The sequence below is a fragment of the Epinephelus fuscoguttatus genome, linkage group LG13 (genome assembly GCF_011397635.1).
Source record: "Epinephelus fuscoguttatus linkage group LG13, E.fuscoguttatus.final_Chr_v1".
In the NCBI taxonomy this organism is placed as follows: Eukaryota; Metazoa; Chordata; class Actinopteri; order Perciformes; family Serranidae; genus Epinephelus; species Epinephelus fuscoguttatus.
This window is the reverse complement of record NC_064764.1, coordinates 17,105,089-18,258,521: the sequence shown is the minus strand read 5'-3', so window position 1 is coordinate 18,258,521 and position 1,153,433 is coordinate 17,105,089. Positions and strand designations below refer to the sequence as shown.

General features: G+C 40.7%; 9 protein-coding genes and 1 pseudogene across 26 annotated transcripts; 4 read left to right on the top strand and 6 right to left on the bottom strand.

The window, feature by feature from the left end:
• Positions 1–141,905: 141,905 nt before the first annotated feature.
• On the top strand, positions 141,906–190,171 carry ikzf2 (IKAROS family zinc finger 2). 4 transcript variants are annotated; one of them, XM_049595056.1, is made up of 9 exons: positions 141,906–142,189; positions 160,958–161,041; positions 162,424–162,470; positions 171,154–171,255; positions 176,478–176,669; positions 178,461–178,628; positions 183,464–183,601; positions 184,175–184,306; positions 185,271–190,171. In XM_049595056.1, exons 3-9 carry the CDS (start codon positions 162,443–162,445, stop codon positions 186,077–186,079), a joined length of 1,569 nt encoding a protein of 522 aa, XP_049451013.1. In that variant the 5' UTR covers positions 141,906–142,189; positions 160,958–161,041; positions 162,424–162,442; the 3' UTR covers positions 186,080–190,171. The 4 variants fall into 4 exon arrangements, with proteins under 4 accessions (XP_049451013.1, XP_049451011.1, XP_049451014.1 ...); XM_049595054.1 differs by lacking the exon at positions 141,906–142,189 and adding an exon at positions 159,471–159,733; XM_049595057.1 differs by lacking the exon at positions 141,906–142,189 and adding an exon at positions 160,111–160,128.
• Positions 190,172–207,877: 17,706 nt separating this feature from the next.
• On the top strand, positions 207,878–687,305 carry LOC125900168 (receptor tyrosine-protein kinase erbB-4-like). 2 transcript variants are annotated; one of them, XM_049595048.1, is made up of 28 exons: positions 207,878–208,245; positions 428,207–428,358; positions 475,638–475,824; positions 503,113–503,244; positions 508,485–508,550; positions 523,067–523,185; positions 525,710–525,851; positions 528,964–529,077; positions 529,489–529,615; positions 532,623–532,696; positions 538,709–538,799; positions 544,031–544,230; positions 554,183–554,315; positions 561,257–561,350; positions 572,273–572,427; positions 578,562–578,606; positions 586,940–587,072; positions 591,938–592,060; positions 593,781–593,879; positions 603,870–604,052; positions 654,820–654,975; positions 657,021–657,096; positions 660,609–660,755; positions 665,458–665,555; positions 665,902–666,072; positions 672,466–672,715; positions 673,840–673,968; positions 674,800–687,305. In XM_049595048.1, the coding sequence occupies exons 1-28, from the start codon at positions 208,167–208,169 to the stop codon at positions 675,477–675,479; spliced, it is 4,155 nt and encodes a 1,384-aa protein (XP_049451005.1). In that variant the 5' UTR covers positions 207,878–208,166; the 3' UTR covers positions 675,480–687,305. The 2 variants fall into 2 exon arrangements, with proteins under 2 accessions (XP_049451005.1, XP_049451004.1); XM_049595047.1 differs by having other exon boundaries at positions 603,867–604,052.
• Positions 687,306–797,428: 110,123 nt separating this feature from the next.
• On the bottom strand, positions 797,429–889,074 carry cps1 (carbamoyl-phosphate synthase 1, mitochondrial). The gene is made up of 38 exons (XM_049593804.1): positions 888,630–889,074; positions 887,517–887,626; positions 887,170–887,314; positions 883,898–883,987; positions 883,747–883,803; positions 883,563–883,655; positions 883,311–883,400; positions 880,840–880,968; positions 880,151–880,257; positions 878,406–878,547; positions 878,127–878,204; positions 875,292–875,390; positions 874,441–874,536; positions 873,027–873,216; positions 872,689–872,846; positions 872,415–872,543; positions 870,201–870,345; positions 867,915–868,125; positions 866,221–866,419; positions 865,943–866,119; positions 862,107–862,225; positions 848,137–848,278; positions 846,922–846,987; positions 845,488–845,551; positions 845,216–845,397; positions 841,586–841,780; positions 834,760–834,827; positions 829,930–830,005; positions 827,391–827,468; positions 823,761–823,868; positions 823,437–823,526; positions 822,987–823,157; positions 811,686–811,760; positions 809,332–809,430; positions 801,906–801,965; positions 801,626–801,738; positions 799,969–800,098; positions 797,429–798,870 (listed from the first exon to the last, which is right to left on the bottom strand). The coding sequence occupies exons 1-38, from the start codon at positions 888,753–888,755 to the stop codon at positions 798,760–798,762; spliced, it is 4,518 nt and encodes a 1,505-aa protein (XP_049449761.1). The 5' UTR covers positions 888,756–889,074; the 3' UTR covers positions 797,429–798,759.
• Positions 889,075–906,880: 17,806 nt separating this feature from the next.
• On the top strand, positions 906,881–912,084 carry myl1 (myosin, light chain 1, alkali; skeletal, fast). Its single transcript, XM_049593842.1, has 6 exons — positions 906,881–907,114; positions 907,989–908,016; positions 909,438–909,581; positions 910,769–910,942; positions 911,048–911,125; positions 911,529–912,084. The coding sequence occupies exons 1-6, from the start codon at positions 906,986–906,988 to the stop codon at positions 911,555–911,557; spliced, it is 582 nt and encodes a 193-aa protein (XP_049449799.1). The 5' UTR covers positions 906,881–906,985; the 3' UTR covers positions 911,558–912,084.
• Positions 912,085–914,113: 2,029 nt separating this feature from the next.
• On the bottom strand, positions 914,114–1,048,793 carry map2 (microtubule-associated protein 2). 10 transcript variants are annotated; one of them, XM_049593794.1, is made up of 21 exons: positions 1,048,708–1,048,793; positions 1,048,365–1,048,452; positions 1,009,732–1,009,784; positions 989,074–989,210; positions 973,642–973,916; positions 959,266–959,355; positions 956,308–956,382; positions 952,118–952,333; positions 949,788–950,078; positions 945,649–948,666; positions 943,911–944,153; positions 943,319–943,456; positions 942,167–942,228; positions 940,674–940,805; positions 940,385–940,526; positions 939,071–939,127; positions 937,767–938,074; positions 925,384–925,476; positions 919,868–919,949; positions 916,828–916,940; positions 914,114–914,949 (listed from the first exon to the last, which is right to left on the bottom strand). In XM_049593794.1, exons 5-21 carry the CDS (start codon positions 973,850–973,852, stop codon positions 914,728–914,730), a joined length of 5,493 nt encoding a protein of 1,830 aa, XP_049449751.1. In that variant the 5' UTR covers positions 973,853–973,916; positions 989,074–989,210; positions 1,009,732–1,009,784; positions 1,048,365–1,048,452; positions 1,048,708–1,048,793; the 3' UTR covers positions 914,114–914,727. The 10 variants fall into 10 exon arrangements, with proteins under 10 accessions (XP_049449751.1, XP_049449753.1, XP_049449754.1 ...); XM_049593796.1 differs by having other exon boundaries at positions 916,879–916,940; XM_049593797.1 differs by lacking the exon at positions 925,384–925,476.
• Positions 970,364–971,379, top strand: LOC125899470 (nicotinamide riboside kinase 2-like; annotated as a pseudogene).
• A 4,785-nt stretch (positions 1,048,794–1,053,578) lies between the features above and the next one.
• On the bottom strand, positions 1,053,579–1,072,731 carry kansl1l (KAT8 regulatory NSL complex subunit 1-like). 2 transcript variants are annotated; one of them, XM_049593808.1, is made up of 16 exons: positions 1,072,494–1,072,731; positions 1,070,620–1,071,731; positions 1,066,048–1,066,195; positions 1,065,329–1,065,481; positions 1,064,783–1,064,886; positions 1,063,631–1,063,805; positions 1,060,952–1,061,126; positions 1,060,513–1,060,641; positions 1,058,329–1,058,475; positions 1,058,057–1,058,154; positions 1,057,620–1,057,732; positions 1,057,238–1,057,310; positions 1,057,030–1,057,142; positions 1,056,547–1,056,667; positions 1,054,691–1,054,936; positions 1,053,579–1,054,043 (listed from the first exon to the last, which is right to left on the bottom strand). In XM_049593808.1, exons 2-15 carry the CDS (start codon positions 1,071,687–1,071,689, stop codon positions 1,054,715–1,054,717), a joined length of 2,841 nt encoding a protein of 946 aa, XP_049449765.1. In that variant the 5' UTR covers positions 1,071,690–1,071,731; positions 1,072,494–1,072,731; the 3' UTR covers positions 1,053,579–1,054,043; positions 1,054,691–1,054,714. The 2 variants fall into 2 exon arrangements, with proteins under 2 accessions (XP_049449765.1, XP_049449766.1); XM_049593809.1 differs by having other exon boundaries at positions 1,066,048–1,066,192.
• A 14,674-nt stretch (positions 1,072,732–1,087,405) lies between these two features.
• heg1 (heart development protein with EGF-like domains 1) lies at positions 1,087,406–1,103,728 on the bottom strand. Its single transcript, XM_049593807.1, has 14 exons — positions 1,103,271–1,103,728; positions 1,095,544–1,096,939; positions 1,093,878–1,094,377; positions 1,093,498–1,093,611; positions 1,093,178–1,093,300; positions 1,092,964–1,093,067; positions 1,092,806–1,092,861; positions 1,092,474–1,092,634; positions 1,091,225–1,091,359; positions 1,090,924–1,090,966; positions 1,090,793–1,090,830; positions 1,090,583–1,090,670; positions 1,090,174–1,090,351; positions 1,087,406–1,088,847 (listed from the first exon to the last, which is right to left on the bottom strand). The coding sequence occupies exons 1-14, from the start codon at positions 1,103,539–1,103,541 to the stop codon at positions 1,088,704–1,088,706; spliced, it is 3,351 nt and encodes a 1,116-aa protein (XP_049449764.1). The 5' UTR covers positions 1,103,542–1,103,728; the 3' UTR covers positions 1,087,406–1,088,703.
• Positions 1,103,729–1,106,357: 2,629 nt separating this feature from the next.
• On the bottom strand, positions 1,106,358–1,138,452 carry slc12a8 (solute carrier family 12 member 8). Its single transcript, XM_049593818.1, has 14 exons — positions 1,138,284–1,138,452; positions 1,137,372–1,137,497; positions 1,135,154–1,135,300; positions 1,127,630–1,127,821; positions 1,127,304–1,127,535; positions 1,118,667–1,118,780; positions 1,118,156–1,118,243; positions 1,116,592–1,116,679; positions 1,112,860–1,113,006; positions 1,109,403–1,110,069; positions 1,109,202–1,109,299; positions 1,108,988–1,109,105; positions 1,107,026–1,107,086; positions 1,106,358–1,106,854 (listed from the first exon to the last, which is right to left on the bottom strand). Exons 2-14 carry the CDS (start codon positions 1,137,489–1,137,491, stop codon positions 1,106,686–1,106,688), a joined length of 2,241 nt encoding a protein of 746 aa, XP_049449775.1. The 5' UTR covers positions 1,137,492–1,137,497; positions 1,138,284–1,138,452; the 3' UTR covers positions 1,106,358–1,106,685.
• Positions 1,138,453–1,139,980: 1,528 nt separating this feature from the next.
• On the bottom strand, positions 1,139,981–1,151,531 carry znf148 (zinc finger protein 148). 4 transcript variants are annotated; one of them, XM_049593812.1, is made up of 7 exons: positions 1,151,399–1,151,531; positions 1,149,010–1,149,383; positions 1,147,789–1,147,914; positions 1,147,558–1,147,681; positions 1,147,291–1,147,374; positions 1,146,881–1,146,999; positions 1,139,981–1,145,389 (listed from the first exon to the last, which is right to left on the bottom strand). In XM_049593812.1, the coding sequence occupies exons 2-7, from the start codon at positions 1,149,358–1,149,360 to the stop codon at positions 1,143,752–1,143,754; spliced, it is 2,442 nt and encodes an 813-aa protein (XP_049449769.1). In that variant the 5' UTR covers positions 1,149,361–1,149,383; positions 1,151,399–1,151,531; the 3' UTR covers positions 1,139,981–1,143,751. The 4 variants fall into 4 exon arrangements, with proteins under 4 accessions (XP_049449769.1, XP_049449774.1, XP_049449770.1 ...); XM_049593817.1 differs by having other exon boundaries at positions 1,149,070–1,149,383; XM_049593813.1 differs by lacking the exon at positions 1,151,399–1,151,531 and adding an exon at positions 1,150,461–1,151,291.
• Positions 1,151,532–1,153,433: the final 1,902 nt, after the last annotated feature.

The following is a 1,153,433-nucleotide window of genomic DNA, read 5'->3' as shown; positions in this document are numbered from 1 at the left end:
GAGCACTGTGCTGTAGCATGTTGCATCTATCTTTGCAAGTGCCAATCTAGGACCCAGTTTTCACTCTTTTATAGCACTTCCTGTCATGTACTGCTAAAGGACAGATGTGGCAAAGCTTCTGCTCCTGATATAGCACTGTAACAAGCATCACCTCTGCAATGCAAGGTTAATGCTACCTGTCAGTGTCACACAGACAGGCCTCCTGATTATGATTGATCAGCTTCTTATCATGCCCCATTGAAAGACAACAGACATTCAGGAAAGGCTGCTACTCTGCAACTACAACAGTCCTTGGAGGGAGATCACAAGATGCACCGGCTGCTTAGAAAGCAACTTCAAAAAAAAGAAAAAGAAAAAAAAAAAAGAAACTTGTCAAGCAATTGTCATTTGCATCTCAACTGATGCAAACTGGGAGTTAGAGTAATGAGAAGGCACAGTGTTACTGCATTTTGATTGGCGCTTTGACCTGGCAGGTTTGTTAATCGTCGCAAATTCTTTGCGATTACAATCAGTCATTCGTGCCTCCTGCCGTGGAGATGGCAGATTTATGGAAATTAGGGCATCATAATCCTGATCAGGTTGTGTCGGCTTATTGTGCGAACAGAGCTCCACGACCCCGCAGTAATTGCCTCTTGCAATCTTCTAAATCTTGCTTGACATACCAGCAAATCCACGGGTCCCTGTTGTGTTTTAGTGACCTTGGCTTGGTGTCAAAGCTTTGGAGCGGGCTTGCTCTAAACGTGAAGGGAATAGGGCGTTTGATTTAAGATTCCATATGCATTTCACTGCACTTTCTGAAAACACACTACATGCAGAACTAGGCAGTGCGGCACTGGAGCAAAGCCAAAATAATTATGATCAAGATGGACGTTTCAGGTGGAGGGACGTGACCTCGGAAACCTGTCAAACTCTCAGACTGGGACATGAATGGAATGAGAGGGAGGCGCTAAAATCGGAGTCCTCAAAAGCAGACTAATTACCCTAAAACACTGATAACGCTCAAATCCTCCATTTACTGGAGGCTGTGCATAATGGTTTATTAACTCTACATAATTGACCATAATTAGAAAAGGGTCTCAGATCTTTTGTGTTAGAAACCACAGCATTTTGCCATAATGTTGACTTTTAATGTCAAATAGTCGACACGGATTTGCTTTTTGCTGTCACTATGAATGTTACTAGTGTGAATACAACAATGCTTTGTCAGAATATAAAGCGTAACAATTTTCTACAAAGTATGAAATCAAGAAAGAAATAATAACAAGACTTTTAAATTGTGTTAAAAGTCATGTTATCTTCTACTTAATCCTCTCACTGATACCTGATTAGTTTACTGCAAAACATGACTTAAAGTACCTGCACATCCACACAGGTTTGGGCCAACATGCAACATGTATCAGATGTACCAAAGTTCATGCGAAAGTATGATAAATCGGTAAGTTGTCCTAATGTAACAATGCTAACACCCTCACAAGCTTCTGATGGCGCTGTCGACCAGATTTCGCAAAGTAAAATGTACTTGCATGCTGCAGGCAGGACAGAAAATGGCGTGAGCAGGGTTGTAAGCAATAAGTCAGGCGGTCATTAACGTCTCTTATTATTGTTGCACACATGCAGCCAAGCAGCAATCCCGCTGCTCGGCTGCTTGTAATATTTCACTGAGCAGTTATAAACAAGGCTATGAATGATCAATATTTCCTGCATGGAAAGTCAATGCCACCCCCTCTTTCAAGTTGGCTGGACAATGGAGAGCCTTACAATTTTGAGTGGCAAAGTTCAGACAGAATGTGCAAGGAAGGCGAGATCAATTTGAGCCTGGAAGCGAATATGTCTTTTTAATGGCGCATGGTATTAAACTATAGGTAATGTCAAGTTAAGTCAAGCCATTGAGTCTAATATCACAATTCACAAATCTGCCTTAAAGGGCTTTCTGTGCTGCATACTAAACCTTTTCTCCCTGGATGGACGGGCAGACGTGCAATAGAAGTTGTATGTACAGAATAACAAACTTATTAAAGGGCCAGTGTGTAATATTTGGCATGGTTTATTGTCAATCTGAATCTGAATCTGAATATTCTACCCATTAATATGTTTATACAAGTGTATAATCGCTATAAAATAAAATTGGTTTGGTTTTCGTAGCCTTATAATTATGCTTATATATATATATATATATATATATAGCAAGGGCCTTGCTTTAGAGAGGTCGCCATCTTGCACCTCCATGTATGTACGGCAGACCGAGCGGACAATCCAGCCAGCCAGAGAACGTGTTTCGCGTGTATAAATAAACCAACGAAGACAGTGGAAGGAAGGAAGAAGGAGGAGGGAACAGCAGAGAGTGTTAGTAGTTCGTCGATAGAGAGTAGTGAAAAGTTTTTTTAGTTAGAAAGTTTGCAAATGGACCACACTTACCACGCAACAGGAGAGAATGAACCCGAACCGTCATCTGGAAAAGAAGACGCAACTTCACTCCTTGTGATGCACTCTCTGCGGCGCTTTTCTTCCTGATGATATATCTCCCCAACAATGGTAGCACTGAATCCCATTCTGTGCATTCAGCCTCTCTTCTCGCCCACTCAGCATCAAACACATGGAGTTCCTCATCTGTATGCTCTGGCTCAAACAGGTATGGCTCTGGGTCTGTGTCCGCTACAAGAAACTCTTCAAAATCGCGTTCAGAGTTGTCCATTGCAGCTACTATAGTCCGGAGATATCTCTAGGCTAAATAAACAGCTGAGCTCTGTTTACCGGCTACGCTGTCAGTCAGTGTGCGGGCTGGAGATTGAGCAGAGAGGGGAGGGGGGGTCCCCACTCGGTGTGGTAAACGAGTATGTGTGTATGAAGTGTGTCTGCTACGCCAGAAGAGTCAGAGTTTGGGACGGAGTCTTTAACACCCTGGAGTGTTACTGGAGTTTCTGGAGTGCTCAAATAAACTGGCCCTTTTCCCGAACGCTACTCTGGTCTCCTGCTCATGAGGGATTCATTACAATATCGTAACATGGTTTAGATTTCTAAATAAATATTCACCTCGTCACTAGATAGACCTACTCCTGAAAAACTCGTGCGCAAGGCTTTTTGTCCCTACGAGGCCACCGTCATTTACCCGATGGGAGGGGTGAGCGAGTGAGCCCTGCCATCTAGAATTTGACCACTGATGTCACTGTTTTCAACCCATTTTACACACTGGCCCTTTAAAAATAACTACTAAAATAATGTAAAAAAAGAAAATGTAACTCTGAAGTCTCACTGATGCAACTGCAAGATAATCTTGACAAACAGAAACTCTCTTGCTTTAAGTTACATCGTCTCTGTACAGTAACCTTGTTTTCTGCTTTCCAAGGATGCATGTATGACCTGATATTTACTTGATAAAGTGTGACAGTTAAACAGTCATCTCATGATAAAATGAAAATTGGAGAAAGACTGTATTTGAGGAGTGACAACATCTCGACTTGGCGCACTCTTTTTTTCATTTTTAATCAGTATATTATTTGCACTGTCATATTTCATTTCCTTATTTTTCTCTGCATTTTCAATACTTCAACCAAGACGCCCACTGTCCAGACCTTCCTCAAAGTAGACCTGATTTGCACATTAATAGAGAGTCTGAGCTGTGTGTGTGTGTGTGTGTGTGTGTGTGTGTGTGTGTGTGTGTGTGAGAGAGAGTCTGTATGAAATGACATAGACTATGAGTGCACAGCAAAGCTACAGCACCGTCCACATCCGGGTGAACCCAAAGTAGTGGCCCAGTAAAAGCAATGGTTTTGCCAAACTTTCTGAATAAAAAAGTACATAATGATGATGATGATGATATTATATGAAAGCCCTATTAAACTAAATGACACCTTTAGGCTACAAAAAAGAGTGCATTAACATGCAAATGAACATCACACCACAGAGACATAATGTCCAAACCAACTATATATTCCTTTTCTTTGCAGCCTGCGCACACAACTGATTATAAATGATACATCAGCCTTCCTCAGTGAAGCATTACCAGAATTAATCACAGAAGAGACAAAACTCAGACAATTACACAAAAATGACCAACAAGAAATTAGAGGAGCTACGGACATCATCACAGGTGCAGCAAGCATTATTAAGCCACATATATTATTATTTTTTTAAATAACAGATTTATTTTTTTATTTAGACTTAACACACATTCAGCAAGGAAAAATCAGATGAGAAAGACATAGCATTGAAAAAGTACAGGAGAGCCACATATATTAAATAAGATGACACTTCGTATAGAGTTAACAGAAAAAACATAACCAAGGTAGCTGACCGCAACATGTATAACTAATAAAAAGTTCACAGTGGCTGCAGTCACAAACAAACCTGTCATAGCAAAAATAGAGCTGGGCAGTTTTTGCACAATGTTAAGTGCACTCACACACACAGATGCATACAATGCTATGTTGCATAGCAACACTGATGTTATTCTCTGGAGAGTCATAGGTCGCGTTCGTCAATCTAATCTGACACTCAGCACTAAAATGACAGAGCTTTTGTTCGAAGAAACAGATTGTTCTATTTCTATACGAATTAACAAACGGTTAAGTTCATCATACATTCACTCCGCTCTGCTCTGAGCTCTGCTGCTTTATCTCCCCTCACAAAGTGCACTCTGCCACTCTGATGCTGCGTTCACACTACAAGCAACACCACAACAGACTACAGTTTATTTTCAATGGAAGTCACTGACATGAAGCTACAAACTTCTGCCTTCTGACTTTTTTGCTACAAATGAGCTGAGCTGGCCTCAACTGTTTTAGTGCTCCAATGACACGGTGAGGTGTCAACCAATCATGTGATTTGTTTTTAGCTATGGTAGTGTTATTTAGCTCAGTTAGCTGATGCTATGCCAGCTTTCTGTGTATTGTGGTGCATGCAGAGATACAATGAGGCAGCGAAATGTGTTGTGTGTTGTTGTCACTTGTAGTGTAAACACAGCGTGAGAGTGCAGCGCTCTGGGTAACCGAACGTTACATTCAAACAGCACTCAGAAATTACAAAGTGCCAGTTTGTGCCAGAGTGCACGCAGGCACCCATAATACTCTCTCTATATACTATACTCTACATTCTATTACAGAAAATCCCTCATTACAAGCTACGCAAATGATATGAAATGGTATTCACTTCCGGTCTCCCAAGTGAGGTGGTTGTCTCTCCCCCACATACCCCAACCTCATTTGGAACTGTAGTAAAGGTAATGTGGATGGATGAAATATGTTTAAAACAATACCTACAAGTTTAATGTTTGTATCTTATTTTGCCACTTGTTTTTATCTGCTAGCTTAATTTCTGATTTCACGTCAGTTGTTGCTAGATCTTGCGAGAGTATGTTGCAAAAACAGTGACATGGGACAAAGGGATCACAATCGATATTCTTGTTCACTTTTCCCATTGGAATGAATGGACTAAGGGCCGCTGCTAGTCTTCTAAAGGGGCTGGGCAGAGGCCAAACCCACATGACACATATACAGGACTCTACTGTCTACTTCTCTACTGTTTCTGATTGTGCTCACCTCTCTGAAGTTTATTGTACGAGTCTTGAGCACAGCAGTTGGCTTAAGGTTTAGTTAGTTCACTTCTCTGCTTGGTCATTCCCAATGCAAAACTCTACTCCACTACTTCACTCTGTCCATGACATTTTGAACTGGAAGCGACTCTGTTGTCACAGTTATGGACAGGGATTGTCAAAAACAGCACAAAATCCCCACACACCTCACTTAAGGTAAAACTTCCTCAGTGAACACAGGAATCAGTGTCCACCAAGCATATTTTAGCTGTTAGCTAGACCCAGAATGCACCTGTTGTCATGGGTGTGTTTGTATTGGGCCACTTAGCTGCAAGCCAGGTGGTACTTTAAAACATGTTTTGAAGTACATGGAACCTTTTCTTTTAACGTTACCAGTGCTGAGGTAGGGGCAAACGGGGTTGACTGGTACACTGCTATTTTCTGGACCTTTGAAGGTCACAAAATCAAAACTGTAACATCAAAATGTTTGTTTACTTCTGCTGCGCTCATCTACTAGACTCACTTTTTTTGGCGAGGGTGACCTTTCACTTTTACAGCATAGCAAGTGAAAAAGTGATCTTTGAACTAAACCTATGGATAAACTATAATAAAACGTTGCTATATGGACATATTGAAAATGTGCCAAAACTACTTAATGAACAAGAGATTCAGCTACATTTAAAATTTTAAAGTCGATAATGAGTGATTGTAACTGGCTAACTTAATTTCATCACAAAGTTGGGTCTAATGTGAGTAGGGTTGGTTGTCACATTGATTGTGGGTGGTGCCAACCAATTATAAAATTAACAGTTGTAACTATAAATGTATTTTGAAAGATTAAAATTATTTCAAAAGATTAAAAACAATGTTTATATTGTTATTTTTTTGTAAAAAAAAAAAAAAAAAAAAATCCAATTGGTGACAGTAAAAGTAATCAGACATTCCCTCTGATTAATTGCTTAAAATGTTGCTCTGAAAATTGGCAGATATTCTGTAAAATATTGATGTTTTCTGGTTCTTGTTTGAATTTTATTTATTCTCCTATAATGTGTGCCAACCAATTGCTTAATGGGGCTTGTTTGCACAAATGCACAACATGACTTTAATCACAAATCACCTAATTTTAGAGAACATTTGTGTACATGAACACATATCTATTTATAATTGAGACGTTAACCTTTCACTTGCAGCTGGTTAGAATAATTTAATGTAAATTATGCCAGAGAAAGCAGAGAGTGAAAAGTGTGCCAACCAACCCTGGTCTCCCCTTCAATAATGCTAACCTTAACTCATAATTAGGAAATTCTTTACCATATTGTCTTGAGTATTGTTCACAAACCCCTAGGCTTGGCCCATTTTCAACTGCTCCTCCTCTGCTGCAGCTGCTGATTTGGCTCCTTTTTTCTGTTCCATTACTCACACAGTTTATCATGACTTTTTCATTTTACTTTTGTTCTCTATAAAGGTATTTTAAGCAGGATTGTCGATTACTGTTTTAAAACAAGCTTGCCAGTGAAAGTGAAAGTAAAAGCTAACCTTAGATTCACTCTCATTTGGCACTTTGCCTCACTATATTTGCCATTTTTTGGTGCCATGTTTCTTGGATGCCTGCATGGTATATTATTAATAGATGCAACTTGAAATGTGCAATGCTTGTTGAAGAAAGACTATAACTCGAGGTTCAGTCTATAACATTTTGTGGGTATTTATTGAAGACACAACATATAAATTCAAATGCCGCAACAATGAGACAGCCCCACAGATCAGTCCACTGTACATTCTTATTTGCCTGGAAATCCAGACCCAAATCTTGAAAGATTTAGGGTCTGGCTATGAGTAATGCAAATGGCCCAACTCAATGGGTGGCACCAAGCATGCATTTAAAAATATCACTGCACGCAATTGGATAACACTACGGCCAATCAGAACAATACACGGGGTGACGTATCCAGAGCGCTACCAGCAGAGCTAACTGGTAGATTAGACTCTTGCCATATCCGGTCGACAAAACAGCAAACATGTCCTTCTTGCAAAGGACAGAGTCGAGCGCTGTCTTCTGTTCCTCTTTTAGAGAAAAAGCCAAGTCTAACTCGTTCATTATAGCGGCCAAAGCCGTTTCAAACAACTGGTTTTCATCCGTAGCCATCTTGCAATGTTTACTGACTGATTCCAGACTTCGTCGTCGCAGCGCTGTTGTCATCTGTTTAGCTCGCCTCTGGCCCACCTATACCAGATACACCGATGTGATTGGTGCAGCTCGGCTCCAACGGCATGGGTAATGAGCATCATTACTGATTGCCAGAGTGACTTGCTGAGCAAATTCAAATTGTGCTCTCGTGAGATTTCCAGGGTACATTCTTATACTCCTCCTCAGATAAATATCATACCTAACTTTCCATGTGTTTGTGTATGTCTTTGGGTGTGTTTTCCTGCTGTTTCCAGAACTTGCGCTTATCTTCATCTTAATACTTCACATTTTACCACATCTTGTCCCTGGCAATTACATCTGATTCCCATCACAGTGTTTCACCATCACAATGTTTGCCAGGTCACCTTGTTCTAAGACTTCTCCCCAGTGTGAGACAATTCAGGGTTGCTCAGTTTTAGTAAACATGTTTTTCTTCTAACATGACCTTAAGGGTGAAGTATTTCTAGGCCTTTTCCCCACCACATGCTTGAGAAAAAAAAAAAAATAGACGCAAATCAGGTCCATGTATTGATGATAATGATTTTGATAGCATCCGGTTTTAGTTGCTACTTTAGTGGCTACTTGTAAAGTTCTGATATATGTAGGCACTGTGTGTGTGTGTGTGTGTGTGTGTGTGTGTGTGTGTGTGTGTTTGTATGTGTTGCAAGCACATGCAGTATATCTGTGCAAATAGAGCAGTATTGGCTGCTATCGGCACCAACTTGCCATCCTGCCACAAGCAGCCAAAAGAGCTGATGAAAAATTAACTCAACATGCCTTTGCCCTCACAGATGTGTGGTGGTGTTGTGATAGGCTGACAGTACCAAAGCATCTCATGTGTATCTTTATTACATGTGGGGGGGAAGGACAGTCACTCATCTGTGACTCAATTACAAGAAGACAACAAAGGAGCAGTAGGATCAGTTTTGTCTGGAATCCACATGGCAATCATATTTGCTGCTTGTAAATTCAATTAGAAGACAGGAATGGGAGCAGGTAAAAGGCAGGCACAAGAGGGCTCTTTGCTCGTCAAGACTAATTGTGTCTCCGAGTGTCACAAAGGCTTGAATAGAGAGAGTGCTGCTGTAATTAGAAGACCTGTGTGCTTGTTCATCAGCCCAGAACCTTTCTGCACCATCGGCTCGTCTGACTCAGCCCGTGACAGCAGAAGAAACAGCAGTACATTGATTGCAGAATCAATGCTATGGCAGTGAAATACAGTCATTTCAGGCTGCATGATGGTCGGTAAAATATACTGTACAGAAAATCATAGTGGGTGGCTGATTGGGTGGACACGGCAACAATTCTTAACTCACAATCAAAGCTTTGAAAGCGAGAACGGTATAAGTAGATGGATGTTATATATGTTATCATAGTCAAGTCAAGTCAATTTTATTTATCCAGCACATTTTATATAACAAGCATAAACTCAATGTGCTTAAGATACATCACACATGACAAACAAAATATCATATAAGGTAATAAAGTATTACGGATATAAAAGAAAAGTAGGCAATGATAAAAAATATACACACACACACACACACATATATATATATATATATATATATATATATATAAATAAGAGGGTACTATTACTATCATTATTCGTAAAAAGGGGAGATAAAAGCAAAATTAAAAGTCATTCCTAGAACAAATAAAAATACACTTAAAAACCTAACTAAGCTTGCAAAAAAAAGTTTGCTTTTAAGAGAGAATACTGTTGTTGTAGCAATATAATAAATGTTTAATAAATGCTCTATAGAATTAAACCACCTATATGCTCCTTAAATGCCAGTTGCCACCTGCCATTAACCAGAAGAAGAAGACTGCAAACATGAGAAGTATTAGCAGGACTAGCAGTAGAAGAACAAAAAGAAGACAAGACCAGCCATTAAATCACCTGGTATTGTGGTAATGTTTAAACATTCAACATGCTCATTAAGTTATTTTTAGTATGATTGTTTTGCTTACAGATAACATCGTCGCAATACCTCCTGATTGGATTCACTGCACAACATTAGCTACAGTAGCTCTAGGGTAGTCTTTTGTCTATTTGTTTTGTTTATTATGTTAATCTGTTCTGCACGCATGACATCTATTGCTTGTCAGTCCGTCAGTTTTTTGGGGGAAGTATTCCCCTATCTACTGTGAGGATCCAAGGCCAGAGGGATGTTGTATGCTGTAAAGACCTCTGAGGCAAATTATGATTTGTAATATTGGGCTTTATAAATAAAATTGAATTGTAAATTGAAATTAATTTGCATTATCTTGTTTATATTTTCAGCTAAAACACTTGCACAAAGAGTTTAACATGCTCCTGACCAGAGTTAATATTTTGTTGTCTATTTATTGCTTTATTTATTGACATTGTTTGGACAACAGTTAATCTGAATCCACCTCAGATTTGTCAAATATTCTGCTGTTTGACAAATGCTTATCATGTTTTGACTGTAAAAAGTTAAATAAATAGTAGTAGTAGTTAAAACACAATTGACCTATGGCTAACCCACGCCCCCCTCCTCTCACTCGGACAAAATATCAACATTCAGTGATCGGCGCTATGGCAGGTGTCACAGTACACGGCATTTCGCAGGAGGGAATTGATGATTTTTGGAGACGTAACGATCAGATTTTGGTGCATCAAAGTGCCACTGAAATTAAGGTTTTTGGCTCAGAATATGAGAAAAGGATAGCGGCCTTTTTACCATCTTTACCAAGAGTGTCTCTCCATTAGTTTGGTGATACAGTATTTACATTGAATCATTCAGCATAATGTTTGCCAACCTTTGTTATCTCTGTGATTACAGATAAGTTAATGAAGCTAAGCTCCAGAAGTTGACGTTAGCTTAACTAGAAACCTTTGGACAACAGCTAACAATGATGTACAATCACCAAAGTACCAAAACTAAAACAAAATAGGCTAATGAACTCCCAGCAAACAAGGTGACATGATGAGCAACGCAGCTAGGAGCTAACGTTAGGCTAACTTTAGCTAACGTTAGCTAGAGATGTTAGAGATAACTTTATATTTCTTTCCAGCAAAGTGACAATATGTTGCCTCAAACACAATGTTGACTTACCTTAAAACAGATGTAAACATCATTGTTAATCTTATTCACGTTGAGTTGATGTTGTGGTCTAACGTTCCCACTCAACTTTATCCAGAGATGTGGTTTAAAGTGTAAAAAACACACCTCTTGGCCAGCCTCTCAGGATACCTTGTGTTGGAATTGCATGTACTCCATGCACACTATTTGACCATTTTTAGACTTCAAATCTCAGAAAAATTTCATAAAACCGAACGAAACTGACTTTCTATAATGCATTTCAATGAACGTTCAGGCAGAGAATGCCTGAGAATATGGGAATGGCTATACGCACTGCGATTGGCTCATCGTGTTTGAGGGCAGGGCTTAGCCATAGGTCAATTAACCATCTATTTTCTCCCACCTTCACTCAGGAGCAAAAATCAGTCGTTTAACTTGAAAGAAGTAACAATTTCACTTTTTTTATCGTGATAATTATGGCTCATTTGTTATGAAAATTTTAACCATGATAACTTATGTAGCCATATTGTCCAGTCCTAGTTTTGGAAGTTTTGAGCATACAACTGGATTAATGAGACTGCACAGGAGACTGCAATGGATGTTTTGATATAGTTTTACCATTGTAAAACGTGGACCCCTATTACTTCAGTTCAGAAGAATTTTCTCCACTTTTGGATTCTTCATTCACCATGTAGGCATGCTAAAAAAAACAGTTTTCTTCACAATTTCAACATAACAGTTGATGAGTAATTGATATACAAATGATCATTTTATGCGTGAAGTGTTCCTTTAATATGAGGGGGAGAGCACACTTTATCTCATCTTAGCATGAAGTGAAACAAACCATCACTTGTGTTTTTATCTGGGGGCTTTCGACATGACTTGCTGTGCCTCAATCCATTGACTCACTTTATTTTTAGAAGTGCTATTTATGCTGCAGTTTCTGCTTCATTGGTTTGTACACAGTGGGTGACGAGCCCAAAATGAACTCTCCACAAGTATGCGTACTGTAGAATTTGTGTAAACCCACTGGACCATAGAGTGCCCTAACTGAGTGCAGGGCTGAAATGGACTTAGCCATCTGAAAACTTTTTTGGCGTGAGGCTTCTCTGTTGGTCATACTGACATTTTCACCTGTCATAGAGTCCATTTGTTTACTGTCAGAAAACCTATCTCAGTGTCAGTGACCCAATGTCAAAGAGTGTTGCTGAACTTCTCTCTTTGCCATCTGTCTACACTAAAGCATGCTGATAGCAGAGGAAATAAATAGACCATAAATATATGCAGAAGTGTGTATAACTTCAACAGTGTTGGGCAACACAAATACCCACAGCATAAAGGCATACAGCCTCCAAGATTTCCCAGCGCCATCTGTATTTACTCATGCATACACTATAGCGCAATTTCACAATGTACAGGTAAGATCTGCTGTAAACCAGTACCAGCCATATCATCCAGTGATTCTCTTCTCTGATAGTGTATTCAATTAGAAACACAACCGTGTACTGACTGGAGAGGTCAGTGCGTCACTGTGCCGGCAATTCCCCTGGCAGCTCAAATGTCCAACGAGGTGGCAGTAATCGCATTAGAATCACTGAAGACTGGTGAGGCAAGCATGAGAGTAGTCAGATATGGGCAAAATATGTCAAAATGTTAAATACAACATCAGTGACATAATACTACAACAGCGTGTGTTTGATTTCATACAATCAAATAATGAATTAACACATTTTGATTCATATAAAAAGATGAGAAGAGAACTGAAAATGAGTGGAGTACAGTGGATGCTGATGCAATAGCATGTTTCTGCTGTTTTGACCTTGTTTTCCAGGTTTTGATTCCTATTCTATTCCAGAGCCTGCATATCCAATGGCATTAGTGTATCTGGCTAAAGGCAAAGTCATAGGCTTAGTGGCACAGAGTCTATACACAGTGTAAAGACTAGTCTGTTCCTTTTTGTTACCAGGCCCTCCCAAGCTTATTAGTTCACTGGCCCCAACTTGTGCTTTGCTGTGTGGCTTTCAGCCCCAGTATACTTGCATCAGAACACCAAGGTGTTGGCAGGTTACCTGGAGGAAATAAAACAAAGCAAACATGTTCATGCATAACAAGATCAAAGTCATATATTCTGCAATCTACAATACACACTAAACCCAGCTGAGAACATGTTAAAGTTCATGCTTCAATATCCTATATGCATGAATAAAGTATGAGTTATGATACAAGAGTGGGAATTGTATTTGATGTGTTTTTCCAGTTCAGTTACCTCACTCAAAATTCTTAGAATTACATCTATATATTGATGTGATATGAACCTGGGGTGCCTTTGTAAGTTATTGAAAAGTCCGTTCTCAGTTTTGGTTTACAAGGTTATTAGTTTACATGTCACACTTATGTTACTTGCATACTGAACAACAAATGGCTTCCAAACTAGTTGTGATGTCAGAAATCATGCTTTTGTTATGCCTCCATGCCGAGGATAGCTGTGACCGGAGGCATTATGTTGTCTGGCTGTCCGTCCGTACGTGCGTCTGTAATTCCGTCTGCCCCATTGTGTACGCAATCTCTTAAGAATGCTATAAGGGAATGTCTCAGAATTTGGCACAAATGTCCACTTGGATTCATCTGTAAACTGATGAGTGAGGAGAGAAGGCGTGGAGTGGGTTTTACACACATCACACCAATTAAATGAGCCCCTCTCCTCGCCCTTAAATGCGCCACACAAAGGCGTAATGAGAATTTACTCAATTCGCCATGGCAGAAGAGAGCAGCAGCGTCAGACAGCCAAACTTCTCCCAGGAGGAAACTGATGTTTTGTTCCGGGAGGTCCAAGCTTGCAGTGTCCGAGTATACGGAACTGCGAGCAGACCTCCACGGGCTGATGATGCAAAGGTAGCCTGGGAGGAGGTCACCACAATTGTAAATCAATGTTGCGTTTCTCTCGTGCGCACACGCTCTCTTTTTCTCTCTCGCAGTCTCACTCTGTTTTTTTTCTTTTGACTTTTCTAAGATGACAGATGCTGAATATATACTCCCTATCTGATGCTGTGGCTGTTTGTGGTTGGCTGAGAGGGATGTGAACTCATTAGTTTGCAGCTGTGTTAATCAAATCAGGTTGGGTTTCCATTACGTGTGCCAAACGTGCCAAACGGTGCCAATCCCCTTTGATCTGACATCAGATGTGACGGGACAGTCGATATAGAGATACATTTATGTGCTGATTGCAGATAGTTGAATAGTGGTTTTTTTGGGTATTTATTGCATCGTTAATGTGCCTGACATTCTGGAAACATGCCTGTGAGGTTTTGGTGACGTGTGCGCACGGTCAGCCAAACTTCGGCTTACACCGGCTGCGCTCCGCCTGCGCTGACAGTAGACGTGGTTTCAGTTGGCGAGCTTTTAGCGCACCTTCGGCGAAGCCTTTTGGCACGAAACTGTCACTGCGCCAAGCTGGATCTGTCGACACCTCCCCCTGCTGCGCTGCCACACCCATCTCAGCGCACCTCGGTCTGCCAAACTACCAAACTGAGCGTGCCTTGGGTTGCGCTGCTCCAAACTAGCTCTGTGTGGGGTTCGCCACCCTGCGCTGCGCCGGGAAACTAGAGATAGAAACTAGAAAACTAGAAACTAGATCTATAGAATACCAACGGGGAACTTCCTCAAATGTGACAAAAACATCCACTTGAATTCAAGGATAAACAGATGAGATTTTTGTGGTCAAAGGTCAAGGTCACTGTGACCTCGCAAAACATGCCTTTGGCCATAACTCAAGAATGAATTCACTAATAATGAAAAAATATATATAAATCACAAATGTCTAACAGAATAAGTAATGATAAATGATAAAGTAACAACATTTTATATCCAAAAGGTCAAAAGTCAGCTTCACTGTGACATCATAATGTTCTGCAAAAACAGTTTCTTTGCATAATTCAGGAACAGAACGGGATACATTTGGTTTAGACCCTGTATTGTTGACACTTTGGTGTGCACCGTTATGGTATATATTTGTATGTATGGTTATGCACAGACATGGATGTAAACTGCAAGTGCAACTTGACTGGTTTGTGGAGGCAATCAAGCACAAGGCAGTAATCCTTTTTTTAATAGTGTTTTATTCAGCCATTATACATAATACAAAAGGTATTAACAATACAAACATTACAGACAAAATCAACAGTCTGTGTATTAGGTACTGACTGAAAAGGTTCAGGCAGAAGCAAAAGCTATTACCTGGCCTACATTTTTATAAATTCAAGCTACCTTCCAAGAATTAAAAAATAATTAAAAAAAAAAAAAAAAATATATATATATATATATATATATATATATATACACATATATATATATATATACAGTATAGGCCAAAAGTTTGGACACACCTTCTCTGAAGAAATCCCCAACAGTGTCACCAGCAAAACACCCCCACACCATCACACCTCCTCCTCCATGCTTCACAGTGGGAACCAGGCATGTGGAATCCATCCGTTCACCTTTTCTGCGTCTCACAAAGACACGGCGGTTGGAACCAAAGATCTCAAATTTGGACTCATCAGACCAAAGCACAGATTTCCACTGGTCTAATGTCCATTCCTTGTGTTTCTTGGCCCAAACAAATCTCTTCTGCTTGTTGCCTCTCCTTAGCAGTGGTTTCCTAGCAGCTATTTGACCATGAAGGCCTGATTCGCAGTCTCCTCTTAACAGTTGTTCTAGAGATGGGTCTGCTGCTAGAACTCTGTGTGGCATTCATCTGGTCTCTGATCTGAGCTGCTGTTAACTTGCGATTTCTGAGGCTGGTGACTCGGATGAACTTATCCTCAGAAGCAGAGGTGACTCTTGGTCTTCCTTTCCTGGGTCGGTCCTCATGTGTGCCAGTTTCGTTGTAACGCTTGATGGTTTTGCGACTCCACTTGGGGACACATTTAAAGTTTTTGCAATTTTCCGGACTGACTGACCTTCATTTCTTAAAGTAATGATGGCCACTCGTTTTTCTTTAGTTAGCTGATTGGTTCTTGCCATAATATGAATTTTAACAGTTGTCCAATAGGGCTGTCGGCTGTGTATTAACCTAACTTCTGCACAACACAACTGATGGTCCCAACCCCATTGATAAAGCAAGAAATTCCACTAATTAACCCTGATAAGGCACACCTGTGAAGTGGAAACCATTTCAGGTGACTACCTCTTGAAGCTCATGGAGAGAATGCCAAGAGTGTGCAAAGCAGTAATCAGAGCAAAGGGTGGCTATTTTGAAGAAACTAGAATATAAAACATGTTTTCAGTTATTTCACCTTTTTTTGTTAAGTACATAACTCCACATGTGTTCATTCATAGTTTTGATGCCTTCAGTGAGAATCTACAATGTAAATAGTCATGAAAATAAAGAAAACGCATTGAATGAGAAGGTGTGTCCAAACTTTTGGCCTGTACTATATATATATATATATATATATATAATAACCACATTACCTTCAAAAACAGCACATTTTTGAATATTGGCATTGATCCACAATTTAACCTCAACAATAGAAATACATATTATTTTAATATTTCTTTATTCTATTCATTTTCAGCTTTTTGGAAAATAAACATACAAATACCACCCAAATTGTTTACTGTCAAACGATCAACCTTAGCATGAACCCACTGCTCTGATCCAGTGGTTGATTAGCTGTTGCCAAGCGTCACAGTTCTTACAGATCTTCAAATAAAGACAGCACTACATACTGAACACGTAAACTGTGAATGTATTTTAACATACATGTAGTACAAATTAGTTAAAGACATCTTCTTTTCTCTCTTGCAAATAAGCAAATCTTGGCTATTTCCAAGCAGAACAGCAAAGCTGAGGATGACTTTGATATCTGATATAATCACAGATGACACATGGCCTGCGTGGAAACGAGCAAGCCTCTGCTTTCAGTACTTTGCCATAAATCCTGCTTTATGTCACTTAAACTAGTGTTCTTAGATAACTTAATTATCTCTTGACAAATTAGTTTAAAAAAGAGACAAGCATTATGAATGACTTGAAAAAAGTGCTTTTTACAGTCATATACAGTGACGTAGAGCTCCTCACATAATCTACATTTAGCTGAAGAAACAACAAGGCACATTTCCCAAAATGTTGGCGTGTTCTGTTCCTCTGTGAAATCAAATAGAAGCCTTGTTCTTATTAGTGGCAATACCTTGTCCGTCTGTATTGAAATATTGCTAGCCCTCCTGCCACATGCCTCCTGTTGTTAAACCTTACCTTGGTTCTGATAGAAAACAGTTGTGGATAAATCTTACACTTTAGAAAGAATCTGTGATCCATATCACCGACAGAAGTTGCATTACATTACCTGAATGAAAACACAGCAGGGTAACAAAACAACATCTAAATGTCAAATGTCTGTACACATTTCAGCACCAACACATCCGTCAAAATGTCCAGAGAGATGTCAAAATACAATACAAAATACAATTTACAATGCAACTAAGGCAGAGTTAGTATAACTTTGGGTCAGTGGCTGGGTCCTACCAATAGTGTTATCCATATGACTGAAAGCCTCAATCTCTGTAGGCTCATTTATACTCCCTTTAGATATGAAAATAGATACATCCATTTTAAATGTTGTTAATGACACTACCTTCATACTTCCATGTGTTCTTTATGATGGCATTGATAAAGTCAATGGATGGCACTGGAGGGAGGAATCAAAAGTTTCACACAACAAACAAGGTGATGGTGGAGAAGATCATACTAATGTCCCTTTTCATGGAGGCAGCATTATATACAGCAGTGGTCTATAGTGTGATTTATTCTTCCATGTCGAATCAACGCCGTACTTATGGCGTAGGTTCTGCATTGACATAGAGCTTACGCCGCCCCCTACACTGTAGCCTCACATGCACATCCCCAGCATTTTAAGTCTTGTGTGTGATTTATCCTTCCGCCATATGAGCAGAGGAAATCTCCGCTCATCGCTAGGCTAATTTATACAATGTTAAATTCCACAGGCTTGTGCTAATTACGTTAGCATGTTATATTTGTTTGGAAAACGTATTTAATGTAAGGCAGTTGTTTTGTCATTGAAACTTGTGAGTTGTAATGGAGCTGAATTTTTTAACGCTACCATTGTTAAATGTTGTTGTCACATATAAGGCAGGTTTACACTTTTGCGTTTACACTTATGACACCATTACATCGCAACATGTGAAAAGAGATTTCTTTGCATTATATCACTGATTTGTTCTGTTATTTAAATGTCTCTCTCTGGTTTGCTTCTCACCCTGCCATTCACTCCTTGCATGCATGCTCACTCACTGTCTCTAGGTGTCATTGTCTAGGTCTGTCATTTGACTACGTTTACATGCACACCATATTCCGATTAAGGTAAATATTCTGGTTAAGGTAATATTCCAAATAAGGTGTTTATATGCACTGCAGCAACTGGAATATTCCATTTACATGTTAATTGACATATTCCCATGTTTTGGCGTATTCCAGAAAACACCCTGGGCTACAGGCCTACCAGGAACGCTCTTATTTAATTCCAACACTCAACCTGCGGGGGGCAGCGATACACCTACAGGCGTTAGAAGACGAAGAAGAAGAAGAAGAAGAAGTTTACAATGAACAGAAGCTGTAATGTTTGTTTCCCACATACCCCTGTGTTGTCCAACTTGAGCTTTTGCACCACAACTTAACTACAACACTCCTGCTGATCCATTTTGTCCTCAACAATGGAAGACGAGAGTGAGAAGAAAATGCGAACGAGTGTATGGACCTTTCCTTGCAGTTTATGCCGTTCACGCCAGCCAGAGCCCCCCGGAGTCTGTGGATGAAGGTACGAAGCCAGTTCTGCTGTTCTCCCTGCTTGCCATAACCATAACAACACCGACAACCCAGGATTTTTTGCGAATCGAGCATGCGCAGACATTACTGAATATTCTGGTACGGGGAATTTTCCGATTAAGGTGTATAGATGTCACAATATTCTGGTTAAAACAGGCATATGCCAGGTGTCTTATTAGGAATATTCTCCAACCGGAATATGACTTTAATCGGGTTATGCACGTGTTTACATGACTCGTGCACAACCGGAATATTGAGGATATTTCGAATAACACAGGAATATGGTGTGCATGTAAATGTTGTCAGTGAATCATCAGCTGTTTTTCAGCTGATTCAGAATCAACCAATAGCAAAGCAACACACCTTCTCTGTCAGCCTATCATCTCACTGCTCCTAATTTCAAATATGGTTATTTATCTGCTGTAGTTCTTTCACGCTGCTGTCGTGCGTGCCCTCCACCTCCATCACCACCTAGTCTTTACAGATTCATCAGCCTCATAAGCCTCAGCAGTCAGCAGCCTCAGTCATCAGCCACCACCACCACCAGTGCCTGGACTCCATGGGGGGGGTTATCCTGCTGGGGCTCAGATGTCCCTCGATCACAAAGTATCTCCCTCTGATGTCCAAGCGCCAACACTGTTAAATCTTAATCAGCACAAATCAACTGTTAATCTGTACACCCATATTCTGTATTAAATAGTATCTTTACTTCATTCTTCTGTCTCTCCTGATTGAAATAGCAGTGGAAATAAGTGGTAAAATATAACTAGTATTTGCCCTGCTGTCTTTAGATAACTGCAGGGATTTAAACTAATGGGGAAAGACTTTCATACAGTGTAAAAGCAGTTGTGGAAGATTAAATATCCATTTATCTTTCTAAGTACAGACTATTCTACAGGCATTCTTAAAAATTTCATATTATCACTGATATAAAGTAAATGTCTTTGCCAAATGGGTAATTATTTAACATTAATCTGTAGTGGCTTTGGGCTGGTGAAATCACCAAGTTATCAGTTTAGTGGCTTTGCGCTGAAAACTGTCCGGTCTTTGGACGTCTAATCTAATTCCAATGCCAAAAATATAATTTTCACCAATATGCCATCACCTTCATCAGGGATCAAAAATACTAAACAATATTTTCACAGGATTTTGTTGGTGTGTGACCAAAGGGTTCATTAACAGCTTTGTGAAGATAATGATCCATGTTGATGCCATATCAGCCCATGACCAAGCCTTCAGAATACCATCACAGAGGCTCCATTAGCTGTGCTCCATATACCTGAGTGTGCGACAGACTTGTGTTTTCATATCAGTGGCAATACCAGTATATTGCATTTCCTTTCCTTCACCCGCTGCTGTGGTTATATTGTTTTGAGATATCAGGGAAGAGAGTTTTGCAGTTTCTTTTCTCTTTTTTTCAAATGCAAGGACACAATATGCACAATGAAACCGATAATTCAGGGGCTGTTGAAAAATGTTGAACATAAGATTGATGTTCTCTCCTAATTTTCATACAGTCCCTAAATATGGTCCAACAGTGCACCAGTACTGCAAAATTCATGAGGCAATGATTAAAGTATCTCTACTTTCTCCTCAGTTGATGATAAATTTATTATATCGACCCTGACCTGCAAAGAAAGTTTTAAGTTCTGGCGGGGAATAATAGTGAAGAGTATGGACCAAAAATATTAAGCTTAAAGTTCAATTAGAGAGTACGATGTTGATAGATGGATGTCAAGCCAAAGTGAATTGAATTTTCCTCTACCTCTCAAATCAGAAGAGACTGGCTTGTGTGATGAATGATGACATTTATTTGATTTGGGAGATATTACAGTAGGTACTGTCAAGAAATATAAATGGATATAGTTTCACCATCATATTTTACCAGAAGACCAATACTCTTTTGTGGATGTGCAGCGAGGATGGCAAAGGTGGGAGGGAAAGCCAGGTGGAAGAAAATGGTTGTAGAGAAAAAGGATATATATATATTTTGTCAGTTGGATATTGCTAAAACAAAAACAGTTGACGTGTCAGATTCACATATATGTATTTGTAAAATGCAGTTACCTAAATAATTTCTTCTTTTTCAAAGGTTTGGCCCTTTGTATGTGGGCCACAAATATGGTGTGACATTTAAATCTTCAAAATGTCAAAAGTGTGGATCATACACCGCAAATAAAAGCTTAATCTGCATTAAGGTGTTTCACCAGCAGGAACAGACACACACACCCACACACACACACACACTGATTACCAGACATTATTGAAAAATCAGTTTAGCCAAATGATATTCAAGTACATACTTCTCAGTACACTGAAGGTCTCAGACAGACCTTTGGCCTCCTCATAAAGAATATTCTATTAGTTCATTGTTATTTTAATGTCTGAGACTTGCTGGTGTAGCTTTATAATTTTGAGGGCTAGACTACACAGTGTTGTTTTTTTGCTAAAGTATGCACCAGTGCTAAGGTTAAGTTTGAAATAAAAAATAAAATGAAAAATGAAATATTTTATACTATGTAGGATTTGCATCTTACTGTTTGTAGACACAACATTCAAACTTGGTGCCTCCTCCTACGTTCAACAAAACTGAGAGAGCAGCAATGGTCAAGAGGTAGAGAGTGAATATATCAAGGGAGCAATGATAACAAGACCAAAGCAGCGAGTCAGAGCAACATTATTTTCTGATTGTTTCACAGCCGTTACATTCTAAACATTACTTATAAAAATAATGGACATAGCTACCACAATGTCACCCGATGGCCACTCTGAAGTGGCCGTTCAAAGAAATGCAGTTATTGGCACTTCGGTGTTGGCTTCATTTTTCAGCCACAGTGATTACCACTCGATTCTGAAGCACAAATAAACACACCTTCACCTTCGCCCAATCCTGAAGAAAGGGGCTGCATTGCCAGATTTGTGTAAAGCCCAGTTCCAACCAAAGATTCGCGATGAGATGAGTTGAAACATGCGAGTACTTGCAGTGTGCCATTCTGCAACATTCTAAAAACCTGCTGCTTCACACCAATGCAACTAGATGAGACGGTGTATCATGTCAATGCAACAACTCTGTACTCTGTATCTCACTATCACTGTCCTCGTTCATATTTTAAGAAGCTACAAATTATATTCAGCCACAAAATAAGCCTGAAAAGCTGAAGATCAGAAGGGTGACTTCTGATTTTCAGCTTTTCAGGCTTATTAAAATATGAATGAGGATAGTGATAGTGAGATACTGGCAACAAATGCCAAGTAAGTAAGTAAGCAAGCCGTGCCAATTAGTTAGTTAGCGAGAATGTGTATGAGTGAGGGGGACATAAGCACATACAGTGAGCAGCAGCAGCAACCTACCGTCCGACACCGGCACAACTTGAGGACGGAAACAGAGGGCTTGGCAGGGACAGAGCACCAAGCAGCAAGCAAACACACTGTCTGCGGTCATTTTGACTCGACCTGTGGACATTACTACAAGCCAGTTGGCTGTAGAAACAGGTGACAAGCTTTACAATTTAAAACCAGCCGCAGGCATTTTGACGAGCATAGCTGGAGGTGACACTATCAGTCAGCTTGAGCTGAGTTCAGACAGACAGCTCACACCATTGCAACTTTTCTCTGCAATATTCTAAAGCGGTTTGTCTAGTTGCAAATCTTTGGTCTGGACTGGGCTTGAATTCAGCGAAAGTGCATGCTTCATCCTGCACGCTTGGCTCCTCTGTTCTGTGTGTGTTTGTTGGCTCAATCAAACAGACCTGCAGCTTGCACCCACATAGCCAAGGAGAGATGGAGACAGTGTAGCCTGGTTGCTAGGTTTTTATAGAGTCCTTGCGCTGCTGTTGGCTGGGTGCTACTGACACCCAGAAACATCCCAGTTGAACCAAAATAAGAAGACAACACAGTCAAAGAGAAGCTTCTCTGAAGATACAGACACCGCAACACACTGCTAGAAGGTCACAAGTGATGATTTAGAAGGATCACTTTTGTGTGAGTCTATATATTGTTATTTTAGGAAAATCCTGCATGGTACGCCTTTACGCTTCCTACATAGTTTTTGCTATCGAAAATCCATGCCCATCTTACTTGCATTTGCATATTTTTCTTCTATGGAACCCATTTCATGAAAAAAATATCAGGAGTTATTACTATTTTTTTCCCTCTTTTTTTCTTGTCCTCGTCCACTACTTTTCTGCCATACACAATATCGTTATATCTGACCAATATAAAGCCTGGCATTGACACCACATTCAAGGTGATGTAAGCAGCCAGCTCTCTGTGCTTAGATCCAAGAGTTTTTAGAGTAGGTGATTTCTAAACTTGCAGCAGAACATATGGAAGACTTTGGGCTGTTAATAACAAGAATTTGTCTCTGTCTGCTTGATGACATGCTCTTAATATCGTATGAATGTATTTATGAGTTTATGCACATTTTTAAGGCATTGGGCCATGGAATTTATGGGGCGTAATTGCAATCCATATGCATTCTTCATAAATTGCAGAACAAGGTCACAGAGACGTTGGTGATTCAAAATAGAAGTTGTATTTCAGAGTTTGGCACAATAGGATTAAGTGTATTTTAATACAACAGCACTGGATTTTGAAGGCAAGTGTGCAACATCTCATTCTCTGGCTGTGTATGCCAGAGGTAGCTGTCTATAATTGTCTACAGGAATTCTCAAGACCTTCATTTCACCTAAAGCTCATCCTACACAGGTTTAAAACAATACCTGCTGTGGACAGCTGATTTATTATAAAAGGCGTGGGCAGTCCTTTTTTCAGCACCAAAGAAGCCAAATGGAAGTGCTGCAGAGAATGGCCATGAAATAAGAAAAAAGAAATCTTTTGATGGGTCCTCTCCAGACTGTCCTATCATCATGGCTGCATTCTCGCTTGCCCATTTTTTGACTCTGATCTCATCAGGATTCCAGTGTGCTGGGATAAATTTGAATTTGACTATCAGGGCTGCAATGGTCTCAAATGATCTGCTTTTCATTTCTCCTCTCTGATGGTTATGAAAAACCGGCCTGCCTGTTCTGCTACAAAGAAATTCAGATGTTTCATAGTGAGTCAGACTCAAAAGCTCCCAAATCCTCTTGAATAAAAGCATGACGCAGCTCATTGGGATTACTGCTTGTAACTGACAGATTTTTACACATCATTGCCATGCTAATGATGCATTTTTACATTACTACGGGTACAGTGTGTCAGCATGAGTGTATGCATTTGCATTGTCACATGTAGTTATTCATGCAGGCGCTGGGTCATGGCCAGGGGCGGAAATCCCGGGGGGGACAGGGGGGACATGACTCCCCCTTCAGTAAAGCTGTACCCCCCTAGAATCATTTGAGACACAATTAATAATTTTTGAACAATGCAGTAGTATTTATTGAAAGCACAATGTAAGCAGTGCTCATTATAATCGCGCAATAATGTGCTATTTAAATCTTAAAAGATTTAGTCCCCCTCTCCCATTCCTAGTAGTGGTATATCCCACACTCTTTCCAACAGGCAGGGCTGCTTGGCAGCAGCAGCAGCAGCAGCGTGTGACTGGAACCGCTGTCCACATCGCGCATCGCAGGGTAAGATGTTCACTCACACAGACACAGTTCAACTTACACAAGTTACAACACATCCCATTTACTGTTACAACAAGCCCCAGGCCCCGGCTGATAATATAAACTGTCTGCAACATTTCTCCTGCATTGTTCAAAAGCCTACTCAATTACCAGTGCTGCTAAGCTAAAAGCTAATGATTAACTTCAGAGTTTAGTGATAGTCAGAGAGAACAGGAGAGAAAGAAGAGGGAGAGGACAGGACAAAGGCAGTCACTGGTGGAGCAGCTCGTAGCTATGGGTACCTGTCTGTAGGCTCTCCATCTGTCAGTGAGACAAACATGAGAGATGTGCAGTCTAACCGCGGTCATTACGCGCAGCTATTACGCACGGTTGTGGCGGCTCGTAGCTATGGGTACCTGTCTGTAGGCTCTCCACCTGTCAGTGAGACAAACATGAAAGACGTGCGGAGTCTAATGGATGAGGAGTGGTCATTATGCGCAACTATTACGCACGGTTGTGAGGTGCGCAGCGGCAGATCTGACAGCACACTGTTTATAAACCAGTTTACCAGTTTAATTGCAGGAAATGTTTAGTTGTTAAGCCATTTCTCATAAGTATAGATATTCACTCTGCCTGTTGGAGAGATAGAGAGAAGATTTAAGCGTCAAATTGCAGTAAAAGATGCTGTATAAAAGACAGGCTACAACTTTTTTTCTTTGTCCCCCCCTGGAATTATTCTCTAAAATTTTACTGTAAATTTTACTGGGATTTTCGCCCCTGGTCATGGCATTTGTCACCTTGGCACTTTAATACATGGATGAATCAGAGATTGCATCCAGGGGCTCACACACATGTACTGCAGGTTTTCCTTGGAAACTGAAAGAAATCATATTTTATCAAAGTGCACTTTGTAAAGTCAAATCCCACAAACTTGTCTCATATAATTGTCTCAAACAGTTAATGTTTGTTTCAACAATGACCATATTTTTTTTTTCCCAAATTATTTATATTAGCTATTGTAGTGAGATTCTTTCAAGAAGACCAAAAACACGCAGTTTATTTGCCATTGTGTAAGAGTGTGTTAGAAAGTGTGGTTAAACAATCATCACCTAAACCCATCAGTCAGAAAACTGCAAGATTTTATTTTGCCGTTGGGCAAGCTATTTACGGCATAATAAGAATTAGCTACAGTTATTATAATCTTCTGCTGGCAATGTGTCATGTCAGCTGCTGAAAGGGGCTGGAAATAAAAAGCCTGACAGTTGAATGTTATGTATGTTGCTCTTTGAGAGAAAGGTCACGCAGAAATTAGATTTGATAAGAGGTGTGTCAGCGTTGGAGGTACGCAAATCCACTTATTTTTCTGATAAAAAATTGAAATGTCCTACTCTGGTAACTTGCAACCATAATCACTGCACACATTATATTTTTGGGTTATTTTTAATTATTTAATTTGCTTGTTATTTATTAATGGGTAGATTATTTATTTATTTAGTAACAGATTCAGCATTATTGAGTTGATGGTAAATTATTATTTAATTGTCATTCATAGTGCTATGTATATTGTTTCATGTGCAGTGTTTGAGTGGAGTTATTGTGTTCCCTTTGTTATTAGCAAATAGTTCCTACCTGCCCTCGTTTTATGGGGACAGGTATGAGTGATACACAACAAACAGTGAGTGCCTCCTGCTTTACAGTGAAGAGAAGTTGCTGTACCCCTAAGTTGGGATGTGTTAGTACTGTCTTTCTGCATTGGTAAGAAATTTAACAAAGAGGAGGAAACAATAGCCTGCTCACTACCCACAGCCTGGAAGAACTTGGAAACCCAACAATCAAGGGTAGAGGGTTACACTATCATTTATCAGAGACTCAGAACACATAGACTTACCTGCTAGCATGTTATGTTATTTTACTTATTTTATTATACTGTCTGACCCAAAACAAATGACCCAGAACACACCTAGTAGATGACAACTGCCTTGCTGAGGAAGCTGAAGGTGAAGGTGATGGACTGGCCAAGTATGTATCCAGCCCTAAACTCACCTGTGCACCTGTGGAGCATCCTCAAGCTGAAGGTGGAGGAGCACAAAGTGTCTTCACATCCATCTGCTCCATGATGTCATCATGGACGAGCGGGAGAGGATTCCTGAAGCAACCTGTGAGCTCTGGTGAATTCCATGCCCAAAAAGGTTAAGGTAGTGCTAGATAATAATGGTTGGCACACAAAATATTGACACTTTAGGCACAATTTGGACATGTTCACTGTGGGGTGTACTCACTTATGTTGCCAGCTGTTTGGATGTTGATAGCTGGGTTTTGAGTAATTTTCAGAGGAAGGTAAATCTATACTACTATACAAGCTGTACACTGACTACTTTAAGTTATATCAAAGTGTCATTTCTATAGTGTTGTCCCATGACAAGATATAATGAAATATTTGCAACAATGGGAGGGGTGTACTCACTTATGTGAGATACTGTAGAGACAGACAACCATTCACACTCACATTCACACCGAAGGACAATTTAGAGTCACCAATTAACCTGCATGTCTTTGGACTGTGGGAGGAAGCTGGAGTACCTGGAGAAAACCCACACTGACATGGGGAGAATATGCAAACTCTGCATAGAAGGGCTCGCTGTGAGGCGACGTTGCTAACCACCACACCACCATGCCGCCCGTTTCTAAACGTATATATATATATATATATATGTATGTATGTATAAAACAAGATTTGATTTGGCAGACATATGTCACTTTTCGTGAGGTTGTTTCATTTTCTCTCTTTCTGTTTTTCTATCGTTTTTTATAAACTACTGCTATCAGAATAGTTAAAAATATGCAACACATAGCCACATAAAAATCCTTCATTTTGAATTTGCAAACACACAGTAAACCACCTCTGAGCGATCCAAATTTTAAGCAGTTGACCAGCGAGCATACTAAGAGGTTCTCATTTGAAATAACTGGCTGTAGAGTTCAATCACAGCAGTTTACTGTAGAATTTGACAGTATTGCTTTGTTAATGTGACAGGCAGGGAGAGACAATCAGAGAGAGCGAGAGAGAAAGAGCACAACACTGAGAAAATAGGGAGTACTGTAGCTGATTGACAGCATGAAAACTTGTTTATCGTCGGCCTGCAGATGTGACTGCTGTGGCACCGCAGGGCAGCCATTCTCTTATGCTGGTCAGGTAGCACGCTCCATTTCCTAACCTGTCAGCACGGACAAGCTAAACACAGGGCTTTTTGACATCGGCATTTTACATCGTTCATTCTCACTGACAACTCCAATCGAAAGGAAGCTTGACGTGGTGTCATTCCCAGTGCCCAACCCCCCCCACGGCAACCTATGTGCTGTGCTTACAGTGTGAGACAGAGATCAGTGCTGTCTATGACAGTTTTGTTTCTCCCAGGTATGGAGAGAAAAATGTCACGTTTGGCATCCATGCTTTGAGCAAAAGCTGTCCTTGCTTCTGATTGTATTTTGATGAGGGAAAAGATCACCCGTTGAATTCATATTTTTTGATTTCTTAGCATGAAGGTCATATTCTCTGATGATTTTGCTTCCAAGAATGAGAAAGAGAGAGCTTAGGCTCTTAGCTTAGGCTTAAAGGAATAGTTTGACATTTTGGGAAACAGTCTTAGTTGCTTTTCTTGTTGAATGTTGGATAAGAAGACTGATGTATGCTATCTATGAAGCTGGAGCTGGATGAAAATGGGAAAAGCTGAAATGTGGACTGTGCTCACAGCCCAGAGCATCAAAATACACTACTTAGGCAGTGACCCAGCATCATTATAGTAACACACTGGGTCACTGCCCAAGTGGTGCTGAGGACATCCTTTAGCATCTGAATGAGATGCACAGGGTTTTCAACAAACTACAATGTAAACCCATTCTATCATTATCAGATGTTCATAGTGACTGATGTAATGTGGAAGTCCGCTTAGGACAGGTGGGAAACAGGTTTGTGCCGAAAATTAAAAGCCAACGTTTTGTTGACCCAACTGCTGCCTCCTTTATAGTCAGGTGAGTCAACTCATATGATTTACCACAACTCCCTCTTCGTCAAGATTTGCCAACCCCCTATGTCAAGATTCAATGGAAAATACTGTCCCTGGCATTATTTTAATAATACTGGGGGCTTCTGCCTAAGTGTCACAATATGATGAGTAGGGATGAGATCATTTTGATGCTCACAAGGTTAAAGCATACCTTGGGCCTCTAAAATATGATCTGTGTGAGGGTGACGCTGGACCCAAATGCAGGAGACAGCAGACCACAGGAGTTCAAAAATGTTATTCTTTATTCCACAGAAACTGCAACTGAATATCACACAACCAAATCAAGGATTCAACAAAGACTGAAATGAAAACTGTGACTTAAATACAAACTATTCTGACAAGGGGATGAAGTGCAGGTGTAGAAAAAGGGCTCAGGTGAGGGGGAGTACAGGGGTAAATGAGGACAAGGCATTAATTGGCGGAGTAAGAACAGGCGAGTGAAACTACTCAGGGCGGGGCTGGCAGAGACCAAGGTGGGAAAACACACAAAGACAGGAAATAAAAGCAGACATGACATACAAGAAGTGAATCTGCAAAATAAAACAGGAAACAGCTTGAATGGACATGAAACAAGGAAGGATACAAACAGAAAACCCATCAAACAAAATCCTAGAGATAAGACTACAAACAAAAAACCCTGGATCATGACAAACTCCTGTCCCAGCACCACATGACTAATAGAAGGGGACTAAAAGGAGATCTTGGCCCAAACCTAAATTCCGCAAGTGTTGTGGGTGAGGTGAATAAAGGATAATAATGATAAAGTTTTAAAGCACCTTTAATGGGACCCAAGGACACTTAACATATAGGAAGACAGAACAAACAACACACAAACAAAAAATAGTTGAAGCAGAATAACAGGCAACAGATTCCATAAGCTGTGTTGAACAGGTAGGTTTTAAGTGGGCTAGTTTTTTGTTGAAGGTTCTGTAGATGCAGAATTTCAGATTTCTGCCAGGAAAGAGTACCAACAGGTGGCGGCTGCCACACTGAAAGCTCTGTCCCCAGAAGTATGCAGGCTGCTGTGATAAGGTGTAAGCACCCCAAGTCCGAGGACCAGAGATTCTTGGATGGGGTGTAGGGGGTGGAGGATGCCTGAAGTACTAGCGGCGAGGGCATGGAGTTATTTGTAGCTGAGGAGGAGGATTTTGTAGGATCCAGAGCTAGTGAAGGTAGATAAAGGTTGCACTTACTGAAGCCCATACAAGGCTTTGCTGGGTACCCCTGAAAGGGCTCCATTGCACTTATCCAATCGACAGATGAGATGGCATCGATGAGTGTCTGTGAGTAATGGCAGGAGTCTGGAGATATTTTTCTGGTGGTTTGTGATGGATTTTAAGTGTGACTGGTGGTTTCCAGAATGACACACAGGTTGCAGGTCAATCTGGCATGAGCAGATGGATCAGCCGTCCATGTCAAGCAGAAGATCTCCAACCTTTGAGAGCAGTGCCTTGGAAGCAACAACCAAGAGCTCTGTTTTGTTGCTGTTTAAATTGGTTGGATGACATCAGGGTTTTTATGTTATGCAGGAAGCTGATAAGGGACTGAGAGGAAGCTGAGTAAGTTGTTGTGTGCTGATGTAAAGCTGGATGTCAGCAGCATAGCAGTGGAAGCTTAGTTCATGCTGGCGGATAATCTGGCCAAGGGGGAACATGAAGATGGTAAAAAGGAGGGGTCAGAGCACAGAGACCTGGGGGACGCCTTGTTTGACAGGGATTGGGGTGGAATTGGAGTCTGTTATGGTGACAAACTCTTTCCTGTTGCAGAGATATGAATGGAGCCAAGAGAGAGCTGTATCGATGATGCCCAGGTATTCACATAAGTGGTTAAGAGGGATGGTATAGGAAAATGTGTCAAAGGCTGGAGAGGTCAAGCACAATCACAATAGGGATGTGGCTGGAGTCAACAGCAACAAGGAGGTCATGATGGTGATTTTGAGTGCTGTCTCTGCGCTGTGCTGTGCTCTGAAGCCATAGTGAAGGGGTTCACAGAGCTCATGACTGGATATGACGAACTTGGGTGGCAACTGCTCTTTTGGGGCTGTAGATAAATATCTCATCTTGTCAGTGAGTTACTGGCAACTTGATATGGGCTGGGCACCTATAGGTCATCAAAAAGGTCATCTTACTGACAAACAATGCACACATTTTATTGTGTTGTGACCTGAGTGTTTGCGTATCAGCCAGTGTAAAATCAAGCAGGCTAGATTGTATAATACTGAAATCAGCAAAAGATACTTTTACTTTTCAAGTCTTAATAAAAATCCCATTTGACAGGCCGTCTTTTTAAAAATATTTTTCATCATTACTGCTTTATATGATAATTATAGCTTGCGGTAAGGGCACCTAATGGAGAGGCCATGTTACAAGACTCAGACATCTAAGTAGTCTAAGTGTTATCATGGTCGTTGTCAAGTTTATTTTAAGTCATGGCATGATTTTTCCATTATGTCCATACATTCCACTGTTAGTTATGTACTTTTTGCAATATTGTGGAGGGTTTGACACTGCTTGTGTATCAGAGTTTGTGCCTGTTTGTATGCAGTCATTATGTGTGCATACATAAACAGCATCGTAGCAGAAACAAACAAAGCTACAACTGGAAAATAAAGCTCTTTTATATTCTCTTGAAAGATAACATCTCAGTTGCAAGTATTATGACTAAACCCAGAGGAGTGAGTCTAAGTCCTCAACCTCACACACACCACACACACACACACACACACACACACACACACACACACACACACTGTCACTGGGTGAGTCAGCTTGACTTAGAGGTTCTCAGGGAGAGAGGTTTTTAGTAACAGGGCTTTATCACCTCCGTTCTGTTCTTCACAACAAAGCACTCAGGCAATTTGAGTTCTAATGCAGCTTTGGAAAACAATTACTTGGGGCCAACTTCTATCAGCCCAGTATGAAATTTTAAGAGGATGGCATCCAAAGGGCTGTGGCTGGTTTGGAGCCAAAACAGGCTACATTGTCAGGTCTAGATTTTTAAGCAGTTGTATGGCGGTTCATCTGTTTCTCTAAAAGGTTTGGGAAATCAAAGCAACATATCACACCAAACGAAATACCATGTTTGTATATGCATAGCAATCATGTTAAGAGTAGTCGTTAAGCTGAAATGAAGTGGTTCCAAAGGCAAGTCATACAGGTCATCTAAAGAAATAAGGTATAAAATAGGAATCTGTGTAATTCAAATACATAAAAAGAATAAGATTTGTTGAGCAATCCAACAAACCACATAATGTTCAATTAGTAAACTTTGCAATAACATTTGGATTATGTTCAACTTAAAAGAAACAATACATATACAGTATATGCCTGACAGAACGTATGTTTTTAATGTATTTTTTCTTAGCATACAAAGATAAAGAAGCTTATACTCTGCTGCTGACAAAATACTGACAAGTAGGGACCCCAAACAGATAATTTATATATGCAAACACACTCACACATAAAGAGTATGCCTAGTTTCCATTTGATTAACCATTACCACCCATAGCTATCAACAAGTACAGCAAACTGTGAGACACAAATATTTTGAAGCCTTGTTTGTGCCTGTTTTAATTTAAGAAAAAAAGGCTATGTGGCTGTCTAGATTTCACCCTGCCTGCATTGCATGTCATCAACTAAAGAAAAAACATCCAGGACTTGAGTTTGCCCATGACCAGTTCACTTATCAGCTCACCACAAATGAAAAAGTGTCTGCTCAATAAGTTAACTTCCAAGGATGTAAGAGTAGAGCTGAAGTAGAAGCCATGAGGAGCAAAGAGGCCTCTGCTGTGGGCAGTGGGACGGGGCAGCTGGGATGATTTCAATGAACACCCAGAATGGGATCCATCTGGGGTGTCCTGGGAGGCCAGAGTGGCTGAAGGAAGCAAATGGCCCTCAGGCCCCTGGCGATTAGCTGGAGCATTTCCCGGGAAGAAAGGAAGAGAAGAGATGAGAGAAAGTCACAGGGAGAGAGAGAGAGAGGGGGAGAAATCAGCTGGCTCAGACTCGGGCATTAGTTGGACCGCTTTGAAAACCAAACCTGGGGGAAGATTCATCTGTTTAAAGTTTCTTTAAGCTTCACTGCCTCTTTGTTTTATTGGTATTTTGCTGTTGTTCCTTTTTCCACTTGAGAGAGCAACAAGAAGACAATGAAGGGCGGGGCTTTGAATAGTATTCGCAAGATGTACTTGACCTTTTTAACATGATTCCATACATGTTGATACAAGTTACACATTACGTTAACATGCAAAGCAGCACAGCAATGCACCAGTGGACCTACAGCACAGAAAGAACTGCGTGCCTTATTAATGGAATGACATAAATCATAGACATAAATCCATGTATTTATTATCACATTTGCAAATTGTGATAAATTAACAGTGATCAGTATTTATAGAATCATCATTAACTTGTCAACATCCTGATACATAAAGACACCAATATTACAGTAAACCCCTCAAATATTAAATTTATTTTTCTGCTATATAAAGGGTCTTTGCGAGATTGGGGATCAGCACCCTTTAAAAACACCATCCCCAAATTACTTTTACAGCCTTCAGGGCCTCCTGGACAAAACAAGCATATCTCATTAACCACAAACAAAATGTACAGTGAAGATGACAGGAGGGTCCATTATTAGAGATAACACATATTGCATAGAGGTAATACCTGCATAATATGGAATATGGCACGGTATGGTGGCTAATTCCCAGATAATGTGTTGAGGGAGATGATTTTCCCATGGCGCTGAAGGCAGTGCATCAAATGTATCAGCAGTTGACAGGAGAAGACTTGGGCTTGTGTCACCGCTGCATCTGTGCAGAATAGTTTTGTCTGATTAAAAGAGATTCATCTAATAATCCAGGGAACGGCATTGCCGACGGAGGGTTGAAGAGCTGCTGATGCAATGAGGCCTGTTCTCTCGCTCCCTCTCCCTCCAGCTCCCCTTCTATATTGGAAAGGCAATGGATCATTAGACATGGTGTGGGAAACCAGTGCTAGGTTGTTGAATTGGATTTCATTACATTTTTTTAAGCCTTAATTAGATTGGGGTCTACGAGACTAATGCCATTTTGAATAACAAAAATAATGACAGGAAATTAGTTAGTGTTAAAGATAGGGGAAATGTATAAACTATCAATTTTAAGCCACAAAAAATGGGCTTTTTTATGCTACTAAAATAAGCTTTGATGCAACGTAGTGGCTGACAAATGCCACAAAAACCTGACTTCTTGTGGTATTGTAATTATGTCATTAAAATCATATCAAAACTGTCAAAGCATTCAATCACAGAGGTTTTAAAGGTCAGCTCCACAGGGGGAGGTAGTAAATGTGTGATTTGCCTTAATTGCAACTCGGTGATATTTCATCTGTTTCAATCTCATTTTAAGACAACTGCTGGAGGAAAATCTATTTTATAATGCGTAGCGTGGTGCCTTGCTTTGACAACATATACTGCATGTTGAAGATGTTTTATGCGCAGTGGCAGAGGGAAGTAAGCGCAGGGAGCAGGCAGTCTACATTTCAGATGCTGAAATTGTTTCATGGACAATGAAGCAGCTTTTTTATGGCTAGGAGACGGAGATGAAACGACTGATGCCGGTTGGCTTGGAGTCAGCTCTGAGGGCAGGGGTCCATGTGGAATAAACTGCCCTCCCAGGAACCCACATGCTGTAAGAGATGGTATACAACCGACTGTTAGAAGAGGCTGTAGATATAACCCGGGGAACAGCAGATTAGAAGTCACTCCAGGATGAATTTTCACATGAATTTTCTCTTGAGTATGGCAGTGAGGATAAAAAGCTTCCTTGGACCGAAAGAGCTGAACAGTGACTGAGTGCATATTAAACCAGATAAGCTCACAGGTCTTGCTCTGCAATATTCTAAGAGATACTAAGCCAGAGCTTTTATGGCCATACAGTTATACACACATATGTAACAGATAGCATAAATCTTAGCCAGAGATTCCAGTGAGCACACATACAGAAGGTTGTCCTTACATAAGACATTAGTATGTCCAGGACATTTACAAAGTGAAAAATGTATGTGCAGTAATCAAATCAATCCAACAGAGACTCAGGCATTGTATTGATAGCTCCTTGGTCTCACAGAGTGTTAACACTGATGCAACAAATTGTGCTCCGAGGTCAGCTTATCTTCTCGATTTTTGGTTCCGCTTGGCATAACAGAATGTGTCAAAACATGATACTGGGATATCGGGGAGCAACACTTGTTCGGTCAGACGGAAATACAAATTCAAACAGCACCAAAAAAACAGCAGTCCCTCACACTGATTTGATATGAACCATGCAGGGGTTATCCTGTTACTGCAGGATTTGTATCAGGGTATGTGTTTCTTTTCCATTCCCTTGAACAACCAATCTCTCATTCTGTAAAATGAAAAAGAGTGAGAAAGGATGAAAGGGATTTTTTTTTTGGTTTTACAGTGGTGAAAAGTCAGTGGTTCAGTCTTTTACCAGAGAGAACAGTTACAGGGTTATTCCTTTCCCCTTTCATGTACAGACGGAAAGGTAATGAAAGGTACTTATAACAGTCCCTCAAGGATTCTGTGGGCTTTCTGGGGGGGGTTGTTGTGGCCTAAAATGCCTGATTTCACATTAGCTGTTGCAAGAGCATGTGTAACAGATCTGGATGCAACAGCCTCTGTCATGGTGAGTTTTCTTATCTGTTGTCCACGCCTTTCCAACACGTTCTCACTCCATCGTCGTCACATATTGACGTTTGGTCATGGACCTTCCACATCCAGATATGATGTGAAAGGTACACTGGGTGTGCTGGTTGTTGATGTTCTGGGACGTACTATGTCATTACAGCAATGTGAACTGACATTTTTTTCCCTCCAACAGCTAATGCACATGGTTTGGTTTAGGCAACAAAATATGTGGCTAGGGTTAGAAAAAAAGAACAGGGTTTGGCTTTATAATGTTACGGGATGAGAACACTCTTCCAGGTGAAAGTCAGTCTTTGTTGGAATCATCCACCATCCCTCACACCTGCCCTACTCGTACTTTTACCACCTTATCTTTCGTTCTTGTCCTGCGGCGTTTCCTCCTGATGCCACCGAGCACCGCTAAACTTGGCTAAACGTGGCTGCCTATCGTGCCAACGTTACAGGATGGCTTTTTCATCAGAGTCTGATGCCTCAAGACACTGCCCAAGCGCCGGATTTCAACAACTTAGGAGCAGTAGAAAAGGATTACAGGAGCAAGCCAACACGCACTGGTGTTTTTAATGACCTTTGCCCATTAAATAAAGGCTTTTTAATTTTTCCAAACTGACCTGAGTGCCTGGACTTTGATTTTTTATAACTTAGGAGCAGTGTTAGTAACGTCGTTAGTTTTGGCAGTAACTAATACTCTAACGTGTTAGTTTTTAAATTCAGTAACTCAGTTACCGTCACTTCATTATTTTTGGCCAGGTTTTAAAACAGCGCGCAGCATGCAGTAGCTATTCCTTCACAAACTGAAGTTCCCTTTCACTAAAACATTTTAGCCCTAAACAATAAAAGATAGTCAAGTAAGATAGAGGTATATGAACAATTCTTACCAGAGCATCTTAATGAAGCACGTCTCTCACCATTGTCGACCTGCTGACCTCACCACAGTGCTGTAACGTTACATTAAGCGGTAGCGCTTCTGTAGATTTTTAGTCCCAGTAACGTTATATCCAGTGACGTGATATCCATTGTTATCCAGAGGAAGCTTTTGTTGTGGACAGATAATGTCTGCGGTGGGTGACAGACTCGACATCATCATGTAGCTCTTCAAATATTCTCTTTAGCTCATTTTCCATATTTGTGTCCAAGTACTGTAGTTGTAAAACGTTTAGCTGCCTGACAGCGAGTGACTCCACTGTAGAAGACGGTTGCATGTTTCCTATACCGTTCGATTGTTTTGGCAAATTGTAGTCTAACAGTCCCTTGGTTAAACTCCATCCGCTGTCGCTTAGGCGATGTTGCTACGAGCCAGTACAGTTAGGAAATGTTTTGAGCTGCAGGGCTGAGTTTCCCAAAACATGATGCTTCTTAGCAACGTTATCTTCTTTGTGGATTAGAAAAACTACACTGCAAAAAAGAAAAGCACCCTCTAGTGTCCCCACTCAGTCATCTACATCCAGAAAGTACTCAGAGTAAAGATGACTCTAGTGCGCGTGCGTCAAGGTCATAGTGTGACGGCGAGCCAAGACGAGAGTCCTAAGTCGAGTTTTTTGGGGGGGCGGAAGTAACTAAAAAGTTACTTTTCTCAATAACGCATTACTTTTTGGTTTAAGTAACTGAGTTACTTTTTAATGAAGTAACTAGTAACCGTAACTAGTTACTATTTTTCAGTAACTAGCACAGCACTGCTTAGGAGTGAGACTGGACTTGCCTTTCTGCCATTCTCAGGGTGTGTTTTGAGCTGGAACAGTGTCTGTCAATCGATGTTACTACAAAACTCCTGCTTAACATCAGGGAATTGCCTTGCACAGTCTTAAGCAGTAATTTTTGTTGGTAAATGTGAGACATTTGTGTTGCACATGTCTGCATCTTCACAACCAGAAACAAGGAAGTGAGTTTGGTGTCATTATGCAGGGTACTGCTGTGATTGGTCAAGTTGAAGTGATTGGACAAAATTTGTGCAGAATTCAGGGGGATTTGTTGAATTTATGTTAATTGTAACGATTGTGACATGGCAACATCCTGGAGGGGCTGTGTGTGATGACTGTACAGCCTCTAAAATAACAAATCAACACTTTTATGATGCAGTGTAAAGAAATCCTGAATAATACAAGCTTGTGAGGCTAATGTCTTGGATTTCAATTGATTGTACAATTTACCTCACAAAATGATAACATATTGGAGTACAGAAATAAAGTATAGGTTAAAACATATATGTGCACTGAAAAAACCCACCCAGACTTATTAAATGTAGTTGATACCAGAATGCCGACCATCTGGAGTACCAATAATTGTCCTGGTGAGCTGGTCGACCTGAAGGTCATTTACGCCAAGTTCTGTGACATAAAAACACAATAAAAAGGTCCCATGCTGTTTGGCAGATTGGATTGGACTGTTGACTCACAACTGTGAGGCACCAAATCATAAGTTCATCATATCCCATGAGTCTCAGTTTTCACTCCACAAACTTTATTTTGAGAAATTCAACCTTTCATAGCTGAAAGAAAGAGTCTAGCTAGAGGTGAAAAGAGAATCAGCTGATGTAACAAATTGACGTGATGTTACTTACAAGGGCCTGAAAACAGAGTTCACACAAACTGGGTTTTTTCAATCAATCTTCAAAGTCAGTTTATCACAGCGATACACTTCAAAACAAATCAATAAGGTTGTCCCATTTGAGGCTCCCCTAAATTAGAAATGCCACCAGCTACAACCCTCTTCTGTCCAAATTTGAGATCTAACAGACCTTTGTCACAGTGGCCATTTTGACTTGTCCATCAGGTGTCCTATAAAGCTGTGTCAGTCAGCAAGCATGCACCATACCAGGAGCCTTAAAAGAGTTCACCTAAATGGAATGCAGCCCCTGTGAATGTTACCAATTACAGTACATCTATGCTTGTCCTGCCATGACCTGTTCAAATATATGCTGTGTAAAAGGTCTATTCCATGAGGTGCCGTCTACCCCACGCAGCTCACGACTATGAACTAATCTACAAATAAAGTGAGGCCTTGGTGCTAGACAGTTAAGGAAGATATCTGGACATCAATTGTACCACACTTTGGTGATATCTTTCTTACTCCTTAATGAACTGACTTATACATTCACCTGCTCATTAGATCGCTGCCAACGTCGCTGCTAAATCACTGCCCGGCATTAATTTTACATTGCTCAGTCTTTAATGCTATTATGTCTCTTGACATTTCTGCATGGGGAAGTTATGGAGGTATCCTGGGTGAGGAAATGGATCTCATCCCCATGGAAACGGATGTGTAAATTACATGGAACTACAGCTGTTTGCTGGTGAATCTGGCATAACTGTCAAAGCCCCAGTCTTGAAGAAATAACTGTCAGGCTAAGGAAAGAAATCATACCTATAAAAGCAAACCTAGAAACCATTGCATGACAACGATATTGTAGACCAAACCTCAGGGGCTTCAGTAATGAGGAAGTACCCTTAATCTTCAATGAAACATTCTTCAATTTAAACATTCAAATTAATAAATATTTGCATTATTTGGTTGTATTTGACACCTAGAAACATCCCTGGTGGCCATAAAAGCATGTAAGCCAAGCACAAATTTCTATGCCCAAATGCTTTTTTTTTTTAATTAAATCCTTCAACAAGGTTCCCAGTTTGACAACACTAGATTCTAAATTTAAAGATACAGTTGTAAACTTTGATGAAAATAACTTTGTAACTGTCACTGTATTTGAAGAGAAGTAACTGAGACAGATAGTCTGCGCAAGAAATTATGTCCCTCCTTCTTTTCTTAATAATTCTAATGCCATTCAAATCTACCTTGGTGCACCGACAACAACCGGTCAGAGCAGAAGAGTCTCTAAGGCCTCATTTACACCGCAAGCAATGTGTTCGTGTAGCGCTCGCGAAGCGGTCAACAAGCAGCGGCCGCTGCTGTCCCGTCAAAATACAAACCACACCCGAACAGTTGGTGGGAGTAGTGCACCGTGTTTGCAAATCTCCAATAAACCCCAAAGAAGAAGTGAGTTAGGACCCAGAGCCCAGGGTTGACAGGTTGGGTCCATGTCATTGGTTCGACAGCCCATTGGTTCGACATCCCATTAGTCCGACTGTCTGCGGTGCTGAACGGCTCGTGACGGGCGTATGGTGCGCTGCGACCGGCTTGAGGCGGAGCAGGCTCACAGCTTATGTGTTTGTCACTTTCTTTTTCATTTTAACCCACACCATGATCTTTTCCTGACCCTAACCAAATGGTTTTTGTGCCTAAACCTAACCAGACCTTAACCACAGGGCATCATGATGATTTCGGAACGGACTTCAGAACAATGAGTTTAATATGGTCGGAACAATGGGATGTCGAACCAATGGGCAGTTCCCGACAGGTCTGTGTGCCAGTGATTATTTCAGTGCTTGGAGAATTAATATTTAGCACTGCAAATGGGTAAGTACATGAAACATGTGCCTGTCAGGTCTCGCTTGGTCAAAGGGGAGATGTCTACGGTGGCTGAGAGAAGTCACAAAACACGCAAACTTGTATTTTTTGTTAAATACCGTGACCTTTCGCTCGCGACTCATGCCAAAAGCATCTCTTCTATTTACGAGCTTGCTCGCAAAAGCAGCGCAACTCGAGTAGTGCGTAGAATGGATGCGGTGTGAATGCTGTAACCTGTTAACATGCTTGCTGAAATGAAAACGCGGGTAAACAGCGACAGTTTGCGAGCGCTATGCGAACACATTGCTTATGGTGTAAATGAGGCCTAATGCAGCTGTTAGTCATGTCACCCACTTTTTGTGTGTGGTCAAACTGCCCAACTAGACATCACTTATCCAATATGAATGAAGATTCTGTTAGTGCATTGCCTATTTCTCACCTTGAATGTGTTCAGACACAAATTTTAGTACACTGTTGGCTGTAAAATTCTGGGGAAAAAAAGAAGAAAAAAAAAGTTTGTGACCTTGCCACCATGTTGGTAACAGTGACTTTCTCATTTTATAGCTAAACAGTGTACTAAAATATGTTTCTGCAAACATCTGAGGGAAGATATAGGCAATGCAGAATCTTGATCAGTGCTGCCTAGTTGGACAGTTTGTCCACAATTCACAAACCTTACCTGACAAGATTGACGGCTACGTTACAGACTCCTCAGTATGATTGGTTGTTTTCATTCAGGTGCAGTAAGTGTAACACGGCAACTGAGAAGGCGGAGGACTAAGATTTTTTTCACAGATGATCTGTCTCAGTTAGTGCTGTGTGAATATCATACAAGTTTCACCAAATACGAAAAAAGTTACTTTTTTATAAAAGTTAGCTTTAATTCATTATGTTGTCCATCTGTTTAGCAACACATTAATTTTCGAGATGTGATAGAGACCTTTACACTTTTTTTGTCTTCTTTTTTGTGTGTGTTGCTCTGACATAAAAAAGGGAGCCATGAATCAACCTTGAATACAAAACAAAGTGTTTTCCATCATTTGAAGGACGACGCTGAAATTGCTGTGATTTATTTTCACTTTTCCAGTTGAGTGTGAAAATTGATACCCACATACACATGGCCTTTTTAATTGTGTGGGCGAGTGCAATGATAAGCAAGCAGGAGGGCTCTTTCCTTTGATAAACTAAGGACTTTATTTATTGCACCCCAGAGAAGAGAGAAGTATTAATTTCACACTCTGCCTCACAACTCCCCCATAGGAGCAGATTATATATTTGTTATATTAAGGAGGCGTCTCTGAGTCAGAACCGAATACAATTACACCTTGGCCTGGTAATAAATGAATGTGTGTCCATACAAAAGGTCACTCCCTCAGTCAGTCAGTCATTCTGATAAATGCGACTCTATTTTCAGGACAAAACGCAATGATTCAACCTTAACCCAAAACTGTATCTGTGTTAAGCTCTAGCATGGAGTAATGTTTGGCTTAACACAACATAAAAGCACATTAAAGCCTCATTGCTGGACACAGGCTACAACAAGCATGTCCATTTTGCTTTGCGTCCCTTTTACTTCACGCCCCGCATGACAGGCTTCGTTGATTCTAATGTGGTCCGTTAAGCTTGTTTGTTTTCTGAGATCGTGATTGCAGTCATCAGTCATTCCGTACCGTGATATTTTTTTTTTTCTAAGCACTGTGGACTCTATTTTAATTATCAATACAGCAGGGGGGCTTTTTTCCATGGCAATCTTTGGTTTTCTTCCTCAGTTGCAATAGGGAAAAAGGAGGGTGGAGGTGAGTGCACGGACCACAATTCTATGTATCTCTGTCCTCATGTCTTCAATTTCTTTCTCAAGGACTAACTTCAACATTACCCTAACATCTGACTGAACATTGTTAGTTGCACTGCTTCATTATGAACAACAACACATACAGTATGCCATGCTATTCAGACGATGACACAATATGTAGAGTAGAAACTTGTTATCTAGAGTGCCTTGCATTTCTCAGGTGTTCTATGAAATGGCAGGTTGTTCTTATTAGTAGGCTGCCATGTTATGTTAGCTGTACCGATGTATCCTCATACAACGATTCGTCTGACATCCAACATATTAGTGGCCAGAGAATGATGTTATATTCTTAAAGGGATAGTGCACCCAAAAATGAAAATTCAGCCATTATCTACTCACCCATATGCCGATGGAGGCTCAGGTGAAGTTGAGAGTTCAAATGAGGTTTTTCCAAACAACTTTTTATGTCGGGGCTTCAGGACACCTGGATCACTATGGACGAGCAGTATGGAGATATTTTGTGGTTTCAGTTATGTGTTTTTGGATGTCTGAATCTGGGGCACCGTCAGCCTCCATTAGGTGGAGTTGTGTTACTACCCCTCTCCCCTGGGATCTCCACAAGGGTTGTGAGGACTCTAAAACTTCACCTAAGCCTCCCTCGGCATATGGGTGAGTAGATAATGGCTGAATTTTCATTTTTGGGTGCACTATCCCTTTAACATGAAGTTACATAGAAATTAGATCGGGTGTCTTTAGGTTAAAGTTACTGTGATTAGGTTTAGGAAATGAAACATGCTGAGGACATACCTTAAAATGACTGAGAGTTCACCCAGTGTTCACATGGTTCTGAACACCAGTCTTCTTGGGAATGTCCTGTGGGGAAAGTCCTGTGTTCTGTGACCCATCCACCACCCCAACCTGCCCACTCACCACTCTAGTGCATTGGTCAGATGATGGCAGCCTTCCAAAATATGTGGGTTAAGCACAAATTACTGGCTCATCATTACGTGGAATACTGTGGTGCATTACTTTTCATAGGAAAATGGACAATCAGTGCATGAGAGCAGCCTAGTTTTAAACCAGACTGAATCCTTTTTTCTCAAGCATTATTCTGATTATAAATTAAATTTATGAACAATACTCAAATACTGAAAAGTAAAAATGTGATTGTAGTATGAAGTAGTCTTCTTGGCTGTACAGAATGAGAAACTGCAATACAGTTAGGGAGTTGTTCACTGATCTGAAAAGTGAAGCCAATGCGAGGTGCCTTAACCTGCATTTTTCTAATGGCCAGCAGGGGGTGACTCCACCTGTTGCAAAAAGCTTTTCAATTGCATAGAAGTTTCACTTAATTACCTGAGAACGGCATTTTGCTAATGAGTTCATGGTCTCAATTGCTAGTTCCAGGTCTTATTCAATATAGCATGATGCTACTTTTGTAAACCTTGGTCCCATGTAGAGTAAAATAGACAATGAAACAGGGTATGCTTTGGGGTGTGGCTACCTTGTGGTTGACAAGCTGCTACCACAGTGGTGTTCATTGTTCTCCTCCACAGCTCCACTCTCTCATCCAAATATGTCCGCTTCTGGCTCAAAAACAATCCAAGATGGCGACAGCCAAAATGCTAGACTTGAGTCTCTGAAATAGTAGTCCACAAACCAATAGGAGATGCCATAGTGGCTATGTCCACACCTTTTGACTATAGTCTACCGGCACAGCAGTGCTTTGAACTAAATGCTAACATCAGCATGCTCACAGTGTCAATGCTAACATGCTGATGTTTAACAGATAGACAATATTCACATTACACTTCACCTTAAACCCCAAGAAGAAATCTGTGCGCTCAGAAAATTTTGGCATATTGGCCACACTCTGTATTGCATTGCATTGGATCAGGTGAATAACACTGACCCCCAAAGACTGCTTCCCATACACAACCATTAAAATGATAATTATTTTTTTCCTTAGCTTCAAAAACATCCCAAAATGAATCTTTCTATGATCCGCATTTCATCCATTTGGTCCAGTTGTTATTAGAAAAAGACTCCAATTCCTAAACTATTACAGTATTACAGTCTGTGGCTTTACTGGATTACACAAAGTGTTTGTTTTGTTTTGGGTTTTTTTTTATGATTTCTACTACTTGCTCAGGTGCCTCAGCCTAGCCGAGTATATCAGCACTCAGACCTCACAGGCCAAAGAGGTATGTTCAGTTAACCTGATTCACACTGTAAAACATTTTGTTCTACTGCAGAGAAGACAGGAGGAGGGAGCCAGAGAGACAGCAGGGATGAGTGCTGTGGATGGACGAAGCTGCTCACCTCTGCGTCCTGAGTTGACAGATGGCAGTCTTTTTGTGTCCCTTAATGTACCTAACAAGAGTTAGGCTGTAACATTAAATCGTGGTTTGCTCATGAGAACTTAAACCATGGTAAGTATGTTAACTGTTGGCCTGGATCGCCTTCCTCAACTGCACATTAAACACATTATGAGATGGGAGTCATTTTAAAGTCATTTTTACTTAATGAAATATAAAAAATATATATATATTTAAGTCAAATATATGCATTCACATTATGCATTGAACTCCATATGTTTATTAAATGTAATAACGATTACACACTGTATCTACAAATACAAGTTAAACAGGATTAAGACATTAAAACCTGTTGTACGATTTATGATACAGCATTTTAAACTGGCTGTTGAAATAAGGGTTGTTTACTTCCTAACATTCTAATGTTTCACACCAGATTTTGGTCTCCAATTAAATCACTCACACTTCAGTACAACTCCAGCAAACGTGGCTGCCCTAAAAAGAAATTGTGAACACCACCTCTGCTGAGAGACCATCAATTCACAGTGTAAGCACATTCATAGTCAGGTCATCACATCTATAATTGCGACGCAGTTTATGAGTTTTTAAACATGTTTTAAATCAATAACACTAAATGGAAATAACCCAAGATTTAAAACATTGTAAATGCACTTCACTGATTACTGAGGCGCTCCGAAATTTAAATCAGATCTATATGTCAGTTAGAGGGCTTTGAACATATACTACAGCCTGTCAGCGTGACATGGAGAATGTAAGTGGTTAGAGTGGACATGGAGGGAGTCTGGCAGTTACTTGATTCCAGTTAACTGCAGAAATGCAACCAGCTGTAGGTCTCAGTGCGGGTCAGTGATGTCTGGACTGACTTGGACATCTACACAATTAAGTATTCCACAGCATATGACAAAATATGATAAATTACACTGTTTTAATTTGTTCCACACTTCATTGAAGCTTTGCTGAAGAAAAAGGCTGTCTGACATATTGCTTATGGTTGGTAACTTTCATCTTGCAGAGAAATACAGTGGTTTTAAATGCTTAAATGATTGATCAAACAACAGTGTAAAAAACAAGCCACAAGGCTGTTTTATGATCTATCACAATAATAATCATTATAATCAAGGAAAACCTTTGTTTTAGTAACATACTGGTTTATTTTTTTTATGCAAACATGATTGTACAATTGCCTTGTGTTAGGCCTTCTCATGCTGCTGCTCTGTGGGGCAGAAAGCAGGTGAGTGTTTGCCACAGTATTAGCCAGCCGCTCCATCAGGCCAGAAGATGCGATCCATGTTAAGGAACAGTAGGAGTCTGTTTGAGTCGTTCTACCGAGCGGACCTGCTCAGCTGTGATGCCTGAATTGCAGATGAAACTGGAGACTTGCGCGTTGCCATGGTGAGAGCAGGTGAAGTTGGAGGTGGTAACTGGTTGAGTTATTGGAGATGAGAGGTTGAGCTCTGATAGCTACAGATAGGATGGATCACTGTCAAACAGACTGGTGCCTGGAGGTAGCTTGATGTAAAAAAAAGTAAAGTATGTCAGTGGAGTGGTGCCGCTGGATCTACAGTCCAGTTGTCAGACATTGCCATCAATGTAGCCATGTCACCAGGAGGCTAAAAATCGAATGTGTGGTTGAAATGTCTGTGTTTCAGCTCCCATCTCTGCAAGCCAGAGTGAGACAGATGTTTTGGACTGAACTGATTTATACTGTAGAGGTGTTGCTTTTAATGTGTCCCCTTGTAGCCATAAGACACTGAGAATACGTAGATGGAGATTAAGTGATACTGTTAAGTAATAATTCATGTATCATTTTAAATTAAGTAGAAGTGAAGGCCAGTTGATGTGCTTTGAATCCCTGCACAGTAGCCAGCTGGGTGCTGAAATACAGTAATCCACTTTGCTGTGGGCAGCTGGTGCTCAGAGACGTCAGCAATCCTGACCATCACTTCATCAGCCTGACTGAACTACATGTTTGATGTTGGTCATTTTAGCTTTAATGACCAGTGAAAATGACATCAGACTTATGGGTAATCCAGAGCTAGTGACCACAAAGGTGGAACTAATTATAATAATGGAGTGTGTGTGTTGTCTGTGTATCAGTGTATTTAGTTTGCAATACTTCAGATCAGTAAAGTTTACGTTTAAGCAGACAAGACAAAATAATTTAGGCAGGTGTCAGTAGCCAACAATGCTATTTGCACTTGTGAAACAGCAAATGTGGTTATTTACACCTGGGTGTATTTGGCATCATGGCACAGGCAAGCATCCAGGTGTCAGTAGCCAACAATGTTATTTACACCCATGTGTAAATAGCCAATGCAGCTATTTACACCCAGGTGTATGACCTTTTTTGACCTTGAAACATCAAAATATGACGTTAACATGAATGGGTCTATTCAACTCCTCTGCTAAAGTTTATTTACACAGGCTGCATTCAGCAGCTTTATACATCCTAAAAAACAAATAAAATAAGTCAACTAAAGCCCCGTTTCCACCAAACACCTTCAGTATGGTACCTTTGGAAACAAAAGTCACCTGTAGACAAAGTACCTAGGCCCTAGGTCTTCTCAGCGTTTCCACAGCAAACAGTACTCTTTCATGTGGGCAGGGTTGTTGTCACTCACTGCTCTATCCAGCACCCACTGGATTTCTTCCTTCATCAGTCTGCACCTTGTTTTTCATCCATAGAATGTGGTTGTACACCAACATTTTCTTAACAAACAAAACAGGCTGCAGTGAGAGTCTCTCTTAATGGGATATTTAAAAATAGCAAGTTTGTGCATTTTTTTCTCCAAGTGAAGATTGGGATATACCAGTTCACATAATCCGGTCGAAATTAATATATATTTTTAAATGCTTGAAGATTTACTCATTACTAAATGTGTATGTCATCCGAGAGAGACAATAAAAACGTAATGGTAAAAGTAATGGTCAAAGTTGTCACATTGAAATTTAAGGTGTGCTGATGGATTCACATGGTCAACTCATGCATTCAGTAACAGTACAAGTAAACGTTCCACCTTAAAAGTTACCGGCAATTGGCCAGGTGAATTGAATTTTTTTTTCTAAGTCTATAGCTGCTGCAAGGGGGAGAAAAAAAACTTTCATTTTATAGTTAGAGTTTACTAAATAATGTAAAACTCTCCACAGTATGAACAGTGGTTACACAAGCCTCAAAACCAGCCACAACTCAGCCCTGAGCAGAGTGACCGTCTGCTTTGGACCAGTCAACAAACTGCAGTGTTCACAGCTCCACCTTACAGTACCAACAGAGAGGTGACCAGAAATGTGGAAACGGAAAAAGCGTACCAACCTCAACTGTACCATATCGTACTGCTTGGTGGAAATGAGGCTTAAGTCTAAAAATGATAAGCTAACACTGACACACACCTCAGTCGCTTGTGTGAAAGTCCTGTGCTTAACCCACTCACCCACCACATCTTCCTACTGCCACGGAGTGTGCCACTCTACGTCACAGGACTTTCTGGTGATTTGTCAGTTTTTTTTCTCATAAATTAACAACTTTGATCTCAGAGAATATCCAAGACTGACTAGTACTAGCCCTAACCATGACCTCTCTGTTCTAATCCTAACCATTCCACCTCAGTGTGTCTACTTGATGAGCACTAGACAGTCATGACACACACTGGGATCCATAACAATGCATTTTAGGGATGGGTGAAACTAGCCAAACATCTGCAGTGCGACTGCATACTGCATTACCTAGTGTTTCTATATGCATCTAGAAAGAAAAACATTCACCTTAAAAATGTCTTGTTTACATTGTAAAATTTATTAATAATAATAGTAATCTTGATATTCTTTATAGATTTTGTGTAATATTTTTTTTTGCCACAACAGCAAAAACAGATGCATTATACAGTATTATTCAGCAGGACTGCATGAAAAATGGAGTTTTACTCACGGTTGGTAACCCATAGTCTTAACACCTGACTTTATCTGGATTGCATTATCCATTCAGGGTTTAAAGAAGAGGGTTCTCCATCAGCAAAATAAAGAGTTTCACTTTATAGCCTTCTGCTTCAGTTTTTCTGTTAGAGGCGAGCATTATGCATTTGACAAGTATAAAAGGGTTAGGCTTAGTGATTTTACAGTGGTCTTGACATATAAGGTGTTACTAAAACCTATCAGTGCAAGGCATCTCTTTGCTGCTCTTTATTTTATTCATACAGTACCTTCTCTATCTTTTGATTATATAATTATCTTTTTTACAACTGTGTGTTTATAGTATTGTTTTGCTGTACATCAAAATGTGACACTGGGGTATTAATAGTTGATTGCACTGGTTGACTATCATGAAACAAGAAACCAATGAAGTGTCCGTTTCGGGTGGTTATTTCAATTTTCACACTTTTGGCTTAACATTCAAGTGTAGTCAAAAAAGATTTGTTTACCCTGCCTCCTACGCCAGCCATTTCATGTAGTACATCGCAGGAAAGAGTGATAGTTTTGATATTTGTGTTGCTTCATAAAGGTCATTGAGTCAGATTGAAATATTTAATAGTCCTTATCATGAACAGTGAATCGAATCATATTCAACTTTGCAGAGCCACAGAATGAAAAATTATCCCTAGATCTGGGGAAAAGGTCAGGCTGATGTGTTTCTCGGTTGCATGCAAGGATGTAACCAGCAGTGACAAGAAACGGGCGTTTATGGAGAAAAAAGACAGCATCAGTCACTTTTCGTTTTCAGGCTTGACGACACTTATCATACTGATCGTGCTACTGCAGTAAATGTGGGTGGTACATTTGTGACTTTTAGCTCATCATAAATGCCATAAAAACTCTTTAAATCAGCCTTGAAAGCATGTCGGATAAGATGCTCAGTCATCCAGGTCATGGTAATTATAAGTGCTATATGGTAGGCAGCTGGACTTGCTTACGTTTCTTGAAGATGTTTCGCCTCTCATCCAAGAGACTTCAGTTCTAACAGACTGATGCAGAATCGCAAGCTTTAAACGCTGTGTGGGTGTGAACCCTTGCAGAGTCATTGAGGTCACATGAGAGCTCTGAGTTTCAGAGTTGTTAAGGTCCCATGTGAGTTGTTGACTGTTGTTAGAGTTAGATGGGTCCAGGTGAGGGGGATCCTCATCTGGGGAGGGATCCCAAGACTGCATTGTAGGTGGGTGACATGTAGTGTTGTCCGCCACCTACTCTGTTTGAAGATGGTCATTTCAGTTTGACGTAGATAGCTTCTTTCATGCCACTTTCAAACCATCTGTCTTCTCTAGCCAACAGTTTTAACTAATATCCTTAAGGTATCTCACCAAGGATTTTGTAACATGACGCAAATACCACACAACCACAAACAGTCCCATACTGCTTCTGTACCACTGCACAAATGTCCACCATAGGAGCTTAATATTATACTTGTTTAACGTCTCTTCGACATCTTGTCTCGCCCTTGACATGCCACTACACATGTATCAATAATGTTGCTGCAGCCATGGACTCCCATTTCCAACACACATCAGAAAGATCTAGCACCAGCAATGTCAGGATAATGTAACCACTCTGTCAGTGAAGAAAAGGGGTCAGAAATCAAGAAGTCCTATTGGAATCAATCTCCAGCCTGTTGTGCAGCCCTGCCAGCCCCGAAGCTGCAGTTGCTGTGACGCACAACTTCCATCAGTCTTCGCTGGAATGGAAAAAGGGCCACATGTTGTTAAAGAAATGGACTAAGACGGGGCTGTCAGGCGTCCTGAGGAGGGAGTCACTCTTCTTATTACCCAGGTAGGGGGGCTCGGCCCATCTGGCAGGAGACCTGACTTTAGCCACCACAGCTTTTCCACGTCCTCTCTGTGCTTTCTATCACAGTGACTGCTCTCTCTGTCTCACACTCTCCGCCCCCTCTCTCTTCCACCTCTGTCTTTTTCCATCTCTCCCATGGCAATTGATCTCCTTCTCTTGTCTCTTTTCCCTGCAGCTGCCACTGCCCTACTATGAGGGTATGTTTAATTAGAACGGGTGATGAATGGTCTCCTGTCCTGACTCAGAAAAGAAGCATACGGTCGAAAGAGCGAGAGCGAGAGGGAGAGAAAGAAAGAGGGAAAGAGAGAGAGAGAGAGGAAGATGGCAGAACATTCAGCAGAGAGGAAATGATTTGGATAAAGTGGAATGTTATTATGTTCAGGCAGCGGCCTGCTTGAACTCTTTGAAAATCTTTAAATAACAGAAGTGGATGTCTGATGTTTGGTACACTGTTAATATGATAGTTTTCAGTGCTGAAAATCGAATCAGAAACAGAATGAAAACTAAAGTGCATGCATTAGGCTGCTTTTCAAGTTTTGCTTTCAGGTATAGGCTACTAGCAATAATAAATACTATAGTGGTAGTAATGCGTATAAAGCCATCATATATATTTGCAAGTAGATGGACTGTTAAATGGAAAAGGCATAGGGAGTCTGGATGATTATAGATGCATTGATGCTTATCCATCCACTCATCCAAAAGGTTTTATTTCTTTTAACCGGAGGCGGGGTCCCTGTGGGTCATTCACATCCCAAAGACAGATAGGTTGAAAAAGGAGTGGAAGAAGCCATCACATCAATCTGGAGCAACCAGTCCTCAACAGAGAGGGGACAGGTATCTCAATTCATCTAACATTAATTACTGTCACATGACATGCAATGTGTCCTGTGTTGACATGCCTTTACTTTATTGCTACAAAGCCCTGTTTCCACCAGGCAGTATGGTTCAGTTCAGTTCAGTTCAGTACACAGTTTCTTTAGGTTTTCACTGTGAAAAGTTATGGATGTTACCAATGGAACTATTCCATGCCATCCCCATTTTTGGTCACCCCTCTGCTGGGGTACCTAGCACACAGATCTGGTACTAAAAGGTGGAGCTGTGAACACTGCAATTCGTCGATTGGTCAATAGAGGATGGTCACTCTGCTCAGAGCTGAGTTGTGGCTGGTTTTGAGGCTTATGTAACCACTGTTCATACTGTGGAGAGTTTAGTAAACTCAGCGGATGTTCAAGCGTTTATATATATTAATTTCGACTGGATAATGTGAACAGCGTATATTCTTATCCTTACTCTAAGAAAAAAAAGTGCCACGGAGCATCCTTCCAGTGGGCTACGGCAACACTAAACCCCCGAGCTTGCCTTTAAGGACTAAATGCTCAGGCCTGCTATTTTTTAAATATCCCATGGAGAGAAACTCTCACTGCAGCCTGTTTTATTTTGTTCTGATAATGTCGGTGTGCAGCCTCATTCTGTGGACAATAAATGAGGTGCAGACTTCCCTCTGTGTCACCGGGGGAGGACCAGGAAATACAGTGAGTGCCAGATGGAGCAGTGAGTGCCAACAACCCGGCCCATGTTTAAGAATTCTGTGTGCGGTGGAATTGCTAAGGTCTGGGTACCATGCATGAAGGGTTACTGTTGGTTCCAAAGGTACCATCCCAAAAGTGTTTGGTCTAAACGGGGCTAAACAATACATGTTGACTGGTATTTCTATGGTGGCATAGTGCTGCACCTAACTGGTTAGTGCTGTCAATATACAGAGTAGAGTTTGCATGTTAATTTTCCCAGTCTGCATCTGTTATCTCTACATGCTCTGGTTTTTTTCCACAGTGCTTTTTAGCTAAGTTCTAAACTCTTAAGTTTGTGATAGACAGGTGACCTTTGGACCTCTCCTCTTGCCCAATGCATAATGCTGTGGCCCTCTGTGACCCTGAAATGGATAGTCCAACCTCTCTGAATATCTCTAACTCACTCAAAGTGCTTCATTTGTCTTGCCACTGTTTGATAGTTTCGGAATTACATATTGACCGGCAAGCCTATTTTCCACTGTAGTTGTTGTGTGCAGTATCATAGCTGCATCGTCTTGGAAAGGGCCACTTGATAACCCCTCTCTAAACTTTTAGAACCCTTGGCAGCAAATCTCAAGGGAGGCAGGGCAGAGGGAAGAGAAGTAAAACTGAGCAGTCTATCACACTGATGTGACTGGACCTGAATATGAAATTCTGTCATGCCTTCACTTCTGACAGTGGTTAACATGTTCAGAAAATTGTAATTTTTTAGCAGTAAGCTGTTTTGAAGAATGCATGAAAATACTGTCTGAATTACCGAGGTAGCATACGCTCTGAATATAAAATACTTGGCTGATCTGCCTGCCCTTCTCCCACACTGTGCTGGTTAGTGTACGGAAACATCTTACTTACTTTTCACTTTTGATTTTCCACATGTACAACACAAATGCAGACATCATGGCAGTCAATTCGACATAGAAGTACAAAGACTTATAATTTTTAAAACAGATGGCAGACCACTTGTGATCCTCCAAACTGGTGCTCATGAACCTAAAAGCCATACAAACAAATCCAGTTCAGCACCTTTGGCTCCAAGATTGTATCTTCACATGCAAAACTTCATCCTTGTCACCCTTTGTCCTACATTTAGATTATAAGCAAGATTAATCATTGACTGGCTTTACTTGAAACCAGCTTGCCAGAATAAATGTTGGCTTTGTACGTTTCTGCAAATTACAGATATGTCAAATTACATTTCATATGTAGTGGATATGTTTACACTTTACATTTTTTTTGGTTTCAGTTTTCAATTTCAAACTGCACTAAAATTGAAATGCAACACTTGTGTTTTCGCACCTCTCCTTTTCCAAGATGATCTGTCCACCTGAAAGGTGTTTTGCCTTTCAAGATGGTGATTTAACAGCATCGCTACTACACAGGTGTGCCTTTGGATGGTCACCATAAAAGGTCACTCTAAAATTTGCAGTTTGACCACACAACACAATGCAACAGATGTTGCAGGTTTTGAGGGAGCATATCATTGGCCTGCTGACTGTGGAAAAGTCCACCACAGATGTGGCCTGTGAACAACCATAGAATGTCTCTAATGTTGTTTCCCTGAATTTGGCAGTACATCCAGCCGGCTTTACAGCTGCAGAAGTTGGTTATGCTGATGAACTGCTGTCAGGTCAAGACTCTGGTGAGGACAACGAGCATGGAGATGAGATGAGTTTCCCTGAGATGCTTTCTAATTGTAGAAATTCTACGGTCAAACCATCAGTTGCATCAGCTGTCTGGGTGACTGGTCTCAAATGATCTTGCAAGTAAAGACAGGGGATGTGGAGGTCCTGAGCTGGTGTGGTTACACATGGTCTGCATTTGTGAAGCCAGTTGGCTGTCATGCCAAAATAACGGAAACAGCATCGGGGACGTCTTCATGAGCAACAGCTCCGGTGGACATTCCTGGAGCCATCACTCTATTGGCACGCTCCCTCAAAACTTGGAACATCAGTGGCATTGTGTTGTGTGATCACACTGAACATTTTAAGTGCCATTTTTTTTAAAGTTCTTACTAACATGGATTTTAACAAATTTGAGACTGAAATTTGAGTATAATATATCTATTAAGTGCACAAGAATAGTAGATATTTAACTTAAACCTGTGGAAAATGGGAGCAAAAACAAAAGTGCAATGTTGATTTTTGTTCAGTGTGCTGCGTCAGTGCTGTTGTAATGTGTGTGCACAAAACCCACTTGGTCAGGGTCAGAAACACATCATGTTTTGGCCTAGAATATGTGTTGTGTTGCTATAAACAGCTAGAAATGTCCTGTTGTGTCCCTAAAAACACCTACTTTTGTTGTTTGTCTCGCACAGTGGTTTGTTCTTATCTGCTGCTTGGCAGCTATTTCGCCTAAGTGTCACGCCATCCACCATCCCCTCTTCCATCTAGTGAGAAACTCAGCTCATATACATATAATCTGAACTACAGCACTTGTGAAATATTGATATGATAGGTATGACATGTAGAAATGTAACATATGGTTTGCAGAAACGTACAATGCTTCTGGGCTGCATTAAGCTGTCCATGTTTGTCAGTGGTTGTCTCTTTACATTAATGAAGTAGCAAACATGTGCTGCCTAGGAATATTTGTCTCAGTTCATATTTTAATACTGAATTTATATGCAAACACACCACATCTAAATTACATTTTACTTTTCTTCCCTTAGAGCTACCGAGTACATCCAAACTCCTCTACTCCGCTGAGCAGGGTTAGGGTGAGATTACTGCAGCTGGGAGCCTTGCTCAAGGTTGAGTGAATGGCACTGGTAGCAGTAAGCATTACTCGAGCACTCTCTCTGGCCACACTTTCTCAGCCAACCGAAGGCAACCTTTGAACAAGCTTCTGTGCCTAATCCCTAGGCTAACACACTCTGCTTGCTCACATTTGAACCAGGGTCATCCAGTTGGGAAATCGCCTCCTGCGCCATCACCGGTTGATTTCTCCAGGAACATATAAATACATTCATAACACAAGCACACAATTTCACTTTATTACTTTGTAGAACATTTTCATAATATTTATGTCATTCATAATTGTAAGTTAATGAGCCTTCATTATAAACACATTCAGTGGCAGTGTTTGAGAGTTTGCTCTGTAGCTTGTAATTCCATCCTGTCCTTTTGAGAAACTGATGATTTATGGATGCTATTTGTTAAAAAAGTGAACAGATGCGGCTTGTCTCCGAGGGGCACAAGAGCTTTGAATTTGTTATATGGTATCAAATGGATTTGAGCACACATAAGCTAAACAGTTGAATTTGAAGTTTCTAACTCTAAGAAAGCCGTGTATATTCTCCTCATAAATAGCAACAAGTCTGCTCACACTGTAGATCCACTGAAATACGCGGTCTCTCCCCGCCAGCGTTTGACAGCTGGCAGTGTGAAACAGGAGGCCAAGTTCAACAGCAACACAAACAAACAATCATTTTAAGCAGCTTTGCAAAGTGTTTTGAAATTGCATCAATATTTAGGTTTGAATTTGCGTGTCGCTTCTGCAGCTGTCAACTGTCAGCTTTGATTCTGGTGATATACATCTCAACACTGCTGTTATTTGAGTGGAACAGAGGTTTGAATGTAGGCTTGCATCACTCTGTTACTGTATAGACATACTCCATTAGAGCCAATCAATCGCTCACCTAGGTATAGACACCAGAATATAGACCATGCTTTAAACTCTTCTCTGTGATTGCCAAGGCATCAATAACGATCACCACTTGTTACATCTTCTTGCCGATGTCCAGGAGAGGTGCATGACATGTGCAGGGCCGAATGATTTCTTCCCTTCCAGTGTGAGATGCCAACTTTATACGGTGAACTGGTGTCATCGCTACTGACACTGAAAACAAAATTCACATCATATATCATGTCAGGACAAATCTTGCATATTCAGTAAATCTTACTCAGTGAAATAAATAAATAAATAAATAAATGGAAATTATTTTAATTTGTTACTTCTGCCTAGCTACTGCTGCACACACAACCTCAGTGACAATAGAAAGCTCCAGCCACGTTTCGATCCAATGAATAATGATGGCATTTGTAAGCTTCAGATGATAGGAAAGTGCGGTGTCTGTCATATCTGTAACAGCCGGTGATGTATAGTGCTGGTTTATCCCTCTTCATCCAAGCAAGGCCTCTCATCCTTCATTCAATGCTCCTCTCAGCTCGCACAGTACATGGCCACACTAATTCCGCTCCACCCAACATGCACACAGATGTGCACAAGCCTCCCTCCTGGGGTGATTGAAATTAATGGTCAAGCCTGGGAGCATGAGAGAGAACAGGTCTGAAAGATTTAGTCTCTCTCTAGCTGCCATAATTTTCCGCCTCTCTCTGCATCCTCTGGTGCTATCGTGATGAAGGCATGATGAGAGGAAGCCTCTTTTTCATCTCTCTGCCATCAGCAGAGTGTTGCCTCCAGCTTTTTTTCAGCTGCCATAAAGCCTGCCTGTAGGTTTCTCTACTGGACGTGACTGCTGACTGCTGATTTATTCAGAAACGAAGCTGCTGCGCCATTGAATTGTATCGACTTCAAGTGTATAACACCATGCGTGATATGGCATTTATTGGAAAATCTGAGCCGTGATCGTAGATAAGCTATGCATTTTTTGACATGGCAGTCCACTCGTTATTCATCATGATATACACAGCATCTCATCTTGGATAAAAACGGCTGCGTCATGTTAAATACTAATGTATTTTAAGTCTTTATATTCACAAGGTATATCAACACCTTCAATTTCAGTTTTCACCTTCACACCCTCAGACATGCATTTTCATTCTGGGAGATGTAAATATGGAAATACGGATATGGATACAGCACAATTTTTACTCATAGCTGGTTGAAAAAAAAACTGTTGACAAGGTTCCTTCTATAACAAAAAAAAGAGTTTGAGGTGGAATCATGAAAGTACCTATAGACATTTTGGCACACAAACATACGATGTGGGACTGTTCAGATTTCTGGTGCATCTGACAGCAGCATTGGCGGGTCAACCCAACCTCCTTTGTTGTCCTCCTCATTGACAGGGAGGTTACTTGGGATGCATTGCTGGAGTCTGACAGCTGTCTGCTCCCTGGCACCTCTCGGCATGCTGCTCTCCCAGAGGCACCCGGAGGTGCCGAGGATGTGCACTGCACATCTGTCTATCAGGGAAAATGGAGCGGATGGAACATGCACCAGGCTGGCAGCATGAACAGGGAGTTGAAGTGACGGACGTACATACAGGTGTCTGACAGCGGAGGCGTGTGAGGCTTCACTGGATGTTGTAATGTGACAACTTCACAGCCTTGATTGGGGGGATTTCCATGTTTTGAAGGTGCAGTCGGCAAGATTTATAGCTTGACAGAATTCATTGCAATGATGTGAGTCAAAGTGTAAAAGGACTTGATTATTTGCGCAAGTGATGCAAGCCAGCTCTTTGAATAAGTGTTCTTGAGGTAAATAAGAGGTGTCGAATAGAGATTCATTCATTTATTTTCAGGAACCACTTATCCTGTTGGGGGTTGCTTAATCTCTATATACAGACTCTACATTCAGTGAACGTAGAGTCTGTAGGCAAACTGCGGAGATCTTGCCTCCGGGAAGAAGAGCGGAAGAGCCCTGGTTTCTGGTTGTAGGCTGTTTGTAGTCCGCGTGATATTGACCAATCATGTTTGAGCTGGCTGCAGTTGTTGCCATGTGGAACATAATTGGCGTCACTGCAAACTTTGAATCCATCGCAATGGTTCAGCATATTTACTTATATATAAACGGAAGTCGGAAGCGGAAATTCGCCTCCTCCGCCCAAATCAAACCGGAATGCCAAAAAATCGGGGGTCTGCCCCCAGAGGTTGTATCGCCATCTACCGGAAGTCATACACCGAATACTGCCGATGGGTTCCGAGAATGGGGGTTGCTTATCTGCTGAAACCTATCCCAGCCTACATTGGGCAAGAGGCAGGGTACATCCTGGGCAGGCTGTCAGACTATCACAGGGCTGACATATACAGACAGTCACCAATTAACCTAATGTACATGTCTTTGGACTGCAGGAGGAAGTCAAAATACCCTGAGAAAACCCACGCTGACATGAGGAGAACATGCAAACTCCCCAATCCTGGATTAGATCCAGGAACCCTTAGTTAGAACCAGGAACCCTCTTGCTGTGAGGCGACAGTGCTTATAAAAAGCATTGCTGCACCACCGTGCTGCCCCACAGCAGAGTAAAGAGCAAGATTTTAAATGAAGCTGTGTAAAATATTGTGATCAATGAATTCCTAGGGTCCCATTCATGCTCCTAACCATAATATGTATCTTTGCTGTTGTTCAAACTCCTGGGTTAAATGTTTATTTTACTGCATGAGCCCGTTAGCACCATCCTTCACATGTATACTGCATCTGTGATGGACTTTTTAATTCATGTAGCATGAAATGTATAAAGTGGCTGATTAATTTCAAGGTTTGACATTAAAAGCTTCTCATGCTGAATTGTTAAACCTTATTTGATACTAGAGGACCAACCACACCATGAATGATAACTATAACTAACTGTAAATGTATTATCTGAAAAAAATCATTCTAACCCAATGACGGATCCGCGCTGTAACTATGACAACAAGGACAATGGTGAAGGATACAGTTGGGATCACCTTAGGAGTGAATGATAGAAACACTGACAGCCAATCACAATACATCTGAGCATGCAGCACAAGTTCACCGCCACCGTTTACAGATTGTTAGCATTCATTGATGAGGACGCATTGTCATCAGTATAGTTAATGATCTTAGCACAAATGGCCCTAAGCTCTAAATTGCCATCATTTTCCAAACACAGTTTTGTTACATATTGTATGCTGTATTGATGAGCATGACAATGATGTCAATACTAAAACAGCCAGTAGGCCATTTCCTGCTGACGCACCGAATCGTTGAAGCATTCAAGAGGTGTGGGAGAACATCCCCAAGTGGAGTACAGCCTGTCAAAGCTGTAACAACTTGTCTCACCTGTCAGCATTTGTTGGTGTGTTGGAGTGTATTGAGAGAAGCACACTGTTGCTGTTGAAAGACCGGCTTGCCGAAACCCCCTTTAGATCATTTATATGCCGGGGAGGGCTTGTTGTTTGTGCATTCTATCCTTAGGTGTTGTTTTGAGCGTTGAGCATGCTGATGTGGGATACAACTGAGCCATTTGTTCCCCAACTCAGCTTTTCGTCCAGTGTGTGAGCTAGCAGCTACAGCTTAAGGTGGTTCGCCAGATTTCAAGTTTTATCCATACTTGTGAGCCCAAATATAAAAGACATATTCATTCCGTTTTACTGAACTTGAAATGCACCAAATTGCCAGTCAGCGCTACAAGGCCACACTGAGAGCTAACCTTGCTCTGAGCAGGCTCAGTTTATATACATCTTATTTCTATTAGGGCCTGTGAAAGTCGGGCAGTGTGTTTTAAAGGGGGATTTGTGGGGCTTTCAGCAACTCATCACCCTGAGAAGCCCAATAATCCATGTTGTTTATCCAAAGAGGACTTTTGGCACAACCTCCCACAGGGTTGCACAGCTAATGCAAGAGCTGGAGCATTATTCTGTAGGCTGATATGTTTCATTCTTTTATTTTTTCCCCCTAGTGGTGTAAATAACCCAATTATGCTAATAGGTGTACCTTTGGAAGCATACATTGTTGGCTCAACATGAGGGGGAGAGAGCATCTACTTCTGAGGCTGCCACATACATTATCTCTAAAAAGTGAAAGCCCACTTTTGTTTACTCACACTCTGCGTAGATGCCCATAACAAACTATTAAGTAGGCACCACATCCATACCAATTCATCTAAAAGCTTTCCCAGATTGTATAGAGACAGGAACCATAATTTAAATCTGTATTAATTTAATTTGAACACAATGTGCATATCATTGTTTTCCTTTTAGTGAGGATAGCAATGTGATGAAGAGTGTCAGTATATTATGATTACTCTGGATTTACAGGCAGGAAGTAGTCAGTGAAGTGATGATTTCTCCTTGTACGCTGGCAGCAATAGGTATACAATCAGCACAACAACAAGTACATCTTTAAATGCACATTTGGTAAAATGTCACTCATCATACTCACAACATCACTCATGTTCTAACTGCACTCAATCATATGGCTAATTAGCACTTTCTAAATCGCGCCCCTCTCCTCTCTGTGCTCAAGCAACAGTTGAACAAGCTTAGAACATGGCAGACCCGTGGTTGTATAAAGAGACCTGGATATAGCAGTGAAGGCGGGACCACCTTTATTCCTATGAAAGCTGCTCAGTGGAGCATGAAGCCAAAAAAGCTCCAATTCTGCAGTATGAAATCACCCAGATGATCGGCACTGCTTCCACATCATAGGGTCCATAGAGAGTCTTCCACCAGCCGAGCCAGCTACATCCGGTTTAGCGCTCCAGTAACTTGAATGGGAATAAAATTATTTACGGCTTGTTTCTACTTATGTATGTGTACAGAGGCAAGGCAACCGGAAGTCCATTAATCTCTGTGATATCCGATGTGCCTGTAAAACCGTAATATTTCCGCGTGGAATATGCCTCAAATATGTTAAAAAAATTGAACTTTTGCGGTGGTTATATGGTTATACATTATATACAGTCAGCTGTCATTATGACTCATTCAGCTGTTTTTCACAAAAATATAGCCTCAATTCACCTTGTTCTGCCTCGTTCCAAAAGTTTAACATTATGAATATTATAATGGAAATGATATAATATTATGGTGTACACGACCTGACATAAACTTATTTTCCTGACGTGACTTCAGTTGAATGATCTGGCATGATTCTGGCCAAATTTGGTAACTTGAGGAGAAGCAATTTTTCTCAGAGATGATGACCTGAATAACAGGAGAACAGTAGCTTAAGTGACAGAAAACTCCTTGTAATGTGTTTTGGAGAGCTGTAGATGTGTTGAGTGATACTGCTCATTTGTCAGACACTAAATTGTCATGATTTAGTAATTCTTTGGCTTTCTCGCGAGTAAACCCTCAAATGTCCAATCCTGTGTTTTAAGTCTCTGTATTCTACAACAATATATCCCTCTATATACTTAAGTTGTTGCAGTCAGCTTCTTGAAGCTTTATTGCCTTAACGTTAAGTGCAACCAACATCACCATGTTTCCTTTCGTCAAACTTGTCTCATTTAGCAACAGCAAAGGGGGCAGGAATTAGGGTTAGTCAACTGTATAAAAGTAAGGACCTCAGTGTAGAACACATTAACAATGTAGGAACCATGGGGTGGCCGTTCTGATACGTTCTGTCTCTACATTACCATGAACAGAAAGTAGTACAAGAAATATTTCAAAAATAGTTTGGTGATAAAAACATGGCTATGAGTAGCATATTAATGATGTACTAGTCCATATCCATTGGTAGCTTTGTCACCTTCTACCTATGCCAATCCTCAATGCCTGTGTGCAGTTTCACATAGATTGACCACGTCAGTGAGTAGAAAAATGTGGGACAGACAGAATGACTGACTGACAGAATGACACACTGACAGTTTCTGTGATTATGTACAGCATACCATACCATGACTTAGTCATACCAAAAATTAGAAAAAAACCAACAACATTCGGCCACAGGGGGAGCCACAGCGATCGGTCTCATTTTAGCCATTTTTAAGCATTTTTCTGTTGTTATAGCGCCACCCAGTTGCCAATTAGAGTTAAATTTCTCCAGTCACCTTGAGGCGTCCTGTTCTACAAATCTACCAAGTTTAGTAAAAATCGATATGGCGGTTAGGCCTAGATAAGAAATTAGCTCTCTAGCGCCCCCATTTTGTTTGATGGGGTCAATAATGGAGGGGTCCCCTCAGATTATGTGTGGTCATATGCCTACAAAGTTGCGTGGTGATCGGTGAAACCCTTGAGATGTTATACGCCTTTATGTGATGAGCCACGCCCTCTGCAATATTCATTGCCTTATAGAAGCTCAGTTTTAGTAAGTTTTCCAACTTTTGCCAAGAGGGAACTTTAGATATTGGTCCCTAGATTATGTTCACCAAGTTTCATGCAGATCGGTCAAACTTCCTAGGAAGAGATCGATTTTAAGTGTTTTTCAAAAAATTTAAAATGGTGGCCCCGTATGCCCATTCAAAGTTTGCAATTTCAATCGGGTGCTATAGCGCCCCCCTTTGGCCATTTGATGTAATATTGCTTTTCGTCATTATAAGAAAAGATTACCTGATTAATCATATGGTTCTCCTCTACATCATGGTTGCTTTGAATATTAAAATGTATCTGTATTAATACTGATTCTAGATTTGGTTATTCTTTGGTTGAAAACAAAATTTTGTGGTATCTCAATAGGAACACAGAAAATTATATTTATAGTTCAATGGTGTTCATTATGTCTTTAGTTTATGATAATGATATGAGGAAGGCGGAAGTTTCCGCCGAAACATGTCAAGGTATGTAACATCCTAACATGTCTGAGATAAAAGAACCTTAAGTCATTAAATTATATTTATGTCTATAAGTCTCTTGCCCAGTGCATCCCCCCACACACGTGGCCTCTGATAATATTTTGGATATTAGCACATTTGAATTTTTTGGCTCCTACAATCCTTGCTTGAAGGATGAAAAAAAGGAGGCTCGCAATGACATTCATCTATGAATATTCAAGTCAGAAAAAGTGCTCCTGTAGACAACAATCCATACACACAAAACACATTTTACTGCCTTTCCTGCCTTTTAGATTTTGAGTAAGAAACCCTCCTTTGTTCTTCATTAGGCTGTTTTATCAGCCAGTTCCTTCATGCTTGCTCGAAGCTACTCAGTGGACATTACTTTTGAGTGCAATCACTGCAATATTTAGAGTTTTGTTGAGGCCCTGGAGTGCTTACGCTCTGCCAAGAAAATAAGCCAGGGGACACAGTGGCATTATATGTGCGAAGGTCAGCTTGTTAACCAAAGTAATTGGATTTTGCAACCCTCTCTGGGTGATGTGAGCCTTTAGCCTGCTGTTGCCGCACAGTCTTTCGCTCACTCCAATTTTGGTATTGATTTGTCTTTCATTTGGATTCAGAGTAAAGACAATGGCAGGCATCAGTCAAACTCACTCTGTGTCATCAAGTGCTCGGACATCTTGATTAATCAGCATTTATTGTAGATTTATATGAGGAATCAATTAACATCTTTGGTATGAAATCCTGGATCAGCTGTGGTGACTGTGTCGATATACAACCTTTAATCACTGTGTAAATCCTCAGTTGATTTCACACTACTTATTAGATATTATAACATGAGTAATCTGCAGAAGCATTTATGAATATATATTTTTACTTGGTTCAAAAGGCTCAACAGTCAGACTTTTCCACATTTTTAAAGTTGGCTGAAAGGTAGACTTAATCTGTTGCAGGCAGAAAGAAAAGTGATGGAATGGCTGGAAAGAAAATATCAATAATTCACAATGCTGAAATGTGAAAAGTTAGAGCCATGGCCTGCAACAGAAAGAAAAGAGGGAGAGGAAGTCGATGTTGCTCTCGGCTGTTTTGAGCAACTATGGATAACTATTCATCAAACAACTACAATAAGCTACAGTGTGAGAAGCATAATAAAGACTTACAGAGAAAGAAAGAAATAACACTTTGAACTTTGGGTTAAGTGTCTCCTCCTGGTTCACTAACTAAATAGAACATGTGTAAACAATTACATTTAGTCTGTTTTTTAGCTTGTGTAATTCTATCAATTTAATTTTTCAAGGCTGCATAATTCTCTAAATGTGTTAATCTAATACTTCATTACATTCATTTGGCAGATGCTCTTGATCAAAGAGACTTTTTACCCAAACAAACACATTGAGAGCAATTTGGGGTTCTGTGTCTTCGCCCAAGGCCACTCAAGGAGCTGGGAATAAAACAACACCGCAATTAATAGCTAACCTGCTCTGCCAACTGAGCTGCAGCCTCTGGGAGCTGGACTCCCTTACCACAGCACCCCAGGGTAGAAAAAGAAAAAAAAGCAATTGGCCCTTTTTGAGTCCTCCTGCACACATTCCCCAAACTGTTAACAATATGCAAAATGTCAACCTTATAAAATATTAAAGGTGTTCAAAAACCATTTGAACATTGGCCCCTTCAACAAGACAGGGCCTTGGTGTTACTTAAAATGCAGGAACAACCTCAGGGTCCTCTCACTTCAAATGTTATTATGTTTTAATGTTGCGCATTACCACACAAATGTGCAATTAATCAAATTACCACAAAATATTTGCCACACAGACAACCTCAGAGCCTTTGGGGTCCCCGAGAGTCTGGGACCACGGGGTAACTGCCCGCTTTGTCCTGTTGGTAATCAGGCCCCGCAGCCACTCCATCAACTAAATGTTCAAACGTTTTACTGTAATATGCTTATGCAGCTCAATCTCCTTCCAAGTACAGATAGTGTAAGGCAATAATATGGCTTATAGAATGACTGAGATCAAGTTTTGAAAGGATCTCTCAGATTAATGTCTGTGCATGTCCTCTAAATTTAGGCGCATTTCCACAGTGTCCCCAAAGCAAAAAGAAGCGCCTTTTGCCTCGCAGTTCAGGAGTTCAGGAGCTTTAAATAATAGAGTGTTCCTGAGCTTTGTGATAATAAGTCTCCTCATGCATCTTGTACTGCGCTACTGCCTGCAGTGAACAGTAACATTATACACAGAGCATACTGCAGTTACATTCCCATGTAACCGGTAGTACAAGAAGGAAACTATTGACCCCGCTGTTAGCATGAGAGAGAGACTGAGCCGTGGAAGTCACGCTTTCAGAACTGCCTATAAATAGCGTGGATGTTGACAGCTGATATTGTTTTTATTCTTTTGACTGAAACATCTCTGTGTTTCTGTCATTTCATATTGACTGAAGTTTCATGCGATAACATTAATAAAATTAAAATAATCAAAGCCCGACTCTCACCCCACTCCCAGGCTCTAAACCTCCAAGCCCCAAGGCTCTCCTCCTTTACAAATCCCAGTTAAACCCCAGGCTTCGTCGTCTGAACTAGACATAAAAAAGAAGGAGCATGTGTCTGAGGCAAGCAAAGAAACCCAAAGTAGGAGAGATTAAATAAATAAATAAATAATTCGCGCAAGCACCAGGGCAAAAAACTGGTGTAGAAGCCTTTGCAGATGTTTTAATGCTCTTTTGAACAAGTATTGTGCCAACTAGCAGCAAAATCATACGTTTGCAGTTCACATAAATTACCCTTAAATTACATATGTGTGTTTTATGCTAACATTATTGTTACAGTAGATGATCATGCATAAGCTTTATCTGACAAAAGTAACATTAAGTGAGATCACTCATCAAGTTGCTGTTATGACAGACGTTTGACAGACGAGTAAATCAAGTAGTACTAGCATTGTGAGCATCAGATTTTTCTTTCAACAATGTAGTGTGTGGCTGAAGTGTTGCTGCTGAAGAATGAAAATGGTATAGCTTTCAGTTCTAAGTACAAACCAAATACAGTTTGTGCCTGAAAGAAAGTCAGAGTAGACACAAATAGATCTGCAAACCAAGTAGCTCTTATTAGATGGACTTAAATTTCCTGTCAGGAGCTCCTTGGTGTGGGTCCATGTCATTGGTCCGACAGCCCACTGGTCTGACATCCCATTAGTCCGACGGTCTGCGGTGCTGAACGGCGGGCGTATTTCTACCTTGATGGTGCGCCGCGACCGGGTCTGGGTCAGCTGGGAAAGGCTAACCAAGGCCCAAACCAAGTGGTTTTTGTGCCTAAACCTAACCAGACCTTAACCACAGGGCATCACGATGATTTCAGAACAATGGGACTTCGGAACAATGGGTTTAATATGGTTGGAATAATGGGACTTCGGAACAATGGGTTTAATATGGTTGGAATAATGGGACTTCGGAACAATGGGTTTAATATGGTCGGACCAATGGGCTGTCGGACCAATGGGCTGTCGGACCAATGGGCAGTTCCCCTTGGTGTGCGGATCCAATGCGTTCTCATCCCAACTCCTCAAATATTGCTGTGTTGTCTGTTGATGTTTTGGGATGCCATGTCAATTTAAAGGGGAACTAATGTTTTTTTCAATGTGGGCCTTATTTTCCGATCTACTTTTGTCTAAATGAGTGATAGGATGTTCAGTATTTGACATTTCTCCAGTACGAAGCTAGGGCTGACCTGCCTGCAGCCCGTGAGCGCATGCTATATTAAATAATAGGGCACTCAGACAGCGTCAAACAACGTCAAAATACGTCGACTAAAAGTGCATTTTTTTCACACAGATAGGCTCGGATTGTTAGTATAATTATCGGACAACATAACGGAAAGGAGAAATGAACGTCTGTGTTTACCTTTAGCTGGAGTCGGACATGTTCCTCTGCCTGTTGCAATTTTAGTATACGTGCTACCGAAGTAACACTGCTCCCTCTCTCTCCTCGTCCGCTCTTCAGTTTCAATGAGTTCTGCATCCGTGTACTCCGTGTTCAAATAAAGGGAACTGCCCATTGGTTCGACAGCCCATTGGTTCGACATCCCATTGTTCTGACCATATTAAACTCACTGTTCCGAAGTCCGTTCCGAAATCATCATGATGCCCTGTGGTTAAGGTCTGGTTAGGTTTAGGCACAAAAACCACTTGGTTAGGGTCAGGAAAAGATCATGGTGTGGGTTAAAATGAAAAAGAAAGTGACAAACACATAAGCTGTGAGCCTGCTCTGCCTCAAGCCGGTCGCGGCGCACCATACGCCCGCCGCGAGTCGTTCAGCACCGTGGACAGTCGGACTAATGGGATGTCGAACCAATGGGCTGTCGAACCAATGATGTGGACCCCAAATAAATACAGGCGGTTATCAAATTCAAATGGCTCATCCAGATCCAGTTGGTCAAAATCAGGTAAAAATTCTGACATGTTCGTTGTGGCAAGTCAAAACACTCACTCAGAGAGTGAAAGTCTGGCTCTGAAATCTCGTCTCGCGAGATTCTTCTTCTTTGGTGTTTTACTATACAGTCTATGGTGTTTTATGGCAGTTGGTCTCGCGAGACTTGAGTTGTCGCAGGAAGTTACCGCTGGAGCAAGCTTACAAATGCGACTGTTTGGAGTAGTCATGGCTGAATTTTTACCAGATTTTGACCAGCTGGATCTGGATGAGCCATTTGAATTTGATGACTTCCCATATTTATTTGAACACAGAGTACGTGGACGTACACGGATACAGAGCTCATTGAAGAGGGACGAGGAGAGAGAGGGAGCAGGGAGAGGAAGCGTTTTGACTTGCCACAACAAATATGTCCGATTTGGCACCTCATATTTATGTTTATTTCCTTATGCAACAAAAGCACGTGATTAGCTTTGGAAAAAAACGTTGTGGTTTGGTTAAACATTCACACAGGAAGTGAACAGCAGGCTCCCAGGTGAAAGTGCGGGATTTGCTGGACCCATCCACCTCCCCTCCCACCTGCCCTATAGGACTCCCCCAGCTCCTTCTATATGTTTCAGCGTATCATGCCACCATGAAAGGTGGCTTTTTGCGTCCTTGTCTGTCTCCGAAATCAGTGACAAAGTGGCAGTATTTCTCGACTTGGGAATGAGAACAGGCTGGCAGATCTACTTGATTCTACTCTGCCAGGTAATTCTTCGATCCAGCACCCGCTCCATTAGACAGTTGGACTGGTTTTTTTCTTCACCTGACCTCACAGACCTCTATGTAAAGGCCAGTGCAATCTGAAACATACCCAGTCCAAAACAATACTGGCATTATTTGTGCAAGCTTTTCAATTTATTAAGTGCGGCAAATATTTCTAGGTCAAATGGTCAAATCAGGCCAATGCTAGCTAATGTAAGGAAATGATCACCATTATAATCCAATTCAGAAACAACTGTGTCAAAACCACATAAAATAAAAACTTACAAAAAATTGTGGCCTTAAAAATGTCATGGCTACACTTATCAACATGTCACACAACAACACATCAGGATTAGGAAACACTCATGGTCACGGTTGAGAAAAAACAACGCTGAATCACTTTTGGAAATGGTGTCTGTGTCTGATATTTTATTGAACCATCCATCCATTCAAACTTCCTCTTCTGCAGTCTTTGTTGCTCTAAACCAACATGATGTCACCTGACTTCCACCTTTGCTCCTGCCATAATGACGAGGGTCACTACCTCTGTCACTTGAACGTTAACATATATCGTTTTGGGGTGCTACCCCAAAAAGCCAGTGCTATTGTTGCAGTGTTGTTGAACCGCACCACAATATGTCAGAAAGTAACACAAAGGGAGTTAAAAATGGCAACAGTCATTTTTGGTCTTTGAGTATGTGAGATTCTGATGGGCCTTTTAGCTACTAAGACCATAATCAAGGTAGTCATAGTAAGCTGTTGTGCTTTTATATCAGTGTATTTACAGACCACCTTCTGTACCTTTTCTCCACATGCACAATCCCAGAGGCGCAGGTGAGGAAAAAAAACAAACTTAAAATAGCCTTTTTGTCAGCTGCACAAAGCTCCGCTGTGCATCACCTCTGTCACAGAAATACTGCCCCATGTGTCAAAAACAGAAAACAAGATGGATAACAGTTTAATGTTAATTCCTTTTCATTCTAAAACTGTCATTTTGTACTCATGCGTAAGGGTCACATCTCCTCTTATTTCCACTTCCCTCACAGTAAGCTAACTCTACGCTGCATGGATGAATGTACAAACGGACAGGTAGATAGATCTGAGGGTTTATGATTTATGATTATCAAATGAATGGCAACCCCAGCAAAAACCCAGAGAACCCCCTCCTGCATTGCAGAGCCTTAAGAGGGCCAAACAGCTGCGGACCAGAGTTCTGACTAGAGGAGATAAGGAGGCACATTGCCAAAAGCACTTAGGCTGGTATAAAATGCTGTGGACAGTACACAGTGTTCTACAGGTCTCAGTGAAAAAAAGGTGTTTTTGGCAAGTTCCCACTCTTTGCTGCAGAGGAATTTGTACAACTTCTTCTTGTAATGGCTTTTAGATAACAGCATTAAAGCAGATGGTAGCAAGTTTTAGTGGAATGCACCCCCTCCTCCACACACATATGCACATAAATATATTATTGAATAGCTTACCGTTATTCAAGTGTCATACACCAAAGGCTGACCAGCTAACATGGGCTACAAGACACTGCCTACATTACATACTGAGGCAGGAGGAATAATAAATTATCATACAGGCCTCTAATACATCGATGATCAGCCTTTCACAAAAATCTAAACTACATCAAACTTCTTTTAGTATATACACAGAAAAACATCCCATTTCCGCAGGCAAAGGTAGTATGCCTGATCCCAGCTAACACTACAGAATATAATAATTTATTTATACCCCCCATAGGTAATTGTTTGAACAAGCCCGGTATGAAATGTGATTAATAGCCGTAGTCTATTGGCAGGCATGTTAACTGACCTATTCCAAATCACAGCAAATTGATTTTTTGGAAACTTTATTTATTTATCTATTTTAATTTTATTTATTTAGTTATTTATTTGCCTAACTTTCCTTGGCTCTCATCCCATATCACTGTATACTACAAGTTCTGAACCTATATCATGCACACCAAGCATAGCTCTGTTTTGCACCTCACCACATTGTGTTCATCTACAACTTCACATGGGCTATGTGCATGTAAATGTACGGTATGTTGCAGATTAAACAAGGAAACAGCCTGTTGCCTATATCATGACAAACTCGCCTCTGGAGTGAGGAGTATAGGCTGAGAAAGAAGAGTATAATTTTGAGAAAGGACATACTGTATGGTCCAAATTGTTGAATTCATTGTGTTACACTCTTAATAATCTTTGCACTGTTTAGCAAATATATGTCACCAAAGCCCAGTTCAGACCAAAGATTTGCGACAAGATGAGTTGAAACATGCAACTCCTTGCAATGCGCCATTCTGCATTGTTCAAAAAACCTGCCAGTTCACACCAATGCAACCAGATGAGATGGTGTATCATCTCAATGCAACAACTCTGTACTTCTGTTCTGATTTGCAGCTTTTCAGGCCTATTTTGCAGCTGAATATAATTTGTAGTTTCTTAAAACATGAATGAGGATAGTAATAGTGAGATACTGGCTACAGTTGCATTTGTAGTAATGAAACAGCAAAAAACAAACAAAACGAGCATCAGATGGACTGTATTCATAATAAATACACCACAATAGTATAAGTAAGCAGCGCAAATGAATCAGTCAATGTGAATGTGTGTGTGTGTTTGAGGGGGCATAAGCAACCCACCAATTGACATTGACACGCTATGAGGATGGAAACAGAGGGCTCAGTGGGGACAGAGCACCTGCCGCAGCAAGCGAACACGCCGTCTATGGTCATTTCGACTTAACCAGCAGACTTCACTACAAGCCGATTGGATGTAGGTGACCAGTCTTACGTTCTAAATCTAGCCACTGGCGATTTGACCAGTGCAGTTGCAGGTGACACCATCAGCTGGCTTGAGTCGAGCTCAAACAGACAGTTCACACCACTGCAACTTTTCTCTGCAACGTTCTAAAACGGTTTTGTCTCATTGCGAATCATTGGTCTGAACCAGTGGTCTGAGCTTTAAGGACCCCCTTGAAAAGGAGATGCTACATCTCAAGGTGGCTATCCTTTAATAAATTTCAAACTGGGCTTTAGAGTTCATTTCATTACCTAGTCTTAAACAGACATTGCTTATAATCATGATCTCTGTTTCGGAAGTACATTCCCCACAATGCCTAGGGGATGCAAACAGGAAATAGCCTATAATGGTGCTATGGATTTGGTGAGTTACATTATGGACCACAACTTAAGCCCTATTTCTTTTCTATTTTGTTTATATTTTGACAAATTGGCACCTTTAAAAGTATGCCAAATTAGCTCTTAACAGATATCCTTTGCAGTGTATCCAATAATTTACAGACAACTATCACTGACTTAAAATCGTCACAATTCTCAGGCAAGGTCTGGAGTTTCAAGGAGCATCTTTTATACAAATTCTAAGCAGATTGATGGAGATGATGTTGATGGAAGCGGTGAGTTACCCCAAATATGTGAATCATGTTAATGTGTTTAGATCTGACAGAGGTAGTGTGCTAAGTGTTCTAAAGCAGCCTAACTTTCTTGCCTTCATGAGCTGTGTGGAGCCACAGTTGCAGTTCTAACTACTGACCTTGTTGGTGAGCTAGCTAAATGAGCAAAAACCACAATAAAAACATGCACATGCCCCCTTCACCTGTTTCCTCACAATGTCAAAACCTCTGCTATAAAACAACATTACCTAACTGTTTCCAATTATTGTTTGACTTTTCTTTTGAGTAAGTGCTTTAGTGACAGATATATGTGTAGCCTTACAATCACTGGGTCTCATTCATGAAACGTGAGCAGAAGGAATTTGTGTGTAAACTGTTCGCAGACGGAAATTTACGTGCATGTCCGCATTCATCAATATTTTAGTAGCTCCGATCTTTTCGTAGCTACTGACAAAATCTACTCCTGCTCCTGACCACTCGTAGTGCTTGTGTAAATTTAGTAAAGCACATAAATATTGCTTTTCACTATTGGAAATTACAATTTTAATTCGTACAGCGCTCTGTTATGTACACAATACACAGATGCCTTTGAAACACGTAATATAAACATGACAAAATATTAAAAATATAACACATTTAGTTAAATTAGTTGGCAGTTAGCAGGTTTAAGATCCAATTAGGTTCATGATTGTAGATTATCTATGTAAATCGACTCAATAGATTACACGTTCTTTCTACATGCGGTACCTAAATGGAACTGATTAGCACGTTCTGACTACAGCACTTTATATTTAATTCAGCAACAGCACTTTATATTTACTCTATCCAGTAACCCTATAAAATTCCTGACATCATGATTGTGATATATTGCTTGTGTTTGTACTGTTGTTGTTGGTTGTTTGTGTCAGAGTTGTTGTGTGTTCATACATCATGGAACCGAGTGTTTACATTTCACTACATGGATTCTTTGTATGTGACAAATAAAGCCTGAACTGAACTGAATTGAACTACATGTTGAATGATGATAATAAAAATATCCGTAAGGACAGCCGGATCACAGCCTCTTCGGCCCCGGTGCCTGGGTTCAGCAGGGGCAGCAGGAGCAGCAGGTGGTGGAGCTACGAAGGAGCATGTGCCAGCTGAAAGAATTAATTGAGACAATGTGGCTTTTTGATCATTTGAAATCTGATTTGAAAAATGTTTAATTTACGTTGTATAAAACAGAGGTTTAGGCTATTAAGATTCAAATAATTTGAAGACGATGCATACAAAACTGCTGTAGGCTATATGTTATCCATATCATTTGTTAAAATAAATGTTAAATAGCTCTACATTCCGACAGCCATCACTGATTTAGAGTTTATCCATTACCCACAAAACATCTCTGGTTTCCCGTTCCCACTTAATTCAAAACCCCACAAATGAATCCTCTGTTTGTTTGGTGACCACTACGCTATCGATGATTTTCAGAATATATTATGATACAACACCTTACCGTCTGGGTTTGATGTTGACTCCAGCGGAGGCATGTCACTGTCTCCGTCAGGAATAACTTCTGACAGAGAGGTCTCCCCAGTTATGCCAGCAATGCGCTCGTCAGCAGATAGTTGTGACTGTGAGCCTCCTCCTCCTGTGGCTGCTGTATTTTTGTGTGTGCGCTTATGCGTTTCTTTGCCTCCAGTTCCATATCAAACCATTTACGCTTCACCTCTGACATGGTTCTTTGTACTACGGAGACAACATTAACAGCATCTGTTACCTCCCTCCAGGCCTTCTCTTTGCCTGTCCCTGTCACACCACTGCTAACTGAAGAAAATAAAATGTTTTTTCTTAAGTCCACTTCACCCAAAATTATTTCGATCTCTGCTTCGGAAAAATTATTTTTTCTTTCTCTCTCTTTCTTTCTTTGCGCCATGACTGACAGGTCGACTGGATGCACCTACACCTCTTTATATGGTGGTCATTGGCTATTCATAAGCGGGGATTTATGCTAATTCATGATTACCAGGAGCGTGCTGTCACTTTACGATGGATTGGCATTCGTGGTCATACACACGTGTTTATGATCAAATCTGAGTTTCCTGCGGCGTTCCTGAATCCAGAGTAGGTTTTTAGTAGCGTAGGCTTTTATGTGCAAATCTACACACAGATTTACTCACTTTTCATGAATGAGACCCATTGTGTCTTTTCATTGGGTTTACAAAGCACATTAGCCTATAGAAATGTGAATTAAGATTACATTTAAATTCTACCAGAACCTGTAAAACAAAACAGACAGTGTATTTTTCTGAAAGTGTAACGCTAGGGCCACACCGCCCGCGGAAGCGCCGCGAATAGCCTCGAAGGGCCGAGAAGAGAAGGCAGTTTCCTTTTGGCGCCCATGTTAACTGACTGTGTCGTCCACACTGGCCGCGCCGCGCCGGGAAGCTCCGCGGCAGGCTCACGATTTGCAGCGATCAGTTCGGCGTCTGGTCTATTTTCTGCGCGAGCCGCGAGCGAATCTGACAAGCCAGGCAGTGAAAAACAAGAGCTGGGAGCAGAATCACTTGTCGACGGCGTGGAGAAATGTGCGTCTGATGTGAACGGAGGTGCTCCGGCGCGCGGGGGAATTTCGGTGCGCTGCGCTTCCGCGGGCAGTGTGGCCCTGGCGTAAGGATTTCAAAGGGCTATTCAAAGAAGACATTAAAATTGTTATTGCAATATGCTCTAATATAGTTACTTAAAGCTCAGGCTGATGTCATGGGAGGGATTACGACAAACTGCTGACTGAATCAAATGCGCTGTCCAGTTGTATTGTACAGTATATAGCGATCACTAATCATGTCTTATAGTAGGTTTTCCTCTATGGAAGGTAGGTCGTGTTGCATCTGTATGTCTTGAACGCGTGGGAGATTTCCTTACAACAAGTTAACTCTCTTCAGCTGGAGAGTTGCCCCACGGAGCTTAAAATAACACACTTGTCAGACTGTATAAAAATGTGACACGTTCACAACACACAATCCACACACTGTATTTTGTTTGGTTTAGTGTTATTTTGATCCGACTCCCCTAAGCGCCTTGCTGTTTAAACGCCATCTGCATGCCGCCGCTTAATTACTGTCTGCATTCCTGTAGAGATTGTCTGCTTTAAATGCAGAGTCACGACATGCATATCACACTAAAGCTGGGTTTTATGAAAGATGGAGGAGGAGAGTATTAGTAGCCTGTGTGGCATTTCATCTGTCACATATTGTTGGTGTCACACTGTGACGTTTACAAGAATGGATGCTGAGTTAAATGCTGAACAAATCTCTTTGCAGGCAAGAGTGTTGGAGCTCATAATCCCCCCTCCCCCAATAATCACGATCTCCGAGTAAGGAAAAACAACAGGTGTGGCCATGTTGCATTCAGAGAGGTGTGAGGAATGTGTTTGAGTTGTTAGTGTTAAGTGTTAAATAGCTCCAAATTAAGCTTTTCCAATCTATGAGCATTATCTCTCACTCACAGAGGGGATGAATGTGTCCATACTCACAGTTGATTGTGCAGAGAGAGGATTAGTTTGTTGTTAAAAATGTACTTAACAAGATGTTTGTTAAAATACATTGTTTAACAGCTTAAATGAAAAGCAGGGCTGCAATAGGAAAACTAAATAATGCGCTGTGGATTCACCTCATTTTCCCAAACAGGCACCCTGTTCAGTTTTCATTTTAAACCGTCATGGTTTTGTTTACATATGTACAGACAATAAACCCGTGGCATTTGCACAGCCTTTCTAAATGTTTGAAACCTGCATGTTTATATCAGGATTTGATCTTCTTTCCCTGGTTTATAGGTGTAGTGCCAGCTTTTAGAGACCATTACTGCCACCAGCTGTTGATATGCATCACTTCCCTCTCAGTCAGCAGATACTCAGTGTCTCATCACCCCTGCGCCATCTGAAATGACCGATGTTACACCTCTTCCTTCTCCCCTTACTTTGATAAGCATCGGTAAACACGAGTGTTTAATCACCACACTCTCAGTTCTTAAAGATGCAATATATGACAGAAAATTAAAATAGCAGTAAAAACTATTTGATATGTAAAGATATATTGGAGTAATAGCATCCTGAGTAGAGAATGAAGCCACTCCCTCTGTGCTTTAATCTGAGCTTCTCGTTGTTTGTTTTTTGTGGCTGCACGTGCATGTTATTGCATGTGAGTCCCTCCCATTCTGTCCCAGTGGCTAGGTAATTGCCACTACAGAAGCAAAATGCCCATCCTCAGGTCCCTGCCCAGGTTAACACTGTTACCACTGTCAGCACTGTTGCCATTGTTAGCACAGTTAGCACAGCTAGCATGTGTTGGCTGCAGCCATTTCAACCAACCAATCAATCAATCAATCAATCAATCAATCAATCAATCAATCAGACTTTATTTATATAGCACTTTTAATGCAGAATGCAACACAAACTCCTTCACACAATAAAAATAATAAAACAACACACACACACAAAAATACATAAAACAAAGACTGTAATAGTAAAGTACTAAAATTATAACAGCACTCATAAAAAAAACAGGGACTGAGGAAAAGCTATCATAAGTGAGGAAACACCAGAGGAAGGATAAAAACTCAAAACAAAAACCAATTTTAAAACAGTCAATAAATAAGTAAATTAAAAAGTTGAAATAAATAAATAACAAAATAAAAGAATATGCCAGCTAGAAAAACAGATTAATACAAATAAATAGATAAATACACAATAATAATAAAAAATACAAAATAAAAAGAAATAATAATAAAAAAAAGCTGGCACAGACTCTGAACACTGAATACACCTTTAAAGTGGGAAGCAAACAGTTAATACTAAACTTTTCCTCCAACACAGTGCACCCTCATCACACCGTGTTGGCCATTTAAATAGGCATAAGAGTCCAGTGCACCCTGGACAGACTAGTGTAAACAGTGCAGCATGGTGCTGATTTTACTGTAAACTCTTTTTCACATTATTGCTGAGATGATATTTTTTCCAAAAATGTAAAGTCCTGCCTCGTACAGTATGAGTAAACTGAAGTCTCTCGGCATCTGATCACTAAGCCTTCAAAGTCAAGGACAAGCTGGACTTCTTGGATTTCACTTCATTTTCTCACCAGTGTAGCAACACGCCCACACCATTGCGGCCCCTTGCCCGTTTTTGACAGCAGTGCTATTTTCAGTCTGAATGCAGCCCAGAACAGATATAAACATATACACATTAATGAGATTAATTGCCTCTTTTAGGAAATGGACTGAATTGAGGGAGGCTTTTCATCAGGTTTCGTCTTAAAGGTAAAAGGAGGATATGCCGAGATCTGACTTGCTCCTCTTAAGTCAAACGTAAAGTAGGACAGGCATTCATAAATTATGGAGTAAACAGCTTTGAAAGAGGACTCAAATGTGATTTAAATGTTGCTGTGAAATCTTAAGTAGTTTATATCTGTACTGTCCCAGGAACGCTCTCCACGCAACACTTTAGATGCCATTCAAGATGCACTTTCTCTCTGAGCTCAGCCATAATTCACTACTGACTTATCAAGGAAGAGAGACATGGAATCAGATCCATCTGTGTCATGCTGAATCCCATAGGACTGCATGTATTGTAGTATTTGAATACTCACTCACAGGGGGTGAAAGGTTGTCATGCCTATTGTTGACTGTGTAATGACCACATAGTATGTTTATTGTTACAATTTTGCCAAACAAACTTGAAATGGAGATGTATGTTCACCTGTGCTACTTCACTAAGCAGGGCTACAACAAGAATGAGCTGATGTGCTGTACATCCTAGTTGTCGGTGAAGATTCTCAGTCATCCAGGTCATGGTAATTGTAAGTGCTATATCGTAGGCAACTGGACTTGCTTGCGCTGTTCACTCACATCTACAGAAGAGACACTCCTTTGGGGACAGCAATGTGCAGATCTTGGCCAGGGAGGAAAGATGGTTTGAAAGAGGAGTCAAAGAAGCCATCTATGTCAAGCTGGAACGACGATCATTAAACAGAGCTTAGGACACCACTTATCCCCCACCTACAATGCAGTCTTGGGATCCCTCCCCAGACGACTTCATACCCATTCACCCCTGGTCCCACATGTTGGCCAGGTGGATCAATGACTCTCATTGTGACCTTCACGACTCTGAAACTAAGAGCTCACGTGACCCCTCCGACTCTGCAAGGGTTCCCACCCAGACAGGGTTTATAGCCTGCAACTTCGTACCAGTCATTTAAAACTGAAGAAGCTTCTTGGATGAGAGGCGAAACGTCTTCAAGAATCGCAAGCAAGTCCAGTTGCCTACGATATTAGCACTTACGTGTACATCCTAGTGTTTTGTTACATAGTGATTTACAACTATTGGTCTTTTCCATTTTCTTTGTAAATATCAAAATGTGTGGAAGACAATGTTGCCCACACTGAACAATTTAAGAAGGGGTCTTATTTTAAGAGAAGGTAGTTGATTGAATTAGAGAATTTCACAACAGGCTGAAAAGCATCTTGGGGCTAATTGGCATAAATAATGAGGCTGAAGGCACCCACAGAACTCATGGGGATGGGGTTGCACCCAGACAAGTAATTGTCACTTCTGTAATGAACCTGAGAGGCACTAACTTCTGCATATATTAACACTTTAGAAGAGTACAGAGAAAGAACAGAGGAAAAAGACCTGGATCCTGAAGCCTAGGAGTAGATATGCCCAATTTCAACCCTGTCTCCGAGAAATTATATTAATATATTGCAAATTTGTTTTGCCAATTATGCTTTGTGGGAAACATCAAAGTGTACATGAAAACATTAGCACTTATGTTCCATGGCTTCCAGCTAAAAGTTGGTTTCCAGAAACCCAGAGGTCACCTTTAACTTCCAGTTGAACTTTGAGGATAAATAAAAGCACACACAAACAGGCAAATAATGACTTAAAAACAGTAATATTTTATTAGGTTTTGTCAGAAAATTACAAAAGAAACTGGGGTTTGGGGTCCTCCCCAAAGAAATTTTGAGTGCCCTACACACCTGGATAATTCCTGGATTTTGGTGATTTTTTTTTTTTTTTTTTGCATCCATTTGTGCCTTTTCTACATCATAGTGGAAATGTCTTTTATTTCACTGAAATAAAAATTCTCATTCACTATCATGTTTTTCATAAGGAGGACAAATGTTTTAAATATTGAGGGAGATGTGTCCCCTGCATCCAGCACAGTCTACACCTATGGCTGCTGGTGGCATTAGACGAACAGTCTGGAGATTACTGAAGACATTAGCATTCGTCATCTTGGCACCATGAATATATGTTCTAAATTATTAAGGCAGTTCATCCAGTAGCTGCCAAACAAAAACTGTGAATCTCAGTCTGACACAAGAGGAAAAGTCAGGAGATTAACAATGTCAATAGGGTTCACCCTCTGGGGACCATGAACATCTGAAACATATTTCAAGCCGATGCTACTAGCATAGCTCAAAATCATAAATGGTGTTCAAGCTTTACAATTTGCAGCATGCTAGTATAAAGGAAACAGCAAACATCTCAGAATGCCCCTCCTTACATGTTTGCACAATGCAGAAGCGTGTTTCAGCCCCCAGTCTTTTGGAGCTCATTTTTATAGTGTCAGTAACTGTAACTGTAAAGGGTGGAACAGCTCATTGTTACCCTGATGAATCAGAACCAGTCAACAAAATAAAATCATTGATAACAGTAAGGACTAATTCTTATTTTGTGTGTAACTATTCAGGGACTGGATCAAATGACCCGCAACATTACAAATTTGGTACATTCATTCATTCATTCTTTGTAACTGCTTATGCTGTTAGGAGTCGCGGGGGGCTGGAGCTTATCCCAGCTGTCACTGGGCGATAGGCAGGATACACCTTGGACAGGTCGCCAGACTATCACAGGGCTAAAGTGCCCTCTTGGGAACCAAAATGCATGCTAAAGTGCCCTCCTGGGAGCCAAAATGCGCGCTCAAGTGCCCTCCTGGTTGGCAAAACACACGAAACTGCCTTCTTGGGTGGAAAAAACACACTAAACTGCCCTCTTGGCTGGTAAAAACGCGTGCTTAAGTGCCCTCCTGGGAGCCAAAACGCACGCTAAAGTGCCCTCTTTGGAGCCAAAACACACGCTAAAGTGCCCTCCTTGGAACCAAAACGCACACTAAAGTGCCCTCTTGGGAGCCAAAATGCGTGCTAAAATGCCCTCCTGGTTGGCAAAACAACTGCCTTCTTGGGTGGAAAAAACACACTAAACTGCCCTCTTGGCTGGTTAAAACATGAGAAACTGCCCTCTTGGCTGGTAAAAACGCGTGCTTAAGTGCCCTCCTGGTTGCGAAAACACAACTGCTCTCTTGGGTGGAAAAACACACTAAACTGCTGCCGTTGGATGGAGAATAATGATTCCAATGAAGGCATTTCACACAACCAGTTTGGATTATCTGGTGCTAATATGTAGTTAAAATGCACTAGAATACAGGAAATGGTATCTGCTTAATTGAAAATTTTCTGGGGGAGGACCCCCAGACCTCTCCAGGGATTTATTTCTTTCATACATCCATGTCTCTGTGTGTTCTTCACAGTCCAACGTTGAATCTACACAGTTCTCGTGAATGCTGATCCTAGCTACAAACTAACTTGAGTAGTCTGTCTAGTTAGTCTGTTTTAAGGCTATATAATGTGCCATTTGTATAACATGTCTAAAATGCCCTCGAAAACACGCAGAACTTAGTGCCCTCTTCAGTGGTGAGAATGCGCTGTATGTGCCCTTTTTTTTCTTTTCACCCCTGCCCTTCAAAAAGTCTGTGCGCGCCACTGATAGAGACAGAAAACCATTCACACTCACATTCACACCTACTGTACGGCCAATTTAGAGTCACCAATTAACCTGCATGTCTTTGGACTATGGGAGGAAGCCAGAGTACCCGGAGCAAACCCACGCTGACATGGGAGAACATGCAAACTCTGCACAGAAGGGCTCATGGGGATGGGGGCTCCCCCACCCTGGGTTCAAACTAGGAACCCTCTTGCTCTGAGGCAACAGTGCTAACCACTATACCACTGTGCCACCCCCAAAACACATCAGTTTTCTCATGACCCTATATGAGAAAAAGTAAAAGCATACCAGGGTGGAAAATCAAGATTAAAGTTTGTTCCAAAATTCTAATTCTAAACTAGCAGGTTTAATACAGTCATTCTGCTGTTATTGTCATATCATGAAAAGTTTCTCAACATATAGCTGCGAAAACATTCCAGTTTGCAAAATGATCGGATTTTCAAACAAGCGAGGGAGACTCAACTTATTCACTCTTGAACTGCATCCAAGCAAGAAGCCATTTTTGAAATGGAAATCTTTTCCCTCATCCGTTATGTTCCATAATTTCCCTTTCTCTATAGGGCTCCATCTGTGGCTGTGAAAAGGCCCCCAGTCTGTTCAATTGGAGCTATTGTGCTCATGTTTCCTGGTCACATCTGCCAAGCAAGCCTTGTCAGCTGCCACTCGGACCTGTCCAATTAATTTCCAATTTGAGGGCAGAGGGATAGATGGAAGGAAACACAGATGGATTGACAGTCTGGATGGATTTGCAAATGAAACATGTTATAGGAATTATACTTGCATGGGAATGATCAGTGCAGCGGTATTTAAAGACAGCGACTATATTTCACCAGTGAGATGGTAATTTAAGAGGCAAGTATTGGGAAGAGGGGAGGACTTCATTTCAAGAATAATCTCTCCAACTCAGTGGCATATTATCACTCTCCCCTACAGCATGTCAAATATAGATATGCAATGAGTTGCGCTCAACAGTCTGAGAGGACTGACTACTGACTGTAAGATAGGTAAATTTTGTTCATTCTTACCATAAATCTGGAGATGAGGCTTGGGTACATGCAGGGAGGTGGTCCTTGCATGCACCCAAGCCTCATCCCCAGATTTATGGAGGCCAAAGCACTCAGTCTCTGAGACTCACATTTGCTTTCACAGAGTATTCGTCATCAATCACAATGCAACACCAAGGACGTCCTGTTTTCTCTGACATCTGCTATTTGACAAACTAAAATTGACTGACACAGAAGAGAGGTTTATTGCTCTATACTTCTTTGTGTTGTCTTTGGTCTATATACTTAGGAATATTCGTACAAGACATTGTGTCAGGGTAAATTTAGTTTGTTATCGTACATTAGTGAGAGAATCCATCTAAGCCTTGTATTCATAATTCTCTTCTGCATTAGAATGCCAGACATTTTTTTCTATGAAAAGCCAGAAAGACACATCCAAGGATGAATTTCAGTCGTTAGGAGAGACTGCGCTTATTTGTTTTGATGCTATTCCAACACCGGCACTCCTGCTATTATGTAAGTGAATTAAACTAATGTATCTGTCTTCTCCCTGCTGGTGGGCATTATTTAGTAGCCTGATCTGCATCCATATCTCTTTCTGTTTACCTCCCTCACTGCTCTGTGCTGTCTGTTTTTCTCATCTCCCTTTCCACTAGTCATTACATTGCATTAGATTCTCCTCATAAGACTCAGCATGTACATGTCTCAGCAGTGTACGTGTACATAATCATTTACATTTATCTAAATTGTGACATTTTTGCTGTATTATGCATGTCCTGAGGTGGTACCTTTAAGCACTGGTTTCCAACCTGGGTGTCCCAGCTCCCACCAAGGGGCCCTCAAAGCTCTTCTTTATTTCAAGGGGTGATAGAAAACTTGTTTTTCTAAGGAAACACTACGTTTGACACTAAATTTGTCAAAAAAGGCCCAGTAAGTTCTATTAAGTCTGTATAATTGTTGAAAATATAAAACGATACACAATACAGAGAGATAACCATACAAAACGTCCCCTAAACCACCAAGAAAACTCATCTCTGATACAATATTCACAGGATTAATGCACTCAAAATGAATAAAAATCACTAGTTTTACAGAAACGTCCTGCAGTTATTCCTTTCACTATCTTCTTCTTACTATATAATGACAAAAACTCTGTCTGTGTGTGGGTGTGTGTGTGTCTGTTCCACGTTTTTTTCTCCTCACTGACTTGGTCAATCCATGTGAAATTTGGCACAGTGGTAGAGGGTCATGGGAGGATGCAAATGAAGCAATATTACATCAATTGGCCAAAGGGGGGCGCTATAGCAATGGACTGAAATTGTAAACTTTGAATGGGCATATCTCATGCCCCGTATGTCGTAGAGACGTGAAACTTTGCACAGAGATGCCTCTCCTCATGAGGAACAAGTTTGCCTCAAGAACCCATAACTTCCGGTTATATAGATTTTCCACCATTTTGAATTTTTTGAAAAACACTTAAAACTGATCTCTTCCTAGGAAGTTTGACCGATCTACATGAAACTCGGTGAACATAATCTAGGGACCAACATCTAAAGTTCCCTCTTGGCAAAAGTTGGAAAACTTACTAAAACTGAGCTTCTATAAGGAAATGAATATTGCGGAGGGCGTGGCTCATCACATAAAGATGTATAACATCTCAAGGGTTTCACCCATCACCACACAACTTTGTAGGCACAGGACCACACATCATCTGAGGGGACCCTCCATTATTGACCCCGTCAAACAAAATGGGGGCGCTAGAGAGCTAATTTCTTATCTAGGCCTAACCGCCATATCGATTTTTACTAAACGTGGTAGATATGTAGAACAGGGCGCCTCAAGGTGACTGGAGAAATTTAACTCTAATTGGCAACTGGATGAGAGTAACTCCGGAATCTGTCCTCAGCCAGAGCGTGTCTCAAAACCGATGTAGAGGGGAAGCTCCAGACTTAAAAGTAGATTCATCATGTGTGATATCACGGACACACTGGAAAATACGTTAGTAAATGGTAGAAAGCAGCATGGAGGCCTGTGAAAACATTATGGTTGTTCCTTCTTCTTTATATCTCTTACTTATTCAGTCTCTCTTTCAAAGTCAGTGCCGACTAAATTTGAATTGATGTTTGAGGGCTACTTGGGTGGAGATGGACTGTATTTTGTGGCAATCCATCAATGCATCTCGCTGGTAACAGGGCCAAAATTAACCCGTCAGTATACTCACTGATAGAAAAGGGGTCCCTTCAGGAGAATGGTTGGAAACTACTCTCCTAAAGTACGGTGGCACATCCAGTTATTAGGGTGTACATTCTATGACTGATAATCAGCCTTCAGAGCTGCAATTGAGAGACATGAACACAAAAAGCTATATAATAAAGTAACAAAAGGATACACAGCTGGTATAGGCTGGTTGAAGCAGGGCAGTTTGGCTTGTGTTCTATCAGCAAGGGACACATTGGACTATGTTGTCTGCCTTTTGTTTTCTATCCATAAAAGGTCTGGATGGATGTGTTCAACTTTTTTTTCATGGTGGGCTCCCACAGCTCATAAAGGGAATACAGTGTTATTTGTGCAGCAACACTGATGCTTGTGATGGGTCAGGACAGCTGACTGGTGACATTTAAACAAAGGAAGGCAGATGAATTGAAAGATTGTTTATGCAAATCAATATGAATATGTGATTCATCAAACATTACCGTAAGTCATTTATGAATGACTGCACAGAGCGCTGCCGAGGTATTTTGTTGTTGCTGTTGTTTGGATTGACTCATGAGGAAAAGGAAGGAAAAAAACTTTTCTAATTCTTATTTACTTTGGGCTTTTAGATGAATGATTTAGTGCCTTGGCAGAGGAGACATCGTATATGCAGTCTTTTCTAAGAACTGGAAGTGAGTTTATGTGTTGAAACCTTGTGTGTGTTTCAGTGTGTGTGTGTGTGTGTGTGTGTGCTTGTAGTGAAAACTGCTTGGCTCTATCATGGTTCCATTTGGCAGGACTTAAAAAGACTTTGGGACATCCAGGGGTTCATCAATAACCATTGGCCTCATGAAAAGTTAATTCATTCAGGGCTTGAGAACAGACACTATTTTCCCTGTTGGAATCATGTTGATGTAAGACATCCTTTAAAATCATCCACTCACTCTCGCTCTGTCACTGCTAAAAAATAGAGGAGGTGTTGTAGTGCTGTGGTTTCAGTGTGCATGTGTGTCTAAGAAAGAGAAAGAGATGGAGACAAAGAGAAAAAATCCAAACACTGCTGTCTTGACATACAAACAGTACCAACACCTACTCATCAAGTTAATCATAAGGCATCTTAAAGCAACTTAATACTAATGCTTACACACCTACACACTCATTCTACCACCTACTGCCACATTAAATGCCATTTTCAAATTAAAGTTTCTTGAATACTTGAACAGTGAGCCTACTTTTCCAAATATTTACTAGCTTCTTTTCAAAATCCGCATGAAGTACTCCTCATATTGTTGCAAATGAGATGCATCGCACAGCACTGTTATTACTTCCAAAACAGTGGTGATGAACACCAGGAGCAAATGCCAGGAGTTAAGTTTTCATTAGCACAGAGAACAGTGAGGGCAAAACAACATTACTGATCTGATTTAACTAAGTATTTTCTGCTTTAACTGGGCCAAAAAACACAAAACTCAGAATCTGTAATCACATTATCGTGTCATTCACCTCCAGGCCTATTAACAGTGTTATCTCCATGTCACCTCCTCAACTGATTTTAGCAGTTTAGATGAAAGATAGTAAACTGTCCTATTATTACCGACTTGACCTTACCACTGACACTTGCCTCTAGAGGTGATATGATATTGATTCTTTGGACAACAATAGGGCGGCACGGTGGTGTAGTGGTTAGCACTGTCGCCTCACAGCAAGAGGGTTCCTGGTTTGATTCCGGGGAGCCCTTCTGTGCGGGGTTTGCATGTTCTCCCCGTGTCAGCCTGGGTTTTCTCTGGGTACTCCGGCTTCCTCCCACAGTCCAAAGACATGCAGATTGGGGACTAGGTTAGGGTTAGGGTTACCCAGCCTCTCGCCCAACCCCCCCCCCCCCCCCCCGCGACCCTCAAGAGGATAAGCAGTTACAAAATGGATGGACAACAATACGATATTTGGCGGCATTACAAAGTCTGCCACGATACAATCTTGATTCGATGTCATTCAGGGGCCTGCAATCGATATGATCGACATGATATTATCTGCCCATTTGATACAAGCAGTTACAGAAGACGCTGCCACCCCTTTCTTTTTTGCCCCTGGCCATAAGACAGACCTTCCTGGGAAAAATCTTTTCATTTAAACCAAGATCATGATATTTTTCTAAAACTTCAGGGCTGTCTGGCTTAAAGCCCTGAAGGCAAATTTCACAGCCATAAAACACACACACACACACACATATACATATATATATATATATATATATATAAGTTTAAGACAGTTTAAGACAGTTTTGCTAGCTACTCATTATGGGCTGGTGGATTTTTACATTGCATGAACTAGCCTAGCAGCTAGTGGACTCTCTCTACTCATAGCTTATTAAATTACATGTATTATTCGCATTTTTTCTTAGTCATTGTTGGCTTAAGTCACTGCATCTCCTGACACAACAGCATGGTTGAATTTCAACCTGGATGCACATTTTCTCATCCTGATATGACAGCAGCTAATGCTGCTGCAGAAGTGCCGTCCAGGCAGGTACGTCCTGTTTTATCTGATAACAGCATTCTTTAGATAGTGCATGTATTTGTCTGTTTACACATATTTTCTCCAAAATTGAAAATATGTCCACACTGCTGATTTATTCCCCAGTAAATAGTGTTATCCTCGTTGCTCTTCTCTTGGCTGCTTGCCATTATATACCGGCTGCTGTTTGACAGTGACTCAGAATTTCAAAATAAAGGCACAACCTAAAGATAATGACATGGGTCGATGCATCGGATATTGGATTGTTGAGCACTGAATTGATGGTTTGATCCAGATTTCTTGCCTCGTTCATTTAACTCACAGTGGTCGCGGCACACAGCTGTTGCAGAATGAATATAGAGAATGTGAAGGTATGTCACGCCATGTGGGATGTCGGCATGAGCTTGTGAGGTATACACTCTGTTACCTCTATAACCAAAGTGTATGCACTCAGTCAAAAATCGAGATGGCTCACAGTGTCCAGGTTTGTGAGTGGAGGAGGTACACCTAGGTCTGTAATCCAGCCCTGGGCTTCCAAGTTATATGGGTCTATGCTGTTTATCAGGATTAGTTTGTCCAAATACCATTGTAAAACAACACAATTCTCGCAAGATGACACCCCTAGAAAACTGATTGTAGAAAACAAGTGTCGTACACTCTGGCTCCATATGAATTTCGTTTATTTTGATGACGTTTCAGCTTTTGGGCCTTCTTCAAGATCAACAAGCATATTGAGAGGCCGTTTACACTTTGCCGGCCATTTCGCCGTCTCCGTTTTCAAAAAATTCTTCGTTTACACTTACCCGTGTATATATACACAAGAGCATGCCAAATCTGTAGGTGACATTGTAACGAGAAGCTCAAGCCTTCCATGTATCCATTGTCACTATAGCAACATAAGTCGCACTTCTGACACAGGCGCAAGTTCCTCTCTGGCCAGAGTTTTTAGAAAGACTCGTTTTCAGAGGAGAAATCTCCGTTTGCGTGTAAAAAAAGGGCACAAACGAAGGAAGATGTCTCCGTTTATCAAAATCACTGTGTACATGTAAACAGCCTCCGAGACACAGGTACACTGATTTGTTATATTGAACACACCTTTGTTACACACCTGATGACGATTGGGCGATCATGCTGCACCATTAGCTTGATTATCTAACCACTGTCAGCTGCGTGACTGTGATTTGCTCAACCTAATGGTGCAGCATGATCGCCTAATCATCATCAGGTGTGTAACAAAGGTGTGCCCCATATAACAGATCAGTGTACCTGCGTCTCAGGATGTTTGCTCATCTTGAAGAAGGCCCAAAGGCTGAAATGTCATCAAAATAAAAGAAATCACAGCCAGAGTGTACGATACTTGTTTTCTACAATGAAGTCTATTGCCAGTGATCAGCACCTCATTATAATTTTTGGTGTGCGTTACTTTTGTATTTCAAATCCCCGAAAATGAACATAGCATGACGTTAATTTCACATTCTCTGTAAAGGAAACACTGTAATAGCTATTTGGTATTAAAAAAAGATTTTTGTTGGCATGGCAGAGGCTTCCGTCAGCCTATTGGCCCACCAGGCATGTACAATTACTAAAGAAACACTGAAAATTGTATAAAGAGACCCTCCTTAAGCAAGGTACTCCAAGCTGGGGAGTTCTTGACAGTTCTTGAGACCCTGTTGCTTTTTTGCTAACATGGATCTAAAAAAAAATGAGATGAGAAAAAGATGAGAGACCCCTGCAAGAGAACTTTAGGCTGTGATCCCCCTCACAAGGGGTATGGACTTCAGAGATGTAATTTGGGGCTAGACCTGCAGTTAAATCAATTCTAAAATTTACCAGTAGCCAGTGCAGGGAGACTAAGATAGGGGTGATAAACAGAAGGGAATTTACTGAGCTTTGAGCCAAAACAAACATATTTTATACAATAATTGGGCAACAATCTGTTGCTTTAATATAACCTGTATAACTGGCACACATTGCTGAGTGATATTTATATTTATCTAAGCTTATTTGAAATGACTGTCTGCTATCTGTAGGGTAAGACTGTGTGAGTTTCAAAATCTGCAGGCCTGGATGCATGGATTTTTCTATAAGTGTCAGAAAATGCCCTACGGCAACTCATGTAAAATGCACAAAGGGCACATCATTTTCGAGGTGTGACAGCAATGAATAAAACATCAATAAATATGATGATTAGGAGGCAAGACTGCTTTGTTGCCTCTCTGGTCAAGGAAGTTCAGGATTATGGAAAAAACAGGACCTGGGTGGACCAGAGAAAGTTTGATTAAGGTTATTTGATCTCATTCACCATTATTGTGCGTCTCTGGAAAGCTTACATTTTCCAGCATGTGGTAGACAGAAAGCTGGTCAGTCATTAATTTGCCCAAAAGATCCAAGCAGCATACAGATTGAGCTGTCAGAGAAATCACTTTGCACTGCACACAGGGGAGCAAAATATCTTTATGTTGCATGCGTAGACTTGAATACTTCAAATAAATAATCTTGAGCTTTCATAAAATACAATAAATCATATGTTTATCAGTATTACAGGAGACAACGAAATGATTTGTTATTCCAGTTTTATCAGATTGGAGTGACACATGAATTGAAGCATGACAATAAGGTTTGGTTTTACTGTTCTGTCTATCACATCACATGGCTTCCCTGTGTATTTAACACCTTAACTTGCATTTCTGCTATCACTGCACTTTGTTGGTGTTGAACCAACATGGTCTCAACCCAGAAACTTCTGTGTGTGACACACAGCCGTGTTCTCGGTGAAACTCGTAAAAGGTATTATGGTATGGTTAAAGGTATTAACCTGTCACAGTTACGTTCCGGGGGACAAAACTATCATATTTTGGGTTAAAGTAAGTATATTACCTGACATAAGTATGTCATGTGAGTGACATCAGTATGTGATGGACAGACAAGTACATTAAAACTGAACTACTGTAGTAGATTCTGGGCTGACAATATGCACTGTGCCACAGGAAGTTAGCATAAAAATGAATTAACCAACAGATTGATGAATGTAATACAGCTGTATTTATATATTTTTTGTAAGTAAAAAAAATGATGCCATATTTAGCTAGCTCACACTGGAAGAATGCTAGCTGTGTAACATACACAGTATACACAATATATTTCACAAAAATGGCGACACACCTGACAAGCCATCTTCCTCATGTGTTTGTCACCATGCATTGTTGGTCCAAAACCTCAATCATGTGGATTGCAAAAAACTGGAACATGTTGAATGAGGCCAAAAAGCTTTTATTTAATGCATATGACAAACTCAAACGGGAGGAGCTGATGGCGAGAGTGCAGAGAGTGGAGGCAGCTGGGGGCAAACAGCAGTATAGGGAATCATGGAGAATCAGAAATCAGATGACTGGGCACAAAGAATCGAAAGAGAGACAGGTTGCAGGCAACGGCCTGGAAGATAGAGTGACATCAACATCATCAAGATCAAGATCTCTCGAAACCTGACAACTAGAAAGATGTACAGCCACATGATACTAAACTGGATACGATGCTTCATCGACCCTCACTTGAGGGAGAAGTAAAATGGCTTCAGAGAGGGGAGAGCCGCAGTAACCCAGGTCTTGGCCTTGAGAACAATCATCAAGGAAGTGAAAAAGAACAATCTGACAGCAGTCCTGTGTTTGTTTACTTCAAAAAGGCATTTGATTTGATACACAGAGGTGTAATGATGAGGATACTCAAGGACTACGATGTCCCTCCCAACCTACACCTGGCCATAGGGACCACATACATAGGTACAAGAGCAAAGGTTATGAGTGAACAAGAGCAGGAACTCAATCTCACTATAACAACAAGGAGGTCCAGATGAATCCCTGCAGTACTAGTCCTAACAGATCTGAACTATGCAGATGACATCAGCCTGTTATCTAAGAGTGGAGCAAGAACAGGAGCTTTTGACCAGAGTGGAGACAGAGTGTGCCAAGGTTAGTCTCCAAGAAAACTGAGGTAATTACCTACAACATACTCCCGGATCATCCACCTCTAAGGACATCAGGAGGTACCACTCTGAAAAAAGTCAGTGAATTTAACTACCTTTGCTCATGGCAGAGCAGGACATTAAAGGGAAGAAGGCTCTAGCGTGAAAGGCTCTGAACAGCATGGCCAGTGTGTAGAAGTCCAACCTTTCCCAACATACCAAGCATATCTTCTTCTACAGATGTGACTACTGGACCCTGAAGCCCACTCTGCAGAAGTCCCTGGATGAATACCAAACCAGAATGCTATGTGCAATACTGAACATCAACCAGGGCATGCACATCACCAGGAACCCATATGGAGAGCTGCCTGGGGTGAGGAAGAAAATAGCCTCTAGGAGAATAAGACTGTCTGCCAGAACAGAACGGTCACTGCCAGAAGCATCGGAAGCTCCCAGCCAGCAAACTGGTACTGTGGTAGGCAACACATGGGCCTCATTCACAGGGATGTCCCACATCAATATACTGTATGTTGATGTCTTAAAGAAAGATGCAGGAGTGGAAAGCACTGGTGAGCTAGCTACATGCACGGAGGATCGAGATGACAGAAGATGCTGATGGAGGACTCGTCTGAGGATGAGAGAATAATGATGATGACAATTGTTGGTCCTGTTTTTGTCTCTGTTCTAATCCATATTCATATTCCACAAGATTGGACTGCAGAAACACTCATAATTAATTTTTCGGCTGTGTCTGAGGTGGCATTTCTATCCAGCTGTAAAGAGACACTAGGGGCATACTCCACCGTACAGAAATATGGACACAAAACAAAACTGTGTGGAAATGAAACATATCAGCATTGTGTCCTAGGTGAAAGTCTGTTTTTGTTTGACCTACCCACCCTACACAGACTTTCTCACTATTTTCTACAACATTGGTTGCTCTAAGCATCAACTATTGCCGCAAATTGGTTTACATTGGAGTTAGCTGAAAACCCAGTGGGTCTCATAAAGACACCAAAGGGTGCCTTCAGCGTCGGTATAACATGCCAAGGAGCATGACAAATGGTAACTATTGGGCAACCTGGGAATAGGTACGGGTTGGTTCAACCCCTTTTCTCCACACCACCTGTACCGGTGTGGCCTATCAGAGTTTGGGCTGATCTCCAGAGGCCTTTTGTTAATGTCACTTGTAAGTGTGGATCTAGAGAGCCTAGCCACTGCCAAATCTGCATCCGCTGCCTCCTTTACATGTTAAATTAATGCATGACTCTTTCCACTTCTGTGTCAGGTGCCTTTCCCAAGTGAACTACCACTGCAAGGTCAGTGGAAGACAGCAACGGTTGAATGATCACTACAGTATGCCTCGCACACAGCATTATATACAAGCCTGTTCTCCACTATGTCAGAGCATGATGGTATAGCATAGCTGTCAACAAATTTTGGGTGACTCAATTTTTCTTTATATGCTTTCCCTGAAGCAATCACTCACTACTATATTGCTATGCTTGTCCATGGTGGATTTGCCTGATTGCTGGGTTGAAAGCTGCACATTCCATATTCTTTCTCATATAAGAAAGTGACACTCCAATCCTCTGATCTTGGCAGTTTAAATTCAGACCATGATGCCTTCCCTCAGACCACAAGGGAAATTAATAAATGATTAAAGTCTAGTGGAGTCAAGGGAAAGAATGGTAAAGAGGGATAATGGTGTATTGCTGAATGATGCTATCTCACTGCACTCGGGGTTATGTCTCTATCTACTCGTGTGTGCATAGAGGAGGCAATGCCTGGAAGCTGTTTTGTTGACAGGTGTCCTAAGTGATAAAAGGACACTTTGTGAGGAATGTGATTACATTCTAAAGCTCCCCTAGGTCTAGGTTTAAACCTTGAAATTGTAGGAAAAAATAAATGGGACCCTGTATGACAAAGCAAGCTGAACTGGTCAGACTGTCTTTGGGTTACCTGGCTTCACTCTAAAGAAAAACTAAACTTTGATGATACCTAGATGAGAGGGTGGTTATCAAGTGGCTCAGGCAGACCTGGGTTTAGTAATTCAAGCTAGGAGTCTGTTTACATAACAGAGGAAGGATTTCATAATTACTGGTCAGCTACATGCAACATCAGTAAATTAATCACAGCAACTGTTAATTTATGTGGGTGAAATTAAGTTATTATGGTGAGAGTAATGTTCAGTAAGGTATAAGATACCGTATGCAAACACACAAAAATGAGAAAATTAAATATAAATACCATAATGACCAACCCATCCTCAATCACAACTCATCAGTCAGTAGCCCTTGGTGCCAGATACCAAACCACTGAGGCACCGTTCAGTGGTGGTATAAGACACACCGGGGGCAGCATTTTTTAATGCTCTCAGCAACTGCCGTAGTACATAAAGTGAGAAATTCTGCATGGGGTGGGTGGGAGATGAGGTGGATGGGTCAAACCAACACATTCTCACACCGACCTTGTCACATATTGACATTTTGGTCATGGACTTTCCACGTCCGCATACGACGTGTAAGGTTCCCTGGGTGTGTTTATTGTTGACGTTCTGGGATGCTGTGTCAAGTTCTGCCTGTTACATGCATTGTGTTCTTTCAAAATACACTTCCGTTTTCACAGGGAATTTAACATTTACATACAGTCTTTTTCAAAATAAACACACTGCGTCGGTACAACACAGAAATTTTTTTTTTTGCTTCAACAACAAACACATATGATTGGGTTTAGTTTAAAAAAACATGTGGTTAAGTTTAGGCAACAAAAGCACATGACTGGGTACAGGAAAAACAAACAGGGTTTGGCTTTAGAATCTTACAGGGCATAAACACTGCTCTCTCAGGTGAAAGTCGCCCCCCTCAGACTTTTGCCACTTTAACTTTTGTCCTTGCCCACCACGTTTCCCCCTGATGCTGCCAGGCGCTGTTAATCTATAACCGCAACCGGCCACATATCATGCTGACGTTAAAGAAGCCTTTTTTGGTTGGTTTCTGATGCCGTAAATCACTGCCCAAGCGCCGGATTTCGGCAATTTCAGAGTGAGATGGGGCTCGTCAAACACACAAAGAACTTTCACCCAGGAGATAGTTTGTGTCCCATATAAAACCAAAAGTCAATCAAGTTATTACAATACCAATGTAGCATGCTAGTATGTGACATATATCACGACCTTACATTATTATTAACAAACATGCTCATTTCAAGTCTAACTGTGAATTTTTTTTCTAAAACTAACCAGTTTCTTTTGTTGCCAAGACTGTACATTTCCTGTGAAATCTTTGAAGTTAGCACTGAAAAATGTAACAAGCCTAAACTGACATGCCATCCCTGAGTTGCATTGTTAAACAAGCCATTGTGGTTTAGTGTATATCTCTTCTCGTTTCTGACCTACCATTTGTCTCCTGGCCACCAGTTGTTCTTAGTGTGTTCCTGCCTTTACCAGTTCTGCCTCTGTTACCCTGTCAGTCATTAGGCATACACGGTATCCACAGCCCTCCTGCCTGATTGTCTAATGCGCCCTATAACCTTGTTGGTCCAGACTTTGATCCTTGCTCTTCTGCTTGCCTGTTCGATGACCACCTGTCTGCCTTTGGACATTTGCCTGTCTCTGTCCCCCTTGGGCTTGTATGCATATTCTCATTGTCTACCTGCTGTTGTTGTTAGCCTGCTATTGACCAAGTACACTTGTGAATATGGTCTAATTTTAACCCTTTTCAACCATCCAACATTTCTGACACCATTACAATGGTTTTGTGTTGCAAATCTCAGGGCATGTGAGTCCAAAGTCTTGGAGGTCAGATAAAGGAATCCCCATGAGGTTTTGTTTTCAGTCTAGCTTCTGAAGGGCCAAAAATGTCCATCAGTGAGGTACCCACACTGCACACTATCACATCGGGATAGCTAGATAAAACTAAGCCACACCAGTGATGATTGTCTTTTAGTATGAAATGTCAAAATCCACTCCAGATCTTACTGTATCTGTAGATGATGATGAGTTGGCGATTACATGGAACTGTTTTGTTTGAAAGACTGAATGATGTAATAGTCTTTTGATTTGTTCAAGTTTTCAGTGATGAGTGTTTTTACAGATTTTTCTTTTTTGCTTTTCATCAAGTTTTAAGGCTTTCAAAGAGTGTGGTAGCACTGAGAATTACTTTCTCTGCTCTCTCCTAATTCAGTGTTTGGAGATCCTTTTATCACGCAGAAAGGTCTTGAACATGCTTTCACAGGCAAACATAGATCAATAATGCTATTTATTAGTCAGGCCAATCCATTAGCCACTGTTGCACTAAGAAAAGGCTTGTGGAGCATCAGGATATTGTTCAAATCCTCAAAAGCTGGTGGCTAAAAGCCAGAGTTTACATTATAATCAACCCTCCAACATTAGAAACGAGTTTGCATTCATATTTAACAAACCTTTATAGTATGAATAACTTATGCTACATCAGGTGTTTCTCCTAATTTAAATTTGTAGCCCCTGTTAAACAATATTAAAGAGAAAAAAAAAAGAAAGTTGGTATAATGATTTGTTGCTGGAAAGTTGTTCTTGAAGCTCAGCTGAAAATGATGACCTGGGCTTGGCGACTGAGGGAAAATGCAATGTGACACCACGGATGAGCTGCGCCTCACTTCAAAACAGCAGCGATTCCTCTGGGAGGGCCGGGTTTTGATGCAAAGGCCGGCACACTTCACAGCTAGAAAAGCCTTTTATCAGTCACTCGGGCTGCCTTTGAGAATGGGGGCATTTTGTGTAGGCTCTTAAAGGCCTGATACACACTGGAAGTTAGCATGAAGTACTGTGCACTAGAAGAGAATGCTCACTATAGTGCAGACACACTAAGGCCATTCACTGGAAGCACCATCTCTCAGAGTATTTCATTTTGACCTACTTCAAAACCTTTGCACTAGGACCTGGTTGTCTGTCTAAATAAACTTTGAGTGTGTGCTAGTGAACAATCCTTTTTGAAGAAACGAGTATTGATTGATAACAACAACAGCATGATGACTGGCAATACAGATTCATTATTGGGTATCATCACAGGCGATCCAAACTAACATGGCATGACATTCTGAATTACTGTGGGATCACTTTCTCACCTGCAAACACTGCATTCATTAAAACACTCTGCCAAGCCAGAGGCACCTCTGCAGTGATGCAGTGGTGGGTGAAAGTGTTTTTCTTTGTGCCAACTAGGTGCCCAAATCTCTGTCCTTTTGTGCAAAACAAACCAGTTGGCTTAAACTTTATGCAATAAGAATGAAAAACACTCTGTATTTGTTAGAAAAACTAGAATGACTGCCTCATGGTTGTATCCATCTGAAAACCAGTCAAGTTGCAGTTTATATCCATGTCTGTCCAGACTCATATGAAACCATTACAGCTGGCAATGCTTCAAAAATGGATGTTGCTGCAAAGACGCTAGAATTCATCTTTCCCCTGGCAGCACAGGAGAGCTATACAATCAGCACAGTTTCAAGGTGGACACCCAAGATTAGTGTCACCAATTTGGTATCTGACAAAATGTCTCTCCCTCTGTTCCTAATATATGATGCTGAGTAATGGCCAGAGAAGTGTTTTTGTAGAAGACTATGATGTCACAGTGAAGTTGACCTTGACCTTTTGAATACAAAATGTGATTACTTCATAATTTTATCCTATCAGACATTTGTGTGAAATTTTGTCATAATGAGCGTAGGAGTTGTTATGGCCGAAAACATTTTTTTAAGGTCATAGTGGTGTTGACCTTTGACCTTGACCAATTTCCAATCAGTTCAGGATTTGAAGAAATTTCCTTATGGCCTTCTTGAGCTATCACGTTCACAAGAATGAGACGCATGTGAGGTTACAGTGACCTTGACCTTTGACCTTTGACCATCAAAATCAAATAAGTTCATAATTAAGTCCAAGTTGGCATTTGTGGCAAAGCTGGAGAAATTCTTTAAGAACATTCTTAGGGGTGGCAGTGGCTCAGAGGTAGAACGGGTCTTCCACCAATTGGAAGATTGGCGGTTTGATCCCCGGCTCCTTCAGTCTACAAGATTCTGAACCCCAAATTGCTCTTGATGTCTGTTCCAGCTGTGTGTGAGAGCATGTGAATGGTTACTGAGTACTAGGGGCACCATGTATGGTAGCCTCAGCCACCAGTGTGTGAATGGGTGAACGTGACATATAGTGTAAAGGCACTTCGCGTGGTCAGAAGACAAGAGGAGTGCCATACAAGTGCAGTCTATTTACCATACTGAGACATCACAATCATGAGAATAAGGATGGACAGACTGATGGATGGACGACCTGAAAACATAAAGCCTCTAGGCACAGCTGTCATTGGCATGGAGGCATAAAAAACATCTTGAACATCTGGATTATAAAATTAGCATTATGCTAATGGTTGACAGCAGGAACCAGTGACACTGCTACGGACATGCAAATGTGGCCAATCCCAGCATGTCTAGCTGAATGCAAGCTTTTTTATCATCTGACCTGACATGCATAGATAGAGATAAATAAGTTAAAAACATTTAATATATTTATTGAAACCATATAGAGAATCATCTTTTAAAGGATTTTGACATTGTACATTTTTGTTTGTAGAAAGCTGCTTCACTTCCAGTGAAACCCGGTGCATTCTAATGTGCTGCTTTTGTCTCTTTTTGCAGCTGCATCACAAGTATTTACTTTTCTTGTTTATTGAAGTAACATCTGGGAATTTAACCCAAGATTATAAAAAGTAAGAAAAAGCTGGTCTTGAGTTATTTTGCAATAGCTTAATTTCTAGCTTGAGTATGGGGCCAACACTATTAAAAACTGTGAGCTCTGATTTTTTAAATATCTGTAATTAAATGTAGCCAGTGTACCCATGTACAGTGAAGTGGTAGAAATACTTAATTCATAAATTTAACATTTAAGCTTTAAGGCTATAAATGAAACATAATGCAGAAAATAGTTATGGCTCACCCAGACACTGACCTTGTTGAATTTGAATTGGAGAGGATTTTGGCTCTCAGTGACCCAGTGATCTCTTATTCATACAGGGATGATTCAACCAGAGCTAAGCCTGTCCCTCTTAAGGCCTTTATAGCTGATGATGAACTTTGGATAACTTCTTCGTCTGAAAATGTCTCAATGTCATTATGAAAAGTGAAGAATTCTGGCATTGATGCGACCCTACGGATTATTACTGGATGTTAAACTGTGTGGGTTGATGCAGCTTGTATAAGTATGCTGGTTTGTGCTTCTTTCAGAATATGTGCGTGTGTATGTGCATGTAGACCTACAGTATGTGTTATCTGTTAAAGTTGTTGAAATTAAGGGGTATTCTTGTGCCAGCCTTCTTGTTTCCTGGGTCACCCGGTCATCTGTCTCTCCACTTGCATCTGTGTTGATATAACACCCAGTGCAGCACTGAAAACTTGTGTTAATTTACAGAAGGATAGCAAATTACAGAAAAAGAAACGGCATAAAGTTTCTTAGTGAAGTGTCATGAGCCTTCAGAACAGCCTCAATGCTCCTCGGCAAAGATTCCCGCTTCACTTGTGCAGTTTGGAGAACATGCATCTCATGAAATCTCCCCCGCAACTTGGCATCTTTCAAACAGTGATTGGGATGCCTCTAAAAGAGGGGCAATTTGATAGACGGACAGATTGCCTCCTTGGCCAGAATTCATAAAATATTCATCAACTCTTTAATGTGAATTTTAAATTCCAAAATGAAGAGATAAGTAATTCCAGCAAACTGCAGGGGGAGCACAGATCTTTGGCTTGTTAGAGAGGCACAAATGCTGCTTACGTCGCAAGCAGTGTAGGCCCAACATAGTTTTCAAAGGTGAGATATGATGGCACTCTAAAGAGACCAGTAAAAAAGTTATAGTGTGATAAAACATTCCTTGGCACTGTAAAACTAAAGAAAATATGATTACCCTTGAAACCTGGATGTGCTGTAGATCTCCCTGTCCTCTGCATTGCTCCGCTTCCTCGAGTCTTCCTCTGGGATTTAATAGTAGGATAAATCAAATAAATGAATAAGAAAGCATGAGTTTGAAATCTGACATATCTAGCTTTTTAGACAAATTTCACTGTTCTAATTTCACTGGCATTTTTTTTGTAGCTGGCCGCCACACAGAAACTGATTACAAATGCACCCTAGTCCTGCGTGTGCGTCCTATTTGTCAGAGCTATGTGACAAAGTGTTTCACAGGTGATTCATAACCTGCTGTAGTGTAATTTCCCTCGAAGCAGAGGATAATACATGAGACTGAACAGCTTTGAATGATATCAGTTAAGTTATCTTAACTGGATCAAAACAGTAACTAAAAACTGGACATGATTTATTTTATAACAAGTAAAAGCTACTTTGTGATTGCAGAAGTTAAATTATGCACATCCAGCTACTGTAGGTGTATGGGTGAGAGGTTAGTATCTGTTCAGGTCAAGCTTAGCGTTTGCCTGGGCAGCTGTAAAATATTTCTCTGTTCCACACCCTACGGTGCAGTTTACACAATCAACAGTAGTGTCTGAGACAAATATCCAATTTTACCAGTTTATTTGGTGGCTATATAAACATATCAGCCTTGGGGCCAACTTCAGGAAGTCAGTAGGTCCCAGGTGGTATAAATACATCAGGTTAGGTGTATAACTTTCTAATGCTCTGCATAAATAATAATAATAAATAAACTTAAAATGAGTGGTAATGTAAAATGGAAAGTTTCTTATGCAACTTTTGTCATCCTAGCCTGACCTGCACTTAAAGAAGTATTTCACTGCTGGAAAGGTGTTTTTTCCTTTTCATAAACTGGGCTGTCTGTGCAGTAGACATCCCATGCAGATACGTTTGAAATTGGTGTTATGTGACTAGAAAAAGTTGAAAAAAAGGGCTGTGGCACTCACTTTTGCAGAAAAGGTAGAAAACCTACAAATACCAGAATGCACTGTGACAAACAGGGCCAATAAATGGTGCGTTCATTTTGTACTCGGAGCTCGTAAAATTCCCAGTTCCCAGTCTGAAGTTTAAATTCAAACACACACTGAGATGGGATTTCCAACTCGGAAACTCGAAGCAATTGCATCAACCCCAACTTACGAATTCAAGATGGCTGCCGGTCACATACATAGTGAGTAAACACTCTGCTAAAGTACTATTTATAGCAGTTTTATCTTATTTGTTTTATATTAGGTCCGCCTCATCTGCGACGTTCATCAGTTGGAGTGCATGATGGTTTTGAAGCTGTCTATACTCCGAAAGTGCAAGGGCAGCAAAGGCTTTCTTGTGGACGTCCATGTTTTTTGCCGACTTATCCACCGTCGTCAGCTAGAATGCAAAAACTATTGTCAACTCGGAGGTGACATCATTCCCACTTCGGACTTCCGACCTCCAAGTACAAAACGAACGCACCAAAACACTCCTGCTGGTTGGTGTCGTAATGTGACTTTGGCCATTTTGACACAGGAAGCAGTATACCGGCTGGCTGGTAATTAACAATCTTGAATTACAGTTAAACAGTAAGCTAAAATAAATCTTGGAAAACATTTTAGGCGAGAAATAGGCAGCACAGTAAAAGAGAATTGGTTTGTATTTGATCAGCGGTGCTCAGTTTTACAGATTGATCTCAGTGGATTCAGCTACCATTTTTCACAATACAGGAAACAATATGGCACCCACTTTCTGTTCACAAATTCTCCTATTAGAGCCAAACAGTGCACTAAAACATGTTTCTGAAGACAGTTTTGGCAAGAAATACACAATACAGTCACAAAAGCTGTTTTATATTTGATTAGCACTGCCTAGTTTTACTGTTTCATCTAAGTTTAGTCAAAGTGAGAGAGGGGGAAGAGTGTGTCTCTTTCTTAATCTGCTTCTTTACTCTTTGTGTACATTGTAGTGGATACACAAAAATGTAGCATCAGCCCGGCGAAGACGGATTTAAGCTGGGACATAAACAGGAAGATCTGAGCGCTGGTAAGATGGAGGAACATTTATCAAAGCTCATTTACACGTACTACCACAATTCTTATGATACAAAGCTGGTTGAAAATTGGCGAAGTATCCCTTTAAGAGTATTGGCTAAATTTTCAATTGTTTTTTATTTAGCACCACAAAAAAAATAACAACTGGGAAAACACATCCTTGTATTTACCAGTACTGTCATAGCACAGGTAATCCTGGTAAAATGATTTGTGTTTAGATCTAGGGGATCTAATTACCCACAAAGCTGTACCAGCTTCTAACAGAGCACAACATGCGCTGAATGCCCTCAACTGCTGACCAACCCTGTTCTCTGCAGTCACTCCACAGGAGCAGGGTCAATCACAAGCTGTATGCTTGGGGCCTGCCCACTTGGATCCTCTTCTGTAGTCTAGTCACACAGCAATGACTGCAGCTATAGCAATTAAGCAACACTGATGAACCTACGCATGCTTTCTGATGGCACTATAATTCAAAGACCACAAAACTCAATGGAAGTATACCAGGGGATATGCAGCTATGTTTAACTGAAAAAGGTGCTCTGTAAATGAACCTAGGAAACATTAGATTCCAAGGGGAGCACCCCCCATTGTATACAGAACACAGCACAGCATACACATGCTTGCTAAATATGAGACATTAAGCACGTAAAGTAAACTAGAACAGGAGGAGGTTGCAGTAGTGAAGGGAAAAATCAGCACAGCCACCAAATGCTGTGTTAAGCACTTGGTGAGCACATTGAGTCGGAGTCCCAAACTGTTCAACTGTGTCTACACTGTTATCTTTATTTTCTTTACCTTAATTATGACTCAGACATCTGTGTAAATATGCATTTATGTTTGGCTTCAACAGCAGCAATTTACTGTAGTGTACAAGCACACATTTTCGACACACACAATGCTGCTTAGAAGCTTGCTTACACGAGGTACCAATGTAAAACAACAGAAATATGCCACTCTTATATAAATATTCACAAAACTGCAATGGTGGACCTTTAGGTTGCAAGGATGAGTTCAAGAGTAAACTGATGTGTGAGTCTTGTTTACCTATATTAAATTAACATATTAACAACTACGTTTTCATTAATTTACAGTCACCTGAAAAAGGAAATGATGTGTGCTTGTTACCTTGTGAATGAGCTGCTATATCGACATATGGAGCCAGTACTCTCCCATGAAGTCTGCAATGTGGTTCTACAGTAGCCCAGAATGGACAAATCAAATATTGGCTCCAGATAGGGTCATACATGTTTTTGTCTTTTCATGTCAGCCACAACAGTTGTGGAGAAGTTGTGACATGTATAGCTGCAGCCACATTTTATTTGAGGCCCACACCAAACGCACCGACAGACCACACCCACTACGAGTACAAGCTAACTAACCTTAACGGCCGGTCCTTTAACACTTCATAGCCAGTTAAACACTGACTTAGCATTTAGCGAAGGGGCCTGATTGTGCAGGTATGGTAGGTGAGTCATGTAGCTGCTCCAGCTGCAGCAATATAACAAGTTCTCGTCCCAGTTCATCACATATTATTGACATCTTGCCACTTTGTCCATGGCCTCTCATGTTTACATATTACATGCTAGGTATCCTACTGTGTCTGCTGATGACATTTCAGGACGCCACTACCAATGCTAGGATGTCAACCAAGGCATATGGTTGGGTTTAGGATACAAAACCACATATAGTTAGGTTTTGAAAAAAAATATCACGGTTTGGCTCTACATTCATACAGGAAGCGAACGCCAGGCTCCTGGGTGAAAGTCCGATGTTTGTTGGACCCATCCACCACCACTCCCACCCACCCTATAGGGCCTTTTCAGCTCCTGAAATTAGGTCATTACTGGCAGTGTTTCAACCTGATGCTGTCCAGCGGCATATCTTATCGCCACGACAGATGCTGTCTGGTCACATTATGAACTGACGCTGACCATCCGTGAATCATACTGCCAGGACAGATGCCACCCACTAACTGGCAGCATATTATAACACAGCGGGAGATTACGTCCAGCTACTTGGGCCACCTGGCCATGTATCATACCGCTGTGAAAGGTGGCTTTTTGTGTCAGGTGTTAGATGCCGAAATCACTGACAAAGCAGCGGTATTCGACGACTTTGGAATTTTAATGTGCTGACTATATTTACTTGGAAGTTTCAGTGCTGTAACCCCACTGCTAGATGCCACTAATTGCTACACACTAGACATTTGAGTGTTGTCTTCACAGTCATCTACAAGATCCCTTGCCCAAACTAAATAACAGTGGTCCTTCATAACACCAGTTATTCTTTGGTTGAGATAAAAGTTAAAAGTTTGTGGGGTGTTGGTGGCTTAATGGAGAGAGCAGGTGTCCCATATACAAGGCTGTTGCTGCAGCGGCCTGGGTTCGACTCTAGCCTGTGGCCATTTGCTGCATGTCACTCCCTCCCTTTGTACCAGATTAACACCGTTCATTTATAACAACAGTGAAAGAAAAACTGGAAGACTAGATTTCTTGATAGTGTACGGTTAACTATTTGCACACTGACCCACCCCAAACTCTTCCACATTGGCACAAATGCAGCTGCTCTTCCTATAAAACATTCAGACACAGTCACTTGATTTCTCCTGGGTGTCTGTGGGGAGTTCTGGAGAAATGACTTTGCTTTATGGCCTGACATCTCTAATCGACAGCTCGGTGGATGGATCAGCCCAGTCTGAATGTTCTGAAAATTCCTCAGATATAGAAGCCATTCAGTGCTGCTAATGAAGGCGTTGATCATTGTCAGCTTAATGACACTCCATAAGTGGGCTGTATACCCACCCGAATTGACAATGTTTTTGTGGGGCTCTCTGAGATATTATTTAAAAGTGGAAAACCACTTACATGCATACTGTCATTTTAACTGCACGTTAACCGCTATATATCACGGCACTAAAAATGCCTGTGAAGACTTTGCAGTTGATTCAGGTTCACTAAGTAGAAACAACAAGTTGTGAATGTGACAGTAATGACCAAGCATATTAATCCTGCCCTCATTAGGAAGATCAATTGATTCAAACCTCACTGGGCCAAGATGAAAAGTCCACCAACTGCATCAGTTTTGCAAGATTTAGTCTACTCCATTTTCAAAGGCCAAAATACCTCTGAGTCTGGCTTCAGATCATTAAATTAGTACATCACTGTTTTAGGTTATTCATAAATCTGCACCACAGGTGTTCAAAATGCCCCGGTGCTTTGCCATGAGTGTGTGCCATGTGTTTGCGTAATTTAAAAGATGAAAATTAACTTCTAACTGCTAGTGGTGTTAAATGTATCAATGTATCTACACTTATTGATTCTGAATATAGGTAGCGGTTTCAATACCCATTGTCCACAGCATCGATACAGCTGTACAAGCTACACTTTCTCACTCATTTTATCCTTGACATTTACTAAAGGCATTCTTCTGTTCTCTGCTACCAACCCAGAAAAGAAAAGTTGCCAGTGTTGTTTTATTTCCTTATAATGTTAATCTTTTAATGAAAATTTAATGTGTTCAAAGTCATTTTTTTTTCCTGTGCTATCGAATAGTAAAATGATATGATGATGTTTTTCAAGGTATTGCACGGAGTAAAGAAACTGCAGTATCCTGAGCTACCCCTTTTTCATTTGCACAATATGAAGGTCATTTCAGTCAACACTGTTGGTATTGAAAATACTGTATCAAAAGGAATGCAGGCTTGATATATATTGTTTTCCATTTGGAGTGCTTTCCACATTCCTCCCACGTTTGCCTTGTTTTACTTCTGCTGAACTGAAAGTGTAAAATGTGTCAGATACAAATACAAATGTGATGTTAGCCTAGCACTAAAAAAGAGTGTTGATATCCTAACTGAGACCGAGGCCATGTTTACGAATGATGTCTGGGGTCGGGTCAGGTTTGGCCTACTGAACATGGTGCTTCATGCTTCGCTTCCCAGTCAACATTTGCTTCCTTGCTATGTTGCCTTTTGGTTTGTTATCAAAGTGAAACAAGAAAATGGATGCAGTAGTTTAAAGGGTCTCTTGCCTCTTTCAGCGGTAGCACCGGAGCTTAGAGTGTCAGCCTATCCCAGTTGACACTGGGCGAGAGGCAGGGTACACCCTAGACAGGTCACCAGACTATCACAGGGCTAACAGACAGCCATTCACACTCACATTCTAGAGTCACAAATTAACCTAACCTGCATGTCTTTGGATTGTGGGAGGAAGCCGGAGTACCCGGAGAAAACCCACGCTGCCACAGGGATAACATACAAACTCCACACAGAGGGGCTCCCCCACCCTGGAGTTCGATCCCCCCACCCTAGGTTCGAGCCAGGAACCCTCTTGCTGTGACGCGACAATGCTAGCATCATCAGTTAAAAGTTGAAATTTGTCCAACACTTTATTTTATGACCAAGTGCCCGAACAACTAATGACATTCCCATCAACCTCAGCTGTACTTTTTCCCTATGTTATCTTGTGTATGTTAGCATGCTAACAGATGTTGACCCTTGTAAACATCCAGCTTGTTAACTTTGATACTGTGAGTATGTTAGCATTCTGAGTCGCATAGAGAAATATTGTCATATATCCCAGTGAAATTTGAGGAAGGTATGAAGATACATACCACAAACACCACCCAAGCCTTATTAACACATACTTTACACATATAGTAGCCACTGAATCTGCTTAAACAAATTGCCATCATCATCAGAGTATTCTAATGTACCAGTGTCACAGTTTTTAAATGAAAACAAGATATTTTTGGTTCAGAGAGTGCCATTTTGGAGCATGACATCGTTTCTGGGCGATCAATATAACATAATTTGATCTGGGTGTGAGATATTGTAAAGCCACAACTAGCCTGTAGGTACTTGTTATACAACTGTGCAAGACAGTTAGTGAGTGAATAGCAGTGTGAAGGCAGGGTGGAAGGAGTGAATGTGTAGATGGATGACAGAGTATTAGGAAGGTTATGAATCAATGAATGTGTTGCTCTGAATGATTGAGACAGAACAACTGATGGCGTCAGGGTGGGAGTGAGTGACTCAGAGTGCAAGGGAGACATTTAATGAGTGAGGGGGTGATTGAGAAGTGAATAAGTGAGGGAGGGAGACTGGGTAAAATTTGCGTCAGAGACAGAAGTTGAAATTTTTTTCTGGCTCAGTCATCTACTGACTTCAGTGGATCTCCGAATGACTCAGGCCACATGTAGATCCCTATCTCTCTATGAAAACAACAACATTACGCATTCACATTCCTGCCTCACAGCTCCAGGATGAACAGAGCTTCATTCAGTCTAATTTACAGTCTGCTCTGGCATGTGTCTAGCTTGAGGGAGTCAGACTAATTCTGTCTGAAAATTATTCTGAGGAAACTGAAAGTATTACTGCTCCCAAATAGGGTATAGCAGGGATTTGTGGGTACCAGCAGTGTCCAGCTGTCCAGGCATGGCTGCCAATATCATTTTAATGCAAATGGATCCAACCACATAAATGACTGGGACAATAAAAGCTTATGTGTATAGGTGACAGAATACTGAAAGATGGCAAAGCATCACCAGGAGAGAAGGGCCTTTACTATTCTTGGCCAAGGGGGGAATTTATACAGAGCCATTAAATAGTATTTTGGGGTTGGAGGGGAAAAAAGCAAGGTTTTTGTATTGATTTAAAGCGGGAGAATGGTAGAGAATGTTAAGGGACATTTCTTTGTCTGTGATGTGCTATATCTCTTTAACACTTTCCCTCCACCTCTGTTTTGCTCTCAGTTCTCTTGCCCTTAATGCGCTCTCATTTCACATTTGCTGCTGCTGCTGCTGCTGCTGATACAAAATGTTCCAGCTGGAACACATAACACATTATCTCTGGCATGACAAACATTTAATTGGATCCATGATATATGTAGCTAGCATGTCATTAAAAATACACTTAGAGAAATTATATTCTATTAAGGGTAGTTTTCTGAAACTTCTCAAGTGAGGTGAATGTGCTAGAAAAACCAATGGGCCTTGACCTTATGTCTTATCTTATTACACACAATTATGAAATGATAGTGTACAGCCTTATTGCAGACATAGCATGAATTTGCCATGAGCAGCAGAATTTTAAATAGTATAAACCTTTCATGTATCGATTCAACACAGTAACATGACATCTAGGCATTGTCAAGTGTTGTACAACATGACAGTTAAAGTTTACATTGACAGCAAAAAAATTATTCAACTCACACATATTACAAACTCCTGCTGTGGCTAGCTCAACTCTTTGCCACCCGGCTCTATTATGAGACTTCAAATATTAACCCCACCCTCCTCCACAGTCTCCTTGGAGACCAAAAAGGAAGGCAGTGTCAGCTGAACATTCATCATGATCAAAGTGAAACCTATGTATCCTTACAATACCCTTTCTCTGACACCACAGCTTCAAGACTCCCTCTGTTCATCTGCACCCAATCCCACACTTTGTCCTGTCTTACAGAGCGCAACCTCAGAGGAGAGGCACACAAGGCAAGGATGGATGTCAAATGCAATTAACCCAAAGAGCATCCAACACTTTAGTTTCTCCTTTTATCTTTCTTCACAGGGAGATTTCAACAAGGCCTCCTCATACTAGCTGTCAGCCTCCTGTACCCTTCTTCGTCCTCAGTTTAGGAGAGATTTGATCACTTCTTGGTTTGGTTAAGGCAGAGACGTAGCCACTGAATAGTAATGTGTCATGTGGTCCGGTGCAGGCTTTGTAAAATAATAATAATAAGATGGTGTTCTAAAAGATGGCACATGGCTGCAACAATTACTTGGAACATTCAGAAATCATTGGTCCATTGGTACCATTGGTACTGTGTAAAATGAAAACAACAATACAAAAAAAGGTCCGCACACCAGAAACTGCCCCCTTTGGAAATTTTCGTATCACCACAAGTGACGTTTTGGGCACCAGCCCTTCATCAGACATGAACAAGATAAGTTGGTAACGTTGGTAAAACCACCAGACCACTCAAAATAAGACTTTCGGAGCACAGACCTAACATTCGACGTAATGTTTCATCTGTCGGATACTGTGGCATTGAACTGGTCACGCAACATTGTCATAGAGGTAGTATAAATTCTCGGTTATTGAGAAGGGAAGCTATTTGGATTTACACTTTGGATACTTTGGCTCAGAGGGGGCTAAGTCAAGATTTTGTGTGGACATTGGTCCCCAGTTCTATATTACATCATGTATTTTTCATTGCTGTGGGAGATTTGTTGATTACATCGCTGTGGTATTGCTCATTGAGTATCACTACTTTTTGTAGTATTAGAGGTGCCTCTATTTAAGAAAAAACAATTAAATAATATTTAAATTATAAAAATCCTAGTCCATACCCATTGGTAGCTTTGTCACCTTCTACCTATGCCAATCCTCAATGCCTATGTGCAGTTTCACAGATTGACCATGTCAGTGAGTAGAAAAACGTGGGACAGACAGAATGACTGACTGACAGAATGACAAACTGACAGTTTCTGTGATTATGTACAGCATACCATACCATGACTTAGTCATACCAAAAATTAGAAAAAAAAAAACAAAACACATTTGGCCACAGGGGGAGCCACAGCGATCTGTCTCATTTTAGCCATTTTAAGCATTTTTCTGTTGTTATAGCGCCACCCAGTTGCCAATTAGACTTAAATTTCTCCAGTCACCTTGAGGCGTCCTGTTCTACATATCTACCAAGTTTAGTAAAAATCGATATGGCGGTTAGGCCTAGATAAGAAATTAGCTCTCTAGCGCCCCCATTTTGTTTGATGGGGTCAATAATGGAGGGGTCCCCTCAGATTATGTGTGGTCATATGCCTACAGAGTTGCGTGGTGATTGGTGAAACCCTTGAGATGTTATACACCTTTATGTGATGAGCCACGCCCTCCGCAATATTCATTGCCTTATAGAAGCTCAGTTTTAGCAAGTTTTCCAACTTTTGCCAAGAGGGAACTTTAGATATTGGTCCCTAGATTATGTTCACCCAGTTTCATGTAGATCGGTCAAACTTCCTAGGAAGAGATCAATTTTAAGTGTTTTTCAAAAAATTCAAAATGGTGGAAAATCTATACAACCGGAAGTTATGGGTTCTGAGGCAAACTTGTTCCTCATGAGGAGAGGCATCTCTGTGCAAAGTTTCATGTCTCTACGACATACGGGGCATGAGATATGCCCATTCAAAGTTTGCAATTTCAGTCGGTTGCTATAGCACCCCCCTTTGGCCAATTAGTGTAATATTGCTTCATTCACATCTTCCCAGGACCCTCTACCACTGTGCCAAATTTCACATGGATTTACCAAGTCAGTGAGGAGGAAAACGTGGAACAGACACACAGACAGAGTTTTCGTCATTATATAGTAATATTATAAAAACATCTACAATTTCACCTTGAATTTGCCATGTCATGATGTTTCTACCTGATGTTTCAGTCATGATATATTCCAGGTGATACTTTAGGCACTGCTGGCCTTTTCGTAAATGTACTTTTTGCAAATATATTTTTTGTAATGTATTTTTTTCATGTAAATGTATTGTATTCTTGTAGTGTAATTTTGTACTGGTTTTGCAGTGTGTTGTACTCAGTTTCTGTATAGCTACATGTGTTATTACATAATCTGTTGGGTGACCACCATAGGTTGTGTATATATAGAAGTGTGTCACCTTATCTTATTTATGTCTGATGAAGGGCTAGTGCCCGAAATGTGACATGATATGATGTGTGATATGATTAAAATTTCCAAAGGGAGCTGTTTCTTGTGTGCAGACCTATTTTTGACAACAACAACAACAACAAAAGAAAAAAATCAAGGCACACATTTGCCCAATTTACCTTTCCCATCTGTAGGACCCATGACAAACATAGCTGTGCCTTTATTAACTGCATTAGTAATTAGTGGGAGGTAGGGTAGGACAGGACAGGGGAGGCAAAGGGCTTCAGAATAAAGAAAGCAGCTGGGGAAACTAAATGAAATTTGGCTGCATCTGCTGAGTTAGGACAGGGCTAATGAGGAGCATCTGGCTGGCTGGTTGGCTAACAAAGGTGGATAGTTTCTAATTACAGGGATTTTTTGGAGTACATTTCAAAATGCATAACTCTAATTTCACTAATTTCTGATTTAACTTGCCAGACTGTGTAAGAGCCTACATTTCTGTTATAACACATTCTAAATTTAACTTCTGCTTGGTTGCTCAAATGTTTCTTGGGGTGGTATGTTGGAGGTTGATTCTTTGTGAAACATGACATTAAGTTAGCAACCAGGCATCAATGCCAGCCCAGGAAAGCAGGCCAAGTGGCAAGCCATGTGGCTGAAATAATCAGAGCTCAGCAACTGCAAAAAAAAAAAAAAGGTTAGTAGGCACAGAGGTGTCAAAAACTCAAGTTATTGGCTGCTGTGTAGCTTGATGACTGTATGGGAAGTTGGCTGCTTGGCTGGCTGGAAATAAGTTGGATGGCTGGTTTCTTGGGTGGATAATCAATTGTTTGGATCACCAGCTAGCCATCTTATTTAGAAGGTTATTTCTTGCTGACTACATGCTTATTTGGGCGGTTTGCTGGCTGCAAGGGTCTGCCAAATGGTCTGTTGGCTAGCTACCAGGATGATGGGGCTGGATGTTTAGTTGGCTGACTATCCAGGAAGATGGATTATGTGTTTAAATTACTGACTGAATAACTGTATGGATGACTGGCTGAAGGAGTGGCTATTCTAGAGACTGTTTTGCTCTCTGGGAAATTGGATGACTTCACTCATTGTGAGATTGTTGTTTGTTTTATCAATTACTTTGTTGACTAATTTTCAGGGTTTCCATCTGGTACTTGTTTTTTTCTTCTTCCCTTTAACCAGAAAAATGTGTTGAAATCCAACATATCTAAACAGCTCTGGCATCATGATCAAGCTCAAAATAATTTTGTTTGGATTATTTTCTATTGGAATGTCTTAATGTCTAAATCTGTTGAAACTTTCAAACATGACCTTAAGACACATCTTTTTGTCATTGCTTTCTGCCAAACGTAATTTTAACTGATAGTTGATTTGTCTTGCCTTAGTCGGTAGTTTTAACTGAAATTTCCTTATCTTTTAGTATCTTTTTCTTTTTTTGTCTGTAAACATAGATAACATTTGACCTGAATTTCTTCAATATTTCCAGAACATTGAACATCTTCCAGGACATATGGACCAACACTGCTCACCCTGCTAATTATTACTGCGCAGTTGTGCATAGAAAAATCAGTGGACCATGTTGGAAGCCCAGAGGAACAATACAGAAAAAAGAAGTAAAGGGCCTTTGGTGTGAAATCACATCAAAATGTGATTAATGTAGATTTTTTAAATAATGTAATTACTCTCTTCCCAGTCAGCTGAGGCTCTGTCCTGTGCTCTGTGACTTGCTTGAGACTTCTGAGGCACTTACATCCCTCAGAGATATCATGTATGTTCAATCATTAGACAGGGATTTCCCTGTCGACACAGTTCACACACAAGTGATACATTATACTTGCAAGCCAGCTTTGCTGCTGCTGAATCATGCATAGAACCCCAATAGCTGTCTAAAATATATAGACATACTGTATATATGTATATGTATATATATATATATATATATATATATATATACACACATATATATATATGTTTTGTTTTGTTTATATATATATATATATATATATATATATATATATATACATACATCTATATGTGTATATATTTTAGGGCTGTTAAAGTTAACACGTCAATAATGAGTTAACACAAATTCCTTCTTTTTTTTTAAGTGCAATTAATGCATGTGCCTTCTGTACTTATGACCCTTAATGGCCCAACCCGTAGTTTGGGAAATCAGGAAGCAGTGCAGCAGCAACGTGGATGGCAAGCAGAAACACACCTCTGTGAGCAGAAACGGATAAAGAAAGGCATCTTTTGATGGCAAGTTCAGCTTCAAAACCCTGCTTGATGGTTTTTTCGACAAAACCAAAGTTATTTGCATTTACTGTCAATGTGAATTGAGTTACCACCGCAATACGTTGAGCTGCTCAAAAGACAGGATATGTTTTGTTAATCTTTACAAGTATAAAGTTGGACCCTACATTGTGTTAGTATTACTTAGTAATGTAACATTTAGGTCAATGGGTCCATCTGTTGTTGCTTGTTGGGCTTGAGTTTACCATGGTATGCATTCAGCATATTTTTTGAGCATGTGGTACCTTTGAGGTTTCTCTAGAGAATATTCTAGACAGTATATGTTATTGTTTTGAACTGTTGCAATAACTGACACACCTGATATATTTATATATATAGTACAGGCCAAAAGTTTGGACACACCTTCTCATTCAATGCGTTTTCTTTATTTTCATGACTATTTACATTGGAGATTCTCACTGAAGGCATCAAAACTATGAATGAACACATGTGGAGTTATGTACTTAACAAAAAAAGGTGAAATAACTGAAAACATGTTTTATATTGTAGTTTCTTCAAAATAGCCACCCTTTGCTCTGATTACTGCTTTGCACACTCTTGGCATTCTCTCCATGAGCTTCAAGAGGTAGTCACCTGAAATGGTTTCCACTTCACAGGTGTGCCTTATCAGGGTTAATTAGTGGAATTTCTTGCTTTATCAATGGGGTTGGGACCATCAGTTGTGTTGTGCAGAAGTCAGGTTAATACACAGCCGACAGCCCTATTGGACAACTGTTAAAATTCATATTATGGCAAGAACCAATCAGCTAACTAAAGAAAAACGAGTGGCCATCATTACTTTAAGAAATGAAGGTCAGTCAGTCCGGAAAATTGCAAAAACTTTAAATGTGTCCCCAAGTGGAGTCGCAAAAACCATCAAGCGCTACAACGAAACTGGCACACATGAGGACCGACCAGGAAAGGAAGACCAAGAGTCACCTCTGCTTCTGAGGATAAGTTCATCCGAGTCACCAGCCTCAGAAATTGCAAGTTAACAGCAGCTCAGATCAGAGACCAGATGAATGCCACACAGAGTTCTAGCAGCAGACCCATCTCTAGAACAACTGTTAAGAGGAGACTGCGCGAATCAGGCCTTCATGGTCAAATAGCTGCTATGAAACCACTGCTAAGGAGAGGCAACAAGCAGAAGAGATTTGTTTGGGCCAAGAAACACAAGGAATGGACATTAGACCAGTGGAAATCTGTGCTTTGGTCTGATGAGTCCAAATTTGAGATCTTTGGTTCCAACCACCGTGTCTTTGTGAGACGCAGAAAAGGTGAACGGATGGATTCCACATGCCTGGTTCCCACTGTGAAGCATGGAGGAGGAGGTGTGATGGTGTGGGGGTGTTTTGCTGGTGACACTGTTGGGGATTTATTCAAAGTTGAAGGCACACTGAACCAGCATGGCTACCACAGCATCCTGCAGCGACATGCCATCCCATCCGGTTTGCGTTTAGTTGGACGATCATTTATTTTTCAACAGGACAATGACCCCAAACACACCTCCAGGCTGTGTAAGGGCTATTTGACCAAGAAGGAGAGTGATGGAGTGCTGCGGCAGATGACCTGGCCTCCACAGTCACTGGACCTGAACCCAATCGAGATGGTTTGGGGTGAGCTGGACCGCAGAGTGAAGGCAAAGGGGCCAACAAGTGCTAAACACCTCTGGGAACTCCTTCAAGACTGTTGGAAAACCATTTCAGGTGACTACCTCTTGAAGCTCATGGAGAGAATGCCAAGAGTGTGCAAAGCAGTAATCAGAGCAAAGGGTGGCTATTTTGAAGAAACTAGAATATAAAACATGTTTTCAGTTATTTCACCTTTTTTTGTTAAGTACATAACTCCACATGTGTTCATTCATAGTTTTGATGCCTTCAGTGAGAATCTACAATGTAAATAGTCATGAAAATAAAGAAAACGCATTGAATGAGAAGGTGTGTCCAAACTTTTGGCCTGTACTGTATACATATACAGGTATATTGATACGACAAAAAATAAGTACAAAGGAGAATGTTGGAAAAACAGATTAAATCTGAAAATTACCTCTTGATACATACATAAACACCTTTTTGTGTTTTATAGAATGTAATCACAATGAAAGCCCACTTAAAAGGATAGCCCAGGCACATTTGCGTGAGAGTATTCAAAACTTTAAAAGCTCCCATTTAAAAATGACTCATAAGTGTAATATAATGCATAGCCAAACATCTTCTTTTTGTTTTTTGTTTAAGCTGGAAATTCAATAGTTTGCCGTTATCATATTTTTCTCTAAATAACAAACAAAAAGGGTAGAGAAGCAATATAATATTTAAATGCTGAAGGGTCTCTCATGGCCTTGACTCAGGTATGCAAGGGTATTTTACTGCTTTACTGGTTCTATTGCCATAAACCCATGAATAGTTATCAGTGAGGAGGATTGTCTGTCCCCATTTGGGTAAATGTCAGAGATCTGCCGTTATTTCAAATGCGCTCAGCCTTTGATAGAGAACACCAGCAGCGTCCTTCCATAGCACTTACCTTGCTTTGATTGTCATAGCCTCTTGCATGGAGCTAAGTAAATGCAATGCCATTTACTAACTCAATGATCGTTCATGCTTTGTGCATAGGATCTTTTTGCTGGGACAAAATGCCACTGCTGACATAAAACAGACTAGGTGCTTTTTTTCATCAAGGGTAGTGAGCCTTATTTATTAATATAAATCATTTATATAGTTTTTTTTCACATAACACAAACAGTCTGGTTGTTAAATGTAGCTTTATAAATCCTGAACAATTTAAGTATTTGTATTGAACCATTTGGTATGAGGCTTTTGGTATGCATTACTAAAGGAACAATTCTATGAACTAATCCTATTGCATCAGGAAAATAAAATGTACAGCTTAAACTGTGTGAAATATAATTAGGGTTGGGTACCAAAACTCGGTACTTTTTGTACTTAGTACCGATTCACGTTGGTACTACCGTGTACCGATTCACTTAAAATGAAACAGTGCCAAATTTCGGTACCTGAGGTGGAGGCGGAGCGAGAGCGCATGACTCGCACCTCACACTCAGCAACAATGGCGACAAAAACAATGTGCAGACAAAAGTTAACGTGCAGCACTGTTCCTAAATGTACCCAACCCTAAATATAATGTTCTCAGTGCCACTGTTGTCAACAAGGCAGCCCCTATGACATAACAGGCAACATACTGTTTGCCCCTCCCACCCCCAAACCAAAACATTGTACTCTATTGAGACATGCTGCCAGGCACAATAGGCTAAGCTAGCTCATTGTGATATGGTTAGTAATGCCTGTAACACCATAACCAGACCAGAAATAGAAGATCCTCCAGTAACCTACACATCTGGCGCTTCAAACCACTTGTGTCGGTTGGTGGAATTAGACGAAAATGATGAGCAACACAAGGTACAAGCTAACATTATCTCTGCAGCTAGGTAGCCAATCCCAACTGATTCAAACAGGGACAAAGAAATCCCCACAGCTATTAGTAACATAACAGTCATAGCTGCAGATATGAGACTAGACGCCTGGGAGTTTCCTGCGCAGTATCTTAGCTGATCCTAGGACTGCACTCTTCTGGATATAGACCTCAGATGTTGTACCTGGAATTTTCTGGAGCCACTCTCCCAGTTTAGGGACCACAGCCCCTAATGCTCCTAGTACAACTGGGATCACTTTGGACCTCAATTTACTCATCTGTACCAGTTGTTCCATCAGCCCCTCCTTCAATCTTTTTACCCTGCTACTTCCTGATGTTGCTGGTGGCTTAGATTGCCACATCTACCACAACTGCACTCTTCTACTCCTTGTCAACCACCACAATGTCTGGTTGGTTTCCTAGCAGCTGCTTCTCAGTCTGGAACGTGAAGTCCCATAGGATCTTCGCCCTGTTGTTCTCAGCCAATTTCAGTGGTGTGTCCCATCGGGACTTGAGGACTTCTAGTGCATACTCCACAGTATATTCTGTTCACTCTGTACACCATCCCAGCCACTTGGTTGTGCCTCTTGGTGTTCCCTGTCCCATCTTACATCATACATCCTGCTGCTACGTTCTGGACTGTATCAATAGCCTCTGCACATACTGCACCAGGGATCCTGTCTACTATGGTAGCCCCTTGCCTCTATGGATCTGGTGGTCAGGGCCTGTTCTTGTGTGCTGCCATGATCAAGGCCTCTCTTTTCTGTGTGTCCACACACACACACACACACACACACACACACACACACACATACACACACACACACACACACACACACACACACACACACACACACATATGTACACTGCAACTGACAACGACCTGCCCCTTGCCCATTCTCATGAAGTTTGACAAAGTAGTTCCCAATCTAAATCATCTGCCTTGCTTTTAGTGTAAATTGTGAAAATGATTAAACCTGCTAGAACACTTTCAAGGACTGTGTGGTAGTAATGTTAGGACGACTTTATCTCCCTCTGTGAGAATTAATTTTAAATGTCAAATGTTCATGTAGCCGATAACATGCACCGTTGTTATCATTAACCTGTATGTTTATATTATCAGACAGTGACTTGACTGACACCTCAGCAAAGCAGATGTAAATGCAAACACAATCTGGCAATAAACATTTGTTTTTATGTTTCCTGCCCACCATAGCTTTATAGTCCCCTAGTGACACTGCGAAGCTTGTGGTGAAACCAGGGGCCTTGATCAATTATTAGTGGTTAACAGAGATCTGTGTTGATTCCAATAGCTGCCTGTGGAGTTTATGCTTCAGTAAGCACAAAACAAAAATATGTTAAATCAACTTAAATGGACAATGAAAATCCATTTGAGAGGGAGTGGATTTAGAGATTTCTAGAAATGAAAACGGGTCTATAGCTTGAGATGGACAAGTGATTGAAAACACTCCAAAAACCTTTTTAAAAGTTGTGATGGTGTGGATTGTCTTTTGGCACTTCTTTTTTACCAGCACGTCATCCTAACACAGAAATGTAATATGGGACGGATTCAGCATCGGGGGGTGAATGACACATTTTTTCTCACTTGGCCTTGCCGTAGCTGTAACAGCCCTGATTCGCCCACCGCTGAGATTCCTCAGTATTACTGCAAAGCCTTATGTTCGACTTGACTCACTCGGTGGTGATTCATATCAGTATGAATCCTGTGAAGATGGTTCTTTACTAATGTGCAGCATTTGCTATTTAAATCAAATGTAATAGACCCAGAAAACATGTCTGGATGAATTTCTACAGTGCAACAAGAAGGCAGAAAAACTGTGTTTACAACATAATTCATCACAGCCTTATGTGATGTTATGCATTATGCACAACACCAGATAAACAAGATGAGTGTGACAAACCTCCAGTCTGAATGGATTTTAACACTTGTTACTGTTGTTTTCACAATGTCGTTCAATCAACAACCTTCTGTCAGTCTCAACAAAAACTCAATATTATGAGCTCAACAACAGCAATATTGGTTACAGAACTACTGTGTTGAATTGCATGACATAAAATACATTATTGTATCCACCCCCTGGAGCTGGAAGGATCTGAGTGACAACAATAACAGATGCTGACTTTGTCCTAGATGATAAGCTCCCTACACTGATGTGAGATCTTACTGTCATGATGTTATACAAAGCTTTACAGGGTTTAGACGCAGCATTCTTCTCACTGCATAGCACCACTGCACTCCATTCGCACACCCCAGGAGCAAAAGCCAAGTTTCTGTGTCTTCCTCTACCGCACAGCGATTCTCAATTCATCTGTGCCCTCCAAGTGGAAATTGGCAGACTGTGGGTTTGGTGAGGGCGGTGAAGTCCTTTTTCCTTGCTGGCATATATTGAAAGAAGAAGTGCATGGCCTTCAGAGATTTACCCAGCTGCCTCATAAAAAAAAGCTACTTTTGATGCTATTACATAGAGGCAATAACTTCACACAACAAAAAGATTAAATATCTTCTTTCTGCAGGCATTCGAAGAACTTGGCATTCAATCCATCCAAAGACATAGGCGGCAGATTCTGGAATAATATGTGTTACACATGTAACACTAGCAGGGCTAAAAGTTGTAAGAAGCTGGCATGTTGGGAGCTGGGATTTTCTTCTTTCCTACCATCAGAAGCCATTTACTTATAGTCTATATTAACTTCTTGCAGAATCATTTGTACATAGTGATGTACAAAGGAAGTGCTTCCCGTAATCACACTCACCAATTAATTACTTATTAGTTAAGAATGCCAATTGCCTCATAGCAGGGTGGATATCTGTGGTAGCCTAACCATTGCATGGCAAAAAAAACGGAAATTCTAGGCCATATCACAACCATGGCATTTTATTAATTTTAAGTAGATGATAAGTCAGAAAATAAAAACTCTAATTGACTGAAGTGAGCTGAGTCATTGCTGTTAATTATTGATGGTGTGTGGTGGTAGTGATTCTGTTTTTAATGCAGAACACTCTGTCAAATTAGCTGCTAAGTCTAATCACTATTTCCAGTGAAGTGGTCTAGTAAAATGCTTCCATGTAGGCTCATCTTATGTATCCTCACTTCAAGGTCGTCTAGGAAGCATCCTCACCACTGAGTGGAATAAAGAGAACTGGAACCTGCTACATAATGGCGGACCACATATATTTTCAGGACACACAAGGACAAAGAAGAAAAACACCTCACATACAAACATGGCCCATGGAAAAGTAAATATCAAAAATGTATGTAAGAGCATGACATTTCCTTTAAGCTTTAGGCAAATTGTGGTAAAGGTTAACAATATACAAGTGGTGACATGCATGTGATCACGCTGAACACACACAATACACCCACAGAATATTCAAACACATGCCTTGACCTTTCTTGAGTCCCATCCTGGACTTGTCTCCAGCCTTAATGAGGCCACTGGTAAGCCAGCATCCAGGAGTCGCCTGTTTTGACTTGAAGAAAGTGTAATCTCAATTTTCTCACCACGAGTATGGAACTTGTACATCTACACCCAAACCACATGCCTGCTGCTTGTTAAAACACAATGTGTTGTCAGCTACAGGATTATTGCATATTGTGGAGTTACTCGAATGCTAATTAGTAATTAGTAGCAAGTGACTGATTGCAGGTGACCCGATGCTGCTGTCTAATGCTGAAATTGTGCTGTGACACACTGGTGAAAAGAAAACACCCCCCTCATTCACCCTCCAGCCATTGCACCTGATAATATTCTCCATTACTGCATGTAGAAAATTATCAGTTCAAAACTAATCAGGACTCATTAGTGATAGCCATGTGTCTGGACCAGGCTGTGTTCAGCTCATTTCACCCCTTGGTGGCAAAGGCAGCATCAGTTTTAGTTTAACTACAGTCTCTTGGGAAGCCTCAGCTAGTCCCCAATGACCTTTTCCTGCTTTATCAAGTTTTTGCTGCATGCTGAGTTATGATCATATGCAGCTGGACAGCTGCCCCTCAGCAGGGGATATTTGGATTCACCCATAGGAGCAGGGACCCACAGTAACCATCTCTGCCCTCAGTCAAACCATGTCATTGCACTGAAGTAATTGGCTCAAGATGTATGATCACGCAAGTGCCTAGAGAGGAAATGCCAGTTTAAAAACCTTAAACTTGCAGTGCACAAGTCGTGCCTGGAAGTTAGAATTGTTAGAAGCTTTTCTATGTACTGAGTCCAGACATCTAAATGAATTAAACTTTCAAGATTTTCAGACATTATGCACCTTTTAGGCCTACAAGAGGCAGGCCATGCACACAGGTTATATTTAAAGGAGCTATATGTAAGAAATCTAAAGCAAATAGTCATAAAATCCTCCTAATATGTCACAGAGACTAAGGAATAATGTTCATATAACATACTGATCTCACCAGAATATTCATTCATTCATTCATTCATTCATTCATCTTCTAACCGCTTCATCCTCTTTAGGGTCGCGGGGGGGCTGGAGCCTATCCCAGCTGACATCGGGTGAGAGGCAGGGTACACCCTGGACAGGTCACCAGACTATCGCAGGGCTGACACATAAAGACAAACAACCATTCACGCTCACATTCACACCTATGGACAATTTAGAGTTATCAATTAACCTAGTCCCCAATCTGCATGTCTTTGGACTGTGGGAGGAAGCCGGAGTGCCCGGAGAGAACCCACGCTGACACGGGGAGAACATACAAACTCCGGCCAGAATATTCGCATTTAAAAAAATATTTTACGGTCCGCAAATCATGTTTATGTTTTGAATTTGTGTTTTGGCCTGTTGGCCACCCACCGCCATCTACCACTCACACTCTCAGTAGAGTCTCAGCATCAGTTACAGTTACGACTGAGCTACAGCAGCATGGCAAGCAGCGTTAGCAGTGTCCCAGTACATAGCATTAGCAGCCGACTCCTCCTCAGCTGTATCCCGGCAGCAGCGTTAGCAGTGTCCCGGTACATAGCATTAGCAGCCGGCTCCTCCTCAGCTGTATCCCGGCAGCAGCGTTAGTAGCAGAGAAGCCGGACTTGCTCGAACGGTCCGCTGGAAAACCGAAGATCAAGGACGCGGTGACACGGCCGTGCCACGGCAGCCGTCCGTGACACGACTCACGGCCGTATTTTGAATTTCAGTGCAGTAACCGTTTTGGCCACATTCTTACATACAGCGCCTTTAAGAGAAGTAAAGCTATTTATACCTCATCATTAATCCAATTTGTTGTCATGTATCTAATAATGCAGCATTTTACTGTACTTACTGGGCTGACCTGGAGGGCTAGCTGCACTGCAGAATAAACATATACAGAGGGATCACAAATTGGGGGGAAGAAACATTCTCAACCAAATTGAACACCTACTGTAGAGAGGATTTTGCACCTACATGTTAGACCACGCTTTCCACCACAATCTTCAAAACAAATCCCGCCAGCAGAGTTCCAGATATTCAAAGAATTTATTCCAAGGCACATTGACGCTGTTCTGCAAGCTTGTGGGGGCCCAACACTTGCTGAGACACCTCATGTTTCCTCTCCTCTTCCTCTTTCTGCTCTTTTCTTTCCTCATCTCTTATGCCCATGCTGTCTTTGGTTACTAGGTGCTTTAATTCATGGGTTGTGGATGCAAGACAGCATGCAAAACACAGTAAAAACCTATGCTGTTGGTATGGTGTGTTGCTGTATGTACACTATACATGTTCCCAGTTTCTTCTTCCTTCTTCTATTTGTAAACACATTAGTGGAATTCATGCATGAGACTTGCACGACAAATCCTGTTTTCAAATAGGAAAGATGAATTGTATTTAATGTGTATCGTGAAGAATTATAGTTGGGTTAATACTTCCTGCTATTCTGTATGTGCAGCAGATTAACTTTAAGAATACGAAAAGGAAACTGACACTCTCATCTTTGGTGAACTTATCTTCTGTGACAAGGCCATCCAATGTTTTGCCCCTGGGGCAAATTTGTAACCTACTATTCTCTTTTAGCTCTCCAGATGGCTTGAGTGTCATTATGTTTTCTGTCATTTTAATCCTTGAGGACTGTGACTCTAACAAGCTGGTTTACAGCAAAGAATATCAAATATTGGTGATCATAAAGGTCTTGGTAATGTAAGACTTAAAGGAAATCCAAATGTGGTGGAAATTTAAAGGCACTAATGCCTCATTTCCACACAGTGTTGTTTGTGTCCATATTTCCATATAATATACAGAGTTTGCCTCCAGTTTCCAATAGAGGAAATGCATGTTTTTAAAATGCCATCACAGAAACGACAGAAATCCAATCTTGTGAAATATGCCCATGGAACAGTACAAACACAAAAACCCCTTTAACACTCATCAAGGTGGGAATTTTATGCCATTATGCTATGTTACCGTCCTGTATAAAAGGCACAATCGCAGAATGCAGGGGCAGAGTTCTCTGTCCATTAAACCTGCATAGGAAGTAGTAACAGGGCTGAAATGTTGTCTGTATAAATAGGTCAGCTGGAAGGACAGGATAATGGGCAGCACTAGTGTGACTTTTTAACTATGTCTTATGTGTGCAACCCATCTCGGGATTTAAAAAGTAGCTGTTGGCAGTTAGCAGCTAACTCACAGAGGAAGACCAGCAGCTGAAAATGCCAGCAAACTGAGAAAGCAATGAGGTCTGGCAGGTCCTTACCCTCCGAGCAGAGATCGGCTGCCATGTAACAGTGATGGTACATGATTGGAACACATTATGCCATTATTACTGTTTATAAAGCATTGCTGATGCGTTGTATGTCACTATAGAGGCCACTGCTGTTATCAGGCCTCTTTCGATCCCACAATGCTGGCATGCTGTTTTTTTGTTTGTTTTTTTAAAGATATTTTTGGGGGCATTTTGCCTTTAATGGACAGGACAGGTAAGTGTGACAGGGGGAGAGAGAGAGGGGCCATGACATGCAGAAATGGGCCACAGGCTGGATTTGAACCTGGGCCGCTGTTGCCACAGCGGCCCAGGTTCAAATCCAGCCTGCTTGGCAAGCATAGTAGGAACTGGTAAAGTAAAGCATTATCACCCCAATGGCATAGGTGTAATAATCTCCACCCCGTGTTCCATTGGGTGGTAAGGAGTCAGAAGGACATATTGCACGTCGCCACATTGTCTGAAAAACTCAGGAGAGTCTTCAATAAACACTGCATCCCTGTTTTTTTCCAACCAAGCCATAAAGTATGACTTGTCCACCCTAAAGACCATAAACCCAAAAGCAACCAGGGTAATATAATACACATAGTCCAGTGAAACTAGAAGAGCACAGTTATACACTTGGGTGATGAAACAACCACTAAACAAGCACACGGACCAACAAAGAAGAGGCTTTTCCAAAAGTCCAAAATAGAAATATCAAGCACTGTTTAACATAAAACTGTAGGACTTCCAAATGATATTCTATAAATGCGGAATTTTCCCAAAATAATCAATACATGTTTGTATTCACTGTGTCCAAGCTTGCCCTTTAAATCTGTAAATGCTATTGCATCAAAATATCAACCACAACATGTCTATCTAACATTAGGTGAAGACAATTCTAATGAACTCCGGCACCAGTGAGTTGTCCAGCCCCTATTTTGTCCTCAGGCTAGAATCACTAAAAGCAAACCGGGAAGGTCTCTTCATCTATATGAGGTCCTGGAGAGTGCTGGTTCATCATTTTGGGTAAGCTAATGTGGCTGGTGGAAAATGTCAATTCATCCACCTCCAGATGTCTCCTTTGACCCTCTCCTACAGACTGCAGCAAAAACCAAATCCAACAATACAGGGGAACTGCAGTAAAGTAGCATACATTATTTGTCAAATTACAGGACCAACAATGCATACACCACAGACTAATATTTCACTGAATAAAATCGGATGCTACCCATTTGCAGTGAGAGCTGATTATGAGGATGTAATACAAACACATTTTTTGAAAAGTGGATCTCTGCGTTTTTAAATGCAGTGATTGGTCTTCAGCTAGATTTGAGACTACCCGTACTTCATGCAAAAGCAATAAACAGCCTGGGGGCAGGAATTCAGTTGCATGCACTGGCCCACTTCATGAGCCCCCCCACCCCCACAACCCTGAGAAACTCAGTTCAAGCTTTTGATTTTATATTTGCCTCAGTGATAAAATCTGACAACTCGTGCTTTGAGGATTCTCATGCGCTTCCTTATTCATGTTATAAATTAAGTCCGTATTACATCAGACAGTCAGGACCACTGGCTTTTTCAGTGGCATAAGACTGCTGCTGTTGTTGTAATTTGCATTATTGGATTTCTAAAGTTCTCGCAGGGGTGAAAAAACTGCAGCTGTTCTCAACTCTTGAACCTGTAGGGGCCAAGGTGAGCTATACAGCAGGTCATTCAAAAATATGCTCAAAGTTTTTCTGGAGTCACAGGAGCTGATACACCAGAGTGCTATCTCCTAGGGCTGCTCATTCTCCATTGTTTCAAAAGTGCAGGATGGTAAAGAGGGAGGAAGGTTTCAGCACTTTTCATCTGCATTTCCGATGATCAGTCCAACGTTTATGTTTAACACAGCACAATGCGTCAATAACCTAACATCAGGCATTTAGCATGAGTCATAGTTTCCTAAAGCAGCATAAATTAATTGAGAGAGCTGGGCTCCAGGTTGCTGGCAATGTCTCTTAAGTATAGATATCATAACGTCCAGCTATACTAGGAAAGACGTACAGGGGTTTAAAAATAACTGGAACAGTGCATATGTTTTGCCACAAGGCTTAAGGGATGGCAATAGGCGTTTTTGAACCCCCCTTTGGTGTGTCCGCACTGCAAGAACAAGTATCATAGTTCTCAGAACACCATTTTGAGGGACTTTTTTAGCTCCTATTTCAGAGTAGGTACTCTAAAGGCACAAGGGGAATCATGAGTGTTGTAAGTGTACAGTCATTGGACCAGACACTGAAAGTAGCTAGCACAGGGAACCACCATTTTGAAAAACCCATTAGCTGTGTAAACAGATAACACACAACACATACAACAGCTTGCAATAAAAAAAATAGAAGAATCAACAGACAAATGGACTGTGAAATCAAGGCTTTACTGAGCATAAATCTGAGGTGGAAATACCATGCAATGCTGACTAGTCAAAGCGAAAGAGACATTGCCATACCAACTGCCGGTCTACTGACAGTGCGTCACCTCAGCATTCCTACTGACTTTATGAATCCAGTCATCAAAAAAAAAAAAAAAAAATTCCCCACAGAAAAATAATTAACACTTTGTCATGTTTAATACAACATATACCCCCAATTGCCACAGACTGGGCTCTATTATTAAAAAAACACATTGGCACATATTATCCAACAGTATCCAGGGATTTGAAAGAACCACCCCCCATAGTTGACTGAAGAGGACTTAATCTTGCTTGGTACATGCTAATGCAAAATCTGAGAGAAAAAGTACACAGTCTTTGTTAAAACCTCTTCCAATTGACCTATGGCTAAGCCACGCCCCCCTCCACTCACTCGCACAAACTATCAACTAGGGATGGGTCATGATTTTTGAATTTGGAATAGTCGTTTTATTTTTGAAAAATCGATTTTTTTAATGCGACTATTTCTATTCGCCATCTTATTTCCACCCTTTATTTGACATGCAATTCAGCTCCTAACTGCACGAGGGCAGTATAGGATTGCTACAACGGTGTGAGATGGGCTACCAGCTAGTTTGATGCTCTTCTACAAACAGGAGAAACATGCAGAAACTACTACTACTCCACAAGGAATGTCCGCAGTCATTCGGGCTTTCATAGTCGAGCGCACTTCCGCGTTGTCGTTGAGCTCCTCAGCCAAAGTGCAAACTAACTTAATGTTACCTTTAGCTCCATTTATTTTATGCTAAGATAATATTAGCAAGGTTAACACTATTAAAATGACATCGTAATTAAACTATTTGCTTTTGGATTTGTTTTGGAAAATGAGACTACTTCATGAGTCAATACTGTAGACCAGGCCTATTATTCAATTACAAATTCAATTGGGAAGGATTTTAAAACCAGAAAATGTCAGTGGGCCAGACATTTTCAGCAGCAGGCAACCTATTGAAAACTTTTTTTTTTTTTTTTTTTTTTTAGCTATTGGTAATGACAGATTTCTAAACAGGTACAAATTATTGTAGTAAAAGTAGCAATGTTTTTGTGTCACATTTGAAATTACAAAAAAGAAAGAAAAAAAAAAGAAGTCATATCTTACCGACAACATCTCATAATTCAGAAACAGATTAAAAATCTCACACACACACACACACACACACACACTCACACACGCACATACCTAACTTCCTGATGTTTGCCTTTAAGGTCAAGTGTCTAGGAAAATACACAGGATATAGTTTTATACAGTCCATGGCAGCACCCACTCACTCACTGTCAGTGTTGGGCAAAACGTGTTATTAGTAACGCCTTACAGTAATTCAGTAACTCGCTTACTGTTAACAAACGGTGCGTTTGGTTATTTTTGGCCAGGTTTTAAAACGGTGCGCAGCATGCAGTTGCTATTCCTTCACAAACTGAAGTTCCCTTTCACTAAAACATTTTAGCCCTAAACAATAAAAGATAGTCAAGTCAGATAGAGGTATATGAACAATTCTTACCAGAGCATCTTAAAGGCCCGAACATACTCAGGCGGAACGTACGCGGAATGGACTCCGCGAGGAATGTCCGCAGTCATCTGGGCTTCCATTGTCGAGCGCACTTCCGCGTTGTAGTTTCCTGTAAAAATGTCTGTGAAAAATCCCCGCAATGTGAAAAATACATGCCAAGCAGTCACTGGTGTGCGGAGCTTTGCGCGCACAGGGCTTGCGGACGTCCGCTTTGAGTCCGCACGGACCTCCGTGGAGTCCGTTCCGCATACGTTCTGCCTGAGTATGTTCGGGCATTTAATGATGAATGGATCTCTGTGTGCGTGGCTCCAGGGGTGGGGGCGATTATTCGAAAAATTGTTGAATAATTGCCACGATTTTCGAATAGTGTTTTTGCTTGTGCTGCCCATCCCTGCTATCAACAATCACTGACCGGCGTTATGGCAGGTGTCACAGTACACGGCATTTCGCAGGAGGCAATTGATGATTTTTGGGAACATAACAATCAGATGTCATTGAGAAGTAACCAAAAGGACCTAAACTATGCATTGGAGGGATATATTCATCATTTTATTGTTGAGAAGGTCGATGAAAAGCTTAAATTACAAGCCAAAATTTACAGGTCACAGTGTACGCTTGTGAACCGCATCTTGTTGCCGTCGCCATCAATGACAACAAGTTAAAGTGCCACTGAAGTTAAGGTTTTTGGCTCACAATATGAGAAAAGGATAACGGCCTTTTTACCATCTTTACCAAGAGTGTATCTCCGTTAGTTTGGTGCTACAGTATTTACACTGAATCGTTCAGCATAACGTTTGCCAACCTTTGTTATCGCTGCGATTACAGATAAGTTAATGAAGCTAAGCTCCAGAAGTTAACGTTAGCTTTATAGAGCCCTTTGGACAACAGCTAACAATGATGTACGATCACCAAAGTACAAAACTAGATCAAAATAGGTTAATGAACTCCCAGCAAACAAGGTGACATGATGAACAACGCAGCTAGGAGCTAACGTTAGGCTAACTTTAGCTAACGTTAGCTAGATATGTTAGAGATAACTTTATATTTCTTTCCAGTAAAGTGACAATATCTTGCCTCAAACACAATGTTGTCTTACCTTAGAACAGATGTAAACATCATTGTTAATCTTATTCACGTTGAGTTGATGTTGTGGTCTAACGTTACCGCACAACTTTATCCAAAGGAGACACTTTTCTCAGTTGAGATGTGGTTTAGGAAAGGGTAAAAAAATACAAAAATACACGCCTAGCCTCACAGGATACCTTGTGTCAGAGCCTGTTTGACCATTTTTAAACTTCAAATCTGAGAAAAAAGCTCATAAAACCAAACAAAACTGACTTTCTGTAGGCTAATGCATTTCAATGAACGTCCAGGCAGAGAATGTCCGAGTGTATGGGAATGGCTATACGCACTGTGATTGGCTCATTGCATTTGAAGGCACAGCTTAGCCATAGGTCAGTTGGGTGTTAGGAATGCAGGAGGATGTGCTTAATGTAACAGTATGGTTAAAGGGAACTATTTTACTCATACACATACTGGGGAAAAAGTATGTCATCACATGTTCCACCACGCATGTAATTTATATGATCAAATCTCCTCGTGGGTCGTGCTATGTTGGTAAAACATCACATGCACTGAAACAAAGAATAAGTGAACACAAGAGCTCCATAAGGAGAAGTGATAGAGATTACCCATTAGCAGTACATTTCACTGACTTAAAACACAATCTCTCATCATTTAGGTTCCAGGGCATTGAAAAAGTAACTCTGCCAGAGAGAGGTGGCATTGAAGAAATACTTGGCAGAAGGGAAGTGTATTGGATATTTAATCTGCAAACACTATCTCCAAAAGGATTAAATGATGAGATACCATGGCATGACATGCTATAATGGATTTGGGATCTCAATAAGACAAGTTTATGATACATGGCATGAGCTAGAATTTTCTAGGATTTTCTTATGTTGTTCTTGTTCCCTTGTACTTTCGTCTGTGGGATATTTGACAGATGGTGCACAGGCTGTTGTCAGTTATTGAGAAACACACCCACAGCTGATTGATTCCCTCACAGCTGTGCATACCTGTGCACACCTGTGAAATGGGTGGGGGCAGTTTCTATTTAAGCTCAGTGTTGGAAATAATGGTGCTGAACACTCTCGACGAAGGTCCAGGAGGACCAAAATCTTAGTGTTAGCTAATAAAGTGTGCAGGATTTATATTTAGGTCTGGCAGTCTAAATTGTTATGACTTTGGTTTCAACAGAGGCCTTCAGCAGATCACATTTGTCATGCATCCATTCAAATATTTGCATCTATGCAAGATGGATTGGCAGAAAATTTGGCACAGACATTCATAGTTCCCAGACAATGATCCTCGTTTTGTCTGAGATGCATTTTAAGGGATTGGTCCTTCCAATAAAGTTGATTCATAACCTAAATAAACAATGTCAAAATGCGAGTGTACTGAATGTAGAATAAGCCCTGGCTTGCAACGCCATGCAAAGACAAACAACAAATGCAAATTAAATCTTTAAAGTGCCGTGTTTGTGCTTGCTTCAGCTGCAGGTTATTCTTTGGAACTGATATTCCATTTACTTGTTCTACATACAGTTCCCACACATGCGTCAAACATCCGTCATTCTGTTATAATTGCTTCCCAAGGATCAGCGTCAAAGCCATAGGCGAGAATGTATTCAGAGCTCCGAGTTGAGATGCAAGACAGTTGTACAGTCATATCAATGTCATATAGTGGTGGGCGAATAGTTTCAGCATTCTGGTCAGGAATCTTCACGCTATTTATTGCCCCTCTTACTTGTGACAAACTTGGCAGCACAGACACAAACAGGAAGAGGCCCATATCTCTTTTTTCCAGCCGTGGTCAGAATTGCTCAGTGGGCACAGACATCGTCATTGTTACTCTGTGCAATGTGCTCTGCTTGATGCTTTTCCTTTCCCCCCCTAGGCCGCTTACTGTTGTGTTTTGTTTCATTTCCGAACTTATGGTCTTGCTGTGAGATTTTGTGTGTGTGTGTGTGTGTGTGTGTGTGTGTGTGTGTGTGTGTGTGTTTTTTACTTTAAGGTTAGTGTTGTTTTCAGTTAAAGATTCTTTTTGAGATGTTCCTGTCACTTTGTCCAGCACTACCAGTGCATTACTTGAAGGAGCACTCCACTGTTTTTGCACATGCGGATCGGAACAAGACTTTGCCTGTGAAAGCAGATGTATAATGTCTTTTGTGGTTCTAGAGGGAGTTTCCCAACGTCATCATGTCATCAAGTTAATTAAATCTTAGAGACTACACATTTAACAGAAAGTCTGCATTACAAACTGTTTGATAAATATAGTTGTGATTGTCTAACAAAGAACACTACTGATTACATTATAGGAAGTGTAGAGCTTGCCCACCCACCCATCAATTTTGACCTTTTTTTTTTTTTTTTTTTGGTTTGTTTTTGTTATCCATGTCTCGCAGTACTAAACTGCTGAAGTACCTTTAACACCATTGACATTGTTACACAATTCTTGCAGGGGCAACCCGCAATTTCACAAAGTAAAAAGTGACCTTCGTGTAACTGAATAAAATACTTTGCAAGAATGAGGATTGGAGGTAGAGTTAAATGTCACTGGCATGACATTAGTCCTCCACAGATCTGTCCTTATCTGACAGAGACCAAAGTTACGTCTGTTATATTTCATTGTTTCTTTCCTCGCCATCTTCATTCTCAGCAATGATTCTTCTTTAATATGTTATTGGCAGAAACTTGCAGCTGTAAGAGTAAATCTCTTTTTTTATTTTTTTATTTTTTTATTCCCCTGAACACAATGTAATGGATTCTGACTGACAGGCTGCTGACAGCAAGATGTCAAAGTCATTCTGTGAGGTGATATTATCAAACTATATTTTGGACATGCAAAAGAAAATTATACAGGAAGTGTCTCACCCAGGATGTGGTGGCAATGTTGTTTACAAAAGGCAACCTCACATCTCTGTAAAACTTGGAACCTCTCAGTGCTCGCTTTGAATGAGTAATCATTTTCTCCTTTTTTTTTTTTCTGTGACATTCTCTGCAAACCCTCCACACATACACACGTCTGGGTATTTCTCGCAGCTGGTGTGAGGTCACTGACTCCAAGATGCTGGACCAACTTTGCCCCCTACTGACACATTTAAAAGATGCTCCTGTCCTGCACTTACTTTGCATTTTATCATTTTATCAGCCACAATCCTGCCTTAAAAAAATCAATTATGCTTCTTCATTTCAAATTCTGTAGCTAAAATGATTATAATCACAGTCAATACATTTAGTGTCCTCAATGGTCATTCAGTGGGCCACCAGTCTGAATGACTTTGAGCTGGAAGTACAAGCAAGGGCAGAATCCTAGAGTGCACCCTGGACATTTATCAGTGCAGACGGCCATGAAGACAAGAAGCTTATAACTTACACTGAGCCTCAAAGACAAGTGTCAGTCAAGAACATAATTTAAGGACTGTTTTCACTTATAAGGTAAAATACATAAGGACATTGTGTAGCAGTTTATCGGTCTTGACCTTCTGCAGTTCATACATATTACACATAACCTGCGAGTTTTCCTGCTCCGCTGTGACCTTTGTGTTTTACCGTGACGGCGTTTTAATGACAGTGTCCTGCTGCTCTTGGTTTGGTGTTCACGAATTTAGCTGTGATAACACAATTGTAGCATCAGATCCGAGGAAAAGCATGACAACAGCGATACATCATGTACTAACAACCAGAACGGAGTCGATGACCCTGGCGCAACCTGGTCTTAACAATGATATATCTTTTCAACTGGCTCTGACAAGAGTCATGATGGAGGAGTAAAGAGCCTATGTGGGGCCCTCAGGGACAGGCTGCACCTGGGAGAACAAGGGAGGAGGGCTGACGGAAGCAACATACCCTTCACTGTGCTGGAAGAAGAATGGTTTGGGTTAGACTTATGTAATGGCTTGCTGATTGGGTCAGTATTTCAGTTTTATTGTAATGGAGCCCTCAGTGTCACCCTCCACATAAAGTATGAATACTACTACAAGTATCTCAGAGACTTATCTATGTGTAAGAATAAAAGCCTGAGCAAAATACTAAGTACTTAATGTAGTAATCAACTTTAATTGAAATAAATCTGTAATTAACTTGTGAATTATTTGAATAATGACTTTCCGTGCAGTTTAGAGGTGAACAACCTGAACATGCAATTGGTCAAAATAGTATATCCACCTTGAGAGCTTTCTTTTCAAGATTTTTTGAAGTGATTTATGCACGTTGCACTGGAGCCTATCCCAGCTGACATTGGACCAGAGGCAGAGTACACCCTGGACAGGTTGCCAGACTATCGCAGGGCTAACACATAGGCCTCTAGCGCACCTGCACTTCGCCAACTGGGTGTGGCCAGGCGGATTTTGCAAGTTTGGCACACCGTACGTGCTGGTGCAGCTACTCCTCTGTCCCACCTCCGTCCCTCCTACCTGCACGAGCCCGAAAGAGGGAGGAGAGAAGGCGTGGAGTGGGTTTTACACAGCTGATTTACATCACACCAATCAAATGAGCCCCTCTCCTTGCCCTTAAATGCGCCGCGCGAAGGCGTAATGAGAGTTTACTCAATTTGCCATGGCAGAAGAGAGCAGCAGCTTCAGACAGGTCCATGTCATTGGTTCGACAGCCCATTGGTTCGACATCCCATTAGTCCGACTGTCCGCGGTGCTGAACTCATAAGCCGTGAGCCTGCTCTGCCTCAAGCCGGTCGCGGCGCACCATACGCCCGCCACAACCGGCTTGAGGCAGAGCAGGCTCACGGCTTATGAGTTTGTCACTTTCTTTTTCATTTTATCCCACACCATGATCTTTTCCTGACCCTAACCAAGTGGTTTTTGTGCCTAAACCTAACCAGACCTTAACCACAGGGCATCATGATGATTTCGGAACAGACTTCGGAACAATGGGTTTAATATGGTCGGAACAATGGGATGTCGAACCAATGGGCAGTTCCCCGTCAGGCGGCCAAACTTCTCCCAGGAGGAAACTGATGTTTTGGTCCGGGAGGTCCAAGCTCGCAGTGTCCGAATATACGGAACTGCGAGCAGACCTCCACGGGCTGATGATGCAAAGGTAGCCTGGGAGGAGGTCACCACAATTATAAATCAATGTTGCGTTTCTCTCGTGTGCGCGCGCACTCTCTCTTTCTCTCTCGCAGTCTCACTCAGTTTCTTTTCTTTTGACTTTTCGAAGATGACAGATGCTGAATATATACTCCCTATCTGATGCTGTGGCTGTTTGTGGTTGGCTGAGAGGGATGTGAACTCATTAGTTTGCAGCTGTGTTAATCAAATCAGGTTGGGTTTCCATTATGCGTGCCAAACGTGCTAAACGTGCCAAACGGTGCCAATCCCCTTTGATCTGACATCACATGTGACGGGACAGTCGATATAGAGATACATTTATGTGCTGACTGCAGATAGTTACACAGTCACCGATTAACCTGCATGTCTTTGGACTGTGGGAGCAGCTGAAGTACCCGGAGAAAATCCATGCTGACACGGGGAGAACATGCAAACTCCGCACAGAAGGGTCCCTCCTGGGATCGAACCAGGAACCCTCTTGCTGTAAGGTGACAGTGCTAACCAGTATAGAGCCTGATAGTGAAAATAAATAAAACCGGATTACCATTGGATTTAAGTGATGTAGTTCAGTGGTTCCCAACTGGTCCAGCCACGGGGTTCAGATTTCTCCTTAGTCATCAATTAAAGATCCACACAATTGAATATATTTAGCGTCATACTTGCATTTAGCCATGTGGTCGCGCTAGTTTACTGTCTCTGTTAAGTAGCTGTCCATTAATCACTCACTCTACAGCAGGAAACGGCACTTTAAAAACACCAAACTTGCATAACTTGGGTGTTACCTATATAAAACTCATCAGTGCCTGTGTCTGACTTTGATTGTTGATTTTAAAGAAGGCCTGAGGGCATCTTAATAAAAGAGAAATGCATATGGAGCTAGAGTGTGCAACTGTTAAGGGCAATAGCAAGTGAACCCAAATGCAGACATGAGCGGGAGTCAGGAACCAGTTAATTGTATTTATTGTAGAGACAGGGAAACATTGGTTGGAGGTAGGGAAGCAGGTTGGGGAGCGGATTCAGGGGAGTTGAGGGAGAGCGTGGTCGGGGACAAAAAGGTATAATGATGGCTGAGCGGTCTGGGTAATTCCAATGGGGATGAGGAGGCAGGGCCGGAGTCGGGAGCGGTGAGACTGAAGACACACAAGAGCAAAAATTAGTCACGGGAAAAACTTTCAAAAAACAGCACAAATTCAAGGCTTGAGCGTAACACTAACTATGTAGAGATTACGATCTGGCAGCGTGGAGATGGCAGAGCTGAGTATAAGAAGAGGTCTTGATTATTGCAATGGTGCACCTGGTGACTCCGCCCTGACTCCGGCATACCAGCAGACACAGAGAGAGAGAGAGAGAGAAGGGAGGGGGAGGAAGACGGCTACTGTGACGTCGTTCCAGGGGCCGATTTAACAGCAACACTCTTTTACTACTTTGAAGTCCAGTGATGAGCACCTCAGTACAATACTCGGTGTGTGTCACTTTTTTATATATCATAGCTCATCAGATATTGTATATATATAAAGATAACTTTGCATATGGGCAAAGTTAGGCAATAAAAAAATCCTCTGTGTAATGCCCGGAAAGTGATCTATGCCTCACTGAGAAAGCAATATCACCAGATAAAACTGAGTTGTTAAATTTTTTTTTGCCAGCATGTAAAGAGAAGTAAGCTTTGTGAAAGTCACTCTTTTCTTCCTAGTGATACTCTGTACTTCAGTGGATCTGTTATATGTGGTCTGTCTCAGTGACACATTGTGGAGGCGGGCTTACCTGTACACTTCTGCTTGAGGGCAAAGTGTTAAAAACAAGGGACTCCACCATGCTCAACAAAAATGTGAGTAACTATATATACGCTTTCTGTTTAAACAAAGAGAAGCATGCCAACACACATGCCTCCAGCTACCACCTGACAACAGCACTCGTGTTTCTTTTCACAGGTCTACGTCAAGAACCCTGATAATGAAGAAAATCAGAAGGAGATGAGGAAGGACGCTTCAAATACAAATCCGCCTTGCCATATTTCACGTTGCATTTTTAACGAAGGCAGTTATGATGGGGTTATTTTTCTTAACCCCTGTTGCCATGCCAATCATAGTATGAAGAGACACTTAGCAAACAGCTATACAGTCTTGCAACACATGGGTCTTTGAAATTAGGTTTTTCCACTTGAACCATTCAAACTGCACAGAATCACTACTGGAACAAAAGGACCCTTGAAGGACCTTTATTTTTACCTCAGGATTATAGACCTGCTGAAATAACACAGGTCTGAAAGAGGAAAAAACTTGATAAAAACCAGAATTACAAAAAGTACTTATGTAGCTTATCATTTTAAGCCCTTCATAACCCAGTGTTCAGGCCAGAAATATCTGAAGGTGATGTAAAATTTGCCAGCTGTCAGTGCTGAGGTGGTGGTAATAATAGGAATTTTCAAGAAATTCCATCCAGCGAATGATAATAGTAGTACTGTGGGAGATAATAGTGATTTTCTTCCCAACATGCTGATATAATAGTACTTATAAAAACTGATATTTTTTTTGCCTTGAGGGGTCAGTGCCACTGGTGGTTTTCCTAATTGACCCTTCCACTCTGCCTGGCTGTGCCATCAATAACATCTTCCCATCGCTCCCTCCATCCTCCTCATCTACTCATCTGCCCCCTTTAGCTGTCAGGCAGAGATAAGAGTTGCCTCTCAACTCCCCTCTCCTCAAGATTGACAGGCTGACACGCCATCTCTGAGGTCAGCCAGGCTAATTGGTTTGTGCACATCTTAGATGGACCATTAGGCTTCACAACTACTAAACTAAAAACATTCCACTCGCTCTCTTTCTCTCTCTGACGGTGGCTGTTAGAGTCAATGATTTTGGTTCAGTGAGAAGTAATAACGGCCAGTGCTGTCTGTGGCTCACATATGTCGCATGTGGCTGTTTAGTCTTTTGGACCTTTTCATTATTATTTTCTGGCCTAACAGAGGCTATAGTGTTGTGGATTGGGAGTTGGGGGTGAGTGGCTCTGAATTAAAGGTTCAGTGTGTAGTATTTAAGGGGCATATTGGCTGAAATGAAAAACAACATTAATAACTATGTTTTCATTAGTTTATAATCACCTGAAACTAAGAATTATGGTGTTTTCATTACCTTACAATGAGCTGTTTATATGTATATAAGGAGCAGGTTCTCTTTCAAAACACGTTTTCTAGATAGTGTCATTTGTGTTTCCACATGGGCTATCAAAGTTCTCTTACACACTTGTCACACAGGAGAAGTTTGAATTGGTTGCAATGTGTAACCCCACCACTAGATGCCACTAAAGCCTGCACACTAGACCTTTATAGTAAAGCTGGATTTATACTTGATGCAAGGGGTGAGCCCTCCTGTATTGCTATGGTGATGGTATTGGTTCATAGTACAGTGTAAGATTTAACTTGTTCTGGCAACACCAGAACTGTATCAGGTTTTAATTATATTTCTCACTGTAAGTGTTTATTTCTTTTCTTTGTGATATAGAGTGATGGGGCCTATGTATGCACTTCACTACTGCCTTGCTGCACTTACCTTCCCCGACTCACTGTGTTAGATGCTGAGATTGCAGCAAGCAGAAAGTCTAATATAAGTGCTTTGCAAGATGTTCAATTTAAAAAAGGAGAAGATTGTTAAGGCTTTCTTATGTAATTTATTGGTGTCTTTACTGCCTACAATGTCTTTCTGAATTATTATCTTGGAGAAGAAAACAACAAATCCTCCAACCTATACCACCATATACTGTAGGTTGTATGTTTCTACCCTCTAATATGGCCCACGAGCGTCTCCCAAATAGAGCCCCCACTGGTGGACAACAAAATAGATGGTATATGACCGTTAATGGTCGCAGTTTTAAACATGTGGTTACTGCAACACATTCTCAGAGACCTCATCAAATATTGACATGGTCATGGACCTTCCACATCTAGATGTGACATTAAAGGTACCCTGGGTGCATTAGTTGTTGATGTACTGGGGCGCCATGTCAAGTTCTTGTATTGTCTTCTTTCAAAATACACTTCCATTTTCACGGGAAATTTAACATTTACATACAGTCTCTTTCAAAATAAACACACTATGTCAGTGCAACAATGTGACTTGAGGTTTTTGTTTTCCTCCAACAACTAACGCACATGGTTGGGTTTAGGAAAAAAGAACAGGGTTTGGCTTTATAATCTTATGTTGTTGCACCCATCCACCTTACTCGGACCTTCGCTGCCTTTCATTCTTGTTCCGCCCCATTTCCCCCTGACGCCACCGAGTGCCATTTAACTATAACGGTGACCAGCTGGGATGTGACATATCTCACATGATATACGTCACATACTTCACATTATATAGGTCATGTTACATACATAACATACTGCGATATACTGAATTACATTTGTTGTTTCACAAATTCACATGAACACCAGACTCCTAGATGAAAGTCCTGTGTTTGTTTAACCGATTCCACCTCCCCTCCCTCCTGCCTGCAACAGACTTAGTCACCCACTATACTGCGTTGCCTGACTTCCTCCTTTGTAAAGTAAGTCTGTTCAGTCTATGTGTTTGTTTTTTAATAAGCTGTCTGATCATCTGACTCCTCGTGTTCCTTGGTCTGTTGGACATTGTTGTAATGATGATGTTCAATCTACATTAGATCTCAGCAAAAACATTGGCGAGTGCAATGTCATCAATATCGACAGAAACAACAGCCAAAACTACAAAGAGAAGAAACAAGCTGTATTAATCCCAGAATTTTTCTTGTAAGTAAGTTTTGGGCTGAAAAAGGAGTCAAGTGAGACACTAGCATACAAAATAAAAAGACTACTGCTCAGGCATTCCCTGCGGCAAACGCAGCTGAGCTAGTGATGGTTATTATCTTTGACAGGCTGCCACTGACCAATGGTGCCCTATCATCGGCTGTTTGGGTCATGCCTGGTGGCCATGAAGAAACACCTCTCTCTGTGTGGCGTATAGGCTGAAGAGTGAACGAGACTTGAAGCCAATCTGTTTCCTTACACAACAGATAAATGGAGCAGGACAGATACAGTTGCTGCCTTCGCGTTCAACTTGTACAACAAGTGAGTGCTAATTGATTAAACCGACAAGTCAACAATGTATCCTGTGTCTAACAGTTAGACGTGTCAAATCCTGAGGCTCGTGTCAATGCTGTGACATCACCAATTTATTAAGTTAATAGTTTTACAGCAGTATGCCACTGATATATGCAGGTGTGCCTGTGTATATCCAGCTCCCTCTCAGTTCCACATCAAAGACTAATAATACCGCACTCCACCACCACAACCTCGCTTCCCCCCCTGGTCATCCACCTCAGCCCGTCAGGGAGCTGCAGCCTGTAATTGGGTGTGGAGCCTGAGAGGCCATGTAGTGGACGGCTCAGCGGAGACTGCAAGAGTCAATTACCAGAGCTGACAGTGCCGTGGAGAGAAAGGTACACCAGACACACTGTAGTGATCTGTCTGAGCGGGATAAAGGAGACAGGGGGGTGTGTGCTAATGTGAGACCAACATGCTACATTTCTCACCTCACTGTAACAGTGACAGCTGTGGCATATTTCTTACTTATGCTCAGGGGTTAGACACAAGGCACAAAAAAGGAAAAGTCAGTAATATGCAACCATTTCTGTCAGTGGATTCAATTAGTCCATGCTGTTGACTAACACACCGGTGTAAAATTGTTCATTCTGGAGCTGCAAAGGTTTTTCCCTTATTACCTGACAGTTTTTCGATGTTTCGCAGGAAGACAACAGGTAAATATTTCATAGAGTTGAGAGCCACGTCTCGGTGCCGGTGCTCCCTCGGCTTCAGAATGGATTAATGTGTCAATGATTTAACAGTGGCAACATTTTAATCAAAGACAATCCCAGGAACCCTTGGCTCATTTTGCTCCCATCACATCTGACAGAGTGTGATTCATGAGGTCTTCATTCTCCATGTGCTCAGACAGGAATGTGAATGTGAGGCTTGGCTTTCGCTGGTCACTCTGACATTTTCTTCTCCCTCTTGAATCTGCTTCCATTCTGGGACTGTGTTGTAGTCTATCTGCACGCATTCATCAAGGTATCGTTATCTCATTGTCACTTTTTGTTACTCACGTTCTCAAGCATGCTGCTGGATCACACACAGTATGTGTGTACAGTATGTGCATCATACATCAATTTACTGTGAAGACAGTATAGTAATAAGCCTCTATCAAATAATGCAGAGCTTTCAATTTCACGATACGATATGATCACAATATGATATTATTGCAATATTGTGATATGCTGAGTACTGGGACATAATATACTGCGATTTTTTTTATTTACCCAACTGCAAATTATTTCCCCAAAGGAAAACTTTGTCAACATCAATTTGACCTCATAAAATAAAGTTTTCAGTCTGTTCATTGACTTTAATCATTTTTACTGCAGCAAAATATGATGCAAAGCAGACAGACTGACCAACATCGTCATAAAACCCGTTAAAAATTATGCATACACCTGACAAACTGAACTGCTGGCAGATTTAACACCCTTTGCAAGGCCAGATTAAGCGCATGAGTGAAACACTTCACATGCAGGTACCCTGCTAACTTAATGGCAACACCCATGTCAGAGGTGTTGTCTGTTTCAACCACAATCCCCCATTCTTGTGCTGCATTTTGCAGGAGGTCTGCAAAATGCAGCATGTGACTTTCGTGTACTGCTCTAGTTTGGAGAACGTGAGACAGCAGTTGTCACCCCTCTGTGAGATAATGTGCTGTTATAGTCACATGTGCATCCACTGACCTTGAAGTCCAGGCATCACAAGTTAATGCCACCCTTCCTTCTGTACTCAAAGACTCCTCAACTTTATGCTTTACTTCTCTGTAGAGCTTGGGTACGACTGTGTCGATGAAAAAGGTTGGGACGGAGTCACATACCGATGGAGTGTTTTTAGCATGTAACAAAAGCCTTTGTTTTCAACAATGCACATGAAGTAGGTGATGGACTGTGTTATTTTCTTTGCTGTCTCAGAGTTGGATGGTAGTTTTGTCAAGCTAAGTGTGTCCAGTATCGGCGGAGCAGGTTTAGTGCTAGCTTGGTCATCAGTGGCTAACACTATCGCTGGATGGTGGCGCATTAGGTGAGCCCTCATGTTTCCATCTCTGTTAACAAATCCAAAATTGGTCCAGACATCTGACCTAAATGCTGACGGTGCATTTCTGATTTCTTTCTCTGGTGCCTCCATCTTTGTCTTGATGAACTTCCTGCCAAATGCTGCTCACTGAGACCTCACCAGGAAAAAATAAACAAATAAAAAAACCTCAGCACCATCTAGTGGACCAAAAAAGCAATTGATTGTATTGTTCTGGCACCAAAAGTTGCAAAAATGAGTTATGTATACAGTAAAAGATCAATACTTGCTGTCCTTATATATCGGCACTCTAAATATTGCTGCTGTATTCATTTTTTCCACCACCCCTAATTTTTTAGTCAACATTCAACAATTTATCTTGATCAAAAACATGCAAATGATGCTAGTGTTACATAGTTCTATTATTTCATCTTGAAAAAGTGCTTAAATTGTGCACTGTAATCATGCATTCATTCTGTATGTGCTTTGTATTGGTGCAGCAATTGTATCCTATTCTGTTTTGTATTTTGGGCTGGTCTTATGAGAGGCAAATCACTCATTGTCATAGTTCATAAATGGCATATTATACTAAGAATACAGCTTGTTTTCCTTCCCCTCCATAACATGCAGCCACAATGCACAACAGCAGCACTTGACATGCAGTGCAGTTCGCATCAAACAGTAAAAATTAAAACTTCTTTCAGGTAGATTAATTGTCAGGTAAACGCCTGTCCATTAGCAACTCATTCTCAAGACAGTCACTCCAGTTTCTGAGGACAACTAGGTGAAAGGAACAGCTGTCTGTTTTCACGGATCACTGACAGGAATGCGGTTACCACCTGCATAAAGATCTGCAATGTAACCGATTTAGCCTGTTAACCCATAAGAACCCAGACCAATTTCTCCTTAAAGGAAAATTATGGGGGGCATAAAACAGACTAAATAGACCACATAGAACATATTTCTGACATTTTTTTCAAAATACCACCCCTCACTGTCAGAGATCTGTAATGTTACATATATGTCACATTGGGCGTTAAGAACTTGGATAATTTATCCATCAAAGGTAATTATGGGGGATATAAAATAGACTAAATAGACCATATAGAACACATTTCTGACATTTTTCTCAAAATAACACTCATTAGTATCAAAGATCTGTCAATGGGTGTTAATAGTAAATTCATTCCTCTTTTGAAAATTAATCAGCCTTAGTCTTTTTTGGTTTGATAACAAAGCTTTGTCTTTTTATTTGCGTTTCCACAATATCATAACTTTACCTCTTGGGTTTAATAACAAAATCTTTAACAACAAAATTTTGATTTATTTCACAATACAAAAATTTGCAAATTGAATTCAAAAAAAGACTGCCTCATCATATTGGAGGTCTTCTCAACAAGCCATTGTAGCTGTAAAAAAACTGAGCTACAGTCTTTTTCTGGTCATGTTTTTCTGTTTGGTAACAACGATTCTAACTTTACCTCTTAGGTTTAACAACAACATTTTCTTTTCATATTTGTTTTACAACACACAAATGAATACATTTGCAAAAATTTGCAAATTGAATAAAAATAAAAACTACTACTGGGTAGTTGTATTTTGCTGTCCAGGAGTTCATCTTTGGTTGAGGTACTTCATCTAAATCACCTGATTGACTGCAGTCTGAATCACTAGACTCACTTGACTTGTCATTCTCCATGTCTTTGTTGCTGGGAGTGTAATCAGGGTCTTCAAGGTCGTCATCTGAGCTACTTTCACATCCCTCAAAGTCACTGTCGTCTCCCTGGATGACTGTCAGTGCATCCTGAACACTGTATCGCTTCTTATCCATAATGCAGATAAAATTAAATTACAATTTTCAATTATTCTTTTCAATTTTTATTATTTATTTATTTTCATTACATTTTCAAATGATATAGGGTAGAACAAAGTGATATAGGGTCTGTTTGTATTCACTGATGGGTAAAAATGGTTTCCTTATATATTTTGTTAATAATTGGATTCATATGATGTGATTTTTTGTTTACATTTGTTTTAATATGCTTTGAATTGAACAATATAAAATGTATTAACTAAATATCATTGAAAAAGTTAAGTTAACTGAGCAGATCATAAAAAAAATTTCTTATTGTGACATATATGTCACAATAGGTTTTCCATGACAATTTTAAGGTTAAAGGTCCGATGTGACATATATGTCACAACGATATTTACCTGACTTGTTTTATATCAATCTGTTCATGAAATGTGTTCACAACAGGTTAAATGTAATAAAGGACTTGTTATGTAAGCATTACAATTCTTAAATGGTTTGAATCTTACCTTTGGCAACCAAAAACAAGCTTTTTAAATTTAGCTAGCTCTGCCCCTAGTGGTAACCTGGCACACAGACATCTTGGAAATGTTGTTGTGGGAAGACCAAATCACATGACTTGTCACATGATCCACCAGGATGTTAAGTATGTGTCACTCTGGGACTTCATGAGTTAAAGTCAAGGAGAAAGCTGTTCATGGAATTTTCCAGAACATTTAAAGGATGTGTGGCACCTGTGTCACAGTGGGTTCTTATGGGTTAAGAGTGCAATAAATGTTTTAATGCTGGCTGTGGAAGTCATGTCTGGCATGTTGGCTCTTGCTGAAGCTGTGGCTACTTTCACATTAACGTACATTTTAACTATAACATCAAGCTGTGTGGCAAATTATCCAGTGTTGCAAGGTGACTTGGCCTGTTATGGGTGTTATTGTTCACAAATAGCAGTGCATTTGTCTGGGTGCTCTTTCACTTGACTGTTTGAGAACATGAGATTATTTTTGTACCATTAGCTAAGGTCCAATGAGCTGTGAGTCCTGGCATTATGCAATGGATCTTTTAGTTTTAATGATACATATAAGGATGGGGTTTTGTATTTGCACACTGTAGCAGGCAATCAGGGTCCAAAAAGGGTGTATACTAATTTTTCACAGTGAGATGCAGCAGTTTTAGTTTAGGCTTGGCTGGCTTAGTTTAATAAAATCTGATAGAGTTTGACATTTCTTCTAATATTATCACGGCTGAACAAAGTGAAATGTACTTTCGAGCCAAGCTGCAGTGCTAGAGGAAATGCACGTCTTGGCATTCACGAGTCTGTGGGTTTTGTTGATGTGTAACAATGTATGGTTAGAAGAGGTGGGTAGGAAACAACGCTGAGGTCTTCACACCCAATGACTAAGTGATCAGACCCTCTCGACACCTACCCTAACCATAATGGAGGTTTCATGCCTAACCTACATTTCACTATACACAGCATTGATACTATACATGTCATGATTGTTAGCAGAGCTATTTTTACTCCTGAGCTTAAGTGTCTATTTGTACAAAACAGGAAAAGTGGGATCAGATTAGCACGCTGCAGTCCAGGAATTTTCTCACCAGGATTAAGATTAGTGGGATGTAATGAAAAGATTACCTGAGCACCTGGATTTTTTGAAACCATTAATGAGATTATCCGCGTACAAATCAGTATTTCTTTGCTAATCTGTCAGAGCCCAGCAACCAGGTGCACCACAGTGCTGAAAATAGCCATCTTAAAGCTGCACACAACAAAATATCTCATCCTTATGTTGATGTCCTTTGGTAAAAAGCCCTCTAAACAGGCTAAGGTAAATTGAGGCATCACACGGTATGATTTTAAAGTACAGTTCAAACTGGGCTTAAAGGAGCTGTATACAATATTAGGAGCAGTAATATAGCAGTAAACCAACTATGAACTGTTTAAAGATAAAGTTGGTTAATGGCGTCTTGAGATAATAAAGTCAAGCTCCCTCTGCGTGTTTTAATCCAGGCTTCTGTGTTTGCATGTTGGTGCGTATGAGTCCCTGTGTGTGTATTCCACTGGCTAGCTAATCGCCCAACACATTCTCACTCTGACCTCATCACATATTGATGTTTGGTCATGGACCTTCCACGTCCAGATACAACGTGCAAGGTACCCTGGGTGCATTGGATGTTGATGTTCTGGGACGCCATGTCAAGTTATGTCTGTTACATGCATTGTGTTCTTTCAAAATGCACTTCTGTTTTCACAGGTAATTTACCATTTACATACTGTCTCTTTGAAAATAAATGCACTACGTCAGTACAACAAAGTGAGTTTTTTCCTTCTCCAACAGCTAGCACACATGGTTAAGTTCAGGAAAAAAGAACAGGGTTTCGCTTAATAATCTTAAGGGACGCGGGCACCACTCTCCTGGGTGAAGGTCAGTAGTTGTTGGACCCATCCAGCACCCCTACCGCTTGCCCTACTCGGACCACCTTAACTTACAGTCTTGTCTGGCCACGTTTCCCCCTGATGGCACCGAGCACAGTTAAACTAAAATGGCGACCGGACATGTATCATGCCGATGTTAAAGGACAGCTTTTTTCGTCTGTGTCTTTTGCCGCAAGTCACTGCCCATGCGTCAGATTTTGATGACTTCGGAGTGAGACCAGGTTGAATCACCGCCACTCTGCACTGTGTTCATACAGCAGTTACCACTGATATTGGGACATGCTTTGGATCCCGCCGGTCAAAAGTGTTAGCTGCTAGCCACTAGCCACCAGTTTAGACACCTCCATGCTGAGAGTCGTGTGTAGACAACCTCTGAATTATAGATATGCTCTGTATATCATATTAGGCTCCTTAAAAAAGCAAAGAGACGATAAAATAATACAAAATGACTATTTTTCTTGCTTTTAATAAAGAAATAAACAGTTGTTTAAAACTCTGTGGCTCGTATAGGGTTTTTTTTTTACTTTGATTTCACTTTAAATTCCCACACATAGTGCTGTTTTCTTTGCACACAGTTTCCACTTCAGTTTCTCATTAAAATTACAGCTGAGGATGATATACATTTTGAACGTTATGAATTCACTTGTTTGTCACTCTGGAAACTTCTTCCCTCCATGCGCACACACACACACACACACACACACACACACACACACAAACACACAAACACACCATGGTGCCTGTAGACCACAAAATGTCTTTCATGTCAGGTGCTGTTTTCATATGATTTTAAGATAAAATTGCCATGCTGCAAACCCCATTGTGGGTTTGCAGGGGGAGTTGAGAAAACGTGAGAAGGTTTCGCTTGTCATCGCAGTATATCTCCTGGTTGTGTGCGAGGGAAAATAGTTATTTACTGTATGGGAAATAGTGGTCCACAGATTGTAAACACCCCCTCTTGATAAAATTTCCAGCATGGTTTCTGTGGTTATTGAATGCGTAAGCGTAAGCGTGATTTCTCTAAACACAGACGTGTAGACATATTATCAACTTTTCTGACATCAAGCCAGCCCCTCTTACTTACGCCTACACAGAGCAAAGTTGTGATTGTGTAGAATCAAGACATCAGCATCTGCATCTCATAGAGGGGCCAGAAAGATCAATTATATTTCAGTTAATTTCCCACCAGTCTGACAAAAGAATGAGTAGGATAAAAGTAATACTTCTTGATTTACAGTCAGTTTAACTATTATTAGGTCCACTTGCTTCAAGAACATTGGCATTTTAGAATAGAGCAGATGAACTCACAAGTGTTATCTTTAAAAATGGACATTTAAAGTTATCAGCGCAACATTAATGTCAGTCACATTTTACACACAGTTTCGACAGCCTTCATCTTCTGCAGCCATATTCAGATGGGAAACCATTTCTATTTATAGAGGTAAGTTATTTTGCATTATCAATTTTTGTCCTCACTGACTTCTGTAGTCAGTCTGAATATCTTTTAAAGTCAATCAGCATTTATAATTGCATGGTAGCTGATTGCCCAAGTAAATGCATTCAGATATGTTGTTGAACTTGAATACCCTGATGAAACATTTTTCAGTTGGCGATGTGACTTTGGTGATCCCCTGTTGCACCACTGTTTGGTCAAAAATTTGAATTTGTTACATAATTTGTTAATGATGAAACACTTGCTAAACTTTGCCATCATTCCCTTAGAAGCACTTTCTGCATTTTTAGCATGGTAGTGCACTAAACTAAAATGTTGCACATGCTAAACATAATGCTAAACACAATGCCTCATAACATCAGCATTGTCAACACTGTCACTGTGAGCTAATGCTAGCACTTAGCTTGAAGCACCTGTGCATCTGTACCTAAGTACTAGGGCACATGGGTCAATGATCTGCAGCCTGGGTGGTTTGAGTACACTTGTCAGAAAATATTGCAAGTTTCAGGTGGCCACATTATGAAGTGACAAAGCGATGCTCTGAGTAAGTTATTATTAACTTACAGATGCATTGTGCAATGACGCAACTTCTCCCTTCTCTACCACTCTTTCCACTTCTCTGTCTATCTCACACAGCAAGTGGCTTTATCATCAGCACTGCTGTGCTCAGAATTTCCGTTGTTTGGCTTTTGACCAGGAAAATCTGTCAAAGTGTGACATATTTAAATCTCCCAGGTTATGACCTGAGATATGTGTCCTGTAAAAATATTTCCCTCTGCAAATATGTAGGCCTACTACCATGTCCTAACAGCAAGCAAGTGCCTAGTCTCGTGTGACCAGCCGCCCTTACTTCGGAATGGGAGTCTGGGGACATTCGTCCTTTGTTTTGTAATAGAAATGTTCGGGGATATCCAGACCACGTGACGGCGTTGCCATAGGTATGGCACGTGTGTTACACGCTTACAGTGGGCCAGGCTTGCAATCAAACTTATACCGTATCCCGTCTGTAAACAGGCCAAAACATCTCTCTTCTCCTGCGTAAGGAATTTTAGACAGAGTCGCTGTACATCCTTCATTTCTCCAATCTTGTGGACGTTGCAGCTCTGCAATATAGCTGAATCAAATGAAATCATATCCATTTTAATCTCTTCTTGCGATGCACGAAACAGTTCCTTTTCTGTTGTACTATGGACAACAATTCGGGGAACAGCAATTCTGGTATAGGCGGGTGTAAAGCAAAGCTAATTAGCCGTTGGTCGAGGAAGTACGGAAGTACGCGGATTTGGATCCAATCACATCACTGCTGCTGGGAGCCAGCGCTAGTTCTATTACAACTTTCCTATGGGAATGTCCACAGACGACAGAGTCAGCCAGCGCGCTGACGTCATCGGCGTCTGTGTAAGAGACTAGCAAGTGCCACTCTGTCCACATGAAACCCATTAAATAGGCTGTACACTACGAAAACATCATGTAAACAAATGACTGTACTTATCAGCTGTGCGCTCATGTAAACAAACCATGTAGGTTATCAGCTGTGCCCTCGAGATCATAGTAAAGATGTAACCTCTTTAAAGATGGATGAGTACTTGCTGTCCTCCACTTTTGTACTTTTTTAAAACAGAAGACACATTTTTGTGATATTTACTGGAGATATCATACACATACCAACAGAAGACACATTTTTGTGATATTTACTGGAGATATCATACACATACCAACAGCAAGTAGGTTGTTATTAGTGATGGTCATGATCAGAAACTTTTGCAGGTTTGCAGGTCATGTTTGGGTCATTGATTAATGCATTAGTTTACAGGTCTAACGGGCCAGGTTGGTGTGGGCCTTTAAAAAACCCTGACCCACGCATGACTGCAGACTCATATATTTAAACCTTTGAGAAGATGTTGAGAAATTATTAATCAGTAAATGAATAAAGTTTGAAACCTGTCCAGGTCCTATTTTGTTATTCTGGCTTATAAACAAAGTTTAGCTCAAAGTAATCTTTAATTTGTAGTTTGTTGGTGAAGCAAGTGCAAGTTTATCAATTAGGAATCCAGTGCTGTTGGACACATTTCTTGTTCCAAGGTGTAAATCCCTGCAAATAATTTTAATTCGTAAATATCAAAATATGGTTAAAATGGACGAAAAATAAGCACTTTTTTGTTTTTCACTCACTGATCTTTTTTTTACTGATGTAAACATGCACATGCTCTGTCAACAACATTCCATAATACTTTTACATAACAGTAGTATGTTATCCCCTTGGTAATTCCCTCATTAAAAGAATTTGTTGATCCCATTTAGCCCCACTCCAAGCCCACGGAGCACTCTGAGGTCGTTTTGCCACATATGAGGTGTGACCAATCAGATTCACAATGCTAGTGTAATGACATCGCTCATCCCATGCCCTTGAGCGACTGCAGCTGACTTGTGAGTGCTAAATGAGATTTTTCTCAAACCTTTTGAAATACATTTTCCCTTCACTGTGACCCAAATCTGATAACATTGTTGAAGCAAAATTATGTCAAACCCTCGATGGAACAAAGTGGAAATGTCTTTTCATTGACACGTCAGATTGCAGTCTGTTGTTTATCTGTCTATAATGGAATAAAGGTCCGTTGTGCAATTCAAAGACAATCTTTCAATGCACTTCTTTTCATGGAACAAAACCTTAGCTTCATACAGTTACAAGATGTAGCACTTAATTGGTCACAAGCTCAAGTCTTCTCCTATCACTGTGACAGGGAGTGCAGCACTCTGTCTTAAACTACTGCAGAACTCTGGCAGTGGAAGGTAATAGTGGAGTGCCATGCTGCTGGAGGGCCATTACAGCTCATGCTCTCTGAGGTGGAAAAGCAGTGATCAACAGAAATGAAATGGTCATACTGTCATCGGAGAGCGCAGATCAATCCAGGACAAAGTAAAGTACATTGCTGGAGCTGCCTGACAGAGAGGTGATGGGATACTTTTCCATGGCTGGACTCCAAGTCCCCACCAACAAACAAAAAAAGACTGCTTGAAAGTTGTCATGTCAAGGAAAGGGGGAGGGGGCACACACATCTTCATGTTTTTAAAAACTGGAGAGCTTCTTGACCTTGGCCACGATGAAGTGTCTGGCAGCTGCCTCTGCATGGTAATTTCGTCTGTTTGCCATCTAAGCCTCTCGCTGGATCTGCTGAGCCCTTGCGGGGCACTGAAGTCATGATTATAAATCCCGGGTAAACAGTGAGCATCAAAACGCCATAACAAATCCAGAGAATTATTGGGGTGGTACTACGAGGCCATGTGTGATTGGAGTCTGATGTAGTACAGAATCAGGTGATATGTCATGCCTTCAAAACCCTTTCTCTAATCTGTAAAGCATTTTTTCCCCCCACAAGGTCAAGGATGACTGACTGACTATCTGTGCATGTGTGTGTGTGTTTGTGTGTGTGTGTGTGTGCAGGGAGGACCTCTCCCACAAAGCAGACGCCCACACACAAAACACAAGCTCACACATCTTGGTGCACACATGCACAACAACAAACAGCATAAATGAAGGGGGCAAGAGTGGAGCGGGTATGCTCTGCAGGCAGATGTGCTCTCTGAATGTTTTCAAAGTCTCTGTATTGCCTCGGTTGCTGTTCTGCAATTTCACAGCTCAGGGTGTACAGACACGGTGAGAATAAATTAAACAGTCTATTGACCTTACTTTGTCTGCATCCAACTTTAAAATGAATCGCACTCAATGAAAAATGATTCGGAGAGCACCAAATAAACATCGAAGAAGGACTGGATTTTTATTGAAGAAGTAGCAGGAGATGGACAGGTGTGGTACAAATTGAACAACAAGTAATACTGTGAGGAAGTGTCTGAGCCTTAACGTTACAAATTGTGACAAAGGGTTAAAAAAAATGTGCTTAGAGTTTGGATTACGTTTTTAATATGTCATATTTTTGCGTAAGGTTGCATGAAATAACACAGGTTAGACATAAATGCAGAGAAAAACAATGCACCGACTAATTTCCTATTAGCTTTAGCTTGGAGCATCCACACCACCTCTCATACATTCTCAGTAAGAGCCTGTTAGTAGAATGGCTTATGTGTTATTCCACATACACAGATGAACACTATGATAAATAATCATCCTACTTGTCTGCTTGTCAGACATATAAAGGCATGTTTAGATAACCAAACAAGCTCGTATATACTTCATTCATATCGATCACTCTGAATATTGGGGTTGCTTCTATTGGCTTCATGGACGCAGGGGAAAATGAATGTATTCACAGAGAGGCTAGAAAAACTGACCCGCTATCGAATTCCAGTTGAATCAGATGCAATATAAACATAAATCACAATCAGCCTCTGTATACAGTGTGTCATGTGTTGCTACAATAACAGATGTAGCCGAGTTGTTATTGTACTGCAGCGGTCTGTTGAGCACTCTACTGTATATCGACCTCTTGTTTTCAGTTAATAGATTCAGTAAAAACCCTGGCGGGGCTTTGAGAGGTGTTGGTGTTATATGGGGTTGAGTGGCTGTCAGTGACTGGGAACAGTTAGTCAGTCACCCATGCAGGTGTTGCTGCTGGGACTGAGCCCTCACGGAGGACCCAGTGATTGTCTGTGGGCAACAACAACAGCAGTCTTTTTGCCCGGCATGTCCTGATCCTTCTGTCCAAGCATTTATCATTATGGAGTGTATATAGGCTACAACAAACATGGACTGCAGGCATGCAAACTTATCAAGGGTGAAACAAGTGACAAAGATGTGAAGCCCCTAGAGGGGTCTGGGACATGCCTCTTTCTTGGGAAGAATTTTTTAATTTAAATATTGCCTTTAAAGAGTGGATTTACAGTCAAATTTAGCATGCGGATATCGGGAAGAACTCACCCTAGAGTTAATATTATCTTACCGCTATAAAAGTAATGTATTCAATTGGCCGCCCACGAGTCACATCCAGCAAGAAGCAAGCTACAAGTGGCCTGGCTAGGGATTGGTGCCAAGACCAGGAAGTAAGCACCCTGGGGCAAAATGAATCAAGACCATAGTATTAATAAACTCTGACATGATCAGCTCTTTCATCATTACTTGTTAAAATTTTGGTTTCATGTATCATCATGCTGCAGATTCACTCCTGCATTTTGCATGGTGACCTCCTCCACACACAGTCTCTCATTCACCGCCGTTATAGTTTACAGTTGACTTAGGACTCGTCTTGGCTCTCCATCATGCCATGACCTTGACGCACGCACACTAGTGTCATCTGTACTCAAGTACGTCCTGACTGTAGGTGACTGAGTGGGGACGCTAGAGGGCGCTAGGTGCTTTTCTTTTTGCAGTGTAGTTTTCTTCCACAAAGAAGACAATGTTTATTGGAGAACAACTATTGGGAAACTCAGCCCTGCAGCCCAAAACATTTCCTAACTTTCCTATGTTGAGTCTGTCACCCACCGCAGACATTGACTGTCCACAACAAAAGCTTCCTCGGGATAACAGTGGATATCATGTCACTGGATATAAGGTTACTGGGACTAAAAAGCTACCGCTTAATGTACAGCACTGTAGTGAGGCCAGCAGGTCGACAGTGACTTAAGAGATGGTGAGAGACGTGTTTCATTAAAGGCCCGAATATACTTGGGCGGAACGTACGCGGAACGGACTCCGCGGACGTCCGCGCGGACTCAAAGCGGACATCCGCAAGCCCTGTGTGCGGAAAGCAGTGACTGCTTGGCATGTATTTTTCACATCACAGGGATTTTTCACGGACGTTTTTACAGGAAACTACAACGCGGAAGTGCGCTCGATTATGGAAGCCCGAATGACTGCAGACATTCCTCGCGGAGTCCGTTCCGTGTACGTTCCGCCCAAGTATGTTCGGGCCTTTAAGATGCTCTGGTAAGAATTGTTCATATACCTCTATCTGACTTGACTATCTTTTATTGTTTAGGGCTAAAATGTTTTAGTGAAAGGGAACTTCAGTTTGTGAAGGAATACAGCATGCTGCGCGCTGTTTTAAAACCTGGCCAAAAATAATGGAGTAACGCACCGTTTGGTAACAGTAAGCGAGTTACTGAATTACTGTAACGCGTTACTAATAACATGTTATTAAGTTTTCAATAGGTTGCCTGCTGCTGAAAATGTCTGGCCCACTGACATTTTCTGGTTTTAAAATCCTTCCCAATTGAATTTGTAATTGAATAATAGGCCTGGTCTACAGTATTGACTCATGAAGTAGTCTCATTTTCCAAAACAAATCCAAAAGCAAATAGTTTAATTACGATGTCATTTTAATAGTGTTAGCCTTGCTCATATTATCTTAGCATAAAATAAATGGGGCTAAAGGTAACATTAAGTTAGTTGGCACTTTGGCTGAGGAGCTCAACTTATGCTATAATCACCTGCAAAATGGTAATGTTAACGCTAAACCAGTAGTCCCAGAATGCTAACATCAGTAATGTAACATCCAAATTGTGATTGCTAGTGTTTGCTAAATCAAAACAATTCAACCCCTTAAGGCCCATTAACAGTCAGAAACTTGACATGTCATTAAATCATAATGCTGCTGTAAGAGATTTTTACCTTAAGGGACGTGGGCTCAGTGGCATTGCACATCACAGGCACAAGCCAGAAGCTGCTTTTTTCTTTTTGACAATTTAGGAGGCGTGGTCCTCATTTCATTCCCTGTGACTGTGTCCTGGCAGACAGGATTGTGACACTCAACAAAGAGATAGGTATCAAAAGAGTCGATGGTAAGGATAGAAAACACCATGTTGCTAGGATCCTGCTGTCTGCTCAGACTAAAGAGTAATTTTTCAGCTATGGGAAAAAAAAAACTCTCTTGCTTGTGTGTATTTGAAAATAGGAGGAGTGCTCCAAGGCAACATTACATGACAATTTATAAGACATTAAAGGTGAAACAGTATCACTAAGATATGGCATAGGGAAACATCAACACATGAACATGTCTTACTACACAATCCTTATCTATGCTACTGGGGTGACTCAAGGGATGGCAACATTGGTCAGTCGATTTAATAAAGATATTCATGATGGCCAGGGAATGCATTCTAAAGACTGTTGTAAAGGTTGAGTGAAATGTCTCAGCCAATGTTGGATGGTTTTCCAAGTACATGTTCAAGTTCCTCTGAGGAGAAATTGTAACTACCCTAATGGTGTGTTCACAGCAGACGCTATGCAAATAATGTGGAGATGTGGAATTCACATTATTGTATCTACATGCAAGTTGAAATTTTCCAACTTCAGCAAGAAATTTGTGTGACGCAGTGTCACAAAAGTTGAGTCGATGTAGTTCAGATTCTTGTGACATAAATGAAATAGAGGACAAACATTGCGGCTGTCTGTGTGCACCCGTAGCTCTACCACTCAACATACTGTACAGACACATCAAACAAGGCAAGGGGGTAGAAATTAGTAAGCAAAAAACCACCTGGTATGTTTTGAAGATATGTTTTTCTGACTTGTGGAAGCTTTTTTATTGAGTTGCTTTGCAAAATGCTCTGAGTAATTTAATTGGTGTTTTATTGTGGAAAGTAAATGGAAGGAGTGAATTGGTAATGCGCTGCTGAACAGCATGAAAAAATAATAAAGAGCGTTGCCTTCTTGGTTTACATTGGCTCCGAGCACAGAGCCTTTTACCATGTTCACATGACTTCATTCGAACTATTAGTTGTACTTAACTGCAAACCAAGTAAGTCATTAGCTGCCTTCCTCAGTTAGTTAGCACAACTGTTAGCACAGATCTGATGGGTGAGTGTTTGGCAGTTGCAAAATACTCCAGAAATCATACCATGAAAATTTGCATTGCAGATCTAGCCCCATCATTAGATCTAAATTTCTGGTCCATGGAAATGCAATTTCAAAACTTAGCTCTACTTTACGTTTAGTGGCAGGTAGCTAATGCTAGCACGATAACATACCAAACTGAGATGGTGAACATGGAAAACTTTATACCTGCTATACATCAGCATACTAGCGTCTGCCTACATTCAGCATCACAGAGCCGTAGCAAGTCTGTAACAAATTCTATAAGGAGATTTCAAGTTTACCACTTGTAAGGTAACTGATACAGAGATAAGACCCGAGGCTGCGTTGCATAGCATTGTTGAACAAATCCTCATACTTAAAAATTAAAAATCAGGTCATTTTTTCAGTGTCTCACAATTTCATTCATGTATGAAACGACAAAAAGCCAGACAAGGAGCAATTAGAGCTGGTTATTTACAAAATCGAGTGCCCCAAGGATGATGCGTAAGCATTGCACTGGTTCACTTAAAAAGCCAACAAAATTTTTCCATTGGATTTTGGATGGTTGCTGAAAATAATCTCTGTGGCATACAAGTTTATGATGCATACACGTTTTATTCAGCAATATAATCTTCACAAATACACACTACTTTCATGATTATTGAAGCCTAAATGCAATCGCCAGAATTAAAAAGCTAATGTGAGGCTTTAAACAAACCACACAACAGGGCATGATTTAACGTCACCGCCATAACAAGACTGTAAAGTCGCTTTTGGAGTGATGACGATTTGTAGTCTCAATTAGCTTGTTAGCAATTGCCTTTTTTTAAGACACACAGAAGCTTCAAAGTTCATGAGTGGGGTATTTACTATGTATTTTATGTCATAGAACAGAATGTGAAGGTCTTGCAAGCTTTTGTCAACCACAAGACATTATTTCAGGCATCTAATTAAAAATCCATTCAAAAAAATCCATTGACTTTTAGATGAGGGAACCATGAGTGGTAATATTCTAACTCATTTTTGGGTTTTAGGACTCATTCCTGGGGCTCTCTGTAGCCACCTACTGTAAATCCATCATCAAATAATACTACTAATAAAAATCCTATGTGCATGTTAGCTACAACATTGGCTGCTTACCTGTCAAATTATTATGCCGACTCTGCATCCGTACTATTTACATTTTTAATGCGTCCAAAGCTCTCCCCTCCTTTGAAATGCTGCACCAATATTCATGCAAAACTACATGCACACAGAGCACAGCGGGTAGTTCAGGAGGCCCGGGTGATTAGAGCAATCACAACAAAAACAGAGCTGGCTTTCCCTGTTTAGATATTCTCAGCAGTCATTGAGTAAACAGAGAGCTGGCCAGCCTTGATCGGCAACAATATCACTGGTTGCATCTGTAAATATCAGCAATAATATATTGTGTGTGGGCAGCCTAAATAACCACCCACAGTCACACACATGCACACACACATACAAGCACAAACACTCCCCCCTCTCACGATTAGCACGATTACCACCACCACATACACCCACACACTTACACCCACCCCTCACACACACACACACACCGTCCCTTTAAGATTGTATCAATGTTGATTCCTTTTTAATGATCTAATCTGTAGCACATGCACGCTGCAAACATGCTGGGTGCTTTCCCATCCTAAAAGATCATCTGTTTAAGATATGATACTTTGAAGGTCATATTTATGTTTCTTAAACCAGCTTCAGACTTGTGGCACATTATATTCTCCTCCATGGCGTTCCACAGGACATATAATGTCAATGTTAACTATGTTGTTGAAATCATGCTCCGCCGGTACTGCAGGCCAGTAAAGTAAAGACACCCTTTAAAAAATGATTTCAGCGCAATCAGCCGGGGAGGGTTAAAGTGCTTGGGCTACTGTTTGAATGCTTTATATCACAGGTGGTTTTTGTGAGTTGTTATTACAGCAGTCAGGATAAGATCTTTATAAGTCCTGCACAGTTAAACGGCCTTTTGTGTAAAGCATTTGATAGACCACCAGTGCCCTCTGTCAGCCTCAACCAGGATATCACATATTTACTGTTTCTCTTCTGTGGGGGTGATTTGGCTGCTTTGTGTTTGAGCAGAGTTGTTCAAACTCACTTTACAGGAGTTATATTATATTTTAAATTTACAACAGTATTGCTGAGTTTCACCATAAAAGTGACCCTAACCACTAAGCGTAGCCTTTTTTGTTTGGTCTGGTTTGGTTTTATGCAGTGAAACATTTTTAACTTCACAAGTCCTGGTTTAAATTCATTGAAATAATAATATATAAATAGTACTGCATTTTATTTATTAATGCAGTAAAATTACCAACAGGTTGCCTAGTATAACAATTAATGTTTGATATTTCAAAGTGAAATACGAATAAAGCATTCAGCAACCCTATCTCAATTTGCACACTGTGTTTAATATCTGAAACGACATTTTCTATAAACAATGGAAACCATTTTCTCTGTACACCATTCTTCTATTAACCTTTGGTTGGCGTCATCGAAACCATTCTACTGAATTCCTTTAATCTCTTAATATGTGTATTTTAATGATGCCACTTTTTCAATGCAACATTTGGACAAAATCTAACAGTTTTCTAAATGTCATGCCATTTTGCATGCTTGTGGGAAAAAAAGCAGGATTATGCCGATTTAAATACGTTACCACAGGGTCATGCAAAAACCAAACCTGTGGGTGTAAAGGCAATGGGTTCATTTTAAGACGAAAGGCATCCTGAGGCAGCCATTAGGGTTTTTGTTCATGTGTGTGAAACTGAAAATTGATTGTGGGAAAGGAACCAGGCGCCCTGCTTTAGACATGCTGATATCTTTACCTAATCTAGACCACACCAGACATTTTCCAGTCTAGGTCTGTCTGTGTTAGCCTCATTTTAGGCTATACGGCACGATTATATTACCGAAACTTGCTTCTGAACTTGTACATAAAAAAAGTTGACATGAGGTCAACTCCATGCAGCAAAAACAAAAGAGTTTAGTATTGATTTCAGGTTGTGTTGTTGCAATGGAAGTTAGAGGATTTCATTGCATTTCATTAAGGTGTTCCTGTGTGTTCTGGCTCGCTGGTACCGCACATTCACACCAGAGCCATCATTAATGTTGTTAGCCACACTGGTTGTTTTTCTGGTGTTGAAGTCAAGTTTGTATTTCACTTTTCTTATGTCCTTTTTAACGTGATATTAGGGAGAAAGGTGTTTTCGTCTTGATGGCACTGAAGGACTTTTCATCGTCTGTCAAAATGTCATCCAATTCCCTCTCACAGAACATTACCAGCAACATATCACTTCTCTATTACTATATATAAATGTTCAGATGACGTTTCAGGGAAATGCAACTTAACTAGCAGAGCTTTGACGATTGTTATTAGAGGAGACAACTAAAGCTGAAAAGTGCACCTTTTTCACTACACAGTGTTGGAAAATGTAGATTTTTAAGTCAGGCTAGTTAAAGTTCCTTAAAAATTAAAGAGTTTATCATGAAGTGTTTCGGGTGGATGTTAACTTAGTGTTTTGAACTCATTTTGAACTCATGCTACAGTTGAAGAAAATTTGCAAAAAAGTAACAGCTGTTTTTAATGTTAGTATCAGTGGTGTGCGTGGGTGGTGGATGGGTATGAGACAGAGAGAGAGAGAGAGAGAGAGAGAGAGAGAGAGATGGCGATGGAGGGTAAAGCATAATTAGAGAGCTTTTAACACTCGCTTTGCCTTAAATTAAACAAAAATCAACTCTGAACTGTTTTAGCAGTGTCACATTTGCTTCATGAGTTTCACAAGTCTCATTTTGTCTTTGGGTTAAACAAGGTCACCCTTGAAGACGTTGGTATCTCTCCTCAGATGACTATCATGGCGTTTTATATTTACATAATGTGTTCATAGTTGCGTAACAATGGATTTTTGAAGGAGAAACCGCAGTCCACTTTATGCTGTGGTGTCACCAAAGAGGTTTGCCTGCACACAGACACCAGGGGGAATCATTCAGCCATTTAAAGGCGGATGATCAGTGTTGTGTGATTGAGGTTACACAGAGTTGAGATTTAAAAGAGGAAAAAAAAAAAAAAAGATGTCTCCCATGAAGACATCTTAGAAGTTGCAGGGGCTTCTTACAGTACAGCACACACCATCCACCACAATTGCAAAGGAATATTAGACTATATCAGTAAATTATTTACCGTAAAGAAGATGGCATAAATTTATATACAGTTTTAAGAATGCACTAAAGAATTATATGAAATGCATGTTAAACATTACAATATATCAGCAGCATTTTTCTCCAGCTTTGCAAAATTAAACTGTATATTCCTCTTTTAGAATAGTCAACAAATACTGTCCCTCTTTCACCACAGGAGGGAGCTGCAGTAAAAGAGAGGTGAGCTGCGGCATTGTTGAAGAAGTACAGCTCTATTTGACTTCATGCAATATTTAAAAACAACAACAACAACAAAATAGCAGTGATGGAAACAATAATGGAAGGTTTCTTACCATTCAGGAGACTAAAAATCCTGTAAAATTGAATTATTACTGAATTATTAGTCTTAAAGTCACAGTGACTGCTACTGCTACCAATGACACTACACTCCTACACTGCCTCCAGTTGTAGCTCTACTTATACTGCTGCCTTATTTCTACAGTTTTACTGTTACAGAGCCACTGCTGATGACTGAGACTGCCATTACAGCCATGATTATAACAGTACTTCCATTACTGAACCAACTGTAACATTGACTTCTGCCACAATAGGTCAAATACTTACTCTGCCAGTGGAGAAATTTAAGGATAACTGATCCGAAATTAGCTGTATCTACGCCCAGTGTCACTAAACTATCCAAGGAATAGGTTCATTCATACTGTAAAGCTTATGATATTTTTTCATACTTGTTGCAGCAGAGTTTCAGAAGAGGATTGAGAGTTTTTTTAAGTATATGTGTTGTATATTAACAGGAAAACAAGGAAGACAAAAGACTTTCATGTTATATAGATACAAAGAAAACATACTGTATATTCTTTACACTGGCACGATTTGATCACCAAGGTCACTGTAGCAACAAGAAAACCGCAAGATAAGTAGCTGCAATGAGAAACCAGTATAAGAGGAACAACTTCATAGATTAAAAAAGCTGATATTTTGTGTTCAGCTCTCTTCGTGGTAAGATGGATCCTGAGGTAAGATATGTGGGTTAGCCTGAAGAAGTCTTCTGTTTATCAGTTTCTATTTCTATTATTTCATTTATTTTTTGTTTTGTATGATGAATATGATCTTTCTCAATTGTTTGCCCTACTTACAGTCATTTTCAACGCTCTGGGAGACGTCATTTAGACTGAATCATAGACACACTCATACATTGTTTCACAATTATATGCATTTGAAACCGCAAGGAGGACAGTTCGCAAAATCAGGATTTGAAGGACTTTGTTTTGCTGTGGGCTTTGTCTGTTCATGGGCAGCGGAGACCACCACAGCAGAGCATTTAAACACACATGGTAGTTTAATGTTAGAAAAAAAAAAGATTCAAAGTTCATTTGGTTTCTTCTTACAGAGAAAGTCTTTGTATAGTTGTTTTTGGGCCATTTTGCATCACTGCAATGGACTCTCAACCTTTTAAGCTCGAGACACTTAACAAAATAGTAGTGTGTGAATGAGGCTCTCTTGTCATGTTTCATGTGTCTTCTAGTTTCACCAGAGATTTACTCCTCTGCACTTCACAGATGGTTTCATTTGAATAACAGTTTGAGGCTCAATGGGGTTAAGATATCTGGTGTTTCACACAAAAAGCAAAGATCACATTGAAGTCTGGAGAAAAAAATGCAAACCTGTTACGAAGAGCTTCAGTGTAAGCCCTTAATCATCTCATCACTCTGATGTGACCCATTCGAGGGGCCCCACCCAACTGGAATAAACTAACCAACAGTATATAAAGTTGTTAAAAGCAGCTACAACAGTGAAATACTGCGTACACATTGATGTATCGATGTGCAGTAACCAATCCAGCAATGCAATGTATGATAACACTAAGGGACCATTTTACAGAACAAGTATTTCTTTACTAAAACTTTCCTTTCCTTTACTTGAGTATTACTTTGAATGACGATACCAGTGTACTTTTTCGTCACTGTATTGGTACTCTGCCTGAAGTAAAACATCTGAGTACTTCTAACACCATTGTGCCGCCATTGTCGTCGCTTCACACCTTTAAAATTAAACGTGGTGGTTGTTCTGAGAATGTAGTTGTAGTAATTGCTGATTTGTGCGGTGTGTATCTGGCCGGGCTGATTCAGATCTTGAGTGGTTGTTTCCAGACTTAATTCTCATAGTGAAAACAGAGCGTGAGAGATACAGTCTGGCTGAGTGATGCTTAAACTTTGTCACTTTGAAACCAGCTAAAGTGATTTTCTTTTATCACTCTACTATTTCCATCCATTACAGCTACATGTACTGCATTCTCTACTGCTACTCTTACTATTACCTCTTTTAACGTCAAAGTGGTCTAATTGACCCTAGAGAGGTTGTAGGACTATGTAGAATAACATACATGACATCAAATATTTCCCTATTTGGTGTATTTACAATGTATTCATAGTATAATGATAATCCATGCAAATTTATATACTTTGTAACCTTTATCAAATGTGCAACCATTTTGATTCAGTTAAGCAAAAGTGGGTGTGATGCATTTGCTTATTTTGCAAATCAATATTTCGTTCGTCTTTCAAACCATTTAATTCAGCTGAAGTTGTTCTTCAAGCCTTCTCTCTGCCCTGGCTCTACTAGTGGAAGGAACTCCCCACCAAAATCAGGACAGTAGTACCACTATGTATTTACTTATGTGGGTGTGTACTGCTTTGATGTGTGTGTGTACCACCTGGGCTGTCCTTAGGGTGTCTGAGGTTTCTGATCGCAGTGGGTTTGCCAAACAAATCTGAAACACCTGGGTCCAGGCCTTCGTCTGACATACAGTATAAGGTAGGCGTGAAACTCTGACTACCCTACCCCATAAGTACCCTGTGGTCAGAAACACATATCAACTTAATCCCTTAAATGATTAGCCAACACTTAAGTTGGCATGATTTGCATGACTCTTTTTAGGGTCTTGTAGGGTCCTGTTGAATGCAATCCATTTTTTTGTCAGACCTGTTTCAGAAACGAGGTACACGAGAAAATACAGATTGGGTCTGACTGAAAAAAACTGCTGTTACAGTTACTTTTATTCGGATACTGTTGTTATCCTTCTGCTAATTTTAGCCTTCAATCCAGCCTTTCAGCATTTTATGACCACCTCAATGGCCAAGGTAACTTCTATTTCTACTATATTATATTCTATACTGCTGCTGATGAGCATCATATTCATTATTGCGCTCATCCCAATTACAGACTCAGGCTCCAACTGATAGGCTACATTAGCAGGGCTGATATCTGCTGATTTTAGCTTTTGCTGCCATGATATAGATTGTCCCCCAGAGGTTTACTTCTTAGTGTGCTGCTCAGTACATTTCCTCGTCACAATTTGTAGAAAGAAGAAGAGAAAGAAGAAGAAATAAAGGATCTGTCCCAATATATATTCATATTAAAAAGCGAACAATTCGTCCAACCCATACAACCACGTGGCCGTATGTTCCTACCCTCTGAACACGACCCATAGGAACGTTTCCTAAATTAGCACAGAACGACATGTACATGGCCAATAATGGTTACAGTCTTAAACACGTGGTTAACGTTGTGAAACGGTCACAGCTGCACCAAAACTGTGTGGTTTGGTTTAGAAAACAAGACTGTGGTTTCACTTTTTTAAAAAAAAGTAGGCTATGTTTGTTACTAAGGTAACATAATGTTATGTATCTCACGTGGCATACGCAGTGTTCGGCTCATTACTCTAAAAATGTAATTACTCATTATTTTTTGGAAAGTAATAATGTTACTTGACTTATTACTCCCTACCAACAGTAATTTGTTACAGTACTCATTATATTACTTTTCCGTTACACCCCATAAAATTGGTAATTGCGTATCTCTCCAAACTTAAGACATGTGCCTCTATTTAGTGTAGCAAAGGCCAGATAACTTCTTTTTTACCTGGGGGTTTTCTGTTGCTTGTGACCGGTATTTTCCCAAGGCGTTGCCCGAAAGACGCTCACGGAGCAGCATGTCATCCACCACATATCCGGCCACAAGCTTCATCCCTTGTTTGAAGCCTGCAGCTGTCCACGATTAAAATCCAGTTTTGGCTGTTTAGTGAAGTTGTTTAGGGCCACAGCCAACCTCCGCAGGGGGGGCTCACCTTTGATGTGGTATATTTCCTGGAGCTTCACGTCAGTCTATAGTAGCCAAGGTGTTTAAGACCGGGGGTTTGAGTTTTTTCCAGTGGGAAGAGTTTTAGTCCAATGACCTGTAGCAACACGGTGCTTGTCATCTTTCCTCCCGACAAAATCAAAGTAATGGGAATATTTTCAGCCGCTAAGGTTAGTGTTTCCAACTAGCTTGCATCTTTGTGATGTGCCTGCGCAGCGCGACGATTACTAAAATGAGTTCACTGATGTGATGTTGTATTTCAAGTCAGTCGTGATGTGATTACATAAGTTATGATGTAAATAATTGTTTGGTTTTGTATTATTACAGAAATTTTATTAGTAATAAGGTACACCACTTGTTACTGGAAAAAAGTAATATACTGCCCAATACTGGACATATGTGACATATGTCATATGACTTTTGTCACGTATGTCACATGATAACATCATATGACGTACTACAACAAACACTGTTAAAATAACTCACTGATTCTTGGTTTCACACGGGACATGAACAGCCATCATCTGGACGAAAGTCCTATGTTTGTTTGACCTGTTCACCTGAATACAGTATCGGTCTGGCTCTTATTATAATAATAGTCATAACAGTTATTTTTGATGAGACTAGACGTCTCACACAACAAACTTGTAATAATAATAATAATAACAATAATAATAATAATAATAATTGTAAAAAAATAAATGTAAATCATAAAAAACACAAATTACAAAAATAACAAAATCAGTTTTATACATACATATACATACATATATATATATATATATATATATATATATATATATATGTATATTATAAAAATAAATTGTGGGCTAGGCCTATGTTTTAGAGAAATGAAACAATGAGACAGCATGAGTTGGGGTTATTTGTGCATTGTCCCTGTTCATTTAAAAAAAGATATTAGAAGCTAGCATGTGTAATAAAGATTAATTACTTAAAATTTTTCTCACAAATACGCCAAATTTCTGCAACATAACTGCAGGAGCCAAACGTTATAAATAGCTGCAGCATACAGAATATGCAGAAGCAGGCATATGGTCACTTTTCTATGTCCTCGGGTGCACTGTAATCTCTAGAAATACTTTGAGAGTATGACAGTTATACTTTTGTCGCCACAGGGATATAACCTGGCTGCAGCCTCAGAAATAAGAGGCCCATTGAAACCCAATCGATTGCCGAGCAGAGAGGCAGACTGGGTCCACACTCTGTGATCGGTTTCTCTGTGTCAGACCAACTTCCCAGAATAGCAACTCGGGTTGTCTGCCGCTCAGCTCTGCTCTGGAGATGGAGGAGGAAGTCAGTGGTGGATTGAACAACTGTTGCTTTTGCTGCTGCTGCTGCCGCCGCATGTCGGGCTAGAATGAAGTCTATTCCAAACCGAGACATTCAGTCGGGATCAGTGTGCAAGTTCATGGGATTATATAAACTCCTACGTGTTTAAGGTAAATAAAAAAAGGGGAGCGAGAGGAAACATAAGCGCATGAATCGGTTTCCTGCATTAAGTAAGCATTCTGTTGCCGCTTTAATGTGAGCCATTCAGTATTATTCGACTGTCAGGAGGCTACAGAGCTTCAGAGCTGCTGCTGGAGGCGCATGTCTGCGGCAAAGGCAGACGAGGAGCGTCTGTCTGATGAATGGAAAGCCAGACGGGCTCTGCTGTAGACTGCGGTGATCGGATAACCTGTTGAATTGCAGCTGTCAGTCAGCTCCAAAAGCCATGCAGGCGACACAGCAGGCTGAGAAATCACTTAACACGAGAAACACAGCGCGTTGACACAATGACAACAAACTGGCTTCACGTTTTTTTAGCAGCTGATGGTTATTTCCAGAGATGCAGGTAAATGCGCCCTGTCTGTGCATCTGCACGATACAGTGCTCCCACCTGTTTGCTGCTGACATAAATGTTCATTCGGCTACCTAAAGTCATACTAGGAAGTAGTGGCAAATATAGATTAGAATAGGGCTGGGTCATAATTTTAATTTCTATAATGTCTGTCATATTATTGGTTGCAATGTCCCTTGATGCAGCAGCTTATTCTCATTATTCCCATTCCCCGCAGCAGCACTTAAAACGCGTGAGGCTCTGCCGGTCCGACCTTGAGTCACATCTCCACAGTGGCTTATTTCAACACTGCCTACCCACGGATTTCCAGTCTCTTGGTTGTTGAAAATAGCTTGGCTGCTCCCTGCCGCTATGGCTAATTCCTTAGGAACCGGTGGATCCAGTTTGATCCATCCCTCTCTTTCTTTCCCTTCACCAACTTGTTGAGTCTTCCCCCCTATCGGTTGTTCCTACTGTAAAAAAAAGAAAAGAAAAAAGAAGCAGGCACTGCGCTGCGTAAGAGCTCAGCTTGTAGTTGTGCCGACTTCTGAAGAAATGTCGCAAGTTTGAGTCAAGTTGAGTGCAGGGCTCGATGGGACGGTGACGCTTTTAAAGTGGAAAACTCGACGGGACGCGCGCAGAAGAAGCTTTGACGCAGCAACAGTCACCTGTAGGACACCACAGATGCGCTCCTCCTAAACTTTTCTCTGCTTCTCAGTTGTTTTTCACCTTCATTTCATTTTATTGAAACATGCTGACCTGAGAGGAAAAGCTTTTACTTTCACACCGTTGTGAGAGATCAGTCATAATTTTGACTTTTTTTGGTTTGCTTGTTTCATTAAAGGGAGGTGGAGACAACTTAGCACCCCCCTCCCCCCGTCCTTGACTGAAATCACCAACTTATTTTGCACAAGGGAGACGTGTGAAGGTAATCTACCTTTTCTTCTATACACACTACATGCTTCTTTCTTGTTTTACTTTCACGTTTCATTTCTATAGCTCTTAACCTATCACGATAAAACGATCATAATCTAAAACACATGGCTCTCCAACTTTCTGTGACTGTAGAGGGGCCAGAGTTTCCTCCATGTAGCTACAGAGTGAAGCTAAAACATTTAGGAATTACCATCATCTTTTTTATACAGTATACTGCTAGAAAAAGTTGAACCCAGTGAAGCTGAGAGAGGATGTGGGGCAGTCTGTATTGGGCCTGTAGACCTGAAAAAAAGTTTCTGCAGTGACACCTTTGAACTGTTTCAATTTATTGTAATGAAAAGGTTAAGCTGTATGTTTTTCAAGGAAGCAATACAAATATGTGTTCTGACTCTGTATAATAGATATTAATAAACTCTCTGATGCAACGCTACTCCTATGTGCTGACTTAAAGAAGTCTTCCATGAAACGATAACTTCTGCGTCGAGGTACAAAGGTGGTCCCAAACTTTAATGTTGCAATTTTAAATTAGAATCAATTTGCAAGTAACCTACAGCTCATTTACAACTTCCTCAAAGAAACCAGTAGACACAAGCAGACACAATGTACTATCAACACTATTATCTGCACAGTTGAATGCCTCTTGTTTGTTTTTTAAGATAATGCTATGGATTGTGCCGATTGTTTGGTCAGTCTAATACCCGTTTTGCACAAAAAGTTGAATTCTAACTAGATTTTAGTGATTTCATTTTCCTCCTTTTTTAAAATTTTGTAGTGACACTACTGCTCTGTCACTGTAGGGTATGGTATATTTATATATTTCCGTTTGCCTGTTTTCAATCGAAAAAAATACAGCTTACATATTCAACTGCACCGTTACTGACTCGACAAAAGTTTGTCTCATACATGATATACAAACCACACGTGTGTAAACTGCAGAAAATGGAGAGACCATGCAAGCTTCAGTTTAACTTCTACACGAATGTTTTTATAGAGAACATGAAACTAAAATGTGGCTGTTGGGTAGCTTGCTAAATATATGTACTTCTCTAATAAGAAAACAGCACAGACCAGAGTCTGTTGTAATGCACCTCTGTACACTGGACTCCATGCATCTAAAGCTGCTTATAAACCCTTAAATGTGGGTATTAGTAGGATTTTAAACTCAACGTTTGCAGGTTCATGGTGTTTGTATGGCTACTTGACCAAGGTTAACTCTGCAGGTGCACATCACTGTTGCAGTATAGACACCCAGCTCAGGCTGCACAGCTTTTGAAACACACAGTCAGCTAAACAAATAAAGAACCAAGGCAAGAAACGTATGCATTATGCAAGAAACCTTTGTATGAAAATAATGTTTTTTTTATTTCTCTGCAGGACTCCCACAGCACTTGAAATGGAGGCCCCCGATGGCTACTGTGCTAGTAAGTCCTCATGTTGCTCACACACTCTATTCAATGTACACTGACACTCACTGACCTACACTTTAAACCCAAGGCCAGTAGTATGCAGTACATCGGATCGTGTGTGTGTGTGTGTGTCTTTCCTTGAGCCGATGATGGTGATAATGCTGACAAAGACTGCGTCTGTGTGTGATTATGTTATTGTGACTTTGGCGTTTTTAACTTACTTTGACTTTCATGTGTTTTCCAACTTTCTGATACAATGCTGATACCCAAAAAAACAAACAAACAAAAAACAATATTTTGGCAATCACAACACCATAAACATTTCAAGGGATTTTCCCCTAGTGCAGCCTTTTTCCTGTTCACCCCTTATAGGTAGAGAAAACGAACTTCACCAACATCCTGTTGAATGCAGCAGATACTGGATACGCACTTTGTGGTGCTCCATTGCCCTTTGCTGGTTTCCTTTGGGCAGGTCTCTTGAATATATCTCTATTTCTTCCCTGCCCCCTCTTGTATTTTGCTCTGGTATGCAGATCTGAAAACAAGTAGCATGTTGTTTATGACATCAGCGGGGATTTTAAGTCTCCATCGGGGGTTTGTGCTTATAGGAACACTTGGCAGGCGAGGTAGGGGAGGTGGTGGTGGTGGGAGCAATGGAGGCTCTTCTTTTCCCTGTCCGTCTGTGGGTCGCTTCTGAAATGATATGTTTGGAACAACCCTGTTCCGTTAGCATGGAACTGCGGAAAACACACATCTATGTGGAATCCAACAGTTTGTGTCCTCATTACCCCCGTGCATTTATACTATATGCTCAGCACATTAGCACATATAATTAAAGCCAATCATCATCATCAACCCCAAGTACACTAAACATATGCAAACATATTCCTCTACTCACCAACATGGAACACACAAATTAACTTATCATATCGTACTGTATACACCCATTAGTACGTGTGTCAAACAGAATATAGTGAATGTCGAGGAGGATGTAGAGGATTTTAAAGGTGGCAGGAGTGCATATAAAGTCAATACAAAGATATACACACAGTCTAATTCCCTTCGGAGACACAAATTGAGGCAAAGTTTCGCCGGCACAAGCTAATACACTTTGTGCTTGACTGTGTGATTTATCATAGGGTCGAGACTGACAGTACCCTGAGTTCAATAGCTTCAACATGCAGTGACTGCAGACAGATTACAGATGTCATTTTAGTTCATCACAGTAAGGTTGAAACGTCTTTCTTATTCATATTATTGCTTACAAAGTCACAGCTCCGTGACTAAAGACTTGCAAAAGCGTACATCTGTTCATTAGCTGATACCTTTTTATCTTTGCTGTAATATCACTAATTGTGATTTTTTTTTTTATCACTGAAACTAAGGTTTCGGTACTGCCTGATACTGATAATGTGCGCTTTATATTCCATCACTCACTCATATCCAGCCTGACTTATCATGTTCCTTTCCAGCACCACAGGGTAAACCCAGTGATGTCCATCATGCTCGTCACATCATTTATGAGGTCAAATGTGTAGATGCCAGTGGCCTATATTTGTGTCCTAGCTATGTGTGTATGTTAGTTTTATTTTTAATGTGTAATAATAATACTATAATAATTTTGACCATAATAGCCAAAAACAGAAGAAGGGTCGACAATAGCAGAATGTGCTGAGTTTCTGGTAGGCTTTGAGAATAGGCAGAGGCTTAGCTGCCACACATACAGCCACATCAGCCACACCACACACAGACACACGTATACACACACACACACACACACACACACACACACACACGATACATACATTGTTGGTTTACAGCCTGTACGGTTGTTTCATGACTGTTTGCGGCAAATAAACAAGAACTGCAAGGAAGAAAGAAAGAAAGAAAGAAAGAAAATTCAGCAGAAAACCGTGCACAAGTAAAGCATGAATTAGAATTCATGTGGCAGATTACTACTATTTTCATTCACATATAGGTAGTATTATTGTCTATTTGTAAAAACAGTGTAAGTGACTGAGAATAGTATGAGACACAGCCTGACAGTATGTGATTGTACGTGATTAACAATATTTGTAGTCGATGGCTCACATAGAACACATAAAGAAGAGGAGAAGATAAAATTATCTGAAATAACAGCGCAACCTTGTTACAGCACCGACAAAACACGGTGTCCTTTAAGGCCCACTGACTGGATCTGAATGCTTCTCGCAGCCTAAATGTTGACAGTGCTGCCATTGAGCAGGTACAAGTTTTGTTTTCGAGAACGCCGCTCAGTTATTTGGAATCGAAAATTCAAGCTCCCTTCCTGTTTAATCAACCAAGCTTTCCTTTATATATAAACGCTCCACTCACACTATTATTTGTAACCACATGCGCTGTCATTGACACGGTCGCTTTCTCTCTCGCAGGTTATCATTCTCACATACACAGTTGTACCTTTTCACACGCACGGCACACCGCTTTCCATTATCACACACACCATCATAATTTATCACAGATTCAAAAGATCTTTCTGCTCTCTCACATGCACTTTATTCTCTTTCATGTTCATTGTCATTCTACCTCACATGCTCATTTCCTCATAGATACATGGTGTTTCTAACTTAGAGAAATAAGATCGATTGTGGTTTCTACATGCAGGTCATTAGATGAATACAGGTTCCTAGATGCCTCGTGGTTAGTTCTCCCAGGGGTTCTAAAATTTTAAATTAGATTTTTCTTACTGATGTGACCATAATTAGGTGCAGTTTTGCCAAAACCAGTTGCAGTGTAAAAGCTGTGTAAAATCTGCATGTGAATTTTACGTATGGCAACTATCCACAACGGTGCCAGTGTGGATTGACCTATGGCTAAGCCACGCCCCCCTCCACTCACTCAGACAAAAGATCATCATTCAGTGACCGGCGCTATGGCAGGTGTCACAGTACACGGCATTTTGGAGGAGGCAATTGATGATTTTTGGGAACATAACAATCAGATGTCATTGAGAAGTCACCAAAAGGGCCTAAACTACACATTGGAGGGATATAATCATCATTTTATTGTTGAGAAGGTCAATGAAAAGCTTAAATTACAAGCCAAAATTTACAGGTCACAGTGTACGCTTGTGAACCGCATCTTGTGCCGTCACCATCAAAGTCAAGTTAAAGTGCCACTGAAGTTAAGGTTTTTGGCTCAGAATTTGAGAAAAGGATAACGGCCTTTTTACCATCTTTACCAAGAGTGTCTCTCCGTTAGTTTGGTGCTACAGTATTTACACTGAGTCATTCAGCATAACGTTTGCCAACCTTTGTTATCTCTGCCATTACAGATAAGTTAATGAAGCTAAGATCCAGAAGTCAACATTAGCTTAACTAGAGCCCTTTGGACAACAGCTAACAATGATGTATGATCACCGAAGTACAAAACTAGAACAAAATAGGCTAATGAACTCCCAGCAAACAAGGTGACATGATGAACAACGCAGCTAGTAGCTAACGTTAGGCTAACTTTAGCTAACGTTAGCTAGAGATGTTAAAGATAACTTTATATTTCATTCCAGCAAAGTGACAATATGTTGCCTCAAACACGATGTTGACTTACCTTTAAACAGATGTAGACATCATTGTTAATCTTATTCACATTCAGTTGTGTTTCTGTATATTGTATATGGCTGATATCTAGTAACTTACCAACTTATCCACTTGGCTGCTCCAAACGTCAGACCTCCAATCTGTCAGTGAAGAAATGTGAGTTCCATGTTCTTCTTGGGGAATTACACTCCCACCACCATCATTATATCAATGTTGCATAGAATACTGCAAAATGCAACCAAGGAAAAGGAAATGTTTGATTGAGGTCCGTCAAAGTAGCACCCAGTGCCCCTAGTAGCATCACTCTGCATAATAATTAGCCATGTGCTATGTTTGTCATGTTCTGTGAACAGCTTATCACGTTAGCATGTGCGTATCAGCTACATTAGCATTTCCATTCTATCAGCTGAAGCAGGAACCAAACTGATAGAACCTTCCCAATTTTGGCAGCAAGCTAGCGGTGACATGGAGGTATGACATCACTGGGAGGAATTGGAACAAAGGATTCACTTGGTCAAACATTTCCATAGACAGAAATTAGCAGAAATCGGGGTTTGTTTGAATATTTTATTCCCTGTGTAAATATTCCACAGGTGTATGCAAGCATTTGAAAGAATCCACAAAATCCATTTTTGTTAATTTCCGTGCAGATTTTTAAGAAAGAAATCTGTGTTTGGTATGAACAACTTGAAGAACACTGATTTAGAATGTAGGGGACAAAAAAAGGACACCAGACTTGACAATGGTACACTATACTGCATAGTAATGAAAAACAAAAGGACGAATTCTAATGAATGGTGACAAAGACCAAACAATCCATCGAACATTTAACACAGCTCGTAATATAATTGAAGATGTACCTAACATTGTGCAGTCATTCTCAAAAATATAAAGTCTTAACACTCAGTTGTGTATGAAGTTGTCCACTTCGCTAATATTAACAATATATGATTGACAATACCAACAAAATACTTTAGACAGCTTAACAATGTACTTGTTTAAGATAATGCTAGTTTAAGAAACTTACATAACAAGGCATGCTTCACTCCCTTGAACCTTGAAGGTCTCATTTCAAAGCTTTTAAGCTGATTACCTTAAACAGTATTTGATATTATTCTGGGGTTAATGGGATATTCCAACTTCTCTTTATCATGTTCTGGTTGTCCGTCGTTCGTGCGCTCTGTCAGTCTTTATAATAAACAGAGAAAAGACACAACCCTCTCCAGTTTGATCTCTAGTTTTGTTGCTCTAGTTAAGTGGCATTAAATGTCATTAGTATGGACAGGTGCAAACATTTCCTGTGTTATGCACAGAGCAGAGTAGTAACTGACAGAAAAAGTGAGGCAAATTAAAAATAATGAGGTGCATGAGTTGTTCTCAGACCAGACAAACTGCTGTTGTCTTGAACGGTATCGCATTTTAACATAGAATAATTTGAGTCCATTAAAGTTTCAGTTCGTCAGTGAAACAAAACACATTTACCCGAGGTCCTGCACAATAATCTGAGGGGAAACACGAGGTTCAGAACCATCTTAGATGCTGCAAAACTTTTCTCCATTGCCTTAAATTTGCCTCATTTACAGTCCTCATTTTGTAATTGATTGTACTCAAATGGAGAGTGGTGTTTCCTTTCTTCAGAACATTAAACATCAAGTTGACCACATTTCAGAGGCAGATGTTGCATATTTTTGTCAAGCAGTTTTTGATACCCTTCCCGCCCAGCGAAAACCATGTATCTCCTAATTTGGGTATTTTGGGTTTGAATGTTTCCGATAACCCTAAAGGGTGAGGTGTTTTTTTTTGAGCAGCAATACTTAAAAGTAGCACAACCTTTAACAGCCACAGCACTAAAATGCAACATAATCCAAAAACATACACTGACTGGGATCATTTTATTGACAATTTTACTGCACAATGAGTACTTTTAGTTTGATACTTTAAGTACATTTTGCTAATAACACGTAATACTTTTACTTAAGCAAGGTTTTGAGTGCTTTCACTGGAGTATTTTCTCAGTGTGATATTAATACAGCTGCCAAGAGAGCACATAAAACAAAAGTTTCAATTTTAGTTTGAGTAGCTCCTGCAGTTAACATTGAGTAGTTTCATCTTTAAAAATGTGCTGATGACAGCTGTTATTTCAGCCAGTGAAGCCAACGGCTACAGTTACTTAAACAGCACTGTTAACAATGTAAGTAGTATTTAAACAATAATGTGAGTGAGTGTATAATTGTGGAAACAAGGGGGTGTAGCTGATTGTGCAATGTATGAGTGAGATTATGATGATGCTGTGCGTGCGTGCGTTTGTAAGCGAGAGGATAAGTATGATTTATGGCCTAAATGCAAATCAGATTATTGCAATTTGTGTCTGTTTAAAATCATCAGAGGGCAGAACCATTGGCTAGCTAACCAGAAAGTTTTTGTTGCACTGCCAGCTTTGCTTTACATGCATTGTAACAATAATCAGCAGCACTCCATGGATGTTATTATATTAATGCAGATGACACTGTTATTCAGACTCTTTATTGTTGTCACTTCTTTGTACCCACTTTGCAGACTATTTAAGATCAGTTATCTGCAGATGTGGACTATATTAGGTTTCCCTGCTCTCTGGGTCACCCCCACATACCGCAAATGGAACGCACTAGTGCACTCTATGGCTTGGCATTTAACAGCAAGTGCTTCTGTAATACTTTTGAATCAAGTGTGTGTGTGTGTGAGACTGTAGAAATGTATTCACAAATTAAATTAATCACAAGCACTTTCAATACATTATCTAACAGTTTTAAAAGCATGTGAATGAATGCTGTCATGTGTCTGTGTATTTTTTTGTTTGCTGGGTCAGTTGTGTGTTTGAATGTACGTGTCTGTGTTATGAATCTTTGTCTTAAGGAAGATTCAGGGTTTGACAGGAAAAACCAGATCCCATACAGTGTGTATCCAGCAAGTCAGAATGGAGAGGCTTGTCACTCCGGAAAAGAAACGTATTCAGCTCCTCATGCAGCTAGACGCACTGTGGGTGCTATTGAACCATTTTCTGTGAATTTAATTCATTCTCACTATTACAAGCAGGCAGATGGAGCTTGACCTCGGTTTAATTTAGATTTGTTTTCATGGCACAGTTCTTGAACCTAGATACCTTTTATACGAGCCTGCGCTCTCTTTTGAATAACTTGTAAGACCAGAAATTGCACTGACCCTTGTTAGATTCCTGAGAGGATGACTGCACTTTAGAAGCTGTGCATTCATTTAGTGTCACAGATGAAGTCAGCAATTATTACACCTACAAGTTTCAGGTGTACACATTTGTTCCTTTCCATTTACCAGCGTATTAATTTATCCCAATTTAGTGTATTACTCAAAATACCTCTCCCCCGGCAAGTCTTGACTGTTTGATATCCTGATCTTACTGTTCATACAGAATTGACTCAGCAAACGCGGGTCACCAACGCAATCCAAGCAAGTAAGTGTGTGGTTTAGAATATCATTAACCGACTTTTAGTTCGTAACATATAGACATTTTTTCCAAACATTAAAGGACTATTTGAAGAGGCATGGAAATGCACTTTCTTCACTAGATGTAGAGGAGTATCTGATCATCATAAGCAAGAGACAGATTAATATATCAATAAAAACATCAAAGTATTCCTTTGATTGCCAGTGTTTGCCAAGAGACCTTGACACTTGGCTTTTGATGACAAAAAGCCTATTTGACGTCATCACTTATTCATTTAAAAAGACCATATTGATAGGATTATTCATAAATGATCCATTTGATAGCTTTTGAATACATTTCTAATTTTACCTTGATACTTTAACTGTTTTTAACACTGTTAAAATTTTTAATGGACTACTCCTATATTCCGTAGCAATTTAGTCCAGACAGCCAAGAGCCATTACTTCAGGCTTAAGACAACCTAGCCACATTGCTGCTAGGCAGCTGTCAGCATCTGCTACAGTAATGGAAAATCCTTCATGACAAATCTGGGCCACTCCTGTCTCCAGGACAGCATTGCCAAGGGAGAGCCAGCGTCGGTCACCTGAGATTTCCTCCAACCCCAACCTGTGCAACCTGAGCCCAGGCCCAGGGATTGTGTCATGGACAGCGTCTCCCAGTATGCCCCACTCAGTGGGGCCGCCACTACAATAGAACAATACCATAGAGGAGGTTGTCAAACTAAGAGGAGCTGTCACAGCAATTGGAGATCTGACAGAGATTTCTTTTTTCATGTACAGTATGAAGGACCTTTGCAGACATGTTAAGCGCTGACAAATTGTAACAAGGCCTTCGTTGTAGCGGTTTCAGATGTAGCACATAGCACGTTCCTTTGATTTTAACTGAAACTTCACTCGGCTACAGCTATCGCTACATCAGTTGTAAACGCATGAGGCAGTCTGGTGTCATTATAATGGATACTCACAGTTGATAGTATGCTTGAGGAAAAACTTTAATTGTGCTGCTTGTGAATGATGGCTCACTTTGGTTCCTAAGGGATCTGACACCTGGGTCAGCAGGGGTGTTTGCCTGTTGCCACTGTATTGTTCTAGTGACCCTGACAGGGCCGGGGTGTAAGGGGATAAGGGATTGCTTTGCTCTCCCTGAAACCACACAGGACACAGGACACAGGGCTATCCATAGCCCGGGTTCTGTACAGACTGCTGAGAGGATGCAATCTGATCCACATTTGCTGGACATTAGGATTCCATAGGCACATAAAGACAGTTTAGTTAGTTGCCTGGTGCATTCTGTACTGTGACCTCCATAGTGACCGCTCAGGTTAGGGCTTTGAAGGCGATCTGACAGGAGGATGAAATGAATCATGTTTAACCTGAGAAGAAAATGTTTTACACAGGGCTTTGTATGTGGACTGTTTGTTTAGCAAGGAATTTTCTTTTTGTCTCTATGAAAATCAATAGACTGGATTTTTTTTTTTTTTTAATGCATGGAGTGAGTCCCCATCTTTGTTTTTAAAACCTTAATCATTACATAGTTGGATACATACCATCAAAAACAACAAAGCTGTGTTTTTTTATTTCACATGGCAGCATTGTCTTGTATTTGTTGTACAACTACAGTATTGTACAGCACAATGAAGATTGCTGTGTTTCTGCTTGTCTCCCAGGTAACGGCCAATGCTCTCCCGGTAAGGAGAACTCGAGAATGTTGGCGGATACGTCAACACCTAATGGACAGACAGTTCCTCAGGGTCCTAATTCCCCCAGTGGTGAGTGCTCCATCAGTAGATCCACATATCTGCAGTCTGCCAAGAGCAACCTCAGTATGCACACACACACACACACACACACACACACAGATTCTCCATTAAACAAACACACACTGTTCTCACTACATCAGTTAATTCTGATCAGCGTATTTTGCTCTGTTTTAGTGAAACGCAGTAGTTTCGTAATAAAAGCCTTCTGGGGAAGAAAGGATTGCTGTATTTCCCCTGAACTGCTGGAAGGCCTTTGATGTGACACAGATAGAGGATGTGCTAAGTTTGGATTAGTTGCATCAGAAAATTAACGTGGCAAATGTGAGCTGATCAGAAAATAGGTGCTCCTAATGGTTAGGCAATTAATTGATTAAGAAAATGAATCACTTACTGTTTTTATCATCAAATAAGTAATTTTTCAACAAAAATGTCAAACACTTGCTGGTTCTAGCTTCCTAAATGTGAGAATTTGCTGCTTTTCTTTGTCATTTCTGATAGTAAATGATGAGTGATGTTGTAAATATATGATAGTCTTTGGGTTTGGCCTTGCATGTTAGCTATCTGCCATTGGTGTGTGTGTGTGTGATTTGAGTTGAGAACTGTAAAGCACATCACATAAAACCACTAAAAAAATGCCAAGTCCAAACAGTATAGTCAAAAGAGAAACTAGAAACCAAGTTCTGTCCCAATGAATTTGTGGATTTACCCCAAAGACTGTAATGAAACAAGGATGAACACTTGTTACAGTGAGTCGTTTCCACAGTTAAGACTTTTGTACAGAAATGCCATATTGCAACTTGCTGCACCATATCCCACTTGCTGTGCTATATTGCACTCACCCAGAAGTGTTGCTTGGTTCCTTTCACAGTATTGACCTGGAACCTTAGATTAGCTCTAGCGATGTCACTGTGAAGCAGCAAAGTAAGAAAAGGGGAAACTATGTGAGACGAGGCAGCTGGGGGAGAAAAAAGGGAAGCTTGTTTCCCACAAGTTTAGAGATACAGGGAGGCGAGCTGGGTCTGGTTTTCACAGGAGATACTCTTCACCGATAAGAGCTGTTGTCATTCTGAAAGTTGCCTAACATGATTTGCTCTTTGAGGTTTTGTTACAAAAGAGGGGCTGCATCATATCATCTGTTGAAAATAAGCATGAAGCGCTGCCTAATTTTAGTACCGCACTCTTAATCTTGTAACCTGAAACGCAAGTTGTGCACTGTCTGGTAATAAAGTGTAGAAGAGTAGAATTACATCCTTTGGGCTAGGTGACAGTTTGGTTGGTGAGAGTGACATAATGTCTTCTTCATAACTATGTGTTGCTCTCAGTCAATTGTGATCTTCCCCCCTGAGTTTCTATGGATTATTGGAAACTCAGATATTTCCCAGACCCTACTGCGTAGTGTCTGGTGGAGGGGTTAAAATATGCCAAAATTGCGCCTCTACGATTTTCATTGCTGCTTTTGTTGTCGCAACAGTATCAAGTGTATCCTCATCTGACCACTCTATGCATTCCACTCTGCCACACTGGAGAGACAGATGTAAAGATGCAAGGAGCTGAATAGCAAGGACGTTCAGGTCTGCTCCGTGTTGCCAGGATACAGCTGTCGAAGGCAAGGCTCGATCGCAATGTGGGTATTGGGATAACTGTTTCTTTTGTGCAAACTGTGACATTGGAAACATACAGTATCAGTTTAAAGAGTGCGGTTGCTTTGTGGGCATTTCTCCCTATAGTCTATAAAAGGGGGAAATGTTGCCTGAATATCTTACTCGCCTCTGAGAGTTAAGTGGATGCAGTTCCAAAGCCTGAGGGGACAATTGATGGATGCAGTCAGATGGGAGGCTTTAGTAAAACAACCACATATGCTCACACTGTGATTGTTACCTCGGTAAATCCCAAAACAGGATCATCAGGATCAGTAAGTTTTGCTTGGATGATGTCCAAACGTTTTTGGTTTTTTTTGCACCCTGTGTAAAGCCCATTTCACATATAGTTTAACCCATATACATGATCAAGGGTTTATTTTTGGCGTAAGGCTCATTCCCTAGTGTGATTCTTGGAAATTTTTTGTCACAGCTGTAGTGGGAACAAAGTCAAGTCTTTAATAGGTGATCAATTACAGTCAGGTTTTACAACATGGTCCGGAATCTTGTCTCAGGGGGGTTTTATAAAAAAACATAATTCAGACAACAAAAGCAGCTTAATCCTTGTGTGAAGCGTGCAAATGGTTTTGATATTGTTTTGTGTGTGACAGATGTTCAAAGACTGAACAAGCCAGGCACAAGAAACTGTAAATGACATATTGAATTCTGCTGGATAACAGCATCTATATGTACATATACTGGTACATATAGCAAAGGTGTGGACTCAAGTCAGACTCGAGTTACATGTCAAAGACTCAAATAGGGTCATATGGAGAAAATCAAACATCGATATAGCAACAGTATTGTAGGATTGACTGTTGGTGCTTACACAAAATATTGACACAATGAGATTTTTGATAAATAATCATAGTAATGTAAATATAATGACTAAGTGGGTAAAGGTAAATAATAGAACAGCTAGAGCAGTCTGGTAAGTTCAGAAAATTACATCATGTTACTGTAATGCAGCATTTTAACAAGGAAAAGACAACACTTACAGTTTTACAATCTCTAAACTCTAAGATGATATCTAGTCTCATGATATCCATATAATATTGATGTACTGCCCAGCCCTAGACTCAAGTCAGACTTTGGTCACAAATTTGATGTCTTCAGACTTGACAAAATAAAAAAAAGACTTGCAACTCAACTTGGACTTCATGGCTTCATTTGAACTTGAGCTTTTTGACTTGAAATACCTGATAACGCCCTCCAAGCCCAAAGATTAAAAAGTATGTTATTTAAAAAGTGTGCTGCCAATCAATTCATTTCCCATCATTTTCTGACTCAGCTCTTTTTACTTAATTTAAGCATAAAACATGAAGCAACATACAATATCACTTTAAAGGAAGATTAGTCTTACAGAAAATGTCTAAACAATTGCAAATATAAATTTATAGACATGTATCCAATACTGTATTGTACTGATGCTCTGCTGCTGCTTGTTGTTTTGCATGGCTTCTGTCTTGAGAATTTCTGTCCGCTGCAGTAAATGCTGTTTTTATGTCTTTATGCTGTTTTTGTCCTTTGAATTTTATCATTTCATTGGTTTCACAACCTCTTGCCAAAGGACTGCAGTTGAAAATTAGCCAGCTTACTAAAACTGACACATTTACAGAAATGTTGATTAATATGCATTGTCCTTATAAATAAAATAAATGAAAGGAAATAAATGAGATGAATAAAATAGAAGAAGACTGGACAGAAACATACACATTCATTTTGGTGGTACAAGTGCTATGTGCTATGAAAGTGCAGTGTCAGCACTGTTTTTTATTACTAAGTTGAGTTGCACTTGTTTTAACAAACTAGTTTTTAACAAATATTTTTAAAAAGCATTCCTGATTTTCTGAAATGTATTATTTTATTATGACTTGAATAGGTATAGGAATTGGGACTTGTCAGTTTGACTCAGGGCTTGACTCAGAAATTGACTTGGGACTTGTCGGTGAAGATTCTCAGTCATCCAGGTCATGGTAATCGTAAGTGCTAATATCGTAGGCAACTGGACTTGCTTGTGTTTCTTGAAAACGTTTCGCCTCTCATCCAAGAAGCTTCTTCAGTTCTAAATGGCTGGTACGAAGTTGTAGGCTATAAATCCTGTGTGGGTGGGAACTCTTGCAGAGTCGGAGGGGTCATGTGAGCTCTTAGTTTCAGAGTAGTTAAGGTCACAATGTGAGTTGTTGACCCACCTGGCCACCATGTGAGTCGTTAGGGTCAGGTGGGACCAGGGGTAAATGGCTATGAAGTTGTCTGGGGAGGAATCCCAAGACTGCACTGTAGGTGGGGGATAAGTAGTGTCGTAAGCCACCCCCTCTGTTTAACGATGGTCGTCCCAGCTTGACGTAGATGGCTTCTTTTACTCCTCTTTCAAACCATCTTTTCTCCCTGGACTTGGGACTTGAGTGCAAAGACTTTAGACTTACTTGTGACTTGCAAAACAATAAGTCTGTCCCACCTCTGATACACAGAAAAGCATTTATTGTGTGAATGGCTTAAAATTGGGCAAATTCCAGGACAAAAGAACTCTTTCCTTTCCTTCAGCAGACTGTTTGTGGCACTGTTAGAGTCCTTTGTTTGACAAGCATTGTCTCGTCTATCCTAAAGTGTCAGCTCCTTGGTTTGTACAGAATAAAAGAATCAATTACCTTACCTTACCTTACGCAGCAGTGTTTCGGCTTTGTTGTCAGAAACAGACTTGAGAAGTCAGTTGAATATTTGGATACTGATTTTCCAGTTGACTGAAGTGTACACGGTATGTTCAGTCCATGTGATGATTGGGACAGGACTGTAGATGAACGAAACTAACCATTGCCGTTTCTGATTTCTAATGCTTCCTCCTGGAGAGTTATTTTTGTGTACAAGTATCACTAATTGCTGGTGACTGATAAGTAGAGACTGCAGGTGGTGAATAGTTTCCCGCCACAGCCGCCCACACACCCACACACAATTATACAATCGTTTGCCCTTGTCATCCAGCCAGTCTCCCATTGCTAGTCAGGTGTTCTAAGCTACAGGGCCTCTGACACTCCCTTTTCTCCCCAGGGACAGCCAGGAACCAGACCAGCCTGTTTCTCCTTCTCTCTCTTTCTTTCTGTCTTGTCAGTGCATCAGTCCATCCTAATGCTTTCTACAAGTTGAGTTGCTAAGTTACTGGGATGCCCCCTCCACATGCCCCTTGAATATATTATTTTGCACAGCTATCCCTCTTAAGTCATCTATTGTCCATTGCAGATGAACTGATTTTACCTCCAGCCAATCCAGTCCACTCTGAGACCCGCACAGTTCATCCCAGGCCTTTGAAGTTTAACTCAATTCCATAAAGGCTACTCACCCTAACCTCAACTTTAACTACGAGCTACACCCTTGGGTTGTAGTTCACCTTCAGTCCATCCACAGCAAGCAAACACAGATCATTTTAATTAATCTGTTTATGCTTGACCTATGCCACACAGTCGTTGTATGGTTCATGGTTGCTGTCGAGTATTTTGTTGTGGTAGGGGTGTTTTCTTCGCATTCCGATAAAACTTGCATTATCTAAATTTGACACTGTGAGCTGAGCATTTAAGGATTGCGGTTGTTTTTGTTTTACAGAACTGACAATTAAGCAAGAGGAAGAAACAGCGGAGGAGGCTGACAACAGAAGCCCAGCACTTGAAGAAATAGGCCAAACAGGGGAGGAAGGAGCAGCATTGGAGGAATCAATGACTGGCAGCCCAACCAGTGCACAGGATGGTTTATCTGAGCCAAATGTGACAGCTGACGCAGGAAGTCGACAACCAAACGGTACCGATCAGTTTTCCAAAATGCCATTAAAAGTGTGTACTGCTTTAAAGAAACTGCCTGGTAAATCTCTGGCCACTGACAATCCACACGGGATTCTTCTTCTTCAAATGATTACAGTCAGGGCGGTGTGTGCGTTTCCCCATATTTAGAGTGAGTCAGAAATCATTTGCTGTCCTCACAGTGGGTGTGGAGTGCTTTTTTTTCTTGTTTTGTTTTTTGTTAAAGGACAATAGCCTAGACTTGGAATTATTATCAGGGAAAAAATATCCTTGGAATCCCCCGCAACCTGTTCCAACTGACGCCATGACTGCTCTGGCTGTCACTGCATTAGGATCAGATTTCTCTTTTCCAACTGGCTGCAGATCAAAAGATAATAAGAAGAGGCCATAAGAAGAGCCGACAGTAGCTGTGAGTCCTTGTAAAATCAGATGTATGTACTGAACTGTAACATTCCACATGATATAAATCATACTATACACTGCGAGAGAGATGGGCACAAACACAATCCCATTCATTACTCTGGGAAACGTTGCATTTACTGTGGAAAATGTGCACAAGTAAATGCAGGATTGGCACTTTTGGTGTGAGAATTGTTCTTCAAGGGATAGTTCGGATCTTTTTAAGCAGGGTTGTATGAGGTACCTAGCCATAGTCAGAGTATTACCTACAGTAGATGGTGAAGTTTGGAGAAGCAGGCAGGAGTACCACCACTGAAGCTACGCAATGCACTGCTGTGGATGGGGGTAGCAGCAAAATGTATTTTGAAATCAACAGTTTAAGTGTATGCTATATTGAGAAAGTGTTACACTTTACCATGCTGCAGATCATTTCAAAGGAAAAGCCTATAACAGCTTCAGTTCCCATCTATGTTGTTGTCAATCCACCAGACTCCATTGACAAAAACAGTAATTTTAGCTTGCTTAACACAGGAGCTGCTGGTCTACCACCCCCCTGATCACATAGTTTGTTTGTGTACTTGTGTGACTTGAGTGCATCCAAACTAACCCTTCTGAACACCAAAGACACAACAACATAAACAAACTTACTGACTGAGGCAGCAGTAGACCAGCAGCTCGTGTTTTCTGCAAAGTTAAATTGACATTTTTCTCAGTGGAGTCTGGCTTTAAAGAGAGCAACATAACGGCTTCAGTTCCCCATTGATAAGGGTTGTCTGACGGCAAGGTAAAATGGTGAAAATATTCTTAATAGAGGATATATGCAAACTATCAACAATTAATGATTTTTTTTTTTTTATTGTGGTTAAAATATGTTTGGCAGTACATTACTGAGCTTCCATGTTGGCACTCTGGCCTGCTTCTCCAAACTGGGGGGCATGCTGACATTCACTGCAGGTAATGCACTGACTATGGATAAATACCTTATACAAGCCTACCTCACAAAATTGCTGTAGACAGAAAATACATTTCCATACCGTTACAGAATGAGAAAAGGGCTTATTGTTGTGATACGAGTTTGAACTGAATAGTTGTTTTGTGTCTTGATTGTCATTAGTAATCATCCACCAGAAGCAGTTCTCGGAGTCAAATGTCATGTGAGGACAATTAGGCAGACATGATGTTTCCTTTCTAAACTATGAAGCAGCTATTAGAGCTTAGTGGTTCCTGCATATAGAGAGATAAAATCAGCTGTCAGTTACAAAAAACAGCTAAGCTAAATGTGTTCAGTTTGATACAAAAAAAAAAAAGAAATAGGTTGACGGGTTGTTAATACTTTCTAAAAACATCTTCCACAATGAGTGTGGTATTGACTTCCTGTGCCTGTTTCTATCAGGTGACAGGCCGTTCCAGTGCAACCAGTGTGGCGTCTCGTTCACCCAGAAGGGAAACCTGCTGCGACACATCAAGCTGCACACAGGCGAAAAACCCTTCAAATGCCCCTTCTGCAGCTACGCCTGCCGGCGGCGCGATGCCCTCAGCGGGCATTTGCGCACTCATGCTGGTAAGACTCCTCCTCACCCTCTCCTCTTCCCTTTTTACTCATCTACTTCTGTTACCCAGAAGAGACTTCATTTCTTTCATCAGAAGTGCTTAAGAGGTCTTAAAAAAAGCAACCCATAATTCTTTTAATGCTGGGATTGACTATAATTATTTTAACATGTAAAATATTTTTTTTGCCGAATGTTATGCTTGTGTTACATGTCTGCAAAATGCAATGCGTAGGTATTTAATCACCCCAGTCTGCCTCTGACTTAATGTAAGAACCTTGAAAAATACTTTGTTCCTTTGAAAATCAATGATCTCAGGACTATAGTGTATCATCTGAAAGCCAAACCATGTTCATACAGACATAAAGGAAGAATGTGAGAGGTCCCTGCCTGGTTCAGTGTAATACTGGTCTTTGTGATAAGTGTAATTTTTCCATTATTCAGAAACTGCAAGCTTTTTAAGCACCTCTTAAATGTTCTTCACAGATATTTTTTCTTCTAAAGCTTTGTGTGACTGTGAGTGTCTTAGTGTGAGAACTACTGTAGCCACAGTAGCCATACGTGCCGGTTGGTGACTCTGTCTTGTATTGTTGCTGGATAGATGCGATGGTGTTTTTTTTTTTTTTTATTTTTTTTTTTTATGCGCATGTTATAGACAGCGCTTTGAGTGCTTTGTGGTTAGGTACCAAGGACACGCTGTTCCTGAGTTGCTTGACTCGCTAAGGAGGAAACTATCTTTCTGTTGAGAAACACATGGGGAGTGCTGGCTGTCTCTCTCAACTGTAACCCACTTTCCTATCAGAGAGGATGTGCTCTCCCCTCTTTTGCACCTTTGAAATCAAGGTCAGACAATACCGTCATTTCAGCCTGTGATGCCCCCACGGGGGTTACTCATACACAGTTCTCTTTTTAGATAGAGGTTAACGTGTGTTTGGGTGTGCATCCATGTGATTGCATACAATGTCTGTGTGTTTGCATGTCTCTAATCTCTGTCCCAGTTGTTGCTCAGATGCTTCTTTCATGCCTTTCTTAATATCTATCGCTCTACATCTGTCTTCCACCCACAACCATGACCACTCTCCTACTTTCACTTCCTTTATTGTTTAGCCCAATTTGTTTGTCATATCCTCCAAACTTTTTTTTTTCCCTTGTAAAGTCACGAGTAGTAAGCTACACCTGCATTCCTCTGGTCATTCAGTGGGGAATGTGATGGATTTGACGTTGCCAAGTTGTGCTGTAATAATGAGGTTCTTTTACGTACATGGATTCTCTGGGTGCTGCAAACCTGGCAGCTCTGGACTGGTGCCCTGCCAGGAAGAACAGGTGTAGCAAAAAAGAGGGAACTAAAGCACTGAAAGAGAGGTCAGGTGAGGGAAAAATGTAAGGCAAGAGTGAAAGTGAGAGCAGATGACAAAAGTGTGTTGGATTTTGCTGCTATATTTAAGGCCTGGGTAAATGTTGGAAAATGACATTTCTCATTGAGGCACAGTTGATTGGTGGAAGCATCATGCAGTAAACACTTGACAACTTGGCAAGGGATTTCTCAGTTTGTGAGACAGAAGAATACAATTCGGGCAAGTTCCCGTTTATTAGCCAAATGCAATCAGTCAAGTGAGTCTGAGTGCACAGTGTGGACTATTTGCATGAATAAGAATAGCGTCTGAAAGGTGGATTCTTCAGGTCCATCCAACATCTGCTCAAGGTCGTGTGTGGGTGGTTATATAAATATGAAAAAGTAATGAAGTCTATGGTGCCACTAAGAACATGGGAGTGATACTTGATTGAACACAGCCTACTCTACTTTTAGCAGAGTTTTAGTTTGACAGCTGGAAAGCAGCAAAGAAAATTATTTCCATGATGACGTTTCATTTAGAAGTAACTTTTTCACAACTCGAAATGAATATTACTGCAGTGACCTTGCATGTACGCCTACCTCTTTTTTAATAATATTGAAACCTTTTTGTCATTAGCCATCATGTTTTTGTATCTGTTCGTGCTCAGGAGAAAGAAAAAAATACAATGAAATCTCCATATAGTTTCGAGATTTGCCGATATAATGTCATTCACAGACCACAAGAGAACTGAATGACAAATACAGCAGAAAAGCTATTATCATGCCACATGATCCACTTAAAAGAAAAGTGCTTGCTGATGCAAGATTGGCCATGACTGGCCGTGTCATTCTGTAACAAGTGGGTTTTGTTTCCCTCACACAAATCATCAAGAGTACTTCAGGGAAGAAAATGTAACATTTACGGGTTAAGAAATATTCAGTTCTGAGTAATGTGTTTCCTCACAGAACTTATTAAGTGCTAAAAAAGAAAAAAAAAGAAAGAAACTCAACATCCCTTTCTGTGGGAGAAAGAGTACTTATGTTCACGTGTGAACTGTCACCCACCTCTAAATGTGTGTGTGTGTGTGTGTGTGTGTGTGTGTGTGTGTGTGTGTGTGTGTGTGTGCATGTGTGTATGTGTGTTACAGCCCTTGAGCCTCAGACTGAAACATGTTTGGTTTCTCTGTTCTCACAGTGACAAGAGCACTGGATCATCCGCACATCTTCTAGTAATAGCACTGAGATAGTCACCATTATCTCAGTGAATGTCTTACTACATCGCATTGCTAATGATGGTGTCTGGGTCACAGTGGTATGCTTATGTAGCCTCCAGTTCACTCAGTCCCTTTATGAGTCATTACATTAGTTTTGAGAATACTCCACCACAGGAAACAAACCTGTATCCACAGCAGTGTCTGCCTGAGTAGGATTCCACTCTAATACACTATTTTGCAATGAAAGTGTTACTTATTTTTTTTTTTTTTAATTCATTTACCTCAATATGGAAGCAGCTTGTGTAGTCCATTGTCAGTGTGTCTTCATACAACAGTTTGTAGGATAGCTTACAAAAATGCACATACAATGGTTTGTATGATATCTAACGGATAAGCTCCTCATGAATGTTGTTATATACTTAATGTAAAGTTACAAAGTTTACAGTAGGTTTAGCCAGGTGAAGTTATGTAGCTTAGGTTTAAGTTCCGCAGGTTAGGTTTAGGAAAGGAATAAATGATGACGACTTACCTTAAAATGACTCAAAGTTCCCTTGGTTTCACGCGCTCGGTTCAGTATTGTTTGACCCATCCACCACCCCAACCATATAACCTTGTTTTGACTTTCGGTCTTCATACTACCTCCTTCTTTACTCCCATTAGTGCATTGGTCAGGTGATTGCAGCTTTCACAATAACAGTGGATATACAGAAGTTACTGGCTCATGATTATGTGGGATATATACAAATTGCGGTGCCTTACTTTTTGGTGGTATAAGTACAGCTCATGAAGTTCCATCATCAGTGTGTTTTCATACAACAGTTTGTATGATATCTTACAAAAATGCACATACAATGGTTTTTATTATATCTACGGAATTAGTGCTTACACTTAATGTAAAGTTACATAGGTTAGGTTTAGCCAGGTAAAGTAATGTAGCTTAGGGTTAGGAAAAGAAACATGATGACGACTTGCCTTAAAATGACTCAATGTTCCCTTGGTTTCACACGTTCAGTCTTGTGTTGTTTGTCCCATCCACCACCCCAACCTATAACCGTGCTTTGACTTTCGGTCTTCATACTACCTCTTTCTTTACTCCCATTATTGCATTGGTCAGGTGATTGCAGCTTTCATGATAACATTGGATATACAGAAATTACATCAAAATTGTGGTGCCTTACATTTTGGTGGTATAAGTACAGCTCATGAAGTTCCATCATCAGTGTGTTTTCATACAACAGTTTGCATGATATCTTACAAAAATGCACGTGCAATGGTTCATAAGATATCCAACGAATTAGCACCTCATGAATGATATTATATTCTACTGTAAAGTTACATAGGTTAGGTTTAGCCAGGTAAAGTAAAGTAGCTTAGGTTTAGGAAAAGAAACATGATGATGACTTGCCTTAAAATGACTCAATGTTCCCTTGGTTTCACACGCTCAGTCTTGTGGTGCTTGTCCCATCCACCACCCCAACTTAGCACCTTGCACTGACTTTCAGTCTTTACACTACCTCCTTCTTTACTGCCATTATTGCTTCAATCACATGATTGCAGCCTTCATGATTACATTCGATATACACAAATTACTGGCACATGATTATGTGGGTAATATACAAGCTGCGGTGCATTACTTTTTGTGGGTATAACTACGAACAATGTATATGAACAGCAGAATATTGGCCGATATCTAGGCCTTCCTGTCAGCTCATAACTACATGCCTTTGTTATTATTTATATGTGCATTTATTATTTAGTTTATCCATTCATTAAGCAATATAGCAAGTTCAATGGATGGAAGGGTAGATGGGCCGATGGCTTGGCCAAGATAGATAGGATATGTCTTCATCTTTCCACTTGTCTAGGTAGGAAGGAATTGAATAAAATAGAAATGGCACAATGAATCACACTCCACCTCCATAGCAGTTTAACATTGGAGTTATTTTCCTACCACCATCATGGGATGCATGATCAGCTCCACTATTCACTCAGCAGTGGGAGTTAGCTGTATGTTTCAGAGACCAAAGTGTTTTGAAATGCAGACTTCATGGTGCAACTATCTTTGTCACCCACAGCCCTGTCTTTCTGTCTGGCTTGTGTGGAATCCTCACACTAGTAGTGGAATATCCATGATCTCAGAGGCTCGCTTTTGGTTTGTTTGTACTACTAACACAGTATTTACTACTACGCACTGCCTCAACACCGCGGCAGGTTGCGTTATCTCATCGGACGCTACCCACTCTCTCTGTCTCTCGCAGTGAATGAAATTAATATGCTCTCCCTCAAATGTCTTCACTTTTAGTTGGCAAACCACACAAGTGTAACTACTGTGGGCGGAGCTACAAACAGCGCACTTCTCTGGAGGAACACAAAGAGCGCTGCCATAGTTACCTGCAGGGCATCGGCTTAGATCCGAACACCAACACTGGCCCTTACGCAGGTAAGGAATTTTGCTAAAACTGAAACCATGAAAATGGAGAGTGCTGGATGTGTAAGGGAAAAAAAAAAAGAAAAGGCAAACCTTGCAGGACAAAATCAGTAATAATTTGTAATCTGTGAAGCTTATTTATGAACTACTGATTTTTTTTAAAGCAATCCAACTGGACCTGTATGGAAATAATTACTTTAAAAAAGAGTGATGTGAAAAAATAGGCTCAATTACTACAATAATACTGGTTTTCTGGCTATGTATTTATTATTTACTCACATTATTTTTTAATGTATCTGTTCATAGTTTGTACAACAACCAGAATTATTGATACATATTGATTCTGAATATTTGAAATAGTTTGAGTACTCATTTTAAAAACCATTGATACACCTGTACCAGCTGCACTTTATTGCTCTTTCTTATTATTAATGTTTACAACAGTCATTCTGCTGCTCTCTGCTACTAAGAAAAGAAAATTTTAATTTTCAAGGTACTGTATTGAAGTTAGAGATTCCAGTATCGTGACAACACCCAAATATTTTCTCACCCTTTCTTACTCTTTTCCCTGCTTAACCTTTCAAGGTGAGGTCCCTAAAGAGCCGAGGCCCATGGCAGAACCCAACACCATGGCTTCCTTTGATCGGCCGCCCGTTATTGAAAGGTTACAGAGCAACGTGGGCAAGAGGAAGAGCACCACGCCTCAGAAATTTGTGGGTGGGTATTTCAAATATAGCCAGGCAGTCAACGGTTTTCTCACCTTTAGTCACTGAGGAGTGTCCATGAGGACCAGCCTGATGCACAGAAATATTTGATCTTATTAAATTTCAGCAACTCCCATTTGCTCTCTGAGTCTAATGTGAAGGTAGTGGTTGGAAATGATGTGTTGTGCTCTGCGTTGATGAACTACCATGCAACCACGTGAAAGAAATGTAACACGTCCTAGCAGTCACTGAGAAATTGGGATTTAACAGTCGCTCTGTATGAGTCTGAGAATGCATTAGTTAAAATCTAATCATGTAATCTGCTACTGATTTTACTTTTATCCTAATAGAAGTAAATATATTAAACCTAAGTGTTTTTGCACATACTTTATGTGAGTTAGTTTTCCTGTCCTTTGTCATTGCTGCATCACACAATATTATATAACATCACATTATAGCCCTGCCCTACTTTTACGAGCCAGATTTTTTTTTCTGAATTTGGTTATATTTGCCGCACTATTAGAAGATTGAGCAAGCTAGAGCAAGCAGTTGAGTGAGAAGCAAGGAAATGTTTTTCACTCTGTGGTTAGGTACACCTGTAAGTTTGCCATTGTTCTTATCGAGAGAAAACAGCTTACCGCATCCCTGTTCTGGAGGGGTTAAACAGTGCAGTAGTAGATGGATGGGGCTTTCCACACCATTAGACTCGTACACACAGAATATCAAGTACAAAAATATGAAAAACAAGGCCTGAAATATCAGCAAGATATAAGTTTGACTTGGCTAGAGATTAAGCAATGCTCTTGTTCATGCACATTATTTTTCTCTCTTGATTAAAGCGAACAGAAAAAGTGTGCCCTTCACTTCAGCTAATGCATTTATATTTCGGATGTTTTGTGTCTTACATTTTAAAATTGGCATGACCTTGTTAAATCAGTTAATTCCACACAGTCATAGTGCCACTCTGTTTCATGCAGGTGAAAAGATGGTACGCTACAATTACCCTGAAGTAGGCTATGAGATGGGCCTTAAGTATGAGAAGCAGGCTGAACTGATGTCAGCCCACATGATGGACCAGGCCATCAGCAATGCCATCACATACCTGGGATCGGACACTCTTCGGCCCATGCTCCACCATCCAGGTCCCCCTCTCTCTATGGGCGAAGTGGTGCCCATGGTCAGCCCCCTCTTCCACCATGTCTTGCCATTGGGCCAACGAACAGAGCGTCCAGGAAACTGTGAGGCACTGCCGCCACAGCCACCTCAGCCCCATGACTTCCCCAGCCATCCCACCACAAACGGCCCTAGCGCGTTATCCAGGCAGAGCAAGCTGCGCCAGCCAGGGCAAGAGGAATCTCCCAACAACAGTGGAATTGACTCTGCTGACTCAGCTCGCAGCAGCCCTCACGAGAGGCACGGCTACCACGGGAGCAACCCCACTCCCAGCCTCAGGTCTCGAGCCAGTCCAGCGGTGGTCTATTCAGGTGAACGGGTGACAGAAGCATCGCATCGTGGGGCAGGAATGGGGTCTGGGATGATGCGAGTGGCCACAGAGAGGCCTGTGAGCCAGGAAGGGGTGCGGGTGTTTGGACAAGAGGGCCAGGAGTTGCGGGCCTTCCAGTGCGAGCACTGCCGGGTGCTCTTCCTGGACCATGTCATGTACACCATCCACATGGGTTGCCACGGATACAGAGATCCGCTGGAGTGCAACATCTGTGGTCACCGCAGCAAAGACCGCTATGAGTTCTCCTCTCACATAGTCCGTGGTGAACACACCTTCCAGTAAGAGGATGGCTTAGGGATTACAGGAAGGACAAAGAAGGAAAAGGAGCAATAGCCTAATATCCGTCCTTACCCCCAGGCCTCTGAGACTGCACAGTTGAATGACACTGTAGACAAGTGTAGCACAATCATAGCATAGACTTCTTTTTAAGCTACTTATTGTGAATCTGAACAGTTGAACAATCATATGAAGGTATGGGCCAAAGACACATTTTCTACATATTTAATTGAGATAACTATAGAAGAAGGAAGGTACGTTTTTTTTTCTCTCAAGATGTTCATGAATTGTATAACAGAGCAGCTGTCACATGACTTTGACTAGTTTTTCATTTTAGTCTTCTTTGTATATGTCTTCTGTTGTGCTTGTCCTGTAGCCATGCTTTTGTTAAAGAAAAAATGTTTTCACTCTCACGAAGTAATGAATGCATACAGATAGAATGTCATAATCAACACTGGTGATGGAGGTAAAGACTTCAGGTAGTCTCTAATTCAATTAAACATAATAATAATAATAATAATAATGATATTGATTTGTCCACTTCCTGTTGCATATCATACAGGATCCATGCAGTTTTCTTTTTTCTGTCTTTTTTTTATGACTTTGCCATGGCCCGTAATGCTCATTGTCTTTCCTATGAACAACGTTGGAATACACACAATGGTACGGCTAACTGGTGCTGTGTGTTCTAGCTGCAAGCAACTTAGTGTCCACTTGGTCTTGATTGCCAGTAGTGTGGTTGTCTCTGATTGTATCTATCTGCAGCTGTAGAAATTTGGCCAGTTGTGCCATCATCTAAGATACCCAGATTCCAGTAATTGAAATTTCTAATTGAAATTAGATATTACTTAAGAATTCACAACTGGCCCCAAACAACGAATACCGTAAAATATAAGTAGTAGAATTTGGAGGCTTTGGATGCAATATATGAGGGAAAGTGTTAATACAAGTGGCCCATTAATGTGTAAATAAACACAAATAATCAAAAATGCATTTTCCTATTCACAAACAAAATTCTATCATATGCAAACAACTGTTACAAAGCCTACATATACATTTAGCTAATGCTAACACTCCTACAAGGCCACATAGCTAGCTGATAGCAGAAAACTACCTCTTATCAACCACTTTGTGAGATTCAGCTGATGTGATAGCCTTCATTAATAAACCTCGACTGACATTATATTGCAGGATAGAGCTAGTTTTCATTGTCTTTGCTTAACTTGAGTAATGAGACTGCTATGCTAGCAGCCAATGTTAGCATTGCTCGCTTGCTAACTGAGGATATATTTCCTGTTACAAACAGCTGCATAGCATTTACTTACACCAAACATGTTTTGCTGATTATCAGTGGCTGGAGCACTTGCGTACCACCACTAAAACAGAAAAAAAGAAGACCACCAACTTCCTGTAGCTGGCTTGTATCAGAAATTGTAACTTCAAAACAAGTCCTGCCAAAAAAAAAAATCAGCTGACTTTTTTTTTTTTAAAGACATTAGTTTATACTTTATCATTTAAAAGACTCATATTCTGAATTTTAGAACATCCACATGGAGATTTGAAGGATTTTTTTTTTTTTTTAAGATTTAAGTTTTATTTTAAAATTTATTAGTCTAATGAAGTGATGAAATATATTCTGAAAAAATTCCATACACATTTGAAAATCTTTTTGTTTCTATTATATAAAACTGTATTTGTTGCTAGAATCAGGAATTATTTTTCTCCATAGCTGTTATGTTTGCACTTACAAGGTAGAACACAATGAAAGGAAAACAAGAGAGTACACAACATATAGCCTAATGATAATTGTCAGCTCCATGACTCTAAAAGGTTTGGCCATGGCCATGTTTTTCCTCATCTTCTTATTTTCTCAGCTGCCAAGCTAATGCATTCTGCACACAAAACAACTGGCCATTTCTTTGTTTCCCTGGTTGCTCCTATAGAAAATTATTCTTATCCTGGTGACACACGGGTCCTGTTGCTTGCAGTTTGTGCACATTAAACTAGCATCCTAGTTTGCTTGAACCTGGCAGACTTAGACATGACACCGTGAAATGGCAGAGGGTGGTCTTGATGACATAAAATGATGCTTTATGGCTATGGATACTGAAAGGGATAAAGGAGGCTAAAGATGCTGCATGGGTTGCTCTCCTCTGATGTACCTCAGTTTTTCTTTCATTCTATTTGTATGTCATTACAAATACAGGGAAACAACACAAACTGCACAAACAGCTGTTTTTCAGGTGCTTTGTCCTTTGCACCTTATAATTTTGCCTAGTGCAGCTTTATTTGCGGGTTAATGCCTAAAAGTGACTGCATCATGGGAATTAAGGGAATCGAGTGAATTCTTGATGTGTGTGGTGGGCATTTGTCATGTTGTTGCCATAATGTCACAACATATGGGTATGACCTCATGCATGAATGAGACGGTGTGAGCGTGGTTAGCACATAGTTTTACTCTGAAGGCACTTCCCAAAAACTGTAGCATTCCACTGTAAACCTGTTTGGACATTTAAAAGCTCATGTATGCAAAGTGTAAATAGCAAGTAAGAGATCAGCCGCTTTCCACCTCCAAATCTTCTGTCCATCATCTACAATGTGTTGAAAGGTAACAGATTTCGATTACTGAGGCTAGCTGCTGCTCTTTCATAGTTACTGTCCCTCCCTGTGAAAGGACACAGATGAGACTGTGCTTTGTACAGTTGGCCCTGCACTTTATGTCCATACCCTGAATCTAGACGGCATTGTTTTTTGTTGGTGTTTTTTGTAGGTAAAGTGGAAAACAATCATCGGCAGAACACGGGTTCTCTGAAAGAACAATCTCGGAAACGCACATTTTTTGTTTTCACTGGAACAGTACTCACAAGAAGTTTGGCATTAGCAGTTTCACTTCAGTCAGCATCATAAACAGTTGATTATTCTCAAAGGTTAAACTCAGTGATTTATCCTTCTATGTTCAATGTCTACTTGTGATCAAAAGGCAGCTTCTTCTCTGTTTACATGTCGCTTCTCTTATGCGCAACTGGTGCCCAGCTAGCATAAAAAACCTATTGTCTGTAAAGTACTGGCACTGGAAATTGTTTACACCTTGCAGTTGTGATATTGACTCTATACATTCCTCTATTATATCATTCCTGTATATATTTATTATCTGAAGCCTTATCTGTTAGAAAAGGGGTCCTCCTAAAACAACATATCCTTTTAATAATCCTATGATCAAATGTAAATTACTGTTACACAAATTTATCTTCCTTGATCCCCTTCAGAAGGAACACAAATAAACAGGCCAGAACTAAATTAATATAAACTGGGTATAATATATGAGTTATTTTCTCAGTTTTCAATTGTTCTCCAGGTTATATTTGACTTTGGGGCACAGAAGTATTTTCTTTCCTGATATAAAGAACAGCCTTACAAATTCTTTAAATGAAGCAGCCATATGAACACAAAAAAGTAGGAAAGAAATGTCGTCTGTCTCCTTGTGAGTGAGGAGTTTACTTGAAAATCAGAATCATTGCTATTGATTTAGATTGCGGGGGTGTTTTTTGTAAATCTTGAAAACGCGTGTGCTAAATGTCTATTTTTCTGCTGAGATGTTAATGCAAATAGTTTTGTGACCTTTTTGTGTGTGTGTGTTTTTTTTAAGTTTAAGAAAAAAATGTTTACAAAAATGTAAAAGGCAGGGTTCAGGTGAATTGTATTTTTTAAGAAATAATATATGAAAGGTGTATATTTTGGCACTGAATATTGAAAACTATCCAGAAACGCGTGCCGATCGATCATCTCTGATACTGATAACAACTTTCTGACGTGAGGGCTCTCAGGTATTTGCATAGGTTGTGTATTTTTATGTCCTAAAAATATGTGATTTATTTATCAAAAAAAAAAAAAAAAAAAAAAAAAGATGCTCAGTAATTGAAATTGTTTGGTAATTTCTCTTGACTTAAATCAGTCCAGCGCTGAGTGTGGTGAAGGAAGTTAGATGATTGATCAGCCCTGTTTTCAACATCAATGACATAACATGAAGACACACTGCTGTGAAGAATACAATGTATATTTTTAAGGCATGGGTTTCTCTCTATTAAAGACATGATTTTACTGCCTTGCCTGATTTGTGAATTTTGAAACAGGAAGTCAGACGTATTGTTCTTTATTTTATTTTATTTTATTTTATTTCATTTCAAAACATGCAAACTGTATCCTTACATGCTATTAAAAGATTTTATTGTGAGAAAAAAACACAGTAGTTGAATCTTGTGAAAGACTTGCAAGGTGGTACAAGCTGTTTTCAGGAATTCCATTTAAATCTTAATAGGCCAATTTCCTGGTCATTAATCATGAAGAGAAAAAGATAATTGGAGAGAGACAATTAAGCCTTGATTGTGAAGCATGGGGTTACACCGAGAGGAGGACAGCTGATAGAGCCAGCTGGTGTTTATTTAAGGTCAGATAGAAATCATTCATGTGATCTGTTGAAATGAAGGTGAGAAAAGCCATATAAAACAGTCTAAAGGCAGCAAAGCAATTTTACTTCTGAGACACTTTGATTTATTATTAAAATTATTCAATTATTTCTCTGCCCCAGTCTATTACAGAGCGAAATAGGTGGGCTGATTGCTTCACCCTGGAGAAATCTTCAAAGATAACTTTCAGCAAACATCAAACTGTGTGTCATTTATTACCTTAAAATAAAAATAAATCAATAAATAACACAAAATGTTAACAATTGGTAGCTTCAGTTCTAGTACAGCGACAAATCTAAGGGATCTGGTGGCAAAATACACTCTTCTGTCCATAAATAGTTCATCTCTAAATAAGAAATAATTTCCAGACCATACTGTACAGCCATAGTGCCGTGCTGTAGTTTGCAATGTAACGACTAGTGTTTGTTCCTCTCCAGTCTTTGTCGATGAGCAGGTGGGCGCTAGAGCCAGTAGAAGCTTCTAAATGTCAGAGCAGTCTCCTTCACCCCCTTACTTCTTTAATCTGTGTATTGCACACACACTCATACACACACGCACACACTCACACAGCAAACACACACAAAATCAAAGCTGCCTGAAGGCGGTAGCAAAACTGAGAAGTGTAAAGCCTGAACAGACCCCAAACTGTATCTTTTCATCTTCAGATCTTTCTATTTACCTGCCTGTCAGTTGATTGTTTGTTCCCATTCAGATCATATCTCTGTTTGACTCATACTTTCAACACAGGGGTGATACACCTGCCCTCACTCTGTGGTGCTCTTCTGACAGGAAGCCTTTTCCTTAGACACCGCACGTATGAAGCGGAAAAAATGAGAGCTGAATAAAGAAAGAAATCTGATTATTGCATTCTTTTTGAATTATTATTAGTATGGTAGTTTTTTAAAGATTTTTTTTCACTTTTGCCTTTATTGTACGAGACACGTTAAGTGCGAAAGGGGAAGAGAGAGAGGATGACATGCAGTCAACGGCCATGAGCTGCTTTACATGAGACGTACGTGTACATGAGATGCCAGACTCATGTACACGTACGTCTCATGTACGTGGTTAGCATTGTCACCTCACAACAAGAGGGTTCCTGGTTCAAACCTGGGGTTGGGGGATCGAACCCTGAGTTGTGTGGAGTTTCCATGTTCCCCCTGTGTCAGCGTGGGTTTTCTCCGGGTACTCCGGCTTCCTCCCACACTCCAAAGACATGCAGGTTAATTGGTGACTCTAAATTGTCCGTAGGTGTGAATGTGAGTGTGAATGGTTGTCTGTCTCTATGTGTCAGCCAGAGCTTAGATCAGGCCCAGAAAATCCAGCCTGACCCCACCGGAGCCTGTGCATGTTCTGTTCGAGCCCGGTCCGTCCCGTCCCTTTAACTGTAATTACTAGACCACGCCTGGTTTAAACCCGACATTTTTTTTTAAGGATACAAACGTGGACATTGAAGGCTGACTCTTGTCTTTCTTTCCATGGCTATCTTTTGTCATGTGCCTCTTAAGTGTCGAGGTCCCCGTCTTTTTGTTGTCATATACCAGCATCGTGCCGCACTTGGTACACTCGACGAAGCCCAGGTCGGGTCCAGGTCGGGTACGGGCTCGGGCAGAGAATCTCAGCTCTAGTGTCAGCCCTGTGATAGTCTGGCGACCTGTCCAGGGTGTACCCAGCCTCTCGCCAAATGTCAGCTTGGATTAGGCTCCAGCACACCCGTGACCCCTAACAAGATAAGCAGTTCTGGAAAATGAATGAATTAATTAATAACTGCCAGTTCTTGTATTTGGGTGAACTGCAGTTGTGTGTGTGGTTTGTCCAGAAGCTGTTGCTCGACTGCTGTTGGTAGCTACATGGACTTGCACGTGAATAGCACCTTATTAGACTTCCAATCACTCAAAGCACTTTAACACTCCAGGGCCACGTTCACCCATTTAACACACCAGTGGCCAAGGCTACCGTACAAGGTGCCACCTGCCACATGTGTCATGTGCACTAGAGAAGCTGGGGCTCAAACTGCCAATCTTCCAATAAATAGATGATCCGCTTTATCTTTGAGCCACAGCTGCCCATAGTATCAATGTCAAACACTACATTGTCTCTGTATTTAATGATTTTCAAAGGTATTAAAAATCTAAAATGTAATATGAGCGTTAAAGTCAATCATTTATGCTTGACTTTAACGCTCATAGCATATTCATGTAGCATGTTATATAGCTGTTCTTGCTTATGATAAATAATTTAAAAGGAAATGAGTTTTAAGTTTCACTTTTTTTTTCTGGGATGGTGACCCAAAGACCTCCGGCCCAATGTTGACTCCGTGGCTATAGCCTTGATTATTGATGTTCTTAAATCTAATGATTTAGTCTTCAGTTAAAGAAAATGAAAGCTTGTTGAAAGAAAAAAAAACATCTCAAATTGTTAATAATATTTATCGCTCTTTGGGGGACAGACAGCCATTAGAGTAATGCATTTTCTTCCTCTTGCTGAGGGCTAAATCACCACTTCATTATAAAATCCCTTATGTCAACTGCAGCATGTGGTTCAGGTGAGGATGTTACATACTGTAATTAAATACCCAGCATGCTACAGAATGGCAGAGGACAGTCTCTGCTAATGATTCTCAGGAAATTATTGTTGTATGAAATAATAAAGCACTTTGCACTTAACATAATCAAGCTCTTTGAAATAAGTTAGCGGCTGGCTGTCAGCCAGGTTATTAGTAATTCACCAGTTAAGTGTTGGGGTGGAAGGTGAGCTATTATTTTATACAATAATAATTTCCTGATTATTTTAAAGGGACTAGGGTCTTGGGTCTGAGATCTTGAAAATTAAGTGTTTACTCATTGTGATGATGACGGCACATGAACCATGCAACAGTGAAGACTGTGGCCATAATGGGATGCACAAGGTCAGTATGAAAGGGTGAGTAGTTTGAAGAAGTCTTGGCGTTCTCGTCATTCTCCACTTCCCACTTGACATAAGAGTTCTAAAAATTCTAGCAGTGTTTTTGGATGCTGGGTGCACTAATTATAATAGCAAATAAACGTACTCACATATCTAACATTTTGTCAATAGGACAGAACCGTTTAACATTTTCTGCTTCCTTTAATGTGCTAGGAAAGGTAGTAACAGCACTGTTTCTACCTGAAGCGCGCATGTACGGAGCCTGGGTTTGGTTGAAAGTGGCGGTGCTGTTTGGGCTGAGAAAGCCATGTGTAAGTAAGGTAAAGGAGGTTGTTGGGTTGGTGCAGGGAGGGGAGCAGTGAGAGCTGGCATTAGGGGAGTGTCTCTGGGATGCCAGAGATCACTGTCTAGCCTCCTGGAGGTGTCGTGGGACCAACTAGACGAAACACTGGTGAAAGGAGGTTCCCACCCGATGACCCCAAAAACATGCTAGTTATCACTGCTCATTGGTTTGTATAGTTAAGCCTTGCCATATTAGCTTATCATAGGGTTTGGGAGGTTATTCACTGAGTGCTGATCCTTTCTCTAGAGCACAAACTTCTTGTGTTTATTTGAATTGAATATACGGGAATCACTGTGTGTTTCTTGGTGTTTTTATTAGAATAACAGCTGAGGAAAGGCAAACCAGGCAAATCTTTATTGGCACATTTAACAATAATAACACATCCCATAAAGGCACTTTACAGTACAACAATTAATGATCCACACTCAATGTATTCTGCTCTTATTAGTACTGTAATTGTTATTTAGTAGTAAATTACTGTAGATAGGCTAGGATTTATTTATGTAAATCTTTAATAGTGTTTCGTTTATTCATATATTCAAGTACACTTTAAACTGTCAAGAGTTAATACACTGTTGAATTTCAAGTTCAAATTTGCATTTAAAAAGAGATTTTTTTAAATGTTGTTGACTGTTGTTTTCAGGCATAGGGCACATGAGGGGGGTAGTTTGATGGGGCTCTTTGCACGGGGCCCCCCAGAGTCTAGGATCGCCACTGGTGTTAAGTGTTAATGTGCAAATAACCTCCTCAGCCGACAAATTCAGCGGGGTTGCTGCTCTTATTTTTTCTCTCCGCAGGACAGTGGGCTGAGGCAGCTTTGAGGCTCTGGTTGCGAGACTTCCTCTGTTGGGTTCCACTGCCCATGCCACTTCTACTGCAGCTCCTGTGAGACACTATGAGCCATCTGGAGGTGTCAAAAGCACTGGAAACTACTGCATCGACACCTATGTGCACAGACACACTTTACACACTCAGAATAACACCAGAACACACCTCATAGTGGCACCGGCGTTTTAGACACATTCAGCCAGTACACATCATGTTGAGAGTAAACCATGCAGATAAAAATATCATGTGAGAAAATGAGCCTGTATAGAAGTGTAATGTTTGTAGTTTCTATATGAGCACAAAAGGCATTAATCTCTGATGCATATGTCAGGAATGATGTATGGTCTTTAAGTTTAAAAAGTAACCCCATGGACTATTACTGTAATCTTTAAGCATGTTCGAATCAATGTTGCTTTTGTCTGAGCTACAAGTGGCGCGGCCTGTCCTCTTGGTTTCAGGTTACAGCGCAGGGAGCAGTTCCAGATCTTTTTCAGCTGAGTGTGAATCCACTGCGAGGTTGTGCAATCGCCCGGTGACAAGTCCTATTCCTGTTTTTCCTGCCAGGTAGTGGTGGATGTTTGGACTGGCCCTCAAAACTTCACACAGCAACAACCCACACACACATACACACACCCATTTCATTTCTGCTACACACCCATACTTTAGTTAGTGAAGCTGGTTGAAGCAGTGCAGAAATGGGTATCGCATGCTGTAGCCTTTGTTAAGTGTTTGTGCTGCTTGTGTTTGATGTAATGTGAGAAACTGGGAAATTATTAATGCAATGCAGCGACTGATTGGTGTAATGTCAGTGTTGAAACATTGGAGGTGAGATAGTGGAAGGAGTGGTACTGTGCTGAGCTTGAGAATCTGTGGAGGATACTGAAAACTGGCATGGGTGGTTTTCTTACTACTAGGTCTGTCTACCCACTTGACTGATGTAAGATGTTCAGTGGTAGGGCTGGTGTAGTGTAAGCAATGGGATAAAAGGGCCTCAGAATCATTTTACTTTATGCAAATAAATAGATGAGCTCCTTTAAAATTGCAAAGCAAATTTTATCTGTTTGCAGTTAGCTGGAAATGAAGGTTAGATTTTTGAGGCCAAGCCTCTGACACTGTGCACAGACACCGTAATGTTGGTGAGGAAGACATTGAGGTGCCATTGCAAAGGCCTCTGGGTAATGGTGGGCTGATTTGCGGTCAGGGCGCTCAAAGAGCGAGGTCGCAATATTCATGTGGGGAGGAAGTAGGACTGTGGGGGAACTTCCACTTTCCTTCCTGCTTACCCGCGTTATGCAGCCATGTCTATGTCATGTTGGGGAGGAACTGTGGGGTGAACAACAAGCACAAAGAGACAGACAAGTGGAGACAGGCATTTAAACCTTCAACTATAATGTGCCTCTGCATCTGACCCTAGAAAAGACAGTGGGGAAGTTAGAAGAAGAGCAGAGCAGTTAAAGAGAAAGCAAAGGCAGCAGGGCAAGTTGGGAAAGTAACAGAGAAAGGACACAGACATGCGATGCTTCTTGGTAAGTCAGGCTGAGGGAGTGGGAAAGAGACAGAGAAACAATAATAGAGAAACTGAGAGAGACAGATAGCGAGTGAGAGAGAGAGAGAGAGGGAGAGGGATGAATGCATCTGAGACAGGAAGATAGAGAACGTGACAGAAAGAGAGAAAGTTGGGGTTTTGTAGAGCAGTGCACACCTGCTGATCAGCTTGAACTGTGAAAAATACACTGGGAAGCGAGACACAGTTTTGGGGTCTGTCATGAAGCAAACAGCCACAGGTTTATTGTAGGAACTTGGCATTGGGATGTGGGGATACAGACACTAGTGGTTTGACATAAATGGATACACAGCTGCAATGAGCCGAACTGAAAACAGGAAATAAATGTGAACACAAAAACCTGTTGTTTTTTTTCTTCACACAGACAAATAAAGAGAAGGAAGTTTCATAAATTCCGTGCTATATTCAGGCTAATCTAAATGGCAGGCGCAGACTGAGAAGCATATATGATCGCTGTCAGGTCCAAAAATAGCTTTGCTTGGACTGTAAATATATATTTTTTACCATCATGTTCAGTGTGCTGCTATTCCTCTGCAGAGTATATTATCAGTTTTTCGGGGGTGGGACCTAAAAGGGGTCGACAGAAGGAGTCATGTTCAAAATGATCACAAGTGATTTAAAGGGCAACCACACATACTGTAAACCAAAGTGCAAAAGTAAATGTCAGCCCTTTATGTTATTCCATTTGCATCACATTCACTGCTGAATGTGGGCTGGGGAAGACACAGCATGTTGGCCCCTCCCTGTATTTTTCTGCACTTTATCATCAGTCAACATCACTGCAAACTGCATTCACTCCACCACCATAACACCTCAGTCGTCTTCATAGTACATTACCTTCTGTGATGATGGAACAATAACACTCAAACTGAAATGTGTTTCTGAATTATGGCACCTTTCTTTGTTCTACTTTGTAGTCGGTGTGTATTTTGCCGTCTGCGAGTTGTTATCAACACAGTGGGTCACACTGCACAGTCGTTTCTGTACAATGATGCTGACGAATTGTCACTGAGTCTGAAAGGTTTGGCATTACTGTACTTCTCAGAAGAGGCTGGGACAATACTATTACTCAAACTGAAGTGTTGTCACTGCTGGTAATCCTGCAATTATGATGTAAATGATTTCTCAAATGAAAGACAGGCGTTGTCTGCTGAAAGATAAAAAAAAAAAAATGATGTGGTGTTTTTCTTTCTGTTTATACAACCGTTAATTCATCAAAAGTACAAATTAACAAATTAACACAGTGTCAAGGTAACTTTGACTTCAAAGAGGAGAGTTGTAGGAGTCTGCAAAATCAAATAACTCAACAGTAATTAAGAGAAGTCCTTGCTGCGGATTAATTGCTATTTATTTAGTGGAGAAACTGCTGGCGAGACTCTGCCAATCATTATTTCACACATTCAGCTTGTTCAGCTCTCAACTCAAGGAAAACGGAGAAAGAAAGTCAAGAATAAAGCAGCTGGTGCAAGTGCTTTTGGCACGATTCTCACATTTGGCTTTTCAAATGTCAGCACGTTTCTTGTGGTTGCAAGCTCTTGGGTCAAGAGACTCAAAAGACTCAGATGGAAAGACTGACACACTTCTAAGCGGTGCTGAGGCCGATACCTGGCTGGGCCTCGCTCACAAAGATTGTCCATGATGTCTGAGTGACTGTAACACCCCCAGGACACCCACTGAAAATATGATTGTGCAGAGGTGTCTTCCAGTTTACAAAACTCTCTTAATTTTCTTACTGTGGCATTATTAATTGCATAGTCTTTTTAATTCTGTGGGTTAATTTGGGAACATATATCTACATCTTTTTCACTGTCAGTGCATTAATCACATCCACCATTACACTGTCATCCTTCAGTGAGGTGAACCGATGTCAGCGCACCTTCAACACTAATGCATGACTCTCGTTATCACCATTTTTGTGAGTAGAATAAGTTAGAGGTGACATGACCACAGTATACTGTTCTCTGAACTCATGTTAAAACTTCTCTTTATATTTCTCTTTAATTATAGTAATCACTGAGACAGAATATCTAACAGGCATGATTTCAAGTCACTGACATGCTCTACTTGAAAACCAGGGACTTTATGGTCACAGTGATGTGATCATGAAGAATTTCCTCAGTCCTGAAATGCAAAGCAGCATGGCTATATAAAAATATGCCAGTAAATTCTCCAGAAAACCAATTTGTGATTGTCATATGTTGCTGTCTTGCAGGTCAAATGGGTTTGAAAATCAGGCCAGTGCTTATTTCTCACTTCATTTGTTTTCATTTACAAATTTTGACGCCTGTTTACGTAAATTCAAACTCAGCACAAAATTGTGCTGCGCTGAGCTGTTATCAGAATATATATTTGGTGCTCAAAAATATTGAGGAAAAATAGTCAGGATCCGAAACCAGACACAATAGCCTAAATGCGAATGTGGCTCACATCCAGGTAGTTTGACCGAGCTCTTCAGTTGTAAGGGAGGAGAGCCTGGACTGTTACATTTCATGCTGAATGATTTTTTACGGGAACATAAGATATTGTCAAGCCTGTTTATTTATGGGACTATTTCACATGAGCAGCCATGTATTCATCCACCGTACAGTGAGTTCAAGCTGGGTACATTATCTCCTGACAGCTTTACTTTGTGTGGAAACAGGAAAAGGAAGTCCTATTAGTTCAAGCTGTGAGTTCTGTATCAAGTCTAGTGTACTTTTTTATAGAATGCAACAATGCTTTAAAATATCACTGAAAAAACAAACAAACAAACAAACAAAAGAACTTGCATTTGTCTTTTTTTTCATACAAATCTAATTTTTTAAGATATTTGAAATATTGGTGTCTCTTTTCTAAAGACAGAAAAAATCTGTTTTTTTCTACTGTTAATAGGAAGAACTTTACTGCTGTAAAACTGAATGAAAATCTCACTTTTTATTTTATATTTCATTTTATATTTTATTTTAAAACATCACTTAGAAAAAAAAACAACTTGCAAAGGCACTGCATGCTTTGCTACAAGTCTCACTTTTAAGATTTTTTTCTTTAGATATATGTGGCCTACACAAGTGGTACATTATCTCACTTACACTCCATTTGTCTTTTTCTTTGTCTGTCCACCCACCGATACAAGAAAAACAATGTCACACACACACACGCATACACACTTAATCAAATATTCTAACAACTTTTTCCTCTCTTTGCAGCAACTGTGGAGATCCTCTCCTAGTCAACTTCAGACCCTCTCTCATACTGCCATCCAGTGGTGACTTGTTGCAATCAAATATGAGCAGCCAGACTACGGTCACATGCCATCTATGTATTTCTATCATTCTACATCTAAAGGACATTGAGTTGATCGACAAACAACAGAAGAAGGCAGTGGTGATAGGTGTAGCAATGCCGAATGACAGCAGCATCAGGAAGAAGGAACATTAGAAGCTTGTAAAATACCGAGGGCTGAAAGAGGAACTAGAAAAGATGTGGGGAGTAAAGGCAACAGTGGTGGCAGTGGTGATCGGAGCACTTGAGGATGTGACCCCAAGATTGGTAGAGTGGCTCCAGCAGATTTTAGGTACAACATTTGGGACAGAGAAGGGCGCAGTCCTAGGAACATGTAAGATACTGCACAGAACACTCAGACTCCTAGACCATGCTTTAGAACATCTGGTAGAGGTCCTGAGCTTGAGGAAGACACACCATGACTATAGATGGATGGATGGATGGATGGATAGATAGATAGATAGATAGATAGATAGATAGATAGATAGATAGATAGATGACAAGTTTGATTTAACTTGTCTGAATTGGCTGATTCGATTCCATTCTCTTGCATTATGTAATATCTCTGTCTGTCTGTCTCCAGAGTCCACAGCAGCCATAGCGACACCCCTCCCACCTCCCAGACAGCAATAATGCCACTTTCACTTTAATCCTCTAGATGGCAGCAGTGTAATGAAAAACCCTCTCCTCTGTCCCCTGATTACTTCCCATTCCCATCAACTTAATGGTGCAGCAGCAAAGCCCATCGGAGGCAGCCATTAATAACTTGAGAAAAGTCCTCTCTGTGCCTCATCCTCATGTCTCACTTGACATGGTTGGCCTCATTTGAACTTTTGACTCGCCTGTAATTTGCAATGTAAGCTATCCAATTTACAACACCTTCACAACAGTGCATGCTAACGACTATTCATCACTGCAGTGCAGGCTTCAGAGAGACACAGAGAGAGTGTTACTGAGTGCACGATGCTGCAGATGATATGGTAACACTGTCGAAAGACCAGCTTACAAAGGGACATAATTGTCAGAGCAAGAATTCATATGTGCATATAACGCCTTTCAGCAAAGCCACAGCACTTTCATTGTGGTGATAACTTTCAGCTTGAAACCTCCCCAAACCAAAAGCAGCACAAACAGAAAAAACACGGTCCGTACAGTCACACACCGCTGCGTAAAGAGCACCGACTGCATCTGAGCCACGGAGACATTAGTGCTGCAGGCATTGATATGACTGATAATAATGTTTAAAGCCTGGTGTCACTTCAGTGAATCACCAAACATATGAACTCTTGCCCTGCAGTTCCTTTACTCACAAAAAAAAAGAGACATGATGCATCACCCTCACCCGAAAACTGATCTGGTGGTTTTGGGGTTTTGAGCAATTCCATCACAACCCACAGCAGAATTAGCCCGCTCCACTCAGTGGACAGCGAGCATTCGTCAGCAAACTCTGCAGTGAGATGCAACTCGATGGCAGTCAACGTCTCCCCTAATGGGAAACAATTACACACTCAGTGGCTTCTTCAGTGACTTCTGATGAGACTCATTCACTGAGGAAATGGCCACGTAATCATGTGTGTGTAATGCGCTAACGCTGCTTATTGCTCACTGAGTCAGGCTCGCGCAGAGCCAGTCGCCAGAGCCAGTTTCAGTTGACTCTTTAGCCACCATATGAGTTTGATGAGAGGCAAAATAAGAAGGGAAATAGCTCTAAGTGTACCACACGCATACACAGGAGAAATCCCTCTATTGTCGTGGAATTGTCACTTTAAATGTGTTCACAAAAACAAGTCTCCCACAAAGCCAAATGATTCCTGTTGCTTCCGCCTTCTCAGGAGAGAGACTATGTGAATACATTGTGCTGGGAAAAAGGCACTTTTTATGATTCATACCCAGCTGGACGACTGCACTGATGTAAACTCTCAAACATAGCTACCCAAATTACTCTCTCAAGGAGGCATTTGGGTTGTTGTTTTTAGTTTTAGTGATAGATTCTGTCACAAAAAACGGTCCACAGCTGCCTTCAATCTCAGAGTTGCACTGATGAAAGTTGCTGCGCTTAAGTTTGAGTCAGTCCTTCAGTAATCCGTCAGTAATTGTGTTGATTGAAGGAAGATTTTGAGGCGTTTATATTTTAGTATTTTATTGCTGTCAGACCAAAGTGTAATCTCACAATTTAGATTCTCTTTTCATGTATTTTTACAGTATATTGAACAGATTTTTTTTAACACTGGAATGCAAGCTGCTGGAAAAACACTATTTCTTATAAGAATCTACCCATGGAGAAAATCTGCATAAAATAATAGTAACAGTAGAGTGATCGTGATGAGCCAAGCAAAATGTCTTTCAGTGGCTCTCTTAAAAAACAACACTTACATTGACACATATGATGGAATATCAGTGCATGAGGATTTCATGGCTGAACCTACGCAACAAGTCTAATGCCATGTAATCCCGAGGGCAATTAATCGCATCATTGTGGCTGCTGATAACAAAGTTATCTATCGTTAGCAGCAACAATTATTTTCGAGATAATTAAATTTACTGTGTGCAAAAACACACCCCGACTTCATGCTACCATCTCCACTCATCTGCAGTTTGGATTCTTCTATGATGAACTAATCGTCTGATGTGAATCGTAAAGCTTCCGGCTTCCTGATCCACCCATGAGGATTCAGACTGGTTTGTTGTACAAATATTCTCATTTAGGCTCCGTTATGCAACATTTCCTGGTTTGCATGATGATTACTGATCTCACACATATCACGTTAGTTATGCATACAGAGCTGATGCAAATAGTGAGCAACAGTGCCACTTTTCTTCTGAGTCAAGCCAAAGGCAAACTCCAAAGTGGTGGTCTCGCCTATTTGTTGGTGAGTTATTCAGGAGCTGGTAAAATCATCTGGTTTTAATGAGCCATCCATTATCTAACTTTTTTAGTTTTGATAATAATGTTGATCATCAAGGAGAAACATGTAAAATAAGCCAGGTTCAGGATATACTATGCAGCATTTTCTAAAAAAAAAACCAACAACAAAAAAACAATGTGCACTCTAAAAAAGTGGAGATAACACATAAAATAACGATTTTTGTTTGTTTGTTTCATTAATGTGTTTTAGTCAGGTGACAACTCCTTTTAAGACAGTGGTCAAAATCAAAAACATTTTTGACTTTTTTGAGTAGGATGGAAGTAAAATATAAAAAAGAAAATATAAAAAAGCGTGTCCACTAAATATCATCACAACTTTTGAATAAATATTATTATTTTTAAATAAATAAATAAATAAATAATAATCTTTATAAAATAAAATAAATTAAGATAAATAAATAAAATAAAATATATTTTTAAAATGTATTAATAATTCCATAAAGATGCACAGAGCATCAACAAACAAACATAAAACCAAACAGGATGAAAGGACAACCACACCAACCCAGGAACAAGCAGAGAAAGCCAGACTAGCAAAGGAAATCCAATAGACAAAAAAGAAAAAAGAAATATATAAATAAATAAATGAAAAAAAAAGACAAAATAATTAACTTGTGTGACATAAGTGGGGAAGTACAGCACGTTTCCTTACAATTATTAAGTAGATTCAACTTAAGTTTTTCAAGGTAAACAAAAAAACAAAAACATGTTGAATGTACTAACCTAATTGAGTTTGCCTGATTATAAAAGAGTCATAGGATTTCCTCTATAAAGCTGAAGCTGGCACTACTTAAAACAATGCATGCAAATTGTTACCTTATTGGATTCTTTCTTAGAGTGTACAGATTTAGACAGAAGTGAACCCTCTCAATCAACAGTTACGACCCACTAGAAGTGTGTGGCAGTGTATATTTCTGCAAAGACTCAGCCGCATGCCTGGATTTTCTTATTTTCTGTGTATGGGATGTTTATGGGCGTGCACCCCACAGTGCTCAGATGAGGACGGGGCTTTATAAGAAGGTAGAAACCAACAGACACAGGACCAAAAAGAAAATATAGTAACTTTTTTCTGGGCAGTATGTTAACACACAGTAACCAACAATCCTGCATAGTATACCTTCAAGTAAAGCCAGTGCATCAGTTCAGTTACATCTGCAAAGAGAATTTTTTTTTTTGATAATTACAAATGGGACTTAGTATATCAGACTTTTTACACAGTGAGGGGATGCTAAATCAATATCATTATGCCTGCATGCATTAAATACGAATATATTCGACATTCGTCACACACATTATGAGATGTTATAATCTGTTAGCTCTTTGGTGACCTTCCCAAGAGTACTTCCACGTTATCTATTACACACACCATTTTGTTTTGACGATAATAAATGTCTTTTGCAGCCCTGGCATCTCAGACATATATATAAACAGTATCCATATTCATGAAAGAAGTGTGTAAGCCCTCAAGAGGCATAAAAGACGTGGTGCTATCTGCCATCAGAGGGTCTTTTGTATAGATGCCTATGACTTAAGTGTTGCCTTTGTCTTGTTTAAAAAGATGCTGTTTTTAATGAGTGCTGGCTTCCATGTGTTTGCTGTAAGATTAATTTTATCTTTTGGAAATCCAACTCTTAACCTGCTATTTGAAGGACACTGTATCACATGCACGAGCAGACAGAGGCATATGTGTACTTTCCCCCATGTAACATATCTGTAATCTTTTCTGCTGCAGCTGTATGAAATGTCTACTCGAGTGTGAGTCTCATCCACCATACCAGCAAAATAATACCTCCAAAATATTAAGAAACACTTAACAAAAAGTCTTAGTTGGCAATGACTAACTAGCAAATCGCCGGCACGGGACACGTATTTCAATCTTCAACTTCCTTCATCTCTGCAACATGTGGCTGGGACAGTTTATCATACTGAAGGTTTATCTAAGTGTGGGGGAGAAGTGCTATGCTGCAGGGAGAGATTGCCTTTACTTGCACGGCACCAACAGAGCAAAACAATGTGCCGCATGATAAAAAATTGCTTCATAACTCTCACATTGTGTGTCTGGCATCATTATGAGGCACAATAGCCTCTGGAGGGCCCCGGCTTTTATTGGCGTGCCTCTTGCAGCAGCAAAGTCTCATCCATTAAACAAATCAGGGGGTTATGTATTAGATTAGCTGTACAGCAGGCACCGGGGAACGCCTAGAAGAACACATGAAACCTCGTCTCATTCCCTCTCATAATCCCCTGGAATAAATTACCTAATTGACAGCATTAGGGTGATACTGTCAGAAGGTGCCTCTTAAAGCGTAATGTATAATGAAAATACACAACGTTGCTAAATTGCATTTTTGGTATTAAAAATGATAAACGGCAGCCATTTGGGGCATATTTAGAGTGAGGCCTCCCCTCGTAGCATGCTGCCAGATCTCATTTTTCCATATTTCTTAATAAATTTGTGGTGTCAGTGATATTAAAAGCTCATTTCTGCTGAGGAATATTTAATAAAGCTTCTGTGTGATAGGAAGCCAATGTCACACAGAGAGTCAGGAAACTAGTTGGTGGCAGCTTGGCTCGCCCACCCCCCACTGTGTCACTCCACTGGTTCTATGACCTAGGAGGTGAGAAATGGACTGCCCCCCACTGGTGAAGGGTCAGCACTGCAGCGGAGGTTCAAGAAGTGCCCCTCACAGTTCAGTGCACTATTCATTTTGCAACCAAGCTGAAAACAACAGAGCCTTTTTGACTTTCTTCAAAGTGAAAACTGTCTGCATCCCATTTTCTTAAAGTGTTGGGTACACTTGGCTCAGGGAAGTTCAGCTCACTGCTCCAGGATCAGAAAAAGCACCGGGCCATGCAGTGGGTGTGTGTGGGGGTGAGCGGTGCACTTCCCTATTAGATGCAAGCCTTGCTGATTTCTAGGGAGGAGTGACCTGCTTATAGCTAAAAGAAGGATGTTTATGGACTTGAGTAGATTATTGCTGAGGCATATACTTTGATGTAATGAAAAATCAGAGGGAAGGTAAACTGCCTCCTCCAGTCATAATAAAGCTAATAACCACTTTCAGAAGAGCTTAATAAATATCACACTTTTTGTCCCTTGAAAGACCCCTTAATGATCAAACTTGCTTGTAGCTGATGGTACTTGTTATGGTGCTTACATGTTAAATCTAATATCATAAGAATCAGCTGTGTTTCAGCCCAAATTGGGGACTTAATTGTTAAAATTTGAAGGTAAAATTAAATCATTTTATCATTTCACCCAAGTAAATACAGTTTAAAGGTCCAGTGTGTAAGATTTAGTGGCACCTATTGTTGAGGATTGCAGATTGCCGCCATCTGAAAAACATATCCCTGTTACAATTCCTTGTCCAGGGTTTTTTTTATACTGAGAGCCAAATTCTCCACAGAGGGTCTCTTCCTCTCCAAAACAAACAAACCAGTTGATTTAAACCAGTAAAAACACTGAATAAAGCAGTTTTACGTTACAAATCAGGGTTTCTCGTGCCAGACAGGCCTCTAGCCCAGTGCCTCCTAATGCATGCTCACCTATTTTCTCAGATAATTTAGGCAGACTTTTACCAGGAGCTAACTTATCCATAGAAGTCTCTAACTCTCCAAAACAAACAGACCGGGAGTCTCGTTTATAAAACAGTACGTAGGATCCGTACTAAAAAAGTACGAACAATCAAAAGCCAAAACTAGCGTGTGCCAAAAAATATTCAACAGCTTCCACAATCAGGCTTCCACCTCACAATCTGGATCGCCAATTTCCAGTCTCCAAAATGTTCGTAAAGCATGGGGCAAAGATTTTCCCATCAAGTGTCTTTTTATACATCAAAACTTTTCCATGGGAAGTGGCGTACGCTTCTTTCAGGCCTTGTTTTGTGTGTACGCAATGTTTACAAATGAGACCCCAGGTGATTTAAATGGGTGAAAATACTGAATAAAGCAGTTTCATGTTAAAAATCTGTGTTTTACGATGTTGCTTGTCACTGGGGGGCTGCTAACTACAGTGGCCGACGTGAAAATGTGAAAACGCTAAAGACCCCTCTAGCACCAGTGTTTGGTTTAGCTCTTCTGGGCTACTGTCAAAACATGGTGTTCTGGTGGTGCACACCCTATTTAGACATAAACAGCTCATTCTAAGGTAACGAAAACGCAATAATTTTTATTTTTAGATGATTTTACACTAAAGAAAATGTGCTTATTATATCTGTATTGCATTTCTGCCAGTGTGTCCCCCTAAATCCTACAAACTGGACCTTTAACTTTGAATATGTTAAAGTCATGAATCTAATAGGTAGATGCAAAAATATTACACAATGCATGTTATTGCTTTGCCGTACTGATAAATCAAGCATAAGTTGAATATTAAAAAGTTTTTACCCCCCTTTTCAGACTTTTGGTCGAACTTTTGTGTGTGTGTGTGTGTGTGTGTGTGTGTGTGTGTGTGTGCGTGTGTGTGGAGAGAACTTAATTTGGGGGTGAGAGGGTGGAGGTGATGGTGGTGATGGCAGTCAGAATGCACGATTTCTGTCCAGATGTGTGGACATATTGTCACCCCAGGAGGCCTTCACCCTTCTCCTAAAGTGCGAAAGTAGGCAGCAGCTGGTTCAGAAAGTAATAACCTTTTGTCACATTGTTTCCCATGCTCCCATTATCTTAGTTATTTTTCTGTCACCGCAAAGTCACTGCTCTCAAACTATTACAAATAGCTCAGTGAGCACAATAATAACACTATCTAAACGTTCTATTTGACTTTTATATTTGTGTCATTTACACTGAGCCACCCCTGGGGAAATGATTACCCTGGATATGGAGAGATATTGCCTTCAACAGTAATGCACGCTGATAACTGAGGAAAAATGGAAATCTTTACTTAAGATGCACCACGAAAAAAAAAAAGAATTCTCTTGGGTGATAATTTTGCTGTCAGAAAGCTGTCTCTTCACTGCCTGATCATGTTGTCTTATAAAATGAAGCAAGATAGGGGAGATACATATTTATAGTCACCGGATCAACAGCAAAATGACAGTTTAATCCACTATAAACTTGATAATCATGAAATGATATATATTCTTGTCCTTGGCATCAATCGTAGAAGACTCCCAAAGTACAGTGCAGACAGTAGAGCTCAGTATCAAATCAATAACACCTCCAATATGAAACCATATCTTATCGAATCCGGGTGAAATCCTCAAAAGCGCACGGGACAACACACCTATAATGATATTCAGCTCTGTTTCACCCATTACACCTATAAATCCTTCTGGCAGCATTCATCTCTGCTGTGTTCAGTGTGACAGGTGCAACGGAGCCGACGCACAAATTCATGGGGTTTTTGGCATCTTGTGTGAACCAATGGCAGCGCGCATGAAGTTGTGACTGGCGGGGTTTACGGTGATTGCCGGGAACCTGTGCCAATCACAGAGCCGGTAGGAGGAGTTCAGGGGCTCGGAGGTGTGTCTGAAGAATACGAGTCTACAGCTGCATACTGTATCCAAGTCGGGGAGTAATGGCATGAGTACTGCTTTATACTGTTTGGACAAGCTTTACAGTGCGCGCGTTGGAAACTAACACTCGACCCTCTCTGTTTTCACGTCAGTCACTAAGTAGGCCCGCGGGCAGTGAGAGGCGAGGCGGAAGGCTGTCGGACAAACTGTAAACTTAGTCCAAAGCGACTAAAGTCCCCAAACTCACAGGCTGAAGAGGCTTCAAACGCAAACGCTTCATCCTTTCTGGCTGTTTCAAGGAAGGATACGCTGCTGGACATGTGAATTTAAAGGAGATACTTGCCAAGCACAACAATGAAACCAACGACTGTCCTGTGCTGCTTCGGCTTTCTCCTGACTTTCCTCTTGGTCGGGTCGAGCTCTTCACAATCAGGTGAGTGGACGCCATCCGTGTGCTCCCCCGGTGCGCAGTTCTGTGTGTCCGTGGAGCTGCTCGGTGCGCACTGAGTGCAGTGGCACAACTATTCACGGAGGATACTTTTCCATCACTGCTGTTCTTTTTTCTGCATGTAACAAGGGCACTGGGGCTTGTCAGATACATCCCGCACCCCCTGCTGTCATTTTCACTGTCAGACAGCAGCCTCATTTTAAACAAACGTCTAAGTCACAGCCTTAATATTCACCTGGACAGCGTCTGACGTGCAGACACTGTGGTGCTGAAACACAGGTGCTGCTTTGAGCAGATGGCAGGGTTGTAGCAGGACATGTCTGTTGTGATAAACTGAATGAATCCGTGCCAGTGACTTGCTCTGTCTTCTTCGTGCACAGAGCGGCACTGTTGAATTTAGAGGGAAAGGAGAGCATTTATTGTCCACCGCACGTGTCCCTTAGACACAGTGTGGACAAACACAGCGGAGTGACAGCCTCGCTTTACAACAGGCTACTGTGCTCTTGTCTTCCCTCCCGTGGATAGCAGGCTGTCTAATGCTCCACAAAAGTTCCATTTTTGCCTCTGCTCTGTCATTTATTTGAAATATCGGTTTGTAGGACAGCGGGCTGTGTTCAACACTTCTACGCTTCGCATGCGTTGTTGTTTCCAATGACATCAGTGTGATCAACTACTTAGAGTTCTGCAGGGACTGGCTTGAAAATAGTCGTTGTGTTTTGGTACTGATCTGTGTAACTCTCTCACCTGTGCAGAGGGGTGATAACAGTGGTGAACATTCATCCATATGCATTCTGTAATCGGGATCAAAGCAAAGCGGATTACCGTGAAATTACATTATTCCTCATTTTATAGTGAGTCCCCTCAGGGATCCTGTGGACCACAGTTTGACAGTCAGCGTTGCAGCGCGCAGAACTCTCACACTGGCAGTGGCAGTACCGTTTGTACAGTGAAGCGGCGCTCTTTACGCACAGGGAAGTATAGGTGCGCTCACTGTGTGTGTGTGTGTGTGTGTGTGTGTGTGTGTGTGTGTGTGTGTGTGTGAGAGAGAGAGAGAGAGAGAGAGAGAGCGAGCGAGAGAGAGAGTGAGAGAGAGATTGGAGAGCTTGTAAACAACAAATATTCGCCCAATAGACAAAAACAAAAATCACCACCTCCCTCGTCATCATGCATACACCTCCAGACAGGACGACGATTGAAATGAGAGCAGAGTAAAGACATGTCCATGTATGTCCCCGACTGTGTCCATTTTTCCTCTGCTTTTAGTGATGGTCTTTGCACCCAGTGCAAGTCCCCTGTGTGTGGCATTATTTTGACCACCGCTGTAAAGTGGATGTTGTGCCTTGACTGCTTTGGAAATCGGATCAAAGCGTAAATTACGCACACACGTATGAAAATCTTATCGATGAAAGTCCCTGCATATATCTTTTTTTTTTTTTTTTGCATATAGTTGTGAGATAATTCCAATTGTATCCACCGTGTGTCACATTATTTTTCTGTGGTCATTTTTTATTCCTATTAAGAGGAGAGGTTTCTCTCATTGCGCTTTGTTGGTCTTTCTGTTAAAACATTTTAAGGGAAGTGAAACTGATTTCAAACAATCTCAGTACTATAAACTCATTTTCCCCAATGTATCCTGTCAGATTTGATGTTAAAACCAATAACTGCGCACAGCTTTACGCACAGGCCCACCACTGTAACCTACTGTCAGTAAGATCCACATCCAGAAGAGCCTTAAAGGGAAAAAGAGGGTGATTAAATTAAATGGTTGGATGCGGTTTAGAGGAAGAGAGAGCAGAGAGGGATGCGTATCCTGTTGTCAAAGGAACATTTGGGAAACACTGGTACATATCTCGAGATGTCCCCGTTTTTTAAATTATTATTTCATTCATTTTTATTTTTATATATTTTTTTAATTAGACACTATTGGTTTTGGATTTTTGGATAATTTGTGCAGTTCAATTTTTATTTTTATTTTTATTTAATTTTATTCTTTATTTGTAAGTAAATACGTTTCAATACCACTGTCTCATTCATCGAGAGGGATGTTTTACAGCGCGTGTCCAAACAAGCAGCACAGCAGGAAATAAGACAAAACAAACAGAAAATAAAACTCCTATCCCCTTCAGGACTAACTGTGTTTCAAAACCTTGCCTGATGCATTTCGCAGAAACAGGGGAATCCGGCATGAGGATGACAGTGGCAATTGCCTTTCACGCAGACAGGCTTCCGTCCCCTGATGGAGCTCCGAAATCTTGTAAAATGTATTTGGGAGTAAAAGGAACCCAAAAGAGAGTCAGAGACAAACGCAGGGAGAGCGGATTATACAAATGTTGGCGTAAACACGGATCAAGTTCTGTCTGTGAGGAGGAAAGGCAGAGAAAGGCAAAGTGATGAAATGTGTGTGCGCTCCTGTGTGTACGTGTGTGCACCTGCGCGCGCGAACGAGTTGTCTGCGTGTGTTGGATTGGCTTTTGTGTGCATGCTGTAGACACGGGGGGTTTGTGTGAGGTATGATGTGGCCCACAACGTAAAAGCAGGCGCACTTGCACCATTCTCATAAGGTTCTTTGATGCAAGCTTGTGTCTCCCATAATGAGTCATTAAAACGTAATACTCGCTATCCTTAATTTCCCATCTCCAGAATCTGTCATCTTTCCAGCAACTGTGAAAATCAGAACCTTTGAAAAGCTTACACACTCTGCAACTTTCCCAGTTTGCACAGAGACCCACATTATCCTTAAATCAAACACAAAAAACACCTTAACCAGAGTGAATAGGTTTCACAGGACAACAGGACACATATCTGCAAGATGCAAGTGTGCCACAGAGTCCCTGCACTGTACACCACTCTTCATTTGACTGCAGCTATACACTGGAGCTAAAGGATAGAGGTGGTGAATGCTTACAGCTGCAGAGTCTGAAACCTTATGGCCACATTCCAAAATTCTATTTGTGTTTATGAATATTCATATATTTTTGGGCACAGGAGTACAGGCAAGTCATCTGTTCCGAATGCCGCTGTGTGTGTATGTGGTGGAGTGGGTTTTCAATTAGCATGTAGATAAACCACATCCTCAAATGACCTTGTTTTAAAGCTCTCAGCAGTTTCTTCTTTCCTTATTCAGTAGAAACTGAGAGTTTAGTTGGATTGTGGAGGATTTCACCCAAGAGGTGGATTGAATACCTTCTGAGATTACAGTCCAGTACCAGAATACATGTTGGCATTGTACATTTCTGCAAACATACAAATGTCACATGTCCATGTGTGCTACATTTCTACACATTGCATTTCTAGGAAAACATGATTTGGCATAAAATAATGTAAATGCTGCAAATAAAGCTAGACACATCCCAAACTGCAAAAAACAAACAAAAAAACCCACTAGCTTTTGTGACGAGCAGCACCACAGGAAATATCCCAAACAGTGGTTAAACAACACCTGATTTTGTGGCTACAAACACTGCTACGCACTTCTCGAACCGTCGTCAAAAAACACTGGCTTTTGTTGCTACAAACACTGCTGGACATGTTCCAAACTGTGGTTAAAAACACCAGCTTTTGTCGCTACAAAAATAGTTGGACATGTCCAGAACTGTTGTTAAAAAGCACCTGTTTTTGTAGCTACGAACACAGCTGGACATGTCCCAAATTGTTGCTAAAAAACACTTGCATTTGTTGCCACAAACACTGCTGGAAATGTCCCAAACTGTTGTTAGAAAGCAATGGTTTTTGACGCTACAAACAACACTGGAAATGTTCCAAGCAGTCGTTAAAAACACTTGCTTTTGTCGCTACAAAAACAGTTGGACATGTGCAGAACTGTTGTTAAAAGCACCTGTTTTTGTAGCTACAAACAATGCTGGAAATGTACCAAACTGTTGTTAGAAATACCTGCTTTTGTCGCTACAACCACTGCTGGACATGTCCCAAATTGTTGCTAAAAAACACCTGCATTTGTTGCTACTAACACTGCCAGAAATGTCCCGAACTTTTGTTAAAAAGCACCTGTTTTTGTCGCTACAAACACCACTGGACACCACTTTGTTGGTTTTGACAGTGGTCTGCTGCTTGGCAGCCATCTCGCTTGAGTTTCTCACACCATCCCCTCCTCCTGATAAGAAACTCAGTTCATATACATGCAATCTGAACAACATTGTATGGAGACATACACATGTTACATATCTGTGGTCTGCAAACATATTTTCCAACATTTTGTTCTGGCTACTGGGCTGAAAAATTAAATGGTGATTGAACGATAGTTTGGCGGCTACACCCTCTACTGCATCCTTGATTTTATAGTGGCACCCACTGTTTACTGGGCTGAAATTGACAGTGCAGTTCCTGTGTGTAGCTGATATGTGAGTATATCATAATGTTTACAAGGGGTCGAGTGATGCACAGATAGAGACTTGGGAGTCATGAGGACTTCTTTTTTCCTTTTCTGTTTGGCTTGTTTTTGCACTCTCACCAGACTGACACTTCTTGTACACTACTCTTCGACATGTTTTTCTTTTCTTCCAGTCTGTAGCATAGGGAAAGAATGGTGTCACATTTAGCGGCCCACACGGCTCCGCTCCGTCACAAAGCCCTCTCACAGTCATATCTTTGCCTGCTGTCGCCTGATAAAGGAGCTTTGACCCTCCACCGCCACCAGGCTTTTTATTAGAAGAATGGCAGTCTTTGATTAGGTGGTGATCCACTTCCATTTGTTGGAAAAAGGAATGTGAACCTCTGTGCTTTCATCTCCTCTGTCTCTGTCTGGGTGAGAGATGAGGAGCAACTTAAGGCCATCGATCCACTACATGGAAAAAAAATCTGTTAAACTAATGTGATCTAACACCAAATCCTCCTGTCTCGGTTTTACAAATAGTCCAGGCGTGTTCTCAGACGATTTCCGCATTTTTGCCTCCCCCTTTCTGGCGAGTTGTTGTTGATCTGTCCTTTCAGTGACAGTAATAAAAACCAAAAGACATACTTATAGTGTCTGTACCTTTCCATGTGTTACTGACAACCAAAGGGGAAAAAATAGCCAAAAGACATTTACTGCAGCAAAGAAATTCTACCCATTTTTATTGTGTTTTCCTCTCCTGGGGATTTCACCCTGCAGCCAGATGAAGGATAAAAAAAAACTTGTGTTTGTGTAACATAGACTGTAGTTTCATTGTGAGAGTAGTGGAAACCATCAAATTTCCTATAAATCTCTCCACTTCTCAACAAACAAACTGCTTTTGAACCGCTGGCATCAATAATACATGTGCAGCACCCACAATGCAGCCCGAGAATCCCTAATGAAAAATCACTCTAATATTCCAGCGGGGACTCACACTGTATGTGCAGTGGCCTACTCAATAGTGAGTCTATGACCTCATTGTCCATAATGGTGTTTTTTTTTTTTCTTTTTTTGTTTTTAATCTGCTGCGATATTACTGTAATGTTCTTTAATTACCACCACAGGGACTTATGTTTTATATATTTTCATCGTATTCTTTTAAAATACATTAGATTACAACACATTTCTTTGTTTAAGATGACAGAGAGAATTGTGTTATTATTTCGTTCTGCAGACACAAGTGCAGACATTGTTTTCCAGTTTTGACTTGTTGATGGGCTCATAACCGGTCAGACCGTCTGCAGCCAGCAGAAATGATTGGATCATATCCTATTTGACCTTTACAAGAGCTGCACCCTCATTTATCACCTGCAGTCATAAATGCACCATACATGTGCATGTGTTTTGCCATGCATCACTGTCGCCTCAGCTGTTAACAGTCCTTTCTGTCCAGGATGTCATAATTGGATCGGTGCATCACACATGTCTGTGCATGCTTACTTTTGCCAGCTGTTAATCACGTGTGTATTTAAAATGCAAATTCCATGTTTAAAGCACAGTTTACAAGCAATTAGATTACTGCAGATTTGATAAGGTTTGATGAAAACGGAATGCTTTATGTTGTTTTTCACCCCCTAAGTGTTCCTCTGCTTTTAAGGGTTCTCTTTTTGCTTTCTGTAAATTGAGCGAGCTTTGAGTTTTGTGTGTGTGAGAGAGAGAATGAAAGGGAAGGGAGCAAGAGAGAGACACGCAAATAGAAATACTGATAGCCTCTGTGCAGCACAGGCCCTGAGTGCTGAATACACAGCAGCCAAAGTCCTTCATTAACAAGGTAGCGCAACAAACACTCATACACACAAACACAAAGTGAGGCCCTGCTTGATTTCTTTGACAATATACCACAGCTAGTTTAGACAGATTGGGGACTTAAGTTTCAGTAGCGGGGAGATCAATCTGCTGCGTTTTAATTAGGTTGGCAAATGTGCATTTAGGGCCACCAAGAAGAGCTTGCAGTATGAAAAACAATGCAATTCTCGGGGCTTCTGCTACCGTTCAGTCTTTCTGAGTGTGTTGAAATGGGATCAACACAAACAGCAGTCCAAGAAAAGAGGCTAAATGATGCAGTGTCATGCACAGTGTGGACAACTGTCAGTCAAAAGCCCCTCCTTGGACTTTATTCTCTCTGTATCACCATTGCTGCAAGGTTCAAGTCTATCGGGGTAAATACGTTATTTGTAGAAATAAAAAAGTCTGGTATTCATAGAAATGGTAGATATAGCTGTTGACTCAGCCTGCAAGCAAGTGAAACATTGACCAAAACCTTCCCCTAATCTCAGTTTTACCCAACTGTACCCACAAAGAAATGTAAACAAAGCTGAGCAAAGCAATCAGGGCCGTAGCTTTGGAGTCAAACATTGGGGGGACCAAACCTACCGAAGGGTCTGCCCCCCTGCCTCCCAAAGAAAATCTTAATTTGAAAGCCTATTTCCTATTATACCATGTTATTGTATCATGTTATCATAAGCAAGTGCCGTAAAACTTCACTTAAAAGCCTCGTCCCAGTTAAACACCCAGTTCCTTTTACTAGCCTGGTGTGGTTACACATTTTGACAAATAAAGGACTGCCTCAATTAGAGGCCTGGTCTAGTTGCCAAACTGTTCATTTTCTTTATAGTTCTTTGGATGTACAGTATAAACAGGTAAGGCTGGGCGGTATGACAAAATTTTCATATCATGTTTTCTTAAAAAATCTTATCTGTTTCACGGTATTTGATGGTATTTTGCTCGGTTTGACCCACTTGACATGCTGCGGTGTTGTGCTATGGCCTATTCAAGTGCTGGAATTTGTTATTTACGTGATAACGCCTGAACGCAACACAGGCTCCGCTTCATTAGTGCTGTGCTCAGTTCTAATTGTCTCGAACTCTTGGGTCAGCTTCAGTCAGGAAAATGCGGCCTGAGCTGTGCTCTAGAGTGCTCATCTGTGTGTGTGTGTGTGTGTGTGCGCGCACACGTGTGTGTGCGTGTGCGCGCATCGGGGCGAAACGCCGCCGTGCGCGATACAGAGGGCAGAGAATTGTAAACGGCGGTGCGCCGCTGCTAGTTGCATACAGGGGAAACACTGCTCTTTTTGTTATGAGTTCTTCTGGGTCATCGTGTGCAGTTGCTTCATTTTCACGAGTCTCTCCAGCAGCCATTCTCGCCTCTAGACTTTTCTCTATGCTCTCACTCTCGCCGGCTCTACCACGCCTGTGGTGTGCAGCGGTGAAATTGGTCCCCGCTGAAACACTTTCCCGCCGCGCATGTTCCGGAAGTTGTTTGGGCTATTCACCGGTATTGTGGTATATGAAAAGTTCATATCATAACGAAAATAAATACCAGTTTTTGGTATGAACCGCTATACCTCACAGCCCTATAAACAGGGGTTGTTGGCTACCTCAAATTATGTGTCGATTTCTCTATTATTCATATTCCTTTAGTCCATAAGGGTTTTTTCATGAATATGAATCCAAGTTGTGAATATTGCTTTAACATAATAAATTCTTGATGGACTGTCTGTCAGAGCTAGATTAAATGAATGATTCATAATTGATATATTATCTAGGGCCTAATTTTTATGTAAGTAATATTCATACTGGTTTGAATAAACAGCTTGATTGTATTTCCTGATCTTTGCTGAGCAACAGTTTTGTGAAAAAGGAAATAAAGGCCTGTCCCAAATATAGCCTGCTGAGTTCAGTGATTTAAGCAAATAGTAGCCTGGGCTATTAATTGAAGTTTTAGGATATCTAGAATAAGAAAATGCAGTAAATAAAATTTACAAGGCTTCTACAAGCAGTGCAACATAAATTATTAACATTTAACTCAAACTTCATGTGGGCTATGTGAGATTAACGTTAGCTGAATATGCCTGTGAGCACAACTTTTGGTTGCTAGATGAATGTGTGGCCGTTAACTGCTGGTAACTTAGCTATGATAGCTAACGTAGTGATTGATTAGCACTTAAGAATCGGCCTGTTTTCACTAAAAAAAAGCAAAATATTTGGTCATTTTTACCATATTTTAATACATATTATAATTACTACCTGAACGACAGTACAGTTAAATTAAATGATCATAAGAAGAATATTTTTTGCAAGATATCAAACAATTGTTGCGTTAATATTCTAAACACACAACGGTTTCTTAGTCAGGTGGTACATTGTTTACCTACAGGATTAACATAAAGTTGCTGGTCAGTGTGGTCCGGTGCCAGCGTGCATCACACACTCCAAGACTCCCGCACACTTACACACACACCCACACACTCATACAGCCTTCACCCTGGGCCATCACTCTGAAGTATGAGGCAAATGTGCAAGATCCAGGCCCTTGAATGCTCTCACTCCTGTATTCACCAGACAATGTAGATGTCGGGGAGACTGAACGCATCATGTATGTCTGTCAGTTTGCAAGACTTTTGATCCCCTTTGTTGTTGCTGCTGCTCCTCTCACAATAAGCCCGTCTGTCCTCCGCATCCTCCTGGAGGGCTGCAGAAGGCTGTCAGCCACCGACCCCCTCTGACAACCACGTTTTGAGGGTTTCAAAATGTGGTGACAAAGGGTCCACGAAACATGCGCATATACTTTATGTGTGTTAGTGCGTGTGTTGGTGTGTGTGTGTGTGTGTGTGTGCGGTGACTGTGTCTGTCAGTGTTTGTTTGTACGGCTGCATGGTTGGAGGGATAGAGGGTGACTGACAGACTAACCGAGCTCCAGAGACTCTCTCTTTCTGCTCCAGTGTCTGCTTGTTCCTCTTCCTCCGCCCACCCTCTGCCTTCATCTGTGGCTTTGTAAGCCTCCACATAATGTGGGAGCATTAAAATGACAATGGAAATTATGGCTAATCTTTGTTAAGACACACTCATTACCGCCACGTTTCAGAATGAGAGTCCAATGATAAGAGTTGGTCTGCCATGTTTTCTCTCTCTCTGAAGCGACAGCCTGACATATTGGAGTGATGTGTTTTATTCTCACTTTTTTTGTGTAATTTTTCTATTCCCGCTCAAAGTTAATAATGGTGGCGAACATATGAAAGGATGATAATAGGCTGACAACTTGGGCATGAAAGACTAGCTCCACCTTCAAACGAGCTTTTCATGCAGTTCGGCATGTGGGTGTGTGTTAAAGGGCTGATTTCTCTCGACTCTCTCCCTCTCTGTCTCTTTCCTCTTTTAGTAATCCCCTTATAAAATATTCATAGCTAATCTGCATTTACAATGTAATTACAGACGGGCTTTGAGTGATATCGGATATGGCCGGCGGAACACACGCTTCACGCAAAAGCTTGATTTGGTGATTTGTGTGCCTGAATAAATACGAAACAGGCTGGAGGTGTGTTATGTGGGTTAAGGTTCAAAGTAATTGTTTAATAAGTTCAAACAAGGCAAACGTTTTTTCAGCTCAGTCAGAAATTGTGGCATGAGTTTGACGCCAAGAAGCCAGAATGTGATGTTGCATTTTATATATCTTAAGGGCATCATAAGGGGACATACTGTAAATTGCTTACTGTCCATGTTGTTGCTGTGCACACACTTATTACGATAGCTCCAGTGCATCACAAAACGATCCCCTCTGTCTTCCTGTTTTGCCCCCATTGCTCAAACCCCCGTTCCCATCTTTTGGGCACTGCTGGCCTCCGTTTAGTGCTAATGGAGCGGTGTGCCCTGTATGCTATTCTTGCAGGTCGATTTTTCACTTGTGTTAGACGAGGGGCGTCCTTTTAAATGAAGCACTTGGCGTTTGTGACCTGTAATAAATGAGTTTGCAGTCAGTCATGGCAGCTGTAAGGAGACATCTGGGAGCAAGAGAGAGCGGGAGAGAAAGAGAGGGGGAGATATTCAGACTTTACAGGGAAACAGTATATCTATGCAAGGATGAAAAATGGCTGCACCAAACATGCTATCACTTAAAAGAAACAATCCCATTGTGAAATGTTAGCAGTTTGCTACGCGGATGTGATGCGGAATGAAAAAAATGAAAGGTTATCTGATGGATAATCTCACTTTAATGCCGTCTGGATAAATATTAATTGACTCTGATATCACCATTGAATGTGCTCGCTGAAAAAAAAAAATTAAAATTGAGTACAAGCGCAGTGTAGCACATAATAACTCTCTGTCTGAATATTAGGCAAATTGTTATTTTTCATCAGGGATGTGGATGAGGTGAATGGGATGCTGCAGTGTAGAAAGAAAGGCTGAGACAAAGGAAATGAGGAAGTAGAAAGCATGTAAAAAGGTGAATAAAATTATAGTTTTGATTCCCTATTTGTAACCAGGGATATGTCTTTTTGAGCCTTTGATTCCCAACACGTGTCAGACGTTACATTTATTCTAATAATTGAGTATTTATGAAGGCAGTGATCTTATTTGTGATTTAAAATCTCTTTACTGACATGCTTCCCTCTACAGCATGACCATTTGAGTTGCTGTGTAAACACTAAAATGTCAGTTCATTTTGCAAAACTGCTCTGGGAGTTTTTTTCCTTTATTGGAATATTGATTTTGTTCCAAAACAGAGAGCAGGAGCTGGAAAGTACGGGCATCTCAGAGCTTGGTAGAATAATCATTGAGTTGTTAGTATTGATCAGTAGCTTTTTCAAAGCCCACATTATGATTATTTATGCCCCTTCAACATCAGTCAAAGGTTCTTTCATCTATGGCTACAGAATGAATCCTTTTGTATATTTATTCAGGTTATGACAGATCTGATATTCTTTATATTTAAAAGACTTAAAAGTAACTTTAACTACATTTCACCTTTTATGTGAATAGATTTTTTTATACATTTCCCCTCAACGTTAAAGGAAGTGTTCGGCACTCTTCCCCGCCTCTATTAGTGTGGCTGTCGCCGGTGTGAAGCAGCAGTCACCTTGCAGCAGAGCAGAAATAGCGCAGCTCTCTTTCCCTGGATGTGAAGGTACATAAAGCACAGGATGAGAGGAGCAGGAAAGGCAATTGACCTTGGCTGCTTTTGGGGGCTGGCTATATAGCCGTCCGGATGGATGCTACGCTTCTGCAGCTTGGCAGAGAAGGAGGGGAAGAAAGGGGACAATGCTGAGTATGACAGTTATTGTTCACAGTGTAGAGAAGCGGATTTCTTTTGAATTTATGCATAATTGTTAAATGTGAAGCATTGTGCAAAAATTACTATCCTGGAAAATCTTCTCTTTGGCAACATCTCTGTTAAAGTTAATGTCTTTAATATTGGTGTCAATCTTCAGAATTTAGAGAACTGTAATAGACATACATTTTGTGTGTGTATGTGGTGTGTTTGAGGGGATGTGTGTGATGGCATGGGTGGGCGGGATGGGAGTGTATATCAAATGTGAGAGAAGCTGACTAAGTGCAACCCAGGTCCAAAGTCAACCCTGCCATTTCGCCCTGCTGTGCTAGACTGTTTACCTGAGACAGGGGTGCTTTATCTCAGCCAGTCACTACTGCACATGTAAACACACAGGGGGGAACACTGCATATCACGCTGTTTTCAGCCCCCCTGCCTTTGTTCCAAAACCTCTTCCCCACAGAGAGACATTATCCCCCGATGGCAAGGTGAATGGGGTGCTGATGTGAGATTATTTGTAGCAGCCAGGGTAAGACAAAAAAAAAGAGAAGGGATGCTGGAGCGAAAGAGAGAAATTCTCCTAATTTTAGCCAGAGAAGGGCAGGCAGGCAGCAGGGTACACGGGAGGAGAGGTGTCTTTCGGCGGGGATGGGACATGGGTGAGTGTCTCGGGAGTCTTGGTTAAAGTGGTCGCTATCACAGGAGCTGGACGGACAATTAATCAGCAGCGGCCCAGAGGGGGAGCTGGGGCTCTGACAGAGACACTTCATTCTGCACAGGACACACACACACACCTGCTGACAGGCTCACGCATAGCTTCTTCTCACCTCTTGCTCTTGCTCTCCTGGCTTCTCTTGTGTCCTCCTTTCTTCTCTCACCCCCCACCCCACCCCCCATTCTCCTCTTTCTCTTTCCTTGTCTCATGTCCACTTTACCCAACTTCTCTGCTCTCTCGTCGCCTTCTTTTTCTCTTTCCTCTCCATTTCTCACCTCCGTTCTCCTTGTGCTCACCTCCTCTCCTCAGACATGTGTTTAGGTCTGTGAACGTCTTGATTAGAATAAGTTGAGAGTCCCTTTGGTGACCTGACAGCTGACTCCAAACTCTGTAAGAGTTGAAGTTTCTTGCGGCTGTAGTGGGAGACGGACGGGGAGGTTGGGGAGAGAGGAAAAATAAGGTGAGAGAGAGGGTGGACCGGTGGCTATACTTCACCCTATCCGCCCCTCCCTTCTTCCCCGCGCTCATCCCTCCATTTCTGCCTTTCCACCCCCTCTCTCTCCCCCGTGGCTGGCGCTGAGTGATTGATGGATTCAGGTTTGACATGGCCCGGTTCACCCGAGGGCGCTCGCAAGGACACTGGTGAGATTTAGCCAGATGCTGGGGAGAGGCAGACAGGGAAAGTGAAAGACAAAGAAAGGAAGGAGGGTGTACTCGACACTGTTGACCATCATGCCTTGCCAGGGTTGCCGGGGTGAGTAAGCTTTTACTCAAACGGTGCACCTGTTCTCAGTTTTCCATTGCATCACCCTGTGGCTTTTCTATCATGGCCAGGATGTAATAAAATAATATGATTGTAACTGAATGCGCACTAAAGGTAATGAGTTTCAATAATGAAGCTTATTGCTGAGTGCAAAATGTAGAGGCATTTTTATCCCGATGGAATTACAGCACATTAACACTGCTTACTGTTTGTAGCTAAACAGCAGTGCATTTTGCATTCATGATCGGGATTTAAAATGGTTTTAAAGCATTTAGGATTGTAGAATTTTCTCAGCACATATAGTGTAAGTCCCAAAGGGGATTAAAGGCATTTGAAATGCGAATTTATAGATGACAATATAGTATCATACCGTCGCCTGTACACTCTGTATACACAGCACATACAAAAGCAGGGTTTTATTCAAAACACGAAACTGCAGGAGATTAATGACATTATAATGAAAGTCTATAAATCTGTTGATGTGCCTCATCTTCAACCTCTACCTCTCTTCTTTTAAATACATGAGCTGTAGCTATTGTTGTGATTATTCATACAGACATAAACTATGTCTGGTCACAAATGCACCTACAGTAAGTCCAGTGTGGATATATGTATGCCTCCGAGTTGAACTGAGCAGAGGCTGTGTGCTGCCTTCCCCTCCAAGGGGGTCCTGGTCCTCCCCAGTAAGCAAACACCCACTTGACATAGAGCCAAGCAAAGGGGAACAAGGCCGGCAGTGTCTCCCTGCTCCAAGTGCTTTGTCCTAGAGAAGGCTCCCGCCGTGGCTCCCGGCTCCTAACCCCACGTGACACGCCTGGAGATGAGGCAAGCACTTGTCTCATAGACATTGTCTGCAGGGGATGGGCCCGCTCCAGGATTCAACAAGTCAGACCTGCGCAAAATAGATCTGAATACAGGAAGTACATATCCGATTTTTTTTCAAAGTCAATGCAGCATCTTTTTTTTTTAATTATTATCATAAATTATAAAGAAAAAGCAGATTTTGGGGGAGCACAGATGGTAAAGGGGAAAACTTCTCACCCACCACTGCACAGAAACCCTTGGGGGGTCTTTGGCAATTATACCAAAATCATATCATAACCAAATTAATTAATGCAAGTTTAAAGGAGCAGCCTGGTGGGTAAAATTACGGAGGCATGAATAATATTGTGGAGCTATCTTTATTTGTAATGTTTAACAGTCATTTTATTGCGTTATTGTGCAGGTGTATTCTTCTCTGTGTTTCTGCAGAAGGCAATCATTAGGTGGCTTTACAGCTTTGCTAGTTGCCTTATTCTGATTTAAGAATTCATATATTGTTCAGTGCCTTTTAAATGATTCCCATGCTGCTAATTGTATACGCATGAAAATAACATGCCTCCACCAGAGATTGCATTAGACACTCTCGTTTTATATCATTTTGATGGATAGGGTCATAAAGTTTCTGTCATAATCTGTTATTACCTCTCATTTTAATTTAAATTTTTTAATGATAATAAGACATACTTATTAGCATTTAATTTTCATGCACTAATTTTCCTTTTTAATAATTGATATACAGAGCAAGCTTATAGATTATACATAAGCAGGGGTGTAGTGCTATTTGCTGAAGTACTTGAGTGTAGCTATGACGCATGAATGCATGCCAAGTGGCAAACGCTGGGGCTGAAAAATTGAGCCAACATGGAAGTGCCAAAAACTGCAGTTCTTTGAACGGCCACTTGAGGCTGGCTCCAGAAGCAAGTCAGTCCCCACAGACCCCCAGCAGAAATGAATATGTTTACAGCCTTCATGACAACTGTGCTTGGGGGTAAATTTCCATATAATTCATCCATTTACATTTGATTAGGGCTCAAAGTAACACATAATTAAGGGCAGGCACCTTTGAGTGACAGGCTGTCTACCGATCGTGTCTGAGGCTTCTCAGTCAGATCCACCCCTCGCTCCTTCACAACTCCAGCCTCTCGCCCAAATGTGGTCACTTCTTGCTCCAGAAATAGCGGCAATCAAAATCCTGAACTCGGCCATTATTTTTACAGTCTATGGTGTACGCTAATGGTTACTTTGTGGCTTGTTTCAAAGGTTACGTAACCACTGTTCCAACAGGTGGCAAGGTTACATACGTCAGTCAACTATAACTACAAAATGAACAGATGTTTTTCTGCCTTTTTATCTTTACTAGTTAACAGTTAACTAGCTATAAATTGAGAAAAACGTTATTTAATTGTCCAGCTGTTCAAAGGCTACCTGCAACTTTTGAGGTGGAATGTCTTCTTGCATGTTTCTCAGTGTGTGAGTTCACAACACATTCTCACTCCAACTTCGTCACATATTGACATTTGGTCATAGACTTTCCACGTCCAGATACAACTTGCAAGGTACCCTGGGTGCATTGGTTGTTGACATTCTTGGACACCATGTCAAGTTTTGCCTGTTACATGCATTGTTTCTTCTCAAAATACACTTCCGTTTTCACAGGAAATGAAACACTGACGTACTGTCTCTTTCAAAATAAACACACTATGTTGGTACAACACCAAAAATTGACTTTTTTTTTTCTTTTTCAACAAACCCATGTAGTTGGGTTTAGGAAAAAAGAGCAAGGTTTGGCTTTATAATTTTACGGGATGCGAACACTGCTCTCCTGGGTGAGGGTCAGTATTTGTTGTTGTTCCCCTCTGATGCCGCCAGGCACTGTTTAACTATAATGGCAACCGGCTGTGTATCATGTGGACATTAAAGGACACCTTTTTTTTGTTGGTGTCTGAAGCCAGAAGTCACTGCCCAAGCGCAGGATTTCAAACAACTTTGGAGTGAGACTGGGTTGGAGTTCAGTTAACACGCCTCAAATATCAATCCAAGAACTGTGAACATTCCATTTGTTTTTATTGGCTTTCTTGCATATATGCTTTATGATTGGATCTTAAAGCTCTTAAAAAATATACAGGAACTTTATCCTTGGACACTCAGGTGCTTGCTGTGACATTTTGGAATGGTATGTTGCAAAATAGGCTACCAATGTCATGGCTAAAGCCAGCTAGATAGTGAGGTCATACACGACTCGACAAAAGCTAAGTAATATGCATATGCCATCAACCGGTCAGGGGTGTGATTGGTAGATAGACTTCAGCGTTCTAATCTGTCAAAATGACAGATGGCCTTCAGGTTTTTCAATCATTAACCGGACTTCTGGCTTTTACTGGCATTCGTTTTTGTTTGGTTTGGTTGTAAAACTCTCCAGTAGGACAAAATAAAAAGTGAAATGTCTTCTTCCACATGACAGATAAACTGCCGGTAAACAACAAAACTCAATATAAAGTAAGGCATCAGTACTGCAGTGCTTGTCAGATGGTCCAACCGTGTCTGCAACTTCCTCAGCCCACTTTCTCAATGTCAGACTTTGTAGGGCTGCATCAAACTATTCCTTTTTTTTTAACTTTCTAAAAGAGACAATCTAGCAAGCACGCCCACTTGACGCAGCATGTGTGCAGAAGTGTGAAAGCATCAAAGCAGAGTTTAGTATGAAAAACAAACTGTGATCAGATCACATTTCATAAATGCTACCTATTAACCAGGCAAATCGTACATGTTAGATTGCTGTACTGAGACATATAAAAGTGCAGTGTGATGGGTTACACTGACATTTTAAATAAGTTATCACAGAAAAAAAGTTTGAGGTAACTCAAAGTTTGCGTTCTAACTTTACTGCTACACAGTTCCTGACAGTGCCTGAATCACAAAGTGGGTATTTTCAGCTTTACACACTCTGGAGACCATTAATAACACGTCAGTTTTTCGAGTGAGAAGTAAAAAAAAAAAAAAAAAAAAAATCCCGCTTTGTGTGGACAGAAGGCCAAAATGGAGCGAAGAAGATGCCTTTTCAAATTCAGCTGGCTCAGTGTGGATGTACTCTCAGTTTCTTAAGGCATGATGCAGCAAAGCACAAAACTCCTTGAGGGATGTAATCCCGCCTCTGCACCATACCTGCCTGCCTCAAGTCTTCCCAGTAAATAGGCAGCTTCATCCTCTCAGTGTTGGCAATATCTTCCAATCTCTCTGTCTGCATGGCGATGAGTATATTGTGTATGTGTCACCCAGCTGTCTCATAGCTGTGTGTGGCTATCTGAGCAGTAAACACAACAACAACAGGTATCTTCTGCTCTCCCTCTCACCGCCGCCTACCACACTTCGGGCTTTTTGCTCTCTGTCTGGCTTGGCAGCAATGTGAAGTCAATAGGATGAATAAAACATACCTGAATCAGAGCCCTCTACCCTGGGAAATGTCAAGCTGTCAGTACAGCTTAATGGGAAAACATAGGGCCAGTCCCAGGGGTCGGACAGTTTATCGCATAGCACCTATAACAATGCAGCTATGCCAGTTGGTTTCTTTGTATAGCACAAATACACATGGCAACCACTGTTGAATAATCAAGATGAATATAAGAGTACTATATTTTTTATTCCTAATTATATGTGCTGCAGAATTTTACTCCACCATGCTGTAATGATCCAACATGTTTCAGAGAGACACTATTTGGTCTTGTAGCTCAGTAGGCAAAAACAGTATTTTCTCGCTTAGTTAGAGATTCAGTTTCCACTGTGTGAAAACTTGCGTGAGCCCATGACACTGCAAAGCGCTGTGGGTAAAAGCATCCTCTAAATTGCTCACGGTATGTGCATTTCATTCAACTGCTCTGTCGCAGAAAAAAAAAACCTACCATTTAACATGCATTACTACACATATTACACAACACTCATCTCAGCTTTTGGTGGCGGTGGCTAACCCCTACAGCTAATTATCTTTAAATTAGGGCTGAGGTCTAGGTTTAATTAGGCCTAGCCATGAGCAGGTTTGAAGCTCAACACTAACTTCAGCAACTTCAGCTGCCAAACCTCATCAGCCTAATGGAGACTCAAACACTAAGGGCCCTCGGGGGCCCGACAGGCTAGCCTGACTTTCTGCCTCATGCCAACCAAGACACACACAGACACACATGCACACACACCACTGATAATCAAGACATGATGAAGTTGGAGTGAGGCAGGTTGTGCATAAATGTGTGTGTGGCAGAGAAGTTTTTAATCACATCATTTAAAATACTTTTTTTTTTTTTTTTTTAAAGTATAATGCTTCTAGCTTTGTTTGTTGTTGCTCGCACTCAACAAACAGTCCAACAAGTCCAACCTGTTTCAACAGCTCGTAAACTCTATGCAGCTTCCGCCCTTTAAAAATTGATTTGGAATTCTCAAAACGCCTCAACGGCCCGTGGTTGTCCTTATTCAGCAAATTTGTTATTGGTCTGCTGGTTCTTTGTAGCCATCTGCTGTAAGGTAGGCTGTCTGCCCTCTGAAAAAATCCTCTTGGATGGAAACAGGAGGCTGTAGCCAACCAGAGCACAGATCTCACTCTTCCATGCCAGTGCCTGTTTCTTACCTTTATTCCCCTGCCATCTCCTTCTGCTGTGGAAATCTCAACTCTGCTGTTAACACTGAGAAAGCGACGTATCGAGCAGGGGAAAAATGTGTTTGTAGGTTGCCTTTAATATTTTCAAGGTACTGACCACAGCGGTTTCCACTGTTTGGAGTCATATGCACATGAACTTTGGAAACACACAGCACGTATGGTGTGTATGTTCCTGCACACACACATATATAACCCACTGACTACACATGTATGGTACACACATTACATAAAGGGTTATGTGTGATTTGGCCCCAGACATCAGGTCGGTTGCCAGGAGGGGAAGGTCCATAGGATGTATTGTCATTTCTCCTCCTCTTCCCACCCACCATCTGCCCAGCATTCCCCCAGCTGACTTACTATAATTGGAACAAGCATTATCATTAGGCCCATCTGAACGTGCCATCAGTGGTAGAGAAAGGGAGATATTGATGAGAGGTTCAAAGGTCAGACATTGAAGGGAGTAAGAGGTGTGTAAAATGGGAAGGGGGTAGGCTATAGGTGACACAAACAGAGACAAAACATTAGACAGTTTTCTAAAACTACATCATACAGATGGGAAATAAGTGACTGAGGAATAAAAAATACAAAAGAAGCATGGTGACAAGGATGATATTGAAAGTGACAAAACATAGATTGGATGTGGTTTTATTCAAGGCATCTACTGAATACAGGGGGATGAGAGAAGAGCTCAAGACGGAGCTCCAGGAGCTAGCATTTCCTTCAGTCAATCATCTCTCTGTAGTTATGAGCTGTCAGTCAGACGCATAAACACTCTACAAGTATGTTCAGATAATGTGATAAAAGTTCACCATCTACACCTAAAAAGCCAAAACAATAGTGCACAAATTTGTGCCGCCGGGTATAGGGTGGTTACAGGGTGAGTGTGAGGAGTGCGCCAGAAAGTCATGATTCTTATAATCACATAACAACTAAAACCCTCAGGTCACATTTGATATGATTTTTGGATATACTTCTGTTCAGCTGTTGTCAGTTGGAGTGCATGAAAGGCAAAAAAAGATTTTTCTTTTCTTTGTTTGTTTGTTGTTTTTTTTTTGACAAATGTCTGCTTCCTTTTTGGCAAAAATCCAGGATGTGGAAAGGTTAAGTAAGAACTAGCGTCTTCAGAAGCTGTTCCTGTAATTCTCTTCAAAACCATCAAACGTAGCGGTGTTTTTGGGGTGAACTTGACAAAATCCAGATGCTTAGAGAAGAAAGGAGAGGATTGAATTTGGAATTTGTTTTACCACAAAAATGTTTTGGTCAGTCAGTAGCCAAATCACAATGTAAAGGACTATTTTAATCCAGGAATTCTGGTTGATTCCTTTGACAAAGGCTGTTTGCAATTCAAGCCCTGGCAGAGAGCATCTTGCTACAATGGTTCTCTCGTCCATCTGCTTACCTGTCCTTTATACTTGAGACACAGACAGGCAGCAAATGGATAAATAAAGACCGAGTAAAAATTGGCAGTGGGTGTGTTTGTTCTGTGGGGCATGTTGGCCGCCTCTCCGCGCTGACAGCCAGTCTGTCTCAGAGGATTGAGTGACGGAGAGGGGCAGCGAAGCTGGCAGAACGTTAATGGGTGTGATGCTAATGAGCTCCGAGCCAATAAACAAGCTCTCCCTTCCCCTCCCCTCACCTCTGATCTCCTCTCTTGTTTGTTTAACACCCTCACAGGTAAGATGAGGTGAATTCAGCCATGGTGCCAGAAACTATGAAAAGAGGCTTGAATAGCAATGGACGGAGCTTGTTTGAATTTAGTCTCATCCATTTACTGTTGTTTTGAGCTGAAGCATTACTCTTCACTATATTTTTTAATTCCGCCCATTACAAACAGTACAGATGTGCACTTTTTATTGTTGTAGTTTAAATTTTATGCCCTCAGATTTGATTGAAAAATGGACAAAAAACCCCACAGAGTTTTACACAAATCTACTGTTCAACAAGATTTTCAGTAAAATTGCCTCCACATGAGTAGGACATTTTTGGAACACTTCACACCTGGGGAAATAACACAAAATGGACTCAAAAATAACCATCTTACCCTTGCCCCTTTATGCTTATGGATGCTTTTCAGTGCTTTTTACCCTCTTTCTCTTTAACAACCTGTGATGTCTCACGCTTTTGTCCCCTCTCTCCCACCCTGGAGAAATGTCACTTGGGCCGGCATCGTCCGTCAAACTGGCATCTCTGACAGAGCACTCGGCTAAAAGGCCATGCTCCGATTGGCATGGGATCCCCTGGCTGTGCTGTGTCAGGCTGCTGCCTTCTTTTTCCTCTCCTCTCCACGTTATTAGCATTCTCAAATCTAAAAAGATATCGACTCTCCCCGACATTCCCGACTGCATTTTTTTTTTTCCTGTCTTCCTCTTTCATTGGAGCCTGAGCGTTGCCTTGACATCACAGGGGAGTTTATGTGTAGATCTTTTATTTCCCCAGTTGGGTGCGTGTGTGTTTGAGAGGCATTGGCAATAAATTAGGTCAGTCTATTTCCTTTACCTTTTGAATTTGGATATCATAAAATATAGCTGCTGCACAGTAAGCACAATCTGCTTTGTGTATTTTGATGCAGTTTGATGCCTGCTGTTTCAGAAAAAAAAATCCCTCCATATTGTAACTAACAATCGATGCGCTGATGAAGTGCGGCCAGATTTCTCTCTGTGGGCTGACAACACTATTAATTGCTCATCTTGCTTTATCTGGTGCCTTTAGCTAATCACAATTCAGTTTGATAGGAATGAGAAGTGACCACGGGCTGTTTACAGTTGAGGGAGGCCTTAAGCCTCTTGAGTTCCTTTTCTTTTTTTTCCTCTCCTGTGATTAATATTGATTACTCGCAGAAACCAATAAAGCTGAGTCCCTTTGTGACTCTGGATGCAGGTCGGGGCCACTTGCATTCTTTAGGATTCTCTTTTAATTAAGTGTAAACCACTTCATTTGGCCCACTGCTAAATGTAGTTTAAATGTCACTGTGGTTTCCTCAATTAAGTCTTTATTTGAATTAACTTTGTCAGACAAATGCAGTGGCGTATTGTGTTTCTAAAAGAACACGCCGCAGTTTCGGTCCTGCTCACATGTCAAAGGATAAGCTCACAAAAATATCTTGAAGATGGCTTTGGACGATATCCAGCTGCCCTCCTTTGGAGTGTATCGACTCTCATCAGTGAGATAGAGATGTGTCAGTTGTTTTTGGGGCAGCCTGCTGCAATGACATGCCCACTGATTGTGCTCTGTCTCTCTCCCTCATACATATGGAGCAGGGACGACGCTGCCGGCCACAACTGGCACAGGCCACAGAGGGCAGCCGCACATGTGTGTACATTTGATCTACTGTACATGTGCGCATGCGTAGATGTGCTTTTTGTGTTAGTGTGTGTGTGTGCTTTAACGGATGTGCGTGCATGTGGTCAGTGGGGTTGGGGAAAAGCATCCTGAGGGTAGCTGGATCCCTGTCGCTGTGCGGGGGCAGCCCAAGTGCTTTAAAAGGAACCGTGAAAGCAACTTGACCAGACAAAGAGTAGAGCTATTTGTGGTTGTGCCAGATATTCCTGCACAGCACACCTCCCAGGCCTCTTTAATTAAAATAATTTTTAAAATGTGTGTGAAACCCAGTAGGGATGCTATCTGATTCTTTAAGGATACAAAGAAATCCACGCTTATTAGCGGGTTGCCAAAAATATTAAAGGGAACATTTAAAAAACAGTTAATATTCCTTGGATTCTCAAAGGATTACACCGATCGAGTGTCCTTAGAACTTTTTTAACTAACGCTAAATGCCTTTATCTGATTTCTCATGGCGTAATTGTGCTCATTTTGGATGGTTTGCAGAGCTTATTGCGTAATTGTGCAATGCGTGAGGCGGCAGAGCCAACAAAATTGGTGGGCAAAGAAGAAGCTTTGCCGGATGTGTCCTTCTGATTATGTCAGTGAATGTTTGCTCGTGTCTCTGAGCGGAACTCGCTCATACAGTACATTAATCTGTTTGTGCATGTACAGATGTGTTTGCGCAGAGCGATGCAAACTGAGGCATATGTGGTAATCTGTACTGAAGGCTTTCTGCTTTTACATCTGTTTGGACCATGATACAGTATTTGTTTGCAGATGTATCACAAGGTGTGTGTGTGTGTGTGTGTGTTTGGGCGTTTGCTGATAATGTAGCTAATTTTAGGATGCCAGGTGATTGCGTTCTCTTCGCATACCCTGCAACCAAACTCACCCAACATAACCCGGGTCTAGTTCATAGAGGGACAGATGGGAAGGAAAAAAGGATGACAGTTTCCTTCTCTTTATGCCATTTTATTTTGTTTCCCTTGTGCGCACACACACACACACACACACACACATGCAGAGGCACACTTGAAGGTGGAAGCAAAACGTTTAACTTTGAAAGTTGGGCTCCTAATTAGCAGAATTAGTGGTAGATCAAAGAGGACAATTAGGGGGGGTGTTTGTGGTAGCGAGGGCTCATTAGCATCACAACACATGGACATGGCCATGAAAAAGAGAGCGGCAGAAGGAGTCTCATTACGGAGCACCGCTGTGCTTACGCGGGGCCACATGCAGGCAGATTGGCCGTCAGGAGAGAGAGAGAGAACAACCAGCTGTAACACACACACGCTGACAAAGATATGAGGGCACACACACACACATGAAAGTAGGCATAGATGCACCAACACCTATGGTTATTGGGTAGAGATACAAGAAATCATCCCCTCATGCACACACACACACACACACACACACACACACACACACACAAACACACACACATTCAGATATACAGCTCACAATGTTTGCTGGCACAAAGGAAAACAAAAGCTAGTCCCTGCCTGCTCTCATCCAATTTCAGCTTAATTAAGAGGGGAATTAACTTTGATCTGCCGCAGTGTAGTAGGAGCTTGGTAGCCCAGCCTGTAGAAAAGCCCGAGCCCATAAGTATTCTTCAACCTCACCCTCAAAGTCAGACCCAGATTGTTTCCCATTCATTCCACACTGTTTGAAGTCAATACAGATAAGAGCAGGAAAGATTCTATTAGGACTACCTGAGCCTTCCTCGTTAGCTAGATCTAACAAACTCCTGGCAGCGAGCCACTGTGTGCTCTCCACACTAATGGCATAAGCAGAACAAAAGATCAAAAGGTTTTGGGGTGGCCCTGTATTTTTAGCGGTCCCAGTCACTGGTTCTTAGTCCTTGGTCCGGTGACAGGGGTTAATGATGCACTGAAGCACATGCTTTAAGAGAGGGAACAATAGATTAGCTTCCTTGCTTTGGTTTTTGGTTATGTTTTAAACATACAAATTACTGCATACAATGATGCAAGGATTTGCTCTGCAGGCTGCACAGTTGGGCCTAACACCATATTTAATTAGCAATTTACAGAGAGCATTAGACATCGCTAGTCTGGCCCTTTAAACACAAATTCCTCATGAAGTAAAAAAACACTTGACCATTGAATGCTCTCCCTGTACACTCATATAAATGTTTAACAAGATCACCATAAAGACTTCCACCTGTTTCCAATGCACATATTTCTTTCTTCAAACTTTTATTATTCAGAAAAAGACGTATTAAACCTGATCACTCCACTTGCATTAAGCTGTTTTCACCTTTTATTTATTTGTCTAATTATTTATTCATATTATGCACTCACTGAACCCTGTACGTAACTCTTTAATCTTTTATTTTCTTTCCAAACGTTGCAGGAAAAGTTGTGCAATACGTCTGGAACTACTGATTGATTTGTACTGGTGTGAACAGCCTGGTGGATTTTGTTTGGTCTTTAAGTAAATTCAAAAACTAGGAAATGTGTGATGTGCATATTAAAGAGCAGTTGAGCAACAGGCCCAGACAGAACGTGCTTAAAACGGTATTTATACAAAATTGCATGCGTGGAAGTAAGAAGAGTTTTGATTTAAAACATGGGCGTAGTTAACCTTTCCAAACAACCGAATTGAGCACATGACGAGCACTCATGGACAAGGTGTCACACTTTCTGACCTGCTGCTCCCTCTATGAAATCACCATTAGCTGCTTTAAGACAGCAGACAACAGGGACCACCACCTTTTCCTTCCAGCACTCAGTGTAAACCAGCAGAGAGCAGTAGTAACAGTGTCTCCTCTCCTTCTCTCTCGCTGCGTCTCTTTCCTGTTGAGGTGTTGAAAAGCTTTCTCTTCCTGCCATCATCTCCCTCCGTTTCCCTCCATCCCAGGGGAACGCTGGATCCGTCTATCAGCACAGCCCTCCAGGCCACAGAGGGGTGGGACAGCGAGATTGAAGGGTGCGGGGTGTGTGTGCTCTGACTGACAGTGCTGATAATCACTGTAATAGGTGCAGGGTGAGGAAAGTGGGAGGTAAGCAGCTGTTTCCGTAATGCCACCACCAGCACCCTCCACTCAGGTGGTGCTCACAGTAAGAGAGGGACAGGAAGGACTGAGGGAGGGAAAACCATAGGAAGAAGAGAGGAAGGATAACAGGGGGGATGCTTACTGAGGGATGGCAAGATGTGTAGTCAGAAAAGGCAAATCTCATTCATCTTCCTCTAGTCTGACTGTCACATATCTGCTCTGATGGAACGTACTGTTACTAAACTCCAGTCTGGTGACAAAGCTAGGAGAGCTACTTAAGCATTCCACATTAATTCATTCATGCATTCATTCACCTGGCAGTCTGAGGAGGATGGAAACCTCTCCGCAAGTTTTGTTCATTTTGAGAAGTTTTACTTGTTATCATAGCGAGGTTGAGCTCATTCGGCTTGATATAGGTGTTGTCTGTCAAGGTGTGGGACTTGCCATAGCTTTGCCTTTACAAGCCAGTTTTGTTTTGGGAAGTAAGTGCCAAAAACCTGTATGAAATCCACATTTAAAAGACAAACCCACAGCAATAAACAAGATTTAATCTACTTCTGGGAATAGATGCCTTTAAGAAAACATTAGGATTCACATATATGGCAGTATTTTGTCCTGCTTGTTTTGTCCCTAAATTGTGCATATGGTCTGCTGGATGGTGTTTCACAGTTCATAAACAACAGGCCATTTACTCTTATGGGAGTCTTTCTTTATACGAATTGATTAATGCAATGTGTCTTAAACTGTAAAAGTGGATGGACAGACCAAATGGCAACCTATGGGCTTCAAAACGAGGACAGAGCAAAGTGTCAAAAACTGCAATTCCTCTAATGGCCACTTGAGGCAGGCTCAGTCCATATAAGCCTCATTTCCACTAAGCAGTCAGATTCAGTTTAGTTCAATTTGGGTGTAGAATGTTTTTCTTTTTGCATTTCCATTGTGAAAATACATGAATGGTACCAAAAGAACCGTTCCATTCATCCCCATTTCAACCGCATTTTGCAAACTGTATACTGTCTATTTCCTTACTTTTAAAAAAATGTAGCAGAATATCATTCTGGTGCGCTTCAGTAACGCTACACTCCTACTCTTGCTCGAGAAGGACCTGGAGACTCTCACTCCAGCCTGTTCTTTTGTTCTGAAAATGTTGCCGCGTAACCCAGTTCTGTGGATGATAAACAAGGTGCATACCTTCCTCTGCATCACCGGTAAAGAGAAAGTACTATGAGAGCTGGACAGAGCAGTGAGGACACTGTCTGAGGTGGAAATGTTAAACAGATTCTAGGGTTTAGGTACATGTCCACATGGGTCATGTGTGATTCTAAAGGTGCTGTAGCAAAAGTTTTTGGTGGAAACACAGGTATAAACCCTATGTTAAAACCCTGAATTTTACAGCAGAGATAAATATGTTTACAGCCTGGTTGAAAAAATGCTTTTGGCCTCTATACTGTAGCTAATTTCAACAATAATGACAACTTTAGGAAGGGTGAATTTTTATATTCACTGGTTTAAATTTTATTTCAGTCAGGACAACTTGAGTCAAAGAAAACTTTTTTTTCCATTTGCTGTATTATATTTGGTGGTGTGGCTCTGTTCTGGGGCCTCCCTACCTTTCCTAGGCCTAAGCAGAAAGCCTCTTCCACACACCTGCGTAAAAAGCCTTCGGTGGAGAAAGCACACCTCTCTGCCCTTCCATGTACCTACATGGAAAGCATAAGGCAGAGAAAGCACACCTCTCTGCCCTTCCATGTGCCTATATGGAAAGCCTGAGGCAGAGAGAGCAGCAGCAAAGACCCCCCAGTAACAGAACAGAGCCAGAAATGACAGAAATGACACTGATGAGTCAGATACAGCATGAAAAGGAGGAGCTGGGGTGATGGCGGGTTGCAAAGCGGCTTGCAGAGAAAGCAGCAACAGTAGGCAGGCCAGAGCAGTTTAAATAGGGCGTCCTGAATGACATTTGTCAATCAGCTGCTCCATCATTGAGCTGTTTGAGATCAGCTGGTGTAGCTGGGATGTGAGCTGAGCTGGACATTGTGTCCTGCCTGAACTAACGCTATGCTCAATTAAGGCTAAAAGTAATGCATGATTAAGGGCGTGGTTGGTTTGAGTGACAAGCTGTCTGCGGGGCATCACCAGCCATCAAATATGTTAACTTCTGGCTCCGAAAAAAACAAGATGACAACAGCTGAAAAGCCAAACTCACTGAGGACAGGCTGTGGCATGGGGTGTACTTATGTTCTTGAAAAATGTAATTGCAGTTGGTGGCTTGTAAATGACACTCAGGACATTTCACAATATATTAACTCTGCATCATTATAACTTATTTCTGTTATTTTTCTGCTACAATTCACTGATAACAGATTTTTGATTTATGACTTATTTAGGTTCATAGTTAAAGCTATGTTCTTCACACTGTCTGGGGCCCTTGTAGAAATAAATCAGGTCAGTTTTGATATGATCAGACTGATCTGGCCTTCAGTGGTCAGGTCAGTGGTTCGAACCAAATCTTAGAGATCAGGGATTCTTCTGTTACTGCTGTGATGTCAAAACATGTTGTAAACTTTTGAGATTATCCTCCACTCTGGTGTATCCTAAGGTTTGTGCTTGTCAAGATCTGTTACTTATTCACATAGAGATTTCCATAAAACTTCCCTGAAAGTGTTGAAGGTTGAAGCTCGAAGAAAGTTTTTATGGCAGTCGAAAGTTATACTCCTGAAATGCTTCCCTTCATTTCTTCGGATTGCATCTGATTCAGTTGCATGCAGGTCCTCTTGCTCTATACAAAGTTACATTAAAGAATCTGTACATACATCCAGTACTTCAGTGAATATCAGCCAGCGTAATACAGTAATTTCTAGAAAGTACGCTGTGGAAAACGAGGGTGAATAGAATTGTTCCATAGTTTAGACGCCGCACTGTCTGATGAGTGTCTGACACTTTTGGGACAGAAAGAAAGTTGTTAATGACATTTCTTAAATAAAAAACCCTCTCCCTTTCATGGGCTTAGTGTCTCTATTTTTCTCTTTATTCTACCTTTATCATTATTATTTTTCTGTCATTCTTTTCTTCTGTCTCCCTCTGTTTTCATGGTTTCTCATTTTCTCTTTAATATCTGCTCATTACACTGAATAAATAGTATTTCTTTGCAGCACACGTTGAATATGGCAGTTATCTTTAAAAACACAGCTGTGAAGGTACAGATAGCCTGCACAGAGCAACTAGAATTTGTGCTGGGCCTTTGAACTACAAGAACAGCTAATCATATTTTGTCCGCTCCGCTGCCAGGGCCTGATCAGTGTTTATACAATACAAAAGTGCTGTTAAGTCCCTTAGTGTTTTTCTGACTATTTGGATGTCTCTGTTTTCTCCAGCAAATTGAGGGACATTAAATTGACTGACTTCCAATTTAATTCTGTGTTTACTGAACATTTTTTTTCAGTCAGGCTCCGATTTACTGTCATTCTGGATGTTTTCTAGAATCCTATTGGAAAATGACATACATTGAATCACATGTTTGTGTGGTTGTTTTGTAGTGACCCATGCTCCAGCTCCAGCCCATGTCCAAAATAATGAAAATGTTACCTGTTACTGCACTACACTGCTTCCTCTGTTGTCACTGTGCCCATGGCATTGGATATAAATCATGGGCTACAGAACTGACTAATAAAGTAGTTCTCAACCAGGAGACCCCCACAGGTCCTCGAGGGAGTTCCAGGGGGTCCCTAGAAAAAACAATTTAATTCACTATAGAAGTGAACCAATTGTAACGGCCAAAATACAGTGGACACAGTCATGGCATGACACGTCTGTCGCCGCATGCTTGCAGCAGAAGCCACTGAAGCCACACTTGCCTGTGCGAGGCATCGATCTGCACAAAGTTAATTTTACTCGGCTGGCCTATTTATTTTTCACTAGCAGCTGTGTGGCCCTCCAACAGGTACAAACTTCATAAAACTGTATGAAAATTAAGAAAAGTGTTTAAAAAATACTAAAATGAAAACCTCATTGTACCAGAGGCAATGCGAAGCAGCAGGGCAACCTTGTGCATGTTTTTAATTTTAACATTAAAATATATTAATCAAATCAATGCATCCTGTTGTTAAAACTATCCTGATCATTATTTAAATACCAGATAATATAACCTTTGCTTCCATGCCCTACATAACCAGGTGCATTATCCATTGGCAAAACTCAATACACACACAGTGAAGCTGGCAGCAACCACACGCTACAGCAACACATTCTCTCAGCCTGGTCACGTATCAACGTTTGGTCCTAGACTTTTCACATCCAGACATGATGTGAAAGGTACCCTGGGTGCGTTGGTTGTTGAAGTTCAGGGAAGCAGTGTCAAGTTATGCCTGTTACATGCATTGTCTTCTTTCAAAATAAATGCACCACGTCAGTACAACAACACGAATTGACATTTGTTTTTTTTCCTCCAACAACTAACGCACATGGATGGGCAGGGTTTGGCTTTAGAATCTTATGGGATGCGAAAACCGCTTTCCCGGGTGAAACTCTGTGTTTGTTGGACCCATTCGTTGCCACCCCTCCCACCAGCCCACTTGGACTTTCATTGCCTTACCTGTCATTTGTGTCCCACCACATTTCCCCCCATGCCGACATTAAATGATGGCTTTTTTGTCAGTAACTGACGCTGCTGGTCACTGCCTAAGTGCCGGATTTTGACGACTTCCTAGTGAGACCAGGTTGGTTACAAAGACAGAGCTTGTGTAGCAGGTAAAAATCCCTGCTCTGCTCCGCCCACAGGACCTGTTACATCCATGCCCCATGTATTTCAGCTGTAAGGGTGCTGTAAATTATGCAAACATATGCATCTTTACCTCCTCTCTCCTCCCGTGACCTGGATATTGTTCCCCTTCCACCATAATGGATAATCTTCCAATCCCTTTACTGCACCTCGAGGAGACAAGGAGTGAGGAAAGAGGAAGCTTTCGGAGGAGTTCAGAGTAAGGAAACACAGGTGTATCCCACTTGTCTCTTCCTCAAACCTCTCTTACATCCTCACTGGGAGCAGCGAAGACATGAGTGAGGGAAGCAAAGAGACATGTTAGCATAATGAAAAGCAGCCTTCTAAGACTGAGTATTCTGATCAGAGGTTTCACTTCTTCAGTTCTCTCCTCAGCTGAAGTTGACAGCTATGCAATTTTGGTCTGAAGTATATGCACCAACCAAATTCTTTTCACATGAAAGTACCTGAAGTGAAATCTTACCAAATGGGGTCCATGACCTAATGTGTATCTTGACATAAAAAAGGTTGAGAACCACTGAACTTATACATAGCTACTGTGTTATGATAATGAAGACAGAATCTGGAAGATGAGTGGGGAGAAATCAAAAGTGAGGACAAACTGAGGGGAATTTAAATGTGAGAGAGGAAATCACAGATGCTGCTTGCTGCCACTAGCTGTCAGGTGTTCGAGTTGTTTGCCTGAACACTAGCAGTTTTAACAATCATTCCTATTTGACCAACCAGTTACACTTGTGAAACAGGCTGAAAAGCACTTCCTGTCATAATTCCACTTTCACATATTTTTGGTCAGGACCAAATTCGGTTAGATTTCAGCTTGTGACTTTTGTTACAGTGAATTTCCCTCTTACCTTATCTGTCCCTCTTTACTATACTCTACTAAAACAAAGCAAAATGCCATGAAAGAGATATTTGATAATTACATGTTTGGTCCTCCACAGGTGAAGACAAACTCTGTAACTCTTGAGTTTGTATTCTTTTACAGTTTTAGCATTTATCCATTAAAGTTTGAAAAAAGAAAAGCAGAAGCTGCATTCAAAATTCCTCAAATAATTTTACAACAAGACAGTTGGGTCAGCAAGTTTAACAGTTAAAGGGTCTTATCTTACTTTCCGGAACAGTATAAAGAGTCTCACTAAAGTCAAAGTCAAAGGGAAACCAAGTGAGAGCAACAGTTTTTTGAAACTGGTCCAGTATCAAGTGAGAGCATTACAGCCAGCAGCTGCAAAGTGGTCTGCAATGTAGTCCTTCAGGGCAACATTGCACTGTCAGTGTACATCCATTAAAAGTACTTATTTTGCCACTGAGTGGCTCAGATTGTTATTATAAGTGCCTGACAAAGAAATAAAATGTTTTTCATTGGCTTTTCCTTGATCTGGCCTGTTTGTTTTTCTCTTCTGCAACAACTCAACTCACAAGACTTCAGAATGAGACTTTTCTTTGAGCAAGACAATGCCCTTGGGTTATGCCCTCTATACACTGTGTGATTTTAGCAATCTTATAAGACCATTGCATGACACACTGTGAGACGTGGATGTAATAAACTTTGGTACAATGTCAGGTTTGATGTGTGCAGATTGTACGATGGCCGTTTACTACTGAATCGCAGGTTACAACGTACGTCAATATGCAGCGTCATCAGCGTGCAGCGCATCAGCATACGTCAACCATCTGCGCCACCATAGGTAGTTTGCTCACCTGGAAGTTGCAGTTCCTCCGCAATTTCCTTCCATGCAGCGTCTTTTTTCTCGCAGTCATGATAGCAGCTGGAGGAAACATCAAATAAACAAGGCTTCTGCTGCTGCCACAGCTCCACCAAACTATCCTCTTTCTGGAAGTTCCACAGACGCTTTTTTGTTTGTTTTACATCCATGGCAAGCGATCATTTGTTTGGGTTTAGCGCCGGTGTCACGGTGACCATTGTGTCATTTCGTGCTGCCTTTCTATTGGTTGATTAGTAGACGTAGGTTGTAGCAGCTGTCACACTGTCAGATAGTCATCCTAAATTTCTGACGCCATCAGAATTTTATCTCAGGTTATCTTTGGTCGCAAGAGGTTGACAATGGCCGTCCTTGAACCTGTCTCACAGTGCAACCTAAGACCACCGTTTTAGAGCCACGACCAAAGATATTGCCACGTTTCTCCACAATGGCTATCTTTCATCTGGGACAGCCCAAAATCGCACAGTGTATACCGGCCAATAGACACAATAACTAGAAGACTGGAAGCAAAAGGTAAAGAAAAGCATTATATTTCTCAGAAGGCTCCTTTCCATAATTTAGTGTTTCCCCCAGGATTAGAATGCATTTTTGGTGGTAGCTGATGACAGTGTGGGGATGGAGATCTGGAGGCACTAACTTCCCTCCTTTTTTTTCTTGCCTGTGTCCCTTCGCTAAATTTTTTTGCGGGTTTGTGAATGCTGCGCAAGCGGAACGCTTCAAATGTTTTCCTTCAGTAGCTGTTTGTGGAGATTGTGGATAATTGATCAGTCAGTCTGATCAGAGCTGATCAGATCAGATTGATGAATGAGAGGAGCAGCTGTTTGTAAGTGAAAGCAAACTTTTAGGCCCAGCACAATAGGCCGTCAAGTTTCACTTTCACTGTGCCTGCTGTTCTGCTGCTTTGTCCGTGCCCAGAGTACGCTCTGTGGTCCAAGAGTGTGAGGTTTGAATATCCTTATGGTATATATTCCAGCTCCAAAATAGATAATCAAAACATGACGCAGATGTTTTAATTGTAGTGGGCAGACACAAATAAATTAATGTGTGGTAAAATCTCTAATAGTGATCTGAGTCTGTCAGTGGCAAAGCAAGCACTTTTAGAGGATGATCATTGACAAAGCAATACAGCCCTGAATCAGCCCATTGCAGCCTGTTTTGCGGCTGCCAGCAAATTGTTGTTCCCATTAGTCACTTAGGCACAAAACATTGGAAAATAGGGTCCAAGTTCAAAAATACCCAAGTTTCCCTCTAATAATTTGATTACCTAAGCATTATTAGAAAGTGTAGGATTCTGTATTTGTGGAACTTGACTCATAGGGACCAAAATTAAGGCTGTCTCAGCCTCTGCCGCTTAAGTTTTAAGCTTGCATGCAGTGTTCAGGGCTTTGCTATATGTTACGAAGCCCATATGCTGATGACTTAATTCAAATTTTAATAGACCAGACTGTCACATCAGTAATCCACAAGGACCGTCAGCCTTGAATATGACAGTTGAAGCTGCAGTATCTGGATAAATGTATTGACTATGATGACTTGAAAAGATGTGTAAATTAAATTTGGAATAGAGAGACTGAGAGAACGCAAGAGAGAGAATATTTATTTGTGCGACGACATGTCCAAAATAGCTTCTGGTTCCTTTGCACTGTCCTATGAAAATCAAAGCCTTCTGGATCCCTCGGTTCCTCTCCTTGCCTGCCCTGTTTTATTAATATTTCCTCACAGTATTGCCCACTTTCATTCTTACTTCAAACTTGTTATCCCTGTCTTTTTGAATTTAATTTGCATCCATTTAGAAATAGATGAGATGCCAGCTCTCACTATCTCTTTTTTGTTTCTAAGTGATGGGCAACTCTCAGCCCCCGTTTCTCTTCTTTATCCAGTAGTGATTAGTCTAGCCAAATAGCTGGAATTAGCAATGTAAAAATCTGCTTATCCACTGCCAGCTGGAGCAGATGCTCAAATTAAGCATCGGTGCCAGATTTTCGACTGCCATGACGCTAAGCTGGAAGGCCGATGCTGAGGAGGGAAAGAGGAGAAAACAAGAAAACAGGTTGAAAAGCAGGAGAGGGAAAATGTGCTTGCGAGAGAGACAGAAACAAAGAGAAAGACAGAATAAGAGAGAGAGGGGGTAGGGAAGAGAGAGCATGGGAATAAGAAATGGCAAATTCTTTAGTTTCAGCCAATTAGGCTGAGAAGCCACTGGTAATTAACTCTCGAGGGACCCACTGAACAGTCATGCACCTCGTTTACATAATGAGGATGAGAGGAGAGGCTCTTTTTCTCATCTCTCTCTTTCTCCCGGCTTCTCTCTCGTTCTCTGTCTTTGGCCTGTTGGACCAGAGCAGCACTTCCTTCAATTCCTTATAACCAATGTCAAACAGCTCCCACTGACCTGGTCTACCATGACATGTATACAGTGGGATTTGACTCGTGAAAATATCAGGAAATGGGCTTAAAATTGTTTGTTAAATGGACAGTAACCCTGAAGATTGATTATCCTCTCACACTTATGTATAGACATTGGACTTGTTTTCTACTCCTCTTAGATTCCCAAAATCACTTCATAAAAAGCAGAGAGTTTGATCATGTAAATTTATGATAATCCCTTTGACTTTCTCCTTCTGGCCTTTGCCCCACTCCAATACCTTTCATTTCCTCCTTCCCAGATATGGAAAGTGATGGACTCGGACTTAAATCCAGAAGCACTTTACTTCACTGAAAAGATTCAGAAAATGAAGGCAAACTGCCAAGTGTTAAAGGGCACACTTCTAGTTTTCCATAGCTACAGGTTAAAGGGGCATTTCCCCCTGTAATACACTGAATACACTGAATTCTTCCACCCACAAATTCCTTTATCTACCCTTCAGGCCATCACTGCTCAAAAGTGTGTTTTCTACTTGGCTAAGATTAAAGGATTTTTACTAGGTCTCTAACTTCATTACATATTTAGTCTGCAATTCTCTGTTATGAAATGCTAGAACTTCAAACTCAGTGCACAAACTCATCACCAAACTCATCAACCTGAAAACCTGGTTTTCACAGAAGTAAGTTAAGTCTTGAGTGTACAGAGAGCTGCAATTAAGACAGCCAGGATTTAGTGTACTCTGGTGACATAAGGGTGGAGAAGTACTTACAGCACATTCATGCTCAATAAGTGTCATTCCAGAGTACAAACACGCATATGCACACACACACAGGGCAGGGGCAGAAATAATTGTAACTACAAAGTCAACCCTGAGCTGCAAGAGGCGGAAAGTTTGTAACGGTTTCTCAAGAGTTCTGGTCTTCATGAACTCTTTTACTCTTTAAAAACAATTTACTTCTTTTTGATTTTTCTTTTCTTTCTTTTTTTTCCCGCACGAGGTTGAATGTAGCTCAGGGGTAGTGTGACTGTAACGTAACAGGAAGAAATTCATATCTTCAGGTTGTGTGTTTTCCCCTTTGCTGCCTTATTTTTTCCTCTTCCTTTGATGGCGGAGCCGGGATAAAAGCGTTAAGTTCACTTCCTCTTTTATTAAAGGAGGCTTAATTTAATTAGCTTGCACTGCGTGAGCCTGCTATCAGGCCCTTCTGTTCCCATACCCAAGGTTTCTGATGCTCTGAGGAAGAGAAGGGAAGAAAAAAAGGAAACTGTCGGGTGGTCTCCAAGGAGGAAGTGTCCTTTTAATCAGACTTCTGCTAAGATCCCATTACCATCTCCTAAGAGAGAGAGAGGGCAACACATAGACAGATGGACAGACATACAGGAAAAGAAGATGGGAAATATATTCAAGAATATGCAACATTCAGGACACCTAGATCAGAAGGAAGCTTGGATACTGCAGGGTAGACAAAAAGGGCCTCAACTGTGCAGAAATAATAATACTGTAGTGAGTGCACTGTACTACCCACAACTCTGCTGACTTTATGGAACTTTTCTTTGGATGTTGATTGACTCTTTCTTGTCAATACAGACAGATCAATGAGTATTTTTTTTATTAGTGTTTGATCTCTGTTTATGGCAGTACTATAAATAATTAAGTATAATAATTAATCCAAGAGTTGAATATTAATGAATATAGTGTTTCTGCATTTACATGCTGTTGATCTTTAAGAATATATCATTTTATATATTAAAGTGATAGGAACTAAAGGGATGTACTGTTTTAATTGTATGTGGTAGTGTTGCTCTGTTAAGAAGTAGACTGACGAAAGTATTGACTTCAGCCATTATTAGGTGTATGTTCATATGCTTATCACATGTTAATGCAGGGCTATTGGAAAATACTACTGATGAAAAGAGCAAAGCCTCTATCTGGACTCTGAACCACATCTGGATCTTTGGCAGGTCAACATGTGAAAAAACTGTCACTTCAACCCTTCACCTTATGATTATAAGGGAATTCTCTATTTTCCCTTGAGACCTTTTCTTGTTTGAATTTGGAATCAATAGCTAGCCTCACTAAGGAGACTCAAGACTAGCCATCACTATTAACATTCGGCAAATTTTAGGAAAAGGCGCCAGGCTGTAGATGTATGAGGCACATAGTTGGCGAGATGTTTAAGCATTTTTTTATTCAGTGTATGGGCTACACATTTATACAACTGGAAAATGTAAGAAGGGCTAGGACTACAAAAATGATAAATAAAAATTAAAATGTAAAAAAAACAAAAAAAAAAACAACTGTTATTCATTTCCATATCTTTTTTTTTTTTGTCGAAGCCACAGGAAACCACTGGAGAAGGCCCAAAGAACCACATGCAGCTCCTGAGCTTAGGTTACCTACCTCCGTGGTAAACCATCAAGTTCTCCCTCAGTGTAATAAACATCTCAAATGATCAGCAATTCCAAAAATGTTCTATGAAAACTAAATAAAGAAGGATATTGATTCCAAAGAGTGGGAGCGCAGAGACAAGAAGACATCAGAAATATCTCAACTCTATCAAAAATATCCAAGGTGTTTGTAAATTAAATGAAAGGCAAAAATATATAATGTATATGGCAAAAACAATAAAGCACACTGACATAGGTCACCCGGTAGAGGGTGCGTCCCATATAGGCTGAGTTGTCTGTAGCGGCCTGGGTTCAATTTTGATTTGTGGCCCTTTGCTGAGTGTCAACTCCCCTCTTTCGCCCACCTTTCCTGTCCGTCTTAGCTGTCCTATCAAAAACAGTAAAAACTGAGCAACATTTAATCTTAAAAAGAAGAGCACACTGATATAAACTTTTGTTATCGTCAAGTTATCCTTAAGACTTACAATCACCAACTTACCCACTGACACAAAGAGTTCTGAACCACACATATGTAATGAAGCAAGCTAATTTCATTTTGTGAACTCAGATGTTTTTTTTATGGCACAGCTTCTTAACAATATTTGTCTATAGCTTTGGTTGAAGTGCATGTTTGTGGAGTTATTGGAATGGCATTAGTCATTTCATCAACCCAACCAGAGTAACAGCAAAACTAAGATACTGTTTGTGTATGTGCTAATACTCGTGTTTAGCTGGAGACATTCTAAAGTCACAGGGTTAGGTGGTACTCTGACTTTCTCTATATTTGCCACCTTTGCGCAGAATTAATAAGTCTGACTAATGTGTGTATGAAAAAAAGGTATATATTTATTAAACGAATATTAATACTAGTCAGGATCAAGGGTCCACACTGTGGTAAGGGGAGTGGGCAGCCTGATTCTGTCAGCACATGGACAGCTATTAGAATGCACGGCCTTATGATTGTCACTCTTAGCCCTTAAACTGGGCCAAAGTCACGAGTATCATCAGGACTACACAGAGATGCTTGGCCCTCCTCTGATACTATTGCTACGGTGTTGCAGCAGGAGACACATTCAGGTCAGCCTATTGAAGGCGTAAAACTTGAATAACAAGATGAATATTGAAGTGTTGTGAAAATGTAGATGATAAAGGGATCTGCCACATGGATTATTATTATTTTGTTCTACTTTCTAAATCCAATCAGGGAATTTATGGTTGTTTAATTTAATAAAAACATGTTGGAAATCATCAAAAATCTGGGGGACAACTGATACCATCTGCAATTCACGTGTACTGCACTTTAGAGATTTCTCATATTTACTATCAGCAAGTCATTCCTTTTTCATTTTTCTCTGTGTTTTTTTGCAACTGGGATTTTGTGAGCCTTACGTTTTTAAAGTGGAGCACATGTAATTGTTGCAATAGAAAACAAACCATTGTTTGGACTGTTAGGTTAGGGTTATGAAATCCTTGTGAAAATCAGTTTAAACCTCCCTGCAACAATGACTGTCTTGTGTCACTTCAGTCATGTGAAAAAGCATGAATGTTTGTTGAAATACTGGTTGTAGTTCCACTGAACACATAGGCATGTTCCAAGTGTCAGAGGAGACCAATGCAGTATGTCTTAGAAAGAACAACCATGTGCATGTTAGGACCTGCAGTAACTTTATAGTGCTAATAACATTTTATTTAGATCATCACAGTTGTAAAGTTTGAATGAGGATCATGTTTGAATGCTGTCATTTTCACTGTCAGTCATTTTTACAAGAAAATGCTCATGGCTTCAAGGTTAGCAAACAGGTTTGTGTTCCATGAGTTGCATCATGCTTGAAGGGAGCTGTTTATGACTTTAGGTGTCAGTGGTGGCAAAGTTGTTAATTTTCAAGCTGCTGAATACTGTACCAGCAAAAGTTTTAACGTGGTTTAATGTCAAATATGTGCAGTAATGACACAAATTGTCATATTTGTTGGATTATGTAGTGCTTGCTTTTTGAGAAGAAAAGAATGCTAAAATTGGGAGTCTCTATGTTTCCTGTTTTTACCGTCTTTACATCCCACTGTATTCTGCTGCAATGCCATACTCTGTCTGATGTCTTTTTTCCCTGTTTCTTAATTACATCTTGAAAAGAAAATTATAGAGAAATAACATTCATGTACACCTTCTCATCGCCTATGCCACTGCTGGAGACCATTCTGCTCACTTTTCATTTTCTCTAAGAGTTATTGATTGTTAATGAGTATGAATGTCTCCTCCAAGCGATGTCATTAAAGGACAGTGAATCCTAGTTGTGTTAATTAAAATTTAATGGAATGAGGATTAAAAAAGAATAACAAAAAAGAAAAAAAAACTTTGGCCCAAAGCCTCACTGTATGATAGTATTAGGAAAATATTGTTTCCAAGTTAATTAGACATTTTATATACTTAGCCAGAAGAACAGACTGTGTTAAAAATGTGTTATATCCAGATATCTATTAAAGTTAAGACTGCTCAGAAAGTCATTACTGGGGAATAATTTTAAAGCAAGGAACCATGCAGTGTGCAGTTTCATTACAAATTAGTAGCCCCATTTACAAGTGCCATAGTGCTACTGTTTGATGTTATTAGAGGAATGAAATAGAGAGGTGTGCACTTCACCTAAAGCCACTGCTACCATAAATGGATTTATCTCACAGAGCTTCACACTTCACTGGGGAATAAGACAAGGATGCCCCCTCTGTCTCTCTCTATTTGCCATTTTCATTGAACATCTCGCTACAGAAATAAGAGGAAACAATAGAATTTAAGGATTTCAGACCACAAATGTACACATCATAAAATAAGCCTGTATGCAGATGACATCTTGCTGCACAGTAGAAGATGAATTTAAATATTGGGTGAATCCCAGTCTCACTAATATGATGCATTTTAACAATCAAAATAAAATTCTTCCTAAAATCAGTTACTTTTAATGGTACCACCAGACACGTCTTTTCAGTCCTTGGATTCCTTATTTACCTACTTTTATTAGAAAAATAGAAAACCAAAATCAAACCCTCCTCACTAACTGAAGCAAAACTCAAGGCAGATTAGAAGCAATAAACATCCTTCATTATTGTTGGCATACCAGTTACATTACCTAAATTAAATGGATTCATCAGACTGACAATATCCCCTGGATGGAATTGAAGCAAACCTGTTGTAATGACATTTCACTTACAAATTTACCATTTCTCTGCCCTTCTCAACCAATAGGCAACATAACTGTCTCAAAAAACCGCCAGTAAAAAGCCAACTCCCACAGTCTGGTGGAAAGTCAATAACAACATCATGTCAGCACTCCCACCTTGTAAAATCACTCCTATTTGGCACAACCCTCACTTCCAGCTATCTCTTCTATATTTGGCTGCAGAATCCCACCATCATCACAGCTTTGTTTACTTGTTGACATTTCACAAATCAACATTCCAACCAAGTACAGGAAGGGTTTACTCATTTATTAAATATCGCCAAGAAGACAATTCTTCCCAACTGGAAAACTTGGAATTCCCAAAACACAAAAAACTGGGGGAAAACAAATCATTTTAAAACCTCTACAACCTCTCCTAATCTTGGCAATTATCTTCCTGTGTCACCACAACTCTTTTTCCCTTCTCTTCTTCTTCTTTTCCTCCTGCTGGTTCCTATTTTTCTTGTTTGATCTTGCAGTTTCTAATTTTACGTTATAACAATAACAGTAATAATAGTGATAATAATAATAATGTAACAAATTATTGTAAATACTGTTATTGTTAAATGGGCACAAGTGTGGTGGACCTCTATCTGGTCTCTGGTTAAAAAAATAAAATGAAATAAAAATAACATAAATATAAATAAATAAATGAACAAAAAGCAAACAAACAGGAACAAAACTATGTATAAATAAAGAAGAAGAAGAAGATGAGTGAGTTGGACTTTGCCGACCCTCCCCACCTGTTTCCCATATGAAGATGTTTGTTATGTTTTGCGGCATATGTTTATTATTATTGAAACATTAATACTATTTCCCCTTCTTTCTCTCCCCCACACATTCCATATTCCTCATTTCATGCACTGAACTGTCCAGTCTCACATGCAATAACACCCACACACATCCCTGTCTCTCATACGTACATGCTCATACATACCGCAGCCCTCCCTTCAACAATATTCTAATTAAGCTGATGTAGCCTAGCCTAGAAAAACTGAGAGGTAAGAACCACTAAAAGTCATTTGTGTACTGCAGGTTCCTCATCCTCTCAATTTGCTCCAATAAATCTGGCCCATCTGTGTCACCCTGCTAACCCTTCGCTGATACATGGTAACACTTACAGTAACAAATCTCCAGTGTTATTGGATGGGTTGCAAGATTTTTATTTAATCCAGTGAAATGAGCATAGAATACCTGCACCTGTGGGACACCATGACATCAGCCAGGAATTTGTTCTTGGGATTCATTTTTTTGATTTTCTATCTCTGTCAACTCTGTGATCCTACATGGTCTCCTTCCCAAGGATCAGCATTAGGAGGTCAACATCTTATACTAAAGGTTATGGCCATTGAACATGTTTATGCAGACAATAAAGACATCTCTTTCAGTTCTTTCAAGTGGCTGTAATCAAGACCTTTATATTAACAAAGGGTCACTTGACTACTTGTATGCCAACAGAGAATGGTCGGCCAACTCAGTTTCTCCTTAGCTTTACAAAGTCTTACAGTGTCTTTCTCATAGCATTGTTTCCAACCATAGCTGGCAACTGTACCCTGCATGCCCAGCAGACCAATAAAGTAAGCTACTTACTGGTCAACTTAGTGAGACATTTTATAGTTAAAGAAGCAGGTATATTTCTAAGAAGTTGGGGGAGACAAAAACAGAGCAAAAATAAGAGAATATTGGATTTATATCTCTTATGTGGCCAAATACATGACTCCAAGTGAATCCTAATGTGGCGTCATATCTTCTGAAAGAGAATATAGACAAGTGCTTACTAATGCATAAATTCAAAAGATAATGAATGATATGTCAATGTTGTGCTCCTAGCTTGTTTCCTCCAACTGGCCAAAATACCATTATTGCAGTTTTAAGTAACCTGGTTTGTGGTTAATGTATGTAAACTTGACTGGATTCTAATATTGTGAGCTCGTCCCTGATTATGTGCAACCAAACTCACCACAGTACTGAAGTTATTGTATGGCAGCCTCTCAAGGCCCAGACACATCAAACCAACGTCAAAGAACTAGTGGCGACAAAGAATTAGAAAGCCTTTATTGTGTTAGCGTGTGTTCGCAGTGTCTTCAAGTGCAGGAAGAGGGCAGCAGATAATTTTTTTGTCTGAAAGGCCGAGTGTTGCATCGGCTCATGTTGCCTGTGTCTCGGCCAAAAACTACACAAAAACTACAGCCAACTTCCAACTGGCATCTAAGTTCTGCTTCTGCGTAAGAGGAAATAACACTCCATACCAGCAGGTAGCAGTAGTCTGTTTTTTGTCATTCAAAAAGGGAAACCGAGAGACTGACATTACAAATTCAGGATGCTAGTCAGCCAGCTAGCACATTAGCAACACAACCTATTGTTAAAAGAACAAATGATTATCACGGTGTGCTAGCGAACAGTAAAACAATTCTGAAACATTGCTGCAATTGGGCAAAAAACACTCACCCATGGCCTGATATTGACCAATGGTCGAGCTTCAGTTTAGTGTGTCAGGGCCCTTTTTGCATTCTCTGTTGGTTTGTGATGTCTGCAAGCATTCAGACTTGTCACAAGACTTGTCAGACTTGTGACTTATCAACTGATGGAGCAGCTGATAGATTACACAATTCCTCTCTATGCAACTATTGGCGAATCTCATTCAGGGCGCCGTATTTAAACTGCTCTGGGCTGCCTACTGTTGCTGCTTCCCCTGCAAGCGTCTTTACCTCTACCCCAACTCCTCCTTTCATGTTGTCTGTCTTATCAATGTCATCTCTGTTTGTCACTGATCCTGTCCCCGGGGGGCTTTCCATGTAGGCACATGGAAGGGCAGGGAGATTTGCCTCTCTGCCTCAGGCTTTCCTCATTGGCACATTGAAGGGCAGAGAGGTGTGCTCTCTCTGCCTTATGGCTTTACACGCAGGCACATTGAGGGGTGGAGAGGTGTGCGCTCTCCACCCATGCTTTCCACGTAAGCGCGTGGAAGAGGCTTTCTGCATAGGCCCAAGGAAAGGTAGAGGGGCCCAGAACAGAGCCATACTGCCAAATATAATACTGTAAATGAAAATGAAGTTTTTCTCGACTAAAGTGTTCCTGACTGAACTATTTTTATCATCACTGGTAGGTTGTTTTTATATATTCTGCTCTTTGCTCAGTCAGGGTAGCCTGCAATTTGTTTTTACCACTTTATCACTGGTGTTCTGAAATATCTATTGACAGAACATCACAGGTTGATAATTGATTTGTACAAATAGAAGTACAAAGTCTCTATGTAACCTGCTTAAACTAGACAAAACAATAAACATACTTGGTGGACATTGCCCCATTGCCCCGCTAACATGCTCCAGTCTGGTTCTGGTCTTCTTGAATTGGCCTGAAACTTTACAGCACAGTTCACGGTTTGCATGAAGCAAGGAGTAAAGCACATGCACTGTTAAAATAGTTATCTACCAGCCATGTCACGAACACTGTACGCTCCTTGAACATCTTTCTTTAAAGGGCAAGAGATTTTGTTTTATACCACTGTCTGTCTTCTCCAAGTGACTTGACTTTTTCAGCCAAAGAGTGCATCTATCCGCTCCCCTCTAAATCTCTCTCTCCCTGCACTTTTAGACACTGTGGAGGCCCGAGGGCATTCTGTCAGATAGGCGCTACTCGAGCATTTTGTCTCTCTGATGTCTGATGTCTTGTGAATGCAGAGCTCCACAGCAGGTGCTGTGTTTTTCAAGATGAGATGACGAGGTTGATAGATTCAGTTTCTTTTTTCTTTTTCGCCAGCGGACAGCTCAAAGCCCTTGCGCTGTTTTGTCTTGAAATCTTTAAAGTTAAAGGAATTTGACCTTTGTGCTGGTTTTGAGGCTGCGGAAAGTTGCCATGTGAAGTCACGGAGCAGTGAATGATGCTTGTTGAGCAAGTTATCACAGCAGATAGGAACAGGTTACTTCTCTTTAAACAAGATAGTATAATGTCTTGAAAAGCTTGTAACAGGAATGCTCCTGAGGCTTAAGGCCATGGTTGGACGAAATGTGCAGCCACTAAACTCGGACTGTTTTTGATAGCATTACGCATAGCAAGAATACATGAGGCATTTTTCTTGCCAGTATAAAGGAACTCACTTCGAACAAATTTTGCACCTCATCCAACAGCAGCCTCTATCACCATCGTCTGACGTCAATATATCTGATCTGTCTTATGAAAACTATTACAAGATTCTCTACTGTCCCTCTTTGACTTTATTTTGTGTAAGAATTGAGCATTCATGAACTGCTCCTTTTCAAATGGTGTGTTAACACAATTGACATCTGTCATTTTCTTTGACCAAACATTGATAAACAGTCATCTAATGAAGATGTGATGCAAAGTAGAGATTCATTAATGGTCTTTCCCAGTGTATTATATCACTCTAATAGCTACGTGATTGAAGCCAGTTCAGTTTGCTGTGGGCGTGAGAAAAAAACAGATGCAGCAATGCCGCAGACCTGCCCACCAGTACAGTATGTGTGTGTACATCTACATGTACATATAACATGCACTTGTTTACCCTGTATGTGCCCATGTCTCTTATGAACAGCTGTGTATCCGTGTGTATTCTTAGTTTATCTCTTTCCGAAAAGTGTATGTTCAGATGACAGCTATTTCTGAGGAAGGTCATTGCTCCAGTGTACAATTGCTGGGTCAGAGTGAGCTGGAGTTGCCTGTGCCTGATCAATAACTTGATTGCAGTGCAATTCAGGCCTTACCTCAAAGGAAAGTTAATACAACAAAGCGGCTACGGTGGACAAACTCCTTTTTGTGGATAAACCACCACACAGTGCAGTTAATGGTTTTAGATGTCGAACTTTCAACATAATAACACATTTTGAGACAAGCCGATATCATTTAATTATCAAGAGAGACCATTGTCATGATGACAGAGCAAGAGCTGTTTTTATGCCTTGGCAATAGACAGCAGCCGTGGTTGGAGGCATTATGTTTTTGGGTTTTCCATCCCATCCTTGTGAACATGATGTCTCACAAGTCCCTCAAGGGAATGTTTTTCAAATTTGGCACAAATGTCCACTTGGACTGAACAACAAACTGATAAGTTTTTGGCGATCATAGGTCAGAGGTCAAGGTCACTGTGACCTTGTCTGTTTCATTCTTGTGTTTGCAATATCTCAAGATTGCCTTCAGGGAATACCAAATTTGGCTCAAAGATTGACTTGGATGCAAGGATGAACTGATTAGATTTTGGTGGTCAAGAGTCAAAGGTCAAGGTCACTGTGACTTTGCATCCATCTCATTCTTGTGAACGCAATATCTGTAGAACAGCTTTCTGCAAGTTTGGCACAAACATTCACTTGGACTTGAGAATGATCTGATTTAATTTTGGTGGCCATAGGTCAAAGGTCAAGGTCACTGTGACCTTGTCTGTCTCAGTCTTGTGAACACGATGTCAAAAAAACACCTTAAAGGAATATCTTCAAATTTGGCACAAAGGTTGACTTGGACTCAGCAATGAACTGCTTGGATTTCAGTGTGACCTTGCATCTGTCTCATTCTTGTGAAGGCAATATGTCATAAACAGCTTGAGGGGATTTTTTTTTAAATTTGGCAGAAACATTCACTTGGACTCAGCAATGAACTGATTAGATTTTGGTGGTCATAGGTCAAAGGTCAAGTCTATGTTGCATCACTTGTCCTATTATTGTGAACGTGATATCTCAAGAACACAGTGAGGGAATTTCAAATTTGGCACAAACATTTACTTGGACTCAGTAATTAACTGATTAGAGTTTGATGTTCAAAGGTCAAGGTCGCTGTGACTAGGGATGGGCAACACAAGCAAAAACACTATTCGAAAATCGTGGCAAGTATTCGACAATTTTTCGAATAATCCCCCCCCCCCCCAAGCCACGCACACAGAGATCCATTCATCTTTAAAGGCCCGAACATACTCGGTGACTGCTCGGCATGTATTTTTCACATCGCGGGGATTTTTCACGGACATTTTTACAGGAAACTACAACACGGAAGTGCGCTCAACTATGAAAGCCCGAATGACTACGGACATTCCTCACGGAGTAGTCTCTGCATGTTTCTCCTGTTTGTAGAAGAGCATCTCACACCGCTGTGGCAATCCTAGACTGCCCTCGTGTGGTTAGGAGCTGAATTGCATGTCAAATAAAGGGGGGGGGAATAAGACGGCGAATAGTAATAGTCGCATTAAAAAATCGATTTTTCAAAAATAAAACGACTATTCGAAAATCGAAAATCATGACCCATCTCTAACTGTGACCTTATGTGCCTCATTCTCATGAACGCGATATCTCAAGGACACCTCAAGGGAATTGCTTTAAATTTGAGACAAACATTCATTTGTACTGAAGAATAAACTGCTTAGGTCTGTGTGGCTTCACAAAATATGTTTTTGGTCATAACTTAAGAATTCATATGCTAATTATTTTTGAAGATGGGGTGCCTGCTCTACCAGGTGAGCTAATGGACATCCCTCATATGCTCATTACGACAAAACTTCACCCAAATGTCTAATAGGATAAAATAATGAAGTGATGACATTTCATATCCAAAAAGTCAAAGGTCAACTTCACTTTGACATCATAATGTTCTGCATAAAACACTTTTCTGGCCATTATTCAGTGTCATATCTCAGGAGCAGAAGGGGAAATATTTGGTCAGATACTTAATTGGTGACACTAATCTTGGGTGTCCACCTTGAAACTGTGCTGATTGTATAGATCCTCTGTGCTGTCAGAGGGACAATGGGTGTGAAGTATCCATGTGTTCACAGACATGAATGTAAACTGTAACAGAGACTTGTGCACAAAGGCATACAACCACAGGGCAGTAATTCTAGTTTAAATTGTGTGAAAGAGTTTCCAGTGATGTCAGATGTTTCAGAGGGGGGGAAGCCTATTTGTGCTGTCAACATGTTGATATTCTTCAGTAAATAGAAAGAAAAGAAAATACATTATTATCCCCTCCAGGGTTGTGCCCAAAGGGGATTATTTGTTTGGTCGTGTGTGTGTTTGTACGTGTGTGCGAGTGTGTGTATCTGTCTGTCCACAACTAATCTTGCAAACTACTGGACCAATCTGCCTCATGTTTTGTGTGCACCTTTATGGCTATGCTCAAAGACCTCTTGTGATTTTTGTCTTTGCTAAAAACAACAACAGTCATGTAGCAGGTCACATTTTGGTCTTTGTCATTGCTAAAAAACTGACATCCATAGAAAAATTTGGTGTCATTGAACCGTAATTGAACCCTAATGAATCACAGCAGCTGCGGGTAATTCTATAACCAATACCTTATGATCTACTAAAGTAAGGCCAAGATACAAGATTTGTGTTCACCATCATCTTGGCTGTAAGGAAGCAAGGAGTGATAATTCAACTGGGCGCAGCTCTCCATGGTCCGGCTGCCACCGTGGCTTTGTTACCTCCACCTCAAGCCAACATACCACACCGAAAGTGTGGAGCGTTTTATCGATTTGGAAATTTTTCTTTAATATTTTTGCTTCTACCATGGGTCAGTAAGCAGGCTATGAAGTCAAATGTTTTTTTTGTGTTTCTTCTGTTTTAATTGTGTTATCTTTGTTATTTCCTACTTTGTTGTGTTATAGCCTACAGACAAAGTTAATACCGTTAAAAGTCCAGTTAAAAATAACAGGGATCAAAGATTTTGGCTGTTTTTTAGTTATTAAGAATACATTCATCCTCATAAGTCCATTGTAGGCTATCTATATTTCACATGCAGAGCCTGTTGGCGGGAAAAATCAATGTGCTCTGTGCAACATGCTGCCACTCCATCAAAAATAGACAAGGCATGTTTTTAATTTGCTTCTGGGTCGCTTCTGAAATGCACTGCGGAGCGTCAACTGAAATTACAAGAACTGTCTAGCAAAGAGCTCAAGCGGCCAACAGGCGGAAATCTGCACTTTACTGGGTGCACTTTTCCAGTTAACTCTGATTTTAATGGGAAACTTCTGACCCCACCAACTCCTCCACCGACTTTTCATGTATTTCAAAATGGCAGTGAAAGTGCTGAAAAATACTGGTTTAGTGGTTCTTGGATAATGCATCAGTAAGCACTGAGGTTGTCTCTTGCTTTTTTTTGGTAGTTTGAGGAAAAAGTATGGTGAGGGATTCAGGTTGTTGAACCAAGTTTGAATTTGGGCAGATACTGTATAGAGACAGTATAGTTACTTCTAGTTAATACAGCTAGCTGACATTGTCTTGTTGTGAACTATTTCCTATTTTAACAGCTTGTACTTTTTCTATTTCTACAGCAATACCGTTTTTTTTAAATCTTCAAGTTCTCCAATATAAAAAGATTCAAAAGCACAGAACAGTTTTTGCAGCACTGGTTGAATATGGTTAAAATCTTCTGTAATTTTCTGTACCTGCTTATCCTTGCATTGGGTGAGAGGCAGCCTACACCCTGGACAGGTCGCCAGACTCTCACGGGGCTGACATATAGAGACAGATAACCATTTACGCTCACGCTCTATGGGCAATTTTAAGTCACCAATTAGTGCTAACACAGGAGAACGTGTAAACTCCACACAGAAGGACCCCGGCTAGCCAGTGGATTCAAACCAAGAAACTTTGTGCTGTGAGGTGACAGTGCTAAATGCACCACCATGTCACCCGAACTAGCTGCTGGAAAAGATGACTTTCCAGAGTCATTAAAAAACCTTTGCATACTACATGATACAACACTATACAAAGTAAGACATTTTATTATTCAGTATGACTTTATTAATCCCTTTAGGCTAATACAATCTCAGGATGCAGTTCAAGTATAGGATAGGTATACATGAGGGAATTAAATGAAGTTATATATAACACTATCAACAGATTTAGTTGGTAAATCAATGTTATGTTCCACAGTGCCTGTTAAACAGGTGAATGGTCCCAGCCTGCTGGTTATGGCTGCTGAGCAACATTTCAGAAAGAGAATTTCAAACTGTGAGTGAACCTGGTGGGGACTGTTTCCTGTGATGCTGATGCTTTGTGGACAACCTATTGCTAACAAAATGAAGCCAGACTTTTCAGAAGCACACCTGTGATCTCAGATCAGGCCAGGTTCAACATAAATGTTCCTGAAATCTATCCTCCAAAAACTAGACAGATGATGTCGGCTGAGTGTTTGGTGGCATAATACGAGTAATTCAAGACACTTACAGACACGTTTTTCTCTCTTTATATTTACTTCTGCTTTCCCATTCTTTTTTGCAGTGTCAGACCACTGTGGTATGAGTTATTGATTATTTCAGCTACCACTTGCTCTCCACTGCTTTCTCCTTGACTGTATTTTTTTCTCTTTCTATCTCTTTCTTACCAGGCAGGTCAGGGTTGTATGAACACCAGTGGTGTAGCTTACTTAGTGTTTACTTAAGAAACGGATTACCACACTTCAATAGCTGCAACACGAAGGTTGTAAAAAAAAATTGCGGGAGGAAAGTTGACATGCTCTCTGTCTGCAGATTTGAAAGGAAAGGCTACTGTGTTTTCTGTGACTGTTGCCTGAGTCACTGACTAACTCTGCCCTCAAGATGTGTGTGTTTTTATTGTCACGTTAACCGATGTGGATAGTTTTTATGCATTGCTCAGGACAAAAGTAATGTTATTTTGTTGTTGCTTATATAATTAAAGATTGCATTGTTTTGTACCTTCAACAGGATTGAGTATGCTAAATCAGTTTTGCCTTACGTCAATGCAGGGAGAACAAAAGGCCTACCAGTGTTTATAAACAATGTGTCTTTGTTGTCTTATTTATGGATAAAATCAAAGTTGTCATAAATGTCAGTAGCATTACATATTTGAGTAAGATACAAATATAATGTTGTACTGATGATGAATTTTGACACAAGGAAGATAGTCAGTTTGCAAGGCTGTGTGGGTTGAAACACTGAGTAAGGCTGAAACCAAAATATGGAGAGTGGAAACATAATAAAAACTGGTATGTGTTGCATCTACCTCTGCAACACATTCTCAGTAAGACCTTGTCACATATTGCTGCTTGCTGCTTGCTGCCTGCTACATCTACATATGATGTGCAAGGTAGCCTGGGTGCATCTGTTGTTGACGTTCTGAGATGCCATGTCAACTTTAGCCTGTTACAAGCATTGTGTCTTTTCAAAATACACTTCTGTTTTCACAGGAAATGTACAGTTTGCATGTATTCTCTTTCAAAATAAATGTATTAGTACAATGTGGTACAACAATGCAAATTGACTTTTTTTTCCTTCAACATTAAAACACGCGCGATTATGTTTAGCCAGCAAACGCACGTGGTTAGGTTTAGGCAACAAACACACGTGGTTAGATTTAGGCACCAACGGATGTGGTTAGGTTTAGCCAACCAACGTACATGGTTAGGTTTACGCAACAAACACACATGGATAGGTTTAGGCAGCAAATGCATGTGATAAGGTTTAGGCAACAAAGGCAAATGGTTAAGTTTAGGCAACAAACGCACATGGTTAGGTTTAACCAACAAATGCATGTGGTTAGGTTTAGCCAACAAAGGCACTTAGTTCGGTTAAGGCAACAAATGTACATGGTTAGGATGAGCCAACAAACACATATGGTTAGGTTTAGCAAACAAACACACATGATTAGATTTAGGCAACAAATGCACATTGTTAGGTTTAGCCAACAAATGCACGTAGTTAGGTTTAGCCAACAAACGCACATTGTTAGGTTTAGGCAACAAGCGCATGTGGTTAGGTTTAGGCAACAAACGCACATGGTTAAGTTTTGAAAGAAATGACAGGGTTTGTCTTGGTTGTCGGTGGTTGTTGGACCCATCCATCACCCCTCCCACAGTCCTACTCAAACTTTTTGCCCCCTCAGCTTACATTGTTGTCTCTCCGTGTTCCCCCGATGCTGTTTGGCACCCCTACACACTGATAATCCCTGGGCACGAATCATGCCGACATGAAAGCACAGCTTTTTTTTTGTCTCTGTGTGACGCAAAAGTTACTTCCCAAGCAGCGGTATTGAACAACTTCGGAATGAAACTAGGCTGCACTTTGAGATCTATCAAGGCATTGCAAAAGCAGCCAGTGTACCCAGTTTGAATGATTTATTTTGGCAACATGGAATGGAGACAAATGAGTTTTTATGTGTGTGCATGTGTGTATTTGTCAGGTGGGCTGCAAAGACCCTAGTGTGTGTGCCGTATTGGCAAAGGATCAAGTCACCTGTACCACTGAGAATTGGATTTCACCTCATTACCTGCAAGCAGCAGAACATGAGCACAATAAATGCAAAAAACAAAAAAAAAACAGATTTTCCTGATCATTGAATCAGCTATTCCACTTGCCTAACCTAAGCTGATAAACTGTGGGGATGTTTAACAAATGTGCTAATTTGGAGACATTTTCAAGCCACTTACCTCAGCAGTTTGAGTGACATACCTTATAATTAAAGAGCTTGGAAATGATTCTGAGTCTGGATATTCCACCTTTATTTTGACTGAATTCTGCCCAGACAGTATGAGAAGTTAAATTAACTTTTCCATTTTTGATTACAGCTTGGCAAATAATAATACAAGCACAAAGTACACGTGTGTACACAAGTGAATACACGCAGATGCACACACATGCACAAATACACAAGTACATACTCTGTTTCTCATAGCCTTGTTTATTGTGCCTGTCCGTAACTTGCACTTGCTGGAACCAGCAGCAGCTGCCAGCTGACATAAAGCTGCAGTAAGAAGTCTCTTCATTGTGCCTTTATGACCACTGTAAAGATATGCTCAGCTTTGCCTCATCCTATCTTACTCAACCGCCCGCGGCAGTGTAGAACAAGCTGGCTTTGCCTGTGACTGACAAAGTCCAAACGGTTGGCATCCAAAAGTTTTCTGCCAGCTGCAGTGTTCAAAAACAACACACATAAGAACAGAATAAAGGCAGAAAATACTCAAACCATAAAGCAGAAAAACAGAGTAGTGAAGATATAATATTTAGGAAATAAAGCCACCTGGACAGCTGATAAAAACCTTGAACCCATCCAGTGCAGTATCATAAAAAATAAATAAAAAGTCCACCCGCATTCTACATGGGACAAGCTGTTACAGGGACAACAGGCTTGTGGAAGTGACTCATAAGGACACACAGAGAATGAACCATCATTTAATCTGTCTGCGAATGATACCAGAGGCCAACCTCCCCATCATGCAGAATGATAGCCTTTACAGATTGCTATGCCAACACGTCTGGCAGTTTCATACCTAACAGCCAGTCACACAAAATAATAGGCTGCGTTGGCCAACAGTTATGATGCCATTTCCTCAATTGCAGGCACACTCGACTGAGTGTCTTGAGTTGTTTGTCACCTAGCTTGGGATGCAGCAGCCCTCCTTGAGCACCCTGTGAGCCCCTCCTGGATAAAACTCATTATCCCAGTCTGCAGCTCTTCAGGAAACTCATTATCCCATCCATCACCAGTGGACTCTCAGACAACAGGATGAATATGCCCTCTCATCGTTTAATTAGATAGCTTTGCCTAGAGTTTGGGGGAGAGCACAACAGCAGCCCACGCCGTTATATCAGCTGTAATTATCTATCTAATATGACATCTTTAGTTTGACATCTGATACTTCTGTTGGTTATCATCAACTCCCTGTTTGGGGTATGCACACTCATACCTTCCGGCAGTAACATTGCCAGTCCAAGTCCATCTGGTACGTAGAGAGCTAGATGGTTTTAGCTCAGTCATTGTCCTTCTTGCCCCTGTCTCAGTCTATTAATCTTTGTAGGGGCTGGACACTGAATGGATGGAAATGAGGCCTTAATGGAAGTCAAGAAGTGTTATGGAGGGCCTTGTACATATAATCATCCAGTGGACAACTTTTCTAGGCAGTAAAACTTAGATGTCTCAGCTCATGGAAAAAAAAAATCTGACCATGCTTTACATCTTGCTGTGTTTAAGACCAGTAAACACATGAGACTAGACAGGGAGGCCCAACCTGACCCTCACTAGAGTATTGCTAAAGCTTAACACTGGCTATGTGTGATGCCGGGTTGCATTACGACCCATAATGAACTGTGACCACAAGTCGTTGAGTAGATGGATGGTTTCTGGTTTTTCAGCCCCCCTTCACCTCCCACCACTTCACTTTCTCCTTCCTCTATTCTATATTCCCGCCTTCACCCCCCATTCATCGTTCCTCTGCCAAACGGATGTCTAATGACAATGGAGGGCCCTTGGACGAGTTGGAGAATAGATTATTGACTGGGACCAGAGATTTACACTGGAGCCACGGGGCCAGGCGGCCCCAGCAGAGATAAATGGGACATGTAATTGAGTTTGGTCACTCGGTTGTGTTGGAGAGGCTAAGGCCGGTGTTGTACCCATAGTTGTGCCGAGTGGATGGTGGTACTTGTGGGGGCTTGAGAACCGTGGAGGTTTATGAGCCATACAAAGTGGCAGTAGAGGGTCAGACAGAGGGCAGTTGGACACTTGAGTTGTATAGACGTCAGGACAATGTGGCGAAAGATGGAAAGGGGAGGAGAAGATAGGGCTTATAGATCTTAACAGATCATCTTAAGAACAGAGGATTCATTCAGGACAGTGACAGGACTGGAATTCTGAAATGTGATGAAATGCCAGACAGTGACTTTAAATGTATGAGAGGAATTTTCATAGGCTTTCAAAAAACACTGAACAGTACACATTTTGGTTCCTTTTGACTCCTTGCAATAGCGAGGAAAGTCAGGCTATTCCCACAAAAAATGAATTATTATTTTTTACAACTAAATATTGTCAATAAAAAATGATGATGAAATGCAGAAAGTAATGCATTCACTTCTGATTTGACAAGATTGCTATCTCAGAATTATGAGAAAAGTTTTACTGGGGGGAAAAAAATCTGCTCTTGTTTTTTACATTAATGAGATGATAATCTTGTCAATTCATTTTCTTCTCTCTTTTTTTTGGCATGTGAATACATTACGCTTTCATACAGATGAACTCACTTTTTTACAGTAGATTCCCCCCAATACTACTGAAAGAGGTGGCTGAAGGAATTTCTCATTGCTTGTCCCTCATGAAGAGGTTCTTAATGCTTGTTACTGTAGTAAGTAACAGTGAGGCTGCAGCCGTGGTGTCAGCACTGTAGGAAAAAAAAAATCAAGCTCATTTCTTGCTACACTACATTATTCATCATAAGCAAGTACAACTATGCAGTATAGTATTTGACTATGCAACAAATAAAGCTACTGTCTGCATAAATTACACATGCAGTGCAACATAAATGATTGACACTACTCAGACTTAACGTGGGCCTGACAAATATAACGTAATAAAGACATTCGCTAGCTGAATATGCCCATGCACTGCTTCTTTTTTAAGCATATTTAAAAACTGGGGGGGAATGTGTCTCCCTCAAGATATATTATAATTACTGTCTTGAGTAACAGAAATTATTAATAAGAGGTCTATAAACTAAAATAGGAATAGAATAAAAGCAGAAGATATACAAGAGCATCTAGAGACCAAATTACATGTTAAAGTGACAGTAGTGTGATTAATAGCAGCGGGATCAGCAAGTCTATGTACACAATGTACACCGGGCTAATATATGATATGATTAAGTAATGGTACTTAGTGTTTGTCTGTATTAATATAACAGAGTATATTGCAAGAGTCGATGTACTATATTAACATAATATAGTATGGTATATTGTGATAAAGTAAAGGATATGGGACATGGTATTAGGTTAATAAATAGCGTATAGTAATATACAGTATGATACAACAGTATAGCATCATTCAAAAACAAAAAAACAAACAGTTAATGCTGAAAAAAAAATCCAATCAAGAATGTTGCATGGATTTAGTTTGATAAATCCTTTGATTATTCCCTGCCTATCATCTGTGGAAGTGTGTGTGTCTGCAGCACTCATTTATTTATTTATTTTTTTATCAGCAATACCTCTGCTAAGCACAACTAAATCAGTTGGACAGAGACAGCCTCTCTTATTTTCTGTGTCATCCTCTGCAACACTGCCAGATCAGTGAAGATACACTTTGCTTTTACTTTGGTGTGGGGTTCAGTCAGGACTTAGACCGATGGAGAGATGCACTGTTACCACAGTAACCGGTGCCCTGGCTGCAATATGTATGTGTGTGCACTGGTGTGTATGTGTAGGTGTGTGTGTGTGTGTGTGTGTGTGTGTGTGTGTGTGTGTGTGTGTGTGTGAGTGGCGGTAGGGGTAGAGACTGTCTGGGTAGAGACTTGGTAGGGTAAAGTGTGAAGCATGATGCCTGTCGCATAACAATCAGCTTAGTCACCTCTTTCCCCACCAGTCCTACCACTTAAGCACATGCATACACTTAATACGCAGGCACACACACACTTAGGGAACACAACGCTTTGACCTCTGCCGATACGCCTATAGACTTCTTTGTATTAAGTGTTTTTAAGCTTCATTGCAGGTGAATTATATTTTCAAATCTGACACAGTCAATGAAACATTTTAGTTTAATGTATGCAATTAAAAGCCGCTATATAATTTCATGTCTACATCAGCAGTGGGGGAATTCTACTCAACCGTCAAATTTCGTTTTTACCTCTGATTGGCTGACAATTTGTAGAGTATCAGAAGCTTACTATGTGAAATCAGATGTGATGTAATGTGTCTCCTTTGGCACTAGTGGCTGTGTCACCTGGCATATGTGTGTGCCAGCATGTGTGTCCTACGGATATGAGTGAAGGGATTATCTGCTGGCCTACTGAGACCATATGAGCACACCCATCTTCTACAAACTACTCTCAAATTTGCTGCAACACCGTCAAAGTAAGGGTATAAAGATACCCGTTGTTGTGTTGTTTTACAGACACTCGTTCGTCTTTGCTGTGTAATTGTCCTGCACAACAGCATACAGAGCTGTAATTATGGATAAAGCTTATTGATATCCAGTAAAATTCACATTAATGATGTGTGCTGTTTTCACAAATTGTTACATTAAGCATAATTATTGATAGTAAGCTGGCGCCAAACAAAACCCATTTGCTCAGGCTCTAATACCAGCCAAAAGGATGAATATTGCAACCCTTTTCTTTGGCGTCTTAGCTTTCCCACAGGACTGTTTTCATACACTAGGCTGGATGGAGGCCAGGCTTAGACGTGTGAATACAAGTCACAAGTGTTATTACTCACCTAGATCCTCAATGGCCACTCTGTCTGTTTGGACAGTTGGCCTGCAGACTGCTGAAGCCTCTATTGAGGCTTGACAGAAACATCCCTGAAATCCCCCAGTGGCTATGCTGGGAGACAAACACTGCAGACAGCTTTTTAGTGTGGTTACCTGTACCACTAAGGCCAAAAAACCAAAAAAGATAAAAATCTGAACAATTGAGGGGAATACACAATAGACAGCAGCACACACTCACACTCAGTCAGAAGACAGAGGATGTCACCACTTAGCCTCAATCACAGTTCAAGGCAAATTGTAATAAGTATATTGTATTAACCCATACAGCTTGAGGATGAAGGGCACCAGTGCAAATAAGCATGGTTGAATTTCCAAACTTGTATATAAAAGGTCCAAGTAGTCAAGCATGATTTGTCTGTCATGTACTGACAGAGAGCCACAGCCTTCACAATAGAGCTTTAGTGCCAACACGTCAAATATGGAAGCTCGTTCAGTGGCCTGACGCTTTTAACTTTGAAGTTCTAGGTTCCGTCAGTTTTTGATGGTCAGGGTGGGCATGTCAATTTCCACTCATTACATGCATAGTAGTCTCACTCATCAGACCTTTCTCAAGAAAAGAAAGGTCTGGCTGGGCCGACTCTGACTTTAAGATTGGAGAAAAAAATCCCCCGGCTGCTTGTATTTCTTTCAACCAATCACAATCGTTCTGGGGCGGTGCCATAGCAATGGTGCACTTGCAAAAATATTGCCGGGGAGAAACAGGTTTTGGTGTAACACGCCCACAAAAATATCACCTACAGGACGCGAACCATGGCAGAAAAATGGCTACATCCCCGCAAGATCAAACACCGCAAAATTTAGTAAAGGACGTGTTGAAAATGGTTGAAAACAGCTACACAACCGGAGGTGGTAGGGCGGGACTTCAGCGGGTGGCTTGTTCCGCCCAATGAGAGGCTGATCTATGCAGCGAACTTCCGCCCACTCAGACTACATGCATAGTGTCTTTTCAAAATAAACATCCGTATTCACAGGAAGAATAGGTTTCATCAACAAAACTGCTTTGGGTTTAGTAAAATAATTATTGTTTGGGTTAAAATTATTATGCTTGTTATGAAACTTTAAGGTAAAAACTGCATCAGGTGACGTATGTGACAGATATGACGTACGTTATGGGGCATGTACAGTGGTGGAAAAAAGTTTTCGGACACCCTTAAAATTTTACACAATCTCAAATATTATCATGAAATATTTGTGGAAAAATCTTTTTTGTGTTTCAAAAGGTGTGGCTGCATTAGACAGATACAAACAAATACAAATTATATTTTTTTGTTTATTGTTTACAAGAAAAACTAACAAAACTAAATTCTCGACAGTTTCAATATGTCAGTTCTCAACATTGTCGGTATCAAAGTCAACAAATAACAGAGAATGTGTTCAAAACTGAACAAAAAATAAATAAACCATCACATCATCAAATTAATATTTAGTAGTCCTGCCATTGGCACATAGTAGAGCTCTAATCCTGGCTGGCATGTTCCCCATGAGCCTTTCACACTGTTGAGGTGTAATCTTGTCCCATTCTTCTTGAATTACTGCTTTTAATTCTTCTAAATGCTTTGGTTTATGCTTTGAAACAGACCTTTTGATAATCCACAGATTTTCAATGGGGCTCATGTCCGGGGATTGAGCTGGTCACTCTAAGACCTGGATACTGTGCTCCTGCAGCCAAGTTCTACTGGCCTTGGATGTGTGGCAAGGGGCATTATCTTGTTGAAACATCCAGTTTTTACTCTGACGGAACAGTGCACGCGCAGAAGGGAGCATGTGGGTTTCGAGAATGGTATAATACTTGGTAGAGTTCAATGTGCCATCACAGACAGTGAGATGACCAACACCAGCAGCACTCATGCATCCCCAAACCATGATACTGCCTCCACCATGCTTGACAGTAGGTACTGTACATGCTGGAGATAATGCTTCACCTGGCCTTCTGCGTACCCTCACATTAGTAGGAGGAAGATAAAGCTGGAAACTGGACTCATCTGACCACAAAATCTTCTTCCAATTCCTGGCTGTCCAGTTCTTGTGTGCCTGGGCCCAACGACGCCGGGCTAACCTCTGTCTCTCATTGATCAGGGGCTTCTTGATAGCCTTGTAGGACCTTAAGCCATGATCTAAAAGTCGGCCACGTACAGTGCGGGTGGAACACTGGACACCAGTTTGGTTTGACCACTGCTGCTGAAGCTCCTGTGATGTCATTCGGCAGTTTTGCCTGCACATGCGGATCAGGATGCAGTCATTTCTTGCTGAAGAAACCCTTGGACGCCCAGATCTTGGTTTGTCTTCCAAGCTGTTGGTTCGTCTGTATTTCTGCAGAGTGTATCCAACTGCTGAAGGACTGCATCTGCACTTCCTGGCTATCTGGCGGCAGCTGTACCCTTCCTGGCTGAGAATCTTTATCTTCAGGCGTGTTTCCTGCGTTAGGTTCCTTGTTTTAGCCATTTTTGTGTCTGAAGAACTTTCAAATGTGCTGGCTTTATGTAGACACGAAGCTTGGCAACAAAAATTGTGTCTTTTAATAAAAAGAACGACCTTCATCACTGGTACCAAAATGACCCAATACTCAAAATTTCTTACGTATTTTTATGGAACCAATCAATTTTAAGTTTTTAATGGCTTTTTTAGGATTTATTTAGTATTTTGGCTGTGACTGTACTAAAAGAAATTGCACTTGAAAACCTAAGAGTGATTCTTAATGCAATATTTCACAAATGCATGGGGTGTCCGAAAACTTTTTTCCACCACTGTATATCGACGTTTATTTTATAACATGGTTTAAAACAGAAACAGGACACAACACCGGTCTCCTCTGTGAAAGTCCTGTGTTTGTTTGACCTATTCACCACTCCTCCCTCTTGCCCTACTTGAAGTTTTTCACTTTTTATACCATGTCATTGCCAAAGATGGGTTGACACCAGAGTTAGCTGAAAGCAAAGTGCATCTCATACAGACACTAAAGGGTATCTTGAGTGTTGGAATCAGACGCAAATGACTACACACCCTGGGAATGAGAACAGGCTATTTGCGGACATAAAGTAAATTACATTGTGTGCTCTATACTCGAGTGGATTTTTACCTCATTGTATATTGAAAATTATTTGCAAATCATACAGATGTACAAACTTTACCTTGCAACTACCTGACCAAAATTGCTGGGAGAACGGCCTACCCGTGCATCTAAATGTAAAAAATAAGTTTTACTAACTTTGAAAAAAAGATGTGAATTTTGTGTTGCCAACAACACAATCATGTTTTTTTAGCTTTTAAACAGCTGTTAGCTTTTCCACAGCTGTTAAATGTAAAAACTGCCGTCTTTCTTAGCAAGCACAATTAGTAAGTCTATACTTGCTAAGTTAAACTGTTGTCACCCAGCTGTGGAATCACTCTGCGTACTGTAAGAAAATAGTTTAATGTAATACTTTTATTATACCTTTTTTGTAAAAAAAAAAAAATAATAATAACAAACAAAAAATAAAAACAACAACTATAAAATCTGTAATTTTATTGTTTAAGTATCTTTTTGATGAACTGTGTGAAAGACTGGAGAAAACCAACAAAAAAAGGTAGCAAATAATCAGACCAAGCAGCTGTTGTCTTAAATGAATGAGCTTCTCCTTATTTAGTTTAAACCTTCACTGATTCAACATTTGTAAATACATCAGTGACATATTATCACCATATAAAACTGATATGGGGAATTTATGAGCAAGCGTTTGTCTATTTACACATCCAGCAAACATTGGGCTCTTTGACCTCTGTTTTGGTCTCCACCATCTTCTTAGAAAAATATCCGGCACCTTAGCTGCTTGCTTCATCTGTCGTTTGCTGCTGGGCATGTTGTGTACAGTGTGTTTATCAGAACTTCTTTTTCAGTTAAATGTTTTAGTATTCTCTCCACCCCTGGTGTCAAACAATATTGCAAATTTATTTTTTTTTCAGCAGTTTGTTTGTTTACTACTGGGCCTCTCATCACAAGCTGCTGGTTGTGCATTAGTAAGAGGGATCACTGTACGTATTTCAACAAAGGCTCTGTTAAGTCTGCTGTGTGTGTGTGTGTGTGTGTGTGTTTGCACATCCCTCGATGCAGTGTGTATATAAAACAGAAATTGTTTTTTGTCTGCATGAATGTGGCCTCACAGTCAGCAACAGTGTATCCTTTTGTGCTGCATCCTTTTCTTGTACATGTATTGATTATGTGGGTGTGTATGTCCTTTTCATCTGGGGGTTTCTAGTCAGATGTCAATGATGGCCTTTTTTCCTTTGCTCCCCACCTTGCTCGGCAGTTGTACTCCAATAGATACTCTCAGATACTTTTTTTTACTCTTCATCTACTATGGGACTATTTAAGGCAGGTCAGTCTTGTGAACACCTGACCTGTTTGGTGCTTTAAAAAACAGTCTGTTTTAGGCTTGGAGAGAAGGCCAATAAGCTGTCAGCTGAACAGAGTGAATACTGTATTGTTACAACCTATTCGTTTTGATGTAATGTAATTGGTCTGTACATAAAGCAAGTCCAGGGAAAGTCGTGATGGGACATATTTTAAATTAAACACAGCACTAAAAATTGACAGTGTCCTGGCCTTTCCAGTGCTGCACACTGCCACTGTCAAGTGTGCTGGCAGATGGAAAGTGAGTGTATAGGATATTGAATGAGGTGTTAAAATAAATGTGTCTGCTGTAAACCTTGGGGAGGCCACAAGTAGCAATAGATTTTCTAAAAATAAAGTGTGTGCATTTTCAAAAACCTTTCCCCTTATTTGTTTCTAATTTCCTTATTATCCCTATTGCTGTGGTTGACAACTTAATGGGAATATTAGGTCATTTCAACTGGACTCTATTTTCCCATGTTTTTGTGTCTCTGACTAATGGACAATTTTCGAAATTGGTCCAGTATTGAGCCAGAGCGCTGCAACCAGTAGCCGTAACACAGGCTGCAGTTTAACCACTTGGGGCATGTTTGCACCATCAATGTACGCCACTAAGGCCCTGTCTGCACATATCCAGATATTTTTGTAAATGGATATTTTCGTCTACATTTGGGCCTCCTGTCGACACAGAGATTGAGTTTTTGGTAAGGTAAAGATTTGTCAAAACTCTGTTTACAGTTTATCTATATGGACTTATTGTATGGAAAACAGAGTGTTTGGGAAACAAAGACGTAACCTTTTCAAAATGTGCATGCCTATTGCTGCTTTGGGAAATAAGCAAACACTGGAAACAACAACAGTCGCAGACTACCAGTTTGCTAATGTTTTGTTAGCACTGCTTGATCTAATGACTACTTTACTTTCACCACTTTACGGATGAATGGATCTGTTGGCTGCACCCAATGTTTTTAGTCCACCTCAGTGTCTGAGGTTTGAAGTCCAAAAGAAACAACGGTTTTGGATCAGGACTAGGGCTGCAACGATCAGTCGACTAATCGATGACTAATCGACTATTAAAATAATCAGTGACTATTTTAGTTGTCAACTAATCGGTTTGAGTCATTTTTCATAGAAAAGTACTATAAAAGTACCCTAAAATACTCTTACTGCAGCTTCTTACATTCAAATATTGGCAGCTTTACACACTCTCCCATGACAGTGAACTAAAACCCTTTGCCGTGAGTACGGAACAAGACACTAGATGACATAATTTTGGGGTTTGGGAGAGACAGACCGACATTTTAACACATTTTTGATTAAATGATTAGTCGACTAATCAAAGAAATAATCGACAGGTTAGTCGACAATGAAATTAATCGTTAGTTGTAGCCCTAATCAGGACTGGTTGAACCAGCAAATGGTGGGACAATTCCAGAGTGGGACTGTTGTCAATGAGGAGTGGAAAGAAAAATCTTAACATGTCCAGAGCATCATTCCTATGTTTAATTGATCTTTTTGATTGGTAAATTGAATGGGAATCAGCAGTGATTACATCTCCAAAAGATGGTTTTAGCGTTCTAGTGTAAACAGAGATATTTTATAAAATGAAGGTTATGTTGACAGAATTTTTTTTCAAATGGAAGGGAAAAATGTCCATTTCTAAAAATATCTGGATACAGGGCCTAAAAGTGCTTGATTTTATGACAACATGATGGAAAGGATCCCAACTGAGGTCAGCCTTAAGAGTAAGATCCTTTTTGTTTAACCAGAAACTGCCCTGGAATTGCTGTTGCCAAACCACCAGACTCTGCTAAAATACATAGTAATTTTCTCAATTAGGAACACTCTTCATTTAAAGCAGACAAAAACTGTCTTGGTTCATCTTTCTACTGTTACCAAAACCGCCAATTCTGGTTTGGTTTAAATAAACCCTTCATTCACCCAGTCGGATTTAAAAATAAGCTGGCAGAAACAGGTGACCTTTTAACAGCTTCTTAAACCATCGACCGACTAAGGGAAGATGGCTCTAGAGGTCAGGAGCCACTACAAAAGCACGGTCCCCTTTGATTTGAAGCCTATATTTTGTGACAGCTAGAAGGCCTTGGTCAGGAGACACAATAATTAAAAATAGAAAGTTACCCCAGCCCCTGTAGTGCTTAATAGGTTATCAAAAGAATTTTTAAATCAACTGTGCATATCAGCTACAAAACTACTATTTTACTACAAGATAGTTGCAATGCAAACAGCAATAGTTGCTCCTCTGAGGGAGTCTTTGTGTTATTTATGAGTTGTGATTCAGTGTTTGGAGTGGCTCTCAGGGTACATAAAAGTTTACTACACTGCCTGCGCATTGGGTCCAATAAGACACCAATGACTGATTCATTCATTTATCAAATTCTCGCACTTCTCATGCAGGAGCCCTCCATTCCCCTCTGCAGCCAATTTGCAGTGTCCTTTGAACTTGTTATTTCTCATTCCTCTCTACAGAGCTGATACTGGATATTAGCAGGAAAAGGAGAGGAGATGTGGTAATGGAGTTGCTCCTTGGAATTAACCTGCATTCTACATGCATAGAAAAATGCATCAGCTTTGAAAAAACTGTAAGAAGTTGCTGAGATTGCAAGCGGTAACCCCTTTTTACAGAGGGCGTTTGTTTAATAATATTGACCAGTTTCAGACTCGGCTGACTTTTAATGAACTGCGAACCAGCACTATTGAAATTCAAGTCAATACTGGGAAATATGTAATTAAACACGATGAGGTTTTTATTTGTGAATTGAGTTGCACTGTGCATAGAGATTTAAGAGGGGAATGAGAGGGCCAATAAGCGCAGACAGAGACACGGCCTAGCGAAATGGATAGCCTTGCAGGGGTTTTCTTGCATTGACTCAGTGCTATGGATGAATACTGCCGCAGAAAAGACTGGTATTCCTAAGGCATTTGTAAAGTTAAAGCTGTTCCTCTTCTTCTTCTTCTTCTTTTAATATATTTTATTTTTGGGTTTTATTGACACAGAGTAGCATGTATAGCCAACAGAGGTACTTAGTATGGTTTCAGTGCTTGCCAAATCATGTCAGCCGGCTGGTTTCTGTGTAGTCTATAAACTTTCATCTCACATTTTCAGTCTCAACTGGCATCGACCAAACTCTGTGATCATGAGATATTTCATAGTTCCCCTTCTGTTGAAGGCATGTGATCAAGAGCCCTCTCAATCCCTTAAAAACATCATAAAGAAAATATTTCCACCAGTCTTTTTGGTCTCATAATTCATGACTCTTGCATCATCCTCTAAAGCAGTGGTCATCACCCGCAGGTGAATAAGTTCCAATAGAGTGAAAAAAATATATCTTTATCTTCTTTTTATCTGATGGTAAACTTCCCATATCCTTTCATTCTATTTCTCTGAAGATTGCTTTCATAAAGTGTAAATATTAATCAGTGTGGACCGTGCAATATTTAAAAGAAATACAGTGGCACAGTGATTCCCCTTAAGATGCTCTCTGATGTAAATCAAAAAGACCAAAACCCTGTAGCAATTCACATCCCAGGATGCAGAACAAAATTACCTCATCCATTTTTTTCTCCAGCATCTTTACTTTGCACAAAGAGCGGAATCTAGGAGGAGTAGCAAATACGCTCTCCCGTTTCACTTCCATAGCACAGTCTGTTTTATCCTCTTATCTAGCAGACGGGACCTCATTTGGCAGAGTTAGAAGAGCTTTCTCCTCAGATCTCTAGTCAGAGCACTTCACCAGGTGGTTTTGTACTCATCTGCCTCACCAAGGTGGCTAAATTGGTCTCAGATATAACTGCACTTGTCAGTGTCTTGTTTAACTTTCTAGTAGCTAGCTTGTGCCTTGTTGCATGTTCAATTAAATAAGCTGCCTTTGTTTCTTATCCTGAGTTGTGATCTGATCCTACAGCATGCCCTCAGGGTACATGTACAACACATGCATGGAGCCACTGACATGAAACCAAGTCACGCGTTGTGTGGTGGGAGAGTAATGACCCAGTCAACGGTGGATAAAAAATGCACTATATAGGCACATAATGGCTGCTTTGATTTATTAAAATCATGATAGCGCAGTTGTATTTCTTACAATGTCTCTAGGGCACCACACAAGAGCAAGCTAAGATACAGACCAACTGCTTTCAGTTCTCCTTGGATTTGGATACTTAGAATAAGAGGCAACACAGCTGGTAAAATTATGCCAATGCAAAACATGTTGCCAGGGCCAAGAAGAGCCTAACTGATGTCTTACTTGGTTTGTCCAAGCAGTAAGTCCATTAAATTTTCACCGTTCATGATCACAATCTGGCCTCAGATCCATGAGGCATTGCAGACGGCTGAAGTGTAAGTGGCCACACAGAGTAATGCTGCAATAAAGACATACTATATGGTACTTCTGGAGAAAGAGAAACACTTAGAATCCACTCATCACTCCCTTAGAGCCTGTTTACGCCTGCTACTAACGTGTCTTGGGTGATCTGATCACAAGTGGACAGCTCTAAGTTTGTGTGGTCATTAGAATGCGTCTCCACGTGTGTTTTGAATTACTACTTGCAACCGTATCTCACTTCCCTAATTTATATGCAAATAAACACATAGCCTACATCATTTCATTTACCATCATAGACTACTGCTGCAGGGGTGAGACCTGCACCAGGTAGTTAAAGTCCGCCTGCGCAGACACAGTGATAGGGCTTACTGTTAGCATCATATGGCTAAAGTAACCTAATTGTTATCAATGTGTTTAACAACAGAGGTGAGCCATTTTGGTGTTGGTGTGAGTTTGTTGGGATCATTTAACAGCTGTTGCTGTGTTAGCTTGTGCTAACCATGCAGATGAACTGATAGTTCACCGGCCCGGGAGAAGGGCGGCTCCAATGACAGGCCTTCGGCGCTGCACCTTACCTGTGTCATGGCAGCAACAGAAAGTTTGCCTTTCTGGTAGGAAGGGCACATGGGAGAAGTTTGTGCTCAGGGCCTTCTGGCAGAAGTGTTTTAATTTTAACCCAAACCATGATCTTTTTGCTAAGCCTAACCAAGAAAGGGCTTTCTGGCAGAATTATTAGTCAGAATTGTGTCAGTTGAATCGGCAAATTTTCAATCATTTGTTCCCTTTTTGTCTGTGGAGTTTAAGAGTTTGAACCAGTTGTAAACAAGTAACCCCCCCCCCAAGCTAATGCATGCTAACTACAGAAATGACAGATCAGAAATGTGCAACAACTTTTTCTTTTTTTGGCCAAAAGTAGATAGCAAACAAAAAACAGAGACTATGCAGAAGGCTGATGATTTATCTCTGAGACTGACCAGGCAAAGCCTCTCTTCCTCTGGGCAGCTGCCTCTGTGTCTCTCAGACTCAGCCTTGGTCTGGGTCTGCAGCAGCCTGCAGCAGAGAGCAGTGTGAACGCAAGGAGTGCTCACTCTGCAGCTACATCTGGGGATCATTGCACACTGACTGACCCCCAAAAAAAGACTGCTTGACTTGCAGAATCTTAGTCGACTGAAGGATCTCTCTCTCTTGACTTTCAGGAGGCAGCCCTGGTGCATGCACACCTGAACTTACAGCTGTCCACTTGTGATCTGATCATATTAGACACATGATAATATTAGGTGTATGCAGGATCTTAGATCTCATTATTCCACTATGTGTCAGAACTTCTGCAGGCATTGAAAGAAAACCCTGCTTCAGAGACACCATGATTGTTTTGACAACCCATAACCATTACCATGGCAACAATATCATAGAGGTCACAGCCATTAAAAACAGTCGTGCTTACCTTGTGACCATGTTAATTTGATGTAGGTGGGCACTGTTATGAGGGCAATTAAAGATTCATCAATTTAATAGTCGCTACACCTTTAACAGCAGAGAGAAATCTCTGGAACTGTATTTTACCCTCATATGGAAAATGTCTAAAAGTATTTCTAATGGGCAAGACAAAGTATAACTACATCACATCCAAAAAATGATCCAACCAAACCGCCCCCTGTCAAACAATAACTCCTGCCAATATGGACCCATGCCCCACCTTCTCCCCAGAAGGTATAGACGCAGCCCAGTGAGATCACTGCTCCCTGCGAAAGCTCGGAAGATGTTCTAATGATTTTAACAGATCCCAGCTGAGCAGAGTGAAGTTGGTGTATAATTCTGGACTGAGTCTGGCACGAGTCCCTCTGTCTGCCTTTGTGTCCAGCTCCCTCGGGAAACAGGGGAGTGCATTTTCAGCCCAAATACTCCAACTCCAAAGAGGCTAAAGCTGACATGGATCTCGGTGTCTGTTACAATGGCAAGCTGCTCTGCTGTGATGCCAACTGAGAGCCGATGGCATCTCTCAGGCACATCCACTTGTATAAACGCTCTATCACCACATCCATCTGGGAGTCACACTGTCATTACTTGATGCTGTTCCAGGGTGTTTTGCTTTACCGACAGCAAGAGGGAATCAATAGTACTTCATGCTTACTTTATTGTTTACTTGGTAAACTGTACAGGGCGCATGTGCTTTGTGCATCAGTTACAGTATGTGTAAGATGATGTTTTCGAGTAGAGAATCAAGGTCAAGAGGGCTGGACTTCCCTGTGGGTATTTCTAAATTTAGATAGCACCTTTGAGCCTCAGTGGTTTCCATGTTGTTTATACCCGTATTAGCTCAGTCACAATCTGTCGGCATTCACAGGTGGCTGTGTGTGTGTGTGTGTGTGTGTGTGTGTGTGTGTGTGTGTGTGTGTGTGTGTGTTTGAATTCTTGTATTTATAAAGCTGAGAGGAATTTATCTTCATAAGGAGAGAAAGATGTGGCACATCCTTCATTGTCAGCATTGTGGAGTCCAGCAGGACATTTTGGCAGAGCCTCGCTCCACTCAAAGGGGTTTATAGTTTGATCAGGGTAATATTAGAATTAGCATAAAGGGCTCAGCATAGTCCCCGTGCCAAACAGCACACCATCCACCATCTCCATTGCAGCTCTGTGTGTGCTGTCTGCAGCAATTACCGTGTACATACTCAGGCAAGTCGCATTCTCGTCGAGTTTCTTTGCGACACTTTAGTGAACACTGTGGACAAATCTAAAGCAAGCTCAGGGGAAGGCCAATCTTGAAGTCGACAAAAAGCAGGCAAAAGTTACACTTGATGTTTCTTTGATAAAACTTTCACAATGGCTGCATGTTGCCATTGTGCATCGCTTTTGTTGTTGCTTCCCTCCACTTTCCTCCTCGTTCTTGTTCCTAAAAATACACTGGCTTCCTGGTTTCCCTGTGTGTTTTTAAAAGAGCTGGAAAGGACTGGCCTGGGGAATACCACACACCAATGAACCAATCATCAAGAGGGAGCCACACGCAGACAGTAATGTTTCAGACTTTGAGAGGCTTTTACCAGGTCTGTATGCCAAATGCAGTTACATAATTGTGAAGGTTTGCGGGTACACACACGTTTGCAAAATTCAGTGAAGAGCTATGTAGAGGGCCTTGTGGATTAAGTTAAGGTAAGGCTTTGCATTATACTACGACAAGGTTTTAGGGAAGCAATTGTCTTTGAAGGTCCCCACCAGTATAGAAATTCAAATGTGTATGCCATATATATGTGCGTAAGTGTGTGTGGGAATCCTATAGGGAAAAAAATAACAACCAGGATCACTTTTTGATGCTGATATGAATCCAGATACTATCTTTCTCCATCAAATTGAAAGCTTTCTTCCCCCCTCTTCCTCTCTCCCTCTCTCTGAGCACTCGATGGATGTGGTTTGTAATCTGTCTCGGGGGAAACCGCAGGAGTTTGCTCAAACCCCATCTGTTTAGCTAGCGAGTAAACCTGATGAATGAGATTCTCTGGTGTCTCATGCTTACTGAGCTAAGCAGAGGATAGAACAGAAGGAGAGTTGTAGGGTGAGTTAGAGTGCATGTGTGTGTGAGTGAGAGTGCCTTCATGAGTCTATGTGTTTGTGTCATTACTGCAAAGGTATTCACACACTTTCTTATACCACGTCAAACTTGACGTCTATTAAAGGTGTACACATAATCACTCACTGCAAACAATGGTTCGCACTAGTTTTCATGAAGTAAGTGTTTGTCTCTATCAGATTTGGTTAGGCTTTTCTGTCAGTTGTTCTTCAGATTATTGATTGATTACTTTCAAATGTTAGAAACTTGAAATAATGACCAACTAGGCTTGTTTATTCTGTGGTGTTAAGAATATGCCAGAATGTAGCAAATTCTCAAAACTAGTCAATTCTACCAAGCGAAATGATCTGTCCTTAATTGCAGAATCTTCAGGCAAATCAATATTCAACAAAATGGATGATTTTTTTTTTCCAGATCACATACTTATTTGCCTCTGATCTACCCTTCCCTCATAGCGATGGCTTTGATAGAAAAAAATCAGTCAAGCATCATGTGCATGGATGAATTACTAAATGGGCCTGCACGGCACAGGTCCAGGGCCCAAAGGGTCAGCCCCTTCCCCTGCCCTTCACTTGCAAAATGTAATTCAAATGAACACACTCACCAGGAAGACAGTCTAAAATGTGAAACAAAACAACTACAAAGAGACACAAAAAGGCCACAAACACAAACAAAACAACTACAAAGATGCACAAAAAGACCACAAAGACACACAAAATAACTACAAAGAGACACACAAGGGCCACAAAAACAAACAAAACTACAAAGAGACACAAAAAGACCACAAAAACAAACAAAACGACTACAAAGAGATACAAAAAGACCACAAAAACAAACAAAACAACTGCAAAGAGATACGCAAAGGCCACAAAAACAAACAAAACAACCACAAGGACACACAAAAAGACCACAAAAACAAACAAAACAACTACAAAGAGATACAAAAAGACCACAAAAACTAACAAAACAACTACAAAGAGATATGCGAAGGCCACAAAAACAAACAAAACAACCACAAGGACACACAAAAAGACCACAAAGACACACAAAACAACTACAAAGAGATACAAAAAGACCACAAAAACTAACAAAACAACAACAAAGAGATATGCGAAGGCCACATAAACAAACAAAACAACCACAAGGACACACAGAAAGACCACAAAGACACACAAAACAACTACAAAGAGATACAAAAAGACCACAGAAACAAACAAAACAACTACAAAGAGGCACAAAAGAACCAAAAAATATACATTACTTCAAGGATACATCAAACAACAACAAAGAGATGCAAAGCAACAGCAATAACAGAGGGAAAAACCACTACAAAGTCTGTGTCTTGCTCTTATGTAGGAGAGGTGGTGGTGCCTTCTGCAGCTCTGTGCCCAGGGGCCCCTTTTTTCATAACCTGCCCATGGCCGTGGGACCTCAAAATGGGAGCTACTGTAATTCTCTTGAGAAAAATTACCTTCAACATTTCATTGATTTTGCTATCTCATAGTCGGTACTGTCCACTTAAGCCCTCATTTTATATAGCAATGTTAGCAAAGGGGAGCCTTATATCTCCCAAATGCCAACATTTCCCAAACCAATAAAACAAACTTGTCTGTAGCTAAAAAACAGTTCACATTTGACTTTGAAAACGTCTCAGAAGCCCATGATTCCAATAATTTTTCCTCAGCCCATCCCATGCATTCACACCATCGGTGCAGTGTTTATGAGATGAGTCTAAACTGACTGAAATTTGGCAGTTTAGAAAGTGCAAGTTTCTCTAATTGCATCCATGTCTTGCCCTGCTCTGAAATATCGAACCGCTAAATTATTCATCACTTCTTTGGTATCACCCTTGGACATTATGATGTTTTGAATAATCAACACAGTCTACATTTGGTTTTTAAAATATCTGGGAGGAAATTAGGGGTTTGTGATGGTAGCTATAACAAAATCAAGGAGTGCATTGTAAACAGCATTAAATCAAATGGACAGTAAAAGTGAAAAACTTTTTTTTCCCATCGACCTCTCGGGTCTTTCAAACAGTGTGGTTGAGAACTGATAACGACTGTGTTTTTAAGACAGTTTGCTCATTCATATTCATCTTGAAATATCGCCATGTTACTATGGAAACAACCAAAAATTAACTCATACACTCATACACAGTCTTTAACCAACCAGCAACAATCAGAGAGCTTCTGTTCTGTACTGCTTCACTTACTCAAGCAAGACACTGTAGTAAACACAATTATCTGGTGCTGTAAAACAGTTTTATTGCAACAAAACTCATCGTCATACCTTTCGCATCAATTGTGCCTCTACATTATGCATAAATTGCAGCAATACTGTGCCACAAATGTCTGAGAAGGGCCTAGAAGTCATTCATATCAGTGTGTTGGACTTAGTGTTGGAAAACTGGAGCAGGTGATGCTGCAGATGGCTGAGTAAGGGGTAGGGTTGGTGGGGGTTTAGAGGTGGGTTTGCGAAACCGGTAACAGACTGGTTTCCTCCAAGGCCCACCAGGCTATAGCCACAATGCCAACGCTGCCTGTGACCCATATCCCCAGAGACAAGCATGGGAAGACGAAAGCCGTCGTGGGCTCTGTGTTGTGAGTTCCCAGTTGGCGAGGGAGCTTTGTGTACAGTATGTGAGTGTGTGTGAGGGAGTGTGTCAAGGCAATGATATTAATAGCACAATATTCTGTGATAAGCCATTGGACTCACATACAGTATGTGCGCTCACACACACAATAGTGTCCTCTGCACACAGGCTACCCACTGGCCCTCACATGCCCATTGATAGAGCCACACACACCAGCAGTCCCCCTCTGTGACTTTTTGTTTTCATTTTTCACCCATGTTTTCTCCTCAACCTTCACAGTTATCAAAGCCTATATTGCTTCTGCTCCATTGTCTAGGTCAAAGTGATTTGTCACGATTTGTGTGGACACAGGAATTCTTCTCCTCTGTGGATGTGCTGTCTAGACAGTGCGCTCTGCCGCGGGAGTGTTCATACAGCTGGGGCTGCCTTTATTTTTGCAGGCACTCTTTCCATTTATGAAAGCGGAAGATACTGTACACCCTGGAGGGAGCTTGGTGAGCTGTGCAGTCTGCACACTGTGGAGAGTAAGCACTGTATACTCTAATGCAGCAGAAATCAACGAGTGCCTCATCATGTATGTGTACAGTTAACGACACGGCTGTGTCATTTAGCTTCTCTCTGCATTATAAAACGGAATACGCACAAAATAAAAGTTAAACATAGTTAAACCTAAACACACACACACACACACACACACACACACACACACACTCGAAAGTCATTACAGTCTATTTACCGTTTTGTTTTTTGTGATTACAGAAAAAAATCCAATATTCCCAACTACAGCGTGTGTTGTATATTTTAGTTTCCCTAATGAACTTGTGCCTGATGTACCCTTTTGGTAACAACACCACTAATGCTTAATTAATGTAATGTCTCCATTATGCCATCATTAATAACACATCACCCATCATTCTCAAATAAGGAGCTATTCATCACTTTAGTTGAAAGGCTGGAAAACATGTAAAAGTCATGAAAAGCTAATGCTTTTTTAATGATTATTACAGCAGTGTTGACTATTGAATATCAACAAACAGCAGCTCTGTGCTGTTATAGGTCAGTTCTTAGTTTGTCTATGAATGCAGACACAAATGTCTTTAATTTCTCCTGTAGTTTGGTTATTGCATTCATGAATGTATTACAGCATCCAGGCGTTAACGGGCTATTGTTATTTCTTATTATGTCAAATAGTGCATGTAATATTACATCATAAGTGAGTGCTGTTTCCTTGTATGGATGTTTGAAAGTCCTAAGAGAGGAGAGCTTGCCTTCCTCCACAGCATCAGGCCAGGCAACCCCTATGATTTAATTATGCTTATAGTGAGTAAGATTGTCCATCCCAGAGGGACTGGATCCCTGCTTAACACAACTATGTTTCTCTGTCTAACTCTTTCTGGTTATTGATTGGCTCTGTGAAACTCCGCTGAATCCAAGCCACCCCGGGTCTTATCGGATCTGATCTAATGCCTCTCTCTCTTTATTCATCTCTCACATCTACTCTCTGCTGGGGCTCAGTGATGTGTGATTGTATGTATGCACACAGGAGAGTTTGATACCCAGCTGCAAAGGAATCAATAACCGTCTCTGCATGACAGCACAGAATAATAGAGGTTAAATGAATTAACACAGCACTTTGTTTCTGCTGTTCACACCTCTGTGGGAATGTTTTCATATAGTAGGGATGAACTGATTGTGAATTTCTGGGCCGATGCTGATATTAAAACAACAATTTGGCCTTTGGCCGATACAAAGGATTTTGTTGTTGTTGTTGTTGTAGTTGTTGTTGTTGTTATTTATCCTCCATTTCATGCCAGAGAAATATAGAAATCTGCACTATAAGAATAAAATAAAATAAAAATTAAAAATAATGAAAAATAGGGGCGGCACGGTGGTGTGGTGGTTAGCACTCTCGCCTCACAGCAAGAGGGTTGCCGGTTCGATCCCGGGCGTGGGAGCCCTTCTGTGCGGAGTTTGCATGTTCTCCCCGTGTCAGCGTGGGTTCTCTCCGGGCACTCCGGCTTCCTCCCACAGTCCAAAGACATGCAGATTGGGGACTAGGTTAATTGGTAACTCTAAATTGTCCATAGGTGTGAATGTGAGCGTGAATGGTTGTTTGTCTCTATGTGTCAGCCCTGCGATAGCCTGGCGACCTGTCCAGGGTGTACCCTGCCTCTCGCCCGATGTAGCTGGGATAGGCTCCAGCCCCCCCGCGACCCTCAAGAGGATGAAGCGGTTAGAAGATGAATGAATGAATGAATAATGAAAAATAACTGTATTAAAATCATTCAGCCCTTCATTACACTATCTTTGAATGAGCACATATTCAATCATGGACATTTATGAAACAACTTTTACTTCTTTTGCATGAAAAAACTAAAAAGCTTTAAAAGCCCTTTTACCACATATAATATCACAAGTCCCTCTTTAATACCAATTTTATATTGCTGTGAAGACATCAACAAATTTCTCCTTTTAACAACTGTATTTATTCAAGTTTCTTGCAAAAAAACCCTCCATTTTACAAGATTACGTTTGAACACATAATGAGAATGTTATGTTTTATCTTATGCCCAGTATTTATTTTTACTGAATAGCACTTGAAAGCATCATAATGGAACTGTGCGTAACCTCTGTCAGCAAGTTCCAGCTACAGGCTTTGGTCTCCTCCTGCCGATTTTAACGCAGATTTGTTGTTCACAATGTAGCATTATAAGGAAACAGTAGGGTGCGTCCCATGATGTATCAATAGTGAGTTTATTGCATCCTTTCATCCCAAAGATGTCCCTTGGAATATCACTATTTGTCCCAATATACTCTCTTTGTCCCTGGGATGGGGGGACACTGTTAGTTTTACGCCCTGTGTTTTAGCCGATCAGTAAACATCTTATGTGCCAAAAGGCTGGTGGCAATATCAGCCGATGCTGATGTTTGGCCGAGAAAACGGTGCATCCCTTGTAGATAAATCAGTCGCTGGTATCTGTGCTATTGTGTTTGTTCAACAGTTCCAGTGCTGAGCCACAGCTTTAATTTTTCTTAATGCTTGCATCGTCTAAGCCAATGGTTTTCAATACCTTTCAGTGTCAAGGACCCCTAGAGATTTTGGTTGTTAGATACAGTTAAGACCATCCAGAATCTACTACTCTAATATCAACTACTCAACAGCTGAAGATTTGAAAGATTGTAAAAAGTTTATAGTTTTCGCTGTCATAGAGAATGGAGGCTGTAAAGAAACAAAATGTATACTGCTGTCCTTCCCCTGTCCTGTTGTCACCTTCTACGTGGGTTGAGTGTTTCCTAATCAAAAACTGATTGTGAAACACTATGAAACAAACTAAAATAAAACCCATAAGAAAATACTGATTCTAAACCCTAAACTGGAATGAATGTAATTGATCTGAAGAGTTGTAAAGCCAGTACTTGATTTTATAGATATCCTTATTCAACTTTTTGTCCACTGCAATGCCAATATCCATTTGTCTGTGTTCCAGTTTCCCTGAATAAGCAGCAATCCCCGGGAGTCCCTTACATACAACGTGATGTTTTATGACGACTGTTGAACCATAAAGAAGATCTAGTCTGCTGCAGGAGCTCTAGAGAGTGTTGACTACTCATTTTTATTTGCACTTGTGCTTTCTGAGCAGATGCTTGCTGACATGATCTACAATAACAATACTAAGAGAGTTAGACAAATGGAAACTGATTGGATTTTCTATCTGTCTCATGGGGATTTAAGCAGCCGTTCAGAAACTGTTGGGAAAAAAATAGGCTAATTTACAAAGTACACCATAGTTACAGTTGTCAACTGAACACGCACTGACAGTCACACCAGCTTGTGTTTCCTTTTTTTTGTTCACCGGGATTTTTAACCTTTGCTGTTCTCCCTGGAGTCGCGACTTAACTGCAGCCGCTTCGTGATTGATGCATCTTTAGGGTTTCACTTCTAAATGCCACACCTTTCCCCAGACACAATGGATAGCTAACCTTTCTGCTGGAGTTACTCTTTATAATGATTGTGGATTATTGACACCCATTAGGGAGACCTGCTAATGAGTAACTGTGTCTCTTCTTATTGGCGAGGAGGTGGTGTGGGTGGTGTTAAAAGGATGATCTAAACCCCCAGCAGTCCTCTCTTCACTGGCTCTTATGTTATACCCTTCATGGCTGATGGCTCTGTCTTCTCAAGTTAGTGGCAGCTCAGTGATAAAGGACAAATTCAATAGAAATGTACACCTTGATTAATATCTCTGCCACTTTGTACTGTTCGCTTTACTACAACTTGGTTGTAAGCTGAGTTGGACTGCTTGATAGAGATGGAGGATATGTCTAAACTCCTGTAGTGCTTATACCACAATTTCATAAACACAAACCAGCCTATGAAACCAAAACTTTCATAAAAGTCATGCATTTAAATTTTTGTACTTCTGCTGTTGGTGAAGTCTTTGTGTAACAGATGTGACCTCCCAAATCAGAAGTTTGTCACAACCGCACACCAGCAGCCTGGATTTTAAAATGAAATATGACACTGCACAAACAGACATGTATACACACTCACAAACATCTGCAGATACATTCAACCCAGTCGCTAGGATAAATATCGGTGTTGTATGTTTCTACATATTGTCGTTTGGTCATGGACTTTCCACGTCCAGATACAATGTGCAAGGTACCCTGGGTGCTTTTGTTGTTGATGTTCTGGACGCCATGTAAAGTTTGGCCTTACATGCATTGTCTTCTTTGAAAATACACTTCTGTTTAACAGGAAATTTAACGTTTACATACAGTTTCCTTAAAAATATACGCACTACGTCAGTACAACACCACAAATTGACTTTATTTTTTCCTTCAACAACTAACACACGTGATTGGGTTTAGGTAAAAGAGAAAAGGGTTTGGCTTCATAATCTTACAGGACACAAACGCTGCTCTCCTGAGTGAAAGTCAGTGTTTGTTTGACCCATCTACCATCCCTCCCACTTGTCCTACTCGGACTTTCGCTGCCTTAACTTTTGTTCTTGTCCTGTTGTGTGTCCCCCTGATGCTGCCAGGTGCCGTTACACTATAACAGCGACTGGTGGCGTATCATGCCAACATTAAAGGATGGCTTTTTTTGTCTGTGTCTGACCCTGCAAGTCATACACATGTAACCTGAATTATTTACAACTGTTGATATGATAGGCATGAAACATACCAATGTAGCATATTTGTGGTTTGCAGAAACTTACAATGCCAACATTTCATTCTGGTGACTGGGCTGATATAATACAAACATATAGATACACACATTCACACATACATGTACAACTAATACAGATTTTTGACTGTGGTGAATTGTGATACAATATCTACATGCATCTTTTTGTTGCATGTGCGTACAGTATGTGTGTGATCAGACCTCATGATCCTTGTATTTGTGCATGTGTGTGAGTGTGGAAAGAAGGTCACTGCATCCACAGCAATATCTTGGGGTTTTTAGCAAACCTCAGTGGGAGAGTTTAGTGTAATCCTTTGTAATGATAAAGTCCTGTGGGGACTGAGGGGCCACAGTTGGTGTAGTGGTGACAAACCCTACCTCACCTCACCCCTAGCCCTGCAGCCCGTGCGTTCCCCCAAGAGTACAGCCTGCTCATTTCCTGCTTGCCGGCTGTCTGGAATGTACAGCTGGGGAATTCACTTCCACCTGTTCTACGCTGTGTGAGGTTGATTGACCTTGCCAAAAAATACCCATGTGCTTGGCACCGGCCTGCAGAGTTCTTACATACTGTAAACATCCCGAGCCAAAAACAAACACTCAGCAGAGCAGGGCCGAGTGAAGCTCACCGTGACTAGAGTAAAATAAAACTTTCAACACAGATTTAGAAGGTCCTTGTGTTTATTTAGTTTGACAACTGAGGATATTTATCTCTATCAGGAAAAATGGTAAAGTTGCTTCCCTGAGCAACTTTTGTTGTACTGTCCTTGACTAAAGCAACAAACCCCTGACAGCTCTAGTAGAGCTACAAAGTGGCCACCAGTTCAAACATGGCTGTTTCGGACAGCTCCATCAGGCCACAAGTAGAGGTTTATTGAACAGCTACAAGATGAGAATGTGTAACTGTATAAATGTGTAGAACAGCTCGCCTTTGTATAGTCTCATGAGGTCAGACGTGTACACAGACAATATGTCAACAAATTTTGGAGTGTTTGACTTGGCAAAAGTGAGAAAGGAAAGACTGAAATGTGTAAACTAATCCCACACCTGACGGCGGAGCAGAGTGATTTAAGGCACGGTGAAACACTGTTAAAATACTCCTGCCAACAACAACCAACCACCATGTGTGTAACAAGGCAGTGAAACATCCACGCACACACACAAACCTGAAACAGAAATTTTTTTAAATCATATTCATGCAGGATTTATGTGTAAAAATAACAATCTTACAATGATTGGCCACAGCTGCTTTCATATCAATTTTAAAGCATTGAAATCACCTTAATGATGAATGAGGTAACTTTGCTAGCAGAATAATTGTTGCTCTGAGTGTGCCAAAACATGTTCTTTTATTTTGAAATATCTTTTAATTGTAGTGTTGTGTTGTTCGCAAACAAATTGTTCAAAAGAACGAATCTGTTGAGTGAACGTACTGAACTGAATCACTTCCAGAACTGATTTGTTCATTTCTCAGTTCAGTTGAGCTCAGCAGCGAGCGTGCAGGCCAGGAGTGGAACTGCTGATTCGGTCCGTGCGAACAATGAATCACTCATGAGTCGCAAGGCAGCCAGGGTGCAGGGAAGGACCGCCTACGGCGTGACGAATCACTTGGTGAACGAATCACTCGGTGAACAACGTAACCCCAATCCCTGAGTGATTCAAATCATTTCTTCTCAGCGATACACTTTCATAGGGACCGTTTTCTCCAAGCTAACGGCTAATGTAAACTGGGTCCAGTATTTACTTCTGTGACTAAAGGGCGAAAGAATGGGTCATAATCTGTACTGATGTTTACTTTTCCCATTGGAATTAATAGACTTGCTAGTCTCCGAAAGGGGTGGGCATTTTATCAATCAATCAATCAATCAATCAATCACTTTATTTGTCCCCAGTGGGGCAATTAGTTTCGCAGCAGCGGAACCCTTGTGACATAGATATAGAAAATGAATCTAAAGTGGGCCATCTCGATTTATCAGTGATCTCTGGCTGTTGTTCATGGTGATACAAGTCTTGTGGGCATGTTTCCCAATTATGAGAGGGTTGGGATTCATTAATGCATGCATGCTGATATAAATTAAAATTGATACATTTGAACTTTTAACTCCTTTATCGGTTTTAACAACTTTACTGTGTGCTGATATTGTGTACTACCACATACACCAACATCTTTTGAGCGTGACTCAGTATTCAGTTTGGAAAAATCAAGATCATCTCCAATGCAGCAGACAGATGAAGGCTGCCAAAGGCATGAGTGCCAAAGGAATCAATGTCTTTGCTCAAGGAATCAAATATGTTTTGAGGAAAGTTAATGATATCATCAGTTTGCCATGGTGTGGTCATATTGAAGAAACTGGCCAAGTCAATTTCTCCCCAAGACATGACAGCTGCTGCATTGATTAGTCAGTATGACAACTGTGACTTTCTCCCCATTGGAAGTAAGTAGACTTATTGAGTGAAAAAAGAATGAGTCAAATGTATTGAAATGAGTTTAAGAAGTGTAGATGCAAAATAGTTTTTAATGTAACATAGCAGGCACCAAATAGTAACACAGTAGAGAACATAATGCATTCATCAGGTGGTCTAATTTAGAGAAACGCCTTGTATTTGAAATCAATCCACAGGAGTGGAATACTTCACTTCTTGTTGACACTGTGTCAGTTAACATTAAAAGCTTCATGCAGGCTGTTTTTATTGCATGTTAAGATATTGTTGTAGATTATAATACATTACACTTCCAGATTTGACCTACTTTTTCATACAGTAGCTTTGGACTTCAGAGATATTAAGTGGAAGTGAATACACCATCAGACGTTAGCAGTTCACCAATACTAGCAGTGGCCAGATTGGGCTACTGGAAATCTTGGGTTGGCACACCAAAACCAAACTGAATTTCAGGAAATCTATTATACTGTTGAAGTATATATGCTAAATGAAAACTATGCCAGTACGGAGAGGAAATAAGTTGCATACTGATATACTTTAGTTTCCTACACATTACACATTCTCACTCTGACCTCGTTGGGCGTGATTGATCATGGACTTTCCATGTCCACATACGATGTGGAAGGTACCCTGGGTGCGTTGGTTGTTGACGTTCTGGAACACTGTGCCAAGTTGTCTTCTTTAAAGATGCACTTCCATTTTTACAGGAAATTGAACATTTACATACAGTCTCTTTCAAAATAAATGTGCTACGTCGGTACAACACTGCAAATTGGCGTCTTTTTTCCACACATGGTTAGGGTTAGGAAAAAAGAACAGGGTTTGGCTTTAGAATCTTAGGAGATGCAAACACTGCTCTCTTGGGTGAAAGTCAGTGTTATTGGACCCATCCACCACCCCATGTGCCCCCACCACTTGGACTTTTGCCACCTTAACTTTTGTCCTTGTCCCATCACGTTTCCCCCTGACGCTGCTGGGCACTGATAAACTATAATGGCAACTAGCCACGTATCATGCTGACATTAAAGGTCACCTGCCACTGACGCCGCAAGTCACTGCCTAAGCGACGGATTTTGGTGACTTTGGCGTGAGACCAGGCTAATTTTAAAGTTAATGTTACCTGATCTGCATAGACTACTACTGCTGCAGTGCCATGTATCTGTATACACATGTGAGGCGATTCATTGTTCTTCAGATAGGCTGACTGTCCGTTTTCTTAAATAGACAAATAAACAACTTTAATTTGAAGTACACTGATTGTAAGGGGAAAAAATACTGGGCACGAGCCCTCTCAAGGTTAGGGGAAACTCCTGGGTACCCATTGAACCCATTTTCATTCACACATCTTGAGGGGAGAGTTCAAGGGACCCCTTTGAAATGACCATGCCAGTTGCTCCCTCACCAAAATGTAGCTTTATTTTGGTGTGTTATGTGGCCCCCTTTATTGTAAAAACACAAGGTCAAAGTTGACATTTCTGTGTTCTGGAAGATGTTGCTGCTGCTGCTGCTGCTGATGATTATAATAATGATGATGATGATGATGATGATGATGGTGTATGGACATGGTCCCATGTGTTGTTTTTGCCCCGGTCAAACTAGTAAACAAAGGTTATTGAAGAAGCTCTCAATGCTGATAGATAGGCTGACAGAGCTGGGCTTGTATTAATACCACATCTTCAGATCAAGTGCCTTGGGGCCCAAAAACCAATCTATGTGTGACTTGATGTGGCTTCTCTGGAAACCTCAAAGCAAGATAAAGACAACAAATCGCTCACTTCACTTTGGCAACTTTAAAACCTCACTCCTCAAAGGCATCTGTGGCACACTTAGAAAACAACTCCTGAGAGATTTCCAAAATACCTTTTGTCAGGTCTTTGTTTTTTGCCTTGTGAAGGCCTTATTGTTATTCATGTCATCTCTTTGGAGCTGTCACATTTTGCCATATCAGCTGTTTGGAGAGACACTGTTTCTGATGCCGGTGAATTTGGAAGAGGTTTTCTTTTTCTCTTGATGTTTCTTGAATGTTTGTTTTTAAGGAACTCCCGACTGTAGAGAATTTCTGGGCCTACTGAAGCCTCCTGGTTCGCTAATGAAGATGCAAACCTCAGTGCTAATTCAAAGCTAAAGATGCCCTTGAATAATGAATGAATTAGCATGAGTGACCTGATTTTGGCTCTGTATGTGAGCATACTGTACCTCTCTGTTTCGTTGATATGCAGTGTAGATATTTGACCTGAGGTCTATTGTCATTACTGCTTAGACATATTTTTATTTCGCATTTAACACAAATTATACGGTTTCTCACTTGTCTTCTTTGGCTTTGAAGTAAAAAGCGTTCCCCTCTCCCCTTTGACTTGACTTATTGGTATATTGATATTCATTTGTACTTGTATGTCTTGATCAAAGCGTTTTTTGTGCCTATATTCTTTCCACTGGGATGCATTTATTTTTAGACACAAAGCATCACACTAATTTGATCAAAGCAGCAATAAAAGTGGGATTGCTAGATATTCAAAGCTTCTAATGCGAGATATGACCTCTGGTTTGTCCTCTTCCCAGGATGATAATGTGAATTTCAAGGCTCATGTCTTCGCTTCAGTTTTTTCTCATTGGTTTTTATGCTAAGATCAGAAAATGGATAAAAAAGAGAGTCTCAAGAGGTCAAAAGGCAGAAGTCAAAAGCGTGTTGAGACACCCAGCACAACCAGTGCTCTGTTTTTCATGAATATGAGTGCAAGCAGAAATAAAAGAACAATGCAGTAGTAATACATGGCTCATTCAAGTTATTTTTCCATTGAAAAAACTGAGAATTGCTAATCAGCTTTGAATAAAACACTGATAACTAATAATAAATAATAAATAAGAATAAATTCATGTTTTTCAAATCAAGTTATATTGCTTTGAAATTGAGTTTAAAAGCCAAACAACAATGTCTATATTGGTCAAATGCCAACATTGTAAATAAAATCTCACCTTATATGTCATCTACATGTGCCAACTACAACATGGTTAAGATTAGAGAAAGACTGTGGTAGTGCAAATAGGTTATGATTAGGTTAGGGTAGGGTAGGCAACTAAAACATTTAGTTGAGGTTAGAGCATACATTCATCCCCTGCTTAGTCCAGCAGAAATATTGTGATTCCTATGACAAAGCCCATGTTAAAATGTCCTTAAGTTTAGAAGTCTACCTTACTGCTTTTAGGCAAGGGGACACCCAAGTTGCAGTCCAATCAAAGACAACACTGTCAAGCTCGGATGAGTCATTGTTAATGGATGTACTGTTGGGGTGCAGGGGTTGCAGCCCTGCTCAACTGGGAAATGTAGCCAGTATTGCTCAGTTAGTTCTCCAGTGGCAGTGATCAACACAGTATTTACTTTAGGCATTTTTTGCCTTTATTTGGCAAAAAAAAAGTGTAGAAATGGGGGTGGAGAGAGGTATGGCATGTGACGAAGGTCCCAAGGCTGGACTCAAACCCACAAAGTTCTGGTTATACCAACAATAACCACTCTACCATGCTTCCAAGGTGCTCCATCAATGCAGTGTTCTTACACAAAAGAAATGATATGATTGTGTGGCTAACCAGGCTTACATGGCATCAAGATTTTATACCACTGTGTGACTGTAAAATGTAATGACATGGTATGTGTCTTTGGCAGACCTTCCCAGGCTTGATTTTACAGAGCTGCTGGTGCTTAATGTTTCCTGTGTAACTGTACAGTGATGCCATTGTACAGAAATACTATCATGCCTTGCCTACTTTTGTATTATATACTTTTTATCTATCTATCTATCTATCTATCTATCTATCTGTCTATCTGTCTGTCTTTCTGTCTCTCTGTCTGTCTATCTATCTATCTATCTATCTATCTATCCATCCATCCATGGTAATTTCTGTCCTCACTCTCTTCTTTTCGCCCTTTAAATCCTACTAGTTCTCTAATCTCTCTTTTAGCCTCTGTTTCTATACCTCCATTCTAATTTTATTTTTCACCCTCTCCCCCAGTGATTTTTTCTTTTCCATCTCTTCATCCATTCATACTGCTGATTTAAAATCTATGGAAATGTAATGCTTTTACCAAAGAAAAAAATAAATATTCATCCTGTTTTTAATAAGATTACTATATTGGAATCCAGAGAAAAGTTTTCATGGAAGAAAATTCTGCCGTTGTTTTTCTGAATTAACAAGATAATTATCTCGTAAATTTTCATTTTTTTTTCTAAATTAACACGTCTATTATCTCAGAATTCTGAAAAGTTTCCATGAAAAAAAACTGCTCTTGTTTTTTTCTGAATTAATGAGATCATTACCTTGTAAATTCTTGTTTTTTCTGAATTAACGAGATTATTATCCCGTTTTTTGTCAAGTGAATGCATTACGCTTCAGAAGAATTCCTCCTCCATTTATTACTTTTTTTATTCCTTCTTGCTTTAAACTCTTTGACCTCCTCCTCTCTCACTTTTTATTTTTCCCTTGTTTCTATGTCCTCCCCACATTTCCCTTTCTCCTCTTCCTACAAATACATCCATACTCCCTTTCCCCTTCCCTCCATTCAGCGCTCCCTCTCATTTGATCCACCTCTTCTCCCTCTCTTTACCTGCCCGTCTCACCCTCCCAGACTCTCTGAAAAAAAGGTGATAACACCTAACGTTGCTCAACGCTGCTCAGTCAGTCAGGGTTATCTTGTTCTTCCCCCCTTATCGCTGTAATATGACACCACCTCTTATTCCTACACAACAACCTCCACATCAACACAAATGGCTGCTTTCCTACACCGTGCATCCCATAAGACTGGAATAATTGTTTACGATCCAGTGCTCAGTGAAATTTGCTTTCAGAGGGTGAGAGCCGTTTATTGAGGCGCAGCTTGCAACATTGATATTTCTCTCAACCAGCAGTGTCATGGGTGAATTCATTAGTGTCATTTTTTCTTATGTACGCTCAACCTCGGCTGTTGGTTTAGAAGCCCTGCCAGAGATTGAGAGATGAATTGATTAATCTTAAAAGTAACTTTCTGGGTCTAATGCAGCTCTGCCTGGTACATCGAGTACTTTCTGAGGGATTTTATCTTTGAGTTTGTACAGCCACCTAAAAGCCCAAATATTCAATCTTGAGAAGCCATTAGGATAAGAAGCAAACATGTTCCTTTTTGTGTGTGTGTGTAAGAGCTATTTTTTTTTACATAATATCTTGGAAGCCCCAGATGAGGTATTAGAGTAGTTTTAGCAAGACATGGGTCTGTAAAACTTCACTCATCTTTGCAGCCTCAATCACCAAATAGGCTTGAAGTAAAGTGTCCATTTTATGTTTAATAGCACAGTGCAGACTATGTTAAGTATAAATGTGATGACAGGTATGTAAATGGGCGAGATTTTCTTGATTAGACATTTAAAAAATTTAGCATAGCGTTAGTTCATGCAGGACACGATGTCAAGCTCAGCTCACATCCCAGCTACATCAGCTGATCTCAAGCAGTCCAATCAACTGATGGAGCTGCTGACTGATGGAAGGGAGTCAGCTGATAGATCACATGATTCCTTTCTATGCAACCAATTGGCAAATCTCACTCAGGGCACCCTATTTAAACTGCTCTGGCCTGCCTACTGTTGCTGCTTCCTCTGCAAGCTGCTTTACAACCCGCCTCCACCCCAGCTCCTCCTTTTCATGCTGTGTCTGACTTATCAGTATCATTTATGTTTGTCATTTATGGTGGGTCTGTTCTCTTCCAAGGGGGTCTTTGCTGCTGCTCTGCTCTGCCTTAGGCTTTCCATGTAGGCGCATGGAAGGGCAGGGAGGTTTGGTATCGCTGCCTCAGGCTTTCCTCGATTGCACGTGGAAGGGCAGAGAGGTGTGCTCCCTCCTCTTTAGGCTTTGCACGTAGGTGCATGGAAGAGGCTTTCTGCGTAGGCCCGAGGAAAGGCAGAGGGCCCCCAGAACAGAGCCACACTGCCCAATATAATACTGCAAATGGAAATCAAGTTTCCTTTCACTAAAGTGTTCCTGACTGAAATAATATTTTTGTGGAAAAATGTTTCCTGTTCTTCATCTCATCTGTCTGCAAAGGTCCTCTGAGGTCCTTATTCCATTGTCTTCATTTCCCTACCCCATTACTAAAACACCTCTCAATATAATGCTGTCCGATACAATGCAGTAGAGAGTTGGGTGACTGATTAAAGGTACAAATAATATTAAGTCTCTCAGTAAGGTGTTGAGCCACCACAAGCCCCTAGAACCACTCAGCACAGGTCCTTTTTCCATTTTCTAAGTCCATTCTTCCAAAAGATATTTTCTCATTTGTTTAGGCTGAGATCTGGTGATGGTGAAGGCCACAGCACATGATTTTCATCAAACTATTCAGTGATCTCTCTTGTCCTATGAAGGCAGGTTTTGTCATCCTGGAAGAGGCCCCTCCGATCAGGATAGAAATGTAGGGTTAAAGGTCATCACTCCGAATAACTCTGTATTGATTTGCAGTGACCCTTCCCTCTATAGGGACAAGTGGAATCAGCTTTGTCGGAAAAATGCCTCCAAACAGGATAACAAAGCTACTGAATCCCCCCACACTGTAAGGGTCAAGCCTTCAGGCCTGTAGCATTTATCTAGATATAAATGCATAAGAACCTTCAGCCATTATTCCTTAATTATTAAAACACCAGCCAGTTCACCAGTCAAGTTGAGGTTGCTTGGATCTTTTCCTCTTGCTATTCTGTTCCAAAATCAAGGACAACTGGTCCTCATTGACCAAAATGACATGTAATACATCCGTAAGGAAGCAGCTTATAATTTGTTTGTAGTTTAATCCAAATTTTTCTTGTACATTATGTATCTAAAAATGCTAAGATTCACAAAATCTGTATTTATCGCAGGGCAATTGAATTACATGACATTATACAGGTGTAGCTGATGCTGCCAACCCAGTCCTTGGGCTCTAGTTTCCCGGCGCAGCCCAGGGTGGCGAACCCCGCGCAGAGCTAGTTTCGAGCAGCGCAACCCGAGGTGCGCTCAGTTTGGTAGTTTGGCAGACCGAGATGCGCTGAGATGGGTGTGGCGGCGCAGCAGGGGGAGGTGTCGACAGATGCAGCTTGGCGCAGTGACAGTTTCGTGCCAAAAGGCTTCGCCGAAGGTGCGCTAAAAGCTCGCCAGCTGAAACCAGGTCTACTGTCAGCGCAGCTGGTGTAAGCCGAAGTTTGGCTGACCGGCGGACAGTGCGCACACGTCACCAAAACCTCACAGGCAGGTTTCCAGAATGTCAGGCACATTAACGACGCAATAAATAGCCACAAAACGACTATTCAATGCAACTATCTGCAATCAGCACATAAATGTATCTCTATATCGACTGTCCCGTCACATCTGATGTCAGATCAAAGGGGATTGGCACCGTTTGGCACGTTTGGCACGCGTAATGGAAACCCAACCTGATTTGATTAACAAAACTAATAAGTTCACATCCCTCTCAGCCAACCACAAACAGCCACAGCATCAGATAGGGAGTATATATTCAGCATCTGTCATCTTAGAAAAGCAAAAAGAAAAGAAACCGACTGAGACTGCAAGAGAGAAAGAGAGAGCGTGTGCGCGCGAGAGAAACACAACATTGATTTACAATTGTGGTGACCTCCTCCCAGGCTACCTTTGCATCATCAGCCCGTGGAGGTCTGCTCGCAGTTTCGGACACTGCGAGCATGAACCTCCCGGACCAAAACATCAGTTTCCTCCTGGGAGAAGTTTGGCTGTCTGACGCTGCTGCTCTCTTCTGCCATGGCGAATTGAGTAAACTCTCATTACACCTTCGCACGGCGCATTTAAGGGCGAGGAGAGGGGCTCATTTGATTGGTGTGATGTCTGTAAAACCCACTCCACGCCTTCTCTCCTCCCTCTTTCCAACTTGCGCAGGTAGGAGGGACGGAGGTGGGAAAGAGGAGTAGCTGCGCCAGGCGCACGGTGTGCCAAACTTACAAAATCCACCTGGCCACAACCAGTTGGCGATGCGCAGGTGCGCTGCGCCCCTGCCTTTTCCGGTCTGCGAAACTAGAGCCCATTGTCTTAAAAATCAAGGCTATCAATGCGACACAATTGTATTCTATAGCCTGAGGTATTTTCTTCCATGAATACTACCAGAATACGACTGGAAATCAGGCCCTGCAGCTGAGGAACAACCTCACAAACTACTTATTATTCCCTTTTTCAACATGCTGCATGTTTTATTGAGACTGTAACAAAAGTCTTGATTATAATTGTGGACGTGACTGCTCACCTACATGTATGTGTCACTGACTTGTGTGTGTGTGTGTGTGTGTGTATGTATGTGTGTGTTTTCATGTGTGAGCCAGTGTGTGCATGGTCATATATTCACATCCAGCACTCTGGATGATTTATTTGCCTGTTTGAGGTCTGTCAGTAGGGCGGGCAGTCACAAGGCATTTGGTTATGGTCTCCTAAATCTCAGGGGAGCATATTGACTGCCTATAGTGGGCTAATTATTGATGCTAACTGCCTGTAATGCTGCCAATGCTTAAAGGATTACTGGCGCTACACAGATAGACCTCTCAACCTCTGCTACCCCGTCATTGTAGGCTCATGCATGGGCGGATAGTGAGACAATGGGCCCACTGGGCACAGATATGCAAGGGGCCCCACCACATTACCTACATAGACACAACAGCAGGAGACGTAGTGGTAGTGTTGCAACTCTTTGTTGACATTATGCATCTTTTTGTGGGTTTTTGTGGTCATTCTGACCCCTGAAGGCCAGGGGCCCGAATGACATTTTGGACCCCTGGGCCTGTGTCTAGTAGGCATGCTCAGTAATCCATCCAGGCGCTTAGTAGTAGCATTCAGTACATGTACACACATATGGGCAGACATTCAAAGAGATGAGACAAATAGAGACATTGGTGTAGTTCTCCGTCTTTTGAAAGTCAATAAGAATGATATCACAGTTGTCTAATCCTTGTTTGTAGATGTAAGAAAAAAAGCCTCAGCTGCAATTCAGCAGTAAGATCACATTAACACCAGTTAGAAAGTCAGAATTTTATCATTTAATAATGTTGAGGTTACTCCCTTTGGAGCAGAAAGTTAAAAGGTCAAAAGTTTTAATTTTAGGATTTTTAGTTTATCATAGAGATGGTGAGATACTCAACAATACTCATATCCTGGATCATTCTTCAATGTCAAGGGTGTTTTTGCAATGAAATGTTTTCACAGGATTTTGAGTTATTGAATAAATAACAATTGACCATGCAGAGTTTGCTCACAATGCAAAGGTATACAGTTCTACATATATGGAAATAAACATGACCAATGCAAAAAAAACAACAAAAAAACAAAACAGCACTCCTATATTCTCTATTGCAGGGTGCTCAAGCTTTTTTGAAATTGGGGGCAAATTAGTAAATACCAGGGGGCCAGCTGCTTGGTTATGAGGGGAAAAAATCATTCACATACAAATGAGACAAATGCAACTGTTTAATTTTTCAATGAAAAAGTATTCAACTTTCCGCCACTCCTGAAAGCGGCAGCCCTCGTTGTCAACTCTACGCTTGACACGTGGCCGTGTCTGCTACCTACATAGCAGGAAATGTCTGCTGCTATGGTAACCATTTGTTTGCTTGTTTACCATCTGTTTATAAAAACACATTGGTTCCGCCTGCGTAGTTCCTACTTGGTGCATGTCTACAAATGGTATGGTAGTCCTGCCATCCTGAGGTGAATGGAATAAATGCAAAGTTAACTTCCTTGATTAACCAATGTTGTGTGGTGGGTTACATGTAGCATATTTTATAAGACAAGCTGTGGGACGTTTCAATCAGTCCCCTGGCTGGATTTGGATGTACCTGCTCTAATTTTTGGAAACACTTGCACTAACAGAGCTGCCGGTGTGAGACAGAGACTGCTGATCATCTTGATCATGTTGGTATATGTTATGCTTTTTGATTTTTGAATGGAGAGAGAAGGGCATACACAGAGCCCTGTCTCCATATCTGCTATGGGCAGTTCTATTCAAGTCCCTCTTCAACTTTCCTGTCCACACACACGCACACACACACACACACTGCTCATTTCACACTCAGATACCCTGGGTGTTGTTAATAGAGGTCACATTGAGATGGGCCTCCAGTGGGGCTTTTACCCACTCCTGTTACCCACAGTTCCCCTTTATGATTATGAGACCTCCCAACACACACACACACACACACACACACACACACACACACACACACACGTTTCTAGACAGCCAGCTACATGTATGAGTGTGTCGAGTTTGCACTTTTTTTTTTGTATTGGACTGCATGTTCTTTGTGTGTGTCTTTCACTGGGTCAATATGTTAAACACTATGTGTCTATGTGTAAGTGTGTGGGCCTTCAGAAGCATCGATGTGCTCGTGCAAACACACCTTTTGCAAACAAGTTTAGCTTATCTTGATAACCCCGTGCCCAGTGTTCTACTGTACATTTCCTTTCTTTTCTCACTTTTATCTGTGTCTCTGTCTCTCCCTCCCACTCACTCTCTCTGTCTACCATCAGTGATATACCAGACTGATCTGTTGGCCCAGCAACGCGTCCGACCACCCCTCCATTTGACACCATTGACAAATAGATTGCCGGCCAGTGAGTCGGGCCTGTGACCCTGTCATTCCTTTGCTAGACTGATTGGATTCCATTTGTCCCCGCAGAGGAAAGGCAGCGATTACAAACAGATAAACAGAGTGGGACTGCATGGCGGTTGGCCAGCACTGACTGCCTGAATCCCCTGTGACAGGAGAGGAGATTGAGAGTGTGTGAAAGTGGTAGGCTCAAAAACAGGGAGTTTCAAGGCCAGCTTGTTTACTGCGGCGGTGCGACAGGGATGATGGAGGTAGCAGCGAGCATGATGTGACTGTGAGTTTTTAGAGTTTAGAGTTTTTTGAAATTCCCGGTTGACTTCAGCAGTTCACATATCTGATACTTGAGCCAACAAAAGCAATTAAGGAAATAATCTTGCTGTACTTTAAAGCAAACTGTGAAGTGGCAATCTGTGAGGCAGGTTTAGCAAATGTGGTTTTCAGTGAGAAACTCAATTAAAAAGCTTCTGTTGAGATTCAGCACATCACAACAATGGTCACTTGGGTCACAGCAGAAACACAGTTGAAACAACATTTTAGCCACATTTCGGTGTGGGTTTTTTTTTTTTTTTGAATACTGAAAGTTTGCAAGGTCATTTCTGTTGCTTTGATTAAAAGCCAGTGCAATGTCTCAACACAGGCGTAATCCCTTTGCAGTGTGAATAATAATTTTGCTGGATCTGTTATAACTTTGCTGTGACTCTGCCAAAAGCTGTCATTGTACAGGTGTCTTTTTCTGTCACAGCCTCATCGTGGCACGACCTAAACACAGCTGCAACACCTTGTTTTTTTTGCTATTATCATCTTGTCATTGCGAATGCTAACCAACAGCAGTGTGCTTGAGAACTTTATTGATTTTATTCAAAGAAAAACAAATAAAGAGGAGATTAAAGCTGTTCTCTCTTCTATTTAATTGTATTTTCCTTTCAAGATGGATTTGCAAATACTGTGATGCTGTTGCAGTCACTGAGTCTTCTAAAATAATCACCCAAACACTGGTCTGTTTTGTTACTCTCTGCACCACAATACTGTAGTGATTCAGTATACAGTTAGTTGAAGTCAACAGGCTACATAGATCCTCTTATAAGGGGGCAAATTTCAATGACAGCATTGATCTCAAGCACGACCTGCGATCACCAGAGATGTCTTCATCTCTTCATCGCAAAGCAGATGCGTAACATTTCTTCTTCTTCGTCTCCTTCTTCTTCTCATAAATTAGAAACCTTTAAGGCCCAGACACGCCAGACATCATAGAACTATTGAACTAGTGGCGATGAAGGCACATTGTGGAGTCGCCTCATATTATCTGTGACTCAGTCAAACTCTCGCAATTGAACACACGGCAAAGACTACAGCCAACAGACAACTATGAACTTAGGCTCTGCGCCTTTGTGAGAGGAAATAACTCTGCATACCAGCAGATGGCAGTAGTCTGTATTCATCTTTAACAAAGGGAAACCAGAAGAGTGATGGGACGGATTCAAAATGCTAGCTAACAAGCTCAATGGCTAAAAACAATAATGTTACCTAACATAACAAGTTTGTTTCAGTCTCACACCCTCTTGGCTTCAGTTGTTCGTTGACTTTTCTCTCTTCTGTCTTAACTGCAAATCAGAGTGATTTCTTTCACTGATGGGCTCTGTTGGCTCCAGAGCCGATTCAACATGCTGAATCAACTGAAAAGCAGCCGCCAAGGACCAACTAGAACCAATGGCGCAGGACACAATGCAAAAACTCGGGTGACAGACACTCACTGACGACCCTACACTGACCAACAGCCGACTGTCAGCTTGGTGTATCAGGGCCTCAGGTGTTACGTTATGCAGGTGTCGAATTTACAATAACCCTGCATGTTAAACCTTGACAAACATGGCTCACAGCATGATCCGCATAACGTGTTTTCTTGTTACATAAGCAAATATGACAAACAGGTTGGGCAAGTTATTGAAGGCTGGTTCTTTTTTGGTTTTTCTTGTTTTAACCGTGGTTTGTGCTGGAATTATTTTGCACCTCAGCTGTGTGCTCTCATGTCTCTAAGATGGGTTAATGATAAAGAGGAATATCTCTTGTGCTGGTGTGGTGAGGACAGGCCCTGTTAACTTGGCTCTCTGGCGAGTCCCAATGACAAGAGGCTTCACGGGCCATAAACCCAGAGGGATGAGGGAGAGTCGAAAATGGCCGACCGTCTCAATTTTCTGCCAGACTGCCTCTCGCCTTCCTTTCTTTTTTTTTTTTCTGCCTTTGTGTGTATGTGTGTGTATATTGTGTGTGTGTGTGTGTGTGTGTGTGTGTGTGTGTATCTCTTATTCAGATTATCTTATCCTCCTCTGTAATTTAGATTTTCTGTTCAGTCCATGTTGTCAGTTTCCCTCTCACTTTTATTCTCTACACACATACAAACACACACGCACGCACGCACACACGCACGCACGCACGCACGCACACACGCACACGCAGACAGGAGTCTTGTGGCCGTGTATGTTACATGTCCTTGGAGCAAATCGCTTTCAACTGCAGCAGGTTGACATTGTTCAGCACCAAATGTGAACAAATTAAATGAGGCAATTAAAGAGTGAATAAGCCAGCGTTGATAATTGCGACCTGATATGCCAGCAGCAATCATAATGAAGCTGCCATTCTGCTCGGCTGGCTTTGTAATGCTCCACAAGCAACCACAACCACACAACCGTGTGTGTGTGTGTGTGTGTGTGTGTGTGAGTATGGTAACACGCATCACTTAGCTCGAACTCTGACTCCATTCTCTACAAACACTTATCCTAACCTTCAGGGTGGAGTTTCAATATGTGCCTGCCAGGATTGGTGTCGTGTGTGTGTGTGTGTGCGTGTGTGTGTGTGTGTGTGTGTGTGTGTGTAAACATGTATCTCAGCATGTGTTAGACTCTGCTATTGTTTTCTGTGAGGAGGCCAAGGGTTAAGTCTGACCATTTTTTCTGAGATTTACCTATTAATTTCTAATTTTATTTTTATTTTTTCTTGTAGACACAATATTATAAGGTTTTGTATACTATACCAAGTATTTGCTGAGCACGCTTACACATTTCTAGTGCTTCCCTGCCTGATCCTCATTAATTTTAAAGGCCTTAGTTTGTGGGAGATGACAAGTGCAGCCAAAGTCTGAAGGTTAAAGAATGAACAGTGTTTGTATGGAAGATGTCTGGTGATCATTTTACCCCTTAAGTGATGGGATACCTGAATGAATAATGCAGATTAACAAAGGTAAGAATGGAGGAAGTCCATCCAGGAGAAAGGGAGTAGTTATGGTACTGTTGTTGCAACAAACCTTAAAGAATAGGTTCACAGTTTTTGAGTCTGTCTTAGAGCAATAGACAGATGCCCATATGAAAACCAAAACTCTTTTTTGCTTGATGAAATCTTTTGCTTGCTTTAGATGTCAGTGATGGGGGGAAAAAACAACACTCCTGCAAAAGTGAAATTCAAAGTTTATCTGTAGCCAATGTGAGACATATGTTGCCTGAGTTAATAAAATGAAATGGACATCTTCCAAGGTTACAATGCTTTTAGTGCTAAATTCCATCTTTGTGATCACCCAGACAGTGTTTCCTCATTCAGCTGCAGCAAAGGGATATAAACAAAAAGAGGGAATTTCTTACTAAAAAGACAATACTGAAAGAACCCACCTGGACAGCTTTCCACAGAACAAGGATTATTGATTTTGTCTCTATTACTTACACTGAAAGAACATTTTAAATGGCCAATATGAAGAGGAGGAATGATTACAGCAAGCAGAACACATTTCAAAGTACATATGGGAACCTGACTAATTGTTCTTAGACTGTAAAATTATCCTTGACAACATCCATTGTTCAATGTATCCTTTGTGAAGCAGGCATGCTTAGCATTTTATTATCTCAGAAATCTGAGAATCATTTTCAGAAAAACAAGAGCAGAGATATTTTTTTCACAGTTCTGTGATAATAATCTCATTATTTCAGAAAATCTATGGAAGCCCTTAGTTGGCTAGATATTGTTGGCATCTTACGTCAGTCCTACATAGGAGGTAACATTACGTGGGCAGGAGATAATATCTTGTACAAAGGAGATAATAGCCCGCATATTTTTTTTCTTTTTACTTTGCCTCTCAGGGCTTCCGTAAAAAAACAGAGCAGATTGTTTTCTCAGAATTTTTCAGAAAAAATAAAGATCTTATTTTTTTAGGATAATAGGGATTTTTTTTTCACTCAAGCGAATGCATTAGGCTTCCAGAGATTTGATTCCAAATCATAGTTAATTTCAAATTAATGGTAATTAAACAATATTTTATTTTGTTTCAAGGAACCTTTTGTCATCAAGTACACTAAGTGGATGTTGTGAGACTTCTACAGCAAATGTCAATATGGAGCTGAAAACAAACATAACGGCTCACCTGAAATAGCTCCAGGAATAAACAACAAGTCCTGCTACATCAGCCATTTTGACTTCGGGTTTTCAATATATTCATTTGCAAGCCATAACGCTTAATTAGTAGAAATTAGTAGAGTTGATAGTGAGAATGAAACAGCAGAACCCTTTCACATATCCTTTGCATATTGTTTCTGGCTGGGATTCAATTCCGCAGTCTGACTTCACATAATTAGAGTGTGTAATTTTGTATTTACAGTTTGAACTGGAGGGCAGTAATTTAGCCATTTCTCAGCTGAGTTAATGTCTTGAATTTGATAACACAGAAGGTATAAGGGCCAGTAGCCAAAGTATATTAATGGCTGCCCAATTACAATTTGACTCGTTTTCGATTGAGGTACATAAAGACAGTTTAATGTCAGCCAGAGCCCGTTCCACAAATTAGAGCACACTTCTGTGAACATCCGCTCATGTTGATTGAAACAGAGTGGTGGCACCAACGTAATGTAAAAGACTCAGATGAATGGGGCTGCACTGAGTGTGGAATTTAAGAGGTGGCTGAATCGTTGACCGGTCAACAAAGTCCAACTCAAATTTATTCAAATGTCGGCACCAGACAGGTTGCAAAATCAATCACTGATATCATAAAATGTCCCCCAAAGTGCCATGTATCAGGGCTAATCACCAAGTTAGCATGTTTGTGAATGGTTTAAGAAGATAGCATTACTTTGCAGACCACTTAACATGGTGGAAATTGACAGAACCACTACGGTATCCTGTGAGAAACACTGACGGGGACAAACCAGCAACAAAAAGAAGCCCAAGAATTTGCTGTCAAGTGGCCCCAGTTTTATGCACCAAATTCAAACTCTTCATTAGGCTTATTTTTACGTCTCCACAAAGTTGTGGATGGTACCAATGTAACTGTTCTGGACGTCCCCATTTTCGGTACCACTTTTGTTGGGGTACCTAGCACACAGATCTGGTACTAAAAGGTGGAGCTGTGAACACTGCAATTCACTGATTAGTCAGTAGTGGACTGTCACTCAGGCCTGAGCTGTGGCTGGTTTTGAGGCTCATGTACAGTAACCGCTGTTATACCATGGAGAGATTTATTAGTAGACTGTAACTCTGAAATAATGATGTTTTGCTGCCTCTTGCAGCAGCTGTAGTTGGAGAAAAATAACTTAATTCACTGGACCGACTACCGGCGACTAGGGTGGAACGTAATTTGTAATGTTACTCATTGCATGAGGTGAAGATGTGAATCAATTAACACACCTTAAATATTCCATATGACAACTCTGACCATCACTTTAGTTTTTATATGACATACACTTCTATTGAGCGGATCTTCAAGTGTTCATATATATTAATTTCGACCGGGATATGTGAACTGCATATATTTTAATCCTCACTCGGAGCGTTGGGCTACAGCAACACGAAACCCCCGAGCTTGCCTTAGAAGGACTAAATTTAAGGGAGACTGTTTGCTGTCGAAACGCAAGGGTCTAGGTGACCATGTCTGAAGGGTTACTTTTGGTTCCAAAGGTACCATACCAAAAGTGTTAGGTGGGGCAGGGCGATAGTGACACTCATGGTGAATGCATTCAGACAGCCCAGATCAGGCTGACGGGGGCAGTTAGCGACAGACTCAAGCGGGAGAACAAATATGCGACTAAGTCCATTTTTTAAAAAAAAAAAATATTGTGTGAACAAATGGTTAATAATGCTGGCATTTGGGGAAAAAAAAGACTTGCTCTCACAAGACCAGCCCACCAGGAAATCCCCAAACTTCCAGAATGCCAGTTTGCCTGACACTGACCTACAGCAGACAGAGTAACGCTCAAAATCTATCAGCCCCATCAAATTCTGCTCATACATTCGTGCACATGTGAGTTTACAGACACATTTCTGTATCATTTTCAGTTAGGTTCAATGTCTGTCAGCCTGAGATGTTTCTATGAAATCACAACTGTCTTGGTAAAACACATCCAAAAAAATGGTGTCTTAAAGTGTATTTCTGGATGTCCATCACTCATGAGTGTGTCACTCAGGTCTCTCCGTGTGTGTGAGTGCATCTCATTGTTAAGTCCAGTGGTGAAGCCGGCCTCATTAAGACGGATGAGGAGCGCCCAATGTCATGGCTGGGTTAGCAGCCCATTGGCAAGCCAAGAAGAGAGCCGCCCTGCCTCCGAGCTCTCGCCTCTGCAACGCACCACGTAATTACCTGGTTAAACGTCAAATGAACAGGGTAATTTATTCACCTGGGTTATTTATGGAGGGGGGGTATAGAAATGTTTCTCACCTGCCCTTTAAGAAAGGTGACAAACTGTTTTAGGTTTGCCTTGTTAATAAGAACAGCCAGGAGACCGAAGGAACCACTGTATTTTGGTCTGATTTTAGCAGAGCCATCTCACCTTAGCCTGACATGGCAGCTGTCAGTTATTCAGCTCATGCTTAGTATTAACAGCATCTCTTCTGAGATACCAAAACTGACTACTGTGTCAAAAAAATCCAATATTTTGGAGAGATTCACATCATTGTTATAACCGAAATTTGAAAAACTGGAAAATAAATGTATCATTATAATGAGTAAAGCATTTTTAGGGTTTTAAACATCTCTGATATTTATTAAATGTAATTGTTTCTTTGGGTTAGTTATATCATTCAAATTAGTCACACACTGATAGAGTTTTCTCAATATACTGTTACAAAAATACATTTGGAATTGGTCAAGAGAGTCAGTAAAAATGGCTGCATATATATATATATATATATATATATATATATATATATACGTCTGTGTGTTTAACCTTTCAGGTCCCATTGTACGAAGAGTGACCCCATCCATAATAGAAGTACCCCAGCATACGTGTTGCATATGTAAAACAGGCATTTGAATTTCAATTTTGAATGCAGAATTTAAATATTCTTTTATCATTTCCAGATAGGGGCTTATAAGACCTGCATAAAATATGGCATAATACAGCCTCAGATAAATAAATCTTGCAATTCATCTTCTCAAACCTCAGCAGCATCAGTGTGTTAATGTATCAATGCACTGGGCAGCCTCTAAACTGTGTTTGAAGAATCCTGACATGAAAAGTTGGAGCGTTTACAATCTCTAACAATATCTCCTAACCTGGATATGCACCTGACTTACGTTTGGGGTTAAGAGAAAAGCAAAAGCAAGTACAGGGCTTTGGACAATCGCTTCTCTCTTACTTAAATCCTTTTGTAATGCCTCAGCTTGGCTAATAAGCTTCCCACAGTGCACGGAGGATTGACTGAAACAGAAACTCACAGCTTCAATGATTCAAGGAGACTTTCTTTTACAAAGTGGGCCAACAATGTGCAGTGAATTCCTTATGAGCGGGGAGGAGGTGGGGTCTTCCTGTGGGGAGAGGAAGTGAGAGTGGAATACTGATACTAGCACCCAGAATCTCCTCATTAGGAAACACCATATGGTATTGCCACACAGATGCCTGTAAGCCAGTGGGCTGGAGCCCACAACTGGGTGCACATTTTGTTAACTCTGGGACCACAATGGTGAGGTTTCTCCATAAATGATGCACTCTCTTTCTTTTTTTTTTTCAAAAAGTTTCGGCTTTTCTGCTTTGCTGGTCACTTTAATTCCAGATGGTTGGCTGGGGAGAGCGAGGTGGAAGGAGAGGGAGGCCTCTCAGCCGAATGAATTACCACGACGTTCCACATCCTTGATCAAGTCCTTGTCTTGTCTTGTTCGTTTGGAATGAGGATTTTTTAAATATATCATCATGGTTCAAGAGTCCCGTGCCATTTCAATCACGACTCAGGCTCACAATCAGGATCACTGCTCAATTTCGTTAGACTTTGTGTTTTTTTAAATTCCGTTCACCCACTTTTTCGGAACGAGGGCACTGTCTGTCATATATGAATCGCAGTTTTAATTTACAATTCAACCATGTGATGTGAAACTGAAATAATACCATCCTTGATTTGATTAGACAGCCAGATGGGAGGTTAACGACAGTGTGTCCCAGCTGCAACATTACCTTTTGATTGCAGGTTACTAAAATAATCACAGACATGGTCATGTGGAGGGCGAGGAGTAGTACGGAGTGTGTGTGGCATCAAAAATTAACACAAATGGGCAGCCCTCTCTAACCTGACATCTCTCAATATGAAAAACACCACTGTTTGTTTGGTCAGTAATTTACCGGGGAAAGTTCACTGTACTGTATTTATGTGTATTTTTTTCTGGGTTTCTGACGATGTCGTGTGTAATTGTGAGTAAGATTTTGTGATTCTGCTTCTGTCTGATCCACAGAGGGAACGTGGCCCAGTATTGCTGAGAGGTTGAAAGGGAATTCTTAACACAATTCATGCCCTTCAGCTGTTTTTCCTGTCGGACAGAGATGGGAGAAAAATAATAATATGGCTGGCATTATGTCTACACATCTCTTCTTTTCATGGTTCGACCCAGTGGCTGTCAACTGTGCAACAACTCAGCCCTCTTCTTATAGATAATGAGACTATGGAATAAAAAATGTGCACAGAGAGAGAGAGAGGGGAAAAAAAGCCAATCTCTTTCAGCATGATCGCAGAAGACGTGACATCCATCTTAGCTGACCGGTGTTGCAGGAGGCTGCATCACTCAGACATGATGGCTTTTGGTGGAGTCTTTGTGTTTCGTTTTGTAACTGTGAAAGTAACATTCACAGTTGCGGAGATCAAAAGCTTATCAAATGGCTGCCAAGAGGACTGGCAGCCCAATTGCTCTTTTCTGCACAGCTTCAGAAAATGATCTTCCATTTTCTCTTTGAGCATTTGTGATATGGAAGAAGTTGTATAATATGCAGGTAAAATACTGCAAATAATTTACCTGACTATACCTGGCAGTGGCGATCCTACACCCTGGGGGCCCCTTTGAGGCTCTGATGGTTGTGCTGATGGTTACACCTAACTTTGTATGTGGCAGTTGCATGTTGCTAGCTGACTGCCCTAATGCTATCCAGTCGTAATATGGTAGCCAGAAGGGCCCCAGTTCAGGCTCATTTATACTTAACATTAGATATGTATATGAACACAGACAGAGCCCTTTGTCTCTTGTAGCTGTACATGGGAAGTCTGTGATCAAACGTCAATATGTGATGAAGGCAGAGTGAGAATGTGTTGTGGGGACAGCGCAGCATAATCCAAGTGAGACACAATTGTAGGTAACGACAAAGACATTTTAAAAAAATGGTGGAACAGAACAAATATAGTGAAAAGAATTCTCAGTCTACATGTCATGATGTATTTAATGGCCTCACAGACCTCGGTTAAAAGGTACATTATTACTCCTCCACTGCCACCATGTTTGTGGTTGTCAGAAACTTTTGACTCTGCCCGCCCGGGCCTTCTAGTGAATCTTCCTATCTTACTATATAATGACGAAAACTCTGTGTGTCCATGGGTGTGTCTGTTCCACGTTTTTCTCCTCACTGACTTGGTCAATCCATGTGAAATTTGGCACAGTGGTAGAGGGTCATGGGAGGATGTGAATGCAGCAATATTACATCAATTGGCCAAAGGGGGGCGCTATAGCAACCGACTGAAATTGCAAACTTTGAATGGGCATATCTCATGCCCCGTATGTCATAGAGACATGAAACTTTGCACAGAGATGCCTCTCCTCATGAGGAACAAATTTGCCTCAAGAACCCATAACTTGTGGTTATATACATTTTCCGCCATTTTGAATATTTTGAAAACCACTTAAATTCGATCTCTTCCTAGGAAGTTTGACCAATCTACATGAAACTGGGTGAACATAATCTAGGGACCAATATCTAAAGTTCCCTCTCGGCAAAAGTTGGAAAACTTACTAAAACTGAGCTTCTATAAGGCAATGACTTTATATCTGCCCTTCAAAGTGCTACCTCATCTACTACAGTTTTAGCCCACTAACTATCCCACTATTGGCAATGGTACTACTGGACTTTCAGTAAAGCAATCGTGCTATCAAATCCACAAAAACTCTGTCTGAATACATTGCTCTTCTTAATGGGTTCAGTTGACTATTTAATCTGCAATTTCCTATGACCTGTATCCCAGACAGACGCCATGTGAAACTGTATGTGGGCAACTGTGCACTCAATGGGTATGGACTAGTGTATCTATATCAATATAAAGGGCCCATGGAAGTATGAAGGCAATGACAGTTACCACGTTTGAAATAAACCTCAATCTATTTCCGTACATGAAGGGAGCATAAATGAGCCTATAGGGGGTTTTGAGGCAGTGGTAGTGCACTGTAGAGTGCCTGTATAGGTAGTTAAAGGGGTATATAGTTGTCATTGCAAAGTGTAACAGTATGAGTGGCCGTGGGGGGCCCCTTTTCCCATTTTTGGGGGGGGTGCACCAAACGCTTGCTTGGTTTGCCTCCCCTGATGGTACCCCTGGTATCTGGATTTGTGGATCTAAAGGTTTTTAAAGATGGCAACCATAATAAATGATTACAGTTAGTATATGCTGATTGTTGTGATGGGTCATCGGAATGGGACATTCCCTGAATTCACATTAAATTTTGCAGCACACTAATTAAATAGAAACTTTCCCTTTGTGTCCCTCACAAAACGGTAGCATAGTTACATATTACCATAAATATGCTGTGTACTTCCTCAAGACAAAAAGATAAAGGAGTGTATTTTACTGCAGAGAGGTTTTCATCAGTATTTCACGTCTTTGTTGGTTGATGCCAACAGAGCGAAAAACCATGACTGCCCGTTGGACTCCTCAGGTGCCAGACATTCCAACTGACTCAGGTGGGCAGTGAGTGGGAAGCCAATTGAAGTCTCTCACTGGCTTTCTCTCTTTGTCTCTCTTGCAGTGGAAATGTAATGATACTTTGGGAAATAAAGTTTGTGTAAAGTGTGGGAAGGCAGGTAACTGCCATGTCTAGATTCTTATCTGTAAAACTTGTTTACCACGCTCAACACTCATGTGGTAAACAACTGTGGGTTCTGTTCAGTACGGTCCTCAGTGACTTCTGTCTGCTTAGTTTCTTTTTCATGTCATAATCACAGTTTGATGTGTTTGCATCAGTATGTGTGCCATGGGTATTTAAAGGTCCGGTGTGTAGGATTTAGAGGGATATATTGGCAGAAATGGGGTATAATATAGTAAGTATTTTCTTGAGTGTGTAATCACTTGAAAATAAGAATTGTGGTGTTTTCATTACCTTAGAATGAGCCGTTTATATCTATACAGGGAGCAACTCCTTGTCCATTGAGTCCAATATGTTGTACTGCCATGTTTCTACAGTAGCCTAAACATTTGCATTTTTACATTGGCAACCACATTTAGCAGCCCCTCAGCAATGAGCAGCCTCGGACAAAGACTGATTTGTTTAATGTTAATCGTGAGTGAGAGTTGGAATTTTCAGCTGGTTGTAATCTGCAGTTCAGCTGGGGGCCACAGCATCCCATGAATCCTACCTACTGCTCCTTTAAATGAAGTTACCATTGAGTAGAGTATTGTTTTGTATTGAAGTATACATTTGCTGAAATAAATTGCTGAATCTGGCTTATGATAGATTTCAATGATTAAGCACGGTGGCCTGTCTGACATATTTGGTATGATGCTAACCTAACAAAGTATCTCACTGTGCCACAATTTGGCTGTAACTATATATAACGTCCGTTGTTGCCATAGCTCATACCATTACAAACAAGGGAAACGGTTGCACTACTCTTGCAACAGTAGTCTGCAACTGTAACACAGTCAGCGCACTATGTTGGCAACTTGTCCGTGTTGATTGTATGTATGTATGTATGTATGTGAATATTGCAGCTGTTTGCACTATACTGCCCAAGACGAATTTCCCTTGCGGGACAATAAAGCTTATCTTATCTTATCTTTACTTAACTTAACTTAACTTACAAAGCTGCAGCAATGAAGTAAGCGGTATGTTAAAAATGAGCAGGTTTCTACTCAATGGAAAGCCATGTCTAAGGTGTCCTTTTATAATGCTGCCACAGTCTGAGCAGCCTTGCCTGAGGACAAGCCCGATCTTGAAGCCATTACCCCTCGGCGTGATGTGTGGACACTCGTGAGCATTGGGCTTGCTCCATCTTGCAGGCAATTTTTTTTATGACACTCATTGATTCATCAACACCCCTCACCCTCACAATGGGGGAAAAAGACCTGAACTGAGAATTGATTCTCATCATTATTGGTCCCAATCCCCCCCTGCTGCCCTGACAGTCACAGACCTGTAGAAAGGTCAGAGAAATTACCTGTCCTGTCTCTCTGTCAGAAGGATTTGGCTGCTTGTGACGGTATTGATTTGCGAATTTGATGATTATTCTCTTCGATATTTGAGCCTACTTTTTGCTCAGTGCGGATATTTCTTTCTTTTTTTTTGGCAGGAGCACCCATTGGGGCCCATTTGCATTCCTGTTTGGCTAGGGCACCCGCTGTGCAGTTGATGCTTTGAACATGCTCCCAGATGTGCTTATTCCTGCGTAGTGGTTCATTTGAGAAACTTGGTTAATTAGTGTGTCTGAGTGGGACTCTGTTGTGTTTTACCCCTTCGAGTCTACACACGTATCTCCAAATGTGTAAATGCATGATTGTAGATAGTATTCCAGTGTAAATGGGTGTGTTTGCCTGCATAATTGTGTTCCAAAGAGCTCTCAGCCATCTCCAGATTTCTGACTGAATTTGTGACAGAATGTTTTTCCAGTACCATGAAGCATCAAAGGACAACGATTCATTTTTTAGCAGTCAGCCTTCTTAGTCTTTGCTCTGTCTCATGTGCTTTCTCAATAATGTATCATATTATGTGTCTATACGGTCATTATTTATGTTCTTTCTTCTTTTATGTTAATTGATAAACTTATTTACTCATGCTAAGCTGTTTTTTTTTTCCTTAAAGCCCTGCCAAAAGCTAGAATACAGTACAGGATGATGCGTGTAAAGTGGTGATTTATAAGATCCTTTTAATCAGTGCTGATTTAATTTTTTTTTACGATGGTTTTTCTGTAGGTGGCACTTTTCAAAATCTTTTCAGCCTCGGTGGCAACTGCTGCTCATATAAACTCAGTTTTCTTGTTTTCCCTCTAACTGCTGGAAGCTTATAGATATGTGGCAGGAAAACAGATGGTAGTTCACATGGAAATGTTGCAAATACTCACTGTAAAATTATTATACAGCTGAATTTGACTTGGGGTCTCATTCCAGAGAGAGAATTGCTCTCTCCAAGCAGGCTGAGCAACATTCTGGCCTGAAGCAAATTCTTTTTAAAGACATGTTGTGGAAATTTACTGCAGTGTCATGTGTAAAGGCATTTGTGGGGGAAATGTTTGTCTTTTGTCTCTGTTCTGTCACTGTGTAATTAAAAAACACTTACTAGTCTTACCTGCCCTGAACATGCTCCTGGCACGTTATGCATATTTGCTGTACCTTTGAGAGGCCAGCACCATGTGGCAACAACCTAAACACATCTTTTACCATTTCCTGCTAAGTTTTGGCGAAGAAAAAGATGGCGTGAACGTTTGTGCACAGATGCAGGGTATACTTGCATCCCCAGGAGTTGTCTCAGATCAATAGGTGGCGGACAGGGCAGTCATCGATCAGCTCAGTGCATGGAGGCTAATTTATGCCACTGCTCCGGCGATCCCTCCGCACCGAGGCACCGGGGCGTGAAATTCAAATTATTATTACAGCCAGGCAATTCCATTATCTGGGGGAAGGATATGTTGCTCTGGCACATATTGGCTGTCTTCCTTGTGTAAAGGGAAAGAGAATGAGAGAAGGGATGGGGGCCAAGGCTAGCCCTCTGCGGCCATGGCAGTGGGGGGGAATTATTACCCCACTATATCATGGTGGCCTCAGTTTCCCTTCTTACAGTATCTCACCACAGCCCCCTCAGCCACAATCAACAGAATTAGAGCAGCTGCGCGGCCATTTTGTGGCTGGTAATGGTGCTATAATTTGATAGGAAATTCACATGCACTGCTATTTTTTCAAGCATATATTTAAAACATTTGTTGTTTTTAGCTAAATATGTAGGTGGCAAATCATAGATGCTATGAATGCAGGCTAAGGGTGGCTGCCTTCACGTAATCATACTATACAAATAATGTGGACAAAGGCTAAATTATGCCCCTTAATGTCTTCATAAAATACAACCAATTGGCATTTTAAATCCAGGCATTTCTACACAATACAATACAATACATGAATGTCATCATCATGGCTTAGGAAGGCCTTAGGCACATTGGCCCTTGAAGCGTCCCACCACAATTAGTCTGCCAGTGATGGATAGAGTGACGAATGTCTTTCTATACTTGATATTGATGTTTTGGGAAGGATAGACAAATTGTAGTCTATGTTAAATAGGCAGGAGGGTGGTGCCGAGTGTGCCTCTTGGGGACTCTATGCTTTGCCAAGGCTCTCCACATCCCCAGGCTTCAAAATACTGGTTCTGACATGCCCAGAGGCAGGGCCACTGCCAGACAAGGTGTCTGAACATTTTAAACTGCATTTGGATTTGGCTTGGTTGACTGGAAATGATCTGTCTACTCATAGAGGCAAAACCTTTGCCTCCTTGTGCTTGCACAATAACCTTGAGAATACAGCACTATTACACATGCCATGGACAGCACAGTGATACACAAAGGTACTCTACACTGCATGGTGAATCATAATGCAACCACCTTGGTCACTTTTTTTCAGGTTTTGGGGACTCTTTCTCAGAGAAGCAGTGTTGTGGCAGACTTGTTTTTTTCTAGAGAAGACACTTAAGGTCTATATTTGAGAAACAAATTATTATTGATTAAATTGTTGATATTTTGATTTACACACCCTCAAGGCAGCTGGCTCAGATCCTCCAGGTGCCACAATTGTTGCTGAAATGCTGGTGTATCTGCATGGAACAGTCTCAGTCTAAGTGTGGCCCTTTTGTTGGCTTCTACTTTCTAGATATTTTGGGTATGTTATCAGATCCAGAGCCGAATTTTGAACCCTTTTTGGGCGGCTGGTTTTGTTGTATGATGGCTTTTGTCAGGACCGAATATGCCCCCTTGATCAGAAGTTCTCCATCTTTTATTAGCCAAGGACCCCTTACAAGATAAAGAACATATCAAGTATCTTGTCATGTTTGTCCCTTGGACTAATTTGACGTTGCCCTAAAACTATGCAACTGATTCAGTTCAATTACCTGTGAGTTACAATGTGCCTCAACAAAATATCACAGGCAAATTAAGAGAAAAGGGCTAAGTGGAAGTGCATTTCAGAAGACACACACACGCACACACAAACATATCAAGAGACATGAAAAGTGTTCCACTCTTAGTGCATACAAAGGCTGAATAAAGCATGGATTCTGATTTTTATGAATAATACACAATTTATTTGATGAGAACTTCATCTATAAACCATTTTAGCCTTTGAAACAAAATATTATTAATTGAACGATGAAGCCTTTTGTTCAAAAAGTAGTAAAAAGATTTTATATCATTATAATTCAAATTTGTATATCTGAAAACTTTTCACGGATCACCCAGCAGCGTGCCACAGACCCCCAGGGGGGTCCCTGGACCCCACTCTGAGAACCACCGCCCTAGACAGGCAATGCTACTCTTGTCCTGTGAATGCAGACACAACATCTCCTTGTGATTCTGCTGATCTCCGGTTTGCTGATGCGGCAGATGCAGGATTAGGGTATGATGACCATTTTACAGCCTTTACTGTATCGGAGTTGGTGATGGGTTCATCCTGATCAGCCAGACCAGGACAGTATAATGCAAATTTTAGTACCGTGCTCTGCAGGAAGAGTGGACAAACCTACTGAGCCCATTAGAGAGCTCCGCCTCTGCTCATCCAACTAGGGTTAATATGTGTAACCCTCGTTCTTTTAAGTGGCACCTGGGGAGATCTAACTGGCTGTGAGAGCAGTATATTGTAGCTTTTACCACCAATGCTAGACCTTTAACATCAGCCTGATAATATTGCTTTTGTCAGTGAGGGGCAGTCTCATAAAGTGTTATGCCACTTTGAGTAACTAATGAAAAATAAGTAAGTGTCAATTATCATCGGTTATTTTGGATATATCATCCCCGATCAGATGAGTATTTCAAAAGTTTTCTTTAGCCTGCATTTGGGTCCTAACTCCTCTTTTGAACACTATTGAACTGTAATGACTTTGGCTGTAAATGTTTCTGCTGCTTTGAATTCACCCTGTACAAGCACAAATAAAACGCAAGGCCTTATTCCTCTGTAATCTCCTTATCATTCAGGAGAGGGCAACCTTGAATTCTGGGGCATGTTGTGATACTTTTGCAATGAGTGGTGAGTCATATTTACCTCTTTGTAGTCATAAGCCAAAAAGCAATCACTGACCACACAGTTGTGTACGATGTTGTCCTGCTGATAAGGGCATCGGATCAGAAAAGACTCATATGGGTCATTTTGGAAGGCAATGACAAAGGACATCCATTGGCAGAGGGAGTTTAACTGAGGGGAGGCAGGAGGTAAAAAAGTAGAACAGATAAGAAAACTGTCGAGGTGGAGGGACTTTAGAGAGACTCATTAAAATTAAGTACAACGAGTACTGGACAGCGGGTTGCTCAATGTTCAAATGAAAGGGCTTGTTTCTTGGCCCAGAGTCACAATTAATTAGCACTGCAAGGGGCATCAACACTGCTCTGCATCTCTAGTGTTTGTGTAAAAAAAGGAAAAGAAAAGAAATAGATGAAAAAGAAAAAAGCAAATGAGAGAGAAGTAGACTCATAAACAGAAGTCTGAAATTGCTCCGAGATGCATATCATTGATGGTGGGGCTGAGGGTCATGGCCACATTGTTTCCTGACATTCTTGCGTAATCATCTCTCTTTTGTCAAGTTTCGGCAATCATAAATCGCATATAAATGTGTTCTCAGAGGCAGCTTTCTAACGTGACAGCATGCTTCAAAGAGCGTGCTTTTGTCTTCACCTCAAATTATTTTCAAGGCCAGAAATATTGGAGGATGTGCCACAAGGTAGCATCCTCTGACAGCGACATGGGGCTCAAGCAAAACGGTTGCCAAGTACGTACTCAAGAAAGGTTTTGCTTGTGGTTATCATTCAAGACAAAAATCAAGCGTTTCAACTCAACTGACATTTGAAAGTACGTTCAAAAAATTTTTGTGTCTTTTTGTGAATATGGTACATGTGCACGCTTCCAACTTACAGTTGAAAGCCTCTGGAAATATTCAGCTACATCTGGAGGAGTCACTTGTTGGTACGGTGGTTATCCTTCTCCTCACCTCCCTTTCCTCACCACCCCCCATATTGACTTAATCAGAATCCATCGCCTTTGGCTCTGAAGTCTACTGGAGCATTTGGTGAATCCATTCAAAACTCAACGAGATACTGTATGAATAAAAATGCTTATTTGTAGATGCTTGCACATGTACCGGCTGACATAAATTATGCACATGTTCATCACTTATGCAGAAAGGCACAGTGGGAGGAAAACCTTTTTCTTCTCAGGGTGGAAAAGCCTCTCAAACAGCATTTAGATCACAGGACACCTAGAGTAAGAATACAATCCAAATCAATTAAAAGGAGAGAAAAAGTTCACCCCAAATAAGCATTTTGTCATGATTTTGGTGCCAATCAAAATTCCATACCGAAGGGTCGCTAACCACTTGTTAGCCTGTGTGGCCTCAGCCTTTTACCGAACTTCTGAAGCCGAACAAAGCCACAACTTTATTTCTGATCTTTTAATTATTTAGGAAATGATTTTAAATTGTTACAAAGAGAGAGAAAGCAGGCCCTCCAACAGCGTGTAGGCCAGACAGCAGGCTCTCATAAAGGCAAACCCATCTCCAAACCCATCTTTAAAACCAAAAGTAAACTATAAAAGATATTTAATTGAATGAATACTTTTTCATTTTATTTGGTATTTTGTCATAAACATATTTGCGCTGATGATTGTTGGGTAATATACGTTGATGTTGCCCAGTGTCAAGTCATAGCTGCAAAATAGATGCATAGATGCAAAATCTTGCCCTTGGGCAGATCATAATGATGTGCACTGCGGCCCGTCCTAAAACCATACACTGGTGACCACTGTACTGTCTGGGAAAGATAGCACAGAGTCTAACATTACTTTAAATAATGATTTACAAATACAGAATTACATTTGAATGAATAAATGTACATTTACGTCAGGTTTTACAGTCTTCTTTCATTCAGCCATTGTCAGGGAGAAACTTCTACCTCATTATTGGTACAGTGTTGTAGTAAGGACCAAAACCGAGACCAAGTCATGACCAAGATCAGATTGTATAGAGACCAAGACGAGACCGAGACTTTAAGGGTATAAGATGGAGTCAAGACCAAGACCAGATCACTGCGAGTTCCACACTGCATGACACACTTATGATAAAATATGGAACATGCAAACTGTAGGCACTCCTCAAATTCATTTGAAAGATCTGCATTCCCCTTAAAACACCCACAGAAAACAAATAAGGATTCCAGTGATTCACCTCTTTTGTGATTATATTGTACATATGCATGTATGTATAAGAGCACTATGGGAAATGTCTTGAATAAATAAACAAAAGGCATTGCACAAGTGGATTCTATGTGTGGGAATTTTCCGAAAGCCAAGCAAAAATGTGGTCGAGACGAGACCGAGAACTTGGTCTTGAGAGGGGTCCTAAGACCAAGACCAATCTTGAGTACTACAACACTGCATTGGTGGAAGATATTGGCCATTTGTTCTCATCATACATATTGTGGTTAGCACATAGTGGCTGCACTGTTAGATGGAGTGATACATTGGGTTCTAACAGAATAGTACATGCAGTATTAAGTAGGAATCAGCTATTAAAACATCTAATATGAGCAGAGCTTGACTCATCTTTGCTTGCCAGTGATGTTTCACCTTTTTAACGCTCCAACGATGTTTTAAAATGACATTTCAATATGCATATGTTTTGTCTGGTTTGGGTAATGGTTGCGGCATTTCTGCAAGACGAGAGAACAAGCATTTTAAGGGGTCAGCCATTTATACACATTGTTTTTGTGTGACATTTACCCATGGTTTCCTAAATGGGTTTGACCTCTTTCTCACTCCCATGTGTTTACTCTCCATGTCAGCCAGCCACAGAAATAGGTGTTAAGGTGGCAGCTGGCAGGACAGGCCTTTTTTTCCCTCTTACCTGGTGATTGATTCCCCCCGTCTCATTGCCCCGAATGGGTTAAACATCACCAGGACCTCTGTTACAGAGAGATTGCATTTAGCTGCTGCTGCCAAACTGAATAGGCAACCAGTCTGTCTGGTGGAGAAAGAATAAGAGAGCGTAGAAAGGGAGGCTGAAAGGATGTAAGAAAGAAAAAAAAACTGGTAAAGAGGCTTTTGGCTATTACCTGCCAGTTGTAACCTTCTGTCCTCCTGCTAAGTCTTTCCTTGCCTGTGATGGAAATAAATCCTGGCTAATAAATTGACCAGATTGCTTCGCCTGTTTTCCTTGTGACACATTTTTTGCATCAATTTACTGAAACAGGCAATAAATCTGCCAAGCCTTGCAGATGCCCATTATCTGTTATGTTTTCACATGTTTTAGTCCAAAGGAAAAAAATAAAATGAATGTGTTATCACATCAATATTATTACCCAGGTGGAATTTATATAAATGATTTACAATGAATATCCACACTTGATCACTGTATCTGTATTAGCAAGCTGCTCCGTAAAATTACATGCAAGTGCAGCAAATGAAATGCAGACCTGTCATCTAATGTTGTTTTTTTTTCTCTGTCTTGCAGGTAATGTCCTTTATTCATCCCCATGGGTGCAGCTTCTGTGGTGACCACAGATGTGATGAGTAACACAGCTTTATTTCATGGGCCACAGTTTAATATGCACACAGAACAGGCGAGACACAGACTACATTTATATGCACAACATATTACAGCTTTTGCCCTTTTTTTCCTGGAAAAGACAAAATTCCTACTAAGACACTGAGATGGCTAATAAAAATGAATATTCCACTAATATTCCAGTTTACATGCAGCCATGCATACTCCAGTTAATGTGCCCTAGCATGTCATTTATCAAGTCAGTATATGGAAAAGTGGAACGGCTGTCACTGGAGCCATTTTTTTCCCTCTGTTTGCAAACACAGCCTCTGTCTTTCACTCCTTCAACCACGGTCTTGAAAAGATTGTCATGACCAAATTTGTGCATATCCAAAAACCTGAAAAGACTTTAAAAGAAGGTATGTTTCTCCTTCCAATAACAAATGTGGGCTTTTTTTTTATCTACCCCAGCGTTTCAAACTGTTGGCTCAATAATTTGTGTACAATGTATCCATGACAACATACAGAGCAGGCTGTAAACGCAAGAGGCTCTGTGTCGCAAACTGCTGGAAAAACCCAATTTAAGATGCACAATGCGAATGCTCCTAAAATCTGAATAACATCTGAATATCCCACATGTCCGTATCGGAAAATGCTATATTTGGAATAACCCCTAAATCTGAATATCCAAACAGAATATGCTGGTTAAATGACCAAAGTTGGACTACTGTCATATTTGGAATAATATGTATATATACCCACAATGAATCCCAGACACCAAGCTTTAACAATGCATATAAGCATAAGTGAACAACTCACAAGAGGCCCATGAAGAACATGGATATGCATGCATATAGAGCACTTGAAGTCACATGAATGCATAAACAGTCTTGATGTATAAGGTCTGTATTAAGCTACATATGGGAAATATTCGAGACTTAACAATTTACATTAATTTGCAAGCATTTAGCATTAATATGTAATATAGTTAATATACTCACACAACACAAAACACTCCATAGAGTCTGGCATTGACCTCTATTGTTATGTTTATTTTTTCATATGCGCACCATTTTTCATGCACTTTACCATGCTTTGCATTGTATAATCTGACTTAATGTGTTATAAAGGGATAAGCTTTGATAGAACCTTGCATGCAAACATATGCACATACACATATAGATATATATACTCAAACAACTTAACAATATGCACACACATCTTTATTTACACAATGGTTTTGTTTGCCTTGGTGAAGGCAAACATGGGCAATCTGTGTGTAAAGTGATTGTCTTCATATGGGTGGTTGGGCCAGTGTTTGGGTTGGTCGACTGCCTTCACTTAGGTAAATAATGTAATCTGTATGTCTCTGTTTCTCACTTTGCAGTGCTCACACTAGTACAGTAATTAACCAATAGACACACACATATCAACACACAACACGTGTAACTGTCGGAGGCAGTCGTGGGAGTGCCGTAATCATATTTTGAAAGTTAACTGCCAAAGTTGTGCAATATTTTTTTTTTCTCTGCACTGTAATGCGGTGTAACTGGTTGAACATACAGTGTGGTTGACTTGACTTGTGCAAGCTTGACCTGCAGATTTCTAGGTCATGTGTGCCTTTGCTCTTATTTTCTTCTCTTAACGTTGTCTTTGTAATTGCTCACCTGCCCACATGGGCTCAGATACAGATAGGGCAGGCCTGCTTTCCCTTAATCCATGCTAACATGCAAGAAAAAACAGGTCATTCAATAGGGGCACAGCACAGAGTTGTTATCCAGTTTCTATCTATATTACTGTGTGTAGGTGCTGCTGAGAATACAAGTAGGTGTATGTACAGAGACTGACTGTAGGTAGATGCAGACAGGCAGGGTGATTAGGTTGAGCTGATCTGAGGTCGAGCAGTGCTGGAGGTTCCCGCTAATGAGGAATGGATGAAAGAAAAGACAAGACAGCGGAAAAAAAAGTTGAAACGATGTTATATTCAAAGTTGGCACATAGAACTAAGAAGAGCATTTTTGTTAGCCAGCCTAAATTGTTAGCTGATAACAATTTCCTGAGCCAACTGAAACTCTCTGCAGCTAAAACATATTGTATGATAGAAAAGCAATTGCCACCTCCTGTGTCTGGAGCTAGAAACTGCAGAAATTAGCATAGCTTAGCATAAAGACTGGAAGCAGGGGGAAACAGCTAGCCTGGCGCTGTAGAAAAGTTACTTTTACTTTTAGCAAAATCTCTAAAACAAGTTGTTTGTTTGTTAAATCCATACATAAACATTAATGTTAATTTAAGTTAAGTGTAGAAACTTTTTCTTTGCTAACGATGGCGCAGTGACTTCTTAGAATCTCTTGTTACCTGGCAGCCTGCCTTCAAATAGGGTCACATTTGCTATGGTTACGAGTCTCCCTTTTGTAGCCTAATATTTGCAACCGTGCAAGTATTTGCCAATGTTTTCAGAAATGGCGAAGACCATGGAAGTTCAATTTCAGTTTACAATAAGACAATATGTTGTAAATTTAGTCGTATAGAGTTTTTCCTCATCATTATACAGTATGTCTGATCAAAATGTTGGTATTCCCGATGGCCTTGTTCAGGCAAGAGAGCTGGTCAACACTGAAAAGCTAGTTGATCATACATCATATTCTCCAATCAGTTTCAAAAACAGTGCCTATGTTTCGACAAGGTATAATTTAGGTGATGTAACAGCACTTAAAACTGGACATTAAAATCCATACTGGATCAAATTTGGAAGTAGCATGGTGAGTAGTTGATATCTCTTGATGACTACCGATACAATGCTTGTAAATAGATATATTGTTGACACAGCACCATGTATTTGGAATGAAGACAGTAGTGTGACTTAACAAATCCTGAGTGTAATTATCAAGTAGTTGTCACTGGGCAGTCTTGAAACAAGTTCTTAGAGCTAAAAACAGTATTAAAATACACAAAGTGGCCTCAAAAAGTGCCTCTGACAGTAATGTAGCTTGATGTACAGGTGAAACAACTTATTTTAAGATTGCCAATCTGCTCTTGCATTGTATATTATGCTCAAGGCAAGATCAACGAGATTTTATGGCAAGATAGAAAATTCTAAGTCTTTAGATCATCTTTTTTTCTCTGTCATTATGCCGTTGCCATTGCTGTTGCTTAGCAGTGCTCTCTTGACTTAACCACTTGGATGCCAAGCATATCTTGGACATGGTTTGCCACATTCAAGTTCCATTTGAAGGTAGCATGAGACAAAAATCCATGAAGTACAGCTTAATTACTCGTAAATAGGTGTTGGTAGGCACAAAGACTTGAGAGTGGTGTTGATCATCTCATCTAACTGCGTGAAAGACCGCAAATATGTGTTTATATCCCTAACTTTTGTACAGTTGCTTACACAAAAAAGCAGTAAAAGTGAGAATAATGTATCATGTAAAAGACAAAATATGTCCGATTTAACTTCAAGCTTGGAGTTCATACTGTAGCACTGAGGAAAAAAGAGAATTGGATTAACAGTTGTGAATGCTGTAGAAGAGTTTACATGTTTTTGCATATAATACACAATATTCTGCATTTAAATGTTGGTGGAAGTGTTTGCATTATTCACGAAATTTGCTCATGATGGGAGGTTAAAACAAGTAAATCCTTAATGGCGTCCTAAACTATAGCCGTCTGCTTGGAATATTAGTTGATGGAAGTCGGAGTCCATTTTTATAGTCTTAAAACAACAACAACAAAACAATTCTTACCTGCACCCTGCACCACTCAGCCACCCTGCACTGACGAACTTACAACAAAGTATGATTGAAAACCTGATGTTGATATTTTCTTCCAATGTCTTAACCGGCTCAGAAGACCGTCCATGCATTAACCACTGTACACTGTCTGTATCTTAACACTGAAAGCCTGGTGATTTGTTCCAGAGAGGTCTTGACACAAAATGTGCTGTCTGGAGTTATCACCTGCTCCCCTGTCAGTCATTTTCACCATCATCACAAGCTGAGAAAATATGACAGCAGATGTCTCCACAGGTGCTTACAGTAAAGAGAGGTGTACATTACACAGCTGACAGATTAACCCTGTCCGTCAAAGTATAGGTGTTGTACACAGCGCGGGTGAAAATAGTGACAGAGAAGTTGTGAGAGTGGATTTCATAATACTGTTTATATATATTTGCAATATTGTGTCATTTGCCTACACTTCAGTCAAAATCTGTTGGGTGAAAACTTCTCTGTACTTAAACATATTGATTTTTATTACACACGCCCACACAGCGTACACACACAGTCATTGAGTCACGTGTTTCTCTGTCCACTAAGAATTCCATGTTAAATTTTGAGTACTGCATTTAATTCAATAATTTCTATTCACACTGCTTGATGTACTCATATTAAAGTGGCATTTATTTTTTTATTAAAACAACACATTTACACTTTAACTGCATAAAACATCAAATAATGTTTTTTGTTTTTCATTTTTATGTTTAAGCTGCTAATTTACAAAAGGTTTCATTCTGCTTTTATTTAATTTTGTTTTTTGTTTTTTTAGATATTTATACAGGAGGAAAATCAGATTTATGTAAATCTTGTGCAACAAAAACATAAAAATATTTAATAAAGAACAAATCTAGTCCTCATCTAAACAACTGCAGTGTGAGGTTATTGTCAGACACACAACGCCATATCCTGATCTTATGCCAATGCCATGTGCTCATTTGTGTGCGTGTGTTTCAGCGTGTGTCAAAGTGGTAATTCAAGTTACTGTAGCTCATAAAGATGTCAACACACACCCTGCCATTACATTGTTGACAGTTGGCATGGTTACCTGGCACTTAGCCAGACGTTGCATGTGTGTGTGTGTGTGTGTGTGTGTGTGCTGAAAAGTAAACAGTGAGTGTGCAAAGCCCCACAGCTGCAGCAAAAGCAGTGAGGCAGAAAGGGGTCTGAACAGTGTTTTACATCCTGTGAGAAAAAGTAAGTATAAGGAAAGAATGAGGGAGAGAAGAGAGAGATACATAAAGCAAACTCAATCATGGCGAGTCAATTTGCTCTGATTTGATCTTCAGTCTCATCTGGAATTTAAAGCATACTGTACTTGGAGGTGATATTTAAAATCACCGCATAGATATGACTGCTATATAGCACAGTGGGAGCAGTGTGACAGCCTCATGCATTTGTACATATGGGTGTGTGTGTGGAATAAATTGGCTCCTCATTATGCTGAGCTCAGGAGAAATTTTTATGATGAGCTAAATGTTGGCATAAAAACAGCAATACAGAGAAAACTGGGAGGACCACAGACAAACCAGTTTGGGTTACGACAGCGAACCGTGATTAGTGTGTTTGTGTGTGCGGAGAAGCTCACATTCACACTCACAGCATTTCCACACTCTGTTTCCCGCACGGGTGTATTTCATCACACATCAGACATTAATCAGATACGTCATACGATCAAACTTGGTGACTGAGTGCAGAATCAGGAGCAATTTTTCAAACACACATGACGGGGAGACACATCTGTCAAATGTATTAAAAATATCTTTCTCTCTCTGTCCTGTTCCTGCTGTGACTTCACCCACAATATCACTCTTTACCTTGCACCCATCACCTCCATCCTCCTGCTCACCCACACACATACATCTATTCATTTTCAGTCTTTCCCTTTTTTAAAATTCTGCCACAACATCAAAGGTTTGGCCTTCCCATTGGCGAGGAAAGCAGCGTTTGCGGAGGTGTGTGTGCTTGTGTCAGAGGGAGGTCACTAAGACCTTGGGTTGACCGAGCTTCCTATTTGACCGACCTGTCACTCATTAGTGCTGACCCATGGTTGGCTGGTGTGGAGGAGGTAAAGGGGAGGTCATGACCTGAGTGGTAGCCAGTTGTATGTCTGCCTGGACTGGATAACCATGTAAGAGGACAAGAGCAGGTGACAGAGCCAAATGCCACACAGCATCAAATTAAAATACTCTCATACACACACAAAAATACACGCACTGTGGACATATTTATATTATGTGTACTTGACTTTATTAAGCATGCGTTTATATGCGCATGTCCAACAATGCATTTAACACACATGTACACACACACACACAAGTAGTTACAGCATAGTTGTATCATTATCACAGCACCATACAGAATAAACAAGCTCCTCTTACACAATGCACTTGAGGACTGGAGAAACCAACATGTGAGCATTGATTGTTTTTGTTGTTGTTTTCAGCTTGTCTACACCCCTCATAGGCGGTCGCACTTCCTGTCACACTCTCATGACTCCAGCTGGGAAATTGTTGTTGGAAAATACTGTTTATTTTATTATTATTACTTTTTTTATCATTTCATTTGAGGTGAAAGCAATGATTTGATGGTAAAGTTGAATCTGTGCGGAAAAATGTTTCAAGTTTGTTTCAGTTTGCGTCTCGTATAATTTCATGTAGTCTAAAGACCTGCAGTATGGTTTACCACAGTGCGGCAGGGTTTATTTTGGCCTAATCTTTTGTGCTTTGTTTAATCTGACTCAGTTTGGTGTGGATTAGTGCAGTTTAGTGTGGACGAGTGTAGCTCAGATTTTGTATGTATGTCTCATTGTGTGCGATCCAGTCTGCTGTTGTTTGGTTTGGCCTGGTCTGTTTTGTTTTCAGTCTGGTGTCTGTTCTCGTGCAGTTTGGCAGTATGGTGTGGCTTTTTAGTCTTTCATGGATTGCTTTGGCAATTTTTGATTTCTGTTTTTTTGTGTCTTAGTTATTTTATTAAACAGTGACAATACACACAGTCCAAAGACATGCAGGTTAGGTTAACTGGTGACTCTAAATTGCCAGTAGGTGTGAATGTGAGCATGTATGGTTGTCTGTCTCCATGTGTCAGCCCTGCGATAGTCTGGCAGCCTATCCAGGGTGTACCCCACCTCTCGGCCAGTGTCAGCTGGGATAGGCTCAATGAATTATTGAATAAATTGATGCAAATGTGTTTTTCTCTACTTTGCTTAAACATGGTTTTTGTCTAGTCTACAGGTTTGGTTTTACTTTAGACATAGGTGGTATGTATTTTTTCATACCTTCATACATTCCTGAATTTTACCAGGGTATATGCTATGACAGTGATTGTGTGTAGCGCTGCTTAATCCCTCCCAAGTTTGCTACGTTCCACAAGCTCTCATAGCTTTTTCAGTCGAATAATTAAACAATAAACTCACCAAGTGTCAAGAAAGTCAATATTCCTTAATAAGGAAATTATTAAGCAAAGAAATACAATAGCATACCTTCTGAATTCAAGTTTCTCTCTTTTACAGAAGTAAGATTAGCTTAACTACCTTGATAACCCATCATAAAACATACTTAATTTAGACTCAGCGGAGACTTATCAAAACCGTCTTGGTTCATCTTGTTAATTGCTTAGGTAGTTTGTCTAACCAGCTATTTACAGTCCTGTAACATTATCCCCACCACTGGTAGACCATGTTTGGGAGCTCTGCTGTCTGTTCCACCAGCAGAGACTGACCTCTGGTGGCACATGATGTGCATTACATACAATACATCGTCAATACTGCCATATGAGATTAATAGAAAAGATGAGCATTTGTACTTTTGATGGTAAAAATCACACCGTCTGGATTTCTAAATACTCTGGTATACAGTTATACCATGATAGGACCTAAGTCTACTCTACTTGATGCCTTTGTTAGATCTTTATCGAAACATTTTTTTTCCGTTTTGGCACATGTAAAGTTACAATGTGATCTCATCCCTATTCATCATATACATACATTTATACAGAAGTCTTCTGCATTGTGTCTTGAGGCATAAGGGGTCAGTGAGTCTTGATGCAGAAGCTGTTGCAGTCCTACGAGTCTCATGTGACCAAGAAGGGGTTAAAAAGATTGTTGTTAGTTCGTTGTTAGTCAAATTATTCAACTCACATCACTGACAACTCATATGACCAACGACTGATGATAAAATAACTCAGCACTGACTTCTAGTTTCACACGAGACACAACCACTGGTCTCTTTGGTTAAAGTCCTGTGCTTGTTAAGCCCCTCCTTCTCCCCTCCCACCCACCCTAATTGCTCTTTCTTACTCTTTTTACTATTTCTATAGCTCTGTACATCTAATAATGATATGGATATGTTTACATTCAAGCTCATGGGTAGCCCATTGTGTCTCATACAGACAACACAAGGGACATTCCCCAAGCGGCGTATTTTGACGCCCCGGGAGTGAGACCAGGCTGTAACATTAACTCTGTTTGTAAGGCAGTTACAGTGGATTTTGAAAGTTTACTCCTCAACTGTTGCTTAAGGATCAGTGTAGCAAAGTGCAAGCATAGCAGGAGGAATATTTCTAATCTGCCCATATGCTGTTGGTCTCTATCCTGTAACCATATTTCTCTGATCTCTCTAATCCACCAGCTTGCTCTATGCATGAGGTGGGCTATTGCCGTCTGAGCTACACATATATTTCCCCTGCTCTTTACTTCATGTCAGAAGAAAAGTGGAGGAAATTTGCATGATATAAGTTCTGTCGTGTGTTTGCATGAATCTCTTTACATCAGAGATCTGTATCACAAACCAGATTCCATGTAGTCAGGCTGTCTTTTGGCTACCTGGATTAAATGAGCATCAGCAGTCCTGGATAACTGGTCTCTGAGAGATGGTTACCAGCTGTGTCTGTTGACCCTGAGGTAACCCATCCAGCTATGACCATGTTCACATGCAGAGTTTGTAATTACAGTCACATGCAACAACACCAGATCAAGAGCAGCATGTTTAATATGTGATTAGACAAACATGTCTATCCCTGTGGAAAGCAGGAAATTAGGTTTAACGCTTGAGCAGAAAATGAACATAACCACACAACTGGAATACAGTAAGGTGCAAATAAAATAAGACAAAATATGACAATTAGTAATTGGCTATAAATAGGTGTGGGAATTTTGATTTATATAGTCAAAAACAAATATTTATTAAGGTATGCGCTTATGTCTGAACATAAAAAGTCAGTTGAAAAGACAATGTGAGCAATACATAATTCCAAAGTTAAAATTAAATTTCTCCCACTGAAGCTGGAGCTATAACAGTGAATATAACAGGCTGAAGAAAAGAGACTGTGATTAACATATTTAAAAACTCCTCCTGACAGTGTATAATTTACTGGCAGCTAATTGCAGTGTGCAGATATTTTTGTGATAAAGAGGCTAAAGTGGGCAGAAATTATTTACAACCACCATCATCTCAGTAGGTCCATAAAAAGAAATGTATATACACAATCACCTTTAGTTCCCTTGAGTTGCAATAATGGACTAAGAATACCACTATTACTGTTACAAGAGTTGTAGTAATTTTCATGTCAATGGCATAGACTGTATAATAAAAAGGAGTTAGCTACTATGATGTCAACCTATGGTTTGTGGACTCCCATTTTAAAGCCTTGAGTGCAGTATTTCCGCCATCATCATCTTGTTTTTTGGAGCTAGAAGCAAGCCCCCTGTCAGGAGGTCAAAGAGTACAGATGACCTGAGCCCAAGGCCAAGGGGCTCTATGGCTGACCCTTAAATGGGATTGAGTACAACAATTTACTTACTACAACAAGCTATCTGATACTCCCACCTCTGCAGGTATTGTGAAATTGTGCGGTCCATCTGACATGGGTGAGGTGTGCAATGCGCAGAACTCACAAGTGCAGCCAATGTAAACATGTGAGGCGGACTGCAGCCTGATTAGCTAAGCCAGGATGCCTCACCAAAATCAGGAGCTCCTAAAGGAAAAGTCAGGGTACAGAGGAACCAAGAACATGAAAAGAGAAGAGAGGCAATGACCTGTCTGTCTGACAAAAAAATTGTGAAGAAGCATCAGCCATGATCAGTAAAGCTGAAGGTAAAGATTGAGGAGTATTTTTTTAGCAAATAAAACCTGCTTTATTGGGCTACGTTTTAAAGCAACAGTGAAGATATGGGTATCATCTTAAACAAGAGCACCTAAGGCATCCATTGGTACCAACCATGTAAAGCTATCTTGTCGGACAGAGGGCCAAATTATTCTCCAAATTTCAACTGAATTTTAGCAAGTAAAAATGGATTATTGCCATTTTTCAAAACAGTATATTTAAATAGTTCTGCATACCTAAACAGTCTTGGAAATGCATAAATTGGGTTTGACTGGGAAACTGCGCATTGAGCCATATACTCTTCACACTGTTTCAGTTCTGCACACAATTTGACCAATATTTGATTTAAGTAGCCCTCAAGATAGAATGAATAAAAAAGAAAAAAGTATTTGTACTCCTAATTTAATTTTATGATTTATTACCTTGCAGTAATTTCCTCATTTGATTTTATTTTTCTCTAATCATCACTGGCCCAGGGCACACCCTGCTTTTCAAAATAAAAAAACAAAGTCTGAACAGTATACAAGTACAATTGGATGGAAACTACATGTGGAAATATGATTCATTTGATTATATTAACAGGACATATATAAACACATAGGGTTCCCCAAAATACACACTCCACCCGTTGGCTGTGGATGAGGGACCCACTTTTGAAAATGTTGTCTCCCTGCCTGTATTTCTGGTGGCCTGGCCAGAAGTGACCATATATAGACGAGAATGTGGGGCTGTGAAGGAGAGAGGGGTGGATCTAACTAAGAAGAGGACACTATCCAAGCCTTAGTAAAATGTAAACGGGTAAGGAATATAAAAATTCACACCCCCTAAAGTTGTCATGAATGTTGAAATTAGCAATAGAGACCATAAGTATTTTTGCACCAGGCTGTAAACATGTTTATTTGTGCTGTACATTTAGGCAATTTAACATGGGGGTCAATGGGGACTGACTTCTGGAAATAGCCTCAAGTGGCCATTTGAAGAACTGCAGTTTTTGACACATTGGCTTCATTTTTCAGCCCTGTAAGGTTGCCGCTTGGTCATTCATTATTGACAACTAAGTTGTCAGCTACCTTCCTGCGGATGAATAACAGAGTAGACCACTGTGCTGTGATTCTCCTGATCTGTGCACATCACTCTGTGCTCACTTGTCACTTTAATGTATACACAGTATACATCAAGGTCGTGTAAAAAATGATGATTCTGTTTCACAGAAAGTTGATTGATTTGTTGACACTTCTGGATTTGATCCTCTGAACTGAGGCTATTCGAGAGCAGGTCAGCCAGACATTGTAGGATTCCATGGTGATAAACCAAATTTGAAACTGTGCCAGCTATGTGATACCATTCGCCTGAGTTAAACCCAAAGCTTTCTGGGAAACCTACTTATCTCGGCTTGTGATACAGGCCAGTGTTCTGGGAGAGTGTGTGTGGGTGCATGTTTATACTTGTGACTACATAGACATATCCACAAGTGCCTGACAGGTTTATTTTTGTGCTTGTATGTTTGTTTAGTTGTGATTAGGTGCATGAGTGTGCTTTGTCCTGTGGTGTCGATGCTAAATTGCAGTGCAATAATAAGATGGCAGCATGCCACAGGCCCCAATCTCCCAGTGTGAAAATAGGCATATGCAACACCTACCTATAACAAATCAGCTGGTGGAAAATGGAGAATTGTTTTAATACCTTTAAAGTGCAACTGAAGCAATTGAAGCAACTGAAGCATGCAGTTACATCTATGGGGACTGACTTCTGGAAATAGCCTCAAGTGGCCATTTGAAGAACTGCAGTTTTTGACACATTGGCTTCATTTTTCAGCCCTGTAAGTGAGAATTGTTTTAATACCTTTAAAGTGCAACTGAAGCATGCAGTTACACTGATTATAATTTAAATACATTGTTAGTTACGCTAAGCCCCCAGGATATTTTGATTATTGTTTTTGTAATAATGTTTTTCCTCAATATTTTTTAGCCATAGCTTTAATCTTTTAAAGTGGCTCAAATTTCTCCAGTGGCTAAGTATTGGAGAGCTGTGCAAACCTTGACCAAATCTAGTGTTTTAATTTGCTGGTGAGGTTATTGCATCTCAACTAACTCCATCACTGTAAATATACCCTCGTGATGAGTGGACGCAAGGCTCATTAGGGCTGGCTTTTTCAAAAACACAGATACAACAAGGCACATTGCTAGCTGCAGCTGACTGATTGTGAGTGGCTCTTAGTGACTTTGCAGTTCTCTGGAGTGCTTCTCAAAGACAAATTACTTGCAACTAAAAACTTGTTCAGACTGACACACTCACTGTTCTTCAGAGTTTCTCCTAACTTTTCCAGGTAGTTCTTCTTGGTTAGTTTTGTGAATATACCCCCTGGTTCTACATATGGGCTCTCCTCCACCCACAGGAGCTGCTGAATCACTGGAGTGAAATATAAACTGCCTCCTAATCAGAGGTGGGCTGTATCCTAAGAAAGTCTGGTTTAGCAAATTAGATAATCCCAGGTGTTATGCCTCTCTCATCCCTTTGATGACTCTCTGTATTAAACATCACAGACCAGCCAGGTGGGTAAACAAGACATCAGCCTACAGGATTTCTGGATTTTAAAGTTCAGTTATTTAAAGAATCTGTTACCTTTTACTGCTGTCTGGGGCTTCCAATGTGAAAAATTGCTACAACTTTTAAACTGGTTAAAGCTGGGGAAGGCAGAAATTTAGAAACTGAGCTCTTCCCTCTGTGTCCTGAACCCCTCCTATCAGATGACCATAGGCATATGCACATGCTTCATACAGTAGGCCTACCAGTGTTTCCCATACATCAATTTATCTGATGTCATTCCGATACAGAGTCTAACAGTGTGATGGCAGCAACAGAAAGTTTGCTGATGTGGCGTGAAGTCGGGGCTGTCTGGTCCCCCTGAGCTGGGGTTTGCCGATATTCACACGTGTTTTATTATGCCTTCATATTGGCGATAGCCATGGCTGGCAGCATTATGTTTTCAGGCTGACTGTCTATCCATCTGTCCCATTCTCATGTACATGATATGTCAAGAATGCCATGAGGGAATTTCTCAGATATGGCACAAACATCTAGTTGGACTCAATAATGAACTGATTAGATTTTGGTGGTCACATATCAAAGGTCAAGGTCACTGGGAGCTTGTCTGTCTCATTCTTGTGAATGTGATATCTCAAGAACACCAGGAGGAAATGTCTTCAGATTTGGCACAAACATCCACTATGGACTGATAAGATTATGGTGTTCAAAGGTCAAGGTCACTGTGACCTTATATCTGTCTAATTCTTGTGGATGGGATATGTAAAGAACCAGTTTAGTGAATTTCCTCAAATTTACCTCAACTTGGACTCAATAATGGACTGATTAGAATTTGGTGATTTAAGGTCAAGGTCACTGTGACCTCCAAAAATTGTTTTTGGCCATAACTCAAAAATGCATATGCTAATTATAACCACATTTAACATCAGTGTCTAATAGGATAAATGATAAAGTGATGACATTTTATATCCAAAAACTCTAAGGTCAACTTTACTGTTACATCATAATTTTCTGCAGGAACATTTTTTCTGGCCATTATTCAATGACACTGTGATGACTGGATAGATCTTTTGTGCTGTCGGGTTGAAGATGTGTGAGAAGCATCCCTGTTTTAGGGTATGTAGATTCTTTGCAGCAATATCCATAGCCTATCTAAGCATCGTCAACTGCCATGGCTACATATGATTCTGGACTGACATGGATGTAAATTGAACTGCAGCTTGATGGTAAGCGGAGGCACACAGCCGTGAGGCAGTAATTGTAGTTGGGTTTATTGTCAGACTGTATTTTAGACTCTTTTTGATAAGTCTATCTTCCTTTTTTTGGGTAGCTTTGCACTGGAATCGCAGCTCTCTCTGCAGGATACTAAGCCATTTAATCAGGCTTTCACTGAAAGAACGTGCAAGCCCACCTGCATTTGTAAAGGTGCAGAAGCTCAGTGTTCTGTCAGTCCACTTGACTCACAATATGCTTAAAGTTTATTGTGGGATTTTGCCTTAGAACTTACAACAATCCATGGCAGGAGGAAATAAAGGCATTAGCCAGTGGTGCTGGCAAAACAGTGTAAGAACAAATCTTATGTACTGACTCTTTTTCAAGTTCAGTTCGTACCGGGTCTACACTGGTACATTCTGCCTCCAGGAAATAGCCATATGCTTTCATTCTGAGTTTGACAGCTCCTGCCCTCTGCCGCTTACTCAGCTTTTATGTGCTACCAATCTAACTGCCAACAATCAAAATGGAAGCATTACAACCTTAAACTGTGTTACAAGCTCACTCGAGTGCTGTGTGGCAAAGTTTGGCTCGCTTTTACAGTGCAGGTGATGATTGACTGATGATTTTTTTTTCGCTCTGGGCTTGTTGTAGCTGTATGCACTCGCTGCTGGAACTTTTCAGAACAAACCCGTATGCCCGGCTCGACCAGACTCCTCAGCTGCAGCTGATATGAATTTTCTTTATTTACTGTAAAATGAGAGACATAGCATTGCCACAGCAAAGTAGCTAAACAAGTCAGATGCACATTAATTCTATCAGTTGCCAGCTTTATATAGCTTACTGTTTAATATTTTGGAAGGGTAATAAACTTTGAAATACTTTACTTCCATTCAATACCTGCACATCCTGAAACACCTTGTACTCATAAACCTAAAAAACTGGAAAGTCTGATGTATTAAGTGATCTGAAAACCAAGGACATTCCCTGGCACCATTAGCTACTGGGGATGCCTTTCTGTATTATCCAGTGTTAGCCAATATCATCTTTATTGCTGCAGTCATCTGTAGCAGCCCAGTTTACTTAAATCATCATCTAGTATATTCTGATACCAGTGGGCAGAGAGAAACAGGGAGAGCTTCTATATGCCTTTTCTGCATGGGTGCATCACAGAAACTCTGTCAGCCACTGAAGTTAAGAACTGCATTTTGCAGACCCAAACCACTGCTCCATATACTGTGCATACATTATGGATTGTTTCACTTTATGTAACATGCAGTCACTGTCAAAGCTGACCTTAGTCTGCAGCTCTTTTTGGAAGAGGTTACATGCTGTAGCAATGTCTGAAGAATCACCTGGTTGCAGTGACTTCCTGATCGTCACAGTGAGGTTACCACTGTGATGACAGAGGCTGCACGTACTGTAAGTGATGTATGGATGTATGTATGGATGGATGGATGGATGCATATAATTCATGCACATACTGTAAGTCCCCTTAAACTGCAATTTTTTTTTTTTCATTGACACTCCTGGCTGTGCTGAGTAAATTCATGGCGCGGCAGTTTGTGTTTCCATAGTCAGTTTAGATGCGCCATGTCATGCCAAGCTGCGCCGGAGATGTACCTTCTCCAGAGTAAGTCCAAAAGCTGAGCTGCCAACGGTTGGCCGTCGGTCAAAGTCGGACCGCAGATGAGCGGCTGTCGGCCTAGTTTTTGCGGTGTGTCCTGCACCGTCGGCACTTCGGCGTCAGCGGCTTTTCAGCCGATTGAGCATGTTGAATCGGCGGTGGAGCTTGTTGGTGAGACAGATCACTCTGATTGCTGTTCAGGTTTTATTTTCTCACCCCTGTAGCGAGTGAATCTGCCTGTAGTGAACCCGGGGACAACCGGTGCTTCCTCCTCAGGCTCCACATCACTCCGCTGCCCGACAGACCCGCTGCTTCTTCCCACTTTAACTTGAATAACAAACTGGGGCTAGCTGTGCAGCATTACTGGAGGGAAGCACAGCCAGTCAGCCTCCACTAGCTTCCTAGCTAGCCCTGGCTCTCCATTTGGATCCAACTGGAGCACTGAGCCCCGGTTTGTTATTCAGGCTAAAGTGGGAAGAAGCAGCGGGTTCGTCACGCAACTGAGTGAAATGGAGCCTGCGGAAGAAACACCGGGACCGTCTGGATGTAATAGTCCGTGGAGCTGCTGCGGTGCTCGGCTGCACAGAAAGGAAACCCCTTGGCTGACAGGATGTACCACTCTCTCAAGGCCAATTTCCACCAGATGCGTGTTGGTTGTGTCTCCGCTCCGGCACGGCAGCGGAGCCGATAGGATTCCATTCTAGTCAATGTGTGTGTTTCCACCGGCTGCGGCTGCGGCTGTGCTGCGTTCCGGCTCCGTCTCAACTCCGGAGCCCTCCGCAACAGATACACAGGACTTCTATTTTTGCCGGACGCCGAGCACAACGCAGCAATTCAGCACAGAGCAGATCGTGCGGGGCAGGAAGTCGTGCACAGAAACACAATAAAACATCCTGTTAATCCGGTTTTCAAAATAAAATACACAGTGTTCACGGCGGATCATATTTCCCTGCACTACACCTTAAAAACTACACAATGGGCAGAAGCAGGCCTGAAGTCAACAGGTCAGAGGTTTTCAGACGTCATTTCACCCCGTTGACACCATGGACGAGGAGATATTAATCATGGCAGTGCGCCGAGATGTCTTCCGGCGGAGCTGCACCGCTCCGCACAGCAAACACAGCCGGTGGGTATTGACGGACGGCGGAGCACGCAGCGGATAACCAGCGCTGCCGTTCCGCAACGGACACGCATCCAGTGGAAATCCGGCGTCACTCCACTCTCTCTCACGCAGGCGCAGAATGTACGTGCTACTTGGCCGTGTCATGTAGTCTTTGAAGTGTGTTCAACTGACACAGGTTGACGTGAGGCGACGTGAGGTGACGTGAGGCGACGTAGACGACGAAACAGTTGGCTTTCGTCGCCGCTAGTTCTTTGATGTCGGTTTGGTGTGTCAGCACCTTAAGACACACCTTCAAGAAGGTAGCCCTGTTGTAATGGAAATGCAAATCCCTGCTGTGCTGGGCTGACGCCTCAAGCCAAGCCAAGATAAGCCGGCCCATGCCTGTTGAAAAGGGGTAATTGACTAAATGTCCACATATAATAACTAATTGTGCCATTCTCACTGAGTCTTCTTTCAAGAAAGATAATTTTTCCCTTCTAAAAACTGAACATCTTCACCACCTTCCCTACCTTTATCCTTAGCAGCTGCCAAGAGAATTTTTTTTCTCTTGTCATATTAACTGATTTATGGAGGGTTGAAGTTCAGACAGTCCTCAGACATAAACATATCAGAGTCTGCCATTTGAGTCTGATAGCACCTGATGTTGCCCACAGGGCTGTCAGTAGTATTCTCCTGAAATGGCTTATTCACATAGATAATGATTCTGTCATTACTTCAGAAACATTTTCAGAGGTAAGGCAACAATATGGAAAACTTAATTCACCTGTAGAGGTAAAAGAGTCTTTGTATTTTAGGGACTGATAAACCTTAGTAAGAGGTTGAATGAGGCAAAATTCAAGCAACCAAGTTTTTAAATTTTGTCTTTTTTGTCAGTTATGTAAACCGTCTGATGAAACCTTTCATTTACAGAGCCCTAAAAAGGCCTCTTTGGAATCAATAACAGCAACCTGGTTTTCAGATTAAGTACCATGCTTTTTTAAATCTATGCCATGGGTTTTGAAGAAGCCTTGAGGTTGTAAAACTTCTTTCAGACCATAAAAAAAGAATGTGAGCTTTTAAGATATGAATTTAAAAAAAGACGGTAACAAAGTAGTAAAAGGCAAGTTTATCAAGCACCATCATTGAGATACTAAAATATGTTTAAGAAAAAATGCACCAACAGCAATCACTTGTTTCAGTAGCACAAAAAGCTAAAAGGAGAATCCAGTAAATAGTGCATAAACTAGAGATAAACTTGTGCATGTGAGAGTGACTGGGAAATAAAGCAAGAAAACAGCTGGATGGTGAGAGCTCATTATTTAATAGCCGAGTGCAGAAAATCCATTTTACGTGTGGGCTTTAGCATGGGGATAAATTAGCATACGAGTAAACAGAACACCTAACTTGCGCATATTCTAAGCCTCCCTGGGGACTCATCTCCTCAGGTTCTGCATTTAATTTTTTACCTTGTTGTGTAGTAATGAATTACTGTGGATACAGATGTGTGTACACACAAATCCTCCACACTGACATGCATACCAACGACTGCTTTGAATGCTTTTTCAATGCACACATTTCCGCACACATGCACTTGGAAATTGAAAAGAATGGAATGGTTAGATTTAAAAATAATGAGTGGAACTGATGCTGAATCTTAAATTGTTTGGACGTGTATCAGCTTTCATAGACCATAATGGTGGATAAGTCCTTTGCACATACAGAGCAATACATTCCTGCAGTACGCACACATAACACACACACACTCAGACTCACACACACACATTTCAGCTTACATTGCACAATCAATAAAATTCACTGGCCCAAACAGAAGCAGCCTCTTTTGTTTCAGCTCTACTTGCCTTTCCAAGGACAGACACATTTAGATACATTACACAAGATGACAGACAGACCAGCCCATCAAGGCCTCACTCATATGTCCCCTTTAATGAACTAAAACAATGTGCTGTCTTGCCTGACGGAAGACAGCATGAGGTTTGAAGGAAGCTTAGCAAGTGCAGGCTGAGCTGACCCAAGCAGAGGCACAGGTGAGGCTTAGGAGGAAAGCAGTCTCCAGTAAGAAAACATGTCTTAATCAGGTTTATAAAAGCCCCATTCCCCTCTTAACATCAGCTTGCTACCTGTCATCCACCAATATCATCTCTGATGACTTGCCTCAACTTTTTTTGTCTCCCTCCTTCTCTCAAGCAGTTGTCATCGCCTCGTCTCTGCTGTCTGGCTGCAGCTTAGAACCTCTTTGCTGCCTTTCAGTCCTTTAGTAATGTCCCATTGTGCCTGGCATCAAATGTTCTTTATAAGGTGACGCTTGTGCAGTGCTGCCTTTTTTTTTTCCTCCCGGTGATCAGCACCATATTAGACACGGTACTATTTTGTCCTTGGTCTGGGCCTGTGTGTCTGTGCACTCCTTGTTCAGCAGCTCATTTAATCTGTATTCATGTCTGATCTTGATACAGGTACATTCCAAATGTAATCATTTGCCGATGGCCTTTCAGGCTTTCAATGTGTATTTGAGAGTGAATCTTTTCCCGGCGGCCAATTCATCACGAAGAGTGAAAGTGCCGCATAGATGTGGTGGCGCAGTTCTCCACCCGTCATCTAGGGCAATATGGAAAGAGAGCACTGTGACATAAAAGGAGATTGTCACTGTTAATTTGAATTGAGCAGGTCCAACCTTGGATATCTACGAAGATGTACATATGCTGAAAGGTGAGGGAAGGTATTCAGCTATGGCAACATCATAATAATCAGATTTTTTCATGAAAGCAGAGTACTTCAATAGAGCCTTTTGGTTGGCTGTGATGATGACCTCCATTAAGCTATAATCGGTGGGAGGGGTGAATGAGGGTGACAGGTAGCCTGGGGACGTGGATATGAGGTAGGTCCACAGGGAAAGAAGTGCATACAGTGTAAGATAATGTATGAAAACTGACTAATCACACCGTTGTGTTGCTGTGACACAGGGCTAGAGCAAATGGAACAGCTTGCTAAATGACCTATCGATTGTAATGTATAGATTTTCAGCTGGAAATTTTGATTTGCTGACAATCAATGATCTCAAAAAACATTTCTATCATCATTTGCGATGAGATGGCATCAATACGGTCATTAGTTATTCAGTTAAGCATTGGTGATCTACCTGAGGTTGGTAGCTACAAGAATGCTCCATTGATAACATGCACACATAATAGTAATTGGAGAAAATATGATTTAATAGAGGGCGGCATGGTGGTGTGGTGGTTAGCACTCTCGCCTCACAGCAAGAGGGTTGCTGATTCGATCCTGGGCGTGGGAGCCCTTCTGTGTGGAGTTTGCATGTTCTCCCCGTGTCAGCGTGGGTTCTCTCCGGGCACCCCGGATTCCTCCCACAGTCCAAAGACATGCAGGTTAATTGGTGACTCTAAATTGTCCGTAGGTGTGAATGTGAGTGTGAATGGTTGTCTGTCTCTGTGTGTCAGCCCTGCGATAGTCTGGCGACCTGTCCAGGGTGTACCCTGCCTCTCGCCCGATGTAGCTGGGATAGGCTCCAGCCCCCTCGCGACCCTCAAGAAGATGAAGCGGTTAGAAGATGAATGAATGATTTAATAGATTTTGAAATATATACTGGTGATTGTAAGTGTAACCTTTGAACGATAAAATGACACATTAGCTCTCTTGCAGATCAAACACTGAATGTGTTAGGTATAAAAAAGGCTCAAGTCTTAGGCCCCTTTTACACTGCCAGATTTTCCACGAATGTTTGGCCGTTTTGCTGGCAAGCTGCGAGCGTTTAGACATAGAGCCGGATTGGCAAGATACCTTGGATATCTTCGTAGATATCCAAGGTTGGACCTGCTCAATTCAAATTAACAGTGACAATCTCCTTTTATGTCACAGTGCTCTCTTTCCATATTGCCCTAGATGACGGGTGGAGAACTGCGCCGCCACATCTATGCGGCACTTTCACTCTTCGTGATGAATTGGCCGCCGGGAAAAGATTCACTCTCAAATACACATTGAAAGCCTGAAAGGCCATCGGCCTTGTAGGGTAGTCATATTGGCAGAAACTTTTTGGTTTAAAAAGAGCGAGGCGCCCTTCCACCACTAGAGGGGCTGTTGCAGACTTGTGGGAGGAGCTGTTGATGACACCGCACGTGCGACCCACTGGCGGTGGATAAACAGGAAACAGCTGATAGCAGGAATTAGCGAGCAGACACTGTAAAGATAACCAACTGGGGAGACAAAGAATTGCACACCCTCCTTGCCCTCGCAAACGAAGAGGACATTAACAGTCAGATGACGGGGACGGTGAAGAACGGGCTGACTTACGAGAGAATTGCTGAAAGACTGACTAGCTGTGGCTTCCCTCCCAAGTCACTGTTTACGTCACACGCTGAGCTACAGGTTTTGTTACTTGCTCACGCCCCCCATTGTCCTGAAAAAGGCGCATTCTGTATGAACAAAAGGAGGCAGGCTGCATTTTGCCGCACTCCCCTATTTTGCTTTTGTACTGCCAATGCTGAAAGAAGACTGACTGGGCTTTCCTGCAAATTTGCACAATTCCTGTTTAAAAAGGGCTTTAGAGTTTTTGCTGATACAGCCCTACTTGGTCTGGTTTGACTAGTAGCGCATAGCAGCTAATATTAGCAATCTTAGATATTGCTATGTAGCCAGCTGTCATCACTGAATCAGTCCTCTGACTCTCTGACTGACTCTCTGACTCCCTTACACTACATTTGGGCATTTGCTGTTATCCTGTATTTGCAATTTTTACATTACTCACCCGTTTTAAATGTTATCAAGGCTTAAAATTACACGTAATTAAGGGCATGCGACTGTGAGCGACAGGCTGCCTGCCAAAAGTGTCCTCGGCTTCTCAGTCAGATCCACTCCTCGTTCCTCCACAATGCCAGCCTCTCACCCAAATATGGCCACTTCAGGCTCCAAAAAAACAAGATGGCGATGGCCGCAATGCCAGACTTAAGGTTTCAAAACAGGAGTCCACAAACTGGTGGGTGACTTCACGGTAGCTACATCCATTATTTCTACAGTCTATGGTGTGGACACCCAGCGGAAATGAAATGAACTGAGTAACAATATGGGACTGTGAAAGTGCTGCTAGTTGTTGTAATTGTTAGTGTGATCACTGTGCTAATGGAAAGTTGTGACAAACTCAAATCATTATTGCTGTACTGATGCTTTTTTTCCAGTTGCCAAATATCTTAGTGTTGTGATCATTTTCATTTTTGGCATTGTAGGCTAGTGTTATTGTGTTGGGTATGAGATGTAAGTACATCTCTGATGAGATCAACAACAAACATTATTTCTGCATGGATCTAATCTGTAGCATTTTAGTTACTCACTGTCATTCAGTGTTTGGAGAATGTTTCTTCTACTTTTCTACCTTTGTTCTGCTATTTTTTCTCCTCTGCTTAAGAAACTCTTACGTTTCTTAAAAGTCCTCCTTCCTGCTTGTAACAGTTTTTCATCGTAGGAGCTCTTTCAAGGACTAAGATGCCTTGTGAGTAACTTTTATCTTAACCAGAGTCTAGTCTTAACTTTAAGGGGAAATTCTTTGTGAATGCAGCCCCTGCTTCTTATGTCTCGCCATCTTTTTGATTTTGACTTATGACTCAAAGTTATTATTATCTTACTATATGATGATGAAAACTCTTGTCTGTGTGTGGGTGTGTGTGTGTGTCTGTTCCACGTTTTTCTCCTCACTGACCTGGTCAATCCATGTGAAATTTGGCACAGTGGTAGAGGGTCATGGGAGGATGCGAATGAAGCAATATTACATCAATTGGCCGAAGGGGGGCGCTATAGCAACCGATTGAAATAGCAAACTTTGAATGTGCATATCTCATGCCCCGTATGTCGTACAGACATGAAACTTTGCACAGAGAAGAAGAACCCATAACTTCTGGTTATATAGATTTTCCACCATTTTGAATTTTTTGAAAAACACTTAAAATCGATCTCTTCCTAGGAAGTTTGACCGATCTACATGAAACTCTGTGAACATAATCTAGGGACCAATATCTAAAGTTCCCTCTTGGCAAAAGTTAGAAAACTTACTAAAACTGAGCTTCTATAAGGCAATGAATATTGCAGAGGGCGTGGCTCATCACATAAAGGTGTATAACATCTCAAGGGTTTCACCGATCACCACGCAACTCTGTAGGCATATGACCACACATAATCTGAGGGGACCCCTCCATTATTGACCCCATCAAACAAAATGGGGGCGCTAGAGAGCTAATTTCTTATCTAGGCCTAACCGCCATACTGATTTTTACTAAACTTGGTAGATATGTAGAACAGGACGCCTCAAGGTGACTGGAGAAATTTAACTCTAATTGGCAACTGGGTGGCGCTATAACAACAGAAAAATGCTTAAATATGGCTAAAATGCAACTGATCGCTGTGGTTCCCCCTGTGGCCAAATGTTTTTTGTTTTTTCCCCTAATTTTTGGTATGACTAAGTCATGGTATGGTATGCTGTACATAATCACGGAAACTGTCAGTGTGTCATTCTGTCAGTCAGTCATTCTGTCTGTCCCACGTTTTTCTACTCACTGACGTCGTCAATCTATGTGAAACTGCACACAGGCATTGAGGATTGGCATAGGTAGAAGGTGACAAAGCTACTAATGGGTATGGACTAGTTTTAGTTATTACTTTGTCTTTTTAAGATAGTACAGACAGTCAGAAAAAGGGGGTTGGGGTGGTGGGGGCACGTCTGTCTCTTTATTATATTCTGCTTCTTTTTGATGCTTCCTTATGATATTACTTTAGTTTTTATACTGTTTGCTTATTATATTGCTCATTGTTTTTGTACAGTTTACTTAGTTTACATACCTATGTATTGCTTTGTATTTTTTTCTACTGATGCTTCCTGTTTGCACTATCCTTTTGCTGTGGAAGGAATAATATTATATCTTATGCAGCAAAGGGCCACAGGTCAAAATCAAACTGGCCTGCTGCTAAGGACTCAACCTATAATGGGTACACAATTTACCAAGTGAGCTACCATGGTTCCTCAGACATGAAATACATTTTCATCACAACAAACGTCAGAACTTTTGCTAACAGGCAAACATTCACCTCATTAGATACTTAAAGACAAAAACAACAACAACAACAACAAAACCTTAAAAATAAGCATTTGAGGTGTCTCCATGTTCCTCTGTCAGACTCACACTGTCTCATCAAGTGGGGCACATGGGTTTGTATTGTGTACAGGGTAAACCAATTGCATCATTAATCTCATTATGACATGTAATTGTAGTCATTGTATGTAGTCAGATGCATATGGGAAATATAGTGCTTGTGGCAACTGTGCTGAATTAGTGAAAAGACATTAAAGGACATTTAAAGGACAATAAAAACAACAAACGGCAGAATAACAGAGTGGTGTGTCAGATTGCACAACCACTGTTCATGATTCTGATTGCCTGAGGGTAAAAGCTGTCTTTTCAGAGGTGTGATGTGTGTTTCAGTGCTGTGCTTTTATTACTGCATTTATTATTTCTGGTGTTTTGGGTTATGGGTAGAATATTGAAGAGGTGTGGGACAAATATTGAAGCCTACATGCATTTCAAAATGCTTAGACCAAACAGTAATCGTGATTTTCAATGTTGTTAGGCCTTATTGTATTAAAAATGGTTAACACATGTAGTCTGTTGATTTAATTCAAATGTAGTTTTTCTTTTTTTTTTTTTTTAATGAAAATTAACTTTGCACAATTTCAGCGCAGAACTCTCAACCAGAAAGCAAATTAGAAAAAAAGTTTTCTCTCATTTTTCATTGTTAGAGAAGTGGGTTGGGTTATGTTTGAACAGCAAATTGGGCCTGTGATGATCCTGTCATTTCTCCTCTGTTGCATGTCCAAAGCCTTCAGTCTCACCCAACCACGTTAATTCAGTGCTAACCCTAAACCCTTTTTTGTTGCCGTAATTACATGTGAAGTGTCTCACATCCAATCCTACAAAACGTTTCCATCATCTCGAAGACGTGCGATCAGAGAGGCGTGCGCTGCCGAGCCGCCAGTGTTGGCTGACATGTTTGCCTTTGTTCATTCCTTCATCTGAAGGAAGCCTCATCTTGTCTGGCTTCCCTCCACCCTTCTAATTTGAAGGCGGCCTGACTGATACTCTTCATTGGCTGTTGAAATATGACAGTGCCCACACACACACATGCACACACACATGCACACACACACACACACACACACGAGATGCGGCTGGCTGATTGTTTGATTTAGCAGCAACCCTCAAAATGTATAATAAATTGCCAACCTCTGTTTTGTGTGCATTGTTGTGAGCCAGTAGACTTGCATTTTTTTGCATGTGTTTGTGTGTCAGAAAAAAACATGTGTGAATAAACTGATGTGGGTGTATGGCACATGCATGTACAGTATGGGCCACTGCATGTGTGAGTGTGCGCAAGGACGGCGTGATTGATAGTACAGAGGCTGGGGGTTGTTATGTGGTGCGTTTGAGTTGACATGAAAAGTCGCCTGCAGCCATCAAAGATGATGCATGTTGGTGTTACACGGAGGGGAGATAACCCCCAATAGGGAGGTGGACAAGAGCCGTGACACTAATTTATCCATTTGACTGACTTCCTGTGTTACAAAAGCTTGGGGGTGCGGTGGTATTGTCTGCCACAAATTACCATACACTGCTTTTTCTGCAGGGGAATGAGGATGCAGAGATTTTAGAGAGTGAGAACTTTGATAAGGCATTGACAAAAAGCTACATCAAAGAGGTAAACAATATGGAGCATATTAAGACTACAAAGTGGTGTATTGTGCTGAAGGGATGTAAACAAGGACGAGAATATTCTTTTGAGAAAAAAAATACGTGTTGTGTAAAGGAGAGACCAAAAAAAAAAGAAATCAAACAAAAGATATATATTACCAGGGAAGTGCTGCCTGATTTATTGCCTGGAAACTCTGGTGTTTTGTTGAAAAGATGAAGCTGCAGGTCCTGGGTTATTTCAGTAGCTTCAGACAGCTAAGTGCTGGAAGTGAGTTGCTTTTTGATGTGTGAGATTAAAGGGATTTAGCACTTGAATACCTTCTCGTCTGGACGCTCCTGAGGGTTGTCTGAAAGAGGACGGGAAGCTAAAAGCTCCTCTCTCTCTCCTCTCTCTTCATCTCTGTCATTCAGATGAACCCAGCGCCTCAATTAAAACAATTTCTCCCACATTATCATCCTTGAATTTAAATGGAGGTGGCTTCCAAAATGAGTCAGGCTTGTTGCATGCGCACGCCTTGATGTGTGTTTGAGGGAGTGATTATCACATCAGTATCTTTGCATTTTATTTTCTACATATACAGGAGGTGTGATGTTACCAAATCACTGGCAGTGAGTAGATCATTTTGATTCAGCTTCTCTAAATTGCATTTTTATGTGTTCCATTTTTGGTAGCTGACTTGCGCCATGTTTTTTTTTCCCCTTGTGAACCTGAAATCTGGTCTCTTGTTTGCTTCGCATTTGTAATTTATCCTAGCTATTTGGGATTAGTAGGACCTGATAAGTATAAAAAACTAAACATAAGCAACGATAATAAAGTCCCTTAATACTTAACACATTTGTGTCGGGGTCGGCTGCAGACTGACTTGGTAGAGATGGCTGCCTTCTTGCTTTTACGTGGACTGTGGTCTTACTGCCACTAGATGGCACAAAAAAAGTGTTCACTAACAAGGACAACAGGCCTATGTTAAGCAGACTGAAGTATAACGCCGGATTTCCACTGGATGCGTGTCCGTTGTGGAACGGCAGCACTGGTTATCCGCTGCATGCTCCGCCGTCCGTCAATACCCACCGGCTGTGTTTGCTGTGCGGAGCGGTGCAGCTCCGCCGGAAGACATCTCGGCGCACTGCCATGATTAATATCTCCTCGTCCATGGTGTCAACGGGGTGAAATGACGTCTGAAAACCTCTGACCTGTTGACTTCAGGCCTGCCTCTGCCCATTATGTAGTTTTCAAGGTGTATTGCAGGGAAATATGATCCGCTGTGAACACTGTGTATTTTATTTTGAAAATTGACCGGATGTTTTATTTTGTTTCTGTGGACAACTTCCTGCCCCGCACGATCTTCTCTGTGCTGAATTGCTGCGTTGTGCTCTGGTGTCCGGCAAAAATAGAAGTCCTGCGGAGGGCTCTGGAGTGCCAGAGCTGTGACGGAGCCGGAACACAGCACAGCTGCAGCCGGTGGAAACCCACACATTGACTAGAATTGAATCCTGTCGGCTCCGCTGCCGTGCCGGAGTGGAGACGTAACCGACACGCATCTGGTGGAAATAGGCCGTAAGGTCCAGTAAACCAAAGATGTAACGTCCTCCTATGAGGAAACAGAAGATCCTTTTAAATAGGAATTGTGCAAATTTGCAGGAAAGCCCAATCAGTCTTTTTTCAGCATTGGCAGTATAAAAACAAAACTGGGGAATTGGGAAAAACAAAATGCTGCCTACCTACTTTTGTTTATACAGAATGCGCCTTTTTCGGGGCAATGGGGGGCGTGAGCAAGTAACACAACATTTAGCTCCGCGTGTGACGTAAACAGTGACGTGGGAGGGAAGCCGCGGCTAGTCAGTCCTTAGGCGATTCTCTCATAAGTTGGCCTGTTCCTCACCATCCCTGTCATCTGACGGTTAATGGCCTCTTCGTTTGCGAGGACAAGGAGGGTGCACAATTCTTTGTCTCCCCAGTTGCTCATCTTTACCGTAGTGTCTGTCAGGTTTGCGTTTCCGTCTTGCTACTAGCTGCTCATTCCTGCTATCAGCTGTTCCCTGTTTATCCACCGCCAGTGGGTCACACGTGCGGCGTCATCAACAACTCCTCCCACAAGTCATCAACAGCCCCTCCCGTGGCAGAAGGGCGCCTCGTTCCAAAAAGGTTTCGCCAATGTGTCTACCCTACGAGGCGGAAAATTGCGCCAATCCGGCTCTGTGTGTCTACACGCTCGCAGCTTGCCGGCAAAACGTCCCAACATTCACTGAAAATCTAGCAGTGTAAAAGGGGCTAGAGTCTCAGAGGATATGTACACTTTTACATTGCTTTCAGCCGCTGGTGGATCTTCTTAAAGATGCCATACAATAAATATTTGTAAAAAAGAATTTCCCCGATAAGTGCTTGTAAATGCTACACTTCATTACCTCATAGAAAATGTAAAAAAAATATTGGTGTTTATGCTTATTAAACCTGATACATGCTGAGAGTTTGGGCTTTCTCATAGCAGAGATCGTTATATGCGCCAGTGTGGCTGAAGGTTAAAAGGCCACCAAAGGCCAGGCCGAGAGATGGGTGCCGTGCTTAATCTGTGAACAGAGGAATTAAGTTGAACACATTGGTATTCTTGTGAACCCCTTATGAAATTCATTAAAAACGAGTCCATAATCTCTCTGTCATCCTTATCTCTCTTCTGATCACAAAAAGCAAACAAAGCTTAGCAAACTTCAGATCAATTCATAATTCATGTCCAAACCAGCTTTTCTCTTTCACTGTGTAACATGATGTTGTGCAGAGTCCTCACCAGTGCGATTCCGCTTTGTTGAATACGACACTGAAGTTTCATCGTTTAGGTCAAACGAGTGATGTAAAGACAGCAATACTTTGAAGATTTGACCGGAGGTAAAGGGATTGATTGTGCCCTGTGTTCTGTGCCCTTCTTGTTCATCTTCTGATTGATTTATTACTGATTGATGAAAGCTCTCTCATCTCCTTTCTTATGAGGATGGATCATATTGAGCGGTATACGGTCAGTTCTCATGGCCTATTTATGTATGTCTATGAGTGGGCCACAAATGCATCTTTGAGGTTATGAATGTATTTATGTGTATTTGATGAGTGTTTGCTCAGAAGTTTGTATGTATTCATGTATGTGGTTACACACTTGGTTCCTTTGTTATATTCAATGACTACGCTTTAAATGTAGTGTTCATGTATTTCCCAGGTTACCCGGTGCAGGCTGTGGTTGTAGGATGAGCGATGCTCGGCTCAGGTCCAATTGAGACGATGCCAGATGGTCTAATCTCTATATGTGGGTGTGAGAGAGAGTGTGTGTTTGCAATTACAGAGTGGGTAAGGAGCTGCCGAGGCTCACTGTGTGCGGTAGTGTGTGTTCTCTTACTTCTATCTTTGTCAGAGCCAGTTTGAGATGTAGACCTTGAGAGCGAGGATATTTTTGGAAAGAGAGGACATTTTGGCACCACAGTACACACTTATTGAAACAGGTCTGTGAGTAGTAAAACTTACTTAAAGCTTGGTTTTAGGGTTTAGGTTAGAATTAAGTTTCGGTGTGTGTTTGCATGTGTGTTACATTTTCACTTATTCCAACAAGTCCCTTCATCGTTCCTCCTATGCCAAAGAGAGGGAAAGATTAAGCATTCAGGTACGCAGACAGAGAGGCCACTCACTTGCACCTAGACAAGCACATAATAACTTCTATTATTTTTAAAGCGGCCATTTACTCACCAATGAGATCTTTGATTTCCCTCTGCTGCTGCCCTTGTGGCAACATCAATACTCTCTGATTTGGTCGCTCCGCTAACCCTCGTTCAGCATCTTTTAAGTGCTGCGGTTTTATTTCCTTTTCTTGTTGCCTGAAGGCTCTGTCATTCACACGTTTCTTGAAAGAGTCATTCTTTCTTTACCTTTCTGCAAAAAAAATCTGTTGTATTGGCCCCAGCACCAATCATTATTGTGCTGTAAAGGAAGATCTCTGTGCATTTGAAATCACTCAAAAGAATTGCGCTTGATTCTTGAGCTTTCTGGAAATTCTGTCGCCCTAGAGACAGACAACCATTCACGCTCATGTTTATACCTACGGACTATTAAGAGTCACCAATTAGCCTAACCTGCAGGTCTCTAGATGGTGGGAGGAAGCCGGAGTACCTAGAGAAATCCATGCTGAGGAATGAATTATTTAATTAACCACATGATACATGATCTTATCATTTCTCATTATATTTTACTGTAACCAAAATGACACTGGGGGCAGCCTTTTACGTGGGTACGTGGTTAGGTTAAAGATCGTGGTTGACGTTATTCCAATCTGTTCTTGTCCAAAATGGTCAAATCTTGCCACTTTGTCAGTGGACCTTTGTGTCAAAACACATGTCAGTTTTGGATGTTCACGGACGACATCTCAAATGACACACTTTCACATGAAATGTACAGTTTCTGCTACTTATGTACATTCAGTATTTTTCCAAATAAACTTACAATATAGGTAAAACACTTTCTTTTTAGGTTTATCTCCTTAGATTTAGACAGCAAAAGCATTTGCTAAGGTTTAGAAAAAAACATCATGGATTTGCTTACTAAAACAATGACACGTCACGTGACATTCCTTGTGACATATGTCAATAGTGTAACATGCTACACTTTCTAGCACACTATGTTATTATTCAGTTACTCTATTACCTTTTTGTTTCACACAAGAAACAAACAGTGTGCTTCTGAGTGGACATCAGGTGAAAGTCCTGTGTTTGTTTGACCCATCTTCCTGTCTGCAGACTTTCTCGTTCTTTATACTACAGTAGTGCATATCATACCACTGCAAAGACACTCGCTGTACATCAGTGTCTGACGCTGATATCCACTGACAAAGCGGCAGTATTTGACTAGTTCAGCTGGCAGCATCAGAAATAGTGCCACCCGGTGCATATCACACCGCTGTGAAAGGTGCTTCTATGCGTCAGTATCTGATGCAAAGATCACTGACAATGAAGGGGTATTTGATGAGTTGGGAGTGAGAATGGGCTGGTTATTCATGTGAGGTGACTCACAGAAGGGGTCAGCGCTTAGGTTAAGGCAACAAAACCACCTGAATATGGTTAGGAAAAAATTGTAGATGTTGCCAAAGAAACACCCGGATCTTGAGTGCCACAAACCCAGCCGCTGGTATCAAACACCGCTCTCCTGGGTCAAAGTCCAGTGTTTGTTGGACCCATCTATCTCCCCTACTGCCCATCCTGAGCAGACTTTAACACTCTTTAAATTACGTGCAGTGTCTAACAGTAACATGCATGGGTTTCTATTGGAGTTTGTCTCGCATATTTCGATGCTCTGGGTGTGCGACCAGGTTGTAATTTATCTACCTGGCAAGACGCAAAATGATGATACTAAACATATCAGCAGAATGTTCACAAACAATGTATTTAATTTGTTTTCCAGCAAAATAGGCAGTCTTGCAAAACCCTATCCTCTCATAGTGACAACAGTATTATTTATTTTTTTAACATTTGATCAAAAACAAAGTCTGTCCCTGACCTGACTCAAAGTGGTTTTATTGCCTAATCCTAACCACAGACAGGAGTCTGGATGCAAACTCGAACATAATCCAGGCAGTGATTACGTCACCACAATGTAATCATGAAAACAAATTTGCACATTTGAAATGTCCAGGAGACAAGGATGGAAATTCTACATGTCAGTAGATGTGTCACATGTCACTCTGTTGAGATCTGCAATATGTTATTAAACCAATGAGACACTCAGTCTTTGTACAAATGAAATATAGTGCAAAAATACCAAAGCAATTGCCAGTTAGTGCCAGAGGTGGGGACACAACACCTAATTAAACATAAGATCATTGCAAGACTCCACCAGGTTAGTAATCAAAAACCACTTAATTCCCTTAATTTTAACTTTTACTCTAAACCTTAACTTAAAGTTTCTTAAGTTGAAAATGCATAGTGCGCCCAGAAGCTCACTTGGTAGAGGAGCCACCCCATGCACTAAGGCTGTGTTTTTACCACAGCAGCCTGGATTTGATTCCAACCTGTGGCCCTAAGAATAAAGGCAAAACGCCAAAAGAAAATCCTAAAAACAACAACAAAAGCACACCTCTTGTCTGTTCAGTAGCTTGAACATTAGTCAGGACTGTACAGCATACTGTATATTTGTGTGTGTGTGTGTGTGTGTTTGTGCTCCCATCCTGATCAAGCTGTTTTTCTACTTTAGCAAGACCAGGCATGTACCTACCAAGTATATGTGTGCCAACTGAGATTTTGTGGTTTTATGTAAACGGTTTTGCCCCAAGCTGACAGGGTGGTGTGTGTGTGTGTGTGTGTGTGTGTGTGTGTTATAAATGATACTTGGAACCTGGCCCACTACTATATTCTGTTCTCAGGCCCTCTGTCGATGACCTTGTTGAACTACAAGTTTATCTTTTTCTATCGGGCCTATATGTATCTGTGTGTGTGCACGAATCACTGTGTATTTATGTGTCAGTGCCTGCCTTCATGTGTGTGTTCAAGTTAGGAAGTGAAACAAAAGGGAAAAACAATGTGTGCTCACATTTATCCCTTCTTCTTTTTCCTGATTTACACTGTAACATATCCCAATTTTTAATAAGGAGCAGCTCGGCTTGAACAGATTTTCATCTGGATTTTATGTCCTCATCCAGCCTAAATGTTTCATGTTTCCTGCTGCAAGGAAACACTGTGCAGCACAGTTTCATGTAAACAAGCTCCTCAACAAGGACACCTCAGTAAATAATCTCACTGATAAAAATTGACATGAAGCGTTATTAGCATTTTTGTAGACTTTCTAAAGACACAGGTGCAACTTGTAAGGTAATTATTAACCTACATACAGCTTCTCTGTCTCCTTGTGTAACAATGTCATGGGTAAATATAAAACTCAGCACAAATTTCTACTGGCATATCATTTTTGCTGGTACTGCCTAAGAGCAGGTATGACCTCTTTTAATTTAACACTATGCTCTGATCCCTGACCTGTACCTCCACTTAGCAGAGGCTTTGACTTCTGAAGGCTAATATAGTCATATGTCATTAGAGGGGAAAAAGAGAGTTTGCAAGTTATTAAGCATCAAAATGGAAAGTCTTTGATGATGTACTGCACCCTCAATGTCTTTTTAGGCTGGAGAAATATTTTTATACGATACATATTTTAATCTACTGGTTTGCTTTATAAATACTGAATGAACATAAAGACTTTCCATTTATGTAGATACAGTACGAATGATGTACATTAGTTTGGTGCCATGCCATTGTTCCTACTGTCCAAACTTCCGAAGCCCAATCAATCCGAAAACGTCCCACTGGACCAAAAGCCCATTTTCCCAACAGCCTGCTATCCCAAAAACAAATGCCCATTGCTCTAAAGTCCTGTTTTGCAGAAACTACACACTTCCTGCATGAAGTTCGGTTCCCAAGTGGCATTCCAGCAAATGATCATAGGTGTTTCCCATCGGTGTTTGAGCCACCAATACTGGATGTTTATACTGACCCTTCGCTGCACCTCCTAGTGGCGCTTGAGCCATCATTCCTGATTGTTTTTACCAACCCTTTGCTGCGTTTCCCAGTGGCGTTTCACCCGCTGATCACGGGTGTTTTTACTAACCCTTTGTGGTGTTTCCCAGCAGCAACTGAGCTGCTTAAATCTAGCTGTTTTTACCAACCCTTTGCTGCGTTTCAAATTAACGTTTGAGACGCCAATCGTGGAAGTTTTCCCTCACCCTTTGCAGTGTTTTCCAGAAGCTATTGAGCCACCGAACCCAACTGTTTTTACCAACCCTTCACTGCTTTTCCCAGTAGCGTTTGAGCCAGTGATCCTGGGTGATTTTATCAACCATTTGCACATTGCCAAGCTGCAATTGAGCCAACAAACCTGGGTGTTTTTCACCCACCAGCCCGTGCTTTTCTTGAATCTGTACAAATTATTGTACAAAGGTAATGTATCTGACTTTAGAGCTATGAGTGTTTGTTCCCATACTGCAGAAATTAGCTTTTGGTCCAATGAGGCATTTTTTGGACGAACGGGGCTTCAGAATTTTGGGTCATCAGAACATAGACAGGGGCGGCACGGTGGTGTGGTGGTTAGCACTCTCGCCTCACAGCAAGAGGGTTGCCGGTTCGATCCCGGGCGTGGGAGCCCTTCTGTGCGGAGTTTGCATGTTCTCCCCGTGTCAGCGTGGGTTCTCTCCAGGCACTCCGGCTTCCTCCCACAGTCCAAAGACATGCAGATTGGGGACTAGGTTAATTGATAACTCTAAATTGTCCATAGGTGTGAATGTGAGCGTGAATGGTTGTTTGTCTCTATGTGTCAGCCCTGCGATAGTCTGGCGACCTGTCCAGGGTGTACCCTGCCTCTCGCCCGATGTCAGCTGGGATAGGCTCCAGCCCCCCCGCGACCCTCAAGAGGATGAAGCGGTTAGAAGATGAATGAATGAATGAATGAAGAACATAGACAGCCCCCTATTAAACTCATATTTATTTCAAGTTCCTGGTTCTTTGAGTGTGTGTACCTGTTGCAAATGGGAAGGGCTGAATACAGTTTCATCTGTTGTTTAAAACTATACATTTAAACAGGATGTAAAGCCCTATGAGTAACGCCCTGCTAAATTGTGCTAAACAAGCTCAGTACTAGACTAATAGCATGTTATCAAGATCAATAAATCATTTGGCGCTTTGCTTTCTAATTTCCCATGTTAGTAGCCCAAAATAGCTGCACAAAGTAATGGATCAAATAATGACACTTAAAAACCCCAGATGCCATATAATTTAATGTCAACCCCCACCCTGCTTGGACCTGAGGTGGGGGTGGAAGTGTTGAGAAGGTTCAGCCATCCTTGGTGATGTCAGTTTTCTCTCTCTTCCTTATTCTCAGTTTAGCGCTTAGCTCTGAATGTTTTATTTGTTACTTGCTGTGCATAGACATCTTGCCGCTGCCCACAGATAACATAGTTTAGGGAAATACCCTGACTTCATTATTTATTCGTGCAAGTTTAAATATTAAAACTTTACTAGATGCAGCTTTTACACCCTTTACAAATGCATTAGGTGTAGCTTAGATTATATTATCCATTGCTACAGACAGGAAAAACTTGCCTGAATTTATCTCCAATGTCCCTTTACTCACATTAAATAAAAAAAGAAAAAGAAAAAAATTCAAACAAGATGATAATGTTTACCTCATAAAATGTAATACCTAACAAGCTCCAATATTTTTGAACCTTTTGAAACTACCGTTCATTCAGAATGGAATGTTATTAATTTGCAGAGTGTATAGCACCTATTCACTGCTCTCCAGACCAAAAGGTACCTGGGTTATATCAGCAGGGATGGAGGAAGTGTGTATTTGGTGTTGTGTGTGTGTGTACAGCACATAAATAGTGTTGGCAAGCCAATTAATTTGTTTATGAGTGTGCTCGGCGGGCTATGTGACCTCAGTGCCAGAGAGAGTTAGAGTGCATTTAGCAAGCTGATGGCCTCCAAATTAGAACTGGTTTGCATCTATAAAAAAGAGAGAGAGAAAGGGAGCGGAGGAGAGCAGTTAGATGGTTAGATATGATTGTGCCCTGCTATGTCTGCTTTTCATGACAACAGCCACTGCAGGATCAAATTACCAGTGCAACAAGCTAATTTATGCACTAATCTTATATAAAAGATGGATCGGAAGAATGTATGTTGTGAAAGGGACTGTTTGTAGTCATTATGCTGTTTTATCATGCCAGCTTAGCAGCTAGGCTACAGCTATTTCTTTGGATACTGAAATTATGTAAGTTTGCCAGAAACATAATTGCAAGTGAATTTTGCTCTTTGACTGCTAGATTTTTAAATAGGCAACTGTTTGTTTACATGTTCACAGAACAGCTGAAAGAGATGACGATATGTAACCTTTAAAGATAGCACACCCTTGTGAATGCTTGTTTTTCAAGTTGAGACTTGTTAGCTTGTAGGTACCTTGTGGGGACAGGGTTAGATAATGGGTAAAGCTGAGGGAAATCTTGGCAAGAGAACTGACATGGTCATTTTCAAAGGGGTCCCTCTCTCATATTGACATAGAGTAGTTTTCACATAGCCCATATACTACAACAGCATAGTAGAACTACTGAAATTAAGTTATGACTTTTTGTTTAAATGTGCCACCCCAAGATTTTCAGTGGCCCCATCTGGCCACCTCTTTGAAAATTTTCTTGGGGCACCACTGGATATTTGCCTGCTGAATATGCGCAGTAGTGTTTCTCCCGCCCCGCCTACGAGTCATATGCTTTACATTGTGATGACATCAAGGAGTTTCAAAACACTTTTCTCAGCTGGAGGAAAGTTTTACAAATATAAAACCTGCGTGGATCATGGATAGAAAATAGACATAACGACCTTGTTTGCTTTTCAAGGTGTCCTGTAAACAGTTTTACAGACATCTCTTTCTTTGGGGAAAATGCTTTTTTGGAAGGCAGGAGATTCTTTTCACTGCAATACTGCGAGTGGCCACTGGGAAAAACTGCAAGATAGGTTGAGCTTCTTTCCTGGGAGCAAATATGTGTTTCCCAGGATGGAAAAGGTATGACCTGCACTACTTAAATTTGCTCTGCCTCCAATTGGCCTACCCTGACAATCTTACCCTAATCCAAACCAGTCTCACTACTCCAGCCTAAACCAATCCCACCGATGAAGGCAACAAAAATGAGCCAATCAGAGGGAGAGTAGGGCGGGTCATGCCTTTACTGTCCGAGGAAATGCAAATTTGCTTCCTGGGGGCCTGGGTGATAGCCGAACCAGTCTCATTACTCCAGCCTAAACCAAACCAATCCCACCAACGTAGGCAATGAGAATTAGCCAATCAGAGGGAGAGTAGGGCGGATCATGCCTTTACTATCCGAGGAAATGCAAATTTGCTTCCTGGGGGCCCAGGTGATAGCGTTTATAAGCATTACTGGCATTTACCTCAGCACTTAAAGTTGAGTTATTTCATGGCTGTCATTGTAATGTCCTTTACTGTAGTTTGATTCTCATTTCTGTTTGCAATTTGTGCTCTCATTGCAGTTTTACAGTTGCAAAGCTTCATTAAATTATGTTGTTCCTTCTGTGTGTTTAAGCCTTCACACTGTTAGCTCACTGTTTAGCTTTGGGAAGAGTACAATGGTAAATGCGTGAGCACTGAGAAACAGAGAGAACACACATTTGGTTTAAGGTAAGACAGCTCACTTTGTTAGCCTGTGTTAATGTTTATTGCTGGTTTAATGAGCGGTGCAACAGTTTGCCGGCTCTTTGATCAATGCTTTGCTAATTGGTAAGTGATTGAGGGCTGTCTGAACACACTACGCAGTGTATTACTTGGAAGGTTTCAGTAAATGTGATTCAGGTTTGATAGAGGGGGTGGACTGATCGAATTGGATGGAGAATACAGTATTTTGTTCTGATTTACAGGGAAAGTCAGCAACAGATGTATAGTGAATGACTCACACTGATGTCTGTAGATGACTCATTGTTATTTTTTTGAAGTTTCCCTGCAGTTGATTTGAATTTACCTGATTAAATCTTTCACAAATGCATACAGTTGCTCATGAGTGAAACCTTGCCCATATTTACAGCCTTTTTAAACTACCGCATGTGATTTTGCACTAGTATCTTTTTTAATGGTGTTTGTTTATTGGCATTAATTTTATACAGGCAACAGCTATTGAATGTGAGGGAGGGTTTTAGTTTGTGGCTTATGTGTTTTTAATCTGTGGTTGTATTACATCTTATGATACCTCTGTGAGACAAGCACTACAGAGATGAAGTGTTACACAGCAAATATAGAGGACTTGGGATCAATTAGAGCAGCATGGTGGTGCAGTGATTAGTACCCACGCCTCACAGCGAGAAGGTTCAGTCGCCTGGGGTTTGCATGTTCTCCCCATGTCAGCGTGGGTTTACTCCAGGTGCTCAGGTATCCTCCCACGGGCAGAAAAACATGCAGGTTAGGTTAATTGGTGACTCTAGATTGCCCATAGAGCATGAATGGTTGTCTGCCTCCATGTGTTAGACCCGTAATTGACTGGTGACCTGTCCAGGGTGTACCCTGCCTCTCGCCCAATCACAGCTGGGATAGGCTCTAGTGCCCCTGCAGCTTTTCGAAAAAAGGGCTTAGTGGGTATAGCTAATGGATGGATACATTCAATTAGGATGATTATCAGGTACACATCAGAGGTGCTGTGTGAATAAGTGGCCCTTTTCACGGGTATGATATACCATTTTTTCTTCTTCTCTCCATATACTCAGCCTTTCAGGAAAGACAAGGAATGAGAAATCTAAATCCACATATGCAGCAAATGTCTAATAAGGCCAATTTGAGACAATTTATGCAAAATAAGGATTGATTTCCACTCTTGTCCAACTTTATACAAACAGTGATGAGAATAAAACTCAAACCCCTTGTCTCAGGCCCCAGCATGACCCAGTGTTTGCTGCTAATCTTGTGAATGATGTAAGCTTGTTTGTACAATAACAACGTCCAGACTTAACAAGGGCAAAAGGATACAAACAAACATGGAAAATGGAAAGGTTCTTGTATAGACATAACTAACAATTTATGAATACAAAGTAGATGAAGAGTATGATCAGCCTAAGGCTCTGTATCCGCCAAAGTGTTTTTTACCCAGCAAAAACGCCAGGCGCTCCTCAGGACATGCCCAGCTGGGAACGCTTGAGAGTGCTTTGGAGGTGCAGCCTTTTTTCAGCTGTAAAGCTTTGGTTGCATCTGGTTGCTGTGATGAGTATCCATGGAAGTAGAAATGTCGGCACAAGGTAGAGTACTTGTACTGGATGAAAGGAAGGCTGAAGCACATAGAGGAAAGACCCCCTGGTCTATGTGGGTTCACGAGAGGAAACATATTTTAAAATATAACCAATATTAACATATTTCTCCTCCATTTTTGTTGTTGTTCAACACTTCTACATGAAAGATGTGACAGTTGGTCTTTGAGGTATTTGTCCCTCCTCCACTGTGAGTGCATGGCTGGGTAAAAAGTGACAGTGACAAGTGAAGCGTTTTATCCAAAGTCAAACATTTTTCAGCTCTCCATGATTGGAAATAAACACCAAACAGGCGGTGCTCAGTGCAGAATAAACGCTCAGCAGCACCTCATCATGCTGCTGCCATTTGTAGCATAGCGTAAATACTGTATGCAGCACTACCATTGCAAGGAATTAAAAAAATATGCTTTCCTCAGAAAAAATGCTTTGATGGACACGGCCCTTAGTCCACAATATGTCTGAGAGCATCATGTGCTGGGCATGGTGAATGTATGGCTTTCTGAGTGTAATCTTAGGGTCAAAGAAACCCTGGAAAAAAATGTGTATAGCAAGTTGTCAGCTTAATGTGAAAGATGCTGCTTTTGTTCGTGTAGTGTGTGACACGATAGTGAACCAGGAAAATTTGGAAGAAGTCATTCTGAAAGAGAGCAAATCTTTAATAATTAAAAGTTAATTATGAAGCTGTTAGTCCCAGTTGTAACTGGCTGAGTAGATATGAAACCCATAAAATCTTCATACACTCATGCACATGTAATTGCAGTTAATGTAAATATTAATATTAATGTCCCGCTCATAACATTATGTGTCGCAGCACCAGGAGCTGGAGTGGTGTATTAACAACAGTAGTTAAAAATGTAACCGGACAAGAAAAAGCAGCACAACTGGTGAGTAAATCTGCTGCAGCAGAATATCAAAAAACTCAAGCACAGTGACGCATGAGAAAGCAACAACTTTTTTGAATGGCATGAGGGCCACTGTCAGCTTTGGGACGGCATATAATTGACAGTGTTTCAATGGGGGTGTGATGGATTGCCTGATTAGGGACCCTGGCAGTAGTACGCCTCACAGATGGCAAATTGAACAGTAGACAGATGCCCCTAACCCCCCTTCCACCCTCTTACCCACTGCACAACCCCCTCCCCCCCACCCCCTTAACCTCTCTGTGTCCTAGGCTGTGTTGCCCTCTTCCTTGCTTTCTACTCTTTCTGCCCTGTCTTTCTACATTGGCTCTATTCAGCATGCATTCGAGTCATGTTGTCTCAAGGTTTGACCATCTTGTGTTGTTCAAAGCCACTCAATACAATTTCATAAATCAATGCAGTCTTGAAAGTTAATTGAATTTTTTAAACGAAAATCCTTTTTACAATGTACTTAATGGTGGGAGAGAAACTGTTACTTTTCCGTTTGCAGTCAAAGTTTTGGTTTGTGTTTCAGTCTCATACTTCAGCCAAGTATAATTGACCTATGGCTAAGTCCCGCCCTCAAACACGATGAGCCAATCACAGTGCGTATAGCCATTCCCATACACTGGAACATTCTCTGCCTGGACGTCCATTGAAATGCATTACAGAAAGTCAGTTTTCTTTGGTTTTATGAGCTTTTTCAGAGATTTGAAGTTAAAAAATGGTCAAACGGTGTGCATGGGGTACATGCAACTCCGACACAAGGTATCCTGAGAGGCTGGATGACGAGGTGTATTTTTTACACTTTAAACCACATCTCAACCGAGAAAAGTGTCTCCTTTGGATAAAGTTGTGTGGTAACATTAGACCACAACATCAACTCAACGTGAATAAGATTAACAATGATGTCTACATCTGTTTAAAGGTAAGTCAACATTGTGTTTGAGGCAACATATTGTCACTTTGCTGGGAAGAAATATAAAGTTATCTTTAACATTTCTAGCTAACGTTAGCTAAAGTTAGCCTAACGTTAGCTCCTAGCTGCGTTGTTCAACATGTCACCTTGTTTGCTGGGAGTTCATTAGCCTGTTTTGTTCTAGTTTTGTGCTTTGGTGATCGTACATCATTGTTAGCTGTTGTCCAAAGGGCTCTAGTTAAGCTAACGTTAACTTCTGGAGCTTAGCTTCATTAACTTATCTGTAATCACAGAGATAACAAAGGTTGGCAAACGTTATGCTGAATGATTCAGTGTAAATACTGCAGCACCAAACTAACGGAGAGACACTCTTGGTAAAGATGATAAAAAGGCCGTTATCCTTTTCTCATATTCTGAGCCAAAAACCTTAACTTCAGTGGCACTTTAAATTGGGGGGGGGGGGGGCCTTAGCCATAGGTCAATTGTACTATTTCTATTGTGAATAGAATTTCTATTTGTGTTCCTCACCACACAGCTCACGTTTAACAGCTATTTGCCTGCTAAAAGGGCTGCAGCTGAAGATTATCTTTATCATCAGTTAATCTGTTCATAATAAAGTCAGTTACTTGATTGGTGAATAAAGTGTGAAAAGTTAGTGATAAATGGAAACTGAATTAACTGGGACATTTTCAGATGACTTTTTAAATCCAACCAATAGATACAATGATATAAAACATAGAAAATATGTGGCCGAGACTGGAACCAAAAGTCTGGTATTTTTGCTTGATTTTCATATTTTAGAATTTCAGCTGATGAATTCTCAATCATCCAACCAATTGTTTCACATTAAAGATTGTTTGGATTTTTTTTTTTTTTTTAACTTGAAATTGTTTGTATATCCTCCTTAGACCTGTTGTCCTCATTTGTGGGCACTTGTTTGTTCCATATCGTGGTAGTTAGAGCACATTACTTCATGTGAAAACAAGATGGCAGCCATCTGTGCCAAGTCAGTCTACAGCTGACCCCGACACAAAAGTGGACAAGGTCCAAAAGCTGATCACTTTTTATGGTTGAAACTTGTTTAGTTTTAGCAAGAGTAACAAGGTAGGACACTGTTAATTAGGAAGTAGTCTTCCTTTGAAGACACTGGGGCCTTATCATTGTCTCATTTGAGGACATTAGGACTTAATTATCTTTGATGATGTTTATTATTTTATACTTATCTGGTCCTACTGATCCCAAATAGCTAGGAGAAATTAAAAATGCATACCAAATAAAAGTTTGGGTCTCAGGAGGGTATGTATTTCATGTAAATAACTCTGAACAGTTTAAAGTATAGTTCAAGGGTGTTCATTATGTCTTTAGTTTATGATCATGACTTTAGTTGTTCTTTTATCTCAGACATGTTAGGATGTTACATACCTTGACATGTTAAGGCGGAAACTTCCGCCTACCTCAGAAGTGTCACTTGGTGGTGGTTGTGATGCGTCTTTATCAGCTGATCTGTCAATCAGCCAATGTAAGGGAGGCGTGACCGTCCTATCAAAAACTGACAGGATGGTCACACCACCTGCTGTCATCTGCCGCCTCTCTCTAGGACGCTGCTTCAGGTGTGGGAGAGCAAGGCCAGAGTCATACATACCGAGGACAACAAATACTGGCGCTAGATCAGGGAGGCTATTGAAATAAGGAAGCTCTACTAGATGTTATTGAACCAAATGGATCACATTTAAAGTCATTTCATGGGAGTTGTGACGTTCAAAAAATGTATCCACTGAGATAAAGACATCTCTTACGCCATGTAAGTCAAAGGGAAAGGCCTTTTTGGGCCACAGGGCATCGTGTGATGGTGTAATTACACTGTTTGGCCACTACACTGTTTGACTTCAAAGCCTGGCACACTTCCTGGGGGCCCAGGCTAACCACCTTCACTCTAATTAGCAGGTGGCAAGTATGACACAGGAACCTGGCTTTGATCTTGAGGAGTTACAGCAGTTGCACTGTTATATGCATAGTGATTTGCTGCGGTAGGTACCAGGCTTATGGGAACTGGTGCAATATTAGCACCAGGTCTCAGTACAGTAGCCAACCCCATATCTAATGTATCTGTCTGTTTTGTGTTTCTGAAGAACCGCACTTAGCAGCCTTCTCATCTGCCAGCATTTAGTCTCAGGAAAATGTTTCTCGTTTGATTTGATGACTAAGATGGAGTGAAGGGATTTTCAATTGTACATGTTAACAGAATGGAAGCGTGGGTACAGGTACACTCACTACAAGATGTCCAACAGTGGTGTGTGTATGTGTAATGTGTGTGTAACATGTCTGTGTGTGTGAGTGCTTGCGTGGTTGTTCAGCACAGAGGGAGCTTGTAACCACGGCCAGTGCATCATTAATACTGTCTCCCGCAGATGTACCATCATTCTTGACAAATCACCGGGGCCTGCCATCGGGAACATTACAATCCCCGCTACACATCCGAAGTACACATGTACCATGAATGAGAACACAAGTTTTCTCTCTTCGCAACGATGGAGGCTTGCAGGGTGAAAGGCTCTGGGGTCTCAGTGAGGGCTAAGTACTCGCAGGAAGAAAGTAGACCTGCTTTCTAATGCACAGCTAATCAAGCTTTGATGCGTTCCCCCGCCTTGTAGGTCCACGCATCCCCCCCCCCTCCCCGCCATCTCTAGCCTCACAATGCCCTGCCTGCTCGTCCAATTACCCTCAACCATGTCTTTGTTTTATCTCGCTTGAATGAACGTGTGTTTTCAAATTCTTTTTTTTTTCAATAAAGGCCTGCACTCTAGCCAGCGAGTGACCTCCTCTGTTAGTAGGAGAGGATGTGGGCAACAGTAATAACGTTATTGCACAAATGGTTTTTACCTGTGTGTGTAACTTTCGCCGCCTCGCTGCTGAAGTGTCCCGTCGCTCCAGTGGTTCGGAAAGCGTCTGTTATATTCAGTCCACAGAGCAATCACGGGATGCAGATGGAGCCGGAGCTTGTCATGTCTGAGGCTTCCTGCAAGTGCCCTTTGCAAATGCCACAGACAATGATGGGTAGGAGAGAACCGCGGCTCCATCTCCATCTCCATCTGCATGCCTGACCAACCCAGGCACTAGTGTGTCAAGCGTTAAACTTACGGTGAAATGTGCTTTGTAATCCAATGATATCTTGTCAGCTCAAATCTGCTGCTTGGGACGTGAAGTGCAGGGTTTTTTTTTGCCAGAATACCAGGCGAACAGCTGAAGGAAATGTTGGGGTAGGTACTACGACTCAAAGGGTCGATAAGAGGGGGGTAAAAGAACAAACGAGGGACACTGCCATGTTCACATAAATACACTCAGACATAAAACAGAAAATGTCAGGCAATTGAACATAGGTAGGGAAAAAAGTGCACACTTTTATCTGCTTCAGCAGTCTTGCAAATCAATTCAGAGTGCTTTGCACTTACACACACACACACACACACACACACCCATAGAGTACCTACACAAACCACACAGCAACACACACAAACGCAGTCACACACGTACATACTGACAATTTTCCTACTCAGTTGATGTGTATGTCCCTTAAGTGTGTGTTCATACACACTTTAATTCTCACTGTGCATGAACGGAGCACAGGTGGGGGGGAAACAGGTGGGTCTGAAATGGTTTCAGACAAACACATGCACACACATACATGATTATATGGTCTAGAAGGTGCTTTGCTCCATCTGCCGTCATAGGTTTGTGAGTGGGCAGTGAGTGTGTGTCTCATCTTCCTCCTCTCTGTTACTAATCTTCCCACTCATTCACACCCACACACACTCTCCCTCTTTCTCTCTTTCAAGACTCTACCTCGACTATACCTCTTCCTCTACTTCATTCCCTCCTTCCTACCTTCCTTATGTTTTAAGGATGCTCTCTGTCCCTCCACGCTTTCTCTCCTGTCCATATTTGCTTTGCCAGGATCGATCAGTAGGTTAATCCTAATACTGGTTGAGAGCTGTTGGCACTCTGTGGTCTGGGTGCACACACACAAGAGCAGTGATGCAGATTGTTGATAGCGCCAAAAGCCTGCCTGTAAGTGGGCCGTTTGGGATCCTAGTCAGCTTGAAGCTGCTTATGTTCGGTGTGTGTGTGTGTGTGTGTGTGTGTGTGATTCTCTCCACTCCTGTAGTCTCATCCTCTCTTGTCGGGTTTTGGATTTAGGTTTCTTCCTGTCATGACTTTATTTTGGTAACTCTCTCTCTCTCTCTCTCTCTCCCTGTCTCCCTCTTTCTCACACACACACACACACACACACACACACACACACACACTCGTCTACAGATGCTTATTCATTCTTTCCTCTCTTTCTCTCTGTCAGAGTACCCAAGGCCTGTGTAAAATGAATTCTCCTCCTGCCCTGCCATGGGTGACCTTGTCCTTCATGTACTTCTAAATGGCTTTAATGAGAAAATGTTCGTAGACAAGCATGCCGTTCAAATATTTATAAGTGAGCAACACTCAGTCTGTAGTTTCTTGTTCATGAACTTTGCCCAAAACTGTCTGAATTATAACATGTTGCTTAATCAATCAAACAACTAAGGATGAAGTACCCCAAATTTATGTAATTTCAGTTTACTTTCTTTGCCAAAGGATGAATTATTTGAAGATGGTCTACAGACCATATAACAGTGTTTGTTTACAATAACTTCTAGGATGAAAACACCCGCGTCACCTCATAAAACAAAATGGCACTGTACAAACTCCCTCAGTTTGCTAGTCTTTAGCCACTTGAAAAAAGCCCACCTACAAAGATCAATATCAGTGTAAGTGTATGCTATATTTAGAATATTTTCACCTCTTTACCTCGTCTTTAGACAGTCCTTGCCAATTGGGAACTGAAGCTGTTATCTCAAAACCCCCAGGCTCCACTGACAGAGACAGTCATTTTACTTCATAAAACATGGGAGTTGCTGGTACACCTCTGCCTCGATTGATTAGATTGTATCATGAAGTGTTGAAAATATTCCAAATGTAGAGTACATGTAAACTGATATTGTTTTTTGAGGTGGCTTATATGTTTTGCTACAGCCCCTGCTCGCAGGAGGGCATTGCTTAGCTTCCATGCCGGTAGATTTGGCTTATTGAAGATGCTAGCAAAGCAACATGGTGCATAAAAGAAGCACTGCGGAAAAGTCAGATAGGTCAGATCACTGTATACAACTGCATATCGTTAAACGCTACAGTTACAGCTGAACATGAAAAGAGAAATAAACAAGTTTGGCAATTTCACAAGTCTGTGATTGAGGTGAATTAGCAGTTTTCACTTGGAAGTGATTGTTGTTATTGTGACGTCATGATGACTGGGACTATGATCTCACATGCCCTTATGAGACTGTCTCTGTCCAAACTTGAGAAATTAGACAGCCCTTTACTCATTTTCACTCAAGGTAACTGCAAGAAACTTTCTTTTCTGTTTGTTTGTTTACCAACATTTTGTGAATTATTGCTTGTAGAAAGTACAGCTGACAAATTTTAGTTGAAGCAAGAGTGGTGCTTTGGGATAATTGTGCCACTGACAAAAACTACTGCATCTGGTATTTTTGAAAATGAGAGTGATTGGCCTGAGCAGTTTTTTTGTCGGCCAAATGATCACTGGAGATGTCTATTTATTGTTGGGTTAGGAAAGAGAGACAGTCTGTGTTGCAATAGGAACCTTGCAGTAAGTTCATGCATCCCACCACCTACTAGGTTTGCCACATTTTCATACTGTACTGTGAGTGTGTGCAGCCACAGGTGGAAGACCAGCCAATAACCATTGGTTATTTTTGCTTTTCGCCTGGCGAAATCTTCATACAGTTTCTCTGTCTTTCTCTGCTCTTTTTCTTCCTTACTTTCATCTGGTGGCTCCATGGAATTGATTTCTACCCGCCTGTCTGCTGCCTTTGTGAGCAACGCACAGGCTGGGGAGAGGGAAAAAGAGAGAGATGGAAGGCCCTCTTTTTCCTTCAAGGAGGGTTTCACACTCCTCCCTCGAAGGAGGCTTTTCGTGCTCACCCCTTTCGGTTTTTGGATGAGAACAGAGAGAATATGTGGGCACAAATGCATCAGGTTCGGTCTGGCTGGGTTAGCTGGAGGATGCTGAGGAGACGGGTAGCCTTCAACCCACAGAATCAATTCACCAGCAGAAAACTTCACCGCACTAAATGGTAACACACCTTGAGAGGCTTGGCCCCTGACACAGGAGAAAAATAGCTGCGTGATAGAACTGTCGTGGGAGATATAAACATATTTTTGTCAGCCAGCCCAAAGTTGGATCTATCATCTTGTGTAGGCAAACTGTACCTTTGGGGGCACCGCTGTTTTTCCGCTGTGCTTTTGTCTTCTAAAGACAAAATTGTTTTGCTGTTTCAAATGTTGTGTTTTTCCTGGCTTGAACTAGTGTTGGCATCATCCTTACTGTCCAAATGTTTATGATGCTCTCCTATCTTTTTCATCTGAAGTGAGGTCCTTGAGTGTCTCCTATATATCCCGCATGCCTGTTATCCAACATCTTACTCAGATTTGCCTTTTCTGTTGAATCACCAGACATTTCTTGGTGAAGTTAAAACTTCTTTCCTTTCTGAACTTGACAGTTCAAACAATTATTCTGGAAAGATTTCAACAAAAAAGTTTAAGTAATGATTTAAGAAGTAGACAAACAAGTAAATGGGGCCACATGAATTTTCAAACCTTTTGGATATTTTAAGAATCTGCTCAAACCAACAACAAATATCAGGGGAAAAGCAAGTGGAAAACTGGGCAAAACTGTTGAGGCTAATATGTTTTCAATCACACAGTTAATGAAGAGAAGGAGAGCTATCAGGTAACAGTTTGAGTGGGAAAGTATGTGTGTGTGTGTGTGCGTGTGTGTGTGTATACTTGTACATGCTACACAGTGAGGACCAGAAAATGTATTTTAGCAACAGAGTGAGGACATTTTTGCAAATTGAGGACATTTTGGCCAGTCCTCACTTTTTCAAAGGCCTGTTTGAGAGTTCAGACTTGGTTAAAGGGTTCAGGTGAGAATGAGGTTTAGATTAGGGTTAGGGTGTTAGGGTTAAGGTTAGTCAAGGTTAGGGTAAGGGGCTAGGAAATACTTTATGTCAATGAGGGTCCTCACAAAGATAGAAGTACAATAATGCCCTGCCCAAATTTACTTTAATTATATTGACAACCTGGTCTCACTCCTGACTCTGCCAATGCTGACGCTTGGTCAGTGGCCATAGTGTCAGATACTTATGGATCAAGGCACCCTTTAGCGGCAGTATAAGACACACTGGGTGGCAGTTTTTTGTTGTTGCTCTTAGCAACTGCCATAGTATGAAGAGCAAGAAAGTCTGCGTTGGGTGTGAGAAGGGAGGCAGATGGGTCAAACAAACTCCAAACTCCCTGGTTGCTCCTTGGTTTTAAAATAAATACGGTTATCATTGCTTGTATTTAGGATGGACATGATTATTAATGGCCTCCATGAGCCCCCTGAAAGGACTTGGCTCTTTGGCTATTTTATTTTTTCCCCACCATTTTAGTAACTTACTTTAGTAATTTTTAGTAACTCTTGCACTTACCGTACTCTAATAGGCACTGGTTTTTGCTTCTGCTCCTTGGAAACACTTCTATCTTGTATATTTGTATATTTGCCAGATATTTAATACTCTATTTTTCTAAAACTGGGCGCAGTGAGTGACCCTGACCTGGAGAACCCACTGGTTGTCTGGTTGTTACTGGTTGTTAATTGCAAAGTTGTGGTTACTGTATTTAAGTGTTACTGTAATTTGAAGCATTTCTGGCACAAGGATTTCCTTTGGGATAAATTAAGTTCTATTGAACTGAATTGAATTAAAGGAATACTTTATCCACAAGGTGACAATTTGAATATCAATTAGTCACGATGTCTTACCTTGAATTTGCCAAGAAAAATTTTCTTGCATGCCTCCATGGAAAATGACAACCATATTGATTAACTGAAAGATTGGGAACCTCCTTCAGACACCAAAACTATGTCAAACTATTTACCAACTCTCACGCAGCCCATACAGGACTCATTTATCCAGTCATATGCACAGTATTTTCCAAACATGCATTTTCACTAAAATGTGTGTACATATATATATATATATATATATATATATATATATATATATATATATATATATGTGTGTGTGTGTGTGTACATATATATATTTAAGGTCATATATATATATATACATATATATATGTGTATACATGTATATATGTATATATATATATATATATGTACTTGGATTATGCTTAGATTATACTTTGCAGTTGTGTGAAAGTTTACAAACCGATGTTTGATATAGTTTTGCCATTAAAAGCTGTCCCCAATCAATTAGTAAATCAATGTTTGCCATTTTTCATGGAGGCATGCCAGAAAAACTATATTTTCCTCAAAAATTTAAGGCAACACAGCCTAACTAATTAATATACAAATAGTCATTCTTTGGATGAAGTATTTCTTTATCACACAAATCCCTTGTGCACAATGCTGAAGTCTGTGCATGAGGAAATAGTGTTCCTAGTTTGCTGTGGAATAATATTATCTCTCCACTACCTCCCACCAAAGCAGACCTTTACTTTTTTTTTTTTTTTTTGTTAATGCAAGGCTGTTTTTAGTCTGAATGCCCACTTACAGTACTCTCAACAGGGGAGCACTGAATCCCCTGCAACCATGTTTTCCATGATAATGACATAGTAGCAGCAGCCTCTGAAAGACCTTAATGCCTGTTTTCAGTCTATATCCTACCATCCATTTGACCATGTCTTTCATCAGCACTGGGGCCATTATACGAGCATAACGTCTTTCTGAAAGCAGATAATCCATAGTTCTCTGTGGTCCTCCCTATCAACCCAAAGTGATCTACCCTTGCGAGTGAATTGCATTTGCACAGCCTTTTGCCATGGCAAGAAATGCATGCTGTGCCCCATACTGTCCAATGTCCCATCTGTTGCAATAGCAGCAATTCTTCTAAGTCAAGTAAATTCACAATACTCGTAGCACTGTGGTAAAATAAATGTGCACATGCTGATGTATGTAGAATGTTTTGGCTGGGGACTTTGGAGCTATTGGAAAGTATCTCCTGAAAAAAAAGCTAAAACATCAAGCAGAACATATTCTGCAGGCAAAAATCCCAACAGACTTACACTCAGAAAATGACAAATATTTGTTCAGAATACTAAAAACCCCTGCTCTGAAATAACACCAAAAAGGTTGTTGAAACAAGTGCCAAGTGAATATGTAGAAAGCCACATCAAATTAAGGTCAAACCATGTAGATATTTTCATTTTAATTACATAGTTACTATATCCAGTGTTCTCAAAATAAAATATTTACAGCGAATACAATATGAAAGGCTTGTTTTCAGGATGGAGACATATATTTGTATCTTATTAACAATATCAACAATTTATATGAATGTACATGAACGTAGAAATGTGGAATACACGATGACTGCATGCAGATTAATGAATGCAAATCTATACTCTTACATGTTTCAACCTTGCAATTTTATTTTAAAGGCTAAACCCAAACTGGTAAATTGTGTGTTATTATTACTGTTGTTTTGTGAGCTAATGCTGTATTATTTTACAATATATGTGTGACTTTAAGGGAATTAATTTAGTCAAGGTTGTGAGTGTGTGTTTGTGTGTTTACTCCTCCTAGCTATTTTCCCCTCATGTGTGCCTTAAATTCTTGTGGGAGTGAAACCACTATTAAATGTCAGCCAGAAAACGCTGACAAAGCAATCGCACCTTCCCTGTAAGAGTCTCACCTTGTAAGACATTTTAAATGATAAGACTTTAAACTGACGCTTATTGATGCATCTGCACTTTCTCTTTTTTTCCACGGCACACAAATATACAGGGTTGCTTTAAATCCATCATAGCTGATATACATTGTGCCTTATTTGCAGTTTCTTTTAATGTCACTTCAGCTGTATTGCACGTTATAACTTTGTGAGTGACAGAAAAGAAAGGACAGGGGAGGAAATGAGGTGGAGGGTGAGAGGAATAATAACCATGTAGCTGGGGCCGTCATGAGCCCTTTTTGCCCTCTACTGTACGACATTTAGTGCAATCATGCTCTAGTGTTGCTAATGCAGGTTGTGCTCATAAAGAAAAAAAACCTCTCTCTTGCTGTGTTAAACTGTTGTTGATGCAACTGCAAGGTGTTATGGAACATAACCAGCTTCATAGGCAGTGGTGCCCCTAGAAGTGTTTCATAGGGGCAGTCAGGGGTCACTGAAAGTCTTGGGGTGGCACATCAAAGCTAAAGGTCATAAATTGAGCATAGAGTAAGTTAAGGCAGGACACGGTGTCAGGCTCAGCTCACATCCCAGCGACTGATCTCAAACAGCCCAATCAACTAATGAAGCAGCTGACTGATGGAGGGAGTGAGCTGATAGATCACATGATTCCTTTCTGTGCAACCACTTGGCGAATGTTATTTAGGGCACCCTTTTTAAACTGCTCTGGCCTGCTCACTGTTGCTGCCTCCTCTGCAAGCTGCTTTGCAACCTGCCTCCACCCCAGCTCCTCCTTTTCATGCTGCCTGACTTATCAGTGGCATTTCTATTTGTCATTGATGCTGGCTTTGTTCTGTTCCCAGGGGGTCTTTGCTGCTGCTCTCCCTGCCTTAAACCTTCTGTGTAGGCACATGGAAGGGCAGGGAGGTTTGCTCTCCTTGCCTCAGGCTTTCCTCATTTGCACGTGGAAGGGCAGACAGGTGTGCTCTTTCTGCCTTGTGCTTTCCACACAGGGGCGTAGAAGAGGTTTTCTGTGTAGGCCTGAGGAAAGGCAGAGAGATGGAACCAAATCTCAGGAATTTGCTTATGCTGTTGTTGGCTAGTTAGGTTTGTTGCACCCCCCTTGGAGGTGCAGTTGCCCATAAATGTAACCAGTCTGTGGGCTATAAAACTGGTATTTGGAGTTACATTTACAAAATTAAACCAAAAAATATGCCCAGTTTCAGTATGCACTGCTTTGTGTGCTACAGGAGTTCAAATTCTAAATTAGTTTCACTTATCAATGCCATTAGTTTGACTTTGGTCTGAACTTTCTGCACCCTGCAGCGCTGGTGGAGAGAGCCTGTGATTCTTTCTCAAAGTCATTGTGGTGAATTTGGGAGGTGGAGGGGTTAGGGAGGCAGAGGCAGGCCAATGATGGAGATAGCTGTGATTGCCTAGATCTGTCGCCTTCTGCTTTGGTTCACCGCCAGCGTTGTGGTTTGACTTCCAGTCGACTTCAGCTCCAGATGTTCCCAGCTATATGCCTGGTGTGTTTGTGTGTGTGTATGTGTGTGACTGTATTTTTGGCCAGGGATGTGTGGATGTGTGCCCATATGCATATTTGTAGGGGGATGCTGAATGTGTGTGTGTGTGTGTTTTCATCTAGCTGTTGTCTCATTTTCACCTCATATTAATGTTGTCTGAGAGCTCAAACACAGTGGAGATCTGTCAGATAGCACAAAGGCGTTTGATAGCACAAAATGTTTCAAAACATTAATGACAAATGGGAGATCAGTCCCTTCTAATAAAAAAAGAAAAGACTCACTTTTTTGCATTGGTATTCAAGAATCATGTGGGGAGAAATTCCTCTTAGAGGACACTGAGATACCATCAGTAGAAGCTTCAATAAACCTTAATACTGCAGCCAAAGCTCTTTTTTCAACCAATATCAAAATCTTTTTCTGTCACTATCACCATTGCGTTCTGCAACTACACATATAACAGCCGAATGCCACTAGTTCATAGCTGTTCTCTAGGGATTATGAAAGAGTGTTGTGGAAATCTCGAAGTTAAACAGAAATAGATAGGGAAGTAGGGAAAGATGGCACAGTAAAAAGTTCAATAACAAAACAAACCAACTCCATAGGACATGAAAGATCACAAGCTCTTACTCTTCTACTGGCTTAGCGATACCTGTTATAATACTGATTATAGCTCATGATTTAGTTCATAAGTTTAAAAAGGTTGTTTTTCTCAACAGTGCCAGTTAAGCTTTTCCTCTCATGGAAGACCAGCTAGTGTCAGCCTCCCAAATGTAACAGCAAACACTCTCCAGTAAATGCATGGTAGTGTCTGTTGTGGATATAACCACGCCATTTGTTGAGGGTAATATTGCACATTCTGCAGTAACTCTGTTTCTTTCCATTTTGTGTCAGTGAAAACGGCAGCTTCGAAATGAGTTTGTACCCAACTTTGTTCTCTTACCAATTAGCAAACTGATTTAGGCTAAATGACCTAAATTACTGCCGTTTTAATGCCAAGTGGGCCTATTATTGGTAAAATGCAGTGGAATGATGAGTTGTCTGGCAATTGTGGACTAATTTCCTGCAAAAGACTTAATTACCATTAGCTTTCTGTAGAGAACTGGGCTTCTCATTCAAGAATGCACTAATTTATTTCTCTCTTTCTCCCTCTTTCTGTTTCTTTTTCGGTAACTCCCCATTGGACCTCCAAAGGTAAGAGGATTTGAGTTTTTTCTTTTATTCTGGTTTACAAAGCAGCCTCATACAGAGCCAGCCTGTGTCACACTACCTAAACCTGCACTCACAGCAAAATCACAGCTTGAATTAAAGGTCCAGTGTGTGAGATTTAGGAGGATTTAGTGGCATCTAGTGGTAAGGATGCAACTGCAGCTGAAACTTTTCCTGGTTAAGATTCCTTCAGTGTTACTTGTTAAGGAGGTTTTTACCAGGGGCCAAATTATATAGGTTTCTTTACAGGTCTTTTTCCCTTCATAACAAACGGCCCAGGTGATTAAAGCTGGTAAACAAAAAAAAAAAACAAAAAAAAAAACAACTGAATAAAGCAGTGTCACATTACAGATCATCGTTTCTCTGACCCTGTCCAGCACGTCACAGACAGCCCACTTGCGCGGCACCTGCAAATATGTACTCACCTATTATCTCTGATAACTGATTGTGTTCTCACGTTATTTTTGATCCAGACATTCAGTAGGTCTGTACCATGAACCGATATTCCACAGAGGTCAAACCTACTCCAAATCAGACAGACCCAATGACTGAACCAGATGGTGTTTGGAATGTCAAAGATGGGCTGCTAACCTAGCACCTGCTAATGTGCTCACCTTTTTTCTCTGATAACTTCAGATCTAGACATTCAGGAAGTTTGTACAGGGAGCTGAATTATCAACAGAGGTCTCTACCTCTCCCCCCCCCCCAAAAAAAGGGATATGAATTTGAACTGGGCGGCATGGTGGTGTGGTGGTTAGCACTGTCGCCTTACTCCGGCTTCCTCCCACAGTTGAAAGACATGCAGGTTAATTGGTGACTCTAAATTGTCCGTAGGTGTGAATGTGAGTGTGAATGGTTGTCTGTCTCTATGTGTCAGCCCTGCGATAGTCTGGCGACCTGTCCAGGGTGTACTCTGCCTCTCGCCCAATGTCAGCTGGGTAGGCTCCAGCCCCTCCCACGACCCTCAAGAGGACAAGAGGTTAGAAAATGGATGGATGGATGAATTTAAACTGGTAAAAACACATATAAAAGCAGTTTCACTTTTTTAAAAAATTGGGTTTTTACAGTGCTGCTTGTCATGGAGGGCCACAAATGGCCCTATCTAGAGTCAGTGTTTGGTTTGTCTGTTCTGGGCTACTGTAGAAATAAGGCAGTGCAACATGGAATCTCCAAAGATGAAGACCCACTCCCTGTGTAAATATAAACAGCTCATTTTAAGGTAATAAAAACACTACAATTCTTATTTTCAGAGGATTATACACTGAGGAATGCTTAGTCATTATATTAAATTCAATTTCTGCCAATATATCCTGCTAAATCCTACACACTGGACCTTGTAGTGCATTTGTAAATGCTAACATTCAGGCTATTTTACACATTGCATTGAACACGTACTGTCATGTAAAGTATCAAAAATAGGGCAATGATATAATCAACGAAACAGCCAAATAATGCAATATACTGATATCAGTCACCTTAAGGTTAAGTACAATGCATACCATATTACTGTGGATCTTTACTTGAGAGTTTTTTCCCCCTTTTCAATCTCTTGCATGGAAGAAAATATCAAAGAAAGCAAACATCAAAGCCGCACATGTTCAAATGAAAACTATATTACTGAGGATTCAAGCTGAGCAAAAGCTGACTGCTACACCTGGTTTTTGGTTACTGTTGAGTCTACTCTTGATGGTGAAAAAATGTTTCTGTTGATGGTATCATCATTTAGTTTTTGCAACTCCTTTTTGTGACATGTTACAAAATGCTGTTGTGCATGTTGCGTTGTGTATGCCTAAAGCTATACTGTGCAGGATTGTTGGTTACCGTTTGCAAACATGCTTGCAAGCAAAAGTGAAAGTTAAAGGGATAGTGCACCCAAAAATGAAAATTCAGCTATTATCTACTTACCCATATGCCGATGGAGGCTCAGGTGAAGTTTTAGAGTCCTCACATTACTTGCGGAGATCAGAGGGGAGAGTGGGTAGCAGTACAACTCCACCTAATGGAGGCTTACAGTGCCCCAGATTCAGACGTCCAAAAACAAACAATTGAAACCACAAAATATCTCCATACTGCTTGTCTGTAGTGATCCAAGTGTCCTGTAGCCCCGTCTAAAACTTCACCTGAGCCTCCATTGGCATATGGGTGAGTAGATAATGGCTGAATTTTCATTTTTGGGTGCACAATCCCTTTAAAGCCAACCTTGGATTCTTGGCATTTCCCCTCACTATATTTGCTTGTGGTCACCTAGTCGCTAGGTCCTGACCTCACCTGAGCACTGTGGGGGTGCACACACATAAACGTCCCAAAAACAGAAAATTACATGAAAACAATACAGGCAAAGGGCCGCCACACACTGATAGTGGGTCATAGGTGATGATTCAGAGGGATTACTTCTGTATGAGTCTGTTCAGTTTTTAGGAAAACCCTGCACAATATACGTTAAAAAGTGTTGTTGGTTTTAGCGACCAATTACGGATTGAGCAATCTGGACATAAGGTTCAAATAAGGGGACGCTTTGTATACAATGCAATCCAGCATTGATTTTGCAGAGGCACAGTATTCTCAGTTGATTTCAAGTAAATCAAGATTCATTTTCACTTATACAATCATACACAGTACATCGTGTTTGTGCCAAAATCTGAATTCATATTACAACTGGTTGCTTTATCATCTCACCACAAATCCCAGGTACTGGATGACTGTTTTACTGTTATGATAATGGTCTCTTTTGCTTAGCATTTACAGTCAAAACACAAATGATGAAATCTTAAACTTCTGGAAGAGATGGTAGAAATGGCTGTCCATTAATATCACCATGTAGTACTGAAGCTAAGCCAGCAAGCCAGTGCAGGCAGTCAACTCCAATCCTTCGCTACAGTCACATGACTGACTTCTCTCGCTGCAGCATATATCCAACACATCTCATTCATCATGGCAGTCTACTTAAGTCATCAGTGTTCAATTCATTCTTTCCACATGCCTAATGCCACACGGCTCACATGAAAGCGATGCAACACTTTCAATTGCTGCTGCTCTTTTGCATTTCAAAAGCCCCACCTCCAGCCCAGCATCCACCAGTAGGCTCTGACACAACGTTCCCCTAGAGGGGAAATTATTATGGTTGCTCCCCCTGCTGTGCTGAGCTTGGTGTTTCATGTTGAGAGCGGAGAGGTCAAAGCTTATGCCAAACAACAACGCTGTAGCCTACATGTTTTACATTCATATAATCATACATGCTATGTGGGTCGGCTGAATGAGGTGTAATTGAATGGCAGGTGTTGTGTGTGCATGTGTGTGTGCAGGTGTGTGAATGTGTGAGGGTTTTATTCTGTTCCCAGTTTAAAAGTGATAAATAAGTGTTGTTTATTTACCTATGTCATGTCAGTTACTTTTAAATGTATGCACAGTTCACGCAGTTGTTTTCAGACTAGACCACTCCTGTCTTTGTCCCAAAAACCCAGAGAGGAGGTGAGAATTTGGTGCTCTTCTGCTGCTGTCTGAGGTACAGTACCATTTATGGTTCAGTTGAGTTGCACAGCTGGAGCTTAGGCTTTCTACCCAAAGCTTTCTGTCAGCAAATGGCCTGCCATTACAGTACTGTCTTAATGTACAGTGAGCAGAGGGCCACTTAGAGGGGTGTGAGGGCAGACAAACTCACTCCATGGCAGTCCTCATGGATGAGATGTTCCTCCTTCAAAGAAGTGGAAGAAAAACGTACTTCCTCTAATGTTTGTGGACTGCATTTTATATGTAAGACTCATCAAGGTTTTGACAGCTGCTTCTCCAGACTCTACCTTATCTTAGGTTTCACCCTATTTTAGTTCATCCTGACAGACAGTTTATCATGCAAATGGTCAAATGCAAATGCAACAGGAAACCATGATCAAGTCAGTGAACAGTTGTTGAGATAGCATGCCAGGATATATTAACAGTGAATAGATTAACTTGTATTTTGAAATGTAAGCTTGCTGTCTAAAATCCTGTGGTGTAAAAGATTTTATTTTGGCAGGTACTATATTTTGTTTGTATGTTCATCTTGTGCAGGCTGCTTACAGCGCTGGCATCTTTTACATGCCAGTTCCGAGGCTGAGCCTCTCCTTGTTACTTGTTATGTTGAGTGTGTGTTTGTGAGTAATCATTTCTATGGATGCCAGGTGAATACATATAAAACATGTTTTGATTGCCTGAGCTCACAACAACATATGGATTAACTGGCATTGATGATGAGGTGCCGAAAAGTGGCTCTCCATCAGATGATGTGTGTTAAAAATATTACCTAAAATATGCACTTGCCAAGCTGATATTATCAGCTGATTTTAGCTTAACTCACACACACACAGGTATGTTCATATGCTGTATGTTGACCAATAAGTAAGAAGAACTTGCAGTATAGAAGTTTAGTTTATTAAAAATGTTTATGTTTAAACTCTATTGGCTGATATAACATTTTTATTCTATTTAATACTGGCCTCAAAAACCCAACACCGGATTGGCTCTACTTACAGTGAAACCCTATTCACGTGTGTGTGTGTTAGCGTCAGTGTGTGTGGGTGTGTGAGATCCAGGTAAATAGACAGACAGATAGAGATAATGGGAGAGAGGCAGACCCCAGAGGGAACAGTTGGGTTTGAATAGGCGGAAGTATTTGTCTTAAACAATCTTCCCTTTACAGGTTTACTCAAGCCACGCTTGCAGTAATGTGTTTTTGACTCCCATTGACTCCGAATTGCATTTCATTCGGCGCTCTGCAATACACTTTCCTCTCTCTTTCTCCCTCTCTCTTTTTATTGCATCTCATCAGCTGCGGGGAAACAGCCCAGCTGCCGCTGTGATGCCACTCACAGCCAATGCACCCTGACAGGTTCCAATTAAGTTGGAAAATGTAACGTATGAATATTAAAAAGTACTCTGACACAAACATCATCCCCTTCTTTTGTTGCATTATGCAGCTTGTAGTCGGGGGTCTCCGCTGGTCCACCATTTCCATAAAGTTTATTTCTCCACTACCTCCCACTCTTCTGACGCTATCTCTCTGGCGCTCCATCTCTCCCCTAAGGCTGTTTGTTAACAGTTGTAAATATGCCCGCCATGCACACATAAACTCTCATTTAAGACCCAAGATGTGGTATTGTCAATCAATGCATCTCCATTTGGCTTCCCGCGCTCATTGCAATAAACATTCGCGGGTAGAGGAGAGAAGTAAATAGAGACTCGACACAGGAGAATGTATAAATAAATGCAAACCTGTACGATATCTCATTTCTATGTGCACTGAATTATATCAGTGTTAGATGAATAGCTAGAAGTTGTTATTTTGTCAGACAGCAAAATCTGAATAGCAGTGCCTATAGTCTCACAATTGTTTTTGTGTGTGTGTGTGTGTGTCCACGCATGCGTTTGTGTATGTGTGTCTGAGACTGAACTGGCAACCCCGAATACTGCCAGCTCTGTGGTAGTTACATCAATGCACAGCTCAGTAGTGCAGCTTCTGACAGACTTCCGTTGCCCCTGTGCTGAATGAGAGCATTCCTCTAAGCTGCCAGTTCCCGCTAGTATGTGTGTGTATATGTGTGTGTCCCACTGTGAGAGCCATGAGGTAGAGCCAAGGCCCTGTCGCTGGGCTATAGACCATGTGTGACCTCATCTCAACCTGGCAACCCACTTTGCCTCAGATGGCGATAAGAGGGATTGCCAATCTTACTGTCTGTCTGCCCACTGGATGTACATTTATCTCCTTAAACTTAGTCTGCTGCACCTTAAACTCCTTTTTAAGCATGATTATGATGGGAAGTTGTGGACAGCAAATGAAGATATAGGGAGGAGGGAAGATATGAGGAGAAACTGCATCTAATGAGGGTCAGGAAGACACCAAGAATTTTAAAAGTTTAAGAGTCCCTGGTTTGTAAGGAAAACTGGAAAAACTAATATGTTCCCAAAAAGAAAACACAAAGATCCTGCAAACGACGGGGTCATCTAACTCTAGTCTAGAGCATCCTGTATTTCTGCACATTTTTTTTTTTTAAGATATTTTTTGGGCATTTTTAAGCCTTTAATTGATAGGACAGACAAGTGTGAAAGGGGGAGAGAGAGGGAGTGACATGCAGCAAAGGGCCACAGGCTGGATTCGAACCCGGGCCGCTGCGGCAACAGCCTTGTACATGGGGCACCTGCTCTACCACCAAGCCACCGACGCCCATATTTCTGCACATTTAAAGGAATACTTCACCTCCCTGGATAATATCAGTTACACACTGTGTTACGTCAAATTTGTGAAGAAAACTTGGGATTTTCTCACTTGCCTGCGGTGAACGAAGAATCCAAAAACCCAGAAAATTTGTCATAAATTGAAGTCATAGGGGTCTGTGTTTAACAACAGCAAAATTGCATCACAACACCTGTTTTACAACTCTCACACAACTTCTGCAGTATACTCCAAGTTTCATTTATCCAGTTGTATGCTCAGTGCTTCCCAAACAGACAGCTATTTCCAACAGGAAGTGAACTAAAAGTGAAATTTACAGCTATAGACGCTCTCATCAAAGCCAGACTCTATTGACAAGACAAGTAATTTCACCTCGCTGAACACAGGAGCTGCTGGTCATGTCTGTAGTTTGTTGGTGTTACTGGGTGCAGTTACATGATGGCTTCTCATTCGGAATGACATAAATCTGAATGAAATCATTCGGAATTAAAGTCTTCCCAGGTAGTTTACATGGGAAATATTCATTCTGAATGAGGGTTTACACGGGACATCAGTTTAATCGCCTATTAATCGCCTTTATTCGGGTCCGCGCAAAGTTTGGGGCAGGGAAGGTTTCTGATTGGATAGGGGCGGGGCGGATGTTACGTGTTTACATTTACCGGAAGAAAATGCTGTAGTCCTCGTTCCGGATAACAAGATGCATGGCAACGCCGTTCTTAGTGCTTTTTTCGGGCTTGTTTTGCTTATATTCCTGAAGCAGCAGTACGACAACAACCTTGTTCTGCTAATGCTTCATCTGTTGAGGAGGAGAAGGGAGGTAGAAGACCGTGCTGTGCGGATGGAAACCGGTGAGTGCAACAAGTCCGACTGCTCTATCTCAGCCCGTTGCTATGCACGCTATACACATCAGCGTGCCAGAAGGGCAAGGAAACGAGTATGCGCAAAAAGACCGGAATGAACTTAAAGAGGAATGAGGAATGAATGACAAGTGCAAGAAATTCTTTCACTCAGAATTAGAAACAGAATATTCCAGCCCCTTACATTGGATTGGATTTTCAATCGCATTTGCCATTTTCATTCGGAATTAGGTGTTTACAAGATCACTTTTAATAGGAATGAACTTTCATTCTCAATGAAAAGGGAATTAAACTGTCCATGTAAACCCTATCATTGTTTGGCAAATCTGAGCTATCCCTTTAAAACACCAAAGTCACACAATAACTGATGGAGGCTGTGGTAGACCGGCAGCTAGCCTGGGCTGAGTAATTGATATATGAGTGGTCATTTGAGGGGTGAAGTATTCATTTACAGTGAATGTTCATTGACAACTTGGCAAAGCTGCACTTGGAAATCTTCACGGGTGTGAAGTGGGTGCAGAGAGTGCTGGTACTTGTTAATCTGCTGCTCTGTTGGCCAGCCTAACAAACAGTGCATCAACTCTGTGTTCAGGCTTCATGTTTACATTTTTCTGCACCTTTTACTGTATTTTTTAAAGCAGTAATGTAGTCAACAGAGATGCATCATAGGTCTTTAGAGAGCCTGTGACAGCAGTGCATCTATTTCTCCCCCAGATCATTTTTAACTGTAGTGAGTGGAAGTTGGATCAGGATGTTCTCTAAGAAGGTGTCAATCACACAGACGCTGGCATTTATTTTTTGCCTCATCATCACTGTTAGACGCCTGGCGATGATGATGTTGTCTTTTGCTTCTGTTTTTGACACCTCACGCCTGCACAGAACTTCCTGGCCTGTCTCTGCCCAAATGAATGCACTTATGTAACTATGCATTCAGATTTTGATGCTGGTCCAGTTAGGCCGTGTTACCATCACATCAACCAGTAGTTTGTTTGCCCAACATGGGCTTCATATGTAGTGTATTTTTAGCTTTCTACATCACTTATTCAGGAATTCTCTTTTCACTAAAAGAAAAAAGACCTTTTTACACTGCCAGATTTTCCGCAAATACTGGGCCGTTTAGCCGGCAAGCTGCGAGCGTTTAGACACACAGAGCCAGATTGGCGAGTTGATCTGAGGTGCCCAATTTTCCGCCTTGTAGGGTAGTCATATTGGTGGAACCCTTTTAGTTTAAACAGACCGAGGCGGCCTTCCGCAACGGAAGGGGCTGTTGAAGATTTGTGGGAGGAGCTGTTGATGACACCGCACGTGCGACCCACTGGCGGTGGATAAACAAGAAACAGCTGATAGCAGGAATTAGCGAGCAGCTAGTAGCAAGAGGGAAACACAAACCTGACAGACACTGTAAAGATGAGCAACTGGGGAGACAAAGAATTGCGCGCCCTCCTTGTCCTTGCAAGCGAAGAGGCCATTAACCGCCAGATGACGGGAATGGTGAAGAACGGGCCGACTTACGAAAAAAATTGCCGAAGGACTGACTAGCTGCGGCTTCCCTCCCACGTCACTGTTGACGTAACACGCTGAGCTACATGTTTTGTTACTTGCTCACGCCCCCCCATTGCCCCGAAAAAGGTGCATTCTGTATAAACAAAAGTAGGTAGGCAGCATTTTGCTGCACTCCCCGATTTTGTTTTTATACTGCCAATGCTGAAAGAAGACTGATTGGGCTTTCCTGCAAATTTGCACAATTCCTGTTTAAAAAGGGCTAAAGTAACACCATAGCTATGGGAATCAACTGTTACTCATAGAGAAACACACAATCCACACAAACAATGCAAATTTAAGTTTACTTGAATCACCCCCTGTCCACTAGTTATACATAGAGTGTGTATGTGGTGAATTTCCCATCAATTATACATAAACACACACACATATGCCTAAATCTTTCTTCCTCTTCCTCCTCTTCCGTCCCGATCCTGTACACATGCAGTTTACCTGCTAATTAGAAGCTTTTCAGACCAGGAAATTGTGGTTGTTTTAACTGTTGTGTTGTAAGATAAAAACTCATCTAATACAAAGCCACTGCAGCCCTGCATGTTAATGAGGATGCTTGTGTTGAACAGTATTACTTGAAAATGTAAATGTACATAGAGAGATTTGATAAATCTGGAGCTCATATGGTGACAGGAAGTGTTCCTCACCAGCTGAGCTGAACCACTTTAAAGCTATAATAAACAACTTCGTATTCAGGCATAAAGTTTATTGTTAGCCCTGCACTCCTCCCCCTCAGCTGCTGAAGTTCTGCCCAACATTTGTCAGCCATCTTGATGAGCTCTTTACTGTTAAAAGTCATTCACTCTATCCAGCCTGAGGATGAGTTAACCAGCATCTGGGCGACTGTGGCGCAGGAGGTAGAGCAAAGGTTCCATCCCTGGTGCCTCCAGTCTGTATGTTGAAGTATCTTTGGGCAGGATATTGAACTCCAGCTTCGGATGGCTGTAACACTGGTGTCTGAATGTGTATGAATGTTCACTTTAACTGAGTATCAGGTGTATGGTAGCCTTGGCCACCAGTGTATGAATATGTGTGTGGATGGGTGAATGTGACATGTAGTGTTATGGTGCTTTGAATGGTTGCAAGACTAAAAAAGGCACTATACAAATGCAAGTGCATTTACTATCTGTAGCGACTCCACAGGTGATAAAGAAGTCAGCCTGCAGACAAACACACTTTGCCCAACCTACATTTATCACTCTGTTGTACTGCCTTTGTGGACAGTTAGTTATTTGCTACATAAGCCAATCTTTCTTTTGCACCTATTGTCCCATGTGTGTGTTCCAACACACACATTAAAGCCTCAAAATTAAGAGCTGAGTCAGCGTCTGTTTCACACAGTGCCCACAAAAACCTGCAATACATATACAGTAGTAGTGCAGTGATGGTTGATTCACACACATGCACACTCACTTATTTTTTGTTTCTCTCCTAAACCTGCACAAACAAAGAAACATACATGCACTCATATACACAAACGATTTGTTTACACACACACACTCCCTGACTCACTATTCAACAGCAACTAAATGTGGTGAGTTGTTATTCATTGCCTGCCCTGCCAGTGGGACTGGACTCTTTCTTAGGGCAAAATATTGTTGTTTTTGCCTGGGGCTAAACATGCAAATACTGGAGTTGGGAATCAATACACAATACAATGTGTGAAACTGTTTTGCAAATAGTAAACAAATTCAGTAAATAATGCTGCAAAAGCTTTTGCAGTTTATATAATTATCCATTGTGGATTGAATGTGTTACCATCCAATTAGTTCTACTCCTACGACTAATAATAAACATAGTTCATTAAGATGATTAAAACATGGCAACATGTGTTTTGGAACTTCAGCTACTCACAGCAATACATGACACCAGTATGGATTTAGACTTGTGACCCGGAGAATGCAATTCCCCTGCAGTGTTTTTAGACTTATTTGGCTCAAGCAGGAACAGATGATGACATGTTTGCTGTTTCTCAGCGTTGGGCTCAGCAGAATGAGGAAACTTACTTTTTTTCGTCAAGTTTATATCTGATTTATTGGTTACATTGCAGGAGGGAACGTGACAAAGACGAGGCCAATTTCAAAGGACACCACAGCAAAGCAGTGCATGCAAAATATCTGGTGGAATTACATCAAATAGCTCTGACTTTTTTAGCCTGAGTCATTTTTTTTTTCTCACAGTGATAGCGGATGAAGTAAAGATACACTGACTGGTGGCTCCGACAGGGTCAAGGCTGACACCCTGGTCTCTAGTAGGAGAGCCAGCCACAGTGCCTGAAGCCAGAGCCTTGGCTCAGTACATCCTGCACATCTCTACATGCATGGATGTGATGGCTGGTCTGACTGGACCAGTGAAAGCTGTGAGATAGAAGAAGTCTTGCAGAGGGCGAATCGAAAAATAGCAGTTTATCATCTTCAAAAGCATTCCACATAGATATGGAGGAGAGGAGAGGAGAGCAGAGGGAGGAGAGCAGAGGGAAGAGAATTATATGTTGGCAACATATCCTCCCCTCCTGGCTAAAAGAACAGTAGATTGAAGTGTGAATATGTGTGTAAGCGCGTGTTCGGGGTGTGTGTGCACTGTCCGTCAGAGAGAAATCGAGCAACCAAAGATGGATGTGTTTTTCAAGTAACTTAAATGCACTACTCTAAAATGAAATCACCACCAGTTCTGTGATACTTGTACAAATACCTCTTTTACGGCTACCTTAGAACAGTCCTTAAATCTCCTTGTCTGTGTTCTCCCTGTTGACACCCAGCAATATAAAGGCACATTCGACCGCAGCATTTCCCAAAGCAAGTGTTGAGTAAAGACCATTGAATGCCAGAACAATGGGGACAGTTTTGTCACCCCAAGGCCCAGAAATCGACTAGGGAAATGTTTCGCTGTGGTACCAAAACCAAGCGGGGGAAGGATGAATGTGACTCATAAATGGAGCATTGTTTGTTCCTCTATCTCCATTACCATAGGCAGTTCATTATGTGTTGGTGGCATCCTGCTGGTTTCAGCATTGCCTTGCCCTGATAGATTTATAATTCCTTAGCAACATTCAGCGGACAAATTACAGGTTTGGGGTGCACGCTGTCGACATTTCTCTCGGTTACTCAGTTTTTCTCTTTTTCTATCGCTCTTTGATTCTCACTCAGTCTCAGTTTCTTGCTCTTTATTGCTCTTTGTCTTTGTGCCTGCTGGTCAATATTTCTCTCTGTGTATCTCAATGTTTCCATTGCTGTTTCTCTTTCTCACTCCCTCTCTAAACCCTATCAAAGGAGGGCCAGCAGACTCCATCACCAGAATGAGAAAGCAGTATCTCGACACACAGGGGTTGTTATTTTGGCCAGCAGTGCTTCAATAGTAATATGTGGTCTGCTCTCTAATGTTAGCCTCGACCAAAGGTGGCCCTCAACAGCCCATTAATCTTTGGAACACACACAAGCATGTACTGTATACACACTGACATCAACCTGTGTGTTTCCTCGAATACACACCTGACTGCTCAAAAAACATACAGTGCACGCTCTCCCTCCGCTTTTCCTGCATCACTTGCTACAGCCAGTTGACCTTAGCATTGGGAAAACAGGTTTAGTAATGGGATCAGTGGCCACTGGCAGGCCCTTTCACCCACAATCTCATCATTCCTGCTTACAGTAAGTGGATGAGAGATGGACTGAGGAGTAGAGCAGTGGTCGATGGGGAAATGCACTCATTTAAGGCTCCTGGTGGGCTGGGGAAGTGCTGGCGTGTTACTCCAGGCGGTCAATGAATCAGTGGCAAAAAGCAGCTTTAAAAAATAAACAGAAAGCCACATGACAGAGGACAAGCAGTCTCATGTGTATGAATACTACTATCAATTTAAACATCCAAAGGGCATGAATATTGTATTTCTTAAATGATAGTCTGTATATAGATGTCAATATATTTCAGGTGCTTCATACCTGAACAAGTCTCTCCCAAATCCAAACACTAGTCTACTAAAATTCAACTTCATGATGTCATTAACTATAACGTCTCGAGCTGCTCCATAGACAATGAATTGGGAAAGATGTTATTAATGACACTGGAGCACCCAGGGAAATGTCCTGAGTATATGGGTACATTAGTTTGGGTACGTTTTGTTTCAGAACTGAGCTCATTTGGGTATAAAAAAAAGAAAAAAGTATTGTGGGTCCACAAAATCAGGTTCCCATTCATTGTTTATGGAGCAGCTCCAGACTTTACACTTGATGACATCTGCTTGTCTCTCTTGCTCTCTGTTTTGACACATCTGACAAATAAGTGGAAGCACTGGATGCATACATGCAGGATCTGATCATTTATGATAATCCACTCAAGTATATCATGTATAATATATCCTTTATATAATTCATAATAGATTATCAGTGTTTTTGTGTCAGATTCGCTCATGGCTTGCAAAACAAAAAAAAAAATAGGCCAAACACCGGAAACTGTTGCTGTGGACTGCAAGCTGACTATGGAGTTCAGGGCAGCAGCCCACTGGTTAACATGGGCGCTGAAAGGAAGTTGGCATCACTTTGCACCGCCTCTGCAACCATTACAAGACGTGCCTTACTTCTTTGGTTTCTAGCTTTGAGAAAGAGTAGGTCTTGTTCGAAAATATTGATTGAACTTTTCTAAGCCATGAAAATAACATGGGAATTCTTCATTTAGGTGGTGTCCCTCTTGAACAGGTCAATCACTGTTGATACATTGTAGGCAGAGTGGGAGTAGACATCTTTAGTCCTGTGTATGAAGACTTTTTTTTTTTTTTTTTTAAAGAGGAAAGTTTCCCAACCCCACAAATTAAGAGGAAACAGATTCAGCCCATATTTCCAAAGGAAACTCTGCAGCCATGTAAGAACACTTTTCTGCCCACAGGAAGTGTCAAATATAAACTCAACAGATCAAAAGACAAATCATTCCCTTTGCCAGCAATGTCATTTTTAAGAGAACAAACTTACCGACATTAATTGAGCAAACTGTTAGTCCAGGCAGGACACAATGTCAAGCTCAGCTCACATCCCAGCTACTTCAGCTGATCTCAAACAGCCCAATAAACTGATGGAGCAGCTGGTCAATGGAAGGGAGTCAGCTGATAGATCACATGATTCCTTTCTATGCAACCAATTGCAAATCCCATTCAGGGAACCATCTTTAAACTGTTCTGGCCTGCCGACTGTTGCTGCTTCCTCTGCAAGCTGCTTTGCAACACGCCTCCACCCCAGCTCCTCCTTTTCATGCTGTGTCTGACTTATCAAAGTCATTTCTGCTTGTCATTGATGCTTGCTCTATTCCGTTCCAGGGGGGTCTTTGCTGCTGCTCTGCACATGGAAGGGCAGGGAGGTGTGCTCTCTCTGCCTCAGGCTTTTCTCATTTGCGCATGGAAGGGCAGAGAGGTGTGCTCTCTCTGCCTTATGGCTTTCCATGTAAGCGCATGGAAAGGCGGAGAGGTGTGCTCTCTACACCTTAGGGTTTCCACGTAGACGCGTGGAAGGGCAGGGAGGTGTGCTCTCTCTGCCTCAGGCTTTCCTCATTTGCACATGGAAGGGCAGAGAGGTGTGCTCTCTTTGCCTTAAGGCTTTCCAGCATAGAAGGGCGGAGATGTGTGCTCTCTCCACCTTAAGGCATTCCACACAGGAGCATGGAAGAGGCTTTCTGCGTAGGCCCGAGGAAAGGCAAAGAAACCCCAGAACAGAGCCACATCGCCAAATATAATACTGTAAATGGAAATGAAGTTTTCTTTGACTAATGTGTTTGTGATTGAACTCGTGTTGTGTTCAGTTTGTAACATTATACATGCAGTAGTTATCTGGTGTTGTCTTATCTGAGTATACAGCAACAGGCCATTTTTCAACATACTTTTTAAATTCTGGCTTTTTTTTGTGCTGCAAAATAAGAAATGTGTGTATGGGATAATGGAGGTAGACCCTGCTTCAACATCTATCCATCACATGACGTAAAGCAACGCAGGATCACTAAAGCCGGGAGGATTATTCTTCAAAGACTAGACACAGCATGAACATTTCCACTGTCACTCAAGAGTTTTTAGTCATGACAGTCAAAGAGGAGCACATATTAAACAGGCAACTAAAAACAGAAGTATATAGTCGCGCCACCACAGTCAGTCGTCATTCCCTTATTATCATTGTAATGATTGTAATTCCCTTAAAACGGTTGAGGAGTTAAAAGGGAAATGGTGTGAGGACCGAGAAGTTTAGGTGGGTGGATGAGGACATAGTCTTTGAGAGCTCAGGGGCTTTATACACACTCATCTCAAGAAACACAGTACCTCAGTGTTTGAACACTGCAAGCAGACCAGCGCTCATTTTCATGTTGGCTTTAGAATGTGCTTAAAAATACATCAGTCAGAGAGATGAAGGAGAAGGCCTTCAGAGGCACTAGAAAAGAAGAACCAAACGGGGATTCATTGACAGATTTGCCCTTTACTCCCAGCTGTTACACAAGCCCTCTAAAGAGCCCAGTCATAATGGAAGCATAGCATGAAATTTTATTTATATATTTTTTAACACCAACGCTATGCAGGCCTCTCTGCACTCCTCAAACGGCCTGCTTCCTACCCCATGTTAGTTTCCATTGTATTAAAGTAGGCTTGTTTTAGAAAAAAAAAATCCCCGTGGTGGGTTGAAATCCTGTTTGCGAAGTGAGCTGTGGTACATGGGATCAAGCGTTGCTGCCAGACAAAGAAAACTGAAAGCAGGGCAGGAACAGTGAGGTTACAGACAAATCTAATTAGATGGAGAGAGGGGCAGCAATAGAAGAGAGAGAAAGAGAGAGAATCAGAGTGAGAGAAACATGAGAGACAATGCTGGAGGGGGAGCTGACTCATTCATCACCACATTCTCCATTTTATCTTTTTTAACTCCTTGGGACCTTTTTTTTCTGTTTTCTGTAAACACGTTCCAAGTTTGTTGAGTGAGTATAGTAAAAAATAAATTAGAGAAAGTTATTCTTTTAAAAGGCAGAAGGTATCTTAACAGGCGGTGTTCCCACCCTCCAAGCCTCTTTCTACATGCAGAGTCGCTTCTTCTGGCTCCAGAAGGTTACTTTTGGTAGTTAAAAGAACCAAAGCAGGCTTTCAAGTGATTATGAGATAAATCTCTCCCAAAGACGACAGCAAAGCTTTGATTTGAAACTAAAGTACAAGGACAAAAGCTCTTTTATCTACCTTTTTATTTGATTAAATAAACTTGGTGAGGCCGTCTGGTGTGCTGCTGTAACAATGCAACCCAGGTCAGTTCGACCACATAACTTTAAGTTCACTATGACTTGTTGTTAGAGAAGCAACCCGCAAAAAGTCGGCTTTAATCCCTGCAACAACCCATCAAAAGTTAAATGTGCTTTCAGAGATCCACTTTTGTAGACTGTGTTTTGAGTATCTAACAGCTCCTGAAGGCTTGGATGGTGGCTCAGGACACAGACTACAGCTGCCGTCCTTCAAGATGGAAAACATTTCTCAGCCACCTTTCAAGCCTGCAGGGTGTGAGTGTCTGATAATCAAAACATATTTGGGTGGAGTATTCCTTCAAGGCTGCAGATGTAACTTTTATTGTGAACAGACTCAGCAGGCAGGGACAGTCAGCATGCCAACCCAGAGAGTAGATACAAGTAATCCAACGAGGCAGTCACTCCCTGCTCTCTGGAAGTCTGTTCGGTTTAGTTGGCCTCACTCGTGCCCACAAGTGCCCTTTGCCTTACTATGGCATGAGTCAGATGAGCAGTGGTGCAAAATTAGCCCGAGGTCGCCAGTCAGTTTCTCAAATCCATTGCAGGCAGGAAAATGTCATGGTGAGGTGCATTTGAGCACAGACAGAAAAGGGAAGGAAGAAGTTCACTGTGATTCTTTCTCATCTTCAGTTACACTGACAGTGCTAACAAGACCTCTCGAGACTCTGTGCCACTAAATCTCAATGGTTTTATAAAACTTAAAAAAAAAAAAAAAAAAAAAAAAAAAAAAAGGCAACACATCATGTTTTAGACTACAAGTGGGTGAGAGTCAGGTCTCTTTTATTGCCCACACTGGCCCATCCTGGGTGTCAGCGTATGACTACTTCTGTTGAGAAGACAACTGTAGTGCGCTGGTTGCTGCAGGGCATTCTGGTTGTTGCAGTTTCCCCATCCTGAGTTTCAGCTTGCAGAGTGGGTCCTCTGCAGAGTGTGTAATGGAGCCTAAAACAGAACACAAACAAATGTGAGCCAGGAACACATCAGTTACTGACCCCCAGCGGGGCTGTGCTTCCTCAGCGCCGTGCTCATCGAGTTTAGAATTTGTTATCCAAAAAAAGGGAACAATTGATTGAAGCAGTATGGATTTTTTTTTTTTTGTGGTTTTGTGAATCCAGGAAGTGACACTCCCCTCTCCTCTCCTCTTTACAGTTTGTCATGACACTGAAATACATCCCATAGCCCTCTGGGTTTGAGAGTGGCTCACTCCACTCTGTCGACAAACAAGATATTTCTTTCACTTTTCAAAACTTTTTATGCAAGTGACAACTATTATGATTTTGTGCCCTTGTCAGACATAGGAAAATAACAAAAACACATTTTTTTTTTCAATTTTTTTTTTTGATTAATCTTTTTTTTATTTTTGTCACACTTAATTGACAGACAAAGGAACATACAAAAATTAAATGATGGATCAGTCATTATTTTTAATGACATTTGAGCATTTAAAAAGTGGCCTTTTATGCATGGTTTTTACTACGTTTTCTTCAGACGTTCTCATGTACTGTTTCTATGCTTTACTACAAAAAGTAATGCACCGAATTTTGTACATATCCAATGTAATCATAAGCCAGTAATTTGCTCATAACCAACATATTTGGGAAGGCTGTGTGCTGACAAGAGTAGAGAAGGAAACTGTATCATATGGGGAACTGCCCATTGGTCCGACAGCCCATTGGTCCGACCATATTAAACCCATTGTTCTGAAGTTCTGTTGTTCCGAAATCATCGTGATGCCCTGTGGTTAAGGTCTGGTTAGGTTTAGGCACAAAAACCACTTGGTTAGGGTCAGGAAAAGATCATGGTGTGGGTTAAAATGAAAAAGAAAGTGACAAACACATGAGCCGTGAGCCTGCTCTGCCTCAGGCCTTTCCCAGCTGACCCAGAGCCGGTCACGGCGCACCATCAAGGTAGAAATATGCCCGCCGGGAGCCTTTCAGCACCACAGACTGTCGGACTAATGGGATGTCAGACCAATGACATGGACCCATCATATGGTAGTGGATTGGTCACAAAACACAGGACTTTCCCCGGGAGATGGGTGTTTGGAACTGTGTAAACTTTGAGTGAACTTTGAATTATTTAAAGGTCTTCACCATATTTCTTTTCCCTAAAAACCTAACTATGGTATTTTAACATGTCGAACATAGTTGTACATGAAGTATGTAACGTCCACAAGACCAATGGACTCAACTGGTTGAGGGAATCTACACAATGTAAAAAATGATACACCGCTTGAGACTACAGGAAGCTCAGTTCGAAGAGAAATGGATGAGATGGACAAAATTTATGGATGAACAGCGACAAAACAAAAGACTTGATTGAACAAAAGACAGTGGAATATGGACAGATTGTTTTGGAAGTGACTCCCATACGTTTATATTTGTTTGTGTGTTTACTTGTATTCATTTAGTTGTTACAACTTTGTAAAGGAAAAATTTTAAATAAAAACCAAAGTGATAAAAAAAAAAAAAAAAGTATGTAACGTCATTTGTGGAGTGCTAAATTGTAAAATATCATTTGAATTGTTGTGTGTGAGCATTTTCGTAGGATACCCTACAAACTGTTGACTTCCTTTGTCCCTGAGGCAGATTTTGGACGTTCCCGAAGCTTAATTTTGAATTGAATATCGATCTAATATAAACTTCAAATACAAATGCAATTTTTAATGAAATGTATCACATGTTTTTTCATATAAAGAATACCTGTCCATTGGGGTTCCTGTCCTTCCCAACACACTGTACAAAATGTCAGTTCAAGTAATCTGAAGTAGCTCAGTGGGTAGCACAGGCAACCCGTGTTCAAAAGCAGTGTCCTTGCCACAGTGGCTGTGGGTTCTGTTTCAGTCTGCCACCCTTTGCTGCAAATCATCCCCTCTTCCTCCCCCCTTCACACTTCAAGCTGTTGAGTTTGTATACTTGCTGACCTCATCAATAGTCATTTGACAGGGGAGTGCATGGCTGGAGGACAGTTAGCTCCATTGAGGGAACTGGGAAAAAAATAAAAAATAAATCAAGGTAAAATTATGTTGATCAAGAATATGTTTATTGGCTGAATGTACAAATGAAAGGAAAACAACATTTTATATTGTGTACTTTGTGTGCATTTAATGACCCAAGTCAACAGATCATGAGTAATTAATTATTATTGTTATTATATTCTTTATTCGACCAATGCCATTTTCACTCAACTATCACTATTTCCACCACTTCGTTAGTTGTGATGGAAATGGTATAAGGTAATGAAAATGACAACACCAGTGTATCAATGCATTTCTCTAAATATGTGTTGGATTTTGTAAACGTTTTTAGACCACAGTTGATCATGATTGAAGAATAACCTGTGCCATTTGGTATTTGTAATAGAACAGTTAGGCACAATTTTGCGAAGTAGTTATGGATTATTTAAAGAACAAACATAAGGAATGAATCATAAGTGGAAGGTTGAGATGAATTATCTTCCATCCTGCATTTTCCCTACTGCTTATTCAATCTCTATAGCGTTAACATTAACCACACATGTTTCTTTGATACTTCAGATAGCTCTTTTGAAGGTGGCTGTAAAAAAAAACCTCTGTAAGTAAAGTGGTTTAACAGCAATAGGAATGATTGTACTTTGTGGGTAGCTAAAGCTTCACATTAAATGGTCACTGATGGTGTCCTGCTTGCAGAGCAGCTTTATCAGGTGTATTTGTTTGTTTGTTTGTTTGTTTGTGTGTGTGTGTGTGTGTGTGTGTGTGTGTGTGTGTGTTTTCTTTTTTCATTTAGTATCATCATCAATTAGAATGTGATTGTCAGAGGCAGCTGCCATCGTACTGGCTTTAATGTTGGCTCAAAGCGAGCTCGTGAAGGCAGGGAAGCCTTTTTGTTTGTGGCGCAAAACAGAAGGAAATGCCAGGCATCACCTAGTAAACAAGGTTTTGATGTGAACGTTAGCTTGCAAAATATTGCTCCTGAGCCGTCTCTGCGGAGTCTGTGGCAATCTGTAAATAAGGAGACCAAAGGGGAGAAATGTCTAATCGTCCTTGAAAAGGATGTGCCACAGTTTTTTAATATCTTCTGCCCCGATGCCCAGAGGTATTGCAGCAGGCTGGGAGGGGTGGGGAGGTGTGTGTGTGTGTGTGTGTGTGTGTGTGTGTGTGTGTGTGTGTGTGTGTGGGGTGGGTGCTGTCGGTGCCGGGTGATGGGGCATTACTCTCGCGCCATTGACTTCATTACAGTCCCTCTCACATATCCATCCCTCACCCTCTCTAAATGCCCTTGCCAGCCTCTAATTCACTTAATTCCTTGATTATCAATTCTGACGGCATTCGGGCAGAAAGGTCAATACTTTTTGTGGCGTGTACCTGAACTTTACAACACTGACTCAGAATCGAAGGAACTGCCGTCATCAAAGCAGTGCCAAAAGGATGGAAACATGATGTATTGCAATCATACACTACCAGTTGGTTTCATTAAATTTTCATTGTTCACACACTTGCAGGCGTATTGTAAGAGAACACACAAAAAAGGTATGCATCAGCACACACAAGGACAGGGTGGAAAAGAACATGAACACACCACGAACATAGTCGAACACTCGCTGCAAACACCAATTCCTCTCTCTCTTCTCTCTCTGCCCGTCTCTTTGATGAGATCGAGGTTGCCATGCCGTGACTGTAAGCGGCAGACGCACGAACAAGTGTTTCCCCCCGAGGAGATGCGATCTAAATGGGAAAGCAACATGACAGCTTTGCTCTGAACGGCCACATAATCAAACACCACACCCACAGTTACACACCACCACGTCTGTTCAGGAGGCTTTTCGCTCTCCGCTTCATGCATGTAAAATATACAGTACAATCTCCCGCCTCTGAAAATCCCGCATCTGTGGGTGTAGGGTGTCCTTTTGTCCTCGGAATGATGATTTTAGTTCCCCCTTTTTCAAAGTTTTGCTTTTACTTTTATTTTCTGTTTAGTTTCCTGCACTATTTTCCAGGTGTTAATTTTTTCTGTGAGTTTTGAATCTCAGAATTTACATTCAGTGTCTGCTGAGTTTTGAAAGAAAAAGTATGGATTAAGCATACTAGGCATTTAGAGGTTTGGATAAAGCGTGCCCCAGTGTCATTTTAAGGCTAGCATTTCACATAATCTTGTACACATCCCTGAGTCTTGTACTCTGCTGACTGCTCCGATGCTCTGTCCACAGCAGCTTTATTGAAGCACAATGTCACAGTCTGCTGGGCTTTTTTCCCCCCACTCCCGCCAGGTCTGGTATTGCTGTGGTGTGGGCATCTGTCTCTGCTACATGTCTGAGCACATCTTTACATGGGAAGTTAAGGTGTATGTGAGATTTTCCAGACTTTCCCTTGTCAATTTTAAAGTTGAATGTGTGTGTAATGCATACGTAGTGATCTCTCACACTCACTTGCAGTTCACAAAAATGTCAGAAATAAATTAAAACATCAACCATTAAACTGTGAACTGTACAATTAAAGGTCCAGTGTAAGATTTAGCGGCCTCTATTGGCAGAAATGTAAAGTTTTCTATAGTGTATAATCACCTGTTTACATAACTTTAGAAATAACCATGTACATTTTAGATAGGGAATGGGTCTTTGTTTATAGAGTATGTCATGTTGCACCGCCATGATTCTACAGTTGCTCAAAATGGACAAATCAGACACTGGCTTCCATAAGGTAATTTGCATTTCAACGTTTCACGTCAGCCACCGTAGTTAGCAGCCCCACTTCAAAGAAGAAAAGGCAGGCACACATCAGCAGGTGCTTGGTCAGTAGTCTGTCTGCAACGAGCCGAACAACATCAGAGAAACACTCAACTGTAAAGTTACACTGCTTTATTCAGTATTTTGGGGGGTTTTATTCACCTGGTCCATTTGTTTTGGAGAGGAGGAGACCTCTTGACATAATTTAGCTCCCAGTAAAAACCTCCTGAATAATGAACAATGAATTTGGCAGTTTGGCTCTGTGCCGGGGCCTCTCTGCCTTTCCATGGGCCTATGCAGAAATCCTCTTCCACGCGCCTACGTGGAAACCCTAAGGTGTAGAGAGCACACACTCTGCCCTTCCATGCGCTTACATGGAAAGCCATAAGGCAGAGAGAGCACATATCTCTGCCCTTCCATGTGCAAACGAGAAAAGCCTGAGGCAGAGAGAGCACACCTCCCTGCCCTTCCATGTGCAGAGCAGCAGCAAAGACTCCCCTGGAGGAGCTGGGGTGGAGGCGGGTTGCAAAGCAACCTTGCAGAGGAAGCAGCAACAGTCGGCAGGCCAGAGTAGCTATAACAGGGCGCCCTGAATGAGATTTGCCAATTGCTTGCATAGAAAGGAATCATGTGATCAGTCAGCTGCTCCATCAGTTGATTGGGCTGTTTGAGATCAGCTGATGTAGCTGGGATGTGAGCTGAGCTTGACATTGTGTCCTGCCTGAACTAACACTATGCTCAGTATGTCAGAGGTTGCTGAGCATTTATTTTCTAAGTGTAAATGCACACACTTCCCCCTTATTTGCAAATAATAATGTAAGGGCTTGGGTTCACTATCCGGACACTTGTGTGCTTTTGTGTGTAACACCACCTTTTATGTCAAGAATGTGCCCCTGTTGCAGTCAGTGATCTTGGTTGTTTTTCCTTGGGTTTCAATAAAAACTCCTTCTTCATTTCACTCCTTCACTGAAAGATTATCTACGTCTATATTTCATTGAGCACATCCATTACTTTACAGATAATTAGAACATGCAGTTATAGCCAATTAAAATGTTTACTAAAGTGGGTTAAATGGTCACAAAGGCACAATCTGGGCCAGTTTGGCATACCACAGCACTTAGATAAAACGGATTTCTTAGCCGTGTCTTGCTGCATCATCTGTGTGAGAAATGTGATCTATCATAAATCTGCAAGCTGCTGTCTGGAACGCAAAGGATTTAACTCGCTCTGTGTTCAGAAAAGCTGTCACTTCGGAGTGAGCGCATACAGTACTTAAGCATCTCGTTTAGTTTTGTGCACATCATATTTGTGTGGCCGTTGAATGGGTGAGTGGGTGAGGCAGACATAAAACAGAAATGTGCATACATGTGTGTGTGAGAGAGAAAGAGAGAGCAGGAGCAGGAAGGAGCAGGTCAGAGACTGTGACAGGTGGATGGTGTGTTTTTTTATGAGACAGGAGAGTACGAGTGTGTGTGTTTGTTTGTGTATGCGTGAATATGTGTACATTGACTGATATTTTAGGAGTAAGGGCTGACAGTCATAGCTGACAGTCAGAGTTGATAATCCCACGCCACCACACACACACACACACACACACACACACACACACACACACACACACAAACACACAGAATACCGTGCAGGAGTATTAGAGTGGGATCTGTTACACTACATGCAAAGCACTACCCAGCCTCTGACAGCTTGGCTGGGCTGACTTGGCTGATTCATTTGAGCAGTTTGGCTTCACTCCCCCCCCCCCCTTGTTTCTTCTCTCCCCCTTTTCTTCATCAATCTCATTTAATCAAGTCATTTCAACCTGAGGAGGATTCTGCCCACCTGGTCCCTGTTTTCCATGAAGCAATAACCAAGTCCGAACAATACATGAAATGAGCCGTAGTTTAACAGTTTATATCAAGTATTATGGAAGAATGACAAAACTTTGTTGTATGTGCCACTTTCTGTCACTTAAAAAAGGGCAGGGGCCTTAATGTAGACAGTGCAGGCAGGGCTGTTGTATTGGGGCCCATTGGGTGAGGGGGCCCATGGAGACAGTGACAGCCCTATGCGGTGCGAAAATTCGCAATATGTGACAAAATGTTAAGACGCATTTCCACCTTTGCCTCTCCCCACTGGAGTTACCTATCTGGCCTTCACCACTCTCTCCCTGTCTTTCATTTGACACGGCAGCTGCATGAAGGGGTAGAGCTGTCCTCCCTTCCAGTCTCCACATTTTGTGTGCGGTCCACATCCTCCTCTTCTTCATCGTCCACTTGAATATAACTATCTGACCTGTTGAAAGTGGGTTATCTGAGTCACCCCATTCCTCTGTCTTGTCGCAGCTGTGTTCCGCTGCCACATTTTCTTCACTTATTCTTGGTCAAATGTCTCTAAAGGCTTCTGGCGGATGCGAAAAATGCAGAAGATTGAACCTGTTCCGATAGTTTTTTATGACGGACAAAAGTTTCAGACTCAAATATGATTGATTCAACATGGGGTCATATTTATTTTTAGACATGCAACAATTTTGGACATAAAAAACTGACTCAGTGTGGAAAGGCCTAAACTACCATACCTTACGGCCCGTCATAATAGCGTGCACTGGGGCCTGTTGTAACTACCTTACGCCTCCGGCAAGTGCAACCTTTTTTCTGCTAAATGGAGCAAGACTAAGAGTCTGCAACCATGCTTGCAGCTCTGTGAGGCTGTATCCAAGTACAGTGATGTGTGTTGAGCTAAATGCTATCCTCAGCATGCTAACAATAACAATGTTAACGTACTGATGTTTAGTACGTAATATTTAGCATTGCTATGGTGTTTAATTTGTCTCAAAACCCATGCACATGAACCAGGCACATGCACATGATCCTTCCTTCACATCCTCAGAAAGGAGTATTTCCGCTCAGCAAGCACACAGGATAATATACACAAGTGAAAAAGTATCCTTGTGGTGGGGCCTCTTGCTCTGCATGCACAAATGTGGCACCACAATCACAGGGCTGCGATGAGAGCTCCCTCACCTCTCCCAATCGGTTTGCAAATGCTCAACAGTCTCTTGCGTGCCAAGCTGGACTTTGAGACTTGTCGATGTCTGCACTCCTTGATTGGTCACTTTGAATGTGGACTGTGACCTTTGATTGGCTGTTTGGTTTGATTAAGCAGTTGCGAGGACGAAGGGAGGGTTGAGCATGCAGAGCAGAGACGCTCCCACGCGAGAATTCTTTTCCTTTCACGCATACTGTTCTGTGTGTTGATCACGTGCATGCCCCTGATTTGTATGTCCATGAGTGTTAAGACTAATTAAAGCCATACATTTCTATCATCTTACATTATTGTGTTTGCATGCTACGATTTGCAAATGCACAAAGTACAACTGAGGCCAATGGGAATGACTTTACTTTGGTCAATAAACAACTTTAAATTTGAACCTGATGATGGCAAAGAGGAAAAGTCAGGGGATCAGCAAAGTCATTGGGATGAATTCCCCCTGGACCCTTAATGTCTGTACCAAATTTTGTGGCAATCTATCCAGTGGATGGTGAGATATTTCAGTCTGGACCGAAGTGTCATCACTGTTCATATTTTTGTCATCATTCTAGACTAATGGGGATGCTCTTACCTGCAGTGATAACAAAACCACAAAGTTAGAGACAAATTGATCAGTGGAGAAATGCAGTTATGGATAGTTGAACAAACTGTTCCAAAGCTACATGCAGCACTTTGACTTTGAACACAGGACACATTATGTGCCATTCTGATGCACATATATGCACTCACTGTATGTATACATGAATTGAAAGTTTGTGTACTGGCATCAGACTAAATGCAAACATCCTCCTCTTCCTGCCCAGGTGCTATGTGCCAGGCACTTCATTAGCCTAGCTCTGCAGATGGACGCCGATGGAAACAGGCTTTTTGAGCTTCATTCTTTGTGACTTGTTGTTCATTAAAATCAAATTATGTGTCAGGAAGCATAACTTGTACGTGCTGTAGTGCAGTTATTGCTCAACAAGCTTTTTGTCTTGCATCAGTGCATGTCTCTGTTTGTCTTACACAGTCTGCCAGGCCAATTCTGCTCATTCTGCTCATTCTGTGCACCTGACGGCTACATTTGTGACAAAGTTTTCACAAAGACACCCTCTGAAAGAACAACTGTTTCTTTCACTGGTGTTTAGTTTGTATGGTTGACATCAACAGACTACTGCTGGCATTAATTGTGATGACAATATTGTTGTTACTTGAAACAAGATTAGTTAGGTTCTTAATGGACATTATCTAGATCAAAGCTTATATCCAGTTTATGTGAATAATGTCTTCTCACACAGAGCAAATTAAAGCTAGTAGAAACCTTTGACTTTCTCCCATTTACCTATTACTTTGATTTGAAGGACAGCAAGATCTCAGCCACTTTGATTGACAAGCAATCTGAGTCAAGTGTAAAAACAACACCCAGTTGTCCCTGGATCACACCTGTAAGTCCTCTCATCAGCCAGGACTGGAGAGAGATCCCATAGTTTTGGCTGGACTCTATGGGAGGAATGTAGAGATGACTAAGAAATACTGCTACAGGAATCAGTGGTTTTAAGAGTCTAATTAGTCCCTTTAAGGTCTTTACTACACTCACCTAAGACTTATATCCTGACCACCTGTGGACCAGTCTGACTTCCTGTTTGGCTTTTTGTTAGTGTTTGTCTGCCCACTTGTCTTCTCTTCATTCTACAGTCACAAGTCCCATGGCTTGGACTCAAGCCAAATTTGAGTCCCACGTTTGATGACTTTAGACAAAATCAAAAAAGACTTGCAACTCAACTTGGACTTTAAAAGAAAACAGTTACTTGTAACTTCACTTGGACTTGAGCATTTTGACCTGAAAGTACTTGACACCCTCTCCCAGGCCCAAAGATGAAAAAGTATGTTATTTTAAAATGTGCCATAAATCAATCCCTTTCCCTTCATTTCCTGAATAAAGTAACTCGTTTTATTCCCAGCAAGTCGACACTTAATTCCCCAGAAGCACTTTGTTTGAATCCATACAGCAGCAGTCAAGTTGCAGTAAAGAACCATAAAGAACTAACATAATGTAATTTGAGTGCTGTTGAAAAAAACTGGGGCTCATTGATGATATTGTTTACCCACAAAAACTACACATCAGTCAACAAAAAACACATTGCAGTATGCTAAATGTGCAAGTCGAAAATCATAGACAGAGAAATAACAACTTCGAAAAAACTTGTTTTATTAAATAACTACAGATCTTAAAAAGTGTTCATTCATTCATTATGTTCCATAACCGCTTATCCTGTTAGGGGTTGTGGGGGGGCTGGAGCCTATCCCAGCTGATATTGGGCAAGAGGCGGGGTACACCCTGGACAGGTCACCAGACTATCACAGGGCTGACCCATAGAGACAAACAACTATTCATGCTCACATTTACAATGGCCTAACCTGCATGTCTTTGGAGGAAGCCGGAGTACCTGGAGAAAACCCAAAGCTGACATGGGGAGAACATGCAAACTCTACACAGACTGGCTCCCCCACCCCAGGATTTGAACCCCACACCCTTGGTTTGAACTAGGAACCCTCTTGCTGTGAGGTGACAGTGCTAACCACTGCACCTCTGTTCCACCCACCAATCCTTTCCCTTTACATCTATTGCGACGCGAGCTACGTCATACATCATGGAGCGAAGGAGAGAATCTGCTGTGTGGAGGTATTTCACACTAGTTCAACTGCTGTTGCACAATTGTTTATTTTTGTTAAAACTAAATAGTTCATCACTGAATTAATCTGTTTCATCTTGTTTGATTTTATCTTAGGAAAGAACTGTGTAGTCATCAATGCCTGATGCCTCTGGTCTTTTCTGTTCTACATGTAAAGGTATATAGCTTTTTAGGTCAACCACGGTATCGGAATGGTATCAGGTATCGGCTGATACTCAAAGCCACTGCATCGGGATCGGTATCGAAACTGAAAAAGCTGGATCGGTGCATCTCTACCACCCATCTTACAAATCAGCGCCCCAGTAATTGATGCCTTACGGTTAGGATAGGTTTAGGACAAGAATGAAGGTTGGGTGTTGTCACATTACAAACCTAGCTTAATGTGGAGATGTGACGTTAGATACTAACTAACTACATAACTCACGCACAAACTTGTGGGTTCATATGGGACCTGAGCAGCGGCCTCATGGGTGAAAATTGTGTTTGTGTAATCCATTCACCCACTCCCACCTCCCGCCTATGCAGACTTTGTCTGTCTATATACTACATCACCTGACTTCCTCCTTTGCCAAAAAAAAGTGCTCATGATTTTTGTAAATTTAATATATTATTACTTGGTTGTTAAAATGGCATCACAGTTGGTGAAAAGCCCAAGATAGCTTTTTTAGGACTTCAAAGTGAAAGCTTAGGACTTGGGACTTGACTAAGCACTTGAGTGCAAAGACCTCGAGTCACTTTGAGCAAAAAAAAAAACAAAGTAAAGACAACTGGACTGTGCCTTTAGAAAAGCTGAACCAATAACCATGTAAGTGTGTTGGAAGTCAAACAAGAAAGAGACTAAAGGCATGACAACTCAACAGAGAATAGGAAAAAAATACCAATTAACATGTTGAAATATCTCAGGGTAAATGGAGGAATTTGCTTTGCTTTCTGTACTAACAGCCAGACTGCAGTTAATTATCCAATCCATTTACAGCAAGGGGGTCATTGGTCATAAACCTTTGCAGGTAACCTGTGTGTATGTGTGGGTGTGTGTGTGTGTGTGCATTTCAGAAGAGGATGCACTGGGCTGGCATACAGTCAAGCGACAAGTCATTGCCTCAGCCAAAACACCTGCTGCTTTACACACTTACACAAACACACACTCGCACATTTTTGAGAATCAATGACTTTGGTATTTTAACATCAGCTGTTATGTCTGCAGCCACAGTAAAAAACAAAAACAAAAAAGCAAACAAAAAAAAAAACAGCACATAAATGTAATTGCCTTTGATTCCAGCTACATCTCTGCCATTATTGAATTAGCCAACACTGGCTAGTTAGAATCAATACCAATGTTATCACAGGGCCCCAGGTGAGCAAGATATAAAGAGAAAATCAGGTGTGACAACATCTCCTCCATCATCAATAAAGTTGCCTCCTCTCCTTTTCTTGCCATCGACCACATATTGACTGCTGATGAGGGAGAGAATTGATCTCCTCTTTCACTCACTCTCACTCTCACTTGGAGGTGATTTAACGTGGGCAGTGAGCAAAAGACAATCAGAGGAAATGGGTGATAGACAGAGGATGGAAAACAAATGGGTGCAGGGGAATTAAGTGATCCAAAGGGAAGTAAAATGGTTTCTAATTGGAGGCATGATGGGGCTCTGAGGTAATCACAGAGAAGGGAAATGACTGCACTTCCGATAAAACTTGTAGTGTCTTCCAAAACCAGTCTGGGATGAGCGCAAGGGGAGTCTGAAACTGGAAATGAACTTATTCAGTAATATCCATCATAGACCCGTCAATGGACAGAACGGCAAAAAGTAGCACAGTGACACAGATTGGTTCTCCAACAAGGCCAGAGCAGCCATCCTTATTCACGACCACTACACTCAGCTGTGGCTCATTTATAGCACCCGTGTTGTAAACCAACATTGGCAGTGATATTGCACTGATCATCATCAAAATCTAAAATGACTGATTTAGTTTACAACGCTTATACAGGAACAGACTTTACAGAGTGCTTCAGAATAAATGATAAAATGGACATAGCATAAATCCAAGCAATGAAATGATGTTCCTAATGTAAATAAAACAAAATTAAAATAAAATTGAGCTCATGAAAGTGTGCATCTGGCCCCAGGCTGTTTTCAGGCTGCCCTCAGTAATGAAGTCCATGCTACCTTCATGGAGCTAGTGGAAAAATCCAAATTGCATATTGAGCACTAATCATATATACAGTATGGATTTTTCTATGTGAAGGCCATGTTTTTTTCAAGTGAAATATATCATTCCACATCTACAAGCCCATTGTTCCACGACGTGTATTACAATAATGGCCTTTTGAGTGACTGGTGGAATAGATGCCATGAATACGTTCTACATACTTAAACAACCTACTACCATTGTATTTGATTTGTTTTGTAATTCAAGATGATTTTGGCCCAGTTGCCATCAAACACTTCCGGTACAGTACCTTTGGAACCAAAAGTAACCCTTCAGACATGGTACCTAGACCCTTGCATTTCCATGGCAAACAGTACTCTTAACTGTGGGCAGAGTGTTTGTCACTCACTGCTCCGTCCAGCACTCACTGCATTTCCTTATTACAGAAGGAAGTCTGCACCTCATTTATCGTCCACAGAACGGGGTCGCACGCCAAAATTTTCAGAACATAATAAAACAAGCTGCAATGACAATGAGAGTCTCTCTTGATAGGATATTTAAAAATAGCGGGTTTGTGCATTTAGTCCTTCCAAGGCAAGCTTGGGGGTGTAATGTTTGTAGTTTTTTTGTTTTGTTTTTTCTCGGAGAGAAGATTAGAATTTATGCTGTTCACATCAACGGGTTGAAATTAACATATATATAAAAACTTGAAAATCTACTCATTACTAAAAGTGTATGTCATATAAAAACTAATGGAATGGTCAAAATTGTCAGAGTGAAATTTAAGGTGTGGTAATTGATTCACATCGTCAGCATATGCATTGAGTAACATTACAAGTTAATGTTCCACCTTAAAAGTCGCCGGCAGTCGGCCCAGTGAATTAAGTGATTTTTTCTTAGACTACAGCTGCTGCAAGAGGCAGCAAAATATCCTTTCATTTTATTGTTACGGTCTACAAATAAAACTCTCTATGGTACAAACATTGGTTACATATGCCTTAAAACCAGCCACAATTCAGCCCTGAACAGAGTGACTCTCTGCTATTGACCAATCAACAGACTGCAGTGTTCACAGCTCCACCTTTTAGTACCAGATCGGTGTGGTAGGTACCCCAACAGAGGGGTGACCAAAAATGGGGACAGTATGGAACGATTCCATTGGTACCATCCACAACTTTTCACAGTGGAAAAGGAAAACAAAGTGTACCGAACTGAACTGTACCATACCGTACTGCTGGGTGTAAACTGGGCTTTTGAAAACAAGTCCAGTTTGCTTTGATACATGATATATTTATTTTATAGACCTACAGTAGAGACTTCAAGACTTTCCCTTCTTGTTTCTCACTGTTAATGCAATTATTATGAGCTGAAGTAAGGTTGAGCTTATTAAACTAAAAGTGGATTTGCTGTCATTTCTAAAATACGGTGATGAAGGTCTGTGTGGCACAAGCTGTTCCAGCAACTGGCACCACTGGTGATATCTCCTCCCTGCACACACCAGTCATATAGTTGGAGCGTATCGACAACTGAGAGGCAAAACAATCTGTGAAACCCATGGCCGTGTGTGATGAACGACTCAAAGCATTTCAAAATCAATCAGGATTTTAAACGTGTTCTAGTGTGCCACCAGCTTTATTGAGAGTCCATTTCAGCTGGATGACATTTTTATTTTCTCTGCTTTCCTTGCACCTTGATATTCATGTCATGTCCTCAGAAAAGCCCTAACAGGGAATCATTGGGTCTTGTCAGCCAGCAGGAAAGTTAGACCATCAAAGATAATTGCATGCTAATGTTCAATAAGCCTTGTAAGTCGCTGCAGATAAGTGTGGCTGCCAAACAGCCTTGCCAGGGGAAAGCACATCTAATCCCTTGGCTGTGGCCGGGGAAAATTAATACTAAGCTCCTTTGGCCAGCCACTTCCAGTGTGGTGGTAGAAACAATTACACAACGGCCCACCAGAGCACAATTAATGAATAACTGAGGAGCTGCCCAGATGTACACATTATAACAAAGATGCATCTACCCGCTAGCTGTACAAACAATTAAAAATCGTATGGAAGAAGTAGAAGTGGGCTGTTTGTTCAAGTTCACTGGACGATGGAGTTTATGCAGAGGGACCCAGTTCATCATTCTCAGCCCTCCACTCTGCTGTATCCTCTGTTTACATGGTGGCCTGTTTCTATATGATAGCTAATTAAAATATGCCACAAAACAGACCAAGCATAAAAAAACCATCATATGTTTAAAAACTAGCTAAATAGGCTCAATGCTCTGGGATTCTTTAATTATTAAACTGACACTCGTATACATAATTTATTTACTAGGTTTTGGACATTAAAAGTTCCAAGCATTCAATCTGTATTTTTTTTTCAGTGTAGTTTATTCACAGCCAGACACATCAGTCAACACTTGTTTTTGAAAGAAAGCTGGAAATAAGGTGGGCTTGAAGAAAGCTCGCAATTGTAGATTTCAGTAGAGACAAAGGCGACACGTCCCCCTCGGTATTTCAAACATGTGCATTTGTCCTCCCCAAATAAAAACACAAAAGTAGCAGAGAGCTTTCCTTTTGACAAAAGACATTTACAACACAAACTGATGCAAAAAAGCACAAATTGGTGTGTAAAAGACTGCAGGAAATTAAGTGTTTGATTATCAGAATTTTCTTCCTCCCTTGTTTCTATTTGTCCCCTCCAATGTTGAAACTAAGCTCACGCCCTTGGGTGATCTTATCAGCTTTGAAGGCGGACCAGTCACTCTTTCACAAAAAAAAGGTTTGTCACAAAGTTCCACCAAGAAAACAGCACATTCAGTGATATCAACAGGATATTATAAAGCAGAAGTTAATAATAGTAGGAAATTGAACAAGTAAACACGAAGACAAGCAGGCAGGAACTCCGTCTGTTGTCCTAGCAGGAAATAAATCAGGGAATAAAAAAGACAGCGTCTTAAGAAACATGTTGTTTTGACATTTCAGAACTGCATAGAGCTTGTTTTAACCAAATTGCTACTTTAGAGATAATGGCAAATACAAAATGACACATTTAAATACATGTAAGAAACCATCAAATAACAGCACATATTGTTGTGCAGGGATATTTATTCAAACTCACTTCCTTCCATTGGACTTCTCGTCTTATTCACGTTTTACTTGTTGTGTGAACATGTGACTTTATTATTTATGTTATGTTCCAGTGAACTGTGACTGAGAGTGATGGAAGTTAGTGATTTCTTACTTGTGTGAGGTGAGCCCATGGGCGGATTTTGAGAAAATGGGCTCCTGGGCGTAGACATGCAGAAGACCAAACCACTTGTCCTACATAGGAGCAAGACACACAAACTTTTTAACTTTACGCCTGTTTTTGTTCCTGTTGTTGTTTTGTATCTCTTTGGAGTCATGTTGTATCTCTTTGTGGTAATTGTGTGGATGTTTTTTTTTGTTGTTGTTGTTGTCGTTTTGTGTCTCTGTGAGGTATTTGCAAGTCTCTTTATGTGTTTCATGTCTAATTGAGGTAATTTTGTGTCTTATATTTTGTGTCTCTTTGTGGTTGTTTGTGTCTCTCTGTGGTTGTTTTGTCTCTCATTGAGTTATTTTTGTGTATTTTTGTGGTGTTTCTTTGAGGTAATTTTTTGTCTCTGTGAGGTAATATTGTGTCTTCAATGTATTTTTGTGTCTCTTTGTGGTTGTTTGTGTCTCATTGAGTTATTTTTGTGCATTTCTGTGGTTTTTTGTGTCTCTTCGAAGTAATTTGTGTGTCTCTTTGAGGTAATTTGTGTTGTCAATGTAATTTTGTGTCTCTTTGTGGTTGGTTTGTGTCTCTTTGAGATTATTTTGTTTCTCTGAGTTATATTTGTGTATTTTTGTGGTTTCCTTGTGTCTCTTTAAGGTGATTTTGTGTCTCTGTAGTTGTCTTGTGTCCCTTTGAGTTACTTTTTAGTGTTTTTGTGGTTGTTTTGTATCTATTTGGGGTGATTTTGTGTCTTTTTGTGGTTATTTTGTGTCTCTGAGGTAATTTTGTATCTCTCTCTGTATTTGTTTTGTGTCTCTTTGAATTATGTTTGTGTATGTTTGTATTTTTTGTTTTGTTTGTTTTTTCTTTAAGGTTGTTTTGTATCTCTTTGTGGTTGTTTTGTGTCTCTTTGAGTTCTTTTGTGTATTTTTGTGGGGTTTTCGCGTTTCCTTGAGGTAATTTGTGTGTCTGTTTGAGGGAATTTTGTTTATTTAATGTAATTTTTTTGTCTCTTTGTGGTTGTTTGTGTCTCATTGAGTTATTATTTGTGTATTTTTGTGGTTATTTTGTGTTTCTTTGAGATGATTTTGTGTCTCCAAGGTAATGTTGTGTCTGAGTTATTTTTGTGGTTTTCTTGTGTCTCTTTAAGGTAATTTTGTGTCTCTTTGTAGTTAGACTCACAAGTCAGTCTTTAGACGCTTTGCTTAACTAAAGACTGATGACTTTCTCCCTGATTTTGTGTTTAGATTGGCGGATACAATTTCAGAGTTTAAAAAAAACTCCCATGTTGCAGAACGAATAGTAATTCCGCAGGGCGGTCCTTTGGTGGCTCGTAAACATAGTCGGACTAGAAACACCTGCAGCGGTACAAAATGGATCAAGTCGCTGTAAGTCCTTCATTTCCACAGTCTCGTGGACTGAGCACACGTTTGATAAAACGGAGTTAAATCTCTCGGCATCCATTTTCAAGCTCTCTGTGTGTTTGTTTCCTTGCGGACGAGAAAGGGGGGAGCGCACATTTCCAGGAGGGCGTGTCCCAGGAAAATGCTAACCTATGTCATCTATGTAATATTCAATTGGGGTACTGAGACGAGAGAGAGTATGTGTCTATCTATCTCAGAGTTTGTGGAGATAATATGACTTTCTAACTTTCTCCCGCAGTGTATGTCATCGTTTCCTCTGCTTGCAAACACAAACACATACAATATACCTCAACATGCATGCATGTTAACACACATGCAGTGACAGCACACTCCATTTTGCCTGACCACTGCAGCTCTCTGCCGCTTAGGTAATTTAGTGCTGAGGCTGATATTGTATTACAAGATGTATTTGCTCTCTCCTCTAATAAGAACATAGATTACAAGCAACACTGAATTTACTATCTGCATTCAAGCTGATTGCTAGGCCTGCCTGTGTGTTAGCTTATATCTTTTTAAGCGTCAGCGCCTGGCTATTTACATTCATCCGCTAAGCCTTAAAACAAATTATAATCGATCTGGGGCGTGATGAAAAGGGTGGTCCCGCTGCAAATTAAAAAGGAATGCAAGGTGACAAGGACAGCAGAATCACAATCAGCTCCTCGTGGAGTGTGCGGTGCAATAAAAAACCGCAATAACATGTATGTCTAAGATGCACTGGCGGTCGAAGACACATATCACAAACTTTTAAGTTAAAATACGCCCCCCCCCCCCCCCCTCTCTGCCTATAGGTTTACTGTCACTGTGTGAGCTGTAAATGGTGGGAAGAGTGCAGAAAACAACATTTGAATGCAGTCTTAAATATAACCCTCAGTGCTGCAGAAAAGTATTAGATTTGATTAATAAAGCATTTTTAGTTAATCTAACTAAAGTGTATAGGTATGCAATCAATAAATAAATCTGCACCTACAGCTTGAGATTGTGTCCTTGAGGGGCAAGTGTAGGATCCTGTCTGTCACTTTTTAAACTTTGTAACTCAAGCAGAAAGTCAGGTTTTATTCCCATGCTTTTATTATTATCACAACTGTTGGTTATAGCAGCACAACTGCAACCACACTTGTAATTTGTTGAAAATACATAAATTCAGTTATGAAGATAATTCAGTAAAATGTGTGTAATTGCCATGGATTTTCTTGGTCTGCATGAAGGGGTGCAACTGCACATAAACTGTTGATCAATACTTTAATTTTGGTCCTCTCCCTCAGCATTATATGACTGAGTATTTTCACTAACTGTAATTTTAATTAGAGTGGTTGGAAGATCACTTGCGGGGGCTACACTCTGCTGTATTTCTTATTGTTTAATCTCACTGCTCATATATATGAAGACTTATTATTCTTTGTCTAGTTTTTGATCTAAACAAAAACATGCATATTGAAATATGGTTCCGCCCGACGAGGCCTACTCTTTAAATTCTGTGCTCAGGGTTATTGGGCCTTTAACAAGTTGGATTTCTGTGTTCTCATAGGCTTTGCCCTCAAGCGATGCCTCCAGGTAGCTGGGTTTACTGAAATGCATCTCACAGAGAAGTTCAAACCAATAGTGCAGAGCCCTGGCTGAGAAATGTGAAGTAGTTTGGCATGCTACACTGGTCAAGGCATATTCCAAATCCAAATCCCCCAAAAAAAAAATCAATTAGAAAACCATTGTACACCCCTTTGTAAATCTCATTATAGACTGTTGTGACAACAGAGGTACCTTGGGTAGGACCAATGAGGAACAGTAATGCACCCAGACAATAAAATGCCTCCAGCAGTGTCTTCTTGTCATCTTGATGCCTGCACATAAACACTGAGCCTGTCTGCTCGTCAGTGTGTTCCAGCGCTTTAATGGAATAAATTATCTTACCGTGCTGACAGCTTCAGACATGTCTGTTGTATGTAACATGCAGTCTCCTGAATGACAAATCATGTCACTACCTGTCAGGCTGAGAAAAGAGAGATACCCCGAAATGCTTGCTTGTTGAATGAAATCTGTTCTAGATGCAAAATGAGTATAATGAATTTGTGTTGCACAGAGGAGCCAGATTTTCTTTAATTTTCCTTCTTCATAAGGGGAACTCTTTGTTCATCCTCTAATTGCAGCAGGGCTCCCTCTGATTTCTTTTTTGACATTGACTGACATATGACAAATGTGTCAGATGTCAATCAAATAGAAAGAAATATAAAGCTGGAGGAGGAGAAATCTAAGAAGGGCAAAAAAAAATAAATAAATAAAACTGAAATCACACCCTCCCTTTGTAGCTCTCCATTCTCTGCCACAACCCCCTCCCATCAGATGACCTCTGGAACATACACATGCTTCATAGAGTAACTGTGTAATGGCAGCAACAGAAAGTTTATTGATCCAGTGAAAAGTGTGGGCTCTCCAGTCCTGGGGCTGAAGTTTGTGCTGGCTGGATTTGGGTTGCTGTGGCTGCTGGCGGGGGGTCAGTCTCCATAGCTGCTGCCAGCTTTTGTTTAGTTATTGTCAGACTCTCTTTTAAACTCTGTCTTTTGAGTCTGTCTTCTTTTTTGAGGTTGCTTCATTGCCAATGCTTTAATGCTAACGTTTTCCACAGGATTCTCTGCTATTGAACGTAGCTTACACATGCATGTCCATCTGCATTAGTAGAGCAGCCAATAGGAATGCCCTCTCTCTGAAATGGCCTGTGATTGGCCAAAGATTCCCATCATGGACCAGATTTTCTAAAGCCTGAAAACTGAGCCCAGAACAGATGCAGAAGTCTGGTGTTCTCTCAGACCACTTGAATTACAATATGCTCAAAATTTATTGTGGGATCTTAATCCAGTGACACTAAAGCAAAACTACCTACCCCAGCTTTATAGAAGGTTCAGATCATTTCAGCAGCAGGGCAAAACTCATGATGAGACACATTAATCACAGCATTGTTGGAGTTTTAACATCCACAATATAATAACATACAAATGTAACCTATCCATGGTTTGCAGAAACCTATAATGCCAACATTTATTCTGGCGACTAGGTTGCTTTTTTCTTTTGTTTGGTGGAGAAAAATAATCATTTAAACATGCAAGAGGATGTGACATCTCCTTACAAGACGACTGTCTGTTGGTGCTGACTGTGGAACCAATGTTTAAGTACCACATTGATCAGAAGCACACAAGTGATGTTACAGTCTGTCTGCCTTATTCAGTGACCACTATGATATGTGTGGGGTTCTTGGCAAAGCTTATTTTCCATCACATTTGTGGGTGTAAACCATTGATTTGCTGTTTCATGGTGTTCTGTGCATTTGTAGAGAAGCTGTTTGGTTTTGCCGGCATGCTTTTCTCACTGCATCTTACAGGATAAACAATTTCAACCATTGTTTATGGGCAGCACTACTGAAAAGCAAACATCACAGGCAGAAGGAATCAAACACACTCTGTCTTCAAACATGATCTGTTTTGAGGCTGTTTTTATTCATTGTTCACACTTATACCTACAAAGTAATTTGCAATATAATTTGTATATAACCCATGTTAGGGTCTGTGATATGTGACCTACTCAGTGCAGGCTGTCCTCCCTCATATGACATCGCCAAAGGAGGAAGTCAGCTGACGTAGTATAATTTAACACCTAAGCCTCAAAATGTCCGCCTGGACTTTTTTGCTTATTTTAACTATAAAAGGGCCTGAAAATGTCCTGTGAGGAAGTGATTTTGCCTGTTTTTCCAGAACATTTTGAACTTTAAATATCTGACAGTTATTTACAATTTATTGCATGTAATAACAGTGTAATAACAGTTTTAAATGAAGAAAAACCAAAAAACGGAATTTGGTTTTAGAGATTTAGTGAGGAAAAAACACTGCAATTGTCCATGAACAGATTTTACATAATAAATTTGATATTATAACGGTATAAAACATATTTACAATAAAGTTTTTTTGAGTATTTGTCTCTCAATGTGCAAAAACAGACCAAAATGAAAACTACATATAGGTGTTCTTTTTAGAACAGTAACATATTTACAAAGAAATTTATTGAGTCTGTCTCTCAATGTGCAAAAACAGACCAAAATGAAAACTATAGGTGTTCTTTGTTTCAGTCCAGAGGAACTTCCTCCCTTTTTCCAGGTTTGCTGCTGCATTCTTGTTGGTGTTTTGACACAGGAGTTTGAGAATGGCAGCATCCAAACAGTGTGCAAAAATTTCACCTGGGGGTGGGTTTCCCATATTGAGGGGGGGCTGGACCCCAGGGGCACGTTTGGGGGCAACGGCTCTACAGCCCTGAGTGGGTCTTCTGCCTCTCCCTCTCCCAGGTCTCTTACTTGAGGATGGCTGCTCCTCACCACAAGACAAACTGAAAGTAGTGGAGAAAAATATTCAGCTTGTTCACACACTATATAGTAAAAACAAGGCATGGTACATTGTTCAAAGATATACATATACATACAGTCACCACTTGGTAGCCAACACTACACTAAAAAAGTCACCAAACATAAAATGAATGTGCCATATTTTGTCATGCGCACATTTACGCATGAAGTAAAAAATACACATACATTGTACAAACTTACTGACTTATAACACTGCTCTAAAGGTGACCACACAATACAAACAACGATTTACACACACAATAACTTATACAAAGTAAAAACTAGATACTACCAAGCCTCATTCTGGATGAATGAAGCTCTCTCCGGCTACAGAGAGCTTCATTCAACACGGAAATTCAACACGGAAATTGAACAGGTCTAACGTTACCTTTCTTCGCCAGAAATTGCTCCTTCAGCTGCTCCATCTTTCTCCAATCCATCCCTGAACCTCAGTGGTGGTTTTATCACCCGGGAGGACCGTCTTCCAGACATTTCTTTCTTTCTCTCTTGACAAAATCGCTGCTCTGCTCCGTTTCTCCGCTCTGTTGTTGTTCCGCGTATACACCGCGTCTGTGTGGGTGGAGCTGAGAACAAAGGGGCGGATTTGCAGTCTTCCTGCAACAGCGTGAATGAAGTTACCGTAATAACCCCATGTTGGCTGTGAAGTGCAACTTCTCAGCTTTCAGAAACCATTTTAATTTTTCCGATAGGACAAACCGTTGCGGAATTACGGTAATGCAAAGTGTGCTTGCATAAATGTGTCGTCGACAACACACTAGGCGGAGAAGAGATAAAGAGCGACAAAGTCTGTGTAGGCAGGAGGTCAGAGTGGATGATTGGATCAAACAAACACAGGGCCTTGACCCAGGAGGGCGCTGTTTGTGTCCCATATGAACCATAAAGTCAAGTCTGAGTTTCTTTTTTTAACTTATATATCTAATGGCACATCCTTAAACGTGACAACACCCAACCATCATTCTTGTCCTAAACCTATCCTAACGATAAGAGGCACTAATTCCTGGGCGCTAATCTGTAAGGTGGGCAGCAGGGTGGTGCAGTGGTTAGCATTGTCACCTCACAGCAAGAGGGTTCCCTGTTGAGGGTTCAATCCCCACACCCTGGGTTCAAACCCTTAACCTTGGGTGGGGGAGTCCTTCTGTGCAGAGTTTCCATGTTTTCCCCTTGTCAGCTCTGGGTTTTCTCCAGGTGCTCCGGCTTCTGCCCACAGTCCAAAGTCATGCAGGATAAATGGTGACTTGAAATTGTCCATAGGTGTGAATGTGAGCATGAATGGTTGTCTCTGTGTGTCAGCCCTGCAATAATCCAGTGACCTGTCCAGAGTGTAGCCTGCCTCTTGCCCAATGTCAGCTGGGATAGGCTCCAGCACACCCCCAACCCCTAACAGGATAAGTGGTTACGGAATGAATGAATGAATGAATAATTTGTAAGATATCATAAGACCTGTTGAATGGCGATATGTTTCATAAACTTTGGGTTAACTGCTAGGGTTACTTTTCCTAGACAGAACTGTCTAAAATATTCACATAATCCGATAGTCATCAAGAAATGTACCACTCAGATCATTCCTAAGCTTAAAGCTAGGGCTGCATGATTATAGCCAATATGATAATCACATTTTTGTTCATCAGAAAATCACAAAGTATAGGTTAACCAAAAATAAATATGCCATTACAGAATGCAGCCAGTGTTTACTGGACCTATATCTTTGGACAAATGGAATGTGATTGCATTGGTTATTTCAGTCTGTCTTTGGAAGCTGGATAGATACTTTTTTTTTGTTCACTGTGACGCACTGCTATGGATGTTTGAGTTCATGCTGGACAAGGACAAGGAGGACAAGGAGGTTAGGTAATGTGAGCAGTGTTATTCTTGGTGGCCATGCATTCATCACACATACTTTGCTGTTTTTTCAGGTAGTTGAACAAATCAGTTGTGTGCTGCTTTGTGGCACAGACATGTCTCATGCACTCTTTGTATTGGCTATAATTTGTTCTCTCCTAAATCCAAAATACGTATGAACAATGGATGATGGTGGATGATGAACAGATGTGTGCAGAGTATGTGACTAGCAGCTTGACAGCTCTTTGGCTGGCTACTCAGGTTTAGTTTAGTTTAGGAAGTGCTTAATTTGATGTGCAACTTTTTTTTTATGAGCAAATAACATTTCAAACGTCAGGATCGGACTCAATGGTGTTCATTCTATTATAGAAAGGCAATTTGATGGTAATTAATATTGGATTAACTGTGCAGCCCTACCTGTCGCTAAAACAACTCTTACTGTAACTATTGTTTTGACAAAGCCTAGTTTTGGTTAAATCCTGTCACAGCTGAATGGGTTTTGGACAGTCTTTCAATTTGCAGTCATTTAAATTTGTACGATATCATTTCATTTTACATTCTGTCTTGATGCCACACAGCCTGATGAGCTCTCTCCCGCCTGGCGAGCTTTCTGCTTCCTAACATTTTCTTGCAAAGAAATTGACTGGGATAAACCATTAATAGCAAACCCACTGCACAAACAACTCACCCACAGAAACACATATGCGGAAATACACACGTGCATCCATTCCTACCTTCCACCTGTGGAAAGCACCGGGTCTGCAAGCCTGCTGAGAAATCATTTCCCGGGCAAGCGAGCGAGGCAATTCCGTTGCAGCGAGGAGGAAAAAAGGCTTTTTTAATGGGGAAAAATGGGAGGCAGGGGAAGAGTTAGCAGTAGCAGCCAGGATAATTGATGGCAACTGTTTGGGTACAAGATTAAGATTCATGGGTAGGACCACACATGGGGGCTGGAAACCGGTATGCGCTGGAGGCATGAAGGATACGAGGCAACACTTTGACTGGCCTGCTGGCTTAATTGATAGAGTGTCGTCCCAGATGCAGTGTAAAAAAGAAAAACTATCAGAAAGGATTTCACTCACTCCTAGAATGGGGGCCAGAATGGATTCCAACAATAGGGCCTGAATTGAGAATGACAGAGTAAGAGGGAGAGAGGGATAAGAAGGGGGGAAGTGGTGGAAGCCCAGAGGCAAGAGAAGCAGGTTTGCACATGGAAGGTCAGTGGTTCCTATCCCCAGACTTACTGGAAAAAGGATTGTGAGGAAAGTATGGGAGTTACACTCCTCAACAACTACCCTTGAGGAGCCTTTTAGCAGTGTGCTTAACACACAACTGCCCCTGTGGAGCTGCTCAGTTGCCGACAGTAAAAGTTATAGCTCCTGCTGTGAATGTGAGTGTGTATGAATGTGAAGTAAGGTGTTGTAGAGAGAGTGCACGAAGCTAAGACTTTTCCCGGATACAGTAACTTGTGTTTATAAAACACATTTCCTTTTTACACAATGGAAATCTTTCAGTTCCTCCTTCAGTCAGTTTTTGATGCTTTATGAAGACAGATAGCACTCAAAGGGGACAGCAATAGAATACCTAATTCTTTGTATTATGAGGTGCCTTCTGGAGGCAATTTGCAGGTTCACCTTGGGTAAATATCTGACCCACTGAACTGATTGTTATTAATACTACAGTGGGCATGTTGAGAATAAGAATGAAGTTGTGCGCTAAATCGGAAATGAAAAAAGATCAAAATTGAGTGGAGATGGTCAAATAGGGGTGAAAACTGAAATGAGATGGGAAGAGACAGCGATGAAGTCAGATGTTAAAGGTTGTGCATGTAATATTTTAGCAACAACGAATCTGTACAGTATCCTTGTAAATTCTGTGATGAAATGACACTGTGTGAGAGAGCGCTGGCCTTTGGGTTGAACGCTGTGTTTTACATTATGTGGCGCCCATTATATCTGGACACGTCTGGGAGAGGGGTTCTCTTGTGCACAATGTAACAATGAAGGATGCTGCTTTAACAATGAAGGAATAGAAACAGAAATAACTAATAAAGTCGGACACTTTGTATGACAAACCCATCCCTTTCTGCAGTGCTGGACCTTACACATTTGGCGCCCTAGGCAAGCAACCCCCCTCACGCCCTACCCCCCCATCACTACCACCACCCACCCCTAACCCCAAAAATTTATTATTATTAGGACTGTCAAGCAATTAAAAAAAGAGAAATTAATTACATGCTCTGCAATTTTTGCCGTTAAAGTAATTAAAAACTTTAAATTCAAATGAATTTTACCAGATGTGTCGTAGTAAAGCCAGTCAATTTTGGACACAATTGTCCCCCCTGTCCTCCACCACCACAACTGGGCGGGGGGTGGCTGTGGCTCAGAGTCAGAGTGGGTTGTCCACCAATCAAAAGATCAGCAGGTCAATCCCCGCCTCCTCCAGTCTGCATGTTGAAGTATCCTTGAGCAAGGTACTGAACCCCAAATTGTGTGAGTTAAAAGGTGGTGGTGGTGGTGGCAGGTGGCACCCTGCATGGTAGCCTTGGCCACCAGTGTATGAATGTGTGTGTGAATGTGACTCATAGATGTAAAAAGCACTTTGAGTGGTTGGATGACTAGAAAGGCACTATACAAAGGCAGGTCCATTTAAGTGGTTGGTCACAGTGGTCGAGTGCGGCTTGACGAGGCTGGCCGCTAGCACTAACATCAGAGGCTGTGCCATTTTGGACCTCTGGGTTTGCTGCTAAATGCTTTGCGTTAAGGTACTCCGATGGTACAAATATACATTACTACTGAAATTGCAGAGAATGGTGCTCCTGTCAACAGTTCCAGGGCATTTTTTAAATGTAAATGTTCCATTCACAGGGCCAAGCAGTGTCGTCTTGTTTGCCTCCATTATGTGACAAAGCCACTGTGGCCTTCAGTGACGCACCGGGTCTGTAATTAATAAGTGAAATTAACATGTTATTTTGAAAGCCCTAATTATTATTATATTTATTGCCTTTATTACAAACAAGAGCAAACAAGAGCTAATGACATTTAAGTAAGCAACTTGGCTAACAAACACTACTGAAACTTAAACAACAGAATGTAGTATATGGAAATTTGTCCTTTTTCATTTCATTTTTTCACATCAAGTCTGCCTTTTATCTCTTATTGCAATGCTCTCTACATACACTCTACTCCGCCTTACCAATCAACGCTCTAGCATGTGATGATCACTCACTGATGAAGACATTAAGGTGAAATGCAATGCCAGTAATGGAGCTGGTTCCCGTGGTACAGACTGACCTTTAGCATTAGAGCTTTGAAAGAAAGATCTTTTGAAGAAAGCTTCTGAGCAGTTTTTCAAAAGACTGTAAGAGGTCCCTTATCAGCCTTATCATCACAGAATGGGGAAGAAAGGTGATTTAAGTGACTTTGAATGTAGCATGGTTGTTGAACATGGTTTAAACACCACAGCCTACCTGAGTATTGTTGCTGACCGTGTCCATCCCTTTATGACCACAGTGTACCATCTTCTGATGGCTACTTCCAGCAGGATAACGCACCATGTCACAAAGCTCAAATCATCTCAAACTGGTTTCTTGAACATGACAATGAGTTCACTGTACTCCAATGGCCTCCACAGTCACCAGATCTCAATCCAATAGAGCACCTTTGGGATGTGGTGGAATGGGAGATTCACATCATGGATGTGCAGCTGACAAATTTGTCAATGTGGACCAAAATCTCTAAGGAATGTTTAAATCTATGCCACGAAGAATTAAGGCAGTTCTAAAGGCAAAAGGCAGTCCTACCTGGAACTAGCAAGGCGTACCTAATAAACTGGCCAGTGAGTGTAGATCGTTAAGTGTTTTAACACAGGGCCGATGCTTTTGTTTTTATGGTTAGCGTGAGTGCGTTCGTGTGTGCTGTCTGAATGAGTGTGTTTAGTTAAAAGTAATTTTCTTTCCTTTATCGCTCATAGCCTTCTGTAGATGTAAAACACAAAGAGGCATTGTGTGATTTTGCTGTCCCAGGATTTATGTGGATGCCTGTGTGCATTGAAGTCATAATAAACCAAATTTGATCTCTAAATAACAGCATTGTGTGTGTGTGTGTGTGTGTTTTATGATCACCCCCTGAGGTCCTGTCAAGTTCGTCAGCGTCTTGCTGGAAACAGAATAGCTCAAAGCCACCGCACAGATGCACACACACAAGCATTCTCTCTCTTTCACACTCATCCAACACTGTTCCACACATACACATACGCACACATACACAACCAATTTAGAATGTGAGCTGTTCATTTGACCCCATTGCTCAGCCTATCTACTGTCTCTCTTTAGCAGACTATTGGGATATGAACCACCTCGGGGGTTTACTGTTCCTACTATTAGCATATAAAGAGCATAAATTTAATTCCACCTTGTGTTAGCAGGGAGCTTCTGAGACTGCAAGAGCAAAGGCAAAGTCTCCCTGGGAAAACTTATAAACTGTCTGTGATTGGAGAGGCTCTGCCTGAAGCTCGAGAAAAGTCGGGTGGTTTAGCTCTGCCACGAAATACAGTAATCATGCATAACCTCGAATGCACATGTGCAGATACGTGCACAGACACACACACGCATGAATTCGCTGTTTATATACTGTGCGTGCTCACACAACAGTTCAGCCCAAGTCGAAAACAGGTTCGGCAACATGGAACCTCTTAACTGCAAATCAATCTTCTGTTGAAAGAAGCTTTTCAGGCTGTGTGACTTTCCTGATCCCGTGTTGTCTTCACACTGAGCTCCCAAAGTCCTAACAAACCAAACAAAAAGCCAGACCTTGAAAAACTGACTGTATTTAGTTTTACTTTAATACTAGTATTGATTAAAGGAGCTCTGTGTGAAATGTAGAGTTGTTTGCACACAGTTCTCAACTTGGAGGTGGCTGAGCTGGCGGCTAGCGGCTTACAGTGCTAACTCCATAAACAGCAGTAAACAGCAGCAACAGTGCTGACAAAGCTAACAGTGTTAACCAGGGGGGGAACCAGAGAGTGGCGCCATGATTCTGCAGTGACACTGTTCTGATATCGGTGGTAGCTGCTGTATGAGCGCAGTGCAAAGCAGCAACAATCAGCTAGCCAGTGCCATACACATACGCACTGACCGACTCACTTGCTACAAACCACGGAGGAGCTCAAATTATAACATACACTAGGCAGCATGACTTGATTCTCTGCTTAGGACGCCACTCCTCCACTGTATCTTTACATAGCAAATAATGGTTTGCTGCTTTATCATATTCTGAATGCCACATACTTAACCTTTTATTGAAGTATAAATAAGTACGCTGGCAAAATCACAATAGGCCTATAGCGGACTTCGTTAATGGTCTGAAACTAAAAATAAAAACCTCCTACAAACTTAACTATTAAGGGAAGTGAAGTCCAGCAAGGTTTAGTAAAGATGATCCAAAGCATAATGTACTAGTAACCCCGTTCTACCATTATCTTATTGTGTTCACACTGTGAGCAACACCACTAAAGTCAGCTGTGAGGTTCTCACTGTAGCTGGCTGAGCTGTGAGAGCTCTCTTGCTCGGGCAGTCAAGTGAGAGAAGCTGGCATCTCGAACAGGGACCCTTCCTGGCACGATATTTAATCAAAAATACTTTTGCAGTAAAAGTTCAGGGGGAGAGAATACTGGTGCCTGACAAGAGGGTCAACAATTCCTCTCTGCTCAACAAGCTCAGTTTGTCATACAGCTGCTCTGTGAGAGGCATGATCTGGCCCATCATAGAGGAGGTTAAACAGATTCTATCATCATCCACCTCACTCGCACTAAAATCAAGCTCTGAAACTGCATAGTGTTTGTGGGCGTACCCTAAAGTGCTGTCCGGAGCAGCTCTGGAGGGTCCTACTTTGGCTGCTTAAGTCTTTGCTGGAGCAGCAGCAGCAGTGATCCCTCCTGAAGAAAGTCTCCATCCACTTTCTTGGTAATGAAGGCTCTGGAGAAAAGGATGAAGGTGCTTTTGGTGCTATTTAGTTTTCGAACGCATCATAAATTATGTGCGTCTTATTGTCATTTAACCTGGTTCATTTTGCCCTCCACTGGTTAAAGCATAATTGGTATAATGGTGGGGTATCAGCAGCTGGTGGTCACGCGCTCATGCTCAGGGACAATTGTGCTAAGTTAATTATTAGGTACAAAAAAATGTTACCGCATACAGTATAGATACAAAGTTGTGATTCTCTGTCCTTCCTCTAGTCATCAACACATCCTCTCTCCTCTTCCACTCTATGCACAGCCACTATTATTATTATTTTTTTCAATATGCCACAGTGGGAGAAATCTAAAGGTGACCCGACTTCTGTCAGACACACTCCACAATATCATGTCATTGACCCTGTTCTTTTCATTCTGTATTAACACGCTTGTGCTCCCGGTCACATTTTGTAGACATTGCGCAGCCTCTCAGTCGTCCCTGCTATGAGTACATCAATGAACATGTTTTCATATTTCAGTGATCCACTGTTATGTATTCTGCCGTATCATTAGCCTGCAGTTTGAATACAGAGAGCGTTTGATAAATTAAAACCTGTGCCACAAAATATAACTGTTTAAACCCTTAGTGCAACTATTTCATCAGGTTTTCGTCATTGCAGAACAGAAAGTGTCTTCCAGCTAATCCCAGGTGCACCCTCATTTTAGTACCAGTAAACTGAACAAAACAGCTGCAAACGAAGCATCACGAACAATACATGTCACGTACTGACATTCAATCTGACCTGTGTCACAGCGTGCACTTAGTCTGTACTTTAGTCATTGCCTAGTGCTTGTGTCCTCTGAAGTGCCCCAACCCCCTCCAGCCCATCCCAAAATCAAGTTGTATCATATCACTGCATATCAGCAAGATACTTTGTTTCCTATGGATGCAACAGCACAGAAAAGCAGTAATCACTGATAACCATAGCTTTCATTGTTCAATTGCCAATGCTTGCTCTCCTAAACATTCTCCTCAAAGCTTTTCAGTTCTCTATAATCTTACACGAATAAACAGCACAAAATCAATACCTAGAATATAAGTCCAGCAATTCTTGCTGCAAAGTGGTTGCAATGGCAACTCACAAAACAGTCCTAACAATAGAAGGACATCAGACTGTTTAGCTGTTTAAAACTTTGTAGACACGATTATCCAAGTTTCTAACATGTAAATTCCTTCCACATGTTAGAAATAGAGAAACATTTCATTGCACAGAATTGAAAAAATGACACAAAACAAACAAAATGAAACTTTATATAACTAATGAGGAGCTGAGCTGGCGGGCATGAGCAGTCTCAGGTGGATTTTCAAGAAGAGGGTGTGATCATCCAAAAATGAAACAGTTTACAAAATATACGCACGTGGCCTATGCCGTTGTGAGCATTTATACTTGTGCGATGGTGTGTCTGTGTCGCTCTGCAGTTACACCTCCAAAACACTAGTTGGTAGTGGAGGTTTGTATGAAGTGCTGTAAAGTTTAGTTGATTCAAAACACACATTACATATGGCTTAATAGCGACAATTTCAAACACAAGTACACAAAAGGGCTTCACTATAACTCGCAGCATTCACAGGCAAAGCTTTTGTCTTTTGCCGGACACATTTTCCCCACAAATACAACATGCTAACGTTATATGGCATTTTACATTGTATAAATTAGCATAGTGGCTAGCAGACTTTTCCTCTGCTCATATGAAGCCAGGGACAACAGCAACATTTAATAAAGGTAATGGTACAAAATTCAGCTCCATCACACCTCACAAGGTTCACTGACACAACAACTGTCTTATACTAAACATGTTTTCCAAACAAATCTAACATGCTAATGTTATTAGCACAAGCCTATGGCATTCTACCTTGTATATTAGAGTGGCAATGAGCGGAGATTTCCTCTGCTCATATGAAGTCAGGGTTAATCCCAAAGTATATATCTTTGAGGGATAAACTTAAAATACTATTTTGTGGGGGCTTTATTGTCTTCACAATTTATTGTTTCTAATCTGTGAAATGAAAGTAAATTAAAGCTTTGTTTCCACTGAGGGAAATGGTTTCAGCTTACAAAAATAGACAAAAGAGGTCTGCGTTGCCATCATGCATTACATTTCTGGGGAGGTGCACGTCAGGCTACAGCGTAGGTTCTACGTCGATGCAGAGCCTAGAGTAGGTACGGTGTCGACACGGCGCAGAAGCATAAATTCCACCTTAGGCTTTAAACAGCCTAAGACACTAACAGACCAAACCGATCCAACAGACTGAACACTAAGAACTGAACACTTGCTGTATTTAAGAACTCAGGGTGTGCATCTTTTGCTTCGGTCTTACAAGAAGGCCCTACAGCAGCACCCTCAGCACTGGTAGCTGAAAGACATTACAAATTAGAATGACTAAAAACAAAGTTATCTAAAAACAAACAAACAAAGTGTGACTGTTTGAAAGTTAACTAAATGCGAGCCGTACAAATAGAAACTAAGGTACTGCCAACAATACTGAAAACACTATCAGTATGTTGAAACAAAAACTATGTGTTGTCATTATCTGTTTTCCGATGCAGGTGAATATGCATGAGGTCCAAAGGTCAAAGTCAGTGGAGGAGAAAATGTACTATTAAGTGTACACTGTAGGAAACTTAAGTTTGTGCCAGAGGGCTATTTATGTTTAAATCATGTGTGTGACAGCGTATGCAGCAAATATTTGATTTTAACTCAGCCCCCTTTAATTCTTTTACATTTTGATAAACTTACATACCTATCCACAGTCAAAGACCTTTAACATAAGGTCACAATGCATTGACCCCAGTCAGTCAGGTCAATACACATGTATGTTATGAGTGAAAGGCAAACCTGAGGGTCATACGTGCACATTTGGATCGATGCTCTCGCACACATTTATACCGGTCAGTGTAGGGTCTAAAAGGTTTTTCACTAGACCTACTGTCAGCAGGGCATTCAGTCAAGGAGAAGCAGCGAGAGCGATATGGGGTAATGAGGTGTGTGTCAGTGTCAGCCAATCACTCCCCAGTGACTTGGATGGATTTTCTTTGTCTGGAGACAAGTTTAAATCCTTACAGAGATACAGGGAGCAAGGTGGTGAAAGTATAAACGCATGTGCAGTCTTCATACTTTTAGGCGTTGGACTGACCAACTTCCCCACAAAAAAAAGTTCCCTCTGACTCAATGGATCAATGAGTGTTAGAAAATAAGTTTAAATAAATGTAAGATTCCTAAAATCTCCATCTTCAGTTTGTCCACAACAAACTATGAGACAATTCCTTCAACTAGCATATCCAAGTATACTATGTTATATGACTTTTAATTTACTCCTTTCATAGCAACAGCAACCATAAACAACACACACACACACACACACACACACACACAAAGATGACAGTAGCGTATTATTAGTAGCCTGATTACTGTTTTCATGCTTCCATTCAAACTCTCCACTCCCTCCATCTGTTTTCCTCCCTGCAACACCAGGCTTTCTCATTTACTGCTACAGTATCACCGAGCACGCTGTCACACCAAACATATGAGCGCGCACAAGAGTTTAAATAGCTATATATATATTGATAAAAAAATACTTGTACATTTAAAGATGTGTATATGAAATGCACTGTGATTCAATAGAGGGATGTAATGGAAGGTAAATATTGTATTTATTTGTATAGCACCATATCATACAGAGGCAAAAGTGTGCATGTAAACAGTGACATCACTACATACATGCATATAAAAACATATACATACACTCACACAAACAAGGATACCACAAAAATATGGCATCTCCATTGATTATAATTGCTCAATTCTCTCATTTCCCAGTGTGTACATCCTCAGCTCCTTTCCTCACCTCCTCTCCTCACAACACGAGACATCTGTGCGTTGTAGCCGTCATTTTAAAGCGATGTCCATTACATATGATCTGTTGCACAGCTGCACCATCAAACGGTGAATGAAAAATGGTTTGATGCCACATTTGGTCATCTTAAAGAACTATTGCAGCTTATGAGTATAAAAGGAACACTTACAATTGTGTGCTGCTCCTGGAAAAAAAAACAACCAGAACAACATAAGGGAAAAAATTATGCCAAGATCTAATGGTAGATCACTGAAGGGGGCAGTGGAGTGGAGTGTGTGTGGAGAGCATTAGAGCAAGAGAAAATGAGATATATACTAAATACAAAAAAAAAGGTAAGAAGTTGAAATCTGCTAATTCGCACATACCATATTCTTTTATTGTTTGTTTTCTATTGTTATTGTTTTTAAGCTAAGTTCTCTATTTGTATTGGATTCTTATTAGTTTTTGTATAAATATAAAAGAGATAACTGATCTTTCACTAAGCCCTGCCCCTTTGTGATTGTCCGATAAGCTGTTGAAGTAAGCATGGTGCCCACACTGTAACTATCTGCACTTCCTGAAGAAATATTATCATATTTTTAACCAGACAGAGGGGTGTACAGTCTGTGTTTGAGGGATATATCCAGGATGTCAAACTGACTCAGCAGCAACAACAGGTTAAAAAGACAAAGATAGTTAGAAGCTAAAGCCGAACTGTAGGCTACAGATCACAGTGTAAAAGTGAACCACCACATCACCGCTGATCGCCGCACAAGACAATGAATACAAAAGGACACTTCCCCGATATTGAACTAGCTGTGTGGCATCGCAGTGTGTGCAGATGAATGGTGTTTGGCTTCGCTGCTGTGCCACTGCTAGCCAGGGGAGGTCAAACAACGGTCATCTGCACGCACTGCGATGACACACAGCTGGTTGAATATCAGCAAAGTTTCCCTGCTTCCCTTTACTGGTTCCTGTACAGCAGGATCGGTCTTTTTTTCACTGTTATAATCATTAAAAAGCAAAAGCAGCACGTGTATACATTCAGTAGGCTATATCTTCAGTAGCTAGCTAGCTAACCCTACACTTTTCAGGGTTTGATTTTGGTTTTGGAACAGGAAAGAGACATATTTTTTTTTCCAACCTCTCCAGGTAATGAGTATCGTTAATACACGACGTGCCCCAGGCACAACATTTAGCTCCAAATCCACAAAACCATCCCCGAAAATGAAGGAAGTCTGAAACGATTGCGAAACAATTGAGTCAATGGAGCACAGCTGTGTTGTTGTTCGACCTTGGTCTGGGGGGGCCCAATGCTACGTTATGATTGTCCAGTCTGGGACTTAACAAAGGATCAGTTGTAATTTTTTAGGGGGGATGTGGGCAGCTTGCCTAGAATGCCAGATATTCTAGATGCGGCACTGCAGAAAGGATACCCGTGTGCATTCTCACTCATAGCTCCTCCGGCAAGCCTGTTCTCTCCTTGCCCCTCTCTCCTTAAGATGCATCTTAGGAATTGAGACATCCTTCAAGATGGCGTGTTGACATCTAGGTCGCAGGCAGAAGGATGGAGGAGGTGAGGAGGAACAGAATAGACAAATGAGAAAGGCCTAAGGTTTTTAGATTGGTTTTAAAGAACACAATGTCAGAGCACGTTCAAGATCAGCAGGAAATTGTTCCTTCTTTTGGTGCATAAATTCTGAATGGCATCTCACCAGATTTTGAAAAGTGCTCTAGGCACATGGAGATTTCCACCTTGTGACCAGACAGATCTCTCTGAGTTATAACTGACACCATGTCGGAGACGTACCGTGGAGCCAGAGCAGCACGTGCTCTGTCGACCAAAGGAGGATTTTGAATTGTATTTTGAAAGCAACATTTAACTAATGAAGGTTTCAGAGGACAGGAGTTATAAGGACTGATCTTTGAAATGAATGTTTATACACTTCCCACATGGTGTTTATGCATATATTTACATTAGTTAGTAGTATTTCATGTTTTTATTTGAAAAATCTGGTATTGTTTCTTCCTTGTGTTGTTAGGTCTTTTTTAAAAAAAAAAAATTCTATTAGAGTAGACTCCTGCTCACAAGAGCCTGCTGCAGGAAAAGGAGTTAATGAAGATGGTGAGACTAAATAATACAGTTCATATACTGATCATACCCATAAACCACTTAGTAGTCAAGTTTGAAATATATCAGATACATACAGTTCTGACAGCAAAAGGGTGCACATTTAGGCAGTTGCAGACATTCCTGTGCAGAATACTCCCACAAGGTGTTAGGGCTGTGTGCACCAGCGAGGGGATGAATGCTAATTTATGGTCGACCATATGGAGACAGCGACAGCATTGTTGGTAGGTGACCAGAGCTCGGAGGGCAGTGAGAGGTTAGCGTTGCTGGACCGAGGCGTCATCACGAACACTCATCTTGTTATTGTTTCTGATGCTTATTAAAGCCGCTTAGCAGATGGACAATAATCTGTGCCATGATTACCATCAGAAGCAGTGGCTTGTAACTCATACTTAGCCAGAAAAGCTCATCTGGGGGACATTAGGGGACAAAGGACAGCTCTGACCTCAGATGTGGCACTTTTTGTTTTCAGTGACAGAAAATGTAGTATTTTTTTGTCCTGTGCAAGGCAGCGTTTAAGTGTTACTTCCACAAGGTCCCCCTGTTTATTCAAGGCACGTTACCCAAGCTCAGCTATTGACAGTGTTTACTTATGGAAGTGACATTTGCAACTTTATTTAATTCAGTCAGTTACTGGCTATTGGGATGACCTTTTGCCGGCTTCCCTGGCAGGAGCCTATAAACCTCAGAGACTCGCAAGCTTTATAGGCATTCAATAATCGCACGAGGCACTATTGATGAAGTTGTTGTGTGCATTACCTATGAAATGAATTGGGCAAGGAGCAGAAACCACAGCAGACGGGGGGGGAAAATGGATGAAAATGCAGCTATTGGACATTTCATTCTCTTCTCAAACATTTAAACATTTTTTATGTAAGGATCTCGCAATGTTTGCATTCCCTCCATAGCTCACACTGTGATTGTGTCAGAGACAGTGATGGATGCTTTCTGGTCTTGTCTGTTGGAGACGCATGGTGGCTGCATTGAAGCCATCTAAAACCAGCTACCAACCCATCTGTCCCTCAGAAAGTTTGTGACTGATTTGTGAGAGAAAGATAGATGGATGGAGAAGAGAGAGAAACCTTTTTTCATTGTGACAGGAAATGGAAAGTTATGGCTTCTCCACTAACATATAGGTTCTTCAAACTTACTAGTGCACCACCTCTATATATCTATATCTATTTGGCTGTCCATCTATATTCACTTTTGATATTGGTGTCTACAAACATGTGGTTCCTCATAAATATGCATTTTTTTCCCTAAACCAATATATTTCTCATCATTTAAAAAGTAATGAGAGAATAAACAAGGCTACTTACAAGCTTGCTGTCTATGTCAAAGCACAGCAGAAAAAAAATAGACCATATAAATTGAGCCAGATATGCATTTCCACCCATCAGCTCATAATCTTCTCATTAATTACATATATTGGAAAATCCTGAATTATTATGATTCATTGCCTTAATCCATCACTTCTGAGATGAAATTCCCCGCAAACAAATTAAATCAATTTACTCACACAGGGCAAATAGACTATATATATGGAACAGAGACATTGAATCTCATTGGCATTCTCTGCTTTAAGTGAGCTGCGGAGTGAAATCCATCAAACAGATAAGATGGATTCTCTTTTTTAGAACAGCCGTAAGTTTTAAACAATATGAAGATTCATCTGTTCCCGCAGTCTATTCCTGCATCATAGGCAGTATGTTAAACAGTCACCGACTCCGTGTCTTATAGCATGTCTTCCTGGGTAGGCATGCCACACCAATATAAAGAGCAGGGACTGTGTTTTATGCCTCTACTGTGATATACAGGTGCAGATGTAACATATTGAGCAAGGAGCATGGATTCGATCATGCACTAAGGGGGGGGATATACATCCTGAGGTCTGTTATTTACGGCCTGCCCACGTTTTTGCGCGCACATGCAGACGTATCACCATTATGGTCACCGAGCTTTGCAGTTAAACCTGCGACAGTTCACACTTCTTCCCATATATACGCTCCACACAGCACAGATGGTTTTGTTGTGGTTAACTTGGCAATCAGCGCCATCTCAAGCTAATGCAGAGCTATAGGATTTCATAGTGTTTCATTAGAAATCACACATCATATAGACAGCACATAGCTCCAGACGGGTTTCAAAAGTCAGCAGGCTTACTGAAGGCATGCTTGAGGAAGCAAATGGATATAAAAAAAAAAGGTAAATTTCACTAGACATCACATGCCACAATGCCCCTTTCCTCTGATCTCGGCGCCCTGCCCCAAGGGTGCAATAACAGTTTATTACACCTATCCTCACTTTATGACCCCCCTCTACCCTCCACCCTGCTCCCCTCAAGCCCACGCTAACTGTTATTGAAAACACCCCAGTCTGCCATATATCATTCCTGAGCAGCACGTTATGCTATGTGCAACCTAGCTAATCACCACCAGCTCGTAGGGGTGTTATTGTCTAGGTCACATCGGAATAGTTTCACGTATCTAATATCTGCTTAGATGTGGAAGTGTTTAAACACAATCCCATTTGTCTTTACGGCCTGTGTTGCCTTGAGGTGAATCCTCTTTTCCCCATATGTATTGGTGGTGTAATGACGGAGAGTAAATAGGAAACAGAACTGAAAGATTCTTGCCACACAGTGTTTTTGTGGAGAAAACGGGTAAATGAGTTTGGTTTAGTTTATTGCTAGCCAAGAGGGTAGAGCACAAAGACTCAGGTTGAATCAAGGGGGATGTGTGGTATGAAGAGGAAAGCAGCAGGACAGTATAGTGTATAGTAGGATGTGTAAGGGATCTTGGATTAAAATGCAAAGCATCAGTGAAGATCTTTCAGGGTGGAGGTGTTCAGAGAGAGAGGTAACAGCTCATGGGTGACAGTGTGACAAGACTCAGGAAAGGACCTGTCACCCCTCCGTCACACTGATGGCTCCTCTGTCATCAAGAGGGTGCAGGTGGGAGAAACCACACCGCCATGGCAATGCAAATGAAACTAAATTATAATGCAGCAAAAGAATGAATGTCGGTGTCCATATGAAGGTATATTTGCAGGGTTTTCCAAAAAACAATGTATAGACAAAAGTAATCCCTCTAAATCATCACTTATGACTCGCTAGTTTGTGGCTGTGTATTTTTTGCTGCAAAGACCCTGCCCCTTCCTTAATTTCTTATTTTCTTCTCATTTGGCTGTGTTTCGGATGTTCCTAGGCAGGGTAGGTATGTGCACAGGTAATTGCTAAAGTCCCCACAAAAGCCCATTCGCCTTCTTTAGCTGAGCTGACCCTAATAATTTCTTCTTTTTTCTTCTTCTTTTTTTTGTTGTTTGCAGCCCACAATTGTTTGAGTTTGACCAAATTTAGACAAAAAAAAAAGAAAACACATGAAAGATTTTGACACGGGGGGGCTGGAGCCTATCCCAGCTGACATTGGGCGAGAGGCAGGGTACACCCTGGACAGGTCGCCAGACTATCACAGGGCTGACACATAGAGACAGATAACCATTCACACTCACATTCACACCTACGGACAATTTAGAGTCACCAATTAACCTGCATGTCTTTGGACTCTGCAGTCTCTGCAGAGAAAATCCACAGTGACATGGGGAGAACAAGAACACTCTGCACAGAAGGGCTCCCTCCTGGGATTGAACCAGGAAAACTCTTGCTGTGAGGTGACAATGCTAACCACCACACCACCGTGCTGCCCTTTGCATCATGTAGCGCAATATTGCCTTTACATTATACATCATTACATTATATTATGCTGTCACATGAACCGATCTTAGCTAACTAGTTGGCTGGCTAACATATAGCCAGCAAGCTACATGTAAGAGAGACACAAAAAGCTGAGAGAGGCAGCCAATGGGAGCGCAGCTTTGCAGAGGTGGATTCAGATTATCAGCAGGTGGATAGAAATGTTAAGCAGCCATTTCCTGCTCAATTAATTAAATAGAAAGTATTTTCTCAGAAGTATTTTTACAAGTTGGAACAGGCAAATAACTAACTGAATTAAAACAAATATTTCAATCAATCATTCAGTTTCGTCCTTCATCCTTAAAGTGCCATTCTGTCTAACCCCAAAAGCTCCAGTTCAGAGAGCTTTGGAGAGCCTGGATGGGATGGTACGTAATGTAAGGCCAGCACAGTGTTTGCATAATTTGGTTGCTTTTTGGAAGATTTTTTTTTTCAGGTGTGGACAGCTGACAGAGCATTATTCATAAAAAAAGCCCCTTATTTGCTTGGGGCAAATCGCTTAATGGAGACAGATGGCATTCATTCAAATAAAAATGATTCAGATTAACCCGCTTTACTTTGGAAAAGGGTTAGGGCTGGGGTTAAAATTGTGAATACTGAAAGTAGGGAGCTTATTAAAAGGTAGTGACCAGGTGCCAAACCGTAAGCAGCATGCATCCAAGAAGACACTTGAAAATCCAGGACACAGCAAGATAGAACGGCAAACATAGCCTGCAAGAGGGAATCTGAGGTTGGCTGTCACTTGCACTTCTGCTGGAGATACTGTTTGCAAACAGTAACCCACAATTCTTTATAGTATACCTTTAATTTGGCAGCAATCCCACAGCTTTTTACAGAATATACTAAGATTAAAACAGTGAGGGCATATAATGCTTGAAATCTTCACCAAAATCTTCAGAAGCAAACGTTGCAGGGGGTTGTTGGTTGATTGTTGTTTTGGTTTGTACCAGTTGGGTATAACGCGTTATACCTTTGATTACTTTGATTACTTTTTGCAGTAACGAGTAACCTAACGCGTTACTTTGTTGTTTGAGTAATTAAATACTTGAGTACATTTTCTACAAGCCATCAGTTACTTCCGTTACTTTTAGAACGTTGGTCCTAAACAGCAATGACTGTCTTTTGGTTCTAATAACGGAGATAATGTTAAACCTATCAGTCCAAAAGAAGCCATGAAGCTTGTGGCTCACTACGTGGTAGAAGAAATGCTGCCATTGTCCACGGAAAATCAGGAAGTGTTGAGTTTGAAATGACAGTGCGATATGTTAACTCTACAAAGACAACGGAGCGGATAAAAAGTAAATATATAAACACACAGAGGGGGGGGCGTCGGTGGCTTAGTGGATGGAGCATGTACAAGGCTGTTGCCGCAGCGGCCCGGGTTCGAGTCCAGCCTGTGGCCCTTTGCTGCATGTCATCCCCTCTCTCTCTCCCCCTTTCACACTTAACTGTCCTGTCCATTAAAGGCTAAAAATGCCCAAAAAAAATCTTAAAAAAACACACACAGAGGGATTAATAAATAACGGACCGTCTATAATGTAGTTTGATTCAAATGAAGCTGGGAGCCTCTGCAGTTGTGGTGAATAAAAGCCCCGCCGCTATTTGTTAATGTTATTACTTTATGTCCCACCATGAGGATATACCATTGTTTGCTAGCTTGATGCTAATGACAGTAAAAGTGCCTCTGTTGTTTCACACCATCATTTCCCCCTTTTACTCTGTGTGGTAACATCCCTAGAGGAAATATTAAAAGTGCTGGGGTGTTGTTGTCATACAGTTGTCTACAGCAGCAGATCGTTCTGTGTTTCTACTGGTCAAAGTGACGGCTGTGATGGGAGAACTGGATCTCAGTGAAGGGCAAATGGTCCATAACTTTAATTTTGGAGACAAAAAAATGTAGGCATAGCACCCTGTGGTCCATTGCCCAATAGGAAATGTAGAATACTCAAAAGTACTTTAAAAGTGCTTGAGTTACTTTTCTCAGGGAGTAACATTGGAAGTATTTTAAAAGTACTTGAGTTATTTTACTCAGGGAGTAACGCAGTAAAGTAACTGGTTACTTTTTTAAAAAGTAATGCAGTAAAGTACTTTGATTACTTTTAAAGTAACCCTTACCCAGCACTGGTTTGTACACAAAGCTGTCTGATTCCACACAGACATTGGGATTTATGTGCTTTTTTTCCTCAGTCGGTGTCCATGTATTCATGTGTGAGTGTGTGTGTGTGTGTGTGTGTGTGTGTGTGTGTGTTTTCATTCCACACAGATATTGGGATTTATGTGCTTTTTTTTTTTCGGTGTCCATGTATTCATGTGTGAGTGTGTGTGTGTGTGTGTGTGTGTGTGTGTGTGTTTTCATGCTAGAGTGGGCAGTAACAGCTGATTGGGCAGATGGCTTGTGTCGTCATGGGGAGGAGGGCGGCAAGGTGTGTGATGGGTGGGAGCAGGCCTGTTTAATTACTTGTCATGTGAGCAGCCCAGCTAGGCGCTAAAGAGCTTTCATGTGCCCCGAGGGGTGATGTGAGTTGTGGTTGGGGTGCAGAGAGGTCCGGCGACTCCTTAGTCTTACATGACCAGGCCAGCTGAGCAGGTGCTGCAGCTCACTGTCTGTGGGCTCATGTTTACACTACACTGTATCAGAATGATTTTTTTTGTACCACAAATCTGGCATGCTGCACAAACCAGCTTTTTGTATATGAAATGCATGTTCCCATACTGTAGTTGCTTTTCTTTTAATCTATGGAAGAAAGCAAACTTTGGAATGCACATGCTATTTTTGTTGGCAGTCTTGTAAGAGTACATTCAAAATCACATCGAGGTGAGCAGGGCTGTGGTGTTCATTATCAAGCTTCAAGCTGTTGGAAACCAAAGTGGGACTCACTCAGTGTCTGTGTGATTGCTTTCCATATCAATCCCTGCTTTAGCTAATATGACTTTATTAACGTTGTCTTATTCCTCTGTCCCTGTCTCTTATTTTCCCCAGTATGTGCTGGTACAGAGAACAAGCTGAGCACCCTGTCGGACCTGGAACAGCAGTACCGCACTCTGAGGAAATACTACGAGAACTGTGAAGTCGTAATGGGCAATCTCGAGATCACAAGCATCGACCGCAGTCGCGACCTGACCTTCCTCAGAGTAAGGACTAGACAAAATGATACAGTAAACTGGTTGTGAAATGTAATTCAATTCTTAACTTGAAACTTACCAGAGATAGGTCAATATGCTTGATTCATGTAAAAAACTTCAGTGACATGTTGTCAGACAATCAACATGTAACTTCACCCAGATGTCACTGACAGTCTCAGCTTGCGTGAAAAGCAAGAAATGCAAAATCATTTCAAGTAGACAGAAGTTTGAAAGGTGCTAGCCCTGTTACATTTCAGAGTGTAAGATATATATCATATATATATCAGTATATATATTACAGTACTTTCTACAATACGTCTAGATTTCAGTGCATAAGAATAACTCTCCAAACATCCACCTCTTCCATTATTTGTACAAGCAGTTTCTAACTCTGAGTTAAAAACTTCAGAATGTGAACTTTTTCAGTACTCCTTTCTCATTTGACCTTGTCACCGAGAGAATGCCCCTGTGCAGATCCCTTCCAACCAATCAGCACTCAGATTAGTGTCTACATATCCAATGATAAGCGGCGAGGAATGTTGCTCTAATCGGGGGTAATCAGACTTCCTCTCCTCTCAGAGTGTCTAACTGATTGTGCGCTTGCGCCATTGTGATCTGAGGCATAGAATAATCAAAATCCAAATAACTTGATCTGGCTAATCTCCTTTTTGATTAAGTGATTCATAGACAGGGAAGGAGAAGTGCTGTTGCGCTGAACATGAATCCCTATCTTTCCGAACACGTTCGGAAAATGTTAAGATATTTAGGAGATTTTTTTTTTTTCTCTTTTTAAATCCTCTTATTTTGCGACTGATTATGTGAAACAAGTAATTCACACTGTGAAGGAGAGGGTCAGGTGTGACATGGAGTAACGTTATTTCAGCAGTATCCATAGGCAGCAGTGAGATGTGGTAAATGAAAGAGTGGAGGCTAAGGTGAATGTTGTTCTCTGATGCTAATGAGGTACATGTTGTTTGGACGAGGGAGCTGAGGTGCAGTGCTGGACCTAGCATGTTTGGTGCCCTAGGCAAACTTGCCCCACCCCCCACCACAAATATCATATGATACATTACAATACAACATGGTGAAATTACGTACAAAAGAACGTCACACACAAAAGAAATTACACAAACAGCACATACCCACAAAAAGCACACCAAACAGTCGTGCCTAGGAACACATCACAAAGGGGGTCAGATGAGGGGCAGGGAGGGGGCAATATTGGCACCTCCGCCTGTGGGTTGCTGCATATGTCGCCTACAGGCAGATCTGAGGCGGACTTGCTTACTCTTATTCTGTTTTGATGGACACATGCATACATATACAAATGCAGTAGTGGGAGATGACAGGCCGCAGTCCTTCAGGGGCCAGAGCAGTAATAGCGTGGTAATGAGAGGTCAGAGGGAGGCAGGAGAAGTTACGGTTACTGAAAAAAAGAAGAAAAAACTGCATGTTTTTTTGGTAAAGTCAGCTGCTGCTGCTGACCTTTGTTGGCCTCCCACTTTTCAAGAACATCACCCTCGACCATTCTGGCAGCACTCTGCACTGCTAACACCATCCAACTCCAATTGATTCCAGTTTATCTGGGGGTCTGGGGAGCTCCCCTGGTGTTACGCTAAAGTGCTGACTGCATTCATGTGTTGGTATTGCTGTGCGAATGAACTGGGCTCCAGAGGCTTTACAGAGAAGGCAATCCCCCCAACGAGGCAAGCTGTGCTTTTTTTTCCCCCCTTTATTTTAATATTTTTCTCCTTACAGTGATGATTTGAAGTTAATGTGGCGAAATGGTTTGTTTACATCAGGTAAAATTAATGTTGTAGCTTATTTTCTCTCGGGTATTTAGTTTGTATGGGCAACAAAAATCAAGACTGATCAAAGCAGCAAATCAAAGACAGTCATTAAGTGTTCGGCATTGTGCAGAGCAATACTGACAACACCCCCTGCGATGCAAAACAAAACCAAGATGATATTAAGAAAGAGACAGCAATAGATGGCAAAGTGCTACCATTAGACCCCTGCAGAGGTAATCGGCCCCACTGACTGGGATGAAAAAATATCGTGAGGGGGGAAAGGGATGCAGTTCACAACCAAGTGTGATTGCTGTTTAACTACACAGAACCAATTTGTATTTCAAAACAACATTCACACCCCCACCTTTTAGCAACATGCCATCTACACAAGCCACTATTACATACAGCCCAGTCTTCGCAGGTTGAGGTTAAAGGTGCTTTTGACTACAATCCCCTTTTTACCTGCCCACTACTACATTACACCACCACTCATTTACAAAACAACTCCCTGTGGCACCAACTTGCCAGGTTCCTCCACCTTTCCACGCTTGGCAATTAACATGGGTTAATTGAAGATGCTAATTAGGAATGCAGGGTGCCAAACAGCAGGGGAGCAAGAGGGCAGGGTGCAGTGTGTATTTTTAGAGAATATTATTATTATTATGATAAAACACATTAATAACATGGTTCCCCAGGGAGGGAAGAACTTCACCTTGAGGTAGAGAAGAAGGGAAGGAGTGAAGAAGTAGAAAAAAAACCTATTGTGCAGCAGCTTACCATACCACCTGTCTCTGGGAGGTGATTGAAACTGATGCCTGTGCATTGGCTCTTTCTTTTCAAGATAGCCAAGAGATTGATGGCTGCCTCCCAAAGCCCCTCAAACAGCTTTAGCAGTAAATAGAGTCCATCTTCCAAACTGCCTCCACGACAGATGAATCAACGCTCGCACTGTGATTAATAACTGCATTTCAGCACTGAGGCTTTCTCCCCACTCCCCCCCCCCATTATGCACATTCAAACCAACAGCACGACAGTGAGCTTTAACCACACGCACTGCTTACATCGTCAGCGTTTAAATCACTCCCAAATCCATATTCTCATTCCTTTTGAATCTGTCCCTCATATCGTGAGCAGAGCGTATATTTGCATACTGAGTACATGCACATTAAGAGATTGAAATGACAAGTTGCGGCCAGCACAACATGTGACGTTTTCTGTTTTGTGAATGGCACGCAGAGGAAGGCAAACACACACTTTGGCGTCTCCTCTTTTCCCTCATGTCACTTCCACGCGTGTGCTCATAAACTGATCTGTGATTATGAAATATTAATTTTTCCCTCTCCTCCCCTCTTCCCAATCCCAGTAGGAACCCACAGTCACACAGTCGGATTGTTTGTCTTGCCATCGCAACCATTAGTAAACATGTCATTTTCCTCCCAATATTAATGCAGTGATCAGATTGTTTATCAGCCCAGCGCCGATTCGCTGACTCCCCTCCTCGTGCTGCTAATAAATTATGGAATTATCATTTACAAATGGAAACATTTTGATTTCCAACAGGCCTTGTGTTATTAGTGTCTGGCAAGAGTAGAGAAAATGTAAATGAAGCTAGCAGGACAACAAACATTGTATATTCACGTGAATACCTCCATTACAACCTCCTTCTTTTCTTTCCATTAATCACATTCATCCACTTGCTTTCTTCTTCTTCCTTTTTTTAATCTTCCTCTACAAGGTGATGAGCTAGAATAAACTATTACTAGTCCGTACCCATTGAGTGCACAGTTGCCCACGTACAGTTTCACATGGTGTGTGTTTGGGATACAGGTCATAGGAGATTGCAGAATAAATAGTCAACTGAACCCATTAAGAAGAGCAATGTATTCAGACAGAGTTTTTGTGGATTTGATAGTACGATTGCTTTATTGAAAGTACCACTGCCAATAGTGGGATAGTTAGTGGGCTAAAACTGTACATTAGTAGTTGAGGTAGAGTGTTTATATGTTGCGTTGACTGAGGTGCGGCTAGCCCTTGTTGCAGTGGTGGGGGTTGGAATCCAGCCTTCGTTCTTTGCTGCAAGTCTTCCTTGCTCTCTCTCATCCATCCTGTCATGCTTCACTGTCCTGTCAAATATAGCCAAAAAAAGCCCCCAACTTTACATTAGTAGTTGAGGTAGCACGCTGAAAGGCAGATAGTTAAAGTCATTGCCTTATCGAAGCTCAGTTTTAGTAAGTTTTCCAACTTTTGCCAAGAGGGAACTTTAGATATTGGTCCCTAGATTATGTTCACCGAGTTTCATGCAGATCGGTCAAACTTCCTAGGAAGAGATCGATTTTAAGTGTTTTTCAAAAAATTCAAAATGGCGGAAAATCTGTATAACTGGAAGTTATGGGTTCTGAGGCAAATTTGTTCCTCATGAGGAGAGGCATCTCTGTGCAAAGTTTCACGTCTCTACGACATACGGGGCATGATATATGCCCATTCAAAGTTTGCGATTTCAATCAGTTGCTATAGCACCCCCCTTTGGCCAATTGATGTAATATTGCTTCATTAGCATCCTCCCATTACCCTCTACCACTGTGCCAAATTTCACATGGATTGACCAAGTCAGTGAGGAGAAACATGTGGAACAGACACACCCACACACAGATAGAGTTTTCGTCATTATATAGTAAGATAGATATAATATAATATAATATATATAATGTGGTCCAAAACAGCACAACCACAAACAAACGCAGTTGGCTTCGTGATCATGTTCATCTTTCTTTCCTGCATATGGCTGTCTCATGCCATAACACCTATGTGCTAAAGGAAGCTTCTAGGCAATGACGATGATGGTCTGTTAATGTGGCCTTCACACTTGTGTGAAGTGTTCACTTGACCCAACGCTTGTTTGTCACAGTGATGCATACCAGATGGAAAACACTGTGAGTGCATTAGTAAGCAGGCATAATGCAAACTAAAGGGTTACTTGAGATTAAAGATGTCTGCTTACTTCAGTTAGTGTTTTTTTTTTTAACAAGGTTATCAACATAATAAAAAATACATTCATTTCATTTTATTCATTATTTTTCTATGGGATGGGAGAGAGTAGCTCGGATAGAGGGAGGCAGCAGAAGTGACCTCTCTCTATGTTCTTTCAGTCCAACGTGCCTTGACCCTGCTTTGATTTGAAGGGGCCAGTTGGTTAATAGGGATTCGGGGGTAAGCAATTCAAGATGTAACATAATGCAGGCAATAAAAGTATTTTTGAAATGCTGCATGTAGGGCCAAGGGAAAGCTAGAGTGCAGTAGGTCCGACCCAAGCTGTTCTATGCTGCAATGGGAAGATTAATAACTTCCGGGATCATGATCACATGTTTTGTTTGCTAGTAGCGCGAGCGAGCACCATCACAGACGTACAGTATTATGTAACAAGGTGTACCGCAAGTTCATCAGTGTTTGCAAGTTGAAGGTTATGTAAAGGAGGATATTTGATAAAAAGAAAGCCTCCATCCTACAGGTACTGGGTTGAAGAAAAAATTATTTTGCATAGCCCCAAACTGCAAAAATAAACAGCAACAGAGCCTAACTGCTCTATTATGATGACTTTATAGCTCACTTGGTAAAGCATAGCCTTGCCAGAGGAGGTGGACTGACCATCTGGGTCTGTGGACAACAACCATCTGAAAACCCTTCTGTGGAATGACCAGTTGCCACATGTATTGGCATTGCATGTGTGTGCCTATATGTATGTGTGTGTGTGTGTGTGTGTGTGTGTGTGGGGCAGGGCCCTAAAATGCATGACCAAATCATCAGTCCCATCTTTCTACCCTCACCAGATTTATTTTGATGTACTCCTACCTTTCAAACTGTAAGCTGCACTCACAATGACAGACTGATTGCTGGTTCATAAATTGTGATTGAGTCAACCTAACAAATTAACATTATGCAGCCTTCGGGGGCCTGTCAGAAATATATCAGAGTTACAATTTATGCGTGCGGGGATTGTAAAAGAAGAATACAAGTTATGATTGTGACAAAAGCTGAGTGTAAAGGGTTGGACGCCGTAAAGGCAACACCTGTAAAATACAAATACGATATTACACCATAAATCAGCAACAGATAGTACCTTTCTTATTATTTGACATTTTTGTTGACACTGTTAAGGGGTTTGTTCATTCAGGTCAACAGTAATATATAAAGTCTAGTTTTAAATGTTGAGTTATAATATTGTACATGATTATTTTAAAAACTAGTCCATACCCATTGAGTGCACAGTTGCCAACGTGCAGTTTCACACGGTGTGTGTTTGGGATACAGGTCATAGGAAATTGCAGATTAAATCGTCAACTGTACCCATTAAGAAGAGCAATGTAAGTAAGTAAGTAAATTTTATTTATATAGCACTTCTCACAGAGAGGACTCACAAAGTGCTTCACAAGATAAAATACAAAAATACAATAACAGAAACAATGCAAAATACACAAAAACAATTAAAAAGTGAAGTGCAGCGAAATACAGAGATGATACAATGGACAATTAATGGAACGCATACTTAAACAGATGTGTTTTTAACTGCTTTTTAAAAATGTCCACGGAACAGGCCGCTCTCAGCTCATGAGGTGCATTCCACCATTTTGGTGCAACAGCCTTAAAGGCTCTGTCACCTTTCGTCTTTAATCTTGTGTGAGGGACAGTAGGTAGGTGGCCTTCAGCGGACCGCAGTGACCTGACAGGACAATGAAAGGACACCAGATCCGTCAAGTATGCAGGTGCTTGACCATGGAGGGCTCTGTAAGTGATGGTTAGATGCCAGGATGCCAGGACTGGAGTGATGTGAGTGAACTTATGAGATCTGGACAGAAGCCTGGCGGCAGCGTTCTGGACCAGCTGGAGGCGGTCTAATGAAGTTTTATTGAGACAGGTGAAAAGAGAATTACAGTAATCTAGACGTGAGGAAATAAAAACATGGATGATCATTTCTAGCTCGGAATAAGTTAACATGGAGTTTGGAAATGTTTTTGAGGTGGAAAAAGCAGGAGCGAGTGACAGTTTTGATGTGGTCATCGAAGAGCATGGCCTGATCAAATGTGACCCCAAGGTTTCTCAACTTGAGGCGCACATTTGCACCGAGGGACCCTAAGCAGCTGGCCACTTTAGATGCTGAGGCGTCAGGTCCAGTAATTAAAATCTCAGTTTTAGCTGCATTCAACTGAAGGGAGTTAGAAGACATCCAGTCCTTAATTACATTCATACAATCGTACTTTGAGTCAATTCCATCGGTCCTATCAGGGTTAAAAGAAAAATATAACTGGAGGTCATCTGCATACATATGGTATGAGATACCTTCAAAATTGCTGATGACATCTCTGAGAGGGAGCATGTATAGCGTAAAGACGATAGGCCCAAGCACTACACGTGTATGTATTCAGACAGAGTTTTTGAAAAACATGGGAAAGACAGAATGACACACTGACAGTTTCCATGATTGTACAGCATACCATACCATGACTTAGCCATACCAAAAAAAAAATAAATAAAATAAAAATAAATAAATAAAAAAACATAGGGGGAACCACAGCGATCAGTCGCATTTCAGCCATATTTAAGCATTTTTCTGTTCTTATAGCGCCACCCAGTTGCCAATTAGAGTTACATTTCTCCAGTCACCTTGAGGCGTCCTGTTCTACATATCTACCAAGTTTAGTAAAAATCGATATGGCGGTTAGGCCTAGATAAGAAATTAGCTCTCTAGCGCCCCCATTTTGTTTGAGCGGGTCAATAATGGAGGGGTCCCCTCAGATGATGTGTGGCCATGTGCCTACAAAGTTGCGTGGTGATCGGTGAAACCCTTGAGATGTTATACACCTTTATGTGATGAGCCACGCCCTCCACAATATTCATTGCCTTATAGAAGCTCAGTTTTAGTAAGTTTTCCAACTTTTGCCAAGAGGGAACTTTAGATATTGGTCCCTAGATTATGTTCACCGAGTTTCATGCAGATCGGTCAAACTTCCTAGGAAGAGATCGATTTTAAGTGTTTTTCAAAATTTCAAAATGGTGGAAAATCTATATAACCGGAAGTTATGGGTTCTTGAGGCAAATTTGTTCTTCATGAGGAGAGGCATCTCTGTGCAAAGTTTCATGTCTCTCCGACATATGGGGCATGAGATATGCCCATTCAAAGTTTGCTATTTCAGTCGGTTGCTTTAGTGCCCCCCTTTGGCCAGTTGATGTAATATTGCTTCATTCTCATCCTCTGACCAAGTCAGTGAGGAGAAAAATGTGGAACAGACACACAAACACACCCACACACAGAGTTTTCGTCATTATATAGTAAGATATATAAAGTTTTATTGCTGTGCATGTATGAAAAAAAGGGAAATTCATGCTGCTGCCATCTATTCTATTACCTCCTGATAGGTCATTCATATGCAGCTTACTGTAGGGCAAACGTTACAAATGAAATTGCTTTCGCAAGCTATTTCCCACAGCATTTGAAAGCAGCATCTACTCCTGCACTCCATCCCCGTCTTCTGACATCTTTCTTCATACTTCTTCTTGACTGGCATATTTGTCCCTCAGGCACCATTGGTGCCCTCCCCAGCTTCCTAATTGTTGGTGCACTGTTAGATGAGTGCAGATTACGTTGGCCCCCTGCTCCTCAGCAAACTCCTTCAATATTAATGAAGACTGATGAAGTGCTAGGGAGCCCCTGTCTTTCAGCCTCGGCCTAGATTGGATTGACAATTGCAATTAGCGTCCCCTCAAGTTCATTTCCATCACTTTAATTTGACACGAAGAAGGACAGTGCGGGGTGGGAAGTGAGACCGTTGAGGGAAAGAATTCCTGAGGAGAAAGGTTAGAGAAGGAAAATGGGGTGAAAGAGTTTGACCAGGAACTAGTTTGAAAGCTACAGACAGCAGAGAGGAGGAGCTTGCTTCAGCCGACAAAAGGAAATTTAAGAGTCCCAACAAATCTTTTCCTCACCAATATCGGAAGCGATTTTCTGCGGCTTACTTTTTACATTTCCTCCACCTTTCTTTTTGTTATGTGCGGAGAATGCCAGAGGGAAGTCTGTGCTAGAGTCAAATCCACCGTAAGGCCTGTAAATCAGGTTGTGATCCCCACTCTGGGGTTTCTACAACCACCAGTGAAGCCCAGTATATGTTTTCAGTGTTTACCTAATATCAGTATTTCAGTTTCTTCTCCCAACTGCAACAGTCACCAAATGGATTGCTTGTCAGTGCGTGTGTGAGAAAGAAAAAGAGTGTGTGAGATACGGGGACAGCGGCACCTGAAAATTAATGATTCTCCATCCTTTTGCAGGGAAAATAAGCAACGGATGATAGTCAGAGGTTGATGATGTGTCATGTTTGTGTGTATTTCTATACAGGTTTTTATGCGTGTGCATGTGTATACTGTATGTGTGTATTGTGTTGTTGTAACTGATAGGAAATGCTGCATCAAAACTTTCTCTTTGCTGTAGTGACATTCATTTTAAACCTACCCTTCCTCAAATTGACTGAAGCAATTGGTTGCATCCCTGTCTGTAAGAACGCGTTTGGAGGTGTGTATGTGTGTGTGTGTAATTGTAGGCCGGGTTAAAACCTGTCTCCTTGTTTGACTGACAGATACATTTTCTTGCTCCCCTTCCCACTGTTGGTCAGCCCATATCATTTTCTTCCCCTGTCTTTTGGAAATGATCTGGACTGATAGGGCAAAGGAATGAGGAAAAAAAAAAGAAATGCCTGCTCTCCCTCAAATGAGCCAATACATGCTTACCATTTGTATTGACCTGTAGCCTGTGGTGGGCAATATGAGAAAAACCAGTGAAATAGACGCATATCTGTCCCCAGCAGCTGTGCTCATCTGTTTTGTGAAGATACTTCCTGTAAAAAAGGAAATCTGTACGGGACCAAAGAGGGCAGATATCAGCTGCTACACTTCCATCAGTGTGTTGAAACTTTGAAGCTTATTGCACATTTTACTACTAACTACTGAAGCACGATGAAGCGCTTGAGAAGTTCTCTCAGTCTGCAAGATCATTTTTCCATAGTTATGAGGTGGTCATTCTTGTGATGTTAAGTTATAATCAACACACTCATGATGAAGTGTCTAACAAACATTTTTGTTCGCTTAATTAAATGTGCTTCAGTATGCAATAACCCAATGACAAATGTCACAGCAAATGAAAGTGCAGCATACTTTAAATTAATTATTTTCTCCTTTAACATGGCTCATCCATTTTATTTAATTTGTGGGACTTTCTATCATAAATGTCCCTGAACATTCATTACCCAGTGTTTGCAATATCATGCGGCTGCATGGCAACCTAAATATATGTTTAAAAGAATCTCTGGCCGCTTTAAGTACCTTTGGTATTAGATTTAGATTCCTGTTAACTGCCAATAGGTTTTTACGTGCAAGGAATTTCCTTTGGGTTATTGATGCATAACATAAACATATCAAGAGAAAATTAATTAACAATAAAAACAAGTATTGCAAATATCAAGAGACATAAATATAGAATAGAAGAAAATTACAATTAAACTATGAAAAATGCTATAAAAATATGTCAAATATGTAATAAAAATGAAAAAGCTGTGCAGTTGTTGGATGTCTAAGGGATATGCAGATTGGTTGATTGATTGACTGATTTCTTATTTTTGTATCATGCACACTGGCATGTGCCTGGCCCTCATGGGATTACAAGACACCATTACAATGACGTTGCAGTAACAATCAAAAGTACGTGTTATTTAACTACTCAAGTCCAGAAACAGAATACTCTGCCTTCTATCCCAGGCCTTGCAAAGACATTCAGCTACAAAAAAAGGTCCCCTTGCTGAAACAAAACTCAGATTTTTCATGATCATCCAACCAAAAGAAATCAACATAGATAGAGGCCATTTTATTGAAAAGTAAATTTCTTATGTCTTCGTATACAGGACAGTAAAACAAGAAGACAAACCAAACAAATTCTGTCCTCCTCTGGGGTGGCGATAAACCTTCCAGTCTCTCAGGCTAATGGTAATGTTACTAAGAGCAACTGTGTTCATAGAGATCTTTGTCTTTTGTTTAGATAGTACTTAAGGTAAGGTTCCACACTGTGGCTAGTCTTTATGAGACAATAAGTTTGTGGTTCATGTTAATACCATATATAAAGACACCATTTTTCTTGAAACATTTCACTCCTAATCTCCTGAGTATCACAGGTAACCTGTTCCGGAATAATGATTTCATCTCATTAGCCCAGGGATGACAATGGGAGGTGTCCCAATGAAAGATATTTTCAGTGGGTCTCCGATATAACGTCTTCACAGTCTATCCCAAAGCTGAAGCATTTCACTTTTTACTTGATGTTTCCCAAACCAAATCTCTGCTAATGGACAAAACTGAAGTAAATGTATGGACACCCAGGAAGGATCAAGTCCCAATGTCCTCAAACGAAACTACTTCCTAATGTCCTCAAACAAGATGATAATAAAGTCCCAGTGTCCTCAAATGAGACTACGTCCCAATGTCCTCAAACAAGATGATAATAAAGTCCCAGTGTCCTCAAATGAGACTACGTCCCAGTGTCCTCAAACAAGACAATAAATGTCCTCAAATGAGACTATGTCCCAATGTCCTCAAACAAGATGATATTAAAGTCCCAATGTCCAGTGTCTTCAACCGAGTACTTTCTAATTAACAGTCTTAGCTTGTTGCTGTTGCTAAAATTGGTCTAATTTGTTGTCTTATCAAACGTTATTATTCATAAATTTCAACCATAAAATGTGATCAGGTTTTGGACCTTGTCCACTTTTGTGTTAGGATCAGCTGCAGACTGACTTGGCAGAGATGGCTGTCATTTTGTTTTTACATTGATTAGTGGATTATGCTTGTACCACCACTGGAAGGCACAAAAAAAAGTGTCCACAAATGAGGACAACAGGTCTAAGCTAAGCAGAATCAAGGTGCAGTTAACCCCAAATATGATGTCCTCATGAGGAAACAGGGTCTCAGGCGGTTATAGATTTGTGTATGTATCCTAGTATGACATCCTAGAAAATATAAATAAGAATGTTTGCAGTGTATGTCGATAATATGCCAAGAGATGTGCATTAATGTAATTAAGCATCATTGCAAGATTGCTGCTCTTGGAGGAAATCAGCAGTTGAACCACTTGGATAGACTGACACCGTAATGCCAAGATTGAGTCAGAAATGTAATATCCATGCCTGACATCTGCTTTTTATGAAGTCTTATCTCTTTTATGAAGTCTTCAAATCTTAGTCCTCTAAAGTGAAATACTGTAAAACACATCTTAGTTCATAAATACCTCAGACAGTTGACAGCAGATCCTGAGCATTCAAAGTTAAACTAATTGTTTGACTTTAACATATTGCCTACATCAGTGTTTGTGGATTGCTGGATCATGGGTAAGATCAGCTAATAATATATATAAAGAGAGAGGCATTTCATGTCTTGGAGTGCCTCTGTAAATCTAGTGATATTTTCTTATGTATTTTTCTGCTCCTTCAAAGTTTTTTTTTACCCACCCACTATTTCTGTCTACATGTGTATTATATCTATAATGTTTTTATTGGAGATGTTGTCTCTGTTGTACATGTTTTCTCATCTTTTAAGAAGGAACTGTTCTATATTAAATTGTCAGGAGAGGATATAATACTTTTGTCTCTGAGTAACACCAGAATCCTCCTACTGAAAAGCATGTGTGTCAGATTTCAGCAAAGTGGTGGGATTTCTGAGTCTGAAACAACAATCAAATTTTCATAGCTCAATGGATGCAACTGCACTGGGGCAAGTTTTTAAGAATTCCCACTGTCTTGGAGTAGACGGTACAGTAGATGCATGAGACTTTCTCACCACACTGGCACACGCACACACACACACACACACACACACACACACACACACACACACACACACACACACACAAACCAGAGGTGATAGTACTTATCGTAACAGAGCAGTGCCAGACTGAATGGCGAGGCAGTGGAGAGGAGAGGCAGAACCGGGGCGTGACAATAGCCCACCCTGCCTCTCTGATGCCTTTCAAACTTCATATCTGCCTCCCTCTGCAGCTTGCCATAAAAAAAAAAGTGAATGATATAGACCAACTTCTCTGGAGGATCGAAATCAATTTCCACCCACTGCGACTTAGATGAGGGAGTCCTTTCCGTGAATGGCTGGTGTTAAGGCTTAGATGGCCAGAGCACAATAGTTCCACTGGAACAAGCTCCTCATTAACAACACTCAATTGATAACAGCACTTGTTGAAAACGGCCACCAGCACGTCTAATCCTCTGCCTTTATTTTAGGCCTTGACACATAACACACACGCTGTGCGCATTCAACCTGTGCTGATGAGTCTGTGCATAACAATAATGGACCCTGTGGGTTTGGCTTGCCTTATCTGAGTCGTGAGACTCTCTCACCTGTGTCTGGTTGTTCTTTTATCATTCTTTTTGTCTTTTTTTCTTTAATTCTTTAAATCATCTCCTGGCTACACAGGGAAAAGCAGCTTTTGGTATCTTGCACTGAAACAGTACAAGCTGCTGGGTGGAGGTTAGAGATCAGGTCACTTATCCACATTTTTCATCAGTATTTTGGGATTGAAACTCGCTGCATGCTGCTAAACCCACAGAATGTGAGTATATGCGCAAGGTCAACCATGCTGCATCAAGATCACTCCTACTTCATCATGGTTAGATCTTTCTCACTGTCCCCGTCTGCCTTCACTTCTAACTCTATCTTGCCTTGTCTGACAAAATACTTGAGTGATATTCAACTCTCAAATCTCTCTCTTTATTAAGTATGTAATACTTCCCATGTGGTTTTAAAAGGTAGTTTCCATCCAAAGGAACTTTTCAAACCACCCCTGCAGCACATGCAGGCTCAGTATGGTCTAGTCATATTTTTACCATAGTGTAAAGCAAAATACTATAATACCTTTTTTTCCATTGTAACTCCTGGCTGCACCAAGTAAAGTCATGCTGTGCCGATGTGTGTTTCAATTGTCAGTTTAGATGCGGCGTGCCACGCCAAGCTGTTCCTTTTCTGGTCTGCAGGAGATGAGAGAAAAAGGTGTCTTTAAAAGTCTTAATGTGTTCAGCTCTCAGTACTTTTGTAGCTTCTAACTGAATCACTGGGGTTTGGAGTTTAGTTTCTCTCCTGTCTTGTTTTTACTTTTCATATCTGCTTTATTTTACTGTTTCATGTTCGCTATCGACCGTGACAGAAGTTGTGTGAAGTTGCTGCTCGAAAATTCAACATGTCCATATTTTGCTGCTTCACAATAAAACTTTTTACGTAACAAAATAACGGGGGACTTATATTGTGAAAAATCTTTAGGAAAGGAAACGTGTTATTACTGAATTAACGCAACTTTGTTAGCAGCTTCTCTTCAATAAAGACAAGTCTCATAAAACCACAGGAAGGAAGAGTAAAAGCAGAGACAGCCACAGTGAGATGTTAGACGAAGAGCTGCAGACAACAGGCTCTTACTGCACCTCTGCGAACAGCTCACCTCCAACAGGTAAATTTCTTTTACCTGCCCTGCCGTGGAAAAAGACATGCAACAAAAATAACAGGGAACTTTAGTGTGGATCAGCCCACTGCTTTTAAACATCATCACTCAAGACAAGCCATCAGGGGTATATGTCTCATTACTATGACCATGTAAAGCTTGCGAGCAGCCCTGCTGTTCTTCCATTGGTCAGGAGAACTGCTCTGTCCAAGCTCATTCATTGGCCAACCCAATGCTGCATTTAAGTACAAAACAAAGTCTGCAAAAGGAGGCATCAGAACAGCTGATTTCCTTGCTGCAATGGAAAGACAATTCAGCTGGATTATCAGCATCCAAATGAGGCACTAATGACCACAAAATGCTACATTTGTTCTGAGGACTCCCACGTATCACGAATCCTTTAGCTATTACATTGATTTCCAATGACATTTGTTCTGTCGTTGTGGGTGGTCTGTGTCATTAGCAGTTGCCCGATTTCATTGAATTGATATGGTGACAAAAGGAAAAAAAGAGAGACAGGGTGTCAAATTTCGTGAAGTAGCAATTTGATCCAACCTCATCGCCAGACAAGAACATAAATTCTCAATTTTTGCAATATCTGCATTGGGTTTGTGATTATTTTAAAATGAGGCATGATAAGGCAACTTAAACACTTGGTTAAGCTAAGTAAAGCTTACGGTTATTAGTTAATAAAAATGTAAATATTAATTGCAGGTCTATAATGGTGGGTGTACTCTCCAATCTCCATCCTGCATTGCATTCAAATCCAGGCTGAAAAGTGCTCAGCATCTTAACCACCCAGGCTAAATTTCCTGTCATGATTTTATTTGTCGACAAGAGCAACACACATTCTTCACGTTACCTGATAATCTTATCGTATTTACCCACAATCCCTCTGTCTTTCCTGATTTCTTTCTTTTTCTGTATCTAACAATGTGTTGGTTTTTTTGTGTTTTCCATCTTTTCTTCCTCTCTACCTCCAACCCCAGCTCTCCTTGCACTAACTAGTCAGTGTTTGAATAAAAACTCATTAGGATTACATAGCCATTTAGCTAAGTGACACAGGGTGTAATTGTACCATCCATCAACTGCTGTGTAATAACACACTCGGAGGAGCTAAATGTTGATTAGCCCGCAGCCAATTTCACCAGTGAGTTTTGGGAATAAATAGCCAGAAGAGATCGGCTGGGGTGATGGGTTGTGGTTGGTCCCTGGGGGGGTGTTGCGGTCAGGGGCGTTGACCCATGCAAGCCAAATTAACTTGGACGGGATGAAAGCAAAGTGTCAAAGACAAGCAAAGTATCACTTTCTGTCCCTGGCCTTTTTGTCTCGCTCTGTCTGACACACTTGTCACACTGAACATCTTGCACCATGCACAGTGATCCGGACAACACAAGATGACTTTTTGATGCAAGCCAGTGATGTCTGGTATTTTTATTTTTATTTTAGTCTCTGTAAAGTTTTTATCTTTTAAGAAAAAATCTATTTACTACAACCACTTCAGTTGGAGATAGCCATTAAACTTAAAGTGTGGACTGGAACATGTTTTGCCTTTTCAGAAGAACTGATGAAAGAAACCCTTAATGAGTTAGGAAAGGAGAGGGGGCAGGACTTTGGCCTTCTACAGTTCAAAATGTGTTTCCCTCTTTTCTCAGTGTGCTTGAAATGATCCTCTCATCGGGGGTTTATCTACATTTCAGTAAAATGCGTGGATTCATTATGGCCTCTGATTAAAATATTGACTGTCAAGAACATTGGCAATACTAAATTGACCTGACTAAATTTCTTCATACACAAAAACATACCAAAACCATAAACCGTATCTGAATTTCAGGAATTAGATTATACCATTGAAGTACCTAGGCTACTTACAACTATGTCAATACTGGTACAGTAAACATTTTGAGTTTCACCGCAATCCTATTCTGATGTGTTATGTACCAATGCATGTTAGGCTATTCATTGTTCTTCCAATAGTCTGGTTGTCTTTTTCTCTAGAAAGATGAATATGCAGCTTTAATTAGAAGGAATATATTGACTGTAATGAACATTTACTGGGAACAAGCCTTCTCAAGTTTAGGGAATCCTAATGGGTGCCCATTAGACCCATTTTCATTGAGATATATGAGAGATAAGTGAAAATGGCCATGCCAGTTGTTCCTTCATCAAAATGTAGCCTAAGGGCCGTTTCAGAGTCGACGCAAAGGCACACAGACGCGAACGCATTGGGATGCATCAAGACGCATTGGCCGACATTATGCGGGCTTGTGTCTCAAAATGTGTTGTCCATTTTTTTTTATAGGCAACGCAGCAATGCATGTAATACCATGCGTTGCCAGCGGGGGTGATAATGCAAGCAACGTACTTGAAATTAACTACTTTTTGTTATTCACAGAAGAATCAGGTATGAAATATGGCAGGCGGGGAGGAAAAACTTTGCGAACTTGTAAAGACACACCCCAGTTCTGGTGCTCTAATAAAATAGCAGTACTAGCTAGCTACAGCAGTACTAGCTAGCCGGAATGTACCAGTGACTCTGCTACCCCCTATTGCGCAAGCGATGTATTGCATTTCAAGTGTCGCCTGTGTCGCTTGAGTTCCATGTGTTGACTTTGAAAGAAAGTGCGTTGCTTGCGTCGCTCGTTCACACTGCATGCGTCGACTATGAAACGGCCATAACTCTGGCTCATTATTTACCCCTCTTTCCGACAAGCTAAGCCTATCTGATTGGTGCCAATGGTTGCCTCAGGTTGTCTAGTTTCCAAAAATATATACATACTGGCTTAAAAGCGCACCACCACCACTCAAAGAAAGTAATGTCAGTTTCACCAGGGGGGCAACAATGGCTTCAGTAGGGCTATGCCCCTCCTTTTGGAGGCATCACTGCGTCTTTGACTCATCACATCCGGTTCTAAGGTTTTTAATCATACTTCATGGCAAAGGACCTGAGATGATAAGAGAAAGAAAGTTGGCGAGTTACTTTCAGGACAGTGCATGGCTCATTGGTGTTTATAAGACTCTTAATTTCACCCTAGTGTCACAGACCACTATCTTACTTCATCATCTTCCTACACCACCTCTGTTGCGACGATCATAGATCACTATCCAACTATGTTGCAGCACTGATTACTCATAAAAACCCAGTGCACTATAGTATTTATTTTCTTTCCCTCAGTTGTTCCCTTTTCACTCTTTTTTTTAATCTCACCCAGCCCTCCAGCATATTGTCCTTCCACTATCATTTATTCAACTCTTTTTGCTATAGTTAACTGCAGGCCTGAGTATGCTGGCTGTATTAAAGTATTAAATTAATATAGACATGCAATGCACTGTTAATCCCCAAGCTTTTCCCACAACCCAATCTTTGCGTACCTTTATGCTCACCATCTCAGAATCCAATCATCATCAACTTGTTATTACAAACATAAAGTCTGAATGCGTGTCATTAAGTAAATCTGCAACCAATCAATCAATACATTGTTCTGCTCCCCTAATGTATTATCTAACTGAACCTACTCTAAGCTAATACACATGCAAAGCTTATACTGACATACATTTCAAGGCTTATATACTCACTGTATTTACTTAACTTATATTAACTTCTATGCATCAGGAGATTTATTTCTTAATTTAGGCTATACACTGAAGCACCAGCTTAAGGTTTACTTGACAATACAAGACACCAGTTTTAAAGTTTCATGTATGAGCCGGACATTCTTACAATGCTCACTTGTATCCTCAGCCTTTTATTCTCAGTTTAATTTGTCGAAGTCAGTTAGTAATTTTCCCTCTTGAGTACTCTTGCATGCTTCACAGTTTTATAGACCTCCTCAATAAGTTCTCTCTGTCTCTGCATGTTCTACACAGTGTTAGTGAGTAATCCTTGCTTAGCTTGTTAAATAATATAATGGTTTTTGTTTCAGCCTCCCTCACATGGTGGGCATTTTTATCAATCACTGTGGGCATGACTTGTAGGGGCTGCCCAGGGGGCAAATAAGTGCTACATTATTGTGAATCAAATACAGACAAGGCCTGCCATAGCTAAGCCTAGTGTCTCTAAGACCCATGCAACAGGCGACTCCATTGTTCCTACTATCTGTCTTCCAAAAGTACTGCAGTGTTGTCTGAGGAGGAACCACAAAAGAAGCCAAAAGGCTTCCTATTGAAGCCCAAGATACAAATGTAACAGAGGTGGTGGGGGAGGAAAAGTTTTTTTTGTTCTATTCAGAATGATTCTGATTCTTTCCCCAAATAGATGAGAGAATAACTTAATTGCTCATTGAGTTGATAATACTGTTTTCATGCAGATAATATCCCATCATCTGACAGTGACATAGGCCTGGTGTAGATAAAGGGCCGGCAAAGGATATGGGAAGGAAAAGAGAGAGTGTGTGGTAAGAGAGAAACATAAAGAAACAGAACAAGAGATAGAGAATTAGAAAGAGAGTCTCTTTTAGTATAATTGCAGCTTTTACCATGAAATGAATGCATTGTGGGGAGCTAACGGTGCCAGCTCCACCCATGTGAGCCATCATGTCTTTATCACTAATGTACCACTGACGACTACTGTAATTACGTAGGCTTTTGTCTAGCTCTGTGCACAACTATCTGGGAAGGGAAAATTGCTCTGACTTTTACAGCTCTTTCATTGACATCTACAGCATATGGACAAGTTCCAAAAAGAGGCAAAGGAGAGGTGTTAATGAAAAGAGAGAGAGAGAGGAAGACACAGAGACAGAAATAGAGGGGAAGTTGAATGGAGAGAAAATGTGTTGGGAGAATGGTTAGGACGATTCATCAGGTCGCAGGGATTCTCGATATAGTCATTTGATATGGATATAATGCAGTCTGACTGCCAATTTGACCATTCGCCAAGCACCTTTCTTTAGGAGTAATTGTCCAATCACAGACACAGCAAGCCTCTCAAACTTTGCATTGGAAAGAGTTGAAGACTTGTTTCCAGATATACAAGAGCAAAGTTTCAAGGAGTGGATGGAACTGTGTCTTAAGCCTAGTTCACATTACATGATTTTCACCCTGATTTTGCATCGCAGAGACTATTGTAATCTTTTGAGTGTTCATCATCTGGTGATGCGTGTTTCTGTCACTGGGAGTCTCGCCAACTGCGTTGCGACCTCCCTGACAGAGCCCCAGATAATGCGGTGACGTCACCAAACTTGGAGACAACACATCATAAAGGCATGGATATTCTTCTCAGTGTTGAATCAGATCTGCTGCCAGGGCCTGGGTCCAAACACTGCGCGCACCCCAAGATCCTGTGGATGCCACCATTGTTGTTGCTGCTTGCCGGCTTGTCAGTGTTGCCAGATCTTGGGAGAGAAACAAGCAACCAGGGCTATGGAAACAAGCCCAAAAGAAACAACAGATATAGAGAGAGAAAGGCGACATTTAGAGAGCAAGCCCAAATAAGCAACTCCACTTTAGAAACAAGCCCAAAAAAACGCAATGCGACTACCAATATTTGTCAGTGACTTAACAAAAAAACAAGCTCAAAGTCGCAACTAATAAGCGGACCTGGCAAGTGGCAACCCTGCGGCTTGTCCTCCTCACATTTCTTCCGTCCTCCTGTGTGCTGACTGGGGACATATCCAGCCTCTCATTGGCTGATGCTCTTTGTTAGTCATGTCACACTTCTCCAGTTTTCTAGAATGCCAAATATCCAGTCCCAGTCACAGACGGGGGGTTGACTTGCTCGTAGGCTTGTTCACACATGAGGACTCATCGTGGCAGACTATCTGCCGACTCACCTCTGACCCAAGGTGGCTCTCAAGATCCTCTGCGACGTCAAAATTGCGGTGAAAATCATGTAATGTTTTAACTAGGTTTTTAGTGCTCTGATATAGGCCTCCTGTTAGCATGCTAGGATAACTGGCTTACTACCTACAGCGAGTAGGTAGCTATAGCTGCTGCTAGAATAGCTACATGACCCGCCCACCAGCATGACTCATCAACGAAACCTACAGAATAGGCCCCCTTCACTCCTGAAGCATAAGCCCTGGAGAAAATGCTAAGTTAGCATTCAGCTAAGTATGAAATGTTGGTCAAAAAAGAGGCAGTTGAGGTCAGGGTTAGGGAAGGGTTCCATCTTCTACTTATAAGATGGTATTGCTACGCTTGGCCTCATATTTATTAGGGTTATTGGAGGATCTTCTATTTCTGGTCTGGCAGTGCATTACGGCTGTTATTAACCATTATTGCAATGACCTAGTTCAGCATTGTTGCCTCCCAGCGTGTCTCACCAGAGTAGAATGTGTTGGCTTGTGGGTGGGGAGGGCAGCATGTTGCCTGTTAGTCATGTGGGCTGGCTTTTTGAGCACTGTGGCACTGAGGACATTAAATTGAATACAATAAAAGCTGAATATTTTATTTTCGGAATGTCATAGAGTAGTTCAATGTATCGTTGGGTCTGTAATGCATACCGAACTGAATTTCTAGTACCTAACAGTTCAATACAAAAACGGCTGTTGTGACACCCCTAATATTTATTTACTACAATGTAGAGTTGTAGCAGGGTAATTTGGGAGGTTTGTCTTGTACTGGTGGTGAGCCTGGTTTGTAGGGGCATGTCACACAGGCGTCAAATGGAATGTAGCTGCAGCTATACATGTCTTACATACAGCAGCAACCTAGCATTACCTCCAAAGTGAACAAAAAAGTTCTGTGGAGTTGCAGATGGTGTTTGAAAAAGCCTTGTTCAGGACACCTCCACTGCACTGCAGCCAGTGTATACTGGAGCCAGATGCTACTATTTTAAAGTTTAGTGTAGCGTTAGTGGTTAAACCAGTTAGACAGACTATTGTTCACCTCCAATATCTGATAAGGCCCTCTAGTTGGCAAGCTATGGCCCTTCGTGACAGTGAACCCCAACGAGCTGCGGGTGCAGTCAAACCTTTCCTTGGGGCGAGAAACAAAACTCAGTGAGCTAGCATAGGTTCATGTGATGTGAAGACCTCACACTGCATGAGCACAAAGGATTTCCAGCTTCTAGCTGTGAACTAGTTAACGTCTTCATCATGGAGCACTGTAGGTGCTCATACAGGAGATGTCCATTAAAACAATTCAAATATTCATCATGTCTTACTTGGGTAGCAGCTCCCAACTTGCTCCCACATGTCCCATCTGCTCAAAAATAAACTCCTGGACACCCGTATACTCTCGCAAAGACACACATGCATACACACACGGCTGTGTAGCATGTTACTGCAGCTTCTGTCTCTGTGGGGCAGGAAAACATTGCATAAAAAGCACAGAATTACTTTTTTCTACATTTGAAGCGGCTAACTTGACTTTTTATAACATTTCTTTCGGTCTTGTAAATTGGAAGGAAAATGGGTAAAAGTTGTACAAATACTGAAGCTAGGAGTGTCTTAAATAAGATTTTTTTCAGAGGTTTTACAGGGTCATTTTCTGAATGTGATGCCTCTTTTACAGCAGACATGTCGTAGCAGGAACAGCACAGGTATAATCAATAACATCAACGAGGACTGCCTTATATTAGGGTGTGTCAGTTCCAGGATCAAGAGCAAAGCCATTGTTAGCGGTATCCATATCACCTGTGCTTTCCCTGCTATAACAAGCCAACAACCTTCTGTGAAAAACACCTATTACCTTCCTGTATAGTATATACGCCTTGAAAAAGGTTTGTAAAGGTGTGGGAGTGTTGGCATTGATGACCAGAGTTTCAAGAGAGTTTGAACATAGCAATTAAGGTTATGTAATGTAACACATGAGTGACAGCCCTGGTCCCTACATATTCTAGGAGTTTTATTCCCACAAATGCAACATGTACCTTTTCTTTTATTGCTGAACGTGATGTGCGAGTAACACTCAGAGAGTCACATCATTTCAAAGTGTTCTGCTCTAATTCCACCATAACACTTCAACATCTTAATTAAACATGATTGTTATCTGGGTTTGTTTAATTCTTAGAAATGCTGATGGGTCTGGCTGCCAAGTAAAACTCCACATGCTGGATACAGCCACTCCGCTGCTGCTGCTGCTGCTATGTATGTGGGTGGGTGTGTGTGTGTGTATGTGTGTGTGAGACAGAGAGAGAGAGGACAGCCAAGTGGGTCAGAAAACTGATTCCTTGGTTCCCCATGGAGAGAGCAAGACCTTTATCTTCAATTTCAGAGATTTCCTCTGTGGTCAGAATAAGAGGCCACATCACCTATTTCTCTTCCACTCTTATACTTGTTTTATTGGGCCATCACTTAACTCAGACAAGACAAGGTATAAGGAGGGCATTTTTAAGCAAGTTTTAGGTAGAAACATTGTCCTAGCCTGGAACACTATTTGCACATTTACATCCTCTGCCTTTAGATGTTATCTAAACCGTTTTTCTGTTGTCTGGACTTGGCTGTTTGCCATGGTGTTTCTGTACTTGTATAAAGAGGCTAAAGAAAGTACACATTACTGGTCGTTGAACTTCAGTAGCAGATACTTCTCAGGGTCCTGCCCATGGGTATCTGCAAGAAAGGTCATTTACAGATGCCATTTTGTTTTAATTTTATTTCTGGGTTCAGTTCTGGATGAATGAAGAACATGCGTGTTGGATCATGGGTGTTGGATGATAAGTATATTAAAATAAAATGGGAATAGTAATAACTTCATTTAACGCTCTGACTGTTGACTTCACGTTTCTGCTCCACCTGGAATATAGAGCAGCTTCAATCAGACACATTACTGACAGACATGTTAACTGTGGAGATATGCTGCTCAATATTATACGAATAAGCCAAAATATTAAATTAGATAGTATTTCCTGTATTACCTTTGTTTTAAAAAACATGTTATCTTAGTTTCACATGTATGAAATGTCCCAAAATGGTCCCCTCAAAGGTTCTGCCTAACCTAATTACTAACAGTGCATGGTTATGCAGGTGTGGTCTTTTTTGTTGCTGAAATCAGATACATGCAGAACTGATACTCCTTGGTTTGCAGTGCCAACATTGTGTTCAGATAACCAAACAGCGACCTCTCCTTCCAGACGATGCTTTTTTTTGATCTCATATTGATGTATAGTCAGTGTAGATATTCTTTTCACACACAGTATAACATTGTAAGATAAGCACCCTGTTAAACATCAGTGATTGCGTTCGTGAGTGATTTACCTCATAGCTCTGTGAATTGCTCATCATCTAAAAGAATGATTTCACTTAGTATAATGACTCGGTATGCAATGTATGTGCATAGAGGTAGAATGGCAGCACTCCAGCTCAAAGCCCTCTGTAATTGCCTCAGGTTTTGTGTTTGTAGCTCCAGCAAGAAAACTTGCTTCCTTCATAATTTTTTCGCTGCCCTTCCTCTGCATAATTCAGTGCTAAATACAATTCACACTATATGACACAAACTGAGGTGAAGATGTGTTCTCTTTGAAAGTTCAAATTCAAAATAAAATTCATGAAAGCCTTTGCAGTAATCATGAGTTGCATGACTTTCTGGTGGCAAAAAAAAGAAGAAAGAAGAAAAACCTGAACCTCCAAATAAAAATAACTTTTGCAGTTCTCACAATTGATCTCTACCAACAGACTACTCTGACAATATTCTTTTGTTGCTGTAAGACAGCAATTTTGAAGGCAAACACTGCAAGATTGGTAAAGAGCAGAGATTTTAGACCGCTAAGAGGACACCGTCTTAGATTTTTTTTTTTTTTTTGAATATATGTTTATTATTTTTCAAAGGACAGAGAGACAGAAGGAAAAGAAGAGCATAGAAAAGAAAGATGACATACAGAACATAGCATATCTAAAATTATAATATCAGTCCATGGTCATAGTTAGACAATAAGGCAAATGACTAAAGAAAAACATTTATGAACAAATAGAAGAATAAAGTGAAGTATATGCAAACTCATATACATCTGCGCACAGTGAAGCATTAAGTGTGCCCCTTAAGGTATCTCAGTACAGGGTCCCATGTCTTGTTGAATACCTCTCCTCTATCTTCGTTATAAAGCCTCAGTCTCTCGAGATGTAGTGTGTTGGACATTTCTCCCAGCCACAAGTCATATGTCGGTACACAGTCCATTTTCCACAAACATAAAATCAGTTTTTTTGCAATCACCATCCCGAATTGAATAGCCTTCTTCTCATATTTGTTGGTAGAAGGTGGAACACTTGTAGCTCCCAGAACCGCTACAAGCGGGCTAGGTGCCAGGCTTGTTCCAAAAGCCTCAGAAAAACAGTGAAAAATGCTTTTCCAGTAAGAGTGAAGTTTACTGCATGACCAGAAGGAATGTGAAAGATTACCTAACATGGATTTACATCGATTACACATGGGTGAAACAGTAGGGTAAAATCTGTGTAGCTTCTCCTGTGAATAGTGAATAGAGTCTGTGTAGTATTTTAAATTGTATTAGGTTGTGTCTCACGTTGACTGAACATTTATGAACATTACGAAGACATTCCCCCCAATTCCCTTCAATATATAAATCGCTCACACTAACCGTCTTAGATTTTAACACAAACTTTTCGTCCTATCAAATCCTGCCACAATTCCTATGCAGTTTTAGCCTGCAGTGCAAAACAAAGGAGCTACATAAATTCCTAGACTGAAACCTAACCTTAACACGGCCACTGCTTCTTCTTCTCCTGTCCTCCTAAATTTATTGAGTCACGAGGCCCATCAACCTTTATTAGCTAATAATGCTGCTAGGACCATTAAGCGTGGCCGAGGCTCCCCCACAGCAACACTTAACAGTCTCGCTGGGGCACTAGTGGAGGACTGAAGTAACAGGACTGCTGTGTGACAACCCCCCCTTGCACCACAGTGTCTGGCTAGACTTCTAATTTGATAGTGCTAAGACCAGTATAGCACTCCCAGAGGGTGATTGGCATGTCACTTAAATCCAGCCAAAAAGGCAAAAATGACTCCTGGTAAAACATCATCATTTGCTGGAATAATTGAGTCATTATGTGGGATGTCTGGCGTTCTTGTTTTGCCCTTTTTTGGGATTTTAAATGTGAATATTTCAGTTATAAAATGACCATTTGTATATCAATAGCTCACCTTATGTTAACTTGAATTCATGACGAAAGTGTTTTGCTCGCATGCCTCCACAAAGGATGAAGAATCCAAAAATGGAGAATAGTCTTGATGGACTGAAGTCATAACGGGCCGTGTTTAACATCAGCAAAACTATATCAGATAATCTGTTCAGAAACAACTTGTGTAGTATAATCCAGTTATCATTTATCCAGTCATACACTCAGTACTTTCCAAGCTTATGAATTTCCACTAAAACCCTACTATTTAAAACACTTATGCATTAACATACAAGCAAGCTGGCCTGAGATGCACAAGCAGAGTGTAAGTCAAGCAGCAGTATTGCACTATTTCCATGTTGTAAACTTGTAAGAAGAAAGATTCTGACCCACTGAACTGTGCAGTGTTACACAGAGGTATGATTGAAACTTGCAACGAGCACTGTCATTCTCAGGAGTCATTCCTAGGCCCCTGCTGGAATGCCCTAAAGGTTTCCCAAAGATGGCCGGACCTCAGTTTGAGAATGACTGTTTTCTGTGTTTCCGTGTTAAAATGCCCTGTCCAAATAGAAAGTAAATGTCCACAGAGAAGAGACTGTAGATGATTTAAGGCTCCTGCAGGCGCTCTTCAGATTGCCGCACTGAAATATGCAGTGAAGGGCACAATGGAGTCTGGTTACTCCCAAGGCCGTGGGTGTTGTTTTTGTTGTGTTGTGCTAGGTCCAAACTCTTAGAGAATGGTTAGGGGATGGCCGCCGTAGATCAAAGCAGAAATATAATCAACTGTTAGGGAGAGAGAGCCCTCTATTTTATCTCTTCTCCTTGCTCAAGGCTGAAAACAGACTGTTGTTGAACTAAAAGTTGATAAAGAGGAGGAAAAAAAGGAGCGTACAGTGTGTGCTTTCCACTTTGTTTTGTAAGTAAAAATGGAACACATGGCCTGTTTTGATGAGTCACATGGATGGCACTCGGTTCCTTCAAACATGAGATTTATTTTTCACTGTGCGCGGCAAACACGAGGAGGCCAAACTGAGCCACTTAATCGTTTTGTATCAAGCTGTCACACAGGAGGAAGAAAATCCATTCCCTATGTAGTTGATCAGGTGGAAGAAGTCTCATTGTTGCTGTCACAGCTCACACACACACACACACACACACACACACACACACACACACACACACACTCTCACACACAAATTGGTGGGCGGGTTATATTGTTGTTGATATTTCCAAAGGGGGAATCCATTCTGAACCAATCACACTTAAGTGTCTCTGCAATTAAGGTATTTGTGCCTCAGCAGTGAAGAGAAATTTACCCATGAGGCCTGGTGCCTTCACCTCTCATATTTTATATAATCTGCGAACACCACTCAAAGCCAGAGAGCATGATGATGGCAGCATCACTTCTCCAGCCAGTAATGGTTATCTAAGTTCCTATTCATATCTCATAATCATGAAGGGTTAGATTCTGATATACTGCACTGTGTCGTGCACCTTTGTTAATTGTTATTCCTATAATCTTTCACATTTGTATTATATTTGTATTACATTTACAGGTTATAGACGTAGATGTACACATACAACACAACATAATGCATGCAGTATGATTAACAATTATAAAAACAGACAAGCAGACGCATTCAGAGTCTGATAAAAGTGTAATTGTTTTGTTAATCCAAGGCTGAGGTTAATTACTTGCTTTAAAATGTGACATAATTTGTTGTAACATTTAAGTATTCAGTTCTGATATTGCAGAGGAAACAGGGGAATGTTAGTATTTAGGGTACTTTTGGACCTAGAGTTGTCTTGCTTTGGTCTGAATCAGGGGCTAATATTGTTACAAAGTTGCATAATTGGCGAGAGTTGGTTGGTGTTCTCACAGCAGCATTTACAAGTGGACCAGATCAAATACCTTGCGCGAGAAAGCTGCACTTGATTGGTTAGAATTTCCATGCGGGAGGAATCCAGCAAAATGAATGCAACACTTTCTAATATCACAATGGAGGGACAACTACACCGGTTGATTTTAGCGCTGGTCATCCTATACTATATTGCTTGCTCTGTTCATTTAAGGCAAACCATATAATTTGAAAAAAAGTCATGGCTCCAACTAGAAAAAAAATGTTTTGATACACTGGATGTGCCAAATGTGCATATTAAGGCAGTACAGGAGGAGGTAATATGCTCACACTTGGGTAGTCTCTATATACAGACTCTGCATTCAGTGAATGTAGAGTCTGTAGGCAAACCCCGGAGATCTTGCCTCCGGAAGAAGAGCGGAAGAGCCCTGGTTTCCAGTTTTAGGCTGTTCGTAGTCCGCGTGGTATTGACCAATCACGTTTGAGCCGGCTGCAGTTGTTGCCAGGTTAAACAGTCTGTGCGGTGAACTAACGAGGCGGAACATAATTGGTGTCACTGCAAACTCTGAATCCATCGCAATGGTTCAGCATATTTACTTATATATAAACAGAAGTCGGAAACGGAAATTCACCTTCTCTGCCAAAATAAAACTGGAATGCCAAAAAATCGGGGGTCTGCCCCCAGAGGCTGTATCGCCGTCTGCTGGAAGTCAGACGCCAAATACAGCCGATGGGTTCTGAGAATGACACTTGTGTAGCCCAAACAATGCGTAATGCGACTGCAGTTGGTTCGGATCGAGGCCGGCACACGTTCTCACCACAAATGAACCGCACCAGAGTTCGGTTGTAACCTGACTGAGACCACCTCTTCAAGAAGGTCTCGGTCCAGTTGTTTTGATGTGTAACAGAGTGTGTTTGCTGTGTTCACACCTGCCCAAATGAACCACACTTAGGGGGCAAACAAACTTTAGCTCGATTGAATCCAACCAAATAGGGCAAGTGATGAAAGCACCCTTAGACCCAGGTGATCTGATCGCAAGTGTGAGTGTACCCAATGCGTCCTCAGTGTGCCTTGACATCTGATCCCTCGGACCACATTCTGAGGTGGACTGTGCCAAATATAACCACATTCATTCACCAGTGTGTGCTTTAATATGTCCTGGACTACACTGAACAACCACCTACTTAGCTGACATCTTGCTTATCTGACCTCGAAAAGATAAGCAAACTTTCTGTTGCTGCTGTTAGACGCAGAGCAGAAGGACTGACTCTGGATTTCCACTTCTCCTGGTTAACAGTCACAGCACAAAGTATAACAGCAGAAGTTGTTAAATGGTCCAAGCAAAGTCACACTGACACTGAAATGGCTCGACTCAGTTTTCAAGCCAATAAGCCGTGCGATGCTAACTGTTAGCCCTTTTCCTGTGTGAGTGTGACTCTCACCCACTGTCTCCGGCACAAAGCTCACATTCCCACAGCAGTAGGCTGTAGCTGTAGTAAAGTGGTGATGAAGTGTGTGTACAGCGCGATTAACCTCCCACTGGTAAAAATCAATGCATTTGGTCTTTGCAAGTGAAAATGATGTATGTGTTTATATGCATATCAGCGGGGAAGAGAGATCCATTACAAGTGATCACTTGTGACGGATGTGGAGATGCATTCTAATGCCAGGTGTGAACAGACAGACTAAGAGCTGTCCACTTGTGATCAGATGCTTAATAGCTAACTGTACAAAAGAGATGAGAGGGATAAAAACCCAAATTTGGGGGATATTTGATGACTCTCAATTATGTATAGAGAGGTTATTTTTCTCTTTGACAACCTCACTTTGTGCCATCAATGACGTGCTGTTTAAAATGTCTCGTGTTTTTATTAAATTGTGTTTAGATACGTTTGTCTCCTGTGCAAAACAGCTGCTGTGCAAGTATGACAAATATAGTTTCATATTAGTAGAGTGATATGTTTGTTTAATGTGCACACAATTTATCTCTCTCACCTACTTAGTGTTAACATGGACAGCTGTGAAAAGTTGGGATTCACACATGAAAAGTGGAATCTGGACACTTATCACCTATGCAGTGTAAAGTTTTATCACAGACTTGTTAACTATCATTACAGTGCAGAATTCTTTTTTACTGCTAGAAAACTTTACAACACCAAAGGGATTTGGTTCCCAGGCCTGATTAAGGAGCTAACTGTGGGCTACATGGATCCAGAACTACCTCCCACCACAACACCCTCCTCCCACACGTCAGCTCATAGTAGGGGAGCGTGGGGAAGTGATTACTCTCGGATTAAGACTTGCCTCGTCGCCGATGTGCGCGGCATAATTGAATAATGGCTGCCTCACCCGAACAGTCCCAATGCAGACGGGCCTCCCAGCCTTGTCAGATCGGCACAATATTAACCATGACACAGGCGTAACCAGGCCGGTAATTAATGCACTGAATCAATTACAAATTAGTCCATTTGGAGAATTCCCCACAGGAGTCCACTCATTACCAGTGCTCTGATGGAGTCGCGAGTTCTCCTCATGGGAAGGGGTGTCACTCTACTGTTCTCCTTTTCTATCTGTCTTTATCTCTTTTCTCAAGGTAGGATGCGGAAGACAAATGGAGGATGAAATTGATGCTGCCTGCTACTTGGCATTACATTGCAAATTAAATTGTCAGCTACACAACATTGGATTCTTGTTATTGTCCAACTAGGAGAGAGTGTGAAACTAATTGAAGTTAATCAAGGTATCTTTAAAAGGTAGCTAATGAGTCCTATTAAGTGGCACGGCTGCTACAACCATGCCAGGTAGACTGTGAACTAAATACTGAAGGTAACTTTTAAATGTAGCATTAAAAGCAGTTTGCCAGATGAAATATATATCTTGGACATTACTGACTTTTATTTTTGTATTTGTCACCCAAGCTAACCATCATACATCATACAAAAAATACATCTGTATGTTTCCTCAACTCGGTCTCTCTCCCAACTTGTCAAATACCAATGCTTGGTCAGTGGCTCTCAGCATCAGATAATGACACACCGAGGCACCCTTTAATGGCAGTATGAGACGCATTGGACAGTGGCATTTTTTGATGCTTGGACATTACTGAATTTTATTCTTGTATTTGTCACTCAGTATGCAATACAATAAACATCATACATCATGCAAAAATATACTTGAATGTCTCCTTAACTCAGTCTCTCTCCTAAGTTGTCAAATACCGATGCTTGGTCATTTGCCCTTGCGTCAGGTACTGACGCACAGAGGCACCCTTTAGTGGTGACATGAGGGGAACGGGGAGTAGCATTTTTTGATGTTGCAAGGTACTGCTATAGTATAAACAGTAAGAAAGTCCACGGAGGGCAGGCGGAAGTGGAGGTGGTAGTCAAACAAACTCTGGACTTTCACCTGGGAGACTGCCGTATGTGTCCCAGGTGAGACTAAAAGTCAGTCAAATCATTTTGATAACAATGTAGTGTGCTGGTATGTGTCTCATACTATGCAAGTTACATGTCATATGACGTGAGACATAGAAACCCAAAGAGATAAACTTTATACATGTTTTTATTTCACCTACATTTTAAGTTTATTTTCAAAAGAGACTGGCTGCATTTAAGGAGCATAAATTGTACATTTTCTTTGAGAACAAGAGTTTATTTTGAAAAGACACAATGTGACATGCCATCCCTGAGCATCAAAAACTGATGCTGGAGGGGTACTTACAGCCTCATAGTTTGACATGCAGGGCAGCGTGGGTATTGACGGGTTGGGAGTGAGAATCTGTTGTTTTTTTCCCCCAATGATAGGTACTTAAAATATTCTTGCTAATTGCTTTGGCTATAGCAGTAGAGATGATCATTGGGTGCTGCACTGTTTCTGTCCGCTGCACCTAAATAGTTATGGATCAACTGCAGTGGACAAATTACAGGAATTAAGAAAGTATAGCTCAACTAAAGTAGTATTAAAGGAGAGTGGTAATGTGAAGAACGTGGCCCTCTTTATTTTCTCCGTATTAATGGCTCTCATCGCATAAGGTGAACACCACACTATTCATTTTCATGCCAAAGGTGAAAGTCATTCTTAATGACGGAGGGCTTTCTAGCTCAATTCAGGAACTGTCGAGGAGGTGAAATGGAAAAGAGCTGCCGTTATGAGAGACAGTGAGAGAAAGTATGGATGAGTTTGCGTGTGTGTGTGTGTGTGTGTGTGTGTGTGTGTGTGTGTGTGTGTGGTTTACATTTGCCTGCCCATAAGCCCTTGAAAGGCAAGGAGCATTCAGGGTAAACAGAATACATTTTTTAAAAGAAAGACTTGATTTATTCCCAGAACTGCACATAAAGGACAGTATGGTATGTTTAGTTATAAATAATAGTTTTGACTGTGTACATTTTAAACCTAAATCATTTCACTGCATGTTTTTAAACCTTATTTCCAAATATATTTAATGCATTTCACAAGGATAGCAAAGTCACCCTGGAATTTCAAGGAAGGAATCTCACTAAGAGCAGTAAAGGCAGGGCCAGACTAATGTGACACTTTACAGAGCAACTCTCATGCATCAGTGTCAATGATTGATGGGTCATAGCTAAGGAAAAGCAAAATTGAGGTTTTCCCTGAAATGAGAGTCAATCCTGCGAACACTGGCCGTAGATGGGAGTCATATTTTGATTTATACAATAAAACTAAGATCAATCCAGTCCAGACAGTGTGGCTTGTGCTGTGGTTGGGGTTCCATTTACAGCCTGGCGATTAAATCAGTTTGAGAAAATGACTAAAGGGGACAATGTCCTGAGTCAAAATGCTGCTGTGCTCATTCGGTACACTGTGCTCCCACTTGCATTTAATTTAGAAGGTAATTTTTGCTTTTGACTCTGTCTGACATTTGATTGATGCCTGCTGAGATGAATTATCCTAAATTACCCACACCCTAACCATTTCTGAAAGCTTTATCATTTGTCAAAAGTGCATTGACTTTATTTTATTGTCAGATGCATTCTTGAATCTTTTTATTTGTTTGTTTGTTTGTTTATACGTTTGAGTAAGTAAGTAATAGTTTAAGTAAGCCCTAAAGCTGTTGTTTTGATTTCAACATAATGGAAACTACAGTTCAGTCAGGAACATTTTAGTCAATGAAAACTTAATTCATTTGCAGTATTGTATTTGGCGGTATGGCTCTGTTCTGGGGCCTCTCTGCCTTTCCTCAAACCCACACAGAAAGTCTCTTCCACTCACCTACGTGGAAAGCCAAAGGTGGGGAAAGCACACCTCTCTGCCCTTCCACGTGCAAAAATGAGGAAAGCCTGAGGCAGAGCGAGCACATCTCCCTGCCCTTCCATGCGCCTAAATGGAAAGCCTAAGGCAGCATCAAAGACCCCCAGGAACAGAACAGAGCAAGCATCAATGTCAAACAGAAATGACATTGATAAGTCAAACACAACATGAAAATGAGGAGCTGGGGTGGAGGCAGGTTGCAAAGCGGCTTGCAGAGGAGGCAGCAACAGTAGGCAGGCCAGAGCAGTTTAAATAGGCAAGGCAAGGCAAGTTTATTTGTAGAGCACAATTCGTACACAAAGTAATTCAAAGTGCTTTACAGAACAAAAAAATGCATTAAAATCACAATACAAAATAAAAACATAAATAATCATTATAAAATGAACTTTAAAAGAGAAAAGTGCAGATAAGATCCTTTCAGTCATATGCACAGTGAAATAGAGCTGTTTTGAGCCTAGATTTGAACATTGTCAGAGTAGAGGCCTGTCTCACATCTTCAGAAAGACTGTTCCAGATTTTAGCTGCATAAAACTGGAATCCTGATTCCCCATGTTTAGTCCTGACTCTGGGCACCAGCAGGAGGCCGGTCCCTGAGGTCCTCAGAGTCCGAGATGGTTCATATGGCACTAACATGTCAGAGATGTACTTTGGTGCTAGGCCGTGGAGAGACTTGTACACAAGCACAAGTCTCTAGGGCACCCTGAATGAGATTCGGCAATTGATTGCAAAGAAAGGATTCATGCGATCTATCAGTTGACTCCCTTTCATCAATCAGCTGCCCTATCAGTTGACTGGGCTGCTTGAGATCAGTTGATGTAGTCGGGATGTGAGCTGAGCTTGACATCGTGTCCTGCCTGAACTAACGCTTTGCTCATTTCGATTTAACATATGTGATACCGCTTTATAGCAACTAGGGTTGGGAACAATTAACCGATACAACCGGATATCCGGTTTGACAAGCGAGAGATATGGCTACGTCGGTAGCAGCCTCCTCAATCGATATGAATCAGCCATGAATCCTTAGATGAATCGGGTCCATGTCATTGGTTCGACAGCCCATTGGTTCGACATCCCATTAGTCCGACTGTCCGCGATGCTGAATGGCTCGCGACGGGCGTATGGTGCGCTGCGACCGGCTTGAGGCGGAGCAGGCTCACAGCTTATGTGTTTGCCACTTTGTTTTTCATTTTAACCCACACCATGATCTTTTCCTGACCCTAACCAAGTGGTTTTTGTGCCTAAACCTAACCAGACCTTAACCACAGGGCATCATGATGATTTCGGAACGGACTTCGGAACAATGAGTTTAATATGGTCGGAACAATGGGATGTCGGACCAATGGGCTGTTGAACCAATGGGCAGTTCCCGATGAATCGATTGTAGAGTCATGGATTCGGGTATCGCGAGACTAGCAATCGGTTGATTGACTTTAACAGTTTGCATCTCGAAAACAACGCAAGAGCCGGCGGCATGCTCCATAGCAGGCATTACTGACAACGATAATAGATGTAAACATCACCGCCAGCTTGACCGGTGGAGCTGAGGAACAGAAGCTAATGCTGGTTGGATAAACCAGGGAGCAGCCAAGCCGCAGCAGAAACTAAAGGTGAATCCTGCCGGTTGTGGGTTGAATGCGGGGTCACAGACACAGACAGAAATATGTAGGTCCAGGTCCAGGTCCAAGAAGTCTTCGTCGGTGTCATGACTGCCCAGAAATACCAGGCGAGCCCTGGCAGCACACAGGTATGTGACGTGTCAGAGGAGAAACAAGCAGTTCACATTTCCACAAACCTCACTGCACTTTAGGGACTGTTCTTGTCAGGGGAGGAGGGTGGTTGGTTGATTTTTATTTTATTTATTTTATTTTGATCCCCCCTTATGTTAATCACTTATTGATGCTGTTTTTGAAGTATGAATAAGTCAATAAGTAATTTATTCCATTGAAATATCATTGATTGATTGATTGAAATGACAGAGTGTAGCAAACACAGAGAAATAGTCTGACATGCTGTCAGTGATAAGCTGCTAGTCATCACAGTCCATGATATCAACTAATAACAGGAGATGTCAGATTCTGCCCCTACATTGCATGTTATTATTTTATTCTGCTTTATGTTTATATTGTACAGCGTTATGATAAACTTTATTCCAGACTCAAGTCCATATAAAATACATACAAAAACACAGACAATACCATAAAAACAACACAACAAGTAGGTTTAAAACACTTAAATTTTACTTAAAGTTCACTTCACTTAAAGTTTAAAACTTCTTCTCATTTTTATATTGATCCCATCCAACAAAATGATGTTCATTCAGCAAGACTTTTTTTGGGCCATGTCTAAAAATAGATACATTTGACATGTGATTTTGTTGTTGTTTGACTTTTTATTTTATTTTTGCCAGTGCCATACAGCAACAATGCTTGGGGATGTGGTCTTTTACAAATTTGAAAATACTGCAAGAATGACACGTTTATAGAATTGGCTTCTTTATTTTATAATGTATGATTAATGTCTGCATCAACAAATGTTAACCATAGAATCGTATCGTTCCTACACTGTATCGAATCGTTTCGAATTGTTCTGTATTAAAAATCGTATTGTTTTTGAATTATATCGTAACCCGTGTATCTAGATACGTATGGAATCGTTTATCACAGAGAGATTCCCAACCCTAATAGCAACACTATATTAATCATTAGATAAAAGTAAAGCTGATTGTCAATTCTGTCAAATAATCAACACGAGTAAAAAACAAGCAGAGTAACTTGATCAAACAACTAAAGAAACCAAGACAACACAGAGTTCAACAAGTTTACTAATGCTGGAGGAGCAGCAACAGCCAACTTCGCAGCAGATGGCGGTGAGTGAACATGTTCAAAGACAATCCTAATAACAGAACTCTTAACCTGCACATTGTTCTTTATAAGCATTTGTTGACAGTTCCCTCTCAGCATGCTGATCAGTATGAGACTCCCTGGCATTGCTATATATTAGAGACAAAACCCAGAGGCCTGTGACTTACCTCACCACTGATATTAAGGATAGTGGTGTCTGCCTGGTGTCTCCCATCAGCTTAAGTGCAGAAAGGACTGATAAGGATTCCACTAAAAGCAAAGTGGAGTCAGAGTTGCGGAAATCTGAAAAGTTCTCTCCGCATGGCAGGCTGAGACACTGCCAAAAATATGATAAAGGCACTGGATAATGCTGTACCCTTTAGTCTGCCCTGTGTCGCTCACACTCTTCAGTTGGTTGTTAACGAGGGTCGTTTGGCTCAGAGGAGTGTCGCTCATTCAGAGGCAGTTGGGGCGCAAGCTGGTTATTACAGCTTTTTAAACATAACACTGTCCCTTCTGGCTCCACTTCAGGAGTCGACCTGAAAGGTAAGATCTTGTTCCTTTGCCTCAGATGTGGTTCCTGCTGTCACTGTGCTGAGGGGACTCTTGACCGAAGAAACTGATGACAGCAAAAAATGATGGGAACTTAAGTGGAAGCTCTGAAACTGCACTTTACTGACATGGAGAAAAAAAACACACTTATCCACATCTGTACTTAATTAAGTATTTTACTGTGTCACTTTTAGGGCCCGTGTTCACATGGCATTTTTTCTCAGCCCCAGCATCTTTTCTTAATTGTCCCCAGTGAGGAGACAGCACATGTGGCCACCTAGAGAAAAGGTGCCACATTCAATGCCTTTTTTTAGAGAACATCAGCTTTTTTGCATTGCCGCTCCAAGCGCTCTTAGTTGAAAATCTTTAAACTTCTCACCAAGGCAGTGGTGTTGTCACTGCCACGTCACAGGAGGGGTAAGATGATAACTGATTAAGTATTTACGTCAGTACTTGCTACCTGTACGTTCCAGTACTGTTTTTCCATAAACATACTGGCTTGGCTTGTCTTGGTTTGACTTGGCACGTCAGTCAAGTCCAACAGGTATTTTCAACAGGGATATCTGCGTGAAGGTGTGTCTGTAAGTGATGACAGCTAGTCTTGAGTGATGACAGTAAAAAGCAGTGGGCAGATCCATGGCTAAAGATCCCTGCAATTTTACTGCTAGCGTTTTTCCATCACACAGCAGGGCAGGTAAAACAAGTTTATCTGTTAGAGGTGAGCTGTTTGCAGAGGTGCAGTAAGAGTCTGTTGTCTGCAGCTCTTTGTCTATCATCTCACTGTGGCTGTTTCTGCTTTCACACTTCCTTCAAGCGGTAGATTTGTATTATTGAAGAAAAGCTGATTACAAAATTCCACTAATTCCGTGATAAACAAATTTCATTTCCTCAGCAATGAAAAATTCTTCAGAATAAACGTCCCCCTTTATTTTTGTTATGTAAAAGCTTTTATTCTGAAGCAGCAAAATGTTGAGTTTTCAGCAGTAACTTGAAGGGATAGTGCACCCAAAAATGAAAATTCAGCCATTACCTATTCACCCATATGCCGAGGGAGGCTCAGGTTTTTAGAGTCCTCACATCACTTGCGGAGATCCAAGGGGAGAGGGGGTAGCAACACAACTTCACCTTATGGAGGCTTATGGCGCCCCAGATTCAAACGTCCAAAAACACATAATTGAAACCACAAAATATCTCCATACTGACGTTTTTCCAAACAACTTTTTATGTCGGGGCTTCTTGGATCACTACGGACGAGCAGTATAGAGATATTTTGTAGTTTCAATTACATGTTTTTGGACGTTTGAATCTGGGGCACCGTAAGCCTCCATTAGGTGGAGTTGTTTTGCTACTCCCTCTCCCCTGGGATCTCTGCAAGTAATGTGAGGACTCTAAAACTTCACCTGAGCCTCTCTCGGCATATGGGTGAGTAGATAATGGCTGAATTTTCATTTTTGGGTGCACTATCCCTTTAACATGACTCCTTTACAGCTGAAAGCAAACATTAAACAGTAAAACAAAGCAGATATCGGAAGAAAAAACAGGAAGTAAGAGAGACGCAAAACTCCAAACCACATATATTCAGTTCGAAGGTACAAACTTACTGAGAGCTGAACACACATAGACTTTTAAAAATATCTTTCTCACCAGTCTTCTGCACAGTCAGACGTCAGTTGAATCTCGCAACACATGCTTGTTACAGGGGGAGAAGGGGGTCATCAGTTATTGGTTTCAGTCAACAAGACGTTATGGCCACTTGCTTAGAGATGGTTGGGTGCGCTTTTGGCCCTACTTCGAAGATGGTCCACCTCAGGTGCGGCTTGGCATGTTAAAACTGAAAAAGGAAACACAAATCCCCACGGCATGGTTTGACTCAGTGTGGCCAAAAGTGCTAATAGAAAAACCTCTACATGAGTACTCATACCTTTTTGCTATTTGAAGAACACATATTTTCTCTTGCTCAATTAGTGTACATCTGAAGATGTTCTACCACATTAATAATTGGCATATTCATTTGGTTTATACTGTTGTAACGCTGTTAACAATCACACAAAGAGGGAGAGTCATTCAGTGTGCTTAACAGAAAGATGGAAAATTAAGTGAAAACAATAGACAGAACAAGGAAGCGGGAGAGAGTCAAGATACATGTGTTTTCCTAATGACTGTGTTAGTAAATCAATAGATGTGCCATGCTTCATTGTCTGGCCTGTGACAAGGAAAGAGGACAGACACTGAGGGCATCAGGCAGGATACACTGGGGGAAAACCCTGCTTTTTCAACCTCTGACCACTGAATAGCCACCCAGCATTTGCTCACCACCACCCATTCTGCATATCTGTAAAATCACACTTCTTAACCTTAGATGTACGTAGGGGATTTAGAGGCTTCACAGAAGATGTCACCTCCTTCCTTCTTTGACTGCAGTTCTGTGACTACAGGCATGCTAAGTCCTATAGACCTCAGTGTAGTTTATGGAGCCACAGGTGGCAAAGCTGAGGAGAAAGTAGCCCTTTCTGCAACGTTTCAGTGTAGCCACATGTTTAGTAATGGAGCGGATCTCATTCAAATGGAACCCAAGAACTACATTTGTTTGTGCAGCAGACATCTGTTCCTGTGGCAAGGATTCAGCCCCAAGGCCTAAGGCCTAAGAACGTTTTGTTTTTTGTAGTAAAATACAGTAACACATAGCAGTGTTACAGAATCAACAACAACCTGGTCTAACCCTGAAGTTATCGAATATTGGCGCTTGGTCGGTGACTTCCAGTGTCAGACACAGACAACAAAACCATCCTTTCATGTTGACATGATACGCGGCTGGTCACTGTTATTGTTAAACTGCTCCTGGCGGCATCAGAGGGAAATGTGGGGGACAACAATGAATGATTTTGTTGCCTAAATGTAACTACATGCATGTGTTAGCAAAACTTAACCACATGTGTTTGCTGTCAAAGGAAAAAACATCAATTTGCGGTGTTGTACCGACGTGGTGCATTTATTTTGAAAGAGACTGTGTGTAAACTGTAAATTTCCTGTGAGAACGGAAGTGTATTTTAAAAACAGACAATGTATGTAACAGGCAGAAGTTGATACGGCGTTCCAGAACATCAACAACAAAAGCATTCAGGGTATCATGCACATCAGATGTCTGCGTGGAAAGTCCATGATCGAACGTTGATATGTGACGAAGACGGAGTGAGAATGTGTTGAAGTCAAAATGAATAAACCCTACAATAAAGGTGAACTTACTTTTCAGAAATTCATTCATTTATTTCATTCATTTTCCATAACCGCTTATCCTGTTGAGGGTCGCGGGGGGCTGGAGCCTATCCCAGCTGACTTTGGGCAAAAGGCGGGGTACACCCTGGACAGGTCGTCAGACTATCGCAGGTGTAGAAAGTTTCTTTTTTCCAGACAAGTGATGTAGTTTACCTTGACATGTTTTGACTGTCACTTAAGTCTTCTTCAGAAGCATCATCTGACGTGCGTCATGACGTGTCTTTATCAGCTGGTAGTATCTCGGAGGCATGACCAGTCTGGCAAATCGGATTGCCAGGCCGGTCACGCCCCCCGCCGCCCGGTGTTATTTGGAGGAGAGCCACAGGTGTGCGACAGCAATCATCGGATTGGAAAGCAACAAGTTCAAATGTTGGATTAAGGAGGCCATAGAGATCAGGAGGCGGGCCAGGGACACCATCAACCGGGATGAAGGGGCTTTCATGCTGTCGCACACCTGGGACTCCTCCAAAGAACACCGGGCGGCGGGGGGCGTGGCCAGCCTGGCAATCCGATTTGCCAGGCTGGGTTTGAACCAGAAGCCTTCTTGCTGTGAGGTGACTATGCCAACCATTGTACCACCATGTCGCCTCCTCAGAAATTGCTGTTAATGAATAGAGTATACATACTCCTGTTTGAGCACCTTGTATAGGGGGGTAATGTGATTGTCCTGGTCTTATGTGAACCACTTCACATTCGGATACTTGATATTCATATATTAGGTGTTTCTCTTTTTTTTCCACCTCTGTCCACTCACATGATTTTCTCCCTTTTCAGCCATCATGGTGTTTTCTGTCAATGATGCATGCACAGGGCTTTCTTGTCATCGTGCTTGACAAGTAGACTGTCATACTGTCGCAACCAATGACACTCAAGCATCAACTGAACACTACATAATGCCTTGGCGTACAATGACATACACTTTCTGAACAGGGACTTCTCAAAGTCACCTTTTCTTGCCAATTTCATTAGTAAGCGACTGCCAGCCCAAATTTCAAACAAAAGCAAAAAAATCCACTTTAATTAATTATAGGTCAGATAATTCCTGTTCTCTTGCCTTCTTCTCTGTTTAGTCATTACATATTTCTGTGCATGTTACTTGTTGCTGTATGCACGTTTTAATCAAATGGAATTGCCTTTGTTGCCTTACTGTAGAGGGGATTTTAATTGTATTTGCCTCACTGAAATCCTTAGGGAAATCCTTGAGCTCAACAGCGTTCCTAGAAAGCAGCTGGCATTGACCCCCAGTAGAGGCAGGGGAAGGACATGGAATGCCAACAGAGCGGTTTCAAATCTTTCATGTCGCTTGTTCTTTTTTGCTTTTGTTACACAGTCCAAAAAAAAAAAAAAAAAAAAAAAAAATCTGTCTAATCTCACATGAGGATTCCTTTGTGCAGCCACACAAATGCACACGCACAGATTTGTTTCATGAGAGCATAAGAGGTGCAATGTAAGAAACAGAAGGGATAGTTTCTCTTCATCTTCAAAGATGAGTCATCATAATAATCTTGTCCAAGCAATAAAACACTTGAGTGATGCACGTACATACAGCCTTGCACGCGCACACACACTCACACACACACATCAAAGGCAGCATCAACTGCAGGTGTTTGAAGTGGCTCACATTGGGTTAGAGCTACTCCAGAGGGATTGCGGTGTTACCAGGGAGCTGGCTGTTTGCAGGGCTGGAGGTGGGCGACTTAAAGCAAAGCATGGCAACACTGCTGCTGTAAGTTTGAGCATGAAGAAAAGACACAAATTCCAACAGGGACACTGCTCCTACTGTGAAACATTGCACTCACGCAGCGCCAATACGATGATATAATAAAGCCGCATTATAACTGACTTTGTCAGTGATGTGCATGAGTTATTCACAATGGAGGGTTAACGCTCATTTATGTGGATTAATGTCAGAAATTAATGTCAAAACAGTAATGAAGCCGTCACTTTTCAAAATGGGACAATTACCAGCAATATTTCCAGCAGGTTATGGCTTACATCAAGGATGAGCTCCTGGGAAAACTCAGGAGGATTTTCTCGCTTACACTTGTAGACACCCCATCCGGATTCTGTGTCTGTTTACAGATGTGGATGTGAGCTCAGGCAGAGGGTTTAGAGAAGCGATATGGAAATAGAGGATGAGGGCTTAGTGATGCAAGGCAAACCTTAAGCCCTCCCAGTGCACTCCTGTGTATCAGACTTCAATGACCGCAGCCCTGTGGAGCACATCGGTACGCCTCAATATGTATGGAAATGAGAGGGAATCATGCTAACGTGTGTTCAGTCTCTTCAAACATGCTAATGGTGTCATTACACTTTCAGCCCTGCATCACCTCTTCCAACATTTCACCCCTCTTCAGACCCCTTCGCTGTCTCTCTGTCTCTTTTCCTGACCTGGAACAGGTGTGGTTTTAATTATGCATTGAACGTAGACCCAGTCCGATCCACTTGACTGAGCTCCTCCTCCTGCAGCGTGCGTCCCACCCTCTCCGTCTCCTTTTTCCTTCTCTATCCTCTCTGCCTCCCTCCTTCGCTAACTCTGCCCCGCACCCCCCCCTTCTTTTAGAAGTTGGGGATTGAAGGACTCCATTCCAAAACCGTGCACGTCTCGGTGACTCAAGTGAGGGGTTTGTTCCGCTGCCACACTTCCGTTCACAAATGCTCCGGCTTGGGAAGGAGGGAGGAGGGAGAAATCCCTGTTAATCTAGTGAATCTGGCTCTCTCTGTCTCTTTTGTTCACTGTTACTGGGACTCTGGTGCATTGATCTCTTGGGAGGCATGTAGGGTGTGTGTGTGTGTGTGTGTGTGTGGGTTGGATGAGTTGGGGTGGGTTGGGGGGGGGGGGGGGGGGTAGCGACACAGTTCAGTCTACATGCATTAAATAAATCTAACATCCCACTCTTTATGCAGTCTCAGTAAAACAAAGAGCACTTATTCATTGAAGGGATTGTGGATGAACATCAATTTGCACCTTCCTGTTTCCTGTTTGAATCTGGTAAAGAAGTGTGTTTAATTCACCACAAGAGATATACTGACATAAAACACTGAACTGGAATTGAAAAAAATGTCTTGGATGTCTTAGATTACAGCAAGATGAGGCTGGTTCTCTGTCAAATGTACTCATGGATGGATTACTAACATGGCCAACCATGCAAATGAACTACAAAGAGACACAAAATGACTACAAAGAGATGCAAAGGAATTTCAAAAAGACACAAAACAACCAAAACGAGATTAAAAAAAACAAGCAAAAAGACACAAATATACCCCTAAGAGACAAACAATGACCTCAAGGAAACACAAAACAATTACAAAGAAACACAAAACAGGGCGCACGAATCACCACTAAAAGATACTGACAGCTACAAAGACACACAAAACAACAAAAACCATGCTAAAAGATGCTGACAGCTACAAAGCGGCACAAAACAACAACATAAAGAGGCAAAACCAGCCCAAATCCTGTGTGTCTCACTCCTATGTAGAAGAGATGGCGGGATGTTTTGCATGTCTGTGCCCAAGGGTTAATGTCTCATAATCCGTCCTCCCATGTGCTCGATACACCTGTATCAAGATAGAACTATTTTTACAGGGAGAAATCCAGGACAACAAAGTGTCATGTTGTTATCTTTAGCAGGTAATTTGCTGCTCTAATTGCACTTAAGCTAAATAAAGGAGGTCATTCAAATGACTCAGGAATAAATTTAGTGCAATCACGCACACACTAAAAATGAAATATGCTATTACATTGGCACCTGTGCCAAACTCAGCACTGCCACTCCATCACATTATGTGGGCTCTTGTGTATTAACACATTTTTGAATATTACTTTTTAGCCGTATTCCTTCAGGGACTTCTCTACAGGTGCCTGTTTCCCAGAAGCGGGCATACGGTGCACTTGGTCTGCACCCGTGGTGTTGCAGTGGGGGTGCTTGTTTTGTTGATCTGTGTTTAATGAAAGTGACCACGCAGAGCAGATTTGGCCATTAGCTCAGCAAGGGACTGTAATCACTACAAGTTGTTTCCCTTTTTTTTCACACAGTTCATTATTGAACAAACAATCTGTGGGGAGAAAAGCGTGTGTACCTGCCATCTTCTTTCTCCCTCGTTTTATTTCCCTCTGCAAGGCTGCACTTTGGAAAGTATTGATTTGGTGGCTTGAAAATAACAAACCGGCAACTGTGCGAGTGGGGTAATAAACAGGCTCTGGGAAAAAAAAGAAAAGCGAAAAAAAAAGCACACATGAAGTGTGTGCCCTGAAATAATAATCGGCTATTGTATATGTATGCTCAGATTCAGTCTGCCTGAGTTTATTGCGCTTGCTGCTGTGTACCACCCTCCACCTTTTGGTGGGAGGAAAAAGCACCTGGATCGTAGGTGGGGAGGGTATGGCACAGTGCCCAGGGCAATGTCACTGGACTACATAGACTTGGAGCGATTTGGTTGTGTAGCAGGGTTGAAAAGACCTTCAAACCCCCAGCAGGGTGAGTGTGAGTCATCCAACAGACCTCAGCTCTTGGCGAGTGAAATAAAGTGTGAAGTATGGCCCTGATTGTCTAACTCCATGTTCACACTGATGCTACAACAGAGAACTCAGACACACATCACAGACGCTTGATATATTCTACAATTGTGCATGCACACATATACATAGACACATGGACATGCATCAGCGTCGGTGCCCCAGAGTTTACCGTTATCCTCAGTGATTCTACAGCTGTTAAAATATTTTGTATCTGCACAATGTAGCTCTCCAGATCTTCTTTTCCAACTCGTTTCTAAACCGATAAACACACGCACACACACAAGCTGAATATAAATTCCCTATCACTCATTCACATAAATACACACAGACTCACCAGACTCTAGCCCGTCTGTTTCTATTAATGGTAATCAGCAGGGTAATGATGACGGAGCTGTGACTGTGGCTTACTTACTGGTGGCTGATGGCCATGCTCTCTGACAGCTGTCAGCCGCCATGACTACGCTGCCAGGGCCCTCCTTAGGACTTATTTCAGCTCAGCACATCAGCTGCAACAGCACTTCACACACAGACTTGTTGATTATCAGCATCAGCGGGGCCGGCGTGGAAAGACTCCTCTGACCGCCTGTCTGCTAATGACAGCCACCATGATGGTGGATGGGAGAAAGAGGACACAGCCTGTCACTTTGATTCACGCAACAGCAGCTCCAACTGGGTGGCTCCGCGCCAAAGTCTCGACAGTCGTTATATCCCCTCCTAAATGACATTTAAAGTGTGAAGCAATGGCTGTCCTTGTGGCTCAGTCACCCCAGGCCGGACCCCGGACATGGGCGCTGAACCCTGTGCCAAGTTTTGCATTGAGGTCACAAACCCCCAGAGCAAGTTCTCCTCACTCAGATGCTCTAACTCAACTCGCTGGCATGATTGAATTTGTGGAAAGTGACCTTGAAGAACAATGTTGTCAGTGATCTGATTTATGCCTGATTTTCCTTTTTTTCCGCCGTCTGTTTTGTTTTGTTTGTTAGTTGTTTTTTTCCTTCTCTGCCACATTCTCTCTACGCCTCCCTTGGCATGCAAACTATATCTATTACCTACATTCTTTTAAAGCTTAAGGCGATACAATGAATTACCTTTAATGTAAAATAAACCATTCAGAAGCGCTGAGGGGTCGGAGAAGAAATATTGTGAATTTTTTGTGGATCCAAAAAACTAAATGTTTTTTTTTAACAACCTTGAAATATTGTTGCTGAATTTGTATATCACACTAATTGCGCAACATCCTGTAAATATTTGCTATAATTGCTTGTACAAGGATACAAGACGGTATTAAGTTACTCAAATTAAAATTCTAAGGGAGAAAAGCAATTAAATTGCACAGTACAGCAAAATAAAATCCAACATTGGTCTTTGGAGAGACTTTCAGATGTAGAAGTGTTCAGTTTTTGGCTAAGTAAAGAAAGATTTTGAGGGACATATGCATAGTAATTGTAACTTGCAGTAGTTGGGTGACATTTTAAGTACATTCAAATCTTTATGTAGTTGATTACAAACTACATATTCATTGCATTCTCCTGACATTTCTTGCATACAGTCTGGCACATTGCCTCTGCTTCTTGGCCACGGCTGTCATTTAATGAGAGTCCCCTGCTATTTGATTAAAATCCCCTCTGGTTTGCAACCAAGATGTCTGTGATCAAATACTATATGGCTATTAATAGAAGTTTAGCATTTTCCTGATTCCACCCCAGCATTTACTACATATCCTCTCCTTTAAACATCCTCAGGCTGCCTAGGTGAAGACTGGCCTGTCCTAGTCCCTAAATCAAACACACCTACACTTTAATGAGGAAGAATATAGAGAGTTCTGAACTGGGTTAAAGCACTTTGTAATTAGTAATAAAAAAAAATCTGGTGCTCTTTGAGGATGGGGCAAATAGTCACATAAATATAAAACACACAATGACTGGCCAACTCACTCAGTGTAAAGTCCATGGTACAGGCAGCCAGTCCAAAAATGCATCCGAGGCACTCTGACTGTCGTTCTATCCTTGATTATTTCATGGATAAACCAATGTGTTTCAACTGGAGGGCGTGAAATGCATTGGAAAGAGGTATGCAATTTAAGAGCTCATGTAGGGGTCATGTGACACAGGTCACATGATACACTGGTGTAGCCCTACTAGACAAAACACGCATTGTGGAGGCTTTGTGGCATTTAAAATCAAGTTTTCTACTATGTACTGATGCTTATTCTTGATGTGAACACACCCCTACATTTTAATTTTTTATGTACCTGCAAGATTTGGATGTGTATTTTTTCACAGAATGCAAGTTAACAAAAAGGACTTATGCATTTATTGTCAAGTACGTACCTATCTAATGTTAACGCTTTGGGAGTATGTTTAAGATTGTCACTAATCTTTTTTCAAATTTTATTTCTCAATTCTTCTATTTCTATGTATAACGTTGATTGTTAACATTGATGTTTGGTATTGACGTCTCCCTACTGTACACGGGTAACTCACAGCCACTCCTACTTAAGATGGCTTCTCTTTGTTACAAAACTGTTTGCCTGATGATGGTCTAGTCATAGTTATTTTTGCAAGTTAGACAGAGTGCAGGAGTCTTTTCTACAGTGTAGTTTCCCCAACACTGCTTTACTAGTTCTTCAATCAATATGGGAGAAAATATGAGAGACAGTGTAAAACTATGGGCTGTATCTAACTGTTGGATCTTGTTGTTGTTGTTGCAGGGGTTGGTATGGTAGACAGGAACCCTGGTGAAGTAACACATATACTGTAAAATGAAACATAGCTTAAAGTGACATATTTTTCTGTAAAAACAAGGTCTAAAAGTCCTCTTACAACAGAATATTGACAAGCAAAAAAGAAACTGCAATGGGACAACACTTTACTAAAAATTGTGCACTTCTGGCTGGTGTTGCAGTTTTAAAGGAGCAGAACTGCGTGGAGAACAGGAACAACAGCTTGAAAACACTAGATAGTACATGGGTCACATTTTAAGGCTTAAGCTTTCCACATAGGGTATAATAGTTGATTTCTGCGAGGCACGGGCATAATTACCCAGCTGAGAGGAGCTAATGTGCAGTGCATTTATAGTTTTATTCACTCCAGCTTACAGATGTCAGACCGTAACTTTGAAATTGCATCATTTTTAACGGCCTATTATCAGCAAAACACATTTTCTTAGAACAGCTTGAAATATGTAGAATCAGAGACTTAGTAGAGTATTCCCTTTGAAATAGATTCCTACAAGCGTTCACCAGGATCAGTCTAGATGTAAAAAATTGTGGTTAACGTAGGCAGAATCTAAAGCTCTTGATCAACATGTTGTACAATGTGATTGGAAACCAGATATAGCAACATGCCCTTGTATGATGGTGCATTGTTGGCTAAAAAACAATCTTGGCTAAACCCTGAGTTCTTCAGGCTCATGCACTGAAAAAAACATGAAGATGGCATCCTCAAGGCCTGCTAGCGGGCACTACAGTTTTACAAACTATCTTATAGCCTTGTACTAGCTTACTTGCTGAAACCATAATTTCAGATCTACAGAGAGAAACTGATCTTTTTTTTCTTTTACATAAGAAATGTCTTAAGTGTTTCTATTTATGCAGCAATATTATGCACAGCTTAAACACCACACTTACACCTACCTCTGTGACTCTGTCCACAGTCCATCCGAGAAGTGACAGGCTACGTGTTGGTGGCCCTGAACCAGTTTGACTACCTGCCTTTGGAGAACTTGAGGATCATCCGAGGGACCAAGCTGTACGAGGATCGCTACTCCCTCGCAATCTTCCTCAACTACAGACGTGATGGGAACTTCGGCCTGCGCCAACTGGGTCTGAAAAACCTCACAGGTGAGTGGTTGAATTATGTTCCGGTTACTCACGTTTCTCTGTGCTGTGTCTAGTTGTGGGTATTTTGGTAATTATGAGTACCTTTTGAGCAAAGAAATAGCCTGTTAGTGAATCATGATGCAACTTCATCATGAATCCAGATCAAACATTTAACATCATACTCCCTCGCCTCCCAGAGTGTGAGCGCATGTTTATCCTTTCATTCACCACCTGCTGGGAGCTCCTAACAGGTTAGGACAGCTGATGATGAGATGCTTTTACTACTCAGCCTGAAATTTAGACCAAATGAGTATCATTCAGGAACTTAAAGGAATACTTCACTCACAAAATGATCATTTGTATATCAGTTACTCTCCCTGTGTTACATTAGAATATTGAAGACCGACAAACTCACACAACTCGTATAATTCAATTGAATGCACAGTACTTCCCAAACACATGCGTTTGTGCCAAAACCTTACTATTTAATACAGTTTTGCAGAGGAGTAGTGTGCGTTTGAACTCTGCTCATGCTTTCCATCGAGCAGAATTCAAACGCACTCACTTGCCTGGGCATGCTACTCATCCGTGTGTGAGAATGTTTGTACTGACGTGTTTTAAACTGTAATGTTTTAGAGAAATGCATGTGTTTGGGAAGCACTGAGCATAGGACTGGATAAATGAGACTTGGATTATACTGCACGAATTGTGTGAGAGTTTGTGAGCAGATATTTTTAAGTTTTCCTCATGAATTCAATGTAACACCAGGTGAGTAATTGATTTACAAATGATCATTTTGCGGTCAAAGTAGTCGTTTGAGTTAGTAAGAGCTGATAACTGTCAGATGATTATTACGGGCCCAGGTTTTGCTTATGCAGTGAGGCACACTGCCCAGCATGACTAAAGCAATCTGCTCCAAAACTTATGTATGTAATGTTGATTTTTATAATTGTTGACTCGGAGGCCGTCTCAGCAAATGGAGGCAATCCACACATCAATGCGAGCTTAATGAACTGCGAACAGAGAGCGATGGTCAAATTGAAACAGAATGATATTTCGAAAGCTATTTTTAGACTTTTTTTTTCTTGGCTTTAAATGCTTCACAGACTCTCTCCTGAAAATTCATTATTCACTTCACTCACTTCATTACCTTGTTTCAAATTGCTATCCTTAGAGTTAATGATTTCAAAAAGGTCTTACAGCTGAATTCAACAGTGATTAGATCCCCTTGTTTAGTCGCAAGTGTTACTCAATAGTTGCTTGGTGAAAGGTTGTCTACCTGCTGCTTTTGAAACTATGCAGACTAGCAAAAAGGTACTGGTGTTGTTTCACACTGATCTTTTAAGCTCGTAAAAATATCCCCAGTACCAATGAGAAAATGAGGGAGGTGCTTTCAAAAAATATTTGCAAAACACAATAATGGTGAAACACTGGTTGGAGGGTACTTTGTGCATTTGCATTAATACATTGGCCAGTGTGCTGGTAGTTGTTTACTGGCTTCTGTCACCTTGATGCAAAATGGAAACATAGCACACGGTCTCCCTTTTCTTCTTCCAACTGGTGCCTTTATCACAATTAACCCTTTCACACTAGGGATATGATGCTGAGTCGCAGTGTTGTGAAAAGACGTTATCTCCTCTGTTATTTCCAGCCATCGCTCCTGCTCACACACAAAGTGTTTCTCGTCTGATTTACAACCCACTCTGCAATCGACCCAAGCCTGTTTCCTCTGAAGTTGGAGAAGACAGTGAATGTGATTGCTGATAAATAGCGTATTCTAAGTAGGAAAACACTGTGTGGGTGGCTCTGTCTCTTTGTGAACAATGGATCCTTGTGCTGCTGGCTTTCCTTCAGGCGCCCTGACCCTGAGGTCATTAAGAAATGAAGCTTCTGACTTGCAAAAGAGATGTAGAGCTTTTTTTTTTTCTAATACGGGGCTAAGTGGGACGTGCTGGGGCCAGCCCATAATGTGTGCAACACAAGACCAGAGGTGTTACTCACTCATTTTGAAGTTAAATCCAACCTCGCAAATCTTCAGTGACTGAAAAAAAGACAGTGAATCAATTTGTGTTTTGGTTGAATAACCTTAAGTCCGTGTGTTATCACTAAGCCCTGGTCAGTTGTGTTTAGTCCCAAGGTGCAAACACTGCCATGTTTTTTCCTTTCCTTGCCCTTCAGTGCAATCATTGCATGAATTATTTTGCTTATTATCTTTTACACATAGGGAAGAATGATAAATGAGATTTGAATGATTTATTAGGCAGCTTCACAAAGTGCCATGCATGTCCTTGTTGATGAGGAATGTCAGTAAAATGTGCTTTGAAATTACTTTTGCTGCTTATTTCTCAACGGGGATGAGCTCCCAGTGCAATCAGACTGGACTGGTTGCACACAGTGCACTGAAGCTTGTTTCCAGCCAGTGATGTTTTGGGAGCATAGTACACAAATGTATGAATAAATATTACATATAAGCATGATTACAAATATGTCCAGGACATTGACACTGATGCAACATGAGAAAGACACTGTCATCAGAATTCAAAAGCAGTGGGAAATTACAATTCATTCTGAGACTAAGATTTATTTAGATTTGTGAGGAAGCATAGCACCGAGCTTGTGTCTCTGCCGCTTCCAAACCCTCTTTCTAAATAATTCAATTGTCTCTCATTGTTCTCTTCAACTGTTCCTTCCTGGTGATCCCCCAGAGTCGAAGGAAGCGACACAGCCATCCACGAGTGTGTGTGCAGCACCAGTATGTGCTTGTGCGTTATGTTCCATCTTGTATTTTTCTCGCATGTTGCGCCATACTTAGGGAATTGCGATTGTCCAGCACCACAAGCAGCTTTTTTTGCCAAGCCGGTCCTCTTCATTGTGGTGCCAAGTTGAAGCCAGTGCTGAGGGAGCCCGGGCTGGACTCTGTGAGAAGCTGCTGTTTGATGTGCCATCCGTGGCCTCGAGCCATGAAGTGGAGGGGAAGTTATGCACAACAGTCATGGCCTGAATCTGCTCTACTTCATAACTCTGACTGTTTGTATTTCACCCTACTATTTTTCATTCTTGCTAACAGATACGATAGAAAAGAATCTGCTCACTTTCTTGTTAAAAAAAAGTGTTAAATGGAGCAATTTGTCTTGTTTCGGAAGATTGTCTTATGTTAGGAGGCTTCACTGTTATTACAGCATGGCAAACAGAACTCTCCAGTACTCCCCTCAGTTTCTAGTGATGAAGACTTGACCCAGGATGCAAATCAGGTCCAAATTACATGCAGTCTAATTGTGTCCAGATAGACTGTTGTGCTATTTCTCAGGGTTTATTTCCAGTCATAGGTTATGTGTTGCTTCATTGCAGGAAAAAAATATTGACTTTTGAGGCAATGTAAAGTGTAAACTGGGAAGCTACAAATCTTTTGGCCTGTGGCTGCTCATTAATTGGAGGTTACCAGTGTTGGTATTCTCTTTTTGAGTCTGTTAAGCCTTTTTCTCCAAACAGTTTCAATAGGGTTTCAAAAGTAACCCTACAGACATGGTACCTAGATCCTAGGTCCACTTAAGGCCCGTTTCCACTGAAGAAGTTCCTGGTACTATTTGGGGGGCAGGAACTTTACAGGAACGTCCTCTCACTCTGCCCTCTCAACCGCCGTGTCTCCACTGAGAGGGCGGAGTAGGAGGAAGGTTCCTGTAAAGTTACCGGGCTCTGGATGTGATGTAATCGTTGCGCGCCCTGCTGAGTTTTAAAAATGCCGGCTATTTTCTCACTTTCTGTTGACGTCACATCCTGCCTTGAGTATATCCAGTCAGCACCAAGTAACCCCCAAGCCCCAGCCAGGAGTTTTTCGGGGCTGTTCTGAGTACATACTCCGAGGCAGGGACTTGTTTAGCCCCCTGTAAAAGTTCCGGAACTCTGTCCTTCGGGGGTGGTTCCTACGATGCAGACACGCACCAACGGCCCTGGCCCCGCAAAATCACCCCGAAGTTCCGGCAGTGGAAACGGGCCTTTAGTGTTTCCACCGTGACTAGCACTCTTAAATGTGGGTGGCATTGTTGTCACTCGCTGCTCCATCCAGCACTCACTGTATTGCACACAGATACCAAAAATGGTACCAAAAATGGGAGGTACAGAACGGTTTCGTCGGTACCATCCACAACTTTTCATAATGGAAATGGAAAACAGTGTACCGATCTGAACTGTACCGTACTGCTCGGTGGAATCAGGGCTTCAGACTCGACCTGGTTTTGGATAGGACCTAATCATCCTTGAATCTATTTCACACTAGACCAGTGTAATCTCAATAAACAGATATCTGCAATGCAAAGTCAGTAGGCAGCATTACAAGATTTTGGTATCCGAAGCATTCTGGTTTCCGTCTGTAGTACTGACCAATCAAGTTTGAGTGGCAGGTTAACAGTCCACGTGGACAGCAAAAGATGAAGAACACATGGCCCGAAATGCAATCTCGGAACCAATGGCCGTCGTCTGATGACAATTCATCTTTTTATTAGCTTTTTTTATTTATTCATCTTATTCATATGCAGAAATCTGTTTACAGAGATAAGCCAAAAAAGTCAACAGACAGAAGATGAAGAGGTCTTGGCCTGGATATCTACTGGCTACTCTGGGTTCCCCCTCACCATATTGGCCGTTGCCCCCAGAGACTTATTGACGTCAAACTGATAGCCGGTTTTTGAGACAGGGATAGATGGGGCTGTTTGGGATCAGGTCCAAAATTTTGGACCTGTAACAACCTCAAATACCAACTTATTGTATCACAGTATAACAAGAATCTTGTCTTGGAGGGTCCATCACATCACTGCTTTTTGCACAGATGGTCCTGACAGCTAAACAAGCTCTTGCTGTGGGGGAGAGAAACAAGTCACATGTGTCCCAGTTTGTTCTGTTGCAGTTGTCATCATTCTACAGTGTAGTGCTGAGGAAGGATATAAGCCTAAACCATCAGGGTAGATCCACTCCTGTACATCAAGCAGTACATCAAAACTCCTTCCTTCCTTCAAGTGCTTTAGTGAGTCCGAGGCTAGCTGTCTCATTCATTACAAGGCCTTTGATGTTGCTGTCATATTGGTCCACCCGTTCCTCTGCCGGCAGCTCCCAGGCGGAGTGTAAAATGATCGATCCATAAGGAACATATATAAGAGGATAAAACTTATTAACTACATAAGAGGCTAATCGAGGGAAAGCACAGTAAAAGACCCCTTCAGTGCTGAAACCCACCCGCATTTCTGCTCTGGTCGAAATTGCCTTAGGATGAAATCAATTTGTCGCTAGTATATTGTAGCATTGCACTTATTGATTTTTCTGGTGCACTCTCTGCGAGCTGTGAATGGACTCTCTGGATTTGAGGGGACTGGAGGATGGAGTGGAGGAGGTCTCTCGCTGAGCAGGGATAGGACTCCCTCCGATGCACCTTTCAATCAAGCTTAGCTAAGTTATCCTCATGAATATGAAATATAAGGCACAGTCGAGCCGGGAAAAGTTGAGGGATAGTGTGTGTGCAGGGAGTTTATGGGAGTGAATAAGAAATGTAAAAAACTCTCTGCATATATGTGGAAAGTTTAGTAGCATTGTTTGTTTGATATTACTTTGTGGGGACAAAAATATGTTTAGAAAGTGACATTGTGAGGACTCACCTCTCTTCCAAAGACAAAAAGCTGGTCCCTGGGCCCATTTTTGGTGGCTTTTTTGTGATTGCTGCAAAGAGAAGCTTCAAATAAGTACTTCTTTCTACCTTTTCTCCCCATAGCCGAGCAAGAAAAAGGTTAAACAGAGCCGCCTCCTGACATTTTCAAAGTTCCTAATCTGTATTTTGATGCACGCTGACCCGCAGTGTCTTCCTTCCTGCTTAGGCAAACATTTTCAGCACTTCCGTCTGGATTCACATGAACCCCGGGCAGCTTCTGTGCTTTCACATGGTAATTACAGCCTGCTTCCCTGGCAAAATAATAACAGCCTCAATAAGGAGCACAACACAGATGAGCTTTCTGATTTAACGCATTTTACTGCCCCCCCCCTCCCTTTCCCTCTTTTCATCCAGTATCTTTTTTTTTCTCAGATTTGTTTTGTGTTGTTGATTCATTTTTCTAACCACCCTACGCCTGCACTGCGTCTGTCCAAAATGAAGCATCCAATCTGAGGCCCCATCTGCTGAATGATCCTCTCTCGTCGCATGCATGTACACAAGCCTGTGTTTTACGCCAAGGCGTTATCCACTCCTTCATGGCCCATCTGCTCTCTCTTTATCTACCCCGTTTTCTGTCTTTCTTCCATCTCTTTATCCCTCTGTCCTCGGCTCCGTATCTGTCGTCATATTTTAGTTGGCTGTCTTGATTTGTTACATTGATGCCTTTCACACAAACGCATGCAACGCAATGTTTGTACCATTTTGTGCTGTTTGCAACACCTGTTTGAGCGCAGTCCTACGGCGCTCTCCAAAGCCTACTGCAATTGTTTGATGGGGGAATCTCTGTGAATGCACGCTATCATCTGCTGAACGTATCCTGTTCAACATGAGGCAGAGAAAGGATGAGATGGGATGGGGCAAGGTGAAAGGGACGATTTGAGTCAGTGTGTTTCCCCCAGACATGGGACTGCTGAGAGGGGGACATAAAATTGCCGCCTTCTTCTGATCCCTGAGACTTCCATTGACCGTCTAACTACTAGGAGAAGAAAGAGCAATTCTGCCACAGGAGGCAGGCAAGATTGGTTCAGCGCACGTCACCAGAATTTAGTCGAGTCTCTTGCCTGGCAGCCCACAGACCTCAGGTCTCCTTCAATTGTGTGTCTAATTGATTACTTCCCATGCAATTACTCCCGTGTCACACTCAATATTTCACCGCTCCAGGAAGGGGGCAAGAGGGACTTTCTTTTTGAAGGACGACATTCATATTGTCACATTTGTGAGCCCCTAATGTGGATCGTGAGGAGGCACATGTTAAATTGGAGTCCGGAACGGACCATCAGTGGCGGTTGGTGCTAATTGATTGCTCTGTAATACCACTGTGTGACAGAGATAGTGAGACTATTAGCGGCAACAGTTGGGATTTTTATGCCTGGGGAGCAACGGGGCTGAATTTCTTAAAAAAGTTTCTTTAAGCAGTTTTGTTTATCTGTGTGCTGCACAAAGCTAACATGGCAGAATATTTTTACAGTTTACACACTTTAAGTTAAACTTTATGTATTCCTATACCTTTAGCTACATTCGCCCACGATGGCCCTGATTTTCTCAGGTTGCAAATCAAGAACCATATTTTCCATAATGTATCACTTTAATAATCATCCACCCAGTTTTTCATATGTTACTTCCTTTTTATATGTAAAGTGTAACCTAGACAATTCACTGAATTATATTGCTCTTGGGCCATCTGTATATGTCGCTTACAGCATTGCCTTAAGGTTGCTGTGTTGCTTTTTTATGCCTTTGTTATTTATTATTATCTTTAATAGTGCAATGTTTGAGATTTTATAAGCAGAAAATAAGTGGGCTTTATGAAATATTAATGGGCAACACCAGCACAACCTGAAAGGAGAAATAATAATACGAAACAGATCTTTGCCAATTAAAAGTGTGTGTGTGTGTGTGTGTGTGTGTTTGTCTCTGTATGTTGCATATAATAAATTACTGGGCTAAGGTTTTTGGTCAAAATTCCCTTGTGGCAAACCATGCTCCTTTTTCCCATATACATACTACAAGACTTATTTACTAAGTTTAAACAGCCATTAAAGCAGCCATTATTATAACACCCTATGTCTACTGCATTTTCCTCTTAAACTCTGTCAGATAATCCCCTGGCCTTTCTCTAACCCTGAAGCAGAGAACAGGAGCCTATAAGAACATCTTGGATAAAAGGTAAAAGGCCTTTAGAAAGAGAGATCAGTGACCATAGTTGTTTGCTACATACTTTATACGATGCAAGGATATGAAACAAACATAATCCTTGTGAGCTTCATACTTGTATTTCAAGTTTCCATTAGAACATGTTTTTGTGCTTTCAAGTTCAAAAAACCTTTATTTTCCTCATACCGTCTGTGCTGGAACACGTGGATTCACCCTCTCTCTGAAACGCAGTTTTAGCATCTGTATCTTTAAGCCTCCTTAAGAAAAAAAGTCCAGTCTGCTCTGATTGGCCAGCCTTTACGGGTCTTCACATCTCTATGTCTCTGCACCTTCACTGCAGTCAGGAAATGACTGTAAACAGAGAGAAAAGTGTCACTATCTACTGTAAAATATCACAGATCTAAGCTTCTAAACACAACCAGACATGTTCCAGCAGGACAGGCACAACCAAGTTCCTACAAATGTTTCACAATAAAAGCCTATTTAGAAAATGGAGGGATTCTCTCAGCCGAGGTCATAAGGGGCTTTTAATTTGAAAGAAATCCAGGAAGTGTTGAGTTTGAAATGACGGCACGATGTGTTAACTTTATAAAGACAACCGAGCGGATAAAAAGTAAATATATAAACACACAGAGGGATTAATAAATAACGGAGCGTCTATAATGTAGTTTTTTTCAAATGAAGCTGGGAGCCTCTGCACTTGTGGTGAGTAAAAGCCCCGCCGCTATTTGTTAATGTTATTACTTTATGTCCGCCTCCATTATGAAAAAATAACATTGTTTGCTAGCTTGATGCTAATGACAGTAACGTTAACTCAGCGGGTTGACAGTCTCTGCTGTTTCACACCATCATTTCCCCCTTTTACTCTGTGTGGTAACATCCCTAGAGGAAATATTAAAAATACTGGGGTGTTGTTGTCATACAGTTGTCTATGGCAGCAGATTGTTCTGTGTTTCTACTGGTCAAAGTGACGGCTGTGATGGGAGAATTGGATCTCAGTGAAGGGCAAGTGGTCCATAACTTTAATTTTGGAGACAAAAAAATGTAGGCTTAGCGCCCTGTGGTCCATTGCCCAACAGGAAATGTAGAATACTCAAAAGTACTTTAAAAGTGCTTGAGTTACTTTTCTCAGGGAGTAACGTTGGAAGTACTTTAAAAGTACTTGAGTTACTTTACTCAACGAGTAACGCAGTAAAGTAACTGGTTACTTTAAAAAAAAGTAACGCAATAAACTACTTTGATTACTTTTAAAGTAACCCATACCCAAAATTGGTAGCAGTGTAGGCTATGTAGTGTAAACTCTTGCAGTAGCGTGTGATGGACTGGGGGCTCATCCTACTCTCCAATGTGCTATGTGTGAGCTCAGTCCTGCATGTTCTTTAATGAAGCAATAGGAGAAGATATTCGGTCTCAGTTAATGTAGTTTATTAAGCAGTAAAGGAATAAAATTACAGAGCTCTGGGTCTCAACTTCAAGTCCCTGACGAACAACAAAGGTGTGTCAGTTCACGAAGTCTGACCTCCTGTCCTTTCCCTGACCCAGTATATTTGAGCGTAACAGAGTGTCATTGTGCACGCAAGGCGTTGTCCTCTTCTCATTGGCAGTTCCACTTCCTCCTTCACCACACCACGCCCCTGCCTCGTGTTAATCTGACTCCTTCCCGCTGACAGTGGGGGCGTGGTTCCTGTTTTGAAAGACAAGAGAACAACACAACTCCCTACACGTGCTGTACCTTACTATCTGTACATCACTTTCTATTATTTTTACCATATATGAAACTAATTATCTAAGCATTGCGGTATGTGCTCCTCAGATTTCATGTCTCTTCCTCTCCTGTACTTCTCCGCTTCTGCAAAGCAAACACATTCAGATCAGCTGAAATCATCTTAGTATTCTCATTGTTCACACATCTAAAACTTATATAGTGAAACACAACTGATAGTAAAATGCATAAAATCATTCTATTCCCAACACGTGCCTGAAGCAAATCTGTCACATCATCTTGTAGCCATAATAGAAAGTAAACTCATTGGGATTACTTTTACATTGGTGCTGCAACTGCTTTTTGATCACCAACTCTGATCTTCCAAATTGTTAAATATTGTACATTTTAAATGCGTGTGAGAAAAACATCTTAGAGTGTTTGAAAAGATATGGTTAGTGGTGTTTTACCTCCGCAAAGGAAGTCATGTTTTGGGTTGGTTTGTTTATTTATATGTCAGCAGGTTTATATAAAAATCTTTTCATTAAACTTGGTTGATGGGTGCAGCATGGGCCAAGGCAAACGCATTAAAGTTGGAACAGATCCGAATCACAGGGCGGACACAGAAATGATTTGTTACTTTTGTCAACATTGCGAGATAGGACATACAGCCTTGGAAGAGGTCTGTGCTCTACGATTGCCCTTTTAGTTCTAGAAGTTGTTCAGAAATAAATAACGAGCAATGCTTTCTTCTATTCTGGGGACCATTTATGACTTTGTGTTTTTATGCATGCAAGCATGCTAGTGTGTGAATACACGAGTACAGTGCTCATACTGTATGTGCTCTGTGTGCCTGTCTCCACTAAATAATTCACATTGCCTAAGCCCATGATTGCATTAGGGACCAACTCAGAAGGACTCTAACTATCCTCACTGATTAGAAATATTGTCCAGCCCAAGCCTCCACCTCTGCTTCACCTTTTGTCAGCTAGAGAAATATCCAGTCTTGCCTAAACATGACTACATATCCTTTATTACCAATTTGCCTTCCAAACTGAACCTCTACGGCCCGCTGGAAGGGAGAGTCGACTTTCACCTCATTAAAAGTTAAAGTAGGCGTGGAAGGAATTTTAATGCCAATTAATAATCAAAACACAGTCCTCTTCTCTTTTTCTCCAACATTTCCATCCCCTCGGGCTATGGCTTAGATCAGGCTAAGATCTGCCATGATGTAGATGTAAAAACTGGCTCAAACACCAATAGGACGCTGTTCACTTTTTTGAAATCTTGTCTGAATTCTACCCTGTTGTTCAAGCAGACAACAAGGGACAGGATGAGTGCGAATATGTCTGATTGAGTATGTGTGCTGGGGATTAATTTGCTTTATAGGTTATGTAAATTGCCATGTGTTTCTCAGCGACTTGAACTGTGCGATGATTTAAAGCAGACACTGTTTCTATAAAGTTTGCAATAAGAATGTAGTCACTATTTGCTGTGTTCATATGCAGTCCTTAAAGTTAGGGGAAAAGGCAGTGTGTAGTCAGCAGACTGACTCTCTTCAGCAGGTGTCATTTCTAAACTTTGGCTGTTTGAACAGAGGTGCTCGATGTCTCCACCTCAGCTACCTCAGCTAGCAGTCCTCTCCACTGCACTGCCAATCATTCAGAAGCTGGACTCACTCATTTGTTCACTTAAATAGTGTTCATTGTCTGGGTTTTTCTTGAGAGGAGAAACTAAAATGTCGGATAATGTGCTGATTTTTCTTAAGTATCTAGAGGAGGATTTAAATGGTTGACCACTGATATTATCCATGAAACATTCCTTTTGATAAGCTGACTCAAATTAACATTAATGTTATTACAAAGCACTTGATGATGTTATGTTAGCTATAAATTGCGTGCTGGCCTGAATGTTTTAACAGTTTGCCCCAGGTGTTTTGCTGCTGCTGCTTGTCTAATTCTCAGTGGCATAAAGATGAATTTCATAAATCTGTTTCTTCCAAAAAAAATGGTGATGTCTGAAAACATCAGAGACAGTACATCACTGAATGCTGATGCTTCTTATTAGCAGCAGGGTAACAGACCAAGCACCTTGGGGTGCTTTCAGAGAGTTGTCTTGCTTTGGTCTGAATCAGGGACTAATTTTGTTACAAAGTTGTATAATTGTCTAGAGTTGGTTCGAATTCTCACGGCAGCATTTATAAATGGACCAGATAAAATGCTTGCATAAGAAAGCTGCTCATGATTGGTCAGAATTTCCATGCTTTCTAATGTCACAATGGAGGGACAACTATGCAGGTTCATTTCAGCGCTGGTCATTGTGTACTGTATTGCTTGCATTGTTCATTTTAGGCAAACCACAGTTTGGAAACGAGAAAAAAAAAAAAAAAAAAAAGTTTTGCATTGGATCCCCCGAGTGCACATATTAAAGCAGTACAGGAGGAAGCGCACATTAAAGGGGAACTAATGTGTTTTTCAACCTGGGCCCTATTTTCCGATCTACTTTTGTCTAAATGAGTGATAGGATGTTCAGTATTTGACATTTCTCCAGTACGAAGCTAGAACTGACCTGCCTGCAGCTTGTGAACGCGTGCTATATCAAATAATAGGGCACTCAGACAGCGTCAAACAACTTCAAAATACGTCCTCTAAAAGTGCATTTTTTTCCACACAGATAAGCTCGGATTGTTAGTATAATTATCCGACAACATAACGGAAAGGAGAAATGAATGTCTGTGTTTACCTTTAGCTGGAGTCGGACATATTTGTTGTGGCAAGTCAAAACGCTTCCTCTGTCTGCTCCCTCTCTCTCCTCATCCCTCTTCAATGAGCTCTGCATCCGTGTACGTCTGCGTACTCCGTGTTCAAATAAATACGGGCGGTCATCAAATTCAAATGGCTCATCCAGATCCAGCTGGTCAAAATCTGGTAAAAATTCAGCCACGACTACTCCAAACAGTCGCATTTGTAAATTCGCTCCAGTGGTAACTTCCTGCAACAACTCAAGTCTCACGAGACCAACTGCCATAAATCTTTTTGTGAAACCTGTACTTCAAAACAAGTCTGCACAGCATGAGAACTTATTCCTATATTGATAGTGAGAATACTGCTTCATCTCACTACGCATCATTCATACGGCAACCTAAGGTGGACAAATGCTCACAAATAAACAACAAATACAAATGAAAGATGTCACCCTTTTATAATTTTTTGAGTTAGACTTTGCTTTTTTGTCCACTCTGTGCTGTAGCTGTGTCTGTCTATTCATTATTTGGTTTTTGAAAAGTCTGCCATCGATGTGATTGCAGATTCAAAACAAACACTCGCTCTGTGATTGTCATGTTCAGTTTCTGTCATTGACTGGCTGTCATCGCGGCTTTACCATGTCAGTGCATGGCTGTGCAGCCTTGACATGCATTTCTTACTTTGATTCTGAAGGCCAGACTGTGTTTCAGACAGGTCTTTGATGTCAGAGGCGCTCAGTGCTCATCTCAGAGGAGGAGCAAAATGAGTGGGAAAGCAAATAAAATAGGAGCTGACTGGCAGCTCGGTGGGTCTCAAAAGCCACTGAGGAAAATGTCACTTTCTATCAACTTAGTTATGAGGCCTAAATGGACACCTCCAGACTCCAGGTGATAAAAGGTTTCCACTGTTGAAGACATGAGGTGTTTAAAATTAATATAATCAAGTTCTGAAATCAGTGTCTTCTTAAGTGGTTGGTGTATTTGTCAGCTTTGTTCTTGTAGTTTTTTGTTGGCCTTGGTTATCATTCTTGCCATCCATTTTGACATGAAGAATGTGTTGCTTTACAAAAACTATTGACTTTAGGTTTAGGATAGTGTTTCATCTGTGGATCTTTTAGCATATCTTCTACACTGGCAAGAAAAAGAATACATTTTTGGATAAAAGGCCTGAGATATCCAGCTATAACCACCAATTGTGCTTTCCACAGGTTTAAAAGAAGACGTGCTCCCAAAACCAATTTAATAACCTTGCCTCAGTGCCGACACACACATAAACACACAGATTACCCTCCAACATTACGACTCCTCCCCTTTCTCCCCTGGCAGCTTAATAATTAATATGCTTATTTTTTGCCTCTTAGGCCGAAAGCCTTGGGTAAGTGGAGCAGCTATTGATGGGGGCAGCGGTGGGTAATGGGACATGAAAAGGACTTTTCTGTTCATCTCAGGTCCCCATGGAGATAGGGTGGGTGTTACTATATGCAACACCAGGCATGACTTCCCCATTTTTTTTTTTTTTTTAAGCGTTCCCTGACTTCTCTGCCACCTCTCTGTGGTACATTTATTTGTTGTGGTGCTAAAAAGATCTGGCTTCCATCAATAGTATTTTCTCTGAAGCTCTGTGTCAGTTTCCACCACATCTACCAGGTGTTGCCTCTTTGATAATGTCATATTCAGTTTTTATTATAGTCTGTTATTGCAACAACCAGGCTGGGAGGCCCATTTTATTGCCCATACACAGACATCGCTTTGGTCATGGAAGGGGTCTGAAAGCATTTGCTCCACAGTTGTGCTCTGAGACAATGTAATGTTGGCTGACATCACACACTGGGTGGGCAGTCTTACCTTGAGGACAGTGAAGCAGATAAAAACAGCAGGAAATTCAAGTGTTTTTGGACAGGATGTTTGAAATATTTGCCAGCTTTATCCTTTGATATTATAGAGACTCAAAAGGCAACGTTAGTTTATGCAAGAGGGTACAAATCAATGGCCGTCAATGACGGGAAACTCCATGATGGTGTAGACCTGCTCACACCAGGAGCTGCTTCGTCATTTAAGCAGTTTGCATCTTGAATGATAGTAGACCATTTGCAAACAATCCATTTGTTCATAGGTAGTCACTAGAACTGTCCCCTGAAAGTCCAGGCAGATCGAGCAGTCTTTGTTATTCAATTATTTGTTTATCAGGCAGCTGCAGACACAGAGGGTCAGAAGACAGCCTTTGCCCGATCAGGCTACAAGATAACCTTTTTTTCTCCCTTCTGCTCGGAGGTGGTGAAGATACAGTTTTCAGCTACTTAATGCAATAGCGTCTTTGGCTTTTGTTTGATATCTAGTGTTTGCAAAAAATTTAGTAGCACATTTATGCGCACTTAGCTTGGTTACTGTATCAAGGGAAATGTCACTGTCTCCCTGAACGCCCCACTGAAACGTGTTCAACCCTCAAATTCTACGTAGATAAACAGGAACAAATAGTCAGATATTTGTATTGAAAAGCCTCATCTGATTCAGTCAATATAATTCTGTCGGGTTCAGCTCTAGTATTTCAATTTTTAGTGTTGACACAGAGTGTGACATTTTATCCAGTGCAATATGTGGGAAATGTACCATTAGGTCTCAACTAGGCAACATACAATGCATTGGACAGTTTGGTACCTACTTTTGTGTCACAAGTTTGGACTTTCGGCCAAGTGCTGAAAGTGGCAATTCCCTGTGACAGCTTAAACTGTGTCATAAAAAAAAAACTCCCAGGCCCCCCTTTTTTTCTTTTTATTTTTAAGCTATAGCTGTATTGCACTATATTTAATATTACTTACAAAGCATTCAGTCTAACCTTTCGCCTAACGTGCATGCAACCTGAGGTGGGTAGGCAGGTGAGGCACCATTATACTGTCCATATCCCTGTTTGTCCCTCATGCATGCGTTCCAAGGGTTAGGTTATGCTAAAAAAAATAAGGCCTGAAAGAATGAACCGCTGTCCCTGAGGGAGCCGATGCAATAATCATTCAGTATATGGATATCCGCACTTGTTTTCTGAGTCTCTCCTGGAAGGCATTTGTAGTCGCAAAAAGTTCTGGTAATAGTTGTGTATAATGACAAAATGGGAGCTTGAGAGAGAAGTTGTCCAACAATCTACCAAGCAGTTGTGATATCTAAGCATGGTGTTGCCTTAACCCTTCCCTGGGAAGGCAGCGAAAGGTTTGACATACTGTACATGGCCTGTGGTGATGGTAGCTGCTCCAGCTGGTAAGCCTCCTCTGGCTTTGCCCAGTGCCCTTCTTTCAAAGCAGGCAGTTCAGGTTTTAGGTTTCAGTGTTTAAAAAGGTGGAAAGTTCCCAAACTGTTCCACAGTCTAAAACAACCAATCAAACACATTAATTTTGCGTAACTCTCTCAGGGTGGCACCAGTTAACAACCATGTTATGACTCTCCATGTGTCTCTCCTGGCGTCTCCCTTGTGTTGAATTAGCTGCTAATAACAATTCAGATTCCCCCACTTCCCCTTGGGTAGAGCTTAGATTCTCTGCCCAAGCCCGAACCCGAACCGGACCCGGACCCGGGGGCCGTAATTTCCTGCCACTATCCTCGGACTTGGACGGGTCAGGCTCCTCATAACAGACCTAGGCTATGGAACCAACTACTTATCACACCTGGCCCCCCCTTGACGGCGCCACTGGCCGCGCACATGTGAGTTATCAACGGTGATGCGTGGCAGCTTCGTCGAGTATACCAAGTGCAGCATGATGATGGTATATGACAGCAAAAAGATGGGGACCTTGACACTTAAGAGGCACATGATGAAGGCTTGCCATGGAAAGAAAGACGAGAGTCAGCCTTCAATGTTCACGTAGGTATCCTTAAAAAAAATGTTGGGTTTAAACCAGGCTTGGGCTCATAATTACAGTTAAAGGGACAGGACAGACCGGACTCGGACAGAACATGCACAGGCTCGGGTGGGGTTGGGCTGAATTTTTTTGGGACTGATCTAAGTTCTACCCTTGGGTAAAATAAGCACTCACCCTCTGAACTCTAAAACATTTATCTGGCTCAAAGACTTATAACTATACAATACCCCCTTTTCACCGAAATTAGCACATGTACACAGGTTTTTTAAACACGGGTAAACCCGCTAAAAATAGGCTATAGACTCCTTTCCCATTGCGGTAAGACCAGAGCTTCATGCACGGCTCTGCAGCAGTGTGTCATGTTCCACGTCACAGACGGGCCAAGTTTAGTGAACAGTAGATATGACCATAGAGACCAGTGAAAATGTTATGGTGTATACTTCTTTTTATATCTATATCAAACTTATTCAGTCTCTCTCTGAAACTCAAGGCAGTTGGATCGATGTTCGAGTGCTGCTTGAGTGGAGACACATGGTATTTTGTGCTGGCACGTCATTGCATCTCACCGGTAGAGGAGGTAAAATTAGCACATTCACCCGGGTGATGTGTCCCCATCGATTCTGATCGGAGCTGAAGGCGATAAAATACAAGTGACTACTGCTGAGTCATTTGATCTGCAAGTGAATGCCGATCAAAACCATTGCATTAAATGGCCAGATGTTAGTGGGTGTTAGTGGGGGGTTATCTGCAGCAGGAAATGGGCTTTATTATAATAAGAAATTTAGATGTTGTGCAGCTTTGGCAGAGTGCACTAAATGCTTTGTAGTTCCACTTTAAATCTACTTTACTGTCTTCTGGGTGGACTTTCCCACCTTGGCCGATTCACACCACACACAAGTGCTCTGTGAACACAGTGAGGGCAGTGGCCTGTAGTGTGTTACTGAATGTCTCTCAGTAGGCCTGGAAAAACAAGGCCTCAATGACGTGTTGTTGCCTTAGCAAATAATGCACTGAGTGAAGCCAACTTCCTCTTTGGTAAAACCGATATACTTGGTATGCTTGTGGTAAGATATGCTCTCTTTCCTCCCAGTCTTTCCATCTTTCCCTCTACTTCTCTCTGCCTCTCTCAGACCCCGTTTTTGTTTTGCCCATTCCAGAGCGTGGCTCATTTTAATTCAGCTGGCAGACTGATCACACATCAGCCTTGATAAGCTAAGTGGCCCTCAGCAGCATCAATTGAAGGTCCTTTTACTCTTTTTTAATCACTCACTTGTTTGTCCCCCATGTTAATCTTTCCTGTCTTACTTTTTTTGTCTCTTTCCTCATTTGTTTTCATGGTTTTGTTTTTCTCTCGTGCTTGTAGATTTGTCTTATCTCAAGGTATTGTGATATGATTTTCTCCTCCTCCTCCTCTGCCTTACCCATAAAGCTCAGATTACCAGGGTTTTATCACAGTTTAAGTTGAAAATAAGCAAGGATGCCCCCCCTCCATAACCATTCTGTCATGATTTTATTTTTTTCCCTCTTCTCATCTTTAAGCAGATGCTTTTCCTTGCTCAGTTATAATTCCATAATCCCCAAATCTCAGCCATTTTTCATAAAGACTCATAGGAAACAATTGCGTGAGGGATGGGCCAAATTTAATCAGCAGCCTGTGAATGCAATTATCTTGGTGGAGGAGAGGCGTATGTTTGGGGGATGGGGGCCATGGCCGACGCCCTCGTGCCATCTACTATACCTCAGCAAGGATCTCGGCAACATATCTCCTTCAGAGTGACACAGAGGATAAAGAGGACATGTTGTGTCTAAAATTAGATCAGTGTATCGATTTTAAAGATTGAATATTAGCAAAATTTGTCTATCAGTTGTTTAATGCAATCCATTTTTATCAAGCTCAGTTGTTATTTGTACTGAAATTTCCTTATTTTGAGTTTGACATGAGCCATGGCTAGAGTACAAAGAGTGCTTAGTTGTTGTATCAAGAGAAACAGTGGGTGAGTTGTGATGTAAATTATCAGATAATACCAAAGGTTCTTATTTTGCAACTTATTCAGCATGATCAGTACCTATTTCACATCTTAATATTTTGCTGTATCCTATGTCCAGTGTCCAATTCTTTTTAAACCTAACATCATTTTATACCCATGCCCAACTACTGCTGTGCATTCAGGCAGTTATTTCTTCTTATGTCCCCTCACAGACAGCCATTTCTCACACGTCCTCTCTCTCCATTTGTTGCTACAGTTTTATCCACAGCCCTACACCCCTCAAGACGATTTATGTCTTCTTCTCCACTGTAGTTTTTTTCCCCCCTTAGTCTCAATGTCACTTATTTTCAGCTGCCTTTAAGAGAGGTTTTGCAACTTGTTTTCCATCCAAACACTTAACTGCCAGGCAGGGAAAAATAGAGCTTTAAGTTTCAATGAAATAACAGGCCTTGGTGAGACTAACAGTTTCAAATTGAATGTTTTTTTCTTGCATTGAGATGCAAGAGGTTGTTCATTGCCCCAAAATATGCGCAGCAGTAACGTGGCGCTGCACACGTGATGATGCCCGCTGCAGCGGTCACTCAGACGTGAATGTCAGTCACCGTGGTAAAATTAAAAGTGCATTTAATGTGTGAGACCTGTGTGTCTCCACATATGGCAGAAACCTTGCAGATGTATACTGTACATACTGAACATAAACACTCATCTATAGCTGTGTTTTTCTCTGTGTTCAATCTTTAATATCTTCCTTCTTCTTCCATTCCAGTTTTATTTCAATTTCCCAACATGGTGTCATCCAGCTGTTTTGGTCTGACGATGCTTTTCTCTCCATAAACCTTTGCCAGTTTGTCTCTTTCTTCTACCAATCCATCAATATGAGACACATACACACACACAGCCCACGCTGCTGCTCTTGACCGCAGTGTGTTCAGAGACAGTCAAATCCCAGCGCTGCCATCTCTCTGGTGAACCTCTTGCGAAGCGCTTTTATGTAGTCGAATTAATGCAGTTGTTCTTTTCAGGTCAATAGTTAAACACATAAAAGTGCAATTACATTTGAATGGGTACCACCATTTCGCTTAGGGACTGCGTTAACAGTGTTAAAACTGCATGCCGTTCATGTGGGAGGTGCTCTATTTGTTGACCTTAAAGGAGATATGAAGTTTGTGATGCATGCTGCCAGACATTTCACACTATAGAACTTGTATTAAGGAATTCGTTGGTTAACAGGAGACTGAATTGGTCTTACTGTTCTATTCATGTGTATTTAGAGGTAGACCAGGTAATAAAGCATTACAATTGTCGAGTCTGTCTAGATATAAAAGTGTGCGTTAGTTTGTGTGTGTTGCTCTGAAAGAGAAAGGGCCCAATTTGGTGAGATAGCCCATATAAGCCTTAAAGTTTAGTTCTGAGTCAAAGATGATACCAAGGTTTCATTAACTTAATATTGCAGGTTATCACATACGTATGGCCTTCCCATGAGTCTGAAATACAGTGATCTGTGACGGTCTCATACGCATGTGTGGCCAGCAATGGCCATCAGTCTATGGTAAGAGACTCCTTACTATCCTTAAGTGAAGACTTTATGTTTTCCCATGTGGTGTCACACAGTTGCACTGTCTGTTTTGAGATTGTGGCGCAACCTCAATTCTGCAACCCTTCCCCCAAAACAATACCAAAGTGCGGTATATCCTTGCATATAAATCTTGCTATTTTGGCGGTGATGGCATTTTTATGTGCTTCTGGCAAAGGGCCTGCTGAAGTTTAGTGTGTTGAATAGTAGGCAGTCACTCGGGTGGCAAGCTATGTTAGCAGGTAAGTCCACAGATTTGTCATTGTTGAGTAAGAGTGTTGCTCTGTACAAAGTAAAACAGCCTTGACTTTGTTTGTTACTTTTCCATCTATGGTATACAACCCAAAATACTTCCATATGGTGCTTTTCAGATGTTTTGGTGTTGTGATTGTCGGCCTAGGGCAGCCAGTGTCCTCCATTCCGTAGCAAACAATGCGATAATTTGTTCAGCTTAGTTTACTGATGGGTCAGTATTGCGCGCAAGAGGTCAAGCTGATAATGACATTTTGGGGCACCCTCTGCTGGCTCACAAGGCAAAGTACTTCAAATGGCCTGCTGCACTCATAGACAGTAAATTAAGAGTCTGTTCCACTTATAGACTATAAAGTTTTAATTTGAACAGGTCATTACAGTTTGAAAATAAACTAAGTTTGTACGAACAGTTGAATTTTGAACAAGAAGTGACAGCCCTATTGCCTAATGGCTATGTGAATGTGTTAGATGATTTATATTTGTTGAACCTGATAACCCATAAGTAACATTTTATTTTTATCCTAGTTCTACTGTACAAACTTTTTGTGGAATCCAGAAACTAATATCTAAAATACACCTTAAAAGACTATCAATTTGGCACTTGCCTTTAGGACTCAGCCATATAAAGCTGTATGTCAACAGCATAGCTTTGGACAGGGGTGACATGTCTCATTATAACACCAACAAGGGGTAACATATATAGACTGACAAAGCACTTCCCTGATTTTAAACCTTAAATTTAGTTTGCTTTTCACACAGAGTACTACTGAACCTGTGAAAGCAGTTGTATAATGTCATTAGGCACTCAGGAGGAAGCTTCCCAAAGAGCTTGACCAATAATAATGACTACAAGTCAGTATATACCGTCCTTCGATGCTTCATTTTCAAACATTCTTTTTAAAAAGTCTTTCTATTGTGACTCTGTCAGCTTTGTCAAAGTGCAGTGCAAAATTTCTGGAGTGGTGGCCGAAGGACTGACCCTTGTGGAACCCCATAAGTTATTTGTTTTGAGAAAGAACTCTCTGTAATAAAGAAAACTGAAAAGAAAAAAAAATGTGTTATGAGACTATTTGAAACACTTTGGTGAATATGTGTTTTGCATCTGTATGTCTGCCGATCTGAGAAATTTTTTTGCCAATCTTTGTCAAACAAGAAAACTAAATGTGTGCAAACACACAGTTTACTCTTTTTTACAGACAGACATTCTGATGTTCTTTCTATTCTTCTTCCATGCCATTGCACACACAGACTCATGCACTCTGGCAAACACTTTTTCTTGTCTTTCACCTGCATGCAAGTACACACAGATAAACACATACACTTTACTGGGATCTGCAAGCATTTCCTTGGCAACAGTGGGGACTGGAGGGCATGGATGGAACTGTGTAGCGGCAGCAGATGATGGATGGGAGGGGAGATCACCTATTTGTAGAGCAAAGGCAGAGATTTGCTGTCCTGACATCTCCTGTCGGCAACCGAGCAACTCGGAGCATGGTGATTGACGCAGCGCTGTGTGGCAACATGAGCAGCGTCTGGAAACACAGAAAATGTCTTCTTCTAGAGCTTATTGTTGGTTGTTTATCAGTGCTGTTTTAAGTCTGTGTTTTTTGCTCAGCAGGAGTGCTGAAGATGCATGAAGAGGCTGTGGCCTCTGGAGTGGTTCGATTTCATCAAGTAGTTCCACACACTAATTGATGCATTGAATATTCAACCTTTACAACCATATTTTAGACACTCACAATTTCTTTCTGTCTTACTTTTCTTTTCTTTTTTCTTCTCAGTAGTCATCATCGATCACGACTGATGAACAGATTCACTGATGGATGATGGATTAGAAAAATAGATTTCTCCCATTATCTGACATCCATCACTCTAATTCATCTATTCTCAAACCATTCAAACAGCATGTTCAGTCTTTACTTTGCCCAATCTTTCACTCACTCATTTTTCTAATGTATTCCTTTATTGTCAAACAGGAAGTGGTCCAGTGCAGTCAGCAGCTTCTTTTTTTTCTTTGTGCATTCTGTGTCTGTGAGAGTACATTAAGACACTCTGTACTGTTTTATCTAGCTTCCCTATAGGACTACCTACTGATTATTGTATATCCATCTTCTGTTGCTGTATCTGTAGTTGGGAAGGGTGTTGTTATGGACCAGCAGCCTAGCTACTGAGTGCCTCCCAGTACATAGGTTTTTATTGTCTGCCACTGTAACAGTCTGATAAAGTGTGTATCTCAAGCAACTCATAACAACAGTTGCAGAGGGCCAGCAGAGTACAGTAGTGCTGACATTTCCCACCCACATTTTCCCAAATCTTGTAGGAATTCAAATCAGTGACCCACTGGTTACAAGCCGGCTGATAAAGCCAGCTGGTAATTTAATGGATGCTCAAGGCACGTATAGTAATGAGGGCCTCATTACTGCCAACCCTAAGCAAGGCATGTGAGTGTGCGAATATGTTTTTAGCATGCTTCTTTCTGTGTGTGCGCGGACTGTACGTGTGCACTCATCTCTTATTTTGGCATTTCTGCCAGTCTGTGTGTTGAGTGCATCCTAGCAACAGCTCCAGCATTCCACTGCAGCTGGGGTGTACAGCAGGATCTGTGCCCCAGCATTTAGCCTCTTTGACCCAGAATGCATCCTCATCTTCCCGCAGAGTTTCTCCCCTCTGTTCCACTGAGCTGATAGCAGCGCTGAGCCGAAACCAAGTTGAAGCTCTCGGAGTCAATGAGACAGTACAGTGGAGACATAGGGTAAAATCCCCAGTCCCACTGCTAGAGGAGTGAAGAAACTCTTCTGTCTCTCTGATTGAATACCTGTCTATCTGCTGTAATTGCCTGACTGTTTGAGTGTCTTTCTTAATCTACTTGCTGCCTTTCTGTCTTTCTAACTACTGCCTAGCTGGCTGTGTTTCCTCTTACTTATCAAGCCAGCTTGTTTTCCTTCACATTTATGTGTATCCACCTCCCAGAGAGGGACTGAAGTTAAGATATCGAGTGAGTGTGTTTTTTGTATGTATTGATGGTAGCAGTCTAGCACATGGACCTTCTTCAGTCTAAAGAATAGACTATTGGCGATGTTCGATAATACAGTCCAACACTTGAGCGAGTCAATCATTTATTATTGTGCTTCTGTTGTCCTACATATTTCTTCATTAAACAATCCACACAACACTTATTAATTCACTCTCACAAACTCATTATTATGGCTTTTTTTCTGATCATTGGTTTGCTATTTGCCTCCCAGTCTTAATCAAACTCATCCCCACACTGCAATAAAGAAAAAAAAAATCTCAACAAGCACTTACCATCAAAATAATTGCCTGCATACATTTGTTCTGCCTCCCTGAATTTCATATTGTTTTCCTCCAACGGTCATGCGGCCTGATATTGAAGATTGCTGTGCCTTTTGAAGCCATACACTCATTCAGAGATGCTTGGAGTTGCTCTCGGGACGAAGCGGGAGGGGAGGGGGTAGTTTGGAAACACGGGCTGTAGCTATGTGAACAAACTAATTAAGACATTTTCTCTACCCACTAATCAACAACAGGATTTAACCATTGATCTCCCCCTGGCCACCAACAGTACACCTAGCAAATGTGCAAGCCAAGCATTTACTTGTAATGAAAGCAAGACGTGCGTGAGTTTTGCATGATGTTGTAGACATTATGTAATATCCGTTTGTTAATTATTCATATCTTGGGGACAGAGGCCATGGGAAATACTGTAACTGTCCTGGGCAAAGCGCCAGCAAGGAGCCAATTAAGCCATTATCCAGCATTCTGAACTTAGCTCATGTCACACTGTTGATAAGTGTGTTGTGTGTGTGCGCTTCATGTCCAAATGCACCATGTGTGCAAGAAGTATTAAAAGATGGTGGAGCCCTCTGCATTGTGGTTGAGGGTCACTTGTTGTGACAGTGTTGAACAGAGAGTTTTTTATTCTTCAGTGTGTTTATACAATGTGTTTGAGAGTGTGAATGCAGCTCACGTCCAGCTGGAATTAGTGGAAACGCCTTGTCTCACTTGTTTACCACACACAATAATTCTGGCAATTGTTTTTTGGCAAACTTGTTACTTAAATTCAACTCTCCTGTTTACATTTCCAAATTAGGGACATGGAAAAAGTGTAGTTGTATCCGTGTGGCATGCTGATGAGTATGGCTCAAGTTTACAGATGTGAGCACATTCCCTTGACTGATGAATGATGGACAGCATATATAAGGTCCACTGTCACAAAAAAAAAAAAAAAGAAATCAAAGATGGAATACAGCAGCTCAGGTGACAGAAGAAAATGTTGGCATTGTTTGTTTCTGCAAAACACAAATATGTTACATGTTTACATTACATAGGTATCATATCAGTGTTTCTAAATTTATGTATGTATATATGTATATGAGCTTACTTTGTCATCAGGAGAAATAGGGAATGTATGATGGCATGGCACCTAGGCATTGGCAAGACAGTTGCCAAGCTGCAGACCTCTGCAGACCAGGGATCTTATTTATAAAACAATGTGTAGGATCCATACTAAAAATGTACGGACAAAGGCCAAAAATGGCGTGCGCCAAATATATCCGACAATCTCTACAGTCAGGATTCAGCCTCATCATCTGTGTCTCCAAAATGTTGGTAAGCATGGGTCAAAGTTTCTCCCATCAAGTCTGTTATAATAGATCACAACTTTTGCATACTCCTCTTTCAGGCCTCGTTTTGTGTGTACGTAGTGTTTATAAATGAGACCCCACATGTTTTTTTTTTCTTTGTGAGACATTGGTGGCATTTCCAGCCATAACTGTACCACCCAAACTCAGGTGTTTTTCACCATTTCCATCAGCTATTGTGCCACCAAAACCAGGTTAACAATGGTAATTTGATTGTGCCACCAAAAGCGTTTTTTAGTCGGACATTGGAAGCATATCCGACAGCATTGTGCTACCAAAACCAAATGTTTTTTTTAACAAGTTATTGATGGCATTTCCAGACATGATTGTGCCACTAAAAGCATGTAATTTTTAGTCAGACACTGGCTGCATATCCAGCGGCAATGTGCTGCCAAAGCAGCATTTACAGCAGGGATTATGTCACCAAAACTGAATGCTTTTTAGTGAGACATTGATGCCAATTCCAGTCGTGTTTGTGCCACCAAACACAATTTTTGGCAAATCATTGGCAGTGTTTCCAGCCATGATTGTGCCACTAAAAGCAGAGAGATCTGCTTCATTTCCAGTGATGACTGTGACAGCAGAACCGGGTGTTTCTTAGTGAGACATTAGCTGCATTTCCAGTTGTGGTTGTGCCACCAAAAGTGGGTGTTTTAAGCCAAAACATTATCTTTTCCTCACCATAACCATGTGTTTTTAGAACCTAAACATAACCAAACATTAACAGCATTGTTGCACACAAACAAACATAAAGTTTCAACATTTTCCTTACATAATATAAATCTTACATGCATCTTACATTACATGCATATCCGTCATTCTAATGTGCCTCCTCTTCTATTTCAAGTCACTATACTTTAAACTACACTATTTGAGTGTGTAAGCTCCACAGTGTTCAGATTTCAGGCCTTGGAGTTGATTTTTAAGCTACTGTTAAGAAAGCTTTATAGACTCAGAAAATAATACAAGTATGACAATAACTTGGTCAAAAAGAGATTGAGATGGAAGCTGCATTTTTACTAATTGTAGAGTCAAAATACCAGTGTTAAAAGATCTGCCTTTGCATGTCTCCATCTGACATTTTACTCAGGATGCCAAGTGTGGGAGCTAACCTTAGAGACAGACAGCTGGCTTTGAATGTATGTGCTTTATTTACATATAAATTACTTTGACATTTATGCATTTATTCAGCAGTATACAAAGGTTATATACATTCCACAGGACTTTTAAAGCCCATTAGAACCTCTGTGAACTGGGGCTAAATATGTCTTGGATATGTTTACACCTGAATTTGACATATTTTGGCTCCAATTACAATCCCACCAGCCAGTAGGAAGGCAAACGCTCAGGAGGAAGTGCTTGTATCTTGCCTAACCAGGGTTGAGATGTCCTGCTGGTGTTTTTGTCATAATAACTGCTTTGCTTTGTGTGTTGGTTTGTCCATTGCCCTACTTTGCCAGCAGCATCTTATTGTGCAAACAATTTGAATTTGAGACGCGGCCTCCTCCTAGCCGAGCGATATCCCTCCTGTGGTGAGAGGCAGGATTAATTTCTCTCCCTAACTCCCACCGCACATGGAGGAAGATAGAGAGGGAGAGCCGAGGTTGGAGGGGGATGGGGGCTTGTGTAGGTAATACCACCACCACCTATTATCCAAGGAGTATCATTTAATCGGGCCTTTGTGGGACGATATTGTATTTGGCTGTTTCAGTGTGGTGCTGGCGGGGCGCCTCATGTATGATTATGTGTCTCATCGGTTTCAGCCCTGTGTCAGTAATCTGTTTGTAGCGAGATAGAGAACACACAAGCTCTGTAAATAATGCAAATCTGCTACTGGGCTTCACTTTGTCTTTCTCTCCTGCCATCCTTCTCTCTGTGGCTTTCTTTCTCCCATCTTTATCTGTCTCTCTTTCTTTCTCTTTCCCATTCTTTCTCACATAAAAGTCAGGATTAGGCATTCTCTAAACTCCTGCACAACAATAATCGGAACCACCCTCCGTATCCAATCATTCAACAGAATGTGTGTGTGTGTGTGTGTGTGTGTGTGTGTGTCTGTGTGTGTGTGTGTCTGTGTGTCTGTGTGTGACGAAATGAACCAATCCTCTGACAATCATTGGTTTGACAAGGCGATGCATACTCTCATGGCAAGATGTATGACTTTTTTGCCCACCACCTTAATGAAATATAAAATTACAAACTTTCTCGGGCTACTGTCCCTTACCGGGGCTTAAATCACGAATGGATTTCGTGTTGTGATGCTAGTGAGGTATAATTGATCCTGTCTGCTCACGGCGTGGGAATAGAACAATGGGAAAAACAACAAAATGGGAAAAGATCAGAGGTTGTAATAACCGCAATATGACACGGCTTTGTCTGGGCTGCCTCACAACAACAACAACCATCATCAGATGTGTGTGTCGCCCGAACCCCAACCCCACACTTGCCCTCAGATGGAAAAAAAAGAATAAAGTGCCGACCCAGTAGAGTGATTAGGGATTTTGATTTGAACATGCAGAGTCTGGCCATGTCAGTTGCTAATTATAAAATGATAGGGGGAAAAGGCTTGCAATTAAAAATCACATCAGGAGCCTGGTAGCAGGATTGCTGGATTAGGTGCATCCTCCAGGCAGAAACAGTTAGGCACCCAGGAAGCCCTTTGTGTATCTGAATTGACTTCATGCTCCCTTTCTTCTTCACAGAGATCCTCAGTGGAGGCGTGTATGTTGACCAGAACAAGTTCCTGTGCCATGCAGACACAATCCATTGGCAGGACATTGTCAAAAACCCTCGGCTCCATGATGTGGTGGTGCCCACAAACAGCAGTGTCACATGTAAGTAACTTTACGAACACAAATGTAGAAGACAAGAAGACTGGATTTGACTTCAACCTTTCTTTAAAGGAAGTTTTTACTGAGAGCGTTGCTGCACAGTTAAATCAAAGTCCAATCTGTTGAACACTGCTGAGTAGCGGCACTGAAGCAGTTGAGGCTTAAAAGAGTTCTCACCAATTTAGTAGCATAAATTCTAGTGCAGCATTAGCATCATTGGTTTTATGATAAACAGTTTCAGAAAAGTATCACAGATGCAGCACGACAAGAGATATCACATTTGTTCTACACCTTCTTCTTCTTCTTCTTCTTCTTCGTCTTCTTCTTCCTCCATTACCAGTATTGGGGGTCACGCTTTACAAAGTAGCACATCACAGTAATACATTACTTTTAAGCAGTAATGAAGTAACATAACACATCACCAGTAGGATTTTGGGCAATATTATCACATTTACGATGTCACATAACGTGTTGCCACCTGAAATAAACTGTTTATTTTTTTCATTTTTCATTTATCCACACTGATCCACACCACTCAACTTCCGCAAGTGCAACAACAGAAAAAAAAACTGCTCCAAAGGTTGCTGTGTGTTGTCATATCATTGATTATACGCTATCTTGTAGAAGGGTGGGCAAGTAGCTGGCCTCTGGTTTGTTTTTTCCCTGTCCAATGATGTCACATCTAGGTGATTTTAGTATATGTTGGATGATTCCATTCACATTCCCTACAACCGCAGAGCAATTCTGGCACACAGTCCCGTTCTTACCCATAACTTTCTCTCCGGTGCTGCTGCAGCTGACTGGCAGGCCCGGAACTGGCAGAAGGGTCTTCCAGTTCTGGTGTATACTTGAGCCTGTCATAGTGACTGACCTGCAAGCCGTTCCATTAGTTGTGCTAATTATCGGACTTTGATCCTCTGCCTGACCCTCCCTGTGTCCAAGGCCATCATTTATTTTAAACGGTCTAGGCTATTAATTGGTTCCATATCATCACGCTATTATTAATATAAGCAGGGGATTTTAGTACAAAGTGGTAACTGCTGTATGTGAAAGCATGAATGGGTCAGACCTGCAGCGCTGGATTTGAAAAGAACTGTAATAAACTGGAGCTTCTGTGCTTTCAAGGTAACTGGTAATATGCAATATATTACATTATGAGAGTAACTTGCCCAACACTGTCCAATACCCACAATGGAAGTTGACCACCAACACATTGAAAACGACCAATGCATTATGCTTTTAGCAGCTTATGTAGCTATGAGACGCTAGCAGATATGAGGAGCAGGCTGCAAATGTCATATTAACTCACTCTTTCTAATTCCACACCGCCAACTTTTTTCATTATCAGTTTTGTTGTCTTGAGTCACTACAATTTATCAGATTTTCCGCAGCTCCCCCTGAAGCTTACTTATACTCTTACTTACTTCAACATTTAGCTTAAAACACATTTTTTCACACTTTCAGTTGCACTCCCCAAGACCTGTAAACTGCCCTTGATTTGTGAAATCGGCCCAGTTCCACTTTAATTGCCTCGCTCAATAGCACTTGGTGGTAATGAAAGAGCAGGCGAGTGCTGCTCTTTTACTTTACCCAGATTTACCCTGTAACCTTCAAGTCCTCACATCAGTCGTACCAAATGAGTCTTTTTGGCTACAAAAGTTTAAACCTTTTCAAAATTTCCTTTATTGTTACTGCACGTATAAACCACAAAGATTCTTGTGTTTTGTACTGTTGCTATATTTTGATGCACAGCTCTCCCAAGGTTTTGGAATTTAAAATCACTTTTACATTCCTCACTGCAAGTTCAGACTGTAATTATTTTTTCACCACAAACGGCGGCAATGGTTGGCACCTCTAAGGGTGTTTTCGTAGTAGGTACCATTGAGTCCCAGTGGGCATTTGTATGTGGGGCCCATGTGGATAGTTAATGGGCTGAAAAATGGGCCTTATATGGGACTGCCCACAGGTGTCATATTGGCCCCCTTGACATTTGCCCACATGGATGGGTTTACCCTGGGCCCCAGATAAGATGCCCATTTCAGACCAATATCCACTTTGTACTCAGGTAGCCCCAGCACGTGGGCAAACTCACCCATATGGGCAATTGGTATGGGGCCAATATGGAACACATGGACAGTCCAATATAGGGCCCATTTTTTAACCTATTTACTACCCAGATACAACTGTTGTCTGGGGTTGTACTATAGGTGAGTATGATGGCCCCCTTCTCTTCTCACCTGCCACGTAACTTGCAGGTTAGAAATGTTCCGTAAACGAATACACTTGCGTCATTATCTACGTGATATTTTTGCTGCGCTACAGTGTAATAAAGGCTCTGCAGACGGACACTGCTGCCCCGGGGACCATTAACAGCAGGGATTGGTGGAGCAGGGAGGCAAAATTCTGCCCCTGGCTTGAGGAGGAGCCACTGCTGTCAGATACTGAGCACTCCACTCCTGCCGGAACTTTGTCTGCAGGCTAAAGGCAGCAGCAAAGCTGTATCTGGGTCCGTCCGGGCTGTGCTGCCATCTGATATAGCGGCATCAGTATTAATTTGAGACTGACTTTATAGCCAGTTTAGAACTCCTTGTAGTCCTGTTACACAGCAGTCCACTTCTGTGTTATGGTACAGTTGGTGTTTCAAGTGGTCTAGAGCCTTTTTCTTGGGGAGTTGTGGCGGTAAATGAGGATAGGATCTCGATTTAAAGCATTGTCAACTCTACCTGAAGGTTCCTGGAACTGGACATGTACAGCACTCTGAGCAGACTCAAAGTTAAGTTTGGAAAAGCAGTGAGTTGCGACAAGAAAAGTGGTCCAAAGAAGTCCCCACATCTCAACCTGCTCCATTCACAATAAGTGACCGAGTGTAAGCAGCAAAACATTGTCATCACAAAACCACCCCTTGACCCCATTCTGTCACTCTGCTGTCTTAACAGTCCACACTGACTGCTCATTCACATCACATTAATGCCCTGCTGTAGCCAGCTGGAAGACATGTTAATAGATGTTTAGAATTATGAAGGGATTTATTTATTAAAATAAACACGTTCAATCTGTCTGGGGTGAAGGGGGTTGGGGGTTGAGGTGGTTGTCAGTGACGTTAAGATGCATTAAGTCACCTCTTCCGACCCTTTACTGTTCATTTACTGACTTAACCTCTTAACACACGCTGCTTTTGTTATTAATTTAGTGCTCAAGCTGTTTGACATTTAAATCTCTTGTTGTTGTTGTTTTTTTCTTCTTAAGCTCTCTAGTCTCGTTCATCAACAAATACAAAATTACATAATAAAATACATTATGGTTATGGAAGAAGACAGTGTCTGCATATGTCCTTGGATTTCCTCACACAGTGCTCGCTGAAGGCTCCAGATGCAGATTAACAGCTCCGAGCATTGATATTCTGCTCAATCACCCTCCTCCCTGCAGCCCCGTTAGCCCTGGATCGACCCTTACTCCTGTGCAAGTCTTCCACTCCGCCAAAAGATCAAGGGTCTCCCAACCTGTAATCCACAATTGAGAACATAATCTCCATTTCATTCTTTGGGGAGACACAAGATTTACACTGTTATTACTTGTGACTTATTTGTGCCACGGTTGTTGTGTTTATTGGTTCTCTTTTCAAAACCAGGACGGTAATTTTAAAATCCATGCCCCGTTGATCCAGTCAAAAACCCGGCCATCTGTCTTTCGCCCCACACCAGCCCTGGCATGGCAGCATTCTCGACATTTTAACCTTCGAGGGCTGTTTTAAGAAAGCTGTAAAAGATTATGGTGCAGGAAGAGGGGTGGGACAGGTTTATTCTAGGTCAGTGAGAATTTATAAGTTTAGATAGTGAAGACCTTGGACACTAAATGAAAACTCTTTGTCTTGACTTCACAGGGCTGAGAGGAGAACAGAGATATAACTAAGTGCAGCAGAGGTGCTGCACACTTGGCACTGTCAGACAACCACTTATGGCTGGCAGACATTTGTATTATTTCCTTGTTTGGGTGCTGCTTTTCATACAGTCAAGGCTGTCGACCTCTCTTTCTCAAGCATTGTCAAAGTGCTGGTTTGAGAGGACCAGGCTGGAGAAACAGAGAGAAGCAGAGGGGCAGACTGGAGAAAGACAAAGAGAGACAGGGATAGACGTTAAGTGAAAAAGAGCCACAGAAGAGTGATGAATCAGCGAGGGGTGGATTGAGGATGAAAGAGATGAAATGTTTGGTGGAGAGGGGCACGGACGAGGAAGAAGAGGAGGGCAGAAGATGGAGAGGCTTGTGTTGGGGAATAGAGTCAGTATCGATGCTAATAGCTCTCATCTGGAGAGGCTGATGGACAGAGGACAGCACTTCTGCACTTATCCAGGCTCACTTCCCCCGCAGTCAATTACTAGACAGTCAATTAAGTCCTCCAAAAAACCCAGAAAGGCACCGGCTGAAGCACTGAGGGTATGATGCGGCTTTCTGCTCAGGCTTTCTGCTGCTTTACTGCTTTTTATCTCAACATGATGTGTTCTAGTTTCATGCTGGGCTGATTGAGAGTGGAGCAACATAAATAATTTTCTTGTTTTTCGCAAGACAACCTGTGCCAAGGTTATTTAAGTTTTTCCTATGACTGGAACAGCACATACCAGTCAGGGGAGAGGATGTGCTGTTACTAAAAGACAGAAGGTTTCATCATCTTTCTTGCATAATTATAGGAATACCTGGAAGAACAAATGGTTAAATTCCAGTCCAAGTGAATGTTGAAAAATGACATTGAGTTAGTAATTACAACAGTTATTTAAATCAAATCAATTAATTAACCTATCTTCATCATATAATTAACCACATACCACACCTAAGAAGTAATCAAGTACATTTCTTGCAGATTGTGAGTGCTTGATAATTATTATAACTGGAACCTGGCATAATTAATGCAAAGTTCTTGAAATGCACTTATAAAGATGACTGATATCTTAAGAACAACACTTCAAGTCAATTTAATCCCCCTACACAGAAAACATCACACAAGCGCACACACACAAACACACATTAGGTGCATTTAAAGGTGAGCTAAAGAGACACCTACCTCCTCACTCACTTTTTGGATCAATTTGGGCTTCAGTGAAGTGCTTGATGGCACACAGACTCAGCTAACTGCCTCTAACCCATTTTAGGGTTCAGCTAATATGGATTTTTGAAGGCTGGTACTGATCACATTTTGTGATTAAGCAACCATTTGAAATGCCAATCATCTTTTCCCTTGGACTTGTGTGCAGGTCAGAAGTGCCATCGTTCCTGTAATGGTCGTTGCTGGGGACCCAAAGAGGACCAGTGTCAGAGCTGTAAGTACATTACTGTTACTATTACTAACATGTGGCCTTTTAGGAACTGTTTGTTACTTCAGAGGAGAGGGGCTGGCAGGGGTGTGACTTTTTTTTTTTTTTTTTCTACAAACATTTTTGTGTGAGCCTCTCTGACTGACCGGGGGAAAATGCATGATCATTTCTCCACCATAAATGGCTATATTTTTTTTTTTTTATATTCATGCCAAATGTAGGCATTGGAGCCAGTGCAACGAGCATGGAGCATGGACAACACTGGAGGGAGTAAAAGTTATCACCAAAACACAGTTTATTTTATTTTATTTTATTTTATTTATACTTTATTGCAAAGATTGACGACAATTGTTTTTTTCATGTGCATCACAAATTTTTTTAAATATAAATTATAAAAATGAAGTGACACATACTCAACATAACCACAAAAATATTGAATATAAATAAATACAAATAAATACAAGGTTTTAAATACATGAAAATACTAAAAAAAAAAAAAAAACGGGGGTTGGGGGTCTTCACATGAGCTGTGTGTGTGTGTGTGTGTGTACTTATGAGGAATATGTGTGCACCTATACATATACATATACAGTACATACACATTACACACACAAATCACAGCCTGCACACAACTGGCATTCGCAACACGTGCATGTTGATGACTGTTATCTTAAGTAAACCATGACATACACAACAGTGGTAGCTGTGGCCAGAATCATATGGCTTGGCACACATTAGTAGATTTAAAAAGCATTTGGATGTTCAGAAGTTACTTTCAAACAAAATCCTGGAGTTGAAAAAAGCCTTGGTTTACTGCACTAAATTAGCTCTGGGGTCGGTCTGTCCCCACTTAACTCCAGATTTTCATTAAAAGACCAGTGTGTAGGGAGATGGTAGAAATGGAATATAATGTTCATAAGTATGATCTCAAAAGTGTATCATCACTTGAAACTACGAATTATTTTGTTTTTGTTTGGTAAAAATTCTGCAAGGACGCTCTTAAATTCTGGTGCCTCCCCCTACCCATTTTGCACCCCTCCCCCTCTCATAAATAACAAACAGTCCCTTAGTGGTTTCCTGTGAATGGCATCTAGTGCCACAGTTCGTATGGTTGTATGCATATATGCACATAGATGGTGTATAAACATTGTTCACTTTAAAGATATATGATGCAGGGTTTTCTTAAGTACTTAAATAATGTATAGACTCATACAGAAGTAATCCCTCTCAATCATCACTTATGACTCACTAGATGTGTGTGGCGCTGTATTTATCTGCAGAGGCTCTACCTGCTGCTTGGATTGTCTTATTTCCCTCTTATTTTCTGTTTCCAGAATGTTTATGGTGTGTACCCAGTGTAGTTATTTCTGTTTAAAAATTCCTATTGAACTATGGTTGACATCTATCCACTGTCTTATGTTACTCAGACACACACACACACACACACACACACACACACAAAAAAACTGACCTAAAATCAGGGACACAATTATGCTTTTATTGTGAAAGACTGGGCTAGTTTCTATACAAGGGTATGAAATAATGTGTGTCTAACTAATGTGCTCGTGACATTTACAAGTGTCAAAGCTTCAAATCAGGCAGTTTAGGCAACTTACTGTAGGTCACGAATGGCATTTAACATGCATGTGAATGTAGCCATTAAAGTCCAAAGTGCCAGATCTTATTTGGTTAACTTAACTGATTAAAAAAAAAATCATCCATGTGTGAATCCTGGATTTACTTTTTTTTTTGTAATTAAAGGTAGGATCTGGAGGATTTTCAAACAAAACAAAATACAGACATATACAAATGAAATCCTGCTTAATCATCTCCTATGGGCTTCTACTCATGTGTGGTGGTGACTCTGTTTGCAGAGCTCCTGCCCTTTAACTGTATTTTGATGTTTTTGTGAGCTTGAATCGCTTCTGGGCGGAGATTTCCCCAGCCAATGAGAGAGCGCAGGTGCCGTGCCCGAGCGTGCCCGAGCGTGTCCGAGCGTGCACCAGCGCAAACCTTGCCTGAACCTCTTCTGTGAAGCTTTCTTCCGTACCTCCGGGCTCCGTACACCCGGGAGAGTTGAGCCTGATAGGAGGGGCCGAATTTGAATGTGTGTTTACAAACAGCAACTGGAAAATCCTCCAGACCCTACCTTTAATATGCCGATCCTGATAAATCACATAAAAGCATCTGTCAAATTTAAACTGGTACTAAATAGCATTTTGTATCTAATTTTACTCTTCTTTGATCTGTTCTGACAAACTCAAACTAGAAATATAGCTCATTTACTGACTACAAAATTAATTTCATAATATCTGAAGCTGCAGTATGCCACTCTGAGATAAGATCAAATAATGGACGTGGTCTTCCCTTCAAATAATTTCTTTTCAAATAGCTAATCAAAACTATGCTAAAATAAGTTGAACCCCAATTAAACCGAAAAAATCGAGATCAACTAAAATCATGTCCAAACACAAGAGAGAAAAAAAAAACTATATTACAATATTACATTTATCTCTTCAGCTTAGTATTTAACATAGAGGTCATCTGTATATTCGGTTTTCATTAATTTGAAAAGAACTAAACGGGATTCATATATGCACAATATTATAATCCAGCACATACTTTATTCCACTGGCCTCCAGTTTAAAGGCATGGGATAAAGATACCTTGCTGATCCCGTGTCATTTTTACCCCAAATGAAGCATAGCGTTGGTACAGGCAGAGCAGTGAGGTTGTGCTTGTGTTGGCTGATTGGCATCAGCTGTTTGCAATATGCTTCACCATGTTTGGCTCAATCACAACTGTTTGGCCTGTATCATCCAATCATATTCACGCAGGCACACAGTGCAGACGTTATAACCTTACACTCATCCCTGCTACTCTGATGCCAACTCATCTGTTGCATTAGTAACAATTTGTTTGATGGTTTTATCAGCTGTACTTTCCATATTAAAGGTCTTCTGTTTCTCTGGCTAAATGACTGAGGAAAATGTGCTATTCTTAGCATTTGTCTTTAAACAACTTCTAATTGCAGGGTGACATTTGTAATATAATATTATTGGCTGGTATTTAGAGAAGAGGAATGCTTGAAACTCTTTTTTTAATTTGTCAATTACATCATGAAAAATTAATTTACATCTGAAAAAAAAAATCAATAGTTGATAACATTTTGAGCAATACAAGCATTTTTTAGCATGTTTAAGTGTGACTTGAGTGGGATTTATACTCTATGCAGAGCCTACGCCGTAGCCTACACACGTGGCCTACACTGTTGTGAGCATTTTGTGTGGTTTTGTCTGTGTCACTCCTCAGTTACACCTCCAAAACACTAATCTCCGCGGGGTTTCTGTGAAGGGCTGTGAATTTGAGTTGATTCAAAACACAAACAAAACACACATTAAACATGGCTTTATAGCAACAATTTCAAACACAAGTACACAAATCAGCTTCACTATAACTCGCAGCATTCACAGACAAAGCATTTGTTCTTTGCTGGACACATTTTCCCCACAAATACAACACGCTAAAGTTAATAGCACAAGCTTATGACATTTTACATTGTATAAATTAGCCTAGCAGCTAGCAGACTTTTCCTCTACTCATATGAAGCAACATTTAACAAAGGTAACATTACAATGTTTGTTTCCATTACGACTCACAAGGTTCACCGACAAAACAACTGTCTTATACTGAACACGTTTTCCAAACAAATAACATACTAATGTTATTAGCACAAGCCTGTGGCATTTTACATTAGCCGAGGGGAGATTTCCTCTGATCGTATGAAGCTAGGATAAACCACACACACAAGACTTAAGATACTATTTGGTGGAGGCTTTATTGTCTCCACAATTTTCTGAAAGTAAATAAAGGCTTTGTTTCCCCTGAGGGAAATGGTTTCAGAGGTCTGGGTGGCCGCGACGTGTAGTTACATTTCTGGGAAGATGCACATCAGGCTATGGTGTAGGCTCTACATCAACACAGAGCCTACGCTGTAGGTACGGTGTTATTTCCTGCGTTAAATTAATATATTTAGTCTCAGTTTACCCTAATTAAATTCATAGTGAGAGACAGTTGAGGGGTTTTAGGCAGGTTTCATCTTTGTCATTGGGCCAGCTATGTTCAGGTATTCTCGAGCCTATAATGACTGAGGAAATACCACCACCTCCAGCTGACACACACACACACACACACACACACACACACACATGCACACACACATGCACACACATCAACACTCAGCAGCATCCCCAGACCCCAAACACATCTTCCACAAACCCTCCTGCTGGGACCTCCCACTCTTCATACTAACTAATGGCAGCTGAGAAAGAGTGTGAGAACGATGCACTGAGTCCATCAGTAGGGAGGAGGAGGCTCTGTGTTATTCCCTCTCCTTCAGTCATCTTTCTTAGGCTCTCAATTCTCTGTCAGTGTCTCTCTCTCAGGCTCTGCCCATGTTGCTGTCTTTCTCCCGCTCTCTATCTCTGTCTCACATACACACACACACACAAAGCACAGTGCACAACACATACATGTACACAAACACACACACTGAGACACACTCACATTGCAAAAGCCAAATCAATGAGTTATAAAAGCTGCAGGCCACAGAGCACCAGTTGGCTCAAACCAAGGACTAAAAGGGAGAGAAAATAATAATTCTGCTTTTGTGGCCCCGGGTCTGAAAAGGTCCTTCAAATTAAACCAAAGACGGGTCGCTTATCACTGGCTTCCAAACACATGACCGTTACATACAGTAAATGGTGACTTTCTGGTCTGACACTGCTATGTTTAAGGATTAGGTTGAGGCAAAAATTATACTTGGTTAAGAGGGTCTTCATAGCCATGGTTATATATGAGGTTGAGGAAGGATCATGGTCAGGATTAAAAGAAACCAATGCTGAATGTCAGTAGGAGGTGGGATCTCCGGTGTCAAAAGACACATGTTTCATTGACCTTTCCATCTACCCAGATGTTTTCCACAAGAAGTTTTGCAGCACTAGCGCATCACATAACTCGTGCCCTTGCTTTTGAGAGACAAAGGTCAGACTAGATACTGTCACAAGAGGTCCTTATCAGGCAAAAGTACACACACATAGGTCATATTTTGACATTTCAACAAATGACTGGTGCTGTTGTTTTTATTGTGAGGGAAGACTCCACAGCCAAGGAATTAATGTATGGCCAATGGCTTAACTCTCAACCAGTCTTCAATGGGACCTATTGTGCTCATTTTCAGGTTGACACTTTGGGTTTCTACAAGAACATGTTTACATGATTTAATGGTCAAAAACTTTATTTTTCATAACTTTATTAACTTTTAGGACTTTTTCATTAATCAACAATGTTTAAATGAGCACAAATTCAACATACAAACCTTTAATGTAACCTCACCTCACCTAGGACTGTGTGGTATACCGGTTTGTACTGAAAACTGGTATTTATTTTCGTTATGATATTAACTTTTCATATACCACAATACCGGTGAATAGCCCGAACAATGTCCGGAACGTGTGTGGCGGAAAAGTGTTTCAGTGGGGACCTATTTCATCGCTGCTCACCACAGGCATGTTAGAGCCGGCTAGAGTGAGAGCATAGAGAAAAGTCTAGAGGCAAGAATGGCTGCCGGAGAGACTCCTGAAAATGAAGCAACTGCACACGATGACCCAGAAGAGCTCATAACAAAAAGAGCAGTGTTTCCCCTATATGCAGCTAGCTGTGGCGCACCGCTGTTTACAGTTCTTCTCCGCTCTCTGTATCGTGCACGGTGGAGTTTCGCCCTCTGACATGTGCGCACACACACACACAGGTGAGCACACTAGAGCACGGCTCGGGCTGCAATTTCCATTACCGAAGCCAACGCGTGTCTGAGACAATTAAAACCGAGCACGGCACTAATGGAGCAGAGCCTGTGTTGCATTTAGGTGTTGTCACGTAAATAACAAATTCCAGCACTTGAACAAGCCAAAATACAACACAGCAGCATGTCAAGTGGGTCAAACCCAAACAAAAAACCGTCAAATACCGTGAAACAGATATGATTTAAAAAAAAAAAAAAAAAAAAAAGGTGATATGAAAATTTTGTCATACCGCCCAGCGCTAACCTCACCTTTACATTAGAAACACATTTTAAAAAATAAAAATAACAAACTGCTTTAAAGCCTTTTATTGTAGGTAATACATCATAAATAATATATCTAATATCTTTCTTATATTGGTGTGGAAACATCAACGATTTTCTCCTCCAAACTATGATATTTATTCAAGTTTCTTGTCAAAGACTACATTTTATAAGATTACATTGACAGCATGAGAACATTATAATTTACCTTCAGCCAGTAGTCAATTTTTACAGACTAGATCCTGAATGCATCACAATGTAACTCAATGCAACCTCCATGAGCTGTTAGTCAACGTTAATTAGCTCTCCTCCTGCTGATTTTAACACAGATTAGGTGTTCCCAATCTAGCATTATGATTAAAACAATAGTGTGTTCACTGATGCGACAATAGTGGATTTACCGTGTCCTTTCATCCCAACGGCATCCTGAGACAGGTCTGTCTTTACTCCAAACATATTTGCTATTGTCCCCAGGACAACAGGACACCGGCTGCTATTTGCCATCTCGACACACAACAGTGAGATCACATTTGACAGTCATTGTATTCTTCTTGCACCTGCTCATTACTTAAGTTTGTGGCCATTACTCTGGAGCCCTGCTTTTAAGCCTGCGCAGGAAAACATCGGCCACTGCCATCGTAAAATATCATCATATCTGCCAGCAAGCCGAATATCAGCAGATACCACTGCATCCCTATTCCTTATACTGTTGAGATATATAAACTACATAGATAAACTTCAGTAAATGCATTTTACTCACTAATACTGCCATCACTACTACATTTACAAGTTTCTAAAAACACTGATCTTAGCATTCATGTTAGTATCACTCAGAACAGTATTAAAGATAATCCTTACTGTCACTCAGTCTTGGACATCGAGTACACGGAGCACTGGAGGATCCATGACATGCTGCCTTTGATAAGTAAACCTGACCAGCAGCACAACCTGACAAAAACTCTTTGAGAAAGGAAGACTAAAAAAGTGTGAAGTCATCATCCTTCTGTCTGCAATTTATCAATCTGCTGTCACAGATATGAACACTCTGTCTCCACAGATGTCCATCCATCCATTTTTTTTGAATCATCCCTCCATCTGTGTTTAACACAGCACCTCACCATCCCCCAAAACACATGGAGATAAGCTTGATCTTTAATATGACAATGTGCGGCTCTTCTGTAGTGGAACACAACACAGACGACACAAAAAGCACCATAACACACTGAAACTTTACAATTCTAACTAGAAATACAACCTGCGCATTCATTCAGACAGAAGAACACTTGCACACGTTTTCTTTATCTCTCTATTAAATACCTCTGTGTTTCTCTCCTCCCTCTTCCAGTTTGATTGCGCTACCCTCGCCATCAATTCCCTCCCCTCTTTCCATCACTCTCTGTGCAGACCACTTCATCTATGCCTTCCAACACTGGCATGTCTCATCTTATTTGTTCTGTGGTCGCGATCTCATTAAGATAATGATGAATGAACTGTTTGACCAGGACCTGTTAACAACACGTCACAGACCAGCCCCCGATAAACCCCGGCCCTGTCTGTCTCCCTCCTTTATCTCACCATCTTTATCCATACGTGGATGTCATGATTCATCTCTCTGCTTCCTTTTTTTTTTTTTAAAACTGCACAACCTTTAATTGTATTGTGCTGAAATACATGGAGGGAAAAAGTGTAAAAATGTCAAATGAAAGATGACATCAGATGCTTTGCATGACATTTCCATGAATAATTGTTCAACTGTCTCAAGAGCAACAATAAACAGCAGCTTTTGGTGTCAGCACCCCCAGAGGAAAGTGAATACGCTCCAAATGTAAATTACAACTCAACACACATCCTTAGTATTGAGAATCACAGGTATATAACAGTAGAGGAGATTGCCCCTATAAGTAGATGAAGAGATTGTTTTTTTCCCCTAGAAGAAGATGAAGAACAAATCTAAAGTGCAGTCTGAGGGCTGGTGTGGATTATATAAGCACAGCCTAGCATAGCTGAAGAGGTCTGCAGGGATCAGGATCAATGCTTTCGCCTTCAGATTGAGTTATTTTAGTTTTTTCTATAAGAATATATACATGAATCAAAGTGTCAGTACAGTACATGCATGTTTATCTTTATTTATCTATTTATTATTTACAGTAAATTTATGCTATTTATCTTAAAGAAAATCTGAAACTTTTTTGACACTTATTTGACACATTATACTTGGGACCTTTTCAAAATGTAAAGATATGAATGTGCCTGATCTTTGTCACAGCAGTCTAACACAGGTGGACCTAATGGCACTGATTATGGCAATCTGTTTGCCATTGCCAGAGCTGATTGTTCATTGGCTTAGCCATCGTCAAAGGTATTAGTTGCACATGTGCACTTTTGGATAAGCCAAGTCAAACTATTCACTGTGAGAAAGATCTGTTGTGAGGTAAAAAGCACCTAGTTGTTAGTATTTCTATCCACAGGCGTCATTGCATAGCTTTTTGTTGTTGTTGTTGTTGTTGTTGTTGTTGTTGTATTCGTTTATTTGTTTGTTTCTAAGGGTGCTTTCAGACCTAGAGTTGTCTTGCTATTTTTTTTTTTAGAGTTGTCACCTATGAGGTTGGAACACGTTCACACTACAAATGAACCACGCCAGAGTTTGTTTTGTAACCGGACTGAGACCACCCCTTTAAGAAGGTCTCGGCGCGGTTGTTTTGGTGCGCACCTAAGTGTGATTGCTGCGTTCACACCTGCCCAAACGAATGGCACTTAGCAGGCAAACGAACTTGAGTTCAATTGGGTGCTTTCACCCACACCGAACCTGTAGTTCGGTTCATCGTCTGGTCTGCACCAGAGGGAAAAATGATACAGTGTTGAGTTCAGTTTTGGTTTGGTTCCTGTTCACACTGACTTTTTGCAAACAAACCAAGAGGAGTAAACATGAAGTCCCACCAACTGACAGGTAACTTGTCACTTGACGTGGCGTCAGTATAATAAACACACAAAATCACTGTATTCTACTCAGTTTCATCAAAGATAACAGTAACTTTATTTTCTAGTGTGGCACAGCTATAATAAGCTTAAAACTGACAACTGATCTTAATATATACTTTTGTTGAGGGTGAAAAGGCCGCAGCTATCATAGCGATTACCTTGGGATATTATTTACTCTAACAAAGCAGATCAGCGTAACTTAAATTCTGCAGAATGCAGAGAGAAACTAAACTGCCTACCTTAGTTGACTGGCTTACTTTGAAGGGAAACTCTAAGGAGCACTGGATCTTCTAAAACACAGCAAAGAAACACACACTGAGATAACAATATTACAAATTGAAATTGCATCTCTTATATTATTTGGACAGCAAAAAGAGGGATATGAAGTCTTTAAATGAAAATACATATTTCCAGCCACTGATGTATGAGCTCTGGACTGGCCCTACAGATGAACCAGCACTTACACTGTCACATTTTTTAAGTTATATGTTATCTGGATTGCAACTTGCATATTAAAGGTTGTTTGCAGCGCACTCTGTGGCTGTTTTGGGGGCCCGATCAGTTCATACAGTATTCAGGGCCTTCATTATATACAGGATGATGTTGGAATGTACAGTGTGCGTGCTCCTGGTGTTAATGCATGAGATGGGCAGTTTCTGTAAAACACCCAAATCAGACATTTAAAGAGATGCTGTGATGCACTATGATACTGCCAAAACCCTAAGACCCTAATTATTAGGTTATTTACTTGTCTGCATAGTTTTGTTTCGTCAGTTCTAAACAAGTGTACAGTGTAAGTGGCGTTGTACCTGATGATTTCTTTTTTTAATTTAGATAAAAGGAAATATCACAAAAGAAAAGATGCAATTGCGCAGACGCAAATATTAGAACATGTAAAACAAACAAAATAAAAAAAAAAACTCATCAAAACCATCATGCAACATAATCTTCTGTCCATCTGTTTGTTTCTAATGTTCCAAACTTACTGTATAGTTTGGCAAAATAAGTTAAAATATGGGTTTGTTCAGTCATATTTTGGCACACTGAAATGTACAAAATATAAGGATTATGCTGCAAGAATGGTGCAAGAAGTTTGTACATGCAATTTGATGCATCTTCACACACCATTAATCTTTCACCATTTTAAGTGATAGGAAATCAAGCTGACTGCAAGTAGGAAACGACCAGCTTAGCATACTCACTGTAACCAATGCATTTGATCTATATTGTATCGAGATTATTTTATACATTGCACTAAAATCAGGTTATAATAATGTAAATGAAAAATGAAATGAGGGTTTTGACAATCATATATCTCCGTCCTGTGGTTACGCTAAGTGCTCTATCTCTTAGTGAAATTTTGCGTAGATTATAAGGTAAATTTTGCTCAGTATAGAAAGTGTTTCAACTGCAACAAAAAAAATGCCATCTTTATTTATGAATTTCTTTTGGAAACCAGATGTGAAAAAGCACATTTTAACTCACGTAAATGGGAACTGAGAGGCAGTGGTTCCTGTGACTGATGTTGCTGTCCACAGCCTGTTCAAATGGAAGCTTCCAGGCATATTTTATGAGATGGATTCCTTTTGTATTTGTTGTCGCCAGCCTCTTTTTTTTTTTTTTTTTTCTAAAGTGTAAGTTTAAAGCCAAATTGATCAACAGTGTTGCGTCTCTCTCCTGGCAAGGTCATTTGTTTGACAAAGTGTCTTTTGAGTAAAGTAGGCCATTTCATTTTAGCCCAGGCGTTGTTAATGGAATGCTACTGATGGTACGTAAGGCGTAGGTGAAGTGCGTGTGTGCGTTTGCATGTGTGTTTGGCAGTTTGTGTGTGGCTTGTATCCATCACTGTGATAGTATCTCGTCCCTGCAGTGCCCAAAGGGAAACAGCACACATCAACAAATGAAGTGCATGCACACAGAAACACAAACACATGCACATTCACACTCTACCATTGGGATTGTAATGTCGTACACTCACATTGTTACAGAAATGAGTACTATGACAACTTACTGCTTCAGTCCCTGTAACAGTATCTGTGACTAATTTACTTTTACCTTTATCAGCAAATCTGAATGAAACTGAATGATCCAGTGACTACATTTGATTTTGTTTATTTTTTTGTTTATTTATTTTGCTTATTTGATTTTATACACTCCTGGGTGCAAAGATATCAGATGTCAGAGCTTGTTGTTTTTCTCAGGAAAAGATAATCCAAAAAAAACAGATCCAGGTTTTTCAATATGGATGGGATTTTGGGGGCGTGATGAAAGTATAAACTAAGAAGAAGTTGTGCAACAAATTACAGATCCTTAAAAAACAAGCTGTACGCTGACAGGATAGAACCACACAAGCCAGTGTGCTTTTCTTGTTACACTGAGTATGGTGTGTTGTTTTCCAAATAATCCTATGAAACGTACATCTCGTGTATGCTTCTTCACACCTCAGTAGCACTGGCCAACTCAGAGGGGGGGTTGGGGCAAAGGCGCACTTTGAACTTTAAGGTTTGGGTTTCTGTAGTGTGCACAACAGAGGCTTAGTTTACATGGAAATGAATAATCAGGATACCAGCAGGTGAATTTTCATATAACGACTAATATGCCCAATGAGTGGTGGAATATTGCGAGAATTTCCCCCAAAAATACAAAAAACAAATCTGCTATTAGCAATTCTCGTTGTAAATGTTGTGTGCACATAAGGGATTCATGGATTCAGACCATGAGTGCACAAAGAAGACTGCTCATAAGTTCGGAACGCTGCTGTCAGCGTGTTGCTCAGAACACTAAACTCTTGGAGTGGCAGAGCATACTCTGGGCACTAAGAGGACGTCTAATGCCAGGTTAACACTACACCACATTTTTGTCTGTTCCAACAGTCACTATGTCAGATTAGGCAATTGTGGGGTTATAAAATCGTGATGTGACTTAGCCGACAGACAACAGGTTGGTCCATGACCAATCATTCCAGATCGTCTTTCATGACGTGTGTGATGTCCTCGGGTTATTCTTGTCCTATTTTTTTTTTTTATCATTACTGTTATTTCAGTCACTGTGTCTGTTCACGTGCCAGCTGAAATGTTGTTGTAGTGACAAAAAAAGCGCCACCAGATGGAAGGAGCTACATTTGAAGTACTGCATGAAAACTATAAATGTCACTGATTCCTTTTTTCACAATAAAGCCTGTTTAGAAAAGGGATTCTCTCAACTGAAATTATAATGGGCTTTTAATTTTAAATGGGTACAGGAAGTGTTGTGTTTGAAATAACAGCGCAATGCATTAACTTTAACAAGGCAAACTGTAGCGGATTGAAAATAAAAATATAAAAATACAGAGGGAGTACTAAGTAATGGCCCATTTCTAGTGTAGTCTGTTTCAAATGAAACTGATACCCTCTGCAGCTGTGGTAAGTCAAAGCCCCGCCACTAGTTTTTTAATTTTATTCCTTTATATCGGTCTCCATTATGAAGAAATAACATTCTTTGCTAGCCTGATGCTAATGGCTGTTCTCACCAGATTGATAAAGTGCCTCTGTTTGACGCCATCATTTTTCCTTTTTTACTCAGTGTGGTAACATCCCTAGAGGAAATATCAAAAAGCGTGTGGTGTTGATGTCATACAGTTGTCTATGGCAGCAGATCACTCTGTGTTTCTATTGGTCAAAGTGACTGCTGTGATGGGAGAGGTCGTGAAAGACAAAAAGAAAATCAAACATGCTAGACTTTGTGTTGGAGGCGTCCCAGACATGGTGTCGGTTGTCCTCTATTATGACACACTACATGAGTTGAAACAACAGATTATTGTACACGAGTTCACGTGTAGTGTGTACCTGGCTTAAGAAGATGAAGCAGCAGAGCCCTATCCATTTTAATGTAACCATTTGTAAATTTGTAACTGGTAAAGTAGAACGCTTGATTTCTTTGGACAACAGTGCTCTTATTTTAGTCTAGAGTGTCAGATTGGATAGATGAATGCACCCACATCTGTCAGCTAAAAGAAGCAGGGGCAGTCCATCAAGACACAAGGATTTAATTTACTTTTATGAGTACATAAAAGGACCACAAAAAGTTATCATCTTGGTTTCTATTTCCATCAGTAACAAAACACAACAATATTCTTACCATGTATTTATTAACAGTGTTATTAGAAAACAAATAATAATAATATTTAAAACACAACATGTGTGTTTAACTGTTGCCACTTGGGGGTTTGGTGAGCTGCCTGAACTAACACACCCTGAAAAAACATGCCCTTGTGGTTCCCCCTATGGTGGATAAAACAAGTGTCCTCTGCAGTGGCCCAGTGTGCAAAAAAAGTGATTAGGGGCCCTCAAGGGTGTCCTTCCAGTGGAGAAAATCCATTGCAGTCTCATATAGGTTGCATGCTAGAAAACTTTTCTGTGTGCTGGTGCCCCATGGCATGCAGCTGGTGCCCTTGTTTTTTTGTTTGTTTGTTTTCAGCCTGACAGCCTGAGTGTGCCACTGTGCAGGAGCAACTGTATTTAACTTTTCCTGTGTTAAACTGCTTTACCCATTCCCAATAGCTTTTGATTTAGTGAGATTTTCTATCACAGAGATCCCTCTGCTGACACTAAAGCTGTGTCCTTTACAAGCTGTCTTTATCTGCGAAATGACAGTCCCATGTACATTTACATATGGCTGTCAAGAAGCGAGGCGCACAGGCATACGGCAGCCCATATGACTACGACAGGCGTGCGAGGAAAAAGTGGACAGACGTTCACCATGAAGGGACGACAGTACAGTGAGTCAGATAGGAATCACTACGTCTCTGTCAAATCCAGCCAGAGACCTTCAGAGGAGCTTGCAAGCAGATGAACACATGATTGAAGATAGCTAGTAAGTGGTGGCAGAGATGCTTTGGCTTCAGTTGAACGCGCCACACACAATTGTAAAGCACACACAAACACACACGTTCATACATTTACCAGGTGACTGCAGATGCCAGACAATCAGACTGACCATCCACCAGTGTATCCAGGAACTAGTTGTGAAAGAATATGGTTGTGCATGGAAGTTTTAGATGGAAGTTTTTCTCTCAGAATTTCATTTCAATTCAAATCTGTTGAATAGCTTTATGTACATGACACTTATTATACAGTATATATATTGCAAGAGCAGAAGGTGACAAATTTAATCACAATTCTTAAGTCCAATACGAACAAAAAAACTTTTATGCCATTCCTCATTCAGTATCCTGCCTATTTTTCTCAAGGTGTAATCGTGACACATTTGAAGGGACTCTGCCTAATGCTGCATTAATGCTGTACACCAATTTTAAGTTGTCACTAGCCTTGTGAATTATATACTACATATATAATGCATATATATATATATATATATAGTTTACTCGTTATATGACATATGTATTTTCTTTCTCTCTGTCTTTTCTGCATCTGTCACTCCACAGTAACTAAGACAGTGTGTGCCGAGCAGTGTGATGGACGTTGCTTTGGTCCCTATGTTAGTGACTGCTGCCATCGTGAGTGTGCAGGTGGCTGCTATGGGCCAAAGGACACAGACTGCTTTGTAAGTGAACACACACACACACACACTTTACAAACAAAGTACATGTTCAAACCAGTTGTCGACATGGTAATAACATACAATTCCACCAAAAACACATTTCCTGATCATACTGTTCTTTACATCTCCTGTTATTCACAAACCTGACACATTTTACTCATGACTTTTATCTTCCATTGAATCAAGGTACTCCTGAAAAAGGATTTCTGCCTTTCCCTTTTTTTCTTTTTCTTTTTTTTATTAAAATGCCACTTGTATGGCAAATACTGTTAAATGACATTTAATTCCCATTTCTTCCTGACATGAGTGTCATTGTTAAATACAGACTTCACCAGCCTCCCCTCCATTCTGGCTCTTTGGCGTGTGCTTTATCAGTTTTATTTCCACCCCCCCTGCATGTTAAACTTGTTTCTGTGCTTAGAATTCAGAGTCCATCACTGAAGGAGCTCCTCTGCTTGACTTTGGAAGGGCAACTCCTTGCTCTTTTTTTCTTTTCTTAATTCTTCATACTTCATCTTTGCAAAAATGGATAAATCAGGAAGTCATTTTGAATTACTCTTTAAATGAGAGAGCAAAGTCTGGATTGTCTCCTATCAAATAAATTGATTGTATTAAGACAAAAGATCTTATCTCCAGAGCATTAACATAGATTTGTTTTTTATTACCACAATTGATTAATTGGGCTTATCTTACAGCTTGGACTAAGCATACACTGTCTAATAAATGCTTTCAGTAATTTGAACACTCTTTCCCTGCCTGTTTTTCCTCTATCACTGTTCCCCCCGACTGACACTTAATCTTTTAGTAAACATCAAAAATGAATAAATCAAGGACTCATTTTGAACTGCATTCCACCTGAAAGAGCAAAAGCCCCAACTGACTGACTGAAAGTCAGAAATTTCGGCATATGGTAGGTAAGAGGGAAAAAACAAATATCAGTTATTATATCTTTATCATAAAAGGTTCTAACTTGCTTATTCCCAATATAGCAATGTAATACAGCAATATAAAATGTCTATCTAGGAGAGTGCAGTGTTTACTGTAGTAGATAATGGACATACATTGACCATTAGAACAAGGAATGCAGGTGAAGATTTTCATATTCAGTTTCATTCATTTAAAGGGATACTTTGCTGATTTTCAACCAGCTCTGTGTCACTGCAGTGTGGGCAGAGTGTGCAGATGAACGTTGCAAACGCACATGCAAACGCACACGCTCCATGAGCTGGCGGCAAAGGGAAGCCATCACCATTCATCTGCACACACGGCTTACATTGTAGTGACACAGAGCCGGTTGAAAATCTGCAATATATCCCTTAAACATTTTAAGCTCATACTAAAGACTCTGTTTTCAAGTTTCACACCACAGACCAAATCACAATGCTTTTTCAGAATAACTTGTGGGTAGAACACCCCCCGCTTCAGGTACATAAAAAGAAAGACTACTGAGCATACGCTGCCTCACTTGATTAGTTTTTAGCCACCTAAAAAAAGGTAAATTACAAGAAAACAGCCTTGTCCAGTGGGGAATGGTTATTTCAAATGCAAAGGACTCCATCTCCAAAAATGTGTCATTTAAGAACACGAGAGTTCCTGGTCTACTACTGCCCTCATCAATTATTGCGTATTAGATTTATTGAGGACATTTATATAGGAGATCAATGGTTAAAATAAGTTTGCTGCTGCCCCCGTCCACAGCAGTACACTGCTTAGCTTCATACATAAAATAAAAATAGCAGAAAATCAGGTAGGTAGGGCCACCATGTTCACCTATATGTCTGTAAACTTTACAGTTATAGCTTAAAATGAGCATAGAAATAAACAAGTTGACAATGTCACATGTCTCAACAATTTAAAACAATCGCCAGTTGTCTCTTCAGAAGTGGTAGTACAGCGTCAAGGTGATTCAGTCTATAAAGTAGCTCTCTGTGACCTTGGTGGTCCATCCATCGTTGCTGAGAGCAGTGAAGGAGCATTATAGCATTAAAACTATAATGGACAGATTGAGATGATGTCATTGTAGATGGTTTGCATTTTTTATTGTGTGTGTTTCTAATACTTTTTGTCCACATTTTTTCCGCATTGACCACAGATTTTTGTAAGCCAAATTTAAGCCTATGTATCTGCTAGAAAAGGCAAATCTGACTTTGACCCGATGGTAATTTCACTGGGTGCATGCAATTATTCTCCATCCGCACCATTAAATAATGTCACCTCTGGGCACTCTGGAGGGAAACCTCAGTTCAAAGCTGGTGTAGTGAGATTAATGTTTGCATCGTCTCATGGTGTTAAAGCACAAGTACTCGTGTTTTGTGCTATGTAGGTTTGTAAAAGGCACATGTGCACCTATGTCTCCAAAATCCCACAAACCAGCTATTTGCACACTGCAGTATCACAGGAATAAGTGAGAGAACATTTTGTCATATAGGTGATATGACCCTTCAATTAAAGTCAAGAGTCTAAATACTTGTTACACCACTGGGTGTACTCTGTGTGTGTGTGTGTGTGTGTGTGTGTGTGTTTGCAGGCCTGCACCAACTTCAATGACAGTGGGGCATGTGTGACCCAGTGCCCCCAGCCCTTCGTCTACAACCCCACCACCTTCCAACTGGAACACAACCCCAGGGCGAAGTACACCTATGGAGCCTTCTGCGTCAAGAAGTGCCCGCGTGAGTCTTATCACCTGGACACACACATGCACAAATAATTTTGGTGAAGGATCGTTAACAGAGAGATGAGGGAAAAGCACAAGCAAGCTACTAAATGTTCCACTATGGGATGTAGGCTGAAGACAAATGCTTCATGCTGATTACCAGATTTCTTTTTTCAAAGTAAAAAAATGGGGATGATAATCTCTTTATTCACAGATATTCAGTAAAGCTTGCTGTTCATGCTGAGGCTATTTCTCCCCTTGGCAAATATATAGTGTTACATTTAGGGAATAAAATAAATAACATATTCAGAAAATACATTGAATCTCATCGATTGCTGCTGTCTCTGGGGATTAGAGAAAAGTTGATTAGTTGATACATGAAGCACGCCATAGAAAACAACTAAAATGCTTAAATGCCTGTGTATTACCACACATCTGTCAAAATAAGCCATTATATCCCTATTTGCATAATGCCAGCATAATACCTAGCTCTTAGCAAAGATCTCAACTTTGCAAACACACACACACACACATTCACACTCCTGTGCATTTTCATAGTCTGATTTTTATGGACTGTACACACACACATGCATGCAGAAAATATCTTATTAGCATTTGAACACCACCTCTTCATGCTGTTTGCCTTCCTGCACAAATAGAAGTTTTGCCATGAATAAGAACAACGATGAGATACGAGGGATGCTTAAGTTGTTCTTACATCTTTAGCTTGTAATATCCCTGTCATAGTTGCTGGAAGATCATTTCACAGAGAAAATGCTGTTAGTGTCAATACAGCTTATTTTATGTTGTCCAAAGTTACTTGTGCATGTGAGTCAGGACATTGTCGCCAGTCTTCACTTCTACAAAGGGCTGTTTAAGGGTTAAAACTTGGTTTTAAGGTAAGGGTTAGAATTAGGCTAAGGGATGGGGTTGGGCATTTAGGTGTGGGGCAGGTTAGAGTAAGGAATGCATCATGACAGGGAGAAGTACAGTGTGTGTGTCTTTGTGTGTGTTTCTCTGGGCCCAAATGCCAAGGTCTTGAGATCCATAGGCAGAGAGGACAGGATAGGAGACAAAAGGGATTTCTTACTGTGGAGAATGTAAAATTAATAGATACATCAGAGCAGGGCCTCCTTTGATTTTAATATGCAAGCGTTTGTCTCTGTTTACACATTAGCCACTAAGACAACACAGGACAAACAATAAACACTTACCTCACATCCCACTTTTATGAAGACAGAGAAAACCACATATCTACAAATTGGTGACAAATTTCAGGAAAAGCTTCATAAAGTGTGGATCCAAAACACAGTTAGCAACACGTCTCTTCCTAAACTGGTTGCGGACACACACTCCTATGGGTGTTTTGGTTGAGATCTCTTGGCTTTTTTTTTTGTTGTTGTTGTTTTCCATTTATAGCCTGGCAAGTGGCCGCACAGGAATTCAATAGAGTAATCATGATCATGATGACTACAAGGTGATGCGTTTCCGGTTGGCCCAGTGTCTTTGGCATAACGTGGTATTTTAGGCATGAACATTTTTTATTCTCATCTGTGCTAATCGGGAATTTTGGTGATTAACCTTGATTGGATGATAAAATCAGTGTGGCAAGCATAAGCACAGGGGCCTAAATATAGACAGTGCAGGCGGTGCGGTTGCAAAGGGGCCCATGGGATGGGGGTGTCAATAGAGAGAGCAGGCCCCCCAACAGCATGCTGGCCAGAGAACAGGCTCTTGAAACTCTTGCAGACTGCCACCTCAGAAATACACCCATTTTCAAAGAACACATGTTCATGTTGAACTAAAAAGTGGGGCCAAACTTTACAGAAACTATAAAACAACAAATAAACTATAAAAATATTTAATTGAATGAATACTTTATTATATTATTTTATGTTTTTGTCACATACATATTTGCACTGATGATTGCTGGGTAATATGTGTGTTGCTGTTGTCCATTGTCAAATCGTAGCTAGACCCAAAATCTTACACCAGGGCCCGTCATAATAACGTGCACTGGGGCCCTTCCTAACTACCATACGCCACTGTATAAGCGTCAACAGGAACTGCAGTTCCATTTTGGTGTCAAGGATGACTGGAGTTTGTGCTTCTCACCTGCATGCGTATACCTCTTTAAATATGGCACAAGGCATGGTCGTCCCTGAAGAGACTGTCTGAATCTTGGTCCTGGTTCACACGTGGTTGTGGTGTGAATGACCCAACAGACTCTAAAGGGATTAAGGAGGAGGCTGCCTCTTTTACGAATACAAGGACCTGGTTGCAGAACACTGACTATCTGAAGCAAAGCTTTTCTTGAGGTCATCGTAACATCTGTTTGGTGCCTTTGCTCAGTACCTTTGAATTGTCTCTTGCATTGGGCTATGAATCTTCTCAGAATACCAAGACCAGCGAGTTGGTCTGCATCACCATGATATCTCCTCTTACTGCCTTACAACACTGTTAATCTTGGTATTAATCCTTTGTTCTATGACTACTACCCTGCTAACCACCAACCACTCACCAAGTGCACAGCTAATTGTGGACTCCCCACGCTGCTTCTCAACATCAGTGAAAAGGTCAACCAGCAGGGAGGGGAGTGGGACTTGTGCTTCAGGCAGCGTTACTTAGACATGTGGTATAATGTGACCATTTAAATGTTTAGAGTGATGAAAGTAAGTCTCTTACTGCTGCTTAGAACAGTGATGTTTCTATGTATATTTCAGGCTTGTTTAAAGGGGAGCACAAAATGAAGTGTCTCTTTTGTTTTGTGGTAGTAGTAGTGCGCTGGTCTGTGGTTGGTAATATGATTAGTATGTGAGTTCATTTTCCTTCAGTATGGGTTGTTCTCCCAACTAAATAGGGACTTTTAGAAATGAAACAGAGTCCAATAAAAAGCCAATTTCATTAAATATTTAAGTTGGCATGCTTAAAACTTCAAACATGGTTTAACCCTTTAATGCAATCCATGTGCAGTCAGGAGAGCTTCAGTCAGACAAAGAGAATGAAAGTGACTTTCAGCACTTTTTTTATGTGATTGCCTTCACCAAGTGCCACTTATTGTACTGTATGTTCCAGCGTGACAAACAGCAGCCATCTGTATTTGACATTTATGGTGAATTGTTTTTCAGATAACTTTGTGGTGGACCATAGCTCCTGTGTGAGAGCGTGCCCCAGCAACAAGATGGAGGTGGAGGAGAACCGCATTAAGATGTGCATTCCTTGTACTGACATCTGCCCAAAAGGTACATCATAAACAGATATTTAAAAATATGTAAACTAATCAGTAATTGATTATGTTTCCACTTATGTGGCCATTTATGAAGTTGTTAAAGCAAATCATTTTTGGTTATCTATCACTGTTAATATTGGGCTTGCCAAGAGGATGCTATGTATAGCATTTGGACATTAATAAATCATTACCACAGTAACTCAGAGACATATAATCACAAAAAACAATCAAATTCTAATTTGAGGGGTTAATTGGGATTACAATTAGATTTATTTTTGAGAAATACTAACACTGCCTAGCAGCTGCATCATCCATTGCCCCCCTTTATACACTATTAAAATGCCACATATTCAATCCCTTCAAATCTCAATCATCTAGACATGTTGGTGTTATAAAGGCATTTATATCTCACTGTGCATTGCAGCATGTGATGGCATCGGTACAGCCAGCCTACAGTCGGCTCAGACAGTGGACTCCAGCAACATCGACAAGTTTGTCAACTGCACCAAAATCAACGGCAACCTGGTGTTCCTCATCACTGGGATCAAAGGGTGAGAGTTGAGAATATTGAATGTATCAGAGTGATAGAAGAGGGATCTCTTAATGGAACTGTGATCACGTTTGTATGTTTTATGTTCTGTGAAAACAGTATAGCTTTTAATTAATGTTAAAGTGAAATATGTTTTATATGTTAAATTGTATATGATAAAAGTAGATTTTCAGTGATTTAACACAGGCAATCTTGAAATTCAGAATATTTTTTCAGCTTTTAAAAAAGCGAAAGCATTTCTTTTTCAAGCATTTTTTTTTTAAATCTCTCAGCTCAATTCACACCTTGGCAAATGCATTCAGCATGGATACCTTTGGGTATACAAAATACATTGCAAACACTAATGGTTAGATTTTTTTTCACACATTCCACTTTTAATGTAAAGTGCTAGAGTTAAGAAAGCCTGGATAAGAAAAATGTAGGAATGGTGTTAATTGCCTGACTGAATACAAGTCATGGCAAGTGGGAAATGAGTATGCTGAAAGTGCCTTGAGAGTTAGAAGAGCAGTAGTAAATGTATTAATCATAAATAACTATACGGAGCGTAAAGGAATTCAAAATTTGGAATTGAGCTATCATAGCTCAATTCCAGACCTGCCAACCTGCATGCATTTTGCATACCAGGCACGCATTTTGACATCAAAGTACAGTGGTACAATTTGATGCTCTAAAAGTACGCACATCACTCAGTCGTTTCAGTGTCTGTCTATGTCTATGCTAGCCTTGTGTCACCAGGCTCTTCACGTATGGTGAAGAGCCTGGTTTCCATTCACTCTGAATTTTGTCTGGATTCTGGTTCCGGTCTAGAGAGTGGATCCGGAATTCACCAAATTCACCAAAGTAAAAGTGTTCACCAAAGTAAAACTTTAAATTCTGGCCCACCATCGATTTACAATAAAAGAAAAATGTTAACTTAATGGCTTGGGGCTTTTCTTGAAAATTATATTCTTTAATTTTCACTGCATTTCTATTAGCTTGGTGCTTTTATTTTGACGGAAAGGCACATCCATTGTTCCGGATCCTGTCTCTCTCGCCCTGGTTCCGGTTCCTTACCAAAACGGCCACTAAACGCAAAGACATATATACATAGACGCCGCATCGAGTGGGTTTGCCTGCTGCTGCGATACGTAAACGTCGCCGCCATATTGGATGTGGCAAGGCTGCGCTGTAAACTAATACAAGTGAATGGACTTAATTTCATAAAGCGCCTTTCTACAAAGAAATTTACGTTAATGCCTATTGTTTATTCATTCACACACACACTAATATACTTGGGAAACAGGCACCAGAAATAATTTATTTGATCTTCTCAGATGGCTAAGATAAGAACTTTATTGATCCCACACAGGAGTAATTCACCTTTCATCAGCTATAGAGAACAAGATAGTGCCGAAAAACAATACACAGTGTACATATATATATATATATATATATATATATATAAAGTGCACTACCGCCCTCAGCCTCAAGCTAGATAAACCTTCTTCGCCCACACCTCTGGGTAGTCCTCAGTGATGACTTTATAGCCAGCTCAAACAACGCTGAAAAGGTAAAATGACATGAGAAATGCAAAAATTGAGAGCTTTGAAAGCTTCTGTCTGTAAGCAGTTAGCTTCTGTCTGTTAGCAGTTAGCTCCTATTAGCGCCGCCGTCGCCAAGTCCTTTTTTTTAACACCCTCTAGTGTGTGTGTGTGTGTGTGTGTGTGTGCGTGCGCAATGGGGCCAAACTCCGCCGTGTGCGATACAGAGAGCAGAGAAAATAAAATTAGATAAAATTAACTTGACCTTCAAGGGGGTGGGGTGTGGGGGTAGGGGAAACACTGAAGTAAATAGCATCGAATTCACCTGTCCTTGATACATTGCTGGTGAGAATTGTACCAAGGTAAGCAAATTGCAGACAGATTTACATTCAACTGTGTTATGAAACCATGTGCCCTGCCTGAATAACTATAACACACTTATGATAAAAAGACTTTTTGTTTGATGAGTCTGCTGAATTTCTATAAGAAAAAACAAGGCAATAAGAAGAGAGCAGTTCTAATAGGTGTCTTACTACACAAGAACATGATGAGGAATGCTAATGTAATGCACTTGTCTATGATCTATTATCTATTTCTGTATGAAATTGCATGAAAAAAGGATTTCTGTATTTTTTAAGCAGATGATCAATACTACCATCAGACTGATTAAATTGACCTTGATCTGTGCCGTAAAACAAATATTGGGCATCTATGGACGTATGTGGGGCTTAAGCCTATATGAGTATGTAAATGTATGCTCATGTCTTCTGTTTGCAACATGTGCATATTGGCTTTTATGAAAAAAAAAAAAAAAGTGCCGCCGTGTCCACATATGTTCATGACCACGCACGAGTGCCCGGTGTAATGTTGAAGAAGTTGTTAAATATGTGAGGCTACTTTGTTCCTATACATTCTGACCTCTGCAAATCTTTACTGTGGTCCTGTGCGGCTACCGTACATGTGTGACAAATGAACAGGAAGTGAAGCTTGTTCTGTTTGAGAAAATAAACGAGGACAGCTGAGCAAGACAAAGATGAAAACAATGCAGAATAAAGATAGCCACGACAATAAATACAGAACTGAAGAAAATTACAATAAAAATATGAAAGAATGTTTTAAAATATGTGTATATCTCTGAATTCAAAGAGCTGTAATTTGTACAGAAATATGCAAAATTACCCACCAAATGTGCAAATGTTCACAGTACAAACTAGACAAAGCAAAATATACGCATTATATGTAGGTAGATGTAAGGTATGTATGCATGCAAGTGATCATTCACAAGTATTTCTGCAAAAGCACAGATAAAATGTCTGACTGATTTGATCTGATATTCTAAATTGTCATGTTCTGTGTTTGGGTGAGTGCAGCTCATTTTTCATTGCTGTGATTAAGAAGCACCTGGCTTATCAGTGCAGGGTAAAATGCCATTGTTATGATCTTTCTATTTTCATTTGTGCTGTTCTGATCTCCCATTATCATTCACAGGGATGTCTATCACAACATTGAAGCTTTGGACCCAGAAAAACTCAATGTATTCCGCACCGTACGGGAAATCACAGGTGAGTAATGTCACTTGCACAGCATGAATCTCTGCACACGCATATGAATTAATAAACAAATAAAAAAAATGAATAAAATGTTCTATATCATAATCCGTTCCCTTCCCCTTTTTATTGCCATATATGATGTGCGCATATGTGATGTCTATGTGTGTATCAGTGTGTGTATTTGCTCAAGACTACCCCCCCCCCCCCCCCCTCCCGAGACTGTCCACACCAAGGACAGACATAGCAGCATAAGATGAATATCAGATGAGTCTTTCAATCTCCTCTGTCTCTCTGCTGCTTCTCCCTCGGGGAGTCCCTAGCCTTGAGTCCCACAGTCCCAGCTCTCCCTTCACGCACCATGAAGAAAAGATCCAGAACATGCGGTGCGCATCGTTAATCCTCCAGCTCCCCTATGCCACCGCCACTTCTGAGCGGCATGTATACTGTCATCCTTTCAGCCCCGACATTTGACAATGCCATCTGAAAGAAACCTTGTATCTCCGATGTGACACTCCCTCATGAAATGAGAAAATATTGCTGTTGAAATATTGTCTGTGACATTTTTGACTTATGAAGGGGGTTAACAAAAGCAGCAGCTTTATGAACCAGTGTCCCTCTTTTCCCATAGAAATACACATTCACTTTTTGTCTGGTGTAGAACTCTTACATTTGTTGCATTTTGGTAGTAAAAAGCACCCCTGGAATACATATGATACTTTTTTTTTTACAAGTTATGGCAAGCAAATAATATATTTGATGATAATTATAATTTAAATGTAATGTATGGAATAATAATTGAGCAAAATTAAGTGCCAGGATAAATGTAGTGGTAGTAGCTTGTGCTGTGTTTTCCAACCTGCTCACTTAAATTGCTTCATGCTTCTGTGGTGTCCCTCTGCACGATCTAAACGGGATTCAGAACAAACCACTCTGCTACAAAAAGCACTTGGTTTGTTGTTTTTCAAGAGCAAACAGAGTAGTTCAGGTTTGGCAGTGAGCCAATGACTGTAAAACTTCTGTTTCAAAAATGATCAGATTTTATTGACATCTTTAGTGTCGTCCTTTGGTGGAGAATAGTAACTGACCACAGAAGTCAATTAAAGCTAATACATAGGCCTTTTTAAAGGTCAGACCCCCAAATCACATCCACTTGGTTTGGCTTTGCTTGTCTTTCTAACAAATTGTGATCCATTGGTCTACAATGCATTGATCCTTTTACCACAAGCACAAGTTAAAGACGAAAAACAGAAACAAAGAGAAGAGACAAGTGCAGAAGAAAAATCTACTCAGATGTAACAATCAGTCAACAATATGACAAAACAAACTCAGAAATCTATAACACCTTGTAAGGGGTAAGACGCCACTGAATGTAAACTTGATTCACTATAAGAATGGCTGAGTGCGCAAAAAGTGCAGACAGAAGAGACTACCATTCGTCAGCATTCTCACTCATTATCTGCATAATTACCTGCTGTCTTAGTTAATCAAACATTCGTTTCAGATTGCGAGTTAAAAATATTTTTTATTCTGCCTTTCAAAAAGGCAAACGAATCTGGCCCTGGGTGCATTTTTAAAGCAGGTATAACTTTTAAAAATCTGTATTCCTATGAAAATAAAAATGCTAAGTGCAATCATTTATATTTACTTTTAATTTACAAGATCAAAAATTTGACTTCCACTAGATGTTTTTTTCCTCTTGTGTTTAGTGATGGCAGTTTGAGAGCAGGTGATGTGGACAAACCATTGGCCAAACGCCATGTAGTCAGAGATGTGTGTCAGCTCAACGTGTCATTTCTCGGAGCTGTCAAGAGAACGTGACTTCTGACAGAGACAGCCAACCTGCCTCTGTGACCCAGAGGTCACGACGAGCATTGCTCTGGCTTTCAAATGAGCTGTGTAGGAGGACAGCGCTCATCCTACACACCAGCACCCCCATCTCTCACTTCAGTTCTGTTCTTTTTTCTATCTTTCTTTCTTTCTGTCTTTGAGCGCTTCCCTTTTGTAGCATCTTCAAAGACATATCACCACTTCAGGTTTCACCCAAAGAGTGGGCGAACTCACGCAATTTAGCATAAGTGGGTTTCTCAGTATTGTGGCTCAGAATGCAATCACCACAATTTAAGAACCCTTAACCTTTGCTTGTGAGCTCATGGCCTTCTTCTCTAAGTGGCTCCATGCTGTAATTTGCCTTGTGCATTGGTGTGCCACTGATGTGGCTCTCAGCAGAACATGAACCGCTGCTTGGTGATCTTTTCACTTTGCTATTTTTGCACAAGACCATTCATTGACAGAGGTGAGAAGAAAGCAAAGATACTGAGAGTAAGACAAGGCTAAATGTGTTTTTTTTTCCCCTATCACACCTATTAACTGTACTAACACAAATCCCCCTTGGATGACCATGTACCAGTGTTAGTATCTTCCATACATTAGGCTACTATGTGACACTGAGCATTAATCTTTACATCAGTTGTGCTCTTTTGTGGAAACAAGATGAAGGCTTTAAATGTATTTATTTTTTCAAGCAGTTTTTTCTTGTCAACAAATCCCATGAAAAGACTAAAACTATCACTTGTTAATCTTTCCATACTCCCAACCCAATCTGCTTCAGCCTCAAGCTCCTTCATTCCTACTCAAGATGTAGTGTAAATCCTTTTAAACAGATCACAAATATGGTGTTTGGTTTTTAAAAGAGGCTCAGTATTTCCCAAAACAGCTGGGCACTACAGCTTTTATCAAATGTTACTCAAAGAGCATTAAAGAGCAGACGTGAGGACTATTTTCAGTTGGGGAGCATTTGGTTCACCACTAAGTATTAAATGCATCTGGACAGTGTGTGTGGGATAACTAAAATGCGACTACATTGCCAGTGTTCATTGTAAAGGCAGAATATGACACCCAGGGCGATGATGTGGCTCACTGATGCGTTTTTTTAGTAGTTTTTGGACAACAGTGGAGGTCTATTACACTGATAAATAAGGTAAATATCAGGCAATGCAGACAATGCTCGTTAGTAGAATTGTTGGTTTTGGTCTTTTCATTGGATTTATTTTTAATAAAAACAAGTATGGACTATCATTAGACTTTCTCTTTAAGTCCAAAACAATATCTTTACAACTGAGCACAAAGAAGGATCCAAGATGCTTCTTTATCACCATCATCCATCTTAGCCCCTCAACCCATTCAAAAATGTAACTTATATAATTAAGTCTTGATAGGTTAAGACGAAGTCCAACACATTCTCACTCCGACCTCGTCACATATCGATGTTTGGTCATGGACTTTCCACGTCCCCATACGACGTAAAAGGTACTTTGGGTACCTTGGTTGTTGACGTTCTGGTACACCGTGTCAAGGTCGCATGCGTTGTCTTCTTTCAAAATACACTAATGTTTTCACAAGATTTTTACTGTGTCTCTCCAAAATAAATGCACTACGTCAGTGCAACACCATAAATTGATATTGTTTTCCCCCAACAACTAATGCATGTGGTTGGGTTTAGGCAACAAAAGCACGTGGTTGGGTTTAGGAAAAAGAACAAAACAGGTTTTGGCTTTATAATCTTGCGGGACGCAAACACCGTTCTCCTGGATGAAGATCGGTGTTTGTTGGACCCATCCACCACTCCTCCCATTCACTGTATTCAGACTTTCGCTGCCTCAACTTTCATTCTTGTCCCACTGCGCTCCCCCTGACGCTGCCGACTGCCAATAAACTATAACGGCGACTGGCTGTGTATCATACCGGCGTTAAAGGACGCCTCAGGTCACTGCCCAAGTGCTGAATTTTGATGACTTTGGAGTGAGACCGAAATTCATTAAGATTAAATGTGAAAATCAAAAAACCTTATGACATATTCAGAAAACAGGCTGCAGACACACTACAGCCCGTTTTACACTGCCAAAAGGCGTATTCTGTAAAAAACAAAAGTTGGCAGGCGGCATTTTGCCACCCTCCCTGATTTTGTTTTTATACTGCCAATGCTGAAAAAAGACTGATTGGGCTTTACTGCAAATTTGCACAATTCCTGTTTAAAAAGGGCTTACATTTCACTTCCCTCTGTGTGCTGTCAGTGCTCACCACATTGAAGCACTACAGAAAATTACTCTCAACATTCCCTCTTTTCTTTTTCTTTATTTAAAACATATGCAGCTGTAGATATAACAGACATCCACAACATTCACTTTCACGCCTTGAGGCATCTCACAAAGGCTCATACTGTAGTGTTAAACTGTGTGTTGATGACCATCAGTCATACATGTTCTGTACCTGGTCGGTCAAGGAACTCAGACTGGCAGTTTTTGCTCATAGTCTCCTTTTGGGTTATCTTTTACTGAGCAGAGAAAAAATAAGTTATAAAAGTTTTATGGAAATGGAAATGTAACTCTTAACTCTAAATATTTACACTTGTAAGTCTTCCAAATGCACATGGTGTCCGCAGAGAATCTATACCTACCTTGCACATGCATAGCATATGTGTGCTGTTAGCCCAGTATTAAATTAGCACAGGCAGGTATGCAGCAGGCGGTAGCTTGTTACATTCATTAGGAAACACCCACATCCCCAAAAGAGCACTACGATGGAGCTGTGAGGGGCCTCAGCACTGCAGGTTTTGTCATTAAGACGATTAGTGGCGACACAGTGCTAACGATTCTGATGCTGACGCCGTCCTCTGGGCTAAGAGGATCTTGGCATCCTGAACAATACACCATGAGGTCAGTGGTAGTGGTGCAATAAACAACATGGACAAATAACAAAACTGATGTTAGCTTTTACAAACATTTTCATGCAATCAGTTTTTTTGTTTGTTTTGCATCGTTTTCCATTTTGGAATATTTTAACAATGTTGATTTTTTTATTCTTTTCCCCCCACCTGTTTGGAAATAACTAATGTGCTCTTGCATGAGAAGAACAGTGTGAGGCTGTGTATCAAATTCAACTCATGTCCATTTGCATGAGCCCTGGTGTGTAGTTCCTCCCAATTACCTGTTTTTTCCCCCTCATTTCTTCATCAAACACTCTTAATAAGCATTTGCTCAGACTCTGCTGCTGCTCAGCTGGGATAGGCATAACAAACAAAATGATGTCTGCGGATTGATAAAGGTGCTGCTGAAGGTTATTGCTCTCTTGTCAACAAGGCATGAGCGGCCTTCTTCCCTGCAACTCCTCTTACCTCCCTCCACCATCCCTCCCTTTCTGGATAAACAAAGTTATGCATCCCATGGGGAGAAACACACACTTTAATATAATGGAGTCGAAAACTGTTCATTGATTGGAGAATGCATCACGCTGCCCATCACACCCACATGGTTTTTCTCACCGTCCACCACCACCTCCTCCTTTGTCAAGAAGCCAATACAGCAGCAGTTTGTGAGTTTTTCTTTGTCATTATAGTTACCTGGACTTCCCTTACCTCCCCCATCTTCCTCCTCACCTCTACCCCTTTTCCTTCTGTGCCTTCTTCCATGGTCTCATAGCGTCATCCAACCATTTTGTTTGTCCTCTGGTGTTGGCTTGGGGATTGTACCCCCCTACCGTTTCTCTACTAAATATTTCAGATATCTGAATCCATTATTGAAAATCCTAAATGAGCCACGGCCATCCTCTCAGCTATTCATTTAATCTTCTAAATGATTCAACAGCAGCGAGGCAGATAAAGGGAATGCAAAAAAATAATTGATATATCAAACTTTACACTCGTCATAGCTGGCACCGAACTCCTCTGTGGAGTTGCTGTGCCTATAACGTTTTTCTGGCTTAGAAGTGCTTGGCTGCTTTCAGATGAGACTCAGGTGGTGTGGTTACTGTGGTCCTGGAATGTTGCTAATTCCAGTGAGATGCCAACTCTCCCTACTCATTTTATTCTTGTCACTGTGTGAAATGGAGGATTTGATAGACAGCTGATATTAGTCTGTCAGTACTGGTGACTCATTACAGTATAACCCATGTGCCTGTGTGTGTGTGTGTGTGTGTGTGTGTGTGTGTGTGTGTGTGTGTGTGTGTGTGTGTGTGTGTGTGTCCATTTAGGCTTTCTGAACATCCAGTCCTGGCCTGACAACATGACAGATCTGAGTGTGTTCTCCAACCTGGTAACTATTGGGGGAAGAGCGCTGTACAGGTACACACCTGAGAATACAATAGCTTTGCTGTTATTAGATTTTTTTACACTGTGATTGGAATTTATATTATAGCTGTGTCACTACCTGTAAAAGAGCTCAGTGCAATGGAAGGAAAGGCAAGCTGATGATAAATATTATGGGTTTAGTTTTATTTTGTAGTGGGAAAAAAGCAAAACATCAGTTTTCTCTGAAACAAGAGCTCTTTGGGAATTAAAAAGAGATAATTCAGTGGTGTTTGGATTTGTCAAATGTATTTAACTTTTCCTAAATTGATGACAATGTAATTAGAATTGTTCTTTCAAATGTTATCCCCTAGTAAAACAGGTATGCTTTTTAAAATTGGAATCTCTTTTTTTGAGAGAGACCTATGTACAAAAACAACATACACAGTGCAAATATAGACAGATGCACAATATACATATTTACTCTTAAGAAAAGCAATTACAAGAGTGAGTGGAAGTAAATAGGTACAACCTTTTAAAATGTGCAAATTGATTAAGAGAATCTAACTTTTTGGAGGGCATTTGATTTGTATGCAGCGTAGTATTTGAAACCATGTTTTCCAAGTTCAGTGTCAAGACATTGGAAGTACTATGTTTTAATTCTGAAATGTGCCTTTTAAACAAATACTGTTTACCTTCTGCACCAGTCTGTATTGTGTATATCCTTCCAATTCAGTTGCAGGAATAAATGTTGGCATTCTGAGTTTTTGCAAATGTAACATTTGTATGTTAAAGTGGATGTGTTGAAACTTTCTGTAAGTTTCAACAGTGCTGTGGTTAGAGTTAGGTATTAAAACCAGGTTGATTATGGTTAGGAAAAGACAGTGGTTTGGCTTAAAGTACCCCATTTTGGTGGCACAATCACAGCTGGAAATGCAGTGATGTCTTGCTAAAAACAACATTTCTTGGTCTAAAAAACAATGGTCAAATTTCTTGGACCATGTTCATCCACTAATTTTAATTAATTAATTTTGAATGTGACTGATCAGTGCCTCTGGCTCATAGCTAAAATAATGCTTTTTTTTTGTCCATGGTAGCAAATTGGCTAGCCAGTGACAAGTAAGAGCTGTTGATATTATGGCTTGTCTATCTTGAGTAGCCTACTTGTACTTCTAATCAAAGATACATGTAGTCTCATGTACAGCAGAATCATAGATACAGGCACGAAGGGATGAGCGCCAACTAAAGAACCAAATTTTGGTCATGATTAGGATTTCTTAAGACAAGATAGGAGGTCTGAGATAGGATAAGACACAACTATGAGTTTAGGAATTGCTTCTGTAATAGGTAGATAGGATTTTTCCTATCTTTTGAAATCAGGCTAATTAATTGGGATATTTTTCTGTAATGACGCCCCATTTTTTAAAAAAAAATTTGATCGTACAGTACCAACATGCTACTATAGGGCAGGGGTGTAACGATGCATCGATCCACATCGATACATTGATTAACGATCCGATTACGTCGATGCAAAATGAAAACATCGATCCATATCGTCATCTTAAAGATACACATTTATGTTGAAATTCACATAGCACGTCTGTGTCGCCATTCTGGGTAAGCGCGCCTCCGCTCAAACAACAAACAGAGCTCAGAAATAAAATGGTCAAATTATATTCTAGTTGTTTTTGTGAGCTGATGTAAATGATTGTGTGATTGTGGGCATATGATATTGCGTCATATCGATCGCAGGCTCCTAAATCGAATCAAATCAAAATCGTATTGTGACAGACTTTGTGATATCGGCAAACATCGTATCGTCATCCAAACAAATCGATATAATATCGTATCGTGATGAAGCTGGTGATTTACACCCCCACTATAGGGCATAGTGCAGAGGGTGTGACATGTATGGAGATAGATTTGTTTCATAATTATGTGTGTGAACAGATCAACAATCTGTGTGTAAATACGTAATCTGTAAATATAAAACACCTTCCACAAATACAAAAAAAGATTTGTAAACTCACAAAAATATTTTGCAATTATAAAATGGATCTGCAAACAAATTCCACAAATAAAAGAAATATCAGTGAATACATTAAATTCATTTGCAAATAAATTAAAAGCATTTGTGAATATCTTCCTAACATTTACAACTTTGGAACAGGCATTTGTGAACTCAGTTTTTATTTGTGAATCGAAAAAACATTTGTGGATCTCAGTTCTACGCGTGTGGATTTGCTTTTTATACGCACAGAGTTTTGAAACAAACTTTCTGTCGGTCCGAACGAAAATGCATGTGTATCACTCAGCCATCTTTGGATAGCATGTGATCACCCAGCTGATGACGTCATGTCCGCATGTCAAAGTAAGAGCACGCAGTCTTTCTATGAGCTGTTAGTTAGTTACATCATTTCAGTGAGGTTACGTTAACTGTTGTAAGATATGACAAGTGGCAACACCCTGGTTAAGGTCTTTGATAGAACAGCTGTTGGTGTTGGCAGCTCTTTTGTTAAGAAATGTCATGTTGTAGTTTTATTGTTCATTGTTGATATGTAGATTGTGCTAAACTAACGTTAGCTGCTGAAACGGCATCTGTTGGACCGGCAGAAAGTTTGTTTCAACAATAAAAACTGTGTTCACAAATGCCTGTTCCAAAGTTGTAAATGTTAGGAAGATATTCACAAATGCTTTTCATATATTTGCAAATGAATTTAATGTATTCATATTTTTTGTATTTGTGGAATTTGTTTGTGTATTTACAGATCCGTTTTATACTTGCAAAATATTTTTGTGAGTTTACAAATCTTTTTTTGTATTTGTGGAAGGTGTTTTATATTTACAGATTACACATTTACACACAGATTGTCAATCTGTTCACACACACAATTATGAAACAAATCTATCTTCATGGACATGCTGTGAAAATTCCATTGTTAAACACTGTACTCAAAACAAGAAAGAAGATTGAGGAGAGTGGTGTCCTCCCAAGTTCCTTAAATAAGAGTGTCTAGCAGCAATATGTAGGCAGCTTGGTTTATTTAAATCATTTGAATGCAAATTAAAAGCAAATGTGCTTTGGTTATGTTTCTGCGGTCAGTAGGTAAGTCAGTCAATAAGAAACATAGCCCGAAAACCCTTTTTGTGATGCTTTTGTTTTGACATTTAAGAAGCCAACTTAGTTGTTTTAACCCAGCTGATAGAACATAATTATTTATCATTTCACTTTCAGTGATTTTCCCAAAGGTGCTCTAAAATTTGTTGTGACATTTGGATAGAAACATAGTGAGTGTCTGCGCGGCTGATGGCGTAGTGCGGACTGTGGGATGTGGTGCTTCTTTGTGTGTGTGTGCGTGTGTATGAATGTGCGCATGAAGACATGTGTGCGTGCACTTGTGTGTCATCCACCTGCAAATGGAAACAGCAGGCTGCAGTACAAATTACAGCCTGCCACCCACCCTTATCCCATGCTTGATCCTGCATACTCTCTGTCTATCTGATGGCTCTGACACCCCACTGGCCTCCTGTCATTTTTAAATGGTGCAAGCGGGGCGCATGAGGAAGGGTGGGGGCATCGAAGAATAAAAGAAAGAAAGAGAGGCTTGAAGGTGGAATGATAAAAAAAAAAAAAAATCTGTTGAAGACACGTTGCTGTGGCAGTGTAGCAAAATGTGTCAACAAAGACAAGAATATAAAATCTGAATTAAGCACACGCTGTGTATTGACTGAAGTCTAACAACACTAGAGTATAAAACCTTCTATATAGAACATTTTTAATAATAGACACACTTTGTGACACTGTGGTATAATAATTACACACAAACAAGACCATGCTGGAGATAACTTGTAGTCTTTATCTTACAAGTGAAATGTTGCTCCTTGTTTACACACTAAAATGAAAGTGTCTTTTCTCTGTAGATTTACTTTTACATACTAAAAATGTGTTGTCCACTTAACAGTTGTGCCCTTTTGAATGTTCTGTGTGAATTTAGTGCGACTAAATATTTCCATCCAAATCTCACTCAGTGACTCACAGTGTAGAGTGCAACACAAAGGTAGATTATTTAGATCAGCTGTAGATCATACTAAGGTAGACGTTATGTGCAAACATGTACTTTAAATTATCCTTCTGAGACCCCAGCTTCTGTTTGGTATGCATTTTAAATGTCTCTGAGCAATCTGGGAAAGTAGAACCTGTTAAGATTAAAAGACTTGGCAATGTTTTTGAAAAGTTACACCTTATTACAGCCCCAATGTCCTCAAACAAGGCGATAATTTAGTCCTACTGTCTTCAAATGAGTACTTCCAAGCTTGTTACTGTTGCCTCAATTGGTCAGATTTGTTGCCATATTAAATTGTAGACATTATTTTGTCTTAAGTTTAAGTTTCAACCATAAGATTTGATCAGGTTTTGTACCTTGTCCACTTTTGTGTCGGGATTTGCTCTAGACTGAGCATAAAAGTGTCCACAAACGAGGACAACAGGTCTAAGCTAAGCAGAATGAAGCATAAGGAGCAGGAAACCCATAATGCGATGTGCTCATGTGATGACACAGGGTCTCAGGAGGTTAAACCTAATTATTTTGATCTGACTTTATATGAAAAGTGTGAAAATATATGACAGATTTCAGCTGAATTCAGGAGTGAATTGCCGTATACACTTTAAGAAGAGGGAAAACAATGCCATTCTGTCTATATGTGTTTTGTTTTTTAACTGGGCATATGCTTTCTATTTATGTATCATTTACAATTCAAAGGAGTATATTCTGGAACTTAATTACACCACCTGACCAAGCTGCTGTCAAATGCAAGTTGTACTTTTTAAGTGGAAAGTACCGAACAACATAAACAAAAAAGCTCCATGTGCCATATGTCTGTTGCTAAAGTACTGTGTTGCACTAATCCTGTCCCTTATGAATTGCGGTACATTCTTCTGCAGCTACTCTTGTTTTAAATTTAGTTGAAAAGTTGACTGCTTATCAGGACTTGTCAAGTTTGAGTGTCAGATGCATGTGTAAGGATCTGATACTAGTTGTCAGTATTGATGTTTTTATTTTGTAATCATGAACACAATGTCGGCTCAACCTTTACAACATGGTTTAAGTTTTAGGTCTGTTTGAGAATAGTTTATTTCACTGAGCATGACATTTTCCTTAAAATGAAAGTCTGCATATGAACATTATCTTCTTTTCTTTCCATTTTTTCCCCTGTCCCTCTTCTTGTCACTTCCACTCTCCCTATCTGACCCTCTCCTCATCTCACCTCCACCCATTCTTCCCTCTCAGCGGGATCTCCCTGCTGGTGTTGAAGCAGCAGGGCATCTCATCACTGCAACTCCAGTCCCTGAAAGAGATCAGCGCTGGGAATGTCCACATCGCAGAGAACAGCCAGCTTTGCTACTACAACACCGTCAACTGGACAAGATTGTTCCGTGCTGCAAACCAGAAGGTTCTGGTCCGCAACAACCAAAGCCCACAGAAGTGCAGTAAGTTCATACTGAAACCATCACAAACATCAAAAAGTACCTGTACCAAAGCAAAAGTGGAGGTCAATCAAAATAGTTTGCTGTGCTTCGCCATGGCACAGGAGACTATGGCTGCCTCAACTAAGAATATTCCTAGTCAGCCAATAGTCATCATTTAGGGCCATCAGTCGATTAGTCACCCACATGTTTACGATATTAATTCAAATATTAAATGATATATTTTGGGCGGGGCAACACAATGGTTTGAGTTGAAGGTGTGAGAAAGAATAGTATCAGTAACATTGTTAACACTGTGCTACATTACAGAGAAATACAAAACCGTACTAATGAACCTTCATTAATATAGGCCTATATTTTATCTACAAGTGCACGTCACACACTGAGCGAGCCGCCTGTTAATGACTCTGTCGGCAAAGCAGTAATGATTGTGCTAAGTGGCTAATGGGCATGTAGCTACTTCCATGTTTCAGATGATGCGTCGTGTTTGTAGTCGACCAATGAAGATGAGTTTACATATCACCTTGGGTTCGACCTTCACCTTCTCAAAATGATCCCACACTTTGGATTTCCTGCCCGACATGTTATTAACTAGCCTGTGGAATAACTGCAGGTACCAGCCCTGGAAATTAGGGGCCGTCCACATGCCGAGTCTTTGACTGCCTAGAGAACGCAAGGTCGGGCACTGGGTGCCACTGTTGTGCCTTTTTTGTGCCAGCTTTCAAAGCAAGATGGCAGCTTGAATCTGAGGTTGCTAAGCAACCTCAACAAGCATCATGTAGCCTATTTACCTGAAATCCTGAGTACAGAGCTAATCTTCTTCCAGGTGCTGTTTGTAATTGTGTAGGTTTATCGTCCATGCGACAGATGTAAAGCTCTGGGTAGCCCTGCACTAACATGATCAACTTTTCCACATTGTTCAGACTGAATATTCACAGAAGAAGGGAACGATATCTGTCGGCTGTGATTGGTTTGTAATGTGACTCCTGTCTGACTACTGAGCATGGCTACTTCCTGTGTCTGTCCTAGTGTTGTCACGATACCAAAATCTTTGTTTCGGTACCAATACCAATATGAATTTCGATACTTTTTGATAGTCTTCGGTACTTTTCCTAAGGAAAAGTCCTTTTGGATACAAACCTTTAGAACAATAAATAGTAGGGGTGTAACGGTACCAAAAAAGTCATGGTTCAGTAAGTACCTCAGTACAGATGTGACAGTTTGGTAACTCAAATGTTCCACCAAGTTTGTGTTGTCTCATGTTGTCTCCCTTTGTGATTCAGACCTTCTCTTACCTTTTTTCACGTGCGCCAGCTGCGAATGTTGATACAGGTGTTGTCATACACACCACTTGCGCAATCTGTGCTCTAATAGGAACAAGAAAGGCATTTGTGTGCATAAATGAGTAAAATAAAATAACTAAATTAATGAACTGAATCGATTTCAACGTACCGGTATTTTCCAAATGCAGTATAGTACCGTTTGGAATACTCTAGTACCGCGGTACTATTTTAGTACCGCTATACCGTGCAACACTAGTCTGTCCTTTCAAATTAAATTCCCACATGGTCCAGTCATATAGGTTTTGATTTATTTTGACAATGCACATCTCCTAAGAGAGTTTCTGGTTTGTTTGTTCTTTGTTTTTCTGCAACTAAGTGACCAATGAAATCTTGCTAACTAATGACCTTTCTGGCCGACTAAGGTTTGGTCGACTATTAGGGTGCAGCCCTAGACATGTAGCGTTTAATGCAAAATCACCAGTTTTATTCCACACTGTTTAACAGAGAAAGAAGGAGGCATATACGCAACATGCAAAGCATCTGGTGTTACCAAAAACATAAAATGGCAGTTCTCATAGTTTATTTCAACCCAGAGTGAAGCCTTAATTTAATCATGCAAACTGTTTATCATGTCCCATGTGCACAAAGCTGTAACTGTAAAATACATGTAGATAACAAAAACAGGATCATTTCCAATCGCAATACATTTATGAAAAAACGTACCTGTTGTTGAGCTCCAAAGAAATCCCAAAAAGAACAGATTTCAAAGAATGGAGTAACTGTGCCATGTCTTAAAATTAATCTTGTCTACCAGCCTGGTTTGTTTTGCATCCAGTTCTGGCTGAAATGTGTGCTGAGGCTCTCAAAAATTGTTTGCCACTATCCTACTTCTGTCTCTTGGAATCTTAAACCCAGTGACCAAACATGAAAAATACATTAATACAATGAAAGACAGAAACAAAAATGGGAGCATTTAACAGACATTGCTCACTGTTTTAAACTGTGATGTATTCTTTGTGTTCTCATCCTGCCTTCAACATCAGTTGTGCAGCTCCAGGCACCACGAGAGTTTTCTTTTTTTGTCTCTTGCTCGACAAACGTGTTCACATTTATAAATAGGTTACAGATTGGAAGATTGTGGAGAATTATGTTTGAGATTTAATGGTTTGACAGAATTTGGGATTGCCAATCTGACACAAATTTAACTTCAGACAACATTCTGGAGTAATGCTCAAAACCAATTCAGTTATTTGGAGGGAAAGGAATATCTGCCATAGCTGCTGAAGCTCTTTGATATACTGTTTTCTGGCTTAGGAATTCAGCTACTTTCATAACTTCACCAAAGGCAGCATCAACACTGAACATAGAATAGCAGAAACACGGTTGTCATTACTATTATTCTCTGTCCATCGTCTGAGTGGAAGCTATTATCTCACTAATTTCTAAAGACAACTAAAAACAATAATCCCATAATTAGACTAATTAACCAACAGAACCATTCAGAGAAGAATAAATTAAATTAGGCAAACATCTGAAGTGATGAGACAAAAATTGTGTCTCTAAAAATGGAAGAGCTTTTATTATATCACTGCCACAAGTGTTAAGACATTATTCATTTATGTATAATGTTCATTAATGAGCCAGTATTTGCATTATTGAGTTGGCCCCTTTTCGCTGTTCATGTGCTCCTTTCCCCTGGGCAGTTCCTTAGTGTTGGGCACACACACACACACACACACACGCACACACACATACACTCTCTCTCTCTCTTCAGTGACTTTGAAGACTTGGGTGAGACTCAAGAGTCACACACTGCTCTCCTTGACATGGCTCTGCATGTGTGCATCACAGTGTGTATGTGTGGGTTTGTGTGTACGTGTGTGTCTACACTTGACTGAGCCTAGCAGGGACTGGAAAAGGGCAGGTCTCACACCCTTACAGGGCAGCGAAGACAGGGGAGAAAGGTTCTGCATGTGCCCATTTATTCACTGTGAGTAGTTGTAATGATGTAGTAACGTCATTAGGTTATTAAAGAAACCTAAAACCACGGCATCCAGTTTTTACATCACATTTTCACAATTCTGCAAGTAGAAGTACTTACTGCGATAGAGCTGGCTGGCATAATTAAGAATATAATCATGTTTTTTGTCAAATCATACATGAAGGACTACTTCACCCCAAATGATCATTTGTATATCAGTTACCCACTCCATGTTACGTTAAATCCGTGAAGAAAACCTTGATTTTCTTGCATGCCTCCAGTGAGCCAAGAATCCAGACATGAAAAAAAAATCTTGATTCTTGATTCCAGAGAGAAGCAGACAGAGCAGTCTGCAGTCTGTGTTTGAGGGATATATCCAGGATGTCAAACTGACTCAGCAGCAACAACAGGTTAAAAAGCCAAAGATCGTTAGAAGCTAAAGCCGAACTATAGGCTACAGATCACAGTGTAAAAGTGAACCACCACATCACCGCTGATCAACACAGAAGACAATGAATATAAAGGGAAACTCTGCTGATATTGAACCAGCTGTGTGGCATCGCAGTGTGTGCAGATGAATGGTGTTTGGCTTTGCAGGGATCTCGGAGTAAGTCAAACAGTGTTCATCTGCACACTGTGATGACACACAGCTGGTTGAATATCAGCGAAGTTTCCCTGCTTCCCTTCACTGGTTCCTGTACAGCAGGGTCGGTCTTTGTTTCACTGTTATAATCATTAACAAGCAAAAGCAGCATGTGTATACATTCAGTAGGCTATATCTTCAGTAGCTAGTTAGCTAACCCTACACTTTTCAGGGTCTTGTTTTGGTTTTGGAACAGGGAAGAAATGTATATCTTTTTCCAACCTCTCCAAGTAATGAGTATCATTAATACACGACGTGCCCCAGGCACAACATTTAGCTCCAAATCCACAAAACCAGCCTGAAAATGAAGGAAATCTGAAATGATTGCATTAGAGTCAATGGAGCACAGCTGTGTTGTTCTGAGCCGGCCCCATGCAACGTTATGTTTGGCCAGACTGCATCCGGGGGCGGGACTTAGCTAAGGGTTGTCTGTTTGGGATATACTTAGCATACAACTGGATATGTGAGACTCGGATAATTCTTCATGAGTTGTGTGAGAGTTTGTAAACAGATGTTTTGATATAGCTTTACCGTTGTTAAACGTGGCTGCCTATGACTTCAATTCATCAAGAATTTTCTCAGTTTTTGGATTGTTCCTTCTTTGTGGTGAGTAATTGTTATACAAAGAGACATTTGTGGGGTGAAGTATTCCTTTAAGAAAAACTCTTCACTTGGTCTTTTTCATAACCTCATTCATCGAGGTAGCAAAAGATTAAGTCAAATTATCCATTGGATTGATGTTGTAGTGTGTGGAGACATTTCAGCACTTTCCCAAGAAGTTCTATCAGTTGAAAGTTATTTATATTTGTTGTCAAACAAATTTAATTTCTGCTCACAGATTAAGACCAAAAAAAGAAAAAAAGTTTAGCTGTACATTATAAACTAGAGTTGAGTGCTTTTGCGGTTTGCCGTGGATCTGATTGCAAATGATGGTCTGTCTTGACAGAACTGTGTGCGCTCCTCAAGTCTGCCTGTTTTTTTTTTTTGCCTGCTTTGGATGATGATTACTCAGTTTTTAAAAATCTCTTCACTGTGCATTAAGCTGCTCAGTTTCTCGAGCTATAATTTGACAGTCAGAACTCAATTGAAGTCTGGTCGTGAGCAGTATTATTGACTAACTCTTTTAAGTTTTAACTGAAAACATGCTTCAGAGAATTGTTGTCAAGCTTAAAGCATTATCAGTGGTAACAATAGCGCATAAGTGATCCTATCAAGTCAATATCTGGTTTTACTTAACAGTGGTTTGCAAACAAGACAGTCAGACATGCCTAAATTAAGCTGCCTGTAGAAAAGAAGGATCTGCTCACTTTGGTCCAAAGCTAGTATTAAATGTTAAGACAAGCTTTCAGCTACTAAAACTTAATCAGGGCAAATATTTGACAAAAGAAAATCCCAGAGCTTACGCTAGGGTCCCGAAACGTACTGCTGAGTGATGGCTCATTAGCAATAAAATGTCTTGTTTTATAATGACGTCTTTAGAGTGCAGGCTTTGGGGTAATACATGAGAGAGAAAGGTATTTTGTTTTCTTCACATACTTCTTCAAAAGGTCAAATCTTGGGAGAGAAAGTACACTGTTATTAGCCCCATCAATGCACTCAGAATAAACCCAGAAAGGGCTGTTTTATTACCATAGCTTTCTAAGTGATGTTTAAAGGCTGCAAAAACATGGTAAAGCTGCTCTCAGGACTGATCTCAAATGACGTATCCCAAATTACTTAGGACAAATTAAGATTAATTAGGACAAATTACACCTTTATCATTCATTGCATTCTAGCCTTATCAGTCATAATGACTGAAAACACCTATGTTATAAGTTACTCTTGAGGAGATCATTTATGATTCCTACAGCAAAACAACTTCACGTAAACAAGACAGAGTTACAATCAGTGATCACGTTATAAAATATGCTCTAGAAATAAAACATCAAAGTCATCATTAATGTAATTAGTGACACCTGTGCTTTTTCTACCATGGCAAGTCAAAATGTCTGCTTTGAAAAAGGCCTGTTAGAAACAAGCAGGTGCTCTCTATAACCGGCACACTAGTGGGCATAACCTGGAGCAAAATTGTAGTAAAAGATCTGAAAGAAATATTCCAGCTGATGCAAGCAAATTGAGTCCACTTTCACGATAAAAGGTGTGATCACAAGAGCACAATTTTTGGCCAATCAGTGTTAGCCAAGGTGGCCATAGAGATTTTATCATTTGCACCCCTGGATTCAAAGATTCTAATGATGACTCCATACCACCAGTTTTTAAGGATTTCTATGATTTTATTTAACCATGTTACGAATCCTGTTCTCCTTTTTCTTTTGTCGCCTTGTGAAGATTACTCAAACATGTACAAGTGTTACATTTTGTAATTTCCTTGTGATATAGCCTCTAAACAAATTACCCCTAACTCCTAACGTTACAGTAATGGTGAATGTTGTGGGATAAAGAGACTCAAAACACTGGATATTTGAGGGTTTATTTGTGAGAAATCCAAAGAATTGGTACATCATGACAATTTATAGTGTCATTAAAAGGTTTGTCCTGTCACTTAAGCCACTGTTACTTGTCATTCCAGTCACCAGTTCTGGGAACAATTGCTTCTTCTTACCTACCCAAATTTGGTTAGAGTCATGTCAGGTCATCAACACTACAAAAATGTATGCCAGGTCATTTACACTATAAGTAAAAAAATGTGTTGTCCTGTGTTTCACAGTGACAAGGATAATTTCCCCAGCAGCCAGCCTATACTCTTTAGCCTTTTCAATGGCTGCTCTGCTTTGCTTTCAGTGCAGCGTTTGATATAGAAGAAAAGGATGCAGGAAACTTGAGGCAACAGTTGAGTTAGTCCTTTCAATGCTAACCATCATCATCATAGTGCCCTGACAGGTGTTTGTTTGTTCGCCCATGATTTTCATCGTGTTTTGTATTCTTTTCTTCTTTTGATTTCACTGATTTCTCCCAGCTGTTCTCTCTCTCTCTCCCTCTCACTCTCTGTCTCTTGTTATCTCCCCCTGTCATGATTATCATCATAGCATGTTATTCTGTCTCCCATGGGACTCAAAAAGGCACCTCAGCTCAGAACAGCTCGAACCCTATGGGCTTTTGTTTTCCAGCCATGTCAAAAACATCTGAAGTTGGTATCTTTTTGATCTTGCAAGTGCTGTATGGTTAAAAAGCCATCCAACCTCTCCTCTTCCCTTGTTTATTTCCTTTTTTTTCTTCGTGCATCCATCATTCCTCCCTCTCCTCATCTTTCCCTCTGCCTGGTCAGTTTACCTACGGCACTGGAAGCCCAACAGAGGTGGTTTTGTCTCTTGTGGAAAGCAACGCTTTCATCCTCTGCCCTCAAAAGAAACACTTGATTTCTGTTTTCCCCGTGTATCTGCATCCCTCTGTCTGAATTTTTAAGCATTCTGAACATGGCAGTGGCTGACACTGAGGCATAGCCCCTGGCTTACATGTGGCCACAACCTCGAAAACAGCAGGGGTCTTTTTCTAACCATGTTCATAGCTATGGAGAAGAGAAGAGAAGAGAAGAGAAGAGAAGAGAAGAGAAGAGAAGAGAAGACTGTTTTAAATTCCACCGACAAGGGGGGAAATCATGTTAGACGCAGATGGGATGATAAAAGTTCCGAGTGTATCTGCAGTGCTGTCACCACGTTACTTCAGCACTCTCATTTTGTCACTGTAATGCTCTCAGATGTAGCAACCTTTGTAGAAACGAGTGCTGAAGGGGAGCAAAAGAGAGAGAGATAAGAGATCCAGAGCAAGAAGAGAATGGAAAAGAGTGGATGTAATGGCCTAGGGTCTACAATATGAGAAACAGTGAGGCAGAAACAGAACAGCATATAGATTGTTCACTATGTATGAGCACTTTTAATGCTTGTCTCTTTGTAAATCAAAGGTGGCTTTGATAATGACTTTACATGACTATCCAAACAGCCCAAAAATTACTTGTTTGCACTGTCTATGTGCAGCTATGGATTTGTGTGCTGAAAGCGGTTTTTGGATTTAAGCCAACAGAAAATCTTTAGTGGGTAATATTCAGCATCTATATATGTGAGCCTTTTAACAAGAGCTGAAAGGCTGTGTTTTGACCATAGATACAGAATGAGTGTAGAATGGATATACCCATTCAAAGCACCAAAGCAGGATGGTTGGAGCAGCGGCCATTTTCATGTCAACGGTTGCCTTTGCAAAGAACTGCAATCATTTCAGCAGGCTTACTTTCATATAAATGGACTTGCGACAAGATGCAAACTCACTAAGATGAGGTTTTTACCAGCTGGTGTACCTCTACAGGTTGCTGCAGCCTTTGAGCGAATATCTTAATAAATACATTTACTCACTTAACAAAGGTATTAATAGAGTAAATGTAGTTGTAATTGGTTATAGTACGCTATAGCTGTTCATCTCAGTTTTAACCCGTGTCCACTGGACACTTTATGAGCCCTTAAAGCTAATCTACAACAGTTTGTAATGTTTAAAGGGTTAAATTAACTAAAAAAAAGTCCAGCAAGAGAATCACAGTCTTTGGTCATGCTTGTCTATGTTATCCATGTCTCTAATGCCTGATGTTGTTGAGATTCCACACACACCAGGACACCACACAACAGGACACACAGATGTGGATAATTTTGGATGGGAGTGTGATGAGCATCAACAAGAGCCAGACAAAAGGAAAACGCGAGCGTAACACATACTTTCCCCATTGTACATCTGCAGACAGCTGTGGTAACACGGATGCACACACAGTTCCATTCATAGTACAACTGAGGGTATGCATCAGCTCCCAGTAGTACACAAGAGGGCCGGGAGATGAGCTTACCGTCCTCCTAATGCCAACATTGGGTGAAACAAAGAAGATGCTGCTGGGTATGGAGTGAATGTGTGACCATAGTGTGGTGTTTTGGACTGAACTGGAGTGTGTACAGTCTGTGCAGTCACAAAAGGTGGGATGCACATGGACTGCATTGGAGTACATGCAGATGCACATGGGCGAATGATCAGATTTACATTACGCACAGACATGCCAACACACGGATGCAGAACCTATGAATTTGCCTTTAGTGTGTATGGCTGGCCAAAACAGAGTTCTCAAACTAGTGAGTGTGACACGCTTTACAGCCCCACTGACATGCTAACAACTAATAACAACAATCACAATTTACTCTTGTACTTAAATTACCACAGCAAACAATATCTGTTCTACCCTGAATCTATTTCTTTGGTTTCAACCCTTAAAATATCTCCAGACAGTAAAGTTCCAGTGTCTAAGTTATATCAACAAGTCTGCATGGCATCTGCAGGTGCTTTCTTGGTCCCACTAGTGCTTCGTCACCATTGGCTCAGCATTTTTATAATGAAGCAGGACAGCTCTCTCCTTTGCCTGCTCCACAGTGACTCATATCATACAGTACTGTACACACACTACGCATAAATAGAGACCATTTCTATAAACACAGAACATACAGTAAGCTATATGCACTCACACTGGATAGCCATCACAGTCCCTTTTTTGTTTCAAAATGTGCAACTGTTGCCGTGATTGATCCCAGGATGGGAGCATGTTGTGGGTGGAACTAGGTCTTCTTTCTGTTCATCCATGAGGGTAATTATTGTGTGACTGTTCAATTCATACTGTTTGACAATTTCTTGTTCGCTGATTAGAAATAGCATAATCCTTCAGCACGTCTTTGAGCCCTACACCTGTTCCTTTGTCTTGCTGCAATTACTCCTGCCATTGTTTGGAAGAGTCGTCCCCACAAAAACACACCTTTTATGGACCACCTCAAATTAGCAGCTGCTCTCTGGAGGCAGAGAAATTTAATGCACAAAATGAACCCTTGCAAATTGCAAATGCTTTAGGATATCTAGCCATGTGCCTTTTCATAAATAACGTGACTATTTTGGAACATTCTGCATCCAGTTCATTTGTGGCAATTTGCTCTCTGCATCTGCACCAAGTCATCAAAGCACAACTGTGTTCTACATGGATCTAATTCTTTTTTGTTATATTGTCTTTCTTTTTGTGTGTATGTGTTTGTTGAGCAGCCAAGGATCGCATGGTGTGTGACTCGCTGTGTTCGGATGCAGGGTGTTGGGGTCCTGGCCCAGACCAGTGCCTGTCCTGCAGATACTTCAGCCGTGGACGTACCTGCGTGGATATTTGCAACCTTTATGAGGGGTGAGTTATGCTCGTGCATGCACACATACACTCCTGACTGGTAGATTGCTTAGTGTGTTGTCCTCAAAATGTTCTCAGGTCCTAATTATGTTTTAGGTTTGCCCACATTGTAAAGAAATTTTACACCTCCTCATCTAACCACGTCTACACGTCTTCATCTTTTTTCTACTTGATGCTCAAAAAATAAAAACAAACTACTAAATCACTTCAACCCAGTCACCAGAATTAATGTTGGCATTGTTAAAACTTTACACTTAAATAGTGTGGTTAACATGTTGTTATGTTACGGCACAAAACCACTTGGTTATAGTTGGGAAAAAGATCATGTTTTGGGTTGAAGTACCTGGGTTTGATGGCACAATCACGGCTGGATATGCCATCAAAACAACTGTTTTGTTTGTTGATTGTTGTGCTGTCTCTAGGTTGTGATTTAATTTTAAATTCTGCAATTTTTCAAACTGACTTACTCAACCAAAAGTTTTTCAAAAACAAAAGTTAAAATACTGAGCAATTTCTATACTATGGCTAACCTAGTAAGCAAAGTAGCAAAGCAGAAAAATAAAACAAAAACTGGAGAAAACGATTGCCTTCTCTTTTCAAGAAGAACAAAATGGGTGAGGACGCCACGTATGACACATTTCAAAACTAAACTGCCTACCACCCTGTTTATTCCCACAAGCTGTATCTCAATTCAGGGGCTGCAGTCTTTGAAGGATGTGGTGGACATCAACTGCAAAGGCCACGTCCTTCAAAGACTGCATCAGCCAAACCGAACAGTCTTTGAGGCGGGATAGTTTGGTCTGCAAAGGATTTCCTGGGTGCATCACCAGTTGTTCTCGCCCCGACCCATTGGCTGTTACCTAGCAGCAGCTGCACTTGACGAAAGAAGGAGTAAGCTAGTAAGTTTGTTAGCCCTAAATCATGAACCAAGAGATTGATATTTTATATATGTTTTTTAAATGTCATACTTGAGGACATGATTCACCGCCGTAGACACTGCCATTTGTTATATTTCAGGCTGATGTAGGACGGTTGTCAGGTAAATGTATTAGATTAAGATTGTTTAAGCTGTGTGCTTTTAGCTAATAGTAATGTTTACAACAGTTAAGCAGTAGCCAGTTAACAACTGTTAGTTCACTTAACTTAATATATACTAGTCCATACCCATTGGTAGCTTTGTTACCTTCTACCTATGCCAATCCTCAATGCCTGTGTGCAGTTTCACATAGATTGACCACGTCAGTGAGTAGAAAAACGTGGGACAGACAGAATGACTGACTGACAGAATGACACACTGACAGTTTCCATGATTATGTATAGCATACCATACCATGACTTAGTCATACCAAAAATTAAAAAAAATATATATATTTGGCCACAGGGGGAGCCACAGCGATCGGTCACATTTTAGCCATTTTTAAGCATTTTTCTGTTGTTATAACGCCACCCAGTTGCCAAACATGTACTGTTAGTCAAGAAGAGGTTTAGCATTCCGCTTTCTTGTCTTTTATGAAAATCAAACATCGTATGCCAATCACTTAATTATGAAATTTAAAATAATTTTGAACTTCATATAGTGGCTTTTCAAAACCTGATAAAGTGTTTTGCAGTGTATACTTTAAATGTAAATTCTAAACTGTAATTCTGCACTGTCAATTCAATTTTCAGAGACAATGAGATTAAGGCAGTAGAAGTCATTTACACATGTCCACTAAAAAAAAATAGATTTTAAAACTTTTACATCAGATTAAATTGATTTTCATCCTAATTATTATATTGCAATGCATCAATCATTGCTGGTGTTAATCAGTGTCCTCTGGTAGTGACGACAGAATACACAGTACTTATACTAACCCAAAGGGAACAATGGAATGATCTTCTGATAGAGCTGCAGTTTAAGCCCCTCTAAGTCTTTAATAAATACAGTGGCATGCAAAAGTTTGGGCACCCCTGGTCAAAATTTTGTTTGCTGTGAATAGTTAAGTAAGTAGAAGATGGACTGATATCCAGAAGGCATGAAGTCAATGAAACATGCTCTTAAGCAAGATCAGTGTATTATTTTTGTTATGTACAATTTTAGAGTGGACAAAAAAGGGGAGGCACACCATGCAAAAGCTTGGGCACCTCAAGACAGCTCTCAGACAACTTTTAACAGAGTCTCAGACCTTAATTAGCTTGTTAGAGCTCTGGCTTGTTCCCAATCATTGTTAGGTAAGATGATGATGCAAATTCCAAAGTTTTATAAATATTCTGACTCCTTACATTACAAACATTACAAACAAGGGTAACAGCTACCTGAAAATGCTGATTTTTACTTTTAAATACTAAAGATAAAAATAAACATTACTTTAATACTTCCACAAATATAATATTTTTGAAAGCTGTATGAGTACAAATAATCAAAAAAACATATATCAAAAATAATGAGCACTATATACAGTAGTTTGTGCCAGTTGCTCTACAGTACAGGGGTCCTGATGGAGAATGCTTGGTCCTTATTAGACATAGGACTCTGATGCCTGCAGTTCTCAGAATTTGGTTTGTAAATTCACTTATGTAACTGTGCTTCTCAAGTAATCCCGATCATCATGCTTTCATATAATTTGCAGGTACAGGGAAGATCAAACTGATTGTTACATCAAGAATTTGACAGAAGCCCTGTAGGAATGAAGCAGCAGTAATAAAATATGTTCCTCTTCAAATGAAGGGCAAATATAGAAACATTATCAACTCATCCTATTCAGCTTTGAATAGGAGTGGTAGAATTTTCAAATAATCCTCAATAGTTGGAAGAGCTGCTGCACAACCTGCTCATCAAAACTTAAATTTCAGTTCAAGAACACCCCAAGGCTCTTTGGTACAGCTTTCAAGTTCTGCAGTGATTTTTCTGTTTACTATGGATAATATTTAAGAGCCTAGGGGTGAAAAGAACAATTAAAGACGTAGTGGTAACTCTCGGTTTAAAAGGCACCCCTGCAGAGATTCAAAACAATAGGGGGCCCTTGACTTTAAAAGGAAGTATAGCTTGATGCTATCCTATCCTCACAATAGACGGTGACAAGACCCGCTCCCCTGGTGAGTTTTATTAATAACATTTCAGATTTTTTTTTACTTTGCAGAACTGCTGAAAAGATGCTTTTAAGTTCAGAGTCCTTATCTGATCAAAAAATGTTTGCTGGCCACATTGGAGAGGAATGAGGAGGACCAGAGGGTGCTGTTAGGGCAGGGGGGCTAGGCGTGTCACTGCGTGTCACAGTCACTGCTTGCGCACGGGGCCACGCCCTGCCTACCTGTCCACCTGCACGTCAGCACCACCCACACCGTCAGCGTTACCAGCACATCATCTACAGAATATAGAGCTTCACTGAATGCAACCTCAACCCTTTACCTTCTGAGCATTGCCACAGTGTTTGTCTCATGAGTCACACTTTAGATGTCATATTTCATCATTGTTTGTTTCTTTATTTGGTGTCTGCTCAGCATTTATCCGTTTAATCAAATCTTCAAGTTGCCCACTTGTTAAAAGTGTTTGTTACACCACCTTTATTCCTAAGTGGTTTGGTTCAGCAGTAGATGTGCAACAAATCTACCTTAACAAGAATAGCATGTGAGTACGCAGCTGCGCCCAATCAGGATGTTATCAGTCCATAAATGGCCGTTTGCATATCCAGTGTTGTGAAATGGTTGTTTCTTTAGACCTCACCTTCACTTTTGTTTGGTTTAGGTGCAAAAGCTTTGTGGTTGGGTTGAGGAAAAGTTCAAGCAAACATCACTGCTTAAAATGAGTCAACATCAACTTTTGGTTTCACATGGACATGAACCCCACTGTCCTGGGTGAAAGTCCTGTGTTTGTTTGACCCAAACAACACCGTGTCTCCTACTTACTGCAGACTTTATTGCTCTTTATACTACGTCACCGTACTTTCTTCTTTGCTTTAGTCATACTTTTAAGTTGCCACCTAACAGTAAATCTTTCTCTTTCTAGCCCATATCTATGACACTTATAACCACTGATAACAGCCATTTAAAGGCCTGATAACAGCTGAACCGGCTGGCAGAACTTACTTATACCAGGCGTGCATGACAAAACTTGGAGGACAGAGGTACTGAGGATGCCCCTTAATTCATTTGGTCACATCTATGTTTAAAATGTAACTAAAGTTTCACTTTGTGTGGATTTAGCCTCACATAGCTCTTTTATACATCATGTTCAGACAGCATCAAAACGACAAGGGGTTTTAATTCTCTACCTCTCCAATGATTTGTTAATGATTGTTGAAAGTGTTTACAAAATGAAAACAATTTGTACGTTATTGTTCAAAATGCCGGTTTATGTGTTTGAGCAAACAGATTTTGCAGCATGGTTATTTCAAAAGCCATTTGAAATGAACATTTATTTTGCATAAAATCCATATAAAGGCATATTATTGCCAATGCATTGCTGTATCCTTGTCCCTTAACAGAGAGAAAATATAGAAAAGCAGAACACAGCAGAACATCATGGCCTATAAGTCTTAAGCGTCAGTGATATCTTTAAGCTACACTGCAGCCTTTATTATTTCAACCGGCACACACCCAGACAAAAGCTTACCTCCCCTGCCTCCTGGAAGGTTTTATGAAGGCCAGATGAAGCATAATTAATACTAATTTGATTTAGATCCCACTGGGCCTACAACACTTTTTTTTCTATTGCTGAGTTGGAACATTCTGTTTTCCCTCACTGACCAAAAGAGAAGTACCTAAAAGTCATTCTCCTTGTCCTGTGGTGACAAAGGCAAAGCGCCAACTCAGCCGCGCTATGGTCAAATTTAATGACTTTTCGAGGCCACTCTGGTGTTCTACTATTGTAAAGGGATTTCAGAAATTGAATAACAAGGCACTTAATTTAATTGATTTTTGAAAATGTTGCACCCCTCTCAGGTACTGCACCTTTCAACTGCGGCGACCCCCAGCGTGATGGTATCACTATTACAGTTAGCTAATTAGCTGCTATGCTTGTGGGTGTAACAGGCGTGTGTGTGTGTGTGTGTGTGTGTGTGTGTGTGTGTGTGTAAGACTGCCTATTGATGTTGTGACTACATCCACTGACCTTTAGTTCCAAAGTAAGCAATGTAAGAAATAGGGATGCACCGAATATTCGGTAACCGAATATATTCGGCCAGATGTTGCAAAAAAACACACATTTGGTATTCGGTGGAATAAGTGAAAAGCAAGGCCTAATAATAGCAGCGTGTTTTGATAACGCAATCAAACAGCGTGCGGTGACAGACGGAGTAAAATATCGGCAGTGTGGCGATATTTTACTTTGTCTGTCACTGCACTTGCATTTGCGACTTAAAAATAGTTTTGTGCGGGCAAAATAAATCATTCAGCAATTTTGGTAACGTGACAACACTAATCTCACTGAACTAAAAAACGGCATTCGGTACTCGGTATTTGGCCAAGCGTTTGATATTATTCAGCTTTGGCCACAAATTTTCATTTCGGTGCATCCTTTGTAAGAAATGATGCCCATACATACGACTGAAACAGACAAATCTATTCACTACTAACAATCCTTCGATCTCTTTCAAACCCTCCATCTGTCTTCTTTGCTCTGGAAATTGCATTATGAACTTTATTCAAACATTATTGATCAAAATGGATCATTTAAAAAAAAAATACATATTGTCATTGGGATTAAGATTCAGCAAGAATCCAACAGATCACTGCCATTGACTTATACATAATGTGCATGTCCTTTCAGCTATTTTAAGTTGTTTGTTTTTTATGTCAGTGCTGCATTACACTGTGTTTCTTGTCACCTGACACATAAAAATAAATAATAGAAGTTTCCAACAGGAAGTAATGCCACAAATGTATGTTGCTCAAACAATTTCAATTTTTTTTTATGGGGACAATAATTGATATTAAAGTGGAAATAGACTTTTTTCCTTTCCTTTAACTTCCCTTATGAAGCAAATGGTGAGCTTTGCTTTCACTATGCAGTTCAGTTTACCACACGCTATTATGGATCCCACTGCTTCTCTTGGCAAGTCCTGCACAACTGAGCTGTAATTGACTAGCACTAGTCCTAACCGTTACCTCATTGCCCTAAACCTAAGTGCCTCTGACCTCGACGTGTCACCGTGATGAGTACCAGCCAATCGCAGCACAATAGGGCAGAGGTTGTCAAGAAAATCAGCGGGATTCATAATACCTGTGGTAGACAGAATTGCAGCTCAAAGTGCGTGACCATTGTGCAACCAGAGCAGGGAGACAATAGCTCTGTGCTTTTCCCCAGAAGCAATCACTAGCTTTCCCCATTTACCAAAGAATATCATTGTAAGTTATTTGAGGTTACCATCCCCAGTGGTGGAAATGATGGACAATGAAACAACTGAAGTAAATGTGAAAACTCTACTGAGCTAAAGAAAAAGAACTCCGTTTCTAGGCTCTGAGAAAAATGGAAAGCAATCTAGTTGTCTTTGCAACAGCAGCACTGACAATAATACCACTTGAAATAACTTGGGGGTGAAAAGTTGGAAAAGCTATCTGTTTGCACTTAAAGTGTTTGATGTCTGAAATTTTGTGTTTTGATAAAACTATATAAACATGAAAAAAAAATTGGGAAAAAGTGTTGTCAAGATAAGTAATCTTAATGACTTATTTTAATAGTATAGAGGTGTATTTATCAATTGATCAAATAGAAAGGAGGTGATTGAAGTTTCACTGCAAAGCTTTTATCTGCCTTCATATCTACAAGTTAACCAAAGACATATTATTTAAAGGGCTATGACAGATGAATGTAGGTAAACGTGTCTGCTTATATATTTTCTAATTCTCAAATAATGTTTTGCCCCCTTCTTGTTTCTCACCTCTTTATCACTCTCTGTTCCTCATCCATCCCTATCCCTCCCTCCATCCCTTTCCTCCTCCTCCTCCTCCTCCTCCTCTCTCAGGGATATCCGAGAATATGCAAACGGGTCAGTGTGTGTGGAGTGTGATGCCCAGTGTGAGCGAGCTGACGATGACTCTTTGACCTGCAACGGTGCGGTAAGCCTGCTCCTATAGACCGCAATAGTGAGACAGACACTGAAGCACTCACTTATCTCACATATATCAGCCTAATGTAGATGGGAAGCAGGCTGCTGTTTGTGAGCAGTTTGTTTATGTTTGCTTTTATCTATTCATTAAAGAGGAATAGCGTTCAAGATAAACAAAAATGGTTGCGTTATTCTATCATCAAAAGATGAAGTGCAGTCTCATCAATCTTAAAGGGACAGTAATACATATTTTTCCTCTTACCTGTAGTGCTATTTATCAGTTGAGATTATTTTGATGTGAGTTGTCAAGTGTTGGAGATATCGGCCGTAGAGATGTCTGCCTTCTCTTGAATATACTCAAACGAGATGACACTCCAAAAAATTACATTTGAAAGACTCAACAGCAATGTCTCTTTCCAGAAATCATGACCCACTTACTCAAGATAATTCAAAGATGTTGTTGTGAGCAGTTTCATTTTGGAACTATTTTCTCTCTACCAAAGTAGACCCGCCCACCGTATCACTGCACAGAAGGAAACGTGCATCTACTCATAGATAAGCAGCTTGTGCTCGCAATAGCCTGAAATATGAACATTAATGGCATCCTTCATGGCTGAGCTGTAATGTTAACAAGTTCAGTAAAAGGCTCGAAATACTCTTTCCTTCAGTGGGGTGGATTGCGGAAGACCAGTGCGATGATGGGGTTCGCAGGTGGAGTTTGGTAGCAAGAAAATAGTACCTACATGAAACTGCTCACAACAATTCCTATGGATTGTCTTGAGTAACCGGGTCATGATTTCTGATAGGACACATTGCAACTGAGAGTTTGAAAGACTGTCTTATTCCATTATATTTAAGAGAGGGCAAATATCTCTAGGCAAGAGGGAAAATATGCATTTTTGATTTTAGGGTAAACTGTCCCCTTTAAAGCTATAAGCCATAGAGCAGGCATGTCCAAAGTCTGGCCCGGGGACCAATTGTGGCCCACAGACCAATTTCAATCGGCCCTCGGCTTGACTTTCAAAATATACCATATGTGGTCCTTTACACAGTAATGGTTAATCGAGCAAGATCACTTGGCATTTTTACCCTCTACCTCATAAGACTATCATTCACTACATTGTAGACAGGCATCAAGTAGTAAGAGTTCATTAAAAGATAAAAATGGTTGCATTTATCTCACTTTTCTTAAAAAAAAGAAAAAAAAAAGAAAAAACTTTTAATGCAAGACTCAGTTGGCCCCTAGGTGTTTTCACGCTGTTTTATCTGGCCCCCATTCAAAAAAGTTTGGACACCCCTGCCAGAGCCAGTGCTAATCTGGGATATAAAACTGCCTTCTTAAATTCATACAAGGTAACTAGTAAAAAAAAATTATATTTTATGAAGGATTGATATGGTTCATGATATCATGTATTTTTCCTATTGTCAACAAATTCCATTAAAAGACAAAAACCTGCAATGAATTGAACTTAAAGCAAAATCAGCTGTAGGCTGAAATTGTTGTTTTCAGTGTTGAGCGCCCCAAAGAAAAGTATTCAAGGCCAGACCATTGCTTCACTCACCACAAACCAAATGACTTGGAGCTGCAGACATTCCCCGTGGTCATCTCAGACTATGATTAATTATTGTATTAGCAGTCAAAGTGTGCCTTTCAGCCGTGCTATTGATTATGTCTCATGTTCCGAGTCAAAGGTAAAAGTGATTGTTTTAGCAAAGATCAGCATTATTAGGGCTTGTATTTGGTACGTGGCAGCTCGTGGGTTTACATGCCTCTATATTTTTTCATGTTAACCATCAAAAATGTATTCAGGGACATTCTTTTTTTAAAATTCTTTTTATCTTAAGAAAAAGTAGTTGGTGTTTTATTTTTTCCCCCAAAAGTAATTCTTTACTCTTAACAAACTTTTGCATTGCACCAGCTCCAGCACTGACTCTCCCTGAAAAATTGTTTGGTAGCAGCTGTACATTAGAAAAATGCCAGAGTGAAAAAAAGAGAAAATCCCTGACCTTCATTTCTGTCTGCCTCTCCTGCACACTACACCCACAGCCACATGAGGCCCCTGACCCTGCGCTTTCTCTTAAAATCTTATCTCGCTGTTTGATAGAGAGGGATGATTTGCGACAGATGCAAGCCAGAGGGGCAGTGTGCTGTCTTTTGTGTCCCATCACACTCTGTCACATAGTTTGTCCAATATAGTTTAGAGGTAGATTTTTTTCAGAGCTACTGGAGTGTTGGTGTGTGAGTATACAAACACGGGAAGCAAAGGCCAAGTGGTTGATGGCTTGAGTAGAGCGTGTTTGTTGTTGTTGGTTTGATTATCCTGGCTGGTCGCTTGAAACCTCATAACCCTGCACTTGGCGTCTTCGACAAGTGATGGGAAGGTGGGTGTTATGAAAAGAAACCATACAGATACTTGTAGCTTGCTTCCAGCAGTTTGAGAAAAAAACATAATGAAAAACTTACAGCAGTCGAAATGATTTTTTTAAATTATTTTTTTGCTGTGTAGCTATTAAAGTATTAATAAGAGCAAATGCAAAATAGGTAAAGGTTATATTCACATTGGTGTTTCAGATTTTCATTAGTTGAAAAGTATTTTATAAAAGGTTAGATACTATATAACTTTATACACGACCTTCAGCAGCTATTTCAGTATGTCCTTTTTTGCACTTTGTAATTTCCATTTACAAGTACTGTACAGTCTCATGCAGTCTCTCACCCTGTGAGTGTGTCTGTGCATGTGTGTGTGTGTGTGAGTGACTTCAGTCAAGCTGTGTATAATGGAAATGTCCCAGGGTAACCTGTTGCACCACAAATGGATTACAGCAATCATGTTATGGCCACAGAGCCCGTAGCAATTACATTACAGCTTACACACAGTGATTTGATAGGCCTAATGCCCTCTGCGGAGAGAGATTGGAGATACAAATATAGCTATGAATAAAGGCTGTGTTACGGACAGAATAGGTGATAATGGGAGATCCACTGTAGAGAAGTTGCTGTTGTTGATCAGCGTTACCGTTCGTCATTCTATCTCAAACGAGCACATCTATTACTGTGTCTTTACTGAAAGATTAGAGTGTGATTACATTTCACAGCAGGAACCAAAGACTTCAGCTAAACTCATCTCAAAATCCCATTGAATAACTTCTTCAAAAGATGAGATTCCTGTGTAAGACATAACTGCAAAATGTTAACTTTGAGTTAGAGGCATTGCAGACTGTGACCAAGTGGCTAACTCTGGGGCTGAAAACAAAGCCAACACCAATGTCAGAAACTGCAGCTCTTTGAATGGCCACTTGAGGCTGGCTCCAAGAACGAGTCAATCTCAATAGACCCCCACTAGTCTGGTCAATCTGTGGTTTGAGCCAAAAAGTGCAATAGTAATCACTCAAGGTTTTATGTGATCCATCAGGACATTGAAAGAACATATTAAAGGTATACCATTATATACGAAGTGCAGCAAGCTAAATTTAGACGACGCATTAAAAGGTCCAGGGGGGTCATGGTGGTGTGGTGGTTAGCACTGTCTGTCACAGCAAGAGGGTTCCTGGTTCGAACCCGGGTGCGGGAGCCCTTCTGTATTTGCATGTTCTCCCCGTGTCAGCGTGGATTTTCTCTGGGTACTCCCACAGTCCAAAGACATGCAGGTTAATTGGTGACTCTGTCCGTAGGTGTGAATGTGAGCGTGAATGGTTGTCTGTCTCTACTGTATGTGTCAGTCTGGCGACCTGTCCAGGGTGTACCCTGCCTCTCGCCCAATGTCAGCTGGGATAGGCTCCAGCCCCCCTGCAACCCTCAAGAGGATAAGCACTTAGAAAATGGATGGATGGATGGATCAAAAGGTCCAACTTTACAGCAGAAATACAACTGTTACAAAAACAGTTTTGGTCTCACACCTGTAAGGGTGTTGAATTTTTTATAACTCACCCTTTTTAATGTTAATTAGGCTTAAAGTTATGCATAACAAAGGCGTACGCAATTTGGGTAGGCTACAGTGTAGGCTTCACTTTTTTTTTTTCTTTTTTATAAATCCCACTTAAGGGGTCATATTTTTAGTTTTCCCTGTAAGTATTTTGTTTTAACAGTTTAAGGTCTGTTTTTTTGCTAGTCAAAATTAGCTTTAGCATAGGTATTATCAGTGTTAACCATAGCTGTGAATGCACTGTGCTAACCGAGTTAGCAGCTAGCTATCTTCACCCTCTCGTCCTAATGCTGTCACTTTTGGCTCTAAAAAAGGCAGTGGACAAAATGCAGAACTCAAGGCTTTAAAGTGGGAGTCCACAAAGTAATGGGGGCAGTGGCTACATCCATTATTTTATAGTCCATGACTGTGGCGTCTTTTTAAATGACTGCATGTTCACCAGTAGATATCTTCTTGTCTTAAATCTCTTATTTAGGTGAAGGACAGGGCATATTCTCTCCTGCCTTCCCTCTCCTTTGTTCCCCATTTCTTTCGTCTCAAATATGTTTCTTTTAACACTGCAAAAATTTGCAAAGCTGTTCCATTATGAATTGTATAAAAATCCACTTGTTTTATATAGAATGTTGATTCTGCTGTCTGTAAAGTCCTCCTGTGTTCTTCAAACTTTGCAAGCACATTGTAGCTGGCACACACTCTTGCATGCAGTCACAAGTTCTGAGGCACAGACTCTTCACTTTGATAGTGAAACATATGATTTCTAAAAAGATGATACATTTGAATCTGCTGGAGGTGCTTTATACCTTTTATGACCACTGAACTGAATTGGCCGCTGTCATATTCACAGGAGCTGCCACATATATCTCTTTCTTATTTGTCCCACTCTTTCCCTTAGACCTCCTCTCTCCTCTCCTCTTTTTATCTCTCCACCTCATCATTAATGCTTAAAATTATTTTGTGGTCGGCCTGTCGTGTGGGAGTATATTTAAGACTCCAGCAGATATACAGCAGAGCATGATGACTTGGTCTGTGCTTTATATCATGGTAAATTATCTTGTAAATCCTTCCTGATGTACCTGATCATGCCTAGGAAAGCCTTTTTTGTGGCTGCCTGTTAAAAGTCTTGACTGTACGCTCTGACACCATAAAGAATAATTGCCAATGCATTAAAGGGAAGAAAGAGGGATAGAGGAGGTAGAAATACTCATTTACACATGCATATCCAGCAATACCACACAAAAAACGATGGTGTTAGAGCTCAAGCAGACCAATTTGAATTTACAGCAGGGCACTTTGGTCGCGACACTGTGCATCCCTGTCACTTTTTAGTGTGTACCAATGCCCTGCTGGACTAAACACTGTTAGTTTGCTCTGTCACATAATTTAGCTCGCTGATGTGATGGGACCATTGGATACACACACACACACACACACACACACACACACACACACTCACATATACACACCAATAGCCACGGGTGGGAAGACACTCATAAAAGCGAAGTGCCAGGCTCAACGCTAAAGCCAGTGAGAGCAGCGAGACTTTCAATTTGCATAATTATACCGGGGTGAATGCATGTTCACACACATACACACAAGCTACAAAGAACGCACGCAGAGGCATTAGTGTATGTGCACTCATACACACACACACATGCATGCGTGCATGTAAGCCCATGCACAGACACTACTTCTGGTTATGTATGAACAAGCACTCGTACACACTTCTCTACTTGCCAAAGGATAATTATCTGTCTTTCTTATCATCTTTTCACCTTGGTCGCCCCTTGTTTAGCGAGAACAGTGTGTGTGCGTGCATGTGTGTCTGTGTGTGTGTGTGTGTGTGTGTGTGTGTGTGTGTGTGTGTCTTACAGGTATTTGTCAAATATACAGTATGTACGACTAAAATGCAAGGTGGTGTTGTGTGTGTGTGTGTGTGTGTGTGTGTGTGTGTGTGTGTCAGTGATGGATAGAAAATAACTACTGCTACTCAAGTGCTAAAATATACCTCCCCCGCACTGCATTTATTTGATAGCTTTAGTTATTAGTTTCATATTATGATTTAATATTATTTATCTTATTTATAATAATACTAACAATGAACTTAATTTACTTTTCAAAAACAACTTTATAAAGTTCTTCAAATACATAAAATCAGAATATACACATAATAAGTTCCATGCAGCCACAAAATGGAAACAAAGATAAAAGACAATGAATAGAAATCTTAAGAACAAATAAATGAACCAAAGCATGAAATAAAAAGAAAATCTGTCATCAAAAGCCATTTTATCAATACAAGTGCTTAAGAGTTTAAAAGAGGACACTAAAGTAGTTTCTCGGTGGAAGGTTATTCCACAGTTGTGGAGCCCTGAAGGCAAACGCCCCATGACCCTCTGTCTCAGGCCTCGCCCTGGGGACTGAGAGGACCAGCTGGTCTGCAGATCTGAGAGTAAGAGCAGGGGTGTAAGGAGTGAGAAGGTTGATGATGTAAGAGGGGGCAAGGCCGCTAGGTGATTTAAAAACAAACATAAAAAATTTAAAACCAATTCTGAAAACCAAGGGTAACTACTGCAATAAGATGAGAATACAAATATGCTCATATCTCCCAGTTTGTATAGGAACCCTTGCCGGGGTATTTTTGGACAAGTTACAGGCAGTTTATTGATGTCATTGGCAGTCACCAAATAATAAGGTAGAGTAATCGAGATGGCATGAGACAAAAGCATGGATGAGATTTTTTTGTATCACTGATGAAAGAAATGATCTAATTTTGGTGACTTCTCCTGATTTGACCAGGGCTGATTTGGTGATATTGCCGAAATGTTTAGAGAAGTCCATGTCCAAACAAGCGGCAACTTCCAGGGCTGATAAATGAAGCCAACTTGGAAATGTCAAAAACTACAGTTTTTGGACGGCCACCTGAGACTGGCACCAAAAAATGAGTCAGTTCCCATAAAATGGTTTTGGTCTCTATAGCAAATGTCCCTGTTCATGACAACTGTGAGAGGATGTTTTTTTTTTGTTTTTTTTTTTTTCATAACTCACCCTTTCATTCAAGGCACGCTAAGCACCGTTGGACATCACTTCTGTTTACGTTCAACAATGTTATCAAACACAACTGAGCTAGCTCACCCCTCCCCCCCTCGTCCTCCGTAACTCTGTCATGAACAAGCGATAGCTGCTAGTTACCCTGGATTTACACACCTGTTCAAGGGATAGCAGAAAAACTCCACCTAATGGAGGCTTATGGCGCCCCAGATTCAAACGTCCAAAAACACATAATTGAAACCACAAAATACATACCCGACATAAAAAGTTGTTTGGAAAAACATCATTTGAACTCTGTTTTTAGCCTCATTGTAACCTGTAGCTCTAACTGCCTTTCTGGGCACCGCATTCACGTGTGCATGCTTGCGCGAGACCATGAGACTTGGGCACCATGTTCATGTGTGTGTGCTTGCTTTCGCTGGTCTCGCACTGGCTGGTTGGTGCAGCCTGGACCAAAATGTTTTTGTTGCCATTTGCGGAGCCTGGGCTGCCTACAGAGACCGGACTTTTTCACAGTATATTCAGAGGATGTAGCTAGCGGATCGTGAGGAGATGTTTGCTGTACGTGACAAAAACTTTTCAAGCTTAGGAAGACTTAGAGAGCCTTCAAGGCTTAAAGTTTTGCATAGTAAAGGGTGTGGCCACTTTGAGTGACAGGTAGGTGCCATCCATTGACAAATTGCTACCACAGTGACAACTTTGGTCAGATAACGTAACTATGGCGTAACACTAGATTCACAAAGTAAAGACGTAGCTGTTGCTATTTTAGTTTGTATTCATTTCATGAAAGTTAAGTTTTGGTCACCTAAAAGAAAGTTTTGTTTGGTTGTATTAAAAGAGCGACTAAGGAATTAGATATTCAGTTTTTGCACTGAGTGGCATACATTTGGTTTTTCATGTTTGTAAGCCTGTTTTGTGCTAGCAGAAGTTAGCAATAGCAACATCACAGTTAACCATAGTAAAAAATGCACCATGCTGACCAAGTCAGCAGCTAGCGCTTGTCCCAATATGGTCACTTCTTGCTCCAAAAATTACTGGCGACTGTCAAAATGCAAAACTCAAGATTTCAAAACAGGAGTCCACGCACCAGTGGGTGATGTAGACATGGCTATGTACAGTATTTTATACAGATTATGGGTCTGAATCAAAGATAACTCACAGATTTCTGTATTCATGGGTTCACTGCAAAGTGTTGAAATTCAAACAAAGATTAGAGAAAAGTCCAAAAAATAAATACAGTTTTGGTTGGGCTTTACTGGATAAAACTAGCAAAGGGCTGGTAAAGTAGTTAAAATTTGCTCCACCTTGGCCAGCTACAACAAATTGCTGCTTACACATTGATGCATTAGTGTGAACTACCTAATAATGTCATATCAGTCACAGGACATTTAATTTTACTTTTGATGCTTCAGTACATTTTGCTGCTCATACTTGTGTACTTAAATTCAATTTTAAATGCGGGACTTTTGCTTGTGATTAAGTATTTTTACATTGTTTTACTGGTACTTTACTTAAGTAAAGTATTTGTGTACTTCCTCCACAACCAGTTTGTGTATATGTGTGTATTGTTTGTCAATGAGATGTTCTTTGGGCCTGTTGATGATACGAGGCCTGTCTGGGAGAGCTCTTCGCCTCTCTTCCTCTCCTCCCCTACCTCCTCCCTCGCCTATATTAGCTCCATAAATCCTGTTCTAGGCGGATTGTTATGGTCATTGTGTGTGCTGTGAGCGATGGTTATTATCTGCCTGCTCCGCTCACACTGCTTTATGCGTCTCGTCTGCTCTCCCCCTCCCGTCCCTCTTTCTCTCTCTCTAATTCACACTATATCTGGCTCACTCTCACTGCCTTTCCCCTTCGCTGCGTTATTCTGCATCCATGTCCACTCTCTTCCCCTCACTTCCCCTTATTACTCTACAGTACTTCTTTTTTTCACTTTTCACCTGCTGTCTTTTGCTCTGTTATCTCTCTTTTGCTCTCAAGCTTTTACTGTTACACAAGCACAACAGTTTAATCTGTAAAGCTGCAAGCTGCACTTGGCAAGTTATTGATGGAGAAATACACCCATCAATCAGTCTACATTACAAACTGAGGCTAAATCAGATATTTCACCCCCCTAAATTTGTGACACCACAGATTTGTCCTTCATGCCCGACTTCTTAATGTCAGATATAGTTACAGTATATCCTCTCAACACACTGTTTGGAATCACAACTTGAGAGTGAAAACTGTCGCCTAAACATCTGTGAGAGAAAGCTGTCCAGAGACAGCTGGACATGCCAGTGAGAATTGATCGTGTTACAAAAAAGACATCTTTTCTGTCTCTTTTCTGTCATGGAAAAGTTTGGAGGAAATTCTAAGCGTTATCATGACCACCACTTGCCACTAACTGCAAAGTTACCAAGTAAAAACTTCGGCCTTTTCCAATCCAGACCCTACCTTTATTATTAGCGCTGAAATTGTGCTGGAGTGTAATGCTCAGACCTATACAGAACATGCTGCTAGTCAGCATCGTCATAATAACAATAGTTAAGTAATTATAGTTGTCAGTAAAAGGTCATCTCCATCTGTGTTTTTTTCTAGGTTATTTAAAAGGAAGTGCCCACTCAGCAGTTAGCATAAAGCAGTCATGTAGGTTAGAGTGCTGGTAATGATAATAATAACTGAAAGGGTAGTTCGGATTTTTCGAAGTGGGGTTGTATGAGGTGCTTATCCACAGACCACTACAGTGTAGTACCTGACAGTAGATGGCAGTCAGCGCACCCAATTTTGGAGAAGCAGACAGGAGAACCAGCACTGAATCTAAGCAATCTGCATGTAAAACGTGCATTAGCCACCTTAAAAATGGTCAGCCTAAAAAAAATCTATATCAGACTATGTATGCTATATTTAGAATATTTTCACTGTCCACCAGACAGCCTTTTAGATGAGGAACTGAGGCTGTTACATTGTTCTCTTCAAACCCACCTTTGCCAAAAAAAAAAGCCAGTAATTTTAACAGGGAGTTGCTGGTCTACAGCGGTTTGGATCAGCTAGATAGTCTGTGTTATTGTGTGACTTACATCCCTGGATCCAAACCAGGGACGTAAATATAGTACGGTTGCACTGGGGGCCATTGGCTGGAGGGGCCGGGAGAGAGCAGGCCCTTGCAAGTGACACAGATTGCCTCCTTGAATATGTACCTGTGTTCAAAGAGGAATGATAAAAAAGATATTCCTAATTTAAAAATGGTGCCATTTGCTATATATGTCCTCAAAAAGGCTTTTTCTACATAATCTATAAAATCTGTGAATAAACTATAAAGGCCATTCAATTATGATTATCATTAATTGATTAATTATCAATGAATAATTTTTGTGAGATATGCTATGTTAATTGCTAGGTAATATGTATCTTGATGTTGTCCTATGTCAAGTTGTTATTTGTGTAAAGACAGTACATCCAGGATAGCATGCACTGGGGCCCGTTGCAATGTCCTTACGTCACTGATCCAGACTAATGTAATGTAACTAAGTAATTTCTGAGCTTCCATGCTAGTTAGAGGTTCGAGGAATAGAGCTAAATTGGAAGATTGACAACACACAATTCTCAAAAAACTCTTGGCTCAGCCACAAAAAGGCTAGGTAGTTCATATGTGGCAACATCATCATGCAGAAACCTACAAAGGTCACTTGGAGAAACATATTTTGAAGGGTTTGGGAAGATAGCATTTTGATGCACAGAATTCAAATATTTAGATTTATACACAAGGAACACTACTGGGAAACTATGCAATGATATAAAAACCTAAAAATAAATAAATAATGGAGCTGCCCTTTAAATGCCTCACTAAACTGCAACTAGCACCTCACTGATGGTTACGCGTACGCCTACTATGTACATTTTATTCAATACTATTGTATGATTTCAAAATGAAAATGTGCATCTGAAAAGCATAATGTTTTCTTCTTCTCACTCCTCACAGGGCCCAGAGCATTGTGTGAAATGCCTCCATTTTAAAGACGGTCCTAATTGTGTGGAGAAGTGTCCCGATGGCCTGCAAGGTGCCAACAGCTTCATCTTCAAGTACGCAGAAGCCAACAACGAATGCCATCCCTGCCATGCCAACTGCACCCAGGGGTGAGTACAGTCAGGACAAGGACTGGTTTGATGGTCATTACTTCACAAAAGTAAGATATTTATGTCATTCTTCATGAATCAGAAGTTAGTTCCTTCAGCTTATAAAAGATGAATGAAACCAAACAGTAACAGTCATCTTGGAGACACCTTGTAGCAGGAACTACCGCAGTATTTTCCTAGGTGTGTATGGGTCTGTCCATGGATACATTTTGTCACAATGATAGCACTGAAACAATGCAAGATGCAGTAGTTGAGATGAAAATAAAAGCCAAGTTTGAAGATTGGTGTGGTCCTAGCAAGGGTAGGAAGCAGGGAAGGGGTCTTTGGGCAGCTCCTGAATTCATTTGAAGTTGGGGATCAGTGTCGCAGCTAGTGAGATGCTATCCCAAGAAGCTCTCTAGATTTAATCTTGGAGCTGTATCTAAATGCAAATCCTTAAGTAATCTACCGGCAAGAAACTCCTCACTGTGATAGGTTGTCCAAAAAGAAAAAAAGAAAAGAATACAGAAAAACTTTCATTAAGTAGGGTCATTACGTAACACCTAACCCCAACCATAATCCTACTTTAAACCTTTGTCCTGATTTAATTTCCTGACCTAAACCCCAAGGGTCTGGTCACTCCAGCTTTTAAATCAACAAAATTTCAAACTGTGTTTGTGTAGCAGTTTTCGAGTCATAGTAACAACTCAAAGCACTTTACAACATAAGCCAGCTGAGGGGGCCAGGGATCCCACCACTGACCTTGTTGTAAGTGCAGGATTGCTCTACCATCTAAACCACAGCTGCACAATTTATTAAAAAAAAGACTTGTTGCAATAGCATTGCTGCAATTAGTGGTATGAGTGGTAAGACATCTTGACACTACTGACATAAGAAATGGAAAGCTGGAGAGTCTAAAAGCACAATGTTAATTGTATTGCACCAAACAATAAAACCCTGCTCTGCTGGAGTCCAAGCTGCTCCACAAAAGAGGCATGGTTCGCAGTCAGTTCAGTCAGGAACACTTTAGTCAAAGAAAATTTATTTCCATTTGCAGTATTACATTTGGTGGTATGGCTCTGTTCTAGAGCCTCTCTGTCTTTCCTCGGGCCTACACAGAAAGCCTTTTCCACATGCTTACGTGGAAAGCCTTAAGGCAGAGAGAGCACACCTCTCTGCCCTTCCATGTGCAAATGAGGAAAACCTGAGACAGAGAGAGCACACCTCCCTGCCCTTCCATGTGCCTACATGGAAAGCCTAAGGCAGGGAGAGAAGCAGTAAAGACCCCCTGGGAACAGAACAGAGCAACATCAATGACAAACAGAAATGATACTGATAAGTCAGACACATCATGAAAAGGAGGAGCTGGGGTGGGGGTGGGTTGCAAAGTGACTTGCAGAGGAAGCAGCAACAGTAGGCAGGCCAGAGCAGTTTAAATGGGGCATCCTGAATGAGATTTGCCAATTTGTTGCATAGTAAGCAATCACATGATCTATCAGCTGACTCCCCTCCATCAATCAGCTGCTCCATCAGTTGATTGAGCTGTTTGAGATCAGCTAATTTAGTTGGGATGTGTGTCCTGCCTGAACTAACGCCATGCTCAATTTGTGAGACAGAAGTTGATGGTAAAATGTATTGCACTACTACTAATCAGCTGCAGTAGTCACTACATCACCAGCACCACCATTTCACAAGGATGCTCAAATACACTTCCCTGTGCCACTTTCTGGAGTGCTAACAGAATATTCTTTTATATGCATAGTGGCTGGTAAGTGCATAGTCAGAAATATCCAACATCTTCCAAGATATGACAGATCAATAGAGAGGCAAAGCAGAAAATGAGAGTAAAAAAGAGGGAGAATGAAAGTGAGAGGAGTCTGTGAAGTACCTTGCCACTCTCCATTGCTCACTAGCCACTGATCGCTCAATGTAATATCCAACAAGGGTTGGTAAGACATCATTTTGTATTTAACTCCACAGGGAGTTTATGCCACTTCCTCATGTGTTATTTCTCCTCTCCTGAGTGACAGCCTCCAGCGCGCTCGAGCATAGCAATGCACTCGTAAATGGAAAACACCAGGCTGACACTTTGTCACAGGTATAGCTTCATAAGCATATCCACCACTCAAAACAACAAGCTGGGGGAGGGAGAGGAAAGGGAGGGAGACAGACAAAGAGGAAAAGAGACAAAGACAGGGATGAAACCACTATCCCTTTCTTCTCAACATTCAAATGAGCCTCCAGGTTTTGGAGCCACTATTAAGACTGTCAGACGTCACTAGTGCACAGTACACATGGGAGATTTGAAGCATCAGCACAGGAGGACTGGGGGTAATTTCCAGCAGAGATCATTGCTTTCCATCAGAAGACAGTGTAGCTTGGTATTCTGTTATCTGTGCAGACAGACTGGAACTGAACCTCTAGGATAGAGTTCATACATGCTCATATATGCTTACACACACACAGACGTATGTTTTGACAGAATCAGAAATATGACCCGTACACCAAAGTCTGTATTTGAATCGAGGTACTGACAAATCGATAAACTGACCAATGGAAAGTAGTTCTATTCAGTTCAAATTGTCGAGTGAACATCTCTAGGGCCCCGACACATCAAGCCAACGGTCAGTCATTGGTCTGTCTAGTGAGCGTCTGCCACCCTAGTGATTGCAATGTGTCCTGCACCACTGGCACTAGTCAGCTGTTTTTTTGCCGATTCAGCATGTTCAGTCAGAGTTGGGCCGGTGAACCCAGCGGAACCCTTCTGCGAGTGAGTGAATCTCTTTGATTGCAATAGCAGTTAAGCTCAGTGCATGAGAAGAGAAGTGAGGAAAGCAAACAAACGACTGTTCAAGAGGGTGTGAGATCAAAACACACTTGCTCTATTAGGTACGTTTTTTTTTTTTCTTCATTTGAGCTCCTAAGCAGGAACGATTCGTACTTGTTCATGTTACTGTTCGCTAGCGCTTGGTAAATATCATTTGTTCTTTCAACATTAGTTTGTGTTGTTAATGTGCGAACTGGCTAATGCGCCTCTTGAATCCTTCCTTTAGTTCTTCAGGTTTGTCTTTTATATTGACGGATACAAACTTAGCTGATATGAAGAGATATTCCCTCTCACACAGGCACAAAACACATGTGCTAACTGACAATTGGCTGTAGTCTTTACGGTGTGTTCAAGTGCAACTTTTCGGCTGAGGCAGAGGCGACCTAAGGTGTGTTTGGGCCAGGGTTAACATAACCTGGTGTATGCTGGCTTTTGCCCAGTATCACATGTAGTTGTTCAGCAGAAAAAAAAAAAACAGTGGCCAAAATGTCCAATATGAAATATGCTGAATACATCAATAAAGTAATTAATCGCATAAGAAGTAGCCTAATATTGTGTGACCTATAAGTTATGTTGCCGAGACAACTTAAATATAAACTTTTAGTTTGCAGAACAAATTTTCACACAATAATTGCTAACAGATCTATTTATCCACCAAAACCATTCAGACTGTCTCCCTGCCTTCCTCATATCAACGGCAGTCACAGTCTTCCTCAGCGTGCTTGGTGTAGTTAGGTGACGGCATCACAGATTATTTTTTTCCAGGGACACCTCCAATACACAGCAGGTATCCTGGTAGATCAGACCAAGAGGTATGCTTCGCTACCCCATGGTGAGCCAAATGGTGGATAGCAGGTGTAGTGGTTCACACTGGACGCAGAAGCGCTGTGAAGCATGCAGATTTTCCGAGAAGCGCTGCCCGCTTTCTTTCGTCACCTTTGTTGAGCAATGGGGCTGTTCAGACTGGACTGGTTGCAACTCAAAGCTCCACGGATGGCTCACCATCTGCAGCGAGTTTCCATGTCTGATCTATTTATTCTGCGAGCAAATCTGGCAGGAAAACACACTGATAATCTATTATGAACAGTATAAGGGCTACATTAGATATAATAAATGATAAAATATGCACCCCATGCTGTCTTATATTTGTCAGTTGTGGCTTAACAGTGAGCAAGAAAGACAAGCCAACACACACAGACACACACACTCACTCACACACAAGCAGACAGAGCTCTACATGTGATTAGAACAGATGAGAGGAGCAGAGTGGCTTCCTGACCGGTGTGGAGAAATGTGCTTCTGGTGTGAACAGCCAGGCGACTGCTGACTAGCAGCTGCATGACAACTGACATATTGCAGGGCTCTTTCACTGTAGGCTATTATACTGCTATTTCGAACATATGTCTGGTTTTATATGGATGGAATTCTGGAATATTAAAGGCTGTATTTGCCATAAAATAGTCTAGTGTAAACCCTGGTCTGGGCCTTTACTTAACCTCCTAAAACCCTACGTCCTCATTTGAGGACATCACATTTTGGATTTACTTGACTTTATTCTTCATTATACTTGACTTAGACCCGTTGTCCTCATTTGGGGACACTTTTTGTACCATCTAGTGGTAGTAAATGCACAGTACACTAATCCATGTAAAAACAAGATGGCGGCCATCTCTGCCAAGTCAGTCTGCAGCTGATCCCAACACAAAAGTGTACAAGGTCCAAAACCTGATCAGATTTTATGATTGAAACTAGTTTATTTATCATTAGTAATGTTTACAGCTTTATACTGCAACAAATTTGACCAGTTTTAGCAACAGCAACATTAGTAATTAGTTAATTAATTAGTAAGTACTCTTTTGAGGACATTGGGATTTTATTATCATTGACAATGTTTAGTTTTTTATACATTTTGGGTCCTACTGATCCCAAATAGCTAGGATAAATTAGAAATGCATATCAAAAAAAAGTTCGGGTCTCAGGAGGTTAAAGCACCTCACAGTAGGGCATTTGGGGCAGCAGTAGCTCAGTCTGGGGCAGCAGTAGCTCAGTCCATAGGGACTTGGGTTGGGAACCGGAGGGTCAAGTCCCCGGCCGGACCAAAATATGGAGCGTGGACTGGTGGCTGGAGAGGTGCCAGTTCACCTCCTGAGCACTGCTGAGGTGCCCCTGAGCAAGGCACTGAACCCCCCAACCGCTCAGAGGGCCTGTCATGGGCAGCCCACTCTGACATCTCTCCACTTTGTGCATGTATAGATCCAGTTTGTGCATGTGTGTGTTCAGACCTGTGTGTAATTGACAAACAGAGTGAAAAATTGAATTTCCCCTCAGGTATTAATAAAGTATATAAAATTTAAAAAAAGATTAAATTAAAATTAACAGAAAAGTCAATTTGTCGACGTGTTGATGTCAGTGGCACAAGTCGACACTGCCTGGGAGGAGTCGACAAGTCGTGTGTTTTTTCCCTCTCTCTCTCTCTGTGTGTGCTTGTGTACGGAATGCAATCGCTGCCTCTGATTGGCTTACACTGATACTTTATCCTTGACTAAGTGAACATACTCGGGCGTACTATAAGAGATGGAGATACTTCACTTTCCTCCGCCGTGTCAATGTGATGACGTCATCAAATGACTTGTCGACTTGACTTCGACTTTATTGACAGATAAGTCGACCTGAAAAAAAGTTGTTAATGCCCTACCTCACAGCAAACATACTTGTGCTTTCACAAACAATTTCCTTTTTTGTCTATTCCACTGGCAGCTTAAGAACCTAAAACACAAGACAACACCCAGCACTGCCGACAAATCAATACGCATAGCTACTGAAAAAAAAAAAAAAGGTAAAGGGGTAAACATTACAAATTATGTATTTTTATGAACTCCAAGATGGCTCATTTATAGTATTTTTCTGTAAAATGTGCAATTTGCCATCCAGTACATAATAAATTATAATTAATAATTGAATGCAGATCTTATTGTGTATTATTATATATCTCTAATGTGTGAACGCTGCCAAAGATGTGTGCTGTAATACAGCCGGCCTGCATCAAAAATGTAATTTTACTCAGCATGAGTGACCTCTCAGAGTCTTGCTGAAGTTTATACTTCCCATTACGTGAGCTGCATCATCAAACAAGTGAAGTAATAAAAGGCCACCGAGAGCACATATTCTCAGCAAAGATGTAATATAGATATGGGTTTAGTTTGTGTTTGATTAACCATTAGTTACTGTGTTGCTTTGCTCAACTCAATACAGGGTCTCATCATTCTCAGATATGTAATACACTATGAATGTTGTGTCCCTAACTTTTGTCTTGTATTTGTTTGCCTAGGTGCATTGGACCAAGACTGCAAGACTGTATTGGTTGGATGGACAGGTACAAAATTCTTTTCTGCGTATTGCCTTTCATACGAACACACCTGCGTAGTGGCACACACAATGCGGGCACACACACACACACACACACACACACACACACACAAACACAAAAGAATCACAGTAAGCAAAGTCTCTGATTAATGGTTAGCTCTAAGGCCCAAAATCCCTGTGAGTGTCCTTAATGCCTCTCTGTGCATGCTTGTGTGTGTGTGTGTGTGTGTGTGTGTGTGTGTGTGTGTGTGTGTGTGTGTGTGTGTGTCTGCCTGTGCGCGTGTGTGCAAGCAATTTGCCTGGTTCTTGATAAATTGATAGCGTTTTAGCTTTTGTTCTGAGGCTATACGGGGGGTTGGGGGAACAAAATGCCGCTAACTGTTTACAACAAATGGATTCAAGATTTCATAAGAGAAACAGTTTGGCATCAAGTGGTGCTGAGAATTGTTGTGTGGTGTTTTGGGGAAGATTTAACTGAGAAAAAAAAGGCTACAGAACTTACTGGTGGGTCTGCAGATCTGCAGCACAACACAGCTGCCAAAAGAGAACAGAGCAATGCAGGACAGGACAGTGCAATGCTTAAAAGCAATGACTGACTTTTAACTTAGACTGGAAAAACAAAGACATTTAGACTATCTAGCTGGAAGCTTCAGATGAAAGAGCCATACAGTTAGATACAAAGACAGACAAACTGATAACCATTAAGAAAGTATTCACTAATCAATATTCCATCTTGAACCTTTTATCGAGGCCAATAGCTGCTGCAGGAGAAACGTACAATTTCAGAGAAAACATTCACGCCTTCTGGGCCCAGTATTTCAAAACTTGTAATCTGGATCAGAATAATCCGGATAATGAAATCCTCCTTTTCTCAGTCAGGGATCAAGGTGATCCTGCTGACTTTATCTGGGCATTTCAAAACATTGGCAGGGTGGATCACTTTGATCCCAATCTGACTGGATACGGATTTCCAAATCTCACGACTCCACCCCCAGATCTGAAACGTTTCCCCTTTGGGGGCGTGGCTTTCAGATTATGACCCGCTGTGCTCTGTCTCCACGGCGGAACACTTCAGGAAAGGAGCAGTTGGTAGCACAGCTTTCGCATCAAAATGTAAGTATACCGTTGTCTAATGTGTAGCGTTTTTAAGACCATACGAAGGCCACTCACCATCTCATGTGAGCCAGCTATTTGAATTGTCACCTACTTAAAATGTGGGCATGCTAACGGTAGCTAACACGGCTCCATTGACTTGCATGTTAAGTTGCTAGCAGGCTAGTGAGGTAGCTGACTTTGTTGATGTATTTTGCGGTCTATGGTTTAATTTAAAAGATAATTAATCTGAAGTACATCATACATCAACTCTTTAAACACCAACCTGTTCAGAGTTTAACGTTATGTTATTGCCAACACAGCAGGCTTTTTTATTTTTATTTTTTTTTACATGTGTGCAGAGCAAACTGCTTCAGTATAGGAAAAATACACAGTACTAGTATGAATTTTGCGGTTCATTCAGAAGTGTCAGAGGATTGAGTTTGGGTATGCTGCAGTAATGCTGATGATATGCTTTTCTGTAACGTTACTTAAACAATATCTCTGACTATTGTGGATTCCTGACAATGATAAAGATATGCTCATATACACTCTACTTCTACTTTCAGAATACACTCACACCCATGGATAGTGATGTGACTCGCTGTGCCGAGGCTTCAAAGCGTGTGTCGAGTAATCCAGGAACTGTTTCCGCGATGCGCTATCGAGGCTTGTGTCGTCATTGGTGACGTCCGAAGCCTCGCTGGCCGGCTGTACCACGTGACTGGTTTGGGAAGTGGTTCAGATCTATATACACAAACCACTAAGTGTAATAGTTTTTTTTGTCCAGTAGATGGCTTAGTAGAGCAAATGAAGCATCAAGAAGCTTTGCCCTTGAGTGAACCAATTTGATGAAAAGCTTCAATGCTTCATGAAGCTTCATCTGCCCATCGCTACCCATGGACCACTCAGCAATGCCACTGCTAATGAAGACAACTTTATGCTGGAAATCCCTGGAAATGTGTCCCCTTTTGTAGAAGGCTCCCACTAAACATATAGCACTATAGCATCTGATTTGATGAAGTAAAATAAGCACAAACACTTCCTGAAATACATTGCTGCATGTTATAAAATAACAGTCAAGCACTTCCCAGGCATTTTTAAAGGTGCATTTTCAAGCTTATCTAAATTAAGTAAAATTTATCTTCATTAAATCAGAAGCATGAAAATATACATTGAAAGTGCTTAAATGTGATTTAAATTGAGACATACAGCAATGTTTTTTCAGGACATAGTTGAGCTATTACTTTCCCCCCCTCAAACATGTGATGTAACATTGGAAAAATGCAGGTGCACACATATCATTTGTTTCTAATTGCTTTTTTAGTACATTGTTTGAATTGCCATGTGCTTATTATGTTAATCCCTGTGTTGTTTCTTGCACTCTCTGTAAAGAAAAGAATGCGCTATACAAATAAATTTGCTTTGCACTGCATTTCCTTGCCTTTGTCTGACCACAAACATATGTTGGATGTTTTGGTACAAACAGGTTACAATGTTATGTGAAACTAGACGTTGAGAAATAGGTCTGTATTTGTTACTCTTGTTTACAGCAGTTTCAGGAAGTATGGCCAAACAATATGTTTCTATGCTTGAAATTACTTAAAACTAAAACACTAATTTAGATGAAGTGTAATGATCATCTTGAGTATCAATATCTAGAAGAAGTGGGGCTGAGGCTTTGTCAAATTCACCTCTGAGGTGGGATCCAAATAATCCTGAAATTTGGTATCAAATTGATCCAGATCTCTGCCTTAACTTCTGAAATACCCAAATGCAGCCTTTATCTGGATTAAAGGGAAATACTGGACCATGGAGATCTGCTCAAAATCTAGGTTTTTCCACCTGAATCAGTCCCTGGGACACTGCCAACAGGGTGATGGGGGACTGCAGCAGATGGGGAATGTAGCTATCAGCTGACCTGGTGCACAGATCAGCCCTTATCAGATCTCCGATAGCTGTGGTTAGGATACAGCAGTAGATGCCCGGCCAACCTCAGGCTCAGCTGCCTGCTCTGAGGCGTCACACATCTTGTAAATCTGTTATGGGTTGGAGGTATTGGCTTTTGAGCACGACTGAAAGTGGCTTATCAGAAATACATGATTACACTAAGCCTTCAAAGGGCATCGTTCCACCTGGCATTAGCATACATCTTGTGTAGGGATTGTGTGCATATCTGATTAAGATGGATTAATCGCTTCCTGTCACTTACTCCTGTAATAATATTTTGTCTGATAAAACAGACAAGTAATACCTCATCTAACATGTTCCCATTTGGCAGTATCTTTCCAATTTAATTCATAATGATCAGAGCTGCCTTATTGTCTGGTATCTCTGTGTTCCCTGATTGGCTCCTTGTGCATGCCTATTTAGAGTGATGGTTGTAATGGTGGAGAAACATTGCATTTGATGTGGTCCAATGCATGGCTGACCATGTGCAAATGTGGCTTGCTGGACAACCTTGAGAACTGTATGTCTTGAGTACATTATAGATGATCACTCAGGTGAGTAGTTAGTCCAGTTAGTTAGAAAGACCATTTATATGAAGTGTGCAGATTTCATTAGATATCTATAGTAGGTCTTGATGCTAAAATGACATTTGGTTGAGCGTCAAATCTTTAGTGATCTTTCTTTTCGTTAATAGTCAAGTTTTAATGGAAGACCACAAAATACAGAAACATGCAGAGACAGGTGAAAATAGTTCTGTCCAAAGCAGCACCTCTTAAGCCCACTGTTTACTACTTTATAGCTTGTTCAATCTGCGCAAAACCTTTACAACATACCTACGTTACATGCTGGACTGTTTCTCGACCAAGTGCAGTGATTTCCTATTTCTTGTTTTCACCATGAATTTTTGTTTTAACATCTCCATGTATATATAGATGGAACAAAGAAGATAACGTGGTCATTTGTAAGCTTTAGAGGGGCTGTTAAACTGTTATTCTAAGCTAATTCTCTCCTGGTTGTTCATTCATATTAAAGGTCTAGTTTGTAGGATTTAGTGTGGCCAACAATAGAGTGCAGATAGCCCTATCCAGAGCCAGTGTTTGATTAGTTCATATGTAGATATGGACCCTTTTAGGGCAGACATCACAATGATGCCAGTTTGTTAGCTGGAGGCAAAACACAACTCACCACCACAGGGCTGTTGGCTATGCAGGAGTTTTAAAATGTTGTCTTGTTGTGTTATTGGAAGCCAGAATAGAAGAAGTCATGGTTCAAAACTGAAATTTTATCATATACCAGCAGCCACTGCCTGTCAACAAAAAAAGACAACTATGGTTAAATGCCTTATGACGAGGACTGGACGGACGCGATCTTAAAAAAAATGCTCGCATGTGCAGCCCACACTTTATATCAGGTAAGGGGAATTTATTAACTGTTGAATAATGTTGTTGTGTATCAAGGGTTATCATGTCTAATCAGAAATTGGGCAGGTATTAAGAGGAATATTGGATTTCTCTAATAGTGCATTAGCTAATGTTAGCTTTAATAGCAAAACAAATTGGAGAAAACTGTTGAAGTGTCATCCTCCTTTGTAAAATTGGAAAAGTAATCAACGACAGAGCCGGCCATTCCACCGTCAGCAATCCTGTAGTACGTGTGTCTGAGAGCATACGGGTCAGCCAGTCTGGTCCCGTTGGTCAGTGTTTACTTTTTCAAGTAACACTCGCGGTCCCGGAGAGTGAGTGATCTGACATGGTGCATTCATAAATTCTGACACTCTTAAAATAAGAAGAACTAAAATAAGAGCCCTGTTTGTCAGTGTTGTATTTCTACATTAATTAAGAAACAGTTAAGTTTCACTCCACTCAGTGCTCTGCTGCTCTGTTTCCCCAGACAAAGTGCACTCTGGTGCTCCAAAAGTGCGGTGCTCTGAATAACTAAATGGTAAATTTAGACAACGCTCTAAGTCTACGAATGGTCCATTTTGTGCCATAGTACACTCCAGCAGTCAAAATGAGTATTTCTGAATGCACCACTTACATCATCTTCCTCCATTGTCTTAAACCAGCCAACAGAACTTGCTAGCTAGCACTAACTAATATAACGTCTGTGGAAAATTGTTTTGCCTCCAGCTAAACCCTGCCCACCAAACACATCATTCTGTTTACTTACAGTAAAAGGGTCTATAAACAGCTCATTCTAAGGTTACAAAAACACAAAGATTCTTAGTTTCAAGTGATTGTAAGCTAATGAAAACATAGTTATGAATACTATAGTTCATGTCTGCCCAGTACGTCCCCCTAAATCCTACACACTGGACCTTTAATGGACAGATATGAGAGTGGTATTAATCTTCTCATCTAATCCTCCACAAGACAGCCAAGAGGTGTATTTCATATTATTCCTTCAAAGAACTATTGCCATGGTATTTAATCAGGTGGACATCTTTACAGATGAAAAATAAAGTTGTCAGTGCTCTTTTGTGGGTAATCTATGTAATGGCTATGCAGTGTCTAAATTACCTCAAACAAAAGTGAGGATTTTTTTTTTTTTTTTTTTTTACAGCTTTTACCTGAAGTTATCAATACTCATACAGTATCTATGCTAAGCAAATATTATCAGGTATGTCAGCCTGGCACATTTATTAGCTAGGCTCTACTTCTCAACAGCTCGTTACCATCACACATTATAAGTCCTCAAAATGGTCCTCAAAATTCTCCCTGTGCCAGCCAAAGAGAAAGATGTGGGGGAGATAGAGTTCTTCACTTCTCATGAAGCCGGCTGACTGTGATAAGATTTTATGGGGTGTATCCTTGCATTTTGTGATATACAGTCCTAAGTAGCTGCCTTTTCCCATGATTTAGGAGAGTTTTAGTATGCCTTGACCAAATTAAGTTCTTTCATTATAGCAAAAAAGGCGGGGATCGGCTGGTATACCAAAGGCAACTCTGAACGCTCATTTCTGCAGCAGCTTTGTAGACAGTTTGGGGAGCATATCAGGAAAATTATTGAGAGGCTTGATTTCAAATGACAGCGTCAGTGTGGTGCTGAGAATTCACTTTGATGGTTATTTCCATGTTTTTGATCTCAGCCTCGATTTTAATGAGAGGGCATGGAGGGATATTTGTTACCAGATCAAGCTGGTAGGAAAACAGACAAAAACTGAAGGTGAAGAAGTTTTTTAAGGATCATCTCCAAAAAACAGCACATACTTTAGAAACATCTTTTTATGCCTCTGTGCCACCGATAGTTGTGGCCAGAGGCATTATGTTTTCGGGTTGTCTATTCATCCATCTATCCATCCGTATATATGTACACTATATGGACACGAGTATTTGGACGCCTGACCATTACACCAACAGGGATTGTAATGACACTGTATTCAAATACATATATTTTAATATAGAGTTGCTTCCCCTTTTGCAGCTATAACAGCTTCCACTCTTCTTGGGAGGCTTTCCACAAGATTTGAGTGTTTCAGTGGGAATTTTTGCCCGTTCCTTCTGTAGAGCATTTATGAGGTCAGGCACTGATGTTTGACGAGAAGGCCTAGCTGGCAATCTCCACTCCAGTTCATCCCAAAGGTGCTGGATGGGGTTGAGGTCAGGGCTCTGTGCAGGCCAGTCAAGTTCTTCCACACCAGACTCATCAAACCATGTCTATATAGTCCTTGCTTTGTGCACTGGGGCAAAGCCATGTTGAAATAGAAAAGGGCATTCCCCAAACTGTTGCCACAAAGTTGGAAGCATAGCATTGTCCAAAATGTCGTGATATGCTGAAGCATTAAGATTGTCCTTCTGTGGGGGTAAGGGGCCAAGCCCACAACCTTACCTTAGCCCTATACCATTATCCCTCCTCCACCAAACTTCACAGTTCTCCCAGCATCTGTCTAACCAAGACTCGCCATCTGACTGCCAAACAGAGAGGCGGGATTCGTCACCCCATAGCATACATTTCCACTGCTCCACAGTTCATTGTCAGTGTGCTTTATACCACTCCATCCAACACTTGGTATTGGCTTTGATTTGCAGCTGCTTGGCCAAAGAAACCCATTCCATGAAGCTCCTGTCACAGTTTTTGTGCTTACATTGATGCCAGTGGAAGTTCAGAACTCTTCAGCTATGGACTCAGCAGAGTGTTGGCAACTTTTATGCACTATACGCCTTGGCAGTCGTTGACCCTGCTCTGTGATTTTACATGGTCGTCCGTTTCTTGGCTGAGTTGCTGTTGTTTTTAAACGCTTCCACTTTCTAACACATCAGTTACAGTTGATCGTGGAATATCCAGCAAGAATGAAATTTCACAAACCGTCTTATTGCAAAGGTGGCATCCTATCACAGTACCACGCTTGAAGTCACTGAGCTCTTCAGAACGACTCATTTTGTATCACAAATGTTGGCTAGGTGCTTGATTTTATACACCTGTGGCAACGGGTCTGATTGAATCACCTGAGTTCAATAATGAACAGGTATAACCAAATACTTGTGTCCATAGAGTATACCTCCATACAAACTTATGTCCATGTGTACGTACATCCATCCCATTCTCATTATTTGATATCTCAAGAACACCTTGAGCGAATTTTTTCAAATGTGGCACAGACATTCACTTTGACTCAACAATGAATCTAATGGAATTTGGTGATCCAAGGTCAAAGGTCAAGGTCACTGTGACTTCACAAAACGTTCTGGCCATACCTCAGGAATTCATTCGTCAGGTGTGTGAAATTTCAAAGAAATCTCTAATAGGATAAATTGATGAAGTGATGACATTTTGACACTGTGACATCATAATGTCCTGCAACAACACGTTTCTGGCCATTACTCAACACCATATTTTTGGAACAGAAGGTGACCCTCACCTTGAGTGCCCACCTTAAAACTGTGCTGACTGTAAAGATCTTCTGTGCTGCTAGGGGGAAAGATTTGTGTGAAGTATCAATGTTTCCGCAGACATGGATGTAAACTGTATGTGCATTGTCTGGTACACAGAGGCATACAAATATGAGCCAGGTATTCTAGTTTGTGTGTTTGTTTATTTACTTATTCTGTGTGTGTGTGTGTGTGTGTGTGTGCATATGGCACCATAAACACGATGCCAACTTCTATCTTTTTCTCCTCATCCTCTCTACTCCTACTCGACACATCCAATCCCACCCCCCCCACCCGTCCGGCCTCCCCTGTCATCATCTCTCTCTTTCCAAAAATAATAATATATGCTTTCTCCTCACCTGCATCCTCCTCTTTTTCATCATCTGCTAATTTCCCTCCTTCTCCTCCCCCTCCACTTTTTTATCTTCAGAACCCCTCTGATCGCAGCAGGAGTGATTGGTGGCCTCTTCATGGTGGTGATCATGGTGCTGAGCGTAGCGGTGTCTGTGCGCCGGAAGAACATTAAGAAGAAGAGAGCCCTCCGTCGCTTCCTGGAGACAGAGGTAAGCAGGGCAGGAGATAAGAAACTGCTGCCACTGAAAGATATTGTTTTCAAGACTGTGCATGATTGGAAATCAGAGGAAATTGGTGGCAGTTGTATGGCATATATCAGTTTAAACCTTTATTATTGCATCAAACTGGACAAATAACTTTGCCATTGCTTGGGGTTTACAGACTCAAAAACATTAAAAATATAGTTGAGAAATAGGAGGTCGAAAAAAAACAGTGAAAGGGGCACAAAATAATAGATTTTTTTTTCTAGGAAGAGTGGCAGATTGACAGATTTTGCATACAACTGGCAGTCTTTATAATGAATATGCCATTAGCTTTTGAAGAAAACAAGATCAAAACAGGAAATGCCTGAGTACATTTGTTTGACTATATGTGTGTGTGCCTGAAAGTCTAGGTTTATAGTGTAGCAGCGTGAGTGTCGGTGCATTCCTAGCACATACACTGGGCACATACTATATAAAATAACAGAAAGTCAGACTGAAAGCGAGAGAAAAGAGAATGAGGCTTCACGTCTCCAGATGGTGACTGCAGAGGTGGAGAAAGTGTCAGAAACTCAGTGGCTCAGGTGTTGACTTTGCCATTGAGGACACTTCTGTTATGAAGAGGTAAGGGACCATACCATTAGAAGAGTTGAAAGCACTCCTCCTTTGTTTTAGAACAAGAAGAGCACATAATGTAATGCACTTGTGCATCCATAGTGAAAATAAGGTCTGCTTCCACTGCTTTCTGTCTCTTCAGAGCATACAAGTGTCAGTGAAGTGTGTGTGTGCCGATAGCTTCTATAATGACAAAATAGCACGGATGCGGCTTGTTATCACACTTACACTTCTCTCACATATGGCAGGCACTTACACTGTCACTGTTTCCTGATTACTTATATGTCTCTTTAATTTCGCATTATGTAGTTAATGAAGAATACTTACGAAAAGCATGAGGAAGAAGCTTGCTGGCATTCTTAATGTGAAAGCAGAATGTGCTGCAAACAATGTCAAATGTTATCTGCTGAAACTGCTGCATTGTTATTCAAAAAGAAGAATGCGATACGTATAAGAAACTACCTTTTACAGAGTGATCCGAGGAGCTATGCAAATAATTAACAGCCTTCAATTACTATAGTTGTAGCTCACTTGTAAACCCACATTATAATGCTGTAGCTTATATAAAGGATATCACTATACAACTGCTTTAACCACCTAAACCAGTGTAATTTGTCACAGTACATTAAGATTCATTTTTGCATCTATTCAATTAATGCACTTTTTTCTCATCATTCTGTTGTCAGGAAAAATTTAACACTGGCTGAATCCAAATGTCCAGACTTCACCACACTTGCAGACTTTGCTTAGGGCTGTCCAAATCCACAATTCGTCCAGTCCACAAGACCTCGAGAGAGTCTGCTTGGGGTGCAGACTTAAGCAGACCTCCCTGATTTAATAACCCACAATTCATTGCAATACAGATGTGACGCTGTGGGTTTTTCAACTGCCAAAAAAAAAAAAGATCCATGTATAAAAAAGTTATTGACAGTTAGGTCTATTAAAATGGGAAGTGCTACAAGAGCATAAAGAGCAGGACAACCAGACTTCTTTCCATGGGCTGTCAGGACACTCAATACCCACATGAACTGAGCTCTGAACTGTCGATACGGTGCAATACTTAGCTAATATAACAAGTGCAATATCGCACTTCCTTTATTATTTATTCCAGACAATCTAAAATATTTTTTTATACTCTCTGAATGATGGGTGTGTGCGCTCTCCTTGTTTTTTATATGTTTTATGTTATTCTGCATTTACTCTAATGCACCTAACACACTATCAAAAAAGACTATACATGGGAGTTATATCTTGCTATCTACAGGAACAAATGAGCAGGCACTATTCATCACCTTCAATCAGTCAGTCAATTTTATTTATAAAGCCCAATATCACAAATCACAATTTGTCTCAGAGGCCTTTGCTGCACACGGCAGCCCTCTGTCCTTTGGACCCTCACAGCGGATAAGGAAAAACTCCCCAGAAAAAACCCTTTAACGGGGAAAAAAATGGTAGAAACCTCAGGGAGAGCAACTGAAGAGGGATCCCTCTTCCAGGACGGACAGACGTGCAATAGATGTCGTACAGAACAGATCAGCATGATAAATTAAATATCTGATAGCATACATAAGTGACAATAATTTATATGTTTATATTAACAGTAGAAGTATGACTAATGATCACAGCAGCAGCAGGAGGCATCTGGCAGGACCACAGCAGCAGCACAACCACACACGTCACACTATGCAGGCACCGCTGTGATAGAAGTTAACCTGCCAGACAGTGGAGCACAAAGGCTCTGGAGAAGAGGCCGAGTTACTGACATGCAGTACGGCTGAGTTAGTGACATGCAGTAACAGGACATTAGTGTTAGAAAAGGAGAGAGAGAGAGAGAGAGAGAGAGAGAGAGAGAAGGCGAGAAGGTGCCCAGTGTTATAGGAGATCCCCTGGCAGACTAGGCCTAAGTCAGCCTAACTAGGGGCTGGTCCAAGGCAAGCCTGAGCCAGCCCTAACTAAACATACATACATATTCATCTTATTCAACTTATATGACATATATAAATATGACAGCATCGATAGCTGAATGTTTCCACGGCAACAAGTAAAACAGTCGAGCACTGTCTATTAGCCGCTTGCAGTCCCTGCCCTTACAGACTTTACATGATGATGGTAAATACGTCACACTTTGTACAACTGAAGTCCGTGAGGGCTCAGTCTGCAAGTCCAGAGGGTGGACATTTGGATTCAGCCATTAGCTGAGCAAGTATGTTGTTTCCAGCACTGCCTCTTAGAGTGAGAAGCTGGACAGCTCCAGTGTGCTGCACTGTGGCAGCTTCTCATGCCTCAACATCTTCAGCAGCACTAAAGCTGGACAGCTCCCTGCACAGTGGAAAGGAATAGAGTAGTATTTATGTGTGTGTGTGTGTGTGTGGGTGTGTGTGTGTGTGGACAGATCATTTTAAAGACATCTGTATTGTCCTGCGTGAGCACGTGTGTGTGTGTGTGTGTGTGTGTTTGTTTTTTTATGAGTGTGTGTGGCCGCCGCCCTTGTTGTTCCCACCCTGCAGAAGCTGATTTGTTATTCCATTTAAATGAAGAATGGCTATTGTTTTTAATCAAATGGTAACCATGAGCCAGAGGGACAGAAGCGGCCGACCACAGCCAGGCTGATTTACACTCCCGCTCTGTTCTCCCCTCTCTGCCCTCCCTCCCTCCCTCCCTCCCTCTCTAATCTCCCTCTCTTTTCCTAATTCTCCTTATATTGCTCCCTCTCTCATGCTTTTGCATCCTCGGACTAATTCAGCTGCCCGCTTCTCCATCGCTGTCTTGTTGTTGTTGTTGTTTCTGCCACGGTTCCTCTCCCGCCCCGCGCCTTTCCCCCTCCTCCCTCCCTCCCCTCATATAATCTTTCTCCCTCTCTTGCTGTTAAATCTGTTCGTTCCTCCACTTGAGGAGTAATGAGACAACAAAAGTGTCAACTCCTTTTCGGGCTCCGCAATTATCCACCTCCCCCCACTTCTTTCCCTCGCTCTTCGTCCACCTATCTCCATCTCCCTCTTCTTTTCACGTATTAAATCTCTTACTTGTGATATTGAAATGGTAATGGCACTCCAGGGTTTGGATTTGTCTTGCTGGAAAAATGCCATAGTAACCCTCCTGTCACCTGAAGTACAGGGCAGTTACTTATTAAGATTAGGTGTTTTGCAGAAAATGCATGATAAGATTAACAGGTTTCAGAGCAATTACAACTTCAATAAATTACAGTAAACACTGCATTCCAATTGCACTATTTTAGGATTCTTATTTCAAGAAAAACTTCAGTGCCGAGTAACTCCATGGTAATTGTTGTTATGGTAAAAGAGTTTCACAGCATGACTTCGTGGAAATTAGGTCACAGTTTTTAGAAACAGCCTTTTTTTGCCGTTGAGTCAAGGAATAGTCTTGTAAGTAGTGAAAATTAGCAGGAGCTCATGTAAATGGACTTTTTCTACTTAACTCAGGTATGTTAGGAGGCACAATCTTGTGGAAAAGGGGTTGGTAAATTTACCTGGACATGTGTATGGTTGGGCATGGAAGTGTTTTGTGTTCCCATGCTTATCCTGAAGCTAAAAACCCAACCTAATGTTGGCATTGTAAGTTTCTCCAGCATCTCCAGCATGTAGCATCATTACATTATGTAGCGGATTTGTGTACTTTATGTTTCTTTACAATGCTGTGGTTAATGTGTGGTTGTGTTCAGGCACAAGACCCTTTGATAATGGATGGAAAAGATCATGTTTAGCCCAAAGCGCCCAGGTTTGGTGGCCCGATTGTTACTGGAAATGCTGCCAGTGTTTCACTAAAGTACAACCAGTTTTGTTGATTGCTGGCTTCAAACAGTGGCCTTCTGCTTGGCAGCCATCTCCTCTCAGTTGCACGCCATCCATCATCCCCTCCACCCACTGGAGTCAAAGTCATTTCATAGACATGTAATCAGAACTCGGTCACTTTAGAAATTATATGATATATGTGAAACATACAAATATAACATGTCAGTGGTTTGCAGAAATGTACAATTTCAATATTTTCTTCTGGCGACTGGGTTGGAATGACATATAACTGCTTGGCAATATGAGTGACAGCAGATATGTTAACAATTTCTTGGTATTTTCCCATGATGAATTCTGTTTTGTTGGTTGAAAGGATTATGCTGACTTTGTACACAGCAGAGGTGCCGTGTGAAAAATGAATTCATCTCATTGTAGGGAGCTTGTGTTACAGCGCTTCTGATACAATACCCACTGATTGAATGACTTTTATGTTTCTGGATTTGTTTTCAGCTGGTGGAACCTTTAACACCCAGTGGAACAGCACCCAACCAAGCCCAGCTCCGCATCCTGAAAGAGACAGAACTCAAAAGGGTCAAGATCCTCGGCTCCGGGGCCTTCGGAACTGTTTACAAGGTAAAACATGCACAAAAATAACATGTATATCAGTTGGTACATGGACAAATAAATGAATATCCTCCTGAAGTTGAGATCATGATATGAGAACTTGATTTAAAAAAAAAAAAAAGGAAGACAAGAGAGACGAATTGCAGGATCATTAATGACAGGAAATGAGATGGAAGGCTGGAGGCAGGGGATGAAAAGAATAAGTAATAGCAGACACCGAGACCCCAGGGGTTACAGTGAAATAAGAGGTAGCTGAGGTCACCACCAGTGTGATGATGGGTTGGGGGAAAAGTAGAGAAAGACACAGCTGAAATTAGAAAGAGAACAGACTTCCACTGATGATTTCAGCGAGAGTCTGGTCATTTTGTAGATCCATCCATTCACATTATAGCACATTTCTGGGTCAGAGGTGTGTAATCAGGAGCACAGATGTCCTTTTTTCAAAGTAACATCTTGCACATTTCCCTCGGGAATCTCCAGCCACCTCTAGGCAGGAGGTATCTAAATTTCCTCCACTGGATCCTCTCAGGGTTGAGGAACAGTTGGTTGGTGTTGAAATCCTCCCAGGCAGTCAGCAGGATAGCAGAGCTTCAGCAGCTTGATTGCATGATCTTATTATTTGAGGCACAGCTCGGAGGTCGTGGCTAATGTTGAGGGTTAGCGTTCAGATTGACTTGTAAATACATGTTTTGCTTTGCAGCTCACTTCTCTTTTCACCAAAATGCTTCAATATTACTCATCAACTTCAATTCATTCTGCTAAATCGTAACCATCTACACAAGCACAGGGAGAGAGACTGTGTTTAAAAAGGAGGCATCACATTGATGTATGAGCAGAGGTGTTGGGCCTGCAGTCACTGGAGAGATGTAGTCACATCAGGATTGAACAAAGGTGGGGCACATTTGGAAAAAGTTGAGAGGCACTTGATTTCTCTGCTCTTTTAAATGCTTTGACCACTTTGGCAGCTGCTAAATCACTTTAATCCCACGTGAAATTAGATACTTCAAAATGATTAAATAGTTTTTTTTTTTTACCATGTCTTTTTGAAGGACAAATTCACTGTTAATCATGCAGCATGCAGAACTTCACATACGCTCTCAGTGAGATTATGGAAGATGGTTATTAGGAAAGCTGACAAAGACGAATTTGAGGTGAAAATTCCTCAATTTAATAATTAAGATGGTCAAATTTTCAAAGGGAAACCAGCATTTTTTTTTTTTCAACCTGGACCATATTTTTTCTTGTTTTTGTAATTGAGTGACTATGGAGACAACAGTTTTTGAAAGTGGTCCAGCATCAAGCGAGAGCGCTGCAGCCAGCAGCTGAGAAATGAACTGTTGTGTAACCCTGAGGGGCAATAGTGAATCGTAAATGTACATCCACTTGAAGAGTTTCTTTCTGCCTCTGACAGGCTTAGGTTGTTATGTGTCTGACAGCATTATGGAAATGATCCTACAGAGAAATGAAACATTTTTCTTTATGTTTTACCTGATCTGGTCTGTCTGTTATTGTCTTCCTGCAACATCTTCATTTGGGAGACCAGACTTCTCAAGCAAGACACAATTTCTGAGAGTGTTGTTCCCGTTGGCTACTTAGACACAAAACATGGTAAAATAGGGTCCAGGTTGAAAATACTAAAGTTTAACATCTCTCTCTTTATAAGATGTTGGTGAGCTGGAATGTTGTGACTTTGCACTCATCAGTTGTTTGTGTGTGTGTGTCTCTTTAGGGTATTTGGGTTCCAGAGGGTGAAACAGTGAAGATTCCTGTAGCCATTAAAATCCTAAATGAGGCCACAGGACCCAAAGCTAACGTGGAGTTTATGGACGTGAGTATCATCGAATCCTGAAAATTTAAGTTTTTAATTGTTCTCTCTTGATAGTTTTATGTGACAGCCCATTTCCACCAGTGTGATAAAAAAAGGTCCTAGAAGTAATTAGAATGAAATATATATATATATGTATATATATATATATATATATATATATATATATATATATTATGACATAGTACCTTAAAATGATAACAAACAAAAAAAACAAAACAAAACAAAACTGTTTTACAAATAATGGCAACTTTCTTAAAATGACTTGTAGTATTTCAAAATAATGAGGAGCTTTCTCAAAATATAATGAAAAACAATGAAGTCATTATTGTGAGAATGTTTCTCATTATCATATGTCCAGTTGCCCACAATATAGCACTTATGATTACCATGACCTGGATGACTGAGAATCTTCAGTGACATGTTTTTCATTATTCTGAGATACTAACTCATAAATTTGATACCAAGTTGTTATTTTAAAAAAGTTTCTATTATTGTGAGAGATTCTATTTATTCTTTTTTTTTTTTGAGAAAATATCTCATTATTTTCAGAATACTTCTCATTATTTTGAGATAACTCATTATTTTGAGTAAGTTTCTGATTATTTTTGAGAACTTGAGTCAGTATTTGAAGAAAAAAAGTCTCATTATTTTGAGAAACTAAGTCATCATTTCAAAATATGATATCAATAACTTTTCTCCTTTTTTGAGATAATGCATTCTTTTTGACATAATAAGTAATTTTGAGATACTACCACATTATTCTGAGAAAGGTTCTGATTATTTTGAGAATTGAATCAGTATTTGGAGAAAGAGTATCATTATTTTTAGATACTTAGTCAATATTTTGAGAGAAAGTTCCATTATTTTGAACTACTAATTCATTATTTTGAGAAAGTATCTAAGTACTTTGAAATGCTAAGTCAGCATTTCAAAATATGAAGTCAATATTTTGAGAAAGTTTCTGATTATTTTGAGAAATTGAGTTAGTATTTTGAGGAAAAAAAAATATTATTTTAAGAAATTAATTACAGATCTTCTCTTTAATCACACTGGCAGATAATGGTCTCACATAATTTTCCATCAGTTTGGAACCTGACAATACTTAATCACAGTTTAAACTAAATGGGCTACTTTCTTTCTCAAGGTACATTAGCTTTTATCAAAGTATGTCAAGCCATGTTTAGTAAGGTCAGTACAGCGGATACAGCATATACCAATCATGACACTGTTGCTGTGGTAATACTCAGTGTTGGAACTTGACCATCTTAAAAGCATTCACCAGAAGATTGAAACCTTGTCACTCATTTTAAAAGAAAGCAGAACTTATACATCAGCTCTGTTGGTGAGATGAAGCTATTAAGAATTAAGCTCAGACCCCGTAGACACCAGAATAGAAACCATCAGGGGCCCTTAGCACCCCTACGTACACGCACATACACACACACACACCATGCCATAGGCTCCCAGCACAGTGCACAAGGCCCCATTTATAAAACATTCACAGCTCGGCTCATTTCAAAAGGAAAAGTGGGAAAAAAAATCAAAATTATCACCCTATGATGATGCAATGCAGATGAAATAACCTCCATCAACACACGTACACATGCAGAAGCAGACACACACACACACACACACACACACACATCGAAAGCGACCCAATTGCACTCATGTTTTGCACTTAGTTTGACAGTCTAAGAGGGAGAGTTTTGGAGTGTTAGCTTTTCTATTTTTATCAGGACATCTTTGATGAATATCCTACGTGTGTTTAATTTAATGCTCTGTGTGCTCTGAGGGCTTGTCTGACAATCAAAGAACCAGATATCAGCAATAACAGAACATATAGGGAGACAAAAGAGGGTGCTGTGGGGCTTAACTTTACATAGAGTGATAGAGACGTAAAACTGTTAATGACGCATATGCATATACTAGCAAAAAATCCATTAAATATTGTATATATCATCTGATATGCACATGTCCCTGTAAGTGTGTGTGTGTGTGTGTGTGTGTGTGTGTGTACTATGACACAAAGCCAGCATCTCACCTCGGCCCCCCCAATCAACACTGAAGGGGGATTTTATCTCATGCAGCAGACCCTACGCTGTAGCCTACACACACATGGCCTACGCCATTGTGAGCAAATATACTTGTGCGGTGGTGTGTCTGTGTCACTCTGCAGTTACACCTCCAAAAAACTAGTCGGCGGTGGAGGTTTCTGTGAAGTGCTGTAAAGTTTGGTTGATTCAAAACACACCCAAAACACAAATTAAACATGGCGTAATAGCGACAATTTCAAACACAAGTACACAAATGAGCTTCACTATAACTCGCAGCATTCACGGACAATGCATTTGCATAAATTAGCCTAGTGGCTAGCGGACTTTTCCTCTAAAAAAAATGACATCAGGGACAACAGCAACATTTAACAAAAGTAATGTTACAAAATTGGGCTCTATTACAACTGACAACATTCACTGACAAAACAACTGTCTCATACTAAACACGTTTTCCAAACAAACATAACATGCTAATGTTATTAGCACAAGCCTATGGCATTTTACATTGTATAAATTAGCCTAGCAACAAGCGGCGATTTCCTCTTCTCATATGAAGCCAGGATAAATCCCGAAGTGTAAATCCCCGTAGGATGAGTCATACACAAGACTGAAAAGCTATTTTTGTGAAGGCTTTATTGTCTTCACAATTTAAAGTTTCTTATCTGTGAAATTAAAATAAATAAAAGCTTCGTTTCCACTGAGAGAAATGGTTTCAGCTTACAAAAATAGACAGGAGGTCTGCGTTGCTGCAACGTGTAGTTACATTTCTGAGAAGGTGCAGGGTGTAGGGTGTAGGGTGTAGGGTGCGCCGTAGGCTCTTTGTAGAGTAGGTATGGAGTAGATTCAAGGCAAGTGTGAATTCTGCCTTACTCAGACAGGCTGTGTAACAGAATGCACATGCAAAGCCATTCACATGTTACAGTTGTGAGGAAAAGAGGAGAATTCACTAACTATTCATGGCATGGGATTTTTTTTTCTGAATTACAGAGCAGTGATCATGTTTACAAACCAGATTGCATTACTGATGAGAAATTCTAATGTTACTGACTCTTAAACAAGATGTATGTAAATGACTATTTCACTAACAGCAGGGGAGACAGAGAATGTGATTTGGTGAGCAAGAAAGCAGAGAGATGAACTACAGTAACAGTAACAAAAATTCAACCAGTAGAGACTTGTTCTGTGAGAAAAGAATATTTATTTACATGTGAACATAAGTATGAGAAGGGTGAAAAGTCTTTGGCGATTAGACCCCATCGTGATGTCATCTATTCCAGGAGGGTGGTAAATACATGGTAGATGAGGGATCACCCCCTGTGGAGTCTAGACGCTGGTGGTGGTAATGGTGGTGATGAAATGTGATGAGGAGGGAGCTGAGGATCTGGATGGGAAGAGGAGTGGGCTTTTGATGGCTCTGGATAAGGTGACTGGAGGGGAATGGAGTGGAGGACAGCTGACAGCAGCAGAGAGGAGAACAGATGAAAAAGCAGCAACCTGAATGGCCGAAGGAGATCATTGCAAAGTTTGATTGGCTAACCTGACAGGGGACACCCATAGTCAGCTGATTGGTGGAAGTGGTGGGAGTCGGATTGACGGAGAATTGTGAATGGATATAGCATAAAAAAGTCTTCCTGAGTAAACTTATGCTGGGCTTCGTAAGCGGCAGAGTCAGACACAAATGTGTTGATCTTTGGTCTGCTCATTTTGTGATCGTCCAACTCGGTCGCCAGAATAAATGCCGGCATTGTACATTTCTGTAATGCACAGATATGTTACATTTGTACATTTCATTATGTTAAATTTGTAGATCTCATATTGATAATGTTAAAATTTAAGTTCGGTCTCACCTTGGTGTCATGTGTTCTATCATTCCCTCTTCCACAACCCGGAAACTCAGCTCATATTCATGAAATCTGAACTGCTTCATTTAAGAAGTGTTGATGATATCGGTATAGAATATCTGTGGTTTGCAGAAATGTACAATGCCAGCATTTTATTCTGGCGCCTGGGCTGGTTTCTCCCAGTATTTTCTAGTGATACCTTACTTCACATTCGCCCTGCTCTACAGTCGTCTTCTATTGACTGCTAAACAGCTGGGGGCTTAGCCTCTGCTCTGGGGAACATTAGTGGTAGTTACAGAGGAAAAGGAAAGTGCCATTCATTTACTTTACCCATCCATATTTTCCCAGCCAGACTGGGAATTCTGACTGGTGACCTTCAAGCTGCAGGCCACACTCACTTGCCCCTGACTGTTTGAAGAATGTCAGCGAAGATTGATTGTCCTTTAGTCTGTGTTTGTGTGTGTGTGTGTGTGTGTGTGTGTGTGTGTGTGTGTGGGTGGGTGTGTGTGGTTTCCACTCCTTACCTGTGGAGCACTTAGAGGAAAGAAGCATCTCGTTTTAAACAGCAATCGCATGGTCCAAAGTGTTTGGCACAGCAACAAAATGCCAAAACCACCTCCTTGCTCCCAGGGCTTAACAAGAGGACAGGGTGCCAATACCCAGCAAGACTGCATGCATGTACATGTTTGCATGTGTGTAAGGTTGTGTGTTAGTGTGTGTATGTACCCATAATAGTGGCTATATGCTACAGTGTGTTTTTCTTTTGAAAGCCAAAATCCTGCTCAAGGCTTGTTTTCACTAAAGCAGCAGAAACCCTGGTGATCTGTCCAGATAAATTGCATTCGGCAATGCTGTGTCCCCTGTGTATAAAGACAATTATCTTCTGTTCTTTTCATTAATGTTTTTCTCAGTAATTATTCTATATGAGTATCAAGCATACTGAAACACTTGGGTGCAATAAATGTGCCCAATATATTTATAAACCATGATAATAAACCTTGTTTATGAAGCACTTCTGTTCCACAGTGCTTTGCAGAATAAAGGCACATCAATATCACATCAGTGTCCTGCCGTTCCATTTAAAAAAGAAAGAATTATCCTTGAAATTGTCACATTTTGTTTTTTCCCACTTACACAAAATTTTAAAAGTACTTCAGAAATAACCTCAAACAAAAGGATTTCAGGTGAGCTAGACCTTTTTTTTTTAATTGAATTGAATACATCTGTCCTCTAAGGTTTGTTGAAGCCAATGGGGTGACATCTTTTTGCAGTACAGCAATTTTCAGGTGTTTTAATAAAGTTCGGAAGAGATGTAAATACTCTATTTTCATTCAACATCTATAAATAATCTCTTAAATACATTTCTGTTTGATTTGTGTTCATTTGGTTGTAATTTTGATCAAAAACGCAAAACGAGAAATTAAAAATTTTGATTTTAATGCCATAGAGTATATATCCACATTCCCATATACTCAGGCCTCATTTACACCGCAAGCGATGCATTTGCGTAGCGCTCACGAACGGTCGCTGTTTACTTGTGTTTTCATTTTGACAAGCATGTTAACAGGTTAGAGCATTTACACCGCATCCGTTCTACGTGCTGCTTGAGTCGCGCTGCTTTCGCAAGCAAGATCGAAAATAGAAGAGACGCCAATTTTTTGCGCAAGTCGCGAGCAAATGGTTGGGGTTTTAAACAAAAAACACGAGTTTGCGAGTGTTGTGACCTCTCTCGGCCACAGTACACATCTCCCCCTTGACCAAGCGAGACCTGACAGGCACATGTTTCATGTACTTACCCATTTCTAGTGCTAAATATTAATTCTCCAAGCACTGGAATAATCACTGGCGCGAACCTGTCCACCCTGGGCTCTGGGTCCAAACTCACTTCTTCTTCTCTGGGGTTTATTGGAGATTTGCAAACACAGTGCACTACTGCCACCAACTGTTTGGGTGTGGTTTGTATTTTGACGGGACAGCAGCGGCTGCTGCATGACAGTTCGGTTTTGGTGTGAATAGCGTGTGCTGCCACTACGCTTGTGGACAGCTACGCGAACGCATCGCTTGCGGTATAAATGAGGCCTCACACACAAACAGCAATGACATATCCCTACTTGAATAATGACATCATTCCATTATTGAATTATGTCCATAATTTTATAGTTTCATTGCAAGTAGTATACTGATAAGGATTTAGGTAAATCTGATTATATTGAATAAAGTTTGATTCAGTCTTAAGTATGAAAAGCATTAAGTTTTGCATTCAACAAGACAATAAAATTTGCATTATTACTTACAACCACGCTATAATTATATTATATGTTATATATTGGTGGAGACATTCTCCCCATTCATCAAATATGTTCTAATTCTAATCTAATCTAATTTCTAAATAAGAAAATATGTGCCATGCTACGACAAGTGGCCACACCACAGTCAAACATAGTCATCAACAAATGTAATCATAATCATAAATTTATTTAACAGATTGTGATCATTATTATGACTCGTATTTTATTCATTCAAATCTATTAAAAAGTGGAAAACTAGAATGTAATATGAGTGTTTTGTAAGCTGTACCACTGTCAATTGTGATATAGTGTGTGCACATTTCCTAGTGGCCCTCAATCATATGCTAAGGGGCCACACAAGGGAAAATCCTGCATAGTATACCTTTAAATATGTGATTACAGCCCTGATTAGAGACTTTACCATTGATTTGGATAAGCAAAAGTTACATGCTGTTATTTTTCATGTATGAAACTCTTAAAATGTACCATAGGATGCTGCGGTATTTAATTGTTTCATTCATGGACCTGAGCTCACAGATTTGAATCTGCGTGATCTAACGTGATTCCCTTACTTGAATTTAAAGATGTCCATGCAAGTGTTATGACACAGTGATGGGGGAACCCTGGAATCATCCAGATTTATTGAAAGGGATCCTATCCAAGCAGTCAAACAACAAACAGACAGAACGGCCCAGTCACACTGATTTACCATCATCCTCACTGTACTACCAGCACAAGAGTAGGGATCTGATTATGCAAGCGTTGTGACACATGAGCCATATACTGTAAATCCCAAACTGTGTGTGGTTGTATCTCTCTGTCAGTGTTCAGGGAACCTCGACACACACAACCACCTCCCCCCTATGTTGTGTATTCTTGCTGCACAGCTATCCATCTCATGATGAATCGCTGTATTAACCCATAACCCCTGTAGTCACAGTGCTTTCTGTGTGGGTGTATGTGTTCAGGGATGTTGGGTAGAGAATAGATGGAGATCTATATTTGTCTTTGGTATTGTTTCTGAATAATTTGAATAATGAGTTGCGTATATTTCTATGAAGCTACAATCACATGCAATATTTCAAACTAAAATATAATATTTGCTCTTGTTCTAAAAATGCGGCACATAAAGGTGTTGACACTAGAGGCAAGTTCAAAGCTCTATAAATTATGTACCAGAGCACCTTCTTCATTTTCTATACAGTAGCATATTCTCTAATAGCAACACTTCAGACCAAACCACTGGAAAGACACAGCTCTTACTGTATGTTGTCTCAAAGGACAGAGACACATGATTTACAGCAATCTCACCTTGGTGTAGTTGCTACATTTTTCGTCTACTACAAAGCATGCTGACAGTCTTGTGAAGCAGTGAGTCACTTTGATGTCGAGGTTATGAATAAAAATCTACTGTTTCTGTAGAACCTTGCTGCTTGCTTCAAGAGAAACTTCAGCATTAAACAGAATAAGGGATCACATGGTCTTTGACAGTTCAGTCTACACCTGTAAACACGATAAACTCTCTGCCAGTGTGTTGAGTCTTTCAACTTTTGCTTTAGCATTCTGACACTAACTGAACACCTGCTGGTTCAGGGACAATACAATAAATTCATTATGATTAAGGACTTATATACACATAGATATGCAAACACAAACAAATCCAAGTTAGTGGCAAAGTTATTGACAAAGTCATCCAGAAAGAAGCCTGAGGGCCTTATCGTTTTACCCAGTGCAAAGCAGTGCACAGTACAATTGTAATTGCCAGTTTCCTGCTGATGCAGTCATCATTTTCACGGCTAGTGCCCGTATTGCATAACTAGCAGATGTACTTGGACCTATCTGTGCACCAATGGGTGTGTAGATCTGAAAATGAGGTGTGATCAGGTGCATTGTTGGTGTATTGCTATTCTGCAGCAGCAGAAAGTGATTGCACCTTTTCCTGACATTTAAAGGGTGCATTATTTAGATAGAATAGCCTTTATTGTCATTATGCATTCCTGTACAACGAGATAGGAGAGCTACTCCTTTAAAGTGCCAACATGTACAAACAAGACACAATACAAATGCAGTAAATAATACCCATCACTTCACACACCAGATCATTCACACAGACATCATTCACATAGACAGTTTAAAAAGCAAGTTTAAGATATGGACAGTTTTAAAATATATTGCACATGTGTCTTACTCAGTCGTTCAGTAGGAGGGAGTGCAGTGAGTGAGAGTAAGATGCATCTACGTACGTGGGTTTAAAGCACACATATACTTCTTACAAACACAGGGAAACATGGATGGGTTGGGAGTGGGTGAAAAAATACATCACACATTGAAATTTTTAAAATGTGAATGTAGCAGAGAGCAGAGCAGAGCTGCAGAGTTCCACATTCAACTCCCCATTAAGGTGAGACACTACAGGTGAATAGGGGTAACATTTTAAAATAATAGATATCATCATGAAACTTCCTCAGTTAATTACTTACAAAAGTATTACAAGTTTTTAAAATTGTTAAATGTTTAATTACATTATCTCATTAAATATGCACTAAATTGCAAATATTTTAGGAAGATAAATCTGAACATCTGATAAAGCCAGGTGCAATTTTTTTTTTTTCATTTTGTTTACATATAAGATGAAAAATAAAAAATTACAGAGGGATTTAAGGATATCTGCTTTTATTACCTGGAAAGTCAGAATATACTGACCATAGCCTTAAAAAAATCGATTTTCGCCATAATAAAATGTCACATATATCAGATTAGGAATGATTTATTAACAAATCGCTCTGTAAATATCTTCAGAATATAGCTAGGCGTATAACTGGAAAGTTTGGTGTACATAGGTGCTACAGAGGCTAAGATGTTCGACTTGGAGTATGACGAAAAACTCATTTTGAGAAAACATTCAAAGGCATTCAAAGATTTACATAATAACATAACATAATACAAGTAGACAAAGTGTAATAAAATAAAGGTCCAAATGTATAATTTGAATGTTTTCTTTATAGCAGTTTGAAAGAATACATATTCAAGGAGTAAACTAGCCCAAAATCTCAAAATTGACCACTGCATGAAAAATCGATGTTTTTGCCTGCCATGTCAGACACTATGCACATTTACACACCAGGAGTAGTCTAACTTTATTGATTATTTCAGAATCTAAAAGTTTAGTCCTGTTTCCTCTGTCAAGTTTAAAACAAAAGTTTTTAGTTTTGTGGCTGAAATGTCCCACGATATATTTGCTGCAGAGGCATTACTGCTCTTACTGCATTACTCTCAGCAGAAAACCGCTCACTTCTCCAGTTTACCAAAATCACCATTTAAATAGCAGTGCGCAAGGTGCAGGCGCACTTGGTTTTTAAAGGGAATGGGAGATGACACTCTGATTGGATGAATTCATGTTACACCCAAAACACACATATGAATGATTAAGTGACAAAATACAACTTTTTTTTTTCTTTCTTTTTTTTTTGCCTCTTTGCGCCCACATTTTGCACTTAACTCGCAAAAGTGGAGTTGGACATGTCTGAAATTCACTTGTGCTATGCACTTTAGATCCTGCACTTAATGTTAATTAAAAAAGCTATCGGTGCCAAGGTTTGGAACAGAGTTTCATGGTGACACAAAACTATCTAAGATCACAATAATACCATGACAGTTAAGCCTTTTCTGTTTGTGCTTTCCTAAAATGGCTGTCTGTTGCTTAAAGTGAAAACACTGTAGAATCTGTTGACACACTACTTCAGATGTCAACAACCACTCCAGCCTTTTCCTCCACATGCCTCAGTGTCTATCTGTCTCATTCAGGAGGCCCTCATCATGGCTAGCATGGAGCACCCCCACCTGGTCCGCCTGCTGGGCGTCTGCCTGAGTCCTACCATCCAGCTGGTCACACAACTGATGCCTCATGGGTGCCTGCTCGACTATGTCCATGAGCACAAGGACAACATCGGATCCCAGCTGTTGCTCAATTGGTGTGTCCAAATTGCTAAGGTAAGGATAGAAAAGGTCGCTTTATTAGCTGTTCTGCTCCCTGGACGGTTGATCGGTTCGGGGATTGGCCTGGTTGCTTGGTTGAGTATTTGGCAGGCTGGTGAACTGGCAGATTAGCAAAGGGTTGTTTTTAGTATCGATAGATAACTTTTGTTACCTCAACAGTTTGTTCATCAGTGGATCTTCTTCACAGATTGATTCTTTTTGCGGCCTCGACTGTTGCACCAAATATCTGAATCAGTCATTTATGATAAATTGGAGAGTTGGTGTTATTAAACCCATCATGGATCTCTACTAAGGACTGTGGATCTTCTGCCTTATATTTCAGGATCACACTGCAACAGTTTTCTGATAAAAAATTTCACAAATCATTTTGACTGTTGTTCAATGACCTTTTGTATTGATCCACCGACTGTAAATGTTATGTTCTTGCAACACATATTTTTTTCTGTTTTACCTATCTATGTCTCTTTCCTTAGGCATAAAAACATCTTTTCTCTTTTTCACTACTTGCATTTTGTTGCTGTAAGCATCCGATTATGCTTAGAATTTCTCTCTCTTTCCCACTTTTGTGTTGTGTTGCTGCAGGCTGCCATGCATCTTTGCCCCTTTTGAAACCTTACTGTATAAGCATTTGCTTTGGATTACATGTTCACACAAAACTACCAAAGCACCCTTACGCCCTCTTATAACATGTCTTGGCTAATAGAGGCCAAGTGAATTACTTTATTGCTCCCGGAGTATAAAGTAGATGTCTACGGATATTTGGTAAAGTGTCCATGAGTGTGTGCTGGTGTGTGTGGAGGATTCAGCTGCAGACAGCGGCGCCCCTAGCCAGCCTCTCTGGAGAACTGAAGTAAATAATTCAAAGCCTTGCTTGACTTTGGTGGGGGAAGTGTTGAGTGCAGGGAGCTTAGTGTTACAGGATCATGGTTGTAGGAGTGCATTATAATGTGTTGTAATCTATTTGTCAATATTAATAGGTGACAGAAACACAGAGTAATGTTCTCCCTTTCTCCGACTCTGTCTGACTCACAAATCACCACAGAGTTGAATCAACATCTGCTGCAGTACAGCAACTAGGGACAGGAATCACAGAGTAACTCACAATACAGTACTGTCACTATACATTACAAATGATAAGGATGGTATCACAATACAGCAATATTGCAATACTTGATACAAGACAATTATCTATGATACATCATGATGTCTGTGTAACAGAAGAACAAATACCCCTAAAAAGGCAAAAATGAGAAATTAAATTTCTTTCTTTCTACACTTTTTCAAATATGCATCCGTTACTTTCCATTACTTTTTCAAAATCCATTTGAACCTCTTAATATAGGCTTAAATTAGATCCACTGCACAGCACTTTTTAAAGAGAGAACATCCTCCTGAGACTCTGTGTCCTCATATGAGGACATCACATTTTGGGTTTCTTGCACCATATACTTCATTCTACCTGACTAAGACCTGTTGTCCTCATTTGTGGACACTTTCCGTGCCATCTAGTAGTAATAAGAGCACAATACACTAATCTGTGGAAAAACAAAATGGCAGCCATCTCTGCTAAGTCAGTGTGCAGCCAATTCTGACACAAAAGAGGACTAGGTCCAAAACCTGATCAAATCTTATGGTTGAAACTGTTTGTATTTTGATATGGTAACAAATTTGACCAATTTTGGCAACAGTATAAAAGCTAAGACACTGTTAATTATTAAAGTACTCATTTGAAGTCTTTGGGACTGTTGTCTCATTTGAGGATACTGGGACTTTATTGTCATTGACGATGTTTAGTTTTTTTTATACTTGTTGGGTCCTAATGATTCTAAATAACTAGAAGAAATCAGAAATGCATACCAAACAAAAGTTTGGGTCTCATGAGGATATGTCACTATTAAAGCTGGTTCGCCTTTTACTCTTGTTATTTTCTTCCTCCAAAACAGTGATAAAGAACACCAGGAGCAAATGGCAGGAGTTAAGATTTCATTAACACAGAGAACAACACAGGGCAAAACAACATCACTGATGTGTTTTAACCGAATACTCTCTGGACCAGCTCAGTTAAAACCAAAAAACACAGAATCCAGCAGTACTTTAAGATGTTGTCGCCACAAGTTAGTGACCTTTCATTAACTATACCCTCATTCATTTGATAATTGACACCATGAGGAGGTACTGTTGTGAATCTGGTTAGTCAGGAATCTGTTCAGAGCACCTGCATGTTTGAATATAAATATCAATATCTGACATCGGTGTAGTGTACAAGAGGAAATAAAATGATGTATGTCTGTATCAATATTTTGTCACATTCTGAACACCTGAGAATTATGGGCAAACACATTTTTAATCATGTATATATTAATTATCCAAAGGTATTTATTGCAGGGTTATTTCATTAGATTGACGAAAAGTTTTATTTGTAACGTGATATAAATATATCTCCATACATGCTGCATGTAAAAGATGGCTGATGAAACTGTCACACACACAGAGCAAAGCAACTGGTTCAAAAGCCAAAAGAAGCAGAGTGCACACGATTTAGCAGTCACTTCAGTCCCAGATTTAATATCTTAGACAAATATTTCTATTGCCATTTTTGGCTAAATCAGAGGCAGGCAGTACTCCAGCGAGCTTCCATGGGAAAATATTAAACCATCAATTAAACTTTGGTACACAGTTATGATCACACCACATAAAGTGCTTTTTTTTTAATATACCAAAGGCGATCAGAGCATGCATTAATTCTCGCCGCGCTGACAAACTTCCCATGCTGTGTAACACAAATATTTTTCATGGTATGGAATTAATCACACAAATTACTTTGTGGAAAAAGGATGTGGATCGGCTATATACACATGAATAAATACATGCCCGCTGTGAACAGTTGTCAACATGGAGAGATGTATAATTCATAAAGGGTAGATATGATGATGTATTATTTACCACTGTTATTCTGTGTCTCAAGCGTGTATTGTTTAGTGTTTTCAATAATTGGCTTCGGCTCCTGGGGACTCAAATAGCCGTCAGGGGCCACGGTTAATAAGGTGCCTACACATGGGTTTGTGCTCACACAAACACAAAGTGTCCTACACAATGCATTTATCTAAATAATACCAACAAGGTGAATTCAGACCACCATCAACATTCCAGTGTGTGGTGCTCATAACAACTTGAGTCAAACATCTTTCCTACAGATTATCTCTATCATAGACGTATACATCCACTCACACAGGGTCTTATGGGGCTCTCAAGGCACTTGCAAGTGACAGGGCTCCACTTTCTGGGGCGACGTCCCTGTGGCCCTCCCTCTCTGTCATGGCCGCCATCACAGCCATAGATTATTAATGGGGTGATCTGCCATGAGAGTCATACTAATGAGCAGATTCATTAGAGCGACTACACACGCAGGGCTTGGATGCCACTGAATGTTTTTCCTTTTTTTGTTTTTGTTCCCTGGGTCTGATTTTTCTTTTCCTGTTTTATCTTACTATATTCCCCCACTATAACCTACTATATCACTTTCTCCTCATTATGTCTGCTTGCTTTTTAAATCTCCTCCTCATTCTCCCACTCCGTGGTCTTCTTGTTAATGTATATGAAGTATAGTGTTGCTACAATGTAAGATGTTTGACTTTGGAAGCATAACTACAATACTTAAAATGATATATCATAATATGATTCCACTGCAATAAAAAGAAGTGTTCAGCTGATCTGGACAACGTCCTCAAGAAGCCTGACACTAATTTCTCAACTACTTTAAAGGAAGTAAAATCCACTTGTAGACATACTGTAGTTTTCTGTTTTCAGGGGTAGAGATGTAAATTAATACAATCTATGCCCATACCCCTCTTATACAACAAAAAGACATAAAGAGGGAAACTATGTAATAAAATTAGCTTATACCACTGTGGTAACAATATGTATTTCCTCTTTCATGTATTACTGCACTGAGCTCTCAACAAGCCATTCATATGCAGCTGGCACGTTTTTGGCAATATCTTAAATTTGAAATGCATTAACATCTCGTTTATTGCTGCTACAATGGATTCCCTCATTCGTTAGCCATAATGCTATTTATCCTGAGGCACTGCTTTCTACATGGTGAAGCTTATAGGGTAATTCAGATTTTCCACGTCTGCAAGGGTCTGCTTTTGTCCATGTGATGAAGATGTCCAGATTGTCCATGTCTGCAAAGGGTTTCCATGTCCACACAGTTTAATACATTCAGCGGCATACTTGTGCTTGGCCATGTCCTTAAGCTAGTTTGGTGTCTCTGTCAAGTAGCTGTGGGTTAATCATTCACTCAACACCAGGACTGAATGAATGATTAACCCACCATTTGGGAACCACTGCCAAAATTTGGCAGATCTTTGCTCTCAAAGACCACAAAAAAATGTGATGGCACAGCAGTCTCCTTCAGTACATTATTCTATGCTTTCCTTTGATTTTCACATTGGCAAGTCATTTGTCTTATGATTAAATCAGAACTGTTGAAACAAGTTGTAGGAAGCCACTGCAAGTAACTGGTTGCTGGCAGACACTCTGTGCTGCAATAAAATGGTTAATCAGCAGGGCCGTGCACTGTAGAGCCGATGTGCTGCTGGTTCTGCCGGCCTGAATAGAATATAATGTCTATGGCCTTACTGTTGTGTACAGCCTTTATAGACTGAGCTGAGTAGTGATGCGCAGGTTGACCCGTAACCCGCGGGACCCACAAATGGACCTGCGGGTCAGGCAGCAGTGATCGTCTGTTAAATCAGTCTGTAAATATTTTGACATTATTAACTATTACTGTCATGGCATCTGAAGGTACTGATGCGTTGAGCAGGTGACAGTCCATGGTCGTTTTCAAAACACACTTGTGTCACGCACTCCAAAAGAAACTTGTTGAAACTTTAAACAATAATTTATTGTGCAAAACGGGGGAAACAAACATTGACAAAAACGGTTTCATAATTCATATTAAATTCAAAAGATAATGAAAAAACAGCTACAAGTTAGAGAGAATAGTGATAAAGTGGTAAAACTTGGCATTGATCCACAGCCTCAGACAGATGCGCTCATGCATGCCGTATGCACAAGCTCAGTAGGCTATACTATATTTTCACATTTTTAACAATGCAATTTAAAAGTTTTGATTTTTATTGATAACCTACATTTACCAACAACAAAAAGACTACATTTAGCACCAAAAAAATATGTTTAAAAAAAAACAACAAAAAAAAAACGAATATCGAATACCAAATTTTCATAACGAATACCTACCCATAGAAACGAATATTCAAATATCTGAATATTTGGGTACAGCCCTATGCCATTCATATACCTGTTAAATATTAAGTGTGGACTGGAAGCATTCAGACTTTGAATAACAATTTGATGTCCCACTACTTGTGAGACTTGTTTCAGGATGACGCATCATAACCACATCAACACAACACCACTGTTAAAACAACCTCAGGTACACAGTAGGAATACCTCATCGAATCCCGTTTTACAGTGAAAATTGTTTGTCGAATTCACCAGCAAGTCTTTCCTACTCCCCACTTCTAACATTACTGCTTTGGATTGCCTCCAAGTCAGGTGTTGTGTGTGTATGTGTGTGTGTGTGTGTGTGTGTGTGGGCCCCACAGTGTGTATCACAGGGTCATTTCTCTGTGCAAACCAGAGTAGGCAAACATGCCTCTCTCCAACTCATTACATACATCCCCAGGGTTCCAATGAAAACTCAGTTCACTCCAATTCCCATTGTGCTCTGTCTACTCTCCCCTTCCTGTCTCTCTGTTTTTATTTATTTCAGTGTGTGATTCTCCTATTTTTGTTTGTCTCTGCCTCTCTCTGAACATTTATGTAAGAAGGATACACTCTAGGCTCCCATAGGTGCTCATTTTAGTCCTCTATCTTTTGTTGGTACAAATATTGTGCTATCACTGTTCTCATGTCAGTAATAAGGCAGGGCTGACTCACCGTATTTGGACCACAGTGATAAGCCGCCCACTGGCCGACAATTGCATTTTTCCAGCCTCCACCAGTGCTTCCTGTTAAAGCTGAAAAAAGGTTGACAAAGATTGTTATTGTGCTGTAAGGCAGACCGATTTTGTCCATTTGTTCATTCTTGTTTAGATATATTTAAAGTCCCCCTGTACCCCAAAATTTTATGTTTATTTCCCCTATATTGTCTGACCTTGACTGTACTGACTTGCAGAGTTTGTCACCAGAGAGGTGTTTTCACATTACCCTACTGTAGGAGGTGATGGTCTGTGCCCTCCCCTAAAATCTGAGATTCAAATGTCCCCCGGGCAAGTAAGATTAGGTGCATCCTTAATATGAAAGCCAACCCCTGTTTACCATGGAGAACACCTAGCAACGGGGGAACAAATTTCAACCCCAGCGAGGAAACCTGAAACCTCAAGTGCAGAGCAGACTTGTGAGTACGGAGAGCCAAGTTAGGATTAGCATCGTGAAAATTTTGACAGTAAACGTGGTAGAGTGTGCACTTTTTGGATGTAAACCTGACCCTGGAGCTTCCCTCCACTATCTACCAAAAACCCCGTCGTAGTAGATATTATTGTATGTTTCACAAACAGTAACGCAGTTTCAGCCACTGCCAGTTAGCCCACAAGCTAACAGTGAAGGTAAACAGATTCACACTCACTATTCTGATGCAACCCGGATGCAAACGGAAATTCGCCTCCTCTGCCCAAATCAAACTGGAATGGCAAAAAATCGGGGGTCTGCCCCCAGAGGCTGTATCACCGTCTGCTGGAAGTCAGACGCCGAATACAGCCGATGGGTTCCGAGAATGCACTCTTAAGTCTTCAAAATCCAGCGCTTGGGCGGTGATTTATGGTGTCAGACACTGATGAAAGAAGCTGTCCTTTAACAATGGCATGATACGCCGTCGGTCGCCATTATTGTTCAACGGCACTTGGCGGCATCATGGGGAAACGTGGCGGAACAAGAGCGAAAGTTAAGGTATCGAAAGTCCAAGTAGGGCGGGTTGGAGGGGTGCTGGATGGATCCAACAAACACCAACTTTCCCCTAATATTGTAAAGCCACTCCGTTCTTTTTTCCTAAGCCTAACTACACACTTTTGTTGCCCACACCAAACCACATGCTTTAGTTGTTGGAGGAAAAAAGACATCAATTTGCGTTGCTGTACTGACATAGTGTATTTATTTTGAAAGAGACTGTATGTAAATGGTAAATTTCTGTGGAAACACAGTGTATTTTGTAAGAAGACGATGCATATAACAAGCATAACTCAACACAGCACCCCAGAACATCAACAACCAACGCACCCAGGGTACCTTTCACGTCATATGTGAACATGGAAGGTCCATGACCAAACGTCCATATGTGATATGAGGTTGGAGTGAGAATGTGTTGTCTGATGCTTCTGCCAGTTGCCGATTTTGGTGCACAACAAACTGAGTCGCAGTCTCACTGATGCTCAAACATGTATGGCAGAATCTCTCCAATGTTTCATCTAACATTAGCACTAGGATGTGCACTGCTCTGTAACTGGTCGACCTAGCATGAGCAGTGCTGGAGAAAGCAAGTAGAAAGTAGAAGTACAAAGAAAGTAGAGCTGCTCCTGGCTCCTTTTCTGAGTTTTTTTTTTTTTTTTTTTTTAGCTATTAGGTGAGAACCCCACGTAAAACAAAATACTAGTATTAGTATACTGTAAAACTTGAGGGGACTTTAAGGAATACATTTACGATTTTGCTATCTAAACAGGACATTGTTTTGTTTTTTTTTGTTTTGGTTTTTTTTTGCTGATCCATCCAGAGTAACATTTCCACAAGGACACAATTTTTCAAGGTCACCAGGTAGTTCAGGGGAACCAAGGTCTGTCCTTGTATCAATGTGATTACTTTGATAAATTCAAATTAATGCTTGGTTGTTTTTTGTTTTGTTTTTGCAATAGGAATGGAGATTTTTGACAGATTTCCCCTGGTGCAAGAACAAAGACTGCTAGTTTCATTCAAAAAATGTACAATGACAATTTTTTATCACGACTGAGAGCATTATTTTGTTTACTCATGGCTATGTGTTAAGATGAATATGTTATGCAGGAAAGTAAAACCATCATATTGTTCCTATGACTACCACCCCATGTCTGCTGAACTCCTCAATATTGCTCTCACTTCTGTCTGTTTTGATATGGACCTCCCATGTTGGTGTGACTACCCACCAACTTGTACTCACCAAACTCGCCTTCCTCTCTCTTCTTACACACTTGTAGAAAACACTTAAATTGCATTCAGATGTTTGATTCCAGCCAGCTCTGGCGGGTAGCATGCCTGCTCCAAGACCGCATGTTAACACACTGAGTGAGAAGCAGATCACAGGCGTCAAGCCTTTGATGCTACCAACCCTGAGAAATGTCAACAAGTGTCTGCCTATCTCCCTTCCCCTCGCTCTATCTCCCGCTCTGGCTGTGTCACTCTCTTTCATTTTCAAACTAATTAATTCTGAAGCTTTTTTCTGGTGGTCTTTCATGACTGCATAAATAAGTGTATGATTCAATGTTAGTGGCTAGAATACCTCCCTTCCCCTGGGTAAATATCAGCCTGAAAGGCCTGTTTGATTTGGGGGAGCAGCTTTACGCATGTTTTCATCAGTTGCAATTCTCATCAAAGTGGAGGACTGGTTAGGTAGAATTCATGTTTTTTTTTGCTTGTTTGTTTTGCTTTGTTTTTTATGTAAGTGGTATTGAAGCACAGTGTTCTGTATCATTCATTGCTTGTTGTTGAGGTTGTAGGGAAATCCACAAAAAAAAGAAATGGTAATGAAAACAGAGACCTGGATTAAAATGCCTTTACATGTTGGCCTTTTGATGTACTGTCGGGCCAAATAAAAAGACAATCCCATCCATTCTGTCATCTGATATCAGGCAGTTTGTTTGATTAATCACAAGTAACAATTATATTTCTTAGCTTGAAGCATCCTGTATGTATTCAGAAGACCCAATGCAGTGGAGAACATAATTTTTTTTGTTTTGTCCTTTTGCAGACATATTCAATATAGTCTTTCAAGGATAGCAGACAGTCTATCGTTACACCCAAGTACTGGTATAAAAGTACCTGCTTGATGTTTAATTATGGATAACACTGGGAACTTCATGAGAGTTAGATGTTGAGCCAAATACAATTTCTTCTCTTTCCTTGGTGTTAATATCAAGAGCTTTACTATCACTCCACTCAGCCACTTTGTATATGCAGTGTTGCTGCAGCCCAGGGTTGCCCAAGTTACTTAACAGAGATATAGAGCCATATTATCAAAATACTTTGGAATGTATTGATTTGGTGTATCTGTACCTGTTAAAATAATTCTGCAATAATTTAGAACTGGAGGAAGGACATCGGAGTCAGCTCAAAATTCAAGCGAGGGTTTAATCTTGTACAAGAGGAGCATTCACAGAGCAACACGCAGGTCGGTTACAAAGTGAAGACTCAATGTCTGAGGAGAAAAGCTTGGTATTTATCTGTCTCTGTGGGTGTGTTATCACTCTGCCCTTCTGCACTTAAAGGAATCATTCACAAGAAGGAAGTGATAACCTTGAGTATATATTCAATGCCTTGAGTGATTATTCAATACCTTACATGTGTCATGAAACAACACAAAGGGTCACAGGTCACAGGTCACATTACACAATTACATTGAACATTCCTGCGTGTGACTTCAGTTCACATCTCTCTTCATGAAGTACAAAATTTCCATCACAGTACCCCTTTGGGCCCCAACATTTATCTTGATTACAGATGGAAAGGTTTTGTTCACATTTACAACCAGGAGTCTGTTGATATAATTTTTTCAGGATTCAGGTTGTGTTGGATATTGGAGCAGAATTTTTTTTCTAGAGATTTTGTTATCATTGAGGTAGAGGCTATCTGGCTAAAATCCATATCTTATTTCGGTCATGGAATTTTGATACTGGTTTTATGTGCTAGGTTTTCCATAACAGAGGGACAGTGTGTGTGTCTAATGAGACCTGAAAAGTTGGTTGCCACACTGGAGCCAGCATACTTGCCAAGTTCTTCAAAAGAAGCACTCATCCCACCCAGCAGCTTTCTTGGTAATTGTACAGTGAAATGTTTTCCTGACATCATCAGCAGTGATGACAATTCTGTCTAATGTAGCAGATATAATAGTTTCAAGTATTTTAGCATACTCAAAAGAATGATCAAGTGATTTCAATCTGGTAAAGAAGGTGTTCAGGTCATTGGCAAAACAAAATTTATGGTCCATTATTTGAATCTTCTTTGTGGGTAGAACCACCTGTACACAAAAAAGAAAGTTGTTGTTTGTTACTTAAGTTATTTCATCAAGTGAACACTCTGGAAAGATTCCCCAACTTGTCCAATCAAAACAGATGATCACTTGTTCCCTGCTTTTATTTGTCCATGTCCTTATCACCTTATTTTATGGTCTGCTTCTCTTGAGTTTGGCCTTGTACAGTGGGAGCATATGCACAATGTTATGATCAGAATTTAGTATGGATGGCATGCACTTGGACAGACATGCACCATTTATATTTACAAAAAACTTGTCCAGGATAATGCCCTTTCTGGTCTGATCCTTAACATACTGTTCAATCCCAGAGTAACAGAGTCTCGAAGTGGCACTGGTTGAGGTCCCCAAGCACTACTGCAGGTGCATTTGGGTAGCTAAGTTGTAGCACATTCAACCCTTACCCAAATACCAACTTCCGTGGTTTTCTCCGAGTCAGCATACTTGTCCACTCGCACAAGGAAGAATCCAGGGACTTCTAAGAGATTAGTACAATAGATTGTAACAGGCATCCATGAAGCATAACAAAAGCCTCACAAAACTTTTACAGTACCTTGTGTATGTCTTTAGCATGTTGACTCTGTTGTTTAATTAGCTCAGGTTTGTAAGAACAATAGATGAAAGCAGTGGCCGATTGCACCATCAACCAACAAAAGCCTGGTCCAAAGTTGAAATGGTGGAGTATTTTTTTTATTATATGTGCCTACACAAGTGGGTAGGTGCAAGGCTGTCAGGTGCACCTGGCTCTTAACCCAGGTTGTTTGCCATTTAACAAGCAAAGATGTTTGGGCACACTCTAAATGCAAAAGTGGTTTGGCTTGCCCTAAAGGTGATGTAGAAGATGTAGAATGAGGCAGACATGCAGACTGGTGCAGCATCAGCAGTAATGTGGACACTGTGTTGGACTTGATTAACCAGTAGATCTAATTTCCAACTCTCGGCTTTGGTCATATGCTTCATGCAATGACCCCAGATAAAAAGATTCTGGATACAGTAAGAGTTCACAGGAGAAACGACAGACATCCAGAACAAGCTTGGGGTAGAAGTGCTGCTCCTACATGTCAAAAGGAGTTAGTCAAGGCCGAGTACATATCTAATCTGACCTGGGAGTGACTCTGAATTCCCAGGAAAGAGGTAGAGTTGGCTAGTGAGAAGGGATAGGGACATCTGGGCTACCTTGCTCAGTCTGCTGTCACCATGACCCAGACCTACATAAGAGGTGGAAAATGAACAGATGGACAGATGAATTTGGTCTTACTGGTATTACGTATGGTAGTAGTTGTTTTGTTTTTTGTTTTTTTTTGCCTCAGAGTGGTCAATTTTATCAAGAAAGGCATTCTGTCTCTGTAGTGGAACTTGGTCACCTGGAATGGCCTCCGAATGCAAAAGTACAAACCTCGAGGCAGCAGACAGATAAATAGTCACAGCAAGGACAGAAGGATATACAAAGACTGTTAGTCCTGCGCTGACTCACGGTTGCCATGTTGTCAATCAAAAGTGCACACAAACAAGCCAAGAGGAATACATTCTGTCTCTCCATCTTATTCTCTGTTTTTTCTCACTCACACATGTATAGCAGTGATGCAGTTTTAACAGCGTCTGGCTAAGCAGAGATGGATGTGGCCAGGTAGGGCAGTATGGCAAATGGATGACTGCAGGTAGCCCACACAATGGATGAGACTGGCAGCTCGAGGAGACAGGTCTACGCTAATGAGTGACTGCCCCACACACACACACACATTCTTACACAGGTAAATGAGGGCTTCAAGATATCCAACTGGCAAACACAAACATTAACAAAGTAAACATCTCATAATTTGATTGGATGGTGCACACACATATAGTACAGATACCTATCCTGATGCCCTCAAGAAAACAAACAAACAAACACACCCACGCAGACACTGTTTGACGTACAAAGCGTGTAGTCAGTTTTTTTCTTATTTTCCTTTTACTTCACTTTTCCTCTCACCATTTCTGTCGGTGTCAAACTACAAGTGTTCTCGCTACTTCTTTACCTTTTTTCAAACACACACAGACGCTCAAACACAGTGCCAGAGATGTGTATCTTTATCCGCCGCTCTATGTCAAGCCTTTGCCCTGTATTTCCTCCTGTCACTACTCATTACAGAACAGGTTCACCCTCTGATTTTATATTTATTTCCCAGAGGAAATAGATATACCAACACTCACATTCCTGCAAACAGAGATCTGTTTTGCTCTGTGTGTGTGTGTGTGTGTGTGTGTGTGTGTGTGTGCGCGCGCGCGCGTGTGCATGTGCGTGTGCGTGTGTTTGTGTGTGTGTCAGGCCTGTCTGGTCTTTTGGTATCACTTATGTAGCCTAGAGGCTGTAGAAGTGTGCTCTCTCTCTCAAAAAGTCAATTGAAATTACATTTGGAAAAGCATGGGCTCCAGCCAAGAGACTGCCAAACCATAGAAGAAGGGACTGTTCACTATAAAAACAATTAACTACTTTGCACTGTTGTAATAGTTATTGATTATTCTGAGTATCATTGCAATGGTGAGGTCAAGAACAAGGCTGCATTTAAGCATGGCATCAAGCCACATGTTTCAAATACTGGCAAGCTTTTGGGTATGTTTCTTCTTTCTTTTTTTCCTGCAATGAGAAGCTATGGTAAATCAAGTATTGTTAAAGCAAAAATATAATTTTTTTAACATATATCAGCCAACATTAGTTTGCTCTAACGTTGCCTGGATCAATACTAATCCAACCAATATAGGCTGCTCAATTTCTGGTAATGTGTTCAGCTACTGTTTTGAGTTTTTAAAAAAAAACATATTATAGTTTTGTGGCTATCCAAAACACTTTATCAACAATATCAAAAATGCTCGCATGTGCAGCCACACTTCATATCAGGTTAGGGAAAAAGTATTTTCTGTTGTAGAATAATGTTATGTGTTTTAAGGGTCATCATGTCCACATAATCAGAAACTGGGGAGGTATTAAGAGGAATATTGGATTTCTCTATAATGCCAATTTTTTAGCGCTTTAGCCAATGTTAGCTTTGATAGCAAAACAAACTGGAGGAAACTGTTCAAATGTCGTCCTCCTTTGTGAGATTAACATAGTAATCAATCACAGAGCCGGCCATCCCACCTTCAGCAATCCTGTCAGATGATCCATCCACTAAGTGAGAGCGTACGGGTCAGCCAGTCTGGTCTTGTTGGTCAGTGTTTACTGTTTCAAGTAACACTCAAGGTCCTGGAGAGTGAGTGACATTACATGATGCTTTCGGAAACTCAACTCAACTTGGCGGTCTGCTGCTCCTTCTCTCCAGACAGAGTGCAGTGCTCTCAATAACTGAACAGTGCATTCCAGTAGCATTTACAAACAGTCCAGTATGTGCCAGAGTGCGCTCGGGCACTTGGAATGAGTATTTCTGAATGCACCACTCGCGTCATCTTCCTCCATTGTCTAAAACAGACCAACATAACTAGTTAGCTAGTACTAGCTAATGTCTGTGGAAAATTGTCTTGCCTTCAGCTATGCCCTGCCCACCTAAAAACATGAAGATACGGCCCAAGCAGCATCCCATTCATAAAAGACGGGAATTTGTTTAAGTTTCACTTATCCAATGTGTACCGGTCAACCAGCAAAATGAGGGTTAATCAACCACCTGAACCAAACTGTATGCATTAGTTGTACAATTGTCAGGACTGAGGACACATACATGGACTGAGACTCAGAGTGCAGCCTTGTGTGTTTGTATCTGTGTGTATGTTTGTGAGAAAGACAGAGGGACAGAGAGAGGAGAGGAGAAGTTGGAAGTTGAACTCCAGCACACAATATCTCTGTAAGTTATCAATATCTTACTTAGGAAGCTTACCCAAACCCACCACATCACTATCAACAATAAGCTGACAGGTGGATTTATAACGTCTATGTACCCATGGGTCAGACTCACTGATTTGGGGATGGTACATCATTCCTAACTTCATTATTTCCGTCTCAATTGTTTTGGGGGTTGCTTTGATATGGGAAGAAAAAAGACCAGATATTCAAAATACTGTAGTTTTCCCTACAGTTGTGTGGTTGAAGACGGGTTCAGTAAATGCAGCTTGGTCATTATCACTCTATTGAATTGATTACTATTTAAGTTTTGTTAATTAAAAAGATTCTTCAGTGGATGACCCCAGTCTACTGCATCTTTGCTTGCTTAGGGTTGTCTTAACAGATTTACAACAATCTGGAGTTTTTGGAATAACCATGTGATAAAGCTTACTGATAAGACATCATCATGACTGAAAGTGCTCTGTGGTTTGGCAAGGCCTCTAATGAGTCTTTATTTATATGTGATAGAACTGTAGTTCTTTGTGATGGGCGGTGTTAATATCATTAGATGATAGTAGTTTACGTTGAAAAAGTTTGAATCCCATGGCTAAAAATGTGGGTGCTAATAGAATGTCATGTATTTATGTCTGCTGTCAGACTGTATGCATTTAAATATGTTGTAAATATGCACCTGTATAGCTTACAGTGTGTGTGTGTGTGTGTGTGTATGTGTGTGTGTGTGTGTGTGTGTGTGTGTGTGTTCAAGCTGCTGGTGTTAATGCTAGTGGATAGCTTGTCATCTCGTAGACATGCAGGCGGAAGGCCAATGCTGCGACAGCTTGGACCCACTTCACTTTCAATTAGTCGCCTGCCACTGTAGATGCCTCCTCACCAGCCTCTCTGGAACTGACTCAAACCCTGCGTGTGTGTTTGTGTCTGACAATGAGCAAGTGAGTGTGTGTGAAGTGGATGTTAATGGGAATTTTGTATGTAAATAAAATGTTTGCGTATGTGTGTGTAGGTGTGTGTGCGTGCATGTTTATGTGAGTGTGTGTGTGTGTGTGTGTGTGTGTGTGTGTGTGTGTGTGTGTGTGTGTGTGTGTGTGTTTGGGTGGGTGGGTGTGTGCATTCCTGGTTAGACTGATGACTGCACGTGTGGGTTTGAGTGTGTGTGATGATATCTGGTTGACATGTCCACCCCTCTGCTAGAGACAGGTGCCAGGCTCTATGACATCTCACCTTTCTGGGTTGCCAGTCACCTGCCAGACCTTTGAAATAAGGACATTGGGGTAAGACCGGTCCATTATAAGGGACGTTTAATCTTTACACATAAAATGATTTGAAATGTTTATTAGTTTATTTAGTATAGTAGTATATGTACTGTATGAATAACATTTATACCCTATATTCCTTGGATGACCCTTCGTGTCATACGACATCCATGATCCTTCGTAGTGGACAAAAATGTCGTCATTTAGCCGTTTGTTTTAAGCAATTATTCCCAAAATATTTGTGACCTATATGGGGCTTGGTCTTGGCTCAACATGGAAATCACTTTTGATATGGGTTTCAAGTTATTTTGTAAACATACGTTATTTATCGCTATCATATTGTTAATTGTCAAACTGGCCTGGAAGGGTCAAAATCACGAAAGGGGGGTAGAGGACACAGAAATGCTTTTGCAATAGATGTCTTTGGTGGTAATCACAAGGTTAGGTGTGTCAATGACCCCCAATAAGTCTGGTTTGGATGACATAATCATACATCCACCCCCCCAACCCCCCTCTCACCTCCCTCCCACTGACTCCCATATTAAAAAAATACCAAAAACCACATATTTTGATCCAGTTGTTAATGTTAAAAAAGACGAAAAGCACATAATTTCTCTATTGTCAGTGGTTTCTCTGTTGTGAAAGAGGTGTGCCATAGAAATAAAGGGAAAATGAGAGTCCACAGGCTGGTAGTTCACCTCCTCCTTCTCCTCCCCCTCTGAGGCACTGTGTGTCTCAGGTGGAAGTTTGTCTGAATCCAGGGCCTCCAAAATCATGTCTGTGGCTTCAATGAAGGTCAGTCTCTTCTTTTTTCTCTGCAGGTGCAGTGAGTGAAGGAGTTACAATTTTTGACCTCTTTCACACCAAAGGAACCCCTTACAACAGAGACATATTGTTTTTTTTTTGCTGCAATGGCAGTGGGATCAAAATGTGCGGTTTTTGGTGCTTTTTATAATGGGAGTCAATGGGAGGGAGGTGAGAGGGGGGCTGGGTGTGGGAGTAGGATCGTGCCATCCAAATCCCCTTTGGTGGGGATCATTGGCCCATGTAGCCCTGTAATAAGCACCAACATGATCCACCGCAAAATTATTTTTGTGTCCCAAACCCCCCCTTCTGTGTTTTTCCCACCCCAACAAACAGCATTTAGACGTGTTCAGACTGGCCTGAAAGGGTTAAACTCTTGACACCCATGGCAAAAGTGATTTTTAAGTTTAGCTAAGATCTAGAACGTAAAAATAGTAAAGAAAAGTTTTGAAATAGTACTTCAAAAAAGCATATTTTGGGCGAAGAATTAGAGGTGGACATTTTTGTCCACCTCTAAAAACGAAGTATCATTGATGTTGTTAAAATTGATAACAAGCCCCAAAAATGGACTTCCATGCTGAAAATTGGGACCTCCAGAGCTTACCCAAAAATACACCGCCTTGCCAAAAATTATCTTCCTATGACCTTTCGTTTGACCGTGAGGAGTTTGGGAAGTTGGGGAGGTGGACAAAAATGTCCAGGGCTCATCCAAGGGATATAGCCTTTGTCAAAGCACATTTCAAATCTATACCATCAACTGTTAAAATAATGGACATAGCTACCATGACGTCACCCACTGGTTTGGGGACTCCCATTCTGAAGCCTAAAGTTCGGCATTTTGGCTGTCACCATTTTGATTCTTTGAAACCAGAGGTGACCATATTTGGACGAGAGTCTGGATCTGACTGTGAAGCGGAGGATACAATCAGCAGACAGCCTGCCACTCATAGCAACCCACCTTTAATCATGCGTAACTTTTAGCCCTAATAAAAATGTAAACACAAGTTATATAAAAATTCTCCCCAAACTGGTTTTTGTACCAGACTGTAAACATGTTTATTTCTGCTGTAAAGTTGGGCATTTTAACATGGTAGTCTATGGGGATTGACTGGCTACTGGAGCCAGCCTCAAGTGGCCGCTCAAAGAACTGCAGTTTTTGGCACTTCTGGGTTAGTTTCATTTTTCAGCTTCATAGATTGCCAAATGATGTATGCCATCTAACAGATAACATCACATTGCACCTTAAAATCCTACCTACTGTGAGAGCAGTGGTTCCCAACTGGTGGGTCGCAGTCCAAAAGTGGGTTGGGGGTCCATTCTGAATGGTCCACAAGTGACTAGCGAACATGTCAAGTTTGTAATAAAACACACTTTATATGAAATACAGAGAATTTCCAGCACAGAGCTTGTATTTTTTTTAAGTGCCATTTCCTGCTGACAAATGACTGACCAGTGGATAGCTACTTGACAGATGGTGCTTCTCAAAGTTGAGGAAGGATCTTTAAACAGCCGAATTTCAAAGAGACTACATCATTGAATCCTGCAAAAGAACTGCTCCAGTGTCAAGGATCCTTTGAATTCTACTGAGGACCAAGTCTTTTCAAATTTTCAAGGATGCATCTGTGTATCCTCTGTGGGCATAAAGTACCCACAATTCTTTGTGTGCATTTTGCTGAAATTAAAGTCAAGGCCTCTTCAATGATGCACACCTGGGCGCTTGCTAGCCTGTATCCATGTGTGTTTACCAAATGCTAGGAGGGAGTCTTGCCTAGCCTCTGTAGGACCCGATTTGGAAGGAGCTGTCCTACCAAGGAGGCATCCTTGACTTTGAGAAGCACTGAGACAGCAAACCAGCTCAATCACATGACCAAATGCAAGTGTGATGCTGAATATATTAACCTATGTGGAGAAATCTGGACCCTGTGACTGGACCATTTGGGAACCACTGACTTGGAGGACACATTAAGTTTCCTGTCAAACAATAAGTGATGTTAAGTCTCCTTGTTGTCCATTTAGCCATAAGCCCCATTTCTACCAAACACCTTTGTACCTTTAGATGCCATCTAGTGGATGTATCTATGCCAACATAAAAGATGCATGGATGTTTGTGGGTGGTAACAGTTAAAATGTTTGAAATAAACATATCTATTTTCACATGTAAAGGGAGTATCAATAAGCCCTCAGAGGACACTGGCAAATTTGACAGTAATCAATCAATCAATTTTATTTATAAAGCCCAATATCACAAATCACAATTTGCCTCACAGGGCTTGACAGCATACGACATCCCTCTGTCCTTAGGACCCTCACAGCAGTAATATTGCCCATTAAGAAGTTCGGAACATTCATCTTGAATTAATCATTTAGGTAATAATACTGTAACATATATGCCATAGTGACAAAGTCAAGAACATGATTGTTACAAAGAAAAAGCACGCAATAGACATGTAGTCCCCAAAAATATCTAAGTTACTTATACTTTAATATTATTGGTCAACTCATTATATAGGTATAAAGCATTCCTTATTTTAATTATGCCAATCAATTGACTATTCAAACCTATGTCCCCTTAATGTCTAAAACCACAGATATCCCAGTGTGTTTTTCAATTAGCTTTTCTACCATGTTTCTTCAAAAATGTGTGCATTAATGAGGCGATAATGCTTTTTAACTCTCCAGTGCTTTGAAATATGGATTCCATATTCATAGTCATAATTTCATGTGAAGACAAAAACATTGTAATAAAAAGATATGGTAATTACTTCAATAATTAGCCTGACCTTTGTCAGTTTGTTTACTATGTCACGGTTATATAGCAGAACATTAAGCATTTTAGCGCCTCTTGTTTTTGTAATTGAAACACTCTTGATCGTGTGACCATGACTTGACATACTTTGTAAATGCTACAACCAATTTTTTAACCAGACATGTATGAGCAAGTGCTAGATAAAGCCCTAAGTGTGTTAAGCACACTTCCCAAACCATCACCTGCCTAACAGGAAAATCTTTTGCTGTTAGGCAGAAGACTTTCCTGTTAGGCAGGTGATGGTTTGGGAAGTGTGCTTAACAGGAAAATCTTTTGCTGTTTTAATAATGCACTTACCAAGATGAGAGAGGGTAACTGTGAGGAAAAAAAAGCAATCAAAGTCAAGTACAACCAACATGCCATTAAACCTTTTAATGATCTCAACCTCTCCATATTTCGGTTCACTGCAATTAGCAATAAAATTCTTAACGGGTGTGGACTTGTGATGTAGCTGCTTTAGCGCAGGTCAGGCTATACGGTCATGCATACGGACCTGCACCATCTGTTATTTTCAGTGGTGTCTGACTCATACAAAGGGCATTGTAATGTACTGGGCCTCTACTTCTTGCTATCTTTCCCCTTTCTTTACTTCCTATGAACAACAATGCCATCAAGATGCATAAGCAAACAAATTCAAGTTTATGAGTCAAATATAAGATACAAATTCTACTGTCCACGTGGCTGTTCTGAAAACGTAGTTCTTGAAAACTGTCTGTCGAACTGATTTGATGTGAATATGCCATGTCATTCTCTGATGCACAGCCGTGGCAACTTTTTTAAATGTGGCACCTGTGGTTCAGAGGCAGCGCAGGTCATCCACTAGTCAGAAAATCAGCGGTCCGATCCCCAGTTCATCCAGTCTGCATGTCAAAGTATCCTTGGGCAAGATGCTGAACCCCAAATTGCTCGCGATGGCTGTTCCACTGTTTTGTGAGTGTGTTTAAAATCTGAGTAGCAGGTGGTGCCTTGTATGGTAGCCTCGGCCACGAGTGTGTGAATATGTGTGTGAATGTGATTCGTAGTGTAAAAAAGTGGTGATCAGATGATTAGAAAGGTGCGATACAAGTGCAGGTCCAGGTCCGTTTATGCCTACAGTCCGTAGCTGCACTAATACTGAACAGACTTTAGAGTTTGTAAAGGTTACATTATGTTAACATTGCTGAATTCTCTGGTACTTTCTTAAATCCTCTTTCTTTAATCCTGAAGTGGTTGTTTTCAAACTTAAAAGGACAGTTTAAATAAAAAAAAAAACCAACATATTTTTCTTCTTACCTGTAGTGCTATTTATTGGTCTGGATTGTTTGTTGTGAGTTGCCAAGTGTTGGAGATTTTGTCTGTTCAGATGTCTGCCTTCTCTTCGCCTTCTCTTTAGTATAATGGAGCTAGATGGCACTCAGCTTGTGGTGCTTAAAGCACCAAAAAAAAATGTAGGAACTACTTTATTTCTACCAAACTACAACCACCAACCCTATCACCATGCAGAGGGAAGCATGCATCTGCTGCTGGCTCACCTAGCACCACTGAGTTAACTAACACTAAAGCTCAGCGGAGGACGCCATTAACGTTTACATCTTGTGCTATCAAAAGCACGAGCCTCTTGTCCATGAGTAGATGCACACTTCCTTCTCTGTGGTGATTCTGTTTGCAGGTGTATATTGACAGAAGGAAAGTAGTTGGGACATGAAACTGCTCACAACAAGGTCTGTGGATTATCTTCGCTAACCAGAACATGATCTCTAGAAAGCGACATTGCTGTTTAGTTTGTTTGCTTGTTTGTTTGTTTTGGCACTAAGGCACCACAAGCCGAGTGCCATCTAGTTCCATTATATTTGACAGAAGGCAGACATCTCAATGGCTGATTAACAGCACTACAAGTCAGAGAAAAAATATGTATTTTTGATTTATCTTTTTATCTTTTACTTACCCACAATGTTGAGCAATGTGCTGTTCTTCGCAAGAGATACCATATTGTACTGTAATGCATCACTGCTGTTCATTTTTAAGGCATATACAGTTGTTTAATTTACATTAAAATGGCTAAAAAATACTTACAGGATCATGATAAGAGCATAGTCCATGTGCTGATTTTGTCTCTCATGCAAATGTGTCTGGGACAGTTTTGAATAGTGTAGTCTTATGAAACAAAATATTCATTTTCCCTGTCCTTACCCAGTTCTACACCCCTGTGCTTGTGGACCTTGTGCAGATTCATATCCAAAATTATCTGAAAAGCCAAAACTGTATATTTTGAAAGCTCACAGCTCTTTTCAAAGTCTCCCTAGATGCCCTGTGGAATTGTCACGGCTCAAGGTTGTTTTGGAGTGTCATCAGTATCATCTGAGAAATGAAGCAAATGGAACAAAACCATAGAAAACCTGTCCTGCTCATTTGTCCTGATCAGGGCGCAGAGTTTGGCATTGTCGAGGCTGTTATCATGGCCGAGACAGGATCCTCCCGTTACAATATGGCCTTTGTTAAAACTCGTCGACGGGATGCAGGCACGTCTCACCCTCCCTTTGGCATTCTGGGGCTGGCTGTAAAGACCTCACACACTCACACTCTTGCTCCCACACACACACACATACACAGCGACACATCCCAGAGCTCAGAAGAGGAAGCCATACAATGTTGATAGCAGCTTCCAGTCCTCAGGCTCTCCGAGGCTTACCACACAATCATCGGCAGCCACACACACACACACACACACACACACACACACACACACACAATGAAAAGTAGTCGTGTGCACGCAGATAGGAGAGTCCACACTTGCAGGGAAGGTTCATGACCATAAATTACAGACATGCACATTACACGCACCTCCTGGACTGACAAGAGAAACTGTATGTATTATTTACTGGAGCTACAGGAGACAAAGCAAACTCTGAATGAGTAAACACTGTCTGGGAGGAGAGACAGAGGTGCGGGGGAAGAAAATACAGTGAAGAACATGAGGAGTGGACAAAGCAGTTCTATTTCTAATCATTCAGCCTTTTTTTCACAATGCAAGCCAAGCCATTATTTTGAATTTTTGTTTTAATATTATAATTATTATTTATGTTACTATATATATATATATAGAGAGAGAGAGAGAGAGAGAGAGAGATAATTTTTTTTTTTAATTAAATTTTACTTTATTTTTCAAAAGATCTAATCAGTAAACCAGCACCAGGAGAAAAACACATTGAATGAAACAAATAATAAATTTTATATCCTCTTACTTTTACTACCTAGAAGCATTTCTGTTTGAAAAAACAACATTTTTTTCACTTCCATCATGTGTGGCAGCTGTGGCTCAGGTGGTAGAATGGTTTGTCCACTAATCGTTCAAAACGTTCAATCTCAGCCCTCCACATGTCACAGTGTCCCTGGGCAAGACACTGAAGCCCAGACTGTTTTCAGTGGTCAGGCAAGCACCTTTTGTGGCATCTTACTGACCAGTGAGTGGGAGTGAACGGGTGAAAGAGAGGAAAACTAGAGAGGTCTTTGAATAAAAGCGCCATAGAAATGCAATGTATCATTTTCTGCAATTTTGTTCACTTGGAACACACTTGGACTTGGACTCAGTGATGAACTTTTGGATGAATTTTTGGTGATCATACCTCAAAGGTCAAGGTCACTGTGACCTTGTTTGTCTCATTGCCAGGAACACAATATCTCAAAAATGCCTTGAAGGTATTTCTTTTCTTTTTTTTTAAGCTATTTTTTCAGGCATTTTTAAGCCTTTAATTGATAGGACAGATGAGTGTGAAGGGGGGAGAGAGAGAGGGAGTGACATGCAGCAAAGGGCCACAGGCTGGAGTCGAACCCGGGCTGCTGCGGCAACAGCCTTGTACATGGGGTGCCTGCTCTACCACTAAGCCACCAACGGCCCTCCTTGAAGGTATTTCTTCAGATATGTTACAAACATTCACCTGAGCCCAACAACAAATTGATCAGATTTTGGTGGTCTGGTGTCAATGGTCAAGGTCACTGTGACCTTGCATCCATCTTATTCTCGTCAACATGATATCTCAAGAACAGCTTTAGGGAATTTCTTCAAATTTGCTGCAAATGTCCACTTAGACCCAGCAATGAATTGATTCATTTTTGATGGTCAAAGGTCAAGGTCACTGTGACCTTGTCTGTTTTATTCTTTTGAATGTAATCTATCAAGAACACCTTGAGGAAATTTCTTCAAATTTGGCACAAACTTCTACTTGGATTCCATAATGAAGTGATTCGATATTGGTGGTCAAAGCCAAAAGTCAAGGTCACTCAGACCTTGTCTGCCTCATTCTTGTGAATATGATGACTCCTTTGGCACAAACGCTTCTTGGACTCAAGAGGGATATGATGATGAAGTGACATTTTATGTCCAAAAAGTGAAAGGTCAACTTCACTGTGACGTAATATTCACCATAAAGCATTTTTCTGGCCATTACTCAATGTCATATCTCAGGAGCAGATAGGGAAACATTTGGTCAGATACTGAATTGGTGACACTAATCTTGAGTGTGTGCTGATTGTATAGATCATTTGTGCTGTCGGGGGGAAGATGTGTGTGAGGCATCCATGTTTTCACAGACATGGATGTAACCAGTAAGAGAAACTTGACTGGTGTGTGGAGGTCTACAACCGCAGGGCAGTAATTCTAGTTTGTTAATTTTGTTTCATGAGTTGTCATGTTTATATTGGATATTGTACAGTGTTCATAATGCAAAGTGCCACATATTTTAGTGGAGTACATTTTACAATAAAGGCTACTAGCAAAGCAAAGACAAATAGAATAGCCAAGATGGAATAAAGTGATTAATAGAAGTAAAAATTCAATACATTTTGTTTGACATATATATATATATTAGGGATGTAATGATGCCAGAAACTCACGATACGATATTATCACGATAAAGAGTCCACGATACGATATATATCATGATATCTATACAAGGGGAAAAAAGAGAAAATTTATTGTTTAAAATAGCTATTTAAGTCAAAAAATAGTGCATGTTATTTAGCATATAGCATTAGCATATCATAAACAAATCAACACACAGTTGAACATGTGCTTTCATTTTCCCCCTATTACTGCTAGGTAGGCAGACATTAAAGTGCCATAACAAAGTCATGTCAATTAAAACTATAGTGACAGAATATGAAAATGGGAACATTCAGTATTTTTTAACCTACTCTGAACAAAAGTAGTGTAGTATTATTACTAGAAAGTCATCTGAATGACATCAAATTATGAGGATAGAGTAGTCTTAATATTCATCAAATATACAGAACAATCAGACCCTACAACAACAAAATTAACAAATTAGAAATAATGTAAACTCATTAACACACAATCCCTCACTCACAGATACACAGAGAGACAGAGAGAGAGACAGAGAGAGAGAGAGAGAGACAGAGAGAGAGAGGTGGGTAGAGATGTGTGTAAAAGAAAACCAAAATAAATAAAGCCCAGCCATTTCCCTGGAAGACATAGAAAAACTCAAAAACACACATTCACTCAGTTTGTTCACGCCAGGTTGACAATATTGACATCAAGGAGACCCTAACACTTTCTCAGAACAGGAGATGAGGAGAGGAAAGCTCTACTCCTGCGCTTTCATGTGATATGCGTGGCATTTCTGTGCGACCCTGCATTCGCGAGTAATCCATCCAAAAGTAATGTGTGTGCAAAGCTGTATGAAAGCTTTGTTATACATTATTTTAGTGTAACTTTATAATTTTTTTTTCACTGTGAAAACATTGGACTACTGACAAGTGCTCGGTCTTGTCGGAAAGCCACGATTCCGCTGTGTCACGTGATATGTGTAGCTTCTCGTTATGATGAACGGTCGCGGAGAAAATCTACAGAGAAGAACAATCAATCTCCTTACTTTTATTCACTGTTTATTTGCTGTTTATTCATAATAATAATAATATACATGTATATATATATATATATATATATATATATATATATATATATATATATATATTTATACACATGTACATTATTATTATTATATTTTATTTCCTTAATCCTTTTTTCAGCCTAATGTCTACTTTATCACTGTAATGGTTAAACAAAAAGTGCAAAAATACAAATAAATGTATGTCTATGTATTTGACTAATTTTAAAGTTTTATGACATTTTGTTCCTTCAATTCACCTTGAATCCACCCTTCTGCAGGGATCCAGATTATCCAGATTGTTTTGGAGCAAAGGTATTTGGAAAGTTTAAGTAACACATACTAAAGGTTCAATCCAGATCAGATTCAGCAACTGATTTTTAAGGTTTGATCCAATCCGATAGCTAAAATCAGATCAGATTACCTCTGAATAGCTGGGCGATGGAGTCAAGATGCTATTAGAATCCAAGTTGGAAGGTACAGTGATTAACGACACTATTTGTGTATATTTGTAAATTACATCAAACACACTTGGATACACACTCTCTGCATCGCCCCATTCCCTGGAACTCCCGCTCAATCGCCATCCTCGCAACAGATCAATCATAGATCACAGCTAATGTCTCCGGTTACGGCACCCTGTGATTGCCCTGTTATTATCCCACTCATTATGACTATCATCATTATTATCATTTCTCTATTACAGTTCATTACTCCAGACCCGAAAGAGGATGGTATAATGGTCCAAGTGGCAGTTATTCCATTTATCGATTGGCAGAAAGTTGCAAGCCTTGTTGCATGCTGTTTTCTCATCTGAAAGAAGCTGGCTGAGTGCTGACAAGGCTCACAGGTCACATAAACAGTTACCCCAGGTCTGACAAATCAGACTGTAAACTGGCAAACTCACAGTACATATATCATAAAGTCCTGTACATCTTTGCTGTCTAGCAAACTTATGATAAATGAAAAAGAAAATAAATGATGGCCTCCATTTTGAGATTATCATTGGTCAAACAGCTACCAATCTATTACAGATAAAATAAAAGAAAGACAAGGCTTGCTTTTGTGCTCATGAGTTTAACAAAAAGCCTGCAGAAGAATATTTTTTAGGACGAGGAAGATTGCCTCAGCCTTGTTTTATAAAGCATTCTTTTATCCTTTATTCCAATGAGCACATTTTCTTTTCATACAAACATACAGGCAGATTGTTATAAAGATATGTGCCAGCACTTATTCTGGTACCCCAGCTAAACAACAATCTGCTACCAAATCTGTTATTTTTCAGAAAATCAATAATTTATGCTTTTTTTCTATTCAAAACTTGGTTCAGTTTGATACCACTCACAATGCTGTACAGTGTACACAGGAGGATTCTCTTCAGCCAGATTTCTGTCAGCCTGAAAAGACAGTAACCTGTTTTACTCTATGCTTTAGCATGTTTTGCCAGTTCATTGCTTGTAGTAAACATTTACACAAGAGCTACCAGGCAGTATGTTTTTTATAAAAAATAAAGAAGCACACACACCCATCCTGTGGGCAACATTGCAGATCAAATCAAGCACAGTTGATGTTTACTTGAGAGGTGTCTCAGCAGTGTGTTTCAACACACCCACCCCTATGCAAACAACCTGAGGCAGTCTCCACACACTTCCTCACTGGAAAGCACAAACAGACTGGGCTGCCTACACTCAGACACAAGCAGACGGATGGCTTACTAGATAGGGAGACTGTCCCATCACTGGAAGGTGAAGAAATCAGAATAAACCTGTACTCAAAATAGCTGCTGTCTCTCACAGTCATCAACCTTAGTCAGCGACTGACTCATAACCCCGTTTTGTCGTATGCCAGACGCACAAGCTGTACCAATGTGATTAAGGACAGAAAGAATGTCGCATCACGCCGCTGTTGGCAGTACACCATTTCTTTCCAGAAATGTCAAGATTTCATGAATCAAGACAAATACACTCAGGGTTTGATTGACAAGCGTGCATTTGAGGAAATAATGCAATAAGCTTTGAAATAGTTTCATAAGCCAAAGGGTCATATTTTTTAACCAGCTCATAGAGGAACATATTTACATTCAGTTCTACTAAATATATGCAGACAGTACAATAAATAATCGTGTGTTTGTAAGTATGATGTAATTTCTATAAACAGATATTGGCATTTGTGTGCAGAATCTGGAGGCAGCAGGGAAATATTTTGGTATGTGAAGCATTCTGGTTTCTGTTTGTAGTCTGTTTGTAGTCTGAGCAGTATTTACCAATCATGTTTGAGTGGGCTTTAGGGTTGTGCCGATGGGCAATCCGATCGCGAGGTGTGAGGGGGAGACAGCGCGTGTGTGGAGCATGCTGACGAGATCGAGGCTGAACGAGGCTGAGAGGAGACAGAGGGGGGCTGCTTAGTGAGAGAGCAGAGGGTGGGGGGAGGGGAGTACGGGGATCAACGCCTCCGCCCGCTCGACACAAGCATACTCGGGCGTACTATAAGTGGAGTGGACTCCGCGAGGAATGTCTGCAGTCATTCGGGCATTCATAGTCAAGCGCACTTCCGCGTTGTAGTTTCCTGTAAAAAATCCCTGCGATGTGAAAAATACATGCTGAGCAGTCACTGGTGCGCGGAGCGGAGTCCGTGCGATCGTAAAATCTGAGCTTTGCGCGCACAGGGCTTGCGGACCACCTCCACGGAATCCGTTCCGCGTATGTTCCACCCGAATATGTTCGGGCCTTAACACGCATGTCGCGGAGCGGTGAACAAACCAAACAACACAATGTCAGGAGAAATTGAAAAGATATGCCGTCTATGTAAAGTCAACTTGCTAATTAAGGAGCCATTACATGTTCAAGAGTTTTATAAAGCTGCTCAAACGCCAAAGAGAGGCTATAAGTGAACATTTCAGCGGCGACGCGTAATGACCCCCCCACCCAGGGCAATGACATCGTTCATCGGCGATTTCACTAGATGGTGATAGGACGATAGAATATGGACAAGATCGCCCAACTCTAGTGGGCTTCGGTTGTATGCAGGTAAATGGCCAGTGTGTAGAGCAAAAGAGGCAAGCACATTGGCTAAAATAAAATCTTGAAATCAACTGACTATTGTCTCCTAATAGTTTAGCTTTTTATCGGCTTGTTTTCTTATTCATCTACATTCATATTCAGATGTTCATAGACGTTAGCCGAAATGTCGTCTGGACCAAAAACACCTAATCTCATTGTGTCTCAAATTGCCGTTCAAACTGTAAACAATGACTGGCGCACAGAAGAGGAAGTGTTTGCCCTGATATCTGCTGGCTACACTACAACCCCCAAAATATTGGCCATTGCCCCAAGAGGCTGTGTCATTGTCAGAGGATTGCTGATGGGTTCCCAAGTTGAGTTTGATGTAACAACCCTCACCGTGACACCTCATTTTAATCCAGATGTCAGTATAAACATTAAAAAGCTTGTTTTCATTATTCAAGATGTTATTAGGAATCAACATTACTCACAGGACCCAATTATAAAGTCACAAGTGTGATGTGCTGCCTTGGACAATGAGTCCACTTATTAATTTTTCGCGTCCTCACCTATGGTCTAGAATTAACAGTGTTTTCCTCTGCAGTGGCTCCACTGCTCTACTGACAAGCTAACAGGTGATTTCAGATGTGTCACTATGGTGATTCTACTGTAAGGCAGCTGCAAAAGGCAACAGACAGCCTCACCTTTATCCTAAATGTCTTCCATCTGGGGTGTTGAATCTGAATTCCACAGATTGTTTGTCAGAGAGTTTGGTGAGAAGTATGGCTTATGAGTTCTCTCCATGTTATGTTAAAGGGACAGCTCATCCCAAAATCAAAATTACATAATTTTCCTCTTACCTCTAGTGCTATTTATCAGTCAAGATTATTTTGTTTTGAGTCACTGAGTGTTGGAGGTATCGGCTGTAGAGATTCTTTTGAATTTAATGGAACTAGATGTCTCTTAGCCTGTGGTGCTCAAAGCACCAAAAAATGCATTAAACTCAAGAGCAGCGTCTCTCTCCAGAGATTCTGACTTAGTTACTCAAGATCAACACATTCTCACTCTGACATTTGGTCATGGACTTTCCACATCCACCTACAACGTGAAAGGTACCCTGGGTGTTTGGTTGTTGACATTCTGGGATGCCATGTCAAGTTCTGCCTGTTACATGCATTGTCTCCTTTCAAGATACATTTCTGTTTTCACAGGAAATTTGACGTTTACTTACAGTCTCTGTCAAAACAAGAGCGCTACATCAGTGACATCAGTACAACACAGAAAATTTCTTCAACAACAAACACACATGATTGGGTTTAGGCAACAAAGGCATGTGGTTAGGGTTAGAAAAAAAGGACAGGGTTTGGCTTTAGAATCTTACGGGACCTGAACACCACTGTCTCGAGTGAAAGTTGATGTTTGTTGGACCCATCCACCACCGCCACTCCAGCCCGCCCTACTCGGATATTCGCCACCTTAACTTTCATCCTTGTCCTGCTGCTTTGCCCCCTGATGCCGCCAGGTGCTGTTAAACTATAACAGCAACCAGCCGCGTATCATGCCGATGTTAAGGGATGGCTTTTTTCATCGGTGTCTGACGCCCAAATGCTAGATTTCGACGACTTTGGAGTGAGACCATGCTCTCAAGATAATCCACAGACCATGTTGTGAACAGTTTCATGTAGGAACTTTGTTTTTCTACAAATTTACACCCAACAACTGTATCACCACACAGCATTTCATTACATTCAAGAGAAGGCAGACATTTATGCGGCAATATCTTCAACACTCTGCAACTCACACCAAAACAATCCAGATTGATAAATAGCAACACGGATAACAGGAAAAACATGCATTATTGATTTTGAGGCGAACTATCTTTAGCAAAGAGTGGCGACCATGGTAGCTGCAGAGACAACACGCAGAGTCAGCATGGGTTGCTTCACCTACACATTTCAGATTGCAGCACTCAACTAAGCTTGATGATCTTTGAGACATCCAGCTGGTGTCGATGAAAACCACTGAACTGTGAGTCAGTCTCTATGGCAGACACAGATGCAGAAGTCTAGTTAGGAGCCATATTTATGACCTTAGTATTAGCAGTTAAGCACTCAACTTCAGTTAAAAATATTTCTTCAATTTAGTAAATCACAAAAGAAATTAAAATAGTCGGGACAGTGGGAGTGTTTCACCTTATAAAAGATGTAGCTGGCATTAAGTTTCAGATTATGTGATTATAAGATAATAAATAAAGATTATGACGATGGCACACAGTCCACAGGGCTGTGAAGGAAAAGAAAGAAGAGAAGAGTGAGAAATCTCTAAACGCATTTCCTGTTGGACAAAACCACAGCTGGGTGCATACAAAACGGCTCGTCTCCTTGAAAGGTCGGATACGATTGTATTTTTCTGCTCACTCCTTTCCTGTTTACCAATTTGAATACCTTCTAGGTTATCATTGCCTCTAAGTGGTCTGTTGACATTGCCACACTATACTGTGTGCGCGTGTGTGTGTGTGTGTTTGCATATGACTATTACTTTCATCCCTTTTTCTGTCATTTATTTGACATCAGTGACGCAGAATGTGCGTTTGTGTAAATTTGTGTGTGAGCTTTATACTACCTACTTTATTCTGCATAAGTCGTGAATCATAATTTATACAAACTTTCAGATGCTGATCAATTCATAATTATTTTTCATTGGCCATTACCTTGATATTATTTCATTTACAGTTGTGGGAGTTGCTTTTGTGCAGCACTTTCAAAAAATTGTATAAATCAATCAGTTATGTACGTATCCACACAAATACACACACACACATACACACCAGCAAATGACCAAATTGTGTTACATCAATCAAATAAATGCATGGCTTATTACATGCAAATAAGATACACTTTGCTCACTTATTTTAATTATTTTCCTGCTCTATGCACACAAATAGTTACACATGCCCATCAGTGTGCAAACATTGTAAAACAGCGTGTCAACAAATTAATTAACAAACCCATTTTCAAGAGAGAATTTAACACCTCGCAAAAACAAGAGAGAAATCAGTTTCATACGTTTTATTTCTTATTTGATGCCTGTAATTATAACATGCTCACATCAGGGGGAAAAAAAGTTATTTGCAAACTGCTGAATTTAATTGTTTACATACTGCCAAGGTTTTCTATCACAGCAGGTGAAAAGAACGGCAACATGTTCACGCAAAGAATACTGTTTAGGGGCTTTAGGGGATGTCAGTCAATACAGATGAATCAAATCAATACAAAATCACAGCCACACTTTTATCTACATGTAATTATTACTACATTATTTAGGATGTTATTTTATATCTACTTCAGCAGCTATTTGGTTGAATCCCTGCTTTAATTAGCAAGCTTAGCTCCCTCTGTTGTGATGGACTGTTTGTGCAAATTACAGGCTGCTGTAATTGAAGAGGACACAAATGAAGTGGGTCCCTGCCAGAAACCAGATCATGTGGCTGCAGCTCTTTGGCTGCCGATGGAGGCTGACCAGTCATATATTCCATCATGGCACTTAAAGTATGACATTTTCTGCTGCGTGTACTCATTGGCAAAGAGAGCAAGAGAGACGGAGTCAGGCGAAAAAAAAGAAAGAGCAAGACAGAGAGGGATAGCAGCAAATTACACCATGCCAAGTACATTAACAAATCCATCTGGTGTCTCATTCTTCATCCGCTGCTACTCACCCCATTGGCCCCTGTTGCCCCCATCACTGGGCTTGAATGGGCCCTACCAGGACAAGGTCATGTTGTTGGCGTGTGTTATGAATCTGCCACCTGAACCCAAAGGTGCCTGTGGGGGCCTGGCGCACCAGCATGCTGGCAGGGTGGCAGTAGTGACTGTGTAGTGGTAAAGTGACAGGAAGCAAGGCTGCAACGTGCAATCTGGGTCACACATACACACAAAGTAACACCTTTCTGTGTTCCTGGCTTTAGTTTTCTCTCCTCTTTTCCAGTCTCTCTTGTTTTTTTATGTCTCTATATTACAGTACTATCAGCCATCCATCACTTAGCGACACTAATTTGATGCATTTTGTATTGTCAATACACATTTGACCTGTGTTTGCATGTGTGTTTGTGTGTTTCCCCGCAGGAATTGGCAGTCACTGCCGTCTCATAGCCAGGTTCTATGTGGGTCAGTGACGACCAAATGTGCAACAGTGTGGCCCATAACTTATATCTATGAGACAGAGAGTGGCAAGCACTCAGACAGATGGCATGACACGAGTACAAATGGCCATTCTGTGGAAATGTTGCAGTATTGAAACACTTGTAAGAGCAAGAGACGGGAATACAGCGAAAGAGAGAGGCAGGAAAAATAAAGGATTTTATATCATTTATTGAGTTAACGCTCCAAACCTTTTTTGCTCAGCTGAGTCCAAGCTGTGTTTTATCGCGATAATAGAAAGCAAAATCAAGCGTTATCTAAAATTGAAATCACATCTGTGGAAAATTCAGGCCAAGCTTTACCTTTGAGCAGATGCTTTGTAACTTCTATCTCTCAATTTATCACATTGACCAAATGTTAGTGTTTTGTCAACCTGGGAACTGAGTTTGGAAGTTTTATTTATAGCACCTAAGTTTCACTTTAGCTAACTGATGCCTATATGTTATGTGTTGAGATCTGTTTGGATTGCCATGAAAAACAAGCCCCCATTATATTATTGAGACTGAGAGGAATTTATTTAGGCACAAATGGGTGCTGGATGGCACACTGTTCCTCCATCTGTTGCCCTGCATGAACTTTGAATCAGCTGCTGCAGATCCTGCATCTTATTGTGATATGAAACTAAAAATTGACCCTTGAGGACTTTTTGGATGCAGGGACTTCACTTAGAATTTAATGAACTGATGCCCCTGCAGAGACAGAGGCAGTAAAATGAGGAGTAAGTTGCTGAAACATGCCCTTTCCAAACCATTGTTTAGCCTTTCATTTTGACCTATCAGTATGAGATGATTCAATTAACAGGGAGAAAGATGGATGTGTTTCTGCAGAGTGTTTGTATTTCTTTGCCCTCATCATATGTACACCTGCTCTTTTTTGCCATGTGTGCTTTCATTGTTTGGTCTTAAATGTGTTACTCTGCACGTCCTACACTTCTCCTGACCTCACCTAAACCCCTACAGCCCCGCTGGACCACTGATGTTGATGACATACTGTCATCCCTCTGCCAACCTTTATGCTTCCAGCTCACCTCATACATCATACATACTGTACACGCAGACTCACTTCCAAAGTGTTAAGCTACCCCTAGGTCAAGGAAAAAGTAAAGAAGTATGAATGTGCAGACTTTAAGGTATCTTTGGTGAATCCAGCTTTTTACTCGACAATGCTGTGGCTCACTTTTTCAATGAAACTCAAAAAATTTGCTCAATAAAAGTTGTTCACCACAATATGAAAATTATAATAATGCATTCATCTTAAGGCCATTTTTGCATCATCTGAAAAAAATCCTTGCAGATACCCTGTACACTGATTTCGATCCATTTCATTGTTCTTTTCGCTGTGAAAATTTGCAAAACGTGACAAAATTAAAACACATTTCCTCCTTTGCCTCTCTCCACTGGAGTTACATATCTGGCTGTCACCACTCCCTCCCTGTCTTTCATTTGGCACCGCAGCTGCATAACGGGACAGAACTGTCCTCCTTCTCTGTCTCCACATTCTGTGTTCGGTCCACATCCTCCTCCTCTTCATCATCATCCACCTGAATATTACTATCTGACCTGTTGAAAGTGAAGAATCTGAGTTATGACATGATTCTGTGCACCCCGTTCCTCTGGCTGTGTCCCACCGCCACATTTTCTTCATTGATTCTTAGTCAAACGTCTTTAAAGGCTTCTTATGGATGTAAAATACACAAAAAATTGAGCCTTTTCCGAACATTTTAATTGACAGATGAAAGTTTCAGACTCAGCATCAGGGGGCGCTAGCCAATAATTTGGAAGATATGGTGAAGCCAGTGGAAATCCAGGCAAGGGCTTTCACGTCTGTGTGCCACTCATCTTTTTAAACACATGTCAGCATTTTGTATTAATACCATTCATATTAGCAGCGATGCAAATTTGTAATAGCTGCAACAGGTTCGCCATTGTCTTGACGTAGTGATATGTTGATGTTCCACACAACGTGAGAACGAAGCTTTTTGCTTGCGGTTTTTGTGTTGTGATGAGCCTCAAGTTTCTGTGCTCTAGGAAGTTGAAAACACTTCAACTCAGAGCAGAAAAACAAAACAAAACACATCATTTTTCTTTTCATCTTCTTTCCCATTGTCCAATTGGATGATTTTAGAGGTGGGCTTTCTGTGGTAGTCATGACAACAAGTTTACCATTGGTAAACAATGGAGGAGAAACTGGTGGTAGCGGTTGCTGGATACCCAGAGCTATAGGACCTGACGATAGACAGCAGGTTGTCAAACTGCCCCCGAGTCATCCTAGAATTTGCCTGGAAATGGCCATCATCGAGGAGAAGCTCCTGGACCAACTGGTGGTACTCCCCATGATCTCTTCTTTTAGAGTCTCATGTATTCACGCAGATCTCTGTTTCTCTGTGTTTGCTGACAGCCTCTCGCCCTCAACCAGAGTTACAGCAAGTACCCTCTGCCTGCCCATTTTAGGAACTAGATACCAATTACTGTCAGATAACTAAAATAAATCACTTTCTGTGTGATCGGGGCCTGAATCTGTATATCCATGAAGCAGTTTACCAGCATTGTTTTCTACTATCCCTCTCTGAGCGAAGCGAAGTAATGTGAACATCACACCAGCTTCCTTTTAAGCCAAACATATGTACAGTATCCACCTTGCTGTGTTTAATGTATTCATACTGGACAAACTTCAGTCTTTAAATTTCCACTCATTACCCTCTGTGCACAAGTGACTGTAACTGGCATCCATATGGATTGTAATTTGGGCCATTACTATGAATTCCTGAGATGTTAGGTGTTCCTTTGTGTTGAGGCAATAGCTGTGATTTAGTCCAACATGAAAGATGTACAATAAATTCTCACCTAAAACAGCTTTAAATTAATCTACTTTATTTGCAGTTGTTGTCCCATTGTTCTTTATTTCTCTCTCTGCCTGAGCATTCCTCCGTGTCCCTCCTTCTGTGGGTGGTGAGGTCAAAGGATTCCCTTCATACATTCATTCATAAGAGCCAGCTGGATGAAGGGCTTCAGAAATATTAGCTTAACTCTTCGCTTTCCTTCGAGCAAAAGGACTCTGGATGTCTTCCTCCCGTTTATTGCCTCAGGTTTTGTTTTTGTTCATTTCTCTTCATTAAAACACTCGCTTATGTGAACATTAATTCTATTTATTCAAAACAAAATTAGAATTCTTAATGTGTACAATGGAGGAGAAATGTTTTCTTTTCAAAGCTCAAAATGCACCAGTCCATAAAAGATGTGCCTAAACTGCCTAATAGGCTTGAGCTGATGTGTATTTTACTAGCAGAATAATTGTAAGAGGTTTGGATGAAATACATTTCAGAACCCAAAAGAGAGGTTATAGGAATTCTTTGTGGTTTGCTGGTGGGATTTGTTCCTTTCTCCCTCAATGCTTCAAATCTTATTTTTAATTGCCCATCATATTTCTTACAGTTTACTACACAAGGAATATTACTAGTAATATTACGCAACCTGACAAGGAGTCTCTGTGTCTTCCATTCCCTGGTATAAAAAACACATTAACAATTTTTTATTCAAAAAACTAAATTTCCGCCAGATTCTGCACCAGCTAATCACATTCATGAGCTGAACTTAGACTAAATTCTGACTTGATTATTCAACTGGAAGCACCAGATATGAATTATATGACAGTGGGATTGTTAACTTAACAACAACAAAAAAAAATCAACAGCCATGGCCAAGTGAGGTCATTCCCTGTTCAGCTGCTACAGTGACAGTTACAGCAAAGAGGTTGAATCCCATTTAGAGTGATGGCTGCTTGACAGCTCTTCAGTAAAAACACAACCACTGTGCCCTTCTCCCTCAGAATCATATCCTCATCTCCCACATTCAATTCTGAGCACTGTCATGAAGTAAAACAACCTTTTCAAGCACCTTGTGTCATTTGATATCTTTTTACAAATCATCTCCCTGTCGTCCACAATCAGTCAAGGGTCGCAGCAGCATCCAGTCCCTCTGTCTGCAATCTCCAAACATTACCCTATCTGTAATATTGGTATTTGAAAGTGAAGTGAATTTACTTAATAAATAATTAAATACCAGTGAAGGGGCATGAATAGTGATCGGGTATAGATAGTTTTAATCTTGTTTCAAGCCTATGTGCTATCAGATATCAACCTTGAGCAGGATCTGTTGGTGAACCTGATGCCTGACCTGACTGCAGAGATGCCCAAAATAAGAGCAACAGATCTTCACACACACCCTGTTTTTCCCACACTGCTCTTTCAACTATAAGTCAAGGAACTGGATAGACACATAAAACAAACAGTAGTTATTCACACATCTTAGTTACTACTCATCTAACTGGGAGGGGGTGGGGTCTGTCAGTCATGTAAGCTGTCAATCACAGGTGCATTCTGTATGTTGGAGGCCTCATGTTGATCGTGGTGTGGGGAGTAGGGCAGACATGGGCCAGCTCTGCTGAGTCTGGGGTAAAAAGTCAGTGAACAGAGTCAAATGATTTCTACCATTGCTGCTCATTATGTTTTCTTAGCGCTTGATAATGCACACTGTAAGCTTTATTTTGAAATACTCACTTTTTAACTGTAACTTTATAGAAAAAAAGGCAGTTGAGTGGCAACAGCTTTGTCTCGCTTCAGGGGCTGCAGCTTTCGAAGGCTGCATTTCAAGACCGATTGCGTCACATCAGCGCGACCAAGGCTGTCCCATTTCGAAGGCTCCTTCAAATGCGGCTGAGAAATGCACTTCTTTCCAAGAATCTGTAGTATTCTGCAAAGGATGAATCCTTCGTGGTCCAGCCTATCCCAAGATGCACTGCGAGCCGATGACAATTGGGTTGTCTTTATTATGGCATCTGACACAACACTGGCAGAAGTGGCAGCAGATTACATTTAAATGTAAATACTGGGTTTCAACTCTAATAGCTAAAAACACAAATGTTTTTAAACACAAGAGGCCGTCAAACCTAAAAGTTTTGTTCAAATAACAGACTAACTTATGTGATGTTAATTATGCTAACCGATGTTGCTTGTTAGCTTCTCTTGTCAAGCGCAGCTGGTTGCTAGATGAAAGGAGCGCCCACGGGTTGGGCGAGAACAACTGGTGGTGCAACCAGGAAATCCTCCACAAACCAGACAGTCCAAATTCGGAAACTGTTCAGTTTGGCTGATGTGGTCTTCAAAAGACGTAGCAGACATAGACCGCCGTGTCCTTCAAAGGCTGCAGCCCCTGAATTGAGACACAGCTATTCTTTTTACCTGGGTGCTTAAAAAAGTTTATTTTGGTTACTGGCTCAGTTTATAAGTGCAGCATGGTTCCCATACTGCAAGAACAACTATGACCCCTTTACGCCTTGCATTAAAAAGTGCTTTGGATGACAGTCGTGATAGTGTTTGACCACGTGAAAGTACAGATATAACTACAACCAAGACGTGACGAGGTTGGGTGATGATCTTATTGTCCACAGCATCTCTGGAGGTGGTCAGGGACTCATTGCATGAACACTGAACTCAAGTGTAAATGCAATTGTGTTTTCAATCAACATATAACAACTATGTGTTCAGAAATATGTAGTCGCATGTGACTATTCCAAACCAGCAAGGTAGCAGCAGCTCTACTTCACCTGACGCTGAAGTGGCGGGGTGAAAGATGATGTTTCTAGCATCTAATGCTAACAGTTCTGTGGCATCTTCCTCGTCTGTAGTGTTTTCTTCCTGTCACTCACTGTCTTTACAATCTAAAGGGGGGTTTCTGATTAAGTTTCATATAACCTGAGAATTCCCTGTAATAATCCCAGTAGACTTTACAACATTTTTTTGGCCCTGATGTGCTTAGATGCTGAAATAATGTTTTTATAAAGCCATAAGCCTCTTATTTTCAATGACACACTTCAGACAATTATTTTTGTGTCCCTGATTGAAGAAAAAAAACATGAATACAACACTGAGGTTACAGAGTCATTATTAGTTGGAAAGGTTATTCCCAAGAGAGCTCAGTAATTCAAACTAGACAGAACATTAGTAGGAAAAGTATTAAGATTTTTTGTGTATAAATTCTAAAACATTTCCATTGAATTTGAGCTGTTTTTAATCAATTAAACTTGTTTGTTATTTACGTACTTTAAAGCTCATACAATTATATGAAATTTCAATAGACCTCATTTGGAGGGTTATGAAACTAATTTTAACTACCTTTCATGTAACATAATTACCTAAGTATTGGCTGTTGTTCACTGTTTACTCTCAGGATAAGTACTCCCAGGTAGCCTCATAATTCAAATGGTCAGTTTGAAATATGTTGTTAGTGGTGGTTAATTGAAGGTTATTCAGAAGGAAATGTATTGCTCAGATTACAGTTGATTAGGTCCCTCACTTTGGTGCAAAACAGTGGTTCTGATTTAGATTATTTTACACAGGAAAGTTTGGTATATGGCATTGTGTGGCATATTGTGGGCATTGGACAAATTTGCAATCTCTGAATTATTGCACGGATCGGACAGTTTTGTATTAATTATTGCATCACACAGTTGCGTGTGTGTTTGTTGTCTCCACTGATACATCCAACTTGTCACCCCTAACACTTCACACTTAGCACCCAATATCCCTGTTGGAGTTAAAGGAATACCCACAACGACCATTTCTCTATCAGTGACTCACTTCATGTTGCATTGAATTTGTGAAGATAACTATCTTGGATGCCTCCAATGAAGTATGAATCCAAAAAACGACTACGCTTTTTGATAAATTGAATAAAGGGGTCTGGATTTAACAACAGCAAAACTATGTCAAAACATTAGTTTACAAACTCTCACACATCTTGTGCATTATTATCCAAGTCTCATTTATCCTGTCTGCATTTTTGCTTAAATATTACTATTTAAAACACTACTGCATAAACAGTCTCATGCAGGGAGGAGTAGTGTGCCTGCACTGTTGATGCAGAAGTGTTTTGAATAGTGGGGTTTAAGCAAAAATGTATGTTTGGAAACTACTGAGCAAACGACTGGGTAAATTAAACTTGAATTGTGCTGCATGAGTTGTGCTGAGTTTGTAAAGATGTGTTTTGATATACTTTTGCTTTTGTTAAAGGGATACTTTACTGATTTTCAACCGGGTCTGTGTCACCACAATGTGTCCAGTGTATGCAGATGAACAGTGTGTGGCCTCCCCCTGTGCTTTATTCCTTTATTTCACTTTATTCATTTTCTGTGCTTATACAAACTCATCTGATATAATTTATTATTCCAGCAAACATGTTCTATCAGTGCACGGGTCAGTAAATTGATACGGTAGGTTACTGGGTGAGAAAAGCCCATGATTTGAAATCAACTGGCATTTGAATTGCTTCGCTAACCCCTTTTATTAGTGGTGAACCAGAGATCAGAGGTATCAGCAACGGAGAGGGAAGAGAGAGACTTCATTTTACAGGAAGATCTGGGCCAGCTTGCTGGCTCAGAGGCATCCACGAATGCTTTACGCACAATTGAGGATTGTCTGGGTGCTAATGTGCATCTGTCTGCGTGTGTGTGTGTGTGTGTGTGTGTGTGTGTGTGTGTGTGTGTGTGTGATAATTCTACACATAACACTTGCTGGCAAAGAAGCCAAATGTTCTGTTCTCAGTATTTAACAGCCCATCATATTTGCATACAGATTTTCTAGGTATGCAAAGAGCTCAGAACACAGCGCTGTGTGATAAACACAGAAACTCAAGAAAAATAGTTCCCTTTCAGCAGGTCAAAATGAATTACAGCAAATATTTTATTTCTCAATATTGTGACTTTATTTTTTTTTGTGTGTCTGAGACCAAAAATCATTTGGCTCGAGACACAAGTTAGAGAGTGGCATAATGCCTCCATCCCAACACACAGTGTGATCCAAAAAGTAGCCCTGAATTGTTTAGAGTGGCTGAAAAACATTTTTGATACAGGATCCATATTCGATTCGGATCTTTTGTCATCTGAATATTAATAAAAAGTGGTGATTGCATACTGCATCCCCTCTATTACACTCATGAGAGTGTTTGTGTTTGTACACTCATATAAAATGGACAAACCCTCCTCTTCGCTGTAGGTACGGCAGTGAATTCTGCATTAAGCATTCATCAGAGAGAATAAATGTATATAGACAAGGGTTCCTCTCGCACACTGCTAACACAGTCTGAGCACAGACAAATTGTTCATATTCAAGCTGCCCCCTAATGTCATTTTCTAAATTCATTCTGACATGGGAGCTCAAAATGAAATGAAAGCCTACCGCTTTCATCAGTATTGTGTTATTACCCCCCCCCCCCCTCTCGATTTCTCCTCCACACTGGTCTGATTCGTTTCACCTCATTCCTTAAACAGTGATTCACCTTCTTCCATGCCCACTGCAGTCTTTTTATATCCAAACCATACATTAAACATGCACTACGTCAAGCAGATGCTGCACTGGTGTCACGAACCTCCAATAAAACTGCACCGTTATTCACAATTTGATAACACAAAATAGACAGTCACCAAACATCCTGTGCCCTCCGGAAATCCTGGCGTCCCTGTTGAAATGAGCCAAAGAGGCTGTACTATAAAAGAGATGAACACCACAGATGAGTCATGCAGTGTTCAGTGTTCAGAATAAAATGACTCTCATTCACACTAATTACGTTTTTTACAGAGTCTGCTATCCTGCACTTGAAAGACGTACAGTATCCCGCAACAACTGACGTCCTTTCAGTAAAAAGCAAATCAGAGTAAATTTCACTGTGATTTGAAGTAGCTTTTGGCAGTTTACTGTAGCCTGCTCTGATAGTTTTGCTAATTGCATGGAGACCAGCCAGTGGATGTGGCAGGGAAAGGGCACTAGGAGGTGCTTGAGCTATATTGCGCAAGCTTCACCCAAGAACCATGGGTTTTTGCTGTTGTTTGTTTTTCTGCTTTAAAAACTGTTTTGTTTTGTTGTTGTTTTTTTTAAAAGTTTTTGTAAAGTTTTCTTTAATTGCTAAATGTACAGTTAACAGAGGATAGGTACCAGAATGTTTTCATATTAACCATGGATTACAAACAATAAATATAAAAATATAAATATTCTATATGTTCTCTGACATTTATCCTAACGATATGAGGTGGTCTGACGCTACGGCTGTATCTAGGCTAACGGCTAACATGCTAACTATTATTTCTATGTCACTAGTGACTTGAAACAAATTTAGGACGATAGGAGACGGGTTGAAATAAACCGAAATTTCCCTTTAAGGAAATTTCTTTAAATTTGGCAGAAGCATTCACTTGGATTCAGTGATGAACTGATTAGATTTAAATGGTCAAAGGTCAAGGTCACTGTGACCTTACATCCATCTCATTCTCATGAATGCGATATATCCAGAACAACTTGTGGTAATTAAAAAAAACAAACTCATCAGAGTTTGGTGGTCAAAGGTCACTGTGATTTCACAAAACGTGTTTTTGACTCAAGAATTATTAGCCTACGCTAATTATGACAAAACATCAGACATTTTACATCACATTTTTATATCCAAAAGGTCAAAGGTCAACTTTGCAAGTACACTTTTCTGACCATTACTCAACATTATATGTCAGGAACAGAATGGGAGACATTTAGTTAGATACTGAATTGGTGACACTAATCTTGGGTGCCATCCTTGAGATTGTGCTGAGCATATAGATGTTCTGTGCTGCCGGGGGGAAGATGTGTGAAGCATCCATGTTTTCACGGACATGATGTAAACTTGACTGGTGCATGACATACGGACATACAACCCTGGGGTGGTAATTCTACTTTCTAGGTTGATTGGATTTGATAATAGTACATAATAAAAGTTCAAAGTTAAGGTAATAAATTGTACCACACGGTGTGTGGTAATTGGACTGCATCTATGTAGTGCTTTTCTATTCTAAGCAACCACTCAAAGTGCTTTTACAACACAAGCGCCACTCACCCCATCCACACACACATTTATAAGCTAATGGCTGAGGTTAGCATTTAAGGTGCCACCTACTCATCAGATAAACATTTACACACTTGGAGCTCAGTATCTTGCCCAAGACACTTTAACACGCAGACTGCAAGGGCCAGGGATTGAACCCACAACCCTCTGTCTAGTAGACAACCATTGTACCTCCTGAGCTACAGCCCCTACATATGTGGTGGCACGCTCTGAGATCCAGGAATGAATTCCTCTTGTGTCACAATGGGCACAAATCCACAGTAACGGACGTCATCCCGACCCTAACACAGGAGGTGGATCACCTAACACGCGCACTTACTAAAGAAAGAGAACACACAAGAGGTTTATAGAGCCTCTGTAGGATGTTCAATCTCATTAGAAGTGTTTCCTCATGAATACCATTGAATAAGGATGAATCACTTGATTATAGATTCCTGTGTGTGTGCCGCCTGTGTGTGTTGACAACTTCCTCTGTGTGTGTGCGACTGTGTGTGTATCTGTCTTGCCAGAATAAACAACAGTGGGAAGTGCCAGTCGGTGAAAAATGGACGCCACCTCTCTTCGCTCTTCTGCTATTGATTTAATCTCCATTCTTTTGCCACCAGCCCCCCAAAAAACAATGCGTCTTCACAAAACACGTCTGAGGACAATCCCATTCACGCGGGTTTAGTCTGCATGAGTCTTTGAAATAAGTATAAATAACCGTGACGGGAGGTCAGAATTTTTTCAGGGAGAGCTGTAATCTCCGGACTGATGAGAGGGTGGTTAAGCATCCTGCACACAGACCGGTAGCACTGCTTGTGCCATGTTCACCTAGCCCTTCTTCTCTTATAAATAGGATTACCTTCACCACTATTTAGACTGAAGAATAACTCTGCTCGTATTCTATACATTTAACATACATACAATGAGTCAAGCAGAAATCAATCATGTCTATATCCACTGCAAGGGCAATAGCAATGATAAATAGCAAAGGTGACAGAGTTGTTGAAGCCTGCATTTCAAAGGTACAAATATGGTGTGCACGCTGGTCTTTACCAGTGTTTTGCGACTGAAAATTTTGAAAAACCTTGCACTTTTGTGTTTTATGACGAACTGGTAACAGCCTGAATTTCTACAATTCAAAGCACTGACATTTCTCCCTCTAGAACTGAGGTTTTTCCATAGTGTGCTTTCCTATGTAAAATATTTGTGTGCAGGGTTTGGGGCATGGGGCCTGATCCCCATTGATTGGAAAGCAGCCCATGTCTGGAAGTGTGATCATAACAGAGTGTGTCTGAAGCCCATGGATTTCCTCTGGTGGCAGGCTAACCTGAAATACAGCTTCGACAACTGGCATCTCCCTGGCTGTAGCATCCAGGTTTACTGCAATTACAAACCTCTGGCAGTGAGTTGTTCTCATCACGTCCACATGGGAGGGCAGTAAATGAGAGCAACCGAGTAGAAAAAGAAAAAAAAAAAAAAAGTTTGTTCCTCACGCACGTCTGCAGCCACTTCCCACTCTGCACACTTCCATCACCTCCCCCTCTCAATCTCATTGTGCTGGCAAATTAAAATTCACGGGTTGCCAAGCCATCCATTCTCCCTCCTCTGCTTAATTGTCTCGAAAATTGAGGAGATTACCGGGCACGATTTATGTACAAATAAGAATCTGTCAGAATCCTGGCAGTGTATACTATGACATGCACACAAACATAGATTTTGATGATTTGGGAGCTCCAGGCAATGGCCATCATGGGATACCTCAGATAACCAACCTTTATCCTTCTCAATTCTACCCTTTCTGTATATCACGCTGAGCAACGCATGCTTGCAAGAGTTGGACATAGCACTGGAGAGAGAGGGAAAAACTCCCACAGAGAAGAATGAAAATCACACATCATCACATCACATGTTTTGATACTGATAAACAATCTTCATCTAATGACTGCCCCTTTTCTTAGCATTTATTCTGCCTTCACGTTAAACATGAGGTGAGACTGCAGCACACCCGAGAACATACTGTCAGTGCCAACAACACTGGCATCAGCTGTTTTCTGAGGAAGTACTATCTCCTCCAAAAAGTCTTTACATCTCAGCCAGTGATGGGATCAGACCTCTTTGGATTGGACACATAAGTAGAAAAAAATTGCACAAGTCATACTGTACATTTATAACCAAATGTTTTGGCAATCCACACCCACTCATTGTTGTGTTAAAGTTGGAAGATGTATTTTTTTTATTAGTCACTTAAATGAAGCTGCCAGGAGTTCATAAATCTAGTATCAGTATAACATATTCCCAAGTTGGCAACAATAGTTAGCAGCTGAGCTAACATTTGGCTCACGAGAGCTTATCAAGCTCGGGGCCAGTGATAATATTCCTACATGCAAACATGAACAGCAGTTAATGATCATCAGTCTGTATGCTATCAGTGAGAGATGGCTGTGCACTTCACCATGATCTCATGTTGGCACTATTAGTTCGGAGCATCATGGGGTCTACCAACATCATTGCACTGCATGCAACAGTTAATGTTGAATTGCGCAACAGGTGTCCAGAAAACAAGAAATCCTCATCTTCAGTCAAGCTTCTTTATCTTTGAAACTGCCAAATTCAGACTAATTAATGAAGTCAGATGCAATGGCAGTTCAGTCTAGACCTTTCAGAAACCTTGAACATGTCCTGACTGAAGTGTCCGCCATTGGGGAAGTCAAGTCCAGTCCACAAGACTCACCACGTAATAGCTACGATCACACCACAAGCCTTAGTGCTCAATTTAGATTCATTGTTTGGATCGGATTTTTTTTCTCGGCTCTTACATTATCTTTTTAGATGTGGAAATAAACATGGAGGTCACTGAAGTCAGCATTTACAACTTCATTTAAAAGTCAATGCACAATGAAAGCCAGCACATTTGTGGGCAGATGACAACAAGGACAAGGATGAGGAGAAAGCCAAACCTTAAATCATATTGTTGTTAGGGTTAGGAATCTCTCTGTGATAGACGATTCGATACGTATCTAGATACATGGGTTACGATACGATTCAAAACAATATATTTTTAATACAGAACAATTCGATACGATTCAATACAGTGTAGGAACGATACGATTCTATGGTTAACATTTGTTGATGTAGACATTAATCATACATTATAAAATAAAGAAGCCAATTCTATAAAAGTGACATTCTTGCAGTATTTTCAAATTTGTAAAAGACCACATCCCCAAGCATTGTTGCTGTATGGCACTGGCAAAAATAAAATAAAAAGTCAAACAACAACAAAATCACATGTCAAATGTATCTATTTTTAGACATGGCCCAAAAAAAAGTCTTGCTGAATGAACATCATTTTGTTGGATGGGATCAATATAAAAATGAGAAGAAGTTTTAAACTTTAAGTGAAGTGAACTTTAAGTAAAATTTTGTGTTTTAAACCTACTTGTTGTGTTGTTTTTATGGTATTGTCTGTGTTTTTGTATGTATCTTATATGGACTTGAGTCTGGAATAAAGTTTATCATAACGCTGTACAATATAAACATAAAGCAGAATAAAATAATAACATGCAATGTGGGGGCAGAATCTGACATCTCCTGTTATTAGTTGATATCATGGACTGTGATGACTAGCAGCTTATCACTGACAGCATGTCAGACTATTTCTCTGTGTTTGCTACACTCTGTCATTTCAATCAATCAATCAATGATATTTCAATGGAATAAATTACTTATTGACTTATTCATACTTCAAAAACAGCATCAATAAGTGATTAACATAAGGGGGGGATCAAAATAAAATAAATAAATAAAATAAAAATCAACCAGCCACCCTCCTCCCCTGACAAGTAAAGAACAGTCCCTAAAGTGCAGTGAGGTTTGTGGAAATGTGAACTGCTTGTTTCTCCTCTGACACGTCACATACCTGTGTGCTGCCAGGGCTCGCCTGGTATTTCTGGGCAGTCATGACACCAACGAAGACTTCTTGGACCTGGAGCCGGGCTTGTCGGTCACCGGTAAGCCGTTATCATGAGCCGCTGTATTTGACAGGAATACGTATTTCTGTCTGTGTCTGTGACCCCGCGTTCAACCCACAACCAGCAGGATTCACCTTTAGTTTCTGCTGTGGCTTGGCTGCTCCCTGGTTTATCCAACCAGCATTAGCTTCTGTTCCTCAGCTCCACCGGTCAAGCTGGCGCTGATGTTTACATCCATTATCATTGTCAGTAATGCCTGCTACGAGCATGCCGCCGGCTCTCGCGTTGTTTTCAAGATGCAAACTGTTAAAGCGAGTCAACCGATTGCTAATCTCATGATACCCGAATCCATGACTCTACAATTGATTCATCAAAGGATTAATGACTGATTCGTATCGATTGAGGAGGCAGCTACCGACGTAGCCATATCTCTCGCTTGTCAAACCGGATATCCGGTCGTATCGGTTAATCGTTACCAACCCTAATCGTTGTTCTTTTGGTGGAGCAATGGTAGTGGTGCCAAACCTTTTTTCCTTCAGGGACCCCTTTTCTAAAAAAATCCTCCATGCTCTTGGGACTGTGCTGTGAGACATAACAAACCTTCTTGCGACCACATACATGGATGTACCATCGTGGAGGACCTGGACTACCTGTGCAACCCGATTGGGCTGCAGGTACCGCCTCATGGTACCAGTAGTGACAAGGACACTAGCAGAACACAAACCTAGAGAAGAATAAGTCAGGAAGAATAAGGAGAGAACAATTTTCTGTGGCCACCACCTGTAAAACCATTTCCCCTTTTGAGGGGTTGTCTTGCTTTTGCATCTCCATTTCTTCTCACTTTCATTTGCACCAAAGCAGGTGAAACTGATTCACAATCACTTGTGTTTCCTAAATGGACAGATTGATATTTCTGAAGTTTAACTGACTTGGGGGCGGCAGTAGCTCAGTCCATAGGGACTTGGGTTGGGAACTGGAGGGTTGCCTGTTTGAGTCCCCATCCAGACCAAAATATGGAGCGTGGACTGGTGGCTGGAGAGGGGCCAGTTCACCTCCTGGGCGCTGCCGAGGTGCCCTTGAGCAAGGCACCGAACCCCCCAACCACTCGGGACGCCTCACCAAGGGCAGCCCCCTCACTCTGACATCTCTCCACTTTGTGCATGTATAGGTCCTGTTTGTGCATGTGTGTGTCTTTCAGACCTGTGTGTAATTGACAAGCAAGAGTGAAAACATTGAATTTCCCCTCAGGGGGATTAATAAAGTAAATAAACTTAAACTTAGACTTGGTGTTATACTTTCACAAATAAGTGTTCATTTTTCTGGCAGTGTATATTATATTCATTGCATAACACTAACAGTACAGAGCAACTGATAAATTGTACAGTTGAACCAGATAATTATTTTAATAACTGCAGGATGGTTGTGTAAAACAGTGATTTGGATGAATTGCATCACAGATTAATTTTCCTGATATTGTTAGGATCTTTAACACAATTGCCTGTCTGTATATGTTTTTTTTATTTTATTTTTTATTTCAACAATTATACATACTTAATAGGCCTCTTTTTTTCTCTTTGACAATTCAGTGTTTTCTTCTCCCTGGTGGCTGGTGATATTTTAACTGCGTACTTGTCCAATGCAGGACGCAAGTGTTTGGCAGAGTGAAGACTGTGAATATAGCTAGTGTTTAAGTCTTTGTTGTGCCTTTGTCCTATGAGATGTCTTTTAAGTTTGTTTCTTTAATAATATACAAATATAAAAATAACTTTATTGAGTTTTCCTCACAGAAATGAATGAAAGGCTGAGATTTTTTATGTTTTCTTAAAATCCTTCAAATCAAGAAGACCTTGTAACCCCCTGTGAAGCTTTGGCGGCCCCTAGTGGAGGTCAGACCCCCAGCTTGGGAACCATTGCTCTTGAGTGACGTAAAAGTTTTATGGATTCCGATGTGACTGTTTAAACAAAGGTTGCATTGCAAACAAATCATATCTGTATCTGATTTAGGAACACATATGACAGTGGACAAAATTCAGAACTGAGAATCGAAGCTGTTCACACTGTAATGAAAATAAAAACAGTTATGAGCCACTTTTGGCTGCAGTTAAAATGTTGGCAATGTGAATGTGGACAATATCTTATAGATGTATGTGTGTGTGTGTGTGTGTGTGTGTGTGTGTGTGTGTGATAGTCACTTTATTTCATTTAGGTCATGAAATGTCTACTTAAAGGCGCTGTATGTAAGAATGTGGCGAAAAGGGTTACTGCAATCAAATTCAAAATACTGCCGGGATACAGCTGAGGAGGAGCCGGCTGCTAATGTTATGTACCGGGACACTGCTAACGCTGCTGCCAGGATACAGCTGAGGAGGAGCTGGCTGCTAATGCTATGTACTGGGACACTGCTAACGCTGCTTGCCATGCTGCTGTAGCTCAGTCCTAACTGTAACTGATGCTGAGACTCTACTGACTGTGTGACTGGTAGACGGCGGTGGGTGGCGCAACAGGCCAAAACACAAATTCAAAACATAAACATGATTTGCGGACTGTAAAGTTTTTTTAAATGCGAATATTCTGGCTGTACTATTGTTGTCGGTGAGATCAGCATGTTATATGAACATTATTCATTAGTCTCTGTGACATATTAGGAGGACTTTACGACTATTTGCTTTATATTTCTTACATATAGCTCCTTTAAGTATGTGCTTTCCTTATCTTTGTCCTTTTTTAATTCTCGACTCAACATGGATGATCTTTTCTCTGTTTTTCTGTTTTTGTCAGCTTCTTTCCATTCCCACCATCTCACACACACACACATACACACACACACACATATATATGCAGGTGTACCTCAATGTAAGTTGCATGTCTGCAGGTATGTGTGAGCATGTGTGTAAATGTGCAGGTGCGTGCTGGAGCCACATGCTCTCTCCTGGGAAGGAGCCAAATGAGGCAGTGTGATTATAGCCTTACCAATGTAATCTCACCTCTTAGACTGTCGCCACTCAACCCCACCTATCCCCACACCCCTCCTCCCCTTTCCTCCTCCATCCACTCCTCCCTTCATTCCGGCCCATTCCAGCTAAATCCAATTTGTTATGGTTTCAAATAAGGCCTTGTTTTTCTGTGCTCTCGCCACTTCACACAAAGTGGCTTCTGTTATTGCTCGTCCAATTTGAAATAGTTTTTTTCTCCCTCATCTTTCTTTTCCTTCAGGTCCCATCTTTTTTTCCCTCCAGGACCACTCTTACTGTGAGGCACAATAGGCAGTATAGACTCTCGACATGTAGCACAAGATGCAGTAACTGAAAAGCTTTGACACAACTAAATAGAGCTGTTCTTTTGCAGTTTAAGGACATTATCAGCATTTCATGTCAGAATGAACATTTCCTTCTCCTTTTGTGGTGATGCAAATGTTTGAAGGCTAACACAGATGTGTTTATATTGACCCTGCAAGTAGAATATACTTTTCTTTTTTCTTTTTTATGCTTCCGCACAGGCAGTAGCCTTGGACGGAGGCATTATGTTTTTGTTCACCCATCAGTCCATCCGTCCATCCGTTCCATTCTTGTGAACACGATATCTCAAAAATGCTGCGAGGGAATTTATTCCAATTTCGTCCACTTGGATTCAGTGATGAACTGTTTAGTGTTTGGAAGTCAAAAGTCAAAGGTCAAGGTTACTTTTACCTCGTCTGTCTCATTCTCATTAGCGTGATATCTCAACAACGTCTCAGAATAATTTTTGTTCATTTTTGAACAAGTTTTGCACAAACATCTACTTAGACTTAACGATGAACTGATTAGAATTTGGTGGTCAAAGGTCAAGATCACCCTGACCTTGCAACTGTCTCATTTTGTGAATGCAGTATCTCAAGAAGGTCATGAGGGAATTTCCTCAAATTTGGCACAAATGTCCACTTGGACTCAAGTATGAACTGATTAGAATTTGGGGGTAGAAGGTCAAAGGTCACTGTGACCTAACAAGCATGGTTTTGGCCATAACTCAGGAATTCTTATACTAATTTTGACAAAATTTCACACGAATGATGACATTTTACATCTAAACGGTCAAATGTCAATTTCATTGTGACATCATAATATTCTGCAAAAACACTTTCTGGCCATTACTCAGCATCATATCTCAGGAACAGAAGGGGAGACATTTGTTCAGAAGCTGAATTGGTGACACTAATTTTGAGTGTCCATCTTGAAACTGTGCTGATTGTCTTCGTGGACTAAGATCCCCTAGAAGTGACTTTTGTAGTTTTATCACATGGTAACTTCATCAGAACATCCAATAATGTCAGAGAAAATTGCCTTTGCCTTTGTTGGAGGCAGATAATCATTATTAATTAAAGTACAGGCAGGAAGACAGAGCAGGGAGGCGGTCTCCCAATTGTTCAGTGAATGTATTGAATGAAATGTTTTACTCCAACATGCGTCGCTCCTATGGGTCCTGTTTTTAATTGAAAACCTGCCTCTGGGTTGATGCTTATGGTTGCTGCTTTTATTGCATCGTCAAGCATTTGGCAATAAAAAGGACTTTTCCACAGTCTAGTTGTTGATTGATGGCAATTATAACCATAAAAATAACAATGTGGCAGTAATGATGATGACACAAATAATTACAGAAATTCTAATGGGGTCTTGATGGTGGTAGTGATGATGATGATGAAGACAGATGGTGATGTTGAACAGGAGTCAGGCTTGCATGTGTGTGTTTTTGCAGGTTACAGCATACCAGTGCACACTCATGCCTGCAAATAGGTGCATTGTATATAAATGAACCCAGCAGAAAATAATTGCTGTGTGTGTTTCTGTGTATTTTTGCATTGCAGGGGATGATGTATCTGGAGGAGCGTAGGCTGGTGCACAGGGATCTGGCAGCCAGAAATGTCCTGGTCAAGTCTCCCAACCACATCAAGATCACCGACTTTGGTCTCGCTCGTCTGCTGGATGTTAATGAGAAGGAATATAATGCTGATGGAGGAAAGGTAAATCCTGTCATTACTTTGTGATTACTGTCATTTACACTATCAGACAAATAACACTACTTGTACGTTCACATTTAACATCTCTCAGCCCCACACTGTGCTTTGCAGAGTAGAATGGGCCCCTAGAAAAATTATAAATGTTTTGAGTGGCAAAATAATGAAATGTTTGACATTTTGGGAAACACGCTTTTGCTTTCTTGCAGAGATTTAGATGAGTGGATTAATAACATTGTCATATCTGTATGGAAATGTTAAGCTACAGCTAGCATCCACTTAGCTATATCTAACTATGTCTTGGCCGGGCACAGTGACTTCTTGCTGTGTGGTCGGGCAGACAATAGAACGAATTTTAAAAGCACTGCAATTGCATGCAAAGTTAATGGAAAGAAAAGCAAGTAAACCCAAGAAGCATCCACTCAAGTTGCTGCTTTCGTTGAATGTTTCATTTGCGCATTATGAATCTGTTTCATGGACAAATGGAAAAGAAAGGAGATGAGGGAAATAACAAGTGAAGTAAAGCAGAGGCCAAGCTGAGCAAAAATACAGAGACACTCCCACAGAAAAGATGGCTACATCTTTTTTTTTTTTTGCGCATTTTGAAGTAGCACATTAGAAGAGCTTTATGGAAATGGCAAAAATCAATACAACTTCCTCAACTGCACAAATATGTTTTTTATGCTTGCTTGAGGTGGTTTTTGCCTTTATCAAAAGAGAATTAATGCTTTTGCTCACATGGTGCTCGCATAAGTTCTGGCGTACCAAACATTTAACTCACATGACTCACATTTTGGTGTCTTCCTGTGCAATAGAAACATTGTATTAATTCTGCAATCCATTGTGAATCAGAGGTAAAATGTCTTAATATGAATCTCATTATTCTGTCTTTAATTTTTGATTGAATTAAGTCGTTTCAGTTCAGTTTCAGTTTAGAGTGTAAAATCACCATGGTAGAAACATGGTCTCAATGCACTTTACAGAATCAATGACAATAGTAGGAATATCCGTGTATCTTGCGGCAATAGTATTATTTGTAGCAGTACTGCTAGTATTATCAAACCAGTAGTGTTAGTGGTTGTTCTACTGTACTGTACTAACATGTGCTATAGTACCATTTGAGCCTGCAGTGAGTGACCTTGTTATCTGCTTTTATTATCAGCTGTTTGATGTGTTTGGTTTTTGGAGGCTCATTGAGATACAGTATTATTGAATTACTATTTTGGACCATAACATTGACACATTGTAAAAGACAACAATGGATAATAACATTAATTAGGTTTTTATATCCTGAGGGAGGAACTTAGCCCATCACAAAGGACAGTTTTAGTGGAGTCTGTGAGATACTATTCTGCTCTGTTGGACCGTTTTATTTACTTTTGGGGAATGGAGATCTCAAAACTCTGTGAACCCAGTAAACAAATATGTCCTTGGAGCTCTCTGTATATGGGCTGCTGGCCTCTTTTAATCTTTGTTCATCCTTTTTCCTCTTTAGTATTTTGTTTTCAAACCATTTCTTCTCAGAAAAGCCTATTTCATTCCCTCTCACCCTCCTTTTCTTGTGTGTCATGGTTTGCGTCAACACTGAGCGTTCTGGTATTATCCCCTCCACTGAGAGAGAGACAGACACGCTCTAACCTTCGACATCCCCCTCCCCTCAACCTCCATCACTGTAATCAATAGAATTGGCCCTCAAATCTAATCACGGTGTTAAGCCGCATCCCAGACTGCCCTGCCATTTGCCCCACCTTATTCCAATACAGCTGGAGTTTGTGTGCATGTGTGTGTTTGCCTTCTCTTTCATCAAACCTTGTTTTCCTTCATTCTGTCGCCGCTCTTCTCTCTAACACACACAGTCACTCCTGCCAAAACAGTTGATTGTATGCCAACACCTCTCCAACAGATGATCCAAGTTTAGTTTGAACCCCAAAACAAATGCCATCAACTTCCTTGTCAATTTCATTTAAGGAATTATAGGACAAAGAGATAAACTATTTTAATGGTGATTGTTGTGTGTATTAAATACTGACATGTTGTGCTTTACTTGGCAGATGCCCATCAAGTGGATGGCTCTGGAGTGTATCCATTACAGGAAGTTTACTCATCAGAGTGACGTTTGGAGCTATGGTAAGCTTTCTTTTCAGGGATCTTGTGCAAAGTGGACAAAACCAACAATAGGGCCACAATATTTTCAGATATCAGACAGACCAAATATATTTCTTCATGGATTGTCATTTTAAAATTGCATGAAATGACATGTATGAAGCCTCTGTCCATTGCAACTCACAATACATGTATGTCTGCAGTGCATACCTTCTAAACAAATGAATAACAATTTGTTCAGTGCGGAAGGGACAGAACTCCTCATTGTTAGTGCTGCAGGTAGCACGAAGGCTGTAGCCAATTATCTTAGGCCTCTGTTGTGTTGGGACTCCCCAAAAAACTTGATATTTCACCGTGAGAGCACAGTTTTGCAGGAATCATGCCCCTTCAGTGAGCTCCGGAACTGTCTGAGCTCATGCTGAGTGCACGTTCATACTTTGTATGATAACCTGCATGCACTACTGTAAGAAGGCAGAAACAAAATCCAGAATTATTTTGGTCCGATGAAAATAAGAAGTTGGACTGAGTGAAAAAGTATGGGTGACTTTTATTTCTAAAGCTTGGAAAGTTAGGGAAACTAAACTGAATAATACACAAAAAGTGAATGTACTTTTTTCGTTTATGTTGTTTCCCGATTATTTTTATATTTGGCCCCACACTTACGTACATAAAAGTAGTCTGTCTTGTAAGCCTTATTGGGTATCTGTTGATGCAAGACACTATCTGACTATCTGAGTAGATTTTTGTTGTTGGACATATTTTAGTCCATCAAGGACTTTAGGTCCATTAGTTGTTTGTATTTTCCAGTATAACGTTATGATAGTCAGTTTGAGAATTTATCAGCAGTCAAGTAAAAGTCATTTGAAAATCTGCATGGAAGTCTAACATAAGTTCAGTTGGTTGCAATCGTGCCAGTAGAACAAAGAGCAAAGATATGAGCAAATCATCTTGAATCAATGACAAAAAAAATAAAAAATCACCCAGTTTAATCTTTTGTTTAGGCAAAGATTACGTTAATATCTGTCTTTTTAAGTTACAGTCTTGCTAGCTTATTCCAAAAGGGCCTAGACAAGCCACTGTGAGCTAATGAGAATGTGCATAAGGCACAAAACACTCTGAGACGCAGGATGTACCATAGAGCTAAAAACACACTGGCGCCTCCACAACTGCGGCGCGTCATGTGACAGATGTCAAGTGCCACTCCTAGCACACACTGGACACGTGTCACTGCAGACGTGACAGACCAACAAACGACCATCAAAATGCTAGTACTACTTATTACTGAAAGGTCTGTACGTCTTTCACCTCTGCATTAGCTTAAATTTCTCACCTGAGGAGCCAGTCTCCAGAGCTCTGACTCGCCAGACAATACCTTTTTTGCCATTGTCTTTTTAATGTCACAATCATGAGTCGTTTAGCTTTGGATATTTCTCGACCTCAATGACCACTCTTTCGTCACCCAGTCTTTGTCACACACGAGACAGCGGCAGCTACAGAGTTCACTTCATGCATCCATTGTGGTTAGAGGAGTCGAGCTGTTACGGGAGCTTTTATGTACAAGCAGAGAGCAAGAGAAAATTAATTCATTTCCAGGGGTGGTGAGGCTGGAAATAGGACAGTGGCGTTAAGTGCCGCGGGGTGGTGCGTCCAGGAGTGCCGGCGCGTGTCTTGCCACAACCAGTGTGAGGTTGTACATGGAAAATAATAGGGGCGTATTTTTTGACACACGATGTAGGTATGAAGGAACCCCCTCTGGATGAAGTAACAAGGTTCTAGGAAGTCCCATTACTGTGTAAGAAACTTGGGTGTCATGTTTGATTCTGCTGTAAAATCAGTCCAATTCTGTGTGGTTCATTAACAGTAATAAAACCCTTTCTCTATTTGGATATGTAAATACTATTTTACTTGCATCTTACATTGCATTTCTTCAGAACTGCATTTCAGTCCCCCTTCATTATTAAAACAAGTACACAGTTGCTTTAATTTTGTCTGTTATGGTTATTTACCAATTAGTTTTCATTTGAACAATTTAACAGTATTTTAATGCTCTGTAAAGCACTGTGTTCAATGGGATGTAATAAGTGGCATGTGTACAAACACTGTAGACTACAAAGGCACGTTTTCAGCCTGCGGCAGAAGATGGGCAATGATTCTGCTGTCCTGACTTCAGTGTGGAGTTCATTCCTCCACTGCGGGGTCAGAGCAGAGGATCACCTTCACTGAGATTAGCAACCACTGGGTCCACTGAGTGACAGGGTCGGCAATCGTCCAGACAGAGAGGCGCACTGGTTGCAACGGACACCACAAAAACAAACACAAGTCAGAATAGTAAGGTGTAGATGGAAATAAGGAAAATACATTTTGAAAAGAATATATCAGGAATGCTGTAGATTGTGGATGCAAGTAAATCATGTGAAGGCATATGTGTAAACAATAAACTCAAGAAAGACTGCTTGCTATACAGGCAGATAATTTATAGATCTAAGGCAGATGTAGAGGGTCAAGAGTGCTGATGAAGAAGAGGAGAGTACTGCTTCAACACATGGCAAACACACTCACTGCACTATCCAAATCGAATGATCTGCTCCTTTAAATCCTCAAATATTAAAATCAATCTGTGCAGCCATTAGCACATCAGCAAGATTTACATCTAGTTACCGACCTCCTCCATTACCCTTCAGTCTTATGGGACTTTTATTGCTATATTTCAAATAACAGTTTCCTGTTAAAGTCTACCAGTGACTCTTAAATTCCTTTAAAAAAAATCCCCCAAAAATAAAAAGCAAGACGGGTCATATCAAAGAGAATAATGTGTGTTTGATTAAAAGTATCCTTATGATTTAGTGCGTCCATATCCCCCGTGGTCTTCTATGACCGGGGGCTATTAAACTTCCATCTTATAGCGTGCATTTACTATGCTTACCACTTATTAGCTCATTAACACTAACACGATTAAGGCTGAAGAGTTCTAAAAGTTCAGATTGACTGGTGACTTTCAAGACACTGATTAGTTCCTCTCTTCCACTCATCCCCTGTCCTCTGTTGACGTGTGTTCTCTCATCTTGTCCTCTCTTCTTTACTCTTTGTTTTGTTGCCTCCTCATTTTGTCTCTCCTGCCTCTTCATCCTATCCCCTCTGATCTCCTCTGCTCTCTCACATCTTGACTTCTTCACTTTCTTCTTCTTTTGCTTCCCCTCTTCACTTTTCCTCGTCTTTACTTTTTCTGGTCTGTCTCCTATTTTCAATTATTTCACTTCCTCCTCTTCCCATCTCTTTGCTTGTGTCTACTCTTGCTGTATAACCCTGTCTTCTCGACTCTTTAATCTTCCCTACTCTTTACCCCACTGCACTCACTCATTTCTTCACATCTCGACTCTACTTATCTTTTCTACACATGTTCTTTTCTGTGTGAACATATTTTTTCTTTCGGCTCTATGTTGCTGCTCTCTCCTCTTTTGTTGTCTTATATTTACATCGCATCCTTTCTTTTTTCTTTTCTGTCTCTCTTCTTCCTTGCCTCTTCTTTTTCTTTTTAGGGGTAACCATCTGGGAGGTGATGACCTTTGGAGGGAAGCCGTACGATGGCATTTCCACCAGAGATATCCCAGACCTGCTTGAGAAAGGAGAGCGTCTTCCTCAGCCGCCCATCTGCACCATTGACGTCTACATGGTTATGGTCAAATGTAAGTGGAGGGGTGGGCTAAATACCAGAAACTCCTCACAATATTTTATATTCAAATACAACACAATCACAAACCACAGCCTCAGAAAGTAAGTCAACATTTTTTTTTCCTGTTTTACAGTATAAGCTACAAAAATATATTTGCTGCAGAGCTCCTGTAGAGGATTAGAGTATATTGCACATGAGTTCCTGTTTCTGTTTCCATCCACAGTATTTCAAACAACTAGAAAATCCAATGGATTTTTAAGGGTGAATAGGGGGCCAACCGGTTTTCAGTTGAAGCAGACAAAAATAATTACACTTTTATTGAGTGATTTTTAAAATGCCACAACAGCTGTTTTGTACAAGAGGGTCTCGGCGGTGTCAAAGATGAAGTTTTTAAAGCTGAAATATTGCTATTCTAGAATTCAACCCAGCTGTTATTTTTTTCAGTTCATCTTTTCAATTGAGAGTTTGAAACACCTCTCCGATGGCAATAACAGGGACAAATCCTTAAAGGAGCTATATAAGACATACAGAACATTATTATAGCAGCAAATAACTATTTGCTTTGTGAAGATATAGTAGAATAATGGAGCCCTGAGCAGAGAATGAAGTCATGCTACCTTTGTGTGTTGTAATTCAGGCTACTCTGTTCTTTGTTGTGGTGACCCAGTCCAGTCATTTTACATTTCTGCAACCACAATTACATTTTCACATTTCAAATGTGTCATAATCGTTTCTAAATTGAGGGGGGGAGGCGATGGTGGATGCATGACACCTAAGCAAGACGCCTGCCAGGCTGCAGAACATTGCAGACTACTGTTCGACACCAACAAGCAACAAAACGAGTTGTATTTGCCGAGTCATTGGTGGGTTTACATCTGCTTTTAGGCTCTAATTATGGGTGCTTTTATGGGTGCTTTGCAGTGATGGGAATAACGGCGTTATAAATAACGGCGTTACTAACGGCGCTACTTTTTTCAGTAACGAGTAATCAGAAAAGTTACTGTCTCCCCCATTATAACGCCGTTATGGTTACTCACAATAAAATGCGCCGTTACTCGGCTTTACTTGAGTTCACTGTGGAGTTCTAAAGTGTTTCGTCTTTGGTGAGGGCAGGTGAGGGGGAAGCATAAGTGATGATGATTGGCTTAGAGAGAGGAAAATTTCATCATAAACCAATCAGAGGCAGAGTAGGGTGGGTATTCACAAGCAGGTTTGTCAGGTCTGCGGCTTTGGGCTTGTGTTTTTGTAAAGTTGCTCACAAATATTGGTAGTCACGGGTTGCGGTTTTTTGGGCTTGTTTCTAAAGTGGAGTTGCTTATTTGGGTTTGCTCTCTAAACATTGCCTTTCTCTACATATATATTCGTCTAATAAGTTATTCTAACGCATGATAGTATCTCGGACTGCAGGATGTTTCCACAGCTGCACTCCCTCCACCCCTCTCCCTCTCCCTCTCCGCATACACACAGCTGACAGTCAGTCAGTGAGACTTTTCACATTTAAATTGCGCGATTAATGGAGGTTCTTACACACACACACACACACACACATACGCACAACAATGCAGTGTAGTGTAGTGTAGATAAGTGTACAATGTTTTATAATAATGATTTATTCTATTAAGTGTCAGTTTCATAAACGTATTCAATGTTGTTTCATTACATACAGTTCCATTGGGGGGGGGGGTCCAAGCAATTTGACATATTTGAGCATTTTATAAAAAAAAGTAACACTATAGTTACTTTTCCAGGTAATTAATTACTTTTACAGTGCAGTAACTCAGTTACTTTTTGGGGTAAGTAACTAGTAACTATAACTAATTACTTTTTTAAAGTAACGTTCCCAACACTGGTGCTTTGTAGCATCCCCTCTGTGGGGATAGTAGCATGAAAAGCCTTACGTTTTACCAATACATTTCTGCTTTTCCTGCCAGGATTTTGCTTCTCAAAGAGGGTATTTTAAGCCAAAACATGGTCTTTTCCTATCTATGACCAAGTACATTTTGTGCCTTAAAGCAACTCTTACCTTTCTTGCATTTCACACAGCACTTAGAAAAAATTTGAACATCCACAACTCCCGCCTCCCTCCAAGTCCCATCCCCCTCTTCCTGCAACTCCACCTCCCTCCAAAGGCCTACTCCCCCCTCCTCAATTACGCCCTCATTACGTCTATGATAGACGTAGGCGTTGGCAAGGTAACGTTAGATACACGGAAGAGGAGAGCAAGTGTAACGGTACAACCAAGACAGTCAAACGCAACCCCAGAGTTTTAAAACTCAACCAGCGTCAGTGATGACTGATAAGTTTTAGAATAAGGTTACAGTGCTAGATAGTAGCGTTAACGTTACTAGTAAGTGGAAACGCACAAGGAAGATGATGTTAATGTTTCAGAGGCTACGCTACAGTAGGCTAATGTTAGCCATTAGCAACTGGGTGCTGTGTTGACATAAATAACGTTATAGCCTATGTTACATTAGAGGCAAACTAAAAATATCTGTCCAGCAGAAACTCTGTGACCATCTCGTCCCTTTTTAGCTCAGCATGAAGCTGCATCAGTCTTCGCCATCGCTCAAAAGCAGAGCTGATGTTGACCATTCAGTCCGAATGCAATGATTGGTTGGAGTTTTCTTAGAACCATATGAGAATGGTATAATTATGAATTTTTATCTCTGGTGGAATTCGATTACATTTTAGTGTGCCATCAGCTTATTAATAGCATTTTAACCTAAACAAAGAAAAGCGTAAAATTTCCAGAAAGGTAAGTGTCGCTTTAACATAACCACACAGTGTTGTGAAAATGAAAAGTTTTAATGCCGACATTCTTCTGGCAATTGGGTTGGATAGTCAATCCCGCGGTGCATGCCTGTTAGTGTATGTGAGTTCCTGTGTGTGTATCAGGCTGGCTGGGTAAACACTGTTGCTCTGCACTGCGCCCACACGGCAGTTAGCATGGATAATGCTACCTCGACCCACTGTGGCGTCACAGAAGCGTAGTGCCCACCCTCCAGTTTCCCCAAGGTAGCAATGTCAGCTCTGTCAGCACTGTTGCCATTGTTAGAGCTGTATATGAGTTAGCACTGTTAGTTATACTGCAGGCTCAGCCACCTCTATGTCAAGGACCGTGTGCAGACAGCCTAACTCAGACTCTAAGTTATAGCTATGCTCTGAAAGTTGTATACAGCTTCACGCAGCGTGTACAGTTTTATAGTAGAAGATGAATTACAGTAGGCACTCATTTTTTCTACCTGGCTTTGATCCCCACCACCACCACTCTGGCCTCATTGGTCGGTCACTGCTGTCACGGCGTCAGGCACCTGGGTGCAGGTGGTGTTGTAACCTCTGGCCATTACTGCCAGCACATAGGCTTGGTGCCAACGCCACCCCAGTCTTGTCCTCTAGTCTCCAAGCTGCAGCCTCTGGCCCTCACTGTCACCTTGGCTCCTACTGACACCCTGAACCTGCGCCAACCTGGCAGCAGATACACACAGCAGGGGCAGGTCACTGTCACCTGACTGTTATCGGCCTTTCTTTTTGCACCACTTTACATGTAGAACTCATACAAATACACAGACGCACACTGCACCACACACATGTGGAGGAAATGCACTTCTTGATATTCAGGAGCTTTACTGGCATAAAACTAGGTGCTGAGATAAAAGACTATCATTTCTACATATCTTTATCTTGTATCTGTATGTGTTTACTCGTGTGTAAAGCCACCTCTCTCTGTCTTTCGATCTCTATCTCTTATTTCCCCGGATACCTAGACGGGCTCTACTCAGGGCCAGATCACATGATTGCTTTGGCATCATACCCATGTGTTCACAGAGAAATTGGCAGAAGAGCACATTACTCCATATGGCCATTCTAGTGATGAAACAGTGCTTATCTTTAGATTGGAAAAAGTGATTACAGTGAAAAAAGAGAACTTCATTAAAAATTCTGTAATTGTTCATTATGGAACAAATAAGAAAGTTTTATATAATTGAAAACAGTTTGAATGGAAAATCTTTTGAGACCTTTAGAAGTGGGGAAATATATTTTCTGTGTTTGCTTCAAGTTTGATGACAGTGCGCTTATATGTTACTATAGGTCAGGTCATTCTTTACTGTTGTGATCCCAGGTGATATAGACACATGTACTGCTACTATTTATCACATATTATTTTTCACAGGAGGAATACTAATCTAACTAAGAAGGTAGAGTTCTTACATCTGAGATGATTTTATGCTGGATGACAGTCATCCATACTGCCACCACATGTGCATGTACTTAACATAAAAAATGTATGTAATTTAGGGCTCAAAGGATTCCTATCAAAGTAAAATTATTATGAATAAACAGCACAGAAAGGAACATGGCATACATTTTTGACGCGGTCTGTGTAGGCACCCGCAGAACCCTTGACAGCAAAGTGTGAAGAATACAGAAATGCTCTGCTTGATCGCCACTGACATGTACAATACATGCTGCACCTTTCCTCCCACTTAGATGCAGTTGAGTTCAGAGGGAGTCAGGAAATAAAGTGATCTTGATAGGTGTAGATGAGGCTTTTGCTTACTACAGAGAATAACATGCTGGGGGAAAACTTGCACAGTAATAGGGTCAAATTTCAAGTCAAGGGCCTTTGGCAAGCAACCATGGGTTTAAACATCAGTATCTTTATATGTATTTAGAAATTCATATTGGTCAGACGCTAACACAAACACATTTTTCAGGCTGGATGATAGATGCAGACAGTCGGCCCAAGTTCAAAGAGCTGGCAGCAGAGTTCACTCGGATGGCGCGTGATCCCCAGAGATACCTTGTCATCCAGGTAGGTAAATCTTTGTGATGTACCGATAAGATCTGGATTACGTGACATTACAGGATTTAGGTCATTAATAGATGACATCAACATCAGTTACAAATTCAAATGTTCTCTTTCCTTATTCCATTGATAGAAAACACACTGACCACTCAATACGTTGCTTGCGTGTTGTAGCTTAAAATTATTGTGCTAGGCTTTAATTAGTCAACAAATACAGTGAAATTAAACCTACATCATTAGCACACGTCAAATAATTATTTCTTTATTTTTATATTATTTCTTCAATAATACTGACAAATACAAATTACTGAACACACACATGTGCTTTGTATCCACATATGACTTTAATCAGGGTGACGACCGCATGAAGCTGCCCAGCCCCAACGACAGCAAGTTCTTCCAGAGCCTCCTGGATGAGGAGGAGCTGGAGGACCTGATGGATGCTGAAGAGTACCTGGTGCCCCACTCCTTCAACATTCCACCACTGGCATATACTCCTCGCACGCACATGGACTCCAACAAGGTATTTACTTTTAAGAATCTCCAAACACTTTAAAGGATAGGTTCACTGTTTTCTAAGGATGCTTTCACACCTTGTCCTGCTTCAACTGAACTCAAGTTTGTTTGCCCCAAAGTGTGGTTCCTTTGGGCATGTGTGAACACGGCAATTACACTTGGGTATGCAGCAAAACAACCGGACAAAGACCTTCTTGAAGAGGTCTGGTTACAAACAAACTGCAGTGTGGTTCATTTGTGGTGAGAATGTGATCCGACATCTATCCGATCCAACTGCAGTTGCATTACGCATTGTTTGGGTTAAACAAGCATGAGCATGTTACAGTCCTGGAAGATTATTAATGTGCACCTCCTCCTGTACTGCCTTAATATGCACATTCAACCATCCAATGCATCAAAACATGGTTTACCCAAAATGAACAATGCAAGCAATATAGTACGCGATGACCAGTGCTAAAATCAACCTGTGTAGTTGTCCCTCCATTGTGACATTAGAAAGTATTGCATTTATCTTGCAAGTGTACTGTTCTTCAACGCTTTGTTTACTTCCTGGATTTTTTTACCACATGGAAATTCCGACCAATCAAGTGCAGCTTTCTCGTGCTAGCATTTTATCTGGTCCGCTTGTAAATGCTGCTGTGAGAACACAAACCAACTCTGGGCAATTACGCAGCTTTGAAACAAAATTAGTCCCTGATTCGGAGGAAAGCAAGACAACTCTAGTTGTGTGTCTCAAATCGTATACTTCTATGTAGTATACTGTGTGTACTATGTACTCATTGGTGTAGTGCGCAAATTTTGACAAGGTAGTGTTGTCTCAAAACAAACATGGCTGTTGTGCACTCACCGGAAATGACTGCCACAAATTAGCTAGTGAGCAAACTAGCATTAGCATTTGCGTTATTGTTCGCGGTACCAAATCATTACAGACTGCTAAATTAGCCCAATAAACACACTGCTGGCTAATACCCAACAACAGTATAGTGATGCTTAGTGCAAAAAACACATGTATTTGTACAATGCAGCGATGTTCATGGTCGCGCAGTCCTCAGCTGCTATTTCCAGTTTGAAAAGTGGTCCCTCCCCTTCCACTACGTAGCCAAGATGGTGACCATTGAGGGCAAGAAGTGTCCATAGTTTTTGACCGTTTTGAGAGCGCTATCCGGGTACTCATGGTGCACTGCATTTTTCCATACTTCTCAGTGTGAACGCACTTATGCACTCAAAATAGTAAGTGTCAAAATAGTAAGTGTAAGTACAGAAGTACACGATTTGAGACACAGCTTAGGTCTGAAAGCACCCTAAGTTCATTGTAAAACAGCAGGCAGGTGTCCATATGTAACAGGTTTTGCTTGCTGTGATCAGCCAGTATGATCGGGAGGATCATACTGGCCAGTAGAAAATCCCTTCCAAAGGCGAACAGCCATATCTTTGACTTACTTCTTACACTTGAACTAGATATTCATGGTCTGGTGGTGATAGGTTTTAATGTGTCAATTCACAGATACTGCATTGTTTGCATTGTTAAAGTTTGTAAAAGTTCATCTCTGTTTCTTGCTTCAAGGACTTCTTTGGCTTAGTTTTGCAACATAGGTGATATGTTAAATTGCTTTAATGATTTGTGTTCCCGAACCTCAGAAGATCCTGTCTAAATAAAAGCATTCACTGAAAAGACCCAGCCATAAAGAGCTGTAAAATACTACTGTAAGTAACTCTTTATTCTCTTTTAACAAACTAGACAAGCCTAGTTTTTCAGGACCTTGAATCAGCTTTTTTATGCCAACATGGTGCCTACCCTCTATAGTGCGATAGCATTGCTTCTAACACATGGGCTGAGTGAAATTTTGACCAACAAGAGTGAGCTATGCCTTAGTGCTGGGATACATGCTGCGCTCAGATCCATTGTTTTCAATGCTAACACCAGTGGGCACACAAGTGTTTGCAGGCGCTTGTTTTTCAGGGTGCGACTGTTGCACCCGGAGATAGTTCAACTTTTGGAATGTAGCCGCATGCCATCTGACTAGGAACGACCACTTACAGCAAGTTAATAACTTCTTTTTCTTCGTGAATATCAGTCTGTGGTAAATTTGGAGAAGAAGTTGATCATGTTAGTGCAGGGTTACAAGAGCTTTTACTACCGTTCCAAGTCCATGGGCAACATTTTAGGCCTTATACACAATACAAAACAATGCCTAGAAGAATATCAGGTCAGAACTCAGGGTCATTGATATGTAGGCTATGTTACGGTGCTGGTGATTGCCACTTAGAGACCTTAGATGCAATCTACATCCACGCCCTTGAAAGTTGGCACAGAGTAGGCACAAGAGTAGCACCCTGTGCCTAACCTTGCGTTTTTCAGGTGGTCAGAGATGCGGCATGTGTCCTGGCCCTAATACATAAATAGGCCCGTTTCCACCGCAGGAACTTCGGGGTAAATTTACAGGGCCGGGGCCGGGGCCGTTGGTGCGTGTCTCCATCGCAGGAACCACCCCCGAAGGACAGAGTTCCGGAACTTTTACAGGGGCTAAACAAGTCCCTGCCTCGGAGTAGGTACTCAGAACGGCCCCGAAAAACTCCTGGCTGGGGCTTGGGGGTTACTTCGTGCTGATTGGATATACTCAAGGCGGAAAGTGACGTCAACAGAAAGCAACAAAATAGCCGGCATTTTTAAAACTCAGCAGATGAGGGTTAGCTTGTTCATATAGCTTCCACCGCCATGTAAACAAACTCAATAACCGGTCCGTGAAAAACATATTTTTTCTGGCGGATATCTTAGTTACAACATGATTGAGCTAGCAAAGCAGTTTTGTGTTGCTATGTGTGGTATTTATTCAGGTTTGGGAAATCACGATGTCTAGAAAGCATCAGCTGACAGGGACAGCTAACAGCAGCAGCAAAGCTAACATCAGGACGTCATCTCTTAAAAGCCTCCCGTTGTCGGAAACGACATGAAACTACTCCAGTTAGCTCAATCATGTTGTAACTAAGACATCCGCTAGAATTTTTTTTTTTTCCACAGGCCACTTTGTGAGTTTAGTGAGTTATTATAGACACTGCTATCGGCTAACAGCTAACAGAGTCCCTACGCCACTACGTGACCCCAGTCAAAATGGTCACGCAACGATTACGTCGCATACAGAGCCCAGTAACTTTACAGGAACCTTCCTCCTACTCCGCTCTCTCAGTGGAGACATGGCGGTTGAGTGGGCTGAGCAAAAGGACGTTCCTGTAGTAGTTCCTGTCCCCCAAATAGTACCAGGAACTTCTTCAGTGGAAATGGGCCTAATGCCATCACAGGGTTTCCCACACTTTCATTTCTTTGTGGCACCCTAGAACAATATCAGCATCTGGCGCTACATAAGGGTTTTCTACTTTTGGAGCAGGACTTATATTTATATCATTTTGTTGTACACTGGAACACACTCTCCAAGTGCAGAGTGCACTCTGGGCACAAGCAGAGCAGCAGAACGCGTTGTGACAGTAAAACTTAAAGGTTCATTGCACTGGTTCTAAAAGTTTGCTTTCACTAGCCTCTGTCGCAACTGTTCCTCTTGTCCATGGATCTGCTCCGATCAGCTTTGATCGGATCGCCTGATCTGTTATCAACTTCTATTACTCAAACTCCAAGTAGCGCTGCTGAAAGTTTGCTGATATATTTCTTAACTTATCTCATCATAATGAAATGTATAATCAAACCATTCTGCCTGTAATAACACAAACAGACATATTTCTCTTATTTTGCACAAAGGCTGCTCAGAAGTTTCAATCCTTACAGAAAGTGAAGTCCTTGCATTATCTAATATTTGACTTGGTTCTTGGCATGTTTTTCCTTTTAGAATAAATTAGAATTAAGTTTCCTGTCTTTTCATTTCTTATGGAATTTTCCTTTCCCCCATTTCTTTTTGAGTGTAGCAGCAGGGTGACTGGCATTAAACCATGATGGAAGAGGAGAAGCTATAAAGTCAAAGTAGTCATTCAGATCATTTAGATGGTGTCTAAAGTGATGGTGGAATGAATTTTCTCAGCGTGTGCTGCAGGATTTTCCTGTTTAAGCACAAAAGATTGAGATCTTAAAACAGAACTCACACAGCTTTCTCGGCTCCACTCTCATCTCCCTCCTTTCTTCCTCTGTTTTCCTTGGTCTTTCTCCATTGTGACACTATGGTAATTGCCTTCTTCAAAATTGGGGTTTACAGCCAGATTCTCTCAGTTCTTCAACTGTTCAACTGTTCAAATGTTCACCGTCTATCTTTGGACTTAAATCTATCACAAAACCAGTCACACAGCCAGGCAACTCAGCCATTTTGTATTCCAATATCCCCCTGTGTTTGTGTCAGGATAAAAACGCCTGCCGAATGCCAATGAGAGACATGACTCCTTTTCCAGCTCTGCTTGGTGCATCTCAGGCGATGACACATTATTTATTTGCATATTTGTAAAGTTATCCGCCACTGTTTTTGGGCTTTCTTATTGGGGCTGATAATGAATTAATGTGATTAATTTTCCAAAGTTACATTCATCCACATAAATTATGTCGATGATTGTAATGAGCTCAATTATTGTAGCCAACAAAATGCAGTATTTGCAAATAAATATAATCTGTACTAGCATGGCTCAAAGAGCGTTTCCTTTATTCACTCTCTCTCACAGACACACATATTGTTTTCACCATACTTAACAGTCATTATTAATATGCATCCTCATGTTTAGTTTAGAATTTCAAAGAATTGGAGGTTTATTCATGACCAAAACACATACCCATCACCACAAGCTCCCTCTGTTTTTCACAGAGAATCATTTGAATGGGACAATTTACTTGACTCACCTAAATATTCAGGTGTGATGCTTTACCTTCCCCCAATTCACTCTGTTTCCACAATGGAATAATTTAGTCCATGATGGGCTCCATGGCCACGACGTTGAAAAAATAATGTGACTGCGACCTTGACGGTTCACTTTAATAACCTCAAACATTATTTCAAGAAATTGTACTTTTGTGTTGAGGCTAGCGACGGTATTTCCTGTTAGAAATCTGAGACAAGAGAGGAGGGTGTAGGAGGAGGTGTAAATGAGGACTGATAGAGGGTGATTTAGAAGATGTAGTTACAGGGGAATGAAAACACAGCATGAGTTCTGGAGCTCCGATTTAATACCTCCAGGCTTTAAGTACAGACCACTACATGAGAAAGGAAGAATCCAAGGGTGATGGATAGACAATGATGCAGTTAACCACAGAAAATCAAACGCAACAAAGTCCCTTCAAATGTATTCATATTTTTAGGTCTTTATTGCTTTATTTTCATACTATTGCATCAAGTAGCATAACACTATGGGTTTGACCAGGATGTGCTATTAGTCAGATTTTGCTTTGAAGCTGTAATGTTCTGATACTCTGTGCTGATATTTTATCAAATGTTATAATTTTAGTGCCAAAAACACTCCATAAACTAAAAATAATCCGCATTTCTCTTAATACAGGCCTGAGGCACCACTTTCTTGTGGTGTACTGAATGCCAAGAGTCACAAATAATTAAGGGACTTGATAAATAAACGAGTACAAATGCTAAGATTTGAACCCCCACCTTAATTTACAGACCAGAAAACTCTTGTGTTTAAGGAAAAATAAGTGCAACATGGAAAAAAACAGATTTTCTTTCTCATTAGTATCATTACAGACTGCTCAGAGACCATGCAAAGTGAAGTAAGCGAGGGAATGTGAAGCAGAAAACAAACTTCTTGCCGGATTCCTGGGAAAAAAGATAAATCAGAATAAAGCACCCAGTGAGGTTTTAAAAAAGACCCTTTTTTGTTATGAGTGTGTAGACACAAATGCACACAGCAGGGCAGGGCTGATATGGCTACTTTAAGACTTTGCTGCATGGAGCCTTTTAATTAAAATCCTTTTAATTAAATTGTCCTTGGCAGTCATGCTGCCATATCATTGTTTGGCACTGCTGTTTGTCTCCCCTGCCTGTCACATTTAAATATTACAGATGAACAATGGTACAAAGAACTTGCCCATTTTTTTGGACTTCATGCACAAATACGTTTCATAACTCACACTGTTTTTGTATGCTACTCACTAAGTGCGTAGTTTATTGTTGTATATTGTGTGTTTTTCTTTTATATATTTCATACTTCACTAATAAATCAAATCTCCTGCTTCCAGAAGTAGCTCAAAGACCAAAGACTGGAAAACACACGATTTATTCCCACACTTGAAAAATAAGATGAGCTTCAATATCGTATAGAAGAGCAATAAAAGTTTTGCCATAACTCCCCCTATTGTATTTGTCTCAGGGTTTGCTTTGTCTTGGTGAAATTATATTCTTATAACTGTGTCTGACATTGATGCTCCTCTGTCCTCACTTAACCCTCATCCTCCTCATCCTCTGCGCAGAACCAGTATGGCTACCAGGACCCCAGTTTTAGCATGGAGGACATGCTGGCCACTCTTCCCAAAGTGGTGTCTGTTCCACCTGTGTCTGGAGGCTGCCTCCCACCACAGGACCTGTCCTCAGGGAGCCAGATTGCTGGTGGATTTGGCCGTGGCAACCAGGATGACCCTCGGTGCAATGGAACCCTGAGGAAGCAGGCCTCCCCAAGGTCAAGTACCCTCGGGCCTGGCTCGGCTCTCGCTGCAGGACAAGGTAGAGCAAAGTTTTTCCAAAAGCTGAAGAAACTGAGGGGAATAGCAATCACTTCACTGAGCATGTGTGTGTGTGTGTGTGTGTGTGTGTGTGTGTGTAAGAGAGAGAGAGAGAGCAGGTGAGCCGAAGACATTGTGAGATTGATGGATATTGCAGTAACAGGGTCTGTAAAACTAAGACATCAGTTAAATTAGCTGTTAAAAATGTCTTTCCATACATTTAATGGACAGTTTAGAGTATAAATGTGCATTTTAGACATTTGGCAAAAGTGTGTATGTTGAGATTTCTTCTTATAGTCTTACAGGGTTGATCGATATACGGCCAAAATCTTCTATCACAGTAACATTATATTTAACAATACACTAATGATTCCAATTAAGAAATGGCTTTAAAAAAAACTATACATACTTCATCTTCAAACTTCTTTACCTGAACATAACTGCTGTTTCCTCATTGGTATTGTACTTTGGCAATGGATGACTCATCGGTAGAGGATTTGGGAGGTGAGCACAAAAGGCTAAGTTCGTATCTAGCAGCTGTCTGGCAAAACTGAGCCACATATTACACCTCTCTCTCAGGCAACTGGAGAGAAGCAGCAGCAATGGGTGCTTCTACTTTTATTGAGCTCCAGTGCAAGATTTGTGGGGCCCATCTTTGCCACCTTTGTAGATTTGTTTGGATGGGAAAAGAATAAACCAAGCTTTGAGTGAGCTGTATAAGAAAAAATGTGTATCTCCTACTCTGCATTATTTGGAAAATAGTGATACGCTATGAGTGTGTTATACTCTATTCAAGCACTGATAATGATCTATCTATTGTCAATAGAAAAAAGTGAAAATAAAATGCATCTCAGGTGACTAAAAACCCCAAATCCCCATAAAGATACAGAGCGCTTGACATGAATAGCCCAGAGAGTTTAGTTACAGGACAAAAAAGATAACACAAGAGTGGACCACATTGAAAATGCACAATGCTTCTTTACTGACGAAGAATGACTTACAATAAAACAGTGACATCCTAAATACCACACATCTGTATGCAGGGTCATCTTTTTATGGAGACATGGTTTGTAAAGTGCCATTTTCTAAATTTCTTTCCCACTTCCTGTCTTTTTGCTTTCCAAGGTGGAGGGGAGGACAGTAGTGGACAGCGTTACAGTGCTGACCCCACTGGTCTCTTAGCGGAACGAGGCGCAAAAGGAGACAAGGACCAGGATGGCTACATGACTGCCATGAGAGACAAGAACAGCTCAGGTAATTTCACAGTTTTGAGAACTATTGACTCTGTCCATCAAGGTAGCAGATGTTTGGCTTGAGGGTAATAGCACTGAGTTAAATATCTTGCCCAAAAAAGGCATGGCAACACTGGTTCTGTTTAGCAGGGTTCCGCATTATGGATTACATCATTTCTGGGTGCTCGGCAATAACATTATAGCCCCAAAAGCCAAAAGCCAGGACTGCAGTAAGCAATGGGAGGATATATTCATGATAATATCATGTATTTTCAGAAAATACAAAAAGTTAATTTGGGGCAGCCTGCAGCATTATAGACATAAACAAAAGAACATTAGCTTTGCTCTTTCCCAGCTAATGATAATTCATGTCATTGTAAAAAATGTGTCAGCAACCAACCTATCTGTCCTTTTTCAAAACTCTTCAGTGTTACCACAGAAGTAATCTGACATGAGGCTAACTCCTTTTGATGATGGAGCTATACATTAGCTAGCCAGTTAGCTAGCATTTGCTGACATTAGCACTCTTAAGATGTGACTATATAAATTGTAAATATAAGTATGATGATGCCACATCTAACTATCTTCAAATGTGTTTTTTTTTTTCAACATAGACAAACCTAGCACATAGCAGGACAGGGTAAAGATGAAAGGTTCTGCTGAAGCTTGATCAACTGTTATTGGAGTAAATAGCAAAAAAAAGGGAGGGACTGCAGAAGGGCTAATTGCACTCTGATATATGATATGCTAACCCAAAGGCCACTGATCCAGACTTCTTAGTGGCTACAATAGCTGCAGCTTCAATGAGATGAAAAGATCTTAGCTAATCTTACTATTTCCTTTTTATTTCCAGACTATCTCAATCCAGTAGAGGAAAACCCATTCGCTGCACGTCGTAGGAATGGTGACGCCCACGCAGTGATTGATGGAGCAAGTTGCCACACCCTGCACATGGCTGGAGCTGCTGCTGCGCCCAAGGGCCAGTCCACCCACGGGGACGATGAGTATATCAACGAGCCACTGTACCTGAATACCTTCCTCAACCCTGGGGATAAGAACGGATTGGCCGGCGCAGTCTCCATCTCTGGCATCTCTGGCCCGGGGTCTTCTGCTGCCCAATCAGTATCGCAGACAGTCAACCCATCAACATCGAGCCACACGGTCTCATCCTCTGGATATGTGGTACCCCCTGGCCACCTCCCCCACCCATCTTATCCATCACACACCCTGCATCCGGGGCATTCAGGACACGCTCTGCACTCAGGCATCACCAGCAGCACCATCATGTTTGATAAGAAAGGCAAGAAGGCCACTTTTGACAATCCTGAATACTGGCAGCACAGTCTACCCCCGAAGTCCTCACTGCACAACCCTGAGTACCTGCAGGACTGCAGCACACGCTTCTTCTACCGGCAGAATGGACGCATTCGCCCTGCTGTCGCTGAAAACCAGGAGTACTTGTCCGAGGCTGCTATGAAAGCTGGCAATGTGTTGCCACCCCCTCCATACAGACAGAGGAACACTGTAGTGTAGTGACCCACCTGTAGCACAATGGAGGGATGAATAGAGGGATAGCGGTGGAGATAGATGGACGTTGAACTGTCCTCTTGTTTCCATGCAGTACTTCTCAACCTGGGTTCTCCTTGCACCCTTCCTGAACACGTCTCTCTGTTATGTCTGATTGCAAGTCTTTTAGTCTAAGGTTCTGTCTTTTCTCGACAGGACTACAATAACAGTCACTGACAGCCTCACTTGACATTCAAACCATCTTTTTTGCTCCACCCTCGGCCATGAAAGGAAGTAGACACATCTCTTCAAGGTTGGTTCTATTCTGGAGCACACTGTCCTGCCATCTTAATTATCACAGAGGCACAAAAACAACACATTGAAAGAAATGAGATGTTTAATCAGAGAAAAAGGAGAAATAAACTGAGGTTAGTCCAAAGAGAGGATTATCGCCATGACCTTACATGTTTTTCTTTACACACGCATTAATTACCATGTCTTTTTAGCACATTTTCCACTCAGATAGATGCACACATCGCAGTATGCACACAGTGCTATTGCTGTTGTGCGATCTATCAAATGACACATGCACATGGAGTTGTGTCGTGACTCACCAGCAAACCTGCAGTCATGCCGAAGAGCCCAGATGTGGCTTGCATGCCTGTCCACACGCTTCTTTGACTTTTACATGTTGGTGCACCAGTAATGGAATTCAAACATTTATCACACGCAGCTCATATCATACCTAAAACATGTTAACATGCCTGCAGCCGTGACACACCAATAATATCTATACATTAATTCACAAGTAAATTCATGCACACTGACAGATAAGCTTGCCACCACTTGAAATATATTCTGGAGGAGAAGCTCAATTGACCTTGTGCTGGAAGACAGAGTGTTCCGATAATGGCAGTCAGTGTTGCAGTGCAGACAAAGGGTCACCGGGAAAGTAAATGTCACCGCAGTTTTATGGAAAGCTGTGATATCACCCAGCACCTGGTGGAAAGCATTCGACAGATTATCGGCATGGCTAGGGTGGGATTTAAAAGGTTGATCGCTCAGAAGACGACCCTTAACTCCCCACGTCCCTCTTGTTCCACCTTCATCCACAACAATCCAGTCCGGAGAGCCAGGAAATCATTCATTCCAATACTACCTTCATAGGATCATGGTAAGCAGCGATGTGACTGACATAACAATGGTAACTGCAGTTCAAGGAGTAATGTTTCAATGGAACTGGTGCTTGAGAATGGACAGATGTTTTAACAGGTAAAGACGCGTGATGATGGCGCATATAAATTGAACATGTGGGGAAAATATACGATTTGAATTTGGATCAGAGCATAATTTTTGTTTTTTGTTGAGGTATTTTTTTTGTCTTTTTAAGCATCAGGGATTTATTTACTTTGTCACTTTGTCTTACACCTACGTAAACAGCACAGACACCGAGCCACGAAAGAGCACTGTGGTTTTGGCAAAGAGGCTAACCCTGCAGAGCTGTAAATAAGCCAATTATGTGTCATTACCAGACAGATACAATCCTGGAAAAGGGCTCTGTGGACCGAGCTGTGTCTGGAAGTGCATCAAAAGACGGGGATAAAAGTTTTTTTTGTTGTTGTTTTTTTCTTTTGCAGCTCTCTGTGTTCATACTATTGTATGTCATTAAAACAGAAAATTTAGTTTGACCAGGTAGTCACGACTACAGGGCCTCACTGTCTCTTAAGGTGGAACAGTAGGAGAGACTGTCAGAACTGTCTAAGGAGGCCTCCTCCACATTTTTACCATGGAGCACTATGAGAAAACAGGACACTTTCTTTTCTATCGGTATTTGACATTACTGGTGAGACATTATAGGTTATCACTGAATCCACTGATGGCTAGCTTTCTGTACTCATACAATACTGCCAGATGCCACAGTAAACTCTGATGGAGACCACGAGCATCTGTCGTCAAATGACTTTGAAGCCTAATTTAGGCTGGGGTTGATAATTTAATAGCACTTAATGCTCTGACACAGCCAAATGACTTTGCTGTTATACTCGCTCTAAGCGGCAATTTTTTTTTTTTTTTTATCATATTGCAACTGTAATTTACAGTGAGATACTGAGGACTCATGTTATCTGTTTCATCATGCATTTTACTAACAAGGAAGCATCCCCACTCTAATATAATAGTTATAGGTGGGGTTGGGCAATATAAAACGGTGTACAACGTCAGGGGATAAAAATTTGTGTCCATAATCATTTATATCATTACCTCTTACTTTATAATTTGATAACATGACTTTTGCATCAACGTGATGAAACACTTTGATACTTGACAGGTATTTAATTGACTGGATTAAAGGGGTACTCCAGCTAATTAGCATTGCACCCACATGCAGTTGGACTCACAAGAGACAAATAAGAAAAAGGAATGGTCACAACTGAACGTGCAAAGGCCAAGATATCCTGAGTCTGACAGGCAAATTCACAAAAGGACTGCGTGGCTTTTGCGGCCGTTAAATCTGCACAAATAAGACAAAAAACAGTGTAGTTCTCAGAGCACCCACAAAGAGTGAAATGCACCCCTAACTGCACTGCCAAGCAAATTGCATCTTGCTGCTCCTGTGCTATTTGCATGTGAATAAATTAGTCAGTATGCATATGTTTGGCACAAATTGGTACCTTTCTATGCAAATGAGCCTCATTGCAAAAACAGTCCAGTTTACAGAGATCAATGCTAATAGCCACACATCGTTACAGTAAAATAATTAGCATGTTGAGAGATGCTGGGGTGACTGAAGCGCACTGACAGATTGGGGCATTAAATCCCAAATAAGGTTTCTCTCTGTCATGTTTAAATTTCATGTCTGAAGTTTTGAGGAATGCATCTGCATTTCATCAGTCAGGACCTATAGCTGGTGATTTTCTTTTACTCTTTGCTCTACCTTTGACACATGGATGATTGCAATCAATTGCAAAAGGGCAAATTTCACCCAGCTGCAAATTTTTATGGGCATGTTTGCACTGTAATTATCATTAGCACAACATCTTCTGTGAATTAGTTTGGGGTCTTCAGGGTTTTCTAGACCAATGACCCCTTAGCGAAAAGAGTAGGGACCCCCTTTAACATATAAATTGAGTCGCACTTGAGATAATTCTCTGAATATTTTCGGGTCCTCTTGATTGCGTTAGCCTGTAGCTGCTAATTCAGCGGCAGCTGTAGCATGGCTAGGTGCATTAGTCTCACCCTCTACGCTTTTGCCGGTGGTTTCTGAAGTAAAGTTACAATACGATCCAATGTGGCTCACAAGACTGTCCGTACACTTGGACTCAGGGTTTAGTATTGACTAAACTCAAGGTCCTACAATTCCCATAATGCAACTAAATCAAACACAGTGCATCACAGTTCATATGACTTTCTACCTCCTAAACCCCATACCACTCGTTTGTAACGCAGGCTTTCTGTTAAAAAGTTTCAAGCCCAAGCAGACCCTGATGGCACCATGGGTGACATCACCAGGTTTATTTTCTTAGACTTTGGACAGCTTCAGAGCTACGGTAAACATCAAAGAGCTGTTTATATTCACAGGCTGAGTAGTAAAACTCACGATGGGTCAACTGAACTTCATGTGTAAAATTAGTGGAGTGCCCCTTTAACCAAAAACAAATTTACATCTACAAACAGTGTCTCGATTGAATTTGCAGTAAATGTGCAGTATCATGATATATAGTGATACTTGTAATAATAATGGTAATCTATACATAACCTGATTTGATATTTTATCTATATTGCTCACCCTGAGCGATAATATCATGAATTCGGAGACCGACTAATGCCTGTGCATGTCTCACCACTGACATACCAATACACAACCACTGTTACACAACCTTGTGCCTCTACATTGAAAATACCAGGCAGAGGGAAGGTTCAGACAAGCAGTGTTGATGATTTACTCTCCAAAACACAGATGCCGCCCTGGCACAGTGTTTTCTCCCCCTCTCAGGTTTTATGGGGAACAATAATCATCCAGTTGAGCTCCAGCTGAGGCACAAGGTGCCACATCATAAAGGGACGTCAAACCTGTTGAAATAAAAGTATAATGGAAGACAGATTAGTGCCATGAAAACACAGTAGACGCACTGCTGAAAATGTGCAACTCAACAGAAATGTGAATTTTACAGGATTTTTAAGTCGGCACTGTGTTTGCTATCATTGACATTGCTCTGTTGCTAATCTAATTTAGCTGTGTTAGATCTCTTGTCACGTTTTCTGAAATCTTCATTGTCCTGCTGATTTCTGCAGAGTCTAAGCTTACAGTTATGTACACTTTCTTTGTGTAAAAGTGTGGAAGTGTCCTCTCTATGTTTTTAGAGTTCAAAGTCAGTTACGTAAGTCTATTTTTACCGTCACCCATAAGGCATTAGTTGTAGTGCTTGTAGACTACTGTATGGCCGTGTGTTTAAGTGCAATGACAGCAGTGGAGAGTCGCCCAAAGGCTTCGTAATGGATCTCTATGGAAAAATAAAGCCAATCTTCTGGAGGAGAAAACCTGCTGGCACTCTCAGCCAGCGAGCATCGCAAGGGGCTTTTAGCTTTTTGAATGCTAATTCATCCACTTTCCCTTGTTGTTCTGTGGGGAAATCATGTTACCCAACATCTCGCCCAGTGCACCAGCTGAGAAACCCTGAACGACAGGCAATAGGTTGTAATCCTGCAGCGGGGTTAAAACCAAGGTATTAGCATTCCAGAAATGTTACCCGACCACTGCATCAATGTTACAAAAGCTAGCAGGGGAGAAGGTGCAAGTGCACTGTAACTGGCAGAGGAGACCAGAGTAGATTGCCATTCTTTCTTTCTCCTCAGAGGTGACTGTAGAATTGTATGTAGCAAACACTGTTCTGCAGCCGGAGCAGCAAAAACCGAAAAGCAGCTATGTGCGGAGTGAATACAAACAAAGACTAAAACAATCTGGAAGGGAACAGTGATTGTGGTCAAATGTTAACATGAGTCATAGTTTCATGTGAAAAGTTATTATGTTCTGTGTCAAGGTGAGCCTCATAGGTACAGTAGTTATTTAAAGGAGTCACACAATAACTCCCTCTCAATACTGACTGCTCTACCAGTAAACCGGCCTTATAGTAACAAGTATATTTATTTTGTGCATCTACTTGGGGTTTAATGTGTTTTAAACACATTATCATGAGTATTGTAAATTGTGTTTTTTACTCTTGATTTTGTTCTTCAGGGTGTCATTGTGGCATTTTTTTAAAATATATGCAGTTTGCATCTTATGTCCATCATGTTCTCAACTCAACATTGAAGCAAATACTAGCTATGTCCCAACTCAGGGGCTGTATGTTTGCCCTTAAGAGGAGGTGAAGTCCAGGCTGAACCTGCATATTGTTGCCAAAAAGGAGTAGATTAAAGCAGCTGTGCGAAACTTTTTACCATTAATAAAACTGTCTCTAGTTCGTATCACCCCCCCTTGAAGATCCGCACATTTATTTGAACCCAACAGCGACAAAAAAAAGCCTTTCTCTATATGGCTATTTAGCATAGCCTCACTCGGGTCAGACACACAGCAGAAGTCAGCAAACCACAATACGGCACCCGAGGCGGAAATGATTCTGCTCGCCCGCAGCAGCCCGCAGCGATTAAACCACAGAAGAAGAAGCCGTGTTTACAGTGTTCTTCGAGTAAGCAGTACGCAGTGGGCATTGCTGAACACATAACACCTAACAGTTTTACCAGAGACGTATCTATGAGGACTTGGTTGTACTTTTGATGTCATGGCGGATAACGAAGGAGCATCATCTAAAATTGTCTGTGACTGTGACCATGAACACAAATATACAGCAGGCAGTTGTCCTCAGTTTATAAGAAATTCAGAACTACACCAGAACATTTATGAACAGGTCTTACTTTACTACCAATTTGTGTGTAACGTTAGCATGTTAGCATGTTTCCACTAATTACTTGGACTGACCTAATGTTAGTAGCGTTAGCTTTGCAAGCGAAGGCCGCAGGTAACAGCTTTGCTGTGTTAGAATTATGTTATGTCTTCACTGTGTATCTTCACATAAACGAATACTCCGACGATTTGGGACTTATGCCCTTTCTCTATCATTTTCATATTGAGACAACATGATCGATATCTTTTTTGTGTCTGTACGTCCAGTGGCTGGGTCTCAGCGTTTAGCATGGCGCTTATAGGGGGTCAGTACGTCCTGCGCTGTGATCCGCGGAGGGATACACCAGTGAGCAGGCACAGACGTATCTTGTAAACAAAACTCAGCTGTTTATTTAGCCTAGCAATATCTCCGGATTTTAGTAGCTGCAATGGACGACTTTGAACGCGATTTTGAAGAGTTTCTTGTAGCGGACACAGACCCAGAGCCATACCTGTTTGAGTCGGAGTACACAGATGAGGAATTCCCATGTGTTGGATGCTGAGCAGGCGAGAAGAGAGGCTGAATCCTCCGCTCCCTCGGTGCTACCATCGTTGGGGAGATATATCATCAGGAGGAAAACCGCCGCAGAGAGTGCATCACAAGGAGTGAATCACTAATCCTGGCGTGATTGAAACTTTTTTTCATGTTCCTAAGATGAACTGGAAAAAACACCCCAGGCCTGCAGGAGCTGATGGACAGCTTTCAGTTGGGTGAGTAATATCGTCCGTGTCGTTTCTTTGTTTGCTTTTACCGAGTGACCTAGCGTACCTGTCCCAGAGCCAGCTGCAGCTGTTGCTCACCGGTGTATCCCTCCGCGCAAGATGTACTGACTCTCTACAAGTGCCATGCTAACCGCTGTCTCAATATGAAAAAGACAGAGAAAGGGCAAATCGTCGGAGTATTCTTTTCACATAATAATGCGGACTCAGCAGATTACTTGTTAACTGTTTATTCCTCCTTACACCGAACGTACACGGCTGCTTCTCATTGTTTCCAGTAGCACAACAACGGTTACTACATTACCCAGAATAACTTGAGGCTCACACTACTACAGTAGCCTTAGTAGCTCAAAATACACAACAGCTTAGATTAGATCAGAACAGAAACACAACAGGAGAATTTACTGAGTAATTTTGCTGTTTCCACTAATTACTTGGACTGACCTGACGTTAGTTAATCCTCTCGCTCTCCAAAACAAATGCATGCGGTAATTGCCGGCTGCAGTCGGAATTTTACGACACCAGGCTGTGGGTGTCATACCGCTTCAATCAAAGGGGTGCTATAATCAACGAAAACGAAAAGTTCCGCACAGCTGCTTTAACAAAGACCAAAACTAATGTTGTGTTCAGGTGCTCCTCATCAACTTATGTAGCTTTCCCAAGTTTCTCACCAAGCAGTTGCCCTTAGAGGTCAGAGGTACGGTGGCTAACAAGGGCAAACGCACTATAATGGGCCAAAACATAAACATGCTGCGGCTGAAGAAACAATGCCAATTCATAAACACATACAAAAATTCAAAACAATACAACAACAGAAATGTGAAAGCAAATTAAACAAACGTGAAGCAGGAAAGACAGTAACAGCAAACATGCTGCAAATGCAGAAAGAATACAAAGTCAGAAGCGCACAAAGCCCGAACACAGATACAACAGAAAAACACTTTCAGGCCTCTAGGTGGAGCTCTAAGTGGGACAGCTTGATTTTTTGTTTTGATTTTGACAACAATGTGTTTGTTTTTCAAAGCAGGAAGATAAGTAGAGTAAGGAGAAGACATAACAAGATTCATATTCGTTTTTACATTTACGAAAGAGCTCTCCCTAGTGGCCTTGGAAATTTCAGTTGCGTTGACTGGATATGCAAACACATTCTCACTCTGACCTCGTCACATATAGACGTTTGGTCATGGACCTTGCACGTCCAGATACTATATGAAAGGTACCCTGGGTTCGCTGGTTGTTGATTTTCAAGGACGCCGTGTCAAGTTCTGCCTTTTAAATGCATTGTCTTCTTATAAAATACACTTCCATTTTCACTGGAAATTTACAGTTTACATACAGTCTTTTTCAAAATAAACGCAAATTGACTTTTTTTTTCCCCTCCAACAGCTAATGCACATGATTGGGTTTTGGCAACAAAAGCATGTGGTTAGATTTAGGGAAAAAACAAACAGGGTTTAGATTTTGAATCTTACAGGACACGAACACCGCTCTCCCGGGTGAAAGTGAAGGTGTGTTGGATCCAAACCACTCGCACCGACCCTACTCAGAGTTTCGCCGCCCTAACTTTTGTCCAAGCCCTGCTGCGTTTCTCTGACACTACCAAGCGGCATTAAACTATAACGGCAACCAGCCACGTATCATGCCGACGTTAAGGGACGGCTTTTTTTGTCAATGTCTGACGCCCAAGCACCAGATTTTGACAATCTTGGAGGGAGACCAGGTTGGATATGCAGCAGTTTTTGTGTTTTTTACTCTGCATAGTTTCTGTATTTGAAGTGTCTTTGCTACTGATGTATTTATTTTTGGATTTTTGCAGCACATTTCCAGTGTCATATTGTTTTGGGGTTTGTCTTTGCATGTGTTTTTGAATTTGCATTGTTTCTGAAGCATTCTTGGAACCCATCGGCTGTATTCGGCGTCTGACTTCCAGCAGATGGCGATACAGCCTCTGGGGGCAGACCTCCAATTTTTTGGCATTCCGGTTTGATTTGGGCAGAGGAGGCGAATTTCCGTTTCTGACTTCCGTTTATATATAAGAAAATATGCTGAACCATTGCAATGGATTCAGAGTTTGCAGTGACGCCAGTTATGTTCCGCCTCGTTAGTTCACCACATGGACCGTTTAACCTGGCAACAGCTGCAGCCGGCTCAAACGTGATTGGTCAATATCACGCGGACTACAAACAGCCTACAACCGGAAACCAGGGCTTTTCCACTCTTCTTCCAGAGGCAAGATCTCCAGGGTTTGCCTACAGACTTTACGTTCACTGAATGTAGAGTCTGTATATAGAGACTGTTTCTGAAGCTACAGCACATTTCACATAATGAAAATGTTTTGGGCCACTTTAGTGTGTTTGCCCTTGTCAGCCACCATACCTTTGACATCTAAATACCAACGGTTATCTGGGACAGGTTTCAAGATACCAGACTTAACAGTATGATTTTGGTATTTTACCTCAACACAAGAGTGGCAAGTTAGGCCAGGTTAGGGGTGCAACTATTCTTGTATCTTCCACTTCTAATTTTGTGTGATTAACATCCAGGCTGTAAACAAGGACAAACAGAGGAGTTCATACATAGCTTCCATTATTATAGATGCAAGCTTGCTTGCACTGGCTTTTTTCATTGGTTTAGTTGATGTGATATGATTAATATCTGGTAAATATGTATTTTACAAGCTTTACAAGTTGGCGAGGATTGCCTGATCACTCACTTACTCACAGTTAAAAACTGGCTGGTGCACAATTGTTTGTGGTATAGTGAGGGCTGCAAATGATAACCCATTCGTGTCCACCAAAACACAGACAGGCTTCATTTTTTTAGTCACATTTTGTGGGACCTTTGAAATGGGACAGCCCTTGTTGGACCTTGTTCGGCCCAGAAATGTGGACTAAGGAGGGTCCAGCCCCCCAACTGGGACACAGCAACTGTATTTATAGAGTTTGCTCTATTTCACTTTTGTATGTTTTGATTATTCATATCATGAGGACATTTTCTCACAGCATTAGTAATATCAATCCACCTGTGGTCTAAGTGGTCTTACTGTATTGGACAAACACACATTACATTTCAGAGAACTTAACTTTTAATTACTAATGCATCATCCGAAAAATTAATAAACATTTTTTAAAGGGAAACCATAAAGCAGCTGACAAACACATGTTCTACCATTGTAATAGAATCAAACTGTGTATGGCTGTCATACAATGATTTTACACTGATTCATATTCGTATATTCTACCATGCCATGAAAAGTGAGGTAGATGACAGTGGTTGAGTAAGCACAGTTTACAATGTATTGAACTGAGGGTAAAAAAAATGGAATTAATTATTGTCTTTTAACCAAATGACAAAGACATTCAGATAATGGGTCACTCGACAGTTTTACCATTGTTAAAAAAAATAATTAAAAAAAGAATAAAAAGAGGATAGTATTTTTATAGGTAGGTAAAAGGTGGCCAGGTGCATCTGTAAATAGGACAATGATGCTTCTTTTTCCAGCTGAAGACATTTTTGGTTTGTTTGATTTTATTTCTCCTTGCATCATTGCATTTCTAGTGGTATGCTGTACCTTTTTTTCTTTGGGGAATATCTTTTCTGTATGTATATAAATATATATACAGTATATATATATATTCTGTAAATGTAATTTGAAGAGTGAACTCTGATTTTAAAAACGCTTGCAGGGTCTCTTGTCACCCCCGCCCCATCATTTCCCCTGTGATTGTGTGATTGTGTTCTCAGCACAACTTGGTGGACTTTGTGTTTCGACCTCTGCTCTTGCTCACTTTGTAGGAGTGAATTTTTTCTTTCTTTTGTTTTTTTACTGGGTGTATTATACCTCCACTACCCTCCATCCTTCTCTCAGTATTATCCACCTCTTGAGATTTTTTTTAAGATTTTGTACACTCTTAAAATGCTGTTGCAATACTAATGAATATTCAATATTTCATCCCCTTTTCTCGCCGTCTTTTCCTAACCAATGTTATTAATCCGCCATTGTCACTTTACACCCTGTGTTTTAAGGACCTATACTATATTTCCTTGAATAGTTTGATTTCCATTTGCACTGAGCTCAGTCATTGTTTACTTTAAATGATAATTAGCTCTTCATCCATTTGGGGCAATACTGATTGAATGGTGTAGCAATATCATGTTACAGCCCCCAGAGTGATTTAATGGTGTTTGAGAGACATGATGGAGGACAGTTTGCATGGGCTGGACTGATCGTTTAAATTACTGATATTTGCTTGTGAGGTTAACATTTTTGGCTTCATTAGGACTTGAAATGTCCGTTTTTTTCCAGAAGTCACAGTTTAACAGGAAGTTAATATTTCCATTTCACGGGATCTAAACAGGACTTTCAGAGAGTTTGGCCCATTTGTCACCGTAACTAATATCTGATGTTCTGACTGGCACCAAAATCATTAACTATTTTCTTTGTGGCTCATGATCAAGCAGTGCATCACAATCCTGATGTCAAGTGTTGCTGATGCTCGAAATCTGAAGCTGAATGGTTTGTTTAATTTACAGTCTAAACCTATCAGGGAGAACAGGACTGTAGGAAAATGTCATGGATGCACAATTTGACAGTTTGAATATACTGTCCTTCGTAATTGATACTTTAATTATAGAAGACTCATTGACAATGTGTCTTGTTTATGTAGGAACTAAAGGTTTTGTGCTGTTTTCTGTAACGATGTAGACTTTACTGAAGAACAATACAGCAATTATGTTTTCAAAAAGGTGCAGTTAGAACCAGTTTCAACTCTGGATTACTTACATTTGCCTGCTGAACACTTACCATCAGAAAGTGTATGGGCATTTCCACAGATGATTTTGGTTGCAATCTTGTCATTTACAACATCCAGCATTTACATATACATTTGGTGAAGTGGTCTGTTTGGCAAGCTTCTCAAAAGTCCATGTGTTTGTTTAAAAGTACATCAGACTTTGAAAGAAAGAATATTCTATCCTAAAAACGATCATAAATTTCATTGCTTTGTATCAACTCATCTGAATGATTGAGAACTAAGTTTTATAGACCATCTCTTGTCACATATTACCAGTTTTAAACGTTTCTCTTCACTGGTTAATTGACACATTTCCCAAGCTAGGACATTTAAATACGTATTCCCTCTGTTTTGTTACATGAATCTGTCAAAACTATATTTTTAATTCAATATGAATAAAGATCAGTCAATATTTAAAGTTGGATTGTGCTCATTTTCAAGTGTTGTGTTATTATATATTGGTAAAACTACATCAGCTAGATCATTTGGACCCTATTTGACTCTTTGCAAAGCCCAGTTCCTTCATGATTGTCCGTCAAGCTGTCAGAGCTGGCATGGGGCCCACTGTCACTAAGTGCACTCCCTGAAAATGTTATCTAATTTTTGGAAGAATGAAAAAGCAATTTCAGAGAGAAGCAGACAGAAGGGTCTACAATATGTGTTTGGATGTATTCTTGATGTCATACTGACCTGGCAGCAGAAACAGGTAAGAAAAAAAAATGGTTTAAGCCTGCATATTTAAGTGTGAACCACCACATCACCTGGCAATTGACAAAGAAGAAAATTAAGGAGCAACCAGTGGCTGTGGAAGCAACACTGTTCCTGTAAAAGAGGGTGGGTCTTTTTTCACATACAGCAAAAACTCCACGTGTATAAATTAAACTAAAAGGGTCCTGCGAATATGACTACCCTACGAGGTGGAAAATTGGGCACCTCGGATCAACTCACCAATCCGGCTCTGTGTCTAAACGCTCGCAGCTTGCCGGCAAAACGGCCCAACATTTGCAGAATTAGCACTTCTATGCTACACTTGCTACTGAAGGTATACTTAAACAGACCGAGGCGGCCTTCCGCAACAGGAGGGGCTGTTGAAGACTTGTGGGAGGAGCTGTTGATGACGCCGCACGTGCGACCCACTGGCGGTGGATAAACAGGAAACAGCTGATAGCAGGAATTAGCAAGTAGCTAGTAGCAAGAGGGAAACACAAACCTGACAGACACAGTAAAGATGAGGAACTGGGGAGACAAGGAATTGCACGCTCTCCTTGCCCTCGCAAACAAAGAAGTCATTAACCATCAGATGATGGGAATGGTGAAGAACGGGCCGACTTATGAAAGAATCGCCGAAGGACTGACCAGCTGTGGCTTCCCTCCCATGTCACTGTTTACGTCACACACTGAGCTACATGTTTTGTTACTCGCTCACGCCCACCATTGCCCCAAAAAAGGCGCATTCTGTATAAACAAAAGTAGGTAGGTGGCATTTTGCTGCACTCCCCGTATTTATACTACCAATGCTGAAAGAAGACTGATTGGGCTTTCCTGCAAATTTGCACAATTCCTTTCTAAAAAGGGCTATAGTAACATGTGATGTTTAACATATATGCCCTCCAACCTCTCTGGATAATGAGTATCACTATTACACGCGCCCCGGGCAAAGTGTTTAAACATTAGTATCCCAAAAACCAGTCTGAAAGTGAAGAAAATTTGACACAGTTGCATGAGAGTCTATGGAGCACAGGCGTTGGACCTGCGTTGAAGCTGGCCAATGCTACACTATGACTGGCCATTTTACATCCGACGGTGGAGTATAGTAAAGGGGCAGTTTGCACTCCACTGGGCACACCCAGCACCGCCACTACACACACTTGCATCACTAAATGTGCGTAGGACATCAGGTGCTGGAGGGGACACCAAAATATTTAATGATCATCAATCATAATCATGATGATGAACTATTTGAATTTAAGATTAAGTAATTTTGCTTGGGGCACCGCAAAGCAATTACATTTAGGGGACCCAAACTGGGCACACCCCAATATCCCAATGGGACTCCAGTGGAATTTAAAACCCTTGTTGATTTGGCTCTTAATTAACACTAGATCCCACAGGATCTTATTGGGGTGTGCCCCCTGTGCATATACCCTGATATGACCAGTGTGGAAATCCAATGGGGATCCTTCCATTAGCAGTTATAACTTTTCAGTGTCATCCCAATTATAAGAATGTACTCATCATTTTTAACAAAATGTCCACTCAAATTTGTTTGTAGTTTAGCAGTACTAGTAGAAGTGAGAAATTTAGAGTGCCCATAAATCATTCAATGTTTCTTTCAGAGTGGTTGGCTTCAGAGTGGCCATCTGTCTTTATCCCTCTCTAGATGTGATCCAGTAATACTTCCAATTCAGCCCTCATAGTTTTGAGGGCCCTTTACACCTCCATACTTCAAATGTCAGCCAGTTCTTGAGTAGTTCAGCCAGACACGTGGGAGTGTTGTGTAGCCTGTAGTCACAGTATGACATCTTCATTCTGCCCAGATGAGGCCCGGCTGCAGACATCTCTCACCGTTCAGCAGATTATGCCTTTAGGTTAGAAAGAGCAAAGGAGGCAGACAGTACAGTAGCTCCACTCCTATCACCATTCTTCAGCCAATCCTTTTCACATTAAAAGCTACTCTCTCTCTCACACACACAAACTTGTACACTTGCAGGAAAATCACACAGGAGCACCAATAATAAAGTGTCATTACTTCTGACACTTGCTCGTGCATGATAGATGCGTCTCTTTTCCAGCTGATGACATTTTATGGCATTATCATAGGAAATCCAATAATGAGATCGGCATCTCAGAGCCTTTGCCCCGTGCAAAGTCAAATCACTTGCCTTAAGATGGTAATAGAGTGTGATCGAAACAATCTGTCACTGCCTCTCCTCTCACTCTCACACGCCAACCCCCCTTGACAAAGTGTATAGATTTTTACCTGATATGAGGGATGATCGGCACAGCTGAATGTAAATGAGCTTAAATGTCTTTAGGTGAATCGATTGACTGACGCTTCTCTGCAAATAAAAGTGAAGGCTGCATTTGACAGTGCATCAATCTTTACCACAACACCTCGACAGCACAGCAAAACCCTATGACTGTCTACATGTTTCCATGTGCAGCTATTTTAATATGTGCTGATATAAACACTTCCAAAAACACTGGTTTGAGAATTGGCTGTGAGGCAGCGCTGCAGTTCTGCTTGCTCCAGTAAGAAGTATTTTTTCCCACAGAACGCCATTTGGTGTGATGTACACACTGTTTTCTGCTGTCTAATCCCAGGTTACTGAACCAATTGTCACAGCAACTAAGCTGTACAACCTTCAACACAGACAATACGTGCTGTGGATGTTTCTCCAGAGCGGACGGTTGTGCAGCAGTTTCAGACAATCACATCCTATCACCTGATGCAATCATACTGCAATGTTATGATTCAAAATGACAGAAGAGTGTAATGCCAAAGCTCTAAAAGTTGTTTTGTCTTGCTCCCACTGTTTTGGCATCGCTATCTCTTTTTCTCAGAGAGCCAGTGGTGAGGGCGGCTGCCTCTAAATCCCAGCATGTTGGCAGCCTCTGATTGAATGGACTGTACAAAGCCCACTAAGCAGTGTTGCGATCCCCCTTGAGAGCTTTCATTATGGAACAGCATATTGGATTCTCTTCACAGGCTGTCTGCCTCTGGAGACTACTATCTCCTCAGGAATGCATATACACAAACACGCACGCAAAGCATCATACTAGGAAACATGTAGACAACCCCGTAATAAATCGTGCCTTATTCTCAGTGAATCTGGTTTCTTACAGTGCAGACACAATAAGTGCAGCCTGATAGCGTTACTGCCAGTATTTCAGATGGCCTCTACAGTAAGTGATCAGACCATGGATCAGCCAAGAAGCATGGGTGCAGAACAGGTGCTCAATTATTTGTATGCTGACACACACACACACACACACACACACACACACACATACACACAAAATAACAGTTATATTGTACTGGACATGGGCACTGTCCCCTCAAGTCAGTGGTGTCCTCATAAGGAAGTGTGAATACCCGTGAAATGTCCTCATATACAGGTTGCACCAGCGCACGCTCACACACACACACACACACACACACACACCTGTAGATTTACAGATCACGGCCACAACGGCATTCAGAGCACTACATGATCTGAATGCAGTCTCTACAATCCTGAATTAGGTCCGTGTGGAATGGTTACCTGAGGGTGAATTTTGGTGAACTTTGACAGCAAATTTGCTCAGCCAACCAATAGCAGTTCATCTCAACTATGGGTAAAGTAAGATACAGCACAGCAGGTTAGTCTTGCCACCAGTTTTCCTAGTGGCAAATGGCAGTTCCGCTTCTAAGAAAACCCCAGTGACACCAAAGGCATTTTCTCTGTAGGTGGCCATTATATAGCAGAACCCTAATTTTAATGACTGACTGACTGACTGACTGACTGTTGACTTGAAACCCTGAACTGTAAACATATATTAGTATTCAGGTGCCTCAAGTTATGTGTATGATTGTCCAAGTTTGAAAACTATGGGCCAGGGAGAGAAACACAAGCGATAAAAGCTGATGCATCTCAATGTAAATGTTACAAGTCTCAGGTGAGAGACTGTATACGGATAAAAAAAAAACCCTGAATAAACAGGAGAAAACATGAGACAGTCGGCGTTGTTTCTGTGCAGTTCAGCCTCGCTCAGCATAATGTTTTATTTACAAATATGACAGATTAATCTCAGCATAACTCTTTCTGTATGTTTTCCAGTTTGTACTGTTATTCCACCCAAAGATCCACAATATCAAAAACATAAAAGTAATGTAATCATACAATTTCAATGAACATTTATATCTCTTATCTCTTTCCAGATAATACACACCTTTCTTTAACCATCCAAGAGTACAACAATCCTCAGTTAAATCAGCATACTGCTGCCTCAACAAACTAACATTCAGTCCCTTCACTGAGCTACGAAAGAAAACACTCAAATACAGTTTTTCTCTAACCTCTGTCAGTGTGAAATCAAATAAAAAAAAATACTGCTAATGTATCAGTTAGCAAAAATGCATGCGCTGCTGGCTGGCAAAGTTAGCTTCTCTTAACAACACTTTGATTATGTCATACACATGAAAATAGTAACATAACACCCTTAACAGTCAAACAGATAATATTCACATAACTGTATGTATTGTACTGGAGCCAAAACTAGACCAAACTTACATTGGTATCGACAGAGAAAGTTAACAGCTGGCGCCATCTTGAGAAAAAAAACTACATTTCTCTACTTACAGAAAAAGCACATAAATACACATTGCACTCCTCGTAAAACCAGTCCAACCTGCACATCAAGCGTTCAGCAACATGCACATGCTATCACACAAGTTGTTGACACCTCACAAACCTGAATAAACAGGAGAAAACATGAGACAGTCGGCGTTGTTTCTGTGCAGTTCAGCCTCGCTCAGCAGAATGAACGAGGAAACAGAAGTCCACTCAGAAGAGAGTCCAACAACGAAGTAACTGCCCCCTGCTGGCAGCACTGATACTTGCAGTGTATATTGTAAGGAAGCCTTGTAGGTTCCACAAGCAACAATATTTGACCATTATGGTGCATATAAAGTACTCTTCTCACATAAATGACATAAATAAACAACCCAAAATTACATTGTGACCATACATTTTGTGTGCGTCACATAAAACTAAAAGTAAAACTGTTTTCTTTTTTTGTTGATGTTGTTGTTGTTTTCGTGTGTGTGTGTGTGTGTGTGTGTGTGTGTTGTTTTTTTTCCTCGATTTGGTTTGGGCTGTTAAAAAAGTTGGGTCAGTAACATTAGACATTTCAGAAATTGCTGCCAGCTTATTGAGCCCCAGCTTCTCTTTAAGACTGTTGTTTTTCCACATATGAGAACTGTTCAGTGACAAATCACAGAAATGAGTATTGCTTAAGAAACATTAATACAAGTAAAAGAACAGAGAGAGGCTGGATGCAAAGCTCATTTACTGAATTTCCCTTATTTCTCTTACATTTGTTTTTATTATAAACTTTCTCTGCTGCCATCTTGACAGAACCTGTAGCTAAGCTAGAAAGATTTCTTAAAACTAGCCTTTCTCCACTGTGACCCCTTGAGATTCTCCCCTAATGCCTTTTATATATGCTTTTTCATGATAAAAATAAAATAAAATAAAATAATAATGCAGTTGGCGCATTTGTTTTGTTGTTAGCCGTTAGCAATGCAGCTTTGGTTAAACGTGACGGCTCTGGCACTTTATCCTCTCAAATTGCTAGAAAAAACGCACGTCGTTCAAGGTGGAGTGGCTGTCGGAGTATATTCAAACTGGGAACGATGAGCGGACGCCACCTGTGAAGCTCGGCGACATTTTTTCTTTTTCAGCTGATAGTGGAGTTGCAAGACGTGCAGTGATATGAAGCGGAAGTTCAAGGCGAGTTTTCAGAGGGTAAAGTGTGGAGTGAGTGGAAACTAGACTACCTTAAGCGACACGTCGGAGCAAAAGGACATTTACATGCTGTGGATATTGTAAAGAGACGCAAGCAGGGGCTCGGGATTGGATCACTACTGCCAGAGAGCACGGAGGAACGGCAAAAGAGAAACGAACTGTCACGTAAGAATTACAACATACATTTATGCAAACACACACACATACAGAATATGTATGCACATAACGTTACACTGTACACACCTACATACTTACAACATATACACATTTTGATATTTTTCTACACTGTAAAAACTTTTCATCCAGTACAGCACTGTCTGTAGCAGTAGTGCTGCTACAATTTTAGTTTATGTTTACATGCACTATTTGCACTGCCTGGCCACTAATATGTTGGCTAGGAAAATGTTTTCACTAAGTACAGTGGCACTGACTGTAGTAGTACAACTACAATTTAAGTTTACATTTAGTATTGTGCTCTAGTATATTTTATTTGTTGCAGCTTAGAGGCCTAGAGTACTTGACAATTACTAGAACTATTGTATATTCTTACAATTTATAATCTACTCTATTATCAAGCATACTTCTGTGCCAAGAAAGACTTGATATTATTGTTACTTATATTCCAAAGAATGGTTTGCTCTTTGTGTAGGCATTACTTTCTCTTAAATGTTTGTGTAATGTCTCCATGTGATTTTTATGGAGCACATTTTTCACATAATTGTTCACATTATGGCAATAAATGCAAAATCTATTTTGCCAAAACAATATTTTGTTGTTGCAGTAGTTTATGTTGTTAAAATAATTTTATTATTAATCATAATTAACTTGTAACGATATTTGGGGTAGGAGAGGTGATGCCATGGCGCCGCCATGTGGACGCAGTGTGTAAGCGTCAGATGTCGCCCACAGTCGCTCAAGTAGTCACTCAGGGAAGTCAAATGCCTGCTCAAGAGTTTTAAAAATTAGAGGGAACATTGGTCATGACAAAGACCAGAGTGTATCGAGACCAAATCAAAACCAAGACCAGACCAGTGTGAGGAAACACTTACAATAAAATGTGGAACACACAATCCATCAGCATTAGGGCGGGCGTGGTTCAGGAGGTAGAGCAGGTCGTCCACTAATAGGAAGATCGGCGGTTAGATCCCCAGCTCCTCCAGTGTGCACGTTGAAGTATCCTTGGGCAAGATACTGAACCTTGAATTGCTCCCGATGGCTGTCCAATCGTGTGTGAGCGGGTAAAAAAGTGCAGTCCATTTACCATTTTACTACTCCTCAAATTGATCTAAAGGATCCACATCCCTATAACAACACCCACAGAAAAAGAATGAAGATCAGTGTACCATGAGGAATTTATTTATTTATTTAAGATATTTTGGGGGGCATTTTTTAGCCTTTATTTGATAGGATAGACAAGTGTGAAGGGGGGAGAGAGAGAGGGAGTGACATGCAGCAAAGGGTCACAGGCTGGAGTCGAACCCGGGCCGCTGCGGCAGCAGCCTTGTACATGTGGCGCCTGCTCTACCACTAAGCCACCAATGCCCCGAGAAATTTATTGTTAATCAAAAGCCATTGCAGGGGTGTTTTTTTGTGGGAAATTTCCTTTGTTTTCTATGAGCAAACAAACACAAACACCAAGGAGCTTAAATCAACCATCTTTGTTCAACTCAGGCAATTAAGTGATGTTCCCGCAACCATTGTCTTAACCAGTCTTAAAATAAAACTTAAGTTTTTTTGTAGGGATGGGCAACACAAGCAAAAACACTATTTGACAATCGTGGCAAGTATTCGACAATTTTTCGAATAATCCCCTCCTTTTAAAAAAGTGGTCTTCAGACCAGGGTCAATCTTGAGTACTAAAACCCTAGTAAATGCTGTCTGTGTGTTCTTGTGTGTGCTTTGTTTCCAGTTGATGGAAGCCAGTATGGAGCCACTGTATCAGTCTGAAGCTGTCTAGCTTCTACTATAATCACTGCCAATAACATCCGATTCTGCATTATGCATTTCAGTTATATAATCCATAATATGTTAACCATATTGAAAACAATGGCTGGCTGAGAGTTTTACACGGATGACAGAAAGGATACACAAATGTATGTTTAGGATTAAATTTCCATTAGCATCTTGGAATATGTTCGGGATAAGTTGGCACCATAGACTGTATGATAAAGATGGTTGGCACTAGTTATGCTACATATTGTATTGTTCTTAAACTGAACAGGCTGGAATCTAGCGCATCATGAGTTGCCATATTAGGGTCATACTGTATAACATACACTTCCTCCCTGAAATGTCCCTGAGAGACAAGGTAATAAACCAGTCAGTGTTGCACAATTAAAATCAAGACAACAAATGTTTAAGTAGTTTCATAACATAAATCAAACTACCCCAAATCCATTTAAGTTTAATGATTTATTGGGCACATTAGAATTTAATCAGCAGTTATGAAAGATTTGTACAAGCTATTTCGTTCTGGCTACATTCAAATATTGTCATTTCAAGCTTGGGAAGATCTAAAACTGTCCAGCCTGGTGGTTGACAACACGCACATTAAGATTAATAAGGCAATCTCATTGGTCATTTGCATACTGTGAAATACAGTACAGCTCATCTGATTAGTGTTGAATATGAGCTGCTCAGCATTTAGTGTTTATCACTCGCTTTGTTAAGCAAGGCAATATTCACACAGCGAGGCTCCTATTGAAACTACATTGGCATTTTAAATGAGAAAGTCGTCATTATAACTTCTTTATATTTCCCTTCACTTACAATAACTAAAGATACAATGTGATGACTGAATATATCTTCCTGGAAGAGGTTGCCTTTTTGTATGTCTGGCACTGCCAGTTGATAACTCATCTCCATGCCAACTTTGAAATTCTTCCCTCAAATCAATGTTTTAGAAAGAAAATACAGGCCTATATTTAGCAGCGTAGATGTTATTTGCTGGAAGTGCCCTCTTGGTATTTCTACGAACTTTCTTCTGCTGCTTCTTTACTTGTATTTCCTAAAAAGTTTAAAGTCTTAGAAACCATAAAACCCACGGAAGAGGGATAGGGGTGAGCTCTCACTTACCACTCAGGCAATTAAATTAGACAAGACACAGGCTGCTAATGGAACAACCACTTTAACATTTTGGTCAGTAGTTTAGCCCCAGTGCAAAGCCACACCTTCCATGAGTATAGCCAGGTCACTAATTATTGCCAGAGAATGTTTTCGCTTTGATGTATTTTATGCATTTTTGCAAAATTTGTCACTGAGCCTTTAGTTTTTCAAATAAACTGTCCAAAATGTATCTCATAAATTACTCTGGCATCGGAGTTATTAAAAACAAAAAAGTTTCCATTAGACATTCAAAATGATGTGGCCTAGTGGAGACAGTGGGTTTTGTTTCCATGTTTCCAATGGCTTTTTGGCTGATAGGTGAATATATTGTAAAGAATCATGTTACGACTGCTGTCGTAATTTCTTTTTGTTTGTGTTTTGCTGCATGTGTTCTCTGTGCGTATTCTGTTTTCTGTATGCAAATAGGTGTGTGCCATAGCCCGGTGGTGATTGGTGGATTGGATCTGTCCTCGTTTGTGATTGGCTGCAGCTGAGGGCGTTCGGTTTTTAAAGGACCAAGATGGCAGCTGCTTCGAGCTAGCAGGCAGACCCCACCTTCCTCCTCTCCCAACCGGCCACAGCAATTTCTGTATTCTAGTAAATCATAACAATCAGAAAAAGAGGTGGGTATACCATGTATACCTGCATATATCCTCCAATACACATCCCTGTGTTGACCTTTGGTTAACACTGTTGGTCAATAATTTTAACATCTTTTATTTTCACAATGCATTGTTTGCTGTCATCAAATTAGCTGTGTAAATTAGCCTATATCCACCAAAAAGGATAAGTATAGATTACAGATTATCCCTGGATTTCCTCAACTAAAAGTCATTATTGTTATCTTTTTTTCTTCCTTTTTTAATCCATGTTTTAAGGATTATATTTAAATAAGCTTTTATTTTAATATTATATTTGTTTAGGGTTGTCATATTGCTTTGCTTCCCTATTGTTGTCCCCTGTGGCTGATGATTACTCCATAATATAAATACATTGTTTCCTTAGCTTGTACAGTGGTGGAAAAAAGTTTTCGGACACCCTTAAAATTTTACACAATCTCAAATATTATCATCAAATATTTGTGGAAAAATCTTTTTTGTGTTTCAAAAGGTGTGGCTGCATTAGACAGATACAAACAAATACAAATTATATTTTTTTGTTTATTGTTTACAAGAAAAACTAACAAAACTAAATTCTTGACAGTTTCAATATGTCAGTTCTCAACATTGTCTGTATCAAAGTCAACAAATAACAGAGAATGTGGGATGTTGGTAGTGTAGTGGATAGTGCCAGTGGCCCATGTATAGAGGCGATGCCTCGCTGCAGTGGTTGCAGGTTCGACTCCGGCTTGCAACCCTTTGCTGCATGTCAACCCCCACTCTCTCTCTCTCACCCTATTTCACTCTGTCCTATTCATTAAAGGCAAAAAAGCCCCAAAAAATAATCTAAAAAAAAAAAAAACAGAGAATGTGTTCAAAACTGAACAAAAAATAAATAAACCATCACATCATCAAATTAATATTTAGTAGTCCTGCAATTGGCACGTAGTAGAGCTCTAATCCTGGCTGGCATGTTCCCCACGAGCCTTTCACACAGTTGAGGTGTAATCTTGTCCCATTCTTCTTGAATTACAGCTTTTAATTCTTCTAAATTCTTTGGTTTATGCTTTGAAACAGACCTTTTGATAATCCACCACAGATTTTCAATGGGGCTCATGTCCGGGGATTGAGCTGGCCACTCTAAGACCTGGATACTGTGCTCCTGCAGCCAAGTTCTACTGGCCTTGGATGTGTGGCAAGGGGCATTATCTTGTTGAAACATCCAGTTTTTACCTCGACGGAACAGTGCACGCGCAGAAGGGAGCATGTGGGTTTCGAGAATGGTACAATACTTGGTAGAGTTCAATGTGCCATCACAGACAGTGAGATGACCAACACCAGCAGCACTCATGCATCCCCAAACCATGATACTGCCTCCACCATGCTTGACAGTAGGTACTGTACATGCTGGAGATAATGCTTCGCCTGGCCTTCTGCGTACCCTCACATTAGTAGGAGGAAGATAAAGCTGGAAACTGGACTCATCTGACCACAAAATCTTCTTCCAATTCCTGGCTGTCCAGTTCTTGTGTGCCTGGGCCCATGACGCCGGGCTAACCTTTGTCTCTCATTGATCAGGGGCTTCTTGATAGCCTTGTAGGACCTTAAGCCATGATCTAAAAGTCGGCCACGTACAGTGCGGGTGGAACACTGGACACCAGTTTGGTTTGACCATTGCTGCTGAAACTCCTGTGATGTCATTCGACGGTTTTGCCTGCACATGCGGATCAGGATGCGGTCATTTCTTGCTGAAGAAACCCTTGGATGCCCAGATCTTGGTTTGTCTTCCAAGCTGTTGGTTTGTCTGTATTTCTGCAGAGTGTATCCAACTGCTGAAGGACTGTATCTGCACTTCCTGGCTATCTGGCAGCAGCTGTACCCTTCCTGGCTGAGAATCTTTATCTTCATGCGTGTTTCCTGCGTTAGGTTCCTTGTTTTAGCCATTTTTGTGTCTGAAGAACTTTCAAATGTGCTGGCTTTATGTAGACACGAAGCTTGGCAACAAAAATTGTGTCTTTTAATAAAAAGAACGACCTTCATCACTGGTACCAAAATGACCCAAAACTCAAAATTTCTTATGTATTTTTATGGAACCAATCAATTTTAAGTTTTTAATGGCTTTTTTTAGGATTTATTTAGTATTTTGGCTGTGACTGTACTAAAAGAAATTGCACTTGAAGAGCTAAGAGTGATTCTTAATGCAATATTTCACAAATGCATGGGGTGTCCGAAAACTTTTTTCCACCACTGTATACAGTGGCCTCCATTATACATATTTTCCACATATTTTCCGCACATTTTCCGCATCACTTAATGTTAAGATATATTTGTCTATTTGGGTTGAGTTTGCAACTTTCCAAGCCTTGTATTTATTAGATCCTTTACATTACTGTCAAAAACACAGCCAAGTGTACAGATATGGACAAAAACATCCATATTGTGATGGTAAGAGTTGCTAATTAAGTTGTGTGTAACAGCATCCTCTCACTCACGTTAAAGATTAATCAAGGACACAGCAAGCAAACTAGCATTTCCATGTGTCTGCAAAGTTAATTGCAAGTAAGATTTTAAAATTACTTCCACTCATAGAATATACTATTAACATGTGAGCAGAGTGATAAATGAGACTAATTGTGGGCAACGCTGCATTTTAATTAAGCAGCAGTCTTAAGCGAGCAGGCGTCATTGTTAAAGTCAACTCTCCATTGCAATTATGCTGCTCTATTCATGTGTAACATAATGGCTTGATGACAGTTCTTTGTTGGCTTACAGTGGAAGCATAATTTTGTCCTTTCAGACATAAAAAGGGCACATCTCAATTTTTACTCTTAAGTAACACTCATTCAGTAATAAGGTAAAGGCTACATCTTTATTACTTTATTCTCCCAGTGGATTGCTATAGGACTAACACTGTATGGTGCTGGTCAACCTTTTTTTAGAGAGACTGACCTCCTGAAGGATGTTGATCGTGAGACAGTGCTGAATAATTGACTTTGTTGTCTTGAGATCCCTCAGGAGAATAAAGTTAATTTTAAAAAAAAAGAGTAAATATCTGTTTTTTTCTTTAGTTCACCAAGACATTTTTAAATGAATTTTCACAATTATGTTGAAGATATAATCTACTCTGATCTTGCCTTTTTGTTCCATATAATTCCTTTTGTTAATTAAACTTGGTCTCCAGTGCCTTAGAGTTACCTCCGGGGGTTGGTCTGAGAAAGAAAGCCAAAAGTTCTCTAGTTCTTCAGTGTTTTTAGTTGAACTAATTTGCTATGATTTCTGGGTAAATCAAGGTTCTTCAAACTCCAGACAGAGCTGCTGTAGCCCAAGTGTACCATTACTTTTACAAAAACTTACTTGAGTTTTTGATGTGTAAGTGCACTGGTGTAGCGTGGTTTGATATTGCAATATGCAGGGGCCTGATAATTTGGGATTTGTATGTTAAGATATGCACAGTTACACAGGCAAATGATATTTTTTTTATCCAACTGAGAGAAAATAATGGACCAACAATATTGTAGCAATCCTCAGTTGAGGGTTTGATGAAGGGCTGCCACATTAGTCGACCAAAAAGGTTATTAGTCGGCAAGACTTCATCGGTGGCTCAGAAATAAAACGTGAAACTCTGTTAGGAGCTGCAACTCCTCAAAATAAATCAAAACCTATATGACTGGACCATGTGGGAATTTAATTTGAAAGGACAGACACAGGAAGAGGCCACACTCAGCATTCAGACAGGAGTCATGTTACAAAATCAATCAACGCTGGCAGATAACACTCCTTTCTTCCATGAATATTCAGTCTGTGATAAACACAATAGCACCTGGAAGAAGTTCAGCTCTGCACTCAGGATTTCAGGTAAATAGACTATAAGATGCTTGTTATGGTTGCTTAGCAACCTTAGATGCAACCTGCCACCACGCTCTTAAAAGCTGGCACAAAAAAGGCACAAGAGTAGCACCTAGTGCCCATTTTCCAGGTGATTTAAGACGTTACATGAGTACAGCCTCTAATTTCCAGGGCTGGTACCTGCGGTTATTCCACAGGCTAGTTAATAACATGTCGGGCAGGAAATCCAAAGTGTGGGATCATTTTGAGAAGGTGAAGGTCGAACCCAAGGTGATATGTAAACTCATCTTCATTGGTCGACTTCAAACGTGACGTATCATCTGAAACATGTAAGTAGCTACATGCCCATTAGCCACTTAGCACAATCATTACTGCTTTGCCGACAGCGTCATTAACAGGCGGCTCACTCAGTGTGTGACTTGCAGATAAAATATAGGCCTATATTAATGAAGGTTCATTAGTACGGATTTGTATTTCTCTGTAATGTAGCACAGTGTTAACAATGTTACTGATGCTGTTCTTTCTCACACCTTCAACTGAAACCATTGTGTTGGCCCACCCAAAATATATAATTTATTAATTACGTTAATGTTGTAAACATGCAGGTGACTAGTCGACTAATGGACCTAAATGACTATTGGTCGACTAGGAAAATTAGTACCGGTAGTTTGATGTAAATGTAACATTTGCAGCGCTACGCTTGTGAAAGTTTTACTGTTCAAATTCACTCTCAAGTTGTATTTTGTGACCTTTCCACTAGCATTAGTTCAAACTGTTTTAAATTTGTTTTTCTGTTTACAGTCACACTGTACACACAAACGGAGAGACAAGTTGATTTTTGAGACCATGTGAAACTTTCTAAACTTTGGTTTATTCTGCCATCTTGGTGGCATGAAGTTGACTGTGAAAGCAACAGGTAACAGGAGATTATTTGGCCTTGGTGAAGATCTCTACTCTATTGACTGTTTTGCCTTTCCTCTGTCTATTTAGTGTGAGAGACAAATAAAGAGCCCAGAGACCTCTACCCCTCAGAGGTATGAGAGCAGACTGTCGTTTGTGGAAGGAACATAGTTAATGGGCAGAAACAGAAAGTGTGTTTTCCTTCTCTTTTTCTATGTTGGCCTCCAAATGTTTTTTTTTTATCTCACTTCATCCCATCCTTACATTCACGCAGTCATATAAAGACAAGAAAACAAGACATAACAGAAGAATACACACGATCGAAGCAAGGCTGATTACATCCATTATGCATCCACTGTGTGTGAGTGTGTTCATCGGAGACTTAATCTCCTTTTAAATGACAATATGACAATCAGTGCATGGCCACTGGCAGAAAGTAGAGCTCCCACAATGAGTGTAGCGTCAGTGTGTTCGCTATGATTGGGAGCACACAGTTAGAGAGTGCAGTTGGAAAGTGGACAGTCTGCACTGATTGGTCATATAGGCTTTCTGCGTGTTTCATCACCACGCCAGAAGAAGAGCTGATGATTGCTCCCACACATTTCCCTAACAAACAATTGGTTTTTTTGGCTGCTAGAGGAAGAAACACATTATGTCTCGATATCATGCAGAGAGTGTCATTACCCTTGTCACCATGTTCCCTCATGATGCAATTTGATTTTTTTTTGGCACAAAAGGGTGATTGTATTTTCCTTTATAGTTCACAAAGCTAAGCAGCTGCTAAAATCAAGCAGATGGCAGAGCCTCCTCCTGACCTCGTCTTTGCAGCATTTTTGCTTCATGTTAGACCAGTAGCGTTAAAAAAGCTTTGAGATCTTCCCACAAGACATCCCACTCTCATTTAGCTCTTCAAATACTCAAACCGCAAGAGCCACTGGACGCTGAAGATGCATATTAGATGGTAGTAGAGGATGGCCAGTGGATTAAAGCCTGGCAGGAAAACTGCGGTAAATGCCAGGTCACCTAAACAGGTTAGGCCAGGATCTTTGGCTACTCTCTGCCAATCACCTCTCCATCCGCTGACCAGCTTTCACTAAGATGTAAGCCACAGGGTTTGGAGAAGGGTTTATGAGAGCGATAGTGAAACTGGAATAAACTCAGAGAAAAATCAAGACTGTAAACTCTCTGTAATAAGGTTTGATGTACTTTAGCAAAATGAATATAGAAGCATAGGTTTTCATTCCAACCAGGCACAGCAAGAGTTCATTTAACTAGCATTTTCAGTGCAGGAGATCATAAACACAAGAAAAAAAAATCAGTTATTGTTTATCATCAGAAAAAGTCCCATGAGTCAAAATTTCAATGCATTAAGGGAAAAAGCTTTGTGATAAGGCCTCTTGTCACTTTAGATGTACCACAGTGTAGAAAGTTGACAGAACTTTCTGTTGTGCTTAATAGATTTGTTCAAGGTTTTTCCTTGGCAGAAAAAAACAATGCATTGGTTGTTTGGTCAATTGCTCAATTTTTACTATTTCATGACTGTCCTTTCTCAAAAGAAAATAAGAAAGAAAGAAATTTTACTATTGCAGAAGTCCTTACGGAAGAGGTTAGGATGGACTGCACAGCACAGACTGATGACTGATTTCAGAACTCTTCATTTGTCATCATGTTTTTCATCTTTCACCTTTCAAAATTTCAAATACCCAGTGGTGGAAATGGCCAGACTTTACTGGTGGAACCCTTGGAAATATGGGTGGATGGACTCTGGACAGCGGACGTGGACCCCACCTGCATCCCCACATTTGGAAAATTAAGATAATCATTAAAGATATAAACAAATGATGCTTTCTTGTATTGCACAATAATGTAGGATATTCTTTTTCAAATTAACTCTCCACTGCTTTACTCTGCATTCAGTCTCCTCAGTTGATTTTACACATTACCATGAAAGCTACACTAAGAAAAGATTACCAAGATCTATTGATTATGTCTCCCTTATTTTATTAACTATTATTATATTGTAAAGGGTCACTAAATGGACGAGTCGAAACAACTTCTCTCAGGTGGCTACACCAGCGCGTGCCATTTATTCACACCAGCATTCATGAATACAGTGAACACGCGCCCAAAAGGTACTAAGCTAAAACACTCCCCCAGGGCACATGGAAACAACAGACATTCCTACTTGATTAAGGGGAATCATATTGATGACACTGATGGCTCCGCTTCATACATCTCCTCAGTTCTCTCCTCTCTTTAAAAGACAAATGACAATGGGAAATAATAGTTAGGCTACCAAATAAACTCTTCATATATACTGCAATTCTCATCATGAAATAAATGTAATTTACCTCTCAAAAACAGAGGGCTGACACTGCATCCTTTCTACTGCTCTACTCATTCATTCGCCTCAGTTCTCTTCACTGCTCTGCTCCCCACTGCATTGTTCTCTCTTCACTGTAAAAGACAAATGACACACAAACACAAAAAATAGTTACTATTAATAAACTAGGCTACCAAATGTATTTGTAGGCTTCGTATGTACTGTAATTCTGATATTCGTGTGAATATGTGTAATTTACCTTTCATTCCATCTCTAGTCAGTAACTGTAATTTACTAGTAACTTACCTCCCAACTGTGAAATTCTTCCTGTAATTATCTGCAGCATTCTCTATTCACCAAAGACCATGCATACAGACATGAGTGAACAAGCTAGCTAATGAAAATAACATTAGGTAAAGTTAGCTAGTCTAAAGCTCTCAGTCCTCTATCAGCAGATAAGTTAGTTTATCTCATGTAAAGCCTTCACATAGAGTTACTGGCTAAATATCTCTGACTAAATTAAACCAGCAAGGCTTGCTACTCTACGTCTGTAACAGCTAGCTAACACCTTGGCTGGTATATTGGCTGCCATATCAGGCTGTTACCATGGCTAGTAGCTGGTAAGCTAACATGGGGTCATCCCTATGTTTCCCGGGTTCTATGTTCCCCAGGTTCTGTGTTCCCCGCTTACCACCCAAAAAGGATCTATGTTTCTCAGGTTCTGTGTTCCCCACTCAACCAAAAAGGGTTCTATGTTTCCTGCTTGGTTGAGCTGGGAACATAGAACCCAGGAAACATAGAACCATTTTTGTGTAAGCAGGGAACATAGAACCTTTTTTGCAGGGTTAAGTGGGGAACACACAGTGGTGGAAAAAAGTTTTCGGACACCCCATGCATTTGTGAAATATTGCATTAAGAATCACTCTTAGCTCTTCAAGTGCAATTTCTTTTAGTACAGTCACAGCCAAAATACTAAATAAATCCTAAAAAAGCCATTAAAAACTTAAAATTGATTGGTTCCATAAAAATACATAAGAAATTTTGAGTATTGGGTCATTTTGGTACCAGTGATGAAGGTCGTTCTTTTTATTAAAAGACACAATTTTTGTTGCCAAGCTTCGTGTCTACATAAAGCCAGCACATTTGAAAGTTCTTCAGACACAAAAATGGCTAAAACCTAGGAACCTAATGCAGGAAACACACCTGAAGATAAAGATTCTCAGCCAGGAAGGGTACAGCTGCCGCCAGATAGCCAGGAAGTGCAGATGCAGTCCTTCAGCAGTTGGATACACTCTGCAGAAATACAGACGAACCAACAGCTTGGAAGACAAACCAAGATCTGGGCGTCCAAGGGTTTCTTCAGCAAGAAATGACCGCATCCTGATCCGCATGTGCAGGCAAAACCGCCGAATGACATCACCCCTCAACAGTGTGAAAGGCTCGTGGGGAACATGCCAGCCAGGATTAGACCTCTACTACGTGCCAGTGGCAGGACTACTAAATATTAATTTGATGATGTGATGGTTTATTTATTTTTTGTTCAGTTTTGAACACATTCTCTGTTATTTGTTGACTTTGATACCGACAATGTTGAGAACTGACATATTGAAACTGTCAAGGATTTAGTTTTGTTAGTTTTTCTTGTAAACAATAAACAAAAAAATATAATTTGTATTTGTTTGTATCTGTCTAATGCAGCCACACCTTTTGAAACACAAAAAAGATTTTTCCACAAATATTTGATGATAATATTTGAGATTGTGTAAAATTTTAAGGGTGTCCGAAAACTTTTTTCCACCACTGTAGAACCCGGGAAACATAGATACGCTCCCGCTAACATTAACATTACTAACAAGCTAGCAAGTGTGTTAGCTAGCTAGCTTTAACACACAGTACACAATGCCGTGGGCCATATGCTACAATAAACACAAAATCATCAAACTATCAAGATTAAGCACCACCAGTGTTTGAGGAAATTCAAGTGGACTGAACTCCCACCATCAACAGCTTCATAACTTACCTGCTGTTAGCTACCATTGCTGTTCGTCTGTCAGTCTGTCCAGTTCTCCTCAGACGACGCACTGTGGAAAAAAATGCAGCTGTCTTGCACTGGCAGGGATGAATTCCCATCGGCTGTTGGGGCTGCAGATGGATTCAGTAAATTCGGCAAAAGGAGCGTGCAGTTTAGAAACACTGTAAAACAGCTACAGTGATTTTCCCTATAAAAAACATTTTATAGTCTATATTTTCTAAATCTGCTGAAAGAGAATGGTTCCCTCTCGACTTTTTCTCCTGGAACGCCGTTCCATAGCGTCTGCCCCCCACCCCCAACCCCCCATTTCCACCACTGAGTATACCAAAGTTTGCCTCGGGGCATCACACCAGCCTGTCCCAAAAAAAGACACCTTGTCCCAACAATAATGAACGTCCAACTATAATGCTGTAAACTGTGTCACATCGGAGCTCTCTGTCCAAGTTGAATCTATAAAATATGCACTTCTGTTATGTCTTGTAAACAAACCACATAGCTACCTATCAGCTGTGTGTTCAAGATCAGACTGGAGACATAACCATGTAAAAGATGGGTGAGGAGTCGTTGCTGTCTTCCTACATTCTTTTCAAACAGAAAAAAAAGATTTATATTTACTTGAAATGATATACAGTATAGTCAGCAGGAAATAGATTGTCATTATCGATGGTCACTTCACCTTACCAGACATTTTCAGCTCTCTGGTGAGCTCCCTGCCGCCAACTACCTTCTTTATTTGTTTTTTGTAATGACATAAGGAGTTATAAGCTATGTTGCCATCCAAAAGTGATTTGAATCATTGGGAAATGCCCATTTAAAGAAATATGAATCCTGTGTGTTTCCATTAAAGGGAAATTTTGGTTTATTTCAACCCGTCTCCTATTGTCCTAAATTTGGTTCAAGTGACTAGTGACATACAGATATTAGTTAGCATGTTAGCAGTTAGCCTAGATACAGCCGTAGCGTCAGACCTGTTAAAACGTAAGTGAATGGGCATCCCTTCAAGTGCAAAGTTAGTCCACTAAACAAGCTTTTTTTCCACAAAGACCGCCTCATATCGTTAGGATAAATGTCAGAGAACATATAGAAAACGACATGTAAACGTGTTGTCTTACCTTACCAGTGTGCTGCCATGTTTGTTTATCCCTCTAGCTCTGCTTTCCAAAGCGCGGCCAAAATATCACGAGAACAAGCAGCGATCTCATAGCGTGCCTGAACAAGCAGCAACAGCTGGAAGGCAGAACCGGACAGTAGCCTGAACGGAGGAGGAGAGAGAGAGAAGCGCAACAGGTCGAGAGAGGAGGAATGGCTGCCACAAGGCTTTAGCTCTGGAGATTGGTGGTGTACCTGTGAATGCTGTGCCCCAGTGCCCACAGAAGAGGAATGCCTCTGTTGCAAGGAATGGGACCGGTTGCAGCCTTATTTCCAAGGTCTGGATGTGACCGAGGACGAGACACCTCCACCTGGAGTAGTATCCAGCTGGGCTTTATCTAGAGCTGGCAAGATATATTTCTGCTGCACTTTGGAAAGCATAGCTAGAGGGATAAACAAACATGGCACCACACCGGTAAGGTAAGACAACACATTTACATGTCGTTTTCTCTATGTTCTCTGACATTTATCCTAACGATATGAGGCAGTCTTTGTGGAAAAAAAGTTTGTTTAGTGGACTAACTTTGCACTTGCCCGTTCACTTACGTTTTAACAGGTCTGACGCTACGGCCGTATCTAGGCTAACGGCTAACATGCTAACTATTATCTGTATGTCACTAGTCACTTGAACCAAATTTAGGACGATAGGAGATGGGTTGAAATAAACCGAAATTTCCCTTTAAATGTTAGGACTTTGGTGAAAACTACGAACTCGCATGAGTTTTCCGCAGAACCGGAAACAAAACAAGTCTCGCATTCTTCTTCTTCTTCTTTTTTTTTTATTTTTTTTTATTAAAGATATGTTTTGGGGCATTTTTGCCTTTATTGATCGGACAGCCAAGTGTGAAAGTGGGGGAGAGAGAGAGGGGGATGACATGCAGCAAAGGGCCACAGGCTGGACCTGAACCCGGGCCGCTGCGGCAACAGCCCTGCACATGGGGCGCCCGCTCCACCACCAAGCCACCGATGCCCCTCACATTCTTCTTCTTCTACGTTTTCTGGTGGTTGGCAACCAGCTTGTAAATGCATTACCGCCTTCTTGACCCAGAGTGTGGATATCACCATGGAGAGAGGTGCGCTACGTCAGACTTAATTCAAACATAATTGTGTCCATCCCCCATTTTGCGAATGAACATTTTTTTGAATCAACCAAAACCTGGCTAAAGCGAGCGTATTTTAGTTTGTGCCAATCAGGGGATTTTAATTCGAATTTTGGCATTTCCATCATAATTTCCCAATGCGATACTTCTAGATGCGCATCCAAACAGGCTGATAGAAACATGGCTATAGATAAGTCATTATTTCGATGTAATAAATCAGCATCACAATGAAATTTGTTAGCTGAAGGCAAAACATGACTCCACCATGGGGCTGTAGGCTACATAGGAGTCTTTAAATGTCATCTTGTTGTGTTATTTGGTGTTAAAATAGGAATCATGGCTCAAAACTTCCATTTTAACACGTACCAGCTGCCACTGCCAATCAGTGAAAACAAAGACAACTGTGGTTAAATGTGATAAGAAGAAAGGACTGGACAGAGGCGATCATCAAAAATGCTTGCATGTGCAGTGCACACTTCATATCAGGTTAGGAAATAAGTATTTACTGTTGTAGGGATGAATAACGTTATGTGTATTAAGGTTTATCATGTCCACCAAATTGGGGAGGTATAAAGAGGAATATTGGATTTCTCTGTAACACTAACTTTTTAGTGAATTAGCTAACATTAGCTGATAGCAAAACAGACTGAAGGAAATCATTCAAGTGTTGTCCTCCTTTGTAAAATTGGCATAGTAATCAACTACAAAGTCGGCCATCCCACCTTCAGCAATCCACTGAGTGAGAGCATATGGGTCGGCCAGTCTGGTCCCGTTGATCAGTGATTATTTTTTCAAGTACGTAATACTTGCAGTCACAGGGAAGGGAGTGACCTGACATGGTGCGTTCATAAAATTCAGTCTGACACGCTACATTAAAATGAGAGCCCTAATGATTGAAAAAATGGAGCTTTATATTCCTGTATGAATGAACAAACAGTTAAGTTAATCACACATTCACTCCGCTATGCGCTCTGCTGCTCCGTCTCCCCAGATAGAGTGCCGAGAGTGCGCTCTGTGCGGTGCTCAGGGTAACCAAATGGTACATTCAAACAGCGCTCTGAATTTCCGAACATTCCAGCTTGTGCCAGAGTACGCTCTGATACTCAGAATTTGTATTTTTGAATGCACCACTTGCATCGTCTTCCTCCATTGTCCAAAACAACAACTTGCTAGCTAGCACTGGTAAATGTCTATAGGCAATTGTTTTGCCTCCAGCTAAGCCCCGCCCACCAAAAAACGTCATACTGTTTACTAATAGTAAAAGGGTCTATTATGAGACTAACTCTGCATTGTCTCATCTCGGCACCCAAAAAAACACATGAACTTTCTAGTTAACATACAAATGTGCATCACTTGATGCCCGTCCCATCTCTACTGAAATTTGCTTGTAAAACAAAACCTCTGTTTTTGTCATGTCTCTAATTACTAACGCAATATTGTTGTCCCTATTTAGGGATGCACTGAATATGTTCGGCTGAATATTGCAAAAAAAACACACATTCGGTATTCAGTGGAATAAGTGAAAAGCAAGGCTGAATAATAGCGGCATGTTTTGATAACGGACAGAGTAAAATGTCGGCAGTGTGGCAATATTTTACTCCGTCCGTCACCGCTCTCGCATTTGCGACTAAAAATAGTTTTGTGCGGGCAAAATAAATCATTCAACATGCTGTGTGAATACAGATTTCAACCAGCAGCAGAAACGAAACAGCGAATCCCGCTGGTGCTGGGTTGAACGGGGGTCACAGACACGGACAGGACGTATTCCTGTCAAATACAGTGGCGCATGATAACGGCTTACCGGCGACGGAGAAGTCCGTCTCCAGGTGAATAACTTGTTGTCCTGACTGCCCAAAAGTACCTGAACAGCCGAGCCATAGTGGCACACAGGTATGTGGCGTATCAGAAGAGAAACGAGCTGTTCACATTTCTCTCTTTGTGGCAGGTAACGGTCCACAAACCTCACCGCACTTTAGGGACTGTTCTTTACTTATGAAGGGACTTGTCAGGAGAGGAGGGGGGCTGGTTTATTTTTATTTAATTTATTTATTTTATTTTGATCCCCCCATGTTCATCACTTATTGATGCTGTTTTTGAAGTATGAATAAGTCAATGAGTAATTTATTCCATTGAAATATCATTGATGTATTATAGAAAAGTGATTTATGTTTTCATAAATGACAAAAGGCACATCTGCCTCATTTTTGCTGTGGTATCCTGATACTACTCAGAACGGTGATACTTTCACTGGTATCGTACAGTGGGTCCCAATTTGGGTACCTTGACAACACTAATCTGGAGGGGGTTCATCTGCAAAGACTAATGAAAAATTAACAAACGGCATTTGGTATTCGGTATTCGGCCAAGGGATGTCTCTCACCCCCTCCCCCCGCCACCCCCTCTGCTGAAAAAAATCCTAGAGGAAATACTGTAGTAGCATCAGACTTTGTGATATTGGCAAATATCGTATCATTTTCCGAAAAAACTGATAGGATATTGTATCCTAAAGAAACTTGTGATTTATACCCATAGTAAGAATACATTCTGGAAAGCAATAACACACAGTAAGAAGACACAAGATATCGCTTTAAATCTGCCAGGTGCTGTAGCTGTGACTGCACTGTGTGTCCTTCACCTGTGCGATTAAGCTGACACATCCCACTTTATAGGAAAATCAAAGGAAAACACGTGCAAAATCAAAAATGCTCACATTACAGTCACATACATCGCAGAGCCCCATAGGCGCAAAGCAATTACAAAACCAACACACACACACAAAGCCACAGTCTGCAGGCACCCAAAGAGAGACAAATTACCTCCCTGTCAGATAAAATCAGACTCGACATCATTTAATTAATTTCAGTGTATATTAGCATTTCTTATTGTGATTATTTTTCCTCTTTTTGCTGTGTCTCCGTCCTCCTCCCAGCCTTGTCCTGAGGAAAACATCAGTTTGAAAAATGATCAGCTCTCTTTTCTGTCTATTCTTCGGGGCACTTCCCCCCCGTATCGCTCTTGTCTCTTTTAATCTCAATTGTGCAGTTGCATATGAGATGTGCTTGGACTTAAGGTGTTATTTATACATGCTCCCCACAATTTAAGTTACAAATTTCTCTCCTTGAATTAACCCCAAAAAAAGCCTGTGATGATTTCACGTCTCCTCAAACATATGAGAGAGAGAAATGGCATATTTATGCACAAACAGCGTGCATGGCCATGCAGCAAACCTGTAAGTTTAGGGGTTCCAATTTTTTCAATCATTTAGTCATCTGATTTACTTCAGCTCTTCACAGTTGACAGGCGATAGCTGTTGCTCGCATATCTGGTAGTTACTACACTGGCTATGTTCATCATAATGGTAGGAATATGGCACTCAATGTAACAAAAAGGCTCTTCAATGTGTTTTTTTATTTAATTTTGGACAAAAGGCTACAATATATCCAGTGTGGTCTGTAGAACCATCAATTTATTATGGATTTATGATAAAATAACTACATTAAAGTGAAAGGACGGGTGCAGAAAGGTTACATATATGCTGTATTACACACCTAAATAGTATATCATTAAGAACACAACACTTTTGTTAGTGTAAACTATAATTATAATGGACTGTGCCAACATTGAAATGGAAATCACGCTCTTGGGTTGGGCCATTGATTTCAAAACCATTTGGGACATAAAATAATGGAGTCTCACTAATCTGCACTCTAATCTCTCTTCTACTTGGCATGGTGATGCATAATGAGAGAATGTGAACCCACTGCCACAAATACAATAGCTGCTACTAATGCACTGCTGTAGCGAAAGATGTAGGCAGTGGGTGTGAGTGTGCTGTTCCCTCATTCATTGTGTGAATATGTACACAGTCATGTGGAGGTGACCTTTCGTTTTCTGCCTCATGCTGCTTACTCTATAGTTTTCTGATTTCAGATTTGCAGTATAAGACAATACAGATTTCTCTATCAGTCATGTGTTAACAGACACATGTACCCACAAAATAGCCTAAAATTTTACCTTTAATTTTTGTGCTCCCATGCCAAATGAGCAATTGGAAATGTGCAACAATATTTTTTTGCCAAGACTAGATATCAAACAAAAGAGAGAGACTGTATCCATTAAGTTGCTGTGAGCTGTAAATTCAACACTTCTTAGCTGAAGGCAAAACATAATGTTATCTCAGAGCTTTACGGGGCAAAGAGTCTCCACCTCAAGGCAGCTGCCTCGGTCTCACTCAGACTCATTCTGGTCTGAGGAGGTATTTTCCTCAGAATCCACCATTCCCACGCGTCCCATTCATTGTCTATGTAAACTGCTGTGCGATACTGTGGTAGCGCTATGTTGTATATTTCGAGAGACGAGACATCCACTCCTCATTTTCTCAAAGTTGAATATAGGCTACCATATGCAAATCAGGGGCATCCAACGCAACTTATTGCCTCCTGAAAACCTTTAACTTGTCATTCTTAATTTAAAATGAAGACAGACTCAACAACTACATGGCTTAGTCTTGCCTCAGATGTTTTCAGAAACACATTTAGGTGAACTATGTTAGTAATATAAGAGATTCAGTGTTTCAAATGAGCCACCATGTTGGTCCGGTTTGAAGTCCGAAGAAATGCCCCTGTGGACACGTACCATCACTTTGCAAAGTTCGGCTCGACTTGAAGATTTTCAGTTGACTGAGGGGTCTCCAACTGATAATTAGAGTCTTTAACTTTCAGGGTGCAGCCCTAATTTATTCCCAGAAAATGGTTGCTCTAAAATCACAGGAAAACATTTAACCATAGTTTGAAGTATTTGGCAGCTTCAATGGACACCTGGAGTCACATCACCAAATACCAACAGTCAGTGTTTCCTTTAGAGCTTTGGGTCTTCAACAGGGGAGCCGCAATCCCCAGGGGGTCCTCAGAATTACTGCAGGGGGGCCGCCATGTTATTATCTGACAGTTTAATTTAATTTTTAATTGATTTTTTTTTTTTTTTTCAAAAAATGTAAATATGTCTGAAAATACACATTAACATGAATCCAACAACATTATAATACGATGCATATGAATCTGCCAATAATTATTATTTTGATAGCTCAGTATTGTATGCACCATAACAAGGTATGTCTGGACAGAGCACTTACATGTAACATTTAACTTACATAATATAGACAGACTGCCCTAAATGCAACTCAGTGTCATAGATATATGAAGCAGGGGTCACTTCCTCAGCTAACGGGTCCTTGGCCTGAAAAATGTGAAAGACCCCTACTTAAAAGGCACTTACGTTTCACTTTCTTCCTAATCTCTTGCTAACAAATTATGTGATGGACTGTGCAAATAGTTTAAAATCACACACACCATCAATCATTATTGAGACACTAGGATATTAGGGGCATCATGGTGCAAATCACCTCAAAGCCCTTAATAGTGGAAGTCTATTGGACTTATTTGCTATAGCAAATTATGAAGAATGGTAGTACAGTGTAAAGCCCTGACTTGAACCTGAAAGTAGCTTCAGTTACCTGAAATTAACCATAATTTACCTGGAGGATCCTCCACCCAATAGGAAATCAGTCAGGTAATAAGAAACACAGTCTCCTTTAAAGAAAAACTCTAATCACCTTGCATATTACAATGAAATTGTAATAAGAACTTTCAAGGGATGGATAAGTAGCCTGTTTGTCTCACTTCTCCCTTCACTTTTACTTCTAAAATCTGCATCTTCTCACTGTTTTATCAGAGCATCATACAAATTGTTATTCCAGTGTGAAATGAACTATGTATAGTCAGTGACCTTTAATTGTAGAGTCCCTAATGTTTACATAAAGTCCAGCATTGTGGTGTGCCCCTAAATGTTGTTTGCGTCACTGCATGGATGCAGCTTAACAGGACAGCTATCCACAGTGCTTTGTTAATTCCGATCCTGGTCTCGCATGTCATTTTATTTATGTGTTTATGAATCTGTTTATTCCTTCAAATTTGAGGCCTATAGTCGTCATCCTACCCCATATATATATATAGTCTCACTGTGTCTCCCTACTTTTCTCCTCTACTCTGTTTTGTTCTCAGTTAATCCCCTCCTTTGCACACAAAGTCACGACCAGACAGTCTTCCATCCACTCAACACCACCCAGGGATGACACTATCTGATATCTCCCTAGCAGATTAAGGCCTTAGTTTGCAGCACCATAAACAAGTACCTGATCAAGGCTCTGTGTCACGGATTAGAAACAATGTACGGTAGAACTGACACAGGTAAAGCTGCAAAATGTCAAGGAAGCTTGGTTCTTTATTGGTTCTCAGCTCAATCGTTGTACAAAAGTGTGAGAGAGATTGTCTGGTATTTGAAAGAAAGCATCGACAGCCATAGTAGAAAAAAGTGTTAGAGTTTTAAAAAAAGCTTTGGTGATATTGTCTGCTGTTACTGGCAGGCTCACAAATATGAACTCAGCAAGCTTTTTGCCATTCTACTAGCTGACAAACTTGCTGATCGTCACACTTTCTGCTTGCTCTGTTTGCAAAGATTCCTGAGAATACAGGTTGCAGAACTTTACCAGCTTTATTAAGTTCACAATGATGTTTTATACTCAGGGAAGAACTGAAGACCTTTTCAGATAAGAAGATTACATCATGCCAACAAATATCAAAGAAGCAATGCTGCACCATAATTTCTTATTTATGGTAGTTTGGGGTTGATACGGCATGAGTAGACAAAGAATCTGACACATTATGAACTGGGATTCTAATCACAAAACACCACAGGAAACAAGCGTATGATGAACAAGTTAATGACAAGTTATGTTGAAGAAGAAACGCCCTTCTGTGTCCTGGTGAGCTATTTTATGGTAATGCTGTCCTCCTTTTTTTCTCAGCAAGAGTAGTAAGGCCAAATATTATACCTTTTTTTTCACTCTCTCAGTTGTGATATCATGTATTGACTTCTGCATTTAATACATGAAATTGAATTGAATTGAAATTGAATAAAAATATGTCATTTGGATATTTGTTCATTGGTTAGGTATCTGGTGTACAATTTTGAGATTGTGATTTATTTCTTTTCTTTTTTTTCAGAAATGACAATAAAGCAATTATAAAGAAATATCGTGTTTCCTATACATAGATTTATCTGTGGTGGCCACCATAATAAGGCACAGATTTTGACCATATTCTTCCCTCTTTTTTCCTTTTTCTTTGCACTGTGCACTGATTCACTAAGCCCCTCCTTATCCTAGTTTCTCTTTCTGTTTGTCATGAGAACTCCACTTGGTACCAGGGACAAAAGTCGGCCCATACAAACACAATGGAGGAGCTAACTGTTGGCATCACACAGCTAACATTATCCAGCGGTTATTAATGGGTTTAATGGGAGTTGAGTCACTTTCGTGTTGTTTGAGATGGCTGGGGCTGTTTAATGGCTTGCTGTTGCACGTTAGCCACTGCTGCATGTTAGCTCGTGCTAACTGGGCAGATGTTAAACTGAGCCTTCCGTCCTGTAGTGTAATAGAAATACTAAATCTAATAAATCTCTAAATATGTCAGAGCAATGCTGTTCCTGCGCTTCTGTTTCACACCTTATTGTCAGGAGTTGTCTTGGAATTTGAACCTATTATAATGGCCATTTCATTCAGCAACCCCATCCCCCACCCCCAAGTCCATAAAATAGTATTCAGGACAGCCCTAAAGATATGGCCTCCTCATGATTTTGGTGTCAGTAAGCAAAACATTGCTCCACAATGAGGTCATTGAAGTTTGAATTACAGCCATTACAGAGGAGAAGTGGTTGAGAAGTGAGAATATCCAAGTGTCAAGACAGAGGTGCATGCTAGTCAGATACAAGAAGCACTTGATTTTGGCCAAAAACCGAGAAATGATTAGGGCTACAATCTTATTTCGCTCATCATTATGCAACAGCTCCTGACATTTAAGAAGTCTGGGCCAGAAAAGTTTGATTTATTTTCTTTTGCAAAATAATCAAGTAAAACATTAATTGATAGCAAATTTGTTGCTGATTGCAGAGGTTGAAATTAGTATTCTGCCAGCTTCTTTCCTCTGACAGATTTTTTGTTTTCAAGCCTTTCACTAAGTGAAAATTATTGGAAGGGGGTTGCCCTTTCTCCCTCAAATTAAAAACAGCCAATGACTTCTGCTGTGTCCATCCACAGGAAAATATAAAAGTAAGGAAGGACACTCTGTGCTACCTTCTTTTTTTCTCTTTGGAAGGGGGTGTTTCAGGATCTAATTGATGAATAGCAGCCATAACTGGGAGCTGCGTCCTTCAATTGAACTTTAATTCATATGTGCATCAATCATTTTCCCCCTTTTATAACATAATGGATACTCACAGCTCTGATTACGGTGCATTTTGTCCTTGTGATGTGACTCTGTGTGTGTGTGTGTGTGTGTGTGTGTGTGTGTGTGTATTTTGTGTGTAAGAGAGAGAGAGAGAGAGAAAGAAAACTGGGATTTTCATTGGAAATGGTAAACAAGGGGTGAGGAAATCTCCCTCCCTATGAAACCAAGTCTCTCTTTCTCCCTCTCTCCCTCTCCCCTTCTGTCTCCATTATGTAGTAAACAGGGCCTCAGCTGTGCTCTTTGCACGCCCCACTACTCAAATATTGAATTTTCTGTCCAGACAAACCAAAGCAATGTGAAAGGGACTGCGCCAATCTGGGAAAGAAAAGAGACAGTGTTTTTATGTGTGTGTACTTGTACTAATCGAGTTCTCACAGTCACATTATTGAGATTCAAAACCTGTGGTCAAAAACCTTGTCCTCATGGTAAATCATTATATTTCAGTGTGAGGATGTGCTTTTTGCTTGAGGTTGGGGTAAGGGTTAGCATTGGGGCTTGGCATCTAGTAGTTGAAATTAGCATTAAAATTAGTCTACAGGACTGAACAGGGAAAACAGAGGAAACAAATTTGTGTTCCTCTGGATGGCTGTTGGGAACTTAACAAGATACTGTAGCCAGTCTGACATTACCAGACAAGACAAGGTCTGGAACCTCTCAGTTCATTACTGATTTCCGAGGGCAATGGTTGCAGGTGTATCCCTGTTTCAAGGTACACCGTGGTATTGAAATGGACAACATTTGTTTATCTACATCCATCCATCCATCCATTTTCATCCGCTTATCCAGGGCCAGGTAGTGGGGGCTGCAGGCCAAGCAAAGCACCCCAGATGTCCCTCTTCCCAGCAACGCTTTCCAGGTCATCCTGGGGGACTATAAGTCGTTTCCAGCGAGGTCGGGTCTACGCAGGGACAAGAGGGGGCAATGCCCCCTCAAATCAAATCCGCCGAAAAAGGCACAACACAGAAAAGTTTTCTCATCTATCTACACTCCACTCCACTCCATGCTGTGTGCCAGCTGTGTGTGATCTACTGTCTGCAGTTGGCAGAGACGCTCCCCCCAGTAAACACCCAATCACTGTTTAGTATTCAAATGAGCCAAGATGCATCAGCGTCAGGTTTCTCAGTCTCAGTGAGGCAGAATGAAACAGTAAATTGAAGCTCCGTTAAACTCGTCGTAGCGTCTTGTGTCCTGAGATACTTAATATATAATTAACAACAAAAAACAAAAGTAAATATATCATCTACATATTTGTTCAGTCAACCGGTGAATGGTATGCTGTTCTTCTCGTAGTGTGAGCGTAGAGTGTGTCAGTGCAAACGTTTCTTCAATCACACAAGCACAGCGAGAGATGAGTGCCCGCTGCATATCACATACTGAGGACAAATGCCCTGTGTGTGCCAGACCCCTACATAAAGCCCCGCCCAGCCTCTAGTTCTGCACGCTGTTTTTTGATAATCACAGCAATTTTTACAAAGCTTTTATTAACCTTTCACTCCCGCAGCTTTCAGCAGCTCACAAAACCTTGTCCCTGCCTTGGTATGTGTCTCATTTGTCCTCAGGGACTTAACACACAACGTTGCTATTGAACTTGCCAAAAGTTCCATTCATTTAATACTGTGTGATGCATCTGTTTTTCAGAACTTTTAAAAAAGCTAGTGCTGCTCCTGTCTGTACCAGTAGCAGTGATGCCACTAGTACATTAATGACAGCAGCTAGCGCTGCTACTGCTGCCTGTGCCAATAGCAGCGATGTCGCTAGTAGGCCTACATCAGAGATTACACCTTTACCATCAGCAAACACTGCTTTTCCTGTACCTTCCCCAAATGCTGCCCCCAAAGCAGCCTGCTCAGCTACCCAGTGATTTAAATGGCAGTGCACCATTTCAGCCAATACTGGGTAGCTACCCAAAATGTGCATTTGGTACAGCATTAAGATCTTTCAATCCTGCCTGGTACCGCACACGACCATGGCTAGAGTACTCCGTTATGTGGGACGCATGCTTCTGTTTTCCCTGTCGGAAATATACCACTGTTAATGAGAGAGATGTTTGTTTTACCCTTACTGGTTTTAACAACTGGAAAGCAGCACTTGATCAGGACAAAGGACTACAGAGGCATACATCCAGCCACAACCATGTGCATGCCTCATCCCCCTGGACTCAGCACAAAAGCAGAGAGGCTACAGGGGGAACTGTAGACTCTCTGTTGGTTGGCAAAACACAACTAGAGAAAAACCATACTATGTCAAGAGTGTGGGCAGTGCTGTAAAGTTTCTCTGTGTGAATGAGTTGGGGCTCCGTGGGATAGCAGAAAGTTTGAGATATGATAGGTACAGCTGGTAATGATGATGATGTTGCTTCGGGTCTTTGGAGAAGGATGAGAAACTACCAAGCATTGCTAAAGGCATCCCAAACAATGCTAAATATACATCAAAGAACATCCAAAATGAAATAATCCAAACACTGACATACATGGTGCTTGGAGAGGTAAGGAAAAAATATGAAAATGCTGATGCTGCAGGGTTTTGCCTCAAAAGTGATGGGACCAGGGACAGGTGCAATGTGGGAAACCTGTCAGTAATGATAAGATTTGCCAGCCAGAAGAGCACCTTATTGGGTTGCTTGATTTGGACCGACTTGATGCAGAGTACATCACCTCTGTGATCCTGACATGCCTTTCTGATGCTGGCTACAGTGCTGACAACATACTTAGCCAGTGTTATGATGGAGCTTCTGTGATGAGTGGGGTAAGAGGTGGTGTACAAGCTCTGTTCCAAAAGAAGCTTGCTAGGTATGTCCTATACATCCACTCCTACAACCACATACTGTACTTAGTGGTTGTGCATGCCATGCAGAGTGAACCATATGCAAAAAGATTTTTTGACCTCTCTAGTTCACTGTACAACTTCTTTCAGCACCACTATGTGACTAAGAAATATGATGCACCTAATCTTAGAAGGCTAATTCAAATCTGTTGGACAAGCCACTATGAGGTGACAAGGTGCATTATTGAGAACCAAGACCAGATTCTCAATATCCTGTCTGAGACGACAGAGGATGATGATGCTACAGTTGGCCTGCGCACCGAAGCATCAGGCCTGCTCTGTCAAATTAAGAGACATCACTTCTTTGAGACAGGGAAGTTTCTAGTTCAGGTGCTTGGTGTCCTGAAACCAGCAAATGCAATATTGCAGTCTCAGTCTGTGGATATGTGCAGTGCTTCTGAGGTTGTTGGTGCAGCACTGGAGTCCTTAAAAAACATGAGGGACCATGACAATGAGTACTGGGGAGAGTTATCTCAGGCTGCTGCTGGGGAAGACTCACATCCTCCAAAGAGAAGGAGAACAATGAGCAAACACCTCGAATAAAGTGTTGTGCTCTCAGCTGTGGGCCATACAGACACTGATGATCCTACCATTTCCCCCCATCAGTCACTGAAAAGATCTCTGCTCAGCATCCTTGACAGGGCCATTTCAGAAATGGAGATTTTCTCAGAAAAATGTTGACCTGATGAAAGCCCTATCTAGCCTTGCATCCAAATCTACGCCTTTTTTAGATGCAACCCTGTTGCACCCTCTGGCTGTGCTGGCCGGCACTGTGGTAGACGATGCAAGTCTGAAAAATGAAATTCTTGTGGCAAAACCAATGTTGTTCAAGAAATGTCCAAATGAAACAGACCTGTCCACTATGTGTAAACACCTGCACGAGTACAAGGAGGCCTTTCCCAAGTTGCAAAAATTGTATGTAACAGCCCTGGTAATTGGTGTGTCTTCAGCATCATGTGAGAGTTCCTTTTCCACATTGTCACGGGTCCTCAACCCCTGTCGTCGCACCATGTTACACAAGAGAAAGAGGAATTTGGTGATCTTGCCCCATGAGAAGTCCATCACAAAGAACATGGACATAGACAAAAAATTTGAGAGTTTTTGTGAAGGGAAACAGGAGACTGTTGTTGTAGAGTGGAGTGCGGAGTGCAGAGAGTGAAAAGATGTTGGTTGTGCCTGGATGAAGGATATTTTTATTTTATTTTTTTGTACTTTTTATTTAATTTTTTTCTTAATTTTTATTTCATTTTTTGTTTATTTTATTTTTCAGTTTTCCTCCCTGAGGGATTGCCACCTTATTGTGGTCAGGGGGTTGTATGCCTCAGTGACCTTAAGAGCTATACCAGCAGGAGCTTAGTCTTCAGGTGGGACACCCAATTTGGACAGGTCTTAGGGTAGAGGCCTCACAAAGTGCAATCCATTTCTTTAGGTTGGGGGTTGGACACACAGCTAACAACAACCCAATTCCATGTAGAAAACACTGTTATCAACAACAAAACAAGCGGCAAGCACATTTGAGACCACAGTGCTTTGACACCCTCTATAGGGCACTCACACAGTGTCCCCACATCCTGTGAGTGAGTGAGTGACCTTTATTTGTTAGCTCTCGCTATGGAAAAAATGTGCTGGAGCATGATGCCCCCTTCACATTTAAGACTGCCCCCTCACATATGCCTGCCTAGAACCGGGCAGGCCAGGCCAGATGAGATCCCTCCAGTGTGTTCTGGGTCTGCCCCGGGCATTCTACCAGTGGGACAAACTTGGAACATCTCTAACGGGAGGCGCTCCTTCAACGCAAAGGAGCAGTAGCTCTAATCTGAGCTCCCTCCAGATGTCCGAGGTCCTTACCCTAACTCTGAGGCTGAGCCCAGCCACCCCACGGAGGAAACTCATTTCAGCCACTTGTATCCGTGATCTCATTCTTTGGGTCACTACCCAGAGCTCATGACCATAGGTGAGGTTTGGGACGTAGATGGACCAGTAAATCGAAAGCTTCGCCTTGCTCATCTGTAGTAATAAAAAAAAGGAACTTAACCAAGAATCTCACCTTTATTTTATTTACTTTCAACGGAGATACTTTTTACATATACCTCCGTTAAAAATGGTTTCAATTTTCAGTTCTAGTTAAGCATTTATTCAACAAAAACCATTCTGTTTTCATTCCTTCAAGAGTAACTGATAATTTGTAAAACAGTATACCATTTTACCTTGATATTTTCTGAGACAGTTATCATACTGTGAAAATCTCCACAATACCACTGCAACCCTATTATTAAAGGGCTGTCAACATGTGTTGTAGTGCTGAGTCACCAGTGACCAGGTCTGCCTGTTGTAGATGTCCGATCAATCACAGCACAGTAGGGTGGGACTTCACGCAAAGGTTGGGGAAAAAAATAACACTTAAGCAATAGAAAAAGGTAAACAGACTACAGCATGCAGAGATAAGCTTGTATATTACAAGTTGGTATATTTGACTTTTGCCAAATCCTGTTGGAAGTATGGCAAACACACATTTCCTCTTAAGAGAAGCTTTAAAACCCCTGTGTGAAGGATATAGGGGGATATATTGGCAGAGATGGAATATAATACTCATAACGATGTCTCCATGAGTGCAGATGTGTTTTTGTTACCTTAAAAGGAGTTATTTATATCTACATTAAGAGCGGGTCATCTTCTACGGAGTCCACAATGTTGTTTAACAGTAGCCCAGAGTAGACACATTAAACACTCTACATAGGTCCGTGTGTTTTTGCGTCGGCCACCGTAGTTCTCCTACAGGATGGGCACTAGAGTGTGGGTACCCGACAGGTAGGGCCCGGTTTGGTGAAAAATGTATACATTGTATTCGGGCTCGGGTTGGATTCGGTCAGCTTTCAGTGAAAATGTAGTGTAACGCATTAGATCATTAGATTAATGATTGTGAATGGGTCGGCAGAAGTCAAGTTGCTAGAGATCTGTCCAAATCAGACCAAATAAAACATGAGGTCACAGATTCATCTGGTGCCCAGGCAGTATCTTAGCACTATCCAGTATTGCTTTTGGTAACTGTGCTAAATGGGAAATAATAATTGGAAAAATTTAATAACAACTGTATAGACTAAGAAAAAATGGCACTGCCTCAAAAGTGAAATAGTAAAAGTGCTATGGGTTTAAACATAACAGCTTCTAAGCCTGTATGTTAACAGATCCATCTCTACGCCAATTGAACAAACTCTACCCATGAATGAAGACCAAGTGATATGGTTGAAGATTCCAGAAAAAAAATATATATAAATAAATAACTTTCTTACATTATTAGATTATAACAAATATCTGCCTTTTTCTATTCATATCTAATAAACTAAGAATAATAATGACAGAGCAACTGAGTGTTGACGTGATGCTCTCCAGGCCTCATTCAGACCATTAAGCCCTTTTCATTTTTCTCTTTTATTCTCAGCATTGTTAACCGTACTACCAGTTTTTCCAGCAGTCAGGATCAGGTGCATGTAAACTGGTTTCATTTCCCTGCCTTGTGTGAAACCCTCAAAGGTGAGCTGCAAAACAACCTACCAGTGAAACACGCCTTCCTATTCTAATAACATCCTCATCAGTGTTGAAACCAGAGAAGGCACATGCACTTCAAATGAGTTCGCGTATCACTGGCTAATGAGCTACCTAATTTAATTCATTACCGCTCCATACAAGGGTTTGACTAATGAGAGTGACCCTTTGCTGAATACAAAACCTGCATCTGATAGTAGCTGTGGAGGGTGGGGGGAGTGAGATGGCTCTTTGTTCATGAGACATAAAATCAGGTATGTTTTTTATGACTGTGCTACATTCATCATGTCACTTCGATAAAGATATCCGATTAACAATAGGTGCCAACTATTAGACCATGTCACTTCTGTATAGATGCACAGAATAGTGTCATCATCTGCATCTTTCCATTATCAAAATACATCAGCTGTACACTGTCAGTAACATCTCTAATATTAAAGTAGCAGAGGAAAAGCTTGCAAAAGAAAGTAATGAATAAAATTATGTAGTAGTCCCTTATATAAAGCATAAATAAAAAAGCAAAACCAGCAGTGTTTTTCAGATTTTCTTTGCTTGTGAGCCTTTAATATTAAGCTATGTTTACTTGTAACTAGTGTTGGTCAAGATACTTAAACATTCCAATTAGTTATCCATTCAATATTACAGATTCAAAGTGTTGCTATGAGTGTGACAATTGCTCCAGACTACATTTATCTGTTCATGGGCTACCTTGAAAACCAACACATTCACTCCAATAACCTTTTTTAATTCTAACTTTATCTTTTATCAAAGTTAAATTGATGACATTTTTTGGATTTTCAGGGGCTCACAATCTGAGTTGACTGCTTTTGGTGACTATATCAATTCACTTTTTGATACCATCAAACTCAATATGGAACACAACACTTCTATTTTTCATTTTTTAAGATACTCAAATTATGTTGATTGACAGGACACTCTCTTCATAACTATATGTGAAGTCCACAGACAAGAAGTCTTTTTCATACATCTAGTTTTCACACATTACCATTGAAAAGAGGTCCGCCTTGAAGCCAGTTTTTACAAATCAAATTTGCACTTATTCTGCTGATTTTGAATTGGATGCTAAAAAGCTTTATGATCAGTTTGTATCAAGGGGCTACCCTGAGAGCAGGTTTAATTCATCTTTATCCAAAGGTCGCTCCTATGCCTCATCCACCAGGCTGCCCACTAAAACAACTTGAGCAGATAACTTTATATGTTGCACCACCTATAGTCCTATCAGTAAACAAATAAAGGAGGTCATAACCTCGTAACTGGTATATTCTATCTGCTGATTATGTGGGTAAAAACTTGTTTTCTAATTTGCCCCTTTTTGTCCATTCTAGAGGCCTTAATCTCCATAACATGCTGGTACATGTAGACATCTCTCATACTGCACAAGGAGGCAGTATAGACAGCCTGGCTGGACTTCTATCCTTGCAACCATTGCACTTCCTGCCAAAATAACAAGAAAGCCAATACTTTTGTCAGTCATACCACCAAAAAACAATACAAGATTAAGAAATGTATTACTTGTCTTTCCACTGATGCAATATATAGGCAAAACCAGCCAACAACTCAGAACCAGAATCAATGAACATAGTAGCTTTATTCATAGAGCTGATCCAAAATCCCTCATGGATAGACACTTCCAGGAGGCCCAACATCCAGCTACTGCACTCAGTTTCTGTGGCATTGATGTCGTTTACCCTAGCCGCAGACATACAGATCTGAAAACGAAACTCCTGCAGTGTGAAAGTAGATGGATCTTTCTTCTTAAAACTGGACAGTCTTTAGGCCTGAATGAAAGACTTTGTTTGTCCTGCTTTTTATAGACATCTGCATGTGCAAGTATTTGAGGATGAATGAATGGTGCAATACTCATAGGACAGGTCATGGTGATTTGGTAGTCATGTTTCTGCTCCTTAGAGTTGATCTCATCTAATTAGTGGTACCAGCTGACTGATTCACCACACCTGGTAGGAGTCTGTCTGTCAGATGCCCTAAATAAATTGACATTTTTTTTGTATTGATCTCAGCCTGTGAACCATTTTGGGACAGCCCAGTTGCTTTTGTGGAAAAAAACCATTATGGCAAAAATGTAGTTTCTTCCAACACTAGAATTAATATAAAAATATTCAACGAAAAAACACTGATGGTCGGTGATAAGTAGTGTTTAACTTTTGATTGAACACTTAATTAAAACCCTCAGCACACACTGCAGCACAATCAAACAGATGTGCAACTCAGAGCATCAGAAGTGTCTCTGACACCAGACTCAGAGCGGACCGGTGGAACTGGAAAATGCATATTTTACATCAATAAAATCTATTTTATCATTATTTTGAGTCATATTGTTGAAAGAATTTAATCGTCTGTGTTCAAGCAGGATAATAGCAGGTCTCCATTGTGCGTTGGGCTTTCTATTTCCTTGTCGAAGATTTTTTCTTTTTTAATTACTACTTACGTTTTTCAAGTGATTTCCCAAATTTGTTGTTGAGTTGTGATATGCCAATTGCTTCTGGCAGATCTGGCACTCTGTTTCTGGAGGTTGTCGGGGCATATTTTAAAGTGCAACCACACATCTGATGACCTCTTGGACATGTCTGCCAGCTCTGAGTGCGCTCGTTGTCAGTATCGGACTGGTGGGGGTTAGTGTTGCGTTTAAGGCCTCCCCCCAAAAAACGGACAAAAAAAGCACCGAAGCGTCGATTTTTTTTTTTTTCCCCACAATCGAATCCTGTGCCATCGAACAAAGCTTCGAAGCTTCGAATTTTTTTGGTCAGCCCTAAACCCGTCATCAAATGTCAAATTAACAAAGCATTGCTGAGATTCTTAACTCTTTAAACAAATTCTGCATATGTATGCAGCATCTGTTGGCGACAGTACAAGATTTTGGTATCGGAAGTGTTCTGATTTCTGTTTGTTTGTAGTCTGAGTAGTACTCACCAATCACGTTTGACGTTTTATAGTCGATGAGTAAATGCCGGTCGCAGTGCAATCTCAGAACCTATTGGCTATTGTCTGACAACAGTTTAGTTTCTAATTAGCTTTTCTTTTATTTGTCTGCCTTCATACACACATATCTGTTTACAGAGATTAGCCAAAATCACTGGTGCATGGAAGAGAGAGTATTGGCTGGGATTTCCACTCCTACACTGGATCAGTCTGAAATATTAGCTGCCCGAGGCTTTATCATTGTCAGACCAATAGCTGATGCATTCTGAGATAGTTGAGATTAGTAACTATATTGTCATTACTAAATTTCAAATTGGAATCCCTTACACTACTTGCTTCTGAAAAAAGTAATCACATCACTGTAATGCATTACCAAGTAATTTATTACTGCCCACACTGCTAGTGACCCATATGCTCAAGTCAACCAAAAAGTGACCTGAAAAACAGTTGACTACACACAAGCACAAGAAGCCAAACCTGTTATCTATACCTTGCAAACAGAGAAGAGAGAAAAGAGGTACAAAAGGAAATAATGCTGTGTCCTCGTAGCTTTTTTTTCTGATTGCGGGCAACTTTTCAGTTGTTCCCAATGAGGAGAGAGCATATAGCCACCTATAGAAAAAGCATCATGCCCATTGTCTTTTTTCAGAGCACTCTGGCTTTTTTGTGCGGCTGCTCCCAGTGCTTCTGGTTAAAAATCTTTAAGCTTTGAGTGACTCTATGATATGTCAGTCAGAAACTATGACAAAACTGACAGAAAAGTGGGGGAGCAGATCAGCCAGACGCTGAATGTTGCTGGTGAGTAAGCTTGTTGTTAACTGTGCAGTCAACCCTCTGTAAACATAGCATTACGTTAGCTACCTTACAAATATTAGTGTCAAGATAGTGTTGTCATAGAAACAAAATCCAAGTGTAGCACATCATTTTTGCAAAAGAAAACTACATGCCATGTGTGGACACACACTAATTTAGATAACATGTGACGCATGAGTAGTTGTGAACAAAGACAGAGCAAACAACTGGATGAGTGTCCTTAAGGACAAGGACCCAGATAAGAGATGTCTAGATGAAGCACTGACAGGAGCCATGAACCCAATGAACACACTGTCGGGGAGAAACAGGCCGAGGTAAAGAGGGAGATGAGAGTGAAACTGTTGTGTTCAGGACTGTGCTTGAAAATTCAAAGACCAGAGACAAAGCAGGCTTTTGAACATAATTCCACAAATGTAGACCTAAACACATCAGACTGTATACTTGTCTTGTTTAAAATACATTCAGACATGTTCGGGGTCGGTTCTCAAATAGGAATAATTTCACATTACAAAAACGATAGGGAATCGTAACCCTATAGAGAGACCCTTGAAAAGAGATGAACACCCTGCCTCCATTTTCCATCTTTTCACTTTCATTTCTCTCTCTATGAGACTAAATATTGAAAGGGAGCCCTTTCTTTATTGAAAGGGACACTCTTTTTAACCGGTCAAACCTGTTGTATAGGTGACAAGAGAAGGGGAACACATTCATCCACAGCCTCATGTGCCCTTTTACATCTCCCTCGTCTCTATCTCTCTCTGCAAGCACAGAGGCCTGGAAAAAAGTCCATTAAGGCCTATCTTAATGAAGAGGGACAGGACACAATGGCACCCTCAGAGAGGTGAGTAGTGATCAGAGAGGTAGATGAAGAGTCCAGCTCGTCCACTCATTCCCCGGTGGACGAGACAAGGCTTTGGACTTCAGCCTGTGCCGATACAGCAGGACAGGGTAATGAATGGAAAGGCAGTACTGCCGGAGCCATCAACTCACCGATCTCTCATCAGCACTGCTCCCACCGGTCTTTCATTAATATACTCTCCTTCTCTTCCCACGGCTTTGTCTGGGGTGTCTGTCCATGCCACAATAGCTATTGTTCACTCTGAAGTAGAGAGTTAGAGCTTCTTGAAGGGGAATATAATGAGTTATTATGGGGTTTTACTGACCTCCACTCAAGATGAGGTTTTCCTAAGTTGTCCTTACATCAACAAGCCTGTCAATGAGATAAAAGGCCTGCACCATCAAACATGTTATGCTCTACTTTAAAACAGCAGTTTATAGTTGGTGCTTTCTTATTTAAGAACTTAATTCAGATGTGAGAATTTGCATACAGTTGAAGGACTTCTGGAAGCATAAGATTCAAAATCATAGGTGTAACATCGATGGATACATGGAATGCCACGATGAGGGTATTAATTAATTATGTATTAATAAGTTCTTGACAACACTGGTGTTAATGATTACACCAGACATTTGTCTTTAACATTCAGTATCGGTAGAGCTCTGTGTTGAGTTACTGCTAGTACAAACCAAACCTTTCCTACAGCTGCAGCTTGACATTAAAAGCATTTAACTTGCGATACACGAGTTGACTTTTAATATCAAATAGTCACAGGAAATGCAATGTGTCTGATAAGGAGATTAGTGCTAAAGATGAACTGATCATTTGGCTGGTGACCAAAAGTGGCCAGTTTTAGCTTGATCAGTCATGACTGGTGGCGAGCCAGTCAGTCTCAGATATAGCCGATCCTGTACCGATTAACTTTACATACATGTACCGCATGATGGACAGCATAGACAGGTACTTACCACTAGTCCATATCCATTGGTAGCTTTGTCACCTTCTACCTATGCCAATCCTCAATGCCTGTGTGCAGTTTCACATAGATTGACCACGTCAGTGAGTAGAAAAACGTGGGACAGACAGACTGACTGACTGACAGAATGACACACTGACAGCTTCCATGATTATGTACAGCATACCATACCATGAATTTTTGGTATGACTAAGTAGTCATACTGGTCGCGTTTTAGCCATTTTTCAGCATTTTTCTGTTGTTATAGCGCCACCTAGTTGCCAGTTAGAGTTAAATTTCTCCAGTCACCTTGAGGCATCCTGCTCTACAAATCTACCCAAGTTTAGTAAAAATCGATAGGCGGTTAGGCCTAGATAAGAAATTAGCTCTCTTGCGTCCCCATTTTGTTTGATCGGGTCCCCTCAGATTGTGTGTGGTCATATGCCTACAAAGTTGCGTGGTGATCGGTGAAACCCTTGAGATGTTATACACCTTTATGTGATGAGCCACGCCCTCTGCAATATTCATTGCCTTATAGAAGCTCAGTTTTAGTAAGTTTTCCAACTTTTGCCAAGAGGGAACTTTAGATATTGGTCCCTAGATTATGTTCACCGACTTTCATGCAGATCGGTCAAACTTCCTAGGAAGAGATCGATTTTAAGTGTTTCTCAAAAAATTCAAAATGGCGGAATGGCGGTTACGGGTTCTTGAGGCAAATTCGTTCCTCATGAGGAGAGGCATCTCTGTGCAAAGTTTCATGTCTCTACGACATACGGGGCATGAGATATGCCCATTCAAAGTTTGCAATTTCAATCGGTTGCTATAGCGCCCCCCTTTGGCCAATTGATGTAATATTGCTTCATTAGCATCCTCCCATGACCCTCTACCACTGTGCCAAATTTCACATGGATTGACCAAGTCAGTGAGGAGAAAAATGTGAAACAGACACACACACACACACACACACACACACACACACACACATGCACAGACAGAGTTTTCATCATTATATAGTAAGATTGTCAGAGACACTGCAACCCGCCCTCAAAACTTGTAATTTATTCCCATGCATTAGTGCTATGTTGTAGGAGGTATAGTTGCATAAAGAGTTGGGTCCAGCCTAGTTTGCTAGTTAGTGTAGTTAGGTTTCTTACCAAGTAGGGTCCATTTGAAAGATTTGGTCGTTATTTCTGTTTCAGCAAAATGTTTTAAAGCTAGTGATTGAAAGGAAAATGAAATGCTAATGTTACCTGAGATGAAAGGGAGCTGTCAATTGAATGTGATCTGATCACGCCCCAACAATCCTGAGAAATGCTTTGAGCAGCCAAATGAGCTGTTTTTGAACCAGGGTTTTTTTAATAGTTATGAACATTTATTTTCTCTCTGAGTTTTGAGGATGTTTCATGAGACATTCATCTTTGATATCTTTTATGCATTTTTACTATATCAAGCTAAGTTTCTGGTGGCTTCAAAGAATAGTTCCAAATATGTTTGTGTATTGTGTTAATTGTAGTTCTTAGAAAGACAGAAAATCGGAATTGGCAGGTCAGACTTTTAAAAAACTGGATATCTGAATTTGAAGAAAATTGCAATCAGGAGCTGCCACAGTAAACTATTAGATGAAGAGCTGCAGGTGATAGGCCATGGCCATAGGAGGGAGTACCCACACAAAAAGGATAAAATCACAACATGTATCTGTATCTAGCTACAGTGTTTTTGCTTGACACATTGTGACTGATGAGACCCTTTTGGGAGGAGAACGTGAGTGTCTGCATCATCATTTTCAAAAGACTTCCAGACTAAACCACAACCCCAGATTTTTCAAACTAAAACAGGGTCAGCAGTGTTTTCTGAGATCTCCATTTTAGGGGTTCCACAATGCTGGAGTAGTATGGATGCAAGGTGTAAACGTAGCAGTACTCATGCATTTTAAAACAAAAATGTATGAATTTGGATGTGGCCTTGGAGTCCCAGTAATAAGGCAGTTAAGAGCAGTGTCATTACTTTCTGTATTAATTTACGTATATTTCCTTGCACCTAGGCATTGGGTAAGTATTTCCACTAACCCATGACATCATTTTGGTAGACATTTAAACTAATAACCTAACAGTCAAGTGTGGTTTTATGTGATGGGTTGGGCTAGCTGGTCTCTCCAGATCCATGTTAAAGATCCCCTGTAGCACAGCTGTACTGGCTCATCCACACATGTCAGGTTTCAAGGACAACCACATCTCTTCACATCAAGCATCCCATCTAGCTGCTCTCCAAAGGCCTGCAGTTCAACCATAGCAGATCTCCCCACCAGCTTCTAATCAATCACTAAAATACATTTGGAAAATACCATATTTGGAGTTACACATTGCGTTGTTTTTTTTTGTTTGTTTTTTTTTTATCAGACCTCGTTTTCCCTTACAGCCTGCCCCAGTGCATTGTGAGCCATGAATGGCCTTCTGATAAGAAATGTTGACAGATTGGACATCCTGCCCCCCCTTGGCAGTGTGCCTAGGAGGAGTGCCACCTCCCTCACAAGACGCTGTGCCAAGATTGTAAGCCTGCTCAGAGAAAAGAGAAGTTATTTAGTGGAGGGGGATGTTCCCATTAGGGTGATGAATGGCCTAATTACTTGAGGTAAACAGTCCCTGGGAGATAAAAGACGAACCAGGGTCTACCAGGAGGGATGAGTCGCTGTATTACAGGCACCATCCAGCCTGGATTAGGGAGGGATGCACAGCTTGATTTTGTGTGTGTGTGTGTGTGTGTGTGTGTGTGTGTGTATGTGTGTTTGTATATGCACATATTTAGAGAGATTCTTAAACCTTGTTGCTTTCCGTGTATTGTCGTGTTGGTCGGTTTAAGTGATGATATCCTGAACAAAACATTTTTAGAACACCAAGCTCAGTCACTTAACTTTATGCACTGTGTATTATGGTGCTATGTGAATCTTCAACATTGACCCAAAGACAACACTTTAACAAAAGTAGTAACAGTTTTGTCTTGTTATAATATTATTTGGGTGACGTTTCATAAAATAAAGCTGAATGACCTGCAGAGGCCTTAAATTTCAGGTGATATTTTGTTTCACACACTTTGTTTCATGATGCTTCAGGTCATCACATTAATACATGGTCAGTGTCGAAATGTTTGCTGGTATCAAGCAGATGCTAATTTTACTAATTTTCAGTTTGGCTTTCTGGCTTCTTGACAATAACTGTCCTGTAATTATATTCCTTCATTACATCATGAATCTACAGCTCATTTTGCTAATAATGCAAATAATAATAAACAATAAATGTATATATTTGACATGATTGCTATCAGAGAGTTTTTATCTGCCAGTGTGACAGGTTTTAAAGGAGCTATATGTAAGAAATCTAAAGCAAATAGTCGGAAAATCCTCCTAATATGTCACAGAGACTAAGGAATAATGTTCATATAACATGCTGATCTCACCGACAACAATAGTACAGCCAGAATATTCGCATTTAAAAAACATTTTTACAGTCCGCAAAACATGTTTGTTTTGAATTTGTGTTCGGCAAGCAGCATTAGCAGTGTCCCAGTACATAGCATTAGCAGCCAACTCCTCCTCCGCTGTATCCTGGCAGCAGCGTTAGAAGCAGAGAAGCCGGACTTGCTCGAACGCCGCCTGTGAGCAAACAAATCAGTCTCCAGCGTGCCACTGTCCAGTAACCTCGAATCTGTTTGAGTGCAGTAACCGTTTTGGCCACATTCTTACATACAGTGCCTTTAAAGGGATAGTGCACCCAAAAATGAAAATTCAGCCATTATCTACTCACCCATATGCCGATGGAGGCCCTGGTGAAGTTTTAGAGTCCTCACATCCCTTGCGGAGATCGGCGGGGGGAGCGGCCAGCACACCTAATGGCAGACGGCGCCCCAGACTAACATCCAAGAACACAAATTTGAATCCACAAAGTATCTCCATACTGCTCATCCGTAGTGATCCAAGTGTGCCCCAACATAAAAAGTTGTTTCAAAAAACATCATATGAACTCTGTTTTTAGCCTCACTGTAGCCTGTAGCTCTGACTGCTTCTCTGTGCTCCGCGCTAACGTGTTCATGAGACCAGCAAAAGCATGAGCTTTGCTCACCCGTGTTTACATCACGTGACATGTGCACTGCAGGGGGGGACAACAGTAACCACAGAGCTAAAAGATAATTTGCACGATGGTCTTTTAGCGAAGGACAGCCCAACATGTCTGAAGACTTTGCAATTGAGGAGGAACAGCATGTCTTTGTTGAGCCGTATTTGTTTGAGCCTGAGTATACAGACGGAACTCAGGCTACTGGATGAAGCAGCCGCTGCAGCTTATTAGCCTAACCCTCAGGCAGCCGCAGAATACCGGAGTCAAGCACTGGAAACCTGGTGGTGTAGTTGTTTCAAATGCAAAGCAATGCTAACGGATGAGGAAAGTCTTTGCTGGTCAGACTGGAAATTGGCGATGCCTGCACTTGAGAATCTGGACATCAGTACTAACAAGACTGCTGCTCTTCAAAGACAGTGCATTACCGATCACCCTGAGCGTGCACACGTTAGCGTGGAGCACAGAGAAGCATTCAGAGCTACAGGCTACAGTGAGGCTAAAAACAGAGTTCATATGACGTTTTTCGAAACAACTTTTTATGTCGGGGCTGCAGCACACGTGGATCACTATGGATGAGCAGTATGGAGATACTTTGTGGATTCAATTTTGTGTTCTTGGACGTTAGTCTGGGCCGCCGTCTGCTATTAAGTGTGCTAGCTGCTCCCCCCACCAATCTCCGCAAGGGATATGAGGACTCTAAAACTTCATCAGGGCCTCCATCGGCATATGGGTGAGTAGATAATGGCTGAATTTTCATTTTTGGGTGCACTATGCCTTTAAGTCTGAGGCACAGACTCCTTTAGAGGAACTTTGCGATTTATTTCCCAAAAGACTTTCAGTTATGGAGAAAATAGAATCTGTGGTTTTAATGTCTAAGAGATTGTTGAGGCTGTGAGTCCTTAAAATGTCTCAAAATGTCTTAAATACATATTTACTGATAACAGGCCTTAATAAGTATTGTCTTAATTCAGATTGGATTGGTCTTAAATGTTTTTTAGTCACATCACTTTAAGAATTTCCAGTGTTGGTGCTACAGGAAGCATAATTCTAACAGGAGAGAAACTGTAAGACAGGGGAACAGAGTTCCACACAACACCTACATGCATGCTGTGCCCATGTTTTGCCCCCCAAGGCCTTGCAAGCCAGTCTGCTCGTTAGTTTATCTTTACTGTGCAGAGCAGTAAACGCAGAGAGTATCATCAGTGTCATTTTATCTTAGGTTTCAATATGAAATGACATCAATGTGTTTACTTGGAAAGAGTGTCTTTTCACTTTGGGTGTGTACCTCCATTGCAAGTTTGGGCTGTAATTTACAAGGGTATTAAAATTTTTTCAAACATCTAAATTTTAACTTGTTCATATCCTTTAGACACTCAGTTTATTTTTTTGATACAAATCTTATACATCAGTATTTCACCTTTGAATTTTGAAGCTTATGATGTTGCTGTGTACTTACATTAATGTAATGTGTGAGTGAAAAACCATTGTATGGAAATCACTGAAATGAACAGTTAATTTTTAACATTTAAAATTTCATTTATCTAGGACTAGAATGAATCTTGCATTCCTCAGTTGTACAAATATGTAGTGTATACACAGAATTAAAAAAAAAAGTTTCAACATTTTTTTGACTAAAATATGAGTCATATATTTACAAATGCTGCTTTTTCCTCTAAATTTTGCTGAACCTCGATAGCAGTGCCTAGTCTTGACTCTTAACCACTAGACTAGCCGTAGATTCCAAATCCATGAAAGAAAAAGTCTCAGAGGAAAATAGAGAATTTAATAATTTGCTTGCTTTCACAGCCAACACTGCAAAATTAAAATCAATTCAATTCAATTCACACATTTATTGCTTTGGACATCAATAGAGACACATGGCAAGTGGAAATAAAATGGATATTTTGAGAGTGAAGGATGCCATCCCATGGGTTACTCAGACAAACTGATTGCTGTAGTGTACATATCAGAGATGTAGAGCATGTTTACAAGCTTATATTTCCATATGTTTTAGCTGCCTGGAAAAGGAACACCTATTGTAAGAGGTTTTTCGATTGCTGATATGCTATCCAAACCAGGGAGGCCAATCAGTTTAGCTTGTGCATTGCAGCTAGCCCATTTACTGACCAACAGCTGGGCAGCATGACTGCATGTAGTGCCTCTGAATCCAGTCTTCATATTGAAGTTGTTGGCTTTGCACAATTGCTAGCTTATGAGGTACATCAAATCTTTTAAGCTTTTCCAGTCGCGAGGCTAGAAAGATAACATTAATGTCCTCATCAGAATTTGGGTAAGCAGCAAACAAATGTCTTTCCCAAAAGGTAAGTGTGTCACTTTAACCTCCTCATAGTAGTGTGTGAAGGTGGATAAGCAGCTGCAGTTGACATTGATAAAGCAGACCTGGCACAATAAAAATCAAGTACTGAAGTATATAAATTTGACCAAAGATCCATAGGTTTTAGAAACTCAGCAGCTGCTCACCCATGGCCATACTTTTTTGGACAAATACAAATTACAACACTTCCCTATAAAAAATCCCAGTGCGACTGAGTTCATACCAGTGACCATAAAGACACCTACACACAGGCCATCACATTAACCACCATTAACTCAGTCAATGTCCCTTGTACGCTGCTGCCTCCCTGTCTCTTGTCCAGACTGAGCTATTCAGCATTTTTTATGATCGATTACACAGTCAGTCGGGGGGAACCACTGGGCCCTTGGGGACCAGCAAACACACACAGACTCACACTCGCACAACTGTTCTGCAGCACATGTTTAAAAGCCTCCTTTAACCTTGATCATGAACGATGAAGAACATGACACCTAATAAGTGTTTTTCATTGTTCACTGTCCCCGTAAATACATAAATCACCCCTAGCTTGTACAGTCAAGGGTACAGTGGACAGTACAGAGCAATGTGTGTGTGTGTGTGTGTTTGTGTGTGGGGGGGCACTGATGTATCATTACATGAGAGAGAGACTCACTGCTATACTCATCAGCATGCTACATCAAAGGCACTGTTTACACTTGGTTTTAACATGCATCTTGGACAATCAGATCACTAGTGGACAGAGCTAATACAAGTGTAAATGACCATCAAGATGCATTGTGATCCAGTCATTCAAACCACTTGCCAAGGTGGTCCAGGACTCATTTGACCACATACCTTTTTTCTTTAAAAGCATACTGATGCGTCCCCGACAAGGACTTCATCGTTAGTGCAGGATGTGGTGGTTGTTTTGGTGATGGCACACTAACACTCTGACTAACTTGCCCATTTTCCGATGAGTTAGACAAAGGGTCCATCATTTTGCCTCATCGAAAGAGCTGACCGGTAGTAACAATATCTGAACACAAGTGCTCTGCTGGAGACACATGATGGACACAGGTGTGAATGGTGATGTGTGTCTGCTGTCCACTTGTGTTCAGATCACTGACACGCATCTTAATACCTGGTATAAAAAGTGGTAACTTCTGGGTGTGAAAAACAAAGTCAACGTGGAGCTGCCAAAAACTGCAGCTCCACGAATGGCCACTTGAGGCTAGATCCAGAAGTGAGTGAGTGCTAAAACCGGGAAATGAGTTAGCAGTTTTGCACCATCGTTTTGAAGTCAGTGGGGTTTTTTAAAATAGGCTGGTTAGATGCCTGTCTATGTTTGGCACCAGTTTAAGAGACTTTAAAGTTTTGTTCTACAACATAAAATATGTCAGTGAATTTGGAACCTTTACGTGTCCTGAAAACGGCAACGCTAACAAGTGGCTACATGAGAATACAGAAACAGCCATTATGTGGTGGAAACGTTAAGTCATGTGACGGTGCTGTGGTTTGTTTATAGTCTAACGTTAGCTTTTTATTTCTGGTGATTGCACTTATGTTTAAAAATTTATAGTGTTCATGTGTGAAGATTATCTTGCTGCAGGGTTCAACGCTAAGGTTTTTTTTCACTTGCCCGGTCGGGCAAGTTGGTCAGAGATCTACTTGCCCGAAGTCAGTTTTTACTTGCCCTATAAAAATTGTTTAATTTAAGTGGCTATCAAATAACAAAGACTGCAGTTATTTTCATGTTATGTAATCTTTATTCACACTGTATTTATTAATTAAAACAACATATGTCATGTGTTGTAGCTTAATTCCTACATAAATATGACAGTGTCAGGGCTGAAAGTGAAAAATGTGTCAGTCATTCTCTGTCTATAATTTTGCACCCATGCCCACCTCTATTTATTTTTCACCCCTCTCTCCAGTTCTGCTGTATTAACACCGGGTTTAATATATTTTGCTTCCATCTCTCTGCCCTACTTTACTCTACTTCAACGCTACTTATCTCTCTCTCTACTCTACCAGTAGACTACCACATCCACCTGTTACACAAAATGCACACAGCAGTGTTTCCCCTAGGATGGAGTTGTAGCAGCGGAGGTGAAGCACACACATGAAAAATAATTTTCACATGTGTGAAACTTTTTTGTATGCTTGCTAAGCACAGCCTGCTGGGATGTTTCTATGTATCTACTGGCACCAGAAGGGCTCTTTAGGACTAAGTACATACAGTACATGTGTGCACAGTAATGAGCAGGTGAAATGTCTGTCTAGCTTACATATGAAGTGTCTCAAGATTTAGGAACATACAATTGTATTGAACATAATAAAAGTAAAAAGTCACTTGACATGCTGCTGTTTTGTGCTATGACCTATTTAAGTGCTGGAAGTTATTTACGTGACAACGCCTGAACGCAACACAAGCTCAGCATGAGTGCATAATAATAATTATATAATAATAATAATAATAATAATAATAATAATTAATGCATAATCTTTTCTTTGGTTTGATATCAGGGGATTTGTAATAGCTCTCTCTCTCTCTCTCTCTCTCTCCCCTTCCCTATATATATATATATATATATATATATATGATAAAATGGTACATCAAGGCTTACACTGTTTTTCCCTCCTCTGTCTTCCTGCGTGGGGAGTTACTGAGGCAAACTGAAAGGTCAAAAGGTGACAGGAGTGCGGAGCCATGGAAGCGAGAGGTGGAGCTAATCTTTGACACTGGCAGAGTCTCAGCCCTCCAATCCATTGTTGCCATTCTTGGAAGGGAGGGACTGGGAGAAGGGACGCCAGCTGCCACGAGAGGCAGTGCCAGGGCAGACGGGAAATCAGCAGGCGGTATTCTAGGATAGTGCCGGTAAAGTACAAACAAAGTGTGGCGGGCAAGACTTGGTTTCCCCTCCCCCTCCTCCCACTTCAGCCCAGCTCCCTCACCTTCCCAGTCTCACCCACCTCCTCACAGTATGGACTGTTTCATCCTGTAGGAGGGTCTAAATCTTTTTTCGTCTGTCCCAGTTCAACCGTCTTTTTTTTCCTTTCCTCCCCTCCAGCTATCTCCTTTATCACTCACAAGAGAGTATGCCATTTCTAATACAGCTTTCATGTCAGTTTTTGTTCCTGTGTGCTTAACATGCATACACAGTGGTGCAGTTTAAGTCTTCATAGTTAGAGGACTGTAGAGAAAATCACCATCGGGGACTGAAATAATGACAGCGAGACAGTGACGGTGAGCCTTGTCCTCATTGCATATTCCTTGTGAGAGAGTTCCCTTTGGGTGGGAAATTAGTTCAACACTCTGAAACAATAGTGTTCAGACGGCACTAGCCTGAGGGGACAGTTCACACGAGTATACAACACAATGCTCGCACAGACAGCACACGTTCCGTGTACACAGTCAGATTGGCTTGGCTGCACCTTCTGTTGCTGAGTCTCCTTGTTCTCCCCATCTTTCAGTGTGGAGAGGAGGCTCTCCTTCCTCATCTTCTCCCACTGAGGAATCTGTTTATTTCAACAAGCCCCCCCAATCACCACCCCTCCTTCACTCGAACCCTGAAGTGTGGATCACAGGAGATGAAAAGGCTTAGGCAAGTAAAGCTCTCTTCTTCCCCTCACTGCACATTTCTGGTAGTTATTCATTCATGACAAAACCCATTCACGCTCTGACAGCCTATGTCCCCACTGATGTATGGTGTCTTCTCCCGCCATGATCCCTGCAATGTGCGCCTGGGTCCCTGTTGCCTTGAACCCCGCCACCCCCACCCCCAGCCCCACACACACACACACGCTCTCAATATTGTCCTGAATATCACTTTAGCTCAAGCAGGATATGACGTTGGGTTTCTGGGTTTATTCATATACATGCAACAGCTTTGATACATGACAGAGAAAATGCGCTGATGGGGGTGAGCCAAGAAATCTGATCACACGTCTGAGAGCGATGTCCCCGCCGTGTGAATATGAATGAAGGAGGGAAATTAATGCTATTGCATCTCCTTCTTCTCTCTCTCTCTCTCTCTCTCTCTCTCTCTCTCTCTCTCTCTCTCTCTCTCTGTTATTTATTCACATTTCATTCAGTGAGCACACAACCCCCGCGGTTTCTCTGTCAGACCTGGGAAATGCAGAGTGAGGGCGGTTACAGATGAATATGATTGCCCTCTCTGTCTTCCCCGATGCCCGGGTGCAAGGAAATCAGAGCTGTTTGTAATACTGTTTGGGATGGTAAGGGTCAACTTGTAAATCAACCTGTTTTTTTGCCCTTAGAATTCATTAGCATACAGAGCAGAGAAACACAAGTCCATTCCCTTCAGAGAATAGGCTGCTTCCTGAACTGGCGTGTTAATGTGTAAATCTTCACATGCTGTTACCACCACACACAATGACTCTATAGGAAGCATACTGTATCATAGAGGTAAGAAAAGATAAATCCTTAGAGCTGCAAATCTAATGCGTAAGTGGCTGTAACAGATACTTAAGTGAGACTGTGATCCCCATTCGCTACAGTCTCATAAACTTAGGAAATTAGTGGGAAATCTAAGTTTAAAAAAGCTAAGCCTCTTGAGTTAAGCCTTCAGTTAAGTGCTCATCTAAGGATGGTCTAATAGCTTCAGAAACTCCTTGTCCCCACACTTTTCTGATGTCTAATAGAGGGGCTGTGCAGAGGTGAGAGATGAGCCAAGGTCTGAACCTCTTTCTCTTTTTTTCCCATTCATTTTACATCTATTTCTGTTACTTTTCCATTTGAACAACCATAGACTGTATGTAGAGCATCTGTACTTCCTCTCAATGTAAAAAAAATAAAGACAAAATATCTCAGATACGGCCACTAACATCTTGCGCTACCAGAGTCTGTGCAGTGACAATCGCCGCACTATCAAGTTCCCGCCTGGTTGAAAGCATTTTATCATTTAACATTACAGCATGGTACGACAAAAACAAGCTCTCTAAGACTGTCAGCGTTGCAGGAAAGGTGATTGGCAAGTCCCAGAAACAACTTGGCAATATATTTGACAGTGCTGTAAGCAGGAAGGCCAAACATATAATTGCAGATGGCTCACGTCCATTTCACTCAGAGCTTGAGCTGCTCCCGTCTGGACATTGATTTAAGGTCTCAAGAACCAGTTAGATCATATATAAGAAGTCCTTTATTTCCTATGCCATACAGGCAATGGGACATCATCTTGTATCAGCATGATAAGAGCTACCTGAATTGTCATAAACCATTGTTGGAAAACATTTATTTGATGTTTGATCTGATTTATTTGACTTTGATCTTTTAGTTTGGTCCATGTTCCATCTGCTGACATGGAGGGACAGGGTTTATGACCTGCACTTCAGCGGGCCACCAAGGGGCTTCGCTGTGGGGGAGCTGTCATGTGGGGAGCAAAGGGTAACAGAGTGGAGCTGAATCTGCGCACCTGCAAAGGACTAGGGTTGGGTACCGAAACTCAGTACTTTTTGTACTTGGTACTGATTCACGTTGGTACTATCGAGTACCGATTCACTTAAAATGAATTGGTGCCAAATTTCAGTACCTGAGGTGGAGGCGGAGTGAGAGTGCATGACTCGCACCTCAGACTCAGCAACAATGGCGAGCCGAAAACAGTCCAAAGTCTGGTTGCATTTCACGCCAGTCGACGGAGACAGTGCTCGCTGCAATATTTGCGACGCAACGTGCAAGGCAGGTGGGGGAAACACTTCCAATTTAAGGAAGCACCTGGTCAAACAAAGCATTTATTTAAAAGCGGAGGAGTGTACCGTGTTTGACGCCTGGAGAGGGATGGCTGCAGCTGCATCGTCACTGTCAACTACCAATGTTGCTAGTAACGTTACTAGCAGCAGCGCCGCTGGAAGCAGCACTGGGTCCAGAACCCCCCTGAGGCCAGTCAAGGAGCGAGTGTCCCGAGTGATGAATCCACCTCATCATAGACACGTTCAGGTAATTATTAGCTAACCAACTAGGTGAATAAGTTGTTGGAAATAACATAAGCTTTTTTGTCTTGGCTTATGATGTTGGCTAAGCTAGCTAACTAGTTAGCGCTCAGCTATAGCTAAGCTAGTGTTATGACGTTATCATTAATAATGTGCTTTGGCTCAGCTCGCGAGTCATCATGTTGAACGTGAACTGTTACATCTTTGTTTTATGTTTAACGTGAACTGTTACATCTTTGTTTTATTGGGTAGGTCGCCCTGTCCCACGCTCAGCCCCTGTGCCCTGTGTCACAGCAAGAGCGGCAGAGGTGACTCCTTTCACCCTGGCGCAGAAGAATGACTAATCCAGAGAGCGTGTTGAAGAGTGCCACAGAGCGGTTACAAACTGCATTGTTAAAGGGATGTTGCCCTTCGCCACAGTGGAGGCCCCATGGTTTAGGTAGGGATTATATGTACTTACTTATACTTTTTGTTTACTGAGGAAGAGAGAGGTCTTTCTTCACCTCCTAAATCCTGTTGCACTTGTTTGTTGTGATGTTGACCTGTTGATCTGGTCCTAAATGTTGTTTTTATTTCTATTTAAATCTTTTTATTGAATTTTCAAAATAAATGCATGTGCAGACAAAAGTTAACGAGCAGCACTGTTCCTTAATGTTCTCAATAAAATGTTGAAACTGAGAAGTTTAGACTTTAAAAAGTACCAAAATAAGGTACCGTTTGGTACCGGTACCAAATTCCAGATACTGGTACCGTATCAGTTCAATTATGAACAGTACCCAACCCTACAAAGGACTCAGCCTATATGGGGCATACACTCTACCTGTTGAGTTAAAGGTTGCCCCTATTATCCCCATATATATATACTGAAACACTATGTGCCCGCCCCCACCCTTTTTTTTTGATGGCCAGCTTTTCACTCTAGAGTGTGGCTGTTTGGAACAGCTACAGACACTTCTTACAAACTAGTTCTGTTCAAATAGAGATGTCACCTTCACTCAAACAATTTCTAGGTTTAAGTAGTGTCCAGTTCATCAAAGAGGCAAGAAGGGGTAAGTGCATTCCCCTGTGTGGACAGTATAGAAGAAGCACAGCAGGGTCATAGTGGTGATTACATGCAGGTGCTCTTTGGATACTTCAGATGTACTGTGCTTATTCCATCTTGTGAAAGGTTCTTTGCATAGGTGGAATATGGTCTTAATAACAAAAAAAAAACAAAACGCAAATCTCCTTAAAAAATAACCCAAGACACGCTGTAAGATTTCTGTAGTAAGTAAAAATGTCCTTATTTTACATGGCAGTGTGTATTTAAAATGACCAATGCCTTGTGACCAACACAGGTTCTTCAGTGTCATTGTCAGCTTACACACCTGAAAAAAAAATGTTACACTGATGAGCAGAATGGCGGGATGGTTCTCTGTCAGTGTGAAATCATATTGGTCAAAACCAAAGAAGTGATACATCATCAATAGAAGGGAGAAAGAAAGAGAAGAAGAGGAAATGAAGGCAGGAGTGAGGACATGAGGGCAAGGGTAAACTTAAATGATCAGAAAGAAGAAAGATACAGTGTGGCTACCAAATCGAGGTGGCCCTAATCCTTTCTTTATGTACACATGATAAATTCCTCAATATAAGAACAAGTACATTTAAGCAAGTTCTGGACTGGAAGTTGCACTAATCAAGTATGCATTTGGATTTACCAACCAAGTCTCACTCCAAAGTAGTCAAAATCCAGCGCTTGGGCAGTGACTTGCAGTGTCAGACACTGATGGAAAAAAGCCGTCCTTTAACATCAGCATAATACGTGGATGGTTGTCATTATAGTTTAACGGCACTCGTCGGTGTCAGGTGGAAACGGGGCGGGACAAGAACGAAAGTTGGGGCAGGCAGTAGGGGTTTCTGTAAAGCCCAACCCTTTTCTTTTTTCCTAAACCCAACCATGTGCTATTGTTGCCTGAACAGAACCAAGTGCGTTAGTTGTCAAAGTAAAGAAAACAACATCAATTTGCGGTGTTGTACCGACATAGTGCATTTATTTTGAAAGAGACTATATGTCAAAGTTAAATTTCCGGTGAAAACAGAAGCTTATTTTGAAAGAAGACAATGCCTGCAACAGGCATTACTTAACAGGGCATCCCAGAACGTCAACAACCAATGCTCCCAGGGTACCTTTCACATCATATCTAGATGTGGAAAGTCCATGTCCAAACGTTGATATGTGACAAGGTTAGAGTGAGAATGTGCTGGATTTATAGCATGTTACTTTACTGTTTTGGTCCATTCCTGCTGGCTCTCATGGGCAACTCTTTTGATGCAGTCGTGTGTTTTCTAATAAAGCCACCAAATGGCGAACAAAGTCAGCAACAAGCTGGTGAACTTAGTGGTGGAGACCAAAATAAAGATAAAAGAAGAGTAAATTGTGGACTTACATTTGCCAGATGGTCAGAAACAGAACTTCTAATGAATTCTAATGTCCCTTTGGTCTGTATATTGGCAAATATTTGCTAGCAAGTTCATAGCTTGTTTCTGATGCCCCTAAGTGGCCATAAAATCAGTTACTACAAGTTTGATACATGTGTGGCTGTCACATTAGTTGTTTGATGACCCCAAAGTGAGAGATTAAACTTTCACTTTCAGTAAAAAATATATGGTTTGCGTGAACCTTGGTTGACACACAGAAGGGTAAAAGCATCCTCTTAACTTCCAAATCCTTAATTCCATCTCTTTTATCTCCTTTTACTAGAGATACAAAAACTGTGTTCCTGTTTACAACATGGTGCTCAGTAGGAGATTGTTTCCTTTGTTTAAGTAGTGTAATCTTTTCTACAATCACATCACTTTTGCAACCCTGGTGTCAAGCCTACTTGTGTGTAGAAAAGAAAGCAACCTGGCAAAGGGAGCGGGTCTGCACATGTGTGTCTATTCTAAGCTTTGCATCGCAGATCGTGAATTGGCTGGTGCCCCACTCTTTCACACTCCCACTGACTCCACTGTGAAGCTTCTGTTGACTTCTGTTACAATGCCCCATTGGTTTGTTTGAAATAGACAATTTGGTTTTTATTTCAATGGATTATCAACTATCTTGTCTAAAAATTGGCATTCCAGTTCGCAATGAGCAGCCAAGGCAACATGAAAACAAAAATGAGTATTAACAACTATTACAAGTACCAACAAGCACAGTATGGACGCCTCGCTCCAATATACGTGTGAAAATATCCCAGTTGTCAAACTGAATCTTACTGCCAAAATGAATATAAATAGAAATCTCAACAGGAAACCGAAAATCTTTGGAAAAAAACTGCAGTGGTGCCAGGTGGTTATTACCAACACCAAAATCATTTTCATATGGAAGTTTAAAAGATAGAAGATGTTTCTTGCTAGTGCCTGAAACCAAAGACTGCTGTCTTATGTATAAAAAATTATCAGTTTGTTTGCATATCTCCCATTTTATCTATTTTAAAAACCTACATAGTGAAGTGTTCACATTGCTACAAAAGAAATGGCATATGTTTATTCTGATAATAACAGATAACTGTCTCGAACTGTTGGAGGTTCTTAAAAGACATCCATGCTCTCCCTTCAAGCTGGAAACTTTAAACTTGGCTTCTCCATTTATGCATGTTGAATATTGTCTCTCATCTCGAGTCACTTTCAACCTGGTACTTAACAAAACCGCCGGTCTTCATCCATATTAGTGCCAGCAAGGCAATTGCTCACTGAACCCTCACAAAATAGTTTGGCTAAGAGGATTTGGCTAATATCTCATTAGCTTAAAGGCAACAGCTCATTCTGCCCTCGCTTTTATTTGGACAGCATAGCTCTGGATTAACACTCTCTAAATAACAAATGCCACCAAGCCAGTTTATCTGGCTTTGTTCACTTTAATTCAATTTCCATTACCCCCTCAAAACATCCTCAGATTGTTTTTTTTTTATTAGGGCTGTGAAAACCTGTCAGGTTAAGGAGAAGGCTAGAGGTTGACAGCAGTTTTGTAAAACAATCAACAGGCAAAGTGGAGAAGACAAGAGAAGCCAACATCCCAGTATCAGTACACTGCCAGCTCCTGCTACAGTAATATGTCGCATGCCATGCTGAGACATAAGCTAACAAATGCTGTCATACTGTTTGTTAAGCTCTACCAAAGAAGGGTGCTCCATGCTTGTGCATGTTTCTTTAAATCATCACAACATGACATAACAAAAGGAGGAGGGGAAGCTCTTGTGGCTTTGTTTTTTTTTTTTTTCAGTCACTGTAAAACTGTATGTGTCAAAGCCTTTTCTATTCATGGACATTTCTTGTCTGCTGATTTGTGTGGGGAGTGTCTGCTCTGCTTTGCTCCGCTGACTTCTCAGCTTCTCAGCTCAGGTTGCTGTCTTGTCCTTATTCCCCAAATCCATTCCTCTTTCTTTAACCATGATAGGTTTGCACTAATGAAGCTTCTATGGAACAGACATAGAACATAAACCTGATATTATAGGCATGTTTTTCTATGCACTGAACTCTCTGAACTCACCACCCACTTATATGGATTTTTTCAGGTGAACATGCTTTATGCACATTGTGTGCGCTTGTGTCTGTCTCAAAGTTCATTGGAAGTTCATCCTTTTGTAGATAGAAGATATTCTTAAGTTTGATAGATACCATAAGAAAGACTTGATTCTTGCACACTGAAATGTTCTAAATTCTGTCCACATATAAGCCTGACAAATGATTAGTTTTAAGTATCCCTGCCTTGTGGTGCACCAGATGACCAGTGCTCTTCAACTCTTGTGTGCACACTTACTGTATACATCCTTGTAAGACATTCTCTTACATAGACCTATATGTCACTTTGGCACAGTGATACAGACAGAGCATCATGTTGGATGCTTAACTCCAGACAGGCAAAGTGGGCCAGTGCTCACATTTCAGAGCATTTCAGCATACAGTACCTACGCCCTGAGGGAGCTGCAAGAGCTCACGCCAGCACATTGTCATCCCCCTTAGCCTTTTTCTAGTCAGAGACATTTGCTACGCTGCCACTTTTTCCCTCTCGCTGCTTTTTGCTCGTGTCTGACACATCCTTGTTGTTCATTTCTTATACATGCCATCTTCCCCCAGCTGCTGCAGCTCTTCCCAGCCAGTCGGGCCCATTAAATTGGTGTTTACCGGCAGCAGAGATTGTGTCCCAGTCTCAAGCAGGGCCACCCAAACACTCCATCTACATGAATAAAATATGGCTGTGTGACATTACACACGCAGCACTCCTAGGGCCCCTGAAGCCAATGAGGTTCAAGTGGGAGGTGGGGTTGTTGGGGTGGCGATGGGAGTGAGTGGGTGCTCAAGTGAGGTAACTCTCTGTAAGGTAACACCACAAGAGTGTTGACGCAGCCTCCTATACTGAAAATAGTGAGATGTAGCCTTAATGAAACTCAGTTCAGGAGTTCATGTGGGAGGAGAAGCACTGATTTATCCAAGAAACACAGTACCTCTTACACCACTCCATTTCAGTTTGGCACACAACATGGCATATGTCGAGAACTGGTTCCAGTTGCAAACCGGTTCCAAATTTCGAAAGGAAAAATGACAACAGTGCTTCTTGTATTGTATCTTAAATGATCATTTCAAGGGTGGAAACACACACAATTTTTCAATGTGCTTGAATTCCAGGAATGCCATGTATTTGAAACTCTACGCGCGAGTGTCAGTGCTTCCCAGATGAGCAGCATGTCCATTACCAAAGGTAAATATCCTACATTATACTATAATGCACCAAGCATGTAAGCCAAATTCGAAGATTTTTTGAAAACCCGCGTAAGCCTATTTGTTATTCCACAAAAAATCGATCAGGAATTCATAAGGGAAGTGATCAGTGAATCTGACTAATGAGCAGAATCGCCAGTGGCATTGCTATTAATAAAACCATATCAATTCCCATCCCCATGTCACTTGTGCTGACTTGAATCAATGGCTGGTGCCGAAAATAAATGAAAAACCACTTGTACCAGCATCATCTTAAACATTATGGACTGTTAAACACATTTTTCACATGTCTGAATTCAGTGTTAATTTCGTTGATGAAAACTATGGAAAACTACGGAAATCTTTCATTGACGTCTTTTTGATAACAAAACGAAATTATGACGAGCTAAAAAGTAGATCTTGATAATAAAATCCAAGACAAAATCTATGTTTCATTTTCGTCAAAGAGACATCGAAGTGACAAAAATGTTAGCGTTAAACTATCGGACATTGAAAGCTGAGAATGGCCGTGTTTGTAATTATCTTCAAATGCCACATGAGCGATGATGTTTCGCTGGCCAGCAAAAACACTCAAACTGGAGTAGCATCAGTCGTTGGTGGAAGTTGTGAGCTGTAATTCAGCAGTAAATAATCAGCTATGTGTGACTGTGGATGGTGGACGTGTTGAATGGGTTTGTCGACTTTGTTAGTTGCAGCGGTGGCTGTTAGCATTTAGCTCCGCTTGTTAGCCGCTGAATGGCAGCGGAGCAAGCAGCCGGCTGCCGGTGGACTTCACATCTGTTGATCCCTGCAGGACTACGCTCCATCCAGACTGGAGAAGGTTTATGGGTTGATGCTGTTTGAGAGGCAGGTTATCTGTGAGTGTAGCTGTGCTCTAAGAGTTTTCTCTGACAGAGATGAAAGTCTGGTTTTAACCACCAACTCTGTGAGACATGGGTTTAAACCTCCAGGTTGTCATGTTGCAGATTGAGAAAGAATTCAAGCTGGAACTAAGTTATTTTTCTGCTTCTCAACAGTGAGATCAGAGTTTACAATGAACCTGGCTACAAATCCTAGTTGTCTCAGATAAGTTATTTTTGGTGTCAAAGTTTTTGAGAGCATAAATAGAGAGATATTGAGCTTTTCAAATGACAGTAAGCGTGTGCTCGTAAATCACCCCTTAAATCTGTCAAAAACTGCTGGAGAAATGATAGTTTGTGGGTGTGCATAAATTATTAGTAGTTGTTAAAAAACATATAGAGAGCATAATGACTTACGGTTGACTAAAATGTCATATTTGTCGACTAAAACATTTTAAATTTCTGTCAACTAAAACTAGACAGACTATGAGGAGTAAAAATGAATCAAATGTGACGAAAACTAACAAGCATTTTCATCTCAAGAGTAAGACTAAGTCTGAAATAGCTGTCAAAATTAACGCTGTCTGAATTCAAGTGGAAAAAGCTACTTAGAGATTAACATTATACGTTCAACATAACAAGCAGTTCTCTGACAGAATGGAGCATGGCCATAGAGGCCTAGTACAGAAACATTGCTTGACTGGACTACAAACTGACACTGCAACACTATTTGCATTTTCCCTTCAGTAGACAAGGACAAATTTATTTATTAGTCAGCACGTAACATAAACTCCTTTGAATTGGTGAGTCAGAATGTTTTACTTTACTTTGAACCGACCGTTTAGAAAAACACGATTTTCCATTTACTTCCCGTCAAGCATCATGTGCTTAACAATGCTCTGCCTTTTCTTTCGACATCATTCGGGTCCCATTCACAGGATCATGTTTCTTTGTAGGCTTGTTTGATTCCAGCTAATTAGCAAGCATGTCAGCTTGCTTGGCTGTTAACACGTCAAGGTACTGCATTTACATGTGGGGCTACATGAAAACATCCCATTACGTCTGTATACGTCTGCCAGCAGCCCAGTACAACAGGTCCCCGGTGGAGCTGAGGTGCACTCCACAAGCTAATGGGCCTTTTTTGTTTACCCTATTTGGTTGGCAAGCCTTTCCTGGGTAATTGTCCCTGCTAATCATTTGTTGGCTGCTTGGCAAAAGAGGGCTTTTAAAGCATATGAATTCAGAATGCTGCTGCTGTAGGTTTTACAAAGCAAGGGAGCAAAAAGACTTAATCCAAAAGCCCCCGTACTTTCTCTCTTGGTATGTTAAATACTTGCTGCCTGCACACTTGAAACAGCCAAACCCAGAAAAAACACTTTTTAGCACTTTTTTTCATCAGTGAAAAGAGATAGGGTCTCTAAAAATGGGAAGTTTGATAAGTGATTTTTTTCATCACAATCTTAAAGGAGCTATATGTAAGAAATCTAAAGCAAATAATCGTAAAATCAATAATAATGTGAGGAATAATGTTCATATAACATACTGATCTCACGGACAACAATAGTACGGCCAGAATATTCGCATTTAAAAAAACATATTTACAGTCCGCAAATCATGTTTATGTTTTGAATTTGTGTTTTGGCCTGTTGCGCCACCCACTGCCATCTACCAGTCACACAGTCAGTAGAGGCTCAGCATCAGTTACAGTTTAGACTGAGCTACAGCAGCACGGCAAGCAGCGTTAGCAGTGTCCCGGTACATAGCATTAGCAGCCGGCTCCTCCTCAGCTGTATCCCGGCAGCAGCGTTAGCAGCAGAGAAGCCGGACTTGCTTGAACGGTCCGCTGGAAAACCGAAGATCAAGGATGCGGCGAGGCGGCCTTGCCACAGCAGCTACCCATGGGCAAACAAATCAGAATCCAGCGTGCCGCTGTCCAGCAACCTCGAATCTGTAGAGGAGGGGGGGCGGACACGACTCGCGGCAGTATTTTGAATTTGAGTGCAGTAACCGTTTTGGCCACATTCTTACATACAGCGCCTTTAACTTGGTCACTATCTAATCATCTGCTCTGACTTCTATCAGAGAAATCTCCTCCAGAAGTTTTTCTCACTTGCAGTTACAGATGACATACACTTTGGTGAACATCATTACAGCAAAATAGCATGCTTAACATCCTGCACCAAAAGTGCTTGCACATCCAATTTACAGACATACCTTGCTTCCACGCACTAGCTCCTCTCCAAAAATACATGTATCTCTGATATCTGTACCCAAGTGTCAACAGCCGAAATGAGTTTTGCACTTCCACAATAAAAAATTGTCACAAGGCTAAGACATTTTTTTTCTACGTTGAAGTGGCTGGTGCTTTAATGTGCCTGCAAATGAGCTCACAAATCTCTTAGGCCACAGTACTGCATCTGTGAGATAGCAAAGAAATTGTTCCTATATGCGAATATGTCTGTTTGTGAGCGTGTGTGTGTGTGTATGTGTGTGTGCATGTGCGTGTGTGTGTGTGCATATACGGTGTGGATTTCCACGGTGTCGTGATGTAAAATGTGACTAACTATCTGTGTGATGTATTATAAGTAGAATCCTTTGGGCTTTTGGCTGATTACATCCAACAACCACGCAGCATTTTTGACTATATTTCAAAATTGATATCGTTTGATTTGACTTTTTCATCACAGTTCTCTGAGGCAGTGTGCCTCTGCAGGTTTGCTTTTAACTCACTTAAACTTCTGTCAAAGAGAAGGGCGGCGGGGGAAATTAAGTAATGGGCTTGGCAGTGTGCAAAGTGAAGGGGTATTGACAGAGACACTAGCAGGAGTACCTTCCTCTACCTTTCTTCCTCTACCAGGTCTTTTTAACCACTCCACATCTATGCTCTCCTGCCTCTCCTCAGTGCAAGCAGGATGCTGCTGAGCTGCTGAGTATGAAAGAGGGCTCCTCTGTGCCATTTTTCCCTCTCTTGTTTAATTCCCTTCTTTTGCCATAGCTCCAAATCATGGTCCCTCTTTTCTACTAGCAAATGACTGGAAAAGGCTGCTCATTTCTTCAAAGCCTCACGCATATCCAACATTTTGAAATATTAATTAGGGTTCATTTCAAATAGAGGATGAGGTCGTTTTTGCTTTTCTTGCAACAGCACTCGCAATCCTCCTGTTTGTGCTCGTGCATGGAGCAGCAAAAAGGATAGCTCCAGAGATTGAACTGGAGGCCAATTGCATGTTTTGCTAATAATGTTTTCCACTTGGTTAATGTGATAGCCATGGACAGGCAGACCTATGTGCCAAGATGGAGGAGACAGCTGAGATGACTCCTGGAGGAAGACAAAAAGAGAGGCAGAGAGTACAGCTGCCCCGTTCTCACTCGTTCCCATTATCCCCCTGCTCATCTTGTCATCTTCTTCTGTATGACAGGTGGTTGAGAGAGAAACAAGCGATTCTAACAGAGCATTCAGAGAATAACTAGTGCAGCAGAAAGTGGGCAATTAACATAAAAATCCCCTCTTCAGCCGAGCTTAGAAAAATAGACTCAGCAGCAGCAAAGCTATGCTAACACCTGAAGCTGAGGTATGTGTGTGTGTGGGTGCGTGTTTACCAACAAATGTTCATTATCTCTCTTGTTCCAGCGATGAGGACACACTTCTTCAGTCTGTCCCTCATCTTCATCACCATAGCCACCTTATCTAGTTTTACACTTTAAAAAAAAAAAAAAAAAAAGCACATCCACACTGCAGAAAAACATCTCCAAAAAGTCAGCTTATAAGAAAGAAAGACCTTTCAGCACTGAGTGTACAATATACTTCCTCATCAATAAAATGAACTCTGACAGACTATCCTAACCTCAAATGGGTGTTTAATGCTTTGATTATGATCATGTAATTTTAATGGATCATTGATAAGTTTCCAGGTTTTTACACAACACCACCAAATATAGCATCTACTGTATGTTTTCTCAACTGCTGACATCTGGTCAGTGTCCCTAAGACCTCGTTTCCACTTACATATGTGACTGGTGTTCGTAGATCCATAAATATACGGATGATACCTCTAGTGGCCAACGCAAGAAAGTGCATTTCTTTACGGATGGATAGAAACCTGATAGAAACAACCTGTAGCCATGTGGGGAGGCTAATTTTGTCCATTCTTCACCATCCAATAGTATGGAATATATGCTTGGAACATTACAGGGACAAAAACAGGACCTGCCACCTATCTGGCATGTTAGCACCAAGTGCCGGATTTCGACGACTTTGGAGAGAGATCGTGCTCAGCATGTCTTGTGAAATATTTGATTAAAAAGACGTATGAATGGCTGAATGGGTTGGTAATGACGATCTGACTGTATATAATGTATAATCATATTTTAGCAGAATGACATTACTCATATTCAATGTGTTAAAACTATATAAACAAGTTCTTTGTAATCAGACAAACTCACTTGACAACACAGGCAGCTGAATTGAAGATAATAGCCAGTTAGCAGCCTGTTAGCTAAGCTAGCACAGTCCGAAATTTACTGCAAAAGTACAATTTTTTTTACATACTCAAGCCAAATTCTGGACCGAAATATTAGGAGGAGTTTCGCAGGCCAACGGATATCACGGAGATTCCCATAGGAATTAATGGATGGTTGCCTCGTCTCCGTACACATATGTAAGTGGAAACGAGGTGTAAATGTCAGACTATGATACTCTAGGTACCCCTCCAGTGTCAGACTTGGATACTCAGGGATGGCACGTCAATGTACGCTTGTTACAAGCATTGTTGTCTTTACAAAATAAACTTATGTTTTCACAGGTAATGTACGGTTTCCACTTGTTAAATGCATACAGTCTCTTTTCTAAAAAAAAAAAAAAAGATCGTAGGTTTACATTCTTAGGTTTCTGCAACACAAGCATGTGGTTAGGTTTAAAAATGATCGTCAAGGTTTGGTTCAAAATAAGCACAATTGTCACTAAAGTTATGTAATGTAACTTCACATACATCACAAGACAGGTGTCATCATCGTAGTATGCGACACATACTAACACATCACATTGTTATAAAAATAACTCCAATTTGAAATTGAAATTAACCACTTTTTTGTTATTCACAGAAGAAGCAGGTATGAAATATGGCGGGCGAGGAGGAAAAACTTTGTGAACTCGTACGGGCACACCCCCATTTATAGACAGTTCTAGTGCCTTGCACTCTAATAAAATAGCAGTACTAGCTAGCCAGAATGTACTGGTGACTCTGCTACCCCCTATTGCACGAGCGATGTATTGCATTTCAAGTGTCTCCCACGTCGCTTGCATTCAATGTGTTGACATTGTTATGAAAGGAAGTGCGTTGCGTGCGTCGACTATGAAACAGCCCTTAGTGTGTCTATCTGACGCATTGGAAGTGAGATGGATTAACACAATCCACATCCAAAAATAAAGATACTTAGACTGCCCACAAAACTACATTTACAGTTGTCTGGTGAGCATGTGCTTGATTTTATTTCTCGCAAAACAAGATTCTTCCATTAGCTGTGTTCCCATGTCAGAAGCGTTGTTCTGCCCTGGAGGCACAAATGTGCTTTTTGGTAGGTTTTTCCATCTAAACATGATACTATATCCTTTTTTGCTATTTGATTTTGTCATGATCTTGTCTGCCGCGTACCCTTGATGAATACAAAACAAAAAAAAAACACAAAAGAAAACATTGGGGCATAAATTAGTTCCCAGCTCATTCATTTATCAATATTTATTAACATAGTAGTGTTTTTTTAATGCAGCGCCTCTAGCCATGGATTAAGTTATTGCTTACCCTTGACACCTGTCATAAAACTCAAGCATGTCTGATTGGAAAATATAATGAGCTACAGCAGGGTGCCAATTTATTAGACTGTCAGCTATGACAAAGTCTCAGTGAGAATAGGTGGGTAGATGAACATTAGAATGAGAATAGAACAATTGAATGCACAAAATACATAGAAACATGCATAAACATATACATGCATGCAAACATCTATGTCTGTAGTTTCACTTCAAATTTCTAGTATAGACACACACACACACACACACACACACACAGATACTGTACAGTATATACACACACTGGACCAGACAGGGTTTGGCTGCTGTCAGTTGTCACTGTTGACAGCTCTGTAGAGAACAGGCAGACTATAGAGCCTGATCGACAAGCATCTTCAATACAGCTCTTTTTATCCCATCAAGTTGAGCGTTTTTGTTGTTAATGATTGGCTGTGAGGTGCTTTTCTATCTTCTTTTGTTTGCTTAAAATGCATGCATCTGTATAAGGACAAACCCATCAAAAAAAAAGCCTGGAGTCGTTACTGTTGAATTGCATTCCAAGTACGGTACCTCAAATGGTGAATTAATTTTTCCAAAAAGACCAAAATCATCATTGGCTAAATTAACAAGCAAGATGCTCTGGGGTAGAAATGGACAATGGGCCCCTGCTGCTCTGTGGGCTCTTGGGGCCTTGGTGGGTCTATGAAATTAGTTGTGCTTGGCTTAGGGATGCAGAGATCTAACTTTTTCTGCCCTGATACTATACCTTGGTGTTTGGTAATGCGCATTAATTACCAGTGTGTAATTAATGACTCACTGTGTGCAAGTGACTCGGATCATTATTTTATTTTATTAACACAGGATCTGGCCTGACTTAAACATTGCTTTGCTAATTTTGTAAAAGAATATGTAACAAACAGATATAAACTTACTGAGTTGTGTTTTATAATTAAAATAATAAATTGTGCACCAGCAACAGGAATTGCAATTCAAGTGTAAATGTAGCATTAAATTGGTCACATTTTAAACAGGAATCGAAATTCCAGTATAAAACAATATACCTGTATAAAATGTGGACAAAATGTAACATTAAATCACAATTAAGTCACAAACTAGTGCAAATAAATGTAATAAATCCTGAATTCTTTTAATCTTCCTTTCATTTTCAGTGGTTGTAGTTGTTAAAGTCTTTGGCACAATGCTTCTGGAGGTGCTTGATTAAGTTGTTTGTGTTTCCTCAGGCATCTGCCACCCCAGGAAAAATTGGCTTTGCAGATATCGCAAGTAGCCTCAGAACTTGTTGGCAAAAAAATGTGAAATACCTAGATGACATGTTTGTCGTTAGCTCCCTCAGTTAGCAGTCTAACAGTGTCCTGCTGGCGCATAACATATAACTGATGTGTAATCAATCGTTAACCAAAATGAGTTGAATACAAAGGCCACATTGATACCAAATACCCGTCCAGCTATTTTAGTCAGTATGGGCCTGTTATCTATTATGGTATCCGATTGCTGCATCTCTTGTTGGGCTGTGTTTTTCTGTTTAATACTGACATGTCTAAAGTTAACAAGTCCTCCAAACTACTTCAGGAAGTAGATATGGAGGCTGATATCATTGTAGATAGAATTACAGAACAGTGCTGTTGGAGCTCTTCTGCCTCGTGTTTCCCGTGAATCCCTGATACAGGCAAAGTTGGAGTCTGCCAGTAACATTTAAGACTATAGGAAGAGGCCATTTCAGAATGCAATTACACTGAATGTCTATTGCAAGCCATAAGGAGTATCAAAAGTGAAGTTTAAAATAATGAAAAATCTTAATGGTTATACCTTTAATCTTGATGAGCAAAAGACACTAAGTTAAAGCTAATGGCTGTACCTGAGCATGTCTTGATTCTGGTCAGAGCTAAGGTGCTGTTGGAAACGGCAGTTGCACACATACTGTATATTAGCAGTAATAGAAGGGGGTATCTAGTGCGACCAGTCTGGCTGGTCTCAGAGCTGTCAGAGACTTGGCATGCAGCCTGCTGGGTAATAACAGACATGAACAGTTTGTCTTTTTTTTCAAAGCCACTTTTAGCACTGCTTTATTACTTTTCCTTCATTGTCCAAAAGTTTTTGCTCTGTCTTTGATGTGATTTGTGGTGTTCACCAATCAACACCAGCGAGCAGTCCAGACCAGAAAGTGACTGTTTTTTTAAGTAGACAGTGGGTGTGGAAGGTAGCTGTCTCTCCACATACAGGGAGAATGTGGTGCTGTCACAGCCTCTGGCAGTATAGCATATATGCAGCTAAAGCGCTTTCCACATGGGGTTAGTCTCCATGACTCCATGTTTGTGCATTTGCAAGGGGTCTGTTATGTACTCAGATTTACTGACATCATCCCCTAAGATCTGATGCACACAATCATTTGTAACTCTAAATTGTAAGTTTCCATTGTTTGATAATGTTCTTGATTATTCGATTTGTTCTTAAATCTCACTCACAGAAATGTGAGTTAAAAAACAGATCCAATTCTGCCCACACTGTCACATGTCATCCATCTCATTATCTTTTTTGAGATGTTGCTCCTCTGATGGATTTGAGTTTGCTCTTTTAGCGAATGGGTCTCCATGCTTGATGAGCTTCATGCACCCAAAATGCTGTGAAAACTTTCATTTATAATTGCTAACCGAGCCTCCATGATTCTCGCCTGGGGGAAAAAATGGCAGAAACAATGCACTGGAAGAACAAAAGGCCTAAACATGACCCTAAAATACACGATGCAGACTCACACAGGATTAGTATTCATCACATTGACCTCTGTCTTATGTGACATATGGCAGGTAATCTGTGGTGGGTGTTTTGATTGACAAATTACAGACATGACAGATTTGCACAGGATTAAGATCACATATGACCTTTGCAATATTTGAAAAATACAAGAGGTCCCCCGGTAATACTAGTCCTGTGATAACAGGCCTTTAGTCATTTTTGACAGTGTTGTGCTTATTAGTGTTGTAACAAAATTGGAATTTCTAACTTTGATACAATACCTTGAAAAATCTGCAGAATGGCTGTAGTAAACTTTAACACTAGTTTAAACTTCTTTACATTAATGAAAACAATATTTTTTCTTGCAACACTGAACACATTAGACAGTCTCTGACATTCTCACACATTTAAAATGCAAATAAGTGCACGTAAAAAACAAAACCATGCCACAAAAGCCAATATAGCCATTCACAAGTGAGAGGAGGCGGGGCTAATGTAGATCTGCAGCAGTATGTGTGTCAACCAAGCAGCAATCTCCTGGGGCTGGAAAATTAAGGCAACTCAGAAGTGCCAAAAATTGCAGTTCTTGGAACGGCCACTTGAGGCTGGCTCCAGAAGCTCCACAAAAAATGGTTTTAGTCTCTATAGCTAATTCCCCCCTTTATGACTGTACTATACATTTTATTAAGGCTTAAAGTTACACATAATGCCAATTGTGTCTTCGGCGTCCAACACCTTGTCACATATCGATGTTTGGTCATGGACTTTACACATCCAGATTCAACGTGAAAGGTACCCTTGGTGTGTTGGATGTAGGGCTGCACGGTATATGCAGTAGACGGTAGAAATGATATAAATTTGGCCCACGGTAGAGATTTGCGCTGTACCGTCCTATCGTCGATGACGTCATCGCATCTGCCTCAGTGTGAAAATGGCTGCGAGCACAGAGACAGCGGAGCAAGAGGAGCTGGTTCATGTCCATGATTTAGCGTAGCACGTGCAACATGTGTTGCTGGAGAACTTGTGAGTGAGTGAGTTAATGTCTTATGAACAGCCCCGGACTTCTCAGACTCTTTTAGCGACTTACCACTCAGAGGGAACTCATTCAGTGTCTCCTCTGGCAGCAGCACAGCGTGTCTCCCTCTCCTCTCTCGCCGTGCTCACACAGGAGTTGGTTTTCGGCAAGAGAGTTTGTCATAAACCTTTGGTAATGTAAACCTATGTGACGCTAGGGGCTCCACAAAAAACTCCATATGTGAATGTGTGATAGTTGTGGTATCATAGCAGCCTGTCACAGGTTACAGCGTGATGATTAGAGGAGAAATGGCAGAGCATAAAGGTCCAGGTGGAAAAAACACAACACAGTCATTTAGGATTTTGCTAAAAGAAGGAAATTACCTTTTGATATAGATCCCAGGAGACATTTTGCACCATAGAGTACTGGGTTTTAATTTTGAGTTTTGAGATCTGCATTCTGCACAATAAATGCTCTAAAAAATACATTATATCTTTGCTTTTGTTGTTGTTGTTGTTGTTTTTTTATCAATTTAGCTTTGCTAAGGGACAACAAAACCCATTCAGAAACACTTCTATTATGAGTTTTACACTTAAATTTATACCGTGATATATACCGTTACCGTGAAGGGATTCGATTTATACCGTGATATAAATTTTAGGTCATACCGCCCAGCCCTAGTTGGATGTTGACGTTCTGAGATACCGTGTCAAGTTCTGCCTGTTACATGCATTGTCTTCTTTCAAAATACACCTACGCATTTACAGAAATTAATTACAGGAACTAACGCAGGTGGTTGGGTTTAGGCAACAAACGCACGTGGTTAGGTTTACAAAAAAGAACAGGGTTTGGCTTTGGAATCTTACGGGACGCAAACACACCTCTCCCGGGTGAAAGTCAATGTTTGTTGGACCTACCAACACCACTCGCACCCACCCTACTTGAACTTTTGTCACCTTAACTTTCATTAGTGTCTCACCGTGTTTCCCCCTGACACCAACAAGCACTATTAACGTACGACTGGCTGCGTATCATGCTGACGTTAAAGAATGGCTTTTTCGTCATTGTCTGACTAAGGGTGTAACGATACATCGATCCACATCGATACATTGATTCAGTGATTAATGATCCGATTACATCGATGCAAAATGAAAACATTGATCCATATCGTCATCTTAAAGATACACATTTATTTTGAAATTCACATAGCACGTCTGTGTCACCATTTCTGGGCAAGCGCACCTCCGCTCAAACAACAAATAGAGCTCAGAAATAAAATGGTCAAATCATATTCTAGTTGTTTTTGTGAGTTGATGTAAATGATTGTGTGAGATGGGCATATGATATTGCGTCATATCGATCGCAGGCTCCTGAATCGAATCGAATGAAAATCGTATCGTGACAGACTTTGTGATATCGGCAAACATCGTATTGTCATCCAAACAAATCGATATAATATCATATCGTGATGAAGCTGGTGATTTACACCCCTATGTCTGACACCGCAGGTCACTGCCCAAGTGTCTCACTTCAGAGTGAGACCGGGTCGCAGCTTCTCAGTTAGATCCACCCCTTGCTCCTCCACAGCACCAGCCTTATGCCCAAATATGGTCACTTCAAGGTTTCAAAAAGGGAGTCCACAAACCAGTGGGTGATGTCACGGTAGCTACAGCCATTTTTCTAGTCTATGATGTCAACTCGCTGTTGGAGAGAAAAGAGAGCCAGGAAGTAGTATTGATAGCACTGATAGAGAGGAAAATAAGGTATTTTTATTGACGATTTTTTTTCTTGATTTGATTAGTTGTTGGATCTATGAAATGTCAGAAACTGTGAAAAATGCAGAGAAGTGTCTCCCAAAGCCCAAGATGACCACCTCAAATGTCTTGTTTGTCCACAATGCAAAGAATTCAATTTACTGTCAAGGTTTCCTCTTTAAAAAAAATACTTGAACAGAATGATCGATTATCAAATTAGTTGGCACTTAATTTAATAGGTGACAACTAATCGATTTCTTATCATGATTTAAATATGATGATGAAAGTGGGTAAAAGATTCCAGTGTGCCACTGAAATCCCTGCACAAAGAATGTTCTCATTGTCTCAGTTATCGTTTACTAAAGAAGACAACAAAGAAGTGGTTATGTTGAGACAACAGAATATTATTAGGTGGCTATTAATTGCTGTAATACAGGTGTACGGATTAGGAAGGCGACAAGCTGAGATCAGTTTTATTGTAGCAGTGTGCCTTCCCATTAAGCATTCATCATATGTTTACTAAATAGGACTATGGGTAGTAGCATTATCCCCAGCTCATCACTGTCACAGCAGGTAGACGGATGATGAGGAGCGCTCATAATTGTGAATTAATTCAATCATCTGAAGCGGACACCCGGAGCTGACTTGTGGAACGAGGCACAACTGAGACTGATGCTGTGAGACTGTTCATCTTTCTCTTTTGTTTGATTTTTTTTCTTTACCCAGATGCTACTGATAGAAAGTGAATATTCAAAAGCCTTTCTGTGCACATGCTTGTGCTTACATATATATGTCAGTGTGGATGCCCTGGTTGTTGCTCACTTAGTCTCTGTGTACAAACCTGCATCTTCAGAAATTAATTCATCTTCAGCTCTTCAGTAATTGGTGTCACCTGCACCTTCTGTACATGTATGCTGCTGAGTATTCCAGGAATAATGAATTGGGACACTCCAGTCAAGTCAGTTTATTTTTGTTCCTCAAAACAGGCAATTTGTGCCGCAGCAAGCACAAAAACACAGCAAAACATAACAACAAACAACACAGAAAACATGCAGCAGTTGACATAAACACGTGCATTGCGTGGCTTACACCTGTGCACCACGATATGTAACTAATTGCTTTCGATGAAAAATGAATGCCCTAACAGCACTTTGGATCCTAATCTATGGTACTCTGATTTCAGAGGTTAAAATTTTAAAACTGAAGACTGGAAACTGACGATTTGATCCACATTATCTGCATTTACATGCCTCTCTAAGGTCACTTATTCATAATGAAAAGGTAAATCAGAAAAGTATCAGTCCACTTATATGTTTGCTGCTGGGTCACAGCACATTTGTAAGGCAATCTGTCTTTTCACTCTTTTTGAGTATTTTAGTATTACTTTTTGTAATTTCTATTTATTTATTTATTTTTTATTTCTCCCTTGGTGTGCGGGTAGTGAGTCCCTCACACAACTGTTACTCAACTCCTGGGCCAGTGGGCTTGTTTTTAGTCAAGATGAGCTGCAATAGCTCCCCCTGCTGGATTTAGTGCACATCAAACACTTTTCCTCTCCATTAATGGTCACTGTGAGGGTAGATTTAAGGAGTTGTGCATCTGAAAAAAAGGTGAGATCTGAGAATGTAAACAGTGGATGCCACTCAGATAAACAGAAATCAAAATAAGGAAAGCTGTTTAAAGAAACCAAATGAGAGCACACTGGACAACAGTAATTATGATGAGGAAATGTGGTGAGACATATAATCAAATTAGCCAATGATCCATGCATTACAATATATTTGGCCTATTTAAATGTGCAGCTACCACTAGTTTGTAAATGTTAAAAGTTATTAAGTGCTCACGTCATGATGGGACAGCTCTAACAGGCAACTCCTGAAGTGGATTTTGTCTAAGGACCTAAACTGCTGAACAAGAGTGTACATGAAATCCTATTCCCCGAAAACAAAGCTATAGAACGTTCAAGTGGTTATGAAGAGATCAGCATCTGTCCTCTCGTTCGGCTCTGGAGGCTGGAACGACCTGCTTGACTGCTACCAGTGGTCGTCTCCCTGCCCGTGGAGGTGGGAATAGTAGGTATACAGGGAGCTTCATGATCACACTCAGCAGTGATCGGCTCCATTGAGCATTCCATTGAGCATCTGGCGGTCCGTCATTACGCACTGCATCTGAAGTGCTACTATTTCACATACTCTGCTGTGACTCCCACACAAGGGACAGCGGATGAGTTTTATGATTACAGAACCACAGCCATGCATCATTTGGTTAGGCTCCCAATACTACAGTACACAATCTGCCTGCTGTTATGTGTGTGATTGTGAATGCATATGTGTGTGTGTGGGTGGGTGTAGGTGAGCGACTGTTTGTTTGCCTGCCCTCTTGTGTGTTTATGTGTATGTGTGTGTATGTGTGTGTGCCTGCACAGCAGCATCTGTCAGTTTGTTTTTAAGTGGCCTGCTATACCTGCATGCGTCTGGCCTTGGGTTTGGATGGGTTTCCTTATGTGTGTGCACGGAGACACAGGTAGACAGAGGGACGCTCCGCTGCGTTCACACCATGTGCGGCAGGGGTGCGGAAATGCCGTTCTTGGCAACATACATGTAACATGTGTGCCTTGTAGGTGGCTCGCGACACCACCAATGATATGTGCCAGTTAGTAGCACCAGGCACCAGAGTGGAGCCATGCCAATCTGCTGCCAGCACCATGGGGCTCATTCAGGGCAGAGAAACAGCCACTAGTAGGTAGAAGTGAATGTCCTTCACTAATCCAAACATCTTCTCTGAAGTATTCTATTAAAAAAAAACAAACAAGAAAACCACAAACATAATGCACTAAACATGTTCATCTTTACACAACTTTGAACCTTTTGTATCGCTTGTGTGTTTCCTTGCCTCAACTGAGCACTAAGTGTTTAGCGAGGTACAACTCACCAGCTTTATGCCTGCGTGTGCTTGTCCTTGTATCAGGGTCTGTACGTGTCTCTATTTGTGTGTCGATGTGTGTATGTGTGTTCCCTGACCTCCAGTGTTGCATTGGGAGGCAAAGCAGTGTCTGGTTCTGTGCACGTACCGTGTTCTCATTACCACTAACAGCCTTGAGCCGGCCTCGTCATTAGAGGGAATCATTCTCAATCCAATCACCTATTGGTTACGCTACGCTACAGAGGCCCACAATCTGTCCTCATCCAATGGCTGAGATTTCTTTGTGATGTCTCCTGAATCGCAAAGGACGAATAGTGAGACAAGAAGAGGAACAGGATGAGCAAAGAGAAAGAGGATGAGAGAGAGAAAAGCACAGAAGGATGCTAGATGGTCAGATAACAGCACTGGTGTCATTCCATCCCGTCATGCTGTGACGGGAAAATGTCAGTCTCATTTTGAAGTCTATTCCCTGGCGCTTGTCGAAAGAATGTGTACAACATACAAGTCCTCCAGTCTAAGACTATAAGTCATATGCAAGACAGCACCTGCTTGTGACATTGGTGTGTCTTAAAGGTGGCCTGCAGAGTTTTCTTATGCACTAGACCTGTGTACCAAGAGTAATAATTGTAGTTTCTATCCATATAAAACGTCTTTAGTTTGAATAATTATATTTGACTCCAGGAAAATTCTTGCTGTTATGTCAGTGACTTTAGGATTTAGGATATCAAAGAGGATGTTACATGACATGGGAGACAATTTGTCCAGAGCCACTTGCTACATACCAAATACAGTTCAATCAGGAGAGACAGAAGAATGAAATAAAGATACAATTTAATATGGAATGGGTGTACAGATTAACAGATGATTTGTGCTGATTAAGATTTATCAGAAGTCGTTGGTGCTTGGACATCAGAGAGAGGTACTTTGTGATTGAGGGTGTCTGAGCAGCAGCAAGATAAATCCCCCCATGGAGTCCAGACACTGGTGGTGGTGGCTGATGACTCCTAATCAGATGAGGCTGATGAATCTGTGAAGACTAGGTGTTGATAGGGAGCAGCAAGAAAGAACTACGACAGAAATGAGAAGCAGTAAGATGATAGGCTGACGGAGTATGTCGCCGTGCTATTGGTTGATTATCAGCTGAAAAACAGCCGACGACTCAATTGACAGACGTAGAGGTAGTGAGTGAGTGAGCATGCATGCAAGGTGCAAACTTACATCCTGAGCATGAAAAGTATTGTCTCCCTGACTGAACTTTGGCTAGAGCTTCATTAAACCTGTTTTCAAGCTAGCTCTTAATTCATATTAACTGCACCTAGCAAAATAACGTTTTCTAGAACAGGGTTATTTAAATTTAAACAGTCAATGGGTCACTTGCTACAAAAACAAACTCTACTGTTCAAATACCATTGCAGGACACAGCTGGTTAAGACTTTCTTACCTTACACTACAGCTTCACTATGGTGCTGCTGAGCTTTAATGACCCCACGAGCTTCTGCTGCTGCATGTTCAGAACATGTTGCATTAATGCAGTGATACATCCTGGAGGTGGGAGGAAGAATTCAGAATTGCGTTGCAGAAGAAAAAAAAATGTTTCTGAAGCAGGGTGCTTTTGTGGAAAGAGACCTGTACAACTCCCAGAGGGCTAAATTGGAACATCAAATATGTGGCTTTTTTACCTCCACCATGGAGGTTATATTTTTGTTTCGGTTTGTCTTTTTGTCGGCAGTATATGATATGAAAAAGCTACTAGCCTGATTTTCACAAAACTTCAATTTCTTGAACATTGGAAGACAGGACATTTTGCCTTCAGGGAGGACTGCGCTCTTCAAGAGCCCCTCTAGGTTTTTTGTGTTTGTTGTGCAGTGATTCAATGGAAAGGAAGGATGGAGCTGTGAATGGTCTGTTGACAACGTTACTCCTGCCCGGAACAACAAAAGCATACTGTGGATGTATCATCCGCTTCTAATCATAACAAATTGTACCTCAACATGGATGACATTACGTTCTTAAATAAATGATTGTATGAGGTCTGTTTTGTACCACACACAAATTTAGGTGAGAAAAACCTTTGAATTGTCTCATAATATTAATTATCCAACATCCTAACAATTGCATGTCACTGTCCAAACAGCTCTCTCTTTCCTCTCCTTCCCGCATTTTGTATCATCCTTCTTATTGCTTTCTTATTGTTCCTCTAGTCCCTCCCTGCGTGTCTGTCTCCTTTTGTCGACTGTGGTGGTGGAGGTGGAGGTGGTGGTGGCTGTGCAGGTAGGGAATATGAATTACCTGGCAGGCAGGCGGTGTTCTGCTTGGAAGACTGCTGTCAGCATGGCGAGGATGGATGAGGAGAGACAGGAGAGAGATGAGACTGACAGCTCCAGCCAACCTTCATCCATCCATCCTTCCCTCCCTCCCTCCTTTCCACTCTGTCTCAACCTCCCTCAGCGCCTCCCCTAAAATCCTTGGTCTTATTCCTGAGACCAGGCAGGAAGAGATCTTTGCCACCACTTTTCAGGCTAAAAATAGAATAGTGAGGCTATCATGTCACATGGGGGAATATCAAAATCTGAACGTGCTACCTCCATGACAAGCAACTGACCAAACAAGGGTAATCTCAAGGAAATTTGGAAAATGTCATAGTATATATAGTCAAATGCGCATTTGGCTTTTTAGAATTTTGAGGCTCAGTGGTCAATGCTCAGCTCCTGCTTTTACTCTAACTAAAAGGTGCTCGCAGACTTGTTGGCATTTTGCACAATTTATTAACTGAGGCTTGCTTTGTTGCTGATGAAAACCAATCATTTCTTCTTTTACATTACTGGCTGTTTATATTTTAAGCTTTCAGAGACTGTCAGGCTCCATGAGCTACCCCACAATGCTCTCTGTACTTTATTTAATATTCTCAACACCTGAGTGGACATTAGCACAGAAAGGATCTTTGGACTTTGAATCACCCATACTAACGCAGAGCTGGCAGTAGATTTGCTGGACTGGTAAGCAACCTAATGACGCAAACATTTGCCAATATTAGTTGTTGATGCAACGTAGTAGACATCAGTCTGTAACAGCATTGCATTTGCCGACATTTTACAAGGATTCTGTGGTACTCTCATTGTGTGTTCTCTGGTTATCACTTTCCACAGACACCAAAATAGACTCAGGACCCACTGCGAAGGGTTTACATCCCCAAACCAGTCAGGGAGCATGATGGATTTCAAAAAAAATGTTGGGGAAAACAGCTGTTAAAAACAAATCCAGAGAGAATGACATCAATATTCAGATTTTGATATATTCTGACCTAGCCTACAGTTCGTAATACAAGTTATGACCTTTTGAGGTGGTTGTTGATTTAACATTGCTGAAATCCTCCCATTTCTTGTTTAATGATGCATAGCCTTATAGAAAGAGGTGCAGGTTCAATTTACAGCAATTCCTGGCACTTTTTTTTTTCTCTTAATCTGAGATGGCTTTTAGTATCACACTGCAGTGAGCAACCTCAGCCTCATTAGTCATCTGATTGGTTCTTGGGAGTGATAGTGAGAGAAAGTGTGGTATGCTATACAGATTCTGGAAGTGAATATAAAGCCTTTTACTTTATTTCCGCTACAGTCTTGGTAGATGCTCTGCTTCACTTAAGCTGAAATGTGCGTTAATATGAAGTGCCATTGCAACACATTCTCACTCCGACCTTGCTACATATTGCTTGGTGAAAGATACTGGGTACGTTGGTTGTTGATATTCTGGGATGCCATGTCAAGTTATGCCTGTAAACGCATTGCCTTCTTTCAAAATACATTTCTGTTTTCACAGAAAAATTTACTGTTTTACCGTGAAAATTTGACATTTTTTTCCTCAAACAACTAACACATGGTTAGGTTCAGGCAAAAAAAAAAAAACCACGTGGTTAGGTTAAGGAAGAAAGAACAGGGTTTGGCTTTGGAATCTTCCAGGACACAAACACTGCTCTCCTGGGTCAAAGTCGCCGTTTGTTGGACCCATCCACCACCACTCCCACCCACCCTACTCGGACATTGCCACTTTAACTTTTGTTCTTGTCCCGTCATGTTTCCCGCTGATGCCGCCAAGCATAGTAAAACTATAAGGGCAACCAGCCACGTATCATGTCGACATTTAAGGACGACTTTTTTTGTCAGTGTGTCACATGGCAAGTCACTGTCCAAGCGCCAGATTTCAACTTCCTCCGAGTGAGACCAGGTTGGCCAATGACAGCTCTTGGTCATTTGATATTTTGCTCCTGACTAGGGTTGCAAAGGGTCGAAAAGCTTCCAAGAAAAAGTATGCATGGAAATTTGGGATGTTTTTTGCAAAATTCTGATACAAAAATCTAACTTTTTTAGAATTAGCTAATTCTGACAGGAAATATGTCTTTAAAAAATCCAAGGCTGTATGGCATGTTTTGATTAAAGTTCTGCCAATTTACTTGATTTGTAACCATGCGCTGCATCCAGGGAATTCAGTAAAAATACATCCTCTTCATGCATGTCCATTCTCCCATCGTATGCGCAGCTCACACTACTGCAAAACTGCTGCACTGTCTGAGCTAAAGGACTACATGCTTTCGTCTAAGCTCTGATTATATTACTGGAGTGAATATATTTTTGTCGTTTTAATTATATTTCAGTGAACTAGCAGGTGGTAGCCTAAAGCATAATAAGAAGTCTAGCTAGCTGTTATCACGTGGGATGTAGCTTGATTGAGCATGCTAATGAAGGAGTTTTAATTAATCTATTTCTATTCATTCTTTTTTGTAAAACATTTCTTTCATGCAGAAGTTCACTCTAAGCTAGTTTTGCACACAGACCTCATTGTTAGCTCAAATTTTAAAAGTACCTTTCCCCATTAGTTAGCTAGCTAGCTAAAACACCACATGGCACATTTCAAATTGTATGTATTTGACAAATGTCTGCTTATGATATGGTGAAAGGTTTGTTTCCATCTGCATGTAACAAGAAAAATACAGCCTGAGTAAATAATATGTCTGTTATTTTCCATAATTCCCATTAATTCCCTTGAAAAGTTTCCACTGTTAATATTCCTAGAATTTTGCAACCCTACTCCCAACACATATGAAACACTGATGTAGTAGTGTACATTATATCATCACTTAAAGCTTTTATCCTCCACAAACTAAATATAGATGTAATGCGCTGAAGGTGTCAGAACCTCACAGCAGGTATTTTTATTTTTTCTGTCAATAAAGTTGGATAATTCTCACATGCAGAATTTTTTTTTTTTTTTTTTTGTAGCTTTGTTTCTTTTTCATTCGTCCCTTTTCCTGCTCTGTCTCTCTGTCCTCAGTGTGACTCCAGTGCCGATAAGCTGAGGCAGAGGTATCAGGCGGAGCACCCATGCAGGGATCCATTAGGCAAAAACCAATTTCACACAGAGCCAATTTCATAAATATGGAGTATGGGCCCACCTTTAGCTGTGCTTGACTAGCTTTTAGAGGGATATACAAAACCATAAACAACGAGCCTGTGCCTGAGCACTCCTTTTAAATGATAGCTGGAGTGTGTGGCATCGACCTAAACACATTAAGCTGTAATTTTAACAATTTAATGAGGAACACAATGAAGAACTCTTTTATTCAAAATCCAGACAATCCTAATGGATGATTTGTGATTAGCTAGAGAAATTTAAAAATGGCCTAATAATGCTGTTCATAGGTGCAAAATGTGCAGAAGTATTGCTTTAATCCCATTTCATGTAAGTATATCTACAATATTTACATTGCCTTGATTTTGTCTTTATTTGTTCTGAGAAGCGCTTTGTAAAAGATGTTTCAAATGATGCCATGTATTTAGTCTAAAACATGTTTAATGGACTGCATTTATGTAGCACCTCTACAGCCCTTTAGCTTGTCATTCGCCCAAACCACATTTGTACAGCAGTGGTGGCAGAGCTGCAGTGCAAGACTTGCTCATCAGTGTGTATTGCTCATTGTTCACACCAGTGGCTGGTGGTTCCTGGTAAATAGAAGACAGAGGTGTGCTTGGTCTTCCCAGGTTTTCTTAGCCTATACATTCCCTCCATATGGACGAGACTGACATGGTGCCTCACTGGAAATAAAAAAGGTGGCAATCTTAAATAGTTGTGAAAATAAAAAAAAAAGCTTAGAAATTTTAGTGGGGTGAACAGAGGTCAACAAAGGAGAGCTTAGAGGGTAAAATTGGATCTCACTATCTCTCCCTAAGCAAGGACCTTCAGCACAGAAGGGGCAATAGGTGAAAAAAAGAAGGAGAGGAATGGACCATAATTCAATTGGACAATCCATGTTTCAGCTTTGTACTGGCCATCAGCCACTTTATGAGGAAAGATGCTAAAATTTACGTTTTATCCTCAAGCTGACCTACGACCTCTCTCTAGAGGCACTGTGGTGATGATGATGAGGAGGAGGAGGAGGAGGAGGAGGAGGAGGAGGAGGACGAGGAGGACATTGTTATAAAATTTGGGTACAGTCACTTGGTTAGCTCTGTCACTTCACATTATGTATGGTATGGGTGCTGCTGTCGATGCCAACTAACAAGTTTCTGTGGGAATAGGGTGAGTCATAATAGTACAGTGTCTGTCAGCATTAGAGTGGCATAAAAATAAATGACCATCTTTCCATTTTAAACTTTCTGACAGACACAGATTATTATATTTTATCACATTTACCATTTACGCAGTAAACGAGTGTAAAGAACATTTGCTCAAGTACTTGAGTACTACACATGAGTATTTCTATTTCATTATTTCATACTACTTTTAACTCCACCTCAATAAACTATGACAGAATCCTCCTCACACATTGATACATTAGTATTAATAATTCAGGGTTCAGCAACTTAAACGTGGCAGGCTGCCCAGGTATATTAATGGCCACCAAAGTATAAAATCACGTAGGACAGAAGCAAGCACTCTCAAAATAAATCCCCTTGAAAGGTGCACGGCCAAAAACAGCAAAAAAGGGAAAAATGCCAGCACTCACAAATGTCTTTTTGGTAAATTTAATAAACCAACTTGGGTGGCAATACCAGAAACAGACGTTTCGACAGAAAGTCTTCAGTGTGTAACTCAGGTTACGGAAGTGGCGTTTAAGTACGCTCGAAGCAATCAGAGCAGGTGTGTGGAAAGACAATTTACACTTCCACCATACAATGTAGTGCCAACTCACAGGCAAAGAATAAACATAATAACCAAAGTATAATGCCCTTCCCATACATGTATGTTCAAATTGTGAACCAATGACCAATGAGTAACTCTTAAAAAAAAGAAAAAAAAAATCAAATTATGTTATTCTAGCTTCGTAAGTATGAATATTAAGTAAAATATCTTTGGGATGTCATCTTGTGATGATCAACATTTTTCCCAATCGATCGACCAAAAGTTAGTCGACCAGAAAGGTCATTAGTCCGTAAGCTATCATTGGTCGCTTAGTCACAGAAAAAACAGCAACTTGAGACTCCATTAGGAGCTGCGCCTTGTCAAAATAAATCAAAACCTATATGACTGGACCATGTGGGAATTTCATTTGAAAGGACAGACACAGGAAGAGGCCACTCTCAGCAGTTAGACAGGAGTCAGGTTACAAACCAATCACAGCCGACAGATATCGTTCCCTTCTTCTGTAAATATTCAGTCTGATAAATATGGAAAAGTTGATCATGTTAGTGCAGGGCTACCCAGAACCCCTAAACACTTACATATAAACAATGCCTGGAAGAGGATCAACTCTGCTCTCAGGATTTTAGGTTAATAGGCTATACAATGCTTAAGGTTGCTTAGCAACCTCAGACGCAACCTGCCACCGCACTCTAGAAAGCTGGTGCAAAGAAGGCAAGTGTTGGATCATTTTGAGAAGGTGAAGGACGAACCCACGGTGATATGTAAAGTCATCTTCATTGGTCGACTACAAACATGACGATTCATCTGAAACATGGAAGTAGCTACATGCCCATTAGCCACTTAGCACAATCATTACTGCTTTGCCAACAGCGTCATTAACAGGCGGCTCGCTCAGTGTGTGACTTGCAGATAAAATATAGGCCTATATTAATAAAGGTTCATTAGTACGGATTTGTATTTCTCTGTAATGTAGCACAGTGTTAACAATGTTACTGATACTATTCTTTCTCACACCTTCAACTCAAACCATTGTGTTGCCCCGCCCAAAATATATCATTTAATAATGAATTAATATCGTAAACATGTGGGTGACTAGTCGACTAATGGCCCTAAATGATGACTATTGGTGAACTAGTAAAATTCTTAGTTGGGGGCAGGCCTAGTATTTTCTTTTTTTTTTTTTTTTTAAGATTTTTTTTGGGGGCATTTTTTGCCTTTAATGGACAGGACAGTTAAGTATGAAAGGGGGAGAGAAAGAGGGGATGACATGCAGCAAAGGGCCACAGGCTGGACTCGAACCCAGGCCGCTGTGGCAACAGCCTTGTACATGGGGCGCCTGCTCTACCACCCCAGGCCTAGTATTTTCAGACATTTTTTAGACAATACAACTAATCCATTAATCAAGAAAATAATCAACAGATTTATGGACAATGAAAATAATCGTAACTTGCAGCCCTACAATAAGACATGATGGCAAGCTATTATACATAATAAAAAGGATATTTTAAATATAACATAAGTCACCTGTTTCTGATAAATGACATAATATGTATACCACACTTCCTTACCCCTTTGATTTTCCTGCCCTTCTTCCTGCTGCTCTCCTGGAGTTTCAATTCTACAGATCCCCCCCCACATGTTGAAATTTCAAAATCTGCCCACCCAGTAACTATTAGAAACAGCTGAGTATTACTGCTGTTTGTGATTATGTCCTTAAAATCATACAGCCTAAATTTGTCAGTTGTGTTTTACAGAGAGCAAGATAGACAGACAGACAGACAGACAGACAGGCAGACAGACACACAGACAGACAGAGACAGTGAATGATAAAATTTAGCTCTATATGTGATTAGAGGGCGGCACGGTGGTGTGGTGGTTAGCACTCTCGCCTCACAGCAAGAGGGTTGCCGGTTCGATCCTGGGCATGGGAGCCCTTCTGTGCGGAGTTTGCATGTTCTCCCCGTGTCAGCGTGGGTTCTCTCCGGGCACTCCGGCTTCCTCCCACAGTCCAAAGACATGCAGATTGGGGACTAGGTTAATTGGTGACTCTAAATTGTCCGTAGGTGTGAATGTGAGCCCTGCGATAGTCTGGCGACCTGTCCAGGGTGTACCCTGCCTCTCGCCCGATGTCAGCTGGGATAGGCTCCAGCCCCCCCGCGACCCTCAAGAGGATGAAGCGGTTAGAAGATGAATGAATGAATGAATGAATGAATGTGATTAGAAAAGAGTCTAATAATGTAATATTTACTACATTTCTAGAAATATTTAATAATCACAATATTGTGTTCAAGGTAACATGTATTTGTTGTTTCATATGCCCACCATTTTTGTGCCAGCAGATAATGCTGACTCTGTGGGAAACACTGAATCTGGGAATGGGAATAATATAATAGTTAAGAGTGTTCCACTCATGGGAGCAATCTGCATAATGAATACTTTTTTTTAACATTTTGCTAATAAGACTTATGTACCTTTACTAAAGTGACATTTTTAATACAGGATTTTTACTTATAATGAAGCAATTTTTCCAGTCACTCAAATAAAGGATTTGAATATATCCTCCATCTCTGCCTTCAGCATTTTGGAATGAATATAAGAACTCACACTAATAAGTTACAAAGTGCTTTACAAGACGAACAGCTGTCAGTGTGCCAATGCAAGAAGCATTTTTCCATCTCTAAAGTACTCACACACCAGGAAACTACCCCTTATGCTTATTTCCAAAATCCAGGACCTATTTTCTCTAAAATGAACTCCTGAGGTCTCGGAGGAATCAGAATATGGGAGATTTTAGAGATGCGTGGATTCAGAATGGCTGAGCGCCTGCTGTATAGAAGAGATTGGTGCAACATGAAGGTGAGTTGAAACAATTGAGGAAACTTGATGTTTGAAGCCTGCAGCCTCTCAGACTGACCTCTTTGCTTTGCATCCCCTCCTTCTAAACTCACACTGCAGCACATCTCTTTGGGTGAGCCTGGAGCCATGTTTCTTCAGAGACTTTATTGAGGTTTCTAAGAGGATACTTTCCACCACAAAGTTCTATTGTGTTTATAGTGCTCTGCACTCAGGAAGTGGGTCGATTTTCCCTTGAATAAACTCAGCTCATATCCAAAGGTCTCTGTTTTCAGCGGCAGAAGCATGCTCGTTGCTCACTCTCTTTCTGTTCCAAAGCTCATGACAGAATTCCTTGACCTCTCATATGAATGGTGAAATTGAAAACTCTGCAGAGGAGCAGCCTATATTTTTGCTTGTCATAATGTTCCTGGGGAAATAATCTAAAACAGGCCCTCACAACAATGAAGAAAAAGAGCATCAAATGAAGCTCTTATTAGTTAATACTCATTGTTTTTGTTCCACTCGGGGAAGATTTTTACATTTTCAAGCCAATAAAAGATGCTCTGCAACCCTCGTGCAAACTACTGCATGTGTAGCAGTTAGATAAAGGAGTGTTCGCTAATTGCCCATAAGGCAGGTAATCAATAATGTGTGTTACTATGCTATCAAGATCACAGTTTCCTTCCAGCAAGTTGTTACTTTAAACACATGCACATCCTAGATCATTTGTTTCCTTACAATTCATTACACTGGGTTTTTACTGTCTTATATTCAAAACTATTAAATGGCGTTTTACTCGATAATTTAAGCCCTCACCACACCAAATATCCAACGAGAAAGAGACAGTCATGATACTTGATCCTGCACCTGCCAACCTAAAAGGCTGAGTTCAATCCATAGACTGTACAAAATAATGGACATCTGACGTCACCCATTGGTATGTGGACTCCCATTTTGAAGCTTTGAGTTTGGCATTTGGCCATCGCCATCTTGTTTTTTTGGAGCCTATCCCAGCTGACGTTGGGTGAGAGGCAGAATACACCCTGGACAGGTCGCCAGACTGTCACAAGGCTGACACATAGGGCTCGAGTTTCCCAGTGCAGCGCAGGGTGGTGAACCCCGCGCAGAGCTAGTTTCGAGCAGCGCAACCTGAGGCACGCTCGGTTTGGTAGTGTGGCAGACCGAGGTGCGCTGAGATGGGTGTGGCGGCGCAGCAGGGGGAGGTGTCGACAGATCCAGCTTGGCGCAGTGACAGTTTCTTGCCAAAAGGCTTCGCCGAAGGTGCGCTAAAAGCTCACCAGCTGAAACCACGTCTACTGTCAGTGCAGGTGGAGTGCAGCCGGTGTAAGCCGAAGTTTGGCTGACGGGCGGACAGTGCGCACACGTCACCAAAACCTCACAGGCAGGTTTCCAGAATATCAGGCACATTAACCACTATTCAATGCAACTATCTGCAATCAGCACATAAATGTATCTCTATGTCGACTGTCCCGTCACATCTGATGTCAGATCAAAGGGGATTGGCACCGTTTGGCACGCGTAATGGAAACCCAACCTGATTTGATTAACACAGCTGCAAACTGAGTTCACATCCCTCTCAGCCAACCACAAACAGCCACAGCATCAGATAGGGAGTATATATTCAGCATCTGTCATCTTAGAAAAGTCAAAAGAAAAGAAACAGAGTGAGACTGCGAGAGAGAAAGCGAGAGCGCGCGAGCACGAGAGAAGCGCAACATTGATTTACAATTGTGGTGACCTCCTCCCAGGCTACCTTTGCATCATCAGCCCGTGGAGGTCTGCTCGCAGTTCCGTATATTCAGACACTGCGAGCTTGGACCTCCCGGACCAAAACATCAGTTTCCTCCTGGGATAAGTTTGGCCGTGTGACACTGCTGCTCTCTTCTGCCATGGCGAATTGAGTAAACTCTCATTATGCCTTCGCGTGGCGCATCTAAGGGTGAGGAGAGGGGCTCATTTGATTGGTGTGATGTGTGTAAAACCCACTCCACGCCTTCTCTCCTCCCTCTTTCCGACTTGTGCAGGTAGGAGGAACGGAGGTGGGAAAGAGGAGTAGCTGCGCCAGGCGCACAGTGTGCCAAACTTGCAAAATCCGCCTGGCCACACCCAGTTGGCGAAGCGCAGGTGCGCTGCGCCCCCGCCTCACCCGGTCTGCAAAACTAGAGCCCATAGAGACAGTCAACCATTCACACTCACATTCACACCTGAACAATTTAGAGTCGCCAATTAACCTAATCCCCAACCTGCATGTCTTTGGACTGTGGGAGGATGCTGGAGTACCCGGAGAAAACCCATGCTGACACGGGGAGAACATGCAAACTCCGCACATAAGGGCTCCCACACCCGGGAGGATTATCTGTGAGACGACCACCGTGCCACCCTAACTGTAATAATGCTAATGCTCATGCTTCCGCTGGTCTCGCGCAAGCACGCACACATTAGCGCGGAGCACAGAGAAGCAGTCAGAGCTACAGGCTACAGTGAGACTAAAAACAGAGTTCATATGACATTTTTCGAAACAACTTTTTACAACGGGCTGCAGCACACTTGGATCACTACGGATGAGCATGTTGGAGATATTTTGTGGTTTCAATTTTGTGTTCTTGGACTTTAGTCTGGGGCACCGTCTGCCATTAAGTGTGCTAGCTGCTCCCACTGCCAATCTCCGCAAGGGATGTGAGGACTCTAAAACTTCACCAGAGCCTTCCTCAGCATGAGGGTGAGTAGATAATGGCTGAATTTTCATTTTTGGGTGCACTATCCCTATAAGGCCATTTAAAACAAAATACACTTACTCTAAAAACTGAGTATGGGACTGCTTAGGGGGTCTTTCACTACAAAATGTTACATTTAACTTTCATGATCAAAACCACACTTACATAGCAACGATTACACCTCGCGTTGGGCGATAAAACAATAACGATAATTATCTCAATAAAAAAATTCTCGATAGAGATATAAGAAATGTTCAATAAATCTTCCATATAGTTAAACCACCCGTATTCCCATAATGCACCTTAAATACCAGTTGCCACCTCCCATTAACCACAAGAAGAACAAGGAGGAAAGGTAGTAGCAGTAGTAGCAGAGGAAGAAGTCGAGACCGGCCACTAATGTGTACGGTAATGTTATAATGTTACGGCCATAAAGTTATTTTTTGTATGATTGTTTTGACCACGGATAACAGCACACTGACACCTCATGATTGAATTCACTGCATAACGTTAGTAACAGTAGCCGTATGGGTCGACTCATCTAACGCTTAAATTAGCAAGTCAACGTGACCGTTTTTTAGAGTGATAATTACCAATATCGACCGATGTGAAAATTTTTGGTGTATTGCCCAGCTCTAGCTACACCTACAGTATACCGTGGGATTATGCCATGATTACATTACCTAACCAACATTGTTGCCATTTGGAACAACTTGACAACAGAGGGCAACCTCCTACCATTCTAAGTGGCAAAGCTCTTAATCATGCATGACTTTATGCTTCAACAAAATTTTAAAGGTCTGAATTATATGAAATTTCACCTCCGTACAGTTGTCATGAATGTTGAAATTAACTATAGAGACAAAAATCCTTCTTGGTTAATGGCTGTAAACATGTTTATTTCTGCTTTAAAGTTGGGCATTTTAACACAGGGGTCTGTGGGGATTGACACGCTCTTGGAGTCAGCCTAAGTTGCCATTTGAGGAATAGCAGTCCTTGGCACTTAGGAGGTGGCTTCATTTTTCAGCCCGGGAGGTTACTGCTTGGTTCAATCAGCAGTCAGCCTGAAGTCCTGTACAAGGGAGCAGACCCAGGTGAGTGAGGCTGCAACTCTCATACTTTCCTATTTTACTTGCACACACATACTCCAATTTTCTACATTAACCACAAGTGTAGTTAAGACATGTAATTTGCTCTCATTTATCTGACATGTTATGTTGACTAAAAGTTGGTGCGTTTTAACATTGCTTTGCTTCCACAGACATTTAATAAGCTCAAAATATAGAAGCAAGGCCACAACCAACTGTTGTACTTTGAGTAGAGACAAGCTTATATTTATCATATGCATATTTATCATCACTAATTTTCCAGTTGACCTTTTCAATGGTGGCAGTAGTGGCTGCTGATATTCAGTGCAAAGCCTCTCTATATGTGTAAATCAGCAGCAGCAGAAGATTAGTGGATCTGCACATTTCTGCTCTGAAGAGATGTCCACGCTCATTAACGGCAAGCAGAGCGTCTCTGTAAGGGAGGACAGCTTGGGGAAATGGATGCGAACTGGGGGCATTGAGCAGTGAAGAGAATAAAAAAAATAGAACGTTAAGTGGAGCTATTTTAACATAGTGTGTTAGTGTGTCTCGCGTTTGTGCATGTTGGTATGTTATTCGATAAAAACAGGTTTTCTCTGGCATCGAAATAGAAGGAATTAAACAGGAGTCAATAAGCCAGACACTGATTTAAAAGAAGGTATGGGGCTGCAACATGATACAAGGACAAAAAAAGGGTATACAAATAAAATAAAAGAGTCAAAGAATATTGGTGTGCACCTTTTATTTCTGGGTCATTCTGTTGTTTGGTAGTGCAAGCCATGTAGAGAGTTTTTGCCTTAAATCATTCGATCCAAGGCCTACAATAATTGGGAAAACAAGGACATATATTCCTCAAGCGGGGGAAGAAAAGCTCCTATTGAACGAATAACAGGAAAGCAAATGGTCAAAGATTAACAAATGGTGTTAAGATCTATACGATTTTTTTCTCTCCAGTATGCAACATTACAGGAAGAAATAAACTGACATGTCACCTTCGCTCAGCTCTTACCATCTTGACTTTAAAATTGAATTTAAAACATTGAGCATTACAAATTAGTGTTGAAGGTTTTTCTTTTCATTAAATGTAATTTGTATCATTTTTTTTCTGATTTCTTACAATTAACTGTGTAGTTTTATCACAGAACTGCAGATAATTAATCAGAAAATTATGAATTTGTTTCTATTTTATCTAACCGCCAACCTTTTACATTAGGAGAAAAACCCATAGAACTTAGTAGTGTGTATGTATATTGTGTTAAACAAAAGCTCAGCCTAAAAAGACAGTCTTTCCTGCTTTCTGTCAGCTCAGTGTCAGTTTTGATGTTCTCTCAAACAAGCATTCACAGCCAGAGCTTGGTGTAGTCAGACAACATGGATTGCTAGAGCTGTTGAGACACAGAAAGCTGAGCAGAGGTGGAAACTTCACAAAACAAAATCATCCTGTGAAAGGCTAACTGACTGTGTAAAGAAAATAGGAACATGAAAAATGCCACGGCGAAGATCTTTCTCAACCTCAACACAAGAAAACTGTAAGATGTCAGGAATTTTATTTTAGGTCAGCGCCTCTGTCATTAACCTCATATCCTCTAGCTGTCAAAGAAACCACTCAGAAATGTGAGGAGTTCAAGGTCATGGCTATAAAACTACAGAGACACTAGAAAAAAATATTTTCTTTCAAAGCAATGATATTATGACTGGCTACACCAAATCTCACTTATTAACATCATAGCGTGAATTTCCAGAATGAACTCCAACACTTGTTTTTTAGATGTGGTCCCTACTAAGTCTCTAAAGGGGTCTACATATCATTTATAACTGTCAGTGGATCGCCAACTTGTTTTCCCTCTGTTATAAACAGGCAGAAATTACACTAACCCTTTGAAAAAACAAAATGTTGATCCTTCTACTACTGCATTTGGGAAAATAGTCTATATACTGCTAGGAATTAGATCTTGATACTTTTCTATGTAGTTTAAGATGCACAGAAAGCAATCAGCACTTATAGAATTCAAATTGTATTGGCAGATGCAGGGAAGTGCTCATTGTTGGGTTTATTGTATTTTGGTTTTAGACCACTGTGTTTTATTAGACCGCCTGCATGAGTGGGTTAATGTCACCCCTCCTGCTGTTGAATTGCTGTGTCAGAATTGGATCTCTGCATGCACAGATAACAGTGATGGTGTGCCCCAAGGTTCAATCCTGGGTCCTATTCTTTTTGTATATGTGTCTATTGACCCTTTACTGAGATGGCCAATAATAGCATAGCACCAGCTGGAAGGAAATATACATTTCTTCCCAACTACCAAACCCTGAAAAGTGTAGGGTTGGCTAGCTAACTAATGTATACACATGCTATTTTTGCTGTTAAACGATAAGAGCACTACATAAAGACCTACCCTGCTCTACAGGTACCAGTGAAGGGAAGCAGGGAAACTTTGCCAATATTTAACCAGCTGGGTATCACTGCAGTATGTGCGGACGTTTTTTGGCTCCCCCTGGAGCTCCACTGGTGGCAAAACAGTGAGGCTGACATTCTGGGTAACACTGAATGCTCTTCTGTCTGCTTCTCTCTGAAATCTTTTTTTTTTTTTTTTTTGTTTCTCCGAAAATATGATAATGTTTCCTCAGGGAGAGCAGTTCATTACAGTGTGGGCTTCACGCTAGCTCTGACAGTTTGACGGATCGTCACAAAGGGGTGGGGCTTAGTGAAAGGTCAATTGAGCTCTGTAATACGGAATCTTAATGTTGTGAATTAGTTTAATTTAACGGTAAAGCTGAATGACCTTGATAACCTGGCACCTCCTAACCACTATTGATCATATTAACCACTCAAAGGAACAAAACAGATTGAAACAGTATTAAAGTATATATTTTCTATTTGGTGTGCTCAAATCTACTGCAAAAGTACAGATTGCGGCACACAATTTCAAAAAGAATCTTTTCTTGCAAAGCATTCATTGTGCTGCATTTATTTGTACATACTTAAAGTGACAAAAGTGGTTGTGTAATGTAATGTTGGTTTTCTGGTTTTGCCCCTCTGATCCAGTGAATGCACTTAACCCAATTTGATTTTATACAAACCGGCTGTACTGAGATTTGACATGTTTTGGCAAATTTGGCAATTAAAAAGTAGTCTACATTACCAAACTGTGTTGACGGCACCACAGCACTAAATCCAACTAGTATTGCATTAGCAATAAGCAATATGAAAACTTAATAACATAATATTATGTTTGTTTATAAATGGACTAAGGGAGCCACTAGCATCTGACAGGATGTGTGCACAAGCCAAAAACATTACCAAGATTTTTTATTTATTTATTTATTTATTTTTAATAAACAGTTTCTCAAGTCGCACTGGGCTGAATATTTTTTAATTAAATTAATTATTTAATGTTTAAACGACCAAAAGTTAAGTTAAATAGCTGTGAGAAATGAAAACATCTTGTGTCAGTTGTCCTGCCGATTGTGGTGCTGCTATACTGTATGCTTCCTTGTGCTTGTTAGGGTTTGGCAGACCACTTTAGAGGTGCATTACTGCCACCAAGTGGACTGGAGTCACTACTCTGACATTCATTGGCTCGCTTAGTTTCATTATGTTTCACTCAGAAGTGACATCTAGTAGTAAAGTTTTGTATATCTGTGCATTCCAGTGTTTGCTTAATATCAAATTGGTTGAAATTGTTACATTGGCCCAACTCTAGTGTGAAGAATGAAAAAGCAAGATTGAGAGAGCTTAAATCCTGCCTACACTACTTCCCTCCCTACACAGACTTGGCCAATCATTGCACGATGTGGACATGCTTGTTGGGTTGTTAGTTTCAGAGAGTTAACTTGTCGGATGCAGGCACCCCCACTTCCAATGTTGGAAAGGTGTTTAACTGAGAGTTAAATTTAGAATTATTCCAAGTATTTGGCTTGGCTCCAGCCTGAATTTTAGCTGCCTTATTCTCCAACAATCAAGGATGGATGCATTTCTGTTCGTGCATGCATAGAAATAGCACATATGTGGTCTGAAGAGAGAAAAAATAGAGGTAAGGAGCTGTGCCACCTCCACTGAGTATTAAAGATGGGGATCATCTGTGTTGTAACAAGGGGTAATCAATGAGCACTCTTATCTCATTATGTTTTTCTATCCTTACCCAAGCAGCCATTACCCCTGTGGGCACTGCTGCCACTGCACTACTAACCTGTCATACCTGGTGTGCTCTACCACCCCCCACCCCTCACCATCCTTTGCGAGACATAATAAATGTTATTGTTGCCCTTTGCAGAGGAGTGTTAAATTGAAACAGCTGACACAAGCTGTCTGGCATTGCATCAGAGAACAGACACCCTCTCTTGCTATTTAGCCCTAAGGCTTTTATAATCAAGTGGAAGACACTGGACAGGAAAGAGAAGATGGTATTAATGGTTCTATAATGGGTAAGAAAGAGGCAACCTAAATTGGGCGATGTCATGAATCAACTGAAATAAACTGTAAAGATGCTAAGCATGGTCTGGTTTAAAAATGGTAATGTATCTTGGGTTTTTAGGCTTTTTCTGAGCAGTGCAAGGCTTACCACCAGGGGTAGAGGGATAGTTTCAATGTGGCTCAAAAACAGAGGAGAGGCTAGGGATCAGACTTAACAGTAGCCTATGGTGAAATATTTACTCGGCCTAGATTCATATCTAATGAGCTTAAAGAAACCCAGTTATGCAACAGAGCCAGTGTTAAATGTTTAATGTTGTGTTGTTGTGAACACACTGGAGAGACCTACACTCGTCTTTAAATGAGTTCATCTTGCTTCCCTCATACAAAGCCTTTGCAGAGTTTAGAATGAGCTCTTTAAGCTTGCTTCTTATGCAACCCTCTCCTAGTTGTCCTCTGAATATAAAACCGACTGAATCAATCAATTGCAGAGTCAAGTCATACTGGGCCCTGGCTTATCCTTCAATATGTCATACGCTGATTTGCTTAGAATGTTTTACAATGTTATTGCTGTTATTAATTATGCAGTGAGAGTCAGACTTCTACAGCTGCCTGATAAGTTATAAGTTCCCCTCTATATGTCTAACAGGCCTGTCTCGGTGGGAGCTGTTTGGTGATATGAGCAGCACTGAGCCATTGTTCCTACACGTCTTTAATTAGCTGCGAGTATGCCAGCGCTATTCATGTAGCTTGTCTTAAAGTCCTACACTTTAAGGAACCCACTCAGCACTCATCTGTGCAGATCTGTACCCTGGGGCTGGAGAAAGAAATCAAGGATAAAACAATGACCCATCTTGGTGGGAGAGGTTTTGATTAGCCTAATAATCCAGCAAAATCTGTCATTTAGAAAGGCTTTTTTTTTTTTTTTTAAATTCTGTTTTTGAATACTTTTTTTTTTTTTTTGCCTGTGTCACTTAAGGCGAAGTGGCAGAAAAAGCATAGTTGTGAGATTAATAAAGCCCTATGGTTCCTTAGGAAATGTGGTGTAAGTGATTCTGCTTTGTAACGTGGTTTTGTTGCATCAGTCTCTGTTCAGAGTTTGACGTAACTCACATTCTTTGACAATCGTCTGCAAACCCTGCCCCAATCAAATATGAAGATGAGTTGGGGAGCTGCATAAGAAGAAAGTTTAAAGGGCTCAGTTGCAGCAGCAGCATTTAAAAGACATCTACATAAAAGAAATTGTTCCAGTTGTGTTTGAAATGATAAACCTCTTTTAATGTTGATCTGAGTAAGGTAATCCCTCAAATCCATCTTGTTTTTTTTCACACATTTTATTCTATTTCAAGAAAAGCCTCCAATCTGTGATCCAGGGGCTGTATTCAGAAAGCTTCCTAGCACAAAGAGTCGCTCCTAGTGACAAAATTCTAAGAAAATTCATTGAATTCTGACATTTTCTTAGAATTCCCCCTTCAAGTCAAGACTAGGTCCTTGTAAAGATAAAAAGTATTCACAGAGCTTATTTGTTTTTAAAAGAGGTCCTAAGGTGAATAACTGTTAGGTGTAGGGAGGAGGACTTTTAAGAGGCTGAAGAGTTTCTAAATCAGAGGAGAAAATGGTGGAAACACAAAGAGGTTATAGAAATATTCTGCAAATGCTGGATGACAGTGAGTAAATGAAATGCTACAGATTAGATTGTGCAGGGACAATATGTGTGGTTGATCTCATTAGGGGTATGCACACATTTCCCACCTAACACTATAAAGACAGAAATAAAATGATCGCAATACTGAGATATTTGGAGAACTGGAAGTATGCAACAGTGCAGCAGTGATGACTTGAGTCTGTTTCAACCTTCCATCAGCAGAGTGATCACATTAGCAATGACAACACTTTCACTGTCTGCAGTTCATTTCATGTCCACTGGGTGTCCACACCTTGCAGGCGCACAAAAGGGCGTGTCTTTGACAACCAATCACATCTGTTAAATGAATGCATCACACATAGGAACGGCGTCAACCACACCATCTCATCCATCCATCCATCCATCCATCTTCTAACCACTTCATCCTCTTGAGGGTTGCGGGGGGGCTGGAGCCTATCCCAGCTGACATTGGGCGAGAGGCAGGGTACACCCTGGACAGGTCACCAGACTATCACAGGGCTGACACATAGAGACAGACAACCATTCACGCTCACATTCACACCTATGGACAATTTAGAGCCACCAATTCATCCTCAGTACTTAAGGGTCTAGTGTGTCGGATTTAGTGGCATCTGATGGTGAGGTTGCAGAACTGAAACTTCCCCGTGTGCTAAGCGTGAAGGAGCGCTATGGTGGCCAAGGCAAAAATGCGAATGGTTCTTTCTAAAGCCAGTGTTTGGTTAGTCTGTTTTGGGCTAGTGTAGAACAACTTTGCGAACTCTGTGTAAGAGGATCTGTTCCGTACGTAGATATTAACAGCTGATTCTTACGACTCATTCATGCTCAATGTTAGATAGAGAGATGGAGATGGATGCAGCCTTCTGTCCGTACTGTGTGTTCGTTTTGTTGGTATTTGGAATTTGGTACAGAAAATCTGGTATAGAAAATTTGAATAATGAAGATACCAAACAAATCAGTAATATAGTAAAAAAGAATTCTCCGTCTACGTCAAGATGATTGTGATAGCCGCACAGACCACCGCAGCACAACAGTGCCTCTGTTTAAAAGTGCAATGTTATTCCTCAAAGTCCCCTGGTTTGTTGTTGTGTGAAAATTTTGATTCTGACCTCTAGTGCAATCTATTGGCTGTATCTATGCCATCATAACAGACGCATGGAAGTATGAGGACAGCCTGAAGGTAACAAAAACACAAGGATTCTTATTTTCAGTTGATTGTATACTAATATATTTACCATTGCTGCCAGACACCCCTACAGTAAGTCCTACACACTGGACTTTTAAATACAATACTTAAAAGTATTTGGGATTGTGGAATGTAAACTCCTAATCCAGGTTCCCAATCAGTGTTCAACATGTGCATTCTACATAGGTACATTCATCAGTTTGTAGTTAGTAAAGCAAAACAAAAAAAGTGATGTTACATGGTATAAACATACGTATTCACTGTAATTAAATTGAAATTCTGGTCATGCATAACTGCTGATTAGACGGAGAAGCTAAATTCAGCAGTGGTGAAAGCAGCAGTGATCAGGCAGCCGAAAACCTTACTGGGTTTTTCCTCTGAGGTAACTGGGTCAGCCCAGCAACACAAAGAGAGGCTTGATGCGAAGGGGCTGAGACATTGTTGCAATACCTACACACAGTTGTAAACCTGGACAGAAATAGACTCATAATTAATTAGTAATTAATTATATAAACTAGAAAAGCACTCAGAGAGTGAGACCTCCGCCAAGTAAGTGATATTCCCTCCCCCTCTGCATCAGATTTTGCTGCCTGCATCACAATTAGGTTATTTGCATCACTATCATATTAGTTAGGTTATATACCTTCACCATGGAGACACTGTGATGTATTTATTTCATTTTTATTTTGTACCAACACAGAATATAATGGGTTTTTTTGTGTTTTTCACTTTCTTTTTTCCAACACTAATTTCAAATTTAGAATTACAACAATATTTAGCAAGCAGAACAAGACGTGTTTTCCAGCCACCAGATGGCGCTATTTTCACCGTCTTAATTGCTGCTGAGTCTGTCAGACCATAGACTTCATTTATAATTGTATCCACTTTGCTTCAACCGATCACCACCAAAATATTATCATCTGTTCCTTATCCCATTATCCACCTTTCCTGAAAGTTTGATTAAAATCCGTTCCTAACTTTTTGAGTTAATTTGCAGACAAACAAACAGACAGACAAACGAACAAACAGACAAACAGACCAACGCCGGCAAAAACAGAACTTCCTTGGCGGAGGTAATAACTGGATGTGAATGAGATGAGAATCAACATATCGAGTACGGAGGCCTACGCGTGTCAGGTAATAACAACTGAAACAAATTTTGTGGAATTAAAATACTAAATATTACAAAAGTACATTTGACTTTGTTACACATATTACTGCTGACATCACTGTCATTCTGGATTTATGGTACCGCTGCTCCCAGATGATGATTGCTCAATTGATCATGTTCTACTCTAATTACTAAAATTACTCGTAAACCCATGCTGGAGTGCAGAATGGTTAGAGGCTTTAAAACATAATCCTATGATGCTGTGAGTAGAGCTTTCCCTGGTACATGTTTTAGAGCTTTGCTGTGGGTTTTAGCAGACTACACAGGTTTTCTCTTGCTGCACAGCTGTGTCAATGTGTGTGCTGGGCGAAGGGGGGGCAACACACCTTATCTTTGGAATACAAGACAAAGTCTAAGGTACAACCTTCACGGACCATACAGAGAAATCTTCCCTCCATCACCAGAATACTAAGCCAAACAAGGGGTGTGATTGAGCTCAGTGAAAGTTTTGTTATGTTGATTGCAAAATATTCTCGTTAAAGCCTTCATTCTTAAAGTCCTCCCTTGAAACCTGGGAGGTAAAAACATAACAAAAGAGAATTTGCCATCACTGTCGTTTCTCTCGCAATGTGTTCCTATTTGTACGTTAACAAGGAAGTAATTCAGAGGGTGTAATTTAAGTGGGCTCATCAATCAAGCTTACATGTATGAGGATTTAATGTGATTCAGAGGTAGACTAATTAGTGTGCGAGGCTCATATTCTTCTCTGTTAAGACATAAACGAATATCCCACCATTTAGCCACAACTTCTGATAATCAGGATTTAAGAGACATTCATCATGAACAGACCCTTAACACTTACAGCGCTTTAAAGTAAGTGGCCAGTGTTGCACCTGTGATAAACAAAAAAAAAATATATTTTTTATCACAAAAATGAAATTTAAAAAAATGTCAGTGTTTATTTCTTAACAATTAAAACAGGTAAAACACGGGTTAAAAAACTGCATGGAAGAGGGATTCTAAAACCACCACTTGCAGAATGAACACATTGCTGTTTTCCAATCCACTGTTCCTGTGTTTATACTTTACAAAAAGGTAAATAAAACCATAGGTGGAAAGGCTATGAAGCAAAAACTAACCATGTAAAAATACTCACAGCATTCAAACCTTATCCATTAGAGGTATGAAAATATTAGCAGAAAAAAAATCCTCAGTATCAAAAGAAAAAGCATTCATTCTACAGCGAAATTGCCCCTGTCAGTGTTTCATGATTTCATTTTTGATAACAGAATAATTTGTGCTGATGCATAAACATGTTAGAAGCATTTCCATGTTGTAGCTCGCAGAGGTGGAATTTAATTTTTAGTTATGAATTAGTCTTATGCAGTTAAAACTAGGGATGCACAGTATGGATTTTTTTTTTAAGATGGATTTTTTTTTACTTCTTATGGCTGATACCGATAAGAACCGATAATTTGTAATCTTTTGTATCTTTTAAAATAACTTTATAATAAATAACTTCAAAAGCTGTAGTTTATGCAGGTAAGAAGGTAAGAAAGGCTAAGATGTAGTGAGCAAAAGTGGATGATTTAATATTCCAGAGCTCTTACCTAAACAAATCTAACTGACATCGCTATTGGTTACACAACAAAACAACAAACAGTTCTGACTCTTTAGTGTTCTTTTTTTTTTTTTTTTTTTCCCTCGGCGAAGTTCATCAAAAAACTTCACAAACTTACTTTAGATTTATAGTGCGTTGTGCCTAAGATTTCAAATTGAATGCTTTGACATAATCTGTCAAATTTGAGATGTCAGTGTATTAAACACAAGTAAATGAAATAAGTGCATCACTCAATACAAAAATAGGGGGAAGGCAGCAGCTGCAGGGACGGTCCTTCAGCTAGGCATCAAGGCATAACCAGTGTAAGGGCAGCAACAGAAAATTATCAGACCCCCAAAAGAATTGTGTTGTCTTCCTCTTAAACTGTGAAAAACTTCCACACTGGCTGTTCGGCTCTCTGGTTGGTATGCTGCTCTTCTTCTGCTGTGTGTTTATTAATGCGTCAGTTAAGTCAATGAAAGCAATTTGGCTTTGTATTATCGACTCTATTTATCGGCTGTGTAGTTTATAGTAAGAGTAATTATTAAGAGTATAAATTTCCCATCACTGGCCAGTAATCTATTGGCTGGACATTTATTTTGCATCTCATAATTGCATTTTAGTAAAATACTTGAATGAATGTTCTTATTTGCCACCACTGGATATCTATAAATTCCCTGTATGGTATTGGATATATGCCGTTTAGCTACTAATGTAGATGTAATCAGAACCAGTTTATTGAGAGAGTGGTTGATTAACTATTATGCCAATATTTAGTGATTTTGTGTCCCGTTAAATTAAGTGGTCCATCCATCTACCTGTTTGACAGGTCAAGTTGGAGATTTGTTTTAATGGTAATGCAACATATATTGATGAACAGCTTAAAATCAGACAGAAGTGAAATGTCTAATATGGTTGCCATCAAACCAGTAAGCTGATATACAAGATCCAACAACCACAGTATGTCAGACTTGTCATCATCAACAATAGGCTAATGAGCCAACTGACTGTCATGATAACCTTTTTCATTCAATGCATTTTCCCTTAATAGTTTTATAGGCAGGTTCACATACGTATGTGTGAGGTCTGTCTGCTCTCGGAGACGGGATAGCTCGGTAAATGATTCTAAAACTCATGAGGTGAATAGAGGCTGTCAAACAATAGGTGACTGTGTTGTAGCAGCATGGAAATACATTATGGCAATCGTTTCTTTACAGATGGCAACTCAAACGGTTTGATGGCCTGGGAAACAATTAAGCTGCACAATCACTACTGGAATGAGATACTACTACAGCTAATGGGGTGGTGTCTTGCTGTCAGAATGGTATTTACCACACACCGGAACGGGGCACATGATGAGCTGAGGCTCTGTGAGGCATTAAGAATGATCTGGACTGATCTGACTGTGTTATTTAATTTTTAAGTGTGTGTGTGTGTGTGTGTGTGTGTGTGTGTGGGTGTGTGGCATGGAATTGTTAAGGAAGGTAACACTTGGTATACTGATACATACTACAAATCATTTTATGTACATTTCCACTATACTAATGTGTAATTAAATAAAATATGGAAAAAAAGCTGTAACACCTTTTTTCATAAGCCAACCTTCACAGAATTTTATTTGAACATGCCTATTATTTATATGGCCAAAAATCTGACCGGGCCCTTTAACAACCCGTTGTCCACAAATGGCAGTCGGCCTCCAACAACTCTGTGACTCATCCCGAAGGGATGTACTGTCTTCTAAGCCCTGCTTGCTCCTCACCTCCATAAATAATTCATTTAGCACAGCATGAAAAACGCATGTCAATTAGCCAGGTTTATTTTTTACTCCAATGAAAACAGCGGGCCTCTCTTCATGCCAGCTAGAGGAATGTAGTGAAACAGTGCATTATTTAGTATTTCTGGACATGGGCTGCACGGACTACATGGCCTCATTCTTATTTAAAAAAAAAAAAGCTGGAACAAAGTCTGACAGTGTCAGTTATTCTGTTTGATTTGCGGAGACATATCTTTTTTTTAATTGGCGGGGATGGATGCTAAGTTTGCCTGCTGTGTTTCTGCTGTGATTGGCTTTAGTTTCTATTACTCCTTCTCGTGCCCTCATGTTCTATGTATTAACATTGGTAGCTGAAAGTAAGTGAAACTCCTCAAGGAGCTGGCTCATGCTTTCCCTGCTGTCTGAGTTTGCAACAACACCATCAGTTCCACCAATAGGCAACACAATTACTTGAATCTACACTGACATTTAGAAAATCCTCAAAAAGAATTCAATGACAACCTAAGTTGCAGTGGAGTCTTAACAGGCTGGTGTGTAGGATTAGGTTGTGTCTATAGGTGAGGTTGCGGAACTGAAACCTCCCTATGAAACTGACTGCTCTCAGTCAATGTATGTTGATGTTTAAACTTTCCATGTTCAAACTAACTGCTAATTCTTAACCTTTGATACAGCAGTTGACCGATCACCTGAAGGCCACCTTATTAGTAGTGTTGTGAATGAAAGTGAGTTCTAACACTTCCTTTTGAGTTTTATAGTACATGGCTTGGTAATAAGTTTTCTCCGTCACCCAGCCAGTCTCACCAGGTGTCCTGGAACAGAACTGAAAGAGACCTGTTACTGAACATGACATCTATTTAGGATCTGGAGTGATGGTTAGATCTGGAACATACATTTATAGTATCTATTGACAGAAGCAAGCCTTCAGTGTGATTATTACATTCTGTGTAAAAAATCTTATTGATATCCAATGCACAGTACTGTTTGCCTGACATCAGACAGAACTGTCAACTTGTTAAACTTCGTCTCCATCTTAAAGACTAACATCGCATCTACTCTAAATGATTTTTTTGGGGGGGGAAAGGGACTCAGTTTTCCACGCAAGTCCACTATTGGTCTGCACCAGTGGAAATAAGGAACTCCGGACGTCACTCTGTCAGAAGACTCCACTCGCAAATATCTGCATGGGACTGAGCTCGAAATGCAACAATGCCGGTGTGTATTTCCAAAGTGCTGTCAATCACAAAGGGGTTCAGCCTTTTAGACAATTCCTCCATTCATCATGCATGCACCGAGCGTCCTGTCCCACCCACCGCTCCATTAGGTCCCAGGGAAGCTGAGCCTCCCTGGAAGTGACGATTTTGTCGCATTTATCCAATTACCGTCTCGCTTTGCTGCATGAAAAAAACTTGCTCAACTTGCTCAGGATTGCTTGGAGGCTCCGCATCCACCGTGCTGACACGAGAATGTATGACAGGGAGGTCGCGTTTGAAAACTGGTGATAAACAGCTGATGTTTGAACATCATAGTCATGATGTTAACCGCATGCCAGCACACGTTTAATACAATGTAAATTATTATTTTAATGTAAATTCAATAGTGCATATTTGACCATTTCTTCTATGAAATTTTAAGGCAAGTTCAGCCTCCCTTGCTGTCTCAGAGCATCCGCCCCTGGTCTGCACCATCACTATTCCAGCACCAGCATTGTGCAGAGTAGGCGGAGTCCGCACACCACTTGACAGTTATCGTAGCCAGCAGATACACCTGATCCTAAATTCTAGAGGCAAGAGCAGCATTTACGTCCCCATGACCACATGGCCAACACAAATACAAACAAGTCAAGGAGCTTGAAAAGACAGAGAACTGATGCACGTCATTGACGCTTACCTTAAATCATGTTGTGGATGTTACTGTCTATTCAGGCGATTATTTGTCAACAAGGAAAGCTACCATGGCTACCTTGCCCTGTAAGCCGACATTGTTTGTTTTGTCAGTAAACAAGACAATAAGCGCTGGCTGACAGATTACACTCCATTTAAACAGCCTTCCTGGCCCTTGCCGGGATAAGTGGTGCATAGGTGCACTTAAATGGAGCGGACCCAGGTGCATAGTTATGCCAACATACCTGTGTTGCTGGGGCTCTAAGAGTGGAGCAGAGCAACTACAATGTTGGGTGATATTGAAAAGACAAGTCGACTTGAAACAGCCTTGACTCCAGCATCTATCTTGTCTTGCTCACAATTGTTATTACTCCTCATTTCTAGTGCCCTGCTTGACAACAGCTTGACAATGGCGTTAGTCCTGCCCATGGTGCTGATTGGTTAATTAGTCCCGGTGGACTAAGAATCAGTCAACTTGAACTCAGTGGAATGAGCTGATTCAAAGGTTTGGACCCAGGCACTAGTACTGTAGCTATCATCACGACATGTGAGATTAGGGACAATATGAGATTATGTGAGATTAGTTTTGCCTAATGTAAGTTTTCTAAAGGTAGCAGGGAAGAAGGTAAGGGTACGATCCCTGACTCCTTTTGTCTGCATGTCGAAGTTTCCTTGAGCAAGACATTGAACACTAAGTTGCTTCCTATGGGCAGGCTAGCGCCTTGCAAGGCAGCTCCACCAACATCCATCTAGTTGTCACCTGGATGGATGGTAGCCTTACTTAGGAACTCCACAAAGGGCTTCCAGGTCTTGTTAAAGGATTTACTGGTGTCTTTAAGTGAAAATGTAATCTTTTGATGTGATTAAGGATCTCCTTAAGAAAACTATTGTGTGAGGGGAGAAGAGAATGCTTCCACTTAAACAAGATGAGGCGTCCAGCTAATAGAGTTGTAAAGGCTAGAACACACCGTTTTATCAATGGAACGTTCGGTGCTGCAGGTGGTGGGACTCCAAACAGGGCTGTGAGAGGTTCAGAGTTAAGATTCATGCCAAAAAAAAAAAGCCAAACTGGTTAATTTTGGACAGGAGCAGAACATGTGAGTATGGTAAGCAGGTGACTTCTGCACCTATTACAAATATCACTGGTGTCTGGAAAGACTCTTGCCAGTCGGGCCTTTGTATAATATACCCTGAAAAGAATATTACACTGTAACAAGAGTGTACTAAATCAACTATATGGTCCTACCTGTCATCAGGTATTGGCACACCAATTTCTTGCACCCAATCTGCTTCAAATGGGCTGTCGAATTTGGGGTTCAGGGAGTAAATGGAGTTGTAAATTATGGAGCTGGAGCGTTTCTGGATAGGCGCCAAAGCCAGAGGAGAATCCAACAGGGACCCAGGAGAGTGGTTAGGAAAATGGGGGTAGTTTAATTTAATGAAATTTCCTACTAAAAAGTGTGATTTGGGCAGGTCAAACCTAGTTGAGAGCTCTGTGAAATCAGTAAAGAGACAGTCTTTATAAAAACCTTTGATTTTCAGTAAGCTCTCATCTTGCCAAAGACGAAAAGTAGAGTCTGAGGAAGAGGGTGGAAACAAATGAGTTTTAAAAACTGGGCAGGAGGTAGTGGGTTAGTCCAGCTCAGAGTGTTTACAGAATTGTATCCAAATATTGACTAAGCTGGTGACAGCTGGGTTGAAACACTGGCTCAGTAGCTCTCTTGAATTACAAGCCCAGACGCCCCCATTGTTGTCCCAAGTGTAGTCCAGCAATGTCCAGCAAATTTTCACCTCGTAATACTGAAAACTAAGGAATACTTCGCACATCTGTTTTCAAACAGATGCGTAGGAGAGGTATGAGAAGAATAAAACTTGTAGAAAAGACTCCCGCACACTGTTTAACTTGAAAAAAATAATGATTTTTATGCTGCTGCAGCGTTTCGTGACTAGACCATCATCAGGCAAACAGTTTTGTAACAAAGAGGAGCCATCTTAAGTAGGAGTGGCTGTGAGTTTGCAAGTAGTCACATTACCCACATGCAGTAGGAAGACATCAATAAGTTAACGATCAACATTATGCATAGAAAGAACATAGAGGAACAAAGATGCAAAATTAAAAACAGCTTGATGACAGTTCTAAATGTACCCCCAAAATATTACATTAGATGGGTATGTTCCTGAGAACAGATGCTTAAATTCTTATTGTTAACCTACATTCTCTATAAATACACATCCAAATCTTGAAAAAATTGCAGCAGCATTAAATTTTTTGCAAGTTAGACAGTGTGTGGGAGTCTTTTATACAAGTTTTATACCTCTACCTATACCTTAATACTGAACATTTGACCACTGGTGAGTGTCACTCATTGTATGTCACTCATTGGGTAGCTCAGTCCATAGGGACTTGGGTTGGGAACCGGAGGGTCAAGTCCCCGTCAGGACCAAAATATGGAGCGTGGACTGGTAGCTGGAGAGGTGCCAGTTCACCTCCTGGGCACTGCCGAGATGCCCTTGAGCAAGGCACCGAACCCCCCACTGCTCGGAGCGCCTGTCATGGGCAGCCCACTCTGACATCTCTCCACTTAGTGCATGTATAGGTCTTGTTTGTGCATGTGTGTTCGGGCCTGTGTGTAAAAAACAAAACAAAACAAACACAAAAAAAAAAACGGTGAAAAAATTTAATTTCCCCTCGGGGATTAATAAAGTATATTAACAAAAGTGTGTTGTGGAGTCATACAGCTCTGATGAAGTGCAAAGCATTTGCTAAACTTGAAGTGGTTTCAACTTAACCTCGCTAAAAATAGAGATGTTTTTTTTGTTTGTCAGTCTGGAGTAATTTTGTTCACTCAAGAAAGGTCATATAGGAACTGAGATCTCTGTGCACTCCTACAGGATTCAAGGCCAGCAGACCCATAACTGATGATCAGTTTTTCATAATAACGGAGTAGAGTTATATTTAACAATGCACTTTAATCAAAGTGGGATTTGCAGACATACTGCTCAAGACATAGGGGTCTACCTGGAGAGTTATTGTCAGCAATGAACACCACAAGCCATCCTGTTGCTTGGTTACTGTGCCTGCAGTGAATCGTGACTCTGATGGCCTTGGGCTGCTGGGGTAGAATTAGCTCAACTGAACAGGATTTGAGACTTTGCAGAATTTGATATTTTCTGCGTGTGACAGCCAGTCAAAGGAAAACAAAAAAAAATAAGTGCAATTTTTCAATTCTGTCTGACATAACAAGAAGTCATGAATATATTTAGATTTCTCACTAATTCTCTCTCGTTCTCTCACTCCTGCTGTTACATTCTTGGCCAAAACCAAAGCCAAGAAAACTTCAATTATACTCTAGAAATTACGCTAAACTAAAAGCTGGGAAAGTGGCTACTATAGGGTGAAAGTTTACAGAACGTTGGCCCACACCCCAGCTCTGCTTTCTAATTAGCAGTCAATGGCAAAATCAACTGTATTTTGAGTTGATGTAGCTGCATATTTCCTCCATGTTTTCCCTATTGATTGTCAGTATTGGCACTTTTTCCCTTATTGACTATAAACAAACACAAAGTATCTTAGCTTTATTAACAAATAAGATAAGAATAAGGAAGAATAGCATGCTGACAGGTCAGATGATGCTACAGCAATGCTTGGAATCGACCGCCTGACCCCAGGTCAGTGCCCTCGTGCAGTACATTTAATAGAGTTAGCTTCGAATTTATTCTGTTAAGAGGTGAATGATCCAGTAAGGTTTGCTTTGACCCAGGCTGTCCTCCCTCCCACAGTAAATGTCATGTTGGCAACCAAATCAAGGGTTATGCAGTAACTGCTTGTGTATTATTAAAAAAAGATAACTGGTGCTCTTCAGCTACAACCCTTGGTGTGTGTGTGTGTGTGCGTGTGTGTGTGTGTTTGTGTAACTCAGTGAGTTTTATAATGATGAAGCCCCTCTTGGATACAACTAGTTCACAACATTCGTTCACGCACATCTTCACTAACAGAGCATCACTATTTGCTGTTTCAAACATCAGTCCTGACTTTTGCACATTCCAAAACAGCGACAACACTAATTTAGACATCTGTTTCTGAATAATGAAAGAGTCCTGAGGGCTCCTGTATTAGACGTAACATCAGCTACTACTACGTGGCGGCAATAAGCATGGTTCAAAACAGACTCTCAAATGAGAAAAATAAGCAGTATCATCCTTTTGTGAAGAGCTGGCGTAGAGCAGTGGTGCAATGTAACTATGTACATTTACACAAGTACTGTCCTTAAGTACAGGCAGTGTATACATTTGTTAAGATTAGCTCCACATTTACTAGGTCCAACATTAGTGACACTTGCATGCTGACTAAGTGTAGACTGTAGCTATAAGCCTGCCTTTGGCAACCTGGATATTGAGGCCGGCATTCTTTCTTCTGTTATTTGCATGTCACTGTTTCCAAAGTCCCTACGGGGAAACAGCAACTATTATCTCTGAGCTGACAACCTACATCCTGGAAATGACAAGTTTTGCCGAAGATTTTGATCATGCAATAAGGCATGCCCACTTTGTTCTTTTGGTGAATTGTTTTAAAGATACACAATGAATAAAACAACTTGTGAATGCTTCTCAGAAAATCTCAGAGCGTGTGTCAGTGAGACTGACTTCACCAGCATACGGATCTGTTCCTAGTGAGCTCTTCCAGGACTAAAGCACAGTCAGGCTTTACCTCTAGGTCACCAATCATCAAATTATGTTTTTTTTGTTTTTGCTTTTTTTGTTTTTTTTTAAATCAGTAAAGTTGAGTCAAGATACGTCTGTTTTTGTTGCTCTTGTTTTTCGGAGAATGAGCCATTTTAATGAAAGTGCTCCACCAAAACAAGTCTAACTGCACCAGGGGTGTCAAACTCATTTTAGTTCATGGGCCACGTACAAACCAATTTCAAATGGGCCAGACCAATAAAAACATTGCACAATAACCCATAAATAACAGCTGCAATTTTTTCCCCTTTCTTTTTGTGTTAAAGTACAATTACATTCTTTGGATGTTCATCCTTTTACAAAACAGATGAAAAGCCTGAGATGTCTTAAGAAAAATATGTCCAATTTCAACAATATGTCTCAGTTTTTCCACATTCAGGCAGTGTACTTCTCACTGTCATTACACATGCATTTATCCATACATTTCCTGATACAGATACAGGTGTGATACAATCAGATACAGATTCTTTTGCACTGAAGTTGCTGATTGACAATATTTTCAACAATGTTCAATATCTGTAAACATGCTCAAAATAAGAGAACTACATTCTGGGCAGGGCTGAAAAGCCTCTGCAGCAGAATTTTAAATAAGGTAGGCTATGCATGTTTAACTTGCTCCTGAAACCTGCCATCTCTTAGTCTAGTAATCTAGTGGGCCCAATTGGACCCCTTGGGGAGCTGGTTCTGGCCCATGGGCAGTATGTTTGACACCCCTGCCCTACACCAACACTATTTTGCAAGGGCACCGTTGCTCTATCTTGGGTCTTGAATCACCTAAGACGATTGTGATTGCTTTAAAGAAATAAAAGTAACACAGTGGGATTTTTCCCATATAGCAGAATCATAATGTGTGCTTCTGGACATTTCTCTGGAGCTGACACAGCACTTTGGAGACAGGTATGAGACACAAGTGACACTTAAATACATCACCAATTATAGTCTAGTGATAAAATATTTATTCTGCAAAATGAATGCTTTTATTTTTGCTACTTCAGTTATATTTTGATGCTAATACTTGTGTACTGTGTAAAGTTTCAAATGCAGGGCTGTTACTTGAAACGGAGTAGTTCTACACTGCGCTATTGCAACTTATATTTAAGTAAAAGATCTGCATACTTCCTTCACCACTCGCTTGCAGTCACAGTGAGACCACATTTACTGTGTAAACAAGAACTGCCCTTCTCTACCTTTCGGTTTATTTAACTTTAAATTCTGCAGCCAGATAGGGATGTGCTATTTGTGGATGTTGCTTAGTATCTTCTGTTACCTGCAGAAGCCGAGGCACAGACGTGAGGCTGGTAAACTTGTGTCAAATAGCTGGAGGAAGGTTGCCAAGGATTTGCAGGCAGATCAATATTAGCGGTCTTTGGAGGGTTGTGCTGTCTGTAAATGGAACCTGAAGCAGTTATGCTAGCAGGGGCACAAAATAGCTTAGACTAACTGTATAGCCTCATAATAGCATTAGCCTTGTGTTAGGCAGATAGTGTATTGGAATCAAATTGTTGTTTATTTCTGTGTTTAACCTTGTTCTTTTATTTGCCCCTACGGCATGATCATGCCCTTGATGTGTATGAATGATTTTAATATGCTTTAATAAGATTTTATCAGGGTTTCCTGGATATTTAAAGGGTGTTAAGAGGAAGGTGTCTATGAACATGATGGTTCACAGTTTTAAGTTTTACTGGCTGTTTCTCATGGTAGATATTGACTTTGCTTCTGATTTGACATAACTAATTTAAGTATTGAAACGTACATTCTTGACTGTTTTAATCTACAGAGGGAAGCAAAACAGACTTTCTCCCCTTTGGAGAAAAGTGTGGACTCTTTGAGTCATAGTTTTTGCATTTTCATGTATCTACATAGAGGCCCCTGTAAAGAAAATTCTTAACTGAAGAATAGCCCAAGGCAAAGGGATATTCTGATATTCTGATAGTTTTAGGGCTGTAGCTCAAACTACAGATTGTACTTCCTCATTTTTGAAACCCTGCCACCACCACTGACACAAAAGCCCAGTTCAGAGCAAAGATTCATGACAAGACAAGTTGAAACATGCAAGTACTAAAACCTGCCGGTTCACGCCAGTGCAACTAGATGAGATGGTGTATCATCTCTGTGCAACAACTCTGTACTTCTGTTCTGATTTGCAGCTTTTCAGGCTTATTTTGTGGCTGAATATAATTTGTAGCTTCTTAAAATAAGAATGAGGATAGTGATGGTGAGATACTGGCTACAGTTGCATTTGTAGTAATGAAACAGCAAAAAAACAAAACGAGCATCAGATGGACTGTATTTACAATAATTACACCACAATAATATGAATAACCTGAGCCAATTAATCAGTCAGTGAGAATGTGTGTGTGTGGGGGTGCATAAGCACATACAGCGAGCAGCAGCGGGGACCCACCATCCGACACCGGCACACTGTGAGGACAGAAACAAGGGTTTGCCTGGGGTGATTGGCTGTTGAAACAGGTGATGTGCTTTACATTCTAAACCCAGCCGCAGGGGATTCGACCAGCTGAGTTGCAGATGACACAATCAGCTGGCCTGAGTTGAGCTGAGACTGGCCAGTTAATACCGCTGCAACGTGCTAAAACGCTTTCCTCTCGTCACGAATCATTGGTCTGAACTGGACTAAAGAGTACACAAGTGGATTGAGAGAGAGAGAGATGCCCTTCTCTCTCTCTTCCTCAAACCGTAAAACTAGGTTGCACTGATTAAATATAAACCAATATTCTGTAAATGCATTGCTTCTTTCTCACCTAAAATATTTTCAGAAACATACTTTAGTGCACTGTTTAGCTGTAAAATGAGAGTCTGTGAACAGAAAGTAGGTGCCATTCTGCTTCATGTATTGTGTATAAAGAGGTTGAAAAGACTTGAGATCCAATAGCCATATATAGTCATATAGCACCAATTTCAAAAGTATTTGTGTCTTTCTACTGCATTAACAGACCAGTTTTGAAAAGAACATGAAAAGACGCTCCAGCAGTGTAATACCTTTTAAAGGTAACCCCACATTTCTGTCAGATTGAGTTGTTTTAGAGAGTTTGCTATTGCTGTGATTTTAAAATGCATGCTGTCGGCATTACAGACTTAACTGATAGAATCCCTAATGCAAGTCTTTTTTTCTTTTATCTGTTTCAGGGTCAGTATGCTATATTTTTGTATTAACCTCTTGGACAAAACTATTCTTTGACTTGGTGCTTAACAGTGATAATCCCTTGTTCCAATGCTGTTGCGCTGTCTGTGTGTAAATGGCCTGTTTAAAGCAGAGGCTGTGGCGTGAGAGGAAAGGCATGCTGATTTTAATGCATGTCCAGTACAAACACACACACACACAAACACACACACGCACAGAAATCATGTGAGATAAGACTTTGCATTTCAGTGAATTCTTATATAACACAAACAAACAGAAACAACAACAAAATGTATTGCTATGCAGTGTACACTTTTACACACTTGGAGTAGGATGTTTTAAAATGCAGAGCAGGTTGAAACACAGATTCAGTTTGAAAAAGACAGTATACACACACAAAATCCAAATATATAAACAGATCAGTTGTCATCAACTTCAAACTTTAAAGCTTTGGGCTCCAGGCTGGACCTCTTGAACAATAAAAGTTCCTTCTTATCCTTCTTACATTACATCATATATTCATTACAGCTACATTACCTTAATGTATATATTGTTAAGGACCATGCATATAGTACATGTTTACTATATGGTGCATTTTCATCATTATTTGAATGTATGAATGAGACCAAATAAATAGAAAAGGAAACTGGTCAAAAAATTGGTATTAAAATGAGCACAGTGAAAATAACGCTATTTAATCACAGTTAAAGAGGCCCCAAGAATAAAACTAATACAAAGAAAATAAACCACTGATCTCAAATAAAAGGAAAAAAAGGCAGTAAGAAACACTTACACACTTGCAACAATGCCCTCATGGACTTGTATAAGTGAAATATGTAATTACTCTCTCTGGTACCACTTAAGTCGCACTTTAAAGTGAGTTAGAAGTTGTAACTGTTTATCAACAATAATGAATTCTTTCATGCCTTATTGCTCATAAGACATTTATAAGAACAATTTTTGGACTGACAGGTTGTCAAACATTCCTCTAGCTGGTGTTAATCCTCCAGCAAGACACAGGCAAGAGGCTTCCTGTAAGAGTCCGTTTGACCTTCAGAGAAACACCTGCAGAACATCTGCTCCACAATCCATTTCTTTTGACAGCATATTAATATTAACAATGCAAGACTTTCCTTACTGTAAAAACCCTTTCTTAGTTATTACCATTAATCAGTGTCCTGTTGGAGGATTGACACCAACTAGAGACTTTTCACAACCTGGCAACCCAAAATTTGTCAATGTTTGTTATCTGTAAAACATTAATGAATGAATTAATTGATAAGTAATATAAAAAAAAAAAATTGTTACAACTTATAAAACGCTTAAAAAAGGTAACTTATTAAACAGTGGTACCAAATTTGTCAGGATGCATCAACATCGTTAATGACAGTATTTTAGTCTGCAACTCTTACCACTGAAATAACTCCACTCCTTCCTGACACAACAGGATGGTAAAACAGAAGAACTTTAAGAGACCGTATTCTGAACATTTGCTCCCAACTGATACTGCTGTTTTACAAAGGAATCCCAAGGGAATGGAAGGAAGCTTTACCCCTGCTGGGTGGCCCCTCGTTGGCTTTCTTTCTGCCGGTAGTGAAAGAGGCTGGTGGTGTCGAGCTCACCTGCATGGAGGATAGCCTCTGCAAACAGCTTCACCACCTAATACCCACAGAAGAATAACATCATGCTGAAGCTCATCAAGTAAGAGAGACAGACATATGTATGTAAATGTAACTTTTCCCCAGTCAATCACTACAGTTACATGCATAAAATCTTCATTTTTTGCCCTTATTAGTCAAAGAAAAAAATCCTTCTATGTTTTTTACATGAAATAAATATTCCACTTACATTCCTGTTTGCATGCAGCCATGTTACATAGATATTCCTTCAACTACCTTCTTGAAAAGGTTGGCATTGTGATATTTGTGCATATACAAAAACCTATATATCCAAGTCTTTCATAATGCGTAAAAGTAGGTGTGTTCCTCCTTCTAACCAGCACTGTGGGCTTTCTTTTGGGCATGCATTTCTACCTCAGCCTTGCAAACTGTTGGCAAGTTGGTTTGTGTACAATGTATCTGTGACAATGCACAGAGCTGACCATAGACAGGCAACCAACCCCTCCAAAACCCCAACTGAAACGAATATTGTGAATGTGCTATATTAAGCCCCATTTCCACCGAGCAGTACAGTATGGTACAATTATGTTTGGTACGCTTCTTTTCTGTTTCGACTGTGAGAAGTTGTGGATGGTACCAGTAGAACCGTTCTATACATTCCCAATTATTGGTCACCCCTGTGTTGGGGCACACGGTAGTAAAAGGTGGGGTAGGTCCCGCTCTCGGGAATCATGTGGTGATCTAACCCCCCAGTTCCAACCCCTGATCCTGAGTGCCAAGCAGGGAGGCAATGGGTCCCATTTTTATAGTCTTTGGTATGACCCGGCTAGGGATCGAACCCACAACCTCCCAGTCTCAGGGCGGACACTTAACCGCTAGGCCACTGAGCTGGTGTTTGATGGAAACGGGGCTTATATGTTCAAAGAATGCTCCAAAAACCCAAATAACACTGGCATGTCCCACATGTCTCATTTGGAAAATGCTTCATTGAGAAAAAGGCCTAATTCGGAACATCCAAACAGAAAATGCTGTTTTCATGACCTGTATCAAATTCAGAATACTCTCATATTCAGAATGATAGTGGAATATAACTGTGCATGTATACATGCCAGTCAGTGGCAGTGTGACAGTTACTTACCTGGTAATTGGTAATGAGGGGAACACCATGGTCGACAGCCATCCTGCGAATGGCGAAGTTGTCCTTCAGGTGGCGTGTGTTGTTATTGGGCAAGTTCACCACCAGGTCGATATGACCCTCGCTGATCAGTCTATAAAAACAGTGTCAGAGATGAAATCAACAACCAACTCTGTGACATCTTTAAAATTGTGTCCCAGTGGCTCTCAATGAGCCCCTAATAGATGGGTTGGGTTGTCCATACTGTCTAGTTTTAGCTTGATGTGCACATAGACAAGCCTTTGCTAATATGTCTGCTATGTGAACTTGTTCAACTAAAAGTATTTGAGGGCTCTGCTGCTTCAAGCCTGAGAGTTTGCTTCCTGGTGGTGAAAAAATGACATGCACACTGTTGGCCTGATCTTCTCTGTACACACACTCACAATAGGTGTCAGTTTGAACTACACCTGTCTCTTTTTTTAGGCTAGTTGGGTTCAACACACATAATTGTCATCCAGTTTATAGAACAATTAAAGCTTGAAATGAAGTGAAAAAGAAAGTTTAGTTAATTATAAGTTCCTTGTTTATAAGATGAGTTTCTGTCACAGGGAGTTGAGAAAATAATGTAAACAACTCGCAAAACAAGGAGAATTAACCCAATATTACCCTCTGCTGCACAAGTGCTTGAATTGATTTTGCTTACTTCCTAAATATAATACTTAGAGCATCTCTCTTTCACACGCACACACATACACACAGTAAAGCCCTGGCAGTGTTGACTTTTTCATTTGAAGGCCTTTGACAGACAGCATTGAATTAGGGCTGGATTCTGAAAGGAAATATGGAGGACAGACAACAGTAACGACAAAGGTCATGTTCCTCTCTATAAAGACTTGGCCTCTCTGCCACCTTGCACAGCTGATGCCTGCCAGCCAGCCTTGTGTGTATGTGTGTGTGCGTGTGCGTTTGTAGTTTGGTCTGGGCCTGTTAAATCCCCTTCACCATCTCATTTCCAAACATATGGTCCAGATGGCTTTCATTGTAGCACGATCATGACTTGTTTGCAGAATCATTACCTGAAAATTGCAGTCAGTCGGCCTGCTACAGTTCTTCAATGTTTCTACAACGTTTAAAAAGGTTGGACTTTTGACAACTGAACAATGGCGGAAAGAAACTCAGTCAGCTTCACTTTAACCGCAGTCAACTAAAATGTCAATTAAAGCTAGTTTAAATGATACAAAAAAGTAGAAGTTATAATTTGCTTTACTGTTGCCCATGGGCAAATGGAAACCAGGATGCTTCAGCCTCTTTTTTTTTATTTCCCCAAACTTGCTTTGACACTGCTCAGACAAGACTTTCCTCATCCTTCCTAATTCTGGCTAATGCAATGGCTGTGGACTTCTAAGTCTGCTACATCTTCTTTGATCTTGTCAGCATATTACAGAGATAATGAAGGGGCTATGCCCTTAGATCTTAAGGCAGTATCTGATTAGATATTAGATCCAGATTTTGAATCTAATGAATTACAATTTATGTATTACTTAAGCACTGCCTCCGGAAACCATAAGCAAGTCCTAGCCTCAGAGTTTTGGCTCAGAGTTTCACACTAGCTGGCTTTGTTGTCCAGGGTTCCTTGAATATATAACGTAAATTAGGTGCTCAAAAATGAATGTTTCCAAACCTCTTAATACTGGGAAGACTGGTGTCTCCTTCCTTGCTACTGGGCCAGGCAACTGGAGTGGCAGGTACATCATTGGCACACAGCCAGCCAGACGTGGCTTCAGTGGCATAGAGCTAGAGGACAGGATTAAGGCAACATTACAACAAGTATTTAAGGTAAGTTAGGACAGAGGCAGAGGAAGCAAGAAACTCCATCAACAAGTGTTGAAAATCAAGGCTGAAATATTGTCTGATGTTCAAAGACAAGTCTGGTTTGAAACATCCAAGCTGTCAGAACTCACCTTGAATCCTTCCTCTTTCAGCTGGTGGGCTGTAGCCAGGAAATTGGGTCGGAACGAATGCTGGGCGAGAGGGGAAGCAGAAATGTGAAAGGAAGAAACAAAATGCAGCATTAGAAAGACAGAGAAAAGAAGTGTTATCATGTTGATTTTGATGTTCATCCAAAATGGTTCACAGCAGTTGTAGGAAAAGGTTCAGTGTGGAGATTCAAGTAAAGTGAGCTTTAATTTCCCCTCATCTCTTGGTCCCCGTTTCAAATCAGTATTCATAATGTGCAATGGTCATTGCTTTCCACCTCTATTTTTTGGTTAGAGTTGCTGCAACAAAATATTGTAGCACAATATTTTATGATGCAAAAATGATGACTGCAGTTCATATATCTAGGAAATCTTATCAACAGGTTCCCCGAGTATGAGCAATGTGCTGTGGAGCAGCCTTTTTTTTTTTTTTTTTTTTTTACATGTTTGGTTGTCTATTTTCTTTCTCACTCTGCTCGGATGGTTTTGCCGACTGTCTATTGGCAACAACCAGCCAAAAATAGACAAAGGTCTCTGACAGTAGATGTGTTTACTGCGACAACAAACAGTGACTGTGTTACAACTCAGGCTGAATCATTCCCAAGCTTACCAGGAACTCCAGTTGCAGTTTTGCAGGCGTTCGTCCCACTTTGCGTCTTTCGATTGACTTAATGTATCCGTGCCTCTTTTTCCTATCACTGCATATATAATACAACTGAAAGGCAGCTTTCAACACATTTGCTTTGGAAACCTGGGTTTGGTGCCAGCTATAGTTTTCAGAGAATGTTAGTCAAATCAAGTTTGGATATTTGCTGTTTAGCTCAAGGATGCCATTGCTATTTAGGCATGTTTTATGCTTTAATTAAGAAAGTAAAGTTCTATGTCTTCTAAGTTAGCAAGTGCAGGCTTTGACCCGGCCACCTAAGAGTTCTGGAGACTGACCCCCAAAGCCACTCCAGCATTACAGTGCCAAGGTTACATTAATTCAACTTTTCAAATTAGTTAATTTCTATGATTTAATTTTATGTTTAGTTTTCCCTTTGTGATGAATATATTTATTTTTTGAGGAACTGATTATTATTTTAATTTATTCAGAATTTTTAGGGTATTTGATGGCTCTTTACTGAATTCAGAATAGAACAGAATAGAGACTAAAAAAAGTGGAAAGAGAAAAAGTCCCTGGTTAGGGACTTATTTAACTAATGTATACTGTATAAAAAATGACTGCTGACTTGACTGAATGTGAGTGTGGCAGTAAATTGACTGTCTGACAATCCATTTGCATTGGATTGTACAGATGTTGTGTTCATTCATATATATCGGAGTCCTGCATGGGTCTGATTTCCAAGACCTGCTTCTGAACTGGACCGCCGGAATACAGCATCCGCCCCTCCCCGCCCCTCCCCGCCCCTCCCCGGCACACACAGGTTGGGTTGTGGATCAATTGGATCCACAACCCAACCTTATACAAGTGTGCAATCTATAACTGTAAATCCTATATTAATCATGCCTTGTTCAAATAATTTGGTTCAGCAGCATGTTAAAGATTATTATTTAGGGACATTTCATGCATGTGAAACTAAGATAATATATTTTAAAATAAAAGTAATTCAGGAAATACAATTAAGGGCCCTGTGTGTAAGGTTTAGGGGATTTAGTGGTATCTAGTGGTGAGGATTGCAGATTGCAACCAGCTGAAATTCCTAGTTAGAATTCCATCAGTGGTCATTGTTCAGGAGGCTTTTACCGATAGACGAATTACCCGCAGAGATCTCTTCCTCTTCAAAATGGACCCCAGGAAGCTGGGAAAATACACTGAATCAAGCAGTTTCATGTTACAAATCAGTTTCTTCTACCCTGTTCAGCATTTTGCAGACAGCTTACTTGCCTAGCACGTGCTAATGTGGGCTTACCTTATTTCTGATCCTGACATTAAGGAGGTTTTTACCAAGTTATTTGCATCGGTCTCTTCCTCTCCAAATCAAACAGACCTGATAATTTAAACCAGTAAAAACACTGAGAAAAGCTGCTTGGCATGTCAGAGACAGTCTGAAAGCCCAGCACCCACCGATCTGTGCTCGCTTTTTTTCTGATAACTTAGGATCCACACATTCAGAAGGTTTCTATAGAGAGCCAAATGATCTGCAGAAGTCTCCTTCTCTACTGTTTCACAGTAGAAATCAGTGTTTCTCAGATGCACTGAGTTTGGCGCTTTGGAAACGGCCTGCAAACCTTGCACCTGCCAATCTGTACTCATCTTTTTCTCTGATAACTCAGGATCCACACATTCAAAAGGTTTTTACGAATTATCCGCAGAGGTCTCTTCCTCTCCAAAACAAATGGACCTGGTGATTTAAGCTGAGAAAAACACTGAATAAAGCAGTTTCTCTCAAAAAGGTGTTTTTCCAACACTTGTTGCGTAGGGGGTGTGAACTACAGTGGCTGACAAGGAAAGGCGAATGGCCCTATCTAGAACCAGTGTTTGGGTTTGTCCATGTAACTGTAAGACCCAACTGTTGAAACATGGCAACGCAACATGACAATTTTCGTAGACAAGATCCGGTCCCTATGTAGATATAATCGGCTCATTCTAAGGTAACAAAAATGATAACAAAATTGATTCTTATTTGCAGGCGATTACACACTAAAGGAAACACACTTATCATATTTCATTCCATTTCTGCCAGTATGTCCCCATGTATCCTACACATTGGATCTTTGAATGATTTCTTATTCTCATAATATTGGGCAGCACACAGTTAACATGCCTGTCAGCAGTCATATGATTAGATTCTTAAAAACATTGACAATATTTCCGCTCACACACCTGCGATTCAACACCCATGTTCCATGGTCCCCTAACCCGAAAATAAACTTAAGACAAAAAACCTGCAAGGAATCACCTTTTTGCATGTGACATGCTGGGTACACAATGGTACTTGCCCTGTGGCAGGACCGTGTTATATATTTAAACATCCATTATTACATGTTATATTTGATACACAAACAACACAGAATGTAAAGGAAGAATAAAAAAAAACATTTTGTAATGCATTTATGTTGCTAGACATCAGCCTCAAATGACCCACTTAATGGATTCCACCAAACATACTGAAAGTGCTGAAAACTCTTTTGTGAGTTTTTGCTGCTAATTTGCAACTGATTATGCTCAAACTGGATGCCCTTCAGCTTAGTAAACAATATGCTTGCTAAAATTACTGCTGTCTCACCAAAACCATTGTGATATGGTTTGATATTCTTTGTATATTCTGCAGTCTACTTTACTCAGCCTTGTATGACATACATGTTTCTAATTTGGCTTGCAGTTTTGACACCGTATTAGTACAAAAAAGGGTACAGCTAATTAAAAAGATGGAGGCAAACAGTGAGAACTGGAGAGAGTGTGACAGAGAGAGAGAGAGACAGAGACGATGCAGGTTCCCTCATCAGGATACACCACTGTCCTATTTTCCAAGGATGATGAGTGTCAACTTTCCAGAAAGGCAGCAGTTTTATCACACTCTTTCCCTGCAGATTGCAGCTACTGTCCTTTTACTACTGTATCCGTCTATATGACTCATCAAGTATGTGCTACCAGCATAAATTAATGACACAAAGCAACCAATCTGTCTAGAACCAAAAATCTGCATTGACAGTTGTTCTTGGCAAGTCGGGGGCTGGGGCGTAACAGAGCAGCTGGAAACACAAATGACTCATTACTGCGTTTTAAGCTGATATGGTAAACGCAACCAGCTCCTCATTTACAACAGTAGCATTCATTTGGAGTCGTAATTCTTGTTAATTCATGAAAGCAGGTCCAATATTCGCACTCCTTAATATCCTCAAGAAACTGCATTCACAATACAAAAAATTATGTTAGCCAATGTTTTGTCAGCTTCCTTGGTACAGGAAATAAATAAGTGAAAAAAATACATATATAAACTTTTAGGCTTGATTAGGCTTTTTGAGAATGACAAAGCTGTGCAGAATAAGGCACTTGGAGCACAGTACAAAGGGCATTGAAAGTTCAGCCGTGGAGAGTTTTATTGGTTGACTATGACTATAAAATGAAAGGATGTTTTGCTGCCTCTCGCAGCAGCTGCAGTCGGAGTAAAACATAACTTAATTCACCGGGCCGACTGCCGGCGACTTTTAAGGTGGAACGTTAACTTAATGTTACTCGTCAACATGAGTTGATGATGTAATCAATCAGTACGCCTTAAATTTCACTTTAAAGTAGCTGTGCGGAACTTTTTCCCATTAATTAAACTGTCACTAGTTCGTATCACCCCCCACCACCCCCCCCCCGGAAGATCTGCATATTTATTTGAACCCAACAGCGACAAAAAAAGCCTTTCTCTATATGGCTATTTAGCATAGCCTTGGTCGGGTCGGACACAGCAGAAGTCAGCAAACCAGAATACGGCACCCGGAGGCGGAAGTAAGTCTGCCCACCCGCAGCGGCCCACAGCCATTAAACCACAGAAGAAGAAGGAGCCGTGTTTATGAGTAGGATTTAAGAAACAGGCAAATGACATATAGTAGGGAGTAGTGAATGATTTCGGACACATTGCACACTCTTGTACAGTAGGTGGTGGTATGCACCTGGAAGTTGTTTGCGATCCGCCAATAAATTGAGAGAAGAAGAACCGCGTTTACAGAGTGTTCTTTGAGTAAGCGGTATGCAACGGGCATTACTGAACACATAACAGTTTTACCAGAGATGTATCTATAAGGATCTATAAGGTTGTACTTTCGATGTCATGGCGGATAAAGAAGGAGCACCATCTAAAAGAAAAGAACAGAAGAACAGAAGAAGGCTAAACGGGACAGTGATAGGGCTCGAGCCCAAACGCATTTAAACCTCGGTCTGGCATTCACCAGGTGGAGAGAGCTGAGATATTTGAAGGGTTTTAAAACTGATCCCGAGTTGGCCCTTTTCCTAGGTATGTAGACAGGTATGTAATTTTTGTTTTTATGTAGAGAATATACTGCAACTTGTTAGACGTTGTTTCACTTCAATATATGATGACATGGAAGTTATAAGCAAGCTAAATGTAACGTTAGCTGATGTGAACCACTTTTGTCTAGTAACATTACAACATACGCCACAAAATTATCTGTGACTGTGACCATGAACACAAATATCCAGCAGGCAGTTGTCCTCAGTTTATAAGAAATTCAGAGCTACACCAGAACATTTATGATTTTCCTCTTGCTCTCCAAAACAAATGCATGCAGTAATTGCCAGTTGCAGTCGAGATTTTACGAATGAAGCCGAATGCCGGCTGCAGTCGGAATTTTCCGACACCAGGCTGTGTGTGTCATACCGCTTCGACCAAATGGGGCACTATAATCAACGAAAACATAAAGTTCCAGCTGCTTTAACAACTTTGACCATTTCATTAGTTTTTATACAACATACACTTTTAGCGGAGCAGTGAGTGGCAAAAACCCCGCCCATCAGTAGGGCTGCAACTAACTATTATTTTCATCGTCAACTAATCTGTCGATTATTTCTTCGATTAGTCGACTAATCATTTTATCGAAAAATGTGTTAAAATGTTGAATAATGTCGGTCTGTCTCTCCCAAACCCCAAAATTATGTCATCTAATGTCTTGTTTCGTACTCACGCCAAAGGGTTTTAGTTCACTGTCATGGGAGAGTGTGTAAAGCTGCCAATATTTGAACATAAGAAGCTGCAATAAGAGTATTTTGGGGTACTTTTATAGTACTTTTCCATGACTGATTATCCACCGATTATTTTAATAGTTGATTAGTCATCAATTAGTCGACTAATCGTTGCAGCCCTACCCACGAGTACTGTTTGCAGTGGAAACGCTAGGGTCTAGGTACTGTGTCTGAAGGGTTAATTTTGGTTCCAGAGGTAACATACTAAAAATGTTTGGTAGAACCGGTGCTTCTGTGTCCCCATTTCTCTCTGCCATTGTTCTGCCTACTGTCTTCTTGGCGCAAAGTCAACATTTATACTTGGATGGATGGATGATTGCAATCATGTATCTATAGGAAAGTAGCAAAAATAACAAATTTACTGGCCAAGATAGTCTACATGTGTTGTTTCTGCACCATGAGTAGCAGTGCTGTTCATAGTAGGTACTAAAACCAATGGAGGGAGTGAGAGAAAGAGAGAGCTGCAAGCTGCAAAAAGGAACCTTTAGAGAGCTGTGCAACAGGCAGACAATGTCACATACGCAAGTATATGTGATACATTACCAGTATATGACAAACACACTGAAAGAAAATATAGAAACAGGTTTCTGTGTTTGCTACTTGAATATACTTAGCAGCATGGGTGGTAACACATTAGTCACATTTGTACACTGTCAGCAGAATAATCACAATACACCCACGTTAGGAACTCTGATGATGATGACACCATGGCAACAGTATAGTACAAGGGAGTCCCCGTGCAAATATAACACCACCACCTGTGTGAAACTGTGACATTTTACCACCCTCACGCCAGAGGCCACAGCCTTTGTCACGAGATTGCCTCACTAAATTGCAAAATGTATCAAAGACTGTTTTCATCCTTCTACCACAAACGTTCTCAAAACTACTGGAGGTAAATTCCATCTGTGTTGCTGTGTATTCTGGATCTGTCAGCTTAAAGTGTGGCTGCTTGTCAGCCTTGTTACAGTGCGTATGTGACCCCAAGGTACTTGCCTTGAAGTGGACCTGTTCCCCAAGAGCACCAATTATACAGCGAGTGTTGTGAGTGCTTTGTTAACGCTGCATTAGTCAAACTCGCAGTTTGGCAACCCAGGGCGGCAGCCAGACTTAATTACCAAAACGCATGTAACGTGGTATCATTAAAAAGTAGAGTGCTCAGGCTCACATTTTCTTCATTTCTGCAGCTGAGGACGGGGAGAGGATTGAGGGATGTTTGTATCAAGTTTGTCAGCAGTGGTTATAGAGAACGTCTTTTAAAAGAGCATGTGTTTGATGAGATACACGTTTTTGTACAGCACTTAACTAGTTTTGTAATTTTTTACGAGATGTTTCTCTTCACTGGGAGATTTTATAATGAGGATTATTGTTTTTTTGGATGCTCACTGATTGAGTGTTATGGCTGTGTAGTTCCTCTTATTCATTCAGGTATAACAGCATCAGGTTTACTCATCTAATCCACTCATCTCCATCACTGCTGATAGGTTGAGTGCTGTTGTCTTTAAGTCACATGGGAGTTGTTAGCGACACATGAATCAAGGGGTGATTCGATGTGAAACAAACTAAGGACTGTCAGGCTGGTGCTGTAAGAAGCTGATAGCCTGAAAGATTTATGCCACCTGTTCAGACGGCACTTGCATTTGGTGTCTTGTGGGCAGGAGGCACCAAAAGGAAACACGAACAGGAGGCAAGTGGACTTCCAGATGGCTGTAGTCTTACCTGAATCCCAATCAGGATGCCCTTCTGTGGTAGCTTGAAGCCTGTGGAGAGCATAGCCTTCAGGAAGGCTGAATAAATGTTTGGTCCAAAACAAGCTACCTGCAATAAGACACACAGACACAAGAGTAACTGTTAACATTGAATCTCCAAATTAGATGGGCTTAAAAGGGTAACACTTTATATTAAGGTGCACATATTCACCACAAACTAGTTGCTTATAAGCATGCATATATATTATTGCCCTATGCTGCATGAACAGATTCTACAACTGCTAGGCCATTAGAATTTTCCCTTATTAACCTCAATATTGCTGCTCATTGATAGTAAGTAAGAAGGCTGTTGTTCATTATTTATGATCTTAAAACACTTTGCTCAGCGTGGACCCTATGAGGTTGTAGTATTGCAAGAATAATCATTCTCCCTTAATACTACCTCATAAATATGGTCTAGTCTTATGCGATAAAACAGACAACAAAGTGGTAATAGTGTCCAAATTACTTATTAAATTACTAATTTAGTCTTTCTAACTCAAAAAATGTTCTAAAGTGCGTATATCTACTTTACTAGTAGTTTAACGCTTATTAACCAACACATTTTCCCTATTCTACAGTTACCTCATCTTAACACAGTAAATCCATTATAGCACACAACTACTGCAATAAATATCTCCTTTTTCAATGGACCATTTCAGAGATTTTCAAACTTCTGACTGCCTCTCTGTAGACTGCGCTCACATGTGTGCGCTTGCACGAGACTGTGAGACACTGGCACCGCCTTCATGTGTTTTCACGTGTTTTCGCTGGTCTCGTGCGCAAGTGCGCACACATGAGCTCGGTGTACACAGAGAGGCAGTTAGAGCTACAGGCTACAATGAGGCTAAAAACAGAGATTAAATTACGTTTTTCCAAACAACTTTTTATGTCGGGGTTTCAGGACACTTGGATCACTATGGACGAGCAGTATGGAGATATTCTGTTGTTTCAATTATGTGTTTTTTGGACGTTTTAATCTGGGGCGCCATCAGCCTCCATTAGGTGGAGTTTTGTTGCTAGCCCCATCTCTGCAAGGGATGTGAGGACTCTAAAACTTCACCTGAGCCTCCCTTGGCATATGGGTGAGTAGATAATGGCTGAATTTTCATTTTTGGGTGCACTATCCTTTTAAGATTATTGTCTGTTAATTGCAGTAATTGTGTGTTATAATGGGATTGTGAAGAAGAGGCAACTTTAGAATAGACAACCTGTGTGGTTTAATAAGTGTCAAACTACTAGTGAATTAGTTACAAACAGAACTTCAGTTTAGAAAACAGATCACGCACTGATCAGATGTTAAAACCACTGGTGGGTGAAGTGAATTGAATCAATCAACTTGTTACAATAGTGTTCTGTTGGGAAACTTTGGGTCCTGGCATTCATGTGGATACCATCTGGCACGCTTCACCCACCTAAACACCACTACAGACAACGTATACCCTCCCTTATGGAAATGACAGTGGCCCCTCAGCAGGACAATGCTCCAAGCCACACCACAAAAGCTGCTCAGGAATGGCCTGAGGAAGGTGACAAAGAGCTCAAGGTATTAACCTGGCCTCCAAATTCCCCAGATCCCAATCTGATTGAGCATTTGTGGGACATGGCGTTACCCCACCTTACAACCCACAGGACTCAAAGCATCCAATGCCAGAGCCAGACACCAAAGGACATCTCCAGAGGTCCTGTGTCCATGCTTTGATGGGTCAGAGCCAAGTCCGATCCAAGGAGGCCCCACCATGAATCAGAGGTACCTCTGGGGTACCGGTACATCCCACATATGTGCTATCAATTGGTATCCAGGGAATTTCGAGGCCATGTTCCTTGGGCCACTCCTGAGCAGTTTTTGTGATGTGGCATGGTGCATTGTCCTGCTAGGGGGGCAACTGCCATCGGGAAGTGCTATTGTCATGAGGAGGCGTACTTGGTCTGCAACAGTGTTTCGGCGGATGGAGTGTGTGGCATCCACATGAATGCCAGGACCACTGGATTGTAACAGGATGATAAATGTTCTTCATTTCACCTGCCAGTGGTTGTAATTGTTTTAGCTGATCGGTATAATCCAAGTTAGAGAGACTGAATTTAGAGTCATATGGATACTATTGACACTTGTACTTTTCTGTAAAGCCCATACACAGCACAACATATAAAGCTCATAATTAGTTACTGGACTACTAGTTGTAGAATATGGTCATGAGGAATCAATTATTTAAGTGCTTTATAATGACCAATAAAGAGAATAACCTTAACATGAAGTGTTACTAAAATAGGTAATAATAACACGTTTTAACAGAAAATGGGGTTGTATGTCTTTGAGGGGCTTACTTCTCCGGTGGAGGCCATCTCACAGCGAAGCACAGGGTCTGCTTCCCTCAGACGTGGCCAAGAGAACATTGGTGCCTGGTGAAAGAAGGGGAGAGGAGAGTGATAAGGGATTTGTGCTAAGACTACAATGCTTCTTAAAAAAATGTCATCGTTTAGCTGTAAGCAGTGGGAGTTGGATCACTTCATCAAAAAGGTAGTTTTGGTGACACTTAACCACTGGCTATGACTTTTCTTTCAAACAGAAATTCCAGTTGATAAACCACAAAGAAACTTTTAACCAATATTAGTGGAGGCATTATAGACAAACAAATACAAACATAGTGGCAATCAATAGAGAATCACCTCCAACATAAATGCCATCAGGCCATTGGAATCATTTCAAGAATTTCATGATACTGTTGTCACCTGGAGGCAAAACAAAGCTAGCATTCACTTAAAATGTAACTAACTAGCTAAGCCTGTGGCAGTTGCATAATATGCTTTGGGCAAACAATGTCGATTAAATAATGAAAAAAGTGGTCATACAAACTAACAACAAAGTGTCACCCCCAACCCATCCCCAAATACTATTCATTATTTACTTATCTCATGCAAGCCACCACTTCTGCTTAAACTATGAAACTCTAAGGCCACATCAGTGAGAAGAGGAAAGGTATGGTAGCACAGGCAGGGTTAAAGAGATTAGGGCTCCAACTGCTGGTGAAGACAGACTAAAAAGGGAGAATCTAAAAAGAAAGGAGGCTTTTCAAAGTGCTGGCCACCGATGGCTTTAGCAGCCTGTTTGACATGCTGTCTCCACACTGAGAAGAAGGTAGGTGGCCTGAGTGATGGAGCAACAGCAGGGTGAGGCAGAGGAGGAGCATGAAGGAGAATAGAAAGACAAAAAGGGGGTGAGAAAGAATAAAATGACTTGTGGAGAGGGTGAATGAGAAGACTTGAGAGAAGAACAGGTGTAACAAAAGAAGGGACTAAAAATAATTAACATTTAGACAGGAGAAATAAACTTAACAGTTAAAAGAAGATGAAAAGTAAGGGAATAGGCAAGAAAATAAAATGCAAAGAGAGATAAAGGTAAAGATACAATTTTAGAAGAGGAGATGGAGAGGAGGAAATGAAAGGAAAGTGTAGGAAGGAACATAAGACAGTAGTTTCTCGTTATTGTATTGCACACAAATTAAAAAACAGTGGCGCACCGAGTGGGAAGCCATTCTTATTTCTCCATTTAAAAGCAGACAACCCCCATTACCTTGAAGAGAGAGAGACGTTGTGATGTTGTGTGGTTCATGCATACACACGCAGAAACACACACAAAGAGGCAAGGGCCACTAGGGGGGGATTCATCCTTGAAGCCGGTTATCTAATCAGCTGAATGTAATGTTGGCATACTAATGTAAGAAGGGACGAAGAGAAGTGAATGCAGACAGAGAACCAGCATCGCTTATCTGGGCATTGTTCAAAGAGTCAGAGAAAGACAGAGAAGTATGCATAGATAAAATGGCAGAATGTAACCAAGAAAGAAAATGAAATAGAGGGAGAGGAACAGAGAGAGAGAGGGGGAATAACAGCAAGAGGGAACTTTTAATAGTGTCATAAAAGAGACAAGAAACTACAATACAAAGAGGGGAATTTGTGAAATACAGAAATGCAGCACAACAGTGGATTTGTACATAATCCCAGTGAAGAAAAGACCCTTGTTTTACTCACTGTAGAACCAAATCTGCAGCAGACACTTTAAACTATGAAGCAGGAAGTGGAAATATAACAACAAACAACAGGAGAAATGTCATCACCAACACCAGCGGAGATTTAAATAGTCTGAAAATGAGAAACCGTACAAAAGCCCTCATGAACAAAATTATGAAAACCTCAGGGGTTTCAGTTAAAATGGTTTGTCGTCCATATGTAATGTTGTGTCTCTGGAATAGAATGTATGTGACTATCACACAATAACCAAGGTTCTGTGACGACAACATCCTACAAACACACACACAAACACTACCTCCCCATCTTTCTATCCCACACTGGCCGCCCACTCCTGAGAGACAGTAGAATTGTGAAGCTCCACAACATGAACAATATTATCTTGGGGTACCAGCTGAGCTCCAGTAGAGAAGGAAATGAATAAAGTAAGACATTTCCACATCACACTGTTGCTCACTATGGGCCTCGTTGGAGTTGGAAGTGGCACCTGTGTAAATGTCTTTATTGTTGCATGTTGCAGCTGAATGGAAATTAGCACCTGCATTTGTAGCCACAGCTTTTTGAATGACAGGTCCCATATTCTTTACTGATGATGCTGTTTTTGGTATTGGTGTGCTAAGGGGACCTAGATGGTAAATATTGTAGGGCCATACCGGAAAATTGGTAGGGCTTCTGTACAGTAGGTTATTACTAAAGACATTGCTGGGTAATTACTGATACGTTTCATGATGGCCAACACTTGGTCATTATTAGTATTTTCTGTGTGGATTCAAGGGTGTAAGGGTGCTTGTGGGTAGGATGATCAGCTTGGTCACTAGGCAGTTGCTAGGGTGCTTCAGGTGGGTTCTTTTGGTATTGCTAAGGTGTTGGAGTGGGTGCTTCTCTACTTGGAGTGGTTGCATTAGCATAACACTGTGTCCTAATTGGGTGCAACATGAGTGAGTGGCAGTGACTAAATCAGTTTGAGTGAATTTTTGTCAGACGCCCCATTTTTATTCTATGCCTGTCGCTCACTTTGAAAGCGCCACGATGGACAAGGAATGGCTGATTCACTCCTCATTTCACTACAGAAACTTCAATAAGTTGCCATCTGGCTGGAGGTCACCAGGGAGCTGAATTATTGTTGTGTGGGATGCTCAGCAGAGCGATCTAGCAAGCTAGCTTGTTTTACAAAGTGGAGATGGTGGTATGATATAGTATGGTAGCTACAGCAATGATACCCCAGAAGGTATCTTTGTGGATATGAATAATAAGTAAGCACATACCGAGCCATTTTTTCAGTGGTTACTCTAAGCACACAGCTGTTACGTTTAGATGATGTGACGGAATTTCATATTCAGTGGATTCAATGGATGTGGACAGACAGTGTCCAATGTAATGTGATGCGGCACGATAGTCAGACACTCGATTAATATGGTGTTACGAGGCGGGCCTACTGTTCAGTGTTGTTGCCACGGAAGTTGGAGTTGTTGCTATAGTGATTCTAGACGGCTTCTAAGGTTAAATAGTTGGATACAAATGTCAGTTTTCTTTATCCGGTAATTACCTTTTTTTTTCTGTGAAAATCTGTTAAAGTCTGATATAGTTGAATCTCTACAGTTACAATATGCAGTGAAAATAATTCCCTCTGAGTTGTCCTAACACATTGTCCAAACAGCAAGTGAGCGTCCAACTATCACATTGCATTACGTAACATTAGACGCTCCTTGTCCACACTGAATCTGTTAAATATGCATTTCAGTTACCTCAGGTAAACAATCCAAGTAACTATCAGCCAAGCGCTCAAGATCAGACTGAAGATGTAACTACTTAAAAGATGGGTGAGTACTTGCTATCTTTCCATATTTATACTTGTTAAACAAACACCATGTTTTATATTGTGATATTCATTGGATATGATATAGCCAACAGCAAGTAGGTTGTTATTAGCAATGGGATTAACCAGAAACTTTCAGCTCCCTGGTGATCTCACTAGCCAGCTGACACTTAAGCATTCAAGTTTATGACATTAAAGTTTTTGAAGTAAAAAATAGGAGATAACTCCTCACATCATCTTCATGAAGAGAAAGGAATAAATAGAAACAGTGCATCTGGCAAAAGTTCAACGAATAATAAACAGTGAAATCAAACTGATTTTGTTGCTAACACTCGCTCATGTTGAATTCGGTTAGGACACATGTAAGCTGGAGGAATTTACTTCATGTTTATGTGTTTCCCCAATGGATGTAGGCTTGTGTAATATTTTCTTATTTTTAAAGTAGCATTATAATGCACTTGAGTCTATTAACAAGACTTATTTTATTTGGAATATAACGTACAAGCAAAAGTAGCCTACCTTTTAATAAAAATATACTGTAAATCTACATGCTTTTGTGATGTCAATATTTATATAGCCTACCTATCTATTGTTTTTAAGCTCAATAAACACATATAATTTTTGCTGGAATTTCTCCTATATATCAGGCACACTGAAATCTTTCAGGACACATGGACCGGTACTAAAACGGCACACTGTCATCTGTCAGAGAAGCAGTACTGATACTAGCCTTAGTGCTGGTAGCAGTAGCATTACTTAGTAGTAGCAGTATTTTTTTAATGTTTGTGGATAAGGAGTGAAAATTGGAATAGAGAGCCGTTTGACAAAATTCTTCTTTTCCTGTTCAGAAAACCCCACAAAGTGGCCAGAGAGGGCGACCTCACCCTTAACATTCCCACTGTACAGTAGCTGACGACGGTTTGAAAAAGTTTTTAAAAAGGGTAAAACTTTAGCAAATACCTAAAAAACAGTTAAAAAAATATCAAAATTGATTTAAAACTATATATATATATATATATATATATATATATATATATATATACACACACACACACACACACACACACACATATATATATATATATATATATATATATATATATAGTGACCCATTTTAAGGCATAATGAAGTTATTATGTCAAATGACATTGCCATTATTCTCTCTAGAGGGGAGAGGCATTATGGCACATTTCTAAAGCTATGTAACAGATTGCTACCAAAAGTCAAGGCAATGTATTGTACGTACATTTGCTGAAAAATGTTTGAGATATCGTCATAGTACTAACTCATTACCGAGCACAATAAAAAAGTATTGACAATATTTGACAGGGAGACAAACTAGCAAAGATTTATTGTCCAACATGCTTTTATTGAGGTAAAATTGGGTGGTATTAACATGACTTCCTTACATTGAAGTGATGTTTCTAGCAGTTTTTCCCAAGTAATTGGACACAAAAGAATGTGTCTATCTCAGAAGCCACACCATAATGTCCTGCATGCCATGGTCAAGGGGACAAACCATGCAACAGTTGGACGTTATTTTTCTTCGGCCAATAAGTGTGCACTTGGGACCGACACCAAACCACCAAAATCCACTTCCTCCTCCTCAAATCTTGTTTTCAAACTCCTCTTCCTCCCAGTACCATAAATACAACCGTGTTATTGTTCCTATGAGTTTGTATATAGAGACAGAAATTACACAATGGGGACTTGTTAGCGAAAAGAAAACAACATGGCCGCAAATGAGGGCCTGTCAGAGAGAGAAAAGAGACAGCAAGAGCAACAGAGTGAGGATGAGAGGGAATGAGACAGATAAATGAAGATGGTCTCTCCGGATGGCAATGACTTGTGCCTTGGGATGATACAGTGTAGACGGTGAAGATGAAGGCTGAGGATGAGTATGTTGCGATGGCACACACTTCAGGCTACTAAGGCTGGATAATGGTTTAAGACATCACAGTGTGTTTACAGGGGAGGCTGATATTGAGGCGACAATAATGTGTTAAGCAGGAAGAAAGAAACTTATTTTGTTAAACAATCGCCACGTATTGTTGCAGGATTTCCAGCAAGGCCCATATTAGTTAGAGGGTATGAAGTCTATATCATAGACTCCAAGTAAACTCTGGAAGTCTTTTAAGCCTGGCGCCTGGAGTATTCAGAGCTCTGATTAATATTCCTCACCACTGTGCAGACTAGAAATTGAAAACTTTAGGTGGCGGGGAAGAGTGGAGGATTATACCTGCGTGATTGGCTCCAAACTACAGCCATTGTTACAGCAGCTCTGTTGTAATTAGAGGGAGAAATTACTTTGGAAAAAATAGCTTTGGAACAGCTGGCGACACGTAAACTCTCTCATACCCAATCTAAGAAGTAAGCCTCCCAGCCGGTATGAGAAAGCACCTACTACCCCTCCCCACATCATGCCTAGGTAGGGATGGAGCAGTAATTGCTGTCTTTGTTATGTGATTCAATGGAAGCTGTTCGAGCAGAACATGCAGTATCTATTAAGATATCATACATGTAGGGCTCTTTACATAGGAACCAATTTTCCGACCATTACTAATACACTAGAATATAAGACATGGAGAGACATGGTTATTAGGACTTGTATGAAGCATTTAAAGTCACTTTAGTACAAAAAGTAGTTGCGTCATGATAATTACGCTATTGACTGTTATGTTAGCAGTAGCGTGCAGCCAGTGTTGGGCAGTAGCGTAATTTTGTTGAGTTGATTAATTGACGCTGCAGCATGGTAGCATCTACATAAGTTACAGCTATTTTTCCCAGGAAAAGCTCTGAAGTGCAGCAGACTTTTTTCTGTGGAGGTCTGGAAAAATAAAACTGAGGATAAATAATGTGACTGACGCCAGCGCCACACCACGGCATGTAGATGAGGAAAGCAGTTACATATGACATCACTAATACCTCAGTTTATTCTGCTTACTGCTTAGAAATAGACACAACAAGGGCCAAGAAAAGAGCTAGAGAGACGGTTAATAGAGATTGAGAGTGACACACTGACTTCACGTGTTATTTGCAGCACATGTTCATGTTGTAATGTCCCTAAAAAAGACACGTTTCCAATTATGCCTGCTCATTTTTATTGGTTATATGTCTGTCTTTATTTATCATGGTTTTATTGACTGAAAAATATATTTTGGAGTTATGTTTTTGAATTACTGACATAGCTAGATAGCCTGCTAAAAGAGGACAAGACAGAGAAATGCATCAAGTAGGAAGAGGAGAGCAAAAAAGAGAGATGATGATGTCATGTTATTGGAGGACATGTTTAAATGTCACAATGTCTTAAAAACAAATAATTAAGTTTTAATTTAAGTCTGTTATTTTATAATAAACAGTTCAACTGAACATTTTTCCCTGCCTATTTGTTTGGCTGACAGTTTATTTTATCACTGAGGTTACCCTGATTTGACATAAAGTAAAAACAATACAAGTAGCTTTGCAAGTAGCAAGATACTTTGCCATTTTTTTGTAGCTTAGCTTGCTACATTTCTCTGGGGATAGCGTCAACGTAGTGAACCTTCATTTTGATGTAGAGTAACTGGTAGCTTAGCTCACTACATTTTCCAAGTAGCTTGCCCAACACTGCCTGCAACTGCACTTCTGGAGCAAAAGAGGCACAGTCCTGATAGCCACTAGCTTGCCAACCCCTAGCAACTAGCTAAAGAGTCCATTGTTTGTAGTTTAACCCCCCAACACACACCCCAGTTTTGGGCTGCTACTGTAAAGGTACTGTAATTCTACATATATTTTCTCGTATATACAGTATTAGCCCATTTAATCCCACTGGTAACAACAGTGACCGCAAAAATAGTTTTCAGTTATGAGCCTCTAAAAATGTTACCGAATGATGTATCAATGCATTTCCAGCAAATTAAATATGTGTAGTGTCCCATGTTTAGTGTAAATTGTCACATGACCAGAGCTGTTTACTTCCTCGTTGCACCATGAGACAAGGATGGCTGCATCAAAGCTCCCAAACAAAAGGTTACTAAAGTATGTTAACATAAAGATAGGTTAGACATTTTTGGTACACATTATCTTTAAGGTGTCTACCGTTGATATGTGCATTTGCAATAACTCAGCTTTGTTCAATGGGGTCACAGAATTAGTGAGCATGTTGATGGCAATGATAGTAACCACAGGGATAACACAGTGCATCTAAATGAACATGTCCTTATACACATACAGTGTTCTTATTCTACCTAACCTTCTACTCTTCTTATTTTGGTTCACTCTGAGTGAAGTTTTGGATATGTGGGATCTAGGTGACGGCATAGACAATGCATCCAACCTCACAGTTGTCCCTCAAAATTAAAAAGATGCTGTCCTCAGTGATTATGATAGCGATGGGTCAGATATAGACTATGAGGGGCAGATGGGCCATTTGCCAGCCAGGCTGTTGAATTCATATGCTGAACTTATGCAAACGGATCATGACAGGAAAAACTTAATCAGTGATTATGGCCTCCCCCTCCAGCCTTTTATCATTCTGCAGTCATCGAATACTGCCGCTTTGTCAATGATTCAGCGTCAGACACCTGCAGTAGTATGGAACACAGCCAAACGTAACCTTTGCTGTTGCTATGATATGCCGCTGGTTGGCTGGATGCCACCTCTCAGGGCGGTATGATATGCTGCTGGACGCGGTCAGGTTAAAATGCCGTTGGTAACGGCGTAAGATCAGGAGCAGGAAAGTCAGTATAGGGTGGATAGGAAGGGTGGTGGATGGGTCCAGCAAACCCCGGACTTTCACCCAGGAGCCTAGTGTTCCCTTCTCGAATGCCTAACCAAGATGTTTTTTTCTAAACCTAACCATGCTTTTGTTGATGTCACGGTATTGGTAGCACGTCCTAGAATTTTATCAGTAGATGCAGAGGGATACCTAGCATGTCATATGTGAATGTAAAAGGCTGTTGACAAAGTGTTGATATATGTATGTATAAGGATAGAATAGGATAGAATAGAATGTGATAGAGCATTCTAGTGGCAATGCTGGGGACTGCCAGTGACAGAGTTTTAATTGTTTTAATAACTGAGTTGGTACACACACACACACACACACACACACACACATATATATATATATATATATATATATATATTATCCCATCGGTCACAATTGTGACCTACCATAAAAAACACCTTTTCACCTACTTTTCCATGAAAATTAAAAAACTAATAATGACTGATTATGTCAAATGGTAATCTGTGCCAGATGATTTGGATAGTTTTGTGTCTGTGAAAATTTTAAGATTAAACGGGTTAACAGGTGTTACTTGCTTTAATAATATATGTCTTTTTTTTCATATTCCAACTCCAATGTCTGAATATTCTTAAAAATTAAAGATTCATTGTTCTTTGAAAGGGTGGACTTGCATTATTATGCTGTTATATTATTTTTATATCAGTGGCATAAAATAGTCTCAATATCATTAATCACAATAATTTCTGGGACAATGTAGCATCCAACAAAAGTGGTTATCCAGTCAGGCCTAATTACTATTAAACTCACTGTTGTGTTTTTGGCCATTAAATCTCAAGAACTACACACACAATCCTGTAAAAATCAAAAACATTTTACAGCTTCAAATGCTTATAAAAATCCTTTATTTTACATTATTAAAAATACTTTGTCACCAAAGGATATTTTTCTTGTGAGGCCAGAAATAAAACCTGCTTGACCTATGAGCCTCACACATAAACAGTGCCCACGCACAATTTAGTTTTACTGCATTTAAGACTTGCTTCTCTTTTGTCCAGAAACAGGCAACAGGCTGGGCAGCACAAGGAAACCTTTACAAGGATTTTTCCTTTCATTACCTTGGATCTAGCCTGTACAATGTGTGGCTGGGACAGTTCTGTAGAAGCATTTTCCCTATTGAGGCATTTGATCTTGGCAGAATATTCATGGTCTGCGATCAGTAAACAGACTAAAATGTGTGTTTGAAGGCACAGTGATTTACTTTGGACCTATTACATTACAAGTATTTTCACATATATCATTAAAAAGCTTTCACACTTGTGTAGGCTGAGTAAGCTCTTTTCACACCAGACTTCATGAGCCGGGTTTCCATTCAAATGTAGCACAAACAATTCTTAACAAAATGCTTAGAAAAACGGCGAACGAGAATATATGAATTTATGAGCTTTTCCATCCGCTACTGTTATGCTAATATTGGGAGTTGATTCATTGAGTTAAGCAGTTGGTGGTGCTAATTCTCCATTCAGATGCCATTATACAAATATAGAAGAAGAGGATACAACAAAGGAAAATAACTGATGTATAATAACAGAGAGCAAACTGGAAATAGAGAGTTCTGAACAACTAATGTTTCATGTCTGTGCTCCTGGAAGAGTTCTGGTAACTGCTCTATGTGCATTAGCACGTTTAAAGACTCCAGAGACGATGAAGAGAGCTTGCAGTGGCTTGCCAAATTACGGTAAGTCATCCTTAAGTCACTGAATCTGTCTGTATTGCACTTAGTCGCATTGGTAACACTTTACTTGAAGATATCTACATAAGGGTGACATGACACGTTCATGAACTTGTCATAAATATTATGTACATGTCATAAATGTTTATGACTGCTGTCATTAAGTGTCATTGGGTTTTTGTAATGACAAGTTGACATTGTTTGGGCTGTCCTGATTATGACAACGTGACATTAATCAAAGTGACATTACCAGAAGTTGTCTTTGTCATGACAAGTTGACATTAAATTTGTTTGGGATGTCCTGGGATGTCCTTATAATGACAACTTGACATTAACATAAAGACATCTTCTGGTAATGTCATCCTGGTCAATGTCATGGCAATCAAGACAACCCAAACAATGTCAACTTGTCATTACAAAAACCGAAAGACACTTAATGACAGCAGTCATAAACATTTATGACATGTACATAATGTTCATGACAGGTTCATGACCATGTCATAGTTATGACAGTGTCATGTCACTCTTATGTAGATACCTTCAAGTTAAGTGTTACCATCGCATTTTTCGAAACACCAACCTTTCCAGCTCTCCAAGGGTAAAAATGTCTTTTAAAATATTTTGAGATTTTTTTTTTGTTTGTTTTTTTTTGGGTGTCTCTACTTTTTAAGCACAAATTACAAATGCATAAAAACAGGTGGATGGAGATGCACCTATAATAAGAAAAGCACAGGAGTTCCTATAACATTAATGATGGCTACTTTTTATAAACTGTCCCAGTAAGACTTGACGGTGTGACAGTCAGACAGCATGCACAACACCAAGACCCTCAAACCGAATCAACTTAATGGAATTCAGGTGTTATTAATTTTACTATTTACACCTTTGCTTTTGACAATGTAGACTGAATAAAAGAAAAAAATAAATAACTGATTAGGTTGTGTGAACTTCCTTTATACTTTCGGAGTACCGTGACATGTCAAAATGACTTATGTGGAAAAGGCCCATCATGATTATTATGTCTGGTAGTTACGACCACATCAAACCCCTGCTTGCTCTGTTAGGAATACATCTCACAGGGCAGCCCATTGTAAAGTATACTTGTCTTTGAGCAACAAGTCTGCAAAGTCCTCACTTGCTCAAGTTCATTAAGTTCTTATTCATTAATTTCTTAACCATTAAGAACTTGCTCAAGTTTATTAAGTTCTTACTCATTAATTTCTCAACCATTCACTTTTTGTGCTCTATAAAAACTCTAATAAAGATTGAAGAAAGCCAGTCATGCAATTCCCAGCTTGCAACAGTTATTTCAGTTTCCCTTCTTACCTTGATGCCGACGTAGTCTATAGGGATGATTGGTTTCTCCAGCGAGGGCAGGCTGGCTTCATCCAAAGGCTCGCCCACCATCACTTTGGTTGCCACGTTGATAAAGTCCACACCGATTGTTTTTGACACAAAAGGGAAGGAGCGTGATGCCCGCAGATTACACTCTATCACCTAAAGGAGTGCACGACAAAAATGCTGACATTTCAAAAAAGCAAAATAGATTTCTGCAGACAGATATGTAAATTACCAAAGCACAAACACACTGTACAAATGAGTGTATACATGCACATCTCCTGTATATATGCTGTAGCACTGATCACAAAATCCATCCAACTCAGAAATAATTCTGAACACAAGGTGATTTCAATTTGTGGCTGAATCCCATTTGCTGCAACCAGGTGTGAAAAAGCTGATCTATCATTTAGTCATACCCCCTGAAATATTACCTACCATGACATCATTGCCTTTAACCAGAAATTGAGTGTTAAAGGGCCCCGAAATTTCAAATGCTTGTGCAATTTTCCGGGTGGCAATCTTAACCTGAGAGCAATAAAAAAAAGAACACACAGATACAATATTTATGAGGCTGTCTTGAACAGTTTCATCCCATAATATAAATGGGGAAGCAATTTTATGCATAATGTACATTGTGGTTTAAATGCACGCAGCAAATGAGGGAAACTGCTGGATTGCTGTGGAATATCAATTGGCTCGTTAAGAAAAAATAATAGTACAATTCGTATGTTTTATGTGTGAATGCTGAGGGTAACTGACCTTTTCTAGCGCCCCCTGGCTAATAGTCTGGGTTGGGAGCATAAGGGTAGCATCTCCTGAGTGTACCCCCGCATCTTCCACATGCTCTGTTATGGCGTGAACCAGAACCTGGGCACAGACACACAGTGATTATGTCAGACTTAAGGCATTTGCATGCAGATCATCGCTTTAATAAGCGACAGAAATCCCTTCTCAAGGCAATTCAACTTTTACAGCCTCGGTCTGTTCTCTGTTGATGAGAATTTTTCACACTTAAAGGCAGATGGCCTCCAGACTTGATTTTATACCTACAGTATTTCACAGTGCAAAACAGTATATGAAAATGCACTGTCAACATATGGTGAGCCAGTTCAGAAACAGTGATTGCCGAGATGTGCAGTTGGAAGAAACGAATAAATTCAGCTCGGGACAAAAGAACTGTATTTGTGAACGAACTACATATAAAACAATGTACGCGGATACGCAGTGTCAAAAGAATAACTTCCAACATTTCACCCACAGGAAACGAGATTTGTATCACCAAGCAACTCTGCGTGAGTGCGTATGTGTGTGTGTGTCTGTAAATGAGCTGCCGTGTCATTAGCTCATTTAAACTGCTGCTAACCACAGCATTCATTAGCACTCTTCAGATAGAGCCTGTAATTAATACGTATTATCTCTGACTTTTCCACTCTCCCACACATATATTCATACACACACTTACACACACTCACAGTCTGGCCAGGAATAATGAGGCCTGTTTGGTATTCAATGAATGGACAGCTTGTTAATGTGATACTGAAGATAAAGAAGGGGCTGTATTCAGGGAAAGTAGAGAGAGAAAATCTACCATACAACTGGATTGCCCACGTTCCAACTGACACCCTTGAAATGACTCCCACAGCCTAAACAATAGAAAAACCGACAGGGCGTTCAGGACAAGTACCTAGGTGGCTCTGTCGCAGAATGCAACTTACAATGCTAACAATTATGCAGTTGCATTAGTTTTCAAAACCAACTTACTGTTAAGGGACTGTTAATGCAAAACTTTTAACGTACAGGAAGCAGCAGTCCGTGACGTTCCGTGTGTCTCGGGAATCAGGTTAAAATGTAATTTTGCAATTTACTTTTTCAGTGTCCTCCCTATATTTCCATACAACTATTTCTCCTACCAATTTACCCACAGAAAGAAACAGAATATGTCTTCAATAGCATATGTGACAAAAGTGTATGCAGACTAATTTGAAGATTCCTTCCAGACAATCATCATTAATGTCTGATGGTTTTACCACCAAAAAAAATCAATGACCTTATCAAAGTGTCTTAAAATTACATCCACTCTTATTGATAAAACCAGAATCTATAAATATGCAAATATTGTTATTTAGAAAGTGTAATTGCTGGCCACGAGATACCTCCTACTTCACAGAAAAGTCCATTCTCGGTGTTGGTCAACTGGAGGTTTCAAGTTCCCACATCATATTTATGTAAGTTGCACACTGGACCATGATTGGTTGCCATTCTGGTTGTTATGTAACAAAATGCTGCTCATACATTCTCTTGTGAAACAAAGAGATTTAAGGTGAGTATGAGGAAACTTAAAATTTTAAAACAACCTTCCACTGTCAAGAAAAGTTCTCAGTCAAGTCTCTGTTTGCAGTTTATGTACAACACTGATTACAGTCAGTGTTACAGGCACCTCGTGGGCTGAAGACAACAGGATGGCAAATAACACACAAACTGCAAAAAGTAAACTGCCTGTCTGAACTTGCTGATACTTTGAATCCCAGAAGTTATCATCTCACATCCCATTCACTATTCAACTTTAGGCTGACAGTAACATTCCATGTCTGGCTCATAGCTGAGCCAAAGGGTTCTGGGAGCTGATCAGACTTAAAAAAAATCTCCCGATGCCAAGTTGTATCTGAGCTTCATTTGAGTTACCAGAGTAGCAAACCATGTTTCCATTGCATAAGAACCTTATGGGATATAAATGATTGTTCCAGGTATTAGTCAAACCCTGAGGTGTTACCAGGGAAATCGAGTTACGGCTTCTGAAAAAACTGAGTTTCTGATTGCAAAAATTGAGCACAGCGTTAGCTCAGGCAAGACACGATGTCAAGCTCAGCTCACAGCCCACCTACATCAGCTGATCTCAAACAGCCCAACCCACTGAAGGAGCAGCTGATTGATGGAAGGGAGTCAGATGATTCCTTTTCATGCAACCAGTTGGCAAATCTCATTCAGGGCACCCTATCTTAACTGCTCTGGCCTGCCTACTGTTGCTGCTTCCTCTGCAAGCCGCTTTACAACCCACCTCCACTCCAGCTCCTCCTTTTCATGCTGTGTCTGACTTATCAGTGTCATTTCTGTTTGTCATTGATGCTGCTCTGTTCTGTTCCCAGGAGGTCTTTGCTGCTGCTCTTAGGCTCTCCATGTACGCGCATGGAAGGGCAGGGAGGTTTGCTCTTTCTGCCTCAGGCTTTCCTTGTTTGCACCTGGAAGGGCAGAGAGGTGCACTCTCTGCACCTCAGGCTTTCCATGAAGAGCCCTTTTTGCGTAGGCCCAAGGAAGGCAGAGAGGCCCCAGAACAGATCCATACCAACAAATATAATACTGCAAATGGAAATAAAGTTTTCTTAGACTAAAGTGGTCCTTACTAAGCTCTTGAAAATATAAATGAATGGTCTTTTTTTCCTTGGCAACTGACCACGGTATCAGCAGGATAATGCCCTTGGAGGTGTCTGTAATACGAAATTAATGCATTCCACGGGGCAACGGCTTGGCCTCCTCATCTGCCAATAATTCCTGATAATGGACACTTAGGGGGGCATTATCCCTTGAGTATACTATACCATGCCTATGTAATACAATCTGATTTTTACAACATTACAAAAACTGTATTCTCATGTTTTTTTATTCTAATAATTATTTCCTAATAATTATGTGGAATAAATCAAGTTGATCAATATGGTAATATATGTACAGTACATGTATAATGGAGCAACACAAAGCAGAAGAATACTAGAGAAAGAAAACCAAAGAAAATGACAACACTGTGGTGCACGTCAATCAGATATGAAAACAGTTTGTTGAACAAGAATCATTTCAATATGCCCTAAACTGATTTAATCTTAAAAAGAAAAATTCATTTAGTATCACCACTTTGCTGCATTTTGGTTTTTAATGTATTCCATTCTCCCAATCAGATCTGTCTGGGCTGTAATGTCTTTCCACCGAAGATGAATGAGATTACTTCCACTTTATTCATCTACTGGGCTCAATATCTGTCCTACCTCTCCATTTAAACTGAAAAATAATAGAGGACTGAATAATGCCGGGCTACAGAGATGAATAACAATCATACTGTTATAAATGAAAATATGGTCAAACAGGGTGTCAATATGAATAAAAGCGGACAACAAATAATGTTGTTTTCTAGGCTGCTGCGCTGTGCAACATTATGTTACGTTATGTAGAGGATGTATACTCTCCTAACAAGTAGTATTAGAAATATAACTCACTTTGTACTAAGCATCTGATGCTTTGAGTAATTATTGCAGACAGAAAGTAATAATACCTTAACACAGTGGCATTAAGGAGAATAAGAAGGCTCATATAACTAGACAGAACATGTCAGTAATGTCTCACCTTGCCACCTTTGGCTACAGCATCCACCTCTACCTCCCTGGCACCGCGGATGAACTTGGTAATGACTACTGGGTGCTCCTGGAGGAAAGACAGCAGGATGGTTATTCTATCAATAAATCAAAAGGAAAAAAAATGCAGTCTCAACAGGGTTGTTGCCTTTTGTGTGTATTGCAGTCTGCAGGATGTTAGTTAGTGATGATCTTGTTACTTTGGCTCTGGGGTCCAACACACTGGATCTGAAGCGAAAACTCAAAGTAAACTTTATTAAGGGTGTTCACATTAACACAGAACAATCTTTGTTGCTCAGCTAAAGCACCCAATAGGGATACAGACTTTAAATGTTCTTGGCTAGTCAAGTATGTTAACTGAACGAACACAGAGTACTGACAGAAGGCTTCATCCATGTTTGTATACTCATTCAACGTTGAGCATAAATGAGTCCTCAGCCTGTGATTCTCTTACTCAAGGCTGTAGGCAACAAAAAAAAAAAAACAAGCAAAAAGTGAAGATGGTTGCAGTCAGTACAGGCTGGGCAAATTATCTTCAGGGAAGCACCTGCTGATGTTTATGGGTCATAGACTTCAAACAGATGGTCATTTACTGCTAAGGATTTGACACCAAATCTTAATTATGATAACTTTTTCAAGTTTATGGTACTTTGTCAAATTACATTCAATGTTCTAAAATTAGGACTTTGGATTAAAAATTGATACAAGTGAATTAAAGCTGAAGATCGTCAATTTAACCTGATGGTCACTGTTTCATGCTGGATCTAATGTGCTGGAGTACAGAGCCAACAAAAGCAAATGTGTCGCTGTAGGCATGGGACAATGCACATTTCACGTCACAATCATCCTAGCCAGAACAACTGCAAATCATAATATTATCTTGATAATCATCAAAATATGCTTGAAACTCTTTAAATGGCTTAAAACATACTGCAGTCACTTTACATTTTGTCAAGAAACAAATATTTTTAATGCATCGCAGAACGGGTACACACCTTTTTTAAGTGAGGATTTTAAGTGGAAAAAATAAAAATCAATCAAACAGACTTCCAAAGCCAGACTTTTTGTATATTGGAAATGGCAACATATCTTTTAATATGAGATATGCCAAATGCTGATTGAGATCTTTTGCATTTCTTTAGTTTGGTGCATATGCAGCCTGTAAATGCAGACTCTATTATTGGTTGCCCAGCAGTTTCTTGGGTACTGCTGGACACAAGGGCGTCAATATAGACAGTGCAGGCAGTGTGGTTGCACTGGGGCCAATGGGGTGGGGGGCCATAGAGAGAGTGGTTGGAGGGCCTGCTCTCTCTCAGGCCCCTGCGAGTGGTTCAACTTGCCACTTCAGAAATACGCCTATGTTCAAGGGAGAACACAGGTTAAAATGCAAATGCTGTTAAACTATTCAAAAATCAATTTAATTAATAATTTATTTGTTTGGTAGTTTTGTCATATACAGATTTGCAGTGATGATTGGTTATGTATGTTAATGTTGTCTAACGTCATGTGACAATACTATAGAATTCTAAAATATATGGAAGCTGTTTTAACGCAAAATCTGGCACTAGAGCCCATGATTATAGTGTGCACTGGGGCCCATCCTGACTACGGTGTGCCACTGGCTGGACATGATATTTACAATTATTCCAATAATGGAAATTATCCACAATCAACTTAAGTGTTTCCTACAGAATTAGAATCTATGTGTGGCAGTAGCTGATGGACGGTGAGCAAACTCTCTCTGTGTCTCCTCTCTAAATTCAGAGTGTTTGAATTTGAGTTGTGGGGTTAAGAATTGATCAGTCAGTCATTTTGTGGTTGCATAAATCAGAGCTAATCAGATGGTTAAGAAAAGCAGCTGCTGCAGAGGTGAGTGAAAGCAAACTTCTGGACCCTGCACTGGACAGGGACACTCTGAGAGTGTGGTGCTCTGAATAACGAAATGGTATATATATTCCCACAGCGCTTCTCATGAGCGGTCCAGCTCCAAAAATAGACAATTGTTGTGTGGCGAGAGATGTGAATAAAGTTGCAGTCCACCACAAATAAGTGAATGTGTGGGAAACCTTGTCAGCCCATTTATGTGTCACTGTTCAAATACCTCAAACACTTTAGTGTGACACAAGAATATTTCATTATGACTCTGTGTAAACCTTTTAATCCATCTGTAACAGGCTTACTTTGCTGCTTTCAAGGTGGGATTTGGGCATGTGTGGTAGGGGCCCTAAGAGGGACCAGGTGCCCCAAAGCCACCTGGGGGTTCAGTGAAGTAGAGATGCACACAAAGTACTAGCCAACAGCCATGACAGCTGGTAGCATCAGTTAATTGAAAGCAGAGGGAGACAGCAACACAAAATAAGAGTCAGAGTCTATGTGTGTGTGTGATGGAGAGACTGATCACTTGTCCTAAGATGCTAAAGAAATACAATTCAGGACCAGTGAAAAACAAAAAGCCAAGGTGTGACTTATGGAGGCGATATGTCTCTCTCACATGTGCAGCCACGCACACGCAGAGTTAACACCGATCTCACCTGGGACACCTGAGTGGCCTCCTCCAAGAAGCGTTTCATCTCCTCTTCTCCGTACGCAACGTTCATGGCAGAACCACTGGTGAGATACAAGCAGGAGAGGGAGAGAAAAGAGAGTGAGGGAGAGAAAACAAAAGGCCACAGGAGAGGAAGAGACGCAAGCAAACAGGAGAACATACAAGCTTCAAATGATCGTTCAAAACACTCATTATCTCTCCGTTGCATCAGTATTACCATCGGGAACAAGGTCTGGAAACAGTCAAAATAAGGAGAGAGGGAGACAGAGAAGAACAGCTATTTAGGTCGAAAAGCACTCCGGGCTCTCGAAAAAGAGTTCAGAACTTAGTCATTAAAAAACAACAGATTTAGGCTAGTTTTGTTGTGGTTGTTGTTGTTTTTGATTTTAGACTGCTAGCTGGGCTATCCTCCTGTTTGAAAATGAGGGGTTGAGGGAAACAGGACAGAGAAAGGCCACAGGCTTGGGTCAGATTTTTATTCTTTAGCTGTCTGTTGCTCAGAGGCAAACATATGTCCAACCCCAAAATGAATACTGACCCTTCATTCAAGCACCAGCCATAGAGGATTCATATGCATTTACATTCAGACATATCCTTGACTCGAATGCCACCTAGTTTCTGCATGACTGTTCTCTCAATTTTCAAATGAATCCAGTCATTTAGAGGAAATGTCTTCTAACTAAAATGGAAAGATTCTCTGTCTGTCAATTGTCTCAATAACCTTTCATCCAATTGACTTCACACTTGACGAATGTATTGCTGAGGACCAAGGAAGTGCAGTGCAAGCACTTGGGATGATGGGACATATTTGTTAGTGCATTATTTCCACACTGTGTGTAGGGTTTTCAAGATACATATTGATTATGAATATTTGAAACTGTTTCAACACTCAAGTCAGCAGTATCATAACATCTGTGCCAGCTGCACTTTCTCGCTTATTTTGCTGTTCTCTGCTACTCACCAAGGCAAGAAAAACGTTGTCATGCTAAAGCCTTGTTATATTTATCTAAAAAAATCTATCTATCTATCTAGAAAATAAATACATGTAATTCCCTCAATGTCAATTTTGATGTAAAATTTAAGATAATTTAATTTTAAAAAAACTTCATGGGGAACCTATTTGTCACCATTTGGGCGTGGGAATTACAAGTGTGTGACACATCGAAAGCCCTGATTGGCAGCCAGTGTGAAGGAGAAAGCCATGAGTGGAACAATGGATGGCTTTATTGTACAGAGCAAATTACAACAAAGCACCAGCGAAGATGACCTACCACCAAAAGAAAATTGGAAAAAAAAAATGTCAATAGACAGTATCATGAAAGCTACCTGTCTCTCTCTCTTTGTTTTTTTATTGTCTTATGTCATGGGAAGATATAAATAGATAGATATAAATACAGTTGTGCCTTGTGATACTGGCTTGCCCTTTGGTAAGCCTTTGGCCCAAAAAGTTTGAAAACTGGTGTAGTGTATTAAGAGGTGACCTCTATTCACTGCTCAGTCCCTCCAGAAAATCGCAGAAAATTGCGATCGCAATAATTAACGCAAATTCAACAAAAGTCCGCAACATTTGCTTGGGCTTGCAATTTTTTAAAAGTCCCACGATTTTTCTGCATTTTTCCGCATTTTCTGGCTGATCGGAAGTCGCTGCGCATGCAATGTCATTTGAAACATTATCAGACACGTCATCAAATGCGCTAATGGCATTGCAGTATGGTGAAATGCCCTGTATTGACATAAGAGCTTGCACCGTTTAAATGCATACAATATGTGTTGAATGTATTAAAATGTTATGTTTACACAAGATGCAGCTTACATGTTGTTTTACAGTCACATTGTCTGGTTTGAGAGCTACAATATTCACACAGGATTTTTTGCAACATTATTGGAGTCCATGTTTTGAAACTAATTAATTAAAACTAAAGGAGAGAACTATAAAAAACATTTGCAGCTATTTTTGTAATATTCAGTATGGTTATTATAGCAAGTGATTTCATGACTTATTTTTTTGGAGGTAGTAATTTAAAAAAAAAAAATCACATTTTTTTTCTCATTTTGTCATTTGCCGCAATTTCCCGCAAAAAAAAAAACACATAAAAATGCTGCAATTTTTATCACAATTTTTGACAAAATTAGCCGCAAATTCAAATTTTTTTTGCCGTGAGATCCTGTCACTTACAGTACATTCAACAGTACATTCAACAACAGATGATGAAAGGGAGACCAGAAATGTTACACTGTAGCACTCATACATTTCAAGCATCAGTGATGGATCTTTCAGTAATAGGCTAATCCCAAATAGCTAGCTGTTAGCACATGATGCACATATTCCCAAGGAACTGGGAGCCAGAAGCCAAGCAGACAGCAAATATGGCAAACATGATACAATTTTGCACCTTATATTGATAAAGGAGCTGTTTGTGACATTCTGAGCATATCAATGATTCAGAGTCGGGCGGGATTGTCTGCACACAGTTCTTGAAATGAAGGTGGCTAAGCTGGCTGCTAGCAGCTAACAGTGCTAATGCCTATATTAATGCTCTGAACGTGACATACAGCTCCTTCGAGAGTAAAAAGAAAAAAAAAAGTTTTTATGTTCACCCAGTGTTGGTCCCTGAGAAAAAAATGAGTCAGCACTCTATGAAAAGCCTTTTGTGCGAATAAAATGAGCATGCATACATTTTTATTCAGTCCATCAGCCCAGCTCTTACTACTTTATTCAGCATTACCAGTAGTCGTAGTAGTCGTAGTAGTAGATGTATTGGTAGTGGTGGTGACTGTAGTGATGGTTCTAGTTTTAACAGTAGCACTATTCATCTTACTTTGTTTGCCAAAAAATTGTCACATTTGTATTTTTATAACAGTTGAAAGTGAAAAGTCATGACTTTGGCAATCACTTGAGTGAAGAGTGGGTGTGACACTGTTATCTTAAAGAAGACTTATCACTTGTTCTCTGTGGAGTTTTTCACAAAGGTGAAATTGTGCTGATGCAAATCAAACACTGAATCTAAAATAAGCCTGAGCAGGACTGAGTTAGTTTTTTTGTTGATGATCACATTGCTTTCACTCTGGAATAGCAGGAAATGGCATCTGCCCTAAATCACGGCCAGTGGTCAATCTATTTTAAAAAGAAAAGCAAAGGAGCACACATGTTACGCAGTCATTTTTGGTCTCTGTCAACAAATATTATTCACAGGCCCAGTGGTCTAACACATCTGTTCACCACCTCATCCTGATTTCATTTCATCTTCCAACACCTGAAAAAATCCCCAGGGTGAAGGAAAATTCAACAGACATGACAATTCTAAAACAATGGGATCACAATAATTTCACTTGATGGATTTTTATAAAAGTCAGCTAGGTCATTTTTATGCATGGGTTTATTACTTAAGTGGAATGGGGACGTTTCTCACCCACGCAGGCTGGCTTTCACACAGATAGGAATTCCACAGAACTACTGTGCATTTGCATTTCACTCACATTGGGCTTTTGCAGCACTTGTAAACAGTGAAGGAATAAGACACTTTCCAAATGTTTAAGCTAGGGACTGACATTTTCGAAGCCATTTATTCATAGGGAGGCCTCTTAGAAACATGGTGAGTCTAGAAGCTAGTTTGAAAATTATATGATTGCTTGTGCATATCATTGCACAGCCACATACAGCAGTGTGGGTATGTCACAGCAAAATACATACCAACAAAAATACGCAAAATAAGATATAGGTTATACTGTACAAATCTTCCTATTAAGTTATGACATGAAAATATTTCAGAGCAAAAAACTTTGTGAGTTTTGGTGTGTTTCTATGTGTGTATTTTACTGTTATAAAAATAAGGCACATGACTCTGAAGGCAAAGATTGCATGGTGCGGTGATGTGCGAGTTTGTGCATATGTACTGAGGCTGAGAAGAACATTCAAAAACCATTAACAGCTATGTCAAAGGGGATGAGTGAAAACGCTTTGGGGACGGGAAAGATCAGAGGGAGTTCACCCTACGTTGATGTGGAATGGAAAGGAGAGGAGAGGAGAGGAGAGGAGAGGAGAGGAGAGGAGAGGAGGCTCATCTTCCTCATTAACAGTATCCAAAAGAGATCACTATACAGCAGGTGGAAGAAATTGAAGTCGTAAATAATAACAAACTCCGTATGATAAATAAAGGCTATATTTTATTAATGGTATAATTGTGGCTACTCCGAGATCACCTGGGAGATTTAAATACCGGTGGATATCCCTTTGCTGAATTAAATTACTTTTTAATTTGGTAGTTTTACATGTGGCCTAGTGCAAGACACTCAGTGCTTAACAAGCAGAGACAGAAGCACTTTTAAAACAACATCACAGCTTGCATGTTAAATCATAAAAAAAAGTCCAAAAACTCCTTAATACACAAGTTTCTACCCAGTGACACAGTCCTGCTGAATACAGGGTCTCACCACGACATCTGCTGGAGAAAAGTGTCACTGCAAAATTAAATGAGCTGTAATCTGAATAAAGTTCATTAATCATTACAACTAAAATTGTACTTTACTCAGTTAGCAGTAAGTCTGTGGATTAGTTAATGAGAAAGTCAATTGATTTTTTTTTTCTTTTATGCTTCAGCCAACCAGGACGGCACTGTTTTCTCCCGTGTTTCTAAATACACTTAATTGGCTAGAAATTGAATACAAGAAAACAAATTATGTGAAGATTATTTGCCCTTGTGGTTTATACCAATTTTAGACAAAATACATCAAATGTGCTTGTTATTGATTAAGGTTCTACAGTCAGAGTCAGCTACTGCATTCCTCATTTGGAGGCTGCTGATGTGAAATAACTTACCTGAGAACATATGAGGGGCGCAGCAGACAGGGGTAGCCCACCTGGTTGGCAAAGGCGAAGGCATCTTCCTATGAAGGGAGAGAAAAGCACAGCACATGTAAATGACAAAGACAGAGTTTGTTTTGTCATGATAGTGATGCCAGAAATCCTCCAGAATAATCTGTCACACATTAGAGCCACTTAATAACACATTTGTTAAGTTCTAATGACATGGCATTTAACTGTTTTGTCTCTCTTTGGCATTAAATGGCAAGTTCAGTATTTTCTAACCTTGACCCTTTTTTTCTGTGTTTTTGTGACGAATGGGAACAACAGTTTATTTTTGTAAATCAGTCCAATATTGAGCGAGAGAACTGCAGCCAGCAGCCCTGACGTGGCTACAATGTAACTATTTGGGGCATGTTCGCACATTCAATATACGTCCACTTTCAGTGCTCATTTTTGCTACTGACAGGCTCGGATTATTATTGTAGGTGTCTGACAATGTATGGAAAGCATCCCTACAAGGACAGGATATTTGTTAAACCAGAAAGAGCCCCCAAATTGGCATTGCCAAACCCACTGCAATGTAACCATTCAGGGCATGCTCGCACCTTCAACGTATGTCCACTTAAAGTACTTGTTTTTGCTACTGACAGGCTCAGATTATTATTCTAAGTGTCTGACAATGTAGGACGAAAAAGCATCCCTACAAGGATAGAACATTTTTATTTAACCAGAAACAGCCCCGAAATCTGCATCGCCAAACCCACTGCAATGTTACTACGTATTTGGGGCATGTTTGCACCTCCAATGTTCGTCCACTTTCAGTGCTCATTTTTGCCACTGACAGGCTCTGATTATTATTCTGAGAGTCTGACAATGTATAAAGCATCCCTTCAAGGACAGAATATTTGTTTAACCAGAAAGAGCCCCAAAATTGCCATCACCAAACCCACCAGACTTTATTTACATAAGCAGTCTTTTTAGTGTGTATAGAGCCAGCATGTTTTCACATCTAACTTCCTCTTCTTAATTCACTCAGCTTCTCAACTGAGTGAATTATGGGTTTATTTTTAGGCATTTTTTGAGTTTTTTGTTTCTGTTGACTTTGAATGAAGTGTGTTTTACGATGCTAAAATTACTATTTATATCAATTGAGCCTTGTGGGTTTGGTGAAAGTGATTTTGTTAAACAAAAAGGATCTTACTTTTTAACAAAAAGGTCTATCCCTGTAGGGATCCTTTCCATAAATTAACAATACTTGAAATTATAATCTGAGCCTGTCAGTGGCAAAAACAACTCTCTGATTCTGAAAAGTTGGTTCCTCTTTATTTGCTAACATTCATGTCCTATTACTGCATGTCACTACTCAGCTTCTTCTCTGGAGCCTTTGCGCTCCACTGTCTGGCAGGTCCCTGACGAACCGCGGCTACGCCTGGATCGTGGGTCATGGTTAAGCTACTGTCATGGTCCTGCCCCATGCCTCTTACTACTGCTGTTATCATTAGTCATACTTCTACTATTATCAAATACATATGGCTGTTATTGTCACATACATACACTATCATTACTAATATATACTTATAACATATATGCTACCAAAATACTATTATTATTATAACATTATTACTAAAATTAATGTTACTGTAGCTTTTGTCATTATTATTTGCCCTGCATCTCTCTTTGCCTCTGTCTCTCTCAAGTTCTCTGTCCCTCTTGGTCTCTCTGTCTTTCCCTCTCTTTATGTATCATATGGATTACTGTAAATTCATTATGTTAATCTGTTCTGTACACACGACATCTATTACACGTCTGTCCGCCCTGGAAGAGGAATCCTTCCTCAGTTGCTCCTCCTGAGGTTTCTACCATTGTTTATCTCTTGGGTTTTTTTTCTTGGAGTTTTTCCTTATCCACTGAGAGGGAATGTAACTACTCGGGCATGTTTGTACCCTGAATGTGTCCATTTAAAGTGCTTGTTTTTGCAACTGACAGGCTCGGATTATTATTGTAAGTGTCTGACTATATATGGAAAGCATCCCTACAAGGATAGAACATTTTTGTTTAGCCAGAGACAGTCCTAAAAACACCATCACCAAACCCACCAGGCTCCATTTAAATTAATAGTCATTTTAGTGTGTATAGAGCCAGCATGTTTTCACTTCTAACTGAGGGTTACTTTCAGCCAAACTAGAAGACGTTTGATTTTTTTTGTTTCTGTCGACTTTGAATGAAGTGTGTTTTATGCTGATAAAATTACTGTTTATATCAGTTGTGTGTGGTTGGTTTGGCGACGGCTTTTTCGGGGCAGTATCTGTTTAAACAAAAAGGAACTTTATTTTTTAACAAAGGGGTCAATCCCTGTAGCGATCCTTTCCATTAGTTGAAGATACTTAAAATAACAATCTGAGCCTGTCAGTGGCAAAAACAAGCACTTTTAGTGGAGGGAAATTGACGGTGCACATATGCCCCGCACGGTTATATTGCAGCCTGTTTTGCGACTGCCAGCTGCAGCATTTTAAGCCAATACTGAACCAATTCAAAAAACTTTGTTCCCATGAGTCACTTAGACACAAAAATATGGGAAAATGGGGTCCAGTTTGAAAAACATCATGGATACCCTTTAACTTTAACACAAAGATTCTGCAGGTATCCAGTTTAAATATAAAAGAGTTGTGAAATGTGGCTATAGAGTGAAACACAGGACAAATAAAGAAAAAGTTGTACTGTTGAACTGTTGTAAAAATAAACACATTTGATTGCTCCAAGACTTGCAGTCACTGAGGTACAAATCATTTTGAGGCGACAAAGAAGAAACATCATTCTAACAAACATTAAAAGAACAGACAACAGCCTATAGTTCAACAAAAAGTTATTCTTGAAAAAACAAAAACATGTAGCAAAAGAATATTTAAAAACACTTTTAAATGAGGACACCAGTTTGTTTGCTTTGTTCTGTATTTCAATCTCTTTATGCAACTCTTTGTGTATTTATCATTAAGGCATGTATATAATGTTAGAATGCTGCATGATTAGAGCCACTTGAGACAGAAAACAAAGAATCAATATCAAATCAAGGACGTGTTTGTCCTTGTAACAAACCATCTCATACAGCGAGGCCCATTTTACCCATTCTCAATTAAACTACACACAATTTAAAGGCTTAAAAAACTGAAAGGTGTACTCCCATGTCTGCCCAGAACTCGGCTAATCAAAAGAGTAAAAGGGAGAGTAGAAGTGCTCCAACAGTCAGAAAGTGGGGCTTCAATTCATCTCCCCTTTTGATTTTCTTTTCTTCACATCAGGAATGAGAGAAGAAAGAGTTGGAGTCATGGAAGGAGTCTTGCGGTGAGAGAAAGGCTGTGTGTCCTCCTCCTCCTCCTCATCATCATTATCATCATCGCTCTTTCTCTGCTCTCCATCTCTCTGCAGGTCTAGCCTCTTTCTCGCTATCATTACCCACTGTTCACTCGCCAGGTGGGATACCATTAACAAACACAAAATAGCTTCCCTGAGACGCAAGAACCATCTCCCCACGGCTCTACTGGAGTTATTCCAGCCCAATAAAAACAAACTGTTTCTTCAAGATCGGCAGGGAAATAGAATATGTAGGTAGACTCTGGAGAGACACAGAACTTGTGTGTGTAACGGCTAATCATTCCTCAGTGGTGGCTGAATACATGAGCAATGGTAATGGAAGAGACATATTTTAGCACTGACAGCAGACACATTTCAGTGCTCCACATGTTCCACAGAGGGGCCTGCCAGTGCTTCATTCTGATGTAGCCGCCAGCTAGTTGAGAGGGCCAAACACAAGATAAATGCTAAACAAGACAGTAAGTCATGGGGCATGCTGCCCCAACAGTACAAGGAAGAAAGTTCTACCAGCAATGAGACAAGTTTGTCTGTAGGGAAAGGTGTAACGTTGGGCTGTAAGTAAAGATAATATTATGTGCTTGGTTTGGATGTGAAGTGGTCCAAACAAAAAACTAAACAAAATTTTGTACATATATGATGTCATATATGATCTGGATTATGCACCAGAAAACAGTCTGAGTTAGGAAAACCTGATATTTTTAAGAAAACCTGACTATAAATTGTTAGTGATGTCTATATTTAGCAGATGTTTTAGTGCTATTACATCATTTTTTGTCTGATATCTTAACAGAATTTGACTGGAACTTTGAGGGAAGAAAATTCTACACAAGCCTAAAATGTCCTAAAAGCTGTGATTCCAAGGTTACGCTTTAGTTTTTACAATACAACATGCTTTCGTGTAGGATTCATTGAAAAAAGCAAATTTTAGTCTTTCTTAAAAGGTATAGACTCATACACAGAGATGGGCAAAAATACATCAAAATGTATTTTGATACAAAATACAAAATACCCCTCAAATAAATGTATCAAAATAAAATACATGTATTTTGTATTTTCAAATACAGAAAATACTTTATTCTTTCTCTTTTTAGCAGCGACCCGCAGCTCTATAGATCACTCGGTCGGTCGGTCGGTCGGTCGGTCCACAAAGCATTCGTGAATAACTCAAAAAGTCCTTGACCAAAAATGCTCAAAATTTGCATACTGCGACTAGAGACCATGAGTAACTATACCAGAAAGAATGCCCATGATTCGTCCATAGGTGGCGCTATACTAACCGATTCAAATCTTTTTGTGAATAACTCAGAAAGTCCTTGACCAAAAATGCTCAAAATTTACATGCTGCAATTAGACACCACAAGTAACTATGCCAGAAAGAACAATCATGATTCATACATTAATGGGCTGTAGGCTACCCTAAAATATTATTTTTTGATTCAGATTTAGATTCAGACAACTGATCCCACATGGGACAATTCATTTGTAGCATACTCATCCCAAGCATCACCCACAACAACATACGATTTCCTATGTTATGCACAGTCCATTAAAACAGACCACTAGGTCATTGAAGGACACATTGAATGGCCCAAGTTTAAAAAAACATATAGATAAAAAAAAATTGAAAAAAATTTAAAAAGTAAAAAATATTGTGTAGCCTATGATTTTTGTTTGGTTCATGGAGAAAGTATTTTGAGTATTTTAAATACAAAATGACTCCACTCAAAAGTATTTTGTTACAAATTTGCTTTTTATCAGCCTTATCAAATACAAATTCCAAAATATTCAAATGTAATTGAAATACGTATTTTAAATACAAGTAACAGAAATACTGCCCATCCCTGCTCATACACAAGTAATGTCTCACAATCATCACTCAAGACCCACTAGAAATGTGCAGTGGTGTATTTTTCTGCAGAGACTCTTTTCTCTGGCTGCATTTCTTGTTTTTATTCTCTTCTGATTTTCTGTGTTCAGGCCATTTATGGGTGTGTGGCCCCACAGCTGAGGTTAAGGTTTCATTAAAACAAAGTGAACAGGTGCCACACAGGCATCCAAGAGAGGCAGCGCTGAAAAACGCAAATAAGGCAGGATGAATAACCACACGAGAGTGAAACTAAGGTTGCCTTTTACGTTTACTTTTTCTGGCCAGCGTGCTTACAAACTGCATAGTAGATTAAAAGGGGAGCACCACCTAAATTAAGAATTCCAATATATTTTTCAATTTTTGTGAACATGATCTACTCTCCCTCAAAGCCAGAGACCAGAGAAGTAAGTCTCAGACTTGTGATGTCATACGGTATAAAGTCTGGAGCTGCTCCATAGACAATGAATGGGAGCCTGATTTTGCTGAGTTTTCTTTTTTATACCCAAATAAGCTTTATGCTATTGTAGTGTTCTCAGTTCTGAAGTAGAAAACTGTACCCATATACTCAGAACATTCCCCTGGGTGCTGTCAGTGTCATCTAGAACATGTTGCCCAATTAATTGTCTATGGAGCAGCTCCAGACTTTATATACTGTGACATCCCAAATTTGCATTTTAGCACTCTAGCTTTTGGATTTGGGAGAGACTTGTTCATTTTTACTAATATTTTTGGACTGTTTTAGACCAAAGGAATAAAATGTATGAATTTTGAAAATGGGCATAGTTTCCTTTTAAAGAAGCCGATGCACACTTGGTCAGACCAGCAACTGCAGCAGAGAAGCTTTTCATTACAACTAAAACACTTGTGACTTCATTCTCACTTCATGACGCAATTACTCCACTATATCTTAACGCAGCAAATAGTTGTTTGCTGTCGTATTAATGCTGTGAATGTTTCATACAGCTCCTCTGAAGTAGATCCACAAGCACACAAATCTAAATTAGAAAAAGAATACCCATATGGAAATGTTCTATAAAAGCAAACATCATTTCCCTGAAGTAACGTTCTCCAAACACCCAGAGCTCTGCTCAAAAATGCTTTTTTCCCAAACTGTAGGAGTCCGTGTAACAAAAACTCACATCTATAGTATGGTTTTAAAAGAAGAATCAGCCCATCCAGATCTCCTTCTGCGTGTTAGAAAATGTCAGATGTGCATGGATAGGCAAAAACCTGACCCGCGGGATTCCCACTAAGGTGCATATCTGATGGTGTGGCATCACTTTGGCTATGCAGATACTCGTGACTCTTGCAGATGCATCAAGCATAAATCAGACACGTTGCTGTTGCTCAGGGAAGTCATCATTTTACTGTTTGTTGCCAAGAGACAGCTTGGAAATGAATTGAACTTGGCTTACTGGATCATTATGTTATAGCAAGAGTACTACTATGATAGTTAGAGGTCACAAAACTGCTCCTTGGTGCTCAGGTCCCACTCCACAACACTCATATGCCTTGTACAGGAACAATTTGAAAAGATTTTCTTAGCGTACTGTCACAACGCTTATCACAAAACATCATATCATCACAACTGTTTCCTCTCACCAGGGAGCTGAGGGCCCTCCATGGGGCTTGGGCCACCCTGAGGTCATCGAGTATACTGGAAAAGATGGAGCGTTCCTCAGCCCGGTCGATCTGCAGGGGGCTCGTTCCCAGAATCTTTACCCCATTGAGGTGCAACGGGACAGCCAGGTTGTTTGGGATCTGGCCTCCAACTGACACAATGCTTCCAGAGCAACCCTGGAGAGGAGAGAACGGAAAAAGACGAATGTGTGAGATAAAGAGAGAATAGAACAGCAGGTAAAATAAAAGAATAAGAAGTAGAAGGGGAAGAAAAGGACAAGAGAAGCGGGGATACTCTGTCTAGTCTTGGACCTCCTGCCACAGGCCTATCAGCCAAGATTAACAGTCTGAAACCTGTGGCCGCTTCCAATTATTCTGGCCACTGATCACAGAGTGAAAATATGAGACAAACAAAAACAGTTGATCTCGGTCGTGCCATGAGTTTAGTTATCACCAGGGACAGTGTGTGTGAACAAGTGTGTGTGTGTGCTCCTTTTAATAACAGCATGCAGCCCCTTTTCCTGTCTAGCTGTTCCAGGGGGGATGCTGTTTCCATGGCAATGCCAGGTTGTATCTCTTCATTATTCATGGGCCTGCTCTCCTGCTCCTGTCCAGGGTTTATCTCCATGCTCTAATGCTGTATTTATCACACACACATAGACACATACACGGAGAGCAAGCAGGGACTGTAGCTGTGAGAGAGGGATTGATGGTAATGCTATCACCCTGAACAAACAAACACTTAATCACACTCTGATCCCATCGCGACTTTAACTGGATTACAATTCCTCTGCAAGGGAAAGTCAATGGACGTTAGTGCCCAAACACACAGCACAACATAAACACAGAGATATCAGCAAACACATACACAGAAAATATCAGGGAAGCAGGCGATATTTATGCCCTTGAGCATGTTTTGCAATAAAGGGTCAGCTGGGCTCTATGCTACCACAGAGCTGCACTGGGCAATACGGTGGTCATTTTGCACCATTATATATATGATTTGACATACTAAGTCTGGACAAAAAAAGGTTGACTATACACTCACTAACCACTTTATTAGGTACACCTTGCTAGTACCAGGTTGGACCCCTTTTGCCTTTAGACCTGCCTTATTTCTTTGTGACATAATTCAACAAGGTGCTGGAAACATTCTTCAGAGGTTTTGGTCCATATTGACATGATAGCATCACACAGTTGCTGCAGATTTATTGGCTGCACATCCATGATGCAAATCTCACGTTCCACCACATCCCAAAGGTGCTCAATCTGGTGACTGTGGAGGCCACTGGAGTACAGTGAACTCATTGTCATGTTCAAGAAACCAGTTTGAGATGATTTGAGCTTTGTGACATGGTGTGTTATCCTGCTGGAAGTAGCCATCAGAAGATGGGTACACTGTGGTCATAAAGGGATGGACACGGTCAGCAACAATACTCAGGTAGGCTGTGGTGTTTAAACCATGCTCAGTTGGTACTAAGGGGCCCAAATTGTGCCAAGAAAATATCCCCCACACCATTACACCACCACCAGCAGCCTGAACCGTTGATACAAGGCAGGATGGATCCATGCTTTCAAATTCTGACTCTACCATCTGAAAGTGGCAGCAGAAATCCAGACTCATCAGACCAGGCAATGTTTTTCCAATCTTTTATTGTCTGACCTTGGTGAAGCCCGTGCAAATTGTAGCCTCAGTTTCCTGTTGTTAGCTGACAGGAGTGGCACCTGGTGTGGTCTTCTGCTGCTGTAGCCCATCTGCTTCAGAGTTCAGAGATGGTCTTCTGCAGACCTTGGTTGTACCCAGTGGATATTTGAGTTACTGTTGCCTTTCCATCATCTTGAACCAGTCTGGCCTTTCTCCTCTGACCTCTGGCATCAGCCAGACATTTTGACCCAGAGAACTGCTGCTCACTGGATATTTTCTCTTCTTCAGACCATCCTCTGTAAACCCTAGAGATGGTTGTGTGTGAAAATCCCAACAGATCAGCAGTTTCTGAAATACTCAGACCAGCCCAACTGGCACCAACAACCATGCAACGTTCAAAGTCACTGAAATCAGTTTTCTTCCCCATTCTGGTGCTCGCTTTGAACTTAGGTTGTCTTCACCATGTCTACATGCCTAAATGCATGGAGTTGTGAACAGGTGTACCTAATAAAGTGGCTGGTGAGTGTATACCATGGTGGCCTAATGTGAAGTTGCATATAACTCAAAGGATAATCGCCATAATCGGTAATTGTTGTTCGCACTCGTATTATCATTACTTTAGATGGTAGAACTGTGTATTGTGATACTGTATTACAGCTTCTGTAAGTCTGCAGAAACATTATATCTCAGAATATTTGGTACCAACTGCCCAATAATTATCTTTAGAGAAGTATGTAGATGGATTTCCTACAGTTTCTGTAAATTAAATAAACTTTTTTTCTCAAAGAACTTCCCCATAACAGTCACAAAATAACGAAAAAAGCCTCACAGTGATGTAAAATGACCACCTAAAAATATATTTCCCTAAAAAACTATTCAGCAAGCACAGCCACATCTGCTAAGAGAGTTACAAAGTGGTCAGCAAATCTTGAAAACCAAAGAAAACCCCACACACCTGTTACTACAGAAACCTAAGCTCTTAAATCTTAGGTGAGCCTTTAGAGCTGCATAATAAATGTCCCAATTAGGACTCATTCAGGGTTTTCCCAGTTTCTACAGAAAAAGAAAAAGAGGTTTTGTTTGGCTGATTTTAATAGCCAAGACCATCCTTTAGGATGAAGCAGAAAAAGCTGCATGCTTAACCTTTTTCTGAGTTTACATATGTGTTCATATATAAAAACATTTATCTCCATGATAATAAGCCACAGTCACACTGCTGATTTATTTCTACTTTTCTAAGTATAGTCACGTCAAAACGAATCAGCTTTAGTTAGAGAAATTATGTGCATGCTGCGTGACCAATACATCTATTTTCCAGGTTTGGGCAAAAAATTGTTTTTTTTTTCTTGTTTAAATTCTACTGGCAAATCTTTCCTCTGACCAGGTTGGAAATGATTGATTTGTTTTATTATATATGTACTGTATTGTGTAACCGATCAATACTACTCTGCCTAAGGGAAGTCTTAAATCGACTGCAATGCAGTACTTGAATCAGATTCTACTAATGAATATACAAGTAGTTATTAGCACTGACATAAACGTTTGACAGATTGGCAAACCTGTCCAGAATGCCCTGCTTCTCTCCCAATGCATGTTGGGATGGGCTCAGCAAGCCAGACCAGGACACTGTTAATGGTTGTAGAATACTGATAATATCAGTGGGACACCAGTGGTAGGTATAGTTTGGCATTATGACAGTATATACCCTGCAAGGGCATGGATGTATAAAGAGAACTGGATACAGCATTGGAGGCGAGGCCCTGGCCATGCCTATAGAAGTTGCTCGGTGGTGCATGAAGCCAAAAAAATTGACCTCTGCATTACCTAGATAATCCCCATCTTTGAGCCAATAGATTTTGGCCATATAGTTAGTGTTTTTGGTTTTCAGTGGAAATTTAAAAATTTTATTGTCTACCAATGCAAAATTCTTCCTGATAAAAAGGAAGGGTTTGCATGCGTGTCCGTACCTCCTGTTGGGTGATATCCAGGATGCGTTCTAGGGTCAGCTCCTCAAAGTAAAGGCGGTCACACTCGTCAAAGTCGGTGCTGACCGTCTCAGGGTTGTGATTCACCACCACCGTCTTCTTGCCCATCTGCCTCAAAGCTCTGATGCTGGACACCGCGCACCAGTCAAACTCAACACTGCTCCCTGATGGTACACAGTAAACAGCTGATAAATCTATGTATGTTGACCATGAACAGAGGTTTACAAAATCACTATAACAAATAGACAACTTACCAATGTGGTAGGGCCCGCACCCAAGAACCATAATTCCCTGGTCTACAAAGTCCAGGTCATGCTCCTGATGGATTGGATAAAAAGCATTGTTGATGTTACACTCTTATGTACATCAATAATCTTATAGCACGGCAATTACACTACTTACAACTACTACTAGTGCTCTCATTTAAAGGCTCTGTGTGTAACTTTCAGAAAACCCTTGTTAGCAATGACACCTCTCTCTGAGACCACTCAGTGAACTGCAGCAAAAAAAATTACAATCAATACTGAGAAGAACATTAGTGTGCGTCATCTTTCTGTAAATTATTTGAATCATTGCCTCAACTAACATTATGAAGCAACCAACAGCAGGTCTATGTAGAGTGATTAGCTAAGTAATAGCTAGCTGGATAACCTTCACTGCCCCAGCATTGCTTTTGGATGGTAGAAAGTACTTTGTACCGTTACATCATTTATTATTGGCTAAATCAATGACTGTCATAATACACAAGTTAGTATCATGCATAATGTTAGCTGGTGAAGTAAGTTGGCAAGCTAGCCAACTGACATATCTACTCTAATAGTATTTTGCTAGCGATTATATTAGCAAACAAGAAAGGTAAAGTTAGCCAGATAGCTGTAACTGAGCTACACTGCTTGGGTCTGGCATTGATTGCTTTGTAACAATAGCTGATAAATTTGCGTAATTTGCAAACATCACACTACCTCCGTGATCAGTCGGTAGCTCAGAACTTAGCCACTATAATAACTCTAATTCAGCCAGCGCTAACCCCAGCCCTGGGGTTCACAGCAAGCTGGTAGCCAGATAACACTGGGTCTATCCTGTGTAACAGCAGCAACAGAAAGTTTATTGATCTGGCAGACATTGTTGTGGTCAAAAGGGCAATCCTGGATTAGAACCCTTGTGCTCGGGGTCGTGTTCTGGCTAAACTCAGGCTGAGAACTCCACTCAACTCAAGTAATGCCAATCCCAAGTGTGGACTCTGTGTTGTGGTAATTGACATTAGCGGATTCCATTTCTTTGCAAATGTTAGCTACTGTAGCACACTGTGTTGTGGAGCTGAAGAGGCAAGAAACTCTGGAACATGCATAACATCACATCCTTTGAATTTTCCTATTAAATTAAGTCAGAGTCCATTACATAGAAGTCAGTCCACAGTCTGTTACAAGCAACCAAGAAAGTCAGGGAAAGTCTGAGTTTTTAAGTTACTTTACAACCAGTTCACCAATTGGCACTAAAAACACGATTAATACATGTAAAAAAAGTTACATACAGAACCTTTAAAATGTTTTGTTCATAACAATTTAAAATGTTATTGTTATACTAATTGCATTTGCTATTAGCCAGTGACTGGATTGACTACATACATCTTAATGGTACTACAACACTACAATATTTTTTTATTTTCTCAGTTAGCAGAGACCACACACCTGCCCATGATAGGTACAATACAGGTAGTTGGTCATTGCTGGATACTCTGCTGCCAAGGTGTCAATCTAAGGGGAGGAATAAGGGAAAACAGAGGTTAACATGGGTCTGATGTAAAAACAAATACTACAAAAAACTACAAAATAACATTACTTAACAGTTTTATCATGAATGTTACTATCACATTCAAAACGCACACAGACCCCAGTCACATTTATTGGTTAGTGCACTGATACCGTAGTTTAACTCTCTGAAAGGAGAAATTCTACATCAAGGTACATTTACATTTGATACTTTTGTCTAATTCTTTTCTAATTCCTATTCACTTTAATAAATGTTTACTTGCAATGAATGCATTCCATTGGTGTGTTACTACTTTTAATTAAAGGATAAACACATTCAACAAAAAGACCAAAACCTTGACTTTAATTACGCTACTTGAAAGTATTGCCTCTGTAACCAGCCTGATGTGGCTCTACTCCTTCTTACCAAGTAGTCAAAAAACTGTTTCAAAATAGTTCCTGAGGATAAGGTCAATGAATTGTGGATAAAAATAAAGAGATAAAATCATGCAAATGTTATCATTGGAGTAAATTATCTAAAAAAAATAGTGTTAATTCTACAGAGTGTCAGTGCTGATTGCCGTTTGTATTACTTTGAGCTCTGCAAGTTTTGACTCACAGTGTAGTGTATGAATAACACCCTAAAAGAGTGCCTTCATTGAACATGCTCTTTTTTTTGTTTGTTTGTTTGTTTTTTGGACATTTTTAGCTTTTATTTGACAGGACAGACAAGCGTGAAGGGGGGAGAGATAGAGGGAGTGCCATGCAGCAAAGGGCCACAGGCTGGAGTCGAGCCCGGGCCGCTGCGGCAACAGCCTTGTACATGGGACGTCTGCTCTACTACTAAGCCACCAACGCCCCGAATATGCTCAATTTTTTGGTGAATGGTAAACTGAACTTTAAACTAGTTCTTGTGAAGCACGAATCAGGAAATACACTCTGAACAAAACATGTCAATACTGTATAAAATGGAAAGCAGTCGATGATGGCTTTAACCTTTACACCCCCCTACATATTTTCATACTCTTTTACATTTACACTTGTTGCTGAAGGAAAGTAGACTGTGTAAGTGAATGTATTGATTAGGCAGAGTCAGGTATCTCAGTCTATCTGACCTACGCTGGAAGCTCCAAGAAGGAGCTCAGTAAGGCTCACCTGTTTGACCCATGGTCTGATGCCGTGACTGTGCCTCAGCTCTCTGGCTCCTCTCTCATTGCAGCCCAGTATCTGACCAAGCTGCCGGTCTGAGAAGCCGTCCTGCTTGGCCTTCAGCAGCAGCTCCTTGGGTACTGTGGTACTGTAGGAGAAGACATAAGTGATGTTAATTATACAGCTGCTTTGCTAAACCATTCTGAGCAGATACTTTGCCCACAGTTTGAAATTGATTAAATGGATATTTAATTTTTTAAATGCATAATCCAGGTTTTCAGTGGGGTTCAATTAAATGATTTCTTAAAGGACTTTTTTAAAAGGAGTGAATTTGACTGGGGCTCCTTTCAGACATGCAGTTTATCCCAGAAATGTTAAAAAACATTAACTCCAAAGGGTCATGTTTAAATGGAAGCAGCAATCAATGTTCAGGTAAATCTGTACAGTACCACCAATTTCCCACATCACAACCTAGTAACATTTTAGGTAAATACCATGTATGGCTGTTTTGTGAATGAATGCAGTACCATTGCAGGGACGAACACAAAAAGGGTTGTGTCCATCTGACAAAGGCAATTTCACATGGAGCAAGCAAACCAATCACAAGACTGCTGATGATGTATTTTATCGGTTTAACAGTTTAGCAGTTACACCAGGGGCTGTATTCACAAAGCCTCCTAGCACAAAGAGTTGTTCCTAGTGACGAAAGTCTAAGAAAAGTCTTAGAATTCTGAAGTTTTCTAAGTTAATACAAGATCCTTAAAGTTAAGAGTAGATCCCGGTAAAAATAAAAGTTATTCACAAAGTAACTTAGCCCTTAAGAGAGCTCCAAAGGGGAAAAACTGTTAGGACTCGGGAGGAGGACTTTTAAGAGGTTCTTAAGCAGAGGAGAAAATGACAGAAAGACAAAGGTAGAAGAAATATTCTCCAAACAATGACTGACAGTCACAGACCCAACACAATAGTGCTGTAATGCTAGAAATTAAATAATCATAACACTAGGATATTTTGAAACTGGAAAAACACAACAGTCCAGCAGGAATGACTTGTGTTTGCCTCAACCTTCCATCAGCAGTGATAACAATGACAATACGTTCAAAGCCTCATATTGTGATGCAGTTCATTTAATGTCCACTAGGGGTCCACAGTGTGAAGGCTCACAAAAGGGTGCATCTGTAACAACCAATCACATCTCGTGAAATACCATGCCAAGCAACAGAGTCAACCACGCTGTATCAGAGTTTCTGTCCCTTCATTGCTCAGAGTTCCTTTGAGAACAGCTCCTCGCCCGTGATGCTCCTGAAAATATTAAGAGACATACGTGTGCGTCAGGCCTAACTCCATCTTCTTGTTCTATCTTCTTCTGTGGAGTTTAATGGCAAGGTCTCTAATAACTGTTGCATTACTGCCATCTGCTGGACTGTCTCTTAACCCATCTATACCGGCATTGCCATGGCAAATGTGAAAAGGTGCAAGATAGAAATGTTCTTGACTGTATTGCATATGTGAAGAGTGAAAATCACTAATGGGGCCTTGAAAAAGGGTCACTGCAAAAAACACAACACTCTATTTGAACTAGAACAACAGCACTCTTGTCAATTTTTGCCATAACTAAAGCTTCCTTTATGCCATAAGAAAAGCACAAGATTTACTATCTGATTCATTCCGGTACCACACTATGTCACCTGGAACACAGGGGTAAGCAGAGTCTGTCAATCATGTCTTAAGCTTAAAAAGTTGAATGCACAATATGCCTGACATGAATGTGGCAGCGAGGAAAAAGAAGCAGAGGTAGATAAAAAGACAGACAGGTTAGTTTATTATTGAATATTTTCTGCCTGTGGCCTCTCTCGTTTATCTGTGTATTTTCAAGTTCACTGAACTAAGAGGGTCATTCCAGCAAGTTGGTCATGACTGGCTCACCTACCCAGCGATGTGGACAGCGGGGAGCAGCCCACCTCAGAGTGATCAATAACACATTGACAAGCAAAGCCCCAAGGTTAAAACCCACTTTAATCAACAAAACTTCAATGTTAGCCATGAGGTTAAGCAGAAAAAAGGTGGCGGAAATAAAGTCAGTAATTAGGAGGCGATTCTGGACTGGACCAATTTGTAAGGAACATAAATTTGCTTCCTACTTGAATTCAAAGTATTTTGGACCTGCAGCATTTCCATCTTCTTTAGTGGTCTTGCAACTATCATTACAGTATGTAATACTCATGCCTCATTCCCACACAGTTTTGTGTTCATATTTCCATATAGTATATGGAGTAAGCCCCCAGTGTTCAACGCAAGGACATGCATCTCACTACAGATGGTTAAGAACATCTGGAATATGCATATGGAGCAGTACAGAGAAAATCACAGGTCTAACACTACATGGCAACAAATAAGTGGAAAGGTTTGTCTTTCAGGTGTGAAGTCAGCTTGGTGAAATATTTTGTTAAAAGATGGATGATCTAGGTATGGGCACGAGTCCCCAAGTACTCATTTGGATGTCAGTGTTCACTCAATGTTTGGAGTGCTCGCCACCGTTCCTCCCGCATATGAACATGACTTTTATATTTGTTTTTTTATTATTTATAACAGGTAAAATCGTATTTAATTGTAGATGCGGTGTATTGTGTGACCTTTTAATGGCAGAGTCGAGTTGTTTTGGTGTTGGTGTGTTTGTTGGGACCATTAAACAGCTCGATGTCAGATGTTAGCCACTGCTACTGTGTTAGCTGGTGCTAAAGGGTAGACAGTGAACTGACTCTGGGGAGAGTGGCTCAGAGACAAACTCCTCCAGTGCTGCGTCTAACCTATGTAACATTGAAGAGGCAACAGATAGCATATTTTCCTAAATATATCATTATGAAAATAATGTGGGTTGCACAGGGTTGCACAGTAAAAATCAGATTATCAGCATTTACATAGGTTACTTAGTGGCTTTGCAATCTTTGTAATAAGCTTCTGCCACCGATGCTGAAATTTCATGGAAAAAATCTGCTTTAAGGCAGGAAACGCGCCATGTATTGCGAAACTGGTCGGTCAGCCAATCAGGGAGCGAGTCCTTATGAGGAGTTAGGCATGAGATAGTTGAGTCACGAGCACAATCCCAGACGGACAGAGTTTGGAGACAAGTGAAAAACAGCCTAGTAAAAATGAGCTCCTCTGTCTGAGGAGGCAAAGAAGAGCAAAAAGGAGAGTGATAAAAGCAGAGGAAAAACGAGAGTAAACCTCAGTGAGGCGCTCAAGAGATGGAGGGAGCTCCGTGACCAAAGAGGCTTCAAAACCGATGTCCAGCTAGCTTTCTTTCTAATGGATCAGTAAGTAACACAGCTAAATGTTAGCTAGACGAGAGAGGGCTGTACTGTACTGGCTGCTAGTTAATTCCTAGCTGGCCAGCATCGCAAATCGCCACAACCAGGGACCGGGTAGCGAGTGTTGGTCGGCTGACATCCTTGTTGCCATTCTACAGCAGCCCTCGGACAGTGATACCCTCCTGCCTTCTTCGTGTTCTCTTCTCACGGAGGCAGCTATCGACGGACATGGCCCAGCTAAGTTACGCCCAGCTAAGTGAACACTGGACTTCGTTTCCCATTCAATTTGAGCTCCAACTGGCCGCATCGTTTCTATACGGTACCGTTTATTCTAGAATCTGGACTGTTCCACTGTGTCTACTGTTGTTGTTGTTGTACTGATAGAGTACATATTGGTAGAATTTACTGTGAGTTGTTTGTACTGGTACTGTGCATTCTGGTATAATTATTTGCATTACTATTTGTTTTTTCTTCAGATAAATCTGATAATTGTTGCTCGGTCTCTTTACTCATTTATTTAGTATAGTGTCCACACACCTTCTCATTCTACATATACATAGAGGTATACCAGTGGCTTTACAGCCAACATTTTATTTAATTTAGAGAGTCTAATAGAGTCATATTATTGATTATCTCTGATCCCCACGGTCAGTTTGGTCGTTGCGACAGTGCGACACAACACCACTTACGCTAGGTGGCACCAAGCTAAAAAAAACAAATCCTATCTGTTGCCTCTTTAACAGCAGCGACTGAAAGGTGATGGATCTTTCTCATGATGACTGTTAATTGGTTTAATCAAACAAAGTGAAGCCTGGTTGTTTAATAAATGAATTCAGAATTGTACTTGTTTCCTGATGCTGGCCAGCTTACATTCCACTTAAGCTTTTTCAACGTACTTGAGGCAAATTCAGAACCTAAAAAATAAATGAACTAAAAAAAGGAGAAGTTTCACAGAGGTTCCCATAGGAATGAATGAACTTACAAGGACAAGGACTTACAGTGCAGCTTGTTGGTTACCCTTTTATCTACCTACAAATAATGGGACAGGGACAGAGGGTGAGAAAGATGTGTAGAGGAGGAGGAATTTTTTAGAATTCTCAAATGATATATTTCAGATAAAATGAAGTATGATGTTATCAATTTAAATAAATGTATGTGATTATGGACATTTAAATGCCACCTGTAATGACCTCTGACGACCCTGATTTCCTTCCATATAGAGGAAACTTGTATCCTTTTCTGTCAGAGCTGCTTTTCATATCTGTTGAATGGGAAGACACTATTATCTGTCTGTCTTCATTTGACCTTTTTACTGAATAACAAGCACGCATCCTGAGAAAACAAAACAAAATCCAGTCAACATGGACATCTAACTGTAAGGTTTACATAAAACTGAAAGGATCACCAGAAGAAGCCAAGGTTTTGGTCATCAAAGACATCACTGAACTGGACAAATATTGCAGTTAAAAACTCAGACAGTTGCTACAAGCAATGACACAACTCATCCAATGAACTGACCCCATGACAAGTACTGATCCACCACCATCACCCTTAATGGAGCATGAATAATTGGGACTAAAAGCATTTGAATACACATAGCACAAATCACAAGATTTAGAATATGAAATTGATCCTGAAAACAATTTCTACGTCAGCACCCATAATCACTGTTGTGAATACTATACAGACGAACAATTCAATCAGAACATAACAATGGATGGAACAGTATCAATTATACATTTCAACAGTAGGAGCCTCAATTCTAACTATTCCAAGATCAAAGCCTGCTTAGCACAGTTTAACAAAAACTTTACAGTGGTAGCCATTTCAGAGACTTGGCTAAATGAGGATCAAGTTGATATGGTCATTATGGAGGGATATGACATGTACTACATAAACAGAAGTGGGAAAAAGGGAGGGGGGGTTGCCCTATATGTAGATAGGAACTACAATAGTAAAATTGTAAAAAGCATGTCACTGATACTGCACAACATCATGGAATGTATCACCATTGAAACTGAGATTGAAAATCTTATTAGCTGTATCTACAGGACCCCTGGATCATGTTTAAAAACCTTCATGGAGAAAATACTGCATCTGTTTGATTCAATTACTAATAAGAAAATGGTCCTCATCTGCGGAGACTTCAACACTGATCTCCTAAATCCACTTGAAAACAACACAGTTGCAGAATTTATCAACACCATGTATAGTATGAGTCTATATCACTCAATTACTCGACCAACAACAATAACCCTACACAGTGCTACACTAATAGACAATATATTTACAAATATTATTGACAGGAAAATAACTAGTGGGTTAATAATAAACGATGCAAGTGACCATCTACCAGTTTTTGCACTAGTTCAGAGCTACATTAGGACCAACAGAGACACTCAAACAATAAAAACAATCAGACATAAAACACAAGATGCAATTAATTCCCTTAAGATGGACCTGTTAGACCAAGACTGGAACAAAATATATGTGAATGATGTAAATAAAGCATACGGACATTTTCTGACCCTAACTACATCCCTCTGTAACAAACACTGTCCACTAGTAAACAAAGTAATCAAACATAAATCTCCTGACAAACCATGGCTAACCGAGGGACTACAAAATGCGTGTAAGGAAAAAAAAATCTATTATATAAAGAATTCTTAAAGAAAAGAACAGCAGAAGCCAAACACTCTTATAAGAAATATAAAAACAAACTGATTAGAATTCTAAGATGCCGTAAAAAAAATTATTATAGCAAACTACTGGAAGACAACAAAAATAACATGAGAAATTCATGGAAAGTACTAAACAACTTAATAAAAAATGGAACTGGAAAACCAGGATATCCAAATTATTTTTTAGCACTGAATAATTTTATTACAAATAATATGAATCAAATTGCTGATGATTTTAATGACTACTTTGTCAGTGTTGGTCCTGGTTTGGCGAAAGAAATTGCAAAAACTGAAGGTGGAGAAATCTTTGAAAAAATCCTTGAAAATACAACCAAGAGTATTACCAAGTCGATGTTTATAAGGGGAACAGATGAGAAAGAAATTTTGGATACTGTCAAATCATTTCAGAGCAAGAAATCCACAGACTGCAACAACATTGATATGGATCTGATTAAAGAAATCATCGAGTGTGTGGTGAAACCATTCACATATATCTGTAACCTATCTTTAAAAACTGGAGTTTTCCCTGACAAAATGAAAAGAGCAAAAGTCATACCAATATACAAAACTGGAGATAAACACATACTCACAAACTATAGACCCATATCATTACTCCCATAGTTCTCCAAGATACTGGAAAAAATATTTTACACAAGACTAAATGAATTCCTCACAAAAAATAATATACTATGTGAACAGCAATATGGTTTCAGATCCAAAAGAACAAGTGCCCATGCAATAATTGAATTTGTTGATTCAATGACAACAGCAATTGAAAATAAAGAATATGCAGTAGGTGTATTTCTTGACCTGAAAAAAGCTTTTGACACTGTTGATCACAACTTATTCTTAAAAAAGTTATTCAAATATGGAATTAGAGGGGTTGCTTTAACATGGGTAAGTAGTTACCTGAAAAAAAAGAAGTCAACTCTAATCTGATGGATGTCACTTGTGGGGTTCCACAGGGATCTGTTCTGGGACCATTGCTGTTTATATTATACATCAATGAAATATGTGTAATCTCCAAAATAATGAAAACAATATTATTTGCAGATGACACCAACTTATTGTGCTGTGGTAACAACTTGGAACGGCTTCTGGATGATGTGGAAAATGATTTTAAAAAAACTAAAGAGTTGGTTTGACAATAAACTAACACTGAACTTAAGCAAAACTAAATTCATAATTGGAAATCGTGCAACCTCCACAAGCAAAAAACTCACAATAAATGATATAGAAATAGAAAGCGTATCTGAAATAAAATTTCTTGGAGTAATAACTGATAATAAACTATGTTGGAAACCACACATTAATTATATTAAAAATAAAATATCAAAATCAGTCGCAATCCTTTACAAAGTTAAAGATCTCGTTTGTCAAAAGTCATTATACTTTCTGTACTGCTCATTTATACTTCCATACATAACTTACTGTGTGGAGGTGTGGGGGAACACATACAGTACCAACACCAAATCAATATTTACACTACAAAAATAGCGATAAGAATAGTAAACAAAACTACCTACAGTGTACCGTCAAACCCACTCTTTATCAAACTAAAAACACTCAAATTTAAGGATTTAGTCGACCTCAAAACTGCACAGATTATGTATAAAGCTAAAAATCAGTCATTGCCACAAAATATTCAGAATTTGTTCCGAGCAAGAGACAAGCACCATAACTTGAGGGGATCTGACAAGTTCAATAAACCCCTGGTAAGAACTAATTCCAAATATCACAGTCAAAGGAGTCAAAACATGGAATGAATGTACAGATGAAATGAAAAACAACCGCACTTTAAACAAATTTAAAAGATTGTTCAAAAACAGTAGATTGCATGAATATGAAGCACAGCTGGCATAGTAAGTACCTTCCTTCCATGGGTATCCAATCCACATGACAACTAGGTTTTCTCACATCACTTACATATAGTTAGAACAAGAAGTATTCCAACTCGCATTTGTGATTGTATTTCTTTGATTATGTATGTATGCATACTATTATGCATCTCTAAATCTATATTTATTTGTAGCAACATTACTTGAAATAAGGGGTAGGTCAAGATAAGTGCATCACTTCTACCTACTCCTTTTCGAACGCTAAATATTTACCTCTGTTACTATGATTGTTTTGTTTGTTTGTTTGTTTTTTGTTTTTCTCGTATGACTGATTACCTTATTGATTACCTACATTTTGTTCTATTTTATCTATGTTCGAAATAAAGATTAAAAAAAAAAATAAAATAAAAAAAATAATACTAAACAACACACAGTGCTTTGTCCTTGGCCACAATACTGTACGGGCAATTTAAATCTGCTGAAAATAAAAAAATAGTTTGGATATGACTATTGAAAATGGTACAATAGAGTGAGAACACTGTTAGCTTTCATTTTTGAAAATGTGTTTGCTGTTTTAAAAAGGAGCCAGATCAAAGGACTGATATCAAATGATGGGTGTAGCTACAGTGGCGTCACCAAATGGTTTGTGGACTCCTGTTTTGCATTACGGCTGTTGCCATCTTGGTTTTTTACAGCCAGATGTCACAATATTTGGCCAAGAGAGTGGTGGTGTAGAGGAGCGAGAAGTGGATCTCACTCAGAAGCCAAGGACACTATCGGCAGACAGCCTGTCACTCAAAGCAACCCGCCTTTTATTATGGTTAACGAAGCTTCAATAATATGTAAACCGGTGAATTATATAAAAATTCAACCCTCATACAGTGGACATTAATGTTGGAATGAGCTATAGAGACTAAAACTGTTGTAAACCTGTTTATCTCTGCAGTAAAGTTTGACATTATTACATTGGGTTTTATGGGGATTGACTCGCTTCTGGAGCCACCCTCAAGTGGCCATTCAAAGAACTGCAGTTTTTGGCATTTCCATGTTGGCTTAATTTTTCTGCCCCGGAGATTGCTGCATGCTTTGCACATAGATGGAGGCAGGGGAAAGTAGCTAGCTTCTGCCATGTGTGGCAAAGTACACTTTTCAGAATAGTCTTCTTTACATGTTTTCTAGAAAGCTGGCCCACAGAGCATCCATGAGTCTGCTGGGTTTTGCGTAGAGTTAGGAAAAAGTAAAAAGACAGCAACTTTACAGTGAGGACAGGACATGTTGAGTGAGATGCTGGTGCCATAAAAGTTCAAGGGCATGGGATACCTGCTTATTGGAACCACACTTAAATGTTTTTCTATTTGTGAACCTGTTAAATAAACAGTGTTTAAATAAGACAGCTATGGAGCTGGTGGAGGGCTCAGCTAACCGTCTCCCTTTGCTTTCAGCTTGTGTGCCAAGTTAAACTAAACACATGAATGCTTGATGAAACCGATATTGATCTTCTCATGAAACTCCCACTAAGAAAGCAACAAGCGCATTTCCTATAATGTCACAGTCTCCGTTTAACCCTGGGTAGAGACAAAATGAAAGAATTCTTATTTCTTGTAAACCACAACTTGCCCCCCCTCCTCATCTGAATTATTTATGACCTTGTAGTGTAACAATATTGAAAATGTCAAGTGTGTTTTAACTCCCACTGCACATGGCCCGGCTGAGAAACGGCAAACCCCAGAAACAAATGAAAGGAGAGGGCAGCTGAGTCAGAATAACTGGAAGGAAAGACATTTGATCTGAGTGCTCGGCTGTCTCGTGTTGTGAAATTATCTTATCTCCGGAAGAGCAGCAGGATGCAAGAGGGAAATCCTTTGCTGCCATGAACTTATGTGCATACACCCTCGCACACAAATAAAACATGAAAAACACATTAAAACAACGCGTGGTGTGTTTGTGTAAGGAAAAGGGGGCTGCCAGATAATCTCACATATAGTTACAAACCCATGCACGACCAGTGAAAACTAAAATTAAAGATGGCAAGAACCAAATTTTGGATTTCCACACATTTCATTTTGTTAATTTTACAATTCATCAAGTTTGAACTTTCAAATAATGGGAATGAGATGTTTTGTGTGCTAAATAATCACTGTCATTACACCCTGAGTTTATTGTAATTCATGTCATGCACAAGGTTTATATCCCCAATTATCCCTGTCCTCATATGCAGGTGTATTATCAGGTTATAGTGTGCTGAATTCTGCTCTGTGTAATAGAGTTCTGATGCAAAACCTGACACCAGCAGACACAAAAATCAGACTTTGTGTGTATGTGCAGCAGCTCCCAACTGGTGGGCTCAATCCAAAAGTGGGTTGCGAGTCCATTCTGAATGGACCGTAAGTGACTCTATATGTCAAGTTTGTAATAACCAAATTTATTATAACAAAGGCCAAAATATAGCCCGTAACAGACGGTAGGGCTTGTTATTTTTAGACAAGACGATTTCCAGAAAGGGCGGCATGGTTGTGTAGTGGTTAGCCCTGTCGCCTCACAGCAAGAGGGCCCCTGGTTTGATCCCGTGTTGGGGACACTTACACTCTTCAAAATAGTCTTCGATCCTGGGTTGGGGAGCCTATCTGTGTGGAGTTTGCATGTTCTCCCCATGTCAGCGTGGGTTTTCCCTGGGTACTCCGGCTTCCTCCCACAGTCCAAAGACATGCAGATTGGGGATAGGCTAATTGGTGACTCTAAATTGACCAATTGTGAATGGTTGTCTGTCTCTACATGTCAGCCCTGCGATAGTCTGGCAACCTGTCCAGGGTGTACCCTGCCTCTCGCCCAATGTCAGCTGGGATAGGCTCCAGCCCCCCCGCAACCCTCAAGAGGATAAGCGGTTAGAAAATGGATGGATCAATGGATTTCCAGAAAACTTGCGGCCCCCATTTGCTGGTTGAGAAGCGTGAGGAATCTGCATAACCTGGAAATCCAGATGCCCTGTCCCTAGCAAATTCGTATTCGCACTGCACAGGGATCTGGCCCTGATGAGCAGAGCCCGCTGAAACGCCAATTGGACCAATCAGATCAGTCTATCTGACAGAGGCGGGCTCTGGGCGGGTGTAACATGATGATGACAGCGCTGCGCCGTAGGAGTCGAAAAGTTAACAGCCAAGATGGCAGCTACCAGAAGGACCGCATCCGTTTAATTTAGCTTTGGAAGAAACGCTAAGACAACTACACTTATCTTTTTCCTTGAGAGAGAAACATAAGACTGCCCTAGAAGCCTTCACTGTTTGCCGCTGTTCGGCAAACAAATGGGGGTTAGTGCAATGACTACATCACCTTGTTTTTTGCTCTCATTGGCCATCGTGCTAATCCAATTTGAAATGCCTCAGTTAGTGCCGCCCCTTGGGTAGGAAGGGCCACACTCAAAACCTTTCTAGAATTGAGTCTGGATTTCCAGGCTAGAATCCGCAGTCAATGATGGTATAAAACAGTTTACAAAAATGTGTCCAATGTTACAAAAATTGGAAAACCCCAAAACCACGAGATGTCCGAACTGGCACACAAAATGCTAAGCTGATGGGTGCAGTGGTAATCAACATTAGCTGCAGACAGAAACATACAACCAAACACAGTATCGTCCCCACAGAGTTTGTGACTCTTCTACAAATGAAGAATAAAACGTCCTCACTTTGAAGAATTCTCTAAAATCTCTATCACTAAATATCCCCCAGTCCCAACAACAGCAATAGAGGATCCAACACTCTTATGCACACAAACAATGAGTCTGCTGACCAGCGGAGCCTGAAGCCCACCTGTACTCAGCTCTATGCTCCATCAGTCTGGCAGCAGCCTATTGTTGTGTGCTCGTCCCAGTGTCCCCTGCTCCAGAGGCAGCGGAGACTACAACAGCCTTCCATGCGTCAGTGTGTTGCAGTGGGTGCTCACCAGACTGCCGGCCATTAATTATTAAACAGCAGAGTCAAGAGGAAGCAGTGGGTAACCTGTGGCTGAGCCATGAAAATTCACAGTGGCTGTCCAGGTAAGAGCCCGAGGGCAGAGGGAAAGAGAGAGGGGGGAGGTGAACCACAAGAGGGAAAGAGAGACGTGAAGAGACTGGGGTCCATCTCATTTCTAAGGATCAACATTTTCCTATTGAAGAAAATTCAGTAATATCTAGAAAGAACTTCCAACGTCACAGTGGCCATAACTCGCCAGTTATAAAAACATTCTTTAAGTGGATTGTTGTGTGCCATCGGGATCCCACTGTTCTGATGAAATATTTGTGTTTTGTCTTTTGATGTTACAACTGTGGGACACAGATTTGGTTTTGAAAACCAGATTAATAAATTGATCAAACTGAATTTATTATTAAAGTAAAATAAGAATATAATTTCTCTGGCAGTTTTACAGTCTTGTGGTTCAGCTTTGATTTATCTCATTATAACAATACTTCATATAACTTAATTATACCAGTGCTTTAACTGTATGATATCTAGTCTTGCCACCAGACAATCAGAGATCTCCGCCTTCTGATAGTCTGGGGACACTCCTTTCTAAAGTGTGTTTAACACACTGGAGAAAACAGCCGGCAACAAAACAACACCTCTTGCATTTTTTAAAAGGACGCACCCTCCTGGAAATGTGCGCTCCCCCTTTTCTCGTCCGCAAGGAAACAAACACACAGAGACCCTGAAAATGGATGCCAAGAGATTTAACTCTGTTTAATCAAACGTGTGCTCAGTCCACAAGATTGTGGAAATGAAGGACTTACAGCGACTTTGTTTAAAACCTTTCATGCAGTCGGACTATGTTTACGAGCACAAGAGTTCAGCGAGCCACCGAAGGACCGCCCTGCAGATTTACTATCGGTTCTGCAACATAGGGAGTTTTTTTAAACTCTGAAATTGTATCCGCCCATCTAAACACAAAATCAGGGAGAAAGTCATCAGTCTTTAGTTAAGCAAAGCGACTGACTTGTGAGTCTATATTGTATCAGTACTTTTTTATCTTCATTATAACAGTACTTTTTAACAAATAACAGTATTTCATTTATCTTTAGAATGACATTACTTTTTATAACTTTATCGTAACAGTACTTTATTTAACTTTGTCACAACAATATTTTATTTAACTTTATTATATTAGTGCTTTGTTTAACTTTATTGTGACCATACTTTATTAAACTTTATATTAATATTTTACTTAATTTTATCATAAAAGCACTTTATTATACCAATACTTTACTATAGGTTAAATAAAGTACTGTTACTAAAAAGTTACCACATCGATTATTATTCCGTTTTATAATTTCAGTACTTTTTTGACTTTATTATGAGAGTACTTTATTTAACTTAAATATGCCAGCAGTTTATTTAACCTTATTATAATAGCACTTTATTTACCTTTATTATATCAATACTTAACTGTATCAGATCAGTACTTTATTGAACTTCATTATAACAGTACTTTATTTAACTATATTTTATCAGCAATTTATTTAACTTTATGATAACAGTACTTTATCTATCTTTATTATATCAATACTTTACTTTATCATAACAGTACTTTATCTAACTTTATTGCAGCAAAACTTTATTTAGTAGTTTATATTGTAGTACTCTACAGTAGAGTACAATATCTAGATATATATCATGTATAGCAATAAAGCATTTGAATATTACAATATAATTTATCAGTCATATTACCCAACCCTACTGCAAACCAACAAACTCTATGGCAGAAATAATGGGGCAGTTAACCAGGAGACAAATGTATATGGCAAAGAGGTGAGACTGACAGTGACTGAGCCATCTTGGAATTAAGAAATTAATTATATTCTATAAAATGATAACAATCTGTGAGTGTGTCTTCAATAGTCAACAAAAGCAACTTTACAGATGGATGAATGTACTGTATTTTGGAGGAGATAGTTCCACTTGACTAGATGTTTTCAACCATCAAAGAGAGGGAGAGCATCAGACAAATACAACTTATAGTAAGTGTTACTTTTACTCTAATGACTCTTGAGGATGTCACAGCACTATTTACACACTGCATACACTCACATACAAAGGCAAGTGTGCAAACATAAACACACACACACAAACATATTATTACTATTAAACCTCAGGAAAAAAATAATGGTATTAAAATAAAGTTACCTCTTGTAGTTTGCCAGGTGCTGCTCCAGCTGAGTTATCCTGTTGAGTTTGTGGAGGAACCACTTGTCTATGGCTGTCAGCTGGTGGATCTGATCAACACTCATAACACTGTGGAGGGCCTTAAAGGTGGAGACATGAAGTAGACTCAGCTTTACATTCATCATTCATCGAAGTTCATCATCTATTCTCCTCATGGGAACAAGAGGAGAATAGACACACAGTTTCAACAGATTCTTTAATAAATTGCTCAGAATTAAAATCATGTTACAAGTTAGTCAGTGAATCGTCACTGGATAGGAATGGTCATTCAGTATGGTCACAGTAAATAACGTTTTTATACATTACTTTCAAGGACTGCAGGAAAAATATATTACTTTGCTTATATTGGTCTTTTGTGAAAAATCTGAAATCAAGCCGATCTATTATTAACCTGCAATATGACAAAGGTTCTGCCCGGACAACAGCTTGTAAATATGTTTTTTATCATTTTTGTTAGACGGCTGACCAGAGGAATCATTTCAGGTTGCTGTGGGAGGATTTTACTCAGCAGTCTGTAAAACCTGCAGTGAAACGTACCTTGTCCTGTAAATACAGAGCTTCTAATCAAGCTGCAAGTGATTATTTCTGTGACCTTTAGTAGAGAGTTTTAGTGTCTCAGAGGCAAGTTCAGATGCAAGCAGATACAATAAATGCCGGGAAAAATAAAAATAAAAAAACGTAATTAATGTTGAAGAGCAATGCTAATATTCTGGTGTTTATGAGTGTTGACAATGCCGGGGCTGTGTAAACTGTGAACAATAATACCAGTGGCATATCAAATAATTTTATCTAATTTTATCAGATATAAATAATTATTATCATTATTTTCCTCCAGTATCTTCTGTTTTTGCTACTTATCATCACTTCAAGCTGATTAACTCTTTAGGAGGTTGATGTTTCTTATGGCTTTAGCAGGCTGGGCGATTAACCAAATTTTATTTATTAATTATGACTTTGGCTTCTAATGATTATGAAAATAAGTTCATCAATTTAAACAATCGAGAAGCAGTATTCCGTTTTGCAATGATGTGCTTCTTTTGTCTTGTGTTATACACTGAACAAAAATATAAACGCAACACTTTTGTTTTTGCTCCCATTTATCATGAGCTGAACTCCAAGTTCTAAAACATTTTCTATATATACAAAAGACCATTTCTCACAAATGTTGTTCACAAATCTGTCTAAATCTGTGTTAGTGAGCACTTCTCCTTTGCCGAGATAATCCATCCCACATCACAGGTGTGGCATATCAAGATGCTGATTAGACAGCATGATTATTGCACAGGTGTGCCTTAGGCTGGCCACAATAAAAGGCCACTCTGAAATGTGCACTTTTGCTTTATTGGGGGGGGTCTGGGGGGTCAGAAAACCAGTCAGTATCTGGTGTGACCACCATTTACGTCACGCAGTGCAACACATCTCCTTCGCATAGAGTTGATCAGGTTGTTGATTGTGGCCTGTGGAATGTTGGTCCACTCCTCTTCAATGGCTGTGCGAAGTTGCTGGATATTGGCAGGAACTGGAACACGCTGTTGTATACGCCGATCCAGAGCATCCCAAACATGCTCAGTGGGTGACATCATCATCATGCTGCAACATGAGGTGATGGTCGTGGATGAATGGCACAACAATGGGCCTCAGGATCTCGTCACAGTATCTCTGTGCATTCAAAATGACATCAATAAAATGCACCTGTGTTCGTTGTCCATAACATACGCCTGCCCATACCATAACCCCACCGCCACCATGGGCCACTCGATCCACAACGCTGACATCAGCAAACCGCTCACCCACACGACGCCACACACGCTGTTTGCCATCTGCCCTGAACAGTAAAAACCGGGATTCATCCGTGAAGAGAACACCTCTCCAACGTGCCAGACGCCATCGAATGTGAGCATTTGCCCACTCAAGTCGGTTACGACGATGAACTGCAGTCAGGTCGAGACCCTGATGAGGACGACGAGCACGCAGATGAGCTTCCCTGAGACGGTTTCTGACAGTTTGTGCAGAAAATCTTTGGTTATGCAAACCGATTGTAGCAGCAGCTGTCCGGGTGGCTGGTCTCAGACGATCTTGGAGGTGAACATGCTGGATGTGGAGGTCCTGGGCTGGTGTGGTTACACGTGGGCTGGTGTGGTTACACGTGGTCTGCGGTTGTGAGGCCGGTTGGATGTACTGCCAAACTGTCTGAAACGCCTTTGGAGACGGCTTATGGTAGAGAAATGAACATTCAATTCATGGGCAACAGCTCTGGTGGACATTCCTGCAGTCAGCATGCCAACTGCATGCTCCCTCAAAACTTGTGACATCTGTAGCATTGCGCTGTGTAATAAAACTGAACATTTTAGAGTGGCCTTTTATTGTGGCCAGCCTAAGGCACACCTGTGTAATAATCATGCTGTCTAATCAGCATCTTGATATGCCACACCTGTGAGGTGGGATGGATTATCTCAGCAAAAGAGAAGTGCTCACTCACACAGATTTTAGACATATTTGTGAACAATATTTGTGAGAAATGGTCTTTTGTGTATATAGAAAATGTTTTAGATCTTTAAGTTCAGCTCATGAAAAATGGGAGCAAAAACAAAAGTGTTGCGTTTATATTTTTTGTTCAGCGTACATCTAGCACATCCCTTTGCTTTACAGTTGGTGCTCAGTGGTGCCAATTCAGCAACTTTCTCCCTAGATACAGCGACTTTTTCAGACCATCAGGGAAAGAGCGAGAAATACATTGAAATGTATTATATTGTAACAGAGTGTCTACAGATATAACAAAGCTAAATTTAAGACTTTTTGAGACCTTTTTTCCTCTCCTCTTAGGCCATCTTTATATTTATAAATTATTTATCTTATTTCTCTTATTACTTTACATTTATATTAATTATATTAAAGTTCAAGCAAATTCCCTATTTAAAGACAAGCTTTAAAAAAAAAAAAAATCAATAAATGCATGTTTCCAAAGTCAACGAGTAATTGTCTTAAATAATCATGATCTAAATACTGACCAAAATAATCATGATTATGATTTTTACCATAATTGAGCAGCCCTAACCAAATGAATTGGACCTAAGACGTGCAGGTTTGATTCAAAATCAAACTGGTGGGAGGCTGGCTGAGAGCAAACATGACTGTGCTGACCACTTTAAGGCATTATAGCTAGTGTTTGATTGCTTGAGGATAAGATGTGGATCGTCAATCCATAATGCTGTTGCCATTTTCAATGTTTTCACTCTGTACTGAAGAGGGCAAATATATCTACTGTCTGGACAGCAAGCTCGCACAGTTGGAGGTTTTGACACTGATTGGACCTCGTTCTGCTCTTCTTTCAGCTGGTGATAAAAGCTTGTTGAAGTGCTGAAGCTGTACATGTTTTTGACCTTGCAATAGTTCGTGCAGCGTCTCTGTGTTTGAATGACGGAGCTTGACCCTGTGTCTAGATGCACTTATGAAAGTGCCGTTTCACCTTCATCTGATTCTAAGAGGAAAAAGAAAGGCTCACAGTGCTGTATTGGGCAAGCACAAAAGCAGACACAGTAAATGTATCTTCATATTATGTGATTTGGATTCATCCTTCCCCACATGTTTGAAAGGCCCATTCAGTTACAGTTCAGACTGTATGTGCTTTCCAAGTATTAGGCTCCTGTGCAACTATTTAACTTATAAAAAATTCACATTTTGCTCTGCGTGTCATGTTTTTTTCATGATAATTTAGCTGTAACACTTCAAAATGTGATTTTAATGAGAAAACTGTAGTCGGTGTCATTCATTATTAACGTCAGGAAAGATGAGTGTACCTTGGCGAGGGAGAAGATGCGGGTGATGGAGGGCACAGCCAACTCCTGCTGCAGGTCCTGGGTGTCATCCCAGGCTTTCTTGAGTGGCAGCCGGGGCACAAAGCCATCCACTGATGGATGACACATCCTCAGGGCCTTCTGCACGCTCTCCTCAAAGGTCCGGCCAACTGCCATAACCTGAATCCAGAAGAGGGAGATATATGACAGTATAATATGGATGTGTGAGTGAAGAGAACAAGCAAGTGGATGAGTGTATGGAGCCCCACCCCCACCCCCACCTCTCCCACACTCTTCATGGCGCTGCCTATCTCATGAGACATGCCCTGAAAGCGGTCCAGGTCCCAGCGGGGAATCTTGGTGACGATGTAGTCCAGACTGGGCTCAAAGCAGGCAGTGGTCTTTTCCGATACAGCGTTCTTGATCTCCGGTAGGGGAATACCCAAAGCCAGCTTAGCAGCAACAAAAGCTAAAGGATACCTGTGAAACACAGACCAAGGGCAGGGAGTCCAAAATGAACTAGTGGTTGAAGTTTCTGCACCAAATACGCATTACTAGCACAATCACATCAAATCTGTGATGTTGTATTAACTCTATACTTTGTCCTACTGTAAAGCTGTACAGTACTGTACGTCCCCGCCTCACTCCCCACCGCTGTGTACTGCACCCCCAAGAAGAGAACAGGCAGCAGCTAGGGAGACAGATCTTCAGTTGGCAGCTGTAGCTGCTTGAATTTGGCTGGCTCACACCTCCCAGTGCCGAGTATCACAGCAGGCTGGTGGCAAGCAGCAGCTATAGGTTGCTGCGTAATGGCAGCAACAGAAAGTCTGCCGATCCCGCTGAGAGTCTGGGCTGTGCTGGCTGGATTCAGGTTGCTACAGCTGCTTACTGCAGGTCCATCTTTGTCATTGCTGCCCGCTTTCCCCCCTGCGAGGTGGTGTGTAGTGGTGGGGGGTGAGGTGGAGGACACACTGTGATTCAAGGCCCTAGTTAACGTCAGCTACACAAACATGAACATGAAGTCACAGCCATAAGCCTTTAGTTTTAGTTGGCAGAAGGCTAAACTATTAGCAACATTTTTTCTCCATCTCTGAAATGCCTCACCAATATTATGTTTTATTGCATTTACTGTCAGACTATCTTTTAGACTCTCTCTCTGATAAGTCCATCATCCTCTTTAGGGTTGCTTTGCAGTGTAGGCAGTTGTTACCAGTGCTTGAGTATAAATTTTCTTTTCAATACCACAAAATAAAACTGCCTACCCCAGCTAAACAACTGTAGAAATCCATCCTCGAAAGTAAAATCCAACCTATTTATATCTTGTGAAATTATGTTGTGTAGAAAATTGATGCCACTGAGGATATGAGTCCCACTGATGAGATACAAAACATAAACCTCCTCAGGAAACAGCTGTGAGGGAGACACAGTTAGAGTGTCTACAAGATGGATCAGTGAATAACGCTGCAGGAGTGTTTTAAGAGGTGTCTTTGGGCATTTTGATTTTGTTTACCCACAGAAACTTTGATGCTGTTGAATTCCATTGTGAAACACATGAATTTAAGATCACGTAAATCACTTTCTCCACGAAGAACTACAAACCTTTTTACAATTTCAAGTCTGCAGTGGGAGACTGTTTGATAGCCAAGTGATACAGCATTGGTAGATATTCATTTAAAACACTAGCTAAAGAATTCCCCGTCCATGGCACAAGATTTGCTTCCATTTTAGCACCACTGCAGTACAACCACAGTTAGTTTGTGAGAGTCAAACTGCCAAACTGATTTAATGTGGGGGCATTTTTGAAGCCCAGAATCCCTCATCCCTGAGCTCAACTCATCTAATAATTACTCACCATGGGAAAGTCCTTGAAGACCCATGATGCTATATATTGCTTATTGTCTGCTATACATACATACATGTTGCATCACCAGCCTACTAGCAGTGCATTCTTGTTTGTATACATGTATTCTCTCACCCAGTGGCTTTGGATGCCAGAGCGGAGCTTCTGGAGAGCCTGGCGTTAACCTCAATGATGCAGTACTCCAGGGATGACGGGTGTAGGGCATACTGGATGTTGCATTCACCTATGATGCCAAGGTGACGAACCACTTTGATGGCCGTCTCACGGAGCATGTGGTACTCCTCGTTGGACAAGGTCTGACTCGGTGCCACCACTATGGAGTCACCTGAAGAAGAAGGAGAAAAGGAAGAGAAAGAGGAAGGATTTAAATGTTTAAGGCAGCATTAACAGACTCTGACCTTGTTTTTTTTTGGTTACTAAAGCAACAAAAGCCTGTTTCTCACATGGATTTGGATTTAAAAACAGGGATCGGCACATATCCCATGTAAAGCATCTTCACCTGTTTGTTGTAAATGCTTGTCTGAGCAGTTTCCTTTTCTTCTTTGATTTGAAAGGAGCTGTATAGCACATTCAGAGCATGTTTCAGAGTCTGAGGTGGGATGTCTGCACACGGTTCTCAACATGAGGGCGGTTGAGCCAGCAGCTAGCAGCTCATGGTGCTCACAGCACAAACAACATCAACAGTGCTGACAAAACTAACAATGTTAACATGGGGGGGAACTGGTGTGTGGCTGTTATGTTTTCACAACAACACTGTTATCAGCAGTGATCGCCATATGAGCCCAGCGCAGATCAGTGGTGATTAACTAGCCAGGGACACACACACACACACACACAGGGACTCACATGTACGTGCGGCCAGACTGTCTACCACAATACACAGAGAAGCTCGTATTACAACACAAACAGAGGGTAGCCTGACTTCATTATCTGCTTAAGATGTCAATATTACACTATATCTTAACATACTAAATAGAGGTTTGCTGCTACATTAATGCTCTGAATGCTGTGTGCTTAACCTGAAAGAATACACTGTGTATGACTTTATTTACTGAAACATCAAAGCTTGAGTCATCTGAATTAGAATTCTGTGTATGTATAGTCGCTGTACAGTGCTTGAAATCAGTGAAAAACAAACAAAAAAAATCTGCATAAAAAAAAAATTACAACTGGCATTGCAACCTGTAAAATTTGGTTTGCGAAGTTTTAATCCACTGTTATACAGGAGAAGCTCAGGGGTCAAAGATTATCGCGTTTTAGTTAAAACAAAAAAAAACACACTTTTCTGTTTTTCCTTTGGAATTTAAGACCACTCACACCAAACAAATCTGTACCAGAGCTGTTGCGATATACCAGTAGTTAACCTAGATATTTGAAAATTAAGTACTGGTATCATGTTAATAATGTACATATGATAATACTGTGTAAATAATCCAGCACCTTTTGAACCATTTCCATTTCTTTCCATTCTTGCTTTGACTTCCTCCCAATCTGGTTGCCTTGTCATTATCACACATAGTGTTACACATAGTGTAACTGCTCTTTTTGTACACTTTTATACAATTAGTTACAGATTCTCTCTAAACCCTCTACAGTTGTATTTTGAGCATCACTAATTTGCCAAAAAAGGGACAAAATGCACAATAAACAATGTTAAAGGTAAGTGTGACTGATAGCATTTTGTTTTGTTTTCTCCATTTTTTTATTTATTTTTTTACAGATATCACGATATTATCGTTATCATGAATTCTTTTGACCACGATAACTGTATAGTGAAAATCTGATATCATTAAGGGTGTGTATTGGCAAGAATCTAGGGATACGATACATATCGCGATACAGAGGCGACGATTCAATATATTGCAATACTTTAAGCAAAGCGATAAATGATTTTTTTATTTTTCAAAAGAATCTAATTTATGGAAAACTCACGGTATAAAAAACACACCATGCTGCTATTATGCATATAATCTGTGTAAACAGTTTATACTTTTGAGAATCGATACAGTATTGCAAAACGAAATATCGCAATATTTCAACCTATCGATATTTTCTTACACCACTAGATATCAAGCCGGCCCCAGTCTGTACAAGTTGTGGATGTTGGCTTTGAGAACTGAATTAAAGCCACGGGCTTGAGTGGAAACTCAAGTATGAACTCTTGATGCCTTTGTTTCTACAGAAACAAGACGAAGAAATGGCACAAGGACAACAGCTGTCACAAACATCGATACCATCTTGCCAGGTTCACAGTAAATTAGGTCAACATAAACAACAGCAATACAACTGACTCAATCACACTAAAACAAAAGTAAGAACACAATACTGAACCCAGTATCCCACAACAGCGCACAACAGTCTGAAGGTGAACACATCAGTATGTAATGTATGCTTTAGTACCTGTGTGAATGCCCAATGGGTCGAAGTTCTCCATGTTGCAGACGGTGACGCAGTTATCAGCCACGTCTCTCACCACCTCATATTCCACCTCCTTCCAGCCCAGCAAAGACTTCTCCACCAGGATCTGACTGCTCATAGCCAGAGCCTGCAGCACAGTATGCACAGGATATCATCAGGTTAGATGCAGTGTGTCTGTATTAGCCTTTACACAGCTGGTTGACATACTAATATGAAAAGGGGAAAAACATAATTTAAAACAATATCTAGTGGTGGTGATTTTACGCATGTGCTTACCATCTAATAATTCTTCATCATTATATAGCTGCAATGCATATGGGATGTAATGTAAGCACTGCATGTTAACACTTGCAGCTCACACACTGACTGATCTTTCTGAATGCCAACAATGCGACTAACACACATACAATGACAATAAAAACAGATTGGGTGATATATTTTAGCAATTACAACTCATTACTCAAAACTAAGAATCAAATGTAAGTTAATGTGCACTAATTAACGATTTCCTCCAATGTTTTAACACCATAAATTGTCACACAGGCATTTTTTGTGCCTAATTTCCTTTCCAGTGGGAGATACTGTATGTGGCATAACACCCCCATGAATCTTAATGTAAACCCAGTGGTCATCAAAGGAAGGAAACATTTTTGCATATGAGCAGAGTCAAACAGATGGCTGTGCACACAGAGACGGATATCTTTATCATACTGAACTATATAATGCGACTAAGTACACCCACACCGTGAATTACATTCTAAATAATTACCATAAAGTTGAACAAACGCCTCTCACAGTCTCACCGAAAACTGAAACTCTCAACCTCACAGCCACATGTATACTGTGGTGTCTTGTTATCACTGTAATGGACTACATCAGATTACATTAATGTGCCGATACAAGCTTTTTTTTCCAAGAACTTCCAAACCACAGTCTCAACAGAAAAGCTACTTTTTCAGATAAACAATAAATGTGCTTTGTGTTTGTTTGTTTTATTGTTTTAAGTATACTTTATCTGCCAATAGACACGTTTTTCCCTTTAACGTACCATTATGAAGTAAATGTTGATTGCACAGTGTAATGGCTATAGAATGACACCATCTGCGTTTAGATTGGTTCCTTATAAGCCTCGCTTTCACTTTGCAAATTCTGTGTGCCACCGGGTATGAAATCTCCTGGGAAAATGAAAGCTGACCGGCGATCGAGTCAGGCTGGCATCCTGGCACCATTTCTGTCTGCTCTCATGCCTCCATTAGAGAGTCAGTGAATGAATAAACCTATGTTTTGTCCTGTGTTGCAAAGCGATCCGGTTGTCTTTGCAACAGCAGCACCAATAATTATAGCACTTGAAAATGCTAGGGGGAGGAAAGTCGTCTGTTTACACTTTAACTAAAGAAACAAAAAGGTTGCAGCTTCCCTGAATGTCTTTTTACCTACAACACAAGAGAACATATGCAAATCTTTTCCATTTGTTGAGACGTGGACTGCCTGGAACAAAATGTGGTCGCCACATTTTGCACCGGTGCATATGCGAGAGATAGAAATAAACATGCTCTTTTGAGTTGCTGCTGCAGACACAAGGTTAAGGTGAATCATTTTTCATTTCATCTGTATTGTACTGTATGTATTTGATTAGACAAAGACCTTGTGAACTATATCTTTGCTCTACACTTGATACAAAGCTGTAAACAGCCACTGAGCATAACTGGAAAAAAAGAACATTTGCCATTGAAATTTCCAAATGAAACAAAAAAAATACTTTTAAATACAAAATGAAGAGAGCAGCAGAACCTAAAGCATAAAATAAAAAGTATGCACTGATCTAAAACAGTCTGGCACAGACCGTTCATTTTGCAGCCTGTGATCACAGATTATAACCAATTCGGCTGTCAGACATAGTGCTGGATACCGGACGAGCACAAAAGAATGTTGCTAAGCAACAGCAAACTATTCCCTTCTTGGCAGAGCACCAAAGAAACATATCTAAACAATTTCAAAGCTTTTATCTTTGTGCAGGTTAATGCTGTAAACATGGGATGGAACTACAAAAGTTTGTCAGTGGACGTCTGGGTAAAAATGCTTTAATTACTGATTTGATCTGCATCATCAATCACATGTAAAGAACAGAGATTACACAGAATAACAGTTATAATTGTGCCCAGATGCCTCCACCATCCCTACACCATTTATGCTGACCTTGTGGGCAGTTTCCTCCAGCCTTTCTTTATTGGCACACAGACCAGATCCCAGACCTCCAAGGGCATAGGCCGACCGTAACATCACTGGGTAGCCGATCTGCTCTGCCGCTTTCAAGGCATCAGATACCTGAGAGATGCACACAGATATTATACCGTAATCCCCCGTGCTTGACCATTTACTAAAAATACAGAATACATCAACACTGTATCATGCAATATGGATATATAATTTGTCTCAGAGGGAGATTTATTTCTTGTTATTGGATCCTTACAGACGCCACAGCAAAACTAGGTGCAATCTTCTCATTGATCTCCATCAGTTTGTCAGCAAAAAGCTGCCTGTCCTCTGTGGCCATGATCGACTCCACCGGGGTTCCCAGGACCTTCACACCGTACTGCTCCAGGACACCACGCTGGAATAATTCAACTCCTGAACACAGCACCAATCCACACAGATGCATGGTTAAGCAATCTAAAAAATATATAAACTCATCCATAAAGTTAGTGAGATGTCTTACTGAGTCATTTCCAACCCTGTCAGTGTGTGTCTTGCACAGAACACAAAATTAGCAGTCCCATACACTGACGCAAACAGGTGCACACATCTCACCGCAGTTGAGTGCAGTCTGTCCACCCATGGAGAGCAGGATGCCATCTGGACGCTCGGTCTTGATGACTTCAGTTACGAACTCTGGCGTGACGGGCAGGAAGTAGACTGAGTCGGCCTGCTTGGTGCCCACTTCATTGGTCTGGACCGAGGCGATGTTTGGGTTCATGAGCACGGTCTTCAGGTTCTCCTCCTACAGCAACACGTCCACAAGGTTAATTATTGTTTATTTAAAAGTAACCCACGGCATGATGATCAGTTTTCATTCTCACATTTACAACAGCTGTGTCTTTCAATGTAAATGTGCTACTGTGGTTTTTCAGCATGCCATTTATTTCTGTAGGTTAAAATGCAACCTTTGACAACAGACCTTTTTCACAGTAGACATCTGTATCAATTACTCACCTCATGTTATTTTGAATTTGTGAAGAAAACCTCATGCCTCCATGCTTAATGAAGAATACAAAAACGGAGTGATGAGCTGGAGTAAAAGTGTGTGTATGAACTCTATTCAATGGATTGCATGAGCAGAGTTCAAGGGGGCGGGCTTCCCCAGGCGCACTTCTTGTACGCCCAGTGTTTAAAATTGTAAGGTTTCGGCAAAAACGCATGTGTTTGGGAAGAACCGAGCATATGACTGGATAAATGAGGCTTAGATTATACGGCACGAGTTGTGTGAGAGTTTCTTAATAGATAGATAGTTTTGATAGAATTTTGCTGTTGTTAAATATGGCCCCCTTTTACTCCTCAATTTCTCCAGAATAATCACCGTTTTTAGATTCTTCGTTCACTGTTTAGACGTGGGAAAAAGTTTTCTTCAGTAATTCAACATTACATGGGGTGAGTAATTGACACACAACTGATCATTTGGAGGGTGAAATATTCTTTTGACTATGGCTACGTTCTATTCAAGTGTCCCAGTGACAGTGAGCCAACGTGCACAATATCAGGACATTGAAACCAAAGCAGCTAAATGGGATTCAATCTCCTTAATTTCATTATTCACACCTACTGCAACATGTGAAAATGTTCTCTGTGAAAATGGCTTATTAATTCCATGGGAACTAAAATGGGTACCATACAGTTTGTACACCAAATTATTCAAGTTTTTTATGTATAAAATGTCATCTGAAGGTTTTCAAACCCTCTATTTTAAATGTTAAAGAATTTATTTTTGTAATTTCCGACAAATTCTTTGAAAAGACCATCAAAACAAACTCAGCCGTCAGACTCACGTAACACCAAACCTGTTAATTTTCACACACATACATCTTTTTAAAAAGGGTCAAACATAAACTGTTTGATTTTTAAAACCAGTTATTTTCTGAAACAGCTGGCACTGAAAGCAGTAAATTGTATAATATATTTTTTGGGAACTTTTCGGCCAGACATTAACATCTAACTTGTTTCCTCTTACCTTCATGGCCTTGACGGCCTGAGATCCAGAGTAGTCAAACTCTCCAGCCTGCCCGATAGACAGACCACCAGAACCCAGTACAAGAACCTTTGACACCTGCGTTTACACAAATACACACACAATACACACAGTATTTAACAGCATGCAATATGAGCAGCATGAAACTCTATTTGCAAGGAAACATAAATATATTAAAAGCTGGAGTGTGGAACTTTTGTCTCCCCCCTCTGGCACTGAGAATAATTACACAAAGACTGTCAATGCATGCTTAGGTGAGCTCACTGCATCTACCCCGCCCCCAGGAGTGCTCTCTTTAAGTTTTTAGTTTTTTTATTTTAATCACCTCCTTGAAAGCCGAGGTTCTTTTTCATCTAGAGCATCCACTCCAGTTACTTTTCTTGAACACTTCTTACGCTGCTTCATCACTTCGGTTTCTCCCCTCTTCCTTTTTTTATAATCATTTTTTAATTTCAAAAAATTATTTAAATCTTTACTTTATGTCAACATACATATTGTTAAAAGAAAACGTCAGAACCACACACACACACACACACACACACACACACAGACGAAGCGTTGAGATAATAAAACAAAAAGCAGAAAATGAAACTAATCAAACATAAAATAAGTAAATTAATCACTCCCTCCTTTTAGCTCTGGCTGGTTGACATGAAACGCATCATTATAATGATGTTAAACAGTTTACTTACCAACCTGTGAAATACTACATCCTGGCATGTCCTTGTACAGTTACCTATTTATATAACCTTCACACCCTGAGACAGTTAATCCTGAACACACCTAAAAATCACGTTGTTTATAAAACCTAAACCTGCTGAGCCTGTGTGTACCTGGGCTCTAGGCGGAGTGTCTGGCTTCTTCGGCATTACTGAAAATATATTGGTATCTTTTCCTTTCTTGATCAGGGACATGAAGGCATCAAAGAGGTACTGTGGACACAAAGAAAAATACCAACATAAAGACAGTTTGAATAGTACATTTATTAGGAGGAACCTAAGTTTAAGTGTTTGTTACCCTCCTGCGAATATTGAACTAACATTTTCCACTACTTTATGCAGTGAAAACACGGTGGTGTTTTAGAAAGACCAAGCTTTGCCTGAGGTTACAAGGTTTGGGATGGAACAGATTTCCCTAAGCCGACTGTTTCCTGAGGTTACTTTCGTTTACTTGTACGTGGACGAGCAAAAACCATGAGGAAACTTTCAGATCAGACTGTTCTTTCCTAAAAAGAGGTTGTCTGCATTAAAATGTACAGAGAAAGTACAGAGGAAAATAATGACATTAATTTTATCAATCAAATTAGTTTAAATAAACAAACTAAACTAGAATTACTGCCTCCCCTTCTGGTCCTGAGTTATCGTGCTGAATAATGGTTAGAAAGTAGTTTTTGCAGAATATCATGATGTCACAATGAAGCTGATGTTTGACCTTGTGGATATAAAGACATCTGTGCTAAATTTTGTCATAATTAGTGTATGAATTGAGAAATGAAAAAGTGTTTTGTGAGGTCACAGTAACCTCTGAGCATCAAAATCTAATCAGTTCATTGTTGAGTCCAAGTGGACATTGGTGCCACAGAAATTGCCTCAAGGGGCTCTTGGGAAAAATGCGATGGACGGACAACTAACAGGCTGTCTACAGGTGTCAGACAGTCCAAATGAATGCTTTTAAGACCCATTCAAGACACATTTAACCAACTTTAGGACAGATTTTTGGACCAATCATTTTTTACTTATTAAAACATCCCAAGTAAGCATTAAGGGTAAGTAGTATATATATGTGGTCTTGTGCAGAGTTCAGTGTTACGTAGGAAAATGGTGAGTCAATCTACATTTTGCCAACAGGTAAGTCCAAGTATGAAGTAAAATGACAGTATTATGGGTTTTTTGTAAGACTGTAACATTAGAAATGTGGACTATTACATAGAAAGGCTTCACTCATATCCATTTTTTAATTTCTTTTGTGAAAATATGAAATTAGACCTCACAAATTCAAATTCAAGACTATTTAATGCCTTTTAAAGCCTTACTGTAACATTGAATTTAAGACATTTTAAAACTTTTTAATGACCTGTAGACACCCTAACTAAACATAATGCTGCTGGCCACAACCTGTCACTGGCACAGAGGCATAAAAACATTTGTGTTACTTGTACATTGCTTTACCCTTTGAAACCTGGTGTGACATTACTTTTCCTGTGCTGCTTTCAGACCCATTTTGCAAGTACTTAAACCCCTGAACCTTGACAGCAAACTGGTGTGATGTCTTTAGAAAAATGAGCAACTTGGTAAGAAATGTCCCACAAATGCAAGAAAAGAGATTTAAATACAGTAAATTGAAAATCAAAATTAAATTGATTTAGAAAGTTATTAAAAAATAGGATAAAAAAGAAAAAGCTAGGGGAGAACAATATTTAAAATTATTATTAATATTATTATTAGTATTATCATCATCATCATTATTATTATTATTATTATTATTATTATTATTATTATTATTATTTCATTTTAAAATTATGTTACATAATTCTGATAATTCTGAAGCACTCTTCTCAGGTCATGTCCTTGTTTGTTTGTTGTCAACTTTCTTCCTGTCTTTCCTTCTCTTTTTACTAATGTCCTGCAAATTTTCATCATTCTTCTTTCGTTGCCTTCTTGCGATGTTTCTAAAAGAAATCAAGCCAATTTGCTCAGGTTTCAAAGGGTTAATTGATTTTTCTTACTCATATACACTGGGACGGCCACAGGCTGCATACAACAGCTTTTTTTGAGATCCTACTTGGTTTAAATTTTAGAAAAGTAGAGTGGAAAAATACTCCTTATTTCAAAAAAGAGCCAACCAATGATAAAAGGTAAATGCTGTGTTTGAGATTACAAATGTGACAACACCAAGTTCCTGAAACTGCCAATGTAACCGGAGCTGTATGTATACTGTAAAGTAGTTAAATTATCTAGTATTTTCAGTATATAAATAATCACTAGCATCAGTTACAACAGTCACAAGTTGAAATGTGCCTCTAGTGGTAATTTTGGTAATTGCAGCTGCCTGTTTGTTTGCACACACGCATACTGTCACCTTTTTTGTTTTAAATAGAAGGTTAAAGAGTCATCAGATTTTTAAAGAAATGCATTAAAACATATTACACTTGCATGACATTCTAAACACATAACATGCTTGTCATGTGCACAGTGCAAAATTTATGCGATGCCTCCAAATGTCAAACACAGGGGGGAAGCAAGAATTCTCCAGCAGAGCTGTCAACTGCATGTTTTGGTAGAGAAGACAGGTTTTATTATTCTGCCTTAATACGACAGAGGTTACAACATATTTTGACCAGGACTTGAACCGCAGCCCTCGCCTGTCATGTGGGAGACAAGAGCTGCAGCACAGAGTCATCAGCGCTTTATTGTAGGGAAGGGGACAGGCAGCTGTGGCCCTGATGTACCACATATGATCACATCTCTCATTGTCAGTGATCACTGCGTATATATTTCTTTACTTTTTACCACTATGTCTGGAAAACATACAATATACATAGAAATGAATGACCACTTCAGTTAGACAAATCTTGTTTTAGTGGTAGAGGAGCATCCTGTGAAGATACCTTTACTTCTTAACTTTAGTATAGCATTCAGGTATGCAGCACTATCAAAGTCTTTAATTACCTCTGTGTCAGTGGGACCACCTTTAGCCTCCGGGTGGAACTGGGCCGTGAAAACAGGCTTAGTGTTGTGCATGATGCCCTGAAAAATATGCAGAGTTGATACAAGAAACCTGAAATCCAGCCAACAGTATTTTGCATTTCATTTGTTCGCATTTCAGAAACAGGTGAGTCTGTTTTTGTAAGGTGTTATTCTAGAGGCCAAGGTCTGTGGACAGCAGAAACTGGTGCTTTTTATCCACAAAAATATCAAAACGCCCTGTTGTCTTTGAGTGAAATCAACCTCATTGGTGCCATCGTTGGCGTTGATGAAAAGCGGGCTCCACCCTGGGGGCAGGGACTGGCTGTCGATACCGTAGCCGTGGTTCTGTGCTGTAATGAAGGCCTGACCCGTCATCACATTCAGCACTGGCTGGTTCTGGCCCCTGGGGAGTCACAGATATGCAGAGAACACAGTAATTTATGCTTATTTATCCCCTGCACATGCATGTGGATGCATGCAGTTGACAGGATACACAGTCCTATTCCACTGAACCAAGATATGCTGCAATGTGCCAACAAAAGCAGAGAAGAAGAATGCACGCAAGTAAACATGGCTGTAAACAATGCTGGATTTAAAATATGTTGACTTTGCAAATGTTTTATAAGGAAGGAAATGCACTTGACACATTCGTGACACTTCAGGACACACCATGCGTTCTGGTGAATAACAATCTTACTATATAATGACGAAAACTCTGTGGGTGTGTCTGTTCCACGTTTTTCCTCCTCACTGACTTGGTCAATCCATGTGAAATTTGGCACAGTGGTAGAGGGTCATGGGAGGATGCGAATGAATCAATATTACATCAACTGGCCAAAGGGAGGCGCTATAGCAACCGATTGAAACTGCAAACTTTGAATGGGCATATCTCATGCCCCGTATGTCGTAGAGACATGAAACTTTGCACAGAGATGCCTCTCCTCATGAGGACCAAATCTGCCTCAAGAACCCATAATTTCTGGTTATATAGATTTTCCGCCATTTTGAATTTTTTGAAAAACACTTAAAATCGATCTCTTCCTAGGAAGTTTGACCGATCTGCATGAAACTCGGTGAACAAAATCTAGGGACCAATATCTAAAGTTCCCTCTTGGCAAAAGTTGGAAAACTTACTAAAACTGAGCTTCTATAAGGCAATGAATATTGCGGAGGGCGTGGCTCATCACATAAAGGCGTAAAACATCTCAAGGGTTTCACCGATCACCACGCAACTTTGTAGGCATATGACGACACATAATCTGAGGGGACCCCTCCATTATTGACCCCATCAAACAAAATGGGGGTGCTAGAGAGCTAATTTCTTATCTAAGCCTAACCACCATATCGATTTTCACTAAACTTGGTAGATATGTAGAACAGGACGCCTCAAGGTGACTGGAGAAATTTAACTCTGATTGGCAACTGGGTGGTGCTATAACAACAGAAAAATGCTTAAATATGGCTAAAATGTGATTTAACGCTGTGGCTCTCCCTGTGGCCCAGTGTTGTTGGTTTTTTCAAATTTATGACTAAGTCATGGTATAGTATGCTGCTGAAACAAGGGCAAGCCGCACCTTTCCCATGTGAACTACCAATGCGCCCCACTTTTAAGTCAATACAACATAAAAAGACTTTAACTATCTGCCTTTCAACGTGCTACCTCAACTACTAATGGACAGTTTTAGCCCACTAAATACCCCACTATTGGCAATGGTACTACTGTACTTTCAATAAACCAATCAAATTCACAAAAACTCTGTCTGAATACATTGCTCTTCTTAACGGGTTCAGTTGACTATTTAATCTGCAATTTCCTATGACCTGTATCCCAAACACACACCATGTGAAACTGTATGTGGGCAACTGTGCACACAATGGGTATGGACTAGTAAATGTAAACATACCTTTCGTTCATTTACAAAAAAGTCAGCAGGGCACCTTTAAATCTCTATGAGTATTCTTAAAGAGCATGCATATGGTGCCTTACTAGCGAACAAAAAGTTCACCTGTTGCCCATAGGCAGCTTATAAGATTGAGCTCCTGCAGCCAGAGCAGTGATCTGGTTGCCCATACAGATCCCAAACACTGGCTGGGGGCGATCACTCTCCAGCACCTTCACAGGACAAAACACACACAAAAAAACATTTACTAAAGGTACACTGTAGATAATTATATTATAGAAGCCCATTTCCACCAGTGTGATAACAAAAAAAAAGATCCTATTAAGTCATTTTAATAAGAAACTTTCTTGAAATACTGGCTTCATATTGTTTCTCATTATTTTAAGATACTTTAAAGAAGTTTTTCATTATAATGACTCAACATGATCTCTTTTTTCATCGTACAAGCAGAAATAGGCTTTCAAACAACATAAATATAATCTGTGGTGTGGAAAAAGTGAAATCTTCTTTCGCAATATTGTAACTTCAACAACAAACAGGGTCCTAAAATAATATGACTCTCTAAACTCTACTTGCTGTAAATGAAAATAATAAATACAGTAATATAATAATAAGAGGAATAGGTTAGATTACTCCTGAGTGTAAAAACATTGCTTATGGTTGTAATATTCTGGCTTGTTTTTTTTTAGCAAAAAGAACTACAGCATGCAGCACTGTTAATACCTCCGACTCATTGTGGTTAATTCTCAAACGGACCACAGACATTAAAATATATAAATAACACCATGTTCTACCTTGCGGACATTGTGGATCAGTGTCTGAGCCAGAGACGGATCTCCTGGTCCATTGGAGATGAAGAGGCCGTCGTAGTCTAGACTCATCAAGTCCTGATCCCACGGTACGAGGTGCACCTCTGCACCCCTCTGCACACAGAGAACATACAGAGACACTCTGTAATCTTAGGGTACTGCGTAAAGCCCTGTACATACTCCACAAGAACAACAAGGGCGGAGATGGCAGTTTTTGAGTTGATGGAAGAGGAGGAGGAGGAGGAGGAGGAGGAAAACATGTTTGAAGCGGAGTAGGAGGAAGATTTGTTACTTCTGGCGATTGCAGAAGAGGTGGAAAAAAGGAGTGAACATAGGTGGCATGTTAGACCACTCAATATGACCAGAGTTGAGCAGGGCGAGCACAGTGTCTTGGTTGGTTCAACAGATGCGGGGGATGGACGACGAGAGGCACTTCTCTTATGTCAGGATGTCGGCCGGTCGTTTTGACGACCTTGTCCGTCGGATCACGCCATTCATTCAGCATGCACCCACACACGCACACAGTATGCCAATCTCTACCCACGTCTTCATGAATACTCTGATTGTTCCAGGAGTGACCAAGATCTCCATACATTCACTGAATAAAACAAATGTTAAATTTCTCTAACAATGATAACAGGTAGGGAGGCACAGTATGTTTTTCCTTAGCCAATACTGATAACCCATAATTACCTGCTTCTCATGGCTGATACAGATATGAAAACCAATATTTTCACATTTTTGTTTTTTATAAAGAACTTTATAACCTGTAGTTTAAGCATATCTGAGGATAAGAAAGGCTAAAATGTAGTGAGAAAATATGAATGATTTAGTATTCCATAGCCCGGACCTGACCAAATTTGACTGACATCACTACTGTTCACGCAACAAAAACAAAATACAGTTCTGACTCTTCCGTTCATGCCAATATTAAGCTGGGAAAAAGAGGGAAGTTATGTGGAGTACTGACAAATGACCTCCCCTCAGCGCCCCTGCGCCCATATAACCCTACACTACAGATGAGTATCATGCAGGATGTGAAAGTAAATTACCTTTAATGGGTCTTAAATTCATAGCTAGCAGTAAAATTAAAAAAAAAGTGCAAAATGAACAAAAATGTGAGCCGCTGCTGCTGTTTTAGCTCATGCTAATGCTTCGGTGATGGTCCTTCAGCGTTGTGTATAACCTGCTCAACCATGGCAGGAAGTTTGCTGATCTTGTGGGGAGTATGGCGGTCAAAGATCAGACCCTCAATGCAACTGTGTTGTCTTCCTCTGAGACTGTGAAAGACTCTCACACCAACGACTACATGTTTGACTCTCTGGTCTTCTTCTTCTCTTTGTTTATTGGCAGTTGGTAAACTTTATGGGTGTAACGCCAGCTACTGTATCAGGGTGTGGAGACGCTGCCCTTGTTAAGTCAATGATTTGTATTATTGGCGCTATTTCAGCTGTTTATTTGAATAACACATAATAAAAAGAAAAGTCTCATTGATAATGTATCAGCCTGATATAAATCATGCATCCCTAATAATAGGGGTGTCATGATATAGTAATATTGACAGTAATCATGATATTTAAAAAATAAAATACTGATATCATGTTAATAATACACATGTGATAATATTGTAATTTCTGTTCCTTTCTGTTCTCGCTTTCTCCCTCCACCAACACCATCAGGCTGCCTTGTCACTATCCATTAAGGGCAATTTTTCTTTTTGTACCTTTGTGCAGTTATGGTTACAGATTCTCTCTTCGCCTCCCTTCACTTGTATTTTGAGTATAATTTGCCCAAAAAAAGGACATAACTTTTTCTGTTATAACATTATCCTAAACTCTTTTGGCCATGATAATCATGTCGTGAAAATCTGATATCCCCAGTCCTAAATGATAATATTGGTGTCTTTGTTCATGATGTGATTTCAGAAATAAGAAAAACCAAATCTTACTTTGTCCTACAAACTCTATTTTCAGCCATAAAAGAGCAGCGTTGCAGTCACTAATGCTATTTAGCTACTATTAATTTTACAAATTATTTGATAAATGAGAATGTTCACATGGCCAGACATTCATCAACAGACCAATGAAAGGCAGAAAAATGAAAAGGGGAAAATGTATAAACAAACAACGCAGACTACTGCATTAGAAAGCTGCCGACTCCTTTTCCCGACTTGCTATCATGACCAAACACAAGCTAATATCAACACTATAAATATCAACAAACTATTAAATGGAGCATAAACAAGAGAGCGAGGCCCACTATCTCTTACAGCTTGTTAGACCTTACATTAGCATCTCTTATTTTCCAGGTCAGGTTGCAGAAAACATGTGACATGCGTTGACCTCTTTTCTATATTTGTGCAGAGGAGGTCATTTGGGGCTCCATCGTAAAAGCATCTCAGAGTGTGAACTAATGAGGATGCACAGCCAACAACAAGGATGGTTTTTTCCCCTCACCTTAACCAGCAGGCGAATGATGTTATGTTTGATACCACAATCAACAGCCACCACTTTTACTGGGTTTCCTTTTCCGAAAACTTGGATTTCCTAATGGGTGGAGAAACACAGAAAAGAGAGGTTAGCACTAATCAACACCATCTGTAGAGAGAAAAAACTATGATCTAAGATGGTCTATTTTGCTCGGCTTATCTGGTGTAATGAAAAGAATATCTGTTTAGGATGCTAAGTATATAAGTAAGCAGGCGTTACCTTGGTTGAGACCTCAGCTACAAGGTTTTTTTGGTTAGGGTCAGATATCTCAACAGGCTGCCCATCAAATTCAATCTTCCCCAAAGCTGTGCCCTGAGAAGCAATCACAAGCAACACAACTGTGATAATCAATCAGTCCTTTTGTTAAAGATGTAGTAGTTCAGTATCTGTGTATTGACATTACCTTATCTCTGATTATTTTGGTCAACATTCTGGTGTCTACTCCAAACAGTGCAGGAACCTTTGAAAGGAGGAAAGTAAACTTTGTCAATTTCCCAGCAGCGGAGTCCTACTCTTTGAGATTACACTGGATACTTGGTGACTTGAATCCAAACCTTCTCCTCTTGGAGCCATTGTCCCAGAGACTTGACAGAGTTCCAGTGGCTGTACTCGTGACTGTAGTCTTGAACTAGAAGACCGGATACCTGCAAATATCAAAGCACAACACCAACCTTTGCAAAAGAAAAAAAGGTAAAACTAAAAAGACACCAAGTACGTCAGTCCATCAGGTAACTTTCATTTAAAAGAAAATAATAATTTTAACAATAATAATAGAAGTACAGAATAAAGATAATCTGTGAAATAATAGTTCCTCTGGCTCCTCCCAGTGCTCCTAATGGCATATGCAAAAATCCACTTAGAGCTATTTAGAGCTGAGGAGTTTCTAACGCAGTACCAAAACCCCTTTCCCACCCAAATTAGCTTACATACGCAGATTCTGTAAACACGGGAAAACCTAGAAATACACTAAACTCCATTCCCTGACGTAGATATGAGCTGGGTACAATGCTCTGCAGCAGATGAGTATTCCTTTCTGTTTTTTTAACTGTTGTGTCACGTTCAACGTCACGGAAAAGCTGGGAAACAGGTTAGTAAACAGCAGAAAGTAGCATGGAGGCCAATGAAAATGTTATGGTAGTTACTTCTTTTCTACATCTCTTTCAAACTCGGTGCAGTCACACTTAGGGGCCGTACACATGCTGCATCTTTAACTGAGATCAGGCGCTGGGTGCTACTTTTGTGCCTTTTTTGAGCCAACTTTCAAGAGCACAGCCGCAAGTTGTGTCTGTGGTTGCTTGGCACATATATACCTGAAACCTTGAGTGCAAAGCTGATCTTTTTCCAGGTGCTGTTTATTAATGTGTGGGCATATCGTCCTCGGGTCAGATGAAAAGCTCTGGCAGACCAGCACCTAAATAACCAATTTTCTATATTTACCAGAGACTGATATTTGCGCAGGAAGGTAAAGGTATCTGTTGGTTTTGATTGATTGTTCCCTATCACATGACATGTGATGCATGCTGCTGCTTTCCAGCTCAGTTTATTCCAGAGTGCAGCCATCCGGCCCTGAAAAACAGGCACTTGGGAATGTGTGCGTGCCGCAGCAGCGTCACTCTGGCATTTGAGTGTCTGCCGCGCGTCTACATTGAAAACAATGAATCTGAGGGCGCAAAAACACAGCCACTAACAATGTTTGAGCCAGGCTTGAAGGGAGACAGATGATATTTTGTTGTGGTCCATCACTGCATCTTGCCACTAAAGGGGCTAAAATAAGCGTGTTCACCTGGAGGTTGCATTTCAGAGCCGATAAATACCCGTGACTACTGCAGCGTCATTTGACCCAGGTGTGAATGCTGATTGTGACCTTTCCCATTACATACAAAAGCCAGATCTTAGTGGGTGTTGGTTGGTTTTTTGTGCAGTGGGGATGGGGCTAAACACTGCTCATGCACACGCTGCGCTGGGCCCCTCCCCCACGCATGGCCTCACTCAGAAAAGCTCATTATCTTCAGCTTGCGGCTTCAGGAGGGGCCAGGGCCACGCAGCATGGGCAAATATGACAAAAAGTTACTTTTACAAAAGTTGCCTGCTGAACCTTTAACTGCATAGGTACACTACATAACTAAGCTTTGGGTTATGCTACTGTTGCTCTTGTCCCTAACATGTATGATGTCAAGAGCTGCCATAAGATCCTAAAATGTGTATGGGCATGCCAGAACATCCTGAACATGCGAGAATTAACACAGAGAAATCCGCTCTTACACCACCAAATGTCAATACCACTCAAATATATGTCTATTACCTCTGCTGTTTATGTTGTCTTTCACTGAATATAAATGGTATTATTGCACTGCTGATATTATGTGTAGGACTGCAACAATTATTTTCCTTACAGATTCATGTGACAATTATTACAAAAGTCAGGAAATAGTTAAAAATGCTGATCTGCTCACATACTGTCGTCCAAATTCCAAAGGTATTCAATTTACTTTTGTAGAAGACTTAGATCCATTTTATAATCCCTGCATCCGCATGGCTGTGAACTACAGTTTGCACTGTAAATGTGTGTGCAAACATTACAGTATGAGTCCACATCTGTGGCATATATCCATCCCTTAAGGAAAGTAGCAAATAAATACAACTGAAAAATTAATCCTGTCAAGGTTTTGCATTTTTGCCAGCAAAATAAGTTTAAATATGAGTGGATCATAACAAGACCAATCATCTACAGCCATGCTGGTAACACTATATATCTGCACTTAGCAGCGCTTCGAGATATCCACCATATTCCTAGCCCCCATGAAACCTTGTGTGAATTATAGGTGAGACTTCCAGAGCTGAACTGGAATTGGTGCTCTCCAATCGTAACAGTATGCTAACGGTACGATAATCCTCTTTCCAAGACCTCTGCAATCTCTGATAGCCATCTCAGAGCACTGGCTGTTTAACACTACCTTTATAACCAAGCAACTGGACTTGCCTTGCTATGTTATATATAAGTAAACAGTAAACAACTACATCTTCTAAAAGATAATTTATGATTTCCTATGACTCATGCACAGACACTAACACATTCAGCAAACATTTAACATAATGCGGTGCAAATTTTAGCTCCATGTCATGTTTCCAAGCTCCACTTGTTGGCCGTAACAATACAGTTTGTACATTTTTTATGATTGCTGATTTATTAAATCGCAGTATCACGTGATGCTGAATTGAGCAGCACACAGCAATTCCAGTTATATAAAGTAGTAGTAAAATAAATAACTTTCGGCATTTGTTTTATATGATATAAAAGAAGCATGATTAAACAGTAACACATTCTCAGCCTAGATGACCAAACCCATCATTCAACGTTCATTTTATAACCTGTAATTTTCTAATGTACACTGACAATCCAGTCAGACAGGGAAAGACAGGGATAGCATATACTGACATTGTGTAACAGACCTGTTATTCTAGGTGTTTTCTCTTCCGCAAATTCTGATTTAATACTTCTCCACTCTTGAAACTCTGTTGGTTGAATTATTTCTAATGTCACTCTAGGCACGCATATGTAGTATATGCAGTAAGAGTGGGTTGTGCGCCAAAATACTAACCGTGTCTCGTATTGATTCAGAAGAGACAGAGACATTTTACATACGGGACAATCTGGTATTAAATAAGACGGGTGGCAACCTATTTCTCTCTGTAGGTAGGTGATAAAAAATGTTCCGCCGATGACAGGAACAATTGTGTGTGCAAACATTACAGTATGAGTCCACATCTGTGGCATATATCCATCCATTTTGGCCTGACACATCCAAAACACCACTTGGCTTCCTACCTGGATGCGATCTGACTCCACATGTTTTCTCAGGCCCACCTCGTCCAGCTCATGGTTATTGGGCACCCCGTAGTTTCCCACAATAGGGTAGGTCAGAGTCAGGATCTGACCTCTGTAGCTGGGGTCAGTCAGGGCCTCGGGATACCTAAAACCGGAAATGTGAGGTGATGACAAAGCAAATCTTCAGCACTTTGCGATCACTTTCAAACTAAATAAATACACTTTAATTCAAGGCTGTCAAGCTCAAAACAGGGTTGATTGTTCAGTATTTGGTATCCTGAAATTGGACTTGTCCAAGTGCACAATTTTGTCTTAGTTCAACTTATGTCAGCATGTCTACTTCTTACCCCACCAGGCCGGTATTGAAGACGAGCTCTCCTGCTACAGAGGCATCGTGCCCAAAGGAAAATCCTTTCATCCTGGTGCCATCCTCCAAGACCAGGTGGGCCGTCTGGGCCTGGGAGTTAAAAGAGAGCAGGCAGATGACAAGATAAATCTCACCCAAGAATAATGCATTCCCTTTATATGAAGCGAGTTTGGAAAGACCAAAGACAAAAGTTTGAAACAGATGTGTTGCAGACTTTTTTAAGTTTAGGAGTAATGGCAACCAGTATGGATGTGGGACTCGATGCTGAAACTGCAGGACAATGGGAATTGTGCTGTGAATGCTGAGACAGACAAATCTGTTCAATGTCTGCCTGTCTGCCTGTCTGCCTGTCTGTCTGTCAGATGTTGTAATCAATGCACACCTCATACATGATGCAATTCTCCCTGCGGGTTAACACACATGATGCACAGAGATCCAGCTGCTGCATGCGACAAATTATCTGAGACAGCAGTCTAAAACAACTCAACAGTACGAAATTCATTTTTATTTTACTTTTTAACGCGTTTAGTTTCTTTCGACTGCCACCGCTCCAAACTGCATTCAAAAATCAGCATTTTCTGCAGTCGTTCTTAATATCGCAAGCACATACCTCAGACAAATAACTTAATATGTTTTATTAAATCACATGCAGTCTACTGTCAGTTCGGCGTAATGATAGTTCATCGGACAGAGCTTATTTCAATGCAGTTCCGACTTTTTCAACTTCTTTACGCTGCTCTGTCGAACAGCATACTGCATTTCTACTGCAGGAGCGTTTAAATAACAACTAGTAAAACAGCTTGAGTTATGTTAAAAGAATAACTTTTTGTTGTGCTGGATCTATGCCGAATACAGGAGTATGCCTTGCTGATTTTGATAAAAGGCTGTAACAACTGTTTATATGTTTATACATTTGTTTTTAGGTAGGGCATTGCAGACTTTAGAGATTCCTCTATGGGATTCGGCATGAAGTCCAGAGGCATACTGCAGCGTTAGCGCTCCGTTGGCAGCACTTCTGGTGAACTCTTTACAAAGTTTTTTCGTGTATTTACCAGCTGACAACAACAGTTTTCACCCACACTTCGTTTCCTACCTTGACACTAAAAAGTTTAGTAGTTTGGAGTCTCAGCAGGGCCGACGTGTTTCCTACTCTTCCGCCAAACACACATCCTTGTCTCAGAGATTTAACAACGCTGTGCGCTAAGAGGATTTTTGTCATATTAGCATAAGTTAAACTTTTTGTCAAGTAGCAACGAGACGTTTCCTGAAATTAAAAAATGAATTCAATATTTACACTTTGTAATAAAGTGTAAAACTACGTCTAAATTTTCCTTTGAAGACAGATGAATGGATGAATTTGGAGCTGCTCCTCGTGTCATTACAGACAGTTCAACCAAAGCATCAGAACTTGCTCGTGATTGGCTGTTGTGATGTTGTTTTTCTCAACGCGTTAAACACATAGCGTTTCGATTGGTCCTCAGGAAACGCCTATTTTTTTTGTCAAACGAGAGGGAAGAACCTGAGATTCTCATATGGATTCACATCTGTTTAAATCCCTGCACACGATAGTGGGTAAGAAAAATGAAATGTTCTACAGGCTAAAAAAGTGTAATTCTTTATGGTTTACTAACAAATTGTTTAGTATTAGTTCGTTTATATCAGTAAACCATAGATTTAGTCACATTTTTCTGTAATTAGTTTGAGCACCATTATAAAGGCTAACTTGAAAGTTCAAACAGCTTAGCCATGTGGGACAGAATGTTCATTTTCTCTTTCAGTGGTGCTCCCGAAAGGGGGGCAGGGGGCATGACCCCTTTGACCCCTGATTCAATAGAATGTCCCAGGAATGAGTGCTAACACCCATAAATGAGTCAGTATGTTACCACTCCTGGTCCCCTTGTCTCAAAGTCAATGACTTTTTTCCAATGTTTTTTCGGTTAGATGCCTGGAATGAGGTCTGCGGTGAACACAAGCTTAAGAGACTTTCATGTTTTGTTCTAAAATATAAAATATGTCAGCACCCAGCCAACATTTGTATGTGGGGCACATATAGGTCGTAAATGGATGGAAAAATCGGCCCATATATGGCAGTGTCCACAGGTTCCACATTGGCCCTATGCCAATTGCCCATATGGGTGGGGCCGATAAGATGCCCATTTTGGGCATATACCCACTTCATAAGCAGGTAACCCTAGCATAGCGTATGTGGGGCTTATTTGATTACACACAGCCATGTGGGCAACAGGCATGGGGCCAGTACGGAAACTATGGACAATTCCATATAAGGCTTTACATACATTGGCTGGGTAAATACCCTATTCATGAATTTTGAGGCGGTTATATGTCTTAAAAAAGGTGGTTGCTAACGACTGGCTAAATGAAACTAAGGAACGTCATCACGCTGAACACGGCTTCGTTGTGGTGGCAACGTTAAGTCATACGACCCTGGTGTAGTTTGTTTATAACCGAATGTTAGCTTTTCATTTTCAGTCATGTTCATTTGTTAAGATCATCCTGCTGAACAAAACATCCAAATTTCAATGGGGTGGGTGGAACCAGGGCCACACTTACTTCGGTGTCAGCCTATACAGAGAAACGTCGTCTCTGGACTGGAGCACTCTAGTGTTACTCTTTTAGAGGCTGTGGTGTGCTTAATCGAATGAAAATGGATTCTATGGGTACCCATGACTGTCCCCTTAATTTAAGAAGGCTTGTTCACAGTAATTATTTTGTTCCTTACTAAACTGGCAGTAGGTGTGAATGTGAGTGTGAATGGTTGTCTGTCTCTATGTGTCAGCCCTGTGATAGTCTGCCAACCTGTACCTCATCTCTCGCCCCAGTGTCAGCAGGGATTGGCTCAAGCATCCCCACGACCCCTAACAGGATATGCGGTTACAGAACATGAATGAATGAATGAATGAATGAATGTGTCAATGTCTTTTTAAGGAAAAGGGCAACCCTACATCTCTGAAGAACGATGAATGGCGTAACTTGCATAGATATCTAACACACTGGAACAGGATTGTTGTGGAATTCAAAATGTTAGCTGTACCAGTAGGGTACTGGTCTATGAACGTCAGATAATATTAACCTTAAAATAAGAAATCAAAGTATATCAGCATATGATTATGTAACTCCCATATTGACATAACTTTCAACTAGCCTATACATCAACAGCATAATAGAATTCCTGAAATTCAGTTACTGCTTTTGGTTATGGTGTGCTACCCTAGTTTTCAGTGGCCCCATCTGCCCCCCCTTTGAAGCATTTCTGTGAGTGCTACTGTTCTCCTTCATTTTTAACTGCTGTCTTTCATTCTGTTTCTACACTGATGCTATAAAGCAAAAAGTGCCACATTGACTCAAAATGTCTACACATGAGGAAATATTGATTACATAAACACCCTTCATTTCAAGTCCCTGAAAAGAAACTAAAAGAAAGTGCATGCCCAATGAGAATAAATGCGCCTGCTTATAGCAAACCTATGTGTCGTGCTGTCGGTGCGACAAACTCTTTACAGCTTTTTTTATTTGAGGCCATGTTGCCTGGGAAAGAAAAGGCAAACTGACCATGGACAGGCTGCATGGTGGTGGGATTAGAGCAGTGTGTGTATTTGCTGATCACTGCAAGACCGGTCCTCTGTGGAGAAGGCTGCCTGACTGCCACTCTGCTGGGTTCAGCAGTCTGAACAAAGTGGGTGTGAGTAATGGGACTTGTATGGATCAGGAAATACCTCCACACTCCAGAAATTGGACTTGGAAAAATAGACTGTGCTCTCTGTATAACTTTGTAAAAGCTACGATGCTATTTGCAAATCTTCAGTATTAAAAATGTGAGGAGGTACAGGATGCCACTGAAGTCACTTAGATTTGAGTTAATATTCTGTTCATATGTTTAAATCTTATTAATTCTTATTTTGATTTACTTTGGTTTTGTGTATTGCATTTGAGTAAACCTAACAACCCCAACCCCCCCTCTACTGACCATGTTCCCTTTGTCTAAATTTAGTCTGTGCTGCGCCTGCTCAGTAGATCAGTGGAGCACTGGTGACATCCAGTGGTAACGTTTGCTAACAAGGTTCAGAGGTATTTTGAGCCACTGTTGTAGTGGCACGCTTGATGCGTAGGTGACAGTGCAGCTCCATATATATGAGTTATAGTAACAACTGAGAGGCCTCTAGTATCATTTAGCTGCCAGCGTGTAGCAGAAGCTATAACGGCTTTACAGTTGACATGACACCTACATTGAAGTCCACATTTGTATATTTATGTTACGTAGGAAGTGATGCATTAAAGGCTGTAGTTACACCGCAAGGTATTTACTCTGCACTGAGTGCTTTACTGCTACTAAGGAGCTCATGAGCCTGTGGTGGAGCACAGTGTCCATCAGACAGCAGCATTTGTAGCAGTATGCAGTTTTTTACTGAGGAAAAAAGTCAGCAGGACGGTTAGGTAGAAGAGATGATTGTGCTACAGCAGTGGGAAGCTTGGATCATCTGTGACCACACACACTAGATAAGCAACATCTGATGCCACTGTATGCCTTTAAAGGGAAACAAATGTAAGAAATACTAATCCAGTGGCTCGAGTTTGTACCCTCAGCACACGCTAACATATCTTCCTGATTCCTCACCAGTAATTACAGGCAATCATGACCCCATTTAAAGTTGTCCTTAAAAGAACAAATCTTGGATCTGTGAGCTTGTTAAACATGGGACTTGCTGTTGAGTATTTTGTTACCTTGTCATCATTAAACGGAAGGAGTTATTTCCTGCAGTAAGATAATCAGCTCAGATGCCAGAATAAAATGTTGGCATTGTGCGTTTCCACAAATCACAAATACGTTACATTTGTATGTGTCACACATATCATATCACCATTTCTGATGTGATGCAGTATATGAGCTGACTTTGTCATCAAGAGGTGGGTCAGATGGCAGATCACGTGACAGCTGTGGGGTTTTTTTGTGTGTGTGTGGTTTTTTTTGTTTCCACCAGAGATAGTGCCTCAAAGATCGGTTGTTTTAGAGAGCTCATTGCATTTCCAGCCTGGATAGCGCCATTAAAAGTGATTGTTTTATGCTGAATTTCCAGCCATAATTGTGCCACCAAAACTGTGTATTTTAAGCCAAAACATAATCTTTTCCCACCCAAAACCAAGTACCTAAACCTAACCACACTTTAACCACAGTGATGTTGAAAGATAAAGACAACGTTATGTTTCAGCGTATTTGCTACATGATAACACATAACTAGCAAAGAGTATAAACACAGTTTCTGTATGCTAAGGGTCTCCATTGTTTCATAATCCAAGTACACATTGGCCCTTCGCTAAGTCCCACCCCTGGACGTAGACTGGCCAATCATAACGTAGCATCGGCCGGCTCAGACCAGGGTCCAACAACACAGCAGTGCTCCATTGACTCTAATGCAATCGTTTCAGATTTCCTTCATTTTCAGGCTGGTTTTGTGGATTAGAGCTAAATGTTGTGCCTGGGGCACGTCATGTATTAATGATACTCGTTACCTGGAGAGGTTGGAGAAAGATATACATTTCTTTCCTGTTCCAAAATCAAAATCAAACCCTGAAAAGTGTAGGGTTAGCTAGCTAGCTACTGAAGATATAGCCTACTGAATGTATACACATGCTGCTTTTGCTTGTTAATGATTATAACAGTAACAAAAAGACCGACCCTGCTGTACAGGAACCAGTGAAGGGAAGCAGGGAAACTTTGCTGATATTCAACCAGCTGTGTGTCATCACAGTGTGCTGATGAATATTGTTTGATTTCCCCTGGCTGGCAGCAGCACGGGGCGAAGCCACACACCGTTCATCTGCACACACTGCGATGACACACAGCTGGTTCAATAGCAGCAACGTTTCCCTTTATATTCATTGTCTTGTGTGTTGATCAGCAGTGATGTGGTGGTTCACTTTTACACTGTGAACTGTAGCCTATAGTTCGGCTTTAGCTTCTAACTATCTTCTAACTACTTGTCTTTTTAACCTGTTGTTGCTGCTGAGTCAGTTTGACATCCTGGATATATCCCTCAAACACAGACTGTAGACCCCTCTGTCTGCTTCTCTCTGGAATCACTGTTTCATTCTTCCAAAAAGATGATAATATTTCTTTAGGTAATGCAATTAGTTACAGTGTGGGCTCCATGCTTACTGCGACAGCTTGTCAGACCATCACAAAGGGGTGGGGCTTAGCGAAAGGTCAATTCAAATGCAAAAATAAACTCTAAAAATCTGACTAGTTTATTTATTTTGTGAAAATAAATGGAAAAACAGCAGATTTATAGTGAAGAGTAAACACACTTGCACTCATCCTGTGCTCTTATATCTGCAAAATGAGTTTATCCCACATATTGTAGACCTTTAACACTATGACATGATGCCTGTCATATGAAGGTTTCTCAATAAGTGAATGAATGTAAGTCAGTGACAATAAAGGTTTATTCCCAGGATCCCTAATAAACTCTGCACACAAGCATATTTTAAAAGTCAATCAAATGGGATTTTTAATGAATTACTTTCATTTCTATTTTCAAACAGTTATGTCTTCAAAAAAAAAAAAACAGCCCTGGCTCCTTACTGTTAATAATGAACCACATACAGTGGAAAATTGCTAGGTGATGATTGCAAGAACATGAGAAGCCTGTGCAATGTACTGTATGGCTCTTTATTACGGGGAGGGCTGTGATTAGCTGGACTCTGAATTCCTCCACTGATTGGCCGGGGTGTGGACTAATGAGCTCCAGTGTCTGTCCGCGGTGGAGGGACCCCACATTGTCTGCGGTTTCAAGAGTGAGTTTCAGATGGTGACCAAGCTTAAGAGAGGACGTGAATAGACAGCAGGCAGGCTCCCTCGCCTTCCTCCGTGCCAGGTTTCCGAGCCCTGTCTCGACCCTGAGGTGACAGGAATAATAGATGGTTGTTTCAAGGATCTGTGATGGTGTTTGCTCAGTACAGAATTAGAATGACGTGCCAGTTTGAAGATATTGGCACTTTATATATCATTCTAGGGCGAGACAAGGCAAATTTATTTGTATGCCATCTTTCAATATCAAGGCAATTCAAAGTGCTTTATATTAAACATAAACAGAATGAACAGGGGAATGAAATTTAATACAGTCCCACATTAAATCTAACAATACGTTATCTCTGTTATCTAGCACAGATGCAAAAAAAGGGTTGAACACTGATTCTCCGTGCTTGGTTTTGATTCATATGAATTGAGAGATCTTGATGGTTCAGGACGTAGCAGCAGATGAGAAAAGCATTTTATGTCATGCCTGATATAAACCGATGTCAGTAGTAGTTAATCATGAAAATCAAGTCTTTGACACAAAGGAAATTTAAGAACAAGACTGATGTGCTCCACCTTTATAGCTGTTTGAACCTGATTCTATTCTGTAAAAGCACCTTTTGGCTGGATTTTACACATGTATTAGTACTAATAGCATTGGTAGTGACATAATACCAGCAGTAGTAGAGGTATCATATCCAAGTTGAAAATTGTATGGCCATTTTCCTGGCCCAGAAGTAAGCCTAGTTCTAGATGATTGATACCTTACAACAAGTTTTAAATAGCTGTGTAATATTATTCTTAAATGTTTTTAAATGTAACATTTTGTTATTCCATTAAATCCTCTTTATGCCAATAGAGACCCACCATAGACCCATGTTTGTCTTTTAGTTTAAGTTTAGAGTGTATTGGGGCTTAGGACATAATGACGGAATCATATGACGGCCATTCCCATGTTCAATTATGTCTCATAAGTTGTTGCAGCAACTCTTGGGTTGATACCATTTGTTACACAGATTTGATGCAAAATGAAACCATTTCGACTACTTGAGAATGGATACTGGACCTGATCTCAAGGCTCAGCCAGGAGGAGAAAAATGTCTGTTTGCAGACCTCAAAATTGCATCTCTGTTCTTTGCAGATATTATGGTTCTGTTGGCGTCATCACACCATGATCTCCAGCATGCACTGGGGTGATTTTTGGCCAAGTGTGAAGCAGTTGGGCTTAAAGTCTGAGGACATGGTTCTGTGCTGAAAATCAATGGATTGCCCCTGGGTTGGGACTGAGCTACTGCCCCAAGCTATGTTCAAGTCTTAAGCCCTTTTTAGATAGGAATTGTGCAAATTTGCAGGAAAGCCCAATCAGTCTTTTTTCAGCGTTGGCAATACAAAAACAAAATCAGGGAGTGCGGCAAAATGCCGCCTGCCTACCTTTGTTAATACAGAATGCGCCTTTTTCGGGGCAATGGGGGGCGTGAGCAAGTAACAAAACGTGTAGCTGAGCGTGTGATGTAAACAGCGACGTGGGAAGGAAGCCGTGGCTAGTCAGTCCTCAGGCAATTCTCTCCTAAGTCGGCCCGTTCCTCACCGTTCCAGTCACTTGACGGTTAATGGCCTCTTCGTTTGTGAGGGCAAGGAGGGCGTGCAATTCCTTGTCTCCTCAGTTGCTCATCTTTACAGTGTCTGTCAGGTTTGCGTTTCCCTCTTGCTACTAGCTGCTTGCTAATTCCTGCTATCAGCTGTTTCCTGTTAATCCACCGCCAGTGGATCACACATGTGCCGTCATCAACAGCTCCTCCCACAAGTCTTCAACAGCCCCTCCCGTTGCAGAAGGCCGCCTCGGTTTGTTTAGACTAAAAGGGTTCCGCCAATATGACTACCCTAAGAGGCGGAAAATTGGGCACCTCGGATCAACTCGCCAATCCGGCTCTGTGTGTCTAAACGCTCACAGCTTGCCGGCAAAACGGCCCAACATTCACGGAAAATCTGGCAGTGTAAATAAGGCTTAAAGCTCTTGTTCACAAGTGGGCAGTGCTGGGCAGTAACACATTGCATTAATAATATTATTTTTTTCCAGAGGGGGAGATAGGCCATTACCAATTTTATGGGGTGTAACAGAAAAGTAACGAGTATACGGTAATGAATTGGAGTAATGAGCCCAACACTGCAAGTGAGTGTAAAATAGATCTTGAGAAGGACTGGTGGCTTGGTGTAGTGTCCACAGTAATGCTGACATTACATTGGACCATCATGGTGAAGGGGGAGCTGAGCCGGAAGGTGAAGCTCTCAATTCACCAGTCCATGTATGTCTCATCTCTCACCTATGGTCATGAGCTCTGAGTAGTGACCAAAAGAATGAGATTGCAGATACAAGCGGCCGAAATGAGTTTCCTTTGTAGGGTGGCTGGGCTCAGCCTTAGAAATAGGGTAAGGAGCTCAGACATCCGGAGGGAGCTTGGAGTAGAGTTGCTGCTCCTTTGCGTCAAAAGGGTCCAGTTGAGGTGGTTCTGGCATCTGAACAGGATGGCTCCTGGATGCTTCCCGTTTTCCAGGCACATTTAACTGGTAAGAGGCCCCGGGTAGACCCAGAATGTGCTGCAGGGATTATATATATCTCATTTGGCCTGGGAAGGCCTCGGGATGCCTCAGGAGTAACTAGAAAGCATTGCTGGGGAGAGGAACGTCTGGAGTTCCTTGCTCAACCTGCTGCCCCTGTGACCTGGCCCCGGATAAGTGGATGAAAATAGATGGGTTGATGGATGAAAATGATTTGAAAAATGTCAAAAATCTCCGACACATGAATACAGGTGGGCTCGTTGAATCCACAAGAGTTGCAGTTTTTCAATCATACCCAATTTATGCAATTCAAAAACTGTTTAGGGAGACTATGGAAATATTAAAATAAATTTAAAAAAACACATTTATACTCAATGCAAAAAACTGCATGGTTCTTGCCAAAAGCTGAGTGAGGATTAGCATAAAGTGGGCTTGTCTGTGAAGGCAAGACGGATACCCTTTGATCCCATTCTTATTCAGGTATCTTGAGGTGAGAGGTTAGCTGACCCCTTTGAGAATGGTCAAGCTAGTTTTTCCCTCCCTAAAATGTAGTGTAATTTTGCCTTGCTTTTCGACAAGCTAGCATGATGTGGTTGGTACCAATGGAAGCCTTAGGTTGTCTAGTTTCACATGTTACCACAACCAGCAGCATGCTAAAGCCTCTTAAGGCAAAGATCATCATCAGTCCCATGGCGCTCCTAATTAACCACCACGAGGGTCTTTAATTATTATAAAGTGGTTCACTCAAGCGCCCTTAACTGCACAGGGGTAAACATGTATACTATCTATATGCCATATACCATACTATTATCACCTTTAGAATTTTACGTCGCTCCCATCCTAATTAAGTGTGACAGGACGTGCTGTCAAATTAGCAGAAGGCCCACACACAGTGTCACCAGTCTTGTTCTGGGTGATGGCACCTTCAGTTGTAAAAGGCAGACCAAGTCATCAGCTTGAGAAAGAGAAGGAGGAGACTGTCCCTGTAGGCGGGTATCGGATTCCCTTCCTCTGTGGTGATGTAGTGTCCCCAGTAAAAAGGGCAGCGGGTTGCTTTGTTTAGCCTGTCCCCCATCTAATTCCTGTGTGGCCAGCGGAGGGCTTTTGAGAGCACGGGTGAGGAAAAGAGAGCATGCGGGCCACAGAGGCTGCATCAGCCCCCTTAAGGAGCCATGGCCCCCGCTCTTAGAAATCCCAAGAAACTTCACACCTCTCTGCAGGGACTATAAATAGGCTCCATCTGTGCCCCCGGGCTCAGTTACAGCCTCATTCCTTTTGGTATGATTGGAGGGCAGGGAAGGAAGCACTCAGGGTTTGAAAAGGGGGGTGTGGACAAAACTTGAGTCCAAAACCTACTCTCTAGTCATCACACATGGCACCGGATGACCTCTGCTGCATTTTTTTTGTGGCAAAGGAAGTTCATTGGTGCTCCCTGTCATTTCCCAGCAGCAACCTGCTCGACGTGTCAACTCCCCACGGAGGTGAATGCCAGTGACTTGGGAGCATGCGCCATCTTTGGAATCTTACGCTCATCGCATGATGTTTTTTCCTCAAGCTCAGGTTCTTCACATTTCATTAATCATGCTTAACGCAATAGGACCCAGAGGTTAGGACAGGTCCTGTGTCCTAAAATCACTACCTCTTTCATTTCTCTTTCACAGAACCTCAAAGGAGCACTGTGGATTAGGTAGGATTAAGTGGCATCTAGCGGTGAGGATTGCAGATTGCAACCTATTGAAACTTCTCCAGGTTAGGATTCCTTTGGTTTTGTTGTGGAGGTTTTTACTGGGAGACAAATTATCCACAGAAGTCTCTTCCTCTCCTAAACAAACAAACCAGATGATTAAACACAGAATAAAGAAGTTTCATGTTACAAATTGATGTTTCTGAAATTGCGTGCTCACATTTTTTTTCTGATAACTTAAGATCCAGACGTTTAGATAGTTTTCACCAGGAGCCAAATTATCCACAGAGATCTCTCCCTCTCCAAAACAAACTGATATGGTGATTTAAACTGGTAATAGCAATGAATAAAGCTGTTTTTAACATTAAAAATCAGCATTTTCCCGGTGCTGTCGGCTTGTCCCAGAGGGGCTGCTAACTATGGTGCCAACGCAGAGACATGTAAATGCAAATGGCCTTATCTAGAGCCAGTGTTTGGTTTGTCCATTCTTGGCTACTGTAGAAACATGGCGCTGCAACATAGCGATCTCCATGGACAAGAACCTGCTACCTATGTAGATATAAATGGCTCATTCTAAGGTAAAGACAACACAACAATTCATATTTCCAAGTGATTATACACTAAAGAAAACACACTGGACCTTTAAGTGTTGAGCTCAGAGCCTCATGGTTGATGTTTAAGTCCTGGCACTGGAAATATAAATGACATTTATTTCTGACAATTGCTGTGAAGTGTGAGGGCGAGTCTGAGAGATCAGTACGAATGCAGCAAGCAGTCACAAGTGCTTCAGATCACACCGTCATTCCTGAGGGGAGACAGTTATAGCTCCTGTCCTGAAGCAAACCTAGACAGGCGCTATAGGGCTTTCACCCCCGCCAAAGGACAAAGCTGGAGGGTGAGAAGGTGACACACAAAGATCCAAGCATACTAGTTTGCAAAGGAATATGCCCCCATAAAACAAAAATCTATGTATTCTTCAGTCTAAGCTGATGGAATCCGAGAGAGCTTCTTCGTCTTAGCTGATGAAAATCAACCAAGTTTACCACGGTCTCTGCTTCATTCGATTAACATATTTTTCATCCCCATGTGTGAGATGTTGTAGCCCTCAGCATCTCTCTCTGTTAGCTGCAATATCCCCCCAGAATGCTCATGCAAATTAGGGGAAATGATTTAAATAAAAATGAAGTAGCTGGCTAATAATAGTGTTTTGTTTAAATGAACTCCATTTGTTCTGTTCCATTTTGTACTCCATTTTGGTTGTTGCTTCCCATTACTGTTTGCTGATGCTTAAACATCCCTATTTCCCCACAGTGATCACTGATGTTTCATCTGATCTTATTCCCAACAGGCTCGAAATAATATTCATGATAATGTTTGAAACACAGTCGTGTGGGGAGATAGAAGCCGGCTGACTTAAAACCTTTGTGTATGAAAGGCAGTGTGGGTGTCATTATATAGTGAGGAAGGTTTGCAGAACAAATTACTTTAATTTCTACCATAATCTTTTGTGTGGACATTTTGCACATGTGATTTTGCTTGGCTTAATGCTAAAGGGGAAAAAAGACTGGTTGAATTAGAGAAGGGCTGAAGAACCACATTTTTAGAGCACATGTTGGTCAGCTGTTATAGACCAGACTGCCATAGAAGGAACTCAGGTGAACAAATATCAATAGCTCTGACACCTGTCATGGTCTTGGTTTTAACAAGGATACTTATATATAGATTAGTGTTGTTTTAAGCTTTAAAGAAGACACATGAACAAGCCACTTGCATAACAAGCATTGTACTCAATGTTTAGTAAAAGCTTTAATTTTATAATAACGTGAGCTTCTCGTAAAGACTTATTTTGCCTTTTTTACTGACCCGTAGTTTATCATCACTAATCCATAAAAACTGGGTCTTTGGATCTGCCCACTGAATTAAAATTAACGCTAGCTATAGGCATGTTCTCTTCCCATACTGTGTGGTGTTTTTCAATTGGTTTTAAAGGGAAATTACACTTATTTTCAGAATTCATACATGCTATTCCTGTGTTCTCAGACAGTCCAAAAACATGAGTTAACATTGGCAACTCACTCCCAAATCTAAGGGCTAAACTCAAATTTCTGATGTCATGAAGTATAAAGTCTGGAGCTGCTCCATAGACAATGATGAATGGGTACATTTTCTGCTATACAACTGAGAACACTACAATGTTCAATAACAATAAAATAAAGCTCATTTTGGTATATTATAAAGGCTACCATTCATTGGCTGTGTTCAAAATTCCATACTAGTAGGCTATAACCAAATTGCATACTACTTCTGGTGAAATATTGCATTTGCAAACACTGGGCACTACACCAGCATAAATATCTCACAATGCAACATAGTAGAGGACAATGTTTGTAATGGACAGCAACTAAAACAGCTATGTAAAGTAATTAATGCTTCATTTTAAGTGTATGTATGTGAGAAGTCTAAGATTTCACGTCACTAGGCATAATGTAGCTTTAAAATGATTATTAAATTACTGGTAGAGCTTACGTTGCCCTGAGTTGCCATGGCTATATGTCTACAACCAGAAAGGAGGCTCTGAAATAAGTGAGGTGGTAATGACAACCAATGACAATTACATTGTCAATTGAGCAGCTCAAGACCTTATATTTGATAACATCATAGGTTTGAGACTTACTTTCCTGGTTTCTGGCTTTCAAGACAGAGTAGCTCATGTTCACAAATATTGGCATGGAAATAATATATTGGAACTCTTAATTAAGGCAGTGTGCCCCTTTAAAGTATACCAGATGTCACTATGCACACGCATTGTACAATGAAAACTGTTCCTGGAAGATAAGATTCTTATATTGAAGGTACTTTTGACCATGTTAGCAGCATGGTGCTATGGCAATGTTGTTCTTGCAGTCAGTTGGTTGGTTCACCACTTTGGTCCTGGCTGAGCTATCTCAACAGCTACTTGATGGATTGGTACAAATTGTTTTCCAGATTAATCGTTCACAATGAAAGTATCCTAGAAGATGGAGATCCTCTTAAAATTTCAGACATACACGTTCAGAATGAATTGTTAGGCGATTCTTTTATTGTTCATCTAGCACCAGCATCAGGTCAAAGTTTCTCTGATAGTTTAGGTTAGTGGTTCCCAACTGATACAGCTATGGGGTCTAGATTTCTGCTTAGTAAATAGTTCAAGGTCCAAACAGTTTAATACATTTAGCGTCATACTTACATTTGGTCATGTTGTTGAGCTAGTTTGCCATCTCAAGTAGCTATCCATTAGTCACTCACTCTACAGCAGGAAAATGCACTTCAAAATAAAAGCTTCGTGACAGAAATTCACTGTAGTGGTACTTGTGTGTTTTTTTCACGAACTTGACACGTTTGCAAGTCACTTGTGGTCCACTCAGAATGAGCCCACGACCCACTTTTGGACCACGACCCACCAGTTGGGAACCACTGGTTTAGTGCATGATCAAATTTGTACACACACTTAGCTGTATTTTGTGTTTAGTGCTACTTAGTAAATGTTAGCATGACACACTTAACCAAGGTGGTGAACACGGTAAACCGTACACTGACTAAACATAAGCGCATGTTATGCATGTTAGCATGCTGTTAGCATTGAGTTCAAAACACTGCTGTGCCTACAGTGAGCTAAACCAGAGACTGTATAAAGGAAGTGTACGTAGCCACAGTGAAATCAGCCATTGGTCTGGCATTTTGGTCGTCGCCATCTTAGATTTTTGGGGCCAGAAGTGACCACATTTCGATAAGAAGGTGGAGCTGTAGCTAAGCTTGGGATCAGAGGACACCACCCTGACGGTGACTTGTCAATCAAAAAGTAGCCACGCCCCAAAGTATGCTCACTTCATCATCTATATTATTCCAAAGGGCACCATAATTAACAAAATGAACATCATGTTGGATTGAAGAAGACTTGAAACTAGTGACTGAGACCATGGACTCATCAGGAAAATGTTTACTGAGGTAATACATAAAGTGAGAAGTAGGGTCATTTTCTCATAGACTTCTATACTGTGTGACTTCCTTTTGCAACCAGTGGAGTCTCCCCCTGCTGGCCATTAGAAAGTACACAGTTTTTTGTTTTTAAGATATTTTTGGGGCATTTTTAAGCCTTTAATTGATAGGACAGACAAGTGTGAAAGGGGGAGAGAGAGAGAGGGAGTGACATGCAGCAAAGGGCCACAGGCTGGAGTTGAACCCGGGCCGCTGCGGCAACAGCCTTGTACATGGGGCGCCTGCTCTACCACTAAGCCACCAACGCCCCGAAAGTACACAGGTTTAAGGCACTTCGGCATTGGCTTTATTTTCAGATAACACCTTGAGACAAACAGAGCTGTCCGCATGACTGTAGACTCTGAGTCTGGTTTTCTGTTTCCTTTGCAGGTGATTGTCTTGAGCAAAGGCGCCATGCATATACTTTGATAATCACATCTGGAGCTTGTGAAAGCTGCGTGGTGAAAGTAAGCTTTAAATGCTGCTATGGTTTGTCACAAATCCCCCCAAAAATGTAGGCTTGTAGCCTATGCTTTTGTGTTGAATGTATTTTTGTTTTGTGCGTAAGCCCAGGGCTGTAGGATTTTATATCATGCCACCAACTGTGTGAAAGTGATCTGTGCAAAGCATTGCGCACAACTCAACCTCACTTCTCCACAATAATATCTCTGCCTCTGGGAAGTGTGAGCATAAATAAAACTCTAATCAGCTTCTTTAAAGTGTCTTTTTGAGTAAGACATTTCTGACAAAACTTTAGCAATGTTGATACACATGTTTTTGACTGGGCAGAAGCTGCACATAACCCTCACCCAAGATGCTCTCCTGATGAGCATAAAGACCAAGGCTTCACTAAATGAAAACAAAAGACAGACAGCACAGCCTCTGACCCATGGACCTTTAAATTGAATTTCCTCATTCTGCCATCATGGATGGCAGTGGTGGTCACCAAGGGTGGCTGTTGAAATTTATCTTCCCTTGGCATGTGTCACTGTTGTGGCCTTTACTGTACAGTTGAAACCCCTGCCCTCCTTTATAAGACCTGACCTCACATCTCCAGTATGGCTTTCCCCAAGGAGCTGGACACCGATGATGAATAAGTAAAGGCTTACATGTTTATTCAGAAGGAGAAGATCATTTATCTACATTAATCTGAAACCTAAAATGACCCAGCAGCTAGCAGTGCCAAAACGTATTTAGAAACCTGTTTGTTCATGCTGGTGGAGTGAACCACACAGGAAAGACAAATTTATTCTTTGAAAAGTGCTTTGTGATATTTGTCATGGGAGCTGGGAATTGGCAGTGGAGCTACAGTGACAGTAGAGGAAACACTACAGATTAAGTGTATTAATTCTTCTTACACACTGCACATTAACTCACTTTGGATGAAAAGGAAGTACATTGTCAATACTTTAAATGCTCCCGAAATGTCAGACATGGATTACCTGACTTTACATGTATGTCAGTGCCGTATATGCTTCATATGATTCACACAATAAAACCTGAACTTGTCAAATAGAGACAATGTCTTATTTTCTTGTTTCCACAAGCTGACCTGCCATCACATCCTAATAAAGAGCAGCTCTTCCATGCTGTTGAATCCATTAGGATTCTATAGTGGAGCTCAGAATGGACTGCAGCACAGGTGCAAGGACTGGGGCAGAGTTTCTATAGGGGGCGGGAGTGAAGGGAAGTCAGACTTCGGAGAAGGTGCAGAGGGGTGCTGGGGGTGAGCCCTGATGACAGCTGAGGGGCTGAGGCTTTCTCTGGCTTGCCCTCGTGAAGATGGGGTCAGAGAAAGCGGGGGTGGGGGGGTGGGGGGGGGGGAGGGGAGGCGGGGGGGAGCGGAGGGGGTGCTGTAGGGTAGAGGAGAGGAATTCATGCAGTTCCTTCGTCACCAGGCCCTGTCATGGTGGTGGGGGAAGGGCTGCACTGCTGGCACTGGGAGACAGATATAGACAAGAATTAAGGAGACAGAATTTGCACTCTTAGCCTTGTCTGGGTTACTGGCATCGGCAGCTGAAAGCTCCACTAGATCTCTGCTGGCCTGTGCTTTTACGTCACATCCGTCCCAGGAGCTGTGGTGACCAGTTGCCCCACCAACAGACCATCAAATTGAACACAGGTGTTGTTCTGCCCAACACACTCTGTCGGTGACTGAAATAAACAATGGCTTATTATTAGATCTGAAAGACACCACTTCCACCACCTGTCCACCTAAAGCCTGGTCCTTCCACAGTTTCTCAAATAGAAATATGAACTACTTTGATCCGTTGCTTCTACGCATGCTTTTATTTGCACTTGCATTTATTTCTTCTTAAGTTTTCTACACTATTTGGTGCTAATTTACATATTCTTTACACATTTTTCAGTGGTGGAGAGTAACTAAGTTAATTTATTGAAGATCTGAACTTAAGCACAGCTTCAAGGTACTTTTACTCCACTACATTTATCTAACAGCCTTAGTTTCTTTACAGATCCAGATTAATAATACAAATCTTTATCATCAAATGAGCCATGAAGTGTTCTTATGGCTGACTGTTACCTGGCAGTTTATATAGTAAAACATAAGCTCCACCGTTACCAGCTGCAACATCAAGTATGAATACACTAATGCATCACTAATTATAATCTAGTAATATAATGTATGATATTCTGAAATGGGCCATTCTGCATAATGGGTACTTTTTTTGTACTTGAAGTATATATTGATGCCAGTACTTTTGTACTTCTACGAAAGTAAAATGTTGAATGCAGGACTTTAACTTGTAACAGAGTATTATCACACTGTGGTATTGCTACTTTTACTTGAATAAAAGATCTAAGTACCACCACTGCTTTGTTTCATCACTTCACTGAAGCCTGATTCAGCCAAATATGTCATCTTTGTTTGACTACACCAAATGCACTGAGTTCAGTGCAATACTTGGCTGTACACCCAACCAACAGTTGTATGTGTGAACTATATGGCTTGTAAATAAACAGAAAAATGGGCCCTATATGGGAATGTCCACAGGTTCCATATTGGTCCTTTGCCAACTGCCCAAATAGGTGGGTTTACCTAAGTAGACCCCAGATAAGATGCCCATTTTGGGCCAGTGCCCACTTTGTACCCAGGTAGCCCTAGTGTAACCTATGTGGGGCCCAGTTGATTAAACCCAACCATGTGGGCAACTGACATGGGCCCATTATGGTGGGATGGACAATCCTTTATAGGACTCATTTTTATTAGCCCATTTACTATCCACATGGGCCCCACATACAAATGTTGGCTGGGCAGCAGCTGGCAAACATGGAGCCACTGATCAGTCCAGCAGAGCTGCAGTCAGAGATGAGTTACACCCACTTCAGTAATATTATGGGGACTACAAAAAGTGCCATATCATTGTTGGGAAAAAAACAGCAAAAAATATATATGGATATGCTGACATAACCTCCACCCTTTTAAAACTGTACATGATACAGGGTGTGAATGTGAGATGTGATTCCTGAAGACCTGGCTTAAAGGATAAAAGCAGATAAAGTCATCAAATCAGGTGGGTGAACAGACTTAAGGTTAAGTTATCCTTAACTCTATGTGATATGATCTACACTCATGCTGTAGAGCTCAGGGCATATGACAAGAAACAGTTTTCTCCTTCCTGGGAACCCCCCCTCGCCTTATTACCAGTATCTTCTTTCTGGCAATTCATTGAAACATTAATTTCTAACTGGCAGAGGATGATGTTTACTGGAGTAAGATGTTACGCAACACTACATCTGATCAGCTGCTCACTTTGTAGCTAAGAGCTCTTCCTCTCTTTCAGAGTTCAACTTGGGCTTTAATAAGTCATTATTAAGTTAAGTTATTAAGTTAAGAGGGTCATTTATCACATGAGGATATTTAGAGGTCAAAATGGGCGCAAAATTAATGATATCTTCACATCTAACGATTTTAGAGCGCTATACCATCCTCACGTAGTCCTTGTTTCTCAGATCGGGTTCAGGTTGTGCGTAATGGCGCGTGACGCCGTGCGTAAAAGTGGGACTACTCACTTGTGGTCCACAGGAATTCGCACGTCCCCAGGTAACCCTCCACACCCTTTCTAGTGTTTTCGTTTTTTATTATAGATATGCGGCGTAAATAAACACGTTCTGGCCCGCAGCCCTATACTCCATGTTTAGAGTGGACCTATCCACACACACACCCCTTCCCCTCCGCCATCCAATCCTCACACGGGGACAGTGTTGACGGGGGTCAAGAGGAAAAATAGCCTCATATATATACGCCCCGGTGGTGATTTTTTGCTCCGAGTCCCCTCCACTCTGTGCTACACTCCTTGTGTTGTCATCCGAACCGGGAATTGTCTGTGCTTGAGGATCACAGTGCTACTACTATCAGCTTGAAATGGCACCCAAGAAGGACCCTAAGGCTCCCGCCAAGAAGGCCGAACCTGCAGCAGCACCTGCACCTGCACCGGCACCAGAGCCAGCCCCTGCTCCTAAAGCTCCCGCTATCGACCTGTCCGCCGTCAAGGTACAATGACCGTGAAAGCATGAGTATTGCAATGGGGAGTGATGGAGATAGGATGATGGCTGCTCAGGTGGAGCTGGGATTTGACTTTTCCACTCACAATCAGAGTTGCATGACAAAAGTAGACCGACTTTAAGAGGGGTTATAGAGAGGAAACAAGCAATGCTTTTATATTGAATTCTTATTTCACACAGTTGAGGGAGGAACAATGTGAAGAAAACAGAGGACTACTTTGATCATAGGTGTCAGTGTATTTACAGTGTAAATGCCGCATTATTGTGCATCACATCCTAGAAAAAAATATTGTGGTGTTTCTAAATAAATCTAAATTAAAGTTTTGATTTAATTCACACCTATTATCATCCTGACACAATGCCCAAGTACTAAAAATCCTAACCAGAGCTGAAACCTTTATAAGAACATTTCTGAGTAGATGGACAGCCCAGAGTGAGTCAATGAGAGGAGGAGAAGCAAGAGTTTGCAGGACTACACTGTACTGCACAGATGACTGAGGGGAATGACTAGAACCATGGATAGCTCACCATGGTTTAGACCACGCCCCCCTGCTGTCCGGATTGGACTAACAGAGTGGTGACTAATGTGTGATGGCTATGCAGGGTGACACCAAATGTGGACATGTTAATGTAGCTAAAGATGGACCTCCACAGATCGGGTGCCACTATGTGAAGCTAATTTTGGCAAAGAGACAAGTTTAATCCCCAGTGTAGACCTGATTAATTAGTCCAGATTAAGTGTGAATGCCTGCTTGTGCCAGCCTCTTGAATACAAGTGGTTGGTGGTGTTGATTAAATGGAGTATCAAAACTGTTACATTTTTATATGTCATACTAATGTGGCTGCTTTGTTTTGGCTCCTAGGTGGAATTCAGCGCAGACCAGATTGATGGTGAGTACACCTCATTTTACCTTTGCTGCCATGTGACACTCCACACAGTCCATAAAACCTAACCCATCCTTCTCCTACATATCGCTTGGCCTGCTGTCTGGCAAACGGAAAAAAAACATCAAATACAATAAATCACTTTGCAGGAGGCTGATATGTTTTACGAGAGTGGCACTGCCCCTCCCTTAAAGAATGCCAACCTGCAACAGACTTGGCTCGGGATCTTAAAGTGGTCATGACAGATGGTCGCCTGTCATTTGTGTGTTTTAAAGTTATCAGCATGGTTTGAGAAAGAAAGCATCCTTTAAACAAAATAGTATAGTAGTTTCTTCTCTGAATACCTTGCCAAGTTATATAAAAAATGAACAATGTACACATCAAGTGATTGTCAGCTGTATTCAATGCCACATTCTGTGAGTCAAAGTGCAAATAAAAGTGGTGTATTGTGCATCCACAGCTAAACATCTGCAGGCTTTCATTCCAAACAAACACAAGCTGATTGTGCTAATTGTCGCATTCAACCAGAGCAGGTAAATTAAACACAGTAAATTAGCTGGTTTCAAGTTAAAAAGCACTCACATCATATCACATGTTATCCAGAACTGGAGAAGGCTTCATTAAATCCCTTTGTCCTGATATTAAGTGACATTTTTATTGAGAAACCATTTGTTGAGAGGAAAAAATTCAGCAGCTCATTTCACTGAGAAGGATCCCTTAAAGGTGTTTAATGATAGTGTAGTGTTTGATAGGAGGAAAAACCTGTGTGCTATCGGTCCCAGCTGACCCTGGACGGGGCGCCACCTGACCAGACCTGTCGTCTGGTCGGCTGCTTGTTACGCTGCAGTCAGCATTCCCTTCTTCTACTCAGCACACCCACAGAGGGGCCCTTGCCTTTAAAAGGAGGGGGCTCATATTCTCAGCTATGTTTATCAATTCCAAGGTGGTCTTTTAAAAGAGCCCATAGCGCTGCGGAGAGAGAGGGAGAGAGAGAAGAGACAGCTGCGATAGAAATAGTATGAGTGGTGACAGAGCTCGGCATGAGCCAGTCCATAATACCACAACCTATAGAGACGTCTTGCCCTTGTTGTATTCTTCCCTTGTTAGATTGTAGAGGAGCTGCCTCCACCTGCTGGCAGGCTCGCTATAGCCACGACTATACTTAGCCACTGTTTCATACTGTGGGGAAAAAAGCATTTTACATATAAGATAATGATGTGTATTTAATATAAAACAAAACACATGAAATGAATTCCAAATGCATTTTATTTGCTGAATAATTTAAAGTCCCTTATGCAATATTATTAAAATATTCTATCACACAAAATGATGACATCACAAAGTGCAGCTGAGGCATTCAACTTACAAACACAAGCCAGTTCATGAATATGAAAACATTAATATCTTCTTCTCCCTCCACTCTGCAGACTACAGGGAGGCCTTTGGTCTGTTTGACAGGGTGGGTGACAACAAGGTGGCTTACAACCAGATCGCTGACATCATGCGCGCTCTGGGACAGAACCCCACCAACAAGGAGGTGAACAAGATCCTGGGAAACCCCTCCGCTGAAGGTGAGACATATATATTTAGCCTTTCATATTTCACTGAAATTAGTTGAAGATGTTTATGGATTTATGGTTTTGAAGATTATTTTGGATGTTTTGTCCTATTTTTATGTTTGAATTTGATCATTTCTCGCAAAAAATAGTTCAAGTAGTCCCAAATAATTAGACTACTTGGCATATGAGATACTACTTCTAGTCCGTCTGATGATAATAAGAAAATGAATGATCTGTGCATGGGTATTAGCTGATCTGTAATGTGCGTACTAAGCATTACTAGCAAAAACACATAGTTAAATCTTGTCTTTCAGAGGCCAGATGTAACCAAGGTGATGTGACACTTGGTTTTCATTCATGGTGTTGTGACAATTTTTGTGTTTCATTTATTAAAGAGGCACATGGTGTAACGTTAAAGTAGGTATGGATTAGGAAGAAGAAATTATCTAGGGACTGCTTTTGTGGCTGGAATCAGTCATGTTCAACAAAATCAGCTGTTTTCTTTGCTTTGAAATCAGTTTTTATGGTTATAAAGAAAAGATATTGAGCAGATCTGTCAGAAATAAAACAAATACAGATAAAATACTCACAGGCTGTTTGTGCTGCACCTTTTTGCATACACTGACCCACCTGTGCACACTCTACTAGGATGGTGAATGAGGTCAGACATACAACAAATTTGAATCTATGAACCCTTAGAGGTCAGTGCAACGATGTTTTTATTCCATTAAAGAACTGGTCTGGTGTTCCTCCTCAGATTTTTAATCACACATATTGCTTGGTAAAATCCTAAAAAAAGCACATAGCTGTATTTTTGACATACGCCTCTGGTCTGGTCTGTGCACACGGGCGATGATGCAGGTGTAAATCTCTGTAACCTTTAAACCAAAATAGCTCCATGAATCTCCACCATGCATCACTGACAGAACCAGAACTGTGCCTCACTCTGCCCTGTGACACACTCAAAACTACCAAATAAGATTATAAATGAAAAATAAAGTAGAAAAAAAAGCATCTGTCCAAACTGTCACAACACCTGTAGAGGAGAAGCACCTGTAGTAGAAAGGTGGAGATAAATAACGGATGTTGAAAATGTGCTGACAAGGATTTTGTCTGTGTGGGGCCTGTTGTCTGTGACCTGCCGGGCTTGTTCACTCCTTGGACGTAACTGACTGTCATCACTGTCTCCCATCATGCAGAGATGGCCAACAAGAGAGTAGAGTTCGAGGCTTTCCTCCCCATGCTCCAGACCATCATCAACAGCCCAAACAAGGCCGGATACGAGGACTACGTTGAGGGTCTGCGCGTCTTCGACAAGGAGGGCAACGGCACAGTGATGGGTGCTGAGCTGCGTATTGTGCTGTCAACACTGGGTGAGTTAGGTCAAGGGCAGTCGTCTGTCTCTCTGCATATGTGTGTGTGTGTATGTGTGTGTGTGTGTGTTATTAATGCTGGTTATCCTCTGCCTCCCCCTACAGGAGAGAAGATGACTGAGGCTGAGATTGATGCTCTCATGGCAGGACAGGAGGATGAGAACGGCTGTGTCAACTATGAGGGTGAGCCACAAATTATGACATTATGACTAATAATACATGCTGCTATAACTTTTTTAGATTTCACATCGTTTGTTAAGTGTGTAACTCTACAGTCAATATCTCCCACACTCGACTCCTCACATGAAAACAATCTTTACTGACAAATTGCACCACAGGTACGAGGAAACATAAGTATTTTTGACTTTGGTGTGAACTGCCCCTTTAATCTAGAAAGTGTGACGTCATCCTCCACTTTACAGAGATATTCCAATAAAGTGAATATGCAGTATTTTGTATGGTGCATACATTTCAGCTATAGCAACTACAACTGATTTTCTTAAACTGATTTTATTGGATAGTTTACTCATTCTTTTCCTCTCCCTCTCTTCTGTCCTCTCTGTGCTGCCCTGGTCGTCACCCCCAGCCTTTGTCAAGCACATCATGTCGGTGTAAGGACCCTGTCACTGCGGTGGTGAGCATCGTATATGTGCAGACCCCATGGTGTCGCGACATCTACTCACTGTTTCCTGTACCATCTGAGGAAGCAGGGGGAACAAAGGACTATGAGATGTCATATTTCCTGAACCCTTCTTTTGTTTTGTTCTACACGTTTTTTTTTTCCTTTTGTCCAACTGGTGCTTTTTTTTTCTCCTCCTCCTCCTCCTGCTGTTCCGGAAGCCGTCCTGATTTCCCATGAGAGGTTTCTCTCCTCATCTTCAGCCAAGTCCCCCCTTGTCTCATTGGGGATTTCTATCATCACTGGTTTTCAAAGTGGAACAGTGATGGAGGGGAAGGTGGGATAACGATGACCACCCCCTCCCGTCACTTTGCGGTCTGGCTGGCTCTCTATCTGCCGGTGAAGTGACTGGTTTGGCCCAGGACTGGCCATCAAAATGAATACACTCCTCACCCAACCCATCCCTAGGTCTTAACTTATTGTACCATCTGCCACAATAAACTTTTCACAAACTCCCATTTTATTTCCAGATTTCTGACTCTATTTATTTGATACAAAACATTTGCATAATTAATTCAGGCAGATGCAAGGTAAAGGAATAGCTTGACATTTCGGGAAACAAGCTTAGTCTGGGGTTCCTACAGCTTAAGGAAAGTGGGATTTAAGAATTTTTAAGACTTTTTTTGCCACTTGGAATGAAATTAATGACCAGTTTTACAAATCCAAAAAAACAAACAAACAAACAAACAAAAAAACAACAAATAAATAAAATGAATGAAATGAAATTAGGTAAAAATAAATTAAATTACATTAAAAAATGAAATACTTTAGGGAGCTTTTTGCCCAAATATTTATTGTACATAAAACATAACTTTCTGGTGACATTAATGCAAGAGGCACTGGGTAAATTATTATTATTATTATCATTGTTATTTAAAATGAGCAATTATTTTAAGATTTACAACGCAAGCTCAGAGAAAAAAGATTTAGAAGATCCTTCTCCCCATGTCTTAGCATTTTGGGGATTTCTGAAAGATTGATTTAAGACATTTAAATACCAATTAAGGTTTATTTTTTAAATAATTAATACAATGTCTTTTAAGATATTTTACGGATCTGTGGGAACCCTGTTATTTGTTTTCTTGTCAAGAGTTATACAAAATGTGCACCCTCTGTCAAGCTACAGCAAACAGTCGGTTAGCTTTGCAGTTTTTTATATACAGTTTTTGAAGGTTAAACAAACTATATACATTGTGTTGATTAGTGAGCTTAAGAGGTGCTGGTTGCTGGAATTTGGAAACATTTGGACAGAGCTTGGCCAACTCCCCCCTTCTGGTCTTTACGCTACGCTAAGCTAAGCTATGCTAAGCTACTCGTCTGCAGGCTGTAGCTTCATATTTACTGTACAGATGAGAGAGTGGTATCGATCTTCTCTTTGAACTCTCAGCAAGAAATCAAATAAATGTATTTCCATGCACCAAACTTCTGACTTTTAACAGTATGTCTTGTAATCTAAATAGAAAACAGTAGCCCAGTCTCACTTTTTGACCTTTTTATTGTCATTAATTATTGTAATTGGTGTCATATCAACAAGAGAAAAACTGCGTACATCTACTTGACCTTTTAAATACATTTACAGTTGCTGTAGGGTGGAGCAGGAGGTGGGGAGGGGGTACACGAAGATGGGGTATGCAGAAAAAACACAGAAGCAAACAAACAGTCGCAGGTGAGGGCAGTAATTAGGCAGGAGGCAGGATATACCACAAATGGTGTCTGAAAAAGAAACTAGATCACCCAAACACTTTTTTTTCCTAACAGATGTAACAGGATCCGAGTTCTCTCGGTCAGTTTTTATTTTTCTTCATGAATTGTCTTTTTTAATGGATTTTTCAAAATATTTTTTTTTTAATTTCCACTTTCTTCTCCCACATATTGCAACAAAACATCCAGATACGGTAGCATACGTCGTAAAACGGCATGGGATCTGCACCAAAAACGCACACGCACAGACAGATTTCAGAGTAGCTGCATCTTCTGCTAAATCTCAGGTCGCAAATTTGGAGCGTCATCCCTTTGTGGTTCAGGCAACAGACAGTCCTGATGAGTGCAGCGTCAGCCTGTGTTAGCCAAGGAACATCTGTACTGTTCATTCACGGGAGCTCAACATCTGCAGCTGTTAAGACGAGATACTTGTAGCTGCAGGTTTCTGGGATGAGCTCCGGTGTTTAATATTGTTTTGATGTATAAACAGGCGTCTATATTGAACTACTGAGCGGGTACAAGTGTAGGATGCTCTTCAACAGGACTGAGATGCATTCCTTAGCAACACCAAATCAGCTGTCTGACATTGTCACCAAGCATTACACTGTAAACAACTAATAACTACAAAACATGAACTTGTTTAATCTTTATCCAATAATTGAGGAAATAACTTACTAAAATCCTGTTTTTAGATTACAAAATAGCCTCTTTTAATATTAGAATCAATACATGCTCGTCATAACATGACCTAGTTCTTGCAGTAATGCAATTTTACAGGTATATTTTATCGCCATATTGTCACTTCCTTTTAAAATGTTTTTCGGACATGTAGATGGCAAAGAACTTGTATTTTTTTATACATGTTTCTATATATATTTGTTAAATATATTATATATTGGATGACAAGAATGACTTGCAGTAAGGATGCTTGGTTTGTTAGTGGGGGTTTGGCGTCCATGCACGTTTACTGAGCAAGAACAACACGTGCTGCACGGTGTGCTGGCCACATTACTTCTTATTTAATGTAGAAAAAAAGGCTGTAGCTTCTTCATAACACTGATCCAGGACCAGTTAAGCCATCACCTGGTCACCCACTTTGTATATGCCACTGTCTAGGACCAGTGCTCAGACTGAACTATTCTATGCAACATCATTCAAAAAGAGAGAGAGGCCAACGAAACCAGAAATAGCACATATTTGGGAAATAAAGAAGATCAAAGTACAGTAGCTCCTAATTCGAGTCTCTACTTAAGAGTTGAGTGATGGATCTGGAAGTGGAGATGTTTAGAGGCTGTGGTTTAGCTGAGGTTGGCCTCGGGGTGGCAGGAGTGGGCAGAAAAGTTTGAAGGGATCAGTCAGGACGAGGATGTCCAGGGTGCAGAGCAGGAACCCAGAGATCCAGTGTTCACAAACCCTGCTTGGCCAGAGCTGCAGTGACATCCTCAGCTAAGGTTGCTAACTGCGGTGACTCTAGCATGTTGAGGCTGCCGGAGGATGATAGGTGGCTGTCCCGGTGGCGGTGGGGAGACACCGAGCCAGACAGGCCCGGCGACTGGACAACGATGTCAGCTCCGTGGTCCACTCGTGCCTTGGCGTGATCGCGAAACGACAGCCTGTGGGTCTCAATCTAACAGAGGCGGGTGGTGTGACGTGAGATGAGGATGGAGAAGAAGAAATGCATCATTTTCATATCATGTAGAACAACTATGACTTTTAAATTTTTGAAAAAAGCACCAGTCTGTTTTCTAGACTTTACTCAGTGGTTGCTGCTCTTAATTCTGTGATGACTTCAGATCAGAGCCTGAGCCTGAATACTAGATGAGCTTGGGTGGTTGAATTACCTCAACATTATTTATTGATTGCGGCGCATACTATACCTCTGCTGCCACCCTCATGGGCAGATAAAGGAATACAAGTTTTTGGAAGATTGGCTTGTTAGAAACAAATTCTTGAGATACATTACAATCATACTTAATCCACTTTAATTTACATTGCCAGTTATACCCTACAGTATACCAAACTATGCACATATCTTTTAAGATTACAATAATACAGGGTTGGGCAAATGGGTCAAAAAATCCCTATATAAATGTATTATTTACTGGCAGTTATCAAATAGCAATAAAGACTTAAGTTAATTGTCATGTTTAATCTTTATTTCGCCCACCACCTCTTACACCAACCAACTAAACTACTGTTTTTAGGATAACTTAAAACTTGCTTGCACTTCAGCTCATTAACTTTCTCTTTCGCCACTTTGTCGTGAGTGCCTGATTGGCACTGCCCATGGACAACTCTCAATAGAGATGAGAAGGAAGCGAGACGTCTCACTCCTAAGCTACTTCCATCATTCACTCTGGAAAAATAAGGTTTGTAATTCTTTTTTTTTTTCTTTTTTTTTTTTTACCACTTGCTCGATTGGGCAAGCAAATTGCTTTATTTCCTAACCTGATGTGGCTTTTTACTTGCCCTGGGCCATCGGGCAATCCTTATAGTTGGGCCCTGATATGTTAATTCAAATATGGACGCTATTATAGCTACAGTCACGTCACTTTACAGGTAAATTGACAAATTAAAGGGGAACTACACCGATTTTCAAAATTCATACGTTATTCCTATTGTCTAAGACAATCCAAAAATACTAGTAAACCTGAACAACTCTCTCCCAAATCATAAAACCAGAGTGCTAAAGCTCATGACTCAAACTCATGATGTCATAGGGTATAAAGTCTGGAGCTGCTCTATAGATCAGTGGTTCCCAACTGGTTGAAACATAGGGTCCAGATTTCTCCTTAGTCCACACAGTTTAATATAATCAGCGTCATACTTGCGTTTGGTCATGTCGTCAAGATAGTTTGCTGCCTCTGTCAAGTAGGTGTCCATTAGTCACTCACTCTACAGCAAGAAGTGGCACTTCAGAATAAAAACTGCTGGAGTCACTTGCGGGCCATTCAGAATGGACCCACCTTTGGATGGTAACCCACTAGTTGGGAACCACTGCCATAAACAATGAATTGGGAAAAATGTTATAGATGACAGTGTGTATGGGCACATTTTTAGTTTCACAACTGAGAACACTACAATAAATAAAGATCGTTTGGGTGTAAAAAAGAAAACCAACATTCCAAGGGTCCATAAAATCAGGCTCCCATTCATTGTCTATGAAGCAGCTCCAGACTTTATACACTGACATCACAAGTTTGAGACTTACTTCTCTGGTTTCTGGCTTTAAAAGAGAGTGTCTCATGTTTACAAATACTGGGTGAGCATTCCCAGGCCATGGAAATAACATACTGGAATACTTAATTTGGGTGGTGTTCCCCTATAGGCCCCCCCTAGGCAACTAAAAAGTCTGTCCACCAAGACTTGTATTGGACACTACACTCCAAAAATAAGGAGAGAGTTTTTCTTGCTAGTATCTATATCCACATTTGCTAATAAGACAATGCCTCAAAAACTTGTTTTCCTTTAAGTGATGGATTTGGAGCATGGAGCTGACACTCACCATGACACGGCTTCCACCAGGAGTGTGGTGCGCATTTTCCAGAGAACCCACCTTGGCTTGGGCTTTGTCTTTGAAGTCCAACTTCACAGTCTCTATACGCACGTTACCGCCCCCTGGGAGAGAGGTAAAGGAAGTGTAAAAACTATACAGAGAATCCAGATTACATATGGACTCAGGTTCACACAGATGGTAGCAACTCACTAAAGTTGAAAGAAAAGTCAAGGTGATTGGAAAGTTCAGTTGCACAAAACTCTGGTCTGTTGAAACAGATTTCATTGGGAAAGTAAATGCATATGCTGTTCTGTAGGAGGATGGACACCCAGCAAGCCCTCACTGAATAAAGGCTTTAAATGGACAGATAGAAAGAGACCAGCAGAGGGAGCTGCAGGATCTAAAGCAGTCACCACAACGCCATGTGGGAGATAGGGGCTTCCACACCTTACAGCAAAACAGCAAGGGGTCTGTCATTCAGAATCCCTGCTGGTAGCGTCCCTAAATCTTTTCAGTGCTTTATCAAAAAATAGGTCTGTGATGTTTCTGGTCAACAGTAATCTTGTTGCTTCCAACAGTGATTACTTGAAGGACCACTGGAAAAATCTGTGTATACATTACCACTGGTTATTATCTTATTATGTAGAAAGACTCTTATAGACAGTGGAGGTGAATATAATTTAATAGCTGGTGATCAAGGCATCAAAAAGTGTAAACCTTACACAATTTCCTGTGGTGGAAAGTGTACTTATTCAAGAACAATTTTGAGGTAATTGACAATATCCATTTTCTGCAACAACTCAAACTCTGACTATAAAAACACTGTCCTGAGACCTGCCTCACCCAATGAACATCTGAAGGGTGCAACATCATTAATAAACAGAGCACACATCATTGACAGTCTGCACAATTTTTTGGTTCTTTCACTGTCAGTGACTGGAATGAAAAGTCTAAATTGGATGCATAACCCTCTCCGTGTTTGACCCAATTCAGTACATCAACACTTCATCAGCATCCTGCTCCACACTCACACACTCAGGTTAGAAACACAGAACACAGGGAGGCCGCCAGGAATCACAACACCTCCCACATTCGGCCGCCTGCGGACGGATACATGGAGCTGTCAATCCAAATGTAGTTTGTTGCGTGCTTCAACAGAGCAGAGCTTCGTTGGACTGGAGTGGTGTTATTTCAGGAGTTAAATATAAACTGCAAATTACATTCATTATTTAAATTGGATTAGACTGCACTTTATTGCCAGTTAACAAACCGCTACAGTGCATTAAAGTTCATGGCATCACACTGTATACAGGTATACATGTCCTACACGTCTTACACCTACACCTCATTTACATCTGGATACATTATCTGGAGAATGGCATCCGATCCATGGGCATTTGCATTTACCAATTTTTTTAATTCTCCTTTTCAGAGGGAAAACTTGCCAGCCAATGCTACAACATGGAGCTTTTGCTTAGCTTGCTTAAGATAGCAGGAAGAGGCGGAGTTTCGTGACCTTTCAGCTTGCTGGTCTGATTTGTTTCTTGAGAAGGCTAAGATCCAATTAAAATGCTGATGCGATCACATCTGGATCACAATGTGCTTTCTATACCTGTGCCTTGCATTAACGTGGATTTTTCCTGCTTCAGATTTGATATCCAGATTTATGACATGGCTTTGTTGAATGTGCTAGTCTGATTGATAGAAGCAATACAATCATTCTACATTAATATTTTTGGCCACATTATTGATTTCTCTATCTCAGAACCATGGTAGCATGGTGGTGCAATGGTTAGCATTGTCACCTTACAGCAAGAGGGTTCCAGGTCCGAACCCGTCAGCCGGTTGAGATCCTTCTGTGTGGTTGTGTCATCTCTGTAATAGTCTGGCAACCTGTCCAGAGTGTACCCCGCCTCTCACCCAATTGCTGATAGTGAATGAATGAATGAATCTTGAAACCCATCGGCTATCGGTCTGACGGAGATAAGCCTCTGGGGGTCAGGGCTAATCTTCGGAGCTGATCCGATTAGCCAGCGGATATCTGAGCAAAGACTTCCTCTTCATGCGCCGGTCATTTCAGCTAATCTTTACACTGCTTCTTTATTAAACTGATCTGCATATGGATGCAGATAATTTTTTTAGAAAGTTAATAAGAAGCTGTGCCGGAACTGTGCCGATTGGTTTGGAGACTGCATTTCAGACTGTTAACCTGCTGCTCAAACGTGATTCTCAATCCTAGTGGGACTACAAATGGACTACAAACAGAAACCAGAACACTTTCGATACCAAAATCTTGCCCCATTGCCTACAAATTTGTCAACATTAATGATTTCTTTAATAAGTAGCCACGTAATAAGCGGAACAATGTACAGCAAGCAGGTCACCACTGCAAAATAAATCCCTTCGGTGTGTCTCAAGCCCCTCCTGCATCAACCTGTCTGGGTTTATTTTTTAAAAAATAACCTGCTAGCTGTCCATTAGCCCTTACAAAGTTAGCATGTTAATGCTAGGAGTATATAGTGTAGTTTAGTGGGAGAAAATGTAAAACTACCAGACAAAGTGCAACTGGATGCTGCGATTTCCTAACCCTTGCAGGTCAGAGTTAACAGTTGCTATCCCATTGTGTGCCTTGTTTTTCTAACCACACACACATTCAGACCTGGGAGCTGCCTGGTATAACCACAGTCTGAACAGCTCAGGAAAGATAAGCACATTGTTCAACTTCACCGAGGCAGTGCTTTAGGGTGTTTTTACACTTAGTCATTTTCAGCCCTCTTAACAGACTGAAAGTGGTGACTCAGCTTTTTTTTGTTTTTTTTTTGGTCCACTTTTTGGTCCACCTTCAGAAGACTGAGTTTGGTTCATGTAAAAAAAACTATATGTGAAAACACCTTAAGAGTGCTGGACATTCCTGATATAAATTCAAGTTCCAAGGTTAGAGACTGGCAACCTTCTGGTCGTGAAAGTGCTTCTCTAACCTTTATTCCACTGCTATTAACCGCAGTGTTACCCCTCACTTCCCCCTGAATGAGTACAGACTGACGGTTACCTGGCCGATGATGGATGTTGTCTAGAGAGCCACACTTGGAGGTCACGTGGCTCAAGTCAATCTTCTTGTTCTGTATCATCACCTGGAAGAAGCAAAATCAGGAAGACACAAGCTCAGAGCTTACAGTTCACAGCGAGGTCATAAACTCTCACTGACCTCATATAATGCTTCCATAGAAGATCCAAATTGTGTCTCACATTTTTCTGAATTATAGAGAGGGATGCAGTGAATCTGATCTGCACTAAACTGCAGCTGCTGTTTGAGGAAAATGATTGGGTATCAACTGAGAATTAAAGGCTGCAGTTTCCCACATTCCAACGCAGCGATATCTAATTGCATGTAATTATTAGAAAACACAAGCACAAGAGCAGAATACCAGTGACTGTTAAATAACAGTCCTTGCGTTCTGCTGTGCGGAGAACTGCTGGTGTCTGTTAAACCAAACAAACCAAGATTGAATGCAAGCTATGTGATGTAACTGAGCCAAAAACATTTTGGCACATTCAGAAAACCTGTCAAACATACACCAGTACAGTGAGGATGATGGTAAAGAAGGAATGCACAGTTAAAAGTGGCCACAGGCAGAGAGGAGGTAAGGATATGCAGTTATGTGACACACCCTGGGGATCTGAGGAGGAAACCACAGAGAGATATGTAAGGAGTGAACCGATGAGACAGCAAACCGAGCGGAGCTATAAAGCTTTAGACAGTGCACAATGAGCGGCAAGAGATACACCACGTCCTGAGATGAATCACACGCCTGTGGTCAGCAATCACTTTGCCAAGTCACCGATTTAGTTGATATGTCTTTTGTAACCAATGATTTGGCGTTCATTTTTTGTCTGCTTTCTCGCAGAGCCTGAGAGGGAAAAAAGTGAGAGGATGATGAACAGCGCAGGTCGTGAGCCACGTTACACTCCACAACACTATGAGCACAAGTACACTATGCACTAGAGCCCGTCCACCTACCAGGAGTCCCTTACACATGCACGACACGAGCAGAGATATGCAGCATGAGCTCAGAGACAGATGAGATGTGGTTTGTGTCAGCGTGGCTGTAGGTTGGCTCGTCTCTCCTGCCATTGTATCTGAAATCTGTACTATTGGAATCTGTTTCATTCCTATGAGCATGTTCACACGATTTACAGAGAGCACACTACATTTGATGATTCTTCTTTTGCATGATTGGTTCTAACACAGGCTGACAGGATGGGAAAGGTCCACTAAGGAATATCAAGTGCATATTTAACAACAAACAAAGGGCTACATTATAAAGCATTAACCCTTTGGGGTAACCTCACCTATGTGACTTTACAGTTATTTTTCATTCTGACATACTGTATTAACACAGTGGACCTAAAATCACACAAACAACACCTCCAATAGGAAAGGGGTGTCATGTTTTTTTTTTCTGCTTGCGAGCACTTTCCTTACAATAGCCCGTTTTTACCGTTTCTTCCTGCAACAAACGCGCACCAAACATGATGACAACATTCAGGAAAAAGCATGGTGTAAATTATTCATCATAAGTCTGGTTTTACTTGGCCTATCAACACAATTTAAAAATGGTGTATAGTTTGAAGTTCGCACTTTCGACACAAGTTGAAACGGAGACTCAGTGAGGCTGCGTCTTGATTTGGATGCACTGGTGCGTTCGTAGACTCCAGAGGGTTAAAATTTGCTTCAGGTACACTTGGTGATTTTGCACCTTGTGAGGTAAAATAAGACAAACCTTGAGCCTAAATACCCATTAGTTATATAATATGATATCCAGCTTCAATTATTTTAAGTTATTCAAAAGAGAACTGATGAAGCATTTAGATGATAAACCTCTAGTCTACGATACACTTGACCTAGACAAATGCAAAAGATATTTATATATATATATACATATAAGTCAAGTTTTCTTCTTAAAATTATAACCTATATCCAGATTTTTTAAGACTTTTTTTTATGCCAGTCATAATGAGATTTAAGATTAATTTTAGAATAACTGAAATTGAGGGGAAACAAAACATGAACTGGTATCACTTATTTAGGGTAAAAGGCAATTTTGCCCAAATATTAAACATGAAACATGATTTTTTTTTTTGTCTCATGGTAGAGGGTGAAATAGAACTGGGAAATGGCGATAGTGTTTCTCACTCTACATGTGGGATTCGACTGTTTTAATTTCCATTGTGTTAAGATTGAAAGGATTTACTTAAGATTACTTAAGAATTTTTGGCATTTATGCAAAAAAAAAAAAAAGGTTCAATGGTGGATTCTCTGCTCTGAGCAAAATATGAGTGTTGTTGGTTCAGCTATAGTGATATGTGTGACGTTAATCCTAGAGATAATCTATTTATTCTTTTAAATTTTTTGTCTTTTCATGATGTGTCCAATTATTTTGAGATTTTATAATAAAATGGCAAAAATGATTCATAAAATCCTACCTCCCATGTCTTAGCATTTGTAAGACTTTAAAAGATTAATTTACGATATTTTAATATCAATAAATTACATTAAATTAAATTAAAAGCCTTTCCAGACGCTGCCTCATTCAGAGCCGATCACATTAAAATGCATGAATGGAGCTGATTTAACCTCCTAACCTGATGAACAGTACAGTTTTGGAGTGGAGTGAAGAGTGAAGACCACCACCGAGATTGATAAGATAAGATTTATATTAGGACAATGTTACAGCCTTTGCCTGTAGAAATACATCTATTACACTCATCCTTGACAGTTAACAGTCTGAAAAAGCAGCACTATGCCTTTCCGTCTTCAACACTGGTCCATTCATAAAGCTGTGAAGATCCACTCAAGTGCTTCAACAACACAGCCAACAAACCCTGTGGCCTTGGCCTTCCCCTTGTTACTCTCCTAGTTTATGTGCTCGCTGCGAAAAGCCGCATGAACTGTCAATTGTGCAGCTGTGAAAGTGAGCAGTTAACCTTTGGGCCATTTGTCACTCATTGTGGAGTGACATCAGATATTAATCTTGGTGATGAGACTCTTCTTCTTGAGAATCTGAGGCACAGTGTTCTGTGATTTTAAGTTTTCATTATTATCCTTCAATGTAAGCATGTCACTATGTAGTTAAATAGAAAAATTGATGGTTACTTTCTTTTTGTTTTGCTTTCCCAGGTAAAATTAGACAGCAGAGATTATTTTACTTTTATTTTTGGGTGGGCAAGTTTGGCAGTGGCTTACATCTGAAAAATGAATTGTCTTTTGTTTATTTATCACACTCCATCTGCCAGCAAAAACATGCCACCAATGTCCATTCTGGATGTCACTAACTCGGCCTCTTCTCCGGAGCCTTTGTGCTCCACTGTTTCTCAGATTAACTCACGTCACGCCTGGACAGCGTGACGTGTGTGGTTGTGCTGCTGCTGTGGTCCTGCCAGATGCCTCCTGCTGCTGCTGCTGCCATCATTAGTCATTAGTCATACTTCTACTGTTATTATACACATATAACTATTGTCACACATGTATACTGCCAGGTATTAATACATACTTTCAACATATTGTACCACAGTGGCCAGAACTATAACTATAATATTATTACTTTCAATAATGTTGTTGTAAGCTACTGTCATTACCTGCATCTCTCTCTCTCTCTCTCTCTCTCTCTCTCTCTCTCTCTGTGTGTCTCATTGTGTCATGTGGATTACTGTTAATTTGTTATGCTGATCTGTTCTGTACGACATCTATTGCACGTCTGTCCGTCCTGGAAGAGGGATCCCTCCTCAGTTGCTCTTCCTGAGGTTTCTACCGTTTTTTTTCCCCGTTAAAGGGTTTTTTTGGAGGGAGTTTTTCCTTATCCGCTGCGAGGGTCAAAAGGACAGAGGGATGTCGTATGCTGTAAAGCCCTGTGAGGCAAATTGTGATTTGTGATATTGGGCTTTATAAATAAAATTGATTGATTGATTGATTGATTGATTGAATGTTGCATGTCTCTTTAGGTTGAATTCATGATTCTGTTCATAATAAAAGAGCAGTGACTGTCATGTGTTCTGTGTGTAATGATACATAATTTAGAATCACAGTGACCCACACAGCCTTTATTACCAGCCATGAATTTGCTGAGTCACATAATATTGTTCATCTTAGTCACAGGTAAACCTTTATTGCAATTACAAATGCAACACATCTGACATCACTTTTTTTAACCTCTCAGAAGGAAGATGCTAAATGGCTCTGTTGCTCCAGTAACCCCAAGTTCCCTGATGCAATTTAAAAGAGGTTTGATGAGAGGAGATGATCCTGAGGGAGGTGATGTAAAGTCAAGAAAGACGTTTTAATTGTCTTATTATCATCAAACCTGCACCACCATGCTTTGATACTGAGCAGTGCCTCTAATGTGTGATAAAAGTAAAACACACTAGCACTACATTCATAAAAGGCATTTGTGTAATGTTTTAAGCCTTTAAAAGTGAACTTCCACCAATCATAGCAAATATAATATCTAGGAATGTGCCACATCATATTGCTCCTGATAATACCGGTTAAAGTATCTGATACTATTTTTTAAAAATCATATTGTGATAATGGGAATATTCCAACTTAGTGACATAATGACGTCATACTGTTACGTACAGCATGGCTGAAAGCGAAACTGCTACCAGCTCCACGGTGCAGGAGTTCGTTCTAAAAAGGGAGGGACTTCAGTTGTGTGGAATCAGTGGTGTTACATTCTGAAGGACCCATCCCACTCAGGATACCGCCTGTCTGAACTGCTGCTCTTGGGCAGGAGGTACAGAGCGGTTGAAACAAGGACAAACAGGTTAAAGCAATAACTGCACTTAATGAATGCACTAAAATTTGACTGTGGATATGCTTGAGTGCAGTACAAAGGGATCTGTGCAATAGGCTTAATACTGTGTGTGTGTGTGTGTGTGTGTGTGTGTGTGTGTGTGTGTGTGTGTGTGTGTGTGTGTGTGTGTGTGTGTGTGTGTTTTTAAGTGCAATATTTATTTCTGTTTTACTTTTACTTTTTACTATGGCTAGATTTGTGGTTTTATTTTCTTCTTTTACAAGGTAAAGTACTGAGAGATAACTTTTATTTAGTCTTTATTGAATATTAAAAGGCAAACTTTATGCATTTAGACACATAAAGCTAAGTACTTATTTTGTTGCAATTGTATGTGCTTGAAATCAATAACAAAATTATTTAAGTATTTTGTCGTATCGTCAAAAATATATTTCTCACAAAAATACCCTGAAATATAGTGATATTTTTTTAGGGCCATACTACGAAGTCGAAAGCTGCTACTGTCCTGAATGTTATCAAGTGTTAAAGGAGGAGACATTCAGCCTTTAGTATTGAAAATCCTCGCAGGACACAAACCACTATTAGGGGATGCCGTGTCGATCAGGAGCAGTCAGGTAAAGCCTTATGAGTGAGTGACTAAATAATAAACTGTGAAGCGAGGAGGTAAAGGAAAATGAAACACTGAAAAAACACAACACAACAGAGAAATCACACTGACATGAACACTGAGACAATGGACTTGCGGCACAAGACTCACGTTTCCACCTCCTGCCGAGTAGCCCCGCCTGTCCAAGGACCCACACCTAGACTGAACATGGCTATAGTCCAGCTTAACACTGGGGATGAGAACCTGCAGGGGCGGAGGTGAGGAATGAGGTGGGAGAAGGCTTGGGCTTTTCTGGCATGGCACTTGATTTTACAATGTCTGTTTAAATACTTGTACGAGATGTCTGAGATTGTTTGTAATGTGGGCAGTCATATTTGACCTGAACCTGATCTGGACAAACAGCATTCAAAGGATACAATGACTCGAAGCTAATGGGCAAGACATATCCATCTCACTGCCCAGCATGAGCTTTGACTCTGTGTCAGCTTGGCTTATGTATCAAACATGACCTTAGTTTCTGGCTACGTCTGGTGACTCCTCAAGAGGATCCTCTTTACTCTCGGCCAACCTCGAACAATCATCACATTCTTTAAAACACTATATTCCCTTCAACAAACAGTGCTTTCCAGTTGGAGACAAAACTAGTTAGTGTGCGTTTCAGCCACAAGGGGGGTTGTATATAGTTCAGTAAATGGCACCGTAGCTGAATATCATGACGTTTCAAGATATATCTGGAATTATTTATCTTCAAATAGACTTTGAGTCCTGAAAGGAGTGCAAAACCTTCAGAAAATCTTGACATCACACTGTGCGTCACAAGAACATACTTGAATAAGCTGCCATAATTTCCTTTATGGTTTTGCATTTCCTGTCTTCAGACTCAAGTAGATGCAAATTAAACTTGAGACCATTCGTTTAGGGTGTGAGGATGATAAAACATGTGTGTGCTGCGATGGTAAATGACTCTTTGTAACTGCAGGGAGAGAAAGCAGGAGTGAGACGCAGACACAGCAGAGTTGGTACAGTACATAACACTAACAATAAATACATTTGTACCCAGCAGCACAGTAAAAGCAATGGGAACAACACTAGGTAGTAAAAAGACTTACATACATATAAAGTCAATGCATTTTGTGGCAGAGGCACTAAAAAGCTCTAACGGAGAGGAGAGGAAAGACCATAAGGAGGTAAACCTGAGTGGACCAAGACAATACTTTAAATTGCGTAAACACCCAATATAAGAATATACCATATAAAACCAAAAGTATAGAATTAAGGTACGTACGTACATACATATATATATATATATATATATATATATATACCTCTTACATCTGTAAGTATATGGCATAGTGTACTAGACAGACATGACAGACAAGAAAGTGGAACCTTCAAGTCTTAACAAGGGGAAGGAGAAGTGTTTGTTGGTAGATGACTAAACATGCATCCATTTCCCAACTAGAAAAGCACTCAGAGAGTGCAGACCTCTGCCAAGTAGGTGATATTCCCTCCCCCTCTGCATCAGATTTTGCAGCCTGCATCACAATTAGGTTATTTGCATCAGGTTATTTACTCGCCACTGCCAACCGGTGGCGCATGTCTAGTCATGGAATGAGTCCATTCTAAAACTTGGTGAATACACAGTGCTATTTAGCGCTATTTTATTATTTTATCCACTTTAAAAATTTCATCAAAATTCGTTCATAACTTTTTGAGTTATTCTGCAGACAAACAAACAGACAAACAGACCAACACCGGCGAAAACATAAACTCCTTGCCGGAGGTAATTAGCACGCTGTCTACTGATATTGCCTTCCTGATATTCAGCCACATGTTCCCCGTTTCCACCAAACACTTTTGGTATGGTACCTTTGGAACCAAAACTAACCTACAGACATGGTACCTAGACCCTAGCGTTTCCACTGCAAACAGTGCCCTTAAATGTGGGAGGAGTTGTCACTGTTCCGTCCAGCACTCACTGTGTTTCCTCCTTTATCAGTCTGTGCCTCATTTATCATCCACACAGGTTGCATGTGGACATTTCTGAACAAAATAAAACAGGCTGCAGTGAAAGTCTCTCTCACTGGGATATTTAAAAGTGGCGGATTTGTGCATTTAGTCTTTCTCAAGCAAGCTCAGGGGTTTAGTGTTGGTGGAGCCCACAGGAACGACACTCCGCCAGGCTTGTTTTTCTCCAAGTGAGGATTAGAATACATGCAGTTTACATAACCCGGCCGAAATTACTAAAAGTGTATGTCACATAAAAACTAAAGTGATGGTCGAAGTTGTCATATGGAATATTTAAGGTGTGTTGATTGACTCATGTCTTCACCTCGTGCATTGAGTAACATTACAAGTAAAAGTTCCACCTTCAAAGTCGCCGGCAGTCGGCCCAGTGAATTAAGTTATTTTTCTCAGTCTACAGCTGCAAGAGGCAACAAAACATCCTTTATTTTCGAGTTACAGTTTACTAAATAATGTAAAACTCTCTATGGACTATAGAGACAAATATTCTCATAAGTGATACTTCTGGTCTTAAATAAGCAGACAAATGCAGGGAATAAACCATAGTTGAAATTAAACAGTCCTCTCAACCAATAAAGGGCTACAGAAATTGCCCTCAGTGAGCAATCCTGAATGTTGAATTAAACGTTAGAAATTAGAAATGAAGCTGTACATAAGCTGTTTCATTTGCAAACACTGCTCATTTCTTTATGGTAATTAATAAGGGCTAATGTTTGGTCATTTGTTCCTAATTAAAAATAATAGAATTGCTTTCGGCCTTCCTTTCTTTTGACTACAACCTGTCCACAGTGCAGCACTGTAAATGAACAATAACAGCAAAATATTCAAATCTTTTAATTTAAACAAAAATTACATTTGTCGTCTGCATAGCATCAGACTCATAAAACCTCACAATGCTTTGACTTATGCTGAAAGCAAGCATTTATTCCATTGATGGATGTGAGGCAAAAAGGGAGGAAGGAAGGTCAAAGCCAGTTTCATTTGGGTGACATCATGAATCATGACATTTCATGTGAAGAAAACTGAAAATCAGTGCCATTACCAGGGAAGGCAAAAGCTAGAATTTACTAGAACAATTTGCAATTTAACTTGGTGGTAGAGCAACTACTAGTCTCCTGTGACATCTCCAATAGCTGCAATAAGAGAGTGAGAACTAACTACTAAACACCAGACAAGACACAATATGTACAATTTTAAAGAATCACTATATGTGACACTAGCCAAAGGAAATTAATGGCAGTGATGTCAGTGGGTAATATTTCCTCCATATTCAGCCCACTCCAGTGGGAAGTCAAGCCACAGCTGTTAGATGGGACTGGTAGGATATAAAGTGACTTGTGCAATGATATTTGAGCCTGGCAGACATTAGCCAGCATATGGTTTTGGTCATCTGGCTTTCTCAAACCATGATGCCACCTTGGTGCCAGACAGTTGGGTTATTTTGGGTTTTATGGCACTGCGCTCACAGCAGAACGGTGACTAAAATCAGACACTGTCAGACCAGTTGCTGTTTTTTGTGCTCATATATATGTCAGTAAGGTAATGCTTAGCATAACAACCTTGCTAGTAGTATTTCTTCTTCTCTTGCCCACTGCCCATGCTTTTATACATCAGTCTACCCTTTTGATCTTAATAATAATAATTTTATATGTATAACTGTCATGACTGTCTGACATGTTTTGTACATCTATTATGAGTGTCATGTGTGACTGCATGTTCAACTTGGTGTACAGAGAGCTGCCTCAGAATGCCAAATAAATTCCTCTGTAAATTGACAAAGTTGTATTGTGTCATATTTGTAAAGCTATGCTTTAAAAGTTACACTGATTAACCCCACACAGAGTATGAAAGGGGCAACAATAAATTACATTCATAGTTATAAGGTTCAGGTGTAAGAATCAAATGGTGGTGGAAAAAAAGGGAGTGCAAACTAAGGTTCCTATGATACTAGACCATCAAGCTAGCCATGTATCTAGGTTTGCGAGCCACAACAAGCAACTTGCTGCACGTCACTCACACTTCTCCATCTAAGGATAAAGGAGGGGGGGGGGGGGGCAACTGGTCACGACAGAAGGGTACATACATTGCCTCCACGGGGAGAGTGCTTCAGATTATCCTTGGAGCTGCACTTTGTGAGTGCGTGACTGAAGTCCAGTTTCTTGTTTAAAATATGACTCTACGGAGAAATACAGAGACAGTATGGGCCTCTTATTTTACATGGTGGATCTGAATGAATACTTGTCACAGTATCACTGGGAAGAGAGTCATGTACAATTTATTAAAATATGTTTTACATTACATAGATGGCCCTAGCTGTTCCTGATTGAGTTTCAATAGAAATTTCAAAATTGTTGTGGCCGAAATTCAAGTCAAAACTTGACATTAGTTGGAGCTCATAGTTCTTTAATGTTGTCCTGTTTACAACAATCTAAACCTTGCAGCATATATTTGAAGAGTTTCTCCAAACTCAAATTTTCTAGTGCCCCATGAGCCAGTGGAACAGACAATCTGTCATTTGTACTGATTATTATTATTATAGTAAAGTTATGGTTCATTTATTAAAATGCCAGAAACTTGGTGTAGTCTTTTTTTTTAGCAGACTCTAGGTTGAAAACAACTGAGCCTGGAGTGTGGCACCCAAATACATATAAACCTTTTACTCGTTCAAATGTAATCACAGAATTTAATTTTAATTAATTAATACAATTATTAACTAAAAAAATGAATGGGCAAGGCTAGAGTTCTGCATGATACAGAACTCCAGGGGAGTGAACTGCTGGCTCCATGCACACCACCCTCGCTGTTACATAATGAGGAGGATGAGAGAGAGATGAATGAATTAGACCTCCTCCACACTGTTTTGGAAATGAAAACAAAGGTTTTGGCCACTTATATATAAACCCCAATCACTTCCTGTTTCTCTCTACATGGCTCTGTTAGCTAGCTCCAACAACCCACAAATGGTGAAGGGTGGTTTACTATGACCGGTGTGACCAGCTGTTCTCCTAAAGTCTCATTTGATTGGATGAACTTTTGAAATGCCCCTGAGTTCAGGATGAGTCATTGAACATTTAAAATCATTTTATATCAAGAGAAAAGACTCGGATTTTAATGTAAAAGTACTCTGATATTGATTCTTCCACATATATTTGGAATATAGGAAGAGATAAATGATCAATTTGCATATTTCATGGGGACTTTAAAGGTGGACCGTTTAAATCTAAAGATGTAAGTGCACAATATAGTCTAACCCACACATGACTCCTTCCTACAACAGCTGTCCGAACAGCTCCTGCTGCTTCTCCTCGGGTCGGACTTCATTAATTATTCAAAATTTAATATCAATTAATCGTGTAAAAGTAAAAGTTCAAAGAATTATTAATTAGCAAATTAAATGATTTTACTTTGACTTTATTAATGTCTCATTAAAATGCAAATTGAATCAATCAAAAATAGTCCCTCAAATGTATTAACTGTATTAATTGATTAAAATTAAACACTGTAAAGGTTTTCAATTATTTCAGTAGCACACTCTTATCCAGGCTCTATAAAATACATGGTGCCATAATTAACAGTGCTGAGGTGTACCAGCAGGTCTTGGGTCCAGGTCACACTGTGTGCCGTTGACAGGCACAGAGTAACGGAGATGAGGCGCAGCACTGACTTCCAGATCCAAGAGACCTTGTGTTTGGCCTCTGTTGGCATAGTTTGGTCCTTGTGCTTCTATAAGGACAATCATAGGACAGACAGACAGGTCAGTGGCGGGGCAGAGACCTGATGGGCTGGGGGAGGCTCACTACAGCTGCTTGGAAATTGGAAAAGTTGCTAGGTGCCGCTAAAGATCAGGAGAGGATTACACTGCTATTATGTGAAGACTGTTGCTTGTATTTTATGGGTAACTAAAATATTGCATAGTCCGCTATGGGTGGAGAGGATTTGTTTATCTCGTAGCTAATAAAGGCCACCAGAATACTGAAAACCTGATTAAAACAGGACTGCATTTCTTGGCACTGACATTGCGGAAATAGGATCTGCATGACAACAGCAATTTGCTACAGATGGGTAGTTTAGGAATATTTTAGTCACAGGGGGGAACAAGACGGGCAAGTGGGTTGAGAAGAGGACCACAGCAGGAACTTAAAGGGATACTTTGCTGATTTTCAACCAGCTTAGTGTCAAAATAATGTGGATAGTATGTGAAAATGTACTGTAGTAAAATCCCTCTAGTGCCTAGATATCCATCTCACCTCAAATGTTTTCAGAATTATGTTTTTGCTTACCATTTAACAGTAATCCAAGATTGTTTCTTGCCAATTGACCTATGGCTAAGTCCCGCCCTCAAACGCGAAGAGCCAATCACAGTGCGTATAGCCATTCCCATACACTTGGACGTTCTCTGCCTGGACGTCCATTGAAATGCATCACAGAAAGTCAGTTTTGTTTGGTTTTCTGAGCTTTTTCGGAAATTTGAAGTTTAAAAATGGTCAAACGGTGTGCATGGGGTACATGCAACTCCGACACAAGGTATCCTGAGAGGCTGGATGACGAGGTGTATTTTTTACACGTTAAACCACATCTCAACTGAGAAAAGTGTCTCCTATGGATAAAATTGTGTGGTAACATTAGACCACAACATCAACTCAACGTGAATAAGATTAACAATGATGTCTACATCTGTTTAAAGGTAAGACAACATTGTGTTTGAGGCAACATATTGTCACTTTGCTGGGAAGAAATATAAAGTTATCTCTAACATATCTAGCTAACGTTAGCTAAAGTTAGCCTAACGTTAGCTCCTAGCTGCGTTGTTCATCATGTCACCTTGTTTGCTGGGAGTTCATTAGCCTATTTTGTTCTAGTTTTGTGCTTCGGTGATTGTACATCATTGTTAGCTGTTGTCCAAAGGGCTCTAGTTAAACTAACGTTAACTTCTGGAGCTTAGCTTCATGTAATCACAGAGATAACAAAGGTTGGTAAACGTTATGCTGAATGATTCAATGTAAATACTGTAGCACCAAACTAACGGAGAGACACTCTTGGTAAAGATGGTAAAAAGGCTGTTATCCTTTTCTCATATTCTGAGCCAAAAATCTTAACTTCAGTGGCACTTTAACTTGTTGTCTTTGATGGTGACGGCACAAGATGCGGTTCACAAGCGTACACTGTGACCTGTAAATTTCGGCTTGTAATTTAAGTTTTTCATTGACCTTCTCAACAATAAAATGATGAATATATCCCTCCAATGCGTAATTTAGGTCCTTTTGGTTACTACTCAATGACATCTGATCGTTATGTCTCCAAAAATCATCAATTGCCTCCTCCAAAATGCCGTGTACTGTGACACCTGCCATAGCGCCGGTCACTTAGCCATAGGTCAATTGGCTGCCATTGTGTTAAATGGACGAGTTTGCATTATGCCACCAACCAGCGCGAGCATTTATTGGTCTGATGTGGCACAGTGCATTCTGGTAGTTGTAGGTTTGCTACATCTTGAGCGAAACACAAAGCCACAGTCCATTTCGGGTCAAGTAGCACCAATTAGTACAGCTTAGTTTTGTGAAAAGACTTTCCAGCATAAAATACTTCTTTAAAGGTTTTAAAAGGTGGCTTTTGTATTCCTATTTCACTACACTTTCAAATGTTTTGCTGTCAAGTTAAGCAGGGTCTAGCTGCAGAGCTCCAGGCTCGGGCCCACCTCCTCTGTCAGACCACTTTCAGTCCCAAGCTTAAAGACGGAAGTGAATTGCGTATGCCAGGAGTGATCATCAGGATATGATAGCATGTACTCATACGTTTAAATAAGCTGCATGACTTCAATCAGTAACACCAAAGACAACAATACAACCTTAATATTTCGATATAAAGTTAAGCAGCAATTAACTTGTACTAACCTTTCTTAGTTTGCTAACACTAGCTGTGCAAATGCACAGATTTGTACATTAGTGAAACAAAGCAACCACACCAGCGAGCTCAAGACTCTGTTGTCCATTTACATCTAAAGGAAAAGGGGCATTCTTTCAAGGACAGCAATGTGCACATCTTGGCCAGAGAAGACAGATGGTTTGACAGAGGCGTGAAAGAAGCCATCTACATCAAACTGGAATGACCATCTTTAAAGAGAGAAGATGGCCTACGACTCTACTTATCACCCACCAACAGTGCAATTGTAGGATTCCTCCCAAGACAGCTTAACACCCATTCACACCTGGACCCATCCAACCCTAATGACATACATGACGGTTGGGTGGGTCAACTCAGAGCTCACATGCGACCTAAATAACTCTGAAACTCTGAGCTCTCGTGTGACCTCAACGACTCTGTAAGGATTCACACCCACACAGAGTTTGAAGCCTGCGACTCTGCACCAGGCCTTTAGAACTGAAGTCTCTCGGATGAGAGGCGAAACGTCATCAAGAAACTCACGCAAGTCAAGTTGCCTATGATACTGCACTTAAGATTGCCATGACCTGGATGACTTAGAATCTTTACCAACATGAAGCTATGCTAATGTTGTACAAAGTAATGTACACAAACTCAGGAAGTTGGTATCTAAATTATTGCTGCTTAAAATGTTACATTACCAAACTGTAACTTTATGAGTAAAGTACTTACAGTTACATCAAAATATTAAGGGTGTATTGTTTACCTTGGTGTTATTGCTGGAGGTCCTGTAACTGAGGTTATGTAACATCTCAGTTAACTCTTTATGCTCTGTAGCTAAAATACAATGGAATCTAAACATATAATACATTTGTTTGTATTAGCATGACAAACACCCAAGTCACCTTATTACAGGCCAAACATACATCATCCTGGCATGGAAATAATACAATGTATTAAATATATGCTCAGTAGGCTACTTTATTTATTAACAATAAGTGTGATAAAGTACACTATGCAATATAATGCAGTGGCATGTAAACATTAATTATTAATAAGGAAGTGCAATAATGCCACGTGATTTTCGACTCCCAGTGTCGGAGGTGAGCCCATCATTACACACCTCATCCAGTGGCAACAGAAACCTCTAACTGAACTATCATCTCTGTTAACTGCAGCAGCTTTAGAAGAAAAACTACATGCTGTGGTTTATCACATAAAAAGACTGCATGAACCTTACTGCAGCATGCCTTTGAAGTTTTGCTTGGCTTGGTAATTCTGATTGACTGCAGCTAAGATGGTCAAATTCTATAATTTGTAAACATGAGCCCACATTAATGATGTTTATATTGTTCTGCTATTACATCGGAATAAAGCACAGTGGTCCAAAAATGACAGTTAGGGACCACTTTAACAATACATGTGTATATTAATATAATAAATTAATGTAGAATTAAGCAAGTGATTTATACATACTTCAACTGTGGTTCAAATGTCACAACTCAGTAGCAGTGTTTAGCTTTGTCTAGATACTTCTTTCTGAATCTCATAAGCATACATATATATGCCTTTTTGACACCTCAGGTCATCTCATCAAAGGACTATAAAGCCATTGCCTTAAGAGGCAGATTCAATTTTAACTTTGTGTCAGACAGCTTGTGGCCAAGGAGAAGCGGGCGAATCAGGACAATTGTTCTGCCCAGACAGTCACCCCTGTGTTTAGATGAAAGCTGCCATCACCATTTTGTGTCTGATGGGAGACACCTACTGCCACCCTGGGGTGACACACACATGCACTGTGGGGCTGTGGGTAAAGACACTGAAGGTTGTCTAGACAGGACTGGGATTCCTGTGCAAATTCTCAGCTGAAGGTAGGACATAAGAAGTCATTTAATAAATTGCTTTTTGCATCTAATAAATAGCTAACCCTCTTCCAGGACACAGATGAAGGTTCGCAGCCAAAAACAAGCACAAACAAAGGACCCAAATTCCACCTCAAACATCAGCTAACTGCTTCCACACAAGACTAAGACTAAAATGTCTTCCATTGTAAACCCTGGACTATCTGCGCTGTCAAGGCAATCTCTCAGACATGCTCACTTTGCATCAGGTGACAACTTTTGGTGGCATGACACAAATTCCTGGTGGTGAGCTGTCCCCCTCTCTGCACAGCCTGCCACTGTTTTAACCTTCAGACACCTCCCCTCAAAAAGACACCTGCATGTTAGTAACAATAAAGCCAGCTTTGATATAGCACAATAACTGATTACGACCCAGCATGCATGCTTGCACACATAAACACACATGCAAACATGCGCAGAAACTCTTCTCAGGCCATTTCTCCTGCAGATGACAGGCAGGCGTTTGGAGCATGATCCCTCCCTATTTTGTGGTTGGCTGCACAGAGCAGCGCAGCGACCTGGCAAGTCATAAAGATGTCAGCCAAACGCTTACACTCCTAATCAGGTCATCAGTGGAGGCTTGTAAGAGCTGATGGCTACAGACACACTGCTGTTTTCATCACCATTCTTCCGGTTGCAGCGCTGACTTTGTGTTTCAGACTGGAACACCATATTTGTCAGACTGTGGGGTACACACTCCCAGACACCCTGCTAATGCAGATTCTGTGCAGCAATAAAAAACACAATTTGAAATGTAGATTTGTGTTAGCTGAAGTGCTGTCCTCACTTGGCAGAGCTGGGGGAAAACTGAGGGGACAAATACTGCTCACAGCTCTGACACTCACTGAGAGTCAAATTCAGGTCACTTTCTGTTTATTGAAATTTGGGCCTCAGATTGTAAAATTTAGGGGTAAGACATGAGTACATATCTGACTTCACAGAGACCTGATTCTTACTTGAGATCTTGTCAACATAAAAAAGTGCAATCATTCTAGATATAAAAATCTCTGCCTCAGCTTTACTCCTCATGATTATTGATCCATGAATGGCACTACAACCAGAGTGTATTTATCTCAACAATGCTAAACCTGCCTTAAGCAGTTTGGGAGCATTGAAGGGCAGGCAGAGTCTATATCAAACTTACAGCAGCAGAGCCTTAACATAGTTTGACTGCCTAAGGTTAATGTGATGTCAAATAACTGCCTACTCTCTGTATACATCCATCAGACAAAGACCAACATGGACAGCCATTTAGAGCTCTCTTACTTGCCATTTGCACAAATCTGAGTCTGATATTTTGTCAAATTTCAGTCCTACTTTGGTTCACACTTTACTCCCTTTACATTTATCCTGGCTCCAACATAACTATGTGTGTGAACTATGGTTGAGCAAACGGACAACATTTTTTTTTTTTTTTTTCAATTTTCAAGTTTCAATTTTATTTTAAAAATTAATGGTTTGCCTGTGTAGAATGAGTAAGGAATGCTGCTCATTGGGCAGAGAGAAACAGCAGGGAAAAATAGAAAAAAAGGATTGTAAAACTACCATATTTTCAGATCTTATTGGAACTAATTGTTTACATTATCCCAATGAGACACTGAATATTTGGGGGGTTAAGGTGGTGGTTGTTGGGTTGACCGTGGCCAGTTTGAAAATTTTAACATATTGCCCAACCCTAGTGTGCCCTAGTATGAACTCAGTTGGTAAGGGTAGCTGCATATAGGTTTATAAGTGGGCACTACTGGGAGTCAGCCAAACTGACTGGTGAATCCAAACAATGAACTGAAAGCAGCTAAATTCTGCAGGGAGCTGCAGAGCTGGATAATTAATGTTATTATTCAAATCAATGTATGTATCAAAAGTATTGCTTTAAATAAGTTCTAGGCTACTCATTTACATAAGTTGTCATAGATCATTGAGGTCTGGGGAAACTGTAGCAACACTGGCATTTCATTTATTGTAGGTTTTGAAAATAATGTGCAAAATTCAATTTTTTCTTACTTACTTGCTCTTTGTTTTAATCAATGCAAATTCTGTGTTTAATAAATGGTTTGCGAAAATTAAATTTCTTTGTATTTTAACAACACGCTATTCTTCATTATCTCATCGTCTTCTGCACTGGTGAGTCAGCATGATTGAAGGACTAGGAGGTAGCTAAGACACTAAAAAAAGACAATGAGTGTGGAGAGGAAGGAGAGAGGGGCCATGGGAAATAAGCATATCAAGGCGGAAGAAAAAGCCAGAAGATGTTAGACATGAAGACATTTTACAAAACAATTTGTACTAGGACATTCACCATTGGCCTCGATGCATAACAGTGGTTCATATTCTACTGATTTTTCCTCATACATAGAGACACGGCAAGGTTGTTGCCTGTCTCCATTTCTTTTTATTGCCAATTAATCCTCTGCAGCTGCTTAAAGGTTCAAGGACAGGATCCAGGGTAGGACTTCGTAGGACTTAATCACAAAACTTCTTTCTATGCTGATGATGTCTACATTTATATGGACAGAAGGGGGACTGATATAGATTTTCATGTCTGTGCGTTATGTGTACTACGAAAACCAGAACAATCTCTGAGATCCTAAGTAAAACAGAGACATGCAGGGAAAAAAGAGACACATATATCCAGTAGAAACAGGAAAGCAACATTGCAGATGTGAACAAACTAAGCAAGTAGTTAGAAGCTACAGCTTTTGGGGGGAAAGTGAGGTAGAAGAGCGTCACCTGTCCTCCTTTGGGCTGATACTTGATATTCTCTGTGGAGCCGATCTTAGACTTGATGTTCTTGAAGTCAGGCAGTGGCTGGTTGATGATGCGGAGCTGCTTGGGCGTGGTTGCAGGTGACTTGGGTGGGGTGCGAATAACGGCCACCTTCCTCTCCTGGGAAATCAAGCTAAGGGAGCGTGGGGTTCCAGGGGTTCTTGAGGACGATGAGTAGCTGGGAGGGGTTCCTGGGGTGATGGCTGTGGAGCCAGGGGTGCGGGGGGTAGAGTGGCCACTGCGAGCCGAACGGGAGCGCATTGATTCTGTAACTGTGGGGAGGAATATAAGGATGAAGGTTATAGATGAAAGTCAAGAAGTTTTGTATTATAAATAACGTACTTTTCTAAATGATTAAACTACCATTACCTGTACTAAGTAGGTCTAAAACACTATATATCTGCAGGGTTGATAGGGTTGTTGGTCATTATGAAATAGAGGTGGGCAATATATCGGTTATACTCAATGTATCGCGGCTTGTTCCACTGGGGGTGAATAAAATTACTATATCAAGAACATTAAGTATAAATTAATGTTTTTATTTTCGAATCTGCGGGGCTCTAGACCATGACTCTTTAGTCACATTTTGTGACCATGGAGCACCACTGCAACTTGTGAAAATGTATTAATGTATAAACTGGAGAGCTGTTAGTTTGTTTCCAGCTCACAATGGATCAGTCTTCAAGCGTAACTGCACCGCGGCAATGGTTTAACTTTAAACTAACTGCTAAGAACAATTGTTGACCAGAAACTTCAAGTTAACAGCAAAAACCAACAAAAACATTTAACTTTATTATATAACAGTAGCTACACTATTAACTTTATTGTAACTGTAGTTTATTCAGTAGTTTAGTGACTTAGTAGTCTGGAGCCATTTAAAGGATATTTCAAAATATCAAGATATGTATCATGTATTTTGATATGGCCTTATCACAATATTAATTATAGTCCATATTGCTAAGTGCTAGAATGGAAGAGTAAATCATGACTTCATCAGACTCTGAGATTTTAGGATTTTAAAAGTCACTTTTCAGACCACCAAATATACAGTATTCCTTCTTTCTTTTTCATACAGTATTTCATGACACCAAAACAAAGACTTGACATAGTTTATTGCCAACTGAATTCCATTAACAAAAGAAATACTGCCCTACTAAAATCTTGTATCCTTCTACACAAAGTTACTAGTACATTAAGTTAACCTTGTACAATTTAATGTAATCTAATACAGCTGTCATAGTGACAGAAGTATAAAGAATCCCATTTACCTGTCATGCTAGGTGCTCGTCCTGTCCTATGCTCTGCCCTCATCTCTGGGCGAAACGCTACAGGACACAAAAGAGGAAAAGCTTTAGTGTGGGGAGTTAGAAAGAGAGACAAAGGTAGAATCATGCGTTCTTGGATGTAAACAACATTTTTTTTTACCTGGATCTGTGCTAAAGGCAAGTTGTAAATAGAACATCAAAAACATGTTGATGTATATAATCTATAGCTACAGAGTTGGTGAAAGAGAACTGAAGTGAGATGGCGATTATAGCATACAGTATCTTACCGAGTGCTAGAAAAAATCTACATACATAATACATAAAACCTCAGAGGCCAGATGCATACAAATTCACAACCAAAACGGCTGCATGTAAGCTTGACTGTGTTTTATAAATCGCCATCACTATGGAACTGGGCGCACATTCACCTGTCTCATTTCTGCTCCCACAGTTAGCCATAAATGAACGTAGAAACGCCCTTAAATATTAGTCTGCATATCAACACTTGTGCCTGCTCCACCACTCAGTAACCTCGTCAATGAGAAACATACAAAGAAAGCACAATTTCACTGACTGTGCTGGGTTGATGAGGTTCTCCAACAGCACCGCAACAGCTGTCATTTTGCACAGCTGGGGCTATTTTTACAGCCCGTACCACTAATTCATCAAGTTTCTGCAAATCATAATTGTGGGTAGATCTCAATAATCATTATCATTACATGTCAGAAGGATGATCAGTGATTCATTCATGGCGCTCAAGTTGAAACTGACTTTACAATGAGCTACACAATCCAGGATAAAATTAAATTAAACATCCATTGACAGGGAGATGATGGCTCTGTGTGAAGAGAAGGAATGATGAAATTCATCACACAAATCATTTAAAATTGAGTTAATTAATACGACTTTGACATAATGCAGAACACTGTGTAACCTGCAAAAATAACAACGCAATCAGAGTTTATGTGTAGGAAAAGGCATACACGTGGTTCGTGTGCATACACATTGTTTATGTATCTGGCCCCTGGAATGTGTTTTAGCTTCTCAGAAAGACAGATGATAGAAACCCATTGATCTACAGAAGCTGTACGAACAGAGATTAGCAAGGGAATTAGGCAGGACTTGAACTCTCTTTAGTGAGCTTCAAGAAATTAATAATCAATTATCAGCACTGGTTCAGTATTTGCCTTTATACTGGTATAATTAGTTCATTGTGGCTCATACTGGAGGCTGATAGAGCTTGATGTTGGTTAACTCTAATACCACTTAAATACAGATACTTTGTGAAGTAAGTTGATTAGTGAAGCTGCAGCCTACATGTGGGTCTGCGGGGAGCCGTGGAGCCGGAACTGGTGATGGAAGTGGAGCTCTCCTCGTGGTCATGGTATGGGCGGCGACTCAGAATGGAGCCATGCCGCGGCACAGAGGACCTCTTCTCAGGGCTCCATGACCCACCATCCTGTTGGGAAACAAACACCAGAGACAAGAAGTAGATGCTTAGGCCGGTGAGGCTGTGACTTAATTTCAGTACAAGGTGACAGGTCAATATATATATGTTTATGTTCTTTCTGGAACTCCTGCAGCTACAGTGCCACCATTCACCTACCTTGGCTATGAGTCTCTGTAATACTGGAGAGCCTTGAGGCTCTGCTGAGGACGGGCGAGGTCTATCTAATGAGGCAGCCGCTCTGGATATGGAGGTGGGGATCTTTGTTAGTCGCAAACGATGGGCATGGCACTGAGATGGTACAACGATGAGCCCCGGTGGGTGAGTAGCATGGTACCAAAATAAAGGACACAGGGTGACAAAAGAGTGGTGAAAATAACAGTGCTTCAACATGCATTATCAGTGCGCAAGATCTCATGCATCCTTTGTGGGATGAGGGATGAGATATCAACATCAGATCTTGTGTGTTTACATTTAATGATCCATCACAACAGCCACCCATGCACATTCATTGTGAGCATATCAGTTTATGACATCAAAATGCCAAACAAAAAAACAAGGCTTTGAAGAATATTGTTCACCATGCTTGCGCAAGATTTCATGTTACACTGTGAGACTGCATGGCAACAGATGTACCAGGAGACTGTAAATAGAATGTGTAAATCAAAAGTGAAATATAATGTGGGCTCGGAGTGACAGAGCACACTTACAGTGTACTGTTATGACATGACATTTAAGAAATGCAGAAACTGTGTTATTTTAGACACAATAACTGTCATTACCATGGTGGAGGAGTAAAATGGAGTCACGACCACAGCCGCTGGAGAAATGTCACGGGGTGATTCGACACCCACTCAGTTAAAAAAAAGGGCTCTAAATGGATCTGCCTTTTCTACTTGTGCAAAAACCCATTAAACGCGGCAACAATAGCAAACATTTTAGAAAACGCTAAAGCAACCAACATAAATACTTTTTCATAAAATACAAAGAGAAAATGAACAGTGGTGTTCATACAGAAATGAAATGCACTGTTATTCATGCAGGGGTTAGTGCTCAGATAGACAGAGGGGAGACAGCACTTGCTTTAGCTGTGTTTATCTGAATAGGTGATTAGTTTGCTCTGGAGAAAATATGTCACAGCTTTTTAATAAGCCTCAATTCTAATGACAATTATACTGCCTAATTAATGTGCTGTTTGTTGTTTCAGTGTCTGCGCTAAAGATGCAAGAGGCAACCTGTGTATTAGTTTCATATTAGCAGCAAGAGGCAAAGATTTGAAACCTGTTTTATTATGCACTAACTGCATACTGTAATACAGTGTCAGCAAACTGTGCACAGCATGTTCGTGTTTACCAACCTCTCTGTTCTAAAGCTCTTTCTACCAAAGGACAACAAAAAGATGAGTGACAGCAGATCTAACACTCGAGAGTCCAGATTTCAGGAGAAGAAGGAATCAGTTGCTGCTGTTTAGGAGAAAGTTTTGGTTTCTTGCGTCAGTGTCAGTTTGTCCTGATTGATATTTATTCGATTGCTACACTGCAAACCTACTTGGTGATTCAGGCTGTCTGCCAGCAAAGCTTTGATATGGTATTTCTCTGAGTGGTTTAGGAGCCAGAGGTCACGCCATTGTTGGGCTGATGGTGTGTACTCACCGATGCTCTGTCGCGGGACTGTCTGGCAACACTGAGAGGCTGACGACTGTCTGGTAGCCCCTCTGAGAGAGAGAGACAGAAACAGAATTACAGGAATATTCAAACACACAGACAGATACATGATTTGACCTTCTTACACTGATGGGGAAGAAGTGAGAACTTTTTTTAAATGTCCTACTTTGAAGGATTATCATCATATTTGTATCCTTGTGAGCATGTTTGGTTCTCAGAAGAAATCAAATCAAAAATACAAGTTTGTATTCCTAAACCTGGCAGGGTGAGCTATATGACAAATCGAATGTTCTTTGGGAGTGGGTTGCTGCCCCCTTGAGAGCTCTGTTCTGCAAAGATTTGGCAAGATATCACACAGAATGGGGGATTTTGTATTATGTAAGGCAACCCTGGAAAATAATCTAATTGGGGCAATGCAGCAGTATACTGAGCTTTCATCATCAGTGACACAGAATTCAGTCCGTCGGGGGAAAATGAAGTCCAAAGTGCCTCTGGGACAGAGTCTTTATAGTATCAGGTCCATAGAACAAAACCATGGATTACTAGTTGCCTGGCAACCATAGGTTTAAAAGAGCTTGAGTGGATACGTAATTCGTAAAAAGACAAGAGAGGTCAGGAACATTTTGAAGGTTGTTCTACACCAGACAACTTGCCCTTCATTATCAGACAACTTTTAATTCACATGGAATAATTATATAAAATATCAGTATATAAACAAATCATCAGACAACAAACAAATCACTGTGCACACAAAAAGTGTTGGTCAGAAATGGTTACTGCAATAAAAGGATGCATTAAAATGTACCTTAACACCAGCTGAAAATCTTGTTTTGCTGACCTTGCAGTAATGATGAAGTGTATCTGGAAAGTGTTCAATGAATCCTGAACTCACAACCTTCCAATGTCAGTGCTTTCAGCTAAGTGTTATGTTGCTCTTCAAAGAACAAAGAAAGGATGCTCACAAAAATAAATGAAACCAAATGGAACATGAATGGCAGTCTGTTTTTTATTGTAATCAAAATCAAAGAAACACATGACAAAAGCAAACCACTGTAATCAATGAAACAAAATGGATGCTGAAACCAACTGAAGCAGACAGTGGAGGTACCAGTCGTGTAAGAGACCAGGGCAATGTGTCACCTGTGGTTCTCCTTCTGGGACAGGAGTGGTGCTGAGTGGGGCGGGTCTGCCGGACGGCTGGTTTTACCACACTCCTCTTGGACGGAGATTGACTCTGAGTCTCCATTTTTTTGGTAAGGTCGGCTTTCCTTATCACAGCTACCAGAGGAAACAGGGCCATTGACAAAGGCAGAGACACAACAATAAGCAGAGACAGACGCTGAGCCATGTTAAATTAGGGAATGCTGCAGGATATAAACTCCCCAGACACCCTTTTTAGTTGTTGCATTTGTTGAACTATACTCAAAACAGCTGACTCAAATGACTGTGTCAGTGAATTATTATGAAACTGCATGTTTTGACACAAATAGCTGTATAGGTAGGCGATAAATCACAAGCCACTGTGTTTTCAGTGAATTTAGAACAGCAGAGCCCCAGTTTGGGCACATGATGATGCCGAGCCTGTGCCTTAAGTGGTTTTACTCAAAGGACAGGACAAGGAAAAGTAATATATACCCAGGTTAGATATGTGATAAGGTTATAATCTACAACTACAATGTCTATAAATACCTCCTACTTCAACTCTGATAATAGTTCAAGAAATCATGAGGACCTTTTTTCTTCTTGACTTCCTCTCTGGGGATGTAGACAGGTTCTTTGCGGACAGGTTTGCGCTCTGGTGTGGAGATTCTGCCTTTAGGCCGCCCTCCCTTGGCCTTTGGTTTGACCGGCTTCTCCTGTTTCTCCGTCTTCTTCAGTTGTGTCTGCTTGTTCTGGACCACGCCAGGCTTTTTGACTGGGCTGAGCACCTTGGGCAAAGGCTCAATCTGCTCTGTCGCCATACTCTTATCATCATCTGCAGTGCGGCGAAACAGGACATGAAAAACACAAGGCAGTATTATTTTTTTAGTACAATGTGTTTATTTGAAACAGTAGATGATAGAAAAGGGAAGAACAATAGCTGGTTTTCCATAAAATTGTCAAGGGAGTTTTTAGCAAACTTTTAAAATGTTGGGGAAAAAAAGAAATGCGATTTAGACATGTTTCCATCAACTGGTTTGGAGCGAATAAACTAGGCACCGCAAAGCGTGGTTTCCTCATAATTTGGTGGCATAGGCTAATTTACACATGACTGTAATCAGCCAGTTAAGATAAGAAAGACTTTATTGTCCCAAAGGAAATTTGTCTTGGATACATGTGGCACCTGCCGTTTAAAGATAGAAAAAAGTTTATATACATACACTTCCTACGTATACACAGTCCATACAGAGCTGTCGCTATTAACAATCCCATACACCCAGTACCTACAGTACATATACAGACTGCCGTCAGCCAACAAATTGCACCCTGCCCATTGCACAACACATCTGCTTTACATAGTCATCAGAGTACAAGAAGTAGAGGACACAAATCAAGTTGCCTTGACCATCTAATCCATCTATGGAGAGAGAGGTTTTCAGGGGTTGATTTCAATTGGGCAAGTTTTAATTGTTACTGCAGGTCAGTTAGTATTGGCCGTATTTCATGCTGCCCAGAGACGAAGACATACTAATGCATTGATTCTAATGCATGAAAAGACGCCAATAGCGCAAACAGCTGATCAGTCATATGAGTTACATGTTCAGAACTTATTTGGCACAGGCATTTCCATATCCATTTTAATGTATCACCAAACAAACAAAGGCAAAAAACACTTCAGGTGAGCATAACAGCTTTTATGCGGAATTACTTCATCTCTTCTCTGTTTGTACTAATAGTATCTCCTGTAGCCGTGAAGGAATGGCACTTTTTAAGTACGCAGATGACATGGCCCTGGTGTCTAACCTGACTGGTAACAATGCTTTGTACCAATACTAGCAGACAGTCAGCTACCTGGTCCAAAAAAATTAGTGATAGCTCACTTGAGCTCAACATCACAAAGACCTGTGCTGAGCTGTGCTGTGGGGGCAGAGAGAAATCACTATCATCATCACCTCTTCTTCCAACCACTCAGTATTCAGGGTCACCTGGTAGAGCAGGTTCCGTCTTCACAGAGATAGACACCTGTCTTTCATCTTCACAGTACACTAACTCTGTGTACAAAAAAGCTTAACAGTGCCTCCACCTGCTGAGGAAACTCAGTGCTTTTCATGTCAGCAATAACCTCTGCAATAACCACCCTGAATAATCTAAAAAAGACACTTTAACCTGCTTTTATCAGTCGCAATTTTAAGTCCTTTTTTTAAAATTTGTTTTGCAGATAACCACAGTCTGTAAAACATCCTATTTGCGTGATCAACTGGTCAAACTAATAATAAGTTTATGGGAACATGTGGCTACAATAAAGGAACAAACCATCAAAGATAGCTCACCTTGTGTGTCGACCCAGGAGCTGTCAAGGATGGAGTCGTCCATTGTGGTTTCATCTCTATCGTAGCTTTCTGTCTGTCCTTCAGTTTCTATGGTTTGAGCCTCCTTCTCAGGGGTGGCAGGGGCCTCAGGAACCTCACCCACCTCTTCTAGACTTGCAGCCTCAATGTCTGCTTCTTGGGCTAACTCTACAGACTCCTCCTCGTCCTCTTCTTCCTCTTTCTGGGCAGCAACACAAAGGGCCTCAGCCTCAGGTGGAGCAGAGAAACGAACACTGTGTCCAGGCTCATCTGCTTCATCGATGGTCTGGACCACAGTGATAAAATCATCTTCGACCGTCACCACTGATTCGATGGCAGCGCGAGTCTCTGGGATCTCCTTTACCATCGCTGCTCCTGCCACTGCTTTCTCTAACATGTCCTCCTCACCTTCCTCTTGCCCCTTCTCAGCCTCTGCAGGTTTGTCTGCCTCTTTCTCCACAGTCTCCGCGGCTGCTTTCTCCTCTGCAACCTTTTTCTCCATCTCTGCCACTTTCTCCCTCTCTTCCTTCTCTTTCAGCTCCTTTTCTATCTTCTCTTTCTCCTCCTTTTCTTTGAGTTCCTTCTCTAGCTTTTCTTTCTCTTCCTTCTCTCTCAACTCTTTTTCTATCCTTTCCTTTTCCTCTCTTTCTTTCTTCTCTTTCTCTTTCCTTTCTCTTTCCTCTTGCTCCAACTTTTCCCTCTCTTCCCTTTCCTTCTTCTCTCTTTCTTCTTTCTCCTTCCTCTCTCTCTCCTCTTTCTCCTTTTCTCTCATCTCCTGTTCTTTCTGTTCTTTCTCCTTCCTTTCTTTTTCTTCCCTCAGTATTCTCTCAGCCTCTTCTTTCTCTTCTTTCTCCCTCTTTTCCCTCTCTTCTTTCTCTTTCTCTTCTTTCTCCCTCCTTTCCCTCTCTTCTTTCTCTTTCTCTTCTTTCTCCCTCTTTTCCCTCTCTTCTTTCTCTTTCAATTCCTTTTCCTTCTTTTCTGCCTCTTCCCTTATTTTCCTCTCTGCCTCTTCTTTCTCTTCTTTCATTTTCTTTTCCTCTGCTTCCCTCATTTTTCTTTCTGACTCCTCTTTCTCTTTGTTTATTCCTAACACTGGTGAAGGTGTTCTTTTGGGGGAACCATACATTTCTCTTTGTTTAAGTTTAGAAGGTGAGAGTACCGGGGAGAGCAGCTTGTCATCGTCTATGTTGCTGTCCACAGATGAAGCAGGTGACGTTTTGACTGGCCTGGCAATCCGGTCCTTGGCCACACCGGTCAGCTGGTATACATCTTCGGCATCCACTTCCTCATAGGCCTCCTGGTGGACCAGCTTCACTTTCTCCCGCAGCTCCTGCAGCTCTCTTTCCTCCTCCAAACTCAGAGGCCTGTCCTCCATCTCCAATTTGCGGATCTGCCTCTCGTAGTCGGCGATCTCGGTTTCTGACGCCGAGCCTTCGCCACTGGCTTGTCGTTCAGTCTCACTTTCTGTCCTTCCACCTTCTTCTAGAGTCACGGTCACTGTTGGTGTCACAAAGGAATCACACGGTTGAGCAATTGGCGTCTCACTTACAGATTTTTTGGACTCTTCATCTGCAACCTCCTTGCTCTTTTCTTCAGCAGAATCTTTTGTCTCTTCTTGCTTCTGGTCTGTCTCCTCTGTGACATCAGCACCTCCTGATGGCTGGCTCTTGTCCTCCACAGATGTGTCTCTGACTGCTAATTTCCTAGCTTGCTCAGCCACTTTTTCCTCCAGGACAGAGGGAGTGAAGGCCTGTGCAGAAGCGTTTGTAGGGCTGAATACATCTGCAGGTGATGGCATGGGCCCTGAATATTCACTGAACACACAATAGCCCATCTCTTCCAGCTGGCTATCACTCTTTCTGGCCCCGGGGCTTTGTTCCCCTGAAACTAAGCCAGCCAGTGGGTCATCAGCAAAGAGTGGGGCATCAGCTTGTATTGACTTTCTCCGTGTGATTTCTGGGTCAGTGTTTTCTGATGCCAGCCTGGAGCGGGTACCAGCAAGGTCCAGCATCTCAGGCAAGTCTTGTGCCATCACTGTGCCATTCTTATATGCGCTCTTAGGGGGCTGTGGTGATTCTGGCGACTCTGATTCAGGGCTGTGTTTTGAAACTGGTTCTGTGGTCCTTGGGGGAGATGAGGAATCTGAAGTTATGGAAGCTGCAGTCTCCAGGATCAGGGGAGGCAACAATGGAGGCTTGTCCACAGAGGGTGTAGTGACTGGGAGGTAGTCTGCTGAATCGTCTAGACTTCCACTAGTGTATGACATGATATCTGTGGCCAGCGGGGAGAAGTTCCTTGGTTTCCCTTGGCCACTCGGATCCACTGCCCCAATGGTGATGTTAAGTGAGTAACTCCTCTGCTCTAAGGCCAATTTACCCGGGGAAAGCCGGCATTCATTACTCCTGTCAGGAACTGTGAACACTCTAGTGTCCTCTGCTGTACTTTCTTTAGTTTCGGGTTTATCCTGAGCTTCAGTGAGTGTGCTGTAGCTGATCTCCTCAGGCCTGCCATCAGCCGGACTCTTCTCTTCACCAGATCTGCTCAGTTCGTAATAACCCTCACCTTTAGATTGCGGCGCCTCATCAACATCCATGGCTGATGTTTCAAAATATGCTGACATGCCAGATCTGTCTCTAGCATCCCTCGGTGATTCTCCTCCTTGAACTTTGTCTCCCAGTGATGAGAAATCAGAGGGAGAACCTATGCTGCTGATCTCCACCACCTCCACTGATGGCTGTTTCTCTGACACTGTAATAGGCTCGCCATATGTAGGCTGGAGTGTGAGTGATCTGACACATTCTTTGGCTTGGTTTTGAACATTCGGAGATACAAAGGATGGCATATCCATAGTGGGGCTCTCTGGTACAACTCGTTCACCAGCAAAGAACCCTTGCATCTGGGGCTCAAAAAACTCCTCCGGGCGTTTCTCCGATCCAATGCTGTCTGGGCTCATGGAACCACTTTTCTCGCTGCCCTGCTTGTCTGAATCCATCTTCAAAGCTGAAAGGACATCTGTAAGTTGGCTGTTTTGATCAACATAGAAAAGTAATGCTTTGGCATGCTTCAAGTGAGATATTTATTAAGCTGGGGACTGGGAAAGCTGTTATCACAGAAACAAGCAAAGCTCTCCTCAGAAACTTACAGCACAATGATACGGCCATCACTGAAGAGGTACGGCGAGATTATGGGGCCCACCAAGTCACAGATGGATGACAATATGAGATGGTATGTGACGGAACCGGCGTGAGGCAACTGTGATGCTGACTTATGGGAAACAAGCAATAATAGATGGGATGGATATCCATGCGACTCTTCAGAACAATCAGATACAAAAAAGATTAGCATTTCTGTCATTCTTTGTCTTCTTAAGTATGATGAAATCTTATGAGAATTTCACCAGTTGAGATCTATAACAGTTTTATCAACATCAAATGAATTTTGGCTCTCAATAATGATATTCAGAGAACACTGGCACAAATAAAGAAGAACCTTGTTGGTGAATGACAGAAAAATGCCATACACTGTCACTTAGAGTGACAATGAAAAGATAAAAAAAAGATTGGAATTTTATTGACACAACAATGCATTTGATGAGACAGTTATACCACACTTAACATGAGACAGCCAACACAAAATTCCCTGAAAATTAAGCACACAGAATCATGGTAATAATATGAGTGACCTATGTTTAGTAAGTATGATTCATGGTTACAAACAGTGCATAGCACTGGCATACCAGCACCAAGCCATGGGTAAACACAACGAGAAACCTGTAAGCTTATAGCCGGTGAAAAAAAAGCACTGTTACGATCAGCAACACTTCACTTCATCATACCAATACGAAACAGCCGGCCCTGAAAACCACAGCAGGAAAAAGAAAATACAAGCGCGAGAATAGCACACAATAAAACCAGGTTAAGTTAAAAGAACATGATTCTTTTCACCAACAAGCCTGTGTTGCCTTGCAGCCACAGCAGAGCGCAGGGAGGATTACTTGCCATTCCACCTGAATTGTAATGCTTATGTTATGTGCTTATGGGTTCCTTTTGACACATCTGTCATTCTTATACAGTGGACAATGCAGTAACATGCAGGCAAGGAGAGCAGAGGGCAGGACACACCTGTGTCAGAGCTCTCCCCACCCTCTGCTTCCTCCTCCTCTCTGTCCAAAGAGCTTTCTGCAGCAGCACTAGCTGCTTCGTCTGGCTCCAGGTCTAGATCCTGGGCCTCGTCTATGGCCTCTGCCTGCTCTAAGGGCTCAGCTTGGGGGCTGTCCAGCTCGGGCTCTTCCCCGCTCCACTGCTGCTCATCAAGAGCTGCCTCGGACTCTGCTGCCTCTGCACTCTCCTCCTCCTCCTCCTCCTCTTCCACCTCCTCCTCGTAATCAGCTGTAAGAGCCTCCATGGTCTCTTCTTCTCAAAAACAGGATGAGAGGGGGACACATTAAGACTACAGGCAACACAGACTTGGGTTATGTGTGAACACAACTTATGATGGGACACTTTCAGCTCAGGGAAAAGATGACCTAAAGTGTATGTCTATTCACACAAATAGGTACATTACACATAAAGTACAGAGTGTTGTGTATGGGTGGTTTTTGTTTTCATTCTGTTTGTATGCATTTCTACTTTGGGTGCTAAATGTTACCAGTATGCAAGAAAACTATTGGTTATAGGCATGCATGAGATTTTTTCTCAATATCTATCTTTTTTCTTGCCATAATCAAGAACCAGTTTTGTAAAAAAAATAAATAAATAAATAATAATAATAATAATAATAATAATAATAATATATATATATATATATATATATATATATATATTGTTTTTGAAATGGTTATATATATATATATATATATATATATATATATAACCATTTCTACTTCCCTCTTTCTCTTGCACAAATCTTGCCTTCAACCCAGACTGACCTACCATCTTTAATAACTGAGGCTGTTTAAGGAAAATGGAAAAATAAATGAAGAACACTTCATGGCCTGACACTGCACTACTGGAGAAGCCCTTCAGGTCAGAGCACTTCTGAAATCACTCGCTCTTTAGAAGAGACAACCTTGAAGAGCTGCAGTCCGGTACAGTAAAAAGCAGAGCTCCTTAGATTCACGACACTGCACAGACTGGATTTTTAACTGTGTAATGGTCAACATGGGGGTGTGCAGCTTTGGTCGTCAGCAGCCATTGCTGTATAACATTTAGAGTTCTTGTGTAGGTTACACAAATTATATTTAATGTATTTGCAGCCAAATGTTGCTGCATATGACATAGAGCTAACTGGACAATGATGGGTTGGGGGAGGCTGGGGGAGTTAAGAATCAGTCTGCATTAACACTATTTATACAACTTATACCACAGTCAATTACATACTCTTTACATTCTTTGCCTTGTGTTTACTGAATGAATGGATACATTTAAAAAACAGATGGATAGATGTAGCCATTTAGATACTGACCAATACTTTTTATCTCAGCCTCATCAATGTTATGAATTGTGCACAACATGCTGCTCTGGCGAAATGTACCGGAGGAGTTAAAATCAGTTAGGGTATGCTTTGGGAGAAGGCAGAGCTTTAAATAAAGTCCGTTGTTGAAGCTGCCCGGATAACGTATAAGATAACGTAAAAGGCTATGTTGTGTGTTTGTACAGCCTAAGTGTAAATACACTAAGGTCCTAGGTTCCCTGTTTCTAAAGACAGTCCAAGTGTTTGCAGGTGGAAGTGTTTGAAAATGTGTGTGGAGCTGAAAGTCTTCCTTGTTGCCACAGTGACTGTGTGAGAGGAGCATAGGATGAGAGTAGTGGGTTTGACATGGTACAGCATAATTAAGGGGGTGAGGGGTCATCTTGACAAATGAACCAAAACACAACTCTGGGAGATGATTGGTGTAAAGGAATCTGTGCATGGAGGTCATCAATCATGCTCCGCATAACTGACAGATTCACGAAAGCCATTTGGACCTTACTTTATGTCCCAAAAGTAAAACCTTGGTGGCCATGTGATCTTGCTGATGAGACCTGTTGTGTATTATGTCCATTGAGTGAGTCACAATTTAAAAGTGTCCTATTTTTGAGACTTCACTGCTATGTGTTGGACGCAACGGCATGGCAACCACAGGTAGCAATGGCTTTGGGTGAAATAAAAAATACAAAAATAATAAGAAATGACTGTTAAAAACAAATATGAAACTGCTCAGGTTTTGAGCGAACAAACATCACAAGGACACAAAAACACACACAAGGACAGACGAACTGACGGACGAAGAGACGAACTGACGGACGGAGAGACGGAAGGACGGGAGGAGGGGGGGATGGAGGGATGGAGGGAGGAGGTCAAATCACAGAAGGAGAGGAAGTTGGTGTTAAAAAGAGAAAGGAGAGAAACAGAGTGAGAAAGAGAGGAATGGAGGGGGGGAAATGGCAAAGAGGAACCATGCGTGGTTCACCTTCAATCTGTCTAAAGGCCACGGCCTGCCCTGTGGGGCGAGAGCCCGAGTGCGTCCACTCTGGGCTGAACAATGGGTGCTCATAGTACTCCTCGTCGGAGTGGTAGGGGTCGTCCTCGGGCACGGAAACTGAGATGGAGGGGGCGAGGAACTTGCACCTCTCCCGAGAATTTTGGAAGCGGCGGAGAGGGCCCGCCTCCTCCTCATCCCCTACATCTACAAACAAGACAGACACAAGGAGAAGAACTGCAGGGAAATCTGGACACACGGACTGAAAGAGAGAGCGAAGAGGAAGAAAAGGATAGGAAAGAAGGAAAAGGAAATAGTAAACAATAAAGAAATGGAGAACACATCAAAGAATGTCCATCTTAAAGGTGATTCGATATAATATTGAGTCTCCCTGTCTAGTTTTGTTTTGAAAACACTGATAGCATCCCAACTGAACAGGGACTTTGCAACTTTGCTAAAAAGAACTAGGGCTGTATGCGACTCAAAATTATGCCAGTCAAATCTGATTTGACTGTTCAATACAAATATTTGACAATTCCTTTTTTTCTTATATAAAGTTTTAAAGTTTGAATGAGGCACAGTGGGATTTTCAGCTTAACAGCTACATTCATGTAATATAGTAAACAAGCTCACTGCACTAACAACGGACTGTAAATGTGCAACATTTTTTGCTGACACTAGCTATCAAGCAAAAGCCAGAGACTGTCGAACCAGTTAGTAAACCCTGCCCCTCCTTGTGCCTCTGCAGACTCTGATGCTGACTGTGAAGACTTTTTATTGCACTTTGCTGGTAAGGTGGAGTTAATAGGACTTGGTATCACTCCCAATACTATATTTTTGGATGCTGATTACCCGCACTGCGATTCCCTTAGCAATTTACCCCATTACTCTGTCTGAGCTCATAGAAATCATATATCATATGAAAGTATCCACCATGCACCTTGACATAGTTCCAACTAAGTTTTTATTTGAGGTGACTGATTGTTTTGGGCACAGTTTGCTTTCTCTGTCTACTAGTTCTGTCCCAGATTACTTTAAAACTGTTTGTGTCCAACCAGTCCTTTAAAAACCTGGGCTGGATCCAATCCTCTTAGGAAATTACCGTCCATCTCTAAACTGCCTTTTATTTTTAAGATTCTAGAAAAAAAAGTTTCAAAGCAGCTTCTTGATGCTGTGGAAAACAACAGTATATTTGAAAAGTTTCAATCTGGTTTTCATCAGTATCACAGCACTGAGACAGCCCTCCTCAAAGTCACTAATGACCTTTTAATGAATGCTGACACAGGCATGTGCTCAGTTCTTGTGCTGCTGGACTTAAGTGCAGCCTTTGACACAATTTATCATGGCATTCTCTTAGACAGACTAAGGCACTGGGTGGGTGTATCTGGCACTGCCTAAAACTGGTTCCCCGCACTCTTGTCAAACAGGAAGTTTTGTGTCTCTGTTAACATGTCATCCATTTCCCATATCAAACACGGTGTGCCTCAAGGGTCAATCCTTGGTCCAATTTTGTTCTCATTATACACATTCCCCTTGGGTGATGTCATCCATCAACATGGTGTCTCTTCTCACTGTTATGCGGATGACTCACAATTGTACCTCCCTGTTAAGCGCACTGACATTAGCATGCTGAGTTCTCTGTAGGACAGCTCTATGTAAAAACTGTGATGTTTTCTCTGCAGGATTCTCCACTATTGAATCAGGCTTTCACTGAGGGGATGTGCACACGCCCCTGTATTTGTAGAGCAGCAAACAGCAATGTTGTTTCTCTCTGAAATGACTTTTGATTCACCAAAGTCTCCCATCTTTGCCTGGATTTTCTAAAGCCTGAACACAGAGGAGCACAGGAGGTGCAGAACTCTAGTTTTCTTTCTGACTACATTAATTACTTTTGCTCAAAAATTATTATGGAATATTTGCCAAATGATGCCAATATAAAACTGCCTACTCCAGCTTTAAGGGTGTTTCAGCCTTTTGCCATCTGTTGATAGACAGAATTAATAGAAGTAAAATGTTGTTTCGTGGAAACGTAGTGACTTTACTTGGAAATGTATCTTTCTATTTTTGGCTTAGGTCTTTAATTGGAATTCATATCTATGAGACAATACTTGTTTAAACAAGGGGTCATACTCAATTATGACTTAAACTGGGGCCAGCTTTGGTCTTTAAATGTTAATTATATATTGAAATGATACAAAATCGACATCTTATTTGCTAGATAAATCCTTACATTACTTCTTAAGATGGACATTTTTTTTGCAGGGAAAAGGGAGCTTGAGGAGTAAAAAAATGACCACAACAAAAACAAAAAAGACAAATTTAAAATAGGCAACAAAAAATAGAGAGAGTCACCAGAAAGGGGAATGCAAGAAGGAGACAAAACTTGATTGAGAGCAAGAGAAACACAACACACAGGACACTGACAAGGAGACAGTGACAAGCAACTCAAAGGTGACAAAGCTTTGGGGGCCAGCCATACTCTGGAACAAACAAAATTAGTACACACACTCGTTTGGCATCATTCGAAGAAGATAATATGAACTGCGTCACGTATAATTGATTTAACCTAAATAAAAGACATACAACACAAACACTTACAACAACAATTATAATACTGATACAGTAGCATCGTAGAAACACCATCAGCAACGTGTGTTGCCACTACACAAGCAAACCTCTGTACTTGGACAAACCTGAGGATCCAATCAAAGACACCATCTAATCCCTATTTTACAACAAAGGGTAAACCCCTGTGTAGGTTAAAAAATCTAATCTAAAAGAACATCATCTTTAAGTCCATGGGATGACTTAGTCTGTCAGTACCTTCTGGTTTTGTATCATGACCAACACCCCAAACAGCTAAACCTGTTTAGCACTCTATTTGGTCAAGAACACACCAAACTGTCGCCTTCCGTAGGAAACTCATACTATACATGTCAGTCCTGACTTCTGGCTCTGTAAACGAAAACACAACGTTGCCACAACTGACCATCTGTATTTGGTGCATGGCTGACCCGCCTACAGACTCTCTCATTACATTCCAGCCAGACTGCAAACAGAGCAGACATGAAGACACAGGCCAAGCATGAAGCAGACTGAAGATTTAGTTACACTGTACAACCATTTCTTGCAGGCAGCTGCACCAAAATCTCACTGCGTTGCTTAAACTACAATTCGAAGTCAAAGAAAAAGAATCAAAACGTATCAAAATGCTAATGGGAAGAACAAATTCTGTTATAAAGTTGAAGCATAGCACCTCCTAAATTAAGGTAAAAGGTATTTTCAGCCATTTATAAACATTGCTTAGCTATATGCTAGCATGCCTGGTTTGAAACTAACTAGCTTACCAAGATAATCCAGTTCACCTGCACTGCATTTATATAGTTCATGGAGGCTTTATTATTTTGGTTCATTTTTACACCTTACTTTTGTTACTAAGGTTCATCTGAGGCTTTTGCTTTGGTCTTTGGCTATAGCTTGAGGGCAGCAATGTCTTCAAGTAATGTTTATAGAGCTAAAACTCTTACCTGTAGCCATAGCCACATACACAAATAAATCAAAAAATAAAACACTGTACAAAAAAGACTGACAGAGAACAATCACAAAAACACCATGATCAGACATGCAAAACAAAAGACATAACTCAACCAATCACAAACAACAGGAAGTTGGAAGGTTACCTAAATTGGCTGTCAAATTAGTGTGTGGGAAGACAGCGAGGTGTGGATGTTAGAAAGGGAAATGGAAGAAGAGGATGATAACAAAAGAGTGCACTTATAACGAGTTGTTCATGCATGTGAGCGCTTCTTTCTTTTAGAGATAAATGGTGATGAAGAAGAAGATACATGTCGTATCTGTTCCACGTGTACGATGAGGAGGAAGCAGGATTTAAGAAGAAATGGATGTGTGAAAAATGGAGAACATGTTCCTGCTTTTAGTAACTCTGGTATGTACATGTTTCTTGAAAGGGTACCAATGTGTGGTTTGTCCCCTGTAGGTGGGGCATGTCCTGAGAGGGGGTGGGGGGATTAAAGAGTAGCCCCGGAGCCAACCAACATCAGTACCCTAATGAGGTTGCGACCACAGAACTCCAGGGCTTCAGTCATGGAAAAGAAGGAAACCACAATCTCCTCCATTAGGGACATACTCTCATAAAAACACTTATCGCGTTCTTGGCCTACCTTGTTCCAGAGGACCAAAGTGCTCTGCAGCAGGTGAGGGGGGAGGAGAGGGAGGCAAATTTGTGGTGTCTTCAACTATAAAGAGAGACGGAGGAAGAAGAAGATACAATATAGTTATATAAATCACATATTGTAAAGGACTCTGAGCATCCGTGGCTGTTCAATTGTATATAATCAATAGCTATACAGGTAAGTGCTAGACCAGCACTGAAGAAACAGTACAATCATCAAGCTGAAGATAAATGATGACAACTCAGCCAGGGGCGGACTGGGACTAAAAAACAGCCCTGGACTTTGACTCGGCCCAGCCCACAACAACCGGTGCGCATACGGTATGCGCTTCCTTCTTCTTCAATTTGATTGGCGGCCGGCCGGCTCATAGATATCTATGGGCCAGCTGGCATCCAATTTAAAGGCTGCCACCTAGCAGACTGGACGTGGAACAGTAGATTATGACTGCGTGGCGGCCGCCGGCTGTCCTGGAGTACCGGCCATTCTGTGATTCTCCAGAACCTCCAGATGGCCGGTCCACCCCTGAACTCAGCCTCTGCAACTCTGTCATGCTGGCTATCAGCTACCAGTGACTTGAATTGTCGGACTCCCAGTGGACAGTTAAGAAAAAAAAAAAAAAACAACAACTGATGCAGCAGAATCGGAGATATCTTTTTTCTATATCTATATTTTTTAATCCACAAGCTCTCCATTGTTATCAAGCATACATTACTCACAATTAGGGGTGTAACAATACAAGTATTTGTTTTGAACTCTTAGGTACGAGCCTTTCGGTTCAGTATGCTTTACAAACCAAATGATTTGTTGAATGCTGGGAGGCACGCTGCGCTAAGCTAGCTCGTTGCAAGATGGTTAGAAATGCCTGTAACGCCATTACTAGACCAGGGATAGAGGATCCTCCAATAACCTACAGGCCTGGCGAGCCACTTTGGTTTCACTTGGAATCATGAGGGCGATGGCAAGGGAGTGGTGGATAAAAAAACCAATGGTTTATCAAATCTACTACACAACAGTATTTTACATCAGTGGGAATACTTCAGGCACATCAACTTATATCAGCCCAGCATGTCAATCAGTGGATTGAGACAAAAACAAGGAGCAACACAAGCTTCAAGCTAAGGTTCTCCCCACAGCAGTAAGTCAGCCATATCTAATTGTAGTAGGAAATATGGGGTTTAAGAACATGCTTAATGTATTTTAAACCAGACTGTAATTCCTGCTTTGTATAAAAAACTAAACTAAATTGAAATAAACTAAAATAAACTAAAATAGAACAGAATAGAATAAAATACATTAAAATTGAAAATAAAATAAAATAAAATAAAATAAAAATAAAACAAAATAAGATGGAAAAAAATAGTTTCTGTCCTTTACTACATTCTTAATTATTTAACTTTTTCATCTTTTTACCGTTTTTTTTTTTTTTTTTTTTTTTTTTAAATTTATTGCTGTTTATAATTTCTGATAGAGATTGCTGCCACTAATTTGTTTTTATGGACTTTTTTCATCACTTTATTGCAATCATATATTTGTATCCTTCTAGCCAACTGAATGTTACCTCAGGGCATTGCTGTAAAGAGTTTAATGCTCAGTCAATTTTCCCTGAATAAACAATGCTTGATGATACTTATGTGCTGTTTCAAAACCATACCATACTGTGACACCAATGTGTCGTACCGAACCAAACTGTGACTATTGTGAATTAAACCCCTACCCACGATGCTACTTGGCCACCAATAGTTAGTAGTCAAAGTTGCGGGTGTGTTACGTCAGTAGCCAAGTGCAGCAACTCCACATTCCCAGATTTGTTTTTATTTTCAAGCCTCTGACAGTCTTCAGCCCCAGAGAATGCTGACCTTAGTGACACCACTTGAGGCAATAATCACACCATAAAAGGCTTTACTTTTTTCTCACATATGCAGTAGCACTCTACAGCACCTGTAAACATACTTTGATGTGTGAAATCGGTGGAGTTCCACTTTAATTCTGCCATTTGCTTTTTTTTAATAAACCTATGTGAAGTGTTTTCCTTTCCTATTCCCATTCCCTCACAAAACAGCCCAAGTCTCCTTTCGCTGAGGTGAGCAAATACAGCAAAGCACATGAATTAGCTCAGGGAGATAACTGCCACACTCAGACCTGATACTCTCCTCCCCGCAACATGTCTTTTATGCACTATTTGAGATACGGTGGTCTTTTTAAGTTGGCAATCCTCTGCAATTTTGCTGCTGCACTGCTCTACTGGACACCCTGTTGTAACACTGTCTGCAACAGAGAGTTATCATCTCTCACCATAATTTGAAAGGAAAAAAAAAAGGTTTTGAATGACAGGCCTGGCTTGTCTATGTGTGTGTGTGTGTGTGTGTGTGTGTGTGTGTGCAATATTTTGTCACATCCTGTAGTTTGATTAGTGTCTTGATTTAACATTCAGGGGACAATCAATAATTTAAAGGTGCAGTGTGCAGGATTTAGTGGCGTCTTGCAGATTTGCAACTTCTCCCCTCACCCTTTCCTTTCCAAGCATGTAGACAACCAACGGTGGCTTCCAGGTAATATAAATACATGAACGAGCTTTTATAGGACCAGTGTTTGATTTGTTCCTCTGGGCTAGAGTCGAAACATGGTGGTGCAACATGGCAGATTTCACAAAAGAGGACCCTGCTCCCTATGTGGATATAAAAGGCTCATTCTAAGCTAAGAAAAACGTAACACTTCTTAGTTTTAGGTGATAATACATGCGTCCATTACTGCCAATAGATCCCTCTTCTACACACTGCACCTTTAAATAGACAAATGTATTGGTGTTACGGTTTCCTCCCACCTGTGCAGGTTAGGTGTACTGATGACTGGTGACCTAGCCAGCATGTACCCTGCTAGTGGCAAGCTGGGATAGGCACTGGATGAAAGAAGGAGCACAGCACTTGTACAAGTGTGGGTGTGGCTTACCTGATGGCAGCCTCTGAGTCTCCTGCTCTCCCTTCAGTACCGCCACTGCCTCTGCCGTCACTTCCTGCACAATCCGCGCTGACACTTGCTCTGAAAACAAACACACAGACACACACAAGGTCATTCAGACAAAATGTCCTCAGTTTTAACGTTGAAAGAATTACTTAATCTAAGGACTGGCTGGAAAGAAAAATGCAGTAAATCCCCAGCTGCTCCAGTACATCAGGGCACTGTGGTTGTACTGGGCAGCTGCCAGGTTTCAATCTGTGAAATAACTAAGTGAGAGTAATAAGAAGCAGGATGTTAATAAGGACAGCATGATGCTAAGTTCACTTTAATGGGATATGTATCAATGTTAAACACATAAAATACTCCCCCTCTTTCTTTCAGCCATTTCATTTCATTGTATTTTTGAATCATGTCATCAAAACCTGTGATGAAACCCACTGGGAGGGAGCTGAAATTGTTACCATAACTGCAGGGAAGCTAGAGCTGCTAGTGAAGGCTGTGGGTGTCGCTATGGAAACCCAGCATCCCTTTACAAGTGCAGACCAAAAATGAAACCGGGATTATATAGCTACCTCCAAACAAGATTTATACACTTTATTTCATACTGAAACCATCCACTCTGGGCTGAATCCAACTGTATCAGCATTTTTTCTCGAGATTTTGTTCGGCATGTGGAGACAGAGAGTGCACAGAGAGACAGAGGCTACGACATGCCACAAAGGTCCCCGGCCCGAATTGAACCATGGAAGTTAGTGTGAGAGAGAGTGGGGATGTTTGATGCTGGTGAATATTTTCAGCTGGTTGAGTGACTGTTGCGGCGGACTGTGAACAGCAGGACTGCAGATACAACTCTCCGTCTCCCTCTTTTATCTGTTCAAGGTGACAGTGAAATGCAGTTTCGGCTCGCAGACATTCATGAGATTCACTAGTGAATTCAGTCTTTTACAAGGAAATTGACGGAATATGAGATTTGCACTCTTCATGACAATACTGGTGTCAACACTCAGGAAGAATCTGTCAACACTGTCTGGCTGTCTGACGCAGCGGGAGATAAATGAGGACAGTACAGTAGGTGAAGGCTCAAGCTGATACCTACCAAGAGAAAAGAGTGAGTGAATTTAAAGTAGGAGCTAAATCTGTGACAGTGATTTATGCATGTGTTTTCATGTACAAATCTTTTGCATCAGTTTTGGCCCAAATCGAATGCCAAACAGGGACAATTTACTAAACTATAATTTCATCTTACATCTGTATGCCTGCATTAGTTTGATTGAAGGGGGGCGCTGCAGAGTTCTAATCAAACCAGCCTTCATTTGCATATTAACAGTGATTATGTGGGATTGGGTGGCAGTGATGCTTTTACCGCTGCTGTTTCAGGACCTTTCTCTATCTAACATCGCCCACACATCAACACAAACAAGCTGGCAGCCATACACACATGCAATTACACACACGCACACACGCACTTCTTCCGGGAACACTTAACACGGCCCACTCACTAACTCAAAGCAACCATTTCCCATTTTCAATAGCAAAGTACAATGTACGTGTACAACCTTATTCACTGCTTCCAGGCAAAAACCCTTTCTTCCAGTACTGGAAAATAGAGCTGAAAGGCAAAAACATCAAATGCAATCATTGGCTGTGACATCAAATAACTAAAAACAGCCCCTAAAGCTCAGACCTGGGGTCAAATAACCCTGCAGATTTGTGTTAATAGATCCATTTTGTGAGTCAGACGACACCTCCAAACAGAGTGCATGTGGCTGAGGACAAAATGTGCTTTTCTGCCATCCATGGGATCAGTTTCAAGTTCTTTTCATGGTTTAGACATAGTCCTAAAACCTAGAAATGACTGTTTTTTAAAAAAAAATGAATGGACAAAAATCCCAGTATTCTCTAGGTGTATTCATGCAATAGTGTCCATGGCAAGCCTCAAAGCAAGATGAAAAACATACAGAAGCTAATATAAAACTTGAAGAGAATACCATAAAACTTCAATTAGTAGCCCGGGCTATTATTTGCTTAAATAACCGAAGTCAACAGGCTTATATTTGGGACAAGCGTCTGTGGGGACAGGCCTTTAATTCCTTTCACGCAAAACTGTTGCTCAGCAAAGACAGGAAATACAATCACATTTTTTATTTAAACCAGTATGAATGTTACTTATAAAAACAACATATCAATTACAAATCATTCATTTAATCTAAGTTTGGATAGACAAGGCAACAGAGAGAGAGCGTTTTGATAAACGTTTTTACAGCACCCGACATACCAACTCAACACCACTTCATCCTGTTAAAACAATATTAACATCAGCGGACCCTTACACACTAAAGGAATATGAATATACCTGGTTTTATACATCCGTAGAACTTCTATAAAAATTAACTGCTTGGCAACCAGACCAGGGTTCTAACTGAGACAGGCCTTTATTTGTCAAAATGTGTAGCCACGCCAGGCTAGTAAAAGGGACTGGCCGTTTAATTGGGACTAGGCTTTTAATTGAAGTTTTACAGTAGTGGAAGCAAAGCTACATTATGCAGTTGAAACAAATCGCATGACACTGCTGACCAGTTGCAGGTAAGGAGGTTCAATATAGGCGGTGGTGAACAAGGTCCTGCTACCCAGTGCACACTTATAAAAACAGAAAATGGGAAATGGGAGGAAATGGGCTGATGCCATTTCAGGAGGAGTTGTGCTGTATGTGCACATGCTCTAGGGTTTGTTGTTGAAATTACTTTTACCTTCTGGAGATTCCTTTCATATTCTTTGACTCAATACAAAAGAGAGACATATATGACTCAAAATGGATCTTTGTATTTTTTTTTATACATTTTAAGACTCAAGATGGATTTTGGTGAGAGACAAAAAAATGTGGCTAGTCTATAAGTAATTCTGACTCATCGTGTTGTAAAAAGGGCATTTTCTCTTTGTTTTCTTGAGGTGTCAGACTGTCTGACTCCCATATCCAGTTAGGATTGTGAGCAATGTGTTTGGAATTTTAATATTATTTCCACTTGAATCACACTTGTTTCCATGGTTAGTTTTTTGATGGTTGGTGACACTGAAGAAATGCAACATTGGCCAGATAATCTTCCTCAAAAATTAGTCTGTTGTGATAATATACATTTATTCAAGTTTAAAACTGACAAGTAATGTTTAAAAGACTAAAACATAAATTAAATACATAAAATCCTAGCTGAACTACTCCATTGGATAAAAACGAAAAAATGCAGTCTCACTTCCAGACACACATTTAAAAGCAACAGTGAGGGCACAGGGTTCATTGACGCATTATGGATGAATAGATTCACAGAAATGCACGTTCACAAAGCCATAGCACTGTAAAAAATGACCTTGTCACATCCTCAAAGCTAGCTGGCAGTGATGAAAGCCTGGTCTGGTTGTCTCAGCATTTCTCTGACAGAGTGATGTCAAATGACATAGGAGCCTCGACATGAAAATAGCCCACATACATGTACACAAAGAGCTGCTCGAATATACAGAAAATGCTGCATCATACCTGCATATCTACATCCATAATCAACAATAACAGACGTAGACACACTCTCCTAATGAAGCAAAAGCATGTTTTACCTGTGTGACAGGCAGACTGAGGCTGAGAACGCTCCCTCTCTGAGCTGAGACTACGACTGGAAGCCCCGAGTCAATGCAACACACGGCCAGGAAGATGCACACACACACACATTTACACACACAGCGGGACTGAGAGGGCACGGAGAGAGCAGGAGTGCTGTTTGGTACGACACCAGCCGGCACCCAAAGTGTGTAAAGCCAGCGGTTGCCATAGCAACAGACTGGTGGGCCACTGATTTGGGTCCCAATGTAATTCAGATGCCAGCAACATGCCGTAGTCGATTCAGCCACTCTGTCTGCAGCCTCCAGTATAAAGGAAATGGTGGCTGTGACGTGGCCGAACATCGCAACCAATATTTTCCTGATTCTTGTTATAATCAGAGTGAATTAAAAGAGATTTTTGCCTACTAAAAATGTCTCAACATTTTACATTACTGTATTTCAAAGACAATCACATTAAACCACAAAGAGGACAACAATGTATATCATTACTGATTTCTGATCAGTGAAAATACAATAAATCAAAAAGATGGGACAAAAGAACATGACCGCAGGATGTCACTTGACAGGACAACATTAATACTGGTCATTTAATTTTAAAGAAAAAAGGTGCATGCATTCATTTTCTTTCAATATTAATTACTTCTCACAATTAAGAGATCTGCAAGATGGAAACAACAAAGCTGTCATTGTACAGTGCTATCAAGTTGGCCATAGCACCCATCTTTGCAAGGCTCAGATGAATTAACTCCCCTGCAGCAGCACATTGACCTGTGATGATCTTCAGTCTGACAGCCAGCTTTCACTGTTTCAAGGTCAGACATCTGGTTATGAAATAGTGGTTGTACACACTCCGCCTCCACTAAGAAGAAGGATTTCTCAATAGATTTCAGAAACAGAGATGGCAAAAGAAACAGATGCATCATCACTCATGAAAACCTTACTGTGACAGAGTGAGTATTGTTCCGCTTGACTACAAGGTTTAAACACAAATTTCACTTGTATTGTTTCTGCTGAAGGAACAATGCCCCGATACGACTAATCAAGTACTTTCAACTCTACTGTCTGTAGCAGATTCCCAAAGCTTTTTTTTTAGAAAAGAGAACATTTTTTTAGTTTTAAGGCTGTTAGTCTCATATAAAATCTTTTATGGTGGGACTGAAAGATGAGGCTGGAACCGCTGGCCAGTCTCTCTAATTAAAAGCTGTAACTGATCACATAATCGATGCCTGTGTGTCTGCTTTACTCAAAAACGGCTTCCTCCGCCCCATTCTTGTGGCCACTTTCTCAGACATGACTCGTGATAAAACTTACACTCTTGTCATTTTGATGATTAAGAAAATAACTTGATGAGCCTCAGCTGTTCTCCTTGAATATTCAAAGTATTTGAATTATTACACAAATCTGATATCAGAGAAGTCTTTAATTATTTCAGCCTCATGCAGTGTCTGTCCCACATCATTCAGAGCCTCGCATCATCACGTCACCAGACACGAGTCAGACAAAAAGTGTGTGTGTCACTCAGGAGCATCAACAAGGTCGACATCTCATCTTACAGACAAGCAGGAGCTTATCATCATAAACCATGCTAAATGCGAAGGGTACTGATGTTTCTCAGGTCAACTACATTATCACCAAACATTTCTTTATGATCAAATATTCCTTGGCAGTGACTAAGTTTACAAAACTTACTACTCTTTGTATTTAATTGAAACTGTTGGGTTTTTTTTGTTTGTTTTTAATCAATTTAACTATGTCATCTTTGTGTTTCTTCATAGTGCAATTTTCCATTTCTACTTCAGTCATCTCTATATATTAAGGGTCCAACAATCGATCAGTCTGGATCCATGTATCATTTCAATGATTAGAATCCATTATCATTGATGTTAAGTGAAAACACTGATGCATATCATCATCTCTGGGATATGCCTTTATTCTGAACTTCTTTGTCATCATTAAACAGCAGCAGGTAGATCATGGCAAGCTACCAAAAAGATAATAAGGATCATTTTATTTAGGGAAAGTATGGATGAACAGACAAAGCACATGCCATATGTAAACTTAAATCATTATGAAATAAAACAAAATATACCTTCCTGGCCTGGCATCACTTCTTGCAGCAACATTAGCTGTTCTGTTTCGACAACGTTCAGCTGAAAAAACGTGCATGCAGGCTGAAATTCAACCATGCTGTTTTGTTTAGAGATGTGGTGACTTCAACCAACAGTAAGTAAGAAAAAAACTTAAACAGCACATGTCATTTGTTAAGCTATGAGTAGAGGAAATCTCGGCAAGCCGCTAGGCTAATTTATACAGTGTAAAAGAGCTTATGCTAACAATGGTGACTATCAAAAAACATGTGATTTATCAGTGAACCTTGACAGTTATTGAGCCTAATTCAATGATTTTGTTAAATTATGCTGGTGTTACATTTAATGGCTGTTGGGAAACGTTTGCCTTCAGGGCTTCAAGCCAGATAGCCCTGACGTTTCAGGAGCAAGATGATGTTTCGGTTTCTTCCTGAAAGCTAACTTATCTCATATACTGTTTTCTGAGTGTTAGTGGAGTCAACTTAAAGTAAGCTTAAATGCATTTTAGCAGTCACACTTATTTACATTATTTATGTGTTGTTTTTATCTTTTGTGGCTGAAAGGGGAAAGAAAGGGATGGCAACTTTGTCTGTAATCACTTGTGTTAAATGGGCATATAATATCATCTCATATTGATCACAGGCCCCTGAATTGAATCAAATTATAATCATATTGGGTTACGCTCTCTATGATCTATAATTATGAATGTGAATTATAATGTATTTATAATGCTGTATGACTGCACTCATAAAAACACACAATGCTAATGTTCTTGACTAGTTATAAACTAGAGACTGACTGATGGGGCTAATGATGCATTATGAATACCTATACTCACCTATGCACACCTCCACAATCAACTGTAGTAAGGACTCATAGTATGTTTAAATAGTCCATACAGTATCCTAAGTTATCATATGTGAAATATGTATTGATGCATCTCTGATAAAGCATGCTTCATCATAATGTTTCATTGTTGGTGTTAAGTAGAGTGTGATGATGTATTCTAAGTGATTAATGTCTGTTATACACTACTTTGAAAATACTTCTAAAAGACTAAAGTCTGACACCCTTTCACCTCTAGAGACAGTGTGCCATGAGTCAGAGAGTTTTTAGTTACAGAATAAGATTTTTCAAAGACTGGGGATCTTGTAGAGTCACTCTCTGTAACACTGTTAGCTTAAAAAACAGGACAGAAATTGTTGCAGCCCTCAAAATTCCCAGTGAGTATGCTATATGCTACAGTATAGCTAGCTTGCTAGCTAGCTAACCACTGTCTCCATGCCACTGAATCCCTACTCTGTTGCTCTTACTGGGGTTTCTTCATTTGTTTCTTTTTATAAGTATTTCCTTATCCAAACAGAACGGAGTGTACCACATATTACAGAGTGTAAAGCCCTCTGAGGCCAAGTCGTGACTCAGACATCCTCAAACTTTGGATTTGTCCCTTTTTGTTTGTGTCCATACTTCCCACCAGAGCTTCATTTGGTCAAATCTCCTCTCTGCTGCAGCCAAAACATACTGATTCAGGCTGATGAGATGGAGGGACTTTAACAACAGAAAATCTTGTCTGGGCTTCTTGACAGTATGCCCAGTTACTTGCGTCAGCTCAATGACATAGACATCAATGCAATATCCCTAATATAACACTTCCTCGATTTATGCAAGCCAACCACTCTCCAGAATAAACTCGACACCCTTTTGCATCCTTTCTTTTTTATTAACTCACACTGTGTCTTTCTGTCTGCCTCTCTCCATCTTTCTCTTGACCACTTCCAGCATGGCTGACTGACTTTTTCAACTTTGTCTCAAAGGAAAGTCAAGAGGGCAATTTTGTGCTTCAGTAGTTCTTGTTGTGTCTGAAGAGCTTTTCACAGAGAGAGAAGGCTGTGTGAGTGCCAGCATCAGCCCTTCTGTCACCCATCCTGCCCCACTTACTCCCGCCCTGCTCTGCTCCAGAGCGATGCTAATGTATGCTGACAAGACACTCTGCAGACAAACACAGCTTTGGTTGCACAGCTGCTGATGTGATACGTCATTTTCTATGCAGATGATTAGAAAACATACACTGATCATTATCATTAATGCGGATTACTGTCTGTAAAAGCTAGAGGAGAGGGTGAGCTTGTCTTCATGTGTAAGGCAACTTTCATTTGGAACTCATTCATTTTATACTGCAGAGCATCGTTATTAGCTATTGTTTTAAAATTATACTCCACTTACCTTCCTCTGAGAGTGGAGATATTTGTTGGTGTTCCACCTCACTTGATCTCATAATCATGATTTGATGCAGGCTGGTACAAAAAAAAAAATCAGACAGATAGAGCATAGAAAGAATTTCTATCATATGTAAGTCTGCTGTATTCGCTGATGAGGGCCATGAGATGGGAGTGAAAGCACAGCTCTTAATGCTGGGCTGAAACTTAACAGTAGATCATTGGCTTTCCACTCTCAGAGAGACAAGTGCTGTGTTCTTGTTGACATCACTTTCAAGCCATTACTTTGAAGTTGGAGGGAGGCTGTTTACAGCTCTCATATCTTTGATACGTGCTAATAATGACCCAGAGGAACACATGAGGCCTTGGCAGTTGCTAATTATGTTGGCCTGAATGGTAGCCTCTCGTATTTATCAGATAGCAATGTTGAAGCAATGTGACACAATTGTGTCATCTTTAACAAGGGGAGGGCCAAATAATTAGCAGGTATACGTGTTTAAGACAAAACTTGCTTGATTTCATTGACAAGAACTGACCAGATTTGGTTATTTTTTGAGAAAGGAAATCTGCTTCCCCCCCCTTGTTTTTCAAAATGGCTACATGACATGGTTTCTTCTCTACATCTGTTGAACTCTCTCAACAAGTCTTCTAAAAATCTGGGGACTCTTTATTGAACATATTAAAAGGGTGAGGAGTAAAGCTGACCAACCACACTGGACTGCTTCTTTGCACCGGACTGTACACTGTGCTGTGATCTGCCAGGACACTAGGTCTCCATTGGACCTTTCCTGACCACCCATGATCTTTACCCCATGAATGCCATCTTTCTGCCTCAACATTCCTTTGGACATAGTACAAACTGGTGTATAATTGTACTGTTTTTCCTCTGGCTGGCAGCGTGTTATCCTTTACCTTATCATTTCTTATCATTATTACCATTATTATTACTACTACTATTATTATTACTTATTTATTTTTTATTATTTTGTTTTCCTCATCATCTTTTTCCTTTTTTCTGTCCTGTTACTCCTATGTCACTGTTTGTGTATTGTTTAAACTACTTAAAAAATCTATTAAAACTCTATTTAAAAAGGAAGTTGACCAGATTACATGCTGCAGAGTTGTTGATCTTGTCCTACTTGAAATTAATTGGGGAAAAATAGTTGATTATGGTTAAAAAAATTATAGGCCCAAAAAAAAGTAACTTTAATTCATCAGACACATCTTGACCCAATATGACAAGCCTGATAACAAGAAAACACTGAAATGTGAGTTGAACTGAAAGTCCATTTTACAAAACAATACCACAGTATACCACAGGATATAAGAGTTAATTATATAAAACATTAAAAACACTAAAAAACATAAAATATACAGTAAAATAATATTAAGGATAGATTGTTGTATGATTTGTTTTGTTTCTCTTCTTTGTCAACAAAGCCAGTGTACTCAAAAGAAATAACTGTTGACAGACAGACAGGTAAGCTACGAGTGTCTACCCACACATTATGTTTACTGGGAAACCTGTTGACCCATTTGTGGTGACAGTACACCAACAGACAAACTAGAATCACCGCCTCGCAGTTCTACTATGCCTCTGCCAACCAGTCAAGTTGCAATTTACATTTCATGTCTGTTCAGATTCTTATGAAGCCCTGACAGCAGACAATGTTTCAAATATGGATGATGCAAAGAAGCTACAAATTCTAAACCAGCATGCTTCACACACATCGTCAACCCTGCAGCGCAGAAGATCTATGCAGTCACCACAGTTTCAAGATGAGCACCCAAGATCAGTGTCACCAATTGAATATCAGACCAAATGTCTCCCCTTCTGTTCCTGAGTTATGGTGTTGAACCATGCCCAGAAATCTGTTTTTGCAGAACATTCTGATGTCACAGTGAAGTCAACTTTCGACCACCAAAGTCGCATCAGTTTATTGTTTTCAGTCCAAGTGGACGTTTGTGCCAAATGTAATGAAACTCCCTGCAGTTGTTCCTGAGATATTGCATTCATGAGAATGGAATGGATGTGAGGTCATAGTGACCTCTGACCTTTGATCACCAAAATCTTATCAGTTCAGTGTTGAGTTCATGTGGACAGTTTGCGCCACGCGAAAGATATTCCCTCAAGGCATTATTGAGATACTGGGTTTACAAGAATGGCATGGATGGACAGATGGACAACCCAAAACATAATAACTCCAGCCATGGCTGTCACCTGTGCAAAGGCATAAAAAGACATTATTAAGGAAGGTACATGTCTAAAAGTACTGGACAATGATGTTTTTCAACACTGTCTATATAACTGTTACAAAAATAAATGGTTATTATGTACAATCCAAAAAAATAGAAACTAGACAAAAAAAAAATATCAAGCTATATTTTTCATAATAGTCGGCTAATCTCTGAATAGTGGTTTTTGTTTCATAGTTTCTTGTCATGAACCAGTTAAAGGGGAACTAATGTTTTTTTCAACCTATCTATCTACTTTTGTCTAAATGAGTGATAGGATGTTCAATATTTGACATTTCTCCAGTACTAAGCTAGAGCTGTCCTGCCTGTGCGCGCTACATCAAATAAAAGGGCACTCAGACAGCGTCAAACAATGTCAAAATACAGCCACTAAAAGTGCATTTTTTTCCACACAGATAGATTTGGATTATTAGTATAATTATCTGACAACATAACGGAAAGGAGAAATGAACGTCTGTGTTTTCCTTTAGCTGGATTCAGACATGTTCCTCTGCCTGCTGCTGCTCCCTCCCTCTCCTCATCCGCTCTTCAGTTTCAATGAGCTCTGCGTGCATGTACGTCCGTCTACTCCGTGTTCAAATAAATACGGGAGGTCATCAAATTCAAATGGCTCATCCAGATCCAGTTGGGCAAAATCGGGTAAAAATCCAGCCATGACTACTCCAAACAGAGTAACTCCTCGCGTTTGTAAGGTCATTCCAGTGGTAACTTCCTGCAACAACTCAAATCTCGCGAGATGTGAGATTTCAGAGCCAGACTTTCACTCTCTGTTTTGACTTGCCACAACGAACATGTCCAAATTTTGACCCGATTTTGACCAACTGGATCTGGATGGACTGTATTTATTTGAACACGGAGTACACGGACATATGCAGAGCTCACTGAAATTGAAGAGCGGACGAGGACAGAGAGGGAGCAGTGTTACTTTGGTAGAACATATACTAAAATTGCAACAGGCAGAGGAACATGTCCGACTCCAGCTAAAGGTAAACACTGACATTCATTTCTCCTTTCCGTTATGTTGTCGGATAATTATACTTACAATCCGAGCTTATCTGTGTGAAAAAAATGCACTTGACGTTGTTTGACGTTGTGTGGGTGCCCCATTATTTAACATAGCGCGCGCTCATGGGCTGCAGGCAGGTCAGCCCTAGCTTCGTACTGGAGAAATGTCGAATACTGAACATCCTATCACTCATTTAGACAAAAGTAGACCGGAAAATAGGGCCCAGGTTGAAAAAAAAAACATTAATTCCCCTTTTACTGATGTTTTAACTTCTTTGTGACTTTTTTTTTGAAGACCTTTGACCATCCGAAATAATGAGGTACATCATCGGCATCAGCGACGTAACCAATGAAGGGAAAACCACCTTCACCAACCAACTGATCAAGAACCTGCCCAACTGTTGTGTGGTACAGCAGGATGACTTCTTAAAGCCCCAAGATCAGATTAAAGTTGGTAACGTTGCCTTTAAGCAGTACGATGTCATCACCGCTCTTGACATGGACGCCATGATGGGTACGATCTATGCGTGGTTGGACAACTTGGTGAAGTTTGAGAAGTCTCATAGCGTCAGTAATACCCTGCATACTGAGATTGTCCCAAAGTCTGACCACAGGAAGGAGGAGACTCACATCCTTATTGTGGAGGTTTTTTTTGTTTTATACCTACTGACCTCTGATTGACCTGCTCAACCAATGATACTTTAAGAGGAGGTGCTCTAGGAACTACACACTGCCAGATCCTGGCCTCTTTGACTGCCACGTCTGGCCCATGTACTTGAAACACAAGAAATAGAGAATTTTCAAGACTGAATGATACATAACTAAAGATGGGCATTGAGGGCATAAAAATGGTCAAAGGGCAACGAGCAGTGATGCTTAAAAACAATGTTATCAGCCTTCAAAGGTGGTGTCAGTTAGTTACCCTAAAAATGGGGAGATGGGAGGTTAATTGGGCTCTTGTCATCGCATACTAAATGGTCTTGTCATTGGCAAGCTAAAGGCGAAAAGAACAAAAGCCCTGGCAAAGTAAATTGTAGGGGAGCCGTTTCCATGGCTACACCATTGGTACATTATTGTTCTTGTCTCCAGGGTGTAAGTGAGGGTGGGGTTGGGGGGGTGGGGAGTAGAGAGACGGATTTTATGTGTTAATTATAGCACTGTTAATAACAGTATGTGATTCTAGTGAGGACTCAGTGCTGCAAACCCACGCACTAGAAGAGACAGGACACACATGCACAGATTCATATACACATATAAACACATCACGTAACAACACACACACACTGTCATAAGCCATAGACAAAGCTTACACATGCACTCGCACACTTCAACACACACACAAACCCTACAATTCATTGAAGGATAACACACACACACAAGCATACTTCAGTGTGCACGCACATAACCACACTTACACAAGCCCAAACCACACACACTTGAGTACTGGAAATGCTCATACTCTGTTATGGTCTCTCCTCTCCATTATCAAACTGTGAGCACTGCTTTCAAAGACAAGACGAGCTGATCTGGTTTGCCACAACTGAGACCAACTATAGTTCTTCTACACAAACTGCTTTTCTGTGTTGTTATTGTGCCAGCACCTCTGGACACAAAATGAACAACAATAAATGAACTCACCAGAAGTTAAACAGTGGCTGAACTGTGTCTTGTGCTTGCCTCTCAATTAAAAAAGGCCCCCTTTACATCCTTTACAACTGACAAACATTACTGATATGTTTCCCATTCTCCATGATTCTGTTGATCCACTGGCTTCCAGTTGTCTTTTAGATAAGCATGTTTTACCTGTTGTGAGCCCCATGGTAACACTATAAATTTATAATTCACACCAAAACAATCAAAATTGATTAATAGCACTACAGATAAAAGGAAAATTATATTTCAGATTTTTGGGATGAACTGTCCCTTTAAGTCACACTTGACTCTCTAGGGGTGCCTTTATGGTTTTGGGTTAAAGGGCAGCAACCACAAACCACAACATCCCAAGTTTGGGTCCTTAAACATCTGCGTCCCATCGACATTGTGCCTGGCGTAGGCTCTGTGTGTTGACCTACGCTTTAACCTGAAGTGTACCTCCCCAGAAATGTCACTACATGTTGCGGCAACGCAGACCTCCTGTGTATTTTTGTAAGATGAAATCATTTCCCTCAGTGGAAACAAAGCTTAGGGTATTTACTATTATTTCACACTTAGGAAACAATTTATTGTGAGGACAATAAAGCCTCCATAAAACAGCATTTCAAGTCTTGTGCGATTTATCCTTCCGGGATTATACTTTGTTATTTATCCTGGCTTCATAGTAGAGGAATGCTCCGCTCATTGCTATATTGTTCAGTATAAGACAGCTGTTTTGTCGGTGAACCTTGTGAATTGTGATGGAGCTGCATTTTATAATGTGACCTTTGTTAAATGTTGCTGTTGTCCCTGGCTTCATATGAGCAGAGGAAAAGTCAGCTAGCAGCTCAGCTAATTCATACAATGTAAAATACCTTAGGCTTGTGCTAAAAACATTAGCATGTTGTATTTGTTGGGGAACATGTGTACAGCAAAGGACAAGTGCTTTGTCTGTGAATGCTGTGAGTTAGTTAGTTAGTGAAGCCAATTTGTGTACCTGTGTTTGAAATTGTCGCTTTTAAGCCATGTTTGTTGTGTGTTTTGGGTGTGTTTTGAATCAATCAAATTTTTCAGCACTCCACAGAAACCCCATCGCAGACTAGTGGTTTGTAGGTGTAACTGCAGAGTGACACAGACACACCACTGCAAAAGTATAAATGCTCACAACGGAGTAGACCACATATGTAGGCTATGGCGTAGGCTCTGCATAGAGCTGACACACAAGTATAAATCCGCTGTTCTGCTGACTCACAAGTAAAAGTGTAAAATATCCCATGATACTGACTTGGTCTGTCAAAATGACAAGACTTCTAAAATTCTGACCTTTAAGTGGGGCCACATCTGTTTTACTTCTCCTTCCTGGCCCAAATGTGCTTTCACAGGATCTTTATACAACATATAGTAAATCTCTTTTCCCCCAACACAACCAGCTTGTTCTTCAGTGATTACAATGCTGCTGACTCTATCACATCCTCTTCTTTGAGCTATCCATAAATGTAAACAGATGCCAGATGAGCCTCTAAGGAGATGTAAGACATAAAAATCTGAATACTATAAATATGTCTTACCTGCAGTTATAGCAGGGGCTCCAGTTAGCTCTCCATTGAATCCATTCTCCCTGGCCGAGTAGGGGCCTGTGGCCATGTGCGCCCCACCAGGCTGGCAGGTCCTGTAGGCGGAGGAAGAGTAGCCATTGGCTCCATGGGTGCCTGTAGGCTCCTGCCCCCCTGATGGGTCCCACTGGGGGGCACCATCTTCTGGCTGTCGACTGTCTGCCATGCTGGTGCAAGCTAGCAGCAGGGGAGGGTGGGCAAGGGGTGGGGTCTCTCCTTCTGGCTTCTGGCTGAGAGACATTAAGGGATGGAGAAGGGAGGAGTGAAGGCGAGGCATGGTCAAAACTCAGCATGTCAGTGTTATTAACTGCAATGTTAGCAAGGTTTCATAAAGGAGAATGAACAGTGTGCAGACCAGAGAAGGCTCTAGGACACGCTGCATCAGTCACATTCACAAATCTCTTTTTGTCAGTCATAATCCCTGCTGCAGCTTCACCGAGCTTCACTGTCAACAATTCTGAAAGGGCATCTGTGCTTGTGCGAATTTGTGTGTAGGTGGTTGTGTGAAATATTGTCCTTGGCTGTTAGCGGGCAGGTGACAGCCACTGGATTAAACTCTATTGATTTGTGTGTGTGTAGTGACTCATATAGCCAGTGGCCCAGGTGGAAATCACAACTGGAAAATGAACAGAGCACAGCTTGAATTTGTGTGACTCATGCAAGGTTGTGGGGATGTGGGGAGGGCACTGATCAATCTAACAAGATCCAGTTCAGCGTTGGACAAATTGTTTGACTCAGGTAGCCTTTGCAGTGTAATTCTATCAAAAAATCTAACAGAGACTAGTCCAAATTCAGAACCTTTAAACGCTTGGAATGAAGGACAGGGATTATGATCTGTACAACAGGTATTTCTAGTGACGACCAGAACCTTACATGTACATGAAATCCCATGCAGAGACCAGATGATTGATCAGTACAGCATAGAGACGAGATCAAGCAGAAGCAAAAGGGGGGAAGTATTGATCAACCCACAAAACTGCCCGGGGCACGAACAGGCAGTGAGATTCAATGATCTCTTGGACAATATTGGGCAGAAGGTGGGGGAAACAGATGAATGGGTTTTAATGTAGCGTAAGATCAATACAAAAGGTTGTGTATGTGAAGTCCTTTACTCAGGCTCTGCTTCTCTTCTGTGGAAAATTAAGTTAGCTGGATAAGTCTGTTAACCATTTTGATTATATCTCATTTTTATTTGCAGTACATTGTTCCACTTTCTTCCAAGATATTGACACTGATATCAGCACATTTATCTGAGGCAGTGTTGGCATTCAAACACTGAAATTAATGTGGCATTGGAGTGAAAGGACAGAAAGAGAGACAAAGGCTAAGAGAGAAAAAGACAATTTTGAACCCCCGTGCAGACCAGAAGAAAGGAAATGCTTTAAAACAGAATTCATGATTTGTGCAGGAGGGCTGTGGCCGGTGGTACTTGAAGCAGTTGCTGAGCAGCCTGTGTAGTTGTGCATAAGGGGATGTGTGAAGGAGCAATTTGTCATTTAGCTCTGCAGTCCACAGAGACTCAGAGACTGAAGGGAAGTCTGCTGGAGAAAACAGGAGTCAATAACTGGAACCAAGGCACTGCTACAGTGAGCACTAGGCACTGCATTCACAATGCATTAAATACTACCGCTTACTGTCAGCACACTGAGGGCAAAGAACAGAATGAAATAGAAAAAAATGCCTGATATTTGTGAGAATTGTGAACTCATTCCACTCCAGGTCCATTTTCATTGTAACACTGCATCCACCGATACCTGTGGGGGAGGGGAGTTTGAGTTTCCTTAACCAATCACTAGAGACCCACGTATCTGCCTGAATCTAACGTCATTTTGAGTCCACACTGATGCATAGCCATGCCAACATACCTGTTTTGTTAGGGTTTTAAAAGTAAAAACAAACTATTATGTCTGGCGATATTGAGAACCACGTCGATTAGAACAGCCTCAATAGCAGTGTCTATCTTGTCTATAGCGCTCAGTGTTGTTGTCATTACTCCTCATTGGCTCTGGTGCACTGCTTAACAACACATGACAACAGTTTAAGAATGGCTTTAGTCTGGCCCATGGTACTGATTGGCTTATCTTTAGCACCACCGTGGCAATCACTGGATCATTTTTGTTTTAAACAAGAAACCTCTGTTTCCTGTCATGATGCCAAACAAATCAGTCATCTTAGTTGAGTGAGCAGTTTCCAACGTCGGGACCCAGGCAAAAAAGAAATGAATGGCAACTAAAAAAAAAAAAAAAATCCACATTTTTGTGTTTGAGAGCAAAATAACCACAAATAGTTTGAAAAATTAGATTACGGTTGATCCTTTGTATATCTATTGTCAAAATAACCAATTCATTACCTATGCAAAGTGCAGCTGAGGCTGATGGGAGTGTTATTAGGTTTGCAATTGCAGCCATAAAGCAAAGTATTGGTCAAATTGCTGGCACAAAATGAAGAGTCTGGGGATCATTAAAATTGTTAAAATTCATCTTTTGGGGATTATGAATGTCTTTTCCAAATGCATTCGATTGTTGTTAAGATATTTCAATTAAAACCAAAATCATCAACTTCATTAATTCCAGTGATCACCATGGATATCCACCCAGTAATTGTTGAGATGTTTCAGTCAGGACCAAAGTAACAGACCAACTGACCCAAAGAATAACACTGCCATCCCTCGAGCCATTCTGTTTTCCACAGAGTCATGCTGTTGTCAGCCACACTGAGGGTGAAAACAGACAAAGCCTGAACAAAGAGCTCAAAGCTGAAAAAAAAGCAGGTTGTTGCTAAAGCAGGAAGATAACATATGAAAATAGTAGAAGCTGAAGGTCATACATCATCCTCCAAGCTGCCTCTTTGTGTTGGAGTGACAAAACTGATGAAGTTGTTGTGAGCTAGTTTGTCAACTTATCTTGCATTTTGGCTACAGTGCAGACATGATGGATGCAGACCGTTCGGGGTGTGGATGCGCCTTTCTTTTCTGGCTACACCTGCAGAGCACATACAGTGCCGGGTTGTGTGAGCCATGGGCAAAACAAGACCGTGAGCTTTTGTTTGGGGATTGTGTGGGATTGTTCTTTCAGTTTTTGGACCCAGGACAGCACTGTGAAACTTCTTCACTGAGATTGTGTAAAATAGCTAAATAAACATCGACAGACTAGAGTAGGCTATGTAAGGGATAAAGATCCTACGCAAGCGCTAGGTAGTAATGTACTGGTAAAACAAATGCTGACAGCGTGACCAAAACCTCTACATGAAAGCCCTGTTTGATACAAAGTAGCTCATTTATAGTATGGCTAACTTCCATATCAAATAGGATTTTAAATTGACAGGAAATACCAATTTAAAATTTGGCATTTCATTAACTTGTTGTTGGCGTTACGGAAAGTAGCAAACAAACTAATTTCCCACATTCCCAACTGTCAGTTAAAAACTTACACTAATTGAGCATAGCGTTAGTTCAGGCAGGACGCGATGTCAAGCTCAGCTCACATCCCAGCTACATCAGCTGATCTCAAACAGCCCAATCAACTGATGGAGTAGCTGATTGATGGAAGGGAGTCAGCTGATAGATCACATGATTCCTTTCTATGCAACCAATTGGCAAATCTCATTCAGGGCGTCCTATTTAAACTGCTCTGGCCTGCCGACTGTTGCTGCTTCCTCTGCAAGCCACTTTGGAACCCGCCTCCACCCCAGCTCCAGAACAGAGCCATACTGCCAAATATAATACTGCAAATGGACAAAAAAAGTTTTCTTTGACTAAAGTGTTTCTGACTGAAAGCTTTTTTATAATCCCTGACATTCTGATTAGCAACTGTAATTTAACGACATACTCTTTCTCAATAACTGTAACAGATACTTTTTTAAAACTGCGTTACTCCATTACATGTCCTTTATTAGGCATAATAATTCCATGCTATCGCTCTGGCATGGATGCTAAAACGGCGCTTCGGTTGTCATGGAAATAGATTGCGTCCAACAATTAACCACAAAATGACAAACAAAACAAAAAACAGAGTCACACTGGCTGGAGTGGGGCTTTAAAAAAATGTTTCAATATTACTAATATAATTAATAGTGCTATGTAACAACCGGTCTATTCTATTTAAAAAAAAAAAAAAAAAAACGGATTTGGAAAATGTCGAGTGGTGATGTAAGTGAAGGGCCGTATGAGCTCAGCTGACAGATGTGTGGGGTTACATCACAAAAAAGGTTGAGAACCACTGCAATAGAATACCACAAGGAAAAAGCATAGAAGAGCAGAATAGCATTAGCCAGATGGAAAGAATAGAATAGACCCGAGCAGAATATGTGACGGCTGTAAGCCCCTTGCAGCCTAAATGGATCAGAGTCAGGAGTCAATGGAGCTTTGCATGACTCAGCTCTGAAGGGAACATCAGTGTGAATGAAGCCTCTACAGAGACCACAGCACACAACACCACACGGTCTCCTCATAAAAATGCTCACCCTCTGTCTCTGTCCAGAAGCCACAGCAGTATATTATGTAGCGCACCTTAATTGTCGATGTCCCTTCTGCCTCTTGTTCCATCACTGTGTCCCTTATCGAGCCTCTATTGAAGAGCACTCTCAATATTAACAGAGTCATAAAATACAGAGATGAGACTGCTGTCCTAATGCTGTCTCATTGCTGTCTGTCTGATAATGAAGGTCACTTTGAGCTCTGTGGCTGATTTCCAGACCCTACAAGATCATCCTGACTGGTGGCCAGGCTGGGGGTGTCAGTGGTGGTTCATAAAGGGGGGAGCGGCTTGGCCTGGAGAGCTGCTGTGTGCTACACTGTTTATGGTTTGAATGTTTGTGAGCGAGGACGTGCAGCATGTGTGAATGAAACAGCACCACCTGCCGGGTTAAAGCCTGAAAGAAGACAAGTGGGGCCATTACAGAGCATTATGAAAACTCAGCATGCTGGGTTTGGAGATTAGAGAGGCATTAGGAAACATTATCACGTGAAACTACGCCTTTCCCATCGGCCTGAAACACAAACTGGGGCTGCAATGCAGTACAGTGTCTCACCCCTGCTAATTAACATGCCATGTATTTACACCATATTCAAAAACAAAGCACTGGTGTAGGGTACAGTGTAAAAGTGAGATTGTTGAGGGAACTTAGTGAGGAGGGAAGTGGAGATGGTTGATAACAGAGCAGAGGAGAGGAAAGAAAGAAGTGTCTTGTCAAGATCATTTTAGAGAGGAAAAGATGGAGACAAGCGAAGAGCAGAAAATTGTAGATCACAGGATACCAGACAATATATATTGTCTCGATAATATACTGTCCTCAAGGCACTGTGTCCAGTGAGGGGTGAGACTGTATGAAATGGCGATATGATCAAGTTAGACGTGGAGCGTCTCAGTAGACAGCAGGTCTGTTGCACTTGGCAAAAAGCCTGTGGCACTTTGCCAGAGGGATGGCTGATACTGATTCCCTCTCTCTGTCTCTGCACCAGGGAAGAATGGAGTTGAATAGTGAGCAGATGCTGGCCACTGCTGCTACTGGACATTTTGGATAGTGATTTATATCTCATTAAGGTATTACAGTAGTGTTATCAGCATGTAAATATTAGCTTTAGATCCAAGTGTATTGCTCTAGAAAGAAATCACTGATTTGATTTCATTAATTAGTGACTGGCTGTGAACCAAGCTTGCTTATATAAGTAAATGCACCTCCTCTGTGAGGATTTTTTCTGCTATTTACAGTCATTCTTGTCAAATGTGTTTTCAACAGAAGCTAATCAAAGTGGTTGCTTAGCAACACGTACCTATGTATGAGTGCGAACAGTGATTATTGGTTCACATCTGTTTGACAGTGCACACTAATAATTCATGTACTAAGGCAGTGTATGCCTCTCTAGTTTCAGCCTGCCACACACTGCAGCCTCAAACTGCTACACATCCTCAAAGTGTTACGAGTGCACAGAAGGTTGAGTTTAAAGGTTCGGCGTCTCTGCTCCTTTTCACTTCCTGCATCCTGGCAAAGTGATCATGAATCAGAGAGACAAGTTGATTTTTTCAACACACAGTTGATGTAAGGTGATGAAAATCACCCAGTCAGTACATTGCATTTTCTACCCTTTTGCAAGGCTCTGGCGCAGTATTACTGGATTACTTTTTTTTTTTTTTTTCCCAGGAAACCTGAAAAGCCTTCTATGGATGCTGCAGGGGGCTATTTCTTCACATTGTCCTCAAAATAGACCACTCAGGATACTTTTCCTCCCCGACTCTGTCTGGCTAAAAACTGTGGCTCAGGAGGCCATTCAGAGGAGATACGAAGAGGCCACAGAAATACATTAAATAATAAATATTGCTTTCTTGGAATTCATGCAAGCAAAGACATCATGGCGACTTCTAGAACTGCAACAATTTCATAATAAATAAGTTGTCAACTGCAAAATGAATCACCAACTACATTGATAATCAATATGTCCATTCATTGATTTATTCATTCATTTTACATAGCATTATCCTGTTTAGGGTCGCGGGGGAGCTGGAACCTATCCCAGCTGACATTGGGCAAGAGGCCGGGTACGAGACAGACAACCATTCATGCTCACATTCACACCTACGACCAATTTAGAGTCACCAATTAACCTGCATGTCTTTGGACAGTGGGAGGAAGCCGGAGTACCCAGGGAAAACCCACGCTGACACGTGGAGAACACAGGAGGGATCTCCCACGCCAGCAATTGATCCCTCAACCCTGGGATCGAACTAGGAACCCTCTTGCTGTGAGGCAACAATGCTAACCAATGCATCACCATGCAAAATTCTCTGATTCCAGCTTCTTAAATGTATTACACTTACATTTTCGGCATTTTTCATAATTTTCTGATATGTTATGGACCAAACAACTAATCACTTAACTGAGAAAATAATCAACAGATTAATCGACGTAAAAATAACCATTAGTTGCAGCCTTACTGTAAACTACCCAGTATAACTGCCATGTTCTGCTGACGTCCACGAAGCTGCTGCACTAGAGCAGCTGGAGCGTCACTGCCTTGCTGAGGGGCACCTTGACAGTAATTGTCAAGGGAGGGAAAAGTGTGATTCTATCACTTTTACCAGCCATTTTTTTTTCCAATGAGGCACAATCCATAGAAAATAACTGACGTTCAGTCAACAGAAAGAAAACAAACTGGCAAGGACACACCGTAACAGGTAGAGTAAACACAGAGTACACACCATTCCCATGGCATTTAAAATAGCAGGTGGGCTGTCTGGCTGAAACATGAAAATAGTCCATTAAGAGATGGACTGCAAATTTTAAATTTTGATTTGGTACTTAAATGCACTACACTTGTCAGTCGTCACACAGCAGGAAGAGCTTGGCGAAGCAGAACTGTATGTCTTTTTGAAGGCTAAAAGTTCATTCTCCTCCACACCATTGCTTCTACAGTACCAGCCCAGGATAAAAAAAAAGGTCAAAATACCTCTTAACCCGCAAAGCCAGATTAAAAGTTACAATAACAGTACAAAATTTTCAACCTCAATATGTCATAGCAATTAACAGTGCCAGCAATAAGTGCTGAAAGAGGCTGATGTGTTTGGTTAGTTTACGCTGAAGTTACAGCTCATTGACTAAACACAGTGTTTTCTGTTAATTATGTTGTAGCATTTCTGTTTTGCATTGTTTGGGAGTTTTTATAGACTAACATGAATTATCTTAGCTCAACAAATTATCATGCAAGAGCTCGCAGATATCAGTGGATTGAAGGCTAATTACAGGCTGTTCCTACAGAACATCTCCTCACAACAAAAATAGCAATTAGCAGAATCTAATGATGACATCATACAGCAATCAAAAGTTTGCTGAAGATTAACTTGCCAGCTGTGAAAATGCTCTGCTTTATTTTCGCTCTTTTCAAGCTAATTTCCCCCCTTGTCAATTCAAGCCTGTACCACAATGTGTGTCCAGCTTAAAGAGATGAAGCAGGACTGATAAACTGTCTGCGAACACATCAGCCATAAAAATTCTGCTCAGACAAGGTAATCAGCGAGCTAATTAAGTAGTTCATTTGTCATTTCCATGGCTCTTATCTGCTTCTTCTTCTCTTCTTTTGTCTGACTCCTTCGCATCCTTTCACCTATAAATCTTCCTCCCACCTGTTATTTCTTCTTCCCTCTTCATCCTCCTCCACCTCTTCCTGTCACTGTTCCTCCTCCTACTCACTCCTCCTCCTCCTCCTCCTCTCATCAGGCTTCATCCTTTGCTTCACTCTGTTCTCTTACTCCTCATCTCCCTCCTACGATCTGAGCACTTTCACACGCCACCATCTCACTGTGTGTGTGTGTGTGTGTGTGTGTGTGTGTGTGTGTGTGTGTGTGTACGTGCATGTGTGTGAGTCACACAGATGCTGCATTGCGGGGCTCTCCTCTCAGGGCCGTCTCACTGCAGGAGCCAGAGAGCAGGAGAGGAGCTTCGGGATGTAAGATATAGTTCCTCTAAGTGTGTGGGTGTGTGTGGGTGTCTATATACTGTACATATATTACAGTATATAGACATACATGTACATATATTACATTGTCATTTTTGTATGGATTACAGGGATGCTTTACCCATGAGCATTTACATATCAGTTAGTCATGCCATGTTGCCCTGAATTCATGATGAAAACCCTGCTTTTCTTGCATCCCTGTTGTGTGCTGGTGTTATGTGCAATACATACATACATGATGCACAATACTGTTATGAATAGTATATTTGGGGTTTTCTTTTTTGTATGTATATATATATATATATATATATATTCATTTCCTCTGGACTGTTATTGTAAGGCAGCAATACTTATGCAGCTCCTGAGTCCAAAACAAATTTCCCTGTTGGGACAATAAAGTATATTGTATCTTATCATATCGCACTGCATCGTACTGTATTGTATCGGATCGGATCGGATTCGGATCGTGCAGCTCCTAAGTCCAAGACAAATTTCCCTACAGGGACAATAAAATATATTGTATCATATCGTTTCATAAACGAATCCACAAACGGCAAACATAGCTGATTAACTTAAGTAAACGATGTCCATTTAACAACAGCCCTTTCTGACCAGGACTATATCCCGTTCAGAAAGGTCTGTGGCAAGGGAATGCATTGTATTTGGGAAGTACTGAATATACGACTGGATACATTAGACTTGGATTATAGTGCATGAATAGTGTGAGAGTTTGTAAGCGGATAAACGCGGTCCCTATTTACTTCAATTAATCAACAAGCCTTGTTTTTACCAAACACTTTCAGTATGGTACTTTTGGAAACAAAACTAACCCCTCAGACATGGTACCTAGACCCATAGGTCCGCTTAGTATTTCCACCACAAATAGTACCCTTCCATGTGGGCAGGGTTGTTGTCCCTCACTGCTCCGTCCGTCCAGCACTTGTATTTCCTACTTTATCAGTCTGCACTTCGTTTATTGTCTACAGAGCTGGGTTGCACCCCAACATTACAGAACAAAATAAAACAGGCTGCCGTAAGAGTCTTTCTTGATGGGATATTTAAAAACAGCAGGTTTGTGTATGTAGTCCTTCTCAGGCAAGCTCAGGGGTTTAGTGTTGCCTGAGCCCACAGGATATGCTCTGTGACAGTTTTTCTTTCTCTGAGTGAGGATTGGAATATATGCAGTTCACATAATCCAGCCAAAATTTACATATATTTTTAAACACCTTAAGATCCACTCATTTCTAAAAGTGTATGTCATCCAAGAGAGACAATAAAAACTGAAGTAATGGTCAAAGTTGTCATATTGAAATGTAAGGTGTGCTGATGGATTCACATCGTCAACTCATGCATTGAGTAACATTACAAGTAAACGTTCCACCTTAAAAGTTGCTGGCAGTTGACCCAGTAAATTGCTTTTCTCAGAGTACAGCTGGTGCAAGATCCAGCAAAACATCATTTCATTTTATAGTTAAAGTTTACTAATATACGTAAAACTCTCCACAGTATGAACAGTGGTTACATGAGCCTCAAAACCAGCCACAACTCAGCCCTGAACAGAGTGACCATCTGCTATTGACAAATCAATGGACTGCAGTGTTCACAGCTCCACCTTTTAGTACCAGATCTGTGTGCTAGGCACCCCAACAGAGGGGGGACCAAAAATGGGGACGGTACAGAACAGTTCCATTGGTAACATCCACAACTTTTCACAGTGGAAACGGAGAAAAAGCGTACCGAACTGAACTGTACCGTAGCATACTGCTGGTGGAAGTGGGGCTTTAGTTTATCATGGAGGCATGCAAGAAAGGTAAAGGTAACACAGCATTAATGTGTGCTACATACATGGTCATTTTGTTGGTGAAATATTCCTTTAATATTGCTGCATGAGAGTGGTATCAATCTTCTTATCACACTCTAGTGAAGAAAGCGAAAAAATGTGTTGCCCAAAAGGTCAAACTATTCCTTTAACTGTTTCAGGCTATATTCTACATTACTGTCATGTTCGAAAGCATATTTTCACCCTGAGGCTGGTTTTACTGGAGCAGGAGAAACTGGACTATCATGTGAATAACTGAGCAAAACTAGATCAGGGTCAGGTAATTTTATCCACAACAGCTGGATAAATTCCTCCCTATAAGGCCTAAAAAAGATCCTTGTCATACAGTATGTCAGGGGTTTGTGTCTTGGTCTGTAGATTTTCACAGAAAACATTGGAGAATGTATTACCTAATAGGGCTGGATTGATATATTAAAATCATCTTGTCAGTGTCTGTTTTGTCACTCAACATCTTTACTCGTGTCCCTTTCTAAAACCCGAGATGAAACCCACATCATGCATGCTTTAAGATGCTGTTAAAAGAAGACCTTATTAGAGCAGCTTTCAGTGGAGAGGTGTAGCTAAGGTGCACTGTGAATGCGGCTTCAAAGGCTTTTCATCTAAGAAATATGCACACCTATGATTTTTGGCATGAAAGTAAAAAGATGTTGAACGGCATAAAATAATGCCTCTTAGCAGCTTCAACCCAGGAATTATGTTATTAGTACTGGATGGGTCGTTAAAAGCCTATCACCCAAGTACTGATAAAAAGAAGAGGGTACGACACAGAATATCACCAGTTGCCTCCTGATTAAAGGACCTATATTTACGTTTTTCCCCAAAAAGAATTAAATTAAATTAAATGAATTTAAATTATTCAGGGAGCGACCCTAGCATTCCTTGGCAGGAGTACTGTGACCACCCATATCCAGGTGCATTCACACCTGGAAGCCGCCTACAGTCTCACATGCTGATTCCTGTGGAGTAAGGGAACCTAATTTTTTTTAGGGCACAAAGGCCACACGCCAGGGCACCAAGACCATAAGTTAACAAATAAGGTTTTGATTTCACTTAAATAGACAAATCCATCAATGCCTTTTAAATAAACAATGTAGCACTTCAAGAGAAATAAAAATAATTATTATTAAAAGAATAATTCATTTCAGACTTTAATTGAGTCCTACTTTTTAAAAACAAGTTTAAACCTCTTCTGGGTGCAGTCTGATGAGGTATATGATATGAGTATATATGGTGACTAATATTCACATCACATCTATAAGCGTAGATGTGTAAGACAGACATAAATAATTTACATATTTGGTCATATATCAGATTAATGTATGGGATTGTTCCCAATGGAAAAATAGCCAATAACATTAATTAATAACAATAATAACTTAATCATTATTATTCTAGATTAAACATATTGTTTTTTTCCAGAGCTAATGGTGGAAGTACTTAACGAGTGAGCCATCTTATTTCCCGTTTGCATTGGTCACACCACATGTATTGATTAAAATCCAAACTGATGCTCTAGACTAAAATGAGAGCGCTGTTGTTTTAATAAACAGCTAAGTTAAGCACAGTCACCAGGCTTTCCTCAGACAGATTGCCCAGAGTATGCTCTACCTACCGCTGCCAGAATGTGGTGCTCTGAATAACCAAATAATATAGTCCAACAGCGCTCTGAATTTTGAACGGTCCAGTCTGTGCCAGAGAGTGCTTTGGCTATATACAAATGCACCTGACTGTGGAACAATCGGGTATGCACTAACATTGCCAGGATGAACTTGGCAGAAGAGGCAGGGCGGAAAAAGTGAAAAACAAAACAGGCAGAGAGCTGGGCTATGATATTCAGAAAGGCTTCAATGACCGATCAAGTAACCTTCCAATCTCAGCCCTGCTTATCTAAAGTGCTACATATATAAACCGGACAGACAACTGCAAAATACTGCACAATACCCTGCAGTGCTTTTTACTCTTTTCAAAGGTAATTTGCTCAAATTGGGAGCCAGCAAATGACACCGGAGTTGTCATTTTCACTCCCTCATTTTAAGACGGTAAAACAACGCTGTCGTCATTTTTGTGATCATTGAACATGAAGACGATAAAGCGTTTAGCGTTGTGACTTTGAAGTTGGTCCAACTTGTTGGTGTGAAGTGAAAATGTCAGGGATCAACTGACATTATCTACTGAACAAACAAGGTAAATTGTACTGGCATTTTTAGCCCAACAAGTGAATCCTGACAAACAAGATGAGCATTTCTCAATAGCAGCTTGGCTAAAATAATGACCTAATTATTAGAACTAACAACCAATCAATTATTTGTAATGGTAATCAGTCACTTCAGAATGAAGCATCCCTCTTCAACAATACTAATCTAATCCTTTTAACAATAATTTACTTCTGTTGTTAAATAGTCTTTTGTTTTATTATTCCTACGCATTATTTTCTCATAACCATTCTCACTGCCATTCTTACGTGCTAGCATGTGGGGCTTTGCTAATTATGGTCTAAAGCTGCAATGTGCAATTTCTTAAATTAGCAAAAACTGGAGGATTTTAGCATGTTATTTCAGAATAAATGTATATATCTCATCCGAAAATCAATTAGCTTCTTCAGGACAACTTGTGTTGGTTGCCTCAGCTGTAAGACTTTTTGGAAACCTGTTTTTGAAACCTGTTTTTTCCTATTCTACAGTGTTTCTGTCCAGGCTTGTATCTAAATACATCATGATTTTGAATGAAAATAATAGAAAGGAGAACCAGCTACTGACCCTAACACAGACACCCATACACAGACAATGGCAGGCACGCATAAAAACTCTCTTATCAATCCATCCATCCATCCATGCATCCATCTATCCATCACCAACCTCACTACCTGGGAACTCTGTCTCTGTACAAGCGCAGAAAACAAAGAGAAGCCATGAAAGCGTGACTGCCTTTCAGCAGGCCTTGGTGCTGATCGTCTCACTAAAGCAGCTCTTCTCTTCCCACTCAGTACCCACTTCCCACTCACAGCTCCTAGCAGCCTGCACTCACATGTACATCCACCCACACAGCCATTTCATCTGCGGAGGTAACAGGCATTCTTTCTGTCTCTCTCTTTCTCTGGTTGCAAATGTTTCTTTTTCTCTCTCTGACAGGTATTCACCACATCTCAAATGTTTAGGATAAATGAGCGTGGCTCTGAACAGGCTTACAGTAATGCCATATGAGGATTCAGCTTAATGTATTCGTACATGGCGAGCCGCCACAGCAATCCCAGGGCACAATTTTGCTTTATTTCTCAATATCATACACCAGCAATGATTTTGATAGCCCTGTGGTGAAACCAGGAGCCTGCCCAGAACTATATTCATGTCCTTCCTGTCCATGCAGTTTACCAGCCCTCAGAGGTTTAGGCTGTACAGTTACATTAGTACAGGCATTGTTTGCAGTATATATAATGTACTGATACACATCAGGTGGATAAAACTCTGTGTAAGGGTCATCTCTCCATTAGCTGGCCTGTAAGTTTAAAGGAATACTTTACTCACAAAATGATCACTTGTACATCATTTATTCACCCTGTACTAGATTGAATTCGTGATAAAAACGTTGTTGTTTCTCGCAAAATGGCTACCTCTGGACCTGAAAAATGAAGCCAACACAGACATGCCCTAAACTGCAGTTCATGGAATGGCCACTTGAGGCTGGCTCCAGAAGCAAGTCAATGCCCAGAGACCACCATGTTTAAATGCCCAGCTTTACAGCAGAAATAAACATCTTACGAACCTGGTACAAAAAATGATTTGGTCTCTAGAGCTAATTTCATGACAACTCTACAGGGAATGGGGAATTTTTATAAATTTCACCTCTAACCAGTTACATATATCTAAGGGCGGACCGCTTTGATCAACAGGCTGTCGGCCGATAGTATTCTCAGCTTCTCAGTCAGTTCCACCCCTCGGTCATTCACAGTGCCAGCCTCTTTCCCAAATATGATTACTTCTGGCTTCAAAAAAACAATATGGCCATGGATGAAATGCCAAACTCACAGTAGCTATGTCCATTATTTTTACAGTCTATATTTCTTGCATGCCTGGATGCATGGTGAACAAAGAAACCAAAAACAGATAAAATTCTTGTGAACTGGAGTATAATTATATAAAAACATCCATTTACAAACTCTCACACAACTTGTGCACGATAATCTATTAGTGTGTCTTAAATCACATACTTCCGCTGTTAGTATACTTCTATGTAGTATACTGTGTGCACTATGTACTCACTGGCATTGTGCGCAAATATCGACAGGGTAGTGTTGTCTCAAACCAAACACGGCCGTTGTGCACTCACCCGAAATGACTGCCGCAAATTAGCTCCTTAGCAAACTAGCATTAGCATTCGCGTTATCGTTCGCAGTACCAAATCATTACAGACTGCTAAATTAACCTGACAAACATACTGCTGGCTTATATCCGACAACAGTATAGTGGTGCTTAGTGCAAAAAACGTGTATTTGTTCAATGTGGCAACATTCACTGTCGCACAGTCCTCAGCTGCTATTTCCAGTTTGAAAATGGTCCCTCCCCTTCTGCTACGTAGCCATGATGGCGACCATTGAGGCAAGAAGTGTCCATAGTTCCACACTCAACTTCTTGACTGTTTTGAGTGCACTATCCGGGTACTCATAGTGCACCGCATTTTTCCGTACTTCTCAGTGTGAACGCACTTATGCACTCAAAATAGTAAGTGTAAGTACAGAAGTACGTGATTTGAGACTCAGCATAAGTCTCATTTATCCACTAATATGCTCAGTACTTCCCAATCACATGCACTTCCCTAAAACCTGGGTAGGTGCATGTTTTTGAATTCTACTTGTGCATTCTACTGAGCAGAGTTTAAACGCACGTGCTTTCTCATCTGCACCACTCGTCCATGCATGAAACTCTTATATGTGGAAGTGTTTTCATACATTTTTTAATTATGTTATTCTTTCTTCTTAACAGCTTGTACTGTTGTTTTCAACTGGATGATTCAGTATGAATTATACTAGGAGCAGAATTTAATAACAGAATTAGCTATAATGTAGTCATCACATTTGGCAACACATATGGCAGGTATCCTTGGTTACCTGGTTAGGCGGACTGGGACTGGAGGATGAGTCACGCTGGATGCAAAAAATCTGTCCTCTCTCCAAATCTCACAGGTTTGATGTCAAGTTTGTCAGAGGAATACCAAAATCCAAGAGGGACAGCCTCCTAGTCACACCTGGAAATTAGGAAAAAGCAGACGAGATTATTATGAGTCATGACAGCAGAGTTGGTATTGTTTTCACGTGGTGAGTTTTTCTGTATGTAACCACATCAAAATTTGATCCTGGGAACAACTATTGTAGTATGAAGTACCACAGAAGCAGTTTGCGGTTGTGTAGTTCAGATCACAATGAAGGCTGAGTTCAAAGATTGGTTTGGTCCAAGTGCAGGAAGTAGGGCGATAGGAAGTAGGGAAGGGGCCAAAAGATCTAGTGCAGGACTGTTGTAGTAGTTAAAACTGGGTGTACTCATTAAAATGGCAATTTAGTATAAAAGGCCATGATATCCAATCATCTGCTGCACAGATAATTTGCATATAAAGTACTGTTTGTACAGTTTGTTAAAACCATTTGTTGTTTGTGTACTCAACCCAGATGGATGCATGGTGATGGCATTGTTAATAAGTAATCCAAAGGATGGGAACAAACAAATTACCAAACACCATAGAACAACAGCAATAGAAATGTACAATATGTTTTAACAATATCTACACACCTACGACACCACCAAACTCCCACAGCTTAAATTACCGTGGAGATAACTTAAAGGGACAGTTCACCGCAAACTCAAAAATGTATCTGTCTTACTTGTAGTGCTGTTTCGCAGTCTAGATTGTTTTGGTGTGAGTTGCAGCATGTTGGAGATATCAGCTACTTTATCATCGGCTACTTTATTAGGTACACCTGTTCAACTGCTCATGAACGCAAATAGCTAATCAGCTATTTAATCACATGGCTGTTGTCATTTAGATACATACTGTGGCTCTCTATATGTTTCTAATCACAGCCACCTACTTTTGGCCACAGGATCCATATTTCATTATTTCAAACAAAACCACATTTGAATGTTTGAAAGTGAGTATTATACGACCTCTAAACTCATATGAGGGTTACTATTAGGAGCACCTGCAGGCACAAAATGAGTGAATACCTGGAGGCTACGAACAGTTGCTCCATTTCACTACTAATGTTAAAACTTGCTGAGGGGCTGGATCTGCACGGCTCTGTTCAGCATTCAAAAGAATATTTTCCCTCAAGCAGCACTGATGGCTCCAAGTAGATTAGAACATTATACTTAACTTGATATAATTTGAGTGCCTAGGAGATGAAAGTGTCGCTCGCTAATAATAAGATGACAAATATCAAGCAAGTGCTCTTAAGCAAATTAGCTTCAGGCATCTAAACATTTCAATTTGTATATAGGATTTGTATAGAAACTCTCAGACAGATGGACACTGGACTATTGTTTATAAGTTTCCCTGAGTAGTGTCCGAAAATACTTTCTTTTCTTTCTACTTATGCTAGATGATGCAATCTCATTTTCCTTGTGATTTTGATTTGAATAGTCTCTAGCCTAAACATGCCTACTCAGACTCATCTTGTCATTACCGCTATTGTCCTGTTGTGTCCAAGCCAATCAGCTAATGCATGAATGACTGTCGAGCCTGTAATGTAATGGCCAAACTACAGCTTGTCTTGTCTGATGTTAGTGATCAATGTTTTCATTAATTCTGTAGTGACAAACAGGTCGGCTCCACAAAGACACTGGTAATTTTTGTAAACAGGGTTTTTCCCTCCTTCATTCTCAAGAGCATGCCAAACCCACAGGTGGCCATTTAACCCTAATCCTAAAGGAAGACAAACCAGAAAAGGAGGAAGGTGTTGGTCAATCAGAAGTCTGAAACCAAGGCTGTTTAATGAAGGCAGGGACATGCTCTTTGACCCCATGGGAGCTATCAGGTATGACACATGCGCAATGTACAGTAACTGGAGCTTCGATGTTCGAGGGTTACAGCAGACAGTGCTGGAAATAAAAGGACAGTATCTGCTAAGGTGCTCTTTGGTTGCGCTCTATTGAGCCTCCTTGGGTGTGCTTGGCCCGACAGACCTTTTGGGTACACTCACTTGGATGGCAGCCAATACAATAGAATGTTTGCATATGGAAAGCATTTGTTTATGGTCTTTTATTACAGACTTTTTCAGTAATTGTAATTCTCACCTATTTTGCTGTTTCGCGTACAAAATATTCCGACCCAAGGCTGATTACGGATGCCTTAGTGAAACGAATGAATCATCCCCATATTCTATGAGAGGGCGCCAGCCGTTGTCTTAAATACCACTGGTAAGACGAGATGATACGGTGCTATGACTTCTCTTTTTAACCTCTTTGCTTGAAACAAAGCTTTTACTGGAAGGCTGGACCGGTTAACCACCATAGTGCATTCTGACACTTCTGTTCCTAAATATAGTGGAAGAGTAACATTTATGTGTAAACTTGTAAAACGCCCTGTTAGCAGGTTAGGGCCAGCACTATTTTGGTCATGTCCACCATTGCATGACATGCTGCTTTATTTGTGATGCCTCACAAAACAGATACCACACACACTCTGCCATAATAAGCCAAAATCTCTGTTTACACTGTCTACATGGCAGCCCTGAAAAAGGAGTTACTAAGACTCTTCACCTAGGACGGAGGTTTACAAAAAGTTCACTTTTAGGAACCTAATACGCAGGCCAAAATGCAAAGAGCTACATTTTCAAAAATACCTTGGACTAGGCCAGTGGTTCCCAACTGGTCCACACACAGTCCAGATTTCTCCTTAGTCATTAGTTCAAGGTACAAACACTTCAGCATCACACATGCGTTTGGCCATGTCATCGAGCTACTTTGCCGTCTCTGTCAAGTGGCTGTCCATTAGTCAGTTACTCTACAGCAGGAAATAGCACTTCAAAATAAAAGCTACGCCCCAGAAATTCACTGTACTTCAAAATAAAGTGTTTTTTTTTTACAAACCTGACATGTTTGGAAGTCACTTGCGGTCTATTCAGAATGGACCTGCAATCCACTTTTGAACCATGACCCACCAGTTGAGAACCACTGGACTAGGCCACAGTCAATATAAAATAATTGGTTAAAGCTACAAATTCAATAATGTTAGTTTTTGTTTTGTCTTGCATAACAAAAAATACTCATCTTAACAACTTAACTGAAGGAATGAGTCGACATTTCTGAAAAAACACCTTTTCATTTTCTTGTAGAGTTGAGAAGATCGATACTACCCTCATATCTGTCTGTTAGGTATGAGGCTAGAGCTTAGTTTTGTATGAAGACTGGAATCAGCTAGCCTGGCAATGTATAAAGTAAAAATATCTGCCTACAAACACCTCTAAAGCTGCATCTTTCTCGCACTTCTCACACTCTGAACTTATTCTGAAGACCAGTTACATTTTAACAAACTCTCTCTGTAGAGTTTCTTGTACAATGTCCTGCTCTCCAACTGTGTCACCCCATAGTCCAACTACTGTCTGTATCCTACCTAAGGTCCTGTGCCTTTATCATTAAATTTGCCAGTATCTGCTTCCTAAATAAAGGCATTCCTAAAGGATACTCAATATGACCAAGGCGACTCACCACCACAACCATGACAAACCAGTGTACCTTCATCTTTGTCAATTCCTGCTGAAGAAGTGCAGTCAGTGCCTTAATAACAACGGTAGATTTAATATACAATTCATCTTTATTAGCAGAGAGTGTGAGAGCTGATGAGAGTTGCTGCATTTCCAAAGAAACAAAGCTGAGTGAGTCAGCACCACCGCAAGCCTTGGACTTCTTTACCGTATAACAAAAAGCGGCTCATATTTTAATATCCCACTGAGTAAAAGGGGGAGTGGGAGTTCTGAAGGAGAGAAGCAATAAAAAGGTGCTTGCACACCTGGGTTGCTGAAATGTATGATTAAAAAAGTGCCGCCGTAGCCTGATTATCAGACTGAACTGCCATTTTGTTTCATTTCATTCATTCCATCTGTAAATCTATTTGAATCCAGAGATGTGAGAGGCGATTCCAAGGTCTGCTACTGAGCTAGTGCAGCAGATTCGTATCTGCTGTACAGCGGACATAACTTCAAATAAACTTCAAATAACTATAACTTCATTTAGTATTGGACATCAGCTGTTAGGATCACAATTGTGTTTGTTGTTGCTGTTTTGTATCTTTTCTTTTGTATTTGGCTTATTCTGGTATGTTTTTAATATTTGCTTCTTTAAAAATGGCTCTAATTTATGCACATGGCACATACACTAACATATCTGCAGATTACTTTTTGTCCTCATCCTACAGCAGGTACAGCGTCATGTCATTTATTTTCTTTAGTTTATTTTTTACTTTTTTATTTTTTTTTAAACTGGGCACATAAATGTAACAAAGTATTACTTTGAGAACATCATGCATTTATTGAACATTAACTCTGGTGTTTCTTTTTAACACTGGATGTCTTTTAACTTTAAATACAATTGAACTGATAACTGAATTTCTATTTATAATATTTATTTATTTATTTCACTTTTTTTATTCAGTATTAATTTTTTTTGACTGAATAAATAAAAAAATGAAATAAATTTAAAATATGTTACTACAAAAATAAATTATATGTAAAATAATAAATTCTCTATACATATATATATATATATCACCTTGCTGTCAGACAGCCCTTTACAATGGGAAACTGATGCCATTATGTTATGCTCTTCTTAAAGCCACCAAACTCCATTGACAGAAACACTAATTTTACCTCACAGAACACAAGAGTCTCTGGTCTTCTGCTGCCTCTCGATCAAGTAGTTAGTTTGTCCTATTGTGTGACTTTGGGAACCAACCTAACCGTGCCGGTTCTCTTGTCTGCCTGTCAAAATTGGGAGCGTAAGATCAATAACACACAATTCTCAATGAGGGCTCAGTCATGAAGGACGCTCAGTGGCAGTGCTGCTGTGCAAGAGGTAAGAGGGGGGGAGACTCAGAAGAGGAGCCGTGGACTATGATTCTTCTGCACAGCATGCACTGGAATGAAATACAATATAATATATTTGAATATATTTCTTGCCTTTACCCTGATAGTCCCTTTTTAGAAATAAAGTTGCTAAGAGGGTCTTAAAGTTGTTAAATCTAGCTAGAAAGTCACCAAGTTTGCAACACTGTTTGGAGGGAGGGGCTGAGCACATCTGCTGGGAAGGGGTGTGCTTGATTTACAAAATAAAAACGGGAGCAACTTTGGAGGACTCGTCATGTAGCACAAAATCGAGGGAAAGTTGAGGGAAGCCAAAATCGTGATTGAAAGTACAATCCAATTAAGTGCCCAGCTATACTTTAAAGACAGCACATGCCACTCATCAGTATTTTTCTCTTGCATACTTTTTTCTAGTATCAAGGACCATCTTAACTCAGTCCACTCTGTTGTTGTACTTCACATAGAATAGAAAGAGCAGAGTGGCTGTATTGAAATTAATGTCAGCTTGTGGCTAAGAAAGCCTCAGAGCTTAGAAACCAACAATGTTTACAGATGCACAAGACACATTTTTGTTCTCTGCCTCCATTTGACAACAGCTGAGGGTCACAAGTGAGTCATACATCAGACAAGGACCTTGAACAGGCCTGTATGTTCTTTGTGTAAATATGCAGTTTGGTTCCCACACAACACTTTACACCAGAAGACAGCACACCTTGGGCAGAAGGCACATCTCGGCACCTTATTATGGTACTTTACGGTGTACTATATGCATTCACTGCTGTCTTTTTTTTTAAAATTCCCTTTTATGTCTTTTTGAGAATGAAAAGTTGCTTAATGGAATAATACAGTCCGTCATTTTTATAGGACTATAAACATATGTGGCAGGAAAAAGTCGTAAAAATGAATCACAAGTTGAGACTGTATAGCCAGAAAATTGCGAACAAATCTGCATAAAGAGTGTTAAAGCTCATTGTGAGATGTACCACACTGCCCTACATGATCAACCCATGTAACTTCAATTATGTATGGTCAAGAGTTTCCAATAAAAATGCAAATGAAGTGCCTTGAAGCGAAATGACTCATAATTAACAGAAAAAGAAAAAAGAAAGAGTAAGAAAAACCTTTGGTGGATGACTTTAGAAGATACAAGTTTGAACTGTGGTGACACAGCAGCAGGAGGCAGACAGAAACCAGAGGAAAGTCCGGTGAAGCTCTGGAGCCGTGGCCAGACTCTGACAGCCACACTGTTGCCACAATTTGTCAACGATAGCATTACAGTCTGTGAAAAGCACTGTGGGTCTAAATTACACTGTGTGTTTATACCACCAGGGTTGTCCTTTTCACTTTCGCACCAATCAGCTTGAGTTCATCTGTAGCTGCAAGGAGCCTACGTGGAGTTTCAAGGTGGTCAACCATCAACTAAAAAATAGACTAACTCTGCTATTATTTCTGTTTCCTTAATCATTACACAGAAATCCAGCTGACCAGAAAGTCAGTCAGTGTTCAGTTGACTGAAAATAGATTTGAAAATATGAGGAACTGCATTAAGGTTTAATTATATTTCCATACATTTAGATCTTTCTTTTAAGTTACAGCATAAATAACTGTGAAACTTGAAAACTGAGAATGAGAGAATCATCAGAACACCCTGTTGTGCACTATCATGTCATATAGTAATACCCAGACTTATTCATTTGTTCATTCATTCATTTTCCGTAACCACTTATCCTGTTAGGGGTCACGGAGGGGCTGGAGCCTATCCCAACTTACACTGGCTGAGAGGCAGGGTACACCCTGGACAGGTCACCAGACTATCACAGGGCTGACACATAGAGACGGACAACCATTCACACTCACATTCACACCTACGGGCAATTTAGAGTCACCAATTAACCTGCATGTCTTTGGACTGTGGGAGGAAGCCGGAGTACCTGAAGAAAACCCACGCTGACACTGGGAGAACATGTAAACTCCACACAGAGGGGCTCCCCCACCCCAGGTTTGGACCAGGAACCCTCTTGTACCACCGTGCCACCAGATTTATTTATCAGTCCACAAAACAGGCCAAACAATTTGTTTAAAACCACGCTACACCATGGTAGTGTCTACACAACATATAAAGATATTTTTGTAAACTGATAATTCAATCAATAATTTAAGCCCAGTTCAGACCAAAGATTTGCAACAAGACTAAACCATTTTAGAACATTGCAAAGAAAAGTTGCAGCGGTGTAAACTGGCCGGTCTGAGCTTGACTCAAGCCTGCCGATGGTGTCACCTGCTAATACACTGGTCAAACCCTCAGCGGCTGGTTGTAGAGCATAAAGCACGTCACCTGTTTCAACAGCCAGTCGGCTTGTAGCGATGTCTGCTGGTCAAGTCAAAATGACCTCAGATGTTTGCTTGCTGCGGCAGGTGCTCCGTCCCCACCAAGCCCTCTATTTGGTAATAATATACCTTGTTCAGATGGTCATTTCTGTTCGTCCCTACATACTGTAAAAGATAGCTTTCCTTTACATATTCCACAGAAACAGATAAAAAACCTACTCTTACACAAGAACTGTGTATCACTCTACAATCTCTGCTGAGCAAGATTCCAAGTATATTGGTATCTTAGTATTATTTTTTTCTTTTATCTTTTTATATTGAAAACAAACAATTGTCTTGCTCATAAGTGACAAATGTCTGATTGTTGTCTAATTTTACCGTTACCAATTTTACCTCCCAGAAGTGTTGAGCTGTGATTGCTTCCGAAATGAAGCCGTTTTCATTCATACCTCCACTGACCACATTTGAAAAGTGACTGCATATGAATATCAGCATAATTATTTACAATACAGGGGTTGTGAACTCTATTACTGCAAAACACACCGTGTGTAACCAAAGAGAAATGAGCAGAGTCAATAAAAGCCAGCTCAAATGCAATTAACAGTGGCATTGCTTGAAATGCAGCCAGTTATTATACTTTTTTAAAAGAAAAACTGACAGCGGGAAATGGAAATGGAGAATTACAGTTATTTCTCTTCCCCAAACTACCAACGCCGTCACTTTCCCTCTCCCACTGACTGACTTTTCCTGTAACTTTCAACTACAGATATTGCAGTGGTAGGACAGCTTGCTACCATCATACCACCATGTTCCTGAAGTACCAGCAAGGACCTTAATGTTAGAAAGAGGCTGCATCCATTCTGCTGTGAGTGATCATAGAGCTAACCTTCATACTGATAGATGTGCTGTATCTACAAAGAGGTGAAGTCTCTCTACTTCCTGTGGACCACCGTGGGTTTCGCTGAAGCTACGATGCCTGTGTGTTTCACACCGGGATGTACTGACACAAGCAACAGCTTTTGTTTCCTCTTTACCTTCCCAACTGATAAAAAGATTAAGTACATTCCAGTACATAGTATGTCAAATGCAGTATGCCAAAAATACCAGGAGTAAGTAAGAAAGCCAGCATGCTTTTCTAGCTATACTGACCCCGCAGCTATGATGTGTTACATCAACTGAGCGGCACACAGATGTCTACAATGCGAGATGAGAGATGTAGTTCACTGAGTGGTTTCACACAGAACTAAATGGTATTACAACAAACCTACGACCAGCTGCGATTTTCATGGCTTGCAAAGTTATCATTTGTGTACTTTATTGACACAATTCAAACAGGACCAAAAAAATATTTGTCTCCTGCCATTGACTACCTCGCATATTTTGAAATAAGGTCCTATGAGGGACACTGGAAACTCACCTCTCTATAAGAATACACACACACACACACACACACACACACACACACACACACACACACACTTACTAGAGAGAAAGAAAGTGCATGAGAGAAATTTGGATGCATCTTTCCAAGCTATGCAAGCTATGCTCTCCTCCCCAGGTGTGAAGGTCCTTTCTACTCATTTCTTATGCAACCCTGCACCTCTAACACACATACATAGCACATAACCCCCCCACCCCCCACACCTCCCACCCCACACACACAGACACACACACGCTCAGAAGAGACGAAAGTGCTTTGTTCTGTCTCCTGGGACTGCACATCCAGCAGCCACCTGTCAGCCCATATTTAATGCAGTCTGCAGGGGGGTGATGTGTGTGTGCGTATTTGTGTGTTTCAGGTGACCGAGCTCTTTCCTGCTTAGAAAATGCAAGGAGCTCATGTATTTGCAATGTGAGTGGACCAGTGCGAGGAGTTAAAATAAATGTGCTGATTCCTCAAGGCCTTTCAAAAGAAAAAGTTTCAAGCTTTGGATTATACCATAATGCTGTAAAATGGTTTCCCAGAAGATTTGATTCTGAATCATATGGTTATGTAAAGCTTAAATTTTTAATGAGTGTGTGCTTTGCAAGCTAAGGCCTTCACCTCATGCCTGTATGATGCTGCAATAAAACTCTCTTCTCAAGGCTGTCCTTCCAAGAAGAACAGTGGCATGAGCTGTTTCAGCACATTCCCATAAAATGACATACGTTTTTGCATTTGGCATAAACAAACATGGAGTTTGTATGGAGATGTTCTCCCCATGTCAGCGTGGGTTTTCTCCAGGTACTCCGGCTTCCTCCCACAGTCCAAAGACATGCAGATTGGGGATAGGTTAATTAGTGACTCTAAATTGTCCGTAGGTGTGAATGTGAATGGTTGTCTGTCTCTATGTGTCAGCCCTGTGATAGTCTGGTGACCTGTTCAGGGTGTACCCCGTCTCTCGTCCAATGTCAGCTGGGATAGGCTCCAGCCCCCCCTGCGACCCTCAAGAGGATGAAGCGGTTAGAAGATGAGTGAATGAATAAACAGACATGGAGTTTGTATGGAGATGTTCTCCCCATGTCAGCATGGGTTTTCTCCAGGTACTCCGGCTTCCTCCCACAGTCCAAAGACATGCAGGTTAATTAGTGACTCTAAATTGTCCATAGGTGTGAATGTGAATGTGAATGGTTGTCTGTCTCTACATGTCAGCCCTGTGATAGTCTGGTGACCTGTCCAGGGTGTACCCTGCCTCTCGCCCAATGTCAGCTGGGATAGGCTCCAACCCCCCCTGCGACCCTCAAGAGGATAAGCAGTTAGAAAATGGATGGATGGATGAACAAACATATTTAGCTGTTTAATTTGGAGGACTTGTTGTTCGCAAAATGTATGTATGTATGGATGGATGGATGACGGGTTTAAACCATGCTGTTTTTAAGGGCAGATGACATCACCCACATTTTTGGAAAAGATACATGCAGTGCTTCTAAAGATGAAAAGAAACTAACAACAGAAAGCAAAACAAAAAAACCTGAGTCACCTCAGAGCGAGGAGATGAGATTTTCCCCCAAGTAATTACTGCATGCATGGAACTTCTAGTTCAATAAGTCAGTAATCCGCCCATTCATTTAAAGCTTTTCCTTACCATGTCCGTGTGACAGCCTGCAAAAAGCAATACCAAAATGTAATTGATACCTAAAATGAAAAATCTGTGCTATTCAATAGAATTTCTCCCAGAGTTTAAGCTGGGCAAAGTGATTATTCTTCTCTATTAGCCTCTCATTTATCAGCCCTCTCCTCATTAACCTGCTCTCCCTCAGAATAACTGAGTGCTGCGATCTACCGGAAATGTATGAGAGTGTGTGTGTGTGTGTGTGTGTGTCCTTGAGTGTGTGTATGTGAATGTACGCACAGTTCGAACTTTAAGCTTCAATTATTAAGGAAAATGAAACAAAGCAGCCAGACATTGTCTCTGGGTTTTAATGTGCATCATCACAACATCTGTGCAAGCAAGACACTGTCTTTGGTAAGTTTTATGTGCAAGATACAAATACAATAGTTTTAAGAGAGGAGATTGTTCCTTACTTTTGTGTACTTGTACTTTTGTGTTTTAATTGCATTGGGTACAGTAGAATCTGAGTTTCAAAACCATTTGCCATCTCATTTACACCAGTTGGCATTTTTGGCTGAAGTGTGTTGAGGGGTGACAGAGTACACTCCTCAAGTACACTTTCTTGTTTCTGGCTGAAATCTTGTGTAACTAATGAAGTGAATAAAAGAACTGTTGCACAATTTGAGCAGGGCATGAGTTTGCTGTGCGCACTGTCAGTAGGAACTGCTGAGTGTCTGTATGTTAAGGCAAATTCCACTCCGGCTCAATACAGTGCTATTCAACTTAAGTTTCATTACGTCAGTCCATCAAACTTGGACAATGCAGTCCAACAATGAGACCTAACTGTCTGCAATTCAGAGCCCAATATTCAATCCATATATTCTCACATTGTAATCTGAGCTATTGTTCATGACCCGGTCTTAAAAAAGCACAAGTGGAGTACAAATATAATAGAGGAAGTGACGGTTATAAAAGGCTCTATTATTATTCCTCTTCTCCAAGTTCTAGTAACTACTGTCAGTGAAGTGTGAATGAAAAGACCTATTATGAGAGACAGTTTAACTGTAGTGTGTCCAACTCACACCAAGAACAGAATTTCTGTTATTGGCCAGTGTCTCTAAATTCAAACATTTTCTTGTAGAAAAGTGTTCAAATGTAGATCATTCAATTTTTATAAAACCTTGATAAACATGAAAGATACCACTCTCATGTCTGTCCACTAAACAGGGTAAGGGAACAATTTAGATTTATGATAATACCTCAATACCAGATCTGAAGATGGCACCTATTCATTCCGATGGAGTTGCTAACTCGCAGGCTAAACATTTTCAGCTAAAATTTTTTGGTTGGTTTACTTGCATGGTATGCAATCTGCTGAATATGCGCAGTATTATTAGAGTATTAGAGTTCCTGCCTGGCTCGTAGACTTCACATTGTGATGACGTCACAGTATTTTAAATTGCTTCTCGGCTCCAGGTTTTACAAAAGTAAAAGTTTTACAAAAATAAAACCTCTATGGATCAAAAAGAGTTTTATTTCTAAAGCTTGGAAATTTAGGCAATCTAGACTAAAATATACATGCAAGTATGACAGCATACAGAATATACAGTTTGTGTTTTCCTATAATTTTTGTATTTGGAATCACAGCTGTGTACATAGAAATTAATAGTCTATAGCCTTGTAGGCTGTTTGTGCATCTATTGATGAAGGGCACTACATTGATATCAGAATACGGACCCTCCATTTAGTTCATCTAAATGTCACTATATTTTAACACTACTTACTTGTACATGTTTTCCAGTGTAATGTTATGATGGTCAGTTTCGGAAATTTATTGTCAGTTAGGTAAAAATCAGCTGCAGGAAGTCTAGTCCCTTTTGCAGCCATGCGAGCAGGACAAATACGTAAAATTTAAGTGGATTTTCGTACATGGATGATAAAATAATAATAATAATGACACTAGTAATCCTTTCTGTTTGAAGTTACAATTAGGTTTCCTGTAGGTTTAACTTTATTGTGAAGGCAAAAATGAGTGCTTTGTCTCAAATCAGAAACTTCTGTACTTATTCTTGCTATTTTGAGTGTATAGGTGTGTTTACGCTGAGAAGTATGGCAAAATGCAGTGCAATCATAACAGTCAAAAAGTTGAGTGTGGAGGGTTGGACACTTCTAACCTTCAATGGTGTAGCTGAAGGGACAGGACAACAAACACATTTCAAATTTGTAGAATGTTGGTGGACTAAGTGAACAGTGAAGCATTGTACAAATACACATGTATTTTTCGCTGCTACTACACTATTCTCAGATATTAGCCATCAGGTTATCGGGTTAATTCTGTAATAATTTGGTACCACAAACAATAACACAAGCGCTAACATTAGCTTTGAAGCTAGCTAAAAGCCACACATTTTATAATCATGCACTGATGTTACATGTGTTGTGGCAAAAACTATACGGTCTAGGGGCATAGCTACGTTTGGTGTTTCTGCATATTAAAAGGTCATCTTCACCGAAGATTTTAGTACCAGATTTATGGTCAGATGTTTGACAAGTTGTGAATATTCGCAAAATGCAGCAGCTATTATTAATGCATTAGCATCAGCCTCAGACATTTATAATGTGCCAAAATGCACGTTCATTTAAATACAATGAACAAGTAGGCCTAAATACAGAAGAAGACAAGGGGGCAAACGAGCAGATATAGCAAACATATTTTGATGAGTGACAGTTGTTCGTCCAATGAGCACAAGTAGAAAAGTTGTGGAATCTTGTGACCATTACTTTCATGAAGTGCCCAACAGCCATTTTAATTTGAGACAACACTACCCTGTAAAATTTTGCACACTAGACAAGTAACAACACAGTGTATACAGAATGCTGCATGTTAGTGTACTAATGGAAGTATCAGATTTGAGATAGGTTACTAAACAACTGTTTAGGTTACAGTTTTGTCAGCTTATCCGAAAAGTGAGAAGACGACCCAGTGTGAGCCGACGAGAAAGCCCATCTAACAAACAACACTGCATGTGTGTGTGTGACACGAGGCGTGAGGCACCACCCCCTAGTGAAACATCAAGTTTCAAGGGAGTCTCAAAATAAGTATGTACTTTGTTCCTTAACAAATCTGATCAGGGGTGAAAAGACATAATGTTTTCAGATCACAGGATGTAAGCCTTAGTCTACAAGAACTGAGCTCTTTTGGGATTTTAGGATTGAAAAAGGCTTTTCTATGGCTTTCAGGTATAAACTGTTGCTCCCTGTGAAAAATACCTGTTGCACCCATTACTGTTGTTTTTAATACAGTCTTATCTATAAAGCTCAGTCCTGATGGAGACAAAGATACACATCTGCAAATATTGTATGCAGAAAAAAAACCCACATTTTTATGTATGTTTATTTCATAACCATTCTTGTTAGTATGTATGACAACAAAGAGAGCAAAGGACACTGGGAGGCAGCTGGGTAGCTGAGTGAGATGAAAATGAAACCAGAGACAAAGAGATGAAAACAGATGCAGAGAAGAGGTGGTCAAGAAGAGAGAGAAGGAAAGAAAATGAAAGTCTAGCCTGAGGAGTCGGGGAGGGGGGAGCCTGGGCCATTACATCACTGCTGCAGTGGCTGACAACATGAACGTTACTAACACTCCCTCTCTCTCTACAGTCTACAGTAAATGGCACTGAACAACATACGCTTATTATGACTGTCTCACTCTCTTTCGCTTTAGTAATGTGACTGTAAATCAGAAATACCATTAAAAATTAACACTATCACAGCCACAGAGACAATAGAAGAAGTCACATGAATCATAATAAGGACCTCATGCACAAAAAGGTTATTATTATTGTAGGAATATTATTATTCTGATGCTATTAAAAAGAATGTAAAGTAGGGCTGCCCCCTCGAAGTTGGACATTTGAATCATCAGTCAGAGGCCCGTCAGTCAACTGAGATTGCCTCAAGTAATATGCCAGTCAGTGTGCCATGCTCTGTACGTGAACGCTCGTCACTTTCACGCTACTCTTTAGTAGTGGCTGCGTTCACGGAGTGAGCTGCCCGGTGGACGGGAAGCTTTGCGCCGCAAGGCTCCGAAATAACGTTATCCTCTGCCTTTTGCTTAGAAGTGGTGTATTTACAGCTCACAGCAACTTGATTTGATAGAGTCCTTGGATTTTGTTTGATATTGTTATTGTTGGCAATAAATGTTGTTTTACATTTCCGATCCGTTGTTAGCGCAGTTAGCTTGTTTATTACATTAAGTGATATGAGTGTTACCCTGAAAGTCCCGCTTAACTCTATGGAAAACAAGGAATGAATAGTCAAATATTCCCATTGAAAAGCTAGATCTGATTCAACTGACATATTTCTAGGTACAGCCCTAATGTAAAGTCACTAATCTTACAAGATATGCTTTAAGTCCTCATAGGAATTTTAAAAGAATATCATCAGAGATTCGAAATGATATATTGAGTGAACTAGTGCTCATGATTTGTGTTTATATTTTAATAATTCAGAGCTTGTTGATAGCATTTCTCACCCTTATACTGCCTACATTTTTAATGCAGCCCTGTTGAATAATATAACACATGTGCTGACACTTTCATGACACAAATAACATAATCAATAACACATGTCATATTTCGGCTGTTTTGCCTGCACTCAGGAATAAATTAAGTTCAATAAAACACTAAAAACAAGATGAAGGGTTTTTATTTCAAGCACGCTGGGAAAAGTGTCTCTGCAAAAATGTATGTCCAGGACCTTAGGATAATATACACCCCAGTTCAGATCAAGGAGTCGCAACAAGACAAGTTAAAACTTGCAACTACTTGCAATGCACTGCTCTGCAATGTTCTGAGACCTGCCAGTTTACATCGATGTGACTAGATGAGACAATATATCACCACTCCATAGCAACAAATTTGTACTTCTGTTTTAACTTCTGGCTTTTTAGTAGCTGTATATAATATGCAGCATCTTAAAATATGAATGAGGACGGTGATAGTGGGATACTAACTACAGCTGCATTAAACTGAATTTAAAAAATACAGTAATTTAAAGAACAGCACTTAGTGTTTGTTAAAATAATCCTGTTCTTATTTGAGTAAATTTTAAGGCTTTTGTCGTACAGACATGACTGCTCCTCAAACAAATTGATATGGTGATCCTCTCATTCCTCTGTCCAAAACTGACATGATCAGCTGACTTTGCTGAAAGCTGATTGGCTGTTGAAATACACCCACCAGCCACTTTATTATGTACAGGCTGCTAGTACCAGGTTGGACCCCTTTTCCCTTTAGAACTGCCTTAATTCTTTGTGCCATAGATTCAACAAGGTGCTGGAAACATTCTTTACAGATTTTGGTCCATATTGACATGATAGCATCACACAGTTGCTGCAGATTTGTCAGCTGCACATCCATGATGTGAATCTCCTGTCCCACCACATCCCAAAGGTGCTCTATTGGATTGAGATCTGGTGACTGTGGATGCCATTGGAGTACAGTGAACTCATTGTCATGTTCAAGAAACCAGTTTGAGATGATTTGAACTTTGTGATATGGTGTGTTATCCTGCTGGAAGTAGTCATCAGAAGATGGGTACACTGTGGTCATAAAGGGATGGACACGGTCAGCAACAATACTCAGGTAGGCTGTGGTGTTTAAACCATGCTCAGTTGGTACTAAGGGGCCCAAAGTGTGCCAAGAAAATATCCCCCACACCATTACACACCCACCACCAGCCTGAACCGTTGATGCAAGGTAGGTGGACACAGGCCAGTTTACACCATCACAACATTTCCCTGTTTAAAGACAGTTTTGTCTTGTCATAAATCTTTGGTCTAATCTGGGCTTACAAGGCTGATGTTTTACATTTAGTGAGTGATTATTTTTGCGTAGATGATCCTTGATATTCATAAAAAGTACTGCAAAGTATATGAAATGTACAAATGACATATATCCTCTCTATCTGCAGTGGGATGTAATTTGTCATGGGTCTAATAGCTGGTACAAGAACTGGACAAATAGCTAGGATGTAAACAAAGTGAGATGTCCCCAGGTCAGGACCACCTGCCTTTTTGGTTCAGCCACCTGTGTGATGGAGAGGTAAGGAGAAAAGGAGAGAAGAGAGGCTAAACAAACAAGAGAAGGTCAAACAGACCTGCTGGGAAATGCCACTTACGTTTTCCATCATGAAGACAGCGGGGGAGAGAGGGACTTAGGGAAGGCTTACATGTTTCCACATCAGTTACTTTAACTGTGTTTGAATGTACAGGTTGTTTGTGAAAACTGACAGCACCCTGCTAGGCCATACCGAATGTGTGTGTGTGTGTGTGTGTGTGTGTGTGTGTGTGTGTGTGTGTGTGTGTGTGTGTGTGTGTGTTCAAAAGGGAGGGAGCTAGAGTAAAGTACGTAAAGAAGCTGAATGATCGATATCTAATGTAGAGTTAAGAATATTTACGAGACAGGTGTATGAAAAACTGCCAGTGAATACTGTCACCTGCAGTCAGTTCGTACCATCTAAAATGTAAATTAAATATAATTTAAGTCTCACTGATGTGTTGACAGTGATGATGAAACTGTTTAGAGCAGAGCTTCTCCACATTTCTTGCAGAGAAGACTGTTTTTATATCGACAATGTTGTTGTGCAGCAGCCAGTGCCTATGGGTGTGTGTGTGTATGTGTGTGTGCAGGTGGGGGAGATAATTTAAACCAAGCATTTGTATGTTATAAAACCTTTGTTAGGCCTTTTATCTCCCCTACCTCCTCGAAAGAAACTCCTCAGTGGTCAAGTTTTTTTAATTAATTATTTATCATTTTATTTATTTAACTTTATTTACGGATGCTAGCTAGTTTTATCAGTAATAAGAACACAGCCATGCAGATTGAGTAGCTAAGGCGGTGATTATGGACAGATGACCCATAACTTGTGTCCTGATGACACAATACTTTAAGTGAAGGTAAATTCAAGTTCAAGGTAATTGCTGTACAAATTGCATATTAAATACTGTAATTATATTGCAATTTTTGTTTTTTTGCTGAATCATATTACAGAAACCAATGCCTCAGAACACCACCGCAATAGTGGTACCTGGGTCACACAGCAGCAGAGCAGTTTCACATCATATTAATTGATCAGAGAGTAATGTCATGAATTCTTGTTTATTTCTCCATGCTGTTCATTACTAATGCAGTGCCCATTCAAAACTTGCCTGTTCAGGATGGGCCAATTGCTGCTTGCCGCTTTTTCAAGAACCACTCATCCAACAACTTGGAACAAAAGCCTTTATACCAAAAGTTACACCACTGATGTTTGAGTTTGCTACAGCAGGGCGTCCCACACATTCAATTATGTGTGTCGGGCTGCCACGATTAAAGCATCTGCTGCCACATTTAGATTTTCTGTTTTTGCAGCTGGACTGTTCATTAGGTGACTTGTTGGAATATATATACAGTATATATACCGATTGATTATCCAGTGTAGAGGGCTGCATTGGGATTGGGTCCCGCCGGGTCCCGTGGGACCCAACCCAAATCTTGCGGGAGCAGGCGGTTTGAACTTTGCTGCGGGCGGGAACAGGTGGCTAAAAAAACCACTGCGGGATCGGGATGTAGCCTATAGCGACAGGATGGAGTTAACAAATGTTGTGGAAAAGAAGCTCAAACAAGGTCTGAAGGTGCACTGAGCCCGCTACTTCCCAGCGCTCTCAAAGCTGGCGCGTTTCATCTTCAGTATCCCCGCATCCAGTGCACCTTCAGAGCGGGCCTTTAGTGTCTGTGGGCACATCTTGGAAGAGAGACGCACGGGATTGGGACCGCAGTCGGTCAGCAACATTCTCTTCCTCCACAGCAATATTATGGCCAAGTGATTCATTTGTTAAATTCATTTGTTTCATTCATTAACTTTGTTTATTTTATGTTATTTATTAGTGTTATTTGAGCCACTCACAGCCTACTCTCGTTGCTATTTGTTGATTACATAAAGAGGCGTGATGATGCCGGTGTTATTGAGCATAGGCTTTATCTTTATCTCATTAATGTTTCTTATTCAGGTCTCTCTTAGAAAAGAGACCTTAACCTCAATCACTGCGTGATAGAGGTAGAAAGGTAGAAAAATAAATAAAATACAGAGGAGGAGAAAAGAATATGAAACAGCCTTTATTTCATTAAAAACTAAATGAAAACAATGAAATAGGCATAGCTGTCAAGTCTCCCATTTTGGCCGGGAAACTACCATACTACCATATTATAATATAATTAAAAAAAACAAACAAACATTCCTCTGCCTCTCCAAACTGAACTCTGTCACTAGCCTCGTGACAACCGCCACCTGCAGTAGCCTGGGTGCTCATTTCCACGTCAAGTTAGTTGAGTGGGCACTGGGGCGCCCCTATTATCACATTTCCAGCAGCAGCAGAAAGGAAAGGCAAATCCTGGCGGTTGTGAGTTGAACAGGGGTCACAGACAGGAATACAGCGGAGGCTCATAGTGCTCTGCGGCACAAGATAACGGCTTACTGGTGACAGAGAAGTCCAACTCCAGGTCCAGTAATTTTCTCTTTCGTTGGTGTCATGACTGCCGAGTAGTACCTGGACAGCCGAGCCGTGGCGGCACACAGGTATGTGATTTGTCACAGGAGAAACGAGCCGTTCACATTTCTCTTTGTGTCAGGTAACGGTCCACAAACCTCACCGCACTTTAGGGATTGTTCTCAACTTATCAGAGGAGGAGGGTGGCTGGTTGATTTTTATTTTATTTTTTTATTTTATTATGGGCGAGGGATGGTTCGCTGGAAAATTTCCCTTATTTTCAAATCCAAAACTTGACAGGTATGGAAATAGGAGGGCTATTCCTGGCCAGTGCGTCAACAGACATGCAGGCCAGGGAAACGAAACAAACAACCCCATGAATCTCTTTATTAATAGCCTATAAAATGACGTGTTTTCTCCTGCGGGACGGGAGAAGACACAAAATCAATCTATCTCTATTATTGCGCAGGCATAAATTCTCAGAGTTTTGCCGGAGCGGGCGGTAGTGGACATACACATTGTGGGAGCAGGCAGGAGTGTAACACACACGTTGTGGTTGCGGGCGGTAATGGTCAGAAATTCAGCGGGAGCGGGCAGGAGCGGGATGAAGAAAACAGTCCCGCGCAGGGCTCTAATCCAATGCTCAATAGCAGGATGCCACAGATGGATCAGCAGAATGGCAGACACAGTGAAAGTGAAATTGACCCTGTAGTGTACTGGATCTAAAGTTTGCTTTCACTCACAGCAGCTACTCCTCTTATCCCTCGATCTGGTCTGATCAGCTCTGCTGGGAGCAGCTACTGACTGTTTTATACATCTTTTGGAACCTTTAACTTAGTTACCCTTTTAAATAAAATGTTTATAGGTATAATGTTTATCTTCAACACCAGGACACAGTTGTCCATGATGGCCTTTCACTGGATACAACATCTATATACATTCCTCTCCAAAGAGGATTACCTGCACCCATTTTGACATAAAAGCAGGCCATATGAATGAGGGGCTGCAGTAAGTTCAGCTGATTCAAATGATACTTGTTTGATGTTGATGTGTGATGTCAGTGCCCTACACGTAGCCATTATTCACCAACCCAGCCTGATTGTGCTGCTTTAACCAAGGGATCAAAAGGCAAAAGATCTTAAGTTGGTGAGTCCATCTTCTTCTGGATGGGGTGCTGGGTGATTTGTACTTCACCCTTTTAATTTGTCACTTCCAATTGGCCGAGAGTTGACCAGACTCGACATCAGAAATTAATTTGGACAAACAGAGTGAATCTACTGTGTCTCAATTAGCAGGGATAATAAGGCTTTTCTTTTCACTCTGCACCTGAGCCACGTGAAAGTGAAACTGTCTGGGAGTGTCTAGACATGTACACACACACACACACACACACACACACACACACACACAAACACACCTCTAATAAAGCCTGTTGTTTTCACACATATACACTCAACAAAAATGACTTGACCGATTAAAAAAAAAAGCATATGCTTGGAGTCTTGGATGATTGATGGTGACATACAAAAAAAAAAAAAAATTATGCACAAAAACACATATTCCCCAGCATGGAATGACAAGGTGACAGAGATGGACGGAGCAGGAGGTGAGACAAAGGAAAGATGCATCTTTTCCCCCCCCCTACAGTGAAATTACAATTGAGTCTATATGAAATCAGCACAGTGACGCAGCATCTTTGCAGCAGCACCCAAAAGCATATGCAGGATGGAGAGACAGGGGGAGAGAAAGAGACAGGGGGTGAGGTGACAAAACAAAGAGAGAGAGAGAGGGATATATCAAGAGACTCACCTGGCTAGATGGGATGTTGTCTGTGGCTCAGAGGAAAGGCTAACATCCAAGACCTGAAGGCAAGAACAGTAGTGAGGGGGAGACAGAGAGAGAGAGAAGGAGGGAGAGATTAGATTTGGCTGCCAGTACTTTGGGAGTGCAGTGGCAGGTGGCACCTTGGTTTAACACACACACATACACACACACACAAACACACACCTTCGCTATATCTTTGAGACAGATGGAGAGAAAGGAGGCAGTGGCAGAGGTGAGAAAGTAGTAAGAAGCAGCTGAGGTGGGAGAGTATGACTGAGAGTGGCTTCCAATCAGTTGTGGATCTAAAGGAAGCCCTGTGCTTTCACCCTGCAGGGAGTAACACAGTGCACAGGAGGGACATAGAGAAAGAGATAAAGTGACAGCAAGAAAGGGAGAGCTTATCAATGTATGTGTGTGTGTGCATGCGTGTGGTTGTTGATGCCTCCCTCCGGCTGACAAAAACACACACAGTAGAAAGCCTTAAAAAGGGTAAACAACACCATGTAGCTCCATTTAACAGATACACAAGCGCAGACACAACCTAGTTGGCTTTAGTCCGACAGCCACAGTCTGAACATACTGATACACGTAGACACAGTGGGCTACTGTGGGTATCTCAGCAAGAGGGCGATGGGTTCAGGTCAATGTGAATGGCACTGAAGTTGTAATCGACTATATAAATCATCCCTGTCAAAATACTGAGCAGCGGACATTTCCAGTATTCTCTTCTATGATCAATTTGGACAGCAAAGTTTTTCTTATTTAATCCCAGAGAGTTAGGATATGATAGTCACACACCAGGGAAAGCTGGGGTCGCTTTAACATTTCCTGAATCTCTCCATACACCTCAGGGGTATTGCTGCCTGGTGCCAAAAACCACCCAAACTGACAAACAAATGACCAAACTCATTGTGGAAGTGCAGCATCATACCTTTGGAAAAACCTCATCCTGTATGCTTGTAATCTCATTCACCAAGTCAGCATACAACGTCTGTGACCATGGACACAACAAATGTAGACAAAGTCGCCAGAATATGTTGACATTGTAGGTTTCTGTCAACCACACGTTACATTTGTGTTTCTCATCAGGAGGTGGAGGGGGTGGTGGATGGCATGACACCTAGTAAATAAGGAGGGGGAAGGGATGGTGGATGGCATGACACCTAGTAAATAAGGAGGGGGAAGGGATGGTGGATGGCATGACACCTAGAAAATGAGGAGGGGGAAGGGATGGTGGACGGCATGACACCTAGAAAATGAGGAGGGGGAAGGGATGGTGGATGGTGCGACACCTCAGCGAGACAGCTGTCAAGCAGCAGCAGACCAATGATCAAGACCAACAAACAACAAAGCTAGTGTTTTTTAACAAGAAATCCAGACATTTCCAGCCATGTTTGGGCCAACCAAACTGTATATTTCAACCAAAAACACAATGTAGTCCTAGCTTTAACCACACTAACAACACTAAAAAACTAAAAACTGAAATGTAAAGAAATATAACATCAACATAACCACTACACATGAAACATGCAAATTTCACATATGAAATGTACAAATATAACATATCCATGGTTTGCCAACATGTTAAATGCCAACATTTATTCTGGCAATACGGTTAAGTAACCTCGTTACTGCCATAACGCAGTGGCAGTGCACAGGGACTCAAGATACAAGAAAAAAAATGTTATCACAAACAACCAATGTTTGTATGTCTCTGAAAGGCAATGACGCAGTGGCAGTGCACAGGGACTCAAGATACAAGAAAAAAAATGTTATCACAAACAACCAATGTTTGTATGTCTCTGAAAGGCAATGACAATCATATTTTGAGACAACATGATACAGCACTGCATAGGCTTAACAAGGAGGTGGCTGAATGGCATGCAGACAAAGTGCAGGACCTGGACACCTGACGTTTGGGTTCATGTCCAGACTCCTGTCTTAGGTTGAGGCAACAAAGGCACTCTGGTTGAGATGTCATTAAAAAAGGTGCTAAAAAAAATCTGTAGTCACTGCAAGTGGATAATGAATTGCAACATTGCCTATTTTGGCAGGAAACAATTGTGGTCAGTTAACATTTTGCTCAAACGTTCAGTATCAACATTTTTGCGACTTGCCAGATATGTTCATTAGCAACGTTGTCTTATTATGTGGACAGTAATCTCTCAAGACAGATTCTGCAATTTACATTGTTTTTTTTACCGATGGATTTCCAGATTGTATGGACAGCAAATATAATTGTCCCTCATAAGGTATTTTCAAATTAGTGGCATGTAAATGTAATTTCTTAGGAGACAAGGCTGTCACAAATGTGTTTTTAGCATGTCCTCAGATATGGAATTAATGATCCTCATCCTTGGTTCATTCAGAGCACCTTGGAGATCAACATCCAATAAATATACAAGGATGTCATCAGCTGCAATTGGTGCAGATGCCATCCCCACACCCAAACTGGTCCCGGCTGTGCCATTATGAATATAACAAAGGAGGAAAGAGAAGGCACAATTTGAATCCAAAATCCCTAAATGTGGTAAACATAGAACAAGTGTGGTGTTTTTTTTTTATACCTGTAGTACCTCACTTAGGAAAAAAAACAGCTTTTTGCACAAAGCACATCCAAGCAGAATTTGAAGAATTCTATATGAACTCACAATTATCCTTAAAAGCCTAAAAAGCTCATGTAGTCTTTCACAACTAGAACAGAATCAGGGTTCCACCTCCTAGAGCTCTGACAGTCTGTTGCAAGCTCCTGTCCAACACCTTTTGGCAAAAGCTGATTCCAAACAAGACAAAAGTGTCATTCCACAATAGCTGTAACTCACAGCCTCAGCTCACAAGTCTCTGGTTGGCTGCACAGACCTGATGCACAATGTGGGCTTCTGTACATTCAAAGAATGTGAGGTAGCTTATTCATAATAGCATTGCTACACATAAACTACAAAAAGTAGCAATAAAAGTAACTCTTAAAGCCTTTAAGACCTTTAAGTTAAAGGTCTTGGGAACTAAAGTGTGCTTTCTTTACAGATTAGGTGATTTAATACATTTCTGCATTTGCATATGTCTCTTCAGACATATGAGATAATGAGTAAATCAACAAAATATAAAAGTAGAATTACCGAAATATGAATTTGTATGCCTCCACAAACCAGTCCACATGCAACTAGTGGACACTGAGACTGAGGAAAAAACTTACTTAGCTATAAACTGATGTATCAAAAGAGTATAAAATGCTGTGCAGTGTCATTGTGTCTGATATGTCTCCAAACTGGACTTCCTGCAGTGTCTTCTCACTGCTACCTGTATCCACATGCCCACACAACCAACAGTACCTTTTTAAAGTAGAACTATTTTTAATCTGAACACAATATGTGGTCTACTTTTCCAATTAAGCTGAATCTTGTACCCCTGAGGAGTGAGGGCAATAGGATTAGAAGAAATGCCACATAGCACCAGCAGGGGGGGAGCACATAAAAAAGACAAAAAGACAATTTGGGTCTCGCCACTGGTGTAAACAACCGTAAAACCTGAATTAATAACATACCTGTTCTGTCACATGGACTTACCCAGACAACTGAAACATGTGTACAAGGTCTTCAACTTAGACATACAGGGAGAGACAGAGGGTCAAGAGGTAATGAAAAGATGGAAGAAGGCAGGTTTTTCCATTAGTGTTCTATCGATAAATTGTCTGCAACTATTCAACTATCAATCAATGAATTAAAAATGGAAATTCTTGCAAGCTGAAACCTGAAATTGTTCAACTGTCAAAAACACAAGGCAGACGTTTTGGCATTACTTGCCTTCATAATGCAAACGTCTCAATGTACAGTCAAATAGCAAGTAAGGCTGCCTGTGCTCATTTCACAGCTTCATCAGACTAATTTCACTCTGTCTTTTCAAGATAAAGACAGCTTTTCAGGAACACAACGGTTCCTAAGGCTTTGCACCATAATCGCACAGTGTCTGTCTGAATTTCCATCATAATTTAAAATGTCTTGAAATCAGTAACCTTTTACCCTCAATGTGAAATGGTTCCAACAAGCAAATTTTCTCAAGAATAGAATTTCATGCTGGGAATTGTCTTGTTTCCAAAGGCTTTGTTTGAAAAAGGAACAAAAGATTTGTACAAAACCTTCACAACTGAGTTAAATGTCTTGCTGTTGTAAGGCAACACTACTTGTATATGAACAGGACCAACACCTCGTGCTCCCCGTGAGCTTATAGCAAACAGTGCATGTGTATACTGTAACTTGGTTGCCCTTTGCAGTCCACTCCTGATAGATGCCTTCAGAGACCTCAGCAGGCTGTCCTGCTCAGCTTCCTGTCTGCCCTGCTGTTTTTAACAAGAACTATTCTTTATCTGATCAAATGGTGTTTGACAAAGACGCTGGATTCCAAACATGACATGACATGATTAACCCCTGAACCTGGTTAATGTGTCAAAGAAATCAGATGTGCTGTATAAAAACACCTTTCTTTCCCCCAGTGGACAGTGCCAAATAGGTGAATAGATACAACCAGGTGACATTGGATCTGCAGTCATGCTGTGATGACACAGGTGGTAAATGAAGTAGAACAGGAACTGCATTCTGTTGACATGAATACACCTATAAATACATTTGAAAGTATTAGAAAGTCCCCTCAGAAAGTCCCCATAGAGCATTTCTTTTGAACCACATTCATACTGTATATTTCCAATACAGTGAAGCAACCGGTGGTACCATTACACTCCTTGCACACATTGCTCCATTATTTTTACTGTTTGTGTTGCCCCAGCCCTGAAACCCTTGCTTGACGGAATTTGACAGAACAGCCAAAACAAAGCAGAAAGGTTAATCCTTGCTGTATCCGGGCATCTCTGCCTTTATGACCCAGTAGCAGATGGTTAGAAAATTTAGAAGCTGGGTCTGTGGTGACCAAGCTGGGCTGTCATGTTGGTCAAGTATTTATGTGGCCACGAGAACAGGGATACATTTGAGAGGGAATCGGTGAAAAAAAGAAGAAGAAAGCATATATTTATTTTATGATGGTGCTTCTCTTGTTCACTTAACTTGCAGCTGATGGTCTGGTTTCAATGCAGCGTTTAGAAAAATCCAGTGGAATCTGACGAGTGAAGTTTTATTTTTCTGTACATGATTCACCTATTTCACTGATTTTACCTATGATTGGGCATTATCAAGTTACACCAAGTTATATACATGACTTCAACGCAATGTCACGCACTGCTGTCACAACGGCCACGCCCCCTTTTAGGTGAAAGTTTTGAACTCGACCCGGGAGAGGCGCGAGTTGAGGCTAAGAGTTCATAATGCCGAAAAGTTGCTGCGTTGTTCACTGCACAGCAAACAATGAAAAAAAAAAACAAAACAGAATTGCGATTTTCTTTGCTCCCGGATAGAGTGAAGAATGGGGAAAGAAGAAATCTGTGGCTCACTGCCATCAAACAGCAGGGTAAAGACGGAAAGCTGTGGGATCCAGCCAGTCACTACACCTACGTCTGCGGCAAACAATTGGCAGTTGGCTAACGTTAGCTAGCTAGCTAAAGTCAGTTGATCTCAACAATAACGTGAGATATTCAAAGCCAAGAAGTTAATTCTAGTGGATGTTAAGTAATGAATCGACAGGACATGATGAATGAATTGGCAGGGTCATTCATCCACACAGAGTCTGGCAGCTGCAAAGGGCACACACCTCCTATCAGTCTCACTTTCTCGTGGTACCAAAGGTGATCAGGACCTCTTAAACTCTCTCCGTAGCCTGACTGGCCATTTCATCCAAAGGGGAAAGACTCAACTGATTTGTTTTTATTTACACTTTATGTGTGTGAAGAGCTCTGATTCTGAATTTGCCGCCAGTCAAAATCCCATGTTTGTATCACCTATGACGTCACCGGCGCACGACCCATTGTAGTCCCATTTAAGTCATGTATATTGTTAAAACTACAGATGCTCATCTTTCTCATACAGAGATGCTGTATTGAGGATGTATTGTATGTGGTGCACATAACGCACCACCAGAGGTCAGTCATGCACGGCAACGTAAACAGCGTTACAGGACTAAAAACAGTTGGCTAGCAACAACAGAGAGAGACGGTGGGGAAAACAGAATATTTAATATCTTACTCAGTCAATCAAGGAGATATTTCAACTAAAACACAGCTGGTGATAGTTGGAACATTAGACTAACTGACTACATAATGAACAAGGCTAACTAAGATGGTTTGGGTGAATTTTGTTTTTGTCAAGTTTGAATGAAGCACGTTTCAGTTAGTCTTAGTTCAAATAAAGACAGAACTTTGAATTCAGAAGGTGTACAGTTGTATTTCTCTGTTTAATAAGGAAAATAGGAGCGAGAATATTACGTTTTTTGATGTTTTGTGAGTTTATATTGTTTATATCAGACCGAAAAAGCTAAGGATCGTTAATTACCATAATATACTGTATAGCCCACTAAAATTTCAAGAGGGTATAAAGATATGAAAAAAAAGACTGCCCAAGCCTAATTTTGCCCTGTCAGGTACCTCCAAGCTGTGAAGTAACTATAATTCAACATCACGCCAAAGCCCAGAGAGTTACACACAGTCTATGACAAAGGAAGTCAAGAGCTGACTTGAAGACTTAACTCAGCTAGTGAGACAGTTACTGCCAAATGTCAGGTCTGATATTGTTTATTACAGTGATGTATTGTTCAACATGGGAGAAACAGCGGGCCATTTTAACTCATAAACTTATCTTCTGCTCGGGACAGTTTTATTCATCCAAGTGAAATGCTTGGAATTAAACTCTGATGTGATAAGATTAGATTTGAGCAACTTAAAAAAAAAGAAAGAAGAAAGACAGGAGACAGACATGTGAAAACTTGATCCAGTTTATGTTTGCGTCTGCAAAATCCCTGAAATGAGATTCGGAAATCAAATTATCCGCTATCATCAGAGGACATCAACATCCAGAGGAATAATAATGGATTTATTCCCAAGGGCAGTTAGCAGCAGATTTGCTTTGTCTTCTAATGGCCAAAAAGAATAGGCCTGCAGAAAAAAAGAATTGATGTGTTACCCCTATTATGTTAATGATGTGAGAGAAAGTCGAGAAGTCACTTCATTTACTGAAGATAAAACATGACTCCTTGTCATTGGATGTGACCTGCCTCTTTCATCAATTAGTATCAGTATGGAAACTCATCATAAAAATCTCAAAGGATATCTAGCCTTATTTATAAGGACAATATCTCCTAATGACTACTATAACTGTCTGGACGTGTCATTGGCACTAAAAGGAGGATTTCATTTTTGAGCCCAAGTTTAGCAAGTCAGTCATCCTGCTAAGTTTCCACCAAGAGTACTTATGTCCCCACCTGTGTTTTGGTAAAACAGAAACAGCCTCTGCCTTCCTAGAAAAGCAGCTCAAGCTCTTTATGCCAACAGGATGTACACCCCAGGAGGCAGCAGAACAACGAAAGCAGGCAAGTAATTGGGGTGGGTGGTGGGGGTGGGGGGGGATCCATTAATCTGTGTTTTTCTATCTCAAGTTACAGAAAGTCTAATCTTCCTTCCTCTCTCTGGGCATTAAAAATGAGACAAATCCCATTTGGATGTCGCGATGGGGAGGGCGGCAGCAAATTATTCAGTGCCAAAGGGACAGTTCATTACAAAATTAAGCATACATGTTTTTTTTCTTTCCTACTGTGCAATTTATCAATCTTGAATGTTTTGGTGTGAGCTGGCGAGTGTTGGAGATTGCACCCATAGAGATGTCTGCCTTCTCTCTTGTATAATGGAACTAGATGGCAGCTTGTGGTGCTCAAAGCACCAAAAAAATAATTTGAAAAACTCAACAAAGATGTCTCTTTTTAGAAATCATGACCCACTTACGCAAGATAATCCACAGACCTTGTCGTGAGCAGTTTCATGTAGGAACTATTTCTTCCTACCGTCCACCACACAGAAGGAACCCTGCATCTACTCATGGACAATAGGTTTGTGCTCGTGACAACACAAGATGTAAATATTATTGGCATCCTCCTCAGCTGTAATGTTAGCTAGCTCAGTGGTGCTATGTGAGCTAGCAGTACATGCATGCTTCCTTCTGCGCAGTGATACAGTTTGTGGGTGAAGTTTGGAAGACAGAAAATAGTTCCTACATGAAACTGTTCGCAACAAGGTCTGTGGATTATCTTGAGTATGTCGGTCATAATTACTGAAAAGAGACATTGCTGGTTATTTTGTTCAAATATATTCTTTTTGGCACACCACAAGCTGAGTGCCATCTAGTTCCATTATACCCGAGAGAAGGCAGACATCTCTACACCCGATATTGCCGACACTCAGCAACTGAAACCAAACCAATCTAGATTGATAAATAGCACTACAGGTAAGAGGAACAATATGTATTTTTGATTTCCCTGTCCCTTTCATCGTGTGATTGGTCTCATTTCATTTGTATTTGGATCGGAGAATCAAAAGCAACTATTTTGTTAACTAATTCATGGTTTGAGTCATTTTTTAAGCCAATATGTCAAATAGTCCTCAAGTTTCGTTATTCAAACCAGGGGTGCGCGAAGTGTTGATGACTGAGCACCAATTTAAAGAGCCACTCTATCAACGAGGGCCTTGCGAGCTCAGGACATGGGATGTCGGCCACTTTCACCAAGCAGTCCCGCACCAACTCTCCATCACTGGACAGATTACCACGCTTAGAAATTTCATGAGCTTCCACACAGCTTACCCCTTCGCTATCTGTCACAAAATTTGTGAAGACTAATTGTTTGGCAGACAAGTCTTGTTGAAACTGTACAACCTTGCTGTCTTCCATTAACTTGTTGAAAGATTTGTGACTGGTGTCATAATGGCATTTAACATCGAATTCCTTGTGCACAGAATTCGCCTATTTGCAGGTGAATCCCTTTATCTGTCCCCTGAGGTCCGACAAAGTAAGAGTTAATCAGTTTTCCTGAAACCTCCTTTTTCCCTCAACAATACAGCACTTTCCTGTGGTGGCTTTTCCATCTCTATCCTACATCAAACTGCCAAGTTATCCACTGAACTATGTAATTTTAACTAACAGCACTAGCATTCGTGAAAGAATTTAATTCCTGCAACACCCACGCAACCAGCAGCTTCCTACAAGTTGTTATTCCTTATCTGACAGTTGCTTGTTAGGGGGACGTACTTTGATGTGGTAGCTAAGTGGTCTATTAAATGTAAGATATTTAAAGTTAAAGAACTGAAATGGGCAATGGATGCATTTTATTTTATAGTCAGGGGGCCAGAAAAATATTTTCGAGGGCTGTTATTGGCCAGCAGGCCGCACTTGAGCAACTGTGCTTGACAGTGAGGTATGGCTGCCACTGTCATTCACACTCATGACTGCAGACACACAGACCTGAGTTGTGCCAATTGAGGTAAATGAGGTGTCAGAGCAAGTGCTCCGGTTTTTCCTCTGCCCTACTTTCTTTCAAGAAGACAGGAAATTCCACAAGTGTCTTCTTAGCACCAATTTTAGATCAGGACATAAGTAAAAGGGGAGAGCGGCACAAGGATCACAGAAAGACAGAGAGAAGCGGCATGTCATCAGTTAAGTCATTAGCAACATGGCAGGTAATGAATCACATTTTTAACATCACCGCATACTTTTGATGGGCCACACTCACAATTCTTTGAGTTCTAGTAATTTTCAAATAAAAACCCTTGAGTTATTTATTTTGCCAACCTTTTCTTCTGTCTCCATTCTGGAGCAAGGAGCAATAGCGCAATGGTTAAAATACTCTGAGTCAAAACTAATATATTCCTACATGTTTTCATGCATGAATGTTCCCAGAATTGCAGCCATATGCCTTCTTGTCTGCATGTGTGTTACTGTGTGACAGCTGCTATGTTGGAAAAGTGAAACACAAGTAGCCAGCTGGTCGGGTCCTCCCAGGCTTCTGTGGTCGGCTCTGAACCCACATCAGTCTCTCTTCAGCTGGGTGGGGTTAGAGAGATGCTGCCTCGAACTGTTTGGCTGGAGCACACGCAGGGCCCAGATTGGAAAAGACTGTTAACCGAAACTGTGATGATACTGTTTGAACTAGAGTATTTGTTAGTTGTTTTCAATTAGATAGTGTCTTAGTGTGTGGTTGTTAATTCTAATGTAATAGCTTGGAAAATACAGTTAAGTCTGTCAGTTTGACAGAGAGAGGTCTATCGCTGACACAGTGTTTGAGTTATTAAATTAATGTGGCACTAAATACTACTATATAGGCTACAATTACTCATGTATTTTACTGTACTGGGTTTAATGGAGTTGTGGGTTTCTTTTTATTTCATGATATTTAATTGGCACACAACAGCTGGCTATCACCATACTCTGTTGATCTGGGTGTGAAGACGTTATTGTGTGAACAGAGACCCAAGGGTTAATCAGTTTAGCAGCTTCACTGCAGAGTCACTTCACTTGGAAGTCAAACAACTTGTTGCTTGAGAGATTGGCGGTGATTGACAGTTTGGGCAAGTAACTGTGGCCCAGATAAATACATAAAAAGATACGATATACAGTAGAGATAGAGTCTTATCACTTATCCAAAACAACACAAAAGTTCATTAAAATCTGTGAGGTGAAACCATTCTTTGGTAGCGTCTTTCATATTTCAAAAATTAAACATAAAATATTTTTGGCAGCACAGCAGCCTTTTCAAAACAGGAGCTCATATCTGGGTCTCATTATCCCGCCAGTTGTTTCGTAATTATACCAAACCCCTATGAGCCAGTGTTGTTTCTAGTCAGCATACAACCCTTAATTTAGCATCCACTGCCCTAGTTCAACATTTTGTTCTCTGTTCTTTTTTAAAGACTTTTTTAATGTCATTTTTAAACGTTTTGGCGACAAGGACTACTGTAGGTTTTTTCTTACATCACGCCACAACCCTGGAGTTCGATGACAACATTATATCCAGTGGAAAAAGTTTTAAGAATGATGTAAAAAGACATACTTTCAAAGAGCTATCTGCAGTTTAAAGCAGCCTTATAAAAGGAAACTATACACTACCATTCAAAAGAACCCTTGTCTTTGTCATGTTTCTGGGGGTTGGGTACTGAACTCGGTACTTTTAACTGACGGAATGACGTTGCAGCCATTCACATTGAATCAACTGATGCCAAATTTCTGTACCTGAGAGGGCATGTTGGTGAGAGCAAGCGTGTCTAGATCATAAGCGTATCAGACGTGTTTTCCACTCGTATGTCTCACAACAGATATGCTCTCATTTTAATTTGAGCAGTTGTCTTCACCGGCTCTGTGCATGCCCACATTTCAGCTGCATCTCACGGGTGTTACTGCGACCTGAAACGCTTATTTATGCAGTATAGAGAGAAAAAGAGAGAGAGCAAGACTAAGCAGGGTATCTGCACATTTTTAACTACAAATTTAATTACTTTAAAGAATAATTTAATACCACTAAAAGGAAAACTTAATACCATTACATAGAAATTGACAAACTAGACTACGGTATACAGTTTTATTGAATTTTAATGCCTGAAATATTCAATGCACACTAGCTAACATAACTGCCTTCTCATTGATGAAAATAAAACTGTAAGGCGGTAAACACAGCCCAGTGGAACTTCCCACAATTTGTTATAGCATATTCCAGGGCCCAGGCCTACAATAATATTAGATATACTGTTGAAATTGCACTTATTTTTCTTAAGACATCTCAGGCTGTTCATCTGTTTTTAAAATGAATGAATGTCTACAGAATGTACTTGGGAAAATATTGGAGCTGATGATACTTAAAGGTTATTGTGCAATGGTTTTATTGGTCTGGCCCATCTGAGATCAAATTGGGCTGCATGTGGCCCGTGAACTACATCTACAGCAATGCATCATATTCTGTAAGATCGTTTTGGTTTGTCTTTTTTGTAGGGTTTATTTCTCAACAAAGAAAGGGACACTTTATCTGTCAGGTTATCACAAAGATTCATCATCAACACATCTGGAGATACATGGTTTTCAGTGGACAGGAAGGGGATGAAAAACTATAATCTGAAAAGTAACGAAAGATGTCGGACAAATGTAGTGGAGTAATGATGCGGATGTCATCATTTGAAGAGTCTGAGTGGTGTCAACCTTTTGTATGTAAAACTCATGTCACTTCTGCCTTTAATGTGGCTTTCTGAGAAGGAATATTGGATGCAGTCTGGTGACTGGAAACAAGGCCTGATGGCTTTATCATTCGTATTCCATGATAGACAAATCATCTCTAGTACGTACAGCCAAACTTACAGCAGCAATAAAAAACAACAACAACAACAACATGTAGGTTTGTCGAGGGCTAGAATAGCACTTGTGCTATTCAGATTTCATGTAAGAATCCAGTGTTTTATAATCCATTGTCCCACATTTCAATGTTCTGTGACAAAGTTCACATCGCGCTTCAAACAAATCACTGGATGGTATCAGCCAGCCAAGATATTTGTTGCGCTTAAACCACCTCTCATTCAATTTACATTTATCCATGGCTGAGCCTGCATTTCTTGCTCACAGCATCATGTTCTCATCAGAAGCTGAATAAACACCTTCTTTTCTGGGTTAAAACATGGATCACAGCCACACAAAGTGTACAACCGCCACCTACCAAGTGAGATTTATGCCACCTATTTTATGTACAAACCAATGGTCAATGTTTTGGGATATTAGAACTAACCAAAGAATACACACACTCATTAATTTTGCCCCAGATTAAAATTAATGCCTTCCCTCCTACAATTCCAGAAATTTAAAGACATTTTTAGACCTTAAATATCAAAACTAAATTTATGACAGTGACTCAGAGTGATGGTGACAACAGCTCTCCAGACTTCCGTTTCAGTTTCATTCCTGTGGCAAAATCAACACATTCACACAAACCTTTTGTTAAAGTATGATGGATGACGTGGGCGCGGACATTTCCAGTTGCTTCTCTGTCAGCTCCGCTAAATACGTGTTAAATTTAGGCTCTTTTGTTTTTTTTGCAAGTCTTAGTGGTGCTTTTTGTGGTTGGCTTTGGAGCTGGTGGCGTGCGGCTCCAAGTCACTCATCAGGATGAGGAAATCATCTCATGAGTCTGTAAACTCTGCTTCTGCCAACTTCAGCTTGCTACCTGGGCAGAGGTTTTCAAAAGTAAACATCAGTAAAAGTTGAGGAAAGATGGAGAAGATGGGCCCCAGCTGGACTAGCGTTAGTTCTCAACAGAATATCAGAAACTGTAATATCCTTTGATTCAATGAAACCATTCATCCAGGAGGATCTTTTTCTATACACTGATCCAACAGAGTAGAGGACTCTGGCAAGAGAAGGACAGGAGGTGTGAGCTTTACAGTAAATAAGGACTGGTGTGACTGTGGGAATGTGAGCTGACGTCCTGTTCCTGCGGTGGATTGCTGCTCAGAGGCAGCTGCGGAGCAGATGTTCTGGAGGACTGACCATATAGCCGTCTTGTTGAGTTCGGGATGTGAGGACAGCTAGAATTCATTCCTAAGTCAGAAACCATGGAATACCAGAAGCATCCAGAAACATGGACAATTATAAAGTAGCAGCCATCAATGTAAGAAGATGGAGAAAAGGACTAAATTGCAAGTTAAAGGAGCTGATTGGATCACATTTCATTGGAGTTGTAATTGTGTAATTCCATCTGACAAATCAATAATTGATTGAAGGGACACGTTTGGGAGGGGAGAGGGAGGTAGGGAGGGATTTTATTTTGTGTAAAATGTTCTACATAAATTACAGTCTTGAACTCGAGAAGTTTGGATTTATCTTCTACAACTGAAATTACATTTTTGTTGTACCAGAGAGAGTAAAGTACCGAAAAAAGGTACCTCTAGGTACTGGATCAAAATTCAAGGTACTACAATGCATGCTGTGAGAATGCATATATTTTAGATATTTTAGAGGGATAAAGCATTCACTGAAGCACTGTGGCTCTTTCAGACAAGTGTTTCCTCTACAGTCGACCAAAATAACCCCTAATTTCCATTTGTAAATGGAAACAGAGAAAAAAACTCAACTGGGGGATTAAAAGGAGAGAAAGAGAGAGAAACTCTGAACGCAACCTTTTTTACTCCAAATTATGGAAGTAAATTTGCTCTCCCTGCTCTTTTCCTGTTCAATGCATCTAATTTCTTCGCTGTGTTTAAAAAACAGAGGAGGAAAAGAGTAAAAGCAATAAGGAGGGCTCACACACATTAAAGAATAAATGACCTTGCTTAAATTAGATTTTTGGCCCCCATCACCCACACCCACTGTCTCTCCCTCATTCTGTTCCATCCCCGCTCTTTCCGTCTCTTGTTTCAGCAGCATCTCTCAGCGGCCATGCCGAAAAAGAAGCCACCATATGTATCATCAAATAAAAAGCTCGCCCTGTCAGCGTCAGACGTTGTTCAGCTTCAGATGGTGGTGCTCTTTACAACAGAGCAAGCGTTTTCACAGCTTCTTTATGAGTTAGCGTGGGCTGCAATATAAACAGCACCACTCAATTATACTACCAGCAAGCTAACGAACACTCGGTAGTCTGTGATCTCGCACAAACACGCCAGTGCACACATACCTATGGTACAGTCCAAGCACACACACACATGCACAAACACTGCTAGCAGACACATATGGACAGCTTATGCTTGTGATCGCTCTATGTTGTTCGAGTGTAGGTGGTTGCAGCCTTTACCGTCACTGTAAAATCTGTGGCAAGAACAATCCTCAGATCATTGTTCAATTTTTTATTTCTTTTTTTTAACTCATATCTTGAGTCACACGAGTTTTAAAGAGCTTGCTGCGCTTTGATTTGAAGTACACAGGCATCCTTTAGTATGACTGTGCAGTTTACCAGTTGTACTATATTTGTAATATCCTTGTCAGAAAAGAAAACAGTTTGCCCAACAATGATTCTACAACTGTCTAAATACATTTTTTTTTTACATGTCTACAATATAAAGAGTCCCTGGGAATGACTTCAATGCATTCACAGCTCTACACAGAAAGTTTTGGGGACTACCACACTCTTAAACACTGCACATCGGGCCTTTTTTTCTTGGTAAATGAAGGTGTACAGTACACACAAAGATGTACTGTAGAAGACCTTGTCTGTGTTTAGCAGCGGGTGACCTTACTTATGGCTTTTTCCGTCCTATTCTACAAAAGTACACTACATTTAAGTACATTACGCAACAGCAGATGCCTTCACTAATTTGGTCTCTCTTTATCATGTTGCGACAAGGACTCCGTTTTAGGAATGAGTGGCAAATGGAGTGAGAACACAGCATGCTATGACACATTTTTAGTAATTTCCTGGCAAAAAGATTGCCATCCAACTACGGAGCGAAGAGAGAGAGGAGGAATATCTTATCAGATGCTTCAGTAGGGCCTGGCAATGTGAATTTTAACATAACATAACCACATAACATATAATGTTAGGCAGACAAAAGCAAACAGAGAGTGAGGCTTGCATAAGGACGATGCAAAACACTTTAAATAATGAGCCTCCTACAACTGGAAACATGTCCTGTGTGATAATCACAGCTTTAATTTCATTTCTAACCTTTGGCCTACATATATTGTAGTAAAGATAATATTAGCACTGAAACATTATTGAGGAAACTGTGCTGACACACTTGAATGTGGTCCAATATCGTGCTTAGTGTATCCTACGTTAAATACCATAAGGGACTCACTGCAAAGCCCGCTCTATGGACCTCTTGGGCAGTGTGTGTGTGTGTGTGTGTGTGTGTGTGTGTGTGTGTGTGTGTGTGTGTGTATTACTATCACTCTATAACTGTCAGGGGAGCAGTGAAACAGTGAGCCACAGCAAGCAACACAGCTACTGTTGAATTAATAAACAACTGCAGGCAGGAAGCCCTGCTCCAGTGTGTGGGTCAGGTTTTTCTACAACGTCTTCATGTTAAAGTGTAAACAGAAAAACTTTGCAACTTTCTTAGTGGTATTATTGTTGCCACCACTGTCAAGACAGACAACCCAGTCACTTTCAGTTTTCCTCTGAGCCTAACCACTGGGCTGTTCTTCTTTTGCCAGGTAGAGTTTTCACAGTTTCACCCTTTACCATTTACGCTACTGGGGATAGTAACTGCTATGAACTTACTCTTTTGTAACTGGGGATAGCAGATTGTTACTAGGAAAAACAAAAACGCTATCCTCTTCCAGTTTGGGTTGCTTTCCATAAATCAAGCCTTCATTTTCCCAGGAGATTCTGTGACAGACAGAAATGCATAGTGAAACATAGATGGTGTCATTATTCTACAGCCATTACATTGTTCAGTCAACATTTACTTCATAATGATTAAGTCAAAACAAAAAACATGTTTATTTCCACTTCAACCTTGGAATGACATCACGAATTTACTGATATCAACATTTCTGTGATATCGGTCTCACTGATGAAAAAAGCCATCCTTTAATGTTGGCATGGAGGAAACGTGGCAGGACAAAAACGAAAGTTAAGGTGGCAAGAATATGAATAGGGTAGGAGTAGGGGTGATGGGTGGGTCCAACAAACACCAACCCTCACCTGGGGGGGTGCTGTGGCCGTGCTGCCTGCTCTCTCCGGTTTTACGCCAGGCTCGGCTCCTTTCAAAGACTCCTTGCGAAGCACTCCTCCGGGAGTTTTTCTGACCTAATTGTATTGCGGAGTTTTGCATAGCGGTGACCGGATCTTTGCTCTCAAACCACAAAAAAATATGATGGCACAACAGTCTGCTTCAGTACATTATTCTATGCTTTCTTTTGATTTTCACATTGGCTAGTCATCCTGTTTAATTTGTCTTCTGATTAAATCGGAACCGTTGAAACAAGTTGTAGGAAGCCTCTGCAAGTAAATGGTTGCTGGCAGACACTCTGTGCTGCAATAAAATGGTTAATCAGCAGTGCCGTGCACTGAACGTTGACAAAAACGGTTCCATAATTCATATTAAATTAAAAAGATAACGAAAAAACAGCTACAAGTTAGAGGGAATAGTGATAAAGTGGTAAAACTTGGCATTGATCCACAGCCTCAGACAGATGCGCTCAAGCGTGCTGTGTTTACAAGCTCAGTTGGTAGGATACTATATTTTCACATTTTTAACAATGCAATTTAAAAGTTTTGATTTTTATCGATACCCTACATTTACCAACAACAAAAAGACTACATTTAGTACCAAAAAAATATGTTAAAAAAATTAATAATAATAATAATAATAATAAATAAGTAAATAAAAAACCCAAATATCAAATACCAAATTTTCATAACGAATACCTACCTATAGAAATGAATATTCGAATATCCGAATATTTGGGTACAGCCCCATAGATTATACAACCTCTATTCTATTATACAGCAATTTACTGTCTTTAACCCCTATCACTGGCCATGCACTTACTGTAGCAGACTAGCATCCCTACTACTCAGCTATTTGCATTAATTTCCCATGCAGTCAAATAACAAAGCAAATTGGCTCGCATGTAAAAGTTTAGCTCGATTCACTTAGATTAGATTGCGTGAAGTAAACGTGGCAAAATCAGTTCGTGAGTGAAAGCAAACACGTCCTGTCCCCTTCCACAAAGGCCATTTTCATAGCAGACATTTTGACACACCACGGTATGAAAAGCACAGGTGTAAAAAATGAAATGAATGGTGGCTGGATTCCATTTAGCTGCTTCAGTTTCAGGGTCCTGGTATTGCGTATGATGGCTTACTGGCATAGTCTCCCATAGCTAGGCCTATCTCCACACTTTGCTTAGCCAGTGCTGGAGAAAGGTCTGGCTGAACCCATCATAATTCTACACCAAGGGTAGTTTGTATCTCTTTAAACCAATTAAAATTGTCCTGGGTGGTGCTAAGCCCAGGATGCAGCAACGGTGCTCTTGAGAATGGTACCAGGTAGATTGTGGAAGGGGAGAAGGACTGCATCTGAAATTTGTAGCCAATGGCATATATGGACAGTCTCCATCATGTAAGTAAGACTACACTGTCATGACTATCCATCTAAATGCACAGGCCCCATGCTGCTGCTTTGTGCTTTATGACATTTAGGATGAAAGGAACAATACATCCAGTCACACTGACCAATGAATCATCCTCCATGTCTCAATTCAATTAAGGCCCCACTGTTACATGAACAATATTGCCAAAGCAGCTCGTTTGTATAGAAATACATACCCCGTCTCCGTCTGTCTGTGAGGTTTAAATGAAAACATACACAGTATCTAACGCACTTACAGCTGATATATCATAAAAACATATCTGCTGGGGTTTAATGTGTGTCTGTGTGCATTTAAATGTGTGTTTGTGAGGTGCTGGTTGGCTTGAGGGAGTGGGGAGGGTTGCTGTGGGTGGTGATGAGCAGCCGCTCAGTTTCCACAGCAACATCCTAACTCAGTCAGTCTCCATGGCAACTGATAACAGCATTAGCTGATTCAGCCTAAGTGAAGGTTCATATCACAGGGAAGAAATGCAATTTTCTTTTTTTTCTTTTTTTTTTATGGCTGCTGGTGACAAGAGGGTATGGGGAGTGAGGAGTCCTGGAATACATTAGCAAACAATCCAGCTTCTCTTTAGGCACTAGGGCTGTACAATTAATCGAATATTAATCGATATCACAATTTCTGCTTCCCACAATTGAAAGAACATGATTGACTGCGATATTAACTCAAAACTACACCTCATTTCAAATTAAGCGCTTCCCAAACTAAGAGCCAGCCACCAGGGTGCGATCCAGATGTTTCGGCTTCACTTTTGGGCAGCTGTCATGCCGCTGTACATGCACCCTGCAGTGGCAGCCTGTGAAAAGCTTTATTTAATGTTGTAGATGGAGCTCAAAAGGGAAAAGTAGTATACAACAAAAAGGGGACAAGCTAAACAACAATAAACGAATGTCTGGAGCAGAAGGCGAAGAGCTAGTCCCTCATAATGGATCATCATCTGTATAGTATTTAGAGTGCACAAGACTTGTGTCTGTGCCGTAAAGCAACAAAACTAACTTGTCTGACCCCCTGAAAAAAACATTACATACATTACAAACAACAGCACACTTGATGTATCACTTCCAGCAGGATAACGCACCATGTCACAAAGCTCAAATCATCTCAAACTGGTTTCATGAACATGACAATGAGTTCACTGTACTCCAATGGCCTCCACAGTCACCTAGAGCACCTTTAGTGGTGGAACAGTAGACTCGTATAATGGATGCACAGCTGAAAAATCTGCAGCAACCGTGTGATGCTATCATGTCAATATGGGCCAAAGTATCTGAGGAATGTTTTCAGCACCTTGTTGAATCTATGCCACAAAGACCTAGCAAAATGTACCTATATGTGGGGTACAATTGTATTTGATTTTGCTTTTAGGAGATGCACTGAATTCAGGCGAATTTACCCTTATTTCAAAATGAAAGTAGAACTGTTCATTTAAGTGTGAAAGTGCATTGAAAAAAAATATTTTGTCACTAAAATCAATTAATAATTGTAATAGATCAGCCAGCCCTACTGGGGGCCATCACAGAAACTTGTAGATGAACATTTAATATCCAATAATTCACATTAAAAACACCATCACTACACTACAATATGTTGCTTCCTCCAGTTAAAGGCATGGTACACATGCATGTGTGGGAACATGATCAAGATGGTACCAACCCCAACTCACTTTGAGCCTTGAAACACCCTGTACATAGTTAGAAAGTGTGACGTTAGCAAGCTAATGGATTGTGTTTTTAGAGTCTTCACACTGAGAGTGAGCACATCTTTAGCGGGGATACTGGTGGAGCCTATGAGGTAATATAACATGGTGGGAAGCCTTTAGGGCCAAGCACAGTCTGTGACCCAACAAATTCGTATGGAACTTCAAAAAATCAATAAGCACCCTTCAAAGACAGTGGAGCGTAACCTCAACAAATGGTGCGGCACCTTTACCCCTGCACCATGAAATACGACCCAATTAGCACAAACACAACCCACATCAGGTGAATACAATAACTTGACCTTGGTTTTAATTTTCCTTGACTCGTGCTGCATTAATCATTACAAAAAAAAAACAAGGGGGAGGGACTGGGTGGGATGGGGCTGAGGTGAAAGGAGAAATGATCAAATGAAGGGAAAGCAGGAGGAGGTAGCAGAGCAACCAATTAGACTCTCAAAGACCAGTGACAATAATCAGGTAAATAAATGCTGAATTCATTATGACACACCAGTGCAGGGTTCTTTGCTACTGTAGGTCAGTTTAGGGCTTTACAAAAGGGTTTAACTCCTTCTTTTATCATCATCACAATGTCAACTTGTGTGATAAACACTGTGAAAGACACTGCACTTTGAAAATGATACCAGCGTATTAAATTACATTCTTTCTGCGGGTGCTATTTTGTCTGATACACACCATGCTCCTGTGATCTTGATCAATTTGAGTGAGGTGGCCAAAACACTTAGGGCCTGAATTCACAAAGAATGAACTGCGGCCGCTGATAGCACCTTGAATTGCACTTCACTTGCACCCGCAGTTTGCTCCATCTTAACGTCCTATTCACAAAGGATATTGCGCTAATGATATACCAGCGCAAACACGCCCACAAAGTTTGGCAGCTAAGTACAGTTTGCCCCTGATTTGCCCCTGATTGCAAATAGCCCCATGGCAAAGTTATTTTTTTCACTGGTGAGTCAGTCTAACAGTGTCAGATGGGTTGAGGCTGTGGATTTGACCAAATTTGACCACTTTATCACTATTCCCTCTCACTTGTAGCTGTTTTTTCGTTATCTTTTGAATTTAATATGAATTATGGAACCGTTTTTGTTCACGTTTGTTTCCCCCGTTTCGTAAAATAAATTATTGAAAGTTGCTTTTGAAGTGTGTGACAGAAGTGCGTTTTGAGAACGACCGCAGACTGTCACCTGATCAACGCATCAGTATCTTCAGATGCCATTAAAGTAATAATGATTATAATAATAATGTCAAAATATTACTTACAGACTGATTTAACAGACAATCACTGCTGCCACGATCACTGGAAAGTCTGGGCAAGAGGCTTCCACAGAGGAGCGCCCAGTTTGCACCAGCTTTCTAAAGACGTTATTTACTTCACTCAAACTGCATGTGGCTATTAGCGCTGGTGTTAGTGAATTAGACGTCGTTTATCAATGAGGCTCATTTGCATAGAAAGGGGCAATTTTTGCGCCAAATATATGCATATTACCTCATTTAAATACGTGCAAATAACACCGGAGCACCGAGAAGCAATCTGCTTGGCAGCGCAGTTAGTGAAGCATTTCACCCTCTGCGCGTGCTTTGTGAATTAGACGGTATCTGTTTGCTCCATTTTTACCGGTTTAGCGGCCGCAAAAGCCACGCAATCCTTTTGTGAATTCGGCCCTCAGTCTGAACTGTCTTAAAGGTTCAGTGTGTAAGGTTTCGGGGGATTTAGTGGCATCTAGTGGTGAGGATTGCAGACTGCAATTAGATGAAACTTCTACCTGTTAGAATTCCTTCAGTGTTCTTTGTTCAGGAGGATGCCAAATTATCCACATGGGTAAATGACAAAAACATGAATGGCCCCATCTAAAGCCAGTGTTTGGTTTGTCCGCTCTTGACTACTGTAGAAACATGGCGGTGCAATATGGTGATCTCCATAATCAAGGACCTGTACCCTAGGCACATAAAAACAGCTCATTCAAAGGTAACAAAAACACAAAAATTTTCAGGTGATTATACACTAAAGAAAACATACTTTTTCATATTATATTAAGTTTCTACATATATATTTCTCTAAATCCTACATGCTGTACCTTGAAATCAGACTAAGTCAGACCGAAACTAAACATGTTTAATATTATCGAAAGTTTTTAGTCTTTGCTGATGCAAAGAGTGACGTTCAATGATGTGATCACTGTCAACAACCAATGAAACAGGAAGCAAACCAGGTAGACAGTAAACATGAAGGGAACTCTGGGGAAGCGCAAGAACGTTACCAAGTCTCAGTTCTCTTGTACTGTGGAAAAGGAGGAGAAACTGGTGGAGTTGTGGAGTGAACAAGAGTCAGTGTTCAACTTGTCACATATCTGATCCACCCAGTGAGAAATCTTCATTTTTGAAACGGTTCACCTCTCATTCCTATGATCTCCTTCCTTTAAAACAACACAGCTAACCAAGGCATGCTGGCCACAAATTAAGGTGACAAAATCCCAAATGTGAAGTTTTAACTCAATTCCAGTACATCGTTATAGATTATATTGATGCTGAACTGACAAAAACACGATTCACATATGACGCCTTTTGTCATGTATTCCTAGACTTATGTGATTTTGTAGACACATAAGAAATTAATGTCAATTTTTTAATGTAGTTTAATATTTATATATATAGCATTTCCACATGAGGCAGGATGGAAAACAATTTAAAATGGAATCTGGTTGTAGTCTTGCAAAAAGCAACCCTGCAAGATCCCCAGTCTTTTCAAAGGGGTCTAGTATATTTTAGGTATGCTTAACAGTATTTGCCTTTTTCCTTTTTTTTTAATGTTGAAAAGCAAACAATACACTACAAATGGTATTACAGTATCATAGTATATATTTCTTACATAACATACTGTTAAACGCTTTGTGTACAAACGCAAGTTTTCATGTTTTGCTCAACATGAGAATGGACTCTTTTGTAAGGGACTCATAAAACAACTGACACTCATCAGTCAGTTGATGACTCAGCTGTGTTGCTGAGGCATCTGTCTCACTCTTTGTCTCGCTGTTCAATTGTTTCATCAATCAAATAAACAATCCCTAACACTGAGATATGTTACGGAGTCATATAACACCTGTTCATTTCAAGCTTCTTGGACACTTAAGGGATGGCCAGATGGTAGCAGCATAAATGAAAATGGTCAGAAATTATGGCATTTGATCCAAAAGAGCCAATGTATGCTCATCGTTTTATGGCCACATTCCAAATCATAGATAAAGTGGACACAAAGTGTAACCCTTCCACCTCTACCCCATTAAAAAGAGCCACAGTGGGACAGCCTTGCAGGGCTCAGATAATCACTGCTGTTTACTGATTTGGCACCATGTATGCATCTTGTTTTTCCAGTAGATGCATGAAAAACAACTTCTCTGACTGTCTCTATTGTTAATAAAAGAGACTCAATAAATATTTGTCAGCTTATCAGTCATCACGGGTATTCTTTTATTCTCTCTGTGTGCATGTGAAATACATTTTAACCACCCCATAGTGAGCAAAACATATTATCTCCACATCACCATTGGATTAGAAGTGCCAGGTTGCCACAGAAGCAAAAGCTCTTAAAGGAATGGCTGCGCAAACACAGACTTGGCATATATGAAACATACAGGGGAACGGTGAGATCATCATGTTGATCTAGTTTTGGATTTGCATTTAGGTTGCAATGAGTAAATCAAATCAGTAGGCGTGCCTGCTGACAAGAGGCACATGGACTGGACACTGTATAAGAGAAGCAATCTTTACTGTGTGTGTGTTTGTGTGCAAGGTATGAGGAGAGTTTGCCTAAATGGCTCCCACTGGGAGAAAGAAACAAGGCTTGATTTTTGATTTTCGCAGCAGTTGTAAAGGTGTTGGTTTGACTGCTAGTATCAATCAGGACCATTCAGAGTGTGTAAGTCTGATCTCATCAGACCAAATGTAAACAGCTGGGGGTGTGTCAAGCTGGGTAGCTACTAGCTAGCTTAATTATGGGCCAGCTGAATATGACGGTGGCAGGTGAGGTCACAGTTTTGCGCAATATATCAGAATGTCATTTAGGACGCATTCACACTGGCACTATTTGGTCCACTTTAAACAAACCCTGGTCCATTTCCATGGATAGGTTGGTTCACTTGGAGTGGTGTGAATGCTCATTCGAACTCTGGTGTGGACCAAACAAGCGAACCCTGGTCCGCTTGAAAACTGGGGGTCTCGGTTCACTTGCAAGTGAACCCTGGTGCGGTTCGCTTACAGTAGGAAATGAGAGGAAGTAAACCAAAGAGAGGAAGTGACAAAGAGCACAGTGTATTTTGAGTGGAAAAAAAACAAAGCCAACAGAACGAAACGGGAGAAGTAGAGGTAAAAAAAGAAAACGTTGGAAAAGGTCTCAGGGGCAGAGGTGGAGTAGTAAAAACAGAAACCCCAAGACGACATAAATTCGGTGCTGCTCCATTGGTTTTGTGGTGGCCAAGCTGGCTGAAGGGGATGGATTTCTGTTTTCGGTCCTGGCCAATCCATTGGCCTTCCTCATGCTTTTTTTCATCCTGGTCAGTGGTTGTTTCGGGCAATACTGTCCAGGCGGTTTTGTCCGCTTTAAAAAGTGCAGTGTGAAAGTGAACCGAATCAAATGAAGGGGTGAAAATTTTCGGCATTCCCCGCCCAATCAAACCGAGTCCCCCTGAGTTCCTGGTGTGAATGCGCCCTTAGATTAAACACTTAATTGAGAGTAGTTTTTAGTCTCAACAATTTGACCAAACCACAAGAAAGGACTTTGCATATTTAATTTCAACATCTTACACAACCTCTTCCCCTTTTTCTCACCTCTTTCCAACCTTTTTCCAATCATGAAATTCCCTCAAAGACATATAATTTGTGCAATAGGCGCGCACGTGTGAGTGTGTCTGTGTGATCTGCCAGTACAGTAATCTCATCCTCTGTTCCCCTGGTGTAATCCTGTAATTTCCTCCAGTAGGGAGGTTCCCACTCACACTTAATCATATATAAACTAGCTCTTAATCCTAGTAATCTAATAACCATTGTATTGTGTGCACCGCTCAGTGTGCAGGTTCTTTTGTATGCCTTTACTCCTGGTAACCTCTATGGTTTTCATTGTATTATGTAAAGACAGGTGAAAGGGGAAGTCAGTATAGGCAGATGGAGACGATGGATATACATATTTTATCTTAACAAAATTCCATGATCTAGCCTTTTTAGTTTTTGTTGTGCGACTGTCCCTGAGCCTCCTTTGTTTAACTGTAATCCAATTCTCTATTTTGCCATACATATTTAGATTATAGGCAGAGGGAGATGAGGTGATACTGATTGTTAGGAAGAGTATCATCCTTTTCGTGAGCAAAATGAAATTTAGACACATCTCGTAGCTCTCATCAGACTTAATTTACCACCTGATTCAAAGCATGACTATCCTTTACTTTGTGTTTCATTTGAAATTGTCATACTGCATATCTGGATGTTAAATGCCGCTCTAGTATTGTTGCGGATTTCATTATCGCAGTAACAAACAACGAACATAAGAGACAGTTACACGCCTGTAGAGGATAAGCTCCAGCTGCCTTTAATTTGTTTTTATCACGGAAGATGGTGGAGAAAGAGATGGGCGCTACGGGGCAATGCCAGAAGCTCCACTGGTGCACTCATCAACTTTCGGAAAAACACACACCAGTGACTTCCCTTTATGGCCTTTGTGTTCTTTCGATCTCCATCTATATGTCATCATTTTACGATGCAGAAACACTGTTGCTGCTCATAGTAGCTTCCCACAACTGGCTGTTTGTTTACTCCATATCTGTGTCAATGACAAAAATATTTTCTTTCATCTTTAATTTTCCTTTTATTCAATGCCATTTTGGTCAGGGAGATTGTGAAGGAGGTGGTGATTGGTGTAATTGCCTATTAACTTTTTTAACACCCATTTTTTGTGTGTGTGCCAAGCAAACCCTTTTGTAACATCCACATGTTATCTGTGGTTGGTTTGTGTGACTTTTCGCTATCGTAGATGGTTTGATTGAACGGGTAGTTCAGCATACATACAGTGAGGTGCAGTAGCTACATAGTGTGAGGTAGAGCGTGATGGAAATAGGGTTTGGCCAGAGCAGATGGTCAAAGATTAAAGCCTAAAAGAAGGAAGCTGCTTCCCCTCCCCCTGAGGAGTCAACACACAGGTAGCTTCAAGGAAGGCAGCACACACACACACACACACACACACACACACACACACACACACACACAATAATGGATCTGTGGTAATCTTTCAAAGTGCCACAGTGGATATCTCAGAATGAAGCTCTGTGGTGTAGTGTGGATGCTGCTCTAAGTAGGAATTGCCGACAGTTAGACTGAGGTTATTTGATGGGATTGGACTGTCAAGAGGAGAAAAGTCTTGTGTAACACACACGTTGACACACACCGTTCAGAAGAGCTTAGAAACCATCATGAAAGAGAGTTACATCATCCAGTCATCTGTTCTAATATTTGTGTATTCGCACATAGGTATGCTTGTGTTAATGTGTGTGTGTCTCCTTTTGCTCCGCGTGTGGGTCTGCACGCGTGTAGGCATGAGTGTTTATGACATAACTGAAAGAGGGACGACTCGCTTCCCCAAAGACGACTGCTGAAGAGATGAAACGCAACACTTCAAAAACAATGAGGGAATAATTCATGTTCCTTTCTCGTGTCTAACTTGTAAGCTTTTACGCGCTGAATTCCCACAGATCTCTCAACAAGTTCAGAACCACAGATCACACACTTTACAAAGCGTCTGGTGACACTTCTGGAAATATGGTGGGAAACCGGGAAAGCCAGTACACCAGGCGACAGAAAACTGTGGCCAAACGGTGACTCAGCATATGTCCAATTTATACATTATGTAACCTCACTGTTTATTAATAATAATAATAATAATAATAATATCCTTAGTATAACTATTACATTTTGATTTTGTCCTTTCATCAAAATGCAGACTGCTGCACACATCACTTTCCCAGGTAACATTTAGCCTTATAATGGAGACTATAATCCTCATCTTGCTTGTTTCACAGCTACAAGAAGCCTGACATTTCTTGTTAATCTGAAGCGTAGTGACATTTCATTAACCCCCCGTTGCTGCTAATGTGACTAAATGCCTCTCTGACTATCCCTGGCGTGAATAAATGGACTTTTAACATATCTTAGGTGCATTTATACCTGAAATTGATGAGGTTTAGCATTTTTCTGAATACAATGCCATTATCCAGGACGCGTGTTAATGCAGGTGGAAAGAAGGTCATAATGTACTATTCACTTGAGTGCTCTCTGCCTGCTTTCTAATTTAGCTGAGAAAGAAAAAACAGGATTTCATTCCTCTGTGGCGCTGTCATTCAGCAGAGAGACCTTAGGGGGCGTCACCATCAACCTCTGTGCCACATCGAGAGAAGCCATTAAGAGGAGCAAGATGGAAGGCAGAGCGGTAATATTAAAGCATTTCAATGATATGATGTGAGATGCAATTATACCGACAGAGGCCGTGAAACAAAGCGACATATGTAGGCTCATGTTGTTCAGTATCAACATGTACAGTATGTCCGACTGCTCCTCTTGTAAGGTAGAGATATGAAGAAGAATAACTACATACAATGTAACACAGTGTTTTGTAAGATTATGCCACTGTATAGGTGGATTCTGACAGACAACACATAACAAACAACATACAAGGCAACAAGTGAAGTCCATGATGCCACATTTGAGCCAGGGTTTACTAGGTTTCCATGTAATTCTGCAGTGAACCATCTGAAAGCCCATCAAGAACCTCTGGGAGCCCCTTTTCTATTTAGCTCTGCCATAGATTATTGCAACTTGATTGACAGGACCTCTCAGATGGCAGCTGTGCTCTGCTATCAGAATACGAGGCCTGTCATCAGTGCAGGAATTGCTGATGGAGAGATGCAAGAGGAAGACGAAGAGAACGCTTGTGGACAGGGTCAGAAATTAGCACCCGTCACACGCCAGATGTGGGTAAATTGTTGGCAGTGGCATGTAGAATCGTCAAGCCATGTGCCATTTTGGTGGATGGAGAAAGACACAACTGCAGCTCCTCAAAACCCAAGTAAAGTTCCCACAACTTGCTTCAGTTGCTACAGTACCCTCCCACCCCAGAATGACAGGGCTCCCCCAAAAGCCACGGCGTAATTCACATTCAAAATGTTGCCCAACGAACATTGAATGACATTGCAATAAATAACGTCGAAATAATTTAAATGTTATTCCTTCATTTACTGCATAGATATCGAAAGCGGCAGATAGTGACAAAAGATTATTTCAGGCCCTGCTTGGGGATATCTGTGATATATGACTGGTATCTATTCATTCTGAAACCCTTGTGGACAAGGAAGTGGTGGGTGTTGGGAATTTGATGGGCACTGGGTGGGAAGATGGCTGTCGTTGGATCATCTCAGGGGTTTTGGCTCCCTGATAATGAGCCAGGTGAGTCCCACTCTCTGCACTGCTCACACACTCAGGGATAGCATACCATGAAGAGTTTGTCCAATACTGTATATTGTATCAGTTTGCTAAGATACAGTATGATAGCAGGTAGGGGTGTAAGGGTTCACAAAATTCACATACGACATACGACATGGTGGTGTCAAAGTTCAGTATGGCAAAACTAACTTTTTTTTTTTTTTTTTGTACAGAGCAGGAATTAGAGTCTTGCTGAAATAGGCTCATGAGGAAATATTGTAATTCAGCCCAGTTACATGAAGCATGTTCATCAAATCTAAGTTTTCCACTACAGAATCGAGTCTCATGTCTGCAGCTGTAAATGTAACGTTACCAATCATTGCGCTGATTTCTTTTTCCCTGTTTGAATCACTTGGGAATGGCTGCCTATATGCTGTAAGAATGGTGTTAGCTCGTAACTTGTGTTGCCCCTCGTTTTCGTCTAGTTCCACCAACTGACACGCTGGAGTGAAATTGGCGTTAATTAGTTGGCATGTTTGAAGCATTCCCACTGATGTAACCTACTGTGTAGCAGTTGTGACATACTGTTGTGTTTTTATGCACTACTCTCACCATCATCCTCATAATTCAAAGCAAAACCAAAGCGGCTCCAAGTGCCAGCCCTGTAGGTTACTGGAGGATATCTGGTCTGGTAACAGCGTACATTGCATTGAGTTAGCTTAGCATAGCATGCCTCTCAGCGTGTCTTTCAATATTTAATAGGATTAATTCAAAAGACTCGTTCTATTTGTAACACGTACCGAACCAAAAGCTTCATACCGAACCGTTCAGTACAAATACGTGTTGTTACATCCCTTGTAGCAGGTTTATGAATTTTAAGGATAAGGTTTTGTCAAGCCATCAAAAAGTGGCCGTTAATCTTAATTGATTCTAACATTTCAATCAGCTTCCCATTGGTGGTTAAACCATTGACATATTTCAAGTTCATTTCCTGAGATGTTCCTCCCGTAACAGTGTTTCTCCAACTGACAGGCCATTTAGCTGTATTTCTATGCCCACACACTCTTCTGTGGAGCCTGTTATAAGGTATTCTGCACAATTCAGGAAAACACTCCATTGGCTGAAGCAGGCTGAAAGAAACTAAATTACAGCATTATGTCACCAGATAAAGCCTGGGATGCACTGAACATCACACATATCAAAGTGAAAGACACCGAGGGTGATTTTTTTTTCCCTTTAACACAACCACATAAAACTGTAAATGATACCCACACACAAGCATACACTCCCACACACAGACTGTTGCACACACACACACACACACACACACTTCTGAACAATCACACAGATGCAAGACACATGCACGTACACTGTCCAAGAGGAGAGGAGAAGCAACACTAAATAGTTCGGTGAGCTGTGACTCACCCTTATGTTTTTCTGGGTTCAGCCCACACGTTTTTCTGTGAGCTCTTTATCTGCGCTGCCGTGTACTGTTGGGTGCAGAGAATGAGGCTCTATAGAAATAGTTACTTCCTATAGACCCCAGACATCTGACTGCTGCCAAAAATAAATTCCCCATTCAAAATTCTACTTGCATCTTTTCTTTGTTTATTTATTTATTTATTGCTTTTTTTGACGTGATACCCAGCAGGGATGCATGCGTCTCTCAAACAAGCCCTGCCTAAAATTTTGCGAGGATTTTCTCGTGCTTTGGAGGAGAGCGTCCACCAATACCTGAAACAACAGCAGCTGCCCTGTTATCTCTGTCAGCCTGCTACCTCGCTGCTGACAAGTGCTTTTTTTGATGATTATTTTCTTTAAGTAACTGCAGTAAGATAGGTCCTAATTCATTTTCAGCCTGGTTTCAACTCAAGAAGCAATATTTTCAGGTTTACAAGCAAACCACTATGTCCTTAACAGGCTTTGCTGCATGAAATTAGTCATGAAACAGAAAAGATATACATGCTACTCCTGTCCCGTTTCATGCCACGTCTTATGCCAGAGCGTTGCATGACGATATTAGACAGCATTAATTTAGCTAGCAGTGCCTACTAAACTGGAAACTGACTGTATTTGATGGGAAGGAAGCATCTTTGGGAAAACAGAAAATCTGGTAGAATTACAAATATACTTCAACAGCTTTAAGACATCAACCTCTGAAAAACAAACTACTTAAGAGGTAGATTCCTTGAGAGTGTACAGTAGTTTATCTGGAACTACATTTTCAGTCGCTTAGAGTAGCTCTGGGTCAAGCCTATAGTTTAGACACCTTCGTTACTACCCACATTCACTCAGGGAGGTACAGTATGCTACAAACAGCAGTGGTTTATCCTGGACTCAGAGCTGTCAGGAAGACAGATAAGTCTGGGTGTTGGGACGGACTGTTGTGGGTTTGACGTGACTGATCTCAGCCTCCCACAAACCAAAGGTCAGCTAGCTGGACCCCGGCTGTCCCAACTGGGGAAATAAAAAAATCAGAGTTGAAGAACAGAAGCCCAACGAGACACTTAAGAATAGGCCAAATCACTGTGCTGTGGAGCAGGTAGAAATCTGACAGTGGACAAAGTGGATATCGTTTAACTGCAGGTTATGTGAGGTCAGCCATACCTTTCTTGAACCACAGCCAAAAATGGAAATTACTTAGCTTAGACTTGTCAGTGTGATGGGCCACTCTCTGACAGGACTGTCAAGAGCACAACAACTGAGGTCAGCGTTCTTCAGTCCAACAGCATTTTAACGCTGATCTAGGATTACCACTTCCGCTTCTTATTTTCTTTGATGATGGAACAATCTGTGAGCCTTTCATTTTATGGCCATGTGATGATGGTAAAGGTGCTAAAACCTGAGCCTCATGGGTAAAACATTAAATTTGACAGGTTGTCTATTCAATGGAGATACTAGAAAAACAAGGTGCGCATGGCCTTTGACTTGTTCACACCTGGTACTAACGCGTTTCTTGGGTGATCTGATCACAAGGGGACAGCTCTATGTCTGTCTGTTCACACCTGACATACAACGCGTCTCTTGTCACATCATTTCCGACTGCAAAGACCAAATGCGTGAAATTAAAAGACGGGATCAAAACAGTACAGTCTGGGTCTATTCCTTGGCATATTCCAGGCAAACCAAATTGTCCAAGATGTTTAATGCACTCATAATATATCTCTATGGGCTTTTCCAATTTTTTGTTGTTGCCCGTTGTTGCACTATGAAACAGCAGCATTGGCGCGTGAATGAGTACATACTTCTGCTTTCACAGAGGACGTCAGTTGAGTAGGCAGTCCTTCAATGTGGTTCAGAATACAGTCGCGTACACACTGTTAAAAGAAGACCAAGACCATCTCTGAATGTGGTCTGAATGATCGGATCTCAACCTCAATACATCTTGGTTGCTTTCAGACCAAAAAGCTGATCGTGATCACCAATTGTGATCTCGTGATCGGATCACCCAAGACACATGTTAACGTCATGTTTTTCTTGACACCATCCTATCAGACCTTCATTATCACAACCAAGTAAATACATTTATCTTTGCTGATATTAGGTCCGAATCCTTTATGAACAATCAAACTTATGAACAGTTGACTAAGTCTGCAAACATCTGTCCGGTGAGCCCTGAGGCAAGACACTGACTCTACCAGCTAACAGTCACACCTCTGTATCTCACCCTGATATGAAAATAAAACCTACAGGTGTCAATACCAGGGGTCTCATTTATGAACACTGCATATGCATAAAATGAGTCTATAAAAACAGAGTTCATGGGAGAAACTTTTACTCATGCTTACGAATACTTTGGAGACAGGAAACGATGCAGATGGTGAGGTGGAAGCCTGATTGTAGAAATTGCCGAATATTTTTTGCCGCACACCATTTTTGGTTTTTGTGCGTACGTTTATTTCTAGTATGGATCCTACACACTGTTTTATAAAGACTATTATACTGTATACTTGACTAGACGTGAGCTTACTGCACATACTCAACTGCACCACAATGCAAGTGTGCAACAGCCGGCAATGGCAGAGATTTTAAGGTATTATGGTTGTCTGCTTGTAGGTATCCTTGGCCCTCTGCCCTCCAATATAAAACTAAATATAAGCAGCCAGCTAATGTACAATGCCAAGCACTTTATCAACAACATGTTAGTTGTTTATGGTCGCTGCATTCCACCTTGTTTTTTATTTACTCTCCCAGCCCTTGAAAAGAGAGGAGGTCAACTTCTAGTGCAAAGATAAGTGAGGTAATGCTGGATCTCAGTGTTTGACTCAAGGCAGTTTGCATTCACTAGATGACTAAGCAATCAATAATCTCCTTTCAACAGTTGTCTCTTGCAGAAAAATATTTTGTTTGTGACATTCAATAATGTCAACAGAGCATTTTCAATACTTATATAATCTTTAAAAACATAACTCCTTGAACAAATGCAGGAGTCACATTTGGTAGCCCTTAGTGAGTTATTTCTGTACCGAACATCTGCTACTTTCCACCTCTCTCATCCAATCTCAAAATAAGTACTCCTGTATGAAGATGGGGATTTTCCCTAAAGGGTTGCCACACTTAAGTTTAGTTTTGACACAAAGCATGGCCTATCTGAAATGATTCGACTTAAATATGTGAAGAGAATACAGGTTATATAAAATAAGACAGGGTTAAGATTTTGAAGGACTGTGTTGTTGGTCAAGCCCAGAAATTAGGAAATTGTAGGTGATATGTTGCTACAGTAAAACTGACAGTTTTGTTTAAGGGATTGGTACAATATAAGCAAAATATACTGTAAATATACATTGTATAATATGAATACTGTACAATATGTTACAAATTGGCATTAAGCTATGTGCTTCAGTGTTGCCACAGGACGTTTGGGTGATGGAAAACTGCATATAAATATCAGAATGCCCATAAAGCATAGATTTAAAGCATATTTTATACTTGAGCTGACACAATAAGTCAGTCAACAGAAAATTAATCTGCAACTGTTTTGATAAACAAACAATAATGAGCCATTTTTCAAACCAAAATATCAAGTGTTAGTTCTAGACATTTTTGAGACGAACAATTAATCTATTACTTAAAGAAGACTATTAGCAGATTAATCACTAATGAAATTCCTAACAGTTAGCTGCAGCCCTAGTTGACATCTAAATGTTAGCGTAAAGCATCTTCTCACTACTTAACAGGCACCTTGACCAACGAGCTAATCTTCCAAAAACCTTGAGTACTTCATTTAGGCAGAGAGAAAGGACGAGAGATTGGCAGCTAGCTGGCAGACATGCCGGGCTGAGTGTGTGTTGGTACCGCTGCCAAAGCTCCCACCGAGTGTCTCTCTTCTTTCATACAAAGAGCCTTTCCCACATTGTCTGTGTCTCACACACACACAAACACACAGGGAGCATTACGTCAATCATTAAATGTGACAAGCGAGGACTGCCTGTTTGTGTATTTGTGTGTGTGTGCCCAGCTGACTAAGTATCTTTGTAGGAATCAGGATTAGGTTGTCTCACTGACACACAGGGCTTATGTAAAGCTGACCTGCACTACGTGGCACCACATGAGTGTGAACTGGCCTGCTGCAGTGCTACCTGGCACCACTGCCTGGACTGCTCGCTCTGACAGCCGACTGTACTGAAGACGATGAAGATAATCGATTCGGCAAATGTTTCCTTTAGATCTCTGTACAAGAAATGTGGTATTTTACTGGTCATATTTTACCTATTCAACTCTAAACATTGGACACAAACCAGGTTCCTACACAGTTTTATGGACAACATTTCAAAGCTTTTCCATGACCATTTACAGTGTATAACACAAACAAAACTGTATAGGATACTTTACTCCAAAACGTTAATTATATTATTGAAGGCAGTCCGCAAACATGGAGTAGTGGAGCTCCCATAGTGGGGAAATGACAACTGACAGTTCAGTTGGAGAAGAAATTCGCACTCCAACTTCATCACATATTGACGTTTTGGTCATGGACTTTCCACTTCCACATACGACATGCAAGGTACCATGGGTGCATTGGGTGTTGACAATCTGGGACACTGTGACAAGTTCTCTTTTGACGTTTGACGTTTACATACAGCCTCTTTCAAAATAAATGCACAACGTCGCTTACAACACTGTGAATTGATGCTTTTTTTCCCTTCAACAACAAACACACATGGTTGGGTTTAGGCAACAAAAACACGATTAGGTTTAGGAAAAAATAACTCTTAAGGGACAAGAACACTGCTCTCTTGGGTGAAAGTCCGTGTTTGTTGGACCCATCCACCACCACTTACACCCGCCCCACTTGGACCTTTGCCACCTTAATTTTTGCCCTTGTCCTGCCGTGTTTCCCTCTGACACCGCAAGACATTGCTCAACTATAACGACAACTGGCCATGCATCATGGCAACTTTTTTTGTTGGTTTCTGATGTTGCAATTCACTGCCCACGCGCCTGATTTTGATGACTTCAGAGTGAGAAAGGTCTCCATCGGTTAATTTGCTCAAAAAAAAAAAAAAAGGAATGCTCCACACCTTCTAACTACCACGCTCCTTTTTCAGAGCAGTTAAAACGAAACTGAAGAACCCATTGGTGCTCCAAGTGACAATTGAACACCCTAGCCTGCCCACATCAGTTGTTTCATTTCATAAATGTTGTACAATTAGTAGTGGGGCTTAGGTATGGAAACTCTGGGATTTATGACCTTACATGTTAAATCACACTTGCCCGGTGTTATTAAACATATCAGATTTAAACTCTATTCAAATATAATTTAAGATAGCTGGTACACATGGAGAGAGATAACAAAGAAATGTATGTTATGATATAGACCCTATTACTGTTAGTAAACAGTATGATGTTTTTTGGTGGGCAGGGCTTAGCTGGAGGCAAAACAGTTCTCCACAGACAGACTGTTAGTCAGCGCTAGCTAGCAAGTTCTTTGGCTTGTTTTGGACAATGGAGGAAGATGATACAAGTGGTGCATACAGGAATACTCATTCCAAGTGCCGTTGCACTCTGGCACAAACTGGACCATTCATATATTCTTAACACTATCAGAATGTACAGCTTGTTTTGCTATGGAAGCTAACGTTAGCTAATGCACTAAAAAGTTAGCGTTACACAGAAATCCAATATTCCTCTTAATACTTCCCCAATTTCTGATTAGGGGGACATATAACCCTTAATATACATCACATTATTCATCCCTACAACAGTAACCTGATATGGAGTGTGCACTGAGCATTTGTGATTATGGCCTCCATTCAAACCTTTCTTGTCATCACATTTAACCATAGATGTCTTTGTTTTTGTTGATGGACAGCGGTGGCTGGCATGCCATCAAATTTAAGTTTTGAGTCATGACTCCTATTCTGGCACCCAATAACACAACAAGATAACATTTTAAGACTGCTATGTATTCTACAGCCCTGTGGTGAGTCGTGTTTTGTCTCCAGCTAAAAACTCATGTCATTGTGACGTCAGCCCTAAAAGGGTCTATACCACACATCATGTATCAGCTACATACAATAATTTTGCTGTTATGTTACATTACATGGAAGGTTATCCATGGAGGATTACTGAAACAATGTCATTACACAGAAGAAAAATTCCATGGCTTTTCCAAAACTGTCATGGATTTACCAATTCCATGAATTTCCGGTCCTGGAAAAAGAGACTGGAATTCCATCACTCCCAGGTTTTCCATCACCGTGGGAAACCTGACATGCTGTAAATGTAATTACTGAGATAAGATTGCAGTGGCACGGCATTACTGTACAACAGACATTGAGTCTATTAGGGCAAGCAACACATGTGGTCAGACAACAAATCCCCGGTTTAACCTAATTATCCAAACGATATTATCAGGAGCTGCAAACAGAGGTGAATGTAACATTTAGTACCCAAACTGTCCTCTGTGTCCAGCAGACTTCTCTTAGTCTTTACTGTCTCTTTCTATATTTTTGTGTCCCATATCTCAGAAATGCAGTTTGTGCATGCAAAGCTATCATCACTGTATGAATGCCAAAAGCTACAATAATAAGACCCTTTCAACCCAGTGTTTTCTCTGAGGTGAGTATCTGGAAACTGTCACACTCTTTGCCTTAATCTCTGTCTTTCTTGATTTTGTGTAACTCTGTGGGAGCCAGCCAGTCTCCCCCGCAGGTGGTCTAAAACACTGCACCAGGCTCCTGACTGGCACCAAGAAGAGAGTCCATTAATCCCTCAGTAGCCTCGCTTCACTGGTTACCAGTCAAATAAACAATTGGTTTCAAGGTTCTGTTTTTAAAGCCCTGTATGTTTTGTTCTTTTCCCTTACCGGGTTCCTCTGACCCTATTCTTCTTTCAGGTTTCCTCACTCCTGCTGGTTAAAACCCAAAGGAGATTTTCAGTATTGAGATTGCAGAAAAGCTAAACACTCACTATTAGGTCTTCCCTTCTATTGGTGTTTTCAATCCGACTTTTATCTTTAGGCTCGTCGTGAATATTTTCTTTTTCCTTTTTGCTAAATGATGATATTTTTCATGTGTTCCTGTGTAGATCCATACTTCCAAGAGAAATGTGCTTTACTATGACACAGACAGCACTCCTAATTAAACTAAAACCTCAGGCTATGCTACACACTCACCTCATGCTTAATTTATTCACAGGAAACTCGCGCTATACATCTGTATCTTTCCACAATACTATTGTACAAGTCGAGTTCATTCAGAAAGACCGTGAAAAATGCCATCCCTCATAAGATCTCTGGTTCATCTCCCAATTCCTCGCGCTGATATCTGACTGATAGACTTTCAATCCAGCCTCCTTCTGTATCGACCGCACACAACACCGGCAGTGATTCATTAGCTCAGCTATACACGGCTCGTGCATCACCCTGACATCTTCATTTTCAGCTGATATCTCTACACCTGAGCTAATGAATGAATAAATGTATAAATGAATGGATGAAGATTCACTCACTATCGAATTAGTTTTGTAAATCAGCTTGTAATTGCTACTTTATATTGTCACAGGGAGTTCGAGATGAGTTTCTGGTACGTTCAGGCAGAGAATAGGCATATCATTATAAAACCTGGCCAGCACGTCCCATCTCTGAGGTCCACTTCCCCTCTAAGCCCTTACCAAAACACAAACACCATCGGTAAACTTGCCTACCTCGTCACTTCCAATGAGTTCCACAGAATCTATATGAGGAATTTAGCACTAAAAGGAGTCGTACATGTATATGCACTCCAAAACGACTCCTTTTAGCACTAAAAGGAGTCGTTTTGGAGTGCATATACATGTACGAACACAAGATGCCAATGTTACAGCATTTCAGAGGTCGCAAATAATCTACAGATTGTTTTAAATTTAAATTCAATTGTAAAATGGGTGTCAAAAATGACGTCTTTAATATGTATAAGCCAAAGACACATTTCCATGTGTCAACACAGACAGACAGCAATCTATAGGTGCTAACTGTGACGAATTTCCCAATTTTCGCTCATAGCCTTCCCTCTGTCCGCCCTTAGCATATAACATCCAAAGAATCACATCAGTATACCGCTGAATCTGCTCCTGACAATCACAGCAGGCAAAAAGCAAATCTAGCAGGGATGATAGATACCGATAGACGACCAGCCCAGTATTCCAGGACTATCAGCCCACTCCCCTCGGCGAGGAGGAGCTCCAAGCTGCCTGCCTGCCTGGCCGTTCATGACTCAGTGCACCCCAGCCTCATCCTGAATGCATCAGGCATCCAAATTTGCGTGCACACACCGTGGTCAAGTGGACATGACAAAGGGAAATCAATAGTCAGCCCCTTCATGTAAATGAGATTGAACTGAAGCCTGCATGTAGTGAACGAGACATCTATCATGTTTAGGATCAGCATTTAATATCCATTCAGCATGAGGTGGAACAGCCCAGCCTGCTTTAGCTGCATTTGCCATGTTGGGCTCATGATGAAGCAGGGGTTCAATAAAGAGATCAGGATTGAACAGAACCAGCTTCTACAGTTGATTCCATTAAATAAAATCACCTCAACAGCACAAATACAGCGAGTAAAATGGGATTATTTAACATTAGGTTATGTTGCCTTTAACAAACATGCACACATTGGGGTTTAATTGTGTGATCAATCAGAGAGGGACCAGCCAATATGACTCAGCACCTGAATTTGCACCCCTCTTTCTCTTCCTCTCTCATTAGGCAGCGCTGCTCAGATTATAAATCACGTTTACATTCCTACAGGAGCATATTCTCAATGATTTTTCCACAGTGACCTCATGTTAAATCTGTCTATAATGTCTTATAGGCGTACTATCCGCGCACTGCCACCGCAGCAAGGCAAGTTCCCGCAGTGACCGCAATAGGTAGAGCCTTTATGTAGCACAATGCAGACATTATCCTGTCAAGCCGTCAACAAAACAAGCATTACAGTGCGTAATTGGAGCAATAATAGGCACGGCAGCAATCAATAAGTCTCTTACCTATGACAGAGATCTGGCTCTTAGATCTGTTGCTCAGCTGTGATTTCATGTCAGACTTAATTCCGCAACACTGCTCATGTAACCCTGGCTGCAAACAGAGATGAGACAGAACAGACTCATCAGAACCCAGACCCAATTCTCCTGGAGACGAACAATGCGTCCTTTCTCCATCCACACAGAGGGGCACCTCATCATTTCAGCTCCAATGCCTGCTCAAATAGTCATTCACTGTCGGGTGTAAATATGCAACATGACCGCCAATATGACAATCTCCTGTCATCATTCATACATATTATCTCCTTTTATCAAGCTGTTAAAGAAAAAAAGACGTGTCATCTGTTACCTGTTCGGCGCAGTGTCTTTCAGTGCAACTCCGGGTCTGTCGGACACAGGGGCTCCGCAGCCTACAGTTACCGTAATGACTGTACAAGTCTCACCGTCACATTGTCATTGTGCTCTGGTTATTACGGTGTTGTGCTCCACCCGTTTTCTAGAATTAAGAGAGTATTGGTAGATATTGTGTACGTTATTTTAAATTTAGGAGAGATTTAAACGCGATGGTAATGTAAATGTAACCTCAACAATTCTACATCCTTTAAAAAAGTTCTATGGTGTCATTCGTGGACAAAAATGTCTCCGCAAAAAAAAAGCTATTAAAATATTATAAATTATTTTCTAGTTTCAGTGAATTAATCTTTTAAACCATTATCACTCACTGTTCACAACTACCGAATATTCATTTATTTTCAGAATTTTTATTATTTAAAGGCTAGTTTGTTTACATAACATCACTGTTGTTTGTTTGTTTGACTGATTGTTTTTTCATTTAAAAATAAAAACACAAAATTTGAATTATTTTCTGTGCACTATATGCTAAGGGGATTTTTTATTCTTTATTTTTTGCAGTTTGGGACATATCAATGATTAGCAACAACACTGATTTTGATATTTTTATGCACTTTTTTGTCAGATTTAAAACAAACAAACAAAAAAACAACAACTCCCTCTTCGTCCAAAAATGTCCACATCAAAAAGCTATAAAAATTATATACATCAATATTATTTTCCACTTTTACAACTCCAGTTCGCATCATACAGTATCTACCAAATATTCATTAATTTTCAGAATTTTAACCCTTTAAATGTCAGTTTTTTACATGACGCTATTATGTTTTTAGATGAAAAATAACTCAAAAAAAATGATTCAGTGTCCATATAATAGGAGCAAATTTTTGTGGAGGATATTATTAGGACTTAAATCAAGATTTTTTTTCTTGAGGGTTTTTATTCCTCTCTAGGCATGAAAAAGTAAAGTTTAAAGAGTTTTTCCACGTGCACTCAGTTGGAGCGCATGCGTTTAAGTTTTCAACTGGAGAAATACAAACCAATTTAAAAAATGATATATATCAAATGAAACTTTAAAATATATACTTTAATGCTAATAAGCTAGTGTGTTTACATATTTTAACATGTTCATATACTGTTCAATGCCATCATGCCATGGCAGATAAGATATTTTCAAGAACAACAAGGCTGCAGTAATGCTATTAATTGTAGTTGAAATATAGCCAGTGATGCATGATGTCCAGTTCAGTGGACAGATGATTAGTTGTAGTTTATTCACAACATAAAATTAATACTTGGAAAATTTAACAACTGCATTACTCGTTAGATGTTACTTGATATTGCCAGATTTTATTTACCTGCCAGGGTCTCCTATTATAGAAGGACTGGCAAGATATTCTTTAGCTGCACAACATTTCTTGCTTTCTGTCGGCCATCTTGGTTTTGAGAGATTTGTGTTGCACTGACAACACCTGTCCAGTGGGTGGCAGTGTATGGCATGACGCACTATAGGGTCCACGGTAGTGACCTAAATGCAACTATAGCATTAAAACCTCATGCAGATACAAGAAAATGGCTTTCAAATAGCTGTCCACTGTAGTGAGCACTATGCATGAAAGGGTTGAAAATAAAGCAAAAACACCAGACTAATTTCAGAGCGAATGAAAGAAAAATGACATGAGAACCACTTGCTCTTACATGTAGGCACACAAGAACACCCTTTCAAGAATACACACGTACATGCATGCTCACAAGCATTGTGGGTTTCACTGTGCCTGCAGTGCAATAGAATGCTTATCTCTTTAGTTGCACACACACAGACACACTAATTTATCCACACACATACACACTTCTGTCTGACAATTATCAACGCAGACATGATTTTGGTTTCATTACACTGGCCTACAGTGTTCCTAATACAGCATCAATGCCCCTAGTGGCGACCAGGAAATCAGCATGCAATTTCCCCATAGTGCAAATACTGTATGAGAAGATGGCTCAATATGGTGGAAAATAGTAAACACTAAAATTTGAAATTTGAAGTCAGCACTCTAAAGTAACAGTCCGATATCACAGAATGAAAGCCGTTATGCTGTAACTGGCATGAGATTTTAAAAAAAATGTGGTTTTAATTGGGTCTGAGAGGGTGTTTTTAGGCTACACTGTTTCTTATTGACTTATTATGAGGCTGAACTTCCAAAATTTGAAAGAAAACTCACACTCTCCCCAAAATGTATGCCATATGCATTTACACAGCCAAAGTTATTAAAAAATACAAATCAAAAGGACAACTATTTCGCAAGAGTGCATAAGGGTTAAACTTGTGAGTGTATCTGTTGCTGTTAGCTTGCTAAGTTAGTTAGCTAAACTAGCCCCTTCATCCAGAACGCCTTTCCTCCTGAAAAAATATTTTTAAGGCTAGCTGTTAGAGGAAATAAAATTACACATTTTGAACCCCTCATAAATGACGGATGTAATTGCCGTAATAAAATGTGGTTTGTGCTTGCCGGTGCATGGCTTACTATACACTACGAACTTCAAAAACCATGTTCATCTTACTTACCCTCTGAAGTATCTATATAAAATAAAATAAATAAATAAATAAAATAGAATAAAAAATATAATGAAATGAAATATATAAAATAAAAATAAAATGAAATAAAATAGAATAAAAAATAAAATAACATGAAATAAAATATATATAAAATAAAATGAAATAAAATAGAATAAAAAGATAAAATAACATGAAATAAAATATATATAAAATAAAATGAAGTAAAATAGAATAAAAATAACATGAAATAAAATATATAAAATAAAATAAAATGAAATAAAATAGAATAAACTAATAAAAAAAAATGAGTTTCTATTTGCAGAATTTTAAAATTAATGGGATCGTAGGTGTACTGCTTAGAGCTTTGAAAAACAATAAGAGGAAAACACTTGATAACTTACACTTTCCACTAGAACTACTTTTTTTTTACAAAGAAATAATCCCTACAATGTGGACATTCTAATTTGAAAACATACCATTGCAGTGAGATTTAAATCAAGATTTTCTTGATTCAAATTGTAGAGGGGAAGACGTGAATTGACAGATAGGGACATTTAAAAATCATGCTATCTCACAGTAAAAACAAAAATGTACAGCATAAAAGCAGTCATATTATAGTATTGTAATAGAAAATTGTAAAGCTGGGCTGTTCAAGATGTTCTCTGATAAGAGCGCCCTCTGGAGTGCAACTGCTGTACCTGCAACATGTAGAAATAAAATATAACAACGTGCTGCTCTTAATAGTTGTATCCATGATACATAGATTGAGTTCATTTGAAGGAATACTAATTACTAACAATTTATCTCCAGTTTATTCTGTTAATTCCAGTTCAATGAGCAGAGGCTTGAGGGATTCTGTTTCAATGTTGACTGAAGTTGGCTTCTAAGGAGCAATATGGCCCCCATGTGGCCACCACAGGCTCATCTTGCCCGCCAGCTGCCAGATCAGACAGATGTGACTGGGCAGAGGCTGCCGGCTCCCTTTGACTGTTCACGGTAAGATGAGAAGGCCTCTTGGTCACAGCACCCGAGCCAAAGATGGTTCACAGCTTTTGTACCAGAGTGCAATAGAAGACAGAGGGGCAATATTCTACCTGTTCATATGTTGGGCTGTTGGCTACTTTGCTATATGCACATTTTACATGTCAGTTTTTCAGCAGACATTTGAAGCAATGGAAATGGAAAACTCAATTAATAATCAAGTCCTATTAACTCCTACCAACCTGGAATAAAATAATTACTATCTGTGAATTCATTTCATGTGATTGAGTGTCTAATTTTGGGCAACCTGTCTTCCGTCCCTGGTATGAAGCAATTGACACACATACATGAAGATGAGAGCGATGACCTTGACCACCATCTGCCCATTAGGCCTCCTGGTAGCTGCGAGGGATATTATAAGAGGAGGTTATACATATGGGATCAAAGTACGAGCTGTTTCACTGGGACTATGGCCCTAAAAAGCAGTGACCTCCATAAATGTTAATCATCTAAATCACCGACATGACCTCGTATTAGTTTGTCCTTTCAGTACTAGCTTGTGTCAATGACATCTTAGTTAAGTACACTTGGCTGAAGTTGCAGACACACTGCACGTGACTGAAATAGAAATCACAGAGCTTCTGATCAGAAGCTTCACTTAATGTTTCTATTTTTAGAATTGCTGCATGTCTGAAGGCACATTTTAAATTTTTCAGTGTGTTCGCCTGTGCTGTGTTTATAATCCTTTTTTCGTTACAATTCTGCTTTAAAGTGAAATTCTCAGCTTTCACAGGTTGTAGAACGTAGCATGGATTTGTGATGCTAACAGAAACCTGATGTTTTTCCCCTTCTTCTTTTCTTGATATTTCTTCTTCTCTGTATCCAATTTGAAATGAACAAATTCCCTGTACAGTGACGTTTCGTGGGGAGTACAAAGAGCCAAATTGTTTCCTCTGATACACAAAGGTTGGGGCTATCCAATTCTGTCCCCTCAATGCAGGGGCATCAATGCAACAGCAGGAGTCAAGAGCTGCAACGAGGACGTAATCTTTCACAGGCAACCCCCACCAGGGAACATTAAAGGGACAGTTCGGATCTTTTGAAGTGGGGTTGTATGATGTACTATCCATAGTCAGTGCATTACCTACAGTAGGTGTTAGTTGGAATGCTCCCAGTTTGGAGAAGCAGACAGGAGTATCGCCTTGGAAGCTGAGCAATGTACTGCTGTGGATGGGGGCAGCAGCAAAACATATTTTAGCCAATGAATCAGTCATCAGAAAATTCTAGGAAGTGTACTGTCTGGCAAAGCATGACATCCACCACTGTTTACTAATGTTACTGTTTACTAATAACTTTCATAAAAAATATATACCAAATGAATGCATCAACAGACAAACAGAAACATGAAATCAAAAGGCACGTGTAAATCAAATAAAAGTTACGTAAATATTTATGTATTAAAGTCTTCCTACACAGACTTTTTGAGACAACTGTGAGAATAAATAAGTGAGAACTACAAACAACACACAAACCTGAGACTACAGTGGGGCTGTGCTGGTACATTTGTCTTTACATACAGTACCTCTTGTACAATAAAACCTGAAAGAGTAGCAGAAGCTACACTAGTAAGTTAAAACTATTGTGACACATGCTACAATATTTACAGAATGTATATAAAACACCTTTGCTTTAAAGTATTGAGCAGATAACATAAATATCACTGTTCTGGAATGTGTTGAGTATCCCAATTAAGGTTCCCACGGCATAGTTTCTCCTCATGGTCCTTGACGTGGGGAGATCTGGAGAGGAAATAAAATAATTATTCATTAATTTAACTGACAAATATAACCAAAACCGCCTCTATATGTTGACTCTCGATGTTTCAGATCTGATGACTGACAGTATGAGTCTCCCAATCTCTCTTGCTGACTGAACTTGTTCAATTACTCGTCCTAAATTACCTAAATGACTTTGAATGAGTGTATGAATGAGTTATGCCTTTGTTAATGACTACTACATCAATCAATGATCAGATGTATGTTATGAAAAATGAAACCAGAAATCCGTTCATAAATGAATAAATCATGTGTCTTATGAATTAGTCATTCAACAGACAAATGAAAGCACAGGTAATTTAAATAAATGTCTAATTAAATTATTGAATGAATGAAGAATAAAATGATTGGATAAACTGACTAATGAACCAAAAGGACACATTACTGTAAAACGTATTGCAATATTAACAAATGCCTTACATCTGCCTTACTGAATTACTTCGAAAAGAAAATAAACTATTTAATCAAAACTTGTCAAATGAATGAACAATTTAAGAATTTGCAAAGAAGACCTAAAGAAAAAATTCAACAAAAAGTTCTAGTATGGACCAACAATGTAAGTGAGCACTACATAAGAACATACAGGGAATTTACCGTATTTCCCAACTCACATGTAAAAGTAAGGCATTGTGCTCTCAGCTGCCACTGAGTGTGCGACTCCGGCTTTGTCCACCAGACGGCAGTGTAGCACCAGTGGGCTGAGCTGGGGGGAGATGGGAGTTGGAGTTCTTTGATGTAGACGAGGCAGAGCTACACGCTGACCACTCCGATGGAACTTTTTCTAGGTTATCAGAGAGCAGGGCGTCCTCTTCTTCCTGGCCCAGAGGAAACACTCGTGGCTCCCAGGGTGACTGAGGCTGTCGGATGATAGAGGGCATATCATGGAATTTAGCAAATCTACAATTCTGTAAAGTGAATATTTTTGACATGGTGGAATGATTTTGTGTCTAGGATGTGCATATGTATCATTTTCTATGGACACAAGGATGAGAATACAACACGGTATCTTCCAATATCAGTCCCTTCATTGAATTTAGATTTTTAAGGCTGTATCATAGGGCTGCATGGCTCTGATGCCTGTTTAAACCTAGAAATACCTCCTTACAGTTGTATGCCTCTGCGAACCAGTCAAGTTGCAGTTACAGTTTATATCCATAACTGTCCAGGCCCATATGTAGCCATGACAGTTGACAAGTGTTGCTGCAATGAAGCTACATATTTTGAAACATGGATGCACACACATCTTCAACCCATCAGCACAGAAGAACAATATAATCAGCAGTTTCAACACTGACACCCAAAATTGTGTCACCAAATAATATCTGCCTAAGTGTCTTCCCTTCTGTTCCTGAGTTATGATGTAAACAGTATGATGTCATAGTTAAGTTGACCTTTGACCTTCTGGATGTCAACTTTCACCACTTAATCATTTTATCCTATTAGACATTTGTGTGAAATTTTGTCATAACTGGTGAATAAATTCTTCAGTTATGGCCAAAAACATGTTTTTTTTAAGGTCACAGTGATCTTTGACCTTTAACCATGAAATTCTAATCAGTTCATCCTTGAGTCCAAGCTGACGCTGGTGCTAAATTTGAGAAAATTCACTCAAGGCGTTGTTTAAATGTCCCATTTACAAGAATGAAACAGATGCAAGGCCACAGTGACCTTGACCTTTGAACACCATAATCAAATCAGTTCATCGTTGAGTCCAAGTGAACGTTTGTGCCAAATTTGAAGAATTTCCCCTTTGGTATTCTTGAGATATTGTGTACACAAGAATGGGACATGCGGATGTATGGACCTTAGGACAGACAACCCAAAACACTTAATTCCTCCAGCCATGGCTATCGCCGCAGCGGACTCATAAAAATCAAATGTTCTTAAATCAAGGTTTACGTGGGTGCTGTAGTGCGTAAGAAGTATGAAGCAGTGAAGTAGGGGATATCTGTGGTGTGGAGAACGCTGATTTGGACAGTCTGGTTTAGTAGCAACTCAAACATACTCCAATCAAAGCAAAGTGGCACAGAGCACTGCAATCAGAGCATCATCGACTGCAGCAAAGTGGAGACAAGTATCTGTGTAGGTTCTCAAGAATGCATCTAGGCTTTATAACTCGCACAGTATGACTGAGAAAGAGTATTGATTAGCCTGCAACCTATTTTGACTCTGATACTCTTCCTCGCTCTTCTGAAGCACAAATAACACAGCGTATCTTTAAAATGTGGCAGAAAATATCCTTTCAGCAACATGTAGGGGTTGAAATGAAAGATGATAATCAGCTAAATCCCCTCTTTGTAGTTGCCACTATGTTGGAGAAATGGTATCATGATAGGAACAGCCAATAGGATACTGCTGTGTATGACTCAGCGTGAGTTCCCTCCTGTGGCACCTGAATCATCATACTCTGATATTCGACGTTTGTTTGGGGGATTTGGGGTTTCAGCTGTAGTGCTTTTGATCTTACCAGCCACTCCTCTGAGCTTTGCTGTTCATCAGTATCCAGCTGAGCACAACTCAGCTCCACAGAGCTCTCCTCTCCTGATGTGCACATCCCGCCCCCACTGCTTGACAGCCTGCTGCCAGATCTGGAGCGAAAAAAACAAGCACAACCCCATGAAGGAAATTACTCAACATTCTCCTTTCACACAGGATGTATTTACATGCTCAAGGATAAACAAACCAAGTGTGCACAGTCAGCACAGAACAAAGATTTTAGCATTTTATCTAATTGTCAAATGCATCTCTTTGGTATCATCTTCTGATAACAGCATGAACTATGATAAAACCGCCCAACATTTCTGATGCTTGAGAGAGACAATTTATTCTCCCCAACCCACCTGATGCATACAGTTCACCTTGCATTACGTTGTCATCTGATGTAATAGTATTCAAATCAATGCTGCATTTCTGAGCCTGTGTGTGTATTTTTGTTTGTGTGTGTTTCCACCTGTTAGGATGCCTGCAGCATTTTCTGTTTCCCCATGATGGCCAGCGCAACTTCTCTCTCTGCTCTAAGGCCAGGTGTCTCTGGGCAAAGACTTCATTAGTGAGATCCTCCACCTGACACACACACACACACACACACACAGAGGAAAAAAGATGTTTTCCTCTAAAACAACAATAAAAAGTTCATGTCCAAAGGGATGGGACACTACCTGCCCCTCCTCATTGTCCTCCTCCATCTCTGCCTCACTGTTCATCAGAGGTGAGATGTCCACCAGCCGCCAACTGCAGAGACAGACAGACAGACCTTTTGAGGTGACACACAATGATGGCGGACAGTGTGCACAGCATCTTTCTATTTCAAAGTAAAAGCAATATGTTTAATCACAGCCATATTTTATGTATCAAACGTGCATGAAATACAGGGATGATAAGGACATTATGATTCATTTTCTGGGTACAATGAAAAACCATAGCAAATTTCATGTGCTGTTATTCTGATTCTTAGTTTTCAAGTCTGTCGTAATTACAGAATACAAAAGGACAGCCTTAACAATTCTGTGCAATTCCTTTAGAGGCTGTTATGTTCCATACCTGGGTGTCAGGATGTCTTTGTACTGCAGCTTCTCCACTTTAGCCAGAGACATAGGGATGACAATGTTGTTGATGTTGTACACACTCTCTCCCTGGCGTTTGCGCACGAAGCCCTAAAAGGACACATGGTGTGACAGTTCACACCCATGATTCAGAGGTGCTCACACATTCAAAGCCCATCTACATCAACAGATTGCTGTGATACAGCACTTTCTGCAGACTGACCAGCTTTTTTATATTTTACTCAGATGCATGTCAAGTCACATCACAAGTGCTTGAGGTGCTTACCCATTTGATTCTAATCTTGAGCTGGTTTTAGGGTCAAGGTTAGAAAATGGTTTAGGTGTAGTTTTTGTAGTTTTAGGGTTACTATATGTCAATGAGGGTTCTCACAAGTATTCACTTTAAAAAAGTGTGTTTGTGAGTCCGTGTGTTACCTGTGAGGCCCGCTTGCTTGAAACCTGTGTGTAGCTCTCCTCCAGCACTTCATCTGAACTGTCTGGGTCAAAGAACTGATGAAAGGCATCTTCTTCATCTGGGTATAACACACACACACACACACACACACACACACACACACACACACACACACACGGTGTTGACCAATCCTGCTTCTCTGGATCAGGAGCCTTCACTGTAGCCATTCATGTACAGACTGATTCACTGTCAATATGAAATACAGGGTGAAGACACACTTGCTTACACACACCTTCTATAATCCTGTGGATGTGTCTTCCCTTCCTTTTCCTCCGATTTGCTCTCCTGTGTTGACTCTGACCAGAGCCCGCCGTCCTGATAGGTGACAGACCCATTACTCTGCTTTTATGATGCCTTGCATGCTGCTTGTATTTGTGACCTACAACGAGACACACACACACAGACACACACACACACACACACACACACACACACACACACACACACACACACAAACTGAGTTAATGTACCACAGGAATTTCCTTTCATTACAATCTGCACTTGAGTTCCTCTGGGCTGTTACGCTTTGGTTGAAGTGCACAAAAGCTAATCCTTAACCACTAGTCCCATTATTTTGGCAGCTGACTGCCTCTCAGTTTTCTGGTCCTTGCTCACAGCACATCAGCATTTTTTGATTTACAGTTACCACAAAGCTACAAAGGTTACAGATGCACACACACATCTACACACACCTATCTCAGCCTTAGTTCGAGTGTTGTTATGGTCAGTGACATCTGGAAACTACTACCAGTTTCAAACAGAGCTTCAGATTTCATTAGGAGAAAAGAAGGAGAGGCAGAAGTGATGAAGAAGGAATAGGAAGAGGAATCAATCCTCTGTATCAATAATACAGCACATCATTTGTGCTTTCTATTCTTACACTGTACACACAGCTGCCATAGTTAACTATTAATCCCTTTTACGTCATTAGTTATTATTCTCCATGCCATTCGTCCATATTTCCAACTTCTGCTTGCTTTGACTGTTTATGTAATCTCTTTCTATTTCAGTTATGATCCGCTACGATACGAGGTTTGTTGCCATGTGCCAGACTATTATTTTAGGTGACGTCTACTTGACAGACTGTCTTCTCTTTTTGCTATTGACAAAGGAGAATATGATCATTCAAGCTGACAGGAAATCGAAGGAGTGCTGGGTGAGTGACGTCTTAGTCAATTTCCAATCTGCCCCCATTGTGTCTCCTTCTTTACTCTCCCTATTTCTAGTACATCACATATTGTCTCTTTTTACCCTCACATTTGTATTTAACACAAACAAGGAAAAAAGAATGTGCATCAAAAACATTGTGATTAGTCCCTGGATAATCAGGGAACATTCAAAAGTCAGTTAAACAATTGATTGATCATCAATCTTCATTATGACATGGGCACAAGGGCCACTTTAAGCCCAGAAACCACAGCTGCAAGAAACATGTAAGTGCAGAAGTAAATGATCATTCATTAGCTTCACATGAATAAAGACACACAATGACACTGGTGAAATGCCAGATGATTTCACTTCCACCTACTGCTCAGCTGGAAGCCTCATACAGACCCAGCAGGATATCTGACATGCTAGAAACCACTTGTAATGTTACACAGGTAGATAACAAGCGGCAACAGAGGCAATTTTATTTCCTCCATATCCGCTGGTTTCCTGTGTCTCCTTTCACTACAACCAAAACTTGCTGTTTTCACCAATGTAGACTAAAAAATTATATGACATTATTCTGTGTTATCAAATTGGGATCAAAGTGCCCGTAAATATGTAGCTACAGTAAATCTAATAAAAGGCAATTTCAATAACAGACTTCCGTGCAGCTCAACCACAGGAAAGAGCAGTAGATCAAAAGCCAGTGAGGCTCCTATCTGTTAGATAAATAGCAACAAGAATACAGGTCTTTCACATAGCACCTCTGCCTTCCTCATCATCTTTCTCATCAGCTGGCTATAACCTCAACACAGGGGGTTACACCCTTGCTCTGGTCCAGCTCACAAGTAGCACCTAAACATATGTTTATGCTCGGTAAGGTGATACATGGCACAGTAAATGGTAGTTCTTATCATGTTGATGTATTTTCAAGTGTTGATTTTTTGATAAGCTTGGTTTTAACTTGTTGTTTGATGCTATAAAAAGGGGGTTTGGCGTCATGATTCACAGTTGTGTGTGCCAACTGGTGTGTTCGCAATCAATAGTGCTGCTCATGATGGGTCAGATACCACGGAGATCACTACTGCACAGAATTCAGCTCAAAATGACATCACCAGTGCAAGATGGCAGCCCGTACCCAGGATATTTTGGTTTCAGTTTGTACAGTGATAGAGACACATTGTCCATCTTTAGATACAGTCATTAGAGTAGACCAAGCAGAATGAAAAGGGAGAGGGCAACATAGAACAGAAGGGGAGAATCTCACTGTTGTGCTGTGGTGTGGAGCTGTGTCTGTTGTAGTGTGCTGGACTCGCTTGGTCATTGATAACCAAAGGCCTCTGGGACCATTCTTCTCTGGCCAGGACCCTCTTTAAGCGGTGGGACAGAGGAGTGTCTGGAAGAAGATGACACTATTTTAAGTATGCAGTCAAAACAGTTTAAACATTTGCACTCAGCTGATCTCTAAATGCAAGCATGCAGTCAAAACAGCACACACCAGGTGGTGTAAGACACGTGTAAAAGCACCCACATTCATTGTTTTCTACGTAAGCCCACACACTGGCAGCATCTTGATGCAAAACAACACATCAGGATACATCACTGTTCTATTGGTTGATGTGTCCAGTTTCTTCTCACATGTTAAAGATTGTAAAGACTCTTACACTGGCAGATGCTATGTACAGTAGTGTTAACGTGTCTCCTACCAAATGAATGAGACGACACAGGGTGGGGTGTGGAGTTGGAGGTCCTGGATAAGAGGACTCTACTGGAGCTGCAGTCTGGATCAGAGCACAGGACTACGGGATCACAAGATGAACAACATGAACAGGAAGATGATGAGAGAGAAGAGGAGAGGGTAGACGTGGCCGTCCCCGTGTCCTAAAGCACAAGAAAGAGAAAACAAGAGAGAAAATGATTTTCCACATGATACTGCACGAGAGCCAAGCTAGCAAGTGCATAACTCGGGACACAGTGTTTCTTTAACTACAGTATTTACTTGGCTTTCTCCTTGTGTTTTGTTGGAGTATGAGTCATATGGATTTAAGAGAGCTGCACTCTGAGTACACTGATTAAAGTAATTAAGTTGTTAAAAGGCTTTCTTTGTCATCTGGCAATATCACAATGCTGGTGGCTCGGTGCTGCTTCTTATTATAACAGCTTCAATCGCTTTGGGCTCTGTGGTAGAACAGTGGTGTCATGCAAGATGTTAAAACTCCACAGCATCTGTATATTGGAAGTAAGGCTTTCATCTCATTTATATGTTTGTATATAAACTAAAGACGAGCCAGTTAAATATCAGAAAATAAGGCTCACACCTTTTGTTTCTAACATCGGCCCCACTGATTCAAACTGTCTCTGTCTATCTCAGTTACAACTAAAAAACTGCACTCAGCACTAAAACACAGCCACAAATCTCTGATTTCTAACAGTGTTAACTTTGTCTGTTGGTTACAAAGTTATGGGAGAGGCACCAATATCAAGGAACAATGTCCTAATCGAAGCAGAAACGGTCGAATAAAACTGCATCACAGCTGGTATGTGGTCCAGCTGTGCACAGTGGAATTGTCCTTCCTGGCTCCCTTACAGTTACGATGATGGCAATGATAATGAAAGTGGTGATTTAGTCATCTTGTATCATATCTAACTTTAGTGGATCAAAACATGTCAGGTATGGAATTAATCTGCAGATGTTCCAGTTCCAAATGAGACTAAACTTTTTGATGGATGTCCGTTTTTGAACCACAGCAAAGCCCATAATGTGTCCTGCAGCAGACTACGTAAAGCCTGTTGTTTTTAGCCGAGCCGATTTCCAGAAAACTTGCGGCCCCTACTGGCTAGTTAAGAGGCGTGAGGAGTCAGCTGTCAGTGACAGCATACAAACAGTCAGTCAAACAGATTGTGAATCACCACAACCAGGAGCGGTCCTTGAGGATACAGTCATAAATGTGCACACAAAGTATCAAGGTGATTGGTCCAGCGTTACACCTGGCAAAGATCATAATATTAACATCACATAATTATTTCAAATGTGGGTCAAGAACCTGCATCTAATTGCCCCTTGAGTGACAATTAAAGTGTTCTGAATTGAAATGACAGGTCAACTTGTCACAGCTTTTTCAATCAGGTTTTAAATTTCATATTAAAGCTGCATTACTGATTTCTTTTGTTCACTGGAGGGCACTTGAACAAGCTGTCAACAGCGCAACACTGACGTATTATTACTGTATAAATGACAAACGTGTTAGCAATCAGTTAATTAATTATAGATCCAGCAGGTACAGAGTGGGCCACCTGACTTACAGTCCACTTCCCCTTAACCTCCATGCTGGTCTCCATTGACTGCTGAGAAAAATAACTGACTCACTTGGTGCTGGATGTGTCACTAAGAGCAGCCCCTTTTACATTACACCTAGTCATTTAGTCTATTGTTAACATTAAATACTGATTGATGCAAATTTAAATGAAAATATCAACAAAAAGAACACAAACTGAAATTAAAGTTTTGTGCATGTGATACTGTGTTTAACTGCACATTATTTATTAGTAGAATTGTGTGAAGCTAAGCAAGGTATTGCCAACCACTTGACACTTGAATTGGCGAGAACACAGCAATATCCCCTGGCTAAATAAAGGCGAGAGCTCTAAAATAATCACATGCATTTGTTCATTTGAAGCAAATCCAGGGGATATTATTGTTTAATTAAAGGCAGGTGTGCAGCTTTGAACACTAATTCCTGTTTAATCTGAGGAACTATTTTAGTGATGTGGCTTTCCAACGCTGAGGCCTGACTGAGAGCCACTGCTTTTAGGGTTGAATACATGAATAATTTCAATCAAATAAATTTTCAGCTCTTTAACATTTATTATAAAACCCAAAGTGGGTCTGCGATTGGAATTTAGAGGAGATGTTTTGTAATGAAGGACATTTGGGCAGCAATAGAGTAATTAGGGATAGTGCTGGTGTCATCATCATTTCTGTCCTAACTGTCCTGAGTAGAGAGCAGAAAAAATGCAAATGCAAGTGTATTTTAGCATCCACCCATTATCTACACCCGCTTACACTGCGCAGAGACATGGGCAGCACTAATGAATAGACACTAATGTATCACTGTGGGGAAATTGATTTGTTACAGAAGCACAGAGCAGTTAACAGATGAGAATATAGAAAGAACTGAGGAGTAAATAAGTGATACTGCTCATTCAACACACTGTAAATTAATCCGCAAATAATCCAAGAAATAAAGACAAAGCATCTTCAGGGACAGACTTCCATTGTTGAAGATTGTGTGTCAAGGTGTGTCATGTCACAGAGAATGTGCATGTAAGCTTTGACTGTTCAGACGGACAGACTGAGGCACAAAGGAAACGGCATGTGTGCCTACCTGTCGACCGCTGGGGTTGCAGATGTTGAAAGCAAACAGTTTAGGCTTGTGGTAGGTGACCAGGGGCCGGGTCCGGGCACACACGCATGACACATCAGCTTTGAAGAGCCTCCTGGTCCCAAGTCTGCTTCTCTTAGAGTCCCCAGGCACAAAAACATCGTTTCCTCTCTGATCACTGCAGGGACAAGATAAGGTTAGGTCATAGAAATGTTGTGGATATGATTCATGCTAAGATTAAACTCAAAAAGCAAGTTTATCAATTGGTTGTTGGTCTCATGGATGTATTAAAAGAACTGGATACAGCGTTGGAGGTGGGGCTTCACGGGTATAAAATTACCTGGATCTTCCACATTGTTGGGCCCATAGAGCAAGAGAGAGACATTGCCAGCCAAGCAACTAACTTCCTGTTTAGCCCTCTGCTAACTTGAATAAGGGAAAAAATAATTTAATAATTTTGCGGGGGTTGTAGGCCTGAAAAAAATGTATCCACTGATTTAGAGATGTCTCTATTGCCATGTCAGTCTATGGGAAAAAGTCTTTTTGAACCCAATGACACCAAGCGACAGACCTGGAAGTTGTAATTCCACTGTTTAGCCACTATGTCAAATCAGCTTTAAAGCCCAGCGCTGTTCCCGAGGCATCTGTTGGTCTTAGATCTTCACTTAGAATAACAACCAGAAACAAACAATACTGTACCTACTTATAACCCCCTGTTACATGCATAAACAAGCAGAATGCCTTTTTTTTAATCACGTGGCTTTTATCTTCAGAGCCAGACAAACAGAGTTAAAAAGGCAGCAGGAAGGAAAGACATGAAGGGATGATTCAAGTGAGACCAGATGGTGGGGACCGACCAGGCTGTCTCACTGGGTTACATTACAAACAGGGAGCATGCTTTCAACCTTCACCTATAGCCTGGGCCTCAGCTAGACAATGGATGAACTTAGGTCAGTGCACATTTCTCTGTTTTGTATTTTATAGAACATACACACATTTTACATACATCCACGTACTGCAAACACAGCTGAAGTGAAAAGTGCAGGTGTGAGAAACCCTCGCAGTGACATGCTCAGATAGTTGCAGTCTTAGATCTTTGTGAGTGTGTGTGTGTGTGTGTGTGTGTGTGTGTGTGTGTGTGTGTGTGCTCTCTACCTTGTGAAGCCTCTCTTGCCTTTCCAGGTGTGTGGTTGTTTGGAAAGTGGTGAAAAGCTGAGAGGAGGCATCAGACTGTTGACAATCTGGCTGAGCTGAGCACTCTGCAATGAAGACATCATCCATATAATGATTTTCACATGTAATATATTCAACGTAAGTGTTAAATTCAATGTATCTCTTTAGTGCAAGTCAGTACAGTATATTGTTTGCTATGTTGTGGGCTAATCAACATGAGTGTGGTTTGAAAGTATGAGAGTAAACAGGATTCACAAAGAAAATGCTAATTTTATTCAGGAACCTCTGTGTTTTTGTACCACCAAGGTGCAAATTTGCGTCGTGTATCACAAAATAATTATTATGAGATGATTATTAATAATATTACAGATAAACACAGACTGCTTTCCTTTTCTGCACAAAAGACTGATAAGCTAAAAGGATATCCACCTGATTTGGTGCATTGTGTTGTAGATTACTAATCCCCTTGATACCAGACTCTTCACACACACAGTATTACAGGTGTGTGTGCTAGTGTCTCCCTCCTACCTGTCTCTCTATGTTGTGCAGAAGGCGTGTGGGGCTGCAAGGTTCAGTGTCAGCATCCGAGGCTGTGCAGGATAACCCTGCCATTTCTCTCAGCAGGGTCTGCTGGATCTGTCTGTCTGTCAGCGGCTGGGACTCAGCAAGCACCACACCACCCTTCAACACACACACACACACACACACACACACACACACACAAAACACGAGTTAACCTTTAAAGACTACCCCAGTTTGGGAGGGTGGTCCACCTGGATTAAAATAAAAGGACTATTTTTTTATTTTTGGATCCTTGCAATGAATTTAACACTCCAAGAACTTTTTATTCACACGGATTATTATTTAAAAGTAGAGAAACACCATATTTTCAACTCTTTAATTGTGTATAGATACTCTGACATGTATTGAACCTTCATTATGCAACTATTACAAGATGGTTTTCTCTTGTTACCTTTCATATTAGTAGCAGTCCATGAAAGTTGGTTGTATTGCTTTATGCAAAAGTGTGACTACAATAGCTCACCTCTCTATAAGATATTTTAGCTTAAGTGCTATTCATTTGTTACATTAAAACAACAAACGTTTTCTGACCCTATACATTCTCTTCACACAAAACTGACTTGTATCACTGCCTGACTAAAAGCCATTAATAATTCAAGGTTGCCAGTTGGTACATTATGTCAACTGCCCTTTACTGAGGCAGTTACAGAGGACTTTTGTCTTACCTTGGTGGAGCGGATGTGCTTGCGGAGCTCCACCAGTTGTTGTATCCTCCCCTCCAACTCGACCAGATGCAGCTGCAACCAACTCCATCTGCTGCCCAGCTCCGCTCTCTCTCCCAACCACCGCCTCTCACAGCTGCTGCTGCTGCTACTGGCAGGAAGGGCAGGGTGATGGATGACAGAGAAAGACACTTAGACCCGTGCAGTGGTATTACAGTATTCTTTTCATTTTTGTCAAATGCCCCAGGGCCCTGAAAGGACCTCACAAGAAGATCATTCTCTGTGCTTTGGAATTCAAATGCGGCAAAATTTCAAGACACTCAATGAAGTCATAAAATCCACTAAGGCCATTAAATAGAAGTGCATGAAGAGGTTAGCATATGAGAATCATTGGCAGGAAATAGTGTGTCACCAGAGGGAAAAGTATCACAAAGAAGGGAGGAGGACAGAGATTGAGAGACACAATGAGAGCACTGACAGACCAAACTGTGAATTCTCACATTTGTGCTGCAGCACTGTCATCTTATGACCTATTTTATGCCAACCATGTTGCCATGTAGCGTGTAAATTGTTTAGCATCCTATCAGCATGGGGTGGGGGGGATTTTGCTGAAGCACAAAAGCTTATCTAGGCCACAGAAAAGAACACTGTTGATTTGTGTGGTGTGTATCTATAGTATGTTTCCATGGCACTAGCCTGTTCAGTTAGCATTTGTCTTCTGTGTCTGTGTGTGTGTGTGTGTGTGTGTGTGTGTGTGTGTGTGTGTGTGTGTGTGGCTGGCTTCAGTGGGGCAATAGTTGCTATGGCAGTGCTCTTGGACCTTGGCAAGGACAGGGAGGGACTCCCCCCACTTCAAACACTCTGATGCAGGACAGAGAAAGGTTAGACCAGCCAGCAAGCAGCTACACAGGATTTGACAATACCCTTTGGTATTACGAGGTAGCTAGCCTGTTACCAGCCAAAATGCTTGCTTCCCTGATCACAATAACATCTAGTTTGTGGTAGATATGAAGGAGAACTTTGAAATGGGTTCATTCTGAACGGAGTTTCACTCAACCCTACACTGATATCTGTTTAGTGAAGAGTAGGCTCCCTCTTTTCTTCACAGACAATGACCAGACCTGGCTGCCCTGCGGCTCTTTCCAACTGTATAATGAGAAAATTCCTGGAATATTTGCCAAGCAGTGGGTGAGTCAGTGGGAGACGGGAGAGGAGAGGGAAGGTGGATTTATACCTGTTAGTGTGCAAGTATGCATTTACATAAATATTTTTCATGAATATAATAATAATATTGCTGAATAAAATGTGGGCTCTAGCAACCCACTGGCAACCCTCCACAATGATAAAATACCAGTTCTCACAGCCAAGTCGTGGTTGAATAAAAGGCCAGTCCCAGCAAGTTGCTGAGGGTTTATGATTTCTCCTATTTGGATAGTGTTTGTTGGCTCCTCAGGCATTCAGATTTTTGGGTGTGTCCTGCACTTAAACTTTCCAACTCATAGCCTTTCACGAATACTCCCATACACTATATCTCAAATTACAAACATACTGAAAACTGAAAATGAGCAACAGCTGGAGGTGTGGAGGACCGCTGCCAGTGCACAGAGCAATGTGGACACATGGTTTCAAGTTGAAGTTAAATTGTGTCACTGATTTACAAGCTCATACTTAGAATGTTAAAGACCAACTATTTTCACATTTCCTAAAGGAGGGCAATGAGTTGTCCCTTCTCCACACTGAGACATCCTCTTCCAAGGAGGAACCTGCCATAAAAACTCCCCAGGGGAGGTTTTATTGATGAAGCACAGAGCATTGTTCAGCAGACTCATACAAAAGGCAAGCTGACGCTCACAAGCTGGCCAAATAAAAAGACACACACACACACACACACACACGCACACACACACACGCACACACAAAGATGCTACACACAGAAAACACTCATTCTCATTCCTGTTCTCAGTGCTAAGAAACATGCGCCTATTTTGGAAACAACTCTTGTTTATTGCACTCATCTAACTGACAAAATAAATGCTACTGAGCTTAAACCGGAGATAAACTGAGTCCAAAAGAAAGGTCTAAGTGGACTACAGCCAAGACCAAGACATTACCCCTCCCCTAACACTGACGCCCCCACATTCCTGACTAGTAAGTTTATTAACCTGGTACCATGAGGTTGGTAACATGGTAACATAACATAAATCTCTCTAAAGAATCTCATTTCCAAATAAAGATGTTGTGGAAAGTGTCTAAATTCAGCTGTATTTTTCTGACACTTTGCCTAGTTCAATTTTCAAATCAAATGATAAGCATGATGTGGACAGGAGCAGGTATCTTCTTCTCTGGAATTTTGGAAGCAAATATGCGGTAAATCGATCTGAGAGAGAGAGAGCCTTGTTTGCTGGACGAATGCTGTTCTCAAACCAAAGACTGTCCAAGCTTGTCACTTTACATTACCCTTACATTCTCTTAAGTATTTCTGACACTGTGTAATGTCACTGACATTTTCATCTCAAGCTAGGTAAATGTTCCAGGATGTCCTGGTGGGCAACTGGCCTAAGATGGATTTCGAGATCCGCAGTTTAATTCCCACTCAGGACAGCTACTGGATCTTTCTCTTTTTCTTTGAGTAGCTCCCCAAATGTTTCTTGTCACTCTCTACTATCAGACCAAAAAATTATCTTAGAAAGAAATTCTTTCTTCCACTTCCACCAAATTCAGAATCTGTATTCAAGCTAGCATGACGGTAGGGCAATCATGTACTTAAAAAAAAAGATGAAAAGGTATGACAATTAATAGTCCGTTACAGACTTTCATTATACCGTAGATTCTTCAATTCCTTTGATTGATAAAGTTTTGGTTTATGGAAAATGATTTACTCAATGGCTGCGAAGTATAAAGAAGGTTTAAATTGCTTAACATTACCAACTGGACTGAATTTGTAATGTTTGCACTTGGTCTGTTGGCAATTTGCACCAATCATCTTGTACAGTGCAAAAAAGACATCAACATGTTGGATTTATTATTAGCACAGACATCTTGTTGTTTTTGTCTCTCTATTTCAGCTCAATTGTTCCCATTTCCTGATTTAGTACTGACATGTTTCTCATTATCATATTTATTTTTGGACATTTTGCCACAATTAACAGACCAATAAAAAGACTTAACAAGGAAAACATGCAAAATGCTGAGTATAATAAATTTTGTGTGTAATGTGCACAGTTTTTCTGCAAGTTGGCACTGTCTTGTTAGCAAGACACCCCTTAAACACTCCTTACAAGTTGTCAGAACATACAATCAGTCAGGATTCCCATCATATTTCCTCGCCTAGTGCAATCTGACTCCCACTTACCAAGGACCCAAGTACAGCAGCACCGCCCATCCCAACCACACTCACACATACACAGACTTCAGAAGTATTTTTTACTAGAACAAGGAGGAGCACGATGGCACAGAATGGCTGGCATGTTACAGGCTTGCTGGCATGGTGGTGTTTATTTCCTAGCCTGTGGGCAATAGTGCTGGCGTGTCTGTTGAATGTGTTATGACTGCAGCATGGAAAGAGAATGTGTGTGCACGGCTGAAAAATGTCATCACACTCTCCGCAGCTGGAAGGACAAAACGTGTGCTTATGACAACCACACTGTAAACTTAGCCGAGGGCCAAGTATAATATGCGCCGAATACTGCAGCGGCACAGTGGACCTCATACACCCAGACAGCTGACTTTCCAAAACTTGTACTGTCATTCTGAAATAAGTCTCTTCAATTTACACCACATTTGTAGCTCTTGTAAATTAGTTCTGCCTCATTCTTTGTTGTCCTGAACTGAAAAGTTGCCGAGAGCGAATAAAAACAAGGGCAATGGCTCCAACGTGAACCACAGCTGGACTCTGGCAACAACAACCCAGAAAAGCAAAACAAATCTTTTGGCAGTGAGAGTGCAGTGAAGCTTGTGAAACGATTTCTTATTGTTTTCTTCAGCACTAGATGGTAACTTCATATCTGACTGTGTGAAATCATGCGGGCCACCATCTCAACTTGATAAGCAAAATACGTGCTTCGGGGGATTTCTGAAGTCCCTCCTTCGCAGCTTGTTTATTTAGCTGGAATAACCAGCTGTGACACATATGATCCACACTGTAGCTCTAAAGAAATACACAAACTTTCAAATAAGAAACAGACCTTGATTTTAAGGCGGCTCACAACTTACGACACCAAGGAAACTGGTGTCTGTCAATTTGCTTGTAAAAAAAGACACCAACCCTGCATGGAAAATGTGTCTGCAAACAAACAGAACATCCCATTAAACAACTAACAGGTTTTTTATCACCAAATCTGTTTATTACAGCTTCACATCCTATCTTAACCTCCCTACACCCCCACAATTTTTCATAAGGGAAATGATGGAGTGGAGTGTATGTGGAGAGCATTAGAGTAAGGGGAAGAAGAAGAAAATTGCTTTCTCTAGAAGACACCTTCAGGCACCAGAATTTTAGTCTTGTTATTCAATGTATATTGTTTTACAGGACACATGCAACTACATATAACCTATTTCCATCTGCTGTATACTCACATAGTTGAAGTCTTTTTTTTGCAGAGAATCTCCTCTTGCTCCTCGTCCGAGCTGCTGCTGGCTGTAGCCTCTGAGTCCAAGGCTTCCTGCAGGCCTCTCAGTACCGCCTGGCTGGAGCAGCTGAACTCTGTGAGCTCCGAAAAGGAACATGAGGCTGTGGATGACTCTAGCCGAGAACAATGGGGTTCACTTCCCACTTGTGGAGGTAGTATACCAGAATGTATGGAGTCCGAGCTATCGAGAGACACACCTCTGAGTTGACAGTACCTTGTCAGCCCCTCCAGCTGCTGGTTGTAGTGTTGCACAGCGTGCTCTCCCAGCAGAATGTGCAGTCTCCTCTGCAGACTCTGAGCTCGGCTTTGCAGCCCTGCCTGCCTGGAGAGCTGCTTCTTCACAGCCACAACTCTGGATGCCAGCTGCTCAGAGTTCACCCTGCCACTCCAAGGCTGTACTAAAGATGGAAGAGGACAGCCAATTCCAGCCACTTTCCCTTGTGTCAGTGTAGGTGGGGGTGCAAAGAAGGGAGTGCCCTGAGGGTTCATCTCCCCGTGGGAGTAAGAAGGAGGAACACTGGTAAAGATAAGAGGGGAGCGATGCACATCACCACCATCTGGCCCACATTTAGGAGCAGCACTGTGTCCGTGCAGCAGACAAGCATCTTGGCTATTGTGCTCAGGGAGAGGGACTAAAAACATGTCTGGTACACCTGGGAAGACGCAGGCCACCTGATGAGAATCTCTCGGGCCTTTGTTGAAGGAGAGGAGGTTGAGGAGGGAAGCAGGGTTGGGGAGGAGCACCGTCTCACATTGGCTGGCAGACGCCTGCAGATGTGGGGAAAGCACAGGGTTGGCAGGGACGTCCAGCGGGCTCAGAGGGAGACAGGAGCCTCGAGAGGGAAAGGAGGAAAGGTTCAGCAACATCTTCTGGAGGTCACCGTCATCTGTCGACCTCATCTGGGTGTCCAGCTCTGTGGTGCACATGGCTCTCCCATCTGAGTCCATTCTGACAGGAGGGGAGGACAGGTGGATCCCATGGCCATCTTTCAGGATTCTGGTCAGGGCTGGGGCCATAACGCCAAGAAAGCAGGCTTCACAGACTGCACCTTAAATAACCTGACAGCAGAAAAACACATTTGTAGGTGATTAAAGCCCTAAACTGTAATCCTACTAGAATTTTACGCACACTGATATGCAAAATATGGTTTGTCTAGGAATATTTTATGCATATTAAAGACCATAAACATGTGGTGGAGTAACATTGGAGACCAACTACAATGTCAGGATAGGAAAAGTGGACACAGCACATGCACAGGCAGCTTTAGCCAAACACATTAACGTCAATTATCTTATCTTGGTGCATTTTTACGGTTAATGGGTCAACCTGGAAACCTCATTGTGAGAACCAACTGGTGCATTAATGTTAACAGTCCTCTCTGCACCCTGTTTAACCCTTTATCTGGCACATATTTAGGTTATGACACGCACATTTGGCAACATAATTTCCACATTTTATACCTGAAGCACAGTTTATTTGGTTTCCCACTGTTTTAACAAGAAATTTGGATTTAAATATGATAAAGTAGTTAATTAGCTTCGAGACGACTTTGTTTTAGCGCAGAATCGTGTATGCTAATGAAGTTTAACAACCATGAAGGAAATGGACCGCAAACAAACCAGGTAGGGTAGGTAATACGGGGTTTATACGCTGTTGGGTACTCGTTTATCACAGGTTACACGTACATTAGATTAAATTAACGACATTACATTAGCAGTGACTTAAACAGTCTAAAAAACAAATGCCAATGTAGCTAAACTGACACAAATAACGGTCGTTAACGGTCTACAAAGTATTCTCAGAGCGTTAACGTTACTCACCTGCACAGGAGGTGAACGTTGACTTAACATCGTTTATTCCAGTAAGATTTGCGGCTTAATATGACGTTAAATCTTTCTTTTTTCCTTTGACAATGCTTCCAGGTAATTAAACGTGACTGTTTCATCTACCTATCCAACTGGCTGTCCGACGGTGACTTTTATTTTACCCAGAATATCGGTAAATCTCTCCTCCTGGTAACTGACACCGCGCCTCCCTCTGCCTCTCTCACCAACTGCCGAGAACACAAACACGGCTCAGGGAGGAGGGGCTGGACCACACTCGTGGTGCCTTCAAGACCTCCTCAGGAGCTCGGACTTTGGAGAGCGCAGAGTGGGAAAATTCCATTTCCCACATTTTTTCCCCCTTAAACTCAATTCAATTAATTACATTAGCCTACTAGAGCGGGGCACAACCTAAGACATTTTAGTTTGGGGTGAAGGTTGTTAAAAGGGTTAGCTGTAACACTTGCTGGAAACATCTGTTCAACACAATTAATTCAATACAATTTTATCTATATGCTATAGGTCTCCATCTACATCAGGGGAAGGTTGGGTATCCATCCATCTGTTAGTCTGTCATTGATATTCAGTGGTTAGACTGATAGATGTACACGTAATTAGGGTCTATTGCAATCCTAGGTATTCTTCGTTCTTCTTTCTTCTTCCGAGGAAATCATACTTCCCGTGGGTGAAAACTCACCAAACTTTGCACAAAGGTCCAGTCTCATGCCAGATATCCTCAGCTGTAAATTCAAGCCAATAGTCCTGATGGTGGCGCTACAGCAAGCGTCTAAAGTTCAAAACTTTGAAAATTCATAACAAATCAACCATACGTGCTACAACTTCACAACTTTCATCAAACTGTAGCCCCAATACTGAAGAAACTTTTGTATATTTAAACCTATTAAAATTATGACGTTCATCACTCTGTTTTTTTCAAAAACTGTAAAACTTCTTAAACCTATCTCCTCCCACAATTTTTGTTCAATTGACACCAAACTTGCTACAGAGCATCTTCAGACTGTCCTACAAAAACTATGTTTCTCATATTTTTGATTGATCAAAAATTGAGCCTACAGTGCATCAAAATGTTTGACTGTAAACGGTACTGTAAACATATACATGGAAATTCTTGCTAAATAAAACTTCAATGTTCATGAAAAAATTACAAAAATTTTAGAGTCATGGTAGATGATGTGTGGCAAATTTCAGAATTTTATCTCAAAAACTGAATTTTTGACAACATTTTGAATTTTGCTCTAATGTGAACAATTGGAGTCAATGTAAAAATGGCAATTTTAAACATCAGTTTTTCACTTATGGAGCAAATCAATCATTGTTACAAACAAATTATCAACATCTCCATGCTGTCTAGATGCAATATGTGTATTTTAAGATTTTTGTTTCGATAAGTAAAAATACAAAGCATAGTCATATAGGCATTAGGTCACTCTGAACATAAGTTTGAAGTGCAAAAATAAGATTTTATTGGGGCATCGGTGGCTTAGTGGTAGAGCAGGCGCCCCATGTACAAGGCTGTTGCTGCAGCAGCCCGGATTCGACCCCAGCCTGTGGCACTTTGCTGCATGTCACTCCCTCTCTCTCTCTCTCTCCCACTTTCACACTCCTATCAAATAAAGTTAAAAAATGCCCCAAAAATATCTTTTAAAAATAATAATAATAATAATAATAATAATAAGATTTTATCAAGCCTAGCTAACACCTGCTGGGAGTTGGTTACATAGTTCTAAATGGTGCTATGTTTAAGGCAACAAGACAGTTGTTAAGATGATGTATGGTTGGATTCCTTGACTTACATAGACAGCTCAGTCATCAAAAAAACAAGTACGACAAAGAAATTTACTTGTATCGGCTGAAAACACTCTGTTACTGAACCCAGCTGAAACATGTCCAATCTCTGTGGAATTTTACAGGTCACTATTTGGTGGTGTTGTGGTCAACCAGCTGGAAGCACGAAAGAATCGACCCCGTGTAACCACATAAAAAGTCCATGTTACAATTTACCCCGCATTAGGTTGTGCCCCGTGCTCCCTTACATTAAGAAAGGTAAGTAAGGTTTGGTCATACTTGACAGACCCAAAATGTTGCCCCTAATTAGTCGAATATGTAGGTGTGAAGCACACTTTATCAAAATTAACAAATACAATTTCAAAGTTATCATTTCTGCATCTTGTGTGATTTTTAACATAGTCTCAAATAACCAACAAGACTCTAATTTCACAAATTATGACAAAAGATCTCATAGTTACAAAATCCTATATCATAATTACATATGATCTGATAATTGCAAGAAAATGATTCCATATTCACAACATCTGAAAGTCATGGTTATGTAAAGCGTAGTTCAATTAAAATTAGATTTGGGTTTTTTATTCATGATGACTCACTACAATTACAAGATATGGATATTGAAATTGTGAAATCTTTTATACAAATTATATATCACATCTTATAATTATACAATATAGCCTATTAATTCACTCTGTCTTTAGAGAAAGCAAAGCACTTCCATAGAATACCAAACACAACAACAGTTTCAGTGATCTAAATTTGAGTTCGAGAAGCTTTAGCATGATTGCAGACAGATGTGACAGGGATAAAAAAGAATAACAAAACAATACGTTGTCCTAGATTTGTTATGTCTGCAACAGCCACATAGAAATCATTCTACATACAACAAAGAATGAGTAGGACAAGTTAATTAATACTTAGAAACAACTCAATCATAGCCCTATGCATCTTACATTGCAATATTACCAACTGATCATGAAGGTAACATCTTTAATGTGGTTAATGTGGTCAGTGCATTTTAATGATGATGAAGTATAGAGCAATAATTACAAAAGAAGCATACAGCTGTACCACTTTGTACAGAATGACAAACAATAATAAAAACATTAGAACACACTACCTTTGCTGCTTGATGTTCAAATAGTTTATCACAATTCATCAACTTGTATTTCACAATGCAATGTTCAACCTTTTCTTTGGGCGTGTGTGTGTTTAATTGTGATACCAATTTTTCCAACAGACCTTGAAGGCATCATTTTAAAGCTTTTGACCTTTGCCAGCATCAAAGGGCAAAATCACTGACAGAAATATGCTATCATTCTTGATGTTTTGCCACTGAAAATCAGCAGTAGTGGAGAAAGTATTCAGGTCTTTCCCTTGAGTAAAAGAAGCTATAAAATAAAATGTTTAAACAAACCTCCGCTACTAGTAAGTCCTGCATTTAGAACTATATAATCAGCAAAATGTACTGTTAAAGTAGTAAATTTACTCTATACTATGAATATATGTATGTATGTGTGTTGCAAGAAAAGTTAAAATAAGGAAAATAGTCAGCCCAGTCTCCAGAAGAAAATGTTGCCATATCAACGTTTCTCAGTGACGTAACATATCAGCTGATGTTGTCATTGGCAGGTGGAGGGGATGGTGGATGGCGTGACAGCTAGACAAGACTGCTGCCAAGCTGTAGACCACTGCAGATGATCGCTGCATTTCCAGCATGGATAGTGCCAGGAAAAGGGCTTTTTTTTTTTTTTTACCAAGACATTGCTGCTTTTCCAGTAGGGATTGTGTCCAAGGTATTTTAAGAAAAAACATGATCCTTTCATCACCATAACCAGGTGTTTTTTTTTTGCCTAACCCTAACCACAGCACTGTTGAAACACAAATAAATGTACGTTCAACATATTCGCTACATAATACCCTCTGTGATTTGCAGAAACAATGCCAGCATTTATTCTGGCAGTGAAATAGAAAGCCTGTCACTGTCTCTGATCTCCTAAAATAACATTCCAAGCCTCAGGGGCAGCTTGCATCCATGTAGATTCATAGTGTCTTAGGCTGACCTCACCAGTGTTCTGCTCTTCTGGTTTGAGCTTTGGTATCATCCTCTTTGTTCAGACTGTTCTACTTGAGTTGCTTTGCAGAAGCGAGCTGCTCTGAGCCAGATGTCTGCTGCTCTCTGCCTGAATACAGCCTGACCAGCTCCCAGGTTGAACGTAGTGCCTGACATGTACAAGTTAATGAGAGTGAACTGGATGTACAGATCGTGGAACAAAGACATAAAGAACTGAGCAAAAAAGCAGTACATAGTCCACACAGCACAGAGTACATACAGGACTCCCTGTAGGACGCCAGTGACAGTGACCCTCACCTGACCACTGAACCGTGGACCAGATATTGGCTGTCCATTTGCCACCATACGACGCATGTGTCTGCTCAGGTAGACCACAGTAGAACCACTGGACATCACCATAACACACAGGCATAACATGAAGTAAGCCTTCGATATGAAAACCCCAATCAGGAACATATCAGTAGCCCACTTTGAGGAAACTGTTGCAAGCATGAAATGATCCACTGTGACATTGAAACTGGACTCAGATGCATAAAAAAGAAAAACAGCAGGTAGTAACAGTGCAGCTAAATCAATGAAACTGTAAATTCTCTCAGCGAGCCAAATGCAGTAGACGATGGTTTTGATATTCTTCTTAATCCAGACGAAGATAGCTCTCCGTGCAGGTACAATCTGGGTGTAGTAGAAGAAGTTCAGCCAAACAGAGGAAGTCATACTAGTGGACAAACTGCAGAACGCCCCCACATATGCGATTCCAGTGACCCAAGCTCCACGTCGTTTTATGAAAAAGACCATCACAAAAACTGAAATCAGGTAAGTTACTGTACAGCAAATCAAGGACGCCAGGAGAAGCTTCAGAGGTTGCTTGATCCTTCCTCCGTGAAGTGGGCAGACAATGCAAAACATGTAAAATGCATTAGCCACAATGTTGATAATAAGAAGAGGCCCATTAATTAGGAAAAATGTTAGATAGTCCATCTTTAGTGTGTTTGCTGTTGTCGTTTTGGTGTCTTCTTCCCTTGTTGTGAGCTTGGTAATAAAGTCAGTAAGACTCTCCAGCAATGTAACAAATCTGAGGTATTTGCATCTCATGCAAATCAGGTTATGTAAATAAAGAACAAGACTGTTAAATCACCCAGAAATAGGAAATTGAACATAACTCCATTAATTGATCGTTTTTTACAACATGATTATTTGTGATTGTGTTTACAGGATTTGTTTTCTGAGAGCAATGATATATGTTTGGAAATATGACATATTTATAACATATTATAAAGTTGCAGCATCTACACAGAGTCTGAAAACTCAAACAGTAACAGGATCATTTGAAGTTGAATCTTTAAGATCAGGCAAACTGTGTGAATTTGGTGACTGAGTCTGACAGGCTTTGGCACAATGCACCCAAATATGAAAGGCATAATGAAAAAAAGTCAATTAAAGAAGGCATTTTTAGTTATAGGTTTATTTAGAATGCAGTGACAACACAGAACACAATTAAACTTCAAAGAATGAGGAGGAAAACTATAGACCAAACACTTTAAACATCTAAGATGTATACATCCGACACTGCACTATGTCCAACAGATCATGAAGGTGTCATCTTTAATCATTTGACCTCAGTCAGCATCAAAAGGCAAATATGACTGTCTGAAAGTCAGTGCTATCATTTTTGATGTTTTGCTCTTGATGTGCCTTAAACGTCATTTTGAGGATTTGCCAAAATAAACATGACACGATGAATCATTATGAGCAGTGATATTTCTGTGCTACAGAGCTTGGGGAAGGCTGATTATAATTTATCAAAGACATTCCATAAAACAGTATTTAACTCCACCTATGTAGTTTACATAAGCACTATATAAACACTTCACATGTGGGTTGTAACACATTATTGTGTAGTTTTACACAGATATAAGAAAATTTTACGTGTTTATTATTGTACAGTATTTGTCATCAGTTATTACTTCACCAACGTAGGCTTATTTCAAATGATTAGATCTGTGTTTTCCTGTATTGTCTTAAATGTTTCTGTCTTTACATCACCCTCCACTTATGGGCGCCCACATGAGGAGTTAAAGTACATCAAATAAACACTTGCTATATCTATGTACAATGATATTATAGTATGTTATAATGCACTGCATATTTCTTTGCTGCTCATAAATGCTAAATAGGGGAGGGGTAAAAGTGTTACAGATATTCCTCTTGGTTATAATTACCAGGAGGCAACTGTACTGTTCTGTACTGTTCTGTACAAGCAAGACTCATGCAGCTCTTTTAGATATACAGAGTAGGCTAGAAATCATAACTCTGTTTGAGGAATAAGAATGGCAGGAATAAATCAACTGCACAAATGAAATTTGTTATGATGTATTTGAATATATATTAGCTGAACATGACAGTCTCCCAGCCACTGATGTATATGAAAAGCAGAGAGCGTAAAACATATGGATAAAACAATCTTTTAATTTGTTTTTAATATATATATATATATATATATATTTTACAATTGAAGGGGCATCTAACTGTATTTAACAAAAACAACATAATCTCGCATATACTTCTGAAGCTAGGCAATAATTATAATACATATTGTGGAGGACACACACCCCCAAATATTCAAATATGCTAAAATGCAAAATTGACCTTTTGCTTAAAAGCTCCTACTTACAATTACATTGTCATGATAGTAGAAATTGTGATGTACTTTGTTTTACAGTGTCCTGGGTTTGGACCTAAGAAGCACCGTGCAGAATTTATGGTTACAAGTTGTGTTTCTACAAAAGCAAATCTACAGTAAGATTTGACCTTAAAAACATGAAAGCAGTTATTGTCTCTTGGCTCCTCCAATAATATTCCAAGCCTCGGGAGCAGCTTGCATCTATGTAGATTCATAAGTGTCTTAGGTTCCTCACCAGTGTCCTGCTCTTCTGGTTTGAGTTTAGGTATCATCCTCTTCGTTCAGACTGTTGTACTTGAGGTACTTTGCAGCAGCGAGCTGCTCTGAGCCAGATGTCTGCTGCTCTCTGCCTGAATACAGCCTGACCAGCTTCCAGGTTGAACGTAGTGCCTGACATGTACAAGTTGACAACAGTGAAATGGATCAACGTATCATCAAAACTGGGCAAAGGAAAGAACCCGCACATAGTCCACAGAGCACAGAACGTGTACAGGACTCCCTGTAGGATGCCAGTGACAGTGACCCTCACTTGACCGCTGAGCTGTGGACCAGAGATTGGCTGTCCGTTTGCTACCATACGACGCATGTGTCTGCTCAGGTAGACTACAGTTGAACCACTGGACATCACCATAACACACACAGAGAAAATTAAATTGGCCCTTGCCAGACAAACTGCAATGGCAAATATACTTGGCGGCAATACAGTTAGAGGTGTTTGCAAATAATTTGTGTCATACATTGTGGCATTGTAACCGAAGCCAAAAGAATTAGTTAAAGCAAGGTACTTTAAAACCATGACACCACCATAAAACAAACTGTTAATTCCCTCAGTGAGCCAAATGCAGAAGATGATGGATTTGATATTCTTCTTAACCCAGATGAAGATAGCTCTCTGTGCAGGTACAATCTGGGTGTCGTAGAAGAAGTTCAGCCAAACAGAGGAGCTCATACTAGTGGACAAACTGCAGAAAAACACCACATACAAGGCTAGTGTGAAGTACAAGTTGTCATCTCTGTGCCTAATAAAGGACAGTAAAATAGCTGAAGTCAGGTAAATTACTGTACAGCAAATCAAGGACGCCAGGAGAAGCTTCAGAGGTTGCTTGATCCTCTCCCCATGAAGTGGACAGATCATGCAAAAGATGAAAAAAGCATTAGCCACGATGTTGAAAAGAAAAAAAGGCCCGTTAATGAGGCAACAGGTTAGAAAGTTCATAGTCATTTTGGACTCCGATGAAGCAACAGCTGTGTTGAAACGTTGGTCTGCAGATCAGTCAAAGTGCTCCAGTCCTTTTTCTCTCTGAAGTCTGCACACCTGACTCAGCTGCACAGATGCACACAGAACCCCTTTTCATCCATCTACAATTAGTTAGTTCTTCTCATATCAGTGTCTTCTTACAGACAAAACCTGAGCAATGTACTGGTGTATTTGCATGATATGCAAATTAGTATACACAAATAAAGCACTTGTGAAATCACAAAGAAAAGGGTATAAAGTCATTACTCCTTGTTTTTATTTACATCATGATTATTTACAGTCCTACTATTCTGACTTAGCAAAATGCGCAGTTGCTTACAGAGCTACCTTAGTGATTTAGTATTGGCTATTTATAGAGTTGTGGTCACAGGAGACAGACAAAAAAAAAAAAAGAATGGTCAGAATAGAAGCAGCAGGAACAAGATATCCTGACTTGAAGTCACTGTCGGTTGAGCTCTAAAAACATGATATTCTACATCCTATAATGCAACTCAACAGGGCATTTCATTAGACATTAGATGACATCAGGGTCAAAAAGACACAGTACTTCCCCCAGCAAAATGGTGATCATGTCCCGTGTGAAACCAAGTGAACTTAAAGTTATTTTTAGGTATGTCATTAACGTGGTTCTCCTTCTAATCCTAACCCTATGTAACTCTACTTGCCTAAACCTAACCTATGTTAATTAATGTGAAGTACATAATGTGCTGACGAAGTTCGTAATGTGACAACGGCCAACAATGTTTCTTTGCCTAAACCTAACTTATGTAATTTTGGGTTAAGTATGTAATGTGATGACACCAAAGCATGTTTCTTTGCCTAAACCTAACCTGCGTATCTTTACGTGAAGTACATGTGCTGATGCCCAACCATATTTCTTTGCCCTGAACGACAATGCCCAACCATGTTTGCCCCAAACCTGACCTACATAACTTTACTTGCCTAAACCTTTATCCATGTAGTGTTACGTTAAGTTCGTGATGTATGACAATGTTCTTTGACTAAACCTAACTTAAGTAACTTTGGGTTAAGTATGTCACTTTACGTTAAGTATGTAACATGATGACATCCAAACATGTTTCCTTGCCTAAACCTAACCTTACGTAAATTTACTTGCCTAAATCTAACCCTACATAACTTTACTTGCCTTAACCTAACGTACATAACTCTACATTAAGAACATAATGTGACAATGCCCAACCATATTTGAACATGAACCTAACCCACGTAGTTTTATGTTCAATACACAATGTGATGACGCCCAACAATATCTCTGCGCCTGAACCTAATTTATGTAACTTTGGATTAAGTACGCGAGTTTACGTTAAGTATATAATGTGATGACATCCACAACCATGTGTCTTTCCCTTAAACCTAACCTGTTCAACTTTACGTTAAGTGCGTACCTTCAAGTTAGGTACGTAATGTGATGACACCAAACCACATTTCTTAGCTTAAACTTAACCTGCGTAACTTGATGTTAAATATGTACCTTAATGTGAAGTACATAATGTGACAACACCCAATCTTGTTTCTTTGCCTCAACCCTACATAACTTTACATTAGTACATAATGTGATGAAGCCCAACCATGTTTATTTGCCCTAAACCTAAGTTATATAACTTTACGCTGAGTACATTTTGTGATGATGCCCAACCATGTTTGCCCCATACTTGACCTACATAACTGTACTTGCCTAAACCTTAACCCACGTATCTTGAACTTCCTGTGTAAAATGTAGCGTGTAAATGTGAAGTGCTTCTTTTTTCTTCTTTCGATTTCAGTCATTACATGTGCACATTATCTGCTGTTTGTCGCAGCATCAAGGGAACATCTTCTGGCAGTGTTTTGCCACAGTACAACATTTATATCTATTTTGCTATTACATACACAATAACATTTAACAAAAGAAACCTCACTCTGTATAAGAATGATTTCAAACAACATTACCACATCATATACACAATAATTCACATGCACATTTGGACAGCAGCAGTTACAGTACTGGTCATTTCACCTGATGCTGGCTGCATTTTCTCATCATTTGTCACTATGCCAGCACTACACAGTGCTTTGAGTGCCTTCCAGACATTGGCTGCTCTTTGCCTGAATATAGCCTGACCAATACCCAAGTTGACCGTCGTGACCGACATGTACAGCGAGGTGGAGGTGAAGCAAGCCCAAGTACCCAGCCTAATGGGCAAGGAGAGGGCGTGGGAGAATGAAGTGAAGAGATAGAAAGTGATAAAGAGGAAGAAGAGCAACCCTTGAGAGATCCCAGCAATGGTGACTCTTATCTGACTTTGAATCCTTGAAGTGGAGAAGCAGCCGCCACTCCGTGTCACACTTCTTATGTGTCTATACAGGTAGCTGACCAAGGAGAAGCTAGAAACTGTCATTATAAACAAACGTAACAGGGCATGCAGTGTAATGACAAAGATACAGACTTGGCTTGTGATGTACAGTCCACCCTTTTGATATCCAGTCCATGTACCGTTGATAAAAGTGAGTTCACTGGTTTGATATACTTGATGTGCAGTGTCAATGGCAATACAGAAAAAAATGAGTGTCCCATCAAAAAGCAAAGTCTTGTATATGACAGACTTGATGTTCCTCTTTACCCAGATCAGAAGAGCTCGCTGTGCAGGAACAATCTGGACGAAGTAGTAGAAGTTCAGCCAAACAGAACACGTCAGGCTATTACACACGTAGTACTGCACAATCGCCCACAACACAATAAACATTGTAAAGCTATTCCTTTCTCTCAACCACAAATACACTGAAGCCAGGGAGACACAATAGATAACTGAGCACCAGACAAGTAATCCCAGTAGCATCTTTAAAGGCTGCTTGAGTCTGTGAGTGTTGCACGGTGAGATCAAGCAATGTGTATAGAAGATATTCGCAGTGAGGTTGAGGAAGATGAGAGGACCGTTGATTAATATAAAAGCCTGCTCACCGAGATCAGTGTATTGATGTTCCATTGGTGGTTTAGAAAAGACAAAATATCAAAAGGAAGTTGTGCCTCTGGGTGTCTGTTCAGGTCTCATGAGCCTTACACTGTGTGAGACCTTATAGGAAACTGGGAAGCCAACGTAAATGGACCAGAATGGTCACATTATGTAAACAACTACACCCACAAAGGAAGGAATATGTTAGCATATGTTTCTGAGAAGCACCTTGACAACGTACAGTATGTAAAATACAACATGTTAGTCATTTGTTTTTGTTGCTGCTTTGAGGGTTGTTAAAGTTAACACATGATGACAGTGTGTGGTCCTTTGATATCCTTGATAATGTAGCTTTCATAGAAGGCACAGTTTAACATTTTTGGAAACGTGCCTCTTCGCTTTCTTGCCAAGAGTTGATGAGAACATCAATAAGTCTCCCATGTCCTGTTGTTAGGTAGGGAACTAGAGCCATTAGCACAGTTTGCTAATATATTAGCATATATACAGTGCAGTATAATGGTCAGAGTATTTGTTCTTTTTCAATTACTTCTTTACAAATAACATTTTACACATCTGCCGAGTACGTCAGTGCATAGCCTTGTTCCAGACCATAGACCCTGCCCAGTCAACTGAGTAGGCTTGCATCTCTGGTCTGGCATACTTCAATGAATTTGCGATTTATCTCGTCCAAACGATGGATGGACCAATGAACGCCGGGGGGTCTAGCGATTAGCCAATCAGCACCACGCTGATGTCAAGCTGTACGCCGGTGGGTAACTGGTGAGGACAGCAACAATGGCGACTGCTACAGATCCTACAGACCACATTAACGATGCTATCGAGGTATTGCGCCACTACTTGCGTTAATGGAGGACCAAATTAAGGAAGCTGCTAAACTGGATTTAACGGCGACGCAGCTGGGCGTGCACGACGACGGAGACATTTTAAACGGGCAATGCTCGCTTGTTTTCGGCACCCCCGAGGCATGAATACTAATGACGTCAGACTCTGAGTGAGTCGTTGATCTCTACTGATTGGTTAGGGAAAAAATCAAATTCCCTCCCCCTTGTAAATCGCCTTCAATGGAAGCCATGTCAGACTGAAGGTTCTGGGAGCTTCAGTCTGACACTCAGGCTAGTCAGTGCAGTGACTCTACTTTTTCCTTAGCAACATCAACCCAAAGCTAACCCAATGCCAAATGTTGGCACTGAATATACAAGCTACAGGTACATTATATTTGCACATTATTAAGCAGCAGATATGATAAAACTTGTGTTTCAACAGCACTGTGTTAATGTGTGGTTAGGTTTAGGCACAAAAACTACTTGGTCATGGTTAGGAAAATACCATGTTTTTTCTTTTTGCTGGTATTGGGCACAATCCCTACTGGCTGAAAAAACAGCAACGGGTCACTAAAAACTGCCCATGTATGGAGTGGTGTTGTTGTTTGTTGGTCTCAAACAGGGGTCTGCAGCTTGGCAGGTGTCTCGCATAGGTAAATGCCTCCCACAGTTGCCTCCACCTATGTATGACAAAGTCAGCTACGTCACTGTAGAAAGGCTGATACATACGAAACGTGCATACAAACATATTTCGTACGATTCCAACATTTTCTTCTGGTGACTGGGCTGGGCTCTCGGTGGTCACTGTGTCCGGTGGTTGTCCAAATAAGGTTCCAACACATGACAACACATGTTAGCAAGTTACGGAACCAAACTCTCATGTCTTTTTAATTGTTTTTCACCTGCAAAGTCTTTTTAAATCTATTTTCAAAGATACAAAAAAAAATACTTTAAAAAATGATTAGAAAGATTATTACTATTCCTATTTTTTACCTATTCCCAGACTTAGGAATGGATCACCGGAATTTCTTTCATTTTTCCAACTGTTATTTTTCTGTTTGTGGAAGGACTAAACAAACACAGTACTGTATAATGTGTTAAGAAGTGCTGGTAAGTGAAGTTTTGCACCATGGCAAGAGCTAGGCTACCTGTTTCCCCCCATTGCCAGTCTTCATGCTAAGCTAAATTAATTGGGAAACAAACAATTTACACCTTTTAAAGCCATTTACACCTTTGCTTTTCCTACTGTGACATATCAAAATGTCCTTGATGAAAAAGATCAACAGTGTGTTTACAGCTTGTTGTGCTGCCTCCCAGGTGGCTAAAAATGAATTGGCAGGCAGCATACAGTCACACTGGGGTGAACCTCCTGGTTCCCAGGAGTAACCACAGCTGGGCAGCAACATACAGGGTATAACGTTTCTGTGATGTTTCTAAAAAGGCATCACTGTCTGTGTTTGGAGCCAGAAAATCCAAATTGGGGAGAAGAAAAATCCAGGTCTCTGCACTGTCATGGCTCATAAGAGAAATTCTGCATAATGTATTTCACAGTATATGTTTACAGTATTGCAGTATTTTCAAGAAGACATCATATAGTACATATATTTACAAATATTTTCCTTTTAGGTAACTTTTCCAGGGTAGCTGGGGCCTAGCTCTTATCCCAGCATGCATTGGGTCATTAGAGTACCCAAATATAGTGGTGAGCCATATGATGCTTAGCCAGTGACTATACATCACTCCACAGGAAACCAGCTTCAGTGGACCAGTTGACATGTAAAATGACTTTATCCACTAAATCCACATAGAATATTTTTTGCGCAAATCAGGGGTGACTTTTTACATCTCTTGTATTCGGGACAGAATGACTCTGTATTAGCAATTAGCTCTGACACTTTGGACTCAACAGAAAGCACCGGAGTGCTGTGCAGAAGAGACACAAAACACAAAAGGGATTAAAATTTCATGTCAGGCTTTCAGAGAAATACCACCACTGGTCTAACATAGATGAAATGTGGATTGACAGTTTTGACTGTCAGAAATGGGATAAAATAAAATAAGAATTCAAATCATTTGCTTCCACCTGTATGGGGACCATGTGTTATATGGTAACAGCTATGGAGGCATCAGCTATCCCTGCAATTAATGTCAAAGTGACAATGTAAATCTAAACCCAAGATCCCCTTATTAGCTTTTCCTGTAGCTTTAAACTGCATGGTCTTCATCACTCATCTTCCTTCAGATACAGTTGAAGGCTCTGGAAAAAGATAAAACAGTGGCCATTTGTTGTTGTATTTTTCATTGTGGGTGGCACGGTGGGGCAGTGATTAGCATTGTAACCTCACAGCAAGAGGGTCCCATCCTTGGGATGGGGGAGCCCTTCTGTGTGGAGTTTGCACGTTCTCTCCGTGTCAGCGTGGGTTTTCTGTGGGTACTCCAGCTTCCTCCCACAGTCCAAAGACATGCAGTTTAATTGGTGACTCTAAATTGGCTGTAGGTGTGAATATGAGTGTGAATGGTTGTCTGTCTCTATGTGTCAGCCCTGTGATAGTCTGGTGACCTGTCAGCTGGGATAGGCTCCAGCCCCCCCCATGAGCCCTAACAGGATAAGCGGTTACGGAAAATGAATGAATGAATGAATGGATAAACTCTTTTATTGAGCTCATTTGTCCTAGTTATCAAATATTTGTATCATAATAATATTAAGTAGGAGTGCAGGTATGGCAATATTGTTGCCAAGCACTGATATTTTTTTTAATTGTATATATTATTAATATTGCAAACACAAATTAGACTTTTGGTTACCTACTAAAATAAAATGCACCAGCCCATTAGATACATTTTGCTACAATAAAAATGACTGAAGTGAGATGAACAGTCTCAAAACTTTATCTTATTAGATAAAACAAATGTTGACAAAGTTGCCCTTTGGGAACATAATGAACAGCTGGGGAAAAAAAGGTAATAAATTGCAATAAATGTTATCATAATACTCCACATGACGTGTTTGAAATCGCAGTGTTGTCTTCTGAAGTATCATAATATCATATCATAGGGCTCTTGGTGATTTCCACCCCTAATAAAAAGTACATTTTAATTGTTTGTAGTGTTTTGTGTCACTTTTGCAACTAAAACATGATGAAAATTTGCAATACTTCCACAACGAATACATGCAAAAAATTTGTTTTAACAATTTAAACTATTTACATTTAAACTCAAATAGTTAAATGCTGCAAATTGTGTTAGCTACAATATTTTAAAAAAAACTTAAATCACAAGTGAGATGCAGAAAAACTGCTGTGCAAAAGTTTTTATTTAAATAAGCACGTCTGACTAAAACGCCAGAATCAACAGATCATCTATAAACACAAGGAAAGAAAAAAAAAACAGTCACATAAAAATAATACTCCATGTCAGAAATAGCAAACTAATTATGATACATCTTTACATTCTTTACAAACACTCACTGACAGCTATGATCCTTCTGGTATACAGTTAATTACACCTCACACACATGTAAACACACACCTCAGACACCAATACTTAAGACACATAATCTCTCTCTCTCTCTCTCTCTCACTCTCTCTCTCTCTCTCTCTGACTCACACACACATGCACACACACACTTAAAGCCACGTCCCTCCTCAGTCTGTCAGTGTGTATATGAGATGTCCATTTTGCTACATGTCAAGGACTCGGACACAGAGGGAATAAATAAACGCCGGCATAAGAATTCCAAGTCGTTCCTCAGTTTCTATTGGCGCTAAACTTTGTCCATCTTTCAGTGGTTTGTCATCTTGTTCCATCAATACTTTATATTCAGACTGTCATCTAAGAAGAATTATTTTCAAATCACAGCAGTGGCACCCACATATTCATGTTCCAGCACCTAAAGGACCATATCAGTGTTTTTGCACGTTCTAACCTATTTGCTACACATAACATACACTTTACATTGCTAGTGTTTTTTTATGTAACCTAAATGTCTTTTCAATAATTCACATTCCTGACTGTGATCACGGTGAACATCATATCTGCTTTCATTTATCATTTTGCATTAATGCAGTGCAGATTCTGCAAGCAAATTTGTACTGCATTACCAGGCAACAACAGAGCGGATAGGATCGTTCACCGTCGTGGATCACCTACCTCAAGCACGTTTCAAGCATCTGCAAATTGTTTTTTGTCGTACAGTGAAGTAAATGAGAATCAGCGGCTGCCTGCGAGGCAGGGAAAAACACATTAAACAGTCTTTAGCGACACAGCAGCGATGTGTGTGAGCTGAAGTAAATGAGCTAAAACATGCAAAAACGGTGAAATGGACGTGCAATGACACTCAGGAAACATTTTACTTGCAAAAAATGTGCTCTTATATAATATGGACACACGCACACTCACACACACACGCACATGCACACACACACACCTGCATTTTCATAGCTAGTGTGCAGCCCTAAATGCAGATGAAATGGGCTTTCTGAAACAGTGCCGCTCACACATTTAACATTGTCACTAAGACAGAAAACGTTAAGTTTCTGTGTTTGTGTGTGTGTGTGTGTGTGTGTGTGTGTGTGTGTGTTCAAGGTGGGGCAGTTAGAAGTAGTCTCGTCTTCGTGAATCGTCACTAATGAAGGAGGGGTTCCACTGGGCTGGGTAGATGCACGAGTGGCGAGAGCCCGGGAGGCCTGTGAAAGGGTACAGGCCGTTTCTCTCCAGGTCTGAGTTACGCAACGCAGGCTGAGGGAAAGGGAACAGAAGGAGAAAAAGAAATGATGGTTTCTTCTTGTCTAGTACAGTGATTTATCAGTTGTATCCAAACACATAAAACAAAACCTTCAAGGTCACTGGTATTTTTCAGCCTGGACCATATTCACCCATGTTTTTGTGTCTAAGTGACTGATGGGAACAACAGGTTTTGGTCCCGTACTGAGTGATGCTGCAGCAGTGAAACAGGCTGCGATGTAACCGTTCAGGTCATGTTCACACCATCAATTTACGTCCACTAAATGTAATAGGTTTTGCCACTGACAGGCTGAGGTTGTTAATCGAAGTGTCTAACAAGGTATGTAAAGGATCCCTACAAAGGCACCCCTTTCTGTTAAAGAGTAAGATCATTTTTGTTTAATCAGAAACAGCCCAAACATCATTATCACCAAACCTCCATGTACATTAAATTTATTATCGTACAACACACCTCATTCACAGTCGACAGAAACAAAATAAAACTCACAAAAACCATCTTAGTTCATCTTCCACTGTTCCAACACAGACAACACATTTCCAACGCAGCATTCACAGGCAACACATTTTCCCCACAAATACAACATGCTAATGTTCTTAGCACAAGCCTATGGCATTTTACATTGCATAAATTAGCCTAGGGGCTAGCAGGCTTTTCCTGTACTCAAATGAAGCCAGGGGCAACAGCAACATTTAACAAAGGTTACGTTACAAGATTCAGCTCCACTGCAACTCACAAGGTTCACCGACAAAACAACTGTCTCATACTGAAAATGTTTTCCAAATAACTATAACATGCTAACGTTATTAGCACAAGCCTATGGCATTTTGCATTTTATAAATTAGCCTAGCGACAAGCAGAGATTTCCTCTGCTCGTATGAAGCCAGGATAAATCTCAATGTATAAATCCCTTATCATTGAAATTAAAGCAAATAAAACCAAAAATAGACAAGAGGTCTGCAACACCACCACATGTAGTTACATTTCTGGGGAGGTGCGCGACAGGCTACAGCGTAGGGTAAGGCATCGATTTGATGCAGAAGTATAAATTTCGAATAATAGTCTGAGCCTGTCAGTGGCAAAAACAAGCACTTCTAATGGGCGTAAAACTGATGGTGCGCAAATGCCCCATGTGGTTACACTGTAACCTGTTTTTATGGCTGTAGGCTGCAGCGCTGTGCCTAAATTGTGGACCAGTTTCAAAAACTGTTGTCTCCATTACTCACTTAGACAAACGCATGGGAAAATAGGGACCAGGATGAAAAATACTGAAGGTAACCCTTTAAGAATGTGAGAAAAAAGGAAAGGTGTTTTTTGCTTACAGAGTAGTAAATGTCAGTCATCTGCAGCAGGTTCTTGGTGCTGCCGTTCTCTTGCATCTCAATGGTCTCCCTGCCCCACTCCGTGGATATGCGATTATTTTTGGGGAAGTCTGCGTATGGTGACATCTGCAGGTCTCCACTTTTGAAGATGATCTTGTTGATGTCATTCTTGTCTTTTCTTGGAGAACAAACATTATAAAAAAGTTAACCCTTTTCCACATTTCATCAAAATTATTCACCAAACCATTGAAAGTGAAGGACCAGTGTTCTTTGCTAATTCGTGTGAACTGATTCCTTAAAAGTTACAAAAAACTCTGCCAGTAGATAATTACACTACAGTCTGTGATCACTTGTATTCTAAATCATATACAGAAGAGAAGTTTTGTGTTGACAATAACAGCATTCTTACTTGCAACAGGTGACAATAAGAGCAATGACGAGGATGAGGACCAGAGCGCCTCCTGCAGGTGACACCACGACTGCAATCAGCTTGTAAACTGCAAAGTCAAATAACACCATATTAATTGCTTTACTTTAAAAACATATGTAAAGATCAAAAACACAAATTTGTGACTTAAGTTCACTAAAACTGTTGTATGAGATTTTTAGGGCCACTTACAATTTCCACAGTTAAATCCTCCGAATCCGAACATACACCTGAAAAGTAGACACAAAGTCTGCAGTGAGATTGTGGACTGACATTCAGTGTAAGTAGATCAGCGCTGTCAGAAAAAAAAAAAAAAAACTTACGGGACACAGGTGCCGTTTTCCAGCTTGTAGCCATCCCCACATTCTGAAACAGGACGTTTTGTTCAAATAAATCAATACTACACACTTTAGTATAAGCAGTTTCAAATCCAGTATTGTTTTGAAGATGCCCCATGTCTTTAATTTTGATACATTTTGTGTCAAATTTCTACTATTTCCTCAGTATTTTGTTTTTGTCAGGGAGGAAATGCTTGTTAGGCTGTCATTTTTATTAGGTTTATTCCACTTAAATCAGGTTAATATGTTTTATGTTTACTTTTTGTCATTACTGTATTTAGCTCACCTAAGCAGGACAGGTCATCCGGGTTGTGTTTGTAGTATCCTTGCAGACACTGGCAGTGAGCTGTGCCGCTGCTGTCCGTGCAGGTGGAGCGCTCTGTATCACACTGAGTCTTCTGGGCCACGCACAGACTTTCCACTGGAACACAGTGTGGACACAATTAGTCATCACTGAAGCGACACAGGAATCTGGTCATGACTTAGACAACATGAGTGGTCCGAGATGTCAGAAAACACCAAACCAGCTCCCTCGTTTCCTTCAATCCACTGTCAGGTTTCACCCCAGGGGACAGTTTGAATTTATTAATCTGTAGTTCTGGATCACAACTATCCTACATAAAACTGCTCCTGTGTGTGTGAGCTCACTGTGATATTATGCTTTATATTACTGCATGCTTGTCTTTTGCTGTTGCTGTTGGATTCCCTAAAGTGCAGGGGTTGTGAAATACAGCAGCTGGATGATGAAGTTTATAAGTGTTGCAATGATGTAACTGTGGGAACTACTTATGGCTAAACTCTGCCCTCTAGTGGCTGCAAACACATTCACAGCTACTTTTAGTACTCTGACCTTGATTACATTTATACAAAAGCATATTGCATTCATTTGAGAAAAAAAATACAGTTACAGCCTCGGCCAAGTTGCAATTACAGTCCAGACTCATATGTAGCCATGACAGTTGATAATGCTTTAAGTATTAATGACGCTCCATGTTTAAAGAAGCTACATATTCGAAAACATGGATGCTTCACATATCTTCAACCCGACAGCACAGAAGATTTATATAATCAACACAGTTTCAAGATGGACACCCAAGATCAGAGTCACCAATTCAATATCTAAACCAAATGTCGCCCCTTCTGTTCCTGAGATACAACGCTGAGTAACGGCCAGAAAACTGTTTTTTTGTATAACATTATGATGTCACAGTGAAGCTGACCTTTGATGAGTTAATGAGATATCATGTTCACGAGATTGAGATGAACTAACAACAAATAACATTGTTTCCAGTCATGGTTGTTGCTGGCACAGAGGCAGAGAAAATATTTGCTTTTTTTTTTTTTTTTTTTGAGTTACTAAGATTATTATCTCCTTTATTCAGGAAAAAAAAGCAGATTTTTTTTCCTCAAGTGAATGCAGTACGCTTCTTCACATTTTAAACAGGTCAGTTAAATTTTTTTTTAACATTTTGCTTAAAGTGAGGAAAAAATAAACCCTGATGAAATTCAATACAGTTACTAGCTGTTATATTTACCGTGATAAGAGAGCTGGTGGTGCAGCACCATCCGGCAGTGGGTCACAGAGGAGCTGCAGTTGCTCAGAGACATCTGGATGTTGTTGTAGACCTCTGCACTCGTCACATCAGTGGAAATGGAAAACATGTTGACAGCTAAGATATGAATTCCGTCCTCTTCCCTGTGGAGAAGACATCAGATGTCAACACAGAGGTGTACACTGACAAAATGTTAATGTCACATCATTTAGTAAAAGAAAAATAAATCTTTTTCATTCCTTAGTTTAGATTCATTCAAATTAAGGCCTGTGGAATGTGAAGGCTGTTGGCCAAGGGTGATGGCGAGAACTTACTTCTTACTCAGCGTTGAGCGGCTGTAACCTCGGAGGACTGACAGGGAAGCGTTGAGCTGAGGTGAAGACAGGAAAAGAGTGTGTAGCAGATATAATAAACACAAAAGACACATTTCCTCAGATATGACAATGATGCAGTGACGCGGACCGCCTCTCACCAGCTGAATGATCTCTCTCTGGATCTCATGCATGGTGGCGCTCTTGAAGATCACCGGGTCGTGTTGCTGTCTGTTAACACTGAAAGTTCCCAGAAAAGCCTTTGCTATGGAGGGGAAAAAATACAGTTGATGAATTCATAAATACTTTATATGCATGTTTTCATCCTCTGTGATTAAATTTTTGTTTTGCTGTTATGTATTAAAGGGGCTTTACCTCTGGTGCAGGTGCGTCCGTCCTCCAGATCGAAGCCGAGCGGACATTCACAGCTGAAGGAACCTCGCGTGTTTACACACCTGGACCCGACAGGGCAGGGGTCGCTGTCACACTCATCCACATCTGGACACACAAGTACATGCAGGAAATACATTATGATTTCTAAAAGGGCCTGAATGCTCAATTGTAACACATGCAAATTTATTTTTTTTAAAATCATATTCTGGAGATTTCATGCTTTGGTACATTGAAACACAGAAGTTAAAAGTAGCATGCATGCTGACGATGCTGTCAAACTGCCAGGATGAAGAGAAGCTCACCCTGGCTGCAGTTCGGTCCTGTCCATGCCTGCTGACAGCGGCAGGTGTATTCATGCCCTTTATAGCTCACACACATCCCTCCGTTCATACAAGGGTTTGACACACAAGGATTTCCTGGAGTTCAGAGAGGAGAGCAGACGTTTTAACATAAAACAAAGGAAACTCAGCCATTAAAAGCATTAAAAACTGTGTAATTGTTTGGGACACATGATGCTTTCACACTGACATTAATTGTGTCTCATTAGCCTCATAATGTGAATTTTTCATAATGCACATTTTTACACCTGGCTGAATTTTAGTATAATTATAGGTGTCATGCTGTGACAACTGCAAACCTAGGATTGTCACTTAAATTGAGGGGGCGGGTGTATACCACTTACTTGGTGGTGGTGGTGCTTTGGTGGGTGCTGTCGTCCCCACCAGCTCTGTAGTTCCCCTGACTGTCTGTTTCCTGGTGGTCTGCACAGCCTCTGTACTCTTGGTTGGGGTGCTGTGGGTGACGGTGGTGGTGATGCGCCAGCGATGGGCTGTGGTGATTCCTGAAGTGCCTGTGCTTGTTTCTATCGGCATGGTGGCGGCTTTTGTGGGAATAACCATCCCAGTTGAAGGCCCCTGGGTTTGGCTGGGGGACACATGGAGAGTTGGGTGCGCTGCTGAGGTCAGCAGGGCTAGGGTGGAGGCTGTGGTGGAGGGCGTAGTGTATGGGATGGTGGCCTCGGTAGGTGGCTCTGGAGTAGAGCTGGTGGCCGTGCTACTGAACCTGGGGGATGAGGTTGCAGGTGGAGAAGGGGTGATGGTGTGGGTGGTGGTGGTGGTGGTGGTGGTGGTGGTGGGGGTGGAGGCAGTGGCTTTGAAGGTGTCTTCCTCTGTTATGTGTGATCTGTTAAAGAGAAAATCAATCAATCAAATCTCTTAGAGACTGAAGAGCAGAGAAAATCTTTACAATATCAGGACTGACATAACTATAGAGGAAGCCACAGTGTCACCAGGGGGCGCTAGAGCCAGTGATATAAGCTTTTCAATCACTCAGGCACCTGTTGCATTCCTTTAATAACATTATAATAATAATTTTATTTGTTTTAGAAACTTTATAAAAATAAGAACTAACCAATTTTTACAAACTACGCTTTTTTTCCTTTTTTTTGCAGAACATTATGATGTCACAGTGAGGCTGACCTTTGACCTTTTGGATATAAAATGTCACCACTTCATCATTATATCCTATTAGGCATTTGTGTGACGTTTTGTCTCAATTAGGGCATGAATTTTTGAGTAATGGCCAAAAAATGTGTTTTGTAAGGTCACAGTGACTTTGACCTTTGACCACCAAATTCTAATCAGTTCACCCTGGAGTCCAGATGGACGTTTGTGCCTAATTTGCAGAAATTCTCCTCAGGCGTTTTTGATATTCACATTGACAAAAATGGGACAACTAGGGGTGGAAATCACCAGAGGATCCACAATATGATATTATCATGATACTTCAGCCACAATACAATGATTTTAAATATCTTCAGTCTGTTCATCTCACTTCAGCCATTTTTATTACAGCAAAATGTATCTAGTGAACTGAAAAAGCTATTGATTATATTATTCTAGTGGGCTACCTAAAGTTTAATTTGTATTTGTCGTAATAATAATTTACATAATAAAAAAATCTATACTTGGCGCTGTGTGACGATACGATATTGCCACACAAAAATATCACGATATTGTGCTGTATCGATTTTTCAACACTAAAAACATAATGTTAGTAGTAATATAAGGTAATATATGGGACACAGATACAACTAATGAACACCAACAAAGAGATACAATTAAGAACAGATCAATAAGTTTATGTACCAATGTGTGCTGCAGTTTTTCTGTCAAAATAATGTTTTCTAATAAATAATATTTCTAAATTATAACAACAACAATCATAATAATACATTTTATATAGCAATAATTAGAAATCCTACCCTGTGCTGCTCTGCTTGTGCAACAACCAAATGCCTTTCCTTGGAATATTATTCTGTTACTTATTTAATAGTAACAACAACGTACCTTTCTGTCACAGTGACAGGTGTGGTGGTGAGGAAGTCCTCAGTAACCAGCACTGGAGTGTCTGTTAGAGAGTTATCCACTCCTGATGTACTACTGCTGACTGTAGGGGACGCTGTGGTCAGACCCAAGCTGACGCTTTGGTCCCTGGTTTGGGATGAAACCCCCTCAGTGCCCTCTTGAGTGCTCGAGTGGTGGGATCTGGTGGAGACAGACTCAGTGGAGGTGCCAACACTAGAGCCCGACCCCTGCTCTGTCCCTGAGATGTTTGTAAGGCCCTCTGTCGGTGAAGTGACAGGAGGCGTGAAAGAAACAGACACTTCAGATTGGTCAGTGCTGGGCTCCGTCATTCTGAGGGGTGGTGTCGAGTCAGAGGTTTCCTCTGATGTGGAGATGTATTGATGAGTGGCGTTAGGTTGTCCGGTTAAACTTTGCGTTCCTCTGGACTCCCCTGGGCTCCCGGTCTCTTGGGGTGTCCCCTTGTAGGAGTGGGTCATGTGCTGGTCTGTTGTGTCCCCGCTGTCAGTCCTGGTGGACGGGGCACTGTGGGTGTAGTCCTCAGTCTCTGTAGCCCTAGATGACGTACCCCAGGTGGAGGGGGGCTGATGGGAGCTGGAGTCCTCTGTGAAGGCAGAGGAGGTGCTGTTGTTGGAATATGAGGTGACAGACAGCAGAGTCCTCTCCCCAGCTTTGGTTATGGTGATGGAAGTGTAGGTGCTGTCGGTGTGGACGGCTGTGTGGGACGTCAGGGCTGAGGCATCTCCTAGTCGGAGGCTGGTGTCTGGACTGTCCTGGGGGAGTCTGGCCTCCTCTGTCAACATCCAGAAGCTAGCCTCCCTGGACACAGCAGGGGAAGCGCCTGGCGCCTGGTCTGTGTTAGTTAAGTCCTTCCAGTCTGTGCTGCTGCTGCTGCTGACACTGTTGCTGCTGCTGCTGCTGCTGCTGACACTGTTGCTGCTGACACTGCTGCTGCTGACACTGTTGCTGCTGACACTGTTGCTGCTGCTGCTGCTGCTGACACTGCTGCTGCTGCTGCTGACACTGTTGCTGCTGCTGACACTGTTGCTGCTGCTGCTGCCACTGCTGCTGCTGACACTGTTGCTGCTGACACTGCTGCTCCCGGTGCTGCTGCCACTGCTACTGCTGATGATGCTGCTGCTGGTGCTGCTGCTACTGATGCTACCGCTGCTGCTGCTAGTGCTGCTGCTACTGACGCTGCCGCTGCTGCTGCTGGTACTGCTGCTACTGACGCTGCTGCTGCTGCTACTGACGCTGCTGCTGCTGCTGCTGGCCTCAGTAGTGGCTACAACAAGGGCGGAGGTGAGTGGCTCAGTAGACAGACGTGTGGTTTCTAGTGACCTGCTGCTTGTTTCTGTGAAGGTTTGTGTCTGCTCAGTGTCTGTGGAAAAAGAAAAAAAGACATAACATTATCAAGTTTGTACAATTACACACTTCAGATCAGACACTGAAAACTGAAAGGAATGGAAAAAAGAGGGTTTTTTGGTTCAACAAATGCTTTATTTTAATTGAAACTTTAAAACTTTTTTTAATGGAAGTATGTGTAAAAAGTTTGACAGGCCGTCAAGAAGGAAAGGAGACCCGAGATCCTCTGTCTGGTTGCACATTTTTTTCAGTACCGTACATAAGCAAATGTACAAGGTATGATAACCGTCATTTTTTTTTACCTTGAAACCATGTCCCTGCAACCCTAGTGCTAATCTAACGGAGTGCAGAGTCTACAGAAGTCGAGAATGACCATACTTGCAATTACTTTTTTAATGCTGTTATATTGAGATAACAAAGTTTGTTTTCTCATGATAATGGTTGATTTATGCTGATTCCCAAGAAAACAAAAGGCTGATTTCTGGAGCTAACAAAATAATTTATAACAAGAAAAGGACTTTTGTTTTCATGAGATCACGGGATAGCTATGGAAACTTGTGGGAACTTGTGATAGGCATTTTTTTTGACACTTTATGGGTCAAACAATCAATCCATCAATTGTAAAACACGAAAATTGACAGATATTGTTAGTGGCTGGACATGAACTCCTTCAGCTTAATGACAGAAACAGATATCAGAGAGTTACTCAACTTATTCCCTAGGCTGACATTCATTCTTTCAGACAATACACCTTCAAAATAATAACCATGATCTGGCTGTCTCTGTACTGACAATACAAAGTGTACATATTTTAGTTCACTCCCAACTGTGGCCACCAGAGGGCGCTCAGCAGGCTGAGTCTGGTCTCTACAGACTGCAGAGAGGAGGAAGATGCTGTCAGAAGTTCTGTCGCTTGCTGCAGAGACAATGATTTTGGGTGGGGAACAATTGGCAGCCGGGCTCGTCTGCTCTAACAAAGGCTTGAGGTCCTAAATATGGTGGTGACTGTCTCCGTTGGGAATTGGCCACTTCCTTCCTAAAGCTGAGTGAGCACAAGGCACTGGCAGAACTCTGTCACCATGGATCTGGGCGTGTTTTCATGTTTAGCGTCTGTGGGGAGGTTTTTCTTTTTTAGACCAGCTCTGATTGTTGTCAAGAAATGAACATTACCTAAACGTTATCGGAAGAGAAGTGTCAGAAAGGAATGTTGCTACAGAATGTTTTAAATAGATATTTTTTTTAGCAGTTTCCCTCTGACAGTTGACAGTTGGGACAGACAAAAAACATGCACGGAGAGAAAGTATGACAAGCAAACAAAGGTCACCAGCTGGAATCAACCCAGAGATGTTGCAGTTACATGATGTATGTCTTAGAAAAATATGCCTCTGGGACACCACAAAATAGCTTTTAAAAACTTGTCTACTCAATGGCCACTGTCAAGTGTAAATAAAGCTTTATTGTTAGTATCAAAACAGTGAATCATTTTTTATATACACTCATAACTTAAAAGCTGTAAACACAACACTGACATATCAATTTCTGAACCAAAAAATTTAAGTTCTAGCACACACCAGGACACTTGGATAGACACTGTTTTATTGCCGTCAGGTGTACCTTTCAATAATCAGGTGGTGATTAGCAGAGAATCTGACCAGTTCACATTCTCCACTACAAATGTACTTCAACAATGTGAATGTTTAAACAATAAACAGAAATAGCAACTATGATTCTACTGTACAAAATTAGATATAAAGACTATGGGTAGCACGCTGGTGCAGTGGTTAGCATTGCTGCCCCACAGCAAAGAGGCTCCTGGTTAGAACCAAGGGGTAGGGGGGCCCTTCCTTATGGAGTTTGTTTTCTTTGGGTACTCCGATTTCCTCCCACGGTCAGAAAACATGCAGGCTAGGTTCATTGGTGACTCTAAATTGCCCGTAGGTGTGAACGTAAGCTGGGATTTTCCGGTTACAGAAAATGAATGTTTGTTTTTTTTTGTTTTTTTTTTTAAGATAATGAGATACCATTGATGTCAGAGAACCAAAATGCTCATTTTTAAGTTCATATGGCAAACATACATACACATCCAGCACACACAGTATAACTTAAGCATTAATATGGGCGTACCTAAGTCCAGTAGTTACTCTCTTTTATCCCTAGGCTCCATTTTGCTCACTAACTATGTTTTACTGTTGTTTGATGCAAGGAAGGTGGTGTAAAGTAGTAGTTTGTTGTTTTTTTTGTCTGAAAACAGCTGCTATGAGAGCAGTGGGACTTCATTGGGTGTAGGCCGTAAAAACCAAAACAACAAGCTGAAAGACGCTAAAATGCACCACAGAGCTGAGGGGAGCTGCAAAGCTGGGTGATAATTATTATCATGATTCTTTGTTATATAAAAATATCAACGACAGCAGCTGTAAATTGCATAACTAATGAGCATCCAGTGGGCTTTATGGATGTCTTTTATTAAAAAGTATATATGAGAAACAAAAACTCACACACGTCAGCCCAGTCTATGCGTGTGAGGTCTATCTCTGACCTCGAGGTCTTTTCTCTGCCCATCACAGATGCTGTGCTGTCTGACAGCCTGTTATCTGGCCAGTCTCCAGCAGCCCAGGACTAGAACAACAGCACTTTGAGGATGAGCGTCGGTCCTGACAGCCAACACGCAGCCACCAGCAGCCACCATCCAAAACCAATGGAGGGGAGAGTTCAACTACAGAACAGTCCGTCCACTGGGAGTCTGTGAGCAGAACTGGGCCACTGGACTCTGTTTTTGTAACTCACTTCCTCTGCATGTGTCTCTCTCATTATTTCATTTTCTCTCTCTGGATCCAGTCCGGGCAACAAAACTCAGACTGGAACGTGGTGCTGGCAACAAGTGAGGAACACTCCCAGATTCTGCGCTGTTTATCTCTCAGCTCTCAACTGTTAACACGGCTGTCAGTGTCGTCTTTTCACATCTGTTATACACCAGAAGCTCTGTGGCTTGCATGTTAATTTAGGCAAATGCAGCAATAGGGCCACATATTAATGAGGGTGGATGGTGGTATGAGGTAGCAGAGTGGTCATTATATTGGTTGATATTTTGTTGGCAACAGATCAAACAGGTCATTTGTTGCTTGCTGTGGACTTTTGCTAAATTCAGCGACCAAATTTAATACTGTGTCATGACAGTCACTTAAAGACCTGGTGTGGGATGTGAAAAGGTGAATTTGGTGACATCAGGGTGACAAAGTGAATCATTTTTGCTTGGTTATTCTTTAGCACATTCGGGCAGAGCATTTGACCCTCACATTGTTTTCTGTGAATGGTACTGGGCAGCTCCCAGTCTGAACACATCAACTGGAACCAGGCAAGACTCTCAGTGGACTAACAAATCTTCATGTACAGCTAAAGTTATCACTGGCATTGCTATAAAACTTGTTAGAAGTAAAGACTGTGCTCAGATCTCAGTATAATAACCAGTTTTGTATACATGTCTCAGTGGTATCGCTGTATATTTGGGGTTCACTTTGGTTTTAAAGGCAGAATCCATAATCTGTCATAATCTCCCTAGAGGATATACATTATTTATAGTATCAAGAAAGTTGCAAGTGCGGTACAGGTCCCAGCCATTACATGATGTTTTATGGAACTTTTTTAGTATCATGCTTGCCAATGGTTCCATAATGCATCCTGATATTCTTAAATAATTTTATGAAAATTCGTCATTCGTACCCTCAGAGCTTAGATCTCTCTTTGTACCCTCTACCTGGGGTTTAGGCTCAAAAGTATTTTTGCAGTACTGTAGGGCTGCCCCCTGAGAGTTGAAGATTCGTATCATCAGTCTGAGACCGTACGGTCGACTGAGATTCCTTCTAGTCGAGCAGTCAGGTTATTTTTGTTTGTTTGTTTTTTGATCAGTCAGTGTGCAGCGGGCTTCTGTGAATATTCTGGTCCCCAGATTTAGCTGCAGACTGAACGCTTCTTGCTTTCACGCTCAAAGGGACATCAGCGTGTGATGGAGGCAGCTGACCAATAGAGAAGAACCTTTGTCCGGGCCCACTCTGAGATAGTGTTATCTTCTGCCTTCTGTGCAGAGGTGTTGAACTTATGGCTCGCTGTAACATAACACGATACAGTCTCTGGCTTTTGTTAAATATCTGGTGTTGGCAAAAAAAAGCTGTTGCACACCTGTCATTAGCATAGTTAGGTTGCATTATATTGGAGGGCTAACATCACTGTCACAATATCACAATATTTTTGATCCAATGAGCTCATAAGTGTCTAAGTCTACTGTCCTACATGCTGCATGTTACAAGGTGCTCTCATCAACCTTTGTATGAGCTGGTAAGGAAATGTCAAGAGTTTTCTGTGGCAACAGCAACACCTCAGCTCAAGTGCTAACAGGAAACTACCAAATATCTAAAAAGGGAGTGAGAGTGCAGATCAGATTTGATACTTAGATCATGATAAGACAAAGTGACACATTAATGAGAGTGTCTCTGGTTGTTCGCTGCTTTCATCAAACTAAGTGAATGGATCTAGCTTAATTGAATAGTGAACTGCAACTAAGGGCCATGTTAACATGTTCAGCATGTAGGATTTTTGTAGCATATAGCAGTGAGGTTGCAAAACTTAGACTTCTCCCGTGTGCCATGTGTGGAAGAACTACGATGGCGATGCAAAAATGCGAATGGTCCTATCTAGAGCCAGTATTTGGTTTGTCTGTTCTGGGCTAACAACATCGAGGAACCCTTGGAAGTGGACCCACTTGATATTATGTAGATATAAACGGCTCATTCTAAGGTAACAAATACCAATTCTTGATTGTACACTGATGAATACATTATATACCATTTTTGCTGATAGATACCCTTACATCCTACACACTAAAGCTTTGAGTATAATTCCCATTCTGCTGACGGTCTTCGTTCATTGGAAAGATCAGTTAGTTTTAAGTGGTGGGGATACTTTTATCCTCCTGAGACCCTGGGTCCTCATATGTGGACCTCACATTTTGGCTTTACTTGACCTTAGACTTCATTCTACTTAACTTGGATCTGTTGTCCTCATTCGTGGACACTTCTTGTGCCATCTAGTGGTAGTAAGAGCACAATACACTAATCCATAAACAAACAAGATGGCAGGTATCTCTGCCAAGACAGTCTGCTGTCGATCCCAACAGAAAAGTGGACAAGGTCCAAAACCTGATCACATTTTATGGTTGAAACTTGTTTATTTATGATTAATAATGTTTGTAGTTTGATATGGCAACAAATTTGACCAATTTTAGCAACAGCAACAAGCTAAGACACTGTTAATTAGAAAGTACTCGTTTGAGGACATTGTGACTTTATTATTGTTTTATTATTATTATTGTTGACTATGTTTCCTTTTTTCATACTTATAGGTCCGATTGATCACAAATAGCTAGGTGAAATGTAAAATGCATACAAAACAAAAGTTCGCGTCTCAGGAGGATGTTTAAAAAAAATCAAAGTAAACTGTCTAACGGTGGGTTTATGCTCCTTAATATCAAAACTACAGATGAGAGCACACACTACCATACCTAAGCAGAAACTATACAAGTCAGGGAATTGATTGCAACAGAAAATTGGTTTGAATTCAGCGACTGATCATTAAACTCATTTTCAAAGCAAAATTGCCAGATAATGTGCTGGTTCCAGCCTCTCAAATGTAAATATTTTCAGTTTTTCTCAATCTCAAACAGCACTAAGGGATTTTGAACTGCTGGTTGGATAACAAAGCAGTGTGACTATGTCAACTTGGGCCTCAGGAACTTGTGATGGGCATTTCTCACTATTTCTGACAATTTATAAAACGTGCAAAGAATCAATCAATAGAGAAAATGCAAAATATTAAATTATTATTTAATTATTTAATATTAATATTAAATGAAAATAAGTGTTGTTACAGCTCTATACTTGTGCAAAATTAACTAAAGGTGCAGTGCACTTGTTCAGTGACAGTGTCTATTTATTTTTGCATATCAGTTGAACTTATTTTGCTTGCAATCTGTAGCAGAGAATTATTATTCATAATTCAGGTTATTGCACAACAGGATGCATCAGGAAATCTGTGGATGTATTAAGTTGTAATGGAGATTATTGTTATCTTACACAAAATACTGAGATATCTCCAACTGAATAAGCTTTGCTGATGTATCTCTATTGTATATTCATACTAAAGCTTATTTTAATAAGATGAAAATGTAAAGTAGACACACTGAGCCTTCACTTTGCAGAGGAAAATATTCCCAAATGGCATTATAGGGACAAACTCCGCAAACTGAACTAACTTTTTAAACGTTACACTTGTCACCGCAGGCCTGACAGTGCTCTTACCAAGGTCTGCAGCAGCAGTGTGTGTCTCAGCAGTGTGTGTGAGCAGGATGTTCCTCTGTGATGGTGATAAACTTTCGCTGGAGTATGAAGTTGAAGTTGCATTGTTTTCCAAGTTGCTGAGTTCATCTGTGGCGGCTGAATGATACAATCCTGCCGTTACCGGATCCGTGCTGTTGTTACTGGGGGTCCCTGCCCCGAGGGGCCCCGGTAGACCCAGCAAGAGGACCGACAGAGACACACCGAGGACGTGATTCAAAAACCACGTTTCCATGATTTCCAAGACCCCAAAACGGTCGCCGATAGTTTCCGTGAAGTCGAGTAGAGGCCGGGGAGTCTCCCGGGGACACCATGGGAGGAGCGCTGCGGCTATATGTGAAGTTTCATAAGAATGAAATAAATCCTGGAGCAGGTCCGGAGGCAATCCGCTGCTCGGGCGGCGGGGAACGGAAGATAACAGAGCCGAGGCAGCAGCCTGTTATCACAGCGGAGCGGAGGAGCCCGGGCTCCTCCTCCTCCTGCACACACACACACACACACACACACACACACACACTTTAGTGTTTTACTCTGTCCTGTTATTCACCCCACTAGCCGCCTTGCTTTGCTGCCTTCAGGTGGTGTCGGAAGTCCTGCCATTAAAAAATAATAAAATGTTTCTTTTTTTTTTTTCAGCCACCAAAATAAACTAAAATGATAAATTTAGGAATCAAAATCTCAGAGGAAGTGACATATCTGCAAAGTCACAATAATGACACACTGACTTTTCATCTTGGCATCTTCTATGAAATTATTTTAAAGCCACAGGCTACTTTTGATGTCAGGGCCATTGCTATGAGATGTATATATATTTTGATTTTACATAATCTGTGACTGTAGGCAACTTGTTTTTCTGGTGGGAATGGGCTTTAAAAGGCCCAACTGCAAGTGAAGCAGACAAAAATGTGTCCAGCAAGAGTAGATTTCAGGGGGGGACACAGGGGACTGCATTCGACTCCCCCAATAAAACATGAAAATAGCAGTATTTTGTTTAGTAATTTGATACAATTAAAGTCATTTGCACTATAAACTGATGTAGGAAAACAATCTGAGGCTGAAGTGGGGGATTTATTTCAGAAACAAGTCCTGTTCCTGTTTTGAGGCTAGAAAAACTGGTTGCTGCTATATTTTTATGGTGATTTGTTGTACATGAATGCATCTGCACATGTTTGCACATGTTAGATACTGCATATCATAGTGCACTGAGATTTGTAACAAATTGTAAAGCCCTCACTCATTATTGTACGCTTTATTTCAAGACTGGTTGACCTTCTTTGACCTTTCATAGGCTCAGTCACTGGTATTTGTTCATTTATAAAGTCATACTGGTCAAACTCCCTGCGTACACTTGTACTTTGATTGAACAGAGATCTGACTGAAGCTTCAAAAAAAAAGAAAAAGAAAAGATGAAAATATGTGCATAAAAACGCACGTAGGACCCTTAAATCCCATTTTATGTGTCCCCCCTTACCAATTTTGAAACAGATACAGACTATTAGTTATATCTGGTTAAAGAACAATGAGTGAATAAAAATACCACTTGTGACTGTGAAAAGTTTTCAGCAGTAGTATGTTTGTTGCTGTTATATCACTATCCTAAGTGACAAAAAGCACAAAATCATCTTTGAATTTGAACTAAATTCATCTACTTAAGATGTACACTTTGCATGGTCCCATTCTTCAGCCAGCCCATACAGAGATTTGTCCTCTCAGCAACTGGTTAGTAAGAAACAGACCAACAGCTCCACTGCTGAGAACCATCTGATGCCCATATAAACGTCTCAATACTGATTGAGTCATTATGAGACCAGTTGATCGCGAGGAAAGGTATATTAGATAATCATGTGCCTGTTGGCAGGTTGCAGGTCTGACAGCAGAATGCAAAGAGGAAGTGGTTTTCACAGCTTTGCTGTTGGGTTACTGGAACACTAACTCTTGTAAAAGGTGCGACACAGTTCACCCAAATAAAACGACCATCTTGCTGACATACATCCAGCATGTGTTTTAAGCCAAAAAATTCATATCATTTCTTAATCCTCTTGCTATAACAGAGCAATTAGCTGATCAGAATGATTTGATTAAAAAAAAATTTCTTAGCAAGCACTGTATCTCTTTGATAACAGGATGCTGGCTGTGATTTTTAACAGGAGAATGGCTCACAGTCATGGAGGAAACATCTGTACTGAATGATGTTCAGTGATCCATTCAAACACATTTAATAGTGCATTTTGGTTTTGATTTAACCAACTTCAAAATATAAATATTTCAAGTGAAAATGGTCAAGTTTTGTGCTTTAGCTTATCACTGAGAAGTAATGTAGTGGCTATATTATAATGACCTCATCTGTGTCTAGATTGGCTCTCTATGAGCCTCACTGTACAATGCAAATTCTGCTTGCCACAGAGAACGATTTCCCAGGAAAATGAAGGCTTGATTTACACCACAAAGGAAGTGCATCAACCATTGCGCAACCGAAACAGAAAGAGGATAGCGCTTTCGTTTTCCCGGGAAGCTATCAGTAGATATTCCCAGTTACCTAAGAGGATTAATGTAAGTTCTTTGCAGTTACTATCCACAGCAGTGGAATGGTGGATGGTGGAAGAACCAAAGTAACTGTGAAAACAGTGGTAGCTGTTAGACTCTGAGGAAAACTGAAAGAAATCCAGTTGTTTTTGTGACAGCAGAGCCAACATTAACACCATGTGGTAGTGCCAGGTGTCCATCAGTCCCGCTATCAGTCATTCTTTAAGGAAACTGGGGAGTAGGCTGTTATGTAAGACACTTTTTTCTTGGAACCAGTTGGATCGAAAACTGAATCTACATACTTATCTTGTTTTATGTGTTGCTGTAAAACATATTCAAAGAAGAGAAGTTAGGTGTGCATGTTCTTCAGAGTCTTTTTTTTTCCACTATCTTTGAATCAGATGCCACTGATGAATATGACAATTACTGTAGTTTTACAAGGACACATAAGCCACTTCTGAAACGTGACTGACATCTAAAGGCCAACTGATACAACTTGAGAAACAAAATCAATGACAATATATTGCACACATGCAGAGGTGAGCTAACATTTTAATTAAGTCTTTCTGTTACACATGATATTTAAGCCTGGACTTCTTGGAAGTGACCCAGCAGTGCAGTAATCTAACAACAAAAATGTTTTACAAAGATTGTGATACTTCAAAGTTCAAGCCATAAATGATATTAAGACAAAATAAATTACGTTTTAATTCAGTTTACTTCTATGAAGAAAAATTATCTGAGCCACTGAACGTCTGTTAAATATATGTGTGTGCATACGAGACACAGTTTGAGGCAGAAAATGTGGTTTCAGGCTGACAGCTGTGACATGTAACAGAGGCAGCCTTTAAGTCCGTCAGTGGAGTGGCGGTTGCACCAGCTTGCCGGCCCTGATGAATGAGGATTGGTGATAGCGGTGACGAGAGGCAAAGTCAGCATTTTCCTCTGTCAGCTGCTTGGTTTTCAACCCGACCACGGACAGAGAGGGGGTGACTACGATCTCATCCCGAGGAGCTCCTTTCCTCCTGAAAGACAGGGGATTGACAAAATGGGCTCCAGGACAAGGGAAATTATCCATAACTCAAAACATACGAATATAATTGAATACATTATGACATGTATGATGCATTACTTCAGTTTCAGTCTGTGTTTTATCAGTGATCTGGACAGATAATTCAACTTAGAACACACAGTACCTGAAAATGCTATTCAGTGTTGATTTGAGCCACGAGAAAAAGCTGAACCGAGCTGCCATACCTGCAAATAAATCAAAATCCAAACTGTTATCTGGAGAAATGAGCTCAGTGAGTTAATTAAAAAATATAGTTTGTAGTATTAACATGTTGCAACAGTGCACAGACGTGTAATAACAGAGCGGGGAGCAGCCCACAGCACTGACTCGACCACCTGTGGGACAAGTGTTTAACACTTGCAGAGACTGTGCTCAGCAATATCGTGAGTCAGACAGCTCAGGCATGCTGTACTGTGGTGAATTTAATGCACAAATGCTGGGTGTCCCATCCAGCTATTCTAGAAATCCTAAGCCACAACAGCTGCCGGCCGGCCGGGCAAAAAGGCAGCAGAAATGTGTCCGAGTACATTACCGGGTCACATAACGACTGAGCGCTGGCTTATAAACTGTACTGCAAATCAAAAGATATTTGTTGGACATAATCTAAATGATCTAATGACAGAAAATTAAAAAAATGAGTCTTTGCTTCAGCTTATATAAAGCAGCATGACTTGCAGGCTACTCCTACTGCTATAAACGGCCTAAAATTACACACGTTTATGGGATGGCCTTGTAAACGTGCTACACAAATAACACAGTAGGCATGAGAAAGACTCCTTTTAGCAGACAGTAAACCAGATAATGTGTAATAAAATATGTTCATTAAAAGCATATAATTTATAGAATTCAAAATGTAATGCACGAATGATCATCAACAATTTCCTGCTTAGTAAAAGGTATTGTAATTCCAGGAGAGTCCTATGTGCATATAATGGCAAGAAACAAGCCTAAGCAAGAACTGTAAAAGAAAAGTGTCTCATGGTCTAATATATGGAACCCTGAAAGGCATGTGAGAAAAAAATTCTGGCAATCCATTTTCTAAGTCTTATCTAAGTTGTTTTTTCTCCTGTGTTTATGACTTAAAAACAGGCGACAAAAAGGTTTTGCCAGGATAATCTTTCCTTGATTCCTTGATTTTCTTTTTCATCTGTGAAACAGGAAACAAACAAGTTTTCTAAGTATCATTTGTCTAAGTTAGTATAGTGCACCACTCCATGTCCTAAATAAAGCTAAAATTATTCATGTTTTTTTATCAGGTAAGTTTTAATTTATCCACGCACTCTAAACACAAGGTACACATATTGTATGTTAGGAAGTTATGTAACATAACGGTCATGTTTTCCTATTAGCTTGAAAAGTATTATGTCAGATTACAGCTGATAAAATGTCCAGCCAAAAGAAGGTCATGACAGATCATTTCTGCAAAACCTTTTGCCCGCTGTTCTTAAACACAGGAGAGAAAACACTTTAGATCAGACTTAGAAAATGGATCCCCAGAATTTTTTTTCCCCACTTGCCTTTCAAGGCTTCCATACAAACACTTCCCTTGACTATATAAAAATACAAAAAAATAAATAAAAATTAATACTCTTCTTACCTTTTTTTTTTATTTTTTTTTTTTTACCAGATTAAAAAATAAATTTCAAAACTGGAATAAGTATATGTACAGTATTAACTCTGGTCTGTTTAGGTTAACTGGTGAAACTGAAATGCAGACCAAATCATCAGTCAACTCACTCCATCATAGAAAATATGGTTTAGACTACAAGAGCAGGCTAACATTAGCAATACATGTTGAGTTCAGTGCCAGCTGTAATACAGTATCAAAAACCTTCATCTAAATGCATTTCATGTCCCAAATTTCTCTTTGGCATCCCAAGCTAGAAACCACTGCACAGATACAGGTGGTACATGTGTTATGTTATGTTTGTACCGCATGTCATCAACATACATTTTTTATTTATAACACATGTGTTTTTATGTTGGACTGTCCTGTCTATGTCTGGACACTTGGTCACCTTAACTGGACGTCACTATGAGGCCAAGCAAAGTGTCTCTAAAGAGGAAATGAACTGATAGAAATCACCTAGTGGTAGTCCAGGACTTGTTCTCCCGATGTAGATGAAGAGCAGCAAGGCGACCACTATGTTTGCTAAGGCATACACCCACTGAATAACAAACATGATCAATATGGAGCCCAATGCCTGCAAGAAATAATTATATATTCATTACATTCTGTAAATGTTATCTGAAACTAATATAACAATATTATAACATATAAGACAGAGGGTGTAACCTACCCCGATAAGAGCAACCCAGTGATTGCAGAACTTAGCATACAATGAATCCTGCATGCTTTTGATCTCAAAGCTCTGGTGATCTGCTTTATCTCCAGCACCTGAAAGATTTAATAAAGGATGATGTTACGAAAAACAGCTATAACTAACGTCTATGATCTCTACTCCAGTCACCTCCACTGTCTGATGGTTAGTGTTTATCACCTGTGCTGTGATTGTGAGGGTCAGCAGATGAATCCAGCTCAGCATGGTGTATTTTTGAACAGCTGTCAACATGTAGTTCTTCTCCAGCCGTGGGTTTCCCACTTCCACACTGCACCTCAGCGTCCTCACATGGTGGAGCTGAACTCATCTCCTCTCCTTTCTCCTCTGAGAACATATTGCTGTTTAGGTCCAAGCCAAAGCTGTCCATCAGTTTCTGCTTGGTAGTTACATTCGCCTGTCTGCCTCTGCGTCTACTGCTCAGCTCCTGCTTGGAGGACATCCTCTCAGCCCCAGCATCAACATTTGACGCAGGGGGAAAGATCTGGTCCATGTCCCTAGTGAACTCCAACAGGGTGCCTTTGCCCTGCGGACTCTCGCCTCTGCTCCCGTAGCTTGGGAGAGTGGCCTCGATCAGAGGCCTAGCGCTTTGCCTGATTGACCCACGCTGGGTTTTTTTGGCCGGGATGAGGGTGTCCCTCTTGTCTTTAGTCTGCAGCTGGTAGGTCATGGCCACACTGAAGTAGGAGTAGTCGATGAAGCTGTAGGTGAGCATGAAGTTTATGGTGACGATGGGGGCCAGCACGTTGACCTGACCGATGAAAATGAAGGCCGAGGTCAGCAGGCTGGTCAGACAGATGGCTGCCACCGGAGTCCTGTTTGGGCCTCGCTGTTAGAAGGGAAAAAAAGCTAAATTAGCCATTAAATTCTTCGGATAAGTTAACCATTTAAACAGTTTAAAAAAAAAAATCATTGTCACAAAACTGGAAACAGACCTGTTTTAATTAATTCATGCAAAGTTGATGTTTTGGAGGTACTTTCACAAGACGCTTTGTAAAAATGCACATGCCCTGTCTCCCTAAAACAGAAATACTTTGTACTTATATACTTTATACTAAAATGATTGCCCCATTCCTCCTGATTAAGATTCTGTGCTTTACAACTTTAATATTTTTCTCAAATAAAACCTTATTTCATGTATGGATACTTCAAAGAAACAGCCACCTATTAAGACTAATTATATCAAACTGAACTATTGTATTTGAGTAATATAAAACGAAACCAGCAGAAAAAAATAGCCATTGTTTTAACATGTGGTTTGTTAACCAGTTTTCTTTCGCTTCCCAAGTCCTATCACACAGTTTAAGGAGCACTGCTGTGTGCCTGGCGGGCCTCCAGAGCACACAGCGGAGAAGGGCCCTGCCCGTCTCCCTTCCTGCGTTTGTTCTGAAGCTTTGATTTGGGCCAAGATGTCTAGGGCCTCATTCCAACCCGCTGAGAGAGGTCAGACGCCGCTGCCACCCATGGAAGTCTGAGGAAAACTGGGGGTGGACGGGATCAGGATGTTAACGTGAATCTCTCTCTCTGTGTGTGTGTGTGTGTGTGTGTGTGTGTGTGTTTGCGTATGCACATGTGTAGTCACTCTTTGCCGTAATGCAGTCAGTCCCCTCACTTCTATGGAGTGGAGTCTGCACTCTATAGTTAGGCAGTCCTGTCACTGTTTCCTGTTGAGTCCACCCACCACACCCCCCTGAACATCCAGACTAAACTTATTAGCAGTAGTGGAGGAAACACTCACATCCAATACTAAGACTTCACTGTAAAATCACTGCAGTACAAGTCATATAATCAAGAAAATGTACTTATGTACTTACACAAAAGGTTCCTGTGACTGTTAAGCTATTATATATTGAACCTTGAAATGATTATTACTAATGCATTAACTACTGAGACCCCAGCTTTTGTCTGGAATGCATTTTTAATTTCTCCTACCTACTTTTAATTAGTTGGACCTGCTAAGTATAAAAACTAGTCATATAAAACTGTATATTTTAATGCCTAAACATTGTTGTGCAAAAACTAAATTACAAACAATGCAACATTTGTTCAATGTTTTGAACTGTCTGGGTTAGGGGTCACTGTTCAAGCCTAAAACTGTTCAAAACCGTTCATTTCAACGCCTGAACATGGCTATGTGAAACAAATTACAAATAATGCAACATGTCTAAAAGCCTTGTGATTTGTTCATTATGTAACTCTTAATGAATTTCCCTTGCCCCATACTCCAAGCTAGGAATGTGCTTTTGTAAGAATAGTCTGTCACACCTATTTGGCCCCAGTGTCCTCAAAGGAGTACTTCCTAATTAACAGCGTCTTAGCTTGTTACTGTTATACTTGGTCAAACTTGTTGCCATATCAAAATACAAACAATATTAAGCATAAATAAACAAGTTTCAATCCCAAAGTGTGATCAGGGTTTGTGTCCCCTCCACTTTTTCGGGATCGGCTGCAGACTGACTTGGCAGAAATGGCTGCCATCTCATCTTTACATGCTCTAACTTACAGCAACATATTGATGCCACACTAGAAAACAAAACAAAACAAACAAACAAAAAAAAATCAGTATCAGGTAATAACATGAAAAGTTTCTTGTTATAACAAGATTTTTTAATGTTTAATTTACAAGATATTTTCATGTTATAACAAGAAGCTTTTTTGTAAATTAAGAAAAAGGAAACTTTTCTTGTTACAACATAAAAATATCTTGTAAAAGCATGAAAAACATCTTGTTATAACAAAAACATTCTCATGTTATTATCTGATACGAACAGTTTTTTTTGTTTTGTTTTCATTTTTGTTTCGATTTTTTGTTTTTTTCCTGGCTTGGCATTAACAAGTACAAGTACTTACTATCACTTCAAGGCACAAAATAGTGTCCATGAACGAGGACAACAGGTCTAAGCAGAATGAAGTATAAGAAGCAAACCAAAAATGTAATGTCCTCATATGAAGACAGAGGGTCTCAGGAGGTTAATGTACGTGTAATGTGGTCTTGTTGACACCAATTGTAGCGGGAACTACCACGGAAGCTGTTTAAAATATTTTGCCAGGTCTGTTTGCTTAATTGTGGACAGATTTTGTTACTGCGATAGCTTCACAACTGTGCAAGATGCAGTCATAAAACCTTAAAGGCGTGTAGTTGAGATCAAAATGAAGGACAGGTTCAAAGATGGGTGTGGTCTGAGCAAGGGCTCTGGAAGTAGGGAGGTAGGAAGAAGGGAAGGGACCATAACCCTCCCCACTTTATGCCCCTCGCCCACATTTGCTTTAAGATGCTGTATTAGAGCAAGAGCGATCCAATCGCAAGATGACCTCTAGTTTTCTTGATTAATTGATTGTTTGATATGCAAAAATTTAGAAAATAGTGATAAATCCCATCACATATTGCAGGTTACTCAGTCTCTTCTCTTTACTGCAGTCACATAAACAGATAATAATGTTAATGAACCAGTTTAAACAGTCATAGTGAACTCGTAGCAGATCATCGTTCTGCAAAGAAGTGAACTCACTGGTGCAGTACACAAACCCTCACTACATAATCTGCATCCACATCATGGTGACTCCAGCTAATGTTTTTCCGTATACTGTAATGCCTCTCGGGCTCCATTCATCCACCCACCCCTCTTCCCAGGAAGGCCAGAGCGGGGATGACCCTCTCTTGAGCGATGCACTGGAGGATCCTGGGTGCTCCGTACAGGCCGCCCATGCAGGAAGCCAGGGAGGAGATGTAGAGGCCCAGCAGAAAGAGGAAGCCTACCAAGGAGACCTGGAGGAAGAGGGAAAACAAACAGAGGGTGGAAGAGGATAGGGTGGGGTTGGGAGCTCACAACAGCTACACCCAAGTTCAGTTCCGCTGCAGCAGCCCCTTATAAAAACAATGAGAACTAACCACTGATGGAGGAGTCAAGAATTTTTTAATAGAGTCGGTGATTGGCTAAAGCAAAATCGAATATTAATATGAGCGTTAGTTTTGCAATAATACTACACTATTTGTACACACGACTCCACAATGTCGTAGTGACAACTGGCCAGTAACTTTGATTGGAGCTGGAGGCTACAGAACTCTTGCTGTTAAGTTAATTTACACTACCCTGATTCACCCGTAGTTTAGACTCTGATGCAGATGGACTAAAATAAAAACTGACACTTACTCACTTACTCCCACTTTTTAATGGCACATCACAAAGCTGTGAACACTTTGTGTGTTACTGTACGTGCATGAATCTGACCTTAGCTCTGCTCTGTGCAAACTAAGCCCACCAGGACCGGTCTTTCTAACATCCGCTCTCCATATGGAGGGTAAACCCAGCCTCAATGAGGCAGAGAATTTAAAGTTCAAATGTCAAACCTCCATGTGTGTGAGACTGTAGCAGCATGATTTGTTTAAGTCAAGTGTTCAACAGACACGCAAAGCATGATACATTTATGCAAGAGAGTGGAAGAAATCAATTAAAATTACTCACATACCTTGAAATAATAATAAGCATTTGTTTCCAATTTCATTTTTCATTAATATTGTTTAATTCAACTATTACACATTACAACATTTAAAAGTCTAGTATGTAGGATTAAATGGCATCTGGCAATGAGGTTGCACATCTGAAACGTCTCCTGGGTGGCAACTGTGTAGGAGAACTACAGTGGCAAATATGCAAAGCTGCAAAAAGCCCTATCTAGAGCCAGTGTTTGGTGTGTCTGTTTTAACTCTGCCCTTAACTGCCATCTATTCTGTCATGAGGGACGCATGGACTTTGGGGGCAATGATATTTACAATGCTTGAAACAGACGTATCTTGTTCAGTACATAAAAGAATATAAATGAGCCTTAAGGTACCAAAAACACAACAATTCCTATTTTCAGGTGATTATAAACTCCTAAAAACATCCATCCATCCATTTTCATCTGCTTATCCGGGGTCAGGTTGCGGGAGCAACAGGCCGAGCAAGGCACCCCAAACATCCCTCTCCCCAGCAACGCTTTCCAGCTCCTGCTGGGTGACCCCGAGGCATTCCCAGGCCAGATGAGATATGTAATCCCTCCAGTGTGTTCTGGGTCTGCCCCGGGGCCTCCTACCAGTGGGACGTGCCCGAAACATCTCTAACGGTAGGCGTCCAGGATGCCTGAACCACCTCAACTGAGCCCTTTCGAGGTGAAGAAGCAGTGGCTCCACTCCAAGTTCCTTACCCTATCTTTAAGGCTGAGCCCAGCCACCCCATGAAGGAAACTCATTTGGGCCGCTTGTATCCATGATCTCATTCTTTTAGTCACTACCCAGAGCTCATGACCATAGTTGAGAATTGGGGCCTAGATGAACCAGTAAATCGAAAGCTTTGCCTTCCGGTTCAGCTCCATCCTCCACCACGACGACCCGGCGCAGTGCCCACATCAGTGCAGAAGCTACACCAAGCCGCAATCCATCTCATGCTCTGTTCTACCCTCATTCATGAACAAGACCCCAAGATACTTGAACTCCCTCGCTTGAGGCAATAATTTCTCTCCTAACCCGGAGGGGGCAATCCACCGGTTTCTAGCAGAGCACCACGGCCTCAGATTTGGAGGTGCTGACTCTCGTCTGGACCGCTTCACACTCGGCTGGAAGCCGCCCCCGTGCATGCTGGAGGTCACAGTGTTATGGAGAAATTGTGATTTGTGATACTGGGCTTTATAGATAAAACTGATTGATTGAACGTGTTTGACTTAACGCCTCAAAAAACAAGAATATTATATTTCATTTCTGCCAGTAGATGCCCCTAAATCCTACACATTGGACGTTTAAGTTATATTCAAAATAAAGACACCTCATATTAAGACTTAAAACTGAGGTAAGACAGTTCAGATTTTGTGTGTTTGGGGTGCTGCCATCCCAATTTACACATGGGAATACAAAAGCTCTCCATAATCAGTGTGACACAACATCCAATCTTTGATTTAAAGTTAAGTTAGTGATCCATCCAAACCCACAGCATCCGCCACTTAAACAGTAACAGATCTAAACACAGCTGCTGTAGAGGGCTAAAACTGTCTACTCTTCACTGTATACCCTCACTAATACATCCCCTTATTATATGTGATTAATTGTACTTTAGTTAGCTGTTTGTCATTTTACTTGTTTAGTACATACTAGTCATTTAACTTACTTCATTAAATGCCCTTTATTCATTTAACTTTACCAGCTACTCCGTAAGAACTAAACAAATATCTGTGCGTACCTGCAAACTGAACTGCAATGCATTGGTGAGAAAAGGTAACATAAACCAGACCAGAAAATCATCTGCCTGACAAAAGGTCTCTGTACTGAAACATTGGGTCCACCCCAATACTCACAGTTGAGATATTTGCAAGTAGTCAAGTGCTTACTCGTATGACGTATTCGCACTTATTACCACCGTGCCAAAGTGCCCGTTAAGTGTGTCAAAGTCTGGGACTTGTAACATGCAAATACAGTACATGGCACAAGCCAGTGTAGATGTAGATGTAGTCAGTGTATTTGTTGGATATAATAAGAAGAATCAGTGATGCACTATTACAGTTATGATCAGATGATTTTAACAAAAAGCACATTCAAGAGCAGAGGAGTAACACAATTACAGAGCACATAGCTCTATCATACGTAACAGACCTAACATGGAAAAATTTTGAATGGACTCTGTCTGATAACATTTTGAAAGACAGAACATCCTTCACAAAATCTCTGATAAAAAGATTTTATATTTAATTTTTATACTAAATATTCATCTTATTTGATATTATTCTTGTCAGTCTCATTAAGAGGAACAAATTTTAATTTGACCTGATGACATCTGTAGAAGTTCTGCCATAATTTTGTAGTATCTGGACGTGATAACAATATTCATGCTGAATTTTCAAAACTTTTTCATGATTGTTGTCGGCCTTAAAACCAGCTTACAGCCTCTCTAACAATAACTGGTCTACTGTGGAGCTGTACACTGTAAGAAACTGTGGGATTCACTTTGTTCTAAATAACTGCTTGAATAAGTACGAGGAAGTGTGAGGGTGAGGGTGATGTGGACGGTGTGTTAATGTCTTTCCGATGTGGGACACACTAACCGACAGTGTGTGAAAGTGCATCTAAGTGTTCAAAACCACAAGTGTGGGTACTGGGACAGAACCTGAGTATGAAATCAATTATAATTGTTTCTACTTGAGTGAAAAAAATCTGCAGTGGTTTCCACATCTCAGGGCAGAGAACAGGCATACAGTCAGAACCTGACCTAACCACACCACCACCACATCAACAAAGTGAGCCATCACGGGGAATCCCCTCACCTCACCCCTCCTGATGAGAGGGCCCCTCTAACGGGGCAGGATGGAAACACAGGGGGAAGTTTACCTTTTCTGCTATCAAGAAGTCATAGCGCAGAGCTTCTCTGGTGCAGACGGCCCCCAGAAGGAAGACAAAGACCAGATACAGGAACCACCTGCGGGTCACCAACAGTACGACACACAGGGTTATTAACAACTGCTGCTCTCTCACTATTAATAGGAGAATTGTGTCATCACGGCCCGAGTGTCTGACAGGGCAATGCTGGGAATATGGGTGTGTTTGTTCTCTCAAATGTAGAAGGAAAAGGTTGCCCTTTGATGGAAGGTGCCGCAAAATGATCTGAGAGCATCATATTTGGAAAGTACCATTTTGGATGATTCATATGGGAGAGACTCTGTGGTGTAATATTTGAAAACTATTCTTGTAGTATGACATCAAGAGAAACAGAACTTTGTAGGATGACTGTAGAAAACAGAAAATATTTTCTGACATGTTGGGACTCAGTGTTAGGAAGGTTACTTCTGAAATATAATAGGTTACAGATTATTGGTTACCAACTGGTGGGTTGTGGTCCAAAAGTGGGTCGCAGGTCCATTCTAAATGGACTGCAAGTGACTCGCAAAGGTGTCACATTTAAAATAAACACACTTCATTTTTGAGTATAGTAAATTTTAGGCACAGAGCTTTTATTCTGAAGTGCTGTTTCCTGCTGTAGAGTTAATGGCTGAATCCAAATGTCCACCCTCCGGACTTGCGGACTGAACCCTCACGGACTTCAGTTGTACATACAGTAGTGTGACATATTTACTGTCATCACGTTAAGTCTCCCAGGGCAGAGACTGCTAGTGTCCCTAATGCAATGAATTTTGTGTTATTAAATCAGTGAAGTCTGCTGAAGTCTGCACCCGAAGCGGACTCTCTGGAAGTCTGCAGAAAGTCTGCTCGAGGCCCCTTGTGGACCGGATGAATTGTGGATTTGGACAGCCCTCAGTCTGCAAGTGCAGTGAAGCGCAAGCATTTGGATTCAGCCAATGACCAATGGACAGCTACTTGACAGAGACAGCAAACTAGCTCAACGACATGGCCAAACGCAAGTATGATGCTGAATGTTCTAGACTTTGTGGACCCTGAACTAATGACTGAAGAGAAATCTGGACCCGTGACTAGACCAGTTGGGAACCACTGTTATAATTAAAGTTCTACATGTAAACTATGTACTGACAATAACTTAGTCTGTTACATTAACATTTTGATTAATAAATGCAATTAATTGAATATTTTTCTCAGTAACTGTAGCTTGCTTACGATTACATTTATTTTATTACATGTGGTAGTTACTCCCCAACACTATTGGTACTAAAACTTAACATTTCCAAGTGGGCCACTTGAGGCTTCACTGTAGCTCAGTCTGTATAATCCCACAGTACTTCCATCTGTGTACTTTTACAACAGGCCTAACTGTGCTGTCTTTATTTCTTCCTGTTTAATTACTCTCACTGTGGGTTTGTACACAGTTTGTACACATTTACTGTAGCTGTGGTGTTGTGAGTATTTCCATGTGATGTTTTCTTATTTTGCAACATATTCTATGTGTGTGTGTGTGTGTGTGTGTGTCGGGGTGTTGTCATACGAGGTGAAGACAGCTGCCAGTGTTCCCACAGGGATGTTGTGTTCAGGCCGCTGAAGGTCTGAGCTCATGTTGAAGCCTGCCATAACTCCTACACACACACAAACCACAAAAATGAACACAACTAATTGAACAATACAAAATGTATTTCCGCACAGATGTGTAGCTGCAAGATATGAAAAGAGCGCTGGAGTGTTGATGGTTAACCTTAAAGAAACTTCAACCCCCAAAATGATCATTTGTGTGTCTGTCACTTTACCCCATTTCATGTTGAATTTCGTGAAGAAAACTCTGTATTTCTCGCATGCCTCCACCATGAGTGAAGCACTGAGAAAACTTCACAGTAACACAGGCTGAGTAACTGCTATACTCACTTGGGGGCTGAAGTATTCCTTTAAAGGGCAGATAAGGTGTTTTGAACACAACCTGCACATGACTATGCAAACTGCAGGTGTGATACCTGCATGTTTTTCACACAGTGTTAGATCAAAAAGAGATGATGGGGCCAGCTCACCTGTAGCAGCAGGGAAGAAGACCCCAAAGACAGTGAAGAAGTTTTCTCCTGGGCTGTAATCTGGCATCGTGTTGCTGCTGAGCAGCCTGGCTGAATAACCAATGAATCCATGTTCTGAGAGAGGAGACAACACACAAAGTACATCAGGTCTGATCCTAATCACAGGATTACCAGTGTGTCTTCACTGAGTCAACAGTCAAAAGCATCAACAGTGCAAACCTGTAAACTGTTTGACAGAATCCATTGTGTTATGATAAATAACATGATTGACATTATCATCTATACTATCGCAGTGTTTTTATTGAACACCCCAGATGAAATTACGTATATCATGTTGTAGTGTCAGCACTCTTTTTTTTCTTTCTTTCTTTCTTTTTTTTTTTTCTACAGAAAACAGTTTTGAAATGACAAGCTCACAGATGTAGGAGAACATGAACAAAAACATGTAAACAAGACAAAACATAGGTGAATTGAATGCGCGTCAAGTAAATAAAGGTTAGGTCACGTAGCCACATATTGTAGGTTGGAGCAGTTGGTCCTTTCCGTGGTATGAGTAATAGCTTTTTTGCTGTAATGATACAGTAGGAGATTATTTTTGTTTGGCAGTGGAGAGTTGTCAGAATGCTTCAGATACACCCAGAATGATTAACACAGGTTCTGGTTCTAGTGAAATATTAATAATTTCTGAGACACAGTTGAAGACATCGGACCAAAACAATGCAACCTTGGGGCACATTATAAAGCAGTGGGAAAAGTTCTACTTTATCACAAGCTGGTAACACATTTGGATATATGTTGTGTATTTTGGCCTTGTGGAGTCTGTATAGTGTTTTAATTTGTATAAGACAGTGGGTATGAAACGTATTTTATAGATCAAGAAACATTTTGCCATTTAAGTGGGTTTTTTTTTTTTAGATTTGTTTGTCTGATCCAGACTTTGTGATAGTCATCTATTGTATTTTTTTTTCCAATAATGCCCTCGAATTTTTATCTTTAGACAAAAAAAAATGCACCAAACTTTGCCAATAGTCCACTCTCATCCACAAAATTGTCAAAATAAAATGGAATTGTTTCAGATTTGACTTTCTGATAATAAATTCTGATTTTAAAAAAAAACAAAACTTAAAAATCAACTTTTTGCTGCAGTGGCTACAGTGCTAGACTGCAGGCTGGTTGTTGTATTGCTCCTCACAGCTATAAAATGGTCTGATGAAAAAGTAATCATTACTGTGGGGTGTTCATTTTAGAAATAAATGTTGTTTTCATTTTTTAAGAAAAAACTTGTGGAAGCTACTTTTCTGTCTGTGATTGATTACAGTGTTATATTGTATGCATGCAATCTTCTCCTTTTTACGTAGCCTTGATTCAGTGTACCATGCACCTCTACGTTTTATTACAAATGCAAAGTCCCTGACTCATCTAACTGCATTCTTTACGAGCGGGTGGGTTGGGCATCATTGACCACTCACAGACAACAGCACTGGTATATTTTTATCTATAAAACAATATTGGGCAAACTTCTGGCCTACCTCTGCAGCCTTCTTTGTTAAGTGATTGCTTTTTAATGTACCCTGGGTTTAAACAGATCTGGGAAAAACTGCATTCTCCTACTCTGCACCCTGGACATGGAACAATCTTCAAAAAGATCTAAAATTAGAAACATTTGTATCCATTGATCAATTTAAGGGCACCATACAGAATGTGGTGACAGAGACATGTGCTTGTTTGTCTTGAGAGGTCACTATGTTTGAATAGATGTTGTTTTATTGTGGATTTTTGTATTATATGTTGTATTTGTTGCATTTTGAATGTGTCTTGATTGGCTGCTACCTCAGCCAAGTATCTCTTGTAAAATATTTCTGATCTCAGTGGGACTTCCTGGTTTAATGAAGGTCAAATAAAACCAAAATTTAAAATGTGCTTGTTTTCATTTTTTTCTTCCTGGGTGAATAACGGTGACTTTTTGCACCTGGAGAAGTTGAGTCGAACTGGAAATGTAAACTCACCACATCTGCACAGGGGAATTTCCTTGTAAAGACCTACAGCACCTACAGGTGTCTTGGCACACATATACCACAGGGTTGAAAAATATTGCATTTTATCACTCTGAATTAGAGGATTTGTACTTGTGACATAAATGCTGGTGGGCAAAAAGATACTTATTGAAGTTTTTCGATTGATCAGAGTTGATTACAGCGTTGCCTGAGCTGGGATTTCATGGCTCCATTTATAGACTGGTAATGTCTTTTTGAAAAATCAAAAGAAATGACAACAATAGGTAGTGAGACACTTTTAAAGTATGCAGTTGGGTCAAGGTCCGTCTGTTAAACGTGCAGGGGAAGAGAGTGTTGTGCATTGGTGGGGGCCATTTAAAGCACACAGCCTGAAGGGCAGGCCTATGTTACAACACCGGACATTTCCCCCTTGGTTATCTTGCGATGGGAAAGAATGTGTTCTCTCAGATTAATGACATGTTTATCCAAAAGGAAGTCACCACCCTTTTCAGAAGCTCGGCAGCTTCCAAGTTTGAGAGAAAGAATGAAAGTGAGCGAGAGAGGGAGACAGAGAGTGAGAGAAAAGGGACAGAGAGAGAGAATGCTTTTGTTTTTTCTCCATTTTTGTTTCAGACAAAAGCCAAAACCATGAGGGCTGGATCGACTAGTTACTCCAAGTGTACATGCCCTCCAGGATAGGAATTTAAGGCGGCTGTAAAAAACTGAAATCAAATGGGACGAGGTGCCCAGACTCTTGTTCCCTCTGTGACCCTGTGAGACCGCCCTCTGTCCAAACAATCAGAATCTAACAGATCCAGGCCAGTCAGTGTCCGTGTCTGAGCCATGGGCTCCCCACCCATATTACAACATACACTCCAGCATCCAGACATGCCTGAGTCTCGGAGGGTTGTCAGAAAACTGTTTCTATGAACACAAATTCATTGCTTGGATACACTGCTAGAGTATTTGATCTCAAAAACTGTGGTATAAAAAAAGCTGCAAACAAATACGTCTTTCAAGAACTGTTGTGCAACTTTTCCATTTTCTGAAAGAAGTGCATATTCACATTCCTCACACCCTTCTCCTTTATAAGGCATGGTCAGATTCATTTGAAGGGGAGCCCCAAGGCAAAAATTCGCTGTTGGGACCCCAGTTGCCTCCAGTACAAGTACAGTGCACACAGCAGACCGCCCAAGTCGGACTTTCACCAACTTAACTTTTGTTCTTGTCCCACCACGTTTCCCCCTACCAAACCCAGGTATGACACTGAATGTATCCAACAGTGTGGACGATGAACTAATGATGAAGGACAAATCTGGACCCTGTGGCTGGACCAGTTGGGAACCACTAGTCTAGACCACATCAGGGATGTATCCTGTATCACGCATGGCTTCACTACCTCCTTAAAAATACAATGACCTGATAATGGGATCTGATCGCCAAAGACTAGACACATTTTCAACTACAGCTAGCATGATTTCAGATGAAGCTGTGGTGAAGGCATTCATATGATGAGTATTATAATGTGTGAAGAACAAGTGTATGGTCAGAGTGGGGCTCCTCTCTGAACTCAGCATTCCTCTGATACACAGTGGAATGTGTAGTCAGATTACATGAGCGTCTGTGGCCTCTCCCTCCGTCCCACACTAACCAGTATAAACTGCTGTGCATGGAGAACAGGGCCGGCTGTGATGTTACACAAGGTGGAGCTGGTCCCACTGGGATGATTGAGTGCTATATATTATAGCGTGGATCACAGAGAGAGACGATGTGGCGGTCTCTGGAGCAGCAGCAGGCCTCAGATCTCAGTTCTGGCTTTTTCTCTTTGTCATTTTCCAAAAATGTGGGTGAGTCTGGTTAACACCCTAAACCCCAGACCCAAGCAGCACACATTATGGCTTCCTGTCCTGTGGGGAATAGGCTTCAGCTGAGGGGACTGGGTAAGCATGTCAGATTGTATTTCATTTGTGCACTACAATCAGAAAGTTTTGTGGTTGAATTGTTTGGCTGCAGAGACAATGTGTTGGCAGTGTTACTGACCAAAGTAAATAATTTACAACGCAATGGCTGAAGTTGGTAAATAAACTGTCCACCCATCAGGGGCTGATGGAGCCCTATTCTGAGCTGTCTGACATGTTGCAGCTATGCAGCTTTAAAATTCCACCTGTCACAATGCTGCAGGAAGGACTTGTCATAATCAGTCACTTAACAGATCCTTAAGGGTGGAGTAATGAGGAAGCCAGGTCAGTCTACAGGTCAGAGTTCATGTGCATGTATAATAATGTATAATAAATAAATCTGACCATTTCAGATCATGAATAGAGGCGATTAGATATCCTGTTTTGTATTAAATGCCAATATTTGCCAATATTAAATGCCATTCCTGAGCTTTGGCAATGATGAACCGCGGTGTCTGAAAGAGTACATAGGGGAACGTGTTATCAAACTGTGACCACATGACTTTGGCGGTGACGCCTGTCCTTCCTTCAGGATGTGCCTCAGTGAGCGCAGGCTAATCTGGGCTGTTTCAACTAGCTAGTGGACCTGCTGGTTCTCTGCCAACCGTGAGGTCACCACAACACACACAGAAGCTCTTAATTGGAAAAACCTGGAGTAGCCATTACGGCTGGTTCTCCTACAGTTTTTCAGGACTGCAAACTGGCCTCTGCCTACTGTAACATGAAGACGGCTGGAGGTTGGGAGTGGTGGACAAGTTTGGTTTAGGGGTAGGATTTGAGTCTTGGGACTGAGAACTTGTAAGGCTTAATCTTGCAAAAACACTGCCCTGGGCTGGACAGGTATACTGAGCTCTTTGCGGTTTGCAGGGAAAAAGAGAAAAAGTAGGAAAGTTCACTATTTGAAATACTGTATATTTGTATTTTTCTTTAAGTGAGCACTAAAGTTTATTGACTATTGTGTGCCTGTGATGTCCTGTTCACATAAAGACTGGCTTGACTTCTGGAACACTTTTCTCTTCCCACTGGACAGGACGTTGATAATCAGTGAGAACAGGAAATGTGGGGAAGGACTTCCTGATGGCCGGCAAAAGAATACAATCCACTCAAAAAAGGCAACATTTCCTCACCACAAAGAAAAAAAAAGAAATCTCCATAAACACACTCGAGCCACAAGAAAACAGCACTGTCCAGAACTTTCCTCCCACACCAAACAGCCACTGAGGACAAAAGGAAGCTCTCAGCTTCAGCAATGTGTATCAGAACGATTTTTACACAGACACACGAAGACACCATGAAGTAAACTGCACAGATATGGCCTCAGCAGAGCGCTACACTAATACTGACAACTAATAAGTAATACTACAGCGACATCTGCTGGCCCGAAGAGGTCACTGACATCCACACTCAAGTCAACAGTCAGTGGTTTCCAGACTTTTTTTCCTCATTTTGGAGGCCAAACTGAATTTCACTCAGCCCTCCCCGGCTTAACGTAGCATTTTTTATCAATCAATAATAATACTGTGGCATCAAGGATCAAAAGGCTCTAAGATGAATTTTACAAATAAATAAATAGATTAAAAAATGTCTTGATATTTTGAATATGACACATTTCTTTATTTTCACATACTTTTCATGAGTTACTGATGTCCAAATAAAAATGTGTCCAAACTGCCACACTTGATCCCTACAAAAGACACCAGGTTATTTTGCTACATTAACGGAGAGCTCAGTATTTGGGGTTTTACTTTTCTTGTTTTCCCTGTCAAAAATCTGTCCATGTTGCAGTATTCATTCATTTCTAAATAAATCTCAGTTCTTTGAGTTCATTATGCTTTCCTTCATATTTTGACTTGTCACAAAAGGAAAAGCATAAGTGAAACTAATAGCCTAATAGTGATGGGCGGAAATGAAAGAACAAATCTTTTTTAACGACTCTTTTTAGTGTCTGCTGTGTACAGGGTCAGCCTGTCGAACATCTGAGTGCTCATAAATCCCCAAATTTTCCCACTTGCTGTTATCATAGATAGGGTACTTCTGCCTGCTTGTGTGAGTGAATGAGAAGCGATTAAATCTGACTTGAGTGAAGACCTTCATCAGCCAAGGTCAGTGGTCGTTTCTCTGACTTCTCTGTGTTCATGAGCTTAAAGCTGTGATGTGGAAACAACATGGATGCTACAGCGTTTAAACAGTACATTGCTAACAAGGAGAATTGGAAATGGATCAGGTGAGCCATGAAATATGATCGGGAACTCATTTTTCAGATTATACCCACTCTACCATGTATGCAGCACAGGGCTGCAGAGATAACTGAGACATCTGCAATTTTCCCCTCAAAGAATGACGGATGTTGGTCATTTCTGTAACTTACTATTGAGCTTGCACAGCTGACCTATACAAGTGAGATGCTGAATCAATGCATTAAAATAGGTATTTTAAATGTATTAATCTAAATTTATACATGATGACTGCCTATGCACTGAAGAAAATTTCTGTGGGGTGGACAACACTATTGAACATGCATGTAATATAATGGAGTGTCACACACAAAGTTTTTTTTTGACATGCTCCTGGATCAACATCCCACATTGAATTCCAGGACCAACATTGCAATGAACCAATCACAGCCCTCTGACACCATCAGTGTGCTGCTCCTGTGCTTCTTTCTAAATGTCTTTGTGCTTCTTTAGAGCTAAGCTAGTTTTCCAAACTGAAGTTAGTGAAATAAAATCCTCAGTAACTTTGAACAAAGGTCTTAGCTCATTAGCTAGGTTGGCTATGCTAATGAGTAAACTTGCTGATAGTCTAGAATATTATTGACTTAGCTTGCTAACTAGACTTGCTATGCTAATGAGTAAACTTGCCAACAGACTAGAATATTAGTGAATTTGCTTGCTAACGAGGCTGGCTATGCTAACGAGTAAACTTGCCAACAGACTACAATATTAGCAACTTAGCTTGCTAACTAGGTTGGCTATGTTAATGAGTAAACTTGCCAATAGACTAGAATATTGGTGACTTAGCTTGCTAACTAAGCTGGCTATGCTAACGAGTAAACTTGCAGACAGAAGAATATTGGTGACTTAGCTTGCTAACTAGGCTGGCTATGCTAATGAGTAAACTTGCCAATAGACTAGAATATTAGTGACTTAGCTTTCTAACTAAGCTGGCTATGCTAACAAGTAAACTTGCCGACAGACTAGAACATTAGTGACTTGGCTTGCTAACCACGTTGGCTATGCTAATGAGTAAACTTGCCAATAGACTACAATATTAGTGACTTAGCTTACTAACTAGGTTGGCTATGCTAATGACTACAATATTAGTGACTTAGCTTGACTTAGCTTGCTAACTAGGCTGACTATGCTAATGAGTAAACTTGTAGATAGACTAGGATCTTTGTGAGTTAGCTTGCTAACTAGGTATGCTATGCTAACTAGTAAGCTTGCCAGTAGGCTAAAGTATTGTTAATTAACATTGAGAGTAAGGATATTGTCATTTTGCAGTTGCAAACTTGGGACACATTCTCCCTCCTTTTTAATAGACCACTAAAAACTACTTTTTGCAAGATCGCAGTGCTCGTGTTGATCCAGGACTATCACTGCCATTTTGACTTTGGATAATTTGTTTGTTGATCCAGAACCATCATCATCTTAATTCTGCATATTTTTTTTACATCAACAAATTATCTAAAACCAGTGTGATGTTGATGATGGTCCTGGATAAACCTACCCAAATCTATCCAGCAAAGAAAAAAAGAGGGAAAATGTGTTAACTGCAGGACTTTGCAACTGAAAAATGCTATTATCCTTGATTTTGTCAGCAAACAATATTCTAGCCTAACTGGCAAGCTTACTTGTTAGCACAGCCAACCTAGTTAGCAGGCTAACTTGCTCACCCTGCAGTAGCTTACAAGGTTTTTGGTCTATGTTACTGAGGGTTTTGTATTATTGTTCTAACTTCAATCCGAAAAATTAACTTTGCTCTGAAGAAGCACCAAGGAACTTTAAAAGAGGGACAGGAGCAGCACACTGGTGACGTCAGAGGGCTGTGATTGCTTGATTGCAATGTTTGTCCAGGAACACAGTGTGGGTTATTGATCCAGGAGCATGTCCTCCTTGGCAAAATCATGACACTAAATTTTGCAGAAGTATGAAAACTCAAAAGGTTCGATACTGTTTTTGCCTAAACTCTAAATAGAGTTGTGTTTTGCTTTGTTTTCTATACAGTAACTGTGAAATTTTATTTTTGGCATTCTCAATGGTTGGCTATTCACTCAGTTGATGATTGAGCCATGTTATCTAATTCCTGATGTGAATACAAGTGTCTACTAAATGTCTACATAATTATTCACTCATTCATTCATTCATTTTCCATAACGGCTTATCCCTTTGGGGGTCGCTGGGGTGCTGGAGCCTATTCCAGCTGACATTGGGCGAGAGGTGGGGTACACCCTGGACAGGTCGCCAGACTATCACAGGGCGCCTACATACCTAATTGTGTTCTACCTAAATGCTGCTTCAGATGCAATTAATATGATTCTGGGACAAACACTGAATCATTTGAGGATCATTTTGGCGTAACGATACTCATAAAGAGTATTAGAGGACATCAGTACTGATTTAACCCTTCCCCTGATGCTTGTTACCTTCTCACTTCATGTCCATATTCATATCCCCCAGCCTTACCTGGGTCAAGGTGTGTGAAGGTGCCTATGACAAAGTCCAGCGTGGACACGGCCAGCACAGCCAGCAGCAGCAGCTGGAGTCTGACAATCCACTTGACACCAGCCAAGTTAATTCCAAGCAGTGCGAGCAGCACCGCTGCTGACATGCCACGCACCGCCCACTGGCTCTGTAGACTGAACACCTCTGCCACAGACTCAGAGAAACCTGTGATGTACATGGCTCCAGCTACACACTGCAGGGTGGGGGGCAGCAAGAGAGAGGAGCCAACATAAACAAAGGAAATGTGCAGTCCATCCTCCAGAAACAGCCACTGATTTGTTACTCACCTGTCCAAACACATAAAGGAGACCCACAGTGCCCCCGACCCTGCCGCCCAGGACGGTGGAGATCATGGAGTAGATGCCTCCACTCCCAATACCACAGTGCTCACACACTCCGATCCCTGACATCACCGTCACTAAAGCAACCACCACAACAGAGGAGACTAGGACCATCCCGAGCAGCACGCCTGTGTTCCCCTGGATGATGAAAGGAGACAAGATGACACAAAATAATGATCCACATATGCTTGTGACATGCACATCTGCAGCATGTAAGTTACCTACAGCTGTAAACTGAACATGGAGATGCACAGCTTCTACTTACTCTACATGTCTGTACGCCTAGACTGTCTTCTGCTGTGTATGTAACTCACTGCACACTTTGTACATCTTGTATCCATGCTTGTATCTTTTTCTCCAACATTTGTCCTGTTTATACAGTATGTCTGCACATTTTTCTTCGTTTGTCTCAGCATCTAAAAAATTCACTTTAAACTATGTTTTAGCTGTCAAGTCAAACCTAAACGAATATTTCAGACAAGATCACAGGGTCTTTGTAGTTGTGTCTTCTGATGACACATGCAAATAAATGTGTTTGGGATCAGCTGACAGGTTGTCATGTACTCAACAGCGAAAAAACCTCAACGGTGTATAGCACACGGCCATGACAGACAGGACACAGACATGAGGCCGGATATTATCATGTGAAAGCAAACAGAAGATGAAGTCCTTTCTGTTTCACTCATCAGCACAGTCCTATAATCAGCTTTAAATGGATGTTTTACTGAAATAAAGCACCAGGCTGCAAATGGTGCACAGAACCCCTTCACTTCAACTCATACCATGAATAAGTCCACACTCTTCTTATTCTATGTAGGCAATGTAGGCTCAGCTGTGGTACAGGGTCTGAACTAATGACAAACTTGACACAGGAGTCCTGCAGAATGAGAGTTTGCTTTATTGGTGTATGGATGGGTGATATGCTGGTAGGGAACCCTAAACTCACCCACAAGTACATTTTTGATTAACAAAGTTATTTTTTTGCTCAATCCATTTGGGGCCATCAAAATAATAGCGCACTGAATGGTTTAAATTTCGAGAAAAATGTGTGATGACAGAGTAACGAAAGGAAATTGGGATAATGGGTTGTTCCATTGACAAAAACATCCCAACATATGATCCATTCATATCTAGACAAGGTTGTTGGAACCTAAGGCCAAAGCTAACCAGAGGACAACTTTCATCACTAGATAAACAGCCCAGCCCAGTATAAGCTCTAAGACAAACATGTCCAAAGTCCCGCCCAGGGGCCAATTGTGACCTGCAGACTGATTTTAAAAGGCCCATGACTTGTTGTTCAAAACATACTTAATGTGGCCCATGACACATTATTGGTTAATCAAGCAAGATCACTTCGCATTTTTTCCATTCACTTTACAATTGCAGGACTGTCATACAGTTTATAGACATTCACCAAGTAGGACCTATGCAAGTGGAACCAATGTATTTTCATAAACAAGTGGAAAGACGAAACAGTTTGTCTCATCTGGGGGGTATTCCAGAAAGCAGGTTTAGTGAAAACTCTGAGTATGTTAACCCTGAAATGAGGGAAACTCTGGGTTTTCAGTTCCAGAAAGAGAGGTAAGTCAAACTCTGAGTCAATCACCATGACAACTGACTCTGTGAACCTAAGGATTCAAATTTCAATTTCAAGTCATCAACCATCTATATGTGCTTAAAATAGCTGCTGAAATGAACAAGGATTCTTTTGGGATATATTTTTGGGGGGGCATTTTGACCTTTTAATGAAACCTAAGGGGGAGGCTGGACCTCTCAATTTCTTTGTGCTTGTTGCAAAGACTATCTCTATTCTATTCTATGATGTCATCATGTCTTTGATGGTGCCATTGTGTCTTGTGATGTCATAAAGGGCTTTTTCTTTGATGCTGAAAATTGGTAAATAGGGGATGAATCTTGGTTCAGACAGGATTTGCTCAGACCCAAGTTTGGTTCAGAGAGTAGCAGCCGATCCAAATCGAGCTCAGTCTCAGAAAACTACTGAATACCAACCTTGAAGTCAGGGTCAGTCCGATTCTACAGACATGGAACCTCAGGTAGATTTTTATCTCAGTTCACTTGAAGAATAACTCCAAAGTGAACTGAGTAATGATAAGGCCAAGCTCAGCCAAAGTGAGGTTGAGGGTAGACTCCTCCTGAACATCAGAGAGGGCATGCTGGCCAGTTTCCTTGACAGACTCCTGGAACAGCAGGAGAATGTCAAGTGGAAACAAGAGAAAGGGCTTTTGCAGAGGCAGATCTCTGATCTAAAAGCCCAGCTGGATTTGGCTCAGGCCAAAAAAGGCCAGTGTTCAACCAGCGATACGAAATATTTCAAAATGCAGTTGGCCAGGATCAGCTCAAAGCTGAGACAAATGGAGAAAGATCTGGAGCAGCAGGCAACCAACAAAGACCTGCGTGCTCAACTGGAACAGGTAAGGAGAGCCAAGGACGCCCATCCCAAAGTATTCGAGGCACGGCAGCTGGAGCTGAGTGCCAGAAGACAGTTGGAGAGCAACATGTCTGAAGCTCGGAGAGAACAGCAGATGCTAACCTCCTCAATTCACCGTACTGGAGCAGATGAAGGGTGAGAAAGTGGCCCTTCATAGAGAACTGGAAGCAAAGAAGTTGGAGGTGCATCGTCACCTTCAGCTCATTGCATTGGCTAGAACCAATGTTGAGTTGGAATCAGAAAGCCAACTTAAAGTCGAGCGGGAGCAAGCCCAGAAAAATCTGGAGCAGCCGGCTTCCATTATCAAGGACATGCGGGCTGAATTGGAAGAGGTAAAAGGAGCGAAAGCTGCCCTTGAAACTGAACTAGAGTCCACGAGGATGGAGGTAAGTATTGCGAAGCAGTTGCAAGCAGCAGCTGAGAACAATGCTGAGATGACCAAGAGCAGAGCAGAAGTACTAGAGTGCGATCTAGCATCTGAGAGGGCTCAAACCAAGAAGCTTAAGCAGAGACTGACTGTGAAGGGGGAAGCTCTGCAAAAGCAGAGGGAAGAGGCCAGAAAGACTCCGGAGGTAACCCATGCCTACCTTCAATTACAACTGGAGAAACAGAGAACAGAAAACAAGAGGATTGCAGCAGCCTTGAAAAAGGCAGAGGAGCTGCTAGAAAGTGAGCATGTCAGCTTCTTGCTTGAGGAGGTAGAGATCCAGAGCCTCTCACGTGGCTGAGATGGCCAAACAGAGAGAGGACAAGAACAAGTTCAACTTCTCTCTGAAGAAAGCGGACCAGGAAATGGACATGATACATCGCCAGCGGCAGGAAGAACAGTCTGTCCTCACTGCAAAGCTGGAGGAATTGCAAAACCTCCATTCTGCGCAGATGGAATCGACTGAGAGGAACCACAAGAACTACATGGTTGCTCTAAAGGTAAAATACGACCTGAAGCAGCAGAGTGACTGTCTCCAATGGCAGCAGGAGAGAACCTCCCTGCTGGCTGAGGCAGAAAAAGACAGAACTACGTATGTGTCTCAGCTCAACAAGGAGAAACAGGAGAACAGCACCCTCGTTGATGCTCTGAAAAAGGCCGGGGAACAGTTGGAGAGTGACTGTCTCCAATGGCAGCAGGAGAAAATGTCCCTGCTGGCGGAGGTAGAAAATCTCAGAGCTAGATATCTGTCTCAGCTCAGCAAGGAGAAACAGGAGAACAGCACCCTTGTTGATGCTCTGAAAAAGGCTGAGGGACAGTTGCAGAGTCAGCGCAACATCTGGCAGGAAGAGAGAGCATCTCTCCTTCAGGCCAGAGAGAACCTGAATGAGACTCTGCAGGCAATGGGGCAGACAGAGTCCACCATGAGGTCACACATTGAAGAGCTAGAGGAAAAATTGCCAAAAAGAAGAGCAAGAAGTGGTACAGGCTCTCAAGAGGTTGTACCACTTCTGGCTCTGTTCCACAGGCACACATTAACACCTCTTAGAACTCGTGGGAGCACATTAATCAGTCTTAACCCCAGAAGGTGAACTTTTGGGAGTTAGGACTTGAATGTATTATGTCCATCTGTTTTGCACGACATCTATTGCATGTCTGCCCATCCTGGAAGAGGGATCCCTCCTCAATTGCTCTTCCTGAGGTTTCTACTACCCTTTTAACCTTGTTAAAGGGTTTTTTTGGGGGAGTTTTTCCTCATCCAATGTGAGGGTCCAAAGAACAGAGGGATGTTGTGTGCTTTAAAACCATCTGACACACATTACAATTTGTGATAATGGGCTTTATGAACTGAATTGAATTGAACTGAATTGAATTTTACACTTTACACTCCTAACTCCAGGAGGTGATCTCTTGGGAGTTAGGAGTGTAAACGTGTCAAGTTATTTCTACACATTCTTAAAAAAAATAAAAAATAAAAATAATTACATCATATTTGTTTGTCTGTTGTTGAACATTACAGTCATGTTTAACATTAGATGCTTTGTAAGATAAATGAATCAGGGGACAGGCACTAAGGAGTTCTCGTTTGCAAACTATAGCCTGAAAATGTAAGTGTGCCTGCATATGTTGGTCCAAATATTGTTATTTTGTCCAGGGTTACATGTTGGTCATCCAAAGAAAAACAGTGATGACTAAAGTGGCTAAAGAGCTTAACGGAAGGCAGGTTTATTCTTTGTCACAGAACCTTTCAAAAACAGCTGCAAATTAAAGTTTCACCACAAAGAAACATACGAGAATATTTGAAAACACAGTAAAAATATATCAGTCAAAATGATGACTTATGCCCATAAATCAAAGGGCCAATAACAGTCCTGGTTCTTACTGTCAGCAAAGTGTGGTCCATGCACTTATTGAAAAAATGAAAGGGTAGAGAAAGAGAGACAGAGTACTGATGGAGATTGAGAAACTCCAGAGGAAAAAAAACAAAGGGGGCACCCTTTACGTGTGCTTTACACCAAGACAGACAAAGGGGAGGAAGATGGAGGCTGCTTTGCCTGGGGTGCTGTCGGACTCTTGTATCCATTACCAGTTTAATTTAAACTATCTCATCGAACTGTTATTAGTCAGTTAAATTCAACGTGTAGAAACCACCTGCTAAATCATATCTCTAAGAAAATCCAGATACGGTAAGCTTCCCGTTTTGTTCAGCAGGGCTGTCGAACAGTAAGCTAACGTTAACGTTAGCTGCTAATGTTAGTATAAGTTCTACTGTGCTTGTTACCAAAATTACACCAAGTAAAATACAGTTTAGGACAGTATAGCAAAACAGTCGCTCATTCCATAAAGTCTGCAGAAACCTCATCTAGATTACTTTAACAATTAACTGGGTTTAAAGTCAATGCCACAGTAATTCATTCATTTAGCTATTCAACACCACCATTTTGCTGGTTTCACTGCAGAGTTGGGGGGAGGGGGGCAACCGTTGAGATTTATGGTAATGTTTTCATTTGTATTTTTTCTTAAATTATATTTATTTAGTACATTCATTTAATGATACATGAATAGGGACCTGCAAGTAACGTCCTTTGGGCATCTGTCAGTTGTGTTTTATGGTTAGACAGACTTGATGTTTGCTTGTTATTTGACTATTAATCTCTCAAGACAGATTCTGCAATTTACATTGTAGAGGAAGAATTTTTTTTTTTTTTTTTTTAACCGATGGATTTCCATATTGTCTGACTATTAACCAGGTAAAATAAAGGTGTATTCAGGCTGGAAACCACTGGTTTAGTGCTGACACACTAGAGACGAAGATAAGCATTGTGCTCCACTCAGGATAGATTATGCTTAGAGGGAATTATTTTCACCAGACATTTTGACCATATAATATATATTTTATTAAATTTCAAAATATTGGACTTAGACAGATTTTACAAGCCAAAGACTTGTAAGTTTATTACAGTATTAATGACACGATTAATAATGTGTGTTATGTAGTAAATGAGATAAAGAAATAATTACCTTAAATAAAACGGGAATGATTAATATTTAAGGCTTTTGACCATGTGCCTTTATTATTTTAACAGTGATGTTTATGTATAGAATATAAACACATGCAGGTCCATAATATTGCTCATTATTTTCTGCAATGACATGTCAAAATGGGAACCGCAAAAAGTACCTATGCCCTGTATGCTCCAAATAAAATTATTTTGTAAATATCATTTATCATTTGTAGAAAATTAAAGTTTGTCCTTAAATTTTGTATTGAAACGTTTTTCTTTTTCTTATGCAGCAGCTAAAATGGAACTCTCTGGAAATGACCCTGGACCATCGCTGGACCCTGGACCACCACTAAAGATGGTCCTTGTTTTAATCTATAAAGATGGTACTGAAATGTGTAAGAAACTATTCCATGTTAACAGTGCCTCACAACTACTGGACGCCTGTTACTCAGAGTTTGCACACCCTGTGCAGCTGGAAAGATTTCTTCGCTATAACATTGACTTTAAAGAGTACATTGACTGTGACACAAGTGTGGATGTTAATGATTATGACTTTTCACTTTAATGTTTAAAATGAAAATGAAATGAATTGTTGACCAAATGTCTTAATGCTAGGTAAAAGGTTTTTAAAGAAACTTTGAAGTTTCATGAGTGAAACAAGACATGTTGACTAAATGTTTTAAAATGTTTAAAAAATATTTCTTGAAATAAATAATTTTTCAAAATGATTCCAAGTGGCATTTTCCTTTTTATTCATTGTATTCTGCCATTTGTTTAGAGTAACACAAGCTTGTGTTCAATCACTGTGTAATTTTGAGTAACACATGAATGTGTTAATATAAGTTTTATGTATCAACACATGAATGTGTTAGTATTTACACATTATACACATCTCTGTGTTAATCTATGTGACACAGTCACTGTGTTGATATATTAACACACTGAATGTGTCAAAATTAACATAACACATGTTGTCCCAAATTCAACTCAATGATGTGTAGAAATTCAACACATGTTGTGTTAATATTGACACATTCTTGTTCAGAGTGTATGTTGGGTGGGAAAAGTAAGCTCATCCCTGATGAGGTCAACCACAAAGATTATCTCTGCACGATCAAGCCGGTAGCATCTTATTAAATCTCTGTCGTTCAATATACGGAGAATATCTCTCCTTCCTCTCTGTCTTTCCGCCATCTTCTCTGTTTAAGACACTCTTCTTAGTCGGCTTCTGTCTTTCTGGCTTCTTAAAAGTCCTCCTCCCTCCTCTTAACAGTTTTTCACCTTAGGAGCTCTCTTAAGGCCTAAGATGCTTTGTGAATAACTTTTATCTTACCAAGGGAAAATTCTAAGAAAAATCTTAAAATTCAAGGAATTCTAAGATTTTTCCTTAGAATGACGTCACTAAGAGCTACTTGTAGTCTTAGGATTCTTTGTGAATACGGGCCCTGGATTCTGGTTAAGAATCCGGGAGCAGAAACATACACAGTGATAGTCCAGTATGTCTGTCAGTGTTTTCTAATATTTACAGAAAATACATGTAAAAGACAAAAAAGGAAATTGAGGTTGAGAAAGCAGCACTGTATACTAACCACCAGGTAGCCGGTACGTAGGAATAGCACCACACCGAAGATGTTGATCATGCAGGTGGTGAAAACGCCATCCCAGGTACCGAAGAGCACTGGATCCCACCCAAACAGTTTGATCCTCCACCATGGCTGGCTATGCTGCTGCAAGCCCTGACCAAAGACACACAACAGTTAAAGGCCCAGTGTGTAGCATTTAAGGGGATATGTATTAGTAGAAATGGAATATAATATTAAAAATAGTTATTGTTGGGTTTTTTTAGTGTCTAATCACCTGACAATAAGACCATGTTGCACTGCCATGTCTCTACAGTAGCCCAGAATGGACAAACCAAACAATGGCTCTAGATGGGGCCATTTATGTTTTTACATTCGCAACCATGGTTAGAAGCCCCTCTGTGATGAGAGCATTGGAAAAACACGGACTTTGCAAGGGAAAACTGCTTTGTTCAATATTTTTAGCAATTTAAATAACCTGATCAATTTGTTGTGGAGAAAAGAAGACCTCTTTGGATAATTTGAAACACGTTAAAAACATCCTGAACAATGAACACTGAAGGAATTCTAATCAGGAAAATATTCAGCTGGTAGCAATCTGCAATCCTCGCCACTAGATGCCACTAAATCCCTAAATCATGTCAAATATTTTTTAAGTACTGGGGTGGGACTTATGTTTTTTATTTTGGTTTAGGGAAGAGACTTACAACAAATGGCTGTATTTTGTATTTAATTTACCATCGATTTTTGAAGAAACATGCCTTCCAAAACCCAGGTTTAAAGGCGTGTTTTCTTTAAAAGACAACAAAATTACACCATTTCTCATAGACAGAAACTGTAAAAACAATTATTATTCAATTATTTACGATGATTACGATTATACAAAAATTTACGATGGTCCCTGAACACTTTTTGTGGGATGAATGTTTCTGTCAGAAAAACAAAACATTTTACTTTTAGTAAGGAGTCCTAGCTTAGGAGTGATTTTGGAAAGTTCTAAGAGCAACTCTGAGCAAGGAAGGGACAGAAACTTTAACCTTAGTGAGGAGGTGTGGTTGACCCCATTGCTAGGTGTGATGCTTGCTTTTAACAGATGTAATTGGTTGTCAGAGACACACCTTAAATAAGCCTGCAAGGTGTGAACACCCAGTGGAAATGAAATGAACTGCTGACTGTGTAAGTGTTGTCAGTGTTAGTGTGATCACTCTGCTGACGGAAGGATTAGACAGATCTAAGTCATCACTGCTGCACTGTTGCATTTTTACAGTTTTTCCAAGTATCTTAATGTTGTGATGACTTTATTTCTGGCATTATAATGATATTGTGTTAGGTGGGAAAGGCGTGCATACCCGTAATTAGATGGACCACAAATATCATCCTTGCACAATCTAATCTATGGCCTTTCATTTGCTGTCATCCAGCATTTGGAGAATATTTCTATGACCTCTATGTCTTTCCTTCATTTTCTCCTCCGATTAAGAATTTCTTCAGCCTCTTAAAAGTCCTCCTCCCTGCTCCTAACAGTTTTTCACCTTAGGAGACTTTAAGATGCTCTGTGCATAACTTTTATCTTTACAAGGACCCTGTCTTAACTTTAAGGGGAAATTCTAAGAAAACGACACAATTCTAAGAATTTTCTTACAATTTCATCACTAGGAGCAACGCTTAGTACTAGGAAGCTTTGTGAATACGGCCCTAGGATTTCATCTTCAACTTTTATTTTAAGTTTTTAGAATATGACAACTAATTAATGGGGAAGGGAGTGTCATGCATTTTCACATAAGTACACCAGGGAGGCTCAAGGAAAATATCTGTGGTTTCAGGGATGGACAAATTGAGGAAAAAACAAACAAACAAAAAATAACAATGTCAGGAGAAAGGAGTGTCTCTTTGGGACCGGTTATGGACTCAAATCAAAATGGAAGACGAGCCTACATAGTTATGAACTTGCTCTGTGATTAAGTGACCCTGTAAAGTGATGTATGAGGACATGTGTGACATGTTTTTGTTTGTTAGTTTGTTTTCTTCTCTTTCCTTGAATTATTTGTTAATTTTTCTTTATGTACCAGAGTCCACCTCCATAATATGTGCCTTGTATTTTTGTATACCTGGAAAATAAACTTGAATAATTAAAAAAAAACACACCCCTCCTCTGATAAACAACAGTCCCTAACCTCCATCGCCCTGAATCTCTACAACCTTTGTCCTACCAGAGCAAACACCATACCTTTGCATCTTCATGAAACAGATCATGGACATGTGTGTTGGGATCCTCCTTCACCAGTCCTTCCCCGTCTCCCTCGTGGTCAGAGGTGTGCACAGTCCAGCCTACTGGCAGGGTGTCCATTGTAGCCTGTGTGAACAGTTGTGTTACACCTCTGCAGGTGGGCCTACTCGCTCAAAGTCAACGGCATCATTTGGAAATTCAGCTCAGGGCTTGAATTCATTAACAAGTGACCGCATTAGTTAAAGATTGTGTCGAAAGTGACGGCATTGGTCCCGCCTATCCCGGTTAGACAGCACAGGTGCGACATGAGGACATCCGGATACAGCAGGGTGTGCTCCACACACGGCAGCCTGATGTTTTACCACCTCACAGCTAAAACAATAAATCCGTCAAGACAGTCTAGGCAGGCCGCGGTTTGCAGGTAGGCTATAATTAACTTTAAACAGCGGTGAACAGATTTCTTTCACACTTTTACCTCTTTTTTAGCTATAAACCAACTGTTTTTGGCACTCTGTTGTTTTAAAGAAACATGTATGTCCACAAATCAGCATTAAGGGAGCGCGTCCATGCCAAACCTCATTGACATGCTTGTCAATTTAATGTTTCCTGCTGGCAAAAGTCAAATATGCTCCATTACCACAGTCTGAGTCACTATAATTGACTTTTAAATGAGAAAATAAACAATACGGCTTCTTCATTTCATTCATTCATTCAAGTTTAAGGGTTTAAAATATTTTTTCCTCCCACATTGATTTGCCAATGAAGATAGGTTTGTGGCAAGAGAGTGGAACAAAAAGTCATCATTTTAAAATTAACAATTTTAAAGGTAGGCTATTTAAATTTTGCAAGGTGCAAGATGACATATTTTTAAATTGAGTGTTTCAGCTAAAATCAACAGCCGGCAAAACCTACCTTTCACTGAATCCCATATCACTCCATGCTGAGGTTAAAAAAATGAGGAATATATTCATCTATTAAAATAAGAAATCAGTTCATTGCTCCTCTGTGTCTCAGAGATGACTCCAGTCAGTATGATCAGCACTCCCAGCTCTTCCTGCTGTTGCCAACAGGTGTTTAAAACGTCAGCAGCATACAGGTAACTTTACCTTCCAGGGTGTGTTTTCGCTTTGCACAAGGATCCTGTGTTAGTTTTGGCAAGCCCTGAAGTAGGTAATGTTGACTAATGATTAAAGGTGAAAAATGCACGCATACCACTCAATGTCCTTATCTTGTTATTCGTGGGATTTTTTCTCCCCTAAAACAAGATTTGGACTACATGTTCTGGGAAAGGAGATTATGTTTTGTGCCTTAAGGCTTTTTTTGGAGGCCTTTATTAGGATGTTTGTTATTATATCACAAATAAGACAAATATTAAATCCTGAGTGTGTTATTTGTGGACTTACATCAGAAAACATCTAAAAAGTGTAAGTGATAGTTATGTTTTTGGATGAAACAGGCAGCAAACTGGAGGATTTTACTCTGCCACTGTCTCCTAGGTGAGGATTTGAGCTTGTTTTTATTTTATATCAATGTAAAAATGTATATATTTGGGTTTGGGACTGAAAGTCAAATAAGTCATTACATCTAAAGACTTCAAGTTGGACTTAAGGAAACTGTAAAGAACATTTTTCCAGTTTCAGAGACATTTCCCAGACTATAAAGTAAACAAAAAGGTAAATTAGGAATAAAAGTAATTGCTTGTTGCAGCCATTTACTTTCCCATTTTTGAGGATCCCTATCAACTCTTCTGACCAAGACATGGGGTTCATCCCAATATCCCTCCACAACTCCTCCATCCTCTATGCTCGATCACTCGACCCAGAAATCAGTTGAGACTCGCCATCTTGTAGGACATCTCAATATGTTGAATGCACTCGGAGGAGTTGAGGAGAGAGGAGGCTTTCAGAGGAAAGAGAAGTGTGGATACACGAGTGCAGTTTTCGCAGAAGTCTTTTACCGACCAACACACCCCCCTGATTGGATATCAGTTATTGATTGGACAGCTGATTGGACTGATCTGATACATCCCAACATCACTGGACTTTCATACAGAGTGAAGAGATTAAACTCAAATGAATCGCTGCCACGTTTTATATTTTTGGGATGAACCCATGAACTCCATCCATCCATCCATTTTCACCCACATATCCGGGGTGAAGCAGGCCAAGCAAAGCACCCCAGGCATCTCTCTCCCTAGCAATGCTTTCCAGCTCCTTCTGGGGTACCCCAAGGTGTTCCCAGGCCAGATATGTAATCCCTCCAGCGTGTTCTGGGTCTACCCCTGGGCCTCCTACCACTGGGACGTGCCCGGAGCACCTTTAGAAGGAGGTGCCTAGGAGGCATCCTGATCTGATGCCCGAACCACCTCAACTGACCCCTTTCAACGTGAAAGAGCAGTGGCTCTACTCCGAGCTCCCTCTGGATATCCAAGCTTCTTACCCTATGTCTAAAGCTGAGCATTCTTTTGGTCACTACCCAACCGAACCGACTGAAAGAAATGGACTTCCGTCACTCAGCTGCTGCCCCAGATCAAGTATGAATGTAATGAACAGTACATATCACTAGCTCCTCAAAGGCCTTTGCATATCAAAAATGACCCCAGGGTCAAATACTGTGAATTATTTATTTATAAGGACATGACACACAACAATCAAAACAACAATTGAATCAGATTGTTTACAAATCATAGTATATTGCAAAACTCTAATAATATGGGTTACTTGACTGAAATTAATCAGCTACAATTAAAGCTGCACATTATTCATAAAATAAGTTCACTCGACCCAACAAGTCAGAGACCATGCAAATAAACCTTACTGTCTAACTTAAGATCAACCTTACAGTGAAGCCGCGCTGCTTCCTCGTCAAGTCCTTTTTAAAAGTATGAAAACGCCGAAGGTCAGAGAGGGAGATTCCCGCCGGCAATTGAAAGATCTTGACACAAACGACTTGTACAGAGATAAATGAGGGTAGCAATAGTGACTGCATATGATATACTGTACATATCAGTGCCTTAAATGACATGTTTCAAAAATAGTTTTTATCAAAAAATTCAATAATTCGTATCTTTTTACACAAAACGTTTTTTTCTCTAGCTTATACAAGGACACTTATGGCCAGGTTACTGACAATAGTTATTTAAAAAGGAAAAAAAACATAGTACTGCTGATATTATTCATGAATCTCCATCAGTTCTGCATCTGGAATTGCTTAATTGAATTTAAATGTCTCCATAAACAACTCATAGGACACATTTCACTGATGCAGAACTACTCATCTGTACTGTGCTTTCAATAATTGCTTAAATCAAAATGGGCAGCAAGTGAAATATTTCAGCCACAACACTTTTGAGCTGTACTCCACCCAAAGACATGAATTCAAGCTGACCACAGCTGCTGAGCTTAAATTCTTGATGCTCAAAAGACTGATTTCAGCTGCAGTATTACTTCAAAGTGAAAAGCAGAAGAACAAAGAACATTTTCTGGAGGTGGGGGCTTCTTATTACCAACATCTGTGTACAGTAAATCCCATCATAATGCACAATCAGAGGAATTAACTTACAAAACATAATGGAAATTCACTTTAACCAGTCATCAAAAAACTGTAAAACAAAACAAAAAAAGGTGTAAATTTTCTTCTGATAAAAGTGGTTAGATATATACAAACCTCAGAAAGCCACATCTTGTCAGCAAGTGAAACGGATTCATTGTTGAATGTAATAAATGCTGGAGAAAAAAAAAACAAAAACAAATTAATGTGCCTTCCGCTGACAAGAAGTGTCTCTTGCACAAGCCTTGTCTCTCTATTGACACTGAGATCTAACAGTACTTCTCAGAACATAAAAATATACAATGTATTTACAGCAGGATATCTTCTATACATTCTAGTGGGAATGTTCAAAGAGAAAAAAAATAAAGCATTTGATGATTAATGTGGGTGCCGTCTGTCCCTGATTGTCCGTAAAATTGTAACAAGAGGGAGCTCAACATCAATTTTTCGACCCTAATTTGATGGCGCCTATAAAAACAGTGTTTAACACAATAGCACCTAAGACATCACGCGTACACGTACACATGGAAAACGACAGTGTGATGAAGTACAGATGACACCTCACTCGGTCACATTTTTTCAACAAGGCCTGGACAGACGCGGCTCACGACTGAATTCTAGCAAACAGGTGATCAAAACTACAAATATCTGAAACACGGATTTCGTACTCATATACACATACTGCAGCACAGTCAATGAAAATGCTATTTCGTTTCGTCCGCAGATAAAAGTCTGAGAACGAAACTTGGTGCTATTTCTTCCTAAAATTCTACAATATGATGAGCAAAATTAAATAAAGCTCCCAGATCTCAACCTTTACAGACTGAACAGGTTGATAGCTTATGTGTTTGTTGTTATTGTGCAAGTGAAATTAGTAGCCTTAGAGCACTGACTGACTACGAAAAAACAGAAATACACATATACAGGAATGAGTAAAGGAAAGCCTGGAATAAAAACAAAAAAGAAAGGCACAGATGCAAAACTAATAAAACTGGAAACAGAAGCACCTCATTTCTGTGTGCACTGTCTTTCATAAGCCCTAATAAAACTTTGAGTTTCAATCAATAAGAGGGGCTCTAATCACATTGTTGTTTACCCAAAACCTGTGCATCTTCCAAGAAGAACAAAGCACTATAAAACTGCAGCTGCAAGAGCTACATTAATAAGAAATACTTCACCCGCATAATGATCATTTGTATCATCAGTTACTCTCAAAATGTTTGAATTCATGAAGAGAACTTCATTTTTCTTGCATGCCCCTATGTTGAATGGAGAATCCAAAAAAGACAAACCTTCTTCATGAATTGGAGTAAAAGGGTTCTGCGTTTGAAACTATACCAAAACAGCCCTTTACAAACTCTCACATCATGTGTGCAAGTATGATCCAAGTCTGATTTATCCAGTCGTATGCTCAGCACTTCCGCCTATGCATGTGTATGACCTCTGCTTAAGTTCAAATGCATGTGTGTGTGCCTAGGTGTGCTACTTTGCCGTGCATGAAACTGTTTGTCATGTTTAAATTGTAATATTTTGGCGAAAACGCATGTGTTTTGGAAGTGCTGAGCATTTATCTGGATAAATGAGACTTGGATTATACTGCAGGAGTTGTGTGTTTTGATAGTTTTGCTATTAAATGGGGACCCTGTTTACTTCACATTAGTAAACATTTGCCTTTTTGGATTTTCCGCTCACTGTGGAGCCACATTAGACAAGTTTTCTTCACAGATTCAACATTAGGTGACAAACTGATAAACAAATGCTCATTCTGTGGGTTGAGTATTTACTTTAAGTGACTGAATAATTTCAAATAACACAAATCTGAAAGTTCAAACTACATTCCCTGTAGTGAAAATTGTGCAAGTTGTGCAAAAATTAAGCACAATCTTCTTCAGTAATTTCATTACAACTTATTTCTACTGCTGAGGGACAATGGATAAATGACGCGGCAACCATTACATGAATGCAGCGAGCTGATACCTACATTATTAGGCAAGGGTGGGGAATATGAATTTTTCAATCAGAACTACAATTTCTACTTTTTGGCCATCGCACTGACCAAAGTAGGTCCAATGTGTACATGGAGAATAATCTGTATTCCACGCCAGATGAATACAATCAGTTAAATCTTTCCTTAGCATTCAATACACATAGCAAGTGGACACACCCATCTCGGGTAGCAGTAAAGTGACTTCAACATAAAGTGAAGGATCAGTTATGATCTAATCATGGTGTCATTTCAGTAGACAATTGAACAGGAGTTACGCAGCTGGAATAACAAGGTTCTAGGAGTGGACTTAAATATAGCTATACAGCTGAACAGCGAGGGGAGGTAGCTACAGCAAGAGCAAAAAGGCATATATAAATAGGGCCTATGTTTTAATGAGTGGAAATATTGCATTCTGCAGCAAGAGTGACTTTATCTTTTTTTGTGCAAGGCAAACTGATTGACAAAACATTAGACATAAACACTGTGGCAATGGTATGAGAGAATAAATTTCAGTCTATCTCTTGCACATTACCCTTTGGTCACTTAATCTCTCAATGTACATTCTGGAGCAAGAAATATACCCATGCACAATTATCTTTTTTTTTTTTTTTAAAAAGGGGAAGTGCTAATTCTGATTTATCATTTTTCAGTATTTCCATTCTTTGAGGTTACACTCAACAAAAAAAAACAAAACAAAACAAAAAAAAAAACATTAATATGATTTATCATAACATGGTTTGAAAAAGAGCACACAGTTGCAATGGGACTCATTTTGGCAAATCAAGAGACATGAGATAAAGTGCCGCTGAAATTATCAACAGAAATGAATTCTTCAGCTGTCCCTTCAGCCAAAGGTTTCACTGGATGAAACATCAGGGGAGGAGTTCAGTTGAGACCTGGTCTCAGTGACTCTGACTAAGGGGAACTCTGAGAAGTCTGTGCTGTGTCCTCGAAGACTTAATTGTCCATTGGCAACCGTAAACTGTGAGGAGGATCCAGATCTTGACGTCTGGAAATGAGATTTGAAGTTCTGATCGAAGGAGCTTATTTGAAAAGTCTGCAGTATGCCTTGTGAAGAATCTGTCTTTTTGGAGGGCGAGACCTGCTCCAGAAAGTCCTCCTCGGCTGGGGACACAGCGGAGGGAGGGGTGGTCTCATCACCTGAAAATGAAAATGAGTGCTGGGAATCCCCGACCAGTAATCCAAAGTGAGGTTTCTCTAAAGTGGACCTTAGCGGGGAGCTCATCCCTGATTTGAACCTGCTGGGGGAAGGAAACTGTTTCTCAGTGGAGAATAGAGGTTGTCCAGCTAAGGTGGGGTTTTCGGAGACCAAGCTGAGGCTCTGGCTGGTCAGGTAGCTGTCGTTCTGGCTGGTCCTCTCCAGTGCTTGCTGGAGAAACTTGGAGTATTCTTGCAAGAGGCTGACCTTCTCTGTGGCTGGCTGAGCCTGGGCGCTGGAGGCTCCGAGACTCTCCACGGGGCTGCTGTCTGAAACATCAGAGGAATTAATGGATATGCTTGACGTCACCTCTGTATCAGCCACGCTGAAGGAAATGTCTGATTGCCCGTTGGCTTTGTTGGAGTAATGGTCCAACAGCGTCTGAAGAACCTCATCGGGCAACACGCTCTTGTCATGTGTTGCTTTAATCTCTGTGTTGAGGGGCTGGGGCTCCAGGATGGTGGCAGGCACCGTCTCGTCAATGACGGCGGACACCACAGTTTGTGTAACAGGCGGCTGAGAAGAAATGCTGCTCGTGTTCAGGCCGTAATCCCGACTGTTGTTGGCCATTGCAGCCTGGAGGTAACGCTTTTTCTTGAGAAACTGCATGGCGTCGTCGTAGTTTGTGCTGCTAGCTGCTGGCTTTGTTGGTCCTCCTTGAAGAGTTTCAACTGACTCGAGTTCAGTGTTGCTTTCTACTTCTAAAAGGCCTTGCTTGTCCACGATTTCAAAGGTGTACTGCGTGACCTTCGTATTTTCTTCAAAGGAAGACAAAGTGGACAGGCAGGGGGGTGTTTGTTCACTGGACTGTTTAAGACTCCTTTTGGGGACTTTCTTCAGGACTAGTTTGGGAGGAGTCGTCTCTCCTGATGACACATCTCCCTCTTGGTGTTGGCTAGCCGTTTCTTCAGGGAGCTCCACAGAATAATCTGCAATCACGTACTCATGTTTGACTTTGGAGGACACAGCGTAGAGAGGTAGACCTTCAATTTTATTTTGTCTCTGCTCCTCCTTCTCCTCCTTCTCAACAACAGCGGCAGTGTGCCCATCTGTCTGGGCAGCGGTGGAAGAGCCCGAACTCTTGTCGGCACACTTCTGGCGCTTCTTCTTGGGCAGTGAACACTCTTTGGCAAGAAAGGGGAGGCCCAAAGAATCTGCTTCAAGCAAAGGCCCAACTTTACCAGCTGCCTTGCTGGTCTTTCTCTCTCTGTTCTCGTGACACATTCTTCTGTGCTTTAAAACCCGGTCTGTTCTGGAGAAGTACTGTGGATAGAAGACACAAAATAAATATATTTCATTATACCAGTAAACATAGACAATGCTGTGACAAACCTTAGGTCAGGCAATGCAGACAATTTCATTGTTGTTTTCATTTTCTTTGCAACTCATTTTAAGGGAAAATTTGCCACCTTTTATGTGGATGTCCAATCAACATAGATGGTAAATGTAGTCGACGGAAGCAATACATTCTTCAGTGCATGCTGTATTGACCAAAAATGCTGAGTTTGCAGCAGTAAAATCTGTTGTTCTTTCTGCATCCAGTGCCGCCATTTGATGCAACAGTGATGTAGTTGGATGTAGGAAGAGGTACAGGCTGGATTTCGCCTACGGATAACCAGGGAACCTGCTCTAGATGCTGCTCAAAAACAGAACTTTCTTGTTCTCGTCGCTTGTACTGCAAGCTAGCTACGTTTAAGCCACAGTATATGGCCGAAGCAATCCAGACCAAAGAGAGAGGTTGAAGCTGCGGACACATGAGCCAACCAAGAGAATGTGGCCAGCTGGGACCCTTTGGAACCTGAGCTGCTGAGAGCAAACACAAACTGGTGGCACCTTTGCTCAAACTCTCCTCAGATGCCAACAGAAAAAAAAAAAAATTCTGCTACACTGAATTCCAGCATTGGCAGTTTTTGTTGGATGCTGTTACCGATGCTGGGAGAGCCCCGAGAAGCCTGTGTGTGTGTTACTGTGCATGAAAGTTTTACTTCTCACTTGGACAGAGGTGCAGTGGAGACCTTCCTCAGAATCTCAAAGACAAACTGGTAAAGACAACCAAGACCAGCAGGGCAGAGAGGGCAGATGACCGAGTATTTTTATCACCTAATGCTATTGTTAGCTAATTTGTTGAGTTTCCTCTTGGCAAAATGCTCCAACTAATTTAAGTTTGGCCTTTATTGGGAAAGGTAAAAAAACAGCAGGAGTGAAGCGGTGATGCCTTGTGGACAATGAGTGAAATAATTGTGTTGTCATCTCAGTTGATGCTGGTTCAGGCACTACGGGGCCTCTATGTTTTTATTTTGCTACCTGTGTAAGTATAGGTGAAGCTTGTTAAACCTCAACTGCACAATGTTTTGGCCAACACAGTAATAGCTATAGGCCAGTAGGTCACACACAATACATCCTGGTACATGTAGGCACTGCCAGCACCTCAGCTTTCTCTATAAATATAACACGCAGTGAATTTTTGCTACAGTTCTCTACATTTACTATCAACACTGATCGGACATCAACATAAAAGGTGGCAAAATTTCCTTTTAAATACTGAGTTAACTATACAGAGACTTTGGCTAGGATTTTTAGCAATTTACTCTTAATGTTCCGTGTTAACATTCTGCAGTCCAAAGCATATAAAGACCACTTAAATGAGCACTAACTTAGTTTTTATGCCATTTTAATACCCAGTTTACCACAATGTTCAATTGTCTTGTTGCTTCCATGTGCACTATTGTACTTAGAAATAGAAACAGAGCTTACCTGGTGACAGTAGTCACATTGGTAGGGCTTCTCTCCGCTGTGAGTTCTCTTGTGTCTCTCCATGTGGTACTTCTGGATGAACCTCATCCCACACTCATCACAGCGAAAAGGCTTTTCACCTGAACAAAGAGACAAAAAAAGGAAAAGAGAAAAAGACTCACTTGAGACTAAAGCCACATCAATATGGACACAGGTATTTTTGAAAACTGGATTTTCTCCTCATTCCTTCTCAAAACAATCTCATCCACATGTATGGTTATAAAAAAAAAAAAAAAAACCTCTGAGCGATATGCAATATAATCATAACCCTAAAGCCATGTTGGGAAGAGGGACAAGGAAGAATTGGACAAGGTCTAAAATGAAACAAAAGAAATCTTTGTGCATACTGATTGCATTTATTCTTCACTCACCAGTGTGGATCTTCTCATGTCTCTGAAGGAGATATTTCTGAATGAAGCGCATATCACACTGGCTGCACTGAAATGGCTTCTCACCTGGAGTTTGAAAAATAAAAATCAGTGTATCGATAACAATATAGATACTGTATTTCATATGTTACTCGGTGCAATGTTTTAAGTTAGCATTGCACCTCTTTTCATCTTCTGTCAACATCTTGTTTGATTTCAAATCAAGAAATTAATGTCATGGCATTTTAGACACGACTGGGTAATTCATACCAGTGTGAATGAAGACATGCCTCTGTAGATGGTAGTTGGTTCTGAATGCAGCATTACAGTGAGCACAGACGTGACACTTGGGGTTTTGTATACCCAATGATCCATCATCATTGATGCTGAGAATCTGCAACAAACACACATACTAGTATTTGATTCACTCTTAAAACCCTCATACACATGCAGATCATGCCATTTTAAAACTATAACTTCTGAGATTAAAATGACTTGCACCTTTGCTGGTGAACGCTGCTTCCTTTTTTTCTTCTTGGGACACACCATCAGGTCCTTCACTCCTTTTTTGTCCTTCTTTGCCTGGACCGCCGCCTCAGACAGCTTCAGTTCCTGCTTGATGCTCAGCTGTAAAAGCAGGACCATAGATAGGAAAGAGATTTAAGGAGGCACATGACCTACTTTAAAGCCCACCCACTCATCCAGCAGCTTATCAGGGTCAGGCAGGTGCAAGAGGGCAAGCAGAGGATAATGAACCACTGTTGAGGAGACTTCACCAGCTTCTCCTGTGAGCAGCTTCTCCTCCACGATTTATACTCTGAGGATGACCCCTGCTGGACGCATAATAGGCGGAAGGGAAACCTCAGGTCCTAGAAAGCCTATGACATGCTGAGACATCACATCTTCCAGCTGGCCTGTGAGCATCTGCAGATCTCCCATACAACTTTAAATGATCTTGCCGCATTCCAAGATTTTAGTTGATTACTCAGTGGGTGAAGTGTTTTCTTACCGATACAAACAATTGCCAAAACTATGGCTGTAACATCCAAGTTGTAATAAACAGGAGTTAAGCTGCCCTAAGCCTGATCCTGTGGATCGGTTCAGGTTATCCTGTATGTTTACACTCACAGCACAAAAATGTCTTTTAAATTCACCTGCTGTATCTCCATTCTTTTGTAATGCGAAGGATTAAAAAGCAAAACATTTCAGGTAATGCCTTTATCTCTGTGAGGGCTCCTGACTTTTCTGTATTCTGAGTGTGAACCAGGTACACAAGTAGTGATGAGGTGATCCCTCACATCAATATATTATCCTTAATGTTTAACAATGTTATTTTCAGTGATGTGTTGTGGGGTGACAGGCTTTCTGTTTCCACTAAGTGTGTCATACACTTGATATCACTGTCCTTAAATGTTAAATACAGCCTTCCATTTCAGGCTGCTTTTTAACAAAATGTAGTCACTGTTATTTAAAATTTCTTTGGCAATGTTTTGCAAAGCAGCTCTTAAACAGTTCACAAGTGTAAACAGTAGTTAAGTGGGCCAAGGATGGCTTTCATATGTGTGTCAATACCAGGAAATTCTCAGTGTTAAGGGAAATGATGTCCCATAACAAACACTGCATAGATTGACATTAACGGAGACTCACTATAATGACCATAGGTACACTATCCACACAAATAATCTCATCAATAAACTTCTTTTTCCACTGACATTAACTCACTGGCATATGAAGCAAGAGGGGTGACTTATTGGTGAGTTTAAGGGGGAAATGCACTCCCACCTCGCCTCCTTCCTCTTCTCCTCCTCTACTGTTCTTTGTCATCTCCTCCTGCATCATCAGCTGCTCCGGAGGGACCAGGTCGTGCGTGACCAGCGAGCTCCCGGTCAAGTCCTCCTCCTCGTCTTCGTCGTCGTCATCCTCGGCCAGCAGAGGGTGGTTTGCCAGCGACCGTTCCCCCAGGGTCATCACCACCAGTCCTCCTCCGGCGCCCAGCCCGACTCGCCCTCCTCCGTCTATGCCGCCGCTGCTGCACTTCAGCAGCATGCCCTCCAACTTGTCCTCGGCGTTCATCTTACATAGAGTAGTTCTTGAGTCTTTAAGAGACAGAAACAGAGAGATGAGTGGAGAACGCTGGCAATGCTTAATATCAAACATGGATGAGACACAAAAGCGCAGAATACTCAATCGTGATTCTTGATGTAAAGACAAGAAAGACGCAGGTGTTTTGCCACTCCTAAGCTTCTTTTTTTTTTTTTTTAAACTGTAGTAGATGCTTGTTATCTTATTGTGCAAAGATAACTTTTGTTCAATCCTGGGAACCATGAAACACAAAGAAATGTGCCCATGTTGGTACTGGACCCCAGCAACAACACTAGCTCTGGCCTGGTTGGCATGAGTTTCCCCAACCCTGTGATGGTGGTCTTCAAGATACTCAGGAGCTCTGTAGCTATAAATAATGTGTTTATTCTAGTCCCAGTAGATTTCATTCACTAGATGCACATATAGGGCCAGCTCCTCAAATGTGACTTGCTCCATTGCAAAACATTAAGACTCATGATCTCATCCCACTCAGTTCCACATCTGTTGCACAAACAATGTCCCTGTAAGTAATGTGTCAACTTTCGTAAGTGGGTCAGCTGCTGTGTCTGTGATCTTATCTTACAAAATGTACTGTACAGTGTAAAGTGATAGCAAGCATCATGCAACAGCTCAGAGAGTTGAGAATTTATTGAGATAATGTGCTGTCTTTATAAGCTAAAGACGTAAACCATTTGTAATGTAACTTATGTCACTCATCAGCCAAGCAGATTGACAACATTATATCTTTAAAATACGGCTAAAAATGACAGTCTATGTTAGCAATGGCATATTCCCAGGAACGACAGCCTGGTTAGAAAACAAGCTACACATATTTGTACAGCAACAGCACACTGGCGTTGCCTCTACTCGTCGTTACACCCCAACAAGACCTAATTAGTTGACTAGCAATCACTTGATCTTACAACGGTAACTTAACGCTAGCTAACGTAGCACTTGTGGACCGTTTGTAACAGGTTTGACAATGTAACGTTAGCTAGAACTGACCCGAGGAGACGGCAAGCCAGATAAGTATCTGTCACGGTTTAAATACACACCAGCAACCACTTAGTCCCATATGTAAACACACTCACTGTGTCACTTAGGTTAAGTGGGTTAAGTCGCTCGCTAGCCTGCTAGCTAGCTAGCCGCGCTTGTCAAAGCTGCTACATCACATTTACATCAAAAGCTGAAGAGACGTTGGAGGAGATGTACCGGATGTACTTTCACAATAAAAGCTCAGTGACCACTTCACTGAGAGCACACTGGCTAGATAAACTGAATACACGTTAAATTCTAGCTATAAATACAAATATCTTAATATTATATGACTAACAGATTAACAACCCGCATGTTAATGCGTAATCTCTAAATTTGACACACTAACAAATACAAAGAATACTACTACAACAATAACATAAACAATACAAACCATACTACTATATGTTTCTAAGCACCAAACACACTTATTGCCAATGCTCCCGGGACTTTTGGGTCAATTTGAAACCAGTACGTCGGCATGTTTTTTCTAATGCTGCCAATCCAATTCAAAACGTTATCATAGCTGCATTAAAAAATAAAACATTCAAACACGTGCAACGCTATATGTCTTACTTTGAAGGTCGTGACCGGAAGTTCTATTCTACTCATACTACCTTTACAATCGTCTACGGCCTGTTTGAAGCTAGTTAGCTAGGTGCTAGCAAGTTGCTGCAAACATTAGTCGGTGTAGCAGCAATATACAGCTGACACCGCATCCCCGTCGCATTAAACGTGCAGCATTCAATAACAAAACCGCGCTCACATCGAGCGACACACTCGGCACAAAACACAACTCGCGTTTGCACGTTTCACGAAACTTGTCAGCTCGGCTAACGCTGGTCCGCTTTGGCGCTAGCGCCTCCAGCTTCCTAGTAAAGCTAACGTTAACCCTCGCTAACCAGCTAGCTCGCTGCTAAGACCAACAATCGCATACGTCTCAGTAGCGCACGAGTGCTGTGTCACCCATTCAAGCTGCATTGTTTCTGCTTACCTGCTACGCGTCTTAAACCCGTTTAGCTGTCATGATTGTTATGCAAGACTACAGTGTAATGATGGTGTGCGGAATAATCAAATACACCATCACATTTCATGAGGGCTGGAGGTTTGCTGTTTGTCGCCATCTAGTGGTGAATGATGGTTAGTGCGACAGTGCGCTCCTGATCACTGCTGCTCACAATGCTCCCTCATGCTTCAGTTTGGCGACCTACTTCTATAAATGAGCTTTATTAATAAGGTCTTAATGTGATTTCTGGTCCTTTTTATCATATTGCTTTGCCTTTTTAAATTTGGCTACTAACTCAAAATATATTTATGGTTAAAAAGAGATAATCAATTCTATTAATAGCGTGTAGGCTATATGATCTATATGATTTTTGGTCATCTGACAGAGTCCATGCGGAAATTAAGCACGACACAAGCCTATTAATGAGTCTAACCCACTAAAATGACATTACTTTAAGAATCAGTTTAAAGTTCATGTCTATTATTATTATTATTATTATTATTATTATTATTATTGCCTAAATGAAACTAGGAAAACTATGGGAAAAAAATAATTTTGCTGAGCGTATAAATTGGAAAAAAGTGACACTAGCCTGTAGGTTGTGCATACACAGATAGCCCCTTCAATTTAAAGAAAAATAAAAATAAAATTTAAAAAATCGGCCATTTCAATTATGACTTTATTATAATAGTTACAATAATCTCCTGCATCCGGCTGCATTATTACCATGACTTGACAACAGTTTCCCAGGACATTTCTAGACCATCTGCCCCCTTTTTTAAAAATGGGATTATTGTGGGATTAGTTCTTTTTTGAAAGCATGCGTTTAGGCAACAATACATAAGTGGCAACCTTATAAGAATTAGCCTATGGAAATTAGCCATAAAGGGCGCATCGAGTGGAAGCGGGTTTAATGCAGAAACCATCTGGATTCATCTATTAATCCCTCGACTGGCGGCTTTGCCACAAAAAAAGGGATGTTGAGGGTCGTGATAAGATGATATCCTGTCATGCTGAGCCATCTCTCTCTCTCTCTCACACACACACACACATACAGAGACACACACACATACACACACACTCCGCCGTGAGGAATACTAATCAACCTGTTTGCCGTCAAGTGCAGAAGCTCGGTGCGCAACTTGGGGCTTCTCCATTCCGCCTCTGCTGGATTCAATCTAAACCCCCACCTGCTGAATTTCATCGCGTTTTGGTACTAGTGCAACCTTCTGTGAGCGAACCGCGGCTGTTATCACTCCTGTCTCCGTCTCCTCTGGTGTGCGACAGGCAGCCGGAGAGAGTGGATCTGGGGACAGACAGCCCACACTCCCGCGCCGCTTCTAAGCAAGGGAAGCCCCCCACGCGTTGCGCGCCTGGATCGCCGGTAGAAATTCGCGTCGCGGAGTGCGTGTGCATGCGCGTCAGGCTCTAAATGTGTGTGTCCGCGCACGCCAAAGCCCCGGGCTCCGTCCTCAACAGTTGCTACCGGAGCGGCGGAGAGAAGAGGTGGAGAGAGAGGGAGATAGCAGACTGAGGACGGACGGACGCGGAGCCCCACGCCGCTCTGCCCGGCTCTGCTCCTGACATGCAGTCGCTCATCTCTCCGGTGACCAAGGCCATCCTAGTAGCGCTCTTCATCTTCGCCATACTCCTCATCCTCTATGTGATCCTTTGGTACATTTGCAGAGACGTGGACTGCGACCACGGCATTTGAGGATTCCAAACGGGAATAACGGGGGATTTCACAATGGGGCGCGCAGAGGAGCCCAGGGTCATCCCGTGAGTCTGCTGCCTTCCTTTTGTTTTCTCTTTCTTGATGCGTGTTTCTAGGTTAACTGTGGATGTGTGTGGATGTCTATGTGTACACGCGCGCTTTCCTGTCGTGCGTAATGTTAAATGCGCTTTGGTTATAAGGTAGGTGATGACCGAAGTGCGTCTCCACCGGCACCCGGTATCCCAATCCCTAAATGAGCAAAGCCCCCAGATTCCTCTCTGATCAACTTGACAGCGATCATCTATAAAT

Coding starts and splice junctions, on each gene's coding strand:
- ikzf2 (XM_049595056.1), top strand. CDS start 162,443: ATGGAGGCCCCCGATGGCTACTGTGCTA. Junction 178,629..183,463: donor GCATTTGCGCACTCATGCTG/GTAAGACTCCTC, acceptor CTTCACTTTTAG/TTGGCAAACCACACAAGTGT. Junction 183,602..184,174: donor CAACACTGGCCCTTACGCAG/GTAAGGAATTTT, acceptor TAACCTTTCAAG/GTGAGGTCCCTAAAGAGCCG.
- LOC125900168 (XM_049595047.1), top strand. CDS start 208,167: ATGAAACCAACGACTGTCCTGTGCTGCTTCGGCTTTCTCCTGACTTTC. Junction 578,607..586,939: donor TGTATTGGTTGGATGGACAG/GTACAAAATTCT, acceptor TTTTATCTTCAG/AACCCCTCTGATCGCAGCAG. Junction 672,716..673,839: donor GGCTCTCGCTGCAGGACAAG/GTAGAGCAAAGT, acceptor TTGCTTTCCAAG/GTGGAGGGGAGGACAGTAGT.
- cps1 (XM_049593804.1), bottom strand. CDS start 888,755: ATGACAAAAATCCTCTTAGCGCACAGCGTTGTTAAATCTCTGAGACAA. Junction 878,548..880,150: donor AAGCTGCCTATGGGCAACAG/GTGAACTTTTTG, acceptor GTGACTCCCCAG/GGGCCAGAACCAGCCAGTGC. Junction 846,988..848,136: donor TCAGACCATGGGTCAAACAG/GTGAGCCTTACT, acceptor TCCTCCCCTTAG/ATTGACACCTTGGCAGCAGA.
- myl1 (XM_049593842.1), top strand. CDS start 906,986: ATGGCACCCAAGAAGGACCCTAAGGCTCCCGCCAAGAAGGCCGAACCT. Junction 908,017..909,437: donor CAGCGCAGACCAGATTGATG/GTGAGTACACCT, acceptor TCCACTCTGCAG/ACTACAGGGAGGCCTTTGGT. Junction 909,582..910,768: donor GGGAAACCCCTCCGCTGAAG/GTGAGACATATA, acceptor CCCATCATGCAG/AGATGGCCAACAAGAGAGTA.
- map2 (XM_049593794.1), bottom strand. CDS start 973,852: ATGGCAGACAGTCGACAGCCAGAAGATGGTGCCCCCCAGTGGGACCCA. Junction 943,457..943,910: donor GGAAGTCAAGAAGAAAAAAG/GTCCTCATGATT, acceptor TTCCTCTGGTAG/CTGTGATAAGGAAAGCCGAC. Junction 942,229..943,318: donor TCCCAGAAGGAGAACCACAG/GTGACACATTGC, acceptor TCTCTCTCTCAG/AGGGGCTACCAGACAGTCGT.
- kansl1l (XM_049593808.1), bottom strand. CDS start 1,071,689: ATGGCCCCAGCCCTGACCAGAATCCTGAAAGATGGCCATGGGATCCAC. Junction 1,060,642..1,060,951: donor TGTGTCGTCTCATTCATTTG/GTAGGAGACACG, acceptor ATCTTCTTCCAG/ACACTCCTCTGTCCCACCGC. Junction 1,057,733..1,058,056: donor CAAGCAAGCGGGCCTCACAG/GTAACACACGGA, acceptor GTGTCCTTTTAG/GGCTTCGTGCGCAAACGCCA.
- heg1 (XM_049593807.1), bottom strand. CDS start 1,103,541: ATGGAAACGTGGTTTTTGAATCACGTCCTCGGTGTGTCTCTGTCGGTC. Junction 1,092,862..1,092,963: donor AGAGAGAGATCATTCAGCTG/GTGAGAGGCGGT, acceptor TCTTCACCTCAG/CTCAACGCTTCCCTGTCAGT. Junction 1,088,848..1,090,173: donor TGACTGACATTTACTACTCT/GTAAGCAAAAAA, acceptor CCTTTCCCTCAG/CCTGCGTTGCGTAACTCAGA.
- slc12a8 (XM_049593818.1), bottom strand. CDS start 1,137,491: ATGGACACCCTGCCAGTAGGCTGGACTGTGCACACCTCTGACCACGAG. Junction 1,116,680..1,118,155: donor CTGGCAGCTGTCTTCACCTC/GTATGACAACAC, acceptor GGTGACCCGCAG/GTGGTTCCTGTATCTGGTCT. Junction 1,106,855..1,107,025: donor ACACTGAATAGCATTTTCAG/GTACTGTGTGTT, acceptor CCTGTCTTTCAG/GAGGAAAGGAGCTCCTCGGG.
- znf148 (XM_049593812.1), bottom strand. CDS start 1,149,360: ATGAACGCCGAGGACAAGTTGGAGGGCATGCTGCTGAAGTGCAGCAGC. Junction 1,147,915..1,149,009: donor CCCTCTTGCTTCATATGCCA/GTGAGTTAATGT, acceptor CTGCTTTTACAG/CTGAGCATCAAGCAGGAACT. Junction 1,147,000..1,147,290: donor ACATGAGAAGATCCACACTG/GTGAGTGAAGAA, acceptor CTCTTTGTTCAG/GTGAAAAGCCTTTTCGCTGT.